General features: G+C 37.9%; 1 protein-coding gene across 2 annotated transcripts; it reads right to left on the bottom strand.

Moving 5' to 3' along the window:
- Positions 1-3,035: 3,035 nt before the first annotated feature.
- On the bottom strand, positions 3,036-911,785 carry LOC150081121 (ubiquitin carboxyl-terminal hydrolase 24-like). 2 transcript variants are annotated; one of them, XM_090381072.1, is made up of 59 exons: positions 911,335-911,785; positions 900,378-900,558; positions 883,442-883,509; positions 858,891-859,037; positions 844,130-844,246; positions 819,998-820,033; positions 803,331-803,393; positions 791,274-791,414; positions 775,899-776,057; positions 755,372-755,486; positions 722,646-722,749; positions 713,345-713,452; positions 692,250-692,345; positions 676,876-677,034; positions 662,307-662,390; positions 617,915-618,064; positions 614,215-614,346; positions 605,812-605,923; positions 593,568-593,644; positions 593,326-593,466; positions 588,564-588,617; positions 557,328-557,440; positions 539,365-539,542; positions 530,150-530,248; positions 524,314-524,427; positions 521,091-521,171; positions 480,917-481,002; positions 461,020-461,104; positions 455,098-455,280; positions 450,654-450,847; positions 438,226-438,400; positions 429,643-429,799; positions 414,054-414,209; positions 407,691-407,913; positions 405,448-405,509; positions 398,527-398,712; positions 384,229-384,334; positions 378,617-378,761; positions 355,647-355,807; positions 346,679-346,942; positions 338,616-338,754; positions 325,564-325,683; positions 295,251-295,453; positions 285,611-285,741; positions 261,205-261,364; positions 237,493-237,724; positions 217,779-217,882; positions 203,251-203,364; positions 181,042-181,141; positions 154,155-154,274; positions 137,612-137,707; positions 107,061-107,172; positions 84,783-84,895; positions 55,046-55,159; positions 43,440-43,505; positions 34,597-34,687; positions 22,147-22,225; positions 6,686-6,857; positions 3,036-3,411 (listed from the first exon to the last, which is right to left on the bottom strand). In XM_090381072.1, exons 1-59 carry the CDS (start codon positions 911,575-911,577, stop codon positions 3,205-3,207), a joined length of 7,728 nt encoding a protein of 2,575 aa, XP_090237198.1. In that variant the 5' UTR covers positions 911,578-911,785; the 3' UTR covers positions 3,036-3,204. The 2 variants fall into 2 exon arrangements, with proteins under 2 accessions (XP_090237198.1, XP_090237199.1); XM_090381073.1 differs by having other exon boundaries at positions 900,378-900,555.
- Positions 911,786-951,765: the final 39,980 nt, after the last annotated feature.

Below are 951,765 nucleotides of genomic sequence, written 5' to 3'. Positions count from 1 at the left end.
ATGTTGCTATTGGCAGAAGTGCTGCCTTGTAGTACAGCTTCATTGTGCATTGGTTTAATCCCCAGTCTCGCCAGGCAATTCTTTTAACAAGGGCAGTGCAGAAGCGTATCTTCCGTCTCAGGTAGTTGAGGTGTGGTTTGAATGACAGTTGCGTGTCGAGTATGACTCCCAGATATTTGAGTTCTTTGCTGAATCGGATGGTTGTATTGCTTATTTTTATCTGGGGAGGTCTGCGTATATCCAGCTTTCCCTTGAGGAGTATGGAGTTAGTTTTAGTGGGTGAGATTTGGAGCAAGTGAAGTCCAACCCAGTTTTGGAGGGTTTATATGGCATGGCATGGTTTGCCTGGGTCTCCAGCTGTAGTCTGGAGTTGGCTGCAATTGTCAAGACAAGGTCGCCCGCGAAAGCCTGCGAACAAACTTCCTCCAGGTCCTTACTGAGCCTTGTGGGCAGCCTCTATGGATTTGTCTCTGTATTGCCTTGTGGGGGGGGGTGTTAACGATGATCGTTCTGTCGGTGAGGTAGTTCCGGATAAAGTACAGGTTGCTGGGGACCCTGGCCTCCCGGAGCCGGTCCAGGTCGCTCGGCCACCACAGCGTGTCAAACAACCCAGCAAAATCTATGGAAATAGCCAGTAGATATTTTTTATCCGTCTCCTGTGCTTGTGTGATTAGGCTTTGAAGGGCATCAACAGTGGAGCGACCTTGCTGGAATCCATATTGGTTGGGTGAAGGTAGGTTTGCTAGTTGGTAGTAGTGTTGGATTCATGCTAGTAGTAATCTTTCAAAAAGTTGACTGCAGACGGTGAGAAGGGTACATATACAACCATCTCTGGTTGTATATGTACTCTATGATCTACTATATGATCTCTGGCTCCAGGAGGTCTGGGCCTGGGCATTTTCTAGCAGTTATATGTGATGCAGCCTGCAAAAGCTCCTCTTTAGAAAATTGTGGCTCCATATCGTCAGTTTGATAAGCGTTGTTTTCCCGACATGTCCTAATCTGTCCCTTTGTTTTTGGGTCCACATGAGGGCGGAAGGCAGTATCCAGGATGTTATTTGTTCTTGGTGACTCCCTTACTTTTGACACTCTCTCTCTCAGGGTAACTCGAGAATTTTTTTTTGGCTGGTGCAGCATAATCCTCAGGCTTCCTTGCAACGGCCAACAATAATAATAATAATGTATAGTAATGTAGGCGAACAGCCTAATAAACTATATTATTAATTTCACGTGGTTTAAGAGTGGTACAGTATTGATATAATAATACCCTTCATGGTAGCATCCTTCCCTAACTATCGTGACAATGAAGTGTTTCAGCGAGCATTTAGGCAGTTTATTTCTAGAAATAGTTAGCTTATAATTCCTAGAAAAAGCTAGGAATTATAAGATATTAAAGGCTAAATTAGCAAGCCAATTAGAAGAAAAGGCATAAAAAAATTAAAATAATGAATATCAAATTGAAGATGGGAAAATAATTTAATGTTTTATTTAATAATTTAATGTTAAATTTAGGTTTCCTAAATATAAGGGAAAGAAAAATAAGAGTTAAAATATTTGACGTATGCTATACAAGATTGCTACATAATGCATTTGTTCACCTGATTAAGTATGAATAACTGCATTGATAAGCCTACATATGGTTATGGAAGAAAACAAATTCTAAATAGAGTAAAAAAAAAAAAAAAAAAAAAAACACACTGTTCACTAAAAAGGAGGGTAAAAGCAGTAATAATCTTCCATAAAAACAGTTTAAGGTTAAGGCGGTAAGGTAAATAAAATTAAGGTAATTAAATAAGGAATAAGATAATGATAAAATTAAAATAAATAAATCAATGTGTGTGCAGAAAAGTTTAATTTAGAGTAATAGGTTGATAATATTTAAATAATTTTGCATAAAAATTAGAAAAGGAGCAATTTTGTGTGCAAAATTAGATAAAGAAGCAGGCATCCAATTTTATCTAATTTTACCCACATCGTTTAACTATATCTCATATTGTGAATCAACCTTCACAACGAGTGGCTGAGGTATTGCACTGCTTTGAATAAGTGGATGTTGTTGTTATTTGGTTTTTAGGAGCATTAGCAACTAAGGCCATATTGCTCCGGGATATGCGGTGGTCATTCTCTGACCTTTCCGCATCCTCCGCATTTGGTGGTCACAGGCTCGAACCCTAGTCTAATCAAGAAGCATGTGCTACGCACTGCTGCCCCAGCCCACAGAAGTGCCCGAATAAGTGGAGTTATACTTCATAAATGAGTTGTCACTATTGTAACAATAGGGTACCTGCCCATTCACTGATGATTAAGCCAACAAGCTTTGAAAAGGTGCCGTCTGGGTGGTGGTATCTGCCGAGAATAAGTAACTTTACTCTTTTCCACTGGTGAAGTGTTACTTATTTAAAGCAGTGCAACACCTCGGCCACTCATTGTGAAGGTTGGTTCACAACTTGAGATAAAATTAATTTTTTTTTTTTTTTGGTAGTTGTTGGCGCATCAGCTTCTGTGGCCATAGTGCACCTCCCAAGTTTTTTGCAGTACATTGATCCAAGCCCGAGGCGGGATTCGAACCCGCGACCGTTGGGTTGCCAGGCAGGCACTTTACCCACCTGGCTAGCCCGGTCGGCGATAAAATTAATTGATGCATTCATACTACCTGGGTAGTAGAAATGACATATGTGAAGTACCCATGCATAAACAAACTCTTTCATAATCTTAGGCATTTAGCCAAGAAATAGTTTTAAGTTATTTATCAAAAAAAAAAAAAAGACAATTTCAAAGGACTAACTTTTTAATGATTTTTTATTAACAACAAATCAATCAGATGCAATACAGAAGTTTCATGTACAAAACTTTTGAGGTCAGCAGCACATTGCTTTCTTGTAACTGCTTTTTGTGCAACATATTAATCAACTTTTATTGCTTCCATCTAATAGCACCTTTAAAGTTTCATCAACTAAAACTCTTATATCAACAAAATTTTATCACAATATAATAATTACAAAAAAGGCACAGCAAAATATGAATATTTAGAAATTGCAACCATTCAAAATTTTCAGTTAAAAGAAATATTTTAATTCAATTAATTCCTGATACAGTGATAAAAATTTAATACACTGTACAAGTGTCAATTTAGAATGGCATGCATAATAATGGTTTTCACACCACATAATAATAGTTCTGTACAACGCTGGTGTGACCATTATCTTATGTATCTATAGAGTCCAGATCATCCATTCCTTGTACTCTCTTTAACTTCAACCTACCTTCTTTTTCACTTGCATGAGAAATTATTTCTGAAGAATTAGCCTGGAGTCCTTCATTTTTTGTATCTTCGTCTAGATCCATTATAATCTCCTGATTATCAGGGGATTCCAGTTCTGTTAACAAAGCAGTAGCTTCAGCTAGAGTATCCTGATAAAAGAGACATGTGAAACACTTATGGCCAGATTTATATTTTTTTATCAAAATATGCTTATTCAGTAAAATCCCATTACACCAAATATTTCAGTAGAGAGAACAAATCATTTTTTGTGTAAATAAATTTTGCTGAAATCATTATTGCTCAAAATTATAAACTATTTGCTCGAATAATTTTTTTCTACACTTTGTAACCAAGAGGAGTAGTAAATTCTGTTTTATTTTACTTAAATAGTGATGATGTTAAAAGCAATAATGAATAAAATAATATGTACTACAAAAGTAAATATATATCTGAACAGAGATTGTTGATTGTTTTTAAAGCATGTTTTACTACTTTAGCATTAGAACCAGTAGAGGCATACAATGCAAGAAAGCAAGCTTATGCAGAATCAGCCAAAAAAAAAAAACCCTCCCATTTCACCCCTCCATTCATTCCAAATTGCCTGTCCAGCTCAGCCTTAAATTTATTTAGGCTATCAACTTCCAAAACAAAAGATAATTTGTTTCACCAATCAACCACTCGCTGGCTAAAGGCAAATTTCTGCACATCTATTCTACAACTACCCCCAGGGGGGGGCTCACATTTGGTGAATATGGGCTTGGCACACACAGGGTCTTGAGCTGGATATCATCATTCTTCTCTCTCTCTCTCTCTCTCTCTCTCTCTCTCTCTCTCTCTCTCTCTCTCTCTCTCTCTCTCTCTCAGGGGTAACTCAATTTTTTTTTTCTTGGCTGGTGCAGCAAAAACCTCAGGCTTCCTTGTACTGTATGGCTAATTATAATGATGATAATAATAATAATAATAATAATAGTAACTGTTTTTCCTCAATTTGAATCTCTGCCCCCCTCGGAGTCTTAATCTGAGCAAGAGAAGAATCCCATCACATCAGCATTGAGCCTGCTCAACCCATTCAAGGCCTTATACACATCAAACAGACCACCTTGCAGGTGCCTACTCTCCAGGCAAAGCAATTTGCAGAACTTAAGCCTTTCTTGGTAAGAGCACCTCTTTGTTACCCTCACCAATCTTGTTTTCCTTCAGTTGGAACACAAGGAAATCAAGAAGTGCCTGAACGAGAAATATCATCAGAGACTCAGAAGCCTGCTGAAAGCAAAATTGAAAGGAGAGAACACAGTTAAAGCCATAAACACCTCTGCAGCTCCAGTACTAAATTACTCCTTTGGGGTCATAGATTGGACTAACACCGAGCTAGAGGATATCATGCGAAAGACAAGGACCGTGATGACCAAGAGCCGCCAACACCAGCCGAAGTCAGCAGTGAAGAGAATAACAGTACCTCGGAAAGAGGGAGGAAGAGACCTGATAGAACAACAGAAAACAGCGATAGTTAACCTGAAGGATTACTTCGAGAACAACACAGCGCCACTCCACCAGGCCATAAGGAAGATAGATAAGTGGTATACCCCCACTCAACCTAAGCGAGGAGCCCCCTCCTGGCCAGATGGCACAAGAAATGAAGCTAGAAAGATGGGCAAAGAAGACACTACAATGACCATCAAGATCACATCGATAACACTGCTTCCAATGCATGGCTCACAAGAGGGACGCTCTTCCCCGAGACTGAAGGATTCATGCTGGCCATCCAAGACCAGGTAATCAACACCAGAAACTATAGAAAATACATCGCCAAGGGGTTGGAAATGTCAGATGACACATTAACGATGCCACCTGGCCTCAGAAACGATCCAACACGTCACCGAGGGGTACAAGGTGATCACCCAGACTGAGTACACTCATAGACACGACCAGGTAGCCAGGATAATACATCAGACGCTAGTGAGGAAATACCAGTTGACCAAAGAAAGTGTCACACTACAAGTACGAACTCCAGGTAGTGCTAGAGACCCCAAACTGTACTGGGACTGCGCCATAATAACAGATAAGACCATCCTGCACAACAGACAGGACATAACCCTCGTGGACAAGATGGAAAAGCTACTTACCCGATTGACACTGCGGTGCCCAACACTAGCAATGTCCAGAAACCCCATGAGGAAAAAATTAGGAAGTACACAAAAGAGACATGAGATCAAGGAGATGTGGCATATGCAAGAAGTAAAGACCATTCCGATCATTGTGTTGACCACCAGTATGGTGCCAAAGACTGTAAATAGCAGCCTAGCAGCAATATGTCTCCTAGAGAACACCTACAAGGAACTCCAAAAAGTCAGATTCCTGAACATCTGTTGGATAGCCAGAGAGTTCCTGGACCAACAGTAACAAAAAAAAATTTTTTGCAAAAAATTTTGTTTACCTTTTTTGAAGCAAAATTGACTGAGGTGTGAAATGCATAATGTCCCTCTTCCCCAGAAATACTCATAGATCCCTCTGGGGTGGCTGTGCTCCAGGTTCTTAACTGGTTGCAAGCTGAACCTTAAACATACATATATTTTTTTATTTTCCGTACTTCCCATCAATTATGGCAAATGGTACGCTTTACAAAATGCCCAAACATTAGAGTACATAACTGGGACATCACGCTACTGTGGTCATCCACTGATGAAATGCAGGGGTCATACATTCCCTGAAGGACCCAGACTGAGATTACTTTCAGATCAGAAGTGGTCAATCCTAAAGATGTTAATAGATTTGCAGACGTCCTGCACCACACACCTCTGAAAGAGACTGTAACTGTAGATATATTGGGACTCTTCCAAATTGTTGTTTAATTAATGATTTCAAACTACTATTAGAATCATAGTACCTTCGTTTCAACCTGTGACACATCTCGAGATCATGGCCAGAACCACCACTTGTGCATCTAAAAGAAACAGGAAGCCATCTCTTGTGCATAGAAGGTTGGGCTTTCCCAGATCTTCACCCGTTTAGAACCTTGGCTCTTTCTGAATCAGCCAACCCTTTTGAGACTATTCTGCACCACGTTGACATCATATCTAGTAATACATATGACAATGTTGAGCAATATGGGCGAGAGATTCCAGCACCATACATCCACCCAGCAATCTCTCTCTCCAAACTTTTCCCTAGATATCCTCGAGAGGGTCGAGGACATCTAGGGGAAGATTTAAATTAATAAGCGCATGGCCAGATAGTAATCTGGTGCCATCTCTCACTCATTGATGCTGGGATCATTTAAGACACTGTGCTTTTAACTCATTGTTGACTATCCAAAATTTTAGTTCATTTAATTTTAGAAAATTAAATGAACTTAAATGAGCTTAGAAAATTAAAAAAACAACAATGACAACAACAAAAGAATGATGTGTAATTTAAGTAACTTACCTGTGCACTTACTGTCCTCTGGAATGTTTTTGTATTTGAATCCTCATTTGATAATGGAATTGATGAGGGAGAGCTCCAATATGTATGTTCTGACATCATTTTCTTTAACCAGTTAACAGCCCACTGCCACTTGGCTGGAGTTTGCATTAAGTAATCTTTTGCAAGTGAGCACCTGTAAATTTCAGTAATTATTTTTAAGCAAACTTAACTTTACAGAATTAACAAAAACATACCAACTTGAACTTTAAACTTACTTGACAGTAAGTAGTTATAAATGAACATTTTTCAGGGTGGACCAGTGTGGTATGTGGAATTGCTCAGAAGGGAGGGCCACTCCTGTTTCTAATCTTTCTCAACCCTTTTTAGCATCAATGTTTTGAAGGTTGTTTCAAACAGACTAGCAGTACCCATTGCAAAAATTTCACAATTGGTAGCAGAGTTTTCCTCTAGCGAATATTTCACAATTGGTAGCACAGTTTTTATTGCCTGATATTTTCAGAAAAATTTTGGACAATTCATTGTCATCTCTATAAAATACTACTGAAAACGGCAGAATATTAAAAAATATGCTAAAAACTCACTTTTCACTTTAAAAACTCGGTCAAACTTTCATTATTAGTGTTTCATTTCTTCCATTTTCTGCAGATGCTTCTACTGTACAGTACTTCTTCAGTATCTAGCAAATATCAGTGCTGATGTTGACATTTCAACTCCCCTGGTACCTCATTTCCATGTGTTTAATGTCCTGTTTAAACCTCTCACCCTGTTTTTATTACCTGATATTTTCAGAACATTTTTGGACAATTCATTGTTATCTCTATAAAATACTACTGAAAAGGGCAGAATATTAAAAAGTACACTAAAAACTCACCTTTCACTTTAAAAACTCAGTCAAACTTTCATTATTAGTGTTTCATTTCTTTCATTTTCTTGCAGTTGCTTCTACTGTACAGTACCTCTTCAGTAGGTGCCTCCGTAGCCAGGTGGGCAGGAGCAGCAGTGCATAGCACACGATTCTGGATTAGACCGGGGTTTGAGCCCGTGACCACTAAATACGGAGGATGCGGAAAGGTCAGGGAATGACCACCGCATATCCCCGGAGCAATATGGCCTTAGTTGCTAATGCTCCTAAAAACCAAACAAGAACATTTCATCCACCCATTCACTTTAAAAGTTGGTCTAGTTCTGCCTTGAATTTATTTCAGCTGTCAACTTCTACAATGAAAGATGTAAGTTTGTTCCAGCAATCAACCACACACTGGCTAAATTTCCGCACGTCTAGTCTACAATTTGAAGTTATGTCCCCTTAGGCGATTAATCTGGGCAAGAGCTTGCACAAACCATTCAAGGCTTAATACACCTCAATCAGATCACCTTGCAGGTGCCTAGTAATAATAATTTAATAATAATAATAGTGGTAGTAATGGGAAATGATGCAGTGTAGTGTAACTGTAGAGTTTAATATTTTAATAAAGAAGGTTTTAATCATGAAGTTGGAATATATTTTTCTGTTTTAGATAAGTAATTTTATTCTAGGAAGGCTAGAACTAATTTAAAACTCTACGAACATAATGGCAGAGTGCAACACACATAATATAAATTTGACAGTGCAACATGTATTATTGCATTCAAGCATCTATAAGTTTAGTATAGTATTTTCAAATTAAATTAAATTTAAATGGAAATCATGCCTCAGATTAGAGTAGCAAAAGGCTCAAAGTAGCAGGAGTGGTGTGGCTCTGGGGAGAAATTAAGGGATTGGTTCTCCTATGAATGATACAACCACAGGGGATGTCTTGGTGTGTGTGTGTTCAGTGCAAAGAGTGTGAATAAATAAAGCACAAACTCACTGTTTTGACGGGCATTTAAGACAGCTTGAAGAATAGGATGGATGCCCTTGAAGCAAATAAAATAAGGTCACATGAAGCTTTCAGCTGTTGAACTAAACACCAGAGCTTACACTAGTGCAGAATGCACTGCTCCTGCAGGAGGTGGTTATTGTCGGTGACTCTATTTTTAAGGGAAATGGGAAATACATTGTGCAAAAAAGGATAGATAGAATAGGACTAGGATGCTCTCTTATAACCCATCTCTATAATCAGTATTTCAACTAAGGCATGAGATTATCTAAATATCTTCTCCCAATCGACTATCTCTTCATCCATAGCAGTAACTTGCCATTAATGCCATACTGCTCCAATTTGTATAGCCATCCTTTATGTGCAACAGCGTCAAAGGTTTTCTGAAATCTAAGTATATAATATGAAAATAACTTTTTGCATCCAGTTCCTTTGTTATTTGTTATTGTTCAATTATAGACTCCCATCAGATTGATCAACCAAGTTAACAAATCCATGCTGTGACTGCATTGTAATTGCTGTCTTTTCTGTCTAGACTGCCGTACATTACTTCTTTAATTAACCAGTGACACTATTATTTTCCAGGCAATAGAAGTTAAGCTAACAGGTCTGTAATTACTCATGTTACCTTTTAATCCCTTGTAATATAGAGTGGAGCAGTAAATCAGAATGCTTTAAAATGGGGAATTTTACTTTACAGATATTGATGGGAACTTGTGGTTGGTCACTCACACACTAGCAAGACTTTTATGGATTTATTAGATAAGTTTTCTACAGCAGCATGTAGAGAGGCAACAAGAGGAATACTCTTGATCTGGTTATCAGCAGGATTCTTGATGCATTAAGATTGTGCAGGTAACAGAATCACTGTGTGGCATTGATCACAGTGTTCTGATGTGGCATTTATTTGAAGACATAACTATTATCAAGGGTAAAGGAGGGACATTTGCTTTTGGAAGGTGACCAATAGCAAATTCTTAATGGGAAGCATTCAGGGAAGTAATCATAGAAGCTACTAGGCTTTTCATACTAACCTAAGAAATACTGTTTAAAGCTTTGACTTAAATGGATGTCAGATGAACTGATGGCAGAGAATAAAAATGCATGGGATACATATAAATTATCAGGTGATAACAGAAGCCCATGGTAGGTATAAGTACATCTGTAATCAAGTAAAAAAAGGAGATTAGGCAAGCTAAGGCGTATTACACCTTATTACGTATTACATCTTTGGCAAAGAATGCAAACAAAAGCAAAGACTTCTATTCTGATATTAACAGCAGAAGTAAGTAGTTGAATCACATTGATCTCCATGATATCAATGGTTTAACTTGCTGATAAATTGAACAGGCCCCCCCATCCTTTTGCATCTACATTCACGCATCAGGAATTCTTTAGGGAAGGGTATGACAGAAATTTATAAAAAAAGTAACAGAGAGCTAAACGCTTTTGTGAGGGGAAAGTTGAACAGAAATTATTGAAGATAAACATAAAAAAAGGCACCAGGGTGGACAGTTTTTATCCAATTATATTAAAGAAGGCAGCAAAGGAGGTAATCAAATGCTTAGCCATAATTATGCAAGCATTTTTCAGGGGAGGTGCTATGGACTGGAGAAATGTATCCTCAATTCACAAAGGGGATTAAAAGGTAACATGAGTAATTACAGACCTGTTAGCTTAACTTCTATTGCCTGGAAAATAATGGCATCACTGGTTAATTAAAGAAGTAATGTAGTAGAGCCTGGACAGAAAAGACAGCCATTACAATGCAGTCACAGCATGGATTTATTAATGCATAATCATGTTTGATCAATCTGATCAGATACTATAATGTAACAGTAAACAAGGAACTGGATGCAAAAAGTAATTTGGATAGAGAGTCATTATAAAATCCTTGTGCAGTTTAAATTTTCATAACTTCCATTCTATACACGAGGCTTGTAAGACTTGTAAATGGCGACCACCACACTATTGTATTTGGTTTGAAGCCACGACAGCAATATAATGATTTACAGTCACAAGATCTTAGACGTTTCTCAATGAATACCATTAATTCTATACATGATAAAATCAATCTGCAAAAATGGTAAGTAAAAGAATTTATTACAGTTTTACATACATTTATTCCTGGGATTGTTAATTCTCAACATGATTTGCAGTAAAGGATTGTTCTACAGATGCCACACTTTCCTCATTTACACTTGGACTTCTAGATCATAGTTTATCATTGACGGAACCTGTTTCTTTAAACTTTTTCAGCCAGTTAGTTATGGAATTCCTATCTGGTGCATCTTTGTTGTAATGGGTTCTAAATCTTTTTGTACTGCAATTAGACTTTAACCCGGCCAACCACAGCACACAATTTACTTTCTCTTGTATTGAAGGCATTTGGTCAAGCCTAATTCTGCAAAATAAATAATAATAATAAAATTTTTGCTAAACTACAATAAAATAAACGAATCGCTCTTAGTACATACTAAACTTCACTAAATTACATTTCTAACGTTTTTTACAGATTGATTTTATCATGTATGGAATGGAAGTTATGAAAATTTAAAACTGCACAAAGACTTTATAATGACCCTGTACTTAGATTTCAGAAAAACCTTTGATACTGTTGAAAATAAAGGATGGCTATAAAAATTAGAGCAGTGTGGCATTAAGGGTAAGTTACTGCTATGGATAAAGAGATGGCTGAGCAGGAGAAGAGAGAGGTTATCTGTGTCGTTATTAGGATAGGTGGTGTAGTGATGGTTGTGTTAAGTGCGTATGGAATTGTGCTCCCCTTTTTTGATGTATAAGTGTGGTTTAAAGAGTAGTTATGTTTATTAAATATATGACATGGATAGAGATAACATTGGTGAGTCATAGGATAAAATTCTATTGCAGGTGCTGAAGAGACATACAAGATATTGGTGTTTGAAAATTTTGTCTCCACTAGCAACACATACATAGACCATAGCCTCATAGGTTTACCATAGAGGATTTTCCCTTGTGAAAATTCCCACAGACTTTACATTGTCCCGTTGAAATAACATTACACAAAATGGCGACTTGATATCTTGTTGCCTTGGATATTTACTGGCTTGGGTTAGCCACCTTTAGGGAGAAGCCATTAAATATTTATATGTGATCATATACTGCGGACATATTAGTGTTTTATTACATAGAATTCACATTTACATTCTGGTAAAGTCCCATAAAGTTTTGGGCTACTTTTAAAGAAACTTAAAGTGGCTATAGCTCTCTTAATTTTGGGGTTGAGGATCTTATATTTGAAGAAAAGAATCTTCTTGAAATTATTTATTTGGTGCATAATTTTGTGGTTCCCCCTGTCCATTAGGGGGCTGAGATCTGAAAACCCTCCTTGGGGAAATCTTCAACTCTTATACAGATTTCATCCAGGGTGGGGAAAAGACATATTGATAGGCTGTGGGAATTAATTGGTTTTTGTTGTCTAGATTACTTTTCTAAATAACATAATGTCAGAAGAAGATGGGATATTACTTGGTCCCAGGAATTTACAGCATATTCTTCCTCTGTAGATTTTGCAACAAGACAGATGTCTCTTGAGAAAGAATCTTCTCAGACACCAGTAAGGAATAAAGGTAAAAGGAAATCAAAGATCTCTAAAACTATTATAATAAGGGAAAAAGGCAAATCGAAACTTGATAAAACAAATATGGAAAAAATTATGACCTTGAATGATGAAGAAGATATGAACCGCCCGTCTCTCGTTAAAGTAGTTCAAGTAAGTACGGCTGAGAACGGTGAGGGTTATGGAGTTTTTGTTCCCCAAGTGGTGTATGGGATTATATAATTACTGTTTGTAGGGAGGACCATAGAATTTCTTTTATAGATGGTTTAAACTTGGGAGGATCATTAAATGCCTCTGAGGTGTATGTAGCATTGGCTAAGATAAGAAGGGCTTTAGGAGAAATAATGTCTAAAGTGTCAAGAAAAATAACAAAACCAGCATCCAATAGAATTTTTGGTCTCTGGGATGGCTTGGAGGTGGTGACAACAGCTTTGGTTGTGGACAATGAGCGCCTCAAGGTATGAGCCAGGGATCTGTAGGAGAGTGCTTGTCAGATAAATCACATTTTAGATTGCCAGATTGAACTTCATAAGAAGTCTTATGCAGAGATAGTGCGGCAGGATCTCAAGTTGATGATCCTGTGAACATCAAGAATAACCAAGATCCAAAAGGGGACTGGCAGTGCTAGTTGGGATAGTCCTTATCAGTTCCTAGAGGTGTGCCTAATACTCAGAATCTGGTTATTCTCAGGCCCACTGAGGACTCTTCCTTGAGTTTGAGTCAGAACATAAAGCAGAAAGTGACTCAAGTCATTAAGTGTGACCACAAGGAGATGAAAGTAAAAGGTATTCGTCTCCTTAGGAATAAGGGGATCTTTGTGGAGACCACAAATTCGGCGAATGCTAATAGGATCTTTTCTGCTCCTGCCTTGAAAGAGATAGGTCTTACAATGGAGAAACAGTTATCAGATCCAACAGTGTTAATATATGGTGTTCCTTGTGATTATGTTAAGGACGATACACTTGAAGATCTATTCGTTAAAAACTTAAAAGATTTTAGATTCTCGAAGGATGAAGTTAAAGGCTAGGTGTCTTTTAGATTTCGTTCTAGATCAGGTACAAAAGTGGTTAATTGGGTAATCGGATTTAGTCCTCGTATGTTGAGGTATATTCTGGAGAGTGATAGAATCTATCTTGGATTCACATCACACAGGTTCCGTAGGTTTATGATTGTAAGCAAATGTTTCCATTGTTTAGAGTATGGCCACTCGGCCCAATTTTTTTCCCATAAGGCAGTTTCTTGTGGACACTGTGCAGAGGGTGGTCATGTCTATAGCGTGTCCCCATAAAGAAGATTCTCCAAAATGTATCAACTGTAAGAAACGTGGTAGAGATTATAATCATTCTGTAAGGGATGCTAAGTGTCCAGAATACTTGAAAGCGGTACAGTTTACGGACAGTAGAACAAAACATGAGTGATAATGGTTCAAATTCAGTGACAGAGTTGGCTGATAAGAATCCAACTTTGGGTGATGTTTTTATATGAGGGTGTAAAAGTTCTTCAGATAAATGGTCAGCACTCAAGAGTGGCAATGGATGAGATTAGAATAGCAGCATTTGAAAATAACTTTGACATTATTTGCATACAGGAACCCTTACATTCTTTGCAGGTGGGGATCCATAAAGTTATTGGTTTTTCAATCTCGGCAAGAATTATTCATTCACTTGACAAATCTTCAAAAAGTGAAATAGTTGTTTTAAATAATGATCTGGTGGTTACAGATCTGTGCATGGACACTGTGATCTGTTTAATGATCTCCACACCTTTCATAAGTTTTTATATTGCATCTGTTTATTGTCCGCCGAATGAGGACATACAATTGACTCTCTATCGTTTGGACAATATATGTACTAATTTCGCTTCTAAAAATCTTATAACTGGATCTAAATGCCAAATCCAACTTCTGGACCAGAGGTTTTACCGACCATAGAGGATTAGCCCTCGAGGATTTAATTTTGTCCTACAACTTGAGTGTGCAAAACTTTCCTGACAAGCCATTCACATTCTCCACCGTGAATGGCGTATCCAACATATATATCACTCTTACCACGGTTAAAATAGATGAAATTCTAACTGACTGGGATGTTATTCCAAGACTTGTAAATAGCGACCACCACGCTATTGTATTTGGTTTGAAGCCACAACAGCAATATAATGATTCACAGCCACAAGATTTTAGATGTTTCTCAATGAATACCATTAAATGGAACAAATTCAAAGATTACCTTCTCACCATTTTCACTGCGAATGTTGTGGAAGATTTAAAGGTCATGACGGCAATGGAATTTACAAATTTTGTCCAAACCCAACTGTATTTGGCAATGGAGTAATCAGCCAAAAGAAAGCTGAACAAATGAACTGCTGTTCCTTGGTGGTCTGCAGACTTAAGTAACCTGCAAAAGCAAGTACAACAGGCTAGAAAAGAATTCCAGCGACATAGGCACCTTTCTGCTAAGGATGTTCAGATGTACAGGGAAGTTTTTAGCATTAGCATGCAAGAAAGAAAGCTTATATAGCATCAGCCAAAAAAAAAAAAAAAAAAAAAAAAACCACCCTTATTTCACCTATCCACTCGCTCTAAATGTTTGTCAAGTTTTGCCTTCAATCTATTTAAGTTATGAACTTCTACAACAACAGATGGAAGTTTGTTCCAACAATCAACCACCTGCTGGCTAAAGGCAAACTTCCGCACATCTATCCTACAACTGCCTTTCCTCAATTTGAATTTATGTCCTCTCAGGCGATTATTCTGAGCAATAGGAAGAATCCCATCAGCATTGAGCATGCCATTGAGCTTTGTACACCTCAATCAGATCACCTCGCAGGTGCCTAGTCTTCAGACACCATAATTTGCAAAACTTAAGCCTTTCTTCGTAAGAACAATCCTTTGTTCCATTCACTAATCTTGTTGCCCTTCTCTGTACTCATTCCAACAGCTCTACGTCCTTCTTAAAATAAGGCCTCCAGACCTCTATACAGTACTTAAGGTGTGGCCTGACTTTGGGGATAATCACTTCCAATACAAGGGATAATCACCTCCTTATCCCTGCTAGAAAAATTCCTGTAAATCATTGACAAGACACCATGAGATACTCTTGCAGACCGTCTGCACTGCTCAGAAAACTTCATATCTGCCTGTACAATTACTCCCAAGTCCTTTTCACGCTCTACCACTGTTAGCGTACTTATTACCACACAGTTGATATGTTACTCTGGGGTTACTGCTTCCCATATGCAGTACTTTACATTTGTCAATGTGTAACTTCAGTTGACACCTCTCAGCCCACCTGCTCAACTTTTCTAGATTCTTTTGCAGCAGCATACTGTCATTAGTGTAATTAATAACCCTGCCGACCTTCATATCGGCTGCAAACTTGGACATCAAGCTTAACACACCATCATCAATATTATTAATAAATACAGAAAACAACAATGGGCCCAACACTTAACCCTGGGAGGGGGGAACTCCACTTAAAACCTTAGTCCACGAAGAGCAGTGTCCACTGATTACCATTCTCTGTCTTCTCCCACTCAACCATCCCTTTATCCATAGCAGCAATTTGCCTCCAATGCCACACTGCTCCAATTTGTGCAGCAGTATCAAAAGCCTTCCTGAGATCCAAGTATATGATATCAAAATTATTCTTTGCATCCAGTTCCTTTGTGACCACATCACAGTATCCAATCAAATTGGTCAGACAAGACTTCCCCTTAACAAACCCATGCTGTGTCTAAGCTATAACTGAAGTCTTGTCTAGATGATCCTGCAATGCTTCTTTAACCAGTGATTTTTTTTTTTTTTTTTTTTTTTTTTTTGATTTGGTAGTTGTTGGCGCATCGGCTTCTGTGGCCATATTGCACCTCCCAAGGTTTTTTTGCAGTACTTTGATCCAAGCCCGAGGCGGGAATCGAACCCGCGACCTTTGGGTTGCCGGGCAGGTACTTTACCCACTCGGCTAGCCCGGTCGGCTTTAACCAGTGCCTCCATTAATTTCACTGGAACAGAAGTTAAACTAACAGGTCTGTAATTACCTGTCTCCCCTTTTGATCCTCCTTTGTGGATTGGGCGTCACATTTGCACATCTCCAGTCCATGGGTACCTCCCCTGAGTCCAAGGAAGCTCTCTCTCATAATTATGGCTAAGGGTTTGCTTACTTCTTTTGCTGCCTCTTTTAATATAACTAGATAGCTTCCATCCACTCCAGGTGCCTTTCTCATGTTTATCTTCAACAATTTCTCCTCCACTCTACTCTCGGTTATTACAAGATTATCTATCTTACTGCTAGAGTTTAATACACCTCTGGCATTCCCCTCCCTGAATAACTCCTCATGTGTGAATGTAGATGCAAAATATTCATTTAGTTTGTTAGCTACCTGAGCAGGATCATCAACAGTTGAACCATCAATATCAAGTGGACCATTTTGATTCATCCCCTTCCTTCTAGAGTTTACATAAATAAAGAACTCTTTGCTGTATATATAAATTGTATATATATTTTGAAAGTTTTGTATATAAATGTAATAATTGTGTATACAAATAAAGGGAATGGAATGTGTCGTTATTAGCCTTGGAGCCACCATGACACACACGTGCACGCACGCACGCACACTTGCTCGCTCGCTCGCTCTGGATGATGAGAATGAAAATGTATATATAATTGCATATAAATCTTCTATGTAAGTTTTGTATATATATATATATATGAATGTATGTAAATTGTGTGTATTAATAAATGGAAAATGTGTGGTTATTAATGGAAACTCCTCTTTGTGGACTAATGTTATTAGTGGAGGCGTCTAGGTTTCAGTAATGGGCCCATTGTTGTTTTCTATTAATGATACTGATGATTATATATCAAGCTTAATGTCTAAGTCTGCACATGATACAAAAGTTGGCAGGTAATTAATAACAATAATGAATGTAAGCTATAGAAACAAGATATAGAAAATTAAGTAGATGGGCTGAGAAATGGCAGCTGAAGTTTAATATTGACAAATGCAAGGTATGCATATGGGGAGAGTAATCCCAGATTAGCATATCAACTGTGTGGTACTACTCAGCATAGTGGAAAATGGCGCCTCCGTAGCCAGGTGGGCAGGAGTAGCACATGCTTCTTGATTAGACCATGGTTCGAGCCCGTGAAAACCAAATACGGAGGATGCGGAAAGATCAGGGAATGACTACCGCATATTCCCAGAGCAATATGGCCTTAGTTGCTAATGATCCTAAAAACCAAATAACAAACAAACTTGGGCTAATTGTGCAGTTAGATACGAAGTTAACTGCTCAGTGAATTTCATATCTGACTGCACACAAGCTGTAGAAGAGCTCATGGGGGTTTTGCTAATGATATACAGGAACTTTGCTAGCAGAGATAACGAAGTGATTGTCCTATTGTCCAAGGCAATGGTTAGGCTGCATCCTGAATACATACAGGTCTGAAAGCCTTATTTTAGGAAGGATGTGGATCTGTTGGAGCAAGTGCAGAGAAGAGGAACAGGATTGGCGACGGGAGTGAAGTGTGCCCTTACTGGTTTGCAAAGGCTTCAGTTTTGTAAATTGCTGTGTCAGGAGACAAGGCAGCTGCAAGGAGATCTGATTAAGATGTTTAAGGCCTTGAATGGACTGAGTAAGCTCGGTGCTGATGGCATTCCTCTGCATTCTTAGACTACACACATGAGGATGTTTAAATTCAAATTGAGTTAGGATGGTTACATAATGTGTGGAAGTGGGTATTCCAAATAGATTCAAGGAAGAACTAGACAAATTATTGGAAGGGATGAACAGGTGATGTGGGAAGGGTTTTCCCCCCTGGCTGATGCTTCATAAGCTTGCTTTCTTAGATATTTTGTACTACTAATACTCATAACACTAATTTACAAACAAAATTCCATCCTTTTTGGTTTTGTCATTAATTGGTGGCTTCTGTACAAGCTGCATGTTATCTTCTTCAGACACCGACATAACACATTACACAGTGCGGACTTTGACATGTTAAGCTCATGAATGGTATATCATGTGGATTTCCCTGGGCCTCATGTAAAACTCCTCAAACCACCTTCACTGCATCCTCACTAATTTTTTTTGCCCACCAGCTCAGTTGGGATGATTGCACAAACTAACATCCTTTATGAATTTTCCATACTATTGAAGAGCTGTAGCTTCTTCCTTGATGGCTTCTTCGATGTTTGAAATTTACTTATAGCAGCTGTTGCAGACTGCAGCTCATCGAACTAATGTATGCACCCACTGCCTTGGCACTGGTAAATTCCACCATGAGTGCAGGTTTGTAATTTGCTATGTAATGTAGTGTGCACATTTGTGATTGGTGAATAAAACTTGAAAATATTCTTTATCCTGGTAGAGGTTTGTTTCATGCCTTATTCATGCAATAACATGTCAGTTTAAGGAGATTTCCAGTAAAATGAGATTTGTGGAAATATTCATTTATAGGCTTTCTCCCAATGTCAAAGCTTCTTGCATATTTCCCCTCTTTTTGACTCTATGAAACAGGAGGCAATAATAAAAGTACCTCCACCTTCATGAATGAGACAGTTTCACTTTTAAAATTTATTTATAACAGTTTTTCTTAAACTGTATATATTTAGACACTGATTTATTTGGGAAATGATTCTGATTGCCATATTCACAGTTTGTTAAAAAGAAATAAATATCTAAATTTTGAACATATTGAGGCTCTTTCCCAATAAAATATCCAATAGTGGTTTGAACTATGTCTCACTCACAAAAGTGGATTCAAGATATGTCAAGCTATCCTAAATTTCATTAAAATTGAATGAGGAGAAATTTGGATTTTTTAAAAAAATAAAATTAAGTTATTTCTGTTATCTGATAGTATAAACCAGAGCTATGATGCTCAATATGTTCTACGTTGATTTCGATATTTGTAAAAAAATAAGAGAAGTTTACCTCAATATGATACGTAGAACACTTCTGTATGATACTCTCCAGAAATTAAAATGAATAAAACTTTAATGCAAAATGATTACAGTAAAAAAATAAATTGAAAACAATTAAAAAAAATAAATTGAACACAATTAAAAATTAATTTAAAAAAGTTTAATGTAAATTTTAAAATGAATTTTTGTGTTGAATTAATTTTTTAATTGTTTTTAATTTATTTTTTTACTGTAATCATTTTGCATTAATGTTTTATTCGTTTTAATTTCTGGAGAGTATCACAACAAAGTGTTCTACGTATCATATTGAGGTAAGCTTCTCTTATTCTTTTACAAAGCTATTTGGTATATACAGGGTGTTTCAAAAGTGATGGTTAATAATTTAAAGGTGAACTGTACAGACTACAACATGCAAAAAAAAAAGCCTAGTAAACATGAGTCCTTAAGTGAACCGTTTGAGATATTGCACATTTCTAGCTGGGATTCACCACTGACTAGGTGAACTGTACAGAGGTGGGATCCACCACTGACTTGTTTGTTTAGGTTAGGATAGGTTATGCTCATTCTCTCCCTTTCCCCTCTCTTAATGCTCTGAGACGTAGCAGGCATACTAGTACTCGTCAAAGGACAGTCAACGTGGAAAGAGGTTACAGCAATGAAGAGTATGCGGACATGCACTTCACGTATGGTAAAGCCAACGGCAGTGCACTCGAGGCTCCACGTTTGTACCAAAGAAGCATTTCCCCGCCAAAGGCAGCCCAACAGGTGCACATTCATCAGGGTACATCAATGCCTTGAGAACATGGGCACTTTGCACATGGAGTATGAGCAGATAGGCCCAGAAGCATAACACCTGATGTTGAGGAAAGGGTGTCAGAAAGAACATCCTGTAACATGTAACATCTGTAAAATCCTGTAGTGTTGAAACCAAAAATTAAAAATGTATTATCTTATGTTTAATAAAACCACCCTTAGCAAAGGATTCACAGCTTTTTTGCTAAACTAGTGCTCCCATAGTCAGTGGCAAATCTTAACAGAAAATGTGCATTATCTCGAAAACAGTTCATTTGCAGCCAGACGTTCACTGGGACTTTTTTGCTTATTTTAGTTTGTACTTTTCACCTTTAAATTATTGACCATCATTTTTGAAACACCTTGTATATATATATATTTTCTAAGTGACAGTGACAAAAAATTTTTCCTGTATATTTTCTTACTACCTTAGAAGGTTTTATGATCAATTCTAATTAAAAATTTTTACTAGTCACTTTCTCCTTCCACACTTATCTATACATATAGAAGAATGATTTCAGCACTACTCAAGAAGGAAAAGTTGGATCAGCACCAAATTTTCAGTGAATTCTGCTGGTCTGTGGGAAGATTCTGATCCAGTTCTGATTCAACAGCTCCATTCTCCCATCTGGAGAAACTTTTCAATATATTTCAAAAGTTTACTTTTCAAGTATAATGAAAAGTAAACAAATTTACTTTACAATTGATTCCTTGCTCTGATATTATATTCAGTAAAATGCTCTAATACTTACAGGGTGAGTCAAAATTATGTAAAATTTAATATGCTGTATCTTAGGAAGTTTATTGAGTAGGCATCAACCAAAAAGAGTTAAAATACATTAGATACATAGAAATGGGATGTATTACACAAGTTGTGTTAAAATGTCTGCCACCAGCATGCACCAGGAGTGCGCACTGTTTCTCAACTGATTGGCATACCATGGTAAAAGTTGGCTGTAATATTGCCAGCATCCTGGAAAAATTACAACTGTTATATCAACATCTAAATACTACAATTGTGGTATATGTGTGTACTTTATTTTTCAAGTAGTCAATGGAAAAAGGGCTAGAAGACTGAGGTTCAGAGACAGCACATGTGTGTGGGGGGGGGAGGATTTTCAAAAGCATTCTCAACTGCTGCAGTCAATGCATTGCTCAGAAAATTCACTATCCAGATAGGCATGGACATCAGAGTGAAAATGTGGAGGTGTATCACCCTGTTGAAAATAAATCAATATATCTAGAAAAATTATTGCAGGAACTGCATTTTATTAAAAATTCAAGGTAACACTCAGTAACTCACTGAATCTGTTATCCCATAAGATATGCATCCCATCTGCACACCGATTTAATAAAACCACCCTTACCAAAGAATTACTGAATCAATTACTGGATTACTTATGGGATAATTGAATCTATTATCCCATAAGATATGCATTCCATCTGCACACCGATCCCTAGCAGGTTGGCACCTTTCTCTAGAGTGAGGCTTGTCAGTGACATGGTGATTCAAATGACCATATAATACTAATTTGGTTCATCTGACCTTATGATTACACTTTGAAAATCAGAACCTTCACCATTCTTCTGACAGTCACTCAAAATTGTGAGTGATACTAGAATGCAATCCTGATTGTTGAACATAATTTTGTGCACAACAAAAAGAATTGACCTCCAGAATTGCATGCAATAGGCAAGGCATGAAAGGGCTAACTTTATGTTCTTTAAGATTTCAATAATAGTCAACTGATTCAAATGCAGTTCTTGGGAACTATCTTGTTGACTTCTTTGGTGACTTCATATGCACTTTTAACAGCTTGGTCACTATTAAATGCATCAGCACCTCTGTTCCACATTGATATTCTCATACATTTGAACCTCTTTAACATATTCATGTACCATTTCAGAATGCAATCCCTTTCTTAATAATGTTAGTTTATTACCCATTATATTCAATGGGTCACCAGTTAATCTGCAATATAATAAAAAAAATTATTAAAAACTTAAATGTTTATTTTGCTTTAAAATGAACAACTTTTTATTCAGATTGGTCATTCTGTCTACAAAATATGCTATTTAAAGTATCTATACATAATTTTGATTCATTCTATATAACAGATATACTTAGATTTATTCATATTTATATTCATATATAATATTTGAATACAGTTATGAGGTTTCAAACATTTTTCACTTAACGTAGCAGTTACAGAGATAAAGTTCTTATGTTAAAAACTATCTGAATAATATATAAAAAAACCAAAAAAAAAAAACCAAACAACTTAACTTACTTATGTGCAAGACTAACCAAGAACTTAACGCCCTGGTAGGATCTTCTGCTATCACTTGTCTGGTTGGCACGTATAATTGCTACAAAAAAAGTTATTTAGTGTAAATAGCATATATTTTTTTAATGATCTGGTATAGGAACAGCATATGATTACCGAAGCTTCTTCTTTGACATGCCAATATCCACTATATAAAAATGCTGATAGGATAATTTAATACTCATCTTAATCCTATAACTTTTAAAATAAAAACTGTTCAAATGAAACATAGGAATGCTGAATAAAGGTAAGGTGACTTGGATTTTCTTGTCCTATATGCATATGCTGAAGATGCATATATAGTGTTTTGTAATAGGATTGATTCCACAACTTAAAACAATGAAAAAAAGTTTACATAAACTTATCCAATTCTGAATGGTTATAGAGCTATAGCTGGTTGAATTATTTATAAAAAATGACTATGGAGTTCTGAGTATGAAAAAATAATAAAAATAATAAAATAATAAATGCAAATAAGCAGACATATCTAGTAAAATGTTCATTCATACTAGATAAATATTTAGTTATTTTTATTCATTTTTTTTATTATTTTTATGATTTACCACTGAAAACTCCACAGCCATCTTTTAAAATTCAAACAGTCATAGCTCCATTCAGAATTGGACACATGTTTATAATTCAGGTTTTGAAATTGATCCTCAAAATACAGCTCACATGTTATAAAATACCCTGGATAGGTATAAAGCAGCATGTAGAGAAGTGTATATGTATAATGAATTGTCTGCATAAGATGCAGATAAAATCCCAGATTGTATTAAAAAAGCAAATGTTACCTGGTATTCCATTATGACACAACAAAATGCATTCCCCTTGAGAACTGATACAGCAAGTTCAGTGATTTTGCAGCTATAGGAAGAATTTCCAGATTCCTTGCTTTGTGATATCCTTCACTATATCCAGCAATTTTTTACTGGTTCTCTAAAAATTTATGATATAAATCTATGCCATTTGAGTGTTTAAAAAAAAAAAAGTCACAGTGAGCTAGACCAGACAAATTTAGAGAGTAAAAGACCACATGACTTGTGGTCTCCCACTCTTCCAACAGTGGTTGAATTACTGGACTCACCATATCAAACTTCACATTGATTTCTGTGGTACTGTGAGAACCGTATGTGGATTTGATGTGGGAATTATAAATGCTGTTCAGGCTACTGCAATTAAACTGTGCTTCCCCAAAAAATAAAATGAGGCATCCATTAGCAAAAATCTTAATAAAGGGTGCAATTATGGGGTTAAAGAACATGATGTGGATGAAGTCCAACATTATGACAATTTTCCAGATTTGTGCTGGAAGTATGCCAGTTCAGCCAGAAAATCTTTAGATGTTCATCCTTGGATTATATTTGACAGATAAATATGTAGAAAGATTTCATTTCTCTCAGCTGCTGTTGTACTCTGCTGTAACTTGTTTGGAAGTCTTTGGTTAGGAAATATCACGTCTTAAAATTGCTACACTGCCCATTCCATTGAAGCATTTATAAATGAAAACAAACTGAAGTCAAATTTCTTGATCAAACAGTGGGTGGAAGATTGGTTAATGATATCAATTGAGGTATGCTTCTTAAACACAGCTGATAAAGTATTTGGTTGTATGAATCTTAGTGTAAGTTTTAAATGGTAATCTCAATAAAAAAAAACAAAACAAAAGTTATTAAAACCTAGTATCAAGAAACTAATACTTTATATGGGTTGAGAAAACACTGAAAAAGGAAGGCATATGTGTTAAGTGCTAACACATACACTTTCTTTCAAATACTAAAGCTATGCATGAAGTTTCAGTATATTTTATCTATAATTGGGTATTCTTTTGTCGGTACTATGCAATACTGAAAAAAACGTTAGTTGTATATTGAAGAGAGAAGTGTCTGTAAATAAACAAAGTTTACCTTGTTATAACAGCTATTAAGTACCTTAAACACAACTTAAATTTTTTTATATTATACTAATTGGGCATTATGTAATGATAAAAAATTACTATACACAACAAAGATTCTCATTCATGTTGTATACAGCAATCAGTTGGTAGTTTATAGTAAATGGATCTTGAAAATGAATTTATGTTTAGATTGGTAAGAAAAGAGTATTTCCTACTTTAATTTTAAATTTCTTATGGGATAAGAGTTACAGACTAGATTGTATAAAGTTTTCTTTTAGTGGGAAAGTTATTAATTACTGGAATAAATTGCCTCCATGGATGAGGCTACTTGAAAAATTCAATGGTCCTCACATAAGGCTAATACCTATGTGAGGAGTAAAAAACATAGTACAGTGAAATCTGCTTTAGGCACTAGTCTCTGTTAAGTGGCAGATTTTTAGTGGTTCTCTGATTAATCCCTCCTATGCACACCTTCTATTAAGTACCAACCTATCTTATGTAAATAGAGTAGTGCATTCGGCCAACTAAATTCACCTATATTAAGCATTTTTTTGTGGAATATATTAATTCCACAATACTTAAAAAAAAAATTATGGTACGTGCCACTGTATTACAGCAACTGGCAACAAGGAATGTGCATGTAACATCAAAATGATGATGCATGCATTAGCAAGGGCACATGATGCAAGAAAGCAAGCTTATATAGCATCAGCCAAAAAAAAAAAAAAAAACACACACCCCTTATTTCACCCAATCCCTCGCTCCAAATGTTTGTCAAGTTCTGCCTTGAATCTATTTAAGCTATCAACTTCTACAATGACAGATGGAAATTTGTTCCAGCAATCAATCACCCGCTGGCTAAAGGCAAACTTCCGCACATCTATCCTACAACCATCTTTCCTCAATTTGAATTTATGCCCTCTCAGGTGATTATTCTGAGCAAGAGGAAGAATCCCATCAGCATTGAGCATGCTCAAACCATTCAAGGCTTTATACACCTCAACCAGATCACCTCACAGGTGCCTAGTCTCCAGACACTGTAATTTGCAAAACTTAAGCCTTTCTTCGAAAGAGCAACCCTTTGTTCTGTTCACTAATCTTGTTCTGATTTGTTTTACAAAGGAGCAAAGCAAAACTATAATATGCTTACTGTTTTGCAATTTAATACTGTGCAGTGTTAATAATGCACAATGTGAAGTTTTAACCTTAAAAGACAGGATAGATATAAATGAATTAAAAGGAAAGGTGCTAATGACTATTAAAAATATTCCTAAATGTTTTTAGTATTTTTTATATCACTGTTAAATGATACAAGAAAAAAAAAATTTAGTTTGCACTGACACCAGTTTGTTTTTAATTTAACATCTAAGTCAAAGTTAAAAAAATTTGGCATTCACCCTCTATTAAGTACCAACCTAAGCACTGCATTTTTTCTGGTCCCTTGAGGTGGTGTTTAATGCAGATTTTACTATACATTTTTCTCCCTTCTCTTTGATTGGTGCAGTGAAATTCAGGGGCTTCTTTGCTCTGTTACAGGGTAAAAGTACAACTATTAACAAGGTGAGGAGAGGATGCGGTTGGCTATTTGGAAGCTTCGTTGCTGCTTCAACTACTCTGGTTATAGGGCACTAGTTTATATGTATGTTTATGGGCTGATTTGCATGTTGTGCAGGCTGAAAACCTACAATAACTTTGTGGATTGGGTGGTGCCATTGTTAAAAAGGGTACATGTTTCCTAACCTCAAACAGGGGAGGAAGACAGTGTTCCATACCATCTTTAGAATGAGAGCACTTGAAGGTGCTATGTAACACCTAGGTGTACTAGACATTCATATAAAATAATTTGAACAGGAATCCAAGTTACTCTAAGCTAATCCAAGCTAATCTAAGGGTATGTCTGCCAGGGGCAAAAGTTGATTACATTGTACAGCAGATATCATATTTAAGGGCACAAAAGGTGATAATTTTGTACACATTGGCACTAATCATATTAAGAGTAAGAGAACAGCGGAATTACTTAGCAAGTACAGGTCAATGTTGAAAAAAAAAAGCCATGAGTTAGGGCTGAAATTGAAAGTGTCTGCAATTCTGCTCAGACATGATAGGAGAGAGTATATGATTTACTTTATCACACCAAACTGATTCAACACTGCACTGTCCACCCATTTCAACTGGCTGCACTTCTTAGTTTTTATGTGTTCCTTGTCAATGTCGTGTTCCTTTATGGGGTAGAATTTTTTTCAGCCTGGTCTGTGTTTGTTAACAGGAGAGACTACTTCTACAGGGATGGGATACACTTAAATAGAAAGGGTGAGAATATTTGCTTATGCTATCAAGGTAGTGTTAGGTGGATTGGAAAACTGTTAGCTTGGGGGGGGGGAAGTGTGGATTAATAGATTAACAGTAACCACTGGCAGAGGTGAGAGTGATTCTTGCATTGTGCTTCTATTGGAATGAACAGTGCTTGGAAAACAAGGTGTGGAGAATTTCAGAGACTGCTGGAAGTCATTGTGGAACAAGTAAATACATGGGCTGTGTTAGGGTAGCTAAGAATAACAACAGGTGCATGTATATTTTGTGCAATTTTGCTTTTCCGTGTCTTTAGACACGGCAAAGCAAAATTGAGAGTAGGAGTGTGTTATAGGCCTAATTACTCGGATAAGTATAATGAACAACTGTATAGAGAAATAGATTAGGCCAGTAAATCACATTGTCTTGTAATTGGGGATTTTAATTTCCCAGATATTGACTGGAATTTGATTGGCTGGTCAATCAACCATGACCTCAATCCCAAGCACAAATACAAACTGATTGACCAGTCCTGACACTTTCGCCACTGCCTCTGGTTAGAGTCGCTTAACATATTTTGTAATTCAAGAGCTATGAACCGCTGCAAAGGCATGAGACTACACCACATCTTGGAGACAACTGTTTTAAGTCTGGATAAGAACTGGAGGCAAAACTACGCACGTCCATGCAGCAAAGAAGAACACCACTCACACAAACTAGCATGTTTGGGAGGCATTGTTATTTGTTATTATTATTAAAAACCAATTAAAACCAATTTTTATTGATTTTTAGGAGCATTAGCAACTAAAGCCATATTGATCCGGGAATATGCGGTGGTCATTCCCTGACCTTCCGCATCCTCCGTATTTGGTGGTGATGGGCTCGAACCCCAGTCTAATCAAGAAACGTGTGCTACGCACTGCTGCTCCTTCCCACCTGGCTACGGAGGCGCCGTTTCGGAGGCAACTAGAGGGAGTAACACTAAGAGTAAATGGGCCAGTTGTACTGGAATCCATTGTACATAAGAAATAATAATAATGTGTATATCCAGTAAACTATGACTTTAATTAAATAGTTTGGAGCTTTCGAGGCTGAACGTGCCTCTTTGTCAACAAATTCTAACAGAATGGAAACTTTAAAGATAAAATTTATTTTAACGGACAGAGAGTTGTGCGTGCAGTGAGGCGTGCGATGGCATGAGGTAGGCCAATCAACCATGACCTCAATCCCAAGCACAAATACAAACTGATTGACCAGTCCTGACACATTTTGTAATTCAAGAGCTATGAACCGCTGCAAAGGCGTGAGACTACACCACATCTTGGAGACAACTGTTTTAAGTCTGGATAAGCACTGGAGGCAAAACTACGCACGTCCATGCAGCAAAGATGAACACCAATCTAATGGTTGAATGGCCTACCTCGTGCCCTCGCATGCCTCACTGCATGAACTCTGTGTCCATTAAAATAATTTTTATCTATAAAGTTTCCATTCTGTTAGAATTTGGTGACAAAGAGGCACGTTCGGCCTTGAAAGTACCAAACTATTTAATTAAAGTTAAATTTTACTGGATATATACATTATTATTATTTCTTGAGAGAAATAATAATAACGTATCATTACACTCTTGATCTGATTATCAGTAGTGATTCTTCAAGCATTAAGAATCTGCAGATAAAGGAACCACTAGGTGGCAGTGATCACAGTGTGCTGAAGTGGGATTTACTCAAAGAGGTAACTACCATCAGGGGTAAAGGGAAGGGTTTTTTCTTTCGTAAAGGCAACTAGACGATGGTCTGAGACAGTATTTAAATTCTATACAGTGGGACCAACTGATGATGTTACTAACAGCAAATTCAAAATGGGAAGCATTCAAAGAATTTATCTTGGAAGCTACTAGCCTTTACATACCAATTAAGAAATATTATTCAAGGTTTAGGCCTAAATGGATGTCAGATGAACTAATGAGACATATGGCAGAGAATAAAAATGCATGGGATACATATAAATTAATGGGTGACATAGAGTTTACATAGGTAAAGAACTCTTTTCTGTTTTTCTTTGCAAAATTCTTGGCAAAGGATGAAAAAAAAAAACAGAAAAGAGTTCTTTACCTATGTAAACTCTAGAAGGAAAGGGATGAATCAGATTGGTCTACTTGGTTTAACTGTTGATGATCCTGCTCGGGTAGCTAGCAAACTGAATGAGTATTTTGCATCTACATTTACACATGAGGAATTATTCAGCTGGGGAATGCTAGAGGTGTATCAAACTCCAACAGGGAGTTAAATGATTTTGAATTAAATGAGAGCAAAGTGGAGCAGAAACTGTTGAAGATAAACATAAGAATGTCACCTGTGATGGATAGAATCTATCCAGTTATATTAAAGGGGAAGTGTTATTTGCTGTTATTTGGTTTTTAGGAGCATTAGCAACTAAGGCCATATTGCTCCGGGATATGTGGTGGTCATTCCCTGACCTTTCCGCATCCTCCGTATTTGGTGGTAACGGGCTTGAACCCCGGTCTAATCAAGAAGGGTGTGCTACGCACTGCTGCTCCTTCCCACCTGGCTACGGAGGTGCCATTTAAAGGGGAAGCAAAGGAAGTAAGCAACCCTTAGCCATAATTATGACACAGCTTCCTTGGACTCAGGGGAACTACCCATGGACTGGAGATGTGCAAACATGATCCCAATTCACAAAGGAAGTTCAAAGGATGACACAATTCATTACAGACCTGTTAATTTAACTTCTGTTCCATGAAAATTAATGGAGAAATTGGTCAAAGAAGCACTGCAGGGTCATCTAGGCAAGACTTCAGGTTTGTTATTTGGTTTTTAGGAGCATTAGCAACTAAGGCCATATTGCTCAGGGAATATGCAGAGGTCATTCCCTGACCTTTCTGCATCCTCCGTATTTGGTGGTGAAGGGCTCAAACCCTGGTCTAATCAAGAAGCATGTGCTACGCACTGCTGCTCTTTCCCACCTGGCTACGGAGTTGCCACAAGACTTCAGGTCACAAAGGAACTGGATGCAAAGAATAATTTTGATATCATATACTTGGATCTTAGGAAAGCTTTTGATAATGTTGCACATGGAAGACTGCTGTACAAATTGGAGCAATTTGGCACTAGGGGCATATTGTTGCTATGGATAAAGGGATGGTTGAGTGGGAGAAGACAAAGGGTTGTAATCAATGGATACTGCTCTTCGTGGACTAATGTAATTAGTGGAGTACAACAGGGTTTGGTGTTGGGTCCATTGTTGTTTTCTGTATTTATTAATGATATTGATGAAGGTATATCAGGCTTAATGTCTAAGTTTGCAGATGATATAAAGGTTGGCAAGGTTGTTAATGACACTAATGACAGTACACTACTGCAATACAATCTAGAACAGTAGAACAGTAATCTAGAACAACTGAAGTTTAACATTGACAAATGTAAAGTACTGCATATGGGCAGCAGTAAGCCCAGAATAATGTATCTACTGTGTGGTACTACACACTCACAGTGGCAGAGAATGAAAAGGACCTGGGGGTAATTGTGCAGTCAGTTATGAAGTTTTCTGAGTAGTGCAAAAATGTTGCAAGAGTAGCTCATGGTGTCTTGTCAATGATATACAGGAATTTTGCTAGCAGTGATAAGGGGGTGATTGTCCCCTTGTATAAGGCAATGGCCAGACCACACCTTGGTACTGTATACAGGTCTGGAGGCTCTTCATTTTAGGAAGGATGTAGAGCTGCTGGAACAAGTACAGAGAAGGGGAACAAGATTAGTGAATGGAACAAAGGGTTGCTCTTATGAAGAAAGGCTTAAATTTTGCAAATTACAATGTCTGGAAACTAGGCACGTGCGAGGTGATCTGATTGAGGTGTATAATGCCTTGAATGGTTTGAGCAAGCTCAGTGCTGATGGGATTCTTTCTCTTGCCCAGATTAATTGCCTGAGGGGACATAAATTCAGGGATGGGATACACTTAAATAGAAAGGGTGCAAGAATTTTTGCTGATGCTGTCGAGGCAGTGTTAGGTGGGTCGGAAAACTGCTAGTTGGGGGGGATACAAGGACTAATAGATTAACAGTAGCCACTGGCAGAGGTGGAAGTGATTCTTGCATTGCTTCTATTGAAATAAGCAGAAGCCTGAAAAACAAGATGCAGGATATTTCAGAGACTGCTGGGAGTCATTGCGGTACAAGTAAACACATGGGTTGTGTTAGGGTAGCTAAGAATAGAAACAGGTGCATGTATACCTGTGTGTACACCAATGCTAGGAGTTTGGTAAATAAATTTGATGAATTTGAGGTATTGCTCAAAACATCAAAGGCAGATATTGTTGGGATATCAGAGACGTGGTGTCACACAGATATAAGTAATGCGGAACTGGAATTTGGGGAATACAATGTGTATAGAAAGGATAGACAGGACAGGAGGGGAGGAGGGGTTATGCTATTAATTAAGAAACACAAAGTCCAAGGAAGTGAAGCCAGTCGACATCGATGGACAGGGCAGTGTCGAGTCAGTTTGGTGTGACATAAGCATAGGGAAATCAAAATTGAGAGTAGGAGTGTGCTATAGGCCTAATGACTCTGATGAGTATAATCAGATATTGTACAGGGAAATAGAGTGGGCCAGTAAATCAGAGAGTCTTATAATGGGGGATTTTAATTTCCCAGATATTGACTGGAATTTGTGGGTTGGTCACTCGCACACTAGCAAGGCTTTTGTGAATTAATTGGATGATTGTTTTCTACATCAGCATGTTCGTGAGGCAACAAGAGGGAGCAATACTCTTGATCTGATTATCAGTAGTGATTCTTCATGCATTAAGAATCTGCAGATAAATGAACCACTAGGTGGCAGTGATCACGGTGTGTTGAAGTGGGATTTTCTCAAGGAGGTAACTACCATCAGAGGTAAAGGGAAGGGTTTTTGTTTTCGTAAAGGCGACTATGATGGTCTGAGACAGTATTTAAATTCTATACAGTGGGACCAACTGATGATGTTACCAACAGCAAACTCAAAATGGGAAGCATTCAAGGAACTAATCTTGGAGGCTACCAGGCTTTACATACCAACTAAGAAATATTGTTCAAGGTTTAGGCCTAAATGGTTGTCAGATGAACTAATGAGACATGTGGCAGAGAAGAAAAATGCATGGGATACATACAAATTAATGGGTAACATGGAAGCCTATGGTAGATATAAGTTGGTCTGTAACCAAGTCACAAAGGAGATTAGGCAGGCAAAGGCAGACTACGAAAAATCCTTGGCAAAGGATGCAAAGAAAAACAGAAAAGAGTTCTTTACATATTTAAACTAGAGAAGGAAAGGGATGAATCAGATTGGTCCACTGGATATTGATGGTTCAACAGTTGAGGATCCTGCTCAGGTGGCTAACAATCTAAACGAGTATTTTGCATCTACATTCACGCATGAGGAGTTATTCAGGAAGGAGAATGATGTAGGTAAAGTAAACATTGGCAGTGAGCTGGATGATTTTGTAACAACTGAGAGGAAAGTGGAGGAGAGATTGTTGAGGATAAACATAAAAAAGGCACCTGGGGGTGGATGGGATCTATCCAGTTATATTAAAGGAGGCAGCAAAGGAAGTAAGCAAACCCCTAGCCATAATTATGAGAGCTTCTTTGGACTCAGGGGAGGTACCCATAGACTGGAGATGTGCAAATGTAACCCCAATTCACAAAGGAGGATCAAAGGCTGACACAAGTAATTATAGACCTGTTAGTTTAACTTCTGTTCCAGGTCAATTAATGGAGGCACTGGATAAAGAAGCACTGCAGGATCATCTAGACAAGAATTCAGTTATAGCTCAGACGCAGCACGGTTTTGTTAAGGGCAGGTCTTGCCTGACCAATTTGATTGGATACTATGATGTAGTCACAAAAGAACTGGATGCAGGGAATAACTTTGATATTATATATTTGGATCTTAGAAAGGCTTTTGATACTGTTGCACATGGAAGACTGCTGCACAAATTGGAACAGTGTGGCATTGGAGGCAAATTGCTGCTATGGATAAGGGGATGGTTGAGTGGCAGAAGACAGAGAGTGGTAATCAATGGACACTGCTCAACGTGGACTAATGTTATTAGTGGAGTTCCTCAGGGTTCAGTGTTGGGTCCGTTGTTGTTTTCGGTGTTTATGAATGATATTGATGATGGGATATCAAGTTTAATGTCCAAGTTTGCAGATGATACAAAGGTTGGCAGGGTTGTTAAGGACACTACTGACGCTATGCTGCTTCAACAGGATCTGGAAAGGTTGAACAGATGGGCTGAGAGGTGGCAAATGAAGTTTAACATTGACAAATGTAAAGTACTACATATGGGAAACAGTAACCCCAGAGCAACGTATCAACTCTGCGGTACTACACTGACAGTGGTGGAGAATGAAAAGGACTTGGGGGTAATTGTGCAGGCAGATATGAAGTTCTCTGAGCAGTGCAGACGAGCTGCAAGAGTAGCTCATAGTGTCTTGTCAATGATACACAGGAATTTTTCTAGCAGGGATAAGGAGGTGATTATTCCCTTGTATAAGGCAATGGTTAGGCCACATCTTGAGTACTGTATACAGGTCTGGAGGCCTCATTTCAAGAAGGATGTAGAGCTGCTGGAACGGGTACAGAGAAGGGCAACAAGATTAGTGAATGGAACAAAGGGTTGCTCTTACGAAGAAAGGCTTAAGTTTTGCAAATTACAGAGTCTGGAGACTAGGCACCGGCGAGGTGATCTGATAGAGGTGTATAAGGCTTTGAATGGTTTGAGCATGCTCAATGCCAATGGAATTCTTCATCTTGCTCAGAATAATCACCTCAGAGGGCATAAATTCAAATTGAAGAAGGACGGATGTCGGATAGATGTGTGGAAATTTGCCTTTGGCCAGCGGGTGGTTGGTTGGTGGAACCGACTTCCATCACTTGTTGTTGAAGTTGATAGCCTAAACAAATTTAAAGCTCAACTGGACAGGTATTTCGAACGAACGGAGGGGTGAAATGGGAGTGGTTTTTTTTTGGCTGATGCTGAATAAGCTTGCTTTCTTGCATCATATGCCTCTACTAATGCTAATGCTAATGCTAAAATTCAAATTGAGGAAAGATAGCATAGAATAGATGTGCAGAAACTTGCCTTTAGTTAGTGGGTAGTTGATTTCTGGAACAAGCTTCCATCTGTCATTGTAGAAGTGGACAGCTTAAATAATTTCAAGGCAGAACTAGACAAATATATGGAGCAAATGGATGGGTTAAATGGGAATGCTTTCCCCTCTCCCTTTTTTTTTGGCTGATGCTGTATAAGTTTGCTTTCTTGCCTCTAATTTAGCATTAGTAGAGGCATGTGTTGACAGAGTAAATTTAAATTATTTAAAAAATATCATTCATTAAATTTTATGTATTCAACATCCAATTTTATATAACTGATATTGTATTATTCTAAGTGTTATTTTACTGAGTTACAGAAACCTATTTTCTTATGAAATGAGTTGACATTCTGAGTGTGAAAATTTTTTTTAATGTATGTAAATTATGTCAGCTTATTTCATAAGACAGCAAGCTCTTTTAACTTTTAATTCCAAATAATTAGTATTTTATGAGTCCTTAGAACAAAGAGGATGGTGGGTTATTCAATGCATGTCTCCCCACCAATGAATAGTGCCTTTCTGACATTTTTGCCTTCCACAGATCTCTTCCGTGCTCTGCAATCCAATCTGATTGAATGATATCCATAATATGCAGTCTGGGCAAAATCATGCAACAAGTGAATCTGTCTTATAAGAGCAGATGTTATTATATGAAATTCTAAAAATCGAAAGAAATTTGGCCAATATGAGTTTTTATGACAAAACTCATATTATAAATAAACTGATATTCTATAATATCAGTTTTTCTATAATATGAGTTTTAATAAAATATTAGTTAAAAAAAAAAATTTCTATAATAAAAAAAATATCAGTTAAAAACTGATATTTTTTATTATAGAAAAACTGATAATTCAAACAATCATATTTTATCAATTAATGATAAAATATAATTTTTTTTGATTGATCAATTAATCAATGCAAATTTGAGTAGGTCTGAACTATGTAAAAACCCAAAAAGAACACCAGAGAAATTATCATTGTAGAACACTGGCAGACACAGTTAGCTAGTTATTGATTGTACAATTTTTATTTTAGGGTGTGCTCATTATCAACAAAATAGAGACATTCTTACCTAACATTCCATCAAAAGGCATACTGTTTTCATCTTTTTGGCCATCTATGACTTGTTGCAAACGTGTGAACTGTAACGAGTCATCAAGAACCTAAAATGGGAAATATGAAAAAAAAAGTAGAAATTAAAAACACTCACATGTATGTTGATGTACTTTAAATTACTAAACTCTTTCAATTTTTATTTTATATTACACATTATGCTGTGTTTATTGACTGTAGTATTGTATGGACAGTTTGAGAACTTTTTAACTAAATGACAAAATATTCTGCTTGTTAACATAACCATTCAGATGACAAGGAAATTTACCTATTTACAATGTGGTTTATTTCTACTTGGAGAAACGAACTTGCCTACCTTTACCATGGTTGCTGGGAAATTGTTTTTGTTGAATTGTTGCACATTGAAACAGTTTAGCACTAATGAATATTCTAATCGAAGTTGTTGAGAAAGCCATTTTACAGATTTTGCAGGACTTTGTGTATCAAACACATATACAATACTTTTCTAATTGTTAACAATGGATACAATTGTTTTAAACTTGTTAACTATTTTATTTATCGTAGAACTGATTTTGCTTATAATTTATGCAGCTGAATTTTGATTAATATTCATGCTGAACCTGAATAACACCAATAGGTTGGTACAACCATCACTAAAAGCAGAGTGCTGGCACGCTATCCTCTTCCGCTTTCTACAGAAAGTCACAGAAAAACTCTGATTACTTATGTTGCAGTTTACTTTTACTAAATATAATACCACTTATGTTGCAGTTTACTAAATATAATACCACTCTTATACCATGTGAAATTAATAATACAGTTTATTAAGCTATTCGCCTAAACTACTATACATTAAGGTAACGTTTCAGGTATCTTACCGATACCCATCATCAGACCGTGCTATTGGGGGAACAAAAACAGAAAGGGTTACAGATATGAATTACCAATATTACAATTATGATTTGCAAATAAACAATTCTAAGTTTGGATTACTGTTACAATAGAATGAGATATTAAATTAGGTAAATACAGAGAGAGATTAAATTCTTATCTGCTGACAGACTCCTCGTGATGATGCTTGCAGAAATCTGATGTGCATACAGGCAAGAGACCTGCCAGCAGTTAATTTATAGGTGAGGAATTAATTCCAATAGCCAATAGAATTGTGTCAGGATTTATATCCTCAATCCGTTCTTTTGTAGTGGACTCCTGAGGTGACTGCTCTCCTACTCTGAAGGGTTGGTTTGCATGCTGGTTCTGGTGGTCTGAAAGGGGTTATAGTGACCTATTTTCTTTTTAAAAAGATGAAAATATTGCAAGTTGAACACGACTCCCTGTTTTCTGTTGATGGTTGAGGCTCCAAATAATTTTATAAGAAAAGATTCTTTGAGTTTCCTTCTGTTGTGCCTATCTGTAGAAAGGGTTCTCTTGTTCTTGAAATCCCAAGTGTTACCACACTGGAAAGTATGGACAGCTGTGTCAGACTGTAGAACTCTTCTACATTGTACATTTTTATGTGCTCTTTTATTCTGCATTGTAGACATCTGTATGATTCTCCTATGTATTTACCTCCACATCTACAGTCTATTTTATAGATAGGAACCCCGACAATCTATTTTATAGATTGTCAGGGTCGACTTGTTTTATGATCTGCTTGATGGAGGCTGAGTTTTTTTAAAAAGGTGAAGATCCCGAATTTTCTGGCTTCTTTAGCTATTTTAGTGCTGACTGATGGTATGTATGGTATACGTACAGGAGATCATCCATATGATATATGGATGATCTCCTGTCCTTGCTGGGTTGGGTTGTGTGATGGTCTTGGAGGTGCCTCCTATGGCTTTTTTGATAATGTGTACCAGAAATCCATTCTTCGTGGCAAGCCTGGTTATTATTTGTATTTCCTGTTGTAGACTGTGTTCTTTACAGATTCTGTGAGCTCTTAGGATGAGGGACTTTAAAATGTTGATTTTTGTTGAGAAAGGATGGTAGGATTTGTAATTTCATATGATTCCACTATCAGTGGGCTTTCTGCAAACTTCCATATGTAGCGCTGAGGGTTTTTTTGCGAACACGATATCCAAGAAAGGAAGGTTGCCATTATTTTCTTTTTCCATTTTAAATTTGATTTTTTGGTGGTGGTTGTTGAGACCCTCAAAGAATTTATGTAGGTTTTCTGTACCATGGTTCCAAATACCTATGATGTCATTGATGTACCTGCTCCAGAATTTAGGTTTATTCGGTTGGTTTTCTAAGAAATCTTCAAATTTTGTCATAAAAATTTCTGCCATGAGAGAAGAGAGGGCATTACCCATTTTGAGGCTAGAAATCTGCATATAGAATCCCCCGTTGAATGTGAAATACTGCTTTCCTATGGAAAGATCTATGAGAATATGTGTACAACTAATTGCAGTTGCATGGGCTAAGGTTTCCATTTTTACCATTTCAGATTTGGGGACAGAATGGTTTCAACATAAAGAAACATTTTGGAACATAAAGATGTGTTGTTTTATATTAAATCATAAAATCAAATTATTATTAAATTATGATCCAAAAGCCTATAGCTTTTATATAAAAGCTGCACACTTTTATGATAATCAATATAGACAATATAAACCATTTTTAAATTGTAAAAGCGAAATGTAAACATAAAAATCAAATTATTATTAAATTATATAATTATTATACAAAAATCTGCATCTTTTATATAACTGCACACTTTTATAATAATTAATATAGATAATAAAAACAATTTTTAAACCATTTGTAGCTTTTTAAAACCAAATTATTATTAAATTATATAATTATTATCCAAAAACCTGTAGCTTTTATGTAACTGTGTATATATAAAACTATATATATATATATATAACCATGTGTATATATATATATATAAAAAAAAGAAAAAACTGTAACCAATGTGCGTGTTTTTTTTCTCACTTTACCAACTTCTTTCAAGTATTCCAATCCTTTAAATTTAGATAAATTTTCAGCCTTCACAAAAGTGGATGGGAATTTATTCCAACATCTATTCTACAGATATTTCATTTCAATTTAAGTCTCCCTGCCTATGACCCAGTGCAATGATAACTTTGGCATTTACAGCAGGCCCTCGTTATAATGCAGTTGACTCTACACTGATTCACTATAATGCTGTTGCAACTCTCTAAAAAATGCTTTTACCAGCGTACAGATTGAATTTTTGGCATGACGAAAACATTTCATCTGATGTAGTTGATAGCTTGAAAATGAATAGCAAAGTTTCCCACGTTGACGTGTTTTGAGGTGCCTCTGTAGTCAGGTGGGCAGGAGCAGCAGTGCGTAGCACACGCTTCTTGATTAGACCGGGGTTCAAGCCCGTGACCACCAAATACGGAGGATGCGGAAAGGTCAGGGAATGACCATCACATATCCCTGGAGCAATATGGCCTTAGTTGCTAATGCTCCTAAAAACCAAATAACAACATAACAACAACGATTTGCGAAATTTTCCCATGCTCAGTGAAATCTTCTCCCATGCTAATATAATTGCACTATGGTGACTTGGTTACAATCAACATTTTAAAAAATGATCAAGTATATTGCTTGTAATATTTGTATTATATGCATTTATCCGAAGTCTAGTCATCACTCGGTACAGTGTTAGACATTGTTCATAACGGACAGTTTACTCAAACATTGTATCATAATTAATGCAACGCAGTTACATTTTTGAAGATTAATAATGGAAGTTGTTGTTGTTATTTGGTGTTTTAGGAGCATTAGCAACTAAGGCCATGTTGCTCCGGGATATGCGGTGGTCATTCCCTGACCTTTCCGCATCTTCCGTATTTGGTGGTGACGGGCTCGAACCCCGGTCTAATCAAGAAGCGCGTGCTACGCACTGCTGCTCCTTCCCACCTGGCTACGGAGGCACCTAATAATGGAAGATAAGAATTAAAAAAGGAACAATGTCTGGACGCGGTACGAAGCCTACTAAGATAAGAAAAATACTGAATTTGAAAAATTAAATTATACGTTTTGAAGCGAATCGATTCCATTCAATGGAAAGTGGATGTATGCAATAATTTAGGACTAGCAGGCTCAACTGTAAGAACAATTATAAAAAATAATGAATTAATTTTAGCAGCAGGAAAGACAGCTGTTCCACTGCAAGCAATTAGGCTGGCTATTATAATTGAAATGGAGAGACTTCTAAATATTTTTATTGAAGATAATATCCAATGTACAATTCTGTTAAGTTAAATATTATTAAAGAAAAAGCGATTAACCTATATGATGATTTAAAGAAAGCTCACATTTAAAAAAAAAAAAAAAAAAAGTGGAATCATTTAAAAATAGTAAGGGCTGGTAAGATAGATTTAAAATCCAGGGAGAAGCCGCAAGTGCAGATCAAGAAGGAGCCGAAACTCTCAAAAAAGAACTTCTAAAAATTATTGACGAGTGGTGTTAAACTACTCAACAAGTTTTTAATATAGATGAAACAGGTCTTTTTTGGAAACGAATGCCTAAAAGAAGTTTCATATCGAAATAAGAAAAAAGAACATGCCAGGCTTCAAAGCGGTGAAGAATTGGTTGACTTTATTGTTGGGTGGTAACGCTGCGGGGATTTTAAAGTAATACCCCTTTTAGTTTACTAGGAAGACGGCCAAAGTACAACCCAAAATCGGCTCCTTCTTGATCTGCAAAGTTACGAAAACTCGACAGCCCAGGGCTATCAGATTAATAAATTCATGATTTTAAATTTAATTTTGATATGTAATGTAGTTATTTACCACATAATTTCTATACGTATGTAGTGGAGAATATTTTATATGTACAAATTTTTAATATTAAATATTTTGACCGACGTTTGTGCATCTTTTCGCTACCATTTATTATTGATTAGAAAATATCCTATGGCATAGACTGCGACTCACAAATACATATGTTACATTACGGGAATACAGTATTCGTTTAGCGCTGATTCACTTAGCGCTCTGTTTTTCGGGAATGAATTATCAGCATTAAGTGGGGGTTACCTGTAGTTTATTCAATCCTTTAAAGTCTTAACCACATAGTAAGAGTAATAGTATTTGCCATATAGTGCAAGGAAGCTACAGGCTTTTGCTGCACTGGCAAAAAAAAAAAACCCACAACCAAGTAGATAAGAAAACACAAATTATATGCTTTCCCCTCATACAGGTAAGTATCCACTTAACCTTTGAATTTATTCATGCTGTCAGCCTCAACTACCTGAGAGGGCAACTTGTTCCAGCTATCAACAACTCGCTGGCTAAAAGGTAACTTCCTACAATCTAATCCAAACCTCAAGCCCTGTAAATATGAATTTATGACCACTAGTTCTGGAATTCTTTAGAACAGTGAAAATTCTACTCCCATTCATTCATTTTTCTAATCCTTCTCAGAGCCTTATAAATCTCAATCAGGTCACCTTTTTTTTTTTTTTTTTTTTAAATTCAACCCTACCAAGTATATAATTTATTTGTTAGTTGCTATTCCCCAAGCATTTAGCAGCATTAAAACATAGCTGCCACTTCTCTGACCATCTCTGAAGTCAGTTAAAATCATCCTGAAGGAGCACTGCTTGTGACTGATCATTAATGGATGTAAATCTTTACATCGTCTGCAAATTTTGACATCAATATGTTGATGTCATTTATGAAAATGAAAAACAATGGTGGTCCAAGAACTGACCCGTGAGGCACCCCACTCCTGATGTTACAGCAATCAGAAGAATATCCATTAATCACAACCCTCCGCCTTCTGCCACGTAGCCATCCAGCAATCCATCTTATAACCTTATCAGTAATCCCGACCTGTTCAAGCTTATACAGTAACTTCTCATGAGCAACTGAGCCAAATGCTTTGCTAAAATCCAAATAAACTATGTCAAAATTATTCCCTAAATCCAGCTCATGAGTAACTATGTCAAAATAGCCTATTAATTTAGTTAAGCATGATTTACCCTTAACAAAGCCATGTTGTGTATCCTTCAGAATACCATATCTATCTAAATTTCCCTGAATTACATTCTTAATCATTGCCTCTAAGATTTTTCCTACCACTGAAGTCAGACTAGTTTTATTATTATTATTATTTTATTATTATTAGCCTTATGGTGCAAGGAAGCCTGAGGCTTATGCTACACCAGGCAAAAAAAAAAATTCTGAATTACCGAGAGAGAGAGAGAAGGGAATCACCAAGAAAGAGAAGAATAATGATATCCAGCTCAGGACCCTGGGTGTGCCAAACCCATACTCACCAGATGTGAGCCCCTGGGGTTACTTACCAACTTCACTCTTAGAAAACCTTTTATGTGCTGGTGATACACTGCCACTTCAGTAATCCAAAGGAATCCTTTGAGTCCAAAGATGACCTCATAATTAACCTCACTGGTTCAATACACTCCCACAAACCTACAGGGTATATTTCATCAACTCCGGGAGCTTTACTTGCCTTTATGCTCAAAAGGTTTTCTAATAAACAATCATCTGTAAATAAGACATCATTTCATATGGCTCAGCCTCAATTGTACAGCCTCTTCTCAGCATTAAGGGTCTTTTGTCAGTAAAGACAGAAGCAAAGTACTTGTTCAATTAATTTGCAACATCAGCTGAGTTGTCTAAGACTTTCCCACACCCTTTGCACAAAGGTCCAATCTGATTTGCCTCAACATATATGAAAAATTCTTTGTATGTCCTTGTCTCCATTCTTTGCTCTCTTAGAGAATGCTTTCTCATATGTAGCCTAGGCCTTGTTTGTGATACTATTTCTGATATTATTTGTGGTACTATTACAGATCAACTTATACCTGTTGTAGGCTTCAGTACTTTCCATTGCTCTTTAACTGCCCCATGCTATCTTTTTTCTGGTCTATAACACCAGCCAGCACTGCAGTCATCCATTTTGGTATCTTCCTCCTGCAATATATTTTTTAAAGGTATGTATGTATGTGTTCATGGCTCCTGTGATTTTTGCTTTAAAAGTATTGTGATTCAAATGTATTCACCCTCCATCTGACAATGGTTCCTGTACTTTAAACCTTGTGATGTCATCTGATTCATTAGTAATGATAAGGTAAAGAATATTCTTATCCCTAGTACTTTTTCTAACATGCTGGTACAAATAATCATCTAGTTCATTTAAAAAGTTTTTCCCCATCGTGAGTTTCCCCTCCCACTTATTCCAATCAATCTGGGGTAGATTAAAGTTACCCATAACAAGACATTCACACTTGCCTGCCCATTCCATCTGAATGGAAAGACTCGTAATATGCTTCACAATCTTCTGGTCTGTAGATTATTCCCACTCTCGCTGTTCCTTTGCTTCCAACTAACTCACACCACACATTCTATGCTGGCAGATGTAACTTTAGGCTCATCAAAAGCACTTTTCATGTCCAGGCTGCATTTGAAAAAATATCTCCAATTTCCATGTTTCTGTTAGCCCTATTATATCAACATTAGCTGTCCTAACCAGGAGTTCAAATTCAGCAATTTTATTAACATTACTGCAGTTGAGACTAAGTAATTTTCTATAGTTTACTACCCTGAAACACCCCTTGAATTTATTTAGGTTTGTATCCCAAGCTTTATCTTCCCCTCATCTGTAATATCGCTACCCTCAGAATATCTTATCAACTTTGGCTGTTGTGGCAACAAAAAAAGAATCACCAGCCAACACTGCAGTCTCACACTGGAAATGCTCACAGATAACATAAAAAATATGCCTTTCATGAGGTGAGTGCAAGCATTACTTTGACTCATATCATCAGATAAATGCAGATCTAAATTACCCTTCTTCCCCCCACAAACTAGCGGTTCCCCTGAGGCCTTAGGGCATCCTCAACGATACTGGCAAAAATCATTGCACCACCTTTGTTCAAATGAATACCATCTCTACAAAATAGATTCCTACTACCTACAAATGTGGGTCATGCTGATAAAATATCCCCCCCCCCAAGCTTTACAGATTCCCTCAAATCTTGAGTTAATCCAGAGGGCTTTCAGCATATAGTCCCTCCTATTGTGTCTGTGCAGAACTGCAGACACACACATATTCTGACCTAACTTGCAGCATTTTTTCAGCATAGTCCTATATTTCTCCAACTGATGGTCAGGTTGTGTAAGATATTATCGTTAGTCCCCACATGAATAATAATTCTCTCTTTACCTTCATTAAAATCTGGCAATCTGTTGGTAACATCATCAATTGTTGCACCTGGCAAATACACACTGGTTCTAGACCACCTATCTTTATTACAAAAATGTTACCTGTTTCCCTGACAATAGAGTCACCCAATAAAACTAGATCACCTTTGACCAGAGCCCAGAGCAGTGTGCTCTTGACTATTCTTCTCTGGGAACAGAATTGGAGTGCATCACTTGGTCAGGAAATACTTGAGTCCCTGATAAGCTCCCAGTTACATTTGTTTTTAGAGCAAGCCCTTGTTTCTTCAGCGGCTCAAATTGCTTTCGTAAGTAACGCACCATACCAAGTTGTAATTTGAGATCGGTACACTCCTTACATCGGTTGCAAAGAAAAGAATTGCCAGATGAGCTAGGCCTGCCTACTAGAACAGCCTTAGAATACATGGCACAGGCTATATAAACAACAAAGTTGCAACTCATACTGGAAATGCTCACAGGCATTTCCATTTGAGTCTCGATGTCCCTGGACTTTGTATTGTAAGTGGATCTTGTAGTAACCATAATTAAGTTATGCAGCAGATGATGTATGACTTAATAATTTCAATTAAGTTAGAGTAATTCTGTGCAGTGTGACCCAATCTGATATGTTAAAAAAAGATGAAGAAAAACAGGAATACATTATTATTCTTACCAGTATTTCTAGAAGTAAATGAGAAAGATTCTTGAGCTCATTTGAAGGCACTGATGAATACTGAAGCTAAAATGAGAAATATTTTTCATATAAACATGCTATTAATACTTGAAAGTCAATAAAAATTAATAACTTTTTACAATTATTTAGTTATTTTGATTTTACAATTTTCTATTAAATTAATAGAAAAATTAAGTTTCTTCTAGATCATTTTCTGTATAATCTTCTAGATCATTTTCTGTACTGTTGGGCTGATGTTATTTATACAAAACAATAAGTAATCAGACCACCTTGATAGAAGTTTTTAATAACATTATTATTTGGTGACTGAATTAGGAATTAATATAATGTATGCACTTTTATCCAATACATTTATTTTATTGATTCTTAATAAAGTCTGTAGACTTGACACACTTCATTTGGAACCATTAGTAAACACTTATGATTTACATGCTTTGCTGTAATTATTTTGTCCTTTAATGATATCCATTAAAATATATAATAAAAAGGAATCAAATTAAAACATCAGCAATAAGTAAACACATTTCTTTGATATGTAATGCAGCGTTCTCAATTTGGGTTATGCAAAAATATCCATTCCCTTAAATGATACCTAAAAGACAAAATGAAAACCTTCAATTATGCAATGCTTTTTTACTACAGTACATATAGCAAATATGGTTGTGATGGCTGCAGACAATCTTAGACTGCAAACTTAAAAAAAAAAAAAAAATGTATTAGTAATGAATAAATGAATGGCTGACATGATCACAAACATGTGTAATTATGATTTTTGGCATATATGGCAAAATATAAGAAATACGCCTTTTATTTTCTTGAAATTATTTAGCAATTAAATTTATTTAATTATCATATGATTTAAGAAAATGTTAAATAATTATTAACGTTAGTATTGGTTTATGGTTCAAAAAACCAGCAAAAAAAATAAAAAATAAATAAAAATGAAATAAAATAAATATTACAATCCATGTGTTTCTTTCCTGCATTGATCAGTAAAGTGTAAAGTGTGTTAGTTGTCTAACGGTACCAGGGGTTTCTCCCATCTCCGCATTGTATTCTTTGTGAGTGACAAATACACACTGGTTCTAGACCACCTATCTTTATTACAAAAATGTTACCTGTTTCCCTGACAATAGAGTCACCCAATAAAACTAGATCACCTTTGACCAGAGCCCAGAGCAGTGTGCTCTTGACTATTCTTCTCTGGGAACAGAATTGGAGTGCATCAATTCTGTGGAGGCCAGAGATTTAAAAAGTGTGTGGGGAGTGGTCTGTTGTGCAGTGCTATGTTCCATTGTTTCTCTGACCATTTAGCCATTGGGACCCAAGATTACCCACGAGGAGGCAGGTCAGGCACCCAATAGATTATTTAAGTACTCTGGCAGGCTCCACCACCTAATTTCCAAGGATTTCAGTAACAAGACTTAAAAAAAAAAAAAAAAAAGGGGGTGTACACTAGAATTTGGCCAAAAGAGATTTACAAGAAAGCAGTAGAATTTAGACATTGATTAGAATTTGGTGGCATTGTTAAGGGGTGTACTCGGTCGGTTTACTGAGAGAAGGGCTGAAGACTGGGGAGAAAACAGATAGAAGAATAAGGATGATAGAGTAGGCATCCCCAGGGGAGGGAGGAGACAGGTCTCTGTCTCCTCCCTCCCCTGCCTGGGGTTTTAAAGGGAACCGGGTCAGAGCACCCAGTTCAGACCACCAAATGGCGTGTCAGCAGCAAAGTCGCAGTATGTCATTGTCAGTGATGGTTGTTATGTCCATGTAGTATTGAATCCAAGAGGAAAGTCAAACTGCCCATCCTGCTCCCGGGGTGGAATATGTTAGCTGGCAGTGGGGAACCCCACCAGGCGAAGGGGTGGGAGAGAGACACATTTACTTCATTCATAATCTGTATTCTCACTCTACTTGCATTCTATTTTTTTTTTATACTTTTTACTTATATAATTTTTTTTTCAAGTTTTATATATATATATTATAATAACTGCCATATCCAGTTTATTTAACTTTCCGATGTTTTATCTGTTTTTACTCTTTAATACAATCTATACAATCTCTTATATATTATATATATATATATATATATATATATATAGAATCAAATTACTAAAGCGTGGAACTGTGATGTTATATTTATTAATGCTATAATTACTAAAGCATTGAAAGTGGTGAAACCCATGTTTAGTCTCTAGAGCAAAGTTTCCGGCATCCCCCCCTCCCCCTCATACTTCTCCTCCAACCCATGCACGGTACTAAGTACTATAGGTTTTGATACCTTTCGTGTTTGGGGTTTTCCTAAAAAAAAAAAAAAAAAAAGAACAGGGATATTATATGATAATATTAACCAATCAGATTAATGCCATCTGCGATAGAACATTACATCCGTTGTTATGTAGTAATGAAATAATGTTAAAATGTAGAGTCCATCCTGTGTTTAAAAACAAGCAGCAATCCATGAACTAACCGGACCCTAGGCAACAATGGTTAAACATAAATATTAAACTCAATAAAAATTATATATAAAAATAGCCGTCCATAGGAAAGATACTTTGCAAGGGACTTTGTCGAGGGCTAAACCCCTACAAAATACCAAACCCATGGCTGGCAGAGCTATCAGTTTCTTTTGTCATCTGCCTGTATAACTAGGACCTAAAGAGTCCATAAGTACCTGAAAGATGGGTATAATATAATAAGATAGAAATAATAATAATAATAATAAAAAAAATAATAAAATAAAATTAAAATAAAGAAATTAAGTAGCTTATTAATAGTAATTTTGCAGCATACTGGCTGGATGACATTTAGCCCGACCGATAGCTGAAACCAAAATAATAAATAAGTAATACTGAGAACCAAATAATCTGCTAAACATAGTAGGCTAAATTAGCTAACAGAAGGAGAACGGAGAGAAGGCTAGTTAAAGTAATAGTACCTCAATCCCCCTCGAATTGCTCTAATAGTTCATGAGGTATGAAAAAGAGAATAAGATAGTTAAAAGTAAAAAGTGAAGGAAAAGTGTTTATACGATTGTACATCGGATATTACCGGGAACGTAACATCCCGACCCTATAAGAAAGGGATCCTGGTATAGTAAGAAGAGCCCGTAAAAGATGATAATATATATCGAATAGTGGAATACTGGAATGGCTAATTCCTAATATAAAATTCTACATGCCAAATAGGCAAATTTCGTAGTGAAAATGTTAGGGATATAGGGAGTAGGATATACCATAGTGCAATCACCAGGTTACTACAGGCGTGTAGAATTTTATATTAGGAACTAGCCATTCCAGTATTCCACTATTCGATATATATTACCATCTTTTACCGGCTCTTCTTACTATACCAGGATCCCTTTCTTATAGGGTCGGGATGTTACGTTCCCGGTAATATCCGATGTACAATCGTATAAACACTTTTCCTTCACTTTTTACTTTTAACTATCTTATTCTCTTTTTCATACCTCATGAACTATTAGAGCAATTCGAGGGGGATTGAGGTACTATTACTTTAACTAGCCTTCTCTCCGTTCTCCTTCTGTTAGCTAATTTAGCCTACTATGTTTAGCAGATTATTTGGTTCTCAGTATTACTTATTTATTATTTTGGTTTCAGCTATCGGTCGGGCTAAATGTCATCCAGCCAGTATGCTGTAAAATTACTATTAATAAGCTACTTAATTTCTTTATTTTAATTTTATTTTATTATTATTTTTTTATTATTATTATTATTTCTATCTTATTATATTATACCCATCTTTCGGGTACTTATGGACTCTTTAGGTCCTAGTTATACAGGCAGATGACAACAGAAATTGATAGCTCTGCCAGCCATGGGTTTGGTATTTTGTAGGGGTTTAGCCCTCGACAAAGTCCTTTGCAAAGTATCTTTCCTATGGACGGCTATTTTTATATATAATTTTTATTGAGTTTAATATTTATGTTTAACCATTGTTGCCTAGGATCCGGTTAGTTTATGGATTGCTGTGTGTTTTTAAACACAGGATGGACTCTACATTTTAACATTATTTCATTACTATATATATATATTTTTTTTTTTCACTCACACTCATTCATCTTTTTCTCACACACCAGGGGGGGGATGCAATGATGTGTAGTGTAAATTTAAGTACAGGCATACCTCGATTAACGAATAGGATGCGTTCCACGAAATTACTTCGTTAAGCGAAACTTCGTTTTCAGAGGTAAAAATACTATGGTCAGAATAGGGGTACGTTCCTACGTAAAGAAAATGAAAAGCTTTTTTTCGAACAAAGAAAAGTTTTATTAAATAAACAGGCAACTTACATACAAAGTGAAATCACATTTTAAAATGAGTCTACAGCTGATTGTTTATGCTTTTTTTCTCTTTCATTTAACAATTGCCTATACGGAGTTATTGCATTTAACACTGATCGCTTAAGAATAACACTTCTTCCTAAATCAGGATCATTTTCACTAAAAAAATTTAAAACGTTTTCAATGTCATTTAAGCACCTTTTTAAATCTTTGGTTGTTAACACTTTTTCGGCAGGAATTTCTTTAACTTCGCCTTCGTTGCTAACAAGGTTTTCCAAATCTTCCACTGAAAAACCATCATCTTCTGCATTCAATAAATTTCTAACATCCTTTTCATCGACATTTTCGAAACATATTGATTGAGCCATCTGGATAACTTAATTTCTAATTCCTTGGATGTTATTTTATTCTTCTAGTGCAACTTCTGGCCATATTTTGCACCAAACTCCATTTAAGCATTTCTTAGTGACTTCTTTCCAAGAACTATCAATGTTTTCAATTGCATTTTTAATGGTGTAGTTTTTCCAAAAAGTTTTAACTGTCATTTCCTCTTTATCCTCTAGTTCAGTTAAATTGCTTAATGTTCGACGCAGATAACAAGCTTTAAATGATGCTATTACTCCCTGATCCAATGGTTCAATCAGGGAAGTTGTGTTTGCTGGAAGAAACACAACTTTGACAGGAATGCATGTGTCCAACGTGTTAAGATCAGTAAGATGTCCCAGAGCATTGTCTAACAACAAAAGAGTTTTACTTCAAAGTTGTTTTTTTTGACAATACCATTTTACTTCAGGACAAAAGTGGTTAACAAACCAATCAGTAAATAACTCCTTGGTAACCCAAGCTTTTCTATTTGCTTTCCATATTACAGGTAAATTCATTTTTATGTTACCTTTTAACGTCCTCAGATTTTCTGAATGGTAAACTAATAACAATTTTAATTTATAATCGCCAGAGGCATTTGATCCAAAGAGTAATGTTAAACGGTCTTTGGCTGCTTTGAACCCAGCAGCTGATTTTTCTTCGATAAAAATGAAGCTTTTTGTTGGTAGCCGTTTCCAGAACAAACCGCTTTTGTCAACATTGAACACCAAATTTGGTGGAAAATTTTCATGTTCAACTATTTCCTTTAGTTTTTCTGGAAACTTATTTGCAGCTTCAACATCTGCACTTGTAGCTTCTCCTGTTAATTTTACACTATGAATCCTGGCCCGTTTTTTAAATTTCTCAAACCAACCACAAGAAGCCCCAAAGGTTTCCGTAATTTCTTCAGTTTGTTTAGATTTCAGGTGATTAAACAAAAATAATGCTTTTTCTTGACTCACCATTTGACTTAAAGGCATATGACGTTGTGACATATCATCTATCCACAAACTTAACATTTTCTCCATTTTTTTCTAAAATTGGATTCCTTAAGCGAGTTAATTTTGCCGCTGTAACATCTGTACAATTCTGAGCAGACTGTTTTATTTTTTCTGATTGACTTAGTATGGTTGTTAAAGTTGATTGCGCTAATCCTAAAGAATGTGCCACATCAGATTTTCTTTCACCGCTTTCAACACGTCATACGATATTTAGTTTAGTTTCCAAAGAAATTGCTTTTCTTTTCTTTGATTCTGACATTTTCACTAAAACAAAAATATTTCTATTAAAATTTACAAAATCTATGTTATGCTATCAAAGAACCTACGTCGATTATTGCAATGCGCCACACTGAAACAATGTCAATCATGTAAAGGAAATGGAGGACAGTTAAAAATCACGATCTGGCATACCAAGAAAACTGACAGATATGGATCGTTGCAATGTACCACACTGAAACACACTCTATGAAGTGTAAACAACAACTAAATTAGGCAAATTACGTGCAAAACTATTATAACAGATACGCCCGCAGCTCAGGAGTACGTAACGAGTCGCCGTCAGTCACCAATCGGATGATTGTCGGGTGTTGGCCTTAAATTGGAATATTTTTTTATGTTAAATGGGGCTTGAAATTGTTGACTTCGTTATATCGAAGCTTCGTTATCAGAGGTAACGTTAACCAAGGTATGACTGTACTAATTAAAACTAGGGTTAGTGTGTACTTAACTATAGCATTTATGGTTTGTGTTCTTTTTCTCACACACTTACACTTGTAGGCATTGATCAATGTGGCATCTAAATTTTGCCAAGCAGTAGGTGTCAACTACTAATTTATTTAGGGACAACTTATTTTAGTAATTCATAACTCATGGCTGAAACCAAACTTTCTACAATCCACTATACCTCTTCTCCCCGGCCTTATTTTCAATTAACCTCCTGGTACAAGTATATTTGAAAATTTTTGATCATTCATAAACCCATATCTCCTTCATAAACTTCAGAAAATCATACCAACGAAGAAATACTGTTGAAGGTTTAGGCCTAAATGGATGTCAGATGACCTAATGAGACTCGTGGAAGGGAAGAAAAATGCATGGGATGCATATAAATTATCAGGAGACACAGATGCCTATAGCAGATAGAGATAGTGTGTAATCAAGTCACAAAGGACATTAGGCAAGCAAAGGAACATTACAAGAAATCTTTGACAAACAATGCAAAGAAAAACAGTAAAGACTTCTTTACTTAAGTAAACTCTAGGAGGGGATGAATCAGATTGGTCCGCTTGACATCGACAGTTCAATTGTTGATGAACCTGCTAAGGTAGCTGACAAACTGAATGAGTATTTTGCATCTACATTCACACATGAGGGGGTCTGTAGGGAGTGGAGGCCAGAAGCTTATCAAACTATGGCAGGGAGCTAAATGATTTTGTAATAACTGAGAGTAAAGTGGAGAAGAAACTGTAGAAATTGAATATAAGAAAGGCATCTGGGGTGGATGGAATCTATCCAGTTATATTGAAGGAGGCAGCAAGGGAAGTTAGCAAACACCTAGTCATAATTATGAAACCTTCCTTGGACTCAGGGGAAGTCCAAGCAATTGCAGTGCCCCAGGAATGGAGATGTGCAAACTTATCCCCACACAAAGGGAGATCAAAGGGTGACATCGCTAATTACAGACATGTTAGTCTAACATCTGTTCCACTGAAAATAATGGAGTCACTGGTTAAGGAAGCGATGCAGGATCATCTAGACAACATTGCAGTAATAGTTCAGACACAGCATGCGTTTGTTAAGGGAAAGTCTTGTCGGACAAATTTGATACAATAGTATGATGTGGTCATACTATCATACAATAGTATGATGCAAAGAATAATTCTGATATCATATACTTGGATTTTAGGAAAGCTTTTCATACTGTGACTTTTCATACTGTAAGGGCATGGAAGACTACTGTACAAATTGGAGCAGTATGGCATTAAGGGCAAGTTGCTACAATGGATAAAGGGATGGTTGAGTGGGAGACGACAAAGAGTGGTAATCAGTGGACACTGTTCTTTGTGGACTAATGTTATTAGTGGAGCTCCCCAGGGTTTGGTGCTGAGCCCATTGTTATTTTGTGTATTCATCAATGATACTGATGAAGGTATATCAGACTTAATGTCCAAGTTTGCAGATGATACAAAGGTTGGCAGGGTTGTTAATGACAGTAAAGAGAGTATGCCACTGCAACAGGATCTACATAAGTTGGGCAAATGGGCTGAGAAGAGGCAACTAAAGTTTAACATTAACAAATGCAAAGTACTGCATATGGGTAGCAGTAATCCAAGAGAAACATACCAAATTGTGTGATACTACACTCAGCGAAGTGTAGAATGAAAAAGATAGTCAGATATGAAGTTCAATAATATATAGCAATTTTGCTAGTAGGGATAAGGAGGTGATTATCCCAATGAACAAGGCAATGGTTAGGGATAAGGAGGTGATTATCCTATTGTACAAGACAATGGTTAGGTCACACCTTGAGTACTGTGTACAGGTCTGGAGACCTCATTTTAGGAAGGATGTAGAATTGCTAGAAAGAGTACAAAGAAGGGCAACAAGATTGGTGTGGGGAACAAAGGGGTGCTCTTACCAAGATAGGCTTAAGTTCAGCAAACTGCAGTGCCTGGAGACTAGGAACCTGCGAGGTGATCTGGCTGAGGTGTATAAGGCCTAGAATGGATTGAGCAAGCTCAATGCTGATGGGATTCTTCCTCTTGCTCAGATTAATAACCTGAGGGGGCATAGATTTAAACTGAGGAAAGACAGTTGTAGACCAGATGTGCGGAAATGTGTCTTTAACCAGTGGGTTGTTGATTACTGGATCTCCATCTCTTGTTGTGGGAGTTGATAACTTAAATAAATTTAAAGCTGAGCTAGATAGGCATTTAGAGTGAATGGATGGGGGAAATGGTAAAGGTTTTTTTTTTTTTTTTTTGTTGATGCTACTTAAGCTTGCTTTCTAGCATCAAATGCCTCAAGTGATGCTAATGCTAATGGACGCTGCTCTTCATAGACTAATATTATTAGCTGAGTCCCCCAGGGTTCGGTGATTATCCTATTGTACATGACAGTAAAGAGAGTATTGGGCCCATTGTTGTTTTGGGTATTTATCAATGATATTGATGAGAGGTATATCATGGTTAATGTCTAAGTTTGCAGATGATACAAAGGTTGGCAGGGTGGTTAATGACAGTCACTACTGCAACAGGATCTGGAAAAGTTGAGTAGATGGGCTGAGGCAACTGAAGTTTAATATTGACAAATGTAAAGTACTGCATATGGGTAGCAGTAACCTCAGAAAAACGTATCAACTGGTGGTGCTACACTCTGGGTAGTGGAGAATGAAAAGGACCTGGGGGAAATTGTACAGTCAGATATGAAGTTTTCTGAGCAGTGCAGACAGGCTGCAAGAGTAGCTCATGGTATCTTGTCAATGATATACAGTATGCTACTGCAACAGGATCTAGAAAAGTTGAGCAGATGAGCTGAGAGGTAGAAACTAAAGTTTAATATTGACAAATGCAAAGTACTGCTTATGGGTAGCAGTAACTCCAGAGTAACATATGAACTGTGTGTGCTGCTACTAGTGGAGAATGAAAAAGATCTGGGGATAATAGTGCAGTCAGATATGAAGTTTTCTGAGCAGTGCAGACAGTTGCAAGAGTAGCTCATGGTTTTTTGTCAATGATATATAGGAATTTTTCTAGCAGGTATAAGGAGATGATTATTCTTTGTATAGGGCAATGGTTATGTCACACCTTGATTACTGTGTACGAGTCTGGAAGCCTCATTTTAGGAAGGATGTGCAGTTGCTTGAACGAGTACAGAGAAGGGCAACAAGATTAGTGAATGGAACAGAAGGTTACTCCTACAAAGAAAGGCTTAACTTCTGCCAATTGTAATGTCTGGAGACTAGGTTGTTGTTGTTATTTTGGTTTTTAGGAGCATTAGCAACTAAGGCCATATTGCTCCGGAGATATGCGGTGGTCATTCTCTGACCTTTCTGCATCCTCTGTATTTGGTGGTCATGTGCTTGAACCCCGGTCTAATCAAGAAGCGTGTGCTATGCACTGCTACTCCTGCCCACCTGGCTACGGAGGCACCTGGAGACTAGGCGCCTGTGAAGTTATGCAACTGAGGTGTATAAGGCCATGAATGGTTTGGGCAAGCTCAATGCTGCCGGGATTCTACCTCTTTCCCATATTAATCGCCTGAGGGGTAATAAATTCAAATTGAGGAAAGACAGTTGTAAAACAGATGTGTGGAAATTTGCAATCATGGTGGTTGATTGCTGGAACAAACTTCCATCTGTTGTTGTGGATGTTGACAGCGTAAATAAATTCAAGGCAGAATTAGACAAGCATTTGGAGCAAATGGATGGGTGAAATGGGAAGGTTTTTTTTTTTTTTTTTTTTTGGGCCGATGCTGTATAATGTTGCTTTCTTGCATCATATGCCTCTACTAATGCTAGTGCAAAGACATTACTTGAAGAAATTGAAAACATCACTCATCACAAGAATATTTGTGGTAACCTCAATGTCACTGGGATGTTAATGGGCATTCAGAAAATATTTTTTTTCCTATGTATATTGGGCAGCTGTTCTACTGTTGATCATAACATCAAACCTGTAGGTCTAAAAGAAGCCCATACAAGCAGTATGTCCCATTAGTGGATCTGATGATTTTCCTTCCACCTCTCTACATTATATTTGGCTGAATGATGAGTTTTGTGAAAGTGATGGGTAAGGTGAATTCAAGAGGATTTCATTACTTAAGTGAGAAATTTGCAAAGATCTGTGCCGGGAAAGAAAAAGAGGGAATCTTTGTAGGGGGCTCAAATCAGAGAGAGTTTCTGCAGGATGAAAGCTTTGAAAAATGCCTCAATTCATTAGAACTAAAAGCATGGCTGGCTTTCAAATGGCTTTTTTGGAAACTTTTTTGAGTAACCATAGGTCTCTATATACAAAGGTGGAGTTCAGAAACTGCTTGATGCATATAAAGAAATGTAATGTCATATGTTGCTGAAACTTCATTTCTTGCACTCACATTGAGACTTCTTTCCTGAAAACCTTGGCACAGTGAATGACAAGAAGGGGAAATGATTCCATCAAAACATTAAGTCAATGAAAATCACTACCAAGGTTTCTGGAATGTACAGATGACAGGCGAATGCTGGATGCTGTACCACCTGGATAAAGTGTACCAAAGGGAATCATCTTCACAACAATTTTAAATTGCACATATCTTTTTCACAATAGTGTACTGTATTATTTTAACTATGTATAAAGTGCATTGAGTTTAAACTGTACAAGTGATGAAAATGTAATTGTAACCAGTCTGTGTGTGTGTTTTGTAATGAAATCTTCTTTATTAATTTCTGTTGAATAGGTGTAAAAAATGCTTTTAGAATCAAATCAGCATGAAAAATGGTTTTAGAAATGTGTGTTTACATCTTTGATGAAAAAAAAAGAAGCGATTTTGTTGGCCAGTGTTATTTTTAAATGACTCTGACCCCACACTACTAGAATATAATAGAGGATTTACTTTTTGATTAAACTGTGTAATATGGTTTCTGAAAATATTATTCAATAAGTATTTCACCGCATTTAACAATGTTTGTGGAGAATTTTGCAAAACAAAAACTTCAGAAGAGCCAGATATTTATTATGCATCTGATAAACTTTGGATTACAAATACAAAGTTAACTTGCTAAAAATGCACCAGCTACATAAATTTCTTATAAGGGATTCTTCAATATTAATATATTTTTTAAGTTTAAAAAAGACAAGAAAATGGAGTATTAATTTTTTTTTATTTTATAAGTAGAGTTTCACACAATACAGCACCTTCAGAAACATTTTTATACTTACCATAATTTGACTAACGACTGTTGAAGAGAAGTCTGCATTACAGAAGCTACAACAGACTAAAAGGTCAGTAAATGATGTAATTGAACCAGAGACCTCTCTAAAGGCACTTACCACCTGAATGTAAAGAAAAATCAAATATTCAAATAATTTCCATTTTAAAAATATATTTTCGATAATCAATACAAACAGACAATATTAAAAAAAAAAAAGGAAAGAGAATGAAATGGCAAAAAACAATAAAACTGCAGCAAAAAAGCAAAAACAAATGTGTACTAAAATAAGCGAATAGTTTACATGCATGTAATTCTTTTTTTTTTTGATTTTAAGGCAAATAAACATTATATGGATTTAAAAAGCAAATTTTTTTTGTTCCAGGTGTAACTAAGGCTACTAATATATTAAGCAATTATTTCTAACTGAAATTTATGAAGTTTTAATTTCCCATTTCTTCACTTGTAGAAGGAGAGTAAAAAATGATAAAACAATCAATGTAAATTGATTGTTTTATCATTTGAGGTATGTGCATTAAATAAAGTTCAGTAGTGTAATAATTGAAATGAATCGATGGTATGTTGCTGTTATCATTGTTTTTGGGGTTTTAAGTCAGGTACATCCATGACTTAGACCACATTGCACCACTGTGCAATATGTTTGTACAAGCAGATGTTCATGGCTGATTTGCATGTTGTCAAGACCGAAAAACCCACAATTTGTGAAAGGAAAGTTGACTGAAAAATCTGGTTAAATACTATGATGAATTCAAAAAGCATTTAGATGCAAGAAACAATTTAGATATTGTATACCTAGATTTTTGAAAGCATCTGTGCAGTTCCCAACAAGGGACTATAAACTGGTACAAACAAGAGTGTGCCAGACAAAGATGAAGGACAGAGATCAGCATAGACTTTAAGTACCCAAAATGTTTTGCTGAACACGTGGTTGTAATGTGTGTTGGTAGTGCTACCAATTGTAATGCGTGTTACATTACAATTGGTAATGTGATAATGCATGTTACATTACAATTGGTAATGTGATAATGCATGTTACATTACAATCGATTGTAACGCGTGTTACAAATTTGGATCATCCACCACCGCAAATACACGCACATACTATCATGTCAATAGTTTCCGGACACATCAAGGAAACAATGAGCTCTCTCAGCATGTATGTACTCAACCATAACCCCTCAAGTTGATGCTGCAATTGCCATTATTAAATTAATCAAGCTTCGATATGAAACCTTAATAATAGAATGTTGCCGTCTTAATACCAACCTCAACGTCATAAACACCAAACTTCCGGTTTCCTTCTCCCCTATTTGGAATCTCATACGCATTAAAATACCATGTATTCAGCAAAACATTTTGGGTACTTAAAGTCTATGCCAATCTCTGTCCTTCATCTTTGTCTAGTGCCAACTGAATATGATCTTAACAAAAGTCCGCTGTTCATGACTATTGGCCTTGTTCTCATTTTAATATTTCATAACTTTACAGTTTTATAACGAACAACTAATGGATGACATGGTGCACCTCTTTCTCCTCTGGGCTTAATTTTTTAATTTTCGGTTTTAATCCACGATTCTTAATTTTCGAGTTTAGTTTTTAATTAGAGACTTTCCTATATCCCTTTCACAAGTCATGTAACTACAATGGATTATTGAGGTGAGTGCCATTTATTATTAAGCCTTGACTAAAGTGCATATTTTCTAAAAATACTGATATTCGGGTGACACTCAAGTCAAGTGGACCCAATTTCGGCAAAGTCCGGACGGTCTGTAACATCCAAATCGTCTGCTTGCACCTTCACGATGGTGGGACTGTTAGTAATTCTGGGTATAACCTCCATGCACTAGTACATGGTGGGTGACCACCCAGGTGTGAAACAACGTAAACAGGGGTCGAGGTGTGGTGCCCACACCACATGGAGGAATACTGCCCCTCTGTGTTACCAAGCAGTACTAGGTGGTAGATGACTCTCATCAACCGGTGCAATACCACCACTTTGCTTATTGGAGGCTTGAAGTGGTGGAACCCATGTTTAGTCTCTAGAGCTCAGTTCCAGTCAACCCTTCCCTATCTCTTCCATCATGCAGTATGATTGATGACTTTTGAGGTTATGATGAACATCGTGGCGAGATGCAATATTCCTTACATTTCGAGGGTACAGCTCTAAAACGGTGTTTGCAGGCTGGCCGCAAGTTAGTACACCAGACCGAACCTATTGGTAACTCTCTAGGAGGCTTCCGGATCAGCTAGTGTATAATCTTGCTACCTCTACTCTGCCAGATAGTGACTGGAGGGAGTCCGAGTAATGTGTATGCGGGGAGAATTGTTGAGGCCACATTATGCCAAGGATCTGGGTATATTCTTATCATGTGTATGCCATATCCAAAAATTTCATTCCTTCATACAGCATGTCCCACCCACTTTTTCTTACTATTGAATACACCATGAATTGTCAAACTAATAGAGCAAGCTTATCTGCGAAAAGATCTAAACCTCCCAAGCACTTCCTAATTCATTTCACAAATATACGTCGTCTCAATTCTAATCTTAATGATGTCCATTTCCACTTGGAGTCTGCCAAACCCCATGTACTTTTTCTGACAGAATCTCAGTTATCGGTTGATTCAATTACTGTTCATCTCAGATGCCCAAATTATTCGCTGTATGATTCCTTTCGCCTCAAAGGTGGTACTTGTGCATATGTCCATTCTGATATTCCCTGACAATAGAGTCACCAACAACTACTAGTTCCTGTGGGACCAGCGCAGAATGCGCTGGTCCCACAGGAACTAGTAGTTGTTGGTGACTCTATTGTCAGGGAAACGGGGAACATGCTTTGTAAAAAGGATAGGTGGAATAGGACCAGGGTATGTCTGCCAGGGGCAAAGGTTGATGACGTTGTAGAGCGGATATCATCTTTTAAGGGCACAAAAGGTGATATAGTTGTACACGTTGGCACTAATGATATTAAGAGTAGGAGACCGGCGGAATTACTTAGCAAGTACAGGTCACTGTTGAAAAAAAGCCGTGAATTAGGGTTGAACTTGAAAGTGTCTGCAATTCTGCCCAGACACGATAGGAGGGAGTATATGATGAGAGCCTTGTCGATCAATTCGGCCCTGGAGGGATTGTGCAAGGCTCAAGGGGTAGAATTTTTTTCAGCCTGGACTGTACTTGTTAACAGGAGAGATTGCTTCTACAGGGATGGGATACACTTAAATAGAAAGGGTGCAAGAATTTTTGCTGATGCTGTCGAGGCAGTGTTAGGTGGGTCGGAAAACTGCTAGTTGGGGGGGGATACAAGGAATAATAGATTAACAGTAGCCACTGGCAGAGGTGGAAGTGATTCTTGCACTGCTTCTATTCAAATGAGCAGAAGTCTGAAAAACAAGATGCAGGATATTTCAGAGACTGCTGGTAGTCATTGCGTAACAAGTAAACACATGGGTTGTGTTAGGGTAGCTAAGAATAGAAACAGGTGCATGTATACCTGCGTGTACACCAATGCTAGGAGTTTGGTAAATAAATTTGATGAATTTGAGGTATTGCTCAAAACATCAAAGGCAGATATTGTTGGGATATCAGAGACGTGGTGTCACACAGATATAAGTAATGCTGAACTGGAATTTGGGGAATACAATGTATATAGAAAGGATAGACAGGACAGGAGGGGAGGAGGGGTTATGCTATTAATTAAGAAACAGATAAAGTCAAAGGAAGTGAAGCCAGTTGACATCGATGGACAGGGCAGTGTCGAGTCAGTTTGGTGTGACATAAGCATAGGGAAATCAAAATTGAGAGTAGGAGTGTGCTATAGGCCTAATGACTCTGATGAGTATAATAATATATTGTACAGGGAAATAGAGTGGGCCAGTAAATCAGAGAGTCTTATAATGGGGGATTTTAATTTCCCAGATATTGACTGGAATTTGTGGGTTGGTCACTCGCACACTAGCAAGGCTTTTGTGGATTTACTGGATGATTGTTTTCTACATCAGCATGTTCGTGAGGCAACAAGAGGGAGCAATACTCTTGATCTGATTATCAGTAGTGATTCTTCATGCATTAAGAACCTGCAGATAAATGAACCACTAGGTGGCAGTGATCACAGTGTGTTGAAGTGGGATTTACTCAAGGAGGTAACTACCATCAGAGGTAAAGGGAAGGGTTTTTGTTTTCGTAAAGGCGACTATGATGGTCTGAGACAGTATTTAAATTCTATACAGTGGGACCAACTGATGATGTTACCAACAGCAAACTCAAAATGGGAAGCATTCAAGGAACTAATCTTGGTGGCTACCAGGCTTTACATACCAACTAAGAAATATTGTTCAAGGTTTAGGCCTAAATGGATGTCAGATGGACTAATGAGACATGTGGCAGAGAAGAAAAATGCATGGGATACATACAAATTAATGGGTGACATGGAAGCCTATGATAGATATAAGTTGGTCTGTAACCAAGTCACAAAGGAGATTAGGCAGGCAAAGGCAGACTACGAAAAATCCTTGGCAAAGGATGCAAAGAAAAACAGAAAGGAGTTCTTTACATACTTGAACTCGAGAAGGAAAGGGATGAATCAGATTGGTCCACTGGATATTGATGGTTCACCAGTTGAGGATCCTGCTCATGTGGCTAACAATCTAAACGAGTATTTTGCATCTACATTCACGCATGAGGAGTTATTCAGGAAGGAGAATGATGTAGGTAAAGTAAACATTGGTAGTGAGCTGGATGATTTTGTAATAACTGAGAGGAAAGTGGAGGAGAGATTGTTGAGGATAAACATAAAAAAGGCACCTGGGGTGGATGGGATCTATCCAGTTATATTAAAGGAGGCAGCAAAGGAAGTATGCAAACCCCTAGCCATAATTATGAGAGCTTCTTTGGACTCAGGGGAGGTACCCATAGACTGGAGATGTGCAAATGTAACCCCAATTCACAAAGGAGGATCAAAGGCTGACACAAGTAATTATAGACCTGTTAGTTTAACTTCTGTTCCAGGTAAATTAATGGAGGCACTGGTTAAAGAAGCACTGCAGGATCATCTAGACAAGAATTCAGTTATAGCTCAGACGCAGCATGGTTTTGTTAAGGGCAGGTCTTGCCTGACCAATTTGATTGGATACTATGATGTAGTCACAAAAGAACTGGATGCAGGGAATAACTTTGATATTATATATTTGGATCTTAGAAAGGCTTTTGATACTGTTGCACATGGAAGACTGCTGCACAAATTGGAGCAGTGTGGCATTGGAGGCAAATTGCTGCTATGGATAAGGGGATGGTTGAGTGGCAGAAGACAGAGAGTGGTAATCAATGGACACTGCTCAACGTGGACTAATGTTATTAGTGGAGTTCCTCAAGGTTCAGTGTTGGGTCCATTGTTGTTTTCGGTGTTTATGAATGATATTGATGATGGGATATCAAGTTTAATGTCTAAGTTTGCAGATGATACAAAGGTTGGCAGGGTCGTTAAGGACACTACTGACGCTATGCTGCTGCAACAGGATCTGGAAAGGTTGAACAGATGGGCTGAGAGGTGGCAAATGAAGTTTAACATTGACAAATGTAAAGTACTACATATGGGTAACAGTAACCCCAGAGCAATGTATCAACTCTGCGGTACTACACTGACAGTGGTGGAGAATGACAAGGACCTGGGGGTAATTGTGCAGGCAGATATGAAGTTCTCTGAGCAGTGCAGACGAGCTGCAAGAGTAGATCATGGTGTCTTGTCAATGATATACAGGAATTTTTCTAGCAGGGATAAGGAGGTGATTATTCCCTTGTATAAGGCAATGGTTAGGCCACATCTTGAGTACTGTATACAGGTCTGGAGGCCTCATTTCAAGAAGGATGTAGAGCTGCTGGAACGGGTACAGAGAAGGGCAACAAGATTAGTAAATGGAACAAAGGGTTGCTCTTACGAAGAAAGGCTTAAGTTTTGCAAATTACAGAGTCTGGAGACTAGGCACCGGCGAGGTGATCTGATAGAGGTGTATAAGGCTTTGAATGGTTTGAGCATGCTCAATGCCAATGGGATTCTTCATCTTTCTCAGAATAATCACCTCAGAGGGCATAGATTCAAATTGAGGAAGGACGGATGTCGGATAGATGTGCGGAAATTTGCCTTTGGCCAGCGGGTGGTTGGTTGGTGGAACCGACTTCCATCACTTGTTGTTGAAGTTGATAGCCTAAACAAATTTAAAGCTCAACTGGACAGGTATTTCGAACGAATGGAGGGGTGAAATGGGAGAGGGTTTTTTTTTTTTTTTTTGGCTGATGCTGAATAAGCTTGCTTTCTTGCATCATATGCCTCTACTAATGCTAATGCTAATGCTAATCTACTCTCTTCGATCTTCTCTGGCTTAAAATCTCTCTACCTCATTGTGTAAAATTCATCCGTTGTCTCTACCGTTCTCCCAACTCCACTAATCACTTGGAGCTTTTTGACTTTCTCTTTTTGCAGTGAGATTATTTTCCTGGTGATTTTAATGTTTACAACTCCAGCTGACTTCTGTTTTCTAGTCACACCGACCCAGCTGGTCGAGATGCTGAGGCTTTTGCAATTACTAATGACTTTGCACAGATTGTTTAATTTACCTACAAGAATACCAGACAATCCTAATCATTCAGCCAATACGCTTGATCTTTTTCTCACAAACAACCCTTCGAAGTACACGGTCGAAGTGAGAGTTCCTTTAGGCTCTTCAGATCACAACTTGGTGATTGTCTCTTCTCCAATGGAGCCTTTATCTCATGGCTATTCCCAAACTTGTGTTGTTTGGCATTACAAGAATGCAAAATGGGATGACCTGCGAGATTTCTTTTCTTCTTTTCCTTGGTCGGATTACTGTTTCAAAACTTCTGATGTTAACATTTTCTCAGATTGTGTCAGTGAAATTATTCTTGCAGGAATGGAATCCTTTATCCCACATGCGATCCCTGTGCCAGGCAGATGTGTTGCAGCCGATATCTGAAACGTGGGGAAGGGGGGGGCTAGTCATGTTTTTACTGAACAGTTCATCGTTTCCAGAAGCTATCTCATCCTTTATCAAAACCTTGGTTTACCAATAAATGTGCTAAGGATGTTCAAGAGAAGAATGTTGCATATCATAAATGGCTTGTTTCTAATTCTCCAGTTTCATTTTCTGCCTACACCAAAGCTCGCAACAATTGTAAAGAAGTTATTAATCAGTCCAAACTAGAGTTTGAACAGGCTAAGAGTAGAAAACTTGCTTCTTGCCCTAATGGCAGCCGAGCATTCTGGTCTCTTGCCAAAGCTATTGGCCGCAACTTTTGTCCATCTCTGCTCCTACCTCTGTCTAAACCAGATGGTTCTGTTGTCACTTCAGCCAAGGATAAAGCTCACCTGCTAGCATCCCATTTTTCTTCCAACTCATGTATTAATGATCTTGGTAAAACACCTCCCACCATTCCCAACATACTCCATTCAATGCCTCCTGTGGTCTTCCGTCAAAAGGATATCAGAAGGATTCTGACGAATCTTGATGCTAAGAAAGCTCCAGGTCCCGATGGTATTTCTTCACTTGTTCTCAAAACCTGTGCTTCTGAATTTACTCCTATTCTTTGCCGCCTTTTTTCACTTTCTTATTCCAAAGGTGTTTTTCCTTCTGCTTGGAAATTTGCTCATATCCAGCCTGTTCCTAAAAAGGGTGACAAATCCCTCCCATTCAATTATCATCCCATTGCAATTACTTCTACTCTTTCTAAAGTAATGAAGAAATCAATTAACCGCCAACTCTTAAACCACCTAGAAACCTTCCATCTGATCAACGATCGCCAGTATGGATTCCGTCAGTGTCGATCCACTGGTGACATTCTGGCTTATGTTACCCATTTATGGACTAATTCAATGGAAAGGTTCGGTGAAACACAAGTAGTTGCTCTTGACATCTCAAAGGCTTTCGATCATGTTTGGCATAAAGGTCTTCTAAACAAGCTTCCATCTTATGGTTTGCCAACTGTTTTTAGTAATTGGTTATCCAGTTTTCTTTCTGATTGCTCACTGAGGGTGATGGTAAATGGCTCTCTGTCTTCTAACTTCTCCACTAATGCCGGTGTCCCCCAAGGTTCAGTTCTTTCCCCCACTCTTTTCCTCATATATATTAATGACCTTCTTCCATCGACTGGAAATCCTATTCATAGTTTTGCCGATGATAGCACATTGCATTCCACTTTCCATTTTGAGAAACCTTGTCCTGTTCAATCAGCTTCAATTTCTCGAAAATCTGCTACCAATTCCTTAAACGCCGATCTTCAGGTAATTCTCCAGTGGGGCAAAGACAACTTAGTTGATTTCAACCCTTTTAAAACTCAGTCTTGTCTTATATCTCGCGAAAAGGATTCTTCTGCTCCTATGCTTATCTTCAGTGACACTGCAATTTCTAGGGAAAATTATATATTTCTTTTGGGGATTACCCTGACTTCTAATCTCTCTTGGCACAAGCACATTACAAATATTGTTTCCTCTGCATCTAAAAAACTTGGTTTTCTCTTTCGCTCTTGGCATTACTTTTCTTCCAAACAGTTGCTCACTCTGTATAAATCGCAAATCCGCCCTGCCATGGAATATTGTTCCCACATCTGGGGTGGTGCCCCCAAAACTTCTCTCAGGCTTCTTGATTCTATTCAGAAGAGGGCAGTTAGGTTAATTAATGATTCATCTCTAACAGAGTCTCTCCACTCGCTGTCTCATAGATGTACTGTTTCTGCTGCATGCCTCTTCTACAGATACTTCCATGGGCACTGTTCTACTGAATTGGCTTCTATAATTCCCGCTCTCTCTTTCAAAACAGTCCAAACATATGCCGCCACCAGCCAACATCCATTTACTGTTCAACTTCAAACTCACAGAACCAACTTTTCATCTTCCTTGTTTATTAATTCAACTGCCGTTTTCTGGAACAACCTTCCTTCATACATATTTCCTGAAAATTGCAGTCTACAGAAGTTCAAGTCCAATGTCAACAAATATCTTCTTTCGTCTTCTCAACCTCCAACCCAAGCACGGTACTAAGTACTATAGGTTCTAATACCTCTCGTGTTTGGGGTTTACATAAAAAAAAAAAAAAAACTGTGCTCAGTGCAAATAGCTGGCTGACAATCGAATGTTCTCAGTTTTGTGTTTTGTTTTTTTTAATGTCTTTAGTGTTATAATATTAAAAAGTATATGCTACCAAGGTACGCATATAATTTAATAATTACTTTAAGTAATAGACTCAGAGCTGGATTAATGTTTTAGAACGCAGGGCTTCTGAATATTATTCTGTGCTCCTGAGCCAAAATTTTACGACAGAAAAAGATGATAATGAAAAATAAATTAGGAAATATTAATTCATTATGAAAACAATAACAAAAAATATGTACAATGCAATTTTTAGTATAAACTAAGGCAATTATATTTTGCATGAAGCAATGGGACTATGCTAAAGATTCACTATTGAATGGGTCAATGCCTTTGCACCATGTTTTGTAATGTAATGCGATTGTAATGTGTGTTACATTACAATTGGTAATGTGATAATGCGTGTTACATTACAATCGATTGTAATGTGTGTTGCATCGGTAGCAATACCAACAAATTTGGATCATCCACCACCGCAAATACATGCACATACTATCACGTCAATAGTTTCCGGACACATCAAGGAAACAATGAGCTCTCTCAGCATGTGTGTACTCAACCATAACCCCTCAGTTTGCTTATTACTACTAACAGAATGAGACTATGCCCGACATTTACTTGAGTTTATTTTACCTAGTCGGTAATTGGCATTGTTTTAATTGTATCTCATATTGTGAAGTAAGCTTCACAACGAATGGCCGATGTATTGCACTGCTATTGAATGGGTCAATGCCTTTGCATCATGTTTTGTTTGCAGTGAACTGTCCAAGTCAGTAACTGGCATTGTTTTAATTGTATATCATATTGTGAATCAACCTTCACAACAAGTGGCCGAGGTATTGCACTGCTTTGAATAAGTAACGATTCGCCAGTGGAGAAGACTAATGTTACTTTTTCTCAGCGGATACCACCACCCAGACGGCACCGTTTCGGAGCTTGTTGGCTTACTCATTGGTGAGTGGGCAGGTACCCTGTTGTTGCAATAGTGACAACCCAGTTATGAAGTATATGTCTACAATATGAGGGATGCCTGATGGTGTGTAATAGTGTAAACTAAGGCAATTATTTTGCATGAAGCAATGTTACTACGCTTAAGATTCACTATTGAATGGGTCAGTGTGTTTACACCATGTTCTGGGTTGTCACTATTGCACCAACAGGGTACCTGCCCACCAACCGATGAGTAAGCCAACAAGCTTCAAAACGGTGCTGTCTGGGTGGTGGTATCTGCCGAGAATAAGTAACATTCGTCTTCTCCACCGGTGAAGTGTTACTTATTTAAAGCAGTGCAATACCTCAGCCACTTGTTGCATAGGTTGATTCACAATATGAGATACAATTAAAATGATGCCAATTGTCGACTTAGACAGTTCACTATGAACAAAACATGGTGCAAAGGCAATGACCCGTTCAATAGTGAATGGATAGAACACGGGGACACACACATATAAAATTTTGGGAAGCAACAGAAGATTACATATCATGAAGTGTGGGTTTCCTGAAGTACAAAACAAGACTTTTACTGGAATGTTTTAGTATTAGCATTGGCCAAATGATGCAAGGAAGCAATGCTTATACTGCAAGAGCTAAAAATAAAAATTTTTGTTTGAAGATAATATGAAGATAAAGCACTCAAACCTACATTGGTATTATTATATTTATTTTTGAATTGGAAATATGTACATAATGGGCGTCAAACATTTCGTGGTATTTTCTTACCATTTCTTCAATGATGGCGGTCTGCAATATCACCATCACAAAAGAGCACTTCAGTCACATGAAAAAGTTTGGCATTGCACTACTCTTGTGAAATGAAATTTCACAGGAGAACACAAGAAGAACCTCCTTTCACAAGAACTTCTATCCCAAGAACAATTTCTTGTGACCAAAGTGATCTTTTGTGATGGTGTTATTGCAAGGACAGCTGTCACTGCCACATGACTAAAGAAGTGGTAAGAAAATATCATGAAGCATTTGATCTCACAACGTACATATTTCCAATTTGGAAATAAACATGATAATATCAATGTAGGCTTGAGTGCTTTATTAACTTCAGACAACACTGTTTACCTACAAATCATGCTGCTCAAGGAATACCTTAAATAAAAATTTTATTTTTATGACCTACTTCATTTGCCCATTCCTTCTAATAACTTGTTAACCCTTCTTTAAATTTATTCAAACTTCCCACTTCCAAACAGTCAGTGAAAGTTTATTCCAACCATCAATACACTAAATAGCAAACCTAGGTTTGCTTATTACTACTTACAGAATGAGACTATGCCCTACATTTACTTGAGTTTATTTTACCTGCTGCACCATCTTGTAACTCACATATTACAAGATAAATAACTAGAGGGGTCAGACAGGTGACACAAGAAGTGTCTTCAAATTTCTTTCTTTTTTTTTTTTTTTTTTTTCGGCTGATGCTGTATAAGCTTGCTTTCTTGCATTATCTGCCATTACTAATACAGTTGTATTGTGACTTATTCTCAGGTTGTTCAAGTCTTCACAGTGCTTACTTACCCAGCAAAAGGCCTCAATCAGGATGAAAATCATGATAGACAAACTGAGACAGATTTTGGCCTCTTATGTATGTTTCATGCTGCATTTTCTCATCTAAATGTCCACCTCCTCGGTCTTCTTGTTTGCTTCCTTCTTCTCTATCAGAGAACTTTTTGAGATTTTGAATTTTTTTTTATTCCAAAATTAAAACTAGACTAGTAGTAGTCACTATGAAAACAAACTGAGATTGACAGACTTGTCTCTTCTGTTTCATGCCACGTCCTCTCAACTCATGCCTAAATGGTAATATATCTTTTCCATTGGAGCAGTGCTTTTTATTTAAAGTAGTGCAATTTAGAGGGGAACAGGTATCCTGTGTGTTATCAGACACTCAGCCTAAAACACTGATGGATCCAATATCTCTCTATTACAGAAGATTTAGGAGAAGTCCGGTTGGCCTGCCTCCCTAAAATCCACTCATGCACACCTTCTTGATGGTAAGCCCTGTTACATCACTTAGGTGGCAACGAACGTGTAGAGTGGTTCTCTTCAAGACGCCTGGTCAGCGTGAAGAGGAAAAGACCAAACCCTCCAGCAATGAGAGCACAACAATACAAATGGCCCTCAGTCCCCAGCAGCTTTCACTCTCCCTCTTACGGCAGCGAGAGGATCAGAGTGGAAGCAGAGGGTGCTAAGAATCTCTGGGTACGACCAGGCTGCCATGCACGGAAATTGAACTTGGCCTGTTATAACGTACGATCACTCATCGGTGAAGACAGAATATTAGAGCTGGAAAAGGAATTAGAAAATGTAAATTGGAATATCATCGGTTTGGCTGAAACAAGAAGAAGAAATGAATCACTTATAAGTTTATCAAGTGGAAATCTGCTGTACACCAATGGAAACAGTGAAAGGAGTGAAGGTGGAGTTGGGTTTCTGGTCCATAAAGATTTTAAAAACAACATTTTGGAATTCAAAAGTACATCACCAAGGGTGTCAAGACTAATACTCAAGATTTCTAAGAGGTACAAGCTAAAGATTATAATGATTTATGCACCAACATCGAGTCATGATGATGAAGAGGTTGAAGAAATGTACACTGAAATTGAGAGCCTTCTAGATGAGCAGAAAACCCAATACACTATTATTATGGGCGACTTCAATGCTAAGGTTGGAAAAAGGCAAAACAGCGCAGAAAGAGGAACTATAGGAAATTTTGGAATTGGTGAAAGAAATAAAAGAGGTGAAAGACTTGTGGAATTTGCAGAATCTCAAGGAATGTCAGTAATGAACACTTTTTTCAAGAAAAGGGTGAATAGAAAGTGGACATGGAAGAGTCCAAATGGATTAACAACTAATGAAATCGACTTCATCCTCACTAACAGAAGATATATTGTGAATGATGTTACCGTCCTGAATAAGGTAAATGTTGGAAGTGATCACAGAATGGTAAGATGTACACTTGATATAGATGTAGGAAAGGAAAGGAAAAAACTGACTCGAGTAAATAATACAAAGGTCTTTGAAATAACAGAGGAGGAGAAAAAGCAGTATGTACTGGAACTTAAGAACAAGTTTGAGCTTCTGCAGACTGCTCAGGACCAAGATATCGACGAGGAATATTACAACTTTCTGGAAGTGATAAAGCCCAAGAAACCTATAGGGAAACAGAAATCCAAAGAAGAAAAAATTAGTCAAGAAACACTTGTCATGATGAACCAAAGACGACAAATGAAGAGCAAGAAAAACACTGCCAGGGAGAAAATTGAGTATACTGAGTTATGCAAAGCCATTAGAAAGAGACTCAGAGAGGACATAAGAAGATTTAACACAAGAAAAGTAGAACAAGCATTAAGGGAAAACAAAGGATTTAAATCAGCAGCCATGAGCAGTAATACAGAAAGACAAATGATACTGAAACTGAAGAATAGCGATGGTGTACTTATAAACAGCAGAGAAGGCATAATTCAAATAGCAGAAGACTACTATAGAGAATTATACAAAGAGCGAGGGAATGATACCAGCAGTGAGGAAGATGGATTGCAAAGTAGCAACACACACGACATACCCGATATTCTTCCTGATGAGGTAGAACATGCATTGAAGAAAATGAAGAATCGGAAAGCCCCGGGGGAAGATGAAGTTACTGTAGAGTTGTTAAAATTGGGAGGAAGAGACGTAACACAAAAACTGGCAAGGTTCTTCACAAAGTGCATTAGAAAAGGTGTGATGCCTAAGCAGTGGAATAATGCAATCATAGTTTTGCTGCATAAGAAAGGAGATAAATCAGAAATTGGAAATTATAGACCAATTAGCTTGTTATCCCATATCTACAAGTTGTTCACAAGGGTCATTACTAACAGATTAGAAAGAATACTTGATGAGAATCAACCGAAAGAGCAAGCTGGCTTTAGGACAGGATTCTCAACTATGGATCACCTTCACGTAATATCACAGCTAATGGAGAAAGCAAATGAATATAAAACACCATTATGCCTAGCATTTGTGGATTATGAAAAGGCATTTGACTCCATACAGCATAAGGCAATGTTTCGGGCACTGGAAAGACAAGGCATAGATACTCCATATATTATGATTTTGAAGAAAATATATGAGAGTGCTACATCCTTTATTAGACTAGACAAAGACAGTAGCAAATTTAAAATCGAGAAAGGAGTTCGACAAGGAGACACAATATCTCCGAAGCTGTTTACTGCTGCCCTTGAGGAAGCTTTCAGAAGATTAGACTGGTCGCAGAAAGGAGTCAATGTGAACGGAGAGTACCTAAACCATTTACGATTTGCAGATGACATTGTGGTCATAAGCCACGATCCCAAAGAATTAGAGGAAAATCTTAATCAGTTATGCACAGTTAGTAAGGATTTTGGACTAAAGATGAATATGGCTAAAACAAAAGTAATGATGAACAAGTATGCCACGGAAAGGGAAATAATGATTGAAGGAGCAGTAATTGAAAAGGTGGAGTCATATACTTATCTGGGACAAGTTATTAGCTGTAATAATGATAAATGGCTGGAAGTCAAGAGAAGAATAAATTTTGGATGGATAGCATTCAGGAAATATAGTCACATACTGAAGAGCAATATCCCACTTTGTCTGAAACGTAAAATAATGAATCAATGTATACTCCCCACCATGACTTATGGAAGTGAAACTTGGGCACTCACCAAAAGAATGGAAGAGAAGCTAAGAACTACACAGCGAAGAATGGAACGAATTATATTGGGAATCAGACTGTTAGATAAGAAGAGAAACACATGGATTAGGCAGCAAACTCAAGTAAAGGACATTCTTATCAAAACTAAAGAACTAAAATGGTCTTGGGCAGGACACATAGCTCGAAGACATGATGACAGATGGTCTAAGAAAATAACAGAATGGTACCCAAGAGGAGCTAGAAGAAAACCTGGAAGACAAAGGCGGAGATGGATAGATGAAATTCGTGAGTTTTTGAGTAGTAAATGGATGGCCAGTGCTCAAAACAGAAGGAACTGGAAAGTTGCTGGAGAGGCCTTCATCCTGCAGTGGATTGAAAATGGCTGATGATGATGATGATGAATACCAAATCAGCTTTTGATGAAGTGCCTTCACAATATGAGATCAAGGCATTATGTAGCAAACCTAGCTTGCTCATTGCTAAGTTTAAGGCTGTGTCCTACTAGTACAATGATGTTTTATAACTCTTCTATCTTTTTCACAAAATTTACTTGAGTTATAAATCATTACTGTAGTGAACTTTTAAATCATTATATATTAGGTCATCACACAATGCCCAGTTTTCAGAGACTACAATCAGAGAATCCCAGTCTTTCTTGGTAATAGAGAATTCACATCTAGTGACAGAAAATTTAAGGGTGGAAGAAAAAAAACAGTTTGGTATTACGAGACAAGCTCCATTAAACCACGGTTGTATTCTGGTGATGGCGCCTCCATAGCCAGGTGGGCAGGAGCAGCAGTGCGTAGCACACGCTTCTTGATTAGACCGGGGTTCGAGCCCATGACCACCAAAATACGGAGGATGTGGAAAGGTCAGGGAATGACCACCGCATATCCCCGGAGCAATATGGCCTTAGTTGCTAATGCTCCTAAAAACCAAATAACAAACAATATCCTGGTGAATGTTTCAAGAAATACCACACCCACACACTAAAATCATATAAATAAATATTTAAAATACCTGAAATGTTTTTATAAAATTTTACCAAGCAGTTTTATATAATAATGTATGTAAATTCAAAAATAAATAATTTTTTAAGAGCTCATATATTCAATATTCATTATTTTTGACCTTCAAGCTGGACTGGAACAGAAAGACAGCAGAAATAATTCTGGACTGCAAAGGATTAGCAGTTAAATTTTAAACCTTTAGGCAGGTTGAAATTTTATTATGACACCATACAGTTATAAAAAAAAAATCGTGACAAATGGGCCTGGAGTACTGGGGTCCATAGTTTAACAGATATTTATTTAAAGTATACCCAGTAAAATAAAATAAAATAAAATATTTCCAGAAGCTTTCGGAACTCGTGTCCCTTTCTCAACTGACAGAATTTTTGAATACATTACAAGCAAAGTGTGGCACGTTACTCATTCGTCATTGTTGTAGCACGGACGTGTGCTGCCTTGCGCCAGTGATCATCCATCAATAAAACGGTTGTCTCCAGGATTGGATGTATACGCATGCCTTTCTGGCGATTTAATGCCTTAGGGTTGTTCATTATGTTTAGTGACTCTAGCCATAGGCGGTGGCGAAAGTGTCGCACGTGGTCCACTATCTCAAAGTCGCGCTTGGGGTCAAGATCGTGGTTGGTAGCCCAAAAATGTTCTGCAAGCGCGGACTGGTCAGTTTCGGCAAGCCGGATTGCTCTGTCGTGTTCCGTGAGGCGATCCTGGAGACGTCTCGATGTCTCACCTACGTAGCAACTGTTACAGGCCCTACAGGTGATACGGTACACTACATTGCTGCGTAAGACAGGTGTGACAGGGGTCTTCACACTGGAGACAAGTGAACGTAGGTTCCTACCTGGTAATTGTACACATTTTATGTTGTAACTTCTCAGGATCTTCGAGATACGTCCTGACACTCCTGGATAGTACGGAATGTAGGCGGATGATATGCCGACTTGCTTCGGAGGTCTTGGGTTGGAAGTAAGTTCTTGTGCCTGTAACAAGCATCTGTTTAGTACATGGGATGGATAACCGCATCTGGTTAAGTCCGCCTTCACACGGGATATCTCGTTACGTCTAATTGTGTCGGTGCTGGAATGGCTCCAGGCCCTGGAGAACAGGGTGCGGGCAGTGCTATTGAGATGGCTTGGAGCGTGGCCGGACCCGTAGTTGGTGAATTGACCGCACCACATGGGTTTGCGGTATACTGAGGTCTCTAGATGTCTCTAGATTTTATTTTACTGGGTATACTTTAAATAAATATCTGTTAAAAAAAAAATCATAATTTGAAATCCTGCAGTAAAAATCTATTATATAAAGCCCATCATAAAGTATATCCTAGGAATTAATTAATAAGAGGATAATTATACAAGTGTAGAAATGCATAAATAAACAATAAAACTGTTGATTTTAAGAGAGTTCAAGGCTATCACTATTGCAGGAAGTTTTTCTCTACACATATATATATATATGGTAAGTAGCATTAATGACCCATCTCTTATTTTATAAGATACCTACGATCTAGTCATTACATTACAGCGCATAAGGACTCCTTAAAAATCAAGAGAAAAATAATTAATTAACCTGAATTATATCTTTTGAATAGAGTCTAGGAGCTTGAGGTTGCCCAGAAAAATCTCTTGAGAGAGGTTTTGTGGCAACCTCATATGTGGGAACAATATTCCAAAGTAAGGTAGATTTCAGATTTATACAGAGTGAGCAGTTGTTTAGAAGACTCACAATGCCAAGAGTGAAAAAAAAGAAAACTTTTTTTGTGACGTAAAGAAATATTTGTGATCTTGTCCAGAAATGAGTGTCATCATAGATGAGGCAAGAGCAGTAGACTTTTTTTTTTTTTTTTTGAGTGAAATAGAACAGGACTGTGTTTTAAAAGGATTGAAGTTAACTCATTGGAGAATCACCGAAATCAGCATTTAAGGAACTGACTGTGGATATTTAAGAATTTGCAGATGTTTGTACAGGACAAGGTTTCTCAGAATGAATGGCAGAATATAGTGTGCTATCATCAACAAAAGTATGGATTTCCAGTCAGTGAAAGAAGGGTTTTAATATATAAGAGGAAAAGAATGGGAAAAAAATAACTGAATCCTGGGAAACAACAGTATTAGTTGAAAAATCAAAAGACAGAGGCCACCTACAATCAACTGCAGTGAGTAATCAGAGAGAAAACTGGCTGCACACTGCAAAAAAGCAGTCTGCAATCCATAAGATGGAAGCTTGTTTGGAAGACTTTTATGCCAAACGAGATCAAAAGCCTTTGAAATGTCAACAGAAATTGCTTAAGTTTCACCAAACGTTTTCCATCAAATTTGTCCAATGATGAGTAACGTGATCCAGTATATTACCAGTGGATTGATATTGGTGATTGCTGATCAGATGGAAGGTTTCAAGATAGTTTTTAAGAATTGATGGGTAATGGATTTCCTCCATTACTCTGGAAAGAGAATAGGTATGTGCAATGGAATAGTAACTGGAAGGGAGAGATTTGCCATCCTTTTTATAGGAATTGGCTGAGCATGAGGAAATTTCCATGCTGAAGGATAAACACAAGTGGAATACCAAAGTGCAAAAAGGCAATAGAGAACTGTAGCAAGCTCAGGAGCACAGATTTTGATAACAAATGGATAAGCGCCATCAGGAGCTGGAGCTTATTTGTTCAGAATTCTTTTAACAATTATTCTAATAGAAGAATTATTAAAACTCTTTCAGCAGTGAGTTGCATATAGCTACATGAATAGCTGTTTCATGAACTTTTTTAACTTTTGTAAAATGAAAACTTTGTAAATAAGTACTTTAAAATATTAATGTGTTCTTATTTTGATTTTACTACTCAATAATATAGCAAAATTGCCAAAAATGGCAATTTTGCTATATTATGGCAATGGTATTTACTACTCAATTTGTATATTATATGGCAATGGTATTTACTATTGCTATATTATTTTATTACTATTGCTATATTATTGCTATGGTATTTACTATTGCTATACGCTATATTATATGGCAATGGTATTTACTACTCAATAATATAGCAAAATTGCTTGAAAAAACTTTCAAGCCTACAGACCAGTAAGGCTCCTGGAGTTGATGGAATATACCCTATAATCTTGAGAGAGGCGGCAAGCGAGTGCATTGAACCACTGAGGCTGGTTATGCGAGCATCACTAGACTCTGGGGAGATTCCCTTGGATTGGAAAAGTGCAAATGTATCTCCCATACATAAGGGTGGCTCTAAAAGTGAAGTGGGAAATTATCGACCTGTCAGTCTGACTTCAATAGTAGGGAAAATCATGGAGGCAATGATCAAGGGTGGAATTCAGGATCATTTGGATCGAATTGAAATTCTCAAGGATACTCAGCACGGTTTTGTAAAGGGAAAATCATGTTTAACAAATCTGGTTCGCTATTTCGAAAGGGTCACTCACGAGCTGGATTTAGGGAATAATTTCGACATTGTTTATTTAGATTTCAGCAAAGCTTTTGACTCAGTCCCACATGAGCGGTTGCTTTATAAGCTGGAACAGGTTGGAATCACTGGGAAAATCCTTAGATGGATAGAAGGATGGCTTCAGGGCAGGAGGCAGAGGGTTGTGATAAATGGCTATTCCTCAGATTGGGTTGATGTAAGAAGTGGGGTTCCCCAAGGATCAGTATTAGGACCACTGTTGTTTTTAATTTTCATAAACGACATTGATGAAGGGATAGAGGGCGTGATGTCTAAATTTGCAGATGATGTTAAAATTGGTAGAGTAGTTAATGATCACTGTCAAGCTGAGCTTCTTCAGAGAGACCTCGATAGACTTCAAGAATGGTCAGAAAAATGGCAGCTGTGCTTTAATCCAACAAAGTGTAAGGTATTACACCTGGGAAACAGTAATCCCAAAATAACTTATTCACTTGGTGGAGTTCAACTAAACCCAGTACTGGAGGAAAGGGACTTGGGTGTTACGATACGGTCAGACATGAAATTCTCTGAGCATTGTAAACAGGTTGCAAGGAAGGCCCATGGTGTCCTATCGACGATCTATCGAACTTTTTCAAGTAGAGATAGGGACGTGATAATCCCATTATATAAGGCTTACGTTAGACCACACTTGGAATACTGTGTTCAAGTATGGAGACCGCACCTAAAGAAAGACATCGAGCTTCTTGAAAGGGTGCAAAGAAGGGTAACTCGCCTGGTGAGATCGGCAAAAGGGCGTCCTTATGAAGAAAGACTTCGAATATGTGGGTTGCAGAGTTTGGAAACTAGACACCTTAGAGGAGATTTGATTGAGGTGTTTAAGGCTCTGAGAGGCATCAGTAAAATAAATGAGGACAAAATTTTCAAGATTATAAATGATGCTAGAACTAGGGGACATAAATTCAAGTTACGGGGGGAAATGTTTAGATTGGACTGCAGGAAGTTTTATTTTAGCCAGCGAGTTATCAATTACTGGAATAAGTTGCCTTCATGGGTGGTAGAGGCCGACAGTTTGGGGAAATTCAAAGGTCATCTGGATTGTACTTTCGGGTAAGGGAAGTGCATAGGATGATAGGATTAATTTCCTTTTTATTTATTTTTTATTTCATTTTATTATTTTTATTTATTTATTAATTATTATTATTTATTTATTTATTAATTATTATTATTTATTTTTATTTTATTTTATTTTTTTTTTTTTGGCTGGTGCAGCATAAGCCATAGGCTTTCTTGCACCATACGGCCGTTACTAATACTAATACTAATACTAAAATGAAATCAGAATTTTAAAAAAAAATTGTAAAAAATGATCACAAGATAATTTAAATAAAACTTATCATTATTCTTTGATGCAATAACATTCTCTACATCTATTTATGTATTACTTGATTCAGTTTTATCAAGTTCTGAATCTGAATTCCACACAAACACACATTTTTCAATTTCAGCTTTTGTAAGCCCAAATCAGATGATCAAGATCAACAGATGCAGTTGTCTCCTCTGATTTTCAAAGCTATTTTCATGCTTTGATAATTAGTTGATGACACAGATAACATACAGCAGCATGTATACTAGAAAAATTAAGACAATTTGCACATTAAATGACATTGTTTGAAGTAACCTTCAAAAGGTAAATCTAAGAATGTACTCTCCAGAGTCCACACACGAAAAATATGGGTCTATTAGGTGTGTAAAAAGTCCCATTCCCTCCCCTACCCCCAAATGGTATTGTTTATGTTATATCAATTGTATTTTCTGTAATGAAAATGTGTGTATTTTAAGATTCTCTATGCAGTTTTTCTCTTTTTATAGACGTCACAATAGTATATGGCGACTTGGTGTCATTGCTTATATGGCTATAACACCTGTAATAAAATAAAAAAAAAAACTGCACATGAGAACTTGAAACTGCACACAGAGGAAAGGATAATAATTAGTATATGGGGCTCATACAATCACAACACAATGAAACTTATCCAGGCTTTCATCAACCAGATCAATAAAGATGCACCATCAAAGACAATAATAATATGTTGGGAAAATAAACTGTTTTTAAATGGTTAGTATTAATCAGGCCAAATGATGTAAACTCATCATCAACCAAAAAAAAAAAAAAAAAATCCTTCAGTTAATCCTAATTTGCTGATTTCTAAAAAGTAACAATCCAATTCTGCATTGAATATTATCAGACTCTCTACCTCAACTGTCTTAGAGGGTAATTTATTCCAATAATCAACAATATTTTTTTTTTTTTTTGATTTGGTAGTTGTTGGCGCATCGGCTTCTGTGGCCATATTGCACCTCCCAAGGTTTTTGCAGTACTTTGATCCAAGCCCGAGGCGGGAATCGAACCCGCGACCTTTGGGTTGCCGGGCAGGTACTTTACCCACTCGGCTAATCAACAACATACTGTAAATTTCATAAGATCTAATCTAGTACTTTCCAAATTTTTTTGTATTTATGTCCCCTTGTTTCACCTGCCAACGTGAAAATATCTCTCTTTCTTAATTTTGTTTTAAATTTAATTTAATTTAATTAATTTAATTTTCTTAATTTAATTTTAAACACCTCCATCAGGTCACTGAAATGTCTAGTCTCAGACTCTTAAGTTTACATCTAAGATGTTTCTCCTACAGATAACTTTTAACACTCCCAACACATCTGGTTGCTCTTCTTGGACCCTCACAAGAAGTTTTGCATCCTTTTTTAGGTGAAGAATCCAGGGGCTGAATGCAATATTCCAAACAAGTTCCCATCACTGTTTTATGAAGAGGAATAAAAACATCCTTCTCCCAGACAAAAAAGACGGACCACAATCAAACCCATCAATGCAGGCAATCTAATGTGCAAGCATATGTGCATCTGTGGATCACTCTCCAAAGAAATTGCTTTGGAAACATTCACAGGAACTTAGAATTCCAGTGTGCACAGTGGGAGATCATAAAAAAGATCTTGGCTTGAATGCACATTACCTGCAGAAATGATATAAAGCTTGTGGATATTTTTCTCAACGTATGACAAACAATTTCTGCATGTGGAACAGTGAATTTCTCTGATAAGTTTGTAATTTACCATATTGCAAAAAAAGAAATGTTTATTTCTATGCAGTCACAACTTATACTTCACCAAGGAAGTAAAAAAAAAACAAAAAAAAAAAAAAACACACACACCCACACATGATGCTATTGCACACAATGCCTGCAATGCACATGTATGGTCCATACTGCATAGAAGGCCCTATCAACCAAGAAACATATCAATTGAAGCATTCCAAGACAAGTGGACTGGTTGAGGAGTGGAACATTTGCTTCTTGAGTGGCAACTAGGAAGCTTAAATCTGTCATGTGACAATGCTTTATGGCAGAGTTTCTCAAACTGCGAGGCATAGTCCCCATGGGGTTACAAGCACTTAGGGTGCGGGTTCATAGCTGGGTACAGTTGAATATGTAATGTATAAAAAATCAACTTTGTTCATAATAAAAATGAGGGTTAAATCTCAGATATGTTATTAACACTCGCTTCATTAACCAAATCACAAGCCCCTTTCCAGTCAGATGCTATTTATGCTAATATGGTTTTAGGTTAATGAAGTTTTATTTGATGTCTGTTCATTAGTTAGCTGTGTTTATATTTCTTACTACAGGATTCCAAATTCAATATTTTTTTGTTTATTTCCAATAAAATATAGCTAACAAAGTTATTTGTATATTTATTTATTGCCCAATTTTAACCTCAATGTAATCATTAGTTTTGCTCATGGAGGAAGGGTTGCATGGTTGCAATATTACATTTGAGAACTCATGCTTTGTGGAGATTCATTAAACAAAATATTACAGAAACCATTCAAAATGGTATAACTTAACCCAGAATGAGTCATGCAGGGTCAATTTGACTCCACATGACTAACAGCACTTTTGTGCTTCATCTGCTCTGTCCTCACATTAAAACTCCTAATACCTGTTTTTGAAAATGGTTTCTTTGTTTACAGAAAATTGTTTACAAAAAACTAGAAATTTCTGTTAATTATCAGAATTAGTAAAAATTCATGATTAAGCTAAACCCTGTGTTTACTGATGTGTCATGAAGATATATTGATAGTAATTTTTCTTTACTTCCATGCACTTTCCTCCAATCGATTATCACACTCTGTCTTTGTAACATTGATGTATCATCTGGAATCAAACTGTTTATGTACACACTTCAAGTTTCATGCAGTGAGCACTGCTGTTAGTGATGTCTCCTTGAATAAAAGAGTAGGTTGAAAGGTGAGGGTTTTTAAATTTGAATTCACTCTTCGACTGGTCTGAGACACGATGAGACGCGATGCACGAGTTTTAATTTTCAAAAATGAATGAAAAATGTTTTTAATATAGAATATGAATTTTTCACGTTTGTGCACAGAAAATATTGATGTCTGTTCATTAGTTAGCAGTGTTATCAGCTAAAAACAAAATTTCTCCACAGAGAAATTTTGCATTTTCCTGCAAATAATACAGGGTGGTTAAAGGTGTTATGCTCTGCAAAAAAAGATGTTTGTGCTGTGATACCAGCAATGCTATACTGAATCTCACATTACACAAAGATGAATAATCCTCAGCTATAAAAATGATGGCGCTCACAGAGATATCTGAGATATCTCAAGTAGTAATGACAAATGATACAAGAACGCTGGTTTGATTTTACTGGAGCAAAAATGACTGTGGTTATACTGAACCATACAAGAAAGCAAGCTTATATAGCATCAGCCAAAAAAAAAAAAAAAAAAAAAACCCCAGTTTACCCTTCCAGACCTTCAAAGAATTTGTCTAGTTCACCCTTGAATTTATTCAATTCAAGCCGCGTATGCATCAAAATTTGTGCGATTATGGGTCATTTAGAGGTAACAGGAGTAGTGCGGGCAGACCACGTTCGACGCGAACTCCCACCATGAAAGAAAGTGTGTTGAATACCGTCCAGAATAATCCTACTACCAGCACATGTGCTGGTAGTAGGATTATTCTGGACGGCATTCAAGACGTTGCCTCTGCCTTAAGAGTGTCTCATTGCAGTGTACAGTGTGTCTGGCACGACGATTCCTTACACCCCTTTCATCTGCAAAGGGTTCAGTTACTGCTCCCCCAAGATCATCCTGCACGTGTGGCTTTTGTGCAGTGGTTTCTCCAAGAAAGCGTTCAAGACTTGAATTTTCCAGCCTATGTTTTGTTCGCGGATGAGGCTTATTTCACTCGGGAATTCTTATTCAATCAGCACAACGCTCATTGTGCTGATTGAATATTGAATAGTGTGGGTTCATGACAACCTACACGGTGTGCACCGCCATGCGACACAACATCGCTTCACAATAAATGTGTGGGCAGGTATGGTCGGTGACTGCTTAGTCGGCCCATACCTGTTACCATCCCACATGAACTCCGCTAAATATCGGATCTTTCTTGAACAAGTTCTACCAGGGTTACTTGATGATGTCCCAGCAAATGTGAGACGCAACATTTGGTTTCAATATGACGGGGCGCCTGTCCATTATGGAAGGTCTGTTCGTGACCATTCGAACAGGCGTTTTGGGCGTCGATGGATTGGCCGTGGTGGACCCGTTGCCGGGCCTCCACGCTCACCTGATTTATCGAGCCTTGATTTCTTTCTGTGGGGGGGGGGGCCTCAAATCTATCGTGTATGAATCGCCTGTGGAGACAGAAATAGATCTCATGGCGAGACTCGTCTGTGCTGCTGCTACTGTCAAAGAAACTCCAGGTGTGTTCGACCATGCCAGCCAATCCATGCTGCGTCGGTGTCACGCATGCAACGCGTCTCATGGTGGAACCTTCGAGCATCTGTTGTAACATCATGAAATGCATCCATCTTGTACTCCATTGTTAATATTATGTCAAATAAATGTTTGCCACTAATTACTGTCTTGTGTCATTTCTGCTTCTTGTGCCTCTGCTACTACTTTCCCGTGACGTTTTCGGTTATGGGTTCCTATGCGATTCACATTCCTTTAGATGTTACCTGCCTCCCCTAAACGTTTGTAACAATATTTTTGAGATACCCTGTGTGTGTGTGTATATATATATATACAGTAATACCCCGACTTACGCGAACTCGGAGTTACGCGGTTCTTGATTTTTTTGTTTGGCAACGCTGCCGCCCACTATCTTCAAGGTCGTTTTTCGTATGTTATCGATATACGGTGCAACGGCGGAGAATGAAAGCGAAAGATGAACAAAATTCAACTTTGCTGCTTTTATGTTTTTTTTTTCAGTGAAGGGGAAACACATTTCACCATAATAACGTAAAAACCAACACAATTCCAGCTATCGCACAAATGCAATTAGATCGAGTTTACTACCAGTTTATAACAGATTTCACTAGCAGAAACGCAACTGGATTTTTATTGTTTTATGGTAGTAACCCCTAGAAATGTGAGGTGTTAATAGTGTATCTCTGCCTTTATGGTGTTGTTTATTCAGTTGCTACATGCGCGCAGCTTTGTTTATGCGTATCAAGCGTGCCTCCTCGTTTTGAAATTGTGCTTTATTCCCTAAAAATGAGTAAAATACTTAATTAAAAGGTGTGAAAAGGAAGCGTCCTGGCTAAGACACTGCAGATTCAGAGAGAAAAAAAAAAAGAAGCAAAACATCGATAAACAGAGGCGGACTGGGTCAAAAATTCTTACCCGGGAAAATTTATAGTGGCCTCATACTATGGTTTATGGCCAAAATCACACTGGCCCACCGGGGTTTCCCCGGTAAGGCTTATGGCCAGTCCGCCTCTGTCGATAGAGAAAAAATATGAAATTGTGAAACGCTTTGAGCGAAATGAAAGACCATGTGATATTGCACGTGCTACAGGCCTAAATGAAGCAACGGCGAAAAGCACATGACAATTGCAAACTTGAGAGGTTGAAAATTGAAAAGGGCTCAATTGTAAAGGGCTTAAAATTTTTAGAAAACATAGACTCCAACGAAGAACGCGTTATAGCTACAAAGCAAGGAATAAAAAAAATTATTAGCTTGCTACGAAGAAATTCTGCGTGAAAAAAAGAACGCGCTGTGTCGTCAGACGAATTTGTTAGATTTTATGAAGCCATCGACATCGAAATAACTTTTTAACGTAAGTCATTTGTTTTTTAAATACATATTTTGTATTAATATGTATAAAGAACTGCAATTTTATTAAATATTTTTCTTCTAAACTAGTGTTTTTGTTAGTCCTTGGTCCCAATTAAGCAAAATTTATATGTATTTATATGCAAAGTTGTACCCCGACTTACGCGAATTCGACTTACGCGATTTTCGTCGGACCCACCTATCGCGTAACTTCGGGGTATTACTGTATATATAAATATATAAATGTGTGGTTTGTAACATAAATAAAGTGTCTGTTAAAATGGAAATGAAAAATACACAAAATGCCTGTACTAAGAGAAGTTTAAGGGATAGTAGAAACTGGAAGTGAAGTAGTGGTGAAAAAGTGAAAGAATTTGAAAAACCTAGTACAAAAATGAACTGGGCCTTAGGAAGCAAACAATATACAAATATAATTTTATACAAATAAATAAGAAATAATAAATAACAAATAAATAAATAACACTGTATTCAGATATGGGAGGGCAATTTTAGCAAGAGGTCGAATCAAGGGATGGCAAATATGCAAAATCTGAATACAGTAAATGAAAAGATGAATATAGCCAGGAATTACATTAGGGGACTACTCCTGACCATGTATCAGGCACTGCATTTCCAAACTTGTCTATAATATTAGAAAAATTCCTGGCTATATATCATCTTTTCATTTACTGTATTCAGATTTTGAATATTTGCCATCCCTTGATTCGACCTCTTGATAAAACTGCCCTCCCATATCTGAATACAGTGTTATTTATTTATTTATTTATTTGTTATTTTTTATTTATTTGTATAAAATTATTTTTGTATATTTTTTGCTTCCTCAGTCCCATTTCATTTTTGTACTAGGTTTTTCAAATTCTTTCACTTTTTCACCACTACTTCACTTCCAGTTTCTACTATCCCTTAAACTTCTCTATTTTCCATTTCCATTTTCACAGACACTTTATTTATGTTACAAACTACACATTATTTATATCCTTTTTCTTTCTTTACTCCTGCGCTGTGCGTTTTGGAGCACTAGATATATGATAATTTCCTTTTATTTTCCTTTTTCTGTTTATTTTGCTTCTTAACAGTTTGATATTACTACTATATATATATGTTATTCTTTTGTTTTTGAGTTTTATTTGTTATTTTCCATTCCAATTTGTTTCTGGATCATACAGGGACAACTAAAAATTCAACATTTACTTGACGTTAAATTAAACTTTTCCTATAGGAAAAATTTACTTTTAGACAGAATATTTAATCCACTGACACTGGTGGATAGTAGTTAAAGACAATCCTTTGGGAATTCACTCAGCAGAATTGATCTTGTTAAGCATAACCTTAACTGCTGTATTACTATGCTATTACTTGGAGGTATAACAGCTTTGCAATGATGTTACAACACTTGCAGGATGAAATTAATATTCTCACTAGCTAAAATGAAATCTCTTGATTACGACAAAAAGTGAAAAAATGAAGTAGAGCAAGGTGAATTAGGCAACTAAAGTTTCTCATTTGATTTCATTCTGTATATATAATTTTATAGCATCTTTTATATTTTTTAAAATGCAATGAGAGTTTATAAATAAACACATTTACCCATTATAACACTATATTACTTTGGCTGAGCAAATAGTGCAACCTGCTGATGTTTCTCATTCTTTGCTGTCTGTTAAATGAAAGAGCTTGGGCTTGATTCATAATATATTCAATACATTTGTAGTTAACTGTTTTCAAACAAAGTCCAGATAGCTCCAGAATCAGTCATAAGAGTTTCTTTGAATTTTCAATGAATAACGGATTTACCATTTTTGTGATGTTATTCGATTAAAAATTGATATTAGTAACTTCATGCTGACTCATGAACAAATTTAGTCATTTATAAAGGAGTGTAAACCCAAACTCTATCACCACAGGGCCAGAAATGACCGAGATGGTAGAGACAAGAAAATCATTAGAATTAGCAGGAGCATATGAGGCAAGAAAGCAAGCTTATGCAGCATCAGCCAAAAAAAAGAAAAAAAAAAAAACCCTCCATTCGTTCCAAATACCTGTCCAGCTCAGCCTTAAATTTATTTAGGCTATCAACTTCCACAACAAAAGATGGAAGTCTGTTCCACCAATCAACTACCCGCTGGCTAAATACAAATTTCTGTACATCTATTCTACAACTGCCTTTCCTCAATTTGAAACTGTGACCCTCTCAGCTTCTTAATCTGGGCAAGAGGAAGAATCCTATTAGCATTCAGCTTGCTCAACATTCAAAGCATTATACACTTCAATCAGATCACCTCGCAGGTGCCTACTCTCCAGGCGCTGCAATTTGCAGAACTTAAGCCTTTCTTGGTAAGAGCCCCCTTTGTTCCCCTCACCAATCTTGTTGCCCTTCTTTGTACTCGTTCTAGCAACTCTACATCATTCCTAAAATGAGGACTCCGGACCTGCACACAGTACTCTAGGTGTGGCCTGACCATTGCTTTGTATAATGGGATAATCACCTCCCTGTCCCTGATAGAAAAATTCCTATATCTCGTTGACAAGACTCCATGATCTGCCTTGGCAACCCATCTGCACTGCTCAGTAAACTTCATATTTGACTGCACAATTACCCTAGGTCTTTTTCACTTTCCACTTCCCTGAGTGTAGTACCACACAGTTGGTACGTTTCTCTTGGGTTATTGCTACCCATATGCAGTACTTTGCATTTGTCAATGTTAAACTTCAGTTGCCACTTATCTCCAGCCCAACTTATCTAGATCTAATTGGAGTAGAATACTGTCTTTACTGTCATTAAGAACCCTGCCAACCTTTGTATCATCTGCAAACTTGGACATTAAACCTGATATACCTTCATCAATATCATTGATAAATATACAAAACAACAATGGGCTCAACACTGAACAATGGGGAACTCCACTAATAACATTTGTCCACGAAGAGCAGTGTCCATTGATTACCACTCTCTGTCGTCTCCCACTCAACCATCCCGTTATCCATTGTAGTAACTTACCCTTAAATCCATACCTCTCCAATTTGTACAGCAGTCTTCCATGTGCAACAGTATCAAAAGCTTTCCTGAAATCTAAGTATATGATATCAAAATTGTTTTTGGCATTCAATTCCTTTGAGGTACAGCAGTGTTATTTTCTCAACCTATTTTCATACATGTGTTGGAATAGTGCCCCACTTCTTTGCTAAAAGGTAGTATATTAAGATACCTAATATATGATACTCTTTCAATAGCTCTGATTATATAGTAAGCAGGTCGGGGGGCAAAACTTACCTCTCGAATGTACCTTACAGACCCAGGCCCATAGAGGGCAGCACAAACATCATCAGGCATTGCAAGATAATCATTTGAATGACTCTTCAGAAGTGAACATTCTGACTCTGAATCTGCAAATAAAAAAAAAATTAAAAAAAATAAAAAAAAGTAACCTATATGAATCTAAAACTTGTGAGATATATAAAAAAGAAGCAATCAGTAAGTGTGGAATTGCTTTTTAAAACATCTCACATTTTACATTCGACAAATTGCATTTAATGAAAAGCTGGAACCTGTAAAAGAACTGTGTTTCGGGATTCAATTTAGTAAAATTTCAGCTTATGAATTTAAATTAGCAGTATTACTTTCTCCAATGGGATGATTGGAAAAATATCTATTGTGTACTAATTACTGGTGTGGAATTAGTGCCTGTAACATTTTTATACTTTCTTAATCTGGCAGTGGTGGCGGGACTCCTCCCAGGTGGCCTTGAAAATAATTTTTCTTTGTTAACCATTATCAGTGACTAAAATATGAACTTTTTTTCTACTTTCCTAAATATAGTCAAACTTTTACTGCAATAGTTTCTGAAGTGAGTTTCTTATAGTTTTTGTATAAGGTGTGAGAGAACCTGTCTGGCCTCCCACCTGTTTGATTGATTGAAATTGGTTGAAAATAATAGATTGTTTGTACAAATGAAATATGGGCATGTTCTTTCATTACTACATTGTAACAAAGGAACATGCCCATATTTATCGGTTTCCAATAGATATTAAAAACTATTAATGTGACAAGTGACTGTAACATTTAAGAAATTTAATGATTTTGTTTTAGAGTTCTGTTTCAAGTGTGGAATTCAGTCTAGGGTGGATGTTATTGAATGAAGGTAATATATCCTGAATAGCAATAGTGATAAATAGAACACTGCCCAAGCATAATATCTAACTTTGGGTAAAAAAGGGGGTCAAATATACAAGTTAAATCCTGAAAAGGTAAATTTCGGATAAGAGACCACTAAGGTTTAAGCCCATCATCAGCCGTTTTCAATCCACTGCAGGATGAAAGCCTCTCCAGCAACTTTCCAGTTTCTTCTGTTTTGTGCAATGGCTATCCATTTACTAACCACGAACTCATGAATTTCATCTGTCCATCTCCGTTGTTGTCTTCCATGTTTTCTTTCAGCTCCTCTTGAGTACTACCATTCTGTTATTTTCTTAGTCCATTTGTCATCATGTCTTTGAGCTATGTGTCCTGCCCAAGTTCATTTCAGTTCTTTAGTTTTGATAAGAATGTCGTTTACTTAAATTTGTTGCCTAATCAGTGTGTTTCTCTTCTTATTGAACAGTCTGATTGCTAATATAATTTGTTCCATTCTTCGCTGTGTATTTTTCAGCATCTCTGCCATTCTTTTGTTTTATTCTACTCTTGACTTCCAGCCATTTATCATTATTACAGCTAATGACAGATAAGTATATGAATCCACCTTTTCAATTACTGCTCTTTTAATGATTATATCCTTTTCTGTGTGCATCATTACTTTCGTTTTAGCCATATTAATGTTTATTCTGAAATCCTTACTAACTTTGCATAACTGATTAAGATTTTCCTCTAATTCTTTGGGATCATGACTTATAATCACAATGTCATCTGAAACGTAAATGGTTTAGGTACTCTCCATTCATACTGACTATTTTCTGCGACCAGTCTAATCTTCTGAAAGCTTCCTCAAGGGCAGCAGTAAACAGCTTCGGAGATATTGTGTCTCCTTGTCGAACTCCTTTCTTGATTTTAAATTTCCTACTGTCTTTGTCTAGTCTAATAAAGGAGGTAGCATTCTTATATATTTTCTTCAAAATCATAATGTATGTGGTATCATGCCTTGTCTTTCCAGTGCCTGAAACATTGCCTTATGCTAAATGAAGTCAAATGCCTTTTCGTAATCCACAACTGCTAAGCATAATGGTGTTTTTTATTTATTTGCTTTCACAAAGAGGTAACTAACATAAAGGGAAGGGTGACTACGGTGGTCTGAGGCAGTTTTTAAAGTCTATACAGCGGGACTAACTGATGATGTTACCAACAGTAAATTCTAAATGTGAAGCATTCAAAAAATTAATCTTGAAAGCTACTAGGCTTTTCATAAAAACTGATGAGACATGTGGCAGAAAAGAAAAATGCATGGGATACATATAAATTAACAGGTGACACAGAAGACTATGAAAGATATAACTGGCCTGTAATCAAGTCACAAGGCAGGAAAAGGCACATTATGAGAAATCTTTGGCAAAGAATGCAAAAAAAAAATGTAAACTCTAGAATGAAAGGGATGAATCAGATTGGTTCACTTGATATCGATGGTTCTACTGTTGATGATCCTGCTCAGGTAGCCAACAAACTGAATGAGTATTTTGCATCTACATTTACACATGAGGAGTTATTCAGCTGGGGGGAAATACCAGAAGTGTATTAAACTCTGGCAGGGTAAGAGAAATTGTTGAAGATAAACATAAGAAAGGCACCTGGGGTGGATGGGATCTATCCAGTTATATTAAAGGAGACAGCAAAGGAAGCAACCAAACCCTTAACCATAATTATGAGAGCTTCCTTGGACTCAGGAAAACTACCCATGGACTAGAGATGTGCAAATGTGACCCCAATTCATAAAGGAGGATCAAAGGGTGACAAGTCCTTTTGTCAGGTCTGACACAATTACAGACCTGTTGGTTTAACTTCTGTTCTAGGGAAATTAATGGAGCACTGCAGGTTCATCTAGACAAGACTTCAGTTATAGTTCACACACAGCATGGGTTTATCAAGGGGAAGTCTTGTCTGACCAATTTGATTGTATACTATGATGTGATCAGAAAGGAACTGGATGCAAAGAATAATTTTGATATCATATACTTGGATCTTAGGAAGGCTTTTGATTCTGCTGCACATGGAAGACTGCTGCACAAACTGGAGCAGGGTGGCACTGGAGGTAAATTGCTGCTATGGTAAAGGAACAGTTGAGTGGGAGAAGACAGAGATTGGTAATCAATGGTCACTGCTCTTTGTTCAGATTAATGTTATTAGTGGATTTCCCCAGGGCTCAGTGTTGGATCCATTGTTGTTTTCTCTATTAATTAATGATAATGATGATGATGGACTATCAGGTTTAATGTCTAAATTTGCAGAAGCCACGTAGCCCAGTGGTCAGGAGCGAGAGTGCATAGCACGCGTTCCTTGAGTGGACCGGGGTTCAAGTCCGTGACTACTAAATACGATAAATATTTGTATTGACGATTTATTGTAAACTCTACTGACTTGGTTGTCGTGCCGGAGTATAAACAGAAAATTTATTTATTTAATGGCACTATGCTAATGCAACAGGATCTAGAAAAGTTGAGCAGATGGGCCGAGAGGTGGCAACTGAAGTTTAACTTTGACAAATGTAAAGTACTGCATATGGGTAGCAGTAACCCCAGAGTAATGTATCAACTGTGTGGTAATACAATGAGGGTGGTAGAGAATGAAAAAGACCTCGGGGTAATTGTGCATTCGGATATGAAGTTTTCTGAGCAATGCAAATGGTCTCCAAGAGTTATTTTTTTATTTATTTATTTTTTTTTGGTTTTTAGGAGCATTAGCAACTAAGGCCATATTGCTCCGGGATATGCGGTGGTCATTCCCTGACCTTTCCGCATCCTCCATATTTGGTGGTGACGGGCTCGAACCCCGGTCTAATCAAGAAGCGTGTGCTACGCACTGCTGCTCCTTCCCACCTGGCTACGGAGGCGCCATCTCTCCAAGAGTAGCTCATGGTATGTTATTAATGATATACAGGAATATTTCTAGTAGGGAAAAGGATGTGATTATCCCCTTGTATAAGGCAATGGTCAGGAACACACCTTGAGTGCTGTATACAGGTATTGGAGCCACATTTTTCGAAGGATGTAGAGCTGCTGGAATGAGTATAGAGAAGGGCAAGAAGATTAGTGAATGGAAGAAAGGGTTGCTCTTACGAAGAAAGGCTTAAGTTTTGCAAATTACAGTGTCTGGAGACTAGGCAACTGCAAGGTGATCTGATTGAAGTGTATAAGGCGTTGAATGGTTTAAGCTTGCGCAATGCTAATGGGATTCTTCCTCTCACCTAGATTAATTGCTTGAGGGGACAAAATTCAAATTGAGGAAAGACAGTTGTAGAATGTGTGGAAATTTGCCTTTAGCCAGTGGGTGGTTGATTGTTGGAACAAACTTCCATCTGTTGCTGTAGAAGTTGACAGCTTAAATAAATTCAAGGCAGAAGTAGATAAACATTTGGAGCAAATGGATGGGTTAAATGGGAAGGTTTTTTTTTTTTTGGCTGATGCTGAAGAAGCTTGCATTCTTGCATTAAATGCCTTTACTAATGCTAATATTATGTGAAGATGATCCATAGTTGAGAATCCTGTCTTAAAGGCAGCTTGCTCTTTCGGTTGATTCTCAACAAGTATTCTTTCTACTCTGTTAGTAATGACTCTTTTGAACAACTTATAGACGTGAGACAACAAGCTAATTGGTCTATAATTTCCAATTTCTGATTTATATCCTTTCTTATGTAGCAAAATTATGACTGCATTATTTAACTCTATAGGCATCATGCCTTTCCTAATGTATTTTGTGAAGAGTCTTGCCAGTTTCTCTTCCTCCCAATTTTAACAACTCTACCGTAACTTCATCTTCACCTGGGTCTTTCTGTTTCTTCATTTTCTTCAATGCATGTTCTACTTCATCAGGAAGGATAGTGGGTATGTCATATGCGTTACTAATTTGTGACCCATATTCCCCACTGTTGGTATCATTTCCTCACTCATATAATTCTCTGCTCTGCTATTTATAAGTACACCATCGCTATTCTTTAGTTTCAGTATCATTTGTCTTTCTGTATTATTGCTCATGGCTGCTGATTTAAGTCCTTTGTTTTCCCTTAATACTTGTTCTACTTTTCTTTTGTTAAATCTTATGTCCTCTCTTGGTCTCTTTCTAAAGGCTTTGCATAACTCAGTATACTCAATTTCGTCCTTGTCAGTGTTTATCTTGCTCTTCATCTGTTGTCTTCAGTTCGTCATGACAAGTGTTTCTTGACTAATTTTTTCTTCTTTGGATTTATTTTTACAGAAAGTTGTATTCCTCATCGATATTTTTGGTCCTGGAAGGTCTGCAGAAGCTCAAACTTGTTCTTAAGTTCCAGAACATACTGCCTTTTCTCCTCTTAACTCAAAGACCTTCATATTATATACTCGAGTCAGTTTTTTCCTTTCTTTTCTTACATCTATATCAAGTGTGCATCTTACGATTCTGTGATCACTTCCAACATTTAACTTGTTCAGGATGGTAACATCATTCACAATATATCTTCTGTTATTATTATTATTATTATTAGCCATATGGTGCAAGGAAGCCTGAGGCTTATGCTGCACTAGCCAAAAAAATTCAAGAGTTACCCTGAGAGAGAGAGAGATAGAGAGAGAGTCAAAAGTAAAGGAGTCATCAAGAAAGAGAAGAATGATGATATCCAGCTCAGGACCCTGGGTGTGCCAAGCCCATACTCACCAGATGTTAGCCCCTGGGGTTGTTAAGTGAGGATGAAATTGATTTCATTAGTTGTTAATCCATTTGGGCTCTTTCAATGAAAAAAAGTGTTCATTATTGACATTCTTGAGATTCGGTAAATTCCACAATTCTTTCACCTCTTTCATTTCTTTCACCAATTACAAAATTTCCTATAGTTTCCATTTCTGAACTGTTTGGTTTCTTTCCAACCTTAGCAGTTGAAGTCTCCCATAATAATGGTGTAGTGAGTTTTCTGTTCATCTAGAAGTCTCTCAATTTCGGTATACATTTCTTCAACCACTTCATCATCATGGCTCGACGTAGGTGCATAAATCATTCTAACTTTTAGTTAGAACGATTTATGCACTCTTAGAAATCCTGAGATGCAGTCTTGACACCCTTGGTGGCATACTTTTGAATTCCAAAATGTTGTTTTTTATATCTTGATGGACAAGAAAGCCAACTCCACCTTTGCTCTTTTCACTGTTTCCATTGGTGTACAGCAGATTTCCACTTGATAAACTTATAAATGATTCATTTCTTATTTTTGTTTCAGCTAAACCGATGATATTCCAATTCACATTTTCTAATTCCTTTTCCAGCTTTAATATCTTATCTTCACAGATTAGTGAGCTTACGTTGTAACAGGCCATGTTCAGTTTCCATGCATGGCAGCATGGTCGTACTCAGAGATTCTTAGCACCCTCTGCTTCCACTCTGATCCTCTCACTGCAGTAAGAGGGGGGGGAGGACAAAAGCTGCTGGGGACTGAGGTCCATTTGTTTCGTCGTGTTGTCATGTGCTGAGGGTTTGGCCTTTTCCTCTTTACACTGACCAGGTGTCTTGAAGAGAAACACTCTACATGTTCGTTGCCACAAAACTGACGTAACAGAGCTTACCATCGAGAAGGTGGGCATGACTGGATTTTAGGGAAGCAGGACAACCGGACTTCTCATAAATCTTCTAAAGTAGAAAGATATTGGATTCATCAGTGTTTTAGACTGAGTGTCTGATAACACACAGAATGCCTGTTCCCCTTTAAGCCCATAGCTAACCCAAAAATTAATTTGTTCATATACTTTATCACAAAACGTAATAAAATTGGCATCAATTATGAGTTTAATCAAATAAATAATTTCTTTAATGGGAATTTTGGTATGATTGATAGGTATAGTGTTATTATTTAATATGTCCCACACTACATCTAAAGTATACTGAACGTTTACGTTTGTGTACAGGGATTTAACATCCAGGGAAAAAAGCTTATCATTGTTATGTAATTTACAATCCTTCAAGCTTTTGAATAGAGAAACATAGTTCTTTGTGCCAAATTTAATAGACTGTATAAAGGGTGTGATGATATTGTTTAGGTGGATAGCTAGAGATGCAAAAGCAGAATTTCTGTAAGAGACGATCAGACAAATGAGAAATCCTGTTTTGTGACCGAAAAGAGTGGGAATGTTAAAAGTTCTGGCTTTCAGTTCTTTTAATTGGGCCATAGTAATGAAATCGTTTCTTTGATAAGTAGTTAATGTTCTCTTGTATTGATTAATTAAATTGGTAAAAAAACATAGGGTTAACCTCCAGATAAATGGATGTGTCTGATATGATCGAATTTAGCTTGCTATTATAATCTAATTTATTGAGTATTACTACTGTATACCCTTGTCGGCTTTTTGTTTTTGAATTACAATATCCTTGTTTTCTCGAAGGTCATGAAAGTAAGGCCTTACTTTCATACCTACTTAATTTGGGTATATGTGGTCTTTTAATGTTATTGATCACTTGGTTTACTAATGTTATTGATCACTTGGTTTACTTGCTGTACAATTGAATGTTTTTTGTGTATAGCAAGTAAACCAGACTCCCTTTGGACTCAATACACTTCTCACTTTGAAGCTGCAATGTGTTGATTCCAGCTGCAAAGAAAGTTTACTCTGCGGCTTCTAGGAATGTATCCACAGCAGCAATATTGTCACTGTCAGTAGGAAAATGGCCTTATACAAAGGGAAAATCACCTCCTTATCCCTGCTAGCTGTTCCTGTATATTAAAGTTCCTGTATATTATTGACAACCCCATGAGCTGATCTGGCACCTGTCTACACTGCTCTGAAAACTTCATATCTGACTGCACAATTATGCCCAGGTCTTTTTCATTGTCCACTACCATGAGTGTAGTACTGCACAGTTGGTACATTACTCTGAGGTTACTGCTAACCTATGAAGTACTTTGCATTTGTCAATGCTAATCTTAAGTTGCCACCTCTCCACCCATCTTTTCTAGATTCTGTTGAAGCTGTGTACCGACTTTACTGTCATTAACAACCCTGCCAACCTTTGTATAATCTGCAAACTTGGACAGTAAGCCTGATATACTTAATTAATATCATTGATAAATATAGAAAAAACAACAACGGTCCCGACATCAAACCATGGGGGACTCTACTAATAACATTAGTCCACAAAGAGCAGTGTCCATTGATTACCACTCTGCCATCCCTTTATCCATAGCAGCAACTTGCCTTTTAAATGCCATACTACTCTAATCTGTACAGCATTCTTTCACGTGCAACAGTATCAAAGCTTTCCTGAAATCCAAGTATATGATATCAAATTTATTTTTTGCATCCAATTCCTTTGTAATTACATCGTAGTATCCAATCAAATTGGTCAGGCAAGATTTTCCCTTAACAAACCTGTGCTGTGTCTGAACTACAACCAGTCTTGTCTAGATGATCCTGCATTGCTTCTTTAACCAGTGACTCTTTATTTCACTTGGAACAGAAGTTAAATTAATAGGTCTGTAATTACTCGTGTCACCCACTGATCCCCCTTTGTGAATTGGGGATAATACATTTGCACATCACCAATCCATGGGGACCTCCCAAAATCCAACATACTCTCCTAATTATCTCTAAGGGTTTGCTTATTTCCTTTCTGCCTCCCTTAATATAATAATGGATAGATCCCATTCACCTTAATAATGGATAGATCCCATTCACCCCAGGTGGCTTTCTTATGTTTAACTTCAACGATTTCTGCTCCACCTTCAGTTATTACAAAATCATTATCTTCCTGTTAGAGTTTTTTTTTTTAATGAAACCACAAACACAAGAGGTATTAGTACCGCACATGGGTTGAAGGGTGAGGAGGTGAAAGAATATACTTGTTGACATTAGACTCTAACTTCTGTAGATTGGAATTTTCGGGAAATACATATGAAGGAAGGTTGTTCCAGAAAACAGAAGCTGAATAAATAAATGAGGAAGAAGAAATGTTGGTTCTGTGAGTTTGAAGTTGGACAGTAAAAGGATGTTGACTGGTTGAGGCATGTGTTTGGACTGCTTTGGAAGAGAGAGCGGGAATTATAAAAGATAATTCAGAAGAACAGTGCCCATGGAAATATCTACAGAAAAGGCATGCAGCAGAAACAGAACATCTATGAGACAAAGTGGAGAGACTCGTTAGAGATGAGTCATTAATTAACCTATCTGATCTCTTTTGAATGGAATCTAAAAGTCTGAGAGAGATTTTATAAGGGTATCACCCAGGATGTTGGAACAATATTCCATGTAGGGTGAATTAGCGATTTGTACCGAATGAACAGCTGTTTAGAAGAAAAGTAATGCCGAGAATGAAAGAGAAAACCCAGTTTTTTAGATGCAGAGGAAGTATATTTACAACGTGCTCATGCCAAGAGAGAAATATGATTTTGCCTAGAAATCAGAATGTCACTGAAGATAAGCATAGGAGCAGAATTCTTTTTGTAAGATATAAGACAAGACAGAGTTTTAGAAGGATTGAAATCAACTAAATTATCCTTATATAAGAATACTGTCATGTCTGAAAAAAGAGCAGGAACTAAAATATTTTTTTTAGGAGGGATACAAAAATATACAAATTATATAAACAATCAGGAGCTTTTGGAATGATGGGTCCCTTTATTAGCTAACTTTAATATACAAATACGTTACAATGGAATATCAAATAATGCCGGGCGTGGTCATGTATTAGACAAGTGAAGCACTTTAACCAACTTCATGCTTAACTTCCATTTAACGTTCGATCTTGTGCATGTGCTTCACCTCTCTAATACATTACTACGCCCAGTATTATTTAATATTCCATTGTAAAGTATTTGTGTATTAATGTTAGCTGATGAAGGGACCCATCGTCCTGAAAGCTCCTGTTTGCTTATATAACTTGTATATTTTTATATCCTAACTATTAAATATTTTAGTTCCTGCTCTTTTGGATATGGCAATATTGTTATATAATTATGGAAACCGAAGAAAAAGGCCTTTTTTAAGTTATCTTTACCACACTGAAGAATTACCTGGAGATCGGTATTTAAGAAATTGGCAGTGGATATTCGGGATGTTGAAGCTCCTTGTGCAGAGCGCAAGTTTTCTCAAACTGGAAAGCAGAATGCAATGTGCTATCATCAGCAAAACAATGGATAGGATTACCAGTCAATGGAAAAATGTCATTAATATACACCTGCCACTGGAAAAGAGTGGGAGAAAGAACTGAACTTTGGGGAACACCAGCATTAGTGGAGAAGTCAGAAAACAGAGACCCATCTACCATCACCAGTAGTGAGCGGTCAAAAAGAAAACACTTGTTGGTATTTGACTTAACGACACAAGGGCTACTGAAGCTAAATTGTGTCTGTTCATTGTTTATTTACAGGCAACATATAGCTATAGATTTTAAATTACATGCTCCTGTACAGGTCAAAACATTTTAGGTACATCAAAATTTCTTCAATATTTGCTTCATTTCCTATGAAGTGATATAAATCACGAGTCATATTCAATGGAGAGAGAGAGATTGAAAAGTGTTAAAGCAGATGGTTGAATGTAAGGAATAATCAAACAGAAAATGACGGACCGTAAGTTGGGTCTGACAGGATTAACACTGAGGTGGATTTTCTCACAGTAGTAGGAAGGGATGTGTATGATGAGTGTGTCCAATTCTGAGTCTTGCAAATACCACTTCTTCTCTTCTGTTTCGTCAGAAGCTAGAGAGCCACAGCTTTGGTTCATGTTTTATCTGGTAAAGTTTATTGTTGGTGGTACTTTTCCAGATCTGTGACCAGTTGTAGAGAAAAACGGATACCCAATTATAAAAAACAGTTGGAAAACCATAGGATGGTAGCTTATTTATAAGACTTTTCAAAAGCCATCGAAACGTTAGGCACAACTGCTTGAGTTTCACCAAACTTTTCCATTCAATTTGTCCATAGATGTGTAATATAAGCCAGAATATCACCAGTTGATCAAACTAATGGAATCCATACTGGCGATCATCGATGAGGTGGAAAAGATAGTTCAGGAGTTATCAGTTAACTGATTTCTCCATTACTTTAGAAAGAGCAGAAGTAAGTGCAATGGGATGATAATTGGATAGGAAGGATTTGTCACCTTTTTTAGGTTGGTTGATCTGGTTGGTTTTAATGGAAGTTTATTTGCACAAGGGCAACTAAGGCCAAATTGTGCCTATCACAGTAATTCTGCAAATGACTTTTTTTCCCAGTCATATGTCAGAGAAGTTCATATAAATGAATTTGTTTTAAAAAATTAAATAAGTCAGATAAATCTGCATCATTACTGAGAACAACTCAAAACAATTCATCTCTAATGAATTGTTTTGAGTTAAAGCAGATTTAAAATTTTAGTCGAGCAGTATGATTGTGGGGACATTCGAGGAGAATGTGTTTCACTGTAAGTAGGGCGGGACAATGACGGCAGTGAGATTTATCACCTGTCAACAAGTGGAGGTGGGTGAGGTGGGAATGCCCAATTCGTGTCCTTGCAAGAACAACCTCTTCGTCTATTTAATCGTGAACTAGATTTCCAGTATTGCAACTGTTTCTTTATTTGGAAAAGTTTATTATGTGTCTGTTGCTGCCATACTGATGCCCATTGGTCAATACATAAAAGTTTTATGATGAGTTTGCAATCCATATAAAGAATTGAAGCAAGTGAAGACTTGGGGTTGACTGGATTTTTTGCTGCTTGATCTGCTTTCTCATTTCCCTGGATTCCAGCATGCCCAGGAATCCAGCAGAACCTTACCTCTGTGTTATATTCTGCGAGATTAATTAACTGTGCTATGATTTCTTTCAGAATAGGATGAGAGTTTGGACATTTGTGTTGTAAAGAAGTTACTGAACTCAAGGAATCGGTATAGATTATGATCACTTCATTAGACCTGTTGTTGACGTGTTCGATAGCCATTTTTATTGCATGGAGTTCAGCGGTATAAATACTGCAATACTAGGGAAACGTTTTTCAGAGACTGCACAAGTTGGAAGAACTACTGAAGCACCTACACCTATATCAGATTTGGATCCATCAGTATATATTTGCAGACAGTGTGTGTTTGCTCATGCATCGGCTGAAAGCTGCTATATATTTTGATTTTCCAGTGCCTGTTTTCCATACTTTCGAAAAAAGTCATCACATAAAGGTTTAAAAGGGGACCATGGAGGCTCCATTTCTTCGGTGTCTGGATGGATATTGTCAAGTGGGACACTCCAATTCTGAGCAACATCCTTCAATCTAATTCCAGCAGGTTTATTTTCATTTGGTTTATTTCTGTAGAAATTTAGGAATGATGGGTTAAAGAGTAAGGCCAGATAGGATGTGAGGGCATACTTCGAATTTTGGCAGCGTATGTAAGCAGCATCTGTTTCTGTTAAGGATAATGGAGGTTCATGTGCATCAATATATAGACTATGGACTAGAGCTATTCTAAGTGCATTGCACTGAATGATATTGAGGGAATGTAATGCTGATTTTCTAGCTGAGTCACATACGGGTGCACCATAGTCTAGTCTGGATCGGATTATGGTTTAATATAGGTGAAGAAGGGAGTATCGGTCAGCTCTCCATGATATCGCAGAAAGCACTCTAAGGATATTCATTTTCTTCAAACAAATACTTTGTACATGCTGTATGCGTTTCAGGAAGTTTAATTTCTTATCCAATATTAAACCTAGGAATCTAATATTGTCATTGACTGGAATAGCATGATTTCCCAGGTGCAATTCAGGATCAGGGTGCAGTTTTCATTTCTTGCAGAAGTGTATAGCAAACGTTTTTTGTGGAGATAGTCGGTAACCATTTTGTAACATCCATGATTGTGTTCTGTTTATTGACAGTTGGAATTTCCTTTCAATGGAGAACATATTTTGCGAGTGACTGGATATAGTGAGGTCATTGGCATAAAGATAAGTTTCTACTGAATTCGGGATAATTGTTGTTAGAGTGTGTATTCTAACTGTGAAGAGTGTGGCATTGAGGACTGACCTTTGTGGGACTCCTTCCTCCTGTATGCAAATTTTGGAGAGTGCACTTTGATAACAAATCTGAAAGGTTCGATATTCGAGAAAGCTCTCAATTAATGATGGTAAATGTCCCCTTAGTCCTAGGGCATGTAGGTCACAAACAATGCCATGCCACGTGGTTTCAAAGGCTTTCTCTATATCTAAGCTCACCATGACCAAATGTTTGTTCTTTATGAATGCATTTCGCACATTTGCCTCAGCCTTTATCATAAGATCTAGGGTAGATCTGTTTTTACGAAATCCAAACTGATCGTTGTTCACAGTAGTTTGAGTTTCTAGATACCAAGTCAGACGACTGTGTACCATTTTTTTCCAGAGTCTTACCCAGGCAGCTAGTAAGTGAGATTGGTATATAATTATGTGGGTCTGATTGGTCTTTTTCTGGTTTTGGAATGGGTAGAACAACAGAATGTCGTTAGGAAATGGGAAAGTAAATTGCAAAAAATATTTGGTTGAAAAGTTTTAGGAGAGCATAACGAGTATTCTCATTTAGATTCTTTAACATTAAGTAGTATATGCCGTCTGGACCAGGTGCACTATTGGCTGACTTTTTTAAAGATTCTTCTAATTCATAAATGGTAAGTGTTTCATTATAAGAGAGGGCTGACTTTGTTCCGAAAATTATTTTATATTTTTCAGCCATTGTTTTGGCTTTTAGGAAGGTTGGTTCATATACGGTTGAGGCAGAATGGTGGGCAAAAGATTCCACGAGGATGTTTACAATATCTTCTGGAAGGGTTATCTCCTGTCCTTTATAGACGATGATTGGGGAAGGAATTGATGCAAACTTACCAGTAAGGCATCTTATTTTCCACCAGATTAGTCCTGCACTTGTGTCTTTAGTGACAGATGAGGCAAAACGAATCCAAGATTCTTTTTTAGCTTTTTGCCAGATGTAATGGGCATGAGCTTTAAGTTACTTGTAGATAATGAGATTGGTAGTGGTTGGATTCTTTCGAAACTGATTACATGCCTTGTTCTTTTCTCTTTTAGCAGTGTTACATGATGAATTCCACCAGTAGTTTTGTGTCTGGATACTTTATTTGAAGTTTGAGGAATGGTAATAGCAGCAGCTGCCAACATTTCTTCTCTGATGTGTTTAACGGCATTATCTATGGAGTGATACTGGATAATATCATCATCTAGTGTAATACTGGATGCATATTTATTCCAGTCAGCTTTTGAGAATTTCCTTTAGTTCAACCACTTAATGGTAAGTTTCTCCTTGTGCAGAGCTTACAGATTATAGGAAAATAATCACTATTTAATGGGTTCTCCCCTCCAATCGAAGTCTGGAAATAATAAGGGTGAGCACATCGACAGGTCTATAGCAGAGGTTGAGCCTGTTGGAAAATGGACATAGGTGTGGGAGCCTGTGTTAAGCAGTGTGATATTATGCTTTACAAGAAAAGCCTCTATCGTGCGTGCCCGGTTGTCTGTCTGCAAAGATCCCCATAACTGGTAATGCGCATTAAAATCAACCAATATGCAGAAAGGAGAGGGTAGTTGTTGGAAAAGATCATCTAGTTCAGTTATAGAGCAGTTCTGATTTGGTGAGATATATATAGATACAAAATGGCTCCGTAGCCGAGTGGTCAGGAGCGGGAGTGCAGTAGCACACGCTCTTTGAGTAGACCGGGGTCCAAGCCCCTGACTGCTGAATACGGTTGATCTGCCAACTCGCACTGGACCAGCATGGCAGATTATGGTCCATTTTCCCTCAGCATGAATTGTTGAGGAGGCTTCCATCCTGTAGTGGGTTGATAATGGCTGCACTTTACCTTTATATCGATACAAGAGTAAGTGTTGTGCCAATAGCAAGGCGTACCGCAACTACTTCTAAAGTGGTTTGTACAGGAATACGTCTGGATGGAATTTTACTGTCAATCAGTATAGCTACACCACAATGCGAACCATGGGTAGTGATCCTGTCTTGTCCGAACAAAGTATAGTTTTAACTGAAAGTGTCATTTGTGCAGAAAGATTCATTTCTTGTAGACAGATACCTGCTGGATGATGCTGATTTATCAAATTGTGAATGCCATCTATGTTGATACGGAGGCCTCTACAATTCCATTGAATCAATTGATCCATTATTTAGCTTTTGAAGTAGAAAGTATTTCTGCCAATCTGTTTATAGCATTCCAATTTTATTTTATCTTTTCTCGAGAAAGTGGGTAGTGCAGTATCCATGTCTTCCTCAGCACATATTTCTAAGATGGTTTCATCATTTTTAGTGTTGTCATTGGTTTCCATATCTGAGGTTAGAGTCTTTTGCAGTTTACGATTTCTCAGACTCCACTTAAAAACAATTGGAGAAATAGCATCAGGACCTGGAGCTTTCTTAGCATCAAGACTGTTCAAAATCCTTTTGACAGAAGATCACAAGAGACATTGAATGGAGTATACTGAGAATGGTGGGAGGTGGTTTATCAAGATCATCAGTACACGAGTTGGAAGAAAAAACATTTGCTACCAGGTAAGCTTTATCATTGGCTGAAATGGCAAAAGAATCATCTGGTTTTAACAGAGATAGGAACAGAAATGGACAACAGTTGCAGCCAATAGTTTTGGCAAGAGACCAGAATGCTAGACCACCATTTGGACAAGAAACAAGTTTTTAATTCTTAGCCTGTTCGAAATCTAGCCTGGACTGATTAATAACTGCTTTGCAATTATTGACGAACTGGAAAGTGGAATGCAATATGCTATCATCTGGAAAACTATGGATAGGATTTCCAGACAATGGAAGAAGGTTATTAACATACAAGAGGAAAAGAGTGGGGGAAAGAACTGACCCTTGGGGGACACCAGCATTAGTGGAGAAGTTAGAAGACAGAGAGCCATCTACCATCACCCTTAGTGCGCAATCAGAGAGAAAACTGGATAACCAATTATAAAAAAACAGTTGGCAAACCATAAGATGGAAGCTTGTTTAGAAGACCTTTAGCCAAACACAATCGAAAGCCTTTGAGATGTCAAGAGCAGCTGCTTGTGTTTCACTGAACTTTTCCATTCAATTTGTCCATAAATGGGTAACATAAGTCAAAATATCACCAGTGGATCGACACTGATCGAATCTATACTGGCAATAGTTAATCAGATGGAAGGTTTCTACGTTGTTTAAGAGTTAGCGGTTAATTGATTTCTCCATTACTTTAAAAAGAGTAGAAATAATTGCAATGGGACGATAATTGGATGGGAGAGTTTTGTCACCCTTTTTAGGAACTGGCTGGATATGGGCAAATTTCCAAACAGAAAGAAAAACACCTTTGGAATAAGAAAGTTAAAAAAAGCGGCAAAGAACAGGAATAAGTTCAGGAGCACAGGTTTTGAGAAACAAGTGGAGGAATACCATCAGGACCTGGAGCTTTCTTAGCATCAAGATTCGTCAAAAGTCAAAATCCTTCTGACATTCTTTTGATGGAAAACCACAGAAGGCATTGAATGGAGCGTGTTGGGAATGTTGGGAGTTCTTTTACCAAGATCATTAATACATGAGTTGGAGGGAAAGTGGGATGCTAGCAGGTCAGCTTTATCCTTGGCCGAAGTGACAACAGAACCATCTGGTTTTGACAGAGGTGGCAGCAGAGATGGGCAAAAGATGCAGCTAATAGCTTTGGCAAGAGACCAGAATGCTTGACTACCATTAGGGCAAGAAGCAAGTTTTCTACTCTTAGCCTGTTCAAAATCTAGTTTGGACTGCTTTACAATTGTTATGAGCTTTGATGTAGGCAGAAAATGAAACTGAAGAATTGGAAACAAGCCAATTACGATATGCAACATTCTTCTCTTGAACAGTACACTTACAGTGGTTGAGTGTGAAAAGGACCTGGGGTAATTGTGCAGGCAGATATGAAGTTTTCTAAGCAGTGCAGATGGTCTGCAAGAGTAGCCCATGGTGTCTTGTCAATGATATACAGGAATTTTTCTAGCAGGGATAAGGAGGTGATTATCCCCTTGTATAAGGCAATTGACACTTCGAGTACTGTATACAGGTCTGGAGGCCTCATTTTAAGAAGGATGTAGAGCTGCTGGAATGAGTATAGAGAAGGGCAAGAAGATTAGTGAATGGAAGAAAGGGTTGCTCTTACGAAGAAAGGCTTAAGTTTTGCAAATTACAGTGTCTGGAGACTAGGCACCTGGGAGGTAATCTGATTGAGGTGTATAAAGTCTTGAATGGTTTAAGCATTCTCAGTTCTGACGGGATTCTTCCTCTTGCTCAGAATAATCGCTTGAGAGGGCATAAATTCAAATTGAGGAAAGACAGGTGTAGGATAGATGTGCAGAAGTTTGCCTTTAGCCAGCAGGGGGGGTTGATTGCTGAAACAAATTTCCATCTGTCATTGTAGAAGTTGATAGCTTAAACAGATTCAAGGCAGAACTAGACAAACATTTGGAGCAGGTGGATGAGTGAAATGAGAAGGGTGTGTGTGTGTGTTTTTATGGCTGATGCTATATAAGCTTGCTTTCTTGTATCATGTGTCCTTTCTAATGCTAATTTTCAACTGCTCATGCTATTTTATTAACAGTTATTGTTTGTCCTTTAATCATACATTAAAATAGGATAAATAGGTTTTTAATTCTGTCAAAGTACTCGCAAGAGATCAGAATGCTTGACTACCATTACGGTAAGAAGCAAGTTGAGATGTCAAGCATATGGGTAGCAGTAATCCCAACTTATCAACTGGGTGGTACTACACTCAGGGTAGTGGAGAATGAAAAGGACCTGGAGGAAATTGTGCAGTCAGATATGAAGTTTTCTGAGCAGTGCAAAAAGGCTACAAAAGTAGCTCTTATCAATGATATACAGGAATTTTACTAGCAGGATAAGCGGGTGTTGTCCCCTTGTATAAGTCAATGGTCAGGCCCACCTTGAGTACTGTATACAGATCTGGAAGCCTTATTTTAGGAAAGATGTAGAGTTGCTGGAACGAGTACAGAGAAGGGGAAGGATATTGCTGAGCGGAACAAATGGTTGGTGTTACCAATAAAGGCTTAAGTTCTGCAAATTGCAGCTTCTGGAGACTAGGCACCTGTGAGGTGGTCTGATTGAGGTGTATAAGGCCTTGAATGGTTTGAGGAAGTACAATGGTGATGGGATTCTTCCTCTTGCTCAGATTACACACCTTCGAGGGCATAAATTCAAATTAAGGAAGACAATTGTAGAATAGATGTGTGGAAATTCGCCTATAGCAAGAGGGTGGTTGATAGTTGGAACAAACTTCCAATTGTTGTAGTGTTGGTCGGCAACTAAAATATGTTCAAGGCAGAACTAGACAAACATTTGGAGTGAATGGATGGGTGAAATGGGAAGGGTGTTTTTTTGGCTGATGCTATATAAGTTGCTTTCTTGCATCATATGCCCTATTAATGCTAATGCTGAAGAGAAGGAAATTCACTTAAAATTTCAGAAAGAAAAAGATCTAGAAACAACAGCAATGTAAATTTAATGACCACAAGGGGCTAGTCATAGTCAAAGACATCATTTGACAGTGATATTTTATTTAATTTTAAATGATAAAAAGTAGTGTAAGGCAATTAAAAAAAAATCATAACATTTATAACCAGAAAAAAAATCCTCTGTTGATGCTTCTTTTCTGATTAAAAAGAGATTATATTATTACAAAATTGATCAGTTATAATTTGTTTGTGCACTGGAAAGTAGGGCCAAAATATAATCTTTTTGTCATCTACATCTTCAAAACTGTGAAAAATTTGTTCATTTATTGTATATTCACCTTTTTAAGGAATCTTAAGGCCAGTGAATGGAAAGTGGGATAGAGTTCATTTGAAGAACTGTAAACTCAAAATACTATCTAATAGAACTAACAGAACTTTTTGTTAAAATAAAGTAACATAATTAATCACTAAACAATAAACTAACAATAGTAATTATTCAATTTGATAATGATCTTGCCTTTTCTCTTTGGTTCAATGATCACAATAAAAATATGAATGTTTTAATATTATATTGTAGTTTTAAATGTTTTTCACCAACCTTATGTAGAAAAAAAACACAAAGAAAACGAAAACTGGAATCTTGGTAACTATGTATTTATAATAAATTATATTTGTCTGTATTTACAATAAATTATATTTAACTTTACAACTAAAATATATGAAATATACATATAAAATATACATTAAAATATACTGGGTTAAGAACAATAAAATACATTAAAATATACTAAATTAAAATCGATAAAACCAAAGCTTTCGAAGGCTCCTGCCTTCTTCTTCAGCGGTATTTTCTTTGTTCTGCGGTGCGTCTTTAAATACCAGCAGGTTCACGGTACTCATCACATGTTTCATTCCCACGTGTTCCGTTCTCTTGTGTTATGGAACCCGGAAGTGGCTCGAGAGTGGGTCATATGGAACCGTTCATCCCTTCTGAGGATAGTAGCCTCAAAGAGGGGATGGATCCGCATTCCTCTATCTCTATTAATGTTGACTGTGGAACAGATCCGCAAACTCTCAAGCCACTTGCGGTCCCAGAACTTATTCGCCCGATCGGTGATGATAGCCTCGTCCGGGGAGATGTGGTGCTGCTTCTCCCAAAAATGCTCGGCCACTATAGACGAAGACAAATGGGGAAGTTTGACAGACTTAGAGAACAAACCAAGTTTAGAGGCAATAGTGATAGTACTGCCAAGGATTTTATAGTGAATATGAGCAGTAAACAACTAACTAAAGATCAATTGGAGGTTCTAAATTTAGGACCAAAATTTTCCATGATTCCGTCCAGAATACCCGTTGCAGAAATAGCAATGGGCGTGGAAAGACCTATAAATAAACTTCCCGAAGATATGGCTAATGAAATTAGAGTTAAAACAGCAGCCATCCTCAGTCAAGCTAAAAACGCCCCCTCTAATCTCAATGTGAAGCAAAAATTAGCGATAAAAAGCCTCAAGCAAGATGATAGCATTGTGGTCTTACCCACGGACAAAGGTAGGGCAACGGTGGTTCTTGATAAGGAAGCATATCTAAATAAGGCGTTGGATTTATTGAATGATCATACAACCTATAAGGTTATTCAGAAAAGTCCACTGCTTAGCTTGGAACGGCAAGTGAATAGAATGGTACAGTGTTGGCTTAAGTCCAGCAAAATTTCCAAAGAACAATATTGGGTACTGCATGCTACAGGGAGCCAAATACTAAGATTTTATGGCTTGCCCAAAATTCATAAAATGGGTGTACCACTTAGACCCATAGTCTCATTTATAGGCAGTCCCACATATGCACTATCTGGTTTCTTAGCCAAATTATTATCTCCATTAGTAGGACTTTCTGAATTTAGTATTAAGGATAGCAAAGACTTTGTGCATTTTATTAGAAGCCAAAGCATAGAAGAGAATGAAATTATGATATCTTTCGACGTGAAATCTCTATTTACGTGTATTCCGATTGACCATGGAGTGCGTTGTGCACACATGGCCTTACAGAGAGATACTACTCTAAATACTAGAACACAATTAAATTTAGAGGATATTGAGAAAGGTATAGAATTATGCCTCTCAAGCACCACTATGGTGTTTGATAATACTATGTATAAGCAGGTTAACGGTACAGCCATGGGCTGCCCCATTAGCGCAATTCAATAGCATAAATTCAAATTGAGGAAAGACAGATGTAGGATAGATGTGCGGAAATTTGCCTTTAGCCAGCGGGTGGTTGGTGGGTGGAACAGACTTCCATCCCTTGTCGTGGAAGTTGATAGCCTAAATAAGTTTAAGGCTCAGCTGGACAGGTATTTCGAACGAACAGAGGGGTGAAGTGGAAGTGGTTATTTTTATTTATTTATGTTACTTTTTTTTTTTTTTTTGGCTGATGCTGCATAAGCTTGCTTTCTTGCATCAAATGCCTCTACTAATGCTAATGCTAATGCTAATGCAATTATAGCTAATTTAGCTATGGAGGAGCTCGAGGCTAGAATATTTAATGTTAGTGTTCTCCCTATGCGCCCCTGGAAAAGATACGTAGATGATACGTTTTCAATTATTCGAAAGGGGAGTGAAGATCAGGTGTTGAATATTTTAAACGGCTTCTCCCCATTCATACAATTTATCTCGGAGGCAGAAGAAGGAGGAGTTTTGCCGTTCCTAGATGTGTTGGTCTGTAGGGAAGACCAACAACTAAAGACTAAGGTCTATAGGAAATCGATGTGTAAAGGTCAATATTCGCACTACAATTCAGCTCAGGCCAACCATCATAGGAACAGTGTGGTTAGAACATTAGTTGACAGGGCAAAATCACACTGTAGTACCTCCGAGGATAGGAAGATAGAGTATGAACGCGTCACGACGGATCTTACAAAATGTGGCTACCCCCAGAGGATTATAGAAAAATATATTAAAGGAAATCAGAGGAGAGGCGAATCTTTTATGCCAGTATCCACTGCATATATTCCCTACTATCCGAGTCTAACCGATCACATAACTAGAATACTAAGAAATTATCAGACACGTTGTGTGCAGCTTCCGGGGCGGAGGCTGCACACAATCGTGTCACAAGTAAAGGACCCCATTCAAAAAGAGAATGCAAGTGGGGTCGTATACAGTATTAGATGCCCGGATTGTGGGGAGTGTTATGTAGGGGAAACAAAACGCCGTCTCAAAGACCGTCTGGGGGAGCACACTAAGGCAATAAGAAGTGCGGACTATGGTAAGTCCGCCGTGGCCGAGCATTTTTGGGAAAAGCAGCACCACATCTCCCTGGACGAGGCTATCATCACCGATCGGGCGAATAAGTTCTGGGACCGCAAGTGGCTTGAGAGTTTGCGGATCTGTTCCACAGTCAACATTAATAGAGATAGAGGAATGCGGATCCATCCCCTCTCTGAGGCTACTATTAACCCACTCTTGAGCCACTTCCGGTTCCATAACACAAGAGAACGGAACACGTGGGAATGAAACATGTGATGAGTACCGTGAACCTGCTGGTATTTAAAGACGCACCGCAGAACAAAGAAAATACCGCTGAAGAAGAAGGCAGGCGCCTTCGAAAGCTTTGGTTTTATCGATTTTAATTTAGTATATTTTAATGTATTTTATTGTTCTTAACCCAGTATATTTTAATGTATATTTTATATGTATATTTCATATATTTTAGTTGTAAAGTTAAATATAATTTATTGTAAATACAGACAAATATAATTTATTATAAATACATAGTTACCAAGATTCCAGTTTTCGTTTTCTTTGTGTTTTATTTCTACATAAGGTTGGTGAAAAACATTTAAAACTACAATATGAACATACCCAACCTCAGAGGCCTGTTTGAAGAATTTTAATATTAGCTGATTTAATTACATAGTAAATAAAAATATTTGTTTATTTTCTTTAAAATAACATGAGCCAATTTCTTACCACAGGTCCTTTGAGGAGTTAAATCACAACTAAGAACTAAAGTAGCCAAAGTAGCATGGAGATTCCCAAATTCATGTGTCTGAACTGGACTCCATCTTCTTGGAAATGACTCCTATATACAATGAAATTTATAACTTGGCATTATCTAATGCTGCTAGCATTATGAAAAACCAAAAAAATAAAAAATAAACTATTCTATTATTATGTGCTTATCTAGCTTGAATTATTCTTCAAAGAATTTCTGATGTATATATATCACAGAATATACAAATTACTTATGCAATTATGCATTTACCTCTACATGTAGAACAGATGAAATGTCAATTACAACAAAGTCTAACTTATGTGGAATTCTGTTGAATTCACATTAATATCTAAATTTATGTTTCCCCACAACTGATAGATAATTTAATTTTAAAACAAATACAGAGAGAACATTTGCTTTATTACTTCATATTACAATTGTAATATGTTATTTGTCTTTCTGTATAGAAAGATGGGTATTCTTTCTGTATCCGTCTTTCTGTTGCTGTTATTTGGTTTTTAGGAGCATTAGCAACTAAGGCCATATTGCTCTGGGGATATGCAGTGGTCATTCCCTGACCTTTCTGCATCCTCCGTATTTGGTGGCTCACGGGCTCGAACCCCAGTCTAATCAAGAAGCGTGTGCTACGCACTGCTGCTCCTTCCCACCTGGCTACGGAGGCACCCCCTTCTTTCTGTATATTGGTATCTAGATACATATTTCTGTATCTAGACACCAATGTCAAATGTTATACATGTTATTGCTGCAAACAGTGATACTTCTTGTTGTGGTGGAGGGGGGGGACCCCATGTAGAATAGGAAAAGAGCAACAGACTCATATAGAAGTCATGTTCCATTTTTCAGTGGTGATAATAACTTGGCAGTAATGCAAGAAAAGTGGTTTTGTGTTAGAATTTAGTGGTTTTCAAGGTAGAATTTAAAAAGCATTGTAATTGGCAGGCACACATTTATATTATATACACAGTGATGTCTATGGTTGTATGGCAAAATATAAGACAATTTTCTTTGATGCTAAAAAGGACGTTTCATGTTCACTATAAGATATATGAGAAAAATAAGAAATAAGATATATCAGCATGCAATGTGAATTTAATCTAAAACCTATTGTAAGTTTAGACCAAGGCTTGGAACTCATTGAAACTTACAATTCATTTTGCAAATATAGAAACTGCAAGTTATCTTACAACTTTCGTTATACTTATCCTTTAGTATGTGTTTTTAAGATTTACATTTCTTTTAAAATGAAGGTGTTTAATCCAACACATGGCAACATTCTAAAGAAAACACATGCTTGTGAAGGATCCTTTTAGGGTAGAATAAAGTTGCAATTTAAGTACATCTAAAAAGTCATATCTGCAGCTGATACACTGAAAGACAAAATTCATGGGATGTCTGGTTCCTGGGCAATGCGACTAGTCCTCTCACTAGTGGACGAACCCACCACTTGGCAGGTATATAGGTACACTGCATTAGTGTAAACAGCATTTTGATGTCAGTATGGATAAACATCTTGAGTTAACTGACTTTGAAAGAGGGATGATAGTGGGTGTCTGACACATGGATCACTCTATTGGGAAAGTAGTACAGAAATTGCACTATCCCCGTTCGACAGTATCAAGAATGTATCGGGAATATGGCATTTCCAGAATAACATCTCATCATGGACAGCGCTGTGGGCAGAGAATGGTGGTGGATGAAAGTGGCTGTCGATGTCTGTCTCATTGTTTCAGCCAACCAGAGAGAGACGGTGGCACATATCACTGCCGACTTCAAGGAGGGGGTTGTCAGAAATGTCTTCACCAAGACCATCAGGCAATCATTAGCTGCAATAGGTTATGGGAGCTGCTAACACACCAGAGTTCCATTGTTAATGCCACGACGAGGGAATCTATGCCTCAACTGGGTGAAAGAACATCGGCACTGGATCTTGGATGATTGGAGATGGGTCTATCTAGTTATATTGGAGGTGGCAAAGGAAGTAAGCAAACCCTTAGCCATAATTATCAGCGCATCCTTGGATTCAGGAGAGGTCCCCACAGACTGGAGATGTGCAAATGTATCCCCAATTCACAAAGGGGGGTTGAAGGGTGACACGAGTAATTACAGACCAGTTAGTTTAACTTCTGTTGTGGGTAAAATAATGGAGTCACTGGTTAAAGATGCATTACAGGATCATCTAGACAAGATTGCAGCAATAATTCAGACAGCATGGGTTTGTTAAGGGAAAGTCTTGTCTGACAAATTTGATTGGATATTATGATGTGGCTACAAAGGAACTGGATGCACAAAATAATTTTGATATTATATACTTGGATTTCAGGAAAGCTTTTGACGCTGTTGCGCACGGAAGACTACTATACAAATTGGAGCAGAATGGTATTAAGGGTAAGTTGCTACAATGGATAAAAGGATGGTTGAGTGGGAGAAGATAGAGGGTGGTAATCAATGGGTGCTGCTCTTTGTGGACTAATGTTATTAGTAGAGTCCACAGGGTTTGATGTTTGGTCCACTGTTGTTTTGTATATTTATCAATGACATTGATGAAGGTATTAACCCAGGGCTCACATCTGGTGAGTATGGGCTTGGCACACTCAGGGTCCTCAGCTGGATATCATCATTTTTCTCTTTCTTTTTCTTGGTGATTCCCTTCTACTTCTGACTCTCTCTCTCTCTCTCTCTCTCGGTAACCCAATTTCTTTTTTGGCCGGTGACGACATAAGCCTCAGGCTTCCTTGCACCATATGGCTAATAATAATACAATACATAATACATACAGGCTTAGTGTCGAAGTTTCCAGATGATACGAAGTTGGCAGGGTTGTTAATGACAGTAATGACAGTGAGCTACTACAACAGGATCTAGAAAATTTGGGCAGATGGGCTGAGAAGTGGCAACTGAAGTTTAACTTTGACAAATGCAAAGCACTGCATATGGGTAGAAGTAACCCCAGAGGAACGTACCAACTGTGTGGTACTACACTTAGAGTGGTAGAAAATGAAAAAGACCTGGGATTAATTGTGCAGTCAGATATGAAGTTTTTTGAGCAATGCAGACAGGCTGCCAGAGCAGGCCATGGGGTTTTGTCAATGATATACAGGAATTCTGCTAGCAGGGAAAAGGAAGTGATTGTCCCTTTGTATAAGGCAATGGTCAGGCCATGCCTTGAATACTGCGTACAGGTTTGGAGGCCTCATTTTCGGAAGGATGTAGATTTGTTTGAGCATGTACAGAGAAGGGCAACAAGATTGGTGAGCGGAATGAAGGGATCCTCTTACCAAGAGAGACTTAAGTTCTGCAAATTGCAGCAGTTGGAGACTAGGCACCTGCGAGGTGATCTGATTGAGGTGTATAAGGCATTGAATGGGTTGAGCATGCTGAATTCTAATCTGATTCTTCCACTTGTTCAGATTACGAACCTAAGTGGGCATAAATTCAAATTGAGGAAAGACAGCTGTAGAATAGAATAGCGGAAATTTGCCTTTAGCCAGGTGGTGGTTAATTGTTGAACAAACTTCCATCTGTAGTTGTGGTAGTTGATAGGTTAAATAAATTTAAGGAGGAACTGGACAAACATTTAGAGGGAATGGTTGTGTGAAATTTTTTTGGCTGATGCTGCATAAGCTCATACGATTGCTTTCTTGCATCACATGCCATGATTACTATTACTATTTTCAGTTATTTCGAGCGGATGGGAGGGTGCATTTCTGGTGGAAACCGCACAAAGCTATGCACCCGTTATGTCAACAAGGAACTGTTCAGGCAGATGGACGGTTGGTAATGGTCTAGGGCATGTTCAATTGGCATTTAAAGGGCATGTTCAATTGGCACACGTTGGGACCTCTGGTATGTCTAGATGCATCTCTGAATGGTCCATGTTATGTGTGCATCCTTGCAGACCATCTGCATCCCTTTGTGGTCATCGTGCACCGACAGGGATGGACTCTTCCAGCAGGACAATGTACCTCCTCACAAAGCCGTGGTGACTAGAACATGGTTCGAAGAGCATTCTGCAGATTTTATCACCACGGAATAGCCTCCCCGTTCACCAAACATGAACCCTGAGGAGCTTCTTTGGGATGCTGTGGAAAGGTCTGTTCGAGCTCTGCATCTTCCACTCAGGAATGCAACGGAATTATGGACAGCAGTGCAGCAAGCATGAATGGAAATATCTGTGGAAAGCTTTTGTGAACTAGTGGACTCAATGCCTTGCCATGTCACTGCCCATATTTGGGCGAAAGGTGGGCCTACCTGTTATTAAGTAGGTATCCTGCGATTATTGTCCACTCAGTGTATTATGTTCTGGACAGTTTGAGGTTCATTTTCATGGAACAAGAGGGAGTCTCATTATTCAGATTTTATTGATCAGCCACTTACATTTCACTATGTTTAATGGCTCACCTAATCCACTAATTAGTTCTGGGAACACAAGTTTTATGTCCATATGAACATATATCTTTGTGTGCATACCTTCACTCTTTCATGAACATAGAAACTGTAAAATGCCTAAATATTTAAGCAACATGCAGACACATTTGTGCATGAAAAACTTTACTGTATACAGGATGTCTCAAAAATATACGGCATAACTTCAGGAATGAGTTCCTCATATGTAGACAATAAAAATATTTTATATCAACATAGATCCGGAAATGCTTGGTTTTCGAGTTTTGAAGGTCTGTCTATGACACTTAATTGTTCACATCACCTTATAGTAATTGTTCAAAATTATTCAAAATACCAGATTCTGTCAGTACCTTGTGATGAATACAGGCTTCACATCGACGTCTCATGGACTCACGAAGACAATGCCAAATTCCTGGCATGTTTCGTATTGTCTCACAATCTGCCACAATTCGATTGCAGAGAGTTTCCACATCAGCTACCGTAGTTGAATACACCAATGACTTTAAATGACCCCAGAAGAAGAAATCTAGCGGGTTTAAATCAGTTGAGCGTGGAGGCCAGGCAGTTGGTCCACCCCTCTACTTCAGCAGTCGTAGATCTTGGTCATTCTCTGTCGGCAGCACGAGTTGTAAAGGTCCCATGTTCACAAAGGCGGTGATGGATACCTTCAAACGTTTTCCTGTCTGGACATCTTCGTTCTGGGAACATTTCGTGGTACAAACAACGAGCCTCCAGAGCATTGCCGTCTGCCAAACCATACATAAAGTGCATATCCGCTTGCTCCTGATTTGAGTAAATGGTCGGAATGGAAAACCACCAGATTTTGTCAGTACCTTGTGATGAAGGAAATCACCTGCAGGAGATAAGACATTCTGGTTAATAACTCAGGAACCAAGCATTTCTGGAACTAGGTTGATATAAAATATTTTTATTGTCAACATATGAGGAACATTCCTGAAGTTATGCCATATATTTTTGAGACCCCCTGTATATATATATATATTTACTCTATATTTTTAAAATATAGAGTAAATAAAATCAATATTAAAATACCAAAAAAAAAATAATTAAATAACAAAGTGATAAAATCGAATGGCAAAACAATTAAAGTGATAAAATATGACAGGTGTTTTCAGGTGTGAATTTTATCCATTATTAACTGAAATCTAAAAAAAAAATATCGTCAGGTTTTGTGAAAAATAATGTAGTGTTCAACTAGAATGCATCTCCATGACAATGTTTCCTTCATGTTTCAGATGATTAAAAGTACAGTTCATATCCAAACGTCACAGATTTTATTGCTTTTACTGGTTTGCCATTTGATTCCACTACTTTTATTATTTTTATCAGTATTTAACGAGTGTTTTAATAGTGTTTGTAAGTTCATTAATACAAATATTCCTGGTGATTAAGCCTATTTAATGGGCCATAATTGCCAGGAATTAACATGAATATTCTCACATGTTAAGGAACAAGTAATTTAGTTAATGTTTCTTTCTATTGTCTGGTTTATATATATATATATATATATATATATATAAACCAGATACATATATATATATATATATATATATATATCTTTATATATATATATATATATATATTATTTTTTTTTTTAAATCAGATGACATAACAGGGCTGACAGTAGAGGAACCAGTAGCAGGAAGTGATCATGGAGTTCTACGGTGGATGATGACGAGAGAGGTAGCAAAAGTAAAAGGCAAAGGAATGGGTTTTAATTTCAGAAAAGGAAATTACGATGCCTTAAGGTACTACATGGCCTCTATTAACTGGGTAGATATCATGCAGAAAATGAATACATTTGAACTGTGGTATGCTTTTAAAACATTAATCACAGATGCCTTGAATGCGTATATAGCATTAAAAAAATACTCCACGAGGAGGGTTCCAAGTTGGATGAATAGTGAAGTTGCCACATTACTTGAGCAGAAAAAGGCGGCATGGAAAGGTTACAGAGCAATAAAAAGTACTGAAGCCTATAACAGCTATAAGGTGATGTGTAATAGAGCCACAGAAAAGGTTCGACAGGCAAAGGCAGTTTATGAGAAATCACTAGCAGAGCAAAGAGGGGGGATAAAGAATTCTTCACATATATAAATGCCAAGAAGAGCAGGACAAACCAGATCGGACCTTTACTTAAGGGAAAGGGGATAGTATTAAATACACCTGCTGCCGTTGCAGATGAACTCAACAGTTATTTTGCATCGATATTTACAAATGAAAAACCTTTTGTGGCAATGGGAAATTGTTTGAGCGAAGTTAAAAAATATGTAATTAATGATATTTTGAAATTTCGAAAGATTATTTAATGAAAAAACTTTCGAGCCTACAGGCCAGTAAGGCTCCTGGAGTTTATGAAATATACCCTATAATCTTAAGGGAGGCGGCAAGCGAGTGTATTGAACCATTAAGGCTAATTATGCGAGCATCACTAGACTCTGGGGAGATTCCCTTAGATTGTAAAAGTGCAAATGTATCTCCCATACATAAGGGTGGCTCTAAAAGTGAAGTTGGAAATTATCGACCTGTCAGTCTGACTTCAGTAGTAGGGAAAATCATGGAGGCAATGATCAAGGGTGGAATTCAGGATCATTTGGATCGAATTGAAATTCTCAAGGATACTCAGCATGGTTTTGTAAAGGGAAAATCATGTTTAACAAATCTGGTTCGCTATTTCGAAAGGGTCACTCACGAGCTGGATTTAGGGAATAATTTCGACATTGTTTATTTAGATTTCGGCAAAGCTTTTGATTCAGTCCCACATGAGCTGGAACAGGTTGGAATCACTGGGAAAATCCTTAGATGGATAGAAGGATGGCTTCAAGGGGAGGCAGAGGGTTGTGATAAATGGCTATTCCTCAGATTGGGTTAATGTAAGAAGTGGGGTTCCCCAAGGATCAGTATTAGGACCACTGTTGTTTTTAATTTTCATAAACGACATTGATGAAGGGATAGAGGGGGTGATGTCTAAATTTGCAGATGATGTTAAAATTGGCAGAGTAGTTAATGATCACTGTCAAGCTGAGCTTCTTCAGAGAGACCTAGATAGACTTCAGGAATGGTCAGAAAAATGGCAGCTATGCTTTAATCCAACAAAGTGTAAGGTATTACACCTGGGAAACAGTAATCCCAAAATAACTTATTCAGGGACTTGGGTGTTACGATACGGTCAGACGTGAAATTCTCTGAGCATTGTAAACAGGTTGCAAGGAAGGCCCATGGTATCCTATCGATGATGTATTGAACTTTTGCAAGTAGAGATAGGGACGTGATAATCCCATTATATAAGGCTTATGTTAGACCACACTTGGAATACTGTGTTCAAGTATGGAGACCACACCTAAAGAAAGACATCAATCTTCTTGAAAGGGTGCAAAGACGGGTAACTCACCTGGTGAGATCGGCAAAAGGGCGTCCTTATGAAGAAACACTTCGAATATGCGGGTTGCAGAGTTTGGAAACTAGACACCTTAGAGGAGATTTGATTGAGGTGTTTAAGGCTCTGAGCGGCATCAGTAAAATGAATGAGCACGAAATTTTCAAGATTATAAATGATGCTAGAACTAGGGGACATAAATTCAAGTTACGGGGGAAATGTTTAGATTGGACTGCAGGAAGTTTTATTTTAGCCAGCGAGTTATAAATTACTGGAATAAGTTGCCTTGATGGGTGGTAGAGGAAGACAGTTTGGGGAAATTCGAAGGTCATCTTGGATAGTACTTTCGGGTAAGGGAAGCGCATAGGATGATAGGTTTGATTTCCTTTTTTTTTTATTAATTATTATTATTTATTTATTTTTTGTTTTTATCATTGTTTTGTTCGGATTTTTTTTTTGGCTGGTGCAGCATAAGCCATAGGCTTTCTTGCACCATGCGGCCATTGCTAATACTAATATGAGGAGAGGTTGAAAACTTTCTAACTTCTCATAAGAGGAATGCTGGAAAGTTGTGAAAACTCATTTATTTTTCAACATAGGCTACTCTTAATTCAACACTCTTTCTGGCACAATCCACCAGCTTTCATAACCACCTCAATTTAAATAAAATTTTCACTCAAACTAGCTATTAACTGTATCCATCACAGCACTGTCTGTTCTTTCATGTCCTTTTTGAGAATTGGAAATAGAAAATAGTATGATGAAGCCAAATCTGGTGAGACGATGTAATAGCTCGAATCCGCAGTCACACAGCGTTGTCTGAGTCACAAATGCTGAATGCCGGTGCATTGTGTTGATGCAAGAGGACTCTTTGGACAATTTTCTGCTCTTGAGCTTCAATTCCTCCAAGACGTTTCTGGGAGGAAAGCAAGAACGACTGATCTATACCAAGAATCGGGAAACTGATCCTCTAAAAAAATTTGGTTGTGGAAATGTAGCAACAGCTCTAGAGAGTGAGATGGAAGATGTTTTATCATCTCATACTGAATATCATCTGGTCCTGAGGCACTCATTTTCGAGGTAGCAAGTGCAATCAATTCCACTTGACTAAAAGGCAGGTTATAAGACTCAGCTTTGCTTGAAGAGAAGTCGAGGTTTTGTTTCCCGACTTTCTTCTTTAAAACTAGGAACCCTGCAGAGTACGAGGTTTCAGCAGATATGCTGGAGAATACTTCTACTAGAGTGTTGGCAATAGCAGTTGGGTCTGCTAATGTACGACCATTATGTTGTAACACAGATGAGGAAACTATCAAGTGTATTTACCCTTCATTTTCCGAATTTTATCCCAGACTACTTTGGCACTAGTCATCTGGTTAAGTGAGGATGTAAACTTGACCCAACATTCCTTTTGGCTCTGTTGGCGTATAAATCATGCTTTGGCATGGGCATATTTAAAGTCCATAAGATTTTTGGTGATGGGGTAATTTGGGAATTTTCCCCATGCCTGATTTTGTAACTTTCTTGCTTCTTTACATTCTTGGTTCCACCATGGCTTTGGAAAATGTGGAAATCAGGAGGATGTTTTTGGAATTGCAATTGCCACTGTATGGATAATACACACTCTATGATATACTTCACTGCTTCATCAATTGATTCCTGTTGAATTTGTACAGGATCAAATTCTGTAAGCTATGAAAATGTACTCCAGTCTGCTTGATCATACTTCCACTGTGGAATTCTAAATTGATGACAAGATTGTCCATCCACCATGGTAGATATTACAGGGAGGTGATCGCTTCCATAAGGATTCTGTTCCACTTCCCAGGAAATCATAGGTAGTAGAGAAGTTGAGCAGATGGAGAGACCGATGGCAGAGAAAGTATGGGTAGGCATATGGAAATAGGTGTTGATTCCCATATTTAGTAATGAAAGGCTGTTATTGTCGAGCACATGTTTAGCAATACGACCTCATTCATTAGTTTCTGCACTACCCCATAGGGTACTATGCCCATTAAAGTCTCCAAGAAGTAAAAAAGGAGAGGGCAATTGTGTAATAAGATCGTTGAGATCTGCCTGGGAAATGTCTGTCCCAGAAGGCAAATATGTAGAACACATTGTGAGAAAAGACCCTATTGCTAAGCGAATGGCTACTGCTTCTAGGTTAGTGTTTAATTGAGAAAGGGGTATGGTTGCTCACGAGGACTGCAACTCCTCGTGTCTTTATGGATAGCAGTAAGATTTCGCAAGATGGGGTCATCATTTGGCTTTAGGTACGTTTCTTGCAGACAAAAGCAAACAGGTTCATATTTGCACATTAGCATTTTGACATCCATATTTCGTCAGAATCCACGACAATTCCATTGCAATAATTTAGCCAATTATTACTTGGAGTTAGTGGAACCATTGGCTGGCTTCTGAAGTAATGCGGCTTTTGATTGGCCCACCTTGGATTTTACTCTGCCTTTGGGAAATTGAGGGTGTCCAGTATCCATTTCTTCTTCAGGATGAAGATTCAGAATAGATTCTTCCACACTTTCCTCTTCTTCATTTACCTCCAGTACCTCACTAATAACATGCGGGGTTTTAATTGGAGGAGGTTTTTCTTTAGGTGCTATTTCCTTGGTTGGTATTGAGATGGGAGTAGCGACTGCTTTACCTTGCTGTGCTTGTGTCAACAAGTATCGGACTTGGGGTGTAAAAGAATCACGTGGCGAGACTGAAATGTCAGTTTGCGTTGAAATAGAAACCTTCCTCAGAACTGCTTGTGCTTACACTATTTACTGATGTTACCTGTTTCTTTGTGGAAGCAAAGAAACAGGTAACAGGTAACAAGACAGAACAAAACATGGGATGTTTTGTTCTGTCTTGATTTTTTGAATTTGTTTTTCCCCTTTCCATCTTTGGAAAGAGGAAATTTAGGAGTTTTAAATGTAAGGATAAGAACCCTAGTTGGGACTAGTTTTCTCTCCTTACCCATAAATATCCTCTTAATGGATGTCACTCCTTGATTTCTCAGTTCGGTGCATATCTCCTCTTTGGATGTTTCAAGGAAATCCTACTTGGCAATTACACCACGTGATGTATTCAATGTCCCATGTGGTGATATCTTAATTGGAATGCCCCAAGAGATGTTGCGTGGAGAAGAAATTCTAAATATTGCACAGAGGAAGTTTCTACTAAAATCACCCGATCTAAATCGTTTTACCGACTTTGGGGACCCTGCCAGCCCTTCAAGACCCCTCTGAATGAAGAATGGTGACATTTTACCTATTTCTTTTACACCGGTAGAATGTATGATAAGGAATCGAGGTACAGAAGGTGGTGAGCTTCCGTTTGGTGTTTCTTTTTTGATGTTATATTCTCTTCATCAATTTCAGGCAGGGACCTCATAGAGCCCCAGAGGGGTTATAAGCGTAAACAAAAAGTTTCCGGTGCCCTAAGTACCTCACTCACCACAGAGCCCAACGAGGGGATGCCCACTTGTGAACTAGCAGGTACTGCGTACATGAATGGGATGCCAAGTTCACTTAGGAGCACCATACCCACATTTCCAATAAGCCTTGATCCAGTCCCAGGAACAAAGGGAGGGAGACTTATTGAAATGCAGTTGACCCTAGCAATAAGGACCACCCGCCGATTGATCCCATCTGTCTTGTTGAAGCAGCGGCCAAAGTGGTATATTAGGGTTGGGCCCCTCACCCACCAGGATCCCCCTTTCCAAGTTTCTATGGGTTGCGGCACACAGCTGCACATGCTGGATTCTAATGATGTAACCCTGGAACAAAGGTATGGGCATTAGATCCCAGTGATGCTAATCTGGAAGGCCAGCAGCATCACTGGGAGTCCCCTCCATGTACAGGTGTCCATCGAGGGGCTATAATAAATAACAAAGTTAGTGTGAATTCAGCTTAGCATATTAGAGGCAATGTAATTTGGAAATATTCATGTTACAAAACATAAAATGCTTAGGCTAATTAGTTTCTTCAATAAATATAATCACTGTGACGAATAACATCAAGAAATAGAAAAAATGATGAATTAATCAAACATAAAATGAACAATTAAATATAAGGAGAAAAGTCAACAAGACAAATGTTAAGTAGTTTATATCATTATTGCAAAAAAACTACATAGCAGCCAAATTTTGACTTTCAAAAAATTGGAGATATGGTATTTGTAAGGAGGAGGAGAAAAACAGGAGTGCTTTCCAAAAGACAGAACAAAAAGAGGAGACTTTTTTGGAAAAGTAGAATTTTTTTTTTAAATCCACACTGCACTAGAAATTAAATTTGACAGGCAAAATACACAGTTTATATTAAAATACCAGCAGAGGATTGTTTAACAGTGCAGTATGCTTTTAAACATTAGCTTATATAACATTTTTCTATATGTAGATTGTTGTTTGGATTGTCTTTACAGATATCAACTGATTATGACTGGTTCAAAAAAGATACTGTTTGAAGACTTTGCTCTCTTCAGAAATTTTCGCAACAATGGCCCTGTGGCAGTAGACTTGGACTATCAGGAACATTTCCATAGCTTCACTGGAAAGAGAAGACCCGAACTAAAGTTTTTCTAATCTGGAGCTAAACATTTTCTCACACTCGGCACTAATTTTTAAAATTCCAAGCATGATGGGATAATTTGCTATATTTCAAACTTCTTGTTAGTTCCCAACCAAGGACCACTGTACAATTTTTTTCTCCTTTCCTAATAGCATCTGGTAGGTTCTTGCACAAAACTGACAGAAATGGTGTTGCAAAATGTCTATTGCTTTATCATTATTTTTGATGATACTAAGAATTACTGGAAATTTGTGCTACCTCAGCATTTATGGGTACATAATTTTTCAGTGGGAACTTGTGAACTAAGTAGTCACAAATAGCCATGGTACTTCCTCACTGAGCAAAAGAACAGCATCTTCTCCTCTTGTTTTCGACTCTCCACAACTGTGGCAGTAGAAATGCCCATGACTAAATCAGAATCACCTTTCTTGTTGAGTCTGCTACGGTAATCAATAATTTATGAAATGGAAGATTTGAGAACTGCTGAAAAAATAAATTTGTACATGACATTCTTCAACATATCTCGGAGCAATGACTTCAATACATTGATGGGAGGTATGTTGGATTGAAGAGCTATGTTTGGATTTTAAGATGTTGGCATAACATTTAAAAGAAACAAGCAAATTGTATTATTTAAGAAGAGAGGAACACAAACAAAAATTTTCTGCAGGAGTGATGAAAACATGTTTAGAATGTGTGTGTTTAGGAAAGATTTTTTTCCTTGAGTTTGTCAATTTGTCTTCTTTCAAACTTTTGGATTACACACTGGACATGAGTCATTGGCACTCACCAGTGATTCTTTCTTGTAATTTTCAATTTAGTAATTCTGAAAAGTGCCTATATTTCTTATTCTCTTCTTTAAACAGACTTGTCAAAGTTTTCATTGTTCTGCTGCACACACACACACACACACACACACACATCATAACGTGCATTATCAACACTAAATTCCAGACAGTGTTTGAAGGAACCTCACATTCTTTCAAGTTGTTTATTATTATTATTAGCCATATGGTGCAAGGAAGCTTGAGGCTTATGCTGCACCAACCAAAAATTTTTTAATTACCCCGAGAGAGAGAGAGAGAGAGAGAGAGAGAGAGAGAGAGCAGTAGAAGGGAATCACCAAGAAAATGAATGATGATATCCAGCTCAGGACCCTTGGTGTGCCAAGCCCATACTCACCAGATGTGAGCCCCTGGGGTTAGAAAAATAAGAAGAATATGTTCCCCTATTGGGAATGAGAGTAGCCTTGTTCAGGCGAAGTTTTTATAGCTCCAGAAAATAGAGAAGTTTTTTCTGTTTTATTAACTTAAATTGGCATATTAACTTATTTTCAAGCCAAAATAAAAAAAAAAATTCTTTTTTTTTGGTAGATAGCGATTTTGTAGGTTATTATTTAGTATCGGTAAGAGTATCCAATCCCCGTGTTTTACAAGTTTTGCAGCTCTGGCGAACGGAAAGTATTTTTTGATATACAGGGTGTTTCAGTTAAACGTTTCAGAACTTCTAAGAGGGGTAGGGTACATCCTGACAACTCGAAATCATATAGCAATGTGGGGTCGGAAATGCTTTCCTGAAGCGGTGTTGTACACAGAAGCACCATAAAGAAAAGAGACCGCAAGCGAGAAATCGTTTTAATAATACATGAAAAGAAGCAAAAGGTACATGGATTAAAGTAAGTGTTCGAAGTTTCTTTCACGGGCTACAATGCACGCCTCACATCTCCGACGCATGGACATCCGAACATTCTGGAATACTCCAGGCAGCGTGTCCAGACACAGCAACCGGAGGATTATGCACCTCGTATTGCTTTCGCACAGTGGTACCTTGGAAAATGTGCTACAAATCCCCTTTTTCCTGCTGAAGTGTTGTTTTCCGATGAGGCATCCTTCACAAGGGAAGGAATTTTCAACACGCATAACGACCATATCTGGGCGGTTGAGAACCCGCATGCAATACGACGTCATGCAGCACAGATTCGATTTTCGGTCAATGTATGGGCCGGTATTATGGGAGATCACCTCATCGGACCTTACCTGTTACCGTGTCGTCTAACCGGACCTATCTACTTGATCTTTCTGCAGCAGGTATTGCCACAACTTTTGAGAGATGAACAGATTTCTGCATCGACGCAACACACAATGTGGTTCCAACACGATGGAGCCCCTGCCCATTATAGCGGAGATGTTCGTAACTACCTGGATGTCACATTTGGTCAACAGTGGATCGGACGTGGTGGTCCCGTGCGTTGGCCTGCTCGGTCACCCGACCTATCATGTCTTGATTTTTATTTCTGGGGTCATATGAAATCGCTAGTTTATGACACCCTGTTGACAATGCTGAGGAGCTGGTTGCAAGAATCGCAGTGGCTGCCGAAGAAATTCGAAATTCGCCTGGAGTATTCCAGAATGTTCGGATGTCCATGCGTCGGAGATGTGAGGCGTGTATTGTAGCCCGTGGAAGAAACTTCGAACACTTACTTTAATCCATGTACCTTTTGCTTCTTTTCATGTATTATTAAAACGATTTCTCACTTACGGTCTCTTTTCTTTATGGTGCTTCTGTGTACAACACCGCTTCAGGAAAGCATTTCCGACCCCACATTGCTATATGATTTCGAGTTGTCAGGATGTACCCTACCCCTCTTAGAAGTTCTGAAACGTTTAACTGAAACACCCTGTATTTAGCCGCTTTATTGACTAATTGTTATATTAAATTATTTTCTATAAGTAGCTTATAGACCTATTCAAGATCCTTGGTTTATTCTGAATTGAGATAGTGAGATTTTGGAAGTTAATTAATACAGCAATACCCAACTAGATAAGTTATAGAATTTCTTAAAGAATTTTCTATGGTTGCTAAATAAAACCAAGAAAACCAAGTACTACAGCCTTACCCTTCAGGGATTAAACTATATATACGTTATGCAGATGACATACTCTTAATAGGAAATAGAACTACATTTGATAATCTTTTTATTAAATTCAACTCAATACATGATAGATTAAAATATACACTCGAAACAGAAGTTAACAACCAAATCAATTTCATTAACCTCACAATATACAAAACAGGCACCAAACTGGGAACCACGATTTTTAGGAAAAATACACACACAGGTAAATATCTACACTGAATCAAACCACCCACTTAGTACAAAAAAAGCCGTTCTTTATAACCAAATTCATAACGCTATAAAATACAGTTCTTCACAAGACGACTTATCTGTTGAATTATAATATCTTACAAAAAAGTTCATATCCAGGAAATATCCGCTCCAATTAATCCAACACATAATTTCCGTCGCTAAGAATAACACCAACACAAAAGGGAGCACGCGCATCATTCTCCCTTATCACAGTAGCCTTGCTAGACAGTTCCGTCATGTGTTCACAGGCATTGATATCACACTTATATTTTCTTCATACAACAAATTAGGGTCACTATTTAATACATACAAAGAAACATATAAATACCCAATAAATGACATGAATAATATTGTATATTTAATTAAATGTCAGCAAAATTGCAATGCCTGCTACATCGGAAGCACCACCACCAAATACGGTTCCATAAAAACTTCTAACACACTGGCTTATTACCATTATAACAGCTTTAAAACAGGGCAATCTAGTACTGAACTTACACTACACGTACATTCCAACCCTTTTAGTTGATTCTGCCATTACCATCATAAAATTAAATTTTTTTTTTTTTTTTCTTTTTTTGTAGTTGTTGGCGCATCGGCTTCTGTGGCCATAGTGCACCTCCCAAGGTTTTTCCAGTACTTTGATCCAAGCCCAAGGCGGGATTCGAACCCGTCACCTTTGGGTTGCCAGGAAGGCACTTTACCCACCTGGCTAGCCCGGTCGGCCATAAAATTAAAATCTAGTTCCAAAATTTTTCAATACGAAGTCCTTATTATAGAATGGTGCCGCCATCACACCAAACTAAATGTCATAAATGTGAAACTACCCTGCAACCTCTCCCCGGTCTGGAATCGCATGCCTTAAGATTCCCGCACATCACAAAGAGCATCACGGGAACATAGAAGTCTTTAAAACACGTGTTCTCTTCTCACTTTAGTACTGCCAACTGATGACGTTGAAAAACGAAAGCCAGCCGTTTATGACTTTTGGCGTCACCGGTTTCATATTTTAAAGTTTTTAATTAATTCTTCAATGACAACCAGGGACGAAGTTGTGCACTTCTACTTCCTTGAGCATATTTTAATTCCGTATCCTTACCAATTAACTTATTTTTAAATTCTAAATTATTCAAAACCGCTTAAACCTCAAAATGATTCTTCCATCCTACTTCATGTAAGAACAGCAGATTATCAAAGGTGAGTACCGTTTATTAAGCTTTGCTATTTGAACTTGACAGCAATACCCCTCATAGCACTGATAATTGGTACCGAAACTGTTCCGTGTTATGTGAAACCGTGCTGATTGAGGTATAATTATAATGGGTTTTAATTGAATGCGTACCAGAGAAATAGTCTATAAACAAATTATTATAATAAATCTATAAACAATTTGTGCTTTATAGCCAATTAAAAGGATTTGAAATAAAAGAATATTGCAAAAATTTTATTAATGAAAAGGCACATCATGAGATGAGAAAAAAGCTTTACTGTTTATTTAGGTATTTCAATAATGAAGTAGTCTCTTCTTTTTCTCGGCATACAGGACTTTGTAGCATCAAATACCATCTTGTAAAATTTGCCATATCTTGATGCTACGTTCAACATTTGGATCTCCATTCATAACGGCCTTGCAGGCCATGTCAACTCCCCGAAAAACTTTCTCCAATTCTTCTGTTGAAAATTCTTTTCATGCCACTTCAGTGTTATCCACATCAGAATTGTTTTCCTCTTCTTCATATGCAGTTTGCTCATCAATTTCAATGAGAGTTGCTGTTTGTTTGTTTGTTATTTGGTTTTTAGGAGCATTAGCAACTAAGGCCATATTGCTCCAGGATATGCGGTGGTCATTCCCTGACCTTTCCGCATCCTCCGTATTTGGTGGTGCCAGGCTCGAACCCCGGTTTAATCAAGAAGAGTGTGCTACGCACTGCTGCTCCTTCCCACCTGGCTACGGAGGCGCAATGAGAGTTGCATCATCTAAGTCAGTTGCATGTGAGTCAATGCAGTCATGTACGTTGGCAGTGTCCAAAGTTTTGAACTCCAAGTCTTTTCTGATCTTCACAATGTCTTCAGCAATTGTCTGAACTTGCGATTCAAAACCAGTGAAATCATTTGCCAAATGGGACAAAACATGCTGGCAGTGATTTCTAGCCAAGATGCAGATATATTTTCCAAAATGTTTGTAAAGATAATGATCCCACTCCTGTTGAAGCTTGAAAAAAAGTTCACCGCAGATAATATGCCTTGAATGTAGCAATTACACCTTGATCCATGGGTTGTAAGAGAGATGTGTTAGGTGGCAGAAGGCATATTTTTATATTTTCATTGAGATCAGAAATTTCAGGTGGATGGCCTGGTGCATTGTCTAAAAGCAACAAAATTTTGAACTCCATCTTTTAATCTTTTCAGTAAAGTTCAACTGTCGGCCAAGAAAAATTTGTGAACCATTCTGTAAACAATTCTCTTATAATCCAAGCTTTCTTATGGATTGCCAAATAATGGGCAACATGCTTTTTATATGCAACCCTTTAGAGCTCTTGAACTTTCTGCTCTCAACACGAGTAGAGGCTTCAATTTAAAATCCCCAGATGAGTTTCCACCCAACAAAAGTGTTAAACGATCTTTTGATGCTTTATATCCAGATTGGGCCTTTTCATTTTCAGCTAAAAAAGTTCATGAGGGCATTTTTTTTCCAGAACAATCCAGTTTCGTCGATTGCACTTGCACTTTCACCTGAGATACAAACATTGTGAAGCCCAACATGGTTTTTAAATCGGAAAAACCAACAACGATTGGCTGTAAATATTTCTTTAGTCTCCTCCTCTTCATTTTCTTCTTTTTCCATCAGCGTGCTATAAAGACTCATGGCTTTCACTCGAATGATGTTTTGATTCAAAGGAATTCTCTTTTGATTACAATCTTTTATCCATATCAATAAAAAATGTTCCATATTAATCAATAGCAAACTTCTTTGCTTAGTTATTACTTTCGTCATGTAAGATGCTGTAGAAATTCTCTGTTCTTTATACTGATCCTTCTTTCGAATAATCGTTCGATATGATGCTTCATTCATTCCTTTTTCACACGCAATTTTAGCATACAACCATCTTCATGGCACTTGATATTATCAAGTTTTTTCCTAATGTAAGCCATTTACGTTTAGTAGCTCCACCGGTTTCATTACTTTTCATTTTTTGACTCATTGTTTTGTATTTAAAGGGGTAAAAAATAAATTAAAAAATAAAAAGTTTGAAAAGCTATTACCATATCTCGTCGGGATGGAAAAATGAACACTGTTGCTGCTGGCTGCCTGAGGAGAGCTATTGGTGCATGTGAGACAACAGAGTTGGCACCACAGCATATATGTACGCATACCCAAGTTACGACAATGCAGCACATATGTGGAGTACGTGTCTAGGCTATTATTGTAAATTTCCGACTTTAACTTAGTCATAAAGTTTATTGCTTCTTCTGAAAACTAATAAATTTATTATAAGTTAAGATACAAAAATATAAACAAACAGGAGCTTTGAGGGCGATGGAACATTATAGTCATAAAACAAACTATGACTATTATGATACCAAAGGCCTTGTCGTAGACTTAAAATTAATTGAAAACCATGTTATAGTGAAACCCGTGCTGTTTGAAGCTGTGCTAAGCGAGGAATTGCTGTACTTAGTGTCCATAGATTTACTGTTCGTAACTATGGCCATTGTTATATGATACAACGTCACATCCTGTACTAGATAGTGTTAGCTTAGTATAGTATATAATATTATCAATTAATCAGTAAAATTTATTCATCTTGTTAAACTTCATTGTGAATTAAATTGTACTTTTTATCTAAATACATATAATGACTTAGATTTTACAAACATAACATTATTAATTAATACATAACTTGATACAGAAGCCATATAACGAAACTCGGAAATAATACTTGATACTGAAAAGTAGCCGAGTGGTCAGGAGCAGGAGTGCAGTAGCACACGCTCTTTGAGTAGACCGGGGTTCAAGCCCCTGACTGCTAAATACGGACAATCTGCGAACCCGCACTGGATTAGCGTGGTAGATTATGGTCCATGTCCCTCAGCATGAATTGTTGAGGAGGCGTCCATCCTGCAGTGGATTGATAACGGCTGCAGTTTACCTTTTTTTTTAACTGAAAAAATATATATAGATATATAGTGTTATAACTGCGTTGGGATATAAGTTAGAGTTATAATTCTGTACTGAAATTGAATAAAATCATGACTCAGACCAGAGCAGCAAAGCAAAAGGCTCAAACTAATCGGAGTGCTGTGGCTCAAGGGAGTACTGAGGGGAGCAGTTGCCCTCTGAATCACAGCCCTTTAAAATGCACTGCTTGCTTGATGTTTGTGGAGCAATCAGGTACGGGACATGATATTGCCAAGGGGAATGTCTTTGCGTGTGCGCTATGTAAGGAGTGTGAGGAAATCAGGCGACAACTCAGCGTTGCAACTCCCAAGGAAGAATGCGCTGGTCCCACAGGACCTAGTAGTTGTTGGTGACTCTATTGTTAGGGAAACTGGAAACATTGTATGTAAAAAGGATACGTGGAACATGACCAGGGTATGTCTGCCAGGGGCAAAGGTTGATGACGTATAGTGAATATCATCTTTTAAATGCACAAAAGGTGATATTGTTGTACAAGTTGGCACAAATGATATTAAGAGTAGGATACCGGCAGAATTACTTAACAAGTACAGGTCACAGTTGAAAAACAGCCGTCAATTAGGGTTGAATTTGAAAGTGTCTGCAATTCTGTCCAGGCATGATAGGAGGGAGTACATGATGAGAGCCTTGTCGATCAATTTGGCCCTGGAAAGATTGGGCAAGGCTCAAGGGGTAAACTTTTTTTCAGCCTGGTCTGTACTTGTTAACAGGAGAGACTGCTTCTACGGGGATGGGATACACTTAAATAGAAAGGTTGCAAGAATATTTGCTGATGCTATTGAGGCAGTGTTAGGTGAATCAGAAAACTGGTAGCTTGCGGGGGGGGGGGGGGAGATACAAGGACTAATAGATTAACAGTAGCCACTGGCAGAGGTGAAAGTGTTTCTTGCACTGCTTCCATTGGAATGAGCAGCAGCCTGGAAAACAAGATGCAGGGTATTTCAGAGACCGCTGGGAGTCATTGTAGTACAAGTAAACACATGGATTGTGTTAGGGTAGCTAAAAATAGGAACAGGTGCATGTATATTTGCATATAAACCAATGCTAGGAGTTTGGTAAATAAATTTGATGAATTTGAGGTGTTGCTCAAAACATCAAAGGCACATATTGTTGGGATATCAGAGATGTGGTGTCACACAGATATCAGGAATGAAGAACTGGAATTTGGGGAGTACAATGTGTACAGGAAGGATAGACAGGATAGGAAGGGAGGAGGGGTTATGCTATTAGTTAAGAAACACATAAAATCTAAGGAAGTACAGTCTCGAGTCAGTTTGGTGTGGCATAAGCATTGAGAGATCAAAATTAAGAGTAGGAGTGTGTTATAGGCCTAATGACTCTGATGAGTATAACAAGAAACTGTACAGGGAAATAGAGTGGGCCAGTAAATCAGAGTGTCTTATAATCGGGGATTTTATTTTCCTCGCATATTGACTGAAATTGTGGGTTGGTCACTCAGACACTAGCAAGGCTTTTGTGAATTTATTGGATGGTTGTTTTCTATCTCAGCATGTTCGGGAGGCAACTTGAGGGAGTAATACTCTTGATCTGATTAACAGTAGTGATTCTTCATGCATTAAGAACCTGCAGATAAAGGAACAACTAAGTGGCAGTGATCACAGTTTGCTTAAGTGAGATTTACTCAAAGAGGTAGCTACGTATTTGAGTAAATCCCATCAGGGGTAAAGAGAAGGGTTTTTGCTTTCGCAAAGGTGACTAGGGTGGTCTGAGACAGTATTTATTATTCTATACGATGGGACCAACAGCAAATTCAAAATGGGATGCATTCAAAGAATTTATCTTGGAAGCTACTAGGCTTTACATACCAACTAAGAAATACTGTTGAAGGTTTAGGCCTAAATGGATGTTAGATGAACTGACGAGACGTATAGCAGAGAAAGAAAAATGCATGGGATACATATAAATTAATGGGTGACATGTTATTGTTATTTGGTTTTTAGGAGCATTAGCAACTAAGGCCATATTGCTCCGGGAATATGCGGTGGTCATTCCCTGACCTTTCCGCATCCTCCGTATTTGGTGGTGATGGGCTCGAACCCCAGTCTAATCAAGAAAGCGTGTGCTACGCATTGCTGCTCCTTCCCAACTGACTACGAAGGCGCCAATGGGTGACATGGAAGCCTATAATAGATATAAGCAGGTCTGTAACCAAGTCACAAAGGAGATTAGGCAGGTAAAGGCAGATTATGAGAAATCTTTGGCAAAGGATGCAAAGAAACACAGCAGAGTTCTTTACCTATGTAAACTCTAGAAGAAAAGGTATGAATCAGATCGGTCCATTGGATATTGATGATTCAACTGTTGATAATCCTGCTCAGGTGGCTATCAAACTAAATGAGTATTTTGCATCTACATTCACCCATGAATAGTTATTCAGGGAGGGGAATGCCAGAGGTGAATTAAACTCTGACAGTGAGCTAGATGATTTTGTAATAACAAAAGGAAAGTGGAGGAGAAATTGTTGAGGATAAACATAAAAAAGGCACCTGGGGTGGATGGGATCTATACAGTTATATTAAAGGAGGCAGCAAAGGAAGTAAGCAAACCCTTAGCCATAATTATGAGAGCTTCCTTGGACTCAGGGGAAGTACCCATGGACTGGAGATGTGCAAATGTGACCCCAATTCACAAAGGTGGATCAAATGAAGACACAAGTAATTATAGACCTGTAAGTTTAACTTCTGGAAAATTAATGGAGGCAATGGTTAAAGAAGCAATGCAGGATCATCTAGACAAGACTTCAGTTATTGCTCGGACACAGCATGGTATTGTTAAGGGAAAGTCTTGGCTGACCAATTTGATTGGATACTATGATGGGGTCACAAAGGAACTGGATGCAGGAAATAACTTTGATATCATATATTTGGATCTTAGAAAGGCTTTTGATACTGTTGCACATGGAAGACTGCTGCACAAATTGGAACGGTGTGGCATTGGAGGCAAATTGCTGCTATAGATAAAGGGACGGTTGAGTGGGAGAAGACAGAGTGGACACTGCTAATCAATGGACACTGCTCATCGTGGACTAATGTTATTATTGGAGTCCCTCAGGGTTAAGTGTTGGGTCCATTGTTGTTTTCTGTATTTATAAATGATATCGATCATGGTATATCAAGCTTAATGTCCAAGTTTGCAGACGATACGAGTGTTGGCAGGGTTGTTAAGGACACTAATGTCAGTACGCTGCTGCAAAAGGATCTAGAAAAGTTGAGCAGATGGGCTGAGAGGTGGCAAATGAAATTTAAAATTGACAGATGTAAAGTACTACATATAGGAAGTAGTAACTGCAGAGTAACCTATCAACTCTGTGGTACTACACTGACAATGGTAGAGAATGAAAAGGACCTGGGGGTAATTGTGCAGGCAGATATAAAGTTTTCTGAGCAGTACAGATGGTCCGCAAGAGTAGCTCATGGTGTCTTTTCAATGATATACAGGAATTTTTCTAGCAGGGATAAGGAGGTGATTATCCCCTTGTATAAGGCAATGGTCAGGCTACACCTTGAGTACTGTATACAGGTCTGGAGGCCTCATTTTAAGAAGGATGTAGAGCTGTTGGAACGATACAGAGAAGGGCAACAAGATTAGTGAATGGAACGAAGGGTTGCTCGTACAAAGAAAGGTTCAAAGTTTGCAGATTACAGTATCTGGAGACTAGGCACGTGTGAGATGATCTGATTGAGGTGTATATAAAGCCTTGAATGGTTTGAGAATGCTCAATGCTCATGGGATTCTTCCTCTTGCTAAGAATAATTCACCTGAAAGGGCATAAATTCAAATAAGATAAGACAGTTGTAGGATAGATGTGCGGAAGTTTGCCTTTAGCCAGCGGTCTGTTGGTTGATGGAACAGACTTCCATTCTTTGTTGTGGAAGTTGATAGCTTAAATTAATTTAATGCTGAGCTGGACAGGTATTCGGAATGAATGGAGGGGCGAAATGGGAGTGTTTTTTTTTTTTTTTTGGCTGATGCTGCATAAGCTTGCTTTCTTGCATCATATGCCTCTACTAATGTTAATGCCTAATGCTGCATCCCTTACAGTATAGGCAGCTTGCTCTCAGTACAAAAGGTGGCACCGATAGCAAGCTGCTTTTGATTTGACTTCTTTTTTTTTTTTTTAATTAAAAATAGGTCACCAGTATTGGATAGGAGTTTGAAATCACTTTGATTATTGCCATCAGTATCAACTAAAAATGGTCAATGTTTCAGAGCCACACTTCTTTCCCTATCTGTTCAATTTTGCTGCTGGGAAACATTTCTGAACAATGCATCTGCATGGTCAGCACAACTAAGAGGACGATGCAGATACACATTTGGCAAGTGATATCATCATCACAATGAAATGCAAGATGATTTTACAGTTCGAAATTGAAGTTAAATTATACTTGTTATATGCAGTGCATCATTAATGTTGATTGGCTTGTAATTATCTGATTACATCTTGTTTCTCACTACTTAAAATTGAAAAATCACATTGACATACAGTAATCAAGGCAAAAACGTTACCTTTTTCAGATTTTATAATACATGGATCAGCTGTTGCTCGCCAATTTCCTTTGTGTATTTCACAAAACTTTGGCTGCCTTGATTCTGGAGTATGCAGTTTTACCCACCGTTACATTTTGCAGATAATGTCTTCCCTTTGGATTCTCATGCAGACATAACCTTGGAAATGGTTCTTTGTGAAACATTAGCATGTTCCGCTGTCTTATTGACCAAAGTCCATAGGAGAGACTGCTTCTACAGGGATGGGATACACTTAAATAGAAAGGGTGCAAGAATGTTTGCTGATGCTATCGAGGCAGTGTTAGGTGGGTCGGAAAACTGTTAGATTGGGAGGATACAAGGACTAATAGATTAGCAGTAGCCACTGGCAGAGGACAAAGTGATTGTTGCACTGCTTCTATTGGAATGAGCAGCAGCCTGGAAAATAAGATGCAGGATATTTCAGAGACTGCTGGGAATCATGGGGATACAAGTAAACACATGGGTTGTGTTAGGGTGGCTAAGAGGAAGAGCAGGTGCATGTATATTTGCGTGTACACCAATTCTAGGAGTTCAGTAAATAAATTTGATGAATTTGATGTATTGCTCAAAACATCAAAAGCAGATATTGTTGGGATTTCAGAGACGTGGTGTCACACAGATATAAGGAATGCAGAACGGGAATTTGGGGAGTACAATGTCTACAGAAAGGACAGACAGGATAGGAAGGGAGGAGGGGGTTATGCTATTAGTTAAGAAACACATAAAATCCAAAGAAGTGAAGCCAGTCAACATCGCTGGACAGTGCAGTGTCGAGTCAGTTTGGTGTGACATAAGCATTGGGAGATCAAAATTGAGAGTAGGAGTGTGCTATAAGCCTAATGACTCTGATGAGTATAATAAGAAACTGTACAGAGAAATAGAGAGGGCCAGTAAATCAGAGAGTCTTATAATGGGGGATTTTAATTTCCCAGATATTGACTGGAATTTGGGGGCTGGTCACTCACACAGTAGCAAGGCTTTTGTGGATTTATTGGATGATTGTTTTCTACATCAGCATGTTCAGGAGGCAACTAGAGGGAGTAATACTCTTGATTTGATTATCAGTAGTGATTCTTCATGCATTAAGAATCTGCAGATAAATGAACCACTAGGTGGCAGTAATCAGTGTTCTGAAGTGGGATTTACTCAAAGAGGTAACTACCATTAGGGGTAAAGGGAAGGGGTATTGCTTTAGTAAAGGCGACTACGATGGACTGAGACAGTATTTATATTCAATACAGTGGGATCAACTGATGATGTTACCAACAGCAAATTCAAAATGGGAAGCATTCAAAGAACTTATCTTAGAAGCTACTAGGCTTTACATACCAACTAAGAAATATTGTTCAAGGTTTAGGCCTAAATGGATGTCAGATGAACTAATGAGGCATATGGCAGAGAAGAAAAATGCATGGGATACATACAAATTAACACGTGACACAGAAGCCTATGATAGATACAAGTTGATCTGTAACCAAGTTACAAAGGAGGTTAGGCAGGCGAAGGCAGATTACGAGAAATCCTTGGCAAGGGATGTAAAGAAAAACAGCAAAGAGTTCTTTACTTATGTAAACTCTAGAAGGAAGGGGATGAATCAGATTGGTCCACTTGATATCGATGGGTCAACTGTTGATGATCCTGCTCAGGTAGCTAACAAACTAAATGAATATTTTGCATCGACATTCACACATGAGGAGTTATTCAGCGAGGGGAATGCCAGAGGTGTATTCAACTCTGGCAGTAAGCTAGAGAATCTTGTAATAACTGAGAGTAAAGTGGAGGAGAAATTGTTGAAGATAAACACAAGAAAGGCACCTGGGGTGGATGGGATCTATCCAGTTATATTAAAGGAGGCAGCAAAGGAAGTAAGCAAACCCTTAGCCATAATTATGAGAGCTTCCTTAGACTCAGGGGAGGTACTCATGGACTGGAGATGTGGAAATGTGACCCCAATTCACAAAGGAGGATCAAAGGCTGACACAAGTAATTATAGACCTGTGAGTTTAACTTCTGTTCCCAGAAAATTAATGGAGGCATGGTTAAAGAAGCACTGCAGGATCATCTAGACAAGACTTCAGCTATAGCTCGGACACAGCATGGTTTTGTTAAGGGGAAGTCTTGCCTGACCAATTTTATTGGATACTATGATGCAGTCACAAAGGAACTGGATGCAGGGAATAACTTTGATATTATATACTTGGATCTTAGAAAGGCTTTTGATACTGTTGCACATGGAAGACTGCTGCACAAATTGGAGCAGTGTGGCATTGGAGGCAAATTGCTGCTATGGATAAAGGGGTGGTTGAGGGGGAGAAGACAGAGAGTGTTAATCAATGGACACTGCTCATCGTGGACTAATATTATTAGTGGAGTCCCTCAGGGTTCAGTATTGGGTCCTTTATTGTTTTCTGTATTTATAAATGATATTGATGATGGTATATCAAGCTTAATGTCCAAGTTTGCAGACGATACGAAGGTTGGCAGGGTTGTCAAGGACACTACTGATACTATGCTGCTGCAACAGGATCTGGAAAGGTTGAGCAGATGGGCTGAGAGGTGGCAAATGAAGTTTAACATTGACAAATGTAAAGTACTACATATGGGAAACAGCAACCCCAGAGCAACGTATCAATTCTGTGGTACTACACTGACAGTGGTAGAGAATGAAAGGGACCTGGGGGTGGTTGTGCAGGCAGATATGAAGTTCTCTGAGCAGTGCAGACGAGCTGCAAGAGTAGCTCATGGTGTATTGTCAATGATATATAGGAATGTTTCTAGCAGGGATAAGGAGGTGATTATTCCCTTGTATAAGGCAATGGTCAGGCCACACCTAGAGTACTGTATACAGGTCTGGAGGCCTCATTTCAAGATGGATGTAGAGCTGCTGGAACAAGTACAGAGAAGGGCAACAAGATTAGTGAATGGAACAAAGGGGTGCTCTTACGAAGAAAGGCTTAAGTTTTGCGAATTACAGTGTCTGGAGACTAGGCACCAGCGAGGTGATCTGATAGAGGTGTACAAAGCCTTGAATGGTTTGAGCATGCTCAATGCTGATGGGATTCTTCCTCTTGCTCAGAATAATCACCTGAGAGGGCATAAATTCAAATTGAGGAAAGACAGATGTAGGATAGATATGCGGAAATTTGCCTTTAGCCAGCGGGTGTTTGGTAGGTGGAACAGACTGCCATCGCTTGTCATGGAAGTTGATAGCCTAAATAAGTTTAAGGCTCAGCTGGACAGGTATTTTGAACGAACAGAGGGGTGAAGTGGAAGTGGTTATTTTTTATTTATTTATTTTACTTTATTTTTTTTTTTTGGCTGATGCTGCATAAGCTTGCTTTCTTGCATCAAATGCCTCTACTAATGCTAATGCTAAAGTTCCTGCCAAATGAGCTGCAACAACCATCCCCTTTTGAAATCAGCAAGTCTTTTTTTAATGATACAGCATCAATAATTATATGCAGTTAAGTTGGGTTTGCCTTTACAGATATGATGCAAAGCATTCTGGGATGTCATTTGGATGTTTAATGCCTTCGTCAGTGGCACGTAGACATTATTGTTTAGCATAAATCTAATGCTTTCTGCAAACCTTGGTGTTACCATTTTTTGTTTATTATCTGTATTATGCTGTAATGTAAAATATTATTCCAATCACAGTTTCAGAACCTAGTACTGATCACCACACTGTACTGGAACAGACATAGCTTGCTTCTTGAAAATATTTTCCATTTTGTAAAATCTAAAATAAGTAGAGATATTTGGCTATAAAGTGCCATGACCAATGGCACTGCCACAGTAATCATAGAAAAATTAAATGTTTTGTATTTATTACTATATGTATTTATTTTAGTTATTATTGATTTGTGTTTATTTTGTACATAAAAGCAAACAATATTATAAATGATTAAATAACTGTTCTCGCAGCTGCCAGTAGATGACAAGACTGTGCCAAAGGAATATTGGCTCCAGTTTCTAGTCTTGTGTTTTGTTGTGGTTCATTCACAATGAATAAGACAAGTATAGATAAAAAATTATGGCTGCAGGAGAGTGTGTGTAAAAATTTGCTTTATATTTTCTCTTTCCCTATATGATTGGGAGTCTACTGGTCTCTCTGTTCAGGTTTTGGTCTCTCTGTTTAGATTTTGGTCTCTACTGGTCTCTCTGTTTAGATTTTGGTCTCTACTGGTCTCTCTGTTTAGATTTTGGTCTCTACTGGTCTCTCTGTTTAGATTTTGGTCTCTACTGGTCTCTCTGTTCAGTTCACTGCTGATTGAGAAGTTGTCAGGAGTTTTCTAGATCTTGTTGCACTGGCTAGTTTCCAGAAGTTTCTAGCTGTTCAACCAAATCTGCTCCTGGCATGTCAGGTAGGTATATGAAGCAAACTTCTCAGACAGATCAATCACTCAGAGCTGTAAACGTTGTTCAATATTCAATATTACAAAACTGAAATTCTTTTTATAGTTTTTGGTGTGTCAATTGCAGTTGAACACACTTTTAAAATATCATGTCAGTGAATTAATTCACCAACAGCTTTTTTTGAACACACTTTTAAAATGTCATGTCAGTGAATTAATTCACCAACAGCTTTTTTTGAACACACTTTTAAAATGTCATGTCAGTGAATTAATTCACCAACAGCTTTTTTTTACATGTACAGTGATTTCACACACAGTCTATAATGTTCCTATTAAATAAAGCATATAAACTTTATTTTGGCTGCAAATTAGGTGATCAGGACAAGATGTAGGCTCCTCATATACTTTGCACTAATTGTGCTTTACATCTAAGAGGCTGGTTAAAAAATAAAAGTAAAGTATTATTGCTAATTGCTATTCCAATGACATGGAAGAGAGTCAGTGATTGCTATCTTTGCATAACTCAAGCTCAAGAATAGAAATGAAAGGCAGAGAAAAAAAAAAAAAAAAAAAAATTGAGTATCGGAATGTCTTGTCAGCCAGTTAGTTGCAGTGATAAACTACTTGCTCTCATTCCTACAGAAACCTGTATTATTAGAAATGGAAAACATAAGGTGATCCAATGGAAACAGTCCACATGAACTCAGAATACAAATGGCCAGATCCTCATCTTTTAACTTAAAGTGAACTAAACAATCGTATGTGTTTGAGATTTAGGCTGACGAAATGGAATCTTCTGAAAAAAAGATAAAACCATTCTGTATTTCATAAATAACAAAAAGAATTTTCTTTGTATTTTGCTATAGAAGATATTCTCTCTCTCACACACACACACACACATGCGTGCACGAATGCATGTGCATGATCATGCTGTCCACACAAAGGAATCCACGAGAACATGGTACAGTACAATAAATGTAATTGGATCTGTAGAGATTTGTGTAAGTGGGTCAGTTGAGCCAAAACCATTCATTTCAAAACTAAGGGTTTGGCACCACTGCATGAATCTTGTACCTGGAAAGAAAAAAATAATCTAAAAACCATAACTAGTTGACTGAACAAACATATTTTTGCTACCACTTTGCACAATGTTAAGTCTAATGAAAAACTGTAAAAGCTATGGACATGAATGGAGATGGCTTTCAATGTTTAAAATTAAAGTTTCTAACCAATAGTGATGCTTTATTTTTATTATTAAAATATAAAAATTTAGATACAAATTTTTACAATAAAGGACAGATTAAGAAAAGATGATATTGGTATATGGCAAGCAGAGTTAAAAAATCCAAAACCTTTTTCCATAAATGAAAAAACAAAGTTGGTCACTTTACTGGATTAGTGCGATTCCCACTGCACCAAACTGGCGCCCCAGTTTGCAATGGGAATCTCAATGCCAATCACTATCAGGTTCAGTAAATGACCTTATTTTTTGATTTTCAAGAGGTTTTTTCTATGATACTAATTTCTAAGCAACAATAAAATATGTCTTGTCTACACAAGACAAGATCCACAAATAATTAACCATAATACTTTATAAATTATAACACAATGCTAATTAATAAAATGATACTTATCAAACCATATCTTTAATGTTTCAACCATCAATCTATATAAACTGGGCTAAAAAAAAAAAGTAATAGCAATAATAATCAATAGTTGGATTAAAATAAGAAAATTATTCCTTGTATGGATGGATGAATGAATGTCCCATAATTCCCATATCTCAATCCTTTATTTAATGGGTAAGAGCTGGATGTATTTTGAATTCAAGTAAATGGCTTTATCATGACTGATATGAATGATTTAATAAATAATATTTTAGGTTATTACCTCAGCCTGCATATCAGCTGCAGCAGGTCCTAGCAAGAAAACCAAACAATTATGAAAAGCATTTTTACTGAAGAGATGTAGACAAGCTTCTTTACCCTGGAAAAACAAAACAATATTTAAAAGAACCAAAAAGTTATTTTAAGTTTTTATACTTCAGTGAAACATAAAATTTCAATTTTCTTATTTTTAATAATAATCAAAGATAAATGGATGTAATACAGAATGCTAATGTAAGATTACACTGTTCTTATATGATGTGGCACAAGATCCAATGTTTGACAATATAAAAGTTTAGAAATCTTATAATACCGTATTGGTGGACTAATAATAGAATAGCAATTGCTTAAAAAACGGTACTCACCTTGAATAAATCTGCAGTGGTATACTGAGAAGTGGTGGTTAGTATTTAGGTTGAATTGTTAGCTAAGAAACTAAGGGGGGAAATTGAAGAAAAACGGAATTTAAAATAAGCGCAAGGAGGTAGAAGTGTACACATCCGACCCTTGGTTGTCATTGAAGAGGGAAGAAGTATTTTGAAAGCTTGAATAAATAATACGATGAGGCCAATAGTCATTATGAAGGACTTTCATTAAATAATAACGTCTTCAGTTGGCAATTGAATGGGCAGAGAACGCGTGGTGTTTTAAAGGTTTAAGTTTATACTCTCGTGATGCACTTTTTGACACATGGGAAATTTAACCGCGAAAGGTTCCAAGCTGGTGAAAGGTTTAAGGGGAGTTTGGCATTAATAATTTTAAGATTAGAATGATGTCGACACCATTCAATCACGAGTGCTTCATATTGAAGAATTCTATAATTAGATTTGAGTTTAATAATGGAAATAGCAGTCGACGAGAGGGGTGTGATTGTGAGTTTGGGCATGAATTGTGAGTTCTGTACTGGCTTGACTTGTTCTAAAACTGTTGAAATTGTAATATGCGCGGGTTTTGGAAGATTTGGAAGAACCGAATTTGGTGGTAGTACTGCCAATGTAACAGGCGTCACAGTTTGGCTGACATTTTATGAGGTATGTTATATTATTAAGATCGCTGGTGGAATAAGTGTGTGTATCTTTAAAGGAATTAAAAAAAGATCCTAGTTTATTGTAAGCGGAAAAGACGAGAGAAATCTCTGTGTTATTAAAAATACGTCGGAATTGTCCTGCAAGTTCACTATGGTAGGGGAGGACTATACGAGTGTTGGTTTTGTTATTGTGTCCGGTTGGATTAATAATTTTATTTTTGGCGGTGGAAATTGTATTTAGGATGAGTTGAGGGGGGGGATAACCTCTGGCTAGAAATTTTTCGGTAAGGTATTGAAGTTCATTATGTAGGTCATCTTGTGAGGAGCTAAATTTTAAGGCGTTGTGAATTTGGTTGTGTAAGACTGATTTTGAGTGCTGAGGTGGTGGTGTGAAGAGAAATGTAAGTACTTGCCAGTGTGCATGCTTTTTTTGAAGATCTTTGTGCATAGTTTTGTACCGGTTATATAGAGGGTGAGATTGAGAAAATTGATCTGGTTGTTCATTCCGAATTCAATTGTGAGTTTTAGCCTGTCATGTACAGAATTAAATTTTGAAAAGAGATTGTTAATGATGGGTCTATTACCTATAATTAGGATGTCATCGGCATAGCGTAAGTATAATTTTATTTCAGAGGGAAAGGGTTGTAAAATTTGTTTCTCGATAGTGGCTAGGTAAATTTCGGACGGGGGCAGAAATGCCTAGGCCCATTGGTAACTCGAAAGTTTGTTGGAGAATGTTTTATACAACAAACATTTGTCAATGTTAAACTTCATTTTCCACCTCTCAGCCCATCTGCTCAACTTTTCTAGATCCTGTTAACCTTCGTATCATCTGCAAACTTGGACATTAAATAAATAAATCTTTATTTGTCCTACCAAATTTAAAATATAGGTGTACATTGGTAAGCGACAAATTCCCTTCACGGCAGAAAATGCCAGGGGATTACCATAAAAATAAATAATCTGTTTATACTCCGGGACGACCAAACGGTCAGAGGAGTTCACAGGATAGACAGAATACAAGAAACAGCACCGTATTCAGCAGACACAGGCTTGAACCGCGGTCACTCAAGGCATGGGTACTTATGCACCCATGTGCCTGACCACTAGGCTACGGCGGCCCTAAACCTGATATACCATAACCAATATCATTTATAAATACAGAAAACAACAATGGACCCAATACTGAACCCTGAGGGACTCCACTAATAACATTAGTCCACGATGAGCAGTGTCCATTGATTACCACTCTGTCTTCTTCCACTCAACCATCTCTTTATCCATAACAGCAATTTGCCTCAAATGCCACACTGCTCCAATTTGTGCATCAGTCTTCCATGTGCAACAGTATCAAAGGTCTTTCTAAGATCCAAATATATGATATTAAAATTATCCAGTTCCTTTGTGACAACATCATAGTATCCAATCAAACTGGTCAGACAAGACTTCCCTTTAACAAACCCATGCTGTATCCGAGCTATAACTGAAGCCTTGTCTAGATGATCCTGCAGTGCTTCTTTAACCAGTGCCTCCATTCATTTCCCTGACACAGAAGTTAAACTAACAGGTCTGTAATCACCTGTGTCTGTCTTTGATCCTCCTTTGTGGATTGTGACGTGGATGAAATCTATCCAGTTATATTAAAGGTGGTGGCAAGCAAACCCTTAGCCATAATTATGAGAGCTTTCTTGGACTCAGTCTATGGGTACCTTCCCTGAGTCAAAGGAAGCTCTCATAATTATGGCTAAGGGTTTGCTTACTTCCTTTACCACCTCCTTTAACATAACTGGATAGATTTCATCCAAGCCAGGTGCCTTTCTTATGTTTATCTTCAACAATTTCTCCCTCACTTTACTCTCAGTTATTACAAGATTATCTAGCTTATGCCAGATTTTAATACACCTCTGGCATTCCCATCCATGAATAACTCCTCATGTGTGAATGTAGATGCAAAATATTCATTTAGTTTGTTAGCTACCTGAGCAGGATCATCAACAGTTGAAACATCGATATCAAGTGGACCAATCTGATTCATCCCCTTTCTTCTAGAGTTTACATAAGTTTGTTTGTTTGTTTTTTGTTTTTGTTTTTCTTTGCATCCTTTGCCAAAGATTTCTTGTAATCTGTCTTCGCTTGCCTAACCTCTTTTGTGACTTGGTTACAGACCAGCTTTTATCTATCACAGGCTTCTGTGTCATCTGTTATGTTATATGTATCCCATGCATTTTTCCTTCTCTTTCACATGTCTAATTAGTTCATCTGACATCCATTTAGGCTTAAATCTTGAACAATATTTCTTAGTTGGTAAGAAAAGTCTAGTAGATTCCAAGTTTAATTCTTTGAATGCTTCCTGTCTTGAATTTGCTGTTGGTAACATCATCAGTTGATCCCACCGTATAGAATTTAAATACTGTCTGAGACCACCGTAGTCACTTTTACAAAAGGTGGTTTAAGTAAAAAACCTTTCCCTTTACTCTTGATGATAGTTACTTACCTCTTTGAGTAAATCCCATTTCAGCACACTGTGATCACTGCCACCTAGTGGTTCCTTTATCTGCAGATTCTTAATGCATGAAGAATCACTACCGATAATCAGATCAAGAGTATTACTCCGTCTAGTTGTCTCCCGAACATGGTGCTGTAGAAAACAATCATTCAATAAATCCAAAAAAGCCTTGCTAGTGTGTGAGTGACCAACCCACAAATTCCAGTCAATCTCTGGGAAATTAAAATCCTCCATTATAAGACACTCTGATTTACTGGTCCACTCTATTTCTCCGCACAACTGCTCATTATACTCATCAGATTCATTAGGTCTATAACACACACCTTCTCTCAATTTTTCTTTCCCAGTGCTTATGTCACACCAAACAGACTCCACATTGCATTGTCCACCAGCATCAACTGGATGCATTCCTTACATTTTATGTGTTTCTTAACTAACAGCATAACCCCTCCTCCCTTCCTGTCCTGTCTCTCCTTTCTGTACACATTGTACTCCTCAAATTTCAATTCTGCACTGCTTATGTCTGTGTGACACCACCTCTCTGATATCCCAACAATATCTGCCTTTGATGTCTTGACTAGCACTTCAAGCTCATCGAATTTATTAACTATACTCCTAGCATTGGTGTACATGCAAGTATACATACAGCTGTTTCTACACTTTGTTACCCTAACACAGCCCATGTATTTACTTGTTCCAGTATGACTCCCAGCAGTCCTGGAAATCCCCACTGCTTTGCTTTCCAGACTGCTGCTCAATTGCATTTCAACAGAAGCAGTGCAAGAATCACTTTCACCTGTGTCAGTGGCTACTGTTAATCTATTAGTCCATGTATCCCCTCAAGCTAGCAATTTTCCGACCCACCTAACTCTGCATCGATAGCATCAGCAAATATTCTTGCACCCTTTCCATTTAAGTGTATCCCATCCCTGTAGAAGCAGCCTCTCCTGTTAACAAGCACAGACCAGGCAGAGAAAATTTCTACCCCACGAGCCTTGCACAATCTCTCCAGGGTCGAATTTATTGACAAGGCTCTCATCATATACTCCCTCTTATCGTGTCTGGACAGAATTACAGACAATTTCAATTTCAAGTGCTTGTGAAGCATGCTGAATTCACTTTCTTTGGCTTTATTGGAATGTAGTAATAGTAGTAGTAGTAGTGGCATGTGATGCAAGAAAGCAAGTGTATGAGCTTATGCAGCATCAGCCAAAAAAAAAAAAAAAATCACACCATTCCCTCCAAATGCCTGTCCAGTTCCTCCTTAAATTTATTCAACCTATCAACTTCCACGACAGATGGAAGTTTGTTCCAGCAATTAACCACCCGATGGCTAAAGGCAAATTTCTGCACATCTATTCTACATCTGTCCTTTCTTAATTTGAATTTATGCCCCCTTAAGTTTGTAATCTGAAAAAGTGGAAGGATCCCATCAAAATTCAGTGTGCTCAACCCATTCAAGGCCTTATACACCTCAATCAGATCATTGCACAGGTGCCTAGTCACCAGCCACTGCAATTTGCAGAACTTAAGCCTCTCTTGGTAAGAGGATCCCTTCATTCCCCTCATCAATCTTGTTTCCCTTCTCTGTACACGCTCAGGCAAATCTACATCCTTCCTAAAATGAGGCCTCCAGACCTGTATGCAGTACTCAAGGTGTGGCCTGACATTATAGCAAAATTCCTATATATCATTGAGAAAACCCCATGACCTGCCCTGGCAGCCTGTCTTTATTGCTCAGAAAACTTCATATCTGACTGCACAATTACTCCCAGGTCTTTTTCATTTTCTACCACCTTAAGTGTAGTACTACACAGTTGGTACGTTTCTCTGTGGTTACTTCTACCCATATGCAGTACTTTGCATTTGTCAAGATTAAACTTCAGTTGCCACTTCTTAGCCTATCTGCCCAAATTATCTAGATCCTGTTGCAGTAGCACACTGCCATTACTGTCATTAACAACCCTGCCAACCTTTGTATCATCTGCAAACTTCGACATTAAGCCTGATATACCTTCATCAATATCATTGATAAATATACAAAACAACTGTGGACCCAACACCAAACCCTGTGGGACTCCTAATAACATTAGTCCATGAAAAGCAGAACCCATTGATTACCACCCTCTGTCTTCTTCCACTAAACCATCCTTTTATCCATTGTAGCAACTTACCCTTAATACGATGTATTACAAATGTTCTCCAGAACTTTGACAGAGTGGGCTGCCCATTACCTTTATCATGAAGTAAACTTCCAATTTTCTTGAACTTCTTCATCATGCATAAAAAGTTGGAACAATTGGTGGATACTTCCTTTACATCCAATGTTGAACTTGAATCGGAGAATTTATACCAGCAAGCTACTAAACATGTTGAGTTTTTGCTTGAACAGTAGCCATTTTGTTGTACAGTCTCCAAACCAGAAATCGATGAAGTACCTGGAAAACTAACTTTTTTTTGAGTTATTCTTTGTAATGGTGAAAACATCATTATTTCATTTCAAATCAAAAGCTATGGACTTTTCTAATAACAAAGTTTTGTGAACACCCTGTATAATATGCATATCACATAATGGATATAATGATATCCATTAGCCATTACTAAACCATTAACTAAACCAGTAACTAAACCATTACTAGTAGCATTGAAAATGCTACTAGTAATGGTTTAGTTACTTTTATAAATGAATAGTGAACACTGGTATTCCTCATTTAGCATGGTAGAAAGGTTCCAGAAAATTACTGCACTAAACAAAAAAAAAAATGCTAAAAAACTTACATTTTATTAAGAATGCGTGTAATGATAAACTGCATCCCGACTTTAAGATGTTTTCACAAATAATATCATAAAAAGTTTATCATTCTAACATTTTTAACCTGTATCAGCTACTAAAGTATTATTTTGTGATAACTGTATACAGAATGTTAAAGAAAGTGGAAAATTTAATTAAACCTAAAAAAATTTTAAAATAAAGTTATGCAGAAAAAAAGTCATTATAAACTCACCAAAAAAAGAAAAAAAATACTGCAAGGATTTTAGCATAGAGATCTGATGCAGAAAGCAAGCTTATCTATTCACTATTTACAGGGGTCTGTGTCTGGCGGCCTCAACATTTTCACTGGCTGCATGAATTACCAGTGTGATAGTTAATATACAACTCATGACATCAACTTTCACAAATGGATATAATGTATATCATTATAGCCATTTGTGAAAAACGGTATGTGATATGAAATAAAAAAAAAAAAAAAAAAAAAAGAAGTAACATTTCTGAAATCAGCATAAAAAACAGTTAAAAACAAATATTAGTTTACAAACACTGAAAACCATGCGGATTGGCATAATGAATTAACTTCTAAAAAAAAAAAAAAATATGTCCACTGTACTATGTACAATAGTTCTAGACTTCTGCTTGTTTCTATAAATTTCCCTGTAATATTCAATCAATTATCCAATCTCCTGAAAACATGCAAACTCCAATTTACTACAGCATCTATCTCTTGAACAACTGACTGTGTCTTATCAATTAGAGTGAAAACTTGTCTTAGATTATAGTAATTTGATGAGTGATCTGTCCTTCAGAGCAATTTTTCTTCCTCATCTCCTGAAGTTACTTTCATCTTCGCCAATTCAATTAAGTCTTCATCTGATAGAGCTTCACTATGCAAATTTAATGGCCTTCACATCTTCCTGCACCCCCATTTAGGCCTACATCTGGTAAAAGTGTCCATTAGTCCATTCATCAAAGCCTTGGAAATCATACATACCTTACGTACATATTTTATACCACACTAAATTCAATGAGGAGCATTTAATTTAACTCAAAAGTTCCTGTTATCCCTACCATGTTAATGACAACTGACGTCAACATCTATTCTGTGATTCATCTGGGCAAAGGTTATCTCTAAAGAGTTTCCTTCAAGGGCTGAGAGGTGACAACTGAAGTGTAACATTGACAAATGTAAAGTACTGCATATGGGAAGCAGTAACCCCAGAGTAATGTATTAACTGTGTGGTACTACACTGACAGTGGTAGAGAATGAAAAGGACTTGGGGGTAATTGTGCAGGCAGATATGAAGTTTTCTGAGCAGTGCAGACGGTCTGCAAGAGTAGCTCATGGTGTCTTGTCAATGATATACAGGATTTTTTCTAGCATAGTCAGGCCACACCTTGAGTACTGTATACAGATCTGGAGGCCTCATTTTAAGAAGGATGTAGAGCTGCTGGAACATTGAGGAAAGATAGTTGTAGGATAGATGTGCAGAAGTTTGCCTTTAGCCAGCGGGTGGTTGATTGCTGGAACAAAATTTCATCTGTCATTGTAGAAGTTGATAACTTAAATGGGTTCAAGGTAGAACTAGACAAACAATTGGAGCGAGCAGATGGGTGAAATGAGGTTTTTTTTTTTTTTTTTGGCTGATGCTATATAAGCTTGCTTTCTTGCATCATGTGCATGTTTTAATGCTAATATATGCTAATATATACTAGAATGAGTTTCAACTTAACATCACATTCAGCATCTGCTCCTGAAAGAGCGGTTAACATATCTTTTGCTTCGTCAAATCAAGGTGAGGACATTTTTCTCAGAAAATAAAAGTTCTTCTGAGCATTCTTTTCCAAAAAGTTAAATACATTTTATGTTTCTGCTGCCTCAAAATCATCACTAGCTCCCTCACTAGTTAATTTCAAGTTGTGTAGATCAGCTATTTTTTAAAATGCTCAAAGCATCTAGAGCTTGCCTTGAAACTTGCAGTGTAGATTCATGTTTTAAATATTCAAGAGATTCTTAACTTTTCTCTTGAATTATCACTGTGCTTAATGTGACTTACTGTTGTGTTTGGTCATTGATTAAATTATTAACAAGGTCTCAATTTTCTCCACTGTCAGGCTATGTCAACTCCCTGAAAAACTGATAATGGAATTACATCTTGCCTGCATGCTCTTTTCAATTTGTCCTTATTTTTCTGTACAGTACACACAGTTGATTCAGTCAACCCCATTGAATTACCAATACCACACCCTTTTCTAGGTGGTTAAATACTGCAAGCTTCACTTTTAAATTAATATATTTTCTCTTAGCAGGGAGTCAAAGAAGAAAATGATCTTTATGAAGAATACAGACAATAATTTGAAGACAATAATTTTAAAAATTCAGAGCCAAAATGTAATAAGCAATTTTCGCTGTGTGACATGATAAAAGACTCTGACACAGCAGTAAAGTAACAAAAGGCAAACATGCAATATATTTTAATACATTCAGCTGGTCATAACAAGATCACAAATCCACACAAAACCACAAGGAGTACACATAATGCCAGTGACCCTAAAATACACATCATTGTATATATATATATATTCCACTATTCTGTTTTTTCACCCATGTCATGTGATCAGTGACAAAGTGCAATGCAGAACTTAAACTTGAGAGTAACTAGGCTTTGGTTGTATTGTGTTGGTGCAACGGTAGTCGTAGTGATGTGTAAATTAATCTTAAGGTTGAGATTAAATGACTGCAATCTTTGATCCAGCAAGATGCATACAAATTAAAATGGAGATGCATTGATACATTGGGATTGTTTAAATAAGTTCCTTGGCAGGAAAACTGTGCAAAAGCAAAAGTTAGAAAAAGCAAAAGAAAAAAGTTCCTCTGAAATTGCACAAAAGTGAAATTATGCTAAATGAAAGCATGCAAAATCAGGACTGCCTGTATGCAAAACAAATTAGATCTCTTTTTCATGCAATTTGAACTAAACTTGGCAATAGGAGATCACTGAGGTAAGACTTTCTAAAGTGATGCAGTGTTTGGTTCAAAATAAGTTACATATTACATGTAACATTTCATTACATATTTCATTGACTTGTCCAACCTAAGGCTGGAGAAGTCAATGTAAGAGAAAAACTGAATTACTAGTATTAGTATTATTATTAGTAATGGCTGCATGGTGCAAGAAAGCCTATGGCTTACGAATCAGCAAAAAAAAAAAAAAAAACCCCGAATAAAACAATCATAAAAAAAATTAATAATAATTAAATAAATAAATAATAATAATTAATAAAAGAAAAGGAAATTAAACCTATCATCCTATGCACTTCCCTCACCCGAAGGTACTATCCAGATGACCTTTGAATTTCCCCAAACTGTCAGCCTCTACCACCCATGTAGGCAACTTATTCCAGTAATTTATAACTTGCTGGCTAAAATAAACTTCCTGCAGTCCAATCTAAACATTTCCTCCTGTAACTTGAATTTATGTCCCCTAGTTCTAGCATCATTTATAATCTTGAAAATTTCGTCCTCATTCATTTTACTGATGCCTCTCAGAGCCTTAAACACCTCAATCAAATCTTCTCTAAGGTGTCTAGTTTCCAAACTGTGCCCCACATATTCGAAGTCTTTCTTCATAAGGACGCCCTTTTGCCGATTTCACCAGGCGAGTTACCCGTCTTTGCACCCTTTCAAGAAGCTCGATGTCTTTCTTTAGGTGCGGTCTCCATACTTGAACACAGTATTCCAAGTGTGGTCTAACATAAGCCTTATATAATGGAATTATCACATCCCTATCTCTACTTGCAAAAGTTCAATAGATCATCGATAGGACACCATGGGCCTTCCTTGCAACCTATTTACAATGCTCAGAGAATTTCATATCTGACCGTATCGTAACACCCAAGTCCCTTTCCTCCAGTACTGCGTTTAGTTGAACTCCACCAAGTGAATAAGTTATTTTGGGATTACTGTTTCCCAGGTGTAATACCTTACACTTTGTTGGATTAAAGCATAGCTGCCATTTTTCTGACCATTCCTGAAGTCTATCTAGGTCTCTCTGAAGCAGCTCAGCTTGACAGTGATCATTAATTACTCTACCAATTTTAACATCATCTGCAAATTTAGACATCACGCCCTCTATCCCTTCATCGATGTTTATGAAAATTAAAAACAACAGTGGTCCTAATACTGATCCTTGGGGAATCCCACTTCTTACACCAACCCAATCTGAGGAATAGCCATTTATCACAACCCTCTGCCTCCTGCCCCGAAGCCATCCTGCTATCCGTCTAAGGATTTTCCCAGTGATTCCAACCTGTTCCAGCTCATGTGGGACTGAATCAAAAGCTTTGCTGAAATCTAAATAAACAATGTCGAAATTATTCCCTAAATCCAGCTCATGAGTGATCCTTTCAAACTAGTGAACCAGATTTGTTAAACATGATTTTCCCATTTTCCCTTTACAAAACCATGCTGAGTATCCTTGAGAATTTCAATTCGATCCAAATGATCCTGAATTCCACCCTTGATCATTGCCTCCATGATTTTCCCTACCACTGAAGTGAGACTGACAGGTCGATAATTTCCCACTTCACTCTTAGAGCCACCCTTATGTATGGGAGATACATTGGTACTTTTCCAATCCAAGGGAATCTCCCCAGTCTAGTGATGCTCGCATAATTGGCCTCAATTGTTCAATGAACTCACTTGCCACCTCCCTTAAGATTAAAGGGTATATTCCATCAACTCCAGGAGCCTTACTGGCCTGTAGGCTCGAATGTTTTTTCATTAAATAATCTTGCGAAATTTCAATATCATTAATTACATATTTTTCAACTTCACTCCCACAATTTCCCATTGCCACAAAAGAATTTTCATTTGTAAATATCAATGCAAAATAACTGTTGAGTTCATCTGCAATGGCAGCTGGTGTATTTAATACTATCCCCTTTCCTTTACGTAAAGGTCCGATCTGGTTTGTCCTGCTCTTCTTGGCATTTATATATGTGAAGAATTCCCCCCCCCCCTCTTTGCTCTGCTAGTGATTTCTCGCCGACCGGGCTAGCCGGGTGGGTAAAGTGCCTGCCTGGCAACCCAAAGGTCGCGGGTTCGAATCCCGCCTCGGGCTTGGATCAAAGTACTGCAAAAACCTTGGGAGGTGCATTATGGCCACAGAAGCCGATGCGCCAACAACTACGAAAGAAAGAAAGAAAGAAAGAAAGTGATTTCTCATAAACTACCTTTGCCTGTCGAACCTTTTCTGTGGCTCTATTACAGATCATTTTGCAGCTGTTATAGGCTTCGGTACTTTTTATTGCTCTGTAAACTTTTCTGTGCCACCTTTTCAGCTCAAATAATGTGGCAACTTCACTATTCATCCAACTCGGAACCCTCCTTGTGGAGTATTCTTTTAATGGTTAATACGCATTCAAGGCGTTTGTGATTAATGTTTTAAAAGCATATCACAGTTCAAGTGTATTCATTCTCTGTGCGATATTTACCCAGTTAATAGCGGCCATGTAGTACCTTAAGGCATCATAATTTCCTTTTCTGAAATTATAACCCATTTCTTTGCCTTTTACTGCTGCTACCTCTCTCATCATCATCATCCACTGTAGAACTCCGTGATCACTTCCTGCTACTGGTTCCTCTACTGTCAGCCCTGTTATGTCATCTGATTCATGGGTGATGATGAGGTCTAGGATATTCTTTTCTCTAGTACTTTCCCTGACATGTTGATACAAATAAGTCATCTAGTTGATTTAAAAATTTTGATCCCCATATCAAGTTTCCTTCCCATTTAGCATTAGCATTAGTAGAGGCATTTGATGCATGCAAGAAAGCAAGCTTATGCAGCATCAGCCAAAAAAAAAAAAAAAAAAAAAACCACTTCCACTTCACCCCTCTGTTCGTTCGAAATACCTGTCCAGCTAAGCCTTAAACTTATTTAGGCTATCAACTTCCTATGTATATAAAGTGCTTAGCTATCAACTTCCACGACAAGGGATGGAAGTCTGTTCCACCAACCAACCACCCGCTGGCTAAAGGCAAATTTCCGCATGTCTATCCTACGTCTGTCTTTCTTCAATTTGAATTTATGCCCTCTCAGGTGATTATTCTGAGCGAGAGGAAGAATCCCATCAGCATTGAGCATGCTCAAACCATTCAAGGCATTATACACCTCTATCAGATCACCTCGCAGGTGCCTAGTCTCCAGACACTGTAATTTGCAAAACTTAAGCCTTTCTTCGTAAGAGCACCCCTTTGTTCCATTCACTAATCTTGTTGCCCTTCTCTGTACTCGTTCCAGCAGCTCTACATCCTTCTTGAAATGAGGCCTCCAGACCTGTATACAGTACTCAAGTTGTGGCCTGACCATTGCCTTATACAAGGGAATAATCACCTCCTTATCCCTGCTAGAAAAATTCCTATATATCATTGACAATACACTATGAGCTACTCTTGCAGCCTGTCTGCACTGCTCAGAGAACTTCATATCTGCCTGCACAACCAGCCCCAGGTCCCTTTCATTCTCTACCACTGTCAGTGTAGTACCACAGAATTGATATGTTGCTCTGGGGTTGCTGTTTCCCATGTGTAGTACTTTACATTTGTCAATGTTAAACTTCATTTGCCACCTCTCAGCCCATCTGCTCAACCTTTCCAGATCCTGTTGCAGCAGCATAGTGTCAGTAGTGTCCTTGAGAACCCTGCCTACCTTTGTATCGTCTGCAAACTTCGACATTAAGCTTGATATACCCTCATCAATATCATTTATGAATACAGAAAACAATAATGGACCCAACACTGAGCCCTGAGGGACTCCACTAATAACATTAGTCCACGACGAGCAGTGTCCATTGATTACCACTCTCTGTCTTCTCCCCCTCAGCCACCCCTTTATCCATAGCAGCAATTTGCCTCCAATGCCACACTGCTCCAATTTGTGCAGCAGTCTTCCATGTGCAACAGTATCAAAAGCCTTTCTAAGATCCAAGTATATAATATCAAAGTTATTCCCTGCATCCAGTTCCTTTGTGACTGCATCATAGTATCCAATCAAATTGGTCAGGCAAGACTTCCCCTTAACAAAACCATGCTGTGTCCGAGCTATAGCTGAAGTCTTGTCTAAATGATCCTGCAGTGCTTCTTTAACTAGTGTCTCCATTAATTTTCCTGGAACAGAAGTTAAACTCACAGGTCTATAATTACTTGTGTCAGCCTTTGATCCTCCTTTGTGAATTGGAGTGACATTTGCACATTTCCAGTCTGTGGGTACCTCCCCTGAGTCCAAGGAAGCTCTCATAATTATGGCTAAGGGTTTGCTTACTTCCTTTGCTGCCTCTTTTAATATAACTGGATAGATCCCATCCACCCCGGGTGCCTTTCTTGTGTTTATCTTCAACAATTTCTCCTCCACTTTACTCTCAGTTATTACAAGATTCTCTAGCTTACTGCTAGAGTTGAATACACCTCTGGCTTTCCCCTCGCTAAATAACTCCTCATGTGTGAATGTCGATGCAAAATATTCATTTAGTTTGTTAGCTACCTGAGCAGGATCATCAACAGTTGACCCATCGATATCAAGTGGACCAATCTGATTCATCCCCTTCCTTCTAGAGTTTACATAAGTAAAGAACTCTTTAATTTGTATGTATCGCATGCATGTTTCTTCTCTGCCATATGCCTCATCAGTTCATCTGACATCCATTTAGGCTTATACCTTGAACAATATTTCTTAGTTGGTATGTAAAGCCTAGTAGCTTCCAAGATAAGTTCTTTGAATGCTTCCCATTTTGCATTTGCTGTTGCTAACATCATCAGTTGGTCCCACTGTATAGAATTTAAGTACTGTCTCAGTCCATCGTAGTCGCCTTTACGAAAGCAATAACCCTTCCCTTTACCCCTAATGGTAGTTACCTCTTTGAGTAAATCCGACTTCAGCACACTGTGATCACTGCCACCTAGTGGTTCATTTATCTGCAGATTCTTAATGCATGAAGAAGCACTGCTGATAATCAAATCAAGAGTATTCTTCCCTCTAGTTGCCTCCTGAACATGCTGATTTAGAAAACAATCATCCAATAAATCCACAAAAGCCTTGCTAGTGTGTGAGTGACCAGCCCCCAAATTCCAGTCAATATCTGGGAAATTAAAATCTCCCATTATAAGACTCTCTGATTTACTGGCCCACTCTATTTCCCTGTACAGTATCTTATTATACTGATCAGAGTCATTAGGCCTATAGCACACTCCTACTCTCAATTTTGATCTCCCAATGCTTATGTCACACCAAACTGACTTGACACTGCACTGTCCAGCGATGTCCACTGGCTTCACTTCCTTGGATTTTATGTATTTCTTAACTAATAGCATAACCCCTCCTCCCTTCCTATCCAGTCTATCCTTTCTGTACTCCCCATTGTACTCCCCAAATTTCCCAATACGTTGTACTCCCCAAATTCCAGTTCTGCATTCCTTATATCTGTGTGACACCACGTCTCTGATATCCCAACAATATCTGCCTTTGATGTTTTGAGCAATACCTCAAATTCATCAAATTTATTTACTAAACTCCTAGCATTGGTATACACGCAAGTATACATGCACCTATTTCTATTCTTAGCTACCCTAACACAACCCATGTGTTTACTTGTACCGCAATGACTTCCAGCAGTCTCTGAAATATCCTGCATCTTGTTTTTCAGGCTTCTGCTCATTCCAATAGAGGCAGTGCAAGAATCTCTTTCACCTCTGCCAGTGGCTACTGTTAATCTATTCGTCTTTGTCTCCCCCCAAGCTAGCAGTTTTCCGACCCACCTAACACTGCCTCGATAGCATCAGCAAATATTCTTGCACCCTTTCTATTTACTCCAATCAATTAGAGGCAATTTGAAATCACCCATAATAAGACACTGACGCTTACTTGCCCATTCCATTTGCATGTAGAGGCTTTCATCATAATCTTCACAATCACCTGGTCTGTAGATTACTCCTACTCGCATTATACCTTTGTTTCCAACTATCTCACACCATACAGATTCTATACTAGCATGTGAAACGTCTGAATCCGGGAAAGCTATCATCACACTCAGGCTGCTTTTACCCCACCATCCTTTCTATCTACCCTATCATTCCTAAATACATTATTCAAGCCGTACTGAAACTCATCATCCCCTAATTTCCTGGTGGCACCACGTCTCCATAAGCCCTATTATGTCCGCGTTACTTGTTTTAACCAGCAGTTCGAATTCGTTCATTTTATTGACAACACTTCTAACATTACTATATAAACAATTAAGACTTACTGTTCTTGTATATTTAACAACCCTCTCATAAGAGGGTAAGAGAAAAACTGAATTATGAGGAAAGAAAAGAATAAAAAATTGGACTGGATTTGAATTAAGGAATGGATAAGAGGAAAGAGAAAGAAAAATTAATGGAGAGAAAGAAGGAGAAGTGGAATGCTGAATGATTTGATACAGGCTGATGGGTATGAAACAGAGGACTAGATAGAGGGACTGTATTAGAACTTGTGATGATGATGCAGAAATTTGATTATTCTAATACTGATACAAAATAATATTTTATCAGATTTACAAGCAGAGTTCAGCTAGTCTTTTAAAGCAATCTTCAGAAATCTTGAGATTGCAAAAATTTTTATAAATCCAATGTTTAAACACTCATGAGAACATAAATAATACTTCAGCACAAAACATGGTAAGATAATAATAACATACTACACTTGTAGCTGTGAACTGAGGGAACTCATTAGGAGTTCTCCACTCTTTTCCCAGCATGATTGGGTGAATGCATAAAAGGATTAAAAATATGAAAGAAGCATCAATTTCAAAATGTTCCTTATATAAGTTGCAAACCATGTATAGCTATTTAAGTTCACCATCACCATATCTTCCAGAACCACAGAGAGTATAAAGTCCTTTCCAAACCTAGTAATTAATGAAAGTAAGGGATAAATAGCATCTTAAATGAAGCAAATTGGAAGAAATTCTGTTCAAGGAACAGAATTACATATGCACTAGAAAAAGTAAATATGGTGTGGCCTCAGAACAGAGCATCCTTCTCCTTATAGATGGTATTGTAGCAATTTAATTCAAAATGAATGCACTGCTGTAGTCCATTTAGGTTAATGCTAATTGATTATTAAAAAATAAAAAAAACAAGGTTTATTCTATAAAACAAAATTACACAAATATTTATACTTTATTAAATATACAAATCTTACCATTTGTGAATACATGTTGAGTAACCAGAAATAATGGCTGCACGTACGGCAAAAATCAGGAACCTCATTAACTAACATCTCAATCAGGTGACTGATAACACGGTCTAAGCTGATGGATGTCTATAACAATTATAAAATTTTATATGCTACAATGTACTAAAACACATATACATACAAAGAAAGTTAAATAAAATTAATTCATTTCTGAATACACAAGGCTGTCAATGAATAAAAGCAGCATTAAAAAATCATAATGGTGCACAGAAAACTTTGAGCACATATTCAGCATGTTTAAGACTTATGAATAGCTAGGTTAGTAGCAAATTACTCTGCTTTTATGCTGAGAACAAGTAAGCATTTCTCTGCTTAGAAATTTGGACTTTTGCTGGTCAAGAGAATTTATCTGGTTGGCATCCCAATTGCAAAGTTCACTTCCGATCACTCTTGTTAGGCAGAAATGGGATTATCAATTGATGGAATGATTTTCTTTCACTTTTAAGTTTTTTGCTAGAAATCTAGAAAACTTCAATTTATTTCTCTCTCTTTTTTTTTAAAAATATAAGTTTAAACTAGTGTAGGCAGGGCTTTAACTTCTGCAAATCCTTCAACTGGAAATATTTTCGTGTATATAAAAATTTGAGCAGCTTTTTGACTGAATAATTAAAAAAAGCAAAGCAAAAGCTTATTTATAGTGGCTCACCTTCTAATCTGTGTAGTTTAATGTGTGAAGAAGGTAAAATCAAAAATTAAAATATTAACATACCTTTGAGGAAAATGTGCACTTTTAAAATTGTTGCATCAAGAGTTGAGATTAACTGTTAAAGGCTTAAAATCAAATGCCACAAGACGGCTTTTGAAGATTATTCTCTACTGATCGAAAAGCTTGAAAATGAGATGCAAGCTTTGGCATCTCACATCTTATTGTCAATGTTTTCATTTTATTTTACTCTACTTGAGGTTTACTTTTAGAGTATCATTACAACAGATCATGACAATGAATACTAAATTCCACTCACAGCATGCTTTCATTAATATTACCTTTTTTGTCATAAAAAGTTTGATCAAAAAGTCCCATAATGTGCACACTCCCCATTTTCCTGGATTTGGCACCATATAACTTTTGGCTATTCTCAAAATTAAAGTAGTATATGGAAGGAAAACAATTTGAGTTGATTCAAGAAATACAAACATGATGGACTTCTTAAAAGTGTTTACTAAAGAGGAATTCCAAAAAAGTTTTGATTGATGGTAGACAGGAACAAGTGTATGTGATTGCAGGATATTCGAAATGTACACATTTATCACTGAATTTTAAACTTAATGCAAAACCTAATTTTTTGCAACATTCATGAAAATTTTGATCAAATCTTGTAATTCAACTACTGTCAAATCCAAATAAACTATGTCGTAATTGATCCCTAAATAAGTAACTGTGTCAAAACAGCCTATTAAGTCAGTTAAATATTATTTTCTCTTAATAAAACCATATTTTGTGTTAATTCAGAACCATATCTACCTAACTGTACCTGGATTCAATGGAATCTCTCTGACTCAAAAAAAAAAAAAAAAAAGCCTTCATAATTAACCTGAATGGTTCAATACACGCCCTGTTGGCCTCCCTAAAAATCAACTGCAGGAACATTACTTTCCTTTTTGCTTGAAAGTTTTTCTTATAAACAGTCATCTGTAATTTCGAAATCACTAATTTCATATGACTCAGTCTCATTCAATTCAATTCGATTCATACATATTCAATTCATCCACAACATAAACTGGATTGTCTAACACTTTTCCACACCAGGTGCACAAGGGTCCAATCTGATTTGCTTTTTTATTCCTTGTATTCACATACATGAAAAATATCTTGTCCCAATTCTTTGCTCTCTTAGCCAGTGCTCTTTTCATACGTAGTCTTGGCCTCTCCAACCATATCTGTAGTACTATTACAAATTGCCGTGTAGCTGTTGTAGCCTTCAGTACTTTTCATTACTCCTAACTACCCCATGCTATCTTTTTCTCCTTTATTTGACTGGCCAGCTCCACATTTATCCATTTCGGCATCCTCCTTCAGCAATATTTTCTTAATAATATTGAACACTTCAAGTGTATATTCACCCTTGCTCTGCAATCTGCCCAATTAATAGAAGCCACATAGCACAATAAACTGTCATAGTCCTCTATTCTGAAATTAAAAACTGTGCCTTTACCTTTAACTACTGTGACATCTTTCTTCATCTTCCAACTGACTGTGTGATCATTGCCTGCCAATGGTTTCTGTATTTTAAGCCCTGTGATGTCATCTAATTTGGGGGTAATGATGAGGTGAAGAATATTCTCACTCCCAATATTATCTTTGATATACTGGTACAAATAATAATCATCAAGTTTATTTTGAAAAATTTTCCCCCTCTCACTTATTCCAATTAATCTGTGGCCAAATGAAGTCCTCCGTAATAAGACATCTGCCCTCGACTGCCCAATCCATCTGCATGTAAAGACTCTCTTCATACTTTTCACAATCTTCTGGTCTGTAGATCACTCCCACTCTCATTATACTTTCGCTTCCAACTAACTCACACCACACAGATTCTATGCTAGCAGATGTAACTTCATATTCAGTAAAAGCACTTTTCACGCTCAGACTGCCTTTCATTAGAAGCATAACCCCTCTACCCCTTTTATCTTCCCCTAATACATTATACATACCATAAGGAACTCATCATCCCCAATTTCTGGTGTGGCATCTTGTTTCTGTTATACCTATTATTTCTGCATTAGTTGTCCTAATCAGGAGTTCAAATTCAGCTATTTTATTGACAACACTCCTGACATTATTGCAGGCACAGTTAAGACCAAGTATTCTATAGTTTACTACCCTCACATACCCCTTTAAGTTGTTTATCATCCCCCTCATTTGAAATATTGCTACCTTCAGACCATTTTGCCAATATCGGTGATCGGTAAAGAATTTTTGGGGTGATTGCAAGCATTTCTTTGACCCATATCATCAGATAAATGTAGATCTGTATTATCCTTCTCCTCCCTAACTATTAGTTTTCACTGAATCCATACGGTATCCTGAATGATACTGGCAAAAATCCTTGCACCATCTTTTTTAAAACGAACCATCTCTACAAAATAGATTCCTTCTACCTATAAGTGCAGTCCACGCTGATAAAAATTCAACCTCCCCCAGAGCCTTGCAAATTCCCTCAAGTCTTGAGTTAATCTACAAGGTTTTCAGCATATAATCCCACCTATCGTGTCTAAGCAGAATTATGAACATATACACATTTTGACCTAACTCATGGAATTTATATAGTATTTTACTAGTCGAACTGATCTATGGTTTTTTTACTAGTTAAACATCACCATTCGTAAATCACCATAGCCTACAATAATCTCTAAAATCTCCTACTCCTGATTTTCATATGGATTCTTCATATGCTCTGGCTCTATTGGATGCCAGAATCCCATCAATGCTGATAGGATTCTTCCTCTTGCTCAGAATAATCACCTGAGAGGGCATAAATTCAAATTGAGGAAAGACAGATGTAGGACAGATGTGCAGAAGTTTGCCTTTAGCCAGCGGGTTTATTGTTGTTTTTTAGGAGCATTAGCAACTAAGGCCATATTGCTCCGGGGATATGCGGTGGTCATTCCCTGACCTTTCCGCATCCTCCGTATTTGGTGGTGATGGGCTTGAACCCCGGTCTAATCAAGAAGCATTTGCTACGCACTGTTGCTCCTGCCCACCTGGCTATGGAGGCGCCAGCCAGAGGGTGGTTGGTTGGTTGGTGAAACAGACTTCCATCCTTTGTTGTGGAAGTTGATAGCCTAAATAAATTTAAGGCTGAGCTGGACAGGTATTTGGAACGAACAGAGGGGTGAAATGGGAGCGTTTTTTTTTTTTTTTTTTGTGGCTGATGCTGCATAAGCTTTCTTTCTTGCATCATATGCCTCTACTAATGACATTTGACAAAGTACAATTGACATTTGTCAATTGTACTTTGTAATGCAATTTACAGTTTGGCTTCAGCATCATTTCATTTCTATTTGCTTGTAGCAGATACTGCTTCACCTGCTGTATTGTCACATAGAGTTAAATGCATCTTAAACTACTGCAATATTTTTCCCTCCAATGTAAATTAAGCTCACCACAGAGCTCTTGTATCTCACATATAGGTATATAGTAATAATTTCCCCCTTTACATTAAATCTTTCTTAGCCAAGGGTCTCGCTTTGAGGTTCAACTTTTATGCTCCTAGCTTTGAGTATTTTATGAGTATTTTAAAAACCATGATTCTTCTTGCTGTTTTCTTTCAACTCTCTACACTTCTTCCTCCAGTTAATTAGATTCTTATCAGATTACTAAAGGGGTCAATACTGCGGAATTAGAAGTGAATGGCATTCTTCCATTTTTGGATGTTCTAGTTCATCATGCTGTTCATTGGTTTGTTACCTCGGTTTATAGAAAGCCCATGTGCAGGGGGCAATTTACCACCTATAAGTCAGTACATCCTTTTACCATGGCTAGAGAGTTATTCAGTTATGTAAGGTCATATTGTTATGAGGTGGTTGGTAGAGAGGCTGGCTGCCAAGGTCAAGACAGATTTATCTAGATGTGGCTATCCCCACATCCCCAAATGTTATGAATAAGTTTCAATTATATGATGATTGGTATATTTCCCATTATGGTCATGATGATATGTGTATTCCTTACTATCCGGGGAATATAAGCTGTAGGCATGTGTCTGCTTGCATTTCAGGGTGTTGCACAAATACCATATTGGTTGTGTGTGGCTTGTTGGCAGGGGATTAGAATCAGTGCTTCCTAAAGTTAAGCCAACTATTGCTTTGTTGAATCGTGCTAATGTGGTTTATCATGTTACCTGCTGGATTGTGGGGTACATTCCATTGGGGGAAGCTAAATGCAGATTTTGTGATCGTATCTCTGAGAATGAAGGGCTATCCACCAGGCAGATGTCACTGGCTCGGACAATGTGGTACACTTTTGAGGTAAACAACTTTTTAATTACAACCTCATGACCTAATGTTGAGGTTTTGGGCTGTATGCACCATCTCTTGTGGATGAAAGCTCTCCATATAGCTGTGGTGGGTACTGCTATTAACTACAGTGATGGAGCTTGTTGTTATTTGGTTTTTAGGAGCATTAGCAACTAAGGCCATATTGCTCCAGGAATATGTGGTGGTCATTCCCTGACCTTTCTGCATCCTCTGTATTTGGTGGTGATGGGCTCGAACCCCGGTCTAATCAAGAAGCATGTGCTATGCAGTGCTGCTCCTTCCCACCTGACTACGGAGGCGCCGTGATGGAGCTCACATATATCCTATTATGGAGGCCGTTATTTTACACTGATACGAGAGATAGTGGGTTAATAACATAACTAATGTATGCCTCACTAGGTTGGTAGAGTCTGATGAATGTCTTTTTTATTCCCCCCCATTCTATTCTTTACTTTTCGCATTCACAATCCCTACAAGATGATGTCTGTGCATGTGTCAGGTGATACTTTTGCACAATATATTGACTTGTTGCATTTCTTGGTGGAGCTGACAAAGAGGCACAACATCTTGAAAGTTTTTGCATTAGCAGAGGAATATGACGCAAGAAAGCAAGCTTATGCAGCATCAGCCAAAAAAAAAAAAAAAAAAAAAAAAAAAACACACCCATTTCACCCAAAAGAACTGGATGCAGGGAATAACTTTGATATTAGCATTAGCATTAGCATTAGTAGAGGCATTTGATGCAAGAAAGCAAGCTTATGCAGCATCAGCCAAAAAAAAAAAAAAAAAAAAAAAAAAAAAGTAACATAAATAAATAAAAATAACCACTTCCACTTCACCCCTCTGTTCGTTCGAAATACCTGTCCAGCTGAGCCTTAAACTTATTTAGGCTATCAACTTCCACGACAAGGGATGGAAGTCTGTTCCACCCACCAACCACCCGCTGGCTAAAGGCAAATTTCCGCACATCTATCCTACATCTGTCTTTCCTCAATTTGAATTTATGCCCTCTCAGGTGATTTTTCTGAGCTAGAGGAAGAATCCCATCAGCATTGAGCATGCTCAAACCATTCAAGGCTTTGTACACCTCTATCAGATCACCCCGCTGGTGCCTAGTTTCCAGACACTGTAATTTGCAAAACTTAAGCCTTTCTTCGTAAGAGAACCCCTTTGTCCCATTCACCAATCTAGTTGCCCTTCTCTGTACTCGTTCCAGCAGCTCTACATCCTTCCTGAAATGAGGCCTCCAGGCCTGTATACAGTACTCTAGGTGTGGCCTGACCATTGCCTTATACAAGGGAATAATCACCTCCTTATCCCTGCTAGAAAAATTCCTATATATCATTGACAATACACCATGAGCTACTCTTGCAGCTTGTCTGCACTGCTCAGAGAACTTCATATCTGCCTGCACCACCACCCCCAGGTCCCTTTCATTCTCTACCACTGTCAGTGTAGTACCACAGAGTTGATACGTTGCTCTGGGGTTGCTGTTTCCCATATGTAGTACTTTACATTTGTCAATGTTAAACTTCATTTGCCACCTCGAAGCCCATCTGCTCAACCTTTCCAAATCCTGTTGCAGCAGCATAGTGTCAGTAGTGTCCTTGACAACCCTGCCAACCTTCGTATCGTCTGCAAACTTGGACATTAAGCCTGATATACCATCATCAATATCATTTATAAATACAGAAAACAATAAAGGCCCCAATACTGAACCCTGAGGGACTCCACTAATAACATTAGTCCACGATGAGCAGTGTCCATTGATTACCACTCTCTGTCTTCTCCCCCTCAACCACCCCTTTATCCATAGCAGCAACTTGCCTCCAATGCCACACTGCTCCAATTTGTGCAGCAGTCTTCCATGTGCAACAGTATCAAAAGCCTTTCTAAGATCCAAGTATATAATATCAAAGTTATTCCCTGCATCCAGTTCTTTTGTGACTGCATCATAGTATCCAATCAAATTGGTCAGGCAAGACTTCCCCTTAACAAAACCATGCTGTGTCCTAGCTATAACTGAAGTCTTGTCTAGATGATCCTGCAGTGCTTCTTTCACCAGTGCCTCCATTAATTTTCCGGGAACAGAAGTTAAACTCACAGGTCTATAATTACTTGTGTCAGCCTTTGATCCCCCTTTGTGAATTGGGGTCACATTTGCACATCTCCAGTCAATGGGTACCTCCCCTGAGTCCAAGGAAGCTCTCATAATTATGGCTAAGGGTTTGCTTACCTCCTTTGCTGCCTCCTTTAATATAACTGGATAGATCCCATCCACCCCAGGTGCCTTTCTTGTGTTTATCTTCAACAATTTCTCCTCCACTTTGCTCTCAGTTATTACAAGATTCTCTAGCTTACTGCTAGAGTTGAATACACCTCTGGCATTCCCCTCGCTGAATAACTCCTCATGTGTGAATGTCGATGCAAAATATTCATTTAGTTTGTTAGCTACCCGAGCAGGGTCATCAACAGTTGACCCATCGATCTCAAGTGGACCAATCTGATTCATCCCCTTCCTTCTAGAGTTTACATAAGTAAAGAACTCTTTGCTGTTTTTCTTCGCATCCCTTGCCAAGGATCTCTCGTAATCTGCCTTCGCCTGCCTAACCTCCTTTGTAACTTGGTTACAGATCAACTTGTATCTATCATAGGCATCCGTGTCACGTGTTAATTTGTATGTATCCCATGCATTTTTCTTCTCTGCCATATGCCTCATTAGTTCATCTGACAACCATTTAGGCCTAAACCTTGAACAATATTTCTTAGTTGGTATGTAAAGCCTAGTAGCTTCCACAATAAGTTCTTTGAATGCTTCCCATTTTGAATTTGCTGTTGGCAATATCATCAGTTGATCCCACTGTATAGAATTTAAATACTGTCTCAGTCCATTGTAGTCACCTTTACGAAAGCAATACCCCTTCCCTTTACCCCTAATGGTAGTTACCTCTTTGAGTAACTCCCACTTCAGCACACTGTGATCACTGCCACCAAGTGGTTCATTTATCTGCAGATTCTTAATGCATGAAGAATCACTACTGATAATCAAATCAAGAGTATTACTCCCTCTAGTTGCCTCCCGAACATGCTGATGTAGAAAACAATCATCCAATGAATCCACAAAAGCCTTGCTAGTGTGTGAGTGACCAACCCACAAATTCCAGTCAATATCTGGGGAATTAAAATCCCCCATTATAAGGCTCTCTGATTTACTGGCCCACTCTATTTCCCTGTACAGTATCTTATTATACTCATCAGAGTCATTAGGCCTAAAGCACACTCCTACTCTCAATTTTGATCTCCCAATGCTTATGTCACACCAAACTGACTCGACACTGCACTGTCCAGCGATGTCGACTGGCTTCACTTCCTTGGATTTTATGTGTTTTTTAACTAATAGCATAACCCCTCCTCCCTTCCTATCCTGTCTATCCTTTCTGTAGACATTGTACTCCCCAAATTCCAGTTCTGCATTTCTTATATCTGTGTGACACCACGTCTCTGAAATCCCCACAATATCTGCCTTTGATGTTTTGAGCAATACCTCAAATTCATCAAATTTATTTACTAAACTCCTAGCATTGGTGTACACACAAGTATACATGCACCTGTTCTTTTTCTTAGCTACCCTAACACAACCCATGTGTTTACTTGTACCCCAATGATTCCCAGCAGTCTCTGAAATATCCTGCATCTTATTTTCCAGGCTGCGGCTCATTCCAATAGAAGCAGTGCAAGAATCACTTTCACCTCTGCCAGTGGCTACTGTTAATCTGTTAGTCCTTGTATCCCCCCAATCTAGCAGTTTTCCGACCCACCTAACATTGCCTCGATAGCATCAGCAAACATTCTTGCACCCTTTCTATTTAAGTGTATCCCATCCCTGTAGAAGCAGTCTCTCCTGTTAACAAGTACAGACCAGGCTGAAAAAAATTCTACCCCTTGAGCCCTGCACAATCTTTCCAGGGCCGAATTGATTGACAGGGCTCTCATCATATACTCCCTCCTATCGTGTCTGGGCAGAATTGCAGACACTTTCAATTTCAACCCTAATTCACGGCTTTTTTTCATCAGTGACCTGTACTTGTCAAGTAATTCCGCCGGTCTCCTACTCTTAATGTCATTAGTGCCAACGTGTACAACTATATCACCTTTTGTGCCCTTAAAAGATGATATCCGCTCTACAACGTCATCAACGTTTGCCCCTGGCAGACATACCCTGGTCCTATTCCACCTATCCTTTTTACAAAGCATGTTTCCCGTTTCCCTGACAATAGAGTCACCAACAACTACTAGTTCCTTTGGGACCAGCGCATTCTGCGTTGGGGGTTGCCGCTGTGTTCCGCGATGACCAAGTGCAAGCTCTGGCATTGGTGTGGGCAGCTGAGAGCTTGATGGGCCCCTCACTTGTAATCCTTCGAGGGCATCCACCCTATCCTTCAAGCTCTCATATAGGCCCATAACAACGCTGAGTTGTCGCCTTATCTCCTTACACTCCTTGCATCGCACACACACAAAGACATCCCCCATGGCAGTATCATGTCCCATACTTGACTGCTCCGCAAACATCAAGCAAATAGTGCATCTTACAAGGCTGTGATTCAGAGGACAACTGCCCCCCTCAGTTCTCCCCTGGGCCACAGCATTCCCATTAGCTTGAGCCCTTTGCTTTGCTGCTCTGGTTTGAGTCATGATTTAGATTTACTTTCAATAAAATTTCAATTTCTGTACAAAATTAAATCCTAAACTTGTATCCAAACACAGTTATAACGCTATATTTATGTTTCAGTAACGAGTGTTATCTACGGAATATTTACGTTTCAGTAACGAGTGTTATCTGCGAAATCCCTTTATATAACTTTCGTATCAAGTTATGTATTAATTATTTGTTTTTACTAATTATTTATGTTACGTAACCTAAGTGGTTATATGTATAATTAATTATGTTAAATAAAATTAATTATATTACGTATTTGGATACATATTATATATTACATATTATATATTATATTTACATAGATTTACATATTATATATTTGGATCTTAGAAAGGCTTTTGATACTGTTGCACATGGAAGACTGCTTCACAAATTGGAGCAGTGTGGCATTGGAGGCAAATTGCTGCTATGGATACAAGGGTGGTTGAGGGGGAGAGGACAGAGAGTGGTAATCAATGGACATTGCTCATCGTGGACTAATGTTATTAGTGGAGTCCCTCAGGGTTCAGTGTTGGGTCCATTGTTGTTTTCTGTATTTATAAATAATATTGATGATGGTATATCAAGCTTAATGTCCAAGTTTGCAGACGATACAAAGGTTGGCAGGGTTGTTAAGGACACTATTGACGCTATGCTGCTGCAACAGGATCTGGAAAGGTTGAGCAGATGGGCTGAGAGGTGGCAAATGAAGTTTCACATTGACAAATGTAAAGTACTACCTATGGGAAACAGCAACATATCAACTATGTGGTACTTCACTGACAGTGGTAGAAAATGAAAAAGGACCTGGGGGTAATTGTGCAGGCAGATATGAAGTTCTCTGAGCAGAGCAGACGGGCTGCAAGAGTAGCTCATGGTGTCTTGTCAATGATATACAGGAATTTTTCTAGCAGGGATAAGGAGGTGATTATTCCCTTGAATAAGGCAATGATCAGGACATACCTTGAGTACTGTATACAGGTCTCGAGGCCTCATTTCAAGAAGGATGTAGAGCTGCTGGAACGAGTACAGAGAAGGGCAACAAATTAGTGAATGGAACAAAGGGTTGCTCTTATGAAGAAAGGCTTAAGTTTGCAAATTACAGTGTCTGGAGGCTAGGCACCGGCGAGGTGATGTGATGTGATAGAGGTGTATAAAGCCTTGAATGGTTTGAAAATGCTCAATGCTGATGGGATTCTTCCTCTTGCTCAGAATAATCACCTGAGAGGGAATAAATTCAAATTGAGGAAAGACAGATATAGGATAGATGCGCAGAAATTTGCCTTTAGCCAGCGGATAGCTGGTTGGTGAAACAGACTTCCATCCCGTGTTGTGGAAGGTGATAGCCTAAATAAATTTAAGGCTCAGCTGGATAGGTATTTCAAACGAACGGAAGATGAAGTGGCAGTTTTTTATTTATTTTTTTATTTTTTTGGCTGATGCTGCATAAGCTTGCTTTCTTGCATCATATGCCTCTATTAATGGTAATGCTAAAATTTGTCAGGCAAGACTTTCCCTTAACAAAACCAGGTTGTGTCTGAGCTATAACTGAAGTCTTGTCTAGATGATCCTGCAGTGCTTCTTTAACCAGTGCCTCCACTAATTTTCCTGGAACAGAAGTTAAACTCACAGATCTATAATTACTTGTGTCAGCCTTTGATCCTCCTTTGTGAATTGGGGTCACATTTGCACATCTCCAGTCAATGGGTACCTCCCCTGAGTCCAAAGAAGCTCTCATAATTATGGCTAAGGGTTTTTTTACTTCCTTTGTTGCTTCCTTTAATATAACTGGATTGATCCCATTCGCCCCGGGTGCCTTTTTTATGTTTATCCTCAACAATTTCTCCTCCACTTTCCTCTCCGTTATTACAAAATCATCTAGCTCACTGCCAGAGTTTACTTCACCTCTGGCATTCCCCTTCCTGAATAACTCCTCATGTGTGAATGTAGATGCAAAATACTCATTTAGTTTGTTAGCCAACTGAATAGAATCCTCAATTGGTGAACCATCAATATCCAGCAGACCAATCTGATTCATCCCTTTTCTTCTGGAGTTTACATAGGTAAAGAACTCTTTTCTGTTTTTCTTTGCATCCTTCACCAAGGATTTCTCATAATCTGCCTTTGCCTACTTAACCTCCTTTGTGACTTGGTTACAGACCGGCTTATATCTATCATAGGCTTCTGTGTCACGTGCTAATTTATATGAATCCCATGCATTTTTCTTCTCTGCCATATGTCTCTTTAGTTCATCTGACATCCATTTAGGCCTAAACCCTGAACAATATTTCTTAGTTGGTATATAAAGCCTAGTAGCTTCCAAAATAAATTCTTTAAATGCTTCCCATTTTGAATTTGCTGTTGGTAGCATCATCAGTTGGTCCCACTGTATAGAATTTAAATACTGTCTCAAAACCATCGTAGTCGCCTTTACGAAAGCAAAAACCCTTCCCTTTACCCCTAATGGTAGTTACCTCTTTGAGTAAATCCCACTTCATCACACTGTGATCACTGCCATCTAGTTGTTGCTTTATCTGCAGATTCTTAATGAATGAAGAATCACTGCTGATAATCAGATCAAGAGTATTACTCCCTCTAGTTGCCTCTCGAACATGCTGATGTAGAAAACAATCATCCAATAAATCCACAAAAGCATTGCTAGTGTATGAGTGACCAATCTACAAATTCCAATCAATATCTGGGAAATTAAAATCCCCAATTATAAGACTCACTGATTTACTGGCCCACTCTATTTCCCTGTAGAGTTTCTTGTTATACTCATCAGACTCATTAGGCCTATAACACACTTCTACTCTCAACTTTGATCGCCCAATGCTTATGTCACACCAAACTGACTCGACACTGCACTGTCCAGCGATGTCGACTGGCTTCACTTCTTCGGATTTTATTGTTTCTTAACTAATAGCATAACCTCTCCTCCCTTCTTATCCAGTTTATCCTTTCTGTACACATTGTACTCCCCAAATTTCAGTTCTGCATTCCTTATATCTGTGTGACACCACGTCTCTGATATCCCAACAATATCTGCCTTTGATGTTTAGCATTAGCATTAGTAGAGGCATTTGATGCAAGAAAGCAAGCTTATGCAGCATCAGCCAAAAAAAAAAAAATAAATAAATAAAAAAAAAATAAAATAAAATAAATAAATAAATAAAAAATAACCACTTCCACTTCACCCCTCTGTTCGTTCGAAATACCTGTCCAGCTGAGCCTTAAACTTATTTAGGCTATCAACTTCCACAACAAGGGATGGAAGTCTATTAAACCAACCAACCACCCGCTGGCTAAAGGCAAATTTCCTCACGTCTATCCTACATCTGTTTTTCCTCAATTTGAATTTATGCCCTCTCAGGTGATTATTCTGAGCAAGAGGAAGAATCCTATCAGCATTGAGCATGGTCAAACCATTCAAGGCTTTATACACCTCTATCAGATCACCTCGCCGGTGCCTAGTCTCCAGACACTGTAATTTGCAAAAGTTAAGCTTTTCTTCGTAAGAGCACCCCTTTGTTCCATTCACTAATCTTGTTGCCCTTCTCTGTACTCGTTTCAGCATATCTACATCCTTCTTGAAATGAGGCCTCCAGACCTTTATACAGTACTCTAGGTATGTCTGTCCTGATCATTGCCTTATACAAGGGAATAATCACCTCCTTATCCCTGCTAGAAAAATTCCTATATATCATTGACAATACACCATGAGCTACTCTTGCTGCCCGTCTGCACTGCTCAGAAAATTTCATATCTGCCTGCACAACACCCCCAGGTCCCTTTCATTCTCTACCACTGTCAGTGTAGTACCACAGAGTTGATACGTTGCTCTGGGGTTGCTGTTTCCCATATGTAGTACTTTACATTTGTCAATGTTAAACTTCATTTGCCACCTCTCAGCCCATCTGTACAACCTCTCCAGATCCTGTTGCAGTAGCATAGTGTCAGTAGTGTCCTTGACAACCCTGCCAACCTTCGTATCGTCGGCAAACTTGGACATTAAACTTGATATACAATCATCAATATCATTTATAAATACAGAAAACAATAATGGACCCAATACTGAACCCTGAGTGACTCCACTAATAACATTAGTCCACGATGAGCAGTGTCCATTGATTACTACTCTCTGTCTTCTCCCCTCAACCACCCCTTTATCCATAGCAGCAATTTGCCTCCAATGCCACACTGCTCCAATCTGTGCAGCAGTCTTCCATGTGCAACAGTATCAAAAGCCTTTCTAAGATCCAAATATATAATATCAAAGTTATTCCCTGCATCCAGTTCTTTTGTGACTGCATCATAGTATCCAATCAAATTGGTCAGGCAAGACTTCCCCTTAACAAAACCATGCTGTGTCCGAACTATAACTGAAGTCTTGTCTAGATGATCCTGCAGTGCTTCTTTAACCAGTGCCTCCATTAATTTTCCAGGAACAGAAGTTAAACTAACAGGTCTATAATTACTTGTGTTGGCCTTTGATACTCCTTTGTGAATTGGGGTCACATTTGCACATCTCCAGTCCATGGGTACTTCCCCTGAGTCCAAGGAAGCTCTCATAATTATGGCTAAGGGTTTGCTTACTTCCTTTGCTGCCTCCTTTAATATAACTGGATAGATCCCATCCATCCCAGGTGCCTTTCTTGTATTTATCTTCAACAATTTCTCCTCCACTTTACTCTCAGTTATTACAAGATTCTCTAGCTTACTGCCAGAGTTGAATACACCTCTGGCATTCCCATCGCTGAACAATGCCTCATGTGTGAATGTCGATGCAAAATATTCATTTAGTTTGTTAGCTACCTGAGCAGGATCATCAACAGTTGACCCATCGATATCAAGTGGACCAATCTGATTCATCCCCTTCCTTCTAGAGTTTACATAAGTAAAGAACTCTTTGCTGTTTTTCTTTGCATCCCTTGCCAAAGATTTCACGTAATCTGCCTTCGCCTGCCTAACCTCCTTTGTACCTTGGTTACAGATTAACTTGTATCTATCATAGGCTTCTGTGTCACGTGTTAATTTGTATGTATCCCATGCATTTTTCTTCTCTGCCATATGTCTCATTAGTTCATTTGACATCCACTTAGGCCTAAACCTTGAACAATATTTCTTAGTTGGTATGTAAAGCCTAGTAGCTTCTACGATAAGTTCATTGAATGCTTCCCATTTTGAATTTGCTGTTGGTAACATCATCAGTTGGTCCCACTGTATAGAATTTAAATACTGTCTCAGACCATCGTAGTCGCCTTTACGAAAGCAATAACCCTTCCCATTACCCCTAATTGGTAGTTAACTCTTTGAGTAAATCCCAGTTCAGCACACTGTGATCACTGCCACCTAGTGGTTCATTTACCTGCAGATTCTTAATGCATGAAGAATTACTACTGATAATCAAATCAAGAGTATTACTCCCTCTAGTTGCCTCCCGAACATGCTGATGTAGAAAACAATCATCCAATAAATCCACAAAAGCCTTGCTAGTGTGTGAGTGACCAGCCCCCAAATTCCAGTCAATCTGAGAAATTTAAATCCCCCATAATAAGACTCTCTGATTTGCTGGCCCACTCTATTTCCCCGAACAGTTCCTTTTGATCTCCCAATGCTTATGTCACACCAAACTGACTCGACACAGCACTGTCCAGCGATGTCGACTGGCTTCACTTCCTTGGATTTTATGTATTTCTTAACTAATAGCATAACTCCTCCTCCCTTCCTATCCTGTCTACTCCCCAAATTCCAGTTCTGCATTCCTTATATCTGTGTGACACCATGAAATCCCCACAATATCTGCCTTTGATGTTTTGAGCAATACCTCAAATTCATCAAATTTATTTACTAAACTCCTAGCATTGCTGTACACGCAAGTATACATGCACCTGTTCTTTTTCTTAGCTACCCTAACACAACCTATGTGTTTATTTGTACCCCAGTGATTGCCAGCAGTCTCTGAAATATCCTGCATCTTATTTTCCAGGCTGCGGCTCATTCCAATAGAAGCAGTGCAAGAATCACTTTCACCTCTGCGAGTGGCTACTGTTAATCTATTAGTCCTTGTATCCCCCAATCTAGCAGTTTTCCGACCCACCTAACACTGCCTCGATTGCATCAGCAAACATTCTTGCACCCTTTCTATTTAAGTGTATCCCATCCCTGTAGAAGCAGTCTCTCCTGTTAACAAGTACAGTCCAGGCTGAAAAAAATTCTACCCCTTGAGCCTTGCACAATCCTTCCAGGGCCGAATTGATCGACAGGGCTCTCGTCATATTTTGAGCAATACCTCAAATTCATTTACCAAACTCCTAGCATTGGTGTACATGCAAGTATACATGCACTTGTTCATATTCTTAGCTATACTAACACAACCCATGTGTTTACTTGTACCGCAATGACTCCCAGCAGTCTCTGAAGTACCCTGAATCTTGTTTTCCAGGCTGCTGCTCATTCCAATAGAAGCAGTGCAAGAATCACTTTCATCTCCAGTGGCTACTGTTAATCTATTAGTCCTTGTATCCCCCCAAGATAGCAGTTTCCCCACCCACCTAACACTGCCCTGATAGCTTCAGCAAATATTCTTCAACCTTTCTATTTAAGTGTATCCCATCCCTGTAGAAGTAGTCTCTCTTGCTAACAAGTACAGACCAGGCTGAAAAAAATTCCACCCCTTTAGCCTTGCATAATCTTTCCAGAGCCGAATTGATCGACAAGGCTCTCATCATATACTCCCTCCTATCGTGTCTGGGCAGAATTGCAGACACTTTCAAATTCAACCCTAATTCTCGGCTTTTGTTCAACAGTGACCTGTACGTGTTAAGTAATTCTGCAGGTCTCCTATTCTTAATATCGTTAGTGCCCACGTGTACAGCAATATCACCTTTTGTCCCTTAAAAGATGATATCCGCTCTACAATGTCATCAACCTTTGCCCCGGGCAGACATACCTCGTCCTGTTCCACCTATCCTTTTTATATACCATGTTCCCTGTTTCCCTGATATCAGAGTCGCCAACAACTACTAGTTCCTGTGGAACCAGTGCATTCTGCCTTTTGGGTTGCTGCTGTGTTGCGTGATGATCAAGTGCAAGCTGTGGCGTTGATGTGTGCAGCTGAGAGCTTGATGGGGCCCCTCAATTTAGATCCTTCGAGGGCATCCACCCTGTCCTTCAAGCTCTCATATAGGCCCATAACAATGTTGAGTTGTCACCTGATTTTCTTACACTCTTTATATTGCGCATACACAAAGACATCCCCCATGGCAATATCATGTTCCGTACCCGATTGCTCCACAAACATCAAGCAAGCAGTGCATTTTAAAAGGCTGTGATTCAGTGGCAACTACCCCCCTCAATTCTCCTCTGAGCCACAGCCCTCCCATTAGCTTGAGCCTTTTGCTTAGCTGCTCTGGTCTGAGTCATGATTTCGATTTAATTTCAATAAAATTTCAATTTGAGTACAAAACTATAACCTTAAACTTGTATCCCAACACAGTTATAACACTATATATCTAAATATATATTTCAATATCGAGTATTATCTATGAGTTCTGTTTATATAACTTTCGTATGAAGTTATGTATTAATTAATTATGTTACGTTTGTAAAATCTAAGTCGTTATATGTATTTATATTATATAATATACTATACTAAGCTAACGCTATCTAGTTCGGGATATAACAATGTATTGTTTAACAATGGCGGCAAGTTAGGAATGGTAAATCTACGGCCACTTACATATTAAATTAACTTCCAAAATCTCGCTGTCTCAATTCAGAATAAACCAAGGATCTTCACTACGTCTATAAGCTACTTATAGAAAATAATTTAATATAACAATTGGTCAATAAAACGGTAAATGGGCTAAGAAACTTTCCGTTCAGCTGAGCTTCAACACGTGGATTATATACCATTACCGATACTAAGTAATAACCTACAAAATCTCTATATAAGTTAAACTTTAAACTAAGTATCATAACTAGGAACATAAAGCTACTCTAGAAAATAAGTTACTATGCCAATTGAAGATAATAAAACAGAAAAACTTCTTTATTTCCAGGAGCAGTAAAAACATTTTGTTCCACCATGGTTTTGGATATATTCTAATGTTAGAAGATGTTTTAGGTATTGCCTTTTCTGCAGCTTGAAGAATATTATCTGTAACATAAGCCACTGATACTTGTATTGATTCTTGTTTAATAATGTTGTGGTCTAACTTGACTAGTGTCCTGAATGTTCCCGATCTGCATCATGTATTTTCCATTTGGGGTGCCTACTGGCTTGGCATCGTATTTTCTTCATGATTTTCAAAATTATGGGGTAGTGGTCGCTGCTCAATGGAGTCTCATGCACGCTCCATTGTGTCATTGGGAAAATATTGATAAGTCTATTGCAGAACTGCTTTTTGATGGAAGGTGGATCATTCAAAATCATTACGCTGTTCTTTACTACTAATTTTTCAATTTGTTTTCCCTTCTGGTCTATTTTGGAAACGCCCCATAGTAGATGATGTTCATTTAGGTCACCTAAAATGCAGAACGGAGGTGGTAGTTGAGCTTTCAGCTCTTCGAAATCTTTCAATCGGAATTCTTGATTAGGGGGTACATATATTGAAACTATGGCAATATTGAAGCCTATTGCTAGATGGGCTGTGACTGCTTCTAATGGTGTGTTCAATGATATTGTTTGGGAAGGTACATGTCTGTTAACTAATACTGCGACTCCTCCTCACATTGTTCCATCTGTTATGCGATCCTTTCTATATGTGGTATAATTTTTGATTATACTGTTGTCTTGTGGTTTTAAATAGGTTTCTTGTAGGCAGATGCATAGTGGATGGTATTGGGTAATGAGATCTATAACATCATTAATGTTTGAGCGAAAACATTGACAGTTTCACTGGATGATCGTGTCTGTCATTTCTGTTTAGATGGTCCCTCGGATTGGTTCCTTGGGGCTGTTTTCACTTTGTCTGCCTTGGTTTTGTCTTTCTTTGAAAGATAGGGACTACCTGTATCCATTTCTTCTTCAATGTAAATTTCAAGAACTGGTTTCTCTCTGTGGCTTCTTTCCTCTATGTCCGTTTGTTTTGCCATCTTTTTTCCTGTACTACCTATCCTCTCTTTGTTTATTTTTCTTCTTACACTTTCTGCATTACCTGGTGGGAAAGATAAAGGCATATTGATCATTTGCGACGGAGATGGTTTGTAAAACTCACGAACCCATTCTGAGATGGATTCTCCTAGGGGGAATTGTAACATATGTTAGTGTGCCACAACATTTTGAATTAGGCAGTTTCATTTTTGGAGTCTTTTTGGTTGTGGTAATCTGTGCATAAGACGGTTTGTTTACTATGTTTAATGCAATCGCCTTTTTAACTTCTTGATATGAAACTCCATTGTCTGCTTTGTATTTTTGTAATCATTCCAAATTTCACACTCTCTTGAGTATGCGGTATGTTTCCTTTACAATTTACACATTTATGTTTTCTAGCTGTGCAAATAGAAATTTGCACAGCTGACCAAACTTCTGACATTTGAAACAGCTGAGAGCATTTGGGATATATGGTCTTATATTGCAGTGTAGGTATCCTGATTTTACTGATCTGGGTGGCTTCAGTGTGTTAAAAGTGAGTATCAGATTCCTGGTCAGGGTGATTATCCCTTCTTTTTATTTATAATTCTTTTAACACTGATGATTCCTTGTTCCCGAAGCTCAATTTTAATTTCCTCTTCGGGCACATTTAGAAGGTCCCATTCTGTAATGACACCTTTTGAGGTATTTAATGTATTGTGTGGGGATACCGTTACTGGTATTCCTGCAAAGGTTGTCATTTATAATAATCTTTCGGAGTGTTTAGCATTGGCTGTTTCTACCAAAATATCACCTGATTTTAATCTTTTAACGTTTTTTTGGTGGGCCGACATAACCCTCAAGGGTCTTTTGTATGAGAAAGGGTTAAAATTGGCCTGTCGCCTTAAAGTATCTCCTAAAGAACTTGATTCTTCATATCTTGGATCAGTTCTATTCAGGTCCATTGACCAGTGAATTCCTGGGTATTGGAGTCAGTTTGCTCCATTTCGCGCTGGAAGGGAGAGGTTTTCCCCTTCAGGCTACTGGCCCCGCCATGTGAAGGCAGGAGCAGTCCCACACCGTGACCAAGCACTAGGAGGTTAGTAATTAAGATATATACAAGAAAAAAGAAAAATAGAAGGTTGCTTTCCTCCTTAATCTAGTAAAGTTGATTTCTTTACTATAGATTTCTTTACTTTAATTGTGTGTTAATAAATACTTTAAATAAGGAAATGATTTCTACTTCAAGAAAGAATGCTAATTCAGAACAAAGTCACTTGATCACAGAATCGCTTTACACCTATGGCCCTGTTTGAATGGACCTTCAAAATGTAGCTCTGTGTATATAATTGCTTCCCCATCTTACACACTTGGGGGAGGTGATTACATACATAGAAAATGCTAAAATTACCACTGAAAAGGCTAAAAGTGGTTGTCCTGAAAAATCTTTTTGCCCTCCCAAGACTTTTTTATCCAAGTTTACATGACTCTCCCCATTTATGCACCCCATTAGTATTAGTCTAAATGTGAAGCCTGCAGGAAATGTATATCCTGCAGTGACATCATACTTGTAAAAGTTTACAGGAATTTTCTATGCATTGAGCTGATGCTCATTCAAATGTAATGGTATCAGATCTGTGCTACTCACTGGCCATTCCACAGGCCCTTAACATTCTATCTAATTACCAGGAAACTGTTGATGCAGAAACTCTCTTACATGGATGCTGTAATGTGTAGGAGCACCATCTTACTGGAACTGTGTTGGAAAATTTCCATATTCATTCAAGACTGTGAATACTTTCCTTATTGAGCATACATAAATAGGCATCTGCACTAACATTTCTTTGAAAAAAGAAGGTGTCTATGATGTGTTCTTCCCACATGCCATACCATATCATTATATGAGTAGCACTTTGTTCCCTCGAAGGAGTAAATCAGTGAGGGTTGTTGTGAGACTAGTAGAGTGTTCTGTTGATTTAACTCATCGTTTCCATACTAAACAGTCTCATCACTAAAGAAAATTGCGGATGGAAATTTGCATTTTGAGCATACTGGCAGTCGCTGTATCATTATTGATACAGCGACTTCTCAAAGGCCCACTGCATAGTTCATCCTCTATGGATCCTGTTTTCCTAAACTTTGCAATAAGTCCTTTGCACTGCATCAGTGCAGATACAAATTCTATGCTCTTTTTGTTTAATAGTAATGATATTCCCTATGAACTGTTCCACTTGTAGTATGTACATGATCCTAAGGATAACAGGTACACGGTGATACTCTTCTTTCACCTGTGCCTTAATCATCTAATTACACTAGTTTACAAATTTAAGTTTGTTCACTGGGGTTTGATTTTAAATAGGTTTTACTGCCGAAATATGTTGCTGTGATTTCAAATATGGCTTAGATTTTTTTCTATCACATCCAGATACATCACAATTTAAGAAATTAAAAAAGTATTGTTTTTTATGAAAGTATATAACTTTATTGTATTTCATAATGACAAATTGATAGGATTACATTTTCATATATCAAAAAATATGTAAATACTAATAAGTAGTAATCAAAATTCTGAAACTGCTCCAATACCTCAGTCAACAGGAGCAGTGGATGTCGAGTCCACCCTATCATCGAAACAGCAATCCTGACTATTGACAAATGCTGGCAACGTCTGTATGCATCACAGCCACAGGCTTCAACATCCAACAATTAATCACGCACTTCACATACAAGATTGGCAGTACACGCCCACATGCTCCATTCTTAACTGTCAGTTTAACTGAGGAAGGTTGATAAAACAACTGAAAGCTTTTTGTTTGTATGTATCTAATCTAATATATGTATATTTCCTATTATTAAATTTGTCACAATCTATTTTGTATCCGTTTTCGCTCTGAGTCACAGTAATTTTGATAATAATGATAATAATCTGAAACTTTCATTAATCAGACCTTTGTCTCTTTGTTTGAAAAGAACGTTTAATCGTTTTTCTTTTATGTACAGTGCCAGGTTTCTCTCTTTTTAAACACCAGCAGTAGTCGGCCATCATGCTTGCATTCCATCTTCCCTAGTACCTCTGCTCCATTTCCTTTATGTCCTGATGGAATCTCTCCCCTTGTTCTTCACTCATTTATGCAAGATTTTCGGAGAAAAAAATCAGGATGGGCATGCAAAAAGTGAATTTTGATACTCATATTGCAACCTAAATTGCGAAGCTTTTCGAGCATATTTTGAACAATTTTCTCATAATCCTGTGATTTATAATTTCCTAGAAAGTTTTCCATTACACTTTTAAAAGAAATCCAGGTTTCCCTTTCAACGTCAGTCACAGAAGTTTCAAAATGAATGTCTAAAACCAATTTTCTAATTTGGGGAACAAAGAAGATACCCTCCTTAAGTTTTGCGTCAGATAAACTGGGAAATTTACTGCAAAGGTACTTAAAGCAGTTGCCATCCTTATTCAATGCTTTAACAAATTGCTTCATTATGACTAACTTGATATGCAGTGGAGGTAAACGTTTTGCTGCATAAGAAAGGAGATAAATCAGAAATTGGAAATTATAGACCAATTAGCTTTTTATCCCACATCTACAAGCTGTTCCCAACGGTCATTACTAGCAGATTAGAAAGAATATTTGATGAGAATCAACTGAAGGAGCAAGCTGGCTTTAGGACAGGATTCTCAACTATGGATCACCTTCACATAATATCATAGCTAATGGAGAAAGCAAATGAATATAAAACACCATTATGCCTGGCATTTGTGGATTATGAAAAGGCATTTGACTCCATACAGCATAAGGCAATGTTTCGGGCACTGGAAACACAAGGCATAGATAGCCCACATATTATGATTTTGAAGAAAATATATGAGACTGCTACCTCCTTTATTAGACTAGACAAAGACAGTAGGAAATTTAAAATCGAGAAAGGAGTTTGACAAGGAGACACAATATCTCCGAAGCTGTTTACTGCTGCCCTTGAGGAAGCTTTCAGAATTCAGAAGATTAGACTGGTCGCAGAAAGGAGTCAATGTGAACGGAGAGTACCTAAACCATTTACAGATGACATTGTGGTCATAAGCCACGATCCCAAAGAATTAGAGGAAAATCTTAATCAGTTATGCACAGTTAGTAAGGATTTTGGACTAAAGATGAATATGGCTAAAACAAAAGTAATGATGAACAAGTTTGCCACAGAAAGGGAAATAATGATTGAAGGAGCATTTATCATTATTACAACTAATGACTTGTCCCAGACAAGTCATTAGTTGTAATAATGATAAATGGCTGGAAGTCAAGAGAAGAATAAATTTTGGATGGATAGCATTCAAGAAATATAGTCACATACTGAAGAGTAATATCCCAGTTTGTCTGAAACGTAAAATAATGAACCAATGTATACTCTCCACCATGACTTATGGAAGTGAAACTTGGGCACTCACCAAAAGAATGGAAGAGAAGTTTAGAACTACCCAGCGAAGAATGGAACGAATTATATTGGGAATGAGACTGTTAGATAAGAAGAGAAACACATGGATTAGGCGGCAAACTCAAGTAAAGGACATTCTTATCAAAACTAAAGAACTAAAATGGTCTTGGGCAGGACACATAGCTCGAAGACATGATGACAGATGGACTAAGAAAATAACAGAAGGTATCCAAGAGGAGCTAGAAGAAAACCTGGAAGACAAAGGCGGAGATAGATAGATGAAATTCATGAGTTTGTGGTAGTAAATGGATGGCCAGTGCTCAAACTTCATTCTGCAGTGGATTGAAAATGGCTGATGATGATGATGATGGAGGTAAAAGTATTTTATCTGGCTTCACCAAACTTTCGTGCACAATATTTTTTGACCCCGGTGTAAGATTGTGCCTCCGAGGCCATTGCTTCTTTGTCCAATGCAGCACTTTAGCTCTACTATCCCATTCACAAATAAAGCATGGCATTTTAGTGTATCTACCCTGTTGCTCCAACAACATACATAACACTTTTAAGTCTACACATAGATGCGATTCGTGATCTTGATAGTTAATTTTCTCCAGAAGCAACTTTAGATTGTCACAAGTTTCTTTTAAGTAGACTGAATGAGAAACTAGCACAGATGTGTACTTATCTCCATTATACAAGAGAACACCTTTTAAACCAGTCTTAGAAGAGTCTATAAATAGTCTCCATTCACTAGGAACATATGATGGAGCTCCTAAGGCACTTATTAAACCAGTGATATCACTGCAATATGCGAGAGGACCTTCTTGTGAAAAATACTGTATAAACTTCCTTTCATGATTTCTGTACCAGGAAAATGATGTACCTGGAGCAAGTAAGTTCTTCGCTTGAAGTCTGGATCCCAGAATTTCAGCAGCATGCTTTGGAAGACCTAAGTCCCTTACTAAATCGTTCACTTTGACTTGCGTGAATTGCTGTAGTGTTAAAATATTTTTTGGTTGATAACTTTCCTCTTCACTAACCTCTTTAGCTTCTGCTTTGGTGGAAGAAGATGTGGACTCCAAAGTTTCTGGTGGAGGTTTTACAGGCAGATCAGGTCCCTGCGGAACTGATCTTATGGCTGACGGTAGATCTGGATGTTTGATGTCCTTTTTATTTTTTGAATTGTAACCTTTAACGTCACATACACAAAAGTAACATTCGGCATGGCTTACTGGCTCGTGCCACACCATAGGAATAGCAAATGGCAAGTACACCTTTTATCCTTGACTCCATTTTCTAAGATGTTAGACACATGTATAGCATACTTTTTGCGGTTCCCACGATTTATCCTGATTGCCTAGTTTTATGTCAAAGTATGCATAATACAATTTTTTTTACAAAATCGGTAATATTTCGCCTCTGCTTTACAGGAACAAAACAACCACATATGTTGGGACTGTTTATACACTTTCTGGTTGCCATACTAAAAGAAAACTAACACACAATGAGAGCTCACGATGGTTTTTACAGGAGTACTGTGACTGCATAAGGGATGTGCCACTTATATAGGCTCTGGGTTGAGTGGACTGTACAACAAGTGAGTGCATGCTCAGACAAGTTTAACCAGTAACTACACACAGGAGTCTCCCAGATTCCACTCGGAAAATAAAATTCTGGGAATCACAGATGGGCCAGAACAGTGGGGTGGGGAGCCGTCTACCTTCTTGGGTCAAAGTCAGCTACCTTGCAGTATGACCTTGCAGTGTGTGTGTGTGTAGTTACGGGTTAAACATGCATAATCTGTTGTATTTGAGGCAAATATTTGATACTGATTACGAATATAGGGGTAAACCATTGAAGAAACGATAGTTTCTGCTTTGTTTATAAACTGTAAACACAAGTTTACAGTTTATAAACTTGTAAACCATTGCAGAAACTATAGTTATATACACATTTGCGTATAATATCTAGGTAATATTTTGTTAATGAATTGTGAAAAATCTTTAAGTGACAGAAACAAACGGACTTCGGTTTAGTAATCAGTAAACATGCATAAATAACTGCCACATACTTTTACTCAAACCCCAGATACACTGTGAACCACTGAATTATTTATTAATAATTTTTATATTAATAGCAATTGAACTAAGGATGTGGGCCATAAAACTTCCTGACCTTATTTCAAGGTTATCGTTGAACCTTCATGAAAAGAACTATCTCACTGGTTAGCCTCGGGAGTCAGAAACAGTCCCTATCCCACCTCTAGGGACTCCAATCTCTTAATTCAGCAAAACACAGAGCTGCTTGCTAACAGCAATAATGACTCAGACCAAGAACACAACAGTCACTGTAACTGTTGAGACATGTGACCTCTGCCATACTTTGACAGATAAAACTTTTATTTGTAGCAAATCAAAGCACAGAATATTCCTGCCTGGGGAAATGTTGACTAAAGAGTAAACAAATAGGAACCTCGGCAACAGCCAATAGGAAGGATGATACCTCCCCTCTATGGAGAGAAGAAAATGCGTCAGTAGAAGTATTTCATATTTTGCAAGAGGGCAACTCTGTAACCCCTCACCACTGCACTGATATGCAAAACGATGACTAGGAGAATAAAGAAAGTAATTTTGATCAGGAAGTAAGACATCATTTGGAATATGAGCAATACCGAACAAATGACCCACCAAATGATGTTAAGGGAAATGCTGTGAGTTCACAAACACAGATTGATACAAATAACAAATCATGTCGTTGTATCCATCCCGACAAATGCCAAAATTCCGGTTGTCGAAGCTTCATACACACAGATCCCCCTGATGCAGAGTGAACAATAACTCCACATCTCAGCAACCTGAATTAGCAGCCTTAGCAGCGTTAAGATGAAGGAAACTTGGCTGTTTCCTTCATCTTAACCTAAAAGACCAAACAAATTCCTATCTAATCTTTATTAATACAGTATCCCATAATCCTACCATATGGAATAATTTATTTACCTGTGTTCATAATTCTATTACAATATGTTTTGGCGCCTCCGTAGCCAGGTGAGCAGAAGCAACAGTGCGTAGCACATGCTTCTTGATTAGACCGGGGTTCGAGCCCGTGACCATCAATTACGGAGGATGCGGAAAGGTCAGGGAATGACCACCGCATATCCCTGGAGCAATATGGCCTTAGTTGCTAATTCTCCTAAAAACCAAATAACAACAAAAACGTGTTTTGACATTAAAAAGTTTGCACCATATGTTGCAAGAGTTGTTTATCAATCCAGCATCTTGAAAATATTTCCCTGGAAATGCTCAAAGAGATCCCATTACAGCTTAGTATGGTGAAAATAATTTCACTGATAAAAAAAAAAAAAAAAAAAAAAAAGTTTTTTTTTCATTTTTCAGGAATTTTTTTCATAATAAAAATATCAGATTCAAACAATATTAGATTTATCATGAAAAATTAGCAATATAAGCAATAGCATGACCATATATAAAACCAAGAGAATAAACTGTCACTGCAGTTTTATAAATGATTTTGCTGCTGCTGGTTTTAAATAAAAGCCTCTGATTGGCTAGTCATAATTCAACATTTTAATTTAACAAAAAGTAACACTAATCTTATAAAAAGGAATATTACATAAGAAGCTGCTAAGGTGGACAGATACTCACTGTTTTTCCTCCATGATGAAAAAAATTGCCAATAGACTTTTCTAGAATCGAAGCAAATATTTTTCTTACTTCACGGTTTGGACATTCTAACAAGAAGGGCCTATTTTATACACACATAAAAGTGCCATATTTTATATGTTTACACAAATTATAAACTAATTTTTTTTATATTATATTTCTGAAATATGTTGAAAAGCAGGTTCTTTTAAAAGTAATGTTTTAAAAATGGCAAGATTATATAGATTATTGGAACATTAAAGTGAGTGTTTTTAATTTTTTTTTTTTTTTAGAAATTTCCCAATCCTATACAGAATCTAAATAAACTAATATGGCAATATTTCTAAATTTATATATGGATTTTTGGGCTGAGACAGAGGTACCTTGTTAACTGAAGAGCACTTTTTTTTTGTGACCACACTATATAAAGCACAAAATCACTAATTTTTCCCATCCTGGATACAAATGCAGGATGAATTCAGAAATGTTGCCATATTAGTTTATTTGAAGAGTATAGAGGGATAGAAAACTAAAAAAAATAATAAATAAACAACAACAATAATAATAATAATGACTGAGGTGGTCTGTTACTCTCCACAGGAGAGTAACAGACCACCTCAATCGGCAAATAATGCCACATTACCTTGACAACAATGATGCAATGCTGGAGGCTATCCAAACAGCCGTATACTGTGCTGCCATAGCAGCTACTAGGATTAATGGAAAAGAAAAGAGAGACCAGCAGAAAAAGAACCGAAAACAGAAGGAACAGCAGCTTGGGAAAGAAGACTTCAGCAGAAGATAGAAGAATTAAGAGTCAAGATAGGTCAGTTGACCCAGTACCAACAGGTTAATAGAAGTAAGAAATTGATTGGAAAGGTGAAGAGCATCCTCAAGAGAGAGAGACAGCGTCCACAGCAAACACGAGACCAGAAATCAGAGAATAGAAGAATACTGAAGAAGAACCTCCTCGCACTCAGCAAGAGACTACACAGATACAAAGAGAGCTCCCAGAGGAAAATAAACAACCGAATCTTCGATGAGGACCAAAGAGCCTTCTACAGGAAACTGGATGAAGATGACAAAGCAGGAAATGGACCACCTGAGAAGATGATCTGGAGCAATGAAGTAAGAGATAACAGCAGAGCACCCTGCATAGAAGTAGAACAGAAGAAAACCAAGGACATACAAGAGATGATACAAAGGTTGATAACAGATGATACAAAGGTTGACAGGGTTGTCAAGGACACTACTGACACTATGCTGCTGCAACAGGATCTGGAAAGGTTGAGCAGATGGGCTGAGAGGTGGCAAATGAAGTTTAACATTGACAAATGTAAAGTACTACACATGGGAAACAGCAACCCCAGAGCAACGTATCAACTCTGTGGTACTACACTGACAGTGGTAGAGAATGAAAGGGACTTGGGGGTGATTGTGCAGGCAGATATGAAGTTCTCTGAGCAGTGCAGACAGGCTGCAAGAGTAGCTCATGGAGTATTGTCAATGATATACAGGAATTTTTCCAGCAGGGATAAGGAGGTGATTATTCCATTGTATAAGGCAATGGTCAGGCCACACCTAGAGTACTGAGATACAGGTCTGGAGGCCTCATTTCAAGAAGGATGTAGAGCTGCTGGAACGAGTACAGAGAAGGGCAACAAGATTAGTGAATGGAACAAAGGGGTGCTCTTACGAAGAAAGGCTTAAGTTTTGCAAATTACAGTGTCTGGAGACTAGGCACCAGCGAGGTGATCTGATAGAGGTGTATAAAGCCTTGAATGGTTTAAGCATGCTCAATGCTGATGGGATTCTTCCTCTAGCTCAGAAAAATCACCTGAGAGGGCATAAATTCAAATTGAGGAAAGACAGATGTAGGATAGACGTGCGGAAATTTTCCTTTAGCCAGCGGGTGGTTGGTTGGTGGAACAGACTGCCATCCCTTGTGGTGGAGGTTGATAGCCTAAATAAGTTTAAGGCTCAGCTGGACAGGTATTTTGAACGAACAGAGGGGTGAAGTGGAAGTGGGTTTTTTTTTTTTTTTTGGCTGATGCTGCATAAGCTTGCTTTCTTGCATCAAATGCCTCTACTAATGCTAATGCTAATGAGAGAGTGGGAGATTCGAGAAGAGGAAGTAAAACAGTCGATCAGGAACACCAACAACTGGGGAACCCCAGGAATTGATAACATCCACAACTCAGTAGTTGTGGATGCTGAAGTTATTGAGCAAGCCTACAAGAAGCACCACAACCTATACATGGCCTACATCGATTACTGCAAGGCCTTCGACTCCGTACCTCATAGCTGACTACAAGAAGCTCACCTGCACACACAAGTACCTAGCAGTGCAGTTCACTCAAATGATAAGGCACCCGGAGACAATCCCGAAGTTTCTCACCGAAGGAGTCACATATCCGACGCCTAAAGACTAAGATACAAGAAACCCAGTGAAATACAGGCCAATCACTTGCCTCCCAACGATAGCTCTTGACCAGCTGCATAACCAAGAAGATATCAGACCACTTAGAGAGTCAGAACATAATGGCCTAAGAGCAGAAAGGATGCAAGGAGCAATTAATCATAGATGACACAGTTATGGTATTGGTATTGGTATTGTTATTTCTGGCGCAAGGGCTACTAGGGCCATATTGCGCCTATCAAGGGTAAAGGGGTTCAGATATTGTGATTATAAAATCATGTCAGATGCGGTCATATAGCTGTATCTCTTTGAGGAAGCAAAAAAATTCTATTAGATTTGCATCATTGCCTATAATGTGACGAAGTGTTAAAGGTTCTTGAAGATTTCGTAGAGTACCGAATGAGGCTTTTCTGGCAGCAGTATATAGTGTACAATCAATGAGAATGTGTTTGATAGTGAGAAGAGAGTTGCAGTGAGTACACTTCGGAGGATCGTCTCCTGTGAGTAGATAAAGATGGGTGAGGTGACTGTGACCGATTCGCGCTCTGGACAAGACGACTTCTTCCCTTCTGTTTACACGGAAACTGGAAGCCCATAACTGTGGTTCAGATTTTATTTGTAGGAGCTTGTTCTGCAGTTGAGCTTGCCACAAAAGTGTCCACTGTTCTTTACATACATGTCTTATATAGGATCTGTAGTCAATATACGGAACGTAGTAATTCGTCGATGCTATGTTGGATGATTGTTTTGCTGCATAATCCGCTTTTTCATTCCCTGATATCCCCATGTGGCCTGGGATCCAACAAAAGATGACTATTTGCTGGTGTTCTTGGATATGCATCAGCCGAGATTTTATTGTTGCTATTACAGGATGTGTTGGCGAGGAGGAATTTTGCAAGGCTATAAGTGCACTCTGTGAGTCTGTATATATCACAGTTTTTTGGATGGACAGATGGAGGATATTTTCTAAGGCAAGGTTGATGGCACATAATTCTGCTGTATAACTGCTGCATTCAGTGGGCAAGGAAACAGAGATAGTGTTATGGGGAAAGACGGCTGCAGCCCCGACTCCACTTTCAGACTTTGATCCATCAGTGTATACTTTTGTAAAATGTGGATAATTTTGTGTGTGAGCAGTATGCAGTTGTTGCATGTTGATATTAGCAAGCGAATGTTTTCCCCAGCTTAGGAAATAGCTGTCACAGGATGCTTTAATAGAATACCATGGAGGATCTGCACTGTTTGAATCTTGGAGGACTTTGTCAAGATGTATATTCCACGTTTGCGATAATGCTTGCAATCTGATGCCAGTAGGTTGAACTGCTCTAGGTTTGTTTCTATAGTGCATAAAGAACTGTGGATCATTAAGTATTGGCCTAATGGGGTGAGTAGATATACTTTGAATTTTGGCCGCATAGTTTAGGAGTAACATCTTTCTCCTGAGTCTGAGGGGAGGTTCATGGGTTTCAATATAAAGACTTTGTACTGGCGACGTTCTATAAGCACCTACAGCAATCCTGAGAGCAGAATGTTGAATTGGGGAAAGACGTGCTAACACGCATTCCCTAGCAGAATCATACACCGGGGCACCATAATCAAGGCGAGATCTGATTAGGGCTCTATATAAGTGAAGTAGGGTGCAACGATCTGCACCCCACGATGTAGAAGAAATAACTCTTAGCAAGTTCATTTTTTTCTGGCAAACAGTCCGTAGATGTTTAATGTGTTCTTTAAAATTCAATTTATTGTCAAAAATCACACCAAGAAGACGAACGCTGTTCACAACTGCGACAGGTTGGTTTCTTAAATGTATTTCTGGATCTGGGTGCATCTTTCGTTTGTTACAAAAATGAATGACGCTAGATTTCTGATAGGACAGTCGGTAACCATTCTGTGTCATCCATAGTTCGATATTATTGATTGATGTTTGAAGTTGCCTCTCAATAAAACTCATGTTTTGTGAACTGCAAGAGACCGTCAGATCATCAGCATATAGGTATGAAATCACTGTATTGGGAATAATTTTAGTCAACTGATTTATTCTTATTGCAAACAAAGTTGCACTAAGAACAGAGCCCTGAGGGACTCCTTCTTCTTGTATATATGTTTTGGAAAGGACTTGCCGATAGCGAACTTGAAAGGTCCTCTGCTGTAGGAAATTCTGTATGAAATAAGGTAAGTGACCTCTCAGATCCAGGGAATGTAGATCTCTCAGGATGCCAAAACGCCAAGTGGTGTCAAAGGCTTTCTCTATATCGAGACATGCCATGACGAGATGCTTATTTTGAATAAATGCATTCCTAATATTAGTTTCTGCTTTGATCATAAGATCCAGCGATGATCGGTTTTTCCTGAAACCAAATTGATTATCAGATATCATGTTTTGGGAATCAAGGTACCATGTTAGTCTACGGTGTATTATTTTTTCTAGGGTTTTACTTAAGCAGCTGGTGAGAGAAATGGGTCTATAATTATTAGGCATAGAGAGATCTTGTCCTGGTTTGGGTATTGCCAGTACAAAAGAGTGACGCCAAGAACTGGGGAATGAATGTTCTATGAAGATGCGATTATAGAATGTCAGAAGCGAAGATAGCGATTTATTATCTAGATGCTGTAGCATTATGTTGTATATTCCATCAGGGCCAGCAGCGCTGTTCCTTGCAGTGGATAGAGCCTCTTGAAGTTCTAGCATAGTGAGTGGTTGATTGTACGGTAGAAAGGATTTGGTTCTGAAATTCAGGTGGGATTTTTCTGCTGAAGTCTTAATCTTTTGAAATGATGATTCGTATGCTGTTGATTGAGATAACTGTGAAAATACTGCGCCTAGGGCATCTGCAATCTCTGCAGGAGTAGACAGTTCCAGCCCGTTCCAGGTGATAAGTGGAGAGGACAATGGGTGAAATTTGCCATTTAATTGCCTGATTTTTTTCCATATAATTCTTACGTCAGTATTTTTATTAATTTCAGTTGCGAATCGAATCCAAGAGTCTTTTTTTGCTTTTTTCCTAATATGGCGGGCCTTAGCTCTAAGTTTTTTGTAGTTTATCAAGTAAGCAGTGGTAGGGTATTTACGGAATAAATTCCAAGCACGGTTTTTTTCTTTTTTTGCATTTCTACAGTCCTCATTCCACCAGTAGTTTCTGCTTTTACGGATGCTTGACTGTGATTGAGGAATGGCAGTAGATGCAGCTACTAGGATCTGTTTTGTAATATGGTTGGCAGCTTTGTCAATTGGTTGATATTCAATGATCTGGTTGTCAAAGGATACATGGGAAGCGTACTTTGTCCAATCTGCCTTAGAAAATTTCCATTTTTTGCTGGTTTCTGAAGTTATGCAGAGTGAAGTTTGTATTTTACAGATTATTGGGTAGTGGTCACTATTGAATGGATCGTCCAGAGCAGTCCGCTCAATACTAGGAAAGAGGATAGGAGAGCAGATGGATAGGTCTATTGCAGAGACTGATCCTGTTGGGAGATGGAAATAAGTTGGAGAGCCTGTATTTAATATGGTTAGATTTTGTCTGTCGACAAGCATTTCAATGAGTTGTCCTCGGGCGTCTGTGTTGGGAGATCCCCACAATGGATTATGTCCATTGAAGTCGCCCAATAAACAGAAGGGAGTTGGCAACTGCAAAATGAGATCTTGGAGTTCTTGAAACGTACAAGGATCACTGGGTGGCAGGTAGATGGAAACCAGCGTTAGGTTAATGCCAATCGCTATTCGCGTGGCAACGGCTTCAATGGCAGTTTGTAGTGGAATGCGTTTACAAGGGACTCGTGAGTCCACGAGTATGGCTACCCCTCCATGAGCATTTGTGGTTGTAGGTCTGTCTTGCCGAAAGAGAGTATAATTTTTATCGAGGGAGACAACTGCGGTGTTAAATATGTCTCCTGTAAGCAGATTCCAATTGGATTATGGTTCATAATTATTTCGTGGATGTCGTCAATATTGCTGCGAAAGCCTCTGCAATTCCATTGTACGATGTTTTTCATTGTTTGGATTTATATGGAGTAGCTGCATCTGTCTGCTTTTTGGAAATCTGTTTCAGGCGGTCAGCTTTCATTTTCTCTCTCTTTGAAAAAACAGGTCTGGTTTCTATTTCGTCTTCTGGATGGATTTCCAGAATGGTTTCATTTTCTTCTTGATTGCAAGCCTCATTTGTGTCCATAGCGGAAGAGGATTCAGCATGCTGCTTATTAATGGGATCAGAATTTTCTTTTTGAGCAGGTTTTACGGAAGTTGCAGCAGCAACAGGTGGTATCGTAACTGGTGTGTTACAAGATCTGGTTGAAGTCTGTTGCTTTGAGGACTGTGGTACGGAAGAGAGTATAGATCGAGCCCACTCAGAAATAGAAATGTTTGGTGGTATTGATGTGTCAGTCTGAACAGATATTGTATGAAATCTTTTGGTAGCATCAGCATATGTATGTTTTGGTATCACTTGCTGTATTTGTTTCCTTGCTTCTGAAAATGAGACTTTTTTTTTCTACCTTGTACTTCTGAATTTTCTTTTCATATTTCCATTGGTCACATGTTTTAGAGAAGGCTGGGTGGTTGCCTTTGCAATTAGGGCAGAGTGAGGACTGTGATTTACATTCAGCTTGGGCATGCTCCTTCGAGCCACAGTTAGGGCATACAGCATCACCTCGACAGACTGTTTGGGAGTGTCCGAATTTCTGACATTTATAACATCTTAATGGATTTGGAATATAAGGGCGAATGCGGCAGTTCAGATACCCGGCTTTCACCGATGTAGGTAGGTTTGGTGAACTAAATGTCAGTATGATGCTTCGAGTTGGGATAAGTTCGCCATCTTTCTTCAGCATAATTCTTTTCGCCTGTGTGACCTTCTGATCTTGCAATTCATTCACAATTTCCTCCTCTGAGACATTCATTAGGTCCCATTCTGAGATGACACCTTTGGAGGTATTGAGTGTAGCATGTGGTGACACCTTGACTGAAATTCCACCAAATGTGGAGAGTTTCAGAAGGGACTCAGAGTGTTTGGAACTGGTGGTCTCAACCAGTAGGTCGCCAGATTTAAGACGTCTCACCATTTTCGGGGAACCTGCTACACTTTCCAGACATTTCTGTATGAGAAATGGAGATAGATTGCCTATGGCCTGGTTTGTTAAAGAATGCAAGATCAGGAAAGTAGGATGTTCTATTCTGCAAGCATCCGTCTTCAGTCTCTTTCTGGTGTTTGTGTCATCATCGGGATGGTGCAAATCCATTGAGTTAGGATTTGCTGTCTGGATCGGGGGAAAGTTGTCGAAATCCATGTTTTGCTCCTTTTGGCCCTGGGGGTTTGCTTTACCACCCAGGTTTCCGGCCCCGCCACGGGGAGGCAGGAGCAGTGCCACGAGGTGACCAAGCGGCTGTGTTAGTAAGTTAGTACTAATAGAAAAAGGAAACAGAAAGGTGGTTTTCCTTTCTGGGCTGCTGCCTACTCTTTGTAGTGCGAGACAGCTACTCTAATATAGAAATAAAGAGAACGGTGTTTGAAACTAAAAATATAAACTGATTGCTTAAATTCTCTTTTTAGAAAACGCTTTCAGAGACGCACTATAATTGCTTGGCCACGGAACGCTTGGCACCCGGGGCCCACAGTTATGGAGCAAGCCTACAAGAAGCACCGCAACCTATACATGGCCTACATCGATTACTGCAAGGCCTTTGACTCCGTACCTCATAGCTGATGAATAGAGACCCTGAAAATCTACAAGGTCAATCTGATAGTGACAAACTTCCTAGGAGCAACAATGGCGAAATGAAGTACCACCATTAAGGTTGAGAACATCACAACCAGGCCAATCCCCATTAGAAGAGGAATCTTTCGGGGAGATGCTCCGAGCCCACTGATTCTGTTTAGCACTCAACCTGCTATCCACCATGCTTAACAGCAGCAAGTATGGATATAATCTCAAAGAAGGAAGAAAGAACCTGTACACCCTCACCCAGCTGATGTACATGGATGACATAAAGCTCTATGCGGCAACCAAGAAGCAACTCCAGCAACTACTCCGGATCACAGAAGAATTCAGCAAGGATATCAGGATAGAATTTGGTCTAGACAAATGCAAGACCCACACACTGCACCAGGGAAAATTAGTTGGCCGAAACTACCAGCTGGTGACTGGTAAAGAGATTGAAGCTAAGACAGAAGGAGGGACCTACAAATACCTAGGGATAATGCAGGCTCAGCAGTTACAGCACAAGGAAATCAAGAAGTGCCTGACAGAAAAATATCAACAGAGACTCAGAAGCCTGTTGAAAGAAAAACTGAACGGAGGGAACACAGTTAGAGCCATAAACATCTATGCAGCTCCAGTACTAACATACACCTTCGGGGGGTCATAGATTGGACGACCACAGAGCTAGAAGATATCATACGAAAAAACATGGACAATGATGACCAAGAGCCGGCAACACCACCCGAAATCAGCAGTGGAAAGACTAACAATAGCTCGGAAAAAGGGAGGAAGGGGCCTGATAGAGCAACAAAAAACAGCAATAGTTAACCTGAAGGATTACTTCGAGAACAACACAGCACCACTCCACCAGGCCATAAGGAAGATAGATAAGTGGTATATTCCGCTCATCTTAAGTGAGGAATCCCCACCCACCCAGACGGCACAAGAAACGAAGTTAGAAAGATGGGCAATGAAGACACCCCATGGCAGACATTACAATGAATTTCATCAAGATCATATCAATAACATTGCTTCCAATGCATGGCTCACAAGCGGGATGCTCTTCCCTGAGACTGAAGGATTCATGCTGGCCATCCAAGACCAGGTAATCAACACCAGAAACTATAGAAAATACATCGCAAGGAGCCCGGAATGTCAGATGACACATGTTGATGATGCCACTTGGCCTCAGAAACGATCCAACACATCACCGCGGGTTGCAAGGTGATCACCCAGACTGAATACACTCATAGACACAACCAGGTAGCCAGGATAATACATCAGAAGCTAGCGAGGAAATACCAGTTGACCAAAGAAAGTGTACCCTACTACAAGTACGAACCCCAGGCAGTACTAGAGACCCGAACCCGCAAGCTGCACTGGGATCGCGCCATAATAACGGATAAGACCATCCCGCACAACAGACCGGACATAACCCTTGTGGAGGAGCAAGATGGAAAAGGCTGTCTGATTGCCATAGCGGTGCCCAACACTAGCAATGTACAGAAAACCCATGAGGAAAAAATTAGGAAATACATGAACCTGAGACATGAGGCCAAGGAGATGTGGCATATGCAAGAAGTATCGACCATCCCGATCATCGTGTCAACCACTGGTATGGTGCCAAAGACTTAAATAGCAGCCTAGCAGCAATAGGTCTCCCAGAGAACATCTATCGCAGTCCTGAACACCTGTAGGATAATCAGAGATTTCCTCTACCAACAGTAACACCAGACATTACAACCACCCTGTGTACTTGGTAGCAGTACCCGTCACGGAGTGGAATCCCCAATCAGGGAGAAATAATATAAGAGCAACAACAATAATAATAATAAAGAGAAAAAAGTTCTAAAATAATTATTTAAAAATAATTTATAATATAATTTTAATGAATTTTAGTTTACATCATTAATAATTTCACATTGTCAATACTTAATGAAATTAACCTTAGTTTGCAACATAACAAATCACTGTTCCAGGTGCTATCAAGGGAACAAGTCCTGATAATAAGCTTAATTTACTGCAAATCTAAGAAAGCAGTAAATGGACTGTTGGATATCATGCCTATTATTAAGTAATAATAACCATAAAGTAGTAAAATATGTTAAGTGTATTTTTAAAATAATTACTACTTCATCTTCTTCAAAACATTTAAAAGGCACAGCTCAGAGAAGTACTTAAAAGGCTCAGCTACCAAATTAACCTTAACCAGAATAAAATTTATTTTGAAAAGTGTAGTAAGTTTTAAGTCAGGACTAGAGAAGGGCAATGAGATAGGTGAAGGGAACGAAAGGGTGGTTTCACCAAGAAAGGCTTCAGTACAGCAAATTGCTTCATCTCGAAACTAGGAACCAGCGAGGTGATCTGATTGAGGTGTTTAAAGATTTGAATGGATTGAGCAAGCTCAATGCTGATGGCATTTTTCCTCTTGCTCAGACTACACAGGAGGGAGCATAAATTCAAATTGAAGAAAGATGGTTGCATGATAGATAAGCAGAGGTTTGTTGTCTTCAGCCAGTGGATGGTTGACTGATACAAACTTCCATCTGTTGTTGTGGAAGTGGGTAGTCTGAATAAATTCAAGAAAGAACTAGTCAAATTATTGGAGGGGATGGGCAGGTGACATGTTTTTTTTTTTTTTTTTTTTTTTTTTTTTGACTAATGCTTCATAAGCTTACTTTCTTGCATCATATGCCACTACTACTACTACTAATAATAATAATATAATAATGATAATAAAAGTAGTAATAATACTATAGAGAAGTTTATGCAATTATATTAGCATTTTTAGCATTTAGCATTAGTAGAGGCATTTGATGCAAGAAAGCAAGCTTATGCAGCATCAGCCAAAAAAAAAAAAAAAAAAACCCACTTCCACTTCACCCCTCTGTTCGTTCAAATTACCTGTCCAGCTGAGCCTTAAACTTATTTAGGCTATCAACCTCCACCACAAGGGATGGAAGTCTGTTCCACCAACCAACCACCCGCTGGCTAAAGGAAAATTTCCGCACGTCTATCCTACATCTGTCTTTCCTCAATTTGAATTTATGCCCTCTCAGGTGATTTTTCTGAGCTAGAGGAAGAAACCCATCAGCATTGAGCATGCTTAAACCATTCAAGGCTTTATACACCTCTATCAGATCACCTCGCTGGTGCCTAGTCTCCAGACACTGTAATTTGCAAAACTTAAGCCTTTCTTCGTAAGAGCACCCCTTTGTTCCATTCACTAATCTTGTTGCCCTTCTCTGTACTCATTCCAGCAGCTCTACATCCTTCTTGAAATGAGGCCTCCAGACCTGTATACAGTACTCTAGGTGTGGCCTTACCATTGCCTTATACAATGGAATAATCACCTCCTTATCCCTGCTGGAAAAATTCCTGTATATCATTGACAATACTCCATGAGCTACTCTTGCAGCCCGTCTGCACTGCTCAGAGAACTTCATATCTGCCTGCACAACCACCCCCAAGTCCCTTTCATTCTCTACCACTGTCAGTGTAGTACCACAGAGTTGATACGTTGCTCTGGGGTTGCTGTTTCCCATGTGTAGTACTCTACATTTGTCAATGTTAAACTTCATTTGCCACCTCTCAGCCATACTGCTCAACCTTTCCAGATCCTGTTGCAGCAGCATAGTGTCAGTAGTGTCCTTGACAACCCTGCCAACCTTCATATCGTCTGCAAACGTGGACATTAAGCTTGATATACCATCATCAATATCATTTGAGCCCTGAGGGACTCCACTAGTAACATTAGTCCACGATGAGCAGTGTTCATTGATTACCACTCTCTGTCTTCTCCCCCTCAGCCACCCCTTTATCCATAGCAGCAATTTGCTGCTATGTCACACTGCTATATCACCTCCAATGTCACACTGCTCCAATTTGTGTAGCAGTCTTCCATGTGCAACAGTATCAAAAGCCTTTCTAAGATCCAAGTACATAATATCAAAGTTATTCCCTGCATCCAGTTCTTTTGTGACTGCATCATAGTATCCAATCAAGTTGGTCAGGCAAGACTTCCCCTTAACAAAACCATGCTGTGTCTGAGCTATAACTGAAGTCTTGTCTAAATGATCCTGCAGTGCTTCTTTAACCAGTGCCTCCATTAATTTTCCTGGAACAGAAGTTAAGCTCACAGGTCTATAATTACTTGTGTCAGCCTTTGATCCTCCTTTGTGAATTGGGGTGACATTTGCACATTTCCAGTCTATGGGTACCTCCCCTGAGTCCAAGGAAGCTCTCATAATTATGGCTAAGGGTTTGCTTACTTCCTTTGCTGCCTCCTTTAATATAACTGGATAGATCCCATCCACCCCGGGTGCCTTTCTTGTGTTTATCTTCAACAGTTTCTCCTCCACTTTACTCCCAGTTATTTCAAGATTCTGTAGCTTACTGCTAGAGTTGAATACACCTCTCGCATTCCCCTTGCTGAATAACTCCTCATGTGTGAATGTCGATGCAAAATATTCATTTAGTTTGTTAGCTACCTGAGCAGGATCATCAACAGGTGACCCATCAATATCAAGTGGACCAATCTGATTCATCCCCTTCCTTCTAGAGTTTACATAAGTAAAGAACTCTTTGCTGTTTTTCTTTGCATCCCTTGCCAAGGATTTCTCGTAATCTGCCTTCGCCTGCCTAACCTCCTTTGTAACTTGGTTGCATATCAACTTGTATCTATCATAGGCTTCTGTGTCATGTGTTAATTTGTAAGTATCCCATGCATTTTTCTTCTCTGCCATATGCCTCATTAGTTCATCTGACATCCATTTTGGCCTAAACCTTGAACAATATTTCTTAGTTGGTATGTAAAGCCTAGTAGCTTCCAAGATAAGTTCTTTGAATGCTTCCCATTTTGAATTTGCTGTTGGTAACATCATCAGTTGGTCCCACTGTATAGAATTTAAATACTGTCTCAGTCCATCGTAGTCGCCTTTACGGAAGCAATAACCCTTCCCTTTACCCCTAATGGTAGTTACCTCTTTGAGTAAATCCCACTTCAGCACACTGTGATCACTGCCACCTAGTGGTTCATTTATCTGCAGATTCTTAATGCATGAAGAATCACTGCTGATAATCAAATCAAGGGTATTACTCCCTCTAGTTGCCTCCCGAACTATAAAATACATAAAAGATCTTGTAATTAAACAGTAGCCTGCTGTCTGTAATCATTATATCTCTGATCATTACTTTTCACTTTTTTTCCTTTTGTTCACCTCTCCCGCTCAGACTTTCACAATATCATTAAATTTTACTTCATCAATAATTTTAAAGTTCTTCCTGCAATTTCTTTCATGGTTTATCTCTTTAATTCTTTGGCTTTTCTGAGTGATACTTTTTTATATCTATCTCCTTTAATTAAGGATATTATGTTTCGTATATCATTAATGTGAAATTAACTGCAGCATAAGGTCATCAATAATCAATTTATAGGCAAAATCAGAATAAAATAGAGTAACACCAACAGTATAGTAATATTTGTTGTGTTAAGACGAGCCTAACATGAATATACTAGAAATATATATATATATTTCTTGATTTTCAAATAAAAGTAAGCAAATTAACTGCCTTTTACATACTCCATCTTCTCTCATTAATCTTACAATATATATATATATAAAGCGATAACACCAAAAAAAAAGTTAAAGAAAGTGAAGGAGACAGAGAGAGAAGGTAACTAATAAAATATACATAATATTTTATGCGTATTAATCAATAAATTCGGCTCTGGACAGATAGTACAAGGCTCAAGGGGTAGAATATTTCTCAGCGTGGCCTGTGCTTGTTAACAGGAGAGACGGGTTCTATAGGGATGGGATACACTTAAATAGAAAGGGTGTAAGAATATTTGCTGATGCTATCGAGGCAGTGTTACGTGGTTCGGGAAAACTGCTAGCTTGGGGGGAATTCACAGACTAAAAGGTTAAAAGTAGCCGCAGGCAGAGGTGAAGGTGATTCTTGCACTACTTCTATTAAAATAAGCAGCGCCCTGGAGTGAGGGGTGCTGGGGGTTGCAGCGACTGATAGAAGTCATCGTGAAACAGGTTGGTATATGGGATGTGTTAGGGTACCTAAGAATAAGAATAGGTGCACGGATACTTGCATGTATACCAATGCTAGAAGTACAGTAAATAAATTTGATGAATTTGGAGTGTTGGTCAAGACATCAAAGACGGATATTGTTGGGATATCAGAGACATGGTGTCACACAGATATTAGAAATGCAGAATTGGAATTTGGGGAGTACAATGTGTATAGAAAGGATAGGAAGGGAGGAGGTGTTATGCTGTTAATTAAGAAAAACATAAAATCAAAAGAAGTGCATCCAGCTGATATAGATGAACAGTGCACTGTTGAGTCAGTTTGGTGTGACATAAGCACTGCGAAAACAAAAATAACAGTAGAAGTGTGTTATAGGCTGTTGTTGTTGTTGTTTGGTTTTTAGGAGAATTAGAAACTAAGGCCATATTGCTCCGGGAATATGCGGTGGTCATTCCCTGACCTTTCCGCATCCTCCGTATTTGGTGGTGACGGGCTCGAACCCCGGTCTAATCAAGAAGCGTGTGATACGCACTGCTGCTCCTTCCCACTTGGCTACGGAGGCGCCTATGTTACGAGACTAATGACGCTAATGAGTACAATGAACAATTGTACAGAGAAACAGAGTGGGCTAGTAAATCAGAGTGTCTTATAATGGGGAATTTTAACTTACCAGATATTGACAGGAACTTGTTTGTTTGTTTGTTATTTGGTTTTTAGGAGCATTAGCAACTAAGGCCATATTGCTCCGGGATATGCGGTGGTCATTCCTTGACCTTTCCGCATCCTCCGTATTTGGTGGTGACGGGCTCGAACCCCGGGCTAATCAAGAAGCGTGTGCTATGCACTGCTGCTCCTTCCCACCTGGCTACGGAAGCGCCTCAGGAACTTGTGGATTGGTCGCTCGCACACTATTAAAAATTTTGTGGATTTATTGGATGATTGTTTTCTGCAGCAGCAGCATGTTCGAGAGGCAACCAGAGAGGGTAATACTCTTGATCTGGTTATCAGCAGTGATCATTCGTGTATTAAGAATTTGCAGATAAAGAAACCACTAGGTAGCAGTGATTACAGTGTACTGATGTGGGATTTACTTAAATATATAATTACTATCATGGGTAAAGGAAAGGGTTTTTGCTTCCGTAAAGGTGACTACAGTGGTCTGAGACAGTTTCTAAATTGTGTACAGTGGGAACAACTGATGATGTTACCAACAGCAAATTCTAAGTGTGAAGTATTCAACATATTAATCGTGGAAGCTACTAAAAGTTTCATACCTATTAAGAAATACTGTTCAAAGGTTAGGTCTAAATGGTTGACAAATGAGACTAGTGGCAGAGAAGAAAAATGCATGGGATACATACAAATTATCAGGTGACACAGAAGCCTATGGCAGATATAAGCTAGTCTATAATCAAGTCACAATGGAGGTTAGGCAGGCAAAGGGAGATTACGAAAAATGTTTGGCAAAGGATGCTAAGAAAAACAGCAAGGATTTCTTTACTTATATAAACTTTAAAAGTTTATATAAGTAAAGAATTGATTGCTCCACATGATATCGATGGTTCGACTGTTGATGATCCTGCTCAGGTAGCAAACAAACTGAATGAGTATTTTGCATCTATGTTCACACACGAGTTATTAAGCATTGAAAATGCCAGTAGGTTAACAAATTGTAGCAGGGTGCTTAATGATTTTGCAATAACTGAGAGCAAAGTGGAGGAGAAATTGTTGAAGCTAAACAGGGCAAAATAATGGGACTCACTGGTTAAAGATGCATTGCAGGATCATCTAGACAAGACTGCAGCAATAATTTCAGACATGGCATGGATTTGTTAAGGGAAAGTCTTGTCTGACAAATTTGATTGGATATTATGATGAGTTTACAAAGGAACTGGATGCAAAAAATAATTCTGATATCATATACTTGGATTTCAGGAAAGCTTTTGATACTGTTGCAAAGGGAAGACTACTGTACAAATTGGAGCAGAATGATATTAAGGGTAAGTTGCTACAAAGGATAAAAGGTTTGTTGAGTGGGAGAAGAGAGAGGGTGGTAATCAATGGGCACTACTCTTTGTGGACTAATGTTATTAGTGGAGTCCCACAGGGTTCGGTATTGGGCCCACGGTTGTTTTGTATATTTCTCAATGATATTGATGGAGGTATATCAGGCATAGTGTCAAAAATTTGCAGATGATACAAAGATTCACAGGGTTGTTAATGATAGTAATGGCAATGTGCTACTGCAACAGGATCTAGAAAATTTGGAAAGATGGGCTGAGAAGTTGCAACTGAAGTTTAACATTGACAAATGCAAAGTACTGCTTCAGGGTAGAAGTAACCCCAGAGGAATGTGCCAACTGTGTGGTACTACACTTAAGGTGGTAGAAAATGAAAAAGATCTGGGAGTAATTGTGCAGTCAGATATGAAGTTTTCTGAGAAATGCAGACAGGCTGCCAGGGCAGGTCATGGGGTTTTGTCAATGGTTGGAGCAGTGTGGCATTGGTGGCAAATTGCTGCTATGGATAAAGGGGTGGCTGAGGGGGAGAAGACAGAGAGTGGTAATCAATGGACACTGCTCGTCGTGGACTAATGTTATTAGTGGAGTCCCTCAGGGCTCAGTGTTGGGTCCATTATTGTTTTCTGTATTCATAAATGATATTGATGAGGGTATATCAAGCTTAATGTCGAAGTTTGCAGACGATACAAAAGTTGGCAGGGTTGTTAAGGACACTACTTACGCTATGCTGCTGCAACAGGATCTGGAAAGGTTGAGCAGATGGGCTCAGAGGTGGCAAATGAAGTTTAACATTAACAAATGTAAAGTACTATATACGGGAAACAGCAACCCCAGAGCAACGTATCAACTCTGCAGTACTACACTGACAGTAGTAGAGAATGAAAAGGACCTGGGGGTAATTGTGCAGGCAGATATGAAGTTCTCTGAGCAGAGCAGACAGGCTGCAAGAGTCGCTCATGGTGTCTTATCAATGATATACAGGAATTTTTCTAGAAAGGATAAGGAGGTGATTATTCCCTTGTATAAGGCAATGGTCAGGCCACAACTTGAGTACTGTATACAGGTCTGGTGGCCTCATTTCAAGAAGGATGTAGAGCTGCTGGAACGAATACAGAGAAGGGCAACAAGGTTAGTGAAAGGAACAAAGGGTTGCTCTTACGAAGAAAGGCTTAAGTTTTGCAAATTACGGTGTCTGGAGACTAGGCACCGGCGAGGTGATCTGATAGAGGTGTATAAAGCCTTGAATGATTTGAGCATGCTCAATGCTGATGGGATTCTGCCTCTTGCTCAGAATAATCACCTGAGCGGGCATAAATTCAAATTGAGGAAAGACAGATGTAGGATTGATGTGCAGAAATTTGCCTTTAGCCAGTGGGTAGTTGGTTGGTGGAACAGACTTCCATCCTTTGTTGTGGCAGTTGATAGCCAATATAAATTTAAGGCTCAGCTAGATAGGTATTTCGAACGAACGGAGGGGTGAAATGGAAGTGTTTTTTTTTTTTTGGCTGATGCTGCATAATACGCCTTTACTAATGCTAATGCTAAATGCTAATGATATTCAGGAATTTTACTAGCAGGGAAAAGGAGGTGACTGTCCCTCTGTATAAGGCAATGGTCAGGCCATGCCTTGAGTACTGCATACAGGTCTGGAGGCCTCACTTTAGGAAGGATGTAGATTTGCTTGAGTGTACAGAGAAGGGCAACAAGATTGGTGAGTGGAATGAAGGGATCCTCTTACCAAGAGAGGCTTTTCTGCAACTTACAGCAGCTGGAGACTAGGCACCTGCGAGGTGATCTGATTGAGGTGTATAAGGCCTTGATGGGTTAAATAAATTTAAGGAGGAACTGGACAAACATTTAGAGGGAATTGTGTAAAAATTTTATTATTTTATTTATTATTATTTTTTTGGCTGATGCAGCATCAGCTCATACATTTGCTTTCGTGCATCACATTCCACCATTACTATAAGAAATATATAATTACAAAATTGATAATAAAATAAGGATGCCAATGGCCAGGATTGCAAACAAAATAGCAACACGTGTCTTCATTTCTAATGTAAATCAGAAGGCAAAGGATAAAAAGCATAAACATGAATAAAAATGAGAATAAAGTTTAGTTACCAAAATAAATGAAAATTAAGATAAAATTTATTAAAAAAATAAAGTTACAATTAAAAGGGGGGGGGGGATAGAAAATGGCTTGTCAACATTACAGTTGACACTATAAAGATGAGAAATTAAAATTGGAATTGATAACAGAAATTTACAGAGACAAATAACAAATTAGCGTAATGACAAATAAAGCAATCATATATGAATGTATAAGATAAGGATGAGGGTAATAAAGTTATATTGTGTAGATATATAAAGAAAAAAGCAGTCATAATAAATTTACTCTGGTTAAACAACTGAACACAAGCACAACTAGTCAATTTAAATATTTATATATAGAACTGAACCAAATGTTAAACCAAAAGTTCAAGATATAAAGTAAAAGCTCATAAATAAAGAATGATAATATGTAAAGCAAATTTTAATTAACAGAACTGACTAATGACATTGAATAAACAATTAAACATTGCATCAGACAGTAATATTAGAGAATAAAAAATATGGGGAGTTACAAATATAAAAAAAAAAAAAAAAACAAGTGCACATTAAAAAAAAAAAGTGTAAAATAGGCTATTTAATACTGAATGAAAAGATTCATAAGCCCTAAGCTATAAGCAAAAGAGAAGCCCCTAAAAAAAATTATATATATCATGTATATATGTCTTATTTTAATTATTATGTTGTAATTTAGTAATAGTAAATAGTATTTGCCGCATAGTGCAAGGAAGCCACAGGCTTTTGCTGCAGTGGCAAAAAAATAAAAAATAAAAAAAAAATAAATAAATAAAATCACTTTCATAACATGAGTGAGTGTGTGTAGATAATAGCTATCCCCAAAATTTAAATGATCATAGCACAGCCATTTATGGATATTTCTCATTAATGTCCTTCTTACAGGTCAAAAAAACTATATAAACTCTAAAGATAACATATCATTTCATGTCAGTAGGTATTTCTTGGCACAAAATAGTTTATGTCACTTTTCATTTTTATAAAATTTCAATGTTCCAAGATAATTCTTTATATAGCCCATTGATATGAAAATCAATGAAAGATGCCCACACCTACATGCAGGGGCAACAAGACCTACAGCCTCGTGTTGTTATTTGGTTTTTAGGAGCATTAGCAACTAAGGCCATATTGCTCCGGGGATATGCAGTGGTCATTCCCTGACCTTTCTGCATCCTCCGTATTTGGTGGTCACGGGCTCGAACCCCGGTCTAATCAAAAAGCACATGCTACGCACTGCTGCTCCTACCCACCTGGCTACGGAGGCACCTACAGCCCTGTGATCAAAATAATGTGGATATTTTATTGCTTCATGATTAAAGCTGTTTAATGATTCTCCAGAAAACTGCTTTGTCACCTTCCATTTAAAAAAGAAAACGCCTGATTTTGAGGGGCCACCTCTGCATTCATGGCAAACTCACAGCTGAAAGGGTTAATGATGGAGCCCTGCACAGTTCACTTAATTGAAAGAGTAAAAAGTGGTTACTTTTAAAAAGTGAAGAGTGTTGTTTATAAGTGTTTGAAGAGAGCAATCATAACTGATGGTCTCACTAAGAAGTACAACCATTTGATATTTGCTTTAAAAAAAAATCATTTAAATGATTTATAAGAAAAAAATGGCAGCAGGTATAACTGACAGATATAATCAATACCCAAGAAATTGATGAATGGTGCAATTTGTGAGTAGACAGCCAATAGTCTGTCATCTGCTCTAGTTTCATTTGTAACAAGTGTATTTCACAAGTCTCTAAATGATGCACCAGCTACTTATTCAGTGAATGTAGAAATAAATGAAATGGAAATAGAAAAATAAGTTATCATGTGTACCTAAAGAAATTTTTAAAGAAATTACAACTTTTGAGATAGATCGTGGTGATGAATCTGATGGATTCAATTAAATTATACTTCAAATCCAGCCCATTACTAGAAGTTCTTTCAAATATATTGTCAAGCTTCCTTATTAGATTATTTTTTATTTATTACTGAATTACAGTAAAATTCCATTATAACAAATACTATTTAAATAATGAAAGTATTTTTAGGTTCTAGCTAACTGCTAACTATAACTTAAAATACTTATAACAGGTCTTCTGGGATCACAAAAACCCATCCTCTAGTGGGAGGTCCGGGCAGTGGTTTAGGAATATGTTAATAGAAAAACAGGTAGTGTATGGTACAGGGAGAGGAATCAACTTGAGGATGGGGGAGGTTGAAAGAAAATAATTAAAAGATTAAAAGTAGAAGAGAAATGTGCAAAGATTAGGAAAAAATGCCTCAGATTATCTAATAGTTAGGTAATTTGAGGGGGGGGGAGGAAATGGAAGAAAAGTATTTAAAGTAAAAAGAAAAATGAAGGAAATAATTGCTGAATTGCTTGGGCAAGCTGGTATTGCAAATGCCCAACCTACAAGAGAAGGCCCTGGTTAAGAAAATCTTTCATGAAACCACCATTTTTGCCAATTCATAATCTGAATTCATAAATGTTTCGTATTCCTAATTTTCAATTTTGATCTGCTGGTATCAACACAGTGTGTACAAGACATGCCTCCAATAGGTGATCACAGTTGTGGTCAAAGGTAAAGTTTTCGGTGGTTCCATTTACTTTATTTTCTTCCTGGCATTGATATTTCAAATTCATTTGTTCATTCCAAGCATTGCATAATAGTAATTGCTTATTGTTTGTCACAAATCACAAATTACACAAAATGTACAATTTATAACTAAACATCAACAATGGTAATTAGTTTTATATATTATATTATGTATATAATCATCCTTCCTTTTGCTCACACTACACACGAGAGGGCATAAATTCAAACTGAGAAAAAACAGTTGCAGGATTGATGTGCGGAAGTTTTTTGGAACAAACTTCCCTCTGGTGTTGTAGAGGTGAATAGTTTGAAAAAATTCAAAGATGAACTAGACAAACTATTAGAGAGGATGGACAGAAGATATGGGAAGGTTTTTAGGTTTTTTTTTTTTTTTTTTGCTGTATAAGCTCTCTTTCTTGCATCTTTGCCAATACTAACAGTAATACTAAATCCAGCATTTTTCACCACAGAACAGCCATCCAATTATGAAATCTTTAATTTCAGACTTGTGGCCATGTGGAATGTTCCTACTGTGGGTGCATTATTTCAAGGTGGACAACAAAAATAATCAATCATATGCACATTTAAAAATTCAATTGTTACTAAAATTTAAGAAATATTTTCCACAGCTGAGATACCTCTGTTATAAAAACAACATAAAAATCATTAAAAAAAAAAAGAGAACACACATGCACGCACACGAACACACACATATAATTATAGAAACTAGAATATTAACTATTTATCTATCTCTTAAAAGAGAGAGAGAGAGAGAGAGAGAGAGAGAGAGAGAGAGAGAGAGAGAGAGAGAGAGAGAGAGAGAGAGAGAGAGAGAGAGAGATATCTCCTTAACTCATTCTATCAGGATAAATAGCAGTTTTTCCTAATGACTTCAGTCACATTATTTCAGAGAGGGCCGATGACATTTCCTATGAAATCAATTTATATAAAATGGAACTCTACATTCAGCCATTGTGATGATGGGAATCTCAATTTTAATGCACAGTATTTTCATAATGTAAGGTGTATATTGTATCAATTAATGGAGATCTATAGAGAGGGATTATGCAGCTCTTACACACACACACACACACACACACACACACACACACACACACACACACACACACACACACACTAGTAAGTGATGTAAGTGACTTTAAGAAAAGATTTATAATGTCCTGTTTTCAGTGAAATTTACAAGTTTTATTTGATATGGTACTTTTTTTTTTTTTTTTTTTTTTTTTTTTTTAAAGATCTGAATCAAAAATATCATGCTTACACATAACATAATATACTTGAGATATGCAGTACTTACTTGAGATAGCTAATACCAGAATCTGACCCAAAAAAATTCATCAACCAGTATGCTGCTTCCTTATTTCTGTTTACTATTGTTTCGATAGAGTGTACCCATTCATCCATAACTGAGCTAAAATTTTAAAATTTAATTGAAATGTATATAATCATTAAAAGTACTGAAATTAATATATTTATTAGTAAAGTTTATTTATTTCATTTGAATATCAAACTATCCTCAGTTATTTGTTTAAAGGTTCAGAAGACAGTATCTAATAAATGTGGCTAGTAGAGAAATAAATGATTATAAAAGCAATTAAATAATTTTCAGGGGACATCATGTTTGTACATAGTGAATTTCTGAAAATGGCAAAATGGTACTGTTTTTATTATATCTCATATTGTGAAGGCCTTCATGGGTTGCCTGAAATTGCAATACCTCAAATAAGTAACTGTGAAGTTATACTTCATAACTGGGTTGTCACTGGGTCGGTACCTACCCACCCACTGACAAGAGGCTAAAGACTCTTGAAACAGCCGTCTGAGTGGTGGTATCCATGAGAATAAGTAGTAGTAGTAGTGGCATGTGATGCAAGTGTATGAGCTTATGCAACATCAGCCAAAAAAAAAAAAAAAATTACAAAACAATTCCCTCTAAATGTTTGTCCAGTTCTTCCTTAAATTTATTTAACCTATCAACTTTCACAATAACAGATGGAAGTTTGTTCCAGCAATTAACCACCTGCTGGCTAAAGGCAAATTTCCACACATCTATTCTATATCTGTCTTTCCTAAATTTGAATTTATGCCACCTTAGGTTCATAATCCCATCAGAATTCAGCATGCTCAACCCATTCAAGGCCTTACACACCTCAATCAGATAACCTCGCAGATGCCTAGTCTCCAGCCGCTGCAAGTTGCAGAAAAGCCTCTCTTGGTAAGAGGATCCCTTCATTCCCCTCACCAATCTTGTTGCCCTTCTCTGTACATGCTCAAGCAAAACAACATCCTTCCTAAAATGAAGCCTCCAGACCTGTATGCAGTACTCAAGCTGTGGCCTGATACAGAGGGACAATCACCTCCTTTTCCCTGCTAGCAAAATTCCTGCATATCATTGACAAAACCCCATGATTTGCCCTGGCTGCCTGACTGCATTGCTCGGAAAACTTCACACCTGACTGCACAATTACTCTCAGGTCTTTTTCATTTCCTACCACCTTAAGTGTAGTACCACACAGTTGGTACGTTTCTCTGGGGTTACTTCTACCCATATGCAGTACTTTGCATTTGTCAATGTTAAACTTCAGTTGCCACTTCTCAGCCCATCTGCCCAAATTTTCTAGATCCTGTCGCATTAGCACACTGCCATTTACTGTCATTAACAACCTTGCCAACCTTTGTATCATCTGCAAACTTCGACACTAAACCTGATATACCTTCATCAATATCATTAATAAATATACAAAACAACAGTGGCCCCAACACCAAAACCTGTGGGACTCCACTAATAACATTAGTCCACAAAGAGCAGCACCCATTGATTACCACCCTCTGTCTTCTTCCACTCAACCATCCGTTTATCCACTGTAGCAACTTACCCTTAATACCATTCTGCTCCAATTTGTACGGCAGTCTTCCATGCGCAACAGTGTCAAAAGCTTTCCTGAAATCCAAGTATATGATATCAAAATTATTTTTTGCATCTAGTTCCTTTGTAACCACATCATAATATCCAATCAAATTTGTCAGACAAGACTTTCCCTTAACAAACGCATGCTGTCTCAATTATTACTGCAGTCTTGTCTAGATGATCCTGCAATGCATCTTTAACCACTGCCTCCATTATTTTACCCGGAACAGAAGCTAAACTAAATGGTCTGTAATTATTTGTGTCACCCTTCGATCCCCCTTTGTGAATTGGGGATACATTTGCACATCTCCAGTCCGTGGGGACCTCCCCTGAGTCCAAGAATGCTCTCATAATTATGGCTAAGGGTTTGTTTACTTCCTTTGCCATCTCCTTTAATACAATTGGATAGATCCCATCCACCCCAAGTGCCTTTCTTATGTTTAACTTCAACAATTCCTCCTCCACTTTGCTCTCACTTATTACAAAATCATTAAGCACCATGCTACAATTTAATAAAATGGCATTTTCAAACCATAATAACTCCTCATGTGTTAATGTAGATGCAAAATACTCATTCAATTTGTTTGCTAACTGAGCAGGATCATCAACAGTCGAACCATCGATATCAAGTGGACCAATCAGATTCATCACCTTCCATTTAGAGTTTATATAAGTAAAGAAATCCTTGCTGTTTTTCTTAGCATTCTTTTCCAAAGATTTCTCATAATCTGCTTTTGCCTGCCTAACCTCCTTTGTGACTTGATTACAGACTAGCTTATATCTATCATAGGCATCTGTGTAGCCTGATAATTTATATGCATCCCATGAATTTTTCTTCTCCGCCACGAGTCTCATTAGTTCATTTGACAACCTTTTAGGCCTAAATGGTTGTCAAATGAACTAATATTTCCTTGAACAATATTTCTTATTGTTCAAGAAATCTTATTGTTCAAATTATAACCTTGAACAATATTTCTTAATAGGTATGAAACTTTTAGTAGCTTCCACGATTAATTCCTTGAATGCTTCCCACTTAGAATTTGCTGTTGGTAACATCATCAGTTGATCCCCCTGTACAGAATTTAAAAACTGTCTGACACCACTGTAGTCACCTTTACGGAAGAAAAACCCTTTCCTTAACCCCTGACGGTAGTTACCTCTTTGAGTAAATCCCACTTCAGCACACTGTGATCACTGCCACCTAGTGGTTCCTTTATCTGCAAATTCTTAATACACGAATGATCACTGCTGATAACCAGATCAAGAGTATTACTTTCTCTGGTTGCCTCTCGAACATGCTGCTGCAGAAAACAATCATCCAATAAATCCACAAAAGTCTTACTAGTGTGCCAGTGACCAATGCACAAGTTCCAGTCAATATCTGGGAAGTTAAAATCCCCCATTATAAGACATTCTGATTTACTAGCCTACTCTATTTCTCTGTACAATTGTTCATTGTACTTACTCATTTGAGTCATTAGGCCTATAACACTACTACTCTTATTTTTTCTTTCGCATAGCCTATGTCACACCAAACTGACTCAATACAGCACTGTTCATCTATATAAACTGGATGCACTTCTCTTGATTTTATATTTTTCTTAATTAACAGCATAACATCTCCTCCCTTCCTATCCTGTCTGTACACATTGTACTCCCCAAATTCCAATTCTGCATTTCTAATATCTGTGTGACACCACACAGATATTAGAAATTATCATTAGGCCTATAACACTACTACTCTTATTTTTTCTTTCGCAGAGCCTATGTCACACCAAACTGACTCAATACAGCACTGTTCATCTATATAAACTGGATGCACTTCTCTTGATTTTATATTTTTCTTAATTAACAGCATAACACCTCCTCCCTTCCTATCCTGTCTGTACACATTGTACTCCCCAAATTCCAATTCTGCATTTCTAATATCTGTGTGACACCACGTCTCAGATATCTCAACAATATCCGCCTTTGATGTCTTGACCAACACTTCAGATTCATCAAATTTATTTACTATACTTCTAGCATTGGTATACATGCACCTATTCTTATTCTCAGTTACCCTAACACATCCCATATACCCACATGTTTCACGATGACTGCCATCAGTCCCTGTATCAGCATCCCTCGTTCCAGGGTGCTGCTTATTCTGGTAGAAGTATTGCAAGACTCACCTCCCTTCCTATCCTTTCTGTACACATTATACTCCCCAAATTCCAGTTCGGCATTCCTTATATCTGTGTGACACCATGTCTCTGATATCCCAACAATATCTGCCTGATATTTTGAGCAATACCTCAAATTCATCAAATTTATTTACCAAATCCCTGTATTGGTGCACATGGAAGTATACATGCACCTGTATTCTATTCTTAGCTACCCTAACACAACCCACGTGTTTACTTGTACCGCAATGACTCCCAGCAGTCTCTGAAATACCCTGTATCTGGTTTTCCAGGCTGCTGCTCATTCCAATAAAAGCAGTGCAAGAATCACTTTCACCTCTGCCAGTGGCTACTGTTAATCTATTAGTCCTTGTATCCCCCCCCAAGCTAGCAGTTTTCCGACCCACCTAACACTGCCTCGATAGCATCAGCAAATATTCTTGCACCCTTTCTATTTAAGTGTATCCCATCCCTGTAGAAGCAGTCTCTCCTGTTAACAAGCACAGACCATGTTGAAAAAAATTCTACCCCTTGAGAATTGCACAATCTTTCCAGGGCCGAATTGATCGACAAGGCTCTCATCATGTACTCCCTCTTATGTCTGGGCAGAATTGCAGACAATTTCAAATTTAACACTAACTCAACGTTTTTTTTGCATCATTTGACCTGTACTTGTTAAGTAAATCTGCAGATATCCTACTCTTAATGTCATTTGTGCCAATGTGTACAACAACATCACCCTTTGTGCCCTTAAAAGATGATATATGCTTTTCAAGGTCATCAACCTTTGCCCCTGGCAGACATACCCTCGTCCTATTCCATCTATCCTTTTTACACAATATATTCCTCGTCTCCCTGACAATACAGTCACCAATAATAACTGACTCCTGTGGGACCAGCGCATTCTTCCTTTGAGATTGCCGCTGTGTTGCCTGATGCCCAGGAGTGAGCTCTGGCATTAAGTTGGGCAGCTGAGAGCTTTGAGGGCGTCTGCCCTACACCTCAAGCTCTCATAGACGCCCATTAGAATGCTAAGTTGACGCCTAATTTCTAGACACTCTCTGCACCTGGCACACACACACAAAGACATCCTCATCAAAGTAACAATAGTCTTGTCTGCTGGTGAAGCATTACTTATTCGAGGTAGTGCAATATCTGGCAACTTGTTGTGAAGGCATTCACAATATGAGATATAATAAAAACGATGCCATTTTGTCATTTTTGATAATTCACTATGTAAAAACATGATGCTAATGCACTCACCTGTTACATTCAGTGAATTTTCTGTAGGTCGAGGCTTTTGCCCCAAAAATCTTTTCAATAATTCATAGGTATAATGAATTACTGAAATTATTGACTTTCTCTGAATGATGCACATTTTACTGACTCTAACTTAACTTTTCTTTTCTGGGAACTACTCCATCTCATAGTTTGGCCACCTAGCTCTAATTGATTATTCTAATTAAAATTACTTCATATACAGATCATATATTAAGTTTATAAACTACCTTACCAAAATATCAGAGTATGTACATTGCAGGGACTTGTATGTTGTTCACTTTTAGCAACAAATAAAGCAACAGTTTTGCAGCGTATGAAATTGAATAGGTGTGTAAAAGTGTCCATGTCATGTTATTCCTTTCCTTTCCTGTTGGAGAATTACTTTTTAGCTATGCCAGATTCTGTGGCTGCTAAAGGCCTATCTCTTACGTACATTCCAGATGATCCCAGAGATTCTTGATGGGATTCATATCTGATAGCTGTACAGGCCAGTGGAAAATGCTTCATATTGGGGTGCTGTGCATTCTATTACTGTATAATTCATAATATTTGGGCTGTAGCACTCTTATTTTGGACCAGTCTGATGGGTATTGTTCCAGGATAGCAGGCCCCATTATTACTCTATGAACTTGCTCTACAAGCATGCTCAGATATAATCTCTATGTTACAGATGCCCACCACAATAACAAGGACCCGTGATGTATTACAAAAAAATTCTCCCACTAGCAACTTGATATAATGCACTTATGTTCCTCTGCTTTGTGTGACTTTTGCAGTGATGTACCTGCCACCGCCAAATAATGAGAACTGTTCAGTTGAGGACATCACATGTTTTAAATGCACTGCCAACCAGTGCCATCATTCCTAACATCACTGTAAATGAATTTCTTTATAGTAGTTGGGAATGATATAAACACACAAATTTTAAATGTATTCATTTGTTTTGCTCACAAACAAGAGGTTTACAAAATTACAAAGCAGTTGCACAGTGTCATTTCACAAACTTTCTGCTTGCTGTGGAGGTGGAAATGGGCTTCTCCCATTATATTTGGTGATGATACATTATGGCTTCAGCTGCCCATGTACCATAACTAGACCATCCCATGAAACAATCAACTGAACCAAATCAAACCAAACCTTTTGTGATGGTTTTGGTGTTTTGCATTATTTATTTCCAAGTTTTGCATATGTGACTGGGATATCTACAATCCTGGCTGTGGGGAAATTTCTTCTATATAGATTGCTATTCTTGTTGCTGGTTCTGTCCCACAATATCCAATGATTAAAGGCATTACACACCGGTATGTCTCTACATGGCTAAACTGTGTTACTGCAAACATTTCCCCCCAAATAAGCTTGACATTATTTGAATTTGATTGGTATTGCATAGTTATTTTTAAACACAATGAGATATCAAATAAAACGAAGTAGTGTTGTCTAAAAAAAAATTTAAACTGTTAGTATTTTACTAAGGGGCAAAAAGGGACAAAACTGGTGAGAGGAAGCTGGGAAATGCCAGTATTGTTACATTTCATGTGCTTTAAATTATCAAAGAATGTACCTCAGAATTTTAAAACTTCTATACTGTACTCAAGAAATGTTTACCAAAATATTACTGCATGATGTTCACATGATGGCTTAATGGGGATATATGTTAACCTATCAACATGAAATTTGGTCAAAATAATAATATTCTAAGTCGTAAAATTTTAAAAGGACTGGAACTATTGTTCAGAATTCATCACAACAATATGGTGGTAGTGTGTGTGGGTGGGGGGGGGGGGGAGTGGGAACCATGGAATTAAAGGAAAAGAAAAAAAAAAAAAAAACTTACCATCTTCCCAGGGATCAAATAAACATGTGCCGAAAGTTTGGTGTTGATCCGACTTTTCCTTTTTGAGTGAACTTCTGAGATATATTTTTACTCATATGTATAATGTCTTAAAAAGATGTAAACCTATTTTAATTATATATAAATAATACCCCATAATGCAAAACATAAACAATGTTTATGTTTAATGTTTAACATTTCAACAATAAATTTTAAAGGGATACTGAAAATCTTTTAAAGGGATACTGAAATTCAAAGATAGTGAAAATGGCTAAAACCGCCATCTTGAAGAGCAATCTCTGATGGTATTGCAGTGATTTAAGAGCTTTGTCAATCAGTTTACCCATGGAGAGATTGTGAAAGACTCATGGGATAGAATTTTTCTGAGCATGGTCTGTACTTGTTAACAGGAGAGACTGTTTTTATAGGGATGGGAGACAAGTAGAAGGGATTGCAATGGAACTCATGCTATCAAGGCAGAGTTAGGTGCAATGGTGAATTGCTAGTTTTGGGTGGGATACACAAATTAAGCTTCAGCTCAAGATGATACAATGGTCATGAGGTAGAATTTTTCTCAATGTAGTCTGCATTTGTTAACAGGAGAGTCAGTTTTCATAGGGATGGTACTGAAAAGCTGAGAATGTGTGTGGAGATGTGATTCACATCTTCAGTCTTTGAAGATGTGATTCACATCTTCAAAGACTGAAGATGTGAATTTGTCACAAACCACTGGAAAAGAGGGATGCAATGGAACTGATGCTATTGAAGCAGTGTTAGGCATGTTAACTTTGTGGGTTGGGCCACACAGACTAATAGTTTTTAAATTCATTTCAGTGGGACAACCAACTGATGATGTTAACAACTAAAAATTTTAAATGGGAAGTGCTCAGGAAAGGAAACGATAAGCTACTAAGATTTTTATACCAAATAAGAGATATTGTTCAAGGTTTATACTTAAATGGATACCAGATGAATAAGAGTAGTGGCACAGAATAAAAATGCACAGGATAATTATAAATTAGTAGAGGACAAGTCAAAATAATGCAGATTATGAGAAGTCTTTATTAAGTAAAGAAAATTAACCAAGAATTTTTTGCTTATGTTAACACTAGAACGTGAGAGAGATGAAACATATTGGTCCACTGGACATGAATGGCATAACTACTGATGATCCTGTTGAGGTTGCTCACAAACTGAATAAATATTTTGTATCTATGTTTATGTGTGAAGTTTTTAGGGATGAGATACTAGAAGAATATCATATCCTAATTGGTAGTGCAAGGATTTTATAACTAAGAGAAAAGTAGAAGGATTTTATAACTAAGAGAAAAGTAGAAGGATTTTATAACTAAGAGAAAAGTAGAAGGATTTTATAACTAAGAGGAAAGTAGAAGAATTTTAACCCAAAGGGCTAATGGAATCAATCTAATTATAAATAAAATTAGCAGACAAAGAGGAAGAAAACTTTTAGCCATAATTATGAGAGCATTCTCGGATTTAGGAGAGTTACTTACAAATAGGAAATGTACAAATGTCACTGCTATTCAAGGGGTGAAGTGAATAATTAGACCTTTAAATATTTAACTTCCGTCCCAAGACAGCTGCCAAATTTTTACTTTCAAAATACTGGATTATGATTGTGAAAAGTAAAACAGGAAATTACTGGACCAAAAAAGCACACACACATGGGGGGGGGGAGATTTTTCGAAAAAGCAGGAGGTTTTTGAAAAGCTCACATTGCACTAAAAATTTAAATTTCACTGGCAAAACACACGTTATATTAAAATATGGCCATGTGACTGTTTATCAGTTCAGGATGCTTTCAAACTTTACCTTACCTAGGATTTTTCTATTTGTGTTTGGATGTTTGTTAGACATCAACTGATTTTTATTGTTTTAGCCCTTTTTCTGCAGCCTTTCATGACAACGTTTTTGACCCTGGATTGATTCAATCTAGATTGGAAAGGGCAGAAACATTTTTTGGGCTTTCTTCTCACTGACTGAATGAATGAGCCACCAATGAAAGATTGCTTGACAAAAGTATCTGGTTCTTCTTCTGTCCAATTGGATGAAAAAGTTCTAAAAGTAGAGAGGTTCTCCCTCCAAGTGGATTAAAACCTGAAGCGACATATTTGCATTCAGTAAGCAGTGATGTGCTAAGAAAGATACTGTTGCAGACTTTGCTCATTTCAGAAATAGTGAATCAAAGTTTTGTTTATAATGATGGCATTGCTGATCAGACTTGGCTGTCATGAGCACACTTCCAAAACTTCACCAGAATGGAAAGATCTGAACTCTGTTTTTCTCATCTGTTTGAATATTCTCTTACACTCAGCACTGCAATGAGAAATTGTCAAAATATCAAGCATAACTTGGGATTATCTGTTATGTTTCAAGCTTTCTTGCATTTGTCAGTTCCGCTACCAGGGATCACTATACGTCAATTCTTTTTTTTTCTTTCATAACTGTATCTGATAGGCTCCCAAGCTGAAACTGACAGGACTGAATATGATAGCAAAACATCTATTGCTTCATCTATTGACACAAAGAAATACTGCAATGAAATTTGCCAATGAAAATAATGCCTATGAAATTTGTGCACCATGCAATACTTTCTCATTGAGCAAAAGAATAAAATATTCTCTTCCCATTTTAGACTCGCCACAAAATTGGCAGTAGAAATGCCAATGGCTAAGTCATAATCATGCTTCTGGTTTAGTTTTCTATGTTAATCAATTTCCAAAATGCGAGCAGAAGATTTGAAAACTGTTGGCAAAATAAATTTGCATCTGACATTCTTTAACATATCTAAGACTGATGATCTCAGCAGATGGATGTAAGGTATACTGCAATGAAGAGTTATATTTAGATTTTCAAATATTGTTATAATATTTAAAAGAAACAAGCAAGTTCCTCTCTTCTGGCTTTATTTAAACAAGAAGAAAGGAACATGAACAGACTTTCTGCATGAGTGAAGAAAACTTGTTTAGAATTATCAGCTTACTTGGCTTGTTTGGGATTGCTTTCACCAGGAGTTTATGATTCAGAAGACCTTTTTGATTTCATCAATGTCTTCTTTGAAAAATGTTTGGATTATGCTCGGGACTTGAACATGATCCAGTTCCACTCAATAGTGACTGCTTGTTGCACTTATCAATTTGAACCTAAAGCTGAAAAGTGCTCACATGGCTTTTATTACCACTTTTAACATCTTATTTCATTGGAATTTCATTCTGCTATTACACATTTAACCACAGATGGCCAACTTTGTACATAAATTATTTTAAATAGTAATTTTTCTTATTTTGACTTCACTGCTCAACATTATAATGAAATTGTCAAAAATCAAATCAGAATTTTAAAAAATATCAAAAAAAAAAAAAAAAGTTTTGATATTTCTAATTTTTTGATGTAATGATATCCACTACACCTATTCATGTAACTTGATTCAATTTGAACAACTTCTGGATGTGAATTCTAGAAAATTTCAGTTATTATAGGCTCAAAATTGAACAGTGACTAACAGTTGCAATCTCCACCTCTTCAAAATAGCTATTTTCAAAATGATTTTGAAAATAGCTTTTTTGATGCTGTCATCTAAACTTGCATTGATAATTACTTAAAAATACAGATAGGAAATAGTAGCAATAGTGAAGGATTACAGCAATTTACACATAAATGGCTACATTATAATGAACTTTTTGAAAATAACCCTGAAAACAAAATGAAAATACAGGTACCTACTTCTCAAAGAATTATTGTGCCAAAAGATCCAATCCTCATCTTGGATCTGGATATCCAGCTGGAGGATGGTTGTCAATCAACAATTTTATAATTAAAGCCAAATGACCCGGGTGTAAGTGTCACACTTTTGCTATGTTAAGGCATAATGTTGCTACCATATCGTACACCAGATAAATGCTGGCAGTGGCTAGGAGAAACATGGTCTATGTCATGGACTGTGGTATATCAATGCTGATGATCTCATTCAACATTAGAGAGAGAGGGAGTCCAAGGATCTTCTGGGTTTGTGGCAAATTGCTACAAGTCCTTGCTTCCCTATTGTTATGTTAATTGGTATGATGATGATCATAACCTTTGCAGAATGCAATCTTTGTTATTTCAGTTGAAAAATGCATTTTTTCAGTTGAAAAAATGCATTTTTTTCAACTGAAATTTCAGTTGAAAAATGTTTTAATTACAGTCATACTTTTCAATAAGACATCTCTATCATAGATATAGGGTACATCTGCCTGGAACAAAAGTTGCTGTTGTACACAGATATCATCTTCAAAGGGCACAAAAGGTGATATGCTTGTACATGTTGGCACCAATGATATTAAGAGTAGAAGAAGAGCTGAATTATTTAACAAGTACAGGTCAACATTGAAAAAAAAGCCGCGCGTTATGGTTGAATTTGAAAGTGCCTGCAATTCTGCCCAGACGTGATAGGAGGGAGTATATGGTGAGAGCCTTGTCAATGAATTCGGCCCTGGACAGATTGTGCAAGGCTCGTGGAGTAGAATTTTTCTCAGCAAGGTCTGTGCTTGTTAACAGGAGAGACTGCTGCTACAAGGATGGGATACACTTAAATAGAAAGGGTGCAAGAATATTTGCTGATGCTATAGAAGCAGTGTTAGGTGGGGCAGAAAACTGCTAGCTTGGGGGGGATACACAGACTAATACATTAACAGTAGCTGTTGGCAGAGGTGAAAGTGATCTTTTCACTGCTTCTATTGGAATGAGCAACAGTCTGGAAAACAAGGTGAGAGGGATTTCAGAGACTGCTGGGAGTCATCGCGGAACAAGTAAATACATGGGATGTGTTAGGGTAGTAAAATTAGGAACAGGGGCATGTATATTAATGGGTACACTGATGGTAGGAATTTAGTAAATAAATTTGATGAATTTGAGGTGTTGGTCAAAACATCAAAGGCACATATTGTTGGGATATCAGAGATGTGGTGTCACACAGATATAAGGAATGCAGAATTGGAATTTTGGGAGTACAATATGTACTGAAAGGAGAGGAAGGGAGGAGGGTGTTATGTTATTAGTTAAGAAACACATAAAATCTAAGGAATTGCAGCCAGTTGACATGGGCAGACAGTGCAGTGTTGAGTCAGTTTGGTGTGACACAAGTACTGGGAAAGCAAAATTGTGAGTAGGAGTATGTTTTAGGCCTAATGACTCTGATAAGTATAATGAACACCTGTACAGAGAAATAGGGTGGACCAATAAATCAGATTGTCTTATAGTGGGGGATTTTAATTCCCAGATATTGACTGGAACCTATGGGTTGGTCAATTGCACACCAGCAAGACTTGTGGATTTATTGGATGATTGTTTTCTATAGTAGCATGTTTGGGAGGCAACCAGAGGGAGTAATACTCTTGATCTGATTATCAGTAGTGACTCTTCATGAATGAATAATCTGCAGATAAAGTAATCACTAGGTGGCAGCGATCACAGTGTGTTGATGTGTGAATTACTCAGAGGTAACTACCATCAGGTGTAAAGGAAAAGGTTTTTGCTTTCGTAAAGGTGTCTATGTAGGTTTCAGACAGCTGTTAAAGTCAATACAGTGGGACCAATGATGTTACCAACAGCACATTCTAAATGGGAAGCATTCAAAGAATTAAACTATAAACCTACTAGGCTTTTCATGCCAACTCAGAAATACTGTTCTAGGTATATAGCCTAAATGGATGTCAGATGAACAAATGAGACATGTGGCAGAGAAGAAAAATGCATGGGATACATAAAAATTAACAGGTGATACAGAAGCCTATGGAAGATAAGCTGGTCAGTAACCAAGTCACAAAGAAGGTTAGACAGGCAAAGGCAGATTATGAGAAATCTTTGGCAAAGGATGCAAAGAAAAACAGCAAAGAGTTCACTTATGTAAACTCTAGAAGGAAGGGGATGAATCAGATTAGTCCACTTGATATCGATGGTTCAACTGTTGATGATCCAGCTCAGGTAGCTAACAAATTGAATGAGTTTTCTGCATTTACATTTACAAATGAGTAGTTATTCGGGTAGAGGAGTACCAGAGGTGTATTAAACTACGGTAGTGAGTTAAATGATTTTTTAATAACTGAGAGCAAAGTGGTGGAGACATTGTTGAAGATAAACATAAAAAAGACACCTGGGGTGGATATGATATCCAGTTATATTAAAGGTAGAAGCAAAGGAAGTAAGCAAACCCTTAGCCATAATTATGAGAGTTCCATGGACTAGAGATGTGGAAAGGTGACCTCAATTCACAAAGGAGGATCAAAGAGTGACACAATTAATTACAGACCTGTTAGTTTAACATCTGTTCTGGGAAAATTAATGGACACATTGGTTAAAGAAGCACTGCAGGTTCATCTAGACAACATTTCAGTTATAGTTTACCACCCTGTCTTCTTCCATTCAACTATCCCTTTAATCATAGAGTATTTTGTCCTTAATGCCATACTGCTCCAATTTGTACAGTATGGCATTAAGGACAAAATACTCTATGATTAAAGGGATAGTTGAATGGAAGAAGACAGGGTGGTAATCAATGGACACTGCTCTTCGTGGACTAATATTATTAGTGAACTCCCCCAGGGTTCGGTATTTGGCCCATTGTTGTTTTCTGTATATCAATAATGTTGATCAGACTAAGTTTGCAGATGACACAAAAGTTGGTAGGTTTGTTAATGACATTAATGACAGTACGCTACTGCAACATGATCTGGAAAATTTGAGCAGATGGGCTGAGAGGTGGCAACTGAAGTTTAACATTGGCAAATGTAAAGTACTGCATATGGGAAGCAGTAACCCCAGAGTAATGTATCAAATGTGTGGTACTACACTGATGGTGGTGTAAAACAAAAAAAAAAAGGCCTGGGGGTAATTGTGCAGTGCAGACGGTCTGCAAGCGTAGCTCATGGTGTCTTGTCAATGATATACAGGAATTTTACTAGCAAGGATAAGGTGGCAATTATCCCCTTGTATAAGCCAATGGATAGGCTACACCTTGAGTACTGTATACAGGTCTAGAGGGCTCATTTTAAGAAGGACATAAAGCTGCTGGAACGAGTACAGTGAAGGGAAACAAGATTAGTGAATGGAACAAAGGGTTTGTCTTATGGACAAACTTAGAAAGAAAGGCTTAAGTTTTGCAAATTACAGTGTCTGGTGGCTAGGCACCTGAGAGGTAATCTGATTGAGGTGTATAAGGCCTTGAATCATTTAGCAAGCTCAATGCTGATTGGATTCTTCCTCTCGCCCAGATTAATCACCTGAGGGGACATAATTTCAAATTGAGGAAAGACAGTTGTAAAATAGATGTGCAGAAATTTTCCTTTAGCCAGTGTGTGGTTGATTGCTGGAATAATCTTCCATCTGTCATTGTAAAAGTTGACAGCTTAAATAAATTCAAGGCAGAACTAGACAAACATTTGGAGAGAATGGATGGGTGAAATGGGTAGGTTTTTTTTTTTGGCTGATGCTGTATAAGCTTGCTTCCTTGCATCATATGCCTCTTCTAATGCTAATGCTATGCCACAATAGGATTATCTATATGCAGTATGTACACACTGTCATTCAGAATTCTGTAATTTAGTTTGTAATAAAAAAAATATTTAAAAGTAATAAATACTTACATATTTTTCTTTCTATATTTCAGATATGTATTGAATAAGAAGTTGACACTTAGTTTTAAGCAGCTGATCAGCAGTGCAGAATAATCCTGTGAATTGGTATTTTCCTATACAACAGAAATTAGATTATTTTTACACATTAGTTATAAAGCACAAGAGACTTATAATGACATTTTAATAACAAATAAAGCAGACTTGTTTTTAAAAAAGGCCTGGTGTAGTTTTAGAATAACTTCAATAAGTGTAAAGTTTATTTAAGCCTGTAATAAATTGTGAACATTTTACCAACAGGGAATGACATAATCACAAACTAAACGATATGTTTCAAAAATAATAGTCAATGCCATTAGCAAATTTAAAATTTGGAAATGCAATATAAATTAACACATCTGCTATGATGTCTGCCAGGGGCGAAGGTTGATGACATTGTAGAGCAGATATCATCTTTTAAGGGCACAAAAGGTAATATAGTTGTACATGTTGGCACTAATGATATCAAGAGTAGGAGACCAGCAGAATTACTTAAAAAGTACAGGTCATTGTTGAAAAAAAGCCGTGAATTAGGGTTGAATTTGAAAGTGTCTACAATTCTGCCGAGACACGATAGGAGAGATTATATGACAAGAGCCTTGTCGATCAATTCGGCCCTGGAAAGATTGTGCAAGGATCAAGGGGTAGAATTTTTTCAACGTGGTCTGTGCTTGTTAACAGGAGAGACTGCTTCTACAGGGATGGTATACACTTAAATAGAAAGGGTGCAAGAATATTTGCTGATGCTATCGAGGCAGTGTTAGGTGGGTCGGAAAACTGCTAGCTTGGGGGGGATACAAGGACTAATAGATTAACAGTAGCCACTGGCAGAGGTGAAAGTGATTCCTGCACTGCTTTTATTGGAATGAGCCTGGAAAACCAGATACAGGGTATTTCAGAGACTGCTAGGAGTCATTGCGGTGCAAGTAAACACATGGGTTGTGTTAGGGTAGCTAAGAATAGAAACAGGTGCATGTATAATTGCGTGTACACCAATGCTAGGAGTTTAGTAAATAAATTTGATGAATTTGAGGTATTGCTCAAAACATCAAAGGCAGATATTGTTGGGATATCAGAGACGTGGTGTAACACAGAGCAGATATAAGGAATGCAGAATTGGAATTCGGGGAGTACAATATGTACAGAAAGGATAGACAGGATAGAAAGGGAGGAGGCGTTATGCTATTAGTTAAGAAACATCGCTGTTGACATCGCTGGACAGTGCAGTGTCGAGTCAGTTTGGTGTGACATAAGCATTAGCATTTTTAGCATTAGCATTAGTAGAGGCATACGATGCAAGAAAGCAAGCTTATTCAGCATCAGCCCAAAAAAAAAAAAAAAACCCTCTCCCATTTCACCCCTCCGTTCGTTCGAAATACCTGTCCAGTTGAGCTTTAAATTTGTTTAGGCTATCAACTTCAACAACAAGTGATGGAAGTCGGTTCCACCAACCAACCACCCGCTGGCCAAAGGCAAATTTCCGCACATCTATCCGACATCCGTCCTTCCTCAATTTGAATTTATGCCCTCTGAGGTGATTATTCTGAGAAAGATGAAGAATCCCATTGGCATTGAGCATGCTCAAACCATTCAAGGCCTTATACACCTCTATCAGATCACCTCGCCGGTGCCTAGTCTCCAGACTCTGTAATTTGCAAAACTTAAGCCTTTCTTCGTAAGAGCAACCCTTTGTTCCATTTACTAATCTTGTTGCCCTTCTCTGTACCCGTTCCAGCAGCTCTACATCCTTCTTGAAATGAGGCCTCCAGACCTGTATACAGTACTCAAGATGTGGCCTAACCATTGCCTTATACAAGGGAATAATCACCTCCTTATCCCTGCTAGAAAAATTCCTGTATATCATTGACAAGACACCATGAGCTACTCTTGCAGCTCGTCTGCACTGCTCAGAGAACTTCATATCTCCCTGCACAATTACCCCCAGGTCCTTTTCATTCTCCACCACTGTCAGTGTGGTACCGCAGAGTTGATACGTTGTTCTGGGGTTACTGTTTCCCATATGCAGTACTTTACATTTGTCAATGTTAAACTTCATTTGCCACCTCTCAGCCCATCTGTTCAACCTTTCCAGATCCTGTTGCAGCAGCATAGCGTCAGTAGTGTCCTTGTCGACCCTGCCAACCTTTGTATCATCTGCAAACTTGGACATTAAACTTGATATCCCATCATCAATATCATTCATAAACACCGAAAACAACAACGGACCCAACACTGAACCTTGAGGAACTCCACTAATAACATTAGTCCACGTTGAGCAGTGTCCATTGATTACCACTCTCTGTCTTCTGCCACTCAACCATCCCCTTATCCATAGCAGCAATTTGCCTCCAATGCCACACTGCTCCAATTTGTGCAGCAGTCTTCCATGTGCAACAGTATCAAAAGCCTTTCTAAGATCCAAATATATAATATCAAAGTTATTCCCTGCATCCAGTTCTTTTGTGACTACATCATAGTATCCAATCAAATTGGTCAGGCAAGACCTGCCCTTAACAAAACCATGCTGCGTCTGAGCTATAACTGAATTCTTGTCTAGATGATCCTGCAGTGCTTCTTTAACCAGTGCCTCCATTAATTTACCTGGAACAGAAGTTAAACTAACAGGTCTATAATTACTTGTGTCAGCCTTTGATCCTCCTTTGTGAATTGGGGTTACATTTGCACATCTCCAGTCTATGGGTACCTCCCCTGAGTCCAAAGAAGCTCTCATAATTATGGCTAGGGGTTTGCATACTTCCTTTGCTGCCTCCTTTAATATAACTGGATAGATCCCATCCACCCCAGGTGCCTTTTTTATGTTTATCCTCAACAATCTCTCCTCCACTTTCCTCTCAGTTATTACAAAATCATCCAGCTCACTGCCAATGTTTACTTTACCTACATCATTCTCCTTCCTGAATAACTCCTCATGCGTGAATGTAGATGCAAAATACTCGTTTAGATTGTTAGCCACCTGAGCAGGATCCTCAACTGTTGAACCATCAATATCCAGTGGACCAATCTGATTCATCCCTTTCCTTCTCGAGTTCAAGTATGTAAAGAACTCTTTTCTGTTTTTCTTTGCATCCTTTGCCAAGGATTTTTCGTAGTCTGCCTTTGCCTGCCTAATCTCCTTTGTGACTTGGTTACAGACCAACTTATATCTATCATAGGCTTCCATGTCACCCATTAATTTATATGTATCCCATGCATTTTTCTTCTCTGCCACATGTCTCATTAGTTCATCTGACAACCATTTAGGCCTAAACCTTGAACAATATTTCTTAGTTGGTATGTAAAGCCTGGTAGCCTCCAAGATTAGTTCCTTGAATGCTTCCCATTTTGAGTTTGCTGTTGGTAACATCATCAGTTGGTCCCACTGTATAGAATTTAAATACTGTCTCAGACCATCATAGTCGCCTTTACGAAAACAAAAACCCTTCCCTTTACCTCTGATGGTAGTTACCTCCTTGAGTAAATCCCACTTCAACACACTGTGATCACTGCCACCTAGTGGTTCATTTATCTGCAGGTTCTTAATGCATGAAGAGTCACTACTGATAATCAAATCAAGAGTATTGCTCCCTCTTGTTGCCTCACGAACATGCTGGTGTAGAAAACAATCATCCAATAAATCCACAAAATCCTTGCTAGTGTGCGAGTGACCAACCCACAAATTCCAGTCAATATCTGGGAAATTAAAATCCCCCATTATAAGACTCTCTGATTTACTGGCCCACTCTATTTCCCTGTACAATATCTTATTATACTCATCAGAGTCATTAGGCCTATAGCACACTCCTACTCTCAATTTTGATTTCCCTATGCTTATGTCACACCAAACTGATTCGGCACTGCCCTGTCCATCGATGTCGACTGGCTTCACTTCCTTGGACTTTATGTGTTTCTTAATTAATAGCATAACCCCTCCTGTCCTGTCTATCCTTTCTATACACATTGTATTCCCCAAATTCCAGTTCCGCATTACTTATATCTGTGTGACACCACGTCTCTGATATCCCAACAATATCTGCCTTTGATGTTTTGAGCAATACCTCAAATTCATCAAATTTATTTACCAAACTCCTAGCATTGGTGTACACGCAGGTATACATGCACCTGTTTCTATTCTTAGCTACCCTAACACAACCCATGTGTTTACTTGTAACGCAATGACTACCAGCAGTCTCTGAAATATCCTGCATCTTGTTTTTCAGACTTCTGCTCATTTCAATAGAAGCAGTGCAAGAATCACTTCCACCTCTGCCAGTGGCTACTGTTAATCTATTAGTCCTTGTATCCCCCCCAACTAGCAGTTTTCCGACCCACCTAACACTGCCTCGACAGCATCAGCAAAAATTCTTGCACCCTTTCTATTTAAGTGTATCCCATCCCTGTAGAAGCAATCTCTCCTGTTAACAAGTACAGTCCAGGCTGAAAAAAATTCTACCCCTTGAGCCTTGCACAATCCCTCCAGGGCCGAATTGATCGACAAGGCTCTCATCATATACTCCCTCCTATCGTGTCTGGGCAGAATTGCAGACACTTTCAAGTTCAACCCTAATTCACGGCTTTTTTTCAGCAGTGACCTGTACTTGCTAAGTAATTCCGCCGGTCTCCTACTCTTAATATCATTCGTGCCAATGTGTACAACTATATCAACTATATCACATTGGGAGATCAAAGTTGAGAGTAGGAGTGTGCTATAGGCCTAATGATTCTGATGAGTATAATAAGAAACTGTACAGGTAAATAGAGTTGGCCAATAAATCAGAGAGTCTTATAATGGGGGATTTTAATTTTCCAGATATTGATTGGAATTTGGGGGCTGGTCACAAACACAATAGCAAGGCTTTTGTGGATTTATTACATGATTGTTTTCTACATCAGCATGTTCGGGAGGCAACTAGAGGGAGTAATACTCTTGATTTGATTATCAGTAGTGATTCTTCATGCATTAAGAATCTGCAGATAAATGAACCACTAGGTGGCAGTGATCACAGTGTGCTGAAGTGGGATTTACTCAAAGAGGTAACTACCATTAGGGGTAAAGGGAAGGGTTATTGCTTTCGTAAAGGCGACTACGATGGACTGAGACAGTATTTAAATTCTATACAGTGGGACCAACTGATGATGTTACCAACAGCAAATTCAAAATGGGAAGCATTCAAAGAACTTATCTTGGAAGCTACTAAGATAAGGCTTTACACACCAACTAAGAAATATTGTTCAAGGTTTAGGCCTAAATGGATGTCAGATGAACTAATGAGACATATGGCAGAGAAGGAAAATGCATGGGATACATACAAATGACACAGAACACAGAAGCCTATGATAGATACAAGTTGATCTGTAACAAGTTACAAAGGAGGAAAGGCAGGCGAAGGCAGATTACGAGAAATCTTTGGCAAAGGATGCAAAGAAAAACAGCAAAGAGTTCTTAACTTATGTAAACTCTAGAAGGAAGGGGATGAATCAGATTGGTCCACTTGATATTGATGGGTCAACTGTTGATGATCCTGCTCAGGCAGCTAAGAACTAAATGAATATTTTGCATCAACATTCACACATGAGGAGTTATTCAGCGAGGGGAATGCCCGAGGTGAAGTAAACTCTGGCAGTAAGCTAGAGAATCTTGTAATAACTGAGAGTTAAGTGGAGGAGAAATTGTTGAAGATAAACACAAGAAAGGCACCTGGGGTGGATGAGATCTATCCAGTTATATTAAAGGAGGCAGCAAAGGAAGTAAGCAAACCCTTAGCCATAATTGAGAGCTTCCTTGAACTCAGGGGAGGTACCCACAGACTGGAGATGTGCAAATGTGACCCCAATTCACAAAGGAGAATCAAAGGCTGACACAAGTAATTATAGACCTGTGAGTTTAACTTCTGTTCCAGGAAAATTAATGGAGGCACTGGTTAAAGAAGCACTGCAGGATCATCTAGACAAGACTTCAGTTATAGCTCGGACACAGCATGGTTTTGTTAAGGGGAAGTCTTGCCTGACCAATTTGATTGGATACTATGATGCAGTCACAAAAGAACTGGATGCAGGGAATAACTTTGATATTATATACTTGGATCTTAGAAAGGCTTTTGATACTGTTGCACATGGAAGACTGCTGCACAAATTGGAGCAGTGTGGCATTGGAGGCAAATTGCTGCTATGGATAAAGGGGTGGTTGAGGGGGAGAAGACAGAGAGTGGTAATCAATGGACACTGCTCATCGTGGACTAATGTTATTAGTGGAGCCCCTCAGGGTTCAGTGTTGGGTCCAGTATTGTTTTCTGTATTTAAAATGATATTGATGATGGTATATCAAGCTTAAAGTCCAAGTTTGCAGATGATATGAAGGTTGGCAGGGTTGTCAAGGACACTACTGACACTATGCTGCTGCAACAGGATCTGAAAAAGGTTGAGCAGATGGGCTGAGAGGTGGCAAATGAAGTTTATCATTGACAAATGTAAAGTACTACATATGGGAAACAGCAACCCCAAAGCAATGTGTCAACTCTGTGGTACTACAATGACAGTGGTAGAGAATGAAAGGGGTGGTTGTGCAGGCAGATATGAAGTGATCTGAGCAGTGCAGACGAGCTGCAAGAGTAGCTCATGGTGTATTGTCAATGATATATAGGAATGTTTCTAGCAGGGATAAGGAGGTGATTATTCCCTTGTATAAGGCAATGGTCAGGCCACACCTAGAGTACTGTATACAGGTCTGGAGCCCTCATTTCAAGAAGGATGTAGAGCTGCTCGAATGAGTACAGAGAAGGGCAACAAGATTAGTGAATGGAACAAAGGGGTGCTCTTACGAAGAAAGGCTTAAGTTTTGCAAATTACAGTGTCTGGAGACTAGGCACCGGCGAGGTGATGTGATAGACGTGTATAAAGCTTTGAATGGTTTGAGCATGCTCAATGCTGATGGGATTCTTCCTCTTGCTCAGAATAATCACCGGAGAGGGCATAAATTCAAATTGAGGAAAGACAGATGTAGGACAGGCGTGCAGAAATTTGCCTTTAGCCAGCGGGTGGTTGGTTGGTGGAACAGACTTCCATCCCTTGTCATGGAAGTTGATAGCCTAAATAAGTTTAAGGCTTAGCTGGACAGGTATTTCGAACGAACAGAGGGGTGAACTGGAAGTGGTTTTCTTTTTTTTTTTTTTTTTTTTTTTTTTTTTTTTTTTGATGCTGCATAAGCTTGCTTTTTTGCATCAAATGCCTCTAGTAATGCTAATGCTAATGACAACATAAATTTAAAAAAAAAAAAAAAAAAAAAAATTATAAATCTATAATAAATTACTCTCAAACAACATTTTTGGTTACCGCAGCGAACAATCAAATAAATATATATATATTTTTAGAGTTCTTTTCTCAAATTTTACATTAAGTACAATAATGAAAATTACAAGAGAATGGATATGTAATAGTTCAAAATTATGGAAAGTAGAAGGATTTCTTCATGCTCTCTCACTCTCTGTCTTTCATATTTTATAGTCAATAGAATATCACCATAGCTTGCTGTGGTGATATTCACTACAGTGGGTCTCAATACACATTAATTGTTTCCCATAAAAGTGGGGAACAATTAGAGATATGATGGATGAGGAGCAATATAATTTCATGTTATAATGGTAATTTATTCTAGAAAGCTATAAACTTGCATACCAGACTAGATTAACAATATTTTTAAATATTGATTTCAGCATACAACATGAAATCTGCACATAAATTTACTATAGTACTTGCAATCCTTGAATGACGAATCTAATATCAGGAAGAGTCTAGAAGTTGAGGTTTGTGGATCCTTGGTGGCATCATCTTTCTACTTGTAAAATGCGTATAAAGCATACTAGCATTTCTTCTCTCATTCAGAACTTCCTTATAGCACTCAAGATCAGTTTCAAAATCCCTAAGGACCTTAGAAGATCTCTGAATCTGGGTCCTCATTTAAAAGCTCCTTTATTGTTTCCCATTGCTGCTTTCAGCACTGGGAGGAAATGAAACATTTAAGTTCTTATCTTTGCCACATGTTATCAGACGACTCCTCTGAGGACTTTAACTTACACACAGTTGAACATGGAATTGAGTGCTGAGCTTTTCAGCATGTAGCCCCCCACAATTTTTCAACACCAGAAGTGCGAATTCAAGCCCAAATGGGGTTGAATTGGCACTTCTAATTAGCATTAGCATTAGTAGAGGCATACGATACAAGAAAGCAAGCTTATGCAGCATCAGCCAAAAAGAAAAAAAAAACCCCTCCCATTTCATCCCTCCATTCATTCCAAATGCCTGTCCAACACAGCCTTAAATTTATTTAGGCTATTAGCTTCCACAACAAAAGATGGAAGCCTGATCCACCAATCAACTACCCGCTGGCTAAAGGCAAATTTCCACACATCTATTCTACAATTATCTTTCCTCAATTTGAAACTGTGCCCCCCCCATCAGGTTCTTAGTCTGAGCAAGACGAAGAATCCCATCAGCATTCAGCTTGCTCAACCCATTCAAGGCCTTATACACCTCAATCAGATCACCTTGCAGGTGCTTACTTTCCAGGTGCTGCAATATGCAGAATTTAAGCCTTTCTTGGTAAGGGCACCTCTTTGTTCCCCTCACCAATCTTGTTGCTCTTCTTTGTACTCGTTCTAGCAACTCTACATCCTTCCTAAAATGAGGCCTCCAGATCTGTACACAGTACTCTAGGTGTGGCCTGACCATTGCCTTGTATAGGATTATCACGTCCCTGTCAGCAAAATTCCTATATATCATTGACAAGACTCCATGACCTGTCCAGGCAGCCCATCTGCACTTCTCAGCAAACTTCATATTTGGCTGCACATTTATCCCCCCCTGTCTTTCTCACTTTCCACTTCCCTGAGTGTAGTACCACTCAGTTGGTACGTTTCTCTTTGGTTTTTGGTACCCATAATACAGGAGGTTGAATGCATCCGTTCGTAGCATAGCGGTCACATTATTTTTAGTTCCTGTAATATCGTGTCAGAACTATGGATTTATTGAGGATTCTGCTGGTAAGCATAGTTTTGTGTTATTAGAGCTCTCTTTCGAGTTTCTTCCATTTTCTTCTCACTGCTATTGTTCTTTGGTCACTCCGCTTAGGTGCCATAGCTGAAGCTTTAGGGAGATGACCACTCCTTTGCCTGATCACCACAGTCTCTATCCTCGCTAATTTTACTGGGGCTGTTTTCCCCCTTCCATGACCTTGAATGGGCGTTGCATCGAAGCTACCAGTTTCACCATTTTGTGCCTCCAGTGTTTACTTCCTTCTTACACTTACCCAGTGCCAGCAGTGCTTGTTTCAATAGCACGCATGCGTCGCAAATTTTCACCATCTGCATAAAGATCTGTACAGCACACCCATTTTCTGCCAAGATCAGCTACCAGACTGCAAAAATCTGACCTGAAGAGTCTGTTCTCCTGGACTCCGTGAAGACTGAAGAGGTTTCAAGTTAAACTCTTCTTTTGTCTCAGTATCATCACTTTTAGATATTAAATTTGCACTATGCATATATTTTTGATTTCAGTTAACATGGATGATAAACAATCTTCTGCAGCTGATATCTTTTCTCTGTTGCCATCTCTTGGTGAGATCTCGACACCTCTGACATCTCAAGTGCCATTGACTCAATCACCGGAACCAACTATTGCTTCTCAAGAAAGCTCATCTTCAAAAGTTGCTACTGATTCTCTTTCACAATCAACTCTTGACAAAGAACGTCAGATGGATCTCCCCTCCCTTCGAGTAATAAACTTGGAACTGCAGGTGCAGAGGAGAAAAATAATTTAACAAATGCTCAGGCAAGCGACCCGGGACAGAATGTTTTTATTTTATACGACAGAATTGCAAAAATGAGACGGGATCTCTCTAGTTTTCTTTCTTATGAAGGCAATAAGATTACCAAGCAATCAGGTAACACTATAATGGATAAATGGCTCAATTTGGAGACTGTTGCGACTTATCTCCTTGTAGAGAATGAAAAGCTAAAGGCTCTAAACATAGAAATAAATACACATACCAATCTTTTGGAAAGAGTTATAAATACATTTTCCGGTATAACAACAAATATGGCTTGTTTGGCCAAACAATCTGTTAGTGACAGTTCCTCCACAGACAAACCTACATTAAGACATGATGTGTCCCCTGCCCTGATTGTCATGGATGATTCAACTTTGCAGGAAGACACTGCTACCGACACCTCTATTGTTAGGACCTTTGCTGATGCTGCCCGTTGACAATGTCTTAATTCTTAGAGCTTCTGAAAACAGTGATTGTAAGTCAAGTGCTGATGTTAAGACATTGCTGGCTAAAACTCTTAAATCGGATTTAAAAAATGTTAAGATCAAGTCTCTTAGGCTAGTGAGGAACAAAGGAGTCTTGCTGGAAACGGCCTCTAAAACAGATCTGGAGTGTTTGTCCTCCTCAGAGTCTTTTACATCTGCAGGTATCAGCTCAGGTGTTCCTCGAAAGGGAAACCCCACTGTACTGATTTATGATGTTCCAAAGGAATTGACACATGACGAGATACTTGAAAATTTATATAACAAAAATCTTGGCGATTCGGATTTTACATTTGAGGAGGTTAAGAACGGAACTTTCTTTCACTTCTCAACTAAAGCAAGGTCAAATTTATCTGTAAACTGGGCTGTTAGTTTTTCTCCCAAGATTTGCAAACATATAATTATTCTGGAGCGCATATTTCTTGCCTGGAGTTCTCATAGACACAGAACTTATACTGTTGTGATGAAATGCTTTCACTGCTTGGGATATGGTCACACTGCTCAGTACTGCACGCACGACCCTGTCTTGCAGTCACTGTGTGCATGGTGGTCATGTTTAACAAGTGTCCTAATAAAAACGAAGAGCCATCGTGTATCAATTGTAAGAGAGGAAAACGTGACTTTCACCATTCGGTGAGAGATAGCAACTGTCCTGTCTACAAAAAGGCCTTGGAAACAGCACGACTGAGGATTGCTGATGAGTAACACCCAATTCCAGTCTATATAGTGTAAATAATTCCCCTGCTAGTGATGTTAATAGTACGAACTTGCCTAGTGTTCAGTCTATTAAACTGAAACTTATACAGATCAACGGACATCATTCTCGAGTTGTTTCAGACGAGATTAGATTACCAGCAGAACAAAATTCAATCGACATCATCACTATTCAAGAGCCATATTTTGCTAAAGGGCGAATGGGAGATTGTTCAAAGATCACAGGTTATTCTCTTTCCACCCGAATAATCCAACCTGCTCACTAGCAACCGACGACTTGTATTGTTGTATTAAACAATAAAATTGATGTAACTGTCATTAATGGTCTCTGTCACCAAACTGCAACTTGTATCCTTGTCACATATTCTACCATGACTTTTTATATCATCTCAATATACTGCCCTCCATCTGAAGACTTAAATAATTCATTAAATTATTTAGAATACACATTGAATTTTCTGAGTCCTCATAATGTCCTTATTTCAGCGGATGTAAACACCAAGTCTAAGTTTTGGTTTAGTGCACGCTCTGATGCTCGAGGACAATTACTGGAAGAATTTATTATTAATAATAATATGAAGATTTTTAACAGACCTCAACAGTTCACTATGTTCTCCAGCGTCTCCAGAGAATCAAATATTAATATCACTTTTTCAAATTCCTTCTGTAATCTAGCTATCAACGATTGGACTGTACAGCCTAACTGGGCAACTAGTGACCATCGGGCAATTTCTTTCTCGGTCTCCATACCTTCTCATCCCTCAGATTCGAGTATCTGTGTGTCTAAGTACGTTCGCTTCTCAATTAATATTATTAATTGGGACATATCTGAATACTCTGTAAATGCTGATTTCTCCAAACTGATTAACTCTCATTTTGACGCCATGTCTGTGTCTTAAGCTGCAACACAGATTCAAAAAATTTTGATTAATGCATCATATAAATCATCAAGGAAAAAACGTGTCAATTCCAAAACTTGTTCCTGGTGGCCGTCAGAATTATCTTCACTTCGGAAACAGATCCACCACGCTCGACGCACCTATCAGCAAAATCGTCTGTCTCAGGCTGATGTTCGCATCTTTTATAATTGTTACGTTGATCTCAAGAAACGTTATGTGAAGGCAATTGCTACCAGGAAGAAGGAAACTTGGACAGAAATTGTGTACAACTCTGGTAATGCAGACCCGTGGGGGCTACTTTATAAAATTGTAAGAAATAAATTATTTACACAAGAAGTGTATAGATCGATTGTATACAATGGTCTGGAGACCACTAACTGGACGGATTCTGTAAACATTATTCTAGATAATCTTTTTCTACAGGACAATGTGTGCTCCAACTCTGATTTTCACACTAATATTTGTTCTGCCAATTCTTTGTATGTTTCTTCAATTAAGACTGAGCCTTTTAGTGCCATCGAGTTGGACACAGCAGTCAAACAAGTGAAAGTTAAGAAATGCCCAGGGATGGACTGCTGGAGAGTATCTCCATACTTGCACTAATTGCACCTAATCTTTATTGTACGGCTGCTTGCCAAGATTAAGCCCAGTATACTTCTACAACTTTTCAATAAATGTTTAGATGCTGGGACTTTCCCGGATCTGTGGAAGCTGATTAGGAAACCAGACATGCCCCTTCGGGAACCAAAGTCTTAATCAGCCTATAGCCTTATTGGCCAACCTTGGTAAGTTATTAGAACATCCAGTTATCTGGATATGGGATCTATCCAGTTATATTAAAGGAGGCAGCAAAGGAAGTAAGCAAACCCTTAGCCATAATTATGATGTTGTTCTTGTTTGGTTTTTTTTAGGAGCATTAGCAACTAAGGCCATATTGCTCCGGAATATGCGGTGGTCATTCCTTGACCTTTCCACATCCTCCATATTTGGTGGTGACGGGCTCGAACCCCGGTCTAATCAAGAAGCGTGTGGTACGCACTGCTGCTCCTTCCCACCTGGCTACGGAGGCGCCCACCATAATTATGAGAGCTTCCTTGGACTCAGGGGAGGTACCCATAGACTGGAAATGTGCAAATGTGACCCCAATTCACAAAGGAGGATCAAAGGCTGACACAAGTAATTATAGACCTGTGAGTTTAACTTCTGTTCCAGGAAAATTAATGGAGGGACTGGTTAAAGAAGCACTGCAGGATCATCTAGACAACACTTCAGTTATAGCTCGGACACAGCATGGTTTTGTCAAGGGGAAGTCTTGCCTGACCAATTTGATTGGATACTATGATGCAGTCACAAAAGAACTGGATGCAGGGAATAACTTTGATATTATATACTTGGATCTTAGAAAGGCTTTTGATACTGTTGCACATGGAAGACTGCTACACAAATTGGAGCAGTGTGACATTGGAGGCAAATTGCTGCTATGGATAAAGGGGTGGTTGAGGGGGAGAAGACAGAGTGGTAATCAATGGACACTGCTCGTCGTGGACTAATGTTATTAGTGGAGTCCCTCAGGGCTCAGTGTTGGGTCCATTATTGTTTTCTGTATTTATAAATGATATTGATGATGGTATATCAAGCTTAATGTCCAAGTTTGCAGACGATACAAAGGTTGGCAGGGTTGTCAAGGACACTACTGACACTATGCTGCTGCAACAGGATCTGGAAAGGTTGAGCAGATGGGCTGAGAGGTGGCAAATGAAGTTTAACATTGACAAATGTAAAGTACTACACATGGGAAACAGCAACCCCAGAGCAACGTATCAACTCTGTGGCACTACACTGACAGTGGTAGAGAATGAAAGGGACTTGGGGGTGGTTGTGCAGGCAGATATGAAGTTCTCTGAGCAGTGCAGACGGGCTGCAAGAGTAGCTCATGGAGTATTGTCAATGATATACAGGAATTTTTCCAGCAGGGATAAGGAGGTGATTATTCCCTTGTATAAGGCAATGGTCAGGCCACACCTAGAGTACTGTATACAGGTCTGGAGGCCTCATTTCAAGAAGGATGTAGAGCTGCTGGAACGAGTACAGAGAAGGGCAACAAGATTAGTGAATGGAACAAAGGGTTGCTCTTATGAAGAAAGGCTTAAGTTTTGCAAATTACAGTGTCTGGAGACTAGGCACCAGCGAGGTGATCTGATAGAGGTGTATAAAGCCTTGAATGGTTTGAGCATGCTCAATGCTGATGGGATTCTCCCTCTTGCTCAGAAAAATCACCTGAGAGGGCATAAATTCAAATTGAGGAAAGACAGATGTAGGATAGACGTGCGGAAATTTGCCTTTAGCCAGCGGGTGGTTGGTTGGTGGAACAGACTTCCATCCCTTGTAGTGGAGGTTGATAACCTAAATAAGTTTAAGGCTCAGCCAGACAGGTATTTTGAACGAACGAACAGAGGGGTGAAGTGGAAGTGGGTTTTTTTTTTTTTTTTTTTGGCTGATGCTGCATAAGCTTGCTTTCTTGCATCAAATGCCTCTACTAATGCTAATGCTAACATTTAATTGCCCTGCGATTAAATAATTTGTTATTGGAACGGGGGCTAATTGCACCTAATCAATACAGATTCACTCCTGAAAGGCTCTGCGAGGACGCCCTTGTAGACTTCATTTCTTCTGTTGAACATTCCAGTTTCAAGTATACTCTTGCTATCTTTATTGACTTTGAGGGTGCTTTTGATTCCCTTTGGTGAGAAAGTGCCCTCGAACATTTACGTCATGCCGAATGTTCCCAGCAACTTTATCTTCTAATTAAGAGCTATTTCTCTAACAGATTTATCACCGCCAGATCTAAGTACAGACAAATTTTGTGTCAGGTCTTTCGAGGGTGCCCTCAAGGCTCCATTTTGGGCCCACTTTTCTGGAACTTTGTTCTGAAAGGTTGGATTACCCGAACCTTTGACGACGTGAAGATCATGGCATATGTGGATGATTTGACAGTCCTTGTTGGTGGCAATTCAAGGTCTTCTATTGAAATATCCGCTGAGAAAGTTCTATCTGATCTTCAACAAAAATCATACTTCAATCACTGATTACTATCTGGACATCCAGAGTACGCAGAAAACATCCGTAGGTGCATGCGTGAGTGTTGCTTTGGTTCTTTTTATTTTTATTCTTTAGAATTTTATGTATTTAATTTTTTCTTTAGTATAAGGGTGGTTAGATTTATAGGATCAATATAGTGCTTCCTTGCCTTACTTATAACCTTGTCAACAGCATTAATTATTTTTCTGTATTTTTTGTGGTTTAAGTTTTTTTTTTAAATTTAATCTGATTTTAATTATTATTTTTACCCTTCTATTCAGAGCATCTCCTTGGCAGTTTGGAAAAATATTAAGCAGTACATGAATCTGACATTCCAACTGGAGGTAATTTTCACCCATAAAGTCTGCTGTTACCTTGTGGTTGATATGACTGCACTATCATGGAAAAGAAAGTTCTAATGTCCTGAAAAATGAAGGTTTTTTTTCAGAAAGTGATGTCAAACTAGTCACCAGCTCATACACTGTAATTAGCAATTTGAATTTCTCTTTTTTTTTGTTAACACAAAAAAGAGAAATGCTAGCCCCACCTTTTTTCATGGATTACGTTTTTTACATTATTTATGGTGAAATGTGTTTCTCCTTTACTGAAATCTTCAATCGTATAAAAAACATAAATACATTTTCAGAATCTTCTCTTCATTCCTTTTTTTTCGTAAACTTCCACGCACATTATGTTAGTTGCAATTTGTGTGTGCCATTAAAAAATGCTTATGCACGCAATTGTGAAATTTATAATTAAAAGAGATTATCTTGGAAACAAATGCCTCTTGAAACATTTCTGAAGTAGACTCCTTGTGCAACAAACCAACGAGTGCCGAGCCAATAATCAACGAGTGTGCATTTAGTCGATGATGATGATGATGAAGAATAAACATTCTTTAACATTTGTAAGTCATAAATAATTTCTCTATTATTGTAATTTGCTTGATTTTACAGGCTACATTTTCATTTCTTTAGATAAATCAATCATTATTTAAACAAACTAATTAGCTAACTAATTTCATCGTTGAGAACGTAAACCCCTATTTTTAACCTTATGGGAAGAAACTCCCACTTTATGAGCATGCGCTAGTAATGAATTAACTGGTAAAGTTGAGAACTACCTGTACTTATACATAATATTTTAATTTTAATCCACAACTTATACACATTATATTGAATGACAATAATGGCAGACAAAAATGAGAAATGAGACTTAGCCATCTTGCTATCACAAGGGAAATTTATTGAATTTGTCCAAAAGCATGACTTTTATCTTTCTTATATTAACTAAATTAATGTGCTAACTCTACCCACAAATATCTGCCAAAACAAAAAAAAAAAAATTATTAATATTTTAAATGAAAATTGTGAAAATTCTGAATAGTATTAATAAAAGCTAACTAAAAATTTCTCTTGGTTAATTAATACTGATTTGTTAAACAAAATTTGTATGGTTACTTCAAAACTGTTTCAATTCAAAAATAATATTTTTTTTTCCCTTGATTTTTGAATCAACCAGGTTTTACTGTGTATTTCTTAAGGTTACTGTACTAAATGTGCACTACATCCATTAGCTACTATGGAGTTCCTCATTGAATTTATGCTTTTGGCAATGAAAGAAACATTTAATACAGTGGTTAGGAAATACCCTGGGATAGGTGTAGGGTTGTCTCCTAGGGCATTAACCACTGTTCATATATTGGAAAGATTTTGAAGTACAGCTACTCCCCGACTTACGTAAGGGTTGCATTCTGCGGCATGCTACATAAGTCGAATTTTACGCAAGTTTGAATTTCCCTAAAGGCGTAGGCAGCACTGGCAACTATTCGCAATGAATTTGATTGAAGTAAAAAAGAAATGTTCAACGAACATGAAAATAAAATTGTTTATTCAATTTTTTTTATCTCATGTGTAGGAAAAACTTCAGAAAAAGTGTACAAAATTAGAAAAGTGTGCAATTACAAAAATTTTACTTTAATGTTGAAACCAACGCGATGTTCAACCTATTAAACCATCCGTTGCTTGCCACGAACTTGACTTGTGGTTTGCCATACTTATTTTTAATATCTTCATAAATACTTCTTGTTGGCATGTTATCCTATAGGCAAAAAAATAGACAAAAAAAGACACCTGCCTAGGTGTCTTTTTTTGTTTGTGGTGGGGGGGCAGGCAAAATCACTGTTTCAAAAACTCATTGCTATTTTTTTTTACTAATATTTCTTGAGCTTTACTTGAAAATTAATTTGAAAATTACATATTTTAAAAAATGATTTTACTGATTTTGATAAAATTTTATATTTAGTTCTTATGTCATATAATTTGTTTGTTTTGTCGTTACAATAAAATGAAACTGAAAATGTTCTTTATTAATATTTTTCTTTAGATGAGGCTCCATGAAGGCATAGATGGGACTCCCAAATTCCATTTTGCTTTGGGCCCCACAAAGGTATAAGCACCACTGGTTGATCCATGTTCTTTTATACGCGCACTGTTCTTTAAAATAGTATTTAGTGTTGAAGCAGCAAGACCTAATTCCAGTGCTAGATGACAAACTTTGCACTGCTTCTTACTTCTTAACTATTTTCATCTTCTTTTCTAAATCATTTTGTTTTGTTTCCTAGCGTTGCCATCACTTGCACTTTCCATTGGTTGCTATTCCTTCATCATTGTAATAAGTATAAAGCATTGAATGGTTTGAGCATGCTCAATGCTGATGGGATTCTTCCTCTCGCTCAGAATAATCACCTGAGAGGACAAATTCAAATTGAGGAAAGACAGATGTAGGATAGACGTGCGGAAATTTGCCTTTAGCCAGCGGGTGGTTGGTTGGTGGAACAGACTTCCATCCCTTGTCGTGGAAGTTGATAGCCTAAATAAGTTTAAGGCTCAGCTGGACATGTATTTCGAACGAACAGAGGGGTGAAGTGGAAGTGGTTTTTTTTTTTTGGCTGATGTTGCATAAGCTTGCTTTCTTGCATCAAATGCCTCTACTAATGCTAATGCTAAAGTAAATAGGAATGAAGAGAAGATTCTGAAAATTTATTTATGTTTTTTATATGATTTGAAGATTTCAGTGAAGGGTTGTTGTTATTTGGTTTTTTAGGAGCATTAGCAAATAAGGCCATATTGGGGATATGCAGTGGTCATTCCCTGACCTTTCCACATCCTCCGTATTTGGTGGTCACGGGCTCGAACCCCAGTCTAATCAAGAAGCGTGTGTGCTACGCACTGCTGCTCCTGCCCACCTGGCTACGGAAGTGCTTCAGCGAAGGGGAAACACACTTGACCATAATAACGTAAAAACCCACACAATTCCTTAATGCAAATGCAATAAGATCGAGTTTACTACCCATTTATAATAGACTGCACAAACAGAAAAGCCCGATAAACTGGAAAGTGCAAATTGTTTTTATTGTTTTATGGTGTTTAAAATTTATTCTTATAATGGAACATACAATAACAATGTAAGTGTAGTGCATTCACCAGCCAGACTGCGTAGCCCATCCTCTCAGCCAACTAGTAGCATTTGTAAACCTGAAGGCCGTGTGTTTTGTTTTTGCATCCTTTAGTTAAAAGTGATTTTTTTTTTGTGTGTTTTGCTTATCTGACATAAATTTATATAACTAATACTATTTCTAAAAGGCCATTATAAAAATGACCTTTTAGAAAGTTAAATAGCTTAGTTATATAATGAAAATTTCAACTTTTACAACCAATGTTGTATTGAGTTTACATTATGATATTTTCACAATATCTCCATTTGTTCCTACGGGATGCAAAATAGGTTTCCATATTTTTTTCAGTTTGCACCGGCCGGCAAAAACTTACGTAAAGTCGAATTTACACAAGTTGAGTATTGCATAAATTGGGGAGTGCCTGTATTCCATGCAATCAATTAATGATTTGATTAATCGGGTGACAGCATCTTCATGGTAGATAGTACTAAGCACTGCTCACTTCTGATTCTGGTGATCAGTTGACCAGCTTTTAACCAGCAAGTGTTTAAATAAATGAAGTGTTTATATTCATGAAGCTAAAGAAATTTTAAACTAAACAGAAGTTTGTTTCAAATACACAAATGTTTGTAAGAATAAATACTTGTATATTTGTGCAAATGCTTGTAAATTACAAACATTTGTGTATTTCTTGGTCGAGTTAAAAATCACCGAGTTAAATTGCATAATGAGATATAGTAAAATCCCATAAAATCCAATGAGCTTCTTGGAAAGTGGGGGAGTACTAGTAAGAGTAGGAATTCGCATGTATCATCATTATAAGTATCATTTTGATATCTCACACATTATCTGCTTTTGGGTGGGGGATGGAAAAGGTGCCAACGCTAAACTACATTCTGGAATTGTTCAAAAATGTGGAAAATTTAACAGAATGTGGGGAAATAAGTTCATTTGCCACATATCTTTTACTTTTTTATATCTTTACACACATCTTTTACTTCTTTAATACTTATAGGTCTTTTTTCTACATGTGGCCAGATGAAACTATTTCATTAGTGTATAAAATACACAAATACACTCAAAGGTCCAAAAACCTTTGGGTGTATTTGTTTTAGTAAGAAAGGAATCAATATCTATTACTGTTGTTTATAATCTCATATCTAAAAACAATGTATGAAGAGAATAAATTTTTTTTACTAAAATTTTAGAATTTAAAAATTTTTTTAGAATTTTTGCTCACTATATTGACTATGGCAAGGTGCTGTACAAAGACAAAATAGTTATCGCTATACACATCACAATTGTGCATGAAGCGTAAGTTTTCCTCCCTCACAACTTGCTGAATGCGAGCTGGCATTTTATCTAAAAAGAGTCCATGCCTTTCTCCTCTATTCACTAATCTAGTTAACTGGCTCAAACTATCTGTATTTCGGTGGATGATACCCTGATGTGATGGTGATTTACGTGAAGTCCTGAAACAAAAGCAACACAATTAGAGATGGACAAGCTGAATAATTTTTGTGCAAAATAAAATAATTAAGAATGGCATTAATAAACTGATAATATCATAAAGGTTAAATGAAAACAACAGATTCACCGACACCTTGAATTTCAGTGTGTAGACAGCAGAGGAAAAAATATTTGTTACAAGAGGCAATTCAGAATTTCCAGCAACACATCCACTCTTCTACACAGAAAGAATTTGGTTATACTTTAGATTTAATTTGAATAGGCATTACATTTAATTACCCTCTATAAAAATTAGCAGCAGTAATTTTAGATGTCATAGCAAGAATCACATATCTTTTGTGAATATGTCATAATACTGCCAGATCACTTTACAGTATGACAGGATAGTTGCATATAGCTCATAAATTTATGTTATCGAACTCAACAGTACACATGATTGGAATTAAAAACAAAAAATTATCAGGTCATGTAAAAAGAATTGTAGCAAAGTGAAATTCATAAGTTAACTGGAATGTTCTGATGTGGATGAAACTCTTTTAAAAATGGTTTAAGTAGTAAAGGAGTAAAAATATCTTGATAAGAGAACTTTGTGTATTTCACTGGTTGAATAGACCGATTTAACTGTGTCAAAACACATTTTGGAAAAGTTGTAGGTGATGCAAAAGAAGTGAACAGTATTATCACCATCCTGAGCAGTTAAATTGGGTGGCCCAACATGCATGAATGATGAGTGGACAAAGACACTTTTATTGTGGATTTGACAGAGCCCCCCTTTAATTAAATGCCGAGAGAAGATTAAAATTCAAGAGTGAAACTCATGTAGGTGGTGAACTATCAGTAGACTGCATCACAATCCTTGTTTGCACTAATTTGATTGGCACAGAAATAAATGTTTGTTATAGGAAAATTTAAAAATCTGTAGCTTCAAACATGTTAAAAATTACTTACCTGTTTGATATAGTGAAATAGAAAAAGCTTAGATGAGCTGTATTTGAGTGCAAACTACTTTATTGGGATTGTGAGTTACACAGCTAATTAAGAAATTCCAATTCATTTGGACAACTGAACAGCGACTGTTCAAAAGAATGCACACCACATAAAGAGATTGTTTCACTTTCATAGGCACTGCAGTTATTTATGGATTACTGTTTGTTATATATATGCATTTTATATCTAAAAATTAAATTTTATTTGCTACTGCCAACAACTTCAAGGTCATGAGGTCACTTGCCTCTTGCTCAGAATAATCACCTGAGATGACATAAATTCAAATTGAGGAAAGACAGATGTAGGATAGATGTGTGGAAATTTGCCTTTAGCCAGCGGGTAGTTGGTGGGTGTAACAGACTTCCATCCCTTGTGGAAGTTGATAGCCTAAATAAATTTAAGGCTCAGCTGGACAGGTATTTCGAACGAACGGAGGGGTGAAGTGGAAGGGTTTTTTTTTTGTTTTTTTTTTGGCTGATGCTGCATAAGCTTGCTTTCTTGCATCATATGCCTCTATTAATGCTAATGCTAACTTCAAGGTTTCCAAGAAAGAATATTCATAAAGGTACATAGAAAATCCCTGGTACAAATCAGGCTAATCAGATTGGTCATGGTGGGCTACTGCAATTGAAAATTTCCATTCTTTTCGGGGTGCCAGCTCCGATTCTGATCATTTTCTAGAGGGAGCCAGATTGACGTATAAAATAGCACTAGTAGCAAGAGGAAAGGCTGAGTAAACTAAGTGGTAGAATGTAGAGAAATTAAAAGATAGACTTGAAACAAAATACCAGGTAGAGTTGGCCCAAAGACTGCAGGAACAGGAAAGAGTGACAAGATTGAGATGAACAGACTTGCACAAAGCTGCAATTTTGGGTGCAGCACATGTAACCTTGGGTGAGAACTCAAGGTCGAAAAATGAGGAATGGTATGATGACGAGTGTCGAGTAGCAGTAGAATTGAAGAGACAAGCCAGGCTGAAATGTCTACAGTGGAAGCAGAGCGAATAATGAACACTACGAGGAAAAACAGATTGCCGCAGCTAGGTTGTGTAGAAAGAAAAAGAGAGAAGCCTTGAGAAGGAAGGTCAACAAAATGATGGAACATTACAACAAGAAGGAAAGTAGAAAGTTTCATAAGAAGATTAAAGAAAGTACACAGGAATTCCGATCAAAATTTTACTGCATGTAGGGACAGTGAAGGGAACTTGCTGACTGAGAGAAAGGAGGTTCTGAAACAGTGGAAAAAGTATTTTGAGAGCATTTTGACAGGAGGTAATGAATTGAAATCCCTAGTTTCGAAGAAATTTGAAAAGTTATTAAGTGCTTAAAGAACTTTAAAGCAACAGGAGCTGATGGAATAACCGCAGAGTTTCTCAAGAATGGTGGAGCGACACTATGGAGAAGAATACATAATCTGATACTATTAATATGCTCTGGGGAAAAAATCCTGGATAAATGGACACTTGGAAATTTATGTAGATTTCATGTAGATTTCAAACAAGCTTTTGATTCGCTCAACAGAGAGGAAATGATAAATTAGGGGCGGCTCATCCATAGGCACTGCAGCACCCCAGCTATTTAAATCTAGATATACAGCAAAGAGCTATATGAAATTCTGTGAAGAACAATGCAACGTAATGAATATTTTTATTAACAGGACCAGCATATAGTATGCATATCCTCTATTTCCAGTAATTATTTCAATAATAAACAAATAAAAACACGAAACCATTTCCAAATTTGAAGTTTAATTAACAGTAGGCCTCACTGTGGACCAGGCAGTGACACATTTTGCATTCCAATGAATATCTGGTAGTTGGTTGCCATTGGCAACCAGCATATTAGCAACTTGCCAATATACATTTTTTTTAGGTGAAACAAATCAAAGTCACTGTAAAACGCACAGTGCACATTTCATCGTTGACCATGATTGGTGTGTAGCCACAATTTCGGTGTCATTTTGTTATTTGCCCAAAATCCCATTAAGTAACCAAATAATATCAGTGTTAAGTCAATACTCATCATTCAGTGTAATTATGTGATTACAACTTAAATGCGAATTCAGCTTGAACTTTGGTAAGTTGAAGTTATATTATGAGGTGATGTGTAAGTAAAAATTATTTCTACGACACACAATTTTGTGAAATTTGATTCAATCATGGCCTCCATGCTTCCCCATGAAGTAAATCGTGTGACAGTGAATAAACTTCAGCAAATTAGTTTTTCACAATTATCTCTCCAAGAAAAAAAATGCAATTAAAAAAGAAGGCCAAAGATTAAAATTTCTCAGCAGGGAATAAGTAATAATAAGAAATATATTTGCAGTTTTAAAACTGAATAGTACCAAAGGAAAAGTTGGCTTTGTAGTTGTGAAGTTAAAAATGCATTGGTTTGTTTTTCATGTTTACTGTTCGGAGGTGACTTAATGTGGACAGAATGAAATAAAAAAACTCTAAAACATGAGAGTTTGAAGAAACATATTGATAATGTGATTTCACTATCGCTTTTAGGAAGTGTAAATATTAAAGAACAGCTTAGTGAGGCCTACAGACTTTCAATCTGCAAACATAGCGGGGAAGTTACCAAGAAACGTGAGGTATTATCTAAAAAATAATAGACTGCATTCAATTTTGTGGATAGTTTGAAATTCCTTTACGTGGACATGATGAAAAAGATGATTCTAAAAATCCAGGAGTATTCAGAGGATTAATAAATTTTGCATGTACGTTAGATTCCAATTTAAAGAACCATTTAGAAAGTAATGCAGCATTTAAAGGCATTTCAAAAACTATTTAGAATGATATTCTTGACTGTTTGCTGCAAATATGCCAGGATGAAATAAAAAGAGAAATTAAAGAAGCTTCATTCATAGCTGTCATGGCTGATGACACAACAGATGTTTCAAAATATATACAAATGGAAATTGTTCTGAGATATGAACTGAATGGAGACATTTTTGGCATTTTTGGGTTTTTTTTCAAAAACCAAACAGCAGATGTAATATCAAAGTGCAGATAGATCAGATAGACATAATTCTCAAAGAAAATACTCAAAAACTGGTTGCCCAGACATTTGATGGTGCAAGTGTGATGAAAGGTAAAAAAATGGGGAGTACAGGCTAAAATAAAAGAAGTGTACAAAAAATGCACATTTTATTCACTGCTATGCACACCAACTGAATCTGATGACGAGAAATGCAGCCAGTAGTATCAGAGATTCAAGAATATTCTTTTCGAACCTCATGTTGATACCAATATTTTTCTCGAGACACCACAGCATTTCTCTGTTCTCGGAAAGCATATGGACAGCCATGTTGCCTGACCTTCTTCCACAAGATGGAACTTCAATATATGCACCGTGAACAGCTTTTATGAAAATTTTGAATCCTTATTATACAAAGTGCATGGAGGAACTGAATTAAATTTTGATAAGGCGATTTCAGAAGAAACTGGAATTTTGCACATCTTGAGTAATGAAAAATTCGAGTTCTGGTTAGAACTTTTCCATCAGATAATGTCTCACGTGGAAGTTATTTATAATCAAATGCAATCTCGAGAAATTGAGGCAGTTAAAATACATGAATATATAGGAAACTTTAAGAATGCCATTCTAAAAATCAGGAATTCGATGTACTGTGAAAATCCTTCAAAAACTATGGAAGAGGTGCGGGAGACTACTGAGGCATATCCCATGATTGAAAGAGAAAAACTTCTTATGGAATTACAGGTTTTCTTTAGCAGACATGATCTACACAGTTATTGCAAATTAACTGATGCTGAAATATATCTCAGAAAATAATCTAGCTGAAGTTCTTGGTGAACTTACAAAACTCATAAAAGTTCTTTTGAGCATTCTGATGACTACTTCAGAGACTGAATGCTGCCATTTGATGTTAAAAAGAATAAAGACATTTTTAAGGAGCACTATGAATCAGGAAAGGCTAAATGCTCAGGCAATGCTTTCAATAGAGAAAAGCTTGGTCAACTGTGCACCAAACTTGAATGAAAAAGTTATTAATCTATTTTCAACAAATAATAAAAACCGAAGAATAGATTTTGTTTTTAAATTAAAGTTCAAGTCTGTTAATGGTAAATGTCTAGTTAATGTTTTGTAGTATTTCTAACTTGCTTATTATTATTACTGTGTACACCGATGAGCCAAAACATTATGACCAGCGAGTCATTATGGAAATTGAAGCAAGTGCAGGTGAACTACAAATTGTGCATGGGTCAGAACACAGTATAAAAAACAGCTGTAAGGAGCTCCGTTAATTAGTGTTACTCTTGTTCTTCAGATGCGAAAGGCAGTGGATTTAAGTAAGTTTAATTAATTATTAAACTTAAAGAAGATTAAAATTCAAGAGTGAAAACTCATGTAGGTGGTGAACTATCAGTAGACTGCATCACTGATATTTTGCAAATATGGAGTTGTGACATAGTTCTGAGATATTTTGCAAATCCGAAGGCAAATCTCAGAGCATATCCGGTGAGCATTGATGAGCCATGGTTGTCCAACAACTTGCAGGCCACTTGTGGGTTTTCCCTTCTAGGACCATTTTCGGTAGGCACTAACCATGGCTGACCATGCACACCCCACCAACCATGCCGTTTCGGATATGTTCTGACCCAGTCGTCTGGCCATTACAATTTGGTCTTTGTCAAACTCGCTTAAGCATGCTGCATTTCCCATCTGAGCAACAAGAGTAACATTGATTAACAGAGCTCAGCATCAGGTGTTTTTTATACCGTGTACCGACCCTCACACACTGTAGTTCACCTGCAATTGCTTCAATTTGCATAATGACTCACTGGTTAAAATGTTTTGGCTCATCGGCGTATAACCTAATAAGTGACAGAGAAGATATAAGCTGATCTGTAATCAAGTCAAAAAGGAGGTTAGACAGAAGAAGGCAGATTATGAGAAATCCTTGGCAAAAGAGGAAGAGAAAAACAGCAAAGATTTCTTCACTTATGTAATCTTTAGAAGGAAGCAGATGAATCAGATTGGTCCGTTTGATATCGATGGTTCGACCTGTTGATGATCCTGCTCAGGTAACTGATAAACTGAATGAGTATTTAGTATCTACATTCACACACGAGGAGATATTCAGGGAGGGGTATGCCAGAAGTAGGGCTGGATTTACACATAAGCTAAACAAGCAAAAGCTTAGGGCCACATATTACAAAGGGCCTTGCTCCACCTTAAAAATTCTTTACAAAGGGCTTCATACATGGTATAGCTCAGGGTCACAACAAGTTTAAATCCGGCTCTGGCTAGAAGTTTATCAAATTCTAGCAGAAAGCTAAATGATTTTTTAATAACCGAGATCAAAGTAGAATAGAAATTGTTAAAGTTAAACACAAGAAAAGCAGCTGAGGTGGATGGGATCTATCCAGTTAACTGAAGATGGCAGCAAAGGAAGTAAGCAAACCCTGAGCCATAATTATCAGAGCCTCTTTGAACACAGGGGAGGTGCCCATGGATTGGGTTACTGCTACCTATATGCAGTACTCTTCCACCGTACTTTCTTCCTACTTCCTGGGTGGGGAAGGAGAAGTCTATTGTCTCTTCCCCTCCTTGCCACCCCATTTTCTTCCCTCTGGTGGGGCATAGGCATGCCTCACTGACCATCTGGGGTCGCCTTCTCTATTGACCCCACCTGTCTTACCTCCCCACCCTCTCTCTAACTTTGCGACTGCATCTAATTTTTTTTTTTTTTTTTTTTTTTTTTTTTTTTTAATGAAAATCCCAAACACGAGAGGTATTAGAACCTATAGTACTTAGCACCGTGCTTGGGTTGGAGGTTGAGAAGATGAAAGAAGATATTTGTTGACATTAGACTTGAACGTCTCTAGACGGTAATTTTCAGGAAATACGTATGAAGGAAGATTGTTCCAGAAAATGGCAGTTGAATGAATAAACAAGGAAGATGAAAAGTTGGTTCTGTGAGTTTGAAGTTGGACAGTAAATGGATGCTGGCCGGTGGCAGCACGTGTCTGGACTGTTTTGAAAGAGATAGTGGGAATTATAGAAGCCAATTCAGAAGAACAGTGCCCATGGAAGTATCTGTAGAAAAGGCATGCAGCAGAAACAGTGGTGCCTCCGTAGCCTGCTGCTCCTGCCCACCTGGCTACAGTGGTGCCTCCGTAGCCAGGTGGGCAGGAGCAGCAGTGCGTAACACACTTCTTGATTAGAACAGGGTTCGACCCCGTGACCACCAAATATGCAGGATGCGGAAAGGTCAGGGAATGACCATCCCATATTCCCGGAGCAATATGGCCTTAGTTGCTAATGCTCCAAACAAACAAACAAACAAACAAACAAACAGCAGAAACAGTATGTCTATGAGACAGAGAGTGGAGAGACTGTTAGAGAGGAGTCATTAATTAACCTAACTGCCCTCTTCTGAATGGAATTTAGACGCCTGAGAGAGGTTATGGGGGCACTGCCCCAGATGTGGGAACAATATTCCATGGTAGGGCAGTTTTGCGATTTGTACAGAGTGAACAGCTGTTTGGAAGAAAAGTAACGCCAAGAGGCAAAAGAGAAAACCAAGTTTTTTAGATGCAGAGGAAGCAATATTTGTAATGTGCTTGTGCCAAGAGAGATTAGAAGTCAGGGTAATCCCCAAAAGAGATATATCATTTTGCCTAGAAATTGGAGTGTCACCAAAGATAAGCATAGGAGCAGAAGAACCCTTTTTGTGAGATATAAGACAACACTGAGTTTTAGAAGGATTGAAATCAACTAAGTTGTCTTTGTCCCACTGGAGAATTATCTGGAGATCGGCATTTAAGGAATTTGTAGCAGATATTCGAGAAGTTGAAGCTGATTAAGCAGGGCAAGGTTTCTCAAAATAGAAAGTGGAATGCAATGTGCTATCATTGGCAAACCTATGAATAGGATTTCCAGTCAATGGAAGAAAGTCATTAATATACAAGAGGAAAAGAGCTGAACTTTGGGGGACACCAGTATTAGTGCATCTGAGAGGATCTTAGATCTGAGAGAATGTCTGTGACAACCTCAAGGATCCATTGAAACCAAATGAAATTTTTGGTCTAATGAAACCAAAATTATTCCAAACCCACACCCAAAAACTTAAGTCAACCATGCAACAACCCTATTACCATTCGGCCTACCTGCTTTCAGCGTAAAATATAGTAACTTTTTTTCTTTTAAGTCCTAGCCACTGAAATCTCAGGAAATTAGGTGGTAGGACCTGCCAGAGTAAATATAACTATATTAGGTGTACCTGATCTGCCTTCACGGGGCCAAGTGTGGGCAACGGTGGGTCCCATTAGGAGCCCAACAGCTAAAAGGCCAAATGAACAATGGTACAAAACATTACACATCACAATATCCATACACTTTTAAATCTTTGGCCTTTACAGTGTACTGTATCACACGACAATGTATACTACGCAAAGATGGGGGAAACCCCTGAAATATGCCTTTAGCCTGTGGTGGTTGATTTCTGGAATAAGCTTCCATCTGTTGTGGAATTTGACAACTTAAAAAAATTAAAAGCAGAACTAGATAAACTTTTGGAGTGAACAGGTTGGCGAAATGTTTTTTTTTTTTTTTTTTTTTTTTGCTGATGCTGTATAAGCTTGGTTTCTTGCATCATATTGCCTCTAATAATGTTAATGCTAGTCTCCCTCTAACTATGTGTTCTGAGGTTACTGCTACCCATATACATTTGACCAATGTTAAATTCAGTTGCCATCTCTCAGCCCATCTACTCAACTTTTCCAGATCCTGTTGCAGTAGCATAGTATCATTACTGTCATTACTAACCCTGCCAACCTTCGTATCGTTTGCAAACATACATATTAACTCTGATATACCTTCATCAATATCACTAATAAACGCAGAAAACAACAATGAACCCAACACTGAACTCTGGGGGACTCCACTAATAAGATTATTCCACAAAGTGTAGTGTCCACTGAATACCACTCTCGGTCTTCACCCATTCTTTTATACATTGTAGCAACTTGTCCTTAATGCCATACTGCTTCAATTTGTATAGTAGTCTTCTATGTGCCACAGTATCAAAAGCTTTCTTAAAATACAAGTATATGATATCAAAATTATTTTTTGCATTCAGTTCCTTTGTGACCACATCACAGAAATCACTTCCACATCACTTCCCTTTAACAATACTCATGCTGTGTCTGAAATATTACTGCTGTCTAGATGATCCTGCAATGCTACCTTAACGAGTGATTCCATTATTTTCCCCGGAACACAAGTTAATTAAACTAACAGGTCTGTAGTTACTTGTAGTAGTAGTAGTAGTAGTGGCATGTGATGCAAGAAAGCAAGTGTATGAGCTTATGCAGCATCAGCCAAAAAAAAAAAAAAAAAAAAAATCACACCATTCCCTCCAAATGCCTGTCCAGTTCCTCCTTAAATTTATTCAACCTATCAAATTCCACAACGACAGATGGAAGTTTGTTCCAGCAATTAACCACCCGCTGGCTAAAGGCAAATTTCCGCACATCTATTCTACATCTGTTCTTTCTTAATTTGAATTTATGCCCCCTTAGGTTCATAATCTGAACAAGTGGAAGAATCCCATCAGAATTCAGCGTGCTCAACCCATTCAAGGCCTTATACACCTCAATCAGATCACCGTGCAGGTGCCTAGTCTCCAGCCACTGCAATTTGCAGAACTTAAGCCTCTCTTGGTAAGAGGATCCCTTCATTCCCTCACCAATCTTGTTGCCCTTCTCTGTACACTCAAGTGAATCTACATCCTTCCTAAAATAAGGCCTCCAGACCTGTACGCAGTACTCAAGGCATGGCCTGACCATTGCCTTATACAGAGGGACAATCACCTCCTTCTCCCTGCTAGCAAAATTCCTATATATCATTGACAAAACCCATGACGTGCCCTGGCAGCCTGTCTACATTGCTCAGAAAACTTCATATCTCACTGCACAATTACTCCCAGGTCTTTTTCATTTTCTACCACCTTAAGTGTAGTACCACACAGTTGGTACGTTTCTCTGGGGTTACTTCTACCCATATGCAGTACTTTGCATTTGTCAAGGTTAAACTTTAGTTGCCACTTCTTAGCCCATCTGCCCAAATTTTCTAGATCCTGTTGCAGTAGCACACTGCCATTAACAACCCTGCCAACCTTTGTATCATCTGCAAACTTCGACATTAAGCCTGATATACCTTCATCAATATCATTGATAAATATACAAAACAACAGTGGACCCAACACCGAACCCTGTGGGACTCCACTAATAACATTAGTCCACGAAGAGCAGCACCCATTGATTACCACCCTCTGTCTTCTCCCACTTAACCATCCTTTTATCCATTGTAGCAACTTACTCTTAATACCATTCTGCTCCAATTTGTATCACTTTTTGAACCCTCTTTGTGAATTGGGGACGCATTTGCAATCACCAGTCCATCGGGACCTCTCCTGAGTCCAAGGAAGCTTTCATAATTATGGCTAAGGGTTTAGTACATAATCACATAATTTAGTACATAAAAAATTTTCATAATTAAATGAAGTCGTACCTGAATGAACATCTTCCTCAGCATTAGATTTGGCGTGGAGGCCATATGGAATGGACTCTGAGGTCGCCTGATCTGACGCCAATGGATTTGTTTTTGTGGGGTTACATGAAGGACAATATGTACATCTCTCCACTTCCAACAACACTACAGGAGCTGAGATCATAGAGGCCTTTGGTAAAATTGATCGCAAAATGAAACAAGCGTGTGGCCGGGGATTGAATAGCGCTATGATATTGCTCGAGTTACTTACTCATGGTGCCCACATTGAACTTTATACCAATGACTTTATGCACCATCATAAAACGTATAGAATTAATCTTTCAGCTAGTATGTGTTTCAATAGTGTAGCTTGAAGTAATTCTGAATAAAAAAAATATCAAAATCGGAAACATCATTTATGGATACCTTGTATATATATAGCAATATTCATATATACATAAAACAATGAATATGAATTATTGTTATATATTAACAAAATAAGATAGATACAGTACAGTACAGTATAGTACAATATAGTACAGTACAGTACATTAGGCATTCAGTTGCTAATTACTTGGTTGAGGGCAGGCTACTCTTTATAATTCTTTTTATCTGATAGGAAACCTTACTCCTGCAGGCTTGTGAGTTGAGAAATATGTGACAATGTATATTGTGAAAATTTATGAGATGAAGAGGTATTTCGAAACATTCTGTGCATTTGATTGAGTCTGGAGAAGTTAGATTTGGAAAGTGGAATGAAACTGAATTTTCTCTTTTAAGTTATATATATTTGGTGAATCACTTGCATAAGTTATCACGTTACCTGTAGTACCATAAGCATGTAGAGGCTCTCATTATAATCTTCACAATTACCTGGCCTGTAGCTTACTCCCACTATCATTATTCCTTTGCTTCCAACTATCTCACACCATACAGATTCTATACTAGAATGTGAAACGTCTGAATCCGGGAAAGCTTTCGTAGCATTCAGGCTGGTTTTGATAAGAAGCATTATAACCAACACCCCTCCTATCTTCCCTATCCTTCCTAAATACATTATATATACTGTACTGAAACTCATCATCCCCTATCTCCAGGTGCCACCATATTTCCGTAAGCCATATTATGTCAGAGTTACTTGTTCTAACAGGAACTAGTAGTTGTTGATGACTCTATTGTCATCAACAACTGGAAATGGGGAACATGCTATGTAAAAAGGATAGGTGGAACTGGACCAGGGTATGTCTGCCAGGGGCAACGATTGATGACGTTGTACAGTGGATATCATCTTTTAAGGGCACAAAAGGTGATACTGTTGAACACATTGGCACTAATCATATTAAGAGTAGGAGACCGGCAGAATTACTTAATAACTACAGGTCACTGTTGAAACAAAGCCGTGAATTAGGGTTGAATTTGAAAGTGTCTGCAATTCTTACCTGACATGACAGGAGGAGATATATGATGAGAGCCTTGTCGGTCAATTCGGCCATGGAAAGATTGTGCAAGTCTCAAGGGATAGAATTTTTTTCAGCCTGGTCTGTACTTGTTAACAGGAGAGACTACTTCTACAGGGATATACTTAAATACACTTAAATAGAAAGGGTGCAAGAATATTTGCTGATGCTATCGAGGCAGTGTTAGGTGGGTCGGACAACTGCTAGCTTGCAGGGATATAAGGACTAATAGATTAACAGTAGCCACTGGCAGAGGTGAAAGTGATTCTTGCACTGCTTCTATTGGAATCAGCAGTAGCCTGGAAAACAAGATGCAGGGTATTTCAGAGACTGCTGGGAGTCATTGCAGTACAAGTAAACACATGGGTTGTGTTAGAGTTGCTAAGAACAGGAACAAGTGCATGTATACTTGCATGTACACCAATGCTAGGAGTTTGGTAAATAAATTTGATGAATTTGAGGTATTGCTCAAAACATCAAAGGCAGATATTGTTGGGATATCAGAGACATGGTGTCACACAGATATAAGGAATACAGAACTGGAATTTGGGGGATACAATGTGTATAGGAAGGATAGACAGGATAGGAAGGGAGGAGAGGTTATGCTATTAGTTCAGAAACACATAAAATCCAAGGAAGTGAAGCCAGTCGACATAGCTGGACAATGCAGTGTCGAGTTAGTCTGGTGTGACATTTCTTTCAATGGGAGAGCAATGGGAGATCAAAATTGAGAGTAGGAGTGTGTTATAGGGCTAATGACTCTGATGAGTATAATGAGAAACTGTACAGGGAAATAGAGTGGGCCAGAAAATCAGAGAGTCTTATAATGGGGGATTTTAATTTCCCAGATATTGACTGGAATCTGTGGGTTGGTCACTCATACACTAGAAAGGTTTTGTGGATTTATTGGATGATTGTTTTCTACATCGTAGTGGATGATTGTTTTCTACTACATCAGCATGTTCAGGAGGCAACTAGAGGGAGTAATACTCTTGATCTGATTATCAGTAGTGATTGTTCATGCACTAAGAATCTGCAGATAAAGGAACCACTAGGTTGTATAGTTAGCTACCCTGACCCACCCATTAAAGTTATTTAATTTCGCTTCCCTGGCATTTGTTATCTGCCCATTTGAAATGTTACTACCCTGAGAACATTTTGCTTATATGTTCTGTTGCGGTAACAAATAAGAACTCTCCAGAAATAAGAACTCTCCAGGAATATTATTCATGTCCTCACATGAATAATAATATTACCTTTATTCCCCTTAAAATCTGACAGTCTGTTGGTGACGTCATTAACAGTTGCTCCCAGCAGACATATCCTGGTTCTAATCCACCTATCCTTAGTACAAAAAATATTTCCTGTTTCCCCTCACAATGGAGTCTCCTAATAGAACTAAGTCCTTTTGAACGAGAGTAGTTTTGCACTTGGTTATTTTGTTCTGGGGCCTGAGTAGGGAGTGAATCACTTAGTAGGTTACTAGAGTCTTGAGTCTCTGACAAGCTCTCGGTTACATTATTCTCCAGGGCAACCACCTGTTTTTTCTGTGACTCAAATTGTTCTAGCAATGGACCAAATTTTAACTTAAGATTGATACACTCCTTACAACGGTGACAAAGAAAAGCATCGCCAGGTGAACTATGATTATCTAGGTCGACCTTGGAATACATGCCACAAGTTCTGCAAAGGATAAAATCATGACTCATCCAGAAATCGCCATTGGCTATTTCTGTAAGATGAAGTGTTCAAGGTGGACCTTGTAACAACCATTGTACAATTTACTAAATATTAATACAAGAAACTCTCAAAAAATTATATTTATAATATTAAAAAAAAAAAAAAAAAAAATCAAACTATTAGAGAAAAAAAACTTATCAAAATAAACTTTACAATATACTAAATAATCTTGGAAATCATGCTCTACTCCACAAATTCTGCTCTAATCCCCTCTTATCTATACTTCTTTGCTTTCATTATGAAGGCATGTCTTCAATGCATGTCTGCTTGCTATGAATGCCAACAATCGATGATTAAGTATAAAAAAAATACTCAGCATTAATTATTTGCAGATGTCACGAACTGTAGTTGAGCTTAAAATCTGAAGAAATGGAAAATATCTTTCAGCCAGAATTAACTGAAGTTAAAGCCAGCAGTCATTTGAAGAGAGCTTTTATTGAGAATGATATTCTCACTTTTTAAAGAAAATATATCAACAAAGGATTCGTTTCTAATCTTTCAAGCAATGCTGTTCGGTTTATTGTGCTATTTGGCAGCATTTGTGAAAGCCTTTTTTCATTAATGAACAATATAAAGTCCAAGTCACAGTCACATTACTGACAGATGAACATTTATGCAATGTACTTCGTTCTGCTACATGAAGTGCAAATACTGAATTTTTGGCAAACAAAAACAATGCCTAATATCTCACTAAAAATGTAATTTGCCAATTTGTATACTGAATAAATAATAACCCATTGAAATTTTTTCTTTACATTTGTAATTTTAATGATAAAAGTATTTTTAAGGGCTGTTTATATACATGTGTTTCTAGTCGTACACAGGCATCTTGATATGGCATACATATGAGAAAATAGCTAGATAACTGTGACATATCTTTGTAAATTTTTCTTACTGGCCTGAAAAGAGTTGAAAATTTCTCAATCTGGCCTCATAAAGGTTGGACACCCCTACTCTAGGGGAAGGAATTTCTTGACAGTTACTTGTGCAGCTCCAGACAAGATTTTGGAAGCATATAACAGTATGGGAAAGACGCATAATTTATGACTTATTTTTTAATGTGAAAACATCTTTGGCAGCACCTACTAAATTTTTCAGACTGAAATAAAACCAATTGGTAATGAAACTGCGAAACGGAAATGCTTATGTCACTCCCTCTGATGTTGAACTGGCTTATCTGTTTCCGCTATGCCTCACTTCTCCTATATCACTCACTAACGTTAATTTGGTAAAGTAGCAGGCATGATCGTAAACACTACATCATTCATAACTTCGGGTCTAAAATGATATGTACAATGACTGTTTACGAATGCAATAATACAAATATTTCACTTCCTGCAGTAGTTTTTGATTTTGATGTCATACTATTCTACATATGGATTTTGCTATGTTTATTAGTTATTATTTTTCTAATTTAAATATTGAACATGTATTGCAACCTCAAATTGACAAAACTGTCAAAGGAAAAAATGTTTTAAATTGTTCTCAATACGTTCTACGTTGATATCAATATTTGTAAAATAATAGCTAAACGATTTTTGAAATTTAACGAAAATTTTCAAAACGATTTTCCTTCCTGAAGCTGACAATGCTTTTCGACTGTATGTTGTGATCACAGGAATGAACATGAAACTTAAATAGTGATTATTTGTCTTCGCACATGTGCGTAAAAGCCTACGCATCGGAGATTGAATATGGCAAACTAACATTAACAGAATTCTCGTGTAATTTAATTTTTACGGTTTCTGCAATTAATAGTTGCGTATAATTATGTTGGACATTAAGTATTTTGGCCTCATTAAATAAAAAAAAATATGTTTTTCATTAATGGCATGAAAGGCTAATTCTGACGCTGCCAAACGAGAAGTATGAACTGAGGCCTCATGCTGATTAACACAAATATTCAGAGAAAAACACATCGAACCTTGGTAAGACGAGTCACAACCACCGCATGAAATGTTGTATACCAGGTCATTAATTTGTGTCGCAAACGAGGAAAGAACCGAGCGATTGTTCAGTTTAGTGTGTAATTTCCATATTGGCCTGGCCACAATTTTAAATACGGTTTCTTTAATGAATCTGTTATGTTGTTTGTGCCACTGTTCTACATATGGAACAGAAATATAGTATTTTTTGATATTATTATTATTGTTGGTTGGTGTAGTATTTTGTATCTTATCCTTAGCTTGTATCTTAATTCGGTTTATTGTAGTCAGGGGATAACCTCTGTTTAAGAACCTGCTAGTTAATATTTGTATTTCTGAGCCCAAAGCAGATTCCGTCGTTGAATATTTATAGGCATTTAGAAATTGATTAAAGATAATCGATCTTTTCTAGGTGAATAGGTGGTAGCTATTATAATGTAGAAGCATACCGGCGTTTGTAGGTTTTCGATAGATGCTAAATTGGATTTTTTTCGAGTCCCGAGTAAGCGTGAAATTTAGAAAGTATAATGACTTTGTATCTGTATCCTTCCTTTCCAATGTAAATCTGAGTCTAGAATGAATATTATTAAACGAATATAAAATGTCTTGGATAGTACTACTATCAGTAATAACTATACGGGGTCGAAAAGGTGTCAAATGCATATGCTCAATCGTTGAGGGATAGATCTCCGACATTAAGCCACTCAGGCTCAAACCCATTGGCAATCCAAAAATTTGATTGTACACCATGTCTTGAAAGGTGATATAGTGTTTAATTAAGTGAAAAATTTCTCTAATAGGTAGCTTCGTATAATTAATCTGTATTGAGTTATTATTTAACATATCCAAAATAATATCTAATGTGTATTCAACGTTTACATTCATATATAACGAGGTAACATCTAGTGAGAATAAATTGTTATTGTCGCTAAGTCTACAGTCTTTAAGATTATTAAATAATGTATCGTAGTTCTTAATCCCAAATTGTATCACCTGCTCAAAGGGTTTTATAATGCTATATACATGTGTGGCCAAGGATGAAAATGCCGAATTCCTGTAGGAAACAATAGGTCGAATAGGAAATCCAGTCTCGTGTAATTTTACCTGACTGAAAAGTGCAGGAATATTGTATGTTCTGGCCTTCAATTCCTTTAACTGAGCCATAGTAATGTAGTTGTTTTTTCGATAAGTGGTCAAGACACGTTCATGCGAATTCTAACACACTGCGTGGGCTTGCGACCAAGTACATACAAGTAGGGTGACAATCCCCCCCCCCACAGAATACGTCAGCTAGTTCGTGAACACCCCCTCACCCAGTATTCAATGTACCAACAGGTTACAAATCTTTCCTCATGTACGTTATCGTAGGGCCAGATTTCACTTTTATCCAAAGGATTAAATTATAATTTACCACCTTGAAAACTACCTAAAAAACAGTGTGTGATTGACATTGAATTTGGACTTCATAATGTTCCACACAAAGGTTTATTTATTCAACAAGATAACCAAGTTGTGAATAACATAAAAGAAACACATCTTGATAAATTGAATACACATGACAGTTTGGCTTTATGTGAATTTGGGGAAATAAGGACATTATTATACAGAGGGCAGATAAAGGAGATACAATGTTAATACTAGACAGATCTGATTATATTAATAGCATTAGCATTTTTAGCATTAGTAGAGGCATTTGATGCAAGAAAGCAAGCTTATGCAGCATCAGCCAAAAAAATTAAAGTAAAATAAATAAATAAAAAATAACCACTTCCACTTCACCCCTCTGTTCGTTCGAAATACCTGTCCAGCCGAGCCTTAAACTTATTTAGGCTATCAACTTCCACGACAAGGGATGGAAGTCTGTTCCACCTACCAACCAGCCGCTGGCTAAAGGCAAATTTCCGCACATCTATCCTACATCTGTCTTTCCTCAATTTGAATTTATGCCCTCTCAGGTGATTATTCTGAGCAAGAGGAAGAATCCCATCAGCACTGAGCATGCTCAAACCATTCAAGGCTTTGTACACCTCTATCAGATCACCTCGCTGCTGCCTAGTCTCCAGACACTATAATTCACAAAACTTAAGCCTTTCTTCGTAAGAGCACCCCTTTGTTCCATTCACTAATCTTGTTGCCCTTCTCTGTACTCGTTCCAGCAGCTCTACATCCTTCTTGAAATGAGGTCTCCAGGCCTGTATACAGTACTCTAGGTGTGGTCTGACCATTGCCTTATACAAGGGAATAATCGCCTCCTTATCCCTGCTAGAAAAATTCCTATATATCATTGACAATACACCATGAGCTACTCTTGCAGCCCGTCTGCACTGCTCATAGAACTTCATATCTGCCTGCACAACCACCCCCAGGTCCCTTTCATTCTCTACCACTGTCAGTGTAGTACCACAGAGTTGATACGTTGCTCTGGGGTTGCTGTTTCCCATATGTAGTACTTTACATTTGTCAATGTTAAACTTCATTTGCCACCTCTCAGCCCATCTGCTCAACCTTTCCAGATCCTGTTGCAGCAGCATAGTGTCAGTAGTGTCCTTGACAACCCTGCCAACCTTCGTATCGTCTGCAAACTTGGACATTAAGCTTGATATACCACCATCAATATCATTTATAAATACAGAAAACAATAAAGGACCCAATACTGAACCCTGAGGGACTCCACTAATAACATTAGTCCACGATGAGCAGTGTCCATTGATTACCACTCTCTGTCTTCTCCCCCTCAACCACCCCTTTATCCATAGCAGCAATTTGCCTCCAATGCCACACTGCTCCAATTTGTGCAGCAGTCTTCCATGTGCAACAGTATCAAAAGCCTTTCTAAGATCCAAGTATATAATATCAAAGTTATTCCCTGCATCCAGTTCTTTTGTGACTGCATCACAGTATCCAATCAAATTGGTCAGGCAAGACTTCCCCTTAACAAAACCATGCTGTGTCTGAGCTACAACTGAAGTCTTGTCTAGATGATCCTGCAGTGCTTCTTTAACCAGTGCCTCCATTAATTTTCCGGGAACAGAAGTTAAACTCACAGGTCTATAATTACTTGTGTCAGCCTTTGATCCTCCTTTGTGAATTGGGGTCACATTTCCACATCTCCAGTCCATGGGTACCTCCCCTGAGTCCAAGGAAGCTCTCATAATTATGGCTAAGGGTTTGCTTACTTCCATTGCTGCCTCCTTTAATATAACTGGATAGATTCCATCCACCCCAGGTGCCTTTCTTGTGTTTATCATCAACAATTTCTCCTCCACTTTACTCTCAGTTATTACAAGCTTCTCTAGCTTACTGCCAGAGTTGAATACATCTCTGGCATTCCCCTTGCTGAATAACTCCTCATGTGTGAATGTCCATGCAAAATATTCATTTAGTTTGTTAGCTATCTGAGCAGGATCATCAACAGTTGACCCATCGATATCAAGTGGACCAATCTGATTCATCCCCTTCCTTCTAGAGTTTACATAAGTAAAGAACTCTTTGCTGTTTTTCTTCGCATCCAAGGATTTCTCGTAATCTGCCTTCGCCTGCCTAACCTCCTTTGTAACTTGGTTACAGATCAAATTGTATCTATCATAGGCTTCTGTGTCACGTGTTAATTTGTATGTATCCCATGCATTTTTCTTCTCTGCCATATGTCTCATTAGTTCATCTGACATCCATTTAGGCCTAAACCTTGAACAATATTTCTTAGTTGGTATGTAAAGCCTAGTAGCTTCCAAGATAAGTTCTTTGAATGCTTCCCATTTTGAATTTGCTGTTGGTAACATCATCAGTTGATCCCACTGTATAGAATTTAAATACTGTCTCAGTCCACCGTAGTCGCCTTTACGAAAGCAATACCCCTTCCCTTTACCCCTAATGGTAGTTACCTCTTTGAGTAAATCCCACTTCAGAACACTGTGATCACTGCCACCTAGTGGTTCATTTATCTGCAGATTCTTAATGCATGAAGAGTCACTACTGATAATCAAATCAAGAGTATTACTCCCTCTAGTTGCCTCCTGAACATGCTGATGTAGAAAACAATCATCCAATAAATCCACAAAAGCCTTGCTATTGTGTGAGTGACCAGCCCCCAAATTCCAGTCAATATCTGGGAAATTAAAATCCCCCATAATAAGACTCTCTGATTTACTGGCCCACTCTATTTCTCTGTACAGTTCCTTATTATACTCACAGAGTCATTAGGCCTATAGCACACTCCTGCTCTCAATTTTGATCTCCCAATGCTTATGTCACACCAAATTGACTCGACACTGCACTGTCCAGCGATGTCGACTGGCTTCACTTCCTTGGATTTTATGTGTTTCTTAACTAATAGTATAACCCCTCCTCCCTTCCTATCCTGTCTATCCTTTCTGTAGACATTGTACTCCCCAAATTCCAGTTCTGCATTCCTTATATCTGTGTGACACCACGTCTCTGAAATCCCAACAATATCTGCCTTTGATGTTTTGAGCAATACCTTAAATTCATCAAATTTATTTACTAGACTCCTAGCATTGGTGTACACGCAAGTATACATGCTCCTGCTCTTCCTCTTAGCCACCCTAACACAACCCATGTGTTTACTTGTACCCCAATGATCCCCAGCAGTCTCTGAAATATCCTGCATCTTATTTTCCAGGCTGCTGCTCATTCCAATAGAAGCAGTGCAAGAATCACTTTCTCCTCTGCCAGTGGCTACTGTTAATCTATTAGTCCTTGTATCCCCCCAATCTAGCAGTTTTCCGACCCTCCTAACACTGCCTCGATAGCATCAGCAAACATTCTTGCACCCTTTCTATTTAAGTGTATCCCATCCCTGTAGAAGCAGTCTCTCCTGTTAACAAGTACAGACCAGGCTGAAAAAAATTCTACCCCCTTGAGCCCTGCACAATCTTTCCAGGGCCAAATTGATCGACAGGGCTCTCATCATATACTCCCTCCTATCGTGTCTGGGCAGAATTGCAGACACTTTCAAATTCAACCCTAATTCACGGCTTTTTTTCATCAGTGACCTGTACTTGTTAAGTAATTCCGCCGGTCTCCTACTCTTAATATCATTAGTGCCAACGTGTACAACTATATCACCTTTTGTGCCCTTAAAAGATGATATCCGCTCTACAACGTCATCAACTTTTGCCCCTGGCAGACATACCCTGGTCCTGTTCCACCTATCCTTTTTACAAAGCATGTTTCCCGTTTCCCTGACAACAGAGTCACCAAATAAGTTAGATTCAGTTGTTTCAGATACCTCCACTTATCTTGAAGTAGACCCGACACAGTTTACCAATTTGGTTAATCAATACAATAAAACGTTAACCACGCATCGAAAAAACGATTACATTACTATGGCTCAGTTAAAGGAATTGAAGGCCAGAACATACAATATTCCTGCACTTTTCGGTCAGGTAAAATTACACAAGACTGGACTTCCTATTTGACCTATTGTTTTTTACAGGAATTTGGCATTCTCATCCTTGGCCACACATGTAAACGAATAATGAATATTATTTGTTTAATAATATTCATTCTAGACTCAAATTTACATTACAAAGTCATTAAACTTTCTAAATTTCATGCTTACTCGGGATTCGAATAAAATCCAATTTAGCATCTATTGAAAAACTTCAAACACCGGTATGCTTCTACATTATAAAACCATTTAGACAGGTGATACAATTTGGGATTAAGAACTACGATACATTATTTAATAATCTTAAGGACTGTAGACTTGGAGACAATGACAATTTATTCTCACTATGTGTTACCTCGTTATATATGAATGTAAACGTTGAATACACATTAGATATTATTTGGGATATGTTAAATAATAACTCGATACCGATTAATTATACGAAGCTACCTATTAAGGAAATTTTTCATTTAATTAAACTGTTAGTTGAGACCAACTATATCACCTTTCGAGACAAGGTGTACAAACAAATTTTTGGATTGCCAATGGGTTTGAGCCCGAGTGGCTTAATGTCGGAGATCTATCTCTCAACGATTGACCATATATATTTCATGCCTTTTCGACCCCGTATCACATACTACGGGAGGTATTTAGACAATGTTCTGGTTATTACTGATAGTAGTACTATCCAAGACATTTTACATTAGTTTAATAATATTCATTCTAGACTCAAATTTACATTACAAAGTCATTAAACTTTCTAAATTTCACGCTTACTCGGGACTCGAATAAAATCCAATTTAGCATCTATCGAAAAACTTCATACACCGGAATGCTTCTACATTATAATAGCTATCACTCGTTCACCTACAAAAGATCAATTATCTTTAATCAATTTCTAAATGACTAGAAATATTTAACAATGGAATCTGCTTTTGGGCTCAGAAATACAAATATTGACTAGCAGGTTCTTAAACAGGGTTTATCCCCTGACTACAATAAACCGAATTAAGATACAAGTTAAGGATAAGTTACAAAATACTACACCAACCAACAATAATAATAATATCAAAAAATACTTTATTTCTGTTCCATATGTTGAACAGTGGCACAAACAACTGAACAGATTCTTTAAAGATACCGAATTTAAAATTGTGGCCAGGCCAATACGGAAATAACACACTAAACTGAACAATCGCTTGGTTCTTTCCTCATTTGCGACACAAATTAACGACTTGGTATACAACATTTCTTGCAGTGGTTGCGACTCGTCTTACCAAGGTTGGCACGTTTTTCTCTGAATATTTGTGTTAATCAACATGAGGCATCAGTTCGTGCTTCTCGTTCGGCAATGTCAGAATTAGCCTTTCATGCCATTAATGAAAAACAGATATTTTTTTTATTTAACGAAGCCAAAATACTTAAAGTCCAATGTAATTATACGCGACTATTAATTGCAGAAACCGTAGAAATTAAATTACAAGAGAATCCTGTTAATGTTTGTCAGACATATTTGATCTCCGATGCGTGGGATTTTACGCGAATGTGCGAAAACAAATAATCACTATTTAAGTTTCATGTTCACCCCTATTCGGTAATTTTCATTCCTGTGATCACAACATACGGTCGAAAAGCATTGTCAGCTTCAGGAAGGAAAATCGTTTTAAAAATTTTCATCAAATTCTTTAATTAATTTTCATATTGCGTTAAATTGATTTTTTATTATTTTTTTACTGTAATGTAAGTTTTTCGATTTTTTTTGTTTTAATTTCTGGAGGCTATCATACTGAAGTGTTCTACATACTACATTGAGGTAAACTCCTCATTATTTTACAAATGAAATGGAACATAAAAACTAAAGGGCATAAATATAAAACACTGGGGAAAATAGATTAGATCTCAGGAAGTTTACTATTTGGTAAGTGTGTTAAAAATCGCTGAAATAAATTGCCTCCTGGTTATTCACAGTTGATATCTGGCAAAATTTAATGGGTAGTTGGATTTATACTTTCTGGTGAAAGAAAGAGTATGATAAGAATATATATATAAACTTTAACGAGGCCAAAATACTTAATGTCCAACGTAATTATACGCGACTATTAATTGCAGAAACCGTAGAAATTAAATTACAAGAGAATTCTGTTAATGTTTGTTGGACATATTTGATCTCCGATGCGTGGGCAAATATACAGCGTATCGGCAAAAAATTGCCGTTATGCTGTATAGGCAATTTTTTGGTCTTTAATAATACTATTGCTAATCACATAGATGCAGTGTATTTACTTTTTAATCTAACATACGTCATCATAACAATTTTTTAATTTTTAGGAAATTAAATAAATGGAACTAAAAAATGGGCTGAAATTAAGCAGAACACTAAAAAAAAAAAAAAAAAAAAAAAAAATGGAAGAATTTTAATAGTTTAGATTAAAAAATAATTACCTATTTGATGTACCAAGATTTTCTTTTTCTGTCTTGCGAAAAGAAAATTTACTAACAGATTTTCGTGGTGTTCGTGGGGTCTTCACGAGTTCTTCTACCATTTCATAAAATAACATATATGCATTCCAATACCTCTGCCTTGTTTCAGGATAAGAGTCACCTAATAGTTACAAAGAATTGTAAATTTAAATGATAAATCAAATGCTCTATATCTCAAAGTGGATATCATATCCAGGTTCATGTAAAATTCATGACTGGTGAAAATCTTAAACCAGAGTTTTTCAATGCAATAATTCAAATCAAGAATTTGCATGTTTTATTTGTGTTCAATTTTGATCATGGAGAAACCTTTTCTCTCCTCACTGAAGACCGAGTGCTGAAGATAGCTGTTTTGAAGATTATTCTCATCAGCTGGTGGGTGGTCTCGATTAGCAAAGGTATGCTGTAATGTGAATAAGGTATTTTGTTTACATGAACAACTAAGAAGGGTAGGAAAGTAAAACTTCCATTTATAAACATAACTGTTATGTTTAAAATTAACCCATAGAATTTGGTTTGTATTATAGTGTTTAGCTGTTCACTTGGATGAAATACATTATTTGTAATTCAGCATACGCTCATTAATAGACACCACCTGCTAGTAGATGAGAAGCTTAAGATCTTTGAAACAGCTTTCTTGGAGCCATCTCAGATTTTCAAATTTATAGCGGATTCACCTATTCTGGTGATGCTATATAATTTAAAAAAGATAACAACTAAGACAGACCTGCGGATGATGGTTTTTGTCTCTAGGTTGAACATATCCAAGCCTTAGCATTGGTGACATAGTGACTCTCATTCTTCAATAAGAGCAAAAAGTCTCTCCATAATTACATGTGACGTACCATATTAACAAGCAATTTTGTTCTTTCTAAGGAAATTTTTTTTTATAATTTTCTTCTGTAAACATTTTATTATATTTGAATAATACAACATATGTAAAATCACCAAACTTTTATAATATGCAATTTAGTGAAGTATCTACAACAAATTTAACTTAAGCACTTAGCTTATCCAATAAAGAGAGAAAAAAATTACTTTGTTATAAAATGGAACTATGTAGTGAGTTTTTATTTCTTTATATATAAAATAATTTATATAATTTATAGCAATTTTGCTATAAATATTTCATGAAAACGCAGTTCAAAATTTTGATCATGCATGTAAAGGAATCTGATGACATACATTCACTCACATGAACAAAGCAGCAGTCATAAAATATGATGCAAGGGGTTCTAGGTTGAACATATCCAAGCCTTAGCATTGGTGACATAGTGACTCTCATTCTTCAATAAGAGCAAAAAGTCTCTCCATAATTACATGTGACGTACCATATTAACAAGCAATTTTGTTCTTTCTAAGGAAATCTTTTTTTATAATTTTCTTCTATAAACATTTTATTATATTTGAATAATACAACATATGTAAAATCACCAAACTTTTATAATATGCAATTTAGTGAAGTATCTACAACAAATTTAACTTAAGCACTTAGCTTATCCAATAAAGAGAGAAAAAAATTACTTTGTTATAAAATGGAACTATGTAGTGAGTTTTTATTTCTTTATATATAAAATAATTTATATAATTTATAGCAATTTTGCTATAAATATTTCATGAAAACGCAGTTCAAAATTTTGATCATGCATGTAAAGGAATCTGATGACATACATTCACTCACATGAACAAAGCAGCAGTCATAAAATATGATGCAAGGGGTTGTTAAACATAAATCACATTTTTTTTTTTTTTTTTTATGAAAACCCCAAACACAAAAGGTATCAAAACCTATAGTACTTAGTACCGTGCATGGGTTGAAGGAGACGTATGGGGAGAGGGGGATGCCGGAAACTTTGCTCTAGAGACTAAACATGGGCTTCACCACTTCAAGCCTCCAATAAGCAAAGTGGTGTTATTTCACCGGTTGATGAAAGTCATCTACCACATGCAAAACTGTATGAATAAAAATAAATATATTACTATACAATTATAATAACAAAGAGTTAAAATATGAAATGAGACTTTCAGCACACAGATTGTCTTCCTCAACCTTCACCTTGTATCTGACAGCCTGCTAATATATACCTGTCTGATACGTAGACTGATCATATACTGTATATATGTCAATACATGCATACACAACTGACAACCATGTAATTTTTCAGTATGTCTATCTAATTACTCCCCCATTTAAAAACAAGTTTTGCCATAATGCAATATCATAGATTCAAACACAGGGTGAATAAGAGTTCCCCTGGCTCTATTAATTAATTGTTTCCTCTTTGATATCCCCTTCTTGTTCTCGAGGAATTACAGCAAAAAATATCATCTATAAACTGACTCTATTTGTGAATATAAAACAGTGCATCTCTCCTCAATCTCTCTTTCTTCTAATTCTTCCATAAACAAGTTGGGAAGATGTGCACTGACTGGAAATACCATGGCCAACCCACATATCTGTTTATATGATTAAGAGATATGTGAAAATCGCTGAAAACAAAGGTAATGTTGTTTAAACATAAATGAATATCAGAAATACTTAATTTAGTTCTTTGTTGAAGCCAAGAGCCCTTTGAAAAGCTAATTTTATACAGCATGTTGCATGTTAAGGTATTTAATGTATATAAAGACTTTGCATTAAGCAATATTTTTTGCATTAAAATTTGCAAAATTCCCTAAGAAAAAAAAGCTATTCTAATACAGAAAAAAAAATCATTTCCTTGCATCATTTGGTCTTACTAATACTAATAATTTAATTTACTGATATTAGCAATATATTTAACTAATTTATTTATGAAGTTAAATATATTGCCAAGATCATTAAAACTGGCAGGAAATCAGAGAAACTCATTAGGCATTTTGTGGTTTGTCAGAAATTTAAATATTCACAAGAAAGAAATATTAGTATTATCTGATGTAATTTCCTTATATACATGCATTCCATTAACACAGAATTAGTTTTAAAAAAAGGGTTCTTGGCTTTGAGAAAGGATTAAATTAAAACACAACTATTCCATTGATTCCATGGACAGCCCACAAAATTGAAAAAAAAATAATAATAATAAAAAAAAATAATAATAATAATAAATAATAAATAATAAAGAAAAAGAAATAAATATGTCGGCTGTCCACAGAATCTCTGGTTGGAGCATACCTGAAATATTTAGTCATAAAAATAATTGGAAAAGAGATACACCTAATTAAATAAAAGATTGAAGGTGCTTTATAGATAAATTTTTCTTATAATCCCCAGAGAATAAAAAAGAGTTATCTTCAACTATTTAACCCAAATTTTTTCCCTTTATAAAATTTACTTAAGAAGTGGATTTTTGAGATCAGGCCCTACCATTTTTGGGTGTATGAGAGAGAGAGAGGGAGAGGGGGGGAGAGAGAGGGGGAGAGAGAGGGGGGTTCATTATACATCACTATATATACTGTATATATAAGAACCCATCAGAATGCCAAATGAAACAGTTCAGTTTTAGTAGAGGAATCACCATATATTGCTGTTAGATTTGCTGGTGCATCAGAAACTTAAGCCATAGTGCACTAATTACTGTCTCATATCTTCTTCATTTGTCTTACAAGTGATATGGGTTCAGATAAGGTGATATTTATTTATCACCTTATCTGTATCACTTGTAGGACAAATTTTAGAAAAAGAAAAAAATTCATCCATGTCCTCTTGATCTTCTAGTATTGACTGATTGAAATTATGAAAATGAGAGGAGGAAGCAGTTTTCCATCCTTTTAGATATGTTATTTGTTTATGGACTTTATGGCACAATGACATAATGCGCCTCTCTTTTAGATATAGTGGGCATTCTATACTGTGAATGAGCATAAACAGTTAATGCATTGTGGAAGGTCAGTGTTTGTTTGTTAGTAGGTAAGAGTTTAATCTTTCTACATGCATGTCCACTTTTTTTTTATATGTCTGTTTAATAATGGATTTATGGTCAATATAAGGAGTCCTGAAATTAAATGACATCACATTTGTAGCACATTTAGCAGCTAAATCTGCCTACTCATTTTCTGGGATTCCAAAAAAATATTATGAGTTGCCCACATACATGAAGTTCTGATAAATGTACCCAAATTTTATGCAGCAGAGGATGACTAGGGGAGGATTTACGTTGTAAAGCGTTAAAAGTACTTAGCAAGTCTGTTTATATGATGGATTGAGTATATGAGGCTTCTTTATATTCTCCAAGGCTAGTAGAATAGCATATAACTCTGAGCTGTTTGAAGATGATGGCATTTGCAGTAGTCAGTCCTTGTATAACATGGCAGTTGTGTTCCTAGAAGCCCTTGTGCAATGCAAAATTGTGAATATAAATAACATGCCTTATGGTTAAAACAGGGGTAGGTGCCAACCACTCAAGACTGAACACACATTTATAACCAACACACTTCACAACACAATTAATAATCATAATAAAATACTTATGCAAACTTGTTCCTGACGTCTTCTTTATTTGATCATCTATCCAAACAGATAACAGGCATCCCATCCTTCCAATTCTTTATGTCTTGATCCAATGGATTTTGTTACACTTTGAGTTGTTCTTGCTATAAAAGTTACTTTTATTTTCTCTACATTCTTTCTAATTGTTCTCAGCGTTGCCTCATTTAGGCCTGCAGCATGCAAAATATCTCATGTTCTTTCATTCCGCTCAAAGCATTTCACAATTTCGTATTTTTTGAAAACATTTTCTTTTTCTCTCTAAACCTGCAATATCTTCACCAGCATGTTTCCTTTTCACACTTTTAAGTATTTTACTCATTTTTAGGAAATAAAGCACAATTACAGTATAAAAAGAACAAAAATTAGGAGGCACGCTTGATATGCAGCATGTGGGTAGAAACTGAACAATGCAGTAAGTGTTGCATTCAGCTGGGGTGATTCTGCCTTTGACTGCCATTTCTTGTAAACGCAAAGCCAAATTGTACATAAGTGAATTCGGTTCGTGTTATTTGCAACACTGTACCCCTATTTATAAACCGTGTATGATCAAATTCGTGTAGTGTAAGCACAAGTTATACGAGGACTGATTGTACCACAGTTGTACCAACTTTAGAAGGCTTGGATTCATCTGTATATAGCTGAATGTAACCTAAACTCAGTGGAGTGAGCCAAATGTATTGGAGGCAATTGCCATGCTAGTATCCTGAAGTGTGTTAGTGAAGTTCAGGCCCTAGCTTGTGATTAGAGCTTGAAACCTAATGCCAGATGGTTTGTTGAGCTGTGTTTTAGTTTGATAAAGGTCTCTCCATTTTGGCATGAAGAGATATTGCCACATGGGATGATGTGGGAAACTGCTGATTTCGGATGCATAATTTAGTACCAGAACTTGTTGTTGAAAGTGTAGCAGTGGTTTGTAGGCTTCCGTACAGAGACTTAAAATTCGTGATGTGAAAAAAGCCCCCAGTGCCACTCGCAGTGCACTATAATGTATGGGATCAAGCCATTTCAGTACACTCGGCCTGGCTGAGTCATATGCAGGATACCCATAGTACAACCAGGATCTGATTAGTGAGTGGTAAAGATATAGCAACATGTAATGATTTGCACCATGTGATGTGGAAGAAATTACTTTGGGAAGATTGAGTTTTCTAAGACAACGTGTACGAATATGTTTTACATGCTCCAGGAAGTTTAATTTTTTATCATGTATTATTAAACCAATAAGTCTAATACTATGCTGGAAAGTAGTATGACGAGAATCTAACTGAAGGTCCGGATCAGGATGTAAAGAATATTTGTGACTGAAGTGTAAGGTAGTTGTTTTTGGTTTAGAAAGTCAATATCCATTGTTTTTGGACTAAGAGATTATTTTGTTAATAATATGACATGGCAAGATCATCAGTGTACAAGTATGCATCAACTGTGTCAGGTATACACTTGGTTACAGAATGAATCCTAATAGCAAAAAAGTGTGGCATTCAACACTGAGTCTTGGGGAACTCCCTCTCCTTGTACATATGCTTGAGACAATGAAGAATGGAATCAGATCTGAAAGGATCTATTGCCTAGAAAGTTCTCAATAAATTTTGGGAGACGACCCCGAAGTTGGGATTTAAGAAAAAACCATGCTACCCTCGGCAGAGACCGACTAACTCAGCCACATTGTGAAAAAGACCTGTAAAAATTCTTCCCATCATCGACAGGATTTGAACTCAGGTCATTTCCACCCAGTGTGGAGAGGATAGAGATCCTACCAACTGTCCACGAGGGTCTATTTTGTAGAGATGGTGCATTTTAACTAAGGTGGTGCAAGGAATTTTGACGGTATTACTGAGGATACTTTACGGATTTTGAAAAACTGCTAGTTAACAGGGAGAAGGGTAATTTAGATCTGTGTTTATCTGATGATATGGGTCAATGTAATGCTTATACTCACCTCATCAATTCTTGTTAATTGCCAAAACAACAGATGTTGATAAGATGATCTGAGGGAGCAATGATTCGAATGAGGGGGAAGATAAAGCTTGGGATATAAACCCAAATACAGTCAGTCAGTCAGTCCTCATATAACACGATAGTTGTGTTCCTAGAAACCCTAGTGCAATGCAAAATCGTGCAATATAATTAACAGGCCTTATGGGAAAAATAGGGTTAGGTGCTGACCACCCAAGGTTGAACACACATTTGTAAACAAAACATTACCAAACACAATAAATAATAGTAATAAAATATTTGCATATTTTATTACGATTATTATGTAATAAAATATTGCTAATGACTTATATCATAAGAAACTTGATACTGTTGCACATGGAAGACTGCTGCACAAATTGGAGCAGTGTGACATTGGAGGCAAATTGCTGCTATGGATAAGGGGATGGTTGAGTGGCAGAAGACAGAGAGTGGTAATCAATGGACACTGCTCAACGTGGACTAATGTTATTTGTGGAGTTCCTCAGGGTTCAGTGTTGGGTCCGTTGTTGTTTTCGGTGTTTATGAATGATATTGATGATGGGATATCAAGTTTAATATCCAAGTTTGCAGATGATACAAAGGTTGGCAGGGTTGTTAAGGACACTACTGACGCTATGCTGCTGCAACAGGATCTGGAAAGGTTGAACAGATGGGCTGAGAGGTGGCAAATGAAGTTTAACATTGACAAATGTAAAGTACTACATATGGGAAATAGTAACCCCAGAGCAACGTATCAACTCTGCGGTACTACACTGACAGTGGTGGAGAATGAAAAGGACCTGGGGGTAATTGTGCAGGCAGATATGAAGTTCTCTGAGCAGTGCAGACGAGCTGCAAGAGTAGCTCATGGTGTCTTGTCAATGATATACAGGAATTTTTCTAGCAGGGATAAGGAGGTGATTATTCCCTTGTATAAGGCAATGGTTAGGCCACATCTTGAGTACTGTATACAGGTCTGGAGGCCTCATTTCAAGAAGGATGTAGAGCTGCTGGAACGGGTACAGAGAAGGGCAACAAGATTAGTGAATGGAACAAAGGGTTGCTCTTACGAAGAAAGGCTTAAGTTTTGCAAATTACAGAGTCTGGAGACTAGGCACCGGCGAGGTGATCTGATAGAGGTGTATAAGGCTTTGAATGGTTTGAGCATGCTCAATGCCAATGGGATTCTTCATCTTGCTCAGAATAATCACCTCAGAGGGCATAAATTCAAATTGAGGAAGGACGGATGTCGGATAGATGTGCGGAAATTTGCCTTTGGCCAGCGGGTGGTTGGTTGGTGGAACCGACTTCCATCACTTGTTGTTGAAGTTGATAGCCTAAACAAATTTAAAGCTCAACTGGACAGGTATTTCGAACGAACGGAGGGGGTGAAATGGGAGTGGTGTGTGTTTTTCTTTTTTTTTTTTGGCTGATGCTGAATAAGCTTGCTTTCTTGCATCATATGCCTCTACTAATGCTAATGCTAATGCTAACTTGTTCTTTGTTTTATCTTCTATCCAAACAGATGACAGAAGTTCTAATTCTTTGTGTTTTGAATTAATGGATTTTGTTACACTTTGAGTTGTTCCTGCTATTAAAGATGTTTTTATTTTCTCTGCATTCTTTCTAATTGTTCTCGGCATTGCCTCATTTCGGCCATGTGCGGACTGGCCACAAGCCTTACTGGAGAAACCCTGGTGGGCCAGAGGCCGGTGTGATTTTGGCAATAAACACTAGTATGAGGCTAGTATGAGGTAACGGCCTCCGTAGCCGAGTGGGCAGGAGCGGGAGTGCAGTAGCACACGCTCTTTGAGTAGACCGGGGTTCAAGCCACTGACTGCTGAATACGGTCGATCTGCCAACCCGCACTGGACCAGCGTGGCAGATTATGGTCCATTTCCCTCAGCATGAATTGTTGAGGAGGCTTCCACCCTGCAGTGGGTTGATAATGGCTGCACTTTACTTTTATGAGGCTGCTACAAGTTTTCCCTGGTAAGAATTTTTGACCCAGTCTGCCTCTAACTATTGACATTGCTTTTCTTTTTCTCTCTGAATCTGCAGTATCTTCACAAAGATGCTTCCTGTTCACATTTTTTTCAAGTATTTTACTCATTTTTAGGGAATAAAGCACAATTACAGTATAAAAAGGACAAAAATGAGGAGGCATGCTTGATACACATAAACAAAGCTGAACGTCTGTAGCAACAGAATAAACAATGCAGTAAAGCAGAAACACTATTTTCACCTCACACAAACTCAAATTTTACAAAAGTACATTTCTGGTGGTCACTACCACAAAACAATAAAAACAATTTCCAGTTGCATTCCTGCTATTGGAATTTGTTATAAATGGGAAGTAAACTTGATCTAATTGCATTTGCGATAATACTGATAGCTGGAATTTTGTGGGTTTTTACGTTATTATGGCGAAACATGTTTTCCCTTCACTGAAATCTTCAATCATATAAAACACAAATACATTTTCAGAATCTTCTCTTCATTTCTATTGTACTGCATTCAGTTGGGGCGATTCCCGCATTTGACTGCCATTTCGACTGTCATCTTGTTAATGAACAGTGCTCCTTCAGTACCTTGATGTTGCAATAGTGACCAGGGTACCTGCCCAACCACCGAGGAGAAGCCAACAAGCTTTGAAACGGTGCCGTCGGGTGGTGGCATCTGCTGAGAATAAGTAACAGTAGTCTTTTCCACTGGTGAAGTGTTACTTATTCGAGGTAGTACAATACCATGGCAACTCGTTGTGAAGGCATTCCCACATTATTATTAGCCACATGGTGCAAGGAAGCCTGGGGGTTATGCTGCACCAGCCAAAAAAAAATTTTTCTGAAGAATTACCCTGAGAGAGAGAGAGAGAGAGAGAGAATCACCAAGAAAAAGAAGAATGATGATATCCAGTTTAGGACCCTGGGTGTACCAAGCCCATACTCACCAGATGTGAGCCCCTGGGATATAACCAAAACATGACAATTTAATTAATTAATTTAACTCCTTTGGTAGATGGCTATGTTAAAATGATGCTTTTGCACTAACCTATATGATCGTCATTCTACCTTGTAGCATGAGGCCTTTGCCCTTAAATATTTTATAGTCTATATCACTGCACACCATCAGGCATCTCTCATATTGTGAAGTTATACTTCATAACTGGGTTGTCACTACTGCAACACCAGGGTATTCGCCCACCCACCGAGGAGAAGCCAACAAGCTTTGAAATGGTGCCATCTGGGTGGTGGTATCCGCTGAGAATAAGTAACAGTAGTCTACTCCACTGGTGAAGTGTTACTTATTCGAGGTAGTACAATATCATGGCAAAAATGGGCGGGGTTGTGGTGTTTCACCGGTTGATGAAAGTCATCTACAACCTACGCACACACCCCTATCCCTATTAATAGTATTGCTAGCTGCCCCAATATGTAAACTCTCAAGCCATTTACAGTCCCAGAACCCCTGTGCATGATCTGTGATGACAGCATCCTCCGGGGAAATTTGATGTTGTTTCACCCAGAAATGTTCAGCCACAGTTCTGGCTGGTGTGAAGCTTAATCATCAACACGATTCACTCGTAGTCTGATTCACTTCTACAGTTACAACAGTCAACTGATAACTGGCAACTGACAATCAAATGGCATAGTCTGATGGGAGGGAGGGAGGGAAAATATTGCGCACAAATTTTAAAACAAGTGTACATTAAAGTAGCTCTATCTCAGAAACCATTTGGGATGGGGCACATGTTTGTGGGAACTTTTTTGCTTAAAATTATCTAGGCTTTCACCTCCTGAGACACCATATACTGTATATATATATATATATATATATATATATATAAATAAATTCAGAAGGTATATGCTATTCACCTAAAAAAAAAATCCAGAGGGTATACAGTGTACACCCGTGTATATCCTCCACTACAGACTGACCAATCTGAATTCAGTGGTAGGGAAAACCTTAGAGGCAGTGATTGAGTGTAGTTCAGGGGCATTTAGATAGATGTGGCATTCTGAATAACAGATAACATGGTTTTTTTTAAGGGAAAATGATGTTTAACTATTTTGACAGAATTACCTTTTAGCTGGATGTAGGGAACAATTTTGACATAGTTCATTTGGATTTTAGCAAGGTGTTTGATTCAGTCCTTCATTAGAGGATACTGTATAAGCTTGACCATGTTGGGATTACTGGAAAATTCTAAGATTGATTCTGGGTGGCTGCAGGGTGGAAGGCAGAGGGTTGCAATTAATGGATAGTCTTCAGATTGGTGTAAAGTCACAAGTGGGGGTCTCCCAATGATCTGTCTTGGACCAGTGTTGTTTCCTATTTCCATCAATGACATCGACAATGGGATAGAAGTCTTGATGTCAAAATTTTCAGATGATGAAAGGGTTGGTAGGTTAGTTAGTGATCAGTACCAAGCAGTCATCCTTCAGAATGACTTCAACAGGTTGCATGGTCAGAAAAGTTGCAGTGTTATTTTATTATTTTTTTTTTTAGGGCAGCAAAATTCAAGGTCATACACTTGGGGAATAGCAATCCCAAAATGAATTGTACGCATGGAGGGGTTGAATTAAAAAGAGTAGAGGAAGAAAGGAGTGATAATACTGGTGTGTGTGTGTGTGTGTGTGTGTGTGTGTGTGTGTGTGTGTGTGTGTGTGTGTGTGTAGTTTTTAACAGCAGTATAAACAGGCATCCAGGAAAGCCCGATATGTCCTATTAATGATTCATCAAACTTTATCCTGTAAAGATTTATAGTTACGCTATGTAAGGCAATTGTAGGACCACATTTCAAATGCTGTGTTCAAGTATGGAGAACTCGTTCAAAAAAGATATTGAGCTTCTTGAGATAGTCCAGAGATAGGGAACTTTGCACTCTTTCAATTAGTAACACTACTTACTATTTAAATCTTCTCAAAGGGCAGCCATACCCCCAGGGGCTCACATCTGATGAGTATGAGCTTGGCACACCAAGGGTTCTGAGCTGGATATTATCATAATTCTTCTCTGTCTGGGTGATTCCTCTCTCTCTCTCTCTCTCTCTCTCTCTCTCTCTCTCTCTCTCTCTCTCTCTCTCTCTCTCAGGGATAACTCAATATTTTTTTTTTTGTTTTTGGCTGGTGCAGCAAAAGCCTCAGGCTTCCTTGCACCATATGGCTAATTATATTAATAATAATTAATAACTGAGTCTGCAGACGAGGCTGGTGGGAGCCAGATGTGTTCAAAGCCGCTAAGTGGATTTTCTTATTTATTGATTTGAAATTATTGTTTTTCTAAAACTTTTGATTTAAATTTAGTAGTATAGCATTATTTTGTGATTTTCTGATTAATCTGGTGTATTTATTCTTTACTCAGCCTTCTAATTTGCATAAAAGTATCAGTAAGGGTATCATATCCACATGTTACAAGTTGCAGCTCCGCTGAACGAGAAGATTTTAGCCATATTTAGCCGCTTTATTGACCAATTGATACATCAAATTATTTTCTATAAGTAGCTTATAGACCTAGTCAGGATTGTTAGTTTATTCTGAATTGAGACAGAGAGATTTGGAAGTTAATTTAATACGTAAGTGGCCGTAGATTTACCGTTCGTAACTTGCGCCATTGTTATACGATACAATGTTATATCCCGAACTAGATAGCATTAGTATAGTATAAGTGTCAATTAATCAACAAAATCTACTAATTTTGTTAAACTTCGTTGTCAATTAAATTGTACTTTTAATTAAATACATATAACGACTTAGATTACAAACAAAACATAATTAATTAATACATAAATTGATACAGAAGTTATATAAACAGAACCCGTAGATAATATTTGATACTGAAAAATATATATAGGGTTATAACTGTGTTGGGATACAAGTTTAGGGTTATAATTTTGTATTGAAATTTTATTGAAATTAAATCGAAATCATGACTCAGACCAGAGCAGCAAAGCAAAAGGCTCAAGCTAATGGGAGTGTTGTGGCTCAGAGGAGAATTGAGGGGGCAGTTGCCCTCTGAATCACAGCCTTTTAAAATGCACTGCTTGCATGATGTTTGTGGAGCAATCGGGTACGGGACATGATATTGCCATGGGGGATGTCTTCGTGGGTGTGTGATGCAAGGAGTGTAACGAAATCAGGCGACAACTCAGCGTTCTTATAGGCCTATTTGAGAGCTTGAAGGACAGGGTGGATGCCCTCGAAAGATCTAAAGGGAGGGGGGCCCATCAAGCTCTCAGGTGCCCACATCAACGCCAGAGCTTGCACTTGGTCATCATGCAACACAGCGGCAAGCCCCAAGGCAGAATGCGCTGGTCCCACACGAACTAGTAGTTGTTGGTGATTCTATTGTCAGGGAAACGGGGAACATGCTTTGTACAAAGGATAGGTGGAAGAGGACCAGGATATGTCTGCCAGGGGCATAGGTTGATGACGTTGTAGAGCGGACATCTTTTAAAGGCACAAAAGGTGATATAGTTGTACACTTTGGCACTAATGATATTAAGATCAGGAGACAGCCATAATTACCAAGTACAGGTCACTGTTGAAAAAAAGCCGTGAATTAGGGTTGAATTTGAAAGTGTCTGCAATTCTGCCCAGACACAATAGGAGGGAGTATATGATGAGAGCCTTGTCGATCAATTCGGCCCTGGAAAGATTGTGCAAGGCTCAAGGGGTAGAATTTTTTTCAGCATGGTCTGTACTTGTTAACAGAAGGGACTGCTTCTACAGGGATGGGATACACTTAAATAGAAAGGGTGCAAAAGAATATTTGCTGATGCTATCGAGACAGTGTTAGGTGGGTCGGAAAACTGCTAGCTTCGGGGGATACAAGGACTAGTAGATTAACAGTAGCCACTAGCAGAGGTGAAAGTAATCCTTGCACTGCTTCTATTGGAATGAGCAGAAGCCTGGAAAACAAGATGCAGGATATTTCAGTGACTGCTGGGAGTCATTGCTGTACAAGTAAACACATGGGTTGTGTTAGGGTAGCTAAGAAAATGAACAGGTGCATGTGTACTTGCGTGTACACCAATGCTAGGAGTTTGGTAATTAAATTAAATAATAAAAAATAAAATAAAATAAAAATAAAAAAAATAAATAAATAAAAAAATAACCACTTTCACTTCACTCCTCTGTTCATTCGAAATACCTGTCCAGCTGAGCCTTAAACTTATTTAGGCTATCAACTTCCACGACAAGGGATGGAAGTCTATTCCACCAACCAACCACCAGCTGGCTAAAGGCAAATTTCCTCATGTCTATCCTACATCTGTCTTTTCTCAATTTGAATTTATGCCCTCTCAGGTGATTATTCTGAGCAAGAGGAAGAATCCCATTAGCATTGAGCATGCTCAAACCATTCAAGGCTTTATACACCTCTATCAGATCACCTCTCTGATGCCTAGTCCCCAGACACTGTAATTTGCAAAACTTAAAACAATGTCTACAGAAAGGATAAACAGGATAGGAAGGGAGGAGGGGTTATGCTATTAGTTAAGAAACACATAAAATCCAAGGAAGTGAAGCCAGTCGACATTGCTGGACAGTGCAGTGTCGAGTCAGTTTGGTGTGACATAAGCACTGGGAGATCAAAATTGAGAGTAGGAGTGTGCTATAGACATAATGACTCTGATGAGTATAATAAGAAACTGTACAGGGAAATAGAGTGGGCCAGTAAATCAGACAGTCTTATAATGGGGGATTTTAATTTCCCAGATATTGACTGGAATTTGTAGGTTGGTCACTCACACACTAGCAAGGCTTTTGTGGATTTACTGGATGATTGTTTTCTACATCAGCATGTTCGGGAGGCAACTGGAGGGAGGTAATACTCTTGATTTGATTATCAGTAGTGATTCTTCATGCACTAAGAATCTGCAGATAGAGGAACCACTAGGTGGCAGTGATCACAGTGTGCTGAAGTGGGATTTACTCAAAGAGGTAACTACCATCAGGTAGTTACCTCTTTGAGTAAACCCTTCCCTTTGAGTTTAACCCTTCCCTTTACCTGGGGTAAAGGGAAGGGTTTTTGCTTATGTAAAGGCAACTATGATGGTCTGAGACAGTATTTAAATTCCATACAGTGGGACCAACTGATGATGTTACCAACATCAAATTCAAAATGGGAAGCATTCAAAGAACTTATCTTGGAAGCTACTAGGCTTTACATACCAACTAAGAAATATTGTTCAAGGTTTAGGCCTAAATGGATGTCAGATGAACTAATGAGACATATGACAGAGAAGAAAAATGCATGGGATACATATACGTTAACACGTGACACAGATGCCTATGATAGATATAAGTTGATCTGTAACCAAGTTACAAAGGAGGTTAGACAGGGGAATGCAGACTGCGAGAAATCTTTGGCAAGGGATGCAAAGAAAAACAGCAAAGAGTTCTTTACTTATGTAAACTCTAGAAGGAAGGGGATGAATCAGATTGGTTCACTTGATATCGATGGTTCAACTGTTGATGATCGTGCTCAGGTAGCTAACAAACTATATGAATATTTTGCATTGACATTCACACATGTGGAGTAATTCAGCGAGGGGAATGCCAGAGGTGTATTCAACTCTGGCAGTAAGCTAGATAATCTGTTAATAACTGAAAGTAAAGTGGAGGAGAAATTGTTGAAGATAAACACAAGAAATGCACCTGGGGATGGATGGGATCTATCCATTTATATTATAGGAGGCAGCAAAGGAAGTAAGCAAACCCTTAGCCATAATTATGACAGCTTCCTTGGACTCGGGGGAGGTACCCATAGACTGGAGATGTGCAAATGTGATCCCAATTCACAAAGGAGGATCAAAGGCTGACACAAATAATTATAGACCTGTGAGTTTAACTTCTGTCCCAGGAAAATTAATGGAGGCACTCGTTAAAGAAGCACTGCAGGATCATCTAGACAAGACTTCAGTTATATAGCTCGGACACAGCATGGTTTTGTTAAGGGAAAGTCTTGCCTGACCAATTTGATTGGATACTATGATGCAGTCACAAAAGAACTGGATGCAGGGAATAACTTTGATATTATATACTTGGATCTTAGAAAGGCTTTTGATACTGTTGCACATGGAAGACTGCTGCACAAATTGGATGGAGCAGTGTGGCATTGGAGGCAAATTGCTTCTATGGATAAAGGGGTGGTTGAGGGGGAGAAGACAGAGAGTGGTAATCAATGGACACTGCTCATTGTGGACTAATGTTATTAGTGGAGTCCCTCAGGGTTTAGTGTTGGGTCCATTATTGTTTTCTGTATTTATAATTAATATTGATGATAGTATATCAAGCTTAATGTTCAAGTTTGCAGACGATACAAAGGTTGGTAGGGTTGTTAAGGACACTACTGATGCTATGCTGGTGCAACAGGATCTGGAAAGGTATTGCAGATGGGCTGAGAGGTGGCAAATGAAGTTTAACATTGACAAATGTAAAGTACTACACATGGGAAACAGCAACCCCAGAGCAACGTATCAACTCTATGGTACAACACTGACAGTGGTAGAGAATGAAAGGGACTTGGGGGTGGTTGTGCAGGCAGATATGAAGTTCCCTGAGCAGTGCAGACGGGCTGCAAGAGTAGCTCATGGAGTATTGTCAATGATATACAGGAATTTTTCCAGCAGGGATAAGGAGGTGATTATTCCATTGTATAAGGCGATGGTCAGGCCACACCTAGAGTACTGTATACAGGTCTGGAGGTCTCATTTCAAGAAGGATGTAGAGCTGCTGGAACGAGTACAGAGAAGGGCAACAAGATTAGTGAATGGAACAAAGGGGTGCTCTTACGAAGAAAGGCTTAAGTTTTGCAAATTACAGTGTCTGGAGACTAGGCACCAGCGAGGTGATCTGATAGAGGTGTATAAAGCCTTGAATGGTTTGAGCATGCTCAATGCTGATGGGATTCTGCCTCTTGCTCAGAATAATCACCTGAGAGGGCATAAATTCAAATTGAGGAAAGACAGATGTAGGATAGATGTGCGGAAATTTGCCTTTAGCCAGCGGGTAGTTGGTTGGTGGAACAGACTTCCATCCCTTGTTGTGGAAGTTGATAGCCTAAATAAATTTAAGGCTCAGCTTTTTTTTTTTTTTTGGCCGATGCTGCATAAGCTTGCTTTCTTGCATCATATGCCTCTACTAATGCTAACTCATTGTGAAGGCATTCACAATAAGAGATATAATCAAAACGATGACAATTTAATTAATTAATTTAAGTACTTTGGTAGATGGCTACATTAAAATGATGCTTTTGCACTAATCTATATGTTAGTCATTCTTCCTTGTAGCATGAGGCCTTTGCCCTTAAATAATTTATAGATCAAATCTATACATTATACAATTTTTAGCTAAGAAACTAAGCCTACACAGTCAGGGTGGTCAGAAGCGTCAAGAACCCTGATTCATAAATGAGTCAAATCTTACAAAACCATTATATCAGAATTCAGAGTATAAGGATATAAAACTGATGCAAGCTGATTTTCAATAAGAAAAGTAACTTTTTTGGAATAGACGGAGGTAGATAAATTCATATAATTATTATCCATTTATCTTTATATTTCAATTTGGCATAAATACCTCAACTGAATTCAAATAGATACTTTCTAATCACTCTCCACACTTTTAAAGTTTTTCTTTCTTCTGATTATCTAAAAATTAGGTGAAAAAAAAATTCCTCAAAGTATTAATATACTTAAACTTGTTAAAGTATAACAAGGTCTTTGTTAGAGTAAGTGCAGAGAAAACAAAAAACTGCAAATAGATAATTCAAACTCATGAAGAGAGCCAATTATATACTTCTGGAACTCTGATGATAACAGCGTATAGAATTAATTTTAGTGGAATTTCTATGAATATTATCCAAATTGAAATTGCTATTAAAATTAGCTTTCATAAAAGTAAATTGGTTATAATAATGTAAGTTATTGTAACTACTGAGATATAACTACTAGGAGTTAGGTTTACTATTACTGTTTTTGATGTGAAACTGCTATGTGATTTTGATTTTTTTTATGGCTTTTAAATAGATCCGACATTTGGTGAGAAGTACTAATTACCAGCTGATCTGTGAAAATACACGCTCCATCTAGCCAGTCAATCTTTGATGGCAGTATAGAGGGTTGGCCACTGTCAACCCTCTATACTGATAGGTTGAATAAATTTAAGGAGGAACTGGACAGACATTTGGAGGGAATGGTGTGATTTTTTTTTTTTTTTTTTTGGCTGATGCTGCATAAGCTCATACACTTGCTTTCTTGCATCACATGCCACTACTACTACTACTACTACTACTGTCACCCACACTTTGGAAAAGTGTGGGTTCAATCTTATCAGAGACTGGAGGAATTCTTAATGCCCTCTTTTATTGAGGATGTGATTAGTTGAATTCAAACTAACACAAAATGCAAATAAGTCTGTGAATACAAATTTGCAAATACATAACAGACAGAAAAACCATATGAAATGGCACACTATATAAGTGATGTATTAAAAAATTCCAAAATAACCACTCAAACAATCTGGCTAATCATCCAATGCTTTTTGTCATAGTGAGACCACATAACAAAATTAGATACCTATATGAGAGGATATTCAAAGTATTCCACCCTACCAATCATTGCTATTCAGAGGACAGCTATTTAGATTTTTTGAAGACCAAATTCCTCCACTGACACAAATAAAAGAGATGTTCAGGGAAAAGACTTACTACCTTTCTATCTTGTTTTCATCAAAAAAGAAAAATCATGATCATCATCATCATCAGCCATTTTCAATCCACTGCAGGATGAAGGCCTCTCCAGCAACTTTCCAGTTCCTTCTGTTTTGAGCACTGGCCATCCATTTACTACCAACAAACTCTTGAATTTCATCTATCCATCCCCGCCTTTGTCTTCCAGGTTTTCTTCTAGCTCCTCTTGGATACCTTCTGTTATTTTCTTAGTCCATCTGTCATCATGTCTTCGAGCTATGTGTCCTGCCCAAGACCATTTTAGTTCTTTAGTTTTGATAAGAATGTCCTTTACTTGAGTTTGCTGCCTAATCCACGTGTTTCCAGATATTGACTGGAATTTGGGTTTGCTGCCTAATCCCAGATATTGACTGGAATTTGGGGGCTGGTTACTCACACACTAGCAGGGCTTTTGTGGATTTATTGGATGATTGTTTTCTACATCAGCATGTTCGGGAGGCAACTAGAGGGAGTAATACTCTTGATTTGATTATCAGCAGTGATTCTTCATGCATTAAGAATCTGCAGATAAATGAACCACTAGGTGGCAGTGATCACAGTGTGCTGAAGTGGGATTTACTCAAAGAGGTAACTATCATTAGGGGTAAAGGGAAGGGTTATTGCTTCCGTAAAGGCGACTACGATGGACTGAGACAGTATTTAAATTCTATACAGTGGGACCAACTGATGATGTTACCAACAGCAAATTCAAAATGGGAAGCATTCAAAGAACTTATCTTGGAAGCTACTAGGCTTTACATATCAACTAAGAAATATTGTTCAAGGTTTAGGCCAAAATGGATGTCAGATGAACTAATGAGGCATATGGCAGAGAAGAAAAATGCATGGGATACTTACAAATTAACACATGACACAGAAGCCTATGATAGATACAAGTTGATATGCAACCAAGTTACAAAGGAGGTTAGGCAGGCGAAGGCAGATTACGAGAAATCCTTGGCAAGGGATGCAAAGAAAAACAGCAAAGAGTTCTTTACTTATGTAAACTCTAGAAGGAAGGGGATGAATCAGATTGGTCCACTTGATATTGATGGGTCAACTGTTGATGATCCTGCTCAGGTAGCTAACAAACTAAATGAATATTTTGCATCGACATTCACACATGAGGAGTTATTCAGCAAGGGGAATGCCAGAGGTGTATTCAACTCTAGCAGTAAGCTACAGAATCTTGAAATAACTGGGAGTAAAGTGGAGGAGAAACTGTTGAAGATAAACACAAGAAAGGCACCCGGGGTGGATGGGATCTATCCAGTTATATTAAAGGAGGCAGCAAAGGAAGTAAGCAAACCCTTAGCCATAATTATGAGAGCTTCCTTGGACTCAGGGGAGGTACCCATAGACTGGAAATGTGCAAATGTCACCCCAATTCACAAAGGAGGATCAAAGGCTGACACAAGTAATTATAGACCTGTGAGCTTAACTTCTGTTCCAGGGAAATTAATGGAGGCACTGGTTAAAGAAGCACTGCAGGATCATTTAGACAAGACTTCAGTTACAGCTCAGATTGTTGTTGTTATTTGGATTTTTAGGAGCATTAGCAACTAAGGCCATATTGCTCCGGGATATGCGGTGGTCATTCCCTGACCTTTCCGCATCCTCCGTATTTGGTGGTGACGGGCTCGAACCCCGGGTTAATCAAGAAGCATGTGGTACGCACTGCTGCTCCTTCCCACCTGGCTACGGAGGCGCCTATTATAGCTCAGACACAGCATGGTTTTGTTAAGGGGAAGTCTTGCCTGACCAACTTGATTGGATACTATGATGCAGTCACAAAAGAACTGGATGCAGGGAATAACTTTGATATTATATACTTGGATCTTAGAAAGGCTTTTGATACTGTTGCACATGGAAGACTGCTACACAAATTGGAGCAGTGTGACATTGGAGGCAAATTGCTGCTATGGATAAAGGGGTGGTTGAGGGGGAGAAGACAGAGAGTGGTAATCAATGGACACTGCTCATCGTGGACTAATGTTATTAGTGGAGTCCCTCAGGGCTCAGTGTTGGGTCCATTATTGTTTTCTGTATTTATAAATGATATTGATGATGGTATATCAAGCTTAATGTCCAAGTTTGCAGATGATACAAAGGTTGGCAGGGTTGTCAAGGACACTACTGACACTATGCTGCTGCAACAGGATCTGGAAAGGTTGAGCAGATGGGCTGAGAGGTGGCAAATGAAGTTTAACATTGACAAATGTAAAGTACTACACATGGGAAACAGCAACCCCAGAGTAACGTATCAACTCTGTGGTACTACACTGACAGTGGTAGAGAATGAAAGGGACTTGGGGGTGGTTGTGCAGGCAGATATGAAGTTCTCCGAGCAGTGCAGACGGGCTGCAAGAGTAGCTCATGGAGTATTGTCAATGATATACAGGAATTTTTCCAGCAGGGATAAGGAGGTGATTATTCCCTTGTATAAGGCAATGGTGAGGCCACACCTAGAGTACTGTATACAGGTCTGGAGGCCTCATTTCAAGAAGGATGTAGAGCTGCTGGAACGAGTACAGAGAAGGGCAACAAGATTAGTGAATGGAACAAAGGGGTGCTCTTACGAAGAAAGGCTTAAGTTTTGCAAATTACAGTGTCTGGTGACTAGGCACCAGCGAGGTGATCTGATAGAGGTGTATAAAGCCTTGAATGGTTTAAGCATGCTCAATGCTGATGGGATTCTTCCTCTAGATCAGAAAAATCACCTGAGAGGGCATAAATTCAAATTGAGGAAAGACAGATGTAGGATAGACGTGCGGAAATTTTCCTTTAGCCAGCGGGTGGTTGGTTGGTGGAACAGACTGCCATCCCTTGTGGTGGAGGTTGATAGCCTAAATAAGTTTAAGGCTCAGCTGGACAGGTATTTTGAACGAACAGAGGGGTGAAGTGGAAGTGGGTTTTTTTTTTTTTTTTGGCTGATGCTGCATAAGCTTGCTTTCTTGCATCAAATGCCTCTACTAATGCTAATGCTAATGTTTCTCTTCTTATCTAACAGTCTGATTCCTAATATGATTCGTTCCATTCTTCGCTGTGTAGTTCTCAGCTTCTCTTCCATTCTTTTGGTGAGTGCCCAAGTTTCACTTCCATAAGTCATGGTGGGGAGTATACATTGGTTCATTATTTTACGTTTCAGACAAACTGGGATATTGCTCTTCAGTATGTGACTATATTTCCTGAATGCTATCCATCCAAAATTTATTCTTCTCTTGACTTCCAGCCATTTATCATTATTACAGCTAATAACTTGTCCCAGATAAGTATACGACTCCACCTTTTCAATTACTGCTCCTTCAATCATTATTTCCCTTTCTGTGGAATACTTGTTCATCATTACTTTTGTTTTAGCCATATTCATCTTTAGTCCAAATTCCTTACCAGCTGTGCATAACTGATTAAGATTTTCCTCTAATTCTTTAGGATCGTGGCTTATGACCACAATGTCATCTGCAAATCGTAAATGGTTTAGGTACTCTCCGTTCACATTGACTCCTTTCTGCGACCAGTCTAATCTTCTGAAAGCTTCCTCAAGGGCAGCAGTAAACAACTTCGGAGATATTGTGCCTCCTTGTCGAACTCCTTTCCCAATTTTAAATTTCCTACTGCCTTTATCTAGTCTAATAAAGGAGGTAACACACTCATATATTTTCTTCAAAATCATAATATATGGAGTATCTATGCCTTGACTTTCCAGTGCCCGAAACATTGCCTTATGCTGTATGGAGTCAAATGCCTTTTCATAATCCACAAATGCTAGGCATAATGGTGTTTTATATTCATTTGCTTTCTCCATTAACTGTGATATTACGTGAAGGTGATCCATAGTTGAGAATTCTGTCCTAAAGCCAGCTTGCTCTTTCGGTTGATTATCATCAAGTATTCTTTTTAATCTGTTAGTAATGACCCTTGTGAACAACTTGTAGATGTGGGATAACAAGCTAATTGGTCTATAATTTCCAATTTCTGATTTATCTCCTTTCTTATGCAGCAAAACTATGATTGCATTATTCCACTGCTTAGGCGTCACACCTTTTCTAATGGACTTTGTGAAGAGCCTTGTCAGTTTTTGTGTTATGTCTCTTCCTCCCAATTTTAACAACTCTACAGTAACTTCATCTTCCCCCGGGGCTTTCTGATTCTTCATTTTCTTCAATGCATGTTCCACCTAATCAGGAAGAATATCGGGTATGTCATATGTGTTGCTACTTTGCAATCCATCTTCCCCACTGCTGGCATCATTGCCCTGCTCCTTGTATAATTCTCTATAGTAGTCTTCTGCTATTTGAATTATGCTTTCTCTGCTGTTTATAAGTACACCATCGCTATTCTTTAGTTTCAGTATCATTTGTCTTTCTGTATTACTGCTCATGGCTGCTGATTTAAATCCTTTGTTTTCCCTTAATGCTTGTTCTACTTTTCTTGTGTTAAATCTTCTTATGTCCTCTCTGAGTCTCTTTATAATGGCTTTGCATAACTCAGTATGCTCAATTTTCTTCCCGTCAGTGTTTTTCTTGCTCTTCATTTGTCGTCTTCGGTTCATCATGACAAGTGTTTCTTGACTAATTTTTTCTTCTTTGGATTTCTTTTTCCCTATAGGTTTCTTGGGCTTTATCACTTTCAAAAAGTTGTAATATTCCTCGTCGATATCTTGGTCCTCAGCAGTCTGCAGAAGCTCAAACTTGTTCTTAAGTTCCAGTACATACTGCTTTTTCTCCTCTTCTGTTATCTCAAAGACCTTTGTATTATTTATTCGAGTCAGTTTTTTCCTTTCCTTTCCTACATCTATATGAAGTGTACATCTTACCATTCTGTGATCACTTCCAACATTTACCTTATTCAGGACGGAACATCATTCACAATATATCTTCTGTTAGTGAGGATGAAGTCGATTTCATTAGTAGTTAATCTATTTGGAGTTTTCCATGTCCACTTTCTGTTCACCCTTCTCTTGAAAAAAGTGTTCATTACTGACAGTCCTTGAGATTCTGCAAATTCCACAAGTCTTTCACCTCTTTCATTTCTTTCACCAATTCCAAAATTTCCTATAGTTCCTCTTTCTACGCTGTTTTGTCTTTTTCCAATCTTAGCATTGAAGTCTCCCATAATAATAGTGTAGTGGGTTTTCTGCTCATCTAGAAGACTCTCAATTTCGGTGTACATTTCTTCAACCTCTTCATCATCATGGCTCGATGTTGGTGCATAAATCATTATAATCTTTAGCCTGTACCTCTTAGAAATCTTGAGTATTAGTCTTGACACCCTTGGTGATGTACTTTTGAATTCCAAAATGTTGTTTTTAAAATCTTTATGGACCAGAAACCCAACTCCTCCTTCACTCCTTTCACTGTTTCCATTGGTGTACAGCAGATTTCCACTTGATAAACTTATAAGTGATTCATTTCTTCTTCTTGTTTCAGCCAAACCAATGATATTCCAATTAACATTTTCTAATTCCTTTTCCAGCTCTAATATCCTGTCTTTACCAATGAGTGATCTTACGTTATAACAGGCCAGGTTCAGTTTCCGTGCATGGCAGCCTGGTCGTACCTGGAGATTCTTAGCACCCTCTGCTTCCACTCTGATCCTCTCGCTGCCGTAAGAGGGAGAGTGAAAGCTGCTGGGGACTATCATGAAAGTCATGATAGTTATTCAAAAATAACTCTTTCCAAAGATATCACATACATGGCAACAAATATTATTTCTGTTTCACCTCCTGCCTAGAGCCTTTGTTCTAGGTGTTCTTGCAATGACGTATCTCACTGTGTAGTTATAGCGACAGCTGTGGTCGTGGTTGAAACTGGACAATTCTATTTGAAACATCCAATGTCAGTGTTAATATTACATTTGCTTCATGCTGTATATAGGTGAAAAAGTTAAAGGTAACCGACTTTAATATTAAACCTTAGTTAGTATCATCCATTGTGGTGTTAACATTATTCTTTCCATTTGCAAGTGAACAAGAAATAAAATTTTTAATGCTATTAAAGATTAATTATGATTATTTGAATGAAGACAATTCTCAGTGCAATCAATGAAATTAAATTTAACCATACATTGAAACAGAGAATTATCTTCCTTCATAATTGTTATAGCCTCTATTATTGAAAGGCCAGTGCCTTTCAATGAATATATTAAAGACTGCAATTAAAACAGAGAAAACATTATTTACAATACTTGAATAAGAAATAAGTTGCATATTACCTGAATCTCGAACTTTGGCTTTGTAAGTTCCACCAAAACATTCTGCTTCTAAACTAATATCTGTCATTTCGAACTCTTCAACTGTTATATCATTGAATTTAAGCCATTTTCCAGGTTTTGAATTATCACTTCTAGAAAATGATCAAAAGAAAATTTCATGAATTACAGATTTGAGAGTTGAAAGCAATGCTGATGTAAAGAAACAGTACTGATTAAAAGAAATGAGTTCCACATGATTAGGAATGTGCCTAATCATGTGGACAGCGGATTGTAGTGTGTGCTAATCTCCATAACTTTTTGATTTCAGTGGCAGTGACTAACATTGGATATTTGGAAATGATCAAAAACATTTCACAGGTGACAAGAATAACAGTGAGAAATTTGAAAGTTGGTTGTGGTAGCATTGATTATGAATGAGAGTAGAAGGATCAATACAGAATAGGAAGTGGAAGAGTAGGAGGGGGAAGAGAAGGCTATGGGATCAGGGACCCATTTGGGTGGAGAATTTCCCCTTACATTTTTCTGCTACATGAGTTAATTGAATCAAAAATTACAATTGATTCTAACAAAAAATTAAAAGGCAAAATTGAGAAGCATGCTTGTCATACTAGAAGAGTAAACTGAAGGAAAGTGATGTGCTCTTCACTCATTTCAGAACATAGTTTCAACCTCAACAATCTTCGGATTGGAAAATTATTTCAAGAGGAGATATCCTGAAAATATTTTATAACCAAAATTATATAAGTATTTCTTCTTGTTTATTAGCATAAGCAGTGAAGAAAGTTTACTGAATGATACTGAATTGTCTATATGTATGCACTTAAGTTGATATTAAAACTTCTTTGGTGAAAAAAGGTGAAATTATATAAAGGTGAATTGTACAAAAATTCAGTGGTCTGAATTTTTATACAATTAATATTTTAATGTTATTTAACCAAAAAATAGCATTTTAATACATACAGGTTGAGGGACACTATGAAGTTATTTATGAAATTATCTTCAAATAAGAAAAGAAACAAGAAAAAAAAAAAAAAACTAAAAACAAATCAAACAAATTAATTAAATAAGGAAAATCTACATATGCCATGGGAAGAGCACCTCAAGTCTTTTGCGAGGTTGGCATGATGTTGCAACTTATGTTATGCAAAAAGACTGAAGAAATCCAATCTTCAAAACAAAAGTCCGAATAAGAAATGAATCGAAATGTAAAATAAAATAATAAGAAAGAATAGGGGTATCATGGGCATGATTTCTTCAAGGAGCACCTGCATCTGTTAACACCCAAAAGGTTGTTTCCATAGTGAACTGCTGAAACACAACTAGACATCCACTAGTGTCCCTATAAACCTATGGTAAACCAAAACAAAAAGAACTAATCACAGAAACATGAAATGAAATATAGCCAGCCCTTAAATTTGTTTATCTGGGATGAAATTTTATTTCATCAGTAACTTCATAATGAGTAAAATAAACAAACAAATAAAACATTAACCAAGTAGCAGATGGGCTGAGAGGTGGCAAATGAAGTTTAACATTGACAAATGTAAAGTACTATATATGGGAAACAGCAACCCCAGAGCAACGTATCAACTCTGTGGTACTACACTGACAGTGGTAGAGAATGAAAGGGACCTGGGGGTGGTTGTGCAGGCAGATATGAAGTTCTCTGAGCAGTGCAGACAGGTTGCAAGAGTAGCTCATGGTGTATTGTCAATGATATATAGGAATTTTTCTAGCAGGGATAAGGAGGTGATTATTCCCTTGTATAAGGCAATGGTCAGACCAGACCTAGAGTACTGTATACAGGCCTGGAGGCCTCATTTCAAGAAGGATGTAGAGCTGCTGGAACGAGTACAGAGAAGGGCAACAAGAGTAGTGAATGGAACAAAGGGGTGCTCTTACGAAGAAAGGCTTATGTTTTGCAAATTACAGTGTCTGGAGACTAGGCACCAGCAAGGTGATCTGATACAGGTGTATAAAGCCTTGAATTGTTTGAGCATGCTCAATGCTGATGGGATTCTTCCTCTTGCTCAGAATAATCACCGGAGAGGGCATAAATTCAAATTGAGGAAAGACAGATGTAGGATAGACGTGCGGAAATTTGCCTTTAGCCAGCGGGTGGTTGGTTGGTGGAACAGACTTCCATCCCTTGTCGTGGAAGTTGATAGCCTAAATAAGTTTAAGGCTCAGCTGGACAGGTATTTCGAACGAACAGTGGGGTGAAGTGGAAGTGGTTATTTATTTATTTTTTTTAATTTATTTATTTTATTTTATTTTTTTTTTTTTTGGCTGATGCTGCATAAGCTTGCTTTCTTGCATCAAATGCCTCTACTAATGCTAATGCTAAAGTAAATTTATTAAATGGCCACTCAAACAGGCAAAACAATATCTTAATTTTAGCTTTGAAGTTAAATCTGTGAATGCTGTTAAGATCAGGCCACTAAATGTGGATTACTTATGTTTGTTATATGATCAAGTGGTGTCAACTTTTGAAATTTCAAATAGATACACATTGGTTTACCTGTTTGCAAATAGGGTATTCTGTAGTAGTAGTAATGGACAAAACAAGTTCATTTGACTCAGCTGAGTGATTACAGAAAAGTGACTCTAGTTACTGAGTTAATTCAAAAAAGTCAACATTCAGAAGTGAAAGAGTTGAACTAAATCATTGATTCAAGAGAATAAATACCTATTGTGTTCAAGGGAAAGGCAAAATGGAAATCAATGATTCTATGTAGTGAACTGTAACATTAGTGCTGCTGACTTGCTATGTACACCAAGTAACGAGAACAAACAAATGAATATTATCGCACTATTTGTTTCTTTATGAGGTATGTCAAATGAATATGCGATTTGGGTAGAATTCCTTAGTGTGTTGTATTCATTCTGCACGCTAATTGAATCTATTGAAAGCTGGTGGATTGTTTTGGATAACGTTCAAATGAATGATCATATGGAAGTCAGCTTCAATCACTTCTTCCCATCACTTCTGCATTATTATTATTATTATTATTATTATTAATAGCCATATGGTGCAAGGAAGCTTATGCTGCACCAGGAAAAAAAAAAAAAAGTTCCCAAGTTACCCTGAGAGAGAGAGAGAGTGAGTGAGTGAGTGAGTGTCAAAAGTAGAAGGGAATCGCCAAGAAAGAGAAAAATGATGATACCCAGCTCAGGACCCTGGGTGTGCCAAGCCCATACTCACCAGATGTGAGCCCTCCGGAGTTAATGTTCTTCAAGTCATGTGCTCAGAGGGAGCATACTGTTATTAGTTGTGCCCAGTCGGCAGTTAGACATTTCCTAGAGCCTTCAGTTTTTTTTGTTGGGAGGTGGGGAGAATAACAATATAAGAAAATGAAACATTGAAAATATCTTCAGAAATACCTTAATGTAATATTATTCAAATGAGAATAGCACACTGTAGATTTCAATTCAAGAAAAACTGCTTTGTCAGACTATGAATTTGGCGGCACATTTATTTTATTTAGCTTTTTTTTACAAGAAATATATCCCAAGGTTCCATACATTTTACTCCTTCATGCATTGTAATTATTTAAAAAAATTATTATTTATTAAATTTAATTCCTTATATAATAATTACATAAATAATTTTATGTAATTATTTATTAAATTATTATTTAAAAATTATTTATATTTTTAAAATTATATAAATTTTTTTAAATTATAACATGATTTTGGACACTTTGTCACTTGTCATTCTGCTATGCTTCTCTGTGACAACCTGTATCACTTATAGGAAAATTCTCTCACTTGGAACCGAAGTTTCAATTAAGTAATATCTACATTGGATTCAAAAAGCCTGGGAAAAATTAATCCCCCACCAATTTAGTGGATTTTTGTGTTTTGATCAAATGGAGCAAGCTGATATTTAGATACAGTTCCACTTTAATAATGCTGGATAATCTACAATTTTCTTTCTGGACAAGATGTGAAAGAGTAGAATAAAATCCTGCCAAAAAGAATTTGATTTGTTTGTAGATTTTGAAGCTCGGATGATGTATGTAGTTGAATTTGGCATTTTGTTGTTGTAACTGTAGCACTGCTATATCTGCTGATGAAATCAGCACAAGGCCAATTACATGGCTATAGCATTGTTGAATCTGAATGATCAGGGTCACTGAATCTAGTTGCTTAGTCACTAGCCATCACTATACTGTAATGCAGTGGTTTCAACCTGTGTGCCCTGGTGCTTTGGTGTGCCACAAGGTTTTAATATCTACTTTAAATCCAAAGTAGATATTACAAACTCCACTGAGTTCAATACTGATCACTATTTAAGTGTGGTATGAATATGTCATTTAACTCTAGTGTGACTTGAAAAACAAAAGTCTAAGAAATACTGCTGCAGCTCATAAAGGGATTTTATAAAATTCTAATAACTTATATATGTTTGTTAATGATAAGTTATACTTGAGATGTGGTGGGCCAATGATATCATGCCATATTTAATCATTTTGATTATAACATGGACATCACATTAAAAAGAGAATAGAAGCATGCCACTTTCAAACACCCCTCATCACTCTTTCATGAAATAGACTAGACATTACTTAAGAAATTAGTTGCTATTAGTTAAGAAACACGAAATCCAAGGAAGTGAAGCCAGTCAACATCACTGGACAATGCAGTGTCGAGTCAGTTTGGTGTGACATAAGCATTGGGAGATCAAAATTGAGAGTAGGAGTGTGCTAAAGGCTGATGAGTATAATACGAAACTGTAAAGGGAAATAGAGTGGGTTAGTAATGGGGGATTTTAATTTCCCAGATATTGACAGGAATTTGTGGGTTGGTCACTCACACACTAGCAAGGCTTTTGTGGATTTATTGGATGATTGTTTTCTACATCAAGCATGTTCGTGAGGCAACTAGAGGGAGTATACTCTTGATCTGATTATCAGTAGTGATTCTTCATGCATTAAGAATCTGCAGATAAAGAAACCACTAGGAGGCAGTGATCACAGTGTGCTGAAGTGGGATTTACTCAAAGAGGTAACTACCATCAGGGGTAAATGGAAGGGTTATTGCTTTCGTAAAGGCAACTATGATGGTCTGAGACAGTATTTAAATTCTATACAGTGGGACCAACTGATGATGTTACCAACAGCAAATTCAAAATGGGAAGCATTCAAAGAACTTATCTTGGAAGCTACTAGGCTTTACATACCAAATAAGAAATATTATTATTATTATTATTATTATTATAATTAGCCATATGGTGCAAGGAAGCCTGAGGCTTTTGCTACACCAGCCCAAAAAAAAAAATTTGAGTTACCCCTGAGTGAGTGAGTGAGAGAGAGAGTCAGAAATAGAAGGGAATCACCAAGAAAGAGAAGAATGATGATATCCAGCTCAGGACCCTGGGTGTGCCAATCCCATACTCACCAGATGTGAGCCCCTGGGGGTGTTCAAGGTTTAGGCCTAAATGGATGTCAGATGAACTAATGAGACATATGGCAGAGAAGAAAAATGCATGGGATACATATAAATTTACATGTGACACAGAAGCCTATGATAGATATAAGTTGATCTGTAACCAAGTTACAAAGGAGGTTAGGCAGGCAAAGGCAGATTAGGAGAAATCTTTGGCAAAGGATGCAAAGAAAAACAGCAAAGAGTTCTTAACTTATGTAAACTCTAGAAAGAAGGGGATGAATCAGATTGGTCCACTTTATATCGATGGTTCAACTGTTGATGATCCAGCTCAGGTAGCTAACAAACTGAATGAATATTTTGCATCGACATTCACACATGAGGAGTTATTCAGCGAGGGGAGTGCTAGAGGTGTATTCAAATCTGGCAGTGAGCTGGATGATCTTGTAGTAACTGAGAGTAAAGTGGAGGAGAAATTGTTGTAGATAAACACAAGAAAGGCACCTGATGTGGATGGGATCTATCCAGTTATATTAAAGGAGGCAGCAAAGGAAGTAAGCAAACCCTTAGCCATAATTATGAGAGTTTATTTGGACTCAGAGGAGGTACCCATAGACTGGAGATGTGCAAATGTGACGCCAATGCACAAAGAAGGATCAAAGGCTGACACAAGTAATTATAGACCTGTGAGTTTAACTTTTGTTCCAGGACAATTAATGGAGGCACTGGTTAAAGAAGCACTGAAGGATCATCTACACAAGACTTCAGTTATAGCTCAGACACAACATACTATGATGCAGTCACAAAAGAACTGGATGCAGGGAATAACTTTGATATTATATATTTGGATCTTAGAAAGGCTTTCGATACTGTTGCACATGGAAGACTGCTGCACAAATTGGAGCAGTGTGGCATTGGAGGCAAATTGCTGCTATGGATAAAGGGATGGTTGAAGGTGAGAAGACAGAGTGGTAATCAATGGACACTGCTCATCGTGGACTAATGTTATTAGTGGAGTTCCTCAGGGTTCAGTGTTGGGTCCATTGTTGTTTTCTGTATTTATAAATGATACTGATGATGGTATATCAAGCTTAATGTCCAAGTTTGCAGATGATACAAAAGTTGGCTGGGTTGTTAAGGACACTACTGACGCTTTGCTGCTGCAACAGGATCTGGAAAGGTTGAGCAGATGGGCTGAGAGGTGGCAAATGAAGTTTAAAATTGACAAATGTAAAGTACTACATATGGGAAACAGTAACCCCAGAGCAACGTATCAATTCTGTGGTACTACACTGACAGTGGTAGAGAATGAAAAAGACCTGGGGGTAATTGTGCAGGCAGATATGAAGTTCTCTGAGCAGTGCAGAAGGGCTGCAAGAGTAGCTCATGGTGTCTTGTCAGTGATATACAGGAATATTTATAGCAGGGATAAGGAGGTGATTATTCCCTCGTATAAGGCAATGGTCAGGCCACACCTGGAGTACTGTATACAGGTCTGGAGGCCTCATTTCAAGAAGGATGTAGAGCTGCTGGAACAAAGGGTTGCTCTTATGAAGAAAGGCTTAAGTTTTGCAAATTAGTGTCTGGAGACTAGGCACTGGCGAGGTGATCTGATAGAGGTGTATAAAGCCTTGAATGGTTTTAGCATGCTAAATGCCGATGGGATTCTTCCTCTTGCTCAGAATATCACCTGAGAGGCATAAATTCAAATTGAGGAAAGACAGATGTAGGATAGATATAGCATGAAATACAGCATGAAAAGAATGAACTTAAAGAAAACATCAACATGAAAAAACTTCAGAACAACATTCTTCGATTCACACTCACAGGTGTTAAACCAAAGAAGATTGCAGCTAAGTACACAGTCAGTTCCCAAAATGCAGCTATGCTGTGGGAATAAATGGACTTTTTTGAAAGGGAACCCAGAGGACAATTCAACACATGATGTACAGCCAATCAAAAAATTTCATTAATTTTAGCAACTTTATAACAGTTCTTTGATTTTATTTCAAATCAGATTACATTACAATGCTCTGAAGGCGACTAGCTGTATCCAGTTGAAACATTAATCTTTTCAGCTAAGGTAAAGAAAGCCAACACATGAACCACGGGAAACTTACTGGGCAAAATTGTTTCCTGCTATTGCAGTTTCTCCCTTCATTCTCGGTAAACAGATGGTGCATGTTATTGTTAGTGGCAGTAGAAGTTGATAACAATGTACTGATTAGTTTTTTCTCATTATTAAAAGCAGATTATCGGAGTTCATGAATAGGCTGAAATTTACTTATGGGGTACACCCTCCAGACTACCTCAGCCTTAGAGTGTTTATTCCCCTTCCCGCTGTTTTAACCCGATATGAAAACAACTTCTACAGAAGATACATGTTATCGGTAGTGGCAGTAGAAAAGTCGTTTTGCTATTAGGCTAAAACAGTGGGAAGGGGGATAAACACCCTAAGACTGAGGCAGCCTAGAGGGTGTACCCATAAGTAAATTTTAGCCATGAAGGCATTACACTCATTAACTCCGATAATCTGCTTTTAATAATGAGAAAAAAACTAATCAATACATCGCTATCGACTTCTATTGCCACTACCGATAACACGCACCATCTGTTTAGCGAGAATGCAGGGAGAAAATGCGGTAGCAGGAAACGATTTTGCCCAGTAAGTTTTTCTGAAGTTTCCTGTGGTTCTCATGTTGACTTTCTTTACCTTTGCAGCCTTTTCTATGTTTATAGTGTAATATTAGTTATTATTATGTCATTTAACCATTAAAAAGTTGGGCGGCTCCTTTTTTAAAAGCACATTACGCCCATTTTGAATATTTGGCTTTGTTTTATATATTTCCTGAGAACAACTTTCATTTTCAACCTTTCTGTCAACATACAAAAAAATTCATTTATATCCTACCCAATTTTTATAATCTTGCTTAAACTGGATAATTTATAGATTTTGTAAATGCTTGGTAAAATCTCTTTATAGAGACATTTTCAGATGATACAATTCTCCTTTCTCATTTTAATTTCTTCAGTACATTTCCTAATTAAAAAAAGATAATAAGAATGCATTTTACACAATTAATTTTAGCTTTCAATGATGAACAAAACATCCTTACCAAAGGGGGTTCCTGCAGTAGACATTCCTTTCAATTCCCCTGCAGGTTGGCAAAACAATTCAAGTTTTCACTGAAAGGATGCTGCATCATAACTGATTATATTAGCCAGAGTTTAAATGTCACCCAAATCTTCTGTATTATATTTCATTATTAGAAGATTATATTAGTGTGCTTACAATATGTTACATTATTCATATCTTCACCATTGTCAGCAACTACAGTACTTGAAATATTTCCCTTTCATTATGCAAACTTCTTTCCCGGCTGAAAACAATTCAATAAAGACCATCACTCAAGTTATTTTCATTGTCAATTCATTTAAATTTAGAGACTCGACCAACTCATCTCCAATACTGCAGTTATATAACTAACTTCTTGGCTAGAGGCTGCACATTGTGTTTGTAGGAGAAAAGTTCAATGCTATATTCTTTAATTGATGGATATAGTACGATGCAATTTTCAGAAAGAGAAATTTTTAAATTTTGTTTGCACATTTTCTCAACAAATTCAGAAGGTAATTTTTTGAAAATAGCTGATAGCATCTATGCTTTATTTGTGTGCCCCAATTCTAAATTTTAGGCCAGAATTGATCTAAAATTTAGCTAAGAATATACATACTTTTATAAATTAATATGTATTTCTTTACATTTAATCACAAAGAAATAAAATACAGATAATAGAAGATAATAAAAAATGCTTCATTCTTGGATTAGTGGGATGGTTTGTCCATATTTGCACTTGTTTTGGAACTTCGGGAAGGCACATGAAATTTATGAAACATTTTAGTAGGCACAAGGTATAAAAGTTTGGGAACCTCTGGCCTTAATTAATAAACTCTGTATTACTCACATGGCAAAAGAGTGGTTCATTTCAAAATTAACTTAAAAATATTACACAATTTAACTTTACAAAATATTTCAGTAGTTAAATTTAAAAAAAAGTTCCAGAAGTAAAATGCACAGCATTATATATAAAAGTCAAACAATACATAAAATGCTGAAGAATTTATGTATAATACTGTGCTTTTATTATCAATATTTCCATAACATATGCTATTTAATGGCCTTTAAACAGCATGCTATGGAATGTAAATTTTCCAGAATAAATTCTAAATCCAACTTCTAAATACAAACCCTCTTTCTTTAATGTAAGAGTAATAATGCCCAGCACTGGCTTGTCCACTATGCACAACTACCCCCACCAGTTCAAAAATGGCACTGGGTACTTTAGATGCAACTGTATTGATATTTGTGCTTTCATTTCTTTCACTGTTCAAGCATTCTTTAATCTGGATTCCCTCAGTTGTATAAGGTGCCATATCCAATAGCCATGGAAACTGAAAAGACAATAAATAAATAAAGGTATATTTATATATAAAAATACATATTTGTATATTCTACTTCTAAAGTTTTTAAATATAAAATCAGAATAATAGTTGGATACTGTACTTATGTGCATAGCAAGGTGGCATTAAAATGGCAACGATGAATTATTCCAAGGTTTTTGTTTTTAACAGCAACTATCACAAGAATCTAAAATGTATATTTTCTATTCCTAATTCAAAGTAAAACTTTTATTTGGAGAAGAGCCATATTATCCCTTATAGCACAGGCACAGTAAGCCCTATACTTAGGTCCTACAAAAGCATATGAATAGTTCTCTTCTTGAATACAATTAAAAAACACAAAAAAAACTTATGATTCATTTTTATGGGTAATATCAATTTTAATCACCCGTCTACCCACAGAAATTGATATTACCCATAAAAAGGAATCAACTAAAGTTCCTGTGGAACAGAAATATCTACAAGGACCTTAATCTGGAGAAGAGAGAGGAGAGATAACATGTTTTGGATTTTTTTTTTTTTTTAACTACAATACATGTAATTGGTTATAGGCTGCTCTCCATTCAACACAAAACAGAACATAAAAGACTCAAAATACAACCAGTAAAATCGTATATATAATATATACAAGAAAATGGAGAACTGTAAGGGGGGTATGAATCTTCTAAGAATAGTTCAGTTAGGAAATATTTTCTAGTAGTTCAAGAAATGGAAGAACTAACTGCAATGTAAATCATAGGCATGGGCAGTATTACTCTCTGAAACAAAAATATGATGAAAACATTCAATTTAATGAATTTTACATAACAGAAACCTCTCTTATCATTCTTGGTAGCATTTAAGGATTGTTTAATCCATAATGTTAACTCACAATGTGAGTTAATCTCACATTGTGAGATAATCCATAGCCGTTATGTATTACTTCCAGTACCACTTCTTCAGTGAATGAATTGCTGTCCTTGATACACCATCAACTTCATCACACTGTAATAAGGACAGCAATTCAGTCACTGAAGAAGTGGTACAAGAATACCACAAAACATCACAGAATTATCTATATTCCTTCAAGAAATTAAGGACAGATTTTACTCTAAAGAGGTTGAAGTTCTTAGATTTTCACTATTCTCCAGAATAACCAATCTGACCATCAAGTCTGCTTAATCTGATTGATGCACTAATAAAGAAATACTATGATGCAGTAAAAAATATATTGGTGCAAAAATAATTCTGACATCATATACAGTGAAACTTCCCTTTAACGGACAGCCATGGGGAATGAAAATGTGTCCGTTAGAGAGAAGTGTCCGCTAACAAGAAGTCTGAGGGAGAAAAAAAAGAGAAAGAAAGAAAAATTGTTAAACGTTTATGTAAAATTAAAATATATACAGATTTTGAACAATATTTTTGTAAATAATATACAATTACATACACAAGAGATAAAGAAAAATCGTTAAATGTTTAATGTAAAATTAAATTAAATTATATACAAATTTTGCACAATATTTTTGTAAATAATATACATACAATTGTGCTATGCATATTATGACTTTATCTTAAGAAAAATACATACAGTAATCACTTATTTTCTTCTGCACCTTCTTCCGGCTGATAATTTTGTTTTCAACATTTGTTTGGAGTGAAGAAACCATCGAAAGTCCTTCAGTATCTTCTTCAGCGGCGAAAAACATTTTTAAACGATTTATTTGTATGAGTGCTTCTTCTATTTTCATCGGTGGTTCGTCGTTAATATGTTCTTCGACAGAATGACCTCCTTCCATTTCTTCATCCTCATGAGGAACGTCTTGAAAAACATCGATGATAATGTCGTTGATATCTAGAGCACCATCTTCTGTAGTGAGGTTCGAGTCTATATATTTGTAGCCAGGGTCACTTGTAGCTGAAGTATCGTACATTATCAATAGATGTTGAAGTTCTTGTTCTTCTTGGTGCTCCATATTGCTGTTCACAACTTCAATTTTTGAGTTTGAGAAGCCAGACTTTACAAAACAGTTCATGACAGTTTGTTTTCTAATTGCGTTTACTGAAGAGGAAATCCATTGAATCGCATCTAGGATGCTGATTTTCTTTGCAAGGTCACTCGCACATGTTACATCGTTCATGTTTGCAATGAGATGTCTTAAAACACGTTTTCTGTAGTGAAGTTTAAAATTTTTTATTATCCCTTGATCCAAGGGCTGACACTCTGCAGATGTGTTTGGTGGCAGAAAAACGATTTGAATGTTGGGCAATTCAATGTGCGGGTGAGATGCAGCATTATCCATGAAAAGAATAATTTTTCTGTTTTGATGAATCATGTTTTGGTTAAAGTGACTTATCCATTCGCTCATGATATCTCCTGTCATCCACGCTTTTTTATTAGACTTCCAGTCAACATTCAAAAGATTCAACTTTATGCCCTTGAAACAAAGAGGATTTTGTGGTTTTCCTATAACAAGAGGTTGTTCAAAGTTTTCCAGCATGTTTGTACACAATAGTACAGTCAAGCGTTTCTTAGAAATTTTTCCGCCCTGGCACTTTTCGTTTTTTAGACTCATTGTTTTTTCAGGAAGAGCTTTAAAAAACAACCCTGTTTCGTCACAGTTGTAAATATCCTTAGCTTCAAAATCACGACATAACTCTTCCAATTTGACGGTCCACTCTGTTACAACCCCAGTATCAACAGATCCACCCTTCACCACTTACGGTTTTCCAAGAAATTTTATGCCAAGTTTTGAACTTGTCTAGCCATCCCACAGAAGCTTTGAACTCATTTACTCCCATAGATTTCGCAACCTCCAAAGCCTTTCCCCTAATAATAGGCCCATTAATGGGAATTTTTTTAACACATGCGCGATAAATTTGAAGTCCAACAGTTTTCGGGAATGATTTTTGAACCTGATCATTTACGTGTTGCCAAAATTGTTTGAGCAGTTCATTTTTTTTCTTTAGGATGTCGCTTACCTGCGTCTTCCCGATTTTGAATTTTACAGCGAGATTGCGAACACTATTTTTTTGCCGATCATATGCATTAATGAGTTCGACTTTATCTTTTAAAGTTAAATGTTTACAAGAAGACATTGTGCACTTCACACGACACTGAACAAAACTGAAAACTGACACTCAAAAGACGAAAGGCCGACCAAATTCACCCCGCCCCCTGCACACACCAAATTCATCAGAAGTTTTACACGTGCCTTAAAAATTCTTGAAAAAGGGTTTACAACCGCGACGTAAACCTTGATAAAATTCAGAGAATCGGAACTAGAAAATAGATTGAGGCAATATGTGGAAGAAAAGTTCCTAGAAAAAGGGCCGTGAGCTCTCCCGCAGTCCGTTATGGGGAGATCAAATTAAGTGCTAATCTAAACGAAACAGTGCAGATTGCCTGTCCGCGTCCGTTACAGAGAATGTCCGCTACACAGAAGCTGTAAACACGTTAAAACCAATAGAGGAGAGTTGGGGAATTTGAAAATGTCCGTTGTAGAGAGATGTCCGTTAACGAGAGGTGTCCGTTAGGAGAAGTTTCACTGTACTTAGATTTCAGGAAATATTTTGGTACTGTTGCATGTAAAAGACTGCTGTACAAATTGGATAAACATGACATCAGGGACAAGTTACTGCTATGGATAAAGGGATGATTAAGCAGGAAAACAAAGAGAATGGTTGTCAAGGGGCGCTGCTCTTCTTGGACTGCTATTAATGCATGAATAATCACTGCTGATAACCAGATCAAGAGTACCGTACTGCCTCTCGCAATGCTGCTGCAGAAAATAATCATTCAATAAATCTATAAAAGTCTTGCTAGTGTGCAATCCGGAAGTTCCTGTCAATATCTGGGAAGTTAAAATCCCCATTATAACAATCTAATTTACTGGCCCATTCTATTTCTCTGTACAATTTTTTGTTGTACTCATTAGGGTCATTAGGCTGATAACATACTCCTACTCTCATTTTTGCTTTCCCAGTGCTTATGTCACACTAAACTGACTCAACATTGCACTGTCCATCTGTGTCAACTGGATGCACTTCCTTAGATTGTATGTTTTTCTTAAAAGCATAACCCCCTCCTCCCTTCCTATCATGTCTATCCTTGCTATACACATTGCACTCCACAAATTCCAATTCTGCTGCTTATATCTGTGTGACACCATGTCTCTGATATCCCAACAATATCTGCCTTTGATGAATTGATCGACAAGGCTCTCATCATTTTTTGTTTGTTTTTTTTTTAGGAGCATTAGCAACTAAGGCCATATTGCTCTGGGATATGCGGTGGTCATTCCCTGACCTTTCCGCATCCTCCGTATTTGGTGGTGACGGGCTTGAACCCTGGTCTAATCAAGAAGCGTGCACCATGCACTGCTGCTCCTTCCCACCTGGCTACGGAGTCGCCGGCTCTCATCATATACTCCCTCCTATCATGTCTGGGCGAAATCGCAGACACTTTCAAATTTAACCCTAACTCAACTTTTTTTCAGCATTGACCTGTACTTCTTAAATCTGCAGATCTCCTACTCCTAATGTCATTAGTGCCAACATATACTACAATATCACTGTTTGTGCCCTTAAAAGATGATATCTATTCTACACAACATCATTAACTTTTGCCCCTGGCATAAGTAGCTTGGTCCTATTCCACAGACCGGGGTTCGAGCCTGTGACCACCAAATACGGAGGATGCGGAAAGGTCAGGAAATGACCACCGCATATCCCCGGAGCAATATGGCCTTAGTTGCTAATGCTCCAAATAACAATAACAACCAACCTATTCCACATATCCTTTCTGTACAATATATTACCTGTCTCCCTGACAATACAGTCACCAACAATAATTAGCTTCTGTGGGACCATTGCATTCTACCTCGGAGATTGCCGCTATGTTGCCTGATGCACAGGAGTGAGCCCTGCCGTTGAGTTGGGCAGCTGAGAACTTGATGGGCCCCTCATATTAATTTCTTTGAGAGCATCTACCCTACACCTCAAACTCTCATAGAAACCCATCAGAATGCTGAGTTGGTGACTAATTTCTTGACACTCTCTGCACCTAGCACACACAAAGACATCTTTCTTGGCTAGATCATGTTCTGTTCCAGAGAGTTCTGCAAATATTTCACAACTTGCACATTTTTTTAGGCTGTGACACATTGGAGAATCTTCCCTGAGTCACAGCACGCCTGTTGCTTTGCTGCTTCAGTCTGGGGCATCATATTGAAATTAACAATGAAAATGAATAAGACTTAATAATAAATTTAATTAATTAATTATCCATACTACACTATTTAATATATTCCTAAATGCAGTGATACTTTTTATGCTATCTTATTTTATGTTAGAGCTACCCAGTGGTGAGCTGTGAAAATTTTAACAATAGGCTTGCAGCTTTTCCGACTTTCTACTGAGTAAATTTGATCGGTCACGGAAGTGATGTCATCTGTGGCTTTAGTATTAGTATTAGTAACGGCCGTATGGTGCAAGAAAGCCTATGGCTTATGCTGCACCAGCCAAAAAAAAAAAAAAAAAAACCCGAACAAAACAATGATAAAAACAAAAATTAAATAAATAAATAAATAAATAATAATAATTAATAAATAAATAAAAATAATAAAATGAAATAAAAAATAAATAAAAAGGAAATTAATCCTATCATCCTATGCGCTTCCCTTACCCGAAAGTACTATCCAGATGACCTTTGAATTTCCCCAAACTGTCGGCCTCTACCACCCATGAAGGCAACTTATTCCAGTAATTTATAACTCGCTGGCTAAAATAAAACTTCCTGCAGTCCAATCTAAACATTTCCCCGCGTAACTTGAATTTATGTCCCCTAGTTCTAGCATCATTTATAATCTTGAAAATTTTGTCCTCATTCATTTTACTGATGCCTCTCAGAGCCTTAAACACCTCAATCAAATCTCCTCTAAGGTGTCTAGTTTCCAAACTCTGCAACCCACATATTCGAAGTCTTTCTTCATAAGGACGCCCTTTTGCCGATCTCACCAGGCGAGTTACCCTTCTTTGCACCCTTTCAAGAAGCTCGATGTCTTTCTTTAGGTGCGGTCTCCATACTTGAACACAGTATTCCAAGTGTGGTCTAACATAGGCCTTATATAATGGGATTATCACGTCCCTATCTCTACTTGCAAAAGTTCGATAGATCATCGATAGGACACCATGGGCCTTCCTTGCAACCTGTTTACAATGCTCAGAGAATTTCATGTCTGACCGTATCGTAACACCCAAGTCCCTTTCCTCCAGTACTGGGTTTAGTTGAACTCCACCAAGTGAATAAGTTATTTTGGGATTACTGTTTCCCAGGTGTAATACCTTACACTTTGTTGGATTAAAGCACAGCTGCCATTTTTCTGACCATTCTTGAAGTCTATCTAGGTCTCTCTGAAGAAGCTCAGCTTGACAGTGATCATTAACTACTCTACCAATTTTAACATCATCTGCAAATTTAGACATCACGCCCTCTATCCCTTCATCAATGTCGTTTATGAAAATTAAAAACAACAGTGGTCCTAATACTGATCCTTGGGGAACCCCACTTCTTACATCAACCCAATCTGAGGAATAGCCATTTATCACAACCCTCTGCCTCCTGCCCTGAAGCCATCCTTCTATCCATCTAAGGATTTTCCCAGTGATTCCAACCTGTTCCAGCTTATAAAGCAACCGCTCATGTGGGACTGAGTCAAAAGCTTTGCTGAAATCTAAATAAACAATGTCGAAATTATTCCCTAAATCCAGCTCGTGAGTGACCCTTTCGAAATAGCGAACCAGATTTGTTAAACATGATTTTCCCTTTACAAAACCATGCTGAGTATCCTTGAGAATTTCAATTCGATCCAAATGATCCTGAATTCCACCCTTGATCAATGCCTCCATGATTTTCCCTACTACTGAAGTCAGACTGACAGGTCGATAATTTCCCACTTCACTTTTAGAGCCACCCTTATGTATGGGAGATACATTTGCACTTTTCCAATCCAAGGGAATCTCCCCAGAGTCTAGTGATGCTCGCATAACCAGCCTCAGTGGTTCAATGCACTCGCTTGCCGCCTCTCTCAAGATTATAGGGTATATTCCATCAACTCCAGGAGCCTTACTAGTCTGTAGGCTTGAAAGTTTTTTCATTAAATAATCTTGCGAAATTTCAATATCATTAATTACATATTTTTTAACTTCGCTCCCACAATTTCCCATTGCCACAAAAGGCTTTTCATTTGTAAATATCGATGCAAAATAACTGTTGAGTTCATCTGCAACGGCAGCTGGTGTATTTATTACTATCCCCTTTCCCTTACGTAAAGGTCCGATCTGGTTTGTCCTGCTCTTCTTGGCATTTATATATGTGAAGAATTCTTTATCCCCCCTCTTTGCTCTGTTTGCTAGTGATTTCTCATAAACTGCCTTTGCCTGTCGAACCTTTTTCTGTGGCTCTATTACACATCACCTTGTAGCTGTTATAGGCTTCAGTAGTTTTTATTGCTCTGTAACCTTTCCATGCCACCTTTTTCTGCTCAAGTAATGTGGCAACTTCACTATTCATCCAACTTGGAACCCTTCTCGTGGAGTATTTTTTTAATGGTATATACGCATTCAAGGCATTTGTGATTAATGTTTTAAAAGCGTACCACAGTTCAATTGTATTCATTCTCTGCGCGATATCTACCCAGTTAATAGAGGCCAAGTAGTACCTTAAGGCATCGTAATTTCCTTTTCTGAAATTAAAACCCATTCCTTTGCCTTTTACTTCTGCTACCTCTCTCGTCATCATCCACCGTAGAACTCCGTGATCACTTCCTGCTACTGGTTCCTCTACTGTCAGCCCTGTTATGTCATCTGATTCATGTGTGATGATGAGGTCTAGGATATTCTTTTCTCTAGTACTTTCCCTGACATGTTGATACAAATAACAGTCATCTAGTTGATTTAAAAATTTTGTTCCCCATGTCGAGTTTCCTTCCCATTTACTCCAATCAATTAGAGGCAAATTGAAATCACCCATAATAAGGCATTGACGCTTACTTGCCCATTCCATTTGCATGTAGAGGCTTTTTTCATAGTCTTCACAATCACCTGGTCTGTAGATTACGCCTACTCGCATTGTACCTTTGTTTCCAACCATCTCACACCATACAGACTCTATACTAGCATGTGAAATGTCTGAATCTGGGAAAGCTATCGTCGCACTCAGGCTGCTTCTGATAAGAAGCATTACCCCACCACCCCTTCTATCTACTCTATCCTTCCTAAATACATTATACAAGCCATACTGAAACTCATCATCCCCAATTTCCGGGTGGCACCACGTCTCCGTAAGCCCTATTATGTCCGCGTTACTTGTTTTAACCAGCAGTTCGAATTCGCTCATTTTATTGACGACACTTCTAACGTTACTGTATAAACAATTAAGATTTACTGTTCTTGTATATTTAACAACCCTAACACAACCCTTGAAGTTTTTTAGGCTCTCTTCCCTGATATTAGCTACCTGCTCACGTGAAACGTCTTTGCCCCCAGAACATCTAGATAATACGTCCAGTTGGGGTAACAGATAAGAACTCTTAAGGTATGTGCAAGAGTTACATTGACCAATATTATCAGATAAACGCGTGTCAGTATTACCCACATCCCCCCTAACTAGCAGTTTTCCTGAGCCTTTAAGGTATCCTCAATAATACTGGCAAAAACTTTTGCACCACCTTTGTTTAAGTGTATCCCGTCTCTACAAAACAAATTCCTTCTACCTACAAGTGTGGGCCATGCTGATAGAAATTTACCCCCTAAAGCCTTGCAGATTCCTTCAAGTCTTGAGTTAATCCACAAGGCTCTTAACATATAATCCCTCCTATCGTGTCTGGGCAGAATTGCAGACACATAGACATTATGGCCTAGCTCGCGACATTTCTTCAGCATGGTCCTGTATTTTTCCAACAAATCGTCAGATCGTGTACGTTTAATATCGTTTGTCCCCACATGAATAATAATATTTTCTTTACCCCCTTTAAAATCTGACAGTCTGTTGGTGACATCATCAATAGTTGCTCCCGGCAGACATACCCTGGTTCTGCTCCACCTATCTTTATTACAAAAAATATTCCCCGTTTCCCTGACAATGGAGTCTCCTAATAAAACAATGTCCTTTCTAACCAGGGTAGTTTGCACTTGGTTTTTCTGTTTTGAGGCTCGAATCGGGTGTGCATCACTTGGTAGATTGCTGGAGTTTTGAGTCCCTGACGAGCTCCCAGAAGCATTATTTTCGAGGGCAAGCACTCGTTTTTTCAGGGACTCAAATTGTTCCATCAGTGCACCAAATTGTAATTTAAGATCGGTGCACTCCTTACATCGATCACAAAGAAAAGAATCCCCAGGTGAGGTAGGATTAGTCACCAGGTCGACCTTGGAAAACATTCCACAGGTTCCACAACGGATTAAATCATGACTCACCCGTAAATCGCCATCTGCTATTTCCGTGTGACTCACGATACCCTGTGACGTGTTTAAGGCAGATCTCGTAACAACCATTATAAAATTAAATAAATATCAATGAAAGTAACTTTAAAAAATTATATCTATAATATTATTAAAATCAAACAGTTACAGGAAAACCTATAACAAAATAATCCAACAATATTTAAATAAATCAAATATTTAAAAGCACTATCCAAAAGTAAACCACTTAACTGAGGAGCCCTGTCTAAGCGCGTCCGCTCACCTCGAATGCCTTCACATCAGGAGGCACTTCCAGAGGCACTTCCTGCGCTCGCACTACTAGTAGTGTGATTAGAGCGTGTGATGCATTTTTTGTGACCAGACGGATTTAGGTGTTGGACAGATGCGGCTTATTACCCCCTTAACCATGCATATAAGTGAATGTGTAAAACGTTGATAGGTCTATCTAAAAAAAAAAAAAAAAAACTTAAAAATCTGGTCGTGATGCCTCGCCATACGATGATAACTGGATACGACAGTGTCTGGAGTTCTAACTTTTTAGAATTTTTGAATTTTATGACGTCAGAATCGTGCTTTCTGAAATTATTACTGCAGTAAGTATGATTGCAACAATACAAATATTTGTCAACAATTTCTTTTTTCATCTTGCATTTTCATTACATTTCATTGTTAGGTTGTTGTTATTTGGTTTTTAGGAGCATTAGCAACTAAGGCCATATTGCTCCGGGGATATGCGGTAGTCATTTCCTGACCTTTCCGCATCCTCCATATTTGGTGGTCACGGGCTCAAAACCCGGTCTGATCAAGAAGCGTGTGCTATGCACTGCTGCTCCTGCCCACCTGGCTACGGAGGCGCCCCATTGTTAGTGCCCCTAACATCGGTATGCCAGTGGGTGCTGTTTTACAGAGACGTTTAGATATGTTGCAATCGCAAGTATATATCTCTTACTTTAGTTATCATAAATCCATTGTATCTTGTCTTCCAGAAATTATGAAAATCTGTGAATGATCAATAAAATATTTACAATAAAAAAGCCGTAATCAATATATACAAATCAAAATACCTAAAAGAAAAACAAAGGATGTTTTGCATAAACCATCTACTGCGCGTGCTCAGCACAAGTGCAACTTTTTATTCTTCATTTTTTTTAACTAGGGAAATATAGTGAATACATTTTTTTCATGATAAAATTTTAATATTGCGAATAAGCAATAACATGAAATATTTCCCATATCACAAATAACATAAAAACTATCACAAAACATTCCACAATATAAAAACAAATATTACATAAAAAAACTAGAAAAAGTACACAAAAAAATCACAGATTACATGAAAAAAAAATTATTTCACAAATATTCAAGAAAAATTTTTCTAAAAATTGCCATATGCAATTTATTTCTTCATTAATATTTGTTGTTGATCTTCTGCTTTGCTCAATAGCTGAGCGATGATTACAGAGGAATGATTTGACATAATGATCCAGATCAAATTGAAGCAATGGATTTCCATTTAGATATATGGGGATCATAATCTGCAATATTTAATTTACACAATATTATTCATTATGTTGAAAGCTCACTCATCTTCAGCACTGCTAATCGCAGTGGTTTCAAAGATATTTTCTGGCTTTCTTAATTGAAAAGGATAATTTCATTCGATTTTAAAGATAAACTGTCTTTGACAAAATCTCTAAAATCATTAATTTTTATTTCATATTTTATCAGAAAACTTAAATTTCTTATTCGGTTTTCACCGTCTTACGACCAAGATGAAAGTTCTTTCGCATTCCACGATTTTGGGTAGCATATGTTTAAAATTTCTTTCAATGGTATTGTTATTTTTTTTATTTAATTTAAAATCACCCTGTTGCATTAATAACTTATCCTTTTAAGGATAAAACAATGCATTTAATAACTTGTCCAGAGGTAATTTTTTTACTTTTGATTCTTTCAAATTCTTTCCACTACAACATGCTCTCAATTTTAGCTTCACAATTTCCTTCAGAATTTTTCAGATTATCAACAGCATTGATAGTTCAAATAATTAATTTATATGCTTTTACCATTGTGATTCTGAAAGGTAAGAGAGCTCCTGCAGGATGTCGATCATTAGTGCTAAATGGTTAAGAAATTCTAAATTTAAAAGTCGATTTAATAATCCAGAATATTTAACTTCTGATTCAAAATGTTTGCACAAAGCGGGATAATTCCTCCAATCCACAACTGCCGTCTGCAATTTACAAGCTGTTCATCATGGCCTGAAGACACGAACAATCTATATAGTTTCTACATCAAGTTCTTTAGCAATCGTCCTTAATTCACACTAGTTTTTCAGAGATTGGTGATACCGTTTTTTTTTTTTTTTTTTTTTTTTAAATTATTGCTGTATATTTTAGAACATTTTCTACACAGTGGAAGGCTCGACAAAGTTTCAAAATGTACCAACATTTCATCTTCGTAAAGTTTATATAATATCTCAGTTGCCTCAATACCCCCCCCCTCTACACTGCTACTCTCACTAGTTCTTTGAATACAGTGCAAAATGTCGGAATCACGCAGATATTCAGCTACTGTGACCACGTAAACATAGACAGGATAAATTTACTGGAAGGCATGGATCACTCACTTCTCCGAAAAACATATGCCTGTTTGTCGGAGTAAAGGGGAACCACAACACAGGTTGACCAGAGGCTATAATCCGTGTCGAGAATCTTCTTAATCCTCTGACTGGCTATGGAAAGCATATTGACTACCATGACTTCTCAGTATGTGACAGCATAGGTTTTAGGAACACCACTAACATTCTGAAACGGTAATTCCTTTCACCCTTAATTCGCACCTTCTAATTACCTAAATTGCCTAAAGGTCAGAGGTGAGAACAATGCATACAAAGTTGTCTCTCCTAATCCGTTCATTACATGGAAATTTTCTTCGCTCAACGGAAACTACTTGAAAGGTAATTATCGAGGGGAATCAAAAAAATTCGCTAAAGAAGTTCGTTAAACAGAGGTCCGAGTGTAATTAAATCAAAAATGAAGTAATTTTAAAATACATAACCGATCGATTGCGCCATTGAAATGCTGGGAATGGGGCCCCACTCGCCCCACCGTAGTTTCGGCTCTGGATACTCAATAATTGTATTCAGGATTTCATTTGTAAATTAAATGATCGTCTCAACAATGGGCTCGCAAATTTTCAAAAAAAATAACAATGGACTCTCGCGAGCCCACTATAGCTCACCACTGGAGCTATCTATTTAACACAATTAAAAATTTGAATTCCCTACCACTCACTCTTCTTCTTCTTTGGTCCTTAGCTGGCGGCTGGAGGAGGCGGTTGGCCACGCAACCAGTACGCTGCTGTATGTAGGTGCTGCAGGGTTTCGGACTTGCTCTGTGATGTTCTTCCATGCTTTACGATCCATGGCGTCAGTCCTGGCCTGATTAAGGTCGAGACGTCGGCTCTTCAGGTCATTTTCCACTTGCTTGGCCCACATTTTCCCAGGCGCAGTCTGTTGAATGCTCCATTGGGTGGGTTGTTGTCTCCAAACATTCTGGATTTATTCGCGCCCATTCTACATACGTGGCCAAACCATCTAAGCCTTTGCTTCTGGATTTGGTTGGCGATGGTTGGCTGCTGTAGGCATCTGGCGCGGATGGTATCATTAGTGATACGGTCGCAAAGTGAGATGCCCAGGATCTGCCGTAGGCATCGCATTTGGAATACCTCAAGTTTGTTTAAATCTAGCTTGAGACAAATACATGTTTCCGATCCGTAAAGGAGAATGGGCAGGATCAAAGTCCGGAAGAGTTGGATTTTAATCTTTGAGGAAATGTTGGTTCTCTTCCACAGACACCATTTGCGCGAGGCGAATACAGTGGCCGCCTGTCCAATTCTGCTGTGGATCTCCACGGTGGATGCAACTTTCTTCTCCTGGACCAGCGACCCAAGGTATTTAAAGTCCTGCACTTGCTCGATCTGGACGCCTTCGAGATAGATGATGGCTTGCGACCCATCTGTTGTCAGGGCCTTTGTCTTATCAGCATTGATCTTCAACACGTATGGTCGGGCAATGCGGGCAATGTCGTAGAGGATGTCCGTGGCTTCAGCATCGTTTCCGGCGAGGGTAACACTATCGTCGGCAAACATCAAGTCAGTCACATAGTGATCCTTGCCATATTGTATACGCCGTCTGTTGCTGAATGCTTGCCTCATAATGGCGTCGACCACGATGTTAGAAAGCAACGGGGAGGCCACGTCCCCTTGGCGGACTCCAGTTTGGATGGTAAATTCCTCAGATAAATTGTTCTGGATGCGCACCTGGCTGGTTAAACTATTGTATGCAGTTTGGAGGAGTGTGATGACTTTTCGAGGTACATGTTCGCCCTCTAGCAATTTCCATAAGGCGGGCCCCGGTGGACACAGTCGAAAGCAGACTTAAAGTCAATAAAAACAATGACGGTTCGCTGTCCACACCGGATCCTCTCCTCCATCAGTTGACGGATGGCGAAGATTTGATCACAGCACCCTTGCCCCGGTCTAAATCCCGCCTGTTCTTCATGACTGGTTTGCTCGCGATGTTTTTGTAGCCTTGACCGAATGATCTTCATAAGGACCTTTCCGATGATGGAAAGGAGACTGATGCCACGGTAATTCTTGCAATCCCGATTATCACCTTTCTTGTGGACTGGCACGATAATGGCTTTCCTCCATGTTAGCGGAATTTGTTCAGTGCACCAGATGGTTTTGAGGAGTGAGTGTAGTCGGCGTAGCAGTACATCTCCCCCAGCTTTGATCGCTTCTGTGGTGACTTGGTCCACTCCTGGTGCCTGCCATTCTTTAGGGATTGTATGGCTACTTTCAGTTCTTCTACTGTAGGCTCGACATCGACCATGGAGATCTCAGGGGGATCGATCGGTGGTGCGGCTGCTGGTGGTCCCTGAGGTGGGTCGTGATTATACAATGCTTTAAAGAATTCACTCCACCGTTGCAGGCGCTCGGATGGTGATCGCACGAAGGTGCCATCAGCATTCTTGATGTTGTCACCAGTGAATTTGGTCTTTCCACTCAGAAATCTGAGGGTACGGTAGAGAGTGCGGTACTCGTGCTTGGATGCCTCTTCAAGATCGTCTGCCACTTGGTTCCAGTATGCTTCTCTCTCTCGCTCCGCTTTCATTCTCTGTCGGACTTCTCGGTTTAACTACCGGTACCGTTCGAAGTCGACCAATTTTGCCTGTTTCCGTTTGTCCACGAGGTCGAGGCACTCGTCTGATATCCATGGTTGCGTTTGGCGTCGGGCAGGTGGGCATAGGGGCTTGGCACATTACAGGATGGCATCAGAGATCTGCTTTTCTTCTTCATTTATATTCTCGGACGCGGCCTGTGTCTCAAAGCGGTTGAATAGGGCAATCTGATATGCCTGTTTGTTGGCAGCGTTCATTAGTTGCCTCCAGTCCAGCTTGGCTGACCGAGATGACCTTTTTGCATGTCGTAGTTTGAGCTGCACCTTCGCCCGGATGAGGTAGTGATCAGATCCGCAATCAGGTCCCCTCGTGGCACGGACATCCATGAGTGATGAGCGAAATTGGGCGTTGATCAAAATGTAGTCCAGGATTGCTGAGTCCTTGCCAGATGGATTTCGCCATGTAAGTTGATGTTTTTGAGGGTGCTGGAAATGGCTGTTTCCGATGATCAGGTTGTTAGATGTGGCAAAGGACAACAGACATAGTCCGTTGTCGTTGATACCACTCACTCTAAATGAAAACAATGGCTGCAAGATTTGAACGAAACAATGGTTTTGCATATATTAAGTAGTAACCTACAAAAACTCTATCTAAATTAAAAATAACAAGCATAACTAGAACTTTAACTCCAGGGGCTTGTATCTGGTGAGTATGGGCTTGGCACACCCAGGTCCTGAGCTGGATATGATCATTCTTCTCTTTCTTGGTGATTCCCCCCTCTCTCTCTCTCTCTCTCTCTCTCCCTCTCAGAGTAACTTGGGAATTGTTTTTGGCTGGTGTAGCATAAGCCTCAGGTATCCTTGCACTATATGGCTAATAATAATAATAATTGGCTCACACGCGGGATGCTCTTCCCCGAGACTGAAGGATTCATGCTCACCGTCTAAGACCAGGTAATCAACACCAGAAACTATAGAAAATACATCGCCAAGGAGCACAGAGTGTCCGATGACAGATGTTGACGATGCCACCTGGCCTCAAAAACGATCCAACACATCACCGTGGGATGCATGGTGATCACCCAGACTGAGTACACTCATAGACACGATCAGGGTGCTGGAAATGGCTGTTGCTAGGATAATACATCAGAAGCTAGCAAGGAAATACTAGTTGATCGAAGAAAGTGTACCGTACTACAAGTACGAACCCCAGGCAGTACTACGGACCCCAACCCACAAGCTGTACTGGGACTGCACCATAATAATGGATAGGAAAAATCCCGCACAACAGACGGGACATAATGCTTGTGGACAAGAAGGAAAAAGCTACCTATCTGATTGACATAGCGATACCCAACACTGGCAACCTGCAGAAAACCCATGGGAAAAAAATCAGGAAGTACACGAACCTAAGACAGGAGATCAAAGAGATGTGGCATATGTAACAAGTAACAACCATCCCGATCGTCGTGTCAACCACAGGTGCCAAAGACCCAACATAGTCTAGCAGCAATAGGTCTCCCAGTGAACACTTACAAGGAACTCCAGAAAGTCGCAATCCTGAAAACCTGTAGGATAGTCAGAGAGTTCCTCGACTAACAGTAACACCAGACATTACAACAACCACCCTGTGTACTTGGTAGCAGTACCCATCACAAGGTGGAACTCCCACTCAGGGAGAAATAATAATAATAATAATAATAATAATAATAATAATAATAATAATACAATACAATACAATTTATTTTTATCAAGAGAATTTGTTTACAATGAATGAACTTGTTAAGAAAAGTAAATTTCTTGACAACAAGTTGTAATTCTTCATTTACAACAGTTTTGGCATACAAATTTGTTATTTAACAGAAAAGATAATGAAATCGCAACACATAGTACATTCCGCACTGCAAACTGAGATAGCAATTGTAATCTACTGTATCACTGAGTATCAAAAAATTTTCTTATTAAGAATTTTAATTTGGAGTTAGAATAACTTCTCCCGAGCCTGAAATCTACACTAGCCAACAAGTTGTTTATTATATTCATTGTATGCCTATCTCCAAATCTATTTAGTACCCTAGGGTGAGGCAAAACAATTACTTTTGGGTTCCTTAAATTATGTGAGACATTTCTTTGCAGATTCGACTCTTCAAAAATAGTGTTAAGATTTTTCAAGATTAAATTTAACTTCAGTTTTTGAACTGGATAAAGTATTTTATATTTCAACAAAAATTGCCTTCTCTTATTCAGGTCATTCCAAAAGCTTGTCCCCATTAAAAGTCTCAAAATCCTGTTAATTAAGTTGTTTATTACCCTTATTTCAGTTATATTTGCTCGTGCCATATATTTACTAAATAATTGAGTTGGGAGTCCACTAATGCATAATACAGTCCATTTCGGTTATTTGGGATACATCGGGACTAGTGCATTTTGGCCCGATTAAGCGGCTGCTACAATTATCAGAAGTTTCATGTAAATATTTAAAAATACAATGTACCCACTCTTTACAATTGGTTCACTGTACAATCAAATCCCGTTACAATGGAGTCACCATAGTGAAGTACCATTCACTATACGATGCGCAGTAAGTGTCGGTTATTGTAATCACATTTTTGAACTGAATTTTAATTTGATTCTAATTAGTGAAAATAGGAGGAATATTATCCACAGGCTATAAAAGCAAAGATATATTAAGCACAAATTTATCCTTTATTACCTTACCAATTAAAAAATTAAATGATACATGAAAATCGGAAGAATATACGTGATAATCATAATAATTAATACGTATTGTAATATGTACATACGAACTAGTTGACATTTCTGTTCACTGACATTTGTGGGTGGGGGTTAAAATTTAAAACAGTAAAAAGATAAGGAATCAATAACAAAGAACATGGCACACACAAATTGCAAATAACACAAGACGCGCAAGTGAAAACAGAGTAACGAGTTACAAAGCTTTGAAAATAGGAATGAAGAGAAGATCTGAAAATTAATAGAATTCCAGCTGTCGGTGTTATCGCAAATTCAGTAAAATCGAGTTTACTGTCCGTTTATGATAGATTTCACTAACAGAAAAGCCCAATAAACAGGTGACTGCTAATTGTTTTTATTGATTTATGGTTGTGACCTCCAGAATTTTGACCGAACCACATGGTACCGTCGGAGACAATCGTACGGTAATCTCCAGTGATGCGGTCTCCTACCCCGATTAAACGGCATGCTGTCCCAATTAAGGGAAGTAAACCCTGGCTATTTTCTCGATTGGTTTCTGTTTTTTAAGATTTGCCCCAAATAAACGGCTGCCCCGATTAACCAGTGGCCCAAATAACTGGAATCCACGTTATAAGGTAACTTTTGTTCTAAGATTTAACTTATTCTTAATGTAGTAAAAAAAGTGCATATAAAATCTCATTTTTTTGTACAAATTTGTTATATGCATTGCCCAACTTAGACTGTAGTCAATCCATAACCCAAGGTAACAATGATTTGAAACTTCTTCCACAGTTAGATATTTGCAATTCTGGAAATTCTGATCATGTAGGCATTCATGTTTATGTAATTTAATAGAGGGATGCATGTCCAAGGTTTGATGAGGAGGTCAAATTACCAAAAATTTTGTTATTTCAAAGCTGAGTGCTAATTTATTATCATGCAACCAAGTTTGTAAATGTATTACATCCTGCTGTAAATCTTTAGCCATTTTTGTCAGGTTCTTTCCAATTGTATATAAGATTATATCATCTACATAAATTTTTATAAAGGAGTTCTTTATTACTTCGAATATGTCATTTATATAGATATTGAACATGATTGGCCCTGCATGAGTGCCCTGAGTACTCCTCTCTTTACAGTATATGATTTTCCCTTTGTATTTTCTACTTCAACTGTTATTTTTCTTTTGGTTAAATAACATGCTAAAAGTTGATTGATTCTTCCCCTTATACCATATTTCAGTAATTTTTATTGCAATATTGGGATATCAATTAATTCATATGCTTTGGTCAAATCTATAAATAAAATCATTATGAAGTTATTGTTGTTTAAATGTAAGTTAAAAGAGTCTACTAAATTCTCTAATAATGTCTGTGTGCTCTTGCCCTTCTGATATGAGAATAAAGAGTTGTTTATAACTGACTGTATTGTTATTGGTCTATAATTGCAAAAGTCATCTGGTGATACTTTTTATATATAGGAATTACCTTAAATGAAAGTAGATTTGTAGGATAGCTTCACGACTCTAACATCTGTGCTATGAGTGTTTGTTTTGTTTGTTTGTTGTTTGGTTTTTAGGAGCATTAGCAACTAAGGCCATATTGCTCCGGGAATATTAGCATTAAAGCATTAGCATTAGTAGAGGCATTTGATGCAAGAAAGCAAGCTTATGCAGCATCAGCCAAAAATAAAAATAAAATAAAATAAAATAAATAAATAAATAAATACAAAAATAAATAACCACTTCCACTTCACCCCTCTGTTTGTTAGAAATACCTGTCCAGCTGAGCCTTAAACTTATTTAGGCTATCAACTTTCACGACAAGGAATGGAAGTCTGTTCCACCAACCAACCACCCGCTGGCTAAAGGCAAATTCCGCACGTCTATCCTACACATCTGTATTTCCTCAATTTGTATTTATGCCCTCTCAGGTGATTATTCTGAGCTAGAGGAAGAATCCCATCAGCATTGAGCATGCTTAAACCATTCAAGGCTTTATACACCTCTATCAGATCACCTCGCTGGTGCCTAGTCTCCAGACACTGTAATTTGCAAAACTTAAGCCTTTCTTCGTAAGAGCACCCCTTTGTTCCATTCACTACTCTTGTTGCCCTTCTCTGTACTTGTTCCAGCAGCTCTACATCCTTCTTGAAATGAGGCCTCCTGACCTGTATACAGAACTCTAGGTTTGGTCTGACCATTGCCTTATACAAGGGAATAATCACCTCCTTATCCTTGCTAGAAAAATTCATATATCTCATCGACAATACACCATGAGCAACTCTTGCAGCCCGTCTGCACTGCTCAGAGAACTTCATATCTTCCTGTACAACCACTCCCAGGGCCTTTTCATTCTCTACCACTGTCAGTGTAGTACCACAGAGTTGATACATTGCTCTGGGGTTGCTGTTTCCCATATGTAGTACTTTACATTTGTCAATGTTAAACTTCATTTGCCACCTCTCAGCCCATCTGCTCAACCTTTCCAGATCCTGTTGCAGCAGCATAGTGTCAGTAGTGTCCTTGACAACCCTACCAACCTTCGTATCATCTGCAACCTTGGACATTAAGCTTGATATACCATCATCAATATCATTTATAAATACAGAAAACAATAATGGACCCAATACTGAACCCTGAGGGACTCCACTAATAACATTAGTCCACGATGAGCAGTGTCCATTGATTACCACTCTATGTCTTTTCCCCTTCAACCATCCCTTTATCCATAGCAGCAATTTGCCTCCACTGCCACACTGCTCCAATTTGTGCAGCTGTCTTCCATATGCAACAGTATCAAATGGATTTCTAAGATCCAAATATATAATATGAATGTTATTCCCTGCATCCAGTTCTTTTGTGACTGCATCATAGTATCCAATCAAATTGGTAACGCAAGACTTCCCCTTAACAAAACCATGCTGTGTCCGAGCTATAACTGAAGTCTTATCTAGATGATCCTGCAGTGCTTCTATAACCAGTGCCTCCATTAATTTTCCTGGAACAGAACTTAAACTAACAGGCCTATAATTACTTGTGTCGCCCTTTGACCTCCTTTGTGAATTGGGGTCACATTTGCACATCTCCATCCATGGGTACCTCCCCTGACTCCAAAGAAGCTCTCATAATTATGGCGAAGGGTTTGCTTACTTCCTTTGCTGCTTCCTTTAATATAACTGGATAGATCCCATCCACCCCAGGTGCCTTTCTTGTGTTTATCTTCAACAATTTCTCCTCTACTTTACTCTCAGAGATTACAAGATTCTCTAGATTACTGCCAGAGTTGAATACACCTCTGGCATTCCCCTCGCTGAATAGCTCCTCATGTGTGAATGTCGATTCAAAATATTCATTTAGTTTGTTAGCTACCTGAGCAGGATCATCAACAGTTGACCCATCAATATCAAGTGGACCAATCTGATTCATCCCCTTCCTTCTAGAGTTTACATAAGTAAAGAACTCTTTGCTGTTTTTCTTTGCATCCCTTGCCAAAGATATCTTGTAATCTGTCTTCGCCTGCCTAACCTCCTTTGTAACTTGGTTACAGATCAACTTGTATCTATCATAGGCTTCTGTGTCACGTGTTAATTTGTATGTATCCCATGCATTTTTCTTCTCTGCCATATGTCTCATTAGTTCATCTGACATCCATTTAGGCCTAAACCTTGAACAATATTTCTTAGTTGGTATGTAAAGCCTAGTAGCTTCCAAGATAAGTTCTTTGAATGCTTCCCATTTTCAATTTGCTGTTGGTAACACATCAGTTGGTCCCACTGTATAGAATTTAAATACTGTCTCAGTCCATCGTAGTCGCCTTTACGAAAGTAATAACCCTTCCCTTTACCCCTAATGGTAGTTACCTCTTTGAGTAAATCCCACTTCAGCACACTGTGATCACTGCCACTTAGTGGTTCATTTATCTGCAGATTCTTAATGGATGAAGAATCACTACTGATAATCAAATCAAGAGTCTTACTCCCTGTAGTTGCCTCCCGAAAATGCTGATGTAGAAAACAATCATCCAATAAATCCACAAAAGCCTTGCTAGTGTGTGAGTGACCAGCCCCCAAATTCCAGTCAATATCTGGGAAATTAAAATCCCTCATTATAAGACTCTATGATTTACTGGCCCACTCTATTTCCCTGTACAGTTTCTTATTATACTCATCAGAGTCATTAGGCCTATAGCACACTCCTACTCTCAATTTTGATCTCCCAATGCTTATGTCACACCAAACTGACTCGACACTGCACTGTCCTGCGATGTCGACTGGCTTCACTTTCTTGGATTTTATGTATTTCTTAACTAATAGCATAACCCCTCCTCCCTTCCTATCCTGTCTATCCTTTCTGTAGATATTGTACTCCCCAAATTCCAGTTCTCCATTCCTTATATCTGTGTGACACCACGTCTCTGAAATCCCAACAATATCTGCCTTTGATGTTTTGAGCAATACCTCAAATTCATCAAATTTATTTACTAAACTCCTAGCATTGGTGTACACGCAAGTATACATGCACCTGTTCTTTTTCTTAGCTACCCTAACACAACCCATGTGTTTACTTGTACCCCAATGATTCCCAGCAGTCTCTGAAATATCCTGCATCTTATTTTCCAGGCTGCTGCTCATTCCAATAGAAGCAGTGCAAGAATCACTTTCACCTCTGCCAGTGGCTACTGTTAATCTATTGGTCCTTGTATCCCCCCAATCTAGCAGTTTTCCGACCCACCTAACACTGCCTCGATAGCATCAGCAAACATTCTTGCACCCTTTCTATTTAAGTGTATCCCATCCCTGTAGAAGCAGTCTCTCCTGTTAACAAGTACAGACCAGGCTGAAAAAAATTCTACCCCTTGAGCCTTGCACAATCTTTCCAGGGCCGAATTGATCGACAGGGCTCTCATCATATACTCCCTCCTATCGTGTCTGGGCAGAATTGCAGACACTTTCAAATTCAACCCTAATTCACGGCTTTTTTTCAACAGTGACCTGTACTTGTTAAGTAATTCCATCGGTCTCCTACTCTTAATATCATTAGTGCCAACGTGTACAACTATATCACCTTTTGTGCCCTTAAAAGATGATATCCGCTCTACAATGTCATCAACCTTAGCCCCTGGCAGACGTACCCTGGTCCTGTTCCACCAATCCTTTTTACAAAGCATGTTTCCCGTTTCCCTGACAATAGAGTCACCAACAACTACTAGTTCCTATGGGACCAGCGCATTCTGCCTTGGGGGCTGCCGCTGTTTTGCGCGATGACCAAGTGCAAGCTCTGGCATTGGTGTGGGCAGCTGAGAGCTTGATGGGCCCCCTTACTTTTAATCCTTCGAGGGCATCCACCCTGTCCTTCAAACTCTCATATAGGCCCAAAACAACACTAAGTTGTCGCCTGATTTCCTTACACTCCTTGCATCGTGCACAAAGAAAGACATCCCCCATGGCAGTATCATGTCCCATACCCAACTGCTCCACAAACATCAAGCAAGTAGTGCATTTTAAAAGGCTGTGATTCAGAGGGCAACTGCCCCCCTCAATTCTCCTCTGAGCCACAGCCCTCCCATTAGCTTGAGCCTTTTGCTTTGCTGCTCTGGTTTGAGTCATGACTTCGATTTAATTTCAATAAAATTTCAATTTCAGTTCAAAATTTAAACCCTAAACGTGTATCCCAACACAGTTATAACGCTATATTTATGTTTCAGTATCGAGTGTTATCTACGAAATCCCTTTATATAACTTCCGTATCAAGTTAAGTATTAGTTATTTATTTTTCTTTATTTATGTTGCGTAACCTAAGTCGTTATATGTATAGTTAAAAGTACAATTTAATTGACAATGAAGTTCAACAAGATTAACAGATTTTACTGATTAATTGACAATATTATGTACTATACTATACTATATTAAACTTATGTTATCTAGTTCGAGATATTTTGTATCGCGTTACAATGGCGGCAATTTAAGAACGGTCAACATGTGGATTTGATACCCTTACCGATACTAAGTAATACCTACAAAATCTCTATCTAAGTTACTTTAAACAAGTACCATAAATAGGAATTTAAAGCTACTCTAGAAAATAAGTTAATATGCCAATTTAAGCTAATAAAACAGAAATAAATCAGAAAAAACTTCTCTGTTCCAGGAGCGGCAAAAAGCTGGATCCGCACAGGCTACACTCGTTCTCAAACTCTGACCTATGCGGTGGTCATTCCCTGACCTTTCCGCATCCTCCGTATTTGGTGGTGACGGGCTCGAACCCCGTCTAATCAAGAAGCGTGTCCTATGCACTGTTGCTCCTTCCCACCTGGCTACCGAGGCGCCCCATGCTATGAGCTCCACCAAGAACAGAGCAGATAACTGCTCTGTTCTAAATAATAATAATAATAGACACGATGGCCCAGTGGATAAGACACTGGACTACTAGCCTGAATGACATGGGTTCAAATCCCACATTAGTGGAAGCGAACGTGGCTCTATTACTCCGGGAGACCGATATAATAATAATATTAAATGATGATAAAAAAAAAAAAAAAAAAACATTGCAAAAGTTACCCTATTGGACTTACCTTCCTCAAGGTTGGAGTGACGGATGAGGCAGATAGTGGCACCATCTGGTGTCACTTGCGAGAACTAACCAAATAAATAAACCACTAGACATAAGCCGAAGGTAAACAAGTCTATCTCCATAGATGGATGATGTCGCAGATAAATATTATTCATACTGTATCGAGTGTAGCGCAGGATAAAGTCACTCGCATTCAGGCCTTAGGCAGAGTGGTCAGTTTGAAAAGTTGGAGACAGTCTCCCGAGCAAGACAGTGAAGCAAGGGGCACTGTCCTCCGTAAGAGAAGAGCAAGACCATCCAGCCTCACCAATTGGAAGTGTTTCCTGCGCAATTGCACTAGTGACCACCCAGGAAGGAAGAAAACGACAACGTATGAAGTGGAGCATCGAAAAGAATACATACATCAGGCGAGCATACTATGAAATAACCAGGCTAGAGACCAATATGACAATGTACAGATTGCGACTACATACCAAGTGGTTAGAACGATACCCGGATATTCAGGTCACCGAACAGCGATTAGGAGACCAAAGAAGGACCATTGTCACGAAGAACCTAATAGTTCCTGCCATCTTGGGAAAAATCAAGCAGGATGTCAGTGATTTGCTACAAAGAATATGGTCAATATGGAACCAGAGAAGGAAAAGCATACCATGGAACTGGAGGAGGAATAGCAACAAGAAATACAACCCCCCAGAGTCTGAAGTGGAAAGAGACGAGGTCATGATATCCAGAATAGAAGACAAGTGGAAGAAGGCCCTAACAGAATTTGAATGAATGAAACCCACGTGATACCTAAGCAGAGGTCAAATAAAATCCTGTGGAGAGTAACAGACCACCTCAATCCCAAATAATGCCAACAATGCACCACTGTTGCAATACCTTGACAACAATGGTTCAACACTGGAGGCTATCCACACAGCTGTATACTGTGCTGCCATAGCAGCCACTAGGATTAATGGAAAAGAAACGAGAGACCAGCAGCAGAAGAATCGAAAACAGAAGGAACTGCCAGCTTGGGAAAGAAGACTTCAGCAGAAGATAGTCTTCTTCTGCTGAAGTCAAGATAGGTCAGTTGACCCAGTTGACTCAAACATGAGACCAGAAATCAGGGAATAGGAGAATATTTAGACACACTGAAGCAAAACCTCCTCGCACTCAGCAAGAGACTACACTGATAAAAAGACAGCTCCCAGAGGAAAATAAACAACCAAATCTTTGATGAGGACCGAAGAGCCTTCTACAGGAAATTGGTTTGTTTGTTATTTGGTTTTTAGGAGCATTAGCAACTAAGGCCATATTGCTCCGGGGATATACGGTGGTCATTTCCTGACCTTTCCGCATCCTCCGTATTTGGTGGTCACGGGCTCAAACCCCGGTCTAATCAAGAAGCGTGTGCTACGCAATGCTGCTCCTGCCCACCTGGCTATGGAGGCGCCCAGGAAATTGGGTGAAGATGAGAAAGCAGTAAACAGACCACCATAGAAGAAGACGATCGAAGAGTTCTGGGGAAATATCTGGAGCAGTGAAGTAAGACACAACAGCAAAGCATCCTGATAGAAGTAGAATGGAAGAAAACGAAAGATATACAAGAGATGAGAGAGTGGGAGATTCGAGAAGAAGTAGTAAAACAGTCGATCGGGAACACCCACAACTGGCGAACCCCGGGAATCGATAACATCCACAACTACTGGTACAAGAAGCTCATCTGCACACACAATCACCTAGCAAAGCAGTTCACTCGAATGATAAGGCACCCGGTGACAATCCCGAAGTTTCTCACTGAAGGAGTCACATATCTGATGCCTAAAGATGAAGACACAAGAAACCCGGCGAAATACGGCCAATCACATGCCTCCCGAAGATGTACAAGATCCTGACCAGCTGCATAACTAAGATATCAGACCACTTAGAGAGTCAGAACATAATGGCCGAACAGCAGAAAGGATGCAAGTGGAGGAGCACGAAGGATGCAAGGAGCAATTAACCATAGATGCCGCAGTTATGGAGCAAGCCTTCAAGAAGCACCGCAACCTATACATGGCCTACATCGATTACCGCAAGGCCTTTGACTCCGTACTTCATAGCTGGCTAATAGAGACCCTGAAGATATACAAGGTCAATCTGATAGTGACAAAATTCCTAGGAGCAACAATTGCAAAATGGAGTACCACCATTAAGGTTGAGAACATCATAACCAGGCCAGTCCCCATTAGAAGAGGAATCTTTCAGGGAGATGCTCTGAGCCCACTATGGTTCTGTCTAACACTCAACCCGCTATCCACCATGCTCAATGGCAGCAAGTATGGATATAACCTCAAAGAAGGAAGAAAGAACCTGTACATCCTCACCCACCTGATGTACATGGATGACATCAAGCTCTATGCGGCAACCAAGAAGCAACTACAGAAACTACTCCGGATCACAGAAGAATTCAGCAAGGATATCAGGATAGAATTTGGTCTAGACAAATGCAAGACCCACACACTGCACCAGGGAAAATTAGTTGGCCGAAACTACCAGCTGGTGACTGGTAAAGAGATTGAAGCTAAGACAGAAGGAGGGACCTACAAATACCTAGGGATAATGCAGGCTGAGCAGTTACAGCACAAGGAAATCAAGAAGTGCCTGAACGAGAAATATCATCAGAGATTCAGAAGCCTGCTGAAAGCAAAATTGAACGGAGGAAACAGTTAAAGCCATAAACACCTATACAGCTCCAGTAATAACATACACATTCGGGGTCATAGATTGGACTAACACCGAGCTAGAAGATATCATGCAAAAAATAAGGACAACGATGACCAAGAATCGCCAACACCACCTGAAGTCAGGTGGAGAGAATAACGATACCTCGGAAAGAGGGAGGAAGGGGCCTGATAGACCTGACAGAACAACAGAAAACAGCGAAAGTTAACCTGAAAGATTACTTCAAGAACAACACAGCACCACTCCACCACTTATGCAGTATACCATAAGGAAGATAGATAAGTGGTATACTGCACTCAACCTAAGCGAGTAAACCCCTCCCGTAAAAACGGTACAAGAAACAAAGATAGAAAGATTGACAAAGAAGACACTACATGGCAGACACTAGAATGACCTCCATCAAGATCACATCGATAACATTGCTTCCAATGCATGGCTCACAAGTGGGACGCTCTTCCCCGAGACTGAAGGATTCATGCTGGCCATCCAAGACCAGGTAATCAACACCAGAAACTATAGAAAATACATCGCAAAGGAGCCCGGAATATCAGATGACACATGTCAGCGTTGCTACCTGGCCTCAGAAACGATCCAACACATCACCGCGGGGTGGAAGATGATCACCCAGACTGAAAAGACACGACCAAGTAGCCAGGATAATACATCAGAAGCTAGCGAGGAAATACCAGTTGACCGAAGAAAGTGTACCATACTACAAGTACGAACCCAGGGAGTACTAGAGACCTGAACCCACAAGCTGTACTGGGACCATGCCATAATAACGGATAAGACCATGCCGCACAACAGACCAGACATAACCCTTGTGGACAAGATGGAAAAGGCTACCTACCTGATTGACATAGTGGTGCCCAACACTAGCAATGTCCAGAAAACCACACGAGGAAAAAATTAGGAAGTACACGAATCTGAGACAGGAGATCAAAGAGATGTGGCATATGCAAGAAGTATCAACCATCCCTATCATCGTGCCAATCACCCGTATGGTGCCAAAGACTCCACATAGCAGCCTAGCAGCAATAGGTCTCCCAGAGAACACCTACAAGGAACTCCAGAAAGTCGCAATCCCGAACACCTGTAGGATAGTCAGAGATTTTCTCTGACCGACAGCAACACCAGACATTACAATTACCCTGTGTACTTGGTAGCAGTATCCGTCACGGAGTGCAATCCCCCAATCAGGGAGAAATAATATAAGAGCAAAAACAATAATAATAATAAAGCTACTTATCAAGTACAATATAATATGACAATTAAGTAAATAAAATAGCAACACACTGATCTTTTTTGGAGCTTGTAGAAACAGCAATAAAGATGCTCTTCAATAAAGATTCTATAATGCTCTTCAATAAAGATTCTGTTATATTGAAGGTGCAGGAGATCTACAGATTTTGGTGAAAGGTGTTTAATCATTTCATAACGGATGCCATCTAGTCCAACAGCACTTGCCTTAGAAATGGTGAGAGAGCTCTTTTCAGTTCCTGTATAGTGAATGACCCATTGTAGGCATAAAGTCATTATGACATGAATTGGCTCTGCAATTGGCTATTGCGAGCCAACTGCAATAGCCAATTGTCTCAGGGAAGCATTCTCTAACATCTCTGCTATAACTTCCTATTTCCCAGAGTTCATGGTTCTGAAACATAAAATGTCTACTTATTAGTAGACATTACCAAACACTACTATCTGGCAAGCAATAAATGTGGTTGGGAGTGGGGTGGGGTGGCACGGCTACTCAGACATAATACCCGCACCTCTGCCAGCCTGAATCCTGTCCCTCGGACCATGAGGGTAGGGACATTGACACAGTTGACCCTTGCAGGCAGACCCACTAGCTTAAAATCTCTATATTACATTGGACAAATTCATCTGCTGTCTCTATCATTCACCTAACTCCATTAATCACTTGGAATTCTTGGACTTCCTTTCATTGAAACTTGACTTTTTCCAGTACAACTTTCCTAAAAGTGAAGTAATTTTTCTTGGTAATTTTAATGTTCACAACTCTAGCTGGCTTTCCTTTTCAACTCACAGAGACCCAGCTAGTAGAGATGTAAGGCTTTTGCAATTACTAAGAACCTCACAAGATTGTTCATTTACCTAACAGCATATCAGACAATCATAACAAAACAGCCAATACTCTTGATCTTTTTCTTACAAACAACCATTCCAAGTACACAGTCAAGGTGAGTGGTCCTCTAGACACCTCAGATTACAATTTGGTGATGGTCTCTTCTCCAATGGAGCCTTTCTCTGACAGTCATTCTCAGATCTGTGTTGTGTAGTATTATGAGAATGCAAAATGGGATGATCTACAAGATTTCAATTATTCTTTTGCTTGGTTGGTTTGGATATTTTACTGGTGCATCGGATTCTAAGGCTATAGTGCACCAAACTTATGATTTATGGTTTATTTACTGATGTCTTTTGTTATGATTTTTATATTAAATTATAGTAATTTATACGTTTCAGAAACTGGAAAACTTGGATAAGAAAGGTGCATATCATAACTGGCTTGCATCCAAATCTCCAGGTTAATTTTTTGCCTGCACTAAAACTTGCAACAGTTGTAAAGCAGTTATTAATAAATCCAAACTAGACACTGAACGGACTAAGAGTAGAAAACTTGTTTGTTGCCATAATGGTAATTGAGCATTCTCATCTCTTCCCAAAGCGATTGGTCACAACTTGTATCCATCTCTACTTCCACCATTGTTACCACATGATGGTCTATTGTCATCTTAGCTAGAGATAAAGCCAACCTGCTAGCATACTACTTTTCTTCTAACTCTTTATTGAGGATAAGCTTGATAAACCATCTCCTACCATTCCTGATACAATCCATTCAATCCCTTTTGTGGTCTTACATCAAAAGGATGTCAGAAGAATTTTGAAAAGACATGATTTCAAGAAAGCACTAGGTTGTGATGGTATTTCTCCAATTCTCAAAAAATGTGGGATGATCTTTTTGTTCCTGTGGTGTTTTTCCTCCTGCTTGGAAATTTGCTCATATCTAATTCTTAAAAGGATGACAAATCTTTTCTATTCAATTATTGACCCACTTCACACACTTCCATTCTTTATTAAGTAATGGGAAATCCATTAACTGCTAACTTCTAAAATATCTAGAAACCTTCCATCTGTTCAATAATCACTAGACCACATTTTCTGCTTGAGAGAGAGAGAGAGAGAGAGAGAGAGAGAGAGAGAGAGAGAGAGAGAGAGAGAGAGAGTCTAGATCAGTCTTTCTCATAGTTATCCAACATTCTTTAACAAAAATAATCATCTCGAAGTTCAATAAATTATAATTTAATTTCAAAAATCGTGAATCACATTAGTTTCGCCATGACCAACTTAGCATATTTTTCCAAGTATGAAAATTTATTATCTATATCGAATTTTTATGGTATTCATTATATAATATAAATTTTTGTACCAACTCACCTTAAAATAATCATCAAATTTCATGGCTCTGTTAGCTTCCCAGTCATAGTCAAATCTTTTCAACTGTATTACAAGAACTGATGGTAGACTTTTAATACATGTTCTTTTTATTGTATTTCGCTAATAAAGTAATAAAAAGTAAAAAAAAGGGTATTAAAAATTAATATTTAAAATATCTCAACTCATTACCCTCCACTATTTTCAGTTAACACTGCTAATAAACAGTAATTGACTAATCATATTATAGTTTTTAATGTTTGCATCCAGCATACATGTATGACAGTTTTCTCCAATTCATATGTATACACACTATTGCATACATATATGTATACAAACAAGTATACACACACACATTTTTACACTTATATCACTACCCTACTGATCCTGCCAAGGTGGTTAATAAACTGAATTAATACTTTGCATCTACATTTGCACCATGAGAAATTCTTTAGGGAAGTGGATTATTTTTTTTTTATGAAAACCCCAAACAAGAGAGGTATTAGAACCTATAGTACTTAGTACTATAGATTCTATAGTACTTCTCCACTTCTAACCGTGCTTCAGTTGAAGGTGAAAACGAAAGAAGATATTTGTTGACTGTAATTTTCAAAAAATATGTATGAAGGAAGGTTGTTCCAGAAAACAGCAGTTGAATGAATAAACGAGGAAGATGAAAAATTTGTTCTGTGAGTTTGAAGTTGAACAGTAAATGGATGCTGGCGGCACATGTTCGGACTGTTTTGAAAGAGAGAGAGCAGGAATTATAGAAGACAATTAAGAAGAACAGTGTCCATGGAAGTATCTGTAGAAAAGGCATACAGGAAAAACAGTACGTCTATGAGACAGAGAGTGGAGAGACTCAATTAGAGATGAGTCATTAATTTACCTAACTGCCCTCATCTAAATGGAATCTAGACACCTGAGAGAGGTTTTGGGTGCGCCGCCCCAGATGTGGGAACAATATTCCATGGTAGGGCGGATTTGTTGACCTTTACAGGCAAACCAACTAGCTTACTGATCCTGGGCAAGCCATCCTGGAACTACCTGTCTTGTCAAAGCAGGGGCTGAAATGGTGTGTTTTTCAGAATGCATTTCAAGTAATCTGATATCAGATTAATGATAATACAGTGCATTCCGGATAATGGGACCACATCAGGGAAAATGATTTGTGGTCCTATTATGCAGCTGGTTCCATTAACCATAGCTTAAGGGAATGAAAAAAAATGAGTTCAAAGCAAAATCTCATTTATTAAACTACAATGGAACTGATTAAGAACATACAAAACTTAGAATTAATGAAAAAAAAATTCTCAACTGACTTCATGTGAACAAAATCATTGCATTGATCCAATACAGAAATGGGACTGTTTTAGTTTCCTTCCTGCATAAAATAGCATTGTAAGTCAGCCATACATTTCATTGGATCAATGATAGATATCTTGCGTGCTTTGCTACAATTTGATCGACAATGTCCTCACAAGATCATTTTCATTGTAACATTGCAGATTTTCATCGACACACAAAAATCTATATTTGTAACTTGGTGCAGTGGCAGCACAGTTTCAGTTCCGACTGGTGGTGTTTCAGCATTTTCTATGTCTGAAGGCCAACGTGAGCAACACAGTTTTTAATTGTCTTGCAATTGATCTTACACTAGCTATCTATGATATATTGTATCGCTTGTAAAATGGTCACCTTTGCACTTATTTCCTTTGTTGATGATGATGTTATTATTTATTTGGGTTTTTTTAGGAGCATTAGCAACTAAGGCCATATTGCTCCGGGATATGCGATGGTCATTCCCTGACCTTTCCGCGTCCTCCGTATTTGGTGGTGACGGGCTTGAACCCCGGTCTAATCAAGAAGCGTGTGCTACGCACTACTGCTCCTTCCCACCTGGCTACGGAGGCGCCAAATGATGATGTATAGAGATTTTCTTCAATGGCTTCAAGTGTATAGTTAACCAACTTTGTGCAATATGTGTCATCTTCAGATTCTTTATGATACCCATACCCATGGGTTGTATCAAGTATGTTATGTCGGGTGGGAAGAATTCCATTTGAATGTTGTTCAGATTATCAAAGTGAGGGTGTGCAGAGCAGTTGACAAGAAGCAACAGAATTTTTCTTGAGTTCCACTGTAGTTCAGCATTCCAATTCTTTAGCCATTGCTCAAAAATTTCAGATGTTATTCAAGCATAATTATTAGAGTGGTAGATAACTGGTAAACCATACAGTCTAAGTCCCTTGAAACATTGCTGCTTTGCTCTTTTCCCAATCACCAAAAGTTTCCACTTATCAGATCCCGACATGTTTGCACAGCATAACAGTTACACGATCCATAGCCTTTTTTGAACCCACCAAAATTTCGCATTTGTAGACCAACAAACCATCCGGCATGCAATGATAAAGCAAGCCTGTTTCATCAGCATTGTAAATGTCATCAGCGGAAAATTGCTGAAGCAATATCATTGATTTTCAATAGTCAGCATTTACAAAAAATCTGCACTACCCTTCTCGCCACGTCCTTTCTTGAAATTAATTTCATGTTGGGCTTTCCATTGTGACAACCAACCATCCATCGCTTTGAAATCATTGTGCCCCAGCTTTTTTAGCAAACTCTTCTGCTTTACTTTTCAGCATTGGGCCACTCATACGTACACCTCATCCAGTTACAATGGAGAACCATTTTTTTAGTGCCTCTTCTACATTGGAGGTCCTTTCCTTCTCACTTCCTTTTCTGTGAAGTTCCTTGCTGCCAATCATGTGATGCCGATGCATGTTGTAGTTCATCTTGTTGCTAAGTGTCTCTGCCATTTGCTGTTGACTGCTGTTTTAGGTGGTTGGCATTTGATCTTGTCTAGCAAGGTAATCTTCTCAGCAAGTGTCGACTGCTTGTCGCTCAGATCTTTTCTTTTTTGACATCCTGCTTATAAACAAAAAAAGAAGTTTTTTAAATGAGTCATGTCTAGTTGAATTTTTTTGGAAAAAGTTAATCAATTCTTATATCATCACAGGTATTCAATATGTACTTGATTAATGTACCTAGTATCCAATTAATTTCTTTTTTTAAATGAGGTTACAATACATAGAAATGTCTGTGTAAGAAATGAGGTTGATCACAGGGTCTGAAGAGCTATTGTCGACTATTCACATGATTACCACCAGTGCTCATGGCTTGAAGCACTGCACATAGCTACCAACAATAGTACTATGAATTGCACAAGGGGAGTGCACTTACACCCTATTATAGAATGTACTATATTGCAGTGTGATGAACACTGGCAGTCATCACGTGTACGTAATTCTGTTCTACCGACACCAGACTCGTGATACATGATCATGCCCAGCTGACTTTTGCTAATGTAACCATCAATATATACTGAAGTACACCATTCACCAACTAGCTGATGAAGAGGCACGTCACTTCGAAAGCTTTTATGTATTTTAGCACTTTTATCTTATTGTATTTTAACGCCTTTATCTTATTCTATCTCTGTTCTATCTTATGTATATATCATTTATTTATTTTAATAAATTTACTTTAACCAGTTAGTCGGTCATCGCAAGAAACTTGGATGAGGGTCTGAAGAGTTGCTTTAGTGGTCCACGTAGCTCAAAAATTTGGAACAAGCAATACCGTTACACCACAGATAGGACATTTCTATAGTTAAGGCCATAATCGAATAAGCTGCCATGGTTGTACACAGTACATGGAACAAACAGCACTTTCAAACTCCCCCTACTCCCTACTATTTCCCCTAGTCCAAACTGGTTCTACCAGTCCGAATAAATGGTGCACTGGTCCTAATACACAAAGTAAATTAGGGTTAATTTATGCATTTTATTCGGTTCTTCCTCATTTGGTCCTAATATCCTGAGGTCCCATTATCCAGAATGCACTGTATACAGTATTCTACAGAAAGTTCTCAACAGCTTTCATATCTAATATGCTGTGTGAAGTCTGGCATTATAGAAAAGATGAGCTCTATAAGAAAGCAGATTCATAAGGAAGAAACTTACATTAATTGCTAAATAATGTGATAAATTTCTTCCATTAACATATGTTTAAAAAAAAAAAAATAAAAAAAAAAAAATAAAGACAGCAATAACAATTAATTCAATGAAGTTCCTTGCAAGACTAAGTTTCCAGTCTAGGTGCCATTTCAAGTTATCACTGCAGATGCTTTTTATGAATAATAAATTTTTAGCATTAGCATTAGCATTAGCATTAGCAGAGGCATATGATGCAAGAAAGCTTATTCAGCATCAGCCAAAAAAAAAAAAAAAAAAAAACCACTCCCATTTCACCCCTCCGTTCGTTCGAAATACCTGTCCAGTTGAGCTTTAAATTTGTTTAGGCTATCAACTTCAACAACAAGTGATGGAAGTCGGTTCCACCAACCAACCACCCGCTGGCCAAAGGCAAATTTCCGCACATCTATCCGACATCCGTCCTTTCTCAATTTGAATTTATGCCCTCTGAGGTGATTATTCTGAGAAAGATGAAGAATCCCATTGGCATTGAGCATGCTCAAACCATTCAAAGCCTTATACACCTCTATCAGATCACCTCGCCGGTGCCTAGTCTCCAAACTCTGTAATTTGCAAAACTTAAGCCTTTCTTCGTAAGAGCAACCCTTTGTTCCATTTACTAATCTTGTTGCTATTCTCTGTACCCGTTCCAGCAGCTCTACATCCTTCTTGAAATGAGGCCTCCAGACCTGTATACAGTACTCAAGATGTGGCCTTACCATTGCCTTATACAAGGGAATAATCACCTCCTTATCCCTGCTAGAAAAATTCCTGTATATCATTGACAAGACACCATGAGCTACTCTTGCAGCTCGTCTGCAGTGCTCAGAGAACTTCATATCTGCCTGCACAATTACCCCCAGGTCCTTTTCATTCTCCACCACTGTCAGTGTAGTACCGCAGAGTTGATACGTTGCTCTGGGGTTACTGTTTCCCATATGCAGCACTTTACATTTGTCGATGTTAAACCTCATTTGCCACCTCTCAGCCCATCTGTTCAACCTTTCCAGATCCTGTTGCAGCAGCATAGCGTCAGTATTGTCCTTAACGACCCTGCCAACCTTTGTATCATCTGCAAACTTGGACATTAAACTTGATATCCCATCATCAATATCATTCATAAACACCGAAAACAACAACGGACCCAACACTGAACCTTGAGGAACTCCACTAATAACATTAGTCCACGTTGAGCAGTGTCCATTGATTACCACTCTCTGTCTTCTGCCACTCAACCATCCCCTTATCCATAGCAGCAATTTGCCTCCAATGCCACACTGCTCCAATTTGTGCAGCAGTCTTCCATGTGCAACAGTATCAAAAGCCTTTCTAAGATCCAAATATATAATATCAAAGTTATTCCCTACATCCAGTTCTTTTGTGACTACATCATAGTATCCAATCAAATTGGTCAGGCAAGACCTGCCCTTAACAAAACCATGCTGCGTCTGAGCTATAACTGAATTCTTGTCTAGATGATCCTGCAGTGCTTCTTTAACCAGTGCCTCCATTAATTTACCTGGAACAGAAGTTAAACTAACAGGTCTATAATTACTTGTGTCAGCCTTTGATCCTCCTTTGTGAATTGGGGTTACAGTCCAGGCTGAAAAAAATTCTACCCCTTGAGCCTTGCACAATCCCTCCAGGGCCGAATTGATCGACAAGGCTCTCATCATATACTCCCTCCTATCGTGTCTGGGCAGAATTGCAGACACTTTCAAGTTCAACCCTAATTCACGGCTTTTTTTCAACAGTGACCTGTACTTGCTAAGTAATTCCACCGGTCTCCTACTCTTAATATCATTAGTGCCAACGTGTACAACTATATCACCTTTTGTGCCCTTAAAAGATGATATCCGCTCTACAACGTCATCAACCTTTGCCCCTGGCAGACATACCCTGGTCCTATTCCACCTATCCTTTTTACAAAGTATGTTCCCCGTTTCCCTGACAATATAGTCACCAACAACTACTAGTTCCTGTGGGACCAGCGCATTCTGCCTAGGGGGCTGCTTCTGTGTTGCCTGATGACCAAGTGTAAGCTCTGGCGTTGATGTGGGCAGCTGAGAGCTTGATGGGCCCCTCAATTTATTTCCTTCGAGGGCATCCACCCTGTCCTTCAAGCTCTCATAAAGGCCCATAACAACGCTGAGTTGTCGCCTGATTTCCTTGCACTCCTTACATCGTGCACACACAAAGACATCCCCCTTGGCAATATCATGTCCCGTACCCGACTGCTCCGCAAACATCAAGCAAACAGTGCATTTTAATAGACTGTGATTCAGAGGGCAACTGCCCCCCTCAGTTCTCCCCTGAACCACAGCACTCCCATTAGCTTGAGCCTTTTGCTTTGCTGCTCTGGTCAGAGTCATGATTCCGATTTAATTCAATAAAATTCAAAACAAAAATTAAACCCTTAAGTTATATCCCAAAACAGTTATGTTATATATATTTTTTTTTCGGTATCTAGTGTTTTCTACGAGTTCCCTTCATACAACTTCCGTATCACGTGTACCACTATAGTTATGTATTAATTATTTGTTACGATTAAGTCGTTATATATATATATATATAGTTAAAAATACAATTTAATTGACAATAAAGTTTATCAAGATTAATAGATTTACTGATTAATTGACAATATTATATTATGCACTATACGACACTAAGCTTATGCTATCGTGTAAAAATGGCGGGATCAAACACAACTATATTTGGCTAATTTAATGGGGGTCTTGCATGAATGCTGCATTTCTCCAACAAAACAGACAAGTCAATCATAGAGTAATTTACAGGTGTATCTTAATATAGATAATATATTATGGTATATTTACCATTCTCGAATTTACCATGTAAGTATATCTGTGATACAGATATAATACACCTGTATTATATACTTGTGTTATATTGGTTGGATCAACCTTAAAATAAAAAGCTTAAAATACACCTAAATAATGACTGCAAATGATGCCCACAACAACTACTTTGTAGTTTTTTTAAGAGTGTCTATGGTGTATCAAAACTCCGATATTATATAGATACTAAACTCTTAAAGTATTATGCCATGTGCATTTATTTATTTTAAATATTATCTTATACACCTTTTGACATCTCTCATATTGTGTGATTAACTTCACAACTGGGTCGTCATGTCTGCAATACTAGGGTACCTGCCCACCCACTGATGATAGGCCAATAGCCTTGAAACATGTCTGGGTGGTGGTACTCACTGAGAATAAGTAACAATAGCCTTCTCTATTAGTGAAGCGTTACTTATTTGAGGTAGTGCAGCATCATGGCAACTCGTCGTGAAGGCAGAGCACAATATGAGAAAGAGCAAATGATGCCCACAACAACTACTTTGTAGTTTTTTTAAGAGTGTCTATGGTGTATCAAAACTCCGATATTATATAGATACTAAACTCTTAAAGTATTATGCCATGTGCATTTATTTATTTTAAATATTATCTTATACACCTTTTGACATCTCTCATATTGTGTGATTAACTTCACAACTGGGTCGTCATGTCTGCAATACTAGGGTACCTGCCCACCCAATGATGATAGGCCAATAGCCTTGAAACATGTCTGGGTGGTGGTACTCACTGAGAATAAGTAACAATAGCCTTCTCTATTAGTGAAGCGTTACTTATTCGAGGTAGTGCAGCATCATGGCAACTCGTCGTGAAGGCAGAGCACAATATGAGAAAGAGCAAATGATGCCCACAACAACTACTTTGTAGTTTTTTTTAAGAGTGTCTATGGTGTATCAAAACTCCGATATTATAATGACTGTTTTAGTAAATGCAAAGGTCAATCAGAAAATAAATTCTGCCTAATTTTTAAATTGCTAAATAATGTTAGAATTATCCACATAGTCATAACTTTGATAAAGACAGTTATTTCTCAATGTAGTCCTTATCTTTCTTCCAGCTTGAATAAGGGCAGAATATATCCCACTCTGTGAAAGTTTCTCCTTCCTTGCTGGCCACTGTTGCACAGCATTCTTCAATGTGTTGTTAGTTTTGTATCAATGTGACTGCAAGTCCTTCCTTCAGAGGAACAGATTGATGACAGTCACACAGGGAAAATAAGCAAATTATAGACCATCTTTGTTCACTGGAATTTTGCACTGACTTCAACAGTGCATGTAGGGCGTGACATTGTCATATAGAAGCAAAACTATGATAATTCTCTTGTAAGATCGATTCATTTAATGTGAATTTTTAATTTCTGTAATGTGCAAACATAGATCTCTGCATTCTTCATGGTTCCTGAAGGTAATAAAAAACCCTATGGCTACAAACATTTCCCGAGAGTTCAACTTGAATTTCTTTGGCCTTTGACAAATTTCTTAGTGCAATTCCAGATACAGACCCTTAATCTCCAGTTCAGAATGATGGACCTAGGTGTCACCTCCTATAAATATGCATGATCATTTGTAAACAACAATTCATGTACTTTCAGGCACTAAAAAATTCTCTCACTCAATATTTTTAAATTGGCGGAATTCTTCCATAATCTAATCTATTACTGATATGTCTATGTTACCATCCCTTTGAGTCAAAAAGTGGCTGGCCATTCCTGTACTACTATGAAAGTTTGACTTAATAAAGATAGATATTTATCTTGTTTCCAACTAAAGAAAACTGAAATCTGTAACCTTACACATGCACAGAGAGAGAGAGAGAGAGAGAGAGAGAGAGAGAGAGAGAGAGAGAGAGAGAAAGGACTCTGAGCATGGAAACTAAATTCATTAACTATAGGTTAAGATAATATGGTCAATTAGATATGATCAATTAGATTTGGGTGACATTCAGGTCAAGTGGACCCAATTTCAGTGAAGTCCAGACGGTCTGTGACAGCCAAATCCTCTGCTTCTACCTTCATCAATGGTGGGACTATTAGTAATCCTGGGTATTACCTCCATGCACAAGCACACAGTGGGTGACCACCCAAGTGTGAACCAACGTAAGCAGGGGTCGAGGAGTGGCGCCCACACCACATGGACGAATGCCGCCCCTCTGCGTTACCAAGCAATACTAGGTGGTAGATGACTCTCATCAACTGGTGTAATGCCACCACTTTGCTTATTTGAGGCTTGAAGTGGTGGAACCCACATTTAGTCTCCAGAGCTAAGTTCCGGTCAACCCTTCCCCACCTCTTCCATCACTCATAATTTCATAATCTCAAAAGTCACTGATGACTTTTGAGATTATGATGAACATCATGGCAAGATCAAATCTTCCTTACATTTCGAGGGTACAGCTCTAAAACGGTGTTCCCAGGCTGGCACCTAGTTAGTACACCGAACCTATTGGTAACTCTTTAATCTTGCTACCTCTACTCTGCCAGATAGTGACTGGAGGGAGTCCGAGCAGTGTGTATGCGGGGGGCATTGTCAAGGCCACGTCATGTCAAGGATCTGGGTATATTCTTACCATGTGTACGCCATATCCAAAAATTCATTACTTCATGCAGCATGTCCCCCTACTTTTTCTTACTATTGAATACACCATGAATTGTCAAACTAATAGAATAAACTTATCTGCAAAAAGATCTAAACCTCCAAAATACTTCCTAGTTCATTTCACAAATATATGTGGTCTAAATTCTAATCTCAACGATGTCCATTTCCACTTGCTGTCTGCCAAACCCCATGTACTTTTTCTGACAGAATCTCAGTTATCGGTTGAGTCAACCACTGCTCATTTCAGCTGCCCAAATTATTTGCTGTATGATTCTTTTCCCTCAAAGGCGGTACTTGTTGTGCATATGTCCGTTCTGATATTCCCTGTTAGAGACTTGGTAATTTGGAATCTCCTCTTTTCGATCTTCTCTGGCTTAAAATCTCTCTACTCCATTCAGTCAAATTCATCTGTTGTTTCTACCATTCTCCCAATTCCACTAATCACTTGGAGCTCTTTGACTTCCTCTCTTTGCAACTTGACTTTCTCCAATCCAACTTTACTAACAGTGAGGTAATTTTCCTCAGTGAATTTAATGTTAATAACTCCAGCTGGCTTCCGTTTTCTAGTCACACCGACCCAGCTGGGTCGAGATGCTGAGGCTTTTACAATTACTAATGACCTTGCACAGATTGTTCATTTACCTGCAAGGATACTGGACAATCCTAACCATACAGCCAACAAGCTTAATCTTTTTCTCGCAAACAACACTTTTAAGTATATGGTTGAAGTGAGTGGTCCTTTAGGCACCCCACATCACAACTTAGTGATTATCTCTTCTCCAATTTAGCCATTATCTCATGGCTATTCCCAACCTCGTATTGTTTGGCATTACAAGAATGCAAAATGGGATGACCTGCGAGATTTATTTTCTTCTTTTCCTTGGTTGGATTACTGTTTCAAAACTTCTGATGTCAACGTTTGCTCAGATCGTGTCAGTGAAATTATTCTTGTAGAAATGGAATCCTTTATTCCACATTCCACTTTAAAATCTCGTCCTTTATCTAAACCTTGGTTTCCAATAAATATGCTAAGGCTGTTCAAGAGAAGAATGTTGCATATCATAATTGGCTTGTTTCCAATTCTTCAGTTTCATTTCCTGCCTACACCAAAGCTCACAACAAATCTAAAGCAGTTATCAATCAGTCAAAACTAGATTTTGAACAAACTAGGAGTAGAAAACTTGCTTCTTGCCCTAATGGTAGCCGAGCATTCTGGTCTCTTGACAAAGCTATTGGCCACAACTTTTTCCCATCTCTGCACCCACCTCTGTCAAAACTAGATGGTTCTTGCCACTTCAGCCAACGATAAAGCTGACCTGCTAGCATCTCATTTTTCTTCCAACTCATGTATTAATGATCTTGGTAAAACACCTCCCATTCCCAAAACGCTCCATTCAATGCCTCCTGTAGTCTTCCATCAAAACGACGTCAGAAGGATTTTCAGGAATCTTGATGCAAAGAAAGCTCCGGGTCCTGATGGTATATTTCCACTTGTTCTCAAAACCTGTGCTCCTGAACTTCTCCTGTTCTTTGCTGCCTTATTTCACTTTCTTATTCCAAAGGTGTTTTTCCTTCTACTAGGAAATTTGCTCATATCCAGCCAGTTCCTAAAAAGGGTGACAAATCCCTTCCATCCATTATCGTCCTATTGCAATTACTTCTACTCTTTCTAAAGTAATGGAGAAATCAATTAACTGGCAACTCTTAAACTACCTAGAAATATTCCGTCTGATCAATGATCACCAGTATGGATTACATCAGTGTCGATCCACTGGTGATATTCTGGCTTATGTTACTCATTTATGTACAAATTCAATGAAAACGTTTGGTGAAACATAAGCAGTTGCTCTTGACATCTCAAAGGCTTTTGATCATGTTTGGCATAAAGGTCTTGTAAACAGGCTTCCATCTTATGGTTTTCCAAACTGTTTTTTGTAATTGGTTATCCAGTTTTCTCTCTGATTGCTCACTGAGGTAGATGGTAGATCTCTGTCTTCTAACTTCTCCACAAATGCTTGTGTACCCAAGGTTCAGTTCTTTCCTCCACTCTTTTCCTCTTGTATATTAATGACCTTCTTCCATTGACTGGAAATCCTATCCATAGTTTTGCAAATGATAGCACATTGCATTCCACTTTCCATTTTGAGAAACCCTGCCATGCTCAATCAGCTCAACTTCTCGAATATCCACTACCAATTCCTTAAATGACGATCTCCAGGTAATTTTCCAGTGGGGCAAAGACAATTAGTTGATTGCAATCCTTCTAAAACTCAGTCTTGTCTTATATCTCACAAAAAGGATTCTCCTGCACCTATGCTTATCTTTGGTGACATTCCGATTTCTAGGCAAAATGATATATCTCTATTGGGGATTACCCTGACTTCTAATCTCTCTTGGCACAAGCACATTACAAATATTGCTTACTCTGCATCTAAAAAACTTGGTTTTCTCTTTCGTTCTTGGCGTCACTTTTCTTCCAAAGAACTGTTCACTCTGTACAAATCACAAATCTGCCTTACCATGGAATATTGTTTCCACATCTGGGTCGGTGGCCCCAAAACCTCTCTCAGGCTTCTAGATTCCATTCAGAAGAGGGCAGTTAGGTTAATTAATGACTCCTTTCTAACAGAGTCTCTATACTCACTGTCTCATAGATGTACTGTTTCTGCTGCATGCCTTTTCTACAGATACTTCCATGGGCACTGTTCTTCTGAATTGGTTTCTATAATTCTTGCTCTCTCTTTCAAAACAGTCCAAACACGTACCGCCACCAGCCAACATCAATTTCCTGTCCAACTTCAAAGAACCAACTTTTCATCTTCCTCGTTTATTCATTCAACTTAGGTTTTCTGGAACAACCTTACTTCATATGTATTTCCTGAAAATTAGTCTACAGATGTTCAAGTCTTATGTCAACAAATATCTTCTTTCATCTTCTTAATCTCCAACCCAAGCATGGTACTAAGTAATATAGGTTCTAATACCGCTCGTGTTTGGGGGTTTCATAAAAAAAAAAATAAAAGAAAAATTAGATAGACAAGTTCATTATACTGATAAAATTAAGAAGAGATGATAATTAAAATTGGGGCCCACCTCTTCTTAACTTTATTAGTACATTAAATTTATTTTCTTAACCTGTTTGTGTGTGTCTCTCTCTCTCTCTCTCATAACCTGTATACATTTTGGTATTGAGGTAATTTGGAATTACCTCAATACCAGCATAATTCCTAATACACCCTTAAATGAAACTTAGAATTTATTAATGGAATTCAAGAAGACTTCATTAAGATGAAGAAAACACACTTTTATGTGTGATAAATGTTTCAGTTTGTTAGATAGAATAAAAAAAAAATCCCTGCTATTGTCCATTGAGCAATTGTCATATATTTCTTTGCATATTTATAGCCCTGTAGATTCTCTCCTTGTCCTAGAGACAAAATTCATCACTTTGGTAATTAGGATTGCTTAATATAAGAATGTATATATAAAAAAAAAATGAAATGAAAGCATACCACAAAAGCAACATTTAAAAGGGGTTATATTAATACCTTTTCTCCACATTTTTCACAAAAATATGCATTATGACCATCCAAGAGCTCTCCCTTTACAAAATGATCCAAGGAATCTTGAAGATTATGGCTTTTTATTGGTAAATTTAATGCCATAAAAGGTTCTTCTCTTTCATATCTGGAAAAAAAAAAAAAAAATCAGTTAGTTTCCAAGAGAGTCAAAATTAAAATGCACACAAAAATTTCTGGAGATAAGACATCTCAAATTAAACTAAATAAGCATGATTGAAGAAATCTTCTATATACTAATCATACTGTAAAACATATTTTTCTCCAAGATATCAATAAATTCAACATTCTTGTGTGCAGAAGGCAGAAGTCACAATACAGCAAGCCTTGATCAGTGAAAAACACCAGGAAATCATCATCATCATGTTATCTTGCCATGCAGGAACAAGAGCAATAAAAATGAATAAAAAATAACATCATCATCATTTTCAATCTCTATTTCGGCATTTCCATTTATATATGAGTAGATTTGGGCAATTCCTAAGCAAGTTTTGAATTTTTTTAATCTATAAATTTACATGCATATAATCATATTAATTATTTATTATGTGCTCACATTATTAGCCAAAGTATACTCTTGAGAAGTTTCTTGAGAAGAAACTTCTCAAGAAACTTCTTCTCTACTCTTGAGAAGAAACTTCTTCGTAACTAAGATAGTTACACGCCATGCAGTGACAAATTTTGTAACTAATTTTTTTTTTCCCAATACATGGTTAGCGCATTCTTTATCGTACCTGTTGTCCACATTTCTCTTCAGTACAAGCCTTAGAACTCACTCCAGAGCTCTCTACATAGGGATACTTTAATTTTAACAACCCTGTAGTTGAAGACCACTTTTTCGTTAACTTCATCCAATGCTGGAATAAATAAATACTTTGCCTGCAGCATGTGAATTTTGCATTATGTTTTGCTTTTGAGACACAGCACAATTTTGATTAATAGCATTCTTCACTAGTTTTTCTAACAGCACTAGATGACAACTTGATCATGTGGCTGAAGAACTGATGTCATATTAAGTGACAGATACTTAACAGTGATTTTGCAAGGCTATTCACTTGGTAAATGAGGGGTGAAGTTCTCCACAAATTGAAAAACTTTTCTGTTCTCCCCCCATAGGCAAGATGAGCCATCTCGTTAACAGGAGAGATTGCTTCTACAGGGATGGGATACACTTAAATAGAAAGGGTGCAAGAATATTTGCTGATGCTTCGAGGCAGTGTTAGGTGGGTCGGAAAACTGCTAGCTTGGGGGGAGACAAAGACCAATAGATTGACAGTAGCCACTGGCAGAGGTGAAAGAGATTCTTGCACTGCTTCTAATAGAATGAGCAGAAGCCTGAAAAACAAGATGCATGATATTTCAGAGACTGCTGGGAGCCATTGTGGTACAAGTAAACACATGGGTTGTGTTAGGGTAGCTAAGAATAGAAACAGGTGCAGGTATACTTGCGTGTACACCAATGCTAGGAGTTTAGCAAATAAATTTGATGAATTTGAGGTATTGCTCAAAACATCAAAGGCAGATATTGTTGGGATATCAGAGACGTGGTGTCACACAGATATAAGGGATGCAGAACTGGAATTTGGGGAGTACAACGTCTACAGAAAGGATAGACAGGATAGGAAGGGGCGAGGGGTTATGCTATTAGTTAAGAAACACATAAAAACCAAGGAAGTGAAGCCAGTCGACATCGCTGGACAGTGCAGTGTTGAGTCAGTTTGGTGTGACATAAGCATTGGGAGATCAAAATTGAGAGTAGGAGTGTGCTATAGGCCTAATGACTCTGATGAGTATAATAAGAAACTGTACAGGGAAACAGAGTGGGCCAGTAAATCAGAGAGTCTTATAATGGGAGATTTTAATTTCCCAGATATTGACTGGAATTTGGGGGCTGGTCACTCACACACTAGCAGGGCTTTTGTGGATTTATTGGATGATTGTTTTCTACATCAGCATGTTCGGGAGGCAACTAGAGGGAGTAATACTCTTGATTTGATTATCAGCAGTGATTCTTCATGCATTAAGAATCTGCAGATAAATGAACCACTAGGTGGCAGTGATCACAGTGTGCTGAAGTGGGATTTACTCAAAGAGGTAACTACCATTGGGGGTAAAGTAAAGGGTTATTGCTTCCGTAAAGGCGACTACGATGGACTGAGACAGTATTTAAATTCTATACAGTGGGACCAACTGATGATGTTACCAACAGCAAATTCAAAATGGGAAGCATTCAAAGAACTTATCTTGGAAGCTACTAGGCTTTACATACCAACTAAGAAATATTGTTCAAGGTTTAGGCCAAAATGGATGTCAGATGAACTAATGAGGCATATGGCAGAGAAGAAAAATGCATGGGATACTTACAAATTAACACATGACACAGAAGCCTATGATAGATACAAGTTGATCTGTAACCAAGTTACAAAGGAGGATAGGCAGGCGAAGGCAGATTACGAGAAATCCTTGGCAAGGGATGCAAAGAAAAACAGCAAAGATTTCTTTACTTATGTAAACTCTAGAAGGAAGGGGATGAATCAGATTGGTCCACTTGACATTGATGGGTCAACTGTTGATGATCCTGCTCAGGTAGCTAACAAACTAAATGATTATTTTGCATCGACATTCACACATGAGGAGTTATTCAGCGAGGGGAATGCCAGAGGTGTATTCAACTCTAGCAGTAAGCTACAGAATCTTGAAATAACTGGGAGTAAAGTTGAGGAGAAACTGTTGAAGATAAACACAAGAAAGGCACCCGGGGTGGATGGGATCTATCCAGTTATATTAAAGTAGGCAGCAAAGGAAGTAAGCAAACCCTTAGCCATAATTATGAGAGCTTCCTTGGACTCAGGGGAGGTACCCATAGACTGGAAATGTGCAAATGTGACCCCAATTCACAAAGGAGGATTGGCGCCTCCGTAGCCAGGTGGGAAGGAGCAGCAGTGCGTAGCACACGCTTCTTGATTAAACCGGGGTTCGAGCCCGTCACCACCAAATATGGAGGATGCGGAAAGGTCAGGGAATGACCACCGCATGACCCGGAGCAATATGGCCTTAGTTGCTAATGCTCCTTAAAAAAAAAAAAAAAAAAAAAAAAAACAAAGGAGGATCAAAGGCTGACACAAGTAATTATAGACCTGTGAGCTTAACTTCTGTTCCAGGAAAATTAATGGAGGCACTGGTTAAAGAAGCACTGCAGGATCATCTAGACAAGACTTCAGTTATAGCTCGGATACAGCATGGTTTTGTTAAGGGGAAGTCTTGCCTGACCAATTTGATTGGATACTATGATGCAGTCACAAAAGAACTGGATGCAGGGAATAGCTTTGATATTATATACTTGGATCTTAGAAAGGCTTTTGATACTGTTGCACATGGAAGACTGCTACACAAATTGGAGCAGTGTGACATTAGAGGCAAATTGCTGCTATGGATAAAGGGGTGGTTGAGGGGGAGAAGACAGAGAGTGGTAATCAATGGACACTGCTCATTGTGGACTAATGTTATTAGTGGAGTCCCTCAGGGCTCAGTGTTGGGTCCATTATTGTTTTCTGTATTTATAAATGATATTGATGATGGTATATCAAGCTTAATGTCCAAGTTTGCAGACGATACAAAGGTTGGCAGGGTTGTCAAGGACACTACTGACACTATGCTGCTGCTGCAACAGGATCTGGAAAGGTTGAGCAGATGGGCTGAGAGGTGGAAAATGAAGTTTAACATTGACAAATGTAAAGTACTACACATGGGAAACAGCAACCCCAAAGCAACGTACCAACTCTGTGGTACAACACTTACAGTGGTAGAGAATGAAAGGGACTTGGGGGTGGTTGTGCAGGCAGATATGAAGTTCTCTGAGCAGTGCAGATGGGCTGCAAGAGTAGCTCATGGAGTATTGTCAATGATATACAGGAATTTTTCCAGCAGGGATAAGGAGGTGATTATTTGTATTTACTTTTTACTGACCTGGAAAGTGCTCATGATAAGGTTCCACGAGAAGTGTAATGGGGAATGTTACCAAAGAAGAAGTTAATAGTTTAGGGAGTTAATAGTTAAGTTTATATTAAAGTTTTGCTTTCAGTCCTTTTCTCTTTGCAGTGATACTAGGTAACATTCGGGGGGGGGGGGGGGGGCAATACCATAGCATATGCTATTTGCTGATAAAGGATTAGAGAAAAATACTGGAAGGTAATGGATTGTGGATCAGCAGGGCAAAAGCAGAGTATCAGAAATGCAACAGGAATAGAGATGATGATGATGTAGTAGTAGGGATAAGGAAGCAGGGAAATTCATTTAAATATCTTGGTTCAGTAATACAACAGGATGGGGATACCGATGTAAATGTGACCAACAGAATTTGTGGTGTATGATTGAAGTGGAGACAGGCAAGTGGGGATATTGTGTGACCAAAGAATTCTGAGGGAGTAAGTTTTATAAATCAGTGGTGGAGGCCAGCTGTCTTACATAGTTCTGAGTGGTGGGCAAATCACAAAGGTTTCATGGGGCAGAAATGTATATGTTAAGATGGTTGTTATTGTTATGTTGTTATTTGGTTTTTAGGAGCATTAGCAACTAAGGCCATATTGCTCAGGGGATATGAGGTGGTCATTCTCTGACCTTATGGATGGCAATCATCCATAAGGTTCTCATCTTATGGATGGCAATCCATAAGACTGTTTTTTTCCAATTTGATAGAGTTTTCTCTGACCACTTGATGGGGGTAATCATAGATGGCTCTCTGTGTTCTAACTTCTCCACTAATGTTGCTGATCCAGAAGGTTTTCTTTCTCTCACTCTTTCCTGTATGTTAATGATTGTCTTTCACTGACTGGAAATCCTATCAACAGTTTTGGTAATGATAGCACATTGCATTCCACCGTCCAGTTTGAGAAACCTTGCCTTGCACAAAGAGCTTCAACTTCTCGAATATCCACCACTAATTCCTTAAATGCTGATCTCTGGGCATTTCTTCAATGGGATAAGATAACTTAGTTAATTCCAATTCTTCCTGCAAAAAGAATTGGAATTATCTTCAATCTTATCTTCTATTCTTATCTTCAATTCACTGAGATTTCTAGATGACATTGCATATCTCTATTAGAGATCACCCTGACTTGTAATCTCACTTGGTATAAACATATTATGAATATTGCTTCCTCTTCATCCAAAAAACTGGTTTTCTCTTTTTCTCTAAACATTATTCTTCTTCTAAATAACTAAAGAAATCTGAAATCCACTCTACCATGGAATATTGTTCCTACATTTGGGGTAGTGCACCAAACTCTCTCAAGCTTCTAGACTCTATTGAAAAGAGGGCAGTCGGGTTAATTAATGACCCATTTCTTACAGGGTCTCTTTATTCTCTCTCTCATGCAGATATTCTGTTTGTGCTGCATGCCTTTTCTATAGATACTTCCACAAACATTTTGTTCTTCTGAATTGGTTTCTATAGTTGTCCCTTTCTCTTCAAACCAGTATGAACAGGTGATGTAACTAGTCTGCATGCATTTATTATTCAACTTCAAACTAGTACAACCAACTTTTATTTTCCTCATTTATTTTTTTCAACTTCCATTTTTAAAAATTGGAAATTACAATCTACAAAAAATTATAATCTACAGAATTTCAAGTCTAATGTCAACAAGTACCTTCTTCTGTCTTCTCAATCTTCAATTCATACACAGTATTAAGTACTATAGGTTCTAATACCATTCGTTAATTAAAAAAATAAATAAATAAACCCACCTTACCCTCAACACAGCTTTTTAGATGAACTACCCCAGAGGCCGATAACAATGGAATGGCACCAGAGGCAGACAATGCAGAAGATAGTGAGAATGCAGCCTCGCTTCTTCAATTGTGCTCTCCGAGATATTACAGTGATGATGTTACGACCAGTGTTGAATACAGAGTGTTTGCACTGTGGGGGAATGTAAGCTTTGGGGAGTACATGTATTATATATATATATATATTTTTTTTTTTATGAAAACCCCAAACGCGAAAGGTATCAAAACCTATAGTACTTAGTACCGTGCATGGGTTGAAGGAGAAGTATGGGGGGGGAGGGGGATGCTGGAAACTTTGCTCTAGAGACTAAACATGGGTTTCACCACTTCAAGCCTCCAATAAGCAAAGTGGTGGTATTTCACCGGTTGATGAAAGTCATCTACCACCTAAGTGTGTATATTTTTTATTATTATTTAATATTTACAACATATGTATACATTACAAACAAATCTGTATATTTATGAATGTTATAATAAGAGAATATGAGAAAACAAAATAGGAAACAGAAGGAAATATTTATTATTTAACATCTAAATACTAATAATCAGTTCATAAAAACCAGATTACTGACAATAATAATAAGAAAATAACTAATTAAAATTCTCAAAAAAAATCATACAAATTAGAACCAAACATGCAAGTATTATAATCTTTTTCTTCTTTGCTTTTTCTCAATCACTTCATTTATTAAGTTATTGAATGAGTTATTGGAAAAATTAATTTTTCCAATAACTCATTCTGGCCTTCTAAGTGTATTTTCAATCTTGCAATATTACAGTACAGATACATATATAATAAAAAAATAATAAAATGTATTATTTATAGGCTGTGACCAAACCATCTTGTTTACAGTATACAAAGGAAGAAGTAGCACAAGTAGACTCTTGTTCTTAAAAAAAAAAAAAAAAAAAAAAAAAAAAAAACCCCAAATAAAGGGAATCTGAAAACCATAAAGTGAAACTGCTGATGATTGAAATAGTGGCTGCAATACACTCCTCTCTCTGCCCAAACATTGTTTAGTCCTTCCCCTGAAAACCACGGGCCACTTCCTAATTACAATTCAGGCGAACCTATTCACAGCCTGCGATCCAGTTGGTCTTGTTTCATATCCAGTGTGCTGTGGCTTTTTGGTACATTGGGGAGGATGAATGTTGGGCAAAAGAATATGTAAATGACATGTTGTTGCCGTCTTACATGTGTCTCTGCATATAAAAAAAAAAAAAGTGTGCTGCTGCTTTTAATGAAATAACTGTTGTGTGTGTGTGTGTGTGTGTGTGTGTGTGTGTGTGTGTGTGTGTGTGTGTGTGTGTGTGTGTGTGTGTTTTCTGTACATGTGGGAAGCAGCTCAAACTTGTTCTTAAGTTCCAGTACATACTGCTTTTTCTCCTCCTCTGTTATCTCAAAGACTCGAGTCAGTTTTTTCCTTTCCTTTCCTACATCTATATCAAGTGTACATCTTACCATTCTGTGATCACTTCCAACATTTACCTTATTCAGGACGGTAACATCATTCACAATATATCTTCTGTTAGTGAGGATGAAGTCGATTTCATTAGTTGTTAATCCATTTGGACTCTTCCATGTCCACTTTCTGTTCACCCTTTTCTTGAAAAAAGTGTTCATTACTGGTCCTTGAGATTCTGCAAATTCCACAAGTCTTTCACCTCTTTTATTTCTTTCACCAATTCCAAAATTTCCTATAGTTCCTCTTTCTGCACTGTTTTGCCTTTTTCTAACCTTAGCATTTAAGTCCCCCATAATAATAGTGTAGTGGGTTTTCTGCTCATCTAGAAGAATCTCAATTTCAGTGTACATTTCTTCAACCTCTTCATCATGGCTCGATGTTGGTGTATAAATCATTATAATCTTTAGCTTGTACAGCTTAGAAATCTTCAGTATTAGTCTTGACACCCTTGGTGATGTACTTTTGAATTCCAAAATGTTGTTTTTAAAATCTTTATGGACCAGAAACCCAACTCCACCTTCACTCCTTTCACTGTTTCCATTGGTGTACAGCAGATTTCCACTTGATAAACTTATAAGTGATTCACTTACAAGTGAAGGCACTTGCTCTGTGTATACTCAACAAATTTGTAAAAAAACTCATTATAGTTTGTTACATGCTAATTAGAGTATACTCTAACAATAAAGCAAACTATAAATATAACAAATTATAAATGCTGATACCATATCTTTGGTATCAGAATTTAACACAGTAAATTACATACCCAAACAAATATTTTACCTGTGTGGACAGCCTTGGCATATTTTTTGATCAGAAAACAGGCCTTCATACTTTGCTTTAAATACTGGTTCCCAACCAATTTCCTTGAGATACTCATCTACCTGATCAATAAGATGTGTAAAGAACTCAAATGCATCCTGTTGCTCTCTAACATTTATTGGTTGTCCCCATAGGCGAAAACACTTCCAGAACTTCTCAGGTATATGATATTGTAATCTGGACTCTAGTAAATGTCCAAATACCATTTGAAATTGATAGAACAAACTGAAATAAAATACAAAACTAATTAGTAGAGGTCAAACTAAGTCTAAGATTTAGTGACAAAGTCATATAACTTTCTGCTATGACTGTATTAAGTACTTGAAGTAGCAACACTGTTCAAATGTATTAACATACAAATCACCTCGACAGAATAACATGTTAACTTGCCCTAACTTTTTTTTTGTTTTGTTTTTGTAACAGCTTATGATGAAGATTTACTGCATCAACTTGTTTTGCCATTGTTTTTGTATTGTTTTTGTACTTATCTCTCATAGGTCTTTTGAAATTTTGATTGAGAAGGAAGGCAATGTTGCATTTGTCTATTTCTTCCTTAAATTTATCCGAACTATCTACTTTTGAAACACAAAATGGAAGTGGGTAGGTTGGATACGTCCCACCTATTTCATCATCTATCCATACCCTCTAATACTTTGTCTAATTCTTTCTTAAATTTATCAAAACTACCCACTTCCACAACACCAGTTGGAAGTTTGTTCCAACAATGCATCACCATCTGGCTGAAAGCATATTTCTGCACATCTATCCTGCAACCATCCTTCCTCAATTTAAACTCATGCCCTCTTAGGTGTTGATAACACTTCTGAGATTCAGAAGTGTTATCAACATCGTAATGATAACACTTCAATCAGATCGTAATGATAACACTTCTGAGGTCTTTACTGGCAAGAGTGCCCTTTTGTTCCTTTTACTAATATCATTGCTCTTCACTTGTTCCAGTAGTTCCACATCATTCTTAAAATGCGGCCCACTCTGAAGAATGACCATTTATAATAACCCTCTGCCTGCTGTCCTTTGTCTATCCCTCAATACACATCAGGATCTCACCTGTAACTCCAATATATTTTAGCCTGCATAACAACACTGAGGTGGAACTAACAAATTCTTTGATAGGTCCAAGAATATAATGTGAAAACTGTTTATTCCATCCAACTCCCATGTGAAACGTATCATAGCAATTTATCAGATTGATTAAAGAAGATTTTTCCTTTGAAAATCTGCGTTGTGTTCCATTCAGGATATCTTCAGAGGATCATGTAATATATAAATAATAATAAATAATAAATATCTTTTACCATAGACATGATGACTATCCATGCCACTGAAGTTAAACTAACCAAGTCTCTAGTTACTCATCTGATTTTTAGTCCTCCCCTTGTGTATTAGCACAGTCGGATTCCCCTCTGAGATACTTTTTTCCCCCAAGGAATCCTTGAGGGGTCTCGTTGGGTGTATAATGCACTGAAAGGAGGGGAAAGGGGGAAGATTCGGTTTGGTTTGGTTTGGTTTTGAGTTTACTGGCACAGCAGCAACTTAGGGTATAATGCACCAAACACAAAAAGGGAAAGAGAAAACCAACAGGTTAGATCTCAGAAAGTTTAAGTTTTGTTTGCAAGTTGTCAACCACTGGAACAAAGTGCTTAATGGTTGGATTGTCAGTCTGTCAAATTTTATGGGACAAGTGCAGAAGTATCTTATGGCAGTAGGAAGAGTATGATAAAAGGGAAAGGGAGGGGGGGAGATGTGAGATTATTTATTGGATGATGCAACAAAAGTCTAGTTTCCTTGTTGCAGCCTATTCTAATACAAATGTTACCATTCTGATAGTGGTTTGGTCAATTATTATCTTTTCCAAATATAGAAACCCAATGAAAAAGAATTTTAGATCTTCATTGAAAGCTATGCAAAATTTGATGTTATCAGTTTATTTAGTAGAGCTGTGTGACTAATTTGGCACCTAATTTAAAAAAAAAAAAAAAAAACAGTTATTGTCACCTGACATTGCATTTCACACACACTACAATTATTTATAAATTTATTCCAAATTTTGGATGCTAGAGAAAAATTGCCATCAAAATCTTTTTCTTCTTATTACATTTTTCTCAAATAGGATATATTTCCTAATTTCAATAAAATGATACAAAATTGGCTGTTCCTAATTCTGGGAAAACATACTCTTCAAGTCGAAATTTTTATGACCTAAATGTTATGAGCATAAAGCTGACCAAGAAATACATCCATATCTGCAAATGAAATTTCTAAATTATTATTTTTATTATCATAGCATTATATCATCAATAAAAAGATGAAATGCATTCAAAACAGAAATGGAATGCATATAATTTTTTTAATAAGCACTGAACCTGGAATATCCACATTAAATTTCTGAGAAATATTTCAAATGGAATATCTGTCTTTATTTTACCCATTTTGTTCCATCTTTTTGGGTGCTTCAGTTTTTGCATTATTTGTTTTCTAAGAATTCCATGGTTAACATACAAAACTTTGAGTGATCTGGTTTGATGATTTTCAGTTGACCAACTGTCACTTTCAGATTTTTTTTTTTTTATAGGTCTTAGCCACTGAAATCCCAGGAAACTAGGTGGCAGGACCTGCCAGAGCAATTTGTTGTGATACTGGATACACCCAGCTAGCCTCCACGTGGCAAGGTATGGGGCTGGTTATTGGCTGCCAGGCCCCACAAGGGGCCTGGCAGCCAATAAGCCGGACAAACAATGGGCGCAACATATCACACTGCACAGACACGGCTCACACACTTTCAAGTCTCTGGCTTGACAGTGCACTGTCCTCGATACAGCGAAACACTCACGGAGATGGGATAAATCCCAGGTGCCGTCTGACACAAACATACCTTATCGCTTTCAGATTAGTGACTACTGTTCCTTGAAAGCTATTATCAGAACTTTCAGGTTCTACAAAAGTGGAATTATATCCAGCAAGAACAGAATTACTTTATAGGAGGCATTATCATTACTTGAATAAAATAAAATTAGCAAAATTTTACTAAACAATACATTTATGCAATAAAGAATATATTTAGACATCCGAATATGAATTGTCTACTTTCACTCATTTCAGGTTATGTGGAAACAGTATTTGTATATGGACACTGCTCTTTGTGGATTAATGTTATTAGTGGAGTCCCCTGGGATTCAGCCCACTGTTGTTTTGTATATTTATCAATGATATTGATGAAGGTATATCAGTCTTAATGTCCAAGTTTGCAGATGATACAAAGGTTGGCAGGGTTGTTAATCACAGTACGCTACTGGAACAGGATATAGAAAAGTTGGGCAAATGGGCTGAGAAGTGGCAACTGAAGTTTTTTATTTACAAATGCAATGTAAAGTTTTATATTTACATATGGGTAGCAGTAACCCTAGAGAAATGTACCAACTCCGTGGTACTTCACTTAGGGTAGTAGAGAATGAAAAAGACCTGGGGGTAATTGTGCAGTCAGATACGAAGTTTTCTGAGCAGTGGAGACAGGCTGGTAGGCAGGTCATGGGGTCTTGTCGATGATATACAGGAATTTTGCTAGTATGGATAAGGAGATGATTATCCCTATGTATAAGGAAATGGTCAGGCCACACCTTGAGTACTGGAGTATCATGTCTGGAGGCCTCATTTTAGGAAGGATGTAGAGCTGCTGGAACGAGTGTAGAAAAGGGCAACGAGATTGGTTAATGGAACCAAGGGTTGCTGTTACTAAGAAAGGCTTAAGTTCAGCAAATTGCAGTGTGTGGAGACTAGGTACCTGCAAGATGATCTGACTGAGGTGTATAAGGCCTTGAATAGTTTCAGCAAGATCTTCCTCTTGCTCAGATTATGAACTTGAGGGGGAATAAATTCAAATTGAGGAAAGACAGTTGTAGAATAGATGTGCAGAAATTTGCCTTTAGTTACAATTGGTGAATTACTGGACCAAACTTCCATCTGTCATCGTGGAAGTTTAAATAAATAAATATAAATTAAATAAAAAAAAAAAGAAGCTTAAATAAATTCATGGAAGAATTGGACAAATTAGCATTAGCAGAGGCATTTGATGCAAGAAAGCAAGCTTATGCAGCATCAGCCAAAAAAAAATAAATAAAAAATAACTTCCACTTCACCCCTCTGTTCGTTCGAAATACCTGTCCAGCTGAGCCTTAAACTTATTTAGGCTATCAACTTCCACGACAAGGGATGGAAGTCTGTTCCACCAACCAACCACCCGCTGGTTAAAGGCAAATTTCCTCACATTTTTCCTACATCTGTCTTTCCTCAATTTGAATTTATGCCCTCTTAGGTGATTATTCTGAGCAAGAGGAAGAATCCCACCAGCATTGAGCATGCTCAAACCATTCAAGGCTTTATACACCTCTATCAGATCACCTCACTGGTGCCTAGTCTCCAGACACTGTAATTTGGAAAACTTAAGCCTTTCTTCGTAAGAGCAACCCTTTGTTCCATTCACCAATCTTGTTGCCCTTCTCTGTACTCGTTCCAGCATCTCTACATCCTTCTTGAAATGAGGCCTCTAGACCTGTATACAGACCTGTATACAGTACTCTAAGTGTGGCCTGACCATTGCCTTATACAAGGGAATAATCACCTCCTTATCCCTGCTAGAAAAATTCCTATATATCATTGACAATACACCATGATCTACTCTTGCAGCCCGTCTGCACTGCTCAGAAAACTTCATATCTGCCTGCACAACCACCCCCAGGTCCCTTTCATTCTCTACCACTGTCAGTGTAGTACCACAGAGTTGACACGTTGCTCTGGGGTCGCTGTTTCCCCATATGTAGTACTTTACATTTGTCAATGTTAAACTTCATTTGCCACCTCTCAGCCCATCTGCTCAACCTTTCCAGATCCTGTTGCAATAGCATAGTGTCAGTAGTGTCCTTGACAACCCTGCCAACCTTCGTATCGTCTGCAAACTTGGACATTAAGCTTGATATACCATCATCAATATCATTTATAAATACAGAAAACAATAATGGACACAATACTGAACCCTGAGGAACTCCACTAATAACATTAGTCCACTATTAGCAGTGTCCATTGATTACCACTCTGTCTTCTCCCCCTCAACCACCCCTTTATCCATAGCACCAATTTACCTTTAATGCCACACTGCTCCAATTTGTGCAGCTGTATTCCATGTGCAACAGTATCAAAAGCCTTTCTAAGATCCAAGTATATAATATCAAAGTTATTCCCTGCATCCAGTTCTTTTGTGACTGCATCATAGTATCCAATCAAATTGGTCAGGCAAGACTTCCCCTTAACAAAACCATGCTGTGTCTGAGCTATAACTGAAGTCTTGTCTAGATGATCCTGCAGTGCTTCTTTAACGAGTGCCTCCATTAATTTTCCAGGAACAGAAGTTAAACTAACAGGTCTATAGTTACTTGTGTCGCCCTTTGATCCTCCATTGTGAATTGGGGTCACATTTGCACATCTCCAGTCCATGCGTACTTCCCCTGAGTCCAAGGAAGCTCTCATAATTATGGCTAAGGGTTTGCTTACTTCCTTTGTTGCTTCCTTTAATATAACTGGATAGATCCCATCCACCCCAGGTGCCTTTCTTGTGTTTATCTTCAACAATTTCTCCTCAACTTTACTCTCAGTTAATACAAGATTCTCTAGCTTACTGCCAGAGTTGAATACACCTCTGGCATTCCCCTCGGTGAATAACTCCTCATGTGTGAATGTCGATGCAAAATATTCATTTAGTTTGTTAACTACCTGAGCAGGATCATCAACAGTTGACCCATCGATATCAAGTGGACCAATCTGATTCATCCCCTTCCTTCTAGAGTTCACATTAGTAAAGAACTCTTTGCTGTTTTTCTTTGCATCCCTTGCCAAAGATTTCTCGTAATCTGCCTTCGCCTGCCTAACCTCCTTTGTAACTTGGTTACAGATCAACTTGTATCTATCATAGGCTTCTGTGTCATGTGTTAATTTGTATGTATCCCATGCATTTTTCTTCTCTGCCATATGTCTCATTAGTTCATCTGACATCCACTTAGGCCTAAATTTTGAACAATATTTCTTAGTTGGTATGTAAAGCCTAGTAGCTTCCAAGATAAGTTCTTTGAATGCTTCCCATTTTGAATTTGCTGTTGGTAACATCATCAGTTGGTCCCACCGTATAGAATTTAAATACTGTCTTAGTCCATCGTAGTCACGTTTACGAAAGCAATAACCCTTCCCTTTACCCCTAATGGTTACCTCTTTAGCTCCCTTTACCTCCCTTTACCTCTTTGAGTAAATCTGACTTCAGCACACTGTGATCACTGCCACCTAGTGGTTGGTTCATTTACCTGCAGATTCTTAATGCATGAAGAATCACTACTGATAATCAAATCAAGAGTATTACTCCCTCTAGTTGCCTCCCGAACATGCTGATGTAGAAAACAATCATCCAATAAATCCACAAAAGCCTTGCTAGTGTGTGAGTGACCAGTCCCCAAATTCCAGTCAATATCTGGAAAATTAAAATCCCCCATTATAAGACTCTGATTTATTGGCCAACTCTATTTACCTGTACAGTTTCTTATTATACTCATCAGAGTCATTAGGCCTATAGCACACTCCTACTCTCAACTTTGATCTCCCAATGCTTATGTCACACCAAACTGACTCGACACTGCACTGTCCAGCGATGTCAACAGCGATGTTTCTTAACTAATAGCATAACTCCTCTTCCCTTCCCTTCCTATCCTGTCTATCCTTTCTGTACACATTGTACTCCCCGAATTCCAGTTCTGCATTTCTTATATCTGTGTTACACCACGTCTCTGATATCCCAACAATATCTGCTTTGATGTTTTGAGCAATACCTCAAATTCATCAAATTTATTTACTAAACTCCTAGCATTGGTGTACACGCAAGTATACATGCACCTGTTTCTATTCTTAGCTACCCTAACACAACCCATGTGTTTACTTGCACCGCAATGACTCCTAGCAGTCTCTGAAATACCCTGTATCTGGTTTTCCAAGCTCATTCCAATAAAAGCAGTGCAAGAATCACTGTCACCTCTGCCAGTGGCTACTGTTAATCTATTAGTCCTTGTATCCCCCCAATCTAGCAGTTTTCCGACTCACCTAACACTGCCTCGATAGCATCAGCAAACATTCTTCCACTCTTTCTATTTAAGTGTATCCCATTCCTGTAGAAGCAGTCTCTCCTGTTAACAAGTACAGACCAGGCTGAAAAAAATTCTACCGCTTGAGCCTTGCACAATCTTTCCAGGGCCGAATTGATCGACAGGGCTCTCATGGATGAAATGGGAATTTTTTTTTTGGCTGATGATGTATATGTCTGCTTTCTTGCTTTATATGCCTCTACCAATTCTAATGCTATATTTACACAAAGAAACAGAATTGAATAAAAATATTGAATAAAACATAAAAACAGGACATCTCAGAAAAAGTGTTATTATTAAATTGACCCCACTGATACTTACAGATATAAGTATTGCTTTGTTTAACTTTTTATAAAAGTAAAATATTAAAAAAAAAATGCACAGAGAAGCATATTTTAGAAAAAGTCGTGAATCCTTAGAAAATTATAATACATGTTGAAAAAGTTATACTAACTTAAAATGTTCAATGGTTTGAGTAACTTAAAATGTTCAGTACTATCAACTGTATTGACCACTTCTGTATTTCTAGTGCTAAGGCCTCCTTAACGATATCGGGAAGACTTTTGCACTACCTTTTTCAAAAGTATCCTGCATCTACAAAATGGATTCTTTCTACTTGCTAGGATGGGCCATGCTGATAAAAATATCCCCCACAAAAGTTTCAGAATATAGTCCCTCCTAATGCATATAAATTGTGTGATTAGGATGCATGATACAAACCTGAAACCACTTCCAAGCGATAGAGGACATCTTAAATTTTTATTCACCACCTGGAGAACCTGCATTTGCAGTATATGGTAGCATAATTTGAAAATGCAACCGTAGCAGAATTGCATCCTTTTTGGTTTTTGTTGTTGATCAACATCTTTTGTACGAGCTGTGACGTATGGTTTCATCCTCAGATGGTGATGTAACACATTATACACTGTTGATCTTGACTGGATTTCCCTGGGCTTCACATGAAACTTTATTGAATCAGCTCCACTACTGTTCAGCCACAATGATAACTGCATAAAGAGATGTCTTTTATGAATTTTATGAATAACTGTAGTAGACTGTAGCTCACTGAACCAAAAAATACATACTGTACCTTCTTGGGGTTTGTAAATTCTGCCACGATTAAAATTTTGTGATTATGTTGCAATCTGCTGCACTGCACACATCTTATAGTTGGTGAATAAATGCTTGAAGTTATCTTCTATCACCTGGAACTGGTTTCAGGTTTGTACCATATTTGTATCCTTTACAAAATTAATACATCAGTTTTGTAAAGAAGGTCTGTGGACACCCTGTATATTTATATATGTATGGGGAGGGGGGTGGATTCAAGCAAGATTTGTATTCACACAGAAGTAGTTGTGTTAGAAAGATGATTTTTTTTTTTTTTTTTTTGTTTTTTTGATACCTTGACTTGTTTCAACCGTCTATCACAGCTACTTCTGGCTGAATACAAATCTTTTTTGAATCCCCCCCCCCTTGTTCATAGTTGAGAAAGGGTTAAGCAATGAACTTAACTATAAACACAGTTGCAAACATAAATAAAAAAATAATAGTAGTAGTAGTAGTAGTCAAATCAAATGATGCAAGAAAGAAAGCATATATAGCTTATATTGATTGATATATTTCATATATTTTCAGTAACTTACTGCAGAGAAAGTGAAAAAACATCTTAATGTAAAAGAAAAACTTAAGAAAGAATTTCTGAAATTTAAATTTATGTTTTTAAATAAATATTTCACCTATCTTCATCTGGATCTTCTTCATCTATAGACAAGATTGCCTCTTTAATACCTGGTTGCATGTAGAGCTGTTGAATTACAGAATTCATGTAGCAAGTGGCACCAGCATTTTTTAGACCTACATAACCACACAAAGAACGGCCAGCTACTAGTGGTTCATACTTGTAAAATAATGAAAAAAAAGTGAAAATCATTGTTCAGAAATCAAAGACTGCTATCCATTTTATCAAATTTCAAAATCACATGTATAATTTACACAAAAGCTGCATCTTAAGTAATGAAAATATCAAACTTTTATGTTTAAAAGCATTCAATTCCATATGATGCTAAGAGATTCTACTTGTATGTAGTATTGATTTTTGATGTGAACAGCACATAGGTTTTTAGTGTTTTTATGTTATAATTTCAATGCTATGTAGAAAGAGTAAGCAGAATGATTAACTGAAGGTTTGGGAAATCTAATAGTCAGATGATGATTACATTATTACTTTAAAACAAGGATGAACAATTTACGTATACCATTTACAGAGAACACAAATATTCACTGAATCTCAATGAATATTTGTGTCCTACGGGAATCATTCTCTGTATTGAAATCAAGTATATTTGCAAAGTGAATTAAAAAGTTTTGGTAGAAGGGGGTGAGGTCAGGTATTTTCAAAGATAAACTTAGCTAGTTTCAGTAGTTGAAATAATGATTGTGGGGAGAAGGGAAATATGATGTAATAAAATTTTGAGATATGTTGTACATGTTGTAGATACCCCAGGGGTTCACATCTGGTGAGTATGGGCTTGGCACACCCAGGGTCCTGAGCTGGATATCATCATTCTTCTTTTTCTTGATGATTCCCTTCTACTTTCTCTCTCTTTCTCTGGGTAATTCAGAATTTTTTTTTTTTTTTTTTTTTTTTTTTTTTGCCTGGTGCAGCATAAGCCTCAGGCTTCCTTGCACCATACGGCTAATAATAATAAACACAATTCCCTGACAAAACATACTCAACAGTACCTACTGCATCACTCACATGCTCCAGCTGATTAAGTATTTGCAGTAAGATGATAAAACTAAAATGTTGAAAATAAAATGTGGTATGATAATAATGATTTTTATGAAATTGAAATACTATTATACCACGTTGAAGAGAGAGTTGTACATGCAACTATCCAGTAAACATATTTATTTACTGTGACATTTTTTTAATTCTTATTTTCATTTTTACTTGTAGGCAGTGGCAATTGGTACCCTGTTAACAATACTCACTTCTGTTGCAACTAACTCTTTAAAGTGGCATAATAGTATTTTAATTTCATAAAAATAATTACTGAAACAGCTTATCTAGACGCTTCCTACAGTTTTCTTATTAAGTTTGCATCCATGTAGAAAACAGCCTGCAAATTAATCAGTTTTAAAACTGTAACCTCAATATGAAGAATATATAATAATAAAACAATGAATAATACCAGATAATATCATGACAGTCATTGTAACATCCAAAAATATGATGCTATCCAACATGGGGAGGAATCTGTGCTGGGGTTCAAGCATGCTCTGGATACCTGAGGCCTCCATTAAGCAAGTGGCAATATGGCACGAGAAGGCAGTCATCTCCAGTACATTAATCATTTATGGCACCTTTGAGTCTTACAGAGACTACAAGGTTACAAATAGTGCCACTAGTACAAAGGTGCAAAAAGAAAAAAAAAAGAAATTGGTTACCAAACAATTAAACTTTGTCAAAATTTTCCACATAGAAGTCAATCTTATATTCAGATCACATGTGTGACTTGAATATAAGAGCTACTGGCATTTCAGACTTCAGAGTGTTAAGCATTTTGGCCATTGTTGAAAGAATGTCAAAGATGACCAGTCATATGGACCAAGAGTAATTACAGTTTATAATATAAAAATAACAAATCTGCATTCAAATTTGTTATTTTCCCAATACTGCAAATAAAATACAAATATTAGCAACAAAATGCAAGGAAGCTTATACAACACCAGCAAAAAAAAAAAAAAAAAAAACAGCCTCTGTTAATATATTCAAACTACACCTCCATGACACTAGGGGCAGTTTAACATCTGTTTTCAATCATCCTGCAATATAAATTGCAGGAATAAACAATATCAACAACATATAGATACTGGAGCAGGTCTTTTTAAACAAATAAAAAGAATTCCAATGGGAGATAATTGCATCTGCCATTGCTAACCTTTTCCTACAATATTTTGAATCTAAATTCCAAAATAAAAGTGATGTTCAGTTAACCCCGGGGGCTCACATCTGGTGAGTATGAGCTTGGCACACCCAGGGTCCTGAGCTGGATATCATCATTCTTCTCTTTCTTGGTGATTCCCTTCTACTTTTGACTCTCTCTCTCTCTCTCTGGGTTACTTGGGAACTTTTTTTTTTTTTCCTGGTGCAGCATAAGCCTCAGGCTTCCTTGCATCATATGGATATTAATAATAATAATAGCATTTTGTTTCACTGACATTTTCAATTCCAATTTCAGTAAAAATATATAAAGAAATCTACCCCACAGAACTATTAAAGAAAACCAGTGACAACACTGAAACTTAACATTCCTGGACTTAGAAATCATATTAAAAGATGACAAATCCATGAATGATTATATGATAAAAGAAACATTTAAATTGCACACCATTGTTACAGGAACTCACAATATCAACAATATATAGATACTGGAGCAGGTCTATTTAAACAAATAAAAAAGAATTCCAATGGGGGATAATTGCTTCTGCCATTGCTACCCTTTTCCTACAATATTTTGAATCTAAATTCCAAAATAAAAGTGATGTTCAGTTAATAGCATTTTGTTTCATTGACATTTTCAACTCCAATTTCAGTAAAATATATAAAGAAATCTACCCCACAGAACTATTAAAGAAAACCAGTGACAACACTGAAACTTAACATTCCTGGACTTAGAAATCATATTAAAAGATGACAAATCCATGAATGATTATATGATAAAAGAAACACATTTAAATTGCACACCATTGTTACAGGAACTCACGTTATTTGTCACAATATTACTCAAAAATTTCACAGGAATATTATTTTCTCACAATGCATTAGATATGCATGAATTTCCAGAAATTGCACAACACTAATCAAAACCTTATACAGTGACTTCTTACTTTATACGTCTTTAAATTATGCAAATTTAAAATAACACACGGCAACCATATTTAAGGAAAGTGGCACAAGAGGGGGAGTACATACCCAAACAGATATTCAACCTTAACAAAACAGGTTTATATTGGAAAAAAATGCATGATTGCACTTATATTTTAATTGCTGAAAAGACTGCGCCTGGCTTTAAGGCACCAAATGAGTGGCTAACACTTCTGTTTAGTTCTAATATGGAGGATCATAAACTGAAACCGGTGTGCACTTACCACTATCAAAACCCTCGTGCCTTTAAAGGTTACAACAGGTCATACATGCCCTTGTATTGGTATTCAAACCCTAAAGGGTGGATAACTGCTGTTATTATCAGAAGTTATCTTGGATCTCAGTTACAAAGAGAATCGGAATTGTATTGCAAGGCAGAAGGAATTCCGTCCAATGTCTTACTTATTTTTGATAATGCCACAAGCCAGTATTGTTGATGTCTGTTCCAATATCAAGATTGTTTTTTCCCCGGCAAAATACAACCTCAGTACTCCAGCCTACGGACCAGCATGTGATTAAATCTTTTAAGCCTGAGTATTTAAAGAGCATTCTGGCTGATCTAATTGATAAGACTGACCATGAACAGATGAGTGTGCAGCAACGTTGGCGAACCTTCAACATAAAAGATGGTTTAAAATTCATTGATGCTGCATGGCATGAAGTTCCACATAACTGAATTCAAAATACATCTCAGTAACTCCTTCAAAGGTTCTGATACCAATGAAGATTAGGCAAACTAGACACAAATGTGTGAAACTCGCTAAAAAGATAGGGTTCACTGAAGTGGAGGCAACTGATGTCAATGATTTAATTGATTTGCATCATCATCATCAAGAACTGTCAAATGAAGATCTGTTTGCACAGGAGCAGCATCGCATTCAAGCATTCAAGGGGAGGAGGCAGCAGCGAGTGAAAGCCCACAGGTTAAAGAACAGAGCCTGACAGTGAAAGGAATATTGAAAGCATTAAATCTTATAGATGAAGGCCTAAATCTGTTAGCTGATGAAGACCCTAATCTTGAACGAAGCTCTAATGTGCAATGTAAAGTTACGCTAGAACTTGGTTGCTACTATGAGTTGTTCCTTGAGAAGAGGCAATGTGCAAAGCAATTAACTCTGGATTCTTTTTCAAGCACTCAAGGGAGTAGCCAAGTGAAATCTCCACTTCCAAGGTTAGCGTAACAACTCCCAACCCTACCTATCTGGTCCGAAACTGAGGGAATGGAATCTGACCATGACGATTACTCTCATTAATCCGCCTAAAGCCACACTTCATCTCAATCTCTTTCCCTCAATTGTTGTTTGTGTTATACTGTACATGTTGGTTATAGTGAACATACTTTTTTTTGAAGTACAAATAAGTACATCAAAAAGATAAATTAATCTCTTTGGTTCATGATTTTCTTTAAAGTGCCCAGTCTTCTTAAAGAAAATGAATGGCATGTACCAGTAGGGCTAACTTAGCTAGATGCAAGATTTACTCTCATAGGTCTATTCTTGCATTTTTTGGTGATTATTTGCATTACATGTAAATTTAAATTGTGTGAGACATTCTGGAATGTAATCCTTGAGTAAATTAAAAAGTCACTGTAAAAACTATCAAAAATTTAGCAAACACTCAAATTCTATATAAATTTTATATAAAAAGTAGGTTTGACAAGATTAATGCCTTCTGTGGTTACCAAATCGAATTAGATAATATAATGTAAAGTTTATCCCCAATATTATGCAGATAGTTAATTAACTAATTACTCTGTAGTCTGAAATTACACTACTGCATATACTATATATATTTGCCTTGGCACTAAGCTAACTGATGATTTTTCTGAGTAGTATGAATTGAAAACACAATCCACAGGAAGCCGTATTTAGAATTTTTTTTTTTTTTTTTCATTGTCATTCTTCCCAAATGTTGTTTTAACATTAATGATCATTAAATAAGTATTTCTTCCTCTTTTTTTTTTTTTTTTTCAAATGTGTATATAAAATTGTGCATATTTGTGTCTATATTTTTTATATTTTATTTAATCTCCAATCCCATTATAAAATAATTTATCACTAAAACCCAGTGGGTGCCCATAACCAATTGTACCATAGAAGTCAACAAAAGTAGGCTCTGTCTCATTTTTTGCATCCATGTGGATTCTACAAAAGCAATAAGCAAAGCTGTTGGCTTTCATTTTCATGTGACTTATCCATATAATTAGTAATATAATGAAATAATATTGTAACAACCAGCAAAACTGTTTAAAAAGTAAATAACTTTAATCTGAGAATTTTAATTACATATACATAAAAAATAAAAATTAAAGACTGGGAATTGTGTAAATAAAAGTGCTTAAAACTGTATACAAACTAAAATAAAATACACAAAACCAAAATAAAACCTTATGAGAAGCTTTCCAGATGTTGTGCCTCTTTGTAAACTCAAAATAAAAAAACATGACAGTCGATCAATATATTGGCAGAAGCATAGCCTTGCACATGCGCAGCATCTTCTGGTGTGGATCATTGTTGGCAGAAGGGAAAAAAAAAAGAATAAAAAGTGAGAAATAGAGAGAGTTGATGAGATGTGAAAGAGAAGAAAGACATTACTTGCCAGATCCTGCAAATCCAGAGTGGTGAGAATTGGCGATGCGATTTCTCATCACACCATAAAAAATAAAGGCCTCCATAATAGGATTCATGCAAGTTTCACCACTGTGATTAATGGTGGAACTTGCTAAAGCTATATGGAGGGCATCCATCCCTATGAGATAGAGTTGTGAACTCAGTCTAACACCTCAACATTGGAACGTTGATTATAATTAAGATGTAGTTTATTCCAAAAGTGCTCCGCAATGGCTGAGCCATGCCTTTACTTGAGTTTGCTGCCTAATCCATGTGTTTCTCTTCTTATCTAACTGTCTGATTCCTAATATAATTCGTTCCATTCTTTGTTCTGTAGTTCTCAGCTTCTCTTCCATTCTTTTGGTAAGTGCGCAAGGTTCACTTTCATAAGTCATGGTGGGGAGTATACAATGGTTCATTATTTTACGTTTCAGACAATTTGGGATATTGCTCCATAATATGTGACTATTTAATGAATGCTATCCATCCAAAATTTATTCTTCTCTTGACTTCCAGCCATTTATCATTATTACAGCAAATGAGTTGTCCTAGAAATTCAGAAATTAACTTGAGCTAAAGTAACTTTTGCTAAATTACTATTCAATCTGTACGACAAAATTTCATCTCATCTAAAGATAAAGCTGATCTCTAGCATCATACAATTTTCTAACTCATGTATTAATGATCTTAGTAAACCACCTGCTACCATTTCCAGTACACCCCATTCAAAGCTGGCTGTGGATCAAAAGAAAGACAGAAGAATTTTGAACAAACTTTGATGCCAAGAAAGTGGCAAGTCCTGATGGGACTTGCCACTCCTTGTTTCTCAAAACCTGTGCTCATGAGCTTACTTGTTCTGTGGTGCCATTTTTCACTCGTTCCATCTGTGTTTTCCTTTCTAACACCTCAATATTGGAACGTGAATTATAATTAAGATGTAATTTATACAAAAATGGGTGGATTTTTGGCTGCTGTAAAGGGATAAGTATTTTTAATTTTAACCGTACTCTCTGTTAATTAACATACTACATTGTGTTTTACAGAGATATTACAGAGAGATTCGTTAGCTTCTTATTTTGAATTTAATTAGCGATTTTTGAAAGTTACAACTCCCGGTGTTGGCGCCAATATTGTTGAACTAGCCACCATATTGTAGTCGATAAGAAATAGCTCAACATATATATATCGCGAACTGATAGCGTAAGGTATAAAGTAAAACTAGATAGCGTAAGGTATAAAGTAAAACTAGATAGCGTAATACGAAGCACTCAATTAGGAATCTGTTAGCTTATTATAGTATTATCAATTAATCAAAAATATTATTAATCTTATTAAATTTCAATTTTAATTTAATTGTATTTAAATGAAAATCATGACCTAGACTAGAGCTGTGAAGCAAAGATCACAGACTAGCGAGAGTGCTGTGACTCGGGGGAGAAACGAAGGGGGGCGATTCTCCAATGCATCACAGTCTCAAAAAATGTGCGAAATGTGAAATGTTTGCCAATCTTTCTAAAACAGGACATGATCTAGCCAAAGAGGATGCCTTTGTGTGTGTACTAGGTGTCTAGAATGTCAAGAAATTAGGCGCCACCTCAACGTTCTGATGGGCATCTATGAAAGCCTGAGGTGTAGGGTAAATGCCCTCGAAGAAATTAATATGAGGGGCCCATCAAGCTCTCAGCTGCCCAGCTCAATGGCAGAGCTCACTCCTGGGCATCAGGCAACACAGTGGCAATCTCCAAGGCAGAATGCGCTGGTTCCAAAGGAACTAGTTATTGTTGGTGACTCTATTGTCAGGGAGATGGGGAATATACTATGCAAAAAGGATAGGTGGAACAGGACCAGGTTATGTCTGCCAGGAGCAAAAGTTGATGACGTTGTAGAGCAGATATCTTTTAAGGGCACAAAAGGTGATATTGTTGTACACGTTGGAACTAATAACATTAAGAGTAAGAGATCTGCAAATTTACTCAACAAGTACAGACAAAAACAAGTCATAAGTTAGGGTTGAATGTGAAAGTGTCTGCAATTCTTCCCGGACACGATAGGAGGGAGTATATGATAAGAGCCTTGTCGAACAATTCGGCCCTGGAGAGATTGTGCAAGGTAAAATTGATTCTTGCACTGCTACTATTAGAATGAGCAGCAGTGTGGAAAGCAAGGCAATGGAGATTTCCAGGATTGCTGGGAGTCATAATGGAACAAATAAATACATGGGCTATGTTGGGGTAACTAAGAGAAGAAACATGTGCATGTATACTTGCACGTACACCAATGCTAGGAGTATACAGTAAACCCCCACTATTCGCGGTATCTGTATTCGCGGTTTCGCGATCGCTGATTTAATATAAAATGAAACCAAAAAAATGTGGATTTTAAAGCGCCGTAAATATTTTCCACCATAAAGAAACATGGGCGTGGCTAAAATTATCTTTCCTGGTCAAAACAGCACTCAGTGGGTGGGTGAGTGAGAGAGGGTTGATAAAATCGCGAGCGTGGATGTTCCTCCATAATCCTTGTTCAGTATGCGTTATGCGCTTGTCATGGAAGGTTTCGTTGTTTGCTTTTAATGTATATGCTTATAAATTGAATAAATTTATCAATTTATAAATTGATATGCTTACAAAAGTGATAAATCTACCGTTTTGCAGTGTAAAACACTTTTTCGAGTGTGTTAACGGAAGAAAGTGACTTTATTGTGGACAGGTTCTTTCTAACTTGTACAAAAATATGGCTACGAATAACAAGAGAAATGTGATAATATCAAAGAAGGTGATTAGCGAATAAAATTGAGTTATTAGACAAAATTTCTAATGGTGAAAGTGCTTCCTCAGTGGCAAAACATTATAAAATCAATGAGTCAACGGTACGATCAATCAAAAAATCGTAAGAAAAAATCCGCCGTAAGTGTCCATGAAAACATGCTAATTGCTTCAAAAATTTGGTCTGTAACTCGTGATATTAAATTAGAAAAGATGGAAAAAGCTTTAAATCTGTGGATAGAAGACCGAACTCAAAATAAAATTCCGTCAAGTTCACTCATCATTCGTGAAAAGGCAAAACTCCTTTATCAACACTTTAGCGAACTAGTGATAGCACTGGCAGGATAAGTTTTTTAGATCAGACCAGCTGGTTTTTTCAAACCAGCAAAGGCGCTGGTTTGAAAGATTTGTTTGAAATTTCTAATAAATATTACATTCAATATTAAATTGTTTCTTATTTTCATTTCGATGCCATATGCTTGCATTTCACTATGTACTGTCTATGTACATAGTCATATTATGAAGGTACATATAATACATACATAGACAAAATTTTAGACTAGTTTTTCTTATATATTACATACTTTGGAACGGAACCCCTTTATTACTATGGGAGCCATAACTCAGTATTCGCGTTTTCGGTATTCGCGACATTTCTCAGGAACGCAACCCCCACGAATAGCGGGGGTTTACTGTAGTTAATAAATTTGATAAGCCTGAAGTGCTACTCAAGACATCAAAGGCAGATATTGTTGGGACACAGACATAAGCAGTGCAGAATTGCAATTTGGGGAGTACAATGTGTAAGACAGGGTAAACAGGCCAAGAAGGGAGGAAGGGTTATGCTGTTAGTTAAGAAACATAAAATCTAAGGACGTGCATCCAACTGATGTTGGTGGACAAAGCAATGTTGAGTCTGTTTGGTGTGACATAAGCACTGGGAAAGGAAAAATGAGAGTAGGTGTGTGTTATAGGCCTAATGAATCTGATGAGTACAATGAGCAATTGCACAGAGAAATAGAGTGGGCCAGTTAATCAGTATTCTTATAATGGGGGATTTTAACTTTCCAGATATCGACTAGAACTTGTGGGTTGGTCACTCGCAAGGGTAGGTGTGTGTTATAGGGAGAGTAGGTGTGTGTTATAGGCCTAATGAATCTGATGAGTACAATGAGCAATTGCACAGAGAAATAGAGTGGGCCAGTTAATCAGTATTCTTATAATGGGGGATTTTAACTTTCCAGATATCGACTAGAACTTGTGGGTTGGTCACTCGCACACTACAAAGACTTGGGGATTTATTGGATAACTGTTTCTACAGCAATATGTTCGAGAGGCAATCAGAGGGAGTAATACCTTGATCTGATTATCAGCAGAGATTATTCATGCATTAAGAATTTGCAGATGAAGGAACCACTGGGTGACAGTGATCCCTATGTACTGTGGGAATTATTTAAATACGTAACTAGCATCATGACTAAAGGGAAGGGCTTTTGCTTTCGTAAAGGTGACTACAGGGGTCTCAGAGGGTTTTTAAATTCTGTACAATGGGATCAACTGATGCTTGAATTCTAAATGTTGAATTCAAGATTTCCAACGTTGGAAATCTTGAATCCAAAATTGTCCAAAATTCTTGAATTCCAACGTTGAATTCTAAATAGGAAGCCTTTATGGACTTAATTTTGGAGGCTACTAGGCTATTCATTCCAACTAAGAAATACTGTTCAAGGTTTAGGCTTAAATGGATGTCAGATGAACTAATGAGGCTCGTGGCAGAGAAGAAAAATGTAGTAGTAGTAGTAGTAGTAGTAGTAGTGGCACATGATGCAAGAAAGCAAGTGTAGGAGCTTATGCAGCATCAGCCAAAAAAAAAAAAAAATCACACCATTCCCTCCAAATGCCTGTCCAGTTCCTCCTTAAATTTATTTAACCTATCAACTTCCACAACGACAGATGGAAGTTTGTTCCAGCAATTAACCACCCGCTGGCTAAAGGCAAATTTCCGCACATCTATTCTACATCTGTCCTTTCTTAATTTGAACTTATGTCCCCGTAGGTTCGTAATCTGAACAAGTGGAAGGATCCCATCAGAATTCAGCGTGCTCAACCCATTCAAGGCCTTATAGACCTCAATCAGATCACCGCGAGGTACCTAGTCTCCAGCCACTGCAATTTACAGAACTTAAGCCTCTCTTGGTAAGAGGATCCCTTCATTCCCCTCACCAATCGTGTTGCTCTTCTCTGTACACGCTCAAGCAAATCTACATCCTTCCTAAAATGAGGCCTCCAGACCTGTACGCAGTACTCAAGGCGTGGCCTGACCATTGCCTTATACAGAGGGACAATCACCTCCTTTTCCCTGCTAGCAAAATTCCTATATATCATTGACAAAACCCCATGACCTGCCCTAGCAGCCTGTCTGCATTGCTCAGAAAACTTCATATCTGACTGCACAATTACTCCCAGGTCTTTTTCATTTTCTACCACCTTAAGTGTAGTACCACACAGTTGGTACGTTTCTCTGGGGTTACTTCTACCCATATGCAGTACTTTGCATTTGTCAAGGTTGAACTTCAGTTGCCACTTCTTAGCCCATCTGCCCAAATTATCTAGATCCTGTTGCAGTAGCACACTGCCATTACTGTCATTAACAACCCTGCCAACCTTTGTGTCATCTGCAAACTTCGACATTAAGCCTGATATACCTTCATCAATATCATTGATAAATACACAAAACAACAGTGGACCCAACACCGAACCCTGTGGGACTCCACTAATAACATTAGTCCACGAAGAGCAGCACCCATTGATTACCACCCTCTGTCTTCTTCCACTTAACCATCCTTTTATCCATTGTAGCAACTTACCCTTAATACCATTCTGCTCCAATTTGTACAACAGTCTTCCATGCGCAACAGTGTCAAAAGCTTTCCTGAAATCCAAGTATATGATATCAAAATTATTTTTTGCATCCAGTTCCTTTGTGACCACATCATAATAACCAATCAAATTTGTCAGACAAGACTTTCCCTTAACAAGCCCATGCTGTGTTTGAATTATTGCTGCAGTCTTGTCTAGATGATCCTGCAATGCATCTTTAACCAGTGACTCCATTATTTTACCCGGAACAGAAGTTAAACTAACTGGTCTGTAATTACTCGTGTCACCCTTCGATCCACCTTTGTGAATTGGGGACACATTTGCACTTCTCCAGTCCGTGGGAACCTCCCTGAGTCCAAGGATGCTCTCATAATTATGGCTAAGGGTTTGCTTAGTTGCTTTGCCGCCTCCTTTAAAATAACTGGATAGATCCCATCCACCCCAGGTGCCTTTCTTATGTTTAACTTCAACAATTTCTCCTCCACTTTGCTCTCAGTTATTACAAAATCATTAAGCACACTGCTACAATTTGATAACCTTCTTACATTTTCAAACTGTAATAAATCCTCACGTGTGAAAGTAGATGCAAAATACTCATTCAGTTTGTTTGCTATCTGAGCAGGATCATCAACAGTCGAACCATCGATGTCAAGTGGACCAATCATATTCCTCCCCTTCCTTTTAGAGTTTATATAAGTAAAGAAATCCTTGCTGTTTTTCTTAGCATCCTTTGCCAAAGATTTCTCGTAATCCGCCTTCGCCTGCCGAACCTCCTTTGTGACCTGATTACAGACTAGCTTATATCTGCCACAGGCTTCTGCGTCACCTAATAATTTATATGCATCCCATGCATTTTTCTTCTCTGTCACGAGTCTCATTAGTTCATTTGATAACCATTTAGGCCTAAACCTTGAACGATATTTCTTAATCGGTATATAAAGTCTAGTAGCTTCCACGATTAATTCCTTGAATGCTTCCCACTTAGAATTTACTGTTGGTAACATCGTCAGTTGATCCCACTGTACAGAATTTAAAAACTGTCTGAGACCACTGTACTCCCCTTTACGGAAGCAAAAACCCTTTCCTTTACCCCTGACGGTAGTTACCTCTTTGAGTAAATCCCACTTCAGCACACTGTGATCACTGCCACCTAGTGGTTCCTTTATCTGCAAATTCTTAATACACAAATGATCACTGCTGATAACCAGATCAAGAGTGTTACTTTCTCTGGTTGCCTCTCGAACATGCTGCTGCAGAAAACAATCATCCAATAAATCCACAAAAGTCTGACTGGTGTGTGAGTGACCAACCCACAAGTTCCAGTCAATATCTGGGAAGTTAAAATCCCCCATTATAAGACATTCAGATTTACTGGCCCACTCTATTTCTCTGTACAATTGTTCATTGTACTCATTCAAGTCATTAGGCCTATAACACACTCCTACCCTTATTTTTCCTTTTGCAGTGCTTATCTCGCACCAAACTGACTCAACAGAGCACTGTTCATCTATATTAACTGGGTGCACTTCCTTTGATTTTATGTTTTTCTTAATTAACAGCATAACACCCCCTCCCTTTCTGTCCTGTCTATCCTTTCTGTACACATTGTACTCCCCAAATTCCAGTTCTGCATTCCTTATATCTTTGTGACACCACGTCTCTGCTATCCCAACAATATCCGCCTTTGATGTCTTGACCAACACTTCAAATTCATCAAATTTATTTACTATACTTCTAGCATTGGTATACATGCAAGCATACATGCTCCTATGCCTATTCCTTGTTACCCTAACACATCCCATATACCCATGTATGGGATGCATATAAAGTATCAGGTGACACAGAAGCCTATGGCAGATATAAACTAGTCTGTAATCAAGTCAGAAAATAGGTTAGGCAGGCAAAGGCATTTACGAGACATCCTTGGCAAAGGATGCAAAGAAAAACAAATAGTTCTTTACTTATGTAAACTCTAGAAGAAAAGGGATGAATCAGATTGGACCACTTAACATAGATGGGTTGACTATTGATGATCATGCTAATATAGCAGATAAACTGAATGAGTGTTTTGCATCTACATTCACACATGAGGAGTTATTCAATGACGGAAGTGCCAAAAGTTCATCAAACTCTAACAGGGAGCTAAGTGATTTTGTAATAACTGAGAGAAAAATGCAGTCAAAATTGTTGAAGTTAAACATAAAAAAGGCACTCGGGGGTGGGCGGGACCTATCGAGCTATATCAAAGGAGGGAGCAAAGGAAATAATCAAACCCTTAGCCATAATTATGAGAGCTTCCATCAACTCAAGGGAGGTCCCCATGAACCCGATGTGTGCAAATGTAACACGAATTCACAAAGGGGGTTCAAAAGGTGACACAAGTAACTGTAGACCTCTAAGTTCAACTTGTGTTCCAGGGGAAAATAATAGAATAACTGGTTAAAGAAGCATTGCAGGATCAACTAAACAAGGCTGCAGTAAGAGTTAAGACACAGCATGGGTTTGATTGGATACTATGCTGGGGTCAAAAAGGAACTAAATGCAAAAAATAATTTTAATATCATATACTTGGATTTCAGGAAAGCTTTTGATACTGTAGCACATGGAAGACTGCTGTACAAATTGGAGAGGTATGGCATTAAGTGTAAGTTGCTACAATGGATAAAGGGATGGTTGAGTGGTAGATGACAGAGAGTGGTAATCAATGGACTCTGCTCTTCACAGACAAATGTTATTAGTGGAGTTCCCCATGGTTCGGTGTTCAGTCACCCATTGTATTTTGTGTATTTATCAATGATAGTAATGAAGGTATATCAGGTTTAATGTCCAAGTTTGTAGAAGATACAAAGGTTGGCAAGGTTGTTAACAATAGTAAAGACAGTATGCAACTCCAACTGGATCTAGATAAGTTGAGCAAATGGACTGAGAAGTGGCAACTAAAGTTTAACATTGACAAATGCAAACTACTGCATGCAGTTAGCAATAACCGAAGAGAAACGTACCAACTGTGCGGTACTACACTCAGGGAAGTGGAAAGTGAAAAAGACCTGGGGGTAATTGTGCAGTCAAATATGAAGTTCGCTGAGCAGTGCAGACAGGCTGACAGGGCAGGTCATGAAGTCTAGTCAATGATAGACAGGAATTTTGCTAGCAGGGACAGGGAGGTGATTATCCTGCTATACAAGGCAATAGTCAGGCCACACCTAGAGTACTTACAGGTCTGGAGGCCTCAATTTAGGAAGGATGCCGCTAGAACAAGTACAAAGAAGGGCAACAAGATTGGTGAGGTGGAACAAAGGGGTGCTCTTAAAAAGAAAAGCTTAAGTTCTGCAAATTGCAGCACCTGGAGAGTAGGCACCTGCGAGGTGATCTGATTGAGGTGTATAAGGCCTTGAATGGATTGAGCAAGCTGAATGCTGATGGGATTCTTCCTCTTGCTCAGATTAAGAACCCGAGAGGGCAGAGATTCAAACTGAGGAAAGACAGTTGTAGAATAGATGTGCAGAAAATTTGCCTTTAGCCAGTGGGTAATTGATTGGTGGAAAAAACTTCCATCTTTTGTTGTTGAAGTTGATAGCCTAAATAAATTTAAGGCTGAGCTGGACAGGCATTTAGAACGAATGGAGGGGTGAAATGGGAGGGTTTTTTTTTTTTTTTTTTTTGGCTGATGCTGCATAAGCTTGCTTTCTTGCATCATATGCCTCTATTAATGCTAATGCTAAAAAGTGCACTGCAATAGCTAAGCCAATAACAACAGCCTCTCAGGTTATATATTCAGCCAATACCTAAAAAGGGTGACAAATCTTACTATCCAATTATCATCCTACTTCACTTCAAAACTTTCTAAAGAAATGGAAAAATCCATTAACTGCAGACTCCTAAACTATCAAGAAACCTTCCATGTGAATAATGATCGCCAGTATGGATTCATCAGAGTAAATGAACTGATGATATACAGATCTGTTTTCTTAATGTCTGTTCCAAGAAAAATAATGGAATCAATGGTTAAAGTAAAAAAGGACTACGTGGACAGGCATGCAATTATACTGCAATCACAGCACGAATTTTTCAAGGGTCTGCCTTTTCTAACCAATCTTATAGGTTACAATGATGCAGTGACCAAGAAACTGTATGCAAAAAAATAATTTTGACATTGTATACTTGGATTTCAGGAAGGATTTTGATACTGTTGCACTCATGAATTCAAATTGAGGAAAGACAGTTGTAGAATAGATGTGTGAAAGTTTGCCTTTAGCCAGTGGGTAGTTGATAGCTGGAACAGACTTCCATCTGTTGTTATGGAGGTTGACAGCTTAAATAAATTTAAGGCTGTACTAGACAAACATTTGGAGTGACTGGATGGGTGAAATGGGAAGGGTTTTTTTTTAGGCTGACGCTATATAAGCTTGCTTTCTTGCATCATATGCCTGACCTAATGCTCATGCTAATGTACAAGAAGTAAAGAGTGGAAGAAAGAACCTTTGGGGAACACCAGAATTATTGAAAAAGTTAGAAGACAGTAAGCCACCTGCCATCACTCACAGTGAGCAGTCAGAGAGAATGAATACAAAAAACACAACTAACTACAAAAAACTGTTTGTAAACCATAATATGAAAGATTATACAGATGACATTTTTTTGTAGTCAATAAAAAACTTTTTTTCAACATTGACCTGTACTTGATGAGTAAATCTGCAGATCTCTTACACTTAATGTCATTAGTTCCATGTACAACAATATTATCCTTTGTGCCCTTAAAAGATGAATATAACTCGTATAACTCGAACGAATAGTGTAAGGTATAATGTAAACCTAGATAGTAATATGAAGCATTGTATTAGGAATCTGTTAGCTTGGTACAATTAATCAAAATATTTATTAATCTTATTAAATTTCAATGTTAAATTATTGTACTTAAACAGAAATCATGATCTAGACTAGAGCTGCGAAGTAACGCTCACAGACTAGCGAGTATTGTGGCTCAGGGGAGAAATGAAGGGCGATTCTCCAACCCATCACAGTCTCAAAAAATGTGAGAAATGTGAAACGTTTGCAGACCTTTCTAAAACAGGGTATGATCTAACCAAGGAGGATGTCATTTGGGGGCTAGGTGCCTAAAGTGTCAAGGAATTAGGCGCAACTCAGGATTCTGATGGTGTCTATGAGAGCTTGAGGTGTAGAATAAATTCCCTCAAAGAAAAGGAGGGGTCCATCAAGCTCTCAGCTGCCCAGCTCATCGGCAGAGCTCACTCCTGTGTATCAGCAACACAGAGGCAATCTCCAAGGCAGAATGCGCTGGTCCCACAGGAACTAGTTATTGTTGGTAACTATTGTCAGGGAGACAGAGAATATACTATGCAAGAAGGATAGGTGGAAGAGGACCAGGGGTATGTCTGCCAGGAGCAAAATTTGATGACGTTGTAGAGCAGATATCATCTTTTAAGGGCACAAAGGATAATATTGTTGTACATGGAACTAATGACATTAAGTGTAAGAGATCTGCAGATTTACTCATCAAGTACAGGTCAATGTTGAAAAAACGTTGCGAGTTAGGGTTGAATATGAAAGTGTCTGCAATTCTGCCCAGACACGACAGGAGGGAGTATATCATCAGAGCCTTATCAATAAATTCAGCCCTGGAAAGATTGTGCAAGGCTCATGGGGTAGAATTTTTTTTCAGCATGGATTGAAAAAAAAGGAGAGATTGCTTCTAAAGGGATGGAATACACTTAAATAGAAAGGGTGCAAGAATCTTTGCTAATGCTATCGACCCACTTAACTGTCTCGATAGCATCAGCAAAGATGCTATTGAAGCAGTGTCAGGTGGGTCGGAAAATTGCTAGCTTGGATTCACAGAATAAAAGATTAACATTAGCTGCAGGCAGAGGCAAAATTGATTCTCGCACTGCTTCTATTGTAATGAGCAGCAGCCTAGAGAGCAAGATGTTCAATGATGACTCCCAGCAGTTCTTGAAATCCCTTGATGGTGATTTCAAGAACTGTTGGGAGTCATCATGGAACAAGTAAAAAAAAATGGACTGTGTTAGGGTAACTAAGAGTAAGAACAGGTGCGTGTCTACTTGGATGTACTAGGATGTACCAATGCTAGATGTATAGTAAATAAAATTGATGAGTTTGGAGTGCTGGTCAAGGCATCATAGTTTGATACTGTTGGGATATCAGAGATGTGGTGTCACACATATAAGCACTGCAGAACTGGAATTTGGGGAGTACAATTTGTACAGAAAGGATAGACATGACAGGAAAGCAGGAGGGCTATGCTGTTAGTTAAGAAACACATTAAATCTAAGGAAGTGAATCCAATTGACATGGGTAGACAGTGCAGCATTGAGTCAGTTTAGTGTGACTTAAGCACTGAGAAAGCAAAACTGAGAGTAGGAGGATTATAGGCCTAATGACACTGATGAATGAACAGTTGTAATGAACAACTGTACAGAGAAATAGTGGCCCAGTAAATTAGATTGTATTATAAGGGGGGGGGGGGTTAATTTCCCAGATATTGACTGGAACTTGTGGGTTGGTCACTCACACACTAGCAAAGGCTTTTGTGAATATATTTGATGATTGTTTTCTACAGCAGCCTGTTCAGGAGGCAAATAGAGGGAGTAATATTCTTGATCTGATCATCAGTAGTGATTCTTCATGCATTAAGAAAATGCAGATAAAGGAACGAATAGGTGGCAGTGATCACAGTGTGCAGATGGGGAATTAGTTAAAGATGTTCATACATGAGGAGTTATTCAGGGAGGGGAATTCCAGAGGTGTATTAAACTCTGGCAGTAAGCTAGATAATCTTGTAATAACTGAAAGTAAAGTGGACTCTTCCTTGGACTCAGAGGAGGTAACCATGGACTGGAGATGCAAATGTGACCCCAATCCACAAAGGAGGATCAAAGGGTGACAGAGGTAATTACAGACCTGTTAGTTTAACTTCTGTTCCGGGAAAATTAATGGAGGTACTGGTTAAAGAAGCATTCAGGATCATCTAGGCAAGACTTCAGTTATAACTCAGATACAGCATGGGTTTGTTACCCTTGTCTGACCAATTTGATTGGATACTATGATGTAGTCACAAAGGAACTGGATGCAAAGAATAATTTTGATATCATATATTTGGATCATAGAAAGGCTACACAAATTGGAGCAGTGTGGCATTAGAGGCAAAGTGCTGCTATGGATAAAGGGATGGTTGAGTGGGAGAAGACAGAGAGTGGTAATCAATGAACACTGCTCTTTATGGATTAATATTATTAGTGGGGTCCCCCAGGGTTCAGTGTTGGGTCCATTGTTGTTTTCTGTATTAATTAATGATATTGGTGGGTATATCAGGTTTAATGTCAAAGTTTGCAGATGATATGAAGGTCAGCAGGGTTGTTAATGACACTAACGCTGCTGCAACAGGATATAGAAAAGATGGGCTGACAGGTGGCAACTGAAGTTTATCATTGACAAATGTAAAGTACTGAATATGGGAAGCAGTAACCCCAGAGTAAAGTATCAACTCTGTGGTAGAGAGTGAAATGGACCTGGGAATAATTGTGCAGTCAGATATGAAGTTTTCTAAGCAGTGCAGATGGTCTACAAGAGTAGCTCATGGTGTCTTGTCAATGATATACAGAAATGTTTCTAGCAGGGATAAGGAGGTGATTATCTCCTTGTATAAGGCAATGGTCAGGCCACACCTTGAGTACTGTATACAGTTCTGGAGGCCTCATTTTAAGAAGGACGTAGAGCTGTTAGAACGAATATTGAGAAGGGCAACAAGATTAGTGAATGGAATAAAGGGCTGGTCTTACGAAGAAAGGCTTCAGTTTTGTAAATTACAGTGTCTGGAGACTAGGCACCTGCGAGGTGATCTGATTGAGGTGTATAAAGCCTTGAATGGTTTGATCATGCTCAATACTGATGAGATTCTTCCTCTTGCTCAGAATAATAGACTGAGAGGGCATAAATTCGACTTGAGGAAAGAGAGTTGTAGGATAGATGTGCAGAAGTTTGCCGTTAGCCAGCGGATATTGATTGCTGTAACAAACTTCCATCTATTGTTGTAGAAGTCGATAGCTTAAACAGATTCAAGGCAGAACTAGACAAACATTTGGAGCGAGTGAAATGGGTGAAATGAGAAAGGTGTGTATAAGATAGCCAAAAGAAGGCAGGATAGTCGGAGTGTTAGTATCACCCTTATATTACACTAATAGATTTACGAATTGGAAAAATATAGAAAAAGACAGTAAAAAGATAAAATGTGTAGAAAAAGTCATTAAAATTACTGAACTTCTGGGTGTGTAAGGCCCAACCTTAAAGAAAGAGCTCTGGTATAAGCAAGCGTTAGTAAAAAAATGGGTGTTAATACCATAGGCTTGTAGAGAAGAAGGGAAATCAAAACCAAAACAAAAATTGGGTGTTACATGGAGTCATTAAGTCAAACGGAGGAGAGACTTACACAGCCAAGATGCATATACAGTCGCATACAGCCAAGATCATATGAACGCTCCAGCTATCCTGCATCCTATCGCTATTTTCGCCTTCTTTTGACCATCTTATTCTCCTCTTCTCTACCCCAAGAATTTTCCCATTACCATTTTCTTGTCCACACTTTTAAGATCAAATTTCTTTGCAGTATATTTGTATTTTATTTAACATGATTTTTTAATTACCTTCCACGTGGTACAAAGATTTGTATTATATTTCACATTACACTTTTGTATATTTGTATTAAATTTAAAATTACATTATTAACTTAATTTTTACACTGCGTAGGGACTACCTTGTCGGTAAGTATTAAGATAAAGTCTGCATATTTGTCCCCCTTTTTCTAATACTATAGGCAAGTTTGGAAATGCAGTGCCTGATACATGATCAGGAGTAGTCCTCTGATGAAATTCCTGGCCATGTATCATTTTTGTCATTTGTATTCAGATTTTCATATTTGCCATCCCTTGATTCGACCTCTTGCTAAAATTGCCCTCCCATATCTGAATACAATGTTATTTCTTTATTATTTATTTGAACCAAAAATTTTTTTGTATATTTTTTGCTTCCTTAGTCCCAGTTCATTTTTGTACTAGGTTTTTCAAATTCTTTCACTTTTTCAACACTACTTTACTTACAGTTTCTACTATTCTTTAAACTTCTCTTAGTTCAGGCATTTTGTGTATTTTTAATTTCCATTTTCATAGACACTATATTTATGTTTGAAACTACACACGGTTTATATTTATTGTGCTTCTTAACAGTTTTATATTACTACTATATATATATATAAGTTGTATTAATATATTGAATTAAATATGCATAAATGGATGTGATAGTTACACAAAATGCCAGCAACTAGCAGGGTCAGGAAAGAAGAAAAAGAAGTGTAGTAGATTTATGAAAGGTGAAAGAATGTTAAAATCCTAGTAGTTAATTAAGAAAAATTATAGGCTGAATTAGCAAGCCAATATAAAGTGGGGGAACTGTAAAGGAAAATTTGAATAGTGCATCAAAATAATAATATAATGCAAATAAAATGGAAATAAAAATTAAAATTAAAATGTCATTGCTGTCATCAGATATGGGGGAACATATTTAGAAAATGGTCGAATATAGGTAATGCAAATATGCAAGATCAGATGTCAGCAGAAATAATTATTGATACATGATCAAGTATTTCATCATGGGACTACACCTGACCATGTATCAGGAACTGCATTTCTATACTTGTCCATAGTAGTAGAAGAAAAGTGAATGGCCAAAACAAGTCATCATAAAGAAATTAGCACTTTCTAATACAGTATGGACAAGGTAGTCCCAACGCAGTGTAATTTATTAAGGTATAAATAATTTAGTTAAAACAGAAAAATGTTAAAATGAATATGCAGAATTTATTGTAGGATTTAATTTTGTGTAGATAGGAAAAAGGAGTATTTTAAATAAATAAAGAAGAAAAATAGGGATAGAAGTAGGATAGTAGGAACATTCATTTCACCCTCATATTGCACTAATAGTTCAATGAATGGGAAGAAATTAGAAATAGACAGCAGAAAGATAAAAAGTAATTAAAAGACACCTAAGCTTGCTGGGGTTGTGAGGCCCAACCTTACAGTAAGGGCTTTGACATTTGTAAGCATTAGTATAAAAGGGGGCTAATACCAAAAGCTTGTATAGAAATATGTGTGTTGACCATGCCAATAAAACGAATCTAAAATGAAACAGAAAGTAAAATAAGAAAGTGAACATGTACGATACCTGGAATATTATAAGTAATGTGAAGTGAAAACCAGTCTGGCGGGAAGATGAAGTGGAGCAATTCAGTAGAGTAGCTGAATGCAAGCAGGTTTCAACCACCCAAATGCGTGCGCGTGCATTCCCGACTTTACGAGTTAATTCATTCTTGGCGTGCGGTCATAAAGCAGGAATTTATTTCCCATAGACGTAAAGTTAAATACAGGAGTTACATTCTCAACAATGAAATTTGACCGTAGTAATGTTAAGTAAAGGTCTACAAAACAATAGTTTATGTTTAAACAATGATTTATTTATCCAAAGAAATGAAAACATGGGGTTTAAAATCAAGCCAATTATAATAATAAAGAAATTATTTATGTCCTACTAATGTTAAAGAATTTTTGTTCTTCATCATAGATTAAATGTACACTCGTTGATGGGTCATCACTCATTGTTGGCCCGGCACTCGTTCGTTTGTTGGAAGCACAAGAAGTGACCATCTTCTTCGGAAATGCTTCAAGAGTTGTTTGTGTCTAAGACAGTCTTTTCTTTTCTTAATAAATTTCAGAGCAAACATAAGCATTTTTTAAATCTATAGCAAATTCAATCTTTCAATCACACTTTTCTATTGAGCTCGAAATTTGAATCTTGTGACTCAAAATCTCAACTGCTTTCTCTATGTTGAAAAGCTTCAACAAGCCCCTTGAGAGTGAAGGAACGAATAGGAGTTTCAGCTGTGAAACCTCCTTCTTCCTCAGTTTCTTCACATTTTGCAATTTCAGTGAGGTTTTCATTTGTGAAATCTCCATTGTGTACTTGAAGCAGATCAGTGATGTCAGCTGTAGAAATCGTAAGCTGCAATTGGTTGCAACATTTACGACTGCTTCTGTTTCATTTTGTACAGTCTCTACTGCTTCTTGAAATCCTTCAAAGTGATCAATAAACTGATGACAGAGTTTATCCAAAACACACATTTTATTCTGTGCAATTTTGTCTCATGCTTGTTTTGTTATTGTGATTGCATCTAAAATATGGATTTTTTAAAGAGCTGGACCTCTCTCCTTATCCCTGCCTGAACAAACAACAGCACACACAGCTGTATTACATAGCTACAGTGCATGGTATGAAATGCCGTATTTACGAATGTTTAGCATTTATTTATTGCTATTAAGGTTCATATTTTCATATTTTGTTCATATTTTCGATTTTGTTGATAATTGAGAAAAAAAAGAACTTGTAAAGCAGGAACTGCCTGTATATATATATTTTTTTAATATTTATATAAAAATCACCTCATATTCTTTTGACAACTCAGGATTTACATAATGATGCATCTTAAGAAGTAGAGTGACAGTCTTATCTGTGTTTTCAAGACAACCATTGGCAAGTTCCACTAATACTGAATATGCAGCTACTCGGGATTCTTGGTTGATACACCTAAAAATTTTAAAATAATTAAGTGAACAAAATATTTTAGTTAACTCTATTCAAAATAATGAATAGAGCAAAGTGGAGGAGAAATTGTTGAAGTTAAACATAAGAAAGGCACTTGGGGTGGATGGCACCTACCCAGTTATATTAAAGGAGGCAGCAAAGGAAGTAAGCAAACCCTTAGCCTTAATTAGGAGAGCGTCCTTGGACTCAGAGGAGGTCCCCGTGGACTGGAGATGTGCAAATGTGACCCCCAATTCATAAATGGGGATCAAAGGCTGACACAAGTAATTACAGATCCGTTAGTTTAACTTCTGTTCTGGGGAAATTAATTGTGGCACTAGTTAAAGAAGCACTACAGGACCATCTAGACAAGACTGCAGTTATAGTTCAGACACAGCATGGGTTTGATAAGGAAAAGTCTTGTTTGACCAATTTGATTGTATACTACAATGACGTCACAAAGGAACTGGATTACTCTTGATCTGGTTATCAGCAGTGATCATTCATGTATTAAGAATTTGCAGATAAAGGAACCACTAGGTGGCAGTGATCACAGTTTACTGATGTGGGATTTACTTAAAGATTTAATTACCATCAGGGGTAAAGGAAAGGGTTTTTGCTTCCGCAAAGGTGAGTACAGTGGCCTCAGAAAGTTTTTAAATTCTGTACAGTGGGATCAACTGATGATGTTACCAACAGTAAATTCTAAGTGGGAAGCATTCAAGGAATTAATCGTGGATGCTACTAAAAGTTTCATACCTATTAAGAAATATTGTTCAAGGTTTAGGCCTAAATGGTTATCAAATGAACTAATGAGACTGGTGACAGAGCAGAAAAATGCATGGGATGCATATAAATTATCAAGCGACTCAGAAGCCTATGGCAGATATAAGCTAGTCTGTAATCAGGTCACAAAGGAGGTTAGGCAGGCAAAGGCAGATTACGAGAAATCCTTCACAAAACATGCTAAGAAAAACAGCAAGGATTTTCTTTACTTATATAAACTCTAAAAGGAAGGGGATGAATCTGATTGGTCCATTTGACATCGATGGTTCGACTGTTGATGATCCTGCTCAGATAGCAAACAAACTGAATGAGTATTTTGCATCTACATTCACAAATGAGGAATTATTAAGGTTTGAAAATGGCAGCAGGTTATCAAATTGTAGCAGGATACTTAATGATTTTGTAATAACTGAGAGCAAAGTGGAGGAGAAATTGTTGAAGTTAAACATAAGAAAAGCACCTGGGGTGGATGGGATCTATCCAGTTATATTAAAGGAGGTGGCAAAGCAACTAAGCAAACCCTTAGCCATAATTATGAGAGCATCCTTGGACTCAGGGGAGGTTCCCACGGACTGGAGATGTGCAAATGTATCCCCAATTCACGAAGGGGGATCGAAGGGTGACACGAGTAATCACAGACCAGTTAATTTAACTTCTGTTCCGGGTAAAATAATGGAGTCACTGGTTAAAGATGCATTGCAGGATCATCTAGACAAGACTGCAGCAATAATTCAGACACAGCATGGGTTTGTTAAGGGAAAGTCTTGTCTGACAAATTTAATAGGATATTATGATGTGGTTACAAAGGAACCGGATGCAAAAAATAATTTTGATATCATATATTTGGATTTCAGGAAAGCTTTTGACTGTTGTGCATGGAAGACTATTGCACAAATTGGAGCAGAATGGTATTAAGGGTAAGTTGCTACAATGGATAAAAGGATGGTTAAGTGGGGGAAGACAGAGGGTGGTAATCAATGGGTGCTGCTCTTCGTGGACTAATGTTATTAGTGGAGTCCCACAGGGTTCGGTGTTGTGTCCACTGTTGTTTTGTATAATTATCAATGTTATTGATGAAGGTATATCAGGCTTAATGTCGAAGTTTGCAGATGATACAAAGGCTGGCAGGGTTGTTAATGACAGTAATGGCAGTGTGCTACTGCAACTGGTTCTAGACAATTTGGGCAGATGGGCTAAGAAGTGGCAACTGAAGTTTAACCTTGACAAATGCAAAGTACTGCATATGGGTAGAAGTAACCCCAGAGAAACGTACCAACTGTGTGGTACTACACTTAAGGTGGTAGAAAATGAAAACGACCTGCAGTCAGATATGAAGTTTTCTGAGCAATGCAGATAGGCTTCCAGGGCAGGTCATGGGGTTTTGTCAATGATATATAGGAATTTTGCTAGCAGGGAAAAGGAGGTGATTGTCCCTCTGTATAAGTACTTGAGTACTGCGTATAGGTCTGGAGGCCTCATTTTAGGAAGGATGTCGATTTGCTTGAGTGTGTACAGAGAAGGGCAACAAGATTGGTGAGGAGAATGAAGGGATCCTCTTACCAAGAGAGGCTAAAGTTCTGCAAATTGCAGTGGCTGGAGACTAGGCACCTGCGCGGTGATCTGATTGAGGTGTATAAGGCCTTGAATGGGTTGAGCATGCTGAATTCTGGTGGGACACATCCACTTGTTCAGATTACGAACCTAAGGGGGCATAAATTCAAATTAAGAAAGGACAGATGTAGAATAGATGTGCGGAAATTTGCCTTTAGCCAGCGGGTGGTTAATTGCTGGAACAAACTTCCATCTGTCGTTGTGGAAGTTGATAGGTTGAATAAATTTAAGGAAGAACTGGACAGGCATTTGGAGGGAATGGTGTGATTTTTTTTTTTTTTTTTTTTGGCTGATGCTGCATAAGCTCATGCACTTGCTTTCTTGCATCACATGCCACTACTACTACTATTATTACCACACAGAGAGTGGTGATTAATGGACACTGATCTGTGTGTACTAATGTTATTAGTGGTATCCCCCAGGGGTCCATGTTGGCCCATTATTGTTTTTTGTATTTATCAATGATATTCATGAAGATATATCAGGCTTAATGTCCAAGTCCAGACAATACGAAGGCTGACGGGATTGTTAATGACATTAATGATAGCTCAATTAGAGGGAAATTGTCAAATTCCATGTCTGCTCCTTTTAGCCCTGGGAGAGGGGCTTTCTTTTCCCAGAATTCCGGCCCCACCACGTGGTGGCAGGAGCAGTGCCACCAGTGACCAAGGGGTTGTAAAGGTTAGTAGCTTGTTAGTAATTAATATATATTTACTCTGAAAGAAGAAATGTAGTTTTCCTTTCTTGGTTCTTACTTTAACACTTAAAGCACAGAACCACTTTAGATAAAGAAAAGAGAGAACGGCACTAGAAAGGAAATTAAACTATCGCTTAGGAAGAGCACACTAGTTATCTCAGAGAAAATTGTTTGTCACTATCGCTTGGCACTTAGGGCCACGAAGATTGGCAGGGTTGGTAAGGACACTAATGACAGTATGCTGCTGCAACAGGATCTAGAAAAGTTGAGCAGATGGGCTGAGAGGTGGCAAATGAAGTTTAACATTGACAAATGTAAAGTAGCATATGGGTAAGAGTAACCTCAGAGTAATGTATCAACTGTGTGGTAGTACACTCAGGGTGGTAGAGAATGAAAACGACCTGGGGGTAAATGTACAGTCAGGTATGAAGTTTTCTGAGAAGTACCGACAGTGTGCAGGAATAGCTCATAGTGTCATGTCAATGATATACAGGAATTTTTCTAGCAGGGATAAGGAGGTGATTATTCCCTTGTATAAGGCAATGGTCAGCCCACACCTTGAGTACTGTATACAGGTCTGGAGGCCTCATTTCAAGAAGGATGTAGGGCTGCTGGAACGAGTACAGAGAAGGGCAACAAGATTAGTGAATGGAACAAAGGGTTGCTCTTTCAAAGAAAGTTTTAAGTTCTGTAAACTGAAGTGTCTAGAGACTAGGTACCTGCAAGGTGATCTGATTGAGGTGTATAAGGTCTTGAATGATTTGGGCAAGCTGAATGCTGATGGGATCCTTCTTCCTGCCCAGATTAGTTGCCTGAGGGGGCATAAATTCAAACTGATTGCCTTTAGCCAGCAGGTGGTTGATTGCTGGAACAAACTTCCATCTGAAGTTGTAGAAGTTGACAGATTAAATAAATTCAAGGCAGAACTAGATAAACATTTGGAGTTAATGAATGGGTGAAATGGGAAGGCTTTTTTTTTTTTTTTTTTTCTTCTTGGCTGATGCTATATAAGCTTGCTTTCTTGCATCATATGCCTCTGCTTATGCTAATGCTAATACACAGAGTGGTTTTTGGAGGACTGTATTCAGATATAATTATATGCAGCACATGGATTGAAAAATTGTAATCAGTGGTCTGTGTGTGATAGTTTTGCATTGTATTATGAAATTTAACTTATGTCATATAATTGCAAATTAAAAATAAAAAAGTTAAGATTAAAGAGGCCTGCGCGCTCTGGGTTCATTACTACTATTGTGGATTATTGTGGACAGAGAGCAAAATGGAGACAGAATAAATAATGACAAGTTTAATATTAATTGGAAAATATACATATATTTAATTAGATACATACAAAAGCTGATGAAGGTTTGTTAACCTTCTAACTAACCTTTGACTGATGAAGGTTAACAAACTAACCGAAAACGTTTGTATGTTTTCGGTTAGTTTAATACATACAAAAGCTGATGAAGGTTTGTTAACCTTCATCAGTTTGACTGATGAAGGTTAACAAACTAATCGAAAACTTTTGTATGTATCTAATTTAATATATGTGTGTGTTTTCCAATTAATATTAAACTTGTCATTATTTATTCTGTCTCCATTTCGCTCTGTGTCCGCAATAATCCACAATAGTAAAAAAATTTAAACTTATTCCCCTTTTTTCTTAATTGAAAAGTTATAACAGTTTAGTTAAGATAAGTTAGATTATGGAGAATAATATAATTAACAATAAGAACATCAAGACCATGGTTTTCATTTAATTCTTCAAGTTTTTGAAGAGTTTTCAATAATTTTTTTCACTGACTATTTAGGTTTACAAAGTGAAAGCTACTTTTAATTACAGCAATATATAAATTTATCATTTTTCTATACATAATGCCAAAAGATATCAAATTAATTATTCAATCATAATTATATGCTTAGTAAATAAATACACCTTTAATAAAAAAAGCACTCAATCAGTTGCTTTTGAGTTTAAAAAAAAAAGTTTCTAGGTAAAAAATCTAAAAAAAAAAACTTAATAAAAGACCTTAAAAAATCTTACTCAAATTTAATGAAAAATTAATCAGAAAACTCTGCAACCAAACTTAATAAAAAATTAATCGGAAAAACTCAACCAAACAATAAAAAATTCAATTAAAAAAAAATAAAAAGCAAAGTTTCAGTTTAAACAGAATGATAGCATTCAGAATTATTGTCTGCATTAGACTTTAACTAATTTGTAATAAATTATAATATTTGATATTATTATATTTCTCATAACTGTAAAGAATATATACTTTGATTATTCAAATTAATTAATATTGTGACCATCTACATTATGCTCAGAACATGACAGTAAATAAACATGAAAGAAAAAATAATAATCCTACATACTTTGCGGTAAAATTATGTCCAGATCCAATATTTGGTGCTCCTATAGATATTAAATGAGATGCAGGAAAAAGAAACTGTGTCAGGAGATCTGTTACTAAAATACCACCTATATATATATATATATATAAATAAAACAAAAAAAGAAGAAATTAGTTTAGATTCTATAAGAGAAATATGTATAGAAAACTGAAAGTTTGAAATAGTATCTAGATTTAATAGTGAACTGATGACAGAAGACACTATAACAATAAATGTGATTTTAATGTGGAGGTTTAAAGTTAAAAATATTTGTATAAAAATGAAGACAATTTTCCAATTAAAAGCATGCATTAACAGGAACCTCTGTAAACTGTTGGAATTGTCCAGTTCTAATTTTGTTCCAACTAAATCTAACTACTCTCAATATCTCCTATTGTATTAGGTTTTGTGCACTTTCATTTAATCTGCTAATTATGCAGTAAAAGATTTATCTGGCATGCAAAAATAATTAGGAGGTTTTGGTTATCTAAATTTTCTTGTTAACTGACTGTCCACTCAACTAAAGAGAAACCAATGGATAACAATACAGCTAACAATAGTAAAACCAATGGATAATAATAGTAAAACTAAAATTAGTTTTACTAGTTCAGTTGGTTGCAATTTTGTTGGTGGTTGCAATATGGTTTACATTAGTAAACCGCATTGCAACCACCAAAAGTATGCAGGACAACCAAAACAAGTATTTTCACATTGATTATTCCTTTGTATAAGGAAATGGTCAGGCCACATCTTGATTACTGCATACAGGTCCAGAAGCCTCATTTTAGGAAGGATACAAAGCTACTGGAATGGGTACAGAAAAGGGCAATGAGATTGGTGAGGTGGAACAAAGGGGTGCTCTTCCCAAGGCACCCATTTATTCTACAAATTGCAGTGTCTGGAGACTAGGCACCCGCAAGATGGTCTGATTGAGGTGTTCTAAGGCTTTGAATGGATTGAGCAAGCTCAATAGTTGCATAATAGATGTGTGCTTTCAGCCAGCGGATGGTTGATTGCTGGAGCAAACTTCCACCTGTTGTTGTGGAAGTGGATAACTTGAAAAATTCAAGGAAGAACTAGAAACACTATTGGAAGGGATGGACAGGTGAAATGGGAAGTTTTTTGTTTTTTTTTTGGCTGATGCTGTCTAAGCTTCCTTTCTTTGTATCATTTGCCACTACTAATAACTAAAAGTAACATTTAATCACATTTTATCTTTTAAAAAACGTAATTACTGTGCAATAATTAGTATTAGTAGGAGCACATAATGCAAGAAAGCAAGCTTATAAAATCATATCACCCAAAAAACTACTATTGAACTCATCTATTAATCCACTCTAATAATTGGTATAACTCCAGAACACGGTGCCCCTTTGAAAATCACGTGCCTAACCTGCTATAGTTAGCGTTACTTAGGGTGTTTATCCCAACCTTGCCGCTGTTTTAAAATCGGGAACTCGTTTTCCTATTTTAAAACAGCTGGAAGAGGGGGAATAAACAACCCAAGACCATGGCAGGCTGAAGGTGCACCATGTTCTGGAGTATAGCGTAATAATTTGTCTAATTCTTAATTAAATTTATTCATATTATATCTCTATAACACTAAATGGAAGTTTGTTCCAACAATCAAACAAAATTTAATCCCAGGGGTCCTGAGCTGGATATCATCATCATTCTTTTTCTTTGTGATTCTTTCTCTCTCTCTCTCTCTCTCTCTCTCTTGGGATAATTCAGAAATTTTTTTTTTTTTTTTTTTGGCTGGTGCAGCATAAGCCTCAGGCTTCCTTGCACCATATGGCTGCACCAATAATAATAATAATAATAAAATATATATATATAATAATAATAATCTCTTGCTGAAACAATCTCGTGTGCAAATTTCTGCACATCTATACTATAACCATCCATTTTCAATTTAAATTTACATCTGTTAAACCCCTAGCATTGTTGCTGTTGTGGATATTATTGCATCAGGCAATCATGTAACCAATCACTGCCTGCAATAAAGATATTTATTATCTCATTAGGCGTATCAATCATGAAAGAGTAGGATAGCATCTGCACTTAAATTAATCAATCAGTTTAAAATTTAAACATTAAATATAACAAACATTTCAGTCAGGTCTCTTCACAGATGCCTAGTTTCCAGATACTGCCATTTGCAGAACTGAAGTCTTTCTTGGAAAGAGTACTCTTTTGTTCCCCTCATTAATCTCATTGCTTTTCTCTGCAATATTTCCAACAGTTCCACATACTGTTGGAATTAAAGAGGCTTCCAGACCTGTATACAGAACTCAAGATGCAGCCTAACCATTGCCTTCTACAACAGAAAAATCACTTCCTTCTCCCTGCTGGAAAAATTCATGTGTACCACTGAGAGAACTGCACGAGTTATCCTAGTAGCATGTCTGCACTGATCAGAGAACTTCATTTTGGACTACACAAAGATGGCCAAGTCTTTTATTTTTTTCCTGATATGTGATTCTGGTATTACTGTTTCCCATATGCAGCATCTTGTATTTTTAAACATTAAACCTCAACTTCAACAATGTTAAACTGCCACTTCTCAGCCCATCTGCCTAATTTTTACAGCATCATAGATTTCTCTGATTTCGTTTATTAACAAAGTTGCCAACATTCATAGTATCTTGATATGTCTTCTTCAATATTGTTAATAAATATAAAAACAATAAAGGTTCTAGCACTGAATTTGAGGAACTCAGTTGATAACATTAGTCTAAGAAGAGGAAGAGCAGTGCCCATTAATAGCCGCACTTTGCTTTTTGTCACTCAACCATTCCTTTATCAACAGCAGTAACGTGCCCCTAATGCACAGTGCTCCGATTTATAAAACAGTCTTTGATGTGGAACAGTGTTAAATGCTTAGCTGAAATCAAAGTATATGATGTCAAAATTATTTTTTGCATCCAATTCCTTTGTTACTGTGTCATAATATAGCCAATCAGTTTGGCCAAACAATATCAATCCTAAATGAACCTATGTTGTGATTGTGACATAACAGCATAGATATTGTTCAAGGTTTAGACCTAAATAGACTAGTGGCAGAGAAGAAAATGAGTGAAGTGATTATAAATTAGCAGGAGACATGGAATCCTACAGCAAGTACAAACTAATCTGCAAGGTCAGTTTGTACTTGCTGATGATGAGAAGTCCTCGGTGAAGAATGCAAAGAAAATTAGCAAAGAATTCTTTGCTTATGTTAAAACTAGGAGAAAAGGGATGAACAAATATTGGCCCACTAGATATGGATGGAATAATTATTTATAATCCTCTTCAGGTTGCTGAAAAAGTAAATAAATATTTTGCATCTACATTCATGCATGAAGAGTTTAAGGATGGGAACAGCATAAGTATACCAAGTTATAACCGGGATCAGTGATTTGGTGATAACAAGAAGAAAGTGAAAGAGAAATCACTGAAGGTAAAAGAAAATTAGGCATTCGAGCCTGATAGAATTACATTGAAATATACTAAAAGAAGCAGCAAAACAGGTAATTAAAGTAATTACTATGCAATAATTAGTATTAGTAGGAGCACATAATGCAAGAAACCAAGCTTATAAAACATCACCCAAAAAACTACTACCAAACTCATCCATTCCTCCACTCTAATAATTTGTCTAATTCTTAATTAAATTTATTCATATTACACATCTCCATAACACCAGATGAAAGTTTGTTCCATTGCTTAATTAATTACAAGAGCATCTTTGGATTCAGGAGAGGTTTCTATATTAGCATTAGAAGAGGCATATGATGCAAGAAAGCAAGCTTATGCAGCATCAGCCAAAAAAACCCTCCCAATTCACCCTTCCATCTGTTCCAAATGCCGGTCCAGCTCAGCCTTAAATTTATTTAGGCTATTAGTTTCCACAACAAAAGATGGAAGCCTGTTCCACCAATCAACTACCTGCTGGAAAAGGCAAATTTCCACACATCTATTCTACAACTATCTTTCCTCAATTTGAAACTGTGCCCCTTCAGGTTCTTAGTCTGAGAAAGAGGAAGAATCCCATCAGCATTCAGTGTGCTCAATCCATTCAAGGCCTTATACACCTTAATCATATCACCTTGCAAGTGCATACTCTCCAGGGACTTCAATTTGCAGAACTTAAGCTTTTCTTGGTATTGTTATTTGTTATTTGGTTTTTAGGAGCATTAGCAACTAAGGCCATATTGCTCTGGGATATGCGGGTGGTCATTCCCTGACCTTTCCGCATTCTCCGTATTTGGTGGTGACAAGCTTGAACCCCGGTCTAATCAAGAAGCGTGTGCTACGCACTGCTGCTCCTTCCCACCTGGCTACGGAGGCACCCTTTCTTGGTAAGAGCACCCATTTGTTGCCCTTCTTTGTCTCGTTCTAGCAATTCTACATCCTTCCTAAAATGAGGCCTCCAGACCTGTACACAGTACACCAGGTATAGCCTGACCATTGCCTTGTATAACGGGATAATCACTTCCCTGTCCCTGGTGGCAAAATTATTATATATCATTGACAAGACTCCATGACCTGCCCTGGCAACCTGTCTCCACTGCTCAGCGAACTTCATATTTGACTGCACAATTACCCCCAGGTTTTTTTCACTTTCCAATTCCCTGAGTGTATATTTATATTTGTCAATTTTAAACTTCAGTTGCGACTTCTCAGCCAATTTTCCCAACTTATCTAGATCCTACTCCAACATGTAGCATACATGTTGGAGTAGGATGCAGACAGTATGTATGCTACATGTTGGAGTAGGAGTAGACAGTATGCTACTCCAACTTATCTAGTTGGAATAGCATATTGTCTTTACTGTCATTAACAACCCTGCCAACCTTTGTATCATCTGCAAACTTGTACATTAAATCTGATATATATTCATTAAAATCATTGATAAATATACAAAACAACAATGGGCCCAACACCGATCCCTGGGGAACTCCACTAATAACATTTGTCCACGAAGAGCAGTGACCATTGATTACCACTCTCTGTCGTCTTCCACTCAACCATCCCTATATCCATAGTAGCAACTTAACCCTTATTGCCATATCTCTCCAATTTGTACAGCAGTCTTTCATGTGCAACAGTATCAAAAGCTTTCCTGAAATCCAAGTATATGATATCAAAATTATTTTTGGTATCTAGTTCCTTTTTGATCACATCATAGTATCCAATCAAATTGGTCAGTCAAGACCTCCCGTTAACCAGCCCATACTGTGTCTTAACTATTACTGCAGTCTTGTCTAGATGATCCTGCAATGCTTCTTTAACCAGTGATTCCATTATTTTCTCCGGAACACAAGTTAAACTAACAGGTCTGTAGTTACTTGTGTCACCTTTTGAACCCCCTTTGTGAATTGGTGATACATTTTCACCCCTCTAGTGCATGCAGACCTCCCCTGAGTCAAAGGAAGCTCTCATAATTATGGCTAAGGGTTTGCTTACTTCCTTTGCTGCCTCCTTTAATATAACTGGATAGATTCCGTCCACCCAAGGTGCCTTCCTTATGTTTAACTACAACAATTTCTCCTCCACTTTGCTCTCGGTTATTACAAAATCACTTAGCTCCCTTTAGCATTTGATAAACTTCTGGCACTCCCCTCATTGAATAACTCCTCGTGTGTGAATGTAGATGCAAAATACTCATTCAGTTTATCAGCTACCTAAGCATGATCATCAATAGTCAACCCATCTATGTTAAGTGGTCCAATCTGATTCATCCCTTTCCTTCAAGAGTTTACATAAGTAAAGAACTCTTTGCTGTTTTTTTTTTGAATCCTTTTCCAAAGATTTCTCGTAATCTGCCTTCGCCTGCGTAACCTCCTTTGTGACTTGATTACAGACTAGTTTATACCTGCCATAGGCTTCTGTGTCACCTGATACTTTATATGCATCCCATGCATTTTTCTTCTCTGCCACAAGCATTATTAATTCATCTGCCATCCATTTAGGCTTAAACCTTGAACAGTATTTCTTAGTTGGAATGAAAAGTAGCCTTCAAAATTAAGTCCCAGAAGGCTTCTGATTTTGAATTAAACGTTGGTATCATCATCAGTTGATCCCACTGTATAGAATTTAAAAACTGCCTGAGACCTCTGTAGTCACCTTTATGAAAGCAAAAACCCTTCCCCTTACCCCTGATAGTAGTTATATCTTCAAGTAATTCCCACATCAGTACATTGTGATCACTGTCATCCAATGGTTCCTTTATCTGCAAATTCTTAATGCATGAATAACCACTGCTGATAATCAGATCAAAAGTATTACTCCCTTTGGTTGGCTCTCGAATATATTGCTGTAGAAAACAGTCATCCAATAAATCCACAAAAGCCTCGTTTGTGTGCAAGTGACCAATCCACAAGTTCCAGTCAATATCTGGAAAGTTAAAATCCCCCATTATAAGACATTCTGATTTACTGGTCCACTCTATTTCTCTGTGCAATTGCTCATTGTACTCATCAGATTCATTAGGCCTATAACACACACCTACTCTTATTTTTCCTTTCCCGGTGCTTATTTAACACCAAACAGACTCGACACTGCATTGTTCACCAACATCAGTTGGATGCACTTCCTTAGATTTTATGTGTTTCTTAACTAACAGCATAACCCCTCCTCCCTTCCTGTCCATCCTTTCTGTACACATTGTACTCCCCAAATTCCAATTCTGCACTGCTTATGTCTGTGTGACATCACCTCTCTGATATCCCAACAATATCTGCCTTTGATGTCTTGACTAGCACTTCAAGCTCATTGAATTTATTAACTATACTCTTAGCATTGGTGTACATGCAAGTATACATGCACCTGTTTCTACTCTTAGTTACCCTAACACTGCCCATGTATTTACTTGTTCCACTATGACTCCCAGCAGTCCCGGAAATCCCCACTGCCTTGCTTTCCAGACTGCTGCTCAATTGCATTTCAATAGAAGCAGTGCAAGAATCACTTTCGCCTGTGCCAGTGGCTACTTTTAATCTATTAGTCCATATATCTCCCCAAGCTAGCAATTTTCCGACCCACCTAACTCTGCATCGATAGCATCAGCAAATATTCTTGCACCCTTTCTATTTAAGTTTACCCCCATCCTGTAGAAGCAGTCTCTCCTGTCAACAAGCACAGACCAGGCTGAAAAAAAATTGTACCCTTTGAGCATTGCACAATCTCGCCAGGGCTGAATTGATCTGCAAGGTCTCATCATATATATTTCCTCCTATCAATGTCTGGGCAGAATTGCAGACACTTTCACATTGAACCCTAACTCGCAACTTTTTTTCAATATTGACCTGAATTTATTGAGTAAATCCTAATTGAACCCTAACTCGCAACTTTTTTTCAATATTGACCTGAATTTATTGAGTAAATCTGCAGATCTCTTACTCTTAATGTCATTAGTTCCAACGTGTACAACAATATCTCCTTTTGTGCCCTTAAAAAATGATATCTGCTCTACAACATCAACTTTTGCTCCTGGCAGACATAACCTGGTCCTTTTTGCATAATATATTCCACCTATCCTTTTTGCATAGTATATTCCCCGTCTCCCTGACAATCGAGTCACCAACAATAACTAGTTCCTTTGGGACCAGCGCATTCTGCCTTGGAGATTGCCACTGTGTTGCCTGATGCTCAGGAGTGAGCACTGTCATTCAGCTGGGCAGCTGAGAGCTTGATGGGCCCCTCATATTCATTTCTTCAAGGGCCTTTACCCTACACCTCAAGCTTTCATAGACGCCCATCAGAACGTTGAGTTTGTGCCTAATTTCTTGACACTCTAGACACCTAGCACACACAAATGCTACTAAACCTATTTATTATCTCTGTAAAACACAATGTAGTATGTTAATTAACGAAGAATATGGTAAAAATTAAAAATACGTATCCCTTTAGAGCATCCAAAAATCTAATGACTGTTGTCTTCCGAAACTCTATCACCCTCCAATATATTGGAGGTGTGCGAATGGATCTCCTATTCACAAAGGAGGATCAAAGGGCAATGTGAGAAATTATAGATTTGTAAGATTTACTTCTATTCAAATAAAAATAAGGTAGTGAAGCCATTCTATTGCAGGAAGAGTTAGAAAAATTAAGATAGGATGTGTGCAGTGGCAATCAGAGGTGTAGCTAGGTTTTCGGCGCCTTTGGCAAATTTGTGGCTACGCGCATTTTTTAGATAATTGATAAAATCATAATAATTAATAAGTACAGTCAGACCTCTGTTTAACAAATTTCTTTATAGTGAATTTTTCTATTTAGAGATAAATGTTTTCTTTTTACCGAATTTTTTTTAGAATTCGCTAAAAAGAATTTTATGCTTTACTGAATTTTTTTGAAATTTTTTATTTCTTTGTTCTATGGAAACAAAAATTTTCCATATAACGACTGCATTACGAGACTTAACTGGGTACACATCGTTCACGCCCATGGCCGTCAAGCAAGCAATAGTGCTGTTGTGACGTCCGAATTAAAAGATAAAGAGATTACCATCTGCAATTCAGTGGGACCCGTAAAACCTATCTGATTACATGTCCCACATACTGAGAAGTCGAGCTGGTCAACTACTTTCTGTGCATCCATAGCCAGTGGGCAGACCAAGGTGTATTAAACATCCGGACAATAGGCTCTGGTCAACCTTCTGTTGTAAGCACCCTGTTAGAGATTTAGAAGAGAGTGGTTTTCCTTTATCCCAACAAGAGGTCATCCGTTGTTTCGTGGAAGTGAAACGGCACCGTTTCAAAGCTATTGGCCTATCATCGAGCACAATATGAGTTACAGAGGAAATGATGCCTTCCACACTACTATTGTAGTTTTTTTCTTAAGAATTATCTAGGGTGTATCCACACCAAAATTATATAGATATAAAAAACTCTTACTTTTAACATATTATGCCTTGTTGCATTTAGTTATTTTAAATTATTTCACTTCGTACTTTTGTTGCTAACAAATTAATAAATTCATTCTGAATTTCTGGAGATAAATAATTAGTGTGGAGTTTAATATGCAATTCCAGAGCATTTTTCATACCAACTTCAAATTGGCTGACAAATTTTATCAAGTTTAAAAATACGTCACAATTTTTTTCTTCGGTATCGATATTACTAGCATGTCCACGAGATACCAAATTATTTTCAGCCAGAACAATATACATTTCAATATTATTTTCAATATATGATGCCATTTCAAAATTTCTCTTCTTAGTGCTGCTTGTGCAGAGTGGTCAATAAGTCTATCCTTTTTTAAGACCCTTTTCTAATAATTTCTATTTTGTGAAATTGCTTGTGTTGTAATGAATTCTCATGAAAAAGAATGTTTGGATTTATGTTTCCAATCCTCAAATCCATCTAAGCTGCAAAATGGAACATTATTTGTGCCAGATACAGATAAGAGGCATGGAAAACAATATATTGCACTTTGTTTTTTGCAATAAAATAACCATTTCCTCTCTTTTTTTTTCAATACCTTCATTTTTGTATTTCCCCGAATTGTTGAAACATCCGCCATTAGTGACAGGATACGTATTTAAGACTATATGTTCGGGACCGTGTTGCACCATAAGAGATCTGTTTTTGTGGGCATTAAATTTAAAATAACTTCAACTGTTTGAGCTTTTTCTTGGACTTCCATTTCAGTGGCATCGTCATTCGTTTCATCTTCATTTGAATCATGTTCGTTTGGAGTGGCTTATTGTAATCAGGTTTGAAGTAGCTTATTGTAATCCAGTTTTGCAAACTAGTGGAATGTTTTTTTTCTAATATCCTCTTTAAGCAGTCTTTCTATGCAGTACCGATGTCCCCTTTTTTCCTTTTGTGGCTTGTCTAAAATTAATTTGGCCTTTGTTTTATTTAAATTATAAATCACAACATTCATGATTACCTGTTTATATAGCAATCATGTTCTCTATAACTTATAACCAGGGGCTCACATCTGGTGAGTATGGGCTTGGCACACTCAGGGTCCTAAGCTGGATATTATCATTCATTCTTCTCTTTCTTGATGATTCCTTTCGCTCGCTCTCTCTCTCTCTCTCTCTCTCTCTCTCTCTCTCTCTCTCTCTCTCTCTCTCTCTCTCTCTCTCTCTCTCACTCTCTCAGGGTAACTTCGGAATTTTTTTGGCTGGTGCAGCATACGCTTCAGGCTTCCTTGCACCATATGGCTAATAATAATAATAATAATAATAAAAAAAAACTTATTCAGTTTGTACACAATGCACGAATTGCGAACTACTATGCATTCGAGCATGAGCTGATGAAGCGATCGCCTGATTGGTCCTGTCAAAGTTATATTCTGGACAGTAAATAGATCTATGATGCTATGCAGTATGCAGTCAGATGTAAGGATGCATGCAGGCTTGAATCACCATGTGAAAATTAATTTTCACCCTCCCTATGCTGCCATCTTGATTCGACATCATCGAGGGGTGCCATTTCGTTAGCTAGCCTCGGGTGTCGAAATAGCTTGACACTGTACTGATGTAGTCTATCAGTGGCTCCCTTCTCCTGTCGGCGCCCTTGGCACCTGCCACAATGCCAAAGCATTCCTATGCCACTGGTGGCAATTGAGGTTTAACATTGGGAAGTGCTATGGTTCCAGCTGCTTCTTGAGTACTGTATACAGGTCTGGTAGCATCAATTTAAAAAAAAAAGATGTGTATACTTGGAACAGGGAAGAGAAGAGCAACAAATTAATCTATAACACAAAGGGGTACTATTACCACAAATGACTTCAGCTCTGCAAATTGCAGAGCTTAGAAACTAGCTATTTCTGTAATGCAAACTATGACTCTACTTCTTTCTTGGAGAACACACACAAGGAGAAATAACCTTAAATTGAAAAAATATAGATGAAGATATGTGTGTGAAAATTTGCTTTCAGTCAGAGAATAAGTGATTTTTTTTTTTTTTTTTTTTTTTTATGAACACCCCAAACACGAGAGGTATTAGAACCTATAGTACTTAGTACCGTGCTTGGTTAAATTGGATTGCTGGAACAAACTACCACCTGGTATTGTACAAGTGGATAGTTTGAATAAAATTTAGGAAAGAATTAGATCTTTTATTAGACGTGGATAGTTTTTTTTTTTTTTCCCATTATTTTCTTTATAACTCTATAATGGAAGTGAAGGAAGTATAGCAAATAGTTAATCACTTCTCTCTTTGATCCCTCTTTATCAATAGTATTAGTATTAATAGTGGCAAATGATGCAAAAAAGCACGCTTATACAGCCTCAGCCAAAAAAAAAAAAAAAAAACATTTCAGCTATCTATTTCCTCCAATAGTTTATCTAGCACAGTAGAGTGTCAGTTATCTGGACTAATTAATGTCAGATTACTTCCGGATAGTAAAATTTTCCAGATAATAGACTATAAGGTAAAATTAAATAAATAATGTATTAAGGTAAAAGAAAGACTTTAAATAGCATGAAAGAAAAAAAAAGAATTTATTTAATTAAAAATAACAATAAAAATTCGCACATTCACACATGTATGTATATTCGGATAGGTATTTTACTTTAAATTTTATGTGGAAAAAAGTTAAAATAATGTTTTAAAATAATGTTCAATCATTTTTTGTTTTGTTTGCTGCGACCTTTTTTTTGTGCTGCTAAATCTCTCAAGTTCCTTTAGAATATCAATTTGATTATATTGCATTCTTCTTGGTTTTCTGTCCATTTTAGTGCTGTTCTTTTTGTTGACATTTTACAGAGAAAAATAATAAATTGCACAGTTTTTGGCCAATATTATTCTTACCGAATTTGGAACTAAACTAACCATATCATGAAATGAAGAGAATAAAATATGTCAGGGAAAACTGGGTTCACGGAAGCGAATGACTAAACTCTATCACTCATGGTTTCTGAGAAAACTACAATAGTCCTAATCCAACATTTCCAGATATACCATTTGAAAAAAAAACAGATAGAAATACTCTTGTAGCATAATAAACATTTGTCAAAAATACTACCATTAATAAAAAGAAGGAGGAGAAAAATCAGCCTTTCAAATTGTTCTGAATAACTGATGTTCCGGATAACCGACGTTCTTTTTTTTTTTTTTTTTTTTTTGATTTGGTAGTTGTTGGCGCATCGGCTTCTGTGGCCATATTGCACCTCCCAAGGTTTTTGCAGTACTTTGATCCAAGCCCGAAGCGGGAATCGAACCCGCGACCTTTGGGTTGCCGGGCAGGTACTTTACCCACTCGGCTAGCCCGGTCGGCTTAACCGACGTTCTACTGTACTTATTCAGGCTATTAACTTCCATAACAACTGATGAAAGTATGTTCCAGCAATCAACCATCATTCCTCAATTTCAATTTATGCCTTCTTACGTGCATAGTCTGAACAACAGAAAGAAGCATATCAGCATTAAGTTTGCTGAAACCATTTAAAGCCTTAAACACACCTCAATCAGATCACCTCGCAGATGCCTAGTCTCCAGATGCTGCAATTTGCACAACTTAAGCCTTTCTTGGTAAGAGTAAGAGAGTCACTTTGTTCCCTTCACCAATCTCTTCTCTGTACCCATTCCAGTACCTCTACATCCTTCGTAAAATGAGGCCTCTAGACCCATATGCAGTACTCCAAGATGTCGCCTGACAATATCTTATAGAATGGGATAATCACGTCCTCATCCCTGCTAGCAAAATTTCTGTACATTATTAACAACTCCATGAGTTGTCCTGGTAGCATGTCTGCACTGTTCAGGGAATTTCACATCAGACTGCACAATTATCCCAAGGTCCTCTTCATTATCCACTACCCTGTGAGTATAGTACCACACAGTTTATATGTTACTCTGGAATTACTTCTACCCATATGCAGTAGCTTGAATTTATCAATTTTAAACTTCATTTGCCATTTCTCAACCCATCTGCCCAATTTTTCTAGATCTTGTTCCAGCATCATAGCTCATTAGTGTAATTAACCACTCTATCAACCTTTGTTTCAGCTACAAACTTTGACAGTCAACCTTTGAAGTCTGTCATGCCCTCATCAGTATGATTAATATACACAGAAAACAACGAGCCCAGCACCGAACCCTGTGGGACTATGCTAACAATTTTAGTCTACGAATAGCAGTGGCAAACAAGATGGCATAGCTCAGAGAAAGGCAGAGAGACTATAGATTCCTGCCCTCCATCTCTGCTGCCAACTTTAGAACAAACCATGGCTGCAGTTCAAACTTAATGCCTCTTTCTTACTCATGAGAGAGCTTAATGTACAGGCTGAGTCAGTTTGGTTTAGTTCCCTCTGGTCTTTGCTCTTGCGGGGAAATGGAAACGAGTGCCCATGTCATGCTTAACTGTGCAACTATGTTGACTTAGAGAGCTGAGCTAAAGGGTGAGACACCTTTACTTAATGAAGATAATTTGCCTTTCTTGTTTCATTCAAGAGAAAATTTTATTTTATTCTGCAAATATGCAGATAAAGTTTTTAAACATAGGAGAAATGTAATTCGTGAAAGGTATGCCTCCTAGCAGCTAGAGATGACAGCCGGAGGCACAGGAAACTTGTTTCCTGTGCTGAAGGGCTAAATGCATGTCAAAATTTTTAAAATTTTATAGTTATTGACTTTACAAGGTTTTTTTGAAGTCATATTCAAGATAAGATGACAAAGTTTTAGATTTTAAGTTTAAATGTTTTAAAATTAAGGTACATATATTGTTATGTTGTATTGCTGAATATATAAATCAATGCAAAATTCCCATTTAATTATCAGAGATGATTTTAGTGCATATGGACTTATTGCCCTGGTGGCACATTTAAGGGGTTTATGTTGAATATGATGATAATGAACTTAATCATGGTTTGACCACATTCTCAGTTTTTTTAATAAAATACAAAAAATACAAATTTACTTTTATACTTTAATATCATTATTCGATCAATTTATATATTAAAAAAATAGTGGCTGCCGTGTTCCTTAGAGAATATTACCAAGAACCTTTTGCACAATTTATACATCAGCTACAAGATCTTGCAATGAATTTTGGATGGTTCAGGCACCTGACTTCTGTGCCACCAGTATACAATGGTTTCTAAAAATTAGACTCCTCATTTATGTTCTTGCAAAGGAATGCAACCACAATTAAATATAATTGAAGCAACGCAAACAAGATTGGGTGGTGAGGGGTTCATTTAATTTTTTATTTACAATGATTAAAAATTTAAGTAAAATTTTAGTACATTTTATTAAAAAATAACATTTCAGCAACTTTTTTTCTACAATAATTAATTAATATAACTAGTATGTTAGTACAAGGAAGTGGAATACTTACCAGAATCATTTTTTTCTATACCTTCACAAGTAAGAAGTGTTTTTATAAAACTGAAATGGCCAGAAAGTAATGCATTATCAGCATCCTGGAGTGATGGAAGTGAAGAAGGAGAAAATCCCTGAAGCCAAGCTACTTCATCTTCAATCATTTGTTTAACATCTATTTGCAACATCTGAAGCTCTCCATCTGTGATAATACATACGATGAAAAATTATGCATTGCAGAGGAACTTTTTTGATAACTTGGTCATAATAGTCTAAACAGCAGGCTTAAATGTTTACATGCTAGGTAGGATGTTGGATTTCTATGTTATTTGGGTATAGTGTAGAGTGGTCAAATGCCCCTTTTATATTAGCAGAGGCATACAATGCAAGAAAGCAAGCTTATGCAGCATCGGTCAAAAAAAAAAAAAAAAAAAAAAACCCATTTCACCCCTCCATTCGTTCCAAATGCCTGTCCAGCTGAGCCTTAAACTTATTTAGGCTATCAACTTCCACATCAAAAGATGGAAGTCTGTTCCACAAATCAAACTACCTGCTGGCTAAAGGCAAATTTCCACACATCTATTCTACAACTGTCTTTCCTCAATTTGAATCTATGCACCCTCAGGTTTTTAATCTGATCAAAAGGAAGAATCCCATCAGCATTCAGTTTACTCATCCCATTCAAAGCTTTATACACCTCAATCAGATCACCTCACAGGTGCCTATTCTCCAGGCACTGCAATTTGCAGAACTTAAGCCTTTCTTGGTAAGAGCACCCGTTTGTTTCCCTCACTAATCTAGTTGCCCTTCTTTGTACTTGTTCTAGCAACTCTACATCCATCCTAAAATGAGGCCTCTAGACCTGTACACAGTACCCAGGTGTGGTCTGACCATTGCTTTATATATAACGGGATAAACACCTCCCTGTCCCTGCTAGCAAAATTCCTATATATCATTGACAAGACTCCTCATGACCTGCCCTGACAGCCCATCTGCACTGCTCAGCAAACTTCATATTTGACTGCACAATAACCACCAGGTCTTTTTCACGTTCCATTTTCCTGAGTGTAGTACCACACAGTTAGTGTATTTCTCCTGGGTTATTGCTACCCATATGTAGTACTTTGAATATGTCAATGTTAAACTTCAGTTGCCACTTCTCAGACCATTTTCCCAACTTATCTAGATCCAGTTGGAGTAGCATACTGTCTTTACTGTTGTTAACAACCCTGCCAACCTTTGTATCATCTGCAAACTTGGACATTAAACCTGATATACCTTCATCAATATCACTGATAGATATACAAAACAATGGGCCCAGCACCGAACACTGGGGAACTCCACAAATAAAATTTGTCAACAAACAGCAGTGTCCATTGATTACCACTCTCTGTAGATTCCCACTCAACCATCCCTTTATCTATTGCAGCAACTTACCCTTAATGTCATACCTCTCCATTTTGTACAGCAGTCTTCCATGAGCAACAGTATCAAAAGCTTTCCTGGTACCCAAGTACAGCAGGCCCCCCGTTATAACTCAGTTCGCTTTACGCTGATTTGCAATAACGCTGTTCATATATTATAACCCGTATCTGACTATAACATTGTCACAGATCACTATATCACTCTTTTACAGATTTCATTTTTGGCATATTTAACGAAATAATTTCATTTGATGGAGTTGATAGCTTGAAAATGAATAGAAAAACAGCATTAAAACGTTTCCCACGCCGACTTGAGAAATTTTCCCACGCTCAGTGAAATTTTCTCGCACGCTAATTTAATTGCAGTACAGTGACTTGTTACATAGTTCCGGGATCAACATTTTAAAAAATGATCAAGTATATTGCTTGTAATATTTGCGTTATATGCATTTATCCGAAGTCTAGTCATCACTCAGTACAGCATTAGACATCGTGCGTAACGGACAGTTTACTTGAACATTGTATCATAATTAATGCAACCAACGCAATTACATTTTCGAAGAGTTAATAATGGCCGATAAGAATGAAAAAGCAACGTCTGGGCGCAGTAAGAAGACTATAAATGTAAGAAAGACTGAATTTGAAAATTAAATTAGACATTTTGAAGCAAATCGATTCCGGTCAAAGACAAGTGGATGTGTGCCATAATTTAGGACTTGCAAATTTAACTGTAAGAACAATTATAAAAAGAAATAAAGAATTAATTTTAGCAGCGGGAAAGATAGCTGTTTCACTGCAAGCAACTAGGGCTAGGCCGGCTATTAGGATTTAAATGGAAAGACTTTAACTAATTTTATTGAAGATAATATCCAATGCAGAATTCAGTTAAGTTAAATATTATAAAAAAAAAAGAGAAAGAGAGAGAGAGATTAGCCAATATAATGATCTGAAGAAAACTCACTTAAAAAAAAAAAAAAAAGTGGAACCATTTAAAACTATTAAGAGCTGGTTGAATAGATTTAAAATCCAGGGAGAAGCCGCAAGTGCAGATCAAGGAGTTGAAACTTTCAAAAAAGAACTTGTTAAAATTATTGAAGAGGGGTATTATGTGTTATACTTCTCAACAAGTTTTTAACATAGATGAAGCAGGGCTTTTGTGGAAACGAATGCCTAAAAGAAGTTTCATATTGAAAGAAGAAAAAAACATGTCAGGTTTCAAAGCGGCAAAGGATCAGTTGACTTTATTGTTGGGTGGTAACGCTGCGGGGAATTTAAAATTAATATCCCTTTTAGTTTATTTGGAAGAGGGCCAAAGTTCAACCCAAAATCGACACATTTTTCATGATTAAATTTATCAATTAAATTAAATCAATTTAGATCAATTAAATTCATGATTTTAATTGGAATTTTAAGTTTCATTTTGATACGTAAGTAGTTACCACATAATTATATACTTATTGTAATGCAGAATATTTTATATGTACAAATTTTGAATATTAAATATTTTGACTGACATTTGCGCATCTTTTCACTACTGTTTATTATTGATTAGGAAATATCCTATGGCACCGACCGCAACTCACAAATACATATGTTACCTTATGGGAATGTGGCGCTCGCTTAACATGGATTCACTTAGCGCTCTGTTTTTCCGGAACGAATTATCAGCATTAAGCGGGGGTCACCTGTATATGATATCAAAATTATTTTTGGCATTCAGTTCCTTTGTGACCACATCATAGTATCCAATCAAATTGATCAGACAAGACCTCCCTTTAACAAACCCATGCTGTATCTTAACTATTACTACAGTCTTGTCTAGATAATCCTGCAATGCTTTTTTAACCAGTGATTCCATTATTTTCCCTGGAACACAAGTTAAACTAACAGGTCTATAGTTACTTGTCTCACCTTTTGAACCCCCTTTGTCAATTCGTGCTACATTTGCACACCTCCAGTTCATGGGGACCTCCCCTGAGTCCAAGGAAGCTCTCATAATTATGGCTAAAGGTTTGCTTACTTCCTTTGCTGCCTCCTTTAATATAACTGGATTGATCTCGTCCACCCCAGGTGCCTTTTTTATGTTTATCCTCAACAATTTCTCCTCCACTTTGCTCTCAGTTATTACAAAATCACTTAGCTCCCGGTTAGAGTTTGATAAATTTCTGGCACTCCCCTCATTGAATAACTCCTCATGTGTGAATGTAGATGCAAAATACTTATTCAATTTATCAGCTGCCTGAGCATGATCATTAATTGTCAACCCATCTATGTCAAGTCCAATCTGATTCATCCCTTTCCTTCTAGAGTTTACATAAGTAAAGAACTCTTTGCTGTTTTTCTTTGCATCCTTTGCCAAAGATTTCTTGTAATCTGCCTTCACCTGCCGAACTTCCTTTGTGACTTGATTACAAACTAGCTTATATCTGCCATAGGCTTCTGTGTCACCTGAAACTTTATATGCATACCATACATTTTTTTTCTCAGCCACGAGCCTCATTAATTCATCTAACATCCACTCAGGCCTAAACCTTGAACATTATTTCTAAGTTGGAATGAAAAGCATAGTAGCCTCCAAAATTAAGTCCCTGAAGGCTTCTCATTTAGAATTCAACATTGGCAACATCATCAGTTCATCCCACTGTACAGAATTCAAAAACTGTCTGAGACCCCTGTACCTTTACAAAAGCAAAAGCCATTCCTGGTGGTAGTTACCTCTGAGTAAATCCCACTTCATCACACTGTGATCACTGCCACCTAGTGGTTCCTTTATCTGCAGATTCTTAATGCATGAAAAATCCCTACTGATAATCAAATCAAGAGATTACTCCCTCTAGTTGCCTCCCGAACATGCTGATGGAGAAAACAATCATCCAATAAATCCACAAAAGCCTTGCTAGTATGTGAGTGACCAACCCACAAATTCCAGCCAATATCTGGAAAGTTGAAATCCCACATTATAAGACTCTCTGATTTACTGGCCCACTCTATTTCTCTGCACAATTGCTCATTATACTCATCAGATTCATTAGGCCTATAACACACACCTACTCTCATTTTTCCTTTCCCAGTGCTTATGTCACACCAAACAGACTCAACATTGCATTGTTCACTAACATCAATTGGATGCACTTCCTTAGATTTTATGTGTTTCTTAACTAACAGCATAACTCCTCCTCCCTTCCTGTCCAGAGTTTCTGGGAGAAAAAAAACCTTGCTACCCTTGCCTGAGGCTGACTAACTCAGCCATGTTGTGAAAAAGACCCATAAAATTTCTCCCATCATTGATGGGATTCGAACTTAGGTTTTTTTCCACCTGGTGTGGGGATGATAGCGATTCTACCAACTCTGCTACCCACAAGGAGCTTCAGTAGTTATATCATCAAAATCTTCCCCTCTTACCGACTTAGCAGGTTCTATGATCACACTGATTCTGTTTTGTGCCGGTTTGCCATATTTCCTGAATGAACTGACTCTGGCCATACATTTTTCCAACACGCATTTAATGTTGACAGTTTTACTTCTTTCAGTGATAAAGTTATGATTCTCAATTTTTTTCCAAAATCCATTGTAACAATTTTCTGATGTAATGAATTTCAAAGGTAGATATAATGCCTTGATCTAATTAAAGATATGGTACTAAGTGATAGGAAAATTACTTCAATGTTTGGATGACTTAAATAAATAGATTTTTTCACAAATTGAATAGCACACAACCTAACGGAGATTTCCCATCAAAGTAAAATATGGGGATTTCCCCAATATTTTTTTTGTTTTTTGCATAACGATTAGCGAGCCCAAAGCAGGGATTCACAAAAAAAAATTGGAAATGTTGAAAAATTACATCCAACATAATAGCAGAGTTTTTCTCTGCAAAAAAGCTCAAAAATATCGTGTTATGCAAAGGTTTGCCATAATTCTCTAACTGTGTAGAGCAAAACCGTGTTATATAAGTACTATGTTCTGTGAGGATTGCCGTACTTTATCAATCGTGTTAGAGTAAAATCATGTTGTAGAAGTACCATGTTATATGGAAGGTTGCCTGTATATGCCCTCTCCTCTGGAAAGATTAAATCATATTTTGCATACAAATTGGGTGTTAAATATAGTTATTATTAATGTTCACAATTTTAATGTTATAGTTATTATTAATTCACAAGCACAAAAACAAAGTATCATTTGATAACACATTTAAGAGCAATTTTCAGAATGTTAGGTAACAAACAACACTTTGAATGGATGAACTCAAAGGAAAACAACTCCTCCACCAATTAGGTAACTATATTTCTGAATGAAACCTTACAGAATTCTCCCTATTCTATTTCTGTATTTATAAATGATATTAATGATGGTATGTCGGGCTTGGTGTCCAGGTTTGCAGATGGTACGGGGGTTGGTAGGGTTGTTGGTGACACTAATGACAGTGTGCTGCTGCTGCAGCAGAATCTGGAGGGGTTGGGCATATGGGCTGAGAGGTGGCAAATGAAGTTTAACATTGACAAATGTGGGGTGCTGCGTGTGGGAGGCAGTAATCCCGGAGTAGCATATCAACTCTGTGGTGCTGCGCTGACGGTGGTGGAGAATGAAAGGGACCTGGGCGTAGTTGTGCAGGCGGATGTGAGGTTTTCTGAGCGGTGCAGACGTCTGCGGGAGTGGCTCATGGTGTCTTGTCAGTGATATGCGGGAGTTTTTCTGGCAGGGATGAGGAGGTGATTGTCCCCTTTTTTTTTTTTTTTTGGCTGATGCTATATAAGCAGTGGTCGGGCCACACTTTGAGTGCTGGCCCGACCTGGAGGGCTGGTTTAAGAAGATGTAGAGCTGTTGGAATGAATACAGAGAAGGGCAACAAGATTAGTGAATGGAACAAAGGGTTGCTCTTATGAAGAAAGGCTTAAGTTTTGTAAATTGCAGTGTCAGGCACCTGCGAGGTGATCTGATTGAGGTGTATAAAGCCTTGAATGGTTTGAGCATGCTCAATGCGAATGGAATTCTTCCTCTTGCTCAGAATAATCACCTGAGAGGGCATAAATTCAAATTAAGAAAAGACGGTTGTAGGATAGATGTGCGAAAGTTTTTGCCTTTAGCCAGCGAGTGGTTGACTGCTGGATCAAATTTTCATCTGTCGTTGTAGAAGTTGATAGCTTAAATAGATTCAAGGCAGAACTTAACAAACATTTGGAGTGAGTGGATGGGTGAAATAAGGGTTTTTTTTTTTTTTTTTTTGGCTGATGCTATATAAGCTTGCTTTCTTGCATCATGTGCCTTTGCTAATGCTAATGCTCCCGGTCTCCAATAGGACGGACTCAAATACAGACTACTATATATGAGTCATGAGTTGCGAAACCAATAAATTTCATGGAGGGAATTTGTACAACTGTTATGGACTTCTAACATGAAAAATTAGCTAGGAGTACACGTTATCTTCTTAGGTTTATGACAAATAACATATTCTTATAATGACTGTAATAATGCAATTATGTGTACAATGAAGTAATAATAAGTATATATCTTACCTGTTAAGTCATTTAGAAGCTTACAGCGGAGTTCAAAATATTCTTTGCACTGGCTCAACAGTCTAGAAAATTAAATAGGCATTTGTATTTCAAGTAACTATCAGATTTCACTAAAGCTTCTTTATAGGTCTATTAATGAAGTGTTTACAAATTATGAGAAACAGGCTACCATGGAATTCACATAATGTTACAGTATAATCATTATTACCTTTTCAACTACAGACTAACAGAAATTTAACCATTTTCTTCAATCATTGATGCACTTGATAATGCACCTTGATACACCTATCATAAGTACTGTGTTCCTTGAGATGTTCACAATCGACATGTCATAAAGGAAAACAGTGGGGGAAGGTTCCCAGATCATAAGATATTTTTGTATAAAGTATATTTTAGCACCACAATGAAAATATATTTTATAAATATCAACTGGATATTAATTTTGCCAAGGGTTATGAGGAAAGTATCAGTCGCCGCCACCACCACCACCACCACCACCTCCAATGGAATCATATATAACAGACTCTTCCAGCACTTAGCCTATGCAGACGATGTAGTGATGACTGCAAGGAATCCACATAGTCTGAGGCCAGTTTTTGAAGAGTTGGAGAAAGAAGCAGAAAGGGTTGGGTTGAAGGTAAATGAAAATAAAGTGAAGTTTATGATTACAGGTGGGAGGGAGAGACAAAGTACCTAACAGATCTGGCAAACAGTGAAGCATAGTTTTAATAGAACAGATTCCTTCAAATATCTGGGAGCTATGTTTCAACATGATAGTAGTAACACCCCAGAAATTCAGGCTTGTCTTAATGCTGGAAACAGATGCTATTTTTCCCTGCAGAAACACTTTTGATCAAAACTGCTCTCTAGAAGAATGAAATTAGTGTTATACAAAATAGTGGTATGACCTGTCGTGACTTATGCTAGTGAAACATGGGTGCTTAAAAAAAGAAAAACAAAAAATCTTTAAATGTGTGGGAAAGGAACATATTAAGGAAAATCTTTGGCCATGTAAAAGTCGGGGAAGACTGGAAAATAAGGACAAACCAGGGGCTGACGGAGCTATGTGGAGAACCAGATACAGCAGGAATGAGAAAGAGCTCAAACTTAGATGGGCAGGCTATGTGATATGAATGGAGGAAAACAGATGGCCAAGGAAAGCAATGGAAGGGCAACCAGGAAGAAGAAGAAGATTGAGAGGAAGACTGAGAAGGAGGTGGGTGCATGACATAGAGAACAACCTATGACAACTCTGGGTGAGATGATAGAGAACAGTAGCCAGGGAAAGAGACAGCTAGAGGAAAATCATTGAGGAGGACAAAGTTCTACAAGGACCATAGCACTGTGGGTAAGTAAGTGAATAATTAATTTTGAAAAGAGTATAATTATCATAAATATACAGGTTATCTGACTGTAGAGTTTAATATGTTTGAAAGGTTTTTGTTTTTAATTTTAATGACATTATTAATCAGATATTTATGAGATTCCTATCTTTAATGATAGTGTTTAATGAAAATCATTAAAGTCTTTAGATATCATTTTAGCTATAAAATAACTACCTGTATTTATTATTTTCTATAAAAAGCTCTTTAACATATTTAAACTGATTATATAGTTGTTAACATGAATATTTTAAAACTTTTGTTTATTACTGAGTATCAAATTATTAAGAAGGCACCTTTCTGTAGGATATGTTATGATTTATAACAGTACCTATATATACATTTATGCATTCTTCCATGGAAACACAGTAGTTTGGTGACTGGCATATCTGCTATCAGGAAAGTAGTGAGAGAGACTATAGAAAAAATAAGGTTAAAAAAAACCATATTTTTTGAAAAAATAATAAGAAAATAATAAAAAAATAGAAAAAATATGGTTAACTCAATAATCTCGAAAATTATTGAGCATCTGACCACAATGAGCAAGAGAAGGTCCTAAAACATTTGCGGCAAATGATCAAAGTGCAACCAGCACAACTGTAAATAGTGAGGTTAATGTGTAATATAATTTTGAATTTGAATGAAATGCAATATTGTTTATTGCTGCTTATTATTCCTACTAATTTTCTGATGTTTTTATAGAAAAATATTTTTAAAGAAAATTATTTCAATGAAAATTAAGATTTAAAACTTAAAATAAAACATAATCCTTAAATACAGATTTATTGAAATTAAATTCTAATATAAATGATTTTAAACCAAAATTTTAGTATTGAATAAACAAAATGCTTGTAAGCCAACCTTTGACTTGTGCCTCTGGTACAGCTAGAAGGAACCCAAAGAGGTAAATGGGCTTTCAATAACACTTTTAAAAGGAAATGTCTGGGAACTGGATTTGTACATGATTTAATGGTACTGAGATTATAAAATAGTTCCCTGGCTGCAGCACGAATTTCCGGACAAGGTGATCCAAGTAACATGTCAATGATGAAATCACTTACACATGGCATACCAGCAAAGGAATCTAAAAGAAAAAAATGAAAGAAAAACTATAAAGTAATTGGTAATTAAGGAACAAAACACGTAAACTAAGTGATAGGAATGTATTTAGGAGTTTTTTTTTAACAATTATTTAAAAAATTAGCAATATATGATGCTACATAATCAGCTAATAAATATTTACGAGGTGTTACTAGAAAGTTCAGGGACTGAACTAATTATTTAGGAAAAGGTGAATCTTACTGGCTATTCAGATGGATCTCCTTTGAAGTTGTCTCCATGACACTATACATTATTCCAATCTTCTGCAACTTCTGGAAGCCATCCTGACAGGACTTCTGTTGGAATCACTAATAATTTCTGTGTTACAGGAACTGTCAGTGATTCCTCAGTCACTACCAGCGATTGCAATGACTACATGGGAGTCACCTGCCTGCAAGTCTCTTATAGCTTGGGAGGTTTTGGAAATACCAAATGCACTCCTTTGGCATTACATACATCTATATACTAACAGCTTCATCATATGTGTACTTCCAGGGCCGAGGCCCATATGCACTTGACTGCAATGACTGAAGAAATTCTGAATAATTTACTCAGTCATTACAGATTTGGGAGCAACCACAGCTAGGGAGTGCTGTGCCAAGCGTGTAGAGACGTTGTCATGATGCAAGTGCAATTCCTTGAAGCCTACTTTTCCAGTGTTTTCTCTGAACATCATCATGCAATCACCATAGAACTGTTTTGTAGCATTCCTGGTTCAGCATATTTGGCAATGATGTACAAATTCATAAAGAACAATACCACAATCTTCAGATTTGATCAAGATTGTCATGCTATTTTTGGGCTTTGGAGAAGATGGTCTTAAATTGAGAGGGTTATAGCCAAAATATCTATGATTCATCACCATATTTATACATAAATGAATGATGGAAGAAACAAACTGTAGGTCAATCAGCAGCAGCATACTGATGAAGATCATGATATGTGAGAACTCAGCAGACTCTAACTTGGTGAGAGGAATGAAGGGATCCTCTTACCAAGAGAGGCTTAAGTTCTGCTAACTGCAGTGGCTGGAGACTTGACACCTCCGCAGTGATCTGATTGAGGTGTATAAGGCCTTGAATGGATTGAGCACACTGAATTCTGATGGGATCCTTCCACTTGTTCAGATTACAAACCTAAGGGGCATAAATTCAAATTAAGAAAAGGCAGATGTAGAATAGATGTGTGGAAATTTGCCTTTAGCCAGCGGGTGGTTAATTGCTATAACAAACTTCCATCTGTCGTTGTGGAAGTTGATAGGTTAAATAAATTTAAGGAGGAACTGGACAGGCATTTGGAGGGAATGGGGTGTTTTTTTTTTTTTTTTTGGCTGATGCTGCATAAGCTCATACACGCTTTCTTGCATCACATGCCACCACTACTACTTAGTCGAAACACATCACATTCTCAAATTTTGTTTTAAAATTTATTGACAAAAACCATACAATAAATCATCAATACCAATGTTAATCGTATTTAGCAGTCACGGACCTGAACCCCGGTCCACTCAAAGAGTGCATGCCACTGCATTCTCCCTCCTGACCACTCGGGCTACGTCAGGCCTTTATATTATATGATTCATTCAACAGCTCATATTTGCTAACTTAGTTGCTTAATTTTTGCAATACTCACCATATGCTGTAATTATGACTTCTAAAGCAGGAAAAATTATGGAATCTAGGATTATGAGATGTAGTGCAAGTCACCTCAATAGTAATGAGTGAATCATAACATGGATTTCCTTAAGGGAAGATTCTATCTGACCAACCTGGTGTGGTATTATTAGGTAGTCACAAAAGAATGGGATGCGGGTTAACTGCAATACACTTGAAATTTTTAGATCCACACAGTGTTGCACAATGTAAAACACTGTATGAGCAGTGAATAATAATCATCATCATCATCATCAGCCATTTTCAGTCCACTGCAGGATGAAGGCCTCTCCAGCAACTTTCCAGTTCCTTCTGTCTTGAGCACTGGCCATCCATTTACTACCCAAAAACTCATGAATTTCATCTATCCATCTCCGCCTTTGTCTTCCAGGTTTTCTTCTAGCTCCTCTTGGGTACCATTCTGTTATTTTCTTAGTTCATCTGTCATCATGTCTTCGAGCTATGTGTCCTGCCCAAGACCATTTTAGTTCTTTAGTTTTGATAAGAATGTCCTTTACTTGAGTTTTCTGCCTAATCCATGTGTTTCTCTTCTTATCTAACAGTCTGATTCCCAATATAATTCGTTCCATTCTTCGCTGTGTAGTTCTCAGCTTCTCTTTCATTCTTTTGGTGAGTGCCCAAGTTTCACTTCCTTAAGTCATGGTGGGGAGTATACATTGATTCATTATTTTACATTTCAGACAGTAATCAAGAAACGAGTAATGGGACAAGTAAAACGAGTAATGTTCAATAATCAAGAAACGAGTAATGGGGCAGAAAGTGCCAGATATAAATGGAAGCATCCACAAATGGTTGTAAGATTATGGCTGTCCCAGTTATTTGAAAATTTTCTAGACATATTGGTGAACTATCATAATAATTGCAATTATTGCAGAAGTGTGGATTTGCACCAATAGCTTTAGGTATTGCACAAAGATACATGGGAAGGAGGGAAAAGAAATCGTTCTAAGAGACATTTCTTTTCCCACCCTCAAGCACATTAAATGAACACAACTGAAGTTACTCATGAGCTAGTTCAACACAGTGGATGGAAAGCAAAACTAGCTACCATTAACTTCAGATGCATTCATTAACTTTGACCAATGGGCTTTTTTTTTTTAAATAGGTGAAACTTTTAGTGGGTTACTGATAGCATTAGTATGCTTGAAGCCAGTGCCAAATGTTTTCTTCTATTTCCAGAGCTCATTTTTCCCACCCTCCTCGTATTGTCTATTTTCTACATGACGCTTGCATCTTTATGAGCAGTAGGAAAGATGCTAATATTCATTAGCATCTTTCCTACTGCTCATTATTTTGGAATATACAGGTCCATTTATGTACTGTGTCATTATTAACATTTTTTTTTTTAATTATTTTAGATATTTCCTGCTTAGCAGTATGATTTAGGTTTACAGTCTGTTATACAGGTTTTATCCAAATTGTCACTTGTGTATATTTTATTTTTATTCATTTAATGTTATACACTTGTACAAATTATCTATTCTGCCAGTCTGATCTCTGATTAAGTTTTCATAACAGGAAAGCTGTGTGGGAAATGTTTTTTTCCCCATTAGCCATCACTGGTTAAATATGGGGGGGGGGGTTCCAAAACGATTTGTATTCACCCAGTAGTTGTGACAGAAGGTTGAAACAAACACCATGTTTCAAAAATGTATCATACAAAATGATACATTTCTGCCACCTCTCAATACACTTCCACAGTCCAGATTTGTAGAAGTCCTCTGACTTCAAACCATGACTCTGTAACAGAAACCACCTTGACATCAGCAGCAAAGTGTTTTCCATGAAGAAAGGACTTTGGGGAGGGAAAGAGAAAGAAATTGGAGTGGAGGGTGCAAGTTTGGGGGAATAAGCAGGATATGGCATATTTCAAACCCACATTTGCAGGCACACCTCATTGAAGCATGTGAGGAATGCACAGGGGTATTATCATGGAGCAAGTGCATGCCTTTTGACAGCTTTCCCAGCTTCTTTTCTCTTTTATAGCAGCACATAGCTTTATGAGGAGGTTCGAATAATACTACCGTCACAGTACAGCCTTTTGAAGGTAGTCTGTTAGTATTACATCATACTGATCCCAAAAAATTGACAGCATCACCTTTCCAGCACTTTGTTGCACCTTTGCCTTTTTTTGGGGAGGGTAATTCTGCATGCTTCCATTCCATTGTTTTCATATTTGTTTAGTATCTGGAGCATAGTGATGGATCCAAGTTTCATCCATGGCAACTAGCAGTGAAAAATATCTCTGCTTGCTTTTCCTGGCATGAACAACATTTCATGTGCACAGATTGTGCCTTTTTCCTTCTAGTAAGAGGTAAAAAGTCTTGTAACCCATCTATCAGACACTTTATTCATATGCGACTGTTGATGGATGATGTTTTCCACAGACTGTATACGAATTTTGAGCTCTGGAGCAAGTTCCTTGATGCAACTATGGCAATATCTTCCAGGATTAATGCCTCAATTTTTGCAACACTCTTCTGAGTGTTGCAAAAATTGAGGCATTAATCCTGGTGCCACATTTGAATTGTTTATACCAATATTCAACAGCTCTGTAACCTGTGCAGTCATCTTCATAAATAGCGACTGTTTATTTGTGGATTGTTTTGGGTGTTTTCCCTGCAGAAAGAGGAACCAAATCGCTAATCTGTATTCCACTTTATCCATTGCAACACTGCACTGTCAGATTTGTTTTTTTTTTTTAGGAGCATTAGCAACTAAGGCCATATTGCTTCGGGAATATGCGGTGGTCATTCCCTGACCTTTCCGCATCCTCCGTATTTGGTGGTGCACTGTCAGATCAAAACAAAAATTTGTGTGGTGGTATCAAACAAAAGAAATTTCTTCTTTCTTTCACAACTACTTCTTGGTGAATATAAATCTTTTTTGACCCCCTGCCCCCACTAATTAAAGAACTACAACCCTTTTGAAGGTAATTTTAAAGTAATTGAAATGTTATATGCTTTGGTTATTTCTGACGACAGAACCTTGCAATTTCTGATGACATGGGGTTCCCTGGCGACAAAATTCTTTTTTTGTCCATTATATTTTTAAATGTATTTAATTATGTATATTTTGGTATTTAATTATTTATATTTTGGCATTTTAGCAACTTGAAAAAACACACGGAGGAGCCAAAGTTGTCTCAGCAATCTGAGTGTACTTTCAGAAGTGATTCCAAAAATCATATCTTTCTATCTCAACGTAATGCAGTATTATGTGAGTAGATTGTATATCCTGTATTTGTTCCCTTTTTTTTTTTGCACACTTTTGAAAAGTAATACAGTCTATCATAAAACATACTGCAATAATTAAAGACAAATACCAGCCAAGGAATTAAAATTTTTACTATAAAACAAAATATACAGAAATAAAATATAATGAAAACACTATCAGAAGGCTAAAATATTACAATAAATTACGATAAAAATGTTAAAAATACTGAAGCAATAAAATTATCTAAAATAAACTGGATTAAAAGCGATAAAACCTGAAGCTTTCGGAGACTGCTGTCTCCTTCAACAGTATACTATTACTGCAATGACACATCCTTAAGTAGCAGGCCCATGGCACTCATGGGCCTGGGCTCTCATAGACCACACTACTACTACTAGTAGTGTGGTCTATGAGATTAAGTGCCCGGATTGTGAGGAGTGTTATGTGGGGGAGACAGGGCGACGTTTATAAGACCATCTGGGGGAGCACATGACCGCTATTAAGACTGCTAATTATGCGAGGTCTGCTGTGGCAGAACATTTCTGGGAGAAGCAGCATTGGATCTCCCCTGAAGATGCGGTCATTACGGACTGTGCCCATGGATTTTGGGAACGCAAGTGACTCGAGAGCTTGAGAATTGGTTCATCCAGTCGTAATACTATTAACAGGGACAGGAGGACAGGTTTACACCCCCTGTTTGAGGCGGTTGTCCTCAGACGGGATGACCGGTTCTGTTTGACAAGCTCCCGAGCCACTTCCGTTTCCGTTGGGCGCGTGGGGAATGCCGACCATGTGTCTGATGGACCACATGCATAAGTGCCATGGGCCTGCTACTTAAGGATGTGTCATTGCAGTAATAGTATACTGTTGAAGAAGGAGACAGCAGTCTCCGAAAGCTTCAGGTTTTATCGCTTTTAATCCAGTTTATTTTAGATAATTTTATTGCTTCAGTATTTTTAACTACATTTTTAACGTTTTTATCGTAGTTTATTTTATCATAATTTATTGTAATATTTTAGTCTTCCGATAGTGTTTTCATTATATTTTATTTCTGCATATTTTATTTTTATAGTAAAAATTTTTAATTCCTTGGCTGGTGTTTGTCTTTAATTATTGCAGTATGGAATTTCCCAGCCCCATAGGCCTGTTTGAAGATATCATAAAACACTCAGTCTTTCAGTCATAAAGTAGAAAAAAGAAAGCTATATTAAGTGAAAATCAAAATTAAACTTACTAAATGTATCATTTCTTATATGAAGGCAAGTAACTAGAAACTCCAAGGCTGTACGTGCTAATAAAGAATCTTTACTACTAATGCATTCTTTCTGGCTACAGACACCACCATGAAGTCCCTGATTTTCACCTTCACTGCCAGTACTTGTATTACTCCCTAAAGAAAGTTTAAATTGCATTATTTAAATTTTTTCCAAATACAAACTAATAGAATGCATACATTATTATATTACTTCAAATAGCTTAACAAAACGAGTGAGTGAGCCAAATGTCATATTTATTTTAAGTTATGTGGAAAAAGTAAACAGAAATGTTATACTTTTTCCACATAACTTAAAATGTAAACAGAAAAGTAAACTGAAATTACATTATTTAAAAATATTCAAAAAAAATATATGGCTTTACCTTTTATATAATACCTTTCTGTATTATATATAAAAAAGTGAGTTAAAAAAAAAGTTGTTAATTGATGATGTTAGCTTCAATGCACGAAAAAACTCATTCTTCAATTATTACGATTTCTCAGCTTTGTCAGTCGGTTCAGCCCTGGAGAGATTGTGCAGGGCTCATTGGTTGAACTTTTTCTCAGTGTGGTCTGATTGTTAACGGAAGGGACTGCTTATATAAGAGATGCGATGCCTTAGGTGTGTGTGTGTGTGGGTGGGTGGGGTGTAGTGTATAGTGTTAATTGTAATGCGGCTCCTCCACACGATGGGAACGGGGAGTGGGACATGGTAACCAGGTATTGCCACTTCCCACCTGCTAAGAGCCAAGTACCAGCTGACAACATAACAACAGAACACATTATAACATTTACACAACCAGCATACTACATACAAATGGTTGGTTTTGGCATAAGCTTCAACACAAGAAGTACAATAGTGGCTAATGGGGAGAACCCTGGGTCCACCACAACACATGAATATCCCTGAATATCTCCTGTAATGTGGCTCTGGGGGTTCCCCCCAACTCTGCATCAGGCAATTTGATGAATACAAAACTCTGTAAAGGCCAGATTTATATAAGTTAATGAATGTTCATGAGGTATTAGTGTGGGGTTGTGCTGGTTATGTTGTTCATTCGGTATCTTAGCCTAGAGGCCTGTGTTTTAACACAAAAACCTCTAGTTTACTGTCCAGTGCCACGAGAAGGCAGGTCGGGCAATGGGGAGTATGAAAGAACTGGCAGGGCAAACTCTGTGGTAACAAAGGTACAGACAGGGAGAGCCCAGTAAAATACAAAAAAATAAAAGTTGAAGGTGATAGTGGTAAGACAGGAAGTGGGAGGAGGGTTAAAGTGGTAGAGTGAAAGGGGGGGCTGTAGTAAAAGCACCCACCTATTTGAAATGGGGAACAGAAGAGGGTCCCCACAGGGTAGATGCCCATTCTGCCCCAAAGGTAGAAGTTGACAGGTGACGATGGGGGTTCTCCACCAGGCAAAGGGGGAGGGGTGCCACCAAGGTTGGGGGGAAGGGGCATAGAGTGATTATAAATATGCTAGTTTACATATTTATAATCTTTAATTTTAACTACCATAAATATGTTAGTTAAAATTAAAGCGTAGGTACAACTAAGTGTGAGGGTCGGTATTTACAGCAATCTCATTCACACCCATGCTTTCATTCATTCTTACAAGTATTCGGCTCAGGTATTCATATCTCTCTGGCTCTCTCCACTGCTACCCTGGGCCCTTCAACTTACTATTACTATTCAATTGGGGTGCAGTACCTCCCTGACTTAGAGGGGGAACAGGTATCCTGTGTGTTATCAGACACTCAGCCTAAAACACTGATGGATCCAATATCTCTCTATTACAGAAGATTTAGAGTCCAGTTGGCCTGCCTCCCTAAAATCCACTCATGCACCCCTTCTCGATGGTAAGCCCTGTTACGTCACTTAGGTGGCAACGAACGTGTAGAGTGGTTCTCTTCAAGACACCTGGTCAGCGTGAAGAGGAAAAGACCAAACCCTCCAGCATATGACAGCACGACAAAACAAATGGCCTTCAGTTGCCAGCAGCTTCCACTCTCCCTCTTACGGCAGCGAGAGGATCAGAGTGGAAGCAGAGGGTGCTAACAATCTCTGGGTACAACCAGGCTGCCATGCACGGAAACTGAACTTGGCCTGTTATAACGTAATATCACTCATCGGTGAAGATAGGATATTAGATCTGGAAAAGGAATTAAAAAATGTGAATTGGAATATCATCGGTTTGGCTGAAACAAGAAGAAGAAATGAATCACTTATACGTTTATCAAGTGGAAATCTGCTGTACACCAATGGAAACAGTGAAAGGAGTGAAGATGGAGTTAGGTTTCTGGTCCATAAAGATTTTAAAAACAACATTTTGGAATTCAAAAGTACATCACCAAGGGTGTCAAAGACTAATACTCAAGATTTCTAAGAGGTACAAGCTAAAGATTATAATGATTTATGCACCAACATCGAGCCATGATGATGAAGAGGTTGAAGAAATGTACACCGAAACTGAGAGTCTTCTAGATGAGCAGAAAACCCACTACACTATTATTATGGGGAACTTCAATGTTAAGGTTTGAAAAAGGCAAAATAGCGCAGAAAGAGGAAATATAGGAAATTTTGGAATTGGTGAAAGAAATAAAAGAGGTGAAAGACTTGTGGAATTTTGCAGAATCTCAAGGACTGTCAGTAATGAACACTTTTTTCAAGAAAAGGGTGGACAGAAAGTGAACATGGAAGAGTCCAAATGGATTAACAACGGAAACTGAACTTGGCCTAATGAAATCAACTTCATCCTCACTAACAGAAGATATATTGTGAATGATGTTACCATCCTGAATAAGGTAAATGTTGGAAGTGATCACAGAATGGTAAGATGTACACTTGATATAGATGTAGGAAAGGAAAGGAAAAAACTGACTCGAGTAAATAATACAAAGGTCTTTGAGATAACAGAGGAGGAGAAAAAGCAGTATGTACTGGAACTTAAGAACAAGTTTGAGCTTCTGCAGACTGCTCAGGACCAAGATATCGACGAGGAATATTACAACTTTCTGAAAGTGATAAAGCCCAAGAAACCTATAGGGAAAAAGAAATCCAAAGAAGAAAAAATTAGTCAAGAAACACTTGTCATGATGAACCGAAGACGACATATGAAGAGCAAGAAAAACACTGACGGGGAGAAAATTGAGTATACTGAGTTATGCAAAGCCATTAGAAAGAGACTTAGAGAGGACATAAGAAGATTTAACACCAGAAATGTAGAACAAGCATTAAGGGAAAACAAAGGATTTAAATCAGCCATGAGCAGTAATACAGAAAGACAAATGATACTGGCGCCTCCGTAGCCAGGTGGGAAGGAGCAGCAGTGTGTAGCACACGCTTCTTGATTAGACCGGGGTTCGAGCCAGTCACCACCAAATAGGGAGGATGTGGAAAGGTCAGGGAATGACCATCGCATATCCCGGAGCAATATGGCCTTAGTTGCTAATGCTCCTAAAAACCAAAACAACAAACAAACAAATGATACTGAAACTGAAGAATTGCGATGTTGTACTTATAAACAGCAGAAAAGGCATAATTAAAATAGCAGAAGACTACTATAGAGAATTATACAAGGAGCGAAGGAATGATGCCAGCAGTGGGGAAGATGGATTGCAAATTAGCAACACATACGACATACCCGATATTCTTCCTGATGAGGTAGAACATGCATTGAAGAAAATGAAGAATCAGAAAGCTCCGGGGGAAGATGAAGTTACTGTAGAATTGTTAAAGTTGGGAGGAAGAGACATAACACAAAAACTGGCAAGGCTCTTCACAAAGTACATTAGAAAAGGTGTGACGCCTAAGCAGTGGAATAATGTAATCATAGTTTTGCTGCATAAGAAAGGAGATAAATCAGAAATTGGAAATTATAGACCAATTAGCTTGTTATCCCACATCTACAAGTTGTTCACAAGGGTCATTACTAACAGATTAAAAAGAATACTTGATGATAATCAACCGAAAGAGCAAGCTGGCTTTAGGACAGGATTCTCAACTATGGATCACCTTCACGTAATATCACAGCCAATGGAGAAAGGAAATGAATATAAAACACCATTATGCCTGGAATTTGTGGATTATGAAAAGGCATTTGACTCCATCCAGCATAAGGCAATGTTTCAGGCACTGGAAAGACATGGCATAGATACCCCCCCCCCCCCATATATTATGATTTTGAAGAAAATATATGAGAGTGCTACCTCCTTTATTAGACTAAACAAAGACAGTAGGAAATTTTAAATCGAGAAAGGAGTTCGACAAGGAGACACAATATCTCCGAAGCTGTTTACTGCTGCCCTTGAGGAAGCTTTCAGAAGATTAGACTGGTCGCAGAAAGGAGTCAATGTGAACGGAGAGTACCTAAACCATTTACGATTTGCAGATGACATTGTGGTCATAAGCCACGATCCCAAAGAATTAGAGGAAAATCTTAATCAGTTATGCACAGTTAGTAAGGATTTTGGACTAAAGATGAATATGGCTAAAACAAAAGTAATGATGAACAAGTATGCCACAGAAAGGGAAATAATGATTGAAGGAGCAGTAATTGAAAAGGTGGAGTCATATACTTATCTGGGACAAGTTATTAGCTGCAATAATGATAAATGGCTAGAAGTCAAGAGAAGAATAAATTTTGGATGGATAGCATTCAGGAAATATAGTCACATACTGAAGAGCAATATCCCGGTTTGTCTGAAACGTAAAATAATGAATCAATGTATACTCCCCACCATGACTTATGGAAGTGAAACTTGGGCACTCACCAAAAGAATGGAAGAGAAGCTGAGAACTACACAGCGAAGAATGGAACGAATTATATTGGGAATCAGACTGTTAGATAAGAAGAGAAACACATGGATTAGGCAGCAAACTCAAGTAAAGGACATTCTTATCAAAACTAAAGAACTAAAATGGTCTTGGGCAGGACACATAGCTCGAAGACATGATGACAGATGGACTAAGAAAATAACAGAATGGTACCCAAGAGGAGCTAGAAGAAAACCTGGAAGACAAAGGTGGAGATGGAATTCGTGAGTTTTTGGGTAGTAAATGGATGGCAGTGCTCAAAACAGAAGGAACTGGAAAGTTGCTGGAGAGGCCTTCATCCTGCAGTGGATTGAAAATGGCTGATGATGATGATGACCTTGACATATGCAAAATTGCACATGTTAGGGAGGTAGCAGTGGGTATGTTGGTGTTGTTAGTAGCTAGGACCAATATGTTAGTATGTATATTCTAAGTTTACATATTACAGTTTGTTTACATACTTTCCATTACAATCATACCTTCAATCACTCCCATTTACCACAACTCTCTCTCTCTCTCTCTCTCTGTTGCTCCCTTACTGGGTCACTCTCACTCTTCAAAACTAACATTCTGTCCCTCTTACTGCAACTTCTATTTCACTCTATCATTCAGTGCCCAGTACATTCACTCAGTTTTTCACTCTTTCATTCATTCTGCATTGCATCTCCTTGTCACATGCTTACTAATATTTTTTAGCTAAGCTGCTTTCCCTGCTACCTATATCTCCCTCCCCTATGTTTATTTATTTGGTGTGAGTGACATTTTAAACTGCCAGGGAGCTGATGCAGCTGCCTGTCAGTTTAAAATGTCATCATCTGGGTGTTGTGAGAGACATGGACAGTTTGCTTATGGATTGTTGTTTTGCCGTGGAGGCTGTAAGGCTGGGCCTGTCTCTGGATATTTCTACGGATCACTTCAACCATTGTACTTAGAAGGGTTGTTTGTGAGAAAAAGATCAAGCGTGTTGGCTGTGTGGTTTGGATTGTCAGATATTCTGGTAGGTAAATACTTTTTGTGTAAAGCTTTTGAAAGCTTTATAGTTATTTTCTTCCATTATAAATAAATGTTCTTGTCCCCTGGGTAGGGGGTCAATTTCTGCCATTATTTGGGTTCTTTGTATATCATAAATTATACATTCATAGAGAATGTGTGCCCAGTTTTCACTTTTGCCACAGGTGCAGTTAGGGTCATCATCAGACTAAACTAATTCCCAAGGAATTAGTTTAGTCTTTAGATGTTGTGATGAGTCCAGGAGTGTACCACTTTGGTGGCTTTGGGCTAACCACTGCCACCTGTGGCAGAAACCTTTTGGTAACTAGACCTCTGGTTTCCTGCTCCCACTATGTTTACCATAGCTCATGGAGCTTTGTGGCTATTTTCTTTCTTTCAGTCTTGATGGTGTTAGCTGTGTCAAGGGCTATCCATAGAAATTCTGTGGGTATACCTTTTGTAAGTCTATAACATAAGCCTTTTTTGGCTACTTCGAAATAAAGTGGGAGAGCACCAACCAACAGCTGCAGTGCTGGTGTGCCCACAGTACAGCATGCTCTGGTAATAGTGAGAAGTAGTCCTTTGAATTGATTCTAGTTTATTCCTGTTTCTTACTATGACTGAGCAGATGAACCATGCACTGGCTCCTTGGGTTGTAATAGGTAGGAACACTGCATGGTATAAGCCACCTCCGTAGCCAGGTGGGAAGGAGCAGCAGTGCGTAGCACACGCTTCTTGATTAGACCGGGGTTCGAGCCCGTCACCACCAAATACGGAGGATGCGGAAAGGTCAGGGAATGACCACCGCATATACCGGAGCAATATGGCCTTAGTTGCTAATGCTCCTAAAAACCAAATAACAAACAAACAACTGCATAGTATACGATTGCCATGGTCCTTCTTTTGAGGCCCAGTCCGTGCTACTGATCCTGGCAATCATGCCTGCATAATATCTCACTTTTTTTGCCAAGTAAGACAAATGGGAGTAAAAAGTTAATTCTAAGTCGAAGACAACTCCTAGATATTTTAGTTTGGTTACCATTTTGATTGTAGTTGTATTAATTTTGATTTGTGGACGTCTTCTTATGTCTAAAGTTCCTTTAGGAGTATTTGTTTGGTTTTGTCAGGTGATATTTTGAGCATTTGCACCCACTCCTGCAGCTGTAAGAGGGTGGCATTTGATCTTTGCTCTACCACTCTCGTGTTGCCTTTTACAAGGAGAATGAAGTCATCTGCAAAGGCTAGGCTTTCTACCGGGCCCAGATCCAAAGCCAGAAATTCGTCCAGTACAATGTTCCAGAAGAAAGGGCCAAGGACTGAATCCTGAAGGCAACCTTTATTCACAGAGTGTGTCAATTCCTGGAACCTCCTGCATACCGAGACACTTCTGTCATTAAGGTAGCTGTTAATTACCTTATAGAGGTTTTTTGGGGCATTTGTCTGGCAGAGTCTCCTAAGGACACACGGCTACCACATGAGGCAAATTCCCCAGCAAAGTCTATAGAAATTGCCAGCATATACTTTTCCTCTGTGTTTTTAACTGTTGACAGTAGGTGGTGCATTGCATCCTCCATGGAGTTGCCACGCTTAAAACCATACTGATTGTTAGAATGTAATCCTGACTCTGTGTAGTATTGAGATAATCTGTTATAAATTAATCTTTCATATATTTTTCCTAGTACAGGAGTAGGGCTATTGGTCTATATGATTTAGGATTGGTAGGGGGTTTCTCAGGGTTTTTAAAAATTAATCTTAAAACAGCTTTTTTCCATATTTTTGAGAATATTCCCTCTGTTATGCAGTTGTTGTATAAGTATATTAATTTGTTAGCTGCTATGTCTGTTAGTTTTTTGATATATTTCAACCTCTAATAGGTTAAAACCTGGGCATTTATTGTTTTTGAGTTTAGATAGTGATATTTCTAATTCTTCTATAGGAAACAGACGTTCTATATTGGCATTGTCATAATCAGTATTTTCTTTCACAATGTCAATATGGGAAGGGGAATAGTCCCCAGAATCAGTCTGGGGGCAATGTTGGATGGGTCGGAGGACAGTAGGTTTGAGGAAGTCACAGACTGGTGGATTAGTGGTTAAATTAGTGGTGGATTAGTGGTTAATGACTTCCCCTTAACAAACCCAAGCTAGAACTGAAGTCTTCTCTAGATGATCCTGCAACGAATCTTTAACCAGTGCCTCCGTTAATTTCCCTGGAACAGAAGTTAAACTAACAGGTCTGTAATTACCTGTGTCTCCCTTTGATCCTCCTTTGTGGATTGGGGTCACATTGGCACATTTCCAGTCCATGGGTACCTCCCCTGAGTCCAAGGAAACTCTAATAATTATGGCTAAGGGTTTGCTTACTTCCTTTTGCCTCCTTTAATATAACTGGATAGATTTCATCCACCCAAGGTGCCTTTCTTATGTTTATCTTCAACAATTTCTCCTCCACTTTACTCTCAGTTATTACATGATTATCTAGCTTACTGCCAGAGTTTAATACACCTCTGGCATTCCCCTCCCTGAATAACTCCTCATGTGTGAATGTAAATGCAAAATATTCATTTAGTTTGTTAGCTACCTAAGCAGATCATCAACAGTTGAACAATCGATATCAAGTGGACCAATCTGATTCATCTCCTTCTTTCTAGAGTTTATATAAATAAAGAACTCTTCGGTGTTTTTCTTTGCATCCTTTGCCAAAGCTTTCTCATAATCTGCCTAACCTCATTTGTGATTTGTTCACAGACCAGCTTATATCTATCATAGGCTTCTGTGTCATCTGTTAATTTATATGTATCCGATGCATTTTTCTTCTCTGCCACATGTCTAATTAGTTCATCTGACCTCCAATTTGGGCCTAAATCTTGAACAATATTTCTTAGTTGGTATGAAAAGCCTAGTAACTTCCAAGATTATTTCTTTGAGTGCTTCCCATTTTGAGTTTGCTATTGGTAACATCATCAGTGAGTCCCAATGTATAGAATTTAAATACAGCCTCAGACCACTCTTTTTATTACCACTCTCTGTCTTCTTCCACTCAACGATCCTTTTATCCATTGTAGCAACTTACCCTTAATACCATACTGCTCCAATTTGTACAGTAGTCTTCCATACCCAACAGTATCAAAAGCATTCCTGAAATCCAAGTATATGATCTCAAAATAATGTTTTGCATCCAGTTCCTTTGTAAACACATTATAGTATCCAATTAAGTTTGTCAGACAAAACTTTCCCTTAAAAAAAAACCCATGCAGTGTCTGAATTATTACTGCAGTCTTGTCCAGATGATCCTGTAATTCATCTTTAACCAGTGACTCAATTATTTTCCCAGGAACAGAAGTTAAGCTAACTGGTCTGTAATTACTGGTGTCACCCTTAGATCCCCCTTTGTGAATTTCGGATGCATTTGCACATCTCCAGTCCATGGGGAACTTACTCTGAGTCCAAGGATGCTCTCATAATTATGGCTAAGGGTTTGCTTACTGGGGTGGATGGAATCTATCTACTAGATAGATTCCATCCACCCCAGATGCCTTTCTTATGTTTAACTTCAACAATTTCTCCTCCACTTTACACTCAGTTATTACAAAATCAATAAGCACCCTGTTGCAACTTGATAAACCTTTGGCATTTTCCTCCCTTAATAACTCCTCATGTGTGAATGTAGAAGCAAAGTACTCATTCAGATTATCAACTATCTGAGCAGGATCATCAACGGTCGAACCAACAATATCAAATGGACCAATCTGATTCATCCCCTTCCTTCTAGAGTTTATGTAAGTAAAGAAGTCCTTGCTGTTTTTCTTGGCATCCTTTGCCAAAGATTTCTCGTAATCTGCCTTCCCTTGCCTAATCTCCTTTGTGACTTGATTAGAGACTAGCTTATATCTGCCATAGGCTTCTGTGCTGCCTCATAATTTATATGTAACTCATGCATTTTCTTCTCTGCCACGAGTCATTAGTTCCTAAAACTTGAACAATATTCTTAATCGGTATGAAAAGCCTAGCGGCTTCCACGATTAGGTCCTAGAAGGCTTCCCATTAGATTTTCCTGTTCTTAACATCATCATCAGTTGGTCCCAAAGTACAGATTTTAAAAACTGTCTGAGACCACTGTAGTCACTTTTATGGAAGCAAAATCTCTTCCCTTTACCCCCGATGGTAATTATATCTTTAAGTAAATCACACATCAATACACTGTGATCACTGCCACCTAGTTGTTCCTTTCTCTGCAAATTCTTAATGCATGAATAATCACTGCTGATAACCAGATAAAGAGTATTACACTCTCTGCTTGCTCTCGAATATGCTGCTGCAGAAAACAATCATCCAATAAATCCACAAAAGTCTTGCTAGTGTGCGACTGACCAACTCACAAGTTCCAGTCAATATCTGGAAAGTTAAAATCCCTCATTATAACACAATCTGATTAATTGGCCCATTCTATTTCTCTGTACAACTGTTCATTGTACTCATTAGAGTCATTCGGCCTATAACACACTCCTATTCTCCTCATTTTTGCTTTCCCAGTTCTTGTCACAGCAAACTGACTCAACATTGCATTCTCCATCTATGTCAACTGGATGCACTTCCTTAGATTTTATGTTTGTCTTAATTAACAGCATAACCCCACCTCCTTCCTATCCTTTCTGAACACATTATATTCCCCAAATTCCAATTCTGCATTTCTAATATCTGTGTTAAACTAAGTCTCTGATATCCCAACAATATGTATGGCGCCTCCGTAGCCAGGTGGGCAGGAGCAGCAGTGCGTAGCACACGCTTCTTGATTAGACCGAGGTTTGAGCCCGTGATCACCAAATACGGAGGATGCAGAAAGGTCAGGGAATGACCACTGTATATCCCCGGAGCAATATGGCCTTAGTAGCTAATGCTCCTAAAAACCAAATAAACAAACAAACAACCCAACAATATGCTTTTGATAGTTTAACTTAATGTCAAAAAGTTAAGCCTATTAGATGAATACTATTAGCTATGGGAAGAGGATGGTTATTTAAGTGGAGCTTGAGTTCAGGATGAATTTTGCATCTGGCACAGAAGTGAATGGCAGTAGATTTCTGGCTGGATAGTCTATTGCCGTTTTGCATCATTCATGTCTGGATGCAATTGATTGATATTTGCAGTTTGGCACTCAATGTAATTCATGTTTTGAGAATGATAGGAAATTGTGAGCTTGTCAGCGGAATCCACAGTTTTAGAGATGAGTTCAATTGTATGATTCATTCTCATTGCAAACAACGTGACACTGAGAACAAACCCTTGTGGAATTCTTTCTTCTTGGATAAAGTTTTTAGAGAGTATTCCCCGATAATGAACTTGAAAAGATCTTTGTTGTAGGGAATTTTGGATAAAATATGGTAAACTGCCTCTCAAGCCAGGAGAATGTCGATCCTTTAAAATGCCTAAATGCCATGTAGTGTCAAAGGCCTTCTCAAAATCAAGACAGATGATGATGAAATGTTTCTTTCTGATGAAAGCATTTCTGACATTTGTTTCGGCTTTGATTGTGAGATCCAATGAAGATCAGTTTTTTTTTCGAAATCCAAATTGGTTGTTGTTTTCAAGTTTTGGGACTCAAGGAACCAAGTGAGATGGCAATGTATCATTTTCTCAAGGATTTTGCTCAGACAACTGGTAAGAGATATCGGCCTGTAATTTTGAGGAACAGAATGATCTTTATCGGGTTTTGCAATTGTCAGTATATAAGAATGATGCCAGGAACTTGGGAAGATATGTTCAGAAAAAATTCAACTTTCTTTTTTTGCTTTACATCTGATATAACGAGCTTTTTCTCTAAGACGTTTATAATTAATAAGATTGGAAGTGGTTGGGTGTTTGTGGAAAAGGTTCCATGCTTTGTTTTCTTTTTTTTTTGCATTGTTGCAATCATCATTCCACCTCTATTTCTTATTTGATATTGAGGAATGGCAGCGGACGTGGCAGTTAGCATTTGAATTGTGATGTGCAGTAACACTGTTGATGGAACAAGACTGAATGGTATAGTTGTCAAATGATATTTGTGTTCTGTATTTTGCCCCTGAAAATTTCCATTTAATTGGATTTTCTGTTGGAAAGGCATAGGATATTTGAATTCTGCAGATTAATGGATAATGGTCGCTGCTATAAGGATCACTCAGAGTTACCCAACCTACATTTGGAAAGAGGATTGGGAAACAAATGGAAAGGTCTATTGCAGATGTTGAACCTGTAGGGAGATGGATATACATAGGAGTGCCAGTATTTAGTAATGTTACATTCTGTGTGTCGATCAATATTTTTATAAATTTTCCTCCTCTGTCTGAGGTAAGGGAACCCCATAATGGATGGTGGGCATTAAAGCCTCCTGGTAAACAAAATGGAGATGGTAACTGCAAAACAAGATCTTCGATTTTCTGAATAGTATATTGATGATTTGGCAGAAGATGGATTGAAACCACTGTCACAGTAATACCATTTACAACGTGTGTGGCAACAGCTTCTAAGGCATGTAATGGGATGTGTCTGGGTGTGCTTGAATCCACAAGTATTGCTACTCTCCCTGTGAGCACTGTTAGTGTCAACTCTGTCTTTTCTGAATATTGTATATAATTTTTGATTGTAATTGAAACATGAGGTGTCAAATTCGTTTCCTGCAAGAACATTGCAAGGATGATATCCATGAATTAAATCATGGATATTATCAATGTTGCTGTAAAGGCCTCTACAGTTCCATTGGATAATTGTTCCATTATTTGGTTTTGAGAGAGAGAGATGAATCTGCTTTTTATAAGTGGGTTGTTTATAATGGTCAAGTTTAGATTTTTCTTTTCTGGGAAAGTTTGGGTATGCTGGATCATTGTTATCTTCCATATCACCATTTGCATCTAATTCGGGAAGATCTTTGGATGATCACATCATCGGTATCCATCCTTGTTGGGTTAACCTAAAGAGGATCTGATTTTTGCAATTTTTCTACTATTTTACTGTGGGTTATTCTTTGAACTGGAACCGTGAGTGGTGTATTGTTACTTTGGTCTACTGTCTTTGGTTTAGACGTAAGTAGGTTGATAGAAGTGATCGAGCCCAGTCTCTGATCAATTTATCTGGAGAGAGTGACACTTCCATCTGACATACTACTGATTGGGAGTATGGACAGCTGAAGCATAAGAGCTTTTGGCATGCTTAATTTAACTTGTTTTCTGGCTTCTTGATATGCGACTTTATTTTCAGCCTTGTATTTTTTTCCCTAAATTCCAGAGATCACATTCTTTAGAGTATGCTGGATGGTTGCCCCTGCAATTAGGACACTGCTTAGTTTGTGCCTTGCATTCTGATTGAGTACAAGTTGTACAGCCACAGTTTGGACAGTTGAAACTCCACAGCATGCTGTCTGGGAGTGACCAAATTTCTGGCATTCGTAGCATTTTAAGGGATTTGGGATAAAGGGTCGAACAAGGAAATTTAAGTAACCTGCTTTGACTTAAACTGGTATATTCAGTGTACTGAAGGTTAGAATTATGTTACGTGTTGGGATTAAGGTGCCATCTTTTCGTATCATGATTCTTTTTTGCCTGAGTTACATTTTGTTCCTTTAGTTCCTGGACTATTTCTTCTTCAGAAATGCTTAATAGATCCCATTCAGTGATCCCCTTGGAAGAATTCAGGGTGTTATGTAGAGTAACTTGAATTGGAATTCCGTTTAAAGAACTTGAGTCTTAATAATAGTTCAGAGTGTCTTGGGTGAGAAGTCTCTATTAGCAAGTCCCCGGATTGGAGACATTTCACCATTTGGTGATGCTGCTGCATTTTCCAGGCATCGTTATATGATGAAAGGGGAGGGCTTGCTAACAGGTTGTGCCAACAGAGAATGGATAGTCAAGAAGGCTGATGATTCCTGTCTGCCAGCATCTTTTTTTTATTCACTTTGAGGTAGAGAAGCCATGGTCCATTTCATGGTTTTCACATTGTGCGTTCTTGGACTCTACATGTGAAAATTCATTGGTTTATTCCCCAGGTTACCGGCCCCACCATGGAGGCAGGAGCAATGCCATCAGTGACTAAGCGAAAAGAAGTTAGAGCTTAGTGTGTTGAAGAAGTTAGTTATATTTACAAAAGAAAGGTGTCTTTCCTTTCTTATAGGAGGCATCCTTCTTTATTTAAAAAGAGCCAGAAAATAAATAACTTTGAAAGTAAAGGCTTTAGAAATCTTTTTAACCACTTCTTTATAGAAATTTCAAATTTGCTTTGGAAATCACTAGATCACTCACTTGGCGCTCGGGGGCCCAGGTGCCCATGTCGAGGGGTGTATCATTTATGGGACTGTAATATTCTCGACATAATCGAATAACATTATAACCAATATTGACATTTTTTAAAAAAACTATATTAAAATTTAATTAAAGAGTATAAAATGCATACCTATACTACATATAGTTCTCCAGTACACTAAATACTGTTATATAGACATTGCATACACTATAAAATATGTACAGTCGAAGCTCTACATGTAATTAATGTAATTCTACTAATACAATATAATATAATCTTATTTATAATATTTATTACAGTATTAAACAAGAAAATTATAATTGTAAATTTTGCATGGATTGTAGAGTGCAGTAAGGTTACAATTAAATTGTAAATTTCACTACATAGGCTACATAGCTATTAAGATCTAATAAGAGAATTGTTTTACTGCAAAAAACACGATGTTTCAATGGTAGAGCATGTTTTGAAAGAGAATTATGAAGGTGCATGATAGCAGTGATTTCACTTTTGCAGTTAGGCTGCACTTTAAAAAAAATTTACATACAAATTCTAATCCTTGATGAGCATTTTTCAATGAAACTTCTTATTCGACCACAGTAGATTGCTCATCTTCATCACTACAAATTTCAGAAGATTCCATTATGTCTGCAAAGAGTTCCTCTTCATTCATGCATACCTTGAAACATTCAATATCCACATCTACTTCCGCATAATCTTTGAAGCCTAAGTTTTCCTGTAAGTTTCGGTAATGATGCACATGCTCAAATATTTCTTCCCTATTATCGGAATGTTCTTCACAATTAATAGAGGAAGTAGCATGCAAAACTTTACTTCACTTTTTTAATCAAATTTATCCCATGCTGAAATGCATAAATACATTGCTTGCAGGATGTTGGTTTTGCACTGAATTTTGCTTTCATGACATGGCACAGTTTTGTTTAATTAATCAATTAGTTTTGCACTATTAAATTTTTATTATTTTTTTTAATCTTCAGTGAGGTGGTGCTATTATACCTCTTCCTCTCTCAATGTCTAGCTAATGTCCAATATATTAATGATATTTGAATTTTCTTAAACATATTTTCATGTTGGTTCGTACAGGCCCTAATAAATAAATTTCAAATTATAGCCAGACAAAATATTAAATATTTACGCTATGCTGTAGCATAGACAAACAATCAGCTGATCATTAGAATGAAGAATATTCCAACTGTCAAAATAAACAGGTCTATAAGTAGTTAAATACTGCATGATATCGTGAAAACCCTACTACAATGCAACTTGTTAAAAAGGTGATCACAAAGAAAATCAAATAACTCTTCTTAATACCACATTTTCAAAATAAAATTCAGGAGCATAACCCTGTTAAGCTTAGACAGTGGACAGTAGTGCCACTTGTCTATGCTTTTCATCTATATATAAATATAAAAATAGTAAGTGATCTAAGAAACATGAGAGTGAATATGCAATAAAATTTCTAAATTATAATCAATAATACCTGTGCTACTCTGTCTACTTCTTCCAGATGAGGAATGGCTACCTCCATCTCTAGTCGGTAAAGGAGAACTGGCAAGATGCAACTGACCAGCTGCCGCCGCCCAAGCTATCCTCATTATACAAGCAATAGTATCCATTAACTCTCCAAAATTCATTGTCTGAAGGGATTAAAAAAGCTGTATCTGTATTAAGAGTTTAATCTTTTTTTAATTGCAAAACTAAAGATTAATAATTTAATACCTATGTTTACTAACAGTGGTCATCACCTTCTCATAGAAAGATAATATGTAGACATATTATCTTTCTATGAACAGGTGATGCTATATGGTACACTATATCCTCTCAAAAACGTTCTGACACCAGTACTTACTTCAAAACGTTTTTTTTTTTTTTTGTCCTCATCACCTGAAGAGGACAAAAAAAAAAAAAAAAAAAAAAAAGGAGGTATACTAGTGTCTGATCTAGCATTCCAAGATTTTCCAAAGATATCCAAACTATAGGTGACTCCCACCGAGCGTGGGAGGTTACGTTCCAACCAATGTCCGCACACACCGATTCCATGTTCGGCAGGGTATTGTTGTTATGGAAAAACAGGGGTTAGGTTCTGAAACTTTTTTATGTAGGAAATTAAAATGATAATCTGTGTTACAAATAGTACAATTTATTTTTTAAAAAAATTAACAATTTCACTTTATAATTTAAAATGTATTCCAACTAAAAACATCATAAAATATATGGAAGTAATATTTTCTTATGTTAATTTTTGCTGGAATAGGATTTCAAAATTGAACGACGAGACTGACTTTCTCCATAATTTCTTATCTCTTGTTCCATTGAGTGATAATGAGTTCTGCCCCTAATGTAAATGTAAAGGGCCCCCTATGTTAAAAGAAAACTAAACCCCAAAAAAATCGAAACTAAATTATAGAAACAACAGAACAGAAACTTAATCGGGTATATAGGAATTCATTGGGTAGGAATTCCTAACTGGTCTACTCAGGAGAGTGTGCTACTGCACTCCCGCTCCTGATGATGAGAGTTTCAAATTCAAGCTAGCAAGTGTTTTAAGCAAATCACATAATTTATTACAATTTTTTTTCTTTCATAATGATAACCGCAGAGAATATAATATTGTGCACATATTTTTAACTTATTTTTAGTTCATTTTAATTTCAATTTTGCCATTCCCTCTTTGTCACACAGTTAACAGGCAAAAGTTAGGCAACGTGAAATAATTAAATAAAGCCATTGTTAATTTTATATGAATTTCACATCTTGATTAATTATATCACATCTTGAATCTTTCTTTGCAGACCTATTCCATCTTCTATGGAGTCTACAAATGAACACAATTTTTCTTCTTCCTCTTTCATCCATCTACAGACCATTTCTGGAATTCCACACTCGCAAAATATACTACATTTGGTTTCACCACTTCCAACTCTATCGAAAATCTAACATTTTTTCAACTGTATAATTTTTTTCTTTTGGTGGCTATTACTTCAGTCCTATTGATTTACAATTTTGCTGTGTACTTATTTCTTTTAGCAAAGGGTGCAGCAAAGTTACAATATTTTCATATTCAATATTACCATATTTTCTGGAAAATATCAAAATTTAACCTGCATCTTGTGACCTGAAGGCATAACTCTAAACTAGAACCTGTCCTTATTCAGAAGAAAAAGATCATTAAAAATTTACTTCTAGAAACCAGAGTCTTTCAAGAAATGTGGAATTAAGAATGCCCTTGATGGCACTAAAGATGAAACAGTCTGTGAACAGAGCAAAAATAGACCTCTACATCAATGACAAGTGTGACGGTAGGGACTGAGTTTTAGAGGTCAAAAACAAGTAAATTCAACCTACACTGATATTTGGTTTATAAAACACCTATGAATGTGTTTTATATGTACAGAATAATTTTTTATTTTTTTCCCAAATTCACCTTCTAAAACCTGGGAGTATCATACAGCCCAAAAAACATGGTACTTAATTATTTAAAGACTAAATGCACAAGGCATAATTCCATATGGTTTTAAATTAACTAAAAAATATTGATATAGATACACCATAGTTAGCCCATAAAACTAAACTACCTATGCAGTGTAAAGGCATAGTTTTAATTATATCTCATATTCTGGCTACCTTCACAATGAGATACCAGGTATTGCACTAATTCAAATAAGTAATGCTTCTCTAGTAGATGAAACTACTGTTATTTATTCTCAGTGGGCACCACAACCCAGATGGCACCGTTTCAAAGCTTGTTGAGCTTTGAAAGCTATTTTTATAAATCAGAGGTAGAGATGTCATGTTGATGTGCTCAAAGCATGTGAGGACTTCGACTTTTACCAATGCACAATGGCTTTAACATATGATTTCCCGTCTTGTTTGAACACAATAACACAGTAATTCTCTCTTTGTTAGTTTTCATGTTTGGTTTGTTGGGTGCCTTTTTAATATCCACTGACTTGTAAGGGAGTAGTGCTGTTTCATCAGAGCTGTATAACCGTTCATCTGTGAATTCAACATCTGGAATCTTTCTTTGCAGACCTATTTCATCTTCTATGGAGTCTACAAATGAACAATTTTTCTTCTTCCTATTTCATCCATCTACAGACCATTTCTGGAATTCCACACTCGCAAAATATACTACATTTGGTTTCACCACTTCCAACTCTATCGAAAACCTAACATTTTTTCAACTGTATAATTTTTTTCTTTTGGTGGCCATTACTTCAGTCCTATTGATTTACTAATTTTGCTGTGTATTTATTTCTGATGTCCTAGAATTTACCATGTTTTGATAAAACTAAATCAAAAACAGTTCAGCTTATCATAGTGTTGAAGTGAAGACACATGATTTCCAATAAATCATTTGTCGGTTCATCTATATGTTTGTCTAGTTTAGCTCTTAGCAGTTTTTGCCACTGTTTACAAAAATTTCTCCTCTAAGGTAGCTGTTTGTAATTAGCATTATTTATTTGAATAACATTGATATACCCTTTAACATTGAATAACACTGATATACTCTTTTATTGCATCTCTAGCTGAGGGGAGAAACTGGGTGTCTACATTAATCAATCTCTAATGAGTGCTGTTTACAAAAATTACTACTACCTCATGGAAATACGGCAGTAGGATGTACAGTCGATTTAAATATACAGAACATTCACTTTTTGCCGTTTTCAATATCAAACTGCTAGTTCTTTGAACACATTACATTTTTGCATAATTCATTTAGGGGGACATGAGCGTACCCACAGGTTACCCAAAATCGCAGTATGAAGAAGCGCATTATATCGAGGTTGCACCATAAAAAGATGAATTTAGGTATTACATAAATATCTATCCTCTTCCATGAAAATAAATCCATTGGCCTAGAAAACATATACAATATGTATACCATTTATAAAAACATGATCTAATAAATTAAACTCCCTGTTTAGTAACCTGACATACCTTGGCATGTAACATCAGTTACTTTATTTGAAGATTAAATGTGCAAGGCACATTTAATCTTATGATACGAGTTTAAATTCTTCATATGGTATGGGTTTAAAATAAATATATAATATCGGTGTAGATACACCATAGTTTACCCATAAATTTAACTACATACGTAGTAGTGTAAAGGCATCATGATTTTTATTTTTATCTCATATTGTGGCTGCCTTCACAAGATACCAGGTATTGCGTTACTTTGAATAAATAACGCTCCTCTAGTAGAGGAGACTACTGTTATTTATTCTCACTAGGCACCACCACCACCCAGAAGGCATCGTTTTAAAGCTTATTGCCCTAAGGGCAATAAGCTTTAATAAGGGCAATAATAAAGGGCAATAAGCTTTAAAATTTAAAATTTAATAAAGGGCAATAAGCTTTAAAACGATGCCTTCTGGGTGGTGGTGGTGCCTATCCCAGGTACGAACATACCTGGGATAGGCACCACCACCACCCAGAAGGCATCGTTTTAAAGCTTATTGCCCTTTCATTGCTGATGGCATATTTGCATTACCAGAATACCTGTCCATGCAACGATGAAAGGCCAAGAAGCTTTGAAACATTACTTATTCAATTTTTTTTTTTTTTTTTTTTTATATAAACCCCAAACACGGAGAGGTATCAGAACCTACAGTACTTAGTACCATGCTTGGGTTGGAGGTTGAGAAGACGAAAGAAGATATTTCTTGACAGTGGACCATAAATTTAATTACATACGTAGTTAAATTTCTGTAGACTATAATTTTCAGGAAATACTTATGAAGGAAGGTTGTTCCAGAAAACGGCAGTTGAATGAATAAACGAGGAAGATGAAAATTTGGTTCTGTGAGTTTGAAGTTGGACAGTAAATGGATGTTGGCTGGTGGTGGCACATGTTCGGACTATTCTGAAAGAGAGAGAGAGAGAGAGAGAGAGAGAGAGAGAGAGAGTGGGAATTATAGAACTCAATACAGAAGAACAGTGCCCATGGAAATATCTGTAGAAGAGGCATGCAGCAGAAACAGTACGTCTATGAGACAGCAAGTGGAGAGACTCTGTTAGAGATGAATCATTCCCTCTGAACGGAATCAAGAAGCCTGACAGATGTTTTGGGGGCATCATCCCAGATGTGGGAACAATATTCCATGGTAAGGCATATTTGCGATTTGTACAGAGTGAACAGCGGTTTTGAAGAAAATGAACGCCGAGAGTGAAACAGAAAACCAAGTTTTTTAGATGCAGAGAAAGAAATATTTGTAATGTGCTTGTGCCAAGAGAGATCAGAAGTCAGGGTAATCCCCAAGAGAGAGATATATCATTTTGCCTAGAAATTGGAGTGTCACCAAACATAAGCATAGCAGCAGAAGAATCCTTTTTGCGAGATATAATACAAGACTGAGTTTTAGAAGGATTGAAATCAACTAAGTTGTCTTTGCCCCACTGCAGAATTACCTGGAAATCGGCATTGGTAGTAGATTTTCAAGAAGTTGAAGCTGATTGAGCATAGCAGGGTTTCACAAAATGGAAAGTGGAATGCAATGTGCTATCGTTGGCAAAACTATGGATAGGATTTCCAGTAAACGGAAGAAGGTCATTAATATACAACAGGAAAAGAGTGGGGGAAAGAACTGAACCTTGTGGAACACCGGCATTACTGGAGAAGTTAGAAGACAGAGAGCAATCTACCATCACCCTCAGTGACTGATCAGAGAGAAAACTGGATAACCAATTACAAAAAACAGTTGGTAAACCATAATATGGAAGCTTTTTTAGAAGACCTTTATGCCAAACACAATCAAAAACCTTTGAGATGTCAACAGAACACAGCTTGTGTTTCACCGAACTTGTCCACTGAATTAGTCCATAATTGGGTAACATAAGCCAGAATATCAACAGTGGATCGACACTGATGGAATCCATACTGGCGATCGTTGATCAGACGAAGGGTTTCTAGGTAGTTTAAGAGTTGGCGGTTAATTGATTTCTCCATTACTTTAGAAAGAGTAGAAGTAATTCCAATGGGACGATAATTGGATGGGAGGGATTTGTCACCCTTTTTAGGAACTGGTTGGATATGGGCAAATTTCCGAGCAGAAGAAAAAAAAAACCCTTTGGAATAAGAAAGTGAAAAAAGACGGCAAATAACAGGAGTAAGTTCAGGAGCACAGGTTTTGAGAACAAGTGGAGAAATAACATAGGGACCTGGAGCTTTCTTCACATCAAGATTCGTCAAAATCCTTTTGATGGAAGACTACAGGAGGCATTGAATGGAGCATGTTGGGAATGATGGAAGGTGTTTTACCAAGATCATTAATACACGAGTTAGAAGAAAAATGGGATGTTAGCAGGTCAGCTTTATCCTAGGCTGAAGTGACAACAGAACCATCTGGTCTGGACAGAGGTGGGAGCAGAGATGGGCAAAAGTTGCGGCCAATAGCTTTGGCAAGAGACTAGAATGCTCGGCTACCATTAGGGCAAGAATCAAGTTTTCTACTCTTAGCCTGCTCAAACTCTAGTTTGGACTGATTAATAACTGCTTTACAATTGTTGCGAGCTTTGGTGTAGGCAGATAATGAAACTGGAGAATTAGAAACAAGCCAATTACAATATGCAACATTCTTCTCTTGAACAGCCTTAGCACATTTATTGGAAAACCAAGGTTTATTTAAAGGACGAGATTTTAAAGTGGAGTGTGGGATAAAGGATTCCATTCCTGCAAGAATAATTTCACTGACACGATCTGTGCAAACGTTGACATCAAAGTTTTGAAACAGTAATCTGACCAAGGAAAAGAAGAAAAGAAATCTCGCAGGTCATCCAATTTTACATTCTTGTAATGCCAAACAATACGAGGTTGGGAATAGCAATGAGATAAAGGCTCCATTGGAGATGAGACAATCGTCAAGTTGTGATCTGAGGTAACTAAAGGACCTCTCACTTCGACCATGTACTCAGAAGGGTTGTTTGTAAGAAAAAGACCAAGCGTGTTGGCTGTATGGTTAGGATTGTCTGGTATTTTTGTAGGTAAATGAACAATCTGTGCAAGGTCATTAGTAATTGCAAAAGTCTCAGCATCTCGACCAGCTGGGTCGGTGTGACTAGAAAACTGATGACAGCTGGAGTTGTGAACATTAAAATCACCAAGGAAAATTACCTCACTGTTAGGAAAGTTGGACTGGAGATAGTCAAATTGCAAAGAAAGGAAGTCAAAGAGCTCCAAGTGATTAGTGGAGTTGGGAGAACAGTAGGGACAACAGATGAATTTGACAGAATGAGGGAGAGAGATTTTAAGCCAGAGAAGATCGAAAAGAGGAGATTCCAAATTACCAAGTCTGACAGGGAATATCGAAACGAACATATGCACTAGTACCACCTTTGAGGCGAAAGGAATCATACAGCAAATAATTTGGGCAACTGAGATGAGCAGTAGTTGAATCAAGCAATAACTGAAATTCTGTTAGAAAAAGTACACGGGGTTTGGCAGACTGCAAGTGGAAATGGACATCATTGAGATTAGAATTGAGACCACATATATTTGTGAAATTAATTAGGAAGTGTTTGGGAGGGTTAGATCTTTTCTAAACATCCAATAAACCTCCCTTTCGCAGATAAGCTTACTCTATTAGTTTGACAATTCATGGTGTATTCAATAGCAAGAAAAAGTGGGTGGGACATGCTGTATGAAATAATGAAATTTTTGGATATGGCGTACATATGGTAAGAATATACCCAGATCCTTGACATAACGTTGCCTTGACAATGCCCCCTGCATACACGCTATTTGGACTCCCTCCAGTAACTATCTGGCAGAGTAGAGGTAGCAAGATTATACACTATCTGATCTGGAAGCATCCTAGAGAGTTACCAATAGGTTCGGTCCAGTGTACTAACTAGCGGCCGCCCTGCGAACACCGTTATAGAGCTGTACCCTCGAAATGTAAGGAAGTTTGGATCTCGTCACGATGTTCTTCATAACCTCAAAAGTCATCAATCATACTGCATGATGGAAGAGATGGGTAAGAGTTGACCGGAACTTAGCTCTGGAGACTAAACATGGGTTCCACCACTTCAAGCCTCCAATAAGCAAAGTGGTAGTATTGCAATGGTTGATGAGAGTCATCTACCACCTAGTACTGCCTGGTAACACAGAGGGGTGGCATTCTTCCATGTGGTGTGGGCACCAAACCTCGACCCCTGCTTACATTGGTTCACATCTGGGTGGTCACCCACAGTGTGCTTGTCCATGGATGTTATACCCAGCATTACTAATAGTCCCACCATCGTGAAGGTGCAAGCAGAAGATTTGGCTGTCACAGACCATCCGGACTTCGCCAAAATTGGGTCCACTTGACTTGACTGTCACCCGAATATCAGTTCCATCAGCGTTTTAGACTTCCAGGTAGCAAGTACAGCTTGTCTGGCATATCTGAGAGAATGTCTGTGACAACCTCAAGGACCGAAGTACTGCAATACCTGGTATCCCATTGTGAAGGTAGCCACAATATGAGATATAATTAAAATGATGTCTTTACACTATATACGTAGTTTAATTTTATGGGTTAACTATAGTGTATCATAGGTATTTAATTATAGACAAATGATGAAAGGGAAAGACAGAATATAATGAGTTACGTGTAAATTAAAAAAAAAAAAAAAAAAACTTAAAGTCAATAAATAAAAGCAATACTGAGAGTTATTCACTATTAAATAATATATAATATTTTATCCTTTATGGTTGGTACAGAATTGTTAAAAAATCAAGTGAAAAATATTCAGAAATTACTGCATTATTTATAGACCTATTAAAAATATGGCTCTATCAGATTATTATGCAACAACTTACAAACTGGTTAATGGATTTCAATAATATTATTAAACTCATCTTGTAAACAACGAATGCTTACATATTATTTTGATTCTTATTGTTTTTTTTTTTTTTTTTTTTGAAAATTGCAAATCTTCATCTAATGGCTTTTAAGTTGAACTCCACTAACCTCGTCTAGATGTGACTGTTATGTTCACTTTAAAGAATAATTAATTTCACCTGTTAAAAAAAATTACATAATTTTCTTTGGCAATACTAGAATAATTTTCGAATAACCTGGATTGCTTTTCTTCCTGAAAATTTGGATAGCAAAGCAGAAGCATCACTAGTTTGGAATCCTGAAATATCTGAAAAATCAGTTACACATTTCTTGGCAGGACTAGGTCTTAGTTTCAAGTTACTAGATGAAAAATGTTGGACTTCCAAAGCTGTCTGTCCACATAACAAATATCTAAAATATAAAAAAATAATAAAAAAAAGGGAAATTTTAGTGGTGAGTTTACAAAAATAAATATAGAAATGCAAATTATAGACATGTCACATGGTTTCTTAGAAAAAGTTTCTAAAATGGAAAAGGTGCTGCATATCCATTCACTCATTAATTCATCTCAACTCAATCTCAAAGTTATATGCCACATATCTTTCTACAGATCATTTAAATATTTCCTTAAGATATTAAATATTACAGTCACCATCATAAAGAAGGTTTAATATTAGTAAATTATGACAGATTAGTTATTTGTTATTTGTTTTTTTTTTTTTTTAGGAGCATTAGCAACTAAGGCCATACTGCTATGCGGTGGTCATTCCCTGACCTTTCCGCATCCTATGTATTTGGTGGTCACGGGCTCGAACCCTGGTCTAATCAAGAAGCGTGTGCTACGCATTGTTGCGTAGCACACGCTTCCTGCCCACCTGGCTACGGAGGTGCCAGACAGATTAGTTCAGCATTTGCAAACAACATTAAGGAATATTCTTTATAAACATTCCAATGAAATCTTTTTAACTCAGTACAAGAATAAATTATAAAAGTTGGAATACTCAATTCCCAAGGCCTTTTTTCTAAAGAATCTTGTGACGGAAATGATTCAGCTGCAGCAGCAGCTGAATATAACAAATTTCTATAGCATACACTTAGTGTATATATATATATATATATATAGGCTGAGATATCATGAACCACCACAATCTCAGCAAACAGGGTTCCTTAACAGGAAGAAGTAAATTAAATTAATATGTTCAATATGTGGTTGGATATGTTCAAGACGGCAGTTAGAATCATTAGATAAGAATTACTCTCACAAGTTCTATCCAACCGGTTTACATTTACAGCTAGTTTATTGTATTTACTTCTACTTCGGCACAGATGCTAGCCTCTTACTTTCAAAATGTTGGAGGAAAATATAAGATTGCCAGGAAATGTAAAAATGCAGTTTTTTTTTTTTTTTTTTAATCCAGATTTTTAACCTGAAATTAAATTTTCAATGACAACATAAAATTTCTTTTTACTGATTTAACACAACTGTATATTTTTTAAGCAAAATATCATGTTAATAACTGTGGCAGTGTTTTTTTTAGTAATTTCATAATGTTTCACAATATGTGATTTTCATGGATTTATAATGTGGTTGTACACTATCATATTTATTGAATTTTTTGCCATAGTTAATGGGAAAAAAAAAAAAATTCAATAGTGGTTGGGGCATAGTTTGTAGTAAACTGAGGTTGAGTGCATTAGGGAGGTGCCTAGCTTTATTTTTTTTTATCTAGAAAATGTTTTTTTTTTTTTTTGAATTCTGCTTGAAATATAATAATGCATCTCATTTTAGTAATGAACATCACCAGAGACAGAACTAGGCAATCGTATGCATGGGGTAAAAGTAATATAAGTATGCCCCCATTATATGCATGTAGTCAATCTTTATGAATTTATAAAAATTACTATTGCAACAATCTCTGATTTGCATATCTCTCTATACATTAAAAATGTTTTCCTCCTAGTGATATTTATTCGAGCCAATGGGAGAAGAGGACGTGGCAATTACGTCACTACAAATGCAATTAATTACTGACAACTACATCCATAACATTCACCAACCATGTGCTTCACTGTCTAACATTTGATGTTCCATTGTAACATTTTTTGTATATTAATGAATATTATGTATTTTAAATAGTTTAGTATTACGTAAATATTTTAAATATTTGTATAGTTTGTAAATATTTCAGTCCTGCTCTTTTGGATGCAACAATATTCCTCATGCATTATGGGGTTCCATAATGCATGAGGCTTTTGGCTAAAATCTATTATTTGGGTACAACTTGTCTCTGTGTAGAGGCCATGATCATAGAATGGAGTGATTGTATATATATATACAATCACTCCATTCTCATAAAAAACAACGGTATGGGTTCTCATAAAAAAAATATATATATATATATATATATATATATATATATATCTGATAATTAAAATAAATATGATATTTAAATAAAATCATCAGCCAGTAGTACGGCAATAATGCAGAGCGAAATGAAACGCAAAATAATATTAAATAGTAGCTACATAGCTACATAGCCATATTTATAGCCATATTAATAATGATAGCTACATAGCCATATTTATTTATTTTTATTACTTTTACCTAACTTTTACCTCACATAATATAAATTAGTGGTAGTAGTGTGTTGATATGCTAAATAAGCAGCACCTGTGCCGCCATCTATTCTTTTCCTTTCTATTATATAAGCTGGTTAAGCTTGCATTATGTCAGTGGTGTGGCTCTGATCAAGAGTGCTCTCTGTTCTATAGATTATTTTTCGCTGCATAAGGACCACCGCCATGCAAATCCTCTGCATTGGTTGATCTATCGGAGAATGGAGGGGTGGTTTGGTTCTTCGATATTTCTGCCTTTGCGATGATTTGTATGACGATTGAAATGCAGCGATTCCATGACCATTATTGGCCTCGTGGTCCTCTGTCGATATGGGGCATGATGGTCAGTCTATTATTTTGATATTTTAGTTTTTTGGTAGTTTCTTTAACCCTTTTTTGGTGATATTTCACGTCTTTTGGAACTGGTACCTTCAAGGGCGGTACCGCTAAATTATTTACAATTGGCATTATTTAAATTTATATCGTTTTTTATTAATTGGGTTTAATGACTTAATTGACTAAATTATACAGGGGATTATCGACTACCTTTTTGTCCTATTATCTCTACTTTCCCTTCCCTGTTTGTTTATTTTATATTATTTTGCGTTTCATTTCGCTCTGCATTATTGCCGTACTACTGGCTGATGATTTTATTTAAATATCATATTTATTTTAATTATCAGATATAATTAGGCATCATGTGGAGGATGTGCATTTGCTGCCTCTAATGATAGCTACATAGCCATATTTATTTATTTTTATTACTTTTACCTAACTTTTACCTCACATAATATATATATATATTTTTTTTTTTATGAGAACCCAAACACGAGAAGTATTAGAACCTATAGTACTCAGTACTGTGCTTGGGTTGGAGGCTGAGAAGAAGATATTTGTTGACATTGGACTTGAACTTCTGCAGACTAATTTTCAGGAAATATGTATGAAGGATGGTTGTTCCAGAAAATGGCGGTTGAATGAATAAACGAGGAAGGTGAAAAGTTGGTTCTGTGAGTTTGAAGTTGGACAGTAAATGGATGTTGGGAGCACGTGTTCGGACTGTTTCGAAAGAGAGAGTGGGAATTATAGTTTGTTATGTTGTTTGTTTGTTATTTGGTTTTTAGGAACATTAGCAACTAAGGCCATATTGCTCCGGGAATATGCGGTGGTCATTCCCCGACCTTCCCGCATTCTTCGTATTTGGTGGTGACGGGCTCGAACCCCGGTCTAATCAAGAAGAGTGTGCTACGCACTGCTGCTCCTTCCCACCTGGCTACGGAGGCGCCGGGAATTATAGAAGCCAATTCAGAAGAACAGTGCCCATGGAAGTATCTGTAGAAAAGGCATGCAGCAGAAACAGCACGTCTATGAATAGCGAGTGGAGAGACTCTGTTAGAGATGAGTCAATAATTAACATAATTGCCCTCTTCTGAATGGGATCTAGAAGCCTGAGAGAGGTTTTGGGGGCACCCCCCCAGATGTGGGAACAATATTCCATGGTAGTGTGGATTTGCAATTTGTACAGAGTGAACAGTACATTATAAGCAGTATATTATAAACCCTAAAATCTAGCAGCCCTCAGGAACAGTGAGTGACAGAATTTTAAATTTTCTGATTTTAGAGAGGTTGAGCAGCTTTTCGGGGAACACATTTCAATAAATATTAATTTATTGACATCTGTAAATATTTATAATCTACAAATTGGCCCATCATCTTGTTTGTTTTTGTGAGCAAGATTTAAACTGCGTGGATAATGCAATGGCTTTAATTCTCACAGCAGAACAAACTTTCTTTTGTAATTAGATACCCTGGTACTGCATTACTTTCAACAGATAGCTGTAGCTATATTACAACTCTGAAAACTGATTTGTGTAAAACTCTAGGTAGCACAAATTGAACAACTACAACTGTTTTGAGGGCATTTTATCACTAGAGCCCACCTGCTACATGATGAGAGCCTGTTCAGTTTTTGAGACCAATAGTCTTGAAACAGATTCTCATACTGGCTTATCATTTAAACAATGTACAATTAACTCTTTGGCAAGGCCATCTGTTTGAAAATAGTGCAATACCAGGTAACTCATTGAACAGGCAAGTTTTTTTTTTGCTGTGTGAGATGTAACACTATTGCATTATCTATGCAGTTTAAATACTGTTATCAGCAAAAACAGATTAAAGGGCAAGACATTTTTTTTTCCATTTATTTGTACACACAATTATTACATATATATATACAATACTTACATGAAGATATAAATACAATTTTATATACTTTGACATTCTCGTAACATATATAATACATTATATTATATTTGACCTCCTGGTGCATTGCGTTCATGTATCCCAGAGTCAAGGGTGGCTCCTAGACAAAAGCCCATCTCCACCTAGTTCATCCGTTTTGGCGTAGAACCTCAACAAATCTAGCCTGAAAACATGTGCGAGGTATTTTACCACCGCCAATATAAGACAGCTGCTGCCTGGTGCTCTTCTCTAGGCCCGGGTTCATGTTATGTATTTGTGTTGAATGCACAAGTCCCGCACCCACCGGATGTAGTGCAATACAAGTGGGTGCCGACAAGTAAATTATTATTATTATTATTATCTGTTTATTTCCATAAGAAAACCACCCTGGGACGGCAAAGTGCCAGGAGGGTGCTAAGTACATATCAGGGTACGAGATACTACGTGCAGTGGGTTACTTATACTGAACACGTAGTCTCGTCCCGAAATACATTTTATACACATTTTATGTTTAATATATACAATATTTACACATTAATGATTCTGTACATATATTATACAACTCATATATTTACAATTCAGTAATAATTCCATCTATAACTTACATATTTACATAACTGTTACAGAAGGTATATTTTTACAGTCAACAAATTATTATTGTTCTTAAAGCAGAAAGTTTCACTTTTATTCACAATTCTTTGGTACTTTGCAGCCGATTCATATTTCGGTAAGTCTGTAAGAATTCCGGAAGATCTCTTTCCGGTATGCTGCATCCTCACACAGTTTTTCGGCATCTATGTGTAGTGAGTTAAATATTTTCGCTGCATTTGATGGGAAGAATCTTTGCAGGCTACTAAGATTGTTCAGGACTGAACGCAGTGGATTATTTACTTCTCCGCAACGTCTAGCAGCGGCACGCGGTTTAACTAGCATATTATCCAGGACTGGAGCATCCACTCTGCCTGTGAGCATTTGTGCGAGAGTGTGTATGTTCCTGTTAATTGTCCGCTGCATCCAGGGTGTGATGTTAAGGTTTGAGTAGAGAATGGCCCTTGAGATAGTAAAAGGGTGGCCAGCAACTCTGTTAAGCCATCGCAAGAACCAGTACTCGATCCCAAGGACGGACTTATAATGTGAATCTGGAGCTGAAGACCAGACTTGCGAGGCATACATTGCAATTGGCAAGACACACATTAAAATGTACTTGGTCGCTAGCTGAGGATCCCTAATTCCTACCAGTTCCTGTCTAGTAGCCCATAAAGCGGCGAATATTTTTGTCTTCATATGGGCGAAGTGTTGAACAAAGGTGAGTCTGTCATCCCACTTAAGACCCAGGTCCAGGTGAGAGTGCACTTTTTCCACACTAGACCCGTTCACAGAGATCGAGATGTCATTTTTATTCTGCTTGTAAGTTATGGTCATTTGGGCAGACTACTGTGCATTAATACGGAGCCCGATGCAATCCAGGTAGCTCTCAAATTCTCGGATTGTGCTATTTGCCTTCTGACAAATACCTTCTGCTGATTCATGGTCTTTGGAAGTGATGAAGAATTTTACATTGTCAGCGTATGTTATAAAATTGTAGTACCGTGCAAGAAACGGCTCCAGGGCGGCCGCGAAGAGAGTAGCCGAAAGAACTCCCCCTTGTGGCACTCCTTGCGAGATGGTAAAGCAAGATTGTAGCTTTTGGTGCTTAACAATAAGTTTTCTATGTTCTAGCAGGCTGGTTATTATAGTTAACAAATTTCCTCTTACATTAAAATAATTCCTTAAAATCGCAATGAGCGCTGGAATTGAGACGTTGTCGTAGGCTGCGGAGATATCCAAAAAAATAATATCAATTTGCTTTTTCTCATTTAGTGCTTTCTGCACGCGAAAAAGGGTTTCCAGTAAGTTTGTTATTGTTGATCTACCCGAAATAACTGAGTGCAAATGTGGTAGTCTATGGCTGAAGCAGTGCTGATTGATGGTGGGAAGAAGTGCTTTTCGAATACCTTCTGTAGGGTGCAACTAACAGAAATTGGTCTGTAATCCTTAGCCAATTTTGGGTGTTTAATCTTTGGTATTGGGGTTACAATGTAATTTTTCCAGGCTTGCGGGAAAGCTCCTGACCTAATGATTTCCTGATAGATGTGCAGTAATAGATCTATTATAAATGGGCTACTTATCTTAAGGATGAACATTGGAAATTTGTCTGGTCCAACAGTAGCCTTATTGGGAAGATCGTTGATTGCTTTCATTACGCTCTCTTTGGTGATTTGTATTTCACTCAAAGGAGGTCTTGTTGGTTCCTCTATTGCCGAATAGTTTCGCTTGTTTAAATATTTCAGGAATTCAAAAATTTTGTTACCATTATCAGTGTTCTCAATTTGATTCAGTCCATGCAGGTTACTAAAAGTGTTATTAGCCCATTCCTTGAAAATGCATTCGGTCATATTCTCTGTGCTATTTCTATTGCTAGTAATTCTTTTTGCTCTTTTTAGTTTATTATGAACAACACTGCAGTGTGCTTGTCGTTTTGCTTTGATGAAATGTGCTCTTTCTTTTTTATAACGAATGTGATCGGCAGGATGACCCGTTCTTTGCCATTTTCTATACAGTTTTTGCTTCCTGAGGAAACTTGCTTTCAGTTGTGGGTTAAACCATTCTTTTGTTCTCTCAGATATTTTGATTTCTTTTGCTGCTCCTTCCAATGCTGTTTGGTATAGCTTTTTAGCGATCCTTTCTAAAGCTTCGTCTATTGGCTTTTCTTGCAGGTCATTCCAGTTGTAACTGGTCAGGTGACTGAGAATGACCTCTGCATTAATATACTTCACGGAGAAAAGATACTTCCTTTGCTTTTCCCAGTTCGTGCGGTTACCCTGCATGTATTTGTGTATCTTCAGTGCCACTTCTATTTCAATGGGATTGTGGTCCGACTTAAATTTTATGCAGTTTTGCGCTAGCCTTATGTCTAAGGAACTATGATACAACAGGTCAAGTTGCTGCATTCCCCTTGTCACTGGTGTCGGAAGCTGCGTTAAGTGCAATGCATCCAATGTCACATCCAGCTCTTTCTTGGCCTCCCTGTGTTTCGGAAGAGGCAAATTAAAATCTCCCGCTATTATTGTGTCGACTGATGGCTTTAGATCTGTAGCAAGCCAAGCATAGAGTTCGTTTCTTGTCTCCTTTGTGTGCTCAGGTGGGAAGTATATGATGCATAACTGTATTTTCATGTGCTCTTTTGAAAAGGTAACGCAAATACCTTCAAAATTATTTGAATTGGTTTTTCGTTCTCTTATAGGCTGGTATTTATTTTGATAGCAAATTATAACTCCCCCTCCTCGCCTATCTGTTCTTCCGGTTCCCACACATTTGCAGTTTGCTGCCGCAGTTAGCCGATCTAACTGTTTTCCATTTCCCAACCAGGTTTCGATTAGGCAAATGAAATCCAGGTCCTCGTACATCATCATCGTTTGTAGGGTGTGGAGCTTATTTGAGATGCTCCTCACGTTTTGTGCAAACAGGTGGATGTGATGTTCTGCATCCCCAGCTGGGGGTAGTTTTTTTGATTGCTATTGAGCCCGATTCCTTGAATCATTTTTAACCAGTGGTCTGGCCCATCTGTCTCTGTAGGGCTTGACTAAGGTACCTACTGGCCAGGCGCTTACGTCTTGTATGCGAGTTGCTTTATCTGGTGGACAAGAGATTATAAAGGAGGAGTAAGCTGGGTGTCGTGTTTTCACTTGCTTTACTTCCACAGTTATCCCATGTTCGCCCTCACACATGGCTTTAATGTTTCTGGGCTGTGTTGTGGGCCCCAGCCTTGATACAAAAATTTGCTCTCTGGTTGCAACGGAAGTAATGTTTTAGATTTCAGAAAACCGTTTGTTTGTTTCAGGTGTGTTACAGGAAGACACGTTAATACTTTCTCTGTGAACTGGATTACGTCGTCGGCCGTCCTCGGGGAGAGTAGGCATGAAATTTTGGGATGGGCGGGTTTTTCTACCCTCAAAAGTGTTATGCTTTTTAGGTAGCATAGTGATGTGCGCATAAGTGAGTGGGTTTGCAGGAACATGATTTGAGGGGGAAGATGTAACTTTGGCGTTCGTACTCTTGGAATACATGCATGCCCCAATCATTTCAGTTGATTCCTGTTGTCCTAATATTTCTGAGACTTCTTTATTTTGGTTTCGACTTTTCCTAGTGGAATGTGTGGAGCCATTTCCTTGTGCTGCCCCTAAAGTTTCACTGGATTTGGTGCTATTGCTTGCGAGGTCCTGCTGCAAACAGACAGTTCCCGGCTGGGCTTGAAATTCACATATTATTTGGCTGTCTTGTAGTTTTGCAATTCGTTCTGATATGTTTTCCCCCGAATTCAATTCTTTTCTTGTCTTTTGTTTGTGATTTTCAATGCTTTCTGTCCTCCTGTGCAATCCATGTATATCACTTCTCCTTTTCTTTGGGTAGCTCTGCCTCACATAGCAAGTTTCGTCGGTTACGGGGGCCGCTGAGCCACCTTGTGCAACGAGGACGGATTCAAAGCATCCTAGTTTTTCCTCTAGTCGTTTAAGGGTGTGCAATATTTTACTGTTTTGTTCTTTAAGAAGAAAATTCTCTTCCTGCAGTTCCTGTAGCATTTTATGTACAGGGATGAAATTGCTCGCGAGGTTTTCAGCGTATTCCACAGCCTGCATCGAAAAGGGGCTGATGCAGTCTGCAAGGATATCCTTTAATTCCGTACGCGAGACATATTCTTTACAGTTCTCTTCCTGCCTTTCATTCGGGCTATGATTGCTCCTCTGTCTAGCGAAACCCCCTTCAGAGTGCTCGCAGTCTTCCGGGCAAATATCGCATCCCAAGGTTTCACAAATTGATCCTTCAGGATGGCCCAAGATGCCATTTCCAAGGTCAGTCTGCGAGAGGATTTCTCTTGTTGCTTGTTCAAGGTCATTAATCTGTTCTGTGCAAGAATCTTCACAAATGACTTCATTAAGTAATTCTTCATTATTTTTCCCTGTTTGTTGCCTACAAGCGTTACATTCAAACTTGCGTTTTCTAGTTTTATTTAATCTCTTAATATCTACAGAAGTACAATCAGGCTTATTGCAATAGTTTTTGTGACAAGTAACGCATTTAATTATGAAGTCATCATTGGTCAGACATATGCAGCAAGTAAGCGGCACGGCTGATGCGCTGAAATCTGTCATTCTGAAATGCAAATGGGAGCCGGAATTTCAGTAATTTCGAGGCAGGTAGTCTTTATCACAACAAGATAGGGCACTTCTATCGTTCGATGACTAGCCGATGAAGTATGCAGGTGGGGGGGGGGGGATAATCCCTAACTTTGTCACCGCTTGACCTTGTTCAGAGCTTAAGTGCCGTATTGCCTTAAGCACAATATTGCTATGTTCCGCTGCACTGAATCGCTATAAACCAACCGTTCCTTTCAACTATTACGCGAAGTATGAATGCTTAAAATCAAGATTAGACATATTACCTGTTCAGGATTCCATTAGTAGACACTATATCCAGATTCCACTTCTCATAAGCTCTCTGTCAATATGCAGTTCATTTATGATCCTTTCAGGTTAACTTAGGTATTTGAGTATTTTTAGGAGCACATAATTCAGTAACTCACTGACCTTCGCCACCTAGCGACCATTACTAGTGGAGAACTTCCACAAATTATCCTCACTATCACCGAGAAACAGTAATTATTATTAAAGGGCAAGACAGACCAGCAAGAATTTTATAAAGAGAGAAGTATTACCCCCTTTTTTGCATGGACTCTTAAAAATAATTCTGATTGTTGATACTAGTGCTGGATTGCTTTCTTAATATTTAATATTGTAAAGTGTTGGATTTTACAGAGTTTACTATATACAAAGGATGATGGAAATAATCACACACACACACACATACACCTGGACACTGCCCCACTGATAGTTGGCTACATCCTACCCAAGCACCACATCACACATAACCATAAATAAGCTCATAAGCCTTCAAGGAGACAATAGTACAATTATGAAAGTGTGTGTTAATATAAACAATGTGTGGTTTGTAACATAAATATAGTGTCTGTAAAGATGGAAATGAAAAGTACACAAAGTGCCTGAACTAAGAGAGGTTTAAAAGAAAGTAGAAATGAAAAAGTGAAAGAATTTCAAAAACCTAGTGCAAAAATGAAATGGGACTAAGGAAGCAAACAATATACAAAAATAAAAATAAACTGTAATAATAAATAATACTGTATTCAGATAAGGGAGGGCAATTTTTGAAAGAGGTCGAATAAAGGGATGGCAAATATGCAAAATCTGAATAAAGTAAACGAAAAAATGATACATGGCCAGGATCAGGGGACTACTCCTGACCATGTATCAGGCACTGCATTTCCAAACGTCTATAGTACAAGAAAAAAAAAGGGGGGGGGGGAGAAAATATGCGGCCTTTATCTTAATACTATCAGACAAGGTAGCCCCTACTCAGTGTAAAAATTAAGTTAATAATGTAATGTAATGTAAAATTTAATGCAAAAAATAATATAAATATACAAAAGTGTGTAAAAATATACAGAAGTGTGTATCATGCGGTAAGGGTAAAAGGTAGTTAAATTAATGTGGTTAAAAAATCATGTTAAATATAATTCAAATATACAGTAATGTAATTTGATCAAATATATACTGTATATTTGAATTATATTTAACATGATTTTTTAACTACATTAATCTAACTACCTTTTACGCTTACCGCATGATATACACATTTGTATATTATTTTTTACATTAAATTTTACGTTATATTATTAACTTAATTTTTATACTGCATAGGGACTACCTTGTCTGATAGTATTAAGATAAAGGCCGCATATTCCCTCCCTTTTTTTCTTGTACTATAAACAAGTTTGGAAACGCAGTGCCTGATACATGGTCAGGAGTAGTCCCCTGACGAAATGCCTGGCCATGTATCATTTTTTCATTTTCTTTATTCAGATTTTGCATATTTGCCATCCCTTTATTTGACCTCTTTTTAAAATTGCCCTTCCATATCTGAATACAGTATTATTTATGCATTATTTATTTGTACAGTTTATTTTTATATTTATATATTGTTTGCTTTCTTAGTCCCATTTCATTTTTGCACTAGGTTTTTGAAATTCTTTCACTTTTTCACCACTACTTTGCTTCCAGTTTCTACTTTCTTTTAAACTTCTTTTAGTTCAGGCACTTTGTGTACTTTTCATTTCCATCTTTGCAGATGCTATATTTATGATACAAACCACACATTGTTTATATCCTTTTGCTTCCTTTACTGCTGCGCTGTGCGTTTTGGAGCATTAGACATATGTTCACTTTTATAATTTTTTTCCCCTTTCATCCTTCTACTGCTTATTTTGCCTCTTTATAATATAATATTACTACTATATATTGAGATATATATATATATATTAAAACGAATTCTATGAAAAGAGAATTGTAAACATATATCAGAAAATAATCGTTTCTTTAAAAAAATTTAGATGACTATTAGATGATAAGACAAACTATGATTATGTTACACCCATGTTTTGGGCTAAACCAAACCTGAACAATCAATAGAACTCATACATTTCAACACTTTACTGAATGTGGAAGGTTATCTGAAGGTAACTACAGCAATGTGTCCTGACTGCTCCATTTATATTCTCAAAATAAGCAACTTCTTCAATTCCTTAACCTATTAACTTAAAGGAAGAGAATAATGAGAATCTCTGTGACCCCCAAAACTGTTATTATTCACGGTTATAGTTATGACTAATTGTAGCCTGTGAATTTTTACATCTTACCTTGCAATTGCGAGAGCAATAAGATAGCATCCTTGTCGAATATCATAATCGATTTCTTGTGGCATACTCTCTCTCTGTAAAACTCCCAAAACTAGCTTCAGTCCACTGGCATTAAGGAAATCCTCACAGAATATTTGTGCACTTTGCAGAGTAGCAGCATCTTGCATAACAGGCATTAATTTGCCACTCAATACCTGTAAAATGAAAAAGAACTGAATTGAAACTGTCTTAATCATTAATTTAATTAGTACTACTAATGGTACTAATTAATACTAAAAAGGCATGTGATGGTATACATTTTTTATTAAATGAAAATACCATATTTTTGGGACCATAAGATGCACTTTTGGCTAAGGCAAAGAAAGCCTGCATGAGAAGCATGCAAACGTTTGATGAAATTTACCGGTAAAAGTACTTTGCCATCACGGCATTTGTATTGCTGCTCTGCTGCTCGCTCGGTAAACAGACGGTGGGTGTTATCGGTCTGGAGTAGAAGTTGAATCCCATGGGAGCTTGAAACCCTCAAGAAGTGGAGGGGGGGGTAACCTGACCTTTATTCTTTAGAATCACTAATTCAATCACGAACAGAGCCATATTGGAAGTTCTGGCGTCATAAAAAATGTTCGTAATGTAGTTTCACAGGTAAACTTTTTCAAAGTTTTCCGTGCTTCTCGTGTGGGCTTCCTTTGCCTTTTTTTTTCTTAATAAACAATTTATCCACTAGTCCACCAGTGATTCTAAAGAAAACAAAAAAGGCCAGGTTACCCCCTCCACTTCGGGAGGATTTCAATCTTCCATGGGATTCAATTTCTATTCCTAACCGATAACACCCACCGTCTGTTTACCAAGAGAGCAACAATACAAATGCCGTTACGGCAAAGTACTTTTACTGGTAAATTTCACTGAACATTTGCATGCTTCTTGTGCAGGCTTTCTTTACCTTCACCGCACTTTTTTTAAGAAAAGTTACCTAGTTAATATAGTCTGAAGGTAAACTAGGCACATAAAGTGATTTTTTTTAGATCTGACTGTATGTTGTTACTGCTTAGCATCATACAATATGATTATAGCTGATGCACAAATCACTAGAACTACAGTCTTAGGGACCATAGACATGATCTTCCCTATCCGGGAAGATTATGGAGGCTATGGTTCTAGTATTAATAGTGGCAATTGATGAAAAGAAAGCAAGCACAGTCACAAAAACCTTCCCACATCAGCTGTCCATCCCCCTCCAATGGTCTGTCTAGTTCTTCCTTAAATTTATTCAAGGAAGAACCCAAATTAACAACTTCCACAACAACAACAACAACAACAGATGGAAGTTTGTTCCAGAAATCAACCAACTGTTGACTAATGGGAAACTTCTGTGCATCTATTTTACAACCATCCTTTTTCAATTTGAATTTATGCTCCCCCATATGTATAGTCTGAGAAAGAGGAAGAATGCCATCAACATTTAGTTTGCTTAATATATTTAAAGCCTTAAACACCTCAATCAGATCATCTTGCAGGTGCCTAGTCTTCATATGCTGAATTGAAGCCTTTCTTAGTAAGAACAACCTTTTGCTCCCCTCACCAATCTTGTTGCCCATCTCTACACCCATTCCAGCAGATCTACATTCTTCCTAAAATGAGGCCTCCAGACCTGTATGCCGTACTTAATGGCTTAACCATTGCCTTGTACAATAGGATAATCACCGCCTTATCTCTGCAAGTTCTGAAATATGACTGAAAGAAGTAACCACTTAACTAGGCTTGCATTACAGTTAAGTCCATGCTATAATTAAGGATGCCACTTAGGACTAGCTCAACCAGAATGGTAAAGTGAATAGATCCCAGCAGGAGTGTGATAAAGGAGATTCATGCCTAACCAAGCTGGAAAATTATTATGATTTAGGCATTACGCAGTTGGATATATTAACAATTTTAACATTGTATATCTAGACTTTAATGAAGCTTTTGGCACAGTCCTTCATGAAAAGTTGCTATGTAAACTGGTTGTTGTTTGGTTTTTAGGAGCATTAGCAACTAAGGCCATATTGCTCTGGGATATGCGGTGGTTATTCCCTGACCTTTCCGCATCCTCCGTATTTGGTGGTCACAGGCTCGAACCCAGGTCTAATCAAGAAGCGTGTGCTACGCACTACTGCTGCTGCTGCTCCTTCCCACCTGGCTACGGAGGTGCCTATGTAAACTGGTAAAAGACAGTTATTGGTAAGCTGCTACACTGAATTGCAGGCTGGCTAAAAGGTATGAGATTGGGAGGGGGTTGTCATCAAAAGTGGTTAGTTTTCAGGTTAACTAATGTGGCTCAAGAAGAAAAAGACTTAGCTGTTATGATTAATTTGACATGAAATTTTCCATGAAACAGGGAGCTAGGAAGGCACATCTGTCCTGTATGATTTATAGGGCCTTTGATAGTAGGGAGAAGGATTTCTTTATGCCACTTTACAAGGTGATGGTTAGACTGTATTTGGAACATTATATTCAGGTTATACTCACCTGATATATATATATAAAAAAAACAAAAAACAGAATTTCTGAAGAGAGTTCAGAGAAGAGCAACCAAATTGGTGATGAGTGCAAAGCAATGTGCATATGAAGAACAGCTTAGAAGGTGCAGACTGCAAAGTCTAGCAACCAGGCCTAGGAATCGAAGGGAGGATATGACTGAGGTATACAAGGCATTGAGTAAAATCAATGAAGAAAGTCAATTGTGGGTGAGTGACCAGGGGACATGAATACAGAAAATAACAGAAGATTGGATCTCATGAAGCTCACATGTGGGAAATAGGCTGTCATGCACTGGAACAAGTTGTCTCCCAACGTGCTGAAGTCAGTGAGTCTAACTAATTTTAAAACAGAATTGGATGATTAAATTCATACTGTTCCAATTCCCCTTTTGGGGATTTGAACAGTACGAATATTCTGTTTATTTGCATTTTTATTTTTATTATTTTATTTATTTATATTTGGCTGATACTGATACAGAAAAGGTTTGCTTCCTTGCATTATCCAGTCTTATTAATATTGACATTTACAAAGTTGGGTTTTAGGCACATCAGAAAGACTTCTTAATTCCTATATAATGTAATGGGTGCATTCGTGGACTTAGGTTAAGTCCTGACAAACTGGTAGTAATACAAATGATTCTTGAATTTGCAAACATGGCTACAAGGATAAAATAGGTAAGCACAGATCTCTAAGTTTAATTGCTAGGACAAGAAAAATTATGGATTCTATTATGACGGACGTACTGAAGGAGCATCTATACAGAAGTGTAATTATACAATTAGCATTACAGGTCTTTAATGGGAAACCATAATTCTGATAGAGTATATTTAGACTTCAATAAGACTTCTGACAAAGGTTTCTTCCTACAAATAGCACACCAATGTGTACTATTTGTAGGAAGATACTGCAACATATAAAATAATGATAAAATGGTAGAAAACAAAGTATGATTGAAAGGCAACTGTTATAAGGTTCCTTGGGTGACAAGTACAGCTCCATGAGAACCCTTATTGTTCTGATACTTGTTAATGATACTGATTAAAGTTTAGCAGGTTTTATGTCAAATAATTTTGAAAGTATCAAGACTGAACGGGTGGTAAACATTAATAATTAAGGTATACTTCAAGATAAGTAGATTATTTAGTAGATATTAAATAAATGCTGGTAAATACAAGGTTCTATATTTGGTTAATAAAAATCTTAGATTAATAATCCTTATGAATAGAAACAATGATTTGTAGCTAATGAAGGCTTCCATGACAGTACACAGTATTTTTATGTTTAATCATGACGTTTAGTTAAAAGGTGCAAAGTTAATTAGTAGTATAAGAGAGAGAGAGAGACAGAATTTGAACAATCCCAGAATCAGGTGGCATTTAAATTAAATCAATGCCTAGTATCAACACTGCTTTATTAACAACACTATATCATCTCAGGTAAAAGAGATTCTTAGAATCAACATGTTACTGTTGTTGATTTTCAGCATATCAGCAACTTAGTTTATACTGAAGGATTCTGTATCTGTGGGAATGCGTGTTTGTGAGCCGATTTACATGTTATGAGGGCTGAAAAACATGGAATAACTCATGGGGACTACTCTCTCCCACTTAGATTGGCTAAAAACAGGCTTGAGCAAAAAGGTCCTTAGAAATTCCTCTAGTCTGTGATAGGATTTGAACACAGACCTCCATAAAGAAGTGAGAAGTTGAAAATCACTCGGCCATCAGAGAGGACCTGTCCATGAGACACACTGCTTGTGGTACTAATGGATTAATAATGTTTTCTCAAAAAAAACCTTATTAACCCATTAGTGTCTGAAAAAAAAATAATAAGAAATAGACAAAGTTGTACTTTTAGTAAAATACTTAAGAAGTATAATACAGCAGTCTATACAACAATACAAAATTCAACCTTGTTGTAACAGTACCTCTAAATTATATAGCAACTTAAATATGGATATTTGGGTATTGACATCAAAAAGGTTCTTCAAAACTTCTTTAGGTCCCTCAAGCTTTTCTTTTGTGGGAGATGATATAGTAATTTTTTTAGGACTAGATCTCGGACTATTCTTTGCAGAAGATTCTCCTGGTGAAGGAATTTCTGTTATTTTCTGAAATTATTAAAGATATTTTGTATCACATAAATTCTTTATATAAAGAACTAATTGCATAATATATTATCATATTATTATCACATGGTATTAGATGACAGATCATATTATTAGATGATAATATATTATCATCTATTTGCAATGGTAAGTGCATTTTCCTATTAAAATTCAAAACTTAGTCCCAAGATATTTATTAATCAGCATTAAATTATCACCAAATATTAAAATAAATTATAATTACTCATTTTTAAAATGATAGTTCTGGCAATTTGATGGACTCGGTGATTAATTTTGAGGTTACTAATGATCTGAATTAGTTTTACTATGTAGAATATGGAAACATTCTTATATCTATCAATTGTAACTTTAATTCTATATGAACTTTTTCATAGTCTCATTTTGCTGAAAGCAAAATAAAAAACTGTTTTTATGAGCTATCTTCCAAGCAGTGAGGACTAATGAACTGAAATATAAATTAACACATGAAATATTTTCTCATCTTTGTTTTGTAAGATGTTCATTTTGTTTTTTAATCTATTTCTTTACATTATCTATAAAGAACCCTTTGAAAAGCTCACTGTTAAAATAGCAATATTATTAAAGCTAAAAGATATTTCTTGGCTAAATGCCTAGGAGTATGAAGGAATTTATTTATGCATGGGTAATGCACACACATCATTTCTACCACCAAGGTAGTTTTAATGCATTGTATATCTCATATTGTGAATACCTTCATAACGAGCTGCCATGGTATTGCACTACCTCGAATAAGTAACACTTCACCTATGGAGAAGACTAATATTCCTAAATCTCAGCGGATAACACCACCCAAATGGCACCGTTTCGAAGCTTATTGGCTTTTCATCGGTGGGTAGGCAGGTACCCTGTTGTTGTTGCAATGGTGACAACCCAGTTATGAAGTATAACTCCACAATATGAGAGATGCCTAATGGTGTGTGTGGTTTAATCTAAAAGATATTTCTTGGCTAAATGCCTAAGAGTATGAAATAGAATTTGATTTCCATATGATCAACAATTGCCAATATGGATTCCATCAGCGTTGATTCATTGGTAGATGGCTGTCAGTCTCCTAACTTCTACACTAATGCTGGTGTTCCCCAAGGTTCTTTCTTGCAATCTTTTCCTCTTGTATATTAATGACCTTCTTCCACTGACTGGAAATCCTATCCATAGTTTTGCTGATGATAGCACACTGCAATTCTTCTTCCAGTTTGAGAAACCTCTTGCCCAGCACAAACAGCTCCAGCTTCTTGAATATCCACTACCAATTTCTTAAATGCTGATCACCAGGTAATTCTCCATTGGGGCAAAGTTAACTTAGTTGATTTCAATCCTTCAAAAACTCAGTCTTGTCTTATATCTTGCAAAAAGGATTCTTCTACCCATATGCTTATCTTCGATGACACTCCGGTTTCTAGGCAAGATCATATATCTCTATTGGCGATTACTGTGACTTCTAATCTCACTTGGCATAAGCACATTACAAATATTGTTTCCTCTGTATCTAAAAAACTGGGTTTTCTCTTTTGCTCTCGGAGTTACTTTTCTTCCAAAAACTGTTCACTCTGTACAAATCACAAATCTGCCTTACCATGGAATATCATTCCCACATCTGGGAACAATATTCAATGGTAGGGCGGATTTGCGATTTATCATTCTTATTAGGATAATTCCATTTATGATTAAAACAACGTCCAATGTCACACTCACTTTGTTCTACATGTTCATAAAGTTCAGCAAAACTTATAAAATAAGAATACTGAATTTAAGTGTTTTTGGAAGTGTCACATACGTAAAACATTATACTGAATGAGACTTCTGTACTTTTACATAAAAACATAAATAGCCAGATTGCTAAATATATTCTTTAATGCAAAGGATGTTTGATTTAAAAAAAGTTACATTTAGTAATTTTCAATGATAAAGATTTTAATATAAGCACAGTTAGTGCTTGTATTCAACAGGTTTAGAATATTGTTGGTTGAAAAGATACTTATGCTGTTGAACTCCAAAGATTTTGTACCAAAATCTTTACACTCCAAAATATATCATATTTTAATATTTTTTAGAAAGGCGATGTCTTTGGCATTAGCATTAGTAGCAGCATTTGATGCAAGAAAACAAGCTTACACAGGATCAGCAAAAAAAAAAAAAAAAAACACTTCCCATTTCACTTATCCATTTGCTCCAAAAGTTTGTCCAGTTCTTCCTTGAATTTATTTAAGCTATCAACTTCCAAAATGGCAGATGAAAGTATGTTCCAGCAATCAACCACCTGCTGGCTAAAGGCAAATTTCTGCTGAAACTGTCTTTCTTCAATTTGAATTTATGCCACCCCCCCAAGTGCATAATCTGAGCAAGATTAAGAATCCCATCAGCATTTAGCTTCCTCAAACCATTCAAAGCCTTATATACCTCAATTAGATCACCAACTATAATCCGGTGGTAGAGGGTCAAATCAAGTAAAAAAAAGGGATTCTTCACATAAATCCGAAGGATTGACAGCTATGCAAAAGCTAAAGCAGTTTTTAACTCTTGCATATATACATCCCATTATAAGTGAAAAAGAAAAAGGTAGGTACAATATTTGATGTTGTGCACATCATTGATAGGCCTCACTGACTGCTGTGATGTCAAAATACTGCCAAATGTTGAAAGGTATTCCAGTCAGCCTGATCAATCTTCCACTGGGATAGCCTAAAAGGAAGATACCATCTCTTACTAAGTAATGAACTTATCACAGGAAAGTGATTACTTCTGTAAGGGTTCTCCTCCCCTCCCAAGTAAATAAAGGAAGTGAAGGGTGATCTACAGATAGAATGATCAATGCTGATGAGAATGTATGGGTGGGCGTGTGGAAGATGGTGCTAGTATGAGGTAAGTAATGAACTTATCACAGGAAAGTGATTACTTCTGTAAGGGTTCTCCTCCCCTCCCAAGTAAATAAAGGAAGTGAAGGGTGATCTACAGATAGAATGATCAATGCTGATGAGAATGTATGGGTGGGCGTGTGGAGGATGGTGCTAGCTTCCTTGGACTCAGGGGAGGTACCCATTGACTGGAGATGTGCAAATGTGACCCCAATTCACAAAGGGGGATCAAAGGCTGACACAAGTAATTATAGACCTGTGAGTTTAACTTCTGTTCCCGGAAAATTAATGGAGGCACTGGTGAAAGAAGCACTGCAGGATCATCTAGACAAGACTTCAGTTATAGCTAGGACACAGCATGGTTTTGTTAAGGGGAAGTCTTGCCTGACCAATTTGATTGGATACTATGATGCAGTCACAAAAGAACTGGATGCAGGGAATAACTTTGATATTATATACTTGGATCTTAGAAAGGCTTTTGATACTGTTGCACATGGAAGACTGCTGCACAAATTGGAGCAGTGTGGCATTGGAGGCAAGTTGCTGCTATGGATAAAGGGGTGGTTCAGGGGGAGAAGACAGAGAGTGGTAATCAATGGACACTGCTCATCGTGGACTAATGTTATTAGTGGAGTCCCTCAGGGTTCAGTATTGGGGCCTTTATTGTTTTCTGTATTTATAAATGATATTGATGATGGTATATCAGGCTTAATGTCCAAGTTTGCAGATGATACGAAGGTTGGCAGGGTTGTCAAGGACACTACTGACACTATGCTGCTGCAACAGGATTTGGAAAGGTTGAGCAGATGGGCTTCGAGGTGGCAAATGAAGTTTAACATTGACAAATGTAAAGTACTACATATGGGAAACAGCAACCCCAGAGCAACGTATGAACTCTGTGGTACTACACTGACAGTGGTAGAGAATGAAAGGGACCTGGGGGTGGTGGTGCAGGCAGATATGAAGTTCTCTGAGCAGTGCAGACGAGCTGCAAGAGTAGCTCATGGTGTATTGTCAATGATATATAGGAATTTTTCTAGCAGGGATAAGGAGGTGATTATTCCCTTGTATAAGGCAATGGTCAGGCCACACCTAGAGTACTGTATACAGGCCTGGAGGCCTCATTTCAGGAAGGATGTAGAGCTGCTGGAACGAGTACAGAGAAGGGCAACTAGATTGGTGAATGGGACAAAGGGGTTCTCTTACGAAGAAAGGCTTAAGTTTTGCAAATTACAGTGTCTGGAAACTAGGCACCAGCGGGGTGATCTGATAGAGGTGTACAAAGCCTTGAATGGTTTGAGCATGCTCAATGCTGATGGGATTCTTCCTCTAGCTCAGAAAAATCACCTGAGAGGGCATAAATTCAAATTGAGGAAAGACAGATGTAGGATAGATGTGCGGAAATTTGCCTTTAGCCAGCGGGTGGTTGGTGGGTGGAACAGACTTCCATCCCTTGTCGTGGAAGTTGATAGCCTAAATAAGTTTAAGGCTCAGCTGGACAGGTATTTCGAACGAACAGAGGGGTGAAGTGGAAGTGGTTATTTTTATTTATTTATGTTACTTTTTTTTTTTTTTTTTTGGCTGATGCTGCATAAGCTTGCTTTCTTGCATCAAATGCCTCTTCTAATGCTAATGCTAATGCTAATTCCCATGTTTAGAAGGGGGAGGTCATTGCAAACACATGCTCTAAGAATGCCCCCTTCCAATAATGTCAGCATTGTTCTATAGGGAGTTATGTTCGTTGAAATCCCTGAGAAGTAAGAGGGGATAAGATAGCTGCAAAATAAGAACAAAATAAGATGAGTCTAGTGGATGTCAGTCCCAGGCAGAAAATAGATGGAGTATACTGTTAATAAAAATCCTATTGTAAGGCAAATTGTGACTGCCTCCATATTAGTGAAGTGGCAAGCACTGCTGTAATTGCAATGATTGGTGTCATCACTACTGCAAAGTTAAAGGAAAATAGTTTTTTTCCCTAGAGGCATGTTTCAGCAATAATAAAGGATAAAGTATATCTCCAAACAATTCATTTTTAATTTAGTTTTACTTTTGTTCACTTTTAGTTAAAAATAACTAAATGCAACAAGTACGTTAAGAGTAAGAGTTTAATATCTATATAATATCGGTGTAGATACACCATAGATAACTCTTAAGAAACTACGATGGTAGTGTGGAAGGCATCATTTGTTCTGTATCTCATATTGTGCGATCATCATATTCTCACGTGAAGGAAGTGCACAATATGAGATACAGAGCAAATGATGCCTTCCACACTACCATCGTAGTTTCTTAAGTTATCTATGGTGTATCTACACCAATATTATATAGATGTTCACTTTTAGTAGAAATTGATATCTATATGATCAGAATCAATATTTAAATATGACCTCTAGTCACAGTAAAAGGATAAAGCTTGTAAAGAATCATTTGTCATTTTGAAAGCAAGGTATGAAAAATATGTTGTAATATATTTTTGCTTAAAATGTATAACATACTTTGTCATGCTCAAATTATGCCATTGCATATAAGCATTCTGAACATATATTTCTTTACTCTCTCTCTCTCTCTCTCTGATAGCATCCTCTTTCTAATAATAACAGCATCTCTCTATATCATCCAGTAATATTTCCTCTCTAGCAATAACATCTTCTTGCTATCTCTAGTAATAACAATATTAATTGAACCTACACATCTTTATCAAATATATTTACTGACAATAAACAGAATACTAATTTATAAAAACAAATGCAATGTAAATTGCGTTACAGCTATTTTCAACAACTTCTTTGGTTTGTAATATATCTCTATTTTTATTTTCCACCTAGAAAAAAGGAGGCATTTATAATACCTTTGCAGAGATGGAATCCAAAGCATCTAATATAGCAGCATCAGTTGGGATCAAATGAAGCAGGTTTCTTACTTGAGCAGTGATTCTAGAGGAGGCAGGGATGAGAATAAACAAAATAAAGGTGTGGTACTAATACTCATTCAAAATTTAAATCTTGGATATCTTTAGCAAGGCAGTATTGTGGAATGAGAAATTATTTACAACCCTTATTTTTTGTCTAAGGGTTGTAAAGTATATAGCCATTTCTAAATTTACATAATAGATGTGTTCCCCAAAAGGCCATATAAATTAAACATTGATAAACCAAGAGATACTTGCAATATCCCATAAAAAATAATGGAAGGGGGGGGGGGGGGTTTGCATGCAAAGGCCAAAATGAAGTAAACATGTGTCAAGTATTAATAGAAATAATTTTTTATAATAGTACTTTTAAATGTACAAATTGCACAGAGATTAAGTTACAGAACATAACTGATATACATTTTACTTTAAGTATTAAGATATTAATTTTTTACACTATTATCTTGTAGTCTGTTTTTCATTTTGTAATTGTCCTTTAAAATGTAAGCTTTTATTTCATATTATCTTTTGTAGCTTTTAGTGTAGAATGCACCATAAATTAAAACCCTTAGACAAAAACTAACTATGATGGTTACATGAGTTTTTGTTTCCAGGAGCAAACAAATTTGAAGAAATCAATCAAACACAAATTATTCACTGATAATCTAACTTCATGATATCTCTCTCACTGGAAACAAAAATTTTAAGATATGCCTAGAATTTGAGAAAAATATAATTAGTCTTTTTAAAAGCACTAGAAGCAATAGGATTTTTAATAAGTGTTGTTTGTAAATTATTCCGAAGTTAGGATTGAATTTGAAAGTGTCTGCAATTCTGCCCATACACGACAGGAGGGAGTATATGTTGAGAGCTTTGTCAATCAATATGGCCCTGGAGAGAATGTGTAAGGCTCATTGGGTAGAATTTTTCTCAGTGTGGTTTATGTTTGTTTATAAGAGAGACTTTTTTTTAAAGGGATGGGATACATTTGAATAGAAGGGGGTGCAAGAATATTTGCTGATGCTATCGAGGCAGTGCTGGCTTGGGGGGGGGATACACAGACTAATAGTTAACTAACCTAACTTGAGCTGCAGGCAGAGGTGAAAATGATTCTTGCATTGCTACTATTGGTGCATGTGGCAGCCTGGAAGCTTGGTTTGGTTTTTTTTTTTTTTTTAGGAGCATTAGCAACTAAGGCCATATTGCTCCGAGAATATGCAGTGGTCAATCCCTGACCTTTCCGCATCCTCCGTATTTGGTGGTGACGGGCTCGAACCCCGGTGTAATCAAGAAGCGTGTGCTACGCACTGCTGCTCCTTCCCACCTGGCTACAGAGGCGCCTGCCTGGAAGCATTGGAAAAACAAAATTGAGAGTAAAAGTTTGCTATAGGTCTAATGACTGCAATGAGTATACCATAGCTATACAGAGAAAAAGAATAGACCAGCAAATCAGAATATCACATAATGGGGGATTTTAACTTTCCAGATGTTGACTGGAAAATCTGTGCATTTCAGCACGTTAGAGAGGCAACAAGAGAAGGCAATACTCTTGATCTGGTTATCAGCAGTGATTCTACATGCATTATGAATTTGCAGGTAAAAGTCTCACTGGGTGGAAGCAATCACAGTGCACTAATGTGGAATTTATTAGAGACATAATTACTGTGAAGAGTAAAGGGAAAGGCTTTTGCTTTGCTAAGAATGAATACAGAAGTCTCAGACAGTTTTTAAATTGTGTGCAATGGGACCAACTGATAATGTTATCAATAGCAAATTCTAAATGGGAAGTATTCAGGGGTGTAATCAAAGAAGTTACTAGGCTTTTCATACTAACAAAGAAATACTGTTCAAGGTTTAGATTTAGATGGATGCTAGATGAACTATTGAGACAAGTGGTAGAGAAGAAAAGTGCAAGGGATGCATAGAAATTATCAAGTAATACAGAAGGCTATGGTAGATATAGAAATTAGTCTGTAATCAAGTCAGTTTAGGCAAGCTAAGGTAGATTACGAGAGGTCACTGGGAAAGAATGCAAAGAAAAACAGCAAAGACTTCTATGTTTATATTAACAATAGAAGGAAGAGATTGAATTACATTGGGCCACGATGTGTAAGGGTTAACTGTTCATGACTCTGCTAAGGTTGCAGAAAAATTGAATAGGTATTTTGCGTCTACATTCACATGAGGAATTCTTTAGGGAAGGAGATGCCAGAAGTTTATCAAACTCTAACGAGGAGCTAAATGACATTTAGCTCCTCCTCATAAATACAATGCGGTATTTATGAATGTTTAACATTCATTTTTTGAAATTAGTGTTCATATTTTCAATTTTGTTGATACTTGGGGGAAAAAACTCATAAACCAGGAAACTCATGAAGCGAGAACTCGTAAACCGAGAACTGCCTGTACATGCAAGTATACATACACCTATTCTTACTCTTAGTTATCCTAACACCTCTGCCTGTGGCTACTGTTAATCAACTAGTCTGTGAATCCTCCCAAACTAACAGTTTTCCAACCCACCTAACACTGCCTTGATAGTATCAGCAAATATTCTCGCAGCCTTTCTGTGTAAGTGTATTCCATCCCTGTAGAAACAATCTCTCCTGTTAACAAGCACAGACCATGCTAAGAAAAATTCTACCCCATGAGTCTTGCACAATCTCTCCAGAGCCGAATTGATTGACAAGGTTCTGATGATATACTCCCATCTATCATGTCTGGGAAGAATTGCACACCCTTTCAAATTTAACCAAAATAATGTGCAATACTCTGTTATTTATTTTGTTATTTGTTACCTTTTTTCAATATCTATAAATTTCAGCCTTTTTCTAACATTCTAAGTAATTTAATTAATTATTTTATTTTTCCAGAGTTAAGAACATTTTTCTAAAACTGTCAGTTATTTAATTAATTATTTATTAATTAAATAACTGACTATAAGAATAAACTTAATTATACGAATAAACCACTTACTATTTCAGTAAAGTTGGTTTATTCTTATTATTTCTAAAAACTAAATTTGAACTGGTATTGTTAGATTTTTATAATTACTATTTTATTTTATTTTATTCTAAAATCTTCTATTACATCAGGTATTTCTCTATTCTTTATTGGATTTCTGTAATATAGTACTTTTGGTATTCCATAATTTCTTCAATATTACTTCAAGCATCACTACCAACTGTAATACCAGGATCCCTACTAAAGGGACAGGCAGTTATGCTCCCAGTAAATCCGAAGTAGCTCTAAAATATGCTTTTTCTTTGCTTTATGCTTGCTAATCCTAATTTTTATACCTCAAAATCTATTAGAGCAATTCAAGGGAAATTGAGGTACTATAGCTATCCTTACTCCTCTTCCTTTTCACCTTAAATCGGCAGAAGCCTTTCCTTTTCACTAGTAAATAAACCTATAAGAAAGTTATTGGTTGGTACTCTCTCATTATTTTTTATTCACTGCTATCTGTCGGGCTAGCTGTTATTCTGCCAGTTTGCTGCTAAATTTAAGATAAATTGCATTTATAATTTTAGAGTATTTGAATTTATAATTTCAGTAATTTGAATGCTAGACATACTGGTAAATAGCAAACAGAAACAGATAGCCTTAACCAATTATTGATATGATGTATTGAGTGATGCTAGTCCTCGAAAACATACCATTCAATGTACCCTTTTTATCAGTAATTTGCTTCATTATCATTTTATATTATTTTATTATATATTACGTGTTTAATTATAGAGTATAACAATGAAGTCCAATTCAAGTTAGCTACCACTAGGTGGTAGATGACTCGCATCAACCAGTGCAATACCACCACTTTGCTTATTGGAGGCTTGAAGTGGGTGGAACCCATGTTTAGTCTTCAGAGCTAAGTTCCGGTCAACACTTCCCCATCTCTTCCATCATGCAGTATGACTGATGACTTTTGAGGTTATGATGGACATCATGGCGAGATCCAAACTGCCTTACATTTTCGAGGGTACAGCTCTAAAACTTTGTTCGCAGGCTGGCTGCTTTGTTCGTACACCGGACTGAACCTATTAAAAACTGCTTAGGAGGCTTCAGGATCAGCTAGTGTATAATCTTGCTACCTCTACTCTGCCAGACAGTGACTGGAGGGAGTCCAAGTAGTGTGTATGCAGAGAGCATTGTGAGGGCCACATTATGTCAAAGATCTGGGTATATTCTTATCATGTGTACGTCACATCCAAAAATTTTATTACTTCATACATCATGTACCCCCTATCACTTTTTCTTACTATTGAATACGCCATGAATTGTCAAACTAATAGAGTAAGCTTATCTGCGAAAAGATTTGAACCTCCCAAACACTTCCTAGTTCATTTCACAAATATACGTGGTCTCAATTATAATCTCAATGATGTTCATTTCCACTTGCAGTCTGCCAAACCCCATGTACTTTTTCTGACAGAATCCCAGATATCAATTGATTCAACTACTGCTCATCTCAGTTGCCCAAATTATTCACTGTATGATTCCTTTCGCCTCAAAGGTGGTAACTTGTGCATATGTCCATTTCAATATTCCATGTCAGAGACTTGGTAATTTGGAATCTTCTCTTTTTGATCTTCTCTGGCTTAAAATCTCTCTACCTCTGTGTCAAATTCATCTGTTGTCTCTACCATTCTCCCAATTCCACTAATCACTTGGTGCTCTTTGACTTCCTCTTTTTGCAACTTGACTTTCTCCAGTCAAACTTTCCTAACAGTAAGGTAATTTTCCTTGGTGATTTTAATGTTAACAACTCCAGTTGGCTTCCATTTTCTAGTCACACTGACCCAGCTGGTCGAGATGCTGAGGCTTTTGCAATTACTTATGACCTTGAGAGAGAGAGAGAGAGAGAGAGACAGAGGGCGCTAACTCTCTTTAAAAATTACAGCTGTGAATTACAGGCTCTGAAAAAGCAATGTGTTTGCCGTTTTATTTACTTAATTGTTATTGTATATTGTACTTTATACGTAGTTTATAGTTCTAGTTACGCTAGTTATTTTTATTTTTATTTAGATAAGTGTTTTTGTAGATTACTACTTAATATAAGTAAAACTGTTGTTTCATTTGAATCTTGCAGCCATTGTTTTTGTATAGAGTGGTAGGGAATTAAAATTTTTAATTGTGGTAGCTAGGTAACTCTAACGTAAAATTATATAGCATAATACGCATCACTGCATTCAGGATTCTATTAGATAGTGTAGTACTGACAATTAATTAATTATTTTTATTGATCTTATTAATTTAAAATATCATACCCCAGACTAGAGCAGCAAAGCAACGGGCACAAAGTGGCAGAAGTGCTGTGACTCGGGGGAGAACTGAGGAGGGGGGCCATTCTCCAACGCATCACAGCCTAAAAAAACAAATGTGCAACTTGTGAAATGTTTGCCGAACTCTCTGGAACAGAACATGATCTAGCCAAGGAGAATGTCTTTGTGTGTGCCAGGTCAGAGAGTGTCTAGAAATTAGGTGCCAACTCAGCATTCTAAGATATTGGGATATTAGGAATGCAGAATGGGAATTTGGGGAGTACAATGTGCACAGAAAGGATAGGAAGGGAGGAGGTGTTATGCTGTTAATTAAGAAAAACATAAAATCAAAAGAATTGCATTCAGTTGATACAGAATAGTGCGCTGTTGAGTCAGTTTGGTGTGATATAGGCTCTGTGAAAGCAAAAATAAGAGTAGGAGTGCATTATAGGCCTAATGACTCGAATGAGTACAATGACAATTGTACAGAGAAATAGAGTGGGCTATGAAAATCAGAATATCTTATAATGGGGGATTTTAACTTCCCAGATATTGAATGAAACTTGTGGGTTGGTCTCTCACTCACTCACTCACACACACACACACACACACACATTTTTATTGGATGATTGTTTTCTACATCAGCATGTTTGGGAGGCAACTAGAGGGAGTAATACACATCCAATTTACAGTAATCATTCTTCATGCATTAAGAATCTGCAGATAAAGGAACCACTAGGTGGCAGTGATCACAGTGTACCGATGTGGGGTTTACTTAAAGATCTAATTACCATCAGGGGAAAAGGAAAGGGTTTTTGCTTCCGTAAAGGTGAGTACAGTGGTCTCAGACAGTTTTTAAATTCTGTACAGTGGGATCAACTGATGATGTTACCAACAGCAAATTCTAAGTGGGAAGCATTCAAGGAATTAAACCTAATTAGAAATATTGTTCAAGGTTTAGGCCTAAATAGTTATCAAATGAACTAATGAGACACGTGACAGAGAAGAAAAATGCATGGGATGCATATAAATTATCAGGCGACACAGAAACCTATGGCAGATAAAAGCTAGTCTATAATCAAGTCACAAAGGAGGTTAGGCAGGCGAAGGCAGATTACGAGAAATCTTTGGCAAAGGATGATAAGAAAAGCAGCAAGGATTTCTTTACTTATATAAACTCTAAAAGGAAGGGGTTCAATCTGATTGGTCCAATTGATATCGATGGTTCGACTGTTGATGATCCTGCTCAGATAGTAAACAAACTGAATGAGTATTTTGCATCTACATTCCCACATGAGGAGTTATTAAGGTTTGAAAATGCCAAAAAGTTATCAAATTGTAGCAGGGTGCTTAATGATTTTGTAATAACAGAGAGAGCAAAGTGGAGGAGAAATTGTTGAAGTTAAACATAAGAAAGGCACCTGGGATCTATCCAGTTATATTAAAGGAGGCAGCAAAGGAAGGAAGAAAACCCTTAGCCATAATTATGAGAGCATCCTTGGACTCATCTCCAGTCTGTGGTGAGGTCCCCACGGACTGGAGATGCGCAAATGTATCCCCAATTCACAAAGGGGATGAAAGGGTGACACGAGTAATTACAGACCAGTTAGTTTAACTTCTGTTCCGGGTAAAATAATGGAGTCACTGGTTAAAGATGCATTGCAGGATCACAGTAATTACAGACCAGTTAGTTTAACTTCTGTTCCGGGTAAAATAATGGAGTCACTGGTTAAAGATGCATTGCAGGATCATCTAGACAAGACAGCAGCAAAAAAATTTCGGAAATTTGCCTTTAGCCAGCGGGTGCATAATTGCTGGAACAAACTTCCATCTGTCGTTGTGGAAGTTGATAGGTTAAATAAATTTAAGGAGGAACTGGACAAATATTTATAGGGGATTGTTTTGTAATTTTTTTTTTGGCTGATGCTGCATAAGCTCATACGCTTGCTTTCTTGCATCACATGCCACTACTACTACATCAGCAGTAGGCTGGCACAAGAGGCAGAGTTAGAAGAAGTTACAGTTGAAGATGTAACTGAGCTCTTGAAAAGTTGTGCACAGACTCTAAAATTTTGTTTTTGAACACCTTGATTTCCCATTAACTCCATTATATAAAGGATTGCACCTGTTCCCCCATGAACCTAACCCCAGCATAAATTAAATCAAGGGCTACCTGTATTTCACTGCATAAGGGTCACCATTATTCAGATCTGTTACAATCTGTCAGGTCGGCAATGCATTGATCATTGATTTGTTTTTGAACATTAAACAAATGAATGCAAAGCTATTAATAAGTAGTAAATCCCAGCAGAGTAGTCAGTCTATTTTGTATTATTTTTGTTTCACAATGTTGGTTGTGTTGTAGTTGGTTTTCATGTCCATTTACATTGACATTTTATGTAATTTGGACCTGAGTGCCATTAAGGGGCCACCACTAAATTTGAATTAATTGGCATTCTTTATAAATCATTTTAGCAGTGGTTTATTTCTCATTTTATTACCCCCCTCCTCATTTCTAGTGTAGTTACATACTTGTTTACTTTTTATTTTCCACTTACTTAGCTTGCCACACTACTGGCATATTCATATTTTATATTAAAATTACGTTTCCACAATATGTGGAAGGTAATGCTTTGCAGCCACAGATGTCTGCTATGCTGATTATTTTTTCTTTCCTTTACTATTTCACTTTGCTTATGTATAAGAATAAACCTTGTTCCATATGATCACAACATTCCAGAGTATGGCAACCTTTTAGTAGTATACTGACTTCTCTCCATCTGTTGTATTTAGCACTATTTCTTTAACTCTATTCATGTCTTAATTTATATATATAGAGTGCAGAGAAACTCTACAGACAAATTTGAACAGGTGATAGAGGGTACCAAACGAAACATTTTTTGTCAAGTAAACACAGGTCGTAAATGAGTCGTTATAGCAGCAGAAGCTATTAAAGGATTGTAAAAATCAGAACAACTCTTTCAGTAATTTAATGTTGTTTAATACATACAAATAATTTGCTATTGCACACAAAATAGAAAAAATAATCCGTAACACAGTGCTCAAATGTACAACTACCAGCAACGTTAACGTATGCATGCATGCATTGAGAAGTCCTCGGAGTGGTGCATATCTGCCACTAATATCATAAACGTATAATGTCATATTATGATCAGTACGGGATCAGTACTACAGACATGGAGTGTTTCACTGTTGTAGAAATGACAGATATCAATTTAATGTACTGCGCAGTAAATGGAAACAGAAGAGAAGCTCACAGGATTTATCAAGAATGCTTCCCAGACAGAAGGTTGCCTCACCACACAACATTTGCTGCGATACACCAAAGATTGCAGGATAGTGGCTCTTTCAGTGTGAATATGCATGATACTGGACATCGACACACTGCTAGGACACCCTGGTTTGAGGAACAGGTTTTGCAGATCTTCACTGATATTCCTTCCCAGCAAAAGAGCCGTTGCACACCGATTGGGTGCGCAGTATCGTTTGGTGTGGATTGTAGTGCATGAAGCCGGACTACATCCTTTCCGATGCCAGAAAGTGCATGCACTAGAACCTGCCAACTTTGCCCACCGTGTAGAGTTCTCCCACTGGTTTTTACAGGAAACCAACTTGCAGTCTGATTTTGCCAATAATGAGCTTTACACTGATCAGGCATGTTTCACCCAAGAGGGATTGTTCAACAGCTGCAACAGTCATGTGGGGGTCAGAGAATAATCTCCATGCAATGGTTGAACATGGCTACCAACACAGGTTTAGTGTGAATGTATGGGCTGACATTGTGGGAAAGGTTTTAGTTGGACCATACATGTTGCCTGCATGTTTAGATGGATGACTCTATTTGAGTTTTCTAGAGCAAACACTTCCAGAGTTGTTCCTCTGATAGTCCGAGCACAAATGTGGTTCCAACATGATGGTGCACCACCACATTTTGATAGAAGTGCACACTTACATACAACCATTCCAGGCAGATGGATTGGTTGAGGTGGACCTGTAGCCTGGCCAGCAAAATCGCCTGATCTGACCTGTTTTGACTTTCTTTTGGGGATACATGGACTCTTTTGTATGAAATGCCACTTGACACAGTGGAGGAACTTATAGCACAACAAGTGCAGAGATATAAGACAATCCTAGGAACTTCCAACACCTACAACACCTTCAATGATGCGTCGGTGTTAGTTATGATGGCGTTGAGCATTAGGGTCACCATTTCGAGCACTTCTTATGAATTGTTTTTTCTGTTTTGTGTGCAACAGAAAATGGTTTGTATGCATTAAATGATATTAAATTACTCAATGTGTTGTTCTGATTTTTACAACCCTTTAATAGCTTCTGCTGTTATAACGACTCATTTATGACTTATGTTTACTTGACAAAATATGTTTCTTTTGGTACCATCCATCACCTGTTCAAGTTTGGCGGTAGAATTTCTCTGCACCCAAAAAAAATAATAATAATAAAAATAAAATAAATATATATATATACACAGTAGAGTCTCGATTTTCCTGGATAGATGGTAAAAAACAAATCCCGGATAATCCAAAAATACAAAAGTCCCCGACATACGTAAGAGATATGTTCCAGGACTTCTTACTTCGTCAAGTTTTAAGTAACTAGGGAATGACTAATAACATATTTCTACTATATTATTATTGACAAATCTGAATTCCGCACGATACTTGTTAGTGTTTGGCCATTTTGATACAACCTTATTATAATGATTCCTAAAAGATTTAACAGCCAAATGTTTTCAAACTTTTGAATAATTTCAAGTTTTTGTTTAACTGAAAACGCAACTCTTTTGCATTTACCCATGATTTTCGCAATTTCTAAAAAAAAAAAAAATTTACTATAAAAAAAATTCCGACATCCCTGACATAAATAATGAAACAAAATTTGTTATTTTGCACTGCAGCAGAACACAACAATCGACGCGATGCACTAAAGCAAATTAAACATTTGGTCTCTCTCTCTTTTTTTTTTTGAGTGGCGGATGTGAAGACAGTGGGGATTGCAAGATAATAGGTACATTAATCACCTAATGACAACTTATAATGCTGTTTGTCGCTTATTTATGACTTGCAAAATATCTGTTTATACCTATTTTAGTTATTACTTGAATTTTTTTGATTTCTGGTTGTTTTTTTTTTCCTTTTTTTAAATTTGGAGTCTTGAAGTGTCCCGGTTAATCGAGTGTCTGCTGTATATAGGGTGATTCGCTGCCAGTGCGACAAACTTGCAGGAGGTGTAGGGGGCACAAAGACGAATCGGAATCACATAGCATTGCGGAGTCTGAAATGCCTTCGTCATGCGGTAGAGGACGTTGAACGGGAGGTCGCGTGAACAGCGATCCCACTGGAAGTCAGCATTTGCGAACCGTTTCTATTGAAGAAACCAAGTAGCAAAAGTCCTCCGGAGTGGATAATCTGCAGGCTCCAATGATTGGACACGTTGCAGATGGTATGAACTCATTTGGTTTGTTGACAGTATCCTCCATACAGTGGATTGGGAAATACCCAATCGTTGGCCTATCGCTCGAGTACTCGTACTCGGATTTCCTTCTGCAAGACGTAGGACATTCTCCTCATTGTCTGGTGTCCTCGTCGTTCGCTCTCGATTCATGGTAGCTCTCGTGAAACAACCAGTCTCACGTAACCTTCTGTGCACACGTGCGAAAATCGTATGATGAGGAGTAAGGCTGTGCGGGAAACATTCCTGGTACAAGTGCAGAGCGGCGCGCTGTTACAGTCTGCAGCTCCATACGTGAGGTGCATGTCGGCCAGTTCAACGTTTGAATACTCGTCCATCCTACTGCCTCGGGAACCGTTTCGCAAATGCTGACTTCCAGCGGGATCACTGTTCACGCGACCTCCCATTCAACATCTTCTACCGCATGACGAAGGCATTTCGGACCCTGCAATGCTATGTGATTCCGATTCGTCTTTGTGCCCCCACATCTCCTGCAAGTTTGTCGCACTGGTAGTGAATCACCCTGTATATATATATATATATATATATATTTTTTTTTTTTTTTTTTTTTTTGGATATTTATATGCTTTATTGGGTGAAATATAATTCGCAATTTAATTTGCTACTTACATTTTAATATTTTATCTATTAATATAATAACATGCAGTCCATAGCATTGGGACCACTTTTTGTGATGCACATTCTAAAACCAGAGTATTTTGTTTTGTTTGTTTTTCTTAATTTTCTATTTTGCTCTACTTGCATTAGCAGAAATCTACAAAACATTATTGCTGCAGTTGATCATCATAATTATGGTCCCATGACAACGTTTTCTCCAATGTTCCATTTTATTTTGCTTTACTTTGCCTTTTCCCAGCATTGATATTCTAATCATTAACTTTCATCCAAGGCCTTCTTAAGAATTGTTTCTTATTATAAGCAATTTTTTATTCACATTATAGCAAAATTTGCATATGAATATACAATATTCATATCATAACTATATGTTTATCAATACTGACAATCTGTATTATATCATTATATTAATCAAATCGTTATTAATCAAATAATATCGAGCATTTTTTTTAATGTTCTTTCAGCCATTTACATCTTCCTAACACTTCTACTTTTCATTCCCATCTTACCATAGGTTGGCATCATGCAGAATGAATTTCAATGCTTTTACTTTTACTTTCAATGCTATTACTTTGGCTATATTTCTTTTTCATTATTACCACAACTCTTTAAGTAATACATTTTCACTCATCCAGTTATAATTATTACTATTCATACATAAATAAATATATATAATATATTTCATATATGTTTATATATAAATATATAAACATATATGAAATAAGTGTTAAAAATCTAGAGAATTAGAAAAAGAGTTTCAGATCAGATTAACGCCATCAAAGTATTGATTAAACATTACATCAGTCTGTAAAACTTATATTACAGTATTTATTGAACAGTATATCCTGGGAATCAAATGTCAAATGAAATTTAATTAGAATATGGAATGTAGGTATTCAGAGTAGAAGCATACCTATAGATCCATAAGGCCAAGTATATAGGTTTTTTTGTTTTTATTAATGAAAACTCTAAACACAAGAGGTATTAGAACCTTTAGTACTTAGTACAGTCAGTCCTTGTATAACACGTGTTTACACTACACGAATTCGATCATACATGATTTATAAATAGGGGAACGATATCATATATAACACGAACCTAATTTGCTTATGCATGATTCGCCTTTGTGTTTACAAGAAATGGCAAGTCGGACGCGGAATCACCCCAACTGAACGCAACACAATAGGAATGAAGAGAAGATTCTGAAAATGTATTTGTTTTTTATATCAGTGAAGGGGAAACACATATCACCATAGTAACGTAAAAACCCACACAATTCTAGCTATCAGTATTATCGCAAATGCAATTAGATCGAGTTTACTACCAATTTATAACAGATTCCACTAGCAGGAACGCAACTGGAAATTGTTTTTATTGTTTCATGGTAGTAACCTCCAGAAATGTGCTTTAGTAAAATGTGAGCTAGTGAGGTGTTCATAGTGTGTCTCTGCCTTTATGGTGTTGTTTATTCAGTTGCTACATGCGCGCAGCTTTGTTTATGTGTATCAAGTGCGCCTCCTCATTTAATAATTGTACCTTACTCCCTAAAAATTAGTAAAATACTTTAAAAGTGTGAAAAGGAAGCGTCCTGGTGAAGACACTACAGATTCAGAGTGAAAAAGAAAAGCAATATCAATAAACAGTCACAAGGTCAAAAATTCATACCCAGGAAAATTTGTGGTGGCCTCATACTAGCGTTTATGGCCAAAATCATACAGGCCTCCGACCCACTGGGGTTTCCCTGGTACGGCTTATGGCCAGTCCGCCTCTGTCGATAGAGAAAAAATATGAAATTGCGAAACGCTTTGAGCGAAATGAAAGACCATGTGATATTGTATGTGTTACAGCCCTAAATGAGGCAGCGCTGAGATTACAAAGAATGAAGAGAAAATAAAAACAACTTTTATAGCAGGAACAACTCAAAGTGTAATTAAAATCCATTAGATTAAGACACAAGGAATTGAAAGAGATGGAACGACTGTCATCTGTTTCGATAGAAAAATCAAACAAAAAACTAGTTTGCTTACGATAGAAGCAAAAGCATTAGCAACATTTTATTACGATAATTTATTGTGGTTGGTAATGTTTTGGTTACAAATGTGTGTTCAATCTTGAGTGGTCGGCACTTAACCCTATTTTTCCTATAGGGCCTGTTGTTTATATTGCACGAGGGTTTGTAGGAACACAACTATCGTGCTTTACGAGGACTGACTGTACTGTGCTTAGGTTGGAGGTTGAGAAGACGAGAGAAGATATTTGTTGACATTAAACTTTAACTTCTGTAGAGTGTAATTTTCAGGAAAGACATATGATGGAAGGTGGTTCCAGATGTCCCAGGAAGATGAAAAGTTGGTTCTGTGAGTTTGGAGTTTGTCAGTAAATGGATGTTGTCTGGTGGCAGAATACGTTCAGACTGTTTTGAAAGAGAGAGCAGGAATTATAGAAGCCAATTCAGAAGAACAGTGCCCATGGAAGTATCTGCAGAAAAGGCATGCAGCAGAAACAGTACGTCTATGAGACAGCGAGTGGACAGACTCTGTTAGAAATGAGTCATTAATTAACCTAACTGCCCTATTCTGAATGGAATCTAGACATCTGAGAGAGGTTTTGGGTTGGCACCTCCATAGTCAGGTGGGCAGGAGCAGCAGTGCGTAGCAAACGCTTCTTGATTATACCGGGGATCGAGCCCGTGCCCACCAAATATGGAGGATGCGGAAAGGTCAGGGAATGACAACTGCATATCCCCAGAGCAATATGGCCTTAGTTGCTAATGCTCCTAAAAACCAAATAACAAACATAACAGAGGTTTTGGTGCCACCGCCCCAGAGGTGGGAACAATATTTCATGGTAGGACGGATTTGCGATTTGTACAGAGCTTCCAAACAGCTGTTCAAGCTGTTTGGAAGAAAAGTAACAGCGAAAGAGAAAACCAAGTTTTTTAATTGCAGCGAAGCAATATTTGTAATGTGCTTGTAACAAGAGAGATTAGAAGACAGAGTAATCCCCAAAAAAGATATATCAACTTGCCAAGATATTGGAGTGTCACCAAAGATAAGCATATGAACAGAAGAATCGTTTTTGCGAGATATTAGACAAGACTGAGTTTTAGAAGCATTAAAATCAACTAAGTTGTCTTTGCCCCACTGGAGATCAGCATTTAAGGAATTGGTAGTGGATATTTGAGAAATTGAAGCTGATTGAGCAGGGCAAGGTTTCTCAAACTGGAAAGTGGAATGCAATGTGCTATCATCGGCAAAACTATGGATAGGATTTCCAGTCAATGGGAGAAGGTAATTAATATACAAGAGGAAAAGAGTGGGGGAAAGAACTGAACCTTGGGGGACACCGGCATTAGTGGAGAAGTTAGAAGACAGAGAGCCATCTACCATCACCCTCAATGTGCGATCAGAGAGAAAACTGGATAACCAATTACTAAAAACAGTTGGCAAACCATAAGATGGAAGCTTGTTTAGAAGACCTTTATGCCAAACACGATCAAAAGCCTTTGAGATGTCAAGAGCAACTGCTTGTGTTTCACCGAACTTTTTCATTGAATTAGTCCATAAATGGGTAACATAAACCAGAACATCACCAGTGGATCGACACCGACGGAATCCATACTGGCGATCGTTGATCAGACGGAAGGTTTCTAGGTAGTTTAAGAGTTGGCGGTTAATTGATTTCTCCATTACTTTAGAAAGAGTAGAAGTAATTGCAATGGGACGATAATTGGATGGGAGGGATTTGTCACCCTTTTTAGGAACTGGCTGGATATGAGAAAATTTCCAAGTAGAAGGAAAAACACCTTTGGAATAAGAAAGTGAAAAAAGGCGGCAAAGAATAGGAGTAAGTTCAGGAGCACAGGTGTTGAGAAAACAAGTGTAGAAATACCATCGGGACCTGCAGCTTTCTTAGCATCAAGATTTGTCAAAATCCTTCAGACATCCTTTTGATGGAAGACCACAGGAGGCATTGAATGGAGTGTGTTGGGAATGGTGGGAGGTGTTTTACCAAGATCATTAATACATGAATTGTAAGAAAAATGGAATGCTAGCAGGTCAGATTTATCCTTGGCTGAAGTGACAGCAGAACCATTTGGTTTTGATAGAGGTAGAAGCAAAGATGGGCAAAACGTGCAGCCAATAGCTTTGTCAAGACACCAGAATGCTTGGCTACCATTAGGGCAAGAAGCAAATTTTCTACTCTTAGCCTGTTCAAAATCTAGTTTGGGCTGATTAATAACTGCTGTAATTGTTTAATTACAGCAGTTTATTAACTGATTAATAACTGCTGTAATAATTGTTACGAGCTTTGGTGTAGGCAGAAAATGAAATTGAAGAATTGGAAACAAGCGAATTACGATATGCAATCTTCTACTGAATGGTCTTAGCACATTTATTGGAAAACCAATGTTTAGATAAAGGACAAGATTTTAAAGTGCAGTGTGGGATAAAGGATTCCATTCCTACAAGAATAATTTCGCCGACACAATCTGAGCAAATGTTGACATCAGAAGTTTTGAAACAGTGGTCCGTCCAAGTAAAAGAAGAAAAGAAATCTCGCAGGTCACCTCATTTTACATTCTTTTAATGCCAAACAACACGAGGTTGGAAATAGCCATGAGATAAAGGCACCATTGGAGAAGAGACAATCACCAATTGTATCTGAGGTGCCTAAAGGACCACTCATTTTGATCGTGCAGTTAGAAGGGTTGTTTGTGAGAAAAAGATCTAGCGTGTTGGCTGTATGGTTAGGATTGTCTGGTATTCTTGTAGGTAAATGAACAATCTGTGCAAGGTAGTAGTAGTGGCATGTGATGCAAGAAAGCAAGTGTATGAGCTTATGCAGCATCAGCCAAAAAAAAAAATCACACCATTCCCTCCAAATGCCTGTCCAGTTCCTCCTTAAATTTATTCAACCTATCAACTTCCACAACGACAGATGGAAGTTTGTTCCAGCAATTAACCACTTGCTGGCTAAAGGCAAATTTCCGCATATCTATTCTACATCTGTTCTTTCTTAATTTGAATTTATGCCCCCTTAGGTTTGTAATCTGAACAAGTGGAAGAATCCTTTCAGAATTCAGCATACTCAACCCTTTCAAGGACTTATACACCTCAATCAGATTACCACGCAAGTGCCTAGTCTCCAGCCACCTCAATTTGCAGAACTTAAGCCTCTCTTGGTAAGAGGATCCCTTCATTCCCCTCACCAATCTTGTTGCCCTTCTCTGTAAATGCTCGAACAAATCTACATCCTTCCTAAAATAAGGATTCCAGACATGTATGCAGTACTCAATCGTGGCCCGACCATTGCCTTATAGAGAGGGACAATCATCTCCCTTTCCCTGTTAGCAGAATTCCTATATATCATTGACAAAACCCCATGACCTACCTTGGCAGTAACTTCTGCATTGCTTAGAAAACTTCATAACTGACTGCACAATTATTCCCAGGTCTTTTTCATTTTCTACCACCTTAAGTGTAGCACCACACAGTTGGTACGTTTCTCTGGGGTTACTTCACCCATATGCAGTGCTTTGAATTTGTCAAGGTTAAACTTCAGTTGCCACTTCTCAGCCTATCTGCCCAAATTTTCTAGATTCTGTTGCAGTAACACACTGCCATTACTGTCATTGGCAGGGCTGCCACCCTGCCAACCTTTGAATTATCTGCAAACTTCGATACTAAGCCTGATATATACCTTCATCAACATCATTGATAAATATAAAAAACAACAGTGGACCCAACACCGAACCCTGTGGGACTCCACTAATAACTTTAGTCCACGAAGAGCAGCACCCATTGATTACCACCCTCTGTCTTCTCCCACTCAACCATCATTTTATCCATTGTAGCAACTTACCCTTAATACCATTCTGCTCCAATTTGTACAGTAGTCTTCCATGCGCAACAGTGTAAAAAGCTTTCCTGAAATCCAAATATATGATATCAAAATTATTTTTTGCATCCGGTTCCTTTGTATCCACATCATAATATCCTATCAAATTTGTCAGACAAGACTTTCCCTTAACAAACCCATGCTGTGTCTGAATTATTGCTGCAGTCTTGTCTAGATGATCGTGAAATGCATCTTTAACCAGAGACTCCATAATTTTACCCGGAACAGAAGTTAAACTAACTGGTCTGTAATTAATCGTGTCACCCTTCGATCCCCCATTGTGAATTAGGGGCACATTTGCATGGGGACCTCCCCTGAGTCCAAGGATGCTCTCATAATTATGGCTAAGCATTTGCTTACTTCCTTTGCTGCCTCCTTTAATTTAACTGGATAGATCCCATCCACCCCAGGTGCCTTTCTTATGTTTAACTTCAACAATTTCTCCTCCACTTTGTTCTCAGTTATTACAAAATCATTAAGCACCCTGTTACAATTTGATAACCTTGTGGCATTTTCAAACCTTAATAACTCCTCATGTGTGAATGTAGATGCAAAATACTCATTCAGTTTGTTTGCTATCTGAGCATGATCATCAACTGTCGAACCGTCAATATCAAGTGGACCAATCAGATTCATCCCCTTCCTTTTAGAGTTTATATAAGTAAAGAAATCCTTGCTGTTTTTCTTAGCATCCTTTGCCAAAGATTTCTTGTAATCTGCCTTCGCCTGCCTAACCTCCTTTGTGACTTGATTACAGACTAGCTTATATATATCATAGGCTTCTGTGTCGCCTGATAATTTATATGCATCCCATGCATTTTTCTTCTCTGTCACGAGTCTCGTTAGTTCATTTGACAACCATTTAGGCCTAAACCTTGAACAATATTTCTTAATAGGTATGAAACGTTTAATAGCTTCCACTATTAATTCCTTGAATGCTTCACACTTAGAAATTGCTGTTGGTAACATCATCAGTTGGTCCCACTACAGAATTTAAAAACAAATTGCGACCACTATAGTCACCTTTAAGGAAGCAAAAACCCCTTCCTTTACCCCTTATGGTAATTATATCTTTAAGTAAATCCCACGTCAGCACACTGTGATTACTGCCACCTAATGGTTCCTTTATCTGCAAATTCTTAATACACGAATGATCACTGCTGATAACCAGATCAAGAGTATTACTCTCTCTGGTTGCCTCTTGAACATGCTGCTGCAGAGAACAATCATCCAATAAATCCACAAAAGTCTTACTAGTGTGCGAGTGACCAACCCATAAGTTCCAGTCTATATCTCTGGGAAGTTAAAATCCCCCATTATAAGACATTCTGATTTACTAGCCCACTCTATTTCTCTGTACAATTGTTCATTGTACTCATTCGAGTCATTAGGCCTATAACACACTCCTACTCTTGTTTTTGCTTTAGCAGTGCTTATGTCCAACCAAATTGACTCAACAGTGGACTGTTCATCTATATGAACTGGATGCACTTCTTTTGATTTTATGTTTTTCTTAATGTTTTCTGCAACATTCTGTTGTGGCTGAAATCCTCAGAAGTCATGCATGAAATCTGGGAGAAGTTTACGTCACACTCCATTTAGACAATTGACAGTCACTTCTTGCCAAACTGTGTTAATGTGATTGATGCCCTTTAAGACATCAAACAACCGTCAATATTCTCTGATGGTAATGATGGACTTGCTAAAGCTTTTAGCATTTCTGTAAATGTTTACCATAGCTAATAAGCTTTAAAGGTGGCTATTACCCCCTGATCCATCAGTTGCAAAACTGATATATTATCGGTTATTGGCCCAGATTGTCCTTGATCACATGAACAGAACATGATACATAGTACAGTTCAATGCCGATAAATTTTGTTTGATGATTTAAACTTTCAATTTATAATAAAATTTCAAAAATAAATTGCCTTGTGGTTAGTGACCAGCGCTTTTGTGAATTGGTGCAAATCGGACTAGTGCAAAATGAGGGCTACCTATACATTTGTATTATGCTAAAAGAGAACAGAGAACTCACAAGGCAACACGAAATCACTGACACAAATTAATGGTTTAACAGGAACATAGCCAAAATAAACTGAATTATGGATGGCAACATGAGCAGCATAATAGCATCTTGACCCACTACTAACCATGTAACATAAAAATAAACTTTAACTAAATAATAAATAATCATGTAAAAATGCATAAAAGTAATCATAACTAATAATAATAAAATGCAACACTGGGTAATAGTATAACTAATGCTACATGATTTAAAACTTTCTATATATCCTCTACTTTCTGGCCAAAGCATCAGTTTCCTCTTTAGTTTCAGCTATTAACACCTCTTCTTCAGATGTAGCTTTGTGATTTTTATTTCTATTTTCATCTGACATATATTCTAATTTTTAATATTTACCTTTTTGTAATAATTATTCACATGAAACATTATTTAAAATACATTTAAATTTTTTTAAATGGATGTATTTTTAACAAAACTGTCTATAATTAATTTATCATTAAATTTTATTTTAAATGATCATTACCTAGGATCTTCTAAGGTGATTAACTGATAAAGCATCTCAAACACCTGTCCTCCGGCAGCCATTACCACTCCGGGCAACATTTTTTCCTAAGAAATTGAATTGAAATATTTCAGAAGCTATATATTAGCTTCTGAAATATTTATATAATACACAGCTTCTATATAATATGTAGAAGCTATATGTTATATATATTATTTTTCAAATATAAAATGAAACTTCATTAAACTATACATCAGAGGATCTCAACCTTTTTAAAGTTATACTGAAATTATCCATGTTGAAATAGGAAAAAATGCAAAATTCATAAAAGATTTTGATAACTTTTATGTTACTTTTCATCTCAATATTAAATATCACAAAAACAGTGAACAAAATGTACAAATACACTTTTTTTCCCTCCACAAAACAGAATACAAGGTAGCCAAGAAAGATTTGCAGCAATAGTTTCTTATGAGCATCATTATAGTAAAACTGATATGTGTATTAAGCAGAGGCATACGATGCAAGAAAGCAAGCTTATGCAGCATCAGCAAAAAAAAAAAAAAAAAACCGCCCATTTCACCCCTCATTCGTTCCAAACGCCTGTCCAGCTCAGCTTTAAATTTATTTATGCTATCAACTTCCACAACAGAAGTTAGTCTGTTCCACCAACCAACTACCTGCTGGCTAAAAGCAAATTTCCACACATCTATTTACAACTGTCTCTCCTCAATTCGAATCTGTGTCCCGTCTGGTTCTTAGTCTAAGCAAGAGGAAGAATTCCATCAGCATTCAGCTTGCTCAACCCATTCAAGGCCTTATACACCTCAATCAGATCACCTCACAGGTGGCTATTCTCCAGACGCTGTGAGGTGAATTGCTGAATCTCTATTTTCTGAATTGAAGCCTTTCTTGGTAAGAGTACCCCTTTGTTCCCCTCACCAACCTTGTTGCTCTTTTTTGTACTCATTCTAGCAACTCTACATCCTTCCTAAAATGAGGCCTCCAGACCTGTACACAGTACTCTACTTGTAGCACGACCACTGCCTTGTATAACGGGATAAACACCTCCCTGTCCTTGCTAGAAAATTCCTATATATCATTGACAAGACTCAATGATCTGCCCTGACAGCCTGTCTGCACTGCTCAGTGAACTTCATATTTGCTGCACAATTACCCCCAGGCCTTTTTCACTTTCCAATTCACTGAGTGTAGTACCATACAGCTGATACGTTTCCCTTCGGTTATTGCTATCCATATGCAGTACTTTGCATTTGTCAATACTAAACTTCAGTTGCCACTTCCCAGCCCATTTTCCCAACTTATCTAGATCCAGTTCGAGTAGCATACTGTCTGTACTGTCATTAACAACCCTGCCAACCTTTGTATCCTCTGCAAACTTGACATTAAACCTGATATACCCTCATCAATATCACTGATAAATATACAAAACAACAATGGGCCCAACACCGAACTCTGGGGAACTCCACTAATAACATTTGTCCACGAAGAGCATTGTCCAATGATTACCCCTCTCTGTCGTCTTCCACTCGACCATCCCTTTATCCATTGTAGCAACTTACCCTTAAGGCAATACCTCTCCAATTTGTACAGCAGTCTTTCATGTGCAACAGTATCAAAAGCTTTCCTGAAATCCAAGTATATGATATCAAAATTATTTTTGACATTCAGTTCCTTTGTGACCACATCATAGTTTCCAATCAAATTGGTCAGATAATACTCCCCTTTAACAAACCCATGCTGTGTCTTAACTATTACTGCAGTCTTGTCAAGATGATCCTGCAATGCTTCTTCAACCAGTGATTCCAATATTTTCCCCAGAACACCAGTTAAACTAACAGGTCTATAGTTACTTGTGTCACCTTCTAAACCCACTTTGTGAATTTGATTGATACATTTGCACACCACCAATCTATGGGGACCTTCTCATAATTATGGCTAAGGGTTTGCTTACTTCCTTTGCTGCCCCCTTTAATATAATTGGATAGATCCCATTACCCCAGTTGCCTTCCTTATGCTTAACTTCAACAAACTCTCTTGCACTTTGCTCTCGGTTATTACAAAATCACTTAGCTCCCTGTTAGAGTTTAATGAACTTCTGGCACTTCCCTTATTGAATAACTCCTCGTGTGTGAATGTAGATGCAAAATATTCATTCAGTTTATCAGCTACCTGAGCATGATCATCAATCAACACATCTATGTTAAGTGTTCGAATCTGATTCATCCCTTTCCTTCTAGAGTTTACATAAATAAAGAACTCTTTGCTGTTTTTCTTTGCATCCTTTGCCAAAGATTTCTTGTAATAAATGATTACACAAATGAGGAAATATAATAAATTTTATATAATGAAACAGAAAATTTAAGACAGAAGAAAGAAATGTGAATGAATTCTGTTGTGAATGAGCACAACAGGTTTAATTTGATTGTATAACTGAAATTAGTAAAAGGAATGGAGTGCAAAGCATATGGGCCAGGGCTCAGTGAGGTGTAAGTGGATGTAAAGAAGTTCTACAAAATCAAAACTTTATTTCCTGCAGTTTTGAATGCAACATATATAGGCAAAACAGACTGTAGCTCAACCTACATATCATATATACACAAAAAACAAGGAAGTGAACATAGGCAGAAGCATAAAGTATAAACTATTAGGCATCATTAAAAGATGAATGATGTGCACGGGCTAATGTCATTTATTTACTAAATTAATAATAACAATAATAATAATAATAATAACGGGCCTGATAGACCTCATTGAGCAACAGAAGACAGCGATACTTAACATGAAGGATTACCTCCAGAAACACACAGCAGCACTCCACCAGGCCATAAGAAAGATAGACAAGCGGTAGTCTCCACCCCCAACCAGGAGGTACAAACGAACCTAAAAAGATGGGCAGAGAAGACACTCCGTGGCACACACTATAATGTTCTCCATCAAGATCACATTGCTTCCAATGCATGGCTCAAGAGCTGTTTGCACTTTCCCGAGACTGAAGGATTCATGCTCGCCATTCAAGGCCATGTAATCAACACCAGGAACTATAGAAAATACATTGCCAAGGAGACTGGAGCAGTAGTGGTGGCATATGATGCAAGAAAGCAAGTGTATCAGCTTATATAGCATCAGCCAAAAAAAAAATTTACACAACAATTCACTCTAAATGTTTATCCAGTTCCTCTTTAAACCTGGTAATTTATATGCATCCCATGCATTTATTTAACCTATCAACTTCCACGACAGATGGAAGTTTGTTCCAGCAATTAACCACCTGCTGGCTAAAGGCAAATTTCCGCACATCTATTCTACATCTGTCTTTCCACAATTTGAATTTATGCCACCATTGGTCTGTAATCTGAACAAGTGGAGAAATACCATCAGAATTCAGTGTGCTCAACCCATTCAAGGTCTTATACACCTCGATCAGATCACCTCGCAGGTGCCTAGTCTCCAGCCACTGCAATTTGAAGAACTTAAGCGTCTCTTGGTAAGAGGATCCTTTCATTTCCCTCACCAATCTTGTTGCATTTCTCTGTACACGCTCAAGCAAATCTACATCCTTCCTAAAATGAGGCCTACAGACCTGTACGCAGTACTCAAGGCGTGGCCTTACCACTGCCTTATACAGAGGGACAATCACCTTCTTTTCCCTGCTAGCAAAATTCCTGTATATCATTGACAAAACCCATGACCTGCCCTGGCAGCCTGTCTGCACTGCTCAGAAAACTTCATATCTGACTGCACAATTACTCCCAGGTATTTTTCATTTTCTACCACCCTAAGTGCAGCCACACAGTTGGTACGTTTCTTTGGGGTTACTTCTACCCATATGCAGTACTTGGCATTTGTCAATGTTAAACTTCAGTTGCCACTTCTCAGCTCATCTGCCCAGATTTTCTGGATCCTGTTGAAGTAGCACATTGCCATTACTGTCATTAACAGCCCTGCGAACCTTTGTATCATCTGCAAACTTCAACACTAAGCCTGATATACCTTCATCGGGCGCCTCTAGCCAAGTGGGCAGGAGTATCAGTGCATAGCACACGCTTCTTGATTGAACCAGGATTCGAGCCCGTGACCGCCTAATGCGGAGGATGCGGAAAGGTCAGGGAATGACCACCGCATATCCCCGGAGCAATATGGCTTTAGTTGCTAATGCTCCTAAAAACCAAATAACAACAACAATACCTTCATCAATATCATTGATAAATATACAAAACAACAGTGGACCCAAAACCGAACCGTGTAGGACTCCACTAATAATATTAGTCTACGAAGGGCAGCACCCACTGATTACCACTCTGTCTTCTCCCACTCACCATCCTTTTATCAAGCAAATAAGCAAATCTACATCCTTCCTAAAATGAGGCGGACATGTATGCAGTATTCAAGGTATCGCCTAACCATTGCCTTATACAAAGGGATAATCATCTCCTGTAGCAACTTACCCTTAGTACCATTATGCTCCAATTTGTACAGTAGTCTTCCATGCGCAACAGTGTCAAAAGCTTTTCTGAAATCCAAGTATATGATATCAAAATTATTTTTTGCATCCAGTTCCTTTGTAACCACATCGTAATATTCAATCAAATTTGCCAGACAAGACTTTCCCTTAACAAACCCAAGCTGTGTCTGAATTATTGCTGTAGTCTTGTCTAGATGATGCTGCAATGCATCTTTAACCAGTGACTCCAATATTTTACCCGGAACAGAGCTTAAACTAGCTGGTCTGTAATTACTTGTGTCACCCTTCGATCCCCCTTTGTGAATTGGGAATGGGAATACATTTGCACATCTCCAGTCAGTGGGGACCTCCTGTGAGTCCAAGAATGCTCTCATAAACATGGATAAGGGTTTGCTTAGTTGTTTTGCCGCCTCCTTTAATATAACTGGATAGATCCCATCCACCCCAGGTGCCTTTCTTATGTTTAACTTCAACAATTTCTCCTCCACTTTGCTCTCAGTTATTACAAAATCATCAAGTACCCTGCTACTATTTGATAACCTTCTGGCATTTTCAAACCTTAATAACTCCTGTGAATGTAGATGCAAAATACTCATTCAGTGTGTTAGTTATCTGAGCAGGATCATCAACAGTCGAACCATCGATATCAAGTGGACTAATCAGATTCATCCCCTTCCTTTTAGAGTTTATATAAGTAAAGAAATCCTTGCTGTTTTTTTTAGATTTCTCGTAAAGATTACCAAAGATTTCTCGTAATCTGCCTTCGCCTGCCTAACCTCCTTTGTGACTTGATTACAGATAGGCGTCTGTGTCGCCTGGTAATTTATATGCATCCCATGCATTTTTTTCTCTGCAGCGAGTCTTAATATTTCATTTGACAACCATTTAGGCCTAAACCTTGAACAATATTTCTTAATAGGTATGAAACTTTTAGTAGCTTCCATGATTAATTCCTTGAATCCTTCCCACTTAGAATTTGCTGTTGGTAACATCAGTTGATCCCACTGCACAGAATTTAAAAACTGTCTGAGACTGCTGTAGTCACCTTTACGGAAGCAAACACCCTTTCCTTTACCCCTGATGGTAATTATATCTTTAAGTAAATCCCACATCAGTACACTGTAATCACTGCCACCTAGTGGTTCCTTTATCTGCAAAGTCTTGATACATGAATGTTCAATGACACATGTCGACGATGCCACCTGGCCTAAGAAACGATTCAACACATCACCGCGGGATGCAAGGTGATCACCCAGACTGAGTACACTCGTAGACACGACCACGTAGCCACGATAATACATCAGAAGCTAGCAAGGAAATACCAGTTGATTGAGGAAAGTGTATCATACTACAAGTACGAATCCCAGGCAGTATTACAGAACCCAACCCACAAGCTGTACTGGGACCACACCATAATAATGGATAGCACAACCCTGCACAACAGACCGGACATAACCCTTATGGACAAGAAGGAAAAGGCTACCTTTCTGATTGACATAGTGGTACCCAACACTGGCAAACTGCAGAAAACCCATGGGGAAAAAAATCAGGAAGTACACGAACCTAAGACGGGAGATCAAAGAGATATGGCTTATCCAACAAGTAACAACCATCCTGATCATTGTGTCAACAACAGGTGAGGTGCCAAAGATCCTACATAAGAGCCTAATAACAATAGGTCTCCCAGCGAACACCCACAAGGAACTCCAGAAAGTTGCAATCCTGAACAACTGTAGGATAGTCATGTAGGATCCCAGGCAGTATTACAGAACCCAACCCACAAGCTGTACTGGGACCGCACCATAATAATGGATAGCACAACCCTGCACAACAGACCGGACATAACCCTTATGGACAAGAAGGAAAAGGCTACCTTTCTGATTGACATAGTGGTACCCAACACTGGCAAACTGCAGAAAACCCATGGGGAAAAAAATCAGGAAGTACACGAACCTAAGACGGGAGATCAAAGAGATATGGCTTATCCAACAAGTAACAACCATCCTGATCATTGTGTCAACAACAGGTGAGGTGCCAAAGATCCTACATAAGAGCCTAATAACAATAGGTCTCCCAGCGAACACCCACAAGGAACTCCAGAAAGTTGCAATCCTGAACAACTGTAGGATAGTCATGTAGGATCCCAGGCAGTATTACAGAACCCAACCCACAAGCTGTACTGGGACCGCACCATAATAATGGATAGCACAACCCTGCACAACAGACCGGACATAACCCTTATGGACAAGAAGGAAAAGGCTACCTTTCTGATTGACATAGTGGTACCCAACACTGGCAAACTGCAGAAAACCCATGGGGAAAAAAATCAGGAAGTACACGAACCTAAGACGGGAGATCAAAGAGATATGGCTTATCCAACAAGTAACAACCATCCTGATCATTGTGTCAACAACAGGTGAGGTGCCAAAGATCCTACATAAGAGCCTAATAACAATAGGTCTCCCAGCGAACACCCACAAGGAACTCCAGAAAGTTGCAATCCTGAACAACTGTAGGATAGTCAGAGAGTTCCTCGACCAACAGTAACACCAGACATAACAACAACCACCCTGTGTACTTGGTAGCAATACCCGTGACGAGATGGAACCCCCAATTAGGGAGAAATAATATAAGTGCTATAATAATAATAATTCTTTCTTCCTTCCTGGGAAGGAAGGAAGAAAACGGTAATGAATGAAGTGGAGCATCAAAATTAACAGGTACATTATGCAAGCATACTATGAAAAAAAAGAAGCTGGAGACCAATATGGCAACGTATAGGGCGTGACTGCATACCAAGTGGTTTACTATCTGGCTCTGCTACAGCCAAGAGAAAACACAAAAAGTATGTAGCACCAAAAACAAATAGAGAGACTCGCTCAAAAAGCGAGAATAAAGATCGTACTGAACAAGCTGCGACACAGGCAGACAAAGTCGGGGAGAAACCCCCGGACAAATCACAGGTCACTCCACTGAATCTGATGCTAACACCGGGCACAGCCCTGGAACCGCTTGCCCTGTGAACGGCACTAGAAAGTTTGTTCAAGGAGCAAAGAAACAGGGCTTCAACGGTCCTTAGGGCTGAGATAGTCTCCATCTGGATAAAGATGGATATGATATCAGTCTAAATGCAACTTGAAAAGGAGATTGCTTAAGCCAAGCTAGAGGTCCTCCAAATCAGTCGGATGAACCAAATGCCACAGCGCATTCCCACATACTCACAGGCTTTGAGAAACAACATAAATACCAAAAGTGTGAAAACTGGCAAAGGATGCTCTGAAACGGGGCAGAAGAAACCCTGCTAACCAGATCTCACCTGGTGGTTAAGAAACCAGCAGCACCAGAAACTCATAAGTCTAGTGAAGCAGTTAAACAGATCGTCATGGACAACTTGAAGGACAACTTTAAACATACAAAAATAAGACCCATCAGAAAAAATGAGAAATGCACTTGAGAACGAGTGTAGCCTTGTGCAGGCGAAGTGTTTCACTGCTCCTGAAATAGAGAAGTGTTTTCTGTTTTATTAGCTTAGATTGGCATATTAACATTTTTTCTTGAGTAGCTTTATATTCCTAATGACGATATTTAATTTAAAGTTTAACGTAGATACAGATTTTGTAGTTATTACTTAGTATCGGTAAGGGTATCAAATCCACGTGTTACTGTAAGGACCTGTCCTTACAACTGTTATTTAATAATGGTTATTAATATTGAAAAATTATTAGTATTTTAATACAGACAACCATTTGAAAAATATCAGGTCCAAACTAATAATAGTAGATTTGAATAGGATAATTCAGATAAGTCCCAGGCTGTGCTCATTGCGCCTATTACTTTAAGTAAGAGGAGGATTAATGTAGCAATGGGGGGGGGAAGCATTTTGAACACGCGAAACAATAGGAGCTCTGATCTGGAGCAGTTCGTAGTTGATGTACACTGAGCATAGGCAGCACTCCATCCGGAAGAAACAATAGACTGAAACAAATCCCACTTGAGAAAGGGGCAGTACGCAATAGAGAAGGCACTGTGTAATGGAGTGCACTTTTAAAATTTTCATGGACGATTAATGGCAGGTGAAGCGCGACGAATAAATGGGTGTGGATGTGAGGTCACAAAGAAGATCTGGAAACTTCTAGGCTGACTGGAACTTCCATTTACCTTTCTAGAAAGTTCTAAAAATTGCTGGATACCGGAAGCCTTCTCATATAAAGGATGGACGACACACCCACGGAAGAGTATAGGAGACGAATGGGAATTACAGGGAAAGGAATGTAAAGGTCAGCGATTGGTCAGTGAGAAAAGGGGGGAATTTTGAAGAGAGCAGAGAGAGAAGTTTTTTGGAGCAATTCTGAGGAGAGTTGTGGTCGAATTTGGATGGTGGTTGTGGCGGCAGTTCTGGGGTGATAGCTTAGTAATGGGAAGGAAATTTTCCTTGTGGGAAATTTTTTTTGTCTAAAGTTGGGGAAGGAATGTGTCCTTGTGGAGGAAAGAAGATACAGCAGTAACAAATGAATACTACAACAGTGTGAGAAGCTGATGCTGTTTATGGAGAAAGGAAGGAGAGCACCCAAGGAGAATTCTAGAGAATGATGTAAGAACGGATCCTTTTCAACTCAAAGGGAAAATCCTTTTCGCTTTCCACGGAAGAGCGAACCTCAGGTAGACTGATGTGTCCCATGGATGAACAACCATTCGCTTTCCAGACTAAGCTTCAGAGCTGAGAGAGAGAACCTAACAGAGAGAAATGCTCAGCGAATTGAGAAAGTGCTAGTTAAGTACAGAAAAATCTTAACTTAGTAATGGAAGGGACTCTAGAAGAACGTTATACATTTAGGGGAGAATGCTAAACGAAAAAAATATAGATGTACGTATAATTGGAATACAAAGAGAGAGAGAGAGAGAGAGACAGATAGATAATTCAAATTAGTAGAGGAAATAAGAGTAGTGCATTAAAGTATAAGTTAATCTGTAGTTGGAAGGGGAGTTCTGACATAATAGTAGATTAGGGGGAAATGATTCATTAAGTAACAAAGGAATGAAGGTAGAATGTATAATATGTGGCAAGTAGATTACTAACTAATGTTGAAGTAAGGTTGAATTTTGAATTATTGAGAGTATAATTTATTGTGATGGTAATTGTTTAAACAGGTAGACAATTGAATGTCAAGAGTTAATTAATGAATTGAGGATTAGTTAAACGGGAAGATTATTAATTAATTTTGGTTGATTATTGTTGACTGGTTGATCTGTGGTCGAAAGAGAGATTTCTGACTGAAGTATGTGTATTACATAATAATTTTGGAAGGGGGATACATAGTGACTTACATTTGTCTATTCGTATGTTGATTGTTACTTATTGACCTACTTGGACAGTTAAACAGTAGGGATACTGATTTGTGGATTATGAGATGTAATAATTACCTGGACCTGTTGGAACCAATGTTGAGGTACATGAAGAAACAATGGTATATTAGAATTGGTAGTTTTGATTACGAAATATGTACACAGTTAATTGGTAGCAGTCTAACAAGGTCCCACTGATTAAAGTACTCAGTTATTTGTTGTTGTTTGATTACCATGTAAAAAAGTGTCAATAAATATTGTTATATTTAACACATATGAGTTTGTCAGTCATTTTGAACATCAGCCAGTCCAGAGGAGGAATACTTATAATATTGAGACCCCCCCCCTAGAGTCTAGAATCTTCTGAGAGTTTAACAAGTCAGGTGCTATGTGGGAGGGGACAAAATGGGGGGCATAGTAGAATACAGGGAATAATTAAATAAGCCACATGCATTAAATAATGAAAAAATAAATAAATCCCCTCCCACATTACAAGTTGCAGCTCCGCTAAACGAGAAGTTTTTTAGCCATATTTAGCCGCTTTATTGACCAATTGTTATAACAAATTATTTTCTATAAGTAGCTTACAGACCTAGTCAGGATCCTTAGTTTATTCTGAATTGAGACAGCGAGATTTGGAAGTTAATTAATACTTAAGTGTCCGTAGATTTACCGTTCGAAACTTGCTGCCATTGTTATACGATACGTCATATCCCGAACTAGATAGCGTAAGCTTAGTATAGTATATAATATAATATTTTCAACCAATCAGTAAAATCTATTAATATTGCTAAACTTCATTGTCAATTAAATTGTACTTTTTAACTAAATACATAAAACAACTTAGATTACAAACGTAACATAATCAATTAATACATAACTTGATACGGAAGTTACATAAACATCGTAGATAATACTCGATACTGAAAAATATATATAGAGCTATAACTGTGTTGGGATATAAGTTTAGGGTTATAATTTTGTACTGAAATTGAAATTTTATTGAAATTAAATCGAAATCATAACTCAGACCAGAGCAGCAAAGCAAAAGGCTCAAGCTAATGGGAGTGCTGCAGCTCAGGGGAGAACTGGGGGGGGCAGTTGCCCTCTGAATCACAGCCTTTTAAAATGCACTGCTTGCATGATGTTTGTGAAGCAATCGGGTACAGGACATGATATTGCCATGTGGGATGTAAGGAAATCAGGTGACAACTCAGCGTTGTTATGGGCCTATATGAGAGCTTCAAGGACAGGGTGGATGCCCTCAAAGGATCTAAATTGAGGGGCCCATCAAGCTCTCAGCTGCCCACATCAACACTAGAGCTTGGACTTGGTCATCACGCAACACAGTGACAACCCCCAAGGAAGAATGCGCTGGTCCCGCAGGAACTGGTAGTTGTTGGTGACTCTATTGTCAGGGAAACGGGGAACATGCTTTGTAAAAAGGATAGGTCGAACAGGACCAGGGTATGTCTGTCAGGAGCAAATTGATGACCTTGTAGAGCGGATATCATCTTTTAAGGGCACAAAAGATGATATAGATGTACATGTAGCACTAATGATGTTAAGACTAGGAGATCGGCAGAATTACTTAACAACTACAAGTCGCTGTTGAAAAAAAGCCATGAATTAGGGCTGAATTTGAAAGTGTCTGCAATTCTGCCTAGACACAATAGGAGGGAGTATATGATGACAGCCTTGTTGATAAATTTGGCCCTGGAAAGGTTGTGCAAGGCTCAAGGGGTAGAATTTTTTTAAGCCTGGTCTGTACTTGTTAACAGGAGAGACTGCTTCTACAGGGATGGGATACACTTAAATAGAAAGGGTGCAAGAATATTTGCTGATGCTATCGAGGCAGTGTTAGGTGGGTCGGAAAACTGCTAGCTTGAGGGGTAACAAGGACTAATAGATTAACAGCAGCCACAGGCAGAGGTGACAGTGATTCTTGCACTGCTTCTGTTGGAATGAGCAGCAGCCTGGAAAACAAGATGCAGGATATTTCAGAGACTCTTGGGAGTCACTGCAGTACAGTAAACATGTGGGTTGCGTTAGGGTAGCTAAGAATAGTAAAAGGTGCATGTATACTTGCGTCTACACCAAATGCTAGGAGTTTGGTAAATAAATTTGATGAATTTGAGGTATTCTTCAAAACATCAAAGGCAGATATTGTTGGGATTTCAGAGACGTGGTGTCACACAGATATAAGGAATGTAGAACTGGAATTTGGGGAGTACAATGTGTACAGGAATAATAGACAAGATAGGAAGGCAGGAGGGGTTATACTATTAGTTAAGAAACACATAAAATAAAAGGAAGTGAAGCCAGTCGACAACACTGGGCAGTGCAGTGTCGAGTCAGTTTGGTGTGACATAAGCATTGGGAGATCAAAATTGAGAGTAGGAGTGTGCTATAGGCCTAATGACTCTGATGAGTATAATAAGAAATTGTACAGGGAAGAGTGGGTCAGTAAATCAGACAGTCTTATAATGGGGATTTTAAATTCCCAGATATTGGCTGGAATTTATGGGTTGGTCACTCACACTAGCAAGGCTTTTGGATTTATTGGATGATTGTTTTCTACATCAGCATGTTCGGGTGGCAACTATAGGGAGTAATACTCTTGATCTGATTATCAGTAGTGATTCTTCATGCAGTAAGAATCTGCAGATAAAGGAACGACTAGGTGGCGGTGATCACAATGTGCTGAAGTGAGATTTACTCAAAGAGGTAACTACCATCAAGGGTAAAGGGAAGGGAAGGGTTTGTGCTTTCGTAAAGGCGACTAGTATTAGTATTAGTATTAGTAACGGCCGTATGGGGCAAGAAAGCCTATGGCTTATGCTGCACCAGCCAAAAAAAAAAAAAAAAATCCGAACAAAACAATGATAAAAACAAAAAATAAATAAATAACTAAATAATAATAATTAATGAATAAAAAAAATAATAAAATAAAAAATAAATAAAAAGGAAATTAATCCTATCATCCTATGCGCTTCCCTACCCGAAAGTACTATCCAGATGACATTTGAATTTCCCAAACTGTCGGCCTCTACCACCCATGAAGGCAACTTATTCCAGTAATTTATAACTCGCTGGCTAAAATAAAACTTCCTGCAGTCCAATCTAAACATTTCCCCCCGTAACTTGAATTTATGTCCCCTAGTTCTAGCATCATTTATAATCTTGAAAATTTCATCCTAATTCATTTTACTGATGCCTATCAGAGCCTTAAACACCTCAATCAAATCTCCTCTAAGGTGTCTAGTTTCCAAACTCTGCAACCCACATATTCGAAGTCTTTCTTCATAAGGACGCCCTTTTGCCGATCTCACCAGGCGAGTTACCCTTCTTTGCACCCTTTCAAGAAGCTCGATGTCTTTCTTTAGGTGCGGTCTCCATACTTGAACACAGTATTCCAAGTGTGGTCTAACATAAGCCTTATATAATGGGATTATCACGTCCCTATCTCTACTTGCAATAGTTCGATAGATCATCGATAGGACACCATGGGCCTTCCTTGCAACCTGTTTACAATGCTCAGAGAATTTCATGTCTGACCGTATCGTAACACCCAAGTCCCTTTCCTCCAGTACTGGGTTTATTTGAACTCCACCAAGTGAATACGTTATTTTGGGATTACTGTTTTCCAGGTGTAATACCTTACACTTTGTTGGATTAAAGCACAGCTGCCATTTTTCTGACCATTCTTGAAGTCTATCTAGGTCTCTCTGAAGAAGCTCAGCTTGACAGTGATCATTAACTACTCTACCAATTTTAACATCATCTGCAAATTTAGACATCACGCCCTCTATCCCTTCATCAATGTCGTTTATGAAAATTAAAAACAACAGTGGCCCTAATACTGATCCTTGGGGAACCCCACTTCTTACATCAACCCAAATGGAAGGACTACGATGGAATGAGACAGTATTTAAATTCTATACAGTGGTACCAACTGATGATGTAACAAACAGAAAATTCAAAATGGGAAGCATTCAAAGAACTTATCTTGGAAGCTACTAGGCTTTACATACCAACTAAGAAATATTGCTTAAGGTTTAGGCTTAAATGGATGTCAGATGAACTAATGAGACATATGGCAGAGAAGAAAAATGCATGGGATACATATAAATTAATGATGACATGGAATCTGGTCTGTAACCAAGACACAAAGGAGATTAGGCAGGCAAAGGTAGATTATGAGAAATCTTTGGCAAAAGTTGCAAAGAAAAACAGCAAAGAGTTGTTTACCTATGTAAACTCTAGAAGGAAAGGGATGAATCAAATTGGTTCGCTGGATATTGATGGTTCAACAGTTGAGGATCCTGCTTAGGTGACTAACAAACTAAACAAGTATTTTGCATCTACATTCACACATGAGGAGTTATTCAGGAAGAGGAATGCCAGAGGTGAAGTAAACTCTGGAAATGAACTAGATGATTTTGTAATAACTGAGAGGAAAGTGGAGGAGAAATTGTTGAGGATAAACATAAAAAAGGCACCTGGGGTGGATGGAATCTATCCAGTTATATTAAAGTAGGCAGCAAAGGAAGTAAGCAAACCCTTAGCCATAATTATGAGAGCTTCTTTGAACTCAGGGAGGTACCCATAGACTGGAGATGTGCAAATGTGATCCCAATTCACAAAGGAGGATCAAAGGCTGACACAAGTAATTATAGACCTGTGAGTTTAACTTCTGTTCCAGGAAAATTAATGGAGGCACTGGTTAAAGAAGCACTGCAGGATCATCTAGACAAAACTTCAGTTATAGCTCGGACACAGCATGGTTTTGTTAAGGGAAAATCTTGCCTGACCAATTTAATTGGATACTATGATGCACTCACAAAAGAACTGGATGCAGGGAATAACATTCATATTATATATTTGAATCTTAGAAATCCATTTGATACTGTTGCATATGGAAGACAGCTGCACAAATTGGAGCAGTGTGGCAGTGGAGGCAAATTGCTGCTATGGATAAAGGGGTGGTTGTAGGGGAGAAGCCAGAGAGTGGTAATCAATGGACACTGCTCATCGTGGACTAATGTTATTAGTGGAGTCCCTCAGGGTTCAGTGTTGGGTCCATTATTGTTTTCTGTATTTATAAATGATATTGATGATGGTATATCAAGCTTAATGTCCAAGTCTGCAGACGATACAAAGGTTGGCAGGGTTGTTAAGGACACTACTGATGCTATGCTGCTGCAACAGGATCTGGAAAGGTTTATGAGATGGGCTGAGAGGTGGAAAATGAAGTTTTAACATTGACAAATGTAAAGTACTACATATGGGAAACCACAATCCCAGAGCAACGTATCAACTCTGTGGTACTACACTGACAGTGGTAGAGAATGAAAAGGACCTGGGGATAATTGTCAGCATAAGAGTGGCTCATGGTGTCTTGTCAATGATATACAGGAATTTTTCTAGCAGGGATAAGGAGGTGATTATTCCCTTGTATAAGGCAATGGTCAGGCCACACCTTGAGTACTGTATACAGGTCTGGAGGCCTCATTTTAAGAAGGATGTAGAGCTGCTGGAATGAGTACAGAGGAGGGCAACAAGATTAGTGAATGGAACAAAAGGTTACTCTTACGAAGAAAGGCTTAAGTTTTGCAAATTAGAGTGTCTGGAGACGAGGCACCTGTGAGGTGATCTGATTGGGGTGTATAAAGCGTTAATTGGTTTGAGCACGTTCAATGCCGATGGGATTCTTCCTCTTGCTCAGAATAATCACCTGAGAGGGCATAAATTCAGATTGAGGAAAGACAGATGTAGGATAGATGTGTGGAAATTTGCCTTTAGCCAGCGGGTAGTTGGTTGGTGGAACAGACTTCCATCTCTTGTTGTGGAAGTTGATAGCCTAAATAAATTTAAGGCTCAGCTGGACAGGTATTTCGAATGAACGGAGGGGTGAAATGGAAGTGGTTTTTTTTTTTTTTTTGGTTGATGCTGCATAAGCCTGCTTTCTTGCATCATATGCCTCTACTAATGCTAAATGTTGGCATTATCATTCGAACTGAATCAGAACTAGACATACAGGGGTTACTAAAACACCACAAAATATCCATGTTGGGACTGCTTATCGAACTCAGGGAGGTAACCACCTGGGGAAAAAGGGCCTTGCATAATGATACACAATCTAGATAATGATATCACTCCTGAAGAGTTAGTTCAAGAAATCTCAGTGAATTGCAACAGGATGGAGCGGCCGAGCAGCACATCACACCGAAGTTCAAGATCACGGCCAGGACTGGTGGGGCTGTCAACTGGGTCTTGGAGCTGTCCACAGCTGCCTGGAAATCCATAAAGCAACAGACAAGGGTATATGTAAATTGGGGCAGTTACCGCTACAGGGAGTATGTGGCTGTTCCCAAATGCTTCAGTTGTTGTCGTTTTGGCCACAGGACACACCTGCAGGAAAACGCAGTCTACTTGTGGCCACTGTGCCAAACATGGCCATAAATATAGAGACTGTTCAAACAAAGCTGAAGCCCCAGTCTTCGCCAACTGCAAGGCCCTGACCTGCCACATGACCACTCTATAAGGGATAGGTGCCTACCCAACATACAACAAAGCAAGGAGTTCACAACAGCTACGGATAAATTATGAGGAGTAATCCAAGACAATACAATCACTTTGGGATAAAAACTGCACAATATAATGCACAACATTCTAGGGCAGTTACTGCTCAGCTAGTTAAGAAATCCATTGAAAAAAACCTGGATGTGCTCATACTCCAGGGCTGCATGCACATAACAAAGGAGTGAGAGGGTACCCCCTAAAGTTCAAGATTGTACGAGTGGAAGGGGACACCCCTTGGGCAACTGTTGTGATTTGTAACCCAGATCTCACAGTTACAAAAATAACTAACCTTTGCACAAGATGGACAGTGTGTGCTCACATTGCCTCATCACTGGGGGAATTTTACATCTCTTTGGTCTATGCCAGACCTGGAGAGGACATTCTCCCTGTCACAATGCATCTACAAACCCTACAGCACCAGCTTCCGAGTGCCAAGATTATTATTGGAATGGATGCAAATTGCAGGTCTCCGGCATGACATAGTGAGATGACAGATCAATGGACAGTGACTGGAGGAGTGCATAGCAATCAGTAATTTTATTATCCTGAACCTACCAAATCAGCTTCCCACATTTTCAAGTACAGTTTGGGAAGCAACCATTGATCTAACCCTTGCAAGCCGCACAATAACAGAATACCTCACCTCCTGGGAGGTACAGGACCATTGGACCACATCTGATCATAGGGTTATAACCCTCAGTCTGCATCGAACCCTAATTCCACTACAGATCATCAGACTTCTCTCGCCAAGGTACGCCATCCCCAAGGCCGACTGGGATCTCTTCCAACGGGCGCTGATGATGGGAGCAGAAAACATCTGAACTGATGTCCAAAACTTAAATGATCTCCAGCAACAGGTGACAAAATTAATCACGAATGCAGCGGACATAGCCATAAAAAAGAAATGCCTAGCCCCCCAGGGCTCTTCCCTGGTGGTCACTGGAACTATCTGACCTCAGACACAGAGCAAACAGAGCATGAAAAGCATTCCAATGAGCATGCAGAACCTGGCCACAGGTGGAGGTGGATGAGTTAAGGCAGAGTTATCGTGAAGCAAGAAATCATTATACGGCCAAGATTAAGCGGAAGAAAAAAGAAACATGGGGAAACACCAGTCAGCGCAAATGGCAATACTGACCCATGGGGAATTGTTTATAGAATTGTACTAACAAGCTCCCTAGAGGGGAAGTGGTTACAGCCACTGAAACTGCACCGGAAAGTTATACCAGAACCTGGAAATCATCAATTGACAACATATTAGACCACATCTTCCACCCTCAAACTGAACACCGGACTGAGGAACAGAGAAAATGCTATGAAGAAAACTCATCTTATTGTACCACAGCAGTAGAGCCCCCTTTTACAATCATGGAGCTGAATTTAGCAGCAGCAAACATCAAAAACAGGAAAACCCCTGGTGATGATTGGATTGGACCAGAGATGCTCAAAAAGGCAATAGAGAAGATACCAGATGTCATTCTAAATCTCTTTAATCGCCGTCTTGCAGAAGGTTACTACCCTAATAATTGGAAAACAGCAAGGATATGACTTATACTTAAGGATCCAACCAAATCCCAGGATAAGCCAACATCATACAGACCCATAGCTTTGCTTTCTACCTTGAGCAAACTTTTCAAGCAGCTTCTATACCAGAGATTAGAGATTCACTTCCAGGAAGCGAAAATGATGTTGCCAAACCGGTTCGGCTTCAGAAGAGGATGCTTAGCGGAAGACGCTTTGGATAACATAACTGAGACAGCAAAAAACTGTGACACGAAGTATTTTCTCCTCATATCAACAGACTTCGCTGGCACTTGATTCTCTGTGGTGACCCAGAGTCCTGGCCAGACTTTGGCATGTCCAGATTCCTGGCAACCTGTTCTGCTGCCTTAGATCTTACTTGGATGACAGAAGGATTACAGTGACTACTCCCTTTGCCTCTGTCCCCCAGGCCGGTCCACAGAGGCTGCCCCCCCCCCCCAGGGATCTGTCCTGGGGCCCCATCTGTGGACTCTTGTGCTGGATGAGTTCCTCAAAATGGAAATCCCTAATATAAGAATGCAGGCATACGCCAATGATCTTATACTGATGCCACAGGCTAATAGCAGGACACAGCCAGAGGGCTGTGTCCTGCTATTAGTCTGTGGTGGAAAACAGTGTGCCATTTCTATTTTGCAAGGATGGGCAAATGGGAACCTACTAAACATCTCACCGGAAAAGACACATTCAAGGGTTCCCTTAATCCCAGGAGGCCTCCCCAGATCAAGATAAATGGAACAACCATTAAACTCCAAAAAGAAGTCAAATATCCTGGTGTTATCCTGGATAGACACCACAACTTGACTCTACATCTTAGTTAACTCAGAGCAAAATTCAGAAAATATTCCACATTATTCGCTAGAGTCACACGCAGAGACTGGGGTCTGAAGAAGAGGGTGCTTGCCATCCTCTACAAGGTGTTCTTAATCCTCGCTCTGGCCTATGCAGTGGGGGCTTGGTACACTAAGGCAAGCACTGCTGTTAACAGAAGGAAATTGGAAAAGATCCATTGAATAATTCTCCTCACAACAACCAGAGCATGCTGCACGGTGAGCACCCACGCTCTCCAGGTCCTTTAGCATTAGCATTAGCAGAGGCATTTGATGCAAGAAAGCAAGCTTATGCAGCATCAGCCAAAAAAAAAAAAAAAAAAAATCCCCACTTCCACTTCACCCCTCTGTTCGTTTAAAATACCTGTCCAGCTGAGCCTTAAACTTATTTAGGCTATCAACCTCCACCACAAGGGATGGCAGTCTGTTCCACCAACCAACCACCCGCTGGCTAAAGGCAAATTTCCGCACGTCTATCCTACATCTGTCTTTCCTCAATTTGAATTTATGCCCTCTCAGGTGATTATTCTGAGCTAGAGGAAGAATCCCATCAGCATTGAGCATGCTTAAACCATTCAAGGCTTTATACACCTCTATCAGATCACCTCGCTGGTGCCTAGTCTCCAGACACTGTAATTTGCAAAACTTAAGCCTTTCTTCGTAAGAGCACCCCTTTGTTCCATTCACTAATCTTGTTGCCCTTCTCTGTACTCGTTCCAGCAGCTCTACATCCTTCTTGAAAAGAGGCCTCCAGACCTGTATACAGTACTCTAGGTGTGGCCTGACCATTGCCTTATACAATGGAATAATCACCTCCTTATCCCTGCTGGAAAAATTCCTGTATATCATTGACAATACTTCATGAGCTACTCTTGCAGCCCGTCTGCACTGCTCAGAGAACTTCATATCTGCCTGCACAATCACCCCCCAAGTCCCTTTCATTCTCTACCACTGTCAGTGTAGTACCACAGAGTTGATACGTTGCTCTGGGGTTGCTGTTTCCCATGTGTAGTACTCTACATTTGTCAATGTTAAACTTCATTTGCCACCTCTCAGCCCATCTGCTCAACCTTTCCAGATCCTGTTGCAGCAGCATAGTGTCAGTAGTGTCCTTGACAACCCTGCCAACCTTTGTATCATCTGCAAACTTGGACATTAAGCTTGATATACCATCATCAATATCATTTATAAATACAGAAAACAATAATGGACCCAACACTGAGCCCTGAGGGACTCCACTAATAACATTAGTCCACGATGAGCAGTGTCCATTGATTACCACTCTCTGTCTTCTCCCCCTCAACCACCCCTTTATCCATAGCAGCAATTTGCCTCCAATGTCACACTGCTCCAATTTGTGTAGCAGTCTTCCATGTGCAACAGTATCAAAAGCCTTTCTAAGATCCAAGTATATAATATCAAAGTTATTCCCTGCATCCAGTTCTTTTGTGACTGCATCATAGTATCCAATCAAGTTGGTCAGGCAAGACTTCCCCTTAACAAAACCATGCTGTGTCTGAGTTATAACTGAAGTCTTGTCTAAATGATCCTGCAGTGCTTCTTTAACCAGTGCCTCCATTAATTTTCCTGGAACAGAAGTTAAGCTTACAGGTCTATAATTACTTGTGTCAGCCTTTGATCCTCCTTTGTGAATTGGGGTCACATTTGCACATTTCCAGTCTATGGGTACCTCCCCTGAGTCCAAGGAAGCTCTCATAATTATGGCTAAGGGTTTGCTTACTTCCTTTGCTGCCTCCTTTAATATAACTGGATAGATCCCATCCACCCCGGGTGCCTTTCTTGTGTTTATCTTCAACAGTTTCTCCTCCACTTTACTCCCAGTTATTTCAAGATTCTGTAGCTTACTGCTAGAGTTGAATACACCTCTGGCATTCCCCTTGCTGAATAACTCCTCATGTGTGAATGTCGATGCAAAATATTCATTTAGTTTGTTAGCTACCTGAGCAGGATCATCAACAGTTGACCCATCAATATCAAGTGGACCAATCTGATTCATCCCCTTCCTTCTAGAGTTTACATAAGTAAAGAATTCTTTGCTGTTTTTCTTTGCATCCCTTGCCAAGGATTTCTCGTAATCCGCCTTCGCCTGCCTAACCTCCTTTGTAACTTGGTTGCATATCAACTTGTATCTATCATAGGCTTCTGTGTCATGTGTTAATTTGTAAGTATCCCATGCATTTTTCTTCTCTGCCATATGCCTCATTAGTTCATCTGACATCCATTTTGGCCTAAACCTTGAACAATATTGCTTAGTTGGTATGTAAAGCCTAGTAGCTTCCAAGATAAGTTCTTTGAATGCTTCCCATTTTGAATTTGCTGTTGGTAACATCATCAGTTGGTCCCACTGTATAGAATTTAAATACTGTCTCAGTCCATCGTAGTCGCCTTTACGGAAGCAATAACCCTTCCCTTTACCCCTAATGGTAGTTACCTCTTTCAGTAACTCCCACTTCAGCACACTGTGATCACTGCCACCTAGTGGTTCATTTATCTGCAGATTCTTAATGCATGAAGAATCACTGCTGATAATCAAATCAAGAGTATTACTCCCTGTAGTTGCCTCCCGAACATGATGATGTAGAAAACAATCATCCAATAAATCCACAAAAGCCCTGCTAGTGTGTGAGTAACCAGCCACCAAATTCCAGTCAATATCTGGGAAATTAAAATCTCCCATTATAAGACTCTCTGATTTACTGGCCCACTCTATTTCCCTGTACAGTTCCTTATTATACTCATCAGAGTCATTAGGCCTATAGCACACTCCTACTCTCAATTTTGATCTCCCAATGCTTATGTCACACCAAACTGACTCAACATTGCACTGTCCAGCGATGTCGACTGGCTTCACTTCCTTGGTTTTTATGTGTTTCTTAACTAATAGCATAACCCCTCCCCCTTCCTATCCTGTCTATCCTTTCTGTAGACGTTGTACTCCCCAAATTGCAGTTCTGCATCCCGTATATCTGTGTGACACCACGTCTCTGATATCCCAACAATATCTGCCTTTGATGTTTTGAGCAATACCTCAAATTCATCAAATTTATTTACTAAACTCCTAGCATTGGTGTACATGCAAGTATACCTGCACCTGTTTCTATTCTTAGCTACCCTAACACAACCCATGTGTTTACTTGTACCGCAATGGCTCCCAGCAGTCTCTGAAATACCATGCATCTTGTTTTTCAGGCTTCTGCTCATTCTAATAGAAGCAGTGCAAGAATCTCTTTCACCTCTGCCAGTGGCTACTGTCAATCTATTGGTCTTTGTCTCCCCCCAAGCTAGCAGTTTTCCGACCCACCTAACACTGCCTCGATAGCATCAGCAAATATTCTTGCACCCTTTCTATTTAAGTGTATCCCATCCCTGTAGAAGCAATCTCTCCTGTTAACAAGTACAGTCCAGGCTGAAAAAAATTCTATCCCTTGAGCCTTGCACAATCTTTCCAGGGCCGAATTGATCGACAAGGCTCTCATCATATACTCCCTCCTATCGTGATATACTCCGGATGTCTCCCTCTGGACTTGGAGATTTTGGGCCGTGGATGCTGCACCAACATGCCAAAGGAAGGGTAATCACGCATTTGGGATTCACTATGGACCCAACTCTGACTAGACCACAGGAAAAAAGACGTCTTACAGACCACATGAAAACAGTGTAGCAAAATTGGTGGAATGACTCCACTAATGGCCGCATAACTTAAAGCTTCATATCAGACACTGGGCATGTTTGCCCTGTTTCCCTGACCTGGTACTCTCCTGGACTTCCTACCACTTACCTGTTGACAGGGCACGGCTCCTTCAAGAAGAAGCTACATGATTTTGGATTCCCGGATGTAGTGCAGTGTAGCTGTGGACAAGAAGAAACTTGGGAGCACCTGCTCTATGAATGTAATATCTATGAAGACCTCCGTGGCCTGCTGTTTACCAAACTCCACTCCATTCTTAGAAATCAGGAGGATATAGGGCTGCAGGAAGAAGAAAACTATAAGGCTTTTATGCTTTTCACTCAAAATCTCTTCGCGAGGCAAAGAGCACTTCCACCACCCTGAATCAAATTTTGGACCACCGAACAGACACAAAGAACACAACTCGCCATTAATGGACAGGTAGGACAATAACACAAAAGAAACTCTTAATGCGGAGACACGACTAATCCCATGTTGCGATTGCCAGAGGCAGCGACCACCTGAAGTGACCATTGAGAAGGAAGAGAAATCGAGTCCACCCAGGATGTGACCATTAGAACCAAGACCTTGCTATGCGGACCACTTGAAAGTAACAACCCAAGATAGACCTGAACATGATCACCACAGATGGTGACCAATTGTAGTAATGGAATTTCCCAAGAAAACCTGAGCCCTAATGAGGTGTGAACAAACACGGAAAGGACTACTACTGACAAAGACCACTAGAAACAAGGGACGAGACAACAGTCGCTGGGCGTGATCAACAAAACTGAGACAGTGACAACCTAAATAAAAAAGAGATGGAAACTGTCTGAACATCAACAACAGTGGCAAAGTACTGCAGCAGACTAAAAGGAAACAAACATGGAACTGGCTCTGATTGAGACCTGCTGAGTGACTACAGGACAGGAACACAAGAGACAGTAACAACCTAAAGCAACTGAAAGACAACTAAGTCCTTACTGGATGAGACCAAACACTGGAACCCAGGTGCAGCTGGTCTGCCGTGTGCAGGTGAGGTGTCCTGGCCTTTGCCGAGACTAGGTCCACCACCTGGACAGTAAAAGTAAATGACTAAGGTTGCAACCTTGTTGTCAACTGCCAACTAGCCAAATGGCAACCCAGGTCTGATACCTTGCTGGGCCTGCTTTATCTCCTTTTCCCAGTGGTGGGGGGGACACCCCTGTCCCCTCCTCCCCCCTGTCAAACCCACTTTCCCTCTGGTGTGACATGGGCATGTCCACTGAACATTTAGGGGCTGCCTTCTCTATTGGTCCCTTTCTTCTTTTTCCTTCCTTTCTCCAGCCTTCCTCCTCCCCACCCAAATCTGTCTACCTTCACAGCGCACAACCCGCCCTCACATTCCAAAGTTGTAACTATACCAAAATTGCTTGCCTGACCCTTTTTTGGCCAAAAATAAAACTCATTCAGAGTACAATACATTCTCTTGCTCTTAAAGCAAATCTCTAAGATTAAACAAAAGCATCAACAGTGATTAAAAAAAATTTTTTTTTTTTTTGTCCTAGTCACTGAAATCTCAGGAAAGTAGGTGGCAGGACCTGCCAGAATACTGATTCCTTATGGGTAAAACCTGGCTAGCCTCCCTATGGCATGGTATTGGCACCGTCGGGTCCCAACAGGGGCCTGACAGCCAATAAGCCAGATGAACAATGGGCACAACAGACTACTCTATACACGATCCACACACTAAATTTCTGGCTTGATAGGGTATTGTCACTAGATACTGAGAACACCGAGCAGATGGGAGAAATTCCAGGAGTTGCTAGACCCTCAACACGCCAAATACCAAATACAGTGAAATAATATAAAAACTGTCCTACTTCACTGGTCATGTGAGCACACACTGCCCGTGGGGAGCTGAGTTGACCCACCTTTGTGACAGTGAAGTTAGTATTTTTAATATCTATTGGAGCAGAAATTGTAGAACACACCACAGGTGTGTTCTACAATTTTATAGCTTCTTGGATATCCTTGAATTCTACCTATGTGTGTGTGTCTAGGTTCTTGGAGTACCAAGATATCTATATCATTTTCCTATAGCTTGAGTTTGATCTCATCAACAACTGCATGTGCTCTCTGAGCATTCAATTGGATGAAATTTTCGTCCAATTGTTTCCTAGTCACTAATCATATCCATGTTCTCAACATGATCCATAATCAGTTCTAGATTGGAGAAGTTATCATTTTCTGATAACAGGGGCATTTTACATCCCTGAAACTATGCATATTAGCATTAGTAGGAGCATATGATGCAAGAAAGCAAGCTTATGCAGCATTAGGCAAAAAAAAAAAAAACTTCCACTTCACCACTCTGTTTGTTCGAAATACCTGTCCAGCTGAGCCTTAAATTTATTTAGGCTATCAACTTCCACAACAAGGGATGGAAGTCTGTTCCACCAACCAACTACTCGCTGGCTAAAGGCAAATTTCCCCACATCTATCCTACATCTGTCTTCCCTCAATTTGAATTTATGCCCTCTCAGGTGATTATTCTGAGCAAGAGGAAGAATCCCACCAGCACTGAGCATGCTCAAACCATTCAAGGCTTTATACACCTCTATCAGATCACCTTGCCGGTGCCTAGTCTCCAGACACTGTAATTTGGAAAACTTAAGCCTTTTTTCGTAACAGCAACCCTTTGTTCCATTCATTAATCTTGTTGCCCTTCTCTACACTTGTTCCAGCAGCTCTACATCCTTCTTAAAATGAGGCCTCCAGACCTGTATACAGTACTCAAGGTGTGACCTGACCATTGCCTTATACAAGGGAATAATCACCTCCTTATCCCTGCTAGAAAAATTCCTGTACAGTAAACCCCCGCTATTCGCGGGGGTTATATTCCTGAGAAATGCCGCGAATACGGAAAACGCGAATACTGAGTTATGGCTCCCATAGTAATAAAGGGGTTCCGTTCCAAAGTATGAAATATATAAGAAAAACTAGTCTAAAATTTTGTCTATGTATGTATTATATGTACCTTCATAATATGACTATGTACATATGCAGTACATAGTGAAATGCAAGTATAAGGCATCGAAATGAAAATAAGAAACAATTTAATATTAAATATAATATTTACTAGAAATTTCAAACAAGTCTTTCAAACCAGCGTCTTTGCTAGCTAAAAAACGTATCCCATCAGTTCTATCACCAGTTTCGCTAAAGTGTTGATAAAGGTGTTTTGCCTTTTCACGAATGATGAGTGAACTTAAGGGAATTTTATTTTGAGTTCGGTCTTCTACTCACAGATTTAAGGAATTTTCCATTTTTTCTAATTTAACATCACGAGTTACAGACCAAATTTTTGAAGCGATTAGCGAGTTTTCATGGACACTATGGCGGATTTTTTCTTCCGATTTCTTGATTTATCGTACCATTGACTCATTGATTTTATAATGTTTTGCCACTGACGAGACACTTTCACCATTAGAAATTGTCTAATAACTGAATTTTACTCGCTAATGTCATCACCTTCTTTGATCTTTTCACAATTCACTTGTTATTTGTAGCCATATTTTTGTAGGGGTTAGAAAAGAATTTGTCCACAATAAAGTCACTTTCTTCCGTTAACACACTCGAAAAAGTCTGTTTACACTAACACACTGCAAAACGGTAGATTTTTCACTTTTGTAAGCATATCAATTTATAAATTAATAAATTTATTCAATTTATAAGCATATAAATTAAAAGCAAACGACGAAACCTTCCATGACAAGCGCATAGCACATACTGAACAAGGATTAGTGAGAAACATCCACGCTCGTGATTTTATCACCCCCTCTCCCCCACCCACTGAGCGCTGTTTTGACCGGGAAAGATGATTTTAGCCACATCTATGTTTTTTTATGGTGGAAAATGTTCACGGCGCTTTAAAAATTCACATTTTTTTAGGTTTCATTTTATATTAAATCAGCGAACGCGAATACAGATACAGCGAATAGCGGGGATTTACTGTATATCATTGACAAGACACCACAAGCTATTATTGCAGCCCGTCTGCACTGCTCAGAGAACATCATATCTGCTTGCACAATTCCCCCCAGGTCCTTTTCATTCTCTACCACTGTAAGTGCAGTACCACAGAGTTGATACATTTGGGGTTGCTGTTTCCCATATGTAGTACTTCACATTTGTCAATGTTAAACTTCATTTGCCACCTCTCAGCCCATCTGCTCAACCTTTCCAGATCCTGTTGCAGCAGCAAAGCATCAGTAGTGTCCTTAAAAACCCTGCTAACCTTTGTATCGTCTGCAAACTTGGACATTAAGCTTGATATACCATCATCAATATTATTTATAAATACAGAGAACAATAATGGACCCAACACTGAACCCTGAGGGACTCCACTAATAACAGTAGTCCACGATGAGCAGTGTCCATTGATTACCACTCTCTGTCTTCTCCCCCTCAACTACCCCTTTATCCATGGCAGCAATCTGCCTCCAATGCCACACTGCTCCAATTTGTGCAGCAGTCTTCCATGTGCAACAGTATCAAAAGCCTTTCAAAGATCCAAGTGTATAATATCAAAGTTATTCCCTGCATCCAGTTCTTTTGTGACTGCATCATAGTATCCAATCAAATTGGTCAGGCAAGACTTTCCCTTAACAAAACCATGCTGTGTCCGAGCTATAACTGAAGTCTTGTCTAGATGATCCTGCAATGCTTCTTTAACCAGTGCCTCCATTAATTTTCCTGGAACAGAAGTTAAACTCACAGGTCTATAATTACTTGTGTCAGCCTTTGATCCTCCTTTGCGAATTGGGGTCACATTTGCACATTTCCAGTCTATGGGGTACCTCCCCTGAGTCCAAGGAAGTTCTCATAATTATGGCTAAGGGTCTGCTTACTTCTTTTGCTGACTCCTTTAATATAACTGGATAGATCCCATCCACCCCAGGTGCCTTTCTTGTGTTTATCTTCAACAATTTCTCCTCCACTTTACTCTCAGTTATTACAAGATTATCTAGCTTACTGCCAGAGTTGAATACACTTCTGGTATTCCCCTCACTGAATGACTCCTCATGTGTGAATGTCGATGCAAAATATTCCTTTTGTTTGTTAACTACCTGAGCATGATCATCAACAGTTGAACCATGGATTATCAAGTGGACCAATCTGATTCATCCCCTTCCTTCTAGAGTTTCAGTAAAGAACTCTTTGCTGTTTTTCTTTGAATCCTTTGCCAAAGATTTCTCGTAATCTGCCTTCGCCTGCCTAACCTCCTTTGTAACTTGGTAACAGATCAACTTATACTCCCTCCTATCGTGTCTAGGCAGAATTGCAGACACTTTCAAATTCAAGCTTAATTCACAGCTTTTTTTCAACAGTGGCCTGTACTTGTTAAGTAATTCTGCCGGTCTCCTACTCTTAATATCATTAGTGCCAACGTGTACAACTATATCACCTTTTGTGCCCTTAAAAGATGATATCCACTCTACAATGTCATCAACCTTTGCCCCTGGCAGACAAACCCTAGTCCTGTTCCACCTATCTTTTTACAAAGCATGTTCCCCGTTTCCCTGACAATAGAGTCACCAACAACTACTAGTTCCTGTGGGACCAGCACATTCTGCCTTGGAGGTTGCCACTGTATTGCGTGATGACCAAGTGCAAGCTCTGGCATTGATGTGGGCAGCTGAGAGCTTGATGGGCCGCTCAATTTAGATCCTTCGAAGGCATCCACCCTGTCCTTCAAGCTCTCATACAGGCTCATAACAATGCTTAGTTGTCGCCTGATTTCCTTACACTCCTTACATGGCGCACATACAAAGACATCCCACATGGCAATATCATGTCCTGTACCCGATTGCTCCACAAACATCAAGCAAGCGGTGCATTTTACAAGGCTGTGATTAAGAGGGCAACTCCCCCCCCTCAGTTCTCCCCTGAGCCACAGCACTCCCATTAGCTTGAGCCTTTTGCTTTGCTGCTCTGGTCTGAGTCATGATATTGATTTAATTTCAATAAAATTTCAATTTCAGTACAAAATTATAACCCTAAATTTATATCCCAACACAGTTATAACGCTATATATATTTTTCAGCATCGAGTATTATCTATGAGTTCCGTTTATATAACTTTGGTATCAAGTTATGTATTAATTAATTATGTTATGTTTGTAATCTAAGTCATTACATATATTTAGTTAAAAGGACAATTTAATTTACAATGAAGTTTAACAAGATTAATAGATTTTACTGATTAATTGACAATATTATATTATATACTATACTAAGCTTATGCTATTTAGTTCAGGATATAACGTTGTATCGTATAACAATGGTGGCAAGTTACGAACGGTAAATCTACGGACCCTTAAGTATTAATTAACTTCCAAATCTCGCTGTCTCAATTCAGAATAAACTAAGAATCCTGACTAGGTCTATAAGCTACTAATAGAAAATAATTTAATATAACAATTGGTCAATAAAGCAGCTAAATATGGCAAAAAAACTTCTCGTTTAGCAGAGCTGCAACTTGTAACACGTGGATTTGATACTCTTACCGATACTAAGTAATAACTACAAAATCTCTATCTAAGTTAAACTTTAAACTAAGTATCGTAACTAGGAATATAAAGCTACTCTAGAAAATAAGTTAATATGCCAATTTAAGCTAATAAAACAGAAAAAAATTCTCTATTCCAGGAGCAGTAAAAACTTCGCCTGCACAAGGCTACTCTTGTTCTCAAAAAAGATGTTAATTGAATCCATGAAGCATTTCCTTGAAGCCCACAAAAATCAACTAGACAAGCTTCTTTGCAGTTAGGTTTACCACAAATGACTGTTTGTAGGGTTGTTCATAACTGCCTGCACCATCATGCCTACAAAGCTTGTGTAGGCTTTAAAGTCGAGCAATAAACCCTGCCATTTGCAATTTGCCTAAACATTTTGTCAGATTTCAAGCCTTCTAAAACTCAGTCCTGTCATATCTTGCAAAAAGGATCTTCTTCTGCTGCTATGCTTACCTTCGATGACACTCATATTTCTAGATAAGGTCACAAATCTCTAAATTACCCTGACCTTGAATCTCTCTTGGCAAAACCACATTGCAAATATTGTTTCTTCTGCATCTAAAAACTGTGTTTTTTTCTTTTGCTGTCAGCATTACTTTTCTTCTAAAGCTATTCATTCTGTTCAAATTTCAAATTTTCACTACCACAGAATATTATTCCCAGATCTGGGACAATGCCCACAAATCTCTCTCGGGCATCTAGATTCCATTCAAAATAGAGCAGTTAGGTTAATGAACGACCCATTGCTAATAAAGTCTCTCCACTCCCTGTCTCACAGATGTCCTGTTTCCGCTGCATGCCTTTTCTATAAATACTTCCATAGGCACTGTTCTTCTGTATTGGCTTTTATAATTCCCCCTCCCTTTCTGAACGTGTTTCAACCAGTCCAACTTTTTTTCTTCTTCCTCATTTATTCCTTCAATTTCCATTTTTTGGAACAACCTCCCTTCATATGTATTTCCTGAAACAATCTAAAGAAATTCAAGTCTAATGGCAACAACTATATTCTTTCATCTTCTCAATCTTCAACCCATGCAAGATACTAAGTACTATTGGTTTTAATACCTTTTGTGCATTAGGTTTTCATTAAACAAAAAAAAAAAAAAAAAAAAAAAAAGCTAGTCAATATTAATTCATAGTTCAATAGTTAGAAATTTTGAATTAGAAACAAGGCCAAAAAATACCCCCACAAAAATAATAATTTTTGTGTCAATATTTAAAAAAATAATAATAAATAAAAACAACAATATTGTATTTATTATTATGTATTGTAATTTTTATTGCATATATAATGCTACAAATAAAAAATACAAAAAAAAAGTGTACTTTCAATGCTGCAAATTTGTAAGCTAAGTAACTCTTGTGCTCTTTTCTTTAAATGGATGCCCTCACCTTTGTATTTCCCCTCCCTACAAGGTCTTACTCTGTCAACTTGTTGGGAGCTTCTTCCAGTAAGTCCAGCAAGCTCAAACTCATTCCTCAAGTGTGCTGTCTATGCATATCTAGAAATGCCCAGCCATGTTCTGTAATTCTATAGTATACTATTGAAAAATCAAAAATTCCTTGCAGTTCGGCCTACAGATTTAAAGTCTTCATATACCTCCATTCTAAGGCCTATGCAGGTCACAATCACATAAGCCTTTGTGTTATGGGCACTTTTTTTGCTGAAACAGCATTGCAAAATTGTTTTCTGTTAGAAGTCTTTATAAGTTTCGATAGTGTTACTGTTGTAAGTGTAGGCCTACAGGAAGATTAGACTGAAAGTTACTTTAATGTATAATTATATAAAAAAACATTATTATAATAATTTTGAACTACATCAGAGATTATGAAGTACTTACCTGTAATATTAAGTTTTCCTTAGTTTATCTTGCTGCATTTGTGACCATAACGTCTGTGCATACATGTGTGCCTTTCAAGCAGCCAAATTATCTTTTGTCACTAACCTTCAACTAGTGCACTACGGTTTTGAAAGCTGACCACTAGTTGTTGCTAGTGCTTGGAATAATTTAAATGGTTTATTTATTGTTAAGAAATATAGTTTATAGAGATAAGATGGAGTATTTTCTATACCTGTGGGTGAATTAAAAGTTGGAAATGTATACAAGAGTGAAATATGATTGTTTCTAGTATGATAAAAGTTTTCTTTAAGAAAAGTTGGTCATATTATTCCTATTTAATATGGAAAGGAATCTGTTTAATAATTTATTTAAATGTACACTGGTGGAATATTAGTGTGAGCATGACTTCTGTTAATAGTTTATTAACAGAACATGGTTATCTGAAACATCTAAAAGAGCATATATATAAACAAACCAACTTAAAAAGGATATCACTTTTTCAGAATTTTCAAATGTTAGCCAGGAGTCTAACAGGCATTATTTAAATATGTAAAAAGTGAAATTAAGTTAGTTTCACCACAAAGCTTCATTTATTAAAGTTAGAGAAGAGGTAAGTGAGTGGAGGTTTATATTTTTGAGTGGCAATTGAAAATCTTTCTCTGATCATTAAAGAAAACATTGAGTGGAGGTCCACAATAAAGTTTCAGAAAACAAAATCTTTAAAAGAACTTTGGAATTTTACATATATATATATATATATATATATATGTAATATATATATATATAAACAAACAACATATTTTAACTTGATCATTTGAAGCAGCGTATCTTATTGATGTAAACAACTTCCTTATTGCGGTATTAGCCATAGTCTAGAACAGATACTGGTGGTGGCCTCCTTTAATCGTAAAAATATATTTTTAAAGAATTGTCTCTGAGCTTAGAATTGTAAATTTTGTAATGTAAAACTTTGTAAAAATTGTAAAACAAATCTGAACATGGAAATTTAAATTATACAGCTTCATTTTGCTTATTTTGGAGAAGCTGTCTTATTTTTCAATATTACACACAAAACATTAGCATCAAATAATAAAAGATACTTAGTGTACTCCAACCTATGATGAAAGTTTGGAAACAGTTTTATTTGGTGTTTATGTTAACTGAAATTAATACTTCTGCTATTTTTCAGCATAGCAAGGCAGATGCAGTTTAAGAAATAAGTTGCAGTTCAAGATAGTTTAAAAAAGCTTAGATAAGTTTAACAAATTGTCCTTTATTAATATTAATGTTGGTGTTTAATACAACAAACATTAATGAGTCATAGTTTAAATTAAGACTGCCAACAATAGGATGCAGTTCTCATATACACATGAATAATAAATACAAGCTAGCATATTTATATTGAGATAAATATGGTTATATATGCAGTTGTTCATAAAGAATCATAGTCCTCCCCACTCCGGGTGGAAAAAACAAGAGTTCAAATCCCATCGATGATGTGAGGAATTTTTATGGGCTGATTTCACAATGCATTCAAGTTAGTTGGTCTCAGGTGAGGGAAGCATGGTTATTCCAACTGGAAACTCAGATTTTTTCCCTCAGCAAACAAGCAAATCAACTACAGGGCAGATGAAATTTACACACAATATATACAGCACAATATGGCCTAAGTTGCTGATGCACCTGAAACCCTACAACAAACAAAAAAACAAAATTGTATAAAGCTAATTGGGTTTTTTTTTTTTTTTTTTTTTTTTTTTGTATAGGCGGCTCCTAGAACAGAAGTTCATCTCCGCCTCGTTGCTCTGTTCAGTTTTTATAGACTCTGTAAAGGTAAGGCCGGTGTGTGTCTTAAAAAATAAATAATAGTTTTTATTTATTTTTTTTTTATTTATTTATTTTATTTTATTTTATTTTTTTTTTTCCAAACCGGATCCACACAGGAATATCCCAGATTGGATGAAGATAGATGAAAAGGAAGGGGAGAGAGGAAAAAAAAAAAAAAGCTTTTCATCCCGCACGGGAGAAAGTGATAGGAAAGAAAAACTGTGTTTGTGAGCTTATGTGTGTGTGTGTTCTGTAGCGTGATGTTGTGTTTTGGCCTATTGGCTACCTGGAAGGAGTGATCACCTGGACGATTCCTCCAGGTACTCGTCCCTAGCAGAAGAAGGGCAAGGCCTCCCCTACTATCTGCACGCCCTCCTCCCTGGGGAAGAGTTCCCAGGGAAGAAAGAAAAACTTGTATAAGATGAAGAGAGGGAAGGAGTAAAGAGGAGAAGGACTGTTCCGGCCCAGGAAAGTCCCAATCCAGGATGGATAGCTAGAACAACAACGCAAACAAATAAATAAATAAATAAATAATAATAAAAAAAAAAAAAAAAAAAATTAGTGTGAGAGAGGAGCTTTCCTGGTCTGGGGAGCCCCAGCCCAGGTCAGAACGCGGAAAAAAAAAAAAAAAAAAAAAAAAAAAAAAAAAGGAATAGAGCCAGGATGTCAGCAAGCAGAATGATGTTAAAGGGAAAAAAAAAAAATAAATAAATAAAATAACAAATAAATAAGAAAGAAAAGAAAGAAGGATTTTTTTTTTTTTTTTTAAATTATCCCACACGGGGTGGATAGGAAAAGGCTATCAGGAGAGTGCTAGGACTACTAGTGCTAGCTGATTATGAGAAGAAGAGAGAGAGTAAAAAAATAATAAAAATAAATAACTAGTTATTGAATTGCAGAAGCTTCTAGGATGATCCTCCTTCTACGCTTGAATACGTCTGCCGCAAAGTGCTGTAGTGCACCTAAGTTCCTTTTGGAATGGACAAGGAGTTCTACTTGGTCAGGAGAAAATCCCAAAATTGCTGCCTGGAGTTGTTGTCTATGGTCCTCGTAGATAGTGCATTCAAAGAGTAGATGTTCCCAACTCTCGACAGACCCACAGAAACAGAGGTCAGTATTTAGTAGACCTAGTTGGTGGAGTTTCTGGTTGAGAGATCCATGTCCAGTGACCAGAAAGGATGTTTCCATGCTGATTGAGAACCACTTGTTGACCGCTTTGCTGGTTGCGAATGTGACATCCGGTATAAATTTTTTCGTAACAACGCCTTTTGTGGTCGTGTCCCACCTTGTCTGCCAGAAATTGATTAGCTCGTTATAGCAACGAGCTCTTTCCTGTTTGGTATCACTGTCCAGGTTGAGTTCAATATTTCAGTTGGGATTCTTTTCTTCAGACGGTAGGCAAGTCCTCTATAGATAAGGAATAGATCCAGGGGGATGTTTCCAGATATTACTTGCAATGCTGCAGTTGACACAGTTCTACAAGCACGATGGGTAGCAAGAATAATGCTTCTCTGGATGGAGTTAAGCTTCTGTTTGATTTTGCAATTGGTCGCTCTGTGAAACCATGCTCCTGCAGCATACGTGGCGATAGGTAAAAAAACAGCTTTATAGTATAACTGTAAGGTACGCTTAGAGAGACCCCAGTCGCTTCGGGAGATTCTGATAATTGAGGCAGAGAATTTTCTGATTTTGGCATATAAATATTGCAAGTGTGGTAAGAAGGATAGCCGGTGATCAATAACGACCCCAAGGACCCTGGTCTGTGTCACCAGGGGAGCCGTATTCCATCTATCTTGACCTGAGGGGGCCGCCGAAGATCCAGTTTAGTTTTAAAAATCATCATATTTGTCTTGTGAGGATTGATGTGCAGTTTGTTAATCTTAGCCCAGTTGGTAAGATTAGTTAGTACTAGGTTAGCAGTATCTTCCAGAGCAAGTCTTGAGTGTCCGGAGACAACAATGATAAGGTCATCAGCAAATGCAATGACCTTGGTGCGTTCAAATGATCTGCTTAGCCAATCTTGTAAAACTACATTCCAGATCAGGGGGCCTAGGACAGATCCTTGGGGGCAGCCCCTAAAGACTGGTCTGGTGACGTGCTGATGTTTTGTTTTCACCATAACTGACCTTTCAGAAAAGTAGTTTCTAGTTAGCCAGTAGAGTTGTGAGGAGCAGTTGGCTAACCGGAGACGCTCCAGTGCACTCTCCCACCAAACTTTGTCAAATGCACCCTCAAAGTCAACACAAACAGCAAGCTCATACTTTGACTTAGATGTTTCTAGATGAAGAACCAGGTCGAAGAGGGCATCTTCGCAGGAGCGGCCAGGCGTGAAACCGTATTGTGCTGGGGAAATAAGATCTTGTGATTGGAATAAGTTGACAATCCTCAGGGCCATGAGGCGTTCCAGGATTTTGCCTAGGTTAGCCAAAAGAGCAATTGGCCTAAGGGATCTTGGCTCCATTGGTGGCTTGTTTGGTTTAGGTATAAGGCGGAGGAGTGCTTCCTTCCAGTATTTCGGAAATTTTGATTCCAGGAGGCATTTGTTATACAGGAGTAGCAGTAGGCTGGGTCTTAATTTATAAAATCTTTGTATAAACATATACTCAATCAAGTCGGGGCCTGGACATTTTTTGGGATTAATTTTCATCATAGCTGTTTCAAGTTCTTGTGGGGTAAAAGGGTTAGTACTGTTGGATGCTATATAGTTAGCATTGTTTCTTCTGATTGTCATATGTTCTGGCATATCTTCTGATACGTCATCTGGGGGGAAAAGCTTATCTAGTATCTCGTTGACTGAGTCTTCCCAGTTGGTGGTTTCCCTCATAGCAGTGGCAACCGATCCATAGATTTCTGGGACAAAGGTTTTGTCCCTTGTGATTTTGTACAGGAGGCCCCATGGATTAGTATTACCTGAGTCTCTGACAAATCCAGTCCAGGTTTCTCTTTTGCGAGCAGCAATAGCCTTGGTGTATTCATTCTTCTTTATCAAGTAGGCAGTGTGAAGACGTTCGACATCAGGGGGAGGCCAGTCTCTATGGCGTTGGTATTCCCTCCTGGCACTGTGGGTGTCTTTCCTGAGTTTGCTTAGTTCAGCTGTCCACCAGGCACAGGGTCTTAGCACGATAGTCTTTTTCCTAGCAGACTTGTACGCTGCTTTTGATAAAGAATTCTGAATCTTATGTCCAAGGTCAACTGCTGAGATGTGCTCCAGGCCCTGGATATTTGAATCAGGGAAGTCATTCTGGATGGTGTCATCAAAAGCGGTCCAGTGAACTGTTTTCGTGGAGAACCTAACAAAGTCCGGGGTCCGGTTCGTGGATGTTGAGTCTTTCAGGTTCAGGCAGAGGTTGAATAGGATCACCCTATGGTCACTGAGTGTCCAGTCTGGAATGACAGTCCATTCGCTGACTGCTGTCCTGAGATCCTTGGTCGAGACTGTAATGTCAATGTTGGACTGACCTGATGGACTGCAGAAGGTTGTTAACTGGCTGGGCTGATTGTGGACAGTAAGATTCCTAGACAGGATCAAGTCTTCCAGGAGAAGTCCTCGAGGGTCTGAAGCCGGGGAGTGCCAAAGTGGGGATTTTGCATTAACATCTGAGGTGATGACGATAGCTTTAGAGCCAAGAAGGTCCAATGCGTGCTCAATATAGTGGAGTGACTCTTCAATATCCATAGATGGTGGGCAGTATAGAGATATTAGATAGAATGAGTGTGAGTAGAATGTTATCTGAATACAGGTTGCAAATTTTGTGCATAATCCATGGATCACCAGTACTACAATACAGGATTTTGGGTCCTTTGTAGCAGAGTGGATGACTTTTGCATGTATGGAGTATCCCACAATCTTATCACTGTTGGACATCGGAGTTCTGGAGGCATAGGGCTCTTGGATGGAGATTATATCTATTGCGTGTTCTTCTGCTGCTCTTCTAATTTCGTCAGCAACTGCCCGAGACCGGTGACCATTTATTTGCATTATTCTAAGTTTTGTAAAGGGATTCTTGTTCCTAGAGTTTACTGAGGCTGAATATATTCGGAGTGGTTGTGGTGGTCTATCATCGGCTGACTGTTTCTGTAGGAGGGTTAGAACAGGTTCATCCATCAGCGGTCCTTAGTCTTGCCAGGTCGAGGGCTCTTTGATATTCTGGGCAGGCTGCATCTCTGACCGAGTGGCCGTGCTCTTTCTTTCTCCTTTTGCAATTAGCACAGCAAGGACTTTCATCCCTGTGTGGGCATTCAGCAAGTACATGTCCACTGCGGGCACAGTGTCCACATGTAGGAGAGGAGTGTGTGCAATGCTGTGCTGTATGCCCAAAGCCAAGACACAAGAAACACTTTGTTAGTACTGTGAAGGGTCTGAATCGGTGAGCACTACAGCCCAGGAAGATTCTATCATGGGACATGATGTACTTGAAGAGTCTGGGGGAAACTGTAATGACGCGATGTGATGCCGCAGATGAGCGAGCTCTCATAGAGAACCTGTACACCATCTCTTGTTTAATCTCTTCAAAAGAGATATCAAACTTGTCAAGGTTTTTGTTAAACAAGTCCTCCAGTAGTTCTGTATCAGTGATGGTATTGGGCACGTCATAAACAAGGACTGATGGATCGGTGCGTTTAGGCGGGTTTCTGGACAGGCCAGCTGCCTGCAGAGCAGGTGCCATGGAGATTGAGGTCAGATCTTCCTTGTTGGTGGCTTCAAGGAGGACCCCTCGATTGCGAATAACACGTAGCGATTTAACTTTTAGTGTTTTAAAGTCTTTCTTTATGGTGGTTTGGACCAAATCTTTAACCTCCTCGCTTGTCTTAAGTTGGGAGCCTTCAGATGCACGCAGCAGGAGGATGTGCTGATCCTTTTTAGTGGCTTGTGTCCGCTGGAGGACTGCTTGTGGTTGCTGACTGATGGGGGATTGGTGTGCTGACCCCACGACAGAAGCATAGGATTTTGATGGAGGTCCACTTTGTTTCTCTTTTATCATCTTCACAGGCTCTGGGCCCTCACTTGAGGGCAAGGGTAGCTTGGAAATGGTGCCAAGAACCTGCTCCAGGATAGCCGTATGGGAGGAAAGTTCCTCATTAGCAGCCTTGAGCTTAGCATTTTCAATAAGCAAGGATGTGGCTATTGACTCTAAGATGTCCCACATCTCCTGAATGGAGTTAGCAGCATATCTGGTGAATCTGTTTGTTTCTTGGTTCAGAAAGTTTGCCAGGCCCCTATGCAGCATGGAGATGACCTGGTGGAGTGAGGCTGCATCATTGGAGTTCAGCCCAGGGACTGAAGCAGTATCGGGAATAGCAAGTCTACTAGAAGCTGGAAGGCCTGAAGCAATCAGTTGATTCAGGGTAGAGGGAAGAAGAGGAGCTCCAGGTGCTGTGGCAGAAGTTTCTGGAGCAGAAGATGGAGCGAGAATGTGAGCAGCTGTTGAGGCCAGGATCGGATGTGGTGACTCAACTTGGGAGGCCCTCCCTGTTTCAGCTAGTGATGAATTTGTGGCCATAGTGGCAGTTGGAGCTGTCAGAGTTTGAGTGCTCTGTTTGGGGTCTGAGGGCTGCTTGATTAGATGATTGGGTGGGGAAGCTTGATAGAGGGCTTGAAGATGGGGAACAGGGGCTGCTGAGGCAAGAGATTCCAAGATGGAGGCAGCAACAGGGGTTGAAATGCTAAAGTTTAGCCCAGCTGTGGGAGTCTGGGGTGGATCAGCAGTAAGGATCCTGCTGTTTTTATCTTCTGGAGACAGGTTGTTGGAGGAGGAGAGGGGTTGGGCCCGGGACCTTCTCTTGGTCTTCATCTTCTTCCTCCTCCTTGGTTTACCTCCTGACTTAGGTGAGGGGAGGTACTCAGGGTCATAGGGCTCTTCCAAATTAGAGCTTGAATCATCCTGGGAGCTCATTACTAAGCGTTTTTCCCAGTTGGGTTGAAACTTTGAACTTACAGTGAGCTGTCTGATAATTATTGGGTTCTCCTGATTTCCGTTGAAGGCACGTGACTTTTCTTGAAAACCTAAGTTCAAACTATTGTCACTGGGGGATGCTGCCAAATTACTTGATTTGTATAAAGAACCCGGATGAAGCATATTCTTTAGCGGCCATGTAGTACTTACCCTTAATTTCCATATTAATCAAAGTCATTATAAAATGTTCAAAGCTAAATCTTTTATCAATGATCTCTATTAATAATCATTAACTATGACGTCACCAATGAATCTCCTAACGAAGTTAATTTATTAATTACAAACAATTATAAGCCCAAGCGTGGAATAAGTGTCTAGCTTCGGATAGGCTAAGCCAGCCAATCCAGACCAGGTCTTGTGATCACGTGATCAGCAGTTCCAGACAACGGCCTTTGTTCTCAACAAATGAGGAAGGAGCAATGGCCACCTCCAGGTAACATAATTATTGAAGACAAAAACATTTCCCCACAATACTCAAAAAATTTTAGACACATCATTCTAAAAAACATATGAGGCAAAATCGGAAATCCTAAAGATTTACTAGGCACAATTCAAACTACCTAAAGCTAGTCAAAACTTATATATCATCAGGTTATAAATTGCAATGCAAAAGAACGGACGGCCGAACCTATATGGCGCTGGCTTGCTATCCTCCGTTGGAGTTGACAGCACAAGACAAAAATTAAAAACTGCTATATCTCCAAAACACCTTAGAAGTTCGGCACAAAATAATATCTGCGGACTCACCGTCACCTAGGGATCTTGGATATCACAAAATAAATCCAATATAGGGGAATTATACTACTTTTAAAAACTCATAGAAACGGAGCACCAAATTACACGTCCATACTGCCGATTAGCCGTATTGACAGTCCCAGCTAATTGGTTTGAAGGCACATCATCATCACAGACAAAACTGCACTGGCTCAAACTGATGATTTGGACTATGATGTTGATGGTTTGATCTATGTGAGCCAGCCAATTTCCATGTTCTACTTGTTGAAAAATCTAGAATAACTCATGAACCAAAATCTTACTTCCAGATATCAGTTAACTACAGTCATGACAATGAGACCTTTAAGGATTCTTCCAATATCTAATGGCGCCTCCGTAGCCAGGTGGGAAGGAGCAGCAGTGCGTAGCACACGCTTCTTGATTAGACCGGGGTTCGAGCCCGTCACCACCAAATACGGAGGACGCAGAAAGGTCAGGGAATGACCACCACATATCCCGGAGAAATATGGCCTTAGTTGCTAATGCTCCTAAAAACCAAACAACAGTAACAGTAACAGCGGTTCAAAGTCTAATGACTTTGAACCGCTCCCTTTTTCTTTTCTTTTTTTTACCTGATGCTTTATAAGCTTGCTTTCTTTCATCATTTGCCACTACTAATAATAATAAAGAGGTAAGTAATGAAATCAAAACTGAATTCAGAAGATTCTACCATTATAACTACACAGAAAAAAAAAATTCTAATAAGGATTTTTTTTTTTCTTTTTAGAATTTTATATACAAATAAACAATATCTATTGGTCACACTAACCTGTTCTAAGAAGAAAGACTGATGACTAGTAGAAGATAATGATCCCAGACTCCCACTTGCAGTAAAATTCAGTCCTGCAGCCTACAAAAATAAATTCTGAAATAAAGCCTTCTGTAATAGCTGGAATGTGAGTAATGCATTCTGAATCAAGTTACACAGTAAGAAAATAAACTGAATTTTCTTCTTAATAAGCAGAATTGTCAGTCTGAGCAAACAAGTTAGAATGCATAATTGTATATTACAGTACAAATATGCAGACGATACGAAAGTTGGCAGGGTTGTTAATGACACTAATGACAGTATGCTGCTGCTGCAACAGGATTTAGAAAAGTTGAGTGGGCTGAGAGGTGGCAAATGAAGTTTAACATTGGCAAATGTAAAGTACTACATATGGGAAGCAGTAATGTATCAATTCTGTGGTACTACACTGAGGTGCCTCCGTAGCCAGGTGGGCAGGAGCAGTAGTGCGTAGCACACGCTTCTTGATTAGACTGGGGTTAGAACCCGTGACCACCAAATACGGAGGATGCGGAAAGGTCAGGGAATGACCACCGCATATCCCCAGAGCAATATGGCCTTAGTTGCTAATGCTCCTAAAAATAATAATAAAAAAAAACAAACTACACTGACAGTGGTAGAGAATGAAAAGGACCTGGGGGTAATTGTGCAGGCAGATATGAAGTTTTCTGAGCAGTGCAGACAGTCACTTTGCTTATTGGAGGCTTGAAGTGGTGAAACTCATGTTTAGTCTCTAGAGCAAAGTTTCCGGCATCCCCTTCCCCCCATACTTCTCCTTCAACCCATGCATGGTACTAAGTACTATAGGTTTTGATACCTTTCATGTTTGGGGTTTTCATAAAAAAAAAAAAAAAAAAAAAAAAAGTCTGCAAGAGTAGCCCATGGTGTCTTGTCAATGATATACAGGAATTTTTCTAGCAGGGATAAGAAGGTGATTATCCCCTTGTATAAGGCAATGGTCAGGCCACACCTTGAGTACTGTATACAGGTCTGGAGGCTTCATTTTAAGAAGGATGTAGAGCTGTTGGAACAAGTACAGAGAAGGGCAACAAGATTAGTGAATGGAACAAAGGGTTGCTCTTACGAAGAAAGGCTTAAGTTTTGCAGATTAGTGTTTGGAGACTAGGCACCTGCGAGGTGATCTGATTGAGGTGTATAAAGCCTTGAATGGTTTGAGCATGCTCAATGCTGATGGGATTCTTCCTCTTGCTCAGAATAATCACCTGAGAGAGCATAAATTCAAATTGAGGAAAGACAGTTGTAGGATAGATGTGCGGAAATTTGCCTTTAACCAGAGGGTAATTGATTGGTGGGAGAGACTTCCATCTTTTGTTGAGGAAGTTGATAGCCTAAATAAATTTAAGGCTGAGCTGGACAGGTATTTGGAACGAATGGAGGGGTGAAACCAGAGCATTTTTTTTTTGGCTGATGCTGCATAAGCTTGCTTTCTTGCATCGTATGCCTCTACTAATGCTAATATTTCAAATTTTTACTATTCCCGTAAAGTCAGCAAGTACTTAACCATTCTCAATCCTGTGTGAGCTAACAGTACTAAAAATATTAAATAATCATTAATATATTTATAAATAAGGGAATAAAAGTTGTTATACATGTTGGTACTAATGATATTAAAAGTAGGAAATCTGAGAATTTACTTAACAAGTATAGAGTAATGTTGAGAAAAATTCACAAGTTTAGGATTGAAATTGTCTAATTCTGCACAGACACAAAAGGAAGAGTACATGATGAGAGTTGCTAATCATTTTGGCTCAGGAGAGCCTGTGCAAGGCTCATGGGGCAGAATTTTTCACAGGAGTCAGTGCTCATCAACAAGAAAGACTGTTTCTACAGTGATGGGATGCACTTAAATAGAAGGGGATGCAGCTATATTTGTTGATGCTATTGAAGCAGTGTTAGGTGGGTTGGAAAATTGCTAGGGGATACAAAGAATATTAGATTGATGGTCGCCACAGGCAGAGATGATTATTATTATTATTATTATTATTATTATTATTATTATTACAAGGACATGACAAAGATATTGCATAACAACTGTCCATCATACTAAGTCACAAAAAAAAACAAAAAAAAAAACACAGATCTAAATGACCTGTGATTGACCTTGAAAATACTCACTTGACAAATATAAATAATCATAAAATTTAAATTTATGGAGCGCAATATATATATAACAATTTTTTAGTTAATTATAATACCAACTAGATAATCTAGTTTGTATTATAATTAACTAAAAAATTGTTATATACAGACAGATGTAATCTACAATTATAAATTTGATGGCATTAATCTGTTATGCTACTCTTTCTTTTTCTATTTCTTAGATTCTTTTACATAACTTCATATATATATATATAAATAAAAATATAAAACTGGCTATAATATGAAGTCTTTTAAAAAGCATGACAAAATAAACAATAAAAACAGATAAATAAAATGGCAGCATTCAGCACCATTTGATTTACAGTAGTCACTAATTTTTCAATCATTTCAGTGCACAAGCCCATTTTATATATAGGACACTGGTAAATTCAAAATAGTGAAATTCGATTATAAAGATGAAAATCTTATGTTCCTAAATTGCCTGATTCATGAAATATGGCAATACAGGGTCATAAATATGTTCATCAAAACATGTAAAACAAGTTATTTCCAACATAAAAATCCTAGCTCTCAGAAAACTTTATGTAATAAAACACGATAAAAGTGAAATTTCAGAAATTTACTGAGAAATAAATTAGGATATTCTTAGTGTCTGAAATCAGTGAAAAGAGAAACTTTCTGATAAAAATTGAGAAGCCCATAATATTAATTTTCTGATTTTATAAACCATTATTCCAACATCTCCTCTCCTCTACCCAGTTTTCCATCTCTTGTATGGTGAACAAAATTATCTATAAGTTTCTCTTTTTTCCTCAATTTCAGATAGTCTAAGAATATCGTAATTTATTTCTGATAATCTATTCAACTCTTCTTCCTTTTTATTATGTTTATTCACATGAATTTTACTTAAAAAATTTAAGATGAAAAAAATTTACTAGAATATAAAGAAATCAGATAACCTGGTTATCAAATTAATCACATTTAACTTTCATTTATCACCACTTTTATATACGCAACTAAACTAATATGAAATAGTAATTATGGATTGTTTCAGAAAATAATTATTAATTTTCTAACAAAATACCTGGGAAGTCACAAGAGATGATGCTGATATACTAGTTGCTGATTTCACAGTAATTATTGTCTTGTCATCAAGCCCTAATTGTCCCAAAACTTTCTGATCCTTATGCATAGTCAACTAGAAAAAAAAAAATAATAATAATAAATAAAATAATAATGATAATTATTATTATTATCATAATAATAAGGGGGGTGCACAATTAGTCCAGTAGTTATGATTCTGGACCACCAATATCATGTGTCCAGGTTCAAATCCCACTACAAGGAGGGGGGGGGGAAGGTAATCGTGAAAGTCACTTCGCCGGACCTACATACCCCCATACCTTGAAGTTATGGCTGAGGCAGAGAATGGTGCTATCTGGTGTTGCTCTCATAACTACCACCCACCACTGGATGAAAAAGCCGAAGCTAAAACAGCTCCACCTCCATACTTGGATGAAGATGACAAGTAAAAACATTGAACATACTGAATTGAGTGTGGTGCTGGATAAAGTCAGTCACTCGCATTCAGGCATTAGGGTCGGTTTGAAAACTTGGAGACAGTCTCCTGCAGATGACACTATAGTGAGTGGCACTGTCTCTTGTACGGCTTACCACAACTGAAGAGCAAGACCACCCAGCCCAACCAACTGCAAGTGCTTTCTGTGCAACTGCATTACTGACCACCCAGGAAGGAAGAAGAAGAAGCCAACGCATGAAGTGGAGTATCGAAATGAACACATTCATCATTAGCATTAGTAGAGGTATATGATGCAAAAAAGCAGCTTATGCAGCATCAGCCAAAAAAAAAAAAAAAAAAAAACCTCCCATTTCATCCCTCCATTTGTTCCAAATGCCTGTCCAGCTCAGCCTTAAATTTATTTAGGCTATTAGCTTCCACAACAAAAGATGGAAGCCTGTTCCACCAATCAACTACCTGCTGGCCAAAGGCAAATTTCCGCACATCTATTCTATAACTATCTTTCTTCAATTTGAAACTGTGCCGCCTCAGGTTCTTAGTCTGAGCAAGACAAAGAATCCCATCAGCATTCAGCTTGCTCAACCCATTCAAGGCCTTATACACCTCAATCAGATCACCTCACAGGTGCCTACTCTCCAGGCGCTGCAATTTGCAGAACTTAAGCCTTTCTTGGTAAGAGCATCCCCTTTGTTCCCCTCACAAATCTTGTTGCCCTTCTTTGTATTCATTCTAGCAACTCTAAATCCTTCCTAAAATGAGGCCTCCAGACCTGTACACAGTACTCTAGGTGTGGCCTGACCATTGCCTTGTATAACAGGATTATCACCTCCCTGTCCCTGCTACAAAATTCCTATATATATCATTGACAAGACTCCATGACCTGCCCTGGCAGCCCGTCTGCACTGCTCAGCAAACTTCATATTTCGCTGCCTAATTACCCCCAGGTCTTTTTCACTTTCCACTTCCCTGAGTGTAGTACCATCCAGTTGATATGTTTCTCTTCAGTTATTGCTACCCATATGCAGTACTTTGCATTTGTCAATGTTAAACTCCAGTTGCCACTTCTCAGCCCATTTTCCCAACTTATCTAGATCCAGTTGGAGTAGCATACTGTCATTACTGTAGTTAACAACCTTGCCGACCTTTGTATCATCTGCAGACTTGGACATTAAACCTGATATACCTTCATCAATATCATTGATAAATATACAAAACAACATGGGCCCAAAACAGAACCCTGGGGAATTCCACTAATAACATTTGTCCATGAAGAGCAGTGTCTATTGATTACCACTCTCTGTTGTCTCCCACTCAACTATCCCTTTATCCATTGTAGCAGCTTATCCTTGATGCCATACTTCTCATGTGAGCATACTGTGAAGTAACAAAGCTACAGACAGACAGACATGAAAATGAACATAGAGAAAGAAACTACACACCAAGTGGATGGAACGGTTCCTGAATATTCAGGTCACCAAACAGCAAATAGCAGACCAGAGAAGGACCATCGATAAGAAGATTATAGCTCCTGTAATCTTGGAAAAATTCAAGCAGGATGTAAGCAACCAACTATAAACAACAATGGATGACATCAACCTCATGCTAAAACTGAGAATAAACTCAGACAGCTACTCTGGATAACTGAAGAGTTCAACACTGACATCTGGACAATTTGGCCTAGACAATGTAAGACCCATTGATTACATCAAGGACATCTAGTTGGACAATGCTACCAGCTGAAGACCAGTGAAGAGATTGAAGCCATGATAGAGGGAGAGATATACAAATATCTGGGGATGATGTAGGCCCACCAGTTAGAGCACAAAGAGATCAAGGCCTGCTAAAATCAAAGATGAATGGTGAGAACATGGTCATAGCCATAAACACTTATGCAGTCCCAGTACTAATGTACTTCTTTGGGATCATAAATTGGATCAACACCAAGCTGGAGGGAATTATGAGATTGACCAGGATAACATTGACCAAGAGCTGCCACAACCTGAAATTGGCTATAGAGACTGACCATAGCCCACAAAGAAGGAGGGAGGAGATTGAATGACCTCACTGAAGACTAAGAGAAGGTTATTAAGAACCTGTGGAAAACACAGCACCAATCTACTGGGCCATAAGAAAGACAAACAGCACATAACACTCAACCTCAACAAAGAGACCACACTCACAAAGACAAAAGAAACAAAGACAGAAAGATGGGCAAAGAAGACTCTCCATGGCAGACACTACAATGAACTCCATCAAGGCTACATAGATAAGATGGCTTCCAACACTTGGCTCAAGAAAGGAAGGCTCTTTCCTTGAGACTGACAGATTCATACTCACCATCCAAGACAAGGTAAGGTAATCAATACCTCAAACTATATCGCCAAGGACCCCGGAGTAACAGATGACAAATGCCGTTGATGCTACCTGGCCCGGAAACAATCTAGCACATTACTGCAGGATGCAGGTTGATCACCCAGGCAGAGTATACTCACAGACATGACCAAATGGTCAGGATAATATCAGAAGCTAGCGCAAAAATACCAGTTGATCAAAGAAAATTTTACCGTATTAAAAGTACGAGCCCCAGGCCATACTAGAGACCTCTACTCACAGGCTATACTAGGACCATGTCAAAATAATGGACAAGACTTCTGTTCCCGGAAAATTAATGGAGGCACTGGTTAAAGAAGCACTGCAGGATCATCTGGACAAGACTTCAGTTATAGCTCAGACACAGCATGGTTTTGTTAAGGGGAAGTCTTGCCTGACCAATTTGATTGGACACTATGATGCAGTCACAAAAGAACTGGATGCAGGGAATAACTTTGATATTATATACTTGGATCTTAGAAAGGCTTTTGATACTGTTGCACATGGAAGACTGCTGCACAAATTGGAGCAGTGTGGCATTGGAGGCAAATTGCTGCTAGGGATAAAGGGGTGGTTGAGGGGGAGAAGACAGAGAGTGGTAATCAATGGACACTGCTCATCGTGGACTAATGTTATTAGTGGAGTCACTCAGGGTTCAGTATTGGGTCCTTTATTGTTTTCTGTATTTATAAATGATATTGATGATGGTATATCAAGCTTAATGTCCAAGTTTGCAGACGATACGAAGGTTGGCAGGGTTGTCAAGGACACTACTGACACTATGCTGCTGCAACAGGATCTGGAAAGGTTGAGCAGATGGGCTGAGAGGTGGCAAATGAAGTTTAACATTGACAAATGTAAAGTACTACATACGGGAAACAGCAATCCCAGAGCAATGTATCAACTCTGTGGTACTACACTGACAGTGGTAGAGAATGAAAGGGACCTGGGCATGGTTGTGCAGGCAGATATGAAGTTCTCTGAGCAGTGCAGACGGGCTGCAAGAGTAGCTCATGGTGTATTGTCAATGATATATAGGAATTTTTCTAGCAGGGATAAGGAGGTGATTATTCCCTTGTATAAGGCAATGGTCAGGCCACACCTAGAGTACTGTATACAGGCCTGGAGACCTCATTTCAAGAAGGATGCAGAGCTGCTGGAACGAGTACAGAGAAGGGCAACAAGATTAGTGAATGGAACAAAGGGGTACTCTTACAAAGAAAGGCTTAAGTTTTGCGAATTACAGTGTCTGGAGACTAGGCACCAGCGAGGTGATCTGATAGAGGTGTACAAAGCCTTGAATGGTTTGAGCATGCTCAATGCTGATGGGATTCTTCCTCTTGCTCAGAATAATCACCTGAGAGGGCATAAATTCAAATTGAGGAAAGACAGATGTAGGATAGATGTGAGGAAATTTGCCTTTAGCCAGCGGGTGGTTGGTAGGTGGAACAGACTTCCATCCCTTGACGTGGAAGTTGATAGCCTAAATAAGTTTAAGGCTCGGCTGGACAGCTATTTCGAACGAAGAGAGGGGTGAAGTGGAAGTGGTTATTTTTTATTTATTTATTTTACTTTAATTTTTTTGGCTGATGCTGCATAAGCTTGCTTTCTTGCATCAAATGCCTCTACTAATGCTAATGCTAAGACAATCCCACAAACCAGACAACTTCATCAGCAAGAAGGAAATGGCTACCTACCTGATCGACATAGCAGTGCCCAACAGCAGCATCCTCCAGAAAACATGGAAGTACTCATACAGGAAGTCAAAGAAATGTGGCATATGGAATAAGTAATGACCATCCCGATTACCAGGTAAATCATTGGCATGATGCCAAAGAGTGTCTATAAGAATCTGCAGCAATTGCTTTCCAGAGAACACTTACAAGGAATTCCAGAAAGTCGTGATCCTGAACAAAGGATAGCAAGAGAGTTCCTCAACCAACAGTATTAATAACAACAATAATAGTAACGGGACACAACCAACTACCCCATGCACTTGGTACTGTTACCTATCATCACAGTGTGGGAAAAAAAATCCCATAAAGAAGAAAAAGGGTTTTTTTTTTATAATAATAATTATGATAATTTTTATTATAAATTACCAACCAAAATAAATGCATGCAAATGCAATGGACTTTCTCTCTAATAAATTTTTCCAGTACCTAAAGTTGGCTGTGGTATATATGTCCAAATACATATATATGTCCAAATACATGCCATGAGCATTGGAAATTGAAGTTCAATATTGAGAAACATCAAGTTCTTCAACTCGATAATGATAATTCTACGTTAGCTTGTTACTTGGGGAAAAAAAAATTAAGATAGTTGGCAATGAAAAAGACTTAGGAGTTGTTGTGCAATCCAACATGAAGTTCACTCAACAGTGCAGATAGGCTGCCAGAAATGGACATCATGTTTTATCTGAGATGTGCAAGAATTTTTATGGTAGAGACAAAGAAGTAACTATCTCCTGTTCTATAAGCTTAGTTATGCCATATCTCAAGTATAACATACAGGTTTAGAACAAGTTTAGTAAAAAAATGTGGATCCACTTTTAAAGGTGCAGTGAAGAGCAAAAAGATCAGCAATAAATATATTAATAAATTTTCACATGAGCTTTCTGATATAAAAAATTGTTATTAAAAGAAACACACTTAAAGAGCAGTGCTTTCAATATTTTTTTTTGACTTCTTTGACTTTTTGACTTGAAATTTAAAACAACTCATTAAAGAATACTAAAGAAAAAAAAAAAGGCTAGAAAATGTTTCCCAATTTGGTTAGACCAGTGATTTCCAAACCTTTGGACTTGTAAGCTGGTAAAATTCCAGCCATAATTAACATCATGGATTTAAATCATGACTGGAACCAGTTTGCAGGCCAGTGATCTGAAAAAACTATTCTACAGACAACACTAAAACTTAATTGCTACTCTATGCAAATAACAAAATTAAAAAAATAAAAAAAAAGAGAGAAGAAAGTATTATATTTTCTAAAATCTGTAAGCACTTACATGAGAATCTCCTTGAAACAACTGTAACTGATGGACAGATTGGTGCAAATATTCTGCAATTCTTAGCCTTAAAGAGCCTAAGCTCTCATTGCTATGACTCTGTAATACATATAACAAAAAAAATATATATATATATTTCAATGAAATTATAGTTCACCAATCAATTTTTAAATCTAAAAGATTTTAAAAAAATCTTTTTTATTATTAAATTATGATGTAAAAAGGGACAAAATTTTTTTTACTGTTTCAAGTTTCTAAAAATACATGAGCATCCTAAAAGGGAAGACCCCCATCTCCCTTCTAGAGTTTCCCATCGTAATAGGTGTGTGTGTGTGTGTGTGTGTGTGTGTGTGTGTGTGTGTGTGTGTGTGTGTGTGTGTGTGTGTGTGTGTGTGTGTGTGTATACCGTATTTTCCCATGTATAAGACGAACCTTAATTTTGGGGCCCGAAATTTGAAAAAAAATGTATTACACATAAAGTTATTGAACTCAAGTTTTATTCAACATAAAATTCATACAACTCCTCATCACTGTCAAAACTCCCATCCATTAGCTTGTCCTCATCTGTGTTTGATGACGAATCACTGTCTTCATATATTTCTTTGTCCTCAGTTCCATCTATGGCATTTGAAATGCCACACTTCTTAAATGACTTGACAACGATCTCAATCTTGATATTATCCCAGGATCTTTTCACCCAAGTACAAACTTCTCCTATAGTTGGTTTCTTCACTCTTCCTGCTGGTGTCAAATTGTCCCCAGAAGACTTCATCCATTGGTTCCATTCGTCTCTCATGGCAGCTTTGAAGGGTTTGTTAATGCTGATATCAAGTGGTTGGAGCTGGGATGTTAAGCCTCCAGGCATGATGGCAAGTTTTGTTTTTTGCTCTACAGCAATCTTCTTTGTTTTTTGTTATGTGTGCCCTGAACTGATCAAGCATCAATAGGGCAGGTTTGCATAAGAGCCCACCTGGTCTCCTGCTCCAAACTTTCTCAAACCAGATCTTCATCCCATCCTGATCCATCCAACCCTTGTCATGAACGTGGACAATCACTCCTCGACGAATGTCTTCTTTTGTCATTGTTTTGCGTTTGAAAATCAGCATAGGAGGCAGCTTGGTTCCGTCAGCACAACAAGCTAGAACAACTGTATAATGGCTCTTTTTGTGTCCACTTGTCTTCACAGTTTTCACCCCCTAACAGTTCTGTTACTTGGGACATCAAATTGAAGGGGGAGCAATCTGTCCCAATTCAAACTGATGTGTCTTCCGACATTGAATGACAAAACGATGAAATTCAAGGACCTTCTGCTCATGGCTTTCAGGCATCTTTTGGGCAAGTCTGGTGTGTGTACGCATGCTTAGTCCATTCCGTTTCATGAACCTGAAGCACCAATTGTGTCCTCCTTTGAAATCAGTAACTTCTTTTTTATCAGCAATTCTTGCCTCATGCTGAACCATCTTTGTGGACACAGGAATTCTAATTGCCCTTTGCTCTTCAATCCACATCTTCAATTCCCTCTCTAAATCAGGCCATTTTGCTGACGCCACAGCAGAAGGCCTCTCATGGCCTTCTGCTGTGGCGTTTTCAGTATAGTTTCTTCTTCCCGTAGCCAGTCTCGGATTGTTTTCTCAGTGGGAGGAGGACCAAACGTACATTCAGCAGCACGATTCTTAATGAGTACTATCTGGGAAGACACAAACATGCAAAATGATCCCATTACTCATTAAGGAATAGAAATGATTTGGCTGGAGTGGACTGAGTGAGTTTGAGAAGAAATTAGCATCTTTATATATATCCACCCTTTATCATATATAGATAGACCCATCATCAGGAACAAACTGATAATTGGTCAGAGCTACAGAGACAAGATTCTGACACCATAGCGAGTTGAGGAAGGATGGTTGCAGATGGGGGTGGAAGTCTGCCTTCAGCCAGCGTGGTTGATTCCAACCAAGCCTGTTCCAATAATCAACCAGGTGATTGATTGTTGGAACAGGCTCACATATATGTATATTAATGGATGAGTTGAATAAATTCAAGGGAGAAACTAAACAAAAAATTCTTAGAGGGTAAGAAGGGAGAACTGTATTTTTATTTTTATTTTATATATATATACTTTTTTTTTTGGCTTTGGCTGATGCTATACAAGCATTTTTTATTGCATCATTTGCCATTATTACTATTACTACTACTACCAGCTGTAAGATTTGTGCTTAAAATTTGTGAGATTTACTGGATACCAAGCAATTTCTATTAATAACTTGCTTAATGGCTAAGTGAGTAAATGAAGTAAGCTCTGAACCCAACTACTCTGACAATCTAGCTCTAACAATGATGATGTTAACTTGAGTAGTAGTAGCAGTGGCATTTGATGCAAGAAAGCAAATGTATGAGCTCATGCAGCATCAGCCAAAAAAAAATCACACCATTCCCTCCAAATGCCTGTCCAGTTCCTCCTTAAATTTATTCAACCTATCAACTTCCACAACGACAGATGGAAGTTCGTTCCAGCAATTAACCACCTGCTGGCTAAAGGCAAATTTCCGCACATCTAATCTACATCTGTCTTTTCTTAATTTGAATTTATGCCCCCTTAGGTTCGTAATCTGAACAAGTGGAAGGATCACATCAGAATTCAGCGTGCTCAACCCATTCAAGGCCTTATACACCTCAATCAGATCATGGCGCAGGTGCCTAGTCTCCAGCCACTGCAATTTGCAGAACTTAAGCCTCTCTTGGTAAGAGGATCCCTTCATTCCCCTCACCAATCTTGCTGCCCTTCTCTGTACACGCACAAGTAAATCTACATCCTTCCTAAAATGAGGCCTCCAGACCTGTACACAGTACTCAAGGCGTGGCCTGACCATTGCCTTATACAGAGGGACAATCACCTCCTTTTCCCTGCTAGCAAAATTCCTATATATCATTGACAAAACCCCATGACTTGGCCTGGCAGCCTGTCTGCATTGCTCAGAAAACTTCATATCTGACTGCACAATTACTCCCAGGTCTTTTTCATTTTCTACCACCTTAAGTGTAGTACCACACAGCTGGTACGTTTCTCTGGGGTTACTTCTACCCATATGCAGTACTTTGCATTTGTCAAGGTTAAACTTCAGCTGCCACTTCTTAGCCCAGCTGCCCAAATTATCTAGATCCTGTTGCAGTAGCACACTGCCATTACTGTCATTAACAACCCTGCCAACCTTTGTATCATCTGCAAACTTCGACATTAAGCCTGATATACCTACATCAATATCATTGATAAATATACAAAACAACAGTGGACCTAACACCGAACACTGTGGGACTCCACTAATAACATTAGTCCAAGAAGAGCAGAACCCATTGATTACCACCCTCTGTCTTCTCCCACTTAACCATCCTTTTATCCATTGTAGCAACTTACCCTTAATACCATTCTGCTCCAATTTGTACAATAGTCTTCCATGCGCAACAGTGTGAAAAGCTTTCCTGAAATCCAAATATATGATATCAAAATTATTTTTTGCATCCAGTTCCTTTGTAACCACATCATAATATCCTATCAAATTTGTCAGACAAGACTTTCCCTTAACAAACCCATGCTGTGTCTGAATTATTGCTGCAGTCTTGTCTAGATGATCCTGCAATGCATCTTTAACCAGTGACTCCATTATTTTACCCGGAACAGAAGTTAAACTAACTGGTCTGTAATTACTCGTGTCATCCTTCGATCCCCCTTTGTGAATTGGGGATACATTTGCACATCTCCAATCCGTGGGAACCTCTGAGTCCAAGGATGCTCTCATAATTATGGCTAAGGGTTTGCTTAGTTGCTTTGCCGCCTCCTTTAATATAACTGGGTAGATCCCATCCACCCCAGGTGCTTTTCTTATGTTTAACTTCAACAATTTCTCCTCCACTTTGCTTTCAGTTATTACAAAATCATTAAGTATCCTGCTACAATTTGATAACCTTCTGCCATTTTCAAACCTTAATAATTCCTCATGTGTGAATGTAGATGCAAAATACTCATTCAGTTCGTTTGCTATCCGAGCAGGATCATCAACAGTCGAACCATCGATGTCAAGTGGACCAATCAGATTCATCCCCTTCCTTTTAGAGTTTATATAAGTAAAGAAATCCTTGCTGTTTTTCTTAGCATCTTTTGCCAAGGATTTCTCGTAATCTGCCTTCGCCTGCCTAACCTCCTTTGTCACCTGATTACAGACTAGCTTATATCTGCCATAGGCTTCTGAGTTGTTAATAATCATCAAATGTAACAGAAACCACTTGGTATCCAATAAATTCCACAATTTAAAGCTCAAACTTATGTAGCATTAAGTGCCAATTACTTTCATTTTGATTTAGTGATATGAAAAATTGATTTCCACAGATATTAACTGCAGATTTCCAAAGATAACATCATTTCATCTATGGAAACTGGCCATTTTTTTCTCTCTTGATGCATAAAATATACTAATATGTACTCAAGCAACTATAGAAAGTGGTATCAATGGTTGATGTTTAAGAATCTTTCAGGATATTTTAATCGTCCAATGAGTTTGATGTCATGTGGGTGCAAAACTAGTGACGGTCGTGTTCCAAGCCGCTAAGTGGATTTTTCTTATTTATTGATTTGAAATTATTGTTTTTCTAAAACTTTTGATTTAAATTTAGTAGTATAACATTATTTTGTGATTTTTTGATTAATTTGGTGTATTTATTCTTTACTCGGCCTTGTAAAAGTATCGGTAAGGGTTTCCACGTGTTCGTAACTACCGCTACCGTTATTAACTTTCCCGTCATTGTGATACCGTACTAGATATACCGTAGGTTATATACCGTACTAGATAGCGTTAGTTGAACTTCGTTAGCAGTTAAATTGTACGTTTAAATAAATACATATAACGACTTAGATTACAAACGTAATATAATTAATAACATAACATAATTAATTAATAAATTAATAGAATCATGACTCAGACCAGAGCAGCAAAGCAAAAGGCTCAAGCTAATGGAAGTGCTGTGGCTCAGAGCAGAACTGAGGGGGGCAGTTGTCCTCTGACTCACAGCCTTATAAAATGCACTGTTTGCTTGATGTTTGCAGAGCAATCGGGTACGGGACTTGATACTGCCAAGGGGGATGTCTTTGTGTGTGCGTGATGCAAGGAGTGTAACGATATCAGGCAACAACTCGGCGTTCTTTTGGGCCTATATGAGAGCTTGAAGGACAGGGTGGATGCCCTCGAAGAAATTAAATTGAGGGGCCCATCAAGCTCTCAGCTGCCCACATCAACGCCAGAGCTTGCACTTGGGCATCGCGTGACACAGAGACAACCCCCAAGGCAGAATGCGCTGGTCCCGAAGGAACTAGTAGTTGTTGGTGACTCTATTGTCAGGGAAACGGGGAACATGCTTTGTAAAAAAGATAGGTGGAACAGGACTAGGGTATGTCTGCCAGGGGCAAAGGTTGATGACGTTGTAGAGCGAATATCATCTTTTAAGGGCACAAAAGGTGATATAGTTGTACACGTTGGCACTAATAATATTAAGAGTAGGAGACCGGCAGAATTACTTAACAAGTACAGGTCACTGTTGAACAAAAGCCGAGAATTAGGGTTGAATTTGAAAGTGTCTGCAATTCTGCCCAGACACGATAGGAGGGAGTATATGATGAGAGCCTTGTCGATCAATTCGGCCCTGGAAAGATTGTGCAAGGCTCAAGGGGTAGAATTTTTTTCAGCCTGGACTGTACTTGTTAACAGGAGAGATTGCTTCTACAGGGATGGGATACACTTAAATAGAAAGGGTGCAAGAATAGTTGCTGATGCTATCGAGGCAGTGTTAGGTGGGTCGGAAAACTGCTAGCTTGGGGGGAGACAAAGACCAATAGATTGACAGTAGCCACTGGCAGAGGTGAAAGAGATTCTTGCACTGCTTCTATTAGAATGAGCAGAAGCCTGAAAAACAAGATGCATGGTATTTCAGAGACTGCTGGGAGCCATTGCGGTACAAGTAAACACATGGGTTGTGTTAGGGTAGCTAAGAATAGAAACAGGTGCAGGTATACTTGCGTGTACACCAATGCTAGGAGTTTAGTAAATAAATTTGATGAATTTGAGGTATTGCTCAAAACATCGAAGGCAGATATTGTAGGGATATCAGAGACGTGGTGTCACACAGATATAAGGGATGCGGAACTGCAATTTGGAGAGTTCAACGTCTACAGAAAGGATAGACAGGATAGGAAGGGGGGAGGTGTTATGCTATTAGTTAAGAAACACATAAAAACCAAGGAAGTGAAGCCAGTCGACATCGCTGGACAGTGCAGTGTGGAGTCAGTTTGGTGTGACATAAGCATTGGGAGATCAAAATTGAGAGTAGGAGTGTGCTATAGGCCTAATGACTCTGATGAGTATAATAAGGAACTGTACAGGGAAATAGAGTGGGCCAGTAAATCAGAGTGTCTTATAATGGGAGATTTTAATTTCCCAGATATTGACTGGAATTTGTGGGCTGGATACTCACACACTAGCAGGGCTTTTGTGGATTTATTGGATGATTGTTTTCTACATCAGCATGTTCGGGAGGCAACTAGAGGGAGTAATACTCTTGATTTGATTATCAGCAGTGATTCTTCATGCATCAAGAATCTGCAGATAAATGAACCACTAGGTGGCAGCGATCACAGTGTGCTGAAGTGGGATTTACTCAAAGAGGTAACTACCATTAGGGGTAAAGGGAAGGGTTATTGCTTCCGTAAAGGCGACTACGATGGACTGAGACAGTATTTAAATTCTATACAGTGGGACCAACTGATGATGTTACCAACAGCAAATTCAAAATGGGAAGCATTCAAAGAACTTATCTTGGAAGCTACTAGGCTTTACATACCAACTAAGAAATATTGTTCAAGGTTTAGGCCAAAATGGATGTCAGATGAACTAATGAGGCATATGGCAGAGAAGAAAAATGCATGGGATACTTACAAATTAACACATGACACAGAAGCCTATGATAGATACAAGTTGATATGCAACCAAGTTACAAAGGAGGTTAGGCAGGCGAAGGCAGATTACGAGAAATCCTTGGCAAGGGATGCAAAGAAAAACAGCAAAGAGTTCTTTACTTATGTAAACTCTAGAAGGAAAGGGATGAATCAGATTGGTCCACTTGATATTGATGGGTCAAGTGTTGATGATCCTGCTCAGGTGGCTAACAAACTAAATGAATATTTTGCATCGACATTCACACATGAGGAGTTATTCAGCGAGGGGAATGCCAGAGGTGTATTCAACTCTAGCAGTAAGTTACAGAATCATGAAATAACTGGGAGTAAAGTGGAGGAGAAACTGTTGAAGATAAACACAAGAAAGGCACCCGGGGTGGATGGGATCTATCCAGTTATATTAAAGGAGGCAGCAAAGGAAGTAAGCAAACCCTTAGCCATAATTATGAGAGCTTCCTTGGACTCAGGGGAGGTATCCATAGACTGGAAATGTGCAAATGTGACCCCAATTCACAAAGGAGGATCAAAGGCTGACACAAGTAATTATAGACCTGTGAGCTTGACCTCTGTTCCAGGAAAATTAATGGAGGCACTGGTTAAAGACGCACTGCAGGATCATTTAGACAAGACTTCAGTTATAGCTCAGACACAGCATGGTTTTGTTAAGGGGAAGTCTTGCCTGACCAACTTGATTGGATACTATGATGCAGTCACAAAAGAACTAGATGCAGGGAATAACTTTGATATTATATACTTGGATCTTAGAAAGGCTTTTGATACTGTTGCACATGGAAGACTGCTACACAAATTGGAGCAGTGTGACATTGGAGGCAAATTGCTGCTATGGATAAAGGGGTGGTTGAGGGGGAGAAGACAGAGAGTGGTAATCAATGGACACTGCTCATCGTGGACTGATGTTATTAGTGGAGTCCCTCAGGGCTCAGTGTTGAGTCCATTATTGTTTTCTGTATTTATAAATGATATTGATGATGGTATATCGGGATTAATGTCCAAGTTTGCAGACGATACAAAGGTTGGCAGGGTTGTCAAGGACACTACTGACACTATGCTTCTGCAACAGGATCTGGAAAGGTTGAGCAGATGGGCTGAGAGGTGGCAAATGAAGTTTAACATTGACAAATGTAAAGTACTACACATGGGAAACAGCAACCCCAGAGCAACGTATCAACTCTATGGTACAACACTGACAGTGGTAGAGAATGAAAGGGACTTGGGGATGATTGTGCAGGCAGATATGAAGTTCTCTGAGCAGTGCAGATGGGCTGCAAGAGTAGCTCATGGAGTATTGTCAATGATATACAGGAATTTTTCCAGCAGGGATAAGGTGTTATTCCATTGTATAAGGCGATGGTCAGGCCACACCTAGAGTACTGTATACAGGTCTGGAGGCCTCATTTCAAGAAGGATGTAGAGCTGCTGGAACGAGTACAGAGAAGGGCAACAAGATTAGTGAATGGAACAAAGGGGTGCTCTTACGAAGAAAGGCTTAAGTTTTGCAAATTACAGTGTCTGGAGACTAGGCACCAGCGAGGTGATCTGATAGAGGTGTATAAAGCCTTGAATGGTTTAAGCATGCTCAATGCTGATGGGATTCTTCCTCTAGCTCAGAATAATCACCTGAGAGGGCATAAATTCAAATTGAGGAAAGACAGATGTAGGATAGACGTGCGGAAATTTGCCTTTAGCCAGCGGGTGGTTGGTTGGTGGAACAGACTTCCATCCCTTGTGGTGGAGGTTGATAGCCTAAATAAGTTTAAGGCTCAGCTGGACAGGTATTTTGAACGAACAGAGGGGTGAAGTGGAAGTGGTTTTTTTTTTTTTTTTTTGGCTGATGCTGCATAAGCTTGCTTTCTTGCATCAAATGCCTCTACTAATGCTAATGCTAATGCTAAAACATGTTTGGCAGTAGGGGACCACAAACAGCACTAGGGATCCACTTCCCCAAATGTGAACTACTAATGAGTAGAATTTTTTTCCTTTCTCCATTTTCATTATTAAAATCACTGTTTTTGTTTTCTCCAAAGTGAACTTGCATTATTGTAATGTATGAGGAATACCATGACTTTGTTGCAAATGAGTTTAGTATAATAATATTCTTGACTTACTGAAAAAAGTTTAATATATAGAATGAATATAGCAAATAGAAAATGAAAAATAGATTTTTTTATAAATAATATTAATAAGCAATATATTTTACCATAATTGAAAATTCTTCCTTAGAAGACTCTAAATAAATTGTAAATGATAAAGAACAACCAAGGAAAGATGTTCCATGAGGGAGAATAGCTCGCGGAGCTGTATGAAGTTCATCTATAGAAGATATATATTGCTCTGCTATTTGAAGCAGGCGACAGATATTTTGAAGCCTTGTAGTCCTACAAAGAGAAAAAAAATATATAAAGTTGCAACTTATATTTAGTTCCTTCAACAGTTCAAGTGTCAATCGGAATGTAAAACTTCCTATTTTAAATATATATGTACAGGGTGTATTTAAATTGGTGTCAAATATTCTAGGGGTGTATTCCCATTGACCAAACATTAAAAGAAGTTCATATAAACATGGGTCGAGAAACACTTAGTTTCTTCCCCACACTCCTTGATACCTCCAAGTCATGTAAACACGATACTAGTAGAGACCCACCGTTCAGCAGAAAAGATATCTGCAACGGGTAGTAATGTTTTCTTTTGCTGATTGCTTTTGCTTTGTTGTTTACAAATTAGTTAGTTGTGGAAGATACTGCAGATTACTTCGGATTAAAGAAATCATAAAGAAAATATATTCGGTGAGTGAAATGGCAGAGATGCACTACACTTATGGTCTTGCAGATGGGAATGCATTAAGAGCACATAGCTTAAGAGAGAAAGGTACCCCGACAAGCATTTACCTTGTCCAAGAACATTCACATGAATTCTGAGAGAGGGAGCTCATTTGAGAGAAGATCTTTTGATACTGGAAGACCAAGAGAGGTATGAAATGCTGACCTTGAGGAATGACTTCTTCGTAATGTGGACGAAGATCTATCAGATAGTACAAGAAGAATTGCAGTAAGTGAAGGAGTTAGTCATAACGACTATTTGGAATATTCTTCATGAAAACTGTCTGTACCCCTATCACCTTCAATGGGTGCAAGGACTTACTGAGGCAGACTTTCTGCCACGAAGAACATTGTGCCAATGCATTCAACAAAAGTGTGCTGTGATCCTGAATTTATTAGCATTTATATTGTTCACTGATGAGGCTGGTTTTACATGTGATAGGGTCTTAAACTACCATAACAACCACATCTGGAGTGATGACAAATCTCATGCAGCGTGACAGGACAAACATCAACCTAAGTTCAGTCTAAAGTTTGGGCTGGAATCGTGCATGATCATTTGATAGGCTCTTACTTTTTACCTCCGCATCTAACAGAAGACATTTATTCGCAGTTTCCTGAAAATGAATTGCACCATTTAATGATGATGTACCTCTGGACGTCGTCCGACAAATGTGGTTCATGCACGATGGCACCCCGGTTCATTTTAGTTGGAGAGTTTGTCAGCATTTGGATGGCCATTTTCTTCAAAGATGGATGAGTTGCGAGGGCTCCATTGAATGGCTTGCTCGATCACCAGTTGAACCCAATGGATTTTTATCTATAGGAACATTTAAAGTCCATTGTTTACGCAACTCCTGTTCCTGACGTTTTAAGAGAGTGTATCATGAATGGATGTGAGCAAATATGTAACACTCCAGATGTATTCAACAGAGTATGCCAAAGCATGGAATGTAGGCTCAGAGGATGCATCGAAGCAGGGGGAGAGCATTTTGAACAATTTTTGTAACAAAATGTTCTGTCTTGTGTTTACTTTTTTTTTTGTTTGTTTCTGTTAAACTTTGTCTTGTTTAATTGCATTACTTGTTCTGTTGGATTGCTTATTAATTATTTGATATTGTTAAACAATAAAATTCCTCCTACCTCAGAAACTAAGTGTCTCTAGACCTATGTGTATATAAACTTTTGTTAATGTTTGGTCGATGGGAATGCGTCCCTAGAATATTTGACACCAATTTAAATACACCCTATATATATGCATTTTTTTCATTATTGGCAGTGTCCTTTATTGCCAATTGTCCTTTATTTTTTCATTATTGCCAATTTTGAGTGATAACTATATCAGTGCACCCTTCAAAAATCCAATATCAATTCTGCCTAGTTCATCTGACTGAATGTAGTGCAGCAGCCTTATTATTATTATTAGCAAATGTCAGAAATTCGCAAGTAATTAACTCAGAGGCAATGATAATTCTTAGATGCTAAAGGTGGGATTTGTATAAATATAGGATTTCTAAAAAAATTAATATTCCTGTGTAATATAAAATGTGTGGGAGCTGTATGCAGTTATTCTATGGAAGATATATATTATGCTGCTTTTTGAAGAAAGCAACAGATGAAATACAGATACTTTCATCTAAGTGCACTCCAGATGAAAATATAAATTCTTCTGAAAAAAAGTTCCTCTCTGGCAACTCCCCAATACAAATTAGTACAGTATTGAAATCATTGCAAAATCTGGAATTATGCACTCGAAATGTAAATATTTATACATTTCGAGTGCATAATTTAGAAACTAGCTACATTGAAAAAATAACTCATCATTAGCAGAGGCAAATGATGCAAGAAAGTAAGTCTATAGCATTAGCAGAGGCAAATGATGCAAGAAAGCAAGCCTATACAGCAACAGCCAAAATAAAAAAAAAAAAAAAAACTTCCTATATCACCCGCCCACTGTAACTATGCACATGATCTGATTAACTCCCCATCTCTCCACCCCCCACACAGAGAGAGAGAGAGAGAGAGAGAGAGAGAGAGAGAGAGAGAGAGAGAGAGTGTTTTAGCATATTACATGTAATAAAGTGTGATGGGGTGACAGGCATTCAATATCGATTATTATTATTTTCCTTTTTTTTTTTTTTTTAACATTGGAAATTTTCCAGGAAACATTTATAAATGACAATGGTATCTGATCTCACAGACCCCACTTTTTTTTTTATTTTTCTTAAAAGGTTTTTGGTTCTTTTGAATTATGTTTGTAGAGAATTGCAATACTTAATAAATGCAGGGTTTTATTTATTTTTATTTTGTAAATGAACAATTTAAATTAAAAATTTCTTTTTTACACCTGGATATCCAATGACACAATATTTTTATTAATTCTGTTGAAAATTAAAAAAAATACATAGCATGAACATAAAAATATAAATGCAGAAAACTATTACAGTTTGAAAATGGAAGAAGATTATCAAATTGTAGCAGTGTGCTTAATGATTTTGTAATAACTGAGAGCAAAGTGGAGGAGAAATTGTTGAAGTTAAACATAAGAAAGGCACCTGGGGTGGATGGGATCTATCCAGTTATTTTAAAAGAGGCGGCAAAGCAACTAAGCAAACCCTTAGCCATAATTATGAGAGCATCCTTGGACTCAGGGGAGGTTCCCACGGACTGGAGATGTGCAAATGTGTCCCCAATTCACAAAGGTGGATCGAAGGGTGACACGAGTAATTACAGACCAGTTAGTTTAACTTCTGTTCCGGGTAAAATAATGGAGTCACTGGTTAAAGATGCATTGCAGGATCATCTAGACAAGACTGCAGCAATAATTCAAACACAGCATGGGTTTGTTAAGGGAAAGTCTTGTCTGACAAATTTGATTGGTTATTATGATGTGGTCACAAAGGAACTGGATGCAAAAAATAATTTTGATATCATATACTTGGATTTCAGGAAAGCTTTTGACACTGTTGCGCATGGAAGACTACTGTACAAATTGGAGCAGAATGGTATTAAGGGTAAGTTGCTACAATGGATAAAAGGATGGTTAAGTGGGAGAAGACAGAGGGTGGTAATCAATGGGTGCTGCTCTTCGTGGACTAATGTTATTAGTGGAGTCCCACAGGGTTCGGTGTTGGGTCCACTGTTGTTTTGTGTATTTATCAATGATATTGATGAAGGTATATCAGGCTTAATGTCGAAGTTTGCAGATGACACAAAGGTTGGCAGGGTTGTTAATGACAGTAATGGCAGTGTGCTACTGCAACAGGATCTAGATAATTTGGGCAGATGGGCTAAGAAGTGGCAACTGAAGTTCAACCTTGACAAATGCAAAGTACTGCATATGGGTAGAAGTAACCCCAGAGAAACGTACCAACTGTGTGGTACTACACTTAAGGTGGTAGAAAATGAAAAAGACCTGGGAGTAATTGTGCAGTCAGATATGAAGTTTTCTGAGCAATGCAGACAGGCTGCTAGGGCAGGTCATGGGGTTTTGTCAATGATATATAGGAATTTTGCTAGCAGGGAAAAGGAGGTGATTGTCCCTCTGTATAAGGCAATGGTCAGGCCACGCCTTGAGTACTGCGTACAGGTCTGGAGGCCTCATTTTAGGAAGGATGTAGATTTGCTTGAGCGTGTACAGAGAAGAGCAACACGATTGGTGAGGGGAATGAAGGGATCCTCTTACCAAGAGAGGCTTAAGTTCTGCAAATTGCAGTGGCTGGAGACTAGGCACCTGCGCGGTGATCTGATTGAGGTCTATAAGGCCTTGAATGGGTTGAGCACGCTGAATTCTGATGGGATCCTCCCACTTGTTCAGAATACGAACCTACGGGGACATAAGTTCAAATTAAGAAAGGACAGATGTAGAATAGATGTGCGGAAATTTGCCTTTAGCCAGTGGGTGGTTAATTGCTGGAACAAACTTCCATCTGTCGTTGTGGAAGTTGATAGGTTAAATAAATTTAAGGAGGAACTGGACAGGCATTTGGAGGGTATGGTGTGATTTTTTTTTTTTTTTTTTTTGGCTGATGCTGCATAAGCTCCTACACTTGCTTTCTTGCATCATGTGCCACTACTACTACTACTACTACTACTATTACTGTCTTCAGTGCCACGTGAGATATTTTTGCGTCCTAAGAAAATCGAGCATTTGGCACCCTTTTTAAATTAAAATTAAATAATCTGCATGACGGTGAAGCATCCCCTACCCAAATGCCACCCTAGGCATTTGCCTGGGTGCCAATCACACCACGATGGTACTGTCTTTATTTTTTAAGTTTATAAAACCTGCAAAACATAGAAAAATTAAAAATTATGAATCTGCACTTAAGTATGACTTGTCAAATAATACATAACACTATGTAATAAATTTCCAAAAAAAGGTTCTATTATCTGCATTTCTTAATCTTCATGAATTTTGACATGTTGATTCCAAATATTACCTTAGATTTTGCATACCATTTTCAATGGTTTGTCCAGAAATAAAACAAAGGTAAATATCGAATAATACTAACTTATTATATCACTGACTTATGTATAAGACTTATTACCTATGTGTAACTTCTGTATAGAATACAATATAAATCTTTATTACAAGTAAACATGAAAAAAAAAAATTCACAAATTAAAAGCAGATACCATTCTTGGATAAAAACATATTAAAAATTTTAATGTCATTGTGTTTTGTAGTTAGTCTGATCACCCCAAACAAAGAACCAGATATATGCCTCTCATAGCTTCATTTCATCTTCTTTGGAACTCTTCCACTTCCTGGTGGAATCTCTCATTCCCATGCTCAGAAAAAATTAAGTCAGGAAAAAATCAAGGTGTGAGTGCAAGTGATGGTGCTTGATTGATATTCTGCATTTCAAGTTTCCATAATTCTCACTCTTATTGTTACCAAGGAAATAATGCAGTATACAAAGAAGCAATCACCAAGCATTCTGCTTGGAATCGGTGATTTTATTTTCCACTTCCAATAAAGGCAACATCTGTTTAACCTATGGACTAATAATTATTAGTCCATTTAATTTGCCCACAGATAGGTAACATAAGGCAGTAATACCACCAGTGGATCGACACTGATGGAATTATAATTATATCACCTTTCACTTTTGCAGCAGAAAATTTTGGAAATACAGACTGTATATACTTGAGGATGTGTAAAAGTGAACTTAAAAAAATTGCCAGTCCCAGTTATACCAAGTACTGGGAGCAAGACTGCTTCTTGGAACTAGGTTTTTTTTTTTTACAAAAACCACAAAACCTATAATACTTAATGCTGTGTGCAGAATGAAGGTTCAGAAGATACTTGATGTTAGACATGAATTTCAATAGAATGTAATTTTCAGGAAATACATATGAAGGGAGATCATTACAGAAAATGGAAGTTCAAAGAATAAATGAGGGAGAAGAAAAGTTGGTTCTGCAAGTTTGAAGCTGGACAGTAAAAGTGTGCTGACTATTGCTGCATGGGTACAGACTGGTTCAGAAGAGAGCGAGAATTCATCATCATCATCAGCCATTTTCAATCCACTGCAGGATGAAGGCCTCTCCAGCAACTTTCCAGTTCCTTCTGTTTTGAGCACTGGCCATCCATTTACTACTCAAAAACTCATGAATTTCATCTATCCATCTCCGCCTTTGTCTTCCAGGTTTTCTTCTAGCTCCTCTTGGGTACCATTCTGTTATTTTCTTAGTCCATCTGTCATCATGTCTTTGAGCTATGTGTCCTGCCCAAGACCATTTTAGTTCTTTAGTTTTGATAAGAATGTCCTTTACTTGAGTTTGCTGCCTAATCCATGTGTTTCTCTTCTTATCTAACAGTCTGATTCCCAATATAATTCGTTCCATTCTTCGCTGTGTAGTTCTTAGCTTCTCTTCCATTCTTTTGGTGAGTGCCCAAGTTTCACTTCCATAAGTCATGGTGGGGAGTATACATTGGTTCATTATTTTACGTTTCAGACAAACTGGGATATTGCTCTTCAGTATGTGACTATATTTCCTGAATGCTATCCATCCAAAATTTATTCTTCTCTTGACTTCCAGCCATTTATCATTATTACAGCTAATAACTTGTCCCAGATAAGTATATGACTCCACCTTTTCAATTACTGCTCCTTCAATCATTATTTCCCTTTCCGTGGCATACTTGTTCATCATTACTTTTGTTTTAGCCATATTCATCTTTAGTCCAAAATCCTTACTAGCTGTGCATAACTGATTAAGATTTTCCTCTAATTCTTTGGGATCGTGGCTTATGACCACAATGTCATCTGCAAATCGTAAATGGTTTGGGTACTCTCCGTTCACATTGACTCCTTTCTGCGACCAGTCTAATCTTCTGAAAGCTTCCTCAAGGGCAGCAGTAAACAGCTTCGGAGATATTGTGTCTCCTTGTCGAACTCCTTTCTCGATTTTAAATTTGCTACTGTCTTTGTCTAGTCTAATAAAGGATGTAGCATTCTCATATATTTTCTTCAAAATCATAATATAGGGAGTATCTATGCCTTGTCTTTCCAGTGCCCGAAACATTGCCTTATGCTGTATGGAGTCAAACACCTTTTCATAATCCACAAATGCCAGGCATAATGGTGTTTTATATTCATTTGCTTTCTCCATTAGCTGTGATATTACGTGAAGGTGATCCATAGTTGAGAATCCTGTCCTAAAGCCAGCTTGCTCTTTCGGTTGATTCTCATCAAGTATTCTTTCTAATCTGTTAGTAATGACCCTTGTGAACAACTTGTAGATATGGGATAACAAGCTAATTGGTCTATAATTTCCAATTTCTGATTTATCTCCTTTCTTATGCAGCAAAACTATGATTGCATTATTCCACTGCTTAGGCATCACACCTTTTCTAATGCACTTTGTGAAGAGCCTTGCCAGTTTTTGTGTTATGTCTCTCTTCCTCCCAATTTTAACAACTCTACAGTAACTTCATCTTCCCCCGGGGCTTTCCGATTCTTCATTTTCTTCAATGCATGTTCTACTCATTAGGAAGAATATTGGGTATGTCGTATGTGTTGCTACTTTGCAATCCATCTTCCCCACTGCTGGTATCATTCCCTCGCTCCTTGTATAATTCTCTATAGTAGTCTTCTGCTATTTGAATTATGCCTTTTCTGCTGTTTATAAGTACACCATCGCTATTCTTCAGTTTCAGTATCATTTGTCTTTCTGTATTACTGCTCATGGCTGCTGATTTAAATCCTTTGTTTTCCCTTAATGCTTGTTCTACTTTTCTTGTGTTAAATCTTCTTATGTCCTCTCTGAGTCTCTTTCTAATGGCTTTGCATAACTCAGTATACTCAATTTTCTCCCTGTCAGTGTTTTTCTTGATCTTCATTTGTCGTCTTTGGTTCATCATGACAAGTGTTTCTTGACTAATTTTTTCTTCTTTGGATTTCTGTTTCCCTATAGGTTTCTTGGGCTTTATCACTTTCAGAAAGTTGTAATATTCCTCGTCGATATCTTGGTCCTGAGCAGTCTGCAGAAGCTCAAACTTGTTCTTAAGTTCCAGTACATACTGCTTTTTCTCCTCCTCTGTTATTTCAAAGACCTTTGTATTATTTACTCGAGTCAGTTTTTTCCTTTCCTTTCCTACATGTATATCAAGTGTACATCTTACCATTCTGTGATCACTTCCAACATTTACCTTATTCAGGAAGGTAACATCATTCACAATATATCTTCTGTTAGTGAGGATGAAGTCGATTTCATTAGTTGTTAATCCATTTGGACTCTTCCATGTCCACTTTCTGTTCACCCTTTTCTTGAAAAAAGTGTTCATTACTGACAGTCCTTGAGATTCTGCAAATTCCACAAGTCTTTCACCTCTTTTATTTCTTTCACCAATTCCAAAATTTCCTATAGTTCCTCTTTCCGTGTTGTTTTGCCTTTTTCCAACCTTAGCATTGAAGTCCCCCATAATAATAGTGTAGTGGGTTTTCTGCTCATCTAGAAGACTCTCAATTTCAGTGTCCATTTCTTCAACCTCTTCATCATCATGGCTCGATGTTGGTGCATAAATCATTATAATCTTTAGCTTGTACCTCTTAGAAATCTTGAATATTAGTCTTGACACCCTTGGTGATGTACTTTTGAATTCCAAAATGTTGTTTTTAAAATCTCTATGGACCAGAAACCCAACTCCACCTTCACTCCTTTCACTGTTTCCATTGGTGTACAGCAGATTTCCACTTGATAAACTTATAAGTGATTCATTTCTTCTTCTTGTTTCAGCCAAACCGATGATATTCCAATTCACATTTTCTAATTCCTTTTCCAGCTCTAATATCCTGTCTTCACCGATGAGTGATCGTACGTTATAACAGGCCAAGTTCAATTTCCGTGCATGGCAGCCTGGTCGTACCCAGAGATTCTTAGCACCCTCTGCTTCCACTCTGATCCTCTCGCTGCCGTAAGAGGGAGAGTGAAAGCTGCTGGGGACTGAGGGCCATTTGTATTGTTGTGCTCTCATTGCTGGAGGGTTTGGTCTTTTCCTCTTCACGCTGACCAGGCGTCTTGAAGAGAACCACTCTACACGTTCGTTGCCACCTAAGTGACGTAACAGGGCTTACCATCGAGAAGGTGTGCATGAGTGGATTTTAGGGAGGCAGGCCAACCGGACTTCTCCTAAATCTTCTGTAATAGAGAGATATTGGATCCATCAGTGTTTTAGGCTGAGTGTCTGATAACACACAGGATACCTGTTCCCCTCTAAGCCCTCTAGAGCGAGAATTATAGAAACTAATTCAGAAGAACGGTACCCATGGAAGTATCTATAGAAAAGGCACACAGCAGAAACAGAACATCTATGAGACAGAGAGTGGAGAGACTCTGTTAGAGATGGGTTATTAATTAACCTAACTGTCCTCTTTTGAATGGAGTCTAGAAGCCTTAGCGATGTTCTGGGTGGGGACACCACCTCAGATGCAGAAACAATATTCAACGATAGAGTGAATTTGAGATTGTACAGAGTGAGCAAGCTATTTAGAAGAAAAGTAATGCCAGACTGAAAGAGAAAATCCAGTTTTTTAGATGTAGAGGAAGCAATATTTGTAATGTGCTTATGCCGAGAGCAATTAAAAGTCAGGGTAATCCCGAATAGAGATATGTTATCCTGCCTAGAAATCTGAGTGTCATCAAAGACTTTTAAGACTGAAAGTCCCCATTGTAAAATTACCTGGAGGTCAGCATTTAAGGAAGTGGATATTTGAGAAGTTGAGGGTGCTTGTGCAGGCCAAGGTGTCTCAAACTGGAAGGCAGAATGTAATGCTATCATCAGCAAAACTATGGATAGGATTTCTGGTCACTGGAAGGCCATTAATATACACCAGGAAAAGGGTGGCAGAAAAAACTGAACCTTGCGGAACACTGGCATTCATGGAGAAGTGAAGACAGAGAGCCTTCTATCAATACACACAGTTAGTGGTCAGAGGGAAAACTGGATATCCTATTACAAAAAACAGATAGCAATCCATAAAAGGGAAGGTTATTTAGAAGACCTATATGCCAATCGCAATCAAAAGCCTTTGAAATGTCAAGAGGAACTGCTCGAATTGTTACCAAATTTTACCATTTAATTTGCCCACAGATGGGTAACATAAGGCAGTAATATTGCCAGTGGATCGACACTGATGGAATTCATACTGGCAATCATTGATCAGATGGAAGGTTTATAGATAGTTCAGGAGTTGGCAATTAATGGATTCCTCCATCACTTTAGAAAGAGTAGAAGTAAGTGCAATGGAAAAATAATTGGATGGGGAGGGGGATTTGTCACCCTTTTTAGGAATTCATTGGATATGAGCAAATTTCCAAGCAGGAGGGAAAATGCCAGTGGAATAAGAAACTGTAAAAAGTGATACAGAACAGGAGTAAGTTCAGAAGCACAGCACTTCCTTAGCATCAAGATTATTTAAAATTCTTTTGACATCCTTTGGGGAAAGACCACTGAAGGCAATGAATGGAATGAACATGGAGATTTAGATGCAAGCCAATTGCAATATGCAAAATCAATAAAATTAATTAAAGATAATAAACCAACCATTAAAGAAAACAGAGATAAAATGAATAACAAGGAACAAACAAACACGACCATTAAATCCAATCTTATCAGAGGGCCCCCCCTGGATATAACAGCTGTGAATATTACTGTATTTTGAATGGATTGCAAATTACAGCAACAAAACAGAGGCAGAAATTAACTAAAATGTCAGCCTGAAACAGTAAAATCACATCACAGAGGCCCTAAGGCAGCAACAGAAAAACAGAAAAGCTTAATCACTCACCACTCAACCAGATTACTGCCAAAGTGAAGGAATGAAGTTGATATCAGAAAATAAAAGCATTACAGATAAAATATCGAGGGCAGTCTGAGCAGTGCAAAGCAAAGTAACAACTAGCAGACACTACAAGCATGAGAAATAAAAAAAAAAAAAGATAAAAAAAAAAAAAAAAGATAAAAAAAGAAAAAAAAAAAAGGAAAGTAAAAGAAAATAGAATGGTTATCTATTATTTTTATTTCTTTCTTTCCCTAATTTTTTTTTATTATTATTATCAACTTTTATAGGTTATTTTTGGACGCTTTCAGCAGCCACTTACATTTGTGATATTCTATTTTCTTTCACGTTTTGCTTGTCACCGGCTTGGACTGCTACAGACAGGGGCACATTCTTAAATTATATTCTAATCACACACACACACACACACTTATAGGACTTTACTGCTCCCATACAGTAAACTCCAACTTATAATAACCTTCTACTGCACTGGTGTCCAACCTTTTCCTGTACAGTGGTCATATTCAAAAAAATTCAAAGTTAGATTTCTTTAGTGTGTTACATTTTTCATATCTTGTTGCATGTAAAAGTAAAATTGAAAATATTTGAAAATTTTATTAAGTACAATACACAATTACATTTAATGAATAAAACATTTAATGAGAATTTTTTTTGATAATTAACAAAATTTAAAATGCTGTTTTAGTTCACCTTCCTCGCTGGCCGTAGGTTGGACACCTCTGTGAATCAACTGGAAGCGCCCCGTTCGAGAATTAGAAAAGTGATTTTCTTTTACCCTGACAAATAATCATCTCTGTGGTTTCGCGGAAGTGCGTTATCCACATTTCTCCATAAATTTTTCCTATCTCTGTTTACATGTTCACAGTACCTGTATATCCGAATGACACCGACATTTTGGACGGTTTCAAAAAAAAAAAGAAAAGAAAAAATTCAAATTTAAATACTAGTGACAATACTGATGACGAGAGACGGAAAACGAGGACAACGAAGGTAATTAATCCTTCTAAACATGAATTTTTGGCATTTGGTGAAAGTGAAGTTAGAAGGCCTGACGTAGCCCAGTGGTCAGGAGCGAGAGTGCACAGCACGCGTTCCTTGAGTGGACTGGTGTTCAAGCCCGTGATTACTAAATACGATAAATATTTGTATTGACGATTTATTGTAAACTCTACTGACTTGGTTGTCGTGCCGGAGTATAAACAGGAAAATAATAAATAAGAAAATAAAATTGTCAATTAGGTTACAGTTAAATGCAATTCGTGGATTCCTAATTGATAAGAAGGTTTCAGAAGAATTTGATGAATGCTCTGAGCATGATACCAATTTCATCAAGTGAATGTGAACAAGGATTTTCAGAAATAAATCTGATCGCCAGCCCAACTAGCGCTTCATTGATGACAAAAACAGATTCTTCACTACTGTTTCTTAAAATTGTAGGCTCGCCGCTGACCCGCTTCGATCCAGCAAAATATGTCGATTCATGGCTGCTTCAGAAACGTCATTCAGCAATCGACACACAAAGAGGAAGAAAAGAAGTCGGCAACCTGCGGCTGGTGAACCGCATGCAGCTCTTTTAACATGTAACTGCGATTCTTTAATTTTACAGCTCACATGAAGCACAATTTGAAATGGAGTTAGAGGACTTAAAAATCAAGGACATGTGGAGTGCAAGACTAAAATGCCTTAAAACTGAAATTGAGGAGTTGGAGAGGCAAAAGGCTGCCCTTACAATTCCACACAAATGGACGGCGATAGATGAGTTGAAAATGTAGACCAAATTGTGTTTGATGCGTGGAGTAGCTTACCGAACCCATATATAAATTTGAAAATATTTGCGTTTGGACTTCTCTCAGTTTTTGGTTTGACGTATTTCTGTGAGCAAATATTTTTTAACATGAACTATATTAAAAATAAATCAAGAAACCGTCGTCTGAACAATGTGAGCATGTTTAATTACGACATACTCGCATGATGTTGAGAGACTCGCTCAAGAAGTTCATCAGCAAAAGTCACATTAATTTGTACCTATTTGGATGTTTGTTACGTTTTTCAGTATTAATAAATAATATTTCAAAAATATATATATTTTTTAATAAACACCTTCCCACTCTATTCCATTTCTTAAAAACTCTCTTCTCCCCCCCCCTCCTCCTCCAAACTTGAGCTGAGGTACGGCTCTTTGGATTCTCTTTCTCTCTCTTTTTTTTTAATTAGATCAAAAATGGCTCTTCACTCAAAAAAGGTTGCTGACCCCTGGCATATAGTATCGGATGAGAAGTTAATAAAAATTTGGAATATTCTACAAAAACTTTATTATGAAATTATTTTTACTTATGTTATTATTTTTTACTTATTTTACTCACATTTTACTTATTTTTTTTATATAAGAACTCTTTATTATATACTTGAATAATATTGAATATTATATACTTGAATAATATTGAATATTATATACTAGAATAATAAATTTATGCTTAATAAACTGTGTTAATATACTTAATTTGTTATTCTTATTCTAACAAAATTACTACTAAAGTAACAATATCAGGAAAAAAAATTTGTAGAGTACTTTTCATATTCTTTTAATTTAAAATTTTTCCTAATAGCAAAGAATGAGTACCGGCACCTATTTTTTCACAAAAAAAGCACTGACTAGGAGTATAGTAAATAAATTTGATGAATATGAAGCTGGTCAAGATATCAAAGACAGATATTGGTTGTGATATCAGTGGTTTGTTATGTTATTTGGTTTTTAGGAGCATTAGCAACTAAGGCCATATTGCTCCGGGATATGCAGTGGTTATTCCCTGACCTTTCCGCATCCTCCGTATTTGGCAGTGACGGGCTCGAACCCCAGTCTAATCAAGAAGCATGTGCTGCTGCTGCTCCTTCCCACCTGGCTACGGAGGCGCCCGTGACTTGGAATCACATGGATATAAGGAATGCAGAATTGGAATTTGGGGAGTAAAATGTATAAAGAAAGAACAGACAGGATAAGAAGTGCAGAGTGGTTAGTTGTTAGTTAGGAAACACATAAAATCTAAGGCACCGCATCCAGTTGATATGGGTGGCCAGTGCAATGTTGAGTCATTCTGGTGTGACATAAGCACTGGGAAAGCAAAAATGAGGGTAGGAGTGTGTTATATGCCAAATGATAAGTACAGATAAGTACAATGAACAACTGTACAGAGAAATAGAATGGGTCAGTAAATCAGAATGTCTTATAATGGGGGATTTTAACTTTCCAGATATTGACTGGAACTTGTGGATTGGTCACTTGCACATTAGCAAGATTTTTGTGGATTTATTGGATGACTATTTTCTACAGCAGCAAGTTCAAGAGGCAACCAGAGGGAGTAATACTCTTGATCTGATTATCATCAGTGATTGTTCATGAATATGCAGATAAAAAGAACCACCACAAGGTGGCAGTGATCACAGTGTAATGACTGGTATTTATTTAAAGATATAACTACAATAATGGTTAAAGGAAAGGGTTTTTGCTTCCATAAAGTTGACTATGGTAATCTCAGGCAGTTTTTAATTTCTATACAGTGGCACCAACTGATGATGTTACCAACAGCAAATTCTAAATGGCAAGTATTCAAGGAATTAATCTTGAAAGCTACTAGGTTTTCCATACCAACTAAGAAATACTGTTGTCGGTTTAGGCCTAAATGGATCAGATGAACTGATGAAACTCGAAGCAGAGAAGAAAAATGAATATGATGCATATAAATTAACAGACAGCACAAAAGCCATACAGATCATGATCTGTAATAATTTTTTTTTTTTGTATGCTAGTCAAAAAGAGGGTTAGGGAGGTGAAGGCAGATTAGGAGAAATCTTTGGCAAAGAATGCAAAGAAAAATTTCAAAAACTTTTTTAATTTATATAGACTATAGAAGGAAGGGGATTAATCATATTGGTCCACCTGATATCGATGGTTTGACTGTTGGTGATCCTGCTCAGGTTGCTGCAAACTGAATGAGTATTTTGCATCTACATTCACATTTAAGGAACTTCCTAGGGAATGTTGGCCAGAAGTTTATCAAACTTCTGGCCAACATTCCCTAATAGGGAACTAAATGACTTTGTAATAACTGAAAGGAAAGTGGAGGAGAAATTGTTGAAGTTAAACATAAGAAAGGCACCTGGGGTGGATGGGACCTACCCAGTTATATTAAAGGAGGCAGCAAAGGAAGTAAGCAAACCCTTAGCCTTAATTATGAGAGCTTCCTTGGACTCAGGGGAGTTCCCCATGAACTGGTGATGTGCAAATGTGACCCCCCCCAATTCACAAAGGGGGGGGATCAAAGGGTGACACAAGTAATTACAGACCTGTTAGTTTAACTTCTGTTCTGGGGAAATTAATGGTGGCATTAGTTAAAGAAGTACTATAGGACCATCTAGACAAAAATGCAGTTATAGTTCAGACAGAATTTATTTCTTAAGGGGAAATCTTGCTTTATCAATTTGATTGGATACTAAGATGTGATCACAAAGGAACTGGATGTAAAAATTAATTTTGATATCATATACTTGGATTACAGGAAAGTTTTTGATACTGTTGCACATAAATGGCTGTTGTACAAATTGGTGCAGAATGGCATTAAAGGAAAGTTGCTGCTGTGGTTAAAATGAAGATTAAGTGGGAGAAGACAGAATAGTAATCAATGGACACTACTCGTTGCAGACTGACGTTATTATTGAAGTCCCCCAGGTTCGGCGTTGGAACCATTGTTGTTTTCTGTATTTATCAATAATACTGATAAAGGTTTACATGGGCTTAATGTCCAAGTTTGCAGATGATACAAAGGTTGGCAGTGTTGTTAATGACAGTACACTGCTGCAATAGGATCGGGAAAAGTTGGGCAGATAGGCTGAGAAGTGACAACTGAAGTTTAACACTGACAAATGCAATGTACTGAATATGGGTATCAGTAACTCCAGAGTAACATACCAACTGTATAGTACTACACTCAGGGTAGTGGAGAATGAAAAAGACCTGGGAGTAATTGTGCATTCAGATATGAAGTTTTCAGAGCAGTGTAGACAGGCTGCCAGGACAGCTCCTAGGGTTTTGTCAATGATATACAGGTTTGTTTGTTTGTTTGGTTGAGTTTTATTGGCGCATAAGCAACTATGGCTATAATGCACTGATATACAGGAATTTGACAGCAGGGATATAAGGGAGTGATTATCCCTTTGTATAATGCAATGGTCAGGCCACATCTTGAGTACTGCATACAAGTCTGCATACAATTGCTTTCTTGCATCAAATGCCTCTACTAATGCTAATGCTAATGCTAATGCTAAAGTCTGGAGGCTTCATTTTAAAGATGTGTGTTGGAATGAGTACACAGAAGGGCAACGAGATTGGTGAAGTGAACAGAGGGGTGCTTTTACCAAGAAAGGCTTAAGTCTGCAAACGGCAATGTCTGGAGACTAGTAATCTGTGAGGTGATCTGACTGAGGTGTATAAGACCTTGAATGGTTTGAGCAAGCTCAATGCTGATGGGATTCTTCTGCTTCCTCAGATTACGCACTTGACAGAGCATAAATTCAAATTGAGCAAAGAGAGTTGCAGTACAGAATTGTGGAAATTTTCCTTTAGCCAAGTGATTGATTGCTGGAACAAACTTCCATTGGTCATTGTGGAAGTTGATAGCTTAAATAAATTCAAGGAAGACCTGGACAAACTTTCAGAACAAATGGATAAGTGAAAGGGAGGTGTTTTTTTTTTTTTTTTTATTGGAGCAGTGTCTAATTTGGAGCAATAGTGTAGTTATTAATTACCACTGCTCTTGTGAACTAATGTTTTTAGAGGAGTCCCTCTTATTGTTCACTATCAGGTGCTGTTTTCTATTTATTAATGATATTGAGATAGGCATATTAAGTTGAATGCCTAAGTTTGCTGGTACAAAGAACAGAGGTGAGCAGAGTAGTTAATGAGTAATCATGGTATGCTATTTCAATAAGATCTGGATAAATTACATAGACTGGCTGTAAAGTGGCAGTTGAGGTTTAAAATATTGTTTAAAGTGAAAAAGACCTAGGGCTAATTGTATAATTTGACATGAAGTTCATGAAACTGTACATACAGGCTGCCAGGACAGCTTATAGGGTTCTGTCAAAGATATACAGGAACTTTTCCAGCAAGAAAAAAGGTGATGTGATCATCTCAATGAATAAGGCAATGGTTATGTAACATCTGGAATACTACATACATGTTTGGAAGGACACACACCTGTTAGAAAATGTGGAGCGAATAGCATGAAGACTGGCTGGGGACAAAAAAAAAAAAAAAAAAAAAAAAGTATTCTTACCAAGAAAGACTGCAGTTTTGCAAATTACAGCTTCTGGAAGATATGCACCTCTGAGGAGATCTGATTGATTATAATAGTTCAGTAGACTAAATACTGATAGTATATTTACTTTTTCTGATGTGATGCACAGTGTGATATAAATTTAAACTGATTAAGGATGGCTGCAAAAGATATATATAGTTAATCAGTTAATATCTGGTTGAATGCAACTCAGTCAGAGATTAACTGATTATTGGAAAAAAGTTCCACCTAATGTGGAAGTGGGTAGTTTGAATAAATTATTATAAATGATGGCACATGATGTGGGTAAATTTTTGGCTACATTGTTTTGTGACTACTAATAGTATTAGTGTTAATAAAGGCAGACTGCCACATGGAAGCTAGGCATATTCAACCTTAAAGAATGTCAACTGGTTTTATCCAGATATCTGTCCAACCTATCCTGAAATTTGCAAAACTAGAAAACTCTTTATCTAGAAAATTAGTCTAAAAGGGGCTTCTAGTCATCTAAATAACATGACAAAGGGGGGGAGGGGGAGAATTCTTTACAAAGATAATTCACATGTTATCTTCGTAAAGAAGTTTCTATATCAGTTATAATCGCTTTATTAAAATTAACGATAGCCCATAACCTATAATATAAAGAAATTCCACTACTGTTCTTAAAATTAACATATATGTTATAGATGAAACATGATAACAAACCTTGTAGGAACTGGATAAGAAGCAACCTCTGATACTGAAACTGCTGTTAAAGTTTTTGTTGCATTTGACAAAGCTGTAAACATTGCTGTGCCTCCAACGGCAATGGCCACTGCCTAAAAGAGAAGGTAAGCTATGAAATATATCATTACTGTAGACATTCATGATGTCTAATAGCAATTCTTACTGCGTTTTGGTAGCTGCTGGATGTAAAAAATTAAATTCATTAAGAAACAATAATACTATAATGAAATATTATAATGTTACCATAAAACCATAATGAAATGTTATAATGTTACAATAATACCACAATAAATGTTAGGAAACATTTAGTTTTCTTAAATTACTTTTTAAAATCTTTTTGCACTATATTAATTACTTTCTTAACCTCTAATTTTATCGTATTTTGGCATGAATTTTTTATTAATAGAAATTTATGGTGTTTAAGTACTACACTTTAACGTAGGTAAATTATTTTTGAAATTATATGTTCCTCTTATGTAAGGATTTTGCCGTTTTGGTGAGATTAATAAAAGAAAAAAAAATGCATGCAAATGGCTGTTTTATTATTTAAAAAATTCTAGCCATGTAAAAAAAAAAAATAATAAAAGAATAAAATAAAATAAATGCAAAGTTACTTCTATGGTCAGAAATTTAAGTGCAAAGACAAATTATTAAACCTTTACTGGGCACATTGGTGGTAAATGTCCACCAAAACAACTTAAATTTGAAAATAAAAAATATCTAATAAATTGACATCAATGTGAACTTTAGTATACCTTCATTATTGGTTTCACTTTTGACATGTATCACTGATTCTTCTGTTATAAAATAAGTTTTGCAATAAAAAATAATGAGGAAAGGGGGAAGTATTAGCATTAGCATTAGTAGAGGCATTTGATGCAAGAAAGCAAGCTTATGCAACATCAGCCAAAAAAAAAAACAAAAAAAAAAAAACACTTCCACTTCACCCCTCTGTTCGTTCAAAATACCTGTCCAGCTGAGCCTTAAACTTATTTAGGCTATCAACTTCCACGACAAGGGATGGAAGTCTGTTCCACCAACCAACCACCCGCTGGCTAAAGGCAAATTTCCGCACGTCTATTCTACATCTGTCTTTCCTCAATTTGAATTTATGCCCTCTCAGGTGATTATTCTGAGCGAGAGGAAGAATCCCATCAGCATTGAGCATGCTCAAACCATTCAAGGCTTTATACACCTCTATCAGATCACCTCGCTGGTGCCTAGTCTCCAGACACACTGTAATTTGCAAAACTTAAGCCTTTCTTCGTAAGAGCACCCCTTTGTTCCATTCACTAATCTTGTTGCCCTTCTCTGTACTCGTTCCAGCAGCTCTACATCCTTCTTGAAATGAGGCCTCCAGACCTGTATACAGTACTCCAGGTGTGGCCTGACCATTGCCTTATACAAGGGAATAATCACCTCCTTATCCCTGCTAGAAAAATTCCTATATATCATTGAGCCAATACACCATGAGCTACTCTTGCAGCCCGTCTGCACTGTTCAGAGAACTTCATATCTGCCTGTACAACCACCCCCAGGTCCCTTTCATTCTCTACCACTGTCAGTGTAGTACCACAGAGTTGATACGTTGCTCTGGGGTTGCTGTTTCCCATGTGTAGTACTTTACATTTGTCAATGTTAAACTTCATTTGCCACCTCTCAGCCCATCTGCTCAACCTTTCCAGATCCTGTTGCAGCAGCATAGTGTCAGTAGTGTCCTTGACAACCCTGCCTACCTTTGTATCGTCTGCAAACTTGGACATTAAGCTTGATATACCATCATCAATATCATTTATGAATACAGAAAACAATAATGGACCCAACACTGAGCCCTGAGGGACTCCACTAATAACATTAGTCCATGACGAGCAGTGTCCATTGATTACCACTCTCTGTCTTCTCCCCCTCAGCCACCCCTTTATCCACAGCAGCAATTTGCCTCCAATGTCTGACTGCTCCAATTTGTGCAGCAGTCTTCCATGTGCAACAGTATCAAAAGCCTTTCTAAGATCCAAGTATATAATATCAAAGTTATTCCCTGCATCCAGTTCCTTTGTGACTGCATCATAGTATCCAATCAAATTGGTCAGGCAAGACTTCCTCTTAACAAAGCCATGCTGTGTCCGAGCTATAACTGAAGTCTTGTTTAAATGATACTGCAGTGCTTCTTTAACTAGTGCCTCCATTAATTTTCCTGGAACAGAAGTTAAACTCACAGGTCTATAATTACTTGTGTCAGCCTTTGATCCTCCTTTGTGAATTGGGGTCACATTTGCACATCTCCAGTCTGTGGGTACCTCCCCTGAGTCCAAGGAAGCTCTCATAATTATGGCTAAGGGTTTGCTTACTTCCTCTGCTGCCTCCTTTAATATAACTGGATAGATCCCATCCACCCCGGGTGCCTTTCTTGTGTTTATCTTCAACAATTTCTCCTCCACTTTACTCTCAGTTATTACAAGATTCTCTAGCTTACTGCTAGAGTTGAATACACCTCTGGCTTTCCCCTCGCTAAATAACTTCTCATGTGTGAATGTCGATGCAAAATATTCATTTAGTTTGTTAGCTACCTGAGCAGGATCATCAACAGTTAACCCATCGATATCAAGTGAACCAATCTGATTCATCCCCTTCCTTCTAGAGTTTACATAGTAAAGAACTCTTTGCATCCCTTGCCAAAGATTTCTCGTAATCTGTCTTCGCCTGCCTAACCTCCTTTGTAACTTGGTTACAGATCAACTTGTGTCTATCATAGGCTTCTGTGTCATGTGTTAATTTGTATGTATCCCATGCATGTTTCTTCTCTGCCATATGCCTCATCAGTTCATCTGACATCCATTTAGGCCTAAACCTTGAACAATATTTCTTAGTTGGTATGTAAAGCCTAGTAGCTTCCAAGATAAGTTCTTTGAATGCTTCCCATTTTGCATTTGCTGTTGGTAACATCATCAGTTGGTCCCACTGTATAGAATTTGAATACTGTCTCAGTCCATCGTAGTCGCCTTTACGAAAGCAATAACCAAAGCAATAACCCAAGTTTTTGGCTTTGTAAAGCCAATTCTTGCATATAGGTATCAAGAGAACTCTAAAGCAAGAATTTAATATTAGCAGCATTCAGCATTCAATAAAAGATGTGCATTAGCACCATACTATGTTTATGTCAAAGCATTGTGCTGCATCCAGTCACTGCAGCACACAGGTCCAATTTTTGTTTCTTTCAAGTTTAGTTCAGCAATAGGGAAAGTGCATGTTTGTGGGGACAGGGAAGTATTTTAAAAAAAATAATTAAACTTATAAGTTTTCAATATAAAAAAAAAATGAATATTTTGCAGTTGTCTTCATAACAGACTGAAAATAAGAGATGTATCCAAATTATGAACAATTTTGAACTATTTCACCTTTATTCCAAGCGTAACAATGACAGAAAAAGTTCCAACTAATGTTTTCCTTTTAGCATGCCCAGATAATTTAAAAGATGAAATAAAAACTGAATTAATCAAGCAGCAGTGTTACTGCTACTAACAGTTAGAGAGAGAGATAATTTTTTATTGCCCTTCACAGCCATAAAGCCAGGGGTTTACAGCCTCCTGATACTTTCGGGATACTCGAACAATTATTTTTTTCGAAATGAAAAAAGGTAACTATACAAATGAAAACATATTTCAATACAAAGGAGAGAACTCCTCACAAGAGTTAGGTCTGATCGAGCTAGCTTAACATCAAGATAAGAGCACCAGCTCATTCAGACAGAAGCAGATGCGAGGTACAGATCAATCATTGCTGATTAGTCCTGCTAGCCATAATATTTTTTCTGGTATGTCCAGTCAATGGCGTATTTGTTCAGGTCGGCATCAAGTTCCTGGGTTTGCTTGAGCATCTGCTGAGGGAGGAACCTGTCCGAGAGATGGAGTCATGCTGAATGCAGGTAGAGCTCGAGATTGGCCCTAAGGGCAGCAGGGGGAATCCTCCAGCCACAGGTATCCCAGAATGAAGGTGTTGCAATTATGCCTGTTATCATATTTACTGTTGCTAGAAGGCATTGGTCATCGATTAAGGTGGGAAGCTGTGGAATCCCGAGAGGGTCGGCAAGCTGCATGATACGAATCAGAGCTGAAAGGTTGTGCTTCCTGTTGGCCCACTTTAGGAGCCATAATTCTGCTGCAAACAGTGGTTCTTTATTGTCGGTGCTGCTGAGGCCCAAATTTCAGCAGCATAGAGCAAAGGCGGAAAGATAACTGTTTTTATGTACTTCATGGACATCTTTTTATCGGTGATATGTAGGAGATGTTGTTTTGCTATCCACTAGAGTCTTGAAGCACGTGTGAGGAACATGTCTAAGTGGGCGTCAAACTGAAGTTTGGAGTCAAACACAATGCCTGGGTCACAATGGCTGGACACAATGGCGATGAGGATGTTGCTGATTGAAGGCCAGAGAAATGGAATTTTCTTCAGTGAATACACCATAAATTCGGACTTAGGAGGCCTGATCTTGAGCCTGAACTGGCAGAGGTAAGATGTGACAGCAGTGAGTGTTGTTAATTTCCATTTTTACCAGATCTAGATCTTCACTGGGGATGATGGGAGTGAGTGTATCTTGATTTCATCCACATAGCTCAGTAGACACCAAGAATGTGCAACCAGTGGGGAGATAATAGATGAAAACAGAAGGCCTGAAATGACCCCTCCTTGTGGGACACCTGCAGTGACGAATCTTGTAAGGCTGCAATCTCCTGTATAAAGCTTTATAACTCTGTCATACAGAAGAGAGGAAAGAAAGCATAGTATGTTGTCTGTGATCTGGAAGTGGCATTTCAGGAGATTGAGAAGTTGGTTTACTTTTTTTTTTTTTTTTTATGTGAATCCCAAACACGAGAGGTACTAGAACCTATAGTACTTAGTACCGTGCTTGGCTTTGAGGTTAAGAAGACGAAAGAAGATATTTGTTGACATTGGACTTGAACTTCTGTAGATTGTAATTTTCAGGAAATACGTATGAAGGAAGGTTGTTCCAGAAAACGGCAGTTGAATGAATAAATGAGGAAGATGAAAAGTTGGTTCTGTGGGTTTGAAGTTGAACAGTAAATGGATGTTGGCTAGTGGCGGCACGTGTTCGGACTGTTTTGAAAGAGAGAGCAGGAATTATAGAAGCCAATTCAGAAGAACAGTGCCCATGGAAGTTTCTGTAGAAGAGGCATGCAGCAGAAACAGTGCGTATATGAGAAAGCGAGTGGAGAGACTCTGTTAGAGATGAATCATTAATTAACCTAACTGCCCTCTTCTGAATGGAATCAAGAAGCCTGAGAGAGGTTTTGGGGGCACCACCCCAGATGTGGGAACAATATTCCAAGGCAGGGCGGATTTGCGATTTATACAGAGTGAGCAGCTGTTTGGAAGAAAAGTAACGCCGAGAGCGGAAGAGAAAACCAAGTTTTTTAGATGCAGAGGAAGCAATATTTGTAATGTGTTTGTGCCAAGAGAGATTAGAAGTCAGGGTAATCCCCAAAAGATATATATATCATTTTGCCTAGAAATCGGAGTGTCACTAAAGATAAGCATAGGAGCAGAAGAATCCTTTTTGCGAGATATAAGACAAGACTGAGTTTTAGAAGGGTTGAAATCAACTAAGGTGTCTTTGCCCCACTGGAGAATTACCTGAAGATCGGCATTTAAGGAATTGGTAGCAGATTTTCGAGAAGTTGAAGCTGATTGGGCAGGACAAGGTTTCTCAAAATGGAAAGATGAATGCAATGTGCTATCATCGGCAAAACTATGGATAGGATTTCCAGTCAATGGAAGAAGGTCATTGATATACAAGAGGAAAAGAGTGGGGGAAAGAACTGAACCTTGGGGGACACCGGCATTAGTGGAGAAGTTAGAAGACAGAGAGCCATCTACCATCACCCTCAGTGAGTGATCAGAGAGAAAACTGGATAACCAATCACTAAAAACAGTTGGCAAACCATAAGATGGAAGCTTGTTTAGAAGACCTTTATGCCAAACACGATCAAAAGCCTTTGAGATGTCAAGAGCAACTACTTGTGTTTCACCGAACCTTTCCATTGAATTAGTCCATAAATGGGTAACATGAGCCAGAATATCTCCAGTGGATCGACACTAACGGAATCCATTGATCGTTGATCAGACGGAAGGTTTCTAGGTAGTTTAAGAGTTGGCGGTTAATTGATTTCTACATTACTTTAGAAAGAGTAGAAGTAATTGCAATGGGACGATAATTGGATGGGAGGGATTTGTCACCCTTTTTAGGAACTGGCTGGATATGAGCCAATTTCCAAGCAGAAGGAAAAACACCTTTGGAATAAGAAAGTGAAAAAAAGGCGGCAAAGAATAGGAGTAAGTTCAGGAGCACAGGTTTTGAGAACAAGTGGAGAAATACCATCAGGACCTGGAGCTTTCTTAGCATCAAGATTCATCAAAATCCTTCTGATATCCTTTTGACGGAAGACCACAGGAGGCATTGAATGGAGCGTGTTGGGAATGGTGGGAGGTGTTTTACCAAGATCATTAATACATGAGCTGGAAGAAAAATGGGATGCTAGCAGGTCAGCTTTATCCTTGGCTAAAGTAGCAACAGAACCATCTGGTTTGGACAGAGGTGGGAGCAAAGATGGGCAAAAGTTGCGGCCAATAGCTTTGGCAAGAGACCAGAATGCTCGGCTACCATTAGGGCAAGAAGCAAGTGTTCTACTCTTAGCCTGTTCAAACTCTAGTTTGGACTGATTAATAACTGCTTTACAACTGTTGCGAGCTTTGGTGTAGGCAGAAAATGAAACTGAAGAATTAGAAACAAGCCAATTACGATATGCAACATTCTTCTCTTGGACAGCCTTAGCACATTTATTGGAAAACCAAGGTTTAGATAAAGGACGAGATTTTAAAGTGGAGTGTGGGATAAAGGATTCCATTCCTGCAAGAATAATTTCACTGACACGATCTGAGCAAACGTTGACATCAGAAGTTTTGAAACAGTAATCAGACCAAGGAAAAGAAGAAAAGAAGTCTCGCAGGTCATCCCATTTTGCATTCTTGTAATGCCAAACAATACGAGGTTGGGAATAGCCATGAGATAAAGGTTCCATTGGAGAAGAGACAATCACCAAGTTGTGATCTGAAGTGCCTAAAGGACCTCTCACTTCGACCTTGTACTTAGAAGGTTTGTTTGTGAGAAAAAGATCAAGCGTATTGGCTGTATGATTAGGATTGTACGGTATTCTTGTAGGTAAATGAACAATCTGTGCTAGGTCATTAGTAATTACAAAAGCCTCAGCATCTCGACCTGCTGGGTCGGTGTGACTAGAAAATGGAAGCCAGCTGGAGTTGTGAACATTAAAATCACCAAGGAAAATTACTTCACTGTTAGGAAAGTTGGACTGGAGAAAGTCAAGTTGCAAAGAGAGGAAGTCAAAGAGCTCCAAGTGATTAGTGGAGTTGGGAGAACGGTAGAGACAACAGATGAATTTGACACAATGAGGTAGAGAGATTTTAAGCCAGAGAAGATCAAAGAGAGGAGATTCCAAATTGCCAAGTCTCTGACAGGGAATATCAGAACGGACATATGCACAAGTACCACCTTTGAGGTGAAAGGAATCATACAGCGAATAATTTGGGCATCTGAGATGAGCAGTAGATGAATCAACCGATAACTGAGATTCTGTCAGAAAAAGTACATGGGTTTGGCAGACTGCAAGTGGAAATGGACATCATTGAGATTAGAATTGAGACCACGTATATTTGTGAAATGAATTAGGAAGTCCTTGGGAGGTTTAGATCTTTTCGGATGACTTGGATGGCATCAAATGCAACCTCAATGTCTAAGTAAGTAACAGCTAGTTCTTGCCTTTTCTCAAATGCTAACAAGATAGTACTATTGTTCGCTAGCAGATTGGTGATCATTGATCTGTTTGGAAGGGGAGTAGTGAATTTGGGCTGGATTACTGGGCAAGATCTGTTTAGTGAGGATTGGGAGTAAGGCCTTCTCCAGGAGCTTCACCAGGCTGGAGGAGTTGGAAATGGGTCGGTAGTTTTCAGGTTGCGATGGCGACCGAACTTTAGCTAAAGGTTTGATGAGATAGTTTTTCCACTGCTGTGGGAAAATCTGGTTCGAGAGTAACTGGTTGAAGATAATTAAAAGTGGCTGAATAATGTATGGATTTAGGCATTTGAGCATGAATTGGGGAACTCCATCATCACCAGTGGTTGATGAGGCAGGTAGAGAATTGATGGCCACGATCAGTTGTTTTGTGATCTGAATGAAATTCAACACTTCGTGCTAGGTGAGCTCTGTTGATAGAGCCAGATCTCAGTTTGGCACAGGATTACGGTTAAATCTTGTGATGGAATCGAGCCACAATTCTGGATCAAGTTGCAGAGGAAAGCAAAGGTTCACATTCTTGTATGGAATTTTCCCTTTAGCTAGATCACGGTTAACATACAATTTGATAGCCTGAGATTTCAGGTGGTTGAATTGAGCCCATGCCCTTGAATAAGCCATGTGGTCATTGACATTTTGCGACTGTTTCCATGTGCGATGGAGCTGTTGCTTCAGCTGAAAACTCATTTTGAGTTCTGAGTACCACCAAAGTCTTGTATATGGACTGATTGTGATTTTTTTAGAGGCAGCATATTTGGCAACCATGTTGATCCAGTTTGTGAGAATGTTCACAGCTAGTTCTGGGTCACAAGTCTCTAAGGCCTCCCAAGGAATGAGAGAAGTAGCTCTGGTGCACTTGTCTACTTCAATAAGTTGAGGCTAGTGATGTCAACCTTTTTTATTGTCCTTCCAGCTTCTAACTTGGGGGCTGGTAGATATCGAGTCACATGTATTGGGGCATGATCAGAGTCAAATGACGTTGATCCAGTTTGTGAGAATGTTCACAGCTAGTTCTGGGTCACAAGTCTCTAAGGCCTCCCAAGGAATGAGAGAGGTAGCTCTGGTGCACTTGTCTACTTCAATAAGTTGAGGCTAGTGATGTCAACCTTTTTTATTGTCCTTCCAGCTTCTAACTTGGGGGCTGGTAGATATCGAGTCACATGTATTGGGGCATGATCAGAGTCAAATGACGTTTCTGCAATGTAATCAAGGGTGCAAAGGATAGAGGCTAGAACGAGGTTTAAGAGGTTATTCCCTCTGGTTGGCAGTTGATTAATAAGTTGTATGTCAGAACACCTCAAGTGTGCAAGAAGATCCTTTTTCAGATCAGATAGTTGAGGAGGCAAATTGAAGTCACCACAAATTAAGTGAGAAGCGGTGGGATGCAGCTGATTGATTAACCAGTTGGATACTTCAAGGATGATTTGCCGGGAAGGTGTTGTGGGTATATACACCACACAGATGTCAAACTTCGCGAAGTTGTATCCTAACATAACAAGGGCTGCTTCATAATTGGGCGAGTTGCTGGATTTATTATCCAATAGCTTGAAAGCAGATTTCTTGTAAAATATTGTGACACTTCTACCCTTGTGTGCAATCTGAGATGTGAATATGACCCCATAATCAGCTGGGGAAGCTGCCACTAGGAAATCTTGATCATCATTAAGCCAGATTTTGGTGATGGCGAGTAGGTCAAAATATCGTGGGAGCAGAATTTGCTCCATGATGTCAAGCTTTGCAACAATAACAGTGGCACAGGATCGTACAAGCCCCACTTCTTTTTATTCCTGGAAAAAGTTTTTGATTTTTTGTATTCTGCTTGAGTAAACCAATACTTGCTCTTTCATTAATGGATTGAAATATTTAAAATGTAAATGTTAATTTTCTTAATGAAAAATGTAATGAAAACCTCTGTAACAAAATACACTTTCCTGCAATGTTTCATCATTCAAACTTATTAAAATCATTAAGAAACATGGAAGGACCAAGAGGCCTAACTCCAGACATTCATGCTATTTTAGGAAAGCCACATCTCTGTTGGAAAGGGTGCAGAGAACAGTTTTTTTTTTTTTTTTTTTATGAAACCGCCAAAGACGAGAGGTCTTAGAACCTATAGTACAGGTAGTTCGCGACTTTACGAGTTAATTCGTTTCTAGCACACGCTCACAAAGCGAAAACTCGTAAAGCAGAAATTTATTTCCCATAGAAATAAGGTTAAAAATAGGGGTCACATTCTCAACAATGAAATTAGTTAGCTAATTAGTTTATGCTTAAACAATAATTGATTTATCCGAAGAAATGAAAATGTAGTCTCTAAAATCAAGCAAATTATAATAATAGAGAAATTATTTACGACTTACAAATGTTAAAGAATGTTTATTCTTCATCATCATCGACTAAATGCACACTCGTTGATCACTCATTATTGGCTCAGCACTCATTGGTTTGTTGCCCAAGGAGTTGTCTTCTTCAGAAATCTTTCAAGAGGCGTTTCTTTCCAAGATAATCTTCTCCTTTAATTATAAAATTCACGATTGCTTGCATAAGCATTTTTTAACGGCACACACAAATTCAAACTAACATGATTCGCATAGAGTAACAAATTTACGAAGCTTAAAAAAAGAAATGAAAAGAAGATTCAGAAAATTTATTTATGTTTTTTATATAACTGAAGATTTCAGTAAAGGGGAAACACATGTTGCCATAATAACGTAAAAAACCACAATTCCAACTATCGGTATTTTTGCAAATGCAAGAAGGTCAAGTTTACTACCCGTTTATAATTGCTTGCAATAACAGAAAAGCCCAATAAACCAGGAAGAGCAAATTATTTTTATTGTTTTATGGTTGTAACTTCCAAAAATGTGCTTTAGAAAAATATCAGAAAGAATCGTTTAAAACTGATTCTTATAACTGAACCTATGATAACGATGAAAGTGTAGTGCATTTTAATGATTTGAATTGGTAACTAATCCAATTTACAAACCACGCTCACGACCTTTTATATTGCCTTAAGGTCACGGTCGTGATCTTAAAAATGACATTTTAAAGAGATAAATAGCTTAGTTATACAGCGAAAATTTCAACTTCTAAGATCTTGAAACGAATTACCGAAAAAACAATGTTACTGGGTTCACGTTATGGTATTTTAACAATACAATGGTGTCTCTGAAACGGATTAATATCGTAAAGTGGGTACACTGTATTGTATAGCTGCGCACGTGGTGTGGAATGCAGTATTTATGAATGTTTAACATTAATATTTTGCAATTAATGTTCAAATTCTCGATTTTGTTGATACGTGATACTGGTGGGAAAAAACTCGTAAACCCAGGAACTCGTAAAGCGAGAACTGCCTGTACTTAGTACTGAGCTTGGGTTGGAGGTTGAGAAGATGAAAGAAGATATTTGTTGACATTAGACTTGAACTTCTGTAGAGTGTAATTTTCAGGAAATACGTATAAAGGAAGGTTGTTCCAGAAAACGGCAGTTGAATGAATAAACGAGGAAGATGAAAAGTTGGTTTTGTGAGTTTGAAGTTGGACAGTAAATGGATGTTGGCTGGTGACGGCACATGTTCGGACTGTTTTGAAAGAGAGCACAGGAATTATAGAAGCCAATTCAGAAGAACAGTGCCCATGGAAGTATCTGTAGAAAAGGCATACAGCAGAAACAGTATTTCTATGAGACAGCGAGTGGAGAGACTCTGCTAGAGAGGAGTCATTAATTAACCTAACTGCCCTCATCTGAATGGAATCTAGAAGCCTGGGAGAGGTTTTGGGGGCACTGCCCCAGATATGGGAACAATATTCCATGACAGGGCAGATTTGCACAGAGTGAACAGGTGTTTGGAAGAAAAGTAACGCCGAGAGCGAAAGAGAAACCAAGTTTTTAGATGCAGAGGAAGCAATATTTGTAATGTGCTTGAGTACATTACAAATGTACTCAAGCACATTACACCTTGTACCCTGAGTTCTAATCTCTCTTGTGCCAAGAGAGATTAGAACTCAGGGTAATCCCCAAAAGAGATATATCATTTTGCCTAGAAATCGGAGTGTCACCAAAGATAAGCATAGGAGCAGAAGAATCCTTTTTGTGAGTTATAAGACTATACAGAGTCAGAAGGATTGAAATCAACTAAGTTGTTTTTCCTCAACTGGAGAATTACCTGGAGATCGGCATTTAAGGAATTGGAAGCAGATATTCGTGAAGTTGATGCTGATTGAGCAGGGCAAGGTTTCTCAAAATGGAAAGAGGAATGCAATGTGCTATCATTGGCAAAACTATGGATAGGATTTCCAGTCAATGGAAGAAGGTCATTAATATACAATAGGAAAAGAGTGGGTGAAAGAACTGAACCTTGGGGTACACCAGCATTAGTAGTGAAGTTAGAAGACAGAGAGCCATCTACCATCACCTTCAGTGAGTGATCAGAGAGAAAACTGAATAACCAATTACAAAAAAACAGTTGGCAAACCATAAGACGGAAGCTTGTTTAGAAGACCTTTATGCCAAACACAAGAGCAACTGCTTGTGTTTCATCAAACTTTTCCATTGAATTTGTCCATAAATGAGTAACATAAGCCAGAATATCGCCAGTGGATCAACACTGACGGAATCCATACTGGCGACCGTTGATCAGACGGAAGGTTTCTAGGTAGTTTAACAGTTGGCGGTTAATTGATTTCTCCATTACTTTAGAAAGAGTAGAAGTAATTTTGATGGGATGACAATTGGATGGGAGGGATTTGTCACCCTTTTGAGGAATTGGTTGGATATGAGCAAATTTCCAACAGAAGGAAAAAACACCTTTGGAATAAGAAAGTGAAAAAGGCAGTAAAGAACAGGAGTACGTTCAGGAGCACAGGTTTTGAGAACAAGTGGAGAAATACCATCAAGACCTGGAGCTATCTTAGCATCAAGATTCGTCAAAATTGTTCTGATATACTTTTGGCGGAAGACCACAGGAGGCATTGAATGGAGTGTGTTAGGAATGGTGGGAGGTGTTTTACCAAGATCATTAATATGTGAGTTGGAAGAGAAATGGGATGCTAGCATGTCAGCTTTATCCTTTGCCGAAGTGACAACAGAACCATCTGGTTTTGATAGAGGTGGTAACAGAGATGGGCAAAAGTTGCGGCCAATAGCTTTGGCAAGAGACTAGAGTACTTGGCAACTATAAGGGAAGAAGCCAGTTTTCTATTCTTAGCCTGTTCAAAATCTAGTTTAGATTGATTAATAACTGCTTTACAATTGTTGCGAGTTTTAGTGTAGGCAGAAAATGAAATTGAAGAATTGGAAACAAGCAAATTACAATATGCAACGTTCTTCTCTTGAACAGCCTTAGCACATTTATTGGAAAACCAAGGTTTAGATGAAGGACGAGATTTTAAAGTGGAGTGTTGAATGAAGGATTCCATTCCTACAAGAATAATTTTATTGACACGATCTGAGCAAACGTTAACATCAGAAGTTTTGAAACAGTAGTAGTAGTAGTAGTAGTAGTAGCAGTGGCATGTGATGCAAGAAAGCAAGTGTATGAGCTTATGCAGTATCAGCCAAATAAAAAAAAAAAAATCACACCATTGCCTCCAAATGCCTGTCCAGTTCCTCCTTAAATTTATTCAACCTATCAACTTCCACAACGACAGATGGATGGTTGTTCCAGCAATTAACCACCCGCTGGCTAAAGGCAAATTTCTGCACATCTATTCTACATCTGTCTTTTCTTAATTTGAATTTATGCCCCCTTAGGTTCGTAATCTGAACAAGTGGAAGGATCCCATCAGAATTCAGCGTGCTCAACCCATTCAAGGCCTTATATACCTCAATCAGATCACCGCACAGGTGCCTAGTCTCCAGCCACTGCAATTTGCAGAATTTAAGCCTCTCTTGGTAAGAGGATCCCTTCATTCCCCTCACCAATCTTGTTGCCCTCCTCTGTACATGCTCAAGTAAATCTACATCCTTCCTAAAATGAGGCCTCCAGACCTGTACGCAGTACTCAAGGCGTGGCCTGACCATTGCCTTATACAGAGGGATAATCACCTCCTTTTCCCTGCTAGCAAAATTCCTATATATCACTGACAAAACACCATGACCTGCCCTGGCAGCCTGTCTGCATTGCTCAGAAAACTTCATATCTGACTGCACAATTACTCCCAGGTCTTTTTCATTTTCTACCACCTTAAGTGTAGTACCACACAGTTGGTACGTTTCTCTGGGGGTTACTTCTACCCATATGCAGTACTTTAAATTTGTCAAGGTTAAACTTCAGTTGCCACTTAGCCCATCTGCTCAAATTATCTAGATCCTGTTGCAGTAGCACACTGCCATTACTGTCATTAACAACCCTGCCAACCTTTGTATCATCTGCAAACTTCGACATTAAGCCTGATATACTTTCATCAATATCATTGATAAATATACAAAACAACAGTGGACCTAACACCGAACCCTGTGGGACTCCACTAATAACATTAGTCCAAGAAGAGCAGCACCCATTGATTACCACTTTTAGAGTTTATATAAAATGAGATAAACGCTCCATTGGAGAAGAGACAATCACCAAGTTGTGATCTGGGGGTGCCTAAAGGACCACTCACTTCGAAAGTGTACTTAGAAGGGTTGTTTGTGAAAAAAAGATCAAGAGTGTTGGCTGTATGGTTATGATTGTCCGGTATTCTTGTAGGTAAATGAACAATCTGTGCAAGTTCATTAGTAATTGCAAAAGCCTCAGCATCTCGACCAGCTGGGTCGGTGTGACTAGAAAATGGAAGCCAAGTGGAGATGCGAACATTAAAATCGTCAAGGAAAATTACCTTGTTGTTATGAAAGTTGGAAACAATTTTTTATAAAATTATTTATTTTATAAAAAATAAACATTATTTTTAATAAAATTATTTTATAATATTTTTCACTCATATTGTAAACATACAATAAAAAAATTATATTACATACACAAAAAGATTGTGCTGATTTCACATACCATATGCAAAAGAACATGATTTGATTCCATTGTGATATAGTCACTTTTATAGCCTAACTAGCAACTACAATTTATAAAAGAAGAGGCAAAAAAGTGAGCATATTCTTATTCAGTGATCCAGTTAGTCACATCAGCATTGCCAATGTTTCATGAATGCCTGAAAGATATCATCTGCCTGAATGTTTGTTTGCACTTTAGAATTACACTGAACAACAAAATTTAGGTTATATCTTGTTACAGGCATGAAAATAAATTTATTTTATAGATTTTGGGATGCTAAACACAGAAACAGTGCTTAAAATGGCAGTTTGGCTCTTGTTTTCGAAAAAATACTTTTATATATTTATACAAGGTATTTTTTATTATTATGGCAGTAAGATGTAGCTACGAACATAACTGTATCAAACATGGGACCTTTCATCTTTCGCTTGTATTCAGCTTTGAGAGCATCGTTTTTTACCAACCAATAATAATTGGGTAACATGGCGGCACTCCATTTGCTTTTGTATCTTTGTTCCATCACTGCAATGTCTTGATGGAAGCACTCACCATGTTCATCACTGACGTCACCACAGTTTGGTGGGAAGAAATCCAGGTGTGAATCCTAGAAATGCATCTTCAATGACATGTTGTACCCCAGTTTTTCATAAGAAGTAATGAGATCTTCCACAAGCAGCCTGTAGTTGCTGGCTTTAACATTTCCTAGAAAACCAGTAGAAACATTTCGAAAGACTTTCCACACTGATTTCTCACTATCACTAAGGACACATTCAACCTGTTTGCCTTTGAAAAATTGCCCTATTTGTGGACCAATGAAAACTCCTGCCTTAATCCTCTTTGTAATAAGTCTTGGGAATTTCTCTTGCTAGTACGTGAATGCAGAACCATTCACTTCCTAAGTCTTCACGAAAATTTTCATGAGCCCCAGTTTAGTGTGGAGTGGTGGAAGCAAAACTTTATTTGGATCTACCAGAGGTTCAAATGCTACATTCTTCATTCCAGGTGTTAATGATTTTCATTGAGGGAAATTCCTCTTCTCGTAGTGCATATTCTTGGCAGGACTACCCCACTTACCGAGAAAGCAACAATACTTAGTGTATTTTTGTTCCCTTTTACAGTCCTAATTAAATTGGTGATTACCTTAAAATCACCACATAACTGCCACTCATACTTCTGATAGTGTACACCTAAGAAGATGTTCTCCATGTTTGCCTGCACATGTTTTTTTTTTTGTGGATGTCATACGCAAGAGGTATTGAAGGCAGCATATTTCCATTGTTTAATAACACAGCCTTATGGCTAAATTTAGAAGTGTCTATAAATAGTCACCATTCTTCAGGAAGGTGCTTCATGTTCATTGCTGCCATTAGACCATCAACATCCTTACAAACAGTGAGCTCACCTGTTTGATAGAATTTATCACAGTCTTTATTTTGTGTATGAAGTGTTGTCACTTTCACAGAATGATCTAGATGATTCCACTGCTGTAGCTTCGAGGTCAAAAGCCCCCTTATTCTTTGGCAGTTCAAGATCCTTAATGGGGACATTAAGATCACTTTCTATGATCTTATGTGGTTCAGAAGGATAAAGATTTGCACAAAATGATGGAACCCTTGACGTAGACAGCTGTTGTGCTTCTTCGTGTATATCAAATTGATGTTTGTCAGTGTCTTCATCTTTATCAGAGTGTACAGAAAAATGGTCGGGTAGTTCAGGGATAGGTAGTACTTCACCGTGAGGCATGGGACGAATTACAGATGGTATATTTGGGTACATCACTGTCCACTTTTTCTAATAGGAGGCATACAGAAGTAACTATCTCTGATGAGATTTGTTGGCTCGCTCCATATCATGGGCACTGTGAAAGAAAAAATGTCCCTTACAATTCACCCATGCATTGAGTTTGATGAACAGATAGTGCAGCACATGACTGTGTGGAGCCCAATTCTTGTTCTGTCTCCTACTTTACACTCAAAGTACAAGAAGTAGGTCTTTTTTATGGCTCGAGTTAAGGGATGCTTTCTTGAAGCTAATGTGACTTCTTCATATACGTAACAGAAGTCATCCATAACAGAAGATTATTCACACAAGTACGGGGCATATTAATCTTACACAACACAAATACTGCATAAAAAGTAGGAATCTCACAGAGAACAACCATTAACTGAGAATAAATCACCCAGTATCTAGCTGTATTTGAGGATTACTGCAACAGAGTTGAAGATGCATTTGAGGCGACAACTGCTTATCACGTGATAAGAACGTGGTGGCATTGAAACTGCAGAGTTGCTATGCGTTTTGCCGAGAGCCGTAGTTGATAATGTACAGTAACTCGCTAATATGAGACCCCAACTGTAATTCAAAACAAGAGCCAATCGCCAAATTTTAATGTGATTTTTGTGTTCAGAAGCATAAAATTAGTCAAGATTGGATATTTTCATTTTTATAACATTTTACGTGTTGACCAGTGTTATCGGAAGGCTTTATACTGATCAACTGGCTGAATTTTTGTACTTGGGAAACATTTGAAGGCTTTATGCTGATCAGTCTCAATAAGCTGAATTTGTTATTCATGCAATTGACCAGAATATTATTAAATTTCCAAACAGGGACTGGAACCACAACACTTGGCAGCCTAGCACAACAGCAATGAATGAAGATAGACACCATCTACTTTTGGCATGAAAACACTGGTTGGTATCATCACCATACTGCATTCAGACCTTATGGCTACATTTTTCTCTACCACACAAAGGAGGTTACATGAAGGTGACATATATGCCAGGTGACTGATAGCATGTTCTCTTACCACATGTCATGGAAGAGAGTGCCTGGTTTGGTTTGCAGGTTACTGGCACATCAGCAATAGAGGCTATAATGTGCCAACAATGGTAAAAGAACAGAAAGCAGTGATAATTATGAAAAGGGTAAAAAGATGATAAAATATTAGTGACCAATGAAAATTGGTCACTATGCCAAAAAGGTATTATCTACTATATAAAAGCAGAAAGCATCATAAAATATAAAGGATGTATAAGTATAAAACTATATGCAATAAAAGGGTATACTTAAATACAATTAAATAAGTTAATTAGTTTTAAATAGTTAAAAACAGCTGACCCGTGATACTGCTAGAGAGTATCTGATTGAGGGGCTCCTCAATGTCCTCAGCAGAAAAGAATGCATAAGATGACTGTTTCCTATGTGGAGGTGAGCAAGAACAACTTCCTCTCTATAGTTCCTGTGCAGACTAGACTGCCATGTTTGGATACAGGCTTAATTTGATACAACTTATTCGTGTCCTGTCTATGCCATTGGGAGTGTAATATATTTATTATCACTTGCCTGTAATCATATAGGAGAATAACAAGCTGTGATAGCTCTGGGGGTTGTACTGATCTGGCCACAGCATCTGCCAGATCATTATCCCTTATCCCAATGTGGCTTGGGATCCAGCAGAAGCAGATGCTAAATGAAGATTCATAAAAGAAAATAAAAATTCTTCTGAACCCTGGACAGGACTGGATGAGGATTATATCTCATCATTGATAAAGCCTGTAATGTTATTCAAGAATCTGTGTAAACTATACACCTTTGATAATTATTAGTTTTAATGTGGTCCACTGCTAGCTCTATAGCATACATCTCTGTGGTGCATATTGCACTCCTGGGGAATCTTCTCAGAAAGCATGCTATCTGGGAAGACAGCAACAGATCCCACAGATGATTCTGATTTCGAGCCATCAGTAAATGCAGGCTGGAAATTGGAGTAAGTAGATCGAAGTTAAGGCAGAAGTTTCATGGTGGAAAGTTGGCATGCCAGGGTGGAAGGGATTACCTTGATGACTGGACAAAATTGTATACCATATGATGTCAGGCTTGAAGAAAGTGCCTGATTTGGTATACATAATATATTAACTTGCACACCTTTTTGCCAATCTGAATCATTGTGCTGCCTGTCTTTCACTGGGCAACACAACAGTGAGGATTGGAAAAATGATTCATTATGAAGAAAGACTAATTTATGTTGGCTATAGATTTTGGTAACACTCTTCACTATTCATTTATAGCAATTAATAATTGCTATTCACATAGTTGACATTTCAATGGCCTTGCTAAAGCCTATCAATTAGATAGCTTATAGATCTGATGACTGAAACACAACAATAGTATCAAAATTAGTGTAATCAGATCATTAGTACTTGATAAACTTAATAAACATTGTGTAACAATATTTTATTACATATCATTGTAACTGGTAATTATCGATAGATAATTACCAGTTACTGTACTTCCAAATTACATTTTTATGGTTATAAATGATACTAGAATTAAGGGTCATGAATTTAAATTAAGGCTGAATTATAAGCTCGGCATGTTGGCTTCTAGCAATTCTAGAGTGACCAGGGGTTCAACAAAAGAGAACTTGTTGTTTCTTCTTGTTCTTGGAGAAATTAGTCATAGAAGAATGGGTCTGGACCATACAAACGATGTGAGTAGATCTCATCCTAAAGAAAGTGAGAAGTGCGTTCCTGATAAGTACTGCTGCCTGAGAATGAGTGTCAATAGGTACCACTCTGTCTGAAAGAAAAACCATGGCACTATAATTTCTTATCGCAACTAACAATCTGAAGCATTCAGAAATCATAACTAGTTTGTTCAGATATCATTATATAAGAATCTGAGGTCTACTGAGAAGCTCTGAAAGGGACAGTAATTGATCAAAATTACTGATCAACATGATATCTGAACCAATTAGTTATGATTCCCGAATGCTTCAGTTTGCCGAGTGTTAAAAGAAATTATAGCGACATACAAAGGGTACTAGGAAAGTTTTGCAATACAGCTTTGTTTATTTAATTTTTTCAAAGTAATTTCCTCTACATTCAATACACCTCTCCATCCTCCGAAACCAATCTTTAAACCAGTTCTGCCAAGTTTCACTAGGGAGTAAAGCACACTCGTTGTCCCAAGCCCGTAGAAGGTCCTCATCACTGGAAAACCGCCTCCCTCTTAGCTTCATTTTCACATGCGGGAACAGTGCAAAGTCGCAGGGAGCAAGGTCTGGACTGTAGGGAGGGTGCTCGAGAAGTTTCAGTCCTGTCGTGGTCAAATATTCGGTGCAGGCTTTGGCGCGGTGAGGTGCAGCATTATCGTGATGGAGGTACCAGGTGTCCATTCTTGACTTTGGCTGCAGGTTCTTCATAGATCCAATGACTTTAGGCAGGCATTGTTCAGTATACCACTTAGCTGTGACTGTCTTCTGCGTGTCCAAAACGACACGTTCCACAATTCCACTCGATTTGAAAAATACAGCTATCATTTTCTTCTTTACAGATCGGGATTTTCTGACAATTACGGGTGTGTCATCATCATCAAAGACCCAAACTTTGTTTTGAGCCTTGGTCGGCAGATCGTAATAGTACAGCCAAGTCTCGTCACCTGTCACGATGTTGTTCACATACCGAGATTGTCCCTTATCAAACTTTTTTAACATCTCCCGGCACTAAGTCACACATCGTGTCATCTGCTTTTCAGTCAGTTGATGCGGCACCCAGAGAGAACAGTTTCTTCACGTGCAAATGATCTTGCAGAATCGAACGAATTGCTGGTGCATTTAGGCCCAAAGTATCCTCTATCTGTTGGTAGGTCACTCGCCTGTTTTCGTCAAGCATTTTCCTCACAGCAGTAACGTTTTCCTCCGTAACTGACGTTCGTGGCCTTCCCGGCCTCTCAGAATCCTCCAGAGTGAAATTTCCCCTTTGGAATTCTCTATACCACCTGAATATCATTGTACGATGTGGACAATCATCATCTAGTGCAAGAGTCATTTCTTCTAAGCACTGGTCTATGGTTAAACCACGCACGAAATTATACCGCAAAACTGTCCTTATCTCATTTCGTGACCACGATGCCATCGCAAGCACTTTACACTCTCACTACTAATGAATAACTGAGCCCATCGACTTGGCGCGGCGGCTACTATGCACGTATGAACATGTCTCAACATGCAGCAACAAGCAGCTTCCTGTGATTCATTGTTGCGTCATATTGCAAAACTTTCCTAGTACCCTTTGTACAGCCTGACACCCAATGCCTATTTACCAAACCATGGCAGTTGGCTTGGATTGCTCTGCAAAACAACTTCAGAGTTTTGTAATGACATACTGCACTGATCTCCCCACAGCTAGAAACCCAATAAGTAGAGAACCTCTGGGGATGAAGTACATCACCACCACGAGCTTGCCGTAGTCTTCAAAAAGCTTGAATTTCTTTGACAGAGGCAAAGTAGTTTGTTTCCGCTGCAAACATTTATGCTTGCATTTTAGATGGTTGTTGTTGTTGTTATTTGGTTTTTAGAAGCATTAGCAACTAAGGCCATATTGCTCCGGGGATAAGCGATGATCATTCCCTGACCTTTCCGCATCCTCCGTATTTGGTGGTCACGGGCTCGAACCCAGATCTAATCAAGAAGCGTGTGCTACGCACTGCTGCTCCTGCCCACCTGGCTACGGAAGTGCCGCGTTTTAGTTGGAAATGGTGCTGTCATTTTTTTACCACTAGTTATGATTCTATTAATTATTAAAAGAGTGTGGTTTCTATTTCAAAGCAGGCATCTTGTTTATTATCAATATATCATTCACAATTTAATATGAATCTGCTGCCCTCTATCACCCTCATAACTTTCATATATAACTGCCACCCACTATTACTACTTTAACAGCCGACTGGGCTAGTCAAGTGGGTAAAGTGCCTACCTGGCAACCCAAAGGTCGCGGGTTCGAATCCCGCCTCGGGCTTGGATCACAGTATAATGCAAAAACCTTGGGAGGTGCATTATGGCCACAGAAGCCGATGCGCCAACAACTAAAAAAAAAAACACTACTTTAACCCCTTCCCGGAACATTTTTTTTCCTGAAAATGTGCCATAACAGATCGACTTTTTTGTGTTTTTTTATAAATTTTTTAGTAGAAAATACATGGGAGTAATTAACCCATTTGGGCTATCCTGAATTATCTCATGTATGCTAAAAAGTTTGCAATTTATACAGATTTTTTTAATAAACTAGCGCTTGAGCTAAAAGAAAGGAACAGAAAAACACTCTTCACTACTCATTATATAAATAAATTTTAAAAAACCAAGTGGAATGCACAAGCAGTAACCTCCCACCACAAGCTATAATCGTGAACTAACTACATTCTGACACATGGCCACTGCAAGTGGATAGGCAAGGTAAGCGTCGCTTATGGGCGGCAGTTCAAGAGGTCGAGGAAATATATTTTGATATAGTTTTCTAATTGGTTAACGCTTATCATTTAGGATGGCAAATTTCACTTTGCTTACTAGCGACACATAGGAACGTGTGCTACTGTCCTGACATTGCTGTACAATAAATAAATATAAGTAAAATGAAAACCAGTTGTCTGCTGCCAGATGTAAGAAAATCCCAAGAAATCTCAGGATTTATCTGGCTAATGCAAAATTAGCCAGATAAATGCACGAGAAAATACATTTCAATCCTAAATTTGGAGGTATTATTGTTTGCTTAGGGTATTATTGTATCCCTAGATATTTCGTGTAGTTCCAAATAACTTTTAAAACTAAAAACGAGATATCTCGGGATAATCCACGAAGGGGTTAGCACATAAATGTCACCCACTACCACAACTTTAACTTGAAGTTGCTATGCATAATAAGGCTACACATTACAGATGAAGGGTCAGTAAGATCCAAAACAGTTGTAATGGCAGTGACTTTGCCTTTTTTTATGAATAACTGTTAGTAAAGAAGCAGGTAGTTTTTTCTATTTCAGTGCAGGAGTTGAATTGTTTATTTATGGACTTTACAGTGCAAGGATAACGTGGCAATAATGTGCCTAACTATGTTAAGTTCAATGCACTGTTTTTATCAATACAAACTGCAACTGAAGTTTAGAGTGTGTTATATAGTTCTATTCATTTAAGGAAAGTAGATATTTTGTCCACGTGTGGTGTATCTGCTAGGAGATGAGCAATACTCAGTTCATCATTTAAAATGAAGAAAAGAGAGTTTGTCGCTCACTGTTAATGAGTGACAAACTGTAAATGGGGTAATCAATGAGTATATGCTAGACAGTAATATGGATATTGCAGTTTGTGCACTGTGGTAGGTCAGTGGCCGTAAGCAGATAAAGATGTGTCGAGTGTGTGCGTGGCCTATCCGTAATTGGGCTAATATGACTTCTTCATGGTTCTCGTGTATACTGGATTTCCACTTTGAGATTTTTTTTATTCTGAGTAGCTTCTCATTGGTTTGAATCTACCAAATGTGTTGCCATTGTTCAAGATACTGTTTCTTTATAATCAATTTGTAGTCAGGATTAAAGGATTGCATGTAGTAAATAATTGGTCTATAGAAGGGTTTCTCAAACTTTTTCAAGCACGGACTGGTGGTTGTATTTTTTTTTTTTTTTTTAATTTATGCCTATAGCTATAAATTAATGTATTTTCAATAATTATACTTCTAGTTTCGGGAAATAATGACACTACCATTAAGACATTTAAAATACCATTAATAATTAGTACCAATTAGGTATTCATTAAGTCAAGAAACACTTGTCATGATGAACCGAAGACGACAAATGAAAAGCAAGAAAAACACTGACAGGGAGAAAATTGAGTATACTGAGTTATGCAAAGCTATTAGAAAGAGACTCAGAGAGGACATAAGAAGATTTAACACAAGAAAAGTAGAACAAGCATTAAGGGAAAACAAAGGATTTAAATCAGCAGCCATGAGCAGTAATACAGAAAGACAAATGATACTGAAACTGAAGAATAGCGATGGTGTACTTATAAACAGCAGAGAAGGCATAATTCAAATAGCAGAAGACTACTATAGAGAATTATCCAAGGAGCAGGGGAATGATGCCAGCAGTGGGGAAGATGGATTGCAAAGTAGCAACACATACGACATACCCAATATTCTTCCTGATGAGGTAGAACATGCATTGAAGAAAATGAAGAATCAGAAAGCCCCGGGGGAAGATGAAGTTACTGTAGAGTTGTTAAAATTGGGAGGAAGAGAGATAACACAAAAACTGGCAAGGCTCTTCACAAAGTGCATTAGAAAAGGTGTGATGCCTAAGCAGTGGAATAATGCAATCATAGTTTTGCTGCATAAGAAAGGAGATAAATCAGAAATTGGAAATTATAGACCAATTAGCTTGTTATCCCACATCTACAAGTTGTTCACAAGGGTCATTACTAACAGATTAGAAAGAATACTTGATGAGAATCAACTGAAAGAGCAAGCTGGCTTTAGGACAGGATTCTCAACTATGGATCACCTTCATGTAATATCACAGCTAATGGAGAAAGCAAATGAATATAAAACACCATTATGCCTGGCATTTGTGGATTATGAAAAGGCATTTGACTCTATACAGCATAAAGCAATGTTTCGGGCACTGGAAAGACAAGGCATTGATACCCCATATATTATGATTTTGAAGAAAATATACGAGAGTGCTACCTCCTTTATTAGACTAGACAAAGACAGTAGGAAATTTAAAATTGAGAAAGGAGTTAGACAAGGAGACACAATATCTCCGAATCTGTTTACTGCTGCCCTTGAGGAAGCTTTCAGAAGATTAGACTGGTCGCAGAAAGGAGTCAATGTGAACGGAGAGTACCTAAGCCATTTACGATTTGCAGATGACATTGTGGTCATAAGCCATGATCCCAAAGAATTAGAGGAAAATCTTAATCAGTTATGCACAGCTAGTAAGGATTTTGGACTAAAGATGAATATGGCTAAAACAAAAGTAATGATGAACAAGTATGCTACAGAAAGGGAAATAATGATTGAAGGAGCAGTAATTGAAAAGGTGGAGTCATATACTTATCTGGGACAAGTTATTAGCTGTAATAATGATAAATGGCTGGAAGTCAAGAGAAGAATAAATTTTGGATGGATAGCATTCAGGAAATATAGTCACATACTGAAGAGCAATATCCCAGTTTGTCTGAAACGTAAAATAATGAACCAATGTATACTCCCCACCATGACTTATGGAAGTGAAACTTGGGCACTCACCAAAAGAATGGAAGAGAAGCTGAGAACTACACAGCGAAGAATGGAACGAATCATATTGGGAATCAGACTGTTAGATAAGAAGAGAAACACATGGATTAGGCAACAAACTCAGGTAAAGGACATTCTTATCAAAACTAAAGAACTAAAATGGTCTTGCGCAGGACACATAGCTCGAAGACATGATGACAGATGGACTAAGAAAATAACAGAATGGTATCCAAGAGGAGCTAGAAGAAAACCTGGAAGACAAAGGCGGAGATGGATAGATGAAATTCATGAGTTTGTGGGTAGTAAATGGATGTCCAGTGCTCAAAACAGAAGGAACTGGAAAGTTGTTGGACAGGCCTTCATCCTGCAGTGGATTGAAAATGGCTGATGATGAGGTATTCATTAACATCAGTAAATATAAATAAAAGATAGGTAATTCATTTTTGTTTATTATCAAAAGTTTACATAAAATTGACATATTTTTGAGTCTGTTTTTAAAAAAATAAATATTTATTTCATGGATAGGGTGATGTTGTTTTCCATCACATAGTAATTTTATATCAGGGGGAAAAGATGGCAAGTTGATTCCCAAATCTGGCTCGGCATCCAACCTGTTTTGGCATTTGTTTTTTAAAAAAAAATAATGTTGGGAATACGGTTTCACATTTGTAAGTTGTTACAAATGGCATAAGAAATTTCGGTGTTTTTTCTGATAAATGCTTATATTCTTCATGGCAAATTAGCCAAAAATTTATCAATGAGACCTGATTGAAACAGCCTTTTAACGCTGTGTCTCATGACAGTTCAATAACAGAATCAATTTCTTGTAAATTGAGGCAGAATTCTTCCACATTAAAATGTGGTTTGTTTTTGAGGCAGAATTCTTCCACATTAAAATGGGTTTCGAATCCACATTTTACTGTTGTCAATTGGAGGAAAATATTCTTGAAGGTTTGATTTCAATTCCAAGAGGTGTTCTTTAATTGCCGTAGAAATCTCAGCTGGAATATTGCTTCGAACATACTCTTTTTGTAATTTAGTTAAACTAGGAAGAAAATTATAATTTCCCTTTTCAACTCGAAGAACTCACAGATGAATTTTCTTCATATCTGCTTCTACTTTTTCTTGAATTTTAAAAATATTTATATCAATACCTTGCAAATTTAAATTTAAGGAATTTAAAAAATCAAAAATATCACATAAGTAGGATACCTTAATTAACCAATTAAAATCATTAAACCTGTCATTAACCGCTTCATGGATTATCCCGAGATAGCTCATTTTTAGTTTTAAAAGTTATTTGGAACAACACGAAATATCTCAGGATACAATAATACCCGAAGCAAACAATAATACCTCCAAATTTAGGACTGAAACTTATTTTCTCTGGCATTTACTAGCTAATTTTGCATCAAGCAAGTAAATCCTGAGTTTTCTCAGGATTTTCTTACGCTTGGCAGTAAACGACTGGCTTTCGTTTTACTTATATTTTACAGCAACGTCAGAACAGTAGCGCACGTTCCTGTGCCGCCAATAAGCAAAATATAATTTTCCATCCTAAATGCAGAATACTGAACCCACGAAAATAATTCACGAAAACAATATCGAAAAATATTTCGGCGCCCTCTCAAACTGCCTCCCATAAGCGATGGTTATTAAGAGGGAATGTATTGAAACAACTAATCGAAATGAAGAATGAGTACTTATTGTTTTTGGAGTAATGCCCATCATAAAAGGACGCAATATTCAAATTTAACCCCTTCCTGGAAGATTTGTTTCCGGAAAATGTGCCGTAATGGATTGACTTTTTTTATTTTACAGATTAAAAGTATGCATCATGCGAATACTCATTATATAGTTTTTTTGTGTTTTTTATTAATTTTTTCGTAGAAAATACATGAGAGTAATTAACCCATTTGGGCTATCACGAGTTATCTCATGTACGCCAAAAAGTGTGCAAATTAAACAGATTTTTTTAATAAATTAGTGCTTGAGCTAAAAGAAGGGCACAGAAAAGTTTTCATTACTCATTACATAAATAAATTTAAAAAATCAAGTGAAACGTACAAGCAGAAACCTCCCGCCACAAGCAGTAATCACGAACTAATTACATTCTGACACACGGCCGCCACAAGCGGACAGGCGAAAACCAAAGGCATTTTTTTTATGGCTAACGCTTCTCTGTGAATACCACAATGCACCCATTCACAAACTGGAGACCGTACTCAGACCGTACTGGAACCGGGCGCCATCGCAACTCAATCCAACACATTTGTCCCAATCGATTCCACTTTGAGTTATATAATTATTGATTAATTTAAAAAGTTCTTCAGCCATTGTTTTGTTGGTAGGGGTTTACAAAACAAAAAATCTTTACTGATGGTGTCCTTAAAATCATACTTTACAAAGCACATTAAATTGGCATTATCTGCTGTCTGTACTTTCGTCCACTTGTAAAGAAAAAAAATTGACAGCTTTGAATGTCCTTTATGAGAGTTTCTTCAATATTATTTGGCATTTCCACAATTCTATGTGTCACCGTATTAATTGATAAGGAGAATAAATGCAGTTGATTTTCTTTCTTTTTATAAAGGTGAGATATAATTACTTTTAGTGCGGGAAGTATTAACTTTTCACCAATAGTATGACGGTATCCTGTCTTCGCTATTAGTTTTGCAACTTCATATGAAGCCATAACCAAGTCTTCATTGCAACATCTCAAAGAAACCGTGTTTACAAAACTTTCTCTATATGAAATATATTCATTTTTTTTATTAATGAAAAATTCCTTTGGCTTATTTCAGTACTCTGGATGCACACATCTAAGTGCTGTTTCAGTTTCAATGGTTTCATGCATTCATTTGACAACATTTCAAAAAAAAAAAAAAAAAAATGCACAATGGCATGTGGTTAATGCAGATAAAACAAAATTTTTAATCATCTTCATAATGCTGCTTTGTCCAAGAGGTTTTTGATTTCTTTTCCATGCTGTCAGGCTGCTCATTGCCAGAGCAATTATTAATATTATTTCCATTATCTCTACTTGTACTAAGCTGCACATCACATGAATTGTTAGGTGGACATTTCTTCGGCCACTTATCCATATTAAAAATGACAGGATGTTTATATAAATATTTATTTTAAAAAAATGTGTAATACTATGTATTAAATTTAACACTTCACAGGCGACAGCGATGAAAAGGAATAAGACACAACAATAGGCACGTACACTCCGCTTGTTGGGTTCTCACTGACTGCTGATGACTGTGGAGTGGTTCATAAGCTAGAGATGGCACAATCAGTCCATCACCTCAGACCCCAGATGTACGCATGCATGCTAATTACATGGCATAATAAAATTGATGAGTGCATCAGCCACTGTTTTTTTTTTTTTTTTTGTTAAGAGCAGAATTGTCTGGAGGCATCACAGATATAAATTTAATAAATTATAAAATCATTAAATTTACTTTTAGTATAACTGGGCATTTGGTATTTTATTACATTTTCATTTTTTCAGGAAATTTTCTTATAGTTTTATGTAGGTATATATCAAATAAGTTTTTCGTGGCTGGTACCGGTCTGCAGACCACACTTTTGGGAAACCCTGGTCTATAGGATCTGTAGCAGCTTTGGCAGCAAGTTCGGCATGTTCGCTTCTAGCAATTCCAGAGTGATCAGGGGGTCCAACAAACAGAACTTGTTGTTTCTTCTTGTTTAACTTAGACAGAGTATTCTATATCTGTTTAAGGGGTTATCATTATTTGTATCCTGTTGTATAGCTTGGATAGAGCTAATGAAGTCTGTATACAGGGTGTCTCAAAAATACACGGCATAACTTCAGGAATGAGTTCCTCATATGTAGACAATAAAAATATTTTATATCAACATAGTTCCGGAAATGCTTGGTTCCCGAGTTTTGAATGTCTGTCTATGACAATTAACTGTTCACATCACCTTACAGTAATTGTTCAAAATGTCCACCTTCTGCCTGAATACAGGCCTCACATCGATGTCTCATGGACTCGCAAAAACAATGCCAAATTCTTGGCATGTTTCGTATCGTCTCACAACCTGCCACAATTCGATTGCGGACAGTTTTCACATCAGCTACCGGAGTCAAATACACCAATGACTTTAAATGGCCCCACAAGAAGAAATCTAGTGGTTTAAATCAGGTGAGTGTGAAGCCCAGGCAGTTGGTCCACTCTCTACTTCAGGAGTCATAGATCTTGGTCGTCCTCTGTCGCCAGCACGAGGTGTAAAGGTCCCATGTTCACAAAGGTGGCGATGGATACCTTCAAACGTTTTCCTGTCTGGACATCTTCGTTCTGGGAACCTTTCGGGGTACAAACGACGAGCCTCCAGAGCATTGCCGTCTGCCAAACCGTACATAAAGTGCATATCCGCTTGCTCCCGATTTGAGTACATGGTCGGAGTGGAAAACTACCAAATTCGGTCAGTACCTTGTGATGAAGGAAATCACCTGCGGGAGATAAGGCATTCCAGTTAATAACTCGGGAACCAAGCATTTCCGGAACTATGTTGATATAAAATATTTTTATTGTTTACATATGAGGAACCCTATGCTCCTATGCTTATCTTTAGTGACACTCCGATTTCTAGGCAAATTGAGATATCTCTTTTGGGGATTACCCTGACTTCTAATCTCTCTTGGCACAAGCACATTACAAATATTGCTTCCTCTGCATCTAAAAAACTTGGTTTTCTCTTTCGCTCTCGGCGTTACTTTTCTTCCAAATAGCTGCTCACTCTGTATAAATCGCAAATCCGTCCTGCCATGGAATATTGTTCCCACATCTGGGGTGGTGCCCCCAAAACCTCTCTCAGGTTTCTTGATTCCATTCAGAAGAGGGCAGTTAGGTTAATTAATGATTCATCTCTATCAGTCTCTCCACTCGCTTTCTCATAGACATACTGTTTCTGCTGCATGCCTCTTCTACAGATACTTCCATGGGCACTGTTCTTCTGAATTGGCTTCTGTAATTCCCGCTCTCTCTTTCAAAACAGTCCGAACACATGCCGCCACCAGCCAACATCCATTTACTGTCCAATTTCAAACCCACAGAACTAACTTTTCATCTTCCTCATTTATTCATTCAACTGTGGTTTTCTGGAACAACCTTCCTTTGTACGTATTTCCTGAAAATTACAATCTACAGAAGTTCAAGTCCAATGTCAACAAATATCTTCTTTCGTCTTCTCAACCTCCAACCCAAGCACGGTACTAAGTACTATAGATTCTAATACCTCTCGTGTTTGGGGTTCACATAAAAAATAAAAAAATAAATAAAATAATTTGTCCAAATCTTTAAAATTACATACTTCCATAACACAGGGTGGAAATTTATTTCAACAATCATTCTTTGGCTGAATGCAAGTTTCTGTACAACTATTCTGCAAGTATCCCTTTTATCCAACAAATTATCCAGTTTTACTGTACTATATGCCAGGAAATTGGTTGGCACTTTTATAGAGAAAGACAAATATTGGCACAGTTTGATTATAAAGCTAGAACAATAATTAATAAATTTCCTTGTATATTCTATATAACCTGAGTCAGAAGAGTTTATAACTTCATTGTAAATGTTTTGTTGTAAGAAATATAAAAATTCAACACAATTGATAATAAGGCATGTATTTTTTGTTGCAGCATACAAGTTTGAACTCAGAATGTACATATCCCTGCCCAATTATGATGCCCCAAGATTAACCCCCACATAATTAGCATCCAATTTATAGAAATTTTGGTGAATTACTGCGAGACAAAAGTAAAAGCCTCTGCATTCTATAATAAACACTAGAATTAGAATTCAAATTCTGTTCAATTTAGAATGATACAGTGGGACAAAAATAAAAGCTGCATAGTTTAAACCTAAATAAGAATTCTGATTAACATTACTTAAAAATTCATAATGCACCATAATACCATTATGGTGCATTATGAATACACCATAATCGTATGTACTTTTAATGGCCTTTATTCTTATTTAATTTTATGGTGAATGACTATTCACCAACAAAAAAAATTTAATTGCCTTTCATTCTTATGAACAAAACTCATTACAAATATGTCAAATAATATTATGTATGCATTACGTATACATAATGCATACATGATATACTAATATTATGCATGCATTGACATTAAAAACATAGTAGTACCAAACTTACTATGTCAGTATCAACAAGACCATTAAAAATAAAATTATTTTCCATTTTTCTATTACTTCAAGAAAATTTATTAGGATAACTCACCTCTAAACGCTTGTAACATTCACTGATAAATCTTTTATGCAAAGACATTGGATCCTAGGGAAAAAAAAAAAAAAATGAGACAATCATAAAAATTTCTTAAATTTTAAGGATTTTTTCACTTAATTTTAAAAGAAATTATAAACAGCAATGAGACTATGACTCTGCAAAGTGTACTGCCCCATTATGATTAATTAACTAGCTGTTATATTTAAAAATATGCAAATATATATTGATTTTTTGTGTATTAATTCCCTAGGTGGTAATTACTTGTCACCCTTCGATCCCCCTTTGTGAATTGGGGATACCTTTGCACATCTCCAGTCCGTGGGGACTTCCCCTGATTCCAAGGATGCTCTCATAATTATTGCTAAGGGTTTGCTTAGTTCCTTTGCTGCCTCCTTTAACATAACTAGATAGATCCCATCCACCCTAGGTGCCTTTCTTTTGCAGTTTGTCTACTTCTTCCATAAATTTACTTAAGGTATCAACTTTACACAACAACAGATAGAAATCTATTCCAGCAAGTCTATTTATTTATTTATTCATATTTATCCATTGAAACTCTGAAAAAATCCAATTCATAAAAAGCATTTCCCTTTAATCAAAATAATTTACAAAAATTTATCAATATTTTGACTTAATGATGGATTTTAATGAATAAATTTGGATATTTTGTAAAATAAAGGAAATACAAGGTGTGGTAATACAGTTTCTAGACTGGTGCTATAAAAATAAAGAAGTGAATGAGCTCAAAATAGGTTTTATTTTCATTCAAAATAATCACTACCTGACTGATAATGCATCATTACCCCTTTTTAAAAGTTTCTGAAAAGAGTAAGTGAAGGCACCCAAAGTGATGATGTTCAAAGTGGCAGTTATATTTTTCTTTACTCCTCAATATCCTGAAATTTGAAATGATTTTTGCACTGCTTCTGTTGGAATATGCAGTTGCCTGGAGAGCAAAGTGTTGCGGATTTCAAGCCCTCCTGTCGGTCAAGAAACAAGTGAATATATGGATTGTTTAAGGGTAACATTGCATGTATACTTGCATTTACACTAATGCCAGGAGGAATGTAATAAACTTGATTAATTTGAAGTAGTGATTAAGTCATCAAATGCAGATATTGTAGAGACAGTGTAGACATGGTGTCATTTAGACATAAGTGATGCTGAATTTAAATATGGGAAGTATAATGTATACAGGAAGGCGATTGTGTATATTGTAAAGCGGCCATGGGGGTTCCCCCCCTACAAACCGCATATTATACATTGTGATGCTACAAATTCTGTAAATGCCAGAGATGGTGTAAGTTTTAGTGTTAGTTTGTGTAGTGTAGTGTTGGTTTTGTTGGCCTGTTGTTCCTCCAGCATTTAGTTGTGACTCCTAATGGGGCCCCACATTGCCCATCTTTACCTAGGGAAGGCAGCCAGGTATAGTAAAAGAAGAAAGTTCTCTGGCAGGGGTGAAACTTGGACTGCACCTAAAATTGCCAGAGAGGACCCTGAGGGAAAAAAACCGCTAAAAGAGGAAAGCACGAAACGGGATGAAGTGAAGAGGGAGGGAACAGATGAAGAAGATAAAGGTGGACAATAGGAAAGCTGTCTGCCCGGAAATAGGAAGTTAGAGGGCATGTCTGTGGAAGGAGCCTGTCCTCACATGAAGAGGGGCGTTGTTAAGGAAAAGTAAAAGGTTTGTGGTGGTAGGATCCACCAGGCAAAATGTTGGGATGGGAGATGGGGGTATGGGAGAAGAAAGTTATATGGTCAGAGTGCCCTATATGGGGGGGAAGAGTCTGCTCTGTGGATACACAGTGCAGCTCTGCATGAAATCCCACACTAGCCAGACTAGCTGTAGTCAGTGTCAGCAGTCCCATGCCATGCCATGCCATGCCTCAAAAGAGAGGATGTGTTGTGTCAGCTAGGCAGGGGTGGTTCCCTATGGATTACTTCCACTGCAGTGGTCTTGGACTGCAGTAGGGGCAACCATAGTTCGTAATTAAGAAGCATATTAAATCTAACTCAGTGCATCCAGTCGACATGGGTGGCCAGTGCAATGCCGAGTCATTTTGGTGTGATATAAGCACTGGGGGAAAAAAATGAGAGTAGGATGGTGCTATAGGACTAGTGACTGTGATGAGTATACCAAACAGTTGTAGAAAGAAATAGAATGGGTCAGTAAATGAGAATGTCTTATAATGGTTGATTTCAACTTTCTAGATGTTGACTGGAATTTGTGGGTAGGTCACTAAAACACTAGCAAGATTCATTCGATAACTGTTTTGTAAGCAGCATGTTAGCAAGGAAACAAGAGGAAGTAATACTTTTGATCTGATTATTAGCAGTGATTCTTCATGCATTAAGAATCTGCACATTAAATAACCACTAGGTAGCAGTAATCATGGTGTATTGATGTAGGATTTACTAAAAGATGTTGTTCTTGTTTGTTTGTTATTAAGGAGCATTAGCAACTAAGGCCATATTGCTCCGGGGATATGCGGTGGTCATTCCCTGACCTTTCCGCATCCTCCATATTTGGTGGTCATGGGTTCGAACCCCGGTTTAATCACGAAGCGTGTGCTACGCACTGCTGCTCCTGCTCACCTGGCTACAGAGGTGCCTACTAAAAGATGTAACTAAATATGTAACTAAAAGATGTAACTACCATCGTTAAGTAAACCTTTAAGTAAGGGGAAGGTTTCTTGTTTTTGTCAAGACAACTACAGTAGTTTCAGACTTAAATTTTACACAGTGGGATCGAGTAGTGTTTTTACCAACATCAAATTCTAAATGGGAAGGATTCATGGAAATAATTAGAGCAGCTACATAATGTTTTTCATACTAGTTAGTATGAAAACTGCATTTCTTAGTTAAGAAATACAGTTCAAGACTCAAACCTAAATGGATATCAGAACTATTGAGACATGTGGCAGAGAAGAAAATGCATATAAATTATCATGTGTTACAGAAGCCTATGGTAGATACAAACTAATCAACAATCACATCACAAAGGAGGTTAGGCAAGTCAAGGCAGATTAGGCACCTCCGTAGCCAGGTAAGCAGGAGAAGCACTGCGTAGCACACGCTTCTTGATTAGACCGGGGTTCGAGCCCGTGATCCACCAAATATGGAGGATGCGGAAAGGTCAGGGAATGACCACCGCATATCCCCGGAGCAATATGGCCTTAGTTGCTAATGCTCCTAAAATCCAAAATAACAACAACAACAATCAAGGCAGATTACTAGAAGTCTCTCGCAGATAATTCCAAGAAAAGCCTTCCTTAATCAGAGACTTCCTTACTCATATTAATAGTAGAAGGAAGAGGCTGAATCATTTTGCTGAGCCTATGCACACAAGGGAGCATAAATTCAAGTTTGAAGAAGGATGGTTGTAGGATTGATGTGTGGAAGAATGCCATCAGCCAGCGGGTGGTTGATTGTCGGAACAAACTTCCATCTGCTGTTGTGGAGGTTGTGAATGAATGAAGTGTGTAGCATTGTTTTTTTTTTTTTTTTTTGGCTGATGCTTTATTGCATTATTTTCCACTACTAATATACTAATCTCTTTCCCTTGAGGGCAATTTTCACCTTGGGAAAGAGGAAGAAGTCTTCTCTTGCTATACTGCAGGAGTAGGGTGGATAGTTGATCCGTACAATGTTTCATCAGTAACATCTTGATAAAGTGTGGAATGGGTGGGAGACATTGTCATGCAACAACATCAAGCTGCCTTTCTCTTCAAATTTCAGCTACACCTGAAAAATGCACATCGAAAGTCTTTAAAGTCCCTGTATGTAGAATGCAGGGCTTGTCTTCCCTTCAGGTACTAATTCCTTGGAATCACACCCTTTTTTTTTTCAAAAAATATGATCAGCATCATCTTGATTCTGGACCTTTAGTGTTTTGGACCTTGGTGATGATTTTGATGTCCACTGCATGCTCTGATGCTTTGTCACTTGGCCGTACTAAAACCCAATACTTATCTCCAGTGAAATATGGTCAAAATACCCAACACCATCTCCAGTGACATATAGTCAAAATACCCAACACTTATCTCCAGTGAAATATAGTGAACAAAATTAGAATTGCCTTGTCAAGTCTGGGTGAAGTCTTCTCATGATGGCATTCTTTGTTGCTTCTGCTCATCAATGAGCCTATGCGAACAAATTTTGCAGACCTTCCTTTTCCCTAAATCTTAACATAGAATTTGACGAATTATCTTCTTATTCACATACAACTCATCAGCCATCATTCTAAGGCTCAAACAATCATCTCAAATTACACAATTTCCCAAAGTTTTTCAACTCCTTATTTCAAGAAGTTGATGCCCACTCCTTGGATCATCCCGAAGATCCTAATACATCTTTGGACTGCTTATACCATTGAACTCACTGGCATGACTTAACATTTTATCACTATAAACAGTTTTTTAACATTTCATGTTAAAAAATGAACCATGAGACAAGCCTCAATCTATGGGAGAAGGAATAATAATTAGACTGAACTGCATAATGGTAAAAAATTCAAGATTTTGCAGGTTAACTCATGTTTACCTTACTAAATTAGCACATTTGCAAACCTACAATTGAGGAGGGATTACTCTATATGGTTTATCACTTAAATGCATAACATGAGCTTAACTGACATTTATAAGAAAGTCACTAACATAATAAAAATCTGCTCCTAGGTATAAGTTTTTTAGAAATATAATGAGAGCACACTAAGGAAACAGAAAATAATAAAATATGTTCTTCACATATTAATCACCTTTTTCAGTTTTGGGGCCAGTGCATGATAAGAAACATCTAATAAATTTTCAATTGCCATTTCTGCTATCTGCTCATTTGAAGATGACAAAGCCACTTGCCAGAGAAAGTCTACTCCTATCAGTTCAAGCTTTTCAACTATCTAAACATACAAAAAAAAAAATTTTTTTTTTTTTTAATATTAAATTTGTGAGAAAAGCAATAACAATGGATGATTAAAGAAATTTGGTATAATTAACTTACCAGATTCATTCCTGACCTTCGTAATTTATTCTCTGATGAATTTACTGTCTCAAAGTATGTCTTAAAACAGTTGAATCCTAAAAATTAAACAGTTCAGAATAAGTGGTGTTAAAGTACTAATTAAAATTCTAATTAAATCCCATACATCCTTAAAAATAAATTCAGTAAACTAAACAACTAAGCTTAGGAAACTCGGCAACTTTAAATTTCCTAAGTAAGCACTAAGGTCTTATTACCTCACGGCCGAACTAACTATATATTTCAATGAGTCAAAATTGAACAACTTTTAAACAAATAGTAGTTCAGCAGTCCTGTGTAGTTATTCTCTGATAACTAGAGAATAATGAAGTAATTTTATGTGAGTTGTAGTACAGTACGGTGAAGAAGTTACACTTCATGGAAAAACATAGCAGATGTTCTTTGGTGATGTGGTTTTTTTTTTTTTTTAATTTAAAGTACTGTTTTTTGAGGTAACTCAGTGAGTATGAAGAACAGTACTTAGTTTAGATAAAGGGAAAATATGCTGATAGCACATAAAGGAATAGACATGTATATTACCTTGTATAGGATGGCACCTAAACGTCCATTCATCTATGCCTTGGTACACTGTAATGGATACAGAATTCTGTAAAAGGCCAGAAATATTTGTGCAGTGTGTGCGTGTTGTTATATTGTTTAGTTGTTTCTGGCTTTTGTTACCAGGCAGGCAATCACCTGGAAAGCCTGCCCAATATATGTCTACACCAGGGGTTCCCAACCTTTTACAAGCATCAACCACTTACAAGGAAAAAAAAATTTACATCGACCCCCGCCTTTAAAATTTAAATATTACTATAACTCTAAAATGATGTGTGTATATAAACAGTGTTAAATTTGGATTTTGTTCAGATAGAAGGACAATCTATGTACGAGTAGAATTTTAAACTTTTTTTTAGTCTTCAACACAAAATTTTTGACTTTTTTTAATGTCTAATTATCTTCAACGGAAACAAACAGGAGTCTTAGAGTGGGCATAATTATGATAAGTGTTTGGATTTTTTAATCAGTATTAGCTATATTATATTAGCTCTAATAAAATTTTGTTTGACTGATTGAAATAAGCAAAATGTTCAAATAATTTATTGTACAAAATAATATTACATACAAGTATGAAGTCAGTAATAGTAAACAGGAAATGTAAAAAAAATATTTATGAACAATAGAACAAAAAGTACATAAAAATAAAAGAAAATAATATCATATTTATATTATTAATGAGATGGCTGGGCATGATGTTTAGATGTAATGTTTGAAATCTTTGGTTCAAAATTACTTAATATTATTCGTGAATCTCCGCGTTCTGATATATTTAATCTACTTCTACTTTTTCTTAATAAATTATTCAGGCTAAAACCTGCCTCCACTAAATAAGAACTTGGAAAGGCTAACAATAAGGGTTCAAATATATGTTTTAATCCTGGGCATTTTTGCCATATATTTTTTGAATTCCAAAATTTTGCATATCTATTTGTTTTGAACAAAACTTTTAATTTTAGATCTTCTCTAATTTCAATTAATTCTTCTTGTAAAGAAATATCTATTCCAGTTATATCACATTCAAATGGTTCATTCAACAATCCACGATGGTACATCCAAGTTTTCGAGATCTTTAAAGTGAACATTCATATCTTCTTTCAATTTTTTCAAATAATCGGTATATAATAGTATATCGTCAGCACAAATTTTATCTCTTTCAAGAATAGACAGTTGTCTTAAATTTTCAAAATAACAAAAATCTTATTGGTTTTAGTGTGGATAAAAAAGGATCAATTTTAGAATGAAACCCAAGAATAATTGTCTGTGCTTAAATAAGATTAATATCTTTTCTTGTAACTTATTTTGGATATTGTTAAATTGGGAAAACATATCTGCTAAGTAAAATATATGCGTTTTTAAATCTAATAATTGCATTCCCATAAGTTCATCAATTTGAAGGAGAAATTCTACAATTGTATCGAAAATTTCGACTAATCTCTGTAAATAAATGCCTTTGGACAGCCAGCGCACATCTGAGTGAAACAACAAATTATTATATATTTCGTCATTGCTATCACACAATTGTGCAAAAAAGACGATCATTTAAAGATATCGATTTTATAATATTTATAGTTTTTATGCACAAATCTAGAACATCATGAAGTTTTTCATTAATTTTTTTTTTTGCAACTAAATGTTGTCTGTGCAAAACACAATGCACTGTTCGAACGCTCTGGACTTTTTTTTTTCCTTCTTCAGATGAGCTAGAAATCCTCAATATTTGCCAATCATTGCATGTGCTCCATCACAAGCCGCTGCAATTACATTGGAAATAGGTATTTTATATTTGTCTAAAAATTTTTCAAAACAATCAAAAATAATTTCACCTGTTTTGTAAGTCTCTAATTGCTCAGCAGCAAGAAATTCTTCTGTTATTTCTTCTTTTCTTGGGCTATAATAGCAAACATAAATCATCAATATGCTCATTCTTCAGAAAGTTGCCTCGTCTAACTGAATGGCGAATTTATTTGTTTGTAGATCAAATAATGACTTTTAATATCCTCGGCCATTTCATCGATGTGACGTTGCACTGTGTTATTACTCAGCGCAATATTTTTTAATATTAGATATGGGTCTTATCTTCATTACAGTACTTATTACCTCTCTTGCTGCAGGTAAAATTAATTTTTCACCAACTGAGGATATCCTACTTTTGCAATTAAAAGTGATATGTTGTAAGATGTTTCCATTCCACCTTCAACATTTTTAGAAGTGGATGATTTAAAAAATGACTTAAGTCCTGTTTTTGAACGTAAAAGAAATTTTTCTTTTAAATTTTTAAAATACTCTAAATTATTTTATTTTTTATTAGGATGCATTCTTTCAATGTGCTCTTGAATCTTTGATGGCTTCATCGTTAGTAAATGTTTTTTCACAGATGAGACAGAGGCATTGTATCATTTCCCGGCATAGAAATAAACCCTAAGCTTAAATATTCTTGGAAATACTGCTGGCACTTTCTCTTTGGCACTGACATATTTATTAAATTCCTTAAAATTAAATAAAAATAATCAAAAATAATGAAGCAATCACATCTGACAAATAATTATTATATATATGCTTACAACTATTTGCACAAATTTATATATTTTTATAAACTGCATCTACCATAAGATAAATATAAAACTAATGTATGTTTAAATTTCAACCTTACTCGTTGCACTCTAAATCCATACTATAACTCTGGCCACGGAAACAAGAGAAATTGCACATGATGGTCATGTAGTGTTAATGTGAACAGTAGGTGGGTCTAAAGGGCCCGTATTACATTGCACAACTTGCTAGCTGCGCAAAAACACTAAACCAGACTTCTGAACAATACAAAAATTTTTAAATAAATGAATTTAGTTAAGAAAAATGTATAAAAAAATCAAATATAATAATGCAACATAGATCTTATTTAATCGACCACTAATGGTTCATTGTCCCCCCCCCAAAGACCCCAAAGGTTCATCGACCCCATTGGGAACCCCTAGTCTACACTATGGGGAAGTGGGCCACAACTGCACATGTGCTGTGGTGGACCTCGACTGGCTCGTGGGTCTATTATTCCCTGTGTGTGCTGTATTGCACAAATTGCTCACCTACCGGAGGAAGTGCTATATCGGTAGGTGCCAGCAATCCCACCCCCAGATTAACCAAACCTGGGGGCCACAAAGGTAATTTTTTTTTTTTCATTTCAACACACGACTGTATATACATAATTTATATACATATTCTTATATATGCTGTGCCCCTTGTGTATATATGCATGTGTGTGTGTGTGTGTCCTGGGTGGTTCCTAGACATAAGCCCAGCTCAGGACCTCTGCGAAACATGCCTGAAAAAAGTGTTGTCAGGCCATTTCCCACCAGGGACCAACCAACACCTGGATTAACTATTCTCTGTGTGTGCTATAATGCACAAATCCCGCACCCACTGGATGAAGTGATATACCGGTATGTGCCAGCAATACCACCCCCAAGGCTGCCCAGACTTGGGACAAGGAGGTCAGCAAAAAAAAAAAAAAAATTCCAACTAGGAAAAATGTACATTTGTTAAAACAAAAGCAACATTATACAATTATTTACATGTAAATAGCAAATACATACATACATGTATTTGTATACATACATACATGTTGAAAAAAAGCTGTGAATTAGGGTTGAATTTGAAAGTGTCTGCAATTCTGCCCAGACACGATAGGAGGTAGTATATGATGAGAGCCTTGTCGATCAATTCGGCCCTGGAGGGATTGTGCAAGGCTCAAGGGGTAGAATTTTTTTCAGCCTGGACTGTACTTGTTCACAGGAGAGATTGCTTCTACAGGGATGTGATACACTTAAATAGAAAGGGTGCAAGAATTTTTGCTGATGCTGTCGAGGCAGTGTTAGGTGGGTCGGAAAACTGCTAGTTGGCGGGGATACAAGGACTAATAGATTAACAGTAGCCACTGGCAGAGGTGGAAGTCATTCTTGCACTGCTTCTATTGAAATGAGCAGAAGCCTGAAAAACAAGATGCATGGTATTTCAGAGAGTGCTGGGAGCCATTGCGGTACAAGTAAACACATGGGTTGTGTTAGGGTAGCTAAGAATAGAAACAGGTGCATGTATACCTGCGTGTACACCAGTGCTAGGAGTTTGGTAAATAAATTTGATGAATTTGAGGTATTGCTCAAAACATCAAAGGCAGATATTGTTGGGATATCAGAGACGTGGTGTCACACAGATATAAGTAATGCGGAACTGGAATTTGGGGAATACAATGTGTATAGAAAGGATAGACAGGACAGGAGGGGAGGAGGGGTTATGCTATTAATTAAGAAACACATAAAGTCCAAGAAAGTGAAGCCAGTCGACATCGATGGACAGGGCAGTGTCGAGTCAGTTTGGTGTGACATAAGCATAGGGAAATCAAAATTGAGAGTAAGAGTGTGCTATAGGCCTAATGACTCTGATGAGTATAATAAGATATTGTACAGGGAAATAGAGTGGGCCAGTAAATCAGAGAGTCTTATAATGGGGGATTTTAATTTCCCAGATATTGATTGGAATTTGTGGGTTGGTCACTCGCACACTAGCAAGGCTTTTGTGAATTTATTGGATGATTGTTTTCTACATCAGCATGTTCGTGAGGCAACAAGAGGGAGCAATACTCTTGATCTGATTATCAGTAGTGATTCTTCATGCATTAAGAATCTGCAGATAAATGAACCACTAGGTGGCAGTGATCACAGTGTGTTGAAGTGGGATTTACTCAAGGAGGTAACTACCATCAGAGGTAAAGGGAAGGGTTTTTGTTTTCATAAAGGCGACTATGATGGTCTGAGACAGTATTTAAATTCTATACAGTGGGACCAACTGATGATGTTACCAACAGCAAACTCAAAACGGGAAGCATTCAAGGAACTAATCTTGGAGGCTACCAGGCTTTACATACCAACTAAGAAATATTGTTCAAGGTTTAGGCCTAAATGGATGTCAGATGAACTAATGAGACATATGGCCGAGAAGAAAAATGCATGGGATACATACAAATTAACACGTAACACAGAAGCCTATAATAGATACAAGTTGATCTGTAACCAAGTTACAAAGGAAGTTAGGCAGGCGAAGGCAGATTGCGAGAAATCTTTGGCAAGGGATGCAAAGAAAAACAGCAAAGAGTTCTTTATTTATGTAAACTCTAGAAGGAAGGGGATGAATCAGATTGGTCCACTTGATATCGATGGGTCAACTATTGATGATCCTGCTCAGGTAGCTAACAAACTAAATGAATATTTTGCATCGACATTCACACATGAGGAGTTATTCAGTGAGGGGAATGCCAGAAGTGTATTCAACTCTGGCATTCCCCTCTGTCCAACCCACTGTCTATTCAACAGCAAGTTGAATATACCCTAAAAGAAGGGAGGAAGAACCTATCCACCCTCTCTCACCTGATGTACATGGATGGCATCACTCTATGCCAATAGCTACTATGGATCATCAATTACTCCAATAGCTACTAAGGATCGTCTAAGAGTTCAGCTCTGACATCAAGATGCCTAGGCTTTACATACCAACTAAGAAATAATAGGCAAATATAAGACCCGTGTATTGCATCAGAGAAATCCAATTAGCTGCAACTACCAGTTGAGGGTTGGTGAAAAGATTGAAACCATGAGAAAGGAAGAGACCTACAGATATCTGGGGATGACACAGGTTCACCAGTTGGAACACGAGGAGATTGTAAGCTTAAGCTTAAGCTTATTTAAAAAAAAAAAAAAAAAAATTTATAAATAAATAAATTAAAATTAAGATAATACAATAATAATAAAGTATATGGGTGAAATTAACATGGGAACATTCTGTATAATTAGAAAATTTCAGTGAACAACAATTATACACACAACGAACAGTTGTAATGGGATAAGGAATAGTCATTAGGAAAATATCTAAAGGCGAGACAATATTTCTCAGAAGTAGGGTGAACATTCGACTTACTGAGGGGAGGTCAGTTCGAAATTCAGGGGAAATTTAGGTAAACGTTCGGATATATAAGGACTGGTTCGATGGCGAAAAAGCACGAGAGTTTTGGTCGGAGTACGAGAGCGAGAATTTTGTCGGAGTAACGGTGAGGGGTTTGCAGGAGTAAGGGCGCGGGAGTTTTGGTCAGAGTAGGCAAGTAAGCGGAGTTTTTTGGAGTTAGCAAATTGGGAAGTGGAGTTTTTCGGAATTAGCAGGTTGGGAAGCAGTGAGTAAGTTAGTAGTCGAGAGAAGTCGTGGTTGGGAGTTGTAGTTAGCTGCAGATATGTAACTAGTAGTTCAAAGAGAGTAGATACATTTATAGTAAGTGGGCCGTTTAGTATAAATAGGCCACATTAAAGTGAGTTTGGTTGAGGAGAATCTTGGATAATAACAAGGAATCTGATGTGGAAGCTATTAAAGAAAGTGCCGGAAGATCAAGGAGCTGGTCCAAAAACTCAGAGAAATGAAAGTTATTGTTTCGTATTATTATTCCTAGTCAAGGAAATAATCCAAAAAAGGAAGAAAGGCATTCTGAAATCCTAACTGTGATAAATTTGACTGGCCTAGGAGGTAGCTGGATAATCAAATTGTATGTCATAAAGAACTATATATAATTCAATTTAGAATGAGATATAGAATGGACTTGTTGAAATCGTCTATCCCAGTGGGGGAACATCTGTAATATGGAAAAGTTTTCTTGTGATAAATTTTGTATGTATTTAAGTCAGTTTCTATAATTAAACAAGCTAAATTTTTCATGTGTATTGTCAATTGTCTCACTAAATTTTTAGCTAAATATATAAATTGCCTGGAATTTTGTTAACGCAGTCAGAGGCCCAAGGTTAACTTATAGTTACCAGATAAAACTGACATGCCTATTAAGAAAGGAGTCATACAAGATCAATGCCAGCCTGACTGAGAATACCATCGGAGATGGAGGAGCCTACTAAAATCAAAGCTGAATAGTGGGAACACGGTCAGAGTCATAACCACTTATGCAGTTCAATACTAATGTATTGGGACTACATAAGTGCATATACTGCCTCAGGATCACAGATTGGACCAACACTTGAGTTGGAGAGGAGATTATGAGATTGTCCAGAATAATGATGACAAAAAACTGCTAACACTAACTAAAGTTGGCCATCGAGAGACTGACCACAGCCCGGGAAAAAGGTTGTTATTTGATTTTTGTGAGCATTAGCAACTAAGGCCATATTGCTCCGGGGATATGCAGTGGTCATTCCCTGACCTTTCCGCATCCTCTGTATTTGGTGGTCACAGGCTCGAACCCCGGTCTAATCAAGAAGCATGTGCTATGCACTGCTGCTCCTGCCCACCTGGTTACGGAGGGGCCTCCGGGAAGAAGGAGGGAGGGCTTTGACTGTCCTCACTGAACAAAAGAAGGGGATGAAGAACCTGTAGGATTACTTCTAGGAAAACACAACACCAATTACTTCTAGGAAAACACAACACCAATCTACCAAGCCATAAGAAAGACAGATAAATAACACACCACTAAACCTTAATAAAAAGACCCAACTCACACAAACAGAAGAAACCAAGAGAGAAAGATGGGTAAAGAAGGCACTCCATAGCAGACATTACAATGACCTCCGTTGTGACTACCTAGATAAGATGTCTTCCAATAAGATGACAAGTGGGAGGCTCTTTTCCAAGACAGAAGGATTCATGCTCACCTTCCAAGACCAGGTAATCAACACCAGAAACTAAAGGAAAAACATTGTCAAGGATCATGTGGAAAAGCTGACACATGTCGATGATGCAACCTGACACCAGAAACAATTCAACACATCACCGCGGGATGCAGGGTGATAACCCAGATGGAGAATACTCATAGACTGGCCAGGTCGTAAGGATAATACATCAGGAGCTAGCTCAAAAATACCATTTGATCAAACAAAGTGTATTGAATAAGTAATGATCATCCCAATTGCCCAGTGGCAATTGGGATGGTCATTATCTGTTCAATATGCTGAATTTCCTTTTTTTTTTTTTTTTTTTTAATAATAATAATATTAGCAATTGCCACAATCAACAACCCCATGCACTTGGTACCAGTACCTGTCATGGGGTAGAAAAAATCACTTAAAAAATAATATAAGAAGAATAATAGCATTAGTAGAGGCATATGATGCAAGAAAGCTAACTTAAACAGCAGCAGCCAAACCCCGCTTCCCATTTCAACCAACCATTCTCTCTAAATGTTTGTCTAGTTATGCCTTGAATTATTTAAGCTATCATACTCTACAAAGTCAGATGGAAGTTTGTCCCAACGATCAACACACCTGCTATCTAAAGCCAAATTTCAACACATCTATTCTACAACTGTCTTTCTTCAATTTGAATTTATGTCCCCTCAGGCAATTAATCTGGGCAAGAGGAAGAATCCCATCAGCATTGAACTTGTCAAACCATTCAAGGCTCATATACAACTCAATCAGATCACCTTGCAAGGTGCATAGTCTCCAGATACCGCAATTTGCAAAAATTAAGCCTTTCTTTGTAAGAATAAACCTTTGTTCTATTCACTAATCTTGTTGCTCTTCTCTATACTCGTTCCAGCAGCTGTACATCCTTTCTAAAATGAGGCCTCCAGACCTGTATACAGTACTCAAGGAGAGGCATGACCATTGCCTTATACAGAGGGATAATCACCTTATCGTTTCTAGAAAAATTCCAGCATACCATTGACAAGACATCATGAGCTACTCTTTCAGCAAGACTGCACTACTCAGAAAACTTCATATCTGACTGCACAATTACCCCAGGTCCTTTTCATTCTCTACCACCAAGTTGATATATTATTTTGGGGATACTGCTACCCATAAGCAGTACTTTACATCGTCAATGTAAAACTTCAGTTGCCACCTCCTAGCCCATGTGCTCAACTTTTCTAGATCCTGTTGCAGTAGCGCACTGTCATTATTGTAATTCACAATCCTGCAAACCTGCACATTGTCTGCAAACTTAGACATTAAGCCTGATATGCCTTCATCAATGTCATTAATAAATACAGAACCCCTGGGGACTCCACTAATAACATTAGTCCACGAAGAGCAGTGTCCATTGATGGCCACTCTGTCTTCTCCAACTCAGCCATCCCTTTATCCATAGTAGCAATTTGCCCTTAATGACATACTGCTGCAATTTCTACAGTAGTCTTCCATGCAACAGTGGCGGCTCCGTAGCCAGGTGGGCAGGAGCAGCAGTGCGTAGCACACGCTTCGTGATTAGACCGGGGTTCGAGCCCGTGGCCACCAAATACGGAGGATGCTGAAATGTCAGGGAATAACCACCGCATATCCCCGGAGCAATGTGGCCTTAGTTGCTAATGCTCCTAAAAAAAAAAAAAAAAATAACAAATAATCATGTGCAACAGTTTCAAAAGCTTTCCTGAAATCCAAGTATATGATATCAAAATTATTTTTTGCATTCAGTTCCTTTGTGACCACATCATAGAATACGATCAAATTGGTCAGACAAGATTTCCCCTTAACAAACCCATACTGTGTGTGAACTAGAACTGAAGTCTTGTCTAGATTATCCTGCAGTGCTTCTTTAACCAGTGCCTCCATTAATTTCCCTGGAACAGAACTTAAACTAACAGGTCTGCAATTACTTGTTTCACCCTTTGATCCTCCTTTGTGAATTGGGGTCACATTTGCACATTCCAGTCCAAGGAAGCTCTCATAATTATGGCTAAAGGTTTCCTTACTTCCTTTGCTGCCTCCTTTAATATAACTTGATAGACCCCTGTCCACCCAGATGCCTTTTTTATATTTAACTTCAACAATTTCTCCTCCATTTTGCTCTTAGTTATTACAAAATCATTTAGCTCACTGCCAGAGTGTAATAAACCTGTGGCAGTCTCCTCTCTGAATAGCTCCTAATGTGTAAATGTAGATGCAAAATATTCATTCAGTTTATCAGCTACCTGAGCATGATAATCAACAGTTATACCATTGATATCAAGTGGACGAATCTGATTCATCCTCTTCCTTCTAGAGTTTACATAAGTAAAGACTCTTTGCTGTCTTTCTTTGCATCCTTTGCCAAAGATTTCTCGTAATCTGCCTTTGCCTGCCTAACCTCCTTTGTGACTTGATTATAGACCAGCTTATATCTACCATAGGCTTCTGTGTCAACTGTTAATTTATATGTATCCCGTGCATTTTTCTTTTGTGTCACATCTCATTAGTTCATCTGATATCCATTTAGGCCTAATCCTTGAACAATATTTCTTAGTTGGTATGAAAAGACCAGATGCTTCCAAGATTAATTCTTTGAATGCTTCCCATTTAGTATTTGCTGTTGGTAACATCATCAGTTTGTCCCTCTCTATAGAATTTAAAAACTACCTCAGACTACTGAAGTCACCTTTACGAAAAAAAAAACCCTTCCTTTTACCCCCGATTGTAGTGACTTCTTTGAGTAAATCCCACATCACCACACTGTGATCACTGCTACCTATTCGTTCCTTTATCTGCAGATTTTGAATGCATGAAGAATCGCTACTGATAATCAGATCAATTGTATTACTCCTTCTGGTTGCCTCCTGAACATGCTGATGTAGAAAACAATCATCCAATAAATTAACAAAGCCTTGCTAGTGCGTGAGTGACCAACCCACAAGTTCCAGTCAACATATGGGAAATTAAACCCTCCATTACAATACAATCTGATATTGCTGGGCCACTTTATTTCTCTGTACAGTTGTTCATTATACTCATCAGAGTCATTAGGCCTATAACACCCACCTACTCTCAATTTTGCTTTCCCAGTGCTTATGTCACACCGAACTGACTCAACACTGCTCTGTCCACCCATGTCAACTGGCTGCAATTCCTTAGATTTTGTGTTTCTTAATTAACAACATAACCCCTCCTCTCTTCCTAACCTGTCTATCCTTTCTATACACATTGTACTCCCCAAATTCCAATTCTGTACTGCTTATATCTGTGTGACACCACACTGTGATATCCCAACAATATATGCCTTTGATGTTCTGACCAACCAACATCTCAAATTCATCAAATTTATTTACTAAACTCCTAGAACAAGTATACATGCACCTGTTCTTATTCTTAACTATCCTAACCAGCATAACATAGCCACATTCCCAGCAATCTCTGAAATTCCCCACTCCTTGTTTTCCAGCCTGCTGTTCATTCGAATAGAAGCAGTGCAAGAATCACTTTCACCTCTGCCAGCGGCTACTGTTAATGTATTATTCGGTGTATATCCCAAAGCTAGCAGTTTTCTGACCCACCTAATTTTTGCTGATGCCTTGATAGCATCAGCAAATATTCTTGCACCCTTTTTATTTAAGTGTATATCTTCCCTGTAGAAGCAGTTTCTTCTGTTAACAAGCACAGACCAGGCTGAGAAAAATTCTACACCATGAGTCTTTCACAATCTCTCCATGATCAAATTGATTGACAAGGCTCTCATCATATACTCCCTCCTTTTGTGTTTGGGCAGGATTGCAGGCACTTTGAAATTCAATCCTAACTCATAGCTTTTTTTCAACATTGACCTATACCTGTTATGTAATTCTGAGGTTCTCCTACTCTGTGTCAATGGGTACAACAACATCACCTTTTAAATTTATTAAATAAAAAAGAATTTAGAATTACATGAAAACTGCAGTACATACCATTATATGTTATTTGTGCAGGATCCAATTTTAGAAGCTTACATTGAAATAGCTGGGATTGTGTATCAGTCTCCAGATCTTGCAGGCATTTACTAAACCACTCAAAACATATCTACAAAATAAAAGTTTATACCATTACAGAGAGTCCCTTTATACAAAAAATCAATTAGCTAAATAATGTTTCAAGAAAACATTCCTATTTTGTGGCAATATTCTGAAGAGAAAGCAGCTTTTCTAAGAATATAGAAAATATAAAATTTGAAATCATTTTCTTTCTTATTATAAACCACAATAAAAAGTTTGGTAAATATTTAGTAAATGTAGCAGGTAAACAGTAATAAAAATAAATATTTTTATTACTGTGTTAAAATTTATATTTTAAGGTTATATTTTTGCTAGCATTAGCATTAGTAGAGGCACATGATGCAAGAAAGCAAGCTTATACAGCATCAGCCAAAAAAAAAAAAAAAAAACTCCTTCCCATTTCACTGATCCATTCATTCCAAGTGTTTGTCTAGTTGTTATTTAACTACATTAGCAAAAATATTTCAATCTTTCTTTTCTGTCTTTAATTATCGTTTGTTCTTAACATGGGAGAAGTAGTTTTGTTTTTAGATTAGTTATTTGTTGCTGCAAGTTCCAAACAGACATTCCTTTCTTCTTCAACATCTTCGTATTATTATTATTAACACAAACTCATTCTAAAATAGTGACATGCTGCAGTCAATGAACACAATGCTCTGTGTTGCATTTATTGACTGCAGTATATACAGTGGAAGCCACTGTATATACTGCAGTCACTGTATATACTGCTTCCGGTTATTTGGGCCACTGCTTAATTGGGACAGCCGTTTATTTGGGGCAAATCTACAAAAACAGAACCCAATCGAGAAAATAGTCAGGGTTTACTTCGCTTAATTGGGACAACATGCCGTTTAATCGGGGCAGGAGACCGCAGCACTGGAGATTATCCTACAATTGTCTCTTACCGTACCACGTGGTTCGATCGGATTTCTGGAGGTCACACCCATAAAACAATTAGCAGTCACCTGTTTATTGGGCTTTTCTGTTAGTGCAATCTATCATAAACGAACAGTAAACTAGATCTTATTGAATTTGCGATAATACCGACAGCTGGAATTCTGTGGGTTATTATGGTGAAATGTGTTTACACTTTCATGAACTCTTCAATCATATAAAAAATTAATTTTCAGAATCTTCTCTTCATTCCTATTTTTAAAGCTTTGTAACGTGTTAATCCGTTCTTATTTGCACGTATCGTGTTACTTGCAATTTGTGTGAGCCGTGTTCTTTGTTATTGATTGCTTAACTTTTTACTGTTTTAAATTTTAACCCCCACCCACAAATGTCAGTGAACAGAAATGTCAACTAGTTAGTATGTACATATTACAGTACGTATTAATTATTCCGATCATCACGTATATTCTTTCGATTTTCACGTATCATTTAATTTTTTAATTGGTATGGTAATAAAGGGTAAATTTGTGCTTAATATACCTTTACTTTTATAGCCTGTGGGTAATATTCCTCCTATTTTTGCTAATTAGAATCGCTGTCTAATAGAATTAAAATTCAATTCACAAACGTGATCACAATGACCGGTGCTTACTACACGTCGTATAGTGAACGGTACTTTACTATGATGAGTCCATCGTAACGTGATTTGATTGTACAAAACCAAACTATTATATTTAGGCCACCCGAATAATTAAATTCAACTGCCGTGCTGAGTCGGGTCTATTAATTGCATGTGTTCTATGTTCGATTAGTCTTTTTGCTGGAAGAAAAACCCCAGTTTCTGTGGGACAAAAAACCTTGCTATCTACACTGAACCAATTGTAAAGCAGGGGTTCATTGTATTTTTAACTATTTACGTGAAACTTCGGATAATTGGGGCAACCGCTTAATTGGGCCAAATTGCACTAGTCCCGATGTGTCCCAAATAACTGGAATCAACTGTATTTACTTTTATTATTAGTGGTAGTTGCAAATGATGCAGGGAAGAAAGCTACATCAGCAAAAAAAAAAAAAAAAAAAAAACCATCTCATCTGTTCATCTCCTCTAATAATGTCTAATTATTAGACATTATTAGAGGAGTCACTCGCTCCCTCTCTCCCTCACTGGTTGAAAGCAAATTTGGCCACAACTAGCCTGAGCCATTCTTTTCTGATAGTGAAGAATGACAAATACAACCACAAAAACATCAAATTCTGCCAAATTTGCTACTGAAATATTGTAAATGATGCACCAAGTTCATGAAGTGGATTCTCTGTCCCCTGCTACTATGTCTAAATTGGCATCATAGATTCAAAGGGGGAAGGGAAAGTTTAGCAGATAAGCCTGCTCGAAGACTTAATTGCATAATACCCCAGAAAAATTTGAAATGAACAGATAATTCAGGTGTCCGATCTATGTTGATAAACATGCACAAGTTTAATCATTTCACATGGAAGAAGGCATGGATATTAACTAATGATTTGAATGGTTGCTCAGCAAGTGGTGCTTAAGATGCTGACCAGCATCCATGTAACCAAAGAGTTGTAATATGGGATTCAAAATCGGGAGCCAAGGTAGCACCTGGAAGCACTTTCATATTTGGCAAACCACTCACCAGCGATGTGGCAGGGCACATTATCTTGTTGGAACACACATGTGCCATCGCGGAAGACAGTCACCATGAAGGATTGTACCTGATCAGCTGCAACGGATAGGTAGTTTTTGGCATTCAGACTGAGGTTCAGGGGTATGAGGAGCTCCAAAAGATTCTCAAGAAAAAACCAGTCATACCAACACTGCTGTTACCTGTCTATGTGGGCGCCTCCGTAGCCAGGTGGGAAGGAGCAGCAGTGAGTAGCACACGTTTCTAGATTAGACTGGGGTTCGAGCCCGTCACCACCAAATACGGAAGATGCAGAAAGGTTGGGGAATGACCACTGCATATCCCGGAACAATATGGCCTTAGTTGCTAATGCTCTTAAAAAAAAAAAAAAAAAACCTGTCTATGTGGGTCTAGAACACCAGAGTGATTTCTCTCTGCAGTTTTTTGGTGAACCCCCCATCACAGCAAGAAATGTGATTCATTAGAAAAGGCAATTTTTTTTTTTCACAGTGTCACTGGCCCAGTGATGCTGTTCAGATTCACACTTTAGGTGTCATTGGCAATGGTGGCTGTAAGTGTGGGTATCTTGACTGGGCACCTACTGCATAGGCCCATATGGGGGAGGGTATGTTGGATTGTAGTCTTGGAAAAACAGGACATCCGCCATTAGCCAAGAATGCTCTGTCCACTATCCATCCACTCTTCGAATAGCTACATCACTCCATTAACATCCTACAAGACGCAGTTATTGCAGAAATGTCACCCTTTAACTAGTGCCCAACAAATCATACCTTTTTAAAAGTCAAAGTGCATCCCTTGTCTATGGAGGCAAGTACTTCATATGAACTGCATGCCAGAAACCTGCAGTATCATATTCATTGGCTCTCACTGAAACTTTTTTTTCCACCAGGCAGGACGGAATGCTGTTCACTAAAACACAAGAGTGGGATCATAAAGTTTTGACCAGGCAGTGTATATGAACTATGTTATGTCAAAAACAGGCACACATATACTAGCTTGCAAACTAGTTTTGGTGCTATTTAAATAAATTTCAAGAATATAAATTAGAGGATATCAGAAATATCAGGACATTACAGGTTATCAGAAATATCATGCAAATAAGGGATGCAGAATTTGACTGTGGGAATTAACAATGTATATAGAATGGACAGGAGATGACATTACGCTCTTAGTTCTGCATGCTCCTTGAGCTGAAAGGCCAACATTGGGTCATTTTGGTATGATGTAAGCATTGAGAAAGCAAACATGAGATTAGGAGTCTGCTAGAGGCCAAGTGAGTGATGAGTGCCATGAACAACTGGGGTTCTGTGAACAATACACAAGCATTGGCTTCAATTTCAAATTTCCTGCAGAATTACTTGCTAATAAAAGTGTTAAGTGACCTTTTGACACTTTAAAATCCAGGCTGAGATTTTTCTCTCTCTGATAAAAAAAAAAAGTTTTAGAAGGCATTCACTTCCAAAACAATCCAGTTTCATCCACATTGAATATTTGTTCTTTAACTCCTTTCTCCACTATTTTTTATGTAAACTCCTTTCTCCACTATTTTTTATGTAAACTCCTTTCTCCACTATTTTCTTAAAAATATTTGGATTTTTAATGCAGCATCTTTATTTGCACTTGCAGATTCACCTGTTATTTGAACATTATGCAGTCTTTTTCAATTTTTAAAATGTTCAAACCAGCCAGAGCTAGCAGAAAAATTTTCTTCAGTTTTCACTTCAGTCACATTTTTTATTCCATTTTCTTTCACAGTTGAGAAAAGACTTAATGCTTTTGCTTTGATAGTCATTATGTTGAGTAGAATTAATTTTTAATTTGCATTTGTAAATGTCAAACTTCAAATGCCATTTCTCAGCCCATCTGTCTGCCTAGCTTTTCTAGATCCCATTGCAGCAGCATACTATTATTAACCACCCTGCCAACATTTGTATCCTCTGCAAACTTGGACATTAAGCCTGATCTACCTTCATCAGTATTATTGATAAATATAAAAAACAGCAATGGGTCCAACACAGAACCCTGGGGGATTCTACTAATAACATTAGTCCAAAAAGAGCAATGTCCATTGATTACCACTCTGTCTTCCCCCACTCAACCATCCCTTTATCCATAGCAGCAACTTGTCCTTAATGCCACACTGCTCTAATTTGTACAGCAGTCTTTTATGTGCAACAATAAAAAAATCCTTCCTGAAATCCAAATATATGATATCAAAATTATTAGAGGCACTTGCTGGGAGGAGCTTGAGAGAGAGAGAGAGAGAGAGAAAGAAATGGTGGGAAGACAGAGCTAAATGGAGAAGACTGGTTTCCTTACTGGCCTGGAAAGAAGCTGGAAATAACAATGGATAAGTAAGTATGTATGTATGTATGTATGTATGGGAGGACTTCCTGAAAATTTAATATGATTGGTGTCAGACTTTATGCCAACACAGAGAGAAATACTGTCCCAGTTGATTTATTTACTTGAAACAGAAAAATGAAACCTATATTCAGTATGCAAATCAAACATGTTACCTTTTCCAGGTTTTAAAATATACAGAAAATCTTGTATATGTCTTCTTAAACATTACTTAATAATTCTTTGGCATCTTATAACGTTTGAATCACATATACAAAAAAAAAAAAAAAAAAAAAAAAAAAATATATATATATATATATATATATATATATATATATATATATATATATATAATAAAATAAAATAAATAAATAAATGCACTTTAACATTATATCTATCACAGATCATAAATTAGATTCTGAAATACAGTCGAACTTGGTTATAATGAGTATCAAGGGACTGAGAAAATTTCGTGATGAGTTAAACTACCTCCTATTTTTTTAAATTCTCAATAACTTGATAAAATGATAGATTCAAAAAACAAAAAAAATATTAGAGAGAGAAAAAATAATACAGTATTAGTATATACAGTACCTACATATTATTTGTATTAATATGCTTGTATTCGGTTTTTAAATCGATCCAGCCAACCGTTGTTACATACAAAATTATTGCGTCTAAATTGAGCCTTCAGGATTGGACAGTCTATTGAAAATCCAGCACTTCTTTGTGTAAAGTGTGTTTAAGGTCTCACAGCACCGGGGGGGGGGGGGTTCCCATTTCTGTGCAATTTTCATTGTGAGTGTGAGACAGTACTGTCAAGGCCAGAGGTTTTTAAAATGTGTGGGCTGTGTATATGTGTACTGTTGTGTACCATTGTTCTTCTGGCCATTTAGCCATTGGGCCCCTACTGGGACCTACCTTTTCCACACTTTGCCCCATGGAGGCAGGCCAGGTATCCAGTAGATTTATATTTACTCTGGCAGGCCCTGCCACCTAGTTTCCTGAGATTTCAGTGGCTAGGAAGAAAAAAAAATGGGGGGGGGGGATTAAGCACTGGGAATAGAAAAGGCCAAAAGAGGTTTATGCAGGTGCGAATTAGATTTGAATGTTATTAGATTTTGATAGCTTGTGTGGGCATACACTTGTACGTTAGGCAGAGTGGCAGAGGAGACTGCAGGCTGGGGGAGAAAGACAGAAGTATGGGGACAATAGAGATGACTCCAGTTGGTCAGTAAGGCAGGCCCATGCCCAACAGGCAAAAAGAGGGGCGACAGGGAGGGGAGGAGGCAGAAAACTGTCTCCTCCTCTGCCAGGGAAGAAAGGGATGATAGGGACACACAAGGGAGTGTGGTTTAGAGGGCCAATATGGCCAACAGCAGGGTTGTGCTAGGTCTTTGTCGTTGTGATCTTCCTAGCTTCAGGTGTAGGGAACCATTGAAACAATGCTTCTTCAGCGTTTGTAACCTTGCACTTTCTAATTCTTTTTTTTCTTTTGATTATGTTCTTTTCCAGTGCCGATATATAAACATGTGGTAAAACTCCAGATCTTGGGTACTAGTCCATATTTCGACAAACAGACAGGAACAAAGCAGTGACTGGCAAGTGGGGGGGGGGGGGATAAACACCCTAGGCATATCAACCTAGGAGAACAGTGGGTGGGGAAAGCAGTGACTGGCACTTGCCAGTCACTGCTTTCCCCACCCACTGTTCTCCTAGGTTGATATGCCTAGGGTGTTTTCCCCCCCCACTTGCCATTGTTTTTAAATTGTGAACTCGTTTACCGATTTTAAAGGTAAACGAGTATTTTAAAGGTAAGGGTGTTTATCGCCCTACCTAAGGGTAGGGGGATAAACATCCTACCTAAGCTAAGCATCCCCCTCCTCAATGACATAAACAATCAGAAAGAAAATGCCTTCACAATAATCACCCAATCACAGAACTTGACAGTATAATCACTCCATCTATGACCATGCCCAAATAATGGATTTAGCCAAACATGTTTATTCTTCCACAATGCCATTACATAGAGGACAAAGAAACTTTTTACACACTTCTACATTTTTTGCGCCACGTTCTAACTCACGAAGAATTTCGACTTTTCACGAATCGAGAGACACTTCCTTTTGTTAGTAGACATGTTTCAGAAGGAAGGGTTTGTTTCTAACTGATTTCATTTTAAATGACAATAAAGTTGTTGTTGTTATTTGGTTTTTAGGAGCATTAAAAACTAAGGCCATATTGCTCCGGGAATATGTGGTGGTCATTCCCTGATCTTTCCGCATCCTCCGTGTTTGGTGGCTCACCGGTTCGAACCGCGGTCTAATCAAGAAGCATGTGCTACGCACTGCTGCTCCTGCCCACTTGGCTACGGAGGCGCCCGACAATAAAGTGATATGCATACAAAGTTCTTAGAAATCCTGTTGACAAAATTCTTAGGAGTCCAGTTGACAAAATTCTTAGTCGTCATAAAAGCTAAGTCACCCTTTTCATTTTTGTCTATTCCAAGAATTGGGTTTTTTCGACTACCTGAGCAATTAAGAATGTTTGCATAGTTACCAAAATTTGTTTGGTATATCCATGTAGTATGTTTGTTATAACAGTGGGCAATTGTATGAAAATATGCATAAATTAAAATTATTATGGCTTTTTTTGCTCATTACAGTCATGATCTCGTTATTTCTGTGCTTGTTATAACCAAGTTCAACTGTATGTAACATTTCACTTTGAGTATTCCATGTATTTTACGCAACATACACTAGCATAATTAACCAATTCATTAATTATAAATGAACAAAAATATTTAAAGCATAAATTCCAAAAATTGTTTTAAAAATTCTGAGCTTAATGGCAAAGCCATTTTTCACTGTTTTTCTTTAGTTAAAAAAAAAAAGGAGAAAACTTTTTAGGACAATTAGCAAAGGGAATGGATCAAAACACAGTCTTCAATGAAAATTTGGAGGGTTACCAGCTGTATGGAGTTTCAGCTACCACTAGCAGAGTGGCAATTAACAGGAAGTTGTAAATAAGCTAACTTTGAAATAACTTCAGTACCATGTAAAAAATTATATCATACACTACATAGTGCCATGTCTATTAGCTACATAGCAAAAACTCTTCTGGTCGTATGGCTATCCAGTAGTACAAGTATAAAGAAATAAATTTCTGTTTATTTTTGTGATGCTCAAGGCAAGAAAAGTTTATATATTTATTGCGACTGTATACATATGGAATTAAGGACAACCATGCTTTTTGGTGTTACAGTATACAATGGGGCCATGTAATTTTTCTGGCAGAGGATGGATATCCACAACCTTCTTACTTGTGGTCAAGCATTAATCACTGGACCATGACTGGCCCATGTGGAACAGAATTTATATAAAATTAAATTTTAAAGAAATATAAAATATAAAATTACCTCTCTATCACTTTCACAGGCATCTGGATTAGTAACCAAAGTGTCCCATATCTCTTTAGCACGACTCCATGGCAGATATTGGGATCCTTCTTGTAATAAAAATTGTAAAAAACTAAGGTGTTCCTGAAGGTGCTGGAAATGACATGTTAATTTTCAATTAGAATCCTACTCGACTATCCGAACATAAACACTATTACATGCTTTCAAATACTCTTTTTTTAAATTAAATTTTTCACCAACAGAATATATTATGGATTACTGAAGTCATTCTTGAATGCATGCTTATTTGCAGCCTTAGTCTACAGTTTAGTTTTGCATCTAAAAAGACACTATACATCACACCTACATACATACATACAAGGCAAAGGTGATAGTTTTTTCAGATTTACAATATATGAAAACTCTTGTGTCTGTGTGTGTGTGTGTGTATGTCTTTTGAAATTATATGCTTTATTTCTTTGGCATCATACTGAAAGATATTGTATTTAGTTTTACATTAACAAGTATAATGAAATGATCACCCATTGCAGAGAATAATGCTATTATCCCACATTTCTATTTTGCAGAGTGGATTAACATACTGGGAAGGCAAATTTGTTAGAAAAATAAGCAGAAATCCACAAGTTTTCTTAAAAAGTTTACGATTTTAATATACTTTTATTATTTTTTTTTGTAAAAAGAAAAAGACAGAGAAAAATTGAGTTTCTGAAAAAAGTTTGAAACACTCTGTCATCAACCATATTAAACAGTGAGATGGAGAAGAGGTCAAATCAAGTAAAACAGCAGAGTCTCTATCATAAATCCAGAGAGCTGGCAGCTATGCTCTGTCTTAATTTACTTTAATTAATACAAGGTGTTACTATTAAATAATGAGACTGTGCATGCAGCCACTAAACATCAAGTACAACCTGAGAAACAAAGGTAAGGCAGTTGACCCTGAACCTTACTCTAGTTATCTGCTAAGTAACATTCAAACACATACTCATTTGCTTTGCAATGAAACAGGTTTTCATTACGTTGTGTTTTTGAAGTTTGCTGGAAAAATGACAGAAGAAATAATTGAACAATGAATCAACCTCAAATTTTTAACAAAACTAACAAAAACAACTGAAAGTTGAGTTCTTACGTCAAGTTTATGGGGAAGATACCATGTCAAGAACACAAGTATTTGAATGGTTGTTGTTGTTGTTATTGTTATTTTTGGCGCAAGGGCTGCTCAGGCCATATTGCGCCGATCAGCGATGTGGACGATACTCATGATGATTGTTTTGCAAACAGTCAGAACTGATCATATAAGTTTATCCGTTTTATAAATGAGAAAAATTCTGTGAGGTTGGCATCGTTACCTATGATATGACAGAGGTTCAAAGATTCTTTAAGATTAGGAAGAAAACTGAATGAGAGTTGCCGGGCATGCGAGTATAAGGTGCATTCAACAAGAATGTGCTTCATTGTGAGTTGAGAATTGCAGTGTGTACACTGAGGAGGATCATTGCCTGTGAGGAGAAATAGGTGGGTAATGTGACTGTGACCAATTCTTGCTCTGGCTAGGATTACTTCTTCCTTTCTGTTTTCCCGGAAGCTAGAGGCCCATAATTATTTGAATGGCATAAAGATTTTTAGAAGAAAGAATGTGGAAGAGGATAAATGACCAGGCTGTCAGGTATCCATGAAATCTGATGAAAATATGGACCAGGTAAGGACATTGATTAGAAGTGATTGTTTAAGCATTAAAGTGGTTCCATCAGAACTCAATATGAACAATGGAACAGTTAGACAATTTTTAATTAAAAAATTAGGCATGAGAAAAGTGTGTGAGCCAAGATGATATCAAAAATTTTGAATAAAGGTCAAAGAATAAAAAGTCTAAGTTTGTGAAGATGTTTTTTTTAAAAAAATTGAAGAACATCCAGACTTTCTGAGTATTGTAATTACTTGGATAAAGGTAATTACAATACTTTTATCCAAGATAAAAGTTGGCTGTTACAGTATAACCCAGAAGCTAAAAGACAGTCAATTCAATGGAAGATAGAATAATTCCCTAGACCAAGAAAAGCAAGAATGTCAAAATATAAAAGTAAAACTATGTTTCTTATTTCCTTTGATATTAAAAGAATTATTATGGCTGAACATGGCTCACCAAATCAGACTGTCAGTCAAACATACTACACTGAAGTTCTGATAAGGCTGCATGAAAAAATCCAAAGGAAGAGAGACCTGAATTGTGAAAGGATGGTTGGATGTTCCATCAGAACAATGTTCCAGAACACAAGCACTCTCTGCTTGCAAGTTTCTGGTAAAAAAAAAAAAAACAAATCCTTGTGTATGAACATGTACATTACTCACCAAATCTAGCCAACCTAGCCCCCCTGTGACTTTTTTCTCTTCCCTAAACTGAAAAGTATATTTAAGGGAACCCATTTTCAGTCCATTAAAGACATTCAGAAAAAATAAAAACCAAAGTATTAAATTTTTTTTTTTTTTTTTTTTTGGTAGTTGTTGGCGCATCGGCTTCTGTGGCCATAATGCACCTCCCAAGGTTTTTGCAGTACTTTGATCCAAGCCCAAGGCGGGATTCGAACCCGCGACCTTTGGGTTGCCAGGCAGGCACTTTACCCACCCGGCTAGCCCGGTCGGCACCCAAAGTATTAAAAGAGCTTACAGAAGATGACTTCCAGAAATGTATTTGTGGTTGGAAGAAACATATGGAACTGTGTGTTTGTGTGTGGGTGTGTGTGTGCGCGCGCGCGCGTATGTGTGTGTGTGTGCGCGCGTATGTGTGTGTGTGTGGTTGGATTTGGTTTTTTTTTAGGAGCATTAGCAACTAAGGCCATATTGCTCCGGGGATATGCGGTGGTCATTCCCTGACCTTTCTGCATCCTCCGTATTTGGTGGTGACGGGCTCGAACCCCGCTCTAATCAAGAAACATGTGCTACACACTGCTGCTCCTTCCCACCTGGCTACGGAGGCGCCTGTGTGTGCGGTTGGAAGAAACATATGGAACTGTGTGTGTGTGTGTGTGTGCGTGTGTGCGTGCGTGCGTGCGTGCGTGCAAGCCCAAGGCAATTATTTTATTGCAACAGTATCATTATTTAATAGATACATCTCATATTTCCTCTTTCTTCATTTATCCAATTTATTTTAGTTCTCTGGAACAATCTTCCTTCACATGTAAAGCATTCTACATTTCATTGATAGTGGACTGCTACTTTGACATTGGCAAGGTTGGGCATTGAATAAATATGTAATAGCACAGTAAGGGAGAAAGAACAAAAGGACATGGAGAGCAAAGAAGTGGATGGGGAACATCCATTCGTACATTTAAAGAACAGTTGTTTTGAAGCTGTCAGAAAATACAGATGTTCATTAAGGAGTTTCTCTTCATTTGAGAGAGAAGCATTTTTACATTTGCACTTTACAATAATTACCTTGATTGTGACACATGCTGATGTCTTTACTTTTTGCAAGAGTTAAATGTTATTAATATTACCTCTGTTCATTTTATTAATTTTGTACTTTCCAGAAGAATGAGAATTAGGACTATGTTTACTCAAAGCAATTAAGGGTATGGCTTATGTTTCTATCATTCTATTATATTAATTTATGTAATGTACAGCTTTTGTGTTTTGTTTAGGGTGAGGCAGAAATAATGAACTGTTCATAGCAAACTTTTGATTTTTTTGTGTAAATATATCTTACCTGATCATGTGAGTATCTGCCATCAACTAAAGAAGATGGATTTAACTGATTTTCTCCAGACGAATTCACTGCTTCTTTATGACAATGAGATAAACTGGAAGTAATTAGCTTCACTATATCATGGGTTTTGTTTAGGTCATGTAACACAGCCTAAAGGTTTTGAAAATTGGTTCTGAATTATTACATTAAATAGATTAGCCATAAATGCATTATAACTCTACACAAAATCTTTATTTTCATAAAAAAATATATATAAACAAAAATACCAACTATGAGTCATTATCCATTTAGAAAGACATAACTTTTAACTTGTATAACTAGAACATCATCAAAAGCTTCACTAATTACATTGGCAACATTAGCTTACTAGCAACCACATGATTAACTAATCTTTAGATATATGCATGTGTATGTGTCAAATCAAAAAATGATTTTGAAAGTTATCTATTAAATCAGGTTTCTGACTGCATGCATATGCGCATGCAAAATAAATATAGTAAAGTAAATATAATAATATTAATATGAAGTGAGTAAAAAATAATATAAAGTAAGATATAATGTTATAATAAAGTAAGATATAATGTTATAATAAAGTAAGATATAATGTTATATTTTACTGTCATACTTCTGAGAAACATAAAATAACAGAGCCACGTAAGGTCAACAGGTTTCAAGTAAGAGTAATATAATTTTTGCATTAATTTGTATATATTTCATCATCAATTAAAATATCCCATGTAATGTATGCAGCTCGTTACATTTTGGGCATGTTTCATTTTGATTTCTTAAATTAATTGAATTTTTTTAATTTCAGAAAAGGAAATAACTAACAGAAAATAACTAACGGAAATACTAAAAGAAAAGGAACAGAAAATAACTAACGGAAATACTAACAAAAAAGGAAATAACTAGGGAGGTTTAGACTAGATTGCAAGACATTTCCTTTTAGCTATAAGTTGTTAATTATTGAAATAAGTTGCATCTATGGGAGTCAAAACAGGTGGAATATATATATATGTATATATTCTTTTACAAAAAAGCACCAATTCTTTTACAAAAAAAGCACTGTATATATATATATATATATATATATATAGAAAATTATTTTAATGTTATGTGCAAATCTTTAATTTAACTTATGCTAATAATGAAAATACCGTGTACCCTGGGAGCGATGTATGTTGAATAAAGGGGGGGAAGAACGGAAAAGAGTAACGTTATAAACAAAGTGCGAATTTTGAAAAATGTAAAATTTGAAAAGAACGAAAATAGAAATAGCAGATTATTGAAAAGAACGACCAAAGTAGAAATAGCATTGCAGTATCTTTCATAATTTCTGTGTCATCTTCAGAGGTCATCCACCTAAATTATGAAAAAGAACAGCAATACTCTTACTTCTGTTTCTGACATGTTCTGTATGTCAAAAAAAAAAAAAAAAAAAAAAAACACGTGTACGCGGACACGTTGTAAAAAATAATTTAGAATATAAATTTTGAAAAAATAAAATACAAGTTAAGCAAAAATATTATTCCAAAGTATAACATACAGAACATGGATGACCTTACAGAAGTAAGTAACCCGCCAAAAAGAGAAGACAAAGGAAGCGAGTGTCCGATTGACAAGAATGACAAGAATGTCAATAACTTACCGCTACGTGACCGGTCGACAAAAAAAAAAAAAAAAAAAAGAAAGAGCCGGAGGCTAAACAGTGTATATATGTGAAGAAACGCTAGCGGCACCTAGCGTTAGACGAATTTTGGTGTATGTATATTTTGTAATTTACGTAAGCGGTGGAGCTACGCTAGGTTCAAGTTAAGTACATGATACTCAAACTTTCGGGATAGCAAAGAAATATAATTGCTTACAAAGTAGCAGTAGAGTAGCTAAACTTTGTTAAGGCGAAAAATTATGATTTGGTATAGTGAGAAAAATAGTACTCTGATATTGCTTTCGTTACACTAATCGCTCACAGAGTATAAAATGTAGAATTTAGTAAAGCAAAAAGATGATGAAATTAGGGATATAAAGTTGGGCTAGGGTAGTTCGGGGTTGCAAACCCGTTCCTATAGTTAGGACCCTGAACGACTGTCCGAGAGTAGGTGCACCATGTACTTAAGTCAGTTGTGTTAAAGTGTAAGATATATATAAGTTACAATTAACAAATAAATAGATAAATAAATCAAGATATAATCAAAATTAATTACAAGATAATTACAAGGTAATACACTATGTTAGACCAATCGGTGGGTACAAGTTTTCCAGACCGTAAGACACCAAAGAGGCCTAGTGTATTGTATTTACACTATTTACAAACTTGATGCGTATGGGAGTAATTATTAGTTATAAACTAATAATGCTGTTTATATTGATATCTATTAAGTTTTTGTGCCTTAATATGTTAAGGGCTTTATTGATATGATGACGCAGGTATTTAATAGGAAAAAGATTTCTGGTCAGTTTACTGTACAATGATCTGATGTTATCAATAACTGTTGTTTTGTCGCTGCATATCGTTGCAATTCTGATGCATTGTGCTAAGATAACGTTAGCATGTACCTGTTTGGAAATATTGGAATTCCATTGTGTATAGTTTACTATGCTAAAGTTGAAAGCTTCACGTTTGTTGTACAAATTGATGGAGGCTATACCATTTTTTATATTGATGTCTAGATCCAAAAATTGGGCTGCTGTGTCAGAATTGTATTATATTTCTACTCGATTTTCACTTGCAATATATTCACCTTCTTATCCCGATATTGAAAATACAGTTTACTTCTGGTTGCGCATACACTTTATTTATTTTGTTGTCCTTTTAATTATTATTGTAACTTAAAATTTTAATTTTAATGTAATTTTTATGCAATTTATATGAATGGAATCAGGTAACTTTGACAAAATACTACATGGGCAGAGTAGGATAAACTTGACCCCGGGTACACATGCTCTGTACTGTACTCCGAAACACGAATGTAACTCTGAACATACACATTTAACACACACAAGTCAGAGCACATCAGCATATAATGCTTCTAACTTAGATAAATATGGGATCCATATACTTAAATTTAACACCTGCAAGAATAAACTTTGTTTAACCTGTCCCTGCATACACCCGCAACATATTACAAATGATGCATCAAAACCTACTTTTTGTAAAACTAGTAATGTTATATACCTCATAACCTGCAAAACATGTAATATAAAATACGTCGGACAAACCAGCAATAAGCTACACGTAAGAATTAATCAGCATAGATCTGACATCAATAACTACTTAAAAAGAAATATTAACAATATAGAACAAGAAATAGAATATATGCATTTTCAATCTCACAACTTCAACAATATATACATATCCATATTAGCACAGATTAATAACGCTAATATTAGAACTAAACAAGAGGAAATATTTATGTTAAAATTAAAAACATTATACCCATATGGTCTAAATAATAAATTCAACCATAAAATTATTACCAATAACTTAGCAGATTGTTGTATATATGACAAATTTAATATAATAAAGTTCCATAGGAACCCTCGCAAACGTACTCATAAATCTAAAAATACTAGCCACAAACACAGTAATATTTTAGGTGATTTCGAAGTCACACTTAAAAACTGGGATAAGAACATTATAAATGTAAATGATATACATAATTTACTTTTCAGTACTAAACACAGTATACTGAAAGCATTGCACAAATTCATACGCACTTTCAAATTCGAATCCAAACATCTCTTTCATATAATAAATGATATTTGTAAATTTAATCTTAAAAACATAAGCTCGACAACACATGATAAAGATTCTATTATTATTTTGAACTTCAACAACCATATCATGGATAACATAAATATCAGTAAAATTGTAAATCAGCATAATCATCTACTTCCAAATACTAGTCCCAGTCATATTAAAGTAAGATATAAGTATAATAAACCCTTTGGATTATTAGCTTGCAACTACAAATCTATAGCTACCAGTTTAACATCACATATAACAGACACCAATAACTGCGTTTGTCAACAAACCAACATGCAGCAATATATTGATCCAGACTATGGACACATCATTACAGGAAATCTAAACATAGTTACGGACCCAATGCTAAGACATGTACTATCACAAGGATTCAAATTCAGGCCGCCCACCAAAATAAACATAACCAACTTCAATAAGCAGCTATATCAAGACCTGTTAAACTACTGCTTCCATCTAGCCTACAAAAATAACACGCCTATAGAAGCATACCATATGTGGATTAGCCATACATTCGCCCTATTCAAACATAAATATGCATTACAGAGTTCAAATTTATATTATCAGGGCACATACTATAACTTGACTGCATTAAAACAAAAACTGCTAGATTTTCACAAAAACTTCGTAATCACACCGGTAGATAAAGCAGCCAATAATTTTGCATTCATTTGCAAATATTTTTATACATATACTTTAACTAATGAACTTAACTCAAGCAATACCTACAAACCTATTTCCAGTACATGTAATATCATTACAAAAAAACTAATGGCCTTCAACAAAAAACTAAAGCTCAACTTAAATAATTACAGCTTACCTTACATCTACTTCATTCCTAAATTTCATAAAAAACCAACAGGCTTCAGATTCATAGGCAACAACCAACCTGTATTAAAATTTTTGCAAAGTAATACAGTCAATAATATTCAAACCTTTGATTTCCATAGCCTATTTACCAGTATCAATCAAACCAATCTCAAATTGGTACTCAAAGATATATATGATAAACATAAGAATTTTATTTCCTGCAACACCTATTACTGGAACAACATACTTAATTTATGTATTTCCAATAATTTCATATATGATGGCGATACAGTATATCACCAAACCAATGGAACACCTATGGGCAGCCCAGCCTCATGCATAATAGCCAACCTATATCTATACTGGTCAGAAACCTCATTTCCACAGGAACTAATACTATTTAGATATATAGATGACCTCATAGTAATTAACTGCCCGAATTTCATCCAGGATTATGCACATCTATACCCTAGCGAACTTGTACTAGAAAGAACTTACAATTCTGACACAGCAGCCCAATTTTTGGATCTAGACATCAATATAAAAAATGGTATAGCCTCCATCAATTTGTACAACAAACGTGAAGCTTTCAACTTTAGCATAGTAAACTATACACAATGGAATTCCAATATTTCCAAACAGGTACATGCTAACGTTATCTTAGCACAATGCATCAGAATTGCAACGATATGCAGCGACAAAACAACAGTTATTGATAACATCAGATCATTGTACAGTAAACTGACCAGAAATCTTTTTCCTATTAAATACCTGCGTCATCATATCAATAAAGCCCTTAACATATTAAGGCACAAAAACTTAATAGATATCAATATAAACAGCATTATTAGCTTATAACTAATAATTACTCCCATACGCATCAAGTTTGTAAATAGTGTAAATACAATACACTAGGCCTCTTTGGTGTCTTACGGTCTGGAAAACTTGTACCCACCGATTGGTCTAACATAGTGTATTACCTTGTAATTATCTTGTAATTAATTTTGATTATATCTTGATTTATTTATCTATTTATTTGTTAATTGTAACTTATATATATCTTACACTTTAACACAACTGACTTAAGTACATGGTGCACCTACTCTCGGACAGTCGTTCAGGGTCCTAACTATAGGAACGGGTTTGCAACCCCGAACTACCCTAGCCCAACTTTATATCCCTAATTTCATCATCTTTTTGCTTTACTAAATTCTACATTTTATACTCTGTGAGCGATTAGTGTAACGAAAGCAATATCAGAGTACTATTTTTCTCACTATACCAAATCATAATTTTTCGCCTTAACAAAGTTTAGCTACTCTACTGCTACTTTGTAAGCAATTATATTTCTTTGCTATCCCGAAAGTTTGAGTATCATGTACTTAACTTGAACCTAGCGTAGCTCCACCGCTTACGTAAATTACAAAATATACATACACCAAAATTCGTCTAACGCTAGGTGCCGTTAGCGTTTCTTCACATATATACACTGTTTAGCCTCCGGCTCTTTCTTTTTTTTTTTTTTTTTTTTGTCGACCGGTCACGTAGCGGTAAGTTATTGACATTCTTGTCAATCGGACACTCGCTTCCTTTGTCTTCTCTTTTTGGCGGGTTACTTACTTCTGTAAGGTCATCCATGTTCTGTATGTTATACTTTGGAATAATATTTTTGCTTAACTTGTATTTTATTTTTTCAAAATTTATATTCTAAATTATTTTTTACAACGTGTCCGCGTACACGTGTTTTTTTTTTTTTTTTTTTTTTTTTTTTGACATACAGAACATGTCAGAAACAGAAGTAAGAGTATTGCTGTTCTTTTTCATAATTTAGGTGGATGACCTCTGAAGATGACACAGAAATTATGAAAGATACTGCAATGCTATTTCTACTTTGGTCGTTCTTTTCAATAATCTGCTATTTCTATTTTCGTTCTTTTCAAATTTTACATTTTTCAAAATTCGCACTTTGTTTATAACGTTACTCTTTTCCGTTCTTCCCCCCCTTTATTCAACATACATCGCTCCCAGGGTACACGGTATTTTCATTATTAGCATAAGTTAAATTAAAGATTTGCACATAACATTAAAATAATTTTCTATATATACATTATGGTTGTAGGGTACCTTTGCTCTTGCAGTGTCCCTGATCCATAATTCATATTATTGATATTCCATTTTATCTCTATTCAAATTCAAATCCATTTTCTTTCTTTACTTAATTTTAATTTTTATTCATAATTATATATATATATATATATACAGTGTAAATAATATAAAATAATATAAAATATATATATATATATATTTTATATTATTTTGCATTTCATTTCGCTCTGCATTATTGCCGTACTACTGGCTGATGATTTTATTTAAATATCATATTTATTTTAATTATCAGATATATATATATATATATATATAGTAACGAATAATGGTATTAAGAAGCTAATTAATATGGGGGGGAAGTGCCTGTACGAAAAAGATAATAATAGTAATATAGCTTATGGATCAGGGACACTGCATTAGCAAAACGTACCCTACAGCCATAATATGTATATATATATAATATTGTAATTAGAACACGTAAATTAGATTTAATTGGTTTAAGTCTAATGAAAATATGGCATACACTGGGAGCGATATATGGAATGAAAAAGAGGAAGAAATGGACTGGAGATTAAAATAAGAAGTGAAAAACGACTAAAATGGAATAACATTGCGGTGTCTCTCACAATAGCATCAGAATAGCTACCATTTGCAGCAACAAGGAAACAACTATCGATAACATCCAGAAACTATACAATAAACTAATTAACAACCATTTTCCTAAATCATATCTTTGCTACCACTTCTGTAAAGCCCTTAACATCTTAAAACATAAAAAACTATGGGACATTAAATTAAACAGCATAATCTTTAATTAATAACTAAACCCATACACACCAAGTATGTAAATAGTGTATATACAATACACTAGGCCTCTGCAGTGTCTTACAGTCTACAAAACTTGTACCCACCAATTGGCCTAATACAGTATATGAAACATGTATATATTGTAAACATATTTAATTTTACCTTATTTCACATCATTCCCATCTATACAAACACTATCATTTTTTTTCCCCCCACACCTAACGCTAGGAGCTGCTAGTGTTCCCCCCACATAAATATACCGGCACCCCGCCATATTGTTCTTTTGGTCAGTCTTACAAAGTAACGGTAAGTCCCTTTCTTCCGGCCTATACTGATATTCCTTATTATAGTTTATCCAGTTTTTCAATTCTTTTCACTTGCTTCTGTAAGGTGTATGCATGATCTGTATGCATTACGTATTATAACCACTTTTATTGGCACATCCTTTATAAACTTATTAATGCAAAATTCATATCTAAATTTGCCTTCACAGCACGTGGCAACTACACGTGCACAATAGCATACAGATCATGTCGGAAACAGAAGCAAGAACATTGCTGTCTTTTTCATAATTTTGGTGGATGACCTCTGTTGATGACAATGAAATTGTGAGAGACACCGCAATGTTATTCCATTTTAGTTGTTTTTCACTTCTTGTTTTAATCTCCAGTCCATTTCTTCCTCTTTTTCATTCCACATATCGCTCCCAGTGTATACCGTATTTTCATTAGACTTAAACCAATTAAATCTAATTTATGCGTTCTAATTACAATATTATATATATATATATATATATATATATATATATATATAATATTGTAATATATACAGTGCTTTTTTTGTAAAAGAATTGGTGCCGGTACTCATTCTTTGCTATCAGGAAAAATTGAAAATTAAAATATAGTGGTGTCTGGAAAGACAGCAGCAGATCCTACATATGAATCTGGCTTCGAGCCATTTGTGTAAACTGCCGCAAAGTCAGAATGTTCAGCTTGGTGTGCTGATTAGAGTTCCAATTAGACAGACAATGGAGTATCTGAATTTCCCCAATTTTCAATTGAAATGTCATATGCCAGGGTGGAAGGAGCAACTTTTTGATTGGACAACCTTGTCAACTTTGATTTTAAGTTCTCTGAGTAGTCTTGGAGATGAATACCAAAAGGATGGCTGGCAATCTGACAGGCATTGTACAAAATTTCCCATTGTGGCTCAAAAACATATGGCCATATAGGATGGTCTGGCAGGGGTTTCAGTTTTAAAGCATATTTTAGAGACAACTGCTTACGCCGAAGCAATAATGGTGGTTCATTTGTGATAGTTTAAGATCCTATACATCGAAGGATCTGGCATATGTCCAGATCCTTCCATGTACAGAATCTGGACATATGCAATGGCATGAGATGCTCGAAATGCTCCAGTAGCGATACGAATAGCCTGATGATGGATAGGGTCTAGCCATCGAAATACACTGTTTCTGGACGATGCGTATACTTGGGACTGGTAGTAAAGTCTAGATCGTACAAGTGCACAGTAAATGTGTAGTAGGGTGCATCGGACAGCACCCCAAGACGTATAGGAGAGGAGAAAGCACGGAGAATATTCTAGCTTCTCGTGCACTTTGTATGGAGTTGAGGAATGTATTCCAGAAAGGTCAACTTTTTATAAAATATGATTTCCAAGGATTTTGAGTCTTGCACTCCAGGAATAGCATTTTGTCCAAGCATAGATAAAGACATGACAAAAATGTATGCAAAAGTCTTCTACAGCAAGAAACTGATTGCATTAGCAATTTCAAGTGCCCAGGAATTAAGGTGATCAATGGCTTGTTGCAGTCGTCTTTTGATAACCCTCAATGTTGCATGATTGAGAGAATATGCTAAAGTCACCAACAAAGAGGACCCTGTTTTACACTTGAAGGAAGTTGTTCTGTGATGGCATTTACTTTGATGGTGAAAGCATGGTACTGATCCTTGTGGTACTACCTCCTCTTGGCAAAAGGGATGAGAGAGTGAGGATCCCACAAGGGCTTGGAATTACCAATTGGCTAAAATGTTTTTAATAAAAATTTACTGAAGATGCCATCTAGAACTGATCTATACAAATCTTTTAAGATGCCAAATCTCCAAGTTGCGCCATACACTTTCTCCATATCAAAGAATACAGACACAACACGTTCATGTTTTAGGAAAGCATCCTGGATGGGTTTCTGGTCTGATAAGGTGTCCAGAGTGGACTGGTTCCTTCGGATGCACTGAATGCTGGGGAGAAGGTCATTTGACTCTAAACACAATATTAAATGAAAATTAATGATTCTCTCCAGAATTTTGCACAGACGGCTAGTCCGAGTGATAGGATTTTTTTTTTTTTTTTTTTTTTGTAGTTGTGGCGCATAGGCTTCTGTGGCTATAATGCACCTCCAAAGGTTTTTGCAGTACTTTGATCCAAGCCCGAGGCGGGAATCGAACCCGCGACCTTTGGGTTGCCAGGCAGGTACTTTACCGACCCGGCTAGCCCGGTCGGCCCCGAGTGATAGGAAGATAATTATTAGGGCTTTTAGGATTCTCTCCTGGCTTCACAAAGGCAAGAAAAATTGCCATGAGCCAACATCTCGAAACTGCTCGTCAATAAAGATCCTGTTATATACACTGATGAACCAAAACATTATGACCAGTGAGTCATTATGCAAACCAAAGCAACTGCAGGTGAACTACGGCGTGTGCGCGGGTCGGGACATGGTATAAAAAACACCTGATACCGAGCTCTGTTAATCAGTGTTACTCTTGTTCTTCAGATGGGAAAGACAGCAGACTTAAGCGAGTTTGACAAAGGCCAAATTGTAATGGCCAGATGACTGGGTCAGAGCATATCAGAAGCGGAAGTGGCACGGCTGGTGGGGTGCTCTCGGTCAGCCGTAATTAGTACCTACCGAAAGTGGTTTGAGGAGAGAAAACCAATGAACCGTTGGTGAGGTGTTGGATGACCACGGCTCATCAATACTCGAGGTGAGGGAAAGCTCTCCTGGATGGTACGTGGCAACAGAAGGGCGACTGTGTCGCAATTCACCCAGTAATTGAAATGCTGGTGATGGGAATAATGTGTCACAACACACAGTACATCGAACCCTGTTGAAATGGGGCTGTGTAGCCGCAGGCCACTCTGAGTGCCAATGCTAACCACGGGCGACAGTGCCTACAATGGGCACATGAACATTGAAACTGGACCTTGAGTGATTGGAATAAGGTTGTCTGGTCTGATGAATCACGTTTCCTGTTGCGCCATGTGGATGGCCAGGTATGTGTGCATCATTTACCTGGGGAAGTGAAGGCGCCTTGATGCACCGTGAGACAAAAACAAGCCGATGGCGGCGGTGTCATGCTCTGGGTGATGTTCTGCTGGGATACCCTGGGTCCAGTCATCCATGTGCAGGGCACTCTGCCATCTACCACCTACCTAACCATCAGAGTGGGTATAGTGGCATAGTGTTTTGTGAAAGGCACCACCTGTGGTTTCCCACATCTGCACCATTGTACTTTGTGAAGAAGTACAGAATCTCTGTAAAAGCCAGAAAAAGTGTAATGTCTGGTTTCTGTCAGAGTAGTGTTATGTTTTGTTGTTGTGTCTCTGGCTGCTTGGCCGCAGAGTCCCTAGTGGAACCCCACGTTGCCCACCACCACCACCACTGGGAGGTGAGCCAGGCTGCCCATTATACTCTGGTTGGCCTTTGCCAGGGTTGCCTAAGCTTCCTGACAAAGGTCAAGTGAAAAAAAAAAATAAATAAATAAAAAAAATAATAATAATAATAAATAAATAAATAAAAAAATAATAATAATAAATAAATAAATAAATAAATAAAATAAAATAAAAAAATATATAAAAAAAAAGTGGGGGGGGGTGAAACAGAGCAGGAGTACGAGTTAGAAGGAACAGAAAGAGGGAAAGGAGAACGGACTGAAGTTAAGGAGCAGTCCGCTCTTTGTGAGGTGAAAATAGGGGTCTGGGAGTGGGAGTTAAAGTAGCAGGGGACAGGTGCCCCTGCATGATCACCAGAGGCCAATGGACTCTGTATCCCGCACTCAGAAGTTCTCCAGAGTGCCACCAATCCCGCACCAGAACGGTGCCGGCTGATCCTACCCTATAAGGGGTTTGCAGCAGTATCCTGCACTCGATGAGTGCCAGCAGTCCCGCACCAGAATGGTACCAGCAGTGTTCCTACCCTTAAAGGATTAGCAAGTTGTCAAGGTAGTGTCCTCTAGCGGAGAAGGAGCTAACCCGCACCAGTCTGATTCAGGCCTTGGACAGCATGATCCAATGTTGTTCTCATTTCAGCAATCTTGGCTAGCCTCAGCGCGAAGATTTCCTGCGCATACACAGTTAGTGCCCTATATGTGTTTTCATCGAGCAGCAGCGAGGACTCTTGGTTACGTGGATTCCTTTGAACTGTGGTAGCAAACTTGATTCTACTGTTGTCATCAGAGTGGGTAGTGAGATTTCGACCGTGCGGTCACGTTTCTATGTGCTCTGATAGATTTAGAATAAGTGATTTAGTGTTGATTAAACATGGATTTACTATTCGCCAAAGATTTGGACTTGAAGAACTAACGATACTGAATCATCAGGAGATTTTATGTGAATTTCTGTGCGGATTTAAAGAATTTATGTGAGTTTTTAATTCTTACATATAATAATTATTACTTAATTCCTACATACAGGCACAATGATAGCATTGTGCCTGTATGTAGTGCGTATGCGTAGAGCCAATATGGCCGCCTTCACGATCCTCAATATGGCTGCAAGACACGTTGTACATTTCACACTCGTGGAATTTCACAAAAGTATATAGTGATTCCTCAACTCCAGTGGACTCTCAAGGTGAGAAACTTTCTGTGCTTTGTTGGGAATTTGGCTGGTTAGAAGCGTCACTATTTGTATTCTTTGTGCCAGACCGCATGGTCACCATGTGGCTGACATTTGGGATATAGAGAGGCGGTCGCCACGTTTCTATCGAGCAACTTGACTGGGGAGGTGACCGACCCAAGCATAGTAACCTTGGACTGTGACCTAGTCCCAAATTTTCAGTGATCTTCGTACTCTTCATTTTAAGGAACAGTGGTGAAATATCACCACTTACACTTACAATGGTGAAATATCACCTTTTTCCCGATGCGCCAAATAACTTTTAGTATTACCAGAAACTTCATCGTCCCTGAAAACCACAAAGAAAGTGACTCCGCTCTCCTAGGAGTATTTCTGTACCGGGCTGTTTCCCCCCCCCCCATAATCTAACTGGGGGTACAAACCAAACTTCAACGGCTTACTGGAAGCCAACTAATATACCCATGAACTTGTGGCTGACATCATCCACCAGTAAAATCCAAGCCCTAGCAAACACTATCAACAAAATCCTGCTAATTCGGACGACCCCGTTAATCCGAATTTTGTAGACATGGACGGGGAAATAGACAAAATGAAGTACACACAGCAACCTAATCAATGCGACCACATCCAGATAATCGCAGAGCAATCAGAGGACCTGGAGGACATTCGCCCGGGGGCCCTTTCAACCAAACGGAAGAACGTCAAAAGAATGGCACCAAAATCAGAACAACGTGAAACGCGGTCTCAGACTGAAGCGAGAAACCAATTACACAACACAACCTCACAGAAGGACCAGAATGACGAAAAACAACAGGACTCACTACTTGACCCTGCTCTCCCAGAGGGTACTGTCTACCAGAAGTCTCTCTTCCTAAAGATGGCCTTGAAAACTTATTCAAGGACCACTCAAACAGAGTATCCACAGGCCTTAGGGCCCAAATAGTTACGATCTTCCATAAAATGGAAACGATACTCCTAGACACTCATGTCGAATGCGAAAGAGCGACCTCGCGACTACAAGCATACATGGAATGTGGGGCAAACCAAATGCCACAGTGTGCCTCCACATACGCTCAAGCGCTGAGGACCAGAACCCAGGAACCACCAGAGACGACACTCCAACCGGCACCCAGACGGAAGACACTACTCCCAAGGCCAAATTTGGTCATCCTCAGACCAACTTCCACAGAGGAGCACACCTCCAGCGAAGCAGTCAAAACCACAGTAATGACAAAACTAGCAGAGGATCTCAAGACCACAAAAATTAAATCAGTACGGAAAACGCGCAACACAGGCATAATAATCGAAACGCATACACAGGAAGATGCCCAAAAAATAATAGCCAATCCGAGAATACAAACTCTTGGCCTGGAGGCCCCCCCCCCCCAAAAAAGAGGGCCTAGTATAATTATATTCAACACGGACAAAGACCTCACGCCAACAGCTCTTCGAGAAGAACTGTATAAGAGAAACCTCCAGCAAGAACACCCGGAGGTAGATCCAGCTTCACTTATAAATCCGAGGTATCAAACCAAATCCCGAATAGGTAGCGCCACAAACTGGGTGGTTGAGCTTTCGCCTGCGGCCTGGAATACTATAAACAAACACAACAGAGTGTTCATAAACTGGGGCAGTCATCACTACAATGAACACGTGACAGTCCCCAAATGCTTCCGGTGTGGCTGCTTCGGACACACCACCCACACATGCGCCCAAACGCAACCAACACGTGGGCACTGTGCTGAAGTAGGACATGAATTTAAGACATGCCCTAAGAGAGAGAGGATCCACCAACATGTGCAAACTGCAAGGCGCACAAAATACAGGCAGACCATTCAATCCGTGACAACAAGTGCCCTGTATACATAAAGGCCAAGGGAGTATACCAAACAAGACTCGACTATGGAAGCACGCCCTAAACAGTATAACCAAGTAAAAGTTCAGTTCACACAGCTCAACGCGCAAAGGTCTAGGGTGGTTGCCGCCCAGTAGTTAAAAAAGGCAAACGAAGAAAATGTCGACATTATACTCGTGCAAGAGCCGTATACACACAGCAAAGAGGTCAGGGGATACCCCCTGCAATACAAGATTGTGCATACTGATGCTGAATCCCCGTAGGCAGCCATCCTAGTTAGAAATCCAGATTATACAGTGACCAAACTATCAAACTACTGCCTCCCCTGGGCTGCATGTGCCCACATTGTCACTGCACTAGGGGAATTTTATGCTGTCTCAATATACAGTCGGACGGGGGAAGATATCCTCCCAACAATTAACTACCTACAGACTATGCACACAGAATTTCCGAACGCCAAAATAATTGTAGGCACAGACGTAAACTGCCGCTCACCGACATGGTATAGCGAAACCCCAGGACGGAGAGGCATTGTGAACGGGCAGCGTCTGGAAGAGTACCTCACAAACAGTTGCTATAATATACTTAACCAGCCAAACAGCCTCCTAACATTCTCCAGCACTATGTGGGAGACAACAATTGATGTCACCCTTGCCACAAGATCCGTCACTGATCACATCACAGCCTGGACAGTAACGGAAAACTGGACAACATCGGACCACAGAGCAATAACCTCCCAACTAAACCGAACAATAGCCAGAAGCACAACTCCCAGACAAATACAGCACAGATACGCCATAGGAAAAGCAGACTGGCCGAAATTCCAACAAACCATACGGGTGGCTGCCCACATATTCAACACAGAAGAGACAACCCCAGACCAACACCAGGCAAAACTGGTGAGACATCACAGAAGCGGCGGACAAATCTATCAAAAGAAAGAAACCATCTCCGGGGGCGGTACCCTGGTGGAACCCTGAGCTCCAGCAACTAAGGCAGGTAGCAAACACCTGTCGGAAAAAATTCCAGTGGGCTAGACGTGATTGGCCTAGTGCAGAAGTAGAGGCGCTCCGGGAACAATAACGTACTGCAAGGAACCAATACACAGCAAAAATCAGAGAAAGAAAACAGCGTACATGGGAGCACCTAGTTTCCACGACAGGAAATAACAACCCCTGGGAAGTGGTCTATCGGGTGACTACAAACAGGCTTCCCAGTGGCGAGGTAGTCCCAGCAATGAGGAAACCGCAAGGGGAGGTTCACAAAGATGTGGCACGAAACAGTCAACAATATTTTGGATGCTATGTTTCCAGAGCACATTGATCCCACTACGCCAGACCAAGTACTGCTCTGCCAACAGAACAGCATATACACAACCCAGCAAATTGAGGAACCTTTCACAAAGATTGAGCTGGAGATTGCGACGGCCAAGCTGAGAAACAAAAAGTCCCCAGGGGAAGATCTCCTAGAGCCAGAGATCATCAAGAAAGCAGTGGACACCATACCAGAGGAAATATTGAAACTATACAATAAATGCCTCAAAGAAGGCTACTTCCCATGCAGTTGGAGGGTGGCGACGCTCCGGCTAATCTTGAAGAATCCCACGAAGAGGCAGGAACTCCCAGGGTCCTATCGCCCGATAGCACTCCTGACAGTTCTCAGCAAGCTTCTTGAACATCTCCTGCGAAACAGGATAGAGAAGCACTATAGAAACACAGGCCTAGAGTCACCCAAACAATTTGGATTTCGAAAAGGATACTCCACCACCGATGCCCTACGCAGCATCATCAACGCTGCAACAGAAACAGACCGCAAATACTTTCTTGCCATCACGGTTGACTTTGCCGGGGCGTTTGACACCCTCTGGTGGCCAAGCGTCCTCAGCAGGCTCCGTGAGGCCAAACTCCCAAGTAATCTATACAACTGCATCAGCAGTTACCTGTGCGACAGGTCAGTAAAAGTCACTGCTCCTTACTGTACAATAACCAGACGCATCTACAGAGGATGCCCACAGGGCTCTGTCCTGGACCCACTGCTCTGGAATGTGGTCCTGGACGGATTCCTCAACCTCGGAAATGCAGCCTCCCAGGCGTATGCGGATGACCTTGTCCTGACACTGGCAGAAAACTCCGGGGCACAGCTGGAAAACACAGCAAACTGGGCGCTCGCCACTCTACAACAATGGGCTGACGAAAATAACCTGAAGATATCATCCACTAAGAAGACAAGCTCCATCCTACTTCGGGGAACCCTGGACACCAGGAGACCCCCCCTTCAAATAAAAGTACAAGGAACCACTGTCAAGCTGACCACAGAAATGAAATTTCTCGGGGTTGTTCTTGATAGAAACCTATTCTTCACTCCACACCTTAACTATCTTAGAAATAAAATCAGAAATTATTCGTCACTATTTGAAAGAATAACCCGCAAGGACTGGGGCATAAAGAAGAAAACTCTTGCTCTTTTTCACAAAACTGTGTTCCTGCCAGTCATCCTCTATGGTTATTTGGTTTTTTTTTTTTTTTAGGAGCATTAGCAACTAAGGCCATATTGCTCTGGGAATATGCGGTGGTCATTCCCTGACCTTTCCGCATCCTCCATATTTGGTGGTGACGGGCTCGAACCCCGATCTAATCAAGAAGCGTGTGCTACGCACTGCTGCTCCTTCCCACCTGGCTACGGAGGCGCCCGTATCATCATCCTCTATGCCTCGGGGTGTCTGGTACAAGAAAGCAACCACTGCAACTAATAAAAGAAAACTAGAAACCATACAGAGGTACATCTTGCTGACTATCTCACGAGTTTGCAACACAGTGAGTACACACACGCTTCAGGTGCTCACAGGTGCCCTCCCCTTGGACATGGAAGTGATACGCAGTGGACTCCTCTACAGCCTTTCCAGAGGCATACCGGATACCTGCCTAAATTTCACATTAAATGTAGCCAGCAAACCGAAAATAGAGAAAAGAAGACTAACTGTACATCTCCAGCAAACTGGCAAACATGGTGGCAAAACTCAACAAAAGGGCAAATAACGCAAAAATTCCTCCCAACTGTCTCGGCCGTATACCCAAAATACCCAAGCTGGCTCTCACCAGGATTGCTGGCCACGTACCTCCTAACTGGCCACGGCGCCATCAGATTCAAACTGATGACCTTTGGAACGAGCAACACTGCCCTCTCATTGTGGAGTTCGAGTAGGTTTTCCACTGTGCGGTCGCATGTTTTCAGGCTCCTGTTCAATGAATAGTTTAAAGGATTATGCTCAACATCTTGTCGAGTTTCTGATATCCAGCGAATCAGTTTTTGGTGTGCTTTTTCCTGAGGCAAGTTGTACTCACTAAATGAACAGGTAAACAACTTTATTCTCAATTTAAAAACTTGAATGCATATCTTATTTTGTTCAGCCAAGCATATAGCCAGCGGAATGCTTTCCAGCACAAGGTCACGTTGACCAGCATTTTAGAGATCACCTAAATTAGGTCAACCGGCAGGTGGTCTGTATACTTTGTCTCACTGCAGCGGACATCGGCTACCCGCTGTGGCACTTAAAGAAGGGAAAGTCGTGCTAACGCTAAATATAACTGAACACAAACACTCCTCACATAGTAGGAAGTGCTTTTATTGCCTAGCAGTTGAACACTTTAAAAATAAGGAACTTGAGAAACTAAATAGAATTTGCAGTAATTTTTCTAATAAATTATAAAAAAAAAAATAATAATAATAATAATAATAAAATAAAATAATAATAAATAAACAAAAATAATAATAATTGCAGAAGCCTTCCACCCCAACTGTAGTGCTACCTTAAACATTTGTTCTTTGCAAATTCTCCCTCCTTTTAATAATCATCATCATGCCTGTTCGCGCAAGCCAACAAACTTGTGATTGCTGCGGCAAAAATATTAAAGTCTTTTTGATCTGTAATGGCCCCTGCAAAAGAACCCTAGGGGAGTGCTGTTCTGGAAGTTCTGCGATTCCAAAGATAAGTTCCACGCCTCGATCTAGATACTACTGCAGCCAATGCAAAAGCGGCATTTCAAGTGCTGGAAAAAACAACGCAGAGAGAGACAGCACTACAACTGACCAAAATCACTCTATGAGCAATATGTCGTCAGAAGATTTTTTACACACCTGTCAGACCTGCCTGAAGAAGGTAAAACACGTAATAATCTGCAATGGCGACTGCAGCCGATCCCTATGCGGAAATTGCTCAGGACGGTCACTAATTTCTAAAATGACAAAGGTAGCTAAAGAGCGTTACTTTTGTGCCCGATGATAGTGCAAACCTGCCCCGAGGGTCACCACAGAAGTTAACATGCTGCCAGAGCAGAATGACGACCCCAAAGACTCTACATCACTGAATACAGATGCTAACACCGTACAGTCACTAGATGGATCTATAACAGAACAAATTCATTCACTGCGCCTAAACCTGGAGGCAATAATGGCAGAACAGAGCAATCAAATCACTACCATTGTCAGAGGAGAAATCATAGAAGTATGGTCCCGAATGGAGCATGTTCTGGTAAATCTTCATGTAGAACATGAGAGAACGAAGGCTAAGCTAGAAGCTTACCTTGAAGGAAGGGGGAAAGAAATGCCACAGTGCCCCCTATCCTATACCCAAGCGCTGAGGACAACTCCAGATACAACCGCAAGCATCAAACTACCATCAACAAAGAAGAAAACACTACTCAGCACGCCACATCTGGTCATAATAAAGCCAGTGGAAAACTCGACAATAGACAGTAGGGAAGCAGTAAAAACTACCGTTGTCCAGAAACTGGCCAAGGACTTTAAAACCACAAGAATAAAGTCCATCCGAAAAACAAGAAATGTTGGAGTAATCATTGAAACAACAACCAAGCAAGAGGCTCACTCTATCATCACCAATCCAACAGTCAGTACCCTAGGTCTTACAGCAGAAATCCCTAAAAAGAGAGGCCCATCCATACGTATATTTGATGTGGGCAAGGATATCACTCCAGATAACATCACAGATGAACTCCAGATGAACTCTTCAACAGAAACTTTCCAAGAATTAACTGACATAAGTAATGCCAAGGAACACATCAAACCAAAATATCACACTAGCTCCAAGTCTCCCCAGCTATACAATTGGGTGGTGGAGCTTTCTCCACAGGCATGGAACATCCTCAAACTACAGGACAGAGTCTTTATGGGTTGGAGCAGTCACCGCTTCAAGGAGCACGTGCCTGTTCCAAAGTGCTTCCGATGCTGCCATTTTGGGCACACCACCCACACATGCATGCAAACCGTGTCTACCTGTGGGCACTGTGCCCAAAAAGGGCATGACTATAATTCTTGCCCAAACAGATCTACAGATGCAGTTTGTGCAAACTGCAAAGCAGCAAAGCTCGATGCAGCACATTCTCTCAGGGACAGTAAGTGCCCTGTTTATCTAAAAGCTAAGAGGAACCAACAAATAAAGACCGATTATGGCAGCACGCCCTAAATCATTCAACAGCAATATCATAAAGTTTATCCAACTAAACGCCCAGCGAGCCCGTGCAGTAAGTGCCCAGATTAGAATCAGAGCCGAAGAGGAAAATGCTGACATATTAATTCTACAGGAGCCATATACCCATTCAAAGCAAGTCAGGGGATACCCCCCTGACTTTCAAAATCATACATACAGATGAAGATACGCCCTGGGCTGCCATAGCTGTCCGTAACCCTAACATCATGGTTACAAGGATTTCCTCCCTATGCACTGCATGGGCGGCGTGTGCCCACGTAATTTGCCCGTTGGGAGCCTTCTACCTCATCTCCCTCTACTGCAGACCTGGCCAAGGTATCACTCCAACAATAAATTATCTACGTACAGTCCTTGCTACACTTCCCAACAGCAAGATTATCCTTGGGGCAGATGTAAATTGCCGCTCTCCTACCTGGTACAGCCTGACCACTGATCGCTCTGGGTGCCACAATGGGCAGCTTCTTGAAGATTTCCTGGCCACTTCTCCCTTCCTGGTTCTGAACAAGCCCAATAACCTGCCTACCTATTCCAGCACTCTGTGGGAATCCACAATAGATATCTCCATAGCTACACGATCCATTTCCAGCAAAATTTCTGGGTGGCAGGTCAATGAGGCCTGGACCACCTCAGATCACAGAGCTATTACATTTCAACTTACAAGATCCATTGATCCAACTCCACCACCTCACTACAATATTAGTCGCTATGCCATTAACAAGGCCAATTGGGAAATCTTTTGCTCCACGTTGCAGACCATGATCCAGAACCACAACTCTTCTGATCTTCCAGCACTGGACCACAACCAACATCAAAAGCTCACAACAGAAATCATCATCCAGGCCTGCAATCAATCAATTAGAAAGAAAAGACCAATGCCTAATGCCGTCCCATGGTGGTCCCCAGAGCTGGAGCACCTTCGCCGAATTGTACACTCCAAAAGAAAAGCCTTTCAGAGAGCTCGTACCTCTTGGCCCCCAAATGAGGTCAACACCCTCCGTGAAGAATATCAAAGAGTCAGAAACGACTACACCTCCCTTATAAGGCAGTGTAAAAGATCATCTTGGGAACGACTCGTCAAAACGACTGGCAATACTGAACCCTGGGGGGTGGTGTACCGCATCACCACCAACAAGCTCCCGAGGGGCGAAGTTATCCAATCCACTCTCACACCAAACGGCACTATGACTACATCGTGGGAGCAGTCTATGGCCAATATTCTGGACACACTTTTTGGTACAGATACTGATCCTCTGACAGTACAACAGCAAGAAATATGCCAGGCAAACAACATGTACTTCAACAATGCTGTAGAAGACCAATTTACCACAGATGAACTGCAGCAGGCTCTTACCAAAATGAAAGAGAGGAAATGTCCCGGACCAGATCTCATTGAACCCGAAGTCCTTAAAAAGACCGCCCAAATTAACATCCAGTTTCTACTCGACCTCTTCAATAAGTGCTTGTCCCATGGATCTTTCCCAGAAGAATGGAAAAACGCCAATGTAAAACTGATCATAAAAAATCCGTCTAAACCACTCCAACAACCAGAGTCATACCGATCCATTGCCCTTTTATCCATGGTCAGTAAACTGTTTGAACGACTACTCCTAGTACGGCTCCAAGACCATTACACCAAAGCTGGGCTCCAGTCCAACTTCCAGTTTGGATTTCGACCGGGGCGTTGCACAGAAGACGCACTGCAAAGGATCATCTCTGCAGTCTCAACTTCTACCTCCAAATACTACCTACTAATAGCAATAGATTTCGCAGGAGCATTTGACAGGCTCTGGTGGGCAAGTATCCTTCGCAGACTTAGGCAAGCAAATATACCATTAAATTTATACAAATGCATCGAAAACTACTTATCAAATAGGAAAATTACAATCTCCTCAACGTACCGAAGAATTACCAGGTCAATCTACAGAGGTTGCCCCCAGGGTTCAGTCCTTGGTCCTTTTTTGTGGAACATTGTCCTGGATGAGCTTCTTGGACTGGACCTAGGTCCTGTAGGTATACAAGCCTTTGCTGATGATGTGACCATTTCGATTGAGGCTGACAGCAGAGCTTCTCTGGAAGCCAGAGGAAACCAGGCACTTCAAATCCTTCAGAACTGGGCAGCCCTACACAAACTAAGACTCTCACCCCAAAAGACACAATCCATTCTCCTGAAGGGATCACTGCAGCCTACTAGAAACCCCACTATCAAACTTCTAGGCCAAACCGTCAAGCTAGTTTCTATGTTAAAACTACTGGGAATAGTACTTGACTCTAAGCTCACTTTCTCTCCGCATCTTGCACACCTCCACGCGAAAGTGAGAAACTACACTGCTCTCATCGCACGGGTGAGTCGTCGCGATTGGGGATTGAACCGACGCACCCTTAAGATTCTGTACAAATCAATCTTCCTTCCCTTCATAACGTATGGATCAGGGGTCTGGTTTCGCAGGGCAACTCTTTACAACAACAAACGTAAACTGGGAACCATCCAGCGCACCATCCTTCTTACTATTACAAGGGCATGCTGCACAGTTAGCAACCCAGCCCTTCAGGTTCTTGCGGGCGTCCTTCCGCTTGATCTGGAGGTTATTCGAAAGGGCCTCCACTACTGTCTATCCAGGGGTATACCAGCAACTATCCTTGGACACTCCATCAATAACCTGAATGAAATCAGGCAGGAAAAGAAAAAAATTGCCATCCTACTACTTCAGACCTGGCAGGACAGATGGACTGCTACCGACAAGGGCCCAATCACCAAGAAATTTATACCTTATGTGAATGCCGTATTTCCTAAATCTCCAACTTGGTTTTCTCCTGGTCTTCATACCACCTACCTCATCACTGGACACGGATCAATAAACCATAAATTAACATCCATGGGAATCATTGACAACCCCTACTGTGCATGTGGTGAAATAGAAGACTGGAACCATCTAGTATATACCTGCCAACACTATGAGGACCTCCGCAGCATCCTGTTTACTCGTATACAAGATAACCCTCAAGGAAACGAACACTTATTCATCACAGAAGAAAACTACTACTATGAGTTTACCAAGTTTGCACAAGCCCTCTTCACAAGACGGAGCACCCTATTGCCAACACAAAATAGGAACAACCCAAACATCTGATCCTAACCTAACTGGCCAACCGATCTTAACCTGGATAGGATCAACTGACGTATGGACCATCTCATTCCTCAGTGGCAAATTGCACACGGCTCTCTTGCTGCCTTATTTATTGTCCTTCCCGGGTTCCCCTTTCAACTGATGGCGCTTATTGCTCCATTGATAACCTGGAGGATACCTTCGCCTACATCCTCCATATTTCTAGCTATACCTTCCTTTCTTGCGTACACTCTGTACTTCCCCAACTCTACCTTTTTTTTTTTTTTTTTTTTTGTCTCTGTCCAGGAAGCTCTGGCGACCCTGGCGGAGACAAGCCAGAGAATAATGGGCAGACTGGCTACCTCCTAGTGGTGTGTGCGGGCAACGTGGAGTCCCACTAGGGGCCCTGCGGCCAAATGCCAGGACACACAACAGAACCTAACGCAATATGTCATATACAACACACAACACTTTTCTGGCATTTACAGTAGTACTGTATTCCTTCACAGCGAACATATGGCGCAGATGTGGGAAACCACAGGTGGCGCCTGACCCTAATACTATGCACACTATGCCCTCTCATTGTGGCTTAGTGGAAACGTGGGAGCATTTAACACTGCAAGCTTTATGAAGACCTCCGATGCCGACTAATTACAGAATTACATTATGTACCAGAGAATCAAGAGGAACGCTTACTGGAGGAGGAGCACAGCTACAAAGCACTGGCAAACTTTGCACAAGATTTTTTTGACAGAAGGCATACTCTTCCGCCCCCACAGCCACAATAGCAATTCTCAGGCCAACAATATATGACTTTGCAAACAACCATATAAGGTGCACGGACAGTCACCATCAAGACAATCCACAAAGGGATCGCATCCCCGGAAGAAACAGCATAAACTGAAGAAATCACATACTGGACCAAACACCCGCAACCACAGACCTGACTAATGGACCTTTCCTGGTGCTAAGTGACAACTACGGACAGGATCCTACACCTGGACTCGACAAACTCGGATCCAACAAATGGACCCAGGATCCAATAACTAATGACCATGACTCCAGACAGAGACATAAGTAACCACAGACTGGACTAAATACCCACAACTACGGACCTGACTAAGGCACCTGTCCTGCTGCCAAGCGACAACCACAGACAGGAACCTACACACGGATTGGACAACTAGGACCCAACCAAGGACCTGACTCAAGCAGACATGCAGCTGCCAGGCCATACGGCGACCTGTGCCGGCTCCCTTGCCGGGCACACCTTCCTCCCCCCCCTGGCAGAGGGGGAGGCAACAGCCTTCTTGTTGCCTCCCCCCTGCCATCCCACATCTTTCTCTCTGGTGGGGCATGGGCATTCCCCACTGGCACATGCTGGGGTCGTCTACTCTATTGACCCCAGTCTTTCCTAGCTATTCCCCCCTAGCCTTCAGTCTCCTCCCCTCTCTATCTCTATGCTAGCACAAGACCCACACCAAAATTCTAGCTTCTTTAAATTATTTCGCCCTCTCCTCGGCCATTAAAATTTCAAACGCAACCCCTTAAAACCGGGAAACATTTATGTGATCAACATACAATGTGCAAAATTTTTTTTTTTTTTTTTAGGTCCTTGCCATTGAAATCAAAGGAAAATAGGTGGCAGGACCTGCCAGAGTAAATGCAAATTACTAGGTACCTGGTCTGCCTCCACGGGGCGAAAGTGGGGCAACGTCGGGCCTCAGCAGGGGCCTGGCGGCTAAATGGCCAGAAGAACAACGGTACATGACACCACACATTTCAAGATCCATACACTTTTAAATCTCTGGCCTTTACAGTGAACTGTATCACCACACAAAGTAAACTACGCGGAGATGGGGGAAACCCCTGGTGCCGTTTGACCCTAGATACACTTTACCTAACCATCAGGATCAGCGCGTGCACGTCGGTGTGACTGCTGCCTAATCTTGAGCTCCTCAAGTTTTCAGTGTTTAATGTATTTTTTTTTTTAGCGAGTCTCAGTAATATTTTCATATAGTGCCTTCCTGAGTTATCCTGCATCCTTGGTGAAGATGAATACCATGAAACTTTAGGTAATTATTGTTTTTTACGTGATTTGTTTCTTGCCTATACTATATTCATATTTGCCGCCTTTGCTTGTCTCAATGCCCGGATGTTAACACCTTGGTTACTAGCCTTCACTGCTCGCTAACTCTTGCCCACTACTGTATCACAGGTCAAGCAGTTGCATTGTGTTGGGAGTTATTCGCTAGTCGACCCCCTGTATTGCAAGACGTTTACAATTCTGACTTATTTACGCTCCCGCTCTACTTACGAGACTGCCTTCGGCAACAAGTTGGAAGAAACTTGGCAATCAAGCGTTTGATTATTTGTCTGCTATATGCATGGCAACCAAGTTTTGGAAATTGTCAGCTTTTGCCTGGACAACACTCTCAACAGACCACTTTTACTTTGACTACTAATTGTAAGCTTTCTTGGAATTTATACTGCGCTTCAAGCTGCTAAGTTGGCATCAAGACGGTTTCTTTCACCCTGCCTTCTCACTTTCATGATTACTGCCCACCTAGCAATACCCTTCATCCTCTCATAAGCTCTTTTCCATAAACATTCTATGATGGAAGACGAACTCCACAAATACTCCTCTTACGGAAAAACAAATATCATCTTCGTGCTCATTGCCCCTGAAAACCCCTAGGAGAAAGTTGTTCTGGTCTTCTAGCAGTGTTTTTGTGAATAACTGTTTCCCCCCCCCACCTGTTTGTGGGGGACAGGCAAAATCTTCTTTAGTGCACAAAAATTCACCAAATTGGACTACGAACTTGTAGCGGGTGTCTTCCTGCACCAAAAATCAAGTCCTACTGAAGCAACACCCTACTGACTCGGAAATCCGGACCTACTTCGATTATTCGAAATTATCCCAACATGGAGGGAAAAACCAATAAAACCCAAACCTCGTTGCAGCATACCAACAAGGATGATATTACAGTCATTGAGCATGACAAGGGGCCGGTGGATCCCCAAGCCGGAGCCCCCTCCGCTAAAAGGAAAACCCACTCACAAACCGACACGAGAGAATCACAAGAGATTCATGCCTCCCAACGGGATTCTACCAAAGAGAAACAAGAGGAACCACCACTGGATTCAACATTGCCCAAGGGCGTCCCTGAACAGAAACTAATCCTGTGAACCGCCCTTGAAAACTTATTCAAGAAGCAGAGCAGCAGAGTGACTACAAGACTAAGAGCTGAAATAGTTTCCCTGTGGACCAAACTAGAAACAATTTTGGACCAAATGCACCTGGAAAATGAAAAAATAACTGCCAGGCTTGATGCCTATCTTGAAAGTGGGACGAACAAAGTGCAACAGTGTGCCCCCACTTTTGCTGAAGCGCTGAGGACACAGCAACCCACCAACCAAACAGCAACTAAGGAACCTACCACCAAACGCAAGACCCTCTTGCCAACCCCACACCTAGTCATCTTAAGACCAACCTCCGAAGATGAAACCCACACCAGCGAAGAGGTAAAGAGCATAGTAGTAAACAACCTTACCGGAGACTTAAGAGCGACAAAAATCAAATCGGTTCGCAAAACCCGAAATGTGGGTGTTATCATTGAAAACCAGACAAAGGCGGATGCAAACTTGATACTAAACAATCAAAGAATCCACACACTTGGATTAGAGGCCCTACCACCGAAAAGAAAGGGCCCTAGTATAATTATATACGACTTGGACAAGGACATAACCCCGGTTGAGATCCAAACAGTGCTGTACATGAGAAACCTACAGCAAGACCATCCAGGGAAGACACCATCGACCATCGTTACTCCGAGATTTCAGACTAAAGCTACAGCAGGAAACGGCACCAACTGGGTGGTAGAGCTCTCACCAGCGGCCTGGAAGACTATATGCCAGCAAAACAGAGTCTTTATAAACTGGGACAGCCACCGCTTCAGGGAGTATGTATCCGTCCCAAAATGCTTCCGGTGTTGTAAATTCGGGCATACTACCCACACCTGCACTCATACTCAGCCCACCTGCGGCCATTGTACAGACCGGGGACACGAGTTTAAAAACTGTCCAAATAAGGACAAAGACCCTATCTGTGCTAATTGCAAGTTGGTAAAAATGGATTGCAAACACTTGATAAGGGACCCCGACTGTCCCTCATACATCAAAGCGAATAGCATGCACCAAACTAGAACTGATTATGGCGACTACAACTAAGAAATTCAACACCACAGAGATGAAAATATTCCAGCATAATGCCAGAGGGCCAGGGCTGTGGCTGACCAGCTACGCCTTAAGGCCGACCAAGAGAGCGCTGATATCCTGCTACTTCAGGAACCGTATGCACATTCCAAACAAGTAAGGGGCTACCCACTTGCATATAAATTAATCCAATCTGATGAGGACACTCCCTGGGCCGTGGTCCTGGTCCGAAACCAAGACATCACGGCAACGAAGATCGCACAGCTGTGCACACCCTGGGCAGCCTGTGCCCATGTCATCACACCAATAGGAGCCGTCTACGCTATATCCCTCTACTCTAGACCTGGACAGGATATCACAACTGCCATAAATTACTTGCAGCAGCTACTTGACATCCTATCAAACCAGCGGATCATTGTGGGGGCTGACGTGAACTGTCGGTCACCTGAATGGCACAGCAAAACGGAGGGCAGAAGAGCAATGCACAATGGTCAGCTACTTGAAGACTTCCTAGCCACCTCACCGTTCGTGATCCTTAACCAGCCACACCATCTGCCCACCTTCTGCAACCTGCTTTGGGAAGCAGACATAAGACATTACAATAGCCACAGTCAATATGGCAGCGCACATCGACGGATGGACAGTCGAAAATTCCTGGACAACATCCGATCACTGGGTGATCACGTACCGAATTTCAAGAATGCTAACCAGAACCCCAATCACCAGATATCTCATCAACAGATTTGCAATCCACAAAGTGGACTGGAATCAGTTTGCGTATCACCTATCAAAGCTAGACAACAGCAAATAGAGAAGGAAACTGATCCAGACATCCTGCAAAGAACAGTGACTAACATAATCACAGAGTCCAGCAGTGCAACTATAAAGAAAAAGAGACCCTCCCCAAGATTTGTCCCATAGTGGACCCGGGAGAAGCAGACCCTTAGGAAGGAGGTTGCAAATAGAAGGAAACAATTCCAAAGAGCCTGCAAGGTTTTGGCTGCAGGCTGAGGTGGAGGCCTTAAGAAAACGCTATAGGGAGGCAAGAAATCTATACACAGACAAAATCCAAAAGAGTAAAAGAAAATCCTGGGAGTTGCTTGTCTCCACAGCTGGAAATTCGGATCCCTGGGGCATTATATACAAAGTAACTACGAACAAACTCCCCAGGGAAGAAGTCCTCACGATGACTCGAACTCCACAAGGCACACTAACAACAACGTGGGAGGAATTAGTCAACAGCCTCATAAACGCAATACTGAAGGAACCAGCACAGCCATCCAGTGAACAACAACAACTCAAGCTGTGCAAAGAAAATGAAGAATACCTCACGGAACAGACGGAACAACCATTTACAATGGAGGAACTCCAAGAAGCGGCTGCCCGGATTAGACCCAAAAGAGATATGCTTGAACCTGAAATCATAAAGAAGGTTGCTGACCTAGAACCCCAACTTCTCTTAAGTTTGTACAATTGCTGCCTGGAGGCTGGCTACTTCCCTATGGAGTGGAGAACAGCAAATGTCAAATTAATTCTCAAAGTCCCAAGCAAAAATCCGGCACTCCCGGAATCATATCGACCCATAGCGCTCCTAACAGTTTTAAGTAAGCTATATGAATGGCTCCTTCATAGATGGATACAACACTACTACTCCACTGCCAACCTTGAGGCAAAAAACCAATTCGGATTCAAGCCAGGTCACTTGACTGTCGATGCGATGAGAAACCTACTGATATCACAGTGAATGATTGCCAACAGAAGTACTCGGTATTGCAGTGGATTTTGCCGGGGCGTTCGACTCACTTTGGTGGCCGAGTGTCCTGGGCAGGCTCAGAATGGCACAGGTCCCAAGCAACCTTTATAATAATATCAAAAGCCACCTCTCACACCGAAAAATAGAAGTGGAAGTACCATACCAACAGATCAGCAGGAACATCCACAGGGGATGCCACAAGGGTTCCGTGCTCGGACCATTCCACTGCTGTGGAATATAGTATTTGATGATTTTCTGAACACCGGCCTTGGGGAGGTGGTAACCCAAGCATTTGCGGATGATTTAATTCTCAGTGTGACGGCAGATAATAGGACACAACTTGAGACTAGAGCAAATCAAGCTCTGTATACTCTACAGCGGTGGGCTACGGAGAACTTTCTACAGATCTCGCCTGCCAAAATGACTTCTTCCATCTTGCTTGATTTGATTTGGTAGTTGTTGGCGCATCGGCTTCTGTGGCCATATTGCACCTCCCAAGGTTTTTGCAGTACTTTGATCCAAGCCCGAGGCGGGAATCGAACCCGCGACCTTTGGGTTGCCGGGTAGGTACTTTACCCACTCGGCTAGCCCGGTCGGCCTTCCATCTTCCATCTTGCTTAAGGGAACATTGGACATAAGGAGACCACCGCAAATTAAAATAAATTGCGCTACAATCAAATTCGCCCAACAAATGAAATTTGTTGGGCGAATCATTTTTGGATCATTTTTGACAGCATGCTCACATTCCAACTGCATCTCAGGCAACTGAGGACCAAGATTAGGAATTACTTGGGCCTGATTGCGCGAGTCTCACGCAGGGAATGGGGGCTGAGTAAAAAAACCATGTTGCTATACTACAAGACTACTTTTCTCCGGCGATCACATATGGTGCACCAATATGGTACCATAGAACCAGAGTGACCACCAACAAAAGAATACTGGACTCAACACAACGAACAATATTGCTCAAAGCCATCCGAGTCTGCAATACTGTGAGCACGGAGGTGCTCCAGGTTCTTACTGGATCCTTACCACTGGATCTCGAAGTGGCCAGATGCGGACTAGCATACTACGTATCAAAAGGAATCTCTGTGACCTACTCGGGCTTTACGATTGAACCCACAAACAATATAAAAATGGAAAAGGCTCGGCTCTTTGCACACTTAAAACAGGAATGGCAAAACAGGTGGACAAACTCAACCAAAGGGGAGGTGACACGACGCTTCATACCTGATGTAGACAGGGTTTTCCCGAAACTACCTGTATGGTTCCATCCAGGCCTATGTGCCACCTACTTATTGACGGGTCACGGCCCCTTCAACAAGAAACTAACATCTCTGGGCCTCCTCCAAGACCCCAACTATTCATGTGGCGAACCGGAAAGCTGGACCCACCTCGTGCACGAATGTAAAAAGTACGAGGACCTACATGGAAATCTAATAACAAGATTGACCTAAGTGCTGTGAGGCCAGGAGCATCATCTCTTGGACACAAGTGAAGAATATAAGAACCTCACCAGATTTGCACAAGAACTCTTTGCCAGAAGAAGAACCTGTTCTGCGATCAGGAACTAAGTGCACAGTATACCTAGTAGCAGACATTAAACTTCGACAACACCTGACTATGAGCAAATACACCAGCACTGAAACCCAAATTGTCTGACCCTACCAACCTACTTCAATAGGACGCACACCACAGAAACGATGGGCTCATTGGATGGAAAAGGCACTGGACCGCCCTCCTTGATGATGGAAACAGGATCAACGGACCAGACCCATCCGGGATGGAAAAGAGACACTCCATGAGACACTACCATGGTTGGGTATATAACCCATAAATGTGACTGACCTCAACCTACCTGGATGGACACATAGCCCATGAATGACATCGGGGCACTGGTTCCGACTGCTTCGTTGGGCCCATATCTTTTTCCCCACCTTGAACAGCAGATTTGCTGCCAGTGCGCCAACTGGCAACCGAGCTGGGCACTCTTTCCTGGCTTTCTTTCCACTCCACTTCCCTGGTGGGGGGGAGGTGCCTGTCCTGTCTCCTCCCTTCCTCGCCACCCCATTTTTCCTTCTGGTGGGGCATGGGCATGCCCCACTGACACCTATTGGGGTCACCTTCCCTATTGGCTCCATATTTCTGTCTCTCCCCCCTAGTCTTTAGTCTCCCTCCCCTACTCTATCTGTACATAAGCGATTGCGATACACATCCAAATTACTGTTTGCCAGTAGTTTCGGCCTTTCAAATCCTAGCGCTCTTATCCCCCCTAATTTCCTGAGATTTCAGTGGCTAGGACCTTACAAAAAAAAAATAAATAAATAAACTTTTTTTTTTTAAGGCCCTAGCCACTGAAATCTCAGGAAATTAGGTGGCAGGACCTGCCAGAGTAAATAATTATAATGCTGGTATAACTGGCCTGCCTCCACGGGGCTGAGTGTGGACAAAGTTGAGCCTCAGCAGGGATCCAGCGGCTAAATGGCCAGAAGAACAACGGTACATAACACTATACGTATACAATATCCACACACTTTTAAATCTCTGGCCTTTCCAGTGAACTGGCACACCTACAATGAAAGCAACGCGGAGATGGGGGAAACCCCTGGTGCTGCTTGACACTAAATACACTCTACCTAACCATCATTGCCGACCAGGTGCACCCTTTCATGGCAATGGTCTTCCCCTCTGGTGGTGCCATCTTTCAGCAGGATAATACACCATGCCACACTGCCCAGACTATTCGAGACTGGTTTGTGGAACATGAGGAAGACTTCCAGGTATTGCCCTGGCCTCAAATTCCCCAAACATCAATCCCATTGAGCACTTGTGGTTTGTGTTGGAACAGCAACTTCGATCTGCGGGTCTCAACCGTGGACCTTACATGAGTTAAAGGTTGTTATGAGCATTAGCAACTAAGGCCATATTGCTCTGAGAATATGCGGTGGTCATTCCCTGACCTTTCCGCATCCTCCGTATTTGGGGGTCACAGGCTCGAACCCCGGTCTAATCAAGAAGTGTGTGCTATGCACTGCCGCTCCTGCCCACCTGGCTACGGAGGCACCATGAGTTAAAGGATCTGCTGGTTACGTGTTGGTACCAGATACCACAAGACACATTTAGAAATCTTGTAGCATCCATGGCTCGTTTGGTACAAGCTGTTTTGGCTGCACATGGAGGACCAACATCATATTAGGCAGTTGGTTGTTGTTGTTGTTGTTTGGTTTTTAGGAGCATTAGCAACTAAGGCCATATTGCTCCGGGATATGCGGTGGTCATTCCCTGACCTTTCCGCATCCTCCGTATTTGGTGGTGACGGGCTCGAACCCCGGTCTAATCAAGAAGCGTGTGCTACGCACTGTATTAGGCAGGTGGTCAGAATGTTTTGGCTCATCGGTGTAGAAGGAGCAAGTGATCATTAGATTTCAGTCAGTGCTTAAAGGTGCTTTAAGCACTGACTGAAAGCACTTTAATTCATAACAGATGCTTAATCATTTCATAACAGAAGCTATCTAGTCCAACAGAACTTGCCTTCGAAAGGGTGAGAGCTCCTTTTAGTTTCTGTATAACCAATGGACTGTTGTAGGCCCGTGCATGTTTAAAAGCTACAAGGTTGGCTATGGTTGGATATCGTCAGAATATCTCTCAAGATTTCTTTTGAGCCTTTTTGCTGCTGTGCAATCTGCATTCCACCATGGTTAGGAAAAGGTGGAAACTGGGTGGATGTTTTTGGGATTGCAATTGCAGCTGCATGGACAATATTTTCTGTAATGTACATAACTGCATCATTGATAGGCTCCTGAGTGGCTGCAGTGATATCAAAATTTCCAGATGTTGAAAGGCATTCCAGTCAGCCTGCTCAGCCTTCCACAGTAGTAACCTAACAGGAAAACAGTCTCCCATTAATTAGTGTGGTTATCATGAGAAAGTGATCACTTCCAAACAGTTTCTCCTCCACCACCCAAGTTAAGTGAAGAGAGGAGAGGATTAGAGCAGATAAAAAGATCAATGGCAGAAAACATATGGGTAGGCATGTGGAAGGTGTTTGTTCTACACATTTAGGAGGGAGAGGTCATTGTCATTGAGCTTATGCTCTATGAGTCATTCCCTTCCATTGATGTTAGTACTACCGCACAGGATGTTATGTCCATTAAAATCCCCAAGAAGTTTTGTTTTTTTTGTTTTGTTATTTGTTTTTTAGGAGCATTAGCAACTAAGGCCATATTGCTCAGGGGATATGCAGTGGTCATTCCCTGACCTTTCCGCATCCTCCGTATTTGGTGGGCACGGGCTCGAACCCTGGTCTAATCAAGAAGCGTGTGCTACGCACTGCTGCTCCTGCCCACCTGCCCCAAGAAGTAAGAAAGGGAAAGGCAACTGCATTACAAGATTATCAAGTTCTTTCTGTGGGGACTGACATCCCCCCCCCCCCAGAAAGAACTTGATGATCTTGTAATGACCCAGATGGCATATAAATAAAATAGACAACAAAAATCCATTGTAAGGTGGATTGCAACAGCCTCTAAGCTGATTGTAAGTAGCAAAGGCTGAAATGGGTTGCTCATGACAACAGCAACCCCTCCATGAGTATGACCATCTGGAATTCTATAGTATAAAAAATTGTGATGTTATGCATGGTGGGGATGTCATTTACCTTTAGGTAAGTCTCCTGCAAAGCAAATTGGCTTGTGCTTTTGCAGGGGGGCCTTGATGTCGTCAGCATTTTGCCAGAATTCATAACAATTCCATTGTAGGAATTTAGCTATTATTTTGGCTTTGTGGGTCCAACAGGTGGCTTCCAAAGTGCTGACGGCTTACTTTTCTCAGTCTTGGATTTATCCCTTTTGGGGAAGTATGGATGCTGTCCTGTGTCCATTTCCTCCTTCGCAGAGAGTTCCACAACTGAATCATCTGATACCTTCTTCTCCTTGAAATCCATTTTTCCTTGGGGACTATGTGGTATATAAGATTTCTTATTCTTTTCTCCGGCAACTTCCTTTGTTACTGGTGGAACATTAGGAGCTACTGATATGGGAGTGGCTGCTGATTGATCTTTCTGTGTGGATTTTTGTGAGCTTAACAAGTAGCATGCAATGGGAGTAAATGACTCTTTTGGTGGTATAGTCGTTTCTGTTTGGGTTCCAAAAAGAACATTTCCCTGCTATCTTCTGGGCATAGGTAGGTTTGTTTATGTTTAAGGGTTTCACTGCTTTTCTTGCCTCTGTCAGAAGTCTCTGAATTTCTTTTTCTTCTTTCCACCTCTGGCATGCTCATGAGTAAGCAGGGTGCTCTCCTTGGCAGTTAATGCATGGTTTTGAAGCCGAACACGATGTAGTTTGGTGATCCTTTGGAGCACAGTGGGCGCATGCAAGGGCTTCACGAAAGGCCATTTGCAACTATCCATATTTCTGGCACTTAAAGCACTGTAGAGGGTTTGCTACATATGGATGCACTGGATAGTTAATATAGCCAGCTTTGATCTCATTAGGAGATGTTGATGAATTAAATGCCAAGATGATATTTCTGGTTGGAACAAATTTTCCATCCCTATGCATGAATGTTTGTTTTGCAGCTGTCACTCCTTGGGGTTTTAATTCAGAACAGATTTCCTCTTCACGATAAGATGCCATTTAGCAATGACACAACGGGACGAGTTCAGTGTCTTGTGTGGGGCATTGATTGGCATTTCCCCCAAAGATGTAACTCGGAGGAGCTGTTCTGAATTATAGGACTTCTAGTCTCTACAAGACTGTCACCCGAGTGAAGCCATTTGACACATTTAGGAGAGCCTGCCAACCCTACCAAACCCTGCTGGATAAAGAAGGGTGACATTTTTCCTAAGGGCTTCTCACTAGTAGAATGAATTGTCAGGTGATGAGATGTTGGATCTGATATAACTTGTTTTCTGTCTTTTAGCAGAAGTGACATTATCTGGGTCAACGTTTGCAGACAGATAGTGAATGGGTTGGGACCCAGAAGAAATTCCTTTATCAGGATTCATGGAAATCCTGGCTGAGCCATCCATGGCCAACCATCTTGTCAAAGCAAGGGCCGAAGTGGTGTGTTGAAATTGGAGCCCCTCAACCACCAGGCTCCCTCTTTCCAAATTTCCACAGGTCACAGCACATGGCAAACACACTGAATTCCTATGGTGTTAGGCTGGAACCTAGGCTGTGGCTGTTGGATCCCAGTGATGCTAATCTGGAGGAGCAGATTAGCATCACTGGGCCCACTTAGCATCTCCGCTCACCACGTACAGGTGTCCACATCGAGGGGCATCTTGGTTCTGCTAGACTACATCCAGACACACATTAAGTACTGACTGACAGACAAATCCAACATCATCACTCAGAACAGAAGGTACTGTACTGTACTGTTAATGTTATGCTAATGTGTCTACAAAAATCATGGTTGGGAACTGCTGGTCTAGGGGTATGAGAGCGCCAAGAGATTCTCTGGAAAATATCCCTTAGAACAGGCAGGTGGTGACAAAACACTGTCGTCACCTGCCTGTTACTGTTGGACCAGGAACCAGGACATCACAGTGATTTTTTCCGTCCTAAACTGTCCACATGGCATAGCAGAAAACATGATTCATAAGAAAAGGCAACTTTTTCCAGTTGTCAATGGCTTAATGACACTTTGGTGATCTTTTTTGTTCACTTGTTCAGATGCAAATTTTAGGCATTGTTGGTGATGGTTGGTTTTAAGCATGGGCACCTTGATCAGGCATGTAGTCTGGATGGGTCGTTAAGAGGAAGGTACACTTGATCATGGTATTTTTAAAGTTGATGGTCAGCTGTTGTACTGTTTTTCCATCTATCGATTCGACAAGGTGGGACATTCACCACGACAATTTATGAGGTGAGGGTGCCACCATTGGGACGGTGACTGCTGCTCTGTCAAATCTTGGAACACCTTAACTACAGCACTCTGGAAATTCAGTAATTTTGTTAGTAATTTTGCAAGATACCAGTTATTAGTTGTATGATCTTGTGCACTCTATGGCTTATTTAAATATATGAGTGTATTAAGGACTGTGGAAAGGAATTTTTGATTCAGGACTAGTTGTCTCTACATGGAGTTCTGGATATTTCAAAACTTCTTCCTATTATAAGAATTTTTTTATATGAAACCAGTTAGGGATGGTAGTGAATTATTTGGAGATGACCCATATTTTTCCAATAGGATCATCCACTCATAAACACTGATTTAAAAGGTTAACATGTGAAGACAGTGAAAAAAATGGTTTCAATACACAGCATTACAGTTATGCCATGGTGATTGCCTATTTGAGTCTGCTGAAATAAAAAAAAAAAATACTGCTGAAATAAAGTGAAATGTGGCTCTCCACCAAATAATGAACCATCCATCCACTGCAAGTTTCTTGAACTGGCCGGTAGCAGTAGACGCATATTTTAAATTACTTTTCTTTTTTTTTAAATGTAAACCCCAAACACGAGAGGTATTAGAACCTAGACTACTTAGTACTATGCTTGGGTCGGAGGTTGAGAAGACGAAAGAAGTTGACACTGGACTTGAACTTCTGTAGACTGTAATTTTCAGGAAATACGTATGAAGGAAGGTTGTTCAAGAAAACGGCAGTTGAATGAATAAATGAGGAAGATGAAATGTTGGTTCCGTAAGTTTGAAGTTGGACAGTAAATGGGTGTTGGCGGCACGTGTTCAGAATGTTTTGAATTAGAGAGCGGGAATTACAGAAGACAATTCAGAAGAACAGGTGTCCACATCATTGGAACAGGTGTCCAATATTTGCCCATGGAAATATCTGCAGAAGAGGCATGCAGAAGAAACAGTACACCTATGAAACAGCGAGTGGAGAGACTCTGTTAGAGATGAATCATTAATTAACTTAACTGCCCTCTTCTGAACGGAATCAAGAAGTCTGAGAGAGGTTTTGGGGGCACCACCCCAGATGTGGGAACAATATTCCATGGTAGGGCGGATTTGCAATTTTTACAGAGTGAACAGCTGTTTGGAAGAAAGGTAACGCTGAGAGTGAAACTGAAAACCAAGTTTTTTAGATGCAGAGGAACCAATATTTGTAATGTGCTTGTGCCAAGAGAGATTAAAATCAGGGTAATCCCCAAAAGAGATATATCATTTTGCCTAGAAATCGGAGTGTCACCAAAGATAGGAGCAGAAGAATCCTTTTTGCGATATATAAGACAAGACTGAGTTTTAGAAGGATTGAAATCAACTAAGTTGTCTTTGCCCCACTGGAGAATTACCTGGAAATCGGCATTTAAGGAATTGGTAGCAGATTTTCGAGAAGTTGAAGCTGATTGAGCAGGGCAAGGTTTCTCAAAATGGAATGTGGAATGCAATGTGCTATCATCAGCAAAACTATGGACAGGATTTCCAGTCAATGAAAGAAGGCCATTAATATACAAAGAGAAAAAGAGTGGGGGAAAGAACTGAACATTTGGGGACACCGCCATAAGTGGAGAAGTTAGAAGACAGAGAGCCATCTACCATCCCCCTCAGTGAGCGATCAGAGAGAAAACTGGATAACTAATTACAAAAAACAGTTGGAAAACCATAAGACGGAAGCTTGTTTAGAAGACCTTTATGCCAAATACGATCGAAAGCCTTTGAGAAGTCAAGAGCAAGTGCTTGTGTTTCACCGAACTAGTCCATAAATGGGTAACATAAGCCAGAATATCACCAGTGGATCGACACTGACAGAATCCATACTGGCGATCATTGATCAGACGGAAGGTTCCTAGGTAGTTTAAGAGTTGGCGGTTAATTGATTTCTCCATTACTTTAGAAACAGTAGAAGTAATTGCAATGGGACGATAACTGAATGGGAGGAATTTGTCTCCCTTTTTAGGAACTGGCTGGATATGAGCAAATTTCCAAGCAGAAGGAAAAACACCTTTCGAATAAGAAAGTGAAAAAAAAAAAAGTGTGAAGAAAGTGGAGACCTGGAGCTTAATTAGCATCAATATTTGTCAAAATCCTTCTGACATCCTTTTAAGTGACAACCACAGGAGGCATTGAATGGAGCATGTTGGGAATGGTGGGAGGTGTTTTACCAAGATCATTAATACATGAGTTGGAAGAAAAATGGGATGCTAGCAGGTCAGCTTTATCCTTGGCTGAAGTGACAACAGAACCATCTGGTTTGGACAGAGGTGGGAGGAGATGGGCAAAAGTTGCTGCCAATAGCTTTGGCAAGAGACCAGAAAGATCGGCTACCATTAGGACAAGAAGCAAGTTTTCTACTCTTAGCCTGTTCAAACTCTAGTTTGGACTGATTAATAACTGCTTTACAATTGTTGCGAGCTATGGTGTAGGCAGAAAATGAAACTGAAGAATTAGAAATAAGCCAATTAAGATATGCAACATTCTTCTCTTGAACAGCCTTAGCTCATTTATTGGAAAACCAAGGTTTTGATAAAGGACGAGATTTTAAAATGGAGTGCGGGATAAAGGATTCCATTCCTGCAAGAATAATTTCACTGACATGATCAAAGCAAACATTGGCATCAGACGTTTTGAAACAGTAATCTGACCAAGGAAAAGAAATCTCGCAGGTCATCCCAATTTGCATTCTTGTAATGCCAAACAATACGAGGTTGGGAATAGCTATGAGATAAAGGCTCCATTGGAGAAGAGAATCACCAAGTTGTGATCTGAGGTGTCTAATGGACTTCTCACTTCGACTGTGTATTTAGAAGGGTTGTTTGTAAGAAAAAGATCAAGAGTGTTGGCTGTATGGTTAGGATTGTCTGGTATTCTTGTAGGCAAATGAACAATCTGTGCAAGGTCATTAGTAATTGCAAAAGCCTCAACATTTCAGCCAGCTGGGTCGGTTGGAGTTGTGAACATTAAAATAACCAAGGAAAATTACCTTACTGTTAGGAAAGTTGGACTGGAGAAAGTCAAGTTGCAAAGATAGAAAGTCAAAGAGCTCCAAGTGATTGGTGGAGTTGGGAGAACGGTAGAGACAACAGATGAATTTGACACAATGAGGTAGAGAGGTTTTAAGCCAGAGAAGATCGAAAAGAGGAGATTCCAAATTACTAAGTCTCTGACAGGGAATATCAAAATGAACATATACACAATTACCACCTTTGAAGTGAAAGGAATCATACAAGGAATAATTTGGGCAACTGAGATGAAAAGTAGTTGAATCAACCGGAAAAAGAGATGATTGTCTCTCTGTATAAGGCGATGGTCAGGCCACCTTGAGTACTGCGTACAGGTCTGGAGGCCTCATTTTAGGAAGGATGTAGATTTGCTTGAGCGTGTACAGAGAAGGACATCAAGATTGGCGAGGGGAATGAAGGGATCCTCTTACGAAGAGAGTTACCTCTCTTACCTAGTCTCCAGTGGCTGGAGACTAGGCACCTGCGTGGTGTCTGATTGAGGTGTATAAGGCCTTGAATCAGTTGAGCATGCGGAATTCTGATGCGTTCCTTTCACTTGTTCAGATTACGAACCTAAGGGTTCATAAATTCAAATTAAGAAAAGACAGATAATAGAATAGATGTGAGGAAATTTGCTTTTAGCCAGCGGGTGGTTAATTGCTGGAACAAACTTCCATCTGTCGTGGAAGTTGATAGGTGAAATAAATTTATAGAGGAACTGGACAGGCGTTTGGAGGGAATGGTGTGCTTTTTTTTTTTTTTTTTTCGGCTGATGCTGCATAAGCTCATACACTTGCTTTCTTGCATCGCATGCTGCTACTACTACTACTACTACCACCACTGAGGTTCTGTCAGAAAAAATACGTGGGGTTTGGCAGACTGCAAGTGGAAATGGACATCGTTGAGATTGGAACTGAGACCATTGGTCCTTGAGGTTGTCACAGACATTCTCTCAGATATGCCAGATAAGCTGTTCTTGCTACCTGGGAGTCTAAAACGCTGATGGAACTGATATTCGGGTGACACTTAAGTCAAGTGGACCCAATTTCGGCGAAGTCCGGTCGGTCTATGACAGCCAAATCCTCTGCTTGCACCTTCACGATGGTGGGACTGTTAGTAATCCTGGGTATAACCTCCATGCACAAGTACAGGGTGGGTGACCACCCAGGTGTGAACCAACGTAAGCAGGGGTCGAGGTGTGGCGCCCACACCACATGGAGGAACGCCGCCCCTCTATGTTACCAGGCAGTACTAGGTGGTAGATGACTCTCATCAACCGGTGAAATACCACCACTTTGCTTATTGGAGGCTTGAAGTGGTGTAACCCATGTTTAGTCTCTAGAGCTAAGTTCCGGCCAACCCTTCCCTATCTCTTCCATCATGCAGTATGATTGATGATTTTTGAGGTTATGATGAATGTCGTGGCGAGATCCAATATTCCTTACATTTCGAGGGTACAGCTCTAAAACGGTGTTCGCAGGCCGGCCGCTAGATAGTACACCGGACCAAACCTATTGGTAACTCTCTAGGAGGTTTCCGGATCAGCTAGTGTATAATCTTGCTACCTCTACTCTGCCAGATAGTGACTGGAGGGAGTCTGAGTAGTGTGTATGCGGGGAGCATTGTCGAGGCCACGTTATGTCAAGGATCTGGGTATATTCTTACCACATGTACGCCATATCCAAAAATTTCATTACTTCATACAGCATGTCCCGCCAACTTTTTCTTACTATTGAATACACCATGAATTGTCAAAATAATAGAGCAAGCTTATCTGCGAAAAGATCTAAACCTCCCAAGGACTTCCTAATTCATTTCACAAATATACGTGGTCTCAATTCGAATCTCAACGATGTCCATTTCCACTTGCAGTCTTCCAAACCCCATGTACTTTTTCTGACTGAATCTCAGTTATCAGTTGATTCAACTACTTCTCATCTCAGATGTCCAAATTATTTGCTGTATGATTCCTTTCGCCTCAAAGGTGGTACTTGTGCATATGTCCGTTCTGATATTCCCTGTCAGAGACTTGGCAATTTGGAATCTCCTCTCTTTGATCTTCTCTGGCTTAAAATCTCTCTACCTCATTGTGTCAAATTCATCTGTTGTCTCTACCATTCTCCCAACTCGCTAATCACTTGGAGCTCTTTGACTTCCTCTCTTTGCAACTTGACTTTCTCCAGTCCAACTTTCCCAACAGTGAGGTAATTTTCCTTGGTGATTTTAACGTTCACAACTCCAGCTGGCTTCATTTTCTAGTCACACCGACACAGCAGGTCGAGATGCTGAGGCTTTTGCAATTACTAATGACCTAGCACAGATTGTTCATTTACCTACAAGAATACCGTACAATCCTAATCATACAGCCAATACGCTTGATCTTTTTCTCACAAACAAACCTTCTAAGTACAAGGTCGAAGTGAGAGGTCCTTTAGGCACTTCAGATCACAACTTGGTGATTGTCTCTTCTCCAATGGAACCTTTATCTCATGGCTATTCCCAACCTCGTATTGTTTGGCATTACAAGAATGCAAAATGGGATGACCTGCGAGACTTCTTTTCTTCTTTTCCTTGGTCTGATTACTGTTTCAAAACTTCTGATGTCAACGTTTGCTCAGATCGTGTCAGTGAAATTATTCTTGCAGGAATGGAATCCTTTATCCCACACTCCACTTTAAAATCTCGTCCTTTATCTAAACCTTGGTTTTCCAATAAATGTGCTAAGGCTGTCCAAGAGAAGAATGTTGCATATCGTAATTGGCTTGTTTCTAATTCTTCAGTTTCATTTTCTGCCTACACCAAAGCTCGCAACAATTGTAAAGCAGTTATTAATCAGTCCAAACTAGAGTTTGAACAGGCTAAGAGTAGAAAACTTGCTTCTTGCCCTAATGGTAGCCGAGCATTCTGGTCTCTTGCCAAAGCTATTGGCCGCAACTTTTGCCCATCTCTGCTCCCACCTCTGTCCAAACCAGATGGTTCTGTTGTCACTTCAGCCAAGGATAAAGCTGACCTGCTAGCATCCCATTTTTCTTCCAGCTCATGTATTAATGATCTTGGTAAAACACCTCCCACCATTCCTAACACGCTCCATTCAATGCCTCTTGTGGTCTTCCGTCAAAAGGATATCAGAAGGATTTTGATGAATCTTGATACTAAGAAAGCTCCAGGTCCTGATGGTATTTCTCCACTTGTTCTCAAAACCTGTGCTCCTGAACTTACTCCTATTCTTTGCCGCCTTTTTTCACTTTCGTATTCCAAAGGTGTTTTTCCTTCTGATTGGAAATTTGCTCATATCCAGCCAGTTCCTAAAAAGGGTGACAAATCCCTCCCATCCAATTATCGTCCCATTGCAATTACTTCTACTCTTTCTAAAGTAATGGAGAAATCAATTAACCGCCAACTCTTAAACTACCTGGAGACCTTCCGTTTGATCAACGATCGCCAGTATGGATTCCGTCAGTGTCGATCCACTGGTGATATTCTGGCTTATGTTACCCATTTATGGACTAATTCAATGGAAAGGTTCGGTGAAACACAAGTAGTTGCTCTTGACATCTCAAAGGCTTTTGATCGTGTTTGGCATAAAGGTCTTCTAAACAAGCTTCCATCTTATGGTTTGCCAAAGGTTTTTAGTAATTGGTTATCCAGTTTTCTCTCTGATCGCTCACTGAGGGTGATGGTAGATGGCTCTCTGTCTTCTAACTTCTCCACTAATGCCGGTGTCCCCCAAGGTTCAGTTCTTTCCCCCACTCTTTTCCTCTTGTATATCAATGACCTTCTTCCATTGACTGGAAATCCTATCCATAGTTTTGCCGATGATAGCACATTGCATTCAACTTTACATTTTGAGAAACCTTGTCCTGCTCAATCAGCTTCAAGCTCTAGAAAATCTGCTGCCAATTCCTTAAATGCCGATCTTCAGGTAATTCTCCAGTGGGGCAAAGACAACTTAGTTGATTTCAACCCTTCTAAAACTCAGTCTTGTCTTATATCTCGCAAAAAGGATTCTTCTGCTCCTATGCTTATCTTTAGTGACACTCCGATTTCTAGGCAAAATGATATATCTCTTTTGGGGATTACCCTGACTTCTAATCTCTCTTGGCACAAGCACATTACAAATATTGCTTCCTCTGCATCTAAAAAACTTGGTTTTCTCTTTCGCTCTCGGCGTTACTTTTCTTCCAAACAGCTGCTCACTCTGTATAAATCGCAAATCCGCCCTGCCATGGAATATTGTTCCCACATCTGGGGTGGGGCCCCCAAAACCTCTCTCAGGCTTCTTGATTCCATTCAGAAGAGGGCAGTTAGGTTAATTAATGATTCATCTCTAACAGAGTCTCTCCACTCGCTTTCTCATAGACGTACTGTTTCTGCTGCATGTCTCTTCTACAGATACTTCCATGGGCACTGTTCTTCTGAATTGGCTTCTATAATTCCCGCTCTCTCTTTCAAAACAGTCCGAACACGTGCCACCACCAGCCAACATCCATTTACTGTCCAACTTCAAACCCACAGAACCAACTTTTCATCTTCCTCATTTATTCATTCAACTGCCGTTTTCTGGAACAACCTTCCTTCATATGTATTTCCTGAAAATTACAGTCTACAGAAGTTCAAGTCCAATGTCAACAAATATCTTCTTTCGTCTTCCAACCTCCAACCCAAGCACGGTACTAAGTACTATAGGTTCTAATACCTCTCGTGTTTGGGGTTCTCATAAAAAAAATGTATATTTGAGGAATGAATTAGGAAGTGTTTGGGAGGTTTAGATCTTTTCGTAGATAAGCTTTATTAGTTTCACAATTCATGGTGTATTCAATAGTATGAAAAAGTGGGTCGGTCATGCTGTATGAAGTAATGAAATTTTTGGATGTGGCATATACACATGGTAAGAATATATCCAGATCCTTGACATAACGTGGCCTCGACAATGCCCCCCCCCCACATACACACTACTCAGACTCCCTCCAGTCACTATCTGGCAGAGTAGAGGTAGCAAGATTATACATTAGCTGATCCGGAAGCCTCCTATAGACTTACCAATCGGTACGGTCCGGTGTACTAACTAGCGGCCGGCCTGTAAACACTGTTTTAGAGCTGTACCTTCAAAATGTAAGGAAGATTGGATCTCACCACGATGTTCATCATAACCTCAAAAGTGATCAATCATACTGCATGATGGAAGAGATGTGAAGATGTGAACCCTGCTTACGTTGGTTCACATCTGGGTGGTCACCCACCGTGTGCTTGTGCATGGAGGTTATACCTCCATGCACAAGCACACGGATTACTAACAATTCAACCATCGTTAAGGTGCAAGCATCTGGAGGTAATTATACTTCAATGAATTCAGTCAGTGACAGTGGCAAATGAAGTAACTACAGGCTATTAAATGCAATTTGCAGTGGGTGTTCAGATACTTTTCAGAAGGTAGAGTATATTCTACTCAAGAGTGAAGTGAACAGGTTTTTCTGTTGGCTCCAGGGAAACAAGAAGTAACAGTAATTTTTTAATCTATTGTTCATTTACTGCAAATTCTTACTCATCATTACACCAAAATCTAGGGATAAAACCACTTACAATTGAATGAATTAGTCATTCAACAAAATTATTTGTATAAATATTTTTGGTCAAAATTGATCAATCTGAATTAAAAACAGTTTAATTAAAAATGTATTAAACAATAAATGAATTTAACTTACTTTATCTTGTTTGTAATATGCAGTTTTTAGTATGCTCCGACTTATACTATGCAACAATTTTAAAGATGGCAAAATATGCATTCCCTAGAGGGAAAAAAAAAATTGTTGCTTTCAATACCAATATAACTGCCGATACTAAAATCACAATAATTTATACAGGCTTATAAAGTTAAATGAAATGATATCCCAAGGCTTCCAAATATATATATCCAAATATATATCAATATAATGTCTGACAATAAAATACCTCAATTTTACCTATAATAGCCTGCTGGCTCAAGCAGTTATGTGGATTATCTAACTATCTAGAGGACGAAATTTTCAAGATTATAAATGATGCTAGAACTAGGGGAATTCAAGTTATGGGGGGAAATGTTTAGATTGGCCTGCAGGAAGTTTTATTTTAGCCAGAGAGTTATAAATTACTGGAATAAGCTGCCTTCATAGGTGGTAGAGGCCGACAGTTTGGGGAAATTCAAAAGTCATCTGGATAGTACTTTCAGGTAAGGGAAGCGCATAGGATGATAGGTTTAATTTCCTTTTTTTTTTATTAATTATTATTATTTATGTTTTTTTTTGTTTTTATCATTGTTTTGTTCGGTTTTTTTTTTTTTATTTTTTGGCTGGTGCAGCATAAGCCATAGGCTTCTTGCACCATGCGGCCATTACTAATACTATCTCATTAGCAGTACAGTCAGTTCTGCTATAATGTGGAACGTCTTCCTAAAAATCTCAGCATTATGCTATTTCATGCAGTGAAAACAACAGGGCTTATGGGCAAAATAGGGATAGGAGCAGAGCACTCAAAAAATGTTCAGTCTGGTAAGAAAAACACTAAAAAAAAAAAGAGAGAAACCCACAGTAAATATAGCACTTTACCTTGACAGGATATGAAGTTGGCTTGTTTGAAGGGCTGTAGTTGGTGAGTTATAGCGAAGAGGTAGAAGGAGGGTTATCATTCTTAGGACGAAATGTTGTTATACCCAATATGGAAGGTGTGATTCACTGTCCTGATTTTCTTTCTTCTGCGCTGGTTTAAAATAGCTGTCTAGCTTTTGTTGCTTTTCCTGCCTCCTTCTTTCATACAATTTGAAAAAATGCCGAAACGCTATGTGGTGTCAAAGGCTTTCTCAATATCCTTACAGACCATAAAGAGATGCTCCTTTTTGATGATGATCCAATGATGATCGATTTTTTCTGAATCCCAATTTATTGTTATTGATTAAATTTTGGGACTCAAGATACCAAGTCAGACGGCGATGAGTCATTTTTTCGAGGCTTTTTGCTCAGACAGCTGGTAAGTGAAATTGGTCTGTAGTTATGAGGAACAGAATAGTCTTTACCAAGTTTTGGGATAGCCAGAATGTAGGAATGGCGCCAGGAGCTTGGGAATGTATGTTCAGTGAAGATTCGATTGAAGAAGATCAGCAGTGATGAGTGTGACTTTGGATCTAAAGTTTTGAGCATTATATAAAATATCCCATCAGGGCCAGTGGCACTGTTCCTTGTGTTGGTAAGAGCATGCTGCAGTTCAACCATGGTGAATGGTTGATTATATGTTAGTGCACATCTGTCAGTAAAATTCAGTTTGGATTTTTCAGTTACACCTTTAATTTTTTGAAATGATTGGTCATAAGCAGTTGAGGAAGACAGCTGAGAAAATACATATCCTAGCACATTTGCAATTTCTGCAGGGGTAGAGAGTTCCTGTCCATTCCAGTTAATTTGTGGAGTAAACATTGGAGAAATTTTGCCATTTAACATTTTGATCTTATTCCAGATCAGTCTGATGTCTGTATTTTTATTAACCGAGGAAGCAAATTTAATCCAATATTCTTTTTTTACTTTCTGTCTGATATAACGGGCTCTTGCTCTAAGTTGTTTATAATTAATAAGATTGGAAGTGGTTGGGTGTTTGTGGAATTGATTCCAAGCTTTGTTTTTCTCTTTTTTTGCATTATTGCACTCTTCATTCCACCAATAATTTAATTTTCGCCTTTCCTGATTGTGGTATTGTGGGATGGCAGAGGTTGCAGCTGTTATAACATGGTTGATAGAAGAGCACTGTATGATATGGTTGTCGAACGAGACAAGTGTGCTGTATTTTATCCAGTCAGCCTTTGGAAATTTCCATTTTACTGGATTATCTCTTGGTAATGAACAGGAAGTTTGAACTTTGCATATTATTGGGAAATGATCGCTGTTGTGAGGGTCATTAAGAGTTACCCACTGAATACTTGGATAGAGCACTGGAGAGCAAATGGAAAGGTCTATTGCGGAGGTTGATCCGGTTGGAAAATGAACATAGGTAGGAGAGCCAGTATTCAACAATGTTAAATCCTGTCTGTCTATCAACATTTCAACAAGCTTTCCACGACTGTCTAAGCTGGAGGAACCCCATAATGGGTGGTGAGCATTAAAGTCACCTAGTAGACAGAAGGGAACTGGTAGTTGCAACACAAAATCTTCAATTTCCTGAATAGAATATGGACGATTAGGTGGAAGATAAATTGAGACCAATGTAACAGTGATTCCAATTGCTATGCGTGTGGCAACAGCTTCTAAAGAGGTTTGTAATGGAATGCATCTGGAGGGAACTCTTGAGTCCAACAGGATGGCTACTCCTCCATGAACACTATTAGTGTCAGATCTATCTTGTCTGAAGATAGTGTAATTTTTGACTGTAGTGGAAACTTGGGGTGCCAAGTTGGTTTCCTGTAGGCACATGGCAACAGGATTGAAGCAGTCAATTAGTTCATTGATATCATTGATGTTGCTGTGAAAACCTCTACAATTCCATTGAATGATGTGTCCATTATTTAGTTTTGTTTGTGCAAGATGTATCTGACTGCTTTTTATAAGTTGATAGTTTATGACGGTCTGGTTTTGGTTTTTCTTTTCAGGGGAAAAGTGGGACGTCCTGATTCATTGCTATCGTCCATATCATCTTCTGCGTGTATTTCAAGCAGTTCTTCTTGACCGATAGTATCATCTGTATCCATGCTTGTTAGGCATAATTCTTTCGTCTCAACAGGATACGATCTTTGCAAATTTTCTGCTACCTGACAATGCGGAGGTCTCTGGGATGGAATTGTGAGTGGCGTATTATTGCTTTGGTCTACTGAATTTGGTTTAGATGGATGCTGGACCAAGAGTACTGATCGAGCCCAGTCTGATATTGATATTTTTGGAGAGATCGATACTTCAGTCTGACATGCCACTGATTCGTGTCTGTGAATGGTAGAAGCATAAGTGAGTTTTGGTATACTTAAGTTGACCTGTTTTTTCGCTTCTTGATAAGAGACTTTATTTTCAATTTTATATTTTTGTATTTTTTTTTCTATCTTCCATAGTTCACAATCTTTGGAGTAAGCTGGATGCTTACCACTACAATTAGGACACTGTGGTGTTGGAGCGTTGCATTCTGCTTGGTGTGATTTTTGCAGCCACAGTTCAGACATATAGCATCTCCACGGCATGCTGTCTGAGAATGACCAAACTTTTGACATTTATAACATCTGAGTGGATTTGGAATATATGGCCTAATGTGGCAGTTCAAGTAATCTGCTTTGACAGATCTTGGTAGATTTGGAGTATTGAAGGTTAAGATTATGTTTCGCATAGGGGTTAAGTTGCCGTCTTTTCTGATCATGATTCGTTTTGCATGAGACACATTTTGTTCTTTTAGCTCCTGGACTATTTCTTCCTCAGAAACGTTTAAAAGATCCCATTCGGAGATCACTCCCTTGGAATAATTCAGTGTGTTGTGTGGGGTGACCTGAATTGGTATTCCACTTAAAGAAGTTAGTTGTAATAGTAACTCAGAAAGTCTTGAGTGAGATGTCTCTATCAGTAAATCTCCTGATTGGAGACGTTTGACCATTTTTGGTGAACCTGCAGCATTTTCTAGGCATCTCTGGATGATGAAAGGGGAGAGCTTGCTCACAGATTGGGATGATAAAGAATGTACTATAAGGAAAGCTGGAGATTCTGCTTCCTTGTGTCCTTTTTAAGTCTCTTTGAAAGAGATGTTATTGTTTGTTATTTTGGTTTTTAGGAGCATTGGCAACTAAGGCCATATTGCTCAGGGAATATGCGGTGGTCATTCCCTGACCTTTCCGCATCCTCCGTATTTGGTGGTGACGGGCTCGAACCCCGGTCTAATCAAGACACGTGTTTTACGCACTGCTGCTCCTTCCCACCTGGCTACGGAGGCACCTTTGAAAGAGAGAAGTCATGGTCGGTGTCACTGTCATGTTGAGAGTTCTTGGGCTCGAAGCGTGGAAATATGTCAGTTTCCATTTCTACTCCTTTTAGCTCCAATAAAAAAGCTTGGGTAACTGCTGATTTATTTAAAGAATAGTTTCTAAATTGTTTTGTGCCAGCTGTGGACAACTAATTAAAGTGGAAAAATCTAGAGAAAAATCCCCATGTAAAAATAAATAAAAACTCATAAAGCTCAAAGAGGAAAACCGGACAGACAAAGGGACTCGACTTGGACTAGGAAAAGGAAACGAAAAGGAATAATGGACATTTTAAATATTGTAACATGGAACATTAGGAGGATTAAGATATAAAGAAGTTGAATTACTTAAACACTTAAAACAGAAGAAAGTAAATATAACAGTAATAACAGAAACAAAGAAAAAATTAAAAGGTATGAAAGATTATGATATTATACAATAGTATACAGTGGAGTAGATCAAAAGGAAAGAGCTAGTGGAGGGATAGCAATATTAATAGATCGGAAATGGAAAACCAAAATACAGAGTTACATATTTATAAATAATAGAATAATAACAGTAAGATTTAAATTAGCCAGATGTTATTTATGTATAATTGGAATTTATGTTCCAAAAGATGGAAAAGAGGAAGAAACAGATAAATTTTATTTAGAGTTACAAAAAGAACTAGATAAGAATGTAAAAAAGGACCATGTAGTTATTTTGGGAGATTATAATTCTTGGATAGGGAATAAGCCAATAAAAAATATTATGGGATGTTATGGAGAAAATAAAATAAATGGAAATGGATATAAATTAAGAGATTTTGCAATATTTAATAATTTAAATATAACAAATACATTTTTCTAGAAAAGGTGATATACATAAATATACATGGTCGGCAAGAGGTACACAATCAATAATAAACTATGTAATAGTAAATCAAAAATTAGCAAAACAATGTCGAGATACTAAGGTGTTTAGAGGATATGATATTAATTCAGATCATTTTTTAGTGGTTTCAAAAATAGAGTTATGGGCTAAATGGAAGAAGAAAAAAGCTATTAAACAGGGGAAAGAGGAATTAGGTTATAAAGTATATCTACTTCAAGAAGAAAGTATACACAATTTATATGAAAAAACGATTAAAGACGAAATAAGTAAAACATTGGAGAGAGAACAAATAGAAGAAGAATGGAATAATATACAAAATATAATTCAAAAGATAGCAAAAGAGACACTAGGACAATTCAGGAAAAACCATAAGAAGAGGGGGGTAAAGATATGGAATGAAGAAATAGCTAAAGCAGTACAACATAAACAAGATAAATATCTTAAATATATACAAAACAGGACAAGTGAGAATGAAGAAATATATAAACAAGAACATAACAAAACTAAAGATAAAATAAGGAAGGCAAAAGCAGAGGCATGGGATAGATTTATAAGTACATTAGAACTTGATGTTCATGGAAGACAAAATTTGGCATATAAAATGATGAAATACTTGAATAGCACAGAGAAAGACACTTCAAGAATAAATATAATAAAGGAAGAACGATGGAAAAAACATTATGAAGAATTGTGGAAAGACCCAACATATCAAATAGAAGAGATACAGTTAGACCCAGTTAGTGGCACAGATCTGATAACGAAGGAAGAATTGGAAAAGGCATTGAAAGCTACAAAAAATAGGAAAGCAGTAGGAATGGATGGTACAAATGCAGAACTGATCAAGTATGGAGGAATCTTTTTAAAAGACAGGATACTAAATTTATTCAATAAATGTTGGGAACAATATAAAATACCAGAAGAATGGAAGATAGCAAAAATTATTTCAATATTTAAAAAAGGAAATAGAAATGATACAAAGAATTAAAGAGGGATTAGCATACTAAATACAGAATTTAAAATGTATAGCAAAATATTAAATAATAGAATTAAAAATATCTCTGATGAAATATTAATAGAAGAACAGGCAAGATTCAGAAAAGGAAGATCATGTACAGATAATATTTATATTAAAACAAATAATAGAAAAACGAAAAGAGTTTAATTTAGAAATGCATTTAGCATTTATAGATAATGAAAAAGCATTTGATTGAGTAAACAGGCGAAAACTATGGGACATATTGAGTAATAAAGGATACCCAAAGCATCTTACAAAAATAATACAGAGTTTATATCAAGGAACAGCAATAGATACAAGTAATAAATTAACAGATGGAAGTATAATAAATCAAGGAGTTAGACAGGGATGTAGCTTGTCACCAATGTTGTTTAACATATATATCTAGTATATGATATGTAAATGGAAAGAGGAAATTAATAAAATTATATATTTAAATAAAAAGAATAGAATTAATATACTATTATTTGCAGATGATCAAGTAATTATTGAAGATAGCGAAGATAATTTGCAAAGAGCAGTATTTAAATTAAACCAAATAACAGAAGAATATAAAGTTAAAATACCAAAAATGAAAACTAGAACAATGGCTTTTAGTGGGGAAAATACGGTGAGAACAAAAATAGTTATAGACAATAAAATATCAGAACAAGTAGTAGTAGTAGTGGCACGTGATGCAAGAAAGCAAGTGTATGAGCTTATGCAGCATCAGCCGAAAAAAAAAAAAAAAAAAAAAAAAAATCACACCATTCCCTCCAAATGCCTGTCCAGTTCCTCCTTAAATTTATTTAACCTATCAACTTCCACAACGACAGATGGAAGTTTGTTCCAGCAATTAACCACCCACTGGCTAAAGGCAAATTTCCGCACATCTATTCTACATCTGTCCTTTCTTAATTTGAACTTATGTCCCCGTAGGTTCGTAATCTGAACAAGTGGAAGGATCCCATCAGAATTCAGCGTGCTCAACCCATTCAAGGCCTTATAGACCTCAATCAGATCACCGCGCAGGTGCCTAGTCTCCAGCCACTGCAATTTGCAGAACTTAAGCCTCTCTTGGTAAGAGGATCCCTTCATTCCCTTCACCAATCGTGTTGCTCTTCTCTGTACACGCTCAAGCAAATCTACATCCTTACTAAAATGAGGCCTCCAGACCTCTATGCAGTACTCAAGGCGTGGCCTGACCATTGCCTTATACAGAGGGACAATCACCTCCTTTTCCCTGCTAGCAAAATTCCTATATATCATTGACAAAACCCCATGACCTGCCCTAGCAGCCTGTCTGCATTGCTCAGAAAACTTCATATCTGACTGCACAATTACTCCCAGGTCTTTTTCATTTTCTACCACCTGTAGTACCACACAGTTGGTACGTTTCTCTGGGGTTACTTCTACCCATATGCAGTAATTTGCATTTGTCAAGGTTAAACTTCAGTTGTCACTTCTTAGCCCATCTGCCCAAATTATCTAGATCCTGTTGCAGTAGCACACTGCCATTACTGTCATTAACAACCCTGCCAACCTTTGTGTCATCTGCAAACTTCGACATTAAGCCTGATATACCTTCATCAATATCATTGATAAATACACAAAACAACAGTGGACCCAACACCGAACCCTGTGGGACTCCACTAATAACATTAGTCCACGAAGAGCAGCACCCATTGATTACCACCCTCTGTCTTCTCCCACTTAACCATCCTTTTATCCATTGTAGCAACTTACCCTTAATACCATTCTGCTCCAATTTGTACAGTAGTCTTCCATGTGCAACAGTGTCAAAAGCTTTCCTGAAATCCAAGTATATGATATCAAAATTATTTTTTGCATCCAGTTCCTTTGTGACCACATCATAATAACCAATCAAATTTGTCAGACAAGACTTTCCCTTAACAAACCCATGCTGTGTCTGAATTATTGCTGCAGTCTTGTTTAACCTGAAGTTAAACAGAAGTAAAACATTTTAAGTATCTAAGATGTGATATAACATATAATGTCGAAGAAGATATGAACCAGAAATTGGCAAAATTTCAAAATAATGTGGAACAATAAAAAGAACTCTGGCTAAGAAAACAAGGAAAGAAACACAATTGAAATTTTACAAAGTAATGGCAATACCAACACTGCTTTACGGTTCTGAAATACGGATACTGAAACAAAGAGACATTAATAGAATACAAGCTGCAGAAATGAAATTTTTAAGATGTTAAAGGATGTACAAAATTAGATAAAATACCAAATGTAAATATTAGAAAGGAATTAAAGATTTACTCAATTAATGAAAAAAATATAGAATATAGAAAAAGATGGAAAGAACATGTAGAAAGAATGGAAGATAATAGATTCCCTAAATTAGCTTACACATATAGAGCAAAAGGGAAAAGAGACAGAGAGACAGAAGAAAAGATGGGCAGACCTCTTTGAGATTAGAACAGGCGGACCACCTAATCCATGAAAGAAGAAGAAGAAGAAGCTCAGATGAAGAAGCTTTACGGTTTTTAAGGTATAAGCACTTCAAAACGCAGTCCTGTTTTGGCGTAGAGACTTGTTGGTATCCGGTTCCTTTTTTCCTATCAGCAGAACCAGTATTCTTGAGTTTGGAAAGAAATCTACTCACTGTCAACTGATTACAAGACATTCTATAAGCAATATGACGGGAAGAACATCCTTCCTCAAGTAAAGCAACAATAGCACTCTTTCTTCGTGGCATCAACTGCACGTTACTTGTCATCCTGACACAAGCAAGGAATGACTGCAACTCTTGCAGGGCATGCTTATATAGCTGAAAGTAATAGCTGATGCTTGTTTTGTTTGTTGTTTGGTTTTTAGGAGCATTAGCAACTAAGCCCATATTGCTCCGGGGATATGCGGTAGTCATTCCCTGACCTTTCCGCATGCTCCGTATTTAGTGGTCACGGGCTCGAACCCCGGTCTAATCAAGAAATGCGTGCTACGCACTGCTGCTCCTGCCCACCTGGCTATTAGGGCACTGTAAGTAAGAATTTATCCAATTTCCTACAGAGATAATTGCAAAAAAAAAAATTGTACCAGCAAGTTAGTTTTTTTAACTATTTAAAGGAGGAAGTATACATTAATCATTTTGAGAAAGGTAAAAATGCTTGAGACAATTGTTTTATTGCCTAAAAGTGAAGTAAGTGAAAGAGGGTCTTCTGTTGTGGCTGGTGTGAAGAGATTCTGGCATTCTCTTGCATATTTTAGGCAATCAACAAGGATATGTTTTATTGAAAGCACTGTCCTGCAGAGATGACACTCAGGGGGGATCTCCCCTCTTAATAGATAACTATGAGTGATATTTGTGTGACCTATTCGTAGGCATGCCAATATTACCTCCTGTTGTCAAATTGAGCTGAAGCTTGAAAGCCATCGCTCAAGATTTGGCTTAATACTTCGGAGCTTATTGTTATATTGATTTTTCCATGATAATTGCCAATGGTACTTGCATTTTGCCTGGATTATTGATATATAGTCTTGATAGGACTTTCCAGTTGTCATCAAAATCGGTAAGACGGCCAATTCTGCAGCAATGTCAGCTAATACATTTCCTAGGATCCCATATGCCCAGGGACCCAGCAGAGGTGTATGCTTTTTCCAACTTCGGATAAAGTATGCAAAGAGGATGTTATTTCCTTTAAGACTGGGTGGGTGATATTCATGGTGTTTTTCAGGGCCTGAAGTGCACTTAAAAAATCTGTAAACATTATACAATTTACAATATCGGAGGACTCGATATGCTTCAGTGCAATCTGAATTGCCATCAGTTTGGCTGAAAATATACTGAACTCATATGGCAATTCATAGGCCAAAGTAATGTTTGGGAAAACTGCGACAATACCAACATGGGCCTCATTCTTTGATCCATCTGTATGCACAACAACGAAGTTGGGGAACTGATCCACTATTGCATGAGAAAGTTGTAAGAAATTTTCTTTATGTAATATAGATTTATTCCATTGATGGAGGGATAAATCGCATGAAGGTGAAGTAATGTCCTAAGGAGCACAGGAAATTGGAAGCGTATTTGCAACATTATTTTAAAACAAATTAAGTTTTTCTGAAGTTCTTCTGGGGTGGATGGGATCTATCCAGTTATATTAAAGGAGGCATCAAATAAAGTAAGCAAACCCTTAGCCATAATTATGAGAGCTTCCTTGGACTCAGGGGAGGTACCCACAGACTGGAGATGTGCAAATGTGACCCCAATTCACAAAGGAGGATCAAAGGCCGACACAAGTAATTACAGACCTGTGAGTTTAACTTCTGTTCCAGGAAAATTAATGGAGGCACTGGTTAAAGAAGCACTGCAGGATCATCTAGACAAGACTTCAGTTATAGCTTGGACACAGCATGGTTTTGTTAAGGGGAAGTCTTGCCTGACCAATTTGATTGGATACTATGATGCAGTCACAAAAGAACAGGGAATAACTTTGATATTATATACTTGGATCTTAGAAAGGCTTTTGATACTGTTGCACATGGAAGACTGCTGCACAAACTGGATGGAGCAGTGTGGCATTGGAGGCAAATTGCTGCTATGGATAAAGGGGTGGTTGAAGGGGAGAAGACAGAAGACAGGGGAGAAGACAGACAGAGGGAGAAGACAATTTGGTAATCAATGGACACTGCTCATTGTGGACTAATGTTATTAGTGGAGTCCCTCGGGGTTCAGTGTTGGGTCCATTATTGTTTTCTGTATTTATAAATGATATTGATGATGGTATATCAAGCTTAATGTCCAAGTTTGCAGATGATACAAAGGTTGGCAGGGTTGTTAATGACAGTAATGGCAGTGTGCTACTGCAACAGGATCTAGATAATTTGGGCAGATGGGCAACTGAAGTTTAACCTTGACAAATGCAAAGTACTGCATATGGGTAGAAGTAACCCCAGAGAAATGTACCAACTGTGTGGTACTACACTTAAGGTGGTAGAAAATGAAAAAGACCTGGGAGTAATTGTGCAGGCAGATATGAAGTTTTCTGAGCAATGCAGACAGGCTGCCAGGGCAGGTCATGGGGTTCTGTCAATGATATATAGGAATTTTGCTAGCAGGGAGAAGGAGGTGATTTTCCCTCTGTATAAGGCAATGGTCAGGCCACGCCTTGAGTACTGCGTACAGGTCTGGAGGCCTCATTTTAGGAAGGATGTAGATTTACTTGAGCGTGTACAGAGAAGGGCAACAAGATTGGTGAGGGGAATGAAGGGATCCTCTTACCAAGAGAGGCTTAAGTTCTGCAAATTGCAGTGGCTGGAGACTAGGCACCTGCGCGGTGATCTGATTGAGGTATATAAGGCCTTGAATGGGTTGAGCACGCTGAATTCTGATGGGATCCTTCCACTTGTTCAGATTACGAACCTAAGGGGGCATAAATTCAAATTAAGAAAAGACAGATGTAGAATAGATGTGCGGAAATTTGCCTTTAGCCAGCGGGTGGTTAATTGATGGAACAAACTTCCATATGTCGTTGTGGAAGTTGACAGGTTAAATAAATTTAAGGAGAAACTGGACAGGCATTTGGAGGGAATGGTGTGATTATTTTTTTTGGCTGATGCTGCATAAGCTCATACACTTGCTTTCTTACATCACATGCCACTACTACTACTACTACTAGTTGAGGTGGAAGCCTCCTAGAGAGTTACGAGCAGCCGGTTTATGACCTTGTCCTCTTGGGGAAGGGGCTATACAATAGTCCATTGGCTTGATTGATTGATTGATTTTTTTAGTGCATTGGCATTCCACTTGTCACATTACCCTATTTACAGATTGTCTTCAGACACAATTTGGCCTTAGTAGCTCTTGTGTCATTAAACCAAATAACAACAACAACAGAGTGTCTTGTATTCACTGAACCATAAATTTATTTTGGGACTTCTAAGAATTTTGGAAAACAGGACTTATAAGAACTTTGTATGCAGATCACTTTACTGTCATTTTAAAGGAAAATCAATTAGAAATGAAGCCTTCCGTCGTAAACATATCTTCTAACAAAAGAAAGTGTGTCTCGATTTGTGAAAAAGTCTAAATTATTCGTGATTTAGAACGTGCTGCAAAAAATGCTGAAATCTGTAAAAAGGTTTTCTTTGTCCTCTTCAACAGTATCGACATTGTGGAAGAATAAACACGTTTACATGTTGGCGCTGGGAAAGAGCATAACTGAAAAAAAATAATAATAAATAAATCAGAAAGTGCGAGGCTACAAATGTCAATGAAGCATTGCTTCAATGGTTCACTACACAAAGAAGTGCTGGATTGTTAATAGACGGTCCGATCTTGAAGGCTCAAGCGGAAAAATCTGCTAAATAAACAATTTGGACGCAACGATTTTGTACAGTTGGCTGGGTCGATTTAAAAACTGAATACAAGCATATTAATACAAATTTGTATTTGTATCAATAATCCATGATAGACATACAATTAAAGATTCTATCATGCTGCAATTAAATAATATGTAGGCAAATACTATTATTTTTTTTTCGCTAATATTTCTTTTGTTTTTTGAATCAATCTTTTTATCAATTTATTGATAATTAAAAAAAAAAATAGGAGATACATTTAACTCATCACTAATATGGTGAGTAATGGTTATAACAAGGAAATTTTGTCGATCCCTTGATGCTCATTATAACCAAGTTAGACTGTAAATGATTGTAGAACTACTCGCCATAAATGCTAAGTGAGAAGAGCTTTAGAATGGATTTCAGGGACATTTTCTTTCAGCTAGAGAGTTGTTAATTACTGGAATAAGTTGCCTCCATAAAAACATTGATGGGAAGGGTCTGGTATTTATGAATTTTCTAATTTATACTTCAAAGCACATGCTATAATGAAATACAAATACAAATCTAAATAAATACAGTAAGTCCCTGACTTATGTAAATTTTTTTTCTCCCAATTTTTTTTTTTTTTTTAGGATTGTAAAATTTAAAACAGTAAAAAAAAAATCAATCAATAACAACAAACACAGCTTGCACAAATTGCACAAGTGAGATACGGAGTAACTAGCATAAAAAATAGGAATGAAGAGAAGATTCTGAAAATTTATTTATATGACTGAAGATATCAGTGAAGGGAACACATTTTGCCATAAATAATGTAAAAAAATTCCAGCTATTGGCATTATCACAAATGCAATAAGATCAAGTTTACTACCAATTTGTAATGAATTGGACTAACAGAAAAGGCCAATAAACCAGAAACTGCAAATTGTCTTTAATGTTTTATGGTGGTGACCTCCAAAAATGTTCTTTAATGTAAAATGTAAAGTAAAATGTGAGCTCGCGTGTTTCCGTGATAATAGTGTTTCCGCCTTAACCCTGTGAAGTTCTTTACAGAAAATTTCATTTTGACCATTATCATGGTGCTGACTACGAGAATAAGTGACAATGGTACTAGTAAATCTACCAAGAAAAAAAAAGCGATCGATTTGGGTCAGAAAATTAAAATAATAGAGATGTATGAAAATGGTCAAATATTAACAAGTATTGTGCGGAATTTAGATTTGTCAGTGTCAACAATCAACACAATAATAAAGGACAAAGACAGAATACAAGAAGCGGTGAAGGGATCGGCATCAATGAAGTCAAATATAATAACCAAGGCTACTAAATACATATCAGTTTTTACAGTACAATAAACATGTTTTTTTTTTTTTTTTTTTCCTTTTATGTTTTCATTTCTTATATGCCACTCCAGCTACTTCACTACTGTCCCCAGATAAAGTTTTTAATTGAATTAATACACAATAAATATATAGCTATAAATAACTAATATATAAAAAATATATAACTATTAATTGAAAAATATATAACAATTTTTCTTCATTCTTCTGAGGATACTATGTGGTTTTTGGCATATCAGGGATATAGTGGCAATATTTTATCAGTCATTCCAGAGTTACGTAAAACTCGACTTACGTAAGAAGTCCTGGAATGTGTCTCTTATGTATGTCGGGCACTTACTGTAAATATAAAAATGAAATATAAATATATAAAACTCAGCATGAAGCAATCACTATAATGAAATATAAATTAGAAAATTCACTTATTCACTTAAGAAAGTACATTATGTAATGTGTGTGTATACCTTCAACACACGCACCTTAAAAATATGGCAACTGACAATATGCTTACAAAAAGATTAGGATTAGTTCTCTTCTAGCCATTATATTTATTTGATCATAGAATTGAGTTTTATGTTTTGTTATGAGTTGGCAAGTTTTGATACACTCAATGAAATGCACTTCAAGGAGTGCATTTAACATCATAATGGTTTTTAATTTACTGGCCTTCTTTTAATATAACCATTTCCACATGAAAATTTAAATATGCATAATAAAGACGTGAGTTGTTTTTTTAAGCTGTATCTAAACCATTACTATTGAGGGGATCAATAGATTTATTAATTAAGTTATTTTATTACCTTTTTAATATCCTCGATACACTTAAGAATATAATTTCTTTTTGTTTGTTCCTTATGAAATCCTTCATTAAGAATACTGAAGTGTTCTTCAAGAGCTTGTTCTACTAGATCAGTTGGCAAAGATGGTGAATGAGCTAAATTCCACAGTAAATCTAAGATCTGAAAGAAGAATAATAAATGAGTAATTAATTATTATTATTTTTTTTTTTTTTTTGCTGATGCTGTATAAGGTTGCTTTCTTGCATCATTTGCTACTACTACTAGACATGCTAGCTTAACTTCTGTTCCAGGAAAAATAATGAAGTCACTGGTGGAAGAAGTAATGCAGTTATACTTCAGACACTTCTAGGATTTAAGGGGAGATCTTCTCTGACCTATTTAATTGGATACTATGATGTAGTAACAAAGGAACTGGATGCAAAAAATGATTTTGATATCATATACTTGGATTTCAGGAGAACTTTTGATACTGTTACACATAAAAGACTGCTACTCAAGTTGGAGAAAAGTGCCATTAAGGGTTACTGCTATGGATAAAGAGTTGGTTGAGTGGGAGAAAACAGAGTGGTTATTAGTGAATACTGCTCTTCGTGGACTAATGTTATAAGTAAGGTATCCATGTGTCTTGGTTTATGTGAAACTGTCCTGAAAGTTTTTTTTTTTGGGACACTTAAATGTCCCAGTTTCTTGTTAGGAAAATTTTTGTACAAATGTATTTTTGCACAATCAAAAAACAGTAGCAGAGTTCGTAGCACTGTCTTCAATCATGTTGTCAGTCACACAGCTTGTACATTGCCTGTTCACTGTCAGTTTGTGTTCAGTGCACGTGATTCAATCAGTTTTAGATGAAAATAAAAAAAAAATGTTTGTAACAGTTTTTAATCAGTTTAAGCTGCATAATAAAAAAAAAGCCTAAATGTAAATTTGTTTTCAAAGGACTTCAAGAAAAAATGAAGTTTTATAAAAAAAAAAAAAAAAAAATGGAAGGCACAAAAATGAGGCTGAATGCAGAATGAGCTGAGGGTTCATCAACATAAGTCACAGTGGGAGATGTGATACCAAAGATCATGTTAATTCTAAAAAGCAGGCAATCAAATTTGAAGCAACTGCATCATCATCCAAATTGGAACACTTCTTTGTCAAAGAAAATTCAAATGAATGACAAGGTAATTAAACATCATCAGTCTGCAAATCAAGCCTTTTCAGTCAACTTTTTTATGACTCAAAAATCACACAAAATTTTACAGTGCATGAATGAAAACTTCTTCTTCTTCTTCTTTATCTTCGCCTTCTTCCCACGTTTATATGGGGTCAGCATGAATGAAAACAATTGCACTAATAAATAAATTTATTTATTTATTTATTTATTATTGCAAAGAATGTACTCACTCCTTATTCACTTAACAAAGTTTTAAAAGATATCAATAGTACTGATTTTTTTGGAATTTCTGGTGATGCAATACAACCATAAATCGGACAAAGTATCTCCACTGTTATTGCATTATTTCAACGAGAAAAATGTATGCAAGTTAAACTTCTTAAGATCAACTGTTTACCTGATGAGACATCAGAAACTATCGCCAACTAAATTCTTACTTCTCTGAAGGAAAATAATATCCCAAAAGAAAAGTGTACTGCACATTCAGAGCTGTCAATACAAAGATCAGATGTCTTGTGCACATATTTCATAATCCTGCTCAATCGAGAACAGGAAGACTAGCAGTTGACATGGAATTAGTAGTTATAAAAATATTTTCACCCCCTATTCTTCTGGCCAACTCCTTTATTTCTACGAAGGTTTTCTTGCACTCTTCATCTGGAATGGTTCGTAGTTCGTCAGGACTACGAACCATTCCAGATGAACATTTTTTTTTTTGGCTGATGCTGCATAAGCTTGCTTTCTTGCATCAAATGCCTCTACTAATGCTAATGCTAATGCTAAACAGCGCAAGAAAGATGAATTCCAGATGAACAGCACCAGACTATGCACAACCTTAAGCCACAAGTTCTTCCAACAGGCATTTACAGACTTGTCCTTGTCTTCCAGCATGTGTTTTATTAGGAAGAGACTGTCTGCTATGGTGAAGCCCTTCCAAAAATGAATAACATTGAGGTTGTTGTCGTCGTCGCTGTTCATGGCCTCAACGATTCAGTCCATACACCACTTTGTGTAGTTGGCCTTAAAGGCTTTAATTACCACCTGGTCAAGCAGCTGGATAAGGGAGGCAGTGTTAGGGGATAGAAAGACCACCTCTATGCCTTCATTTTCATAGTTTTGTGCATCACTTGGGTGTCCTGGGGCATTGTCCAGCATGAGAAGGACTTTAAATGGAAGCCCCTTCTCTTCCAGGTATTCCTTGACTTTGGGGAAGAGGCAGTGGTGGAACCAGTTCAGGAAGCGATTCTTCATCGTACAGGCTTTTGCATTCCACATCCAGTACACAGGCAGTATATTCTTGTTACATCCTTTAAGAGCTCTTGGGGTCTGCGTGCAGAAAATTAGGCCAGGCTTTTTCATATGGCTTGCTGCAAACTACCAACGTAACTTGATCTTGTGCTGCCTTGAATCCTGGGGCCTTCTCTTCGATGGCTATATAGGTGTGCTGAGGCAGCGTCTTCTTCCAGAATAATGCTGTCTCGTCGGCATTGAAAACCTGTTATATTCCTTCTCCTCGATGAGCTTCTTGAGTTGTGCAGGGTAGGCCTTAGCAGCTGAAGCAGACTTGCCCAAAATCTTTACATTATGGAGTGAATAATCACTCCATAATGAATTTCTTGAATTTCATTCAAGAAATTCATTATGGAGTGAATCTTGAATTTCTGGATCCAGCCAACGTAACTTGATCTTGTGCTGCCTTGAATCCTGGGGCCTTCTCTTCGACGGCTATATAGGTGTGCTGAGGCGGCGTCTTCTTCCAGAATAATGCTGTCTCATCGGCATTGAAAACCTGTTATATTCCTTCTCCTCGATGAGCTTCTTGAGTTGTGCAGGGTAGGCCTTAGCAGCTGAAGCAGACTTGCCCAAAATCTTTACATTATGGAGTGATTATTCACTCCATAATGAATTTCTTGAATTTCATTCAAGAAATTCATTATGGAGTGAATCTTGAATTTCTGGATCCAGCCTTTGCTGGCAATGAAAGTGATTTCCGCAGTGCTGTTGGTACAAGGGGTTTTTCTGCTTAAATCTGTTGTAAAGAACGATGGCCTTAGCAGAAATCATACCAGTGTTCACAAGGAAGTTTTTCTTGTGCTGGTCTTTGATCCAAATGAACAGTACATTCTCCATTTTTAACACAACTTTATCACGTACATAAACCTCGTATTCAGCAGTAAAAATTCCACCAGTTTTCATTGCCTCTCTGATCTCTGTTTCTTGTTTCCTTATGTATCATATGGTTCTTTCATTGATACCAAATATGCGACCTACAGCCACGTATGTGAACCCTTCTGGACATTTATCTAGAATCCACACCTTCTCATACAAAGTCATCACTTTCTTGGCTCTTTTAGGCTTTTGTCCGTCCCCAGATGCCCTTTGTTTAGAACTCATAGGTATTCACATAAGCACAGGTAATATTTTAAGCACAATTAGCCTAATGCAGACACAACATACAAAGGTCACAAGTCCTCCTACTCGGATGATGCTCCCTATGAGATTGAAACCAAAATTATTACATTAGAGTCACGTGGTAATTTCTTATGGATACCCATGTGTATTGTGTCTGTAAATTGTGTGTGTTCTCTGGTCTACATCCCTCCTAAAATGAGGCCTCCAGACCTGTATGCAGTACTCAAGGTGTGGACTAATCATTGCCTTATACAAGGGGATAATCTCCTCCTTATCCTTGTTAGCAAAATTTCTGTGTCATTGACAAGATCCCAAGAGCTGCTCTGGCAAACTGTCTGCACTGCTCAGAAAACTTCATATCTGACTGCACAACTACCCCCAGGTCTTTTTCATTATCCACTACACTGAGTGCAGCACTGCACAGTTGGTATGTTACTCTAGGGTTACTGCTACTCATATACAGTACTTTAGTATTGTATATGGGTAACAGTACACAACTGAAGTTTAGCATTTGTTAAATGCTAAACTTCAGTTGCCAGCCCATTTGCCCAACTTTTCTAGATCCTGTTGCAGTATTGTACCATTATTAATAATCCTGCCAATCTTTGTATCATCTGCAATCCTCAGCATTGAGCTTGATATACCTTCATCAATATCACTAATAACATTAATGATATTGATGGTCTCCACTAATAATATTAGTCCACAAAGAGCAGTGCCCATTGATAACCGCTCTCTGTCTTCTCCCATTATAACTATCCCTTTATCCATAACAGCAACCTGCCCTTAATTCCAATAGTCTTCCATATGCAACAGTATCAAAAGCTTTCCTGAATACGAAGTATCATATCATTATTAAAATAATTTTTTGAATCCAGTTTCTTTGTAACCACATCATAGTATCCAATCAAATTGTTCAGACTATTCTTCCCCTTAATGAATCCATGCTGTGTCTGAACTATAACTACAGTCTTGTCTAGATGAGCCTGCAATGCTTCTTTAACGTGACTCCATTATTTTCCCCAGAACAGAAGTTAAACTAACAGGTCTGTAATTAGTTGTGTAATTACTTTGATCCTGTAATTGGGGATACATTTGCACATCTACATCTTATGGGGTCCTCCCCTGAATCCAAGGATGTTCTCATAATTATGGTGAAGGGTTTGCTTACTTCTTTTACTGCCTCCTTTAATATAACTGGATAGATCCCATCCACTCCAGGTGCCTTTCTCATGCTCATATTTAACTTCAATTTCTCCTCCACTTAGCTTTGGTTATTACAAAATTATTTATCTCCCTGTTAAAGTTTGATAAATGTCTGACCTCCACTTCCACATAGAATTTCTCATGTGAATTTAGATGCAACATGCTCATTCAGTTTGTCAGCTACCTGAGCAGGATCATCAACAGTCGAACCATCGATATTAAGTGGACCAATCTGATTCATCCCCTTTGTTCTAGAGTTTACATAAGTAAAGAAGTCTTTGCTGGTTTTCTTTGCATGTGATACTGTCTAGAAATATGAATGTTGAAGATAAGCAAAGAAGTAATAATTTCTGTTTTAGGCAAGAAATAAGACAAAACTAATAACAAAGTTTCTTCTCTCCCATTGGAGAATTACCTAGATATTTCCATTTAAGGAACTGATGGTGTTTGCTCGGAAAGTCGAAGTTGTGCAGAGCAAGGTTCCTGGATGGTAGAATGTAACACATGGCAAAACTATGGATGGGATTTTCAGTCAGTGAAGTAAGGTCATTAACATAAAAGAGCAAAAATGTTGGGTAAAAGAGCTGCTTCTTTGAGAATACCAACATTAACCAGCAGCAGAGAAATTAATACAGGAGACATCTAACGAAAAAAATTGAGTGAAAAACAGTCAGAAAACCAAGGAATAGAAACTTGTTTAGAAGAACCATAATCTAACCATAATCCTTAGGAATGTCAAGAGCAACTGCTTCAATTTCCTCAAACTTTTCCAACAAATCTGTCAAAAATATGAGTAACATACGCCAATATATCATCAGTCAATTGATGGATTTCTGCATTATTTTGGAAAGAGTAGAGTTAAATGCAATGGGATAATAAGTGAAGGAAGGAATTTGTCATCCTTTTTAGGAATTGAATGGATATTAAAAAAAAATCTGCAGAAGGAAAAACACCTAGGGGAATAAGAAAGTCTAAATGGACAGCACAAAACAGGAACACACTCAGGAATGAAAGATATGAAAACAAGTGGAGAAATACAATCAAACCCAGAAGCTTCCTTGGCATCAAAAATTGTTCAGAATTCTTCTAATATCCTTCTGCTGAAAGACCACAGGGGGCAATGAGTGGAGTTGGTTGAAATATAGCAACAACGGATTTCAACCATATGAAAAAAATGTAGGTTTGTGATTGAAAAAACAATGCAAACTTGACTAAAAATCAGGAATAAAATTTAAATTAAAAGAAATTATTCCTAAATCTAGGCCAAGAAAACCAGAAATGTTGATAAGTAACCATATATACAGTCCGACTTCTCTTTAACGAACTTCCATATAGCAAAATTTTCTATGTAGCGAACTTTTTTGATTTCTCCTTGGTCATTACACTGAAAGTAGTTTCTGTATAACGAAGAAAATTTCCTTATAACAAACTGATTTCGAGAGACCTGGCTATGCACTGTTTGCACCTCTGGCCTTTGGCAATAGAGCTGACAGGCTTAAGAGCTAAAAGGATTAAGAATTAATCCCTTTAGCTTTAATAGCTAAACTGGCCAACCATGCCATGGGATAGGAAAAGATGGAAGGTTCTGGGAGAGGCCTTTGCGCAGACGAGGGTCAGCGATGGCTAAAAAGAAGTAAAACCTATACAACTTATACCCTACTATACCGAGAAGTCCTGCTGGTCAGCTGTTCACAGCCATTGGCAAAGATTAAGGTATATTCCCATGCGGGCTCTGGTCAACCTATTTTCTACCATAAGAATCCTATTAGAGAATTAGGAAAAAGCGATTTTCCTTTATCTCGGAATTTCATCTGTTTCAAAGAAATGAATCATACACACTTTCACTAAATTTTACCTGTCTGTTTACATGATAGCTACAAGTGGTCCTTAATTTCAGCTTTGTTTTGACTGCTGTGCAAGTCACCTTACAGTGTCTAAGAGAAAATCCTTGAGTATAGTGTGAAAAAGTGGAAGTGCTTAATATTGTAGACTGGAGCATTAAAAAAAAGAAAAGAAATCACTTTAAAATTTGGTATCCCTGCCAATAGTGTGTGTCAACCATTCTGAAAAACCGTGTTTTGATTTTCAAACTGTTTGAAGAAACAGGACCTAGTCGGAAGCGTGCAAAAGCCTTTGGGAAGATGTAGATGAAGCAATTTTTAAGTGGGTGAAGTTGATTCGAGACCAAAACATGCCGATATCAGGGCTATTAATAAAAGAAAAGGCTATGGAGTACACATCTTTTCTGGGGCACAAAACATTTTAAGCCAGTTCTGGTTGGCTGGACAAATTTAGAGAGCATCATGGCTTACTCAAAAAAGTTATTTTTGATGAAAGTGGAGTTGCAATCGAAGAAGACCACACCCGTTGGAAAGAAACAGTTTTGAAAAAAATTATAGACGATTACGAGTCCAAAGACATTCAAAGTTGATGAAACAGGTATATTTTTTAAATGTTTGCTGACTTTTAATGACTTTTAAAGGTGATAAATGTGTAGGTGGTAAAAATAGTAAGGAGAGAATTACATTCTTGGTTGCAAATATAGCTCTTAATGAAAAACTGAAGCTTTTGTTAATAGGCAAAAGTAAACAACCCCTATGTTTCGAACGAGTAAAGTCATTAGAGTTGAACTACAACTACAACAAAAAATCTTGAATGACAAGAGAAATTTTTGAGCAGTGGATTTTACATTTCAATAGAAACATGACCAGGGAAAACAGAAAAATCATGTTGATTGTCGACAACTGCTCTGTCCACCTTCACTTGGTAATTTTGAAACTTACAAGTGTGAAGCTTGTTTTCTTCTTTCTGAATAATTCGTCTTAACTGCAGGCTGCAGCCAACGGACCAAGGCATTATCAAGAATTTGAAAATGCACTACCGAAGGCGCATACTGAAAAAATTATACTGAGAATAGAACCAACCTATAGATTCTGTTTCGGATTTGTGGTTGTGCATATCCGAGTCGGCAAAAGTGTGGAGTTAAGATGTGACAGAAACAACGATTAAGAATTGTTTCGCAAAAGCAGGTTTTGCTAAAATGCTAATTAACAGAGATGAGAGGGATGAACTACTAGAAGACATTGAGCAATCTTGGGAAGAGCTCCAAGCAAGGTTTGATCGGTGGATAAATTATTCTTGACGAATTGTTAGGAGTTGATAATGATGTCATAGCAGCTGAATATCCCAGTGACTCCAACATTTTGGAGCGTATTTAAAGAACTAGTGACAATATCGACGATGAGTTGGATGAAAATGAGGGCAATATTAAACCTTCCAAACAAGAAATGTTGACAGCATTTGAAACTTTGCATCGAGGCTTTCAGTGGGAAGAAAATATATCTCAGTGGTTAAAGTTTAAACAAATTTGAACATTTTTATGAACGGTGTACAGTAGAATCCAGTGTACAACAAAAAATAACCAAATATTTTACTACATAATTCTTAAATGTGTACTAATATATTTTGCGCATCATGTACGTAGTTATTTCTTAATATATATGTATTAATAAACTGTTTTAAAATGTTAGAAAATGTAACCATTCTCACTTCTTTCTGAATTTACAGTATTTTTCATTGTTGAAAAAGTCATATTTCTTTATAACAAAATTTCTGTATAACAAATTTTTTCAAGGGAACGATCGATTTCGTTATACAGTGGTCCGACGGTACATATTTTTTATTCCATTAGTACACTTTAATATCTTTGATAGCTCCACTTTAATACAATTTATTAGCCTCTGGTTTCTGATGGTATTTCTCCACTTTTTCTCAAAAACCTGTGCTCATGAACTTACTCCTGTTCTGTGTCGCATTTTTTTCACTTTCTTATTCCAAAGGTGTTTTTGTTTCAGCTTGGAAATTTGCTGATATCCAGCCAGTTCCTAAAAAGGGTGACAAATCTCTCCCATTTAATTATGTATCACTGCAATTACTTCTGTTCATAAAGTAATGGAGAAATCAATTAACACCAACGCTTAAACTATCTAGAAACCTTCCATCTGATCAACGATCGCCAGTATGAATTCCATTAATGTTGATCCACTGGTGGTATTCTGGCCTACATTACCCATCTACGGACAAATTCAATGGAAAAGTTTGGTGAACCTCACACAGTCGCACTTGACATTTCAAAGTATTTTGATTGTGTGTGGCATATAAAGGTCTTCTAAATAAGCTTCAATCTTATGATTTGCCAACTGTTTTCTGTAATTGGGTATCCAGTTTTCTCTCTGATCGCTCACTGAGGGTGATGATAGAGGGCTCTCTGTCTTCTAGCTTCTCCACTAATGCTGGTGTTCCCCTAGGTTCAGTTCTTTCTCCCACTCTTTTCCTCTTGTATATCAATGACCTTCTTCCATTGACCAGAAATTTTATCCATAGTTTTGCTGATGAGAGCACATTACATTCTACCTTCCAGTTTAAGAAACCTTGCCCTGCTCACACAGCTTCAACTTCTCATATATCCACTACCAATTCCTTAAATGCTGATCTCCAGGTAATTCTCCAGTTTTGCAAAGATAACCTAATTGATATCTTCTTTCATCTTCTAAACCTCAAACTCATGCATGGTACCAAGTATTATAGGTTCTAAGACCTCTCTTGTTTGGGGGTATCATAAAAAAAAATAAATGTTCCATTTCATGTGTTTAAAAAAGAATCTTCAAAGACATTGCTAATTTCTTATCCACATTATTAAAAGTTTATATAATCAGTAATCTGATTTCTGCTTAGCTTTGGGAATAACTTCTTTTCCATTTATTTTTTTATTAATTTTTTATTATTACTTCATAAGGCCTGCTTATACTGATGTTTTGTGAATAACAATTATTGTTTAGATATATTTTATTAACCCAGCGTTACTTCTGCAATCATACGGTACGATAATATAGTAATCAAGAAAAGATGCAACAGTTTTGAATACGCCTATTTTTGTCATATTAGGCTGGTAAAGATCAGCCTTATACACCTCAATCACCTGATACACCTCAATCTGCAATCTAAGCACAGGTGCTTAGATTGCAGATAAGTTCTGCAAAGTGCAGAGGCTGCACTTTGCAGAACTTAAGCCTTTCTTGGTAAGTGAACCCCCCCTTTGTTCCCTTCACCAATCTCATTGCCCTTCTCTGTACTTGTTCCAGCAGCTCTACTTCCTTCCTAAAATAAGGACTCCAGACCTGTATGCACTACTCAAGGTATGGCCAGACTATCACCTCCTTATCCCTGCTAGCAAAATTTCTATATCACTAACAACACCCCATGAGATACTCCGGCAGCCAGTCTGAACTGCTCTGAAAACTTCATATATGAAAACAATTACCATAGATCTTTTTAATTTCCACTACCTTCAGTGTAGTAGAGCACAGTTGGCATGTTACTCTTGGTTAAAGGTAAAGTGCAGCCATTATCAACCCACTGCAGGATGGAAGCCACCTCAACAATTCATGCTGGGGGAAAATGGACCATAATCTGCCACGCTGGTCCAGTGCAGGTTGGCAAATCGACCGTATTCAGCAGTCAGGGGCTTGAACCCCGGTCTACTCAGAGCGTGTGCTACTGCACTCCCGCTCCTGACCACTCGGCTATGGAGACCTTACTACTCTTGGTTACTGCTACCCATATGCAGTACTTTGCATTTGTCAACGTTAAACTTCACTTGCCACTTTCCAGATCATCTGTCCAACTTTTCTAGATCTTGTTGCAGCAGCATACTGTTAACAACCCCGCCAATATTTGTACTGTCTGCAAACTTTGACAATAAGCATGATATACCTTCATCAATATCATTGATAAATATAGCAAACAACAATGGGCCTAACACTGAACCCTCCAGGACTCTACTAATAACATTAGTACAAAAAGAGCAGTGCCCATTGATTACCACTCTCTATCATCTCCCACTCAACCATCTCTTTATTCGTTGTAAGGAACTGGCCCTTAATGCCATACTGCTCCAATTCGTACAGCTTTCTTTTATTTGCAACAGTATCAAAAGCTTTCCTGAAATCCAAGTAGATGATATCAAAATAATTTTTTTGCATCCAGTCTCCTTTGTGACCACATCATAGTGGCCAATCCAATTAGTCAGACAAGGCTTCTGCTTAACAAACTCATGCTGTGTCTCAACTATAACTGCAGTCTTGTCTAGATGATCCTGCAATGCTTCTTTAACCAGTGACTCCATTATTTTCTGTAGAACAGTAGTTAAACTAACAGGTCTGTAATTACTCATGTCATCCTTTGATCCTCCTTTATGAATTGGGGATACATTTGCACGTCTCCAGTTTGTAAGCCTCCCATGAATAAACAGATGCTCTCATAATTATGGCTAAGGGTTCGCTTACTTCCTTTGCTGCCTCTCTTAATATAACTGAATAAATCCCATCCACCACAGGGTGAATGGGATTCAACAATTTCTCCTCCACTTTCCTCTCATTTATTACAAAAGCTCCTTGTTAGAGTTTGAAAAACTTCTGGCCTCCATTTCCCTACAGAATTTCTCATGTTTGAATGTAGATACAAAATACAGGTAGTTCTCAACTTTACGAGTTAATTCGCAAGCTTGTAAACTGTGAATTTATTTCCCATAGACATAATGTTAAAATTAGGGGTTACGTTCTCAACAATGAAATTAGTTAGCTAATTAGTTTATGTTTAAACAATGACTGATTTATCCAAAGAAATGAAAACGTAGCCTGTAAAATCAAGCATTTATAATAATAAAGATATTATTTAATACTTACAAATGTTAAAGAATGTTTATTCTTCATCATCATTGACTAATGCACACTTGTTGATCACTCATTATTGGCTTGGCACTCATTGGTTTATTGCACAAGGAGTTGTCTTCTTCAGAAATGCTTCAAGAGGCATTTGCTTCCAAGATAATCTTCTCTTTTAATTATAAATTTCACGATTGCATGCATAAGCATTTTTTAACGGCACACACAAATTGCAACCAACACGATTTGCATGGAGTAACAAGTTTACGAAGCTTAAAAAAAAAGGAATGAAGAGAAGATTCTGAAAATTTATTTATGTTTTTATATGACTGAAGATTTCAGTAAAGGGGAAACACATTTCACCATAATAATGTAAAACCCACAAAATTCCAACTATCGGTAGTTTCACAAATGCAAGAAGATAGAGTTTACTGCCCGTTTATAATTGCTTGCAGTAACAGAAAAGCCCAATAAACTGGAAAGTGCAAATTGTTTTTATTGTTTATGGTTGTGACCTCCAGAAATATGCTTTAGTTTTTCTAAGAGTTTCTAAGTTTTTCACAGAGGTGTTTAAAATTGGTTCTTATAACAGAACATATGATAACAATGAAAGTGCAGTGCATTTTAATGATTTGAATTGGTAACTAATACAATTTACAAAACATGCTCCCAACCTTTTATATGGCCTTAAGGTCACACTTGTGACCTTAAAAATGACATTTTAGAGAAATAAATAGCTTAGTTACACAGCGAAAATTTCAACTTCCGAGCTCTTGAAACGAATTCCCAAAAAACAATGTGTTATTGGGTTCACATTACGATATTTTAACAATACGACGGTGTCTCTGCAACTGATTAATATCGTAAAGCGGGGTACACTGTATTGTATAGCTATGCACATGGTTTGGAATGCAGTATTTATGAATGTTTAACATTTATTTTTTGCAATTAATGTTCATATTTTCGATTTTGTTGATACTTGATACCTGGGAAAAAAAAAAACTCGTAAACCCGGGAACTCTTAAAACGAGAACTGCCTGTACTCATTCAGTTTGTCGGCTACCTGAGCAGGAACATCAACAGTTGAAACATCAATATCAACTGGGCCAATCTGATTCATCCCCTTGCTTCCTTCTAGAGTTTACAAAAGTAAAAAAGACTTTGCTGTTTTTCTTTACATCCTTTGCGAAAGATTTTTCATAATCAGCCTTCACTTGTCTAACCCCCTTTGTAACTTGATTACATTATATCTAGCACATGTATCTATCTTATATCTACTAGCTTATATCTACCACAGCCTGATAATTTATATGCATCCCATGCATTTTTCTTCTCTGTTGCATGTCTCATTAGTTCATCTGGCAACCATTTAGGTCATTTTTTTTTTTTTTTTTTTTTTTCGTTATTTTGGTTTTTTTTTTTTTTTTTAGGAGCATTAGCAACTAAGGCCATATTGCTCCGGGATATGCGGTGGTCATTCCCTGACCTTTCCGCATCCTCTGTATTTGGTGGTGACGGGCTTGAACCCCTGTCTAATGAAAAAGCGTGTGCTACACACTGCTCCTTCCCACCTGGCTACCGAGGCGCCATTTAGGTCATAAACCTTGAACAGTATTTCTTAGTTAGTATGAAAAGCCTAGTAGCTTCCAAGATTAATTCCTTGAATGCTTCCCACTTACAATTTGCTATTGGTAACATAATCAGTTGGTCCCACTACATAGAATTTAAAAACTGTCTGAGACCACACATAGTCACCTTTATTAAAGTAAAAACCCTTCCCCTTACCTAAAGATGTAACTACCTGATGGTAGTTACCTCTTCAGGTAAACCCCACATCAGTATACTTTGATCATTGCCACATAGTGATTCCTTTATCTGCAGATTCTTAATGGATGAATAATCACTGGTGATAATCAGATCACGAGTATTACTCTCTGTGGTTACCTCTCAAACCTGCCGTTGTAGAAAACATCATCCAATAAATCCACAAAAGTCTTGCTAGTGTGTGAGTGACCAACCCACAAGTTCCAGTCAATAACTGGGAGGTTAAAATCCCCCATTATAAGACATTGTGGTTTACTGGCCTACTCTATTTCGCTGCACAACTGTTGTACTCATCAGAATCATTAGGCCTATAACACATTCCTACTCTCATTTTCCCTTTCCCATTGTTTATGTCACACCAAACTGACTCAACATTGCACTGTCCACCCATGTCAACTGGATGCACTTCTTTAGATTTTATATGTTTCTTAACTAACAGCATAACCCCTCCTCCCTTCCTAACCTGTTTATCCTTTCTGTACACATTATACTCCTGAAATTCAAATTCTTCTGGGATATCAGAGACATGTGTGATGCCACATCTCTGATATCCCAACAATATCTGCCCTGTCTTGACCAGCACTTCAAATTCATCAAATTTATTTACTATACTTCTAGCATTGGTGTACATGCAAGGATACATGTACCTGTTCTTACTCTTAGTTACCCTAACACAGCCCATGTATATACTTGTTCCATGATGACTCCCAGTTGTTCTTGAAATCCCCAGCACCTTCCTTTCCAGGGTGTTGTTAATTCCATTAGAAGCAGTGCAAGGCTCATTTCACCTCTGCCTGCTGCTACTGTTAGTCTATTAGTCTGTGAATCCCCCCCACCAAGTTGGCAGTTTTTCGACCCACATAACATAGCTTTCACAGCATTAGCAAATATCTTGCACCCTTTGCATTCTTTATTCTTTATTTAAGTGTATCCCATTCCTGTAGAAGCAGTCTCTCCTGCTAACAGGAGAGACTGCTTCTCCTGTTAATATGAGAGACTGCTTCTACAGGAATCAGTTTCTACATGGAACAAGACATCAAAATTTACAGAGAAAGCCTCTTATTGCTGGACTTTAGAGTTATTCTTGGACTTATTTAAACTTTGACTTATTAGCAGTAACGCAAATCAAAAGGAAAAGGTGAACTTAATTGTTGTCCTTTATTAAAAAAAAAAAAAAAACCATGTATTAAATTTTATGTCAAATTTTTCCAATTATGAAAGCATAAATAAATACTGTTTTGATATTTTATATATATGAATACAGCATTATAAATTTACATTTCATTTTTGAATTTTTCTTTCATTTTGTAGATTATCTGGAAAAATTTATTTCCCATCCAGCCTTAATAATTGGGAGACTACTGTATATGTTCTAACCTGGAGGTCTTTAGTCATAAGCAGTCATAAAATATTAAGTTCTCTTCCATTTTATAGATTAATGAGCAACTGCTTTGCACATCACAAAAAAAAAAATATGGCAGATTACTCTATCCATGCATAGTGCATGACAAGTAATATAGATTATTTTAATTTTTTAATTATATTTTGAATTTATCATAAAGTTTCTGTATTACACAATGTTTAACAGTGAAATGTTGATACTGACTGCTCATGGAAAAATACACACAATTCTGTACACATTAAATTTCTTATTCTAGTTCCAAGATCTTTTAATAACTCACAAATACAAAAATATGCCTAATCCACCTGGAGGGCAAAGGAGGGGAATAAATATATATATATATATATATATATATATACACATTGACATGATTTTTAAGATTTATGTTTATTATGTAGTATACTGATTTTGCTATCAGCAACAATACACACGATACTAGAGCATTCTTAAAAATATCTCTATTTTTACTGGAAAAGACAACAAACAAAATGGTTATTCAACAGGATGCTCATTTTGTTATATGAATTAACCAAATTAGACATTTGTTTTTGTGGCTATATGTGAAGGAATGCAGGCATATTTTCTTTATCAAATAATATTGAAAATTACATGTTTAAGTAAAGTTGTTTCTTGTAAAATACTAACATACTTTGAGAGAAGACTTTCCCTGGTTAGTTTCCTTTCCGACTTTTCCAATAAAGCTAAGCAATCGTTTCCATAAATGGTCATTTGCTGTTTGCCATGTCTGCAGAAATAATTGTTTTTGCAAAAATATATTTCACAATTAAAATTCAACCTTTTAAATGTTAAACATGTTTTACTAAAGCAAAACAAATTATAATAAAAACAATCTAATCTGGAGTGGAAATATTCAGGAGTTTTCTCAAAAGAAAGCTATAATGTAGAAATATATATAAAAAAAAAAACTATTTGTTTGAAATGATATTTATAAATTATTCAGGCACAGTTATATTTATACCTCATTTGGGGCCCATAATAAAACATATAGGCCACTTTTGATAAACATGTTTATAAGTTAATTAATTTTTCTGTTAAGATATTTAAAAAATATGTTATAACAAATACCACTGATGAACAAAACAAAACTTTTTTTTTTAATTGAAGATGTAATATCACTGACAAGACACCATGAAACACTCCTCTAAACCAAATTTTTTCAAAACAGTTTTAGAAAACATTTGAAATATGTACTTATTTTTTGATTATGTGTGGTTTTCATAATATGATTGCTGTGATATAAGTACAAGTTAATTAAGACAATTTAATTACAAAACAAGGCTAGTTACAATTATATTTTTATCATTTTTACAGTTTAGCCTACCAATGACTTTCAGGTCACAGCAGATATTCCTTTGATGAGGCCTGAATTAAATTGCCTCTAATATTGTCGTTGTGTTATGGTATGTCTCCTATAGATGAGCACAGAGGATGGATGGCTTTAAGTTCTTGTTATGCAAGAGAACAGTTTCAAACTTCATTGTGACAAGACAATGATAAGGTGCCATTCAGATGTAATGTGTACTTGTGACAATTTTCCCAAAAACTCCAATGATATCAAGGAAGTAACAGAACAGAATTTTTATTGTAAAGAATTTCACTAAAACTTGGTATCTTTTTGATAGTAATGGCACTTTGATGTTCTTAAATAAGCATTTCTGCTTTTGTCTTGAGGTGAGAAGTTTTGCTTTATCTTTGGAGAGAGCTTGATACTAACAAACTCATCCAACTCATCTTGGATAAACAGTCCGATGTCTTTACATAAGATTACCTGAGACACTGGATCCTGAGAAATTCAGGTGATCCTGAATTTCTCAAGTGTCCGCCAATTGCATATTCCACCACATTCCATTCATTTTCTAAAGAATATTCTGTGTTGCAGAGGTTTCAGATTGACATACTGTCATTATGAGAAATTGGTATCATCTCTGAACTCAGGTTTGGATCAACAACCTTTTACTTATTCTTTGCTGTGAATCCGACAATATTCGCATTACAAAAGTAATAATCAACATTGTGGTCATTTGGCTCCCTTAATATCGCAGGTAAAGCAAATATCATTGACTTTTTCCTTTTGTTCAACCAGTCAGATAAATCTGAACAAGGGGCAAAAATAACATGTGGTGTTTTTCTTATTCTAGTTACAAGGACAGTGAAAGTAAAACCAGTAAATTTTTCAATCTGTCATGATTGTGCACCACTGATTTAGCTGAGAAAGAGACACCCACATAGACAAATATTTCAAGGTGATTTTTACACGTTTGAGACACAACAATGAGCGTACTTCACCAGTCCTACCTGAAACAATTTATAATCATGTTATTAAATTATGAAATAACAAGGATACAGATATATTTGAACAATTACATAAATATGAATGTACCAAAACAATAAATAATAATTATATTCATGTAGATTGGCTGAAAAGGTAAGAGTGTGGTAGAATCAGTCTCATCATGTTCACATTTATGTGAACATGAAAGTGTGTGCAATTCTGCGCAGACATGATAGGGAGAATATGAGAGCCTTGTCAATTCGGCCCTGGAGAGATTGTGCAAGGGTCACGGGGTAGAAATTTTTTCAGCATGGCCTGTGCTTGTTAACAGAACAGACTAATTCTACAGTGATGGGATATACTTAAATAGAAAGGGTGCAAGATGCTATTGAGGCAGTGTTAGGTGGGTCAGAAAACTGCTAGTTTGGTGGGATTCGCAGACTAAAAGATTAATGGTAACTGCACGCAAAAGTGAAAGTGATTTTTGCTCTGCTTCTATTGTAATGAGCAGCAGCCTAGAGAGCAAGTTGCTGGGGATTTCAAGAGCTGCTGGGAGTCATCAGGGAACAAGTAAATACATGGGCTGTGGTAGGGTAACTAAGAGTAAGAACAAGTGCATGTATACTTGCATGTACACTAATGCTAGAAGTATAGTAAATAAAATTGATGAATTTGAAGTGCTGATCAAGATATCAAAGGCAGATATTGTTGGAATATCAGAGACATGGTGTCACACAGATATAAGCAGTGCAGAATTGGAATTTGGGGAGGTCAATGTGTACAGAAAGGGCAGAAGGGGTAGGAAGGGAGGAGGGGTTATGCTGTTAGTTAAGAAACAAAATCTAAGGAAGTGCATCCAGTTGACACGGGTGGACAGTGCAATGTTCAGTCTGTTTGGTGTGACATAAACACTGACGCATCCCACTGGGAAAGGGAAAATGAGAGTAGGAGTATGTTATAGGCCTAATGACACTGATGAGTACAATGAACAGTTGTGCAGAGAAATAGAAAGGGCCAGTAAATCAGAATGTCTTGTAATGTTGTATTTTAACTTTCCAGATAATGACTGGAACTTGTGGGTTGGTCACTCGCACACTAGCAAGACTTTTATGGATTAATTGGAGGATTGTTTTCTACAGCAACATGTTTGAGAAGCAACCAGAGGGAGTAATACCTTTGATCTGATTATCAGCAGTGATGACACACGCATTAGGAATTTGCAGATAAAGGAACCACTAGGTGACAGTGATCACAGTGTACTGATGTGGGATTTACTTAATGATGTAACTATGATCAAGGGTAAAGGGAAGGGTTTTTGTTTTCGTAAAAGTGACTACAGAGGTCTCAGACAGTTTGTAAATTCTATAGATTGGGATCAAATGATCATGTTACCTATGGTGAATTCTAAATGGGAAGCCTTCAGGGACTTAATCTTGGAGGCTACTAGGCTTTTCATACCAAATGAGAAATACTGTTCAAGGTTCAGGCCTAAATGGATGTCAGATGAATTAATGTGGCTCATGGCAGAGAAGAAAAATGCATGGGATGCATATCGGATACAGAGATGCATCTATTTGAAACTGGCGTGCACAAAGCCATTATGAGAGATATTAAAGAACGATAAAAGACTTACTGTTCATTTTTATTGACTTTCTTAACGATACAAAACACAAATAATTGACAAATTTTTTAGTTCATAATAAGTGTTTGAAGGAGTTATTCAGTGAAGGGAGTGCCAGAAGTTTATCAAACGCTAACAGAGAGCTAAATGATTTTGTAATAACTGAGAGCAAAGTGGAGGAGAAATTGTTGGTTAAACATAAGAAAGGCACCTGGGGTGGATGGGATCAATCCAATTATATTAAAGGAGGCAGCAAAGGAAGTAAGCAAACCCTTAGCCATAATTATGAGAACATCCTTGGACTCGAGGGAAGTCCCCATGAACTGGAGATTTGCAAATGTATCTCCATTTCACAAAGGGGAGATCAAAGGGTGACATGAGTAACTACAGACCTGTTAGTTTGACTTCTGTTCCAGGGAAAATAATGGAGTCACTGGTGAAAGAAGCATTGCAGGATCATTTACACAAGACAGCAATGATAATTCAGACCCAGCATGGGTTTGTCAAGGAGAAGTCTTGTCTGACCAATTTGTTTGGATACTATGACGTGGTCACAAAGGAACTGGATGAGCAGTATGACATTAACGGCAAGTTGCTAAAATGGATAAAAGTATGGTTGAGTGGGAGAAGCAGAGTGGTGATCAATGGGTACTGCTCTACGTGGACCAATGTTATTAGTGGTGTCCCTCAGAGTTTGATGTTGGGTCCACTGATTTTTTTTCTATCTTTATCAATGATAGTGATGAAGATATATCAAGCTTAATGTCAAAGTTTACAGATGATATAAAGGTTGACAGCATTAGCATAAGTAGAAGCATATGATGCAAGAAAGCAAGCTTATGCAGCTTCAGCCAAAAAAAAAAAAAAAAAACAACCATCCCATTTCACCCCTCCATTCGTTCCAAATTCCTGTCCAGCTCAGCCTTAAATTTATTTAGGCTATCAACTTCCAGGGTTGTTAATAACAGGATCTGGAAAAGTTGGGTAGATGGGCGGAGAAGTGCCAACTGAAGTTTAACATTAACAAATGCAAAGTACTGCATATGGGTAGCAGTAACCCCAGAGAAATGTACCAACTATGCGGTGTTACACTTGGGGTAGTGGAGAATGAAAGAGACCTGGGGGGTCATTGTGCAGTCAGATATGAAGTTTTCTGTGAAGTGCAGACAGGCTGCCAGAGTAGGTATAAGGTATGTTGGTGTCTAACGGCTCCTGGGATTTCTCCCATCTCTTGGTGTGTACATTGTATCAAGCCAGAGATTTGAAGGTGTGTGGGGTCATGTGCAGTATATTGTGTTGTGTCCTTTGTTCTTCCGATCTATTAGCCACCAGGCCCCTAGTGGGATCCTATGACCAGATTTGAGAATGAGATGATCGCTGTTTCTTGAGCAATGGTTGTAATTTTAACAGAGTGCAATGTATAGGTCGGGCAATAATTTCGATTTATTTAGATTTAGACCTGTGCATGAAAAAAAAAAAAAAAAACCTGTTGTGTAAGAGAAAAGTATGAGGGTGGAGGCAGAATACAGAAGGAAGAAGCCGACAGGGAATATGGCCTCTGCAGACAGTGTGGCATGCCCAATTCCTCACCAGAGGGAAGAGTGGGGTGGTTGGGGAGATGAAATCCCCCCACACAAAAAAAAAAAAAAAAAAAATCATGGGGTCTGTCAATGATATACAGGAATTTAGTGAGCAGGGATAAGGAGGCGATTATCCCTTTGTATAAGGCAATGGTCAGGCTACACCTTAAGTACTGTGTACAAGTCTGGAAGCCTCATTTTAAGAAGGATGCAGAGTTTCTAGAACGAGTACAGAGAAGGGCAACAAGACAGGTGAAAGAAAAAAGGTGTGTTCTAATGAAGAAAGGTTTAATACGTTAACAATGGGGCAACCCACTGGTGGATTGCTGCTCTAATGTTAACTGGGCAAAGCGATCCACCAGAGGGTCGCTGCAGCTAATTATCATCAGATGTTCCGATCCATTGGTTTCTCGTCGTGCTACAAGTCTTGTATTCAGTTTTGGCATCAAGCATCCGGTGTTTAAGCATTATATCGGATTCACCAATCCCTCATGTATATTTATCTACCAAGTGTCAGCCCAGGATCAATATTTTTTATTTATTGAGGTTTTTGTGAGGTATATAAAGTCATAGTAGTTGGAATAGAAAAGGAACCAACAGTTGAGTTTTTATTTCAAATATAATTATTTTTGTTTACAGTGAATTACGTTGAAGTATTCTAGACACAAAGCAGGTTGATTTTCACTATCTTGACAATATATTTAACTTTTTTTTTTCCCTTCTGGTCTGCTTCTTTCTTTCTTTCCTTCTTTTTGAGAAATTTTCTTGTAACACTCCCTGCAATGTTTTCTAACTTTCTTTACTTGACCTTCCATTTTACAAAAAGCATGAATTCTGCCAGGTGCTCTTGTTACTTTTGTAGTAGTCTCACAATTCAATAAACTGTATATTATACTTTTTTGGAATTGAAGGATGGATAGACAATTATTAGTCCCAAATTTACTCTGTATGACCCATGCATTGACTAGCATGTTACCAAAGATGATCGCCATTACAGCTTTTTTATAACATTTTACAGTTTTACACAGGCTACTATAGTATTAGCATATGATGCAAGAAAGTAAGCTTATGCAGCATCAGCCAAAAAAAAAGAGGGGGAAAAAAAAAAAAAAACCATTTCCACTTCACCCCTCCGTTCGTTCGAAATACCTGTCCAGCTGAGCCTTAAATTTATTTAGGCTATCAACTTCCACAACAAGGGATGCAAGTCTGTTCCACCAACCAACTACCCGCTGGCTAAAGGGAAATTTCCGCACATCTATCCTACATCTGTCTTTCCTCAATCTGAATTTATGCCCTCTCAGGTGATTATTCTGACCAAGAGGAAGAATCCCATCGGCATTGAACATGCTCAAACCATTCAAGGCTTTATACACCTCTATCAGATCACCTCGTCGGTGCCTGGTCTCCAAACACTGTAATTTGCAGAACTTAGGCCTTTCTTCATAAGGCAACCTTTTGTTCCATTCACTAATCTTGTTGCCCTTCTCTGTACTCGTTCCAGCAGCTCTACATCCTTCTTGAAATGAGACCTCCAGACCTGTATACAGTACTCAAGGTGTGGCCTGACCATTGCCTTATACAAGGGAAAAATCACCTCTTTATCGCTGCTAAAAAAATTCTTGTATATCATTGACAAGAAACCATGAGCTAGTCTTGCAGGTCATCTGCACTGCTCAGAGAACTCCATATCAGCCTGCACAATTACCCCCAGGTCCTTTTCATTCTCTACCACTGTCAGTGTAGTACCACAGAGTTGATACATTGCCCTGGGGTTGCTGTTTCCCATATGTAGTACTTTACATTTGTCAATGTTAAACTTAATTTGCCACCTCTCAGCCCATCTGCTCAACCTTTCCAGATCGTGTTGCAGCAGCATAGTTTCAATAGTGTCCTTGACAACCCTGCCAACGTTTGTGTCGTCTGCAAACTTGGACATTAAGCTTGATATACCATCATTAATATTATCTATAAATACAGAAAACAATAATGCACCCAACACTGAACCCTGAGGGACTCCACTAATAACATTATTCTACGATGAGCAGTGTCCATTGATTACCACTCTGTCTTCTCCCCTTCAATCACCCCTTTATCCATAGCAGCAATTTGCCTCCAATGCCACACTGCTCCAATTTGTGCAGCAGTCTTCCATGTGCAACAGTATCAAAAGCCTTTCTAAGATCCAAGTATATAATATCAAAGTAATTTCCTGCATCCAGTTCTTTTGTGACTGCATCATAGTATCCAATCAAATTGGTCAGGCAAGACTTTCCCTTAACAAAACCATGCTGTGTCTGAACTATAACTGAAGTCTTGTCTAGATGATCCTGCAGTGCTTCTTTAACCAGTGCCTCCATTAATTTTCCTGGAACAGAAGTTAAACTCACAGGTCTATAATTACTTGTGTCAGCCTTTGATTCTCCTTTGTGAATTGGGGTCACATTTGCACATCTCCAGTCTATGGGTACCTCCCCTGAGTCCAAGGAATCTCTCATAATTATGGCTAACGGTTTGCTTACTTCCTTTGCTGCCTCCTTTAACATAACTGGATAGATCCCATCCACCCCAGGTGCCTTTCTTGTGTTTATCTTCAACAATTTCTCCTCCACTTTACTCTCAGTTATTACAAGATTATCTACCTTACTGCCAGAGTTGAATACACTACTGTCATTCCTCTCTCTGAATAACTACTCATGTGTGAATGTCGATGCAAAATATTCATTTAGTTTGTTAGCTACCTGAACAGGATCATTAAAACAGTTGATCCATCGATATAAAGTGGACCAATCTGATTCATCCCCTTCCTTCTAGACTTTACTTAAGTAAAGAACTCTTTGCTGTTTTTCTTTGCATCCTTTGCCGAAGATTTCTCGTAACCTACCTTCGCCTGCCTAACCTCCTTTGTAACTTGGTTACAGATCAACTTATATCTGTCATAGGCTTCTGTGTCACATGTTAATTTATATGTATCCTATGCATTTTTCTTCTCTGCCATATATCTCATTAGTTCATCTGATATCCATTTAGGCCTACACTTTGAACAATATTTCTTAGTTGGTATGTAAAGCCTAATAGCTTCCAGGATAAGTTCTTTGAATGCTTCCCATTTTGAATTTGCTGTTGGTAACATCATCAGTTGGTCCCACTGTATAGAATTTAAATACTGTCTCAGTCCATCGTAGTCGCCTTTACGAAAGCAAAAACCCTTCCCTTTACCCCTGATGGTAGTTACCTCTTTGAGTAAATCCCACTTCAGCACACTGTGATCACTGCCACCTAGTGCTTCTTTTATCTGCAGATTCTTAATGCATGAAGAATCACTACTGATAATCAAATCAAGAGTATTACTCCGTCTTGTTGCCTCCCGAACATGCTGATGAAGAAAACAATCCCAATAAATCCACAAAAGCCTTGCTAGTGTGTGAGTGACCAACCCACAAATTCCAGTCAATATCTGGGAAATTAAAATCCCCCATCATAAGACTCTCTGATTTACTGGCCCACTCTGTTTCCCTGTACAGTGTCTTATTATACTCATCAGAGTCATTAGGCCTATAGCAAACTCCTACTCTCAATTTTGATCTCCCAATGCTTATGTCACATCAAACTGACTCAACACTGCACTATCCAGCGATGTCGACTGGCTTCACTTCCTTGGATTTTATGTGTTTCTCAACTAATAGCATAACTTCCTCCCTTACTATCCTGTCTATCCTTTCTGTACACATTGTACTCCCCAAATTTCAGTCAGTTCTGCATTCCTTATATCTGTGTTACACCACGTCTCTGATATCCCAACAACATCTGCCTTTAATGTTTTGAGCAATACCTCAAATTCATCAAATTTATTTACCAAACTCCTATCATTGGTGTACATGGAAGTATACATGCACCTGTTCCTATTCTTAGCTACCCTAACACAACCCATGTGTTTACTTGTACCGCAGTGACTCCCAGTAGTCTCTGAAATATTCTGCATTTTGTTTTCCAGGCTTCTGCTCATTCCAATAGAAGCAGTGCAAGAATCACTTTCACCTCTGCCATTGGCTACTGTTAATCTATTAGTCCTTGTATCCCCCCCAATCTAGTAGTTTTCCGACCCACCTAACACTGCCTCGATAGCATCAGCAAATATTCTTGCACCCTTTCTATTTAAGTGTATCCCATCCCTGTAGAAGCAGTCTCTCCTGTTAACAAGTACAGACCAGGCTGATAAAAATTCTACCCCTTGAGCCTTGCACAATCTTTCCAGGGCCAAATTGATCGACAAAGCTCTCATCATATACTCCCTCCTATCGTGTCTGGGCAGAATTGCAGACACTTTCAAATTCAACCCTAATTTACGGCTTTTTTTCAACAGTGACCTGTACTTGTTAAGTAATTCTGCCTGTCTCCTACTCTTAATATCATTAGTGCCAACATGTACAACTATATCACCTTTTGTGCCCTTAAAAGTTGATATCCGCTCTACATTATCAACCTTTGCTCCTGCCAGACATACCCTGGTCCTGTTCCATCTATCCTTTTTACAAAGCATGTTCCCCGTTTCCCTGACAATAGAGTCACCAACAACTACTAGTTCCTGTGGGACCAGAGCATTCTGCCTTGGGGGTTGCCACTGTGTTGTGTGATGACCAAGTGCAAGCTCTGGCGTTGATGTGGGTAGCTGAGAGCTTGATGGGTCCCTCAATTTAGATCCTTCGAGGGCAGCCACCCTGTCCTTCAAGCTCTCATATAGGCCCATAACAATGCTGAGTTGTTGCCTGATTTAGTTACACTCCTTGCATCGTGCGTGCGTGCACACACAAAGACATCATCCATGGCAATATCATGTCCCGTACCCGATTGCTCCACAAACATCATGCAAGCAGTGCATTTTAAAAGGCTGTGATTCCGAGGGCAACTGCCCCCCCCCCCCCCCCCAGTTCTCCCCTGAGCCACAGCACTCCCATTAGCTTGAGCCTTTTGCTTTGCTGCTCTGGTCTGAGTCATGATTTCGATTTAATTTCAATAAAATTTCAACCCTAAACTTGTATCCCAACACAGTTATAACGCTATATATTTTTTTCAGTATCGAGTATTATCTACGAGTTCCATTTATATAACTTCCGTATCAAGTTATGTATTAATTAATTATGTTATTTTTGCAATCTAAGTCGTTATATGTATTTAGTTAAAAGTACAATTTAATTGACAACGAAGTTTAACAAAATTAATAGATTTTACTGATTAATTGACAATATTATATTATATAATGTAGTATACTAAACTTATTTTTTTTTTTTTTTTTTTAGGAGCATTAGCAACTAAGGCCATATTGCTCCGGGGATATGCGGTGGTCATTTCATGACCTTTCCGCATCCTCCGTATTTGGTGGTCACGGGCTCGAACCCCGGTCTGATCAAGAAGCGTGTGCTACGCACTGTTGCTCCTGCCCACCTGGCTACAGAGGCGCCTACTAAACTTATGCTATCTAGTTCGGGATATAACGTTGTATCGTATAACAATGGCGGCAAGTTACGAACAGTAAATCTATGGACACTTAAGTATAAATTAACTTCCAAAACTCGCTGTCTGAATTCAGAATAAACTAAGGATCCTGACTAGATCTATAAGCTACTTATAGAAAATAATTTTTTGTAACAATTGGTCAATAAAGTGGCTAAATATGGCTAAAAAACCTCTCGTTCAGCGGAGCTGCAACTTGTAACACGTCCAATATATTGGACGTGTTACAAGTTGCAGTGGGTTGTCCCATTGTTAACATATTAAACCTTTCTTATGAAGAAAGGTTTAATATGTTAACAATGGGGCAACCCACTGGTGGATTGCTGCTCTAATGTCCACTGGGCAAAGCGATCCACTGGTGGGTCGCTGCAGCTAATTATCATCAGATGTTCCGACTCATGGGTGTCTCGTTGTGCTACAAGTCTTGTATTCAGTTTTGGCATTAAGCGTCCGGTGTTTAAACATTTTATCGGATTCACCAGTCCTCCATGTATATTTATCAACCAAGTGTTAGCCCAGGATCAATATTTTGTATTTATTGAGGTTTTGTGGGGTATATAAAGTCATAGTAGTTGGAATAGAAAAGGAACCAACAGTTGACAGTTTTTATTTCAAATATAATTATTTTTGTTTACAGTGAATTATGTTGAAGCATTCTAGACACAAAGCAGGTTGATTTTTGCTATCTTGACAATATATTTAACTTTTTTTTTGCCTTCCAGTCTGTTTCTTTCTTTCTTTCTTTCTTTTTGAGAAATTTTCTTGTAACACTCCCTGCAACATTTTCTAACTTTCCTTGCTTGACCTTCCATTTTACAAAAAGTATGAATTCTGCCAGGTGCCTTTGTTACTTTTGTAGTAGTCTCACTATTCAATAAACTGTATATTATACTTTTTTGGAATTGAAGGATGGATAGACAATTATTAGTCCCAAATTTACTCTGCACCACCCGTGCATTGACTAGCATGGTTCCAAAGATGATCGCCATTGCAGCTTTTTTATACCATTTTACGGTTTTACACAGGCTACTATAGTATGATGCCGTTTGGTCAGATATATCCACTCCCTTCTTTGCTTGATTGTAGCTGATAATAACATTGGGTTTCTTGACTTTTTCTCCCTTTCTAATTGTTCTTACCTGTCTCAATAATTTTACACTGATGAGTTTTTCATGTTGTTAGCATCATTACTGGTCCTTTATGGATCCATTTCATGATTTTCTCCTTTGTTATTCTCAAGAGCGATTATGTCTCCCTGTTTCATTTTTTTCCCTGTAATATTCCTTGGTATTCTTTTTCGATTGCTTCTTAGAGTCCCACAGAGAAAGGTTTTCTTTTCTAATAACTCTTGCATTGGAGGGAAACTGGTGTAAAAATTATCTAAAAAAATAACACATCCTTCATTGAGCAGATTAGCCATCAGTTTCATTGAGATGCCATGGGAATGTCCTTTACCTTCCACTGAATCACCCTTTCCGGTATAAATTGAGATTTCATGAGTATTTCCCTCAGGCAAACATAATTTATAAAATTTGATCCCATATTTATAAGATTTGTTAGGGATATACTGGCGAAAGTGTAGCCTTCCACGCCAAGGGATCAAACTTTCATCAATGACCAAATTTTTACTAGCTTTAACATGCTTTGAAAATTCCTATTGGCTTTATCTAATAAAATTCTGATTTTGTTGAGATGGTTTTGTCCATTTCTCTGACAGTTTCATTGTCAGAGAAATGCCAATATTTCAGCAGATCTAGGAAATGATCTCTACTCATAGATTTTCTAATGAGATTATTCGAGCATAAATCTTTTTTTAACCAGTGAATCTTATATCTGGGACATGAACAATTCCCATTATGAATAATATTCCAAGGAATTTTTCCATTTCTGGTTCAGTGGTTGGTCTCCAGTCAGCACTGTGAATATCTGTTAGTTTCAGTCACCATCATCTGAAGGATATCGTTAGTTAGAAACAGTTTGTATATGTGGTAAGGTTGGTTCAAATCAACATCAACAAGGATTTCAGCATCTTTATTATATTCATTAATTGAAATTTTAGTTTTTCCTACCTCTTGCCAAATACATTTTAGATGCATTTGGAGATTAGTTGAGAATTTGGATCATTATTTTCATCACTGATTTCATGATATTCATCACCTTCATCAGATTCTTCTGAGGTTTGGATCTTATCATCACCATCACTGTAATTGGAATGTATGTCTAAATCATCTAATTCTGATCCGTCGTCGGATTCCAACTCTGTTCTCGATGTCCCTGGATGAGTTTCATTGTGTTTTTGGGCACCTTTTTCTTTCAAAAGAGGTACATCTGAATCATCACTATCACTTCTATTCATCATCTATTCTCTTTAGCTCATTTTCCGTAAAAAGAGGAGGGGTTCATTTCAAAACTTTTTAGAAATAGGTATCTATAAATACAATAAACGAAAATTTGAAATATCTAAAGAGTTTACCTCAATCTTTAGATTATAGTGATAAACGAAATGTTCTCCACACGTGCACGTATTTGAAATGAAGTCAATATGGAGGCAATAACTATTGTCAGTCTCACAGAGTACGAAAAAATTGGAAAACAATGCTCGTGGCAGTACCAGGAAGTAATTCAAGTGTGCGCATTGGCAACTCACTGGCACTTATTCCCATTCACTGACAATACTTAGTGCCACAGAACGGGGCAAACCACTGGTGGGTCGCTATCAAATTTTCACAAAAAACAAATGACAACCCATTTTTCTTGCACATAATGTGTTATTTGTCACTTGAATGAACCGAATTATGAAAAAAACACAGTCGTCATTTGGGAAATAAAAGTCATGAGTCTATCTGTCTCTTAGACTTCATGTTAAACAAACGCCACAGCAGGAACGTGTTAAGTTCTGCAAAAACAGCTTCTGGAGACTAGGCACCTGCGAGGCGATCTGATTGAGGTGTAAAAGCCTTGAATGGATTGAGAGGGCCCAATGCTAATGGGATTCTTCCTCTTGCTCAGATTACAAACCTGAGGGGGCATAGATTCAAACTGAGGAAAGACAGTTGTAGAATAGATGTCCAGAAGTTTGCCTTTAGTCAGCGGGTAGTTGATTGCTGGAACAAACTTCCATCTGTTGTTGTGGAAGTTGATAGCTTAAATAAATTCAAGGCAAAACTAGACAAACATTTGGAATGAATGGATCAGTGAAATGGGAAGGTGGTTTTTTTTTTTTTTTTTTTTAGCTGATGCTGAATAAGCTTGCTTTCTTGCATCATGTGCCTCTACTAATGCTAATATCAGACCAGACATAATCCTCATTGACAAGAAGGAAACAGCTACCTACCTGATAGACATACCAGTGCCCAATACCAGAAACCTCCACAGAAAACTTATAAAGGAAAGATTAGGAAGTAAGAGAAATGTGGTACAAAAAACAAGTAATGACATCCCAATCATCATCACATCAGCCACCAGCATGGTGCCAAAGAGCCTTCATATGAACCTAGCCACAATAGGCCTCGCAGAGAACACTTAGATGGAACTTCAGAAAGTTATGATCCTGAACACCTATAGGATAGTCAAAGATTTGCTCAACCAATAATAGTAACAGGGGATAACAATCACTCCACGCATCCAGTACCCATCACGGGATGAGGAAAAACCCATTAGGAGAAGGGAGGGAGAGAGAATAATAATCATCATCAAGAGGAGTGTTTCCATTTACAATGGGTTTCCTCAGCCTACAAGTTATTTCTTGTTAGGAATTTTTTCCCGCCATAAAGTTGTTGTTGTTGTTATTTGGTTTTTAGGAGCATTAGCAACTAAGGCCATATTGCTCCGAGGATATGCGATGGTCATTCCTCTGACCTTTCCGCATTCTCCGTATTTGGTGGTCACGGGCTCGAATCCCGGTCTAATCAAGATGCATGTGCTACGCACTGCCGCTCCTGCCTACCTGGCTATGGAGGCGCCCCACCAAAAAGTGTGGTTCTGGGTGTCTTGGTCGGTTAGGCCTCGGGCTGTCATGCACTCCCGTACTCCATCCATCCATGTTCTCCTAGGTCTTCCTCTTCTCCTTCTTCCAGGAGGTATCCAGTTCAGGATAGCCTTTGGTTATCTGTTTTCTTGCATCCGTTTTACCTGTCCATACCATGTTAGACGCTTTTCTTTGATAGTGTCAATAATATTCTTTTTCACTTCCATTTTTTCCCTTTTGTCTTCATTCCGTTTTCTGTCTCTTCTAGAAGTTCATGCTGAGCATCTCCAAAAATCCATTTCTGTGGAGAGCAATTTGTTTTCCACTCGCCTATTCAATGTCCAGGTTTCCGCTCCATACAATAGAAGACTTTGTACAATCATTTTAAATATAAGTTTCTTTGTTTTATTTGGGATATTTTTGCTCCACAGAACAGAGTTTAACATGCCGATAGCCTTTCTGCTGTCTGCAATTCTCTTATTGATCTCTTGGATAATCCATCACTTTGTAAGATTGATCCCGAATATTTGAATTTATCGACTTGGTTGATTTTAAAACCTGCAATATTTAGAACGTGTCCTGGTCCTGAAGACAACATTTTAGTCTTGCTAAAATTGATTTTTAGACCCTTGTTTATATTCCTCAAACAATTGATGACATGCATACTTTGAATCTTCTAAGTCTTGTGCTATCACTACCTGATCAGCTGCAAAAAAGTAAATTGTGAATATAGGTGTTCTTATTAATTGGCAATCCCATTTTATTGCATTTTTTTAACCAGGATCTTAGGCAGATGTTGATATAAATTTTGAAAAGTGTCGGTGACATGCAACAACCTTGTAATAAGCCTTTTGAAGTGTGGAATTCAGGTGACAAAGCTCATCCCACTTTAATTCTATTATTCCTGTAAATTGCCTTAATAATGTTAATCAGTTGTCCAACGATATTTGCTTCTTTCAGTGCTTACCATAAGAGTTTTCTTGGAACACTGTCATATGCCTTTTCAAGGTCAATGAAAATCATAAAGATTTTTTTTTCCTTTTCATTTGCATTTTTCAAGGATCTGTCGTACTGCTGAGATATGGTCTATACATGACCTCCCGACTGAAAAACCACTTTGTTCTTCTGATATCTCAATTTGGGCTTCTAAATGGTTCCTGATCCATTTTCCAAGGATCTTTCACAGCAAGTTCAGGATGCATATTCCTCTGTAATTTGAACAGCTTTTCCAATCGCCCTTCTTATAAATTGATGTAATATATCCTGTTATCATTTCTTTCGGTATTTCTTCTCCTCTCAGTATATTATTTAACAGTTTTTGTATCAGAACAGCCACTCCTCTTCCTCCATATTTCAGAAGTTCCAATGTAAACTCCTCCAGGTCCAGGTGATTTGCAATTCCTTCCTTCCTTTAGCAAGAGTTCCACTTCCCTAACAGAAACTTTTAAGCCCGAGTCTTCTACACCAAAATCCTCCATTGTCTTGAACTCTTGCCGGTCTTCTTTTAAAAGTCCTTCATAGTACTCTGCCCAGTCTTTCAAAGGTATTAATTGCAAACTAGCATTGTGTTTATTCTGTTTGCTGAAGTCTTTAAGGACCTTCCACGATTCCGCTGATTGCTTGAAGCCCAATTTGCTATTTAGCTGTGCATTTCCTTTCCTATTCTTCATTTTTTGCTTCTACTACCAACCGATTGGCTATTTTCTTCTTTTCAACATAAATGTTCCTATATGCATCATTCCTATCACCCAGCCATTTCTGATATGCAAGTTTATTTTTCCTCTACAGCAGCTCTTACCTTCTCTGTAATCCAGGTCTTTTTTTTTGGTCCTTGGCTCTTCTTTTTGCCTACGATTTCATGAGCTATTTTTTAACAGTATTTTTTAAATATTTGTAGATTTCTTCAGTATTACGTTTTATCTCTATGTTAATTGCAGCATCCAGTCTCTGTGTGAAGTTGTTTCCAATGCAGTCGTCCTGGAGTAGGCTAACGTTAAATTGATCCACTTGTAGCATTTCTCCTTCCCTGCATTGTTGGTTGTCCACACATATTTTCTTAATCCAGTTCAACCTCAGTGTTGTTTCTTAAAAATGGTCAGATCCGAATGTGGATCTGACCATTTTTAAGAAAATGGTCAGATCCACATTCGGCTCCTCAATAAACTCTGACATCTTTCAATACATATGTCCCTGAATGTTTTGAAATAATGTAATCTATAACTGATCTAATTTGTCTTGTCTCCTGTGACCAAGTATATTTATGGATATCCTCGTGTTGGAAAAATGTGTTTATTCTCAAGTCGAACTGTTCACAAAGATTGCATAGTCTATCTCCGTTGTCGTTCCTCTCTTTCACTCCAAATCTTCCAATAACTTTGCTATTTTGTTCAGTTCCTACTCTTGCATTGAAATCTCCCATTAGAAATATCTCTTTGTTCTCAGGGATTTTTCTATTAGTTCTCTCAGATCCTCTCAAAATTCATCCTTCAAGGTATTGGCGGTGTCATTAGTTGGGGCATATATTCCCAAAATACATATTTCTCTCCAATACGTTGTCAGTTCCAATGAGATCATTCTTTCATAAATAAAAAGCCAGTTTTTGATGTTGTGTCTCAATTTCTTTCCTGCTTTTGCTCTTTCACTCTTATCAACTCCACTCCAAAAATGGTAGTATTCTCCCATTATTTCCTCTCCACATCCCTTATTCTTTGTCTCTGATAACACGACGATGTCTAACTTGAATTTTTGCAGTTCATCCAGAAGAAAGTTTCTTTTAGTTGAAAGGCCTTGAATATTCCAGCATCCCAAAATCATAGTCCTTTTTCGTTTGCCGAGTCGTTTCTGAAAGTGCAGTCCGTTTTAATTTTCACTTGTCGGTCATTTAGCATTTGTGTATTTTTTACACTGAACGAGGAGCTAGCCTGTTGCAGCAACTCCCAACCTGGAGGGTCGGGGTATCTCTCTCTCAGTGTGGTCCCTAGCCTTTGACCTGTCCGGCTTGGGAGGCTCTACCAGTAGCTACCGCTGACTTAGCTCTCCCGGTCATCGGGACACACAAGCCCCCCACTGCAACAAGGTGGAGAATACCATTGGGGGAGCATAATAATAATAATAATAATAATAATAAAATAACAACAATAAATAAACAAAATAAAAAATAAACTGAAATGATGCTGCTGCTCCCTTTTCACATGGAAGTAAAGCATTCACGTATAACAATGACTACTTTTTCTAAAAGACGCATGATAATTTTTTAGATCCCACTCCAGATCACCTGGTAGTTAAATTATGTTCTACAATACCATATTTGTGTTTTAATGTGATTTTATTGTTTATCACTGAAATGTCAATACCTTGGAAATTTCCAACAGAATCCGAGCACTGAGTTAAGAAGGTATGAAATTTATGATAGTCTAATGTTCTGATGGCCAAAGATTCATAGGCTTCTAGTTTGTATTGCATTCCATCAGAAATTTCCAGGTGTGGTGACTCATAATTTTCTTCACTTGAGTTGTGATCATTCAGGAAACCAAACTGACATGTGCCTCCTTTATACACTCACTGGCCAAAAAATTATAAACTTTCATTCAATATCTAATAGGGCCCACTTTTGCCTGAATTTCAGCCTGTAGATGGATTTAACTAGGTGTATGAGGGAATCCAGCTCAAGATTTGACCATTCTTCCATCAGGATATTTGTCAGCTGCTGTATTGTGGTTGGTGTGAACTGCGAAGTCAAATTGCCCTTTCCAACGCCTCCCAGACATTCTCAATTGATTGGATTCAGATCTGGATCTGGATTTCAAGATTTCCAGCATCTACCCTGGTAGATGCTGGAAATCTTGCAAATGCTCCTTGAACTATTCAGATACAATTTTTGCATGGTAGATATTTGCACTGTCTTTTTGAAGGAGTCCATTGCAATCAGGTTAAACATGTAGCATTGTAGGGTCAAGAGGGTCTTATATGACAGAAAGTATTCATTGGAGATAACACACCTTCTAAGGGTATGAGTGGACCTGGTTGGTACCAACAGAACATTCCCATACCACGCATATCTCGAATTTTGAACAGGTATTTCGGGGTGAAGTGGAAGGTTTTATCGGTGCCAAAAAGTGTAAAAGGAGACTCATCAAACCAGTGATCTTTTTCCAATGTTTCACAGTTCAGTGTTGCTCTTGGCAGAACCATTCTGTTAAATCATTTGTTTTTTTTACAGAAGTGGCTTCTTTACAGACACATGACCACAAAATCCCAGAGTATTCGAATAATCAGTCCAATCTTCTAATATCTTTCATTCCCAGAGTCCTATCCAACACACACACACACACACACACACACACACACACACACACACACACACACACACACACACACACACACACACACACACACACACACACACAAAATAACTCTATATTTTGAATTCCTTCAATCTTAAGAATAAACTCCATTAATATCCTTTATGAGCCAATGAGCCAGGTTTGTAAATAAATACAACACAACAATAAATTTGCTTCAACAAATTCCTCCAATCTTACCTGAGTATAAAAAGGAAAATTCTGATATTCTTCCTGAATATTCAGAACCACAATTTAATAGACTTAGGATATATTGGACAGCATTCACTGAACTACGCTTTTCATCTGTACGGGACTTGATAACACCTGTGTTATCCGGTCCCATACGATGGAATTCATCATCAGAGTGCCAGGGGCCTACCTAATATGTTAGACATCAATATAGAGTCACTTGAACTTCCACTGCAAGTATCTGAGAGCCCTTCATTCTCTGAATAAGCTTTAGAGAATGAATTGGTGCAGCAAAATTTTAAGCTCTTCCACTCAGCCCAGAAGAGTGCAGAAAAATAGAGCATTACAACACTTTATGTTTTTTTTTATTTTACATTACAGCACTTCTTAAGTTCAGGAACTACCCAACTTCAGGAACTATATGTATTTCTTTCAATTTAAGTTGAATTGGATTTAGCACACACAGCTTTTATTGTCTGTTAAAGTGAGTGTTTTACTATAAGATAAAAGTAAGTAAATATGTCCAAAATTATTTCTGTTAAAACGTTATACATTTAATATTAAATGGATGTTAACATGCAAATCTTATTATCAATATTATTAGGAAAAAAAAGATACAGAAGTGTATGTTATACAAATATCTTTGTCCTTTAAATTGCTTATGTGGAAGAATTATTAGTTTCTGAATGTCTTTTATAAAATCTTCTGCTCGAACTCTGTATATATGAATAACATGTATAGACATGAGTTGCAGAGCCAAAATACACAGTGTTAATAAAAGACTAAAGATACAAAGTTAAAATTTATATAATTTATTAAGCACACAATAAGAAGCAAGCATGTATTATTCTATGTATCCACCTCATTTATCAGGCGCCTCCGTAGCCAGGTGGGAAGGAGCAGCAGTGAGTAGTACACGCTTCTTGATTAGACCGGGGTTCGAGCCCATCACCACCAAATACGGAGGATGCGGAAAGGTCAGGGAATGACCACCTTATATGGCCTTAGTTGCTAATGCTCCTAAAAACCAAATAACAAACAACAACAACAAACAACCTCGTTTATCAATACATTTTTATCATTGTTCTTTGCAACTCACATATGCACCAGTAAAAAGATGGATGCTGATGTTAAGCCAGCCTGTCACTATCTTTTTTCAGCTCCTCATTACTCAAAAAGTGCTTCCTGTGAAGATATATCTTTGCATGTCCAAACACAAAAAAATCAGTCAATGCCAAGTCTGGGCTATATGCAAGATGAGGCAAAAATTCTCTGCCTAGGTTTGCAATTTCTATCTACTCATATGCATTATTATGGTGTAATGGATGATGTGTCCATTCCTTAGATGGGCATTTTTAAAATAAGGGTTATAACAGAAGACTAACATCTCATCACCTGTTATCAGGCCTTTAACAAACCTTTAAAGTTGATGCTCTCCTACAACAGATATTAGCAGATCTACTGCCTGGAGAATTTCTTTTTTTTTTTTTTTTTTTATGTTAACAGCTTGGGTACCCATTTTTAGCATATTTTCTTATAATCTAATGTTTAGATTATAAGAAATCTCTAATGAGTCTAAAATTATTAATACACTTCTCTTTGAACACCCTAATGCTTGCATCACTGCATACTGTCTTTTCAAATAATTTCATCCAAAATCTTAGTGTTTCCTTCAATACACTCGGACTTTGATCTTCTACCTTGGCTGATCACAAATGTCAGTGACTCCTCTTTTAAAATGTGAAAGCCAGCTACAAGCACTATGATGTTTCATTGGTATACTTTCCTCAATTTATCATGAATTCAGACAGCTGAGTTTTCTACTGATTTGAAAAGGAACTCTATCATAAACACTGGTGGAAACAGACATCAGTTTAATTGTTCATAACTACAGATCAGTAGTAGAGAGCAACTTTTATTTTATCATGTTTATGTTTTAATATCTATACCAACAATGTAAAAATTTTCACATTGCTAACTCAATTACAAAAAATTTTGTCACCCAAGAGGTATTACTTACGAATGGACCCTTGTACCAAAGATTTTAATATAATTTATTAAGTCAGCCGCAGGTGTTTTAGAGATTGTTTACAGAATGGCACTTTTGAGATTTATATATTTTTTTTCTCATGTCTATAAGAGTATAAGCAGCTTAACTTAACAGCAATATGTTGTTGTGATCTTACTATGTAATTAGGATGTGTCTGTATATTATATATAAAAAATAATGCATTTCTTACCATCTGAATAAGACTAAGAAGATGATCGAACTGCTCTGTGTTGAACTTGGCAGATGCAGCTGCCATAATTGAATGGATATTGTCAACTATCTGAGCATTCTGTCCTTCCTGTTTGTTGAAATACATTGATAAAATATTATTGCAAATTTAATAATCAAAAAGTACTTATTTATTAAAAAAATAAATACTGCTTAGGAAACAGTAATATTTAAATTATGCATGCATATATACATATATAACCTACAGTACTACACTCCAGTTCAGCAACAATTAGACCCACACAAACAACTTAGCTACAAACTGAAACATTATGGCTTTTTATTTTATTGATAGAAAGGAGCATAACAGGTAACCATGAACAGTGTATCTGAGACTAGAATAATGAACAGAGTTGATAATAAAAGTGTAAAGGTACTACAGTGGATAGTTAAGTGAAGGGACAGAGCATGGTTATAAATAGCTGCTTCTCTACACAGACTAATGTCAGAAGTGAAGTCCCACAAGGTCTTCATTCTTGACAATGACAGATATTTCCGGTTTAATGACTGAGTTTGCAAATGACACAAAGGCAGGCAGGATGGTTACCGACATTAACTGTGGTATGCTACTACAACATCTAGATAAACTATTGGGATGGGCTTAAAAATGACAATTGGGTATCACTAAATTCACAGTAACCAATAATGACAAAGATGCATCATATGCCACTACTAATAATAACAATTAGCTTATTACCTCTTTTTCAAGAAGTAATTATCCAGCCTCATTTTAGGAAAGATGAATTAATTAGAAAAGGAAAACATTAGATGAGGCCAGAAAATGATATTTTTTCCAAGATAAACTTAGTTCTATAAATTACAAAAACTGCAATTAGATTTCTAGATGATGATCTAAAAGGTTTTCAAATATTAAATATGCCTACAGCATCTTTAATCTTTATCAGTCAACACATACAAGGAGACAAATTTAAATGATAAAATGACGACTCAGAACAGAAATTTCATAAGAACAGATGTCCAAAGAGTAACTGATAGTGAGAATAACTTTCTGCTTAGTGCCTGGAAATAGAAGTCTGAATAAATTTAAAGGAGGGCCAAACAATTTATAAGAAATAATGGGAAATTAAATGAAGTGGTAAAAGGATTTTATTTTTGAATGATGTCATTAAGCATGATTTCTTGCATCATTTTGCCAGTACTAAGAAGGTGGACACTGTTTACTGTGATCACTTTAAACATAGCTTAACTGATAACAATAACCAACTGTGACCAAAATAGAAGAAACAAGAATTCAGCTGTTCAGTTTTGTTTACCGATGCAGAAAAGAACGTATACAAAAAAAAAGGTGGGAAAGGTGGAAGGAGACGGAAAGAAAATATTAAAATCATGCAATACAAAATACTTCAATTTAGCTTTTCACTTGTCTTTGAGAAAATCATCAACAAAAACAAAACTATTACAATATTATGGAAATCGATGTAATTACCATTAAAAACAAAGAAAATATTAAAATAATGAATTAGAAAAGGGTTACTGCTCTACTTTAAAAGTCAGACTGGTAGAAATAGAGATGCAGTACTTTCTTTCGTGGAGTAATGACACCGACAACCAAATGAACTAACTGTATGAAGCAAGAGCAGCAACTGGACAAGCAACATGTCAAGTTTAAGAATTTTAATAACAAAGATTAATTTTTAATTTATAACACACCATTTGTTACAAAAGGTATTTTATAAATTGAAATAATTATAAAAGTAACAAATAAACTGTAAGTTACTTTTCTAATTAACACTATATAAAACTTTTCAAAAAGGTTCTCTAGTTCCTTCAAAAATATCCCATTACAACAAATACTGTTTTAATGAAGCTTTCGCTACAGTAAAAATATTTCTAAGCCCAACCAATTTCCCACATTATTAGTGCTTTTTAATTTTCATTTCAATGAAATAGTCTGGAAAAAATAATTAATTGTATTGAAAAATTCAGTACAATGAATTATTTTCAAAGCCAAACTATGCCTAAAATGTTAGAAATTTATGAATATCATTGTGTTGTGATATAAATAAATATACAAAACGAATGCTGTCATTTTATGTACTTATTAGTGATTTTAAATTTTGAGAGAAAAAGCTCACGCTGCATTTATTTTTTGTCTTTTTTGCCAGGGAACAATGCTGCCACTCCATGACAATGGCAGAGCTTAGGCTTCTGGCTCTTTAGAAACAACTATGTTATCCATGAGTTGATGGATAACAGTAACTAATATTGGTTTTAATTGTATAAATTGAAAAACATCACCCAGTAGGTGAATCTATTATTCACTAAAAACTCATAGGCACTTTTGTTACCAGTTTTGGAACTATTTGGTTCCACTGTCAAAGACAGATAGCTTCAATTAGTGACTTTTTTTGCCGAGCAGTGAATAAATGTATCAAATCTAAACAAGCAGTAAAATTTTGGAAAAAAGAATTCCTAATTGTACTAATAATATTAATACATGGTTGAGGAATTTTGAGCTCCTAGGAATGGATAAATTTATTGGAAATTTTTACTGTCTTTTTGATTATTTAACATATTAAATGTTTGACAAATAGTTTAATAGTCTTAATCACATTCATTAGTGTATTATTTAATTTAGCTAGTGATTTCGAAATTACACCTTATTATTTGTACCACCACTGTATCAGTGTTTTGATGCAAATATCGTAACTGTCTGCCATGGGAAAAAGTAAATGATGTTGTAGAGCAAATATCATCTTTTAAGAGCACAAAAAGTAATTTGTTGTACACATCGACACTAATAACATTAAGAGTAAGAGATCTGAGACTTACTTAACAAGTACAGGGCTATGTTGGCAAAAAGTCACGACGACTTAGGATTGAATTTTAAAGTGTCTGCAATTCTGCCAGACATGATAGGAGGAAGTATATGTTGAGGACCTCATCAATCAATTTAGCCCTGGAAAGAATGTGCAAGGCTCATGGGGTAGAATTTTTCACAGCATGATCTGTGCTTGTTAACAGAAGAGACTGTTTTTGCAGGTATGGGATACACTTGAATAGAAAGGGTACAAGGATATTGTTGATACTATCGAAGCAGTGAAGATGGGTCAGTAAAATGATAGCTTCGGGGATACACAGACTGAAGGGAAAATGATTCTTGCATTGCTACTATTGGTACATACAGCAGCCTGGAAAGCAGGGTGTCTGGGATTACAGGCCATGCTGTGGGTCATCATGGAACAAATGTATACATGGGCTGTGTTAGGGTAATTAAGAGTGAGAACATGTGCACGTATACTTGTATGTACATTAATGCTATATTATTTACAATGTGTACTTGTATGTACACACTTGCTGCATGGTCATTGTAAATAAATATAACGAATCTGAAGTACCGAATAAATTGTCAAATGCAGACATTGCAGGAATAGTGGAGATATGGTAGCACTCAGACATAAGTGATGCTGAACTTGAATGTAAGGAGTACAATGTATATAGGAAGAACAGAGAGGAGAGGTGGAGTGGTTATGCTATTAGTTAAGAAGAATATTTAATCTAAGTACATTCAGTTGACTTGGGTGACAAGTGCAATGTTGAATCAGTTGGTGATATAAGTTGTTGCTGTTTGTTAATTGTGGGGCATCGGCTTCTGTAGCCATAATGTGCCTCTCATAGTTTTGCTTTTTCTAGTCTGGTTTCTTGCAATTTTATATCAAACTAATGCTTGACTTTATGAAGAGATGGAGTACAGTTGTATTCACTGATTTCCAATGATTTTTTTTTTTTTTTTTTTAAATCTGATTATATAAGCCTATTAATTTTTGGTATTAGTGAAAGACTTCTTGCATATTATTTTGTTCACTTAAAATGTTTTTCAAAGCTAGAGCACCTTGAATTTTAGTTACTAACTTAAAAGCTATTTTTATTTCTTTTATGAAGGTTGGACAATCTAATAGTAAATGTTTCACTGTCTGTTGTACATGGCATTGACTATACTGAGGTGGTTCTTCAGCTCTAAGTATATAGGAATGGGTAAGACATTTATGTCCTGGTTAGGGCATAACCTGGCAAGGGTTACTTCTTTTTGGACTTCTCTTTTGCTGGATTTACACTTCTTTAGATCTGGCTTAATTTGAAAGAGTTTAATATAAGTTTGTTCACTCCATATTTTTTGCCACTGTTTCTTGCTGTTCATTTTGACGCTTTGTCTGTAGTCTGTAAATACTACTTTGGTGGGGGTGCCTGTTGCCATTTTTGCTGCATGGTCAGCTTGTTCATTTCCTTTAATTCCTGTATGTCCAGAAATTCAACAAAACGTAACATTTTGTTCTTTTTTAAGGAGCTTGTCCAGGGTAATAGTAATAGTGGCTGTGATGCAAGAAAGCAAGTGTATGAGCTTATGTAGCACCAGCCAAAAAAAAAAAAAAAAAAAAAAAAATCACACAACCATTCCCTCTAAATGTTTGTCCAGTTCCTCCTTGAATTTATTTAAACTATCAACTTCCACAACAACAGATGGAAGTTTGTTCCATAAATTAACCACCCGCTGGCTAAAGGCAAATTTCCACACATTTATTCTACAACTGTCTCTCCTCATTTTGAATTTATACCCCCTTAGGTTCGTTCAAGTCAGGGTTACTTGAATTTGTCTTAGAGTTGGATGAAAATTTTTTGTGTCGCACTGTATTGCTTGCATTACACTGAGGGAAGCTGTGAAGATCAGGCTATGGAGTAACTTTTGCTGTCATATTCAGTCTATTGCTATCTTCACTGCCATATTCAAGCAGTGAAGTCTATTGTTAACTACAAGCGGTGAAGTCTATTGTTAACTACAAGCGGTGAAGTCTATTGCTAACTTCACTGCTTGTAGTTCAGCTGTAAAGATCCTACATTCTGTTGGGAGAACTTGTGTAATGGTGGTATCACAGAAAACTGCTTCCACACCTACTTTTGTATCAGTTTCGATCCACCTGTATATATTTGCATATATTGTGGATATTTCTTAAGATATTCAACATGTAGTTGTTTTAAGCTGTCTCCTGGTAGGGAATATCTTTCCCAAGTCCGGAAGTAGGTATCACAGACTGGGAAATTGCATCCCAGGGAGGTCTTGGCACGTTTTATGTGACAGCTAGTGTGCAGCTCCTTGATGCATATGTTTGCTGGTTTGTTAACTGTTGGATGTATTCTGTACATATTTTCCCATATTGGCGTATATAACATTTCATACACAGGATGGTTTGGAATACATTTTATTTTAGCTGCATGCAAAAGTAGTACTTGTCTTCTGAGGTGAAGTGGTGGTTCATAAGCCTCAGCATGGGGTTAGACCCCATTCATCATAGTGCACTATGATGAATGGGGTCTAACCATCTTAATGCACTTGGTTTTGTAGAGCTGTAAACAGGTGCACTGTAATCGAGTTTGGATCTTATCAGGCTTATATACAAATGTAACAAGGTGTACCTGTCTGCTCCCCACTTTGTTGCAGATATAACTCTCAGGATATTTAATTTCTTTAGACAATTTGTTCTAAGATGCTTTATGTGGTCTAAAAAGGTCAGTTTCTTATCAACGGTTAAACCGAGAAAAATTGTGCTGGGTAGTATTGGAATTACTTCCTCTCCTAGTTTTAGGGTCTGGGTGTAAATTTCTTTTTTGACAAAAGTGTATTCCTACTGTTTTTTGCTTAGAGATTCGAAAGCCATTGTTTTTGGATCCATGCAGTAACTTTATTATTATTATTTTTTTTTTATGTGAACCCCAAACACGAGAGGTATTAGAACCTATAGTACTTAGTACGGTGCTTGGGTTGGAGGTTGAGAAGATGAAAGAAGATATTTGTTGACATTGGACTTGAACTTCTGTAGATTGTAATTTTCAGGAAATACGTATGAAGGAAGGTTGTTCCAGAAAACGGCAGTTGAATGAATAAATGAGGAAGATGAAAAGTTGGTTCTGTGGGTTTGAAGTTGGACAGTAAATGGATGTTGGCTGGTGGCAGCATGTGTTCGGATTGTTTTGAAAGAGAGAGCGGGAATTATAGAAGCCAATTCAGAAGAACAGTGCCCATGGAAGTATCTGTAGAAAAGGCATGCAGCAGAAACAGTGCGTCTATGAGAAAGCGAGTGGGGAGACTCTGTTAGAGATGAATCGTTAATTAACCTAACTGCCCTCTTCTGAATGGAATCAAGAAGCCTGAGAGAGGTTTTGGGGGCACCACCCCAGATGTGGGAACAATATTCCATGGCAGGGCAGATTTGCGATTTATACAGATTTCGTGATTGCTGATTATAGTTGCCGCTATATTGTCTGCATATTTAACGAGTGACAAGAAATGGTGAAATTGTCAACTAAAAGTGCTGCATCTATGGGTATTCGGAATTTGTCCAGCTATTCAGTTCATTTTTAAGGTAAACAGGGTAGCACTGAGTACTGATCCCTGCGGTATTCCTTCTTGTACAGAGACCTGTGATAGTGTGGCTAATATCTTAAACTTGAAAAGTTCGTTGTTGCAAAAAATTTTGGATATATATTGGTATATGTCCTCTCATCCCAAAGTTATAAATGTATCTAAGTATTCCATACCACCATGCCATGTCATATGCCTTTTCAATATCAAAACATATCATTACTAAGTGTTGTTTTCTTATGAAAGCATTGCTTATACTGTTTTCTGCTTTTATCATTAAGTCTAAAGTGGACCTGTTCTTTCTGAAACCACATTGAGCAGAGCTTAGTAGATTGTGGGTTTCTAAGAACCACATTAGTCAGGCATTTACCATTTTTTTTTTCAAATAATCTTCCCAGGCAGCTAGTTAAGCCTATTGGGTGACAGTGATTCAGATTTGTGGGATCTTTATCTGGTTCTGAAAGGCTAAAACTATTGCTGATGCAATTGATTCGGAAAGGAATTTTCTAGGTATATCCTGTTATATAAGAGGAGCAATGATATTAATGATTTCTCATCTAATTGTTTTACCATCATATATACTATTTCATCTGGACCTGCTGGCTTCGTCTGTGAAATGGCTTTATGAAGTTCTCTTAGAGTGAAAGGTTGGTTATAGAATTCTTTAGTTTTACTGGAGAAATTTTATTTATATGTTTCTGCATGTGCTTTATATTTTTGGAAAGCTGGTTCATAGGGCTACTATCTGATATTTTTTCAGAATTCTACCAAGAGTATTTGCTATGTTTTCAGGTTTAACCATATCTTGTCCATTCCATTTTATAAAAGGCAAAGAAATTCTGTGATATTTGTTGTCTGTTCTCTTAGTAATTGTAGATACAAAATGGATCCAAGTTGGTTTCTTACTAATCTTAGTAATACATCTGACATTTGCCCTTGCCTTTTTGAATTGTATCAGTTGTATCAGTAATTGTATAATTTGGTTGTGGTAAATATTCCATGCTTTGATTTTCTCATGTTTTTTTAGAGTATATGCATCGTTCCACCATGGTTTTGGGTGTATAGGAAACTTTAATGGAGTTTTTGGTACTGTTAATTTTGCAGCTTGGAGGAGTTTGTCAGTTATGTATTTTGTTGCAGAGTCGATTGACACCTGTTGGATTTGCTGCTCTTCTAATATGGCCAGCTGCTTGTAGTTTGCCTTATCTAATCACCACTTTGGAGTTCTTTCCTGTTGACAAGGAGTTGATTCTTTTAAAGTAATCATTACTGGATAATGATCACTACCCAGTGGATTATTATGAACTGCCCCTAGAATGATTTACTAAGAACAGCGGTATAACCAGAGGGAGTGCCTCTAGCCATACACGAACTCATTTCATCTAGTTTTCTGCTAGTTTGAGTAGCAGAAACATGGTTTGTGTTTGCTATGTTTGTTCATTTTAGCCCTTGGCAAGAGGACTCTGCCAAGGTTTCCAGCACCGCCATGGGGAAGCAGGAGCAGTGCGGCTAGGAGGCCAAGAGGCTGAAGGGTTAGTTGGTTAGTGGAACTAGAAATAGTTACTTTCTGCATTCTAACTTGTAGTTTTTCACATATAGAACTGTTTTAAATAAGACTGTTGAGAGAAAAACCAACTTAAAAATAACTTTAATCACTTGTCAAGAGAACTCTATAAGTCACAATGATATCACCTGGCCTCGAAAAATGCTTGACACCAGGGGCCGGGCATGATATAAAGCACTGGGAAGACAAAATTGAGAGTAGGAGTGTGTTATAGGCCTACTAATGTGATGGAAATACCAAACAGCTATAGAGGGAAATACAGTGGACTAGCAAATCAGAATGTTCATAATGGGGGACTTTGACTTTCCAGATGTTGACAGGAATTTGTGGATTGGTCACTCAGACAGTAGCAAGACTTTTGTGGATACAAAGGTTGTAAGGGTGGTTAATAACAGTCATCAGGGTGAGATACTGCAACAAGATATAGGAATATTGGATCAATGGGCAGTTGAAGTTTAACATTGACAAATGCAAGGTACTGCACTCAGAATGAAAATGTAGAGAATGAAAAAGGCCTAGGGATAACTGTGAATTTCAGACATGAAATTCTCTGAGCAGTGTAGACATGCTGCCAGGATAGCGCATAGGGTTTTGTCAATGATATACAGAAACTTTGCTAGCAGGGATAAGGAGGTGATTATCCCTTTGAATAAGGCTATGGTTAGGCTGCATCTTGCATACTGTATACAGGTTTGGAGGCCTCATTTTAGGAATAATGTAAATCTGCTGAAATGAATGCAGAGAAGGGCAACCAGATTGGTGAAGGGAACAAAAGGGTGCTCTTACTCAGAAAGGCTTCAGTTTTGCAAACTGCAGCATCTGAAGACCAGGCACCTGTGGGGAGAACTGACTGAGGTGTTTAAAGCCTCGAATGGATTGAGCAAGCTGCATGTTAATGGTATTTTTCCACTTGCTGAGCCTGCATATGAGGGGGCATAAATTCAAGTTGAGGAGGGTTGGTTGCAGGATAGATGCACAGAAGTTTGCCTTCAGCCAGCAGGTGGTTGATTATTGGAATATGTTTCCATCTGTTGTTGTAGAAGTGGATGGGTTAAATAATCTCCAGGGAGAACAAGACAAATTCTTGGAGGGTACGGATAGGTAAACTTTTTTTTTTTTGGATATTGCTATATAAGCTTGCTTTCTTGCATCATGTGCCATTACTACTACTACTACATATTTAATCTATAAATGACAGACAAAATTTTTTTTTTTCTGATTAAAGCAGAATCTGTTAAACAAGTAAAAATTTAGATTTACTACTGATTTATACAACTCAATTACATTAATAATACATAGTTATCAGGCTGTGGATTTTATTACCTGCATCTTCCATATTTTTGTTAATTCTTCAAGAGGAAGTCTTGGTCCAAGAAATTCAATAATTGCTTTAATTTTGTCACTATACTGCACTTGATCTATATTCCCTGTGAAATTATAAATGCCAACTATTTACTTTTATTCTCATAAGTAAACATAAATTTTGCAATTGAAAACTTCTTAACAAGAATTTTTATTTTACAATTCTTTAGTATCACAAAAGTTCATTATTATGAGAACAGCCTATATAACAAGAATCCAATTATCATGAGCACCAATATACCAAGAAATTCAATAATATTAGTAACCAAATTTATTTTAAGCAGTTAGCATCCATTTAAAATATGAGTTTAATAAACACTGGCACATTAATGCCAGTTTCAAAGAAACTGATGTCACAAAGAAAGATAAATTCCCATATTAGTCCATTTTTTTCCCCTTGAAATAACTGGCAATCAATAAAGTAACAAAAAGATAAACTTATTTACTTAAAAATTACAGTACATAAAACAAAGAGAAATACAATATTATTTTAATGTATAAAAGATTTTTTACCTGATATTAACGTATAATGAATAATATAGTTATAAAAGGACGTTACATGGCTGCTTTCCATTAAGTTTATTTACTATATTTAATAACCACTCTTATACCATATGAAATTAATAATATAGTTAATGAAGTTAATCGCCTAAACCACTATACAGTCAGTCCTCGTATAGCATGATAGTTGTGTTCCTATAAACTTTCATGCAATGCAAAATCGTGCAATATAAACAATAGGCCCTGTGGGAAAAATAGGGTTAGGTGCCGACCACACAAGATTGAACACACATTTGAAACCAAAACATTACCAAACACAATAAATAATCGTAATAAAATACGTAAGTATTTTATTACAACTGTTATGTAATAAAATATTGCTAATGCTTTTGCTTCTATCGTAAGCAAACTTGTTTTTTGTTTGATTTTCTATCCAAACAGATGACAGCCATTCCATCTCTTCCAATTCTTGGGGTCTTAATCTGATGGATTTTAATTACACTTTGAGTTGTTCCTGCTATGAAAGTTGTTATTTTCTCTGCATTCTTTGTAATTCTCGGCATTGCCTCATTTAAGTCTGTAGCATGTGCAATATCACATGGTCTTTCATTTCGCTCAAAGCGTTTCACAATTTCATATTTTTTTCTCTATCGACAGAGACGGACTGGCCATAAACCTTACCGGGAAAACCCCCGGTGGGCCAGAGGCCGGTGTGATTTTGGCCATAAACCATAGTATGAGGTCATTATAAATTTTCCTGGATAAGAATTTTTGACCCACTCCGCCTCTGTTTATTGATATTGCTTTTCTTTTTCTCTCTGAATCTACAGTGTCTTCACCAGGACACTTCCTTTTCACACCTTTTAAGTATTTTACTCATTTTTAGGAAATAAAGCACAATTACGAAACGAGGAGGCACGCTTGATACACATAAACAAAGCTGCGCATGTATAGCAACTGAATAAACAACACCGTAAAGGCAGAGATTAACACCTCATATTTTACTAAAGCACATTTCTAGGGGTTACTACCATAAAACAATAAAAACAATTTCTAGTTGCGTTTCTGCTAGTGGAACCTGTTATAAACTGGTAGTAAACTCGATCTAATTGCATTTGCGATTATACCGATAGCTGTAATTGTGTTGGTTTTTACGTTATTATGGTGAAATGTGTTTCCCCTTCACTGATATAAAAAAACAAATACATTTTCAGAATCTTCTCTTCATTCCTATTGTGTTGCGTTCGGTTGGGGTGATTCTGCGTTCGACTGCCATTTCTTGTAAACACAAAGGCAAATCGTGCATAAGCGAATTCGGTTCGTGTTATATAAGATATCGTTCCCCTATTTATAAATCGTGTATGATCGAATTCGTGTAGTGTAAACATGTTATACGAGGACTGACTGTACATTTAAGGTGACGTTTCAGGCATCTTACTGATACCCATCATCAGACCATGCTGTTAGGGGTAGAAAAATAGAAAGGGTTACAAATTTGAATTATATTACAATAATTACACTACCCGACAAAATTTTTTTTGTCATACCTCTGGAACGAAAGTTGGTTATTCTGATCAAAATTAATGTCCTGATTATGAAAATATCAATCTTTAATTTTTTTTTGTCACATCTACATCAAAATATATACACATTTTTTTTAAATTCCTTGTTTTTATACAATATCAGCATAGATGGTTGTAATTATTACACACAATATGTTACTTAGACATGTTTCCCACTCAATGATTTCCTTTTATACTCCAGATTGCTTTCCTGTTTAAGGAACCAACAGTAATCTTCCATCATGGCAGAGTCCCAGCGACTTTGGTATCGTTTTTCCATTGCAGATACATCCTGATGGAAGCGCTCTCCTTTGTTCATCACTGACATCTGCTAAGTTTTCAGGAAAGAAATCCAGATGGGAATAAAGGAAATGCATTTTCAATGACATTCGGCACCCTCATGTTCTTGTAACATTTCAGCAAGTTTGTCACCAGTTATTCATAGTTCTCTTCTTTTCTCTTTCTGAGGAATCCATGTATCACAGCCTTGAAAAATCTCCATGCAGTCAGTTCAACATCATTTGGGTTTCTTTGAAATTCTTCATCTTTTAGGAGCTTTCTTATTTGAGGACCTATGAAAATTCCTTCCTTCAGCTTTGCATGAGATAAATTTGGAAACATTTTCAGTAAATATATGAATCCTCTGCTTTCTTTATCCAGTGCCTCAGTGAAATTCTTAATCAGTCCAAGCTTGATGTGTAAAAGGGGAAAGAAAAACCTTTTGTGGATCAATCAATGGAACATACTTTACATCGCTTTTGCTGGGAATATATTCATCTCTTTTGTCCCCAGTGTTGAGAAACATAGTGTTTTGTTGTTGCAAGACTATACCACAAACATAGGAAACAACAGTATTTAGTGAAACCCTTGCAACCTAACAAGCAGTCCAATCACTTTGAGATCACCAAAATATTCCAACCATAGTAATTGTAACATATAGCAGCAAAAATCTGGGACATACTATCGTAAGTTTCTTTCAGGCCAACAGCATGAACAAGAGGAATTGGTGGTAAAGTATTTCCATTATGAAGCAATACTGCTTTCAAACTTAGCATTGACGCATCAATGAACAAGCACTATTCAGAGGTATTGTGATCAATGTTCAGTTTGTGCATAAGACCAACGACGTCTTTACAGACACACACATGCTATTTTCCATTGCAAAATATCTTGAAAACTCTTCATTTTGCTTAAGGTATACGTATTGTAATGTTTGTACCTTTGGCGAGTAAGTTCCACTGTTGTAGTCTGGATCCAAGTAATTCAGCCTTCTCTTTGAGTAAGCCCAAGTTTCTGATCAAGTCGCTTAATTCTTCTTGTTCAATGTAGTGTGGGGCCTTTCCTTTTTCTGGCCCGAATCATGTGAAGTACATGGTTCAGCAACATCTGGTAAAATGATTTCTTCTGTACCTTCATCACTACTTCCAATACCCCAAGATACTGGTGGCACAGGTACTGGCAGTTCTTTACCATGTGGCTTAATTGCTGATGGGATATTTGGATATTTGATGAAGTGCTTGCTCTTTTTGGAAATACCTTTTATTTTTGTCATGCAGAAATAGCAGTCGTCGAAATGATTCTTCGGCTCGCACCACACCATAGGGATGGCAAAAGGTAATGCTCTCAGCTTGCCATATAACCAAACCTTAAGTTCGTTTTACAAGTAATACAAAACAGATATGTGGAGCCCAATTTTTTTCTTGGTTACCAATCTTGCAGACAAAGTACAATGAATATGCAACTTTTGCGACATTGTATTTTTTTTTTTTATGTAAACCCCAAACACGAGAGGTAGTAGAACCTACAGTACTTATTACCGTGCTTGGGTTGAAGATTGAGAAGATGAAAGAAGATATTTGTTGACATTGGACTTGAATTTCTGCAGACTGTAATTTTCAGGAAATATGTATGAAGGAAGGTTGTTCCAGAAAACGGCAGTTGAATGAATAAATGAGGAAGATGAAAAGTTGGTTCTGTGAGTTTGAAGTTGGACAGTAAATGGATGTTGGCTGGTAGCGGCACGTGTTCGGACTGTTTTGAAAGAGAGAGTGGGAATTATAGAAGCCAATTCAGAAGAACAGTGCCCATGGAAGTATCTGTAGAAGAGGCATGCAGCAGAAACAGTACGTCTATGAGACAGTGAGTGGAGAGACTTTGTTAGAGATGAATCATTAATTAACCTAACTGCCCTCTTCTGAATGGAATCAAGAAGCCTGAGAGAGGTTTTGGGGGCATCACCCCAGATGTGGGAACAATATTCCATGGCTGGGCGGATTTGCGATTTATACAGAGTGAGCAGCTGTTTGGAAGAAAAGTAACGCTGAGAGTGAAAGAGAAAACCAAGTTTTTTAGTTGCAGAGGAAGCAATATTTGTAATGTGCTTGTGCCAAGAGAGATTAGAAGTCAGGGTAATCCTCAAAAGAGATATATTATTTTGCCTAGAAATCGGAGTGTCCCTAAAGATAAGCATAGGAGCAGAAGAATCCTTTTTGTGAGATATAAGATAAGACTGAGTTTTAGAAGGGTTGAAATCAACTAAGTTGTCTTTGCCCCACTGGAGAATTACCTGAAGATCGGCATTTAAGGAATTGGTAGCAGATTTTCGAGAATTTGAAGCTGATTGAGCAGGACAAGGTTTCTCAAAATGGAAAGTGGAATGCAATGTGCTATCATCGGCAAAACTATGGATAAGATTTCCAGTCAATGGAAGAAGGTCATTAATATACAAGAAGTGGGGGAAAGAACTGAACCTTGGGGGGACACCGGCATTAGTGGAGAAGTTACAAGACAGAGAGCCATCTACCATCACCCTCAGTGAGCGATCAGAGAGAAAACTGGATAACCAATTACTAAAAACAGTTGGCAAACCATAAGATGGAAGCTTGCCAAACACGATCAAAAGCCTTTGAGATGTCAAGAGCAACTACTTGTTTCACCGAACCTTTCCATTGAATTAGTCCATAAATGGGTAACATAAGCCAGAATATCACCAGTGGATCGACACTGATGGAATCCATACTGATGATCGTTGATCCGACGGAAGGTTTCTAGGTAGTTTAAGAGTTGGCGGTTAATTGATTTCTCCATTACGTTAGAAAGAGTAGAAGTAATTGCAATGGGACGATAATTGGATGGGAGGGATTTGTCACCCTTTTTAGGAACTGGCTGGATATGAGCAAATTTCCAAGTAGAAGGAAAAACACCTTTGGAATAAGAAAGTGAAAAAAAGGCGGCAAAGAATAGGAGTAAGTTCAGGAGCACAGGTTTTGTGAACAAGTGGAGAAATACCATCGGGACCTGGAGCTTTCTTAGTATCAAGATTCGTCAGAATCCTTCTGATATCCTTTTGACGGAAGACCACAGGAGGCATTGAATGGGGCATGTTGGGAATGGTGGGAGGTGTTTTACCAAGATCATTAATACATGAGTTGGAAGAAAAATGGGATGCTGGCAGGTCAGCTTTATCCTTGGCTGAAGTGACAACAGAACCATCTGGTTTGGACAGAGGTGGGAGCAGAGATGGGCAAAAGTTGCAGCCAATAGCTTTGGCAAGAGACCAGAATGCTTGGCTACCATTAGGGCAAGAAGCAAGTTTTCTACTCTTAGCCTGTTCAAACTTTAGTTTGGACTGATTAATAACTGCTTTACAATTGTTGCAATTTACAATTATGACATTGTATATTTTCTTCCTCTGAGTTTTTGGGGTTAAGTGTCCACAAACATAACAGACGTTGTCTGGGTAATTGACTCAAGTTCTGTGCTTTGTCTTCTCCATTTTAATAATGCATTAACCTAAAAATGGTAAAAGCAACTGGTAAATTGGAACAGAAGGTGAATTCTTGTAGTGTAGTTTATCATTCACTATATCAATGGTTTTCAACCAGGATGCAGCAACAACATTCTTGGGGTGCCGTGTAATTTGGGTTTAAGTTAGTTAAAATTATTATATTTATTATTATTTTGAAATTTATATATTTATTTCATTATAAAAGGGTACAATATCCATTGTACCGTATCTTTTTAATTTTGTGGTGATCTATAATTGATCTTTATTTAATACCTCTACATAAAGAATAAAATTATTATATAGGTATATATTAAAAGGTCGAAAACTACTGTGTTAGGTATTTCTTTTGGCCTAGGATTACTGGGACGTGAACCGAGAAAGGTTGAGAACCTCTGCACTACATATTAAACAGTTGAAGAATTGTGTAATAAAATTAATAAAAATACTGACTTGTCTGGAAAACTGCATCAAAATCAAAATATACTACTTCTCCTAACGGACACCTCTCATTAACGGACATCTCTCTACAACGGACATTTTCAAATTCCCCAACTCACCTCTATTGGTTTTAACGTGTTTGCAGCTTCTGTCTAGCGGACATTCTCTGTAACGGACGTGGACAGGCAATCTGCACTGTTTCGTTTAGATTAGCACTTAATATGATCTCCCCATAACGGACAGCGGGCGATCTTACGGCCCTTTTTCTATGAACTTTTCTTCCACGTATTGCCTCAATCGTGTGTTTATTTCCTATTTCTGATTCTCTGAAATTTATCAAGGTTTACGTCGCGGTTCTAAACCCTTTTTTCAAGAATTTTAAGGCACGTGTAAAACTTCTGATGAATTCAGTGTGTACAGGGGGGGGATATGGTCGGCCTTTCGTCTTTTCAGTTTTGTTCAGTGTTGTGTGAAGTGCACAATGTCTTCTCGTAAACATTTAACTTTAAAAGATAAAGTCGAACTCATTAATGCGTATGATCGGCAAAAAATTAGTGTTCGCAATCTCGCTGCAAAATTCAAAATCGGGAAGACGCAGGTAAGCGACATCCTAAAGAAAAAAAATGAACTGCTCAAACAATTTTGGCAACACAGAAATGATCAGGTTCAAAAATCATTCCCGAAAACTGTTGGACTTCAAATTGACAATGTTACGTATGAGTGGTTTTGTCGCGAACGTGCTAGAAAAAAATTCCCATTAATGGGCCTATTATTAGGGAAAAAGCTTTGGAGGTTGTGAAATCTATGGGAGTAAATGAGTTCAAAGCTTCTGTGGGATGGCTAGACAAGTTCAAAACTCGGCATAAAATTTCTTGGAAAACCGTAAGTGGTGAAGGTGGATCTGTTGATACTGGGGCTGTAACAGAGTGGACCGTCAAATTGGAAGATTTATGTCGTGACTTTGAAGCTAAGGATATTTACAACTGTGACGAAACAGGGTTGTTTTTTAAAGCTCTTCCTGAAAAAACAATGAGTCTAAAAAACGAAAAGTGCCAGGGTGGAAAAATTTCTAAGGAATGCTTGACTGTACTATTGTGTACAAATATGCTGGGAGACTTTGAACAACCTCTTGTTATAGGAAAACCACAAAATCCTCGTTGTTTCAACGGCATAAAGTTGAATCTTTTGAATGTTGACTGGAAGTCTAATAAAAAAGCGTGGATGACACGAGATATCATGAGCGAATGGATAAGTCACTTTAACCAAAACATGATTTGTCAAAACAGAAAAATTATTCTTTTCATGGATAATGCTGCATCTCACCAGCACATTGAATTGTCCAACATTCAAATCGTTTTTCTGCCACCAAACACATCTGCAGAGTGTCAGCCCTTGGATCAAGGGATAATAAAAATTTTAAACTTCACTACAGAAAACGTGTTTTAAGACATCTCATTGCAAACACGAATGATGTAACATGTGCAAGTGACCTTGCAAAGAAAATCAGCATCCTAGATGCGATTCAATGGATTTCCTCTTCAGTAAACGCAATTAGAAAACAAACTGTCGTGAACTGTTTTGTAAAGTCTGGCTTCTCAAACGCAAAAATTGAAGTTGTGAACAGCAATGTGGAGCACCAAGAAGAACAAGAACTTCAACATCTATTGATAATGTACGATACTTCAGCTACAAATGACCCTGGCTACAAAGATATAGACTCGAACCTCACTGATGTAACATGTGCAAGTGACCTTGGAAAGAAAATCAGCATCCTAGATGCGATTCAATGGATTTCCTCTTCAGTAAACGCAATTAGAAAACAAACTGTCGTGAACTGTTTTGTAAAGTCTGGCTTCTCAAACGCAAAAATTGAAGTTGTGAACAGCAATGTGGAGCACCAAGAAGAACAAGAACTTCAACATCTATTGATAATGTACGATACTTCAGCTACAAATGACCCTGGCTACAAAGATATAGACTCGAACCTCACTACAGAAGATGGTGCTCTAGATATCAACGACATTATCATCGATATTTTTCAAGAAGTTCCTCATGAGGATGAAGAAACGGAAGGAGGTCATTCTGTAGAAGAACATATTAATGACAAACCACCGATGAAAATAGAAGAAGCGCTAATACAAATAAATTGTTTAAAAATGTTTTTCGCCGCTGAAGAAGATACTGAAGGACTTTCGATGGTTTCATCACTCCAAACAAATGGTGAAAACAAAATTATCAGCCGGAAGAAGGTGCAGAAGAAAATAAGTGATTACTGTATGTATTTTTCTTAAGATAAAGTCATAATATGCATAGCACAATTGTATGTATATTATTTACAAAAATATTGTGCAAAATCTGTATATAATTTAATTTAATTTTACATTAAACGTTTAACGATTTTTCTTTATCTCTTGTGTATGTAATTGTATATTATTTACAAAATATTGTTCAAAATCTGTATATATTTTAATTTAATTTTGCAATGCAAAATTTTTAGAAATCTTCAAGTACCGTGTTAATAGACTAGAAAAGAATAGCGAAAGCTTAAAAAGCGGTACTCACCTTGAAATTAATCTGCGATGGTTTACTTAGGTAGCGTGGTTAATGTTTAAGTTGAATTGTTAAATTGAAAAATTAAAAGGGAGGGAAGTAGGTAAAAGTTGACTGAGTTAAATGGGCGCAAGGAAACAGAAGTATACACATCCAATCCTTGGTTGTCATCGAAATAAAAGAAAGAAGAATAATTAAAAATTATGTAAGTGAATCCGGTGAAGCCAATAGTCTTTACGAGGACTTTCGTTAGTTAAAGAACGTCTTGAGTTGGCAATGTGTGGGGAGAGAACGCGCATGGTATTTTAAGAATAAAAAATCATACTCTCGTGATGCCTTTTTTCACATGTGGGAACTTTAATCTCGAGAGGTTCCAAATTGGGGAAAGATTGAAGGGGAGTTTAGAATTTAGAATTTTGAGGTTAGAGTGGTGCTTGTACCATTCGATAACTAGAGCTTCATATTGAAGTATTCTGTAGCTGGATTTTAGTTTAATGATGGAAATGGCAGAATCGATGAGCGGGTTGTGGTTGTGAGTCTGGGCATGAGTTGTAAGTTCTGTGACAGATTGGTTAGACGTGAGACTATGGAAATGGTAGTATGCACGGGTGTTGGATGTTTTTGATGAGCCAAATTTGGTAGTGGTACTTCCAATATAACATGTGTTGCAGTTTGGTTGACAATTAATGAGGTATATAATATTATTAAGGTCGTTTGTAGAATATTTGTATGTGTCTTTATAGGTGCTGAAGAAGGATCCTAATTTGTTGTAGGTGGAAAAAACAAGGGAGATATCAGTGTTGTTAAATAGGCGTCGGAACTGTCCTGCTAGTTCATTGTGGTAAGGGAGGACTATGCGGATGTTAGTTTTATTTTTGTCTTTGGTTGGGATGTTAGATTTAATTTTATTTTTAGCGTTAAGGATTGTATTTAAAATGAGTTGGTGGGGGTAACCTCTGGATATAAATTTGTCGGTAATATACTGTATTTCATTGTGAAGGTCGGTGGGTGAGGAACTGTACTTTAGTGCATTGTGAATTTGGTTATATAAAACTGCCTTTTTAGTGTTTAGAGGGTGATGAGAAGCAAAATGTAAGTATTTACCGGTGTTTGTATTTTTCCTGAAAATTTTCGTATTTAATTTTGTGCCTGTTATATAGATAGTGAGGTTAAAGAAATTTATCTGATTGTTCTGTCCAATTTCAAGGGTGAATTTAAGTCTATCATGTACAGAGTTAAGTTTTACGAAGGGGTTATTAATGATGGATCGGTTGCCTACTACAAGAATGTCGTCGGCATAGCACATGTATAATTTTAGTTCAGGGGGAAAGGGGTGTAGAATTTGGCTTTCAATGGCGGCTAGGTAGATTTCGGACAATGGGGCCGAAATCCCTAGTCCCATTGGTAAGCCATATATTTGTTGGAAGATTTTTTCGTTGAATCTAAAAAATCTTGCTTCTAATAGAAGGGTGGTGAGTTCAAGGATATGGTCTATAGAAAGGGAGGTACGTTTTGTTAAGGTATCGTCTGTTTCTAAGAACTTGCGTAAGGCTTGTAAAGTAAATGGAATATGGACATTTGTGTAAAGAGAAGTAACGTCATAGGAAGCTAGGATGTTTGTATCGCATATTGTGATATTATTAATTTTTTTTTTTTTTTGAATTTTTTGAAAAGCTTGATTGGTGTTATTGATCTTAAATGTGGAAAATTTAGTAAGGGGGGTTATAATTTTGACCAGGAAGGAGGATAAATTAGCGAAAGCTGATTAAAGTTCCCACATGTCAAAAAAGGCATCACGAGAGTATAATTTTTTATTCTTAAAATACCATGCGCGTTCTCTCCCCACACATTGCCAACTCAAGACGTTCTTTAACTAACGAAAGTCCTCGTAAAGACTATTGGCTTCACCGGATTCACTTACATAGTTTTTAATTATTCTTCTTTCTTTTATTTCGATGACAACCAAGGATTGGATGTGTACACTTCTGTTTCCTTGCGCCCATTTAACTCAGTCAACTTTTACCTACTTCCCTCCCTTTTAATTTTTCAATTTAACAATTCAACTTAAACATTAACCACGCTACCTAAGTAAACCATCGCAGATTAATTTCAAGGTGAGTACCGCTTTTTAAGCTTTCGCTATTCTTTTCTAATTTAATTTTGCATTAAACGTTTAACGATTTTTCTTTCTTTCTTTTTTTTTTTCTCCCTCAGACTTCTTGTTAGCGGACACTTCTCTTTAACGGACACATTTTCGTTCCCCATGGCTGTCTGTTAAAGGGAAGTTTCACTGTATATTGCAAGAACATTAATGATGTACTTGCTTAACTTTTAGTCCAATAAACAAAACCAACCAAAAGTTAATAAGTTTAAAAACTGTATTTCAAACAGTAATGATATCTTTGTACAGAATCCAGTTATTTATCTATATCTTAAAACTGAGATGTGACAGGAAATTTTTATGATTGATTTTAAATTCTATACATAAAACTTGACCAGAAACAACCATTGTTTTGCTGGAGGTTAAAATCATGTTGGGTAGTGTTATTAATTGTGAATTTTAAGTATAAAGTATTAAGGTTGAATTACCATTACAACAGAAAACAAATTAAATTAAGCAAATGCAAAAATACATAAAGATTAAATTCTTGCTGACAGACTCCTAATGCATATACAAGCAAGGGTTTGTTGTTTGTTATTTGGTTTTTAGGAGCATTAGCAACTAAGGCCATATTGCTCCGGGGATGTGCGGTGGTCATTCCCTGACCTTTCTGCATCCTCCATATTTGGTTCTCACGGGCTTGAATCCCGGTCTAATCAAGAGGCGTGTGCTATGCACTGCTGCACCTGCCCACCTGGCTACGGAGGTGGCACAGGCAAGGGGTGCTGCCAACAGTTAATTTATAGGCAAAGGATTAAGGCTATTAGACTATTGAATGGTGCCAAGTTTTTCTATCCTGGATTCAGTGGTTCTTGTGTAGTGGAAACCTGGGGGTGACCTTTGCTCTCATACTTCCTTCTTTAGTGGTTGGTGTGCAGGCTGGAGGGACTGAAGGAGGGGGGGGAAGGGTTGTATGCAGGCCACTCTTCTGGATAACTGAACTATTTTCTTTTCTTGGTTTTATTCATTTCTTCTTCTTCTTTTTTCTTGTGAGAAAGGTGGAAATATTGGGGGTTGAATTGAACTCCCTGTTTTCTGTTTATTGCTCAGGCTCCGAACATTTTTATGAAGAAAGCTTCTTTAAATTTTCTTCTGTTGTGTTGGTTGTCTGTAGAGAGGATTCTAGAGTATTCTACAGCACTAGAATCCTCTCTACAGACAATTCTAATGTCACCTTTAAATGTGTAGTGGTTTAGGCGATTAGCTTAATAAACTATATTATTATTTCATGTGGTATATGAGTGGTTATTAAATATAGTAATTAATCATAACATATAATATTAAATGATTTTAATGAATATAATACTAACTATTTTAATATTCGTTACCTTTTGAACCCCCCTTTGTGAATTGGTATCACCAATTCACAAAGGGGGTTCAAAAGGTGACACAGGTAACTATGAGCCTGTTAGTTTAACTTGTGTTCTGGGGAAAATAATGGAATCACTGGTTAAAGAAGCATTGCAGGATCATCTAGACAAGTCTGCAGTAATAGTTAAGACACAACATGGTCTGTGTTAGAGGGAGGTCTTGTCTGACCAATTTGATTAGATACTATGATGTGGTCGCAAAGGAACTGAATGCCAAAAATAATTTTGATATCTTATACTTGGATTTCAGGAAAGCTTTTGATACTGCTACACATGGAAGACTGCTGTACAAATTGGAGAGGTATGGCATTAAGGGTACAATTGGAGAGGTATGGCATTAATTGCTACAATGGATAAAGGGATGGTTGAGTGGGAGACGACAGAGAGTGGTAATCAAAGGACACTGCTCTTCGTGGACTAATGTTATTAGTGGAATTCCCCAGGGTTCAGTGTTGGGCCCATTGTTGTTTTGTATATTTATTAATGATATTGATGAAGGTATATCAAGTCTAATGTCCAAGTTTCCAGATGATACAAAGGTTGGCAGGGTTGTTAATGACAGCAAAGACAGTATGCTACTCCAACTGGATCTAGATAAGTTGGACAAATGGGCTGAAAAGTGGCAACTGAAGTTTAACATTGACAAATGCAAAGAACTGCATAGGGGTAACAATAACCGAAGAGAAACATACCAACATACACTCAGGGAAGTGGAAAGTGAAAAAGACCGGTGGGCTAATTGTGCAGTCAAATATAAAGTTCACTGAGCAGTGGAGATGGGCTGCCAGGGCAGGTCATGGAGTCTTGCCAATGATATATAGGAATTTTGCTAGCAGGGACAGGGAGGTGATTACCCTATTATACAAGGCAACACCTCGATTATCCTATTATACAAGGCAACACACGGTCGGGCCACACCTCGAGTACTGTGTACAGGTCTGGAGGCCTCATTTTAGGAAGGCTGTAGAGTCGCTAGAACCAGTACAAAGAGGGGCAACAAGATTGGTGAGGGGAACAAAGGGGTGCTCTTACCAAGAAAGGCTTAAACTTCTGCAAATTGCAGCGCCTGGAGAGTAGGCACCTGCGAGGTGATCTGATTGAGGTGCATAAAGCCTTGAATGGGTTGAGCAAGCTGAATGCTGATGGGATTCTTCCTCTTGTTCAGATTAAGAACCTGAGGAGGGCCCAGATTCAAATTGAGGAAAGGCAGTTGTAGAATAGATGTGTGGAAATTTCTCTTTAGCCAGTGGGTAGTTGATTTCACAATAATGATGGGTGGAGCAGACTTCCATCTTTTGTTGTGGAAGTTGACAGCCTAAATAAATTTAAGGCTGAGCTGGACAGGCATTCGGAATGAATGGAGGGGTAAAATGGGAGGTTTTTTTTTTTTTTTTTTTGGCTGATGCTGAATAACCTTTCTTGCATCGTATGCCTCTACTAATGCTAATTTTGCATTAATTCAAAATTCCCTAAAACCAAAAAAAAATCTTATGCACTGCTTTTATATGCCTTAATTTTATATATTTTCTTTTATCATTCTTATTTTTTATAAGTTTTTATGCATTACTGTGGATTAATTCTAATTGTGTATTAATTCAAAATTCATTAAAAGCAAAAAAAAAATCATATGCACTGCTTAAATATCTTGGTCTATAAGATTTATGTTGTTTAAAAACAATGTTGTTATATACACAATATAAATGTTAATCCTACCTTTAACATATTATTCTTGTTTTTCACAATAAGAATTGTGGAATAGCTACAATTTAAGTTTCAGCTCCTCAGCTGCCACAGATTTGTACAGCCATTTTTTCCTCAAAAGGAATGAATAATGTAGCCGAGTGGTCAAGTGTGAGGGTACAAATGCACATAATTTTGAGTGGACCATGGTTCAAGCCCACGCAACTACTAAATATGGTTAATGATTGTAATCATTGTCAAAATAAGTAATGTAAACTTCTCTAATGTTAAAAACTGATTGAGATATGTCTGAACTACAATCTTATATCAGCAGTTCCAGACTCGGGGCCTTCGCCAGTGTAACAGACCAGTCCAATCCATTCCTACATAAGGAGGAATAGGTTGGCCTGTGATGCAAATGCAAAGCCAGCTCCGTGTGTGTGTGTGTGTGTGTGTGTGTGTGTGTGTGTGTGTGTGTGTGTGTAGTAGTAGTAGTGGCATCTGATGCAAGAAAGCAAGTGTATGAGCTTATGCAGCATCAGCCAAAAAAAAAAAAAAAAAAAAATCACACCATTCCCTCCAAATGCCTGTCCAGTTCCTCCTTAAATTTATTCAACCTATCAACTTCCACAACGACAGATGGAAGTTTGTTCTAGCAATTAACCACCCGCTGGCTAAAGGCAAATTTCCACACATCTATTCTACACCTGTCTTTTCTTAATTTGAATTTATGCCCCCTTAGGTTCGTAATCTGAACAAGTGGAAGGATCTCATCAGAATTCAGCGTGCTCAACCCATTCAAGGCCTTATACACCTCAATCAGATCACCGCGCAGGTGCCTAGTCTCCAGCCACAGCAATTTGCAGAACTTAAGCCTCTCTTGGTAAAAGGATCCCTTCATTCCCCTCACCAATCTTGTTGCCCTTCTCTGTACACGCTCAAGTAAATCTACATCCTTCCTAAAATGAGGCCTCCAGACCTGTACACAGTACTCAAGGCGTGGCCTGACCATTGCCTTATACAGAGGGATAATTACCTCCTTTTCCCTGCTAGCAAAATTCCTATATATCATTGACAAAACCCCAGAACCTGCCCTGGCAGCCTGTCTGCATTGCTCAGAAAACTTCATATCTGACTGCACAATTACTCCCAGGTCTTTTTCATTTTCTACCACCTTAAGTGTAGTACCGCACAGTTTGTACGTTTCTCTGGGGTTACTTCTACCCATATGCAGTACTTTGCATTTGTCAAGGTTAAACTTCAGTTGCCACTTCTTAGCCCATCTGCCCAAATTATCTAGATCATGTTGCAGTAGCACACTGCCATTACTGTCATTAACAACCCTGCCAACCTTTGTATCATCTGCAAACTTCGACATTAAGCCTGATATACCTTCATCAATATCATTGATAAATATACAAAACAACAGTGGACCTAACACTGAACCCTGTGGGACTCCACTAATAACATTAGTCCAAGAAGAGCAGCACCCATTGATTACCATCCTCTGTATTCTCCCACTTAACCATCCTTTTATCCATTGTAGCAACTTACCCTTAATACCATTCTGCTCCAATTTGTACAATAGTCTTCCATGCGCAACAGTATCAAAAGCTTTCCTGAAATCTAAATATATGATATCAAAATTATTTTTTGCATCCAGTTCCTTTGTAACCACATCATAATATCCTATCAAATTTGTCAGACAAGACTTTCCCTTAACAAACCCATGCTGTGGCTGAATTATTGCTGCAGTCTTGTCTAGATGATCCTGCAATGCATCTTTAACCAGTGACTCCATTATTTTACCCGGAACAGAAGTTAAACTAACTGGTCTGTAATTACTCGTGTCATCCTTCGACCCCCCCTTTGTGAATTGGGGATACATTTGCACATCTCCAGTCCGTGGGAACCTCCCCTGAGTCCAAGGACGCTCTCATAATTATGGCTAATGGTTTGCTTAGTTGCTTTGCCGCCTCCTTTAATATAACTGGATAGATCCCATCCACCCCAGGTGCTTTTCTTACGTTTAACTTCAACAATTTCTCTTCCACTTTGCTCTCAGTTATTACAAAATCATTAAGTATCCTGCTACAATTTGATAACCTTCTGCCATTTTCAAACCTTAATAATACCTCACGTGTGAATGTAGATGCAAAATACTCATTCAGTTTGTTTGCTATCTGAGCAGGATCAACAGTCGAACCATCAATGTCAAGTGGACCAATCAGATTCATCCCCTTCCTTTTAGAGTTTATATAAGTAAAGAAATCCTTGCTGTTTTTCTTAGCATCTTTTGCCAAGGATTTCTCATAATCTGCCTTAACCTCCTTTGTCACCTGATTACAGATTAGCTTATATCTGCCATAGGCTTCTGAATCGCTTGATAATTTATATGCATCCCATGCATTTTTCTTCTCTGTTACGAGTCTCATTAGTTCATTTGATACCCATTTAGGCCTAAACCTTGAATAATATTTCTTAATAGGTATGAAACTTTTAGTAGCATCCAGGATTAATTGCTTGAATGCTTCCCACTTAGAATTTACTGTTGGTAACATTGCCAGTGGATCCCACTGTACAGAATTTAAAAACTGTCGGAGACCAGTATACTCACCTTTACGGAAGCCAAAAACCCTTTCCTTTACCCCTGATGGTAATTAAATTTTTAAGTAAATCCCACACCAGAACCACTAGGTGGCAGTGATCACAGTACACTGTGATCACTGCCACCTAGTGGTTCCTTTATCTGCAAATTCTTAATACACGAATGATCACTGCTGATAACCAGATCAAGAGTATTACTTTCTCTGGTTGCCTCTCGAACATGCTGCTGCAGAAAACAATCATCCAATAAATCCACAAAAGTCTGACTAGTGTGTGAGTGACCAACCCACAAGTTCCAGTCAATATCTGGGAAGTTAAAATCCCCCATTATAAGACATTCCGATTTACTAGCCCACTCTATTTCTCTGTACAATTGTTCATTGTACTCATTTGAGTCATTAGGCCTATAACACACTCCTACTCTTATTTTTGCTTTCGCAGTGCTTATGTAACACCAAACTGACTCAACAGTGCACTGTTCATCTATATCAACTGGATGCACTTCTTTTGATTTTATGTTTTTCTTAATTAACAGCATAACACCTCCTCCCTTTCTATCCTGTCTATCCTTTCTGTACACATTGTACTCCCCAAATTCCATTTTTGCATTCCTTATATCTGTGTGACACGACGTTTCTGCTATCACAACAATATCCGACTTTGATGTCTTGACCAACACTTCAAATTCATCAAATTTATTTACTATACTTCTACCATTGGTATACATGAAAGCATTAGCATTAGCATTAGTAGAAGCATTTGATGCAAGAAAGCAAGCTTATGCAGCATCAGCCAAAAAAAAAAAAAAAAAAACCCCACTTCCACTTCACCCCTCTGTTCGTTCAAAATACCTGTCCAGCTGAGCCTTAAACTTATTTAGGCTATCAACCTCCACCACAAGGGATGGGAGTCTGTTCCACCAACCAACCACCCGCTGGCTAAAGGCAAATTTCCGCACGTCTATCCTACATCTGTCTTTCTTCAATTTGAATTTATGCCCTCTCAGGTGATTTTTCTGAGCTAGAGGAAGAATCCCATCAGCATTGAGCATGCTTAAACCATTCAAGGCTTTATACAGCTCTATCAGATCACCTCGCTGGTGCCTAGTCTCCAGACACAGTAATTTGCAAAACTTAAGCCTTTCTTCGTAAGAGCACCCCTTTGTTCCATTCACTAATCTTGTTGCCCTTCTCTGTACTCGTTCCAGCAGCTCTACATCCTTCTTGAAATGAAGCCTCCAGACCTGTATACAGTACTCTAGGTGTGGCCTGACCATTGCCTTATACAATGGAATAATCACCTCCTTATCTCTGCTGGAAAAATTCCTGTATATCATTGACAATACTCCATGAGCTACTCTTGCAGCCCGTCTGCACTGCCCAGAGAACTTCATATCTGCCTGCACAACCACCCCCAAGTCCATTTCATTCTCTACCACTGTCAGTGTAGTACCACAGAGTTGATACGTTGCTCTGGGGTTGCTGTTTCCCATGTGTAGTACTTTACATTTGTCAATGTTAAACTTCATTTGCCACCTCTCAGCCCATCTGCTCAACCTTTCCAGATCCTGTTGCAGCAGCATAGTGTCAGTACTGTCCTTGACAACCCTGCCAACCTTTGTATCATCTGCAAACTTGGACATTAAGCCTGATATACCATCATCAATATCATTTATAAATACAGAAAACAATAATGGACCCAACACTGAGCCCTGAGGGACTCCACTAATAACATTAGTCCACGATGAGCAGTGTCCATTGATTACCACTCTCTGTCTTCTCCCCCTCAACCACCCCTTTATCCATAGCAGCAATTTGCCTCCAATGTCACACTGCTCCAATTTGTGTAGCAGTCTTCCATGAGCAACAGTATCAAAAGCCTTTCTAAGATCCAAGTATATAATATCAAAATTATTCCCTGCATCCAGTTCTTTTGTGACTGCATCATAGTATCCAATCAAGTTGGTCAGGCAAGACTTCCCCTTAACAAAACCATGCTGTGTCTGAGCTATAACTGAAGTCTTGTCTAAATGATCCTGCAGTGCTTCTTTAACCAGTGCCTCCATTAATTTTCCTGGAACAGAAGTTAAGCTCACAGGTCTATAATTACTTGTGTCAGCCTTTGATCCTCCTTTGTGAATTGGGGTCACATTTGCACATTTCCAGTCTATGGGTACCTCCCCTGAATCCAAGGAAGCTCTCGTAATTATGGCTAAGGGTTTGCTTACTTCCTTTGCTGCCTCCTTTAATATAACTGGATAGATCCCATCCACCCCGGTTGCTTTTCTTGTGTTTATCTTCAACAGTTTCTCCTCCACTTTACTCCCAGTTATTTCAAGATTCTTTAGCTTACTGCTAGAGTTGAATACACCTCTGGCATTCCCCTTGCTGAATAACTCCTCATGTGTGAATGTCGATGCAAAATATTCATTTAGTTTGTTAGCTACCTGAGCAGGATCATCAACAGTTGACCGATCAATATCAAGTGGACCAATCTGATTCATCTCCTTCCTTCTAGAGTTTACATAAGTAAAGAACTCTTTGCTGTTTTCCTTTGCATCCCTTGCCAAAGATTTCTCGTAATCTGCCTTCGCCTGCCTAACCTCCTTTGTAACTTGGTTGCATATCAACTTGTATCTATCATAGGCTTCTGTGTCATGTGTTAATTTGTAAGTATCCCATGCATTTTTCTTCTCTGCCATATGCCTCATTAGTTCATCTGACATCCATTTTGGCCTAAACCTTGAACAATATTTCTTAGTTGGTATGTAAAGCCTAGTAGCTTCCAAGATAAGTTCTTTGAATGCTTCCCATTTTGAGTTTGCTGTTGGCAACATCATCAGTTGGTCCCACTGTATAGAATTTAAATACTGTCTCAGTCCATCGTAGTCGCCTTTACGGAAAGTTATGGTAGTTACCTCTTTGAGTAAATCCCACTTCAGCACACTGTGATCACTGCCACCTAGTGGTTCATTTATCTGCAGATTCTTAATGCATGAAGAATCACTGCTGATAATCAAATCAAGAGTATTCTTCCCTCTAGTTGCCTCCCGAACATGCTGATGTAGAAAACAATCATCCTATAAATCCACAAAAGCCCTGCTAGTGTGTGAGTAACCAGCCCCCAAATTCCAGTCAATATCTGGGAAATTAAAATCTCCCATTATAAGACTCTCTGATTTACTGGCCCACTATATTTCCCTGTACAGTTCCTTATCATACTCATCAGAGTCATTAGGCCTATAGCACACTCCTACTCTCAATTTTGATCTCCCAATGCTTATGTCACACCAAACTGACTCAACACTGCACTGTCCAGCGATGTCGACTGGCTTCACTTCCTTGGTTTTTAAGTGTTTCTTAACTAATAGCATAACCCCTCCCCCCTTCCTATCCTGTCTATCCTTTCTGTAGACGTTGTACTCCCCAAATTGCAGTTCTGCATCCCTTATATCTGTGTGACACCACGTCTCTGATATTCCAACAATGTCTGCCTTTGATGTTTTGAGCAATACCTCAAATTCATCAAATTTATTTACTAAACTCCTAGCATTGGTGTACACGCAAGTATACCTGCACCTGTTTCTATTCTTAGCTACCCTAACACAACCCATGTGTTTACTTGTACTGCAATGGCTCCCAGCAGTCTCTGAAATACCATGCATCTTGTTTTTCAGGCTTCTGCTCATTCTAATAGACTTGAGGGCGCTGACTCTATTTAAAAGTTACAGCTGACAGTTACAGGCTCCGCAAAAACGATAAGTGTTTGCCTTTATTTACATGATTGTTGTTTTATATTGTACTTAATACGTAGTCATATAGTTATAGTTACGCTGGTTATTTTTTATTTTAATTTAGATTAAGAGTTTTTGTGGATTTTACTTACGATAGGAAAAACCGTTATTTTTGTTCGATTTTTGTAGCCATTGTTTTTGTATATAGGAAATTCAAAGTTTTTGTAGGGAATTCAAATTTTTTAATTGAGGTAGCTCTAACGCATAATTATATAGTAATACGCTTCACTGTTTCTATTTCATAGTTTCTATTCAAATACTACTGACATTTAATTTATTGATTTTATTAATTTAAACTACCATGCCCCGAACTAGAGCAGCAAAGCAACGGGCACAAAGTGGCAGGAGTGTTGTGACTCGGGGGAGAACTGAGGGGGGCGATTCTCCAACGCGTCACAGCCTAAAAAAATGTGCAACTTGTGAAATGTTTGCCGAACTCTCTGGAACGGAACATGATATTGCCATGGGGGATGTCTTTGTGTGTGCGCGATGTAAGAAGTGTAAGGAAATCAGGCGACAACTCAGCGTTGTTATGGGCCTATATGAGAGTTTGAAGGACAGGGTGGATGCCCTTGAAGGAAATAAATTGAGGGGCCCATCAAGCTCTCAGCTGCCCACATCAACGCCAGAGCTTGCACTTGGTCATCACGCAACACAGCGGCAACCCCCAAGGCAGAATGCGCTGGTCCCACAGGAACTATTAGTTGTTGGTGACTCTATTGTCAGGGAAACGGGGAACATGCTATGTAAAAAGGATAGGTGGAACAGGACCAGGGTATGTCTGCCAGGGGCAAAGGTTGATGACGTAGAGCGGATATCATCTTTCAAGGGCACAAAAGGTGATATAGTTGTACACGTTGGCACTAATGATATTAAGAGTAGGAGACCGGCAGAATTACTCAACAAGTACAGGTCACTGTTGAAAAAAAGCCGTGAAATAGGGTTGAATTTGAAAGTGTCTGCAATTCTGCCCAGACACGATAGGAGGGAGTATATGATGAGAGCCTTGTCGATCAATTCGGCCCTGGAAAGATTGTGCAAGGCTCAAGGGGTAGAATTTTTTTCAGCCTGGACTGTACTTGTTAACAGGAGAGATTGCTTCTACAGGGATGGGATACACTTAAATAGAAAGGGTGCAAGAATATTTGCTGATGCTATCGAGGCAGTGTTAGGTGGGTCGGAAAACTGCTAGCTTGGGGGGATACAAAGACTAATAGTTTAACAGTAACCGCAGGCAGAAGTGAAGGTGATTCTTGCACAACTTCTATTAGAATAAGAAGCGACCTGGAGCGAGGGGTGTTCGGGGTTTCAGGGACGGATGGCAGTCATCCTGGAATAGTTGGGTATATGGGATGTGTTAGGGTAACAAGGAATAGGCATAGGAGCATGTATGCTTGCATGTATACCAATGCTAGAAGTATAGTAAATAAATTTGATGAATTTGAAGTGTTGGTCAAGACATCAAAGGCGGATATTGTTGGGATAGCAGAGACGTGGTGTCACAAAGATATAAGGAATGCAGAACTGGAATTTGGGGAGTACAATGTGTATAGAAAGGATAGACAGGACAGAAAGGGAGGAGGTGTTATGCTGTTAATTAAGAAAAACATAAAATCAAAAGAAGTGCATCCAGTTGATATAGATGGACAGTGCACTGTTGAGTCAGTTTGGTGTGACATAAGCACTCCAAAGGAAAAATTAAGAGTAGGAGTGTGTTATAGGCCTAATGACTCGAATGAGTACAATGAACAATTGTACAGAGAAATAGAGTGGGCCAGTAAATCAGAATGTCTTATAATGGGGGATTTTAACTTCCCAGATATTGACTGGAACGTGTGGGTTGGGCACTCACACACTAGTCAGACTTTTGTGGATTATTGGATGATTGTTTTCTGCAGCAGCATGTTCGAGAGGCAACCAGAGAAAGTAATACTCTTGATCTGGTTATCAGCAGTGATCATTCATGTATTAAGAATTTGCAGATAAAGGAACCACTAGGTGGCAGTGATCACAGTGTGCTGAAGTGGGATTTACTTAAAGAGGTAACTACCGTCAGGGGTAAAGGAAAGGGTTTTTGCTTCTGTAAAGGGGAGTACAGTGGTCTCAGACAGTTTTTAAATTCTGTACAGTGGGATCAACTGACGATGTTACAAACAGTAAATTCTAAGTGGGAAGCATTCAAGGAATTAATCGTGGAAGCTACTAGACTTTTCATACCGATGAAGAAATATTGTTCAAGGTTTAGGCCTAAATGGTTATCAAATGAACCAATGAGACTCGTGACAGAGAAGAAAAATGCATGGGATGCATATAAATTATCAGGCGACGCAGAAGCCTGTAGCAGATATAAGCTAGTCTGTAATCAGGTCACAAAGGAGGTTCGGCAGGCAAAGGCGGATTACGAGAAATCTTTGGCAAAAGATGCTAAGAAAAACAGCAAGGATTTCTTTACTTATATAAACTCTAAAAGGAAGGGGCTGAATATGATTGGTCCACTTGACATCGATGGTTCGACTGTTGATGATCCTGCTCAGATAGCAAACAAACTGAATGAGTATTTTGCATCTACATTCACACGTGAGGAATCATTACAGTTTGAAAATGGAAGAAGGTTATCAAATTGTAGCAGTGTGCTTAATGATTTTGTAATAACTGAGAGCAAAGTGGAGGAGAAATTGTTGAAGTTAAACATAAGAAAGGCACCTGGGGCGGATGGGATCTATCCAGTTATATTAAAGGAGGCGGCAAAGCAACTAAGCAAACCCTTAGCCATAATTATGAGAGCATCCTTGGATTCAGGGGAGGTTCCCACGGACTGGAGATGTGCAAATGTATCCCCAATTCACAAAGGAGGTTCGAAGGGTGACACGAATAATTACAGACCAGTTAGTTTAACTTCTGTTCCGGGTAAAATAATGGAGTCACTGGTTAAAGATGCGTTGCAGGATCATCTAGACAAGACTGCAGCAATAATTCAGACACAGCATGGGTTTGTTAAGGGAAAGTCTTGTCTGACAAATTTGATTGGTTATTATGATGTGGTCACAAAGGAACTGGATGCAAAAAATAATTTTGATATCATATACTTGGATTTCAGGAAAGCTTTTGACACTGTTGCGCATGGAAGACTACTGTACAAATTGGAGCAGAATGGTATTAAGGGTAAGTTGCTACAATGGATAAAAGGATGGTTAAGTGGGAGAAGACAGAGGGTGGTAATCAATGGGTGCTGCTCTTCGTGGACTAATGTTATTAGTGGAGTCCCACAGGGTTCGGTGTTGGGTCCGGTGTTGTTTTGTATATTTATCAATGATATTGATGAAGGTATATCAGGCTTAATGTCGAAGTTTGCAGATGACACGAAGGTTGGCAGGGTTGTTAATGACAGTAATGGCAGTGTGCTACTGCAACAGGATCTAGATAATTTGGGCAGATGGGCTAAGAAGTGGCAACTGAAGTTTAACCTTGACAAATGCAAAGTACTGCATATGGGTAGAAGTAACCCCAGAGAAACGTACCAACTGTGTGGTACTACACTTAAGGTGGTAGAAAATGAAAAAGACCTGGGAGTAATTGTGCAGTCAGATATGAAGTTTTCTGAGCAATGTAGACAGGCTGCTAGGGCAGGTCATGGGGTTTTGTCAATGATATATAGGAATTTTGCTAGCAGGGAAAAGGAGGTGATTGTCCCTCTGTATAAGGCAATGGTCAGGCCACGCCTTGAGTACTGCGTACAGGTCTGGAGGCCTCATTTTAGGAAGGATGTAGATTTGCTTGAGCGTGTACAGAGAAGAGCAACACGATTGGTGAGGGGAATGAAGGGATCCTCTTACCAAGAGAGGCTTAAGTTCTGCAAATTGCAGTGTCTGGAGACTAGGCACCTGCGCGGTGATCTGATTGAGGTCTATAAGGCCTTGAATGGGTTGAGCACGCTGAATTCTGATGGTATCCTCCCACTTGTTCAGAATACGAACATACGGGGACATAAGTTCAAATTAAGAAAGGATAGAGGTAGAATAGATGTGCGGAAATTTGCCTTTAGCCAGCGGGTGGTTAATTGCTGGAACAAACTTCCAACTGTCGTTGTGGAAGTTGATAGGTTAAATAAATTTAAGGAGGAACTGGACAGGCATTTGGAGGGTATGGTGTGATTTTTTTTTTTTTTTTTTTTGGCTGATGCTGCATAAGCTCCGACACTTGCTTTCTTGCATCAAGTGCCACTACTACTACTACTACTACTACTAGTGCAAGAATCTCTTTCGCCTCTGCCAGTGGCTACTGTCAATCTATTGGTCTTTGTCTCCCCCCAAGCTACAGCTCCTACTCCTATTCTTAGTTACCCTAACACATCCCATATACCCACCTATTTCGGGATGACTGCCATCCGTCCCTGAAACCCCCAACACCCCACGCTCCAGGTCGCTACTTATTCTAATAGAAGTTGTGCAAGAATCACCTTCACCTCTACCTACGGCTACTGTTAAACTATTAGTCCTTGTATCCCCTCCCAAAGCTATCAGTTTTCCGACCCACCTAACACTGCCTCGATGGCATCAGCAAATATTCTTGCACCCTTTCTATTTAAGTGTATCCCATCCCTATAGAAGCAGTCTCTCCTGTTAACAAGTACAGTCCAGGCTGAAAAAAATTCTACCCCTTGAGCCTTGCACAATCTTTCCAGGGCCGAATTGATCGACAAGGCTCTCATCATATACTCCCTCCTATCGTGTCTGGGCAGAATTGCAGACACTTTCAAATTCAACCCTAATTCTCGGCTTTTGTTCAACAGTGACCTGTACTTGTTAAGTAATTCTGCCGGTCTCCTACTCCTAATATCATTAGTGCCAACGTGTACAACTATATCACCTTTTGTGCCCTTAAAAGATGATATCCGCTCTACAACATCATCAACCTTTGCCCCTGGCAGACATACCCTGGTCCTGTTCCACCTATCCTTTTTACAAAGCATGTTTCCCGTTTCCCTGACAATAGAGTCACCAACAACTACTAGTTCCTGTGGGACCAGCGCATTCTGCCTTGGGGGTTGCCGCTGTGTTGCGTGATGACCAAGTGCAAGCTCTGGCGTTGATGTGGGCAGCTGAGAGCCTGATGGGCCCCTCAATTTAGATCTTTCGAGGGCATCCACCCTGTCCTTCAAACTCTCATATAGGCCCATAACAACGCTGAGTTGTCACCTGATTTCCTTACACTCCTTACATCGTGCACACACAAAGACATCCCCCATGGCAATGTCATGTTCCGTTCCAGAGAGTTCGGCAAACAAATGCAGATGTAAAATATCGGGTGGTTATAAAATAAGTTTCCCTATTCAGGAGACCCTGGTGTAAAAATGGTTAGAGTTAGCACTGTGAAAATCGGTGGTTATGTCATTTAGGGTATGGAGAAGCGATCTGCAGAAGAAAAAAACTTAGCTCAAATTTCTGCTACCAGGGAGAAATGGCACTGCACACCTGTAAAAGTTGTCATTTACTTCAAGACACGCTGCTCGTGCAAATGACATCCTATTAGATAAAAGCAGAAAGGCCAACACCACCTTCAATAACATTATGGCTCTTACAAAAAAGGAATGTGCTCTTTTAGTAAAACTGTTCTACCAGAATAATAGTAACGCTAATGCAGCACTATGTGAATATCGGAAACTTAAAGGTTTGCATAAAGGACCTTTGACATCAGTGGAGCTTCAAAAACTAATAAAGAAATTTGAAGAGACTGGGGAATTAGATGTAATTCTAGGCAGGGGACGACCACGTATCAGAAAGGTGATAGTTGATGAAGTGCTGGTTGCAATGGCCTCCAGGTCAGAATGCGAAACAGTACCAGCCCGTAGTGCCAGAGGTATGTCAAGAGACTTGAACCTTCCTTGGTCTACTGTACGTAAAGTGCTTCAAATATTTTAATGCTGATTCCTGTACAAGATTCACGTAGTGAAAAACTGAAGTCTTGTGATCAGCAACAACAAACAGATTTTGTTCTACGATTTCTGGCTCATATGGAACTTGACGATACATGGGCTTAAATGACCTTGTGGTCTGATCAGGCACATATCACTCTTCATGGGGCTGTAAATGCACAAAACTGCTGAATATGGGAAACTTCTTGTCCATATGCTGTGCATGAAAGACCACTACAAAGTCCATTCGTTACAGTATGGTGTGGATTCACAGTAGAGTTTATAATCAGACCATTTTTATTTGAAGAGTCTACACCTCATGGCCTCTTTCTGTAAGGTGTACTTACTAGTGCATGGTACTGCATTCTTCTAAGAGATCACAATATTCCTGTCCAACTCTGCAAGAAAGGCAATGCTTGGAGACCGTAGTGTTCATGCAAGATGGTGCCCCACCCCATGTTGTCGACAAGTGAAGGAACTGCTCTGTTCAACATTCGGAAATGATCGAATCATTTCATTTCTAGAGACTTTCCGCAGTTCTGGCCAGCCCAATCACCAGACCTCAGACCATGTGATTTCTGGCTAGGGTGATACCTGAAAGACAGAGTTTACCGTGGCTGCATACAGACACTTATCGATTTGAAAGCAAGCATTAAACAGCATGTGGCCAACATCCCCAATGAGATACTATGGAACTGTCGCACGCAGTCCTCTGTTTTCAGAATGCCATCTCAAGTGAAGGAAAGCACATAGAACAATATCTGTAGATTTCTAAGTTCTGATATTAAAATCTAATCCTAAGTTAAGTATTCGATCTCATGTTTACAGTGCCAATTTTTCCCTGTTAGGCAGATGGGCTAAGAAGTGGCAACTGATGTATAACATTGACAAATAGAAAGTACTCCATATGGGTAGCAGTAACCCAAAAGAAATGTACCAACTGTGTGGTACTACACTCAAAGATGTGGAGAATGAAAAAGACATTCATATCTGACGGTAACTGTGCCGTCAGATATGAAGTTCTCTGAACAGTGCAGACGGGCTGCCAGAGCAGGTCATGGAGTTTTGTCAATGATATATAGGAATTTTGCTAGCAGAGACAAGGAGGTGATTATCCCTTTGTATAGAGCAATGGTCAGGCCACACCTTGAGTACTGTATTCAGGTCTGGAGGCCTCATTTAAGGAAGGATATAGAGTTGCTAGAATGAGTACAGAGCAGGGCAACAAGATTGGTGAGAGGAACAAAGGGGTGTGCTTACGAAGAAAGGCTTAAGTGCTGCAAGTTGCAGCATCTGGAGACTAGGCACCTGCGAGGTGATCTGATCGAGGTTATACACCTCGATCAGATCATCTTGAATGGTTTGAGCAGGCTCAATGCTGATGGGATACTTCCGCTTGCTCAGATTAAAGACCTGAAGTGGCATAGATTCAAATTGAGGAAAGGCAGTTGCAGAATAGATGTGCAGAAGTTTGCCTTTAGCCAGCGGGTAGTTGATTGCTGGAACAGATTTCCATCTGTTGTTGTGGAAGTTGACAGCTTAAATAAATTTAATGCTGAACTAGATAAACATTTGGAGTGACCAGATGGGTGAAATGGAAAGGGTTTTTTTTTTTTTATAATAATAATAATATATATATATACAGCCACTCCCCGGCTTGATTAGACCGGGGTTCGAGCCCGTCACCACCAAATACAGAAGATGCGGAAAGGTCAGGGAATGACCACCGCATATCCCGGAGCAATATGGCCTTAGTTGCTAATGCTCCTAAAAAACCAAATAACATAACAACTCCCCGGCTTAAGTAATACTCAACTTACGGAAATTTGGCTTTACATAGGTTTTTGTCGGCTGGTGCAAACTTAAAAAAATCGTGAAAACATATTTTGCATCCCGTAGGAATAAATGGAGGTATCAGGAAAATATCATAATGTGAGCCCAACAACGAATTGTTTTTTGGTAATTCGTTCCAAGACCTCGGAAGTTGAAATTTTCACTATATAACTAAGTTATTCATCTCTCTAAAATGTCATTTTTATAATGGAAATTGTACTACACTTTCATTGTTATCATATGTTCTGTTATAAGAATGAATTTTGAATGCCTTTGTGATATTTTTCTAAAATACTGGCTCTGTTTTAGAAAAAATACGCTTTGTTGGCTTTTTTCTTATATTTATGTAAGCAAAATTTATTTCATTGTTTTTCTGCTATTATCCTATTATAATTTATATATAAAATTCTGAAATATATTAATAAAATAACAATTACCAAAAATATTGCAGATGGAATCTTCATCTTGCTAAGCTTACACACATGAAAGAACATAAATTCAAATTGAGGAAGGATGGATACAAGTCAGATGTGAGTAAATTTTTCTTCAGATAGGGTGTGGCTGATTATGAGAACAAACTCCTACCTGGTGTTATGGAGTGGATAATTTGAATAAATTTAAGGAAGAACCAGATAAACTGCCAGAAGGGGGACGGGCAAGTGAAATGTGAAGGTTATTTATTTTTTTTTTTTCCCGAGGCTGTATAAGTCACCAATTTATTAGAAAATTAAATTAGAGACAATGTAGAAATCAAACAAACCATAACAGAAACAGATGGGGCCTCATAAGAAGAAGAAGAGAGTAAATCAAATCCAGGGCTAAAAGATTTCTCATGCAGCAGCCAAAAATGCTCTACACACAGCTTTACATTATACTGAAGAATAGCCTGATTCAGTGGTAATGATGTAATGTTGATATATGCATAATGTATATGTTTAAAATAAAATTAAATCTTATGGTATGCATCTAAATTTTTCATGACTCTCCACTTTAAATGATGTTTTCAATTAATCTACCAAATACCAATCCCAATCACATTGGATAAAAGGGCCTCCACTATAATTATAAAACATTCAGATTACTACCTTATAAAACATTCAGAGTACTACCTTATAAAACATTCTGATTACTATCTTTACACATTCAAATCTATGACAGTGTTGTTTTGACAAGTAAGCTCTATTCATAAAATTCTACCCCATGCAAGGCTCATGGGTTAGAATTTTTTTCAGCAAGGTCTGTGCTTGCTAACAGGAGAGACTGCTTCTACAGGGATGGGATACACTAAAATAGAAAGGATGCAAGAATATCTGCTGACGCTATCGAGGCAGTGTTAGGTGGGTCGGAAAACTCCCAGCTTGGAAGGATTCACAGACTAAAAGATTAACAGTAGCCACAGGTAGAGGCAAAAGTGATTCTTGCACTGGTTCTATTGTAATGAGCAAAAGTCTAGAGAGAAAGATGGTGGGGATTTCAAGAGTAGCTGGGAGTCAGTCACCATGGAACAAGTAAATACATGGGCTGTGTTAGGGTAACTAAGTGCAAGAACATGTGCATGTATACATGCATCTACACCAATGCTAGAAGTATAGTAAATAAATTTGATGAATTTGAAGTGCTGATCAAGGCATCAAAGGCAGATATTGGAGACATCGTGTCGCACAGATATAAGCAGTGCAGAACTGGAATTTGGGGAGTACAATATGTACAGAAACAGAGTTCAATATGTACAGGATGACAGGGTAGGTAGGTAGGGAGGAGGGGTTATGCTGTTAGTTAAGAATCACACAAAATCTAAGGAAGTGCATCTAGTTGACATGGGTGGACAGTAAAAGGTTGAGTCAGTTTGATGTGACAAACACTGGGAAAGGGAAAATATAGGAGTGTGTTATAGGGCTAATAATTCTGATGAGTACAACAAATCATTGTGCAGAGAAATAGAGTGGGCCAGTAAATCAGAATATCTTGTAATGTGATGGGGGATTTTAACTTTCCAGATATTGACTGGAACTTGTTATTGGTCACTCGCACGCTACCAAGACTTTTGTGGATTTATTGGAAGATTTCTTTCTACAGCAACACGTTCGAGGGGCAACCAGAGGGGTAATATTCTTGATCTGATCATCAGTAGTGATTACCCATGCATTAGGAATTTACATATAAAGGAACCACAAGGTGACAGTGATCACAGTCTACTCATGTGGAATTTACTTAAAGATGTAACTACCATCAAGGGTAAAGGGAAGGATTTTTGTTTTCATAAAGGTGACTACAGTGGTCTCAAGCAGTTTTTGAATTCTATACAGCAGGATCAACTGATGATGTTAAAAACAGTGAATTCTAAATGGGAGGCCTTTGGGGAATTAATCTTGGAAGCTAAAAGGCTTTTCATTCCACTAAGAAATACTGTTCAAGGTTTAGGCCTAAATGGATGTCAGATGAACTAATGAGGCTCATGGCAGAGAACAAAAAATGCGTGGGATGCATATAAATTAGCAGGTGACATAGAAGCATATGGCAGATATAAGCTAGTCTGTAATAAAGTAACAAAGGAGGTTAGGCAAGCGAAGGCAGATTGTGAGAAATCCTTGGCAAAGGATGCAAAGAAAAACAACAAAGACTTCTTTATTTATGTAAACTCTAGAAGAAAGGGGATAAATCAGATTGGTCCACTTGATGTTGGTGCTTCAACTGTTGATGGTCCCACTCAGATAGCTGACAAACAGAATGAATATTTTGCATCTACATTCACACATGAGGAATTCTGTAAGGAAGGGGAAGACAGAAGTTTACTAAACTCTAACAGGGAGCTAAATGATTTTGTAATAACGGAGAGCAAAGTGGAGGAGAAATTGTTGAAGTTAAATATAAAAAAGGCACCTAGAGCAGATGGAATCAATCCAGTTATATTGGAGGAGGCAGCAAGGGAAGTAAACCCTTAGCCATAATTATGAGAGCATCCTTAGATTCAGAGGAGGTCCCCACGGACTAGTGATATGCATATGTATCTCCAATTCACAAAGGGGGTCGAAAGGGTGATGCAAATAATTATAGACCTGTTAGTTTAACTTCTGTTCTTGTTCTAATAATGGAGTCACTGGTTAAAGAAGTGATGTAGGATCACCTAGAGAGGACTGCAGTAATAGTTCAGACACAGCATGGGTTTGTTAAGGGAAAATCTTGTATGAACAATTTGATTGGATACTACAATATGGTCACAAAGGAACTGGATGCAAAAAACAATTTTGTTATCATATACTTGGATTTCAGGAAAGTTTTTGATACTGCTGCACATGGAAGACTGCTGTACAAATTGAAGTGGTATGGCATTAAGGGCAAGTTTCTGCAATGAATAAAGGGATGGCTGAGTGGGAGACTGCAGAGAGTGGTAATATATGGACACTGCTCTACATGGACTAATGTTATTAGTGGAATCCCCCAGGGTTCGGTGTTGTGCCCATTGTTGTTTTGCATATTTATTAATGATATTGATGAAGTATATCAGGCTTAATGTCCAAGTTTGAAGATGATACAAAGGTGGGCAGGGTTATTAATGATAGTAAAGACAGTATACTACTGCAACAGGATCTAGAAAAGTTAGGTAGATGGACTGAGAAGTGGCAACTGAAATTTAATATTGACAAATGCAAAGTACTGCATGTGGGTAGCAGTAACCCAAGAGAAACATATCAACTGTGTGGTACTACACTCAGGGAAGTGGAAAGTGAAAAAGACCTGGGTGTAATTGTACAGTCAAATATGAAGTTTGCTGAGCAGTGGAGAGGGGCTGCCAGGGCAGGCATGGAGTCTTGTCAATAATATATAGGAATTTTGCTAGCAGAGACAAGGAAATGATTATATCTTTGCATAAGACAATGGTCAGGCCACATGTTGAGTACTGCATACAGGTCTGAAGTCCTCATTTTAGGAAGGATGTAGAGTTGCTAGAAAGAGTACAGAGAAGGACAATAAGATTGGTGAGAGGAACAAAGGGGTTCTCTTACCAGGAGAGGCTTAAATTCTGTAAGTTGCAGCATCTGGAGACAAGGCTCCTGCGAGTTGATCTGATTGAAGCATACTTGAATGGTTTGAGCAGGCTCAATGCTAATGGGATACTTCCACTTGCTGAGATTAAGAATGTAAAGGGGCATAGATTCAAACTGAGGAAAGACAGTTGTAGAATAGATGTGCGGAAGTTTGCTTTTAGCCAGCGGGTGTTGATTGTTGGAACAGACTTCCATCTGTTGATTTGGAAGTGCGATAGCTTAAATAAATTTAAGGCTGAACTAGACTAACATTTGGAATGACTGGATGGTGAAATGGGATTTTTTTTTTTTTTTTTTTTTTTCTTGGCTGATGCTCTATAAGCTTGCTTGCATCATATGCCTCAACTAAAGCAAATATCAAGAACTGACAGATATATAATTTGGCACTGAAATAAAAATGGAGTTTTAAAACACAATTTTATAACTGCAATGTGTTATTCATTTTTACCTTCTAATGCTATTGAAAGAACTTCTTTCTCTGCTAACCAGTCTAGTAGTTCATCTGGATCGACAGCAATTTTTGAAGATCGAATGGAAGAACTATCATCAATCAGCTTGGTTATCTAAGACAAAAATATAATATACTAAAATATTTATACAAGTTTGTTGATCCTAAAACTATAATTTTACTGTAAAATGTACAGCTACAAAAAATTAATCTAGTTTTCAAAATCACTTAGAGAATCACACTAAAACAAATATAGAAAACAATATATATGAAGGGTGTCAATATGGCTTCTATACCAAGTTATTTATTAACTCAGGAATGTGGTGTACATGTCATAGAGGTACTTAACATTTTTATTATTATTTTTTTTATTTATTTTTTTTTACATTAGCTGCCACCACAGTTGTGGCACTTGTCTTGCACAGTTAGGTACAGAGATATCAGAGTCAACCAACTGCATCCATCAAAAGAACTACTGAATTGCTACCTAGAACTACAGTACCCTATGACTATGTGGGGTGGGGTGAGGGAAAATTTTAAATTCAGAAAGGCTTGAACTTCCCCCGAATGAAGGAGGTGGAAGGTTTAAAGAAAAAGCATTTTAATTGGATGAAAGATGATTGATGTCAAGTGTTTAGTTGCATTGTCTCCTATGGAATCCAAGCAGATAAGCCAAGCAAATTCTATTCTCTTTATGCAAACATACTCACATGAAATCTTTACAAAAACTTTTAATGGGGTTTCCAGTTTTGGAAGAACACATCTTTCAGTTAGTGATTATTGTCACCATTTTCAATTCAATCAATCTTATATATATATATATATATATAAATAACTATATAATATCGGTGTAAATACACCATAGTTAACCCATAGATTTGAGCTACGATTGTAGCGTAGAAGGCATCGTTTTAATTGTATCTCATATTGTATCACACCCTTATGGCATCTCTCATAATGTGGATATAACTTCGCAACTGAGATGGCTTGTTGTATTACCTACCCGCCCACTGATGACGAAGCCAAAAAGCTTCGAAACGATCGTCTGGGTGGTGGTACGCTGAAAATAAATAACAGTAGCCTTCTCTACTAGAGAAGCGTTATTTATTTGAAGTAATTCAATAGTAGCTATCTTGTTGTGAAGGCAACCACATTATGAGATACAATTAAAACGATGCCTTCTATGCTACAATCGTAGCTCAAATCTATGGGTTAACTATGTTGTATTTACACCGATATTATATAGTTAATTATCAAAACCCATAAGGATTATGCCTAGTGCATTTAATTTTCCAAATATATATATATATATATATATATATAATTATATATATATATATAGTGGATTCCCTTATATTCAATATTCATTATATATATATAATTATATATATATAGTGGATTCCATTTATTTGGGCCACCAGTTAATCGGGGCAGCAGTTTATTTGGGGCAAATCTTTAAAAACAGAAACCAATCGAGAAAATAGCCAGGGTTTACTTCGCTTAATTGGGACGCATGCCGTTTAATCGGGGCAGGAGACCGCAGCACTGGAGATTACCCTACGATTGTCTCCGACGGTACCACGTGGTTCGGTCGAAATTCTGGAGGTCACAACCATAAAACAATAAAAACAATTTGCAGCACCTGTTTATTGGGCTTTTCTGTTAGTGAAATCTATCATATTGAACAGTAAACTCAATCTTATTGGATTTGCGATAATATCAACAGCTGGAATTCTGTGGGTTATTATTAGCATTAGCATTCGCAAATGTATCCCCAATTCACAAAGGGGGATCGAAGGGTGACACGAGTAATTACAGACCAGTTAGTTTAACTTCTGTTCCGGGTAAAATGATGGAGTCACTGGTTAAAGATGCATTGCAGGATCACAGTAATTACAGACCAGTTAGTTTAACTTCTGTTCCGGGTAAAATAATGGAGTCACTGGTTAAAGATACATTGCAGGATCAGCTAGACAAGACTGCAGCAATAATTCACACTCAGCATGGGTTTGTTAAGGGAAAATCTTGTCTGACAAATTTGATAGGATATTATATGTGGTTACAAAGGAACTGGAAGCAAAAAATAATTTTGATATCATATACTTGGATTTCAGGAAAGCTTTTGACACTGTTGCGCATAGAAGACTATTGTACAAATTGGAGCAGAATGGTATTAAGGGTAAGTTGCTACAATGGATAAAAGGATGGTTAAGTGGGAGAAGACAGAGGGTGGTAATCAATGGGTGCTGCTCTTATTTTTCTAATGTTATCAGTGGAGTCCCACAGGGTTCGGTGTTGGGTCCACTGTTGTTTTGTATATTTATCAATAATATTGATGAAGGTATATCAGACTTAGTGTCGAAGTTTGCAGATGATACAAAGGTTGGCAGGGTTGTTAATGACAGTAATGGCAGTGTGCTACTGCAACAGGATCTAGATAATTTGGGCAGATGGGCTAAGTGGCAACTGAAGTTTAACCTTGACAAATGCAAAGTACTGCATATGAGTAGAAGTAACCCGAGAGAAAAGTACCAACTGTGTGGTACTACACTTAAGGTGGTAGAAAATGAAAAAGAAAATGAAAAAGACCTGGGAGTAATTGTGCAGTCAGATATGAAGTTTTCTGAGAAATGCAGACAGGCTGCCAGGGCAGGTCATGGGGTTTTGTCAATGATATATAGGAATTTTGCTAGCAGGGAAAAAGTGATTGTCTCTCTGTATAAGGCAATGGTCAGGCCAAGCCTTGAGTATTGCGTACAGGTCTGGAGGCCTCATTTTAGGAAGGATGTCGATTTGCTTGAGCGTGTACAGAGAAGGGCAACAAGATTGGTGAGGGGAATGAAGGGATCCTCTTACCAAGAGAGGCTAAAGTTCTGCAAATTACAGTGGCTGGAGACTAGGCACCTGCACGGTGATCTGATTGAGGTGTATAAGGCCTTGAATGGGTTGAGCACGCTGAATTCTGATGGAATCCTTCCACTTGTTCAGATTACGAACCTAAGGGGACATAAATTCAAATTAAGAAAAGACAGATGTAGAATAGATGTGCAGAAATTTGCCTTTAGCCAGCAGGTGGTTAATTGCTGGAACAAACTTCCATCTGTCGTTGTGGAAGTTGATAGGTTGAATAAATTTAAGGAGGAACTGGACAGGCATTTGGAGGGAATAGTGTGATTTTTTTTTTTTTTTTTTTTGGCTGATGCTGCATAAGCTCATACACTTGCTTTCTTGCATCACATGCTACTACTACTATTAGCATTAATAGAGGCATATGATGCAAGAAAGCAAGTTTATGCAGCATCAGCAAAAAAAAAAAAAAAAAAAAAAAAAAACAACTTCCACTTCACCCCTCCGTTCGTTCGAAATACCTGTCCAGCTGAGCCTTAAATTTATTTAGGCTATCATCTTCCACAACAAGGGATGGAAGTCTGTTCCACCAACCAACTACCCGCTGGCTAAAGGCAAATTTCCGCAGATCTATCCTACATCATCTGTCTTTCCTCAATTTGAATTTATGCCCTCTCAGGTGATTATTCTGAGCTATTATTCTCAGGCGATTATTATAGTGAAATGTGTTTACACTTCCATGAAATCTTCAATCATAAAAAAAATTAATTTTCAACTCTTCTCTTCATTCCTATTTTTAAAGCTTTGTAACTCGTTACTCCGTTCTCACTTGTGCGTATCGTGTTACTTGCAATTTGTATGTGCCGCGTTCTTTGTTATTGATTGCTTATCATTTTACTGTTTTAAATTTTAACCCCCATCCACAAATGTCAGTGAAAAGAAGTGTCAACTAGTTCGTATGTACATATTACAGTACGTATTAATTATTCTGATTATCATGTATATTCTTCCGATTTTCACGTATCATTTATTTTTTTTAATTGGTAAGGTAATAAAGGGTAAATTTGTGCTTAATATACCTTTGCTTTTATAGCCTGTGGATAATATTCCTCCTATTTTTGCTAATTAGAATTGCTGTTTAATAGAATTAAAATTAAATTCACAAAAGTGATCACAATGACCGGCACTTACTGCACATCGTATAGTGAACGGTACTTTACTATGTTGAGTTCATCGTAACGTGATTTGATTGTACAGTGAACCAATTGTAAAGGGGGGGATACATTGTATTTTTAACTATTTACATGAAACTTCGGATAATTGGGGCAGCCACTTAATCTGGCCAAAATGCACTAGTTCCCGATGTGTCCCAAATAACCGGAATGGACTGTATGTATATATATATATATGGGTATTATAAATAGGTAGTCGATGTAACACCCTAAAGGTAATGTTTAAAGAGTTACATATGAAAAGAGGTATACAGTTGATGAAATGGTTTCAGTGAATGAAGGATTAATAGTATGACAAATGCACCTAAAAGCAAAAAGCAGCATTAAAGGATGCAAGAGTATATATAAGTTATATTAATATATTGAATTAAGTATGCATAAATGGATGTGAAAGTTACACAAAGTCCCAGTAACTAGAAGGGTTGTCAGTAACTAGTTAGAAGGGTGAGGAAAGTAGAAAAGGAAGTGTAGTAGATTTATGAAAGGTGAAAGAATGTTAATATCCTAGAGGTTATGATGAATTAAGAAAATTATGGGCTGAATTGCCAAGCCAATATAAAATGGGGTTACTGTAAAATAAAATTAATAGATCAAAATACTAACAAAATAAAAATAAGTCCATGTAAATGAAACAATTTCATGTATATCAAATTAGATATATCCACATGTAGTATTGGATGTGAATTCACTGTGGAAAGAAAGAATAGTAAATGAATCCCAGGATAAAGAACCAGTTGACAAATCCACTGGTAATGTAGTTAAGAATACAATTATACAATTGTATTGTATAATTTATACAATATTGTAACAATTATACAATACCATTATAAGGCTCTCTGATTTACTGCCCACTTTATTTCCCTGTACAGTTTCTTATTATACTCATCAGAGTCATTAGGCCTATAACACACTCCTACTCTCAATTTTGATATCCCAATGCTTATGTCACACCAAACTAACTCGACACTGCACTGTCCAGTGATGTTGACTGGCTTCACTTCCTTGGATTTTGTGTGTTTCTTAACTAATAGCATAACCCCTCCTCCCTTCCTATCCTGTCTACCCTTCCTGTACATATTGTACTCCCCAAATTCCAGTTCTGCATTCCTTATATCTGTGTGACACCACGTCTCTGATATCCCAACAATATCTGCCTTTGATGTTTTGAGCAACACCTCAAATTCATCAAATTTATTTACCAAACTCCTAGCATTGGTGTACATGCAAGTATACATGCACCTGTTCCTATTCTTAGATACCCTAACACAATCCATGTGTTTACTTGTACCGCAATGACTCCCAGCAGTCTCTGAAATACCCTGCATCTTGTTTTCCAGGCTGCTGCTCATTCCAATAGAAGCAGAGCAAGAGTCACTTTTGCCTCTGCCAGTGGCTACTGTTAATCTATTAGTCCTTGTATCCCCCAAGCTAGCAGTTTTCCGACCCACCTAACACTGCCTCGATAGCATCAGCAAATATTCTTGCACCCTTTCTATTTAAGTGTATCCCATTCCTGTAGAAGCAGTCTCTCCTGTTAACAAGTACAGACAGGCTGAAAAAAATTCTACCCCTTGAGCCTTGCATAATCTTTGGTGGAACAGGACCATACTCTGGTCCTGTTCCATCTATTCTTTTTACTTAGCATGTTCCCCGTTTCCCTGACAATAGCTTCACCAACAACTACTAGTTCCTGTGGGACCAGTGCATTCTGTCTTGCCGCTGTGTTGCGTGATGATAAAGTGCAAGCTCTGGCGTTGATGTGGGCAGCTGAGAGCTTGATGGGCCTTCAATTTAGATCCTTCGAGGGCATCCACCCTGTCCTTCAAGCTCTCATATAGGCCCATGAACAACGCTGAGTTGTCGCCTGATTTTCCCACGCTCCTTACATCGCGCACACACAAAGACATCCCCCTTGGCAATATCATGTCTCATACCTGATTGCTCCACAAACATCAAGCAAACGGTGCATTTTAAAAGGCTGTGATTCAAAGGGCAACTGCCCCCCCTCAGGTCTCCCCTGAGCCACAGCACTCCCATTAGCTTGAGCCTTTTGCTTTGCTGCTCTGGTCTGAGTCATTATTTCGATTCAATTTAAATAAAATGTCAATTTCAGTACAAAATTATAACCCTAAACTTGTATCCCAACACAGTTATAACACTATATATATATATCTATATATTTTTTTTTTCAGTATCAAGTATTATCTTCGAGTTTAGTTATAAATAAATAAATAAATTTTCTGTTTATACTCCGGAACGACCAAACGGTCAGAGGAGTTTACAATATACACAGAATACAAGAAACAGCACCGTATTCGGCAGTCACGGGCTTGAACCCCGGTCACTCAAGGCACGTGTACTTATGCACCCGCGCGCCTGACCACTAGGCTACGGCGGCCTAATATAACTTTCGTATCAAGTTAAGTAGTAATTAATTATATTACGTTTGTAAAATCTAAAAGTACAATTTAATTGACAATGAAGTTTAACAAGATTAATAAATTTTACTGGTTAATTGATATTATATACTATACTAAGCTAACGCTATCTAGTTCGGGATATATCGTTGTATGTAGTTGTATATAGTAAATTATAACTGAATTTATTACTGATAAAATGAGAAACTATATTGAAACAGTATTTATAAAGTAGATAGGGATATTATTGTTGAGCAGCTTATTATAAAGGAGTTGTAGAGTTTTGGTGAACAGTAGTTGGTTACTGCATATATTAGCCAGTATGGTTTGGATACTTATATTTTTATTTATTTTGGAATATTGGAATGCCAGTTGGTAAGGTAGATGACATCAAAGTTAAATTTATTTCTTTTATCATATATGTCAATATTATATGGAGGTGAAGTATTGTTAATAATAACAATGAGGTCAAGGAAGTTGGCTGTGTGACTGGTGGAGTTTTCTTTATTTAGCTTCACTACGTAAATAGCTTTGGCTATTGGTTCAAAGTTAGTATTTAAGACTAGGAGGTCATCTACATATCTGAAAGCTAATAGGTTATACAGTAAACCCCCGCTTTTTGCGGGGGTTACATTCCTGAGAAATGCCACGAATACTGAAAACGTGAATACTGAGTTATGGCTCCCATAGTAATAAAGGGGTTCCGTTCCAAAGTATGAAATATATAAGAAAAACTAGTCTAAAATTTTGTCTATGTATGTATTATATGTACCTTCATAATATGATTATGTGCATAGACAGTACATAGTGAAATGCAAGCATAAGGCATCGAAATGAAAATAAGAAACAATTTAATATTAAATGTAATATTTATTAGAAATTTCAAACAAATCTTTCAAACCAGCACCTTTGCTAGCTAAAAAACGTATCCCGCCAGTGCTAGCTAAAAAACTTATCCCGCCAGTGCTATCCCCAGTTTCGCTAAAGTGTTGATAATGGAGTTTTGCCTTTTCACGAATGATGAGTGAACTTAATGGAATTGTATTTTGAGTTCGGTCTTCTATCCACAGATTTAAAGCTTTTTCCATTTTTTTTAATTTAACATCAAGAGTTACAGAGCATTTTTGAAGCAATTAGCGTGTTTTCACGGACACTACGGCAATTTTTTTCTTCTGATTTTTTGATTGATCGTACCGTTGACTCATTGATTTTATAATGTTTTGTCACTGAGGAGACACTTTCACCATTAGAAATTTTGTCTAATAACTCGATTTTATTTGCTAATGTCATCACCTTCTTTGATCTTTTCACATTTCCCTTGTTATTCGTAGTCATATTTTTGTACGGGTTAGAAAGAACTTGTCCACAATAAAGTCACTTTCTTCCGTTAACACACTCGAAAAAGTCTGTTTTACACTGCAAAACGGTAGATTTATCACTTTTGTAAACATATCAATTTATAAATTGATAAATTTATTCAATTTTATAAATTGAATAAATTTATCAATTTATAAATATAAGCATATAAATTAAAAGCAAACGACAAAACCTTCCATGACAAGCACATAACACATACTGAACAAGGATTAGCGAGAAACATCCACGCTCGCGATTTTGTCACCCCTCTCCACCACCCACTGAGTGCTGTTTTGATTGGGAAAGATAATTTTAGTCACGCCCATGTTTTTTTATGGCGGAAAATGTTCACGGCGCTTTAAAATTCACATTTTTTAAGGTTTCATTTTATATTAAATCAGCAACTGCGAATAGCGGTGGTTTACTGTAATTTGAATTATTTATGGTGTATAGTTCTTCGTAATGATGCAGGAATAGGTTGGAAACTAAGCTTGTTTATAGGTAAGTTTGCCATCGAAGATATAGTTATTTAGCAAACAGAGTTTTACACAGTTGTTCCATGTGTTTTCATTTATGTTTAATTTATCTTTGTATGTATATAAAGTGCTTAGCATCATAATACACAGCCATTTCTGAATAAACAGAAAATTTTAAGGTGGCATCGTTTTAGGTTATATCTCATATTGTGAATGCCTTCACAACGAGTTGCCATGATATTGCACTACTTCGAATAAGTAACGCTTCACCTAAGGAGAAGACTAGTGTTACTTATTCTCAGATAGGTACCACCACCCAGACAGCACTGTTTCAGGGCTATTTGGCCCTTCGTCAGTGAGTGGGTAGGTACCCAAGTGATGCAATGGTGGCAAAAACAGTTATGAAGTATAACTCCACAATATGAGAGATGCCTGATGGTGTATGATGTATTTAGACTAAGGCGCATTTAGGGCTAGAGCCTCAAGCTGCGAACAAATTTAGACTATGTATATAAAGTGCTTAGCATCATAATACACAGCCATTTCTGAATAAACAGAAAATTTTAAGGTGGCATCGTTTTAGGTTATATCTCATATTGTGAATGCCTTCACAACGAGTTGCCATGATATTGCACTACTTCGAATAAGTAACGCTTCACCTAAGGAGAAGACTAGTGTTACTTATTCTCAGATAGGTACCACCACCCAGACAGCACTGTTTCAGGGCTATTTGGCCCTTCGTCAGTGAGTGGGTAGGTACCCAAGTGATGCAATGGTGGCAAAAACAGTTATGAAGTATAACTCCACAATATGAGAGATGCCTGATGGTGTATGATGTATTTAGACTAAGGCGCATTTAGGGCTAGAGCCTCAAGCTGCGAACAAATTTAGACTATGTATATAAAGTGCTTAGCATCACATAGTCTAAATTTGTTCGCAGCTTGAGGCTCTAGCCCTAAATGTGCCTTAGTCTAAATTTATCTTTGTATCTGTGATAAAGCTGTTTTAGCACAAATATCAGTAAATTATGTGGTATGGAGGTAAAAAAGTTGATAAAATCAAATGTTTCGATGTTTGTTAATCTAATATTAGTTATCCAAGTATATTTGAGATTATTAAAAATAGTTTTTAGTAGTTTGAAAAAATGTTTGGCTGGAAGGTAGCAGTCACTGTTTTTAGAGCTTGTAATAAATCTGAAACCTACAGGTTGTTTATGAAATTTTGCAATCATATAGAGAAAGGGTAGTAAAATTGACATTTTTCTATAAAGACCAATGTCTTGTATAATGTGTTTTAGTTGGATATTGTTGAACCTGAATTTTTTGACAGAATGAAACAAAATCTTTAAGGATAGAATTTTTGATGTTAAGAAGGAAATGGTTTATTATGGGTAAATTAAGAGTATTATGGTCCCAATGTGAGAAACTGTGGGAAACTATGACTATTATGGGTTTCCCAATCCACATAATTCAGCTGATTAAGCTACTGTACCAGGAACAGGAAGGAACTGTGAGAACAAAAATGGGAAACATGGATTTTTCACAATAGGTAACAGTCTCAGGGAGGGCTCTATTTTGTCACCTCACCTTTTTAATCTTTATGCCAAAAATATCATGTGTAAAGCTTTGGAAAATTTAGACTGGCATCAAAATTGGAGGACTGAAGATAAACAACCTTCATTATGCAGATGATATTGTGCTAATTTGTAATTCTAAGGATCATTTTAAAGAAACTCTGAGGAGAGTATGCGAAGCAAGTAAGAAAAAAGATTGTTTCTGAATGTGTGTAAAACTAAAATTATGGTGATTGGTGATAATCTTGGTTCCAGTAAAGTGAAGTTTAATGGGCAAGATATCAAAGAAGTTGATGAATTTGATTACTTAGGGTCAAGAATAAATAAAAATAGTGACTGCTCAAACGATGTAAAGAGACGACAGGCAATTGCTAAAATGTTGGTCGCTGATCTGATAAAATTATGGAGAGATCATGATCTGCCCCTAGAAACTGAGAATCATTGATTCGTTAATTTTTCCAGTTGCCACTTATGGATGTGAAGGATGGAATCTGAAGAGTTGACAGGAAGAAAATTGAGGCATTTGAAATGTGGTGTTACAGAAGAATACTACGTATTTCTTACTTGGATTGAAGAACAAACGAGTATTGAATAAAATTGGTATTGATTGAAATTGGCAGGCCTAAAATTCTTCTTCAAAGCATCAACGAAAGAAAATTCAAGTTTTTTGGTCATATAGTAAGAAGGGAAAACTTTCTGTTGAAGAATATAATGGAAAGAAAAACCGAGGAGAAAGGGTGAAGAGGAAGACCTGTAACTAGGTGGAAGGAATTTGCTGGTGGCCACAAAAGCTCCTCAGGGAGCTATGTGATTGGAAGAAGAAGATGGTCCCAAGAACTGAGTAAGTTATTAAAATCAAACTTTATATTTTTGTATGGATTATGCTTTTTGTTACAACGTGAGTGTGCGTTTTTTAGCTAGCATGATATGACTAAGATTAAATAATTTGTAAATACAGTGTTTGGTGTTTAGAGAACTATAGCTAAATAAAATTTTATTGAAGAATTTGTTCTTAAGACCATGTGGATACAGGGATTTGTGGATACACATATAAATGTTTTCGTAGTACTCATGTGTGTGGTTATCATCTATGCATACTTAATTCATATTATATATGAATCATATATATATATATATATATATTCAATATATATGATTGATTATAAGGCTGCCAGAGCAGGTCGTGGGGTATTATCAATGATATACAGCAATTTTGCTAGTAGGGAAAAGGAGGTGATTATCCCTTTGTATAAGGCAATGGTCAGGCCATGCCTTGAGTACTGCGCACAGGTCTGGAGGAAGGATGTATTGAGCGAGTACAGAGAAGGGTAACAAGATTGGTGAGGGAACGAAGAGGTGGTCTTACCAAGAAAGGCTTAAGTTCTGAAAATTGTAGCATCTGGAGACTAGGCACCTTTGGGGTGATCTGATTGAGGTGTATAAGGCCTTGAATGGGTTAAGCAGGCTCAATTCCGATGGGATTCTTCCTCTTTCTCCGATTACAAACCTGAGGGGGCATAAATTCAAATTGAGGAAAGACAGTCATAGAAGTACAGAAATTTGCCTTTAGCCAGTGGGTAGTTGATTGCTGGAACAAACTTCCATCTGTTGTTATGGAAGTTGATAGTAAGATGCATTAAGGGCTTATGCCTCAGGCTGCAAGAGAAACAATATTTTTGTTTTTTTGTTCAATAAAGGCATTTTATCGATTTGAGTCAGTGTTTTAGTAGCATCATAGATGAATAATTTACTACTTCCCTAACTTAATTAAATTTATTTTATTACTTCTCTAACTTAGTTTCCAACTTTCGACACATGGGGTAGTTAGCTTAATTTAATTTTAATTACTTAATTTTTCCGATTTCTTACACTTGGGTTGGCCAGCTTAAACCATATATACTTTAGCTCACATTTAGTTGAAACTTTTTATTACTCCACTGCAGTATAGATTGCCAAGACCTACACAACCCCAGTAAGTTATCCTATTTCTTTTCATTATTTTTAATCTTTACTTCCAGCCTCTGTCAGGTCAGCCATGAAATATACGCATGCCTTGTGATTTAAATTTAAATTTTAACCCTGGTATACTTTACCGAATTTTCACATGTACCATGTGCTGCATATATTTCATGTCAGAAACAGAGGCTTTACTTACTTACTTATTGCCGTTTCCTCCTTTGATTTCGGCAGCTGGCCCCGGATGAAGGTGCCGAAGGTGCATAGGATGAACAGCATTAAGTAATTCTTATTACCTCTTTTTCTCTTAGCTACCGTCTTTGTTCTCCGTGATTGCAATTTCTGTTCCGTTAGCCCTTTGTGCTCCATAATGACGAGTGCAATAATGTTAGTGCTTTGCCTTTCTCTACTTACAAACTTATATATATATATATATATATATATAAATGGGTATTCAATGTAACTCACTAAAGGTAATGTTTAAAGAGTTACATATGAAAAAGGTATACAGTTGATGAAATGGTTTTAGTGAATCCAAAATTAATAAATAGGTATGACAGATGCACCTAATTGCGCAAAGCAGCATTAAAGGATGCAAGAGTAAATATAAGTTTTATTAAAAAGTTATATTAATATATTGAATTAAATATGTATAAATGGATGTGATAGTTATATAAAGTGCCAGCAACTAGCAGGGTGAGGAAAGTAGAAAAAGAAGTGTAGTAGATTTATGAAGGTGAAAGAATGTTAAAATCCTAAAGGTTATAATAAATTAAGAAAAATTATGGGCTGAATTACCAAGCTAATATAAAGTGGGGGAACTGTAAAGAAAAATAAGTACATTATATTATATTTTGATGTACTAATTTTCCCTAATTTTGCATAGGCAATTAGAAATAATTCAAATTTAACAGGGGGTCCTGTATTTTTATTTGCTAAATCTGGCAACCCTAAACAAAGGGGCAGTTTTTGGTGAAGGATCAGGGAAGAACAGGACACATGGATTCTGTTCAATCATTAGCCTTCCTTGGGATCATACTGACTTTGCATTTCCCTGGATTCCTCCTAAATTAACCTTCAATGAAACTCTTGAACAAATCTCTATATGACACAAGGTAGAAACTTTATACAGCATCACCAAAAAAAAAAAAAAAAAAAAAACCATTCTTCCTTAAGTATATTCAAAATAATCTTCTTCCTTAAATTTATTCAAAATAATCTTCTTCCTTAAATTTATTCAAAATACTCACTGCCACAACACAAGATGAAAGGTTATTCCAACAATCGACTATCTTCTGACTGAAAGCAAATTTCCATGTACTTTTTCTGCAACTATCCTACCTTAAGGATGCCATTAACATTTAGCTTACTTAATCCATTCAAAGTCTTAAAATATTTCAATCAGGTCTCCTTGCATATGCCTAATTTCTAGACATTGCAATTTGCTGAAGTATTTCTCCATAAGAGTACCCTTTTGTGCCTGTGTGTAAGCTTGCACTTCTCTGCACTTATTCCAAGAGATCCACATGCTTTCTAGAATAAGACTACCAGACATGTACGCAATACTTAAAATACATCCTACCATCTTTATACAATGGAACAATCATCTCCTTGTCCCTGCTGAATTCCTGTATATCAGACCATACCTCGGTACATATCCATCGTGTGATTGGTGTATAATCGGAATAAGGGACTGGGGTGGAATGTAAACAAGCAGATTGCTTTGCTGCTTCATCTGCAAGCTCATTTCCTGTGATTCCAACATGGATGGATATCCAGCAAAACTTGACAGTCAGGTTATTTTCATTGAGGTGATGTAACCAAGATCTGATTTGTGAGAGAAATGTGTGGAAATTTTGTGATTTATTGTGTAGGGCATTCACTGTGCTAAAAGAGTCTGTATATATTATGACCTGAATGTTTAGAAGATTATTAAGGAGATTTAAAGTCATTTTGATTGCACAGAGTTCAGCATTGAAAACACTACATTCAAGTGGTAACTGGCCAGAAACAGTGGACGCAGGAAGGATTATTACAGCTCCCATGGATATATCAGATTTAGAGTCATCTGTGTATATCTGAAGATTCTGAGCATTGGCCAATGTGTGAGCCGCATATAACTGTCTACGGTTGTGGTTCGATAGGCAGTGTTTTCCCCACTGAAGAAAGTAGCTATCGCAAAGAGGTATATACATTGCCCATGGTGCTTGTACTGCTTCTGCAGCTTTAGAAGATAGATCCTTTAGAAGATAAAATAATTAGTCTGTAATTACTCGTCACCCTCTGATCCCACTTTGTGAATTGGAGATACATCTCCATTCCGTATTCACCTGAGTCCAAGGATTCTGTCCTGTACAAATTTTGAAGATAATTGTGGGAAAGTTTATCAAAAGCTTTCTTTACAATGTGGCCTCCCCTGAGTCAAAAGATGCTGTCATAATTATAGCTAAGGATTTACTTACTTCCTTTGTCAGCTCCTTTAATATAACTTGATAGTCCCACCTACCCCAGGTACCTTTTTATATTTAACTTTAACAATTTCTCCTCCACTTCACTCTCAATTATTACAAAATCATTAAACTAACTGTTAAGAGTTTAATAAGCTTCTGTCCTCCACTTCCCTACAGAATTCCTCATGTGTGAATGTAGATGCAAAATACTCATTTAGTTTGTTAGATATCTGAGCAGAATTATCAACAGTTAAACCATCGATATTAAGTGGACTAACCTGATTTATCCCGTTCTTCCTTCTAGAGTTAATATAAGTAAAGAAGTCTTTGTTGTTTTTCTTTACATCCTTTGCCAAAGATTTCTCATAATCTGCATTCGCTTGCCTAGCCTACTTTTTGACTTGATTACAGATTAGCTTATATCTACCAGAGGCCTCTATTAATTTATATACATCCCATGCATTTTTCTTCTTAGCCACGAGTCTCATTAGTTCATCTGACATCCATTGAGGTCTAAACCTTGAACAGTATTTCTTAGTTGGTATGAAAAGCCTAGTAGCTTCCAAGATTTATTCCATCAATGCTTCCCAGATGCTGTTGGTAACATCATCAGTGGTTCCACTGTATAGAATTTAAAAACTGTCTGAGATCACCTTAGTCACCTTTACAAAAGCAAAAACTCTTCCCTGTAACGCTAATGGCAGTGGCATCTTTAGGTAAATCCCACATCAGTACACCGCAACCACTGCCACCTAGTGGTTGCTTTATCTGAAAATTTTTAATGCAGAAATAATCACTGCTGATAATTAGATCAAGAATATTACTCCCTCTAGTTGCCTGCTGATAATTAAATCACAAGTATTACTCCCTCTAGTTGCCTCTCGAACATGCTGCTGTAGAAAAACAATTATCCAATAAATCCACAAAAGTCTTGCTAGTGTGCGAGTGCTTCCCATTGCTTCCCATTTAGAATTTGCTGTTGGTAACGTCATCAGTTGGTCCCACTGCATAGAATTTAAAAACTGTCTGAGATCACTTTAATCACATTTACGAAAGCAAAACCCTTCTCTTTACTGTCGATGGTAGTGACATCTTTAGGTAAATCTCACATCAGTACACTGCAATCACTGACACCATGTGATTGCTTTATCTGAAAGTGTGCGAGTGATCAACCCACAAGTTCCAGTCAATATCTGGGAAGTTAAAATCCCCCATTATAAGACAATCTGATTTACTGACCCACTCTATTTCTTTGTTCAGTTGTTCATTATACTCATCAGAGTCATTCAGCCTATACCTTTACCCTCATTTTTGGTTTCCCAGTGCTTATGTCACACCAAACTGACTCAACATTGCACTGTCCACCCATATCAACTGGATGCACTTCCTTAGACTTTGTGTTTTTTAACTTACATATTCCAATTCTGCACTGATTATACTGTGTGAAAACCATATCTCTGATATCCCAACAATATCCACCTTTGATGAATTTGAAGTACCAGTACAGTACTTCAAATTCATGAAATTTATTTACCATACTCCCAGCATTGTTGTACATGCAAGTATACGTGCACCTTTTTTATTCTTAGTTACCCTAACACAGCCCATGTATTTACTTGGTCCATGATGACTCCCAGCTGTGCTTGAAATTCCCATCTTGTTTTCCAGGCTGCTGCTCAATCTAATAGAAGCAGTACAGAATGACCTTCACCTCTGCCTGTGGCTATTGTTAATCTTTTAGTCTGTGAATCCCCCCAAGCTAGCAGTTTTCCAACACCTAACACTGCCTTGATAGCATCAGGAAATATTCTTGCACTTTTTCTATTTAAGTGTATCCCATTGCTGTAGAAGCAGTCTCTCCTGTTAAGAAGCACAGTCCATGCTGAGAAAAATTCTACCCCATGAGCCTTGCACAATCTCTCCAGACCCGAATTTATTGACAAAGCTCTCATCATATACTCTCTCCTATTGTGTCTAGGCAGAGTTGCAGACACTTTCAAATTTAACCCTAACTCAACTTTTTTTTCAACATTGACCTGTACTTGTTAAGTAAATCTGCAGATTTCCTACTCTTAATAAATACTTTTTCCTTTATTTAATATTACAAAGATAAAATTTGAAGTATTCAGTTTTCGAAATTATGTTAATCAAAATCTTCTGAATTTGATGCTCTACTTAAAAACTCAATTAAAAATTCAGAATACGATTTAGGAATATAGATTTTGATTTAGAATTCAGGTTAAATTAAATGCGATTAAATCATATCTACATTATGATTTATATTCAGAAGTATAGGCACTTGACTAAAAATTTATTTCATTAACATGTAAAAATGAGCACTGAATACAGGGGCAACATGACAAATCCAGCAACCCCAGAAAGTTGTAAACTTTCAGTTTCCGGACAGTAAACCAAACTAAATATGAAATGTCGAAATTCAAGCACAGATAAAAGGAGAATGTATCCACAGAGCAGAGCATCCATCTACTTTTCAATAATTTTACTGCATAAGTAATTTATTTGCATAAGTAATTTATTTGTAACTATTTACTGTTCTTATTTATTACTTTATTTATCTCTAGTAATCATCTCAAAGTGATCACCTGTTCTGTTAAAAATAAAATAACAAGGAGGAAAAAATAGAGAAACATTAAATCTTTTTTTTTTTTTTTTTTTTTTTTTAATGATCAGAACACTTTCAATTGCCCTAAAATCAAGACAAAGAAATAGTTACTCCAGAAAGGAAAATGTATTTTTGATAAATTTTATTTAGAATGTGGGATTTGGATAATAATGTTGACATTTGCAGAAGCCGCAATCAGAGATAAATTCTCTGCAACTATGTTTGGTTACTTTTTCAGGGAATAATGTTTTAGTTATTGAAATATCGCACAACTATTTAATGCATAATTAAAATGGCAAGTTTTTTTGGGTTTTTTTTAATGAAAAGCCCAAGCATGGGAGGTATTAGAACCTATAGTACTTAATACCATGCATGGTTTGAAGGTTGAGAGAAGATACTTGTTTAACATTACACTTTAATTTTTGTAGATTGTAATTTTTAGAAAATACGTACGAAGGAAGTTTGTTCCAGAAGACAGAAGTTGAAGAAATAAATGAGGAAGAAGAAAAGTTGGTTCTGTGAGTTTGAAGTTGGACAGTAAGAGGATGCTAACTGCTTTCGGCATGTGTTCGGACTGGTTTGGAAGAGAGCAGAAATTATAGAAGCCAATTCAGAAGAACAGTGCCCATGGAAGTATCTACAGAAAAGGCATCCAGCAGAAACAGAACATCTATGAGACAAGGAGTGGAAAAACATTGTTAGAGATGGGTCATTAATTAACCTAAGTGCCCTCTTTTGAATGGAATCTAGAAGAGAGAGAGAGAGAGAGAGAGAGAGAGAGAGAGAGAGAGAGAGAGATGCTTTGTAAGGCATCACCCCAGATATGGGAACAACATTCCATGGTAGGGCAGATTTGCAAATTGTATAGAGCAAACACCTGTTTGGAAGAAAATTAACGTTGAAAGTGAAAAAGAAAACCCAGTTTTTCAGATGCAGAGGAAGCAATATTTGTAATGCGCTTATGCCAAGAGAGATTAGATTTTGATTTTGATTTTGATTTGGTAGTTGTTGGCGCATCGGCTTCTGTGGCCATATTGCACCTCCCAAGGTTTTTGCAGTACTTTTGATCCAAGCCCGAGGCGGGAATCGAACCCGCGACCTTTGGGTTGCTGGGCAGGTACTTTACCCACTTGGCTAGCCCGGTCGGCAAGAGAGATTAGAAGTCAGGGTAATCCCCAATAGATATATATAACACAGGACTGAGTTTTTGATGAATTATATCAACTAAATATTTCCCCCACTGGAAAATTATCTGGAGATCAGAATTTAGGAAATTGGTAGTGGATCTTGGAGAAGTTGAAGCAGTTTGTGCATGAAAAGGTTTCTCAAACTGGAAGGTAGAACGCAATGAGCAAAATGATGGATAGGATTTCCAGTCAATGGGAGGAGGTCATTAATATAAAAGAGGAAAAGAGTGGGAGAAAGAACTGAACTTTGGAGAACACCTGCATTAATGGAGAAGTTAGAAGACAGTCGTCAACCATCACCTGCAGTGAGTGGTCAGAGAGAAAACTGGATACCCAATTACAAAAAAACAGTCAGCAAACCATAAGATGGAAGTTTATTTAAAAGACTTATGCCAAACGTGATCAAAAGCCTGTAAAAAGTCAAGAGCAGCTGCTTGAGTTTCATCAAACTTTTCCAATGAATTTGTTCATAGATGGGTAACATAGCCAGTATATCACCAGTGGATCGACTGATGGAATCTATACTGGCAATCATTGATCAGATGGAAAGCTTCTATACAGTTTAAGATCTTGTTTGTTTGTTTGTTTGTTTCGGGAATTATTGGGCACATTGGCAACTATGGCCATAGTGCACCATACATATGGTAAGTATGCATGCCATTTCTTCTCAAATAGAGAAAATGGAAAAAAGGAAGCAGAAAGTAATTTTTTAACTAACTAAAGGAGGTGATATACTTTAATCATCTTGAGAAAGTTATAAATGCTTGAGACATTTATTTCATTATTTAAAAGTGAAGTAAGTGTAGGAGGATCTTCTGTTGTGCAAAGATTCTGTCATTCTCTTGTATATTTTGTGCATTCAACCAGAATGTGTTTCACTGAGAGTATTTTATTACAGTGATGACATTGAGGGGGTATCCCTCCTCTTAAAAGATAACCATGAGTGATATTTGTGTGACCTATTCACAGACGAGCCAATATTACCTCCTGATGTCGGATTGAACTGACACTGGAAGGCCATCGCTCGAGGTTTGGCTTGATACTTCGAAGCTTATTGTTAGGTTGATTTTCCCATGATAACTGCCATTGCACATGCATTTTTCCTGGATTATCGGTTGATAGTCTTGATGAGGCACTTTCCACTTGTTCTCGGGTAGTAGGTGAGCTAATTTTGGCAGCATTGTCCGCCAGTTCATTTCCAGGAATTGCCATATGTCCTGGGACCCAGCAGAAGTGTATGTTTTCCCCAAGTTCTGATAAGGTATGTAAAGAGCTGACTATTCTTTTCACGACTGGGTGGGTGATGTTCATGATTACAGTTTAAAAGTTGGCAGTTAATTGATTTCTCCATTACTTTAGAAAGAGTAGAATAAGTGCAATAGGACGATAACTGGGTGGGAAGTTTTGTCACTCCTTTTAGGAACTAGCTGGATAAGAACAAATTTCCAAGCAGACAGGAAAACACTGGTTGAATAAGAAAGTGTGAAAAAAATGCTAAACAGAACAGGAGTAAACTCAGGAACACTGGTTTTGGGAACAATGGAGAAATACCATCAAATCTAGAACTTTCTTGGCATCAAGACTGTTCTAAAAACACTGCTAAGTTTTTGGAAGATGCCCTTAATTGGAGGGGTGGGTTGTGTTTTCCACAAGTGGGCTATATGGAGCAAGTGTTTTTACAAAATTCTGAAAAATTAAAGAAATCAAGTTTTTTTACAAAATCAAGTAAATTTTACAAAATTTACTTGATTTCTTTTTTACAAGTTATTTTACAAAATTTGTAAAAAAATTTTACAAAAATGTTTTTACAAATTTTTACAACTAGTATGAGTCATACTAGTTGATAGATGAACTGATTGTGCCCAATATTCAGGGCAGACATTACTGTATGTGTTGTTTATACCTATAGTAAAATTATAGCTGTGTTGATATGAAATTTTCAAAACAAAAAAAAAAAAAGCAGTAATCTATAACCTGTTTTTTTTTTTTATTAAAAAAAATTTATTTTAATCAATCCATTAATAATCTGATTGTAGCCCTCTCTGGATTTACTAAGGATCTCCATATGATCAAAGAAAGAATAAAATAGGCATTATCAAACTGTTTATGGGTCTCACAAAAGCTGATAACCAGCCTCTTTATGTTGTTTTTTTTTTTTTTTTTTCACGGCACTAATGCAGTTCTGACAATGCTGCCATTAAGGTGGCTGTATGTTGAGCTGATACAATAAAGTGTTAGAATGTCAAGTATTTAATATACATGCAACATAAGCTGTGGTTTCAGAAATAAATTTTGTAAAATGTGGGCAAGTACACTACCTATCATAAGTTAGTAAAACTATGGCAAGTTTATTTAGAGCATTGAAAGTCTGCTGGCCAATAAACAGAATGCATAGAAAAATGAGACTTACCTCTTTAAGTCCATTCATACGTGCATTGAACTGTGGACATTTGAGCATTCTAATAATAACATCCAAATAAAGAGCATTTGTAATGGATACTTGCTGTGGCCACAACTGAAGACACAGTAACTTCATAGCTTTCAACAGTTCAGAAACAGAGCATATTTCCTTCATAAAATAAAAATGAAAGGCATTACTAGGTTACAATGACAAATTTCAGAAATGAAAGAGATTGAATCCAAAAATTGAATCTAGAAGGTATGCTACTCATTAAAAAGGTGATGATTAATAATATGGTAATTAATAATTACCATATTATTTTAATTACCACTTATTTTTCATGGTAATGTAATTAAATCACTTTAATTACATTACCATATTTATTAATAATAATAAAAAGTCATATGGTAATTAATAATAACAATTAATAATAGAATTCAATGTAAAATTTGACAAACAAAACTTGTCAGAAGTTTCATACAAGTTTTGTAAGTTGACTTTTATGTTTGTATCTTTTCTGAATCTTTCTAAATGAGGTACTATTCACTGATCATATGCAATCCATATTTTCTTTGTATTTTCTGCATGTGCTAATGTGGTGGGCACACTTTTCTCCTTCAGTTTAAAATAGCAGATCAAATTTTGTCAATTTCACATCTTACGCTTTTAAATTTGTGGTAAAGTTTAAGGTTGTGCTGTTTTTATAATTACCACTTAATTACATGAATCATTATGAACTGTTTTTAATCATAACTTCTTACCATAAAATCAGTTCTAAGTGCAGTTCGATGCTTTTGTGCTACTAATCAAAAATGTGCATCTGAAGTGATAATAGAAGCTTATTCAAACAAGAAATGAGAGATGTGTAGCTCTTCTACGACTCACCAAATATAACATAGCAAACCAAGACATCTGTATAAAGAAATGCTGCCAAATCATCATCTGCCAGATGAGAAGAAGACCTTTCGAAGAACAGATGAGCATCACGGAGATATAGGATCAGTCAACAAATGAGTTTTATACCGTAGTAGACCAGAGACAACAGCCTTATCTGCACCACATTCAAAAATTATAAGACTTCATTGAAACGGATTTCCCACCATAAGAAATGTTTTGTACTTGATATCTATAACATGTGCTCGCAATCCTCTTTTCTACCCTCCACATTTTCTAATGATGCTGGCTTCACAGGAAACAGCAGAATCAACTTTTACAACATTCATAACTGGGCAGAAGACAATCTGTATGAGCAGATTGTCTTCTGCCCAGTTATGAATGCTGAATGCAGTTATGAATTCTGCCCAGTTACGAATGCTGAATGCGGAAGACAATCTGCTAATGCAGATTGTCTTCAAAATCAGAAGACAATCTGCATTAGCAGATTGTCTTCTGATTTTAGTCAGCTGAGTTGCAAGACTACCTGGATGGGCATTTCCCTGATAAATGGATGGGCCATGGAAGCCCTGCTGCATTGTACTCACTCCCTAGACCTGAATCCACTTGAAATACCTATGGGGCCATCTGAAATACATCATTTATGTGACACCTGTTGATAACATTGAAATGCTTCCCAAACAGGTAGAACAAGAATGCTAACAAATACAAATAATGTCTGGACTTTTTGAATCATCAGAAAGTCCATGTGTTCATGCCTGAACACATAGGACTACACAGCAGTCATTTTGAGCACTTTCTTTAATCTTGATTGCACAAGATCTTTGAATCCCTCAAACAATTTCAGTGATTTTGTGCTCTTTGTCTATTTGGTCCAAATGGCTGAAACTCTCAACAACTTTCAATAAAAGTGTTTTCTTTGATTCTGCTTTACAATGAGAAATCTTTGTTAGTTATAGTACAAAGTAAAAATGCTGGCACAAGTTAAGCCTATTTTCAATAATTATATGCATGTGCTAAATATCATGAACTTAAAATTAGCATGCATCGCTTATATACAATTATCGAAGTATGCACCCTTCATGCTTCATGGCAGTCCATCCTCACAAGTTTTTGATTGACATTTTGCTCACTCTTAGTCAAAGATAATAAGGGTGATATCGGTAACGGCAAATAATGCAAGAAATCAAGCTTATATGGAACACGTTTTTAGCCGAATATAGATTGCAAAGACTCATGAAAGACAATATTGTCAATCGATGCTGTGATTCCTCTTGTGTATTCACAGATAATTTTCAGGTTTTTAATTATATTCTTCTCCTTTAAAGAGGAGATTGAAATGTGGAAGGTGAATGAAAATGGTGACTGCTGTGTAGTACTGTGTAGTCACTAAGTGACATTCCCTTTATTTAAAGGGAATGTCACTGAAAGAAATTCATGAAGACTTGCAGAAAACATTAAGTAAGTATGTTTTAGGATAGGGCAGCTTCTAGAATGTTAGTTCAATTCCACCTTGTTTCACAAATAAATAAAATCAATTTAACAATAATGAAATCTTCACATTTAACAGTAACAATGACATAGTTATCAGCAGCCAATACTTAATCCCCAAAATAGAGGTCAAAATTACAATTTACTATTAACTGAACATTTTAAAGTTAACTTAAAAAAAAAAAAAAAAAAAGTTGTAACAACAACTTTAAATTTAACATTATTGACATTGTTATTTACAACTTAATAAAAATTGTGAATTTTTATCAAGTTGTAAATAACAACTACTAACTACTAACAAATGGCTACTAACAAAATGAGTGCTGAAATCACAGCTGAATTGTATCTAAGATTAATACAAATTGTGAATTGAATACACAATCATAAATGCTTCTATCCTTTATATACCTAACCCAGCAGCTGAATTGAGTGCACGGGTACAAATGGTCAGATAAAATCATGAAATATACAGTTATTTACAAGAGGTAAAACCCACTTCAAGCTTTGGGTAGTCAAACCACATTACAACAAACAGTAGGTAGGTTGCTAAGGCATGCATACGTTTATTACTCTGCTGATATACACAGTCTTATTCATTATGAACTTCGACTGTTAATATTTCTGCTCAGATAGCTGACAAACTGAACGAGTATTTAGCACCAAAGGTTTATCAACTCTGCCAGGCAGCTAAATGATTATGATTTTATAATAACTGAGAGCAAAGTGGAGGAGAAATTGTAAAATCTAAACATAAGAAAGGCTGGGGTGGATGAGATCGATCCAGTTATATTAAAGGAGCCAGCAAAGGAAATAGGCACACCCTTAGCCATAATTATGAGAGCTTCCTTGGATTCAGGGGATATAAATATGGACAGGAGATGTGCCAATGTGACCCCAATTCACAAGGGGGGATTGAAGGGTGACACGAGTAATTACAGACCAGTTAGTTTGACTTTTGTTCTGGGTAAAATAATGGAGTCACTGGTTAAAGATGCATTGCAGGATCATCTAAACAAGACCGCAGCAATAATTCAGACACAGCATGGGTTTATTAAGGGAAAGTCTTGTCTGACAAATTTGATTGGATATTATGATGTGGTCACAAAAGAACTGGACGCAAAAAATTATTTTGATATCATATACTTGGATTTCAGGAAAACTTTTGAGACTGTTGTGCATGGAAGACTACTGTACAAATTGGAGCAGAATGGTATTAAGGGTAAGTTGCTACAATAGATAAAAGGATGGTTGAGTGGGAGAAAACAGGGGTGGTAATCAATGGGTGCTGCTCTTCGTGGACTAATTTTATTAGTGGAGTCCCACAGGTTTGGTGTTGGGTCCGGTGTTGTTTTGTATATTTATCAATGATATTGATGAAGGTATATCAGGCTTAGTGTCGAAGTTTGCAGATGATACAAAGGTTGGCAGGGTTGTTAATGACAGTAATGGCAGTGTGCTACTGCAACAGGATCTAGAAAATTTGGGAAGAGGGGCTGAGAAGTGACAACTGAAGTTTAACATTGACAAATGCAAAGTACTGCATATGAGTAGAAGTAATTCCAGAGAAACGTACCAGCTGTGTGGTACTACACTTAAGATGGTAGAATATGAAAAAGACCTGGGAGTAATTGTGCAGTCAGATATGAAGTTTTCTGAGCAATGCAGACAGGCTGCCAGAGCAGGTCATGGGGTTTCGTCAATGATATACAGGAATTTTGCTAGCAGGGAAAAGGAGGTGTTTGTCCCTCTGTATAAGGCAATGTTCAGGACACGCATTGAGTGCTGTGTACAGGTCTCTAGGCCTCATTTTAGGAAGGATGTAGATTTGCTTGAGCGTGTACAGAGAAGGGCAACAAGATTGTTGAGGGGAATGAAGGGATCCTCTTACAAAGAGAGGCTTAATTTCTGCAAATTGCAGCAGCTGGAGACTAGACACCTGCGAGATGATCTCATTGGGGTGTATAAGGCCTCGAATGGGTTGAGCACGCTGAATTCAGATGGGATTTTTCCACTTGTTCAGATTACGAACCTTAGGGGGGCATAAATTGAAACTGAGGAAAGATAGATGCAGACTAGATGTGCGGAAATTTGCCTTTAGCCAGCGAGTGGTTAATTGCTGGAACAAACTTTCATCTGTCGTTGTAGAAGTTGATCGGTTAAATAAATTTAAGGAGGAACTGGACAAACATTTGGAATTTGGATTTTTTTGGCTGATGCTGCATAAGCTGATACACTTGCTTTCTTGCATCATGTGCCACTACTACTACACTGCTCTTTGTGGACTAATGCTATTAGTGGAGTCACCCAGGGTTCGGTGTTGGGTCCATTGTTGTTTGCTGTATTTATTAATGATAATGATGAAGGTATATCAGACTTAGTGTCCAGGTTTGCAGATGATAAAAAGGTTTGAATGGTTGTTAATGACACTAACGACAGCACGCTGCTGCAACAGGATCTACAAAAGTTCAGCAGATGGGCTGAGAGGTGGCACTGAAGTTTAACATTGGCAAACGTAAAGTACTGCATATAGGCACCAGTAACCCCAGAGTAACATATCAACTGTGCTGAACTACACTCAAGGGGGTAAAGAATGAAAAAGAGTTGGGGGTAATTGTGCAGTCAGATAGGAAGTTTTCTGAGCAGTGCAGACAGGCTGCCAGGACAGCTCATGGATTTTTGTCAATGATATACAGGTATGATATTCAAAGCATCCATAGCCGAGTGGTCAGCAACGGGAGCGTAGTAGCACACGCTCTTTCAGCAGACCAGGGTTCAAGCCCCCAACTGCTAAATGCAGTTGATCTGCCAACCCGCACTGGACCAGCGTGGCAGATTATGGTTCATTTCCCTCAACATGAATCATTGAGGAAGATCTTGCCATCCTCCTCAATGAGTCATGTTGAGGAAGATGGCATTATCAATCGAGGTGGATCAATAATGGCTGCAGTTTACCTTACCTTTTATACAGGGATAATGAGGTGATTATCCCTTTGTATGAGGCAATGATCAGGCCATGCCTTGAATACTGTATATAGGTCTGGAGGCCTCATTTTATGAAGCTTGCAGAGCTGCTGGAAAGAGTACAGAGAAGAGCAATGAGATTGGTAAACAGAACAATAGGTTGCTCTTAAGAAGAAAGGTTAAGTTCTGCAAATTGCAGTGTCTGGAGACTAGGCACCTGCGAGGTGATCTAAATGAGGTGTATGAGGCCTTGAATGGTTTGATCAAGCTCAATGCTGATGGGATTCTTCCTCTTGCCCAGATTAATTGCCTGAGGGGATATAAATTCAAATTAAGGAAAGACAGTTGTAGAATAGATGTGATGTGCAGAAATTTGCCTTTAGCCCTCAAGTGGCTGGAACAAACTTTCATCTGTCATTGTGGAATTTGACAGCTTAAATAAATTTAATCCATTTATGCCTTGAGTCAGAATTATTTATTAATTTTACAATTATATGAGAAATAAGGACAAATAAAACCTAATGACATGAGAAATGCAGTTTTATTCATCCAAATATGATTTTTTTTTTATAATAAAAACAAAGTACAGCAGACTCTCGATTTACCGGGATCAGATTAACCGGGACACTTCAAGACTCCAAATGAAAAAAAAATCAACCAGAAATCATAAAATTCAAGTAATAACTAGAATAGGTATAAACAGATGTTTTGCAAGTGACAAGAAGTGGCATTATAAGTCATCATTGGGAGATTAGTGTACCTATTATCTTGCAACCCCTGCTGTCTTCACATCTGCAGCTAAAAGAAAAAAAAAAAAAAAAAAGAGACCAAATGTTTAGTTTGTTTTAGTGCGTCGCGTCAATTGTTGTGTTCAATCAGCACAAAAAGCAAATTTTGTTTCATTATTTATGTCAGGGATATCGGAATTTTTATTATTTATTTATTTGTTCAAAAATTGCGAAAATGATGGGCAAACGCAAGAATTGTTCTTTCAATTAAACAAAAACTTGAAATTATTCAAAAGTTTGAAAAAGGTGCATCCGTTAAATCTCTAATGAACCATTATAATGTTGGTGACCAAACCATATATGACACTGTAAAAAATAAAGGGAAGCTATTAGATTTAAAATCAACATTGTAAAAAATAAAGGGAAGCATCGTATCGGACACGTGAGTAGAACATGGCAAGTTTTTTTCATTTTTTTTATCTATCACCATACTTTTTACGTAGGTTGCTGAACATTTTTCGATACAGTAAGTCCCCGACTTATGTAGCTTCAGACTTATGTTATGTTATTTATATTTTTTTTATATGATTGAAGATTTCAATGAAGGGGACACATTTCACTATAATACTGTAACTTAAAAATCCACAGAATTCCAACTATCAGTATTATCACAATGCAATAAAATCGAGTTTACTACTCATTTATAATGAATTACAGTAACAGAAAAGCCCAGTAACCCGGAAAGTGCAAATTGTTTTTATTGTTTTATGGTAGTCTTCTTCTTCAAGAGGAGTGTTTCCGTTTACAATGGGTTTCCTCAGCCTACAAGTTATTTTTTGGTAGGAATTTTTTCCCCACCATAAAGTGCAGTTCAAGGCATCTTGGTCAGTTAAGCCTCAGGCTGTCATGCACTCCCATACTCCATCCATCCAAGTCCTCCTAGGTCTTCCTCTTTTCCTTCTTCCAGGAGGTATCCATTCCAGGATAGCCTCTGGATGGTAGTGACCTACAGAAATGTGCTTTAGTAAAATGTGAGCTTACATGGGGTGATAATAGTGAGTTTTCACCTTAATCCTGTGAAGTTCTTTTCAGAAAATTAAATTTTCTGAAAAGAACTGTTATCGTGATGCTGACTAAGAGAATAAGTGACAGTGGTACTAGTAAATTCATCAAGAAAAGGAAAGTGATTGAGTTGGATCAGAAAGTTAAAATAACAAGGATGTATGAAAAGGGCTAAACATTAACAAGTATCGTGCGGAATTCAGATTTGTCAGTGGCAATGGTGAACACGATAATAAAGGAGCAAGACAGAATATGAGAAGCAGTGAAGGGATCAGTACCAATGAAGTCAACTATAACAATCAAAACCAAAACACATATCAGTTTTTACAGTACTAATGTGTTTTTTCTTCCTTTTATGTTTTCTTATGTGCCACTCTGGCTACTTCACAGCCATGTCCAGATAAAGTTTTTAATTGAACTAATTAAAAATATATAACTATTTTTCTTCATTCTTCTGAGGATATTATGTAGTTTTTGTAATTTTGGCATATCAGGGATAGTAGCAATATTTTATTAGTCATTCCCAAGTTACGTAAGAAGTCCTGGAAAGTATCTCTTACATATGTCGGGGACTTGCTGTATTTTTGAATTAACAGGGAAATTGATTATTCGGGAATTTTTTTTTACCATCTATCCCAGAAAGTTGAAAGTCGACTGTATGTTAATTAAGTGTTACTAAATATGGTAAACCTTGAAGCATTTTACATATAACCCTCTATTATATTTCTTGTATCTTGTTGTTTTCATACAAAAATGCATACATCTTGTTTGATTTTTTTGGGGAACAACCTAATGTGCATGCATGTCAAATTGACTTTCATTCAAGTTTTGCTGTGGTCTTCCTCGCTGGCCATGTTGTGGTATATTGCAATATTGCTCAAAATAAAATCGTAACTATAGTTTTACAAAAACCTAATAGGTTCATTGCATCTTTGCCTTTGCATATTCAAGGTAGCTGCCAGGCGTTTTTCACAGCTACAGCAATCAAATATGTAATAAGGCTGGAATACCATTTTTTTTCCTGAATACCAGTTCTGTATATTTAGATACTGATGAATATTTTTTTCCTGAATACCAGTTCTGTATATTTAAATACTGATGAATAGCATGAAGCCTGAATAATCAGTTTAAACCCCATTGCATTTGAACAAAGGCTCACAACATTATTATCGTTCCATCAACACAACAATACTTCATCATTTGCATCTATTCGAAAATCAAACGAGCCTCTACTTTTGTTTAAAATCATTTTTCCTTTGCACTGGGCAATTTTCGAGTCTGTTATCACGAATGGTTCCTGCAACTTTGACTGACATCTCTTTTAACTTTGCCATTAGCTTTTTACTAGTAAAAAAGTTGTCAAAGCATAATTGAAAAGGTTTTGGATTGTGTTTCAATAGAATTTCAGAAAATTTGACAACAAGATCTTCTCCTGACCCAAAGCTAATTTTTTTTCCTGCTCCAGTTGTGGATCTTCTTCCTTGATATGGTTCAAACCAAACCAAATATCCAAGCGTTGTAGTGCCGCACCAATTCTTGTAACTAAAACAAATTGGTTTTCCACAAATGAACTGTTTACATCCATGTATTTCCAAAGTATTCATACATTGACTGGTTAAAGCTATAAAATTCTTCCAAAAGGGCATACTGAAGAAACTTCATTCAGAGGATTCATCAGAGGTCTGAGTTTAATAAATTTATCAGAATTGTCTAATTCAGTGTTGTCTGCAAAGTGTAAATTTGAAAAGACAGCGTTGAATCTATCACTCATTGCAATGGCAACAAGAGAATGACGAGTATCAGATGCATTCTTCCAAAACATCCTTCTTGATGATGGTGGCTATAGTGGCTATTAGCTGTTTAGTGGCTATTATTAGCCACTAAACAGCATTATTCCAAAGAAACACTTCATTTCTTCATTAGTTACCTGCAAGTTTTGATTTTTTTGAAAACCATACCTATTCATGCCTGTGGCAATTACACTTATTATATCATCATCAAAGAACAATTTGAAATATTGCGATGGTGACAGATTTTGGTTTATGAGTTGTTCCATGTGAACGTCTTCTACTGACCAAGCTGCAATTTTAGTATGAATGTTTCTCTTTTCCCATTTGCACTTATGTAGATATTTCTTCCTTTATTCCATCAGAGGGGATTTAGGTGCGTCCGCTTCAATTGAAGAATCATCTAAAGCAGCTTGAGCGTTAAGCATGCTTCCAGGAAAATTATTGATCATTCCTAGACCATCTTCTTCATCAGTAAAATTCCTGGTTGGGTTGCATTCTTAGGTGGCAATATAGTAATAAAAAATTCTTTTTCTTTATTGTTCATGGGTAGACAGCCATCTTCAGCTGAATTCAAAATGTCATTTCATTTTGAGGAAATTTTGGATTTGCTGGAGAACTGTTTAGGATACATTCTGCTGAAAAAAAAAAAAAAAATGTATGTATGTGTGAATGTATGAGGGTGGTTCAATAAAGAATCACCCTGACCTAGCTGCAGAGGTGCTAGCCTGTTGATTCTTGACACAGGTTTTAGTCCTTCTCTACATAGCCAGCATGCAGATTTACACATTTTTCCCCATTGATGGATGAAGCTATGGATACCGTTTTTGTAAAAGTGGTGAGGTTGGTCTTTCAACCATGACTCTGTTGCAGAAATGAGTGCTCGTCATCAGGGAAGTGGGTCCCCCGAAGAAATGATTTGAGGGAAGGAAACAAGAGGTCCGATGGTCAAAATCAAGTGAGTAGGCTGAATGGGGCAGTATTTCGTATCCACAAGTGGCCGCTTGTGTTGTTGCAATTTCAGAAGTGTGAACTGGGGCATTGTCTTGAAGCATTCTCACACCTTTGAACAGCATGCCATGCCTACATATTTTGATTTTCTCTTGTAATTTTGTGAGTAAGTTGGCATAATAGGCACCTGTAATTGTTCTACCTTTCGGCAGGTAATCAGTCATTATTACGCCTTTGTCATCCCAAAAGACGGTCAGCAAGACCTTTCCTGCTGATGCATAGACCCTTGCCTTCTTGGAAGGGGGGGACCATGATGTCACCATTCCCTGGTTTTTTGTTTTGGTTTTTTTTTTTTTTTTTTTAGGAGCATTGGCAACTAAGGCTATATTGCTCCGGGATACGCGGTGGTCATTCCCTGACCTTTCCGCATCCTCCGTATTTGGTGGTGATGGGCTCAAATCCCAGTCTAATCAAGAAGCGTGTGCTTTCATCCTGAATGATTAGACAAGAGAAAAAGTCTTCCTCATTTTTTTTGGCACAGGGCTAACAACTCTTGTAATTTCTGTTGTCGATCAGCCTTCTGGAAATCAGTCAATAATTGGCGAATCCATCTTGCACTCAATGTCCGTAAATGGAGTTGGTCATGAAGAACTGTTTCAACAGAGCCCACACTAATTTTCACCTCCTGGGACAATTCACGCACAAATATCGGCGATCTTCCATGATTAACGACTCCACTTTTCTGATTGTGCTGTCATCAATGGCTGAATGGGGATGACCTGGAATGGGCTCAGATTCTACCGATGTCCGACTATACCTAAACTGTCTATGCCAGTGCTTCACAATGCTATAGGATGGGGCTTCATCCTTATATACAGCAGTCATCTCCTCGTAGATTTCTTTAGGAGATTTCCCCTTCAAGAACAGATACTAGATTACAGCTCTGGCTTCAACTTTGTCCATGATGCTACTTCGTCACACATTTAGCTCTGTAAGAGAAAAATAAATTAAGACACAGGGCTGAAATTTTACACCTTTAGTGCAGAGATATGTATGATGCCACACACAAAATATCATGACTCTGCGATATGTGGAAGTAGGTGAGGGTGATTCTTTATTGAACCACCCTCATATGCATAAGTATGTATATATCTATTTATTTGTATTTGAAAACGAAATGCACAAGGCATAATCCTGGGTTTTGGTAATTACCTATACAGTAATACCCCGACTTACGCTACCCCGACTTACACGAACTCGGAGTTACGCGGTTCTTGATTTTTTCGTTTGGCAACGCTGCCGCCCACTATCTTCAAGGTCGTTTTTCATATGTTATCGATATACGGTGCGACGGCGGAGAATGAGAGCGAAAGATGAACAAAATTCAACTTTGCTGCTTTTATGTTTTTTATATCAGTGAAGGGGAAACACATTTCACCATAATAACGTAAAAACCAACACAATTCCAGCTATCGGTATAATCACAAATGCAATTAGATCGATTTCACTACCAGTTTATAACAGATTTCACTAGCAGAAACGCAACTGGATTTTTATTGTTTTATGGTAGTAACCCCTAGAAATGTGAGGTGTTAATAGCGTATCTCTGCCTTTATGGTGTTGTTTATTCAGTTGCTACATGCGCGCAGCTTTGTTTATGCGTATCAAGCGTGCCTCCTCGTTTTGTAATTGTGCTTTATTCCCTAAAAATGAGTAAAATACTTAATTAAAAGGTGTGAAAAGGAAGCGTCCTGGTGAAGACACTGCAGATTCAGAGAGAAAAAGAAAAGCAATTATCGATAAACAGAGGCGGACTGGGTCAAAAATTCTTACCCAGGAAATTTTATAGTGGCCTCATACTATGGTTTATGGCCAAAATCACACTGGCCCACCGGGGTTTCCCCGGTAAGGCTTATGGCCAGTCCGCCTCTGTCGATAGAGAAAAAATATGAAATTGTGAAACGCTTTGAGCGAAATGAAAGACCATGTGATATTGCACGTGCTACAGGCCTAAATGAAGCAACGGCGAAAAGCACATGGAATGAAGAACGCGTTATAGCTACAAAGCAAGGAATAAAAAAAAATTATTAGCTTGCTACGAAGAAATTCTGCGTGAAAAAAAGAACGCGCTGTGTTGTCAGACGAATTTGTTAGATTTTATGAAGCCATCGACATCGAAATAACTTTTTAACGTAAGTCATTTGTTTTTTTAATACATATTTTGTATTAATATGTATAAAGAACTGCAATTTTATTAATATTTTTCTTCTAAACTAGTGTTTTTGTTAGTCCTTGGTCCCAATTAAGCAAAATTTATATGTATTTATATGCAAAGTTGTACCCCGACTTACGCGAATTCGACTTACGCGATTTTCGTCGGACCCACCTATCGCGTAACTTCGGGGTATTACTGTATAATATCGGTGTAGATACACCATAGTTTTCAAATACATTATTACCAACACCCTTTGGCATCTCTCATATTGTGGATATAACTTCGCAACTGTGATGGCATGTTGTGCTACCAGGGTACCTGCCCGCCCACTGATGATGAAGCCCACTAGCTTCGAAACGATCGTCTGGGTGGTGGTGTCCTCTGAAAATAAATAACACAGTAGTCTTCTCTACTAGAGAAGCGTTATTTATTTGTAGTGCAATATCAGCTATCTCATTGTGAAGGCACCCACAATATGAGATACTATTAAAACGATGCCTTCTACACTACATACATTATTCAAATTTATGGGTTAACTATGGTGTATCTACACCGATATTATATATATATCTATTTACATATATAGTTAAGAATGAATATATCTTGTATTGCATATATGTGAAAATCGAAAGAATCATACAGTTATAATATCCTTGCCATAAGACATTTTTCTATGCAAATGCCTTGCCTCCTAAATATAGGACACTGATTTGTAAATGCATATAATTCAAGCACATTTCAGTTTTAAGTTTTCAGTTGGAAAACTTAAAACTTATACTGGTGAAAATTTAATGCTTTTCGATTAAAATAAACATAAAAAATTGATAACTTGAAAAGTGACAAATACTGAAACACTTACCTGTGTGAATAGGGTATGTGTGAAAATCGAAATTCAAAATTATTTGAAAAGCATCAGCAATAAACCTATCAGGCGCCTCCGTAGCCAGGTGGGAAGGAGCAGCAGTGCGTAGCACACGCTTCTTGATTAGACCGGGGTTCGAGCCCGTCACCACCAAATACGGAGGATGCGGAAAGCTCAGGGAATGACCACCACGTATCCCGGAGCAATATGGCCTTAGTTGTTAATGCTCCTAAAAACCAAATAACAAACAAACAAACAATAAACCTATCACTTAAAAGTCGTGAACAACACTGAGTATATTTTCTCCAAAGACTCCTGGAACACATGGGCATAGTAGTTTTCCATTTTCTGTGTAAACACATTTTCAACGAATATTTTTTTTAGGTGGACTATATAAAGGACGCTAGGCATAGATGGGTTAAGGCAGAACTAGACAAACATTTGGAGTGAACTGGGAATGGGGTTTTTTTGTTTGTTTTTGGCTGATGCTGTATAAGCTTGCTTTTTTTATATTGAATGCCTCTACTGATGTTAATGCTAACTTGTTAAATTTGGCAAATGAATAAAAAAAATTAAAAGAAACTGGTTAGCGTTACAAGTCAACAAGCAATCAGAAGCCAAATTAAATGCCTTTAAGAGAAGAATAAACATCATCATCACTATGATCAGCCATTTTCAATCCAGCTACTTTCCAGTTCCTTCTGTTTTGTGCAATGGCCATCCATTTAGTGTCCATGTGCTCCTGAATTTCATCTGTCTGTCTCTATTGTTGTTTTCCAGGTTTTCTTTTAGCTCATCTTGGGTACCATTCTGTTAGTTTATTATTCTGTTATCTTGCTCTTCATTTGTTGTCTTTGGTTTATCATGACAAGTGTTTCTTGACTAATTTTTTTTTTCTTTGGAGCTCTTTTTACATATAGGTTTCTTGGGCCTTATCACTTTCAGAAAGTTGTATTCCTTGTTGATATCTGGTCCTAGAATGTCTGCAGAAGTTCAAACATGTTCCTAAGTTCCAGTACATACTTTCTGTTATCTGAAAGTCCTTCATATATATTTACTCAGTTTTTCCTATCTTTTTAGACATATTTAGACAGTTTTTCCTATCTTTTTTTTACATCTGTATCGTGTGCATCTTACCATTCTATGATCACTTCCCACATTTACCTTGTTCAGGACAGTAACATCATTCACAATATATCTTCTGTTAGTGAGGATGAAATCAATTTCATTAGTTGTTAATCCATTTGTGCTCTTACATGTCCACTTTTTGTTCACCCTTTCCTTGAAAAAAGTGTTCATTACTGACATTCCATGAGATTCTGCAAATTCGACAAGTCTTTCACCTCTTTCATTTCTTTCAGCAACTCCAAAATTTCCTACAATTTCCGTTTCTGCACTGTTTTGTGTCTTTCTAACCTTAGCATTAAAGTCTCCCATAATGATGGTGTAGTGAGTTTTCTATTCTTCTAGAAGTCTCTCAATTTCGGTGTACATTTCTTCAACCTCTTCATCATCATGGCTCGATGTTGGTGCATATCATTATAACTTTTAGTTTTTACCTCTTAGAAATCCTGAGTAGTAGTCTTGACACCCTTGGTAACGTACTTTTAAATTCCAAAATGTTGTTTTTAATATCTTTAAAGACAACTCCACCTTCATTCCTTTCACTGTTTCCAATGGTGTACAGCAGATTTCCACTTGATAAACTTGTAAGTGATTAATTTCTTTTTCTTGTTTTAGCCAAGCTGATGATATTCCATTTCACATTTTCTAATTCCTTTTCCAGCTCTAATATCCTATCTTCACAGATGAGCGATCTTACATTGTCACATTTCAGTTTCCATGCATGGCAGCCTGGTCGTACCCAGAGATTCTTTGCACCCTCTACTGCCACTCTGATCTTCTCGCTGCCTAAGAGGGAGAGTGAAAGCACTGGGGACTGAGGGCCATTTGTTTTGTCGTGTTGTCATATTTAATAAAACACTGGATCATTTGATCTTTTCCTCATCACACCAACTAGGCATTGTTCGTTGCCACCAAAGTGACTGAACAGGGCTTATGAACGAGAAGTTGTGCATGAGTGGATTTTAGGGAGGCAGGCCAACCATACTTCTCCTAAACCTTCTAAAATAGAAAGATATTGGATTCAGTGTTTTGGACTGAGTGTCTGATAACACACAGAACACTAAGTTTCTATAATTTCACCTTGTTACAAATTATATGAACTTCTGACATCTTTGCCCAGCCATCATGCAACCGTTTTTTTATTATTATTTCTTGATTACCAACAGCTGCATATAAAGGATGATCATAATTTTTTAAATTTCAATACTAAAAGCACACAAATATTTTAAAATAAAATAATAATATATATATGTATATATATATATAAATAATAATTCAAGTGATTCAATATTTCAAAGTCCTACACACCTTGCTTTTAAAATCAATATCTGTAAGAGCTCTAATATAGTCCACTGCTTTGCTCATACAAGGAGCTAATATTGAGCGTACCACAGTAAAATTCAGATATTCTGAACATCTTGAAAGAGGAATCAATAAAGCTGCCATGGCCTAAATAGCAAAAAATGTAGTGTGATATTAATTCAATATTAACCAAACAGCAACTTTAAAAACAAAATGAATAATACAAACTAGTGTGCAATTAAAAAATCCCTAATTTTAGACCTTAATGTTTTATTAATTTTTCTCTTTATTTTCAAAATAAGAACTCATTTAAATGTATCTAAAAATTAAAGAAGCAAAAATTTAAACAAGCACATTGATCCTTTTCTTGGCATCTTAAGAATGAAGATCTCTTCCTGAGTTCTCCAAGAACCAGTTTTTTAAGCTCACACATATACTTGATAAGCTCATATATATAACCTAAAAGATTAATTTTACTTTTGGTTTCAAAATTAGGTGATTTTACAGCTAAGTGTACTTATTTTGCTATAACTTTTTTTATAGTTTTTTAATTTTTTATGAAAACACAAAACACAAGAGATGGTAGAAACCTACAGTACTTAGTACCAAGCATGGGTTGAAGGTTGAGAAGATGACAGAAGATACTTGTTAATATTAGACTTGAATCTCTGTAGATTGCAATTTTCAGGAAATACATAAGAAGGAAGGTTATTTCAAAAAACAGCAGTTGAATGAATAAATAAGGAAGGAGAAAAGTTGGTTCTGTGAGTTTGAAGTTGAACTGTAAAAGGATGTTGACTGGTTGCTGCATGTGTTCGAACTGCTTTAGAAGAGAGAGAACAGGAATTATAGAAGCCAGTGCCCATGGAAATAAATGTAGAAAAGGCATGCAGCAGAAACAATGTTCAGAGTGGAGAAACTCTGTTAGAGATGAGTCATTAGTTAAACTACCTGCCCTCTTTTGAATGGAATCTAGAAGCCCGAGAGAGGATTTAGGGGTGCCACTGCGGATGTGGGAACAATATTCCGAGGTATGGCAGATTTGCAACTGTACAGATGAATAGCTGTTTGAAAGAAAAGTAATACCAAAAGAAAAAGAGAAAACCCAGTTTTTAAGATGCAGAGGAAGCAATATTTGTAATACGCTTATGCCAAGAGAGATTACAAGTCAGGAACCCTAAGAGAGATTACAAGTCAGGATCCCTAATAGAGATATATGATCTTGCACAGAAATCAGTGTCATCGAAGATAAGGAGCAGAGATAGGAGCAGTGGAATCCTTTTTGCGAATTAAGACAGGACTGAGTTTTAGATGGACTGAAATCAACTAAGTTATCTTTGCCCCACTGGAGCTCAGCATTTAAGGAATTGGTAGTGAGTATTCGAGAAGTTTATGAACCAACATTGAGTCATAATGATAAAGATGTTGAAGAAATGTACACCGAAATTGAGAATCTTCCAGATGAGCAGAAAACCCATTACACTATCATTATGGGGGACTTCAATGCTAAGGTTGGAAAGAGACAAAAAGCGCAGAAAGGAGAACTATAGGAAATTTTGGAATTGGTGAAAGAAATGAAAGAGGTTAAAGACTTGTGGAATTTGAAGAATCTCAAGGATTGTCAGTAATGAACACTTTTTTTCAAGAAAAGGGTGAACAGAAAGTAGACATGGAAAAGCCCAAATGGATTAACAACAAATGAATAGACTTCATCCTCACTAACAGAAGATATATCGTGAATGAAGTTACCGTCCTGAACAAGGTAAATGTTGGAAGAGATCACAAAATAGTAAGATGCATACTTGATATAGATGTAAGGAAAGAAAGGAAAAAAATGATTTGAGTAAATAATACGAAGGTCTTTGAGATAACAGAAGAGGGGAAAAAGCAGTATGTACTGGAACTTAAGAACAAGTTTGAGCTTCTGCAGACTGTTCAGAACCAAGATATCAACAAGGAATATTACAACTTTCTGAAAGTCATAAAGCCCAAGAAACCTACAGGTAAAATGGAATCCAAAGAAGAAAAAATTAGTCAATAAACACTTGTCATGATGAACCAAAGACGACAAATGAAGAGCAAGATAAACACTAACAAGGAGAAAATTGAGTATACTGAGTTATGCAAAGCCATTAGAAAGAGACTCAGAGAGGACATAAGAAGATTTAACACAAGAAAAATAGAACAAGCATTAAGGGAAAACAAGGGACTTAAATCAGCAGCCATTAGCAGTAATACAGAAAGACAAATGATACTGAAACTGAAGAATAGCGATGTTGTACTTATAAACAGCAGAGAAGGCATAATTCAAATACCAGAAGAATAGAATAGAGAATTATACAAGGAGCGAGGGAATGATGCCGGCAGTGGGGAAGATGGATTGCAAATTAGTAACACATACAACATACTTGATATCCTTCCTGATGAGGTAGAACATGCATTGAAGAACATGAAAAATCAGAAAGCCCCAGAGGAAGATGAAGTTACTGTAGAGTTGTTAAATTGGGAGGAAGAGACATAGCACAAAAACTGGCAAGACTCTTCAACAAGATGCATTAGAAAAAGTGTGATGCCTAAGTAGTGGAATAATGCAATCATAGTTTTGCTGCATAAGAAATGAGATAAATCAGAAATTATAGACCAATTAGCTTGTTATCCCACATCTACAAGTTTTTCACAAGGGTCATTACTAACAGATTATAAAGAATACTTGATGAGAATCAACCTAAAGAGCAAGCTGGCTTAAGGACAGGATTCTCAACTATGAATCACCTTCACGTAATATCACAGCTAATGGAGAAAGCAAATGAATATAAAACACCATTATGCCTGGCATTTGTAGATTATGAAAAGTCATTTGACTCCATACAGCATAAGGCTATGTTTCGGGCACTGGAAAGACAAGGTATAGATACCCTATTATGATTTTAGGGGCTTAGAGGGGAACAGGTATCCTGTGTGTTATCAGACACTCAGCCTAAAACACTGATGGATCCAATATCTCTCTATTACAGAAGATTTAGGAGACGTCCAGTTGGCCTGCCTCCCTAAAATCCACTCATGCACACCTTCTCGATGGTAAGCCCTGTTACGTCACTTAGGTGGCAATGAACGTGTAGAGTGGTTCTCTTCAAGACGCCTGGTCAGCGTGAAGAGGAAAAGACCAAACCCTCCAGCATATGACAGCACGACAATACAAATGGCCCTCAGTCCCCAGCAGCTTTCACTCTCCCTCTTACGGCAGCAAGAGGATCAGAGGGGAAGCAGAGGGTGCTAAGAATCTCTGGGTACGACCAGGCTGCCATGCACGGAAACTGAACTTGGCCTGTTATAACGTACGATCACTCATCGGTGAAGATAGGATATTAGAGCTGGAAAAGGAATTAGAAAATGTGAATTGGAATATCATCGGTTTGGCTGAAACAAGAAGAAGAAATGAATCACTTATAAGTTTATCAAGTGGAAATTTGCTGTACACCAATGGAAACAGTGAAAGGAGTGAAGGTGGAGTTGGGTTTCTGATCCATAAAGATTTTAAAAACAACATTTTGGAATTCAAAAGTACATCACCAAGGGTGTCAAGACTAATACTCAAGATCTCTAAGCGGTACAAGCTAAAGATTATAATGATTTATGCACCAACATCGAGCCATGATGATGAAGAGGTTGAAGAAATGTACACTGAAATTGAGTCTTCTAGATGAGCAGAAAACTTACTACACTATTATTATGGGGGACTTCAGTGCTAAGGTTGGAAAAAGGCAAAACAGCGCAGAAAGAGGAACTATTGGAAATTTTGGAATTGTTGAAAGAAATAAAAGAGGTGAAAGACTTGTGGAATTTGCAGAATCTCAAGGACTGTCAGTAATGAACACTTTTTTCAAGAAAAGGGTGAACAGAAAGTGGACATGGAAGAGTCCAAATGGATTAACAACTAATGAAATCGACTTCATCCTCACTAACAGAAGATATATTGTGAATGATGTTACCGTCCTGAATAAGGAAAGGAAAAAACTGACTTGAGTAAATAATACAAAGGTCTTTGAGATAACAGAGGAGGAGAAAAAGCAGTATGTACTGGAACTTAAGAACAAGTTTGAGCTTCTGGAGACTGCTCAGGACCAAGATATCGACGAGGAATATTACAACTTTCTGAAAGTGATAAAGCCCAAGAAACCTATAGGGAAACAGAAATCCAAAGAAGAAAAAATTAGTCAAGAAACACTTGTCATGATGAACCGAAGACGACAAATGAAGAGCAAGAAAAACACTGACACGGAGAAAATTGAGTATACTGAGTTATGCAAAGCCATTAGAAAGAGACTCAGAGAGGATATAAGAAGATTTAACACAAGAAAAGTAGAACAAGCATTAAGGGAAAACAAAGGATTTAAATCAGCAGCCATGAGCAGTAATACAGAAAGACAAATGATACTGAAACTCAAGAATAGCGATGGTGTACTTATAAACAGCAGAGAAGGCATAATTCAAATAGCAGAAGACTACTATAGAGAATTATACAAGGAGCGAGGGAATGATACCAGCAGTGGGGAAGATGGATTGCAAAGTAGCAACACATACGACATACCCGATATTCTTCCTGATGAGGTAGAACATGCATTGAAGAAAATGAAGAATCGGAAAGCCCCTGGGGAAGATGAAGTTACTGTAGAGTTGTTAAAATTGGGAGGAAGAGAGACATAACACAAAAACTGGCAAGGCTCTTCACAAAGTGCATTAGAAAAGGTGTGACGCCTAAGCAGTGGAATAATGCAATCATAGTTTTGCTGCATAAGAAAGGAGATAAATCAGAAATTGGAAATTATAGACCAATTACCTTTTTATCCCACATCTACAAGTTGTTCACAAGGGTCATTACTAACAGATTAGAAAGAATACTTGATGAGAATAAACAGAAAGAGCAAGCTGGCTTTAGGACAGGATTCTCAACTATGGATCACCTTCACGTAATATCACAGCTAATGGAGAAAGCAAATGAATATAAAACACCATTATGCCTGCCATTTGTGGACTATGAAAAGGCATTTGACTCCATACAGCATAAGGCAATGTTTCGGGCACTGGAAAGGCAAGGCATAGATACCCCATATATTATGATTTTGAAGAAAATATATGAGAGTGCTACCTCCTTTATTAGACTAGACAAAGACAGTATCAAATTTAAAATCGAGAAAGGTGTTCGACAAGGAGACACAATATCTCCGAAGCTGTTTACTGCTGCCCTTGAGGAAGCTTTCAGAAGATTAGACTGGTCACAGAAAGGAGTCAATGTGAACGGAGAGTACCTAAACCATTTACGATTTGCAGATGACATTGTGGTCATAAACCACGATCCCAAAGAATTAGAGGAAAATCTTAATCAATATGGATATGGCTAAATCCATAATCAAGATGAATATGGCTAAAACAAAAGTAATGATGAACAAGTATGCCACGGAAAGGGAAATAATGATTGAAGGAGCAGTAATTGAAAAGGTGGAGTCATACTAATCTGGGAAAAGTTATTAGCTGTAATAATGATAAATGGCTGGAAGTCAAGAGAAGAATAAATTTTGGATGGATAGCATTCAGGAAATATAGTCACATACTGAAGAGCAATATCCCAGTTTGTCTGAAACGTAAAATAATGAATCAATGTATACTCCCAACCATGACTTATGGAAGTGAAACTTGGGCACTCACCAAAAGAATGGAAGAGAAGCTGAGAACTACACAGCGAAGAATGGAATGAATTATATTGGGAATCACACTGTTAGATAAGAAGAGAAATGCATGGATTAGGCAGCATACTCAAGTAAAGGACATCTTTATCAAAACTAAAGAACTAAAATGGTCTTGGGCAGAACACGTAGCTTGAAGACAATGATAGATGGACTAAGAGAATAACAGAATGGTACCCAAGAGGAGCTAGAAGAAAACCTGGAAGACAACGACGGAGTTGGACAGATGAAATTCATGAGTTTGTGGGTAGTAAATGGATGGCCATTGCACAAAACAGAAGGAACTGGAAAGTTGCTGGAGAGGCCTTTACATCCTGCAGTGGATTGAAATTGGCTGATGATGATTCGAGAAGTTGAAGCTGTTTGTGGACGGCAAGGTTTCTCAAACTAGAAAGTGGAATGCAATGTGCTATCATCAGAAAACTATGGATAAGATTTCTGGTCAAGGGAAGAAGGTCATTAATATACAAAACGAAAAGAGTGGCAGAAAGAACTGAACCTTGGGGAACACCAGCATTAGTGGAAAGGTTAGAAGACAGAAAACCATCTACCATTACCTGCAGTGAGTGGTCAGAAAGAAAATTGGATGACCAATTACATAAAACAGTCGGCAAAACATAAAATGGAAGTTAATTTAAGAAATCCTTTATGCTAAACATGGTCAAAACCCTTTTGAAATGTTCCATTCAATTTGTCTAGAGATGGGTTATATAGGCCAGAATATCGCCACGGATTGACAATGATGCAATTGATACTTGCAATCGTTGATCAGATGGAAGATTTCTAAACAGTTTAAAATTAGCTGTTAGTTGATTTTTCCATTACTTTAGAAAGAGTACAAGTGCGTGCAATGGGAAAATAATTGAATGGGAGGAATTTATCACCTTTTTTTAGGAACTGGCTAGATAGATATGAGCAAAGGGAAAACAACTTTGGAATAAGAAAGTGAAAAAAGGCGACACAGAATAGAAGTTCAGGAGCACATGTTTTGAGAACAGGTGAAGTACCATCATCACTTGGTGCTTTCTTGGCATCAAGACTGTTCAAAGTCCTTCTGACAGAAGATTACAGGAGGCATTGAATGGAGTGTACTAGGAATGATAGGTGGTGGCTTAGCAAGAACATCAATACATGAGTTAGAAGAAAAGTAGGATGCTATAAGTCAGCTTTGGCAAGAGAATCATCTGGTCCTGACAGAGGTGGGAAAAAGTTGCAGCCAATAATAAGGGCTGTTATTTGGTTTTTAAGAGCATTAGCAACTAAGGTCATATTGCTCCGGGGATATGCAGTGGTCATTCCCTGACCTTTCCGCATCCTCCATATTTTGTGGTCACAGGCTCGAACCCCGGTCTAATCAAGAAGCGTGTGCTACGCACTGCTGCTCCTGCCCACCTGGCTACAGTGGTGCCACCCAATAACTTGGGCAAGAGACCAGAATGCTCTACTCCCATTTGGACAAGAAGCAAATTTTCTTCTCTTAGCCTGTTTAAAAATTAGTTTGGACTGATTAACAACTGCTTTACAATTGCTGTGAGGCTTTGGTGTAGGCAGAAAATTAATCTGGAGATTTGGATACAAGCAAAATATGATATGCAACATCTTGAACAACCACAGCACATTTATTGGAAAACCAAGGTTTTGATGAAGGACAAGATTTTAAGGTGGAGTGTGGAATAAAGGATTTCGTGTCAACAAGAATAATTTTGCTGACATAACCTGAGTAAACGTTGACTTCAGAAGAGTTGAAACTGTAATCAGACCAAGGAAAAGAACAAATCTCATAGATCATCTCAATTTGCATTCTTGTAATGCCAAACAACATGAGGTTGAGAATGGCCACGAGAGAAAGGCACCATTGGAGAACAGACAATCACTAAATTGAGATCTGAGATGCCTAGAGGACCACTCATCTCGTGGTTAGGTTTCGAAGGAAACCTAACCACGAGAGTTGCTGGAGTTGTGAACATTAAAATCAAGAAGGAAAATTACCTCACTGTAAGGAAAGTTGGACTGGAGAAAGTAAAGTTTCAAAGAGAGGAAGTAAAGGAATTCCAAGTGATTAGAGGAGTTGGGAGAGAGGTAACAGATGAATTATACAGAATGTGGTAGAGAGATATTTTAAACAGAGAAGATCAAAAAGAGGAGATTCCAAATTACTAAATCTCTGACAGAGAATATCAGAAATGACATATGTGCAAGTACCACATCTGAAGCAAAAGGAATCCTATAGCGAATAATTCAACAACTGAGATGAGCAATGGTTGAATCAATCGATAATTAAATTAATTAAATTCACATTAGTACATGTGGCTGCCACCCAATGGGTGTCCTTTAACTGAAGGTTCTTAATGCATGAAGAATAATTGCTGATAACCAGTATTGCTTCCTCTTGTTGCCTCTCTAACATGCTGTTGTAGAAAACAATCATCCAAGAAATTCACAAAAGCCTTGCTAGTGTGAGTGAACAACCCACAAATTCCAGTCAACATCTGAAAAGTTAAAATCCCCCATTCTGATTTACTGGCCCACTCTATTTCTCTGTATAGCTGTTTGGTATACTCATCACAATCATTAGGCCTATAACACACTCCTACTGTCAATTTTGTTTTTCCAGTGCTTATATCATACCAAACTGACTTAACATTGCACCTGTCACCCAACTCAACTGGATGCACTGCCTTAGATTTCATATTCAAGTTCAGCATCATTTAATGTCTGAGTGACATTGCATCTGTGCTATTCCTACAATGTCTGCATTCAACAACTTAATTAGTACTTCAAACTCATCAAATTTATTTACAAACCTCCCAGCATTAGTATATATGCATGTATACATGCAAGTGTTCTTACTCTTAGTTACTGTAACACAGCCCATATATTCATTTGTTCCATGAACCACCAATTGGTCCCAAATCCCATACATCTTGTTTTCCAGGCTGCTGCATGTACCAATAGTAGCAATGGAAGAATCACTTTCACCTCTGTCTGCAGCTCTGGTTTAACTATTAGTCTATATACTCCCCTAAGCTAGCAGTTTTCTAACCCACCTTTCATTGCCTTGACAACATCAGCAAATATTCTTGCATTCCTCCTATTCAAATGTAACCCATTCCTGTAAAAATAGTCTCTCCTGTTAACAAACACAGACCACACTGAGAAATATTTTACCCCATGAGCCTTCACATTCTCCCCAGGACCAAACTGATTGACAAGGCTGTCAGCATATACCTCATGCCTGGGCAGAATTGCAGATACTTTCAAATTCAATAGTAACTTGCAACTTTGACAACACTGCCCTGTTACACTGGTGTATACTGTCTACTTTTAAATCTAACTATTTCTGCTCTTTCTTTTAAAAGTTTACATTGTGACATTTTATTAAACTGTACTTCCTTAGGTAGAAGATCACAAAGCAAAAAACCAGAGGCATAGGTAACAACATGAGATTGCTCTTCCTGCTAAATTGTAAGCATATTATGGAAATTTTGATTATGCTGCCTCATAAACAATGCCTCAATATGGAAGATTTTTTTTAAGAAATTAACAATCTTGAAAATATATATTTTTCAAGTAAAACAAATCATAAATCCCAATAAATTTCACAAAAGGTTTTCTTCAATTAAAATTCTTGAATTTTAATTGATGAGCAACATCTGAATATGATGAATATGAAGTTCTCAAGTTTCCACTGATCACATTCCATTTTGACTTCTGAAAGATCTAGTCCATGTGGTTGTTATTGCGAGGGATAGATCTCATTGCTGAGAAATGAGTTACATTATGAAAGTAACAATCACCATCTTGGTCTTTTGGCTCCCCTCACATTGTGAGTATGGCAAACAGCCTTGGCCTTTTATTTTTTGTCAACCAGTTATAAACTATTTTATTCAAACAAGTGGTACCCATGCCTTATTCTGGTCACCCAGAGAACAGCCAAAGTATAACTGGGAAGTTTTTTGATTATCCATCAAGATTGTGCAGCATTGTGACTTTGTTAGGAAAGAGCCATGCATGTGTGCACACACACACACACAGAGAGAGAGAGAGAGAGAGAGAGAGAGAGAGAGAGAGAGAGAGAGAGAGAGAGAGAGAGAGAGAGAGAGAAAGAGAGAGAGAGAGAGATAGAGAGAGAGAGAGAGCAGAATTTGTTGAGGTGATTTTCAGGCATGACTATGAACGTGCCCAGTAATTCACCACATCTTACTGGTCTTGTTGTTGAGGTTTAATGGCGCAAGAGCTGCTATGGCCATATTGTGCCTGTTCAAATACTACTGAAAGAAAAGGTATATGAATTAATTAAAGATGATTCTATAAGTGAGTTCATTTCAGGTAAATGAATAATTCAATAAAATTGGCATTATTTCCTATGACGTGGTTTAGTGCCAATGGTTCAGATAATTTGACAAAGATACAAAAGCTTCAGTTCTGACAGTTTGGTAGCATGAACAGTTTATGAGGATATGCTTCACAGTTAACAAGAAGTAACACAAAATGTACTGTGGAGGATCTTCCCTCATGAAGAGAAAGAGATGCATCAGATGGATGTGTTTAATTTGAGTTCTGGCAAGAACAAGTTCATGTCTGTTGTTTCTAAAACTGGAGTTCCACAGTTGTGGTTCATCTTTTATCTGTAACATTTTATTGTTAGTATGAGAATGCAATAGTTGCTTCCATTGATTGTGACATGATTGCTGCATGAGAAGTTCATATTCTGAATACAGAACTTGTGCATATCACTGACTGACTGGACGTTTGGGTGCATAAGTACACATGCTTTGAGTGACTGTGGTTCAAGAACGCCGGTGATTGCTAAACATGGTGCTCTTCTATTTTCTCTATTATGTGAACTTCTCTGACCCTGTGGTCATCTGGAGTATAGACAGAAAATTTATTTATTAATAATATTATGGATAAGTACAAGTTCTCCAACTGTTTTTTGGTGAGAAGTCTGCATATACGACCTTCTGTTTCTGCAATTCTTGCACTAATTCTTCCTCCAATACATTTATTAAGTCTCAGTCTGCTATAACTACCTTAGAGATATTAAATGTGGTATAGGGAGTAACTTTGACAGAAATGGATGGAAGGATGACAGTTTTTGCAGTGCATCTGTGTGTCTTTGGGTTGCTGTCTCTATGAGATCTCCTGATTGAAACCAACTTTCTGTAAATCACATATTTACAGAAAATTGATTTCTGTAAATATGTGATTTACAATGAAAATAATGTGCAGCTATGATGTTTGCAAACCATATTTTATTATTTGGGAGATTGCTCAATCATGAAATTATTTCCATCAGAAAAAAGAATTTTACTATGTACTTTATTTGTGGAGTGGGTGAAGAAGAGCTTCTGAGTCAGTTTTCAATGCATCTTTTGGCATATGGCTTTATTGATTGAGTGGGTTCTGAACTTTCAGAGCCTTTTTGACAATGTGGAAGATTTCTCTCAACTGATAATGATGTTTTTTCTTTAGTTTGCTTAGTGAAAATAATTTGAGATCGGTCAGTTGATTTTGTCAGTTGATTTCCAGAATCATGTGACCTGATTCTGGAAGACCCAAATATTGATCAAGTTCTGATATTAATGAATAGTTCTGTTGATATTCAAAACAGTCTTTTTGACAATTCTTATTTTTAATATGTTTGGAATCCATGCCACTGGATTCCAAATTCAAATAGTTGGATGGGCAACTATTTGAATTTTTTTTTTTTTTTTTTCAAAATGCTGGACTAATGAAAAACTGAGGATGCATCTATGCATTTTCCTCCGTTGTGCCAATGGAGGAAAAACACTCTCTCCACATTTAAATATTCCAAGAAAGGAGTGTGCTAGTAAATGCCTTTCCAAACAGAGTTGTATCAATTTACATTTTACATCCAAACTTTTGCATCTCTGTATATAATTTGTGCAATGTTGTTACTCTGTAGGATACAAAATATATAGGATCAGTATAAGGATGATTTCCATCAAAAGAAATAGTTTTTAAATAAAATTTAAAAAAAATTAAATTTAAGGTAATATTAAATATCTTAAATTATTTATATATGTTTGTTACATATCTAATGAGAAATTTTAGTATCAAAATAATTTTTTACTGGTATACAAAATTCACAAGGAACATCAAGAGACATTAAAAATTAACTTTATGTTCGATTTGAAATTATAATGTATAGGATTTAAATTATAGGATATTTGTATTTTTTGTATAGGCAACAGGAAGATGTTATTTTTAGACAAAAAAAAAAACTAAACACCAATTATTATATATAAAACTATATACACTACTGCAACATATCACTAGATAACAGGTTTATATTTACACTTCCTGAGAGCTCAATTTCAAATTTCTGCTGAATTTCTGCAAAGCCTCCTTTTTCTCCAAACTGAAAAAAAAAAAAAAAAAAATTATCTAAATATTTCATAATGACAATTGTAGTAATTATATTGTAAACCACCATGTTATGTTATCTTATCTTATCTGTGTTATTTAGCATATACCACTTCATTATATCCCTATATCTATATATTTGACCAATAATTATATCCAAGGAGACCTGGGCATTTTTCAATGCTTGGTTAGGAACAGTACCATGAAATGCATACTTCCAGGTTAAAAATACTTATAGTGTGACCTAGTCATATATATTAGGTCATTCTGCAGTAATAAAATCCCCTTCTACATACTGGTGAGACTGCTATTAATGAGATATACTGCCTATGTATAAACAAAAAATCGAGTATCCGAATTTTTGCTGTTACAGCAGGTGGTTATCAAAATGACAAACTAGATTTTTTTCCAAAAACCTAGCTGTTAGAAAAACACAGATGATTCAATAAAAACAGTCAATACAAGCCCTGAATCAGAACAGAAATTCCCAGACACAAACAAGCTTCATCTTGAAGGAGTTTATTTATACATGGGTAATTAGACAGTATGAATCAGAGCTGTAATACTCAATATGTTCTACGTTGATAATAATATTAGTAAATTAATAAGAGGAGTTTACCTCAATATAGTACGTGGAACACTTCCGTATGATACCCTCCAGAAATTAAAACGGAAAAAACGAAAAAATCGACAACTTACCGGTACATTAAAGTAAAATATGAATAATTAAAGTAAAATATAAATAATTAAATAATCAATTAAACACAATTCAAAATCAATTCAAAACAATTAAAATTCAAATTAACGCAATTAAAAGAATCTAACGAAAATATTCAAAATGATTTTCCTTCCTGAAGCTGACAATGCTTTTCGACCGACTGTCGTGATCACAGGAATGAAAATTACCGAATCAGGCTAAACCTGCAACTTAAATAGTGATTATGTGTCTTCGCGCATGTGCGTAAAGGTCCACGGATCGGAGATCAAATATGGCTGCCGAACATTAACAGAATTCTCGTGAAATTTAATTTCAACGGTTTCTGCAATTGATAGTCGCGTATAATTACGTTGAACGTTAAGTATTTTGGCCTCGTTAAATAAAAAAGTATGTTTTTCGTTAATGGCATGAAAGGCTAATTCTGACGCTGCTGAACGAGAAGCACGAACTGAGGCTTCGTGTTGATTTACACGGATATTAAGAGAAAACCGCGTCGAACCCTGATAAGACGAGTCGCAATCACCGCAAGAAATGTTGTATACTAGATCATTAATTTGTGTTGCGAACGCCGAAAGAACCGAGCGATTGTTCAGTATAGTGTGTAACTTCCGTATAGGCCTAGCTATAATTTTAAATTCGGTATCTTTAAAGAATCTGTTAAGCTGTTTGTGCCACTGTTCAACATATGGGACAGAAATAAAGTATTTTTTGATATTACTATTGTTGATTGGTGCAGTATTTTGTATCCTATCCTTAGCTTGTACCCTAATTCGATTTATTGTGTTAATGGGATAACCCCTGTTCAAGAATCTGCTAGTTAATATATGTATTTCTGAGTCTAAAGCAGAATCCGTCGTTGAATATTTATAGGCATTTAGAAATTGATTAAAGATAATCGATCTTTTGTAGGTGAACGGGTGGTAGCTATTATAATGTAGAAGCATACCGGTGTTTGTGGGTTTTCGATAGATGCTAAATTGTATTTTGTTCGAGTCCCGGGTAAGTGTGAAATTTAGAAAGTTTAATGACTTAGTATCCGTATCTTCCCTTTCCAATGTAAATTTGAGTCTAGAATGAATATTATTAAACGAATGTAAAATATCTTGGATAGTACTACTAACGGTAATAACTAGAACATCGTCTAAATACCTCCCATTGATTATTTAATTATTTATATTTTACTTTAATTATTCATATTTTACTTTAATGTACCGGTAAGTTGTCGATTTTTTCGTTTTTTCCGTTTTAATTTCTGGAGGGTATCATACGGAAGTGTTCCACGTACTATATTGAGGTAAACTCCTCTTATTAATTTACTAATACATGGGTAATGCATACACATCATTTATACTACCAAGTTAGTTTTAATGCATCATTTTAATTGTATCTCATATTTGTGAATACTTTCACAAAAAGTTGCCATGGTATTGCACTACCTTGAATAAGTAATACTTCACCTATGAAGAGCTGACTGGGCTAGCCGGGTGGGTAAAGTGCCTGCCTGGCAACCTTAAGGTCGTGGGTTCGAATCCCGCCTCGGGCTTGGATCAAAGTACTGCAAAAAACCTTGGGAGGTGCATTATGGCCACAGAAGCTGATGCGCCAACAACTATCAAAAAAAAAAAAAAAAACCCTATGAAGAAAACTATTGTTACTTATTCTCGGCAGATACCACCATCCAGATGGCGCCGTTTCAAGGCACTGTCTGGGTGGTGGTGCCGTTTCAAGGCTTTTGGTATTAGTATTAGCAATGGCCACATGGTGCAAGAAAGCCTATGGCTTATGCTGCACCAGCCAAAAAAATAATAATAAAATAAAATAAAAAAAAAATAATAAGAATAAAAATAAAATAATAATAAGACAAATAAAAATAAAATAATAATAATAAAATAATAAGAGAAAAGGATCTCCAAGTGAGCTAGGATTATCCACTTGGTTGACCTTGGAATATATGCCACAGGTTTTGAAAAGGATAAAATCATAACTCACCCGGGAATCGCCGTTGGCTATTTCCATATCAGTCATGGTACCCTCTGACGAAGCGTTCAAGACGGATCTTTTAATAACCATTATAATATTTACTAATTATCAATAAAAGTAACTTTCAAAAAATTATATTTATAATATTAAAAAAATCAAACTATTACAGGAAAAAAAAAACTTATGAAAATAAACTTTACAATATACTAAATAACCTTTGAAACCCTGCTCTGAATCCTGCTCTAATTTTTGGCCCCTCTTCAGTGGGTGGGTAGGTACCCTGTTGTTGCAATAGTGACAACCCAGTTATGAAGTATAACTCCACAATACGAGAGATGCTTGATAGTGTGCATGGACACAAGCATGTCAGTTTGAATACTGGCTGCTCAGATGGATGAACTGATGGTGGCCCACCCACTTACTATCTCCAGACCTATTCTTCAAGCTAATCCATACACATCTTCAAGTATCTCTCATATTGTGGAGTTATACTTCATAACCAGGTTGTCAGTATTGCAACAAAAGAGTACCTACCTACTTATCCACCAAAGAGGGGCCAAAAAGCCTTGAAACGGTACTGTCTGGGTGGTGAAGGTATCTGCCGAGAATAAGTATTAGTATTATCAATGGCCACATGGTGCAAAGAAGCCTATGGCATATGCTGCACCAGCCAAAAAATAATAATAATAAAATAAAAAATAAAATAATAAGAAGAAAAAAATTTTAAAAATAATAATAATTAATAAGAGAAAAGGAAAAAGACAACCTATGCATTTCCCTCCTCCTGTAGGTAATTATCCAGCAGACCTTTGAATTTCCCCAAACTGTCAGCCTCTACACCCATGTAGGTAACTTATTCCAGTAATTTATAACTCGCTGGCTGAAATAAAACTTACTGCAATCCAGTCTAACCATCTTCCCCGTAACTTGAAATTATGGCTGCTTGTTCTAGAATATTTTATAACCGGGAAAATTTCATGCTCATTCATTTTGCTTATGCCTCTCAGAGCCTTAAATACCTCAATCAAGTCTCCTCTAAGGTGTCTAGTTTCCAAACTCTGCAACCCACATATTCGAAGTCTTTCCTCATATGGATGCCCTTTTGCCAATCTCAGGCGAGTTACCTGTCTTTGGACCCTTTCAACAAGCACAATGTTTTTCTTTAGGTGTGGTCTCCATACTTGAACACACTATTCCAAGTGTGGTCTAACAATAGCCTTATATAATGGGATTATGATGTCCTTATCTCTACTCATATTTGTTTGAAAAATCATTGATAGGACACCATGGGCCTTCCTTGCAACCAGTCTACAATGATGCTCAGAGAACTTCATGTCTGACTGTATCATAACACCCAAGTCCCTTTCCTCCACTACCAGTTTTAGTTCAACTACACCAAGTGTATAAGTTATTTTGGGGTTACTGTTCTTCAGGTGCAATACCTTACAATCTGCTAGATTAAAGCATAGCTGACATTTTTCTGACCATCTCTAAAGTGTATCTAGGTCACTCTGAAGAAGCTCTGCTTGGCGGTGATCATTAACTACTCTAGCAATCTTTACATCATCTGCAAATTTAGACATCACACCCTCTATCCCTTCATTGATGTCATTTATGAAAATCAAAAACAACAGTGGTCCTTACACCAATCCTTGGGGAACCCCACTAGTTACATCAACCTAATCTGAGGAATAACCATTTATCACATCTGACTTCTGCACTGAAGCTATCCATCTACGGATTTTCCCTGTGATTCCAACCTGTTCCAGCTTATAAAGTAACTGCTCATATGAGACTGAGTCAAATGCTTTGCTGAAATCTAAATAAACAATGTCAAAATTATTACCTAAGTCAAGTTCTTGAGGGACCCTGTAAAAATAGCTAACCAGATTAATTAAACATGATTTTCCCTTTACAAAACCATGTTGAGTATCCTTCAGAATTCTATTTCTATCTAAATAATCCTGAATTCCATCCTTGATCATTGTCTCCATGATTTTCCCTACTACTGAAGTTAGACTAACCGGCTGGTAATTTCCCACTTCACTCTCAGAACCGCCCATATGTACTGGAGATACAGTGGCACTTTTCCAATCCAACGGAATCACTACGGAGTCCAGTGATGCACTCGTAATTAGCCTCAATGGTTCAATGCACTCACTTGCCGCTTCCCTTAAGATTATTGGCATTAGTAGAGGCATATGATGCAAGAAAGCAAGCTTATGCAGCATCAGCCAAAAAAAAAAAAAAAAAACTCCCATTTCACCCCTCCGTACGTTCGAAATACCTGTCCAGCTCAGAATTAAATTTATTTAGGCTATCAACTTCCACAACAAAAGATGGAAGTCTGTTCCACGAATCAACTACCCACTGGCTAAAGGCAAACTTCCACACATCTATCCGACAACTGTCTTTCCTCAATTTGAACTTATGCCCTCTCAGGTGATTATTCTGAGCAAGAGGAAGAGTCCCATCAGCATTCAGCATGCTCAAACCATTCAAGGCTTTATACACCTCAATCAGATCACCTCACAGGTGCCTACTCTCAAGACACTGTAATTTGCAAAATTTAAGCCTTTCTTCGTAAGAGCAACCCTTCGTTCCATTCACTAATCTTGTTGCCCTTCTCTGTACTTGTTCTAACAGCTCTACATCCTTCTTAAAATGAGGCCTCCAGATCTGTATACAGTACTCAAAGTGTGGCATGACCATTGTCTTATACAAGGGGATAATCACCTCCTTATCCCTGCTAGAAAAATTGCTGTATATCATTGACAAGTACTATGAGCTTCTCTAGCAGACTATCTGCACTGCTCAGAAAACTTCATATCTGCCTGCACAATTACCCCCAGGTCCTTTTCGTTCTCCACCACTGTCAGTGTAGTACCACGGAGTTGATACGTCACTCAGGGGTTACTGCTTCCCATATGTAATACTTTACATTTGTCAATGTTAAACTTCATTTGCCACCTGTCAGCCCATCTACTCAACTTTTCTAGATCCTGTTGCAGCAGCGTCCTTAACAGCGTCCATTAGTGTCCTTAACAACCCTGCCAACCTTTGTATCGTCTGCAAACTTGGACAGTAAGTTTATTTTCCATCATCAATATCATTTATAAATACAGAAAACAACAATGGACCCAACACTGAACCCTGAGGGATCCCACTAATAACATTAGTCCACAAGGATCAGTGTCCATTGATTACCACTCTGTCTTCTCCCACTCAATCATCCTTTTATCCATAGCAGCAATTTGCCTCCGATGCCACATTGCTCCAATTTGTTCAGCAGTCTTCCATGTGCAAAAGTATCAAAAGCCTTTCTAAGATCCAAATATATCATATCAAAGTTATTCCCTGCATCCAGTTCCTTTGTGACCACATCACAGTATCCAATCAAATTGGTCAGGCAAGACTTTCCCTGAACAAAACCATGCTGTGTCCGGGCTATAACCGAAGTCTTGTCTAGGTGATCCTGCAGTGCTTCTTTAACCAGTGCCTCCATTAATTTTCCTGGAACAGAAGTTAAACTAACAGGTCTATAATTACTTCTGTCGCCATTTGATCCTCCTTTGTGAATTGGGGTCACATTTGCACATCTCCATTCCATGTGTACATCCCCTGAGTCCAAAGACATAATAGACATAATTTAGACATAATTATGTCTAAGAGTTTGCTTACTTCCTTTGCTGACTCCTTTAATATAACTGGATAGATCCCGTCCCCCCCCCCGGGTGCCTTTTTTATGTTTATCTTCATGTTTATTTTATGTTCAATTTCTCCTCCACTTTCCTCTCTTATTACTAAATCATCTAGCTCACTACCAGAGTTTAACTCACCTCTGGCGTTCTCCTCCCTGAATAACTCCTCATGGCTGAATGTAGATGCAAAATACTCATTTAGTTTGTTAGCCACCTGAGCAGGATCATCAACAATTGAATCATCAATATCAGTGGACCAATCTGATTCATCCCTTTCCTTCTAGAGTTTACATAGGTAAAGAACTTTTTGTTGTTTTTCTTTACATCCTTTGCCAAGGATTTCTCATAATCTGCCTTTGCCTGCCTAATCTCCTTTGTTACTTGGTTAGAGACCAGCTTATATCTATCATAAGTTTCCATGTCACCCATTAATTTATATGTATCCCATGCATTTTTCTTCTCTGCATATGTCTGATTAGTTCATGTGACATCCATTTAGGCCTAAACCTTGAACAATATTTCTTAGTTAGTATGTAAAGCCTAGTAGCTTCCAAAATCAAGTCGCTGAAGGCTTCCCATTTAGAATTCACTGTTGGTAACATCATCAGTTGATCCCACTGTACAGAATTTAAAAACTCTGAGACCTCTGTAGTCATTAGGCCTATAACACACTCCTACTCTCAATTTTGATCTCCCAATGCTTATGTCACACCAAACTGACTCGACACTGTACTGTCCAGCAATATCGACTGGCTTCACTTCCTTGGATTTTATGTGTTTCTTAACTAATAGCAAAACCCCTCCTCCCTTCCTATCCTGTCTATCCTTTCTGTACACATTGTACTCCCTAAATTCCAGTTCTGCATTCCTTATATCTGTGTGACACTATGTCTCTGATATCCCAACAATATTTGCCTTTGATGTTTTGAGCAATACTTCAAATTCATCAAATTTATTTACCAAATTCCTAGCACTGGTGTACATGCAAGTATACATGCACCTGTTCCTATTCTTAGCTACCCTAAAACAACCCATGTGTTTACTTGTACCGCAATGACTCCCAGCGGTCTCTGAAATAGTATATGTATATGATATCAAGTATATTAAGTTAATCCAAGTATATGATATCAAAATTATTTTTGGCATTCAGTTCCTTTACCACATCATAGTAAGCAATGGAATTGGTCAGACAAGACCACCTTTTGACAAATCCATGCTGTGTCTTAACTACTACTGCAGTCTTGTCTAGATGATCCTGCAATGCTTCTTTAACCAGTGATTCCATTATTTTCCCCTGAACACAAGTTAAACTAACAGGTCTGTAGTTACTTGGGTCACATTCTAAACTTCCTTTGTGAATTGGTGATACATATGCACACCTCCAGTCCATGGGGACCTCCCCTAAGTCCAAGGAAGCTCTCATAATTATAGCTAAGGGTTTGTTTACTTCCTTTGCTCCTTCCTTTAATATAACTGGATAGATCCCGTCCACCCCAGATGCCTTCCTTATGTTTAACTTCAACAATTTCTCCTCCACTTTGCTCTCAGTTATTACAAAATCATTTAGCTCTCTGTTAGCGTTTGATAAACTTCTGGCACTCCCTTCACTGAATAACTCCTCATGTGTGAATGTAGATGCAAAATACTCATTCAGTTTATCAGCTATCTGAGCATGATCATCAATAGTCAACCCATCTATGTTAAGTGGTCCAAACTGATATATCCCTTTGCTTCTATAGTTTACCTAAGTAAAGAACTCCTTGCTGTTTTCCTTTGCCAAAGATTTCTCATAATCTGCCTTCGCCTGCCTAACCTCTTTTGTGACTTGATTGCAGACTAGTTTATACCTGCCACAGGCTTCTGTATCGCCTGATACTTAATATGCATCCCATACATTCTTCTTCTCTGCCACTAGCCTCATTAATTCATCTGACATCCATTTAGGCCTAAACCTTGAAAAGTATTTCTTAGATGGAATGAAAAGCCTAATAGCCTGCAAAATTAAGTCCCTGAAGGCTTCCCATTTAGAATTCACTGTTGGTAACATCATCAATTGATCCCAATGTACAGAATTTAGAAACTGCCTGAGACCTCTGTAGTCACCTTTAGTGGATTTCACATGAATTGATTAGTTCATGTGACATCCATTTAGGCCTAAACCTTGAACAATATTTCTTAGTTGGTATGTAAAGCCTAGTAGCTTCCATGATTAATTCTTTCAATGCTTCCCATTTTAAATTTGCTGTTGTTAACATCATCAGTTGGTCCCACCACGCAGAATTTAAATACTGCCTCAGACCACCTTTACAAAAGGTAGTCTGAGACAGTATTTAAATAGGCCCCTTTAGTCACCATTACGAAAGCAAAAACCCTTCCCTTTACTCCTGATGGTAGTTACCTCTTTGAGTAAATCCCACTTCAGCACACTGTGATCACTGCCACCTAGTGGTTCCTTTATCTGCAGATTCTTAATGCATGAAGAATCATTACTGATAATCAGATCAAGAGAATTACTCCCTCTGGTTGCCTCTCAAACATGTTACTGTAGAAAATAGTCACCCAATAAATCCACAAAAGTCTTGCTAGTGTGTGAGTGGCCAACACACAAGTTCCAGTCAATATCTGGAAAGTTAAAATCTCTCATAAGACATTCTGATTTACTGGCCCACTCTATTTCTCTGCACAATTGCTCATTATACTCATCAGATTAATTAGGCCTATAATGCATTGTCCACCAATGCAAAGGAAGTGCATCCAACATCAATTGGATGCACTTCCTATAATTACTTGTAGTAGTAGTAGGAGTAGTGGCATGTGATGCAAGAAAGCAAGTGTATGAGCTTATGCAGCATCAGCCAAAAAAAAAAAAAAAAAAAATCACACCATTCCCTCCAAATGCCTGTCCAGTTCCTCCTTAAATTTATTCAACCTATCAACTTCCACAACGACAGATGGAAGTTTGTTCCAGCAATTAACCACCCACTGGCTAAAGGCAAATTTCCGCACATCTATTCTACATCTGTCCTTTCTTAATTTGAATTTATGCCCCCTTAGGTTCGTAATCTGAACAAGTGGAAGGATCCTATCAGAATTCAGCCTGCTCAACCCATTCAACCCTTATGTTGCCCTTTGATCCTCATTTGTGAATTGGAGTCACATTTGCACATCTCCAGTTCATGGGTTCCTCCCCTGAGTCCAAGGAAGCTCTCATAATTATGGCTAAGGGTTTGCTTACTTCCTTTGCTGCCTCCTTTAATATAACTGGATAGATCACATCCACCCCGGGTGCTTTTTTTATGTTTATCTTCAACAATTTCTCCTCCACTTTCCTCTCAGTTATTACAAAATCATCTAGCTCACTGCCAGAGTTTAATTCACCTCTGGCATTCCCCTCCCTGAATAACTCCTCATTTTTTTTTTTTTTTTTTTGGTAATTGTTGGCGCATAGGCTTTTGTGGCCATAATGCACCTCCCAAGGTTTTTGCAGTACTTTGATCCAAGCCCGAGGCGGGAATCGAACACGCAACCTTTGGGTTGCCAGGCAGGCACTTTACCCACCCGGCTAGGCCGGTCGGCACTCCTCATGTGTGAATGTAGATGAAAAACATTCATTTAGTTTGTTAGCTACCTGAGCAGGATCATCAACAGTTGAACCATCGATATCAAGTGGACCAATCTGATTCATCCCCTTCCTTCTAGAGTTTACATAAGTAAAGAACTCTTTGCTGTTTTTCTTTGCATCCTTTGCCAATGATATCTCATAATCTGCCTTTGCCTGCCTAATCTCTTTGTGACTTGGTTACAGACCAGCTTATATCTATCACAGGCTTCCATGTCACTCATTAATTTATATGCATCCCATGCATTTTTCTTCTCTGCCACGTTTCATTAGTTCATCTGACATCCATTTAGTCCTAAATCTTGAACAATATTTCTTAGTTGGTATGTAAAGCCTAGTAGTTTTCAAGATTAATTCTTTGAATGCCTCCCAACACTGTAGTTGCCTTTATGAATGCAAAAAAAACCCTTCCCTTTACCCCTGATGGTAGTTACCTCTTTGAGTAAATCCCACTTCAGTAAATCCCATTAACCCCAGGAGCCTTACTGGCCTGTAGGCTCAAAAGTTTTTTCATTAAATAAACATCATTAATTACATTTGTGAGTGAGTGAGGTGTGAAATTTCAACAACGTTATTTACATTTTTTTCAACTTCGCTCCCATAATTTCTCATTTACATAAAGATTTTTTCTTCTTCTGTAAGTATCGATGAAAATAACTTGAGTTCATCTGCAACTTCAGCTGGAGTATCTAATACTATCCCACATCTATTAAATAAGGGTCCGATCTGAAGCATTACTTATTCGAAGAATTGCAATACCATGGCAACTCGTTGTGAAGGTATTCACAATATGAGATACAAATAAAACTATACATTAAAACTATCTTGGAAGTAGAAAGGCGGTGTTTGCATTACCCAAGAAATATCTTTTAAGCCTCACCTTATAACTCAAGGCAAATTAAACAAACTTGCACATGATTTAAATCTATCTAGGCAGAGGCAAAACTTCCAAGATGAAGGAACAGAATTTATCGCAAAAAGATAACTATATCTGTATTTCATAAATGACAAAAAGAGCTTTCTTGATATCTTGCAATGGAAGATTCACTTTACTATTGTATAGATACTGATGGCCAGCTTAATGCTCTTGAAAGAGAGCATTAAGCTGGAGGAACCAGAGGAACAGAGAATTCTGATAAACTCTGATCACAATGCTCCTAAAAGCTGTGCTACTCTACAATGGAAACACCCATCTATACCAATTAGTTATGCTGTCCACATGACAGAATCCTATGAGAACATGGAACATCTCTTAAGAAAAGTACAGTATGATAAATTCAAATTTCATTAAACATTTCAATAAACATAATCTGCATTTCACTCTAAATTTCTGGATGCTATACGATATTGCACTTCATATACTACTGATGATTCTGCTCAGATGGATTCAGCTCATCAAATAATCGAAATACGTGAGCTATATCATATTTTGGAAAGAAAAAATTCAAAAAGCTTAAAATTGGTATCCAATGTTATCAATATACATTATGAATCTTTGAGTAAAGGAACTAACCGCCAAACAGATGAGATTTTGGATACTGATGTTACATTTACTTAAAGATATAACTGAAGTCCAGAGGGTAAAGATAAGGATTTTGTTTTTGCATAAAACAAATTTTAAAATTAAAATACACAAAAATAAATGTAAAACAGGAAAGTGGTCAAGGAAGTACCAGCAGAAGCTAGAAACATTTTACACCAAAAGATATGGGGGGGGGGGATCAAAGGGCAAAGTGAGAAATTCCAGATCTGCTGTGACCATGACTTTTTTTGCCACGGAAAATAACAGTCACTGGTTAAAGAAGTTGTAGCCAAGTGGTCAGGGGCAAGACTGTCATAGCACATGCTTTTTGAGTGGACCATGGCTCAAGCCTGGGTAAATATGATTAATGACTGTATTCATAATTTACTGTAACTTCTCTGACTTGGTGGCTATGCTGGAGCATAAAGAAGAAAAAATTTAATATGGGACCATCTTGACAGGAACACAATTATACACAATCACAGCAAAGATTTGTTAAGGGAAGATCTTGTCTGACCAAACTGATTAGCCATCATAAAGTAGTCAAAAAGAACTTTGGCATGATATGCTTAGATTTCCATATAAATCAAATTTGACTACTATCATATACATCAGGGGCTTAGAGGGGAACAGGTATCCTGTGTGTTATCAGACACTCAGCCTAAAACACTGATGGATCCAATATCTCTCTATTACAGAAGATTTAGGAGAAGTCCGGTTGGCCTGCCTCCCTAAAATCCACTCATGCACACCTTCTCGATGGTAAGCCCTGTTACGTCACTTAGGTGGCAACGAACGTGTAGAGTGGTTCTCTTCAAGACGCCTGGTCAGCGTGAAGAGGAAAAGACCAAACCCTCCAGCAATGAGAGCACAACAATACAAATGGCCCTCAGTCCCCAGCAGCTTTCACTCTCCCTCTTACGGCAGCGAGAGGATCAGAGTGGAAGCAGAGGGTGCTAAGAATCTCTGGGTACGACCAGGCTGCCATGCACGGAAATTGAACTTGGCCTGTTATAACGTACGATCACTCATCGGTGAAGACAGGATATTAGAGCTGGAAAAGGAATTAGAAAATGTGAATTGGAATATCATCGGTTTGGCTGAAACAAGAAGAAGAAATGAATCACTTATAAGTTTATCAAGTGGAAATCTGCTGTACACCAATGGAAACAGTGAAAGGAGTGAAGGTGGAGTTGGGTTTCTGGTCCATAAAGATTTTAAAAACAACATTTTGGAATTCAAAAGTACGTCACCAAGGGTGTCAAGACTAATACTCAAGATTTCTAAGAGGTACAAGCTAAAGATTATAATGATTTATGCACCAACATCGAGCCATGATGATGAAGAGGTTGAAGAAATGTACACTGAAATTGAGAGTCTTCTAGATGAGCAGAAAACCCACTACACTATTATTATGGGGGACTTCAATGCTAAGGTTGGAAAAAGGCAAAACAGCGCAGAAAGAGGAACTATAGGAAATTTTGGAATTGGTGAAAGAAATAAAAGAGGTGAAAGACTTGTGGAATTTGCAGAATCTCAAGGAATGTCAGTAATGAACACTTTTTTCAAGAAAAGGGTGAACAGAAAGTGGACATGGAAGAGTCCAAATGGAATAACAACTAATGAAATCGACTTCATCCTCACTAACAGAAGATATATTGTGAATGATGTTACCGTCCTGAATAAGGTAAATGTTGGAAGTGATCACAGAATGGTAAGATGTACACTTGATATAGATGTAGGAAAGGAAAGGAAAAAACTGACTCGAGTAAATAATACAAAGGTCTTTGAAATAACAGAGGAGGAGAAAAAGCAGTATGTACTGGAACTGAAGAACAAGTTTGAGCTTCTGCAGACTGCTCAGGACCAAGATATCGACGAGGAATATTACAACTTTCTGAAAGTGATAAAGCCCAAGAAACCTATAGGGAAACAGAAATCCAAAGAAGAAAAAATTAATCAAGAAACACTTGTCATGATGAACCAAAGACGGCAAATGAAGAGCAAGAAAAACACTGACAGGGAGAAAATTGAGTATACTGAGTTATGCAAAGCCATTAGAAAGAGACTCAGAGAGGACATAAGAAGATTTAACACAAGAAAAGTAGAACAAGCATTAAGGGAAAACAAAGGATTTAAATCAGCAGCCATGAGCAGTAATACAGAAAGACAAATGATACTGAAACTGAAGAATAGCGATGATGTACTTATAAACAGCAGAGAAGGCATAATTCAAATAGCAGAAGACTACTATAGAGAATTATACAAGGAGCGAGGGAATGATACCAGCAGTGGGGAACATGGATTGCAAAGTAGCAACACATACGACATACCCGGTATTCTTCCTGATGAGGTAGAACATGCATTGAAGAAAATGAAGAATCGGAAAGCCCCGGGGGAAGATGAAGTTACTGTAGAGTTGTTAAAATTGGGAGGAAGAGACATAACACAAAAACTGGCAAGGCTCTTCACAAAGTGCATTAGAAAAGGTGTGATGCCTAAGCAGTGGAATAATGCAATCATAGTTTTGCTGCATAAGAAAGGAGATAAATCAGAAATTGGAAATTATAGACCAATTAGCTTGTTATCCCATATCTACAAGTTGTTCACAAGGGTCATTACTAACAGATTAAAAAGAATACTTGATGAGAATCAACCGAAAGAGCAAGCTGGCTTTAGGACAGGATTCTCAACTATGGATCACCTTCACGTAATATCACAGCTAATGGAGAAAGCAAATGAATATAAAACACCATTATGCCTGGCATTTGTGGATTATGAAAAGGCATTTGACTCCATACAGCATAAGGCAATGTTTGGGGCACTGGAAAGACAAGGCATAGATACTCCATATATTATGATTTTGAAGAAAATATATGAGAGTGCTACATCCTTTATTAGACTAGACAAAGACAGTAGGAAATTTAAAATCGAGAAAGGAGTCCGACAAGGAGACACAATATCTCCGAAGCTGTTTACTGCTGCCCTTGAGGAAGCTTTCAGAAGATTAGACTGGTCGCAGAAAGGAGTCAATGTGAACGGAGAGTACCTAAACCATTTACGATTTGCAGATGACATTGTGGTCATAAGCCACGATCCCAAAGAATTAGAGGAAAATCTTAATCAGTTATGCACAGTTAGTAAGGATTTTGGACTAAAGATGAATATGGCTAAAACAAAAGTAATGATGAACAAGTATGCCACGGAAAGGGAAATAATGATTGAAGGAGCAGTAATTGAAAAGGTGGAGTCATATACTTATCTGGGACAAGTTATTAGCTGTAATAATGATAAATGGCTGGAAGTCAAGAGAAGAATAAATTTTGGATGGATAGCATTCAGGAAATATAGTCACATACTGAAGAGCAATATCCCAGTTTGTCTGAAACGTAAAATAATGAACCAATGTATACTCCCCACCATGACTTATGGAAGTGAAACTTGGGCACTCACCAAAAGAATGGAAGAGAAGCTAAGAACTACACAGCGAAGAATGGAACGAATTATATTGGGAATCAGACTGTTAGATAAGAAGAGAAACACATGGATTAGGCAGCAAACTCAAGTAAAGGACATTCTTATCAAAACTAAAGAACTAAAATGGTCTTGGGCAGGACACATAGCTAGAAGACATGATGACAGATGGACTAAGAAAATAACAGAATGGTACCCAAGAGGAGCTAGAAGAAAACTTGGAAGACAAAGGCGGAGATGGATAGATGAAATTCATGAGTTTTTGAGTAGTAAATGGATGGCCAGTGCTCAAAACAGAAGGAACTGGAAAGTTGCTGGAGAGGCCTTCATCCTGCAGTGGATTGAAAATGGCTGATGATGATGATATACATCAATTTGACTACTATCAAATTGGAGGGATGTAGTTAAGGGTAATAAGGGCATATTTACTGATGATAAATCATTAAACTTGATTTAAAAGTTTAATGTTGATGATACAAAGGTTTGCAGGTTTTTTTATGACAATAATCAGGTTATGCTACTCAAAAACAAGACCTCTCTGGCTAAATGAAATGGGAAAATGGGCAACTGATAGTGATCCCCAGAATAACACATAAACTGGGTGTACCACTCTCAACATAATGGAGAATTAAAAAGATCTAGGGATAACTGTACAGTTTCACATAATGTTCTCTGAGAAGTGCAAACAGCCTGCTAGGACAGCTTGGGGACTCATTTTAGGAAGGATGTATATAAGTTGGGAATGGAGGTGGAGAAGAGCAACAAGATTAGTCAGGAGACAAAAGGATACTCTTACAAAGAATAACTTCAGTTCTGTAAATTGCAGCATTTGGACACTAGGCATATGCAAGAAGGAGACCTGGTTGAAGCATTTAAGGCTTTAAATGAATGGAGCAAACCAAATGCTAATGAAGTTTTTCAGGCAAATTTTTTGTTGCCTGAGAACAGTGGCTTCCATGAAGGTATTTTACCCCTGTGTGTATTCTTTGCATAGTGTGGATACTGATGCCTTGTGATGTTCTCCCATTAAATGCAAGGAGTAATTTTTCTGCGGTTTGGTGATGATTATACTTAATAATCTATTCCAGATGTTGGGACCTTGTTCAGTCACTTTATTCAACTACAGTTCACCTGTTCATGAATGTTTTCTGGGAGCTTTCCATTTATTAAAGACTTGAATGACACTAGTCATTCTCTCTTCTGCAGCATCTGCTAAATACATGGAGACAATCACACCTCTTTGGAAGTCTATAAAATCCTATCAGTTTCCCATTGTCAATGAACACTTGGACACTAGTCAGTTCACATGCCTTTATAATACTTTCCGGCACAAGTCACACAACATGCAATGCCTTCAATTTATGTATTTCTGCATAGACTGTGATATACGTTTAAGCCACCATGGTTACAATAAAATGGCAGACAGTGTTCTAGTATTCTACTTGATATACATTTTAATATATGCTTAAAATGTATACTGAATAGAATAAACTTGATTTTGCTTTTTAAAAGCATCTTAGCACTTTTAGCAACATTTTGATAAAAAGTAAATGATAATTTTCAGAGGTCAAGAAACATCTCTTACCTTGTTTATGAGGTCTACTAGCCAACCATATGGTTCCTTTAAGAAAAGGAGAAAAAGAAAAATTAACTATATACCAGTATCTAATTTACCATTTCATCAAACAAAAATGATAACAAAGTTAAAGAGAGACCAGCGCAAAGATTCTGGTGTGCGGGCTGATCAATTTAAATATTTTTTTAATGCTTACATTTGTTTAAAACACATAAAACAAAATTTTACTATACCAAAATTAGAGTTATTGATGTTTTATTTGTTATTTTATACAAATTAAATAAAATTATATGTAAGCAGTAATTAGCAAGGAATATCATTTCTATTGTTTTATTTTAGTTTCATTATAATAATGTTCACCTAAGAGATTTCACTATCATTAAAGGAATGTATATTTAAACTTTCTTTGAAAGATAAAAATGTTAAAAATTAAAAATAAAGATAAAAATGAATGATAAAAATTATAAATTTTTATTATTTTTTAAGATAAAAGTGTCAGGACACTGAAAACTATACCTATAAGTTTGCAGACAGTTTCAGGTCATGTCAGAATTAAAAGAGTGGAAAGCAAAGCAATTCAGTAAGGAAAACTTACAGAGCCAAGATGAGATGAGTTATGCCATGTGTTTTTAACTTTTGAAAAGTTGGAGACTGGGCAACTGTGATGGGAGAAAATCAGACTTTTTTGGACAAATCAGGCAAAGTAGGAGTAAAAACAGGAACATTTTCAGAAAAAGCAGGAAGAAAACAAGAGATTTATAGCAAAAAAGCAGGTTAAAAAAAGGTTTTTAAAGTCCATATAGCAATATAAATTAAATTACACTGATAACAAATGCATTTTATATTAAATTGTAGAAACATTATATTAGCATTAGTATAGGCATATGATGCAAGAAAGAAAACTTAAACAGCACCAGTCAAAAAAAAAAAAAAAATTCCCATTTCACCCATCCATTTACTCCAAAAGTTTGTCTGCTTCTTCCTTGAATTTATTTAATCTATCAACTTCCACAATGCCTGATAGAAGTTTGTTCCAGTAATCAACTACTTTCTGGCTAAAGACAAATTTTACACACATCTATTCTACAACTGTCTTTACTCAATTTGAATTTATGCTTCCTCAGTTGCATAATCTGAGCAGGAGGAAGAATCTCATCAGCATTGAGTTTTTTTGTCCATTCAAAGCCTAATACAGGCAGGCCTCGCATAACGCGAGTTCGATTAACGCGATTTTCAGTTAACGCTATTTGAAAAATTATACCACTTTACACGATGAAAATTTCCAGTTAACGCGATCTTTTATGCGATAGTTGAAAAAGATTTGAATCGCGCGTTAGTTGAGTCATACTGGCAATAAACAAACGTTTGCCTGCTGCCCGCGTCGGTATGTTCCATCAACCATCGGAAGAAGACGTGTGACTTGTTTGTCTCCTGCTAATAAAGTCAATGCACACTTGCATAAAATTCAAATTTTTAAATGAGCCAGATGAAAATGTTACCGCGAAGGAGATAACGGTAAAAGAATTAGACGAAATCTTTCCTATCGCAGAGAACCTCAAACAAAAGGTTTGAGGTTTTCTGCGATATTTATTTCGCCAGGGCCCAGAGAAGATTGTTGTCGGCTATTGGAAATTGATTGATGAAAAGAGAAAGCCAACACTGTTCAAATATTTCCGCAACAGTCATTTCTTTATTGTGTATTTTATGTCAGAGGTTTCCAAACCTTGGTTCACGGCGCCCTTAGTGTCTCGGTAATTTTTTCAAGGCGCACCCAGACCAAAAGAAATATCTAACAGTTCCATTTAGTAGTTAGGTCCAAACAACTTAATAAGAAATGCTGAAACTGTGAACCACTTCGAGCTAGTAGTTCGCACGGTGTCCGACAGATGTCGAGTATCGCTGTGTTTCCTCGAAAATTTAAAATATTCCGCGGCGCGCAGTTTGGGAACCGCTGTTTTATGCAATAAACATTTAATTCCATAATTATTTTCATTATCTTTTACATTGTATACAGTTAAAAAGTTATTTAAAAGGTATTTTTAAAATTCTTTATGGACATTCCAGAAGGTCAAGGACCAATTATAATTTTTCCTATTGATTATTATATTCGATTAACGCGTTTCCGTTTTGCGCGCTCGCGGGACGAATTAATCGCGTTAATCGAGGCCAGCCTGTACACCTCAATCAGATCACTTTGAATGGGTTGAGCACGCTGAATTCTGATGGGATCCTTCCACTTGTTCAGATTATGAACCTAAGGGGGCATAAATTCAAATTAAGAAAGGACAGATGTAGAATAGATGTGCAGAAATTTGCCTTTAGCCAGCGGGTGGTTAATTGCTGGAACAAACTTCCATCTGTCGTTGTGGAAGTTGACAGGTTGAATAAATTTAAGGAGGAACTGGACAGGCATTTGGAGGAAATGGTGTGATTTTTTTTTTTTTTTTTTTGGCTGATGCTGCATAAGCTCATACACTTGCTTTCTTGCATCACATGCCACTACTACTACTACCACCTCGCAGGTGCCTACTCCCGGATGTTGCAATTTGTAGACCGTAAGCCTTTCTTGCTAAGAGCAACCCTTTGTTTGCATCGCCAATCTCGTTGCCATTTTGTGTCCTTATTCCAGCAGCAATACATTGTTCCTGAAATGAGGCAGCCAGACCTTTATGCAGTACTCAAGGTGTAACCTGACCAGGATAATCACTTCCTTATCCCTGCTAGCAAAATTCCTGTACAGGTGACCCCTGCTTAACGCTGATAATTTATTCAGGAAAAACAGAGCACTAAGTGAATCAGTGCTAAGCGAGTGCCATATTCCCATAATGAAACATATGTATTTGTGAGTCGTGGTCTGTACTACAGCAACTCACAAATAATAAATTTTAGTAAAAAGGTGGCAAATGTCGGTCAAAATATTTAATATTAAAAATCTGTACATATAAAATATTCTCCATTACATATGTATATAATTATGTGGTAAGTAACTACATTACGTATCAAAATTAAACTTAAAATGCCAATTAAAATCATGAATCTATTAATCCGATGGCCCTGGGCTGTCGAGTTTTCATATCTTTGGTCAATTTTGGGTTGCACTTTGGCCCTCTTTCTAGTAAAAGTAAAAGGGGTTTTACTTTAAAATCCCCAGCAGTGTTACCACTCAACAATAAAGTCAACTGACAATAAAGCGTACTGTAATTACTGTCATTAACAACCATGCCAACCTTCCCATTGTTGCCTTCATCAATATCATTGATAAATATAGAAACAACAATGGGCCCAACACTGAACCATGGAGGACTTCACTAATAACATTAGTCCATGAAGACTAGTGTGATCCTTTGCCGCTTTTAAGCCTGGCATGTTTTTTTCTTCTTTCGATATGAAAATTCTTTTAGGCATTCGTTTCCAAAAAAGTCCTGTTTCATCAATGTTAAAAACTTGTTAAGAAGTATAACACCTCTCTCTTCAATAATTTTAAGAAGTTCTTTTTTGAAAGTTTTGGCTCCTTCTTGATCCGCACTTATGGCTTCTTCCTGAATTTTAAAGCTATCGAACCAACCCTTACTTGGTTCGATAGATTTAAAATTCAGAAAAAAAGTGGAACCTTTAAATGGTTCCACTTTTTTTCTTTTTGAGGTGAGCTTTCTTCAGATCATCATATAGGCTAATTGCTTTTTATTTATAATATTTAACTTAACGGAATTATGCGTTGGATATTATCTTCAATAAAATTAATTAGAAGTTTCTCCATTTCAATTATAATAGCCGGCCTAGCCATAACCAATTTAGTTGCTTGCAGTGGAACAGCTGTCTTTCCTGCTGCTAAAATTAATTCTTTATTTTTTATAATTGTTCTTACAGTTGAATCTGACAATCCTAAATGATTGCACACATCCACTTGCCGCTGAACGGAATTAATTTGCTTCAAAAAGTCTAATTTAATTTTCAAATTCAGTCTTTTTCTTACCTTAGTAGGCTTCATACTGCGTCCAAATGTTGTTGCTTTTTAATTCTTATCCGACATTATTCATCTTCGAAAATGTAAATGCATTGCATTAATTATTATACAATGTTCAAGTAAACTGTCCATTACCTAACACTGTACTGATTGATGACTAGACTTCGGATAAATGCATATAACTCATATATTACAAGCAATATACTTAATCAATTTTTAAAATGTTGATCTCAGAACTATGTGACAAGCCACTGTACTGCAATTAAATTAGCGTGAAAGAAATTTCACTGAGCATGGGAAAATTTTGCAAGTCAGCGTACGAAACTTTTTAATGCTGTTTTGATATTCATTTTCAAGCTAGCGACTACATCAGATGAAATGTTTTCATTAAACATGCCAAAAATTCAATCTGTATGATGGTAAAAGAGCATTATAGTGAGTTGTTTGTTTGTTATTTGGTTTTTAGGAGCATTAGCAACTAAGGCCATGTTGCTCCAGGGATATGTGGTAGTCATTCCCTGACCTTTCCGCATCCTCCGTATTTGGTGGTCATGGGCTCGAACCCTGGTCTAATCAAGAAGTGTGTGCTACGCACTGCTGCTCCTGCCCACCCGGCTATGGAGGTGCCTTATAGTGAGTTGTGACAGCTTTAGAGTGAGATATGAGTTATACTATAAGAACAGCATTATAGCGAATCAGTGTAGAGAAAACCACGTTATAACGAGGGCCTGCTGTATATATCATTGACAAGATCCAATGAGCTGCTCTGTCAGCCTGTCTGCACTGGCAGAAAACTTCACATCTGACAGAGCAGCAAAGTACTGCATATAGTTTAACATTACTCTGGGATTACTGCTACCCATATGCAGTACTTTGCATTTGTCAATGTTAAACTTCAGTTGCCACCTCTCAGCCCATCTGCCCAACTTTTCTAGATCCTGTTACAGTAGTGTACTGTAATTACTGTCATTAACAACCATGCCAACCTTCCTATTGTCGTCTTCATCAATATCATTGATAAATATAGAAACAACAATGGGCCCAACACTGAACCATGGAGGACTTCACTAATAACATTAGTCCATGAAGACTAGTGTTCATTGATTACCACTCACTGTCCCACTCACCCATCCCTTTATCCATAGCAGCAACTTGCCTTTATTACCACACTGCTCCAATTTGTACAGCAGTCTTCCATGTGCAACATAATCAAAACCTTTCTTGAAATCCAAGTAAATGATATCAAAATTATTTTTTGCATCCAGTTCCTTTGTGACCACATCATAGTATCCAATCAATCTGATCAGACAAGACTTCCCCTTAACAAACCCACGCTGTGCCTGAACTATAACTGCAGTCCTGTCAGTGATAATCCTCGAATGCTTGTTTAATCACTGATTTTCCCTGAACAGAAGTTAAACTAACATGTCTTTAATTACTCGTGTCACCCATTGATTTCCTTGTGAACCGGAGATACGTTTACACTTCTCCAGTCTGTGAGGGACCTCAAATGAATCCAAGGTTTCTCTCATAATTATGGCTAAGGATTTGCTAATTTTCATTGCTAACCCTTTAATATAACTGGATAGATGCCATCCAACTCAGGTGCTTTTCTTACATTTAAATTCAACAATTTCTCCTCCATTTTACAAGAAGTCTTTGCCAAGGATTTCTTGTACACTGGCTTCCCACACCTTACCTCCTTTCTTGACTTAATTACAAACTAAATTATATCTACCATAGGCCTATGTGTTGCCTGATAATTTATATGCATCCCATGTACAGTCAGTCCTCGTATAGCACAATAGTTGTGTTCCTAGAAACCCTCGTGTAATTCAAAATCATTATAGTGCAATATAAAAAAACATTATAGTATGATATAAACAACAGGCCCTATGGGAAAAATAGGGTTAGGTGCCGACCACCCAAGATTGAACACACATTTGTAACCAAAACATTACCAAACACAATAAATAATCATAATAAAATATGTAAGTATTTTATTACGACTATTACGTAATAAAATATTGCTAATGCTTTTGCTTCTATCGTAAGCAAACTTGTTTTGTTTGATTTTTCTATCAAAATAGATGACAGTCGTTCCATCTCTTCCAATTCTTTGTGCCTTAATCTAATGGATTTTAATTACACTTTGAGTTGTTCCTGCTATGAAAGTTGTTTTTATTTTCTCTGCATTCTGTGTAATTCTCAGTGTTGCCTCATGTAGGGCTGTAGCACGTGCAATATCACATGGTCTTTCATTTCACTCAAAGCGTTTCACAATTTCATATTTTTTCTCTATAGACAGAGGCGGACTGGCCATAAGCCTTACCAGGGAAACCCCGGTCGGCCGGAGGCCAGTGTGATTTTGGCCATAAACCATAGTATGAGGCCACTACAAATTTTCCCAGGTAAGAATTTTTGACCCAGTCCGCCTCTGTTTATCGATATTGCTTTTCTTTTTCTCTCTGAATCTGTAGTGTCTTCACCAGGATGCTTCCTTTTCACACCTTTTAAGTATGTTACTCATTTTTAGGGAATAAAGCACAATTACAAAATGAGGAGGCACACTTGATACACATAAACAAAGCTGTGCGCATGTAGCAACTGAATAAACACCACTGTAAAGGCAGAGACACACTATGAATATCTCACTAGCTCACATTTTACTAAAGAACATTTCTGGGGGTTACTACCATAAAACAATAAAAACAATTTCCAGTTGCGTTCATGCTAGTGGAATCTGTTATAAACTGGTAGTAAACTCGATCTAACTGCATTTGCAATAATACCGATAGCTGGAATTGTGTGGTTTTTTACGTTATTATGGTGAAATGTGTTTCCCCTTCACTGATAAAAAAAACAAATACATTTTCAGAATCTTCTCTTCATTCCTATCGTGTTGCATTCAGTTGGGGTGATTCCGCATTCAACTGCCATTTCTTGTAAACACAAAGGCGAATCATGCATAAGTGAATTTGATTCATGTTATATATGATATCGTTCCCCTATTTATAAATCGTGTATGATCGAATTCGTGTAGTGTAAACACGTGCTATACGAGGACTGACTGTATTTTTTATTCTCTGTCATGAGTCTCAATTAGTTCATCTGACATCCATTTAGGCGACATCCTTGAATAGTATTCCTTAGGTAGTATGAAAAGCCTAGTAGCTTTTAAGATTAATTCCTCGAATTCTTCCCATTTAGAATTTGCCGTTGGTAACATCATCAGTTGGTCCCGCTGTAGAGAATTTAAAAACTGTCTATAACCACCGAAGTCACCTTTACGAAAGCAAAAGCCCTTCCAAAAACATTTGTATTGATTGATTCATTGTAAACTCCACTGACCTGGTGGTCGTGACAGAGTATAAACAAGAACATTTTTTTTTAATTCTATATAATGGGACCAACTGATGATACTAACCAACAGAACATTATAAATGGGAAGCATTCAAGGTCTTAATCTTTGGAGCTACTAGGCTTTTCATACCAACTAAGAAATACTGTTCAAGGTTTAAGGCCTAAATGGATGTCAGATGACCTAATGAGACTCGTTGCAGGGAAGAATGCATGAAATGATATAAATTATCAGGAGACACAGATGCCTATGGTAGATATAAGATACAGCAGCATATAAGTTATACCCTGTTATAACGCAGTTTGCTTTACGCTGATTCGCTATAATGCTGTTCTTATATTGTAACCCATATCTGACTATAATGCTGTCGCAGATCACTATAAAGCTCTTTTACAGATTGCATTTTTGGCATATTTAACGAAATCGTTTCATTTGATGGAGTCGATAGCTTGAAAATGAATAGCAAAACAGCATTAAAACATTTCCCACGCTCAGTGAAATTTTCTCGCATGCTAATTTAATTGCAGTACAGTGACTTGTTACATAGTTCCGAGATCAACATTTTAAAAAAATTATCAAGTATATTGCTTGTAATATTTGCGTTATATGCATTTATTTGAAATCTAGTCATCACTCAGTACAGTATTAGACATCACGAATAACGGACAGTTTACTTGAACATTGTATCGTAATTAATGCAACCAACGCAGTTACATTTTTGAAGAGTTAATAATGGCCGATAAGAATGAAAAAGCAACAACGTTTGGGCACAGTACAAAGACTATAAATGTAAGAAAAAGACTGAATCTGAAAATTAAATTAGACGTTTTGAAGTGAATCGATTCCGGTCAACAACAAGCAGATGTGTGCCATAATTTAGGACTTGCAAGTTTAACTGTAAGAACAATTATAAAAAAATAAAGAATTAATTTTAGCAGTGGGAAAGATAGCTGTTCCACTGCAAGCAACTAGGGCTAGGCTGGCTATTAAGATTGAAATGGAAAGACTTTAACTAATTTTATTGAAGATAATATCCAATGCAAAATTCAGTTAAGTTAAATATTATAAAAAAAAGAGAGAGAGAGAGAGAGAGAGAGAGAGAGAGAGAGAGAGAGATTAACCAATATGATGATCTGAAGAAAACTCACCTAAACAAAAAAAAAAAAAATGTGAACCATTTAAAACTGGTAAGGGCTGGTTGAATAGATTTAAAATCTAGGGAGAAGCCACAAGTGCAGATCAAGGAGCTGAAACTTTAAAAAAAGAACTTGTTAAAATTATTCAAGAGAGAGGGGTATTGTGTGTTCTACTTCTCAACAAGTTTATAACATAGATGAAGCAGTACTTTTTTGGAAACGAATGCCTAAAAGAAGTTTCATATTGAAAGAAGAAAAAAACATGCCAGGTTTCAAAACGGCGAAGGATCGGGTGACTTTACTGTTGGGTGGTAACGCTTTGGGGGATTTAAAATTAATACCCCTTTTAGTTCATTTGGAAGAGGGCCAAAGTTCAACCTAAAATTGACACATTTTTCATGATTAAATTCATCAATTAAATTAATTAAAATCAATTTAGATCAATTAAATTCATGATTTTAATTGGAATTTTAAGTTTAATTATTATATGTAAGTAGTTACCACATAATTATACACGTATGTAATGCAGAATATTTTATATGTACAAATATTTGAATATTAAATATTTTGACTGACATTTGTGCATCTTTTCACTACCGTTTATTATTGATTAGAAAATATCCTATGGCACCGACCGCAACTTACAAATACATATATTACCTTATGGGAATGCGGTGCTCGCTTAGTGCGGATTCCCTTGAGACTCTGTTTTTCCGGAACGAATTATCAGCATTAAGCGGGGGTCACCTGTAGTCTGTAATCAAGTCACAAAGGACATTAGGCAAGCAGAGGCATATTATGAGAAATCTTTGGCAAACAATGGAAAGAAAAACAGTATGGACTTCTTTACTTGTGTACACTCTAGAAGGAAGGGGATGAATCAGATTGGTCCTCTTGACATCGACGGTTCAATTGTTGATGAACCTGCTGAGGTAGCTGACAAACTGAATGAGTATATTGCATCTACATTCACACATGAGGAGGTCTGTAGGGAAGTGAAGGCCAGAAGCTATCAAACTCTGGCAAGGAGCTAAATGATTTTGTAATAACTGAGAGCAAAGTGGAGGAGAAATTGTTGCAATTGAACACAAGGAAGGCAACTATGGTGGATGGTATCTATCAGTTACATTAAAGGAAGTAAGCAAACCCTTGGCCATAATTATGAAAGCTTCCTTGGACTCAAGGGAGGTCCCCATGGAGTGGAGATGTAGAAATGTGTCCCCAATTCACAAGCAGTGACATGGGTAATTACAGACCTGTTAGTCTAACTTCTGTTCCAGGGAAAATAATGGAGTCACTGATTAAGGAAGCGATGCAGGATCATCTAGACAAGACTGCAGTTATAGTTCAGACAGCATGGGTTTGTTAAGAGGAAGTCTTTTCAGACAAAACTGATTCAATACTATGATGTGGTCACAAATTAACTGGATGCAAAGAATAGTTTTGATATTATATACTTGGATTTTAGTAAAGCTTTTGATACTGTGGAACTTGGAAGATTACTGTAATTGGGGCAGTATGGCATTAAGGGCAAGTTGCTGCAATGGATAAAAGGATGGTTGAGTGGGAGAAGACAGAGCATGGCTATCAATGGACACTGCTCTTCATGGACTAATATTATTAATGGAGTCCCCCAGGGTTCGATATTGGGCCCATTGCTGTTTTCAGTATTTATCAATGATATTGATAAAGGTATTTCAGGGCTAATGTCTAAGTTTGCAAATGATAGAAAGGTAGGTAGGGTTGTTAATGACAGTAATGATAGTATGCTACTGCAACAGGATCTGGAAAAGTTGAGCAGATGGGCTGAAAGGTGGCAACTGAAGTTTAACATTGACAAATGTAAAGTGCTGCATATGGGCAGCAGAAACCCCAGAGTAACAAATTAACTTAGTGGTAGTAGAGAGTGGAAAGGACCTGGGGTAATTGCGCAGTCGGATATGAAGTTTTCTGAGCAGTGCAAAAAGGATGCTAGAGTAACTCATGGTGTCTTGTCAATGTTATATAGGAATATTGCTAGCAGGGATAAGAGGACAATTGTCCCCTTGTATAAAGCAATGGTCAGGCCACACCTTGAGTACTGTATAGAAATCTGGAGGCCTCATTTTAGGAAAGATGAAGAGCTGCCAGAATGAGTACAGAGAAGGGCATCAAGATTGTTGAGTGGAACAAAGGGTTGGTGTTACCAAGAAAGGCATAAGTTCTGCAAATTGCAGCTTCTGGAGATTAGGCACCTGCGAGGTGATCTAATTCAGGTCTATAAGGCTTCGAATAGAGGCCTTATAGACCTGAATTGTCTTCAATGACACTCATATGTATACAAGTTCACATATCTCTATTAACAATTACGTGACTTCTAATCTCCTGGCATAAGCACATCCCAAATATTGCTTCCTTTTTTTTTTTTTTTTTTTTTTCATCTAAAAAAAAACATACTGGGTTTTCTCTTTCATTCTCAGTGTTACTTTTCTTCTAGACAATGACTCACTCTGTACAAATCTCAAATCAGCCCTACCATGTAATATTATTCCACCATCTGGGGACCACAAACACCCTCTCTCATACTTCTAGACTTAAACAAAAGAGGGCAATCAGATTATTTTATGATCCATCTCTTACAAAGTGTTTCCACTCTCTCATACATATTCTCTACTGCATGCCTTTTTCTATAAATACTTCCATGGGCACTGTTTTTCTGATGTGGCATCTATAATTCCCCCCTCTCTTTTCCAAACCAGACAACACATGCCACAACAATTCAGCATATATTTACTATCTAACCTTTAACTCACAGAACCAACTTTTCTTCTTCCTCATTTATCCCTTCAACTTCTGTTTTCTGGAACAATCTTCATTCACACATTTCCTGAATATTATAAACAGAAATTGAAGTGTAATGTTGATATGTACATTCTGTCTTCCGAATCTTCAACTTACATACATAGTACTAAGTACTACGGGTTTTCTTAAACCTTACTTGTTTGGGGTTTTCATAAAAAGAAAAAAAAAAAAAAAAACATTTGGCAGGTGAAAGGGATTCTCAGAACCTAAATTGAGATATAGATACCACTTCCAGGAAGTGGAATATGACCTTAAATACAAACTGACCAAAAAGAAACAAAGAGGCAGTTGGCAACACAAGGAGATTAATCCTGTATTGCAACTGCTAGACTAAAATTTCTGTGATGTTTGACAGCTACCGGAATTCTTCGTGGTATTTCAAAATATTTATTTATTTATTTATTCCATGATTTCTCATGGAACCCCTGATGATGTTCTGCAGAATCCTGGTTGAGAAACATGTTACACTGCAATGCAAGTTAGTGATGGAGTTGCCAATCATCATTTATTTTCAATGAAATTAGATAGTATGAATCAGAGCTGTAAAGCTCAATACGTTCTACGTTGATATTAATATTTGTAAAATAATAAGAGAAGTTTACCTCAATATAGTACATAGAACACTTCTGCATAATACTCTCAAGAAATTAAAACGAAAAAATCAAAAAACTTACATTAGAGTAACAAATAATTTTAAAAAATAATTAAACATCAATTTAACACAATAAAACTCAATTTAACACAATTAAAAATAAGAAAATTAATTAAAAGAATTTAACAAAAAAAAATTTCAAAACAATTTTCCTTCCTGAAGCTGACAATGCTTTTCAACCGTATGTCATGATCCAGGAATGAAAATTACCGAATAGAAGTGAGTATGAAACTTAAATAGGGATTATTTGTCTTCATGCATGTGCATAAATGCCCACGAATCGGTGATGAGATATAGCCGATGAACATTAACAGAATTTGTGTAATTAATTTCTATGGTTTCTGCAATTAATAGTCGTGTATAATTACATTGGGTACTAAGTATTTTGGCCTCGTTAAATAAAAAAGTATGTTTTTCATTAATGGCATGAAAGGCTAATTCTGATGCTGCTGAATGAGAAGCACGAACTGAGGCTGCATTTTGATTAACACGAATATTCAAATGAAAACACGTCGAAACCCTAGTAAGACGAGTCGCAGTCACCGCAAGAAATGTTGTATACCAGGTCATTAATTTGTGTTTCGAACGAGGAAAGGACTGAGCGATTGTTCAGTATAGTGGGTAATTTCCTTATTGGCCTGGCCACAATTTTAAATTTGGTATCTTTAAAGAATCTGTTGAGCTGTTTGTGCCATTGTTCAATATATGGGCCAGAAATAAAGTTTAGGGTCCTTCAGGTTGTCACAGACATTCTCTCAGATATGCCAGACAAGCTGTACTTGCTACCTGGGAGTCTAAAACGCTGATGGAACTGATATTCGGGTGACACTCAAGTCAAGTGGACCCAATTTCAGCGAAATCCGGACGGTCTGTGACAGCCAAAGCCTCTGCTTGCACCTTCACGATGGTGGGACTGTTAGTAATCCTGGGTATAACCTCCATGCACAAGTACATGGTGGGTGACCACCCAGGTGTGAACCAACGTAAGCAGGGGTCGAGGTGTGGCGCCCACACCACATGGAAGAACACCGCCCCTCTCTGTTACCAGGCAGTACTAGGTGGTAGATGACTCTCATCAACCGGTGAAATACCACCACTTTGCTTATTGGAGGCTTGAAGTGGTGGAACCCATGTTTAGTCTCTAGAGCTAAGTTCCGGTCAACCCTTCCCTATCTCTTCCATCATGCAGTATGATTGATGACTTTTGAGGTTATGATGAATGTCGTGACGAGATCCAATATTCCTTACATTTCGAGGGTACAGCTCTAAACCGGTGTTCGCAGGCCGGCCGCTAGTTAGTACACCGGACCGAACCTATTGGTAACTCTCTAGGAGGCTTCCAGATCAGCTAGTGTATAATCTTGCTACCTCTACTCTGTCATATAGTGACTGGAGGGAGTCTGAGTAGTGTGTATGCGGGGAGCATTGTCGAAGCCACGTTATGTCAAGGATCTGGGTATATTCTTACCACGTGTACGCCATATCCAAAAATTTCATTACTTCATACAGCATGTCCCACCCACTTTTTCTTACTATTGATTACACCATGAATTGTCAAAGTAATAGAGCAAGCTTATCTGCGAAAAGATCTAAACCTCCCAAGGACTTCCTAATTCATTTCACAAATATACGTGGTCTCAATTCTAATCTCAACAATGTCCATTTCCACTTGCATTCTGCCAAACCCCATGTACTTTTTCTGACAGAATCTCAGTTATCGGTTGATTCAACTACTGCTCATCTCAGATGCCCAAATTATTCGCTGTATGATTCCTTTCTCCTCAAAGGTGGTACTTGTGCATATGTCCGTTCTGATATTCCCTGTCAGAGACTTGGCAATTTGGAATCTCCTCTCTTTGATCTTCTCTGGCTTAAAATCTCTCTACCTCATTGTGTCAAATTCATCTGTTGTCTCTACCGTTCTCCCAACTCCACTAATCACTTGGAGCTCTTTGACTTCCTCTCTTTGCAACTTGACTTTCTCCAGTCCAACTTTCCTAACAGTGAGGTAATTTTCCTTGGTGCTTTTAATGTTCACAACTCCAGCTGGCTTCCGTTTTCTAGTCACACCTACCCAGCAGGTCGAGATGCTGAGGCTTTTGCAATTACTAATTACCTAGCACAGATTGTTCATTTACCTACAAGAATACCAGACAATCCTAATAATACAGCCAACACACGCTTGATCTTTTTCTCACAAACAACCCTTCTAAGTACACGGTCGAAGTGAGAGGTCCTTTAGGCACTTCAGATCACAACTTGGTGATTGTCTCTTCTCCAATGGAACCTTTATCTCATGGCTATTCCCAACCTCGTGTTGTTTGGCATTACAAGAATGCAAAATGGGATGACCTGCGAGACTTCTTTTCTTCTTTTCCTTGGTCGGATTACTGTTTCAAAACTTCTGATGTCAACGTTTGCTCAGATCGTGTCAGTGAAATTATTCTTGCAGGAATCCTTTATCCCACACTCCACTTTAAAATCTCGTCCTTCATCTAAACCTTGGTTTTCCAATAAATGTTCTAAGGCTGTTCAAGAGAAGAATGTTGCATATCGTAATTGGCTTGTTTCTAATTCTTCAGTTCCATTTTCTGCCTACACCAAAACTCGCAACAAATGTAAAGCAGTTATTAATCATTCCAAACTAGAGTTTGAACAGGCTAAGAGTAGAAAACTTGCTTCTTGCCCTAATGGTAGCCGAGCATTCTGGTGTCTTGGCAAAGCTATTGGCCGCAAGTTTTGCCCATCTCTGCTCCAACCTCTGTCCAAACCAGATGGTTCTGTTGTCACTTCAGCCAAGGATAAAGCTGACCTGCTAGCATCCCATTTTTCTTCCAGCTCATGTATTAATGATCTTGGTAAAACACCTCCCACCATTCCCAACACGCTCCATTCAATGCCTCCTGTGGTCTTCCGTCAAAAGGATATCAGAAGGATTTTGATGAATCTTTATGTTAAGAAAGCTCCAGGTCCTGATGGTATTTCTCCACTTGTTCTCAAAACCTGTGCTCCTGAACTAACTCCTATTCTTTGCCACCTTTTTTCACTTTCTTATTCCAAAGGTGTTTTTCCTTCTGGTTGGAAATTTTCTCATATACAGCCAGTTCCTAAAAAGGGAGACAAATCCCTCCCATCCAATTATTGTCCCATTGCAATTACTTCTACTCTTTCTAAAGTAATGGAGAAATCAATTAACCGCCAACTCTTAAACTACCTAGAAACCTTCCATCTGATCAACAATCGCCAGTATGGATTCCATCAGTGTCGATCCACTGGTGATATTCTGCTTATGTTACCCATTTATGGACTAATTCAATGGAAAGGTTCGATGAAACACAAGTAGTTGCTCTTGACATCTCAAAGGCTTTTGATCGTGTTTGGCATAAAGGTCTTCTAAACAAGCTTCCATGTTATGGTTTGCCAACTGTTTTTAGTAATTAGTTATCCACTTTTCTCTCTGATCGCTCACTGAGGGTGATGGTAGATGGCTCTCTGTCTTCTAACTTCTCCACTAATGCTGGTTTCCCCCAAGGTTCAGTTCTTTCCCCACTCTTTTCCTTTTGTATATCAATGACCTTCTTCCATTGACTGGAAATCCTATCCATAGTTTTGCTGATGATAGCACATTGCATTCAACTTTCCATTTTGAGAAACCTTGTCCTGCTCAATCAGCTTCAACTTCTCGAAAATCTGCTACCAATTCTTTGAATACCGATCTTCAGGTAATTCTCCAGTGGGGCAAAGACAACTTAGTTGATTTCAACCCTTCTAAATCTCAGTCTTGTCTTATATCTCGCAAAAAGGATTCTTCTGTTCCTATGCTTATCTTTAGTGACACTCCGATTTCTAGGCAAAATGATATATCTCTTTTGGGGATTACCCTGACTTCTAATCTTTCTTGGCACAAGCACATTACAAATATTGCTTCCTCTGCATCTAAAAAACTTGGTTTTCTCTTTCGCTCTCGGCGTTACTTTTCTTCCAAACAGCTGCTCACTCTGTATAAATCGCGAATCCACCCTGCCATGGAATATTGTTCCCACGTCTGGGGTGGTGCCCCAAAACCTCTCTCAGGCTTCTTGATTCCATTCAGAAGAGGGCAGTTAGGTTAATTAATGATTCATCTCTAACAGAGTCTCTCCACTCGCTTTCTCATAGACTTACTGTTTCTGCTGTATGCCTCTTCTACAGATACTTCCATGGGCACTGTTCTTCTGAACTGGCTTCTATAATTCCCGCTCTCTCTTTCAAAACAGTCCAAACACGTGCCGCCACCAGCCAACATCCATTTACTGTCCAACTTCAAACCCACAGAACCAACTTTTCATCTTCCTCATTTATTCATTCAACTGCCGTTTTCTGGAACAACCTTCCTTCATACGTATTTCCTGAAAATTACAATCTACAGAAGTTCAAGTCCAATATCAACAAATATCTTCTTTCATCTTCCCAATCTCCAACCCAAGCACGGTACTAAGTACTATAAGTTCTAATACCTCTCATGTTTGGGATTCACATAAAAAAAAAAAAAATAAAATAAAAAATAAAGTATTTTTTGATGTTACTATTGTTGGTTTGTGTTGTATTTTGTATCCTATCCTTAGCTTGTACCCTAATTCGGTTTATTGTAGCAAGGGGATAACCCTTGTTTAAGAATCTGCTGGTTAATATTTGTATTTCTGAGCCCAAAGCAGATTCCATTGTTGAATATTTGTAGGCATTTAGAAATTGATTAAAGATAATCGATCTTTTGTAGGTGAACAGGTGATAGCTGTTATAATGTAGAAGCATACCGGTGTTTGTAAGTTTTCAATAGATGTTAAATTGAATTTTATTCAAGTCCCGAGTAAGCGTGAAATTTAGAAAATTTAATGACTTTATATCCGTATCCTCCCTTTCCAGTGTAAATTTGAGTCTAGAATGAATATTATTAAATGAATGCAAAATGTTTTGGATAGTACTACTATCAGTAATAACTAGAACGTCGTCTAAATACCTCTCATAGTATGTGATACGGGGTCGAAAAGGTGTCAAACGTATATGCTCAATCGTTGAGAGATAGATCTCCGATATTAAGCGGCTCAGGTTCAATCCCATTGGCAAACCAAAAATTTGTTTGTACACTTTGTCTCGGAAGGTTTTATTTGGGATATATTATTTAACATATACCAAATAATCTAATGTGTATTCGACGTTTACATTTGTATATAATGAGGTAACATCTAGTGAGAATAAATTATCATTGTCGCTAAGTCTACAGTCCTTAAGGTTATTAAATAATTTATCGTAGTTCTTAATCCCAAATTGTATTGTGTGGCCAAGGATGAAAATGCTGAGTTTCTGTAGGAAATAATAGGCCGAATGGGAAATCCAGTCTTGTGTAATTTTACCTGACTGAAAAGTGCAGGAATATTGTATGTGCTGGCCTTCAATTCCTTTAATTAGTAATTAGATAGTATGAATCAGAGTTGTGCTACTCAATATGTTCTACGTTGATAATAATATTAGTAAAATAATAAGAGGAGTTTACCTCAATATAGTGCGTAGAACCCTTCCGTATGATACCCTCCAGAAATTAAAACGGAAAAAACGAAAAAATCTGCAAACTTACCGGTACATTAGAGTAAAAAATAAATAATTAAATAATCAATTTAACACAATACAAATCAATTTAAAACAATTAAAAATCAAATTAACGCAATTAAAAGAATCAAACGAAAATATTCAAAACGATTTTCCTTCCTGAAGCTGACAACGCTTTTCGACCGTATGTCGTGATCCAATAGTCAATAAGAGTTTAAAAGTTAATTAGATAGTATGAATCAGAGTTGTGCTACTCAATATGTTCTACGTTGATAATAATATTAGTAAAATAATAAGAGGAGTTTACCTCAATATAGTGCGTAGAACCCTTCCGTATGATACCCTCCATACGGTCGATCACGACATACGGTCGAAAAGCGTTGTCAGCTTCAGGAAGGAAAATCGTTTTGAATATTTTCGTTTGATTCTTTTAATTGCATTAATTTGATTTTTAATTGTTTTAAATTGATTTGTATTGTGTTAAATTGATTATTTAATTATTTATTTTTTACTCTAATGTACCGGTAAGTTTGCCGATTTTTTCGTTTTTTCCGTTTTAATTTCTGGAGGGTATCATACGGAAGGGTTCTACGCACTATATTGAGGTAAACTCCTCTTATTATTTTACTAATTTAATTAGTAATCGTTTATTCGATACATGGTTAATGTTTTATTGTATTGATTGACTAAATTGGTAAATAGTGCTGGGTCTACTTCAAGATAAGTGGAGGTAACTGAAACAACTGATTCTAACTTATTAATATAATCAGGTTTATCGAGTATTACCACTGATCTCCTTTATCTGGCCTCTGTATAATAATGTCTTTATTTTCCCGAAGTTCACGTAAAGCTGAACTGTCATGTGTATTCAATTTAGGAAGTTGCGATAAATTGAGTTTTAATGTGTTAAATTGATGTTTAATTATTTTATTAAATTATTTTTTTAATTATTTGTTGCTCTAATGTAAGTTTTTCTATTTTTTCGTTTTAATTCCTGGAGAGTATTATATGGAAATGTTCTACGTACTATATTGAGGTAAACTTCTCTTATTATTTTACAAATTTTCAAAGAAAATAAATGTATGGTTGGCAATTAATATCATTAAAGATTTATTTTCTTTGAAAATAAATCTTTAATGATATTAATTTTTAAGTTCTTTTATTAATCTTTATTTCTTAAAATAATGTCTGCATTTCCATTGCTTAGGAATTGAAAAACTAGCAAAATAAAGTTTTGCTTTTTTAATTATTATTTTTTTTATTGCTAATTGAACAATGATGCCAAACTGTTCTTTGGTTTTTATTATCATATTTGTTAATGAAAATAAAAAGAAATTCATAGAATTTTTAAAAAATGCTGATTTTAACACAGTTTTAAGATTTTTTTTTTTTTTGTAAAGGGAAAAGACAAAAAAAAAATTGTCATTTCAAAAAGATGGAAAAAACTGTCAAAATGGTGAGACTGAGAAGGGGTCAATTGAAGTAGTAGTAGTAGTAGTGGCATGTGATGCAAGAAAGCAAATGTATGAGCTTATGCAGCATCAGCCAAAAAAAAACAAAAAAAAAAAAAAAAAATCACACCATTCCCTCCAAATGCCTGTCCAGTTCCTCCTTAAATTTATTCAACCTATCAACTTCCACAACGACAGATGGAAGTTTGTTCCAGCAATTAACCACCCGCTGGCTAAAGGCAAATTTCCGCACATCCAATCTACATCTGTCTTTTCTTAATTTGAATTTATGGCCCCTTAGGTTCGTAATCTGAACAAGTGGAAGGATCCCATCAGAATTCAGCGTGCTGAACCCATTCAAGGCCTTATACACCTCAATCAGATCACCGCGCAGGTGCCTAGTCTCCAGCCACTGCAATTTGCAGAACTTAAGCCTCTCTTGATAAGAGGATCCCTTCATTCCCCTCACTAATCTTGTTGCCCTTCTCTGTATATGCTCAAGTAAATCTACATCCTTCCTAAAATGAGGACTCCAGACCTGTACGCAGTACTTAAGGCATGGCCTGACCATTGCCTTATACAGAGGGATAATCACCTCCTTTTCCCTGCTAGCAAAATTCCTATATATCATTGACAAAACCCCATGACCTGCCCTGGCAGCCTGTCTGCATTGCTCAGAAAACTTCATATCTGCCTGCACAATTACTCCCAGGTCTTTTTCATTTTCTACCACCTTAAGTGTAGTACCACACAGTTGGTACGTTTCTCTGGGGTTACTTCTACCCATACGCAGTACTTTGCATTTGTCAAGGTTAAACTTCAGTTGCCACTTCTTAGCCCATCTGCCCAAATTATCTAGATCCTGTTGCAGTAGCACACTGCCATTACTGTCATTAACAACCCTGCCAACCTTTGTATCATCTGCAAACTTCGACACTAAGCCTGATATTCCTTCATCACTATCATTGATAAATATACAAAACAACAGTGGACCCAACACCGAACCCTGTGGGACTCCACTAATAACATTAGTGGAAGTCCCAAGAAGAGCAGCACCCATTGATTACTACCCTCTGTCTTCTCCCACTTAACCATCCTTTTATCCATTGTAGCAACTTACCCTTAATACCATTCTGCTCCAATTTGTACAATAGTCTTCCATGCACAACAGTGTCAAAAGCTTCCCTGAAATCCAAATATATGACATCAAAATTATTTTTTGCATCCAGTTCCTTTGTAACCACATCATAATATCCTATCAAATTTGTCAGACAAGACTTTCCCTTAACAAACCCATGCTGTGTCTGAATTATTGCTGCAGTCTTGTCTAGATGATCCTGCAATGCATCTTTAACCAGCGACTCCATTATTTTACCCGGAACAGAAGTTAAACTAACTGGTCTGTAATTACCCGTGTCACCCTTCGATCCCCCTTTGTGAATTGGGGATACATTTGCACATCTCCAGTCCGTGGGAACCTCCCCTGAGTCCACGGATGCTCTCATAATTATGGCTAACGGTTTGCTTAGTTGCTTTGCCGCCTCCTTTAATATAACTGGATAGATCCCATCCACCCCAGGTACTTTTCTTACGTTTAACTTCAACAATTTCTCTTCCACTTTGCTCTCAGTTATTACAAAATCATTAAGTATCCTGCTACAATTTGATAACCTTCTGCCATTTTCAAACCTTAATAATTCCTCCCGTGTGAATGTAGATGCAAAATACTCATTCAGTTTGTTTGCTATCTGAGCAGGATCATCAACAGTCGAACCATCGATGTCAAGTGGACCAATCAGATTCATCCCCTTCCTTTTAGAGTTTATATAAGTAAAGAAATCCTTGCTGTTTTTCTTAGCATCTTTTGCCAAGGATTTCTCGTAATCTGCCTTCGCCTGCCTAACCTCCTTTGTAACTTGGTTACAGATCAACTTGTATCTATCATAGGCTTCTGTGTCACGTGTTAATTTGTATGCATCCCATGCATTTTTCTTCTCTGTTACGAGTCTCATTAGTTCATTTGACAACCATTTAGGCCTAAACCTTGAACAATATTTCTTAATAGGTATGAAACTTTTAGTAGCATCCACGATTAATTCCTTGAATGCTTCCCACTTAGAATTTACTGTTGGTAACATCATCAGTTGATTCCACTGTACAGAATTTAAAAACTGTCGGAGACCACTGTACTCGCCTTTACGGAAGCAAAAACCCTTTTCTTTACCCCTGATGGTAATTATATCTTTAAGTAAATCCCACGTCAGTACACTGTGATCACTGCCACCTAGTGGTTCTTTTATCTGCAAATTCCTAATACACGAATGATCACTGCTGATAACCAGATCAAGAGTATTATTTTCTCTGGTTGACTCTCGAACATGCTGCTGCAGAAAACAATCATCCAATAAATCCACAAAAGTCTGACTAGCGTGTGAGTGCCCAACCCACAAGTTCCAGTCAATATCTGGGAAGTTGAAATCCCCCATTATAAGACGTTCCGATTTACTAGCCCACTCTATTTCTCTGTACAATTGTTCATTGTACTCATTCGAGTCATTAGGCCAAAACACACTCCTACTCTTATTTTTGCTTTCGCAGTGCTTATGTCACACCAAACTGACTCAACAGTGCACTGTTCATCTATATCAACTGGATGCACTTCTTTTGATTTTATGTTTTTCTTAATTAACAGCATAACACCTCCTCCCTTCCTATCCTGTCTATCCTTTCTGTACACATTGTACTCCCCAAATTCCAGTTCGGCATTCCTTATATCAGTGTGACACCATGTCTCTGATATCCCAACAATATCCGCCTTTGATGTCTTGACCAACACTTCAAATTCATCAAATTTATTTACTATACTTCTAGCATTGGTATACATGCAAGCATACATGCTCCTACTCCTATTCTTTGTTACCCTAACACATCCCATATACCCACCCGTTCCACGATGACCGCCACCCGTCCCTGAAACCCCCAACACCCCACGCTCCAGGTCGCTACTTATTCTAATAGAAGTTGTGCAAGAATCACCTTCTCCTCTGCCTATGGCTACTGTTAAACTTTTAGTCCTTGTATCCCCCCAAGCTATCAGTTTTCCGACCCACCTAACACTGCCTCGATAGCATCAGCAAATATTCTTGCACCCTTTCTATTTAAGTGTATCCCATCCCTGTAGAAGCAGTCTCTCCTGTTAACAAGTACAGTCCAGGATGAAAAAAATTCTATCCCTTGAGCCTTGCACAATCTTTCCAGGGCCGAATTGATCGACAAGGCTCTCATCATATACTCCCTCCTATCGTGTCTGGGCAGAATTGCAGACACTTTCAAATTCAACCCTAATTCACGGCTTTTTTTCATCAGTGACCTCTACTTGTTAAGTAATTCTGCCGGTCTCCTACTCTTGATATCATTAGTGCCAACGTGTACAACTATATCACCTTTTGTGCCCTTAAAAGATGATATCTGCTCTACAACGTCATCAACCTTTGCCCCTGGCAGACATACCCTAGTCCTGTTCCACCTATCCTTTTTACAAAGCATGTTCCCCGTTTCCCTGACAACAGAATCACCAACAACTAGTAGTTCCTGAGGGACCAGCGCATACTGCCTTGGGGGTTGCCGCTGTGTTGCGTGATGACCAAGTGCAAGCTCTGGCGTTGATGTGGGCAGCTGAGAGCTTGATGGGCCCCTCAATTTATTTCCTTCAAGGGCATCCACCCTGTCCTTCAAACTCTCATATAGGCCCATAACAACGCTGAGTTGTCGCCTGATTTCCTTGCACTCCTTACATCGCGCACACACAAAGACATCCCCCATGGCAATATCATGTTCCGTTCCAGATAGTTTGGCAAAAATTTCACAAGTTGCACATTTTTTTAGGCTGTGATGCGTTGGAGAATTGCCCCCCTCAGTTCTCCCCCGAGTCACAGCACTCCTGCCACTTTGTGCCCGTTGCTTTGCTGCTCTAGTTCGGGGCATGATACTTTAAATTAATAAAATCAATAAATTAAATTAATTAAATGTCAATATTATGCTATCTAATAGAAACAGTGAAGCGTATTACTGTTTCTATAATTTTACGTTAGATCTACCTAGCTACCTCCATTAAAAATTTGAATTCCCTATCACTATATACAAAAACAATGCCTGCAATATTCGAACGAAATAACGGTTTTATAAAGTATTATGTATATCTACAAAAACTGTTTATATAAATTAAAATAAAAATAACCAGCGTAATTAAAACTATAAGACTACGTAAGTACAATATAAAATAACAATTATGTAAATAAAAAGCAAACACTTATCGTTTTTTTCAGAGCCTGTAACTCGCAGCTGTATTTTCTAAAGAGCAAAGATCAAACCAACAGTATTTTATTAAATATAACAACATGACAAAACAAATGGCCCTCAGTCCCCAGCACTTTCACTCTCCCTCTTAGGGCAGTGAGAAGATCAGAGTGGAAGTAGAGGGTGCAAAGAGTCTCTGGGTACAACCAGGTTGTACCCAGAGACTCTGGGTACAACCACGGAAACTGAAATGTGACCATGTAAGATCGCTCATCGGTGGAGACAGGATATTAGAGGAGTCAGAAAGAGAGATTCTCCATCGCAAACTTGGGGAGTTGGCATCTATATGAATGGTAATAAGTGTAGAAACAAATGAATAGAAAGTTGAATCAATGGTGCCAACTGGTATTACGGGAAAGGGATTACTCAAACAGGGCTAAATATCTGAGAGGAAATGGGATATTGTAAGGAAAAATATTGAATGGAAGGCTGACAGTCCAGAAGGACTGATCTGTACTAACATAGTTACCAATACACTCACTAGGTGTAACACATTTGGATAACACGCTCAATGTCATGTAATGATTCTGTAACTACATATGATCAAGTAATATAGAAGACCTGAAACTTTGTACTTTACTAAGCTGTTCAACTGCAAATCAGCACACAAAATCATTTAAAAATTCTAATTTGTTGAATAATTAACTTTTATTTAAAAAATTTATTAAAAACTTTTATTATTAAAGAATTAACTTTTATTATTAAAAACTTTCATTAAAAAATTTTAAAAATATTAAAATATGTTACTGTTATTATAAAATTTCTTATATAAGTCAATAAACATATTGGTCATATACCATTGTTTTTTTTTCAACTGCAAATGCTTGTTCTGGAGAAACAGCCTCTACCATCCAACGACACGATACAGACTTATGTTTATTCTTTGCATGAAATTCTGATTCAGGATCTAATGCCTAAATAAGATAAAAAAAAATAGCATTATAAAAAAAAATAAGTAAAAAAGCAAATAAACACTAAAACAGCATACATTTGGCAAGTAAAAAAACAATGTGTGTACCTTTTATGCACGAAAGATGTTTTATATTATGTGAAAACATTCTTGGCTTGGACAAAGTTAAAGGGTTTTAGGAATGAAAAGAATCCGAACAAGTTTGACATTTTAAAACATTCATTTTTTTTCTGACAATTTCATCAATTTGAGATTGCAATACATGTTCAATAGGTAAATTAGAAAAATTATAGCTAATAAACTTGGAGAAATCCATTAGTAGAATAGTATTATGTCACAATCAAAAACTACTGCAGGAAGTGAAGTAATTTGCATTGTTGCATTCTTAATAACTCTGCATTTTATTTTAGACCAAGTTATGAACAATGTCATGTTCTATGCTCAATCTTGCTAATTACTCTACAGAACCAACATTGGTGACTGATGTAGGAGAAGCGAGGCATAGAAGAAGCAGATAAGCCAGTTCAACATAGGAGGGAGTGACATATGCTTTTCCATCTCACATTTTTGTTACCCATTGGTTTTACTTCAGTCCGAAAAATTTAGTAGGTGCCGCCAAAGATGTCTTCACATCAAAAATTCAAAAAGCTTTATCAATATGTTGTAGGTAATAGTTTTATTTATCAATGTGTAGTCTATCAACAGAGGGAAAACAGGCATTCTGTGTGTTATCCGACACTCGGTCTAAAACACTGATGGATCCAATATCTTTCAATTTTAGGAGAAGTTCGCTAGGCCTGCCTTCCTAAAATCCACTCAAGCACACCTTCTTGTTGGTAAGCCCTGTTACATCACTTTGGTGGCAACAAACATATAGCATGGTTCTCTTCAAGATGCCTGGTCAGTGTGAAGAGGAAAAGACCAAACTCTCCAGCACTTAATTAAATATAACAACACAATGAAACAAATGGCTGGGCAAAGGTAGTAGTAGTGGCATGTGTTGCAAGAAAGCAAGTGTATGAGCTTATGCAGCATCAGCCAAAAAAAAAAAAAAAAAAATCACACCATTCCCTCCAAATTCCTGTCCAATTCCTCCTTAAATTTATTTAATCTATCAACTTCCACAAAAACAGATGGAAGTTTGTTCCAGGAATTAACCACCCGCTGGCTAAAGGCAAATTTCCACACATCTATTCTACATCTGTCTTTTCTTAATTTGAATTTATGCCCCCTTATGTCCGTAATCTGAACAAGTCGAAGGATCCCATCAGAATTCAGCATGCTCAACCCATTCAAGGCATTATACACCTCAATCAGATCACCGTGCAGGTGCCTAGTCTCCAGCCACTGCAATTTGCAGAACTTAAGCCTCTCTTGGTAAGAGGATCCCTTCATTCCCCTCACCAATCTTGTTGCCCTTCTCTGTACACGCTCAAGCAAATCTACATCCTTCCTAAAATGAGGTCTCAAGACCTGTATGCAGTACTCAAGGTGTGGCCTGACTATTGCCTTATACAGAGGGACAATCACCTCCTTTTCCCTGCTAGCAAAATTCCTATATATCATTGACAAAATGATATATAGGAATTTTGACCTGACCTGCCTTGGCAGCCTGTCTGCATTGCTCAGAAAACTTCATATCTAACTGCACAATTACTCCCAGGTCTTTTTCATTTTCTACCACCTTAAGTGTAGTACCACACAGTTGGTACGTTTCTCTGGGGTTACTTCTACCCATATGCAGTACTTTGCATTTGTCAAGGTTAAACTTCAGTTGCCACTTCTTAGCCCATCTGCCCAAATTATCTAGATCCTGTTGCAGTAGCACACTGCCATTATTGTCATTAACAACCCTGCCAACCTTTGTATCATCTGCACACTTCGACACTAAGCCTGATATACCTTCATCAATATCATTGATAAATATACAAAACAACAGAGGACCCAACACCGAACCTTGTGGGACTCCACTAATAACATTAGTCCACGAAGAGCAGCACCCATTAATTACCACCCTCTGTCTTCTCCCACTCAACCATCCTTTTATCCATTGTAGCAACTTACCCTTAATACCATTCTGTTCCAATCTGTACAATAGTCTTCCATGCGCAACAGTGTCAAAAGCTTTCCCGAAATCCAAATATATGATATCAAAATTATTTTTTTCCTTCCAGTTCCTTTGTAATCACATATAATATCCTATCAAATTTGTCAGACAAGACTTTCCCTTAACAAACCCATGCTGTATCTGAATTATTGCTGCAGTCTTGTCTAGATGATCCTGCAATGCATCTTTAACCAGTGACTCCATTATTTTACCCGGAACAGAAGTTAAACTAACTCCTTTGTAATTACTCGTATCACCCTTCGATCCCCTTTGTGAATTGGGGATACATTTGTACATCTCCAGTCCGTGAGGACCTCCCCTGAGTCCAAGGATGCTCTCATAATTATGGCTAACAGTTTGCTTAGTTGCTTTGCCGCCTTCTTTAATATAACTGGATAGATCCCATCCACCCCAGGTGCTTTTCTTACGTTTAACTTCAACAATTTCTCTTCCACTTTGCTTTCAGTTATTACAAAATCATTAGGCACCCTGCTACAATTTGATAACCTTCTCCCATTTTCAACCTTAATAACTCCTCATGTGTGAATGTAGATGCAAAATACCCATTCAGTTTGTTTTCTATCTGAGTAGGATCATCAACATTCAAACCATCTATATCAAGTGGACCAATCAGATTCATCCCCTTCCTTTTAGAGTTTATATAAGCAAAGCAATCCTTGCTGTTTTTCTTAGCATCTTTTGCCAAAGAATTCTCGTAATCTGCCTTCGTCTGCCTAACCTCCTTTGTGACCTGATTACAGACTAGCTTATATCTACCATAGGCTTCTGAATCGCTTGATACATTTATATCAAGCACGTAAGCAAAGGGATGCATATAAATGCATCCCCTGCATTTTTCTTCTCTGTCACGAGTTTCATTAGATAACCATTTAGGCCTAAACCTTGAACAATATTTCTTAATAGGTATGAAACTTTTAGTAGCATCCACGATTAATTCCTTGGATGCTTCCCACTTAAAATTTACTTTTGGTAACATCGTCAGTTGATGCCACTGTACAGAATTTAAAAACTGTCTGAGACCACTGAGGTGTCAGAAGTTCACTGTAATTTGTAACAAGGTTAAATTATAGAAACGTAGTGTGAAATGTTTATGCTCAGAGGGGAACAGGCATTCTGTGTGTTATTGGACATTCAGTCCAAAACACTGAATTCAATATCTCTCTATTTTAGAAGGTTTAGGAGAAGTATGGTTGGCCTGCCTCCCTAAAATCCACTCATGCATAACTTCTCATTCATAAGCCCTGTTACGTTGCTTTGGTGACAATGAACAATGCCTAGTTGGTGTGAAGAGGAAAAGATGAAACCAACAGTATTTTATTAAATATAACAACATGACGAAACAAATGGCCCTCAGTCCCCAGCACTTCACTCTCCCTCTTAGGGCAGTGAGAAGATCAGAGTGGAAGTAGAGGGTGCAAAGAGTCTCTGGGTACAACCAGGTTGCCATGCACGGAAACTGAAATGTGACTATGTAAGATCGCTCATTGGTGGAGACAGGATATTAGAGCTGGAAAAGGAATTAGAAAATGTGAAATGGAATATCATCATCATAGCTGCAACAAGAAGAAATGAATGGCTTAAAGGTTTATCAAGTGGAAATCTGCTGTACACCAAAGGAAACAACAAATGAAGGTGGAGTCGGCTTTCTGGCCCATAAACATATTAAAAACAACATTTCATTTTTGAATTCAAAAGTACATCTCCAGGGTGTCAAGACTACTGCTCAGGATTTCTAAGAGGTACAAACTAAAGATTATAATGATATATGCACAAACATCGAGCCATGAGGATGAAGGGGTTGAAGAAATGTGCAACAAAATTGAGAGACTTCTAGATGAACAGAAAACTCACTACACCATCATTATGGGGAAATTCAATGCTAAAGTTGGAAAGAGAGAAAACAGTGCAGAAACAGAAACTGTAGGAAATTTTGGAATTGCTGAAAGAAACGAAAGAGGTGAAAGACTTGTGGAATTTGCAGAATCTCAAGGAATGTCAGTAATGAATACTTTTTTCAAGAAAAGGGAAATAGAAAGTGGATGGAAGAGCTCAAATGGATTATCATCAAATGAGTTAACGATGTTACCGTTCTTAAGTAAATGTTGGAAGTGATCATGGAATGGTAAGATGTACACTTGATATAGATGTAAGAAGAGAAAGGAAAAAAAAACTGTCTCGAGTAAATAATACAAAGGTAGGTCTTTCAGATAACAGAAGAGGAGAAAAGGCAGTAGGTACTGGAACTTAGGAACAAATTTGATCTTCTGCAGACCTTTCAGGATCATGATATTGAAGAGGAAAACAACAACTTTCTGAAAGTGATAAAGCCCAAGAAACCTACAGGTAAAAATAAATTCAAAGAAGAAAAAATTAGTCAAGAAATACTTGTCTCGATGAGACGAAGATGACAAATGAAGAGAAAGACAAACACTGACAAGGTCAAAATCGAGTATATTGAGTTATGCAAAGCAATTAGAAAGAGACTCAGGGAGGACATAAGATTTAACACAAGAAAAGTGTAACAAGCGTTAAGAGAAAACAAAGGGACTTAAAATAGCAGTCATGAGCAAGTAATACAGAGAGAGAGAGAGATGAATGATACTGAATCTGAAAAATAGCGATGGTGTACTTATATATAGCAGAGAATGCATAATTCAAATAGCAGAAGATTACAATAAAGTATTATGTAAGAAGCAAGGGCCTAATGCAGTAGTGTGGAAGATGGATCACAAATTAGCAACACATATGATACACCTGATATCATTCCTGATGAGGTAGAACATGCATTGAAAAAATGAAGAATCTAAAAGCCCCAGGTGAAGATGTACTGTAGAGTTGTTAAAATGAGGAGGAAGGGACATGACACAGAAACTGGCAAGACTAGCATGACACAGAAACTGTCATGTCTTGCTTAATATGTTTTCACAAAATGCATGTTCAGATTACGAACCTAAGGGGGCATAAATTCAAATTAAGAAAAGACAGATGTAGAATAGATGTGCGGAAATTTGCCTTTAGCCAGCGGGTGGTTAATTGCTGGAACAAACTTCCATCTGTCGTTGTGGAAGTTGATAGGTAAATAAATTTAAGGAGCAACTGGACAGGCATTTGGAGGGAATGGTGTGATTTTTTTTTTTTTTGGCTGATGCTGCATAAGCTCATACACTTGCTTTCTTGCATCACATGCCACTACTACTATACTAAGAAAGGCATGATGCCTAAGGAGTGCAATAATGCAATCATAATTTTGCTGTAAAATAAAGGAGATAAATCAGAAACTGGAAATTATTGACCAATTACCTTGTTGTCCCACATCTACAAGTTGTTTACAAGGGTCATTACTAACAGATTAGAAAGAATACTTGATGAGAATCAACTGAAAGAGCAAGCTGGCTTTAGGTCAAGATTCTCAACTATCGATCACCTTCATGTAATATCACAGTTAATGGAGAAAGCAAATGAATAAGAAACACCATTATGCTTGGCATTTGTGGTTTATGAAAAGGCATTTGACTCAATACAGCATAAGGCAATGTTTCGAGCACTGGAAAGACAAGGTATTCCTTGTCTTTCCAGTCTCATTGTCTTTCCAGAAAGACAATGTATAGACATCCCATATATTATAATTTTGAAGAACATATATGAGAACAGCACCTCCTTTATTAATGATCAAACACAGTAGCAAATTTAAAATTGAGAAAGGAGTTTGACAAAGAGACACAATATCTCCAATTCTGCTAAGTGCTGCCATTGATGAAGCTTTCAGAAGATTGGACTGGTCGCAGAAAGGAGTCAATGAGAATGGAGAGTACCTAAACCATTTACAGATGACATTGTAATAATAAGCTATGATCCTGAATAATTAGAGGAAAATCTTAATAAGTTATGCAGAGCCAGTAAGGATATCAGATTAAATATGAATATGGTTAAAACAAAAGTAATGATGAACAAGTATGCCACAGGAAGGGATATAAACATTGAAGGAGCAGAAATTGAAAAGGTGGATTCATATACTTATCTTGGATAAGTCATTAGCTGTAATAATAATAAATGGCTGGAAGTCAAGAAAAGAATAAATTTCGGATGGATAGCATTCAGGAAATATAGTCATATACTGAGGATCAATACCCCAATTTGTCTGAAACGTAAAATAATGAACCAATGTATACTCCCCACTATGACCTATGGAAGTGAAACTTGGGAACTCACAAAAAGAATGGAAGAGAGGCTGAAAACCACACAGCAAAGAATGAAACAAATTATATTAGGAATCAGGCTTTTGGATAAGTAGAGAAATACATGGATTATGCAGCAAACTCAAGTAAAGGACATTCTTATCAAAACTAAAGAACTGAAACAGACTTGGGCAGGACACAGCTCGAAGACATGATGACAGATGAACTAAGAAAATAACAGAATGGTACTCAAGAGGAGCTAAAAGAAAACCTGGTAGATTACAATGGAGATGGACAGATGAAATTGAAGAGTTCATGGGCAGGAAATGGATGGCCATTGCACAAAACAGAAGGAACTGGAAGGTTGCTGGAGAGGCCTTCATCCTGCAGCGGATTGAAAACAGCTGATGATAGTGACGATGATGTTTATGCTTCTCTTAAAGGCATTTGGCTTCTGATTGCTTGTTGACTTGTAACACTAAGTGACCTTTCTATACACATCATACTTCCCACATGTAAATTCTGCATCCCTTATGCCTTAAGTGACACGATATTCCCACAATGTTTACTTTTGATGACTTAATTAGTACTTCAAATTGATAAAATTTATATACTATGCTACTAGCATTACTGTACATGTAAGTGCACATGCACTTGTTCTTACTCTTAGCCTAACGTGGCCCATGTATTTACTTTTTTCATGATGACCCACAGCAGGGTTTGAAATCCACGACACCTTGCTTTCCAGACTGCTACATGTTCCAATAGAAGCAGACCACACTGAGAAAACTTCTACCCCCTTGAGCCTTTCACATTCTCTCTAGGGTCAAATTGATTGACAAAGTTCTTTAACATGTACTTCTTAGTTTTTTTTTTTTTTTTTTTTTTATGAAAACCCCAAACACGAAAGGTATCAAAATCTATAGTACTTAGTACCATGCATGGGTTGAAGGAGAAGTATGGGGGGAGGGGGATGCCAGAAACTTTGCTCTAGAGACTAAACATTGTGTCTGGCAGGATTACAGACTTTCAAATTTAATCCTAACTTGCAACTTTTTCCCAACATTGCCCTTTACTTGTTAAGTAAGTCCTCCAATGTCCTACTCTTAATATCATTAATGCTAACACATACAATACTATCACATTTTATTTCCTTTAAAGATGATATCTGCTCTACAACATCATCTACTTTTGACCCCGGCAGGCATACCCTAGTCCTATTCCACCTAACCTCTTACACAATATATTTCCCATTTACACGACAACAGAGTCACCAACAATAACTACCTCCTGCGTGATGAGCACACTCTGCATTGAGGATTGCTGCTGTGTTGCCTGATTCACAAGTGAGGGCTGTGGCATTTAGCTTGGCAACTGAGAGCTTGAGTCAAGGAGTAATTAGCTTGGAATAATTTTTCTGCATGTGGAGTCCAGAAGATTATTTAAATTTAAAGAAAGAATGGACAAATAAAAATAAAAAAAAAATGTAAAAATTAAGAGTTTAAGGTAATTAAATAAGGGAAGTGATATTTAAGAATGGCAGAGCCAAGTGGTCAAGTAAAAGTATATCTGTATGGGTATTTGATTTGACATGGTTTAAATCTATGGGATCACAAAATATAGTTAATGATAATATTAATAGTGGCAAATGATGCAGGAAAGCAAGTTTATACAGAATCAATAAAAAATAAAATAAAATAAATCCTACCATTTCACCTATTCATTCCTTCCAACAGATTGTCTAGTTCTTCCATGAATTTATTGAAGCTATCCACTTCCACAACAATAGATGGAAGTTTGTTCCAGAAATAGACCAATTGGCTAAAGGAAAAAAATTAGCACATCTATTCTGCAACCATCATTCTTGATGAGATTTTCCCTCTTACGTAGTCTGAGCAAGGAGAATCCAATCAGCACTGAGCTTGTTCAATGCTGATTGGATTGAAATTCGGCATAAATTGAAATACTAGAAATTTGGCATAAATTGAAATACTAGAAATTCGGCATAAATTGCATAAAATTATTAAATTGTGACATCACGAGGAAGCTTCATCACTGAATAAGAGCTACACCATTTATATGGCTGCGGCAGGTTTAGTAGATCGGCAGCTTAAATCCCAAGCCCAGATAAATGGCGAGGGTTGACTTCAGGAAGGGCATCCGGTCGTAAAAAAAATATGCTAAAACCAATAGATGTGTTCCGGTTAAGAAGTTAATCCAACTAGAGGAGAAGAAGAGGATGTAAAGTGTGAACTGGGAACATTGAATGCTGACCCCATATAACGTGGGAAAAGGAGAAGACAAAGAAGAAGATTGAGCTTGCTCAATCTATTCAAAGTCTTAATTAAATACCTAAATCAGATTGCCTCGCAGGTGTTATCTTGTCTCTGGACACTCAATTTGCAGAACTGAAGCCTTTCTTGGTAAGAGCACCCCTTTATTCCCTTTTACCAATCTTCATGTTCTTCTCTGTACCCACTCCAGCAATTCTACATCCTTCCTAAAATGACGTCTTTGGGCCTCAAGATGCAGCCTTACAATTGCCTCATACAATGGAATAATCAGCTCCTTATAACTTCTGGCAAAATTCCTGTATATCACTGAAAAAACCCCATGTGCTGTTCTGGAAGCCTGTCCGCCCTGCTAAGAGAACTTCGCATCTGACTGTACATTTAACCCCCAGGTCTTTTTCATTTTCCACTACCCTGAGTGTAGTATCACAAAGTACGTTAATTTGGGATTACTGCTACCCACAAGCAGTACTTTGCATTTGTCAATGTTAAACCTCAATTGCCATTTCTCAGCTCAACTTTCTAATTTTTCTTTATCTTGTTTTAATAGCATACTGTCATTGCTCACCCTGCTAACTTTTGTATGATCTATTAACTAAGACATCAATGATATTGATGTACCTTCATCAATATCATTAATAAATATTGAAAACAACAATGGGCCTAGCACCAAACACTGGGGGACTCCACAGATAACATTAGTCCCTTCCTTTATTCATAGCAATAACTTTCTCTTAATGCGGCACTGCTCCAATTTGTACAGCAATCATTATATGCAATGGTATCAAAAACTTTCCTGAAATCCAAGTATATGACATCGAAATTATTTTTTTTGCATGCAGTTCCATATTGCATCATAGTATCCATTCAAATTGGTTAGATATAATCACCCCTTGACAAACTCATGCTGTGACTGAAGTATAATTGCACACTCCTGTCTAGACAGGAGTGTGCAGTTATACAGTCCTGGCATTACTTCTTTAATCAGTGACTCCATTATTTTCCGTGGAACAGAAGTTATGCTAATAGGTCTGTAATTACTCGTGTCACTCTTTGATCCCCCCTTTGTGAATTGGGGGATACATTTGCACATCTCCAGTCCATGGGGACTTTCCGTGAATCCAAGGATCCTCTCATAATTATAGCTAAGGGTTTGCTTCCCACCTTTGCTGCCTCTCTTAATATAATTGGATAGATCCCATCCACCTCACGTGCCTTTCTTTCATTTAACTTCAGCAATTTCTCTTCCATTTTCCTCTCAGTAATTACAAAATCATTTAGCTCCCTGATAGAGTCTGATAAACCATTAATTTTGGTACGATCTTAAAGTTTATTGATGATCTTATAGTTGTAATCGATGAATCATAGTTTGGTAAAGATGTGAACTCCTCTGATTTGTGTGCTCAACCATACTATAAACAGAATGTTCACCCCGACCCCAGGTGACTGGTAACAATACTGTCAAAATTATGCAAGGTCATTTGTTCTTTAACCTTGTCCTTGTGTGAGATAAATTTGTCCGTTAAATTTGTCCTTGTGTGAGATAGTTGGAAACAAAGGTATAATGCGAGTAGGAGTAATCTACAGACCAGGTGATTGTGAAGATTATGACGAAAGCTTCTACATACAAATGGAATGGGCAAGTTTTTTTTTTTTTTTTTTTTGGTAGTTGTTGGCACATCGGCTTCTGTGGTCATAATGCACCTCCCAAGGTTTTTGCAGTACTTTGATCCAAGCCCGAGGCGGAATTCGAACCCGCGACCTTTGGGTTGCCAGGCAGGAATGGGCAAGTAAGCATCAATGTCTTATTATGGGCGATTTCAATTTGCCTTTAATTGATTGGAGTAAATGGGAAGGAAACTCGACATGGAGAACAAAATTTTTAAATCAACTAGATGACTGTTATTTGTATCAACATGTCAGGGAAAGTACTAGAGAAAAGAATATCCTACACCTCATCATCACCCATGAATCAAATGACGTAACAGGGCTGACAGTAGAGGAACCAATAGCAGGAAGCGATCACTGAGTTCTGCGGTGGATGATGATGAGAGAGGTAGCAGTAGTAAAAGGCAAAGGAATGGGTTTTAATTTCAGAAAAGGAAATTACGATGCCTTAAGGTACTACATGGCCTCTATTAACTGGGTAGATATCGCACAGAGAATGAATACAATTGAACTGAGGTATGCTTTTAAAACATTAATCACAGATGCCTTGAATGCGTATTTACCATTAAAAAAAAATACTCCACGAGGAGGGTTCCACGTTGGGTGAATAATGAAGTTGCCACATTACTTGAGCAGAAAAAGGTGGCATGGAAAGGTTACAGAGCAATAAAAAGTATTGAAGCCTATAACAGCTACAAGATGATCTGTAATAGAGCCACAGAAAAGGTTCGACAGGCAAAGGCTGTTTATGAGAAATCACTAGCAAACAGAGCAAAGAGGGGATAAGGAATTCTTCACATATATAAATGCCAAGAAGAGCAGGACAAACCAGATCGGACCTTTACGTAAGAGAAAGGGGATAGTATTAAATACACCAGCTGCCATTGCAGATGAACTCAACAGTTATTTTGCATCGATATTTACAAATGAAAAACCTTTTGTGGCAATGGGAAATTGTGGGAGCGAAGTTGAAAAATATGTAATTAATTATATTGAAATTCTGCAAGATTATTTAATGAAAAAACTTCCTAGCCTACAGGCCAGTAAGGCTCCTGGAGTTGATGGAATATACTCTATAATCTTAAGGGAGGCAGCAAATGAGTGCATTGAACCATTGAGGCTAATTATGAGAGCATCACTAGACTCTGGGGAGATTCCCTTGGATTGGAAAAGTGCCAATGTATCTCTCATACATAATGGTGGCTCTAAGAGTGAAGTGGGAAATTATCGACCTGTCAGTCTGACTTCAGTGGTAGGGAAAATCATGGAGGCAATGATCAAGGGTGGAATTCAGGATCATTTGGATCAAATTGAAATTCTCAAGGATACTCAGCATGGTTTTGTAAAGGGAAAATCATGTTTAACAAATCTGGTTCGCTATTTTTAAAGGGTCACTCACGAGCTGGATTTAGGGAATAATTTCGACATTGTTTATTTAGATTTCAGCAAAGCTTTTGACTCAGTCCCACATGAGTGGTTGCTTTATAAGCTGGAACAGGTTGGAATTACTGGGAAAATCCTTATATGGATAGCAGGATGGCTTCAGGGCAGGAGGCAGAGGGTTGTGATAAATGGCTATTCCTCAGATTGGGTTGATGTAAGAAGTGGGGTTCCCCAAGAATCAGTATTAGGACCACTGTTGTTTTTAATTTTCATAAACGACATTGATGAAGGGATAGAGGGCGTGATGTCTAAATTTGCAGATGATGTTAAAATTGGTAGAGTAGTTAATGATCACTGTCAAGCTGAGCTTCTTCAGAGAGACCTAGATAGATTTCAGGAATGGTCAGAAAAATGGCAGTTATGCTTTAATCCAACAAAGTGTAAGGCATTACACCTGGGAAACAGTAATCCCAAAATAACTTATTCACTTGGTGGAGTTCAACTAAACCCAGTACTGGAGGAAAGGGACTTGGGCGTTACAATACGGCCAGACATTAAATTCTCTGAGCATTGTAAACAGGTTGCAAGGAAGGCCCATGGTGTCCTATCGATGATCTATCAAACTTTTGCAAGTAGAGACAGGGATGTGATAATCCCATTATATAAGGCTTTTGTTAGACGACACTTGGAATACTGTGTTCAAGTATGGAGACCGCACCTAAAGAAAGACATTGAGCTTCTTGAAAGGGTGCAAAGACGGGTAACTCGCCTGGTGAGATCGGCAAAAGGGATCCTTATGAAGAAAGACTTCGAATATGTGGGTTGCAGAGTTTGGAACCTAGATACCTTAGAGGAGATTTGATTGAGGTGTTTAAGGCTCTGAGAGGCATCAGTAAAATGAATGAGGATGAAATTTTCAAGATTATAAATGATGCTAGAACTAGGGGACATAAATTCAAGTTACGGGGGGGAAATGTTCAGATTGGACTGCAGGAAGTTTTATTTTAGCCAGCACATTATAAATTACTGGAATAAGTTGACTACATGGGTGGTAGAGGCTGACAGTGGGAAATTCAAAGGTCATCTGAATAGTACCTTCGGGTGAGGGAAGCGCATAGGATGATAGGTTTAATTTCCTTTTCTTTTATTAATTATTATTTATTTATTTATTTTTTTTATCTATCATTGTTTTATTCAGGTTTTGGGATTTTTTTTTTTTTTTTTTGGCTGGTGCAGCAAAAGCCATAGGCTTTCTTGCACCATGCGGCCATTACTAGTACTAATACTAAATACTAATTAACACCATGGAAATTTGTTCATGATCAACCTATTCCTGAAAGTGTGACAAATCCCTCCCCACCAATTATTATCCCACCAGACTTTCCTCAAATCTTTACAAATTAAGAAATATGTCAACCAGCTGGATTCCATCAGTGTTAATCCACTGTTTATATTAGAAAAATATAAAACAATGCCAATAAAATATCTATACAGTTAATACAAAGGTTAAAAGCATAAAAGCGATAAAACATAAATATAGAGAATAAATTAAAAGCAATAAAAAATATACAATGGACTTTGGAGCAACCTGCACTTAAATATTGAAAGAATGCACACAAATAATTAACTAAATACAGAACAACATATGATCAAACAGCACATGATAGATAGAACCTACTGCTCATTACTAGCAATAGTAGTTTGGGTCCCAGTCTTCTAGCTTCTCAACTAATGCTGACACTTCCAAAGGTTCTGTTTCTCCCACTCTTTCCTCTACATAATAATGATCTGCTTCCATAGACTGAAATCCTGAGTCCATGGTTTTTCCGATAATAAAATGTACATTCCACTTTCCAGTTTGAAAAACCCTGTAAGCCATAGCTGCCACCAACAGTTATAGCTTATCAATTCAAAACAACTATCTTTCATATATCCACCACCTTAAATACTTAAGTGGCCCAATGGGACAAAGAATACTTGGTTAACCTTAATCCTTCTAAAACTTCGTCCTCTTACTTCTCTTAAAAAAGAGTATGCTGTTCCTATGATCACCTGCATTAACACTCAGATTTCTAAACAAAATCATAACTTTATTGGGAATAACTCTGACTTCTAACCCCTCTTAGAATATAACAAAATACTGCTTTCCTCTGAATCAAAAAAGTGGGGATTTCTTTTTCACCCTCAGTGTTACTTTACTTTTAAGCAGCTCCTGACTCAAAACAAAACTTAAAGCTGTCCTACCATGGAGCATTGTGCCCACATTTAGGCCATTGCTCTTAAAATCTCTTGCACACTCATAGATTTTATCCAAAAGAGGATAGTCAGGCTAAATTAATGATCCATTTCTTAAAACTCTCCATCATTCAGTGTTCAGTTTTTGCTAGATTTTAAAATATCTGTAGAAAAGGTTAGATGACTTTTCTGCAGATATTCCTTCTGAACTGACATCTAATTTCACCACTTTCATCAAAGAAAGTCCAAATACTGGCCTACCTGATCTTCAGAACAACTATCTTTCATATGTATTTCCTGAAAATCAGAATCTTCTGTCTATTCAACTTTTAACACACAGTACTAAAACTTTATAGATTCTAATAATACCTTTTGAATTGGGTGTCCTATAAAAAAATATAGAAAAAAATAAATTTTAAAAATGAGCCAACAAAAAAAACAAGAAAAAAATGAACCAGCAAAAAAACTTAAATGAATCCGGAAAAAAAACAAGGAGAGTAACTTAACCTTTAGGTTAACTCAAATTTAATAGCAATGCTTAATTGCTATTAACTGCTGTTTTTCCTTTAAGTTAATTAAAAAAAAGAACCAGAAAAAAAAATTAAAACAGAACTAACTAATACAATCAGGACTAACATTTTAAACATTAACATATTTTAAAATACACAGAGGACAAATGTATCAAAAATAACATAGGTGGAAAGTGTGTGCAGGCTAAACAGCTAAAATATGAAAATATGATTTAATATCTCCTTGAATAAAACTTACCATGGCTAAAACATATGAAAGCAATCTTTCTGGAATTGGTTCATGTTTGATGCGTGCAGCTATTAGTTCTATTAGTAAATGTAACATACTCTGCACACCTTCTTGAACTTCAGGACCCCATGACCTTACAGCTGCTGATGTGAGTAACTGAAAAATAATAAGAAAATGCCAATTAAATTAATTTATCTTTTTTTTTTTTTTTTATAACTACAGTGTATTCCGGTTACTTGGACCACCGGTTAATCGGGGCAGCCGTTTATTTGGGGCAAATCTTAAAAAACAGAAACCATGGAGAAAATAGCCAGGGTTTACTTCGCTTAATTGGGACAGCATGCCGTTTAATCGGGGCAGAAGACCGCAACACCCTACGATTGTCTCTGACGGTACCACGTGGTTCGGTCGAAATTCCGGAGGTCACAACCATAAAACAATAAAAACAATTAGCAGTCACCTGTTTATTTGGCTTTTCTGTTAGTGAAATCTATCAAACGGACAGTAAACTCGATCTTACTGAATTTGCAATAACACCGACAGCTGGAATTCTGTCTGTTAGTGAAATCTATCATAAACGGACAGTAAACTCGATCTTACTGAATTTGCAATAACACCGACAGCTGGAATTCTGTGGGTTATTATGGTGAAATGTGTTTACACTTCCATGAAATCTTCAATCATATAAAAAAATTAATTTTAAGATCTTCTCTTCATTCCTATTTTTAAAGCTTTGTAACTCGTTACTCCGTTCTTACTTGCGCGTATCGTGTTACTTGCAATTTGTGTGTGCCGTGTTCTTTGTCATTGATTGCTTATCTTTTTACTGTTTTAAATTTTAACCCCCACAAATGTCAGTGATCAGAAATGCCAACTAGTTCATATGTACATATTACAGTACATATTAATTATTCCAATTTTCATGTATCATTTAATTTTTTAATTGGTAAGGTAATAATATTCCTCCTATTTTCGCTAATTAGAATCGCTGTTTAATAGAATTAAAATTCAATTCACAAACGCGATCACAATGACCGGCGCATACTGCACATCGTATAGTGAACGGTACTTTACTATGCTACCTATCAAATCACGTTACAATGGTGACTCCATCATAACATGTTACGACTGTACAGTGAACCAATTGTAAAGGGGGAGTACATTGTATTTTTAACTATTTACGTGAATCTTCGGATAATTGGGGCAGCTGCTTAATCGGGCCAAAATGCACTAGTCCCGATGTGTCCCAAATAACCGGAATGGACTGTATATCATAAACTCTACTACATATACAATGTGTAGTAAAAAGTCTTAATATCTCTTGAAATTGTGGTGTCTTGGCAAAATGCAATTCATAAGTCGTAGTTTGCAGACATTCACAAATCCTGGCATGCATTACTATTTCTAGATGAGCCAGCCCCCAAAGTTCAGCAACTCATCTAGATCTTTTTTTTTTTTTTTGTATAAAAACCTCAAATATGAGAGGTATTAGAACCTATAGTATTTTGCACCACACATGGACTGAAAGTTGAGAAGATGAAAGAAGATACTTGTTAACATTAGATTTGATTTCTGTAGATTGTAATTTTCAGAGAATATGTATGAAGGAAGGTTGTTCCATAAAACAGAAGTTGAGTGTATAAATGAGGAAGAAGAAAAGTTGTTTCAGTGAGTTTGAAGTTGGACAGTAAAAGGAGGTTGAATGGTTCCGGCACATGTTCAGACTGCTTTGGAAGAGAGAACACAAATTATAAAAGCCAATTCAGAAGAACAGTGCCCATGGATCTATAGAAAAGGCATTCAGCAGAAACAATGTCTATGAGACAGAGAGTGGAGAGACTGTTACAGATGAGTCATTAATTAGCCTAACTGCCCTACTTTGAATGGAACCTAGAAGCCCGAGAGAGGCTTCTAGAGTGCACCACCCCAGATGTGGGAATAATATTCCACGGTAGGGTGGATTTGCGATTTGTGCAGAGTGAACAGTTGTTTGGAAGAAAAGTAATGCCGAAAGCGAAACACCAAAGTTTTCCTCTGCACCAGATGCAGAGGAAGCAATATTTGTAATGCACTTATGCCAACATAATAGTGACCGCATGCAGAGGTGAAAGTGATTCTTGCACCGCTTCTGCCTGCTTCTCAGGCACCTTGCATGGAAAGCAAGGTGCCTGAGAAAGCACTGCTTGCACTGCTTCTGCCTGCTTCTCAGGCACCTTGCATGGAAAGCAAGGTGCCTGAGATTTGGCGCCTCCGTAGCCAGGTGGGAGATTTTCAGGACTGCTGCTGGGAGTCATCGTGCAACAAGAAAATACATAGGCTGTGTTAAGGTAACTAAGCATAGATACTGGAGCATGTACACTTGTATGTACACCAATGCTAGAAGTATAGTTAATAAATTTCCTGAGTTTGAAGTGCTGGTAAAGACATCAAAGGCAGATATTGTTGGTATATCAGAGAAAGATATAAGCAGTGCAGAATTGGAATTTGGGGAGTACAATTGTGTAGAGAAAACATAGACAGGACAGGAAGGAAGGAGGATCATGCTGTTAATTAAGAAACAAAATCTAAGGAAGTGCATTCAACTGACATTGGTGGACAATACAATGTTGAGTCAGTGTGGTGTGACATAAGCACAGGGAAAGGGAATATGACAGTAGGTGTGTGTGTTGTAAGCCTAATGACTTGGTTTTTGCTTTCATAAAGGTGACTACAGTGGTCTCAGAGTTTTTAAATTCTATACAGCATGATTCACTGGTGATGTTACCATGGTGAATTCTAAATGGGACGCCTTCTAGCATAAAAGATTAAGTCTTTTATGCTAGAAGGTTTTTTGTACGAACTAAGAAATAATGTTCAAGGTTTAGCCCTAAATGGGTGTCAGATGAATTAATAAGGCTCAAGGCAGAGAAGAAAAATGCGTGGGATGCATATAAATTGTCAGACAACACAGAAGCTTATGGCAGATATGAAACAGACTGTAATCAAGTCACAAAGGAGGTTAGGCAGACAAAGGCAGATTACAAGAAATCTTTGGCAAAGGATGCAAAGAAAAACAGCATAGAGTTCTTTACTTATGTAAAATCTAGAAGTAAAGGTATGAATCAGATTGGTCCACTAAACATAGGTTTGACTATGGATGATCATGCTCAGGTAGCTAATAACTAAATGAGTATTTTGCATTTACATTCACACATGAGGAGTTATTCAAGCAGGGGAATGCCAGAAGTTTATCAAACTCTAACAGGAAAGTAAGTGATTTTGTAATAACTAAGAATAAACTAGAGGAGAAATTGTTGAATTAAACATAAAGAAGGAAGCTGGGGTGGATGGGATCTATTCAGTTATATTAAAGGAGGCAGCAAATGAAGTAAGCAAATCCCTAGCCATAATTATGAGAGCTTCCTTGGATTCATGGGAGGTCCCTATGGACTGGAGGTGTGCAAATGTATCTCCAATTCACAAAGGGAATTCAAAAGGTGACACAAGTAACTATATACCTGTTAGTTTAACTAGTGTCCTGGGGAAAATAATGGAGTTACTGGTTAAAGAAGCATTGCAGGATCATCTAGACAAGACTGCAGTAATAGTTAAGACAGCATGGGTTTGTTAAAGGGAGGTCTTGTCTCACTAATTTGATTAGATATTATGATGTGCTCACAATGGAACTGAATGCAAAAAATAATTTTGATATCATATACTTGGATTTCAGGAAAGCTTTTGATACTGTTAGCATTAGTAGAGGCATTTGATGCAAGAAAGCAAGCTTATGCAGCATCAGCCAAAAAAAAAAAAAAAAACCACTTCAACTTCACCCCTCTGTTCATTCAAAATACCTGTCCAGCTGAGCCTTAAACTTATTTAGGCTATCAACTTCCACGACAAGGGATGGAAGTCTGTTCCACCAACCAACCACCCGCTGGCTAAAGGCAAATTTCCGCACGTCTATCCTACATCTGTCTTTCCTCAATTTGAATTTATGCCCTCTCAGGTGATTATTCTGAGTGAGAGGAAGAATCCCATCAGCATTGAGCATGCTCAAACCATTCAAGGCTTTATACACCTCTATCAGATCACCTCGCTGGAGCCTAGTCTCCAGACACTGTAATTTGCAAAACTTAAGCCTTTCTTCGTAAGAGCACCCCTTTGTTCCATTCACTAATCTTGTTGCCCTTCTCTGTACTCGTTCCAGCAGCTCTACATCCTTCTTGAAATGAGGCCTCCAGACCTGTATACAGTACTCTAGGTGTGGCCTGACCATTGCCTTATACAAGGGAATAATCACTTCCTTATCCCTGCTAGAAAAATTCCTATATATCATTGACAATACACCATGAGCTACTCTTGCAGCCCGTCTGCACTGCTCAGAGAACTTCATATCTGCCTGCACAACCACCCCCAGGTCCCTTTCATTCTCTACCACTGTCAGTGTAGTACCACAGAGTTGATACGTTGCTCTGGGATTACTGTTTCCCATGTGTAGTAATTTACATTTGTCAATGTTAAACTTCATTTGCCACCTCTCAGCCCATCTGCTCAACCTTTCCAGATCCTGTTGCAGCAGCATAGTGTCAGTAGTGTCCTTGACAACCCTGCCTACCTTTGTATCGTCTGCAAACTTCGACATTAAGCTTGATATACCATCATCAATATCATTTATAAATACAGAAAACAATAATGGACCCAACACTGAGCCCTGAGGGACTCCACTAATAACATTAGTCCACGACGAGCAGTGTCCATTGATTACCACTCTCTGTCTTCTCCCCCTCAGCCACCCCTTTATCCACAGCAGCAATTTGCCTCCAATGCCACATTGCTCCAATTTGTGCAGCAGTCTTCCATGTGAAACAGTATCAAAAGCCTTTCTAAGATCCAAGTATTTATATCAAAGTTATTCCCTGCATCCAGTTCCTTTGTGACTGCATCATAGTATCCAATCAAATTGGTCAGGCAAGACTTCCCCTTAACAAAACCATGCTGTGTCCGAGCTATAACTGAAGTCTTGTCTAAATGATCCCGCAGTGCTTCTTTAACTAGTGCCTCCATTAATTTTCCTGGAACAGAAGTTAAACTCACAGGTCTATAATTACTTGTGTCAGTCTTTGATCCTCCTTTGTGAATTGGGGTCACATTTGCACATCTCCAGTCTGTGGGTACCTCCTCTGAGTCCAAGGAAGCTCTCATAATTATGGCTAAGGGTTTGCTTACTTCCTCTGCTGCCTCCTTTAATATAACTGGATAGATCCCATCCACCCCGGGTGCCTTTCTTGTGTTTATCTTCAACAATTTCTCCTCCACTTTACTCTCAGTTATTACAAGATTCTCTAGCTTACTGCTAGAGTTGAATACACCTCTGGCTTTCCCCTCGCTAAATAACTCCTCATGTGTGAATGTCGATGCAAAATATTCATTTAGTTTGTTAGCTACCTGAGCAGGATCATCAACAGTTGACCCATCGATATCAAGTGTACCAATCTGATTCATCCCCTTCCTTCTAGAGTTTACATAAGTAAAGAACTCTTTGCTGTTTTTCTTTGCATCCCTTGCCAAAGATTTCTCGTAATCTGCCTTCGCCTGCCTAACCTGGTTTGGTGTTGGGTCCACTGTTGTTTTGTATATTTATCAATGATATTGATGAAGGTATATCAGGCTTAATGTCGAAGTTTGCAGATGACACGAAGGTTGGCAGGGTTGTTAATGACAGTCATGGCAGTGTGCTACTGCAACAGGATCTAGATAATTTGGGTAGATGGGCTAAGAAGTGGCAACTGAAGTTTAACCTTGACAAATGCAAAGTACTGCATATGGGTAGAAGTAACCCCAGAGAAATGTACCAACTGTGTGGTACTACACTTAAGGTGGTAGAAAATGAAAAAGACCTGGGAATAATTGTGCAGTCAGATATGAAGTTTTCTGAGCAATGCAGACAGGCTGCTAGGGCAGGTCATGGGGTTTTGTCAATGATATATAGGAATTTTGCTAGCAGGGAAAAGGAGGTGATTGTCCCTCTGTATAAGGCAATGGTCAGGCCACGCCTTGAGTACTGCGTACAGGTCTGGAGGCCTCATTTTAGGAAGGATGTAGATTTGCTTGAGCGTGTACAGAGAAGAGCAACACGATTGGTGAGGGGAATGAAGGGATCCTCTTACCAAGAGAGGCTTAAGTTCTGCAAATTGCAGTGGCTGGAGACTAGGCACCTGCGGGGTGATCTGATTGAGGTCTATAAGGCCTTGAATGGGTTGAGCAAGCTGAATTCTGATGGGATCCTCCCACTTGTTCAGAATACGAACCTACGGGGACATAAGTTCAAATTAAGAAAGGATAGATGTAGAATAGATGTGCGGAAATTTGCCTTTAGCCAGAGGGTGGTTAATTGCTGGAACAAACTTCCATCTGTCGTTGTGGAAGTTGATAGGTTAAATAAATTTAAGGAGGAACTGGACAGGCATTTGGAGGGTATGGTGTGATTTTTTTTTTTTTTTTTTTGGCTGATGCTGCATAAGCTCCTACACTTGCCTTCTTGCATCAAGTGCCACTACTACTACTACTACCTCCTTGGTAACTTGGTTACAGATCAACTTGTATCTATCATAGGCTTCTGTGTCATGTGTTAATTTGTATGTATTCCATACATGTTTCTTCTCTGCCATAAGCCTCATTAGTTCATCTGACATCCATTTAGGCCTAAACCTTGAACAATATTTCTTAGTTGGTATGTAAAGCCTAGTAGCTTCCAAGATAAGTTCTTTGAATGCTTCCCATTTTGCATTTGCTGTTGGTAACATCATCAGTTGGTCCCACTGTATAGAATTTAAATACTGTCTCAGTCCATCGTAGTCGCCTTTACGAAAGCAATAACCCTTCCCTTTACCCCTAATGGTAGTTACCTCTTTGAGTAAATCCCACTTCAGCACACTGTGATCACTGCCACCTAGTGGTTCATTTATCTGCAGATTCTTAATGCATGAAGAATCACTGCTGATAATCAAATCAAGAGTATTCTTCCCTCCAGTTGCCTCCCGAACATGCTGATGTAGAAAACAATCATCCAATAAATCCACAAAAGCCTTGCTAGTATGTGAGTGACCAGCCCCCAAATTCCAGTCAATATCTGGGAAATTAAAATCTCCCATTATAAGACTCTCTGATTTACTGGCCCACTCTATTTCCCTGTACAGTTTTTTATTATACTCATCAGAATCATTAGGCCTATAGCACACTCCTACTCTCAATTTTGATCTCCCAATGCTTATGTCACACCAAACTGACTCGACACTGCACTGTCCAGCGATGTCCACTGGCTTCACTTCCTTGGATTTTATGTATTTCTTAACTAATAGCATAACCCCTCCTCCCTTCCTATCCAGTCTATCCTTTCTGTAGACGTTGTACTCCCCAAATTCCAGTTCTGCATTCCTTATATCTGTGTGACACCACGTCTCTGATATCCCAACAGCAATACCTCAAATTCATCAAATTCATTTACTAAACTCCTAGCATTGGTGTGCATGCAACTATACATGCACCTATTTCTATTCTTAGCTACCCTAACACAACCCATGTGTTTACTTGTACCGCAATGACTCCCAGCAGTCTCTGAAATATCCTGCATCTTGTTTTTCAGGCTTCTGCTCATTCCAATAGAAGCAGTGCAAGAATCTCTTTCACCTCTGCCAGTGGCTACTGTTAATCTATTCGTCTTTGTCTCCCCCCAAGCTAGCAGTTTTCCGACCCACCTAACACTGTCTCGATAGCATCAGCAAATATTCTTGCACCCTTTCTATTTAAGTGTATCCCATCCCTGTAGAAGCAATCTCTCCTGTTAACAAGTACAGTCCAGGTTAAAAAAAATTCTACACCTTGAGCCTTGCGCAATCTTTGCAGGGCCGAATTGATCGACAAGGCTCTCATCATATACTCCCTCCTATCGTGTCTGGGCAGAATTGCAGACACTTTCAAATTCAACCCTATTTCACAGCTTTTTTTCAACAGTGACCTGTACTTGTTAAGCAATTCTGCTGGTCTCCTACTCTTGATATCATTAGTGTTGCATTTGGAAGACTGCCGTACAAATTGGAGTGGTATGACATTAAGGGCAAGTTGCTCCAATTGATAAAGGGGTGGTTGAGTGTAGGGCTTACAATACCTGGTATTTCGGTATTTTTAATTTATGAAACCGGGATACTAGTATTCCAAAAACAAACGTTTTTCTCAATAAATTTTGATGACAATTAGGTGCAATAAAGTAGGGAAAACAACAAGTACTGTAATTACTTGAATTCATGTTTTAAATAAACTTTTTATTGCAATAATAAATATTTTGAAAAAAATCATTAAAATACAGTTATTCTAAAAACAAAAAAATACATATTGTTACTGCAAAGTTTAGTTATATGTAAGAATCCACACCACCTGTCCGAATAAAGTGAGCTCTTAAGAAACATAAGCAATCAATAGTATGATCGTTTAAAATGGATCTAATTTTGGTATATTTGATATATATACAGTATTTGATTAGCGGCAGAAAATGCCTTTTCGGATTCTATTCTGGCACTCTTGTCTGAGATAGACGATCTCAGTCCATATTTTCTAGGCTTTGAACTTTTTTAGCAAAAATAGTTAAAAGTATTTCATTAATTTCCAACTCAAGTTCATCTTTTAAAATCTCATTGGAGTCAGGCAATTTCTTATTTTGGAAAGAATTTGCAGAACACTGATGCTCTGTTCCAAGTTGGTCTTCCATGGTTGAATTATGTTCATTATTTTCTGAAAGAGAAAGACGTTTTATTCAGCGAAGTATAATTTTTACTATAGTATCTTTACTGAGTCTGGGAGAGAGCAAAGAGTGGGGATAAGAAATAAAGAATAGAGCAAAGAGTGCAGTTAAGGAATTCTTCACATATATAAATGCAAAGAACAGAGGGACAAATCAGATCGGACCCTTAGTAATAGACATGGGATAGTATTAGATAGCATAGCTGAAGTTGGAAATAAACTCAACAGTTACTTTGATTCGATATTTACGTAAAAAACCCTTTGTGTCAATGAGATATTATGGAAGCGAAGTTGAAAAAAATGTAATTAATGATGTTGAAATTTCAAATGATTATTTAGTGAGAACTTTTGCACCTATAGGCAAGTAAGGTTGATGGCATATACCCTATAATCTTAAAGGAGACGGCAAATGAGTGCTTTGAACCATTAAGTCTAGCTACGAGAACATCACTGAACTCAGGAGAGATTCCGTTAGAATGGTGTAAATTGGAACATAAAGGCGGTTCTAGGAGTGTAACAGGAAATTACCAACCGGCCAGTCTAACTTCAGTAGTAGGGAAAATCATGGAGGCAGTGATCAGGGGTGGAATTCAGGATCATTTAGATGATGTAAATCTACAGAAACAAAACAGAAACGAGCTGGATTTAGGGAATAATTTTAACATTGTTTATTTAGATTTCAGCAAAGCTTTTGACTCAGTCCCACATGAGTGGTTGCTTTATAAGCTGGAATAGGCTGGAATTATAGGGAAATCCTTATATGGGTAGCACGATAGCTTGAGGACAACAGGCAGAGGGTTGTGATAAATGGTTATTCCTCAGATTGAGTTAATGTAAGAAGGATCTGTTACATTACAGATTACTGTTCCCCAAGGATCAGTAATGGGACCACTGTTGTTCTTGATTATCTTAAATGACATCTATGAAGGGATGGAGGGTGTGAGGCTTTACATCAACTTGCAGATGATGTAAAGATCAGTAGAGTAGTTAATGATCGCCGTCAAGCAGAGCTTGTTCAGAGTGATCTAGATAGACTTCCAGAATGGTCAGAAAAGTAGCAGCTATGCTTTAATTCAGCAAAATGCAAGGTCTTACACCTAGGGAACAGCAACCCCAAAATAACTTATACACTTGGTGGAGTTAAACTAAAGTCAGTAGTGGAAGAACGGGCCTTGGGAATTACGATACGGTCAGACACGAAGTTGTCCGAGAATTGTGGACTGGTTGCAATGTTGCATGGTGTCTTATCGATGATTTATTGAATATTTGCTAGTAGAGATAATGTCATAATCACATAAAGGTGATTTTATAACCTCTATGTGATTAAATTATAAACAATTATTTTTTTTTTAATTAGTACCAAAAAACCGGTATATTTTGTATCAATACCGAAAAAAAATGACCGGGATCCCCGTATTGTATGCCCTAGTTGGGTGGGAGACAAAAGAGAGTGGTAATCAATGGACACTGGTACAAATTGGAGTGGTATGACATTAAGGGCAAGTTGCTCCAATGGATAAAGGGGTGGTTGAGTGGGAGACGAAAGAGAGTGGTAATCAATGGACACTGGTCTTTGTGTTATTAGTGGAGCTCTCCAGGGTTCGATGCTGGGTCCATTGTTGCTTTGTGTATTCATCAATGATACTGATGAATACACAAAACAGGCTAAATGTCCAAGTTTGTAATGATACAAAGGTTGGCAGGTGTGTAAACGACAGTAAAGACAGTATGCTACTGTAACAGTATCTAGATAAGTTGGGCAAATAGGCTGAAAAGTGGCAACTGAAGTTTAACATTGACAAATGCAAAGTACTGCATATGAGTAGTAGTAACCCCAGAGAAATGTACCAACTGTGTGGTACTACATTCAGGGAAGTGTTAGACCGAGAGTTTCATATCTCTCAATAATCAGGCAGAATTAATTAACTACTAAATAGTTAATAGTGTCTTAGGATATTTCAAATTATTAAAACCAAGCTTTTTCAAAACTCCTCGGTCTACCCAAAATCAACTTACGTTTAATACAATAAGGGAGGAGAAACTTATTTTCCAGGGAGAGAGTGTGTATGGACACATATTGTGCAATTCCTCGCCCTAGTTCTCTGTCATGAGACTCTCACCAACAGAGCAGAAGGAGAGGAGAGTGCCTCAGTTCTCACGCCCACAATGGTACTAAAAAGGGTTTTACTGCTACAGCAAAGATGGGATGTCCAGTTGTTTTTGCGAGACGATTACCAAACATGGTAATGTCACTGTAAAATGGACATTCTTGGATGACTGTCTGTGACGTAGAATGAGATAATGTGAGTATATAAAGAGTTTTGTGAGGCACTGAGGGGAACCTTTTTGCTTTTGTAACGGAGACTGCAAAGAGAGTGGAACGTCTTGTCATCGTCATCAAACGCCGAGGCAATGTGAAGGGAAGGTTCAGCAGTCAGTGTTGCTCCAGCCTGAAAAATGGCTGAGGAGGAGCTGCAGGAAAGGAATTAAGGCTCAGAGGATCACACCCTAGTTTCCACTAGAGGGAAGGAGGTCTCATAACCTGTCCTGAAGCAAGCAATTTAACTGGTAAGCCATTATTTCATTTGTGTGAATGTAAACCTCAAAAACAACATCCACAGATATCATTTTAATGCTTCCTTCCTGAATATTTAATCTTTGTGAATTTTACAATGAAAGGAAATGTTTCACACGGTTGGTGGTACATAGGAATCTTACAGCAAGGTGCTGTAGGAATAAGAAACGAGAGGGGGGTGAGGTTGTTCACATTAGAACAGATGAAAGATAGTGTAAGTAATGAGAACACCAAAAGCACTTTGCCTACGGTTCTTCTGTTATCCAACCGATTTGTTCTATGTTGAATTGTTTTATGAATGTGCCAAACAATAAGTGTAATGAATGAATAGTTCCAGTGATACTAGAATCCAGTATGTTATAAATATGTTTTTGCCAATACAATATTATAAATCCTAAACAGATTCATGTTGTTGTTATGTTATGAAACCTGGAAGCAATATATATACATATCTTTATTTACTTTTACACAAATAACTAGAGGGAGTGCAAGTCTGCACATGTTTTCTTTTGTTATAATAAATGTTGTTGTGTTACATCATGTCTCATTCTCTCTGCCCATATACACCAGTAGGAAGGAGTACGAACCAATAAAAGGTAAAAGCAGGGGTTGAGTTGACGCTCTGTGATCACTCAATCTTGTCACAACGCGAATCCAAAGCTGCAGCAATCAAGTGTTTAAAATAGCCCTTGGTTTGCCAAGATCACGGGTTTTGTCCTAACCAGACGATCTTCTCATTCAGAATAATCATCATAGGAAAAGTAATATGGCCATAAGTCAAGGGGAATAAACAAGAAAGAAAGAAACCATACAGAGAGAGAGAGATAGAGAACTCCAGAGAGAGCCTTGACATTTGGTTTCCGTTACCAGGTTGAAATATCAGTAATTTTCGGGGAAAAACAAAGATTAAAGTGCAAAATCCCTAATCACAAGATGGTTTCCATGATCCAAGATAAAATAAAGGTTTAAAGTGCAGAAAGCAGAAATATAAGAGAGAAAAAAAATGGTTGCTGGTGTTTTGAGAAGTTGGCAGAGTGAAATGTTATATTATTTCTACTATAATATTCAACAATAGGTTGTTGAATATTTTCTATATTCAACAACCTATTGTTGCTATTAGCATTATTATTATTTTTTGAGTATGTACAGCAAGAAGTAGCAATTTTTTTCATTAACCTAATAGCAGTTTAGGCACAATTGGCCAAAAGATAAAGGGTAGGGAACTTTTAAGTTGCTGCTTGTTGCTAACATAAGTATTGTATATTATGTCTTTTAAGTGTTGTTAGTATGAGTATACATGTTTTGAGAACTTCAAAGGTAAGTCTATTGTGTGAAAACGTTACTATTGTGGTTTGAAATACTTGTTTTTATGTATTGAAATATACAAGCAGTATATTTAAGTGGGAAGACTATATTTTAGATTTAGGGTTATCATTTGAATGAATAATAGTAAAATAACAATACTACACAGAGAATGGAGGGCCAGAATTTAGATGGGCCGAGTTTAGCCATATCATAAACATTATTCCCAACAGAACCAGAGTCACCTCTTGAACAGTTAAGAGCCAGTTCAGCTCCTCTTGCAGGCTATATCAATTTGATTCCAATGTTTTGTGGGTCAGAAGAAGAAATTCCGATTTCCCAGTTCTTTGAGACAGTGGAAGAGGTAGCTGAAATTACAAATTGGGCAGATACGCAAAAATGAATATTCAACAACCTATTAAATCGAAACTTAGGGGGGGAAGTCGCAAAATTTTACTCACATTCGCTAGAATTACGTGCAGAAAAAAATTATCAGTGATTTAAGGCAGCTTTGGTTGAGCGTTTTGAATGCCCTGAGCCTCTTATAACTACAGCGCTTTAGCACAGCTAAACAAAATTCGGATGAATCAGTTATTCAGTTTGCTTCACGATTAAAGAACTTGTGTAGGATGGCTATTCAGATGGAACAAGAAACACCAGAAATTTTGATACTAAAAGATCAAACTCTTCTAGCTCAATTCTTAAATGGATTAAATGTGAAATTGAAGCGTTTGGTTCTGAGTCAGAATCCAACCAACTTTCAGGCCACAGTGGAAGTAGCATCTCGTGAAGAAATTAATGAAAAATTAATGCAAACCAGTCAAAAAGTCCATATAAATGTAGCTAACAGTATCGTTCATAATGATAAACAAGCGATATTAACAGATAACATTGAAATCAATAGCTTGGAAAGACAACTGTCTTCACTAAACAATCGATTTCAAAAATTTGTGTTATAAATTAACGATCAGTTAAAAGAGATTAGTAACAATCTAAATAGTTCACACTGCTTGTCTAATGAACAGGGAGCATCATCCCCGTTTATGACTCCAAGGGAAAATCTATTTATAGACAACACGTGCGGGAGCGACCAGGGGAGAACTCATGGCGCCATCAACAATAGTAAGGGACAAGCATTCTTTCAAATGCCTCAAGGCAGAGAGAGAGGAGAAATAGTTTTACCGACAAACCAAGTTTTTCCACACCATTTCGGGAGCACTTTTATCAGCAGAGAACAGTACCCAGAAACATGTATACTACCTCTCCAAAAGTTAGGGAGCCCTTTCATAGTACAAGTATAAATCGTGTTCCAGCTAGAGTAAATGCAAATTCTTTCAACACAAGACCTAGAGAAGTGTTATATGACAGAAATGCAGAATACAGACAACTTAGGGGGGGGGGGCAAATCAGAAACAATAAATCACATGGGGATTTCTTCACGTTGGCAGTTTAGGGACGGGCCAAGCTGACAATGAAAGTTTTCCAAACAAAACATTCGTGGAAACAGAGCAGAACATGGGGTGTTTACAGCAGATAATGACACAGACTTACCATTGGTAAAAGGGTTAATACATTGAATTAAAACAAGGTTTCTCATTGATAGTGGGGCATCAATCACCCTCATTGGCGCAGAATTTTTGACAAAATTAAACTTAATAGATCTTTAAAACAAAGGCCTCCCAACATTACAGTTTGTGGTATCTCTGGAAATATAGTGCCTTTAGACACAAAAATCACTGTAGAATTAACTTTGGATGGGAAAGCATTCACAATTGATGCTGTTGTGGCCCTAGATAGGCTAAGTCCGCGATACCAACTAGTGTTAGGTTCTGATGTTTTACAGAAATTTTCGTTCATACTAGATGCAAGGAAAAGAATTTTAAAATCAGTACCACTTGGGATTTGCATAAGAGAAATAGGGGTGAGAGAACAGATTATGGGTAACCAAAAGGTGTGTGTTGGAAAACTGACTTCAAAACACATTATTCCACCTAACACAGAAATGGTCTTGACTGTTCAGTGTGCAAACACATTCCTTCCAGGACAGTTGGTTCTTGTTGAACCCAATTATAATTTGGGTAGTAATGAACTAGCAGTTGGGAACTCTTTAGACAAACTGTCCAGAGATAGGAGGGTGGCAATTTTGGTAGCTAGCACGTCATCTGAGCCAATACACCTTACAGCGGGAATGGCATTAGTAAAAATTGAACATATTAATAATTCTTTCAACACAAGACCTAAAAGAAGTGTTATATGCAAAAGATTAATTTTGCAGGTGAACGAAGGAAGGTTTAAAAGTCATCTCCAGCGACAATCGAAGATTTCAATCTGGATCATTTGACTGTTAATGAATGCCAAGAACTGGTTAAGCTATTAGATAAATACAAAGATGTGTTCGCCAAATCACCTGGCCAATTGGGTCGATCCACTGTAGTGCAACACAGAATAAAATCAAAATCAAGTGTCCCAATCAAACAGAGCACTTATCGGACACCCTATGCTTTAAGATCTCAGGTGGAATATCAGATCAGTGCACTCTTGGACGCTAATATAATAGCACCTAGTGTCTCACCTTATTCAAATCCCATTGTAATGGTGAAGAAACGGAATGGTTCACTTCATATGTGTATTGACTTCCGTAAGCTTAATGCCAAAACTGTTGCAGATAACTTTCCAATCCCTCAAATAACTGAAATTTTGGACATTCTGGAGAAAGTTCGTTACTATAGCACTTTGGACCTTCAGTCAGGGTTCTGGCAGATTCCTGTCCACCCTTCAGACTGACAGAAAACAGCTTTTACAACTGGTCATGCTTTGTATGAGCTCGTTTGGGTTAAAAAAACAGTCCAGCAACATTCGTGAGGGTCATGTCTATTGTCCTTCAAGACCTAAGAAAAGAATCCATCTTTTGCTATTTGGATGATATAATAATCGCAAGCGCAGACCTTAAAACGCACCTGCGAAGGCTACAGACTATCTTCCAATGCTTGAGACAATATGATCTTAAGCTCAAGCCATCCAAATGTGAATTCTTGAAGCAGGAGATAACTTATCTTGGGCATCGAGTCAGTTCAGACGGAGTCCTTGTGGATCCCGAGAATGTGGCGGTCATCAAAAATTAATTGTCATCAAAAATTGCCTGCCGCCTAAGACAGTTAAACAAGTGAGAAGATTCTTATGGATGAATGGATTTTATAGAAAGTTTTTTAAGGACTATGCAGAAATATCTCGTCCATTAACCAACCTCACGAAGAAAGATATACCTTTTGTCTGGAATGAAACGACACAGTCAGCATTTGAAAAACTGAAGGCAGCATTGATATCAGAACCATTATTGATTTATCCAGACTTCTCTCAGGTTTTCTATTTGTCTACAGATGCTTCTGATTATGCGATTGCGAGGATTTTAGAACAGCAATCACAAAATGGCTCCAGACAGCCAATTGCGTACACAAGCCGATTGCTAAAGCAGGCCGAGAAATCATATAGCACTGTGGAAAAAGAGAGCTTGGCTGTTGTGTATTCAATCTCACAGTTCAGAGCTTACCTATATACAAGAAAGGTTGTCATAATATCAGACAACGCAGCACTGAAGTATCTACTGCAATTGAAGAGCCCAACACCTTGATTAACTCAATGGAATTTGATGCTGCAAGACTATAATTTCTCAGTAGAATATCATCCGGGTCGTCCGCACTCAAATGCAGATTTCTTATCTCGACCAGTATTAGAGGACGAGCCTAAGCCTAAGTCACGCAGGAGAAATGTCACGAAGACAGTTGCACCATTATCAACTGAAATCACCCTAGAAGCATTAGTGATGCCGAAAAATGCCACTAAAGATCTGATGAGAAAGTTACAAAGGGAAGATGACAAATTGAATCCTCTAATCACACAATTGGAAGACAATACTCAATCTTCAGTGAAGATTCCAGATTCATACTACCTGAATAATGGAATACTATATCATTACACTCTTCCTGATGCAAAATCTACTAGAGAGGGGCCTCTAGAACAATTAGTTGTGCCACATGCACTAAAATTGGAGTGCATGTCATGATCTCCCTCAGAGCGGTCATCTAGCATTTGACAAAATGTTACAAAGAGTTCGGAAAGATTTCTTTTTGGTGAATATGTATAGTGACATCAAAAATTATGTGGACACGTGTGCTTCATGTTTGCAGAGAAGGGGATATAATCCTAAAGTAAAGGCAAACCTGATGTGAGTACCTGCTGAGTCAACACCTTGGTTATAGTGAGTATGAACATTCTTGGGCCATTACCCACCAGTTTAGATGGGGATAAATACCTAATAGTAGTGGTGGATTGCTTCACAAGGTATGCAGAAGTGATACCCTTGAAGACACAAAAAGTTGAAGAGGTAGCAACTGCATTTATCAATTTTGTTGTAGCAAGACATGGAATTCCATAAGTACTATTAACAGACCGCTGTAGTAACTTTTGAGCAAGTTAATGAAAAAGTTTACGAACGTCTTGGAATTAAGAAGCTTCAAACAACTGCATTCCATCCCAAATGTAATGCCAAAGAAGAATGTCTAAATAAGACACTGGCAGCAATACTATCACATGTGGTCAACACCACACAGTCAGACTAGCATATTTGTGATGGGAAATTACTGACCAGCCAGTCTAACTTCAGTAGTAGAGAAAATCATGGAGGCAATGATCAAGGGTGGAATTCAGAATCATTTAGATGGAAATGGAATTCTGTAGGATACACAGCATGGTTTTGTAAAGGGAAAATCGTGTTTAATTAATCTGGTTAGCTATTTTGACAGGGTCACTCAGAGCTGGACTTTGGAAATAATTTCGACATTGTTTACTTGGACTTCAGCAAAGCATTTGACTCAGTCCCCACAAGAGTGGTTACTTTATAAGTTGGAACAGGCTGGAATCATAGGGAAAATCCTTAGATGGATAGCACGATGGCTTGAGGGCACCACGCAGAGGGTTGTGATAAATGGTTATTCCTCAGATTGGGTTAAAGTAAGAAGAGGGGTTCCCCAAAGATCACTATTAGGACCAGCGTTGTTTTTGATTATCTTAAATGACATCTATGAAGGGATGGAAGGCGTGAGGTCTAAACTTGCAGATGATGTAAAGATCAGTAGAGTAGTTAATGATCGCCGCCAAGCATGACCTTCTTCAAAATGACCCAGATAGACTCTGGGATGGTCAGAAAAGTGGCAGCTATGCTTTAATTCAGCAAAATGCATGGTCTTACACCTGGGGAAACAGCAACCCTAAAATAACTTATACACTTGGCAGAGTTGAACTAAAGTCAGTAGTGGAGGAAAGGGACTTGGGGGTTACTATACGGTCAGATATGAAGTTGTCCGAGAATTGTGGAGAGGTTTTGCATGGGGTCTTATCGATGATTTATCGAACATTTGCTAGTAGAGATAATGTCGTAATCACATAAAGGTGATTTTATACCCTTTATGTGATTAAATTGTTAACGCGCGTGCAGTGTATGGCTGCCTGTAAAGTGAGCTCTTTGTATAATATGCAATTTTAAAGTGATTCTTATTTTCTCAAGTATGAAATTTATGTCAAATGGTCCGTCTCATCGTCATGGAGCTGATGATCACATCTACTGAACTTGATGGTTACCAGGTAATCTTTTATATTATTTTATTTAAGACTGTTGCTAAGAATATAGAAGCTGGGCTATTGTGTTGTGTATAGCACAACGTCAAGCTAATCCCTTCTATGTACATTGGAAGGGCAAGGTAAAAGGTGTGCCTAATACACTAATTCCCAAGGGTAACCTGCTAAAAGGAGGTAAAGTTAATCTTTGCCTCCAGCTCTCTCTCTCAACGGAACACTCTCTTGGTATAGTCTTACCTTCGATCACGCGCTTCGTGGAAACTGAACTTAAAAGTTTTTGAAACAGAACACAACATTAAAATGACAAACAATCAAAGTATCTGCGCAATTCGTAAGGTGAAATCAACTGTATTTCTCAGCTGCCTTCTGTGCAAGCAGGGTTTTTGTAAGCCGTGCAAGTGGGGTTTTTGTAAGCCATGCACCCCCACAGTGCTATGGAAATTGAATAAAGAATGGCGAAAAATGTGGACATGCGATCTATGTAATAGAAACAGCGTAATCAATGTAGATAATGAATCTGTAAATCCACGGAAAGTAGACGGCAGCATTCTAGCCACTAACGTCGATAAATCCCCATCACTGACGTCATTACCCCCTGCTCAACCTCCTCATGACTGTGGTATTAACGACAATGGAACCAAGATCGCGTCTAAGGAATCCAGCACACAAACCAGTATGCTCGAAAGCCAGAACTTCAACCTAGACCAAATAATCATCAATGATTTAATATCTAGAAGCCTTACAGACATCATCACCGAGCACACGAGAACTATCACAGCCCTACAAACAGATAATGCAAGGATCATGTTAGGCAAGATGGAAAGAATGTCTGAAAACATCACTGACCTCTTCTCGGAAAACCAGTTCCTACGGGCGCAAAACGTAGAGATCCTCCAAGAAGTATCCCAACTGAAAAGCCAACTTGAAGTATTTAAGAGCATGACCGTGAACTATACCCCTTTGAAACCTGGCCGAGAGATAGGACTTCTGTTTGCCTCTTCTCTGCCAACCAATGAAATGAACAAAACCTCACCATTCAGTTACAGCAGCAGTCCAATGATAACCCCTGTCAATCAGCATGGGAGGACACTAAAAGAAAGTGATGTACCTGAACACCATCACATTTGCCGCACTGACAAAGAACCAATGCGGAATCAGAAAGAAACCTATAAAGAAGCAACTGATAAAAGTAATGTTGAGAGTGAAAATCCTCCAGCTCTTTCAATAGCAGGTCTAACACGCAAAGCACCAAAACAAACCTTGGATGGATCCATAATTATACCAGCTAGACATCCCAATTATGTTATTAAAAACTATCATGAAATCCATACGGAAGCTGATTGTCATACTGACTCTGGCCCAGACTCCTGAGCTGAGGTTGTCGCTAGGCGATCCGCTCATGCATCCAGAGGTAACACGGCTAAAGAAAATTACAAAACCCAAGAGACAAGGGTAGGACCGCAGACACGAATAAATAAGAGATCCAGACGATCACATATAACTGGGACAGCTCCAACTAACTGGCTCCAGTCCAGCGGGAAAGCAGCACATGTCGACCAACAACTCACTCGCAGAAGCCTGTTCATTTCACGATTGGCTCCACAAACAACCACAAAACAGGTTAAAAATGGCATAAAAGAAAATCTAAACCTATCTGTTGATGTATCCCAATTGACAACAAAATGGCCTTCCTATTCATCTTTTAGATTAGATTGCAACATAACCCAATACAAAATCTTGATTCAGACATCTGCCTGACCTCGAGGGCTCCTCATCAGGCTCTTTTTTCAATCCCCTGCCTTAAGGCATCAGCAGCACAGTGAAATACTGTATGGTCACATTAAAGGTACAGGTAACCTGACTAGCTGACTCAGCACGGAAATCATGGATGGAAGACAATACACAATTCCTGTGAGAATATCTCAAAGAGACATCTCCAGAATAGAGAGAAACAGACCACAGAGGCAAAAAGTATAAGGAAGATCCCCAGATGTAATAGCCTGGCCCTCTTCTATCAGAATGCCCGTAGCATCCGTAATAAGCTGGAAACTGCAGAAGAGCATTTACTCTCACACAATTATGATGTGCTTTGCATAACAGAAACTTGGCTTGACCATAATGAAAAGGATTTTCCATTTGCAGTTTCGGCTGGTTACAATATGATTCTTTGCTCCCGACAGGACAAAAGAGGGGGTGGAGTGGGACTTTTCTATAAAACGCCAACATGGTTGTAACAAAGAATTACAAAAGCCATTCTAATAAGTTTGAAGGACTAATTGCGTCATGCCAATTTAAATCAGCCAGCATTGATATTGCAGTTATTTATACACCCCCAGGACCCAATGCTGAAACCATCGATGAGATAACTAATTGGCTCATTCATGGGCTTCGTAATCTGTGGAGACTTCAACTTATCCACTCAACTTGGGCATCTTCAGTCAAGAATGCTAAATAGCCTTCATCCATTAGAAATCTATCTAATCAATCAGTTCCCGACAAGGGATGACAACTATCTTGATCTTGTGCTATCATCAAGCGACTGTGAACTTGATTCAATAGCAGAAACTGCCTTTCAATCTGATCATATGCCAATTTTCATTAACGTGTCTTTTCCGACTCCAAACTACAATGTCTCAACTAGGGTCCACACAAAGGTAATAACCAGCCCGAAATTAATTAACACTAGTAAATGCCTTGAAGCAGCCACTGCAATTCCTTGGAATGCACTTCAGCAAGGTGATAACCAACTTGCCTTGGATCTGTTAACTAGCTGGCTCATCACAATTTCCAAATTTGCAGCCTCAAAGAAAATAAGGATCTCAGAACGCACAAGAGAATGGAGGACCCCTGAGCTCAGCAACAGCTTTAAGATTAAACAGCAACTCTACAAACAATGGAAAAGAACAGGACAAATCCCAGACCGAATTGCTTACTCTAAAGTACGAGCAAGATTCAATCGACTCAAGTCTCAAGCCACACCACGTTGAAGTCACACAATGTAAGGGTGCTCCATCATACTGACAGAAACATTGTGATCTCTCCTCATAGCTCGATCCTGATGTCTGGATGGACTTTACTGCATGATTTCAGCGAGGTAACCATGAGTCCAGTGATATTCTTCTGCTTGATAATGATGTGCCTAGAGATGCACTTGCAACCATCTTAATCATGAGACACAACCTTATATCTGCAATTAAGCAATTGCCTGCAACTGGTACTGCAGGGATTGATGAAGTTCCACAGTTTATAATAAAATGTTTGAGACCATATCTAATTGATCCCCTCTTAACAATTTTTAATAACATATTAAAAGGAGAATTTTTACCTCCAGCATAGAATGTGTACTCCGTCAGGCCACTCCCAAAGGTCTCCCAGCCAACTGAAGCCAAGCACTTTAGACCCATCTGTCGCTTCTCGTGTTTACTGAAGCTGCTTGAGAAAACAGTACTGAAAATGCTTACCACACACACATCCTCCCTCACAGGCCACATCAAATTCATTATGCGTTGCAGGACAGATCAACAATTAGCAATCTGCATATGACCACCAATGCCATCCTTGGATCGTTTGAGGAGAAAGAAGAAATTGCTATCACATACCTGGATCTGCAAGCAGCGTTCGATAGTGTCAACATCCCTACCTTGATTAAGCTCCTTCAAAATTTCTATCCTATCACAGTCCAAGTATTGAAGTTTCTGATATCTCTTCTTCAGAACAGAACCATCAAAATGTCCATAGGAAAGCAGACGTATACTAGGCAAATACAAGCAGGTGTGCCACAAGGGGGAGTCCTGTCTGGAATTCTTTTCACAGCCATAATTAACCCGCTAGTACACAACAGACCAGATATGTCATCATATGTGGATGACTAGAAACTCTTAACAAAAATAAAATCAACCGATAAAGCAATAGACACAACAGCAACCATCAACAAGGCTTTATCAGAAATAAAGCAGTACCTCATGAGATTTGACCTGCAAGTCAATCCTGCAAAATCCGCCATCATGGTCTTCTCACTGAAACCCACACCAACAGTAATTCAACCTGCGATAGATGGAGTCTTGGTCCCCTGCGTCGAAAAGCAGAAAAACCTGGGTGTGACCTTTGATCGAAAATTAAGATTCCATCATCACATTCAAGAACTCTGTGCAAAATTCAACAGGAAACGTTTGATTGCCAAGCAGCACTTGCTACATATTCATAACACCAATCTGATAAGAACGTATATCAGGACAATGATCTTTGGAGGTATACTCTATGGGGTAGAGTTGTGGGGCTCGACCGCAGACACAACAATCAAACCATTGACCGCAACGGAATACTGGCTCCTGGAAGTGTCATCTCCCTCCAAAACTTCACACAAAACCGATGGCCAAAGCACTGAATTTAACCAGATTCGCAGCCTTAATGAACTTCACCATCAAATAATCTTAATAATCTTCACCATCAAAATGATCGCTGGAAGAATCTCAGCTTCCAACATTTGGGACACCGTGTGCTGGAGAATCCCTCAACCAGCAGTCCGCTCCACTCCCAAGCTTCTTGCTCTTCCGTCGAAGTTACATTTTAAAGATTGGTTCCTCTCTTATCAGAAGCTCCATCTAGCTCAGTCCTTGGATGCCGACCTGGGCAAAATCGTTGATGACAAAAAGTACAGACGGCATATCCTGGATCTGCACGTGTGTTCCACAACCATCAACTGATGTGAGATTGCTCCAGCTCGGCAAGAATTTCAGGGAAACTTGAATTCAAGAAAACTGTCAGGTGTTATTTTAATTTATTTTATTATTTTAATCTGATGTATTATTGTTATTATATTTTATTTTAACTAAATTCAATCTGCTATTTATTTATCCTATTAGGTATTTATTACATTTCCGGCGAGATGATATCTCTGCCGCTTGTTAACCCCCGGCTTAGTGCCGTGAAGGGTTTCTAAAGGTAGGGTACCTGCGTGTACCTAGGAACCTTACAATAAAGATCATATTTATTTATTTATTTATTAAATTATAAGCAATTATTTTTTCAATTTACTACCGAAAAACTGGTATATTTTGTATCAATACTGGAAAAAAATTACCAGGATCCCGGTATTGTAAGCCCTAGTACACTGTGATCACTGCCACCAAGTGGTTCCTTTATCTGTAAATTCTTAATGCATGAATAATCACTGCTGATAATCAGATCAAGAGTGTTACTCCCTCTTGTTGCCTCTCTCACATGTTGCTGTAGAAAACAATCATCCAATAAATCCACAAAAGCCTTGCTAGTGTGCAAGTGACCAACACAAAAGTTTTAGTCTATATCTGGGAAGTTAAAATCCCCCATTATAATACACTCTGATTTCTAGCCCACTCTATTTCTCTGTATAATTGTTCATTGTACTCATCAGAGTCATTAGGCCTATAACAAACTCCTGCCATCATTTTTGGTTTCCCAGTGCTTATGTCACACCAAACTGACTCAACATTGCACTGTCCAACTATGTCAACTGGATGCTGTTGTTGTTTTGGTTTTTAGGAGCATTAGCAACTAAGGCCATATTGCTCCTGGATATGCGGTGGTTATTCCCTGACCTTTCCGCATCTTCCGTATTTGGTGGTGATGGGCTCAAACTCAACTGGATGCACTTCCTTAGATTTTGTGTTTCTTAACTAACAGTATAATGCCTCCTCCCTTCCTATCCTGTCTATCCTTTCTGTACATTGTACTCACCAAATTCCAATTCTGTATCCCTTATATCTGAGTGGCACCATGTCTCTGATATCCCAACAATATCCACCTTGGATGTCTTAACCAGTACTTCAAATTCATCAAATTTATTTACTATACTCCTAGCATTGGTGTACATGCAAGTATACATGCACCTGTTCTAACTCTAACACAGCCCATGTATTTTCTTGTTTCATGACCCGCCAGTAGTTCTCGAAATCCCCAGCAACTGGCTTTCCGGACTGCTGCTCATTCCAATAGAAGCAGTGCGAGAATCATTTCCCCCTCTGCCTGGGGCTACTGTTAATCTATTAGTCTGTGAATCCCCTCCCCAAGGTAGAGGTTTTCCGACTCAACTAACATTGCCTCGATAGCATCAGAAAATAATATACACACAAAGTTTCAAAAATGTGCCTTAAGCATCCGTTATATCACTGTATTATGTGTGAGAAAATTGCTTCTTATTTAAGAAATAAACTACAGATTTATGAAATACTTTTGAAGAACAGATGGCGTTCTAAATTGGGAAATTTCTGCATATCATTTTTCAAGTTTTAAAGTATACCTTTTTGAATGCTTCAGGCAGACAATATTCCATAAACCTTTTGCAGTTATCATCGGCTTCACATAATCCTAATAAGAGAGAGAAATACTACAATGATAATCACCTAACAGCATTTTGTTCTCTCATAAGCAATGCATTTTTAAATGATTTTACAATATATTATGTTCAGAAGTAGTATATTTTTTATGATAGCTACTGAAATCCATTAACAAGCCAATGGTTTATTTTTGATAATTAAAAGATCATAAAATATATAAATATCCAAAGCAAAGCATCTACATGTTAACACATACATATTTCTTACTTTTATCTGACATCTGAAGGCACTGACAAATATTCAAAAAATTACAGATAATACTGATTTCATCTGAGAAAAATGATTAAGAAAACTAAAGTAAACATGGTATGCCTGCATTACAGCAGAGGTCTGCTATAATAGTCATTTTTAATGTAATCAGGGTATGTTGCTTCAAGAGGACCTAGAAAAACTAAGCAGATAAAAAACAGCAATTTTTTTTATGTAAACCACAAACATGAGAGGTATTAGAACCTATAGTACTTGGTACCGTGCTTGGGTTGGAGGTTGAGAGGAGGAAAAAAGATGTTTGTTGACATTGGACTTGAACTTCTGTAGACTGTAATTTTCAGGAAATAAGTATGAAGGAAGGTTGTTCCAGAAAACTGCAGTTGAATGAATAAACGAGGAAGATGAAAAGTTGGTTCTGTGAGTTTGAAGTTGGACAGTAAATGGATGTTGGCTGGTGGCGGCACGTGTTCGGACTGTTTTGAAAGAGAGAGTGGGAATTATAGAAGCCAATTCAGAAGAACAGTGCCCATGGAAGTATCTGTAGAAGAGGCATGCAGCAGAAACAGTATGTCTATGAGACAGCGAGTGGAGAGACTCTGTTAGAGATGGATCATTAATTAACCTAACTGCCCTCTTCTGAATGGAATCAAGAAGCCTGAGAGAGGTTTTGGGGGCACCACCTCAGATGTGGGAACAATATTCCATGGCAGGGCGGATTTGCGATTTATACAGAGTGAGAAGCTGTATGGAAGAAAAGTAACGTCGAAAGCGAAAGAGAAAACCAAGTTTTTTAAATGCAGAAGAAGAAATATTTGTAATGTGCTTGTGCCAAGAGAGATTAGAGGTTAGGGCAATCCCCAAAAGAGATATATCATTTTGCCTAGAAATCGGAGTGTCACCAAAGATAAGCATAGGAGCAGAAGAATCGTTTTTGCGAGATATAAGACAAGACTGAGTTTTAGAAGGGTTGAAATCAACTAAGTTGTCTTTGCCCCACTGGAGAATTACCTGAAGATCGGCATTTAAGGAATTGGTAGCAGATTTTCGAGAAGTTGAAGCTGACTGAGCAGGACAAGGTTTCTCAAAATGGAAAGTGGAATGCAATGTGCTATCATTGGCAAAACTATGGATACGATTTCCTGTCAATGGAAGAAGGTCATTAATATACAAAAGGAAAAGAGTGGGGGGAAAGAACTGAACCTTGGGGGACACCGACATTAGTGGAGAAGTTAGAAGACAGAGAGCCATCTACCATCACCCTCAGTGAGCGATCAGAGAGAAAACAGGATAACCAATTACTGAAAACAGTTGGCAAACCATAAGATGGAAGCTTGTTTATAAGACCTTTATGCCAAACACGATCCAAAGCCTTTGAGATGTCAAGAGCAACTACTTGTGTTTCACTGAACCTTTCCATTGAATTAGTCCATAAATGGGTAACATAAATCAGAATATCACCAGTGGATCGACCCTGACGGAATCCATACTGGCGATCGTTGATCAGACGGAAGGTTTCTAGGTAGTTTAAGAGTTGGCGGTTAATTGATTTCTCCATTACTTTAGAAAGAGTAGAAGTAATTGCAATGGGACGATAATTGGATGGGCGGGATTTGTCACCCTTTTTAGGAACAGGCTGGATATGAGAAAATTTCCAAGTAGAAGGAAAAACACCTTTGGAATAAGAAAGTGAAAAAAGGCGACAAAGAATAGGAGTAAGTTCAGGAGCACAGGTTTTGAGAAAACAAGTGTAGAAATACCATCGGGACCTGCAGCTTTCTTAGCATCAAGATTTGTCAAAATCCTTCAGACATCCTTTTGATGGAAGACCACAGGAGGCATTGAATGGAGCGTGTTGGGAATGGTGGGAGGTGTTTTACCAAGATCATTAATACATGAGGTGGAAGAAAAATGAGATGCTAGCAGGTCAGCTTTATCCTTGGCTGAAGTAACAACAGAACCATCTGGTTTGGACAGAGGTGGGAGCAGAGATGGGCAAATGTTGCGGACAATAGCTTTGGCAAGAGACCAGAATGCTCGGCTACCATTAGGATAAGAAGCAAGTTTTCTACTCTTAGCCTGTTCAAACTCTAGTTTGGACTGATTAATAACTGCTTTACAATTGTTGCGAGCTTTGGTGTAGGCAGAAAATGAAACTGAAGAATTAGAAACAAGCCAATTACGATATGCAACATTCTTCTCTTGAACAGCCTTAGCACATTTATTGGAAAACCAAGGTTTAGATAAAGGACAAGATTTTAAAGTGGAGTGTGGGATAAAGGATTCCATTCCTGCAAGAATAATTTCACTGACACAATCTGAGCAAACATTGACATCAGAAGTTTTGAAACAGTAATCCGACCAAGGAAAAGAAGAAAAGAAATCTCACAGGTCATCCCATTTTGCATTCTTGTAATGTCAAACAACATGAGGTTGGGAATAGCCATGAGATAAAGGTTGCATTGGAGAAGAGACAATCACCAAGTTGTGATCTGAAGTGCCTAAAGGACCTCTCACTTTGGCCGTGTACTTAGAAGGGTTGTTTGTGAGAAAAAGATCAAGCGTATTGGCTGTATGATTAGGATTTTCTGGTATTCTTGTAGGTAGATGAACAATCTACCTACAAGAATTGCAATTAGTAATTGCAAAAGCCTCAGCAACTCGACTAGCTGGGTCAGTGTGACTAGAAAACAGAAGCCAGCTGGAGTTGTGAACATTAAAATCACCAAGGAAAATTACCTCACTGTTAGGAAAGTTGGACTGGAGAAAATCAAGTTGCAAAGAGAGGAAGTCAAAGAGCTCCAAGTGATTAGTGGAGTTGGGAGAACGGTAGAGACAACAAATGAATTTGACACAATGAAGTGGAAAGATTTTAAGCGAGAGAAGACCAAAGAGAGGAGATTCCAAACTGCCAAGTCTCTGACAGGGAATATCCGAATGGACAAATGCACAAGTACCACCTTTGAGGCGAAAGGAATCATACAGCGAATAATTTGGGCATCTGGGATGAGCAGTATTTGAATCAACCGATAACTGAGATTCTGTCAGAAAAAGTACATGCGGTTTGGCAGACTTTGACAACAAGTGGAAATGGACATTGTTGAGATTAGAATTGAGACCACGTATATTTGTGAAATGAATTAGGAAGTGCTTGGGAGGTTTAGATCTTTTCGCAAAATAAGCTTGCTCTATTAGTTTGACAATTCATGGTGTATTCAATTGAGGTTTAACAGGGATAGATTCAAAGTGCTGCATTCAAAATACCATTAAATATAAAAAAAATGCTATGGATGTAATAAATGATCTGCACATTCAATGTGATTCCTTATTTCAATATGCAAATATTTTGGACTAAAAACAGGGTGATTAGCAGTCAGCCCAGAATTCATTTCAAATATGCAAACACTGAACAATGTGTACACAGAGTGTTTCAGGTGGAAATAAGACTCAGATTTCATTGGGAAAATGACAGTATCTGCTCTTGCTCAGGAATTAAATACAGGAACTTTCCGACTTACATAAGGGTTGCATTCCACATAATGCTACGTAAGTCGGAATTTCCCACATGTTTGTACAGCACTTGCAACTGTGCTAGCCGAATTGATTGAATCAAAAAAGAAATGTTCAACGAACATGTAAATAGAATTATTTATTGTATTTGTTAAATTTTTTATCTCATGCACAGAAAAAATTACAAAAGCGTGCAATTTAAAAAAATTCAAAATTATAAAAATTACAAAAAAAGAGAGGAGACAAGCATAAAGTTAGTAAGATGTCGATTCTGACATCGATGCTCAAGAGTCAGTGTCAGAATCAACATCTTAAGCTGATAAGTAAGCCGCTGCGGAGGTCGAGGGCTGTGGAGATTTAGAAGGGGTCGGTCGCTCAACCTTATGAAAGAACATATTAATGGATGACTGGACGGTGGCTTTTTTCTTTGTAGCAAGCAAGCATATCATTCACAGCTCACTTAACTTTTAAGAATCATTCGCTGTCAGGCTCCATCTTCTCAAACCTCACCATTGACGATGCAATTTCACTAAATGCCACTGCTAACTTTCCAGTGATGAAGCATTTCGGCTCCTCATTTGGTTCATCTTAAGCTTTGTCAGCATTTTCTTCTTTCACTATCGATGACTGAAGATTTCAGTGAAGGGGAAACTCATTTCACCATAATACCATAACATAAAAACCCACAGAATTCCAGTTATCGGGATTATTGCAAATGCAATAAGATCGAGTTTACTCATCATCATCATCATCATCATCAGCCATTTTCAATCCACTGCAGGATGAAGGCCTCTCCAGCAACTTTCCAGTTCCTTCTGTTTTGAGCACTGGACATCCATTTACTACCCACAAACTCATGAATTTCATCTATCCATCTCCGCCTTTGTCTTCCAGGTTTTCTTCTAGCTCCTCTTGGGTACCATTCTGTTATTTTCTTAGTCCATCTGTCATCATGTCTTCGAGCTATGTGTCCTGCCCAAGACCATTTTAGTTCTTTAGTTTTGATAAGAATGTCCTTTACTTGAGTTTGTTGCCTAATCCATGTGTTTCTCTTCTTATCTAACAGTCTGATTCCCAATATGATTCGTTCCATTCTTCGCTGTGTAGTTCTCAGCTTCTCTTCCATTCTTTTGGTGAGTGCCCAAGTTTCACTTCCATAAGTCATGGTGGGGAGTATACATTGGTTCATTATTTTACGTTTCAGACAAACTGGGATATTGCTCTTCAGTATGTGACTATATTTCCTGAATGCTATCCATCCAAAATTTATTCTTCTCTTGACTTCCAGCCATTTATCATTATTACAGCTAATAAATTGTCCCAGATAAGTATATGACTCCACCTTTTCAATTACTGCTCCTTCAATCATTATTTCCCTTTCTGTGGCATACTTGTTCATCATTACTTTTGTTTTAGCCATATTCATCTTTAGTCCAAAATCCTTACTAGCTGTGCATAACTGATTAAGATTTTCCTCTAATTCTTTGGGATCATGGCTTATGACCACAATGTCGTCTGCAAATCGTAAATGGTTTAGGTACTCTCCGTTCACATTGACTCCTTTCTGCGACCAGTCTAATCTTCTGAAAGCTTCCTCAAGGGCAGCAGTAAACAGCTTCGGAGATATTGTGTCTCCTTGTCGAACTCCTTTCTCAATTTTAAATTTCCTACTGTCTTTGTCTAGTCTAATAAAGGAGGTAGCACTCTCGTATATTTTCTTCAAAATCATAATATATGGGGTATCAATGCCTTGTCTTTCCAGTGCCCGAAACATTGCCTTATGCTGTATGGAGTCAAATGCCTTTTCATAATCCACAAATGCCAGGCATAATGGTGTTTTATATTCATTTGCTTTCTCCATTAGCTGTGATATTACGTGAAGGTGATCCATAGTTGAGAATCCTGTCCTAAAGCCAGCTTGCTCTTTCGGTTGATTCTCATCAAGTATTCTTTCTAATCTGTTAGTAATGACCCTTGTGAACAACTTGTAGATGTGGGATAACAAGCTAATTGGTCTATAATTTCCAATTTCTGATTTATCTCCTTTCTTATGCAGCAAAACTATGATTGCATTATTCCACTGCTTAGGCGTCACACCTTTTCTAATGCACTTTGTGAAGAGCCTTGCCAGTTTTTGTGTTATGTCTCTTCCTCCCAATTTTAACAACTCTACAGTAACTTCATCTTCCCCCGGGGCTTTCTGATTCTTCATTTTCTTCAATGCATGTTCTACCTCATCAGGAAGAATATTGGGTATGTCGTATGTGTTGCTACTTTGCAATCCATCTTCCCCACTGCTGGCTTCATTCCCCTGCTCCTTGTATAATTCTCTATAGTAGTCTTCTGCTATTTGAATTATGCCTTCTCTGCTGTTTATAAGTACACCATCGCTATTCTTCAGTTTCAGTATCATTTGTCTTTCTGTATTACTGCTCATGGCTGCTGATTTAAATCCTTTGTTTTCCCTTAATGCTTGTTCTACTTTTCTTGTGTTAAATCTTCTTATGTCCTCTCTGAGTCTCTTTCTAATGGCTTTGCATAACTCAGTATACTCAATTTTCTCCCTGTCAGTGTTTTTCTTGCTTTTCATTTGTCGTCTTCGGTTCATCATGACAAGTGTTTCTTGACTAATTTTTTCTTCTTTGGATTTCTTTTTCCCTATAGGTTTCTTGGGCTTTATCACTTTCAAAAAGTTGTAATATTCCTCGTCGATATCTTGGTTCTCAGCAGTCTGCAGAAGCTCATACTTGTTCTTAAGTTCCAGTACATACTGCTTTTTCTCCTCTTCTGTTATCTCAAAGACCTTTGTATTATTTACTCGAGTCAGTTTTTTCCTTTCCTTTCCTACATCTATATCAAGTGTACATCTTACCATTCTGTGATCACTTCCAACATTTACCTTATTCAGGACGGTAACATCATTCACAATATATCTTCTGTTAGTGAGGATGAAGTCGATTTCATTAGTAGTTAATCCATTTGGACTCTTCCATGTCCACTTTCTGTTCACCCGTTTCTTGAAAAAAGTGTTCATTACTGACAGTCCTTGAGATTCTGCAAATTCCACAAGTCTTTCACCTCTTTCATTTCTTTCACCAATTCCAAAATTTCCTATAGTTCCCCTTTCTGTGCTGTTTTGTCTTTTTCCAACCTTAGCATTGAAGTCCCCCATAATAATAGTGTAGTGGGTTTTCTGCTCATCTAGAAGACTCTCAATTTCGGTGTACATTTCTTCAACCTCTTCATCATCATGGCTCGATGTTGGTGCATAAATCATTATAATCTTTAGCTTGTATCTCTTAGAAATCTTGAGTATTAGTCTTGACACTCTTGGTGATGTACTTTTGAATTCCAAAATGTTGTTTTTAAAATCTTTATGGACCAGAAACCCAACTCCACCTTCACTCCTTTCACTGTTTCCATTGGTGTACAGCAGATTTCCACTTGATAAACTTATAAGTGATTCATTTCTTCTTCTTGTTTCAGCCAAACCAATGATATTCCAATTCACATTTTCTAATTCCTTTTCCAGCTCTAATATCCTGTCTTCACCGATGAGTGTTCTTACGTTATAACAGGCCAAGTTCAGTTTCCGTGCATGGCAGCCTGGTCGTACCCAGAGATTCTTAGCACCCTCTGCTTCCACTCTAATCCTCTCGCTGCCGTAAGAGGGAGAGTGAAAGCTGCTGGGGACTGAGGGCCATTTGTTTCGTCGTGCTTTCATATTGCTGGAGGGTTTGGTCTTTTCCTCTTCACGCTGACCAGGCGTCTTGAAGGGGTTTACTACCCATTTACAATTAGATGCACTAACAGAAAAGCCCAATAAACTGGAAAGTGAAATTGGTTTTATTGTTTTATGGTCGTGACCTCCATAAACGTGCTTAAAAAAAAAAAAAAAGCACAAAGGCATTCAAAATTGATCCTTATAATGGGAACATATCATAATGATGAAAGGGTAGCGCAATTTCCATTATAAATATGACCTTTTAGAGAGATAAATAGCTTAATAATATAGCAAAAATTTTCAATTTCCAAGGACTTGGAACAAATTTTAAAAAAAATGTGTTATTGGGTTCAAAATACATTTTGAACCCAATAACACATTTTTTGAACTACAGGATGCAAAATACATTTCCATGATTTAAGTTTGCACCAGCTGGCAAAAACTTACGTAAAGTCAAATTTCCGTAAGTCAAGTATTACATAAGTCGGGGAGTTACTGTATTCCCAATTTGCTAGTTGGTAACATACTAAAGAAATAGAAGTCCAGAAATGATCCTGAACCCAAAAATAACCACATGATAAAATACTGACAGACAGGAGCCACACATCTTTAAATGGGTGATTATCTTGCCATCACACCCTAGAGAATCTGAATTTGAAAGTGTTTCCACAACATATAAAGATTTGCATGCTATTATTTTTCACAGAAGAGCTGCAACCCATAAGTTTTTGATAACAAAAACAAATGCACACCATGGATTAGTACAATGCAAGGCATACTGAACCTGTACTGTGAATCAGTGGAGATCAGTCTAGTGAAGCAGTGAGTTATGTTATGAACTCTTCTAGTCTGAGAGGCATCTTTGGTTGTGGGGATGCCTGTAAAATACTTACTAGCAAGTATGTTGTCCCACCTCTGAAACTGTTCCCAGTTTCAGAGGTGGGACAACATATTTGCTAAATCACGAGAAACACCCCTACAGTAGGAAGGTGTCCTGCTGTAGGGGTGTTTCTCATATGAACTAGGCCCATTGGTTGCAGTGTGTGGAACCATGAATAATGCAACCTACACTAAGTTCTGAATAATTCTGTGCACACTGTGGAAATTTTATGAAAATAATCCATATGCCTTCCAATATGAAAGCATTCCACTGTACAAAGCAAGGACTGTGAATGTGTGGTTAGAGGAGAAGAACATCAGAACGTTGCAGTGACCAACACAGAGCACCAAACTCAACTCCAACGAAAGCCTTCAGGATGAATTAGAAGACAGGATTAGGGCATAGACAACACAGCCATCTTCATTAGCAAAGCTCAAATTATTTTAAAGAGGAGTGACTACATGATCATCAAACTGAATGAGAATGGCATATTCATTCCAGTGTGTCCCCCTAAGAAATTTCCAAGTGGTGCAATGCATTGGAGGTGAGCTCACTTGTGATTTTGGAGCTTTTAGATAACTTTTAGATAACAAGTAAATGGTCACTGTTTAGTGGGTCATCAAGAATTAACCATGCCATATCAGTAGATATGGTAGAACAGACTAAAATGTCTATGGCAGTCAGAGATGCTGTAGATAAAAATGGATATAGGTAGGCTCAACAGTATTCAAAGTATTCAACACGGTATGTTGTTGAACACCAAGAAGAGATTCCATTTGCCTACCTCTTTTCGATTGTTGGAGATCCACACAGTCGATGATGAGCACTGAAATGTCCAGGTAAGCAAAATGGGGAGATGGCAGTTGACCTATTAGATTTTCTAGATCATTTCAGGAGAATGATAAATTTAGAGGGAGATGGATAAAAGCTATTGGAAGAATGATACCAATTACAATGTGCACTGCCATTACTTCTACAAGAGTTTACACAAAGTTTGAAGAGAAACAGGTTTGAATGAAATATTGTTTCTAACAAGGACCACTACCCTCCAGAGGCTGGCAGATCAACATGTCTACCTTGTCTAAAGAGAGTATAATTTTTAACAGTATGACACACTTGTGAATTTAATAAGCTCATGTAAATAATCCTTTGCATTTCAAAAGCCTCTACAATTGCACTGAAGAATTCTTTTCATTATTTGATTTCCAGTAGCTGCTGATTCTGATCTTTTTAGGTGTAGATAGCTTATGATGATGTTTTATCTTTTTTTAGGAAAGAAAGGATATACTGTGTTCATGCCTTCATTCACATGGAGTTTTAAAATTCCATCATATGGGTCACTCTATTCATCAATATCCATTCCAATGGAACCTAATGGTTGCAGTTTGATTTTGCTGTTTTTGGAGGTTGGGACATCAGCTGGAATAGTGATTTGTGTATTACTGGCTCATTCAACTGTTAATTGAAAAAGCCACTGCCATGGAATTAGAGAGTAAGGAATGTACCCAATTAGCTGTAAATGTATCTACAGGAAATGATATATCAGGTTGAACACCTATTGAATGTAAATGCTGAGTAGCTGTGGCATATATACACTTTGACTCTGTTTTAATTATGTCCTCTCACCTCTAAGTATGTAACTATTGCTGTTAAGAAAAACATAAAATCTAAGGAAGTGCATCCAATTGATATTGGTGAACACTACAATGTTGAGTCAGTTTGGTGTGACATAAGCACTGAGAAAGGGAAAATGAGGGTAGGCCTATGTTATAGGCCTAATGAATCTGATGAATAAAATGAGCAATTGTGCAGAGAAATAGAGTGGCCCAGTAAATCAGAATGTCTTATAATTGGGAATTTTAACTTTCCAGATAGTGACTGGAACTTGTGGGTTGGTAACTTGCACACTAGCAAAACTTTCGTGGATTTATTGGATGACTGTTTTCTATAGCAACATGTTCGAGAGGCAACCACAGGGAGTAATACTCTTGATCTGATAATCAGCAGTAATTATTCATGCATTAAGAATTTGCAAATAAAAGAACCACTGGGTGACAGTGATCACAACGTACTGATGTGAGATTTACTTAAAGATGTAACTACCATCAAGGGTAAACGGAATGGCTTTTGCTTTTGTAAAGGTGACTACAGGGGTCTCAGACAGTTTTTAAATTCGATACAGTGGGATAAAATGATGTTACCAACATTGAATTCTAAATCAGAAGCCTTCAGGAACTTAATCTTGGAGGCTACTAGGCTTTTCATACCAACTAATAAATACTGTTAAAGGTGTAAGCCTAAATTGATGTCACATGAATTAATGAGGCTCATAGCAGAGAAGAAAAATGTATGGGATGCATATATATTATCAGGGGACACAGAGCATGTGGCACATATAAAAGTCAGTAATCAAGTCACAAAGGAGGTTAGACAGACAAAGGATGCAAAGAAAAACAGCAAAGAGTTCTTTACTAATGTGAACTCTAGAAGGAAAGGGATGAATCAGATTGGAACACTTAATATAGATGGGTTGACTATTGATGATCATGCTCAGGTAGCTGATAAACTGAATGAGTATTTTGCATCTACATTCACACATGTGGAGTTATTCAAGGAGGGGAACACCAGAAGTTTACCAAACTCTAACAGGGAGCTAAGTGATTTTCTAATAACTGAGAGAAAAGTGGAGAGGAAATTGTTGAAGTTTAACAGAAAGAAGGGAAATGAGGGATGGAATCTATCCAATTATATTAAAGATTAAGAATAATTATAATAATTTGTTAAAGGGAGGTCTTGTCTGATCAATTTGATTGGATACTATGATGTGGTCACAAAGAAACAATGCCAAAAATAATTTTGATATTAGCATTAGTAGAGGCATATGATTCAAGAAAGCAAGCTTATGCAGCATCAGACAAAAAAAAAAAAAAAAACCGTTCCCATTTCACCCATCCATTCGTTCCAAATACCTCTCCAGCTCAGCCTTAAATTTATTTAGGCTAATAACTTCCACAACAAAGGATGGAAGTCTGTTCCACCAACCAAATACCAGCTGGCTAAAGGCAAACTTACACACATATATCCTACAACTGTCTTTCCCAGTTTGAATTTATGCCCTCTCAGGTGATTATGCATGAGCAAGAGGAAGAATCCCATCAGCACTGAGCATGCTCAAACCATTCAAGGCTTTATACACCTCAATCAGATCACCTCGCAGGTGCCTAGTCCCAAGACGCTGTAATTTGCAAAACTTAGGACTTTCTTCGTAAGAGCACCCCCTTTGTTCCATTCACTAATCTTGTTGCCCTTCTCTGTACTCATTCCAACAGCTCCATCTCCTTCTTAAAATGAGGCCTCCAGACCTGTATACAGTACTCAAGGTGTGGCCTGACCATTGCCTTATACAAGGGGATAATCACCTCCTAATCCCTGGTAGAAAAATTCCTGTACATCACTGACAAGACACCATGAGCTACTCTTGTAGACCATCTGCACTGCTCAGAAAACTTCATATCTGCCTGCACAATTACCCCCAGGTCCTTTTCATTCTCTACCACTGTCAGTGTAGTACCACACCCAGTTGATACATTACTCTGGGGTTACGGCTTCCCATATGTAGTACTTTACATTTGTCAATGTTAAATTTCATTTGCCACCTCTCAGCCCATCTGCTCAACTTTTCTAGATCCTGTTGCAGCGAACTGTCATTAGTGTCCTTAACAACACTGCCAACATTCATATCATCTGCAAACTTGGATATTAAGCTTGATATACTATCATCAATATCATTTATAAATACAGAAAACAACAATGGACCCAACACTGAAACCTGAGGGACTCCACTAATAACATTAGTCCAAAACGAGCAGTGTCCATTGATTACCACTCTGTCTTCTCCCACTCATCCATCCCTTTATCCATAGCAGCAATTTGCCTCCAATGCCACACTGCTCCAATTTGTGCAGCAGTCTTCCATGTGAACAGTATCAAAAGCCTTTCTAAGATCCAAATATATGATATCAAAGTTATTCCTTGCATCCAGCTCCTTTGTGACCACATCACAGTATCCAATCAAATTGGTCAGGCAAGACTTTCCCTTAACAAAACCATGCTGTGTCTGAGCTATAACTGAAGTCTTGTCTAGATGATCCTGCAATGCTTCTTTAACCAGTGCCTCCATTAATTGTCCTGGAACAGAAGTTAAAGTAACAGGTCTATAATTATTTGTGTTGCCCTTTAATCCTCCTTTGTGAATTTGGGTCACATTTACACATCTCCAGTCCATGGGTACCTCCCCTGAGTCCAAGGAAGCTCTCATAATTATGGCTAAGGGTTTGTTTACTTCCTTTGCTGCCTCCTTTAATATAACTGGATAGATCCCATCCACCCCAGGTGCCTTTTTTATCTTTATCTTCAACAATTTCTCCTCCTCTTTCCTCTCAGTTATTACAAAATCATCCAGCTCACTGCCAGAGTTTAATTCACCTCTGGCATTCTCCGCCCAGAATAACTCTTCATGTGCGAATGTAGATGCAAAATACTCATTTAGTTTGTTAGACACCTGAGAAGAATCACCAACAGTTGAACCATCAATATCCAGTGGACCAATTTGATTCATCCCTTTCCTTCTAGAGATTACATAGGTAAACAACTCTTTACTGTTTTTATTTGCATCATTTGCCAAAGATTTCTCATAATCTACCTTTGCCTGCCTAATCTCCTTTGTGACTTGGTTACAGACCAGCTTATATCTATCATAGGCTTCTGTGTCACCCATTAATTTATATGTATCCCATGCATTTTTCTTCTCTGCCATATGTCTCATTAGTTCAACTGACATCCATTTAGGCCTAAACCTTGAACAATATTTCTTAGTTCATATGTAAAGCCTAGTATCTTCCAAGATAAATTCTTTGAATGCTTCCCATTTGGAATTTGCTGTTGGTAACATCTTCAGTTAGTCCCACAATATAGAATTTAAATACTGTCTCAGACCACCATAGTCGCCTTTACGAAAGCAAAAATCCTTCCTTTTATCGCTGATGGTAGTTAGCTCTTTGAGTAAATCCCACTTCAGCACACTGTGATCACTGCCACCTAGTGGTTTCTTTATCTGCAGATTTTTAATGCATGAAGAATCACTACGGATAATCAGATCAAGTGTATTACTCCCTCTAGTTGCCTCCCGAACATGCTGATGTAGAAAACAATCATCCAATAAATCCACAAAAGCCTTGCTAGTGTGTGTGAGTGACCAACCCACAAATTCCAGTCAATATATGGGAAATTAAAATCCCCCATTATTATAAGACTCTGATTTATTGGCCCACTCTATTTCCCTGTACAGTTTCTTATTATACTCATCAGCGTCATTTGGCCTATAGCACACTCCTACTCTCAATTTTGATCTCCCAATGCTTATGTCACACCAAACTGATTTGACACTGCACTGTCCAGCGATGTCAACTGGCTTCACTTCCTTGGATTTTATGTGTTTCTTAACTAATAGCATAACCCCTCCTCCCTTCCTATCCTGTCTATCCTTCCTGTACTCACTGTACTTCCCAAATTCCAGTTCTGCATTCCTTATATCTGTGTGACACCACGTCTCTGATATCCCGACAATATCTGCCTTTGATGTTTTGAGCAATACCTCAAATTCATCAAATTTATTTATCAAACTCCTAGCATTGGTGTATACTGAAGTATACATGCCCCCTGTTCCTATTCTTATCTACCCTAACACAACCCATGTATTTACTTGTACCACAATGATTCCCAGCAGTCCCTGAAATTCCCTGCATCTTGTTTTTCAGGCTGCTGCTCATTCCAAAAGGAGCAGTGCAAGAATCACTTTCGCCTCTGCAAGTGGCTACTGTTAATCTATTAGTCCTTGTACCCCCCAAGCTAGCAGTTTTCCGATGGACCAAACACTGGATAGCATCAGCAAATATTCTTGCACCCTTTCTATTTAAGTGTATCCCATCCCTGTAGAAGCAGTCTCTCCTTGGGTTTCAGGAAAGCTTTTGATACTGTTGCACATGGAAGACTACTGTACAAATTAGAGAGGTATGGCATTATGGATAAGTTGCTACAATGGATAAAGAAATGGTTGAGTGGGAGAAGACAGAGAGTGGTAATCAATGGACTGCTCTTCATGGACAAATGTTATTAGTGGAGTTCCCAAGGGTTCGGTGTTGGGCCCATTGTTGTTTTGTATATTTATCAATGATATTGATGAAGGTATATCAGGTTTAATGTACAAGTTTGCAGATGATACAAAGGTTGGCAGGCTTGTTAAAGACAGTAAAGACAGTATGCTACTCCAACTGGATCTAGATAAGTTGGGCAAATATGGCTGAGAAGTGGCAACTGAAGTTTAACTGTGACAAATGCAAAGTACTGCATATGGGTAGCAATATCCCAAGAGAAATGTACCAACTGTGTGGTACTACACTTAGGGAAGTGGAAAGTGAAAAAGATCTGAGGGTAATTGTGCAGTAAGACATGAAGTTTGCTGAGCAGTGAAGATGGGCTGCCAGGGCAGGTCATGGAGTCTTGTCAATGATATATAGAAATTTTGCTAGCAGGAATAGGGAGGTGATTATCACATTGTACAAGGCAATGGTCAGGCCATACCTAGAGTACTGTGCACAGGTCTGGAGGCCTCATTTTAAGATGGATATAGACTTGCTCGAACGAGTATAAAGAAGGGGAACAAAGGGCTGCTGTTATAAAGAAATGTTTAAGTTCTGCAAATTGCAGCGCCTGGAGAGTAAGGACATTTGAGGTAATCTAAGGGAATAAGGGAATGGGAGTGGCCATATTTTTGGCATTTGTAGCATTTGATATGGAGTTTTGGATATAAGGTCAGACACAAGCTGAATGCTGATGGGATTCTTCCTCTTGCTCAGATTAAGAATCTGATAGGGTATAGATTCAAATTTAGGAAAGACAGTTGAAGAATAGATGTGTAGAAATTTGCCTTTAGCCAGCTGGTAGTTGATTGATGGAACAGACTTCCATCTCTTGTTATGGAAGTTGATAGCTTAAATAAATTTAAGGCTGAGCTGGACAGGCATTTGGAATAAATGGAGGGTTTTTTTTTGGCTGATGCTGCATAAGCCTGCTTTCTTGCATTGTATGCCTCTACTAATGCTAACTTTGCTCTCTACTTTTGATACTGTTGCACATGGAAAACTACTGTACAAATTGGAGCGGCTGGAAACTAGGCACCTGCGAGGTGATCTGATTGAGGTGTATAAGGCCTTGAATGGGTTGAGTATGCTGAATTCTGATGGGATTCTTCCACTTGTTCAGACTACAAACCTAAGGGGGCATAAATTCAAATTGAGGAAAGACAGATGTAGAATAGATGTGTGTAAATTTGCTTTTAGCCAACGGGTGGTTAATTGCTGGAACAAACTTCTATCTGTCGTTGTGGAAGTTGATAGGTCAAATAAATTTAAGGAGGAACTGGACAAAAAATTAAGAGGGAATTGTTTTGTAAATTTTTTTTTTTTTTTTTTTTTTTGGCTGATCCTGCATAAGCTCATACACTTTCTTTCTTGCATCACATGCCACTACCACTACTATATATTTCTGGACTTTTTACCCTTGTTTCCATAGTTTGTACATTTTGGAGAATACTGTGTAGTTACCCTTACAATTTTTGTAAAAAGGAGTTGCACTGTTGCAACCAGATTGGTCATGCTCCTTGGATCTTGTCTGACTGACATTCAGTTTGGGAGTGGCCATATTTTTGGCAATTGTAAGGAGGTTTTGGATATAAGGTCAGACCCAAAAGTGGAGATTGTTGTGTTTTGACCGTCTCCACTGTTCTGTCTGACCTTAAGTTGTGAAGATATTGGCAAGCTTGGAAAGCTAAATATGGGAATAATGCTCTTTGTCAGAAAAAGGCTACCCTCTTTTTGAGTCACAATTTTCCTTGCTTGGATGACACTGTTTCTGCTAAATAGGAGAGTGAATAATCACAACTGTTGTCTGGCAATAATTAAATCACTGCATGGTTCTGTAGGTGTTGTGTGTGGTTTTACTGCATCATTCAACACTGAGCCATTATTTAGTTGAGAAACAATGTGCTGCTAGACTGAAAATCTGCAGAGTCAGAGGTCAGGATCTGTCAACCTTGCATGCCCCACTGCAATAAATATTCAAAGGTCAGCTGTATTAGTAGCTATGTGAAAAATGGAAAACATAATATTTTTTTTTTTTTGGATTTTTCCTGGTGCAGAAAAAACCTAAGAATTCCTTGCATCATATGGCACACAATAAACTGTCACAAAATATGAGCAGTATTTAACATTTTGGTTTTAATCAATGATACAAATATATAAAAATTTTGTACACACTCCTGTAAATTATTAGAAAACTGAATAATCAAATATACAGAAATAAGTAATACTTAAAAGAAATAATCATTATTCCACTAAACTAGTTGTTCAAATAATTCTTGTGAGAGACAAAAAGAGATGTGGTAAACACTAATTAAACATACCTTCATCTGCTAATCTGATAGCACTTATAAGGCACTTCCCAAGGGATTCTTCCCTCTTATAAGGTATTGACCAATGATCAGTAAATACCCTTGTTTCTAATTCAAAAAGGTTTGTGGCTGGAAATTCAAGAGGACTACTTTGAATCTCTTCAGATGTATGTAATTCTCTGTTTCTTCCCTGCTAAAATAAAATCAGATATATTCATAACATACAACAGAAAAAAATCAAAAGAAATATATAAATTCAGTCAATATGATATAGCATTTTGGAACAATAAACTCTTGATCCAAGAGTGATGAATTTAGTAACCCTTTTAGTTAAAACTTTCAAAAGCATGAGAAGTCATTTCAGCTTCACAAATGCCTTGCAACAAAGAATACATTAACTTTTCCAGAACCCACTCCTCAAGTATCTAGTACAGAAAAATTATTAAAAAAATATATTTTTAACACTCCGTCGGGCGCAACTGATCTATTAGGCACACCTCGAATTCTTTAGTTTGCCACGCCCCCTCAATACATCATGTCCCCTTCTCCAGCCTGGTAGCTTTCTCACTTCGAGTGTTACTCACAGTGGCAAGGTCAGTTAGTGATTCTCCTTCTTCGTTTACGGCAGACAAGTGAAAAGATCTAATAGGCTCATTGCGCCTGATTATGTTGCAGTTTGACAAGTAAGTTTTCTCATTCATTTGGAATACTGTATCACATATTTACATCAGTAATTTCATTTTATGAAATATCTCATGATTATCGATACATAGGAGTGTGTTTTTTGGCTGTGTTCTCTCAAGCACATTGCGCCCGATCATGTGATTTGTTGCGAAATGTTTCAATATTTTTGCCAGAAATTATTTACAGACAATAAACATTCATGATTTTTTGTTTGTTCCAGACATAAAAATGTCGAAGAAAATGTACAATCCAAATAAACCCGAAGACCTTGCAGAAATTTACCGTTTATTGGAGGCGTCTGATGAAGACGATGACGAATTCAGGGATGAAAATTTTGAAAACGAAAGCGACATTGATTCAGAAGATAATGTTGAGGAGCGTGAAGAGGGATCGGAAACTGAACAAGAGGGTAGCAGTGAAGATGAAGACGAAATTGAAGAAAATCGCGACTTTTATATGGGAAAAGATAAAGTCACAAAGTGGTATAAGACTCATTGACAAAGCAAAGTTCGTAGGAGACCTCAAAACATCAAGACTCGCTTACCTGGGGTTATTGGAACAGCAAAAACTCCTGTGGAATGTTGGAACTGCTTATTTACAGAGGACATTCTAAATGATATCGTAAAGTATACTAATCAGTACATAGATAATATCAAAGAAGCATTTTCCAGAGAACGGGATGCAAAACATACAGATTTAGTTGAAATACGAGCATTTATTGGTTTACTCTACTTGGCTGGTGTTTATAAAGCGAATAGACTATCCCTCGAGGAATTATGGGGAACAGATGGCGACGGCATTGCCAAGTTCAGTCTTGTCATGAGTATCAAGAGATTCAAATGTCTCATACGGTGTCTTCGATTTGATAATCGAGAAACAAGATCCACTAGAAAGGAACTGGATCGGCTCGCATACGTGATATATTCACAAAATTTGTGACTAATTGTAAAGTTAGCTACTGTATTGGTGAAAACGTCACGATAGATGAAATGCTCCCAGCATTTCGTGGCAATTGTCCTTTCCGGCAATACATCCCTTCAAAGCCAAGTAAATATGGGATTAAAATTTTCTCCCTAGTAGATGCGAAAATGTTCTATTTGCTCAACATGGAAATATACACGGGAAAGCAGAACAAAGGACCCTTTTGTGTAAGCAACAAGGCACCAGATGTTGTGAAAAGATTGGCGGAACCTTTGTTTGGCTTGGGAAGAAACATAACGGCCGACAACTGGTTCACACAAGTGAGTCTTCTAAATGAATTGAAACTAAAGAAACTCTCCTACGTTGGAACCATCAGGAAAAACAGGAAAGAGCTACCAAATGATTTCATAGCCACCAAAGCCAGAACACAACACTCTAGTAATTTTGGTTTCAGTAGTGATGGTGATACATTGGTATCCTATGTCCCAAGAAAGAACAAAAATGTCCTCCTTGTATCATCATTGCATGAAGACGACTCAATTGATGTTTCTACTGGCGAAAAACAAAAACCAGAAGTAATCACTTTCTATAATTCAACTAAGTTGGGAGTAGATATTGTAGACAAAATGTGTGGTGCATATAATGTGTCTCGAAACACAAAACGGTGGCCCATGGTAATTTTTTTCACAATGCTAAATATTGCTTCAATCAATTCCCAGATCATATATGTCAGCAATGGTTTTGCAGATCTGAGAAGGAGACTGTTCAAAAAACAACTCTAACGAACTTGCGCTTGGTCAACTTGCTCGATGAAGTCTCAAGTCAATTGGGATGCCGTCAAACCTTCAACAAAAATTGAAGAGATTCGCTCCGACTCAAGAACAACTGAATGAAACAGAACAACAATTACCTCCGAAAAGACGCAGATGTGAAACTTGCACCTCAGAAACTAATCACAGGAGATTAAGTCAATATGAATGCAAAAAGTGCCATACTGCTACCTGCCTCTCACATGCTGTTTTCATGTGTCCTCAGTGCTATAAAAGAGAAGTAGAAGGACATATCGATGATGAATCAGATTAATGACCAATTTTCCAGTTCCTTATATTCTTGTTCTAATTCAATGCAATTTTCATTATTATAGCTCATGGAAAAATGTATATTCATTTTCTCAAATAAACTTATGTTATTTTCGAAAATCATGACAAACTGTTTTATTTCTCTTCTTTGGTGTTTGTAGTTGACAATTTTTTCGTAAGAAAATGTGAACATGCGTAGAAAAGATCAGTAGATCAAAGTGTGCTTCCCAGGCTCAATGCGCCCGATCGTGTTCTACAACATATTGCGCCCGACGGAGTGTTAATATGAGTGAATCAATATAGTTTATATATTATAAAGTATACCAAACTCCTTTTCTAATACTGATTAGAATGTGTTAATATTGACGGATAAGTGTTGAAGTAACAAATGATTACAACAATGGTTTGTCTGTCTGATGACTTTTTCTGGTGCATCGACATCTATAGCTGTCGTCTGACATATGTATATCCAGTTCAGCGTAAGAGAAACTTACAAGACTAATGTCAGTTTTCGATTTCCAAGCTGAGAAGATGATATATTAATATATATCTAAGAGTGTAGTATCTTATTATACTATTCCCTCTCGGCTATAGCTGCTTAGCACAACATAATATTCAACAATGGACTGACGTACGAAATGCAGAACTGTTCAGATTAACAGAAGAAAGAAATGCTTTCTCCTCAGTAATCGCCAATGTTTGGGGACTGGACAAGGATGGGATCTATCGAGTTATGTTAAAAGAGGCAGCAAAGGAAGTAAGCAAACCCTTAGCCATAAGTATGAGAGCTTTCTTGCACACAGGGTAGGTCACCATGGACTGGAGCTGTGCAAATGTATCATGAATTCACAAAGGGGGTTCAAAAGGTAACATAGGTAACTATAGACCTGTTAGTTTAACTTGTGCTCCGGGGAGAATAATGGAATCACTGGTTAAAGAAGCATTGCAGGATCATCTAGACAAGACTGGAGTAATAGTTAAGACACAACATGAGTTTGTTAAAGGGAGGTCTTGTCTGACCTCCCTTCATTGGATACTATGATGTGGTCACAAAGGAACTGAATGCCAAAAATAATTTTGATATCATATACTTGGATTTCAGGAAAGCTTTTGATACTGTTGTACATGGAAGACTGCTGTAAAAATTAGAGAAGTATGGCATTAAGGGCAAGTTGCTACAATGGAGCAAGTTGTAGCAAGTAGCTTGTAGCAAGTTGCTACAAGTTGCTTCACTGCTCTTCATGAACAAATGTTATTAGTGGAGTTCCCCAGGGTTCGGTGTTGGGCCCATTGTTGTTTTGTATATTTATCAATGATATTGATGAAGGTTTTTTTTTTTTTTTTTTTTTTTTTTTGATTTGGTAGTTGTTGGCGCATCGGCTTCTGTGGCCATATTGCACCTCCCAAAGTTTTTGCAGTACTTTGATCCAAGCCCGAGGCGGGAATCGAACCCGCAACCTTTGGGTTGCCGGGCAGGTACTTTACCCACTCGGCTAGCCCGGTCAGCATGATGAAGGTATATCAGGTTTAATGTACAAGTTTGCAGATAATACAAAGGTTGGCAGGGTTGTTAACAACAGTAAAGATAGTATGCTACTCCAACTGGATCCAGATAAAGTTGGGCAAATGGGTTGAAAAGTGGCAACTGAAGTTTATAACATTGACAAATGCAAAGTACTGCATATGGGTAGCAATAACAGAAGAGAAACATACCAACTGAGTGGTACTACACTCAGAGAAGTGGAAAGTGAAAAAGACTTGGGGGGGGTAATTGTGCAGTCAAATATGAAGTTCACTGAGCAGTGCAGAGGGGCTGCCAGAGCAGGTCATGGTGTCTTGTCAATGATATATAGGAATTTTGCTAGCAGGGACAGGGAGATGATTATCAAGTTATACAAGGAGATGGTCAGACCACACCTAGAGTACTGTGTACAGATCTGGAGGCCTCATTTTAGGAAGGATGTAGAGTTGCTAGAACGAGTACAAAGAAGGGCAACACGATTGGTGAGGGGAACAAAGGGGTACTCTCACCAAGAAAGGCTTATGTTCTGCAAATTTCAGCGCCTGGAGAGTAGGCACCTGACTGAGGTGTATAAGGACTTGAATGGGTTCAGCAAGCTGAATGTTGATGGGATTCTTCCTCTTGCTCAGATTAAGAACCTGATGGAGCACAGATTCAATTTGAGAAAATACAGTTGTAGAATAGATGTACAGAAATTTGCCTTTAGCCAGTGGGTAGTTGATTGGTGGAACAGACTTCCATCTTTTGTTGTGGAAATTGCTAGCATAAATAAATTTAAGGCTGAGCTGGATAGGCATTTGGAAGGAATAGAGGGGGTGAAATGGGAGGTTTTGTTTTTCTTTTTTGGCTGATGCTACATAAGCTTGCTTTCTTTCATCGTATGCCTCTACTAATGCTAATTTATTTAAGCTATCATTCCAAAACAACCGATGAAAGGTTGTTCCAGTCATCAACCATATGCTGGTTAAAGGCAAAATTCTGCACATCCATTCTACAACTGTATTTCATCAATTTGAATTTATGTCCCCTGAGGAGATTAATCTGGGATAAGAAAGAATCCCATCAGCATTTAGCTTGCTCAAACCACTCAAAGTCTTATACACCTCAATCAGATCCTCACAGGTGCCTAGTCTCCAGATGCTGCAATATGCAGGACCTTTTTTCTCCTCAGCAATTTAGTTACCCTTCTCTGTACTCATTACAGAAGCTCTACATCTTTCCTAAAATCAGTCCTCCAGACCTGTATACAGTACTCAAGGTGTGGCCTGGCCATTGCGTTACACAAGGGGATAACCACCTCCTTTTCACTGCTAGAAAAATTCCTGTACATCATTGACAAGACACCATGAGCTACTCTTGCAGACTGTCTGCACTTCTCAGAAAACTTCATATCTGACTGCACAATGCACAATTACCCCCAAGTCCTTTTCATTCTCTACACAACCTTGAGTATAGTACCACACAGTTGATATATTACTCTGGAGTTGCTGCTACCCATATGCAGTACTGTGCACTTGTCAATGTTAAACTTGTAAATGTCACAAAACAATGTTCAGGTGCTATATTGAAGATGGAACAGCTGTTAATCATAGGGACAGAAAATCAGATTTAGAAGTGAGTCAGAAGTGAGAAGAGAATCAGATTTAGAATGATATAATTGACCATTCAAGCAAAAGCAGCAAGTATTTATAAAGATATTAAGAATAAGTATGGCAAACCCCAAGCCAAGTTCATGGCAATCAACAGGTGGTTTAATAGGTTCAAGCACCACAATGGTTTCCACAACGTTAAAGTATGCAGTGAAGTCGACAGTGCCGATTCTGCAACTGCAGAGCAATTTTGTGATATGTTGGAAAAAATTATTGAAATTATTGAAAAAATTATTGACACAGCAAATTTTTAACATTTACGAGACTGCTCTGTATTGGGAAAAAATGCCAGATTGAACATACTTAAATCTTCAAATAGGCCTCCGGGTTTGGGAATATATATATTCATAATAACTGCACAATCCTACACCAACCGTTATTAAATAAAATAAATAAATAGTGTTGTGTTATATTAAAATAATAATTATGCAAATAAATGAAATAAATAGAATGATATAATTCCACCGGATAAAACTGATAAAAAGGTAACTGTCTGTACAATAAAATCGGAAATTTTAAACTGCAATGAATAAATTACAACAAACAAGGAATAAAAAACCGATAAAAGCGTTAAGACACAGTGTCTTAGCGCTTTTATTGGTTTTTTTATCTACATTGTTTATTGTAATTTATTCATTGCAATGTAAAATTTCATATTTTATTGTACAGACAGTTACCTTTTTATCAGTTTTATCCAGTGGAATTATATCATTCTATTTATTTCATTTATTTGCATCATTATTATTTTAATATAACACAACACTATTTATTTATTTTATTTAATAACGGTTGGTGTAGGATTGTGCAGTTATTATGAATAGGATCGAGCATACATTGCCAAAGAAGAAAATACAATGCCAGGTTTCAAGGCATCAAAAGATAGGGCCACGCTCTTGCTTGGGGACGATGCAGTGGGATATCACATATTAAAACCACTGCTTGTGTACCATTCTGGAAATCCTCGTGCATTTAAGGGCATCAATAAAGCCACTCTACCTGTGCATTTCCAATTGAACCAGAGAGCATGGATAACAATACCAATATCTCTCTTTGAGGATTAGTTTAAATGCTGCTTCATTCCCAAGGTTGAAAAATATTGTAAAGACGACATTCCTTTCAAGATTTTGCTTCTATCAGATAATGCTTCTGGACATCCTACACATCTGGATGATTTCAATTCGAATGCAAGAGTCATATTTCTTCCGCCAAACTCATCCAACCTATGGATCAGGGTGTTATTTCGAATTTAAAAGCATACTATTTACGCACAACATTTGCTCAGGCATTGTCTGCAGCAGACGATGAGAAAAATTTTATGTTAAGAGACTTTTGGAAATCTTACAATATTTAACATGCCATCTTAAACATTAATAAGGCCTGGGGGAAATTACTAAAAGTTGTTTAAATGGTGCATAGAAGAAAATATGCCGATGGCATGTAAAAGGCTTCAAAGGATTTGAAAAAAGACGAATCATATGAAGAGGTTACAGATAAGACTGTAAAGGTTGCAGAGCCACCTCAGTTGGAGGTTGCTTCCAAAGATGTGAAGTGTTAACAGAGGAAGAAGAGAAGTAATTATCTAACAAAGAACTAAAATATGGAATAGCAAGTGCTTAAAAAACAGTACTCACCTTTGACTAAATCTGCAATAGTTTTTTAAAAGAGAATGGTAATTAAATCATTTAGGTGGGGAGGAAAAGTAAAGGGATTAAGGAGGTTGTTAAGGTTAATTTAACGGAATTTTAAAATAGGCCCAAGGAAGTAGAAGTGCACATCTCCAATCCTAGGTTGTCATTAAAGAAAGAAGAAATCATTAAGAGTGAATTAAAATGGATAATATAGTATGACGGAGCCAATAGTCGTTACGAAGGACTTTCGTTGGCTATAATGTCTTCAGTTGGCAAATTGGGCAGGAAGTAAACGCGTGCTGTATTTTAAAGGTTGTCTGTACTTCCCATGATGCCCTTTTGGACATGTGGGAATGTCAATCGCGAGAGGTTCCAACCTCTCGCAGTTGACATGATTCTTCCTCTTGCTCAGAGTATACATGAGGGGACACAGATTCAAGCTGAGGATGATTGCCAAATAGATGTGCAGATGTTTGCCTTCAGCCAGCTGTTGTTGTTGATTAATGGTTTTAAGACACAAGGGCATCAATGGCCAAGATGTGTCTTTCCAAATTTTTAATGTAAATCAAACATTTTTTTCAGATTTGTTTATCAAATCTGATTTGCCGAATAAAATTAAACAATTCATGTATATTCGCATTATTGTCTAAGATCTGTTGAAGGGTAAATGGATTCTGGTTATTGTATGAACTCTGAAAACAAAGGAATCTGGAATTTCTGAATCGAGGGCATACCAAAAGAATGTGTTTTACTGAAAGCTGGACTTGACATTGAACACAGAGTGGGGGATTTTTGTTTGTCAAAAGATGAAAATGAGTAAGATGAGTATGTCCAATTCTCAGTCTGGCAAGTATTACTTCTCTGCGACTCTCTCTGATGCTGTAGTTCCATATTTCTGGATTAGGTTTTATTTCCTGTAGTTTATTGTTGACTTCATTTTTCCATATTTGGGCCCATTCATTTTCACTTTCTCTAATAATGATTGGACTAAAATCAGTGTGTGGAACTATCCTTATTCTGTTTGGCAATTCTGATGCTGACTTAGCTGCAATATCTGCTTTTTCATTGCCTTCTATTCCGCAGTGTCCTGGGATCCAGCAAAGAGTTATTTCAGAGTGTTTCTTTTGACAGCGGTTGATTAGAAAGTCAATTCTTCAGCCAGCAGATGGTTGACTATTCGATCAAACTTCCATCTGCTGTGTGGAAATGCGTAGTGTGAATAAACTGGAGGAAGAACTAGGCAAATTATTGGATGGGATGGGCAGGTTTTTTTTTTTTTTTTTTTTTGTGGCTAATGCTTTATAAGCTTGCTTTCTTACATCATTTGCCACTACTAATAGTAATACCATCATAAAAAAAAAAGGCTGGCACAAAAACCAACAATATAGCTCCCCCTCGCCAGATAACTTTGTATGGTGTTGACTGCATGTACTTTGTTTTTACGGCAGGATAAACCAAAGAATGACCCATATGAAAAGACCCAGCGCCTTTGAATGTGGCTGCCTAACTAAAATCCATATTAAAAAAACAAAAAAAAAAAAGGAACAGAAATGCATTTTGAAATTCCTAAAGCCAATAGTGATGCAATTAAAATTTTGACCATTCCCAATTTGATAAATAATTATACTATTAAAGGGATAGCTTAAAACTATGAGAGAATAAATGAAATTTAAACTAGAAAAGAATAAACTTTTCAACCACCATTTTCCAGAGTCTGCAAATAACATATATAAATATGTTTGCAAACCCTGGAAAAATTATTAAAATTAAAGAAATGAAAAATAAAGAAAAAAAAAAAAACTTAACACAATTGAGAGTAATAAGCTGCTAGAATTAACCTCCACATGATCCACAAACTTTGCATAGCCATATGATGCAAGAAAGAAAATTTATACAGCATTAGACAAAAAAAAAATTCCCATTTCACCCATCCATTTGCTCCAAAAGGTTGTCCAGTTCTTCCTTGAATTTATTTAAAATATCAAGTTCCACAATAACAGGTGGAAGTTTGTTCAGGAAATCAACCAGCCACTGGCTGAATTTATGCCCTCTCAGGTGATTATTCTGAGCAAGAGGAAGAATCCCATGAGCATTGAACTTGCTAAAACCCTTCAAGGCCTCAATCACCTTGCAGGTGCCTAGTCTTCAGATGCTGCAATTTGCACAACTTAAGCCTTTCTTGGTAAGAGCAATCCTTTGTTTTCCTCACCAATCTTGTTTCCCTTCTCTGTATTTGTTCCAGCAGTTCTACATTCTTCTAAAATGAGGCCTCCAGACCAGTATGCAGTATTCAAGGTGTGTCCTGACCACTGCCTTATACAAGATCAACACCTCCTTATCCGTGCTAGCAAAATTCCTGTATATCACTGACAAGACTCAAGAGCTCCTCTAGCAGCCTGTCTACACTACTCAGAAAACTTCATATATGACTGCACAATTATTATCCAGGTCTTTTTCATTCTCCATTACCCTGAGTGTAGTATTGCACAGTTGTTATGTTACCCTGGGGTTACTGCTACCCATATGCAGTACTTTGCATTTGTCAATGTTAAACTTCAGATGCCACCTCTCAGCCCATCTGCCAAACTTTTCTAGATCCTGTTGCAGTAGTGTACTGTCATTAACAAGCTTCATTTCATCTGTATACTTGGACATGAAGCCTGACATACTTTCATCAATATCATCGATAAATACAGAAAACAACAATGGGCCCAACAATCAATCCTGGGGAACTCTACTAATAACATTAGTATACAAAGAGCAGTGTTCATTGATTATCACTTTCTAATGTTGTGCAGTTTACATAGTGTTATGTATATTATTTTTTTCTTCGATTTTAACAATTTAGTCATGTTTTGTGTATTTAAATACTGTCAATTTCAAAATAGAATTAAAAAATCATGTTTTTGGATTGGAGATGGGGTGGGCATATTTTCACATTCTTCAAAATATAGCCTGTCTTATGGAAACTTGGTGGAATGTGTGTTGGTAGCAGGGATCTGCTGCCAATTTGTTAACAATGAGTTCACTCGCTTGAGAAGTATTTGAGCCAAGGGTCATTCACAGTTAAAATAGCATGTCATGTTTTATCGAATGAATTAATTTTTTAACAATGCGCAAGCTCTTTCCTTTCCCCCAACTAACACACTCCTGCTTATTAGGAACTAATATAACTAATGAATGAATTTTTTCTATGGGGAATAAAATTTTGCCTACTGAAACGATTTAATTCAAGTGGAAATAATAAATAACTATAACTTTTCGCATTTTTGTGTTCAACAGTGTCGCGCTTTGGCCGCGAGATCTGGTCAATACTTATGATACATAAGTACTGCTGTTTCCTTGTATCATTTTATGGTCCTCCGAAACGAGGAACACAAATCATCAATGACCACTACTGGTTATAAGAAATTCTGTCACATCAATAAATGAGTCAAAAGATTGGTGTTACATTAATACCATTAATTATAATATTCGTCATTATACCTGAATTTGAGGTAAGGTTTCATATGGAGGTGGTGCACTTGGCACGACAGCTTGGCTGGTAGGTACATCTTTCATTTCCACATCTCCTTCGCCTAACCGGTAATCAACATTTGGATGTTCGTTTGTAAGAATTGCTACAGCTTCATTGATGTCATTCTTACTCAAACGAAGAGCCCGCTTAATTTCGATCACGTTAACAAATCCCATGCTTAGCAAAGTGTTGATGTTCTGTTCCTGATCCATACTGTGGCATTCATTGCTCTTGACTACGTAACCTGTGCAAAACTACATTTAAACCACAGGATCAGTTAAAAAGTACACAATGATAGTTTCAATGCTTACAAAATCTTACTTCCCTTCACCATAACACACACTACTCCGCACTCACAGCTGGATTGTACCCATTTTCAAAATACGGTATATGAAACTACACCAGTAATTCAATATCGCTAAAAACTCCCTCAAGTAGAGCAAAAAAACCGCCAAGTCATTTTGAAATGCTTAAATAAGTAATGTGATTTTTCTTTTAAAAATTAAAAAACTTGAAATAGTCACGGGAGCCACCTCTATGAGCTACTTTCATTCCGTAGTAGTAGTAGTAGTGACATGTGATGCAAGAAAGCAAATGTATGAGCTTATGCAGTATCAGCCAAAAAAAAAAAAAAAAAAAATACAAAACAATCCTCTCTAAATATTTATCCAGTTCCTCCTTAAATTTATTTAACCTATCAACTTCCACAACGACAGATGGAAGTTTGTTCCAGCAATTAACCACCCGTTGGCTAAAGGCAAATTTCCGCACATCTATTCTACATATGTCCTTCCTCAATTTCAATTTATGCCCCCTTAGGTTCGTAATCCGAACAAGTGGAAGAATCCCATCAGAATTCAGCGTGCTCAACCCATTCAAGGCCTTATACATCTTATATAGTAGATGTGCTTATCGATTTCGGACATAAGTTGCATATCCCTACCCTTCTAGGAAAATACTCAGCATTTAATTTTACCCCAGGGACTCACATCTGGTGAGTATGGGCTTGGCACACCCAGGGTCCTCAGCTGGATATCATCATTCTTCTCTTTCTTGGTGATTCCCTTTTACTTCTGGCTCTCTCTCTCTCTCTCTCTCTCTCTCTCTCTCTCTCTCTCTCTCTCTCTCTCTCTCTCTCAGGTTAATTCAGAAATATATATATATATTTTGGCTGGTGCACCATAAGCCTCAGGCTTCCTTGCGCTATATGGCTAATAATAATAATAAACAAACCCACAGAGTAGTTACCAGCAGCAAAACTAGAAAAAGGCAGCTGTACTCCTTGGGCTGTACATCACAAGGATCTGCACGTGTAGCACAGTGATTGTAATCACTGTCCTGTCCATACTGGGTGGAAAAGTCCTGGTTTGTAACACATCAATAACGCGAAGAACTCTTATTTTTTATTATTTTATTTATTTATTTTTTTCTACTTCGTGGCTGAGACCGTCTTTGGCATAGACAGCAATGTTTTCACCCGAAAACCAAGGTTTTTCATCCAATATTACAAGCAAATCGACCAGAGAACAATTCAATTTATAGACATAACACGAATGGGCATATAACTTATTCTTGTGTAGCCCTAATATGACAGTGTGTTTTTGTATTTCACAGGGGTCCCATTTCACGGAGGTCCTATGCTTCATTAGACATAGCGGCCACACACGAACAGGTTTTGGTGAATCTGGACCGCGACGGTTTTGTTGCATACTACAATGGTTTGTTATATAATTATTTTTAAAGCAGTAAATCTCATTCATCATCATCATGAACTTGGTCCGGCTTAGGTCTTTTAAGACCTGTTCCGTTGTAGCTCGTGGAGGTGGTCTTGATCTCGCGATCGTTGTCTTGGTCGACCAACATCTCTCTTGCCTGTAGAATTGTAGTTTTGTAGGTTTGTAGTTAAAGGCTAATTTTGGGATCGGTCTGGGTTCATTCTTTCTACGTGGCTGATCCATTTTTCCTGATACCGTTTTATGTCATTTACTATGTTATTTACTTTTAATTTCTCGCGGATATTTATATTTCTTTGGTGGTCTAGTCTTGTAAAGCCTAATAATGGTCTTAAAAATTTCATTTGTGCTGCTTCTAGTTTGTGTGCATCTTTCTTATTTATGACCCAAATCTCACAGCTGTAGAAGAGGGCTGGTTTTTAAAGTGATGTTGTGCAGTCGTAATTTTGTTTCAGTTGTCATTTGTTTTCCGAAGTGGCGTTTAATCGTTCCATTCATTTTATTATACTTTTGTAGTTTAATGTGGATGTCTTTCCCTTCATTTGATATTAAATTTCCCAAATAGGTGAAGTCAGATATTTGTTCTATTATTTAATCATCAATAACAATTTTGACTCTTTGTATGTTTTTTCCACATAATCCCATTGATTTTGTTTTTGAGGTGGAGATTTTTATCTCGTACTTTTTACCTATTTTATTAAGTTCATTTGCTGCTATCTGTAGTTCATCTTTGGATTTTGCCATTATAACTTGATCATCAGCATATAATATAGTTTGGATTTTATTCCTGTTGTTCAACTGTATTCCATTGTTAATTGTTTGTTTCCATTCTTTAAGAATTTTATTGATGTAGATATTAAATAAATTTAGTGAAAGTCCACATCCTTGTTTCACTCCTTTATTGGTGTTAATTGGGTCTGATAGTTGGCCATTAGAATATTTTATACAGACTTTTGAATTTTTATATAGGCTTTGGATCGCTTTCCGGAGTTGGGTTGGAATATTTTGTTCACGTAGAATCTGCCAAAGTTTTTCCCGGTTTACATTGTCATATGCTTTTTCATAATCAATAAAGAGCAGAAATGTTGGTAGATTGAATTCTCTTTTCTCCAAAATTTGCTGTAGTGAGAAAATGGCATCTATTGTGCTTCTCCCTTTTCTGAACCCACATTGTTCTTCTTCTAAGAATTGTTCACTGTATTTATTAAGTTTATACTTTAGTATATTAGGGTATAGCGTTGCAGCAGTTGACAGCAGTGTTATCCCTCTGTAGTTGTTAGGTTTATTTCTAGAGACTTTTTTTTTGCGTAAATTGATTACTATTCCTGTTTCCCAATCTTTGGGTATCTGTTGCTTATTCTATGTGATGTTAAATAATTTTAGTAGTGCGTTTTTTAGTAAGGTCCCTCCATATTTAAATAGTTCTACATTCAAATGGTCTATGCCTGGGCTTTTTCGGTTTTTTGATTTTTGTAATATTAACTCCAGTTCTTTCATTGTTATATTTTCGTCATCTTTGGTTATCACAGATTCATCTTCCAATTCCCTAGTGCCTGGGTTATACCATAGTTTGGAATAGTGTTACTTCCATTCTGCTTGGGAGATGGAGTTGGTTTTTATTTGATCATTTGTATCTAGTTGTAATTTCTTAAAAATTTTAAAACCTCTTCTCTGTGGGCCCGTGATATCACGTTCTAAAGATTTAACAAATTTATCCCAGTCAACTCGTCGGATTCTTCTGGTTAGTTTTCTGACTTCTGTTCTAAGCTTTTTTATATTTTATGTGTAGATGTAGGTCTCTTTTTTTCTCATTGATTGTTTGTTTCAATTCTTCATTCCAAGTTCTTAGCCAGTTTTTATTTTTTATAGGTTTGTATCCAAGACTTTCTTCAGCAGCTCCCAGAATTGATTTTTTCATTTCTTCAACATTATCACTTTCATCTGATTTGAGTTTATCTTTCAATCGACTTTCATACAGGAATTTAGTGCTTTCGTCTTCCAACAAATGTATTTTTAATTTCTTAGTAGTTTTTGTTGGTATTTTCTTCTTTTTATTAAGATAATTTCTTTTTATTTTGAAAGTGCTTTCTACTAGGTAGTGATCACTGTCAATTTCGCTGCCTCTGAATACTCTAGTGTCTCTAATTTTGTCATTTAAATTTTCATTAATGATAATATAATCTATTATAGACCTTGTGTTTCTTGCTTCCCATGTGAATTTATGGATATTCTTGTGTCTGAAAGAAGTATTTGTAATTTTAAGTTTATTAAAAATGCAGAAGTCTATCAGGCATCTTCCATTATTGTTGACTACGGGTTCGCCTTCTGATCCTATACATTTGTCTACTGATTGAGCACCAACCCTTGCATTAAAATCTCCTGCTAGTATGAGATACTCGTTTTTGTTAGTTTGGTTTATGATCTGTTGTAATTCGTCATAAAATTCTGTGGTTTCATCAATGTTGCCTTCTACTGGTGCGTAGATGCCAATGATTGTTATTGTATAAGATAGAATTTTTAGTCTTAATTTCAATATTCTGGGTGATAACCAAGAGTAGTCTAGTATTTTGTTTTCCCATTCTTTCTTTATTATAACAGCAACTCCCGATGATGCCCACCTTTCACTTGGTACGCCGGAGTATATCATTATGAAGTTACCTATTTCTTTGGATCCTTTGTTCTTCTTTTTTGTTTCGGTAATGACTGCTATGTCAATATTTCTATTTTTTAGTTCCATGGTCAATTCATCTAATTTGTGATTTATTCCCCTAACGTTCCAAGTTGCTACTTTAAGTTCCTTAATCGTAGTCCTATATCCATTGCCTGGGTCGTTACACTTGAGATCCGTCCAGTTTTTTCCCTTGAGCTTATTTCGAGTATTTAGAATGTCCCCCGGATAAGTTACCAGCCTTTCACGGGGTAAGTCTAGTGGTGGGGCTGCCACCTTATAGCCTCTAGACAGACTTCAGGTACAGCATTTCCTCTGTATGTGATGGGACAGTTATACCGCTGTGACTCGGTCGCCAGAGCCTCGTCTGTGGAAACGGGTCAGTTCGCCCCGAGAAGGTGAGGTTGACATTTGGGTAGGAGAGTGAAACTCGAAGATTTTAAACTATAAATTTCATTTTTATTTATTTTATGTATGCTTAATTTTTATTTATTTATTTTTTGTTTACATCAGTTTTGTCTTTGGTTTTAACTGTTCCAAAAAACCATAACGGTCCCGAAGGGCTCACATCTAGTGAGTGTGTGCTTGGCACATCCAGGGTCCTGAGCTGGATATCTTCATTCTTCTCTTTCTTGGTGATTCCCTTCTCTCTCTCTCTCTCTCTCTCTCTCTCTCTCTCTCTCTCTCTCAGGGTAATTCAGATTTTTTTTCCCTAGTGCAGCATAAGCCTGAGGCTTCCTTACACCATATGGCTAATAATAATGATAATAAATAATAATAAAATTGACTGGTGTGTGGCCCGCCTATAGTGCTGAAATTATCACTTACGGGGGTGGTTCAATAAAGAGTCGTCCTGACTAAGCTGCAGAGGTGCTAGCCTGTTGATTCTTGGCACAGGTTTTAGTCCTTCTCTATATAGACACCGTGCAGATTTACACATTTTTCCCATCGATGGATGAGGCTACGGATACCGTTTTTGTAGAAGTAGTGAGGTTGATCTTTGAACCATGATCCTGTCGTAGAATTCAGTGTCTCGTCGTCAGGGAAATGGGTCCCCCGAAAAAATGATTTGAGGGAAGGAAACAAGAAGTCCGATGGTGCAAGATCGGGTGAGTAGGCTAGATGGGGCAGTATTTCATATCCACAAGTGGCCACTTGTGTTGTTGCAATTTCAGAAGTGTGAACTGGGGCATTGTCTTGAAGCATTCTCACACCTTTGGACAGCATGCCACGCCTACATGTTTTGATTTTCTCCCGTAATTTTGTGAGTAAGTTGGCATAATAGGCACCTGTAATTGTTCTACCTTTCAACAGGTAATCAATCATTATTACGCCTTTCTCATTCCAAAACACTGTCAGTAAGACCTTTCCTGCTGCCGCGTGTACCCTTGACTTCTTGAGGGGGGGGGGGAGGAACCATGATGTCGCCATTCCATGGACTGCTTTTTACTTTCAGAGTCGAAATGATGTATCCAACTTTCATCCTGAATGATTAGACTAGAGAACAAGTCGTCATTTTTTTTGGCACAGGGCTAACAACTCTTGTGATTTCCGTTGTCGATCAGCCTTATGGAAACGAGTCAATAATCGGGGAATCCATCTTGCACTCAATTTCCATAAACGGAGTTGGTCATGAAGGACTGTTTCAACAGAGCCCACATTAATCTTTGCTTCCTGGGACAATTCACGCACAGATATTCGGCGATCTTCCATGATTAACGACTCCACTTTTCTGATTGTGCTGTCATCAATGGCTGAATGGGGACAACCTGGAATGGGCTCAGATTCTACCGATGTCCGGGTAGAAAAGGCCCGGGTTCGAATCCAGTCGATGACGCGAGGAACTTTAGTGAGCTTTTTTTCACTCCGTGGCTGAGTTAGTCGGTCTCAGGTGAAGATAGCAAGGTTTTTTCCCTCAGAAACTGGGGTTTTTTCGTCCAGCAAAACAGGCAAATCGACCAGAGAACACACGCAATTTACAGACACGAATACGGGTTAATGTAATCATTTACGGGTAACCCTAATATAGTAATTTTTTTTCTACCGATGTCCGACCACTCCTAGTGGAGAAATCCACTAGGAGATTAATCTCCTAAGATTTCCCCTTCAAGAACAGATACCGGATTACAGCTCTGGCTTCAACTTTGTTCGTGATGCTACTTCGTCAAACGTTCAGCTCTGTAAGAGAAAAACAAATTAAGACACAGTGCTGAAATTTTACACCGTTAGTACAGAGATGTGTATGATGCTACACACAAAATATCATGACTCTGCGATATGTGGAAGTAGGTGAGGGCGATTCTTTATTGAACCACCCCCATTTTACCACAGTGAATTAACAATTATATTAATCGTAACAACTGTTTTGTGAAGAGTGCTTCACGCTTCTCAGGTGGTGGTTAAAATATTATTAGGAAGTGTACATACACAAATGGGCAGTTGCAGGGTAGCTCTGTTGTAGTTTGCATCAGTTAGCAGGTGGATATTGCTGCAACAAACTTCCTTCTGTGGGTGTAGAAGTGAGTAGTTATTGGAGGGGATGAACAAGTAATGTGCAATATTTATTTTTTTGCCTGATGCTTTATAAGCTTGCTTTCTTGCATCATTTGTCCCTACTAATACTAAATGAACTTTTTTCTCGCTATTGTGTTCCTATGTTCATCTCAATTTAGGATAACTAAGAATAGAAACAGGTGCATGTATACTTGCGTGTACACCAATGCTAGAAGTTTGGTAAATAAATTTGATGAATTTCAGGTATTGCTCAAAGCATCAAAGGCGGATATTGTTGGGATATCAGAGACGTGGAGTCACACAGATATAAGGAATGCAGAACTGGAATTTGGGGAGTACAACGTCTACAGCAAGGATAGACAGGGAGGAGGGGTTATGGTATTAGTTAAGAAACACATAAAATCCAAGGAAGTGAAGCCAGTCGACATCGCTGGACAGTGCAGTGTCGAGTCAGTTTGGTGTGACATAAGCATTGGGAGATCAAAATTGAGAGTAGGAGTGTGCTATAGGCCTAATGACTCTGATGAGTATAATAAGAAACTATACAGGGAAATACAGTGGGCCAGTACATCAGAGATATAATGGGGGATTTTAATTTCCCAGATATTGACTGGAATTTGTGGGTTGGTCACTCACACACTAGCAAGGCTTTTGTGGATTTATTGGATGATTGTTTTCTACGTCAGCATGTTCGGGAGGCAACTAGAAGGAGTAATACTCTTTATTTGATTATCAGTAGTGATTCTTCATGCATTAAGAATCTGCAGATAAAGGCACCACTAGGTGGCATTGATCACAGTGTGCTGAAATAGGATTTACTCAAAGAGGTAACTAACATCTTTCGTAAAGGCTACTAAGATGGACTGAGACAGTATTTAAATTCTATACAGTGGGACTAACTGAAGATGTTACAAACAGGAAATTCAAATTGGGAAGCATTCAAAGAACTTATCTTGGAAGCTACTGGGCTTTACATACCAACCAAGAAATATTGTTCAAGGTTTAGGCCTAAATGTATGTCAGATAAACTAATGAGACATATGACAGAGAAGAAAAATGCATGGGATACATATAAATTAATACGTGACACAGAAGCCTATGATAGATACAAGTTGATCTGTAACCAAGTTACAAAGGAGGTTAGGCAGGCAAAGGCAGATTACGAGAAATCTTTGGCAAGGGATGCAAAGAAAAACAGCAAAGAGTTCTTTACTTATGTAAACTCTAGAAGGAAGGGGATGAATCAGATTGGTTCACTTGATATCGATGGGTCAACTGGTGATGATCCTGCTCAAGTAGCTAACAAACTAAATGAATATTTTGCATCGACATTCACACATGAGGAGTTATTCAGCGAGACGAATGCCAGAGGTGTATTCAACTCTGGCAGTAACCTAGACAATCTTGTAATAACTGAGAGTAAAGTGGAGTAGAAACTGTTGAAGATAAACACAAGAAATGCACCTGGGGATGGATGGGATCTATCCAGTTATATTAAAGGAGGCAGCAAAGCTAGTAAGCAAACCCTTAGCCATAATTATGAGAGCTTACTTGGACTCAGCGAAGGTACCCACAGACTGGAGATGTGAAAATGTGACCCCAATTCACAAAGGAGGATCAAAGGCCGACCCAAGTAATTATAGACCTGTGAGTTTAACTTCTGTTCCAGGAAAATTAATGGAGGCACTGGTTAAAGAAGCACTGCAGGATTATCTAGAGAAGACTTCAATTATAGCTCGGACACAGCATGGGTTTGTTAAGGGAAAGTCTTGCCTGACCAATTTGATTGGATACTATGATGCAGTCACAAAGGAACTGGATGCAGGGAATAACTTTGATATTATATACTTGGATCTTAGAGAGGCTTTTGATACTGTTGCACATTGAAGACTGCTGCACAAATTGTAGTAGTGTGACATTGGAGGCAAATTGTTGCTATGGATAAAGGGGTGGTTGAGGGGGAGAATACAGAGAGTGGTAATCAATGGACACTGCTCATCGTGGACTAATGTTATTAGTGGAGTCCCTCAGGGTTCAGTGTTGGGTCCATTATTGTTTTCTGTATTTATAAATGATATTAATGATGGTATATCAAGCTTAATGTCCAAGTTTGCAGACGATACAAAGGTTGGCAGGGTTGTCAAGGACACTACTGACACTATGCTGCTGTAACAGGATCTGGAAAGGTTGAGCAGATGGGCTGAGAGGTGGCAAATGAAGTTTAACATTGAAAAATGTAAAGTACTACATATGGGAAACAGCAACCCCAGAGCAACGTATCAACTCAGTGGTACTACACAGAGAGTGGTAGAGAATGAAAAGGACCTGGGGGTAATTGTGCAGGCAGATATGAAGTTCTCTGAACAGTGCAGACGGGCTGCAAGGGTAGCTCATGGTGTATTGTCAATGATATACACCATGAGCTACCCTTGCAGCCCATGGTGTATTGTCAATGATATACATGAAGTTTTCCAGCATGGATAAGGAGGTGATTATTCCCTTGTATAAGGCAATGGTCAGGCCACACTTTGAGTACTGTATACAGGTCTGGAGGCCTCATTTGAAGAAGGATGTAGGGCTGCTGGAACGAGTACAGAGAAGGGCAACAAGATTAGTGAATGGAACAAAGGGGTACTCTTACGAAGAAAGGCAAATTACAGGATCTGCAGACTAGGCACCAGCGAGGTGATCTGATAGAGGTGTATAAAGCCTTGAATGGTTTGAGCATGCTGAATGCTGATGGAATTCTTCCTCTTGCTCAGAATAATCACCTGAGAGGGCAGAAATTCAAATTGAGGAAAGACAGTTGTAGGATAAACGTGCGCAAATTTGCCTTTAGCCAGCGGGTAGTTGGAACAGACTTCCATCCCTTGTCGTGGAAGTTGATAGCCTAAATAAATTTAAGGCTCAGCTGGACAGGTATTTCGAACGAACGGAGGGGTGAAGTGCAAGTGGGTTTTTTTTTTTTTTTTGGGCTGATGCTGCATAAGCTTGCTTTCTTGCATCAGACTTGTCTACTAATGCTAATGCGTTCTTTTCTCCAAGGAAATTTACACCAAACCTCCTAGGAAATTCTCATTCCTATTTCTTCATTTAAAATATAAAAAAGAAATTTTTAAATTTTTGGAACAAGGATTAATTCTGCTGGGATATCGCATTTTATTACATTTGATGTAGCACAGATTATAAATGTATTCTGTTTCGAAACTGCGTTCCTGAAGACAAATGAATGCACTCTCCCCAGAGAACCAATGTTATAAATAGTTGTCACTACTTTAGAGTATTCCCCAAAAGCCTATTTAACCCATATTTAGCTAAGATAATCACATATTACTCCTATGCCCTCGATCACGGGGTTGTGCTGCTAAGCACAATTTTAAAAACACTGGATGAAAGGTTAGTGATACAGTGTTAAAAATTTCTGTAGTAAATGTATCACACTTCAAGTACCTCACCAAATTTCATAGTGTCAATAACGTTTTTTTTTTTTCTTTATTACAGGTGTTGAAGTCAACAAATGAGTGTGCCTGTGAGTGAGGAAAGATAGACAAAATCAGTCAACCTGCAGTCACCAAATATTTGAGGAAAAAATGAACTAAAGCCAAAGCAAATTCATAAGGATATGGTTACAAATGGAAGCAGTGCCCCCTTCCAATTCCATGTTTAAGAAGTGGGAAGCAGAATTTAAACGAGAGGGAGAGAGAGAGAGTGTCTGGAAGATGACCTGGAAGTCATTGACAGTATGCATGCTCTATTGATGATTGATGGAAGAGTGACAATTCGATACATTGCCAGAGTCTTGGACATCTCATTTGAACGTCTGACCTAAGAACAGATGTTCTCGCTATGAAAAAGATAGCACGAAGAGTCCCAAAATTGTTGATAGCAGATCAAATATGCACAAGAGTTTTTAAGCACAGATTCGGTAAATTTCATTACGTTCGGGGAGAAGGCGCCACCGGTGGTTTCCCATAACAGCGCCATAAGTACTCTTGTGAGGTATATATTACTCTGTGAAAGCCAGACAAAAGTGTTGGATGTGAGAGTCTGCGCGAGTAGCAGAGTGGTATCGCCACCATCCTTCCCACAGTGGGTGGAAAAGGCACTCGTTCGAATCCCGTTGATGACGCGGGGAACTTTAATGGACTTTTTTCACTCCGTTGCTGAGTTGTTCGGTCTTAGGCATATATAGCAAGGGTTTTTGTTACCCAAAAACTTGGATTTTTCGTCCAGCAAAACAGGCAAATCGAGGAGAACCCGCAATTTATAGACACAAGACATATATGGGTATATGTATTAACTTACTGACTCACCCAAATGTAATTTTTTTTTTTTTGTTGTATGTGAGAAATATGTTGGGTTCTGTTGTTGTTGTGATCTGGCTTTTTGCCGCAGGACCCCTAATGGGACCCAAGTAGCCCGTTCACACCCCAAGGTGGTAAGCCAGGCTGCCCGACGGAACATGTATGTAGGTAGACATGTATAGTATCTTCTGTACAGCGGCTCCAGGAACACTATTTCATCTCTGCTATGTTACACTCTGTAGAACGGCCAAGAAACATGTAGTGTTATGTTTGCGTATATTATGTGTTGTTGTGTTGGTTAGTTGTTTCTGGCCTCTTTGCGACCGGCCAGGCGATTCCGGTGCCCGTCCACACCACGAGGAGGTGGGCCACGACTAGATATGTCCCTAGCCAAGTGGAGATAGACCATTACAATCTTTGTCTGCCCTGAAGAGGGCGAAGTCCTGCACCCACCAGAGATAGTGCTATACCAGTGAGTGCCAGCAAATCCCGTACCGACAGCTACCCAAACTTAGGGTGCCAGCATAGAGGAAAAATAAATAAATAAAATATGATAAAAAAATTAATAATTTAATTTAAAAAATGAAAGTAAAATAAAATAAAATAAAAAAATTATAGATAAGAGTAGAAAAAATACAAATAAAATAAATGAAACAAAATAAAAAAAATATATAGATAAGAGTAGAAAAAAATAAAAATAAAATAAATAAAACAATAATTTAAAAAAAAAAAAAACTAAAGTAAAATAAAATAATAAAAAAAAAAAATATATATATATAGATACAAAGTAAAAAATAAATAAATAAATAAATAAACAGCGGACACAGTTGTTCACGCCCTCCAAAGAAAGCCAAGTCGATTCCTCCCTCTGGCAAGCTTATGGCATCGATTTATTGGAACGCTGATGGACTGGTGCCAGTGCTTTACCTTCAGAAAGGCCAGACAATCTCAGAGGCATATTACGCAGACCTTGTGAAGCATCTGCGTGAAAACAAACATGAAACAGATCCTCGAACCCTGTGTGCGACATTTCAGGGGTACGGTTTGCCCAGATTTTCTTTCCATGCACGACAACGCCACTGCACATAGAGGAATATCTTGAAACTGAAGATATCCAACGACCGCAGTGACCAGCACGATCAGCAGACTTAAATCCGATAGAATATGTGTGGGAAGCCCTTGGGCGCTGCATTGCACACCGATAGCCAACTCCTCAGTCACTTGGTCAGCTAAGGGCTAAGCTATGAAAGAATGAGATTTGTGACCACAGAATCTTATAGACACCCTTATATCGAGCGTGGTTCACCGGTGTCAGCGGGATCATATGTCGTACTAATGTCAGGTGATCATATTTTCGAGAATCTTGTATCTACCTCTGTAATGTAACCTTTTCGGTAATTCTCATACAATCCCTATAAATACTGTATCCCTTATACCTGTCCGAAGTTTCTCGCCGTCTCCACATTTCATTATTATTCTATGGTACACCACCCTAAGAAATATTGTCCTGCTTCTTTGCAAGCTGTACGAGTTACCTCACGTTTTCTAAGTGCTCTGTTCATTTTTTTCGAGGAGCGTACAGAGCTAGCATATTTTCTCACCGACAGTTATGTTTTTCTTCCAGTGGATGCATTTCTGGAGGTCCAAGAGAATTTCCTCGCAAGTGGAATCAATGCATTGCAGCATTGGTGGCCAGGAGATATTGACCCCGAAGGGGGTTTATTATGAAAAGTAGCATGTTGGCAGACTCCTCAAATAAACCCTCAGGCAGGCCACGAACTATTCAAAAGCCTCTAATATATAATTAAATTCTAGTAATACAGTAAATTTTTCAAAATTTGCATATAGAAATTTGCGTTCACTGAAAGAGTAATTTGTTGAAATAAACTTTCACCTACTGTTGCGAAAGTAGGTAGTTTGAATAAATCGAAGAAAAAAAAAAAAAGGTTAGTGTGAATTATACGGTAATGGAAAATTATTTTTTTTTTTCTTGGCTCATTAACTCATAGACAAAAAAGCTTTTACCATACCACTCCAAATTCTCTGCATTCACAATAATTATCCTATAGCATAAGCTGCTTTGTTAGGTAATGTGATTTTCTCTTGATAATTATTGGAATTGCATGGAGGGAAAGGAGGAGCAAGAGTTGTAAGGTGATATGGTTTGATTTGGATCATTCAAAATTTATGTCACCACAATCTAAAGTTAAACTGGGCCACTATAACCTGTTTACAAAATACACGTATTTTATGACAGTATTACTGACCTTTATGACTGATTATTTCAATGAGCTGAATTTGCGTACGCGTTATGTTTCATTTCGGATGCGATTATTAGAAACTTCTATATGGTGTACAAGACCCTCGTGGTTGCACAGTTGATGGAATTACTGTCATCCCCCACACTGGGCAGAAAAGATCTGAGTTCAAATCTCGTCAATGACGTGAGAGAATTTTTATGGGTCATTTTCACAACGTGGCTGAGTTAGTCCATCTCAGGCGAGGATTGCACGGTTTTATCTCCCGGAAACTCCTGAGTTTCCGGGAGAAAAAAACCAACACAAATCGACAGACAAACAAACCAACCATAGAACACATAGCGCTTTACAAATATAATATATACGTCGCAATATGGCCTCAGTTGTTGATGCGCTTAAAACCTTAGAACAACCAATCGACCAACCGTAGATAAATTTTTTACCTAATCTTTACAAGAGGAATATAATAAGCAAGTGAGGTGGAATTTGGGTAGCAGTTCATTGTAAGGGTGCGGTAGTGCACAAAAGAAATGGGTTAACCTATCGACATAGTAAAATGGTGCAAATAATTCTAAGAATCTTTGAGATAAAACTAAAATTTTGTACTCTACTCTTCCAAATTTAAAGAAACGTTTCTGTATGGAGTATGAGTACAACGGGAAGTATGGGATCGAAATTTGCCCTAAAACCATCTAGGGGCAAATAAAATAAGCGAAGAAAATTTCATAGTAATCTGGCTATTTCTTTTTAAATGGGTGCCCGAAACATACATTTCTACATGTTTTGGGCAATGTACAAGGTTTTTCAAAAAAAAAAAAAAAGTCACTAGGGTCTAATTTTTAGTTTAAATCATTTTTCAACTGCATTTTTTTTTGTTGTATGAGGGCTTAACTTTTTAAATTTTATGTTAAAATTGCACTAAGTGTTATCGTATAGTTTTTGAAATCTCTTATTTAAAATTTTACCTATTCAGCTGCTTTTTTCCAATGGAAAAGTTGTTCCCTGTGATTAAACGGTTTTGGACGACCACGTGACTCCAATGCAGCCCGTATAGATCGTGGCATAGACTCTGCCAGAGTTTGAAAGTCGGCAGCAATGAAAGAACACTAAGAAACGTGATCGATTCCTGCTCTCCGATGGAGCTGGAATGCTGCCTGAGACGTCTTTCCTGAAGTGCGCTGAGATTTTCCACCGGATTTATATCTGTGACTGTGATAGCCCTGGTATGTAAAAAAAGTTCAGTGTCATGCTTCTGAAACCACTGCATGACGACCTGTGCTCTATGGATTGGAGCATTGTTATCCTGAAAGACAGCTCTCTCATCATAAAAATAAAAAAATGGCCATTGGATGAAAATAATCACTCGGGACTATTAAATAGCGATTGTCATCAACCATGACTTCTAAGGAATGAGTACACCGAAACCATGCTTCTAGGGAAAATTCACTTTCCTTCTCTCTCTCTCTCTCTCTCTCTCTCTCTCTCTCTCTCTATCCTGGCGCCCACACCATTACAGAACCGCTAGAACCCTTAACAGTAGAAACAAACAATCAGATTTCTAAGCTTCCTTCGATTGGTGCCACACGTGCGCTACTCCATTTGCCACAAAAAAGAGTAGGAGGATTTATCGGACCTTATCACATTCCTCCACTCCTCAAGAGTCTACTGCCTATGCTCTTTGCACCAGTGAACAAGATGACCTGGTTGTCAGATGTGATGAGTGACTTTTGAAGGGTAACTCGACAGTGATATCCAGGCGAATGGAGCACTGAGGTAATATTTTTCATGTCACTGGCCTCTCGGGTCCTGCGTTAAAATCCGTGCACAACTGATCAGTTGTTGCTCGCCGGTTTCACTTTAGACATCGCAATAATGCTGACCGCCCGGTTCTGGGGTATGCAATTTCGTCCACTGTTGCCTTTTTCAGATAGGTCTTCCCTTTAGATCCCAATGCAGGCATGACCTTGAAAGCTGTTCCTCGTGAGACATTAGCGCGTACAGCTGTCTTAGCAGTTGAAGCTCTTTCCATACGCTCTGCAACAATCATGCCCTTTCGAAATCGCAAAGGCGGTTTCCTTACGGCAATGTCCCAATAATAGATGCAATATTTACATGTAGACATGACGCTAAATAATCTGGGATGTCATTTGAACGTTTTCTGCGTTCTTCAGTAGCCCGTAAACGCAGATGGCTATCATAGGGGACCCAATTTCGGCGAAGTCCGGACGGTCTGTGACAGCCAAATTCTCTGCTTGCACCTTCATGATGGTGGGACTGTTAGTAATCCTGGATACAAGAACCTTCATGCACAAGTACACGGTGGGTGACCACCCAGGTGTGAATCAAGGTAAGTAGGGGTCGAGTTGTGGCGCCCACACCACATGGAGGAATGCCGCCCCTCTGTTACCAGGCAGTACTAGGTAGTAGATGACTCTCATCAACCGGTGCACTTTGCTTATTGGAAGCTTGAAGTGGTGGAAACCATGTTTAGTCTCTAGAGCTAAGTTCCGGTCAACCCTTCCCTATCTCTTCCATCATGCAGTATGATTGATGACTTTTGAGGTTATGATGAACATCGTGGCGAGATCCAATATTCCTTACATTTCGAGGGTACAGCTCTAAAACGGTGTTCGCAGGCCGGCCGCTAGTTAGTACACCGGACTGAACCTATTGGTAACTCTCTAGGAGGCTTCCGGATCAGCTAGTGTATAATCTTGCTACCGCTACTCTGCCAGATGGTGACTGGAGGGAATCCGAGTAGTGTGTGTACGGGGAGCATTGTCGAGGCCACGTTATGTCAAGGATCTGGGTATATTCTTACCACGTGTACGACATACAAAAATTTCATTACTTCATACAGCATGTCCCATCCACTTTTTCTTACTATTGAATACACCATGAATTGTCAAACTAATAGAGCAAGCTTATCTGCGAAAAGATCTAAACCTCCCAAGCACTTCCTAATTCATTTCACAAATATACGTGGTCTCAATTCTAATCTCAACGATGTCCATTTCCACTTGCAGTCTGCGAAACCCCATGTACTTTTTCTGACAGAATCTCAGTTATCGGTTGATTCAACTACTGCCCATCTCAGATGCCCAAATTATTCGCTGTATGATTCCTTTTCCCTTTTGCCTCAAAGGTGGTACTTGTGCATATGGCCGTTCTGATATTCCCTGTCAGAGACTTGGCAATTTGGAATCTCCTCTCTTTGATCTTCTCGGGCTTAAAATCTCTCTACCTCATTGTGTTAAAATCATCTGTTGTCTCTACCGTTCTTCCAACTCCACTAATCACTTGGAGCTCTTTGACTTCCTCTCTTTGAAACTTGACTTTCTCCAATCCAATTTTCCTAACAGTGAGGTAATTTTCCTTGGTGATTTTAACGTTGACAACTCCAGCTGGCTTCCATTTTCTAGTCACACCGACCCAGCTGGTCGAGATGCTGAGGCTTTTGCAATTACTAATGACCTTGCACAGATTGTTCATTTACCTACAAGAATACCGGACAATCCTAATCATACAGCCAATACGCATGATCTTTTTCTCACAAACAACCCTTCTAAGTACACGGTCGATGTGAGAGGTCCTTTAGGCACTTCAGATCACAACTTGGTGATTGTCTCTTCTCCAATGGAACCGTTATCTCATGGCTATTCCCAACCTCGTGTTGTTTGGCATTACAAGAATGCAAAATGGTGACCTGTGAGACTTCTTTTCTTCTTTTCCTTGGTCGGATTACTGTTTCAAAACTTCTGATGTCAACGTTTGCTCAGATCGTGTCAGTGAAATTATTCTTGCAGGAATGGAATCCTTTATCCCATACTTCACTTTAAAATCTCGTCCTTTAAATAAACCTTGGTTTTCCAATAAATGTTCTAAGGCTGTTCAAGAGAACAATGTTGCATATCGTAATTGGCTTGTTTCTAATTCTTCAGTTTCATTTTCTGCCTACACCAAAGCTCGCAACAATTGTAAAGCAGTTAGTAATCAGTCCAAACTAGAGTTTGAACAGGCTAAGAGTAGAAAACTTGCTTCTTACCCTAATGGTAGCCGTGCATTCTGTTCTCTTGCCAAAGCCGCAACTTTTGCCCATCTCTGCTCCCACCTCTGTCCAAACCAGATGGTTCTGTTGTCACTTCAGCCAAGGATAAAGCTGACCTGCTAGCATCCCATTTTTCTTCCAGCTCATGTATTAATGATCTTGGTAAAACACCTCCCACCATTCCCAACACGCTCCATTCAATGCCTCCTGTGGTCTTCGGTCAAAAGGATGTCTGAAGGATTTTGACGAATCTTGATGCTAAGAAAGCTCCAGGTCCCGATGGTATTTCTCCACTTGTTCTCAAAACCTGTGCTCCTGAACTTACTCCTATTGTTTGCCGCCTTTTTTCACTTCCTTATTCCAAAGGTGTTTTTCCTTCTGCTTGGAAATTTGCTCATATCCAGCCAATTCCTAAAAAGGGTGACAAATCCCTCCCATCCAATTATCGTCCTATTGCAATTACTTCTACTCTTTCTAAAGTAATGGAGAAATCAATTAACCGCCAACTCTTAAACTACCTAAAAACCTTCCGTCTGATCAACGATCGCCAGTATGGATTCCGTCAGTGTCGAATCACTGGTGATATTCTGGCTTATGTTACCCATTTATGGACTAATTCAATGGAAAGGTTCTGTGAAACACAAGTAGTTGCTCTTGACATCTCAAAGGCTTTCGACTTAAGTTACTCTGACAGGTCCTGCCACCTAATTTCCTGAGATTTCAGTGGCTAGGACCTAAAAAAAAAAAAAAGTAAATAAATAAAGAAATAAAATAAAAAGATAAATAGATAAAATAATAATAAAAAAAATCAATAAATAAAATAATAATAAGAAAGATAAATAAATAAAATAAAATAAAAAATTTATATTATATTTATATTGCATGCATATCTGCGTGTATACAAGCACACATGCACATATGTATGCACGTTGTGCATACATGTGCCAACGTCAATCGTGGGGTTGACGTCACTTGAGTTGGGTGTATATATGTGTGCATACAATTACATATATACACACATGTACACACAACGTGCATACACATACCAACGTCAATCGTGGGGTTGATATCGCTTGAGTTGGGCCAGAACGTGGGTGAAGATATTTTGGATGTATTTAAATTTAGGTGTGTGGGGTTTCGCTAGCGTGAAGATAGAGAGGGGGGGGAGCTGAAGACTGGGGGGGAGAAAGACAGAAGTATGGAGCCAATAGGGAAGACAGCCTCAAGTTTCAGTGTGGCATGCCCATTCCCCACCAGAGTAGAAATGAGGGGGGCCGACGAGAGAATCGTCTCCCTGGGGGAATAGTGTTTAAAGGTGAAGGGGGCTAGGGTGCCCTCTTCAGGCTGCCGTGAGGCTTTGGCAGCTAGGCTGCAGTTTGTTGTCTCTATTCTTGTCCACTTGATTCAGATTGGGACACTCATGAGGCAATCCCTGTCTTTTCTCTTTCCCTTCTTTTCTTTATTCCTTTCTTTTCCGTTTATTTTCTTTTCTTCCACAGTTTTCTTTTCCAGGAGTTGTCTCTGTCTTATGCGATTTATGTTACTGTACTATCAGTCTCGATGTATGGCAATTAACACCCTTCTCCTTGTGAAGAGGTCCTGTGCATACTGGGAAAGCGCGCGGTACTCCTCTTCCGTGTCAATGAAGTGATGTTCAAGTCCTTTGGGGAGGTAATGGATTTTCGTGATGAGGGTGCATCTGAGGTCTTCGTATTGTGGGCAGTCGTAAAGCAGGTGTTCCCAGCTTTCGACCTCTCTGCACGTTCAATTTGGGTCATCGGCGAGGCCGAAGCCGAACAGTTTCTGGTTGAAGGGTCCATGTCCTGTGAGTAACGAGGTCAGGTGCAAGCCCGGGAAGAACCAGCCCGGTTGCCTTGGGTATATTTTGTTCAGGTCTGGAAAGAATTTACGAGTGATCTCGCCCTTTGTCGTCTCTGTCCATCTTTGCTGCCACTTCTGAAGGAGGTAGGTCTGTAGTCGTGCTCTTTCCGTTTTTTGACTGCTTGCTGGGTTGATTGTGAAGTCCTGATGATTTGCGGCCACTCCCTTTGAGTGCAGGTAGAGCAGTCCTGCTTTCACAGCTTCTAAATCCAGGGGTAGCGCTCCAGCAAGCACCTGCAGTGCAGGTGTGCTTACCGTATGGCAAGCTCGTGTGGTTGTCAATTGGATGGTCCTATGTGTCATATCCAGGATTTTCTTGTTGGTTACCAGTGATGTTTTGGTGTACCATACTGCAGCTGCGTAGATTATTGCTGGGATGAAGGTCGACTTATAATATAGCATTAGGGTTCGTTTTTTCAGTCCCCAATCCTTCCTCGTAATCCTAGCCACTAGGGTTGAGTATCTTCTTATTTTCATTCTTATGTGTTTCAGGTGAGGTATGAAGAATATGTTATTATCTAAGATAACTCCTAAGTACTTCATTTGCTTGTTTGGTGGTCAGGCCATTTATTTTTATTTGGGGCGGTCGCTGTACCTGAAGAATTCCTTTCAGCAAAATGGATATGGTTTCGTCGGTGCAATTTTTAGCTGGTTTTTTGTGGCCCAGTATTACAATTTCTGCATTGCCTGATTACCGATGTTTTCCAGTTTGACTCTGGAATCTGCCTCAATAGTAACAATGAGATCGTCCGCAAAGGCCTGGGCCTCAGCCAGCCCCAAGTCCTGGCACAGGAAATCGTCCAAGACCATGTTCCAAATGAGAGGACCCAAGACAGATCCCTGTGGACATCCCCTATGTATGTTTCTTGTGATGTTTTGATAATTTGTATTTATTTCCACTCTTCTGCCTGAAAGGTAGTCTTCCATTCCTTTGTATAAGTTGATTGGTACTGCAGCTTCTCTCAATCTGTTCAGGACGCTCGGCCACCAAAGTGAGTCGAACGCCCCGGCAAAATCGACTGAAATGACCAATAGATATATTTTTTCCTGCACTCTTGTGCTTACCTAAGCAGATCTCCAAGGGCATTCACCGTAGGGGATCCTGGCTTAAATCCAAACTGATTTTTAGCTGCCAGGCCTGCCCTTTCGTAGTGGTTCTGTATCCGCATGTGGAGCAGCCTCTCGTATAATTTACTGACTACTGAGAGCAGAGCAATGGGTCTGTCATGTAGGGTACGCTTTTAATGTGGTATCATGTTTATGTTGCATGAATGGCCTCTTAACAACCAGTCAGCAACAGTCACCAGGATAGACGCTGGCTATTTCCAGTCCCTGCCACGAGGAAAGAAGAGGGCCAACAATTCATTTCTATACCGCCAATAGGGCTACCTGAGACCAAGACCACGTGAAGGTTAAAGAAAGAAGCGAGGGAGTGTAGGAATATTGGTAGAAGACAGAATTCCCGGATAGAGCGAGAAGAAGAAAAGCGGCTTCTCCCTAGAAGTATTGATAAAAATAGACAAAGTATAAAAGCAGAATGAGTGTAGGTAGATGTCTCCCACAGTTGTGCGACAAGATCCTACATTTGAGAGCATCTGGAATTGAAAAAAAGACACCTCTTGTGATCAGTAGATATATAGATATTGGAGACAGCAGAGTCGAACGTACGATGTGGAAGAGAGTTTCATGTTGTTGGCAGTAGTACGATCACATATTAGCAAGTAGCTGCCAGTAGCAGCAGTAGTAATAGTAACAAGCGCAAAATGATGCAAAAAAGCAAGTTTATATAGAGTCAGCCAAAATAAAAACAGTTCACCCATCTGTACCCTCAGAGTATTTGTCTAGTTCTCCCCTTGAACTTATTCGACCCATCCACAACTACAACAACAGATGGAAGTCTATTCAACAATCAACCACCTGCTGGCTGCAGACAAACTTCTGCACATCTATCCTACAACCATCCTTAATCAACATGAATTTATGCCCGGTCGTGTGTAGTCTCAAGCAGATGGAGAAATATCATTAGCATTCAGCTTACGTAATCCATTCAAATCTTTAAACACCTCAATCAGATCTCCCCAGAGGCGGCTGGTCTTGAGACGCTACAGTTTGCAGAACTGCAGCGTCTAATTAACAGCAGCCTTTTGTTCCCTTCATCAGTCCGGTTGCCCTTCTCTGCACTCGTTCCAGCAGTTCTACATCCTTCCTAAAATGAGGCCTCCACCAGATCGTTATACAATACTCAAGATGCAGCCTAATACAAATGGAATTCACCTCCTTATCCCTGATATCAAGTTTCTATATATCACTGACAAAATCCCATGAGCTGTCCTGGCAGCATGTCCACACTGCTCAGAGAATTTTATGTCTGACTGAACGATTTCCTCCAGATCTTTTTATTCTCCATTGCACTACCGGTAGGACTACACAGTTGATAACTTACTCTGCGTTTGGCTGAAACAAGAAGAAGAAATGAATCACTTATAAGTTTATCAAGTGGAAACTTGCAAAGTGGAAATAAGTTTATCAAGTGGAAACCAATGGAAACAGTGAAAGGAGTGAAGGTGGAGTTGGGTTTCTGGTCCATAAAGATTTTAAAAACAACATTTTGGAATTCAAAAGTACACCAAGGGTGTCAAGACTAATACTCAAGATTTCTAAGCGGTACAAGCTAAAGATTATAATGATTTATGCACCAACATCGAGCCATGATGATGAAGAGGTTGAAGAAATGTACACCGAAATTGAGAGTCTTCTAGATGAGCAGAAAACCCAATACACTATTATTATGGGGGACTTCAATGCTAAGGTTGGAAAAAGACAAAACAGCGCAGAAAAGGGAACTATAGGAAATTTTGGAATTGGTGAAAGAAATGAAAGAGGTGAAAGACTTGTGGAATTTGCAGAATCTCAAGGACTGTCAGTAATGAACACTTTTTTCAAGAAAAGGGTTAACAGAAAGTGGACATGGAAGAGTCCAAATGGATTAACTACTAATGAAATCGACTTGATCCTCACTAACAGAAGATATATTGTGAACGATATTACCGTCCTGAATAAGGTAAATGTTGGAAGTGATCCAGAATGGTAAGATGTACGCTTGATATAACGTAAGATGACGTAAGATGTAGGAAAGGAAAGGAAAAAACTGACTCGAGTAAATAATACAAAGGTCTTTGAGATAACAGAAGAGAAAAAAAAGCAGTATGTACTGGAACTTAAGAACAAGTTTGAGCTTCTACAGACTGCTCAGGACTAAGATATCGATGAGGAATATTACAACTTTCTGAAAGTGATAAAGCCCAAGAAACCTATAGGGAAAAAGAAATCCAAAGAAGAAAAAATTAGTCAAGAAACACTTGTCATGATGAACCGAAGACAACAAATGAAGAGGAAGAAAAACACTGACAGGACGAAAATTGAGTATACTGAGTTATGCAAAGCCATTAGAAAGAGACTCAGAGAGAACATAAGAAGATTTAACACAAGAAAAGTAGAACAAGCATTAAGGGAAAACAAAGGATTTAAATCAACAGCCATGAGCAGTAATACAGAAAGACAAATGATACTGAAACTGAAGAATAGTGATGGTGTACTTATAAACAGCAGAGAAGGCATAATTCAAATAGCAGAAGACTACTATAGAGAATTATACAAGGAGCGAGGGAATGATACCAGCTGTGGGGAAGATGGATTGCAAAGTAGCAACACATACGACATACCCGATATTCTTCCTGATGAGGTAGAACATGCATTGAAGAAAATGAAGAATCGGAAAGCCCCGGGGGAAGATGAAGTTACTGTAGAGTTGTTAAAATTGGGAGGAAGAGACATAACACAAAAACTGGCAAGGCTCTTCACAAAGTGCATTAGAAAAGGTGTGACGCCTACTCAGTGGAATAATGCAATCATAGTTTTGCTGCATAAGAAAGGAGATAAATCAGAAATTATAGACCAATTAGCTTGTTATCCCACATCTACAAGTTGTTCACAAGGGTCATTACTAACAGATTAGAAAGAATACTTGATGAGAATCAACCAAAAGAGCAAGCTGGCTTTAGGACAGGATTGTCAACTATGGATCACCTTAACGTAATATCACAGCTAATGGAGAAAGCAAATGAATATAAAACACCATTATGCCTGGCATTTGTGGATTATGAAAAGGCATTTGACTCCATACAGCATAAGGCAATGTTTAGGGTACTGGAAAGACAAGGCATAGATACCCCATATATTATGATTTTGAAGAAAATATATGAGAGTGCTACCTCCTTTATTAGACTAGACAAAGACAGTAGGAAATTTAAAATCGAGAAAGGAGTTCGACAAGGAGAGACAATATCTCGGAAGCTGTTTACTGCTGCCCTTGAGGAAGCTTTCAAAAGATTAGACTGGTCGCAGAAAGGAGTCAATGTGAATGGAGAGTACCTAAACAATTTACGAATTGCAGATGACATTGTGGTCATAAGCCACGATCCCAAAAAATTAGAGCAAAATCTTAATCAGTTATGCACAGTTAGTAAGGATTTTGAACTAAAGATGAATATGGCTAAAACAAAAGTAATGATGAACAAGTATGCCACAGAAAGGGAAATAATGATTGAAGGAGCAGTAATTGAAAAGGTGGAGTCATATACTTATCTGGGACAAGTTATTAGCTGTAATAATGATAAATGGCTGGAAGTCAAGAGAAGAATAAATTTTGGATGGATAGCATTCAGGAAATATACTGAAGAGCAATATCCCAGTTTGTCTGAAATGTAAAATAATGAACCAATGTATACTCCCCACCATGACTTATGGAAGTGAAACTTGGGCACACCAAAAGAATGGAAGAGAAGCTGAGAACTATACAGCGAAGAATGGAACGAATTATATTGGGAATCAGACTGTTAGATAAGAAGAGAAACACATGGATTAGGCAGCAAACTCAAGTAAAGGACATTCTTATCAAAACTAAAGAACTAAAATGGTCTTGGGCAGGACACATAGCTCGAAGACATGATGACAGATGGACAAAGAAAATAACAGAATGGTATGCAAGAGGAGCTAGAAGAAAACCTGGAAGACAAAGGCGGAGATGGATAGATGAAATTCATGTGGGTAGTAAATGGATGGCCAGTGTTCAAAACAGAAGGAACTGGAAAGTTGCTGGAGAGGCCTTCATCTTGCAGTGGATTGAAAATGGCTGATGATGATGTGCAAGCAAGTTGCATTTGTCTATGTTAAAATTCAACTGTCATTTCTCAGCCCATCGATACAATTTTCCTAGATCTTGTTGCATTAGCCCACCCTGATAATTGTCGTTAACCATCCTGCCAAACTTTGTACTATCTGCAAACTAATACATTAAGCCCCGATATACCTTCAACAATATCATTGATAAATATTGAAAACAACAATGGACCCAGCACTGAATCCTGGCGGAACTCCACTAATAACATTAGTCCATGAAAAGCAGCGACTATTGATTGCCATTCTCTGTATTTTTTTCACTTAACCATTTCGTTATCCATACCTTTCACTTAACCATTCCTTTATCCTTCCTGAAATCTAAGTATATGATGTGAAAATTACTTTTTGCATCCAGTTCCTTGGTCATTGCATAATAGTAACCTATCATATTGGTTAGACAAGACCGCCTCTTGAGAAATCCATGCTGCAATTGCAGTATAATTGCATGCCTATACAAACGTTCCTACATTACTTTTGATGTTGCTTTCCCTGACGTTAAGCTAAAAGGTAAAGTGCAGCCATTATCAACCCACTGCAGGATGGAAGCCTCCTCAATAATTCATGCTGAAACTAACAGGTCTGTAATTACTCATGTCGCATTTTGATCCCCCTTTATGAATTGGGGATATATTCGCACTTCTCCGGTCCATAGCGACCTCCCCTGAATCCAACGATGCTCTCATAATTATGGCTAAGGGTTCTTACCTCCTTTACACTCTCCCATAATATAATTAAATAGTTTCTATTCGTCCCATGTGCCTTTTTTATCTCCATTCTCAAAAATTTCTCCTCCACTTTCCTTTCAGTTATTAAAAGGTCATTTAGCTCCTCGTTATAGTTTAATAAACTTCTTGGCATTGCTTCGTCTAAAGAATTCTTCATTTGTGATTGTAGATGCAAAATACCTATTCAAATTATCCCCAACCTGAACAGGGTCATCAGTTAACCCATGCACGTGAAGTGGCCCAATGTGATTCACCTCTTCCTCCTACCGTTAATTTAAGCATAGAAGTCTTTGTTGAGGTTTTTTTTTTTTTTTTTGCCAGAGACTTCTCATACTCTGCCTTAACTTGCCTAACCTCCTTTGTCACTTTATTACACCCCTAATTTTAATCTACCATAGGCTTCTGTATCACATGATAATTTATGTGCACCCCATGCACTTTTCTCTGCCTCGTGTCTCAATAGTTCATCTGACATCCATTTACTATAGGTACAGTATTTCTTTGTTGGTTTGAAAAGCGTAGTAGCTTCTTTGATTACTTGCCTGAACACTTCCCATTTAGAATTTGTTGTTGGTAACATCATCAACTGAACACAATTTAAGAACTGTGAGAGACCTCTGTGGTCATCCTTAGGAAAGCAAAAGCCATTCATTTTTTCCTTAACAGTAGTTGTGTCTATAACTAAATTCCACATTAGTGTACTGTGATCGCTGCTACCAAGTGGGTTTTTTACCTACAGTTCCTTAATGCATGAAGAATTACAGCTGATAACCAAATTGAGAGTATTCCTTCCTGTTGTTGCCTCTCTAACATGCTACTGTTAGAGAATTAGAAAATCATGCTACTGTTAAAATTTTAAATCATCTGGATGATTGGTATTTGTATAAACATGCCAAGGAATGTAGATTCAGATCTAGAAAAAAATATTCTAGATCTGATCATCATCCATGAACCAAATAACATAATAGGGCTGACAGTACAGGAACCAGTAGCAGCAAGTGATCACGGAGTATTGCGATGGATGGTGAAGAGAGAGTTAGCAGTAGTTCAAGGCAAAGAAATTGATTATAATTTCAGGAAAGGAAATTACGACTGCTTAAGGTGCTACCTGGCCTCTATTAACTGGGTAGATAACGCACAGAGCGCGAATACAATTAAATTAAGGAATTAATCACAAAAGCCTTGAATGTGTAAATACCATTAACAAAAAATACTTCATGAAGAGGATTCCAAGTTGGATGAATAATAAAGTTTCCTGATTGCTTGAGCAGAAAAAGGCAGCATGGAAAAGTTACAGAACACTAAAAAGTATTGAAGCCTATAGGCTGCAGTACTTTTTCAGCTACAAATTGATCTGTAATAGTGCCACAAAAAAGGTTAGGCTAACACAGGGGCTCACATCTGGTAGGTATGGGCTTGGCATACCCCGGGTCCTGAGCTAGATATCATCATTCTTCTCTTTCTTGGTGATTGATTTCTCTCTCTCTCTCAGGGTAACTTGTAAAATTTTTTTGGCAGATTGTGAGAAATCATAAAGGCAGATTGTGAGAAATCGCTAGCAAAGATTGGGGATAAGGAATTATTCGCTTATATAAATGCAAAGAAGAGAAGGACAATGAGATCGGACTCTTACTTAATGGACGTGGGATGGTATTGCATACCCCTGCTGATATTGCAGATGAACTCAACAGTTACTTTGCATCGGTATTTACATAAGAAAAACCCTTTATTTCAATTAGAACTTATGGGAATAAAATTTAAAAATATGCAATTAATGATATTGAAATTTAACATGATTATTTATTGAAAAAAACTTTCGACTCTATAGGTGAGTATGTTTCGTGGGGTTAATGGCATATGCCCTATAATTTTAAAGGAGGCGGCAAGTGAGTGGATTGGACCATTAAGGTTAATTATGAAAGCATCACTGGACTCAGGAGAGATTATGTTGGATTAGAAAAGTGGCCATGTATCGCCAATACATAAAGGCGGTTCTACGAGAGTAGTGGGAAATAACCGAAAGGTCAGTCTAACTTTAGTAGTAGGGGAAATCAAGAAGGCAAGGAAAAAAGGTGGAATTCAGGATCAATATAGATAGAAATACAAGTTCTGAAGGATACACAGCATGACTTTGTAAACGGAAAATCATGTTTGACAAATCAGGTTAGCTATTTTGACAGGGTCACTTACGAGCTGGATTTGGAAATAATTTCGGCATTGTTTGTTTAGATATCAGCAAAGCATTTGACGCAGTCCCACATGAGCGGTAATTTTATAAGTTGGACAGGTTGGAATCAGGTCCTTAGATGAACAGCAGGATAGCTTCAGGGCAGAAGGCAGCAACTTGTGATAAATGGTTATTCTTCAGATTGGGTTAATGTAAGAAGTAGAATTTCCCAAGGATCAGTATTGGGACCACTGTTGTTTTTAATTTTCTTAAATGACATTGATGAAGGGATAGAGGGCGTGATATCTATCTTTGCAGATGATGTAAAGATTGGTAGAATAGTTGATGATCATCGCCAAGCAGAGCTTCTTCAGGGTTACCTAGATAGACTTCAGTGATGGTCAGAAAAGTGGCAGCTATGATTTAATTCAGCAAAATACAAGGTCTTACACCCGGGGAGCAGCAACCTCTAAACAATTTATACGATCGCTGGAGTTAAACTGAAGTGAGTAGTAAAAGAAAGTGACTTGGGAGTAACGATATGGTCAGACATGAAGTTCTCTGAGCATTGCAGACTGGTTTCAAGGAAGTCCCATGGATGATTTATCGAACATTTGTTAGTAGAGATAAGGACGTCATAATCCCATTATACAAGGCTATTGTTAGACCACAGTTGGAACACTGTGTGAAGACCATACCTAAAAAAAAAAAGACATCGAACTTCTTGAAAGGGTCCAGAGAACTGGAACTCTCCTGGCTGAGTTACAGTTCTGACTGTAACTCAGACAGTTACAGTTATGAGGAAAGACTTCGATTATGTGGATTGCAGAGCTTGGAAACTAGGCACCTTACAGGAGATTTGATTGAGATGTTTAAGGCTCCAAGATGCATAAACAAAATGAATGAGCACGAAATTCACTGTTACAAATGATTCTAGAACTATGGATCATAAATTCAAGTTATGGAGGAGGATGTTTAGACTAGACTGCAGGAGGTTTTATTTTAGCCAGTGAGTTATAAATTAGTGGAATAAGTTCCCTACATGAGAGATTGAGGCTGACAGTTTGGGAAAATCAAAGGTCAGCTGGATAGTTTGACCTATGGGAGCAGGGAAATGCATAGGGTGCCTGTTTCCTTTATTATTTATTTAATTTTATTTTTACACTGGTGTGCAAAACTTAAGGACCAGTCAGGTTTTCACATGTAGCTTCTCATAGGAGTGGCCTGGATACGAAAAAAGCATACCAAAGGAACCTCGTGAGGTATAAAAATGAAGGAAATAACATCTACACAACAACGGAAACAAAACGGTACAGAGAGAGAGAGAGAGAGAGAGAGAGAGAGAGAGAGAGAGAGACTTTATTCACAATGGCAACATAGCACTGGCTGCCACGATACAGATGCATGACTGCCAAAGAGGGAACAAAGGGAAGAGGTGGTCCTCAGTAGGAGATATGGACACCCCTAATATCGATGCAGGCTTTGCACCGCTTGTCCGTACTAAGAACAATGTTTTTGATAAGCTATTGCGGTAACATCGTCCATTCCTCTGTCAGCGCCATCTTCAGTTGTGAACATTTTCTGGTGGGATGGACGTGCTGCTAGGCATTTCACCAGAGCGTCCCATATGTGTTCGATGGGATTTAGATCGCCGAAACGGGCAGTCCAACCCATACGAACAATGCCCTCACTCTCCAAAAGCATATCAACAACAGCAGTGCGATTGGGTCTGGCGTTATCATCCATAAACATGAACTCGGGGCCAATGGCACCTCGGAATAGACGCACATGGGAAAGAATTACCTCAGCACAGTAGCGGGCACCGGTTACAATACCGCCTTCCAGTATCTGGAGTTGTGTACGTCCATCCAAGATAACGCCTCCCCAGACGAGAACACCTCGACCGCGATATCGATTCCTTTCAGTGATGTTTGCGGGGTGATACCGGGTGCCAACCTCTCGCCAGATTAGCTGACGTCCAGAATCGATGCTGAGACTGAATCTAATCTCATCAGTAAACAGTACCTTACCCCATTGCGCTGCTGTCCAGTCCTTGTGTTCGATGCACCACTGCAAAGGGTGTTTCCGATGGGCAGATGTAACGGGACACTGGCCGTCGGGCAAACAGTCCACCTTTGTGGAGTCGCCTGGCACAGTAAACCGTGATATACTGCGTCCTGTACTCCTCTGCAGCTTGTTTGCAATGGATCCCGCTGTTTGGTGTCGGTCTCTCTTGGCCTGTAGAGTATATAGCGGTAATCATTGGGCATTTTTCGTGGACGATCACCACTGGTCCTTCGAACAGCTGTACCTGTCGTTCTGAAGGTCGACCACGCACGTGGGACGATGCTATAGGCGATAGCAAACTCTGCTGCCACACTCCTCGCACTTCGACCTTCCTAATTATTCGACCCCGGGTAAAGTCATTCAGAAGTTGTCTCTTGGCCATTTCGTTTTCTGTAGCACTGTGTGAAACCAATCGAACGTCTGTAGCAATCGTGCTGACCATTCGATAATTTTCACATAACTGCTGCTTTTATCTGTTTATGCAATCCCTCTCATCATGATTCAAATTTTTGCACGCGCGCCAGCTTTCTATTGAACGGCCACAGTTATAAAAATCGCCACAGGCTGTTTCGTTTGATTTTGTGGTTGTAACCTTTAGAAATAGTGCTGGTCCTTACGTTTTGCACACCAGTGTATTATAGAAGCAGTCTCATTGTGGTTGTTGACATCCTTCCTGGAGCTAGAGGTTTTTGTCATCTGCATCTAGTACATCTCTTCTGTGGAAGATTGAAAAGCAAGATTTCTAATTGTTCAATACTGGGGGGATGACAAGCATCATTATGCTCTTCCGTGGCAGTGGCCTTTTGTAAAGTTAATAGTTCAAGTTGAGTAACGTCGTTTTGGACCAGCTAATATTAATGGGCTGTGACAGTTTCATTGTGGCTGTTCATAGCAATCATCATCACCATTAAATTTTTGATCAAATTTCCAAAATTCTGCGTGGCAATCAATGCTTTATAGAGAAACAGTCTTTTTGCTGCTATTGTTTCCCTGTTGACGCTAGTGTCGAAGTTTGCAGATGATACAAAGGTTGGCAATGGCAGTGTGCTACTGCAACAGGATCTAGAAAATTTGGGCAGATGGGCTAAGAAGTGGCAACTGAAGTTTAACCTTGACAAATGCAAAGTACTGAATATGGGTAGAAGACAGACCCAGAGAAACGTACCAACTGTGTACTACACTTAAGGTGGTAGAAAATGAAAAACACCTGGGAGTAATTGCGCAGTCAGATATGAAGTTTTCTTAGCAATGCAGACAGGGTGCCAGGGCAGGTCATGGGGTTTTGTCAATGATATATAGGAATTTTGCTACAAGAAAAGGAGGTGACTGTCCCTCTGTATAAGACAATAGTCAAGACACACCTTGAGTATAGGTCTGGAGGCCTCATTTTTGGAAGGATGTAGATTTGCTTGAGCGTGTACAGAGAAGGGCAACAAGATTGTTGAGGGGAATGAAGGGATCTACTTACCAAGAGAGGCTTAATTTCTGCAAATTGCAGTGGGTGGAGACTGGGCACCTGCGCGGTGATCTGATTGAGGTGTATAAGGCCTTGAATGGGTTGAGCACGCTGAATTCTGATGGGATCCTTCCACTTGTTCAGATTACGAACCTAAGGGGACAGACTCAAATTAAGGAAAGACAGATGTAGAATAGATGTGCGGAAACTTGGCTTCAGCTAGCGGGTGGTTAATTGCTGGAACAAACTTCCATCTGTCGTTGTGGAAGTTGATAGGTTAAATAAATTTAAGGAGGAACTGGAGGCATTTGGAGGGAATGGTGTTTTTTTTTTTTTTTGGTTGATGCTGCATAAGCTCATACACTTGCTTTCTTGCGTCACATGCTACTACTATCTTTATCATTTGTTTCCAGTGCGCCTCTGCTCGTGGAAGATTGTAAAAATGTATTCCATTGTTGTGTGTCTTGGAGTGGAAGTGATGAATATCAACATGCTTCCTGTGGCAGTAGTCTCATCGTGATTACTTCCCATTGGCTATCCTTTTAAATGCTTTTGTATATAGTTAAAGTTTTAACTCTTAGACTTTCTGGCGTTGTAATATCTAAAAGTTAAATACAAGTAAGGTAAAATATTAGAATTTGAGTAAACTAATTACTAGGTTAATTTAGTTTTTTTTCTTTTTGGCTCCCTGGCTTGGGAACCTGGGAGCGGGATTGCTGGCGCCCACCGGTATTTCAGTAGCTCCGGTAAGTGCGGGAATTTGTGCGTTTCAGCCCTACAAGCGATAGTGGACCCAGACCAGCACGTTAGGCTGATACACGAATGCCAACACTAGTTCGGGTCCGATCTGCAGAGGTTCTGCATCACCACAGATGAATACTTTGGAGATGGGTAAATGCCTAGGAGCCACCAGCGATAACACTTTTTCTCTCTCTCTCTCATCGTGTCTGGGCAGAATTGCAGACACTTTCAAATTTAACCCTAATTCGCGACTTATTTTCAATATTGTCCTGTACTTGTCAAGTGAGTCCGCAGATCTCCTACTCTTAATATCATTGGTGCCACCATTGTGCCTCCTCTCCTTAACCTATAATAATAAAGATTTATACATACTTACACAAATCCCACCTCAGAGTATTCACCACATGAACATCACGTGGCGCAGAATTTTTAACTGCTGCACTATTTGATTGTCGAACGAGCGCCTGAAATCTAAAGTGTGTACATGACATAACTCATTTAAGTTTAGCAATAACTCTCAAATATAAGTTAGTGTAATGCATCAGGTTCTGTATGCAATAAACCACCTAAATCGGTGAAATGGCATCGTTTTCATTATTTCTCATATTGTGGATACCTTCATAACATAGAGTTGCCTTCTAATACGTAACGCCTAAGACTATTGTTATTTATTCTCAGTGTATAACCACCCAGAGGCTTCAGCCGTATATTTTATTTTAGTCCGTTTGAAACGGTTAAATCACAATTAGTTTATTGGACCGCCTTCGCTTCCACCAGGGGAGTTCCTAGGGAATGTGGCGCCCCCTTTAAAATTTTCTTCATATGTGTATATAAGTTTCAGGCGCCCTTTGAACGTTGGCGTCCGGATGCAGTGTACAATCTGGTACCATCGGGACGGTCTGCCCCTGGCTTCCACATCCTTTTTAGGGGTTAAACGTGTTTACAACCGGTAGTCTTCAGCAGAAGACTACACCTGTAAAAACGCTAATTATAACATTTGTTATCATTGGCTCACTTAGCGCAATGTTTGACACTAATTTTTAAAAGTTCAAAAAACTCAATCGCCGTAGGGCTCTCTTCTATGTAGTGTATGAAAGGCCTGGATAGGTAGGTTGGAATTTCATCTCGGAAATATTGGGGAGAACTTTAACTTTCTTATTTTCAAATCGTGATCGAGCTAGTCACACTTGGTACCAGATTGCATAGTTCCCCTCTTCCTAAACACAATATACAAATATCCCGTGACTTATTAGTTAGTCGGGGGTTTTTTTTTTTTTTGCAGTTCAGAATACTAAACTACTATTGTTGGCAGTTACATTTAAATTGGACAATGCCTTGAATTTTGCAGAATTTTAAGTTTATCACGCAGTTCGTGTTACAGCATGATCAGTCACGCGGTCATAGCTCTCAAGCATTGCAAATCGCAACTGGGGGAGGAGGAACTGTTTCATCATCCATACCCTCCGACAGTTCGTTTCAAACCTTGAGAACCAGTAAGTGGATCCAAGTTTTATTTTTTTTTATCTCTGAGTAAGTCAGGTCTGAACTTGCTTTGTAATACTTATTTGTAAATTATTTTATTTTTATTAATAACAAGATACACAACGGGTAACTATTAACAGTGTATGAGAGCAGAACAATTAACACAACTGATAATAAGAGATCCAACAGTAAGATAAACATTAATATAGATTCAAACATTAAAAAAAATATGTACAAGAGGTGTGCATTAAGTTAAGTTACAGGGTAAAAAAACATAATAAATTAATTAGAAAATAATAGAACAAATAATAAACTACAATTAGATGAGAGCTAGTCACTTTTCAGTTCAAGAGAAGAGGCAAATTTGTGTATGGAGTTCGTCAGTGATTGGAAGTTCAGAAAAGTCAATGAGTCATTTGCTGATTTTGTTTAGTGGACTGAACTTCGTGGAGTCAGTGGTCGCAGAGACAAGGCGAAACAGTAAGGTTTCTTACTTGTCTACAAGGAACATTGAAGTTGATTTTGCTAAGGATATCATATGCTTCTTAAGTTTCAGTGATTACTTTGGGTAGAAGGGTGATGGCAGCAATAACCTTTCTAGTGCAAAGAGGCACTAAGATGAAAGCAATCACACAGCGACTCGTAGTACACTGTACACTGATAAAATAGAGGATTACGGGACATAAGGTAACGGACAATTTTTTTGGACTGCTTCAATTTTATTAAGGTCTTTGTGTGAGGATTCCAGTTGGGTGAACTGAATTGAAGGACTGGCAGAACAGTTTCATAAAGGAGAACAGCATATCTGTAGTTTATGAACTTATAGGTGTGCCGTTTGATAAATCCCAGTGTTTTGAATGTTTGCTGGCGATTTTAGGGACATGGCATCAAATTTAGCATCGCTGGAGAAGAGAACCTTTAAGTCGTTAACTTGGTCACACCTTTCAATGATCACAGCGTTAATAGTGTACTCCGTATTTATTAATTGTGGAGATCTACAGGATGAGAAAGATTACTTTGCACTTCGAGAGGTTAGCAGACAAGCCATTCAGAGATAACCACAGAATTTGTTGAGGGCACATTGAAGCTGTTGAGAATAGGTTATCTCCTTCACTGCTGAGTAGATCTTAAGATCATCTGCATAGAGAGCAACTTGAACATAGATGGTGCCGATGAAAAAAAGATTTATGAATAACATGAAAAGTAAAGGACCTAGGGGGGTGAGCCTTGAGGTACTCCACTTAATGGCCAGAGTTCACTTGATTGATGATAACATTCAAGGAAAAATGCGTAATATAGCTCCGTATCCATGGGTCACGGCTACCCTATAGTTTGTTTTTCCAGAAGTTGTTCGTGCAGGACTTTATCAAATGCCTTAGATATGTGTAAATTGCATCAACTTGAAAGTTAAACTTCAGAGGTGTATTGCCAGAAAGCAAATTTGTGGCCACTGTAGGAACCATGTTCATTCTGGACAATCAAAGGCCTGAAGAATTCGAAGAGATGTTTGCATACTGCTGTTTTGTAAGGATATGGGTCTAATCAGTTACATCATTTTTATCACTTTTTTGAAAATTGGTATTATATTGACCGGCTTAAAGTGTTTAGGATACTTTCCCAGCCTGAGACACAAGTGGAAGATCCGAACAAAGTGTGAGAGGCTTTAAGGTAGTGAATATTTTTCCAAAATAAGACAGAAATGTCATCTGGACCCCTAGTGTAGTCATTTTTCATGACTTAAATCTTCATCTGAGATAAAGAGGTTGATTAGGCAGGTCTTAAAATGAGGCAGGTCTCATGTACCATTGGTTTGAATTATGGAAAAATGTTTGGCAAAATCTTGAACAATACTGAGTTTGTCTTATAAGAGAAATCCAGAGTTAACTTTCTACTGGTTATATTCTTGTACTTCATGAAATTCCAGAATGGTTTTAATGTCTGAGACAAGTAGACTGTTCTGAACTGACTAAACATGTTGTAAGATTTTAATATGAGCGTTTTCACTTCTTTGCGGAGTTGGCTGAATATTTCATAGTGTTGACGGTCACCTGATTGCTTATACTTGTTCCTGTACAATTAGATGGTATAGGAATTCCTTGGGTTTAATCTTATGGATTAATTCGCTGTTATACCAGTACGGGTTAAGTAGAGTGTGCCATCAGATGGGGTTGAGGAACGATGTCGGATATAACAGTGGGCACAGTAAATCAGGTTATCGGTGAACACATCGATGTCATCAACAGAATCAAAGAGCTGTTAATCCATATTGTTGAGAGCTAGGTTGAGCCTTGTGCATTTCGTGCTCCTAATTAAAGGTGATTTATGTGAATTGCAATGAATGCTTCGCCGTTCAAGTGATAGAGGTCATCAGTGAGTGCCCATCTACTGGTACATGAAATTTCGGCTGCGTTGCTCTAGCCAAGGATAAGTATTTTATAATTTTCCCTTTTCGCCTGCAACAATGAATTTTTCCAAAATGAACATATCTTGTTGTTATTTCTTGTATAGCACAAAAAAAAAAAAAAAAAATAGTGGACACTAGTACAACTGACCAACAGTGTTTTCCCTCACCCTCTCTTCCCCCCATGTCACCTTCCTGCTTGTGAAAGGTACCTTTCACATTTGGGGAGAGCCTTGTTTTGCAGCAGTGACTAACGGGATTATGTTGAGTGCGCGCACCATGTAGTTTCCACTCTCATATCGTTTTCTATGGAAGGGGAGACTCGATCGAAAAATGCAGACAATTGCAAATTATGCAAAAGAGGTTAATAAAGACTGCAAAGGAGTTTACATCAAGTGTTTGAAGTGCAAATGCCAAATTTGCCAGAGCTGCTCAGGTCTGTCCAGGATTAGTCTGAAAAAATTATCAAGCGCAGCCCGCACGAAATTCATTGCTTACTGCTGTCGGAAAAAGCCGATGCATGGAGAAGGGAGCTCGTCCCACTCAGAACCAGATTCCCCCAAATTGCTGCTCGACTCCCACATAGCGTCGCCCTGCCCACTGCAGCATAGTAGAAGGCGGCACGCCAGTGACAGCCAGGTGTATTTCACCCAGCTTGATCAACACTGCCGCCCTGGAGCTGTTTCTGTTCAAGGAGAGCTGTTCGCTCTCCTTGAACAGAACAGACCACGAAAATGAAAGTCCACACCAATCTGGAAGATTCAAAGTCTAAAAATACATTACAAGATACTGACACAGGTGGTGATAAACTTCAGCCAACAAATCCAGAAAAAATTGGCACCTCCCAGACAACAGGTGTTCAAAGCATGTCTTTCACGGATACCTTCGATTTTCTTTGGATCTAACTGTTATACACACCACAGTTACAAAAATAAAGGCGCTCGGTGATTTTGTCAGGGGATCACAACCTTGGTTACAAAAATTCCATTCACAGCCTCTGAGCTGACATGGAGGCACTAACAACGTTTCTAATAATAGATAATGAAAGGCTGAAGGCCAAGATGATCAGCATGGAAAGTCAGGCAGATCTTTTTGATCAACATATACCCAGTCCCTTCCCAGGAGATCAATCGTTGATGAAAAAGACTTTTGCAGATGCTCCAAAATAAAATTGGTGCCGACTTGATCCTGAGCGATCCCATCCATTGGAGAAAGGTAATTCCGGAAGACGGGGCGAAAAGCTGAGAGAACTATCGACAGAAATGTCAAATGAATCACGGATGGTGGCCCATCCAGAGCCTGCCAATACCCCCTGGATTTCTCGACCTGGTGATCCACTCAATATACTAATCCTAAAACCCACTGCTGACTCAGTGGTACAGTTCAGTCATTAGGAATGTGGTGACAAACACTCAAAACTGAGTATAAAGAAATGAAAGTTAAGACTCCTCTGGAACAAGGGTTTGTTAGTAGAAACTAACTCATCTGATGCCACCAAAATCTGTACCTGCACTCAAGAATGCAGGACTTTCAATAGAAAAGCCCAAAATGTCAAACCCAACAATTTTAGTCTATGGAGTTCCAAAAGATTATAGTAAGGCACAAGATATCTTAGACAACCTGTATTATAAAAATTTAAAAGATCATTCCTTCTCACAACAGGAGGTAAACACGGGTACAACGTTCAGGTTCAACTCTGGTTCTGGCAACAGTATTACTAACTGGGTGATTGGATGCAATCCTCAATTTTTTTTAGTTGGTAGGGTCTGTTACAATGTTAAAAATATTCTATTTTTAACATTGTAACAGACCCTACCAACAGAATAAAAGAGGAAAAACGAAGACTGGAAGGAACTCACTGCTGTCTGGCAGCAAAGATGGGCTCAAAATGAACATGGCGAGGTTAGACGAAGATATTTCAAATGTTGAATTTGCATCATTACCCACATTCTCAAAATAGTTTGAGCCTAGCATGACTACATGTTTAATCACTGGCCACGGGTGGCCCAGGGCTAAACTTTTTGAAAAGGGCCCCGACCCTTTGTCACTGCAGTACATGAGACATGGCAGCACGTTCTTTTTGAATTAATATCTGAATGAAAGACAGGTACTGCTGAGTAAAATACTCTCAGAACATATACATTGCGCATTGAAGATTCTGATGTCTTCACTACATTTCAACAGTTCCTTGCGGCAGTTTTCAAGAAAAGACTTGCGACTAGAAACTCGACGGAGTCATGATCCTGATTAATTTTCTTTTGGGAAGAACATATCGGAAGATAGCCATCAACGTAACAGGAAATGATAGGTAGATCCTTTCTCTAAGTGATGCTGGACGGCTCACCAAGAAGCTTTGTATAGACGTGCCTAAATTATTAGGAATCTAACCTTATAAAATTGTAAATTGCTTAACCATACAGTTAAGAACATCCATACTTCGTTCACCCAACACGCTTCTCTTATGAAATCTTATTTAAAATAAAATATTCACCCAATAAGATAAATCCTGCACTATGTATATATACATAGTCCAAATTTGTTCGCAGCTTGAGGCACTAGCCCTAAATGCGCCTTAGTCTAAGATAAATCCTGCAATAATCTAAAATGCCATCAAGCCTATTGAACACAACTCCAATTTCTGCTTTCTGACTGAATATTTATAACTACGCTTATAGGGAAACCTGCATGAATGCTCAGTGCTACTGAGAGTGCTTTAGTGCATGCTGGGAACTTCCACTCCTGGAAAATTCCCCTGATGTATAAATTTTGTAGAATGGTATAAATCGCTTTAAAAGTAACCTTGAAGGTTTCATTTCCTATACCCTAAAGCTCAGAAATACTATGTAAAGAGCTCACATGTAAATCGCCTTGAGGAACTTCTATAGCCCTTCTCTACAAGCTCAGATTCTACTAGGGAAGAAATTAAATCAGACTATTTCCTGAACAGTTAGACTACTGGACATTCTTTAGTTGTATAAAACCAGAATACATGTAAGTATTCAGTAAGTAAGTTGGTAAGTAACAACTAATATTGATGTAAAAACGACTAAATTTAAAATTCTGTTGCTAGAACTGATCAGAGACTGGTAAACCTCACTGGAATGTAAATAGTGTAATCAATGTTAACAGTTTATTTCCTTGTTAATGCTAAAGTTAATAGGATAACTGAAATACATAATACAATTGAAAACTGCAGGTTCTTTAAAAATGTTTGTCTCGGCTGTGTGACTTGAATGGGTTTTCGGATCTACAGCCTTGTTTTTCTGTGGGCTCGCAGGCCTCGGCAGCAGGATAGCTAGCACCCACTGGTATTGCACTACCTCCAGTGGGTGCGGGATTTTACGCGCTTTGGCATGTAAGACGATAAAAAACCCAGGCCCGGCTACTCGTGCCTGGGGTTGGGCACCAACTGTTGTCTGCTCCTTTGCAGAGGTCTTATATTCAATAGATCCACTAGGTGGAGATGGGTTATGCCCAGGGTCCACCCTTGATACCAGGACACACGTGGTTGGAAAATCGCAATGGAAGCTCCACTATTATTTACAATGCGCTGACTGGCGCGCCAAATTTGTAAATTTATTTATAATGAGAATTTACTTTAATTTTTAATAAGGTAACACAAGTCACCTTTTGGGCCGCTGACTGTGTCAGTAAGTTCAGGATCATCTATAATCTTTTTCTAGAGATATAAAGACAAACTTCTGATAAACTTAAGTTTAATTAAATAAAACTGATTTACACAAGTATATACCTACAACTCTTCCTATTTCGGAAGAGTCTAAAGTGATAACAATTTAGAATATTCACTTTACAATCTCACTAATGGTTTCTTGCCATCTCAAACTTATTAGTCCAACAATTCCTTACACTAATAAACCAGTAGTAATTTAGGACTCCAGAATGCCCTTCCTGTTCAAATAGTAGGATTAGAAATAATATCAAACAGTACTTACAGTGAGCTATATTATTCAGTGTTTCAGGATCAGCGCTTTGACCTTCCCACACCTTCTGTGACGACTTCATCTACAAACCGGCTTTAAATTCCGTTCTTCCTCTAGCTTCTAACGCGAGACTTCTTGACTGCCCCGAACCCAAGTATCTGAATAACTTTTCTCCTTGGCTGGGAATTTCTTCTTTGTAGAAATTAAGCAAACAGCTTGCCGCTTTCCGACTAACTAACTCCACGGACACTTTGTAAGACCCGAGTACTTAAGTACTCCTCACTAATTATCGCTGCTATCATCAACGATAAAATGAATGGCAGGATTGAAATAAGTAACCGCATTAACTCTTACATCTTATCTGTTACCTCACCACTACTACGCCAACAACTCTCCTCACCTCTCCATTCCAACACTCTTAACGCCTCCTGAAATCTATCCTTATATATGCCGTAGATTTCCCGGCATACCTAGAGCCCTTAACCAACCTCCCCTTCCATAGAAACATCCATCGAAATTTGCGTGATGTAGTAGCGTTTGTCCCTCTAGCGTTTTTTTTTTTTTTAAAAGTCTTAGGCTTACACTCCCTCCTATCTGTAGAAAATTCCTTTCTAAAGAATTTTCTAGAAACTGCTAGCCTTAATTTTTCTGGTTCGTTCATGGCATAATTTAGCTCATGCTTGTTTAGGGGTCGTCCCCCTCATCTATCTTTCTCCGAAATTATGGCTTTCCCGTTCAATGAAACGTCGTAAGCCCGATAAAATACTTTAAGGTCT

The sequence above is a fragment of the Mastigoproctus giganteus genome, chromosome 9, assembly GCF_048544385.1.
Source record: "Mastigoproctus giganteus isolate SK-2022 chromosome 9, ASM4854438v1, whole genome shotgun sequence".
NCBI lineage: Eukaryota > Metazoa > Arthropoda > Arachnida > Uropygi > Thelyphonidae > Mastigoproctus > Mastigoproctus giganteus.
Note: the sequence above shows the minus strand (reverse complement) of the source record. Positions and strands in the feature narration are given on the sequence as shown.

Coding starts and splice junctions, on each gene's coding strand:
- LOC150081121 (XM_090381072.1), bottom strand. CDS start 911,577: ATGGATCAGGAACAGAACATCAACACTTTGCTAAGCATGGGATTTGTT. Junction 692,346..713,344: donor TTCTTAGTCTTATTCAGATG/GTAAGAAATGCA, acceptor TTATTTCTGCAG/ACATGGCAAACAGCAAATGA. Junction 521,172..524,313: donor CATCTCTTGTGACTTCCCAG/GTATTTTGTTAG, acceptor TTATTTTTGTAG/GCTGCAGGACTGAATTTTAC.